The 1,153,433-nt window shown below is 42.0% G+C and overlaps 7 protein-coding genes, 1 long non-coding RNA gene, 1 other non-coding gene and 1 pseudogene across 51 annotated transcripts in view; 7 read left to right on the top strand and 3 right to left on the bottom strand.

Annotated features, from left to right (window-relative positions):
• The first annotated feature begins 182,346 nt into the window (after positions 1-182,346).
• On the top strand, positions 182,347-182,451 carry LOC119864529. The gene has a single exon (XR_005374357.1). It is a non-coding gene; the product is annotated as a U6 spliceosomal RNA (small nuclear RNA).
• Positions 182,452-244,775: 62,324 nt separating this feature from the next.
• LOC119864391 lies at positions 244,776-246,902 on the top strand (annotated as a pseudogene).
• Positions 246,903-248,864: 1,962 nt separating this feature from the next.
• Positions 248,865-257,195, top strand: LOC111091065. Its single transcript, XR_005373803.1, has 3 exons — positions 248,865-248,934; positions 251,268-251,354; positions 256,929-257,195. It is a non-coding gene; the product is annotated as an uncharacterized LOC111091065 (long non-coding RNA).
• A 12,108-nt stretch (positions 257,196-269,303) lies between these two features.
• On the top strand, positions 269,304-608,180 carry MGAT5 (alpha-1,6-mannosylglycoprotein 6-beta-N-acetylglucosaminyltransferase). 7 transcript variants are annotated; one of them, XM_038565049.1, is made up of 18 exons: positions 269,304-269,356; positions 314,813-314,853; positions 389,605-389,987; positions 407,646-407,810; positions 466,212-466,288; positions 467,226-467,315; positions 483,325-483,396; positions 485,019-485,180; positions 490,777-490,946; positions 494,177-494,311; positions 500,592-500,725; positions 515,773-515,906; positions 561,110-561,259; positions 571,669-571,815; positions 579,193-579,309; positions 584,500-584,574; positions 596,069-596,226; positions 602,118-602,316. In XM_038565049.1, exons 3-18 carry the CDS (start codon positions 389,747-389,749, stop codon positions 602,314-602,316), a joined length of 2,226 nt encoding a protein of 741 aa, XP_038420977.1. In that variant the 5' UTR covers positions 269,304-269,356; positions 314,813-314,853; positions 389,605-389,746. The 7 variants fall into 7 exon arrangements, with proteins under 7 accessions (XP_038420977.1, XP_038420978.1, XP_038420981.1 ...); XM_038565050.1 differs by lacking the exon at positions 269,304-269,356 and having other exon boundaries at positions 389,608-389,987; XM_038565053.1 differs by lacking the exons at positions 269,304-269,356; positions 314,813-314,853 and adding an exon at positions 346,997-347,074.
• Positions 608,181-609,194: 1,014 nt separating this feature from the next.
• TMEM163 (transmembrane protein 163) lies at positions 609,195-833,986 on the bottom strand. Its single transcript, XM_038565060.1, is given in 10 exon segments — positions 609,195-610,250; positions 611,403-611,544; positions 618,471-618,582; positions 649,958-650,054; positions 697,107-697,198; positions 698,611-698,654; positions 827,900-828,019; positions 833,758-833,824; positions 833,860-833,938; positions 833,940-833,986. Coding segments are annotated over 10 exon segments (861 nt in total). The 3' UTR covers positions 609,195-610,189.
• Positions 833,987-940,073: 106,087 nt separating this feature from the next.
• ACMSD (aminocarboxymuconate semialdehyde decarboxylase) lies at positions 940,074-1,007,070 on the top strand. 4 transcript variants are annotated; one of them, XM_038565058.1, is made up of 11 exons: positions 940,175-940,272; positions 947,879-947,923; positions 955,867-955,909; positions 961,123-961,219; positions 970,442-970,491; positions 972,547-972,783; positions 977,468-977,561; positions 980,277-980,372; positions 981,559-981,731; positions 1,001,385-1,001,483; positions 1,006,085-1,006,374. In XM_038565058.1, exons 4-11 carry the CDS (start codon positions 961,135-961,137, stop codon positions 1,006,145-1,006,147), a joined length of 897 nt encoding a protein of 298 aa, XP_038420986.1. In that variant the 5' UTR covers positions 940,175-940,272; positions 947,879-947,923; positions 955,867-955,909; positions 961,123-961,134; the 3' UTR covers positions 1,006,148-1,006,374. The 4 variants fall into 4 exon arrangements, with proteins under 4 accessions (XP_038420985.1, XP_038420984.1, XP_038420986.1 ...); XM_038565056.1 differs by lacking the exon at positions 955,867-955,909 and having other exon boundaries at positions 940,076-940,272; positions 1,006,085-1,007,070; XM_038565057.1 differs by lacking the exons at positions 947,879-947,923; positions 955,867-955,909 and having other exon boundaries at positions 940,074-940,272.
• LOC119864363 lies at positions 1,006,168-1,024,251 on the bottom strand. The gene is made up of 3 exons (XM_038564533.1): positions 1,023,650-1,024,251; positions 1,006,937-1,007,033; positions 1,006,168-1,006,718 (listed from the first exon to the last, which is right to left on the bottom strand). Exons 1-3 carry the CDS (start codon positions 1,024,249-1,024,251, stop codon positions 1,006,479-1,006,481), a joined length of 939 nt encoding a protein of 312 aa, XP_038420461.1. The 3' UTR covers positions 1,006,168-1,006,478.
• A 182-nt stretch (positions 1,024,252-1,024,433) lies between these two features.
• On the top strand, positions 1,024,434-1,068,879 carry CCNT2 (cyclin T2). 13 transcript variants are annotated; one of them, XM_038565039.1, is made up of 11 exons: positions 1,024,437-1,024,641; positions 1,025,514-1,025,595; positions 1,027,453-1,027,479; positions 1,048,251-1,048,379; positions 1,050,300-1,050,360; positions 1,052,908-1,052,970; positions 1,056,147-1,056,192; positions 1,057,817-1,057,980; positions 1,062,121-1,062,191; positions 1,062,707-1,063,865; positions 1,063,967-1,068,879. In XM_038565039.1, the coding sequence occupies exons 1-11, from the start codon at positions 1,024,484-1,024,486 to the stop codon at positions 1,064,032-1,064,034; spliced, it is 2,028 nt and encodes a 675-aa protein (XP_038420967.1). In that variant the 5' UTR covers positions 1,024,437-1,024,483; the 3' UTR covers positions 1,064,035-1,068,879. The 13 variants fall into 13 exon arrangements, 12 of the variants coding, with proteins under 12 accessions (XP_038420965.1, XP_038420967.1, XP_038420968.1 ...); XM_038565042.1 differs by lacking the exons at positions 1,024,437-1,024,641; positions 1,027,453-1,027,479 and adding exons at positions 1,044,229-1,044,342; positions 1,044,743-1,044,884; positions 1,045,433-1,045,599 and having other exon boundaries at positions 1,025,577-1,025,595; positions 1,062,707-1,068,879; XM_038565041.1 differs by lacking the exons at positions 1,024,437-1,024,641; positions 1,025,514-1,025,595 and adding exons at positions 1,044,229-1,044,342; positions 1,044,743-1,044,884; positions 1,045,433-1,045,599 and having other exon boundaries at positions 1,062,707-1,068,879.
• A 3,626-nt stretch (positions 1,068,880-1,072,505) lies between these two features.
• On the bottom strand, positions 1,072,506-1,091,214 carry MAP3K19 (mitogen-activated protein kinase kinase kinase 19). The gene is made up of 7 exons (XM_038565061.1): positions 1,090,905-1,091,214; positions 1,089,720-1,089,979; positions 1,085,742-1,085,785; positions 1,081,292-1,083,742; positions 1,078,362-1,078,511; positions 1,076,603-1,077,300; positions 1,072,506-1,072,932 (listed from the first exon to the last, which is right to left on the bottom strand). Exons 1-7 carry the CDS (start codon positions 1,090,931-1,090,933, stop codon positions 1,072,866-1,072,868), a joined length of 3,699 nt encoding a protein of 1,232 aa, XP_038420989.1. The 5' UTR covers positions 1,090,934-1,091,214; the 3' UTR covers positions 1,072,506-1,072,865.
• Positions 1,091,215-1,142,934: 51,720 nt separating this feature from the next.
• Positions 1,142,935-1,153,433, top strand: part of RAB3GAP1 (RAB3 GTPase activating protein catalytic subunit 1) — a 144,474-nt gene continuing 133,975 nt past the window's right edge. For 20 of the 22 annotated variants that reach the window (XR_005374204.1, XR_005374206.1, XR_005374205.1 and 17 more), the window contains exons 1-3: positions 1,142,935-1,143,010; positions 1,143,111-1,143,166; positions 1,148,469-1,148,544. Coding sequence is in view for 9 of the 22 variants with exons in the window: in XM_038565070.1 (XP_038420998.1) it covers positions 1,142,993-1,143,010; positions 1,143,111-1,143,166; positions 1,148,469-1,148,544 (150 nt within the window). In the remaining 13 variants the exon portion in view is untranslated. Of the gene's footprint in view, positions 1,143,011-1,143,110; positions 1,143,167-1,148,468; positions 1,148,545-1,153,433 lie in introns of those variants that run through there. The other 2 variants (XM_038565072.1, XM_038565076.1) reach the window with 2 other exon arrangements.

Below are 1,153,433 nucleotides of genomic sequence, written 5' to 3' on the forward strand. Positions count from 1 at the left end.
AAATGAGGTTATAGGGAGGGGCTTTAATCCAATAAAACTGGGGTCCTTAAAAAAAAGAGGAAGAGATTAGGAATGTGTATGCACAGAGAAGAGGTCCCGTGAGTACATGGTGGGAAGTTAGCCATCTGTAAATCAGAGAGAGGTCTCACCAGAAACCAACCCTACCAGCACCTTAATGTTGGATTTCCAGCCTCCAGAACTATGAGGAAATAAATTTCTGTTTTAAAAGCCACTGGTCTGTGGAATTTTGTTAGGGCAGCCCAAGCTGACTAAGACACCTTCCACTTGCCCCTTGTGTCATTGTCAGGTGTGATGTCCCAGCTCTGGCATCAGGATTAGCTTTGTGTGTCCCCCTCATGAGACATGTATGGGCCTCAGAGGGCCTAGTGGGGTGTGGCGGGGTGATCTTGGAGATGTTGCCAGCCCAGGTGGCCCAAAAGAAACCTGGGGCCCTTAAAGATGGGTTGGAACTTTGAAATCAGATACAAAAGGTGGGAGCCAGTATCTACTGCATGAACATCAAGTCATCTGGACAACCTCATGTCAGCAGTCAATGGCAACAGTCCCACACATGCCAGTCCTGCCTGGGGCCAGGGAGCTCCCAGAGCACGCCCTGTGGATGCACCCCGTCTCCTTGCACTGCCCTCAGGTCACCTATCCCAGACGCCTCCCTCCACTCACACAAGGGCTTTGTTGTTCAAGAGAAGGTGAAGGATGGAGGCAGGTACAGAAATAGGAAAGGCAGCATTTATCCCAGAGAAGCAAAATTACCTGGAGAGACTGTTCAAACTACTGACTCAGGCTGAGATTACCAGATGGGACTAAATTAAGTCTCTTCCAGGACTTCTCACCTCCCATAAGAAGGGGCCTCATCAAGGATATCATATCAGTAATGGGCAATATAAGAAAACCATCTACCTGCATATCTATGTGTGATAAGAGTAACCTACTACTCCACTAGGTATTTTTAGGAATACGTACATCTCTAAGTATGTGTACATGCATGTATTTTGTAAAAGACCATAAAGTGTTTTCCAACAGAGCATTCCATTCAAAGGAAGGATTGATTGCAGCCTAAATTTTAGAAAAGTTTTCTCCCTGATTTAGAATTGCCCAGGGAAGTCTCTGATAGCATATTCCATCTATGTCCAAAGCACTTACCATCTTGTCACATGCCCTGATAAATACAGCCCTTCCAGGGATATATTCACCCTTCCAACCGGGCAAAGCTGCTCTTCTCATTTCCTTGGACCATCTTCCCTCCCCTTCACAGGGGAAATCTCACTTCCTAGAGACCACACTGCCCATACACTGAAGACTGATGAGTGACAGCACTTATCTTACCGTTTAACTTTGCCACAAAATGCTACTACTGCGGGATACAGTCACATGATGGCTGATGGTCCTCACTTACATGTTAAAAATAACAGAAAGGGGAAAACAGATTGGAAGGACAGCTTAGATGCCCGTGTTATTTATTTTTCATTTTGTTTTTTCCAAAAGTGACTGCATGCATTTTACAGCTGAGAAGCAATTCGAAACAAAACAGTAATGTCTTTCTAAAATAGACTTTTTGCCAATATTAAGCAATAATCAATAAGTATTCATGGGGCCCTACACCTCATGGAAGAGGCGGACAACCCCAGAGCCCCAGGTACCTCACAGGACCTGGCTCTGACTCAGACATTAGGGGGACACCTGTGCTCACCACCAAGAGGTCAGTTCTCTGGGAGGCACAGTGGGAAACTCACCAGGTCCCGGGAACTGGAGAAGAGGTCCTAATGTGGGAACTGAGGGGGAGGGTCAAAGCCAGGATATATTAATAGGAGAAACAGGACAATGGAGAAAGAAAATTAGGGGTTCCAAAAAAGTAAGTAGAAAGGAAGGTGAAACGGGGAGAGACATGGGTGCAGAGCAGATCCAGGTGGGTTCAGGATGAATTTTACAGCCTATGCTTGCAGCCTTTCTGCTTTGTTTTTGTCTAAGTTGGTTCTTCTCCCTGTGTTGGAATGGGACTTGCCAGTAGCCTGGTGGTGCCACACCCTTACAGTCAAGGGAGATACAGAGCATACAGGGTGAAAACTAGCTATTCAGGGCAGCACACACAGGATTCGAGGAGAGTGGCACAGATGACAACTTGGGAGTACCTAGAAGGGAGAAACACTTGCACCCGGGAGAACAGGAAAGGCTTTGTGACCCTGAGACTTTGGCGTGGCTGAACAAAAGAGAGCCAGTGGGCATACTGCAATGATGTCTATCATAACCCAGAGAGGACATGATACTCTTCCACACGACTTCAGCCAAGCTCCAAACACCTTGGTCCTCTGATAGCTTTCCCATAGAATGGTCTAAACCTGCTCTGTCCAATAAGGTAGCTAATGACTACCTGTCCTATTAAAATTGAAATTAATTAAAATTAAATAAAATGCAAAACCCAGTGCCACACGTGGCTAGGTGCTACAGACAACACAGACAGTGGACATTTCCATCATCACAGAAAGTTGTATTAGACAGAACTGAGTCAAAAAACCATTAGGGAGTCAATGGCAATTCAGTAATATCAGCTTTGTTTCAGTGTAGATGGAAACTCTGGGCTGGGAAAACATAAAAGTAGTTTTAATCTAAAAAAGTCTTAAAGTTTAAATAACTTGATTAGTTTAAATCTAAACTAAATTTAATCTGATCTAATCTAATCTAAATCTAATCTAAATTTAGTTTAAAACTAAATAATCAAAATGAAGGATTATCCCAAGGAATTTCAAGTCCAGAACTCACGTGTTAACAAATTCAGGTGGTACTAACGTTCCTACAAAATAATACAAAGAAGTTCATTGATTTTCCTTGATTCTGTCTTACTGTGTGTATGGCAAATATGAAAAAAAGTTATTCCCTAACTGGCTTACAGGAATCACAAAAATTGCAGCCACTCACCAGGGAAATTTTGAAAATATATGCTTTTTTTGTCTTCACCCACACAGTCACTTAGTGTAGAGAACACAGCTGTTCATTTGTAAATGCTTCGTGGTGTTTGGGTGACCTCTGGGGAGCTCTGTGAACATCATGCCCATTAGCAATCCTAAATGTTTTGATAGATATCTGACTGGGCTCTTGCTTAAAGCAGGCAAGGCCATCCTATGGCCTCAAATAAAGACCTAGAATGTACCTGTCACATTTCACATTCCTAACCAGCCAAAAAGGTTTCAAAACTTCCACCTTGGAGCTGACAAAATATGTAATAGAGAAGAATAAATGATCACATCACTGTTCAGAAAGCCACCCTCAGCTCATCAGCAGCATCGACATCAGCCCTTCAAAGAGCAGCCCCTGATCTCAGATCAAAGAAGAAAAAGTAGAGGAAAAAAACCCAGACAAATCTTTCACTCCATTGTCTGTTGACTTCCTTTAAAAAAAAAAAAATAAATAACTTATCCAATGACATGGTGGCAATATATTATGTCCTCAGTCTCTTTACAGGGCTCTCCTTCAATCATTAGATCTCTGACTAGTGTGTATTTCTTCCATGAATGAAATAATTTATCTTTTTGAATATGATTCTTCCCCCTTGTCATGAAGATGCAAAATAGCGATCAATTCTGAACTCTGGGGTCTGGGTTATCTGGTTCTCTTTTTGTTGTAATTCTCCAGGAAAAAAAAAAAAAGATAAGAAAAAGAAGTAAAAGATTGAAGACATTCACTTGGATTCTTCCAAAGGATAGTGGTTATGATTACTAGCTAGCTAACACTTAATTATTGCTTACCATGTCCCTGGCAGTATGCTGAGCACTATTTACATGTATTATTTGATATTCACAACAACCCCATGAGGAGATGCCACTATTATCCACTTGTGGAGAAAGGGGAGCCTGAGCAGGAGGGGTGAGGCACCCCTTGTGTGTGTCTTGAGGCACAAGACATACAAGTGACAGAGCTAAGGCTCAACCCAGGTCTGTTAGGTGTCATGCCCAGGCTCGTGCCCACCCAACTATACTGATCTCCTCCTCCATGAAGCTGGGAGATAATCTCTCCCCAGGAAAGAGGAAGGCAAAGAGAATAAAAAGAATGGAAATGAAGCTGGTTGCTCCCAAGGGGGTGCCTTGAACATGTCTGAGAAGGAGGCTGGACAATTGAGATGGGCACCCTTTACACTTCAGGAGGTACGATGCCCTCTATAGCTCCTACGGGGTTCCTATAATTACATAATTTAGCAAATAGTTCACCTTTTGTTTGACCTTCTTTTCTATTTCTCTGTGGCATAAAGAAATCAAAGGGGTTTTTGTAATTGTTTCAAAGGCAAGAGGATGGGAGAGAAAGATGTTGCATTCTCTGTTAGGATCCCATAAAAGAAGGGTGGGCCAGTGTCCAGCAGAAGAAGGAAGAGTGGGCCTCTCAGAAGGGCCTCAGGGGCAAGGGGAGCTGTGCATACTCCTACTTCCCCAGGGTACCTCTCTGGGCAGAGTGAGTTTACAATACTACTAGAGTCTTATGGGTCAAATTAACTCTCGTTGATTAGTTAATCTCCTTACCTACCTTGTTGATGCCTGAAATGCCACTATTAAGGCTTTCTTTTTAGTTCAAGACTTTACTTCCTATTAGAAGGAAAATGTGACAGGTAGGATAATAAGATTTTAGACCAGGAATAGCAAACAGGCTATCTGGTAAGCAGCCCGTCCATAACTAGAAAGAATAAAACAATCCTTGGTACAGATTTTGGCTCTGTGACTTAACCAATGTGATATTTGGGGTGGGTTATATAATCTTTGGGGGCATCAGTGTTCTCATCTGTAACTGGAGATGCTACCCACGTGCCATCATTTTACCATAAAAACTAATGACCTGACATATTGAAAATGCCTGGTCTCTCATTGTTTGGGCGGGAGAATAAACATGCATTAATTGCAGCCTACTATGGGCCACATTGTTTCACAAAAGTTCTCTAGTTTCCAAAACAATTTTCCATTTTAAGGAAGGGTGGAGGATTAGAGAAGTTAAATCATTTGCCCAGGTTTATATATAGAACCTAAATTCAAACCTGTATTTTTGACTTCTGGTGGAGGGCTCCTTCTATATTAACATATAATCTCTCAAATATGAAAAAGTAAAGACAAGGGAGAGGTCTTATCTGATTTTATCAAACTAGGCCACATAGGCAGTCCTCTGCCCTACCTCCAAGGAATACAGATTCTATTGTAAACACACACACACACACACACACACACACACAAACCCACTAGGGTATCTTCCCTTTTGTTACACTACAGCCCTGTTGACCTCTTGAGTGTCTCAACATCCCATGGAATCTCTGTTCCATGCCAAGTGGGCAGTATCGATTATGTTATTACAGGATAACAAGCAGATCCATGAAGTAAACACCTGAACTAATTGGGCCTGGTTTGCTATAGATTCAAGTTTTCTGGCTGAGCAACTTGTGAATTGAATTAAACAAAAATATGTGACATTTGTGACTTCCTTGGGTCTTGGGGATTGTTACGGTTTTTTGAAAGCCTTCTCTGGGCATTTGGGATCATGAGCCAAAGAGCTGAAATGCCCAAGGCACACTGCAATGACCTTTTTAACTAATACAAGAAGAAAAAATAGAGGGCAGGGGACAAAGACGAAAAAGAGAAGGAGAAGGGAATTAATATTCATTTGATGCCAACCATGTGCTAGGCACTGCATAGGGCGCTTTATATCTTTACATTTTTTGGCACCATCTGAAGCCATTTTTATTAGACCCTTTTTACACAGTGCATAATTTGAAATGCTGATATTTCTAATTTGGCCTTTAATCTTGTCAAATGAGGCCGGTTTTGCCAAATATGAAGGGAGCTCAGAATGATCTTTAGCTGGGATTCAGACAGGTCTGACACTCCAGCAGGGGAGGCCTGCCCGAGCTTTTCTGCAGTAAGACTGAGGAGCTTCCCGCAGAGAACTCATGCTCAGGGAGGTGAAGGAGAACAGGCATGTTTGTTGAGTAGCTAAGATCCATTCCTCACCTCTTTCTTATTAAGAGAACCTAAGTATTGGCAGGAATATCAATACGTGTAATTGGACATTTGTTTCCCTAGCCTTCCTTGAAGGTAAAAGTGATTACATTACTGAGTTCTGGCCAATAAGACATGAACAGAAATCTGCAAGGAAATTCTGGGAACTTCCACTTTCCAAAGAAAAGGGGATAAATGAAAGTGGTGCCTCATTCATCTGTTTTTATCCTGCCTGGAATATGGACACGATAGCTGGAGTGGCAGCAGTTACCTTATGACCACGAGCCAACAGTATAAAGTAAGAGGAGCAAAAGACTAGGCAGGGAATTTGCCTGATGTTATTACTCTGCTCATCTGCACCAACAACCATCTACCTCCAGGCTCCTTGTTGTATGACAAAATTACCTATCTGTTGATTTAATCACCTGTTGTTGGATTTTTTTTCTGTTACTTAAGATCAAACATATTCATAACTGATAAACCCAGCAATAAAGCCTTCCTTGGATTAGGAAGGAGGTTCTCATACAACACAGGTCTATTTCTTCGATTTCTCTCCCTTTCCCTTTGCACATGGGACCATCGTTGAAGTATTGAGGAAAGCAGGGCACTCATGTGCAAAATAAAAGTTAACAGAGCTCCTCCCCTGAAATTACTACCGCCCTCTCACAACCTAACTTCAAAGAGAGAGATGTGGTATGAGTTAGGGCTCTTCAGGTTCAAAGTGTTAGGAAAGGTACACAGATTGGTTTGAGCAAAATGAAGAACCAATTGCCTTGCATGATTGTCAACCTGGGGGATGGTCAGGCTTCAGGCACACTGGATCAAGAGGCTCAAATGACATCATCAGGACTGGATCTGTCCCAATTTCCCTACTGTGCTTTAGTCTATGTTGGCATTTCTCTCAGAAAAGCTCTCTTTTCACTGCAGCCCACTAGCCCCATCTTACATTCTCAAAATTGCAAACGCAGCAGACAGGGAGCACCTCTTTCCTGGTCACGCCACAAAAAAGTTGATCTTCATTTGCCTGACTTTGGTCACATGCTGCCCCCAGAACTTGTGCAAGAAGTAGAAGAATCAGGCCTACCCAAATTACATGGACTAATTATGGGTATAAGATGGTTTCCCAAGGAAAATATATTTCTAAAAGGTATAAGGAATTCTCTGCAGGCAAAAGCAATGCCATACTGCTGAGATGCTCTTCCCAACCCTAATATTTAATACTAAAAAGGCTGGGTTTCAGGATATCTCATAATTCAGTTGTGGTGGAACAATAACACTCCCTGAATTAAAAAAAAAATCAGACAATTTCAAAAAAAAAAAAAAAAAGAGAGAGGGAGAGAGACCTCAGACAGTAATGGTAGGTGAAATAAACTTTTGAGGGAGCACCTTTAAGGTATCACCTAGAGATATTACCCGAGTCTGGTGTCTTATATCAGTAAATAGAATTTGAACCGTGGCCTCTCGGGCTTGTATATCACCACAGCTTCTTTTGGTCTCAAAGGCTAGTAAGAACGATGAATTAGCCCATCATCTGACAACTACTGAGTGCTGCCACACACTGGGTAGTTGGTAGGTTAAGGAATTGTGGGCAAATCAAATACTAGAAGACGTGCCAGTCCTCACAAATTTTACAAATACATTCATTCAAGCACAGCTAATAATGCAAAGCAGAACATGCAGAGAACTGATACTAGCTGTGCAGGAAAAGAAATTTTAATGAAGGCTGAGCATGTCAAGGAAGAAACCACAAAGAATGAGTATTTAGGATGTGAAAAGAGGTATTTCCTTGTTATGAAAAGAATATTCCTCTACAAATCAAGACTTTTCTCTTACTACTTCTACTTTCTCAGCATCTCTGAGCCAGGAAGTACAAAGGCCATGTTTGACTTTCCAAAAGTTACCTGCTCCTCAGGATTGACCCAAGGGAGGGCAGGCGGAAATGACCTATAAGGACTCTGTGGAAGCTAGAGCTCACCACAGTGGGTGGGCTGAGATGGTGCTTCCCAACAGGTACAGAGTCCCGATGTCATGGGAGCACACACAGAGCTGGTCCGCAGGCCATCCCACTCTCATCTGATTGATCAAACAAACAGCAGCTGCAGGAGGGAGGTGGGCCCTACTCACAGGACAGGACGTGTGGGGTAAAGGGAGGGTACTTTGTTTTCTTAGGACACTTGAGTATGTTCCTTGAGTATGTTCCACTGCTGGGTAAAAAGTTCCATTTAAGAGGCAGACATGTGCACGCAAGAGGGATAATTGATTAGAACAGGATTTCTGAGGAGGCGGGAAGGTTTCCAGGGTGCAGAGGAGGTTTGGCTTCAGACTGAGGAGGGGATGTGTGAGTAACTCTCTTGGAAGAGGAAAGCAGCTCTAGCTGGCCCAGCCAGACTTGGTGGTCAGGAGCAGCAATTCCAAAGTCAAGCAGAAATTTCAAATTCAAGTAGAGCTAGGCTCAAATCCCAGGTCCCTGCTTCTAAGCTGGGTAAACTTGGGCTCCATTTCTTCACCCCCAAAAATAAGAATTTTATATTTCCATCACAGTATTATCTTAAACACTGTGTGAAATAATGTACACAAAAGGCTGGCCTAATAGGGAAGAGTCTAATGTGAATCCTAAGACACAGTAGCCATAAAAAATGAGGTAGATCTTTGCATGTAAGCCTGATAAAATCTGCAAGACATACTTCTGAGTTTTTAAAATAGGAAATTACAAAGTAAAATATATAGGAGCACCTGGGTGGCTCAGTGGTTGAGTGTCTGCCTTTGGCTCAGGGCATGATCCGGGGTCCTGGAATGAATCCCGCATCAGACTCCCCACAGGGAGCCTGTTTCTCCCTCTGCCTGTCTCTGCCTCTCTGTGTCTCTCATGAATGAATAAATAAAATCTTTTTTTAAAAGTAAAATATATAGAAGCATAACATTTACATTTAAAAATACATAAAATCAATCAATCAACAAATAAATAAATAAATAAATAAATAAATAAATAAATAAATAAATAATTTAAAAAATAAAAATCAATGTAACTGCAATGGATTGAAAATCATGATATATGGATAAATCTCTGAGCTCATTACTACAGAAAAAAAAAGTGTGGTAAGAAAAAAAAAGTGTTTAAAGAGAAACTTTCAAGGATACTAAGAAACCAATTTATTATTTTGAAAATAAGTAAATAAAAAATAAAATATTTCTCTTTGAATTCCCTACACAAACTGTACTTCAGGGTAAGGGGATAGGTTGATAAGGGGAAGGTTCTTAGAATATTCCAGCTAATAAAGAAGAAAAAGCAGAATTTGAATAGTACCATTTGGCAAGCCACAATAAATTAATGTATCTGACTATCGAGCATCAGTAGATGCCAACATCACAAAAAGAAAAACATACAGAAAGTAGGCACCTACTTACAGAACAATACAACACCTCCCGTAAAGGAGTTCTACAAAAAACTCAAGTCTGAATCTAATCCCACCTCTAGAGGCAATGACCAATTTATAGGAAAGATAAAGACAGAGAAACATGATAAATAGCACCAAGGAAATGCCAGCATTCAAATCCAGACTGTGGAAAACTCTCAAGACAAAGCCCAATTTCTCAAAAAACAAAACAAAACTTAATGGGAACAAAAAGCAAGGAAACCTGAAGCTTGAAAAGAATTTTCAAAGTCACCCAATGATATGTGTAACCCACATTTGGATCCTGACTAAACAAGCAAACTGTTAAATAAAATAATGAACACTAGAGACATTTTGATGCAAACTAAATATTTAAAATACTTAAGAAGTACTATTTAAAAAAAAAAGAAGTACTATTAATTTTTTGGCACCTGTCTGAGGTTGGGGTCCCTAGAGCCAGGCCCTGAGACAAGAATCCACATTCCAGTGCTTCATTAAGGAGCTCCTCTCCCAGGAAATATTGGTAAGGGAGTGGAGGAAGGAAAATAGGGAAGCAGAAAATGGAGCAAGGGTACAATTTGAGGCCAATTCCCAGCCTCAGCCTGACCTCTGATCCCATAGGGAGCTCTGAAGGGCAAATTACATTAGTTTGATCCACTATGAGGTAAGGGATCTGGTGTTCATAGTCAGGTACCAGTCACTGGCCGTGAGAGGGGTGTAGGATAAAAAGTACTTCTGGCTCTTGGTCAATCTGGGATGGGGACATAGTCCACATCACCCCTTCTGGAGGGCACAGTTTTTAATGTGGAAAGGCCTTGGGAAGCCTGGGTGGCTCTACAGTTGAGCATATACCTTTGCCTCAGGGCATGATCCTGGGATCTGGGGTCGAGTCCCACATCGGGCTCCCTGTGAGGAGCCTGCTTCTCCCTCTGCCTGTGTCTCTGCCTCTCTCTGTGTGTCTTTCATGAATAAACAAATAAATCTTAAAAAAAAAAATGTGGAAAGGCCACACAGGATTTCCCCAAAGCCTAGAGCCCTCTATGCAAATCAGACCCTGGAGCAGGCCAAGAGTGTCCTGGAGCTCCCCGAAACACTTATGCAAATCTACAGCTAAAAGTGGCATTTCCTTAAGCGTTTTTATGGATATATCTCTAAAATGCATCACATCACAAAACTGAGGTCAATGAAGAAAATATACCTAATATAATTTGAATTTTTCTAGATGACTTAAGGTGACTAAAATATGTCCCATAGAATACAAGTTCCAAAGAATGCTGTAGGAGACAAGCAAACAGGGCTTTCTGACCAAGGTCCCGGGAAAAGAGAACCCACTCAAAGTTAAGCAGGTGCCTTTCCCGCAGGCCCTCCTAGAACTGTTAATATGCTAATGAGCAGTATCTCAAAGGTAAGGATTTCCCAAACCAATAACGTACATCCTCAATTGTAAGATACACATTTTTCTCCATTTTAAAATCCCTGAAATCTGGTACATCTTACATGGATCTTATGAAATAGGGATGAGTGGCTACAAAGCTAAATTTTTCATTTACAATCCAGCTTCTCATGCCCCAAGTCCAAGTCCCTGTGAGGAGCCTGCTTCTCCCTCTGCCTATGTCTCTGCCTCCCTCTCTGTCTCTCGTGAATAAATAAATAAAATCTTTTTTTTAAAATAAAATCTTAAAAACAAAAACAAAGTGGCTTCCACTAGACACAGAGGAACTGATCTCTTTGTTGTACCATAAGGAATTTGGGGTTGTTTTTTTTTTTAAGATTTTTTGAAATTTATTTATTCACGAGAGACACAGAGAGAGAGAGAAGCAGAGACACAGGCCGAGGGAGAAGCAGGCTCCATGCAGGGAGCCCAACGCAGGACTCAATCCCGGGTCTCCAGGATCACGCCCTGGGCAGAAGGCAGGTGCCACACCACTGAGCCACCCAAGGATCCCCAAATTTGGAGTTTTATATAATTTACCAGTGCCGGACATTGGGGTGGACACCTGAACTCCCGGGTTAGTCTGACATACACCTACCTCGGTAGCAGGAACCAGCCTGCAGAGGCTCCACTAGAACAGCCCTCTCAGCCTTCACGGACTGGTTGGGCCCTGCTGACAGCCCATCCATGGGGTACAGGGAGCCTCTCAGCAGTGTCCTCACCGCTGTGACTCAATGCCAAGGTTCTTCGGTGTTCTTGACTTCTGTCACCTTCTCAACTATCCCTTTTCCTTCCAGATACCTTCTGTCCTGCTTTACAATGCATTGTTTTTCATCTGCTGCAGGCTGTCAGGTAACCAAACCTGCTAGAATGGAGTATAATCTGTGAATCGAAACGTTCTTAATAAAGGTCTGAGGTCATGATGAGGGTTCTGGGCTTGCTCAGCTTCACGGTGTGGTCAGTGCATAGGGAGGGGCAGGGATCATGGAGCAGAGCCAGGAGAGCCAATCTTGCTTTCGGGCTGGCCCCTGAGAGGGTGCGTATTAGCCGTCATCCAAAGGGGTGTCCTAATGTCAGTCTTAGGTCAAGCAGATCTCCTCTGTGAGGAGCTCCCACCCCAGAGGGTGGGCCTCAGCAGGAAGATAATCCAGACAATCGGGAATTCCCGAGGTCTTTCTGGGAGGGGCAGCAGGTTCCCAGTGATGAGGACCTCAGAGTCCACAGCCAGGTGGAGACTGAGGTGAGGGGCACCCCTGCCCCAGCCTGGAGGCAGGAATGGACTGGACTCTGCGGGATGCGCAGGGACTAAACAGGAGAGACAGAGGCCACGTGTTTGGGCCAGCTCGGCTGCCACTTGGTGAGGATCACCCAAGATTCTGGGTCTCCTGCACCTGAAGGTGCTGGTCTCAAAGGCCTCAGGAGCCAGGCAAGTCCTCTGGAAGCCAGATGATGGACCCACTAGTGACAGAGGATGGCTGAGAGAATGAGAGCGATTCCCGCCACACACTCTCACAGCCTCCCAATTTGAATTTTTGAAACCCAGTCTGTCAGAGCACCACAGCCCCTCTGGGGACCGGCACCACTAGGGAAACAGATTCAGGTAGGAGAGGGCCCCAGGAGCACCCGAGGCAGGCTGGGGTGCCAACAAGTCTGACGGAGGCCTCAGCTGCACAGGAGATAGCCACAGACCTCCCCCGGATCTTCCTTGGCTCATGTCCTACGTCTGGGTTCTGGGTCAAATGATCAGCCCAAGGCTTACCTCAGTGGCAAGAGGACATTCCCACGTGAAGTTCTCCAGGGACCCAACCTCTCCCTTGCTTGATGACTGACCTGGGCTAAGGACCCTGCGTCGCCCTGGATGATGAGGGTGATGACAGTGGCATGTCCCTTAATCAGTCTCTCCTGCTGGCTCAGGAGGCCCACCTGGGAGATCACACTTCTAGTTTCAGGTTTCTTGGAAAGAATCATCTTCCTGAGGCGACACTGGACTTGAAGTGACGAGGAGAGAGACAGACATTCTATCAAGCAATTTGACCCTTATCGGACTGGCACAGCTCTTTTCAAGGAAACTGTAGTAAACTTCCCTCTTTTTTGCCCTCTGCTCTGTGGGAAAGCAGCACATGGACAAGGGTCCTCATACGCTGTCCTATTTGTAGAGCCAGGCAAGCCAAAGCACTCTCTCCAGGTGTCGCCTAGACTTTACTTCCTGTTTGATTATTACATTCCTGGTCCCCGCTCGGGGGTAGGAGCCTGCCCTTCAGTGAGAACACAGGCCTCAGAGGGGCACCCTAGGCCAGCATTCATGTATTTGGGAGGAAACACTTAATGCTACACTTACCATGTGCCAGGCCCTGGCCCAAATCCTTCTTAAATGCTAATTCATATCATCTTCATAATAACTCAGTGAGGAAGGTACTAGTATCATCCCTACTGACAGATGAAACTAGGCACAGAGTAATTTATCCAGATTGCCCCAGATGCAGCCCAGGTGGCTCAGCGGTTTAGCGTCGCCTTTGGCCCAGGGCCTGATCCCGGAGTACCAGGATCGAGTCCCTCTTTTCCCTGCATGGAGCCTGCTTCTCCCTCTGCCTGTGTCTCTGCCTCTCTCTCTTTCTCTCTGTATCTCTTATGAATAAATAAATAAATAAATAAATAAATAAATAAATAAATAAATAAATAAATGAATGAATGAATGAAATCTTTAAGAAAAAAAAAAAAAAGAAGAAGACAAATTGCCCCAGAAGCCAAACCTTGCATGTTGTAGGTCCTCATAAGTTTTTGATCAAATTGAAATCTTACTGATGGGGTGTGTGTGTGTGTGTGTGTGTGTGTGAGAGAGAGAGAGAGAGAGAGATAAGAGAGAGAAAACTCACATGTGGGGTACATATACCTGCACCCACACTATTACAAGCAGAATTTAGTGTGTGCATATAGCTTCTCTTTAAAGTCTTGTCTCCATCCGGGTACCTGGGTGGCTCAATCGGTTAAGTGTCTGGCTCCTGATCTCAGCTCAGGTCATGAGCTCAGAATCCTGAGATGCAGCCCTGTGTTGGGCTCCATGCTGGGCAATGGGCACACAGTCAACTTAACAATCTCTCTCTCCCTCACCCTCTGCCCCTCCCCACCCACCCCACCCCCACCCACTCACTCTCTCTTAAAAAAAAAAAAAAAAAAAAAGGAAAAAAGACAGTTCTCTATGGCTTGAGTGGAGGTTTGCTTAAGGTAGGAAACAGACCAGATGTTATCTTAAGGACTCTTTAAAAAGAATATACTGACAGTGCACGGTATACCAAGCACCAGGCTACGCACTTCCCTACCTTACATCATTTTAAATCCTCATCAATCCAGTGATGTCAAGACTCTTTATTGCATCCATTTGGAATTTGAGGAAACTGAGTCTTACAGGGACTAAATGATTTGCCCAGGATCCTGTAAACATGGTGTAACTGCGGACCCCTGTTTCTCAGCCCTTCGCATTGAATGCCGAGGTGGTAAAGGATAGGGATGTATTTTAAGTGAGGAGAGTGGTTTATTGCCCTTATTTGGTAAATACAAAAAATGCACTTATCAATTTGGCCATGATGAAAAATAATAACAATTTTAACTGTTGAGGAGAGTTTGGGGAAATAGCTGCTTGAAAACCTCTGGGGAGAGAGTAAATTGGTACACATTTTCTGGAGTGCAATTCAATGCAGAAGCCCTTAAAAAGTGACTATGCTTTAATTCTGTAATCTTGTTTCTAGGCATTTTGCCTAAGAATATAATTGGACAATTATACAGACATATGTGCAAAGCTGTTTATTATAGAAGTTATTGCAATAGCAAAAATCTGGGAAAATGAACCAACAATAGGCAATTATTTAAACAATGGAAGGCGTGACAAAATACTTATGCATCCATGGGAAGTGCTGTTGTAAACCTATATGCTGACAAGGAATGACACACCTGATTTATTTAGGATGAAGTGAGCAGGTTACAAACCAAGAATAATTTTTTCATGAAAAAAGTCTGCAGAACAACCCACCCACAACATCAGTAAGGTTATATCTGATTAGTGAGATTTTAAATAACATTTTTTTCTCTTCATTAGCTGTATTTTCCCCTATAAAATAAATAATATGAAATAATAATTGTGCAATTCTCCCAAAAATAAAATATACTTTCATTTTTAAGATTTATTTATTTATTTGATGATGGGGAGAAGCAGAGGGAGAGGAAGAAAGAGAAACTAAAGCAGATTCCACACTAAGTGTGGAGCCTGACGCAGGACTCTACTCATGACCCTGAGATCATGGCCTGAGCCGAAACTGAATGCTTAACCGACTAGGCTACCCAGGTGCCCCAAAATAAAAAATATTTTTAAAAGGGAGCCCTAGAGCATAGAAAGATGAAGTCAATGGAATGGTCTTGAAGAGTAAACAGCAAGCCTTATGTCCTGAGTCCCATGGGAAATCCTATATGGCACAAGGGCTAATTGCCACCAAGACTCGTGCTCCCCTGGAAGTCAATGTGGATGAGAAAGACATAAAAGAACATATCAACCCAAGAACCATAAAGCTCTTGATATTAACCCATCATGAAAGCAAATGTAGCAGAAATCAATTGAGAGGGAGCTCTTTTCTTTCCACCTGTATAAATTGATCCTAAAGCGGTAACTGCCCTTCCATCAGAGAAGCCTGAACTTGGGAGGTCCAGCTGACAGGGAAGGGGATCATAAACATGGCAACCTGCATGACCTCAGATCAGAGAAGCAGCACCCAGCACGGACAGACACTAGGAAACAGCCTCGGCTCTGGAGTGACTTAGATACCCGGATGGATACCAGTAAACTGCCAACAGCCCCACCCCATCTCCATGGGAGCCCCATGCTTTTGGCAGCAGAAAGCGCTCACTTCCTGGGATGCTAGGGGATTAGACTCCAAGAATGCCAAGATCCCCAGGGGCTTGCAGGGAAAGGGATCATGTCACTTCTTGCTAGTGAATTGTGATGGCCTTTTTGTAAAACTGTCTGGAAACAGCCATCAAAATGAACTGCGTACATGTCCAGCAGTTTTACTGCTGGAATCCATCCCCCAGAAATAATAGCACCGGTTCAGGAAAATGCATCTCAGTAGGTCTGGTACAGTGTTGGCAGTGCATACTACAGCCAGGGTCCTGATTTCCAGATGTTGCTGGTACGGGGTTATCCAATAAGGTGACCAGAAACAAATTCCAAGGTGGGGAGGGCGGGGATGGAAATTCCAAGTTGAAAGTCAAGGAGATAGGAGGTGTTCCCACACAGGACAGGAAGCCCCATGAACTGTGGAGGCAAGGAGCATGGTCCAATCGCACTTCAGGGGTAGGAGGGCTGGAGGTGTAAAATGTGCCTCAGATTTGTTTCAATTAGGTGGGGTGAGGCACAGAGACAGGGCATGTCTGTTGTGAAGGAAGGGGATTTTATAGTCATAGCTCCCTTGAAACAGAAGGCACAGCATGCCACACAGGGCCACACAGGGCAGCACCAGAGTCCGTCGGGAGGCAGAGGGAGAGAGGAGAGAATGTGGGTGAGAGCCTTCCCTGTGTTTTTCACAGGGAGTAACTGTGAGGCAAAGGAAACGGCCTACGATTGGCCAGTCTGAATACTTACAGCAGGCTCTGGGCATAGAGGCTGTCCCTAGGTGGCGAGAACAGGGCTCTAGTGTGATTAGGGCAGGAGTGCAGTGGCCCTGGAGTATAAAAGTCTGACCGAGGAGATGGGGGTGGTGTGGTATGGGCTCTGGATTGGTTGGTTTGCTTATGACAAGTGCACTCCCAGGCAGGTCCTTTACTATCCCTGGGAGTGTCAGCAAGGTCTCAGATATCAAAACATCAGGAAAAAAAACAAAAAACAAAAACGACCTGCTTAATTTAGCTGGCCAGGCCCACAGTCCGGTGGTTCAGAAAGCCAGGGGAACCAACTAATCAAGCGGCAGAGACAGAATCCTAGAGAAGTCCCCATCCTGCAGGGACCACTATGCAAGGAGAGAGAAAACCAGAAGCGATGGCTGGCTGGCTGGCTAGCTGCCGAAGTATCAAGTTGTGCATGAGAAACTCAGAGGCGCACAGAGGAGACTCCGACTGTTGGGAACTTGACTTCTAGAGTTGGGATTATGACCTCATTTCAGGACCCAACATGCCCAGCAGAGGCCCAGGGTGACATTTCTCTCCAGGCAGTAACCTGGGAGAGACACTGGAGCCTGAAGCCCCCATGGGAATAAAGGAGGCGATAATAGAGAAATTCTTCCTTTTCTTTGCGCCAAGCCTAAATTCCAAGGACTTGGGTGGTCTTGGAGTCTCAGGGGTAGGTCAGGAAATGGAGCATGTTCTGAACGGGAAGTCTGACTTCTAATGATGCATGTGCATATGAGAGAGAATGAGTCATCGCTTCCACCACCCGCACTCACCTGCACTCCCTCCCCAACCTAGGTGGACCACGGCTTCCGGTGGGTAGACCCACCTTACTCTGCCCAATTACTTAACAGTGGCAGTTAATATTGAACTAATCTGAAAATTTAATAGAGAGAAGTTTGTCTTCCTTTCAGCCAAAAGCTGGATCCTACTTCAAAGCACTTGTAATATTTGCACAGAGGCAGATACCGGCCTCTCCTACATGACTGGCATTTGAGATGGTTGGGGGGGAAATGGGAATAACCAATATCCTTATCTAATGGAATTCTCTTAACTGTAAGGGCTGTGCGCCTGCATGCTGTCTCCATCTGACACCTAACCCAGCCAGCCATACTGTCCCACTCAGCACCTCGAGTCCCCACGGCACAGTCTGAGGCAACACTGGAGCCTCGTGGCTACGGAAAATTCTTGATGTTCTTGGATTGTGCCTGAAAAAGTCCCAGCTTGAAATGCCCAACCCACTCTCATTTAAGGAGACATCTAATGACCCCAGGTGGTCTTTGGCTGCCTGGATTACCGTATCTGTGCCGAGACCTCACTGTTTTCTGGCCCTTTCCTGCCACCTCTCCTTCCAGGACACTCTGAGCCCACTAAAATTAATGACATGTAGAAAGAGGTAGCTCTTCCGATAATTTACACCCTGAAGTCTAAAATGCCACAGACATGTAGCCCCTGCTTGTTATTACCTGAGGAAATGTGCTAGGGGCATCTGGGTGACTCAGTGGGTTAAGTGTTTAACTTTGGGTCAGGTCGTGATCTCGGAGTCCTGGGATCCAGCCTCTTCTCAGGCTCCTCACTTAGAGGGGAATCTGCTTGTGCCTCTCCCTCTCCCCCTGCCCCTCCCGTGGCTTGTGCTCTCTGAAAGAGAGAGAGAGAGAAAGAAAGGGAGGGAGAGAGGGAGGGAGGGAGGGAGGGAGGGAGGGAGGGAGGGAGGGAGGAAGGAAGGAAGGAAGGAAGGAAGGAAGGAAGGAAGGAAGGAAGGAAGGAGGGAAGGAGGGAAGGAGGGAAGGAGGGAAGGAGGGAAGGAAGGAAGGAAGGAAGGAAGGAGGGAAGGAGGGAAGGAGGGAAGGAGGGAAGGAGGGAAGGAAGGAAGGAAGGAGCTAGTACCCACTAAGTAGGCCCCTTTTCTCTCCTCAAATGGAACAACAGGACAGTTCCTGGTGATTAATAATAATATTACCCCCTCCCCACTGTGGGAGGCAGGGTCCAGTTCTGTGGTTCTCCCAAGCCTACCGGACTACTAGCCTATTAGAGTTCGCTTTAAAAACAGTCTCACCGGTGATCCCTGGGTGGCTCAGCGGTTTAGCACCTGCCTTTGGCCCAGGGCGCGATCCTGGAGACCCAGGATCGAATCCCACGTAGGGCTCCCGGTGCATGGAGCCTGCTTCTCCCTCTGCCTGTGTCTCTGCCTCTCTCTCTCTGTGTGTGTGACCATCATAAATAAATTTTAAAAATTAAAAAAAAAAAAAAAACAGTCTCACCGTACTGCACTTCTCAGACTCTGAAGAACCTACAAATCTGCTGGGGATCTTATTAAAATACAGATATGGTGCCGTAGGTCTGGGGTGGCCTAACATGGTGCCTTGTCTCACAAGCTCCCTGGTGAAGTCGATGCTGCTGGTGCGTGAACCACGCCTTGAGCAGCGAGGGCAGAGGAACTTGCAGCTCCAAGCTTCAGTGCACGTATATAGCTTGCACTTGCTAAGGCGGACATCAGCAACGTGAAAGGGGACCCTGCACCAACGGTCTGTTTGTGTACTTCCGAATTGGCCTGCGTTAAAGATCTCTAAATTCTCCGGATGGCTTTAAGGTGCTACCATTTTGATGACAATTTATAACCACATCTTCTAAAAAACTTCTCGCACCCAAGCCAATTTCGGAAAGCATCTGAGAGAGGGAGACGCCTTTGGGCTGCTGGGTAAATCCCCAGTGGCTGTAGGTGAATGACTGATTTCTAGATGTGGAAACTGAACCCGAAAGGGCTTCAGAAATAACAGCAGGTAGCTGACCTCACCCGGTGGCTCAGGGGAGCCCCCAGTCCAGGCTGACACTGGCCACCCTGTGCTGGGTGCAGCCGGCTGCTTTCAACTTAAGGCAGGGGGAGCTAAGTTGAGGGCCAACCTGCATCTTTGCTCATAGCCATTTTAGAGGACAAATCTTAGTGTAATTTGATCATCCCCCCCCAAAAAAATTTTTTTTTGTTTTAGAGTTGGGTGCTTTTCTTCTTCTTTTTTTCTAGCTTTGCCTCAAGAAGAGAAGCACTTGGGGGTGATAACCGTTCAGTGCCCCGTGGCTTTTGTAGGCCGCAGACATCCTAAACATTTAGGTAACGCAGGATGAGACCGCAGGGAGCTGTCACAGTGGGAGCCACGTCCTCACCGGATGAAGCTGTTCGTTTTGTTGTTTTTTCCAACTGTTCTGCAACCAGCCTTTCCATTTTCAGAAGGAAGTCTTGCCCGTGAACAGACTGCCCCCTTCCCCAGCACCTCTGCACCAGGGCTGTGACTCTCAGAGGGCCGTCGTCTGGAAACCACGCAGGGGACCGTGAAGGGAGGGAGACAGGTGACGCGCAGGTGGCGGGACGTCCGCTGGGTCCTCCAGGAGGCTCACCTGGGCCCCGGGAGGGGTCCCCGCAACCCGGTTAGCGCTCTCCGCAGCCGATTCGAAGCTCTCTGGCACCATCGCCTGGAAACGTGCAAACACGGCAAGAGGAGGATGGCCCATGTGAGTCCCAGGGGACAAGAGACACCGCTTCAGGTCCTTTCGTGGTTGTTGCCTTCACAGATTATTGCCTGTGTTTCTGCCTCTCGTATTGGGCTCTGTGTGCTAAATTTTCTTGAACCTGAGCGAGTGCATAAGCCTTTTCAAAAGAAACATGGTTTACTGGCACAAAACTGATGCGTTTGGGGAGATCGTTAATGCTCTTGAAGCTGTCTTTGTGGAGATGAAACAAATGATGAGAAATTGGTCCCTCTTATCAGAGTATTGGAATTAAGCCTATTTATCAAGTCATGTTCGTGCTCTGATTTTATATACTGGTATCTATCAATAAATGGGATACTTGAAAAAGATAGAGAGAGAGAGAAATTCCTATTTGCTCTAAAAAGTTTACCAGTACTTGGGATCCCTGGGTGGCTCAGTGGTTGAGCATCTGTCTTCGGCCCAGGGCGGGATCCCGGAGTCCTGGGATCGAGTCCCACCTCAGGCTCCCTGCATGGAGTCTGCTTCTCCCTTTGCCTGTCTCTGCTTCTCTGTGTGTGTCTCTCATGAATAAATAAAAAATATTTTAAGAAAAAAAAAGGTTACCAGTACATTATGAGGTTTGCATAGTGTGGTGGGAAGAACACCGCATCTAGAGCCGGCTCGAACTCAGGCCAGCCACCGTAAGTGTTCCAGGACAAGTTGCCCACCTGTTAAACCTTAGCGTCCTCAGTTGTACAAGGGCGATGACCAACTGCCTTGAAGGTTGTTATCGAAGTCAAATATGTTGAATATATAAACCTTCTGGGAAAAGTTAGTCTCAGAGATGGGATAAAATTTTACTTATATGACTCAGCCATGACTTTATTAAATTCTGTCTAAAATCTTGCTATCATGATGCTCGCACCACCTCAAAAATGATTAAGTTCTATCACTATACATGTGGCTCAATTTTTTTGCGGTCTTAAGATTATCTCTTTACATGAAAAGGACTTTCTCTTTACCCATATTCTGACCCCATTCTATGATTTTCATATGGATAGATAATGACTCCAATGATCTCTAGAATGATTAATATTATTTTGCATTTGTCCAGAAGATAGGAAGTAAAAAGCACGCCCTGGACACCTCCCCTTCTTTCATTCTGACTTGGCATCCTGTGGATGTAAATGTCTTACTCACCACTTGGAGGTCTTATGGTTCTAGAAAAAAACCTTTAGTGGTCCTGGAGCCATCATCTCAGATGCTGAGTGAGCTGTCACTTTATAGGAGTTTGAGCTGTCAGACGAAGTATGATTAAGGATGGAAAGGGCATGAGAGGCCCAAAGATGCTGTTTCTAGCCTCTGCCACTACATGGCTGTATGACTTGGCCTCTGAGCCTTCCAATTGTTCCTTAATCCACACCATGTAGGCAGCAATGAGTCTGTCTATGCCTGCACCAGCCCTACACCCTCTCTAAGAGTTACTGGAGTGACTATATTCGCTGGAAACAGTAAACCAAAGCTCAAGATGCATGCCCCTCTTAAAAATATATAAAATTTTCTCAGCTCCCTTTTGTGTTTATGGGTGAATATGTGACACAGCTCTGGCCAATGGAAAGCTAGGGGATGTTAACAAGTGAGAATACTGGGAAAGCTCCATTTAAGGGGAGATGTGATGAGCATTAAGGAGGGCACATGATGAGATGAGCACTGGGTGTTATATGTTGGCAAACTGAATCGAAATTAATTAATTAATTAATTAATTAATTAATTAAATTGACTCAGCTAGCATGTTCCTTTCACCCCTTACCGATTCTCTTCTTCCTGCCACAAATGTAAATGAGATGGCTGGAGAATGGCAGCCATCTAGTGGTCATGAGACAAGTTTGCACTAAAGATGTTTGGAGCGGAAAGATTATAGAAACCTAGGTCTCTGATGACAGCCTGGAGTGGCCTGTTCAGTCCTGAAATGACTATATCCGGACTTCACACTATGTGAGAAAAACAAAAGCTTTAATTAGAATAAGACGTTATATTTTCAATACCTGATATTTGTAGCTGAATGTAAGCCTTAAGTGATACAGCATAGTTATTAAATAACCAACTGCCTAGTCAGTCACAAAAGAAGGAAAGTTTTTTTTTGCATTTTCATAATCGATATTATTGCAGGTACACAGTAAGACTGTTCGGTGCTAGGCACATGGTATTTGTCTACCAATTCCAAATTGATACAGAGGAGCTCATGCCTTGTTTGGTTAACACCTAAATTTTACTTCCTGGTTGCAATTGTATCCTGGCAGTACCTAAATTTGAATCATTTTTTTGAATCATTTTTTTAAAGATCTATTAATTTATTTGAGAGAGAGAGCATGCACAAGTGGGGGGAGGGGCAGAGGGAGACACTCTCCAGCAGATTCCCCACTGAGTGCAGAGCCTGATGTAGGGTTCCATCCCTTGACCCACGAGATCAGGACCTGAGCTGAACCCAAGAGTTGGATGCTTAACCAACTGAACTACCCAGGCGTCCCATGTTGTTGGGTTTTTTAGGATTTCATTTTTAAGTAATCTCTACACCTAACATGGGTCTTGAACTTATGACCTTGAGATCAAAAGTTGGATGCTCCACCAACTGAGCCAGGAAGTCACTCACCTAAGTTTGAATCTTGATAATAGAGTGAGATAAAATATGTAAAAAAAAGGCTTAGCACAATTCATGGCACATAACATTTAATGCTGTGAATGAATGCAGAAAGCTAGAGACTTAACTAAATCTGTACAGTGAAGGGATGTTATATGACAATCCCAAAGAAAATGTGTTCCTGAAATACTAATTTATTATATATTACTAAGAATTATGGGTTTACTTGATTGTATAAACTATGGTACAAATAATAAATACGTAAATAAAAATGTTAGATATATAAAATAGACAATAATAAAAGAGAATGATTTTTATTAGTTACATTCTTATGTGGGGAACTGCATAGTCCCAAAGTGGCAAAAGGAGCTACATGGGGAGAAAGCATTGGGAGTCATTAGGTGATAAATAATCACAGACTCAGGTTAGACTTTGCAAAAGCATGGTCCTCAGCAAGAGTATGAGACTGTCCTTGGTGACTGTGCACCCTAATGCACAGTTCTTTTCTCAAGAGTTAAACTGTCACATAGTTCCAATCAAGGTCACATTTATCCATAGTGAAGACAAACCAAGAAGGTGGATGCCAGGCTCATGGATCCTTGGAGCACTGGGGAATCTAAACACAGCTAGCTGGTCAACACAATCTCCCTTCCTGCCCCTTTTACTCTGTGTAGGTTCCTGCAGTGTTTGAATCTGTCAAACCAACCAGGTATGGCTCCAGATATTTTTGTTCATGGTTCTTTGTTTTGTTCTTGGAGGTAGATAAAGAAGCTCTCTGATATCTTCTGTATGAAGAGCTGCTTATAAACTATGACACTTCAGAGCTGGGATGGTGGTTGACATTGCTAGATGTGGAGACTGACATAGCCAGTCTTTTAAGACCCAGTGGATCCTCTACCTGTGTTTCTTTCAGACAGGCTCAGCCCCTTAAATGACACATTTCTTTGTTCAGTAATTATGTATCGAAATGATTTACTAAAACACCAAATAAATGGCAGAAAGAGAAGACTACAGAGGAATTAATAATCCTCTTTATGAATATACTCAGTTCAAGAAAGTGAAAGAAAAGGGCCCGTTACCATGGAAGGTTTGCATTACAAGTGCCATCTCTCCCTGCTACAGTGCATGCAGGACAGTTTCTGCTCTCATGTATTTTGAATGAAAGTATACTGAGCATTCAGAACATTGGAGAAAATATGTAATGGTAAACTACAAGGGACTTCTTTTTAAAAAATTGTATTTACTTATTTACTTATTTCTTTTGGGGGGGGGGGTGCAGAACACAATTTGGAGTATGGGCAGAGGGAGAAGGAGAGACTCTGAAGCAGTCTTCACACCAAGCACAGAGCCTGACACAGGGCTCCATCTCACAACCCTGAGGTCATGATCGGAGTCGAAATCAAGAGTCAGACCAACTGAGCCACCCAGGCACCCCTACAAAGGACTTTTTATACATACACATTTCCATCTTTTTTCTAGAGAAATAAGTTCAGAGACAAATAATGTAATAAATTATTACAACGTAGATCCCATTAAATGAAATATATATGTATTGGCTCTAAAAAACGTATTCACTCCTCTCCCTTCCTAACAGATAAACACTATATTCCTCCTTTCAAAAACATTTCTTAAAGTTTTGCATTGTGTCTGGTCCATTGTTAGAAATTAGAAATAAAAGATGAATAAAGATAAATGCTACCTTAAAAGGGAGTAGAATAGTATAGTGGTTGAGACTCTAGAGCCAGATTGCCTAGTTGTCAAACCAGCTCTGCCATTTATGAGACCATTAGCATGGGCAATTACACCTCTTTGTGACTCAATTTTCTCCTCCAAAAAATGGGCATAATAATAATACCTACCTCACGGTATTGTTATGAAGAGTGGATGAGGAAAATGACATCATCAATATGGCAAAATAAAGTTTTCTATCTTCTTTCCCCCAAAGAACACTGATTTTGACAATCATCCATGGATAATATGGCCTTTGTAGGAGTCTGGGAGTCCACCAGAGGAGTCCCAACACACTGTTAGAACAAAAATAACTCAAGACTGGACAAACCAATGAGGGTAAGAGGAACAATTTCACCTTCCCCTTGTCTTCCCTTCCCCCAGGCAGCACAGCTCAGTACTAAGAGAGAACATGATTCCTCCCACAGGGAAAACCAAGAGTATATAAATGAGCCCTCAGCTTCCCTGGATGTGTTATACATTGCCAGAGAGTTCCTTTTGTCTCTCACCTCACTGAGAACACTGAGTTGTGAGCTACAGGACTGGGGGACACTGAGTGGCTGGGAGGACATCAGCCAGGGCTCAGAATAAAACATATCAAGTAGATGCAGACCCTACTAACCATATCAGCGATTCCTTGGGAGGTCATGTCTGTGGATCCCCCACCAGCTGGTCTGCAACCAGCCCCCTGAGATTTCACATTCTTCACCCACAAGCCCCCATCCTATTACAGTGTGCACCACCTTACCAATGGTGGTAAGAGTGAGCCTTTGCAGATGGCTGGTGAGCATGTGCAAAAAGCCAGCCCAACTCTGCAGGACTGAGAGAAATCACACAGACCTAAGAATACAGCATTTCCCTGAGGAAAGCAAGCAAAGGGAGGCTGTCAACACTCATCCTGGCTTTGCAGCCATACAGTCTTAAAGTACTCGGTAAGAATTACCCCCTCAAAAGAAACAAGAAATGTGAAGCAGGTAAAATCATAGAAAAGATCTGAGAAGGCCTCAGAATCCCTAACAAAGCTGAAGTATTTCTCTCCTGAAGCCACTCAGTAAAGACTGGAGAAGATAATTGCTTCTTCTAATACAAAAACAGCAATGTAAAACTCCAAGGAAAATTTAAAAATCAAGGAAACCAAAGCCACCATCAAAGGAATACAATAATTCTCTATTATTGTCCCTAAAGAAATGTAGTTTTCAGGCCTACTGGGGAATTCAAAACATCTTTTTTAAGGAACAAAACAAAGAATCAGTACTATCTGCCAGAGAGATACAGAATTTGGATTACAATTCAATGTCAGAAATCCAATTCAGAAGCACAATTATAAATATACTGGTGGCTCTGGATAAAAGCATAAAGGAATCAAGAGACTTTATGACTGCAGAATTTAGATCTAATCAGGATGAAATTAAAAATCAATTAAATGAGATGCAATCAAAATGGGAGGTCCTAACAATGAGGGTTAATGAGGTAGAAGAAAGAGTAATATAGAAGACAAGTTGATGGCAAGGAAGGAAGCTGAGGGAAAAAGGGGGAAAACAATTAAAAGACCATGAGGAAAGGTTAAGGGAAATAAATGACAGCCTCAGAAGGAAAAATCTCTGTATAATTGGGGTTCCAGTGGACGCCGAGAGGGACAGAGGGCCAGAAAGCATATTTGAACAAATCATAGCTGAGAACTTCCCTAATTTGGGGAGGGAAACAGGCATACAGATCCTGGATACAGAGAGATTGCCCCCTAAAATCAATAAAAACCATTCAACATCTTGACATTTAATATGGAAACTTGCAAATTCCAAAGATAAAGAGAAAATCCTTAAAGCAGCAAGAGTCCAGAGGTCCCTGACTGACTTATATGGGGAGAAATATTAGATTAACAGCAGACCTCTCCACAGAGACCTAACAGGCTAGAAAGGGCTGGCAGGATGTGTTCAGGACACTAAATGAGAAGAACATGCAGCCAAGAATACTTTATCCCACAAGGCTCTCATTCAGAAAAGAAGGAGAGATAAAGAACTTTCAAGATAGGCATAAACTGAAAGAACATGTGACCACCACACCAGCTCTGCAATAAACATTAAGGGGGACCCTGTAAAAGAAAGAGGAAGCCCCAAAAAAATAATCTACAAAGACAAGGACTGAATAGGTATTACGATGACATTAAATTCATAGCTTCAATAGTAACTCTGAATGTGAATGGGCTAAATGATCCCATCAAAAGACACAGGGCTTCAGGCTGGATAAAAAAGCAAGGCCTATCTATTTGCTGTCTACAAGAGACTCATTTTAGACCTAAGGACACCTCCAGCCTGAAAATGAAAAGGTGGAGAAGCATTTACCATTCAAATGGTCCTCAAAAGAAAGCTGGGGTAGCAATCCTCATATCAGATAAAGTTTATCCCAAAGTCTGTAGTAAGAGATAAACAGGGACACTCTATCATACTTAAAGGGTCTATCCAACAAGACGACCTAGCAATCATGAATATTTATGCCCCTAATGTGGGAGCTGCCAAGTATATCAATCAATTAATAACCAAAGTAAAGACATACTCAAATAATAATATACTAATACTGGGAGACTTCAACACAGCACTTTCTGCAAATGACATATCTTCTAAGCACAACATCTCCAAAGAAACCAGAGCTTTAAATGACACGCTGGACCAGATGGATTTCACAGATATTTACAGAACTTTACATCCAAATGCAACTTAATACACATTCTTCTCAAGTGCACATGGAACTTTCTCCAGAGTAGACCACATACTGGGTCACAAATCAGGCCTCAACTGATACCAAAAGATTGGGATTGTCCCCTGCATATTTTCACCATAATGATTTGAACTTGAACTCACTCACAAGAAGAAATTTGGAAGAAACTCAAACACATGAAGGTTAAAGAGCATCCTGTTAAAAGATGAAAGGGTCAACCAGGAACTTAGAGAAGAATTTAAAAGACTGATGGAAACTAATGTAAAGGAAGATACAATCATTCAAAATCTATGGGATTCAGCAAAAGCAGTCCTGGAAGGAAATACATCACAATACAAGAATCCCTCAAAAAATTGGACAAAACTCAAATACACAAGCTAACCTCACACCTTAAGGAACTGGAGACAGAACAGCAAATAAAACCTACACCAAGCAGAATAAGAGAGTTAATAAAGATTCGAGCAGTACTCAATGAAATAGAGACCAGAAAAACTTTAGAATAGATCAACAAAACCAGGAATTGGTTCTCTGAAAGAATTAATAAGAGATAAACCCCTAGCCAGACTTCTTAAAAAGAAAAAAGACAAAAATGGAAACCAAAACAAAGCAGGCATAGAGACACTTACATTAGACAAAATAGACTTTAAATTAAAAAATTGTAAAAAGAGACAAAGAAGGGCAGCCCAGGGGGCTCAGCAGTTTAGCGCCACCTTCAGCCCAGGGCATGATCCTGGAGTTCTGGGATCGAGTCCCAGATCAGGCTCCCTGTATGGAGCCTGCTTCTCCCTCTGCCTGTGTCTCTGTGTCTCTCTCTGTGTGTCTCTCATGAATAAACAAAATCTTTAAAAAAGAGAGAGACAAAGAAGATGATTATATAATGATAAAGGAGTCAACTTAGATATGATTGTAAGTTTACATACACCCAAATATCAGAGTGCCAAAATATATTGAGCAAATACTGAGAGATCTAAAGGAGAAAAAAGATAACAACATAATAATAACAAAAGCTATCAATACCCCATGTTCAACAATGGTTAGATCACCCAGACAGAAAATCAATAAGGAAATACTATATTTGAAATATACTTTAGACTTGAAGAAAATGGACCCAACAGATATGTACAGAACATTCCATATAACAGCAGAAGACACATATTCTTCTCAAACATGCCCAAAACATTCTCTGGGATATATCCTATATTAAGTCACAGAATAAATCACAGCAAATTTAAGAAGATTGAAATCATACCAGGTTTCTTTTCTGACCACAATGGTATGAAACTAGAAATCAATAATAGAAGGAACACTAAAAAACTCACAAATATGTGGAAATTAAACAATATCCTCTGGAACAACCAGTGAGTCAAAGAAAAAAAAGCAAAGAGAAATTTTAAAAATCTCCTGAAACTGGGGCTCCTGAATGGCTCAGTCAGTTGACCATCCAGCTCTTGATTTCAGCTCAGATCATGATCTGATGGTCCGGGATTGAGCCCTTCATTGAGCTCCATGCTAGGCAGATGGCTTGTGGATATCTCTCCCTCTCCCTCTGTCCCTCCCTCAGCTTGCACACATTCTCTCTCTCTCTCTCTCTCTCTCTCAAATAAATAATTCTTTTAAAAAAATCTTGAAACAGATGAAAATGAAAATATGAGATACAGTAAAAGTATTTCTAAGAGGGAAGTTTATAGTGATAAAGGCCTACATTAAGATAAAAGGGGTTCCAATAAATAACCAAATTTATACCCCAAAGTAGAAAAAGAAGAACAAGCTAAACCCAAAGATAGCAGAATGTCCATACTTAAAGTCATCTACAGATTCAGTGCAATCCCTATCAAAATTCCAATGGTATCCACAGTTAATATCAGCCTAAATGGAGAGAAACTGAAAGCTTTTCCACTAGTCGGGAATAGGACAAGGGTACCCTCGTCACTTTAATTCAACACAGTACTGGAAACACTAGTTACAGCAATCACGTGACAAAAAGAAATGAAAGGCATCCAGATCAGTAAGGAAGACATAAAACTTTCACTCTTTGCAGATAGCATGACACTATACATAGAAAACCTGAAAGAGGGATGCCTGGGTGGCTGAGTGGTTGAGTGTCGGTCTTTGGCTCAGGTCACGATACCACAGTCCCAGGGTCGAGTCCCACGTCGGGTTCCCTGAGTGGAGCCTGCTTCTCCCTCTGCCTGCATGTCTGCCTTTCTCTCTGTGTCTCTCATGAATAAATACATAAAATCTTGAAAAAAAAGAAAACCTAGAAGACTTCACACAAAAAAAAACAAAAAACAAAAACCTGCTAGAACTAATAAACAAATTCAGTAAAGTCGCAGGATACAGAATCAAATGCAGGATCACGCGGCCGCCGGGGGTGCGAGGGTGGAGGATGCACCCAGAGGAGCACTCGGGAAGCCTGGGGACCTCTCCCTCTGCAGAAGCTCGACACGTTCTCCCCCAGCCTGGTGGGGACCCACGTTCCCCTACCTGCCGCCCTCGGGATGGAGAGAGGAGATTCAAGAGCATCATTACGGATGAGGGTGACTGCAAGGCCGCACTCCAGGGCTGCAGGGCAGTGCACTTCCCCGCGCCCTCCTGCCCCGCGCGGTCCCTCATCTTGCGCAGCAGGTGGTGGCCACCGCTGGCTTGGACCCTGAGCATACAGGCGGTGATTTCAATGAAGAACCAGCCAAGCTCAGTCTTATTCCACTCCTCAAGCACCTAGTGCAGACGGAGAGGAAGCCGGTGAGAGAGAGCAGGGGCTGCCCAGAGGCTCCCTTCCCTGGCTCCCCGCCTTCCTCTGCGATAGAGACGCCCGCACTCCATCTGCTCCGCGCGAGGCCCCCAGGCTCCAGGTGCACTGCTCAGGAGCTGTTTTCTGCTCACCACCAGTCAGCTGTATTTGACTTCAGGCTGGTTATGCCGGGTGATTGCCGCAGAGCCGAGCACCCCTCCTGTCACAGGGTCGCCTCCTCAGAGGCCTTCCCTGCTCCCCTGACCTCCTCCTTCTGTGTAGCAGTTACTGCCAACGAGTTTTATGTTTGCATAATCACTGTCGTGGTTCCCAGCCCTGTGCAGACAGGGACTTTGGTTTTTTCGTTATCACATCCCCCAACGTTTAGAACAGTCCTATGTATTTGTTGACTAGATACATTAAGTTTTAATTTAGTGACATTTGAACACACACACACAAAAGCACTGTTTCAATGAAAATAAAGTTAAAACTGTTTTGGAAAGAACAGTCAAGGCAAATCAGTGAAGCCACGTGGGGACTGTCAGGAGGAGAGGAACTGGGCAGGCTGAGTCAGTGGAGGGTGCAGATCATGATCTCCAGGTGGTGAGTTCAAGCCCTGCATGGGGTAAAGAGGTGACTAAAAAAAATAATAAACTTTAAAATGAACAAACAAATAAGGGGGAAAGCCTGTAAAAATAATTCTGGAAAGATTCTGCGGCAGGCACCTCGCAAGTAAGCATCCCTAAATGTGTTCCACGTGAAGTCACTGGAAGCAGAAATTCTAGATGGTGAGAAAGAGGACTACAGTGTTGGCCAGCAGAGCCACACTTCAAGAAAAGGACTGGATGGGTGATGAATGTGCCTTCCTCTCTCTTCAGTTAAAATAAATGTTTACCTACTAACGATGCTGACACATATCTAGAGGAGGGAGTCCTGGCGTTTACCTCGACATGTATTTTTAAAAGATCAAACTGATAGAGGGGGGACAGATAGTTGATCAAGTATAGTAAAATGCCAGCAGGAAAATCTGGGTGGTGCACACACAAATGTTCACTACCCAATTCTTTCCACTTTGCTGTATGTTTGAACATCTGGTTCACAAATAAAATGTTGGGGGAAATGTCTGTTTCCCCTACTTTGACTTTTTTTGATTAACTGTCAAACAGCCGGTCCCAACCTGACCAGGGAAGCAAGTTTCCATTCCGCCTCCCATGGGGAATGATGACGGGACCAGTAAAAGGCCATAGGCCTGACATGGGAATGGTCACTAAATGGTGAGAATGACTGCTGCCAAGATAACCTGGGGACTCAGCCCAGTGACCAGCTATCCTATCTTACAGTATCCCTTGACTCAGGCTGAGTCCAACCTGCCACCAGCAGTGACCACATGAAGGAGGCGGAGGAAGTCTTCACTGTGGCCACCAAATCCCTCTTGTCCTAGCAGGGTCCCCGCTGCAGCTGGGGACAGGGCCTGGGACGCACCTCTGCCATCTTGTTATGCTCCATGCCCAGCACATCTTCCATCAGGTGGTAAGCCTCACAGATGAGCTGCATATCGCCGTACTCTATCCCATCGTGCACCATCTTCACAAAGTGTCCTGCTCCTTCATCTCCCACCTGTTAGAACAGCGGGTAATACCCCAGAAAAGCCCACATCAACTTCTTTGGCAAGCCTCCCTCTCCCTATAAAAAATGACAACTGTGAAGCAAATATCTGCAGTATTTTTAAAATTAAGAATCGCTCCATAACAACTCCACACTAGCTCAGTGCAGTCCAGGGCTTACTGCAGACCGACTCTGAATTAATTTCTCTCAAGGTTTTTCCAATCATCCCAATTCACTGTGAGTGCCCACAGCTCCTCAGCCACCATCTCCCATCCTCCCCTGTTACTAAGGGCCCCGCACCCCCAGCCTGCCCACCAGTGAAACGAGCCCTCATGCTCCTAAGGTCACCGCCCTCCTAGTCACTGGGGTTACAGTAAGTTGGCTAATTAAATCACTTGTACTTTTAAAAATGTATAAATGTGTTGTAGTTGTTTCTAAGGCTACCAATGGGTAAAATGACTGTAGATCCAGGTCTGGCCCTCAGCCTGGTAGGCCCAGAAATGTGTTCCTGCCAGGGTCTCACAGCAGCCAGGACACTGACTTATAATAACCCTGGCAAGATGTATACAGTCAGAATACCAGTCTACGAATTTAGAGCAAGACACTTAACTACAGATCCTTAGTGGCTACAAGTGTTAGTCCCATTGTTCGTTCTGTCCTTGCAGATGAGCTGTGTGGGAAGCCAAATAGTCTGAAAACTGTCTAGTGGGCCAGGAGTCAGAGCAAAGGGGGTATTGTGGTCAATTATTCGGTGGCATCGGATGCTGCAGTCAGGTGCACCCATCCCGACGACAGGCATCCCCCTGCGATGTTTGCTCGACCTGCACAGTCTCTGCTCTGGCTGGCACCGCTGGGAGCTGTACTATGGATGTTTACATCACAGACCTCCACCCTCTGAGCTGCCACTGCTCACCTGCCCCCTTAGGATTTTGACACCTTCTGCAGCTGCTAAGTAACATGGCTAAGAACATCTTACTTCACTGCATCCTTCCTGTAACTTCAAGAATGAATTAAGGCATGCCTGCTTTCAGTATCTCTACCAGGTTTTTCAATATCCTGAGACTGTGGAAAGTCAATCCCTGACTCTATTAGAACACTTCAGGGCCAGTACTGGTTTTTCTTCACAATTCTGTCCTAAGCATGTCTACAAAGAAGCAACAGTTGAGGTCCTGTTACTGTAGCAATCAGCTACCAAGGCCTGAAAGTTCCCTTCCTAATCCTTCATACTAATGAGAAAATCCTCAACCCTCCAAATCTGGCCCAGTATCTCTTGGCCCTAAGCAGACTTCGCCCGAACTCAGTGACCACTGGTTAAAATGTATGGACCAGTGTGGGGGCCCCGACTGCCACCACCGAGCATGGCCAGGCCTCCCCTATTCCTCGTACACCTCAGGCCTCTTCCATCTCACCTCTTATATCCCTCATACAAAATAAAACTAATAAAGGGGGTTAGGAGCTAAAGAGACCTCAGAGACCATCCAGCCCACCCCCCATAGTTTATAGACAACACTGAAACCCACATACTGTTCTGAGTCGCTAATGTCGCACAGTGATTGGAGAGACAGAATTACAGGCCAGGTCCCCCAGCCTAGTGATTTTCCCACCCATGGCATGGACCGAGGCTGCGGTAGTGATAAAACTGATTTTAGCAGCAACACAAAATGCAGGAAGGGAGGCATACAGGAGTCAGCCTAGGCCTCCCTCCCATTTCATGAAGGCAAAAGGCCATATATAATGTGCTCTGTTCAAGGACAGAATACCTGTGTCCCAGGCTACGGGAGAGAGATTTTCCATATCCATGGCCAGGACATCTGATAGCATCAGCCATTCAATCTTCCTTCCATGCAGGCAGAGAAAGCCCACTTTTGATTTTGACATTTTCTTCATTTTCATGAAGTCACACAGCTAAAACGAATCTCGCTTCATCTCATCCTTGCTGTGCCTTCTTAAAGAATCCAACTTTTAGATGAAATGAGGAGGCCTGTTTTTAATACCAGCCTCAAGGCTCTGAAATATTCAGTTAAGATGCAAGGACACGTAAAACAGTCATGCATCTTGGGCCTTAGCTGCACTAGCGACTTTAAGATTGAGACGCTTGTCACACAACTAACTGCTGCCACAAGGTGGTCCTGGCTCTGTGCACTGTGTCATGTCTGCACCCAAGTTACAACCTGGTTTGAAAGAGAAGCCAGAACTTGCCCAGTCACAGCAGGGATCCGCCGATCTGACCTTAGCAAGGCCTTGGAAGATTGTCTTGATGTGGAGCCTGTGGGGTGGAACCATGTAGGTTAGCTGCTGAAAAGAAGGACTGAGATCTCAATTAAATATTCAAGGACCTCCAGCCACCCACGATTTTTTTCTCTGAATGGGAGGTGGAGGCACTCCCCTCAATGGAAAAAGTAATGAATATGCCAAGTCCATGAGGTAAGCCCGTGAAAGGCTGCACACTATCTGGTTAGAGAAGATAGATCAGCTGGAAGGATCAAAGCACCAGGAGAAATTTATTCGCACTATCAAAAGGAGTTGTGTTTCATGGGAGTACATAACTCTGCAGGATTTCCTGGAGCAGCATTCATTATTACTCCAAGGAAAGGGTACTGTGCTTCACCCCACTGACCCCCAGGACAGGTTAGCTCATGACTTACTAATAAAGCCTTCTTTACAACGACAACAACAACAACAAAAACCAAATGTACAGAAATCCATTTAAATAATGAAGCATCAGAAAGAGAATTTAAGGAATCAATCCCATTTGTAATTGCACCACAAACAATAAAATACCTAGGAATAAACCTAACCGAAGAGGTGAAAGACCTGTACTCTGAAAACTGTAAAATACTGATGAAGAATTTCAAGATGACAAGATGAAATTCAAGAATTTCAAGATGACACAAAGAAATGAAAAGACATTCCATGCTCATAGACTAGAAGAACAAATATTATTATAATGTCTATACTACGCAAAACAATAAACACTTTAATGCAATCCCTATCAAGCTACCAACAGCATTTTTCAGAGTGAGAACAATCCCACAATTTGCATGGAACCACAAAAGACCTTGAAGACCAAACCAGTCTTGCAAAAGAAAAGCAACATCACAATTCTGGACTTCAAGTTATATTACAAAAGTATAGTAATCAGAACAGTATGGTACTGGCACAAAAATAGACACAGTTCAATAGAAGAGAATAAAAACCCATAAATGAACCCACAACTATATGGTCAACTAATTTTCAACAAAGTAGAAAAGAATATCCAATGGGAAAAAGAATGTCTCTTCAACAAATAGTTGAGAAAACTGGGCAGTGACATGCAGAACAATGGACCTGGACCACTTTCTTACACCATACACAAAAATAAAGTAAAAAATATTAAAGACTTAAATGTAAGGTGTGAAACCATAAAAATCCTAGAAGACAACATAGGCAGTAACTTCTTTGACATCAGCCATAGCGACTTCCTTCCAGATAGTTCTCTTGAAGCAAGGGAAACAAAAGCAAAAATTAACTATTAGGAATTCCTCACGGAAAACAAAGCTTCTGCACAGTGAAGGAAATAATAAACAAGACTAAAGAGCAGTTTATGAAAGGGGAGAGGATACTTGAAAATGACATATCTGATATAGTGTTACTATACATAATATACAAAGAACTTATAGAACTCAACACCTAAAAAAAAATTATTCAATTAAAAAACAAGCAGAAGACATGAACAGATATTTCTCCAAAGAAGACATCCAGATGGCCAACAGACACATGAAAAGATGCTCAACATCAGTTATCATCAGGGAAATGCAAATGAAAACCACAATGAGATATCATTTCACACCTGTCAGAATCGCTAAAATGGATTAACACAAGAAATAACAGGTGTTGGCAAAGATGTGGAGAAAGGGGAACCCTCTTGTGCAGGTGGTGGGAATGTAAACAGTTCAGCCACTCTGGAAAACGGTATGGAGTTTCCTCAAAAAGGTTAAAAATAGAACTATGCTATGATCCAGTAATCATGCTATTAGGTATTACTCAAAGAATACAAGAATACTAACTCAAAGGGCTACACACACCGATATTTATAGGAGCATTATCTACAATAGCCAAACTATGAAAAGAGCCTAACTGTCCATCAACTGATGAATGTACAAAGAAGATGTGGCATATATACAGAGTGGAATATTACTGTCATTAAAAAGAATGAAATCTTGCCATTTGCAACAAGATGGATGGAGATAGAGTAATGCTAAGCAAAATACATCAGTCAGAGAAAGACAAAAACCATATGATTTCACTCATATGTGGAATTTAAGAAACAAAACAAGTGAGCAGAGGAAAAAAAGGAGAGAGAGAGAAACAAACCAAGAAACAGACTTTTAATTATTTAAGAGAACAATATGATGGTTACCAGAGGGGAAGTAGGGGGCAGGGAATTGGATGGGGATCAGGGAGTCCACTTATGACGAGCACCAAGTGATGTATGGAAGTGTTGAATCACTATATTGTACACCCCAAACTAATAACTAATATTACACTGTATGTTAGCTAACTGGAATTTTTTAAGATTTTATTTATTCATGAGAAACAGAGAGAGAGAGAGAGAGGCAGAGACATAGGCAGAGGGAGTAGCAGGCTCCCTGTGGGGAGCCTGATGCAGGACTCGATCCCAGGACTCCAGGATCATGACCTGAGCCAAAGGCTGATGCTCAACCACTGAGCCACCCAGGTTTCAAACTAACTGGAACTTAAATAAAAACTTTAAATGAATTCCAATGGCACTTTTCACAGAAATAGAAAAAGAATTTTAAAATGTATATGGAATCACAAAAGACCCCAAATAGCCAAATCGATCTTGACAAAGAACAAAGCTTGAAGCATAATGCTTCTTCATTTCAAACCATAGTACAAAGCTGTAATAATCAAAACTGTATGACATAGGCATAAAAGCAGACACATAGTCTAATAGAACAGAATCAAGAGTCCAGAAATAAACCTTCCAGCATATGGTCAATTAATATTTGACAAGGGAATCAGGAATATTCAATGAAGAAAGAATGGTATTTTTAATAAATTGTGTTGAGAAAACTATTTCACATGCATAATAATTTAATTGGACTTCATTGTTACACTGCTCACAAAAATTGACTTGAAATGGAGTAAAGCTTGAATGTAAGACCTAAAAACTATAAAGCTCCTGGAAGAAAACACAGCGAAAAAGCTCCTTGACACAGATCTTGACAGTGATTCTTTGGCTATGTCACCAAAAGCAGAAGCAACAAAAGCAAAACTAAACAAATGAAACTACATCAAATGAAAATCTTCTGCAAAGCAAAAGAAACAATCCACAAAATGAAAGGGCAATCTATAGAACAGGAGAAAATATTTGCAAGCCATATATCCAATACGGCATTAATATTTAAAATAGATATGGAACTCATGCAACTCAATAGCAATATATATATTATGATAAAAAAATGACCAGAGGACCCAAACAGACATTTTTTTCCAAAGAAAACATACAGATGGCCACTCAGTACATGAACAGGTGCTCTACATCACTCATTGTCAGGGAAATGCAAATCAAAACCACAATGAGCTTTGGTCTCACAACTGTTAAAATGGCAATTCTCAAAAAGAGAGAACAAATGCTAAGGAGGCTAGAGAAAGGGAACTCTTATACACCGCTGGTGGAAATTGGTGCAGCCATTATGAAAAATTATGGTGGTTCCTCAAAAAAAAAAATCAAATAAATAAATAAATAAATAAATAAATAAATAAGTAAGTAAGTAAGTAAGTAAGTAAGTAAATAAAAAGAGAACTACCATCTGATCCCACAATTTATCACTTGTGGATATTTAACTGAAGTAAAAGAAGCAATAACTCAAAAGGCATCCCCATATTCATTGTAGCATTATTTACACAGCCAAGACATGGAGGTAACCTAAAAGTCTGACGATGGATAAATGAGTAAAGAAGACGAGGTAGATATTTATAATGAAATGTTATTCCAACTTGAGAAAGAAGGAAACTGTGCCATATGCAACAATATGGATGGATCTTAAAGGAATGCTAAGTGAAATAAGTCAGGCAGAGAAAGACAAATATTGAATGATCTCATATATACATGGAATTTTTAAAAGCTGAACTCAGGGAAGCCCGGGTGGCTCAGCAGTTTAGCACTTGCCTTCAGCCCAGGGTGTGATCCTGGAGTCCCGGGATCGAGTCCCAAGTCAGGCTCCCTACATGGGCCTGCTTCTCCCTCTGCTTCTCTCTCTATCTCTCTGTGTCTCTCATGAATAAATAAATAAAATCTTTAAAAAAAAAAAAAAGCTGAACTCATAGAAAGAAAGAAGGGTGGCTGTCAAGGTCTGGGGGTGGAGGAAATAGACAAATGATGGTCAAAGGGTACAAACTTCTGGTTAGAAAATTAGTAAGCTCGAGGGATCTAATGTACTACAATGTGACTGTGGTTAACAATGCTGTATTGTACACATGAAAGTTGCTGAGAGAGAAAATCTTGAATGTGCTCACTACACATGCACACACACACACACACACACACACAGGTAATTATGTGAAGTGAAGGAATTGTTATCTAACCGTACCTTGGTATTGTTTTACAGTATATGTGTATCAAGTCACCTTGAACACCTAAAACTTACAAAATGTTGTACCTTGATCACCTTTCAATAAAGCTGGGGAAAAAAAATAAAGATTAACTGAATTAATATTTGTTAAGCACTTAATGTTAAAATGTAGGGATGCCTGGGTGGCTGAGAGGTTGAACATCTGCCTTTGGCTGAGGTCATGATCCTAGGGTCCAGGGATCAAGCCGCACATCGGGCTCCCTGCTGAAAGCCTATTTCCCCTCTGCCTATGTCTCTGCCTCTCTCTGTATCTCTCCTGAATAAATAAAACCTTTTTCTAAAAAAAGAGTTAAAACCTATAGGGTTTTATTTGTTTATATATATATATATATATATATATAATATATATAATAAAAAATAATAATAATAAAAAAATAATTAAAAAAATTAAAAAAATAATATAATATATATTAAAATACATATCTTTTAATTGAAGTTTGATTTGCCAACATATAACACTCAGTGCTCATCCTGTCAAGTGCCCTTCTCAGTGCCCACCTCCCCTTGCACAGCGCCTTGTTCAAATCCCAGAGTTAGGAGTCTCTCATGGTTTGTCTCCCTAACTTTTCCCACTCAGTTCCCCTCCTTTCCCTTGTAAGCCCTTTTACTATTTCTTATATTCCCCATATGAGTGAAACCATATAATGTTTATCCTTCTCCAATTGACTTACTTCACTCAGCATAATACCCTCCAGCTCCATCCACATTGAAGCAAATGTGGGTATTCATCCTTTCTAATGGCTGAGTAATATTCCATTGTATACATAGACCACAGCTTTATCCATTCATCTGTCGATGGACACCGAGGCTCCTTCCACAGTTTGGCTATTGTGGACATTGCTGCTATAAACATCGGGGTGCAGTTGTCCTGCCATTTCACTGCATTTGTATCTTTTGGTTAAATACCCAGTAGTGCAGTTGCTGGGTCGTGGGGTAGTTCTATTTTTAATTCTTTGAGGAACCACCACACAGTTTTCCAGAGTGGCTGCACCAGTTCACATTCCCACCAACAGTGCAAGAGGGTTCCCCTTTCTCCACATCCTCTCCAACATTTGTTGTTTCCTGTCTTGTTAATTTCCGTCATTCTCACTGGTGTGAGGTGGTATCTCATTGTGGTTTTGATTTGTATTTCCCTGATGGCAAGTGATGCAGAGCATTTTCTCATGTACTTGGTGGCCGTGTGATGTCTTCTTTGGAGAAATGTCTGTTCATTCTTTGGAATGGACATTCCAAATGGAAGGGTCCATGTCATGATTGGATTGTTTGTTTCTTGGGTGTTGAGTTTGATAAGTTCTTTATAGATCTTGGATACTAGCCCTTTATCTGATAGGTCATTTGCAAAAATCTTCTCCCATTCCATACATTGTCTTTCAGTTTTGTCGACTGTTTCTCTTCCTGTGCAGAAGCTTTTTATCTTGATTAAGTACTGAATGTTCATTTTTGCTTTTGTTTCCCTTGCCTTCATAGATGTATCTTGCAAGAAGCTGCTGTGGCCAAGTTCAAAAAGAGTGTTGCCTGTGTTCTCCTCTAGGATTTTGATGGATTCGTGCCTGACATTTAGATCTTTCATCCATTTTGAGTTTATCTTTGTGTAAGGTGTAAGAGAATGGTCCGGTTTCATTCTTCTGCATGTGGCTGTCCCATTTTTCCCAGCACCGTTTATTGAAGAGACTGTTCTTTTTCCAGTGGATAGTCTGTCCTGCTTTGTCGAATATTAGTTGACCATAGAGTCGAGGGTCCATTTCTTGGTTCTCTATTCTGTTCCATTGATCTATGTTTCTGTTTTTGTGCCAGTACCACACTGTCTTGAGGATCACAGCTTTGTAGTAAAACTTGAAATCCGGCATTGTGATGCCCCTGGATCTGGTTTTCTTTTTCAATATTCCCCTGGGTATTTGGGGTCTTTTCTGATGCCACACAAATCTTAAGATTATTTGTTCCAACTCTCTGAAGAAAGTCCGTGGTATTTTGATAGGGATGACATTGATCATGTAAATTGCCCTGGGTAACATTGACATTTTCACAACATTAATTCTGCCAATCCATGAGCATGGAATATTTTTCCATCTCTTTGTGTCTTCCTCAATTTCTTTCAGAAGGGTTCTGTAGTTTTTAGGGTATAGATCCTTTACCCCTTTGGTTAGGTTTATTCCTAGGTATCTTATGCTTTTGGGTGCAATGGTAAATGGGATTGATTCCTTAATTTCTATTTCTTCAGTCTCATGGTTAGTGTATAGAAATGCCACTGATTCCTGGGCACTGATTTTATATCCTGCCGCACTGCCAAATTGCTGTATGAGTTCTTGCAATGTTGGGTGGACTCTTGGGTTTTCTATGTACAGGATCATGTCATCTGTGAGGAGGGAGAGTTTGACTTCTTCTTTGCCAATTTGAATGCCTTTTATTTCTTTCTGTTGTCTGATTGCTGAGGCTAGGAATCCTAGGACTAAGTTGAATAGCAGTGGTGAGAGTGGACATCCCTGTCATGTTCCTGATCTTAGGGGAAAGGCTCTCAATTTTTTTCCCATTGAGAATGATATTTGCTGTGGGCTTTTCATAGGTTGCTTTTAAGATACTGAGGAATGTTCCCTCTATCCCTACACTCTGAAGAGTTTTGATCAGGAATGAATGCTGTATTTTGTCAAATGCTTTCTATGCATCTATTGAGAGGATCATATGGTTCTTGTTTTTTCTCTTGTTGATGTGATTTATCACATTGACTGTTTTATGAGTGTCAAACCAACCTTGCATTCCAGGGATAAATCCCACTTGGTCATGGTGAATAGTCTTTTTAATGTATTGCTGGATCCTATTGGCTAGTATCTTGTTGAGAATTTTTGCCTCTGTGTTCATCAGGGATATTGGTCTATAATTCTCCTTTTTGGTGGGGTCTTTGTCTGGTTTTGGAATCACGGTGATGCTGGCCTCATAAAACAAGTTTGGAAGTATTCCATCCCTTTCTATCTTTCAGAACAGATTTAGTAGAATAGGTATTATGTCTTCTTCAAACGTTTGATAGAATTCCCCTGGGAAGCCATCTGGCCCTGGAATTTTGTGTCTTGGGAGTTTTATGATGACTGTTTCAATTCTGTCACTGTTTATCGGCCAGTTCAGGTTTTCTATTTCTTCCTGTTCCAGTTTTGTTAATTTGTGTTAATTTGTTAATTTGTTGTCCAGAAATGTGTCCATTTCTTCTAGATTGCCTAATTTGTTGGCATATAGCTGCTCATGATACGTTTTTAAAATAATTTGTATTTCCTTGGTATTGGTTGTGATCTCTCCTCTTTCATTTATGATTTTATTAATTTGAGTCTTTTTTCTTTTTAATAAGTCTGGCTAGGGGTTTATCTCTCTTATTCTTTCAAAGAACCAACTCCTGGTTTCATTGATCTATTCTAAAGTTCTTCTAGTCTTTAGTTCATTGAGTTCTGCTTGAATCTTTATTATCTCTCTTCTGCTTGGTGTAGGTTTTACTTGCTGTTCTTTCTTCAGTTCCTTTAGGTGCAAGGTTAGCTTGCGTATTTGAGTTTTTTCCAATATTTTGAGGGATGCTTGTATTGCAGTGTATTTCCCTCCGAGGACCTCTTTTGCTGTATCCCAAAGATTTTGAATGGCTGTATCTTCATTTTCATTAATTTCCATGAATCTTTTTAATTCTTCTCTAATTTTCTGGTTGACCATTCATCTTTTAGTAGGATACTCTTTAACCTCCATGTGTTTGAGTTTCTTCCAAATTTCTTCTTGTGAGTGAGTTCTAGTTTCAAAGCATTGTGGTCTGAAAATATGCAGGGGACAATCCCAATCTTTTGGTATGGGTTGAGACCTGATTTGTGACCCAGTATGTGGTCTATTCTGGAGAAAGTTCCATGTGCACTTGAGAAGAATGTGTATTCAGTTGCATTCATATGGAAAGTTCTGTATATTCTGTGAAATCCAACTGGTTCAGTGTATTATTTAAGGCCCTTATTTCTATGGTCAGTTGTGCTCAGAATATCTGTCATTTGCAGAAAGTGCCATGTTGAAGACTCCTACTATAAGTGTATTTTCTAAGTATATCTTTTTGGTTATTAATTGATATACTTGGCAGCTCCCACATTAGGGGCATAAATATTCATGATTGTTAGGTTTTCTTGTTGGGTAGAACCTTTAAGTATGATAGAGTGTCCCTCTTCATCTCTTACTATAGACTTTGGGATAAACTTTATCTGATATGAGGATTGCTACCCCAGCTTTCTTTTGAGGACCATTTGAATGGTAAATGCTTCTCCACCCTTTCGTTTTCAGGCTGGAGGTGTCCTTAGGTCTCAAATGAGTCTCCTGTAGACAGAAAATAGATGGGTCTTGCTTTCTATCCAGTCCAAAACCCTGCAACTTTTGATGAGATCATTTATCCCATTCATGTTCAGATTAACTATTGAAAGATATGAATTTAGTGTCATTGTAATACCTATTCAGTCCCTGTCTTTGTGGATTATTTCTTTGGGCTTCCTCTTTCTTTTACAGGGTCCCCCTTAATATTCTTGCAGAGCTCATTTGGTGGTCACATATTCTTTCAGTTTCTGCCTATCTTGGAATCTCTTTATCTCTCCTTCTATTCTGAATGAGAGCCTTGCATGATAAATATTCTTGGCTGCATATTCTTCTCATTTAGTGCCCTGAATATATCCTGCCAGCCCTTTCTGGCCTGCCAGGTCTCTGTGGAGAGGTCTGCTGTTAATCTGATATTTCTCCCCATAGAAGTTAAGAATCTCTTTTCTTGTGATGCTTTAAGGATTTTCTCTTTATCTTTGGAATTTGGATGCTTCACTATTAACTCTTGAGGTGTTGAACAGTTTTTATTTATGTTGGGGGGCGGGGGTAACCTCTCTATCTCCTGGATCTGAATGCCTGTTTCCCTCCTCCAAATTAGAGAAGTTCTCAGCTATGATTTGTTCAAATATACTTTCTGGCCATCTCTTTCTGATGTCTTCTGGAACCCCACTTATCCATAGATTCTTCCTTCTGAGGCTATCATTTATTTCCCTTAGCCTTTCTTCATGGTCTCTTAACTGTTTTTTTTTTCTCAGCTTCCTTCCTTACCATCAACTTGTCTTCTCTGTCACTCACTCTTTCTTCCACCTCATTAACCCTGGCCATTAGGACATCCAGTTTGGATTGCACTACATTTAATTTTGGCCTGATTAGATCTAAACCCTGCAGTAACAAAGTCTCTAGAGTCCTTTAAGTTTTTTTCCAGAGCCACCAGTAGCTTTATAATTGTGCTTCTGAATTGGCTTTCTGACATCAAATTGTAAACCATATTCCGTAACTCTGTGGTAGACAGTACTGTTTCTGATTCTTTGTTTTGTGGGGAGTTCTTTCTAGTCATTTTGCTCAGTCCAGAGTGGCTGTATGAGTGGGCTGAGTCAAGAATATCACACATGCCCTAAGTAAATTTCACCCTAGATTATTCTGATGAGGTCAGAGACCAGAAAATGAAAATGAAGACAAGAACAAAATAAAAGGACCACTAAAGTGAAAAACATATTTTAAAAGAAAGTAGTAAAAAATAAAAGGCCAAAAATCCCAAAGAAGAAAAAAAAAAAGTAAAGAGGAAAAAAAAGAGAAAAAAGGGGAAAAGGGGGGGGCAGGGGACTGGGAGATGGTGGTTAAGAAGTTGTAGTGGAGGGAGAATGTAGTCTAACTGAGCAGTCCTAGAGGGTGATCCTCTTGGTTGTGAGTGTATTAAATTCTGTATGTTAGAAGATGCTCAATCTGAAACTTATGTAAACCAGCAATACTTGTAGAAAGCCCCAACATTGACCACCAAAACATAAACAAGATAAAAGAGGGGGGCAGAATGGGAAGGAAGAGAGAATATAATCTCACAGAATGAACCAGCACAGTGTTCCACTTCGTTCTGGGTGTTCATGGTTTAGAAGGTATTAACTTCTGCCCTTATAGAACAAAATGAGGCAGAGAAAACAAAAACACAAAACAAAAACCCATTATCCCATATATCTCCTAAAATTAAATTGAGTATGTTGAAGGGAATTCAGAAGTGAAAAATATATCTAGGATCTGTAATTGTAGATTTATGGAAGTCAAAAAGGAAGAAACTTAAAAATGAAGAGGTGCTAAAATATTGTAGTTAAGGCAGGAAAAGAGAAAAAATATTGGAAATTTTTAGTCTGATATAAAAAAAAGAGTTGTAACGGAAAAAGGAAAAAAAATTAAAAGGGGGGGAAACCCTCTAGTTGTACATACTTTATTCCCTCGGTCCTGGAGTCTCCCAGCCTGCTGGGTCCGGAGCTCGCCCTTCCCGGGTCCTTCCAGCGGGTCTCCCGGGGGCGGGGCCTGCGGTGCTGCGTCTCAGGTGCGCGCCCCTGGGGGATGCCCCGCCCCCGCCAGGTGCCCCCCCAGGCCCGTGTCCTCCTGGGATCGCTCCCGGGAGCCCCCGAAGGCAGCAGGGCGCAGCCCCCTCCCCGGGGCCCCGCCCGACCCCCGGCTTCCCCCGAGGCCCCGGGGTGCGCTCCAGCCCTGCCCCGAGATGGGCCGCGGTGGGGGTGCGCTCTCCCCCGGCGCCCTCCTCTGCTCGTGACCCCGGGACCTGGGGGTCCCCCGCCCTCCTGCCGGCCTCCCCGACCCCCTGCCGACGCCCTGGAGGCCTTTCCCTCCGGGGAGAGGAGGGCGCTTCCCGGGGGCTGGGTCTGCCTGTCCCGGAGGCTTTGCTCCCCTACTTGATTCTTTATTTTTTTCCATCTTCCTACCTTATTGGAAGTGAAAACCCTTCTCTCTGTAGTGTTCCAGCTGTTCTCTCTTTAAATCTCAGGTCGAATTCGTAGGTGCTCAGGATGTTTTGGAAGTTACCCAGGTAAGTTGTGGGGCCCCTACTCCTCCTCCACCATCCTGCCCCACCCTCCAACCTATTGTTTTTAAGTAAGTCAAATAAAGGCACCTGTGGTTTAGGGGCAAAACCAGGCAATCTGAGCAATGTGAAAAGTGCTGTGATTGAGATGTGTTCTAGAAACCAAAAAGGAAGAGACCTACCCTGATGGGAAGGTCAGGAAATACTTCTCAGGGAAGGCGTGGGGGAGAGTCCTGTAACTGCATCTTGCAGGATAAACAGAAGTCCTCCAGAGACCAAGGAGGAAGCAGAAACTCCGTAATATCCAGGCCTGAGTTTCCCTTCTCAATTTGTCTTGTGTCTTCACCCTCCCCTAGGTCCTTCCAGACCCAGGAAAGAGGCAAACCCCAAGGCATACCACTCGGGCTAGGCTGAAAAAGGAGAGCTCAGGAGTTTCACTTTCAAAACCTCATCCCTGACTGGTCAGTCCTCAGATGATTGGTCAGCGGCCTCCTAAATGCCCTCAGGTATCATAGTGACCAGCCTGAGCAGGCCAATTTCAACCAGAACTGGGCTGCACCAGTGAGCCCCGTGGAGCCTACAGAGCAGCTGTGTTCCCGAAGTCTGAAGGGCCCCACTCTGCAGGGATGAGGAGCAGAGCTGCGTCGAAGCGATGGAGGAAGGGCAGCCCTCGCTGAATTCCAGCCTTCCTTGGCTCCCCTGGAAGAGCTTCCTTCCAAAGAACCGAAGCCCAACCTGAAAGAACCAGGTCTGTTGTGTACAGGATGATAAGGACCAGAAACCTCTACTTTCATCCTAATCCTCCTACCTGTGTGTCTGCATGAAGAGAATTGTCCAGGCCAAACAACAACAGGCAGACCTCACTTCCTGATCTGAAGCCTCACAGGTAAGAAGACTCCAGCTTTTCTCCTTTGTAGCAGAATTTTTGTCACAAGGACTGTGGTCAGACTCCATTCCATTCCGTATTGGGGCTCCCATCTTCTACCTACCATGTCTCCCATTTATGTCAACTGGCTTCTTTTGTAACAGTCCCTACGTCAATTAACTAATGTCCCAAAGCAGCAGAGATAGGGGGACAGATGATCAGTAAGTAAACACAAAAATAGAAAAGTCTATCATTAAAGGCTTGGCTTCTTCTCAGAGAAACTGGTTTCTAGAGCTCAGAGGCTGGCATCCATGAGAGAGAATACCAGATTCACAAGTTCACCCAGAATTTAGTAATTGTCTAGTTACAAGTTAGTACCTGCTAACTATTCCTAAGGAATGTTTGCCCTTGGGTGCTGCATATTTATAGGATTCCCAAGCCCCCGCAAGTGGAGGGAGTCCTTTTATAGCCAACCTTATTTATTGAGTTACCCAAATTCGTGCAGCATGAATTCACTAACTATAACATTAGTAGCTTGGTTCTGGGTGGCCTTGGGATATATATGTATATATAATATATATATAATCTCTGAGGCAGAGTCCTTGAGAAAGAAGCACATGAAGTACCTCTCTCCCCTACCCTGTTCTGGAAATTGAAGAACAGCTCCATGCACAGCTGGTACCCATTCACTTCTATTCCCATTGGAATTTGTCTCCTCAGTATGTCTTGCCAACTATAAGCCCTAGTCTATGGTTCTCAGCTGCATCAGCATCAACTGGATGGGACTTGATAGGAATGCAGATTCATGGGCTCCACCCTAGACCTATTGAATAAGAAACAAGGTAGTGCCCAGAAATCTGTATTTTAACAAGCCCACCGTTGATTCTGAGATGCATGCTCAAGTTTGAGAAATACTGATCTCGTGGTGAGACTGGTTTTCTATTTGCAGTAGTGATATAAAATTTCCATTGTAAAGACCTTTATTTAAGTTAAAAAAGAGTCTAAGGAAAAATGCTAAATAAAAATACAGGTGGCATGCAGACGTAGCTTAGGTATGGCTATGTCTTGGCTGTCAAGGACCAAATCATGGGATGTCTGGCTTTGTGCACCGTCTATTTTTGTCACAACCACTTCACTCTGCTGTTGTACTATGAAAACGGCCATAAACATAATGTAAGATGAATGAGCTTGACTGTGTTTTTAAATGAAACTTTATTTACAGAAATAAGCAGGAGGCCAGATCTGGTCCCAGGGAGGGAATCTGCCAACCTCTGAGAGGTTTATATAGTTTCATCAATCAGAATTTCTATTTCAGCTTATCTTGGATCCTGTTTTGTTTTTTGTTTTTTTTTGGCATTGTTATTCTTTGCGTATGTTCTGTAGAAATTCTATGTACCCACAATAAAAAAAGAGAAAGTATAACTATGAAGAAAAGTGCAAAGCATAGCCTTTCCAAAGGCTATAATAGCCCCATTTTACCCGAAGGAAACATGTAATAGCCCCATTTTACCCGAAGGAAACATGTAATAGCCACATTTTACCTGAAGGAAACTGAGGCACAGGGCATGATTGGGGCCTCCTATGCCGCACAGTCAACCCTGTGTTCCTTGAGCACGAAAGGCTCCATTTCTATAAAACATGACAGAAACAGTACCTACCAGAATTGTTAGATGGTAACCCAAGACCTGCAGTTGAATTCAACCACACTGCTCCTCCCAGTTGAACTTCCCCTAGGAAAACAATTTCACTTTCTGTGATCTAGATATCCAAATTATGCTACCTCTCTTATGGGGGGGGGGGGGCACACAACCAAGAAACAATAAAAATGGGCAAAGTAGTTAATTACTGGCTTATGTATTTCCCTGGATTTTATCAATCAATGATCCATCTGGAGATCCTATTCTGTTTAAGGGAACAGCTGGTACGCCTTCCTCACCATTAGTAAAGTATGAACATTTTCAACAGGATAGGGACAGGTTTGATCTAGCCAGGATGGCATCTAGGTTCCATCTGAAGGCTTTTGGGGGAGGGGGTTGGGGGTGAGGCTTCAGGCCAAAAACATAATTATTAAGAAAACTAGAAACGAACGTGCCTCGGTTCCTATACTAAATACAGGAGTGGAATGCTGGGTATGAACTCCTGATGCCGGGAAAAATGTGAAAAGATGTGTAGCATTTTCTCATTGCTTTTTGAATTAGCATAAGCTAGGTTATCTCAGCAACAGCTTCCAAACTTCGGTAGCTTAATGCAGCAAAGGATTCTGGGTGAGGCAGGTGCTTCTTGAAAGCAGCTTTCCTTGTGTTATGGCTCAGGGGTCAGGTGGTTTTAATCTTGCACGCAGCTCTGCCCCTAAATCCAGAGCCTCCTGCAGGATCGCATGCCCAGGCAAAGAGAGGTGAGTGGGCGACTACCGCCTCTGCTCACAAGTCACCCAGAACTAGGCACGTGGCCCTGTCCAGGGCAGGGGGGCCTGTCTTCCCCGGCTGGGAGGGGAGGAGAACTGGGTGAGATACCATCACTGCTGGGACTCCACAGCACCGAAGGGAGGTCTGCTTACACGAACGCCAATCACACCTTAGAGGAGGGTTAAATAAGGAGTGTTGTTGTTTGTTGTTGTTTTAATTGAAGTACGGCACACAATGCAGCATATTGGACAATTGTGTACATTACTCAATGCTCACAAGGAGAAGTGTCGCCACCATCTGTTACCCTATAATGTCATTAAAATATTATTGACTGCAGTCCCTATGCTGTACTTTTCATTTCCGTGGCTTACTTGTTTTATAATTAGAAATCTGTATCTTTTAATCCCCTTTAGCCATTTCGTCCATCTCCCCGCCAGTTTGTTCTCTGTATTATGAGTCTGGGGTTTCTTTTTAAGTTTTGATTTTAATTCCATCTATCTTAGAGCGCAATATCAGTTTCAGGTGCACAGTATAGTCAACACTTCCATACCACACCCGGTGCTCCCCACAAGTGCACTCCTTAATCCCCATCATCTGTTTCACCTCCCCCCGCCCATGCTCCTCTGATAATCATCAGATTGTTCTCAATTAAGAATCTGTTTCTTGTTTTGTCACTGTTTTTCTCCCCTCCTTTCTTGCTTTCTTAAATTCCACATATCCGTGAAATCCTATGGTATTTGTCTTTCTCTGACTTATTTCGCTCAGCCTTATACTCTATACCTCCATCTGTGTCCTTGCAAATGGCACAATTTCACTTTTATGACTAATATTACGTACAGTTTCTTTATCTGTTCAGTCGATGGACACTTGGATCTTGGTTTTTGTAAATAATGCTGCTATAAACCTTGAGGTGCATATATCCCTTTGAATTAGTTTTCTCTTATTCTTTAGGTAAATACCCAGAATTGGAGTTGCTGGATCATTGGTGGCTCTAGTTTTAACTTTTTGAGGAAAACTCCATACTGTTTTCCAGAGTGGCTGCGCTGTTTGCACTCCCACCAACAGTACAAGAGGGTTCCCCTTTCTCCACATCTTCGCTAACGCCTATTATTTTTCACATTGTCGATTTTAGCAATTCTGACAGGTGTGAAGTGATATAGCTCATTGTGGTTTTCATTTGCATTTCCCTGATGATAACTGATGTTGAGCATCTTTTCATGTGTCTGTTGGCCATCTGGATGTCTTCTTTGGAGAAACGTCTGTTCATGTCTTCTGCTCATTTTTTAATTGAGTCATTTGTTTTTAGGTGTTGAGTTCTATACCTTCTTTATATATTTTGGATAGTAACACTATATCAGATGTGTCATTTTCAAATATCCTCTCCCCTTCCATAAACTGCCTTTAAAGTCTTGTTTATTGTTTCCTTCACTGTGCAGAAGTTATGTTTTTGTTTTGTTTTTTTTTCCTGAGGAAGTCCTAATGGTTAATTTTTGCTTTTGTTTCCTTTGCCTCAAGAGACCTATCTGGAAAGAAGTAGCTATGGCTGATGTCAAAGAAGTTACTGCCTATGTTGTCTTCTAGGATTTTTATGGTTTTACATCTCACATTTAAGTCTTTAATATTTTTTACTTTACTTTTGTTTATGGTGTAAGAAAGTGGTCCAGGTCCATTGTTCTGCGTGTCAGTGCCCAGTTTTCCTACCATTTGTTGAAGAGACATTCTTTTTCCCATTGGATATTCTTTTCTAGATTATTTGACCATATATAGTTATGGGTTCATGTATGGGTTTTCTAGTCTATTGATCTGAGTGTCTATTTTTGTGACAGTACCATACTATTCTGATCACTACAGTTTTGTAATATAACTTGAAGTCCAGAATTGTGATGACTCCAGCTTTGCTTTGCTTTTTCAAGACTGCTTTGGCTCTTCAGGGTCTTTTGCGGTTCCATACAAATGGTGGGATTGTTCTAGCTCTGTGAAAAATGCTGTTGGTAGCTTGGTAGGGATTGCATTAAAGTGTAGATTGTGGGATGTCTGGGTGGCTCAGTGGTTGAGCATCTGCCTTAGGCTCACGGCATGATCCCAGGTCCAGGGATCGAGTCCCGTATTGGGCTCCCTGGGAGGAGCCTGCTTCTCCCTCCATCTCTGCCTCTCTCTGTGTGTCTCTCATGAATAAATAAATTCTTTAAAAAAATAAAGTGTAGATTACTGTTTTGGGTAATAAAGACATTATAATATTCTTCTAGTCCATGAGCATGAAATGTCTTGTCTTTTCTTTGTGTCATCTTGAAAGTCTTCATCAGTATTTTACAGTTTTCAGAGTACAGGTCTTTCACCTCTTTGGTTAGGTTTATTCCTAAGTGTCTTATTGTTTTTGGTGCAATTACAAATGGGATTGATTCCTTAAATTCTCTTTCTGCTGCTTCCTTATCGGTGTATGGAAATGAAGCAGATTTCTGTACATTTGATTTTGTATCCTGTGACTCTACTGAATTTATCAGTTCTAGCAATTTTATTGGTGGAGTCGTTCAGGTTTCCTATGTATAGTGTCCTGTCATCTGCAAAGACTGAAAGTTTTACTTCTTCCTTACTGATATGGATGCCTTTTATCTCTTTTTGTTTTCTGCTTGCCATGGCTAGGACTTCTGGTACTGTGTTATATAAAAGAGGTGAGAGTGGATATCCTTGTCTTGTTCTTGAGCTTGGGAAAAGGTTCTCAGTTTTTCCCCCATTAAGGATGATGTTAGGGCACCTGGGTGGCTCAATTGGTTAAGCATCTGCTTTGGGCTCAGGTCATGATCCCAGGGTTTTGCAGTGGAGCCTCACATTGGGCTTTCTGCTCAACAGGGAGTCTGCTTCTCCCCTTTACACACCCCTAACCCCTGCTCATGTGCATGCACTCACCATGCTCTCGCTCTCTAATAAAAGAGTCTTTAAAAAATTATGATAGCTGTGGGCTTTTCATAGATGGCCTTTATTTTTTTAGATGGCCTTTATCATGTTGAGGTATGCTCCCTCTGAGCCTATTTTGTCGAAGGCTTTTTTTTATCATGAATGTCAAATGCTTTTTCTGCATCTATTGAAATGATCATATGGTTCTTATCCTTTCTTGTATTGATGTGATATGTCACATTGATTTGCAGAATATTGAATCATCCTTGCAACCCAGGAATAAATCTCACTTGATCATGGTGAATAATTTTTAATCTATTTCTGAATTTGCTCTGCTACTACTGAGAATGTTTGCATCTTTGTTCATCAGGAATTTTGGCCTATTTTTTTACTGGTATCTTTTTCTGATTTTTTGTATCAAGGTAATGCTGACCTCATAGAACAAATTTGGAAGTTTTTCTTCCTTTTCTATTTACTTGAGTAGTTTAAGAATAGCTAGTTTAAATATTCACAGAATTTGCCTCTGAAGTCATCTGGTTCCAGACTTCTGAACTCGTCTTTGCTAGTTATTGGTCTGTTCAAATTTACCATTTTCTCTTGTATCAGTTTTGGTAGTTTATATGCTTCTAAGAATTTATCCATTTCTTCTAGGTTGTCCAATTTGTCGGGATATTGTTTTTCATAAGTCTCTCGTATTTCTTTGGTATTTGTTCTTATTCTGTCTCATTTGTGATTTTATTTGGGTCCTTTCTCTTTTAAGTATGGCTAGAGGTTAATCAATTTTATTGACTTTTCCCCCCAAAGAAGCAGCTCCTGTCTTCAATGATCTGTTCTATTGTTTTGTTTTATTTTTAGTTTATATATCATTTATTTCTGCTCTAATTTATTATTTCCTTCCTTCTTCTGGCTTTAGGCTTCATTTGCTGTTCTTTTCCTAGCTTCTTTAGGTGCAAGGTTAGGTTCTTTATTTAATACTTTTCTTATTGAGGTAGGCCTGTATTGCTATAAATTTCTCTTAGAACAGCTTTTGCTGCATCCCAAAGGTTTTGGACTGTTGAGTTTCACTTTCATTTGTTTCCATGTACTTTTTTTAAAAGATTTATTTATTTATTTATTCAGAGAGAGAGAGAGAGAGAGAGAGAGAGAGAGGGGCAAAGACACAGGCAGAGGGAGAAGCAGGCTCCTTGAGGAAGCCTGATGTGGGACTCCATCCCCGGTCTCCAGGATCATACCCCGGGCTGCAGGTGGCGCTAAACCACTGTGCCACGGGGCTGCCTTCCACATATTTCTTTGATTTCCTAGTTAACCCATTCATTGTTTAGTAGCTTGTTATTAATTTTCATGTATTTGTGCTCTTTCCAGATTTTTTTCATGTGGTTGACTTCTAGTTTCATAGCATTGTAATCAGAAAATATACACTGTATGATTTCAAGCTTCTTAAATTTGTTAGGTTTCCTTTCTGTGCTAATATGTGGTCTGTTCTGGAGAATGTTCCTATGCACTTGAAAAGAATGTGTGTTCTGTTTTAGGATGGAATGTTCTGAGTGTATCTGTTAAATCCATCTGGTCCAGTGTGTCATTAAAAGCCATCGTTTCTGGGGCACCTCGGTGGCTCACTTGGTTAAGTGTCTGCCTTCAGTTCAGGTCATGATCCTGGGGTCCTGGGATTAAGCCCTGATTCTTGTTCTCTGCTCATCAGGAAGTCTACTTTTCCTTTGCCCTTCCCCCTCCTCACCCCCACTTGTGGTCTCTCCCTCCCAAATAAATAAATAACATATTTTTTAAAAAGCCATTGTTTCCTTTTTAGGTGGTTTTCTGTTTAGGTGATCTGTTTAGTGATGTAAGTATGGTGTTAAAGTTCCCTATTATTATATCAGCAATTAGTTCCTTTTGTTTGTTAACTGTTTAATGTATTGGGTATTATTATTTTCTAGTAAGTGAAATCATATGTTGTCATCTCAGTATAATGCTCTCTATGTCCATCCATGTTGTCAACTGGCAAGATCTCATTCTTTTCTATGGCTGAATAATATCCCATTGTTCGTGCACACACACACACACACACACACACACACACACACACACCCCACATCTTCTTTATCCATTCTTCTATTGATGGACACTTGGGTTGCTTCTATAATGTGGCTGTTGTAAATAATGCAATAAACAGAGGGGTGCATATATTTTTCATTTTGTTTTGGTAAATACCCAGTAGTGGAATTACCAGATCATATAGTATGTCTATTAACAAGGAGTGTTTTTTAGTAGCCCTGAGATACTCTGCATATATAATAAACATTGTCATTCCCAAACACCTATTAAACACTGGTCCCTGATGTCCTAGTTAGCAGCACAGGCCTATTTGGGTTTTACTAGGATTTCCTCTACTGTTTGTAGGGTTCAGATCAGCTGATAGATACAATCAGACAGGGTGTCTGTGTAAGAGGCCACCAGTGAATTAGAACCACTAAAACCAAACACAGAAGTGGAAGCAAAGACCAGTTTGTCGTCTTGAGTCTTTCCACTTCCCTTGGCCCTCTCCCTTCAGACAGGACACATTTACCCTCTAGAGTCTCCTGCTTTATCCCGCTTCAGTATCTCAAATTGAATGGTAATACTGAATAAGACCCTGAAAGACAAAGGCTCCAGAACTCCCCTTCATATGTCAGTCCTCTGCCTACTTACCTACCAACTCCTCATCTGTCCAGACAATGGTTCTTTCATAAATATCATTGCCTGAGCATTTACTATGTGCCAGGCATGGTGACAGAAGTTTTATATGTATTATCTTACTTAATACCACAATAGCCCTATGAGAAAGATGTTGTATTATTTTATAGATTAGAAAACTAAGAAAGAACTTGGTTAGGTAATTCCTATACAAGTTTACACAATTAGCAAGTGGCAAAGCTGGAACCTACTCTCAGATCTGATGACTCCAAAGTCAGACTATGTTATATCTGTTGTGCTATGTTGTCTTCCTAGTCATTGATTTTATTTTTGTTTATCAAACATTTAAAGAGTGCCCACAATGTATCCTGCACTTTCACAAGGATCAGTCAGGCAGAGAGAGATGCCCTTTGGTTGCTCAAAGTCTAATGCTACAAATGTGGTGGTCAAGATGTGCATACAACTTTTGGGGAATCTCAAGACGATAGTTGTAATCTACCTGGAGAGGATGGAGAAAATTCAGAAAGGAGATAACGTTGACTATTCTAAAGAAATCTGGAGATTTAGAGTAGGATAAGGCAGAGGATTTTTACTAGGCACTCATTTGTGCCTTTTGAAATCAAGATCCCAATGTGACATTAGCAGGCATGTGGAAATTGGTGGTTAACAGGTTCCTAGTGGGGAGACCTAGATCACAAGTACTCCTGGCTGGCCATGGCCACCACACCACATCACACTTAGAGTGGTGCTTGGTTTCAGGCCGGCAAGGCCAGGTATTGGGACTTTGGTCAGGATTAACTCTTCACTCAAGTGCCCATAATGAGGATGAGGCCAGGGCTGCTGAAAAGGAGTATAATTAGCCCTGGGCCTTAGGCCAGGAGTGCTTCCAATATCTCAGGTGAAATTCATCTATAAGACTTTCCCCTGAAGTTGAGGAAGGCTGGCTCTTCCACTCCAAGAATTTTTTTCTCTCCCCAAAAGACACAGGAACTTGGAAGGCCTACTAAAGTTGTCATTTAACCCTTACATAGGCCTCTGCCTCCTGCCCCAGTTCTCTAGGACCAGCCTGGACCACCTCTTGACAACCATAAATTCTCATTGCCTTCTGGGAAACCATCACATGGCATAGTACAATTTGAGAAAGAGCAAAAGAAGAACTGTCAGGTGTATTGACATGTAGAGTGATGGGCTATTTGCTTGGAGAAGAAGCTAGAAGGAGGTGAGGGGACAGGATATTGAAAAGAGAGGCAAAGAGAAGAGGTATCCTGGTGTGGACACTAGAAGGTTACTTTTAGAGGGGTTCCACAAGAACAAAGTCATGCTCTAGGCCTTGTCCTAGGTGCCAAGAGGGAGTGGCAGGTGACAGGAAATACAAGAACCCCAACAGGGAAGCAGTTAGACAACAGAGCACTTCAATTTACCCCACTGGTTATTGAACATCTACTCTCGACCAGGCACTCTAAAAGCAAAGAAACAATACTGAGGAGTGGCAAGAATTTAGACCCTGCAACTGCCTGGCTTTACATTCCTACTTGAGGTACTGTTCAGCGAGTGCTACCTGCTTTGTTTGCATCTGTTCTGAGTGGTCACAGCCTTGCCTCTGGTTTCCCAGGGCCTGGATCATCCTAGTTGTTAGATCTTTTGACCATCATCCATGATGTCGCTTATTACAGATAGAATTGAACAAATTATTGAAGTCAGTAAGCCTCTCCAACCCTCTCCTTCCTTATCTGTAAAGTAGGAACAGTATAATAATACCTCAAATATTAGGAGGATTAAATGAGTTAACTCAAGGACTGTGCTTAGAACAGTGCCTGGTGCATAGTAAGTTCTCAATAAACACTAGTTATGATAATTCTTTTTTCCCAAATCAGAAACAGTGCTTGAGTAAAGGCCAACTTCCCAGAGTTAAGGTGTCCAGATAGAGTGGCCTGAGTTGCTAAAAGCAGAAACTTGCTTCCTGTAGTGACTTAATTCAAGGGCTCAACACCCACAGTCATGTCAGAGCAGCAGGTGGTAGCTGGACAGCCACATGGCGGGAATCATAATACCATTGCTTGCCTCTAGCCAAAACAGAGCCACTGCACATGCAGACAACCCTGCTCTCCTCCAGAACATGCAGATGCTCTGGCCCAAGTGCTGGAACAGGCGCTTGGAGCCCTTTCAAATGTGGAGAAATATTTAGATCCAATTGAAACCACTCCAGATTGTTGGCTCTTATTTTAGATAAACAGGATAAGCAAACTTGGCCTAAATGAGAACTGGTAATAAATACTCTCTTTTCCTGTTTTTCTAATTCTTCAAAGTCAAATGCTCCAAGTCTAAAGGTCTCATGGGGAACAGCTGACGGATTTCTGAAGCTTATTTTTATTTGATTAATAACAAAAATTCTTTACATTAAATGGACCTTTCACATATGTGTGATGCTCACAATATTCCTGAGAAGAAAGTAGGACAGGTGACCTTACCTTCATACTGGACAGTTGGAAATTGAGGCCCTGTGAATGTAGATGGTTCGTCCTGAGGCTTATGGCCATTTCTGATGGGGAACAAAGGTTATGAAAACATCGCTCTAGACATATATAGTCCTTTCACTGACCGGTTGGATCCCTTTTTCAGTACATTACTCTCCAAAAAATCCATACAGCACAGATTTTCTTGAAGATACCCATGGGCACAGACCTCCACATATGTCAACAACAGCAAAATGTGGTTTAAGGTGGGAAGCAGAGTGACTTATCCCAGCAAAGACTGCAGACCCCTTATCATTCAACTATGACCACTACCTCCCTTCCACACTAATCATTGATAACTGGTTTAATACATATTTTCTTTGGTCACAAAAGTGAGAGATAGGTATATATCTTCAGCTTCCTAAGATAGGTATTTGAGGAGGGGGCAGGATGAAAAAAAACTTTAATATTTAAAAGACCTATGTACATCTCTAAAGACACACAGTCAACTTCATATATTAACAGGACAATATGCAAACATTAAAAAGAGAAAGGAATGAAAGGCGTAATGTGCAACTTTTCAAGCAGACATGGGCAAAAAGGTATCACAATCATGGAGAGCCACCCAGGTGCCCCTAAAACAACTATTTATCAAGAGGTACCAAATATGTATAACTTTATATTGGTACTTCTCCACTGGAGGCAGGGAAGGACCCAGTAAGACCACACAGTGCCTCTCCCTTAGTCCAATTAGGCATCCAATTGCAGCATATGATGGCATGAGAACAAGGAGTATGGCCAACAACCATCAATTCTTCCTCCCAAATAAGTGTAACTCCTTCTTGGTCTTCTGATACCACGCAAAGCCCTAATCCAGGCCCTCCTTCATCCCTTCCTCCTGTCTTTTTTTTTTTTTTTTTTTTTTTTTTTTATGATAGTCACAGAGAGAGAGAGAGAGAGGCAGAGACACAGGCAGAGGGAGAAGCAGGCTCCACGCACTGCGAGCCTGATGTGGGATTCGATTCTGGGTCTCCAGGATCATGCCCTGGGCCAAAGGCAGGCGCCAAACCGCGGCGCCACCCAGGGATCCCCCTTCCTCCTGTCTTAATCAGCCTCCAGTCCTTTTTCTTTGGTTCCCTTGAATGGACTTTGGCCAGATTAATTTTCCTAAACCATACATGAGCAAACCATTCGGTGGCAGCCAAGCCTCTCTGATGCAGGGAATCCTATGTGCACACTAGCTCTGCTACCCTTCAGCTGCATCAACCATTGCTCCCTAGCAGAATCTGCCACTGCAGCCAGAACAGCTTTGATGTGACTGCCCTGTCCACCTTAGTCTACCTAAAAATTCTTGCCCACCTAATCCTCACTTTTTCCAAGTTCCTTAAGCTCCACTTCTTGACTCCTCCATGGCTCTATTTGCCACCATGCTGAGGGAAAAAGGTATAAGAGAATAAAGCCAGGGCACACAGAGAAGTTGAGATGGGAAGTGTGTTTTTTGTACAAGAATCTTTCGATCCTTTCTGAAATTAGGCAAATTGATGAATTTTTTTTTCTGGTCATTTCATAAATTTATTTTTTATTGGTGTTCAATTTGCCAACATACAGAATAACACCCAGTGCTCATCCCGTCAAGTGCCCCCCTCAGTGCCCATCACCCAGTCACCCCCACCCCCCGCCAACCTCCCCTTCCACCACCCCTAGTTCATTTCCCAGAGTTAGGAGTCTTTCATATTCTGTCTCCCTTCCTGATATTTCCACTCATTTTTTCTCCTTTCCCCTTTATTCCCTTTCACTATTTTTTATATTCCCCAAGTGAATGAGACCATATAATGTTTGTCCTTCTCCAATTGACTTATTTCACTCAGCATAATACCCTCCAGTTCCATCCACGTTGAAGCAAATGATGGGTATTTGTTGTTTCTAATGGCTGAGTAATATTCCATTGTATACATAGACCACATCTTCTTTATCCATTCATCTTTCCATCAATTTTGATACAACCTTCCAACCACAATAGCTAAAATTTTTTTTAAAAGTTTCAGCAGAAGACAAAACTATTGTAGGCAAGAGTATTAAGCAAATGGATCTCTCATATACAAATAGGAGGGGAAATTGCTTGATCATTTTGAGAAAATAATAGCAAATACTGAAATTTAGCATACACTTGCTCCCTGAACCACCAGTTCTGACTAAGCCAGTGCTCATATGCACCAGGAGAGACACATTGGGATGTTCACAGCTACACTAACTATAATAGCCAAGTACTAGGAACCTTGCAAATGTCCATTGACTGCAGAAAGATTAAATAAATGAGTAAATACAATGACTTAAAATACAGCCATGTAAATGAATGAAGTTAGCTCATACTACAACATCAATTAATCTCATAGAGATAATTGAATGAAAGAAGCCAATCCCACAAAAGAAATAGAGGAAAAGTTAGAACATGAAGGGGTTTCTGGTAATATTCTATTAATTGAACTGGAGGCTGGTTACGTGGACATGTTTGTTCTGTGAAAATTGAAACTGCACTTCTGATAAAAACAATTTCTCTTATACATGTTACAAGTAAATTATATTTAGGTGTATGTGTGAGCGAGAAAGGAAAAAAAGGGAGGGAGAGGGGGAGAGAGAGAGAGAGAGAAAGATAAAGGGAGAGGGAGGGAGACAAAGAGAAAGAGAGACCTAGAGCCAGACCTAGCCAGAGCACAGAGAGAAGGAAATGGTCCGGAGAGCAGGAATAGCATCCATAAGCACGGAGGGGCTGACTTCATGGGCCTGGGAGCTGTGCATTGGTGCAAGACACCGTACGGATAGAATCCTGAACTTGGATCAATGCTCTATTATTGATGTCTTACAACCCTTAATAACTTTTGAGCCAGGGACCTGTATTTTGTCCTTACCCTGAGCCCTGTTGATTTCATAGCCAATTCTGAGCACAGGTTTCTTGCCAGCTTCTAGTATCTAGTCAATCTGAGAACAGGTCATTGAATTGAATAGATTCAATCTCTAAAAACACTTTTGGATACCTTTTTGAGGAAACCATAACTTCACCATAAAGTCCCAGAGAAGTTTATGAAGGTCAAAGCCTGTAGTGGGTCAACAAGGAGTGGGGGAGGGGCTCAGTGGAGGTTAGCTGCTACCCTCTGAGTCCTGAGAAGGTTCCTGAATGAACCAGCAAACCACCCTTTGAACCAGATACTAGAAGGGAGAATTTCTTCCACAATCTTCTGGTTACCACATTTCTGGCTTCTTTTCCTATTAAGGAGCAGAATTACAAATTTAAGAACAATTGGACATGCTTATCTTAGCTCCCCCTTCTCCCTGTAGGGAATAAGCTGCTCTTGTGGAGCAGGTGGTTTCTGGTACCTTTAGGGGAAGCATGTGAGGGAGGGGGCTACCTTTTCAACTGCCACCAATTTCAGAGGAGGGATGAGTGTGCCTAATTCTGGGGGGGAGGGCACTGTCCTCCATTCTGGGGTGTTTTACGTGTATTAAAAGTTACAGTTGGGGACACCTGGGTGGCTCAGTGGTTGAGTCTCTTGCCTTAGGCTCAGATGGTGACCCCGGGGTCCTGGGATCCAGTCCCTCATCAGGCTCCCACAGGAAGCCTGCCTCTCCCTTTGCCTATGTCTCTGCCTCTCTGTGTCTCTCATGAATAAATAAATAAATCTTTTTTTTTTTTAAGTGACATTTGGCTGAGACCTTCCTCTCCTTTGTCTTATTTCTCAAATCATTCAGAACCTGGGCATGAAAAGGGGAGCTGACCAAATTTCTGATATTCTAGAAAATTATTATGCTTTGTCTTCTCTTTAAAAATGGCAGCAGAATTCTCGTGCAAGAGCAACTCACAAAGTTTTGTGACTGCATTCACAGGTTAAAAACCTGCCTCCAGGCTGGCCTCTGTGTGCTTGTCTTCCAGGCAGGAAGCCCTGCATCTCAGATAAAATAACCTCTCTGCAAATACTAATGAGCTTGCTTCTCCTCTCCTCTCCTCCCACTGTTGGGTGCCTTTGCAGAGAAGAATCCAGCCTCTGGTCACCCGGCAGCCAGGCCACCAAGGTTACTGACTCTGCTTCAGTCCTGGGAGCCCAACCAGTTAGGCAGCTCACCGCCAAATCACTCTGCTAAATTAAATCCAATTCCCCACCCTGGGTTGAGCAGCTGATACCATAACCTGACCGTTGCCTCTATTTTCTGCCTGAATTTTGCTCAGAGTTAATCTCCACAAGGCCCAGGAGATTTTCTGGGGTTATTCCGCATGAAAGGAAGAACTCTGATTTTCAACTGAGAATAGATAAAATTCCCAGGGTACACCTCAAATAGCTGCTCTTTTTGACTGCTGTCTGTCTGGTGGTGGTACTCAATTTCCATTTGCTCCAAGGAAACCTTTTCTTCTCATGTGATGGAAGCAATAAGAACTTTTTTCCTTCACCTGCTATCAACCTGCAGAGTTCCAAATATGAGCCCTGCATTTTGTCACTCGCCCATTTTTGGAGAACCTGTCCTTAGTGATTTACTCTATTCATGCGAACTTCAACCTGCATAATTTCATGCCACCTTGCATTCCTTCATTATCTGCTTATTCATTCAACCATCTAGCACTTAGTGGAACATGCATTCCCTCTACCTACTGTTCCTCTGTAAACTTTTTTTTTCTTTTTTTTTAATTTCTATTTTATTTATGATAGAGAGAGAGAGAGAGGCAGAGACAGGCAGAGGGAGAAGCAGGCTCCATGCACCGGGAGCCCGACGTGGGATTCGATCCCGGGTCTCCAGGATCGCGCCCTGGGCCAAAGGCAGGCGCCAAACCGCTGCACCACCCAGGGATCCCTGTAAACTTTTCTTTATGTTCTTCAATGCTTTCTTCATAAGACTTCTCCCAAAAAGTCTTCCTTAATTCTGTCCTATTCTGATCAAAGCCCTCTGACCTGATTGATTTCTTCTATGCCTACTCAGTACTAGCTGCTTAGTCTGAAGCAGATGATTTCATCTGCTTAATACTGAACTCCCAGTTCTAACCCCCAGGTATCCCCACATAGATAGCTTAAGCTGTACTCCTGTCCAGTGATTTGCAAATGGGGAGAAGGATTGGCAGTGAATCAGTCTAAAGAGAGGGTCCTTAAAGGTCCTTTGTACTTTATAAAAAGCATATCCAATATTTTACTACATTTCAGATAATAGCTATTTGTATTGATTTTTGCAATACAAGCTACATGAAGTGTGGCTTGATAAAATATCTCTAATCTATGGAAATACAGAGAAAATCTAATAATTCTCAGTGGGGACTTGTCTCTGCAGGGAATGACCAGACCCTGAGCCAGGAGAAGGCAAGTTGTTTCTATCTTTCTGTCTATGCTAGAAGTACTAGGTCATCTCTGTCACCAGAACAAGATCCATGTTTCATACGTCTTTGTTCAGACTCTTTACATGGAATGCCCTTCCCTCGCCATGATGAAACTCCACTGTTGTTCTCAACAGTGTTCTCAACAGTTGTTATGAACATCACTTCGTACTTTGACTTTCTTGATTCTACTAAGTGGAACTTCTTCTGAATGCCCTGTAAGATGCTTCACCTATGACACGAATTGAGCAGTGACAAATATCAACACATATTTATACACCCACCCTCATGACAGAAGTTCCTTGAGGGTAGAAATAATCCACAACAAGTTTGCCTTTTACTCTAGAACCCTAGGATACAACAAAGATCGCTTGCTTCTTCCTCTAAACCAACGTAAATTAGTTCTTAGGTAATTAGGTAAAAAGCTTTACCATCTGACTGGAAATGCATTATATTTGTCTTTGCTGGGCTCCCTCCTCACATCTTCCCTCCTCCACCACCACAAGAAAAATACAACACTATTGGGTTTATATGGGACCAGGTAATGCTGATAAGGGCTTCTCCTTTGAGTAAGGCAGTGTCATCTTTGGTGCTTACTTTCCAAGCCCATGTGGGCAAGTTGAAAGAAGTGGCCCCACCACCTCATGCTTATACTCAAAGTCTAGGCTAAAGCACTGTCAACAAGGCCTTCCCAACCTTTCCATCATGCAAAATCTTTGTCTCTTCTTAACCCCATCTCCTTCACCCCCAATTTGATATTGAATGCATTTCAGCATCTGCTTTGGCATCTGTTTTGTACATACTTACCCCTCAGTGAGGCCCACCCCCCAGTCCTAAAAGGAAGAAATCCTCTTAATCACATTTTTATCCCCTACCAGTAGCTAATGTAGTACCTTAAAGTACCGAATGAATGGTTGATCATCTTCTGTTCTTTTCTCTTCAATACAAGAGATACTTTCTGGGGCGTACAACCTGTACCGTAGAACTCAGCCCAAACATGCCTCCTTCAGGGAAACAGTCCCCTGTCAGTCAGTCATTGTCACGGCACCCAGTAAATTTCTTACCTGTCATCACAGCTATTTGTGTCATTATGTAGTCATGTTTATCTGTGCCGTTATCTGTGCCACTAGAGGCCACAAGCTCCATGGGAGCAAGGGTAACATCTGTTTTTGCTCATTCTCTGTATTCCCTAGCTAAAGGTCTGATATCTTGTACCAAATAAATAATGACTTCAATAATAAAAGTCTTGCTCTCCTACCACCAAGGTGCTTCTCTTCCAGCTGTGCTTTTGTTTTCTGACGTGTCTGAAGCCACGGGACAATAGTTCTCCTCTAAGGTAAGAGCAGAGGCTCCAGGACCTCCCTTGGGAAGCAGAGAGCATCAAGATCCTCACCTAGCTGTACACCATATTTTATCACTCCACCTTGCCTTCATGCCCCCTGTCCTGTTAGAAAAAATTCTTACCCCTTTCAACTTTTTCTGCTTCTGAGAGAGATCCATGCAAACCTGAGCAGGAATGACAATTCTCTCAAATTTCCACATGAAAGCCCATTAGGAACCATTCAGGTTATTCTCTAAATACTATTTCCTACCATTAGCATGTGTAGCAATAGGGATTTTTACGTATTTGGTTGAAAACAGCAAAAATTCAACTAGTTAATGTTCTTGACACTTGAGAACTAACAGCTGTGTAATTCTAAGTGAGAATGACATTGATCACATTGTAGATTAGTCTAAGGGACTGTGAGGAACCTAGTTCTCAGTACTCATGGAAAAAATATTTGTTATTTAAGGTTTAAATTAACTTCTAGTACGGTCTAGATCTGTGCTTTTCCATACAGTAGCTATTAGTCACCTGTAGCTATTTAAATTTCAATTAAAAATTTCTCAGTCTGGGGATTTACCCCAAAGATACAGATAAAACGAAACGCCGGGACACCTGCACCCCGATGTTTCTAGCAGCAATGTCCACAATAGCCAAACTGTGGAAGGAGCCTCGGTGTCCAACGAAAGATGAATGGATAAAGAAGATGTGGTCTATGTATACAATGGAATATTACTCAGCCATTAGAAACGACAAATGCCCACCATTTGCTTCAACATGGATGGAACTGGAGGGTATTATGCTGAGTGAAGTAAGTCAATCGGAGAAGGACAAACATTATATGGTCTCATTCATTTGGGGAATATAAATACTAGTGAAAGGGAATAGAAGGAAAGGGAGAAGAAATGGGTAGGAAATATCAGAAAGGGAGACAGAACATGAAGACTCCTAACTCTGGGAAACAAACTAGGGGTGGTGGAAGGGGAGGAGGGCAGGGGGTGGGGGTGAATGGGTGACGGGCACTGAGGGGGGCACTTGACGGGATGAGCACTGGGTGTTATTCTGTATGTTGTCATTTGAACACCAATAAAAAATAAATTTATTATTAAAAAAACAAAAAACAAAAAAAAAAGAAAAAAGAAAAAAAATTCTCAGTCACATTACCAAGCACTCAGCCACATGGGACTGGTGGCTGCAACACTGAACAGTACTATATCACATGTCAGTACAGAAAGTCCTAGGGAACAGCACCACTCAAGGTGTCTTGAGCACACACCAAGTTGGAAACTGGTTCTCTACTTTTAAATAGGAAATGGTCAATAAACGGTCACCTTTTTTACTATGTGCCAGATTCTGTTGTACCTATTTCACACATAGCATATCATTATATCTTCATAACTTGGGAGAGAAGTAGTATATCACCATTCCTCTAAACTCATTTTCTAGTGCTGCAATTGCAAAACATCACAGACATGGTGGCTGTGTTTGATGGAAAATAGAAGACCAGTAAAATGAGTCAGACGAATAACTCTACTTACCCACTTCCCCTTTCTTCCTCCTTGACCATTTGACCAAATATGTCATGATGAGATGGGTTATAATTCCCAACCCAGTTCTCCTTCACAGAGATAAAAATAGCATGCAGCCAGCTCTCTATTAACCACAGAAACTAGAGCCATGAAAGCATAGGCAATTGGAGTTATAGATAAATCCTGAGCTTTTCTCTAGCAAGTGAGCTCATTTTCAGAGGCTTCAAAACCAATTCTAATGTAATAAACAGAGATAGAAATTTTATGAATGCAGCACACATACACACAGCTTGACTTGGGAGGATCCCATGGGAACCAGCCCAGATATCCATTCAGGCTTGACATGCTCCTGCTGAGCCTTTAGACTTTGTGTTCATAAACTCACCACTCTTTCAGGACCTTCGGGCTTAATGCAAATTAATTAAACTGCCATGCAGCTCATTTGACCATTATTGAGGTTTTAAAATAATTAAGAGTGAAAGCAACTGATTAAAGCCTTTCCAGGCTGCTGTAGCAGTTTATGAATTATATAAATTCCATATTAACATGACTCCTTGGTGACTGCAGATTAGCTGGGGGGATATTCATTAAGATGGAATAAAAAGGCAACAGTAGCCATAACATCTTTTTGTTTAATATTCCCTGACAGCTTTCCAGGGAGCTCATTGTGAAGGCAAAAACATACTATATTTCTATAGCATTTTACAAATAGGATAATATCATTTGCTCCATTTGATCCTCCCACTAATTCTATGAACTTGGCAAAGCTGGCATTACTCTCTTTATTTTACTTGAAAAGAGACCAAAACTCAAACAAGTTAAATGCTTCACATAGTAAAAGTGGGAATGTAGTCAAATATCCAGGGCTAACTCCCAATCCAGTGTTTCTCCAGTATGCCATGGCGCCTCTCTTTCTTAAGGATCATGATTCTCCAAAGACAGTCCCACCAGTCTGAAATTTCTAAAGAGAAAGTTTCATTACTTTGGCTTAAAGCAAGGATTCACATATTAAAATAGAGCAGAAGGAATTTCAATGAGGGGAGAATAGAATATTTTTGTTATCTCCTTCCACTCCATTACAACGACAGGGAGAAAAGATAGAGAAATAACACCATTTTAACTAAGGAAGCAAGGGCCTAAACATAATGAAGTGCACCTTGTAAATATTATAAGATCTGAGTCTAGTTGAGGGAATATGGCAAGAGTCAACCCCAGACTGTGGTGCTACATAAGTCAGGGCTATAGGTACACTTAGGAGGAATAAAGAGGTTGTTGAATGAGCAGATACACAAAGGATACTTTTAGGATGTTCGAAACATTCTTTACCTCGTTAATGCTTAAATAGGTGTGTTCACTTTGTAAACTTAGGATTGGTGTACTTTTCTAAGTCTTAGATATACTTCCATAAAAAAATTTCATTGCCATAAAAGTCATAGCCATTGATCATTACCTTAAAGCCAGTGATCTTCCCATTAAAAAAACCAGGGTCAAAGACAATCATAGAATAGGCAAAGGTCACTTCTATTAATTGAACACCTATTTAATTGACCTCTACAGAGTTCAGTTCTTCAGAAGGGCGAGGAGAGGGGAATCTGAAAGAGAAACCCTGCTGATAAACTATTCCTATTTCTTAATCTTTTGATATAAATTCTTAAGATGTAATTGACATGCCTGTAAGAGTAACTCTCTTAAAGTGTACAGTTCCACGTGTTTTGCACATATTCTTTCCCATTCAGTAGGTTGCCTTTTCATTTTATTGATGGTTTTTCCTACTGTACAGAAGGTGGTTAAGTTTAATGTCCCACTTGTTTATTTTTGCTTTGGTGACAAATCTAAAAAAAAATCATCACCAAGACACGTGTCAAGGAGCTTACCACCTAGGTTTTCTCCCAGGAGTTTTGTGATTACTTTTAAGTCTTTAAATTATTTTGAGGTTTTTTTTTATGGTATAAAACAGTGGTCCCGATTCATTCTTTTGCATGTGTCTGTCCAGTTTTCCCTTTTATTGAAGAAACTGTCTTTTCTCCATTGTATATTCTTAATTCCTTTGTCATTAACTAATCATATATTCACAAGTTTATTTCTGGCCTCTCCATTCTATTCCATTGTCTTTGTGTCTGTTTTTATCACAGTACCATACTGTTTTGATTGCTATCACTTTGTAATTCAGTTTGAAATCAGAAGTATAATGTCTCTGGGTTTGTTTAACTTTCTCGAGATTTCTTTGGCTACTTGGCATCATTTGTGGTTCCATACAGATGGTAGGATTTTTGTTTTATCTGTGAAAAAAATACAATTTTTTATAATAGGGATTGCATTGAATCTGCAGATTGTTTTGGGTATTATGCACATGATAAAAATATTCTTTCAATCCATAAATATGGAATATTTTCCCATTTATTTGTGTTTTCTTCAGTTTCTTTCAACAAGTTCTTACAGTTTCGGAAAACAGGTTCTTCCTTCATTAAATGTATTCCCAGATACCTTATTCATTTTGATGCATTGGAAATGGGATTGTTTTCTTAACCTCTCTCTCTGATAGTTTTTTTACTATGTAGAAATATAATTGATTTTTATATTGATCTTGTATTCTCTAGCTTTACTGATTTCTAGATATAACAGTTTTTGGTAGTCTTTAGGGTTTCTAAATACAGAATCTTGTCATCTGCAAATAGTGAGAATTTTACCTCTTTCCAATTTGGACAACTTTTATTACTTTTTCTTGCCTAATTGATCTGGCTAGGATTTCTAACACAATGTTGATGAAAGCTACATGAGTCAGCATCCTTCCTTATCTTATTTCTGACCTTAAAGAGGAAGCTTTCAGCTTTTTATCATTAAGTATGAGGTTAGCTATGGGCTTGTCATATATGGCCTTTATTATGTTGAGATATATTCCCTCTATACCCACTTTGTTGATAGTTATTATCATAAATGGATGTTGAATTTTGTCAAAGGCTTTTTCCATGTTTAGACAATAATAAGATTTTTATTCTTTATTTTGTTACCGTGGTGTACTATTACATTGATTTTTCTGATGTTGACCATGCTTGCAACCCTGGAAAAAAAAAATTCCATTTGATCATAATATATGATCCCTTCAATAGATGGTTGAATTTGGTTTGCTAATATTTTGTTCAGGGCTTTTGTATCTGTGTGTGTCAGGAATGCTAACCTCTAATTTTCTTTTCTTGTGTCATCTTTGTCTGGTTTTGGCATCAGGATAATGCTGGCTTCCTAAAATGAGTTTGGAAGAGTCCTCCTCTTCTTTGTGTGTGTGTGCGTGTGTGTGTGTGTGTGTGTGTGTTTAAAGATTTTATTTATTTATTCATGAGAGAGGCAGAGACACAGGCAGAGGGAGAAGCAGGCTCCATACAGGGAGCCTGACGTGGGACTCAATCCCAGGACTCCAGGATCACACCCTGGGCTGAAGGTGGCGCTAAACCGCTGAGCCACCCGGGCTGCCCATGTGTGTGGTTTTTTAAAAAGAGTTTGATAATGATTGGTATTAATACTTCTTTGAATGTAGGGTAAAATTCACCAGTGAAACTCTCTGGTCCTGAACTTTTGTTTGGAGATTTTCGATTACTGATTCAATCTCTTTACTAGTAGTTGGCCTTTTCAGATTTCCTATTTCTTCATGATTTAGTCTTGGCAAGTTGTATGCTCTTGGGAACTTATCTGTTTTTTCCAGGTTGTCCAATGTGTTGCTATGTAATTGTTCATAGTTTCTTATGATCCTTTGTATTGCTGTAATTAATATCAGTTTAATGTCTCCTCTTTCATTTCTATTTTTATTTTTCAGTCTACTCTTTTTTTGTAGGTTTAGCTAAAGATTTGTAAATTGTATTTATCTTTTCAAAGAACAAGCTCATAGTTTCATTGATTTTTTTTTCCTATTTTTTTTTTTTTTAGCCTCTACTTCATTTACTTCTCTAATCTTTGTTATTTCCTTTCTTCTACTAACTTTGGGCTTCATTTATTCTTTTTTTTCCTTGCTGTATAAAGTTAAGACTGTTTATTTGAGATTTTATTTGTTTCTTGAGGTAGGCATTTGTCACTCTGACCTTCTTTCTTAGAACTGCTGTTGCTGCATCCCATCAGTTTGGGTATGTTCCATTTTCACTTATCTCAAGGTATTTTTAAATTTCTCTTTGGATTTCTCCTTTGACCCATTTCATGTTTAGTAGCATGTCATTTAAGCCCACTGGAATTTTTCAGTTTTCTCCATATAATTAATTTTGAGCTTCATACTACCAGGGTTGAAAAAGATGTTTAATATTATTTAAATCATTTAAAATTTATTAAGACTTGCTTTTTGGTCTAACATACGATCTCTTGAAAAATGGTCCATGTATACTTGAGAAGAATATGTAATCTGTTGCTTTTGGATTGAAGTGTTCTATAAATATCTATTAAGTCCATCTGTTCCAGTATGTCCTATAAGGCCAATGTTTTCTTATTGATTTTTGGTCTGGATGATTTATCCATTGATATTCATGAAGTATAAAGCCCCCTACAATGATTGTATTCCTGTTTACCTTTAGGTCTATTAATATTTGCTTTACATATTTAGGTGCTCCTATGTTGGGTGCATATATATTTACAAATATTATCTCCTCTTGTTAGATTGACCCTTTTATTGTTGTGGAATACCCTTCTTTGTCTATTATTACAGTCTTTGTTTTAAAGTTTATTTTGTCTCATGTAAGTATAGCTCTCCAACCTTATTTTGCTTTCCATTTGCATGGGACATCTTTTTCAATCCTTTCACTTTCAACCTGTATGTATCCTTATATCTAAAGTGAATCTCTTGTCAGCAACATATAGATGGGTCTTGGGGGGGGGGGGGTTGTTTTGTTTTGTTTTTATCTACTCAGTCACTCTATGCCTTCTGATTGGAGAATTTAAGCCCAACTGGCTACCAGAACCAGATAAACAAGAGATATCCCCTGATTGTGGCACCATTCACAGAACTGGGGTGGCCGGCATAAAAACTTGGGCAGCAGACATGTGCTCTCCAGGAGACACCAGTGTGTCTAGAGCATGTCAGAAAGAAAGTGCAAAGATAGTACTCACCCTCCCAGGTCCCTGGAGAGAATTCCAGTCAGCCTATAGGTGTGTGCCCCTTGTGGTGCAACTATGAAGATAAGCTAATAGGCCTCTTCCACAGAAAGACTGGGTACCTCATCTGTTGTTTCTTTGTGGTGCTCTGAGGGGTAGTAACTACGTAAGAGCTTTTTCTCCATTTGTTTCAGTGTTTTGGGACCTACAAACATGAGCCACACAACCAGGCTATCTAGAGGTGTTCCATGGGTGCCAGCTAAAACTCAAGATGCCAGACACCTGTACAAACTCCTTTCTAGGAGATATTGGAGACCTGGAGTGAGACCGAGGGAAATTGCAAACCCACTAGCCTCCATTGGCATTCAAAGCTAGATATTTTGGGGGCTTAGCTCACTGGTGCAGGTCATTAAAGCCTGATGTGGGGCCATTTTATCTTCATGGAGAAGCTTCAGTTTGTGAGTTCTCTCCTGGTTGTGGATTGCCACACCAAGGCCTCTGGTTTATGGCAAGATTATGTCTCAGCTTCTTCTACCAACTTTGATGTGGGTTTTCTTTTATTCATCCAATGTGTAGGAGTTGCTCAGCTAGTGCTTGGATTTTTTTCAGTGCAAATTGCTTCATATGCAGCAGTAGATTCAGTGTTTCCATGAGAGGAGGTAATTTCAGGACCCTCCTATCTTGAATTGGAAATAATTAGTTTTTTATAATTGCTAGATTAGTTTGATAGTATTTTGTAAAGGATTTTTTTAGTCTATATTAATAAACGATATTAACCTACAGTTTTTCTACATTGTCTACTTTTAGAATGACTTGAGAAAGTATTCCTTCCTCTTCTACTTTTTTGGAAGACTATATGAAAAATTGGTGTTAGTTCTTGTTTAAATGATTGATAGAGAGGAGCACCAGGCTGGTTCACTTGGAAGAGCATACGACTCTTAATCTTGAAGTTGTGAGTTAGAGCCCCACAATGGGTGTAAAGATTACTTACTTACAAACACACACACACACATACAGACAGACAGACAGACATAACAAAAAAAGTAAAATAAATAGGGGCACCTGGGTGGCTCAGTTGGTTAAGCCTCTAGCTCTTAACTTCTGCTCAGGTCATGATCTCAGGATTGTGAGATCAAGCCTTGCACCTGGCTTTACACTGGACATGGAATCTGCTTAAGATTCTCTCTCCCTCTGCCCTATCCCCACTCTCTCTAAACAAATTCAATAAATATCTATAAATGAATAAATGATTGGTAGAATTCAGTGAAGCCAATGGGTCCTGGGCTTTTCTTTGGGGGAATGTTTTTGATTACTAATTCAATGTCACTATTTGTTATAGGTCTATTCAGGTGGTCTATTTATTCTTGAGTTCATTTTGGTAGTTGTTTTTCTTCTAGAAATTTGTCCATGTCTTCAGTTTTCTCATTTGTTGGCCTCCAGTTATCATGGCCATATAATTTTTATTTTTGTAAGATCAGTACTGAAGTCCCCCCCCCCCGTCCCTGATTTTATTAATTTGAGCCTTCTTTTTTTTTCCTCAAGTGTATAGCTGAAAGTTTATCAATTTTGTTGGTCTTTTAAAGAGCCACTGGAATTTAAAAAAAAAAAAAAAAAGTAACATTTATTTACTTACATTGTAAGAATTCCCCGTGTAGAGAGGCTCCCTGTAGGTTAATTCAGCAGCTGCAGTGTCATGGAGGATCCAGGTCACTTGCATTTATCTGCTGTGAGATTCTCATGTTGTCTCCGCTTTGGTTTGCCCCTCCTCGTGCCTGCCAGTCCACAGGTACCTTGCAGATGTGATAATGTCCAGTAGAAGAGTATAAAACAACAAATATTTTTAAGACTTTCCTGCAGACCCTTCCTAACATTTCATTACGAGAACTGAGTCACATGCTTATCCCTGTACAGTCTCTAACAAAGCAAATGGGACTAATAGGTAGTTAAATGTAATGACTCTAATTCCTGACAGCTTTTCAGAATTTTTAAAAGATAAACTTCAACATCCTAAAAAGGAGGCTTGCTGTTTTTAAGAAACTGAAATCTCTTATGCTAGACGAAACACTTAGCTAAAATTCAGTAATTGGGATTCTTTTGCTTTGTTGTATGTAACAATATTTTTTTATTTTAGTAATATGCATACTGTAACCCCAGGTTTCTAAAAAAAAAAAAATCAAAAAGAACAAATTCATAAAGGGTAGCTATTCTTACTTAAACATAAATAACCCTAGGAACGATTATATTACATAAATGTAAACTGCCTCTAGTTATCTATGTCATTATCAGCCCTCAATATCTTGGTCTTAATTAACCCAAATCAGCTTATCTGTCATACTGGAAAGCAAAAGAGAGAATGGTGTGGGAAGAAAGAAGAGTTCAGAAAATTTATAGAATTGAAAGGATGGCAGTTCTGGGGAGGCATGGGAGTTCCTGAGCAGCTCTCAGGTAGCAAGGAGCCATTCAGGGCAGGCACATGAGGGCTGGACAGGCAATTTTCCTGTATCTCTCCCTTCCAAATGCACAGAAAGCCTCCTGTGGAACGTTCAAGATCTGAACCACAGTATCTATTTAATAATGACAATATGGCCTTGGGCCAGAAGTTGATGATACAAGGATGAATACGACTCAGTTCCTGCCCTCAAGCACTCACAGTCTAATGGGAAAGATGAACTCATAAAAAGCAATTTTGAGCACAACAATGGAGGTGCAATGGGATGAGCAGTTGCCCAGAGGGGATGGTGATTAATTCAGTTTCAAAAGGCAGAGATAACTCTATAGAGAAAACATAAAAATCACAGGATGCGTTTGAGTTCACAAGTATACAGCAGAAGACCGGATTTTCCAGAAAATGAGAACAGAGATTTGAAGCAGCGTGACCTGCTTGGGGTACCCGAAGATAACTGATGCTGATGCTGTGTGGCTGTGGAGCGTAAGAAAGCTAGAGCAGGGAGTTGGGGACCAGACCTCAGATCACCTCTCTTGCCTTCCCAGGGACAGTGAAGCTTATCCTGTGCATTGTGGGTGTTAGTGAAAGTTTTGAAATAAAGAAATGTCCCAGTTTGCATTTACAAAGAACATACTGGATCAGGTCAAATTGGAAGGCCAAAAACCTATTAAAAGGGTGGTGCACATGGTCGATGTTGGAACTAGGAAAGTGACAGTAAGAAGAAACAAAATATTCACTGTGTATGAGGGTTGGTTGACAGCCATAAAATATGCCATAGCTCTCTGGTTTGTTCAACTAGGTAGGTATATGCTGGAAGTAGGTTCAGCCCAAAGCATGGTGAACTTGAGGTATCAGGGGGCAACCCAGTGCGGACACACATTTAGCAACTGAGCATAGGTCTCTTCCCAAAATACAGATTTAGGAGGCTTGAGGTGGCATCTTCTGAAGGTACAGCGGGGAGGTCAGATTGCCTGGGGAGAGAAGACAAAGTTTGAAGGGAAACTAGAAGGGCCTCCACAATTCAGGAATTGAAGTAAGCAGTCTGCAAAGGAGACTGAATGGGGACAGTCAGAGGGAGAAAAAAAGCAGTGACTCTGTATCCAAAGGGTGAAAAAATTCTCAAAAAAAAAAAAAAAAAAGGACAAAGAGAAGGAAGGTGAGGAGGAGGAAGAGGCTCAGAAGGAGGAAGAAGCAGAGGAGGAGACACATCTATGGATCACTGGCAAAATGTGATCATTAGGTGTCCCAGAACTCTGCTGCTGGTTTTCCCTGCCTTTTCTCTTGGGGAAAGTGGGATGTGGTCAGATGAGGCCCACGCATCGAGGTTCTGCAGGAGGGAGCAGCAGAAGCCTGTGCTGCTTCTAGCGATCCTTCCTTCCCCACCTACCTCCTCTTGAGCAGGGGAGCTTTCTCGGTCAGCTCTGCAGAGAAAGTGCATTCTCAAATGGAGGTTTCCAGCAACTAAATATTAGGAACTTTTCAACCTACCTCATGATGGTCCTCGTCCTCCATCTAACTTTGTGAGATGAAAGCCTGGAGCCCTCCCAGAGGCAGAGGGGAAGGCCAAACAATTGCTTTCACTTTGATTTTGTTCACCTGCTGGCTCTGAGCTATGGAGAGAAGCTTCACGCAGCCTCTAGCCCAGCCAGCCTCTTAGTCTGAAGGTGGACAAGTCTCTTTAAAGACCCCCACACACAGCCTACAAACACACTGAAGACACCATCGCAGTCAATGCCTTGGGGAACTGGGGGAAAACATAGTTTTACTAAGAGCCAGCTCAGTGCCAGGCACCAGGTTAGAGCTGCATGCCTCATAGCTCATTACGTAGCCCCTGAGGCATGTGCTCTCAGGCCCCTTGAAGCAACTCAGCCGGGCATCCTCCCATTTCAAGACCACTTCAGTATTAGTAAGTGGCGGAGACACTTTAATACGGGGTCTGCATGTCCCAAAGTCCAGGATTTTTCCCCCTATAAATAGTTTTTATTACGCATTTATCATAATAGCTCCTTATTCTTCAGATTCCAATATGCAGATGAATCTGAGATAGCAAAGACATGTGTCCCTGCAATGTTGTCTGCAAACTGGGGTTTCGTAGCTCCGATCATATTTCAAGTATCTTAAGTTTTGGGACAAATCGTCTTTCTACATAAAACAACCCTTTCATAGAGCAAAGAGCCATTCCCTAATTTATCTCGTTTCGTGTGTCAAGCTTCCTTAAAGTGGAGCTCAGTTCTGCCCCTAAAGAAACTATATACCCTTTAAAAGCACCGAATCCAGAGTCTCACTTTGCTTTCAGGGAGAGGTCTTTGCAGATGTGTTTAAGAGGCAGAGCTGGGGGCAGCCTGGCTGGCTCAACGGTTTAGCACCGCCTTCAGCCCAGGGCATGATCCTGGGGTCCCAGGATGGAGTCCCACATCGGGCTCCCTGCATGGAACCTGCTTCTCCCTCTGCCTGGGTCTCTCCCTCTCTCTGTGTGTCTCACGAATAAATAAATAAAATCTTTAAAGAAAAAAAAGGCAGAGCTGGGGAGCTGTCACAGCAGCCCCTGCATAGGACCCCCTATTCTCATCTCAGGCAATTTCTCCTTACCGAGGAGCCAGCGAGACTCCAGGCCCTCCTCCTGACCCCGACTTTGGTTTCTACACATTCTCAGGAGTGCTGGGGAAGGTGTGCAGAGCCTGGTTCAGCACAGACCTGCCCCTTCTTTCTGGTCAGGTGAACCTCTCAAGCCGAGATAGGAAACTGAGATCCATCCCTGGGATGTGTCTGTAGAACTGACTCCTGTGCTCATGCTTAACTTCTCAAGTTTGTAGGCAGGTGTCTCCTTCCCTCACTCCACCCCACTTCAGGAATTGAATAGGTAAATTTGATGGCGAGCATTGACAGCTGCTCCCAGGGCCTCCCTCTGTTTGCATCTGTCCTGAATTTATGAGGAAGCTTGTATAAATCCCTGTATACTGTAATGGGCTGAGCCTGGGCTTACCTGGACAGATGCTGTCCTCTTAGCTTGGACTTAACTCTACAGTAGGCTCATTTTTTATGCTGGTCGTCTGTGTCCTCCTGAGCACAGTCCCGTACTTCCCAGCCCCTTTAAAGTTAGACATGGACATGTGACTGTTTCAGTCAATAAAATGTAAGCAGGGGTGGCGTGTGTCATTTTCTAGGTGGAAACTTCAGGAGCAAGCTTTAGAAGCAGTGAGATAAAGCTGTTGTCAGCCTGGGTCCCTAAAAAATAGCAGAGCTATTTGCCAAACTCTGGTGTTCATGAAGCCAAAAGAAAAAAAAAAATAGCCCATTGATGCCATGGAAGTCCCCAGAAAACTCAAGGAACGGGAGGCTGGTCAGGGGATATTTCTTGGAAGAGGTGCTGGTACTGGACGGAAGTGGAGGCTGCATGAGAGTAATCACAAGGCAAAGAGACTGCCTGTGTAGAGCAGGGAAAGAGGTGCTACAGGAAGAGGAAATAGCCTATACAGAGGCCCACAGGATCAGCAGCCGGGGGGGGGAAGGGGGGGGGCACAAGCTATCAGCAGGGGCCACCCATCCTCAAAGGCCTGGCTTGCTTAAGAGCTCTTCCTTTCCTGGTAAAGTTTGGTAGCACCCCAACTCCAACCAGAGGAAAGAGAGGGGGAAAAAGTAGAGTGGAAGAGAATGAGAGAAACCAAAAATTTAAGGAAAAGAGGACTGAAAAAGAACCCAAAAGAGCCCAAAAAATTCAGACCAGAGGAGACAATAATAAACAAGATGAGGCGGGGAGGGTGGCGGGATAGTGACCCCAAGGACATCAAGTCTGCATCCCTGGAACTTGTAAATATGACCTCATTTGGAGAAAAAGTCTTTGCAGATGGGTTTAATTTCATGACTTTGAGTTGAAATTGCCCTGGAGTATCTGATAGCCCTTCATGGCATCACAGGTGTCCTGACAGGAAAGAGGCAAGAGGAAACCCTCACAGAGGAAAAAGCCACGTGGCCACAGTGACAGAGAGTGCACTAATGTGACCATGAGCCAAGGGGCACTTGGTGCCAACAGAAGCTGAGAGAGGCTAGGAATGGATTCTTGCCTAGTAGCCAGCGGGAACCCAGCCCCTCAGCTCCTTGATTTCAGATGTGGTCTCTAGAACTGTGAGTGGATTCATTCCCAGTGTCCTCATCCGCCCAGGTTGTAGTACTTTGTTCGTTGCCAAACTCAATGCACAGAGTTGAGTGCATAAGAGGTAATTAATTAATATTTGCCAGTTGACAGGTAATATGGACTTGGTTATTTTTACTACAACCATTTACGAAGTGCCTGCTGAGTTCCAGGCACTAAGTAGTGAGAATAATAGTAATGATTATTGTGGGGCACTGGGGTGGCTCAGTTGGTTAAGCTTTGGACTATTAATTTTGGTTCAGGTCATGATCTCAGGGTCATAAGATGGAGCAGACCCAGAGTCAGCTTGAGTTTCTCTCCTTCTGCCCCTCAATCCACCCCACCCCCTTCTCTCTCTCTCTCTCTCTCTCAAATCTTAAAAAAGTAACAATGACTATGACCTACAGGCTGCTACTATGTGCCAGCTACGTGATGTGCCCTGGAAATGCATTATGTTATTTAATCCCAGATTATCATCATCTCCCTGTTACCGATGACTCAGCCAGATGGGGGTAATTTGTCCAATGTCACCCAGCAAGCAAGCCTCAGAGCCAGAGTTCAAGTCCAAACCGGACAGACCCTCAAAACTAAGCTCTAAGTAGAGTCTTTTGCGGGGGCGCAAGAAAGCCCAACGGTTTTAGATGGCCATGTCCTTGGCTGCTGCCTTAGGTGCTGCTTCAAGTTCTCACACATTTGGAGTGTTCCTTAGAGTGTGAATCCGGGTTTAGAGCCAGACAGGAGTGTCTATTCCAGAACCTGACATCAGCCACTAGGTGGCACTATTAAAGTGTGTCTGAGACCCGAAAGCCAGCCAAGCCAGGGTGTTGGGGCTTCAAGGGGTTCCTAGAGGTGAGCTGTTCCCACAGACAGGAGAAGCCTGCCCAGAAGGAAATAAGCCAAGGGTCAAAGGAATGGATTGGAAAACATATTTCCTGAGGTGTGCTGAGTGCTGATAGAAAAAGAAAGCAGCAAATCCACGGGCTTGTGTTTCTGTGAAAATCATAATCCTGAGAAATGCAAACTATTTAAGTACATCTGTTTACCAGAAGCACACAGATATCCCCACGGGGGCCCCAAAGAAAGGAGAATTATAGGCACAATCACTGACAGCAAGGATGTCCAAACACCTTAAAAGTCCCTGTTGAAATGGCAGCTCTTAAATGATTCAACTGCCTCTTAGCCAAAACACATAGCAACAGCCATAAATACTCTGTAATTAACATCACACTCAGAGCAAAGGGAACTTGGAAAATATTTCATTTGGTATCTCCAAGGAGTCGTAGATACTCTTCCCCACGAGTGAGGGCATTGTCAAATTATTTATCTACAGCCAGCTGTGCATTGTCTGAGTGAGAAAACACCTCGAGATTGCCGTGTGTTTAGCAGGAAGAATGACAGCCCCCTGGGCAGCACTGCCTCCCTGACCTCGGGGTCCTGCTGGAGGCCTGTGTGTGTGCAAGATGTCCTGGCCAGGACCCCTGCTCCTCGAGCGTGGCTCACCGACCACATCCCCGCTTTGGAGTGTTTGCTACCATTGCCCAAGGAGAGAAGCACGGGACATGAGTGTGAGCACTGGAAACGTGGATAGCAATCAGACCTTGCCCTGACTTCAAGGTTGTGATCAGTTCAACAGGGTTGAACCAGTTGAAGTACTGCAGACATGCTGCTGAGTCACCTGTGGCACGAGATTAGGAACCAGTTCGGTGCAGGAACCAGTCCTGTGCGGTACACCCACTCTCTGATCTGAAGCAGAATGGAAGGGAGTTTGAAAAGCCCCATCCCAAGGAAGATTTCTCCAGCTCCGCCACCCCAGGGCCCCAATCTTGAGAGGCTAAGGTTGCTAACTGGGGGGTGATCCAGGGCCTGGCCCACCTGCCACTGGTAGTTACCAGCTGTGTGGCATTAGGTACAGTACCTAACCTTGTGGGTCTTTAGTTTCCTGAAGTGGGGCTAATAATATATACCTTACGGAGTGTTGGGAGAACATGAAACAAGAAATGTGGTGAGATCGTGAATGCTCAGATGGTTTTCATACCTCTTTCTCAGTCTCTCTGTGTAAACAATGCTCTTTTTTGGGAGAGTTTTCGAGAATGAACCCTTCTGGGTCCTCAAGAAAATAATGTTATCAGTACTGCCTTGGAGGTTCAATAGAACCAGAGCTCTAGATTTTTAAGATTCTATTAATTTATTCATGAGAGACACAGAGAGAGAGACAAAGACACAGGCAGAGGGAGAGGCCAGCTCCCTATAGGGAGCCTGATGGGGGACTCAGTCCCAAGACCCGGGGATCAAGACCTGAGCCAAAGGCAGAGACTCAACCACTGAGCCACCCAGGTGCCCCTCTGGATTTAATCAGCCGTCAAATTCTCTCATGAAGAGAGAATTACAGATTAACAAAAGAGGAAAGAGGAGGTCTGGGGGTGAGGAATGACATGAAAGGGAAAGGAAGACTTCTCTTGGACCCGAGAACAAAGAAAATCTTCAGACCTGACACAGAGGAAGTGAAGGATGAAGAAGGCTGGGGAACAGCTCAATGCTGTTTCAAGGAAGGTTAGCAGCAAGGGCTCAGAAAAGTGGAAGGGGTACCCTGGGCCTCGAGCTCCCAAGACAGTCTTGGCGGGGGGCGGGGGGGGTCCTTAGAACCACAGGGGAGCCCAGCGGCCCTCACTCGACTTAGGCCCTGCCAATACTTGTGTTCCCAGGGAGGCCTTGACTTTGTCCACATCCAAGACCGCATCCGGTGACCACTTGGGCAGGTGAGGCCATTCCAGGACACATGACCTTGCTGCTTCCATGTTATCCTGCCATCCAGTAAATAATTACTGAACACCAGCTAAGTGCCAGGCACTGTGTTCCTTCTGTCCTACAGCTCATCTTCCACATGTGGTGGGAGGAAGAACTAAGAAATATGAAATAGATGACAGTTCTGCCGTCATGGAACAGTGGCATATTGCCACTTCTGCATAGACACTGTGCCCCATGAGTGTTTCACTTTATACTCTGGGACAGGGCTTTCCCTGCTGAGGCCCACAGAGAGAATTCAGGGGAGTTCATGAACTTGGATGAGGAAAAAAAAAAAAGGCATCTTTTTTTTCACTACACCTAACTAGAATTAGAATTGGTTGACAAACATAGAAGTTCCTGTGACTTTGTAACCAGTAAAAGTTACAGATACTTGTATTTTATAGTACACTGTTGCAGGTGTTGTGAAATGTCATTTTTTGCTCATCACTGCTGCCAAAATCATGGCAGTTCTGAGACATGCCACCACACTTTAACACTTAACTCAGTAATAAAGAAGCCCATGTATTATTATATGGCATGCATCTGATTTTCAGAGCTTTGATGACTGTATTCAATCCAACTGGTTTCCTCCATTTGTAAATACTATTTCTAAACATTATTCTGGGAAAGGGCCCCTGGGTTTGGCCAACCCACCAAAGAGGTCCAAGGCACAGAAAAGGTTAAGAACCTCTGCTCTAGGGCCTGTTCTTTCTTAATGTTCAAAGAGCCCTTATCAGGAATCCACCCTCCAGGTGGTGTTAGCACATGAACAACCCCAGTCAGGCATGTACACTCTACAGTTCTGAGGCCGCTCTCCCACTCTGGCTATTTCCATCAGTGCTAGAACATTTATAAATTAGCACTGGGGATAGTAAAAGCCATGTTTCCTTGGTCCAGTAGTGGTGTTCAGTATATGTTGAAAGAGAGTAAATATCCACAGACACGCTTAACCTTGTATGACGAGGAATAGAAGAGTTTAGTGAACCCAGAGGCCTCAACCCTCTGGAGTAGGGCACAAGGCCTGAGACTCCCATTTGATCCTGTGGTGTCCAAGAGGAATCTGTCTCTCTTGTCTGGAGCATGATCTCATTGACTTCAAGCTGAAGCTCTGTGCAATGTGTTGGGAAAGTACTCGGGGAACTGAGGGCTGAGTTTCCCCCAACATCCAACAACGTCGTATGAGGGCTTGTGTGCACTTGCTCCAGTATTTGTGTGAGTGTTAGAATTTGTCCTGAGACCTGCTTGCCTTGTGCCAAACTACCCGGAAGCAAGGTGACGGGAAGGAGACCAGAGAGAAATGGAGACCACCCATGTGAGAACCCACAGAGACTGTTTATTCAGAGCCTGCGGCAGCAAGGGGTCAGTCAGCCACCCCACTTGCACTGGGCTGAGACTCAAAGGCAGGCAGAGGGGTGTGGGAAAGTGTCCTGTGGGGAAAGGCAAGGCCTCAGGTATGTCTGACTGCTGGTCGTTGCTGCGAGGAAGCCAGAGGGAGGCTAACCAGAAGCAGAGGATCTCATGGGAGTGGTTGGAAGAGAATCTTAGGCATTCTCCACTTGGTCCTGGGTGTGAAGTGAGAACACAAAAGGGGTGTGTGTTTGGGGGGGGGTAATGTGCCTGAGTGGCTCCATGGCTCAGTCGGTTAAGCACCTGCCTTGGGCTCAGGTCATGATCTCAGGGTGCTGGCATCGAGCCCCACATTGAGCTCCCTGCTCAGCAAGGAGTCTGCTTCTCCTTCTCCCTCTGCCCCTCCTCCTCGCTTGTGATTTCTCTCTCACGTTCTCCCTCTCGAATGAATGGATAAAATCTTTAAAAAAGAGAAGTTGGTAGTCATTGGACAACTTCCAGGATTAGTCGCTACAGAGGGTGTGGGTCAGTGTTGTAGGTATTGTCATGTATGGCCTGGCCATCCTGTGCTGCGTGTCCCATCTGTCAGGGCCTAGCGAGCCCAGCAGTAAGATGCGAGGGATGTTTGCCAAACCCGACCTCATGGCTCTGAGACACCGTTCAGTTTAGGTCTGTTGACAGCGGGGACATATGCACAAGAGCATCTCCAGCCCAATAATGGTCTTGAATACCTTGTGTGGTAATGTTGAGCCAACTCCTTATACTTTTACCTGGGGCAGCTGTAGTAAACACGTCTTATCCCCCTGAGCTGATGTTGTGATGTGGCTAATGATACCTAATCCATCAGTAACGTTCTGGACACAGTCCCTGACACTAAGCACTCAAGGAAATAGTTGAGGTTTTTTTTTTTCTTCTTTTTTCTAAGGAGTTGGGATCTATGCCAGTACTGCTTAACCAGGAGTCCCCCGAGGAACATTTGACAGTGAGTGGAGACATTTTTGATTGTCACGATGGGGGTAAAAGATGCTATTAGCCTCTAGTGGGTAGAGGCCGGGTTGTTGCCAAGCATCCTACAATACACAGGACAGCTCCGCAGCAAAGAATTATCCAACCCAAAGTCAATCATGCTGAGACTACCTATCCATGGAGAAAGATGGAGGAGGTGTGGGTAACAGAAGGGTGTTCTGCTGGCAGGACAGCATAGTGATCAGGAGAGGGGACTCTGCATTGAGAGTGTGGCTGGGACCGTGCTCCTGCCACTTCCTGGCAGTTTCTTAACTCCTCTAGCAGGGGTGGCTCCCTGTTAGGATTGATTGTGAACTAACCTAAGCCAGCTTCATCTCGCATGTTTCTGAGGTTCCTTTAGGCAGATACCAGTAGGGCAGGGATGGACAGCTCTTTCTCTACTAGCTAGCTATCGGTTTAAAAAGGAAGGAAATTTCAAAATCCTGCCATGCATATAGACATTTATTAGCAAGCAAACCCCGAAGTCCTCACGGTGTCTGTCTGTAAGGCCCACGACGTCCCAGCTTCCAGTCCCTTAATGGTCCAACCCACTCTGCTTAGGGGAGTCCCCCAAGGGGGATGCACAGTGACCATGGAAGCAGAATTCCATTCATGGTATAACCGGCCTCAGGACCAGAGTCTTCCTCCTCACTCATGGCTGGAGATCAGGGATGTAGTTCTGAGTTATTTCTAAAAACTCAGGCTGGAGGTCTCTCTGCATCTTTATAAAATCTGACTCATGTGAGGGTGGAGAACATCTCTAAAATATTTTATCCAGCCCAAATATCTTGAAGATCTGCCTGCATTAGCTTAACTGCAATCTCTCTCTCTCTCTCTCATACACTCTCTCTCTCAAACATACACACACACACACACACACACACACACAAATACATTGTTTTATTTTTTTTTAAGATTTTATTTATTTATTAAGACACAGGGAGCCTGATGTGGGACTCGATCCCAGGACCCTGGGATCACGACCGGAGCCGAAGGCAAATACTTAACCACTGAATCACCCGGGTGCCCCCAAATACATGTATTAATTCGAGTTTCAAAAGCATCACTTAATATTTCCTGAGTATAATTGGAATTTAATATTGAGTAAATATTAGATATTATTACCACTGCTGAGATATGAATTAAAGGATACTAATAGAAGGTTAAAATGATATATTAAAGTGGATCTAATTAATTTAACTTGACAATTTATCCACAGCAAGTTGTAAAAACAACTAAAATACCAAGTTGCTGGAATCCCTGGGTGGCTCAGCGGTTTAGCGCCACCTTCGGCCCAGGGCGTGATCCTGGAGACCTGGGAACGAGTCCCACGTCAGGCTCCCTGCGTGGAGCCTGCTCCTCCCTCTGCCTGTGTCTCTGCCTCTCTCTCTATGTCTCTCATGAATAAATAAATAAAATCTTAAAAAAAAAAAAGTTGCTGTTTCTCATTTATTTTTTTTTAAATAATTTGACTCAGCTTCAATCTCAGTCTGTAGTGAGGACCCTCCCTTCCCAGAGGTAACAGAATCGAGAAGGCTTAGACAGTGTGTGAAAAGTGGTGTGGGTCCTCTAGTGTTCTGTGTGTCATGGGTGCTCCTGAGAGTATCCCTTGAACCTGCCAGTTCTTCTGCTTCCTGGCGAGGCTTGCGGTCTGTGAACCTGGCAGGGAGGGGAGGGCTGGGACCCTGATGCCAAGTGCCCAGCCTCTCTGGATAGCCAAGCAGTTTCTCCTTCCACCAACCTGATGCCTTCTTCTGGAGGCCTCTGCACAGCTGTATGAGGGGTGACACTACCAAGGGAGCCCTCAGAATTCTGCTTTCCATTCAGGGCACCACTCAGGACTCTGCATTTATAAATTCCCCCAAGGAATCCTCACTTCAGGTAACGCTCCCCTAAGGGAACGTATTCTGGATTCCTGTGTTCATTTGTTCATTCACTCATTCACCAGGTGTTTAGTGGCCTCTGCTCTGTACCAGGGACCATTCTAGACACTGAAGAAGCAGTGATCAACACAGTCCTTACCCTCACAGAGCTTGCATTTCTCTGTCGTAGGCAGATAATAAGCTAGTAAAGAAATGCATGCGCCACAGAGTCAGGTGGTGATGGGGAAACGGCATGCAGGGTAAGCGTAAGAAGGGGCAGGGGTGCTGCTTTCAGAAGGGTGATGGAGTTTCCTGGAAGGGATGTCCTCTGGGGCAAGCTCTGGAGGGAGTGAGAGCTCTCTGGCAAAAGGGTCCCGAGCAGAGCTTAGGATTTGCTCGGGCTGAGGCTAGGGTGTGTTCATGTCTCTGAAGGATGGTGGGGAGGACAATGTGGCTGGAGCAGAACAGGCAAGGCAAGACTGAGTTACGTAGTGAGGCAGGGTCAGCCAGGAGGCCAGCTGGGCCAGAAGAAGGACCTGGGTTTTTCTGGATGTTGAAGGGTAAACCCCTTTGGATCTTGGCAATGACCACCGCAGTGCATGCTGTTGGTGCCCTGCCTGGAGCCCCTGGGATTCCTTATTTGCTGCATGTTGGTCTCCCAGCTTCTATGTGTCTTCAGAGGACTCCCAAGTGCACTGGAGCCACCACTCCAGGGTAAACTGGAAATGCCAGAAGAGTCTGAAGAGCTCAAAGCCTGCCTGGGAGGCCGCACCACCCTAGGCCAAGGCTGACTGGTACGATTGTACGCAAGTTGCCCTCCTCCCCTTCCCCAGCCTGCTGACTGGCCCTCCTCTCTGTTTTGTCACTTGCACCAAATCTTGGTTCAGGTTCTGCTTCTGGGAGAACCCACGCCATGACAACCCCCAGGAAGCTGACACCCTGTTGGCTCTCCATTGATCAGACCATGTTCCCTTGTGCCCCATGGAGAGCTTGGCTGGCGGCCTCCAGCCGTGGTTCTGTGTAATTCCCACTTGCCTCCTCCTCCAGCTTTGTGTTCTTGATCCTCCTGAGTCTGAATGTCTCCCTATCACTGGGGGTTCACAGCACGATTCTGGGGAGGCAGCAGAGGCTACTACAGACTTTCCCATCTGAGAGAGTTTCAGTCTTGGCTCTGGCACTTACTGGCTGTGTGGGCGAGCTGCCTGTGCCATCTGAGCTTCAGCTTCCTCATATGGGGACTGGTGATAATCGAGCCACCTGGCCAGGTGCTCGTGCCAGTTAAATGCCACGTGTGAAGTGGGTAGCTTCGTGGTAGCTGCTCAACAAATGCCAGAGCCTTCCTTTCCTATATTACTCTTAGATATTATAACTGTCCTCCCTTTCCTCAAGGAGCTGGAGGGAGGCTTTAAAAAATGATCACGTTAATAACAAGCGTGTATTGTATATTTACTAATATTCCAGGAAGAGTGCTAAATGCCTTGTACCTGTGATCTCTCTGAGCTCTCTTGTGTTGTCAGTGATTTACTTTAGAGTAGACAATGTATTGGGATGCCTGGGTGGCTCAGCAGTTTAGCGTCTGCCTTTGGCTCAGGGCGTGATCCTGGGGTCCTGGGATCAAGTCCCGCATCCCGTTCCCCACAGGGAGCCTGTTTCTCCCTTTGCCTATGTCTCTGCCTCTGTCCCTGTGTCTCTCAAGGATAAATAAATCTTTAAAAAAAAAAAAAACACATTTTTGAATTAAAAGATGAAGTAAAACTATTTATGTCACCGGAATCAGATTTATTTTGATACAGAGAAAAATTGATGCAGATGTCTTTTGTTTCTAACCGAGCTACTTTTAATATTCTGGGAGTGGAGATACCTTTTAAATGCAGATTCGTGGGCCCTGTCCCAGGTCCACTGAGTCACAGCCTCTGGTGGCAGGGCCCTGGAATTTTCATTTTTACCACACAAAATTCTAGCACCATCTATGAAGTTTGAGAATCCTTATGGCGTCTGCCCTCTGGTGAGTGGGAATGTCAGGATAAGCGGAGGGGAGGGGTAAGAGCTAGGCCCCTGCCACCCTCGTGCTCCAGAGCACTTGGTGAGGGATCCTGTGATTAAAAGCCCATCTCCCTGTCCCTTGGACATGGGAAAGGCAACTGCTCCCAGCTCCAAACACTGTATCTATCTCTAGAGGCCTGCTGAGGTGGCTAATTAAACCAAGTCGGGGGAGGCATTCTTGACTTCATAAGAAGGGTGGACAAAAAACAGAAGGAAAACAGAAGAATTGCCAAATAATAAAGGTTAACACTAAGAATGATGTCACTTAAGATATCTTTAGGACATGGTGGAAACGGTAAGGAAAATCTAAACTTCTTGGCAAGCGGGCAGTCTACGAGCTGGATCCAGAGAAAAATCTCTGGCTTAAGGGAAGGAGTACGTGACTGTGGTGGAGATGCCTTGGTTTCACCCTGGCTCAGCCACACCTTTGATCTGTCCCTCTGGGAGAGCCATCTGTCTGTGCCTTGGCTTCCTCATCTGTAAACGCACAGTCCTCTCTGCCTTTCCCCTTGACCTTGGGAGAGGTAGACTGGTGGAGTCCGCTGAGGAAAAATTCTCACCCTGGCCAGTCATGCCTATGCTTCAAAGGATGAGCAGAAACAGGTGTGTCCCCAGGTGCCAGGCCCATGGTCTACTTGCCGTTGCTTGACCATGGCAGGTGCATGGCCACCAAGACTTCTTTCTACTTGGACCAGTCTTTCTCCTTACCTCCTTCTCTGCCTGGAACATTCTTCTATCTCCACATGTTGCCTTCTCATCTTCCACATATCAGCATAACCATCACCTCTTCAGAGAGGCCTGCCCAGGCCTCCTCCCGCCCAACCCCCACCCCCCGCACACTGTTGCATCATTCTCTTGTCTCTTTGTCTTAGGACTTGGCACTCTCTGAAATCATCTAGTTTGTCCCTTTGTTCACAGACTTATTGTCCCCATCTTGACTGGCATGTGAGTTCCTTGAAGGAAGGAGCCTTTTCCCACAAACACGTTCCCTGAAAAGACGCCCATACATATCCAGAGAATGAATGAACAAATTACTTGTTCCCCTCAGTCCACCTCCTCTCTGTTCCACTTTCAATTCTCCCTTTTGTCTATTGATTTTTTATCTCTGCCCTTCCCCCAGCCACCTCCCCGCCCTCTTTGGACTGTCACAATTGTCCTAGATGATGATGGAGGGGAAGGTTTTGGGGATTTCCATTCCTTCCAGGATATTGGTCTGATACCTAGTCTCAGAGGGAATAATTGAAGACAGTCACCACTTCTCTAGCTAACGCTGCTAACACAATGACTCTGGGTTGTATTTTGCACACGTTCTCTCCTTTTTTTTTAATTTTTATTTATTTATGATAGTCACACACAGAGAGAGAGGCAGAGACATAGGCAGAGGGAGAAGCAGGCTCCATGCACCAGGAACCCAACGTGGGATTCGATCCCGGGTCTCCAGGATCACGCCCTGGGCCAAAGGCAGGCGCCAAACTGCTGCGCCACCCAGAGATCCCAATTTTGCACACGTTCTCTCCTCATCGAAGATGGCCTCCTGGCCACTCAGTCCAGGAAGGGAGGGAATGGGGAGGTGGAGGGAGGAAACTATCCTGTCTCATTGTCTGACAGGCATTAGGAGCGATATGTGGGAGCTCAAAGTGAAAAGCCCTCCAGGGGACTGAGAAAGGTGGAAAATAAGATTGCCTTCAGACAAGTAAGCAGGAAACCCACCAACATGGGATCAGGGTCGCAAGCTGGGGCCAGTCCTCTAAAGGAAGAATCTCTCTCAGACAGATGTTGGTCAGTCCTCAAATTAGGTAAATGTTTATTTAGCCTCATTACTTGCCAAACACCTTGCTGAGAGATTTCCTGGCATTATCTCCTATAATCCTCCCAACAGCCTTTTCTTTGCTGCCATTGGCCTTATCATCAATGGGAACAGGAAGCATGTCTTTTGTTTCTCATAATTCTTTTCCATAATATTTTGTCCAAGCATCACAGCGCAGAACACAATAGTAGGAGGTACAATCACCATTGGTGGATTGATTCCTGTAGCCAGAGGGTTCCTCCCTTCTCAAATAATCTCCTCCCATGGCTTCTCTATCTTCAACAGCAGTATTGCCCTTAACCATAGATTCTTCTCTTTCCCTCTGTGAGGAATACCTCTTTCACCTTTCTTTGACAAACATCATGTATTTTAAAGCAATAGAGCCTGGTGGATGGGTGAAGGTGGTCAAAAAGTATAAAGTTCCAGGTACAAAATAAATAATTCTTAGAGATATAATAAACACTATGGTGGCTGTAATTAATAACACTATATTGTATTTTTGAAAATGGCTTAGAGAGTAGATCTTGAAAATTCTTATCACAATAACAAATGTAACTGTAGGGATGGATGCTCACTAGTCTTATTGTGGAAATTTTGTAATAAATACAAACATTGAATCTTCATGTTGTACCCCTGGAACTAATGTATTATCATGTTAATTCTGTCATATATATAGATATATAGATATGTATATGTGTGTGTATGTACATGTATATCTTGGTGGCTGGGGTAATGGACATTTGAAATTAAGAAACCCACGTTTGAATTCCGGTGCTGCCATGAAATAGTCGTGTGATGATATTGGGCAACTTAACCCCTCGTGTCTGTTTGCCTAAACAGAAATAGGTCTCAGAATAGCTAATCCTAGACTTATTCCGAGTTATTTTTTTTTATTTATTTTTTATTGGTGTTCAATTTGCCAACATATAGAATAACACCCAGTGCTCATCCCATCAAGTGCCCCCCTCAGTGCCCGTCACCCAGTCACCCCCATCCCCCGCCCACCTCCCTTTCTACCACCCCTAGTTCGTTTCCCAGAGTTAGGAGGCCCTCATGTTCCGAGTGATTACAAAGAGTTGAAGTGTAAAGCGTTAATTATTATAAAGAGTTAAAAGGTAAGTAAAGACCAAGCACAATACCTGGAAGGAAAAATCAAGCCAGAGAGAATATTTTGGGAAGAAGATAGTAAGTGCTGACCAAATGATGGCCAGTAGGTTTTTTGTTTTCTTTTTTGTTGTTGTTGTCGTTGTTTTGTTTTTGTTTTGTTTTGGTTGTAAGCAAAAATAGCTGCCTTTAGCTAACATAAGGGGGAAAAAAATCATGAAGATCCTGGGTGGGTTGCTAACTGGCTCACAGAATAATTAGAATGGTCAGCCTTGGGGAGAACCTCAGCTGTTGAAATTCATTCTAGAGCCTGATTCTGGGTATCCCACTAAGATGATTTAGCTCCCATTACTTCCTGTTCTAATACTTGTCTCAGTTCACTTACCATTTGAAATCCAGGAAAATCTGGGTCAGGTGGCCTCTTCTTTTTGGGGAGAAGAAGGATAAGCCCATAACTGATAGTCCCCTAGATCATAGAGAACAGGGCAGGGGTTGAAATCCCGGTAAATTTCCTGCTGCTGCTGTAATGAATTGCCACACACTTACTGGCATAAAATAACACACATTTATTATTTTACAGCCCCAGATATGAGGAGGCCAAACTCTGTCTCAGTGGGCTGTAACATTAAGATATCAGGAGTGCCATGCCCCTGCCCTCTGCTGCAGCAGCCTTCCATAAATAAGGTCATCTTGGCCTGACTATACTATTACCTTTGCCATGTACCATAACCTGACAAATGGAGCGCTATCCCATCATTTTCATAGGTCCTGCCCACGCTCAACGGAAGGGAATGTACACACCATCTGTATGTCTAAAATGTACTTTCTAGTAAAGTGAGGATAGAAAGGTAAACAGATCGTAGTGCAGCATAGGAGACGTCAGCACAAAAGTGCGTATGAGACCTTATGGGCAATTATGAGTAAAAAGTGTCTAGAGAAGGAAGGGAGAAATCGGGGTTCAGAGAGGAAGTGAATTCTGAGCTGAGTTTTGATGGATAAAATTTGATCTCTAATGCAAGCTGCGCATATAAAACAAGGAAGAAACCAAATTCAGGTTTCTCAGTAAAAGACTAATGCTTTAATCTAGACCATACTTGAATTCCATAAATCCCAGAAATTAAATCTAGGCATAATTAATCACTTAATCAGCCAGTCATACCACCCTGACTTGCTTTGGCAATTTAAGGAAGCTTAGATAATGCATCTGGAGCCCATTTCTAAAGCTTGCTGAATCTTGAAATTCTTCTTATTTTAGGATTACAGGTGAATTTTCAGAATCTTTTCACTAAAAATAAAAATTGCCACATAGTAGCAGGCACATACGAAGTTGTTGGGAGGAAAAATAGTCATAGTATTGTCTAGATAGTATAGTAGTTGAATTTGCCAATCAGCCAGTTGCCCTGGGCTTATTAGCTCCTTTTAAATCTTACACTGCAATATAGAACTGCAGGATGGCATGAAATGTGAAGAAGAAAAGGGAGGGAGGGTGGGGAGATTATTGAAGCAAGCACAGAATTTAAAGGGAGTGAGTAGGAAGTAGTGCATGAAGTCCCAGCTGGCTAGCAGTGATTGATCATGGCTCCACTAGCCAGTGGAGGGGACACAGGGGTCCTTTTTCCCTAGCTGTTTCTTTAACCAAGCCTGAAAACCTGAAGAATTCAAAGTTTGAGTGTTTTTTTTTTTGTTGTTGTTTTTTGGGTTTTTTGTTTTGTTTTGTTTTGTTTTTGTTTTTGTTTTTTTGTAAATTTTAATCCAGGTAACTCATGAGCAAGTTTTTTTTTTTTTTAAGATTTTTATTTATTCATGAGTGACAACAAGAGAGAGAGGCAGAGACATAGGCAGAGGGGAGAATCAGGCTCCCTGTGAGGAGCCCGATGTGGGACTTGATCCCAGGACCCCGGGATCACCACCTGAACTGATGGTAGATGCTCAACCACTGAGCCACCCAGGTGCCCCCATGAGCAAGTTTTTAAGATCAGGTTTACAGAGGGATATGTGATGAAAGGCAGTCATCTCCTTGTATGCTCCCTCTTCTCATCCCTGTTTTCAGTTGTTTGGAATACTTTCCATACTACCTCCACGTACTGTGTTTAGATCTCTCTAGCTTTGTGTACTAATTTGAGGGGAAATCTCCTCTCTTTAGTAGATGAAGGTTTATCTCACCTGTAGCATCATACCAACCTCTAACTTCCGTGAAGTTTTGACACTATTTGCACTGCCTCTGTTGATTATTTTTATCACTTTATTATTATTTTTTATTTGGGAGAGAGCATGCACATGCAAGTTGGGTGGCAGGGAGGGGCAAGGAGGGAGGAAGAAGCAGACTCTCTGCTGAGTAGGGACACCTCCCCCCAATGCAGGGCTCAATCCCAGGACCCTGAAATCATGACCTGAGCCAAAGGCAGATGTTCAACCGACTGAGCCACTCAGGGGCCCCTTTAAATCAACCTTTATTTCTTGTTGCATTGTCCATTAATAGTAGTACCTCTTGACTTTCTCCTTTGTGTTGAAATGATTTTTTTTATAACAAAGATGTTGGCAAGTGAAAATAGTTACACAGGATGTTAATAGATGGACCATAAAAGAGATGTTTCATGTATAAATATGTTTAAGAAATCCTGAGTCAATAAATAGAATACGTTTCTCTGTAATGGATCATCTCAGAAGCTTTGATGTACAAATACATGATGTGAAGCTTCAACAGGACATGCAATATGTAGCATTTCTCAAACTTCTGATCATAGGAACTTTTTTTTTTTTTTTTTTACTGTGGGACATCTATTAATGTCTTAGGGAAATGTTTATCTAAAGGTGAAGGAGGCAAATGTATGGGAGGAGTATCAAAGTCTCCTTTTAGCAAAACAGGAATGACTCACTCACCCACCAAGTACCTGCTATTGCCAGTGTTACAGTAAGTGTTAACACATTGCATCCCACGAGCTCTGTCCTAGTAGCACCTCCATTTTACAAAGACAGGGACTGAGGAGTAGTAATGCTGAGTAGTTTGACCAGCAACCCACAACTAGTTAAGTGGTGGAATCAGGATTCAAACTGAGGCTCAGAAAGCCCTAACTATCCTATCTCCCTCATGGCCACCACACTGCCTGAGATGCAAAAGTACTTCTAACAGAGCTTAGTCATTTTAACTAGAGTTCCGTAATCATTATGGTGGTTCTTACCTCTAGACAGCAGGTTATAATACACCAATAGGATTTACTTTCATTTTTTCATTTGAGTCTTACCCAGCCTTGTCATATACGTGGAGCTTATGCATAGATAGAATTTGAAGGTGCTGGTCAACCCAACATAGCTAAGGACAAAAATGATCAGGAGTTTGCTTTATTACTGGCTATATTCAAAAGAGTCGACTTTCCAGGTTTAGCAAATAAAAACATAGGACTCCCAGTTAACATTAGAATTTCAGATAAAGAATGAAAAACTCTTTAATTAATAATTCTTTAATGTAAGTAGGTCCCAAGCAATATTTGAGACATACTAAAACATTACCCATTGTTTATGTCATTTTTATCTGCCTTTTATCTTGCAAGTGAGAATAAAACTCAGAACAGAACCATAGGGGTGGGGGTGGGTAGGGAGGGTGATGGGGAGGGACCAGAAAGCAGTGTGAATCTGTCCAGTCTCTGAACCACTGGTGTGTGCCAATGGTGTAAGATGGACCCTGAGAGAATGATTCTCCCAGCTGTCTGCATAGCCAAACAAACCTGGGGGGGGGGGGGGCAGGAACACGGGGTCAGGCACCTCTAGCCATGGCAGTCTCTTCCAGGGCTCCCCAAAGGGTGACCCAAGTGTGGCAAGGTCCAGTGGTGGGCCAATGCTTCTCACAGGTGGCATCCAGAATAGTTCCGTCTGGACCTCTATGTCAACAGCCAGCTGCAAGGCCCTCAGCCTTCCCATCATGAATAAGGGATTCATGGACCCACTAGAGTTCATATTCCAAATGCCTACAGAGGAGGGCACACAGCTCAAGGTGCAACTTGTTGGGATAAAGGTATTCAGGGGGCTCCTGGAGGGTGCAGCTCTAGGCAATGTAGCCTGAAATCTCTATTTCATATATAACAAGTAAGTGTTGCTTGGTGGCTGATTGCTCGAACTAGCGACCCAGCTAGGTTCCTGGTGACTGCTTAGCCATGCGTGTTCTGTAAATTGGAGCTTTGTTGTTATTTTCAAATACTTGATATGCAAAAGATACTTTGCATTTGAACTCTATTTGCATTGTTATAAAATAAAATTTAACATACCATTTGTCAATAAAAGAAAAGGGAGCCTATTAAAATCTTTAAATATAACTTTAATTCTTGCAAACATTTGAGGGATCATAAAATAAAAAAAGGTTTCCAATTTTTTATCACCTCTGTGTGAAACTGTTTTCAATGGTGATGATGAGAATGTGAAGAGAACACATTAAAAAGGCAATTAGGATTTGCTTGTAACCATTCTAACATAAAACTTGATAGAAAAAGCTATGTTGGCTTCCACTTCCACTTGGGGTATAGAAAGCCACGAGAGAACATTGCTCCCAACCTAACAATAAGAAGGAGCCAGATAATCTACAAAATCGTAATTCTTTAAAGCTTATAAGAGCATTCAGGTCGTAAAGAAACCTACTGAACCCAAATACAAAAAATGGTGATGACCTCCTAGGAGAGCTGCTTTTATGCTTGGCAGCACAGTGAATGGAAAGAGGCAACTGATAAGGAACCAGCAGCTAATCCCCAAGATCTAGGACACAGGGGTCTGCACCCACCCGCTGACTCTTTCCTTGGACTTTCACCAAGAGCTCACAAAACAGCTTGGGGATGGGAAAAGAGAGAAAGCCCCTGAGGCACAGGTATGAGGAGCCTGCTGACCTCTGAGCAGAACTGAAGGCCCCCCCCCCCCAACTCTAGCACTCAGAGCATGGCTGCTTATGAGGCAGCAGCTGTCTGCCCCCAGTGGGGAGCTAGAGAGCTGAGGAAGACCTGTTGTCTTTTCCCAGGCGCAGGTACACTTGACCTACCTGCATCTAAGGAGAACTGAGAAATTCCACTGGCACCTATGGACTCATCTTACTAGGGTAGGTCCTTTTCCCTATTCAGAGAAGGCCTGGAGAGCTCGTGAAGGTACCCCTGCTGAAGTCCTAGGGCAGAACAGGGACATTGAGGACAAGGCCAGGGGCCATGTGTAGTGGGGAGAGGGCGAAAGGGTAGAGACAGGCATGAGGCAAAGGCAAACAGGGCGTGAGAAAGTCAAAGACAAGAAGAACTGATAAAATAACCCCAAGCATTCACATCGCAAGTCTCACTAGAGAGAAGGTTCTGATTCCTCTATCAAAAAAAGAATGTGGAGCCCTTGGCAAACTGAATCTAACTAAAGCAGCAAAACTTCAGACCAAGATCAACTACAGACAAGAGTGTCTCAAATCTTCTCAGCAGGAGCCTGCCAGACAAGAAAGATCTACTTTTTTCTAGATATGATTATTCTTTTCTTCAGATGCTACCATTTATATGTAATTCATGATATCTAAATTCAATCAAAACCAAACTCAAAGACCCATGAAAAAGTAAGCAAAAATTACTCTTCCTCAAAGATAAAACAATAAATAAAACCAGACCTGTAGAACAGAACTATTGTTGGAATTATCAGATAAGCACTTTAAAATAATAAATAATAAACATATAAAATTATAGAGTGAAAAAAGTGAACAACATGTTTGAACAGATGGACAATATCAGAACCAAATGGAAATGCTAGAAATGAAAAATAGATCACAGATAAAGAATCCTTTCAATGAGTTTATTAGCAAACTGGACACATTGGAGGAAGGAATCTGTGAAATTGAAGACAATCAGTTTGTTTTTTAATTCTGTTTGCATTCAAGATATCTGATATATATATACACATACACATATATACCATATATATGGTATATATAATGTGTATAAATGTAAAAAATATAACATGTTCAGATAAACATAATTCAAGTCTCAGAAGAAATATTTGAATGGCCTAGCATTTTCTAAAATATATGGAAAATATTAACTGAAGATACAATAAACTCAGCATACCCAAAGAAGGATAAACACAAATACCAATAAAAGCACTTTAGACACATCATAATCAAGCTGCTGAGAAACAAACATAAAGAGAAAATCTTAAAAGCTGCCAGTGAAAATAAAGCATGTTACATAAAGGGAACAACAATAGAAATTACTGCTTCTCACTAGAAACAATGGAGCCCAGAAGACAGTGGAATGACATCTTTAAAGTGTTGAAGGGAAGAAAAAAATCAATCTAGAAATCTAGTTTTAGTGGAATTATTTTCCAAAAATAAAGGCAGTCAAAATAAAGATATTTTCAACAAGGCAAAAGTGAAGGAAATTGTCTCACACAGACCTCTACTATAAAGAATACTAAAATAAATTATTTAGGCTAAAAGGAAACCATGCCAGATAGAGATCCAGTTCTTGAAGAAGAAATAAAGAACACCAGAAAGTGAAAACATGTTAGTAAATATAAAGGACATTAAACACACACACACACACACACATTTGAAAGTCTGTTGACCTTTTAAAGTAAAATAATAACCATGCTATGTGGGGTTCTGGCATATTTAGAAATAGAATATATGATAAGATCACAAAGGGCAAGAAAGTAGTAATTAAAGAGCATTATTTTAAGATTCTTATATTGTTTGTGCAATAGTAGAATAATTTATTGTAGATGAGACAAGTTAGAGATGAATATTATAATCTCTAGATCAACCACTAAAAAATTGCATTAAAAGATATAAATGATAATAACTAACACAGAAAATAAAAATACCTAAAAATACTTAATTCACACATACTACTAAAAGGCAGAAAATGAAGAACAAAAACCATAGAGCGGATGAACAATATAAATTGAATATCACTACAGTAGATTAAAACCCACGTATATCAGTAATTACATGTGGAATAAAGGGCCAAATCAAAGGCAAGAATTGTCAAACTGGCTAAAAAAAACAAAAAGTGTATATTGTTGACAAGCAACACACCTCAAATCTAAAGACACAAAAAAGTTGAAAGTGGAAGAATGGAAAGTGGAAAAAGCTATAACACTCAAATAGTAACCATTAAAAATCTACCATTATGGGGGATGCCTGGGTGGCTCAGCGGTTGAGCATCTGCCTTCCGCTCAGGGCATGATCCCAGAGTCTGGGATCGAGTCCCGCATCAGGCTCCCTGCGAGGAGCCCGCTTCTCTCTCTGCTCTCTCTGTGTGTGTCTCTCATGAATAAATAAATAAAATCTTTTAAAAAAAATCTACCATTATGGGACACCTGGGTGGCTTAGTGCTTAGTGGTTAAGCATCTGCCTATGGGTCAGGGCATGATCCTGGAGTTCTGGGGTTGAGTCCCACATTGGGCTCCCTGCAGGGAGCCCACTTCTCCCTCTGCCTGTGTCTCTGCCTTCTCCCTGTGTCTCTCATGAATAAATATTTTTTAAAAATCTACCATTATTATATTTTATAACCAAAGTAGACTTCAAGACAACAAGTATTACCAAAATAGAGAGGCATTTCTTAATGATGGAAGATCCAACATGACTCAACTAACAGTGAGGGAGCACTACATCCAGCAGCAGAAAAGGATTGTGTAATCTTCTCAAGTGCACATGAAAAATTAACCAAAGTAGACTATTTTCTGGGCCATGAAACAAGTCTCAATAAATTTCCAAAGTCAAAATCATTCAGAGGATATTCTCTGGCTGCAATAGTATTAAATCAGAAATCAGTGACAATAAAATATTCCAACAGAACTCTCTGCAGTGGTAGAAATGTTCTATATCTATCTTGCCAAAGAGAGTCAATATCTGTGTGTGACTCTTCAGAACTTGAAATGTGGCTAAAGTGACTTAGCAACTGAATTTTTTATTTTAATTCATTTTTAATTAATTTAAATGTAAATAACCACATATGGCCAATGACTCCTGTATTAGATTAGTACAAATCTAGAAAATCTCCAAATATATCACATACACAAAAGATTTCAAGTGAATCACAGATCCAAATTTAAAAGCTAAAACTCTAAAGTTTCTAGTATGAAACATAAGCGAATATTTTCATGTCCTTGGTATAAGTGGCCAAAATCATAGAGAAAACAGACAAAGCAGTCATCATAAAATACGGACAAATAGGACCTCGTTGCTAAAATCTTTAGCATGCAACAAAAATACCATTTAAAAAATAAGTCCCAGGTGGGGAGAAAATATTTATAAAACAACATCTGATGAGACGAATTATATCCTGAATATAAAGAACTCTTTAAAAAGACAACCTAAAAAAAACTGAGTAAGTTTTGAACAAACACTTGAAAAAACACTTTACAAAAGAAGATTTATAAATGGCTGGTAACATATGAAAAAAAAGTGCTTAACATAATTATTTATCAAGGAAAGTCAGACTAAAATGATAATTAGATATCATCACAAACCAACCAGAATGGCTGGAAGTAAAAGCTTTAATACTCCCAACCACTGAAATAGATGTGAAAGCAGCAGAACTCTCCTGCATTGTTAGTAGCCATGTATGATGATTGAATGATTTTGGAAAACTGAGAGTTTTGTGTAAAGCTAAACATGCATCTGCTGTATTACCTGGCCACTTTACACTAACTGTCTATCCATGGAAAACAAAAATATATGTTCACAAAAACCCTTGTGCAAGAATGTTTATAGTAGCTTACTTAGCCAAAAATTAAAAATAACCCAGGTATCTATATCAACAGGAGACTGGGTAAATCAACTATGGTTTATTTACACAATGGAATATTACTTAGCAATTAAAAGTAAGAAATTACCAATACATGCCACAGGCAGAATGAGTCTTGAAAATGTAATGCTGGGGATCCCTGGGTGGCGCAGCGGTTTAGCGCCTGCCTTTGGCCCAGGGCGCGATCCTGGAGGCCCGGGATCGAATCCCACGTCGGGCTTCCGGTGCATGGAGCCTGCTTCTCCCTCTGCCTGTGTCTCTGCCTCTCTCTCTCTGTGTGTGTGTGTGACTATCATAAATAAATAAAATTTTTAAAAAAATATTTAAAAAAAGGAAAATGTAATGCTTAATAAAAGGAGCAAGACACAAAAGAATATATGCTATATTATTCCATTTATATGAAGTTCTAGAATAGGCAAAACTTTCTACAATAATAGATAGCAGATCAAGTGGCTGCATCTAAGGTCCAAACATTCACTGAGAGCAGGTATGAAGGAACTTTCTAGAGTGATGATAATGTGCTAGTATATCTTGACTGGGGAATATGTGTACACTTATCAAAAATGATCCAGCGTATATGCTTAAAATCTGTATTTCATTGGACATAAATTATGCCTCAATAATCATTTCTAATAAATAATAAAGGTGTCTTTGAAAAATCAGGGTTTAGTTTCTCATTAAAAAGTTTAAAATACCTTTATAAATGTAGTACACACTCAATATATAACACCTTCTATGGTATGTATTCTTCCTCATAATATCTTAGGTGAATTTTTCCACCAAGCCTTATCTACATGCTCCAAAATGCCTTGCTGTTTGTTGAGTGTGCTGAGCCAATGTTATGTTTTTCCACGTGTGCTACAATCTGAAAATGCTGGGAAGCTCTGCTCTACTTAGAGGGGGAAACAGAGAGGGGTGTGAGGCCACTGGGAAGAGGGACTTGTTTCAGAAGCAGGATGCACAAAAATGTGAAGGGGATGTCTATGTCATGGGGTTCTTGTAAGAATTAAAATGAAATGGAGTCTGTGAAAATATAATGAGATCGTGCATTGAAGGTTCTTGGCCCAATCCCTGGTCCCATAGCAGATGCTCAATAAATATTTCCTCTCCCCTCTTGGGCACTATTATTTGGGGGTGTGGATCTTGTCTCTCTATATGGAAATGTACAGGTTGTATTTGGAGATTTTTTTTTCATACCTTTATTTTCCTATTATACAAGGTTGAACTAGTCAAGGGATCCAGTTTGGTCTGCTCTTCAGAAATGAGCTAATTTATCAAAAAAGAATATTCTGAGTCTTCCCAGTTATGGCCCTTCAAGTAGATGCAAATAAGTCAGAATTCATTAGTCTTTGTGCAATCATGTGGGTTGTGAAAAGGACAGTGTTCCTTCAAAACTAAATAGTTGGTCGAAATTAAGATGACAGTAGGGAGCTTTTCAGAAATATAAAGACTTTTCTAGACAATTATCAAATACTTATTTAAAATATCAAAGTTAGAAATTCATTTATTGACATGCCAAGTGTTCAAGGAGAATTTTAAAAAAGAAGTTTCTTCAAACAGTCCTTGTGACTTAATCTCTCAAATTAATTTAGGAAGAGTAAGTCACTGTTTGATGCAAATGTCTTTCAAGACAGTTTTAAGCCAGGAAAATGTAAATAGTTATTTTTTAAATGATACTGTTGTTTTAGACTTGGGGTAATGATCAAAACAATTCCCTGGGTGTTATTTCATGCTTTGAACAGGAGGCATGGAAAGTTAGGTTTCTTTTTGGCTGTGACCTATTCTGTATTTCTCCAACATTTAACTTTTATTTTTTAATTTTGGAAGACATTTATGGGACACCCATAGTATGCTATGTCACACATATTCCTGCTTTTGCTTTGCACAGCCCAGTTGTCCCCTTTTACAGATGGTAGAGTCAGATGGTTGGTTTATTAACCTAGAGTCCAGGGCCAATAGAAAACAGAGCTGGGGTTTAAGTCTCATGCAGTCCCTATTTCCCAGTGGTTTCTAATACCCTGCCTGCCCCTCTGCACCCCCTCCCTCCACTCTGTAAGCATGTTTGTCATCATATTGACACCATGATGTCAAGGACCCTCCACCTCGTTAGGAGCCCTGCCAGGCAGTGAGACCTCAGAGCAATGTGGCTGAGAGCAGAGGCACCCAGCAGGCACATGTTCCCATCAGGGCTCTGCTGGGTGGTCTTTCTGCCTTCCCCACAACAAAGTTTTGGTGATTGGCTTTTCCCCACTAAGTGCACCTAAGAGAACCTCTGGCCTAGGATCTCTGCCCCCCACCCTCCCTGCCAGGCACAGTACCACCACCTCCCCAGACACTAGGTTCAGACAACCATACATTTCCCCTCCTATCAAGGACTGTGAGTGGGGAATGGGCCACTTGGGTGTAAGAACAAGCAGTACCTAACCCATCTTGCATGATTCGAGTGGTACAAAAGGAACCCTTGAGAAAAGACATCACACGTAACGGTTTGTTACAAAGGCATGAAACTCTCACCATTGTATTCCCCTTTCCAGGGCCTTCTTGAACCATTTGTTTTAACTAGTTTATTTTTTTTAAGATTGATTGATTGATTGATTTGAAAGAGAGAGAAAGCACAAGCAGGGCGAGAGGGAGAAGCGGACTCCAGGGAGCCTGATGTGGGGCTCCATCCCAGGACTCCGGGATTGTGACCTGAGCTGAAGGCAGATGTTCAGCCGACTGAGCCACCCAGGCACCCCTGTTTTAACTAGTTTAAATGACTTTTAGCTAAGTCTCCTATCTCAGCTAATTCAGGAACTGGTGAATTCGGCGAAAATGACTCCTGAGGAAGGCAAAAGACCAACAGATTTTGCCTTTTTACCTTGAGGTTGACATTTGGGGCACCCATCCATTCTGCCCCAGGCAAAGCTCACCTTTTTCTTAACCTATGACTTTTGGTTTTACAAAATGGAAAATGGGGTTTGGAAACAACATCTCACACCGAGCAATGTGACATTAAGACTACTTATCTATGTTTCCAAGAGGTTAATATTTATCTGCAATTATCTGAGACTTAGTTATAGAACTCTCTGGACACACTTGACTTTTGAGTGACCACTTCTAGAATGTCAGGCACTTTACATTTCTCTTAATGATTACACTGTAACATAGATATCATTTTCCCATCTTCCCATTAAAGGAGCCAAGATCAGAGGTTAAATAATGATGAAAACAACAGAGAGCTAACACTTAGCAAGTCCTTAGTAGGGAACAAGTACTATGCAAAGTACCATGTAGACTTTACAAACAGTATTCATTCCTCTCATTTCCTCTTCACAACAACCCAGCAAGATTGCTACTATTATTATCCCATTTCACAGGTGCGAAAGAGAGGTTGGAGAGGAGAGGTCACTTGTCCAAAATCACATAATTAGTGGCAAACCTGGAACTGGAACACAGGTCAAATTGATATCAAAGTCTACACTCGAAAACTCCACTAGATAGGCTGCCTTTTCTAGAGTTGAGATTCCAACCCAAATATAATTTGGGTTATAAATGCCAATTTTCCTACCAAGAAACACCAACCACAGGAAGCCACTCACAGAGGTGGTTTGAAATCCATCTATATATATCTTTTATATGTAAAAGACATATAGAGGAAAATATTGCCCTTGTTTTTAATCATAATATATGATTGTTTTTAATCCTAATCTTGCTATTATCTAGCCTGTAATCCATTACATAAGTCCCTTAACCTCAGTTTACCCATGGATAAGATAAAAAACGAAGGGTTAGAGGATTCTTCACTTACCTTCAAATGCTAATATTTGATAATTCTATGGATGTGTGTGAAGTTGTCTTATAATCTAGATATTACTATAGAATATTTTATCACCACAATCACCTTTTTTTATCATGGAGTTGGGGAAGAGAAGAGTAAAATGATACCTCTTGACTGCTTTGTGTGTGCTATTTCATTTCTTCCTCACCATCTTCCTAAGGGACTGATATTTTAAGCCAAATATCACAGAATAATCTGAAGTTCAAAAATAATGACTTGCCTAAGTTTGGGCAGTTAAACAAGAGGAGATAGCTTTCAAATTTATATCATCCTGTCTTAACCTATATTCAGCCTTGAAAGTGACGTCTGAAGAGAACTAAGCTCACCAGAGACTTCAGGAACCAAGGGGAATTATGTACCTCTGGCCTAAACAGTAACCTCACCATGGCAGTGATTTTCAGGATTGTACCTTTCCAAGGATCTCATCCCTGGGGACCAAGGGAACCAGTGGGGAAAAGAAAGAGAAATGATTTGAGGGCCTCCACCTACCACCGGGTAACTAAAATACAGACCACGTGCTCCAACAGATGGGAGCACCCACACAAAAATGAGAACACAAATTTTCTTTGAAAGAATTTGCTATTCCACCCCAACAAAAGTAAGGACATTGTCATTTAGGGAAACAGAAATAATTTACAATTTATACTGTTTCAGTGGTGACTTATAATGGGGATACCATAACTTTTTTCACTTGCAATTTAATCTATGGACATGGGACACTATCAACTTTTTGAATAGTTTTTAGTTTTAAAATCAGTTAAGCTCACAGCAAAATTGAGCAGAGGGTACAGAGAGTTCCAATGTACCACTTGCCCCTACACTTGCAGGATTTCCTCATTATCAGTATCTGCACCTGAATGATACCCTTGTTGCAATCAGTGAACCTGATGGACACATCATCAGCCAAAGTCCACAGCTTACAATAAGGTTCACACTGGACATTCTGTGGGCTTAGGTAAATGTATCCACTATTATAATGTCATACAGGGGAGTTTCTCTGCCCTAAAAATCCCCTGTTCTCCACCAATTTATTTCTCCCTACCCCCAACCCCTGGAAGCTACTGATCTGTTAACTGTCTCCATAGTTTTGCCTTTCCCAGAATACACTGTAGTTGGAATCATGTAGTATGTTAGCATTGAGATTGGCTTCCTTCACTTAGTAACATACATTTCAATTCCTTCATGTGTTTTTATTGCTTGATAGTGAAGGGGAGGAAGAAATTTTTCTTTGTCCAAGGTTCTTTTAGCTGGAATAATAATTAAATTTATAGGAGACAGATCAACAGGAAAAAAACAAAGTTTTGTTGCGTGTGCGCAGAGGCCCAATGATAAAATTGAGACCCCAAAGAAATGACTGAGGCAGACGGTTTTCATATATTTTAAACAAAGAGACAATAAATTTGTGGTAAATTTACAAGATTAAAAAAACAACAACAACAACAACAACAACCAGGTGTTTAGGAGCTTTAACTAGTAAGGAATTCTAAGGGGAATTTGGCCTGAACTAGTAGATTAGTAAAAAGTGATAACGAGATTTGTTTCCACAGCTTTCTTGCTTTAAGGTTCCTGTCTCTGGTGATAAGGATATCTTTCTACTTCTAAGTATGGGGAGGGCACTTTTCATATGGGCAATGTATTTCCTACTTTCAGTGGGACAGAGAATAGTCTGAGTGTCCTTGCAGGGCTGTTTCCTGTGTAGCTTCAACTCAAAATAATCAGTATGCCATTGTGGTGTGTTTGGATGGCCTGCCCTTAGCCCCAATAATTGTTCATTTCCCTTTAGTGCCGGATAATATTCTCTTGATGTACCACCACTTATCTGTTCACCTACTGAAGGATATCTTGTTTGCTTCCAAGTTTTAGCAACGATGAATAAACATCTGTGTGCAGGTTTTGATGTGGGCAGGGGTACATACCCAGGAGCATGACTGCTAGAACTTATGGTTAGAGTATGTTTAGTTTTGCAAGAAACAGACAAAGTATCTTCCCAAGTGGCAGTCCCATTTTGCATTCCTAAGATTAGTGCATAACAGCTCCTGTTGTTCCAGTTCCTCACCAGCATTTGGTGTTGTCAGTGTTCTGAATTTGGCCATTCTAATAGGTGCATAGTGGTATCTTATTATTTTAATTTGCATTTCCCTAATGACATAGGATGTGGAATATCTTTTCATATGCTTATTTGCCATCTGTATATCTTCTTTAATGGAGTGACTGTTTAGGATCTCTTATCCATTTTTAATTGGCTTGCTCATTTTCCTATTGTTAAGTTTGAAGGATTCTTTGTATATTTTGGTAACACTCTTTTGTTAGATGTGTCTTTAGTGAATATTTTTCCTCATTCTGTGGCTTACCTTTTCATTCTCTTGACACTATAAACTTCTTAATTCTTAAAGCTTCTAAGGTTATGGCCCTAGCTTAATACCCTCTCTACTATGTCTGAGGCTGGGAAACTGTAAGGAATATATCACTAACACTGATGCTTCCTACTCCCAAATACCAAAAGTGTTATCAAGAAAAATTACCCAAGGGGCAACTGGGTGGCTCAGTTGGGTAAGTGTCTGCCTTCGGCTCAAGTCATGATCTCAGGGTCCTGGGATAGAGTCCTTTGCCGAGGTGCCTGCTCTGTGGCGAGTCTGCTTGTCCCTCTCCCTCTTACCCTCACCCTGATTATGCCCTCTCTTGCTCTGCTCTCTCTCTCTCAAATAAATGAAATCCTTTTTTAAAAAATGCCCTGAAATTTAGATCCTATGGCAATATTACCAAGTGGTAATGAGCCACTCAAATGACCATGGCCACCTTTTCTCAAATCTGTTTTTGAAAGAGCATTGGGAATATCACGAACAGACTGCTAACTCACAAAGCACAGAATACTGCTATAAGAATTAGCATTGTATTATATCAGGGGCTGATTCTGAGCCTTTGCTCTGACAGAGACTGTTCCTAGAATTATAGGCTGGTAGGCGCTGAAGATCAAATGTGTTTGGCAAATAAGCATTCATTATTCTTTCATTCTAATATTTATCAGGGGGCCATTGTGTCTATGGCACAAATGAATTATAATGACATATTTCTCAAGTTAATTATAATCTTGTAGGCATTATATGACATGTTTGTAGCTATAAGTAGGCTTTCAGGTGAAAGAGACAATAAATCTTGAGAATAACTGTGGTTTATTGTTCATAAAATCCCAGATTAGGGAGACAGCTCATTTCATCTAATCTTCTCAAAAGCATAGATAGGAATTCTGGTTTCAAATTGCCTAGTTTTGTGGCCATAGGCAAGTTATTTAGGATAACTTAGGACTTTGCCATCTCTTCTGTAAAGTGAATATACTAAACTCCTGGTTAGATACGGCTGATGGGACACACATGTTTGCTTCAACTCTCTCCTGAAACCCTTTTAAAATCACAGCAAAGAATTTTTTTAGCCAAAAGCAGCAAGAAAATGGGAGAGAAAAGAACCATGAGAAAAATGCCTGTCAGCAGATAGAAGCTAACTTCTTTCAGGGACGAAGCCTGGAAACCAGCCAATTCACAACACAGAAACTCAAGAGTGTTTTAGGAATTGAAAGGCAGATGTGGCATTCTGAAGGAGGGGGAGTAGAATGGGAGAGAAAAGGAAAAAGAATTAGTTAAGTAACAGGTAAACCTCTGGGTTGCTGATCCAACCACACGGAGTCCCACTGTGACCCCTCCCTTTACAACAGCAGAAGACTGAAGGAAAAACAGGATGTGGAGACTCCAGGAATAGCAGAAGTGGGACTGCTATATGAAAACAAAAGGATTGAGCGAAAGCCTACATTTTGGGTGATAAGGTCCCATGCCCCCCGGTGTTGTGTCAAATAAACAGCCCCTGGAGTGCCCATATCTTAATCCTCAGAACCTGTGAATGTTTTACATTATGTGGCATGGGGAATTTAGAAACTAGGTGTAAGGGGCATCTGGATGCTCAGTGGTTGAGCATCTGCCTTTGGCTCAGGTCATGAGATCCCTAACTTATATGGGGAGAAATATTAGATTAACAGCAGACCTCTCCACAGAGCCCTGGCAGGCCAGAAAAGGCTGGCAGGATATATTCAGGGTCCTAAATGAGAAGAACATGCAGCCAAGAATACTTTATCCAGCAAGGCTCTCATTCAGAATAGTAGGAGAGATAAAGAGCTTCCAGGATAGGCAGAAACTGAAAGAATATGTGACCACCAAACCAGCTCTGCAATAAACATTAAGGGGGACCCTGTAAAAGAAAGAGGAAGCCCAAAGAAATAATCCACAAAAACAGGGACTAAATAGGTATTATGATGACACTAAATTCATATCTTTCAATAGTTAATCTGAACGTGAATGGGCTAAATGATCCCATCAAAAGATGCAGGGTTTCAGACTGGATAAAAAAGCAAGACCCATCTATTTCCTGTCTACAAGAGACTCATTTTAGACCTAAGGACACCACCAGCCTGAAAATGAAAGGGTGGAGAAGCATTTACCATTCAAATGGTCCTCAAAAGAAAGCTGGGGTAGCACTCTTCATATCAGATAAATTAAAGTTTATCCCAAACACTGTAGTAAGAGATGAAGGGGGACACTATATCATACTTAAAGTGTCTATCCAACAAGACGACCTAGCAATCATGAATATTTATGCCCCTAATATGGGAGCTGCCAAGTATATCAATCAATTAATAACCAAAGAAAAGAGATACTTAGATAATAATGCACTAATAGTAAGAGACTTCAACACGACACTTTCTGCAAATGACAGATTTTCTAAGCACAGCATCACCAAAGAAATAAGGCCCTTAAATGATACACTGGACCATATGGATTTCACAGATATTTACAGAACTTTACATCCAAATGCAACTGAATACACATTCTTCTCAAGTGCACATGGAACTTTCTCCAGAATAGACCACATACTGGGTCGCAAATCAGATCTCAACTGATACAGAAAGATTGGGATTGTCCCCTGCATATTTTCAGACCACAATGCTTTGAAACTAGAACTCACTCACAAGCAGAAATTTGGAAGAAACTCAAACACATGGAGGTTCAAGAGCATCGTATTAAAGAAGAATGGTCAACCAGAAAATTAGAGAAGAATTAAAAAGATTCATGGAAATTAATGAAAATGAAGATACAACCATTTAAAATCTTTGGGATACAGCAAAAGCAGTCCTAAGAAGGAAATACATCGCAATACAAGCATCCTTCAAAAAATTGGAAAAAACCCAAATACACAAGCTAACCTCACACCTAAAGGAACTGGAGAAAGAACAGCAAATAAAACCAACACCAAGCAAAGAAGAGAGTTAATAAAGATTCGAGCAGAACTCAATGAAATAGAGACCAGAAAAACTGTAGAACAGATCAACAAAACCAGGAGTTGGTTCTTTTAAAGAATTAATAAGATAGATAAACCATTAGCCATTCTTATTAAAAACAAAAGAGAAAAGACTCAAATTAATAAAATAATGAAAAGGAGAGATCACAACCAATACCAAGGAAATACAAATGATTTTAAAAGTGTATTATGAGCAGCTATATGCCAACAAATTAGGCAATCCAGAAGAAATGGACGCATTTCTGGAAAACCAAATTACCAAACCTGGAACAAGAAGAAATAGAAAACCTGAACAGGCCACTAACCAGAGAGGAAATTGAAGCAGGCATCAAAAACCTCCCAAGATACAAAAGTCCAGGGCCAGATGGCTTCCCAGGGGAATTCTATCAATGTTTATGAAGAAATAATACCTATTCTACTAAAGCTGTTCCAAAAGATAGAAAGGAATAGAATACTTCCAAACTCGTTCTATGAGGCCAGCATCACCTTAATTCCAAAACCAAAGACCCCACCAAAAAGGAGAATTATAGACCAATATCCCTGATGAACATAGATGCAAAAATTCTCAACAAGATACTAGCCAATAGGATCCAACAATACTTTAAGAAGATTATTCACCATGACCAAGTGGGATTTATCCCTGAGATGCAAGGCTGGTTCAACACTCCTAAAGCAATCAACGTGAATGATCATATCAACAAGAGAAAAAACAAAAACCATATGATCCTCTCAAGAGATGCAGAGAAAGCATTTGACAAAATACAGCATCCATTCCTGATCAAAACTCTTCAGAGTGTAGGGATAGAGGGAACATTCCTCAGTATCTTAAAAGCCACCTATGAAAAGCCCACAGCGAATATCATTCTCAACGGGGAAACACTAGGAGCCTTTCCCCTAAGATCAGGAACGCGACAGGGATGTCCACTCTCACCACTGCTATTCAACATAGTACTAGAAGTCCTAGCCTCAGCAATCAGACAACAGAAAGAAATAAAAGGCATTCAAATTGGCAAAGAAGTCAAACTCTCCCTCTTCACAGATGACATAATACCGTACATAGAAAACCCAAAAGACTCCACCCCAAGATTGCTAAAATTCATATAGCAATTAGGCAGTGTTGCAGGATACAAAATCAATGCCCAGAAATCAGTGGCATTTCTATACACTAACAATGAGACTAAAGAAATAGAAATTAAGGAATCAATCCCATTTACAATTGCATCCAAATGCATAAGATACCTAGGAATAAACCTAACCAAAGAGGTAAAGGATCTATACCCTAAAAACTACAGAACCCTTCTGAAAGAAATTGAGGAAGACACAAAGAGATGGAAAAATATTCCATGCTCATGGATTGGAATAATGAATATTGTGAAAATATCAGTGTTACCCAGGGCAATTTACACGATCAATGTAATCCCTATCAAAATACCACAGACTTTCTTCAGAGAGTTGGAACAAATCATCTTAAGATATGTGTGTCATCAGAAAAGACCCCAAATACCCAGGGGAATATTGAAAAAGGAAAAAAGAGCCTGCAGCATCACAATGCCAGATTTCAAGCTATACTACAAAGCTGTGATCCTCAAGACAGTGTGGTACTGGCACAAAAACGGAAACATAGATCAATGGAACAGAATAGAGAACCCAGACATGGGCCCTCAACTCTATGGTCAACTAATATTCGACAAAGCCCAACAGACTATCCACTGGAGAAAGAACAGTCTCTTCAATAAACGGTGCTGGGAAAATTGGACAGGCACGTGCAGGAGAATGAAACTGGACCATTCTCTTACACCTTACACAAAGATAAACTCAAAATGGATGAAAGATCAAGACAAGAATCCATCAAAATCCTAGGGAACACAGGCAACATCCTTTTTGAACTTGGCTACCACAACTTCTTGCCAGATACAACTATGAAGGCAAGGGAAACAAAAGCAAAAATGAATTATTGGGACTTAAGATAAGAAGCTTCTGCACAGCAAAAGAAACAGTCAACAAATCTAAAAGACAACCTATAGAATGGGAGAAGATATTTGCAAATGACATGTCAAATAAAGGGCTAGTATCCAAGATCTATAAAGAACTTACTAAACTCAACATCCAAGAAACAATCAAATCATGGAATGGGAAAAATATATGAACAGAAATGTCTCCAAAGAAGACATACACATGGACAACAAGCACATGAGAAAATGCTCCACATCACTTGCCATCAAGGAAATACAAATCAAAACCACAATGAGATACCACCTCACACCAGTGAGAATGACGGAAATTAACAAGACAGGAAACAACAAATGTTGGAGAGGATGTGGAGAAAGGGGAACCCTCTTGCACTGTTGGAGGGAATGTGAACTGGTGCAGCCACTCTGGAAAACTCTGTGGAAGTTCCTCAAAGAGTTAAAAATAGAGTTACCCTGTGATCCAGCAATTGCACTACTGGGGATTTACCCCAAAGATACAGATGCAGTGAAAGACCGAGACACCTGCACCCCAATGTTTATAGCAGCAATGTCCACAATAGCCAAACTGTGGAAGGAGCCTTGGTGTCCATCGAAAGATGAATGGATAAAGAAGCTGTGGTCTATGTATACAATGGAATGTTACTCAGCCATTGGAAACGGCAAATACCCACCATTTGCTTCGATGTGGATGGAACTGGAGGGTATTATGCTGAGTGAAGTAAGTCAGTCAGAGAAGGACAAACATTACATGGTTTCATTCATTCAGGGAATATAAAAAATAGTGAAAGGGATTAAAGGGGAAAGGAGATAAAATGAGTGGGAAATATCAGAGAGGGACACAGAACATCTGGGAAACGAACAAGGGGTAGTAGAAGGGGAGGTGGGCGGGGGGTTTGGGTGACTGGGTGATGGGCACTGAGGGCGGCACTTGACCGGATGAGCACTGGGTAATATGCTATATGTTGGCAAATCAAACTCCAAAAAATATATATACAAAAAAAAAAAAAGAGTACGGTTTAAACTATATCAAAGTGTTTCTTTGTTGACAACTCTAGAAACTCTAGATTCCACAGTAGAATTACTATTTATTTCTAGTACTATTATGAAAACAAGTTGCTATTGGGACTTGAAAGAAGGTATTCCAGAATGATAGACTCTAAATTCAGAAGCATGGTTATTTCGCACGGTCAGGGTTGGGGAGGGAAGGGGCATTCAGGAGACCCCACTGTATTGACTACATAGCTCTTTGCTTGCTATGTTTTTAATATTGTCTGAAACATTTTTAAGAGGCTAATTTCTCATTAATCTCTATTGTACACTTAAAAAATCTATTTAAGATGACTGCGAGCACATATCTCAGACACATATCACAGCCTATCTGTATAGACTTGCTTCACTTGTGTTGAGGAAACATCTTAAAATACCCTTGAAGGTCATTAGTTTCTGCTTAAGCTTATACTACATGGTCAGTTCATTTACTGCAACCAGTTGTAAAGGCACTAACCCAAATTTCAACTCTGAGAGCTTTCAGTACAAGAAATACGGTATATATGTACAAGATTCTATTCGTACTTTAACCCATATGCAGAAAAGTTGATTATTTTAATTATCACCAGTCTGTAGGGAGTTGGAAACAGACTTAATATTATGCTGTCTCTAAAGCATAATTAAAGGATTTTTTTCCTTTAGCTGATGTTATAAATACTAGCATTTGTCCTAAGTATTAATTTTGAAAAGAAATTTTACAAATTGCAGTAACATCGCCTTCTGTATAGATATGAATGAGTGATTCAACTTAATTTCATTTTTACTTTGATTTCAAAACCTTCTTATATTTATTTCATTAAACAACTTAATTTTCTCCAAATGAGAACTAGTCCCTCTAACTCCATCTTTGTATCCCTCATAAGCACATGTTCCTTTGTTAAGCCAATTCAACCACCTGGTGCTGAATATTTAATTTGAAGAGAGTCTCCAGCATCTGGCATAAACTGTCAGTTTCTCTGCATCTGGTTTAGCTGTGATCTTTGTATATTTATGTTTAGTCTTTTCCCTGACATTTTATAAAGAAAAGGAATGTGGGACAAACTAGGAAAGTAGGAGGAGTAAAATTAAAGCAACAATGAGATGATACAGCAGAATTTTTATACTATCTGGTAAAAAATACAAAATTAAATAGATGATTCTAGAAAGCTTTAAGTTTCAAAAAAATTATAGAGCTTATTGTGATAGGGTTTCCTTATTTTAAAAATAATATGGTCGGTTGGACTAGTTGTCAAATGAGGATTATCTTCTAAAAAGAATGATCCATTCATTTTGATGTTAAGCAAACTTTTAAGTGGTAGTTTTGGAATCTTTATGGAGCAGATAACATTAAAGATTTTGGGATGATGAGCAACAGCAAAATAGAAAGTGTAACTGCTTGTGTTTCTCACCTATGAAAGACAAGTAGTTGGGTTTCACAACCTGGGGACAGTAAGACAACAAAAGTCAGTTTTCCTACTATATAATAAATGAAAAGACATTATCCACTAGGTCCTGCAAATAATACAGGGGGCTTCTTGGGTAAATACAACTGAATTAATCATAATGGAAATAAATGTGCTTTAGCTTGTACTTATCTGAAAATCCAGCAGGTCACCATTTACTGTAGACTTGAGTCAAATTGAGAATGATTTATTAACTTAAAATATGCCATGAAATGGTAAAATTATAAATACTTAGGACAAAGATTGAAACTAACTATTATGTAATTCCACAAGTTATCTTTTGCATTTAAAAAAATACTAAAATATTGCCCTTACGCACAATATTTGGTATTTTCATGGATGTGATGATACCTATTTCATATGATTTTTCTGAACATGAAGTGTAAATTTACATGAAGCACATGGCAACACAGTGCTTCACACTTAGAAAGCCTTCTAATAAATCATGGCTATGGCTATGAGTTGCTACCTGTTTGTCAAACTCCCAAATAAGGTGATATCCAAGTTCTGACCCAACTTTCCCTTTGATGGAGACCTTGATTCTTCACTAGGTCATCCATTCCATTGTCAGATAATTCTAATGTTTAGAAAGACAATTTTAATACTGATCAAAAGTGTTCTAACTTTCTACTGTTGGTATCAATTTTTGTTCATTGGAGCAGCATAGAGCATCTACTCTATCTTCTACATGGCAACCCTTTAAACAATTGTACACTGCTACATCCTCTTTCTCTAAGTCTCTTTAGAAAGCTGAACCTGGGAATGACCACAGTAGTCCATACGAGAGCAGCCAGGACAGTTTAGATTAGGGTTACCTCGGGATTTAGTGTGTCATAATTATCCCACTCTTATTTCAGGCACTATAAATGGAGCTTAAGTTTGTAGTTTACTTAGGACATTTTGCATTGCAGATGACAAACACATAATTAGCTTGAGTTAAAAGGGAAGTCATTGGGTTCCAGTAGGTTATTAGAATAGAATGATAAGAAGAGAGGAAGAATGCAGCTGAGCTACAGAAATAACTGAGTAAGGAACCTAAATTTAGATGGAGGTTTTTCCTTCCAACTCTCCTCTGTTCTGTTCTCCACAGACCAGATTCCTCTGCTGCCCTAGTGATGGAGACATTATGGCTACCCACAAATATAAAGCTTTTTCTTTCTTTAGGAAGAAAACAGCTTACTGCTCTCTGACTCTACAATCATCATCTTTTAAAATTAGATGACCCTAACAATTATTAAATCAGAACTTTAAAAAGTTCCTATTTTAAAATCCTCAGAAATGGGTTCTCATTCTTGAATCACATGTCCAATCCTGAACCCAGCAAATGTGGCCAGGGGACCAGGTTGTGTTTGGACTTAAGTGCTTTTGTTTTAATCATTTGGATTAGGTAAAGGAACAATTTCTAGAAAGTAGAAATTTTCTGGAACAGAATAGACAGGTCTGCAGGTTTTTGCTAGAAAATACACTGTTCTGGTTTTCATTTTTTGACTGGCAATTAGTTAAACCCTTAGATCATTTATTTTTAAATTGCATTGTAGTCTGATGTGTCCCATTCTGTACTTGCAATACTGGCTACCTGACCCCATGACATCATTTATGCTTACTGAAATTCAGCACATCTTTACAACCTATTGGAATTTTGTGCAATAATTTCTCATCCAACATACATTATTAATGTATTCCAATTGTCTGTCTGAAGTCTGGCTTTGACGTCTTCATGAGTAGGTGATAAAATGGATAGAGTCATGGACAGCATTGTTACAATCTACTAGAAACTTCTTTCAGGGTTGACCAAGATCCATTAATCAGTACCTTTTGGGTGCAATCTTTCAACCAGCTTTGATGTCTTAGAAATGAGTCTTTCCAGAAGCACATAGATGTAAATGTCAGAAACATTGAGGTTAGAAGATTCATCATATCCTCATCCCAAGAGTGGAAGCTATCTATGTGAAGAGCAGTGTTCCTACAACACCAAAAAAGACAAATTCTTAAACAGTGACCCAAAATACTGATTTACCCTCCAAGAGGAAGTGGTGCTTGAAATACCCTGTCATACTGTGCAGATCATTATCTCAACAAATCATTTTTCTTACAAAAAGAGCTCAGAAAGCAGTTTCCAAGAAACGCCATTCCTGACAAGAAGGACAAAGGCTCGAAAGACCCAGATAGAAGGAGTTGGGGCAATGCCTTCCGTGTGATGTCCAGGTGCTGGCCGCAGGGCAGATAGTAATCTAGACTATGTCTATTCTGTGTTCTGAAAAGCCGACAGCACTCAAATGCAGAGTCATGCTTGGAAACCTCTGATTAACCTGAATTTTTTCTCAGTAGACTTTGCTGATACCATCGTATTTTCTAGATACTTAGTTTTTAACTGGTATGTTAAATGATGTTATCATTGGCTGAATGAACTATGCAATCCATAAACAGTTACCTTCAACTCAGTTTTGATGCTAAATATTCAGTTTATTCTCTTATCCTTTCATTGATTCAACAAGTATTAACCAACCATTTAAAATGAGTTAAGCTCGGGTTCCCAGAGGGGAAGTGGATGGGGCGGGATGGGTGGAATAGATGATGGGGATTAAGGAATGCATTTGTGATGAGCACTGGGTGTTACACGGAAGTGTGGAATCACTATACTGTCCACCTGACACTAATACTACACTGCATGTTAACTAACTGGAACTTAAAAAAATTTTAAAAATAAAAAGAAAAAATAATAATAAAATAAAATGGGTCAAGCTCTGGGGAGAACTCAATTCATAAAAGAGACATAGTTCCTGACTTCTTGGAACTTAAAAAATTAACTCTCTTTTAGCCAAACTGGTCTGCTCACTGACCACTGAAATTTCTAACACTATCCTGACCAATCTCCCACCTCGGAGTTATTTCTACTACAATGTCTCCCGTTGAAACCATCTCAAAGATGCCTCCCCCACGAGGCTCCCAAAATAACCTGCAGTGTTCCTTCTGCTGAGTTCCTATAACCGAGTGTCCTTGTATGCTCATGGACAGCTCTCAGCTATATTTGATAGAAAGAAATGAGCTTGAATGGGACAGATCCATGTTTAGATTCTACCTCAGTGACTTACTAGATTGTGTATTCATAGATTGTTTGATATTTCTGAACCACATCTGTGAGGATAATGCCAATTTCACAGAAAAGCTGTGAGAAACAACTTGGTCCAGGTGACCTGTCTCTAAATCCAAACATAGTTGTCGAACAGTGGTGTTGAGAAAAGAGAATAGTGGAGCTAGAGCATGAGTGCCTCTACACTTTTTGGCTCGACTCTTTGGGAAATATCACCCAATATATGTGAGTCTCAGTTTCCTGAGAGGCAAAATTGGAATAAGAATTAACTTCTACTTCATAAGGTTGTCGTGAAAAGGAATCAAGTGAGTATATAGAAAAGTCCTGCATGAGTTAGAAAGCACAGCACATGTGGCAGATTTTGTCTTGGTGACCATAAATGAAGGTTTCCTAACTGTAACTAGATTGTTGGGTCAATGCACCTCCCCTTTTCCTACAGTGCACAAGAGACAGCAATCTGGTTCATATTCTATTTTATAAACTTTTAAATAAAATATATGTATGAAAAAACTATACAAATCTTATTATAGTTTGATGATTTTTTTTTTTACAAAGTTTATAAGCAGCTCATAGACATTACCAACAACTTGGCAACCTCAACCTCATACTCCACTCACCCAAAGTTAGCCACCATTCTGATTTCCATAACCAAAGAACAGTCTTGCCTGTGTTTTTGTGCTTGATATAAATGGAATCATACAATACAAACTCTTATGTGAGTTCACACTTATTTCATTCAGCATTAAGTCTGGAGATTCGCTCTTCATTGCATGTTGCACTGTTTTCATTCCTCTGTGCTATTTATTATATGAATATACAACAACTCATCCATTCTACTGTTGATGAACACATTTTTTCCAGTTTGGAGCTATTTCAAATAATACAATGAACATTCTTGTATACTTTTGAATGTATTTCTATTGGTGAGTACCTGTGAGTGGAATGACTCGCTCATAGAATATGCATATGTTCGGCATTAGCAGAGACCACAACACATTTTTCCCAAAGTAGCTGTACCGATTTACACTCAATTGACCAGCAGTAAATGAGAGTTTAGTTGCTTCATTCCCTTGCTGAGATTTAGTATTGTCCGTCTTTCTTTGATTACTCCACTGAAAGTGTAATGGAAACTCATCATGATTTTAATTTGTATTCCCTGGTGATTGATGAGGCCAAACCTGTTTGCATAGGTTTATCAGCTATTTGGATATCCTCTTTGATGAAGTGACTTTTTAAGTCATTTGCCTATTTTTTATTGGATTAACTATTTCTTAATGATTTTCCATTCTTTATATATTCTAGGTGTGAGTCTTTTTATATGTGTTAATGGCATATTTAATATTGTTTTGCTTGTGTCTTCATTCTAAGATTTTATTTACTTATTTTGAAAACAAAATACTTAACTTTGAGAGAGGGAAAGAATGAGTGGGGAGGAAGGGCAGAAGAAGAAAATCTCAAGCATTTCCCTCCCTGAGCATGGAACCCAACACAGGGCTATGAGATCACGACCTGAGCCAAAATCAAGAGTCAACCACTTAACCAACTGAGCCACCCAGGCACCCCCAAGGATTTCCTAATTTTAATATAGTCCAAGTCAACATTTTGTGGTTGGTACATTTCAAATCCCATTTAGAAAACTTTATCTGAAATAATAAGGATATCTTCATTTTTTCCAAAGGCTTTTCTTTTGTTTAACTTGTGCATATGTAAATCTATGATCCTCCTGAAATTGATTTCTGTAAGGCAAGAATAAAGATTAGTTTTTCCCATCTGGATAGTCCAACACTATTTATTTTTGAAAAAGCATTCTTTCTATACTATGCAACAGTATCCTTTAGCAAATATCGGGTAACTGGACAGAACTCTGTTCTATTCCACTGTGTTTTTTTTTTTATCTATCTTTATGCAAACCTCAATCTGTCTTAATTTTAATCACTTCATGGTTGTCTTGACATTGGATAGTCTAAGTCCTCCAACTTCTTTCTTTTCACTAATGAACTCCTTAACCATTTTGACCTCTTAACATACTTGTATGAATTTTAGAATTGGCTTGTCAATTTCTACACAAAATCTGCTGAGATTAATTGGGATTGTATTGAGTGTAAAGATTAACTTAGAATTTATATCCTAGCAGTTTTAATTCTTATCCATGAAGAGGACAATGGAGGACTCTCAACTTAAGTGTTTTAAATTCATCTTGGCCCAGGGTTTTCTTTTTCCATTTTTAAAATTTTAACTTTATTTTTTAATTTGTTTGAGTATAGTTGACATAATGTTACATTAGTTACAGGTGTACAAAATAGGGATTTAACAACTCTTTATGTTATGCTGTGCTCACCACAGTGTAGCTACCATCTGTCCACATACAGTGCTATTGCAATACATTGACTATATTCCCTATGCTGTGCCTTTCATTCCTGTGACTTACTCATTCTATAACTGGAAACCTGTACCTCCCACTCCTCTTCACCCATTTCGGCCTCCCCCGACCCCTTCCCTCTGACAACCATGAGTTTGTTCTCTGTTTTTATAGGTCTGATACTGTTTTTTTCTGTATTTGTTTTGTTTTTTAGAACTCACATATGAGTGAAATCATCTGGGATTTCTCTTTCTCAATCTGATTTATTTCTCTTAGCATGAGCCATCTTAGATTCATTCAAGTTGTTATAAATAGCAAAAAACTTTAATTTTTAAAAAAATCTCATCCTTTTTTATGGCTGTTAAATATTTCTATGTGTGGTGTGGGTGTATGTATCATATTTTTCTTATACATCATCTATTGATGAACACTTAGGTTACATATATATCTTGGTATTATAAATATGCTACAATAGGACTGCATGTATCTTTTCGAATTAGTATTTTTATTTTCTTTAGATAAATACCCAGGAGTGGAATTACTGGATCATATGGTTTTTCTACCTTTAATTCTTTGAGGACCCTTCATACTGTTCTCCACAGTGGCTGCACCAGTTTGTATTTCCACCAACAGTGCAGGAGGGTTCTTTTTTCTCCACATCCTCGCCAACACTTGTTTCTTGTGTTTTTTATTTTAGCCACTCTGACTAGTATAAGGTAGTTTTTTGATTACCAGTTCAGTTTCATTGCTAGTAACAGTCTGTTCAGATTTTCTATTTCTTTCTGATTCAGTTTTGGAAGATTGCATGTTTCTTGGAATTTATCTGTTTCTTCCAGGTTTTCCAATTTGTTGGCATGTAATTTTTTGTCGTCTCATAATCCTTTGTATTTCTGTAGTGTCAGCTGTTAATTCTCTTTTGTCCTGATTTTATTTATTCAGGTCCTTTCTCTTTTTTCTTGTTGAGTCCAGCTAAGGATTTATCCATTTTATTTATCTTCTCAAAGATCCAGCTCTTGGTTTTATTAATATTTTCTGTTGATTTTAGTCTCTCTCATTTCTGTTACATCTTTATTTCCTTCATTATACCTTGCGCTTTGTTCTTTTTCTAGTTCCTTTAGGTATAGGTAACCTTATTTATTTGAGTTTTTTCTTATTCTTGATCTAGGCCTATATCACTATATATTTCCCTCTTAGAATTGCTTTCACTGTGTCCCAAAGACTTTGGACAAATGTGTTTCCATTTTCATTTGTCTCCATGTATTCTTTAGTATCTTGATTTCTTCATTGATCCATTGGTTGTTCAGAAGCATGTTGTTTAACCTCCACATATTTGTATTTTTTTTCTTGTGGTTGATTTCTAGTTTCATATTGCTGGGGCCAGAAAAGTAACATGGTATGATTTCAGTCTTCTTAAATTCATTGAGACTTTTTTTGTGGTCTGGCATGTGATCTGTTCTGGAGAATGTTCTATGTACACTCGAGAAGAATGTGTATTCTGTTGTTTTTAGATGGACTGTTCTATGTATATCTGTTACATTCATCTGGTCTAATGTGTCATTCAAAGCAATGTCCTTATTGATTTTTCTGCCTGAATGATTGACTTATTGATGTAAGTGGTGTGTTAAAGTCTCCTCCTACTATTGTGTAACTATCAATTTCTCTCTTTATGTCTGTTCATCATTGCTTTATGTATTTAAATCTCCACTGTTGGTTGCAAGATATATACAATTATTATATCCTTTTGTTGGATTGATCCCTTTATCATTATGCAATGCCCTCCTTTGCCTTTTGTTACAGTCTTTGTTTTAAAGTCTATTTTATCTGATATATGTATTACCTTGGCTTTTTTTTTTTTTAATCCATTCTGCCACCATGTTTTTTGATTGGAGTACTTAGGTCATTTGTATTTAAAGTAACTACTGATGTGTATATACTTATTGCTATTCTGTTATTTGTTGTCTGGTTGTAGTGTTTCTCTGTTCCTTTCTCTTGCTCTCCTTCTTTGTGATTGGTGAGTTTCTGTAGTGTTATGTTTGGCTTTGTCTTTTTTATTGTTTTGCATATCTGTTATACATTTTGGGTTTGTGGTTACCATGAGGTTCATATATAGCATCCTAAGTATATAGCAGTCTATATTAGGTTGATGTCATTTAAGTTCAAACACATTCTTAAAACTTTTTTTTTTTTTTTTTTTTACTGTCTTCTCCACATTTTTTTTGTAGGCTGTCATACTTTAAGTCCTTTTATTCATAATTTTCTTATGTCAGATTATGGCCATTACTTTTCCACTTAAATTCCTTTAACATTTCTCATACGACAGTTTAGTAGTGATGAACTTCTTTAGCTTTTGTTTGTCTGGGAAATCTTTATCTGTCCTTCAATTCTGAAAGATATTCTTGCCAAGTAGAATATCCTTGTTATAAATTTTTCCTTTCAGCACTTTGAATATATCATTTGGCAAAGTTTTGTAGTTTTTAGTATAGAAGTCTTGATCATCTATTATTTAATGCCTTCCTAGATTTGAGAGGTTTTGTGCTAATGTAAATTATATCTTTTTAATTTTAATTTCATTTATAATATTTGTATGGTAAGTAAAAATACAGTTGATTTCATATATTGAACTGATTCCAACAGCCTGGATAATTTACTTGTCAATTCTGCTAGTTTGTCTCTAGATTTTTAAAAATATTTTTTATGTATACAATCATGTCTATGTATAATGTTAGCTTTCTTTTTTCATTTTTTTTTTTAAGATTTTATTCATTTATTCATGAGAGAAAGAGACAGAGAGAGGCAGAGACACAGGCAGAGGGAGAAGCAGGCTCCATGCAGGGAGCCCGATGTGGGATTGGATCCTGGGCCTCCAGGATCATGCCCTGGGCAGAAGTAGGTGCTAAACCGCTGAGTGTGTCTCTGTGTGTCTATAATTAATTAATTAATTAATTAATTAATATTTTTCTATAGTTATTAAGATAATCATTTTGTTTATCTCCACTTTATTAATAAAATATTGTTAGCTTTCCTGGAATAAACTTCATTTGGTTGTAATGCATTATCTGTTTTATATGCCACTGAATTACATTTGCTAATATGTTTATACCCTATTTTTACATATATGTTCATGCTACATATTGGTCTGTACTTTTCCTTTTTGTAATTTTTGTAACTAATTTGGCTATCCAGCTTATGCTGGGACCATAGAAAAACTGGGAAGGATACCTTCTTTTTCTGATTTTTGGAAAAGCATGCATAATATTGGACTTATTACTTCCTTTAATATTTACTAAAATTCACCAAAGAAACCATCTGGGCCAGGAGTATATACTTCGTAGAGAGGTTTAAAATAAAACATTTAATTTTTTTTAGTAGATATATGTCATTTCCATTACTCTCTTATTGTATTAGGTTTAGAAAGTTATATTTTTCAATGAATTTACTCTTTTATATCTTATTTAAATTCAATTTGCCAACATATAATGTAATACTCCTTGCCCATCCCATCATGTGCCCTCCTTAATGCCCATCACCCAGCTGCCCCATCCTTCACCCACCTCCCCGTCTGTGACCCTTTGTTTCCCAGAGTTAGGAGCCTCTCATGGTTTGTCTTTCTCTCTAATCTTTCCCCACTCAGTTTCCCTCCTTTCCTCAAGGAATTTATTTTATTTAAATTGTAATGAAGTTATTTATAATGTCTTCTTTTAAATGTGTATAGGAGCTATATACTAATGTCTCTGTTCACTACTGATATTAGTTGTTTCGGTTTTTCTTAAATCAGTCTTGCCAGAGTTTTATAATTTGATCATCATTTTTAAGGAACAAACTTTTGTTTTATTGATTTTATTTTCCTGCCTACTTTTTATTTTTATAAAAATAATTTTGACAATGTGCTGTTATTTTTTTCTTTCTTCTCTCTTTGGACTAATTTTATGTATATGATATTTTGGGGTTTTTTTCAGTTTTAAATATAGAAAGTTTAATTAATGAGGTATAGAATTTTATTTTCCTTCTTATATAAAAATATTTAAGAATATAAATTTCCTCTAAGCATCGTATGAATTCTTTCAGTTTCTGTTAATCTGAAGATATGCTTACCTCACCTTTATATTTGAAGGACTTATTTTTAAGATTTTATTTATTTATTCATGAGAGACACAGAGAGAGAGAGAGAGAGGCAGACACACAGGCAGAGGGAGAAGCAGCTCCATGCAGGGAGCCCGATGAGGGACTTGATCCCGGGACTCCAGGATCAGGCCCTGGGCTGAAGGCGGCGCTAAACCACTGAGCCACTCAGGCTGCCCTGAAGAACATTTTTTGATAATTATAGAATTCTAGATTGGCAGTTATTTCCTTGATCACTATTTAGCTGGTTTCCACATATATATGCCATATATTCACTATCATTTAGTTTAAAATATTTTCTAATTTATTTGATTTATGGGTTGCTTAGAATTCTAATGCTTTATTTCAAAGCACTTGGTACTTTTCTAGTTAGTTTTCGTTGTGTTTTTAGGAGCAGTTCCACTATGCTCAGACAGCATACTCTTAATGATTTCAATCCTTTGAAATATATTTTAGGTTGCTTTATGATCTAGCATATGGTAAATTCTAGTAGTGTTGATGTGCATTTGAAAAGCACTATGTAGTCTGTCATTGTTGGATTCAGTGTTCTATAGTAGATATTTAGTATACTCCCCAGTATTTTTGCTATTATAAGTAACTATATAACACATCTTTCTATATGTGTAACTTTTTGTTCTTGCTGACTTATTTTCTTAGAGTTTACTCAGGAGTGGTATTATTAGGTCATAGGGTTAGGAATATCTATATGGCTCTTTCTCTTTACACAATATTGCTTACTAAAAGTATTGTATCTAATTACATTGTCAGTTATGATACACAGATATTAGGTGTTATAATTGTTAATAATATGGATACTAAATTGTAACTCAAAGTTGATGGTAATTTTTATGTCTCTGATAACTAGACAAGATGAACTTTCCTAGGTGTTCATTTACTATTTCAATTTCCTCTCATTTAAATTGCTGTGCATCTGTCTAACGATCTACTGGGAACTTGATACTTTTAGAATAAATTTGAATGAGTAATTTTATAATATCAGCAGTTTGCCCTTGGCTTACATATTTGGTGTGAACGTTTTCCCAGTCTATTATCTTTTTAATTTTAGCTTTGCTATTTTTCACCAATCATGTTCAATTTGTGTAGATTTGAATCTGTTCATTTGTTTGTGACTACTCGTATCACTTCCAAACTGTGACAATATTTGGTTCTTTCCCAGCTGCATATTTCTTTTTTTCTTCTCCTAAAGTTTTTGTTAATGTATAACACAGCAGCACTGTCTAATAATAATATAATGCAAGTCACATATAGGATTGAAAACTTTCTATTAGCCATAGAAAGGGAAGCAAAATAGGTGCCATTAGTTTTAATCATATATTTTGTTTAACCCAATATCCAAAATACAAGCAGATTTTGCTTTGCATGGTTCAGTATGTTCAGTTAAATATTAGTTCTCCAGTAATCCAAATTTAGTTACTATGGCATATTAACTATGAATAACTGCATAAACTACACATTTTGCTACTACACTTAAGTCCACAAATAACTACATAAACAATAAGTTTATAATGATGTAGTGTGTATCATTATCAGTGACCAGTCATATCATTTCTTTCAAAGTCTGTTGGTGGTCACTGTACATCTGTTACTCAGTTCATGCATAGATAGCAAAGTATGTAGTTGTGTTGATTTCTTGTTTCTCAGTGATAAACCCATGGGACACTTTACAAAATGAATAATCTAGAGGCAGTTGGCTAACAAAGATGAAAGAGCAGCAAAGAAACAAACAAAAATCATATTGTTGGAATGCAAGGTAGATGTGATAAGAAGACAGATGACTATGGGAAAGATGAAACTTCTGCTGCTCAAGAGACTATAGATGTTCAACTGGAGAAACCTAGTGAAGGCAAACTTATCAACATAGTGAGGAACAGTTTGTGATGAAAAGAGTGCAGCTGTTCCAGAGGAGGTGACACCAGCAAAAAAAAAAAAAAAAAAAAACCCACATTAAATAAAAAACTTTCAGAGATTTTTCACAATGTTGGGAAAGCAAAAGATAAGATAAATCCATTGGGAGCTGATCTTAGAAAGGAATATGACAATTCACCAGGACCTAGAAAAGACACTTGCTCTAGACTGTAACTTATGTGATCAGAAGGCAGCAAGCACTGTTCAAGCCACTCTTGATAAGTTTATTACAAACAAAAAAATCACTTTAATTCTCATGCTTCTCGTGTTTTTTAATTACTAGGTACCAAATAAGTTAATTTTACTACCATCTTCTTTTCTGCCAACATTTATAATGGACAGTAACAATTTTTAATATTTTTGACAAAACTTTTTAAAGGTCACATAATAATCACAGTTTCCCCATTGATTAGTACGGTCATCTGTATGGTTTCAGCTTGTGCAGTCCCTTTTATGGTTCTGCATAGCCATGCAGAAAACACAAACTGTATTATCATTTCAACAAGTAATCAACAAAGTTTGAGGCCTATTACATTCTTTTTTTCACAGTAGGTCTTCGAATCACAATAGTTTTACACTTAGAGAACAGTTCAGTTCATAGTAGCCGTGTTCTAGGTGCTAAATAGCCACACAGGCTGATGGCTACAGTACTTGACAGCTCCGGTCTAGAGTATTCTTTCCTTTCAAACCAGAGTCAAAAAGTGTTGCTGTTGGTTGGAATACAAGTAACTGACAAGAAATTTGCTGTCCAAACAAATCAAAGTTTAATAGAGGAAACAGTAAAGAGATACACTTTCTCCTTCAGTGGTAATGAAGGCATGTACGTTAGTCCAGCTCCCTCTGGAAGAGAGGCTGAGAAAATAAGCTTTGAATTGTTCTCATAAACTCGTTGGAATCAGCCTTGTTGGAATAACACGAGAAAAGAAGAAAGAACTAGTCTTCCAGGGAAAATATTGGCTCCTTAGTCCCCCATGTGAGCTGAAATAGCCTGGCTCATCTTAGCTCTGGAATTATCTGTAAGTGCATTGGGTTAACACATTATCTCCGAAATATCACATAGTCTGAGGGCCTCTAAATAGTGAGTAATCTCCTTGGAGTTTTGAAAATACTTCTACAAGTTAGTGAAGTCAGCAAATTATTTATTTGTTTTCCTCCTCAGTTTCACATTCTGGGAATTCCCAGCCGCTTAATAGTAATGGCAACAACACCTGCTTGGCTGTCAGGTTGCAGGCATCTTTCTTCCTAATATCCCCCAAATGATCACCTTTCCTATTGTCCTAATATCGCTAGATTTTTCCTAGGTGACCAAGATCATAACTTCTATGCCACTTTCTTTCCCAGCTCCACCTGAGACAATTGGCCCATAAATATTTGTACACAGTTAACATGTGAAGTTAGATTCAAAGTGCGTATGTGTGTGCACACACACTCAAGCTACTACACCTTCTAACACATTTCTTATTCATAAGGAAAAGAATGTAGCAAGGTGGTTTCAAGCACAATCTTTGAAGGCCAAACTGAGTCCAAATTTCTTTTTTTTTTTAATTTTTATTTATTTATGATAGTCACAGAGAGAGAGAGAGAGGCAGAGACACAGGCAGAGGGAGAAGCAGGCTCCATGCACCGGGAGCCCGACGTGGGATTCGATCCCGGGTCTCCAGGATCGCGCCCTGGGCCAAAGGCAGGCTCTAAACCGCTGCGCCACCCAGGGATCCCCCATGAGTCCAAATTTCAATGCTATCAGGGGCATGTGGGTGGCTCAGGCAGCTCAGCATCCAACTTGTGATCTCAGCTCAGGTCTTGATCTTAGGGTGGTGAGTTAAAGCCCTGCATTGGGCTCCGCCTTACTTTAAAAAAAAAAAAAAATCATGCTGCTACCACTTGCTAGCTATGTAATCTTGAACATATGTTACTTGATAGTTTTGTGCCTCAGGTTCCTCATTTATAAAATAAGAATAATAATACTTCCAACTCCATATAGCCAGTAAAGGAATTAAATGAGATGCGTGTAAAGTGCTTAGTTACTGTTTGTCACACTGTAAATGCTAAAGTAAGAACGATTCTTCAATATTGGTGTTGCTATTATTGCTATTATTTTACTATTACTCTGATTATCATTGTTACAAGTTTTGATTGAAAAGAACAAAACGGGGGCACCTGGGTGGCTTAGCAGTTGAGCGCCTGCCTCAAGGTCATGATCCTGGGGTCCTGGGATCGAGTACTGCATCAGGCTTCCTGCATGGAGTCTGCTCCTCCCTCTGCCTGTGTCTCTGTCTCTCTTTCTCTCTGTGTCTCTTGTGAATAAATAAATAAAAATCTTTTTAAAAAGAGCAAAACAAAAACACATAACAAAAGAAAAAGAGTCCAACTTCAAGGGTGGTACTGAGTAAAGATGTACTTGGGTGAGGGGCATCCTGGAAGAAAACCGTATACCACCCCAGCTACCTGCACCACTCGTCTGACATCCCCTTCTCCAGTGTATCGTCCAGTAGTCCCACTTCAGGACCAATCCCTCTGGCTCTCTGGAAAGGCCTGCCCACACCTGCATGCATCTTCTCTCCTTTAGCTTCCTCTCTTTAGCACCTGCCTCCCTGCTCTTTTCAGTTTCATTTTACTTACTCTTTGACTCATTGATAACTTCACATGGTACAAAAGTTTAAATATACAAAAAAGTAACAATAATATACCTTTCTCCCACTTCTATCCTCTATATCCAGATCCCCAAAAGCAACCACAGTAACTGGGGATATTCTATGTATACACACACACACACACACACACACACACACACCTATTTTCCTTTAGAAATCCCCGATAACTTTGTTTTTTCATTTAACAAAACAGAGTTTATATTGTACTGGTGCCTTAAAAATTGCCTGATTCACTGTAACAGCCACATTACTTTCCATAAGTGGATAAACCATAATTTATTTATCTAATCTCCTTTAGATTGTTTCAACATTTTATTATTGTAAATAATGCTATAATAAGTAACTATGTTCATATAGTGTGTATATCATTTCAGTATTTTATTATAAATTATAAGATTGTTTCAATATTTTAGTATCATAAATAATGCTACAATAAGTTACAATGTAATTATATAATCTTACACATCTGTGAGATAAACTCCTAGAAATTTAATAATTGGATCAAAGGGTAGTTGCATTTTTAATTTTTGTAGATGTGGCCAAATTACTCTCCATGAAGGTTTTGCTAATATAGGATCCCACTAGTAATGTAAGAGAGTATTTGTTTCCCCACACACACTCAACCCACGTAGGTTGTGTTAAATTATATGACCTTTTCCTTAGGCAAAGCAATCTCAACCTATTCAATACTCCATCTCTCTGATCATATGTTATTATGAAAAAAAATGTTTTTTATCTCTTCCACATTCTCCCACAGTGGACTCTTTGCAATGTACCTATGGTATCTAGGTCCATAGTCTCAGACCATTGATCCTTGTTTTCTTCCTCTATGCTTGTGAAGATCTCCTCCATGATGCCTTTGGGACCTGCATGGTCTAGGTCAACCCAGTTGGTGCTGGGAAACCTTAAACTGACCTGGGAGCAAATGGCTTGGGGTAGAGACTCCTGTCCCCCACCCTGAATCTGAAGCACCTGCAAAGGAGGCAGAGGATGGCCTTACCAAATATATTTCCCTGGTGTCTTAGCCAGATACCATTGACTAAATCATGGCATCTTTCTAAATGGGAATATCAAATATCCCTGAAAAATGGGCGACTTCATGAATCAACATGGATGAACCTCATGGATATATGCCAAACATAAAAGCAAACCAGATAAAATACCTGCCACATTATACTGTGTCTATTAAGTACTAAAATGAGCAATTGATGTAAAGTTTACTGATATTTACATATATGGTAAAACTATGCAAATTGCAAGAGAAAAATAAATACAAAATTCAGGATCATGGTATTCCGGGGGCAAGAGGAGCAGACAGGATGATCTGACCAGGTGTTTCACCCATGTCAGTGATAATCTTTGGCTTAATTTGTGGGTTCCTGGGTGTCGTGTCCATTTTATTCCCCCTCTTAACTTCTATGCTACATATATACATATATATGCTACATATATAAGATATGGATATTTCATAATTTTTAATGGAAAGTTAAAGAAGCATAAATTAGGTGGTCATGACATATTAAGTACGGGAAAACATAACAAAATAATGTGTACATTATTATCCTGCCTCAAACAGGACATACACACACACATATACATTCTAGATGGATATTGACCACAGTGACAATAATGGGTATCTAGCTGTGAAATTATAATATTTTAAGACTCTTTATATTTTTTCTGGTACATATTTCCCAATTTTTCAGCACTAAACATTTTTTCCCTTTTGCAATGAGACAGATTTTAATGTACCAAGTGCCACTACTAAGTATTTAATAATAGCTAACACTTACTGAGCTCACTCCATGCCAGGTTCTGTGTCAAGAGCATTACAAATACTTTCTTATTCAGTCCTCATGAAAAGTCAAGGTAATTGGCAATAATATCCCCATTCCACTTAGGAGAAAATAGAAGGGCTCACAGGTTAAGTAACTTGCTAACAGATACGCAGATAGTCAGTGCCAGGGCCAGGACTCAACTCAGTCTGTCTTCCTGTCAAGCATGTGCTCCTGGCCAAACTGTCATGCAATGCTCACTGGCCCAGGGAAGCCCAAAGGAGCCATACAGTATCAACAACCTCACCTTACTTTTCAAGCTAATAAGCTAGCCTGTTATTTTTTCATGGATATTGGCAAAAGGCACAAGATGTATAGGTCAGAGACCAAAGCCTTTGGCAGTTGCAACCAGGAAAACATGAACATTCTGTTGGTTTGTGTCTGTTTCTCATGCACCCCAATTCCCATGGGGTGACACAGGTGGGCCTAGATGAATGCCTGCATGCATGGTCATCATTGCCCCAAGAAAGGAGCTCTAAACCTGGGGGATCCACCGCCTTGGCAGTAAGTGGAAGCAACCTGCTCTTTGAGACAGAGGTTATCTCATATCCCAAGTTGCTTGATGCCAACACAATCCTGAGAAATGTCTCAAGAAAAGATCATTCGGGGTCTTGAATTTGGGGCATACCAAGCAGGAAGGTACGAGTCCTATGGCAGATTGCCGTATTAACCTATTGTTAAGACTCTCTGAGCTGCAAATCACAGAAATCTGGCTTAAACTTGTTTAAGCAAAACAAAAAGATGGAGAAAAACCTGTTGACTTAAAACTCCTCTTTTTTTTCTCTCTCTCTCTCTCTCACTTCCTTTCCTCTATGCTGTTCCCACTCACTGACAGGCACTTTCCTTGTTATCACTGGATGGCTACCTGTAACATCACCCCCAAACCAGAACATGCCTTGTTCCAGCCCTTCTAAGAGAAAACTTAGAATCAAGCCTCAGTGGCTATGTTTAATCTGCATTGGGTCCCATGTCCATTCTAAATCAATTAGGTGAAACACTGCCCTGAATGTCCATTCTTGGGTCCCTTGCCCTCTTCGAGAGCCAACAGTGGGATCAGTCCCACCCTAATCATCTGGACCAAGAGTGGGACTTTTCCCCACAGAAAATCGGAGTCCTGTTAACAGCAGACAAAGGAGTGGATACTCTGCAGACAAAATGCACAAATTGTCCAGGAATGGGCTATCTCTAATGAAACATCACATGTAAGAGACAGCTAATTGCATTCACAAGATGAAATAAAGGTACTCTGATAAAATTTGCAAGTCTCCACAGATCTCAGGGGTACTTCTGTTAGGAATGGTTCCCAACTACTGGTACTCCCCAGGACTTCTGACATTTGAATGAATTATCCGAAGGTTGTAGCAGCTTGACTGCACCCAAATGCAGTGTGCATGGGGATTTGCCAATACAGATGGGAGAAAAAAATAAAAAGAATGAAGAAACTATTCCAGGCTAATTGGTTTATAATTGATTCCAGAGCTCTGCTTCAGCCTGATGCATCTTCTCAACCCTCCTACAAGGAAAAACCAGGAATAGTGTTCCAATATGACCATACTCACGGGGAAAAAAAAATCAATCTGAAGAAAAATTATCTAAGTACCCACTGTTGCTTTTGTTAGAACACAGTATTTTTGTTGTAAGCGGGGTATACCCTTATCATGGCTTAGCTATCCTCAGCTAGAAGTAACCAAATCAAAAAGATTGTACCACTCCCATTGCTAGGACTGAGTTGAGGTTCTCCAAGGAGTAATGACAGTTGTCCACTTGACAGTTGTCCAGTTTCTCCTTCATGGCTACTGCTGCCACCATGATCCCATTTTCAATAAAGTAGCACCTAAATTTGTTATAACTGGAATGATGGCAGATGAGAGCCACTCACTCAGAATGCCCCACCTCACAGACGGTATAAGGACTAAGGATATTGCACATAGGTACAGCTTTTCCTATGAAGATGTCCTCAATAACGGTCTATTCAGTAGACTATAGAGCAGATAATGGGGCAGAAAATCTATAAATACATGAGATGCACATGAGGACATGGTGGGCACCCCAAAAATAGTTGTTAGTTGGAGCTAAATTCAATAGCAGAACAGCCCGGCTTTCTCATCTCTACCACCCAATGCTACTTCTCCAACTTCTGCCAACCCAACAAGTGAAAAATGCAAATATTGTCGTTTGAAGAAATGAACTTTCATAATTAAAGAGAATGTGTTGGCTAGAGAAAACTCATCACAGACCTCAAAAGTAAGTCATTATTGCCTGCTCAGGATTCTGAGTCTCCCCTCCTTGCTTTCCCAGCTTCTGAAGCCTAACAAAATCCATGTCCTTATGCCCAGCTCTTCAATCTTTATTCTCAGGGATGCTCTTTCTAAAGAAATCTCATCCTAGACCAATAGTTACTAGAGGGCAAGGAGCATGTACTTCTTATCTATTGCTACATAACTAATAATCCCCAAGCTTAGCAGTTTAAAACCGAACATATTTACAATCTGTAGTTTCTGAGGGTCAGGAATCTAGGTGGCATAACTGGGTGTCTCTGGGGAAGAAACAGCTCACAGCTGCAATCAAGGTGTCAACCAGGGCTGAAGCATCTAAAGATCCAACATGGGAAGAAGCCACACTCTCCTCCATAGCTATTGGCCAGAGACATCAGTTCCTTTCCATATTGGACCTATTTATGGGGCAGCTTGTGACATGGCAGCCGGCTTCCCTTAAAATAAGCCAGAAGAGTGAATGGAGAGAGCAAGATGGAAGTCACAGTCTTCTTTAACCTGATATAGGAAGTGGCATCCCATCACTTCTAAAGTTGTTTTGTTTTGTTTTTAGCTCAAAGTGAGTCACTAGGTCCGGTCCATACTCAAATGGAGAGGACGTGGTCATAAGCACCATGATGTAGGGATCACTGAGGCCTTCTTAGAGGCTTCTTACCACCTACCACACCTCAGTTATGTGGATATGCCCCACACCTAATAGAGAGCTAGGCAAATAGTTGGTTCAACAATATTTGCTACACCATAATTAGTCCAGTCCAAAAGACTCACGCCAAGTAGAGTAAGATACAAGGAATAGACAAAGAATGGTGTGGTGGTGAAGTACATATGAATTTTACTCTACAATTCAAGTGTACAAGAATTATAATATTTTCTATACTAAATTAAACTTTGAGTCCTCTTCCTGCCTGGATGGCAAAAATGTAGTCTCAGTCCATGGGACTGACTCCACTTCCCATTTGTGCAGGGTAGTTTTTCAGCTCAAAAGAGAGTATTTAGTGCCAAGGCCATGGGGGAGGGGAGAGAAGCTACAACATCTCATGGTCCTTGAGTTACATGTGTTGGAGGAAATGTGCCTCACCCCATTTGCTCCTCAGTCACTTGTGCACATCCTGAGATTCTTGTCATGTGTCCCCTATGGTGCTACACTTCCCTATTCCACTTATGACCCATTGTGAAGTTTCTGAGCCAGAATAGGACACAAGATTCTCAATCAGGCTCTCTGTGGGCTATCTTGTTAGATATCTTGCTCACACATCCCTCATCTAAGCTCTGTGGACTCCCAGGACCATGGTCACAAAGTCTGTGGAACCCCTCTGCTCATCAGCCCCTTCTAATTCTCTGCAGCAAAATGGGCTCCTAGGTCCTGCCTTTGAATTAGGGTGTACAGCTGTCTTCTCAGACATGCTAACTTTTCTGCTCTCATTGCCACCCATCTCCTATTCCCTCTCAGCCCAACCCTCAGGCCAGAAGACACTGTTCTACGTGTTGTATAGGGCAACATAGGGAAGACTCTCTTCTGTGTTAACCTTGGGCATTTTCTCTCAGAGGCAGTTTCACTTCCTCTATCTTCACACTTTCCTATAATCCCCCTACCCTACCCAGGGCATTTTAGCCCTCCTTCCTTATGGGTCAGTGTTCAGAAACATAAAGTCAGTGACTGGCAGACTACCTCACCTTTTCAAACACTTTCCTGAGGCAGCAGTCAAGGAATGGTATCTGGTTTGCACAGGAAGACGAGAGAGGGGAAACGGAGGGACTTTTTTTATTGGTGAGCCTTTTTATTTATTTTTAAGATTTTTATTTATTTATTCATGAGAGATGCAGAGAGAGAGTCAGAGACATAGGCAAAGGAGGAACAAGGCTCTCTGTGAAGAGCCCGTTGCGAGACTTGATCTCAGGACCCCAGGATCATGACCTGAGCCAGAGGCAGATGGTCAATCACTGAGTGACTCAAGTGCCCCTGATGAGCCTTTTTAAAACATTGCTTTCCACAAAGACAAATAGCTTGCACCATCCGGAGACCTAGAAAATATTAGTCTCTGAAAAAGAAAGGAGCAGAGTCAGGAAGCCAAAGGGCACACAGAGGTAAAAGCATTATTAGTTGCATGGACTGATGGGAAACTGAGAAAGGAAAGTATGCTCATCTCTCTGGTAGATGACTTTTTCAGTTCTCTTTCTGCTGGCTCTCTTGGTCTCACTCCACATGGGCTTCTGACCCACTGCCTTTGACCACTCTTGCAATCAGAAAGAAGCTCCTGGAGCCTGGCATCTCTTGAGCTTTTTACTATTTGGACACACTCTACTTGTCCACATAGTGGAGGTACACAACCTCCAGTTGTCCACATAGACTCATGCCTCTCAGGAAGTAGATGGCCCTCTAGACCATCTGGGAATGGTCTGGGAATCTCATGAGGTGACAGGCACAGTATTATTAATAAAGAAATAGTATCCTAAAATTATTTTAAAACCCAGGACTTAGGTATCCCTGGGTGACTCAGCGGTTTAGCGCCTGCCTTTGGCCCAGGGCACGATCCTGGAGACCTGGGATCGAATCCCATATTGGGCTCCCGGTGCATGGAACCTGCTTCTCTCTCTGCCTGTGTCTCTGCTTGTCTCTGTGTCCCTCATGAATAAATAAATAAATAAATAAAATCTTAAAAAAAAAACCCAGGACTTATATTACTAAACTACTTTATTGTCTTCAAGTTTCTCCTTAATTCTCACATCCAAAAGTTAGCTGTTACTAATTATATAATTGATCAACTGAGACCAGCAAGACAGGGATTCAAGACATGGACTCAGATATTCTTATGCCATAATCAAGGATTCTTGAATTAAATTATGGCAAATGAGTCTTTGCAAGTAAAAAAGAACAAAAAGTTGAATAATTCTTTGGACTAGTATGAGCAATCATTGTACTTCATTGATGTACATTCATTTTCTGTACTTTGTTTCAAATATTAAGAAAAGTGGTAGCAGCAGGGAGATTAGAATGTTCTCCTGTGATTTCTGTTTGCTTGTTTTCTGTTTTTATGAAAAAAAGGTAACTGGAGGTATCAAAGAAAAAATTTTAAGGTATTTTTGTGGTTGATTTGTTCATCTGAGAATTACTGCCAATTAGCTCAATTGTTAGAGCATCTTGAGAGCAAATATTCAAAAGCCAGGTGGAGGCAATCAGCATGGTCTGCCCAAGACAGCAGGGACAGCAGCTCAGTAAGGAGTTTTCTTCTGCCATAAGTAAATCCATTCATCACCAGTATTGGGTTAGTTGCGGGCTGGCATTGTTATTTAGTTCTCAGAGGGCATTTCTGGCCAAGCCCCCTTCTTCTGTGGCTGAATCCCTTCTGAGGAATTCTGTATAGAAAGATGGAACTGCTCATCAGAGGGACTTTCATGCTGACCAGGGGTTCTCCTAGTCGGAGCCAACAGTGCTTTTGCAACTAGTCCAACAGCCTTAAACATACCATACATTGTCTGAAGACAGAGTATTAACATTTCTTCACATTAGGCTGATTTCTCAATTGTATATGGATGCTATTATGAATTGATAAAATAACATTTGGATAAAAACATTTTTGAGTTCATAATAGTTTTTGTCTTTGTGTACTATTGTAATAAAAAGTTATTACTAGAAAAGTACAATTTTTATCCTTTGAGGAGTCAACAGTAATATTTTGCATTAAAAAGGGATTTTGATGCTCTAAATTGTTGGAAATCATTGATACAAATTACCCAGATGATCCATGCTCACACATTCTGGAAGCAAAATGACTGAAACTGATCCTGGAATACTACCCAAGACGATTTATGGATTAATATAATCCCTATCAAAAGCCTCACTGGCTATTTTTTCAGAAATTGACAGGGTTACCATAAAATTCACATGGAAATGTAAGAAACCCAAAATAGCCCAAACAGTCTTGAAAAAGAAGAACAAAGTTGAAGGGCTCACACTTCCCAATTACAAAATCCATTACAAAACTTCAGTAATCAAGACAATGTGGTACTGGCATAAGGATAGACATATGGATCAATGGAATAAAACTGAGAATCGATTAATAAACCCTGAAATTTACAGCTGACTGATTTTTCAGTGAGAGTGTAAAGATATTAATTGGAGGAAATAATAGTCTTTTCAACAAATAGTGTCACATGCAAAAGAATGAAAGTGGATCCCAACCTCACACTACATACAAAAATTAACTCAAAATGGATGATAGACCTCAATGTAAAAATTAAAACTGTAACACTCTTAGAAAAAAGAAAACATGATAGTAAATCTTTGGATTAGGCAATGGTTTCTTTGATAGGGCACCAAAAGCACAAGTGACAAAATAAAAAATAGATAAGTAGGACATCAACAAAATTAAAAGCTTTTTCTGCTTATAACAATACCATCAAGAAGTGAAAAGACAACCCACAGCATGGGGGGACATATTTGCAAATCAGATAAGAGACTAGAATCTATGATATGTAAAGAATTCTTACAACTCAAGAATAAAAAGTCAAATAATCCAATTTAAAAATGAGTGCAGTATTTTATAGACATTTCTCCAAAGAAAATGTACAACTGGCAGATAAACACATGAAAAGATCAACATCATTTATCATGAGGGAAATTCAAATCAAAACTACAATGAAATACCACTTTATACCCACTGAGATGACTAGAATTCTAAAAGACAGGCAATAATAAGTGTTAGTAAGAATGTGGAAAAGCTTTGTAAAACAGTGCCAATTCCTCAAAAATGTTAAGCATATAGTTATTGTATGAATTAACAAGTTCACACCTAAGTATATACCCAAGAGAATTGAAAACTTATGATCACACAAAACCTGTACACAACCCTTCATAGCAGCATTATCCATAGTAGCTCAAAAGTGGAAACAACTGAAATATTCATCATCTGATAAATAAAATATGCTATATCCACACAATGGAATATTATTTGGTGACAAAGGTGAAGTATTGATACATGCTACAACCTGGATGAACCTTGAAAATAATACACTAAGTGAAAGAAACCAGTCACAAAAGTCTGCATATGGCATTGTTCCATTTATAGGAAATGTCAAAAATAGGAAAACCCATAGAAATAGATAGTAAGTTAGTGGTTGCCAGGGGCTGGGAGCTGACTGCTAATGGAGATGTCTCCTGGGGTGATAAAAATATTCTGATATATGATAATGTAATGATTGCACGATTCTGTAAATATACCACAAACCACTGAGTTGTGCAGAGGTGGACAGTTTCTTATAAAAGGGCCAAATATTAAATATTGCAGGCCTTGTGGGTCATACAGTCTTTGTTATAACTACTCATCTCTGCCATTGCAGAGCAAAAGCAACCATGGGCTGTGTGTAAATGAATGGGGTGATTGTGCTCTAAGAAAACTTTATTTGAAAAAAAAAAAAAAAAGCAGCAATCATCAGCTCACAGATGTAGCTTGCCATTCCTTATTCTAGATGGTAAACTCTTTAAGGCAGGGGCCATGCTTTATTTTTCTCTAGGTCCACTGAGAGAATAGAAGGTACTTAATACATACTTACCTGAACTGAACAAGAATGCCCTTGCACCGTTTCCCTTCCATGAACAAAGGGGGTTGCTAGCATTTCTTATCCCGCTTGGCTTCTGGTAGCACATGGGGATGTAATAACCAGCTATTCTCTGTGAAAGAAGTACTGCAGCCTACAGATAACTGGCCCAAGATTGAAAAGAAAGGGATGGAAATAGGATAAAAGCAAATACTAACCATGTGATGAAGATTAAAATATGCAACCCATTTAACACTTGAGTAAAATGCACCTAGAGCATTTCTAGAGCAATAGCACTGGCCTAAATGTCTGCTTAGAGCCACAATTTAGTGTAGATCCATGCATCTCTAGCATGTCTATCACACTAAATTGAAATAGAGATTGTGGTTCTCTTCCAAGAAAGGACTTTGACCCATTGTTCTAAATCTAGCTAAGGCTCTGTTTCAGTCTTTACCTGGGAAGCCTACTTGCAACATTTATCCAACTTCTCCAAGGAGGAAGCAGGGCAAATGCATTACATTTGCCATCCTGACTTAATGGGGTTGCTTCAAACTGGGGAGGTCCCCAAACAATTTGCTCCAGCACAGGCTAAGAAGAGAGAGGGAGCAGTATGGTTGTGTTCCATTAAGGGCAGTAAGAGAAAATAAGGGCATGTTTTCCCTCTGGGTTTTCCCAGTGACGAATGAGGAGGATGCTGCATTGATCATCTCTGTTCCTCTGCATTCATAGGTCTCAGCACTCTCCAAATAACATAGCCCTGCTGTGCTCTCTTTGGGAAGACACCACTGAGTGAGCCGTAAGAACAAGCTTTGAGCTATCTCCCTGTGTTGGGGATAGATGCAAGTCACCCTCACCCTCTGATCTATTTAGAACTAGTGACCTCAATTCAGTGGCTTATTGTAGATATAGTCCAAGACAATTAAGAATAAATACTAATTTCTATATTACTGTCTTACAGTTGTTTGATATTCAAGTAGAGAATACACTGAGGATAAATTAAAGAATGTATTAAGGAATCTTCTGTGTCACAGAACATGTCAGACAGAAATGGTATTATAAGCTGTGCTTCTGGTTTTGCACAGGGCTAATTTGCATGTTTGTTATGCTAGAAAAAACAATATTGATATTTGGAAGGTACAAGTATTCAACATATTGATCTGTGTGTCTTTTATGTCTTTTCAAGTTTAAGCAGGTGTGTTAGGCACTGAGCTAGAAGGGATAAAAGAAGTATCTGATGTCTCCTCAAAGCCCTGTGGGAACCAGGATAAATGAGTATTGCTGACTTGGTCACAAGTCGACAATTGGAACCAATGGTCTGTCTTAACTCAAGACAAGCACACATAACCCATAATAATTCTGCATGGCTGTGATGCTCTGAAATGACCAGCCTGGCCCCTTGCTACATCCTAATGGCAGGCATTTCAGAAACTGGTACTCAGGGTACCAGGTCAGGAGAAGTTATGGACAATAAAGGTGGAGCCTCCCCCATTGAAAATGTGAAGTGGTTTACAAGCATTCTTACTTACAGAATTTCTACCTTGCAATAAAAGTGCATGGCATTTTGTGAATTTTACCCCCATAAATTAAAAACAAAACAAAACATAAGACTGTGTCATTAGGGCAGTTGCAGATGCCAATTAACTGAACTGAGCTGAGAAACTTGAACAGTATGTTATTAGATCACGTAACAGGAAGACCAGAGGCAAGAAAGGGACTAAGAATGTACTGCAGTTTAGCTCCTTATCTCTGGAAGTCTTATTTTACCTAATCCTCATGTGTTGACTTCCTCCACAGGCTTGTAGCTAGATGGTTTAAGCTGGCCAAGGCATCTGGACATTAACAGTGCTAAAAAGAGGAGGATTCTATCTTATAGCCCTTTTTTGGGATCAAGAAATTATAGATGCCCCCATGTAGGATCACCTTCGTGCTTCATAGGCCAATGGCTCAAGGGCTAATGCTGACCTGAGATGGGAACCCATAAGTAGGAGGCCACCTGTTTCATTTATCCAATGCTGCATAACCAACTGTCCCCAAATTTAGTGGCTTAAAAGCACCAATTATTTTATTTACTCATAACGCTATGCGTCAGGAATTTGGTTGGACACATTGAGAAGATTCATTTCTGTTCCATGATAACTGCTACTTCAGTTGGGCCACTGACCAGGACTGTTCAATCGGGGCCATATATCTGGGACCTAGAGTTTGGTTCTTGTCTGAGTTCCTTGCTTATCCTCCATGTTGAGAGCTCACATGGCCAACTTGAGCTTCCTCACAGCATTGTGATCTTGGAGTTCAAAGAGCATAATTTCAATGAGCCAATGCTTATCAGACCTCTAATGTATCACATTTGCCAATATCTCATTGGCCAAAGCAAGTTCCCTGGCTGAGCCCAGAGCCAATATGGGAGGGACAACAAGTGTGAATACTAGGAGACATGGCTTACTGGGGCCGTGAATGTAACAGTTATCACATCAACAACCTGGTTCATCCTGAGTCCTGTCCAGCCCTGATCTTGTGCCCCAGTTCTGATTATTGTGCTTCTCCAGTGAACTGCCATCTTTAGCAGCTTTCTCTCTACCCACAACCTAAGTCACAGGTAATCTATACAAAGCAACTACACGTCTCTTCTCTTCAGCTCAGGAATTTATCCAGACTCTAGCTCTTTCACTCCTCTTTGAAGCTCTTCTCTCTCATCTGCTTATCCATCTTTCTATCTATAAATATTATTATATTCACTCTCCCTACCTAGTGTCTTTCAAATGATTAACTACTATATAGGACAACCTATTTGAGTCTGCGTTTTCAACCCATAGACTATCTCCTCATTTCTGTATACCAGAGATTACTGGAAGTGCCACCCGTCCCAGGGCTCTGCCTGGGATTCTAGGTCCAGCACCTTAGATTAGACTCTGCTTGGCTGAGGGAAGCATTCAGGTTTCTGCATTTCACCTCATGATCCTGAGCCCTTGACTCGGAACACATTTAGGACCCCAGTTCCGCTAGGGCTGTCAGCTACCCCTGTTCTCTCCACAGGAGAAGACCAGCCCAGAAGTGGAGACTTCACAGTTGCCTGACATATTTCCATGGTACTAAGAGCTACCTATCTTTTAAGATGTCCAATATCCTCAGGGCCAGAGATCCCTTTAAACACTATCTGCCTGGAAGGACATCCCTGCTGCTTCATCATGTACGGGACACTCAAACCAGCTTAAGTAGGAGATGGGGACTTATGAGCTGACATAATCAAATCATGGAAAGGTGAAACCAGCCTCAGAAATAATGGATGCCAGGACTGGAGCATAGTCAGAACCTGCTTCTAGTTCCACCTCTCACCATTGATGTCTCTAAAAGTTGGCTTCACCTTCACTCTCTTAACACACCTTTCTCTAATGTCAGGAACCACGGCCATCAACAGTCCTGGAATGTCTAGTAGATATGAATTTCAAACTCAGAATTCTTTAGTTTTCTCTCAGAGCAGATGATTGTATGCCAAAGCTAGTGAGCAATAAAGGAAGAAGACAGACAGGTTTATAGCTTCTTTTCAAGCATTTATTTTTGCTTCTCTTCTCATCCTGTTGTGACCTATGGGAAAAAAGGGGGACTAGCCGCAGGTCAAGCCCACAGGTCCTCTGGGGTCTTCAGAGTCCTCACAGTATTCCTCATGGTGGTCCCAGGGGGGTCCAAGTCCCATGAAGCTGCACCACCTTAGATAGCTCAGGAAAAGCTTTTACATACTGGTAGATATATAAATTCAAAGACCCTTAGCCAAGACCTCTGGAGTCAGATGAGTTTTAGAGCTTTTCTGATTTTAGAAACATAATATAGAATACACACCATGTATTATATATCACTCTCAGTGGGGTGTGAAGCCACACTCCATAATCAAACTCATTAACTGTTCTATGGTAAAACGTATGAATATTCACACTTTTAGGATAAATGATGTTCATATGGATTCTCTTGTTAGGTTAAGTCAGCCTTCGCTACTAAATGCATAATGTAATACCTTTTGGGTTTTAGAATCTGAGGATTTTGGAATAAGAGATAAGAGATTGTGGGATCTATACGGGATTGTGGAAAGTGATAACTAATGCCTGGACTATTGGTTCCCAGTGTTAAAGATCATCTCAGATGGGAGCTGGAGTCTGTGATTAATTAAGCTTGCGTCATGTGCTTACTCCTATGTTCCATGCCTCTACCCTACCAATGTCATACCTCCACCATCAGGAATACTACAAAGCACCTGTTCCTCAATATTTCCTGCCTTGCTGCTACCATCTGCCTAAGAATCTACTTTCAAAAAAGAAGTGACACTTGCAATGGATTGTCCATCTCTCAGCAGAAGATCATCCCATCTAACCCTACATTCCTGTTTCCCTAGTTTCTCATTGCATGTCCGCAATCTCAGATTTTTTCTCTCCACCCGGACTCATCCCCATAAAGTAGAAAACATCCCCTAACCAAACCCAATTTCATGTTTCTTCAAACTCTTACAACATGTCTTCTGAACTTCATGGTCCATCATCTGCAAATCCTCAATTCTTAACCACTGAATGTTTCCTTCTTCTTACGCTGGTGAAGGCAGGCTCTTTCTGGGAACCCTCCCCTCAAACCCACAGCCCTCTCAAGTCATAGATTTACCTTACCCCACCCACACCATTAAGACTGTGCGCAGAAAATGTCCTTACTCCCCATTTCCTTTATTCAGACCCTTATTCCTCCTGTATAAGACACACATGCTCATACACACACAGCTTCTTTGAAACTTATGCACCATACTATAGCATCTGTTGCTTCTCCTTACTGGAGTAACCTAAAAGTCTTTGGGTTACTCCTCTTCGCTTCCCTTTCTCTCCCTCTTACTACTCCTACAACACTTGATGATTTTGGTCTTCATAGAGAAGATACCTCCAGGACCTTTACCTCTCAATTCCTCAGTCTTCTCATTTCATTTACATTGCCCACCCAACCTCTACTTATCCTCAGTTTATTCTCCTCATTACCACTTCCTGAACCCTTCCATAATCTGTGTTTCAAACATCCCATTCCCCAATCACAGTCTCTCAAGTTTCCTCCCTCTAGACTCCAATACCACTGATTCTTAGACCACATGGAGATCTCTAACCCTGCTCTTGTCTCACTGTCCAGTTGTACCCCCACCTCCTTCATTAGATCCCATGCTCCATTATTATAGACATTCCTTCACAGACATAATCCATTCATTTTCTCCTTTCCTCCTCTGTCATACTCACCTGACAGAAAACTCAGTCCTGGTTAAATCCAACTTTCTGCTTGCTCCATACCCACAGAGCTGAAAGTGGTCAGAGAAAAGCATACAATTAGGATGACTTGTCTCTCTAGTTAGTCACTCCAGTGAGCCTATAGTGCTGTGTGTCACTCCTACCACATTCCTTTAGTCAGCTCACTCCCCACTCAGTGATGAGTAATTCACACCTTCTTTTCTCAAGTTGCCTACCCTCTTCCCATTCCCACTCTAAGCTGAAGACCTTGCCTGTTATTTCATGGAGAAAATAGAAATAATCAAAAGAGAACTTTCATATGCCTCCATATGCTTTTCTCACCATCTCATACTCATACTTTTTTTTAAATCCTCTGTGGTCTTTCATTTCAACTTTTCTCTGTGTGTTTAATTCACTCTTTTCCTTCTGAAGATCATTCCCATCTCACTTTTTCACTATCATGAATTTCAACCTAGCTACCTCAAATAGGTAACCTCAGCCCCCAAGACCACTTGACTTGTTTCTCAGTTTTCCAACTTCAAATTCCCGGTGTGAAAACCTGATTGGCCCCAGCCAGTTCAATTGGCTGTGGCCAAGGAAGAGAGGTTACATGGCACGTGAAACTCTTATAAAAAGACCATACTCTGAAAAGATGGTGTAGGGAAATTGAAAATATAAGACAGGAAAGGGCAGCCTGGGTGTCTCAGCAGTTTAGCGCCGCCTTCAGCCCAGGGCTTGATCCTGGAGACCCAGGATCAAGTTCCGCATCAGGCTCCCCGCATGGAGCCTGCTTCTCCCTCTACCTGTGTCTCTGCCTCTCTCTCTCTCTCTCTCATGAATAAATAAATAAAATCTTTAAATATGAGACAGGGGAAAAAAGGAAAAGAAAATATAGGACAGCAAACAGCCAAAAACAAACAAACAAAACAGAAAACCCTTCCAAAACTCTGTCTTCCACTGGGAGAAAAAAACTATATGAATACAACAAGGCATCAAAAATTTAGAGAACAAGGCTTTATGGAAACTACTGAGGAAAAGGGGGGAGCATTAGATTGAAGAGGAATCTAAGGAAAACATGGGTGTAATGGCACAAATATTTCACTCTGTATCCCCTCAACTGTAAGAGGCCCAGAGCCCAGATCCCAGAACTGATACTGATATTTATAATATAGTGTGTAACCTGGTACCTAGCATCCCTATTTACTGGATTGAATAGAATCCCCTGGAAAATGATGGGGGAAAAAATGACCACATCGGGAGCACTTCAATTCTCTTCACTTATTGACAGGTAAAATTCAGGTTTTCCTGGAGAGTCAGATTTTTCTTTAGCACTGAGTATTATAAGGAATTACGGAGAGAAATCTTTATTTGGGTGATGTTTAGTCAAATAATGGACAATGGTTTCATCTAAGACTTTGCAAAAAATTTAGGCATACCCTTCAACTGTCTGTTTCTTATATTATCCTTCTCTAAAAGCCAAGGGCATAACGCTACATCATAACTCCAGAATGGCATTTCCATAGAAAGATGAGCTAATGTGGTGGAGTGGGCTGCTTTCTGACCAAAGGCAGGAAGAAAGCTGAGAAAATCTGGAGATGTGTCACTGAGCTATGGGTGGAGGACTGGGAGGCAAAGAAGTAAATCAGAATCACCTGGGAGATTTTTTTTAAAGTGTAAATCTTCCCTCCACCAAGATTCTAATATTACCTGGGTCCCTGAGAGTAGGTAGGGGTAAAGAAGAATCAGAAAGAATACTAGCACATATATTTTGGAAAATACAGCTCTCTTTTCCCTCCTGTCCCCCTCACTATCTTGAATACCAACGACCTAGAAGGATGCATTTGTATTTGAGATGTCTTTCTCAAATATCAGTATACATTTTATGTGTGCACTCTATGTAGGTATTTATATGCCATCTCATTCCAGAAAGGATGGCAGATGGCTTACAAAGCTACAAAAAATACAAAAAGAAAAATGAGCATAAAAAATAGAAACAAAATACCAAGGAGAAAAAAAAGTTGGAAATTTAAATGTGAGTAGCCCTAAGTGCATTTTCACAAAGTTCAGTTGGCTTCAATTAAGAGAAGCTGAGCCTACTGAAAGGAGACACAGGGGCTGAATGCAAGCTTTGTGTTCAGGGAGCACATGAGCTTTAGGCACTGGAGAAATGGATTATCTATTACCTGACTTGACTTATCACAAAATGGAAGCAAACTCACCTGAAAGGGAGGTGGGCAGCAAGAGTCCCATTTTATGAAAAGGGTGTTTCAGTGTCCCCATGAGAAAGCCTGGACAGGATAAAAGTTATAACTTAAAGAGTTAGCAGGCAAAGTCAAGGATTATTATTGTTACTTGGTCTTTCTATTACCTCTCCTAACCAGAGAGATGCCTCAGACCGAGGCCCCAAGAATCCAGCCTTTCATACTAGGATTCCATCTTGACCAATGGTTGAATGATAGATTAGATAGATATCTGTGTCTTCCTAATCCTGATTCTAGTTGATTAATTTAGCTTACTACATACAACAAATTTATACTTGGAACATGACCAGGCATTTATGTAAGATCTTATGATAGGACTTAAAACATTGGTATACATGTAGAATACTGGGACTGGAAAGGCACTTAGGTGAAGGAGGGTAAAACAATTAATTCCATCTGTGGATAACAATGACTATAGCTAATATTACTCAGGACTGGTTAAATGCTGAATGCACAATAAACCAATCGTGGATATGTCTTAATGCTCCAGGAAGAGTACCTTCTGGTTCTCTCTATGATTGCAGGTCCTTCAAGCAGTTTTCATAAGGAATGGCATATAGGCATTAAAGATATAATTTGTTGATTACATAAAATTCAGGATACATAGAGAGCAACTGAGAGCAAAAGTGCTCTCAAAAGTCTTCATGCGAATAGGATGAGAAGAAATTTTTCTCTCATGGTTAGGTCTAATGAAAAGAATAGATACCAACTATTCATTAAGTGTCTACTATATGCCAAGCTCTTTACAATCTCTCTTAATCCTTACAACTTCCATGAGGCAGTACCCCAATCAAAGAGGAAGAAGCTGGAATCTAAGCAACTTTTCCTACAAAAAGGAAGGAATAGGAATAGAATGCAAGTGACAATAGCATCCTTTCCCAATTCTGTCATCTATTCTCCTCAGTGCGGAAAGCTAACAATGCAAAAATAAACTAATTAAGGTGAAAATTAGCTGGCTTGCTAGTGATGAGGGATGCCTTACTAATCTCTTTATGATGCAGTAGAATGTAATGATATAAATGGTGACCAGTAAGATCATTAAATCGTGTTGATTCTCTATCCTACTTTTCTCTTTCACTCCTACCTTAGTTCAGGTGGAAGAAATAGAAACTTGAATCGGACTAAATTTACTGCTAAGGGCTCAAAACTTACTGGTAATGGTTAATTTTATGTGTCAACTGGACTGGGCCACAAAGTGCCCAGATATCTGATCAGACATTATTCTGAGTGTTTCTGTTGTTGGATGAGATTAACATTTAAGTCAGCAGACTGAGTAAATCAGACTGCCCTTCCTAATGCGAGTAGACCTCCTATAATCAGATGAAGGACTAAATCAATCAGAAAGGCTGACCTCAGTAGTGGAGAGTTCTCCTACCCAAGAGCCTTCAAACTAGGATATCAACTTTTTCTTGTCTTCATACTTGAAATGAAACCTCAATTCTTCCTGAGTATCAAGCCTGCACACCTTCGACCAGAATTAAGCCATCACCCCTCCTTGGTCTCTAACTTGCCAATTTACCTTGCAGATCTTGAGACTGGCTAATCTCCGTAACTGCATGAGTCAGTTCCTTATAATAAATTTATTTATTTATGTGTTTGTGTATACATCTTATTGGTTCTCTTAAGAACTCAAATACAGGGATGCCTCGGTGGCTCAGTGGTTGAGCGTCTGCCTTCAGCTCAGGGCATGATCCTGGAGTCCCAGGATCAAGTTCCACATCGGGCTTCCTGCATGGAGCCTGCTTCCCCCTCTGCCTATGTCTCTGCCTCTCTCTGTGTGTCTCATGAATAAATAAATAAAGTCTTTTTTAAAAACCTCAAATACAGGCTCACTGAGCAGAGAATCCATATTTGATGATTTAGCTTAAGGAGATGGGAATATGGGAATAGATCTAATATTATGCTTAGTTAACCAAAACATGTATCCAGTGGTGGTCTATAGTAAAGATGAAGATGAAATGCCATAACTTCCCTGGTGTACTGTATAGGAAGGTCTTCAAAAACCTAAGGAGATTAGGATGCTAGAATGGACTGATCACATAAGACCTCTTCATCTATTCTGGAAGGGTCTAGAGGACATACCCTTCACTAAGGCTATAATATATTCGTGAGGGGACCTTCTCCCCCAGCACCCTGGAAAGTGTTGGAGTTTGCTGTTCTCTGTAGGCCAGATATTAAAGTGTGACTTGTGATTCCTAAATACAGTAGGGATGATAGGATTCTATGGGGCCAAGTGACCGAAGAGTCAAACCAGTAATCAAAATAGTCTGGCTCACAGAGATCTTCGGCATTGGCTAATTGATCATGCTGTCCTTAGTACTAAAATAGTTAGGGAACTTAAAGTCGTACTTTATCTGTATAGGCAGAAAAGCTCTAAGTCTAGTGAACTGGAATCTGGCTTAAGTCCCCAAACTAGAATGATCAATTCCCATACTTGAGCCAATTTTACCAACCCAGAGTCAGAGGTCCTTTAAAAAACAGCCTGCTACACTGTCAAAAAATGTATGTTGTTTATCTACTTCTCTGCCTTCTCCAAAAGGACCTATGGCTATTTACCAAGGTGATTGTGCACTAAGGAATGAGAAGTAATCAGACTCTCCAGGTATTGTGGGACACAGGGATTGTCACTAATTCCTGAAAGTCTGAAGTATCATTGTGGCTCATCAGCCAGAGAAGGGGGTTATGAAAATCAAGTGTCTAATGGCTTTTTGGTTCCGATCCACCTCATAGTGGGCCCGGTGGGTCCCTGAAACCATCCTGTGGTTATTTCCTCAGTTCTGGAGTACATAGTTGGAATAGACGTACTCAGCAGAGTCCCCACATTGGTCCTTAATCTGTTGAGTGAGGACTATTATGGTAGGAAAGGCTAAGTGGGTGTCACTAGTACTCTGTACTTAGAAAAATAGTAAACCAAAAATAATACCACATGTCTGGAGAGATTGGAGATATTAGTGTCACCATGAAGAACTTGAGAGAGGGTGAGCACCACTACCACATCTTTGTACAGCTAGCCTACAGTAGTGTGCCTATGAGGAAAACAGTTGGGCTGTGACTGTCTTAAACTTAATCTGGTGGTGACTTCTATTGTAGCTCCTCTTCTAAATGTAGTTTTGTTGTTGGAGGAAATCAGCACATCTCCTGGGACCTGATATATACAGCTATTGGTCGAATGCTCTTTTCTCTATAACTATTAATAAGATCATCAGAAGTAGTCTTTTATTAAGATTTTATTTATTTATTCGTGAGACACAGTGAGAGAGAGAGAGAGAGAGATAAAGAGACAGAAACACAGGCAGAGGGAGAAGCAGGCTCCATGCAGGGAGCCGTATGTGGGACTCAATCCCAGGACTCCAGGATCATGCCCTGGGCCAAAGGCAGATGCTCAACCACTGAGCCACCCAGGGATCCCAGAAGTAGTCTTCTTTCAGCTGACAAAGCCAGCAATTCACTTCCCTGTTCTACATCAAGGCTATAGGAATTCTCCAGTCCTTTCCTATAATCTAGTCCATAGGGACATGACCACCTGGACAAGTTGATGGGATGGCCTTTTGAAGACTCAGTTACAGCTCTAGGTAGGTGGCAAAATATTGAAGGAGTGGGACAGTCCCCTCTAGGATGCAGAATATGCTCTGAATCAGCACACGGTACTATTTATCCATAGCCAGGATTCATAGGTATTGAAATCAAATGGAAGTAGCACCCCTTATTATGACCCCCAGTGATCCACTAGTAAAATTTTGCTTTTTGTCTCCTTAACTTTAGATTCTGATGGGCTAGAGAGATCTTAGTTCCAAAGGGAGAAATACTTCCACTAGCAGCACGACAATGACTCCATTGAACTGGACTGCCAACTGGCCATTTTGAGCTCCTTGTGCAAGTGAATCAACAGGCCAGAAAAAGGCAGGTGGGGAGAGTTACTTTACAGTTTGGAGTAATTGATCCTGCTTATCCAGGGAAAATTGGATTGCTACTACACAGGAAACAGCCAGGAGGAATATATCTGGATTACAGACAATCCTCTGAGCTACTTCTTAGTATTTCCATACTCTGAATTAAATTGAACCACCTAATTCAGGCAGGAGTACTAATGGCCCAGACCCTTTAGCAATGAAGTTTGGGTCGCTCACAACTTGGCAGGAAAGCTCAATAAGCTGAGGTGGGTGTTGAAGGCAAAAATATGGAATGTAGTAAAGGCAGTTATAAAAACCAGCGACAACTCTGTGACCAGTTGCATACAAGACTATAGTAGTTATGAATATTCCTAATTTTAGTATGAATTCTCATTTGCATATTAGCTGAATATTTTTCTTTCTGTGTTCCCCCTAACATCTTACATCAGCTATATTAATAGATATTAACTTTCTATTTTAGTCCTTAAAGCAGAAGATATAAAAGGGGAGTATGAATCTCCTAGGGGAAGAATGAACATTAACCAGAGCCAAAAAAAGAACTTAATAGTCTTCTTAAAGAGTATTTCTGTTTGCACACTAGATAGTTGTACTATGTTAGATGGGAGCATGACTTTGTTACTGTCTTTATTTGGAGATCAGGTATGGTTTCAGGAGCATGCATGAGTGCCAAGTGGTCAAGAAGAGGACTATAGTGACTTTGTAATGTAGCAACTTGATTAGGGTGAGCTACATTTGCTAGAATTCCATTTCCTGTATGTTTCTGGTTAGGGTGAGCCACAACAGCCATTCTTGTGGGAGATCGGAGTGCAGTGGGTGGTGGCGATGGAAGGGAAGCAGCAGGTGCTTTGTAGCTTACACATGTTCTCACTTATCTGCTGGCTCATCTCATTGGTGTGAGGGAGTAGTCAGGCCTGTAACTGCTCTAACTTCTCCTAAATCCTACTTCAACTTATATGACTCCTGGGCCAGGTGTGTGTTTAACTCCCAGACGAAGAGCCTGAGCTTCTGCAGGATGCCCATACCACCAAGGCCAGAGGCAATAAGAACTAACATGACTTTCAGTTCGTCTTTATGAGGTCCCACTCATGCTCTAGGGCCCCAGCTTGTCCCTGCTCACTTGTACTTTATAGTTACATAATTTTATATGTATATATAATGTTTAAAGGTATATGACTCTATGAAGAACAGGACGGTTCCCATTATTTATTGGTAATGTCATATATATTTTTAATATAAAATATATTACATATATTATCTATAATACACACACATATATGTATGTGTGTGTGTGTATATATATGTATATATATATATATATCCCTAGTGATTTTGCTTCTCTGATTGAATCCTGACTGGTCTGATACCGGAGATGGGGGAGTTCTTGGCACCAGAGACCACAACTACCAGCCAGTGCCAGGTTCTTGACTTTTCCAGAGAAAGAATTCAAGGATGAGTCAGAGTAAGTATAGCAGGAGAAGCTTTATTGCAAATCAAAAGTACACAGTAGAGAGAGGAAGTGCGGGTGCACTCAGAGAGAGGATCTGAGTCGCCCTGAGTGAATGTGGGGCTCTGATTCTTAAAGGTGGTTATAATTTGGGCATGGAATATTCATGCAAGCTTCTGAGAATAGGAGGGGAATTCCAAGCACTCTGGATATCATTATATACGATCTATGTTAGCTACTATGCACAGCGTGATTTTTCTGGCATAGACTCCAAATATACTCTAAATATACTATTGTCCCTCTAGAACCTCCAGTGAAGGGGTCATTCTCAGTCACTTGCAAGCTAACTGGGTCTGTGTGCACCTGCATGCTGTGGGCTTGAGCAACAACAGGATTCTTGCAACCATGAGAAACCACAGGCATATCACAAGGTTGCCTAATGGCCACAAACGCTGCCAGGTGTCAGACTTGGTTCCCAGTTTTTTGTCCCTCCTGCATTTACCCAGCATTTCCCTATTTTACCCAGTTCAGGTGCATAGGTCTAGCTCAAAAGATTGGAGATTCATGACCAGCAGGCACACATCCCATGAGACTTTGAAGAGTTCTGTTCTGGGCAACTACCACCATAAAACCCTCAGCTCTGTGTTTAGGGGAGAAGACTTCACACTTCATGGTTTCTTCTAGGCTGATCCTGTTTCCCCATTGCACTGTCTCAGGGAACAGTTTATGATAGGGATGATTCCAGAGCAAAAAATGCTAAGGAAATGAGAAATGACTGCCAATACCCTTGAACTATGTCCCAGGACTAGAATAATCATGCATCAGCTGTGTTTTTCAAGGACCCAAGATTCCTTCCTTATCTCTGTCCATCTTGGGAGAATGTCATTCCTGCTCTTTCCCAGTGAAACATGAACCTTCTCCAGCCTTTCAGTAAGAAGCACATATTCTTGTCGTGTGAAACTGCACATATCCCTGCTCTTGTCTGAGAGAGGTCTGTGAGTTCCCATTCCAAAAGCCTCTGTCCTGCCATCCACTGTCTCTAGTGCCTTCTCTGTAAACCCCACCCTTCCTCTGCTCCAGCAGTTGCCCTTACCCTCCCAAAGGCTCAATGACATCACCCTCTACCATTAATCTTTCCACTCAGAGGTAAAGGGAAAAGTGGGGCTCCTCCCATATCTGCACCCTCACTCCGGGTGTCAGAGAAGAGTGATAGGAACCCCCTCTCTCTCTCCAGACATCTCTATCCCTTTGAATCCCTCACACTTCTCCTTCCTACAGGACAGTGCCACCCCTGAGTCATAGCCAGGGGCACCTGGGTCTCAGTGAGCCACCCTGCAGCCTGCACCCAAAGAAGCCTGAGAGACTGGCCAGAGGGAGAGGTGAAGTCAGAAGTCAAGGTGAGACCAAAGTCAAAAGACCTATTTGGAGGGTAAATCCTTAACACTGCCTTGCTTAGAACATAAGAGGCATTAAAAATACCCTTGCCTCCCATAAACAAGAAAGCATATGTAAGATGTTCGTCTCGAGCACTCTTTATTTATTTTTTTTTTTTAAAGATTTTATATATTTATTTGACAGAGCACAAGCAGGGGGAGCAGCAGGGAGAGGGAGGAGCAGGCTCCCTGTGGGGGAGTTATTTAGAGTCCCATGTGAGGCTCAATCCCAGGATCCTGAGATCATGACCTGAGCTGAAGGCAAGTGCTTAACTGACTGAGCCGCCCAGGCGCCCCTCAAGCCCTCTTTAGAATTCTAAAAATGCCAAACAAGATGAGTGTTCAGTAATAGGATATTGAGCAGCTATGAAAAACCACATTTTCACTATCTTTAGTAAAAAGGAAGTGACCACAAAATGCTAGATCTTTTTTAAGAATAAATGGCAGAATGATATAAGGCCATTTGTTTATTTGCTTCAAATTTTAAATTACTGACTATGCTCCCCACCCCCTACCAAAAGTCTCCAGCCCTTAGCAGTGATATCCTTTGGGGAGTGCGTTTGGAAAGGAGAAAATTTCCTGTTATCTACGATTCTGAATCCTTGGGTGTACTTAACAGCGATTATTATTATTGTAATGAAAAAGTAAGGATTAAAAATCATGTTTTTGAAGATTAGAAAATGTTTATGATATAATGTTAATTTTAAAAAGCTGCATGCAGAATATATAAAGGCTAAAATCCCACAAAATATCACCTAAGAATGGGGATTGGGGAGAGGAAGATATTGGAAGGAAGGAAATAACTCTGCATTTAAATGCAGATCATTTCGGGCTATTAATATTAGAGGTGACTTATGTCCTCCAGGATACATTCTGTATTCTCAAAACTTCTAAATTGTGAATGAACTTTTAAATCAGAAAAGGCAGACATTATTTATTTTTGTAGTCCAGCTTATAGTAATCTAAAGTGAAGCACCAGGGCCAGGGCAGCTGTGTGGAGCTCACATTTCCTTTTTTTTTTTTTTTTTCCTCCAAATCAAAATTCTTCAGGGACAGTTTTTCTCTTGGATGCTGCAGTAGTTGTAGTTTTGTAGTGAAGGTTAAGGGAAGAGGCTTGGAACTCCAAGCAGCTCCATGGGCCACGGGGACTGTTGGCTGCGTGGCCAACACTCCTGCTGCCATGGGGCAGCTACTGCCTCCACCTTACCAATTAGCTGGATGTTAATCAACCTTCCTTTTAGGCAGACCCCCCCCCCCTTTTTTTTAGTCCAATCCTCTAGCTCATTTCTGCTTTGAAGCATCATTCCCTTTGTTTTACCAATAATAAATATCAAGTGGACAGTATGTTTTTTTAAAAGATTGTATTTATTTATTTATAAGAGACCCAGAAAGAGAGGCAGACACATAGGCAGAGGGAGAAGCAGGCTCCCTGCGGGGACCCCAGTGTGAGAATCAATCCCGGGACTCCAGGATCGTGCCCTGAGCGGAAGGCAGACTTTCAACCACTAAGCTGTCCACTCCAGGCATCCGAGTGGACAATATTTAACTCCCTGCCAGAAAAGCTAATTCAACAGCAGAGCCAGAACCAGACATCCAGCCCGATTATTCCCCCATTTGTTCAAGCTCCTAGTATGTGCCAGTTACACTGGCATAATCCTTGTCCTTGGGGGGCTCAAAATAGGTGGGTTGGAGAAGGGGAAGGGAGCCAGGGGGGAGCAGGAAACAGTTTTAAAACTAAAAGGAATCGCTAGTAGTGATGCTAATGAGCAAAGGAAAACTAGAGTCATTGCCATAGAAACAGAGAGAAACCGGCAGATAGTGCAGGGGAGGAAAGCAGGGCTTCAGGTGGTCCATTTTCTGAGAGGTGTGGTTCCAGGACCAGGAGAAGCAGGATCTCTTGGGGCCTTATTAGAAACGTGTATCACTGGGCCCCACCCCAGTCCTCCTGGAAATGAGAAACTCTGGAGATGGGGCCCAGCCATCTGCATTTTCGCACACCTCCTCCTGCCCCGTCTCTCCAGTCCCTCAGCACCCCCTCCCCAGGCTGTGATTGTAACACCTGCTGAAGCTTGAGGCCCACTGATCACCAGTTCAGTGAATGGCCGACTCTAAACAACTCAGGAAGGCAAACCCACAGCAGAAATCCTGGCACAGAGGAGTCCCCTGTGCCCCCCAGAAAGGCAGCCGTGATAGAGGTTCTCTCAAGATAAGCTCCCCAAAATGCCCTGCTCCGGTTGCAAATTGAGATCTCGGACCCTCTGTGATATGCTAGTGCCAAAGGTAAGTTAAATGCCTATTGGAACAAGCCCCAGCGAGTGCTCTATCGCCTGTACTTGGGCCATTCCCGGGAGTGCTGAGCTCGATGGCGGCCAAAGTCCATGAATCTAGAGCATCATGTCGATTCCAACCTGCACAGGTGGTGGGATGTGATAAGTGCTTCATTAGAAATGTGGACACAAAGCCACCGAGCTCACGGGAAGCATCCCTGCTGCCTGGAGACGGCTAAAGGAAGGCTTCACCAACAGACAGCAGCTAATACGGAGCTCCGATAACCAGCAAAATGTTACCAGGTGGAGAAAAGATCGGGATCAAAGGTTAGGGAGGTCCCAGAGGCCTCTGCGTAGAAGGATAAAAAGGTAGACCTGGGAAGAGCCCGGGGCCTGACCAAGGAGGATAGACTTGCTTCTGCATCAAGTGAAGACCTTGCAGGGTTTTGAAACAGAGAAGTGGTGTGCTGAAATACAGGAATAGATCATTTTGTGCGGTGGAAACGGGGTGTAGAGGGGCCAGTTAAACGAGATACTGGGTGATTTTTATTTTTAGTTCTTTGTCTTTTTTTTCCAACCACAAATGTATTTCAACCACCACTTCCTTTGCAAGTAAGAAATGTGGCCTTGAAGAGAAGTGACCCAGGGCACGGCCACCCTGGAGACCCAGACTTAGGAGACAAGGAGAGCAGGGATCAGGGCCACAAGCAGAGCATCAGCACTGGCAAAGAGGTGTGTGTGGGGGGGGAGCCCTACTGTCCTTTGAGATCAGAAAGAAGTAGATAAAAGTTCATGAAATGTAAATTTTTGGAGTCAAGATCATTTGTACCAGAGGCCTCTGTTTCCTCAGCAGTGAAAACAGCAATGTCATCGCCTGAGAATCCAGGCTCAGGCTGGAGGTGGGAGCTGGGGGTGAGGGGGGGAGCTGCAGAGGTTCGGAGCAAGTAACTGCCAACACCCTCCCCGGCCCGCGTGTGTTGCGCGTCAGGCACAGTCCTAAGTGTGTCACGGGTACATTGATGTGTTTAATCCTCTCAGCAATATCAGGAGGGGATGCTATTTTATCAGACCCATTTTACAGAAGACAAAACTGAGGCCTGGAGAGGTACAGTCACACAGGTGGTGGGAGCCGAAGGCAGGCGTGGAAGCCAGGCAGTCACCAGCCAGGGTCAGGGTTCGGAGGAGGCATGCCCAGATGACTGAACCATCGCCAAGCAGTGCTGAACCCTCAGCAGAGTTTAAAACCCATCTCTGCGGAGCACCTGGGTGACACAGCCGGTTAGGCATCTGACACTTGATCTCGGCTCAGGTCACGTCCTTGGGGTGCTAAGATCAAGCCCCTTGGGGCTCCATGCTCAGAGCCAGGTCTGCTTGAGACGCTCTCTCCCCCTCTGCCCCTCCTCCTGCTTGTATGAGCTCGCTCTCTCTCTCTCTCTCTCTCTCTCTCAAATAAAGACAAAAATTCATAGAAAAATAAAAAGTACGAACCCCAACTCTGCACCATGGATTCCAGCTGAAGTCCTATTTGGCCCCCTGTCCCCCGGCAGAGAAGCCTAGAAGGGCTGCGGTTGCTGTCGGCAGGAAAGGCCTCCAGGGCCACCCTGCGCGTCGCCTTGGCCGCCGGTCCCACGGGGAGGCCGCCTGTGGGCCGCGGGCCTGGTCTGGCACAGCAGGGAGCTGGGGGGCCGCCTCCCAGCCCCCAGTCCTGGCCTCAACCCAGATGCCGCATTGGAAGTTCTTCAAGTATTTGGGGGAAGAGCAGCTGCCAACTAAGCTGAATCAAAGGATCTAAAAATAGTTAAAGAAAACAAAAAGACAGAATGTGAAAATCAGATTATTTGGGAAGCCAGGCCAAACTTAGGAAAGCTATAAGATGGGTGGGGAGCAAGAAACCAGAACGGCCACCCCCGTCCCCCACGACCATTGCACCCCTGGTTGTTGTCCCTTCGCCTGGCTGTGCTCGCGCTGCTGCTCCTGGGCGGTGGAACCTCTCGGGCCACCTTCACTGTACCCCAAAGCACTGACGTCAGGTGAGCAAACTGCCTGCCTTGTCCAGTCCTGTGCTCGCATCAAACCAAGTCCTCGGCGTGAGAGGGGTCCCTGCACATTCCCCACCATCAGTGGGACGGACCTGCCTTATTTGCAAGGGGAGTATGTTGTAAACCTAAGCCTCTCCCAAAAGTGCCCAGGCCCCTGGTCCTGACAGGCGACATTTTGAGGTGCCCCGAGGGGACCTAGCCGACGTTTGGGTCAGTTAGGATCCATGTGGTTGCCACATCAGAAACCCCTCCAACACAGTGACTTCACCCGGGTATATACTCACCCTGCATCGTCAGTGCGTCAGTCAGCGCGTGGAGTGCTGGGGGACAGAGGTGGACATCCTCAGTGTCTGCCACCTGAGTCATAATAGAGGAAGGCTCAGTCCACTCAGGGTGACTTCTCAATCCTCACCCTTCCCAGGGGGAAGCCAACACATCTCCCAGCTATGACCTGTATGAGTCTCTCTAGCCTTCTGGAGGCCACCTGCACTCCTTGGCCCACGGCCCCTCTGCCCACCTTCAGAACACGTCACTACAACCTCTGCTTCATTGCCACATCTCTTACCCCCTCCTCAGACCCTTCTGCCTACCTCCTTATGGGGACCCTTATGGTTACATTGGGCCCACCTGGACCATCCAACACAGTCTCCACATCTCAAGATCCTTAATGACATCCAAAAAGTCCCTTTCCCACATAAGTTTTTTTTTTTTTTTTTTCCACATAAGTTAACATACTCGTAGGTTCTAAGGATTAGGACATGGACATCCTTAGGAGGGCATTGTTCAGCCTACCACAGGGGTCAGGAAGATTTCTTTAGCTATGTTCTCATGCTCTCACTCTAAGGAAACAAGCTGCCCTTCCTCAAGATTTATGTCAGATAATGCTGGAAATTTCCACATGTGTTCCTTAGCCCTTTGGCTACCCCATGGCAGTTTGGTGGTCCCATGGCAGATATAATTGGGCTAGTGATGACCCTTTAATTTGGGTCACCATGGGGATCTCCTTGACGGTGTAAATTAGGGATTTTTCAGAGAAATAGAATCAGACACCCAGGGGTCTATATAGATACAGATATAAATATAGAGATATAGAGATATATAGAGAGATTTGTTATTAAAAATTGGATCACACAGTTATAGAATCCAAAATCTGCAGAGCCCAGTTTGGTCCAAAGGCCAAAAGCTGCTATAGAACCAGGAAGAGCTGATGTCCCAGTTTGAAAGGTCCCAGGAAGGAGAATTATCTCTTATTCAGGGAGGGTCAGCCTTCTTTTCAATTCAGGCCTTCACCTGATTGGATGAGGCCCACCCACATTAGGAAAGTCAAATTGTCTTACTCAGCCTGCCAGTTTCAATGTTAATCTCATCCAAAAATACCCAGAATGATGTTTGATCAAATATCTGGGTACTTCATGGCACAGGCAAGCTGACACTTAAAATTAACCATCACTCAGTGGCAGTGTCAGAGGTGGCAGCTGTCCTCTCAAGCCCCACTGAGCCTTGCTGGGATGGATGTAACCAGGCACTGATATCGACATACCACCTGGAAGAGTGAGCTGCTGCCGACAGACTGAGATCCTGCAAGGAAGACAGTATCATAACTAGTGCCATTGGCACCAACCCCTTTACTGGGGATCCCTCTTCCCGGCAGAGGCACACAACATGGCCCACCTCACTGCATCCCCTTCCTTGCCCTTTGAACCAAACTATACACTTGAACTTTCTCTTCCCTTGGCTCTTATGCCTCCAACCCCACCATCAGCTCTGCATGTGATCAGCAAGCCTGAACACAAAGATAAACACAACCCACAATTTCAGCCAGGCTGGGCAGCCTGCTGAAGATCTCCAAGTCTTCAGGAGGAGAGGAATTAGTTTCTGATGTCAGCAGTGACCTGAGTATGGGGGTGGAGGACAGAAAAGAAGTGGGAAGTTGGGGGGCATGGGATGTGGCTGGGGGCCCCAAGTTATACCAGATAGGCACTGTCCTGTCTATGGGCTGAATGGTTTTCCTAAACAATCCCATTTCCCAGCCCCCCCCCCCCCCCCCCCCCCGCCCCCAGAACCTGTCCTTGGGCAGCCTTGCTGGTCCTGAGCTGCCCTGGAAACCCGAGCATGCTCAGCCAGGACTCCCCGCCTTCCCCACTCAGTAAAGAGCAAAGCAGCTGATCAAAAGAGCAGCTCTCCTCAGCCTGGCTTATCACTCAGCCCGGCTGATGTGGATAGATACAGATTTCCCAAGACCATAGAAAAAAGTGTAAATATTTCATGGAAACCTAATCTATTTGAGCGTGTGTAGAGGTTGGATAAGAAACCCCTGGGGATGGGCAAGCAGGATCAGCACCGTGCAGGTGGCACGCTGCAAGCTGCGAGGGCGAGGGCCCCAGGAAGGAGGCTGACTTCTTGGGCCTGGCCTACGAAGGTAGGGGGCAGCAGAGCCTTTGAGCGGGCTTCAGGTTCAGGGAGCATGAGCTGCTCAGGGGCCCTTAACAGGAACCTGTCAACGGGGTCAAGAAAGGGGCTGACTTTCAGCTCCACCCCAAACATACCTATACAGCTGGTTTCCCAAAGGTTGCCCATGAGTATTCTTGGCTCACAGCTACATAGGGTAGCAGCTAAGGGCACCGGTTTGGCATCAGATAGCCCTGGGTGTCTGGAATTCCTGCCTGGCCCTTCATAATAAGAAGAAGAAAACCAATTACTTCATCTCGCAGAGTTATGCTTATGTATCCATAAAGACCTGTCTCACGTGAGATTTAATAACAGCGTCTTTAACAGCTCCACAGTGTCATTAGGGACCTCGATTTATCTTTTTTACCATGGCTTCCTAGCATGTGGCTTCCATTCTCAAGGTTACTGACAATCCAAGATATCCTTGGAGCTTCTAAATTGCAAGCTAGAAAGAGGAGGAAAGTCAAAATGGTTAAAAAAAATTTTTTTTAAATAAAAAAAATAAAAAGAGGTCTTTCCAGTTTACTTAGCTCCTTTTAGGCAGCCTGTCCTGCTCATCTGGCATGCATTTATGCTTCTCTTTCAAAGAGGGGAGCCTGGTTTCATGACCAAGCTACAAGGTACAAAGGCATCTGGGAAATATCTTTTTATGGGATTTGTTAAACTAGGTTTATTGCTCACCGCCCCCAAATAAAAATCAGGCTCCTGTTATGAAGGATGAAGGAGAAATGAATGTTTGGGAAGGCAACAAACAGTTGCCACAAAAGCCTCCATCCTCCTGAGTCCCCTCCTTGGTCACCCCCATTACAGCCACCCTGCTCACTTCCCCTTCTCCTAGGGAGAGGGGGGAGGCTTCCAGACAGCAGGATGGGGGCTGTGGGGACTGAGGCACAAAATTTAAGGAGGCCCTTACGCCCGGGTTTGTGCCAGGGCTGACACTCTATTTGTGTGAACCTGGGAGTGAGATCCTCCTTAAATTTTGCCTTGCAGGCCTCACCCTTGTCCCAGTTCTGCTGTAGAGTTGCCAGTGGGAAAATCTCCTCCCTTGTTTCTTCCCACTGGTTACGCAGGGCAACTTCTTCCCATTACATCTGGTTTCCCACATGGACAAACCTTCTATGTGAAGCTCAGAATTTCAATTAGTTTAGGGTTCTCAGAGATCCCAGTCCTCCTCAGACCCTCTCGAACACGCGGGCCTCACGCTCCTGGCCATGCACCCATGCCTCCCAGAGAACAGGTGAACATGGGTGGTTTGTCAGGCTGGCAGCAGCTTCACCAGGAGGGGCAAAGCCAATCAGCCCCACGGCACAGGTTCTCGTTGCTTTGGGTTTCAGATCTGCTGCAGAGGCTTGAGAGAAACAGGGGCTGCAGCTGGCCTTGTTCCCCCCACCTCCCACCTCTTCTTTTAGTTCTTCCAAGAACACACCAACCACGCTAACGCTAGCATTTCTGCACCAGCTGGCCTAAAACAAGTTTGGATATGTTGTGGCTTCCATACAGTGGGTTAATTTCCAGTCCAATTATAATAATGGTAATAATTGGCCACACTCAGGGAGCTGGCAATTACTACTATTTTTAACTTGCATCACTAAGGCAAATGGTTTTATGTACAGCTGGTTCCAAGAGGGCTGAGTTTTCTCCAGCTGGGAAAATCATGCACTAGAGTTACGGTCCATCCTTCTTTTCTCTGATGTTCTTCTTCCAGTATGGCATCACCCACGAGTCCCAGGCCCATGGGACGGTCAACCTGCTTCCTCCTTCCTGCCCTTCCTTTCCAGATGGCTCTATAAGCCAGCAGAGATCTGATTTCTCCTGTTACTACCAGTGGATACACAGTGGCTCTTGAACTCTGAGCCCCACTCAGGAGCCCTATCTTTACCCCACCATTCCCAAAGAATTCAGAATAAAACTGGAATGTATTCCCAGTTTTATTTTGACAACGCTCTTTCTGAACCCTGGTGTGGGTCTCTTGGCTCCTGGTGTTTTCCTGACATCATCATGGGCCTGATCTCCTTTCTCACAACCTTTGCCAAGAGACAGGAGGTGTTGACAGAAAACCAAGAGGCCCACACCTACTGGGAATCAGGAGGAAGGGAACAGGGCAAAGGAGACACATCAGCTTTCATCTCTTGCCCCCATAGATGAGAAAGAGTGGGTCTAGAGAATTTCTTGTGAAGAGCGGGGAAGGATTCTGGGGGAGCAGGACCCTGCTTTGCACCGCCTCCTTCTGTGATGCTTGTGCTCTTCTCTCCCCTTCTATACCACAAAATCCTTAAAGGCAGGGATTGTGTATTTTTCTGTTGTCAGCCAGCAGTTTCTGACACTGTCTGTGCCTAATATGTATCTTTAAGTGAACAAATACCACTGGATGCTTCTATAGCCTGAATATGTTCAGACCTTACCAACCGAGGATTCAAAATAAGTCACATTAATATCATTCATGTATCGTATATGTCATATCGGAAGGAGCCTATAGACAGTTCTCCTCTGTGTGTTCCTCTTTGGGTTGTTATGAACAGGCAAAGGAGAGGCCAGAGGCAGCGCTAGGGTGAGGAGAGAAAGGCACTCAACTTGGGTACAAAATTTAACACGGTACCAACCAACTCAGTGACCAAGATAAGTGACATTTTAATGCACTTGCATTAGTTTCCCAGGGATGCCATTGGAAAGTACCACAGACTGGATACCTCCAAACAACAGAAATTTATTCTGTCACAGTCCTGGAAGCTAGAAGCCAGAAGTCAATGTGTCAGCAGGGCCATGCTTCCCCCAACAGCTCTAAAGATGTAACTTCCTTGCCTCTTCCCAGCTCCTGCTGGTCGCAACAATCTTCAGCGCTCCGTTGGCTTGTCACTGCATCACTACAGGCTCTGCCTCTGTCTTCACATGTGGATCTTCCCTTTGTGTCTCTGTGTATCACATGGTCCTCTTAGAAAGATTTAGAAACCGCCCTGCTCCAGTGTGACCTTATCTTAATTACATCCACAGACTCTCTTTCCAAATAAGGTCACATTCTAAGATTCAGAACTTGAGGGGGACACTATTCAATCCAAAAGAGCATTTTTTTTAACCAAAATACATGCAAAAAAAAAAGAGGAAGAGCAAAATTTTTAAATGCTAAATAAAGATAGGATCCATCCCTGCACTAGAATGACGACCTCATTCATCTCCACTCAGGCCCAGCTCTGATGAAAGAACCTCTGGAAAAAAAACCTCAACAATGGTGTCTGAGAGCTAGAAAGACATGTAATCATGGATTTCTTCCACCAATTTGCCCTGCACGTGTTCTCCTGAGGAATTGTTTTCAGTGTCGGGGATTTGACCTCTCAGGTGTCAAGGAGCACAGGCACGGTTACAAACACTTCCTTTCCCTCTGGTGCCAGCTGTCCATACTGACATGACTCCATTCTTAATGAAAGAAAGACATTTCAGAGAGAGGTGGGGCCCACACGCTCTGCCAGATGAGATCTAATTATTGCCAGTGAGGGTCTGAGGGAATAAGCACCAATGAGGACAAGAAAAACCCTCCCCAAGGCTCCAGCCCTGTAAGGAATCCTAGGAAAACAGACCTGTGTTTACATGGTGGACTTTCCAGAATATCCAGAGAAGCCTACCCACCCCTTTACAGAACACACAATTTCTCCTTGTCCATTGGTTTCTCAGCAAGAAATGTAGAAACAGCACTGTCTGCGTTGCAGTGATTCGAAAAGTAGGTCATAAATATCCTTGAATCAAATTACTAGGGCTAATGGCTGGCAGAGGACAGCAGAACATGGTTCCACATGGTTTATTTTTCTTCCCTTTCTGGAGTTGTGAAGACAAAAACACTGAAAACTTGAAGTCCCTCTCCCTATGAAAAAAAAAGGGGGGGCAGATAATTCAGTATTTTGAATACCTATGGATTTTTAGTATTTATAAAATTCCATGTGCTTTCTAAATGTAATTTCCATGAAATCAAACTTCTGAAGGTTGATGCTGAATCATCTTTGTGTTTGAAATGAGCAAAGTCTCAGAAAAAGAGAGATACGTGACTCACCCAGTGTTTCCCAGGCTGTAAGTGTGGTGTGAGGATTTGAATTCAGTACCTAAGCATTCCTCCAAACACCGGAATCCTCTGTCTGGTTCCCAGACTACAAGCAAAGTAGTGATTGTGATAGATTCACGATCCTTCAGGTTAACTGTTCTTCTGGGAAAGTCAAAGGTTGAAAACAAAATTGTTCTACATCTAAGCCTTTGAAATGGGCATTCCATCACCCAAGTGATCCCTCTTCCAGGAATTTACTCCAGGGACACAATGAATAATATACTCAAACTTTATCTATAAGCTGTTTATAACAGGATTGTGAATGATGGCAGAAAATGAGAAAAAATACCCCAAATAAGGGATGTTTAAATAAGTTAATATATAATTATGGTTAAAGTGTCCCAGGCTCTCCAGCCTTGTGTAGTTAAGTTACCCTGTTATTTAATACCCAAATAAAATAAGTAAACTTCTCATTCTTTATGAGACAGAGATTCCAGAATGTTTCTAATAATCCGTGGGAGTAGCTGGAGTGGTTGGAGGTAGTTGACACCGCCTGACTCATGCTGCCCCTGGTGTCTGTCTAATGTCTTTTGACCATATTTTTACCCTCCTTCCACTTTACTCCAAACATGAAAACATCCCCCTTCCTCCATTTCTCAAGTCATCAATAGGATGTGCAACTGTGTGTGCAAGAGTCTTTCCTTGATTTTTATGAAAAGAAGTACAAGACAGAAAAATAAAACTGAAATGTCAAAAGCCAGATATCAGTATTCCTAAATCTGTCTTTTGTGCTTTAGCCCAATGAACTCCTTGCTGATCATCTCACCCACCTTGGTCCTGGCCCACTTCCCCCTAATGGAGTTCATTCTTACTTGTATCCATGTCCTTCTCCCTTTCCTGAGTCCTAGGCTGCAACCCTTGACTCCACACTCCCAAAGGAAGCCAAAACCCTACAACCATCAGAACAACTCAAGGAGACCATTTTTTCACTGTCATTTATCTCCTTCATCTAAAGCTTTGGCTCCAGTGAAGGCATTAATTCTTGCCTTCATATAATCAAAAGGCTCATTAAAGCATTTCTTTTATCCCAATTAAAACAAAATAATAATTTCTCCCTTAAATAAATTGTGCTACCTTGCCCTAGAGAAGCCAAGACAAACTGCCAATAGCTTTGAAAATAGCAATGTATTTTCCTTGCCACCACATATTTAATTGAATTCCTCAGAGCCATTAAAAGTCATATTGTAGAAAAGTATTTAATGACATGGAAACAGTGTTCATGGCATATGGATAAGTGACAAAAAAAAAAAAAAGACCCATCACAAAGTACGTGCAGCAGAATCCAAATTCTGTGAACGCTGTGTATATATTTGATTATGAAAAGAGGGTAGGATTTGGAAACATATTGTTGTGTTTTTCTATTTTGCCTTCCTACATCCATCTGCCTCGGGACCAGGCATTATTACAGATGCCAAGAGAAGGAATTACTCTTTAGCTTTTGACATTCAAAAATAGGAATTTACACCTGAGATGAGCTTGAAGGCTGAGAACCAGAAAAAGAGGGTCATTCAACACATCAGTGGCTTTGCATAAGGGATTAGGGGGAAAAGAAATAGAGACAGAGTTGGGGAGACTTCAGGGAAGAGGAAGCCATGTCCCCTGAGCTGGGGGGACCACAGGCAGACAGAACCTTCCCCTAGTCTCCTCCCAGAACTCAGGACAGAGACACTTGTGCAAGGCAAGCTCAAGTCACATGACCAATAAGGCAGAGAGACACAGCTGAGTGCAGCAAGCATCCTCTCAGGCCATGGACTCCAAGGTAGGACATGGACAGGTGACAGCATGAGGGATCCAAGTCAGTCAAGAGTAAATAGAAGGTGTGGCAGAAATTCAGCAGTCTATAGTAACCGTGGGAGCTATGGAAAGACATAGATAGCAGAGAGAGGCCCCTGGGCCCTGGACAATCTGAGAAAGAATAGGACACGTATCAGCGGTCACAGATGTCAGAGGCGAATGCCAGCAAAATGTCCAAGGATGAGACCAGGCCAGCTGTCTCTCAGCACTGAGGGGAACATCGACACAAGGCCAGGTGTCCCTCTGGCCCCATGGACATGGACATGCAAAGCCCGTATTCCCAGACACCTACTTGAGAGGAGCTGGATTAGCCTGAAGGGAAAGAATCTGAAAGACTGAGCAATTGTCTCAAAACGACAAAGTTAAACCTAAATCAACTCTATAAAGTATTGGCTTGGACTAAGTTTAAACTCCAGTGAGCTAAACTGAGAATCTTTCCTAGCAATCTCATAGCACAGATAGAGAAGGGGTCAGAGTGGGGCAGTGGTTCAGAGGGTCAGATTAGTCATAAAGCAGTAGTTCTCTGACTTTAGTATACACTAGAATCACCTGAGAGGTTGGTGAAATCAGACATCTCTGGGCCAATCCCTGAGTCTGTGACTCCCAGGAGGTCTCAGGTACGGCCTGAGAATTTATATTTCTAAGAAGTTCCCAAATCATGCTTATGCTGCTAGTCTGAGAATGACACCTTGAGAATCACTCTTCTGGAGAGTCAAGGAACTCCGGTGTCTCGGCACAGCTAGATGTAGTGATGTTGTGGCTTGTGGGTCTACCTACCTGCCTACCTACTTACCGTCTATAACCAGTGCATATACCGAATGGCAGTGTGGTTATAACTAGGCTGTAGGATTACGGAGGATTTGTATATTCTGAAGTTAGAAAACTAACTCAATTAGAAAATTACTTGTATATTCTGAAGTTTTCTAATTACTTAAAAGAAGCATGTAGTACTTTTGAAATGCCCCCCAAAAGATATCAAGAGTGTTACCCAAAAGATAAAAAGAGTTGTTGGTTGGGAACCATCTGTCACAATCCAAGAAAACAAGGCTGACGCAAGGGTCAGACTGTCACTGTTCCTTCCAGGCCTGGGCTGGTCCTTCCCTTACCCGAACCTTGTTCTGCGGGTGTTTGACAGCAAAGACCCGTCTCTTTTACAGACAAAGAAAGCAGTCATGAAATAGGTGTGACTTAAGTGGTAAAGCAAGTTCCACAGGCCCTTAAATATCTCCCTCACCTACCTGCTGTGGTAATAGAACTTGCTCAGTAGAATCATCCCTAAAAACCTTTTGAAGATGTGGACTGTCACCGACTCAGTCTCTGTGTTACCTGGTAAGGATCATCGTTCACTTTGCAACCAGGAAGGCTGATATAACACAACACCTGGATTGGCCACAGGTTACCAGGAAACAACAGGAGTCTTAAGAGGTTAGGACAGGTGACATATTGATTTTTCTGGCAGGTTTAGTACCAAAGGTTCAATGCACCCAGCCCAGCCTGAAGGAAACAGTGGACAGCTGTGGGTATCCAGGACTCAGCCTGTGCAAAGGGAACCTAGAGAGAGGGAATAAAGACTTGCACAAACAATGTTAAAACTGAGAAGTTCCTGCCTCTGTTGGGCTGCCTGGGATTCACTGCAGTCCCAAGCTGGACCCAGTGCCTCCGAATAGCTGACACACACACACACACACACACACACACACAGGGGTTTGGCAGGAGGCCTGCTGCAAAGGCCAAATGGCCAACGCAGGTGGAAGTAGTACATTTCACACACGATTAAATTTTAAAAGCAGTTGGAGTGCTTGTGCCTTGAAAGTCTTGGGACATCTTAGTTTCCAAAGGCAAAATTTTCTGGACAAGAAGTGCTGGAGACCCAAATCAGGCTCATAATGAAAACCACAGGATGCGTGGCGATTCTTTTCAGAAAGCAGGAACCAGGCTTGCCCCCTCCAAGCACCACTGGCCCACTTTATTTTCAGTCTATTGCCTTTGTTTATAAAAATAGCTCAACTATAAGTTTCTTAAACTCTGCTTTGGGGTACCCCAAGCTTAGAGGCTGAGCAGACTGATGTATAAGTCTGAGCAGACCAAAGGGATCCATTTAATTAAGGAATTAGAATCTGTCTTGTAGGCTGTAACACTGTGTTGATGTTATTCCCCTCTGAGCCCAGGAAACAAATCCTTCAGTGGCAACATGAACAAGCTGTGCGGTGGTTCTTTTGAATTCTGCCTAAGAGCTAACAAACCAATGCCTCTGTCCACAAGGTGATGCATACATTGCACACAGGGGCACAGGTGGCCAGCTAACAGTACAGCATTTGTCCTTTCCCTTATTATGCCCCCTGCTTGTCGGTGAGCTCCATAGGACAGGGCGGAAATCAAGTCTGAATCTTCACTGTAAGCATGAATGCCTAGCACTGAGCCTGGTGCATCGGAGATTAATGCTTGTTGAATGAATGTACTATGAACAAATACATAATAATTATAATGACTCCCATAGTGACAGCATTTACCATGTATCCAATAGTTGTTAAATGACTTGTATTTTGTAATTTCATGTAATCCTCCCAACAATCATAGAGACAAAAATATGAGTGGAGATAGGGGAGAATTAAATAGGAAAAGAAAAAGAGGGAAGAAGGATGAAAGGAAAGGAAAGAAAAGAAAAGAAACGTTGAGAGGAAGAAGGGTAAAGGGGAGAGGGAATGGAAGGAGAGAATAAGGAAAGCAGGATAAGGTAGAGAAGAGATGGGAAGGATGGGACAAGGAAGGAGGAAAGTGGAAAAAGGAAAGGAATAGAGAGAGAAGGAGGAAGGGATGGAGGTGGGGGAGAGACTTAGAGAGACAACAGCTGGCATCTACACGAGGCTTTGCCCACAGGGAAGCCCTGGTCCAGTGCAAGGTGCTGGAGGTTTTCAGCAGAGCCAGCAGAGTGTACCATCCAGAGGGGCTGACTGCAGGAGCCTGGTGTGATGCCAAGGCAGCAGTCAGCATCAAGAATTTGACGAGAGTGACCTGCTGGACAGCAGGCACTGGCAAAAGGACTTGCCCTGCTGGCCAGATTTGAAAACCAAGCAGGCAGGCTTGGTACACGTAAATCAGCGAGTAGTGAAGCCAGAGATGTTGGATTAGGAACAAGAATGTAATCTCAATGGTACAGACAGAGAGGCAGGAATCCAGTTCAGGACAGAAGCACAAGAGGAGACCACGCAAGGTGCCAGTCAGACTACTGAGGGAAGAGGTTTAATATACTATAGCAAACTGTTCACCTATTGGTTTATTTTTAAAGTAAGGACTTCCTTGTTTGGGGGTGGGGAGATGTGGTCATTATAAAATTAAACAATGTAAAATAGAACAAAGATCACATAGAACAAAAGTCAAAGAATAAAACTCATTAGATATCATTATCAAGGAGTAAACCTTGTTAGATGGATTTCATTTCAGACAACCCTCTAAGCACACGTACACAGAGAAACATAAGATACCTAGATGGATGGACTCCTAGATGGACACTTGAACAGACAGGTAGATACTAAATGTTACGTTAAAGTATTAAAGTTGATTTTACTTGATTTTACTTAATTTAATTTGAATTTTACTTAAATTTGCAGCCCAAATTTATACTTTTCCATGATTTGAAAAACCTTAAACTAAAAATGTGTTTGCAAATTATACCAGGCTGTGATATTGCCTTAAGGCATTGAGTAGAAGCAAATGCATTTCCTCTCTGAAGGACCTACCTTCATCCCAGGTCCCTGAGAATTTCTACAAATCAAGTTCTAAGAAAAAATGAGTAGCTTAGAATTTAATATCACAAAACAGAGAAAAACAGGGTGCTATGGTTGAGAGTAAGCCAAAATGAAAGAAGGCTGAAACAATATGAAATATTTCCAATATTAGATTTATTAGACATAGGGACGCCTGGGTGGCTCAGCGGTTTAACGCCTGCCTTCGGCCCAGGGAATGATCCTAGAGTCCCAGGATTGAGTCCCACATCGGGATTCCTGCATGGAGCCTACTTCTCCCTCTGCCTGTGTCTCTGCCTCTCTCTGTGTGTCTTTCATGAATAAATAAATAAATAAAATCCTTAAAAAGATTTATCAGACATATAATATGTAATTATGTTTAATATGTTTAAAGAAATAGAGGAACCCTTGAAAATCAGCAAGGAAGTAGAAATATAAAGTATACCCAAACAAGAAGAACCAGATAGAACCTCTAGAAATGAAAACAAAAAATCTAATATTTGAAATTAAAATCTCAATGGCCACAAAGCAGATTAGTCACAGCTGGAGAGAGACATAGTAAATTATAAAGGAAGCATAGACAAAGAGATGGAAATATATTTTTTTTAAAAAACAGAACATGTTAGAAAGCATGAGGTTGGAGTATGAAGGTAAAACATATATATACTTAGAAATCCGGAAAGGAGAATGAAGCAGAAGCAATCTCTGAAGAAATGAGATCTAACACTTTCTAAAGGCTAAAAGTGGTAAGTTACTCTAGTCTGCAGATTTTAAGAGGAGAAGGGATAAAGAGAAATTCAGCCTGAGGATACATCATGATCAAACAGGAAAATATTCAAAACAAAAAGCATCATAAAAATAGCCAGGCAGAAAAGACAAATTCATTTCAAAGCAATCAAAATTAAGCTACAAATCTCTTCTCAACATAAACGAAAATGTAGTGGGATGAGGTCCTTCAGTAATAGAGAAAAGCAACTATGTAGTATCTATAATGTGCCTAGAAATGTTCTAAAAGCTTCACTTGCATTCACCCATTTAATCTTCAAAATCACAATGAGGTAGACACTACTATTTTACTATTTTCTCATTTTGTACCCAAGAAAACTGAAGCAAAATACTTAAATCATTTCTCCACATTCATACAGCTACTAAGAACCAGAGTCAGAATTCAAATTAAGTTAGCCTTGTTTCTGAAACTATGCCACTGACCACTACATTTAAATTAATTTTCTAAGTTAAGAGAAATAACTGAATTTTTTACCTGTAAAAGTATCTTTCTATAATGAGGCCATAGGTAGCTTCTTCCTCTGGTAATGACAGGCTACATAATTCAATTAAAATCTTGAATCTGTAATTAAAACCTTTCCCACAAGGAAGACTCCAGGCCCAGATGGCTTCCCTAGAAAATTCTACCAGATTTTTAATAAAAAATAAAGCCAAACTTACACAAACTCTACCAAAGTAAAGAAAACAAGAGAACATTCCAAATTCATTTTTTGAAGCAAACATAATCCTGATACTCAAATCTAGCAAAAACATTACAAGAAAGCAAAATTATAAACCAGTCTTACTCATGAACATAGATGCAAACATCTTAATCTTAGTATTAGCAAACCAAATCCACTAGGACAGTTTGCAAAAATCTGTTTAATTAAAAATGCATTTACTCATACATTGTATACATATACCACATCTTCTTTATCCATTCATCTTTCGATGGACACAATGGAATATTACTCAGCCATTAGAAACAACAAATACCCACCATTTGCTTCGACATGGATGGAACTGGAGGGTATTATGCTGAGTGAAGTAAGTCAGTCGGAGAAGGACAAACATTATATGGTCTCATTCATTTGGGGAATATAAAAAATAGTGAAAGGGAATAAAGGGGAAGGGAGAAAAAATGAGTGGGAAATATCAGAAAGGGAGACAGAACATGAGAGACTCCTAACTCTGGGAAATGAACTAGGGGTGGTAGAAAGGGAGGTGGGCGGGGGGTGGGGGTGAATGGGTGACGGGCACTAAGGGGACACTTGACAGGATGAGCACTGGGTGTTATTCTATATGTTGGCAAATTGAACACCAATAAAAAATAAATTTATAAAAAAAATAACAAATGTTCAATAAACATCAAAAGATTTTTAAAAAATGCATTTACTCTACGACCTGGCAATCACAATTCTGGGAATTTGTTCTATAGATTTAAGTATCGTCATATAAAATGACAGTGTTACTGTAGTATTCGTTGCATCATTGTTTGTATTAGTAAAATATTGGAGACAACCCAAGTTTTTAACAATACAGTCCTCATTAAATAAATAATTGTACATCCATATAGTGAAATGCTATATAGCTACATTGAAATAAATAACATTTTTATGTATTGATATGAAAAATTCTAAGATATACTGGTAAATTTAAAAAATCAAAGCATAGAACATATATTTACAGATTGCTGGCTGTTGTAAAAGAAAGTAGAAAAAATAAAAATTTATATTCATACCTATTTGTGTATAATTACTAAGAAACACCAGAAGATTACAAAAATCATCTTTGTGGGAAAGTGTGTAAGGAGGTGGGTTGTAGTCGGTGATGGAAGAAAGAATTTTTGATTGAACTTCCTTTTTATATTTTTGAATCATGAACCTATAATTATAAAAATTAGATGAGAGGCACCTGGGTGGTAGAGTGAGTTAAGCATCTGACTCTTGGTTTCTGCTCAGGTCATGATCCCAGGGTCATGAGATAAAGTCCCCTGTTAGGCATCACACTCAATGTGGGGAATCTGCTTAAGACTCTCTCTCCTTCTCCCTCTGCTCCTTAGTCCCCACTCTCTTATTTATTTATTTATTTATTTATTTATTTATTTATTTATTTATTTAAAAAAAATCAAAGAATAATAAGGTCTTATGGGAGAAAGTAAAACAAGATTACAGTGAAAATATATGATAAAAGCATATAAGGAAAGAAGAGCATGACTGGGATTAACATCATTATTTGAGATATTGAGCAAACATATTGGTTAACTTTGGAATGTAATAAGTTAAGCATTCAAGTTTTGTTTTTGTTTTTAAGATTTTATTTATTCATTAGAGACACACAAAGAGAGGCAGAGACATAGGCAGAGGGAGAAGCAGGCTCCCTGCAGGGGAGGACCCCTCCCAGGACCCCGGGATCACGACCTGAGTCAAAGGCAGATGCTCAATCACTGAGCCACCCAGATGCCTCAGAATTCGTGTTTTTTTATTCTTGTTCATAAGCTTTCTGAAAGAATATAGTATTACTTAATTTCTGAATCCATAGAAGAAACAAAAATGGAATAAAAAATGCAATTTTTCCAAAAGAAGAAAGAAAAACTACAATGGAAAAGGCACAGTAAATACAGCACACAACAGAAGAAAACGAATGAATATATAAATAGAATGAATGTTCATTAATCCACAGACTGTCAGAATTTTTAAAATCCAATTATATGCTGTTTATAAGGGCATGTAAATAAAATGTGAGGATTCAGGAAGGTTGAACAAATAAAAACAATAGAATGGAAAAGCTGTGCCAGGTAAATATTAATCAAAATAAAACTAATGAAGTTATATTAATACCAGAAACTATCAATTTTAAGGCATAAAGCCTTTCTGGAAATAAAGTTTAACCTATAGAACATTTGATATAAGATTGACTTACTTGATGTAATATGTATCTAATAACATAGCCTCAAAAAATATAAAGCAAAATTTGACAGACTTGCTAAAAGGTATAGATATATATTCATAGTCATAGTAGGAGATTTTAATATACCCATCAGAAATGTATGGCTTCAAGCTGACAAAAAATAAATGAAGATACAGAAGATTTGAACAACATAAACAATCTTGACCTAATATGTAACTCCGGACCCAGTGATTAGAGGGAACACATGAAGCACACATTAAGCATTTGTAAGAATTGACTTAATACTGGGCCATAAAACACATCTCAGTGAATTCCAAGCAACTAGTGGCATCAGTGGCCTTCTTATTACTATGCTATTAATAAAAAAAGTTACTATTAAAATGCATAGTAATATCTAAAGAAAATTAATTCCAGTCTTACCTAAACTACCAAAAGGTTATAAAATAAGAATTATAGACTCCAACTCATGTGATGAGGTGAACATAACCTTGATTTGAAAGTAAAGCAAGACACCATAAGAAACTAACATTACAGGGGCACCTGGATGACTCAATCAGTTTATCGGTTTATCATCTGATTCTTGATTTCAGCTCAAGTCATGACTTCAGGGTCATGATCTTAAGGGTTACGAGATCAAGCACCCCCTCAGGCTCTGCAATGAGTGTGGAGCCTGTTTAAGATTCTATCCCTCTCCCTCTGCCTCCTCCCAACCTCTAACGCACATTCTTTCTCTGTCTTTAAAAAATGCATATATAAGATTACAGTCCACCCCCACTCATGAACATAAATCCGAAAGCTCTATACTAAACATTATACTCTAATAGAAGAGCAAGAAAGAGATAGAAATCGAAGTGGTTGAGGTACTGAGGCCAGAATAGGGGATGGCGTAATGGCAGCAGCAGGCCAAGGAAGAAGGTGTCCATAGCTCCTGCTTGTTGCTAGAAGACTTCAGCTCTATGTTTTGCAGAAGTTCTGGGTATCAACCCCAAACCCAACTCTGATATGTGTGATTTGGGTCAGGGTGCAGAGAGGAGTCCTCACCTTTCTACTACAGGATCAACTTAGCGATAAAATCTTTGAGTCATACTATCTTTCCCTAGGAACTTTGTAGGTATTATTTCACTGTGTTTTTTCACATTTTGTTCTACCAATTCTTTTTTTCCCATGGCCTCTCTGTCCACTTCTTGGTTGACTGGATTTTTTCATGAAGGAGTTGTTGACTTCTTTGTTTCCAGAATGGCTTGCATGTATTTATTCTGTTTCTTTAATATTTGTTAATTGCTGATGTAAGTTTTCACATCATACCTTCTATCATACAATTATAGATACTGTTTCACCAAAGTCTAGGGTAATCTGACCCTTGTTAAAAAGACTTCCTTATTCTTCATGGCAACCTAAAGAATGATTTTTTTCCTTTCCAATAACCTTTAAAAAATATACCTGAGTCTACCATCCAGGCTAATGTTTTTTCTACAACACACCTTGTCTTTTATATCCAACTTGGGCATTCCTTTCAGCGAAATCTTTCTTCTATTGAATCTCTTAATGATTGTTCTATTCCATTTGTTGGGTTATCTACTTCCTGTTTATCATCACCTGATTATTATTATTACCTTTCTGTCATAGCTGTTATCTTCTTCTTCTCTAATTCCTTTAGTCTCTTCCTAAATCATTTAAATTTATTGAAATTACCCCTAGCTTTTCCTGGATGTCAATGATTACACATCTAGCCACACTTATTATGTTCCTTCCTATTTCTAAGTTTAGTTATATTTCTATAGTGATACTGCTTTAGTCTTCGTTTTTTTCCTTAGCTTTGCAGCCTTTATTTCCAGCTCATTCAGATGGTCTATCATGTAATTTGTGAGCTCTTCTAAAAACTGAATTCAAATTCTTGTTAAATGGCATAGAATTTAAATGTATGCGGAGAATTCTCTTCTGTTCCTTAGGTTAATTTTCCCCAGAATGGAATCTTCAGCTGTCAACTGCATTCTGTGTTCCTTTCACTTACTGTTATTATTTATATTATTACTATTATTTTTGATTGCTATAGTAGATTGACTTAGTGTCATGTGGTTCCTTTTGATCTTGCTTATGCTTAACAGGGACACTTTCTCCTCTGATGGAAGGTGGATGAATTCTCACAGACACTTGAAATCTGTTTCCAATCGCTCCAAACTTTAATTGAAGAGCTGAGTATAAAACTCTGTCCACTTGAAGACAGAGGAATAAATCAGCTTGATCTGGGTGAAGTCTTGGTCAAAAAAATGTGTCTCTGACCTTTCTCATGTCAGATTCAGTTAAATGTGTTGTAAAAGTGTTCATTCCACTTAATAAAGTAGGCAACGTTATTCCTATGTGTCCACTCTGGATTATACTCTTAATTCAGTGTGACTCTCTGGAGACTGTGTGTCATATGAGACTGTCAATTCCAGTTGCTTACTTCCTCTTTGCACCAATGTCTCCCCAGCAGCTGCTCTTACTTCTCCAGATAAAGAAGATCCTAAGCTTCCTGTTCAACTCTTATTCTTTTTCCTTACCAATTTGAGGATATTTGCAAAGCTTCTCAGGATTTTGTTGATTAATCTTCGTGCTTCACATCCTACTTCTGGGAGTTGGAAAGAGAGGCATTCAGCTTCTCAGTCACTACTTTATGATGGTGTTGTGGGGTTTTTCTATTGGGTTGCTGTTAAGTTTTGTATTTGTATTTGGTTTTAGGTTTTTGCTGCTCTTATTTCTTTAGACATGGAAATAAATTATATGCTCCAACTTTAGTCTACTATATTTATGTGTAAACTAGCTGGATGCATACTGACATGGAGAGATAATATGTAATTGTTTAATTAAAAAGGTTATAAAATATTGTTTACAATTTTTGTTACTAGAACACATATTTGATCAATATAGGGGTGCATGTATATCTATATTAGTGTCTCTAGATATAGATACACAGAAATAGACTATATATGTATCAATATATAGATATATATAACTATTATATATATTTATATTCTATAAAATTGTCAAGGTATATACTAAAATGTTAATATTAGTATTCCCTAAATGAATAGTTTTCACTTTCTTCTTTATCCTTGTATACATTTCATAAACTTTCTATAATACACATATATTGCCTATCTTTGTATTGCTTTTTTTTAAAGACATGCTGTTATTTGTTTCTTTTCCCCTTGATCTTATTTATAGCCTGCTTTTTTCCAAAATGTATTTTACATGGTTTTCAGCAGAAGTAATACACAATGAGGTTAATGAAATAGAAAATTGGGACCAAGGGAAAAAACAAAGAAAGCAAATAAGAAAAGGGGGAAGAGCAAAGGAGCAGCAAGGATGATTTGATTGTGTCGTGAAGTTGCTGCCATGAATAGCCCAGCTCTGTTAGTAAGTCAGTGGGATCCAGTTAGGAAAAGGAAAGTCTTACAAGGGAATGAAACAGAGACTGAACTTACATCTGCCCTTTAGCTGGAGGTTATTTTCCCATATATCCTAGCAGAAAGTACAATATGCAGGCACGCCTTCAATAAAGAAGCTGCTTTTTATACCTAGAAGCTGCCCAGCTGATGCCATCGAGAACTATATGTGAATGTGCTCACAAGGCAATTTAAAAAAATCAACATTTGGAATAATAAATAGGACATTAAAGCAGAAAAAACAAACTGACACAATTCAGAAATTGGCTAATTATTCTCCTCTGCAGGAACAACACCTTCACACGACTGTTTGTAATGTTTGAGGTACATTATTATCTAGGCATGCGGTTTGGACAGGCAATCCCATTGTCCTTCCCAGGTACAATACCTAGACTGTTCTTTTGTTTGATGCTGCCTCATTTTTGTTAAGCAAGGCAGAGTCCATTTCATCACCTACCACCCACCCAGCCCCAATCCTGATGCCTCCGCACTGTCTACAAGATGAAATACAACTTCTACAAACTGATTTTTAAAGCTCTCAACAATCACACCCTGTCCATCTAAATTATTTCCATCTCAATTAGCAAAGACTTACTTATACTGGTAGATGGGGGTGTATAATTGCATAAGCTGCTCCCTAGAATCTGATTGCCTCACAGGAGAGATAGATATGCAAATATCAATAATACAACATAATAGTGGAGCAATTTATTCCTCTCTGTAAGGTGAAGGAGCTGATAGACAAACTTGAAGTGGCTAGTAGTCATCTGAGTGGGGTCTTGGAATAAGAAGAGGAATTTTATCCATGGGTAAGCTAAAAAAGTTGTTCCAAATAGGATGAGAAAAGAGTACAAAAGTGTGAATATACATTTTGGGGAGGTAGGAGACAGAGAGCAATACAGAGATGGTAAAGTATAGCAGGGGTATTTCTGCAAAACTCCAGGACACTGATGACATCACATGCAACGAGAGGCCGTTTTTTATGAAATACCATGTGCATGGTGCCCCCATGAAGCTGTGGAGCATCAGTGGCCTCTACTCATCTAAGTGAGAATGATTGGACATGTGATTAGAAAGCTAGATTTAGACTAAATTATGAGGACTTTGAATTCTAAGTAATTTGTGCCATGTGGAAATTAAGACAGCTATTGGGAATTGTTAAGTCTTGGAGTAACTCATATTTGAGTATTCAAAAAACTATTTTTTGAAAGATCACTCTTAAAGTAGTCAGAAAGATTTGTGTGTGTGTGTGTGTGTGTGTGTGTGTGTGTGTAGAAGAAGAGAGTTGAGGAGAGACAGAGACTAGAATTTAGTCACGAGGTGATTTTAATAGTTCTGGACAGTGATCACAAAGGCCTTGAGTAGAGCAGTGGGAGAAGAATCAAAGAAATAGAATGTGTGAGGCTCCAGTAAAATCAGTAACCTTCTGATGTGGTGGTAAGAGAGGAGGAGTCAAGATGTCAGATCTTGGGTAACTGGGAGGATGGAAATGGTATTCACCAAGTACAAGAAATTCCAGGTAGGAGCCCGTTTGTGAAAAAAGATTATGAGTTCCGTGTAAGATATGTAAATTTAAGAGGCTTACAGAACATCAGAATAACTAGAGATAGAGATCTGGTATTCATTAGCAAAGTGCTGGCTCAAAATAGAGACTTGACTATTATCATGTCAGCAGTAGCTAAAAGTCAAGTAACTAGGTTTCCAGCTTTTGGTCTTGATGTAGACAATTACAGTGGATCATCACACTCACTGTTACTAGAAAAAAAAGTGGATATGACTTCCAAAAAGTGCATTTTTAAATAATATTAGAGAGTTGCAGAACAAAGACGTCTAAAGGAATAAAGTGCCAGCAAAGGGTGAGACCTCTCTGAGTGAGAAAAGACTAGAGTGTCCTTCTGTGAGTCTTGATACAAATCTGTGGAGAATCCAGCATATGGTAGGTAGAGGGACTTTACAGGGTTAAGGAGAAACCAGTGAAGCTTAGGAAAACTCTGTGGCTGGCAAGAGAAATTCCAATCCGTAAGAGCTTTAAATGCAGAACTAGTTCTCCATGTGCACCAATTCTTCCTGTGTCACTTTTGCTGGGTCTGCAGCCACAACAGTGAGGGAAGTTGGAGCTGGAATGGAGAACAGAGAGGCATCTGCAGTCATATAGTACATATAGTCATATAGTACATATAGTACATACCTAGAGTCCTTCTAGGGGAAAGGGCTTATAACATACACAGATCGGGACCTTAATCTCTAGCTCTCACCATATGCAAAAATTAATGTAAGATAGACATGTGAAGTGTGAAAGCTAAAATTATCCTTAAAAATTGACAAATTGGACTTGGTCAAAATGAAAACCTTTTGTTCATGACAAAACACCATTAAAAAGTTAAAAAGTAAACCACAGGCTGGGATATATATATATATATATATATATATATATATATATATATATATATATATTCCAGAATATATAAAGAGTACCTAGAAATCAATAGGTAAAGCTACCCAATCAAAAAAATAGGCAAAAAATTTGGGAAGGCATTTCACAAAGGAAGCTATCTGGATGACCAAAAAGCATGTGAAAATGGGCTTAAAATAATTAGCCGTCAGGAAATGCAAAAGAAAACCACAGAGATACTACTATACAACCACCAGAATGAGTTAAAATAAAAAAGTGACAACTGCAAGCATTGGTGAGGATGTGGAGCAATTGGAATTCTCATAAATAGCTGGTATGGATGTGAAATGTAAGCCATTTTAGAAAACTAGCACTTTGTAAAAAAAAATGTAAGCATAAGCTTCCTCTATGGCCCAGCAATTCTACTCCAAGCTAATTACCCAAGATATATAAAACTATATATCCACAAAAAGGCTTATAAAAGGTTTTTCATAACAATTTTATTTGTAATGGCCAAAAACTAAAAATATTGCCCATCAACAAGAAAATGGTTAAATAAATTGTGAGAAATTCATACAATGGAATACTAAATGACAATTTAAAAAGAGAATGAATACAACATGGAAGGATCTCAAAAAATTATGTTAAATGGAGGAAGTAAGACATAAAAGAATACCAACTCTGTGATTCCATTTATATGCAATCCAAGAATGTAGAAGAGTAATATATAATGATAGAAGGAAGAATAATATTTCCCTTGGTGTGGGGAGTGGGAGTAGGCATTGACTGGCAAGGGGCACAAGAAAACTTCTAGAGTGGGTGGAAATATTCTAGATTCTAATTTTGTTGGTTATGTGGGTATATGAATATGCAAAAAGGGCATCAAACTATACATTTATGATTCATGCATTTTCCTGCATATAAATTATACCTCTAGATGTAATTAATACCCTGGAAAGACAATAATTTCACCTATGCAATATTCTGGCAGAGAATGCACAGCCTCAATCTAATCACAAGGAATATCAGATAAACACAAAATAAGAAAATTTCTATTTAAAAAAAAAAAAAAGGTAATGTCACAAAATACAAAGAAAGGTTGTCGAAAAGTTACATAACATGACAAGTAAATGTAATACCCAACTCTAGGTAGAATCCTGAACTGGAAGGAAGAGTGCTATAAAAGACATTACTCAAACAACTGAGCAAACTAATCTGCAGGAGTAGATTAAAGTATATCCGTGTAAGTGTACGAACTTATGAATTGTACCACAGTGATATAAGAGAATATACTTAGAATATACACCCTCAAGAATTTAGAGATACAGGCTCATGAAATATACAACTTTCCTTCAAATGATACAAAGAGAGAGAACAAATAGATCTAGGTGGGTTTTCTTTTCATAGCATTGTCTTAATTTTTCAAATTCTTGTTAATGTAAAATTATTTCCAAATACAAAGATTTTTAAAACAAAACATTTTGAAAGATGCCCATAGTAAGAAAAGAGTAGATTATATTGGATATATGTTCAATGATCATCCCAAATTGTTAATAGTAGTTATTTCTGTAGGATGGGTTTTGTAAAGATAGGGGATAAATGTGATATTTACTCTATTATTTGGAATTTTCTGGGTTTTTTTTTAAAGATTTTATTTATTTATTCATGAGAGAGAGAGAGAGAGCAAGAGAGAGAGAGGCTGACGGAGAAGCAGGCTCCATGCAAGGAGCCTGATATGGGATTCAATCCTAGGTCTCCAGGATCAGGCCCTGGGCTGAAGGCAGCGCTAAACTGCTGAGCCACCCGGGCTGCCCAAAATTTTCTGTTTTTAATATTATCGGGAAAAAGCTATTTCCACCCTCCAGAGAAAAGGTTTTTTTTTTTTTTAAGGTGCAAAATGATCATTGAAATGTGACTTGACTCATTTTCTTTGGTAGCTCAGGCTTGGAGCAAAAGCTAAAACTTAAAACACCTAAGTCCTTTTCATCATTTAAAACTCAGCTCAGATTTCACCTCCTCTGCAAAGCCTTCAGTAAGGACTTTTTTAGTTACAAGTCACACATACCGAACCCAAACTAATAAATACCAGTGGTGAATATGTTGGCTGTTGAAATACAAGGAAGTCTTAGACAAACAATGCAAGTGAAGGAAGAAGTTACAGCTGGACTGTCTGAATTGGAACCGTGGGATAAAGGCCACCAGACTCCACTTCCTGAATCTCTCTTCATTTAGGCCCATTATTTCACTGCTGCTCATTTTTCTCCCAATGGCAAGAAATACACTGCTTACAGCTTCCTACAACTTTCCCTCTTAAAATATATACTCTCAGAAAAAAACAGAAACTCTCAGTTTTAGTTTGAAGTATCTCAGAGAAGGAAGCAGATTGGTCAAGCTTGGTCAAGTTCTTTTCCCAGATCCGTCAACTCTGAAACCGGGGGTATGGATCAACTTGAATGATGTCCCAAGAGTAGACCAAGAGTTAAAATTATGTACAGACATGGAAACTCTTTCAGAAACCATAAAAGGAGATAATACAATACTTTTCCATAATTCTTAGTTTCCAACTCTCAGATATTCTACTTGGATTATGCTATTTGTGTGTTTATCATGATTCATCAGTAGGCTGTAAGTTTCATGGGGTAAGGACCATGTCTTCTTCTCCATGGATATTCTCTAAATTGATGGCACAATATTTTCCATATAATGAATGAATTACAAGCTCCAAGAGGAACTCCAAGAGTTCATTGAAACTTAAAACTATGCCTGTAGCATGGCAGACAGTCAATAAATATTTGCTGAACAAAAGAATAATACATAATCTATATAAGATGAATGTGTGGATGGATGGATGGATGGATGGATGGATGGATGGATGGATGGATGGAAATACAAGTTTTCTTCCAGTAAAAATAAATTTGCCCTCTGGGAAACCAAGTTATGCTTCCTGGGCCTGTATTGGTGGAGCTAACTGTGGCCATGAGACCAGCACAGTTAATTAGCCCTTGGAATCATCAGGCTCCACTCTGAACTTCATTATCTGCAACCTGTGCCTTGCAGCCTTTGGACTGTGGGTGAACTGGAAGCTCAATCAGTCTTCTAAAACTTTATTTCTGTGAAAGATCAAAATATATCTAAAAACCCAGCTTAGATACATTGACATATGTATGAATTCAATTAGTGAATTCTTGGATACCTACAGTGGCCAGATCCTGTTCAAAGTTTGGGGGCATGGTAGAGAACCAGACAGAAGTTGATACACTAGTGCTATGAAAGAACTAACCAGGTATGTTACTAGGCTGTCTAACTACTCCCCAGAGGAAGTGACACTTTACGCTCAGACTCGAAGGAATACATAGCTTAGCCAATTGGAGAGTCTGGAGACAGGGAAATGTTTCAGGTAAGGGGTTTGAAAGCCACAGCTCAGCATTTAAGAGAATTGAAAAATAAACAAGTATGTGAATCAAGAATTAGCTATAAGGATGACCATTATAATATTTATGAGCATGAAAAATAAAAACAGCAGGAGAATGATTCATTAAGCTGTGCTGGAGTGGCTCTTTAGGGCAGTGAAAGTGATGGGTTCATGCCATTATATGTTTGTCCAAATCCATAGAAAGTACAAGAGTGAGTCCTAATATAAACTATGGACTTTGAGTGATTAGATGTGTCAATGTAGGCTCATCAGTTGTGACAAACATACCACTCTGGTGGGGGATTTTGATATGGGGGGAGGCTGTGCATGTGTTAGGTCAGAGGATATGGAGGAGTTTAACATTTATCTATTTATTCATTTTGGCAATCTCTACACCCAATGTGGCCCTCAAACTCACAACTCCGAGATCAAGAGTTGCATGTTCTTCTGACTGAGCCAACCAGGCACCCCAGTAGGAAATCTTTGTACCTTCCCCTAATTTTGCTGTGAACCTAACACTGCTCTAAAAAAAAGTCTTATATTAAAAAGTCTTAAATTAAAAATCTTACATAAACCACACTGTCCATGTAATAGGATTCAACAAAGCATTAAAACAACACTACGGATGACAATGCTCAAGATATTAAGTTATTTAAAAAAGTACAAAGGGGTACCTGGTAGGTCAGTTGGTTAAGCATCTGCCTTTGGCTCAGATCATGATCTCAGGATCTCGGTTGAGCTTCTCCCTCACCCTCTGACCCTCCCCACTTATGCTCATTCTCTCTCTCTCTCTCTCTCTCTCTCTCTCGGATAAATAAATAAGTAAATAATCTTTTTAAAAAATAAATAAATAATAAAAAAATACAAGGGTATACAATCAATATGACCAAAATTTTGCTCTGTCTCTATTTTATTGTGTGCACGCATCGCCTATACCGGCCGATCACCCCACAGCTCTACCTGTAGTCATAGCCGAGTAGTGGAATATAAGTGACAGTTTTCTACTTTGTGCTTTTCAGTACTTTTCCAAAACATATTTTAATGAACCTCTACTCCTTTCAATGTGGAAAAGAATTTTGAAGAAGAATCAGGCTTGCCTGCCTGATTTTTTTTGCTGCCTCTCCCAGCGTGCTGTCCCCCCAAGAAGGGCATCGGGAACCCTAACACAGGCCTGGCCTACAGCTGAGCTGAGCAGGACTGAGTTGTGCTGCACAGCAGCAAATCTGCATGCCTTGGGTGTCTGTGGTACCACATCCCACAGGAGGCCCCACACTAGGGTTATCTGGGGTTGAGCTGTTCCTGCTCCAGCCTCCCTGTGTGGGCCGTTCTGCTCCTTCAAGAGGCTTGGTTTACCTTCATTACGCAAGTGCTGCTGCTTCGAAAGTGCCTGGCACAATGAAAGGAGCTTTATGAAGGGGCTTGGAGGGGCAGGAGGAACGTGGGAGATGGAGCCAAGCTGCTCTTGGGGAGTAGTCTGGTAACAGGGCCTCACCCCTGTGGCCACAGCACCAGGAACGGGCAGGCCTACGTCTGTTTGCTGAGGGGTTAGGGGCTGCTGCTTCTCTGCCACCCATGGCCACATCCCCACCCAATGCAGGAGAAGCCCCCTTTGCCCCTAGACAATGGACTCCTTCCGAAGTGGGAAGATCTCATGGGTGAGGCAGGAATGGGGTGGGTAGACACATCCTAATGTGGATGCATGCATATCTTGGTTTCAAGCGTTTGCTCTCAGCCTTGTCCCACAGTTGGTATTACTTGGAAAGCTTTCCAGAATCCTGATGCCTGAGGGCTACACCTAGAGGTCCTAGTTCAATCTGTCTGGGGTGTGACCGGAGCCTGGGGAGCTGGTGCCCTTTTGACCTCCCCTCCAAGCTTCGTTCCTGCATTGCATCTTCCCCCTTGAGCTATTCCCTAGGCGAGAATGCCCTTCCCTCACCACTTACTGCCATGCTCTCTCCTTTCCATCTTTTAAGCCAGTTCTGAAATCCCATTTCCCAGAGAAACCTCCAGTTCTGCTGTTAAGACCACGTAGTATTAAGGCAAGCCTCTTAACTCCTCGAGTGAAGTTGTCATTATAGCCCAATGCAGCCATAAATTATATGCAAGGAAATGAGCATGGCTGTGTTCCAATAAAACTTTATTAGCAAAAGCAGACAGCAAACCAGATGTGGCCCACAAATTGTAATTTGCCTGCCTCTACTTTATTTTCTTTTTACCCATTCAGTTACCTCGTTAACAATTTTACACTTAGTGAGCAATTATCCATATTAAATTCTTATTGTTCGAATAACTATTGTTATTTCTATCTCCCAACTGGACTCCACGTAATACCACTTCTCGGACATATATTTTTTTTTATTTATTTAAGTAGGGGAAAATTCTTTAAGTGTTCTCTTCAACACTACTGGATTGTTTGAATTTTTTCATAAGCATACTCTTTTTTGGAAAAATTAGACTTAAAAATGTGGTCTCCTATAATAAGTACTTAGTGCTGCCTTTTGTCTGCTTTAGCAGCAGAGGGAGATTATTTATGTTAAATATCTCATTTCATTTAAATTTTCCCTCTAAGGTTGAAATCGGCATATTCTCAGAAATATCATGGCCTATTCCCTTGTGACTTTTGGCTCGGATTCTGGCAAATTTTGTTTTAAATATATATTTTTAGGAGAAGAAGTTTAAAAAAAAAGTACACTCAACCCCAGGATGGCTGCAAAAAACAAATTAGGTACTAGATGGACAAAGAGCTTGCAGAAGTGAAAAGTGCTGTGCAGATATGAGGAGGTGGAAGAAATCACAAAACCCTTTCAGCCTTCCTAATAGCGGCTCTTAATGTACCTTAGGGAAATGTTTAATCTACTTATTTTGTGGTTTGTAAGTGCATTTCTTGTATAAGCGGATATTCATTATGTGTGCTTCCTAGTCACCTGCATTATGTGTGCACAAGAGGACCCAGAGGCCGCATCTCCACCCCCAGCAGGGCAGAGCCATGGGTCGCTGAGCACTTGGTAAATTCCCTGGGACTGAGGGTTGGTCAGAGATTGGGCCCCCATCCTGCTTCTTTGTCTTTGATGTCACGTGGAAGCAATGCATTCCAGCATCATCTTTGCTCCAGAGTACCTGGGGAAGGAGGGAATTGACATTACCCCCCGGAGCAGAGCTCCTGCCTAGGGTCTGTGTCCTTGGTTGGACAAAAATACTGAAGATAAGCGTTTCCTTCCATTCTGAGTATAGGCAACAGTGTTGGCAGTACCTGTGGCTTTATTCCTGCCCGAGCAGAAATCACAGTCATTTTCCTATCACGTTACAATTGTTATATCTGGAAATATATCCTATGCTCACAGTTACTTCGAAATCCATGGCGGTTATCAGATCCACTGCTTTTTTGTGTAAAGTGTAAGTGATGACACACATATCTCAAATTTGTTTCCTTTTTTATTTTTGATAATTAGATTTCAGTATAACTGGTTTCCTTTGTAATACTATATATTTCATTTTATGCGTTTAGAGAGACCAGTGGTCTTCACTAGACTGCCAAGCAGTACAGGGAACATAGAAGGTTAAGAACCCTCACCCTAGGAAGATATGTTCCCCAAAAATGTTTTGTTCCCATTTTCTTCTCTGTAGATGTCTTCATCCTCATTGGGTATGCTCTTCAACTCCAGATTCTTATATGCACTCATCCCAACTTCAAATCCTTTACCCGACTCAACTTACGCAGAGCTTTTACCTCAGCAACCTTGTCAGGGTGCTTAACAAAATGAGGGTCCCTCTAGCTAAAAAAAAAACTCACCTTCCTTTGAAGATAGTTGATAAATTATGGGGTTTGTTTCCCTTGAAGGAGACCTTGAGGTCTTAGCTACTACATCACAGGATGGTTAAACTACTCTGCTCAAGAGTGATTTTAAGAAATTGTTGAAGAAAATAAGATTTCAGACTCCAGGCTTTGAGAAAGTCTTTATTATTTACCCAAAAGCCTCATACAAATGAAGGAAAAATACAGACAACACATTGTGTAACACCCAGTTCCTTAACTGATCTTTCTATACATACAATTTAAATTTATAAAAAGGAACAACAGGTTCTTTTACATACGTTAAATTAAGAAGCAAAATGATCATGGCAACAAATTATGCCAACATGGCAATACAGTATAATTTCTGCTGTACTTTTAAAACAGAGCCTGGGTTAGTCATTTCTAGACAGCCATTCATAAAGCATACTTATAACTAACTCTTAAAACAGGTCATCTTATTTGTTCAGAAGTAAAACTTAAGATTTTTATTTGTTTTCCAAGGTCTAAACCAGCAGTATGTGACGGGCAGCTTTATGGTTGGGAGGCAAAGCAAAAGAATAGATCTCTTCTGCAGAATGTTGTGTGTCCACCTTACTATACCAAGATCACGGTGCTCTCTCTCAATGACACAGGGAAATGTCACATGTTAACTATCAAGTCAATTTGTTGCAGGGCAGGGAGAGAACAGCTTTTCCTGACAAGCAGTAACAAGCTATAAAAATAAGCAAAGATTGTTGAGAACCATATGGGCTGTATAAAAACCCAAATGGGGACAGCCCAGGTGGCTCAGTGGTTTAGCACTGCCTTCACCCCAGGGCATGATCCTGGGGACCCAGGATGTTAGGCTCCCTGTATGGAGCCTGCTTCTCCCTCTGCCTGTGTCTCTGCCTCTCTCTCTCTCATGAATGAATAAGTAAAATCTTAAAAAAAAAAAAATTAGTGCTCGCTTCGGCAGCACATATACTAAAATTGGAACGATAGAGAAGATGAGCATGGCCCCTGCGCAAGGATGACATGCAAATTCATGAAGCATTCCATATTTTTTCTGCTGTTTGAGACAGAGGAAAAGAAAATGATTTGTGTAGGTTACTTAATGAATGGTAAGGACCATAATAAAGGTCTCTGATAATTTCAAAAATAAAAAATAAAAATTATATTAAAAAAAATTTAATGGGCCTCTGAACCCATAATATGAGACCTGAGCTATGTGGCCTGAATCTCTGTACACTTCACTGGGACTTCTTATAATTTTCACTACTGCTATAGTGGATGCCAGAAAACAACACCTCTTGATTTTGTCCTCATACTTGAAAGATATTTCCACTGGGTACAGAATTCTAAGTTGACAGTTGTTTTCTTGAACCACACTGAGGATATGGTTTTCTGGCTTCCATGTTTGGTGATGGGAAGTCAGGTGTCAAGTTTAATAGCAACTCCTTTTGTGTTAAAAGAGAGATCTTTTCTTTTGATCTATTTTTAAGATACTCTCTTTGCCATTAGTTTTCTAGAGTAGTGGATTTCTTTCTTTTCTTTTCTTTGTAATCTTTCTTAGGGTTTCTGATACTCCTAAATCTGTGGATTCAGGCAATATTATTTTTTTTAAGAGAGAGAGTGCATGCATATATGAGTGGGGAGAGGAGCAGAGAAATAAAGAGAGGAGAGAAACCTAAGCAGACTTTCTGCCAAGTGTGGAGCCTGATGTGGGGCCCAATCTTACAACCCGGAGATCATGACCTGAGCCAAAATCAAGAGTTGGACGCTCAACCAACTGAGCCACCCAAGAGCCCCTGGGAAATACTCTAAAAAAATTAAAAAATAAAACTTACAACATTGCCTCTGTCCCATTCTCCATCTCTTCTATTTCTGAAATTCCAATTGCATGTGTGTTAGACCTCATTCTATTCTCCTTGTCTCTTCATTGCTTTTTCGTATTTTCCACCTGTCTCTCTGTGCTGCCATCCTTAATTTTCCTTTCACTTAGATTTTGGCCTGAAAATTGCATGCACTCTTGTCATCTCTTCAATGCTTTTGAGAAGATTGTAAAACTGTATTTTGTACAGCATTTCTGGTAGTTTTCATCAGAATGGTTCGTTTGTACCCTTAGTCCATCACAGTCCCAGAGGCTAATGTTTGTTTGGAATTTATGATTAAATCTATAGTTACATGTTGGAAAATTTGTCCCATTAAATGGGTCTAGGTGATCTGTGGGGAACCCAAAATGTGTAAATATTTTTTACCATATGCATGTGTTTATTTCTTGACTCTGTTATATTTCATTGATCTGTGTGCCTTTCTTTTTATGCCAGTACTGTACTGTTTTGATAACTATAGGCACCTGGGTGGCTTAGTTGGTTAAGCATCTGTCTTCAGCTCAGGTCATGATCCTGGAGTCCTGGGATTAAACCCCACATTAGGCTCCCTGCTCAGGGAGAGGTCTGCTTCTCCCATTCCCTCTGCCTCTTCTCTCCCCACCCCATCATGCCTTCAGTCTCTCTCTCTCTCAAATAAATAAATAAAATCTTTTTAAAAAAACTGTAGCTCTATAGTAGAGTTTAAGATCAGGGAGTATGATGCCTCCAGCTTTGTTCTTCTTTATTAAGGTTGCTTAATCTATTTTGGATTTTTTATGGTTCCACACAAATATTAGGATTGTTTTTTGTATACCTTTGAAAAATGCCATTGAAATGTTGATAGCAATTGCATTGAGAATACAGATGGTTTGGGGTAGTGTGGATATTTAATGATAGTAATTCTTCCAATTGATGAACGTGGAATATCTTTCCAATTATTTGCATCTTCCTCAATTTATTTTATCAATGTCTTATAGCTCTCAGCAAACAGATCTCTCACCTCCTTGGTTAATTAATTCCTAAATGTTTCATTGTCTTGGATGCTATTGCAAACAAAATTGTTTTCTTTATTTTTCTATTAAATATTTTGCTGTTAGTATATAGAAAATAGAAATGCAACTGATTTCTTTATGTTGATCTTCTAGCCTACAACTTTACCAATTTCTTTTATTCTAACAGTTTGTGTGTGTGTATGTTTAAAATTATCACTCTATAAGATTATATCATCTGCAAGCATAAGTAGTTTTACTTCTTCCCCTCCAATTTGGATGTATCATTATTTCTTCATGCCTAATTGGGATTAGGCTAGGACTTCTGGATTTGACTTTGATGTTAGCTATGGGCTTGTCATTATAAACCTTTATTATTTTGTATTACAGTCCTCTATACCTAATGTGTTGAAAATTTTTTTATCATGAAGTGATTGCTGAATTTTGTCAAGTACTTTTCTGCATCTCCTGAGAGGATAATATTATTTTTATCCTTTATTCTATTAATGTGGGGTATCATATTCATTGATTTGCATATGTTAAGCTACCTTTATATCCCAAAGATAGATACCAGTTGGTCATGCTGTGATATTTAAACTGGAGTCAAATGTTTGCTAGAATTTGGTTCAAAATATTCGTGTCTGTATTCATCAGGGATATTGGCCTATAGTTTTCTTTAGTCTTTAATCTGGATTTTGTAATCCAGGGTAATGCTGGCTTCATAAAATGAATTTGGGAATGTTCTGTCCTTTTTAACTTTCTGGAAGAGTTTAAAAAGGATTACATTAATTCTTCTTTAAAATTTAGTAGAATTCACTGGTCCTAGGTTTTTCTTTGTTGAAAAATGCTTGACTATTAATCCAAACTCCTTACTCATTGTTCATCTGTTTAGATTTTCTGTCTTCCTGATTCAGTCTTGTTAGGTTGTATGTGTCTAGGAATTTTTCCATTTCTGCTAAGTTATCCAACCTCTGCTAGATGATTTTTTGTATTTTTGTGGTGTCAATTGTAATGTTTCTTCTTTCATTTACAATGTTGTTTTTTTGAGTCTTCTCTTTTTTTTTTTTTCTTGGCTAGTCCAGCTAAAGTTATGTCAGTTTTGTTCATCTTTTCGAAAAGTAGCTTTTAGTTTCATTGATTTTTTTTTCTATTTTCTAATTTCTATTTCATTTATTTGTGCTATAATCTTTATTACTTACTCCCTCCTGCTAACTTTGGGTTTACTTTGCCCTTCTTCTTCCAGTTCCTTGAAGTATAAAATTATGTTATTTATTTTAAATTTTTCTTTTTTCTTAATTTAGGCATTTATCACTATAGATATTCCTATTAGAACTGCTTTTGGCTATATCCTGTAAGTTTTGGTATGCTGTATTTTTATTTTCCTTTGTCTGAGGATACTCTCGGATTTCCCTTTGATGTCTTCTTTGACCCACTGGTTATTTACTAGTGTGTGGTTTAATTTCCATGTATTTGTGGACTTTTTAGTTTTCCTCCTGCTACTAATTCCTAGTTTCATACCAATGTAGTTGGAAAAAATATTGGATATTTCAATCTTCTTAAATTTGTTTAGGGTTTCTTTGTGGCCCAACATATGATCTATGCTGGCCAATATTTCATGTGTGCTTTAGAAGAATATGTATTCCGGTACTATTGGATGGAATGTTCCATATGTCTATTAGGTTGGAACTATAATATTGGATCTATAATATTACTGGGTCTATAATATTATTCGGGACCACTATTTCCTGAATGATTTTCTGTCTGAATCATCTATTCAATCTTGACAGTAGACCATCAAAGTTCCCTACTATTAATGTATTGCTGTTTATTTTTCCTTTCGTTATTTTTAATATTTGCTTTAAATAGATGCTCTAGTGTTAGGTGAATATATATTTACAATTATTATTATCTTCTTGATGAATTCACCCCTTTACCTCTACATAGTGGCCTTGTCTCGTGATCAGTTTTTTTTTTTAAGATTTTATTTATTTGTTTGAGAGAGAGCATGCAAATAAACAAGCTGGAGGAGGGGCAGAGGAAGAGGAAGAAGCAGACTCCCCACTGAGCAGGGAGCCCTATGTGGGACTCGTTCCCAGGACCCCAAGATCATGACCTGAGCCAAAGGCAGACACTTAACCAACCGAGCCACCCAGGTGCCCCACTTGTGATCAATTTTGACTAAAAGTTTACTTAGTCTGATATAACTATTCCTGCTTTCTGTTGGTTACCATTTTCATGGAAGACCTTTTACCCATCTCTTCACTTTCAACTTATACATGTCATAAAAACAAGCATGACTCTCCTGTAGGCAGCATATTGTTGGATCTTGTTTTTGTTGTTGTTGTTGTTGTTGTTTTTAATCCTTAGCTATTCTCTTTTGATTGGAGAATTTAATTTATTTAACTTAAAGTAATTATTGATGGATAAGAACATACTATTGTCATTTTGCTCATTGTTTTCTGATTATTTTTTAGTCTCTTTCGCTCTTACTATCTTCTTTTGTGATATATTTTCTACAGAGGTATGCTTTATTTTTCTTTATCTTTTTTTGATCTAGTATAGAATTATTCTTTGTGGTTACCATGAGACTTACATAAACATTTTATAGATGTAACAATATAACTGATAGCAACTTACCTTCAGTTGCATCCAAAAACACTATACTTTTACTGTTCCTCCTTTCAACATGTTATGCCATTATTGCTATACTTCACATCTTTTTATAGTGTGCACTCAATATCAAATTAATGTAGCTATAGTTATTGTTAATACTATTTTTTTAACTTTTGTACTAGAGATAAAGTGATTTACACACCACTGTTACAGTATTAGAATGTTCTGAATTTGACTATATACTTACCTCTACCAGTGAATTTTTTACTTTTATATGCTTTCATGTTGTTATTAGTGTCCTTGCATTCCTTTTCTTTTGTGTGTGTGTGTGTGTCCTTTCATTTCATCCTGAAGTACTCCCTTTAGCATTTCTTGTAAAGAAGGTCTCATGGTGATGAACTCCCTTAGCTTTGGCTTGTCTGGGAATGCCTATTTCTCCTTTATTTCTCAGGGCTGGTTTTTCTGGGTGCAGTATTCCTGGTTGGCACAGGTTTTTTACTTTCTTTCAGAACTTTGAATATATCATCCCACTCCCTCCTGGCCTGCAGAGTTTCACAGAGAAATCCACTGATAGCCTTATTGGGAGCAGGGATTCCCTTGTATATGAGGAGTTGTTTTTCTCTTGCTGCTTTCATAATTCTTGCTTGTCTTTGATGTTTAACATTATGATTATAATGGGTCTCATAGTAATCTTTGCGATGATCACGTTTAGGGTCCTTTGAAATTCTTGTACTTGAATGTCCACACCTCTCCCAAGATTTGGGAAGTTTTCAGTTGCTGTTTCTTTAAATAAACCTTCTGCTCTTTTTTCTCTCTCTACTTCTTCTGGGACCCCCATGATATACATGTTTATTTGCTTAAAGTGTACCTATAATTTATGTAGGTCTTCTTTACTTTTTTTTTCATTCTTTTTTCTTTACATTCCTCTAACTGGTTATTTTCAGATGATCAGTATTTGAGTTCACTGCTTCTTTCTTCTCTGTGATTATCTGTGGTTGAAGCTCTTTACTTAACTTTTCAGCTCTGTCATTTTATCCTTTAGCCCTAGGATTTCTGTTTGGGTCTTTTGTACGGCTTCTATTTTCTTTATTAAACTTCTCATTTTTATCATGCATTGTTTCTCTGACTTTGTTTTGTTGTCCGTCTTTGTTCTCTTGGGTTTCATTTGGTTTTGTTAAGATAATTATTTTGAATTGTCAGGTAAACCATAGGTCTCTGCTTCTTTGGGGTCCGTTACTGAAGCTTTATTACTTTTACTTGGTGGTATTATATTTGATGATTCTTTGGGATCCATGTAGCCTTGCATTATTCTCTGTGCCTTTGAAGGAACAAAAATCTCTTCCAATCTTTATAGACTAGTTTCATCAGATAAAGACTTTCTCCTGTCTGTTCCCTGAACTGATAGTATCACCTCTGGAATCTTAGTTGTGCTGGGTTGGAGCTACTTATAATACTGTTGCTTGGTCTATGTTGGAATCCACAATTGGCCAGCTTGTTACCAGGGGCTCAACTGGGCATGGATCCTATCTAGTTCCTGGATGGATCTAGTTCCAGTACTTTGTTCCATTGGTGGCTCTAGGACAAGAATTTCCATGGTAGGGTCCTCAGTCAACCTATTACTATGTCCATGGTGGCTATGGATCCCACCAGTTTCCTGGGAATGCTGCTGACTGTCACTGCATAGGTTCCTGGGTTAGCAAAATGGCCTTGGACTATGGGTATAAAGGGCTGGAACAAAGCTCTTGGGCTATTTCAGATTCCATGGCCATGATTCATGTCTGTAGACCTAATTCTGTTACAAAGGCAACAAAAATAAAAATAAACGAGTGGGACTACATCAAACTAAAAAGCTTCTGCACTGCAAAGAAAACCATTAATAAAAAGAAAGGCAACCTTCCAAATGGGAGAAAATCTTTGCAAATCATGTATCTCATAAGAGGTTAATATCTAAAATACACAAGGAATTCATACAACTCAATAGCAAAAAAAAAAAAAAAATCTGAAAAAAAATCTGATTTTTAAAAAGGCAGAAAATCTAAATAGATGTTTTTCCCAAATAAGACATATATATGGCCAATGAGTACATGAAAATATGTTCAATATCACTAATCATCAGGGGAATGCTAACCAAACCACAATGAGACATTCCTGCTGGAATGGCTAATATCAAGAAACTAAGAGATGACAAGTGTTGATGAGGATATGGAGCAAAGGGAACTCTTGTGCACTATTAATGGGAATACAAATTGGTGCAGTCACTGTGGAGAACAGTATGGATGTTCCTCAAAAAATTAAAAATAGAACTACAATATGATTCAGCAATTACCCTCTGAGGTATTTATCTGAAAAAAATAAAAATGATACATGCAGCCCCATGTTTATTGCAACATTATTTACATTAGCCACAATATGGAAGCAATCTAAGTGTCCATCAATGGGTGAATGGATGAAGAAAAGTGTGTTTGTGTGTGTGTGTGTGTGTGTGTATGCACACAATGAAATATTATTCAGCCATAAAAAGGAAGAAAATCTTGCCATTTGTGGTAACATTTGGGTGGATCTTGAGGACATTATACTGAACAAGTCAAACAAGGAAAGATAAATACCCTATGATCTCACTTCTACGTGGAATCTAAGAAAAAAATACCAAGCTCGTAAACACAGAGAACAGATTGATAGTCACTAGAGGCAGGGGGTGGAGTGTGGGAGAAATGGATGTATAACTATGTGGTGACAGATGTTAACTAGATTTATTGTGGTGATCATTTTACTATATTTATAAATATTGAATCATTATGTTGTACACCTGAAACTAATATAATGTTATATCTCAATTTTCCAAAAGGATAATAGGAAATATAACTGAGTTTAACCAGATAAAATACATTGTAAAATAAAAAAATACTAGAAAAAAGTGACAGATATTACACTATAAAATTTTACTCAGAACAAGATAAAGAACTACATATAAAAAAAAAGAACAGTTGTTTAGTGGGAAATTTTCAAAACCTATCAAGGAAAACTTTAAAACATTCCTAAAGGGCACAAGAACAAAAGATTAGAAACAGGGAGGTTCCAACAGTAAGAGGACAGGCAAACACACTATGGCAAAGCCACACAACAGGGTTCTATACAGCCAAACAGAAAGGACTGTAGAGGCTCTCTAAGTACAAAAACAAAAGAAAACAAAAATCTACAAGTTGTATAGGAAGTGAAGAAAGCAAAGTATTTAACAGTGCCTTTATTATGCTACATTTTTATGAGACAAAGCAGAGAAATAAGAATGTTCATACTTGCTTATATTGCAAAAACAAACACTAGGATGATAAACAAAAAATTAATGTAAATAGTTACACTATCGGGAACAAACTAGTTGGAGTGGATGGAAAAAGGGTAAGAGTAAACATCTAGTGCATACTTTTTTATGTTGTTTTGATTTGATTGAACCATGAAACTATATTACCTATTCAAATAAAATAAAACTTATCCAAAAATGTTCAAGTGGAAACATTTCTCTAGATGCATATATTTTTCAGATTCTACTAAAAGTTTTACTAGCACCAATTCACAAAAGGCGCCAATTTTTACAATTGTAGCTAACATAACACAATTACAATGCATTTCAGCTGAAATCCCACAGTATGTTACATCTGCATAAAGCAATTACTCCTTTCTCTATGGAGAAAAACAACAAATCACATTTTTAATATTAAAGTAAAACATTAAATTTCCCATTCTCATTATGTAATTGTTTTTTTAACCACTTTTGGAAGTTTAAAGGGATATTATATAAGCATCTCTTTATTAAAAAAAAATTAGAACAAGATTCTAAAAGTCACAGAAGTCCTTAAAACAAACCAACAAAAAAACACTTCCACATTGTTGCTGTATCTAGGACTAAGGCCCTTATTCCTAGGCTTCTATTCTCTTAGTAACAAGTTAATTCATAAGTTCAAGTTTAATTCAAGTAGTTTAATTCATAAGTTTCAAGCAGTTTAATTCATAAGTTCTAGTTTAAAAAAAAATAAATTCCCACATTTTTCCTGTCCATGAAAGCACATATATTTTAAGATAATATTTAAACAGAGCACCTGGGTGGCTTAGTTATTTAAGAGTCTGCCTTCTGCTCAGGTCTTGATCCCAGGGTCCTGGGATCCAGTCTCACATTGGGCGACCTGCTTAGCAGGGAATCTGTTTTTCCTTCTCCCTCTGCTCTCTCCCCTCAACTCATGCTCACTCTCTCACTAAATTAAATAAATAAAATCTTTAAAAAAAGAAAATATTTGAATAGAAGCACTTATAACTTTATCAATGGCAGCTTCATATTTTCAATCAAGTATTTTTTAATTGTTTAGCTGGAAAGAATGTTCCCAGTTGTCAGTCATCCTTGAGACTTTGCCATCACGAAACACCATTTTTATTCAGTACTCAAAAAAAAAAAAAATCTGTGTTTATTTTGCTGAATAATTGGGGAATTTGCTATGATCCAATATGTTCTGTTAGTGATCAGTCATAGGAAATTGTGAGACCTAACAGTTATATGTGACTCTTGCAGAGCTTGCAGGGCCTATATGTGACCATACTGCTGGGTGTGCAGCATCTTGCCTGACATTGTTCCACCTGTATTTTTATCAAGAGGGCTCATCCAACCCATGGAATTGTTCCAAAATGGAATATTTATAGTATGGCCATGAAGAGAAGACTCACCACAACCAAGGAGGCCATACACACAGACCCATCACTAACTTGTGATGTGCCTCTGCTGGGGTTAGGGAACTGATTACAAGACTCTTTACTGGGGGTATTGGGCACAGATGATGCAGATGAATGAGAGCTCAGAAACGTGAGGTGAGAAATGAGAGATGAGGAATGCGACAAAAGGGCAGGAGGAAATGTCCTTCTAGTGGCCATAGCCAACAACTACAGGAAGCAAAGTAAAGACAGTTAATAATTCTATGGGAATATGGAAATTCAGCATTTTCCAGTCTGTCTCAAGTCCTGAGGTCATTTGACCTGCATCTCCAAAGGGTTGTCTGACTTCTTTACCAGCCTCACATAACCTTTACTCAGTGGATGCTACCAGGTAACCCCTTTACTCTCTAGAGTAGGGCTCAGCAAACGCCTTTTCCAAAGAATCAGATAGTAAATATTTTAGGCTTTGTGGGTCCTACTATCTCTGTTGCAACTTCTCAACTCTGCCAAAGACAGTACAAAAAGAATGAACATGGCTATGTTCCAATGAAACCTTATGGACAATAAAATTTGAATTTCATATAGTTTTCACATTTAATGAAATAGCTCTCTTTTTTTTTTCCTTTTAACCATTTATTTTTTTTTTCTTTTAACCATTTAAAACGTAAAAGCCATTCTTAGTTTGTAGGCCATATAAAAACAGGTGGCAGGCCAGATTTGACCTGCAGGCCATAGTTTGCCAACTGCTGTTAGCGGAAAAGAACTAGAATATAAGTTGGACCCATCCTGGGCTATGCTCTTACAGTGTCATGTGGGCTGAGCTCTCTGTCTGCAGAACCACATGTTAATTATGATAATTGGTAAGGCCTCAGACCATTTAAGGTCTTCATTGAAAAGTCTACCTAATTCTTGCTTAGTGTCATAATTTTTGCTCTCTGTCTTGCCCAAAGCAACTCAAGAGTATGGATTTTGTGGTTAGAATTTAATGTTTAAAGCTTTACATAAAAATTGGGAAACTTATCTCATAAAATTAGAAACTTAATCTTGGTTGATGTTGAGGAATGTGTTTTTAGAGCAATGTCTTGGCAAAGTAATAATGTCTGCTTTCCTCTAGGGCAATGGTTGTTAAAGTGTGGTCACCAGATCGACAGCATCAGCATCTGGAAATAGAAATGTAGATCCTTAGGCCCCACTTTAGACCTAGTAAAGGAGAAATTGAAGATGTGGCCCAGAAATTTGTGTCTTAACAACCCCTCAAATAGTCCTCATATATAATAACGTTTGGAAACTACTCTTCTAGGGAAAATCTTTAGACCCTCCAGAAAATAAGCATATTATAGCTAAGACTTGAGGTTACCACTTTATAAGAGAAGGTTGATGTGTTTAATTTGCTGGTGAGTGTAAAGGCACCCAATTCCTGGTCACGTCCAAGATAGTACTGGACCAACTTCCCTCCCTGCATTACAAGCAGAGAGCACACCTAGGACAAGGTGCTATACTTCACATGATAATTCAGGCACATGAGTGGTCCTGATTTGTTCTTTTCCTTCTCTTTCCCAGGTGTCCCCTCCAACTGATAATATTGACTAATAGAAGGGACATGGATGTCTGGGATGACTGTATGCATGTAAACAGGTTATAAACAGAGTAAAGGAGACAAACTGCTTTCTCACTGATAGACTTTTTCTAATCAGGGACCCCATTCTTCAAGTCATCTAGTTGCTTTAGGATTGGTAAGTGACAAGAGGAAATAGATAGTCCTTAAGAAAAGCAGCTTTTGGGATCCCTGGGTGGCTCAGCGATTTAGCACCTGCCTTCAGCTCAGGGCGTGATCCTGGAGTCCCAGGATCAAATCCCGCATCAGGTTCCTTGCATGAAGCCTGCTTCTCCCTCTGCCTATGTCTGCCTCTCTCTCTCTCTCTCTCTTTCTCTGTGTGTGTGTGTGTGTGTCATGAATAAATAAATAAAATCTTAAAAAAAAAGAAAAGCAGCTTTTGTGGCTACAACAGCCTAAGCAATTTCCTGACTAACCTCATCTGTGTAATTAATGTGAGATCATGGTAGAAGTCATGGTCATGGTAGAAGTGCCAAAAGGCATTGGGAACGAGAGGAAAAATAATGCATCGACCAGGTGAAACAACAGAGACCTTAGTTGGGTTCCTGAGTTACGAATTATGGGATGAATAGAGCTGACATATGCATTAAGGTATAATGTATAAGGTATAGGTTCAGGATCCCTGGGTGGCGCAGTGGTTTGGCGCCTGCCTTTGGCCCAGGGCACGATCCTGGAGACCTGGGATAGAATCCCACGTCGGGCTCCCGGTGCATGGAGCCTGCTTCTCCCTCTGCCTATGTCTCTGCCTCTCTCTCTCTCTCTCTCTGTGTGACTATCATAAATAAATTTTTTAAAATTTTTTTTTAAAAAAGGTGGTATAGGTTCTCAACAGAGCAGTAAACTCATCTGCTCATTTTGAACCCAGGTTTATAGTTGCCCACAAAGAGATGGGACTTCTACAAGGGTCAAATCCAAGCTGGACAGTGCTTGTTGTCTTAGTCATTGTTAGTTTTTGATGGAAGTTTATCCAGATAGGAAGATCTGTCCATATATGTCATGTTCAAAGTGCAGAACACTGCTATTTTAATTTACAAGATAAGTCTCAATTCAATATATATACAAATCAAGGAGAAAGGAATGTTCCTTCATGAAAGGTTCAGGAATCGTTTGAAGTCATCTAGTGAGATGATGGCTGACTGCTTTTCTTTGGTTTTTATAGCAATAATCACCTCACCAGAGAGTGGACAGCATATCCAAATGACAACATTTTCTTATCTTACAGGATAAGAAAACTGTATTTCTGTCTGTGATGGGATGTAGGATTTGGCAGGTGAAAGGAGAACTTTTCCTAGGCTTGGTTAAAGCAAGCTGGAAGGATGTCCTATGTCCTGTTTTAATATAGGGCCAACATGTGGGAGTTATAGAAGTCTCCTAGGACACTGGTTTTTCCAAAGCCCTGATTTTTAAAATAGCAGCAATTTATTGGATGGGGTTTAAAGAGGAGTTACTTTTATAGTGTGAGGTTATGACCCATTGCTTTGTAAGCTTTCGACTTAGAGGAACTTGAAATTTAGCTTCCTCCCTTTCGTTAGGTTTTAAATCTTATTGTACCCATGGATGGCTGCTCAAATGAATTCAATACTCACTCTTGGCTTCTCATGAAGGGCTACATTTTGGATTCTTTCAGAAACCTTGGGAAATTGTCCATAGACAGAACTTCGGAGAATCTCCCCCAAAGGGCCTTCAATATTCTCTATCATGGAAAATTACCTATACAATTTCTATTTAAGCAACCCAAAGATACAAATATAGTGATCTGAAGTGGCACCTGCACCCCAATGTTTATAGCAACAATGTCCACAATAGCCAAACTATGAAAAGAGCCCAGATGAATGGAAAAAGAAGATATTATATAGATATAGATATAGATATACAGATATCATACACCCAGTGGAATATTACTTAGCCAACAACAAAAAAAATGAAATCTTGCCATTTGCAATGATGTGGATAGAACTAGAGGATATTATGATAAGCAAAATAAGTCAATCAGAAAAAGACAATTATCATATATCTCATATGTGGAATTTAAGAAACAAAACAGAGGATCATAGGGGAAGAGAAGAAAAAATAAAACAAGATGAAACCATAGAGGGAGACTAGGAAACCATAAGAGATTCTCAATCATAGGAAACAAACTGAAGGTCACTGGAAGGGAGAGGAGTGGAGGATGGGGTAACTGCATGATGGGCATTAAGGAGGGCACGTGATGTAATGAACACTGGGTATTAGATAGGACTGATGAATCACTGACCTCTACCTCTGAAACCAATAATACTTTATATGTTAATGAATTAAATTAAATTTAAAAATTTAATTTAAAAAATTTCTATTCAAACATAAGATTGAGATAGGCAGTTCCCATCCATAATGTTTGCCAGAGCCTGGGGAAAAAGTACAAATGGATATCCACACACCATTTCTATCAATATTCGAAAGTTATAAATCAAAGTAGCAAATTATTTAAATAAAAGACGTTCTATAATCCTACTTAGAAAAAAAGATACTCTCATAATGACCTAGAAGTGTGATTCAAGTTAAAATTCTCAGACTCCTCAAAATTCTTTATCAAACACGGGAATATGGAGAAAGTCAGGCTCAGGTCTGGCCTTCCTCTTCTCAGCCCTGCTCTGTTGCATAGTCCCAAGGACTGCTTCATACACAGAGATACCCCAGGCATCTGGCTAAGCTCCCACCTTATAACTGCAAAGAGCTCCCTTCTCCCCATGCACTTGCCATGGGCCTAGGCAAGTGAATACCAATGACACAACCAAGAGCAAACAGAAGAGAGGACAGTGCAGGTTCTGGAAGCCGGCTTAGGACCATTTGCGAAAGGAATTCTGGGGTCCTGGACACCCAGAGCATGATCTAAAAGATGGTGGTGGTAGAGGTGGTCTGGGCTCCTGGAAGACAATTAGGGTGACCAAACTGGTTTGTCTAGATCTGCCTTGCTTTTAGCTCCACAAGTCCCATGTCCTGGGAAATACATCAGGATGCTAGAAGTCCCACTTTTTAGTCTTGTGACAGAAGATGAAAGGGAAAGTACAAAATCCATAGGACAGCCCTCGAAATAGAAGCTGAAAGTAACTTTGTTTTTGGTGTCAGATGAATATGGTGTAGATTATCTGTCTTCCATAATCACTGTTACTGGTCTTTCCCTTCCCCCAAAAGAGGAAAACTCTCCTAAAATTATTCTGACTTCTGTTTATACCTCACTAATTCCCGGATAATTATCTCTAATATAAAACCAGTGGGTATACTTTCCTTATGTCATGTATTAATTCTTTTCTATTCCAAGCTAGCCTATCACAGAGCTGAGGAATTCCAAAGCAATCTGAAAGTTCTTCCAACTGGGGGACCAGGATGTGGCTGGTTGGCCTCAGGAAGAATCAACTCTTACCCTTGCTGAGGCTCAAAGTTCCTGCCAGAAGGGTTTTAAGCTTCTCCTCTGTAAGATCTGCTACATCCAAAGTGCTTTCAAGCTTTGTGGTGAGTCTTTCCAGTTCCTTTCTAAGTTTTGGGAACGTTGCAACCATGGATGGCTATTCCTTTAGACTCAGCCCAGGAGACACAGAATCCTGAGGGACAGGATAATTGAAGGATTTTTTTTTTTTTACAAAGGGGTTCTTAGTGTTTATCTATAGAATTTTCTTTTTTTTTTTTTTTTAAGATTTTATTCATTTATTCATGAGAGACACAGAGAGAGAGAGAGAGCCACAGACACAGGCAGAAGCAGGGTCCATACAGAGAGCCGGATGCGGGACTCGATCCCGGGTCTCCAGGATCATACCCTGGGCTGAAGGCGGCACCAAACTGCTGAGCCACACGGGCTGCCCTAGAATTTTCAATATCGAAATAATATTCATTCAGTGACAGCCTCCATATCTGTGTCATAGGCACCCAAGAAGGACTTTTAGTCATTTAGTGTGAAAAATAGAACTTCCTAGTATTTCTGAATGATCTATCCCAGCTGTTAACTCAGAAAAGGAATGGATGAGCCCTGGCACTGCCCCAGCCAATTGCCCTGACCCAGGGAATCCCAAGAGGTCTGGACAAATCGGAAGCACAGTACTTGGCTGGGGTTGCCAGCAGTGTTGCCAAGCAAATTTGGATAAACTCGTAGCAAAAGAAGCCAATAATTCAAGAGATGAGGGCTTGGAAAAGAGAAAGGGAGAAATTTATTTCAGACCTTGGCAGCAGGGGAAGGTGCCAGTAACCCACCTCTCTGCCTGCAAGATGGACACTAGAGGTTTCATAGAGAGGTTTGGGGCAAGGGTGGGCAGTGCACACAAGAGAGCAGGCCCAGAGCCTGTGGTCGTGAGTGGGGGTCGGTGTGCGTTCAGCTCACATTCGTAAGCAGGGAAGGGGACATGTAGGGTGTGGTGTTCTAGGCATTCCATTGCCCTCAGGGCCTTTCTGGCTTGGCAGTGGAATGTTTTGGTCATTGCAAAACACCTTCATCAATGACTCAAGAAAACACACTGAAAAATAAGAACAATGGGTTTTAATCAGAGCATGAGTTAAGCAATCTTGTCCATGCCTGGTTTTAACTATTGGGGTCTATAGTTAAGTAAGGGGGTTTGCCAACACTGGAGCAAAAAGCTCTGTATTTTTTATTCATTTTATCTAGGTAGTCTTCTCTAAGGGTCTTCTTCAGCTCTTATCAAGGTGCAGATGCCAGGAAACAGTCCCAGGGCCATACTCTGGTGGGGCTGTGAGAATAAGCACTCAGAAGGCTTTTCCAAGGTACCTGAGAAGGCATTTTTTTTTTTTTTTTTTGAGAGTTGAGTCAGGTTTTGCACACTTACTAGGGTATTTGTGTGGGAAACACTCAAAAATGTTGTATGTCACATAAGCCTCTCTTCCTGCTTCTGTCTTAACTCCATCTGCTCAAGATAAATATCCCACAGGTTTTCCCTGGTTACGGCCCGTCAAAAGGAAATTCAATAATTTCAAGTTCTCCCTTTCCATATTTTAACTAACTTTACAGACCAGGTAATCTAGTGGCTTAGCATGAAGCTAAGCCGTTAGCTTCATTAGCTGTTAGCTAATGGCTAAGCCGTTATGGGAATCTTTTTAAAATCCTTGGGCCTGGCAGTGCCTTTTCTATGGTCAATTGATTTAGACCAGGGGTGAAAATTGGACACTCAAATGTTTTACAAAGTTATTGGGGAGGAAAACTTTTTCTTTACCTTTCAAGGTATTTTTGGCTGGTCTAAGAATTAAATTCATACGAGACAGATTAACAGGAGAAAATAGAATATACTTATTCTACAAGAATATGAGGCCCACAGGCAGGCTGACAATTGAGGCTTCTGTGCCATCCAGATAAGGACAAGTGGGTAGGGAACTGGGACTTTAAAGATAAGGGAGACAAATCATAGGAAGATGCAAAAGAGTAAATGTTTAGTAAACAAATGTTCGCTGGGCCATCCAGAAACAATAGGACTTAGAGAGGAATTTTAACAAAGGCGCTTTGCAAAGTTCCTCCCTGCTTCCCTAGTTCATATTATAATGTAGTTCTCTAAGGTGATGGCTCCCTTCCTAGGGCGGGTCCTCTATCTAGATTCTTCAGGCAATTAGGGGGAAGGTGAAAAATTCTTCATTTTGTTTGGTAAAAATAATCAGCCTAAAATAAGCCACAGGCCAAAGGAACACATTTTGTTTCCTTACAGATTCTTCCAGAAAAGAGATCTTAGGTAGAAATGGGCGACAAAGAATAGAAACCAGGACAGCCTCACTTTCTGACCAGAATTGAAATGACCAGCCTTCCAAACGGAACCTGTGCGGGTCCAGAGCGGGCCCCCAGACGGTGAGGGGAAGTCAAGAGCAGAAACTCAGAGCCCAGCAGTGGGAGGCTACAACGCCTGCCCTTGGTCCCTGTGATGCTGTCCTTTTCACTGGCCTCCAGGGCCACCAGACTGCAGACCATGCTGAGCACGTCAGATTGGTGGGGGGAAATTCCAGTGCCTCGTATTTTTTAGTAAATTCAGTCATTCACTAAAATCAGCAAGCAGGGCAAAGGAGGAAGCACATTCTTTCCCAAAAGCAAGCACTTCATTTCCCTGGTCTTAGTACTGCTTTAGAGTTGGGGGGGTGGGGGGTCAGCAAGCCTTTTTTTTTTTTTTTTTCTTTTTTTTAAGCCTTTTTTATAAAGGGCCAGAGGGTAAATATGTTTGGCTTTCAGGGCTATATGGTCTCCATTGTGGCTACTTGACTTTTCTCCTCCCTCTCCCTCTCCTTCCCTCTCCCCCTCCCCCCCACCTTCCTCCTCCTTCTCTTCTTTCCAAGTTTCTTGCTTTGTGTGTCTTTTTTCCTCCTTTACTCATTTGTTTTGTTTCTTAAATTCCACATATGAATGAAGTCATATGGTATTTGTCTTTCTCTGACTTATTTTGCTTAGCATAATGCTCTCTAGCTCCACACAAGGCATTACAAATGGCAAGATTGCATCCTTATTTCTGACTGAATAATATTCCTTTGTGTACATATACCACATTTTCTTTATCCACTCATCAATAATGGACACTTGGGCTACTTAGATATCTCAGCTAATGGAAATAAAGTTGCTATAAACACAGGAATGCATGTATCCCTTTGAATTAATGTTGTTTGTTTTTTTTTTTTTTTTTTTTTTTTTGTATTCTCTGGGTAAATACCAGTAGTGTGATTGATGAATCATAGGGTAGTTCTATTTTTAACTTTTTGAGGAACCTCCATACTGTTTCCCAGAGTGGTTGCTCCAGTTTGCACTTCCAGACTAATGGTTCATTTTTATGTTACATGAATTTCAACTTAATAAAAAAAGAAGTTAAGGGATGCCTGGATGGCTCAGTGGTTGAGCGTCTGCCTTCAGCCCAGGGCCTGATCCTGGAGTCCTGGGATCAAGTCCTGAATCGGGCTCCCTGTATGGAGCCTGCTTCTCCCTCTGCCTAGGTCTCTGCCCGCCCCCCCTCTGTCTCTCATGAATAAATATCGTAAAAAAAAAAAAAAAAAAGGAAGTTAAGCCATTTTAGCTTATGTGCTATACAAAAACAGAGACTGGCCAGATTTTGCCTATGGGCTCTTGTCAATTCCTGCCTTAAAGATACAAACATTATTTTAGATACCTTTATGTGGAACTAGATTAATATTTAATATATTTTTTATTTAAGATCTACTAAATAAATTATGTGTGATAATCAATATTTCTTAGAGATAAAGTAACCAAGGTAATGCATACATTCATTAATGTCATAATGTCAAGATTAGGTCCCACAACCAGTCAATGACAATATCAGGATTTGAACCTTAGGTCTTTCTGCATAATTTTTATTTGTGAAAATTATAAAAGTTAGCATATGTTGAGTATTCAACATGTGCCAGACACTGCTCTAAATGCATTAGACCAGTGCTTCTTAACGAAAGAGGCACTTTTGCCCTCTGGGGGACATTTGGCAATGTCTGGAAACGTTGGTTGTCACAGTGTGGAGAAAGGATACTTACTTGCATGAAGCAGGTAGAGGCCAGGGGCACAAGTATCCTGCAATGTACAGAACAGCCCCTCACAGCAAGGAATCATCCAGCCCAAAATGTCAATCATGCTGAGGCGGGGAAACACTACCTTAGATGTATTATCTGAGTTAATTTTCAGAACAACCCTTAGAAGTAAGTTGTTATTATTATTCCTCATTTAACAGATGAAGAAACTGAGGTTTGGGGGAGTTAAGTAACCTGCCCAATGTCACCCTGCCAGCAAACTGAATTTAAACCCTAGCAAACTGGCTTCCCCATGCTATACTTGAGAGTCACTATTGAAGTTTGTTAACTATGCATTAATTGGTGGGATTATTTTATTCTTCCCTTAGACTGAAAGGGGCATGGACCATATTCTTATTCTCATTGTCTTATTATTGTATCCCCAGCACCTAGCTCAGGGCCTGCTCCACAGTAGATACTCAGTGAATGAATGAATGAGTGAATGAACGAATATATACGTTATACACAGGTGACATCAGAACCTCTACTTTTATCATCCCTGAAACTGTCCATTTCTCTTTCTTGATAGATAAGTAGGTACATAAAATGATAGAAAGAAAGAATGATAGAAAGATGGATAGATAAAATGATGGATAGATGATAGATAAATGATAGATAGATGATAGATAGATAGATAGATAGATAGATAGATAGATAGATAGATAGATGATAGATAGATATCCACCACATAAGTAGATTCTTCACAGAACTGGAAATCATCCCCTTCCCCTCCAAATCTCTTTTCCCCTAGTTTTGGAGACAGCGTTTTTAAATCTTCCTGCACACATTTCTTCTCCTTAAACATTGGGCTGAATAATTAAACGCAAACATTTGCTTAGTCCTTTTGAACTCACAGAGGACTTTCTATCTATATTATCTTGTCTTCACAAGAACGCGGTAGCAGGTGTTCCGCTATGATTATACACCTCATCCCCATTTGGCACATGTGCAACGGGGACTCTGAGAGGGACAGTGACTTGCTGAAGGTCACACAGCCAGTACATGGTGGAGCTGGGGCTGACCACCATGTCTCCTTTTTCTCTTCACTTAGGCCTGCTGCTGCCTCCCATCAGCTAACTTTGCCTTGAGAATTCACGGTCTCCTTCTGCCCCTGGCTTGCCATATGCAGGATCCTCTGGGCTACAAAGCCATGGCAAGTGGTTATGACCCAAATGGCTCCAGGTGTTGTGTTTTCTGTGCATTATGCATGATGTCTCAGTTTGTTCTTCCCCCAGTCTTGCAGTTGGCATGCCCTCTTCCACAGCCTCCTCTGACACACACACACACACACACACACACACACACACACACACACACCCTGTACCAGCCAGGTTCTCTCTCCAGAGAAACAGAACCGGCAGGATGTGGATATAGGGAGAGGTTTATCGTGAGCAGCTGACTCATGTGATTACAGAGGCGGAGAAGTCCCACATCTGCCTTCTGCAGGCTGGAGGCCCAGGTGAGCCACTGGTGCCAGAGACTTGACAACCAGAGGGGCCAATGGCATAAACCACAGTCCAGGGGCAGGAGAAGTCGGATATCCCAGGATTAAGGGATAGCTGTCAGGCCAAGTATCAGGAGGAAACAAGGGGCAAATCCTTCTTTCCTTGGCCTTTTGTTTTATTCATGCCCTCAAGGGATCAGGTGATGCCCCCCCCCCCCCACACACACACACTGAGGAGGTCTGTGGACATTACTGAGTACCGGATTTGAATGCTAATCTCCTCTGGAAACACCCACATGGACACACCTAGAAATGTTTAATCAGGGCCTCCCTTAGCCCAGTCAAGGTAACACATAAAACTAACCGTCACATACCCCAGGCTCTTCTAAATGGATGCTCCTAACCTGCTTCAAGTTAGCAGCTATTTGGACAGATCGAAGTCATACCTGATAAAAATTAGCAGGTGTGAGGGAAGGCCTGAGAGGTGCTCTTTTGAGTAAGGAGTGAGAGCTTTTGTGCCTAGTTTTCAGTTAGTTGTCATGTATTTGAGTGTGCAGAAAAAAAGACCACAAACTCTGTAATTGGGACGCTGGGTCAGGAGCCCAACGCCACCAAGGATGGGGCTTGGTACAGCTTCCAGGGCTGGGCACCGGGACACAGGCAGCTAAACAATGTGTAGCCTGGAGTCTCTACAAAGGGTAGAATTAGCCTCAGAGGCGGGAAATGTTCAGATCAGCTCTTGAGTCAGAGTCAAAGATTTATTGAGGAAATGCTCCCTGCAGCCTGGGGAAGCTGTGGGAGCAGAGCTCCAGCCTAGTTGTTTCTCAAAAAACAAACAAACAAAAAAAAAAACCAAAGAAACCTGGGATTCCTGCTGTCTGCCACAAGACAGGTCTCCTATCCTGTCTAGATTTAAAGAGACTTCTCTACCCAAAAAACTCCCTCCTTCCCCATCCATGTGATTCTGATGGAGGCAGAGGTCTCCCTTCGAAGAACTGACATAGAATCCATATGGCCCAGGGGTTTGGTTTGAATGACGGCGTTAGTGGCATACAGTTAGCATGAAGTTTTGGAATATAGGTGAGGTTTGGTGGGGTGAGGTCCGGAGCCAACGACCAAGAAAGAATTCTTGAAATGTCTTTGGTGCAAAATGGTGGTTTCATTAAAGCACAGGGACAGGACCCATGGGCAGGAAGAGCTGCTGCCCTGGGCCCGTGAGGGGAGGCTGATTATATACCTGGGAGTTGGGACGGGTTTGGGGATAGCATACTACTCTCTAAGGAATTTTGGAAGCAAGGTTTCCAGGACCTTGAGGGGGTAGGCAGTGTTGGGCAAAGGTCATTTACTGCCATCTAATAAAACCTGAGTCATGAGACCCTTCAGATGTATATCGGTGGGCCGTATGTTTGGGGGATGATTGCCAACACATATCTTGGGGGGGGGGGTGTAGAGATAAAGGAAATTTCTAAAGGAATTTTTATATGTTAAAGGAGACTCAAAGATGCCGGGGGTCGGGCTAAGATTGCCTTTTGCCCTTAGCAAAGTATTAACATCGAGGCAGTTGAATCCATAGAGGAACGTCCCTCTGCCTGTTTCAAGGCCTTGTCAGTGTGCCACCCCGGGCTTGTGCTTTGTCCCCAGCTAGCCCTCTGTGCCCCCATCATAACTACTGTACAGATCAGCTGAAAGTATGTACATGAAGGGCTCAGGACCATTCTTGAACATTCAATCAATGCCAATTATTATGATCACTGCATTTACTATTTTACTACTTACTATTCCATAGAGAACAGTCGATTAAGTCCATTCCAATAACTCCACAGCTTTCGAGCAGCTTCTGTTTTGTTTCTTGCAGTGCTGTATAAATAGGTGGAACATCTGGACAAATGGCCTTTATAAATGATATGTGCATAATAAAATATAATGTAAGCAACACACTAGCATCGTACGTTTCCTACGTACTGGGCACTTTTTGAAGAAAGTTTCACATGGGTTAACTCACTTAATCCTCACATCACTAAGAGGCAGGTAGAGTATTTCTACCCCCATTTTACAAATAAGAGAAGGAAGGCACAAAGTAACTCAGTTACTAAGTTGTGCTGTCAGCGTCCCAGGTTGTATTTCCTCCTCCGACAGCAGCCTCCTTTTAACCCCACACCTTTTCCCTCTTATCTACTCACAGCTGAAATCTCATTGAGATTTTCAGGTAGATTTCTGATAGCAACCTCCTTCCAAGTGGGATGAGGAGATCTTCCTGACTCTGTGAGTTCTCTCCTGTTGGGGAATCCTCCAGAACTTTCTGCCTTCCTCTGCCTTCTACCCCAAATCTGACTCTGCCTTGTAACATGGCAATTTGTGATTTTGTCTATATTCCACAGGAGAGTTTGTCAAAGCACAGATGTGAAGCCAATTAAAGTGTACTGACATGAGTTGTGGGATTGTGATTGGCATTTTCTGAAAAAAAAAAAAAAAGAATAGAAATAAGAGTATAATAGAATAAAGGAAAATATCAAGAGTGTGTGTGTCCCATGTAGAGAGAGCAAGAATCATTTTGTGAGATTTTTGAACCAGTGTGTGTGTGTGTGTGTGTGTGTGTCCACATATGCTGTGTTGCAACATAAAAGATACTTCTTTTATGAAAGGAGTATTTTATACCCATCAAACAATAACAAAAAGAGTTATTGTTTGATGGGTATAAAGTTTCGGCTTTGCAAGGTGAAGAGTTCTGGAGATCTGTTACACAACAACGTGAAGTACTACACTGGACACTTAAAAATGGGGAAGATTGCAAATTTTATATTATGTGTTTTTACCACAATTAATCATAAGTTTTTTTAAAGATTTTATGTATTTATTCATGAGAGAGAGAGAAAGAGAGGCAGAGACACAGGCAGAGGGAGAAGCGGCTCCCTGTGGGAAGCCTGATGCGGGACTTGATCCCCAAACCCCGGGGTCACAACCAGAGCCGAAGGCAGACGCCCAACCACTAAGCCACCCAGGCGCCCCAATTAATTATGAATTTTTTAAAAAGATGTTTCTTACTATATATCAAGGCCTCAAAAGTTTGAGAAGCGCTGTTCTACTAAATGAAATCATTTTAGGGCTTAGAATATGTGCAATTTATCTTTTATTCTAAGTTACACATACCTAGCATGGCACAGCTCGGAGCAAGCTCACGAAGTGGCCCGAGTTGAGTACATCACTCCTAATGAATGGGCGTCGATGGCCCATCATGTGTAACCCATGCTCTTTCCCTCCCCATAGTTACAGCTGCCACAACAGAGTGTCCTACAGCAAATAGTGGAGAAGGAAAATGGGGAGACTCAGGTGGGATCCTCGAATGGAAGACAGTTCTCTGGTCCTCTGATTGTGTCCTCTGCCTTGCCTTAGGGCAGGTAACTTCTTGCCTCTTTGGGGATCTCTTCTGTGCAGCCCTCAATATTTCAGGCTGTAAAAAAAAAAAAAATATTTCAGGCTGTGTGCTGGGCAGGGTCAGCTGCTTTGTGCTTCTTAGGAGTTTGTGTTGTCCCTGCCAGGGAGAAGGCGTGGCTTCCCCAAGCTTGGGGAGCTTACTGAGAACAGACGCCTTAATTCCTCCCAGGACGGACCTCCAGCGACTGCCTTTCTGCCTGCAGAGCTGACAATGGGCATAAAGGCTGTGCCTACAAAGTGCTTGGGGCTCTCAGGGAAAGTAGAACCACATGAAGCCAGAGAATGAACGTGCCTCCCCAGAGAGTAGCATTCTTTGTATTCCCAGTAGTGGATGAGGGGTCTCTCTGTGTCCCCATTCCTTCACAAAGGCCCAGACAAGACTAAAAGGATTGGGGTGGGGTGGGTGGGAAGAGTGTTCTCACATCATCATGTATTGTACTAAATAATATAATCCATTGTGGGGTGGGGTCAGTGCATGAATGACTGTCCTATATAAGGAGACATTTTATGTATTAATACAGATCAGAGAGATTGTGAGGTCTGAGAGAATTAGCATATGTCTGAGGGGGCTCAGTCCATAATTACCCCCAGGACAACAGAAGGAACAATCTGTGTGAGTAAACCCCACTTTGACAAGAAGACCTCCAAAGTGACCTGCCTAAAGTGCCAAGGCCCACAGAGGGCCAGAGGGGGGTCCTGCTCTGCCTAATGCAAGGGATGGCTGTCTGGGGGCGTTGGGTAATCAGGCAAGACCGGCCCTTGGGGCAGGGCAGTGGGCCTTTCCTGAGGCCCTGGAGGTCTGAAGGGACTTCTGGTCAGGGCTCCTGCACTGCACAACTCCAGGAGCGCTGTTTCCACTACACCCGAAGTAGATGGCGCCTCCTGGAATTGGGTTGTGCATGTATGTAGCCTCGATGATAAGAAAGGAGGACCTGAAGAAAGAGAAGAGGGGAGTCGGGGAGGGAGGGTAGGGGGGATGAGGGGGTGCAGGAGGGGAGACAGGAGAAGTGCTAGGAAGGGTCAAGTACTTCCTCCTTCCGCCTGGTTCCTTCTTTCCTTTCCTTTCCTTTCCTTTCCTTTCCTTTTTCCTTTCCTTTCCTTTCCTTTCTTCTTTCTTCTCTTCCTTCCTTCTTTGAAAAAGAAGAGAGGGAGGGAGCCGCAGAGGGAGAGAGAGAGAAACTAAGCAGACTGTGCGCTGAGCTCAGAGCCCAGTGCGGGACTCAGTCTTAAGACCCTGAGATCATGACCTGAGTCGAAACCAACAGTGGGGAGCCCAACCGTCTGAGCCAGCCAGGTGCCCCTGATTCTCTTTCCAAGGAAGCTGACCCCAGGGGAGGGAACAAGGCTAGGAGCTGGGGCGCGTTGCCTCTAGGAAGAGCTAATGGCTTTTCTCGAGGTTACCAGAGGTGATAATATAAAGTACAGTGTAAAAAATGTTCCCTGCCGGTGTTGCCATTTCTTTCCTTAGGTCTCCCCACCCCTCAGGGCAATCACACTCCCCCAGAAGGCCTCAGGAGGGGTAGCTGTGAGAAAGGAAGGGCTGGGGAGGCGCAGAAGGCTTCTGCCCTGGGTTCAGGGAGTGGCACCAGGGGCAGGGACAGGAGTCCGGGGCTGGGGGCATCCCTCAGGGGTTCACATTGGAAACAAGCTCCCCCCCACCGGCCCCAAATATTCCAGAGAAAGAGCCCCTCCAAGGGAAAGGCAAACACTTGGGTTGCACATGCCCTTTGGGTCCAAGAGGAGTAAATTCACTCTTCTGAATTTTTCAGAATGCTGGAATATCCTGTCTGGCTTCCGATCTGGAGAATCTTTGACCTTTTTTAGTTTTTTCCTTTTCTCTCTCTCTCTCTCTCTCTCTTTAAAAGATTTATTTATTTGAGTGAGAGAGAGAGAGAGAGCACACACTCCTGAGTTGGGGAGGGCCCGAGGAAGAGGAGAGGATCCTGGAGCAGACTCCGTGCTGCCCCGACGGGGGCTTGATCCCACAACCCTGAGATCAAGACCTGAGCTGAAACCACAAGTCACAAGTCGGACTCTTAGTGGACTGAGCCACCCAGGCGCCCCCCGTTTTTTTTTCTCTCAAAGAGACAGGCTTTTATTTTTTTTAAGTGATAATCTTTTAAATCAGAAGAAAAACCATTTTTCCAGCTATTGTCTCTTGGAAGTCCATCTCTTGTTCACACTCCACTCCTTTACTCTTTCATTCAAACATTCATAGAGGAAGACTCTCACGAACTTCCCTCTTGCTAGGCCTGCTAAGTGGGAGGCCCCCACCTGGCGGACCAGGTCCTGCCTCGGGAAGTGCTGACCATCCATCCAGTAGGAGCCAAATAAAAGCAACCACGCGGAAGGCAGCAGTGGCCAATGTCAGCCTCCCGTAAATGAGAACGGGGTCTCCCTTGCAGGAATGCTGTCCCTGGAGGGAGGGAGCAGTGATTCAGAATCCCAGTTCTAGGGTGCAACCGGGGGCTCTGTCACTTAGACACCTGCCTTTGGCTGGATCATGATCTCGGGTCCTTGGCTCCCTGCTCAGCACTGAGCCTGACTCAGCGACTGCCCCTCCCCCGAACCCGTGCTCATGCTCACTCTCTCTCTCTCAAACAAATAAATAGAATCTTAAAAAAAAAAAAAAAATCTCAGCTCTGAAAGGAATCCTCATATGCCCACCTGCAGGCACGTGTCCCTGTCCCTGTCCCAGCCCCGGTCCCAGTACCGAAGGAGGCCCACCCCCAATCTCTGGAGGAAGTGACAGCTCAGCTGTCTTGAAATAAAATAGATGTTTCTCAGGTAAGGAAGGCAAGAGTGTGGCCCAGGCAAAAGGAAGGCAGGTGTATACAGAGGGGCAGGGATGTGGGAAAATGTGAGCTTTAAGGAAACATCTAGATGCCAGTTGATGGGAGGGTACCCAGGTGGAAGACGAGTGGGAGTGATGAGCCCTGAGCCTGAGCAGGGAGGGCCAGGTGTCAGATCCAGGCGCGAAAAGCTAGAGAATCCCTTCAGCCCTAAAGTACTTCCTACGTATTTGCAGCAAATTTATTTTCCCCTATTTGGACAATATTAAGTGTTCAGCTGCCGGGGGAGGGGGGTGCAGGGAGAACTTTCAACAAGGCTAAAAGAAACCCATACCTTGACAACTCACTCTATCTGATGGCCACCAAATTAATTTCCATATTAACGCATTATGTGGCGATAAGACGCAGCAACACGAATTTCAAAAGACACGTAGGACTCTTATTAAATTTCCGAGGAATACAGCGTGTGCATTAGTGTGAAGCCCAGGAAACCTAATGCGAGCGAGATTTGCAGGGAGCAGCTGAACAGAGATGGATTACCCTGAGAAATAGGTTTGGCTCTGGAGCTGATGTTTTCTTTTCCTCTGTGAATGGAACAAGATAAGACACATTTCTTACAAAATGTAACCATTTCTGGCACACTTTCCTCCTGATTCCCACCCCCCACCCCCAAGTGCTGCCAGGCACAGTGGCCCGCTCTCAGCAGGAACCAGAGAGTTCATTATCCAGCCCGGTGGGCCTCTCTAACCAGGGCCCCAGCGACCCTTGCAGACCAATTGTGCAAATCCAGGGGAAATGCCAGCTCCTGACAGTCTCAGGCTTGGCTCTGTGCTCTGTCAATCCAGCTTTGGATGATGGATTGATGAATTTCCTACGTGGCCAAAGGCATCAAGGCACCAAAACACCATGCCACTGCACTTCATCCTAATGCCCTTTTAACTGGGCACCAAGGAGAAAAGATTGACTTGAAAAAAAATGCCCTGGACAGGCCCACCAGAAGCCAGCAGGATGAAGGCACTGAGGGTAGAAGAGTCTTTAGAAAGTACCAGTACGGGCTCCAGGCCTCCCTGGCCAGGCTGGTGGCACCTTCAGGACAGTCGGTGGCCTGCCTGGTCCTCTCTACACTCCTGCGGAGAGTCCCTCACGTGCATAGCATGTGAGCTAACTTGCCTGGAAAGAATGGATGGAGAGAAGGACAAGGATTTTGTCTGCTGTGGCCTTGCCATGTGACCCAAGGCAAGTCATTGAACCCTTCATTTTCCTCATCTGTTCACTGAACAGGTTGAGCTCCATGACCTTTGATATCCCTGTACATGTTAATATCCTATTATTCTCATTATCTTGTTTATTAACAGCAACCTGTGCCTTCGTATGGCGGTGGACACTGTGATAAGCCTCCCAGATGACACTTCAATGAAACCCTTAATTTCCCAGCAGTTGAGAGCGTTGTTGAGAAGAGCTGACACTGCAAACAGCTGCCTTGCCAGAGGCCCAGCCGGTCCTGGGACAGCTCATGCTGCTGGATGTGGGGTATAAAGGCCCAGCCCATTCACCCCTAATGATACTACCATGAGAGTATAAAGTTCTCCATGCGGTTGGCCAACGCTTTCATTGGGCCTCAGTTTCTCCTTCTGCCAATTGTGCTCCAGCCCCACTTCCACAGTGTGGCTCCTGCAACTCCTTCTTAACAAGCAGCCTGCATGCTAACCCCCTTCTCAGGGTCAGCTTCCTAGGAAACCCCACCTACCATGCCATTTCCCATAGGCAACAATCTGAGCCTCTGACCTCAGTCCTACCCAGTCTTCCTCCTCATTTTGCAAATGAGGAAATAAAGACTCAGAGGGTGGCTCACCATGTTCATTTCATTGGCAGAACTAGGGCCACATCTTTACTCTTGATCTTGTTCCTTTTCCATCACACCCCCCTGCCCTCCCCAACCCACCTCATCTTCCCTGCGCCGTGGGGAGAGATGTGTAGGCAGAGAGATGAATCAATTCATCCAGACATCCCCACAGCAAAGAAGGAAAATAAGCAAATGCATGAATTCATGAGTTATTCACTGCCTCTACTTTAAATAAATAAACCATCAGTTCTCATTTGGGGATTTTTTTTTTGAACCTCCTTGTGAAGCCAGATCACGTAAAGATACAAGGAGCTGTGGATAGGAACCAGGAAATGAGGGTTAGTCTCAGCTCCTCGTGCTCACCTTGCAAACATGCTGCTGCTTGACATGAGGCTCTTTCAGATGCCAAGACTGATTGCTGGGGGTGGGGGGGGGGGTGGGGGGGGTGAAGGGGCTGGCGCTAAGGGTGAGGGAGAGGGTTAATCACACTGTAAAATAATAACTAGTGATGATGGTTATGTAAGATGTCATTGGGGGAAGCTGGGTGAAGGGTACACAGGAACTTGCTGTGTTATTTTTGCAATTTCTTATAGTTACAATTATTTCCAAAGAAAAAGTTTTAAAATAATAATAACCAAAAAAATGATTTCATTTAGTCTAACAAGAAATGGATGACTTGAGGCAGGTGGAGCGGAAGGATGGGACCGTTAGCATATTCAGAGTACCTAGTTGCAAAGCTAGTATATTCTAAATGCCACTCAGTGAGATAGAGGGTGAAGAAGATTGTACCAACAGGCATGTATTTTTAAAAATACATCCTTCATGCGGCATCTGGTTGGCTTAGGCTTAGGCAGTGGAGCAGGCAACTCTTGATCTTGGGGTTGTGAGTTTGAGCCCCACACTGGGTGTACAGATTGCTTAAAAATAGAATCCTAATAAAAAAAACTTAACAACATGTCCTTCGAGTCTGAAAAACCTAAGGACTGACATTCTTTAAGTCAAAAGCTTAAAAAATGCCTATGACTGCATATGCTTTCTGGCTTGGGTTGACTGTCTCCAGATGAGTCTCCCCTGCAGCCAGGGCCACCCTCCGCTGGGTCTCACGGGCTACCTCATAATCCAGGTGAAAACCTGAGAGGTCCACAGCTTATGCAGGTCACCCAGAGAATGGCTGATTTAATATAAAAAAAAGCAACAATTCCAAGTTGTAAACAGACACCTGGCCAGTGGTTTGGACTGCATCACGTCCTGTTTCAAGAGCCCAGAGAGGGGGCGAGCAGGAGCTACACACCGCAGGCACCCCTGGCCTGTGAAATGGCACGAGGACCTGTCCCCTCTGGCCCCAGGCTCTACCTGAGCACCACCAGCAGCACAGTCGGACAGGCCATCCAGGGCAGTCTCCTGGGACAGGCTCCTGAAAGCAGGAGCCATTCACAAATCACTCAAGAATTGAGCATTTTCAGTTTTGAAACCACACCGCCTTCCAGGGTACTGTCAGCTATAAATCAAATGTCACCTTAAGAAGAAAAAGAAACTAATCAACTGAGAGGAGACAGCCACCTCCTACCACAATGCCATGCAATAGAAGGTCTGTTTCTTTCCCAGTTCTAATTTTCTCCAGGGAAAGGGAATGTTTTTGCTATTACACGATGCACGTACTAACCAAAATTGCTGTTGATTCAAAATGCATGTTGCCTTAGTCGTGTTTAATGTGCAGGAAAATAACAATGACCTTTGTTTTGTGTTTCAAAGTCCAAAGTCCCTCTTCCTTAGGACTTGAGGTTTTACCCATGCACATTTGAAGGCATATATATTTTTAACCATTTTTTATTGAAGGATACCTTATATACAATCAAATGTACAAAACCAATTAGTTTATATATATTAGATACCTGTTAATGACCATCCTGGCCAAGGTAGAGAACATTTCCAGCACCCCACAAGGTTCCTGGGGTGCACAGATATTTAAATAACATGTAAATATTATATAAATCGAGGCCACCAGCCCCCCCCCATGTGGGTGGCCAGCTCATCCCAGGCCTGGGATAAATACCTCCACCCCCCCAGGTAGTCACCTGGGATGGAAGGAAAGATTTATCCTAAAGACAACATTGAGGGGGATGCCTGGGTGGCTCAATCAGTTGAGCCTCTGACTCTTGGTTTCAGTTCAGGTCGTGATCTCAGGGTCATTCTCTCTCTCTCTCAAATAAATCAATCAATCTTTAAACAAACAAGCAAACAAAAACCCCAAAAACAAAACAAAAGAAAGACATTCAGGCGCACTATTCCAGTACTCACTACCAACTGCCTTGTCAAAGTGGCCCCTGCTCTTGAGAATATTTTCTTCACAAAGTAAAAGAAGCCTTAGGCAAGGGGAAAGAGGTTGAGTGAGAATGGTAATGAATGTGAGGTTTAAGGAAAACCCAAACTTGGGGGACCACAGAAAAGTAACGGTGAGATCTGAGAGGTTCAATGTGTAAATTATGGTTTTCCATAAGGAATATTAATGCTCATAAGTTTGTTTAATAGCTACTGAGTGGTAGAAACATTGGTAGAAACAGTGGTAAAACATTGCTTTTATTTTTTTTAAATATTTATTTTGTTTTATTAGAGAGAGAGCACTCACGTGAGTAGGGGGTAGAGGCCGAGAGAGAAGGAGAGCAAATCTCAAGCAGACTCCCCGCTGAGTGCAGAGCCCCCACAGGACTGGATCTCATGACACTGAGATCAGGACTGACCAGAGCTGAAACTAAGAGTCAACCACTCAATAACTCCACCACCCAGGCGCCCCTTTCTCTTCTCAATTGTTGAATCAAGCACCAAGTATCAGCCTTCATTCCATTCTTTCCAGTGGGAGAAAGTCAAGATTGAATAGCACACAAATCTGCTGTCAAACCAGGATTTTGGATCTGACTTTACCAACCTTCCTCATTCTAGGACATGTTTTAAAATCCTTCATATTTAGAATCTTCTTGGAAGGTTTTCTCTCTACGAGGCCAAAACTATGTAGTCTTCAAATCAGAAACTTATCTCTATCTTCCAGAATTCAAATCCTACTTGACTAGGGGTTTTGAAAATAGGGGTTCAGTAGCTTCCTCTACCTACCAAAAGCACAGCCTCGTATTGTTTTTTATTCAGGAACTAGTTAGCTGATGATCTGAGCCAAGCTATCTGGAGGACAATTTTATGTGAGATACTTGGCACTGTGGCCTGGAGGGAGGCCTTTTGTGGGGTTCTTACCCCATGTGGGGACCCCTGACCCATGGAGAAGAGAAGACTACAAGAAGACAGCATCATTTCTCGGAGGAGCCAATGCACTCTTGTAATCTGTAAGCCTACTTAGCACCCCTTGCTGTCTAGTATAAGTGAGAATTTTGAGGAAATATCAAATCTCTATGAACTCAGAACTTTCTTTTTCTTTTCCTACAAATTGGGATTTGAATCATCTCATTTCCACAAGGGTGGAAGATTGTGTGTATGCAGAGCAGAGATCTCCGTGGAGCTCCAATAGAAGTCTGGCCCCTATTATGGAACGAGTGGGCTCTGGCCATGCCTTGGAATTTCTATTTACATTGAGCTGATGTAGAGAGAGGGATTTGTTTGTTGCTGGCTTCAGGAAGGAGGAAGAGCTCTGTGCACAGATGTCTGGAGAGAGAAATCCCATCTTGGCCTGAAGGCTTCCTTCCTTCCTTGCCATTTATACCTCCTTTCTTGCAATGTTTTTCTGATTACTGTATGCAAATATCACATACTTAGTGTAAATATTTCAAACAACTTATAAAAATGTAATACTTTTAACATATAATTAAGTGTATCATACCATTCTAAGATAACCAATGCAAATATTTAGGTGACCCTTTTGCAAGCATCTCTTTATGTCTGCATACACACAACTATGTCATTGTATAAAAACTGAATCTAGAACAAATGATCATTTTTCCTGTGGACACCTTTCCCCACCTCTGCCTGTCCTTATCCATCTCAGCAGCCCACATCCATCTTCACTTTCCCCAAGTAACCTCTGTGTCTTAGTCAGAAAGCAGAGCCTTTGGCAAGGGTTTGCATGCAAGTAGTTTATTTGGGGAAGTGACCCAGAGAATAGGAATGAAGAAGTGGAAAGAGCATAAAGCAGGGTAGGAGAAAAAAGCCAGTGCAAGGGGGTTTTATTGAGCTAGTTACTCCATTAGCATCTGGGGCTCAATCTGCCCAGGACGCTCTAAGGAGGATATGAAATAGACCCCAGACTTGTCCATCCATGGGAAGGAAGGTAGAAGCATGTATTCCTTCACTAGCCTCTATCTCCCCCTGGTCAAGGATTGCCATATGGAGTATTATGGTCTCTTCTAGATTGCACATGAGCAAGCAGATGCCAGACTGGTTTAGCAGTTATCTCATAGACTGGCTACAGAGAAGACCCCACACAGAAAGTGAGAAATAAGATGCAGCTGAAGGAAGATGCTGGAAGGTTATATCTGCACTGGTCACTGTAGTAATTGACAAAGTTAAAGATTGGCTGGCAAGATGTAAGGCAGGAGACATGGGAGATGTCTAATATGAGTTACTCTGTACACCATTCAGAGAGAGGCACTCATGCCCTGCCTGGAGTCCAGTCAGTCACAGGGTCCTTAATGTGGTAGCTAGTAGCAATTTCTACAAAAGGATTTGTGCAGGACAGTTAGCGGACCAAGCTCCAGTCCTCCCAGCCACACTTGATCCCAATACCACTGTTGTTGAGCATCGTGCCTTCCCCCACATCCATTTCAGACTTCCCTCAACTTCAGCAAGAACTTCAACCTTCTTATGGATGAAGATGAAGGCCCAGAGTTGGGCCTTAGTTCCTTTACCTCTATTGGGTCCTGGTTGTTGGGATGGCCCATTTATACTTTCCCCTTAGATCGAAGCACATTTGGAAGCAGTGTCTCATGGCTGCCAAACGTGCTCCTTTTTGCAGCAATGCTAGTATTCAGAGTCAATTATCCCCGCCAATATAGTTCTTTATGATCCACTGGCTCAAGGAATCTAAAATGACTGGGCAAGGGGTGCCTGCGTGGCTCATTTGGTTGAGCATCTGACTCTTGGTTTTGGCTCAGGTTATGATCTCATGGGGCGTGGATTGAGCCCTTAGCCTTGAAGCTAAGGGCTTCACACTTAGCAAGCAGTCTGCTTGAAGATTCTCTCCCTCTGCCCCTTCCCGCACTCACACAAGCACTCCCCTCCTCACATAAATCAATCAATCAATCAATCAATCAATCTTTAAAAAAATAAAATGACTGGGCATTAGTTGTAACTTCAAGTTCAGCAGACCCCTCTGTTACAAGCATGCCTCCAAACCCCTTACCTTTGTCCTGGGAAACTTCTAGTCCAAGGGAACATAAAGGTGGGAAGCATAAATTTCTTAAGTGGGTCACCGGGAGTAATGGTGAGAGTGGCTAATCTTTCTTTTATCCCTTGGTTCCAAGATCCAGGCATTCTAACTACTGGGGACACAGACCAGATCCTGGCCATTGGCTCAGCGCATATAACACATCCTGAAAGCTATACTCCAACCCTGCTGAGTGTTGCGCCCAATATATCATCGTAAAGGAGTCTTTGGTAAGTCTCTAATCTTTCTGTTGAGCTGTCGACTTTCAGATGATGTGCATTACAGTAGAATCAGAGACTCCTGTAGTCATGCATTCAATGGCATAGCTTCTTTACTATCAGATGGGTCCCTCACCCCCTGAGGCAATGTTATATATGCTCTATGCTAGTAAATCAGACCTTCGGTGGCAGTGGCCAAATCAGCCTAGAAGAGAACAAACTCATGCTGTTGGGCCAGGCATATAGCCTTGATCTTTTTAGTATGGAATTCAAGGGACTATAGAAGAAGCCCTGGGGGTGGGGAGCAAGGGGAGAGGCTGGCTCTTATTTATACAAGGTGGACATTCTCTGTGGTAGATGCTCTCTGGTGAGAATTAACATGAGACCCAGAAATCTGCCACACTATGCCCACTCCTATGGGCACAAACACTTCAACTCCCGACCTCGACTCATCTTCCAACCTTGCTCCTTTCAGATTCTGACCACGCAGCCAAGGTACTTACCGCTGCCAGGAGTCTATGCGCCTCCATATCTCAGGCTATCCCTGTGTCCCAACAAATTGAGTAATCAATGTACTGCTTGTAGCTCTTCCAACGAAGAGGATTTCTCTTTTCACTGTCTGTCCCCCAGAATATGCCTGGGTGGGGCTACAGTTCAGAGGAGTCCATTTTCAGTTACTGCCAACATCTTGTGCTGATCCAGCTATGAACGGTGTTCGAGTTTTTTCCTCCTGTGTCACATGTTCATAAGAAACCCTCAGGAGGCTACAGGTGTAAATTGAGAGGAGACAATGGTACAACAAGCGTAGGTGGCCTGGAACTCAGGGCTACCACATGTGACTTAATGTGCCCTGTGACTCTTCATGTGCAATCCAAAATCTTCCTTTTTTTTTTTTGTATCATGGATGGCTGCTCTATCTATCCAATCTTATGATCCAGTGATGCCGTAATGTCCTACTTTTGATCAGCGGCTCCGGTCACAGGTGCTCGGTCTCTACTAGAGCCGAGTTGCACATAAGAGCTGCTTTTCAAATGGTGAATAAATCTCTGCTACAGAAGGCATGACCTTGCTCCAGAACCCTAGGGGTCTCTGCTGTGATTTTCCTATTAGGGTTTTCCCAGGACCCACACAAATGTCCTTATCTACTGTGGCTAGTTCTAGCACTATTGGATCTGCTGGGTCATATGACCCAAGTGATAACAGCTTGCCCCAAAGCCTGACCCTGCTTGCTGCAGAGTCTTCTCCAAATTGACAGGATTCTGAGTTACCCAATCAATGAGTCACAGCAGTGTTCCCAAGTGTGTTAAATGCAGCCTCCAAAATTGAAAGAAGCACATCAAATGTATTATCTCCTACTTGATAGTAGGATGTACAAGAAAAAATAAGTTGTCCTTTACAACTTATTGGGAGTATCTTTGCATTCCTCAGAGCACTGAGCCTCAAACATTTCATAATGCACTGGATGCCAGGAGTTGCTATCAGCCCACTTACTGCCAGCATCAGAATCATCACTGTCTGCCCAGTGAGTAAGCCAGCTCCACAATCCCATGCTGAGGTTCTACTTTCTAATGTCACATCTGGAACCCAGTTCTTAGCCTACATTTCCCTGTCCCAGAAAGCAGAGCCTGAGACCAGGGCTTACACACAGGGAATTTACTTTGGGAAATAATCCTAGGAAATAGGAATGGGACCCCAGGAAGAGTGAAATAGGGAAGGAAGGAAAGCCAGTCTTTCATTTATTGAGCTTGCCCCAACTTGGGCAACTATGGCTGGATCCAATTGTGAACATTGTGTTGGTTTCCTGTAGCTACTGTTAAAAAAACCATCCCAAACTTGTTGACTTAAAACAACAGATATGTATCCTTTCTAGAGCAGTAGGCTACAGATCTGAAATTGAGGTGTTAGCAGGGCCATCATCCCTCTGAAGTCTCTGGAGAAGGATTCTCCTTTGCCTCTTCCAGCCTCTGTTTGCTGTTGGCATTCCTTGTCTTGGGGCTACATCTCTCTCTTCTTTGTGTGTCTGTGTTTCCTCCTCTTCTATCTGTTTCAAATTTTCCTCTGCCTTGCTCTTAAAAAGACTCTTGTCATTGGGTTTAGAGTCTACTCAGATAATCCAGGATTATCTCATCTCAAGATCCTTATTTTTTCTTGAATATATTTGACATACGGTATTGTGTAAATTTAAGGTGGACAGCATATTAGTCTGATACAGGTGTATATTATAATAGGATTGCCATTGTAGCAATAATTAGCACCCATATCACATTAGTTATCCTTTCTGTTTAGTGGAATAATTAAGTTCTAGTCTCTTAGCAAGTTTGATGACTATGTTACCAAATTGTTGTCTATTTTCATTATACTATACATTAATTGACATACATCTGCAAAGACCCTTTTTTCAAATAATACTCATAGGTTCTAGAGATTTGACATGGACTCTTTGGGCAGGCCATTTTGGGGCCTGAGAAGTTGTATGGAATACACCTCAGAATTGCCCACCTGCAAGAAAGAAGAGGAGAGCATTAATCTACCAGACCCTGAGCCCCACTGGTCAAGAGATGCCATATGGTGTCACCCACTTGGAACTTCCATGTTGTGTAGTCATGCATGATACTAGGTGGGATCTAGGAGGCATTGTGCACAGTGGACCCAGAAATCCTAAGTGAGAGCAAGCAGTGGAGCTGAAGGTAGTTACACCTGCATGAAGCTGGTGGCTACAGCAAAGTTTGGCATAAAAGGCAGACCGGAGCACGGATAACAAAAGAAAAAAGATAGACAAATGGGACTATATCACAGTCAGAAACTTCCGTGCATCAGAAAACACAATCAACAGAATGGAAAGGCAACCCACAAAATGAGAGAAAATATTTACAAATTACGTATCTGTTAAGGAGCCTAATGTCCAGATTATAAAAAGAACTCTTACAACTTAACAATAACAACAGAAAGACAAACAACTGGATGAGAAAATGGGCAGAGGACTTGAATAAATAGACATTTCTCCAAAGAAGATATCTAATAGCTAATCAGTACCTGAAAAGATACTAAGTGTCACTAATTATTAGGGAAGTGCAAATTAAAATCACAGTAAGATACCATTTCATACCCATTAGATTGGTTACTATCAAAATAGAGAAAAGAAAGGGAAAAATGTAGAAAATAACAAGATAATGTGAAGAAATTGGAAGCCTTACATAATGTAAGTGGGAACGTAAAATGGTACAATTGCTACGGATAACAGTGTAGTGCTTCCTCAAAAAATTAAAAATGCAATGACTGTACCATCTGACAATACTACCCTCTGGTTATGCATCCAAAAAAATTGGAAGCAAGTTCTCAAAGAGATACTCCCAGCTTCACAGCAACATTATTCACTAGCCAAAAGATGGAAGTAACCCAAATTGGGCAAATGGATAAACAAAATATGGCATCTACCTATAATGGAATATTATTCAGCCTCAGAAAGGAAGAAATTCTGACACATACTATGGTATGGATGAACCTTGAAGACATTATGCTAAGTGGACTAAGCCAGCCCCAGAAAGACAAATATTGCATGTTTCCACTTATATAAGGTCCAATTCGTAGACAGAACGTAGAATGGTGATTGCTAGGAGCTGGGGGGAGAGCACCAGGAAGTTATCAATTTAATGGATATGGAGTTTCAGTTGGGAAGATGAATGAAGTTCTGCAGGTGGATGATGTTGATGGTTGCACAAGGGGAATATACTTAATGCCACTCAACAGTGCATCTAAAAGTTGTTGAGATGGCAAATTTTATGTTATGTGCAGTTTATCACAATTTTTAAAAAGCTTTGACAAGTATTTTTTTAATTTTTATGTTTTTTTTTAATTTTTATTTATTTATTTATCTATTCATGAGAGACACGGAGAGAGAGAGAAGCAGAGACGCAGGCAGAGGAAGAAGGCTCCCCACAGGGAGCCTGATGTGGGACTCGGTCCCAGATTCCAGGATCACACCTGGGCCGAAGGCAGGTGCTCAACTGCTGAGCCCCGCAGGCGTCCCTAACAAGTGTTTTTTAAAAGGGGAACTGAAAAGATGTGAAGTGGGACACAAAAGGCATCTGACACCTTTATAACAACCTAAGTTATGTCCTTCCATTTTGTTTTTCATACTAAGAGAATCTTCTAAAGACCATATTAGGGGCAGCCCAGGTGGCCCACCCTGATCCTGGAGACCTGGGATTGAGTCCCGCGTCAGGCTCCCTGCATGGAGCCTGCTTCTCCCTCTGCCTCTCTCTCTCTCTCTCTCTCTCTCTCTGTCTGTCTCTCATGAATAAATAAGTAAAATCTTAAAAAAAAAAGACCATATTAAACAACTCCTTTACATATACACATATGCTAAAACATATGGGGGTTACACTGCTGTGCAAAAAGGGAATCAAATTTCATATGCATTTCTACATCTTTTACTTACAGCTCAGATCCCTCCTAGTCATCTGAAAGATTTCTAATTCACTCTAAGGTCTGCATATTATTTCACGGTACAGATATATTGCAATTTACTCAGTCAATTTCTTCTCCTGATAGAAAATCAGTTTGTTTCCAGTTCTTCAATATTAAAACACATCTACAACACACATTCTTGTGCACATTTCTGACAGCTTGGTGTTGAGCTCTATGGAGAGAGGGATTCAAGGCTGAAAGTCATAAGGACTTACTGGGACTGGATATGAGCACTGATACCTCAGGGACTCGATGATGAAGCACAAGAGCTCACCACAGACCACCCAAGTCTCATCTTCGGAGCACACAGGCAGCCCAGGGGTCCAAGAAATGGTGTGTCAGGAAGAGAGCATTCTTAGGGACACCAGCAGCAGGCAGGACATGAGCAGATGTGCCTCTGAGCACAAGTGAGGCACCCTTGGAGACTTCCAGAAACCACCAGGGGAGACTATGCCCAAGACTTGCATTTCCACAATTGCCCCACGATCATTTGTACCATCAGGTTGTAGCAGCTGGGGGACATCTGGGTTAAACAGGGAACATTCCCATGTTCCTTTTCTTTTTTTTTTTTTTTAATATTTATTTATTTATGATAGTCACAGAGAGAGAAAGAGAGAGAGGCAGAGACACAGGCAGAGGGAGAAGCAGGCTCCATGCACTGGGAGCCCGACGTGGGATTCGATCCCGGGTCTCCAGGATCGCGCCCTGGGCCAAAGGCAGGCGCCAAACCCCTGCGCCACCCAGGGATCCCCCATGTTCCTTTTCAAAGTAGCCATGATTCACATCTTTGCTTTGAAAAATTCAAGGGATTTTGGACACTTGAAATCATCACAGGGGTTCTACACTTTGCAGAGCAATCTAGAGATTTGCCTACACAGCTCTATTTCTCCTCAATAGTAAGAGTAAAATAAATCTGGCAGGAGAGGATGCTGGGAATATAAATGGCAAGTGTCTGAATGATAAAAGATTCCATAAAGCATGTGGTATGAATAAGAGAGAAGGAGAATTTGGAGATGTTATCCATTTCCCTTCCCTTTTATTGGCTCTTAATTCTTCACTTTATGATCATCCTTTTAAATTTAAATTCTCCATGAAGGACTTGCACTGGAGGAACTATGTCTGGATGACCCTAACCAGGGACCCACTCCATCCAAGCATATCAGTCGCCTGGATTTATCCTTCAGCTCACAGGATACTTAAGTAGCCAGTAGAAGAATGGTTAAGTGTTCACTCTGGGAACACTGTGTTACTGCTAAGTCACTTACATAATAACTTCCATGGATCTGTGTGTTGTCTTCACCTGATTCTACTCTTCTGATGCATCCAGACATAATTTCAACATTCTAGATATGCTTAAAACTCAGAGAGTGGAGGGAAAAAAAGACAAAGCAGAGCAAGAAAGGAAAAAATAATTAATTTCTGAAATGGTCACATAGTCTTGCCCCACCATCTGCTCTGCTGTCTTTGCTGCCTCCTCCTTTCAACTAGAAGCTTGCATCCTCTCCCTGGGGCTCTGTGATGCTTACAGGATCATGTCCAGCCTCTCCTGCCAGGTTTTCAAGTCCAGTCCCAGCCTCAACCCCCAGCTTGATTTCTCACAGCCCTGTCCCCAAGTGCAGTTGCTTTGGCCACTCCCCAAGTCTCTCATTGTCTCCCATTGTCAGTATTTCCTCCGCCGGGGTTTCATACTCTCTGCCCCCCCTCCGATGTCCTCTTCTCTCTGCCCGTCAAGGCTCTTGGTCTTCAGAATCCAGATGGAGCCCTACCCCCTCCAGGAATATTTCCAAGAATGTAAGCTCCCCACAGGGAGGGGCTTTTCCTTCACTGATCCATCCTCACAGGGCCTGATATATAGTAGCTGCTAAATAAATATTTGCTAAATAAACAAAAAGCTAATGTCTTTCTGACTCAGTCCATTTTGCCACCCACCAACTATGAGAACATCTGTCCCTTTTACCACCTGCACTTAGATCCTTCGTAGGGCATTGCCTCTTCTGACCAAGCAGCTGTTGCATGTTTTGTCTTCTTGTCTTCCTTGTAGACAGAAGGATCCTGGAGGGTAAGAATCTCTTTCAATTCACCTTTCCTTTGAGCTGTCAATCACTACTGCATCATTTGGTTAATGCTGTCAACTGTGTACTTTACTTTTAAATTCTGCAGCATCAACAGTGTAATAAATATACACATTAATTTTCATCCTCTACCACCCCCAGGGACAGGGGTTAGTTTGAAATTTCTAATCAGGCATCCACACACCATGAGCCTTCAACCACTTTTATATCCAATCAACACTAGAGGGTTTCCTGAGAGCTTAGGGGATGCTAGAAAGTATTTTTCATCTCTGAAATGCATAGCGTTCGAGGTATGTGGATTGCCTACAAATATTGTTCAGGCATCTCTACCATTACTTAAACAGAGCACCAGCCTCTCTCTCCCTTGGAAAACTGCAACAGCTTCATCCAAACTCCGTTTCTTGAACCCCACTCTCCTGTGTAGTCTTCAAGGAGACTATTCAACTCCAATCCAATCTTTGTCATGCAAAATAATACTCTTAAAACACGAAGATGGCCATTGTTCACTCACTCTCTTAAAGCTTCCAGTGGCCTCTGTGTGATGAACAGAAGCTGAAGAATTCCAAGGCCACTGAGGACCCGTCCCCTGCCCATGTATGCACCCTCATCTGTCAACAGCTACACCCCGCTGCGCCTCCCCCACCACACACACAGACATACAACCATTTTATTACACGTACACTTGGACCACCTGTGCTGTTGGGGGAGCAGAGCTGGGGGACTCAGGCACGCACAATGTCCCACCGTATCTGCATCTGCTGAATGAGAATTGGTGTTATGTCTACTAAGCCTCTCTAAGGCACCTCATCTACAAAGAAAAAATTTTCCCACTGCAGATGCTCCCGTGCAGTGATTTCAACGAATCCATTGAGGATTCTGTAATTTTCATTTATCAAGGGTTGGAAAATAGGGTAACTAGAAAAAAAGAACGATTGAGCAGAGGGAAAAGCTAAGGATGAACTCTGTATCTTTGCTTGAATGTAAATTCTTTTCAGCCTTGGGACGTAGAACAGCATACCAGTCAGGAGAAGCTGTATGGTTCGAGGTCAGATCCTGGCTTCCTCCCACACTTCCTGTGAGGTCAGGAGCAAGTTATGTGATCTCTCAGCGACTCCATTTCTGGATCTGGTAAATAATGGCAATTAACAGCATCTCTTTCTCAGGATTTTCATGAGAATTGAAGAAATTAATACCTGTACTTGGTTAAATGGCCAGCACATGGTGGGAAATCAATATGGCATTAATTATTATACTTACCCAGTTGGTAATCCAGAGGTTATTTTTTGTTGCTTTGAAGGCTTTTTCATGGACAGAGAGTGATGGAGCATGGTTGAGAGAGCACTGTCTTAGAGACCTAGTCCCGGTCTCCACTCTGCCCTTATTGGGTGACATTTGCTAAACCTCTTCCTAACTGTGGTACCTGGTTTTCTCCATGAGAGTGTTGAATGAAGCAATGCTCTTCAAATTTTAGCAGTGGCGCCCTCTTTCTAATGATACCTTTTAGGGGGCTGCCAATGCAGAAATCAGAATAATGCTGCTGCTAGCTCCCAGCTCTCCCTTGCCCAACCCTCCGAGATACCTCCAGGCATCTCCAAAGTTCTGGCCACATGGCTAATACTCCATAAATATTAACTCTTATTATTGTGGTGGTTGTTGAAGATGACGATGGAAGTGCTGCTATGCTCGGCATCCCGACTGGTCATTTATCTGTCAATGCATTCAACAAGTATTTTTCGGAGAGCTGGGTCGTCTGAAGCATGTCATCGTTCTAACACAAGGATGGTAAATTCTCTCCGGTTTTGGAGCTGCAAGTCATAATGAATCTAACCCAGTGATAGGCATCCTTGAGGCCAACAGCAGTCTCAGAAGCATTTCCACAGTCACTGTACGAATTGTTCCTAAGCAAAACCAGTCTCTGCCAACTAGTCATTTCCTTTGTTAAGAATAGCATTGCAGGAGGTAACACTGAGTAAATACCCTGAGTTGTCAACCAAGGAAATTCCTAGATGACTCAATGTCCAAATAAGTCAACCTTGGGTATGTGGCCCCATCTCGTTGCTTGTATACATCAGGGAACTGAGAAGAAAAAAAGCAATGGCATCTTTGGGAAGGGGGTTCTTAAGAGGAAGTAGAAATTCCTTAATGGCTGTCATTAGTAGGGAGACATTCTGGAGAGAATAAGTCTTTGGGGCCCGATTTCCAGGCATCCCTGCACATGTGGGGTTTCTCTTTTTACTCCAACCTTGTAGGATTGGATGGTAGTTTCCTCACAGATGCTACCCTTCACCAGGGCTTATCCTGTGTACTCCCCACAAAAGCTGTGTGTTTTCCACCTATTTCTACACTGGTCTGTGCCCTTCCCATCGCTTTCTTCAAAGAACTGGTTCATGCAGAGGCAGGTGGGCTGAGGGCATTGGCCGGCTGACCCCACAGAGAGAAGGCAGATTGGGTTCTCCAAAGTTCAGACTGAGGACACTGCTAGAGTGAATGATGTCCCCCTCACCCAAATTCGTATGTGGAAGCCCTACCCTCCACTGTGACTGTATTGGAAATAGGGCCTTGCGGAGGTAATGAGAGTGAGATGAGGTCCTGGGGGGGAGGAGGGGAGGTGGGCTCTAATCTGATATGGGTTAGGGCCCTTAGAAGAAGAGATACCAGAGAGTTTGCTCTCTCGCCGTCTCTGCACACACACTCAGAGCCAAGGCCAGGGGAGGGCAAGTGAGGACACAGAGAGCTGCCACCCACCTCATGAGAAGAGAGGTCTCATCAGAAGTCAAACCCTGCCAACAACCTCGATCTTGGACTTCCCAGCCTCCAGAACTGTGAGAAGATCAATTTTAAGCCACAGAGTCTGGTATTTTGTTATGGCAGCCCAAGCCGACTAAGACAGAGACATTTGTGTGGTTTAAGGGGATGTCTTGTATGAGGCTTTGGGCTGCTGAGCTGGCTGAGAAAACGTATTGGGGCGTTTTATCATTCCCTAGATGGAGACTTTATGCTGGCAATCAAAGCGACTCCATTCCACTCTTTATAACTCTCTGGAAGCGTTCAGATCCTCTCTGGAAATGCGTTTGTTCCTTTGCCGTGTGGCAAATAGGACTGCAAAAGCCTCCATGAGACCAGGTCTTTGAAAACCTGGCTTAGAGGATAAATGAGTCTTGGGAATGGTCTGTGTGGCATTTTCCCGAGAACCAACTCGGAGCCGGCCCCAGGCTTCTCCTTGCTGCAGGGTGAGTGCCAGGTGGATGGTGCTGGAAACTCACTTCCAGTCCAAAACAAACCACATTTTAAAATAAATAGCAATGCACACACATAGGCGGGCTGCTTTTAATAGTAATATATGCTCAGTGCAGAAAAATTGAAAAACCCATCTGAGCATGAAGACATTTTAAATTACCCATAATTCCACTGCCTAGATGCATTTCCTTCCAGTCTTAGGTGTACCTGCGTGTGTATATAATTTTCTTAGCAGAATTGGGATCGTACTATATATAGTAATATATCTTCCTTTGTCGTTTAATGTTATGTTATCACAGGCATTTTATCAAGCCGTTAAGTCTTCTCAAAAAATATTATTTTAGTGACATTTATAAATGTCATGTGATTTTTACCTAAGTCTCTACGTTTACTAACATAAAAACACTAAAGGGTAAAGGGAAAGGGGATGATTGTAGGGGAATTTCCTCATGTTCAGCACTCCTTAGTAATGAACGTCAGGTACAAGAATGGGCTACCAAGAGAAATTGTAGAATCTTCTTTCTCTAGAAGAATTTGAGAACAGAAAAGTCCCATGCCACTGGGGTGGCTTCAGCCCAATTTTTAAAAAATATCCAGGCCTACCAGGAATTTGAGATTGTACTATATCACTTCGTTTCTCACTTTTTTCTTCATCCTGTTGTCCAGACATGGCCTTGGGAGGATGCTGACCGGCAGCATCCTCCCAAGGCCTCCTTGCTGCAGGCTGTTACCCAAGATCCTAAGGGATTGTTGAGAAAAACTCTTCATCTGGTGAGCCAGAAAATGAGACCAACAGAGCCAAGGGTGAGTGCATGCGGGGGCAACACTGAGAGCTCAGGCTTTGCCCTTGATGCTGACTTTCTGCCTCAATCTATTCCAGCTGCTATAACAAAACTGCCACAGGCCAGGTGGCATATAAATAATAGGTAGTTATATCTCACAGTTCTGGAAGCTGTTAAGTCTAAGATCAAGACGCCAGGAGATTTGGTGTCTGGTGAAGGCCCACTTCCCGGTTCATAGATGGCTGTCTCCCTGTGTGTCCTCACATGGTGGAAGAGGGCAGGGATGTCCGTGGGGCATCTTTCATGGGCATTAATCTCATTCATGAGGGCTCCACCCTTATAACCTAACCACCGCCCAAAGGCACCACCTCCTAACACCATCCCATTGGGGGTTAGGTTCTAACATATGTAGCATAGATCTGGGGTCACATCCAGTCTATAGCACTCTCTCATTTTTTTTTTTATTATAATGAAAGCTTTTTCAGGCATACAAAAAAGTATAGCAAAATAAGGCGAGTAAGTTGTGGCCACCACTCAATTTCAGAAATAAATATATAAAATAAACCTCCCCTGTTCCTTTTCTCCTGTCCTGCTCTTCCTCCCCACCTGACCCCTAAGTGGTGACCACTGGTCACCATCCTGAGTATCGTTCTTCATGCCTTTGAAGATTTCAGCATCTTTACTACATACTACATGTTAGATAGTAGATTTTCTGCATGCTTTACTTTTTATATACTCACTGTCATACTTTGGGACTCTTTTGCAACTTTCTTTTTTTTCAGCATTTTTGTAAAAATTTGCTTGCATCTTAACACCTGTAGTATTCTATATTATGGATGTCTCAGTTATATTTACTTATTGTCAGGTTATGAACGTTTAGGATATTTTCATCATTATAATAGGGCAGCAATGAATGTTTTTGCACCGGTGTCCTGATGCTTCCAGTACTTTCCACTCAGCAGTGCAGCTTGAGATAGTAGTGACTCCACAAATATGTGTAGATTCTAGTAACATTCATACAGTCACTAAATGTGTGTTGTGCCATCCTAAAGAGGGTAGAGAGGGAACAGAGCAACAATGGAATGGATGAGCTGGACCCAGAACAATGTGGCAACTGGAAATATATGTAAGAAAAACTCTGCTAAAAAGTGGAACAGGGAAAAAAGCTCCAGAAAAAACTATGTCCCCCACCCCACCCATGATCAATTCCTAAACTCCTCTCCTGGAGGAGCTCTGAGGTCTCTAGGAGATATAGGGTCATGAGTCACTATTTATTGCTTGGAAAGGGTTGAGTCTGACTCTTTGTTTTTCTTTTGACCATTAAACTTAAAAAGTCATGAATGTTCAAGTTCTTCTGAAACATTTGACTAATTACCTGGATCTGAAATTTTTTGTTCCACTACGATCTCTGAATTTTTTCAGCATAGCTATTTTTTAAGAGAACAGATGCTCTAGAAGACTTCAACACTATCAAGTAACATTGATTCATCTGAAATTCTACCCCCACTCACCTTTCTGGTTTTTCATTTTATTTTGTTTTAATCCCAGTGTAATTAACATACAGTGTTTTATTAGCCTCGGGTGTACAATACAGTGATTCAACACTTCCATACATCACCTGGTGCTCATCATGACAAGTGTACTCCTTAATCCCCATCACCTATTTCACCCACCCTCTTTTCTGTTTTTAAGATTGTCAGAGATTGTTAAACATTTATCATTTCAATTTGGTCTGCTTTAGCAAGTGCTAAGATTTTTGCCCTGAGTTTGGAGATTTTAATGAAGCTGAAATTAAAACTGCTCTCCTGACCCCACTACAAAGGCTCTTCCTTTATGTAATGGCCTTCACCCACATGAGAATCAAGCTTCTTAGTCAACCATCAACCACAGAAAATGAAATTCTCTAGATCCCAATGAAACAATGTTTGTCTTTGGCCCTCTCTAACTAGAAGAGAGAAGGATTTAGACACAAAGAAAACAGTTAAAATCTGGGCTCTTTTCCTCCCCAGAATGTGCTTGCTCCAAAGTAGGTCAGACTGTGGTGCTATAAATCTTAACAATTCTCTTTAATTCTTTCACCGGTTGCACTTGGGGGCTTGGAGGAAGGGGAAGCTTGTCTAATTAATTAAAGAAAAAAATTGCAGAAGAGAAAGAAAGGTTCCTGAACTGTTGAAGATCTTCATCTCCACCCCCAATGAGTTCATCAAAATGAAATTTATTATCATAAGAATCACTGGTGCAGAGGCAGTTATACAATGGATGCTTCAGTAGCCTGCCATGGTTGACCGCAAACATTCAATCTCCCTCCTGGTGTCTGAGAAGAAGGCTGACACAGCTCCGGAGAAGGGCCAAGGCTGAGCTCCAAGAAGGAGAACCTGTCATGAACCTCACTGCTCTGAGCTTGACGTCCTTCCCCAGAAAGCCCAGAGATGGGCTTTGCAAATGAAGGATTCAGTAGAAGCTTGCTAGAAAGCACAGAATTTTTATTTTATTTTATTTATTTGACAGAGAGAATGTGTGCACAAGCAGGCAAAGCAGCAGGCAGAGGGAGAGGGAGAAGCAGGCTCCCCGCAGAGCAGGGAGCCCAATGTGGGGCTTGATCTCAGGACTCTGGAATCATGACCTGAGCCGAAAGCAGAGGCTCAACCCAATGAGCCACCCAGGCACCCATAGAAAGCACAGAATTTAATGGAAGTGTGTGTGAGCGAGGTGAATACACTAAACACTTTCACATTCTGTGTATGCATATTTTTCCTGAATCCAAATCCTTTCTTTCCACTGGCCTCTAACTTATACTCCTACCTTAACCGTGGAGGGGTACAGTTATCAACCTTGCCAGAAAGTAAATAGTATATTTTCGCCCCTTAATCAAAAGGTTGCCAGTTTAAAGGTTTTTTTTTTTTTTTAAAGGTTATGTATTTGTGTCTCTAAAAACTTTTAAATCTCTTTTCTAAATCATTACAGGCCAACAAAAACTGTAGGTTTTAAGGGATTTTAAAAAGACCTGTAGTTTATTCTCTTACCATGCCTGAGTCTGCATTATTCCAGAAAAATGACTCTTCATTAAGCTATCCTGGAAAAAAAATCTTCCAGTGTTCCCCAATTAGCCAATCTAGGACAACACAGTTATCATCAACAAATTCTTACTTCTGTGTATCTAAAATATAGAGAGGCTCTTTTTCAGTTCTCATTGAAAGGAAATATTATATTATTCTGTTTTACGTCTATAAAGTTACATTCTTAACTGTATCCATCAGCTGTTCCCCAAAATATGTTGCCTAATAAACAATCCCAAAACTCAGTGACATAAAAGAAGTATTTATATCTTGTTCAGGCATTGTGGGTTGTTAGATTGACCTTAACTAAGTTGGGATCAAGCTGTGGGTTGGGATAGGGCTACTCCATTTGTCTCTAATTCTCTTCAAATGGGTGGTTTCCAATGATCTCCTGATGGAGGAAAGTGGAAGCACGATAATGAGCCCATGCCTATCAATAGATTTAAAGTCTGTGCTCACTCTATGGGTGAACTGGGTTTCATCTGTTTGTTTTGTTTTGTTTTTCTGGTTTTGTGAGGGAGGGAGAGTTGGTATTTTAGTTTGAATATTTATTTTAAATTAAAAAATAAAATAAAGTCTATGCTTACTTTCCATCCCCAAATATTCCTTTGACCAAAGCAAATCACATGGCTAAACTCAATATCATGGAGTAAAAAAATAAATAAACTCCACTTCCCATGATAGGAACTATGTACTCACATGTTAAAGGGTGTGAATTGAAGAACAAATGGGAAAAATAATGCCATCTATTGCTCTAATCTTTTCTAGTTTTTTAAAGTTTTTATTTTAATCCACCAGTGCTCATCAAGCAAGTGCCCTCCTTAATCCCCCTCACCTACTTCACCACTCTCCCTACCCACCTCTGTTAACCATGTTTGCTCTCTATAGTTAATAGTTTGTTTCTTGATTTCTCTTTCTATATATTTTTTCTCCTCTGTTCATTTGTTTTGTTTCTTAAATTCCACATATAAGTGAAATCACAGGGTATTTGTCTTTCTCTGACTGACTTTTTTTTTAAAAGATTTTATTTATTTATTTATTTATGAGAGACAGAGAGAGGCAGAGACACAAGCAGAGGGAGAAGCAGACTCCCTGCAGGGAGCCCGATGTGGGACTCGATCCCAGGACCCCGGGATCACATCCTAAACTGAAGGCAGACGCTCAACCACTGAGCCACCCAGGTGTCCCATCTGACTGACCTATTTCACTTAGCATTATATCTTCTAGATCATCCATATTGTTGCAAATGGCAAGATTTCATTTTTTATGGCTGAATTTTACACACACACACACACACACACACACCACATACACTATGTCTTCTTAATCCATTCATCAATTGATACTCTGCTTCCATATCTTGACTATTGTAAATAATGCTGCTATAAACAAACATAGGGGCACATGTATCCCTTTGAATTAGTGTTTCTGTATTTGGGTAAATATCCAATAGTATGTTTGCTGGATCATAGGGTAGTTCTATTTTTAACTTTTTAAGGAACCTCTATACTGTTTTCCAGAGAGGCTGTACCAATTTGGATTCCCACCAACAGTGCAAGAGGGTTCCTTTTTCTCCACATCCTTGCCAAAACTTGTTTGTTGTGTTGTTGATTTTAACTATTCTGATGGGTGTGAGCTGATATCCCACTGTAGTTTTGATTTACATTTCCCTGGTTGATGAATGATGTTAAGCCTTTTTTCATGTGTCTATGGCCATCTGAAAGTCTTCTTTGAAGAAATCCCTGTTCATGTCTTCTGAGCATTTTTAAATTGGATTATTTGTTTTTGGGTGCTTGATCTTTTCTATTTTATGCTAAAGCACTAGCATATCACCCCTTGAGGAATCTTAGTAAGCCCACAGAATCTGATACTCTGGATTTGAATGTTGGCCTTTCCATTGATTGACTAGGAAAACTCCAGGAGATTATTCATTTTTTATAGGCCCAGTTGCTGAATCTGTAGAATGGGAGAGTAAATAACTTTATATGACTGTTGGAGTGACTAAATGAGTTAATATATGCATGAAGTTTAGCATAATGTGATGTCCATAGTAAAATGTGTTTAGTCATTAGTAGGAGCTCCCATAGGGTCATTCAATAGATATATATTGAGAATTTATGATGTGTGAGGCATTTTGCTACTGTGTGTGATGATGCAGAGATAAATGACACAGTCCCTGAAGGTGAAGAGTACTAACTATCCTTGAAACAGGTAGCTAGGTCACTAGGATGGAAATGTATGGGAAGAGGCACCTGAAGCATCAGGAAGCGTCTCCTGGTAGACATCATGTGTAAATAGTCTTAGAAAATGAATGGGAGCTTGGCAGGTAGATGAGGAAGGAGATTCAAGGAGGGCCTCCCAGGCAGAGGAACAACCAAAAAGAATCTGGTATGCTCAGAGGACTGAATCATTCAGCGGGCATGCAAGAAGGAAGGAAAGAAACTGAAGAAGTATGGTTGGGATACGAGACAAGTTCAGTAATCAGAAGTTCGCTTTACTAAGAAGTTAGATTATATTCCAAAGTCCATTAGCCACCCCATGGTGTTCCTACTGGAAGTATTCACTTAATGACATCTTTTCCAATTTACATTAATGCTGCACCATCTCATTTAAACTCCTGTGACTTGATATGGAGAGAAGTTTGGAGTCTGCTGCAGGAGCGATCTTCAGTCATAGTTGGTGGGAGGGAGAAAGGATCCTGGCTGCCCCTTCAATTCCCTGAAATTCAGCAAGGGTTTAATGAAATGTCCTTCTGTACCCAGCACTGTCCTTGGCACTTGGGATAGAAGTTTGGGGAGGGATGAAAAAATGGAAACAGATATGAGCTCCACTTCTAGAAGTTCCAAACCTAAGGATTGGGTTCTAGCTAAAGGAAACCCAAAGTATGTCCCATAGAATTGCTGCAGCTGTCGCATGTGCCCCATTCCCTCAGCCCCCAACATGTTCCACCCACTTTAGGGGTGATACTTCCTGTAGTATTAAGCAGGGATCCCCTCCACTGAGCAGGATGCGTGAGAGAAATGCTTTTCTGGTTTCCATCCAATGCTGGCCCTTCCTCTCCTCTGCAGTCTCCACTATTTTCCGGAGGAAAGAAGATGGAGTCAGCAGGGGAAGGTTGAGGAAAAGAGGAGGCTTAGACACATGATGTGTTGCCTTTACTTTGGAAAGATAAACAGCTTGTAAACCCAATTCTATTCCTCATGAGCATTGAAGATGGGGATTCTAAAAAGCTGATTCTAGGAATGAATTAGTAATGAGTTTCTGCTGAATTTTTAAAAGTTATAGCTGTCACACCATTCAGTGGTCATTACTCCTTTTTGATGAATCCACAAGATTTAGTTTTATAATTCCCAGAAAATTCTGAGCTTTAAGTGAAACTCCGTATTGTGTGCTAATGAATCCCTCAGGCCAAGATTGTTCTTTCTCACAGTGGAAATGCTGCTCCCCCTCCGGAACACTCAGGTCCTTGGGACGCCTCATGCTGGGACATCTTCCCCCAGGCTCCACCTCCCTAGATTCTTGTCAAACTTTAGGCCAAAGCACACTCTGCTTCTGCCACCTGAGTTCATGCCCTTCTTTCTGTCCATAACTGACTCCCACTCTTAATGCCTGGACCTCTAAGAAAATGCTCCTGTCATTTCCTTTTATCAATACTGGGCACCATTTTATTTCATCTCCCCTCAAGACATTGGGAGCAAAAGGTCAGAGACTCCTTCTAGGTCTTCTAGACCCTTTCCTGCTGCCCCAGCTAAGACCAATGGGTGGGATACACCGTCTTTTATGGATGACATTGATGATGCTGACCGCCACCAGGAAGACTTTGGAAGCAGGACTAGCCTTGACCTGAGTCAAGGAGAATTCAATTTTCCGATTCTGTTCATTTTCTGCTACAGCTGTAACAACTTACCACACACTTGGTGGTTGAAAGGGTCAAATGGATTATTTTCCAGTTCTGGAGATCAGAAGCCTTAAATGGATCAAACTGATCTAATATCAAAGGTTGGATTCTTTTCTGGAGGTTCTAGGAGAGAATCCTCCTTGTCTTTTCCAACTTCTAGAGGCACCAGCAGCCCTTGGCTGGTGGCTCCTTCCTCCATCCTCTGGGCCAGCAATGGCGGGTTGAGTCCTTCTCACTCTGCATCACCCTGATGCTGACTCTTCTGGATCCCTCTTTCACATTAAGGACCCTGTGATGTCCCCTGGACGATCCAGGATAATCTCCTTTTCTTCAGGTCAGCTGATTGACAAGCTGAGGTCCATCTGTTCCTTTAATCCCCCTTGCCATCTTCACAGTTTCCTGGGATTAGGAAAGGGATGTATTTAGGGGACCATGGTTCTACCAACACCCTAATCAATGTGAAGAAGTGCTGGACAGACATTTCCCAAGCATGGTTAGTGGGACAGATACAACCCAAAGCAGCCCAAGGGTGGGATGCTTCTAAATCAGAAGGGCAGAAGAAATACAGGAAAGCATTTCCTCCCGTCAACCTCTCTCATCCTCTCAGTATTTCAAGTTGCCAAAAAGGCGGGGGCCTTTCCCTTTGTTTGAAGCTGTTGCGCTGACACGTTAATGATGGAGAACTTCTCGAGCCTTCAAAGAGTGGGGAGGACAGATGAGACAGGAGCTGAAGCCTGCCTTTCTGCCATCTGCCAGAGGTTACTTAACCTTGTTCTGCAGAGGTTTTCCTCGCATATTCCAAGAGGATTAGGGCCATCTGCTTCCCTATCTGTAATTAGTCGCACACTTGTGCTTCTGCTGCTAGTGTGCTCTGTTATTATGTTTGGGGTTTTTAGTATGATGCGTGCCTCCCTTATCTGAACTAAGACTTGCTCAGACAATGGCACAGATTTTCCCTTTGATTCTAAGCCTCTGCCCTACCAGTGCCTGAGAGAGGGCACCGAGCTTTGTGGATCCTCGAGTGGCTATGGCATTGGGTGGTTAAGGACTCTCTGGGGGATGTCTGGAGTCCTCAAGTGGCAGTGAGGCCACTAGAATGCTCTCCCCTCCTGGGAAGAGGCGTTGCCATAAACAGGAAATCATCTGCCATCAGTTCTCAGTCTTGTGCAAGCTTTCTAACCCAGGACAGCATGCAAGGGCTGCTAGTCATCTAGAGAAGGAGAGACTAGGAGGGGGAGAAGGGATGGTGAGCTGGGTAGTCATCTAGAGAAGGAGAGACTAGGAGGGGGAGAGGGGATGGTGAGCTGGGTGTGGTCATTCTCACACTTGGCCACAAAGGGAAAAATCCTGGGATGGGGGCCAAGCAGAGGAGTGGACAGGTTCCAACCTTAGGGGTAGGGACAATGAGGACACGGACTTCATAGCTGATGAGAGAGTGAACAGGTTAAAAATAAGAGCAGCAGGGCAGCCCTGGTGGCTCAGTGGTTTAGCGCCGCCCTCAGCCCGGGATGTGATCCTGGAGACCCGGGATCGAGTCCCACATCAAGCTCCCTGCATGGAGCCTGCTTCTCCCTCTGCCTGTGTGTCTGCCTCTCTTTCTCTCTCATGAATTAATAAATAAAATCTTAAAAATAAAAAAAGAAGATCAGCAACCCCCTTTGCCAACTTTGGTGTCCTGTGCTCTTGGCATGATTTTTTTCCAACATAATACTAACAACTAGCATATTGACAAATTACCTGGTGGGAAAAAAAAATACTGAAAGAGCTTTGCTTTTAGAGAATGTGCTCAGAGAAAGTAACTGCTCCCCCAGCACCTGCCCCCGCCCCATCTCTACTTACAGCTCTACATCTCTAGTTCATACCCTCCTACTCACCCATCCACTTGTGAGCATGCCTCCACCTGCCCGCATGACCAACCCTCACCACCTCCACCTGTCCACACCCACTAACCTACCGCACCACCTCCATCCAGCGTCCACCTGCCTGTGTGTCACTAACCCACGCCACAACCCCCTCATCCAATCTCCCACCTTTTTTTCCAAAAAGGAGACTGCCTCGGGAAGATGGCAGGATAAGGGGTCTTCATTCCCAATTAAGGGGACCAGAGGCCTGGAGAGCAACAGGGAAGTCAGAGCACATAGTCTGTGAGTCTCCCAGAGGGACATGCCCTTGCAGTGCCAGGAGTCACACAACCTGCAGGGACAGGCATCTTGTCTGAGTGTACCTGCTGGGGAGAGCTGACATGGGATCTGCCCCTAGTCCCCATATCCTGTTGCCTTGCCATTTTTGTTGTTGTTGTTGTTGTTGTTGGAAAAGCAAGGGGAGGTCACACTGAGTATTCAGAACTCAGCTGTATCATGAGACTTTAGCTAAAGCAGATTCTGGGTGTGATCATGGTGTCTATAGGTGTGATATTTTATTTTTGAGTATATAGTCACATGCTATAAAATTTAAAAGGAACAAAAGGGTATGCAGTGAAAAGGTCCAGGTACCTAATTATTTCACTGAAAACAACTAATAATTAATTAATGTAATTAATTTCTTACATATCCTACCAGAAAAATTAAATGCATACATAAGTGAATATATATAAATATTCCCCCCTTTTAAATCTTATTTTTAAAAAATTTTAATGGATTTTTTTTTAAAGTTGAAATGTACTTAACAAACAACATTATGTTAGTTTCAGGTGTACAATATAGTGATTCAACAATCCTATACATTACTCCATGTTCACCACAATAAGTGTAGTCACCGTCACCATAGAACATTATTACAATATTCCCTATGCTGCCCTTTTCATCTCTGTGACTTATTTTGTAAGTAGAAACTTAGAGTATTTTTAGGTCCAGAGTAAAACTGCGAGGTAGGTAGGTAGGTAGGTACAGAAATTTCCCATTTTCCCCCTGCCCCCACACGTGCAGAGCCTCCCCTGTTACCAGTGCCCCCTGCCAGGGTAGTACATTCATTATAATTGATAAACCTACATTGACAACATTATCACTCAAAGCCATAGTTTAGATTAGGGTTCCCTCTTGGTGTGGTACATTCTGTGGGTTTTGACAAGTGGCTGTCATGTATCCATCTTTATAGTATCAAACAGAATCATTTCACTGAATCTAAAAAAAATCCCCTGTGCTCCCCCTATTCTCCACTGACCCCCTGGGAACCACGGATTTTTTTTTTTTTACTGTCTCCATAGTTGGGCCTTTTCCAGAACATCATATAGTTGGAATCCTACAGTATGTAGCCTTTTTGGATTGGTGTCTTTCACTTGGTCATATGCATTTTAAGCTCTTCCATGTCTTTTTCATGGCTTGATAGCCCATTTCTTTTTAGCACTGAGTATGCCATTGTCTGGATGGGCCACAGTCTATTTATCCATTCACCTATTGAAGGACATCGTGGTTGCTTCAAAGCTTTGGTAATTATGAATAAAACTGCTATACACATCTATGTCCAGGGGCAGCCCGGGTGGCTCAGTGGTTTGGCACTGCTTTCAGTCCAGGGTGTGATCCTGGAGACCCGGGATCGAGTCCCACATCGGGCTCCTGCAGGGAGCCTGCTTCTCCCTCTGCCTGTGTCTCTGCCTCTTTCTCTCTCTCATGAGTAAATAAATTAAAAAACCTTGGGATCCCTGGGTGGCTCAGCGGTTGGGTGCGTGCCTTCAGCCCAGGGCATGGTCCTGGAGTCCCGGGATCGAGTCCCACATCGGGCTCTCTGCATGGAGCCTGCTTCTCCCTCTGCCTGTGTCTCTGACTCACTCTTTCTCTTTCTGTGTCTCTCATGAATAAATAAATAAAATCTTTCAAAAAAATTTTAAAAACCTTAAAAAAAAAAGAAAAACCAAACATCTATATCCAGGTTCTCGTGTGGACATCAATTTCCATCTCATTTGGGTAAATACCAAAGAGTATAGCTGTGCCATTGAATGGTCCTCCCTCCCTTTTTACCCAAACAACAGCTTTCCATGCACAATGTTCTTCTTACTCTTTTCACTTATATTTTGGAGACCACTCCATATCAGTTCCAGTGAATTCTTAATGGCAGGTTTGTTTTTTGTTTTTTTTTAAATACATGGCAAGGATCATGCATCTAAGCTTATGACAACCAGGACACCTTTTCTTTTTCTTTGGTGGCTTTCTTATGAGACGTAATCAGGAAGATGAAACATCCTGTATGGTGCAAGTAGTCCATCAATCTCCAACAGCTGGGGAGGGGATGACTTTCTGGAAGCATGGACATCATCACGGGGTATGCAGGATAGTAGCAGGATTTGAAAAGGATCTGGAGTCAGAAGCTGATTCAGACTCTGGCTCCCTCTCTTACTAGCAGTGTGGCTTCAGACAAGTCATTCATGAATCAGGACGCTCCGTTTCCCCATCTATATAATAACGCCAATAAAAGTAGTTCTCTCAGGTTTTTGAAGAATCAAATGAGAGAGTGCTAAATGTCTCTATTCATTCTCTCAGCAGCATTTGCCAAATGCCTGCTGTACAACACACAGGGTTCCAGAAACTGGGATGCTGGATAGAAAGATGGCAAATTCCCCCATGCCAAAGGAGATTATGCTCTCTTGATATGGAGAGATTGAAGAAATAAACAGATAAAAAATCTTGAGGTGTGATGCTATGAAAGAAATGGGGACACGGGGACATGATACTCAGTGGTTGGATGGGGACATTTTAGGCTTTTTCATGGGAAGGTAAGAAAACTGGCCTCCTCCAGAGCTGCCTACAGCTGGTCCTCCAACCATACAAGGGAGGAAGGATGTCGAGTCTGTGAGTAAATTCTCTGTGCCCACTCAGTGCCAGGAGAATGCCAGCCTGGGTAAGGAGGGTTCACAGAGGGACAGGGTGTTCTCTCTTTTCTCAAACTGAAGCTTCTCTTTCTGCTAATTTCTCTGCCATGAGGTGTATCTGGGGCTGATGGCACCAAGTGGGGCAACAGAGGCTGTGTGCCGGTGTAACCTTACTCTTGACCGTGCACAGATCTGGAACAGGAGACCAGGGAGAGAGCCTGTCTAGCTATGCATCTTCCTCCCATGCTGCCTCTACAGCTGCACCAAGCTGCTTGTTTGTTTGGACTGTAGATTGCTTTTCCTGCTAACACTGAGAAGCAGTGCATTTGTGTATGTTTGTGCTTGTTAAATAGTGTGCATTTAAAGGGGGAGAAGCCAACTTTTATATAAATGTATACATGTATGTAGCAGTATTTCTGAGCTCCTGCTGTACTTTGAAAGTGCAGTGAGAGAAAACAGCTTCTCAGAGTCACCCTCCATTTAAAAGAAAGACTGGAGCAGCCCCAGGGGAGACGAGAGAGGCCTTTGTGGCTAATCCAAAAAGAGCCCGTTTGGACTCCTATCCCAAAATGCCCCCGAGGTTACTGAGAGGCTTCCAGCCTAAATCCAAGTTATTCCCTAGCAACCTTATAAATAGCAGTAGTAATAACCATCCTCTATTGGCCACATGCTATATACAAAGTTCTCAGGCTAAGTATAGTCCATGAATGTCTAATTCTTATAATAAAACTGCAAGGATGGTACTTCTAAGGTGGGTCTTAGGAAATGGCAGGAAGGGGAGAAACCAACATGAGAATCTGTACCATTCTGCAAGGAAGGTTGATTGAAGTAATGAAATTTGACTAAAGACACAAGCTAGTCAGTAATAGAGCCGGGATCCCAACAGAGAGGATCTGCTTCTGGATACATCTCCCTACCTGTAGCACTCCATTCAGGCTCACGGATCCCCCCATCAAGGCACTGGAATTGTCAGATTGCTGGTCTGCCGCTCAGGGACCCCACTAGACCACCAGGCAGAGCCAGTTTCCTACTGGGTGTTTGCATTCTGGCTACTGGTGGTGAGAAGTTCCGTGAACCTCTGAGTGCTGCTTGCAGCGTGCAGGTAGACCTGGCACGATCTCTGTTGCCGCTCCCATGCAGAGTCTTGCCTCTGCACGCCTCCGCTGACCAGCCTTAGCAAGTGGAAGGCCAGGAGAGAAATCTATTCTGGTCTTTTCTTTCTCAATCAAGACTTACCTAACCTATAAAGAAATTAGTGGTTGCCCAAGGCTGGGTGAGTAGGGGAATGGAGGGTGACCACTAATGGGTATGGGGTTCCGTATTGAGATGATGAAAGTGTTCTGGAATTAGATGGTGGTGAAGGCTGTCCAGCACTGTGATTGTACTAAACACCACTGGATCGGTCTGTTGTACGGCATGTCAAATATACCACAATAAAGCTATTGAGAAAAAAATTCCTGACCTGCCTCATCTTTCTGAGGCTATTGGGTGATTAGGTGTGGTGAGTTTTAAGGATGTCTACAAATCCTTGATACTCCTCCATTCAACAGATGGAGTTCAACTACCTTCCCCTTGAGTATGGGCTGAACCTAGTGACTTCATCCCACCGAATGACGTATGCCAGCAGTGAGAGTATAACTTCCAGGATTGGGACGCTGAAGGCATCGTAGCTCCCTCATTCTCTGGGATCACTCACTCTCGAGTGAAGCCCACGGCCATGTTGTGAGGGTATTCAGACAGCCCCCCCAGAGAGGCACACATGGGAAGGAACCGAGGTTTCCTGCCAAGAACCACAAGAGTGAGCCATCTTGGAAGCACTCAAGGCGTCACATGCAGACCAGAAGGCCCCATGAGCTTCCTCACCACATCCTCATGAGAGGCTCTGAGCTAGAACTGCCAGCTGAGCTGCTCCCAAATTCCTGCCCCACAGAAACTGTGAGACAATACATATCTAGAGGCTTAAGGCACTAAGTGTTGGGGCGATCTAATATGTAGGAAGAGATGACCTTAGAGACAGTAAACTACTTTTTAGAGAATCCATTCGATTATATTGGCTAACGATGTGGACAAACGCAGGGTGGGGTACTGCTTTATCCTTCCAAAATAACACCTTTCTATTTTAACAGAGGAACCCTGGAGACGCAGTGCCCCAATTCAGAAGCACCATGACAATGGTGAGCACTTCAGTCTTGGTGACAGGCCTGTTGGGAGGTTATTTTTGGTCCACGGCCGGGAGGTTTATGTGACTTCTAATCACTCCATGCAGCCAACTGCCTGTTCCTTGTAGGAGTGTCCCTACCCATTCCTCAGGCGGCCCAGAGAGACAATTCCTGTCAGAGGCAACGTGCGCAGAGACTCAATAATGTCACTGCTGTCCAAGTGACAGGAAAATGCTCTTCCCTCTGCAGGCTCTCATTCCCCTTGCTTTTCATGGCACCAGCTCCTTTTACTTTATCTTGTCTCCCATGAATAAAGGTCAGTCATTCTCTCCTTTATCTCCTTCACTGAGGGGGTCTTTCTATGGCAGGTAAGTTAGGTCTTTGCTGCCTGCTGACTTTTTCTTTTTCTCATTTCTCCTGTCTCCTTTGACATTTGTGGCTGCTACAGTCCTTTGGAAATCCTAGAATTCCACTAACAATTACCCCAAGCTGTGGATTGGAGCATAAGAGCCCTAGCGTCCACAGCAATTACTTCAGAATTTTTTTCTGCCTGGCTGAAACAGAAAAGATGCGTGCCCACATGCACACAGTGCACCACCACCCAAACAACAAAAAAGGAGAGTGTAAGCCTCACCAGGGTAAGCCCCACCATTGACAGGCCTTCCTCCTCATACGGAGGCTAAGGGTTATCACTGTATGACAAAACCCAAAACTATTCGTAAAGGATTAAAAATCACCTCTCAAGTACATAATATCTCCTTTACTATAATTTTTACTTCCCAGTGTTTCACTTCTCCATCGACTCTGCCTATGTTCAAGAATTTTATGTCTTTCACTAACAACGTAAACAATTGCTCAGTCTTCCCAGTTACTAACTCCAGGTTTTGAGTTTCGTGATTTCTTGCTAAACTTCTTTAGAAACCATGAACTGTATTGTGACCTGAGGACCCCCTTATGGGGTTTTGAGGGGCTTCAGAGCACTGTGGGGGAATTCACAGGGGAACTCAGGATATCTTACTTGTTTTGACGGAAATGCAGCAAGGCTCAATGTTGAGGATGGTAGCTTGGGATAGTTCACAGCTTAACATTAGGCCCAACTATATTCTTTTTAATAACATCATGTCTTTGCAGAGCTGGGTTTTTGGTGGGCATGATAATAAAAAGGAAATATCACCCCAAATTTAGTGTGGAGCAGAAAATGAAATTGGCAATCCCCAATCTGATCCCAAGGTTTGAAAAATTATACAGTGTCCAACAGCTACATAAGTCCTATTCATAAAGAATTGTGATCTTTTTTGAATAGACTAATAATATTGGGTTTTCCTTTAATTTATGTGTATTTTTTTTTCAAATGGCAATAACTGGGGCATAAACACCTATTAAGCTACTTGGATCCACCTACTTAATACATGGTATTTCTTTGGGCCTCAAGGCATTGGGGAAAAGTAACTGACATACTAAAAGAGCAGTGAACTGAGGAAGTTTGAGAATCTCTGTTGTGGTTTGTTGTGACCTAGCCTCACACCATCCCTTTCTAACACTCCCCTGCTCCCTGCATCCCATGCCTTACCAAAGAGCACTGGGTGCTGTTCCTTGCACTCACCATGCTTCCTTGCCTCTAGAACTTCATGCATGCTCTCCTCTCTGTTGGGAATGGCTCTCTCCTCTCTCTTCCCCTCACTGTGCACTCTCAGATTACTTGTATTTGCAATGATCACAGCACCTATCACATTGTATTGCACTGATGGCTCACACATTTGCTTTTCCACTAGGTGGTGAGCTTCTCGAGAGTGAAGAACAGGTCTTGCTCACCTTGGTATACCCAGCATTGGCTGACCAAAGAATAAGGGGTAAGTCTGTTATTGAGAACTTAGTTGAAAATTCTGCTGGTTAGATGTTGCCTCTTACTTTCTCCTCCACAGACATCCTATTATCCCCCACCTCCACTGTGTCATGTGTACTGCAAGTACAGAGACCAATCATGGATCAATTGGACTTCCTTCCCCTAGAAAGCACATCATTTAACATTTAACATATTAATGAGGTGACTCTCTGTCCCTCTGAGCAAGTCTCTTTCTCTGTTGGATGCTCAGTTGAATTACCTGTGAAGGTGAGTATAAAGATACTTTCCCTGCCCAAAGAGAGCGCAGAGACCAGTTTCCTTCTGAAGGTTTCCTCATACCAAGAATCCAGGATCGTACAGTGATTTATGAACTTAGAGTTTCTAGGCCGCTGAAACAGAATCTAGGCATAAGATAAATGGACCAATCAAGTGCAAAAAGAATTTGTTCTTAATTTGAGTGATGAAATTCATTAAATAAAGGAAGCCCCTTTTAATTGGTATGTCTGGATAATTGAGGACTCTGTTCTTTGTCCTTGACCTGAATCAGTAGGTATTTTGCATGTGTGTAGGGCAGGCCTGAATCTTCAGTGAGACCTTGCTGGGGTCCAGGTGAATTCCCAAGGCCAACTTTGAATCTGAATAATGAACTCTTCCTTATGTCTCTCATGAGACTTTGCTCTAAACCACACCATGGTCTCTGTCATTACTTTCTTTATATTTTGGATTGTTTACTCAAAAATTTCACTTTTTCTTCTGAACTACTCTCTCCTAGACCTTCTATTTCTTTTTGTTTCAGCCTTTAAGCTCTGTCACACCTTGCTATTTGCCTAAACTTGTATACATATTTAAGCCTTATCCAAAAGATAGATCCTATTCCTTGGATCCTACATGATTCTTTAGCTCTCCCACCACCCCTTACACCTAAGCTTTAGAAAAGAGTGATCTGAGTAACTGGGTTTCTAGGACTTAACCCAATCTCCATCTAGAATATACCCTTTTCAGGGCTGATGTACCCAATCCTGTCCATAGCATTTAACCTCTGACCTCAGCCTCATCTATCTTGCTCTTCTCTGATACTACTGGTTCTCAAACTTCCCAAGGAGAGCTTGTTCAAACAAAAACCTGAGAGTTTCTGACTTAGTAGACCTAATTTGGAGCTCTAGCACACTCATCTCTAATAAGTTCCCTGATGATGCCACAGTTGCTGGACTTTAGGCCACATGTTGAGAAATATTACTGGGGATGATTTTATCTCCTCCCTGAACCCTGACCCTTTAACATTTGGGAATGTCTTGAGACATTTTTGGTTGTCACAACTTGGAGGAGGGGTGGTACTGGAATCTAGTAGGTAAAGACCAGGGATGATGCTAAACACCCTAAAATGTCTGGGACAGCCATGTACCTCCCCTCAATAAAGAATTATCTGGTCCAAACAATCAGTGATACCAAGGAACCCTTGAGAAACCATCCTCTAGAGACTCTATCCTAGGCTTGCTGGTCTCTGATCATCCCCTCTCTGCTCACCCAGTTGGTTCCTATGCCCTTTGATTCCACTTCCTACGTATGCCTTATCTATCTCTAGCTTTTAATGCCACTATCCATCCTTATTTCAGACTTCATCACCTCCCATATGGATTACTTACTGCAGTAGCTTCTAAATTGGATTTTTTGACAATAAGGTCAATCTCTCCCAAATTGACATGAACTCTGAGTATGTGGCATCCTTAGTTAAAAGCTGTCAATGCCTTCCCTCCTCATCAGTGTCTCCATAAGAAGATATCAGAACCTTGGAACATGCTGACTCCTGCCAGACTCAGCAGTCTCCTCTGCCCCACTGTGACTTCCCCATACACCATGCTTGTACCCTGCAAAGCTAAATATAATTGCCCAAAGATGCTGACTCATCTCCAGACATATATTCTGTTCTTCTATCTAGTAAGATCTTTTCATAGTCTTTGCTTGGCTAATTCTTTTCCAACCTTTAAGACTCAGCTCAAATGCCACCTCCTCCAAGGAACTTTTTCTGACCCTACTCACTGGCTGAGTAAGGTGTAATATCTGCGCATCTATCCTGATATTTATCACACAGGAAGGGGCAAGATGGCACAGTATTCAACACTAAGGCTTTGAGCTGAATTGTCATGATTTGAATCCTAGTTCTGATGCTTACTGGCTATGTGACCTTGAATGGTCCACTTACCTGTGTTTCATTTTTTGTGTCGGTAAAAATGGGGTTGATGGGTACCTACCTCATCCGGATGTTGTATTAAATGAGTTAATATACAGGCATACCTCATTTTATTGCAATTCACTTATTGTGCTTCACAGATATTATTAATTGAAAGTTTGCAACAATCCTGTGTCAAGCAAGTCTACTGGTACCATTTTTTCAACAGCATTTGTTCAGTTCATGTCCTTATGTCACATTTTGGTAATTCTCACAATCTTTCAAACATCTTTATTACATTTGTTATGGTGATCTGTGATCAGTGATTTTTGATGTTACTGTTGTAATTGTTTTGGGGCGCTGTGAACCACACCCATATGACAGTGAACTCGAGTGATAAATGTTGTGCTCAGACTACTCCACGAACCAGCTGTTCTCTCATCCATCTCCCTCTCCTTAGGACTCTCTATTCCATGAAACACAACAGTATTGAAATTAGGCCAATTTGTTACCCTATAATGGCCTCTGAGTCTTCAAGTGAAAGGAGGAGTCACATGTCTCTCATTTTAAATCAAAAGCTGGAAATGATTAAGCTTAGTAAGGGAGTCATGTCAAAAGCTGAGATAGGCCAAAAGTGAGACCTCTTTTGTCAAACAGTTGCCCAAGTTGTGAATGCAAAGGAAAAATTCTTGAAGGAAGTTAAAGGTGCTACTCCAGTGAACACATATATGATGAAAACGCAAAAACAGCCTTCTTGCCAATATGGAGAAAGTTTTGGTGGTTTGGATAGAAGAGCAAACTGGCCACAACATTTCCTTAAGTCAAAGCCCTAATCCAGGGGATCCCTGGGTGGCTCAGCAGTTTAGCACCTGCCTTCAGCCCAGGGCATGATCTTAGAGTCCCAGGATCGAGTCCCACATCAGACTCCCTGCATGGAGCCTGCTTCTCCTGCTGCCTGTGTCTCTGCCTCTCTCTCTCTCTCTCTCTCTCTCTCTCTCATGAATAAATAAATAATTAAAAAAAAAAAAAGCCTAATCCAGAACAAGGCCTTCACTCTCTTCAATTCTCTGAAGGCTGAGAGAGGTGAAGAAGCTGCAGAAGAAGAGTTGGAAGCTAGCAGAGGTGGGTTCATGATGTTTAAGAAGCAGTCTCCAGGGCATCCCTGGTGGCTCAATGGTTTAACGCTGCCTTCAGCCCAGGGCCTGATCCTGGAGACCCAGGATTGAGTCCCACATCGGGCTCCCTGCATGGAGCCTGCTTCTTCCTCTGCCTGTGTCTCTGCCTCTCTCTCTGTCTGTCTCTCATGAACAAATAAATTTAAAAATCTAAAAAAAAAAGCAGTCTCCATAATATCAAAATGCAAGGTGAAGTAGGAAGCACTGATGTAGAAGCTGCAGCAAGTTCTTCAGAAGATGTAGCCAAGAGCATTAATGAAGGTGGCTACGCTAAACAGCAGATTTTTAATGTAGATGAAGCAGCCTTCTATTGGAAGCAGATACCATCTAGGACTTCATAGCTAGAGAGGAGAAGTCAATGGCTGGCTTCAAAGCTTCAAAGCACAGGCTGATTCTCTTCATGGGGCGAATGCAGCTGGTGACTTCAAGTTGAAGCCTATGTTTATTTACCGTTCTGAAAATCCTAAGGTGCTTAAGAATTAGGCTAAATCTACTCTGTGTCCTATAAATGGAACAACAAAGTCTGGATGACAGCTCATCCGTTTGCTACATGGTTTATGAATATTTTAAGCCCAGTGTTGAGATCTGCTCAGAAAAAAAAAAAGATTCCTTTCAAAATATTACCAATCATTGACAATATACCTGGTCACCCGACAGCTCTGATGGAGAAGGACAATGAGATGAATATTGTTTTCATGGCTGCTAACACAACATCCATTCTGGAGCCCACGGGTCAAAGTGTCATTTGAACTTTCAAGTCCTACTATTTAAGAAATGCATTTCCTAAGGCTATAACTACCATAGATAGCAACTCCTCAGATGGACCTGGGCAAAGAAAATTGAAAACCTGTGGACATGATTCACCATTCTAGATGCCATTAAGAATATTTGTGATTCATGGGAAGAGGACAATATATCGGCATTCATAGGAGTTTAGAAGTTGATTCCAACCCTCTCGGATGACTTTGAGGAGTTCCAGACTTCAGTGGAAGAAGTAACTGCAGATGTGATGAAAACAGCAAAAGAACTAGAATTACAAGTAGATCCTGAAGATGTGACAAATTGCTGCAATCTCATGAGAAAACTTGAATGGATGAGGAGTTCTTATGGATGAGCAAAGAAAGTGGTTTCTTGAGATGGAATCTACTCCTGGAGTAGATGCTGTAACAGTTGTTGAAATGACAACAAAGGATTGAGAATATTACAGAAACTTATTTGATAAAGCATCAGTTGGGTTTGAGAAAATTGGCTTCAATTTTGGAAGAAGTTCTACCGTGTATAAAATGCTGTTACAGAGAAATTGTCCACAAAAGCAGGAGTCAATTCATGCAGAAAAGTTCACTGCTATCTTATTTTAAGAAATGGCCACAGCCACCCCAACCTTCAGCATCCACCACCCTCATCAGTCAGCAGTCATAAACATCCAGTCAAGATTCTCCACCAGCAAAAAGATTACAACTCACTGAAAGCTCAGATGTTGTTAGCTTTTTTTTTTTTAGCAATGAAGTATTTTTTAACAAAGGTATATATACACTGGTTTTTTGGATAATACTATTGTACATTTAATAGACTATAGCATAGTGTACCCACAGATTTTATGTATACTGGGAAACCAAGAAATTCATTTGACTCACTTTACTGCAATATTCACTTTATTGTAGTGTTCTGGAACTGAATGGTAGTGATCACCATTATAATTCTTATTTACTTGTTTCTTTACCTCACTGGATGGTAAGCTCTATGGGGACATCGGCATGTCTTTGATTTGACGCTTTGTACCTCAAGTAAGGATAATAGTGTCTCTCACTTTTCTCTGTCACCATAATGTTGTAAAGCCAGCAGAAGGTAATTAATTTATGAAAAGTATAGAACAATCATCAGTGTAAAACATTTATTTTTCTAACCCACTTTTTAAAATGAATCTGCAACAAAGAGCTAGTCTGATCTATGATTATTTGCATACTGCTCTTCACAGAAAAGTTGAAGTAGATGTTAAGTGAGAAATAAACTTGCTGAAGCTGTGAAAAACTAGAACACGAAAGGAATATCTTCATGTTACAAAATCATGCTGGACAGTGATCAGCATTCTCCAAGGAGTATATCAAATAGTAATTGTTCCAGGTGATACCAACAAATGTTTTTTTTTACTTTTCAGTTTGGGGTGGGAGAGTGATCTATAGTCAAATACATTTGAGAAATACTAGATTAAATAAATCGATACAAGTTTCTTTGTGGGAGAACTTTTTAGAGACTTTCCTAAGCTAATGGGTACTTCCAGGAATCTCCAGGAGGGACCTCAGATCCATTGAGGGGAGAGAATTTCCCAGAGTTTTCCAACTTCGGAACCCTTTTCCATCAAGTGTCCTGGGAAATAAATGTTTCACTGTATACACTTTCAAAACACACAACGGAAAACATTGGTTTGGGTCATCTCTCTTATAGACATGGAAGGTAAATTACAGAGATATTAAATACTGCCCAAATTAACATAGTCAACGTAAGAGTCTGAGTCCTTTCTGGACCAGGTTTTTTTCAAACAACCAAACTAACTATCTTCTAAATGCTCAGAAAATAGAGGCCTGAGGCTTCTGGTTTAGTTCCAAATTGAGTTTCAACATCAAATTCCAGAGGCTCAAGAAATTTCAATGCAAAGTTAGTGAAGAACATAAATGAAGTGGATCTCATCTCCTTTCCAGTAAGATTTTGAATATTTCTAACTTCTCTGAAGTTCGAAATCCAGTCTCTTTTAAGACCTCTTCTTTCAATGTCTGCATATAAGAAGAGCTCAAGTACTGCTCATTGAGCATTAAGTCTTCCATAATTTCTCTTATCAGTAGAGGATCATCTCTCTCTCCCAAAACACATTTTCTGCACTCCTCAAATGGAAGTTTTCATAACATCCCATATAACTGCTTACACACATTCTCTTTCCAACACTAGATTACAAAATTCTAAAAGAGAAGGTCTTTGTCTCATCTCTCCTTTGATAAATTGATATCAAAACTTGATTTCAGGCAAAGAGCTCCTATAATCCTTTAAACATTGCTGTGAATTAATGTTCTTCGTTTCTCATCCCATATTATATAAATTAAGTGTATATTGCATGCAGATTAAGTTTATGTTGCAGTAACAAAGAGCCCTCAAATCTCAGTGATTTAACCCAATAAAGTTTCCTCATACATGTTACATATCTCACATGGATCAGCAGAGAACTCTGTTCCATATAATCATTCAAGATCCAGGCTCATGGAAGGCTTGACCAGTGGCCTCATCAGTCACTACAGCTGGGAAGAGTGCTGAAGTTCTCACACTCAGCATCTCCTGTCTCAACCCAGAAGTGAAACAAGCTACTTCTTTCTGCTCAAAGCCCATTGGTTAAAACTAGTTAAATGCTCTTTCCCAACCATAGGGAAGAGGGGGGCAGAGAAGTCTAATCATTTCATGTGACCAAAAGAAAGGGAAAAACCAGATGTGGATAAACCCCAGAAGTCTCTACTGCACTGTGAGTCTGTAAAAATTAAGCTTTGTTCCTGATAGTAGAATGAAGGGCATTGTACCTGTAATAAATGCTTAAGGTAACGTTTGATTGATGAATGGATCGAAAATTAGAGGTATTTCAAAGAACAGGGAGTGTTGCTTGGAATCCTAGGTTCTAGATTGGAATCCCAAACCAACTTTGTTCCTGCTTTCTGACTGACCTTGGGCAAGTTTGATCACCACTCTGAGCCTTAGATTTTTTAATCTGTAAAATAAGTGATTGAATGACATTACTTCTATGGTCCCTTCTTGCTCAAATATTCTAATATTCTATGGTGTAGTGGGAGGTATTCATCTCCAGTATTACCCTCTTTTTGTCTATGAAAAAGATCTTGTTAACAAAGGCCGAGCCATCCTTGGCAGAATTATCCCTTGAACACCAGTTGGCTTTTTGTCCTAAATAAATGGAGAAGCCACATAGGAAAGAACAGTGCAGAGAGAAAGGATCCAGAAATAGCCTTTCCTTTCAAGCCAGAGTCAAGCAGGAGCCTTGAGCAGACTGGAGACGTCCACTTTGCTTTGGGGAGATGCCAAAGCTGTCTCTTCAATCAAAGAGGATTTTAAGAGGAGCACAAAAATTCTTTAATGTTCTCTGAGCTGCTCTCTGGCCCTGGCCCAGGAAACATTGTTATTGTAACTGAGACGCCAGGACATTTGGCAGTGTTATATTCTTGTTTGGCCCAGTGCAGCTCTTTATTTATTAAAGCCTCAGGTCTCTTCAGGCCATGGTTCAGTGTATTAATTTATGTAGTTTGCCTCCCTAGAGAGAAGACCAATTTGAATACCCTCAGCTTCATTATGACCCAGTCTGTTGCTGAGGTATTAACCCTGAAGCTTTTTCTTTCCTCTCCTTTCTTATTAAGCCTGTAAAAGGAATGTGGGGCCCACTCTAGGCAGAAGTCAAGATCCAACACCTCACCTCTCCCCTTTCAACTGCCCCTTTCTTGCTTCACTGTCCTGATATGAAATGGACTCTGTTTCACGGGACTCTGTTTAATTCAGTCAGTTGTAAGTTATCAAACCTGATATTTCTCAAGTGCTAAATATATGCAAGCCATACATTAGCTAATTTAAATGAGACCCAGTCCCTGCCTTCAAGAGCCTAGGAATGGACAGGCAGTCCCTGACAATAGTTCAACTTACAATTTTTTGACTTTAGGGTGGTGTGAAAGTGATAAGAATTCACTAAAAACTGTGCCTTGGATTTTTAGTTTTTACCGTATCCTGGCTAGTGGTAGATGGTATACTGTCTTGTGATACCGCAGCTCACAGTCAGTCATGTGATCAGGAAGGCAAACAAGGGATACCCTTACAACCATTCTGTCCCATGCAACCATTCTGTTTTTCGCTTTCAATAGAGTATTCAATTAATTATATGAGATAGACAATACTTGGTTATAAAAGAGCTTTCTGTTAGATGATTTTGCCCAACCGTAGGCTGATATAAGTGTTCTGAGCACATTTAAGGTAGGCTAAACTAAGCTATGATGTTTGGTAGGTGAGGTGTATTAAATGCGTTTGGGCTTCTGACATTTTCAATTTAGGGTGAGTTTATCAGGACATCAACCCCATTGTAAATCAAGAAATATTTGTAGTGGGGAGCCAAATGTGGAGACAAACTTCTCCAGGAGAGTGTGGCAGGTGCAGTACTAGAGGCCAGTACAAGAGGAGGGATGCGGAGGAGGGAGTGGGCAGACCTGGCCAAGAGGCACAGGTGGGGCAGATTTCCAGAGAAGGGTATTTGACTTGGGTCCTGAAAGATAGGTAAGAGTTTACCAGATGATTATATGTCCGAGCCTAGGACAAAGTATGATGGGGTCAAACCACACTCCGTGCTTGAGGAACTTCAAATAATTTCAAGTGGCTCATGCACAAATTCACTCAAGCATGAATGAGAAGTGCAGCCGTAAGAAAGGGGCCTGATCATGGTGGGTCTTGTTATTTGAAAATAATTTAGGCCATCGTCCTTCCCAAGAGTACTTGTAAAATGGGTTCCCAAAGACCCAAATGTCTCCTGAGGTCCTAAAATAAACTATGCCAAGCGGAGTCCCAGTAGGAAATAGTACTCTCACATGTGTTGATTTATAAAGGGACCGTTGAGAGAAGCATGAGTATAGAACAGCCACAGAGAAAGTGCAGTGTCCAGGAGTCCAGTGGCAAAGGAGCTGTCATCACCAGAAGGGATGAGGGGAAGGTGTGGGTCTTGGAGCTTGGAAGGGGAGAGTTGTGTAGAAGAAAGACGTATAGGACACAACCAGAAGACAAACGCCCCAACTGCCATCTACTTTTTCCCTCTAGTCTCCTGTCCCTCACTGAACCAGAAGCCAGAGCCTACTGACATAGCTGGAATCTACTCTACAAGGTGTGAAAGACAAAATACACCAGGTAATTAAAGGGATGACATTATTCAGGCTACTGCAATAGGGGAGGATGTTCATTAGTGAGCAGTGACTAAAATAATGGGAAGGGGGGGTCTGTGTTCTGTAGAGGCAAGTAAATAAGAGAATTGTAAAGAACAGTAGAGGTGGGTGTTGCCTATATCAAATGGGAAAGGATAATTCTTTGTCTTTAACTCTATTTCCCTGAACACAAAAGCGTGGGAGAATTTCCTAACTGTTACTGTTTTTGGTTAGTGTAGGGCTCAGATGAAGTTCAACACTCTCGATTCCCCTATCATTCAAGATGAATGAGTACTATTCATCTCCAAACATCTCATAAACATTCACAAGCCTCCTGAATGGGGCAAAGTGAAATCTAAGAAAATAGTCTCTCTCAAGGACTGTTGTTGGCATTGTTCCTATAGAATCAGTTGAACCATCTGTTGTTGAGGAGTGGTGGCAAAACTCAGTTTGTTTTTTTTTTTTTTTGAAATCTCGGATATCAGGCATCTTGCATGAAAAAGAGAAATATTGCTATTATTAGAATTGTATTAATTACTATTAAATAGTCAGGAGTTGAACCTTGAGGGTAACCTGTCTGGTGGAATCCAGGTCAGTGGAGGAAAATCTTTCAGTTATGCAACACCACCCATTGGGTTTCTTAAAGCTAGAATGCCAATGATCTGATGATGTGCATGGTATTGGTTACCTATTATATAAGGACATGCATGACCTGAGCATTTCACTGGAATTGCTTCCTTAGGGGCCCCGACAGAGCTTGTCCAGGAAAAAATCTGGCCCATGCATGGTCTGCTGCAGGGATGAATCCTTCAAGGTTTATGTCACATCATTGGACTTTGACTTGTGGAGCTTCTTCAAAGGGCCAGAGCAAGGCAACTTAGAGTTCTAATAGACAGGAATTGGGGTGGCCAGGTTTTAGTTCTCCATGATATCAGCTCAGGTAGGAGGGAGAAAAACTGGAAAACTTAGTGTGGAGTATGGTAGCTAGATACAGAAGGAATCTGAAAGAATTGAAAATCTGGTATTATTGACAATGTGGGCAAAGCAACAGGATCCAGTCCAATTTGTAGGTAGATACAAGTGGTTTTTCCAAGGAATGGGGAAAGACAAAAGTCAACTAAATTTCTACTACAGATGACAAAGTTTGTGTATCAATAAGTTATCTGCACTTGACATAGAAGCACAAAATAGCTCAAAGGCAATGAACAGCAGGGCCAGAATGTGATAACTGTGGAAAAAGTGCTCTGGGAAATATACAGTTTTCCACTCACATAAAAATCTCTCTTTATAGTCACCCTCCTCTTAATAAAAAATAATTGCAAAGGAAAATTATTCTTGATGCCTAAATAAGGATAGTCTCATCAGATTTGGCCAGATGATTTACATAAATGCAGCAAGAATGGTGATTTACCATTACGTAGGTCTTCTTAAGTTTGCTTTCCTGAAAGCTTTTTTTTTTAAAGCTTTTATTTTTATTTATTCATGAGAGACACAGTGAAAGAGAGGCGGAGACACAGGCAGAGAGAGAAGCAGGCTCCACGCAGGGAGCCGACATGGGACTCCATCCCGGGACTCCAGGATCACGCCCTAGGCCGAAGGCAGGCGCTCAACCGCTGAGCCACCCAGGCATCCCATTCTGTAAGCTTTTAAAAAGAATCTCAGATTGGACTTTTAAAATCCTTGGAAGCTTGGACATCAAGCCAAAAACTTACCACAAATCTCACCTGCAATACCTATAAGTTTCAGTGAAATCCACTCTTCTTAGGGTTCCAAAAAAAAATCCTAATTTTCCTGAGCTTCCCATATGTATGACTTTTCTTACTTACCTGTCACACTAGAAACTCTAGTGTAAGGCAGATATAATGACAGTTTTTCCAAAAGGGCTTTGTAAACATGAGTTCCATAAAGTCAACCTTTGTTTCTTAAATGTGTTTGGTCATATCTGATTTAATGAGCATCAGACTCAAATATGTCATTCCAAGTAAGGCCATGGTTGCATAACTAATATTTCCAATTGTCTTGCTAGAATGGAAGACTGGTAATTATTGAACCTGTCCAAATCAGTATATTGCCATGAAAAGAGAACATTTAATAGTTCCTGAATTCTAGAGAAGTCAGGCAGGGAAAAAAGATAAATGTGTTATTTCTGTTTATAAAAGCAAATTCTATTAAATTGTTATGAGTTATAGTCAGCTTAAAAGAAAAGACAACTTAAGGGTTTCTTTATATCCAGAAAATAGGATGTTAAAATATGAACAATATTCCTAACACAAGCCACATTCATCTTTCATCATTCAGTCCTATATAATTAATTCTTTTTCCACTGCAACTTGGATTAGCAATCCCATGAACCCATCTGCTTTTTGACTAATGTCTTGGAAATTCTGACTCAGTCCTTTTTCTTTTCTTTTTTTTTTAAGATTTTATTTATCCATGAGAGGCACAGAGAGAGAGAGATGCAGAGACACAGGCAGAGGGAGAAGCAGGCTCCATGCAGGGAACCCAACGTGGGACTCGATCCCGGGTCTCCAGGATCAGGCCCTGGGCCAAAGGCAGTGCTAAACTGCTGAGCCACCTGGGCTGCCCTGACTCAGTCCTTTTGTCTCTACATTGTTTAAGTGAGGCTTTATGAAGCCTGTGCCCAAAAGTACCAAGCAAAGTCCCTTTCACAGAGCTCTGAGACAGTCTCCTGTTAAAGAAAATCCTCAGGCATATACCTGAGTGGTACAGGCAAGACCACTCATGGAAGCATCAAAGCAAAACTTACCTGTAGGTGACAAAAGACCGCAAATGATTGTAGTTACTTTATTACTGATCATGTTCAAAACTGAAAGATCTAGGGGCCTGTGGCTGGCTTAGTCAGTAAAGCATGCAACTCTTGATCTCAGGGTCCTGAGTTCAAACCCCACGTTGGGCATAGAGCATACTTTAAAAAAAAAAAAAATTCAAAAGTGAAAGATCTGATGAAGGTTCATTACAAGAATAATGTAGCTAAAGAGCAAATTGGAGTGTTTCTATGTAGTGTGAAACAAAGTCAATCTAAGACAAGTTTTAGATAAAATATCCATAAATATAATGATTAGTCCTATCTTCAAAGAATAGGACTAACTACTGAAAATGGATTAACATAATCTTTACAGAGAAAAATATCTTCAAATATGACTTGTAGTAATCCTGAGATTATAATATACAATGACTACTAAGCACATAATCAGAATATACCAAGAATATATTGATACCATCAAGTGAAGAGAGTAAGTCTGGAATAGGTCTTAAATATCTGCATATAAATAAAACTCCATAGGTTAGTAATGTGAATCCTCATTTGAAAACCATTGGCCTGGATGCTAGGTTCAAATTAAAGAAGTAAAATTGCTACCAAATTAACATTTAAGAAATAAATTATGACTAATAACACTTACTGTTTTTGTTTAATATTATGGAAAGTAGCTCCAGGACTTTCAGTAATAGAAGTATATCACAGACAGTGGGGGCACTGACAATTCTCTAGCAGCTTCCCATATAGCATATCATTTCTAAATATTTATATTAATAACATTTTACCCATATGGATTTAACCTAGGGAAGGGTAAGTATCTTTTCTGATCTAATAATGTTTTCCATGCAACTCATCAACAGTAACATCAAATAAATCTAATTTTTCCCAGCAGCTCTCTTTCTACAAGGGAAAATAACAAATCTCATGATTTCCTGGGGACCCTCTGGGAAATCTTAAAGACAAACTTAAGAGTAAAAGAAACCACTTAGGATTCAATTTAGGAAAGGCAAAATACCAAAAATTTTCAGGAGAATTTGAGCACTGGTTAAGATAGGTTCATGGGTTACTGAGAATAATGCTTGGCTACCAGTGTAATCAAAGTGATAGCAACAAAATAAATAAGTAAACAGAGGAGATACCGTGATGATAAGGGGCCTTAACTTAGCTCTTTCAAAAGTGAAAGACTTTGTTCTCTTAAATAATCACAGACATGACAAAGTCAACATAAAACACAGGAAATTACTCTTATAATACACAGAATCTTTGTTATCTGGACAAACGACACAAAAGGTATGAGTAAACCTTTGCAAACTCTTATCAGGAGCAGACTGATAATCTCAGATAATTTTGTCATTTCAATTGAGAACAAAATTCTAGTTTTCTTAAGTAGAACTGATGCTAAAGCCTTAAAAACAATCTTGCAAAAGGGCTCAGCTGGTTAAGCATCTGCCTTTGGCTCAGGTCATGATCTCAGGATCCTGGGATTGAGCCCTGTGTTGGGCTCTGTGCTCAGCAGGTAGTCTGTTTCTTCTTCCTCCTTTCCTCCTCTCTGTCTGTGATCTCTCTCATAAATAAATAAATAAATAAATAAATAAATAAATAAATAAATAAATAAATAAATAAAATCTTTGAAAAAAGATCTTGCAGATTAATCATAAACCTTAGCCAGCTTTGATCATGGCAAGTAAAATTCCCTTTCTGCAAAACTTGCTATAAACTTTATTCCCATTCACGTTTGTCCTAAACTTTCCTATTTCTCATTCTTGAAGAACCATTTTCTTTTAGGACAAAACTGCTGTCTCTCCTCTCTCTTCCTCTCTCTCTCTCTTTTTTAATAAAAACACATCTCTTTAGCACAATTTCTCAAAGCGACAAAAAATAACCAAATTTATTACAGCCTCTCTGTAACCTACAGGAACCCTAGGAATATTCAATTCATGTGTTTATTTCTCTCAAGCCAATCAGAATAGAGCTCTTTTTAAGAGATTTGATAATCTAATTTGGTAATACCATCTGAATATAGGAATATATTATAAAATCACAAGCGCATATACATATGGATACAGTTAGACAGTTTACAAATTCAATTTTAAAATTTCACATAAACACAGAAATACAAAATTCAATGGTTCATATCAAAGAGCTCTTCTCTTCTCATTGGGTATAAATTCTTAATTGATTTAAGCTGAAGACTGAAAAACAGAAAAGAGTAACAAGATGGATTATCTGTCATCTCTCACCCATCAGAGACAAGATCTCTATAAACCATTGATCCATTTGCAGAAATCACAAATGATCAGATTATAAAACTGTTGAAGCTGGCATCAGAAATCACCAACTTCAGGGGTCTCCTGCTTCCTGAAACACAAGGTTTTGCCCTTGTGTTTAGCCGCTTCACTTTTTTTCTTTTTTAGGATTTTATTTATTTATTTCTGAGAGACATGAAGAGAGAGGCAGAGACATAGGCAGAGGGAAAAGCAGGCTCCCCACGGGGAGCCCGATGTGGGACTCGATCCCTGGACCCCAATATCACTCCCTGAGCCAATGGCAGATGCTCAACCACTGAGCCACCCAGGTGCCCACTGCCACTTCACTTTTATGAAAGACCTACACTAGTAAAATACCGGCTTTTCCCACAAAAGTGGAAATTCTCTTCAGATTTCTTCCCATTAGTAAAAACAGGTACTAATGTTAAGTTTTTCATAAAAGCCAAGTGGCGTAACTCAAACTTTTGGAAAGTGGCCTGTGTTCTTTGTTTTATGCCATTTCTGTTTACAAAAGTTTTCACAGGAACATTCTACTTTCAAATGGTGGGGGAAACCTGGACTCAAAAAGAATCAAACTCCTCACGGTACCATTAGTGGACAAGAGTCTGGAACACAGGATCGGGAGTCAGCTGTATCAATTGGCCCTGCAGTCACCAGTGAGGAACGGAGCACAGTGTGTCAACACAGGGGTATGGTTACTTGAGTGGAGTAAAAGAGAATCTGAAGGAGAAACCCAATCTAGGAGTCAAGGCCCCTGTCAAAGAAAAAAACGCACTGGACGATGGAGCAGGTGAGTTTCTTCAGGCTGTTGCAATAAGGAGGAAAACCTAGTAATGAGGAATCCCAGGGTGCCTGGGTGGCTCAGTTGGTTAAGTGTCTGCCTTTGGCTCAGGTCATGTCTCGGGATCCTGAAATGGAGCCCTTCATCAGGCTCCCTGCTCAGCGGGAGTCTGCTTCTGCCTCTGCCCCTCCCCCTGCTCCTGCTCTCTCTTGCTCTTACTCTCTCTGTCAAATAAATAAAATCTTTTTTAAAAAATGAGGAATTCCAAAGAAAAGGAAGAAGATCTGAGTTTTATAGAACCAGGTAAGTAAGTGAATTGTGAGGAGCAGTGGAGGTGGGTATGATCTAAGTCATATTGGGAGGCGAGGGTTCTTTGCCAGCCAGTTGGCTGAAACTCAAAAGGGTGAGGGACTTCAGAAAACCAAAGGATGGGAGGATTTCTTAATCCTTGCTGTTTTCCTGGCAAATAGGGCTCAGGTACAGCTTCACCTTGTGAGGGCTTAACAAGCAAATGCGTGTAAGCTGTGGCTCTGATTGTTACTTTAGGGGCTTTGACTTTGGCATCACATGGCAGTGATCACTGTGATCCATTGTAAGATGTATCATCATTTTTTTTTTTTTTACTGTGTATAAGTCAAACATGTTTGAAGGTTGATTCATCTTTCAAAACAGAACTCAGAGTTAGGTGGGAAAGGTGAGTCTAGAGAGACAGCCAAGGACAGGGTGAGGAGGAGCTTTGGGAGAACTTAGGCTCCAGAATGAGGGGTGTGATGCTGTCTTGGCTGAGAGCCTGAGTCTTGGGGCCAAACTCTCCGGATTTGGATGCAGATTTTACCTCTTACTGCCTCTGTGATCTTGAGTGAGTTACTTAGCCACAGTTTTCTTCCACTGTAAAATGATACTAATAGCATCTGCTTCCAAGGAATTTTGAGATTTAATACAAAAAAAGCACCCAGACTCGTGTCTGCAATGTAGAATTAGCTATGCCGACTACTAGAACTTTGCTTGCTGTTGTCTCCCTTTTCTACTTTTCTTGGCTAAGTGTTGCTCTCTGGGAGCACTATCACAAGACTGATGCACCCGTCTAGGAGTGACTCATTGGCCCAGTCGGGTTGGATTTAGGGGTATAAGGGTGGGTAAGGGCTCCACTTGATACTATATCTGCATAGCTTTTTAAGCAAGAGTGACTAGAGTCAAATGATCACATCAACTGGTGAGGTTTTGGAGGTTGGGGTGTGCGTCAAGTCCTTGCTGATGCCACCTTTTTTGCGAAACAAAGCTTGACTAAGGGTTTGTTTGCACTGTATAGTTCCAGGAAGGTTCCCTTTGCATCAGTATCTACCTGGTACCCCGACTGAAACTTGCACTACAGTCAAAGTGGGGAATTCGAGTGAAATGGGCAGGAAGAAACGCCAAGAGCCTAAATATGTCTGAGGCTTGGAATGCACACAAAGTCATAAAGCAAAACGTTCAGTATGTTTATCAAAATATATAGTGTGTTTCATGAAAATATGAAAATTCAAAGAAAAGCAGTATCTCAGCCTTCTCCTAAGGATGGACACATAAAAGGAGATTTTAAGATTCTTGTCTGATAGAGATTGTTCCAAACTTCATTAGCAATGCCAACTTGATTTGCTTCTAGTTGTCAGCCCCCAAGGGAGCTGGTGAACTATTCCAGAGCATAAGGTTTCTCATATTGCTGTGCAAGTGGCTGCTGGCTACAGACAAGGACCACTAGCGTGGTTCAAAGCCAGTTCTGTGTCCCATTTCACTCAAGAATGGCTCCACAGGGGTATGTTGCGTGGATTGAGAGGAGGTCGGCAGGGACTACCACTATCTTTTGAAATCATGCAAGCAAAATACCCATTCCATTCTTTCCCTATTATGGACATAAATTGCAAATTGTAGCCGGAAACATTAGGGTGAAATACACACACACACACACACACACACACACACACACACCCTGTCCCCCAGCTCCTGCAGCTGCATGGAGGACAAAGAGAAACACAGAAACTGAACGCCCACAGCAGAAATGTCCATAGAAAAATGCCCATTTCCAAATTAATTTGAGTAGCATCACCATTTGCTTTAGTGCCCTGTCAAGCCTTGCTTCCACGGGCAGAAATGTTTTACACAAATAGATTGTTAGTACTGCAGGGAGTTGAAGTTTACTCAATCACTCTGAGAGCCACGGTTTCACAGCGTTTGACCATGACCCAGGGTAAGAAATACACTTTCTATTATGACCCAGTGCACACATCCATAACAGAAGCAAGATATCTGTGATATAAAAACTCCCACCATGGCTCATTACTAGCTATCAGCCTGATGTCACTGAGCCACCAAACATGGAGTTGGGAAGAGATGCACACAAGCGGCTGGCAGCACACAATTGCTACCTATCTACAACAGCAACAACTTTAGTTGAGACAGCTGAACTAGTGTTGCAGAAAACACTTTGAAAAAAAACCTTTCAAATTTGCAAAATTTGTAAAACAAAGAAAAGCATCCATGTGCAGTACCTGGAGGTGCTCTTCACAAAATTTTCTGGTCTTTGGAAGCCTTTTTCTGGAAGGCTGAAAGGCTCCCTGGTTATTTAAACCTCTGTTGAGGTTGTTCCAAGAAAGATGATCCCTCTATTGTAAATCACCGCCTTCTCCAATTTTTCTCTGGTCCCACTTTGCTTCAGCCCAGATATTTTCTTTGGAAGCAGTTTTAACAAAGTCCAAAAAAAATAAGTTTGGTACGCTATAAAATGAAGAGCGTGTATGTGTGTGTTAAAATTCACATGACTCTAGGTATTCTGAACAATTGGTAATGGCCATTGGTAGTTTTTCCTCAGGCCTTAAAATTATTGTGCAAATAAAAGAATTATATTGCTGGGCAAAAACCACCCTAAAACTCAGTAGTATTCAAGAATAACTATTCATTTCTTACATCTGAGGGTTAGCTATGGAGACTATCTGCTCTTACCTGGCTACTCTTTTGTTTGTAGAGAAGCTGGGGGGCTTCACTCTAAGCTAGGTTTAGGGGGGCAGCTTTTCTCCACATGTCCCTCATCCATCTTGTGGTGTCACTGGACTAGACTGATAGAGACACTCCTTCGCATGGCAATGGCAATAGCTCAAAAGACAGGAGGAAATTTGAAACCCTTTGAAGGTGTCACTTTTGCCTCTTGTCTGTTAGCCACATCAAGTCACAGGGGCAAGGCCAGAGTTCGAGTTCTACCCACAGAGAGAGGGTGCTGCAAAATGACATGACAAGGGGTATGGTTCCAAGGAGAGGAAAATAATTAGGGCCTGTGGTAAGCTGAATAATGCATGCCAAAGATGTCACATCCTAATCTCTGAAACCTGCAAATATTACCCCATATGGTAAAAGGGACTTTTCAGATGTGATTAAAGTAAGGGTTTAAGATGGAGAGATGATCTTGGGTTTTTACATGGGTCCAGTATAACCAATGGGTCCTTCTAAGAGGGAAGCAGAAGATCAGAATTAGCAGAAGGATATGGGAAGCAGAAGGAGAAAAGGTGATGTGGTATGGGGCCATGTGCTGAGGACTGAGGACAGCCTCCAGAAGCAGGAAAAGGCAAGGAAACAGAATGTTCTCCAAAGCTTCCAGAAGGAATGCTGTCCTGCCAACACCTTGATTTTAGACTTCTGCCCTCTAAACTGAAAGGAATAAATTTATATTATTTTAAGCCACTAAGTTTGTGATAATTTTTTTTATAGTGGCAATTGAACACAAGTGGGGATTTGGGTATCTGAATGTTAGGTGCTGCTGTAACAAATGCTTAAAAATGCAGATGTGGCTTTGGAATTGAGAGCATGATATTGAGTTTGGAAGTTTGAAAAAGCCTTGAACAGACTGTTAGTAGAAATGTGGATGTTAAAAACTCTGACAGTGAGGGCTCAGGAGGAAATGAGGAACATGTTATGGGAAACAGGAAGAAAGGGGATTCTTGTCAGATAGTGGTGGAAAGGTTACCTAAATTATGGCCTATATTTGTGTGGAAATGATTGGTTAGTGATGAACTTGAATATTTAACTAGGAGATTTCTAAGTGAAGTGTTGAAGGTGCAATCTGCCTGAATCTTACTGTTTGTAGTAAAATACAAGAAGAAAGAGATACGTTGAGAAAAGAAATGTTAAACAAATGGAACCAAGAATTAATGATTTTGGAAATTCTCAGCCTATCCAAGCCACATAAAAGACCCAAACTAGGAGATTTGTCATCAAGAAAGAAAGCCTGAAGAGGTAGCTGAGTGTATGGCTGGATAATCTTTTGCTAGTGCCTGGGAAGAAATAAAATGTCATAGTATTCTTTTATGCAGAGAGCTCTTTGAAGAGATTAAGCATGTGACTCATGGATTTCCTCAGCCATATCATCAGCCTCTCCAGGAAGAATCTATAGAGGAACATTTTATCTAGTGGAGGGAATCTCTATAACATACATAGGAGACCCACAAGATTCCTGATGATGTGATATAAAAAATGTTGCCACCTTGCACAAACGTGGACACAGAGGGGACAACGTTGAAAGAGACTGCTGGGCTACCCAAATTCCAAAGGCAGAAAACAGGTGGATAAAAGTACTTTGGTAAAAACATGTTCTACTCTTTATGAGAAAGAAAGAATGACTCAGGATAAACTCTTGGCCTCAGGGATTTGAACCAAAAGCCACAGAGGTTTAATCCACAGACCTTGAAATAGTTTTCACAGGCACATTTCAAAATTGCTTGGCACAAGTGACTTCTTCTTTCCCTCTGTTTTATTACTTTTTGAGCGGGAATGTCTGTAACTGTTGTCCTGGGCCTGTCTTACATTATACTTGGGAGAGCTGATAAATTGTTTGCTGGCTTCACCAATCTATAGATGGGGAGGAATTTTGCCCGAGGATGGATCATACCCAGAGCCTCGCTCATTCTTTACATAGGTGAAGTAATTTGGGACTTTTGAACTGATAATATTGAGAGATATTTTGAACTTAGATTTGATGCTGTGATAGATTGAGAATTTGGGAGACATTGGAAAAGAATGTATTTTGATGTGGGATGGATGTGAACCTTTGGGGGCAGGAAGGTAGACTGTGGTAAGCTGAATAAGGATCCTCCAATATGTTCACTTCCTAATCTCTGAAACTTTTGGATGATTCTCTATATGGCAAAAGGATATTTGCACCTATGACTGTTAGGATCTTTAGATGAAGAAATCCTGTATTTTCTAGGTGGACACTAAATATAACCACAGGGTCCTTATAAGAAAGAAGCAAGAAGGTCAAAGCCAGGAGAAGGCAATAAGATAACATAAGCAAGGATTGGAGTGATGAAACAAGACGTCAAGGACTGCCAGAGCATCTGGAATCTAGAAGAATTAAGGGACAGATTCTCCCTCAGACCATCCAGAAGGAACCAACTCTGTTGGTTACTTGATTTTAGCTCCTCATTTTGGACTTCTGATCTCCTGAACTCCTATATTATTTTAAGCCACTACATTTGTGGTAATTTGTTACAGTAGCAATTGGAATATATAGGACCAATATAAGACAATTAATACAATCTTACATAGGAATAAGCCTACCTTCCCTGCTTTTATATACAATGCCATTTTAGGCATTAGAATTATTTTTAAAATGTATACAATTATTTTTAAGATACGTACTTTGTGAACATTTGACATTCTCAAATGTGACTTGACCTTATATTGAAACCAAGTCATCTTCCAAGAGAAGGCATCTTACTGTAAAGATGAAAGTGAGTAATAGGAATCTGAAATACAGAAATGTATAAGCAACTATAAACACAATTTAAAAAGTTAAAGTAAAAAAAAATGATACATAATGGAACAAAAATTATTAGTGTAGGAGCACTGAGAGTCCCTGAAAGGAATTTTGTAGTTCACGTGCTCCCTCCTCCCTCTTCATTGTTGCTGGTTGGAAGCCAGGATGTCTACCTCATAAAGGTTAAAGCACTGGGAAAAGAGCAAGGAGAAAATAGAGAGAGAAAAAGAGCTGGTGGCCTATGGAGCAAGATGCCCTGGAGTACTCTATGCTGTGATTAAAATAGATAGAATGAGAAAGGGATTTTTTTTCTTAATATATTGCTGTAAATGATATAAATGGATCCTTTTTAAAGTTTTCAGGAAAGACAATAGCAATATATGCAATATTTGGATTTCTTCTGGGTTTTGGAAGGAGGATACATAGTACATATCTGTCATGTTACTTTGGATCCTTCCTCAAGGGTTATTTTATACTTGAGGAATACTTTAGTTTGTAAGTGTTAGAAAAAGGAACCAACAATATCTTAACAGGTAGGGTTTTGTTTCCCTTATATAACAAGAAGCCTAGAGACAGATGGTTGTGGGCATGGTCCTTCAAGGACCCAGGCTCTTTTCATTTTAATGTACTGGTCATCTGAGTAGCTTTTACACTCCTGTTTATACCCTATGTTTGAATAATAGCTGTTACAGTTCCCAGCATCATGACCTTATTCAAAGGCAAGAAGTACAAAGTGGCCAAGGTGAGAACCTATCTCCTCTTACATCTGTATTAAAAGGAAACAATCTTTTTCAGCATCCCTCAGCACACTTTTCCTTAGATCTTGGCCAGAGCTGGTTGCCCCCAAATTCAGTATTGTAGACAGGAGAATGCAAGAATCTGGCTTTCCAGACTCTGAAGTGGCATGTAGCAAAGAAAATAGGACTAGGAATGGTTTTTGGATGGCTGTCCATTGGGGTTTGCTGCAAATGTCCAGTCTCTCTTTCATTCAAGGACTCCTGGTTGGCAGTCAGCAGATTTGGAAACTGAGTGATGGTTACAACTCTGAGTCATGAGGTCCAGCTTCCAGAGAAAAGCCACAGGACTGCTCTTCAAAAATGCTGGCATTCCCCCTCACCAGTGGGCTTCTCAGTGCTCAGGCAAGTTTGTGTCTTCTGGGCTATCTTGGAGAACTTTGTATTGGAATGCATAATTAAGTCACATGTGATAAATCTTTTATATCACTTCTCTAAGTTCTCAGATTGCTTTCTTTACATTATATCAAGGTATTTCCAGCATCACCCCTTTGTAATAAGAAGAACTTGTGCATAGATCTTAAAAGCCCAGATTCTAGAACCAACCTAACTGATTTGAATCTCAGCTTTCCCACTTAGAAGCTGCATGTGGGAAATTGTTGAACTTCCAAATGCCTCAGTTTCTACTTTTATAAGTAGGGATGATAATACATATCTCAAGCTTATTCTTAGGATTAAGTAACTTGATATATAATAGTATTTTAAAGAGTGCTTGGCACCTGGTAAGAGCTACATGAGTGCCTGCTGGCATTATTTATGCTGGTCCCCGTGAGTCTGGATTTTAGCACCAAGTGAGAAATGATTAATACTACCCAGAACTGCTCATGTGAACAGACGGAGTCTGGAATTTTGATAACTGCTTCCATATCAATAGATTCAGCTCAATCTAAAGCTGTGTTCTTCCTTCTTTAGTCTAGAATTCTTAGGATCTCTCACCACATGGAGTCCCCAGATTTTTGCTTTTGCAAGATAGCCAAATGTCAAACCTCTGTGTGATGGTTCAGTCTTTTTTGAGCTTTATCTTTTCCATTGGTTTCTTGAGGTGTGGAAAGAAACTACCTCATCATGGCCTCCATTTGGTAAGGGAAGCCAGAACAGAGCTTGAGGGCCATGGGGTACATTCAGTCATCTGGATTTTCTCATGTCTCCCCATCTAGTCCTCAGAGTCCTCCTTTGTTCTAATCAATGTCCTTGCTTTCAAGTAGGAGAGTATTTAGGCTGTGCATTTAAGTGATTTTATAAGTCAGTGACCTACAAGATCAAATTTTGGTTTTAGTTTTTTATCTATCTTGACCTCTAGCTGCTAGAAAAAAAGAAATGTTGTTATTGTTGTTTTTTGTTTGTTTGTTTGACTGTCTTAAAAATCATAGAAAAATCCCTGGTATATGTCCTTTGAGCTGAGAATTTAGGAATTAGCGTCGAGAAGCTAGGAGTTACAGCTCATCATTCTCTTTCTTTAAGCTGTCCAACTCCATAAAACAAGACAAACAAAACCACCTTACTCCTGCAGTCCTTATATTCCTCAGCTGCTACTTGGTTTCCCCAAAATTGATTTCAGTGGGTACTTTGTTCTAGGTGAGCACAGTGTTAATTAAATTAAACTCCTTTGCTGCTCTATGCCATAAGCTGCCTGCATGAAAACTCTTTAAACCAATTGGATTTTCAACCCTCAGTCCCTACTCAAGCCAGATAACCCATCCTTCCGTTTTCCTGATGGTTTGCATCTGTTTGTTCTAATGTTTGTGTTAGGCCACTTAACTATAAGCAACAGAAAGCTACTGTACTTGATTTAAGGAGAAAAGTAATTTATCTAAAGGAAAGCTTAGAGTCAGGCTCAGAGGCACATGCATTTAGAAACAACTCCTCACATCATGTCATAAACCTGGTAAGGTGAAGACACTGCCACCTCTATCACCATGTAGACATATTACCTTCTAGCATCAACATCACAGTCAGTCACTGGTACCACTGCCAGCAGTACCATCCTAAAAATTTGATCAACCACCTTTACTGTTGGAGGCTTTACCTTCCACTGGAATTACATTGCATAGTTCCCAAGCTGTTAAAGATAGTTCAGGTCCCCAGCAGGGAAAACTATGTATGTATGTGTGTATATATATATATATATATATACACACACACATATATATAAATAACTATACTATATATAACTATATATATAATATATAACTATATATGTACTATATATAATATATATATAACTATATATACTAAATATATATAACCATATATACTATGTATAATATATATAACTATATATAACTATATACATACTATATATAATATATAGGTAACTATATATGTACTATATATATAGTATGTAATATATACATATTTTGTATTTTACAGAGACATGCTTCAAGACTGAATCACATGGTCCCAGCCTTATAAAGTGTACACACACAATTGTTATTTTGTTGCTTGTAATTTTCATACAATTTGAATAGGTTAAGAAATGTGGTTTGTATTTAAATATCTTAACTTATTTTTAAATACCTTAATATCTTTAATTTAAATACCTTAAATATCTCTTTTAGTTTTTAGTGTACTTTTCAGAGTGATTTCTGCCCTGATCTTCATGTCTTCCTGGTTTCCTGCGGATGGGCAGCATAGTGTAATGGAAAGACTGTGGGCTCTGGAGGTGGGAAAACTGGATTCAATCCTGACTCTGGCCCTAACCTATAGTGCCTATTGATGGGCATATTACTTAACTTTTCCAAGACTTGGTGCCTTTTTCTGTAAAATGAGTATAGTAAATATGCTCCATGGGTTGTTACGAGAATCAGTATAATTCACATAGAGCTTAGTAAGAGATGCTGAGAAACAATGGACTTGCTTGGGTGGACAGAGTTGTATTTTCTACATTTGTAATTGGGGAATTATCTGAAGTATGTTACATGGAACAAATATATGGGAAGAAGTAGAACAGACTTAGCAATACCAAAAGACACTGTTGCATTGTTGTGAAGTGATCCAAATATCTTCCCTTTTTTAACCTAACATCCCTTGTTCACAAGTAGTGGAAATGCTAAAAATCATCAAGAAAGCATGACCTTGACCATCCACAGCCAAGGTTTTCACTATTGAAGTCCTACAGTGTTATTTTCTTCTTCTCTAAGTTTGTAATGAATTCTCTCTTGAGAGGGCATGATGAAATATACAACTCCATCCTAGTAAACATCTTTATGTCTAAAAGCAATGTTCTTTAGTAATTATTAATGTAAATTATAATCCTAACTCTGTAAGAAAAACAACTGAGATAGTATTAATTTCCTTCAAAGGCATTTTAAGTATATTACTTATACAAATAACTAGAATATGTATACTATAAATATATTTGTATCATATAAATACACATAATGTGTGTACATATGAATATATGTACACACTTTCTCTATATACACATACATTTTTAAACTAGATCCTGAAGTAATAACCATATGTAATGTTCTCTGTAGCAGTGGGTCTGCGATGTTTAAATGATCGATGTCTTTCAGAAATCTCTAGGCACCAGGTGGTACAGTTATTAACCACCCGCTGGAACTTGGCTTTGAAGCAAATCTATTAGGGTTAGGATCTGTACCATCCATAATCAAAGCACAGTAAGTCTTGGCCGCCAGATGTCACTATTCTTCTATTTCCCTCCCGGTGCCCTAAGAGCTGTGAGACCTTATTTTCTGACAAGGGACTGGGGAAAATGCGTGCCTCCCAACATCCCTGGGATTTCACCAAAAGGTCTTATTAAGAGGAATAATCCTGCCCATGCTGATTTCCTTGGGGCTCTCGAATATCACCTGGACAGTTTCTGACAGCTGAGGATCCAAGTGGCTGAAAATTTGGGGGCTCATCTGGTCAAAAAAATGTTAGAGCCATTTCCTTGAGCTTAAAGTTAAAGGTAGGACTGACCTCATGCGCCTTGAGCCAAGAACTAGCCCAATGTAGGAGAGGCCATGAGGTGTGTTCTACTAAGATCCTGCAGTCAGGAGACCTCCCTAACCCTTAGATGGCCCTGAGAGCTCACTTACAAAAGGAGAAAGTTGGGCTAAGTCAATTCTAGGGTCTAAAAATTCCATGAGCCTCAGTTTTTAAGCACCTCTGTTGAGGAGCATGGGCTGCAGAGTGGGGTGATCTAAATTCAAGATAGAAGACTCCAGGGAGGAGAGTGAAATAGGGGTGGAGAAATCCCACAGGGAAGGGAAGGGGAAGTTGAGCATAATTGTCATACAGGAATCTGATATAGGACTGGTTACAGGGCCTAAAAGGTGCTGGGGTGACGAACCTTGTCGTCCTGACTTTTAGGTGATCTAGCAGGCCACTCCCCCTCCACTCCAGATCCTACTTAATGATCTGTAGTGCTCAGTGATGTGCCTGTACCACTGTCTCTCCCGGGGCTTGGTTGGATTTAACATGTCGTGTCAGTCAATGTTTGTGGTACCTTCAGGGCATGGGATGTGTTTTATTTCACTTTGAATTTATAATAGTACAATGTTCAGCTAGCTCATTCAGAGTGTTCATAGAAGCCTGCGGTGGGAGGAAGAAAAAGGAAGAGAAATGGAATTCACTTATTGAGCGCCTACTATATGCCAAGAATACCTAAAAGTACTTTACATGTGCCTTTTTTTTTCATCTTCAGAAGAGGCTCCTGGGGCAGCATATGCATGAGGCTCAAACGTAAAGAGGCTGAATTCATATGGTTAAGTGACTCATCCAAGGTCACGAAAATTAAGTGGCGGACTCACATGGCTATGTATCCATTCTCTGAAGAAGGAAACTGAAACTCTGCACTTATTAAAGATGCGCGCATCTGTAAAAGGGTGAAACCCCAGTCTTGCCTCACTGGGCCTCATGGCTAGAAGCCCCCCCCCCCCCCCCCGTGCTTCGAGGCCCCTGGACTGCACCCCTCTGGAGGATGCTTCGTCGTATGAGCACTGGCACGCCCCCCACCCCCCCGACCTAGCTGGAATATTATTTATGGCCGCGATTAACCTGTCTCCCTTGCTGCTGTCTCCCCCCGGGCTGCGGAATTGAAAGGTTGCTGGAAGTCCTCTCCGACGGGGTTGAGACTTTGCAGACGGCCCCTGAGGCTGGGGCGTTCCGAATTGGCTGAGCGCTGCGCCTGGGAGGGCGGGGAGTTTGCCGAGCGTCCCCGGCCAGAATCCCGGCCTCCCAGAGCCGCGAGCCCGGCAGCCGGGAGAAGAAGTTGGGGACGTTGGGCTCGGGGGCGTCGGAAGAAATTGCGGGCAGGCCCCCCCGCGCCCCCCGCCCCCGGCCCCGCCGAGCCCGCGGAGCGTCGCCGCCGCGTCCGGGCTGGAGCGGGCGGACGTGCGCGGCCCCGCCAGGGCTGGGAGTTTGCAGACCGTCCCTGCCGCGGCCCGCTCGGCGGCGGCCCTGCGGCTCCCGCGGCGGCGGCGGCGGCGGCGGCCCCGGGGCGCGATCCAGCCCAGGTAGCCGCGCCGCAGGCTCCGGGCGCCCGAGCCCGAGCCCGTGCCCCGCCGCGTCCCGGGCCCCGCGGGGTGGGCGGCCGGCGGGCGCTCCTGCTGCGGCGGCCGCTGTGCAACCAGGAGGTGAGAGCCGCGGGTCGGGGCGACCGCGTCGGGCTCGCCATCCCCGCGGGGAGATGCGCGCGGAGGGGACCGCGGGCGGGGGGCGCGGGCGGGGGCGCGGGCGGGGGCGCGGGCGGGGGCGGGGGCGCCTGCACCCGGGGCGGCGCGGCCGGGGCTGCCGGGGCTGCGGCCGCCCTGCGGGACCCGGGGCGCCGCGGGGGGCGCGCCCTGACGCCCACCTGCCCGGGGCAGCCGCCCCCGGGGAGGACCGCAGGCCCCCGAGGCCCGGGGGGGCGCTCGCGTGTGGGCTTTTCACCGGACGGTCCGGAGGAGGCTCGGCTGGCGCGGGCGGGGGCGGGGGCCGAGCGGCGGGGGAGAGGGGCGCTCGGCCGCGGAGGGGCCCGGCGGGGAGGCGCTGCGGGCGGGCCGGGCTGGGGTCCCCGCGCCCCGGGCGCGCAGGGCGGGCTCGGCCGCGGGCCGGCGGGAGGGAGAGGACGGGAGGCTGGCCCCGGGCCCAGGAGAGGAGGGATGCGGCGGGCGGCGCTCGGGGCTGCGGACCAGGGAGGCTCGCGGCGGCCCCCGCCCCCGGGGACGGCCGTGGGCCCGCGATCGCGCGGGGGCCCCGGGGCCGCCGGCCGGGGAGGCTGCGGGGAGCCGAGCCCACAGCCGCGCGCTCTCCCCGAGAGCATGCTCAGTGCGGCCCTGGGAACTTCCTGCCGAGTCGCGAGCCGCCCCGGCCCCCCGCCCCCTGCGGGCCCCCCGACCCCCCCCCGGCCCCCCGACCCCTCCAGGCCCCTCCCGGCCCGCGGGTGCGGAGTTGGGGCGGCGGGGCGCGGGGGGGCGGGGGAGGCGGGGGTGCGGGGGGGGGGCGCGGCGCCCGCCCTCTTGCCCCGCGGGCCCTGGCGCCCCCCGCCCCCGCGGCCGGGTCCGAGGCCGGGTGGGAGGCGGGTCCGAGGCCGGGCGGGGCGCGGGGGCGGGGGGCGCCGGGGGCGGGGGGCGCCGGGGACGCCGCGCACACCCGCGGGCGCACACAAAGCCGGGCTCGCAGCTCCCGCGCGGGCGGGGGCGGAGGGGCGCGCGCGGTCCGGCCGCGTCGGGGGCAGCGGCGAGGAGTCGGGGGAACCGGGCGGGGCGGCGCTTCCCCGAGACGCGGGGTCGAGGCCCGGGGCCAGGCAGGTCCTCCAGACCCGTTGGCACCCGGCTCGGCGGCCCGGTTAGGGAGGCTGGGTGCTTAGGGCGCCGCGAAGTTGCGCAGGGAAAGCCGAGGCTTGTGTGGGCTCCGGGTGGGATGACAGCGGCGCACACTCGAGTGGGAGCCCCAAGGATCCCGTCCTGAAGAGAGGCCAGTGGGGAGTTGGGCCCCCCCACCTCCCCGTGTCCGTTGTCAGGCCCCGAGGGGCTTGCTTGGTGTAGACTCTGAGAGCATCCCCGCTCCACCCGCAGCCGCCGCCAGCTGTGGCCCCCGCACCGCACCTTGAGCCTTGATCAGGATCAGAACCACCTCGTTTTTGATTCAAGAAATCAAAAGGCAGTTTTCCATGACAGGCAAACCCATCACAGATCTTGATAAGTGAATTTTCACACACACACACACACACACCCCCACCGCCTCCCCACTTCTTCTTTCCTACAAATCCTTTTTGTTGTTATGTTATTGTTCAGGGCTGAGATGAGCGGCCTTAACTTTGTTTGGCACTGTTGGGGTTAGGGCGCAGCTCCGTTTTCTAGAGGCCTTTTTAGTTTTCTCCACTTACCAACTTGCTGCCTGGGCAGCCAGAGTCCAGTGGAGGCGTCCTGAAAAAACAAAGTGACAGAGGGAAGGACCCCTTTTTACCCCTCTTAGGAGCTGGGAGGAAAGGAGAAGGGAGCTCCGGGGCCTACACCTGACTCTGGCAGAGCTGGGTGCCAGAACTTAAGGTCTAGGCTCCACCTTTGTTCCAGCTTGCCTGGGTTTGGATCACTTAGGGCCGGGGTCACTAGGCGAAGGGAGTCTGCAGTCCCGGTTTGGTTTGCGGCCTTGCGGGGTTTGCATCAACACAGGCAGCTGCCGCAGGGTGGTGTTAGGGTGGACTGGGGTGGCAGGAGGGCTGGGGGCCGCTGCCGGGATCTGCCAGGGGCATTTGTGCGCTCCAGCCCTGCTGCCGAGTAGCTCATGGGCTTTTTGATCTCAGCAGTGCCCATTTCAAGTGCTTTGTGTTTGAAGTGTGGATACAGTACATACATATATTCACACGTATGTATGTATATATACGTTTTTATAAAGAAGTATGCGCATATGTGATGTTCTTGGGTAGCATCTTGGAGCTGGAAAGGACCTCAGGAGATCATAGGAATTCGAATTTTCTCCCTTCCCATTCAGTTTTCTCAGTTTAAAAATAACTAAAGCAGCCTTCTGCCCAGCTGGCCTCCGAAAGCGTGGAAATGCCAGAGTCTCCCTATGATTCTAGCCTGGGGGAGGCCTTTGGCTCCTTCCCTGAGAAGTGTGGCTCCTCACAATCCTTTTAACACTACCTTTCCAAATGCTCCATGTGGCTTGGGATCTAAGTCATTGCAGGGTCACCCTCAGGTTGATTTTGGCAGGAGACACACTGTGACCGGTGCACCCTGCAGAGATGTCCAGAAAACTGCATAGAGCAGTCATCATAAGACTTGCATTGGGAAGTTCATGTCCTTTCTCACACAGTGGTCATCCAGACAGCCAGTTGCCCTGTTCCTCCCCAAGAGATATAAAAAGTGGCGGGGACTCATTTTATTCCTTCCTTCTTGTGTGTCTTGGCCTCGTGGCTCTAGAAAGGTGGGGTGGTGATGGTGGTGGCAGCGGGGATTTCTGTGTTGATATCGTTATAGTGAATCTCAGGAAAGCATATACTGTCAGGAGCTTTGGCCCCGGGGGTTTGTTGTGGTGTATGCCAAAGTTTGAAAAAGGGTCCTTGTGGCAGATGGAGGGTTGACAGATAGCTTTGGCTGACAGAAGATCTATGTGTTCCAGAATCCAGGTATTTTAAAAAAAGAGAAGAAATAATTTTACATTTGGGGGAAGGATACCTTGTGGGGGAGGGTTGAAAGGTTTGGGTCACAAGTAAATTGGGTGCTTGTCAGCGCAAGTTTTACTAGTGTGCCTTTAAAGTTCCTAAGTGCTTTGAGGCATAGAGTCACTCTTAATAACCAGAAGATGGTTGTACTTTTTGATGTGTTGGAAATTGAGTAAAGATCTCCCCAACCCTTCTTAAAGTTTCTAATCTAAGTCCTCTCCCATACTATGTGGCATCTTGTTTCAACATCAAAAGTCTGAACACCATGTGACCTCTCTGCCAGCTGCGGGTGTGTTCATTGAGTGTTTGGCAGCCACCACGAGCCATACCCTGTGCCGGTGCTGAGGATAAAGATGTCCTTCTTCAAAATTACCTTTTGAACTTTTAATTTATCTGACCTTCTCTCTCAGTGTGTTGATGCAAGCTAATAGCTCTTGGAAGGTCGCCAAGGTGGGTCCCAGGAGCCTTGATACTCTAACCATGTCCTCTCAGCTGGAAGCGTGGGCACTTGAGCTCTGTTTGCCTACTTGGGCTATTTTATTTGTTTGTTTTTTCAGTGCTACAGTCAAATTCATGTTTCCCCGGCTTTGTCACATCTGGAAAGCTGGAAAGCTATGTGTGCATGAGAGGGGTTGGAAGGATCACTGGATCACTTCAAAATCCCAGCACTCTCTTATCTGAACACATAACCTTCTGGAAAGAGAACAGGAGCCTTCCTGTCAAGGCCTTTTGTACGGCCTGAGAAATCTAGACAGGCAGGGGGGATAAGCTGTCCTGGCTGGCTTTAGGGGAGTTCTCTCTGTGAACTGCACTACCCCCCACTGCCATGTTTGTATTGAGGCCTGCTGGACCTTGGCCCCGGTTGGGGTGGTTATAGGGGATGGCTAAGAGTATTTCTCTACACTGTTGCCCATGAACTTAGGAGTGGGGTATATCCAAGTACTTCACTACTTGTACGAGTTAGATACTGGTGTTTGCATTTGATTTATTAAAAAAAAAAAAAAAAAGCCAGCACTTCAAGGTTACCCCTAGATTAGAATAACAGCCTCTCTTTTGCATCCCTCTGTGATTTTTTGTGGCTGGCCCTGGAGGAAATGTGTGCCGCCCACCCACTCCTGTCTCAGCTGCACTCCTTAGTGTTGTAGTTCTGAGCACAGACAGCTTATAAGTCCTGTCACGCCGGTAAGATGCTTTTCATAAGTATCCTACACAGAACAGTCTTCCACTATAAAAATGTTGGATCTCTTTCACGGCTCCGTCCACCCATGGGAATGTGTTGTGTTGGCAATCGTGACAGATATTATGTGTCCTTGTGGAGAATGTCAAGAACTGGGCAGGACAATGGAGATGGGGTGGAAAGATTTACCTTCTATAATTGACATGATTGCAAATGCTTCCTTCCTGTTAACTTTTCCATTCCCTACCATGGTAAGGTGGACACTGGTCATTACCAGTTTGTATCTTGGGACTCGGAGGTGTTTGCGAGGTTGTGAAACTGTGTGGTCACCCACAGCTAGCAAGTGGCAGGGCGAGGATGTGAACCCAGGTGGTCTAGGTCCAGAGTCCACACTAGCTGGGTTATGCTTAGTGGAAGCTAGCAGGCTCACCCTGAAGCAGCCAGCACTTTCTTTCCAACCAAAGCCAAGAGGCACCTTAGCCACTCAGGGGTTGATAAGTGGCTCAGGGAGATCCTTCCAGATTCCTTCTCTTTCTAGCCAAGGGCCTGGGTGTGCAGAGAGCGAGAAGGGCTTCCTTGAAGTCTCTTCAATCAGTGAGCAGCAGTGACGGAGCCGGATTTTCAGGTCTGACCCTTGGTCCCACAGGAACAATCGATAACAAATGATAACAGTTCTGTGTCTCCTTTGTCTAGAGACATGATTCAGGAAGCAAATGCGCTGGTCATTTGGCATCTCTCCCTCCTCCTCCTAGAACTTCCTCTGCCTGGGAGCTCGCATCCAACCTCCCCTTAGAATCTGGTGGGGATCCACTTCTTTTCTCCATCCCCAAACAGGAGAATCTGAGCGACTACGTTAATGCCTTTAAGTGACGTGTCCCCTTCCTCATGTCCTTAAATTTGACATCTTAAGAATACAGTCTGGGTTGGATTTTCCATTTCACTCTTAAGTTTTCTCTCTTTCTCTTTGTGTCTTTCTGTTTCAGTAAGTGTGCATGTGTGGGTGGGTGCGTGTGTATGTGTGCATGTGTGTGTGTGTGTGTAGGCTCCTGGCCTTGCTCAGCATCGATTTCCGCTCTACAGGAGCGTGGGGTCAGTAAGGGGTGACCTGGCGGAGGCCTCGGGGCTATTTCTTCACAGTTCCAATAAAGGGCCAGTGAGGACATCCCCACAGTGACAATCCCCACATCAGGTCCCCACATCCCCAGTGTCTGTGGGATCCTGGAAAGATTGCAGAAGATACTCCTCTGACCACGGGGATCACTGCGCTCCGTGGGATCTTCCAGCTGGGTGTTACAGCAAGCACCATTTCCTTTTATTTTATTCCTTACCCACTACCAGGATGGCATCGGGCCTCCTAGGGCGCCTGCCTGTTCCTGATTCTGAACATTTCTGGTTAACAGCCCCTCGCTGCTCACAGAGTGTAAAGTCTGGTCCTAGTGAGGGCCCACACCGAAGAGTTCAGTTCAGTTGGGAGGCAGTATGCGAACGAAGAACACATTAATTCAGCCCATGTGACCACGTTGGGCCTCAGTTCTTATGTTGAAAAGTAAGAGGGGATTGAATGAGCTCCAAAGTTCTGTTCAGTCCTAACGTTGTATAATCCTCTACATATGGCGAAGGAGGTGTGGAATAAAGAAAGAAGATTCCCTTACTGAATAAAAAAAGATTGAGGAGAAGCTCAAGTTGTTTTTGCTTTTGCTGGTAGGCTCCCTTCGGCAGACAGTTGAAATGCTTACCTAAGAAGAACCAACCCTTTATTATCACGATTCTTTAGGGATGTTTATTCTTGTATATTTAGAAGTAAAAAGCCTTGGTCCTTCTCAGCCTAAAAATAACCCGCTTCCCCTTGTGAAGCTGTGTCTTCCTTTGGGGAGTGGAGATCCTGAGAGCAGAAGATGACCAGGCCCCGGAGTAGCGTGGTGCCGTGGCCCGGTGCCCGGGGAATGTGGTCGCGGATTTACCCTGCCACGAACTGGGCCACGGTCTGTGTACACACCTTCGTGACCGCTTCCCTGCGAAACAACTTCGTCGAAAGAACAGGGAGTTTGATATCAATCTCCTTGCAGCTGCTTTTTTTTTTTTCTTCCTTAACCATCTGTTATTTTCAATTCCGATTTTTTTTTATTTACTAGCGCTCATGCCAATGAGTTTTCTAAATGACCGACTCTTTCTCTTACGCATCTTGTTTGGGAGAGCACTGTCTCTGCCTCATGCTAAGTATGATGTTCCTGCGTTCCTTCAGCACGTTTCTTAGTGTTTTTCTAATGTGCTTCTTTGGGATCAACCTCACCCCCATCTCCTGTAATTTTTCAGAGCCACCGGGGTTAGAGGCAGCACTAAGTGGGGATTTGGAGAGGGAGGGTCTCCAGAGGTGACGTTATATGGGTGATCATTCATCATCCATTATTTAGGACATAACAGATGTAATTCTCTCGTGGCTGAATGTTAATCATTGTTCTTCTGTAGATTCACCATTCCTTATGCTTTTTCCCCCCCTTCCTGTATTTGCTTTTCTGATGTCCAATAAACTTCAGAAAGGCCCAGTTTTTTCCTAGGTCAGTAAAAAAAAAAAAAAAAAACCAATACATCTGACCCGAGGGACTTCTCAGAAAGGAGTGTAGAGCTCTAGAAAGCATGTGGAAGCTCCATCGCCTGGCACAGAGCCTGTGCACATGGCCAGTCACACGATCAGCGGTACAGCAAGGGCATCATGGGTAAAGTCCCACCCTGGCAGGCTGGCCTCTGCACATAGCTGGCTGTCTTCACGCAGGCCAATTCAATGTTCTAGGATTCCGGTTCCTCATGTGTCAAATGAGGCATCTCTTAGCTTCTCCTACATCTGTGGGATTCTTCTAGTGTGCCTTCTTGGCTGAGTTCAGCCTGCTTATCTAACTCTGCTTTCTTTAATCTGCCCTTCATGTGCTTAAGTATTTTTCTAGTTGTGAGGGCCTGTTTGGTTGTGCTTGTTTATGGTTCTGTCATTTAAATTAATCAGTGGACTTTGTATAGATATCTTTTTCTCCCTTACTGAGAGCATGATTCATGGGCTTATGAACCCAACAAGTTGGGACTCTGTGTGAAATGGTGTGTGTGTGTGTGTGTGTGTGTGTGTGTGTCCGTGTCTATATACCACTAGGCCATATTGCCTTGTTGTCATATTATCTACAAAAGGAAGTGGGAGTGAGCCAATTAGAGCTGCAGATCTGGTGTAGCCATCAGTTAAAAGAAGTCTCTAGAAAGTTTATGTGGAAAGATTTTGTTAATATGGCTTTTCTGTAGCACATGCTTGTCAGAGTTCTAGCTACAGACGTCTTTGAAGATTGTATGGATGTAATTTTATTGCACTTTCCTAAGACTGCATAAAGTGTTTTCCATGATGAGTTGCTTATTCTATCATAATGCCTTTTCTCTAATTGCCCCTATAACCCAGAATCAGATGCAGCTTTCCATTTTGGATGCCATGCCTCATAGTGTTCTCCGAGTTTTAGTTTCTTTCTCCCACTCCAGTGGCTTCCAGAGAGACTTTCCTGTTTGCTTCTTCTCAGCCTTCAATATAAAGATTACAAGATTATATACTCCTGTTACTGCTGTGACAAATAACCATAAATTTAGTGGCTTAAAGCAATACATATTTATTGTTTTATAATTCTGTGGGTCAGAGATGTAACACAGGCCACTCTGGCTAAGATCAAATGTCCGCTCCTTCTGGAAGCTCTAGGGAAGAATCCGATTCCATGCCTTTTTCAGCTTCTAGAGACGGCCCACATTCCTAAGAGTGTGCCCCTTCTTCCACCGTCCAAACTGGTAATGCTGAGCTGAGTTCTTGTCCCTCTGCCATCAACCTGGCCCCCTGACTGCAGCTGAGAAAGGTTCTCTGATATCAAGGATCTATGTGATCAGATTGGGCCCACCCGGATAATCCAGGATGATCTCCTCATCTCAAGGTCCTTAATGTAATCCTGTGTATCCTGTAAGGTAACGTATTCACAGGTTCCAGGGATTAGGACATGAACATCACTGGGGCCATTTTTCTTTGCTCAAAACTCTTTGGAAAGAAATGTTTCTTTACTCTTTATGTAGAACTCTACCTTACTGTCTTGGAGCTTTAGTGTCATATAGGACGTTGGCCTGGCCCTCATCGTTTTTGAATATATTAAAATGAACTGTTTGCAAAATGGTATTTAGGATTTGAGTCCTGCTGTGGTGGGACATTGAGCTGTGCACGTTTACGTGTTCGGCCTGATGCAGTCCTCAGCGGACCTCCTGCAGTAAGGAAACCGAGGTGCAGAGGGAACTTGCCCAGGGTCGTGAAGCCAGAAGTGCCAGAGACAGGATATAAGAGTGGATCTCACTGATGCCAAAGCCTGGTTTCTTTTCACTTTCTGCCTCAGATGTGATAATGGAAAAACAAAATGAGAAATGGTAATGGGGAAATGTAAAATAATGTCAAATCTCTCTGCTTCTGCCAAGGTGATGACAAACAATAACTGTGGCCTGTAGTAAACTGATTGCACTAATGGCCGCAATTAATGGCCTCCCTGCATCTACACTTTTTGCCTTATAACTTTATAGTCTCCCTCTGTCACCTCCCCCACCGCTGGGATTGGCCCGTGTGACACTTTGGCTAGTGGGATATTAGCAAATTCCCGTAAACAGAGTTTAAGAGAGGCTGTGTGTTTCCAGTTGCCTTTTGCACAGCTGGGCTTGCTGTCTCAGATCCCTGCCACTGCCATGAGAATGCGCCCAGGCTAGCCTAATGGAGAGCTCTGAGAGACACATGGGGATGAGCCAAGTTGTGTCAGCCGAGGCCACCCTAGACCAGCCAGCCTCCTGCTGAACTCTTGGGTGTGCAAGTCTCCTGAGCGTATCTTGCCAAGATCAGTTAAGCCTGTCCTAGATCATCAGAACCACCCAGCAAACCTATGGAGTTGTAGAAACAATTGATGATTGTTGTTTTAAGCCACTGAGTCCTGGGGAGGTTTGTTACGTGGCGACTACTAACTGTTACACACCTCATATCAGGTGTTTGAATAGCATAATAAGTATTTTTAGTGTCCTTTTGAGATCATTTTGGACTGCTCATGTAACTAGTTCATATTCTCTTTAAAAATTTAATGCATTTTGGGGCACCTGGGGTAGCTCAGTCTGTTGAGTGTCTTCCTTCATATCAGGTCATGATCCCAGAATCCTGGGATGGAGCCCTGCATTGGGCTCCGCCTCCTTCTTTCTCTTGTGTGCTCTCTCAAGTAAATAAATAAAATCTTAAAAAAAGAATTTAATGCATTTTAAAGTACTCTTTTAAGGTTATACTGTAAGCTCAAGAATTTGCCCATTGTACCCTTTTTTCTTTCTTTTCTTTTTTTTTTTTAAATATGAATGTCTTTTAAATTCTTATCAGTTTAAGTCCAAAGCAGACTTGCTTTTTCTCCTCAAACTATTTGTTACTTCTAGCACCATGGCTTTGACCCCAAGGTACAGCAAGAAATACATATTAACTCTTTAACTCACATATAAATGTATATAATGGCAAGAGTTTCAAGACACAGGGTCTACCCCTCTGCCTCTGATGCCCTCAGATGCTTTCCCTTCTGTTTCATTGACTTAAAAAATGCTGGTCAGGAGTCAGCACTATGGCCTGCTGCTTATTTCATAAAGTTTTATTAGAACCAGCCACTCCTGTTTGTTCATGGATTGCTTATGGCTGCTTTTAAGCTCCCATGGCAGAGTTGGGTAGTTTAGGCCTGCAAAGGCTAAAGTGTTCACACCTGGCTTTTGAAGAAAAAGTTTTCTGACTGCTGTACTGAACTGATTCCATAACCTATCACTTAGTTGCGACCCTCCATTTGGATGACACTGTCTTTAGGTCTCATGATAGTCTTCTGGAAATTACACTAAACAAAGCTGTCACATGTGAAAACTACCCCTTTCCCGTGTCCTACTCAGACTCTCTGTTCTATTTACTTAGATTCAACAATTAACGTTTTTGCGATTTAACATCCTACCTGTCTTACATAGGACACTTTCCAAGCATTTCTAAAATGTTTCATTTTAAGTAATATTATCTACCCCCCCCCTTTCAAATTTAAATGAGGCTTTCTTGTGGAAACTAGCTGGAATTAAAATGGACACAGATTCCATTCAAGGGCTAGTTATTTATTCATTAGATTGCAGCAGTGCCTTTTTTGTGTTATAATGGAGTCCATTAGTGCAAGTGGTAGGGAAACAGAGGTAGCTTCTTTTCACCACACCTTTCTGGCAGTTGGTCTTTATTACTGCATTTCTGAATTAGGGTGGTATTCTTTCCAAACATAAGAAAATTTAAACACATTAAATCATAGACTTTGGGGGGCTGGAAAGACTTTGGAAAACATTATTTTTTTCATTCAGATCCCAGTTAGGCCCTTAAAGGCCAAATTTTTCTGACACCTAAATTTTCCAAGCCTGTCAAGGAAGGACGATGATGTTATTTATGTTGTTTGGCTAATGAGATTGATGGAAAGGAGCTGAGGCAGAAAAGGCTTCAGAATGACCTGGATATATCTTTCTAGAATCTGTAATACCAGGTAAAGAATGGTCACTGACTCATTTATTTATTGGGAGTGAGAAAGAAATCAAAATAAATGAGCTTCAACTATAGCCCAGAGATTAGGTAAAATCTGAGAAATGACCCCTAAATAAGGTAGCTTCTTTGACGCTAGAATAGATTCTTCTGATTATTTTTTAAGGTTTTATTTATCTGAGAGAAAGAGAGAGAGAGAGAAGGAGAGAGAGAGAAAGCGTAGAAGTAGAGGGAGCAGCAGAGGGAGAGGGAGAAAGAAGCAGGCTTCCCACTGAGCAGGGAGCCCAACGCAGGGCTGATCCCAGGACCCTAGATCCTGACCTGTGCTGAAGGCAGATGCTTAACGGACGGAGCCACCCAGGCGCCCCCTGAGTATTTTTGATCTTAGCTGCCTCCCCTTAGTTCAGGCAGGTGGATGGACTGTTCTGAGTGCTAGCAACAGAAACCTGATGGAGCTTGCTTCAGTAAAAGTGGAGAATTCACATTAGGGCCCCAGGAGCAGGAGCCCGGAGCCTCCAGCAGCGTGGGCCCTCAAGGCTCTGGGAACTCCAGGAACCGCCTTTCCTTCCTCTCTGAATCCTCTGCTGGGTTGGTTAATTCTACTACCCATGTCTTGTGCCTTTTTTTTTTTTTTTTCCCAAGGGCAGGACCCTGGATAACTCTAGCTACTGGGGAAGTCTCCCAGGAAGACTAATCTTTCTTGTAACACCAATTCCAGTTTCCTGGGGAGTATCTCCTCAGTGGCCCAGCTTGACCTGACCCAGAGGTGGGCATAGCTAGGAATTGCGTTTTGGATTTTGGCTAGCTCCAGGGAGTTTTATGGGTTCTTTTTTTTTTTTTTTTTTTAGAAATCTGTGGGGAAGTTTTGGTTGTTAATGATTGAGAATAGGGATGCTACCCATCTGTGGCGGGTAGAATAGTTTTGTTTTTTAAGACTTTATTTATTAGGGAGAGAGAGCGAGAGCACTATGCATGAGCATGAGCAGGGGATGGGGCAGGTGGAAAGGGAGAAGCAGACGCTCTGCTGAGCAGGGAGCCCAACTTGGGGCTTCATTCCAGGACCCTGGGATCATGATCTGAGCCACTGAGGCACCCCTAGAGCAGCCTTACCCTCTGAAATGTATCCCATGCCCCACTTGGAGGTAATCACAGACAACAAAACCTGTTTACTGCCTGAACCTAGAGGCCCTGCCTTACATGTACAAAGAACATTTTTTATGTTTTAGGTAAGCATTGACTTTCTCAGCTGACGAAGAAAGATTGTGCTTTGTTTCATCGGGAAATGTACCAAGAGATGTTTGCCATTTTGGAAGATCACACCACCCCTGGCATCACCACGTCACCAGGTTCAGTCCTCATTTGTAGCCGACCCATTTTCTGATGTTTACACCAGAACACAAGCAACTAATAACCCCATTATGAGTCCTAGATTGGTCTTACCCAACTATTTGCATATTGAAATACCTGTTAGGTTTAGGATTATTTTCCTTTTATTCTCATTTATATTATTCTTAGGGCAACAAGTAGATATGTTTGAAATTGTGTTTAGGGGGGTTATCTAAGAAGTTGATTTGAGGCAATAGAAGGGTATTAGACGTTTGCTATAAGCTGGGAGCTTCAGGGCTGATAGAGGTTAGAACACTGCATTAGGAGAAGTGATTTTGTAAAGTTATTTTTTCTTCTAGCCTAATGATCCAACTGAATTAAATACTCTTAACACTGACCATTTAGAAAATAAAACTGTCTCATGCATTTTGTGCAGCCGACTGTGAAAAAAGGAATAGACGTGTTGGCCCCATCCAGCTCCTCCCTGTGGATGGTGGACTCTCCATGGTGCATACTGCCCACCCTCCCCTATATGTGGTTTCTGGCTCCTGCCGATCCAGGGCTCGGTTGTGGGCCTCCTCATCATTCTCTCCCATGGAAGAGCCATAGGAGTAGAGAATGAAATCAGATTATCACATGAGTTTCATATAAACTGCTGCAGACCGCGCCGTCAGGCTTCAAGCTCAAGCTGTGAGCTTACACGGGAAATTCTACACCTTGATTTTCACTAACCTTAGCAGTGTTGAGCAATTCTTATCTTTTGAATGTTGGCCAAAAGTCACATTAATATTAGTATTGTCTGTGACTATTTCACCAGTAGAAATCCAATATTTTCATATCACATTATAGATGTCTGACAGATATCTTGAAATATCAATACTTTAAAATGGTGGTGGTGATTACACCTGCTGCTAGATAGTGTTATTTCACACATTAATAAACAAGCATATGTGTTGTTATATCACAATTTAAAAGATAATTTGGTAACTGTGCTTAAATATAACTAACTTTCTCCATAATCCTATGTATTTCATTTTATGTATTTGAAAAATCACAGGAAGGGGTCTATGGTCCTCCCCAGTCTGCCGAGGGGTTGGCGGTACAGAAATCACAGCATTGAGTGCTGCACACCCCAGCTCTCCCCTGTCTCTTCTGTTTGTTGAGAGTTAACCTCTTTGTAACCCGGCCTTTCCCCAAAACTGCCAGATCCGGGTGTGGAAGGGGTGTGGGTTTATCCCCAATTGGCTTATTTTCTTCTCAGACCGGAACTGGTCAAAGAATTGAGCTTGATTCACCCTCGGCTCATTCTTTTATCAGACATGAGGAGGCAAGTTTGTCAGAACATTCCTCCGGCAAGGCTGTATTGATCAGTACAAGGTACATGATGCATTTAAAGCCAAAACATACTGATTATCTGAATCCTAAACAGAAGTGTGATTTCTGGTTCAGTTTTTCAAGTGGAGAAAAACCACGGACATTCCGCAAGACTATTCCCTATATACATACCAACTTCTGTTTTCCTCTTTGTATGCTTCAGAGTTGCATAATCACAACCAACTCTAAAAAATACCCCATTGCTTGAGAAATATGTTGCACAAATGGCTACCAGGGGTGTTCTGTTACCATCTGGCTTGTGGGGGAAGGGCATTTCCTAGAAGTTAGCGTTTGGGTGGAGGTAGACAGCTCTGTAGGTGTCTGGTTGCCACCTTGCCACCCAATGAGTCCAGCCTAAAGGGTGCTGTGCTGCAGCTATGACTGGATTCCTGGGAAGGACCTCGACTTTTTTCTCTTTCTGGAAACTTCTCCTAATAGGAAATGACTTTGCCACAGAAGAGCCCACACTGCGCTGTTCCTTGCTGTCCTCCAGACACGGAGTCATTGTGCTGCCATGTGCATCTTTTTCCTCTCACAGCTTCTAAATCTATATTTAGAGCATGAAAATGCTGAACATTTCTTCTCTAATTTTTTAGAAGTTGAGCACAGGGAGGGTTCTTCACACATTCAACATTAGTATCTTGGACAGCCATATTAAATAATAATGGGAATATTTTTTATGCTTTGTTTCAAAAAATATGCTGAAGATTAGAATTGTGTAGTTTCACATTTTTAACCCCTATTTTTACATGGGTTTAGTTATTGATCAAATTTCTCAATGAGTAAAAGCCACCCCCCACCCCCCCGTCAGGAAGTAGGAGCAGCCCCATTATGTGATATTGTTACAGCTCATGTCAGACTAAAGAAAACATACATGTATTTAATAAGCTTATTACTGAAATGACAGCATCTCTGTCTTTGTAAAAGGGAACAGCAAGATTCTGTTGATCGTGAGCTACCTACTGTCCTTAGAGATTTATGTGCCAGATTGTGGGTACCACTTGGCCTACTTCTTTTTTTTTAAGTTTTAAGTATGTTTTTTTTTCTATGTATAGCCTGTTTATTATGATTTTATCTTAATTCCAATGTAATTAACATGCAGCATTCTATTAGTTTCAGGTGTACAGTATAGTGATCGAACAATTCTGTCCATTATTCAGTGCTCACCACTAGAAGTTTACTCTTTAATCCCCATCACCTCTTTTCACCCAGCCCTCACCCACCTCCCCTCTGGTAACCATGAATGTGTTCTCTAGAGTTAAGAGTCTGTTTTTTTGGGCAACCCGGGTGGCCCAGCGGTTTAGCGTCTGCCTTCAGCTCGGGGCCTGATCCTGGAGACTCAGGATCGAGTCCCACGTCAGGCTCCCTGCATGGAGCCTGCTTCTCCCTCTCCCTGTCTCTCTTTCTGTGTCTCTCATGAATAAATAAATAAAATTTTTTAAAAAGTCTGTTTTTTTGGTTCATCTCTTTTTTTTTTCCTTGTTTGTTTCTTAAATTCCACATATAAATGAAATCATGTGGTATTTGTCTTTCTCTGACTTTCTTCACTTTGCATTGTACCCTCCATCACTTGGCCTGATTTTCAAAGTGAGATACCTCAGATCCTTTTTAGCAAGGAAGTGTCCTATCATTGGATCCATAAGGCCGGGTGTATTTTGGGGAAAAAACTTGAGAAAGCAAGAAATTCACCAACTTCATTGGCTGAGGGTTGGTGAATTTGCTCAGTTTGGAGACTCTTCCCTCTCTCCTCTATTTTGAGCCACCTTTTCTTGGTCTTTTTTTTTTTTTTTTAAGATTTTATTTATTCATGAGACACACACACACACACAGAGAGAGAGAGAGAGAGAGAGAGAGAGAGGCAGAGACACAGGCAGAGGGAGATGCAGGCTCCTTGCAGGGAGGAGACCCCAGACCCTGGGATCACGCCCTGGGCCGAAGACCAGATGCTCAACCGCTGAGCCATCCAGGAGTCCCTTGGTCTGTTTTTCATAGAGGTTTGGTGTGGAATGAATTTTGATCTTAATCCTACCTTTGTGGAGGGAGTAAACAATGTGCAGAAAATCTGGAGGATAAGCATTTAAATATCCGTGAGTGATTCATCTCCTGGTTGGGTGGACAACAAATAACAGAGTTAATTGTGCAGCTGCTAGAAACAGATCCCGTTCCCATTTTAGAGACCTTATCACAATGGAAAGTGGGAAATACAAGTGCTGTCCTCCAACTGACAATTGAAAGGTGAGGACCTCACCTGCAGAGTAATGCTTTTTTCCCCAAAAGTGGACCTTTTGAGCATGTAGCTGATGTTCAGGGGAATACAGGGCACTTCTGGGAACCAAGCCTGGGGCCCATTGTCTTAATTTCATGCTGATGATAGCCCTGTAAATTAGATTCCCTTATTTTCATTGAACACATATGAAACTGAGATTTGGCAAAGTTAACTTTCTTATCTGTGGTGACTCACATAATCATAAGGTGCCCATACAATTTTATCACCCAAACTTGAACACTTGAGAATAAAAGGGGATGCTGGTAATGATTATGCTGTGATAATAGGCATCAATGGTACGTATGGTTCCCTTGCTAATAGGGTGCAGATTGGGGGTATAAATCAGGTCCCTGGTTCCAAAGCCTGCTTATCCTCCATCAGATGTATTAGATCACACTATCTCATTCACAGATGAATTGGTAAGGCACACGCTGAATAACCTTCTGAAGCTGAGTTCTGCCGTAGGTATGGAGCCAAGGAGAAATGCCTCTGAGGCTAGGTAAAAGTTCCCTTTGGCAAGAGAAATGTCTAGGAGGGATGTTCTTTCATATAAAGATGTAAAAAGGGTTTTTTTGGGGAAGGCAGATGGCTTTTCTCTTCCTAAAAAGTGGTTTTCCATTTTTCGTTTAAAAGAATGGGCCTGCTTTAGCATTTACAAGAAAGATAAAGTGAGACTCATAAAATCTCATATCCAGGGCAAACATCTTCATAGCCAGTAGCTGGTATGATACAGAGTGATATAGTAGATTCTTCTATAGTAAGGTGTGTAGATGAAATTTACTACTCCTGTTTTTAGTACTCTATCTGCAATTCTTATTATCAAGGCAGATTTGTGTGGTGTAATCATTACTGTGAGATGTTAAAATGAAATCCCAGCACCTGAATAGATACCACTGGCAGCATTGGACACTCTGGCTTGTTGAGGAGCCTCTGTGCCTCCGTGAGCCTCAGACACACGTGTGAACACACTCAGCAGAGGTGCAGACATGAAGATAAATGAAGCTCAAGGTACTTATAACTGATATTACAGCCCAACCATGAAAAGTAATAAAGAACATCACATAGCTCTCCAGGATTTATTTGTTCCCGGTGTCATGTTCTCTTGCTGACTTCTAGGCCCGTTGAGGTGTGAAAGCAAAAGTTTCCTAACAGAGCAGTTCTGTGAACACCACAGCCTCTGAAAAAGTCCTGTTGGATTGCCATTCATCATCAAGTCAGCAGTGCCAAAGACTGATGTGCCACTCAAAGGCACTGCTGGAAACTTAGAGCACGCAGGCAGATGGGTGAGAGTTACATGTTTGGTTGGACATTTGGAATTGGACTTTCAATTGCAAGCTGTTACGTGGCCTGCCTTCTACACCTACGTGCCTGGGGGCTCTGCCTTCTGGACCTTGGGACACCCCAAAAAGACAGTCACCAAGTCAGCAAAATGAAACTATCAGGAATAACCAGTGGGACCAGGAGAGAGACCTGCTCCTGTGATTTGTCTAAGCTGCTCCCTAAAGAATGCAACCATGTCCGGATAGTCTTTTGAATATCCAGACCATAAGCACCATAGGCCATAAGACTGAAAAAGAAAACAGGGGAAACGTGAGAAGGGGCAGCAGGGGGGTAAATGCAGTGGCCTAGGTAGCAAGCAGCAGCGTGTCTGCTGTGGAAAAGGGCAGACCGTGGAAGATGCAGAACAGCTGTGCTGACTCGGGTAACAAGGGTCTTCTTGGAGTGGGGCAGGAAACATCAGCTGGGAAGTCAGTGGTCTGGGGTTCATGCTTTCCCTGCCACTAACCAGCTTCGTGAGCCCTCGCCTCTCCTGCAAAAGTGGGCGACTTGGGTCAGATGTGCTCCGTGTGACATCTGGCTCTATAAGTCTTTGATGCTCAGATCTTTGTTGGGCTCAGTAAACGTTTACTGAGAACTTCTATCTCAGGCATAGGTATACAGAGGTGAATGCAGCACCTGACCCTTTGTCTAGGATGGGACCTGTCATAAACACTCCCACTGGTCCAATAGTAATAGGAACAGCTGAGTCTTACAAGTGTTTATTATGTGCCAGGGAGTTGTGGGTGCTTCCCATTGACTTGTATCTATTAGCTCTTTTGATCCTCCCAACAACCTTGTGAAGTAGGTATGACTGTCCTAGGTTTAGAGACTAAGAAACGAAGGTACAGAGAGGTGAAATAATTTGTCCCAGGTTGTAAAGCTAATGAGTAGTGTAATGAGCATTTGAACCCAGGGAGCCTGGCTCTAGAGCCCACACTGTGCTGCACCTGTGCATGTGCATGCACGTGTGTGTGTGTGTGTGTCAGTGTGTGTGTGTAGGGGGGACTGCTGTACCTTCTTGTTGTCTCCCTTGCTGGACTGTCAGCTACTTGGAAGTAGCAACCATGTTCACTTTGTTAACCTGTATTCCTAATGCCTGGCCCAGTGCAGGCTCTGGGGCATTTTTGTTAAATGGGTGGGTGGGTGGACGGACAGATGAGCTAAAGAGGGTCTTCAGGGAGTCTAAAGAAGACGAATCCACAAGTACCTAATAGTGGTCACTGTCAGGCAGGAAGGGTCTTAGTCTAATCTGGGGTATCAGGGAACATTTCCTTCTGGGCAATGATACGTGAGCTGAGCCTTGAAAGATTTGCAGAATTTGGGATAATCTGGTGGGAAAGGCATGTGAAGCAGAGAGGTTAGGTGGGAGAACTCTAGCATTGCCTCAGAGGTCAACTATTTCCGGAGCACAGAGGGCAGGGTAGGGGCTGTTGGAGATGGGGCCAGGTCAGGAAATCTGTCCTGGAAGGCTATGGGGCTTGCTCCTGAGAACTGTGGAGAGCTCCTATGAAGGTTTGAGCAAGGGTATGACATGGGCAACATTTTTTTTTTTTTTTTCCAGGAGATGGTGAGTTTTATTGTCTTGTCTGGATAGAGGTTTGATTTGCTCTCGCATGTTCCAGGGTGGAGAGACTAGGAGAAAGCACAGGATGCAGAGGTCTATTCGGTGTAATCTCCCTCGTTCTCATCTTCACCATCAATGGAGAGAGCAGCATACTTGCTTGCAGAACTGAACTTGGAAGCTGGATTTTCTTCAGGTTTCTTTGGCTCAGGTGCAGATGGGGAGTTTTGATCCTTTTTGCCTTCTTTCCTATCCGGCTCCTTCCAGTGGTCTTTGTTCCCTCCATCTCCTGGACAACGGCTGGAGTTCCCACTGTGGCCTTTTGGGACACTCACCCCATCTACTTTGGATTTCAGATGGGGTGTTCTGGCTGCTGTGTGAAGAGTGGCAGGAACAGGGATGAAATTGGGGCAGGGGAGGATCTAAGACAGTGGTCCCAGTAAGAGATCATGGGAACTTGAAGTGGAGGTGGGGGAAGGGAGGCCAGACGGGGGGTGGGGGGGTGACCCTTCACTTTGGACATGTTGCATGCAAGGCATCCTTGGGCTGTGGCTGGACTGTTCAGGTACTTCCACAGTAGTGCAAAGCTGGCCTGAGTCTGGGAGGCTGAGGACAGCGGTCAGTGTGGGTTTGGGCATTGCCCACACCAGGTGGTGGTTAAAGCCAAGAGCATGGGTCATATCCCCCCGGAAACACTGGTTACCTGGGGAGAGCTGAGCCCTGGAAGCTGAGCCCAAAGGAAACCCTGTGGGAATATCTAGAGAGGCTTGGTCCTGCTGGAGCAGAACATGAGTTTTAGCACGTGGATAATCCTCACTGTAGTGATAACATTTTTTTTTTTTTTTTTTTTTTTTTGAGCCTTCCCGGTTTGTCTGACACAGGTATGAGCACTTTGGGCACTTTTACTTATTCTTCATAAAAGCCTGTGACATAAGTGTTCCTCTGACTCCCTGAGGAAAAGCAGACTCAGGGAGGTTAACTCATGGTTACCCAAGGCCACACTGCACTCTGTGACCAGAGGACCCTGGTGAGGATGAGGCCTCCTCGGAGGAGTTTTTAATGTGTTTGTCAATGTGGAAATCTCCAAAGGCCTTTGCAGATTCCATCAAAAGAATCGAGAGGCTGAGGAGAGAGAGGGAATAGGAGCTGCCTTGGGGGCCAGAGGAGGCAGGGTCAAGGTGGATGTTTGTTTTGGGTTTTAAAGAATGAGAGAGAGCCTGCTGGGAAGGGTATTTTGAAGATAAAGGCAGGGGCTGGCCTGGGGTCCCAGGACCTGTAGCTCAGGTGACTGATCTTTACCCTCAGATGGAGGGAAGAGGTCTGGGGGGTGGGGGGAAGGGGAGGGGAAGGAGTCAGTGGAGGGGGAGGCAGTGGCCAGAGGGAAGAAGCCAGGAAGAGCGGAGGTGCTGTCAGAATCTGAGGGGTGTAGGATTCCATGGATAGGAAAGGCCCAGGAGGGATAAATGCCCCCAGACAGAAGGCAGGTTAGTGGCTTTCGGGAGCCAGGAGGGGGGGGAACTAGGGAGCTAGGGAGTAATAACTTAATGGGCTTGGGGTTTCTCTTTGAGATGATAATGTTTTGGAACCTGACAGAGGTGGAGGTTGCTGCAACATCATGAATGTACCAAATGCCACTGAATTCTATATCCTTAGGGATAAATTCAGTGATATATGATTTTCAGCTCAATAAAAAAAAAAAAAAAAAAAAAAAAAAAAGGAAAGGCGAGAGGTGGGAAGGAAGTGCAGCGGGTTACATCCGATGACCAGGATTTTTTGGCCCCTGCCTGCACCCTGTTCTGTACATAACGGCTCTACTTTCATTGACTCCTAGCAGTGGACCTCGTTTTGTTTATTAGAATGTGCTAGAATGCAAGCGCTGCTGTGAGATTCATTCAGCCCTGCCTCTAGTACCAGAAGGGCACCCAGTGGGCTCCAGGTGGCCGTGATGTTTGCAAGCCCAGGGCAGTGATTTCCAAAATCCGGTACTCAGGATAAACCTTGTAGTATGGGAAGAAAATGTGAGCACTCTAATTTATATGTTTTTTCATTAAAATTAATGACTGAGGGGATCCCTGGGTGGCTCAGCGGTTTAGCGCCTGCCTTTGGCCCAGGGCACAATCCTGTAGTCCCGGGATCCAGTCCCACGTTGGGCTCCCGGCATGGAGCCCACTTCTCCCTCCTCCTGTGTCTCTGCCTCTCTCTCTCTCTCTGTCTATCATAAATAAATCAATCTTAAAAAAAATAAAAAAAATAAAATTAACGACTGATGTTTTAGTAACATACATGTTGATTATTTTAAAATAAGGTAACATATCTTAGGGGCGCATGCTCATATTTTACTAATGGAATGTCTGACCAAAGTATTTATGAAGCATATTGTGAAGACTACTGGTTTGGGAAGTTGGGCAGGTCCTTGGATGGCCATGTTTGGAGGTAAAGTCATATGAAAGACCAGGTTACATGACTTGCTGAAACAGAAGCCCTGTCTTCTGTGTCTCTGTCACCATTTCCTGATTGACCAACTAAGGGTGCCTACCACAAAGGGCCTAAGGTCTCCCTGGCTCTTTGCAAACCCATCATGTGTTATAGACCACCTTTTTTAAGTGACCACAAGCTATTTGCTCAGTATTCGTTGTAGATCTTTAATACTCACCAACTTCAATAGTTTCTAGAAATCATTTCCACCTTTGGATCCTGCTTTTATTTATTTATTTATTTTTTTGGTTTTGAAAATTGGGCCTTTTTTTCCCCTTTGGACTTCCTGGATATTCACTGATGTTCCCTGCTTCTGACTTCCTGGATATTCACTGATGTTCCCCGCTTTCCCCCAAGAGATTATGACTTAGGAACGTTTTTTTTTTTTTTTTTCGGGGTGCAGGGGGAAAGGTGGGAACCTGAGATACCATTTTCCTTAACCTTGAAGTTTAAAAAAAAAAAAAACCTTGAAGTTTTTTAAAATTTATTTTTATTTATTTTTTAACCTTGAAGTTTGAGCTGAAATTAACTCACAGGATCTGAGGAGCTGAGGGGAGGCAGGGCAGGGAGGAAGAGTCTGGTCTTGAACCAAGGTGATCTGGCTGCCAATTCTGACTCTGTTGTTCTGAGCTGTGCACTTCTGAGCAAGTTGCTGAACCTCTCTAACATCTGTTTCATTTTAGAATTGGAGAAGTGATTATCGATCTGTTAGGTTTGGGGAAAAATTAAAGAAGTTAAGGATAGATGTGGAAGTCCCTTAACTTGCTGGGACTCAGTAAATGCCAGTTCTTTCTCCTCCTTGACCCCAATCCCCATCCCCACCTCCAGTTTTCTCCTACGCTTGCCTCACATAGATTTCCACCCTGATGGAAGAGACAGATAAGAAAAAACAAAAGGGTATCTTGCTGAGACTTCCTCTTGGGCTGGCTTAAAGGTGCCCATGATGTTGGAGAGCCAATGTTTTTGCTCCTGAGCTCTGGTGTGTTCCTTGCCCCAGCCTTTATTCGGTTTCAAGGAGAGCTTGGGGCATCATCCTGAGCTCTGTTATGGTGCTTGGCTAATGTTGAAACAACTTATTAATTATGAACCTGCCCCACCTCATGAAATGCCTTCACAAGGAACTGATTTCATAGGGGGCAGAAAACAAAATAATGCTAGCCCCCTACCCCCAACCCCATTTCAGATATTAAAGGAAATGAGTTCGGAGAACATTTTGAATCAAAATGTTTGCGTAGCATCATTTCAAATGCCCTCTTGCAGGTTGGGAAGAGGGACCTTTCCCTTTGAAGACAGTGGGGGTGTTGGTGGCCAGGAGACCCTCCCCAGCCTGTTTGGGACATGATGTAGCCAGGCCCTGGGAGTGCTGGGTGCCTGCCCTCACAGCTGGGTCTCTCTCACCTCTGGGTGCTGGCCAGCCACATGCCTGCATGCTGGTCCTGACTGTGCTTTTATTTGGAGTATTGTTAATATTTTATGAATGGAAGAAGGATAGAAGTTTAAAAATCATTCTGGAGTCCTTAGAAATGTGGTTGTGAAGAAAAATAGGCCTGTGAGCTGCTTTAGCTCAGGCTTTTGCTAGAATAAGTGGGTGTGATGGTCCCTCCCCACACCAGGAAAATAGTTTATTGTTTAGTTAAAAATAACTACCTTTTCAACACAGATGTTAATGTATTTGGGCTCCCCCCCCCCACGAGTGATAACATTAGGCTCTGTTTTGAAATTCGTAGTCACTTTATTTTTGTATTAGTAAGATGAGATAAGAGTACAGCATGCTTGTGAGCATCAGAACTAAGTCCGGAAGAGAGCCTAGCACTGTACCTGAAGTATAATGGTCATTCAATACACAGTAAATGGTATTTTAAATTCAGGTTAAAGAAAAAAAGCATTCTGGTTCTATGCAGACAGCGTAGCAACGTATGAAAAGGAACCAATTGATTAAACACTTAGAAAGTTTCAAGAAACCTCCTTTTAAATCCCAAGATATTGGCATTCATGTGATGGATGTCTTGAGGAAGATAAAACAGTTGGATCTTTTTAGTAGAAGAAACAGAGATCCTTTCACAGGAAGAGGTACTTGAAAAATATTGCTGTAATTAAAATATATAGTGTAGTCAGTTTTTAGGAAATGTACAATTTTCATGGCTTGAATGAGACTAACAGAGTTGCAGGAAAAAAAGGAACAGCCTTTACCAGCCTTTTTTTCTTCTTTCCTTTTTTTTTTTTTTTTTTTAAGATTTTATTTATTTATTCATGAGAGACACAGAGAGAGGCAGAGACACAGGCAGAGGGAGGAGCAGGCTCCATGCAGGGAGCCCGATGTGGGACTCAATCAGGATCCCGGGATCACTCCCTGAGCCAAAGGCAGATTCTCAACCACTGAGCCACCCAGGCATCCCTTTTTCTTCTTTTCTGTTTTGAGATCTTTCACCTGATAGTAGAACTGATGTTGGGATGAAGGGGTCCTGGAACTCTGTGTTCTAACAGCTACTCCCCTCCTCCCTCTATTCCTTGGAATCTGTGAGCTTGAGCATGAAACACATTCCATCCCTAGGCGCAATGAAGCTAACTGGAATCCAGCGTATTCTTCACTTGTGAACATAGGCAAAAACACCAAAGTTGTATTAGAAGTGCCCCGACCTCGTCACCAGTAAGTCTACATCACATTTCAGTGGTTGCTGATATCCTCAAATAGTATTTACACTCATCACTACTTCGAAATGGTGATGGATAACGGAGCTACTTTTAGATCTTGCTGCTTGGCGTCTTGATAAAGAGCTCCCATTCTTGTATCACAGTTAAAAAATACTGTGGGGGCACCTGGATGGCTCAGTCCATTAAAGTGTCAGACTCTTGGTTTTGGCTTGGGTTGTAGTCTCATGGGTTGTGGGATGGAGCCCAACAGGAGGCTCCATGCTTGGCAGCAGGGAGTTGGCTGGAAAGATTCTCTCCTTCTGTCCCTCCTCCCCCAATAAATAAATAAATCTTTAAAAAATATTGTGATAACTAAATCTAATTTGTTTACTTGGGAATTCCTTGAATTTTATTTTATGCATTTGAAAACATTATTTGGAGGAGACGTCCAGAGGCTACACCTGTGTGCCAGTGGGGTCCATGGCATACAAAAAGTTAAGACCCTCCTCTTCTCTTGGGCTTTAAATTTTATCCTAACAGACTGGGCCCGAGGGGGTGGCTCTCTGCAGCCCTGCCTGCCCATTAGAATCACCTGTTGATTCCCAGTGCCCGGGCCATAGCCCAGACCAATGTGAACTTCTGGAGATGGGACCTTAATGATTGGTTGAGGTTGAGAACCATTGGTCTGTATGTTCAGATAAACCACCCTACTTCCCTCTTGCCTTCCTTTCTCATTCTTTAAGTAAGAAATTGAGTTTCATGCTTGTGGTAGAAAATTCGAACAGTATAGAAGAACGGAGCTCTCCTACCTTTCTAGAGAGAACTGTTGCTAACAATTTTTGTGCGTAAACGGTCATTATAGATCCGTACATCCACAAGTACATCCTCAGTGGATTGTATGTGCGTGTTCCACCCTACGCACCTACTTTATACGTTTTTTTTTTTTCACTCATATCATAGAAAGCTATCATTACAATTTCTGAGCTAGGTTGGTCCTTGAGATTAAAATTCTCTTTCTTGGGTGTTTTTGATTTGCCAGAAACTAGGGAGCCTGATCCCTGTAGGCCCAGCTCAGAAGTCATTTGGAGACCGTGAATCTTCATTTCCTTCTTTTAAGAGCTAATGCAGTGGAGAGGAAAGAACAGCATTGGGGTCAGGCCCATCTGGGGTGCAGGACTCAGGGCATATTGCTTATCCGTGTTAACTTCTTTGAATCTGTGTGCTTATCTGTCACTTGGAGACAAAGAATGCCTACTCACAAGGCTCTTGTGAAATGTGTCCAAGGTCGGTGGCTATTATTGTCCTCTTTGCAGATTATATTCCCCAAAGGAGTTTGAAATGTTCCTTGGGCTCCTTAGAGTCCTTTTTCCTATTAGCATGCAGGTAGCAAAAAGCACAGAGTAAGTGAAAAAAAAAAAAAAAGAAAAGAAAAGAAAAATCCCTGTGTAGCTACTACAGATGGGGTAAAGGTCGTACACCCATATCTCAGGATTGCTATCCGCTGCCTGGATTAGGGCCATGGGTTCAAGGCCACACTGATGATGAATTAGTCTTATCAGCTCTTAGCCTGGTATATGTACCAGGTTAACAAACTCTTAGAAAGGCCCCCACAGGCTTATTGACCCACATCTTTGCATTTCATCTTACTTGCAGAAGCAATTATGTTTAGAATGAGAGCCAGTGTCAGAGCTCCTGGCAGGAAACAGAATTCACCCTAGATGGTTGGAAGGAAGACTGATGCAAGGGAGTCACGGAGGTGCTGGCCAAGCACCGTGAGGCTCCTAGAGACTAACAGCAGTGGTTATGATGAGCCCTGGTATCATCACTAAGGCTGAGGAGGCAAAAGAAGGATGTAGAGTTGCTGAAGCCCAGTAAGATCTAGAGTTGGAAAGGGGCTGCCTAGGGACGCCTGGGTTGCTCAGTGGTTAAGCATCTGCCTTTGGCTCAGGGTGTGATACTGGGGTCCTGGGATCACGTCCCCATTGGGCTCCCCACAGGGAGCCTGCTTCTCCCTCTGCCTATGTCTGCCTCTCTCTGTGTGTCTCTCATGAAGAAATAAATAAAATCTTAAAAAAGAATAAAAGGAAAGTGTCTGCCCAGCAAGAGTTGTTATCAAGAAGAATGGTGCCCAAAGATACAGCATCCAAGGAGAGAGGGAGCTGGGAAGAGAGACCTCAGGGTCTCCAATTCCCCTCCTGGGCCTCTGGTGAGCTGACCCAGTGGGAAAGCCAGCAGGCGGTGGAGCCTAGGTGATGAAGTCTACAGCTGTCAGGGCTGAGAGTCTGTGGGGGCGGGACAAACAGTAACCAGGTACCCAGCACAGAGGCTGTTAGATGTCAAAACTGCGTAGAGTGCCTTCTAGAGAAGTGAGCACTTAGATGGTGCCTAGTAAAATTTCCTTCTCTTTGCTTCCTAGGAGTTGGATGGCAGCTTGTTTGCTCCTTTCTTAAAAGAGCCCCAACACGGCCATTGAGGCAGAGAGAGAAGGAGGAAGAACTTCACCTTCTAGAAAGCAAACCCTTGAGTCAGAGGTTTCTATCATATTTTTCTGAGCTCTTGCTCTCTCGTTGTCCATGCAGAGAAGCTGTCTATGTAAACTGCCCCCAAGTGCGTGACTGCCACGGGACAGGCAATGCCCCAAACATGTGGAGGTCCAGTTGAGGAACTGTTAATTTGGAAATTCCCTCTCTTGTTCCTTTTTTTTTTTTTTTTTTAAGATTTTATTTATTTATTGGTGGGAGACGCTGAAAGAGAGGCAGAGACATAGGGAGAGGGAGAAGCAGGCTCCCTGTGGGGAGCCTGATGTGGGACTTGATCCCTGGACCCAGGGTCATACCCTGAGCCAAAGGCAGATGCTCAACTACTGAGCCACCCAGATGCTCCTCTCTTGGTCCTCCTGATGCCCATGCTTGGAGATTTCTACTAGTCTGTTAGCTGGGATCACGCTGGCACTGGAGTAACCTCATCTCTGCTCTACAGGTTGCAGCTCAGAGGCTGGGCTGCTTCCATAATTTGAGCCTTCCAATATATTTATTTATTTATTTATTTATTTTTTCTTCCAATATATTTAAAAAGAGAAAATGCATATTCAGATGAGAAACAGCATGGGGAATCTTAAATGTTTACATGTGAGAACTGAACTTTTTTTTAACACAGAAACATAATACAACTTAATCACGCTTCTCACAAGATAATTATAGGGGTTACAGAAATATGGAGACAGCACCCTATAGGCGGTGTGGTCTGGTAATGAGGTATCAGTTCAGAGTCATACGACAAAATGCCTTCTGTTTCAACCCCATGCTTGTATCGCTGTGAGGCTCCGTGACTTCAAAGCTTCACAAGTCTGGATCTGAGACTGCTGTGAGTTGGGCTCTTGCCAGATCTGCACCCCACCTCTCCGTATTCTGCGTCCTTTGATTCTTGTCTCTGTGTCTTCTCTGACCTGGGTTTGGAAAGAGTCTAGGTCGGAGTGGGTCTGCACTTTGCATAATTATCAGGCTACTAGAGCATGAGGACATGAACCTTGCAGGAACCTTCCTTCTGTATGCAGATGGTGACTTTTTTAGGTCATTGCTAGTCCACAGAGACTTCAGTGAAGGAAAAGAAACAAAGTAAATGTAAAATCAATGTCTTTTTTACTTTTAAAATAATGAACTGCCTGTTGAAAGATTTGGGGCCGGAGACTTGGCTGATGAATACGGTGAACTGTGTTTTATCTCTTAAGTTTCATGAGTTTGTGATTGAGATTCTCAGTTTTCTTTATTATTTTATTTTATTTTTTTCTTGAGGCTCTCAGTTTTATTTTTTTATTTTTTTGAGACTCTCAGTTTTAAAAGTATGCATCGTTTTCTGACTTCAGCTGTTGATCAGCGGTGCATTAATCAAATTGGGCAGGGATTTGGAGCCTCAGTTGTGTAAAGAGGACTGAAAGAGCTTGTTCAAAAGGCAGATCGCAGGCCAGTCCTCCACCCGGGTCCCAAGGCACAGAGTCGCGTGCCCCCCAGCCACCCCAGGTGATTCAGGAAACAGCTCAGCAAACACTGCGACATGGGTGACCCTCTTCACGCCTTTTTTAAAGATGCTGTTGCTGGACCAGATCTTTGGCCTTTTTTCTTTCTCCCCCCCCAATCCGATTTGTAAAGTTACTCCGCACCTTCTTCCAGACTACACCGTCTTGTTTGGTTCCGCAGTGACCCCCTGAACTTCGCATAGGCCGTCGGCGGCGGCAGGACAGATGCACAAGGACTGATTTCCCTGGAGAGGGATCCTGCCGTTGTCCCATGGTGGGAGATGTTGTCTTGTTTCAAAACAGAGAAATAAAACCCTCCATTGAACTCAGTGGTCTCCCTGAAGAGGTCGGAAAAGTAATCCGGTGGCGTGTGTTTGTTTCCAGCCTGTGTTGTTATTAATCCCGCTACAAATGATAATGCTTTCCGTTTACAGGCTGGCTGTCTCCGAGGACTTTTATGTATTGCATACTAGACCCTGCTGGGTGATTAAGCCACTCACTCGGCATCTTACAGGCCACTCGAGGACTGTTTGCCTATAGCCGACTTCTGCACTTGCGGGTGTGCTGAGTGGGGCGTTCACTCGTGCTTATGGCTCCTTGGGAAGGGAGCGTCCTCAGGGCCTAATGCGGTGGGGTTGAGGCCCAGAGAGATGGGGTTCTCCTTCGGATCCTGTCCCTTCGTCTTTCCTACATCATCAGAAGCTTCTTGGGCGGGAAGGGGACAGGGGCAGGGCTGTAGCTATCTTTTTAAGGCATGTTATCCTTAATATGGGACTCTTCAGCGCTCCCATCTGCAAACCACGTTCACCCCATTTGTAAAAATAAATCAAGCTCTCGGCCTTGGAGTAGAAGGGTGGGGTCTGCTGTAGGTGGGGGTGCCTCCCAGCAGCCAGGTTTGGCTAGACCCAAACTCCAGGCCAAGGCCGCCAGGGCCTGCTGCCCCAGGCAAGGCCCTCTTCGTGGCCACCCCCTTCCTGTCCACAGTAAGGCAGCAAGGAGGGGCGAGGCGGCCAGTGAGGGAGAGCCTGGCTCTGCCCCTCAGGCCCTAGCCCTTACCAGCTATGTGACCTGGGCAAGCCACTTCTCTGGTCTGAGATGCCATGAACCGGACTGGGATCGAGCCAGGAGCACAGAATGTTCTCAATAAAATGGCACTTACCCCCAGAAAAAAAAACAACAAAAAAACAGGAGGGGAAAAAATAACAGGAGCCCTTTAAAACACAAGAGGCGGTAAATCCGATTCTTTTGTAAATAAGAGAAAGCCATAGCATTTTTCACTCACCCCCATGTTACAGTTTCAACCTAGAAGACAGACGTGGTGGCTGTCAAGGGAGTGAGTGGAAGGAAGAAGCCTATGGGACAGAGGGATGTTGGGGGATGGATGGGAAGGTAGGGGAGAGCTTCAGAGGGGCGGTGTGCCTGCTTCTGTAGCCTCTTAAGACAGAGCTGGTCAAAGCTATGAAATGCATGTGGCCCTTTTGGAACTAAATTGAGTGAGGCTTTGACTGACCTAAGGAACTGGTGCTTTCACTGCCTGCCTTTGCCCCTCATCCTCTCCCGAGGGAGGCCCACCTGCCTCCACCCTTGGCCTGTCCACGCTGTGTCCAGACATGCTGGTCAGAGGGCAAAAGCAAGGCTCAGGCAGGAAAGTGGAAGCCCAGTAGTACCTACTTTGACCTGCCCCGGGAGACAAGAAGCCCACCTGCTCCACTGGTTGGTCGGGGTGTACCCACTGCCGACATAGATCTCAGTCAGTGGCTTTGATTCTCAAGCTCTGCAAGATGACCCCCGTCTTTTTTTTTTTTTTTTTTAAGATTTTATTTATTAATTCATGAGAGACACACAGAGAGGCAGAGACATAGAGGAGAAGCAGGCTCCCTGTGGGGAGTCTGATGAGGGACTCAATCCCAGGACCCCGGGATCACGCCCTGACCCAAAGGTAGATGCTCAACCACTGAGTCACCCAGGCACCCCTGTAAGGGGACCCTTTCCTTTGAGGTCAGGTAACACTAATCACACCCCTCAGACTCTTAATCTAACCCAGGAAAACGGCTGCCAGAGCCCTCCGAGACCTGTACCATCTTACCAAATCACGGGTGGGACTTTTCTGGAAATGCCAGCCGCTCTGACAAATGTGCTGTCGTCCTCTCCCTAATGAGCTGCGAGGCAATCAAGGCAGTTCAATGAAACCCTGCTTGCTCAAGTGCTCGTGAGAAGGCCTCTTTTTACATCTGAGTTTGATTCTGATCAGCGTTTATGAGGGTCCCGTGTGAGGCCATCTTGACCATGTGCGGCCTTTCCCAGTGGATCACAACATCCATTCTAAACAAGGAACAGACTTTTTCCTCAAAATGCTAAAGTTTAGGAATAACAGTGGCTCGGATTGAAGCGGCCAAGTGTGATTATTTCTGTCACAATGACAGCCCTGTGTTTCGGGTCAGCCCCACAGGACAGGCAGCCCTCTTTTCAGCCCTTATTCTAATTCTGTGATGGGAGATGCAGGGGTGGGTCAGGACGTACTGATTTTGTTCGGGACTTTTAGAACTTGTTGTGCAGCCCCTAAGAGAGAGCCTGTTCTTTCTCTGCTGCCGGACATTTCTCTTGCTTCTACGGCTCTTTTACCACCACCCTGGCCCAGGTCGCTGCCATTTCCTGCCTAGATGACACAGTCCCTCTCCTCCCCTCCCCTCCCCTCTTCTCCTCCCCTCCCCTGCCCTATTCTATCCCTGGACACAGCATGCACAGAGAGCTTTTGGAAATGCAAACCAGATCATAGGCCATCATTCTACTGCTTCAGTCTCCTGCTGAGAGGCAGCCTGTTGAGGTGGTTGAGAGCTTGAGTGCCGAGGATGGTTCAGCTCTGTTCTAATTTTTTACTAGCTGGATGACACAGGGCAACTTAATTCTGTCCTCATCTGTAAAATGGAGACGATGATAATAATGGAACCTATGTATGAGTGGTTGTAAGAATTACGTTTTTATGTGGAGCATTTAGACTAGTGCTGACTATTAGTAATTATATTTGTTGTCAATAGTCTGCCTAAAATTCAGGGGCGTCCTTATAAGCTTAGACTCCAACTCATACTCTTGACCATGCCTATGAGGTACAGCATGATCCAAGGTCAGGTGAGTCTCTAGTCCGGTTACTCCTGCCTCCTACTGTGTTTTTTACCCACACTGGCTTTTGTTAGTATGTCTAAAGCACCAAGCTCTCTTTTACCCCAGGGCTTTTATACAAGTTTGTCCTCTACCAGGAATGTTTGCTTCCTTCCCTCTTTGCCCAATCCCCTGCTCCTCCTTCCTAGGCCAGCCCTAATTGTTCCTTCCTCAGGAAGACCTCCCTTGGATGACTGAGGTGAAAGTAGGTCCCCTTCATTCCCTGAGTGTCCCTCCTCCTTCTTTTCTTTCCTAGTGTCTGCCACAGTTTGAATTGAATTCTCTATTCATTTCTGTGTAGATTTGCTTGATCTTCGAGCTCTCCAATGCTTGCAGCTCCATGAAACCAAGGACGGGCCCAGAGCACGTAGCACAGGCCTGGCTTGTGACCTGCACTGTGCTCCCTAACTTGTGATGAATGAGTACTACTCCCCAGCTGGACTTGTGAGCTTCTTCCCTGGACCCTCTGTTGTTGCATGACATGGTGTTTATTTGCAGAGACCTTTCCAAATACATTTCTAGGTCCTAGGCCAGCCACGGATCTGGGGAGATACAGCTTAGTGGTTCTCAAACTGTAGCATGTATCAGTAACACCTGGGAGGGCTTGTTAAGGCACTGATTGCTGGGCCCACCCCTAGAGTTGCTGCTTCTGTAGACTTGGGGTGGGGCCCTCACATTTGCATTCCTGACAGGTTCCCAGGTGATGCCGGGGCTGCTGGCCCAGGGGCCAGACCCTGAGAACCACTAGTAGAGTAACTCTGTGTCCAGAGGCCTGCTAGATCATGGACTGCCAAGCAGGAAATACAGGCTAGGTGAAAAGTGAGCAGGTGGCTTGTTACAGGTGATCCAGGTGAGTTGGTCCTGGTTCTGCCCTACTTAGTGAGTATAGTTCTGTGTGAAGTTAACCTCGGAGTGGGAAAAGCTTTTCTTCTTGCTTCTCTTGTAGCTTAGGTGGTACTGTCTAGGGGCTATACAGGTTTGAGGTATTAGGATCCCCGGGGAGAAGAATGTTTTAAAGGAGCTCATTCTAATCATGCTGGTAAAGCCCTAAAGCTAGGACCCCGGTGGCTCAATTGAAGCTAGACTTAGCATGGTTACTGATGCTAACTCCTGCTGCTGCTCGTTCCTCCAGAAATGCTCATTGTGAAGGACACTTGAGTGAGCCCTCTTGGGTTCCTTTTCATTGCCTGAGAGTGACAAGAAAGCTCTTAGTTTGCAGTGGTCCTAGAGTAGGTAGGCACTTTCTAGAGGCACAGTCTCCTTCCTTGTCATCACAGCCACGACCATGTGTTTTTGGGTTCCAGGGGCTTTTCATAGGCTCCAGCAGCTCCTTACTGAGATGGGGAGATGGTGTTGCCAGAGCCAGGCCTTTGGAGTCAGATACATCCAGGTTTGATCTTGCTCCTGCTTTAGGTAACTAGTTTCTCACTTTTTGCAGTCCTATAAACCAGGGGGTGATGATTTGCAGGGCAGCTTACGGTGCAGGGGTAAAGCAGAGGAATCAAATTGAAAAGTCTTGCCATTGCTTCGCTATTGTGACCCTGAACAAGCGGTTGAATCTTATGTCGCGTCAACATCACCCTTTATCCTTTCAGGGATACAATGGTGCTTGCCTCGTAGGGTTTTTGGGAAGATAAAAATACTTGTGAAAGCTGGTGGAATCCAAATACAATCTGTCATTTAGTCAATGGTAATGTACAGTTATTGAATTCTTGGTTTTGAGAAATGCATCGTGGATGTGTAAGATGTTCACGTTGGAGAAATCTGGGCGAACAATATACGGGGAATCTGTACCATCTTTGCAACTTCTCAGCAAATCCAGAATTATTCCAAAAGGAAAAGTGTATGTTAAAAAGTATTTGCAAAGCATGTAGGCCAAGGGCTTGGGATTTAGTAAGACCTCAGTAAATGGTGGCCATTATCATGACTGCTAATACAGTTACTATGACTGATAACCTTGAAGGGTCATTTTAACTAATGTGTGTTGCTGGCGGACCGTTTTACAAATGGGATGTTAGTTTCCTATTGCTGCTGTAACCAATTGCTAATGGGTGGCTTTAAACAACACAAATTTGTTAACTTATGGTTCCGGAGGTCTGAGGTCCAAAATAGGTCTCATGGGGCTAAAATCATGCATGTTTTCTGGAGGCTCTGGGGGAGACTTTTTCCTTGCTTTTTTCAGCTTCTAGAGGCAGCCTAGTGTTCTGTGGCTCCATAGCTCCACCTTCAAAGCCAGTAATCAAATCCCTTTGACATCTGCTTCTCTGACTCTGAACCTCCTGCCTCCCTTTTATAAGGAACCTTGTGGTTACATGGGGGCCCATTTGGATAATCCAGGGTAATCTTCCCATTTTACAATCCTTAATTTTATCACACCAGCGAAATCCCTTTTACGTTGTCAGTTAACAGGTTCATAGGTTCTGGGGGTTGGGACAAAGGTGTCTCTGGGGTGCCATTCTACCCACTGCAAGGGGTACCTGTTCTTTTTTCCTTGGATGGAGTTTATGCCCATGGGCAGAGCGAGAAGCTTTGTTATCCAGCCGTTTGAAGTCTGTGTGGGTGAGTGTCAAAGGTGCAGGCTGCTGCTTAATGTCTAGTAGATGTGTGTGATGTACAGCTGAGCATGTTACTGAGAGAGCATGTGGTAATGGTCTCTGATTCTTCTGTTGTGGGCTTGATTCTTTGGGGGCAGAAAAATGACGCCCAGATAGGTCTTAGCAAATCATGCTAATGTATGTGCTGTTGGGTCTGAAAGCTGATTGCACCAAACCCCCTTAAAAGCACAGATTGTGGTTCATTGATGAGCCTGGACATCATATTGCCTTAGTTCTTTGTTCAAGGCCTTATTCCTACCTCTTCTCTTCCTTTTACCTACCCGTCTGTCTGGTTATTTAGCATGATAGCCACTAGCCGGGTGTGGCTGTTGAGCACTTGAGATGTAGCTCATCTGAATTGAGATATGCTGGAAATGTAAAATACACATTGATTTTTTTTAAAAAAAGATTTTATTTATTCATGAGAGACAGAGACATAAGCAGGGGGAGAAGCAGGCTCCCTGTGGGGAGCCCGATGTGGGACTCGATCCCAGGACCCCGGGATCATGCCCTGAGCCAAAGGCAGACGCTCAGCCACTGAGCTAGCTGCCCAGGTGTCCTACACATTGAATTTTATCACATGAATGTGTGCTATTAAGGAAACAAATATACACACCAGAGTTTGGAGACTTAGTATGAAGAAAGGTATGTGAACCCTTTCATTAATGATATTTAAGATCAATGACATGTTTTACAATAATACTTTGTATATATTGGGTTAAATAAAATACATTATTAAAATGAATGTTACCTGTTCCTTGTTACTTTGTAATGTGGCTTCCAGAACTTATAAACTGATACAGGTGGCTCCCATTATATTTCCTTTGGACAGTGCTGGTCTAAATCCTACTCATAATCTGTGTGTCTGTGTGTGAGGGGTCCCCGTTATTTCTGCCAGTGTCACATAGAAGGCTTCCTTCCCCAGAACTTCTGGAGGCTCCCTCTTTATCCTGGCTCACGAATTTAGGAAGTTAATCACTACTTGCAGCTCCTCTTACTCTTTCCACCCCAGAAGATAGTTTTTTTTTTTTTTTGGGGGGGGGAAGTGGGGAGGCTGTGGTGTTGTGTTTTAAAAGCTCCTGGGGCAGGTGGGAATCGAACATCCTTCCCTCACCTCTGCTTGAAAATTGCCTCCCTGGAGAAATGCGGTGGCGAGGAGGTAGCTAACCGGCCCCGGGGTCATCTGGGGAGTGACAGTGCAGATTCCCAAGCTCCGTGCGGCTGGCTTTTGGCAGGAATGAAGATGCGTTTGCACCCCCCAAATCACCCCCCTATACCTGACTGGCGTGGAGGTGCAGCCTGGGCTACATGTATGCCTCAGTTTCCCCTCAGGCGGAGAGCTGCGGGTGAGGAGGGCAGCGGCTGTGCTCCCGGCCCGAGGAGCCTTGTCGTTCTTCCTTTAGCGGAAGGACAGTCTCGGTCGGGGTGGCCGGTCCGGAGGTGATGGGTGAGGGCTCTGTGGTTAGGCCGTTGGGCTTCACGGCCTGCCTGTGCCACCTGTCAGCTGTGAGATGGGCGGCTGCGGTGCCGCGGGGGTCCCTCCCCCTTCCTGCCCGCCCCGGAGATTGCCGGGGAGCCCGGCCGCTGGTGCGCCTTCAGGGGTGCCCGCTGCTGCTCTGCTGCCTCCCCGTGGCCCCCTCGCGTCGCCCGTGTGACCCCCCGGCAACCATGTCCCCCCGTCCCCCTAGCATCACCTGTCCCCCGTCACCTGTACCCCATCACCCATGCCCCTCCCGCACCCCTGTCCCCCCATCACCTGTGTCCCCCGTCACCTGTGCCCCCGTCACCCATCACCCGTACCCCCATCACCCGTGCCCCTCCTGCACCCCTGTCCCCCGTCACCTGTGCCCCCATGACCCGTGCCCCCCATGCACCTGTGCCCCTCCCGCACCTGTCCCCCCCCATCACCCGTGTCCTCCCATACTTCTGGTCAGTGCCAGGCCCAGCAGTCAGGAGGGCCCCCCAACTTCATGGTTTGAGCGAGGGTGGCCAGGAGGGTGGCCAGGAGGGTGGCCAGGAGGTGCGCTGCTGCGGCAAGGGGAGGCCGGGGCCGGGGCCGGGGCCGGGGAGGAAGCCGCGGCAGAGCTGCCTGTGCTGCTGCCGCTCGCCGCTCCGGGCCTCCCCGGGCCTGTCAGGAGAAGCCTGCCCCTGTACCAGCTAAGGGGGCAAGAGAAGGACCCGGACGCTCCAGCAAGCCCAGCGTGCTGAGGAGCCTGCTGGGCCCTGCCCCCCCCCCCCCCCCCCCCTGAAGCAACAGGAAGGAAGTGAAGTCATTTTCCAGCTCAGTGGTCAGGCCGCGACACATATTTCTGGTGGGAACCTGGTTACCTGGTAACTCCTGTGACTTCTGAGGCGGCCTTGTGCCCTTCCTCTGCCCTCCAGCAGCCGCTGGCCAAGGTCCGCCCCCGTCCCGCCTCATGGGCCCCAGGACCGCGGGGAGGAGTGGAAGCCAAGAACCACCGGGTCCAAGCAAGGGGGAGAGTGGGAGCACCAGGCCTCTCTCTGCTCTGACCTCCCCCCTGAGTTTGCAAACACTTGCAAATGGATCTGAAGGGGAGACTTTAGTTTTCTTTCCAGGAAGGGCTTCTGGCTGGGGACTGCCTTTAGTAGGGTTGTAACATTTTATCCAGTTGTTTGAATATTCATTTAGTATCTGTGGATTTTTTTTTTCTCTCTGCACTTTGGCCTCTTTTTTGTTAGAGTGATTTCAGTCACAGACTCATTTTTAAAAAAGTAACCAATAGTACCAGAGTGTTTTCCTCCTAGGACTGGGCTTGCTAGTGTCATGTGCAAATATGAGCAGCTATGAATATGTAGAGATTGGCAAAGCTATAAAAATGAGGATGCACATATCTGCCTTGAGGAAATGAATCTCCTTGCAGCTCTCGGTGTGATTTTTTTTTTAAATGCATTCCCTGTGTGAGGACTCTGGCTGATGACCCAGGAGGTGGGGGTTGTCCCCTGAAAGGCCCTGGTTTATGAGCTTAAAGAATGTGACCGGAAGGAGATGAGAGACGTGAGCAAGGAGCACGAGGGTGTTTTTTCCAGTTTTGTTTGAATTGAAATCATACTTAGTAAATGCCACTAATTGAGCTGCTCACTATATACTGGGAACTTTAGATATATTCCCTCATTTCGTCCTGAGGCTGACCTTTCAAGGTTGATCATTTATTCCTTTTTATAGCTAAAGGCAACTGAAGCTCAGCAGTTGAATAATTTCCCCAAGTCTTACAGCTAGCACCTGAATAGAGTTGGGATTTGAACACAGGTGACTTTTATCCTCCTAACCATGTTGTTTCTACTATGCTACATGTCCCCTTAAGGAGACTTATTAATAGTAGGAGAAGGAGGGGCCAAGTAATATTTATTGACCATCTGCTGGGTGCTAGGCACTAAGCTAAGTGCTTTTCCTTTGTGTCTTGAATTCTCGGTGCCCCTGGGGTCAGGTGCAAATATTAACCTGGGTTTCTCAGAAGGGCAAAGGGAGGCCTAGAGGTGTTAAGTGCCTCACCTGGTACGTGGTGGAGCTGGAGGCAAGAGACAGGCAGCGGGAGTCCAGACCTGGGCTCCTTCTGCAGTGTGGAGCCTCCGTGGGCTCATGGTGAGTAAACTGTGTATTGAAGGAGTCTTAGAGGCCTGAGCCTCCAGTCACAGTAATAGGCTTACAAGCATGAATTGGAACTTTTTTTTTTTTTAAGATTTATTATTTATTTTGGCGGGGAGGGAGGTGGGGAGGGAGAGGGAGAGAGTGTTAAGCAGACTCCATGCTCCGTGCAGAGCCCAATCGCAACCTGAGCCAAAACTGAGAGTCACTTAACCAGCTGGGTCACCTGGGCACCCCTGGATTGGAACTCTTTTCTGCAGATGATCAAATATTTGAGAAGCGTCAGTTTTGTGTGAGATCCCGGGTCTGAAGTATTCCTCAGAGATATAGAAAACTCTGCCATGCCCTGCTCTCGAGGGGTTGACATTCTGGTTTTGAGTGTTAACCACACAAAGAGGGGAGCCAGCACTTCAGGCCTGGGAGAGTTTCCCAGAGCAGATGTTTGTGTTCAGGAAGGGTGAGTGCATGGATGTGTTGGGGGCAGGGAAAACTTAAAGGTGGCAGGGAGAAAAGAGCCCCGTTGGCTTAAGCCAAGCAGTCCTTCCTGAATTAGGAGGGCCTCGGAGGCCAGGGTTTGGTCTTCGAGATGGTGGCCTAAGCCACCTTGTGGAAGAGGAAAAGCTGGTGTAGGGGGGTGTTTCTGAGGTTCATCTGGAAGGTTATCAAGAATGGACTGGGGCGGGGGTAGGAGCATGAGGCTGGAGAAAGTTCCACCAGATTACAATGCTATTGTGAGCCACTGGGCAGGAAGGGGTGAACATTGGCAGTTTCGTTAGGGTTAATACTTCAGCGGGCTATGGTCCTTGAGCGAAGGTGAGTAAGGCCCGGAAGACAGACAGGAGTGGGCTGTACCGATGTGAGTGAGGCGGGAGCTCGGAGGAGAGCGCAACATTTATCCAGGATTAGATGACTCTCAGAGGCTCTAAGAGAGGAACGTGTTAGTTTATCTCCTCTTTCCTCCACAGGGATAAGTTGATTTGCATTTTTATTGGAAAACTCTCCTACCTTGATTTCTTGTCCTGGTCTACAGAGTTCCCATTCATTACTTCTCATTGTGGTGAGAGAGGCCCATGTCCACCCCATATACCATCCTGAGCCTGGGACTGTCAAGGGGAATTATCTGAAGGGGTTGGCAGTGGAGGTGGCATTTAGACTTGAGTCCATCACTTTATAACTCGTGTTGGCAGCCATGAAGACTGACTTGTCTTGGGCCTAATGCCCAGAGAGCAGGGAGAGTGGAGAAGGAAAGCAATGAAGAATGAGGAAGGGAAGAAATACTATGTGCTGGGCACTTGTAGGTTGTAACAATCGAAGGTCAGATCAGTGACCTTGATGTTTATCACCTTGTACTCCAAGCTGTTCCAGTCTAATAGTAACCAACAATATATTTTAGGATCTTTGCCTACTTTGGAGCTATCCCCAGAGTTTCTCAAGTTTTTAATTCCTGGAAATCTCTGAGGTGACTCCTTTCAGATCAGGTGTCACCTAGGGGACAGAGGCTCTCTCTTCTAACTTGCTGTCAGACTGTCATTGTCACCAAAGTCTTGTCTCATTGCAGCTTATCCAGCTTTTAGTGAAGCAGTTAGGTGAGTATGATTTAAGAAGTGATTACTTTGCACTGATTTCTTTAATAATTAGAAACAAGAGACCAGATCTGGGGACTGTGCCTTGCCAAGGCAGAACAACAGAGATTAACTTCTCAAGGAGAGAGTGATTCAGTGAGGCCACGCTTCAAGCTTCAAGGATGCTACTGCATGGGTGGCCATGCGTATGTGTCTGCATTTGCTGCTGAGCCTGTCCTGGCCTACAGTTGCATAGGGTTCCTGAATGGAAGGGCTGATGATGATCGTTTCTTCTCATTTCTGTCTGCCTCCTTTCTGTTTTCTGAGGTCAGGCCATTTGCTTTATTGATAAGTTTACCGAATGACCTAGCTTATTGAGGAATGTTATCCCTTAAAGGATGCGATCTAAAGACACATAGGTAGGGCCATGGATAGTCTGATGGAACCCTTAATGAGTTCTGTGGGGAAGAGGCTCTGTCCTCCTGTGCAATTGTGGTAGGATATTAGATGAAAGGATGCTGTCCTGATTTATCTCAGCACCAGCACCACCCAGCAGTACTCTCTGCTATGATGGAAGTGTTCTGTGTCTGTACCATCCAATAGGATAGCCACTAGCCACATGTGGATATTGGGCCCTCAAAATGTGGTTAATGTGTCTGAGGAACTGAATTTTTAATTTTATTTGGCCGTAATTGATTTAAATTGAGCCACGTGTAGTAAATTGCTCCCGTATTGGACAGCACTGCTTGAGACAGTGGCCAGAGATGACAGATTGCTGCATTAGGACTTGGATATAGGTCTCAGTTGGACAGGCTTGTTGGTGAGGGGAGGGTTAAGACACAGTGTACTGTAGTGGACATTAGATGGCCTAACAGCATGGAATCGTGACCCTGTATTGAAGTACTGGGACGCGAACAAGACTTGGGTCAGTTGGAGCTGGAGTAGGCGGAGAAGTTTCTTAAAGGCAAATGGCATGTCTGTAGCTTTCGGGTCTTCTGGAAAAAGGTCTAGGCAGCCATAAATGTTCTATTTACTCTTGCTTCAGGGAAGCAGAGCAGTATGGAAGACTCCAGGACTTGGGAGCTCAACAGATCTATGTGAAGATGGGGGCCATTTCTGCAAGCTAGGTAGCTTTCTGAGCCTCAAGTTTTTCACTTGCAAACTGTGCATAATTGTACCTCAAAGAGCCATTGTTATGTTAGGTAACTTACACAAAGTGCCTAGTGTCTTGGTACCCAGCAGGTTCTCAATTAATGTAGGCATTATTAGAGGCAATATTTACGTGCATCTGGAAGCTGCTTGTCAAACTTGAGTTTATGCTTCTTGGTACCCTCCGCAGAAGGAAATCTGTTCAATACGTATTGAGCTAGGAGTCCTGCGACGGTTGCAGAGAGTCTAGAAAAGACAAGGATGTGAAGAGGCTAAGTAATACACAGAAGGACCCTTGGAAAATGGAGAATTGTAGTGTGGTAAATCAGTTTATCTCTTCAGTCAGTGGTAAGGGCACAAGTTGATGGGGGCGTAGTGCCGTATTCAGAACTCCAGCTTTTATTCTCCTCCCCTCCTGGAAGAGTCTTCACACTGGAGTTTACAGCTTCAATACTCTGCTTTTCTGGGCATTTATTTGCATGGCACCTTGGACACCTCCTGGAGACGATTCCATTATCATTTCCTTATCTGCGTTCTCTGTTTACTTGAACATGAGGTTGATTTAGTATCTTACAAGAATTGAACATTGTCTTCCAGACATCATTAATCTCACCTTTCTTATCCAGCATACGTGTGAAATTAATCAAAAAGGAAAGGGAAATTAATAATACGCTGGTGTTCACAATTCATCAGGAGACCTCACAGCAAGTATGAAACTTCTCCAAATTAATACACACATTAACAAATTAAAGGTATGGAAAAGGGTTACTTATTATTTAGGAAATGCTCCTTAATGCTTCCTGCTTTGATAATTAGTTAGATAATGGGTGTTGTCTGGTGATAAGACCATTGAGTATTCTGAGGTTACCTTAGGACCATAGAATGTATTAAATCAACCCCCCCCCCATTTCATTTAGATAAATGAGATACAGCCAGCTGGCTAATGCATACTTGTTTCCTGTCAATTGGAAAAGGTGTGCCCAGACACTTGCAGTTTTGATCTCTATTTACAATAAGCTAAATTTGATCCTGGGTTCTGTGTTTCCTTGTTACGACATGTGGCATGATCAGTTTCAAAGGGTACGTTATTGTGAACACATTATGGAAAAGAATGGAGTGTTATAATTATAATGCTCTATTACAGCTTTTGCTGAGGTTGATAAAGGACAAGCTTTTGTTACTGAATTGTTCCTGTAATTACAACAGAAATAACAGGCAGCAGTCACCTTCCATTAGGGGTGGGAAAGAAGGATTCTTACTATTTAAGCAATCACATAAGGTGCTGCATGAATCATCATCAGCCTCGTCATGAGGAATTAAAAATAAAAGGAACAGCTGACATCATCCTATAGCAGGTTTTATGGATCTGAGAAATGCCAGATAGTTTAAGGAAAAGAGCTGTCTGTAGTGATGCCCCAGCACACGTGTTAGTAGCCTATTGGCAGTGGTTCTCAAACTTGCGCGAGCATCTGAATCTCCTGGGCCCCAGCCTAGAGTTTGTGATTCAGGAGGGGTGTGGTGAGGTCTGAGATTTTGCATTCCCAGCTTCACAGATGATGTTGATACTGCTAGTTTGAAACGGCATGTTGAGAACCATTACGCTTAGGGACAGAAACAGGTGTAACTTGGGGAATGTTCAAGAATCTGAATTCTAAATTAATTCCCCAGTACCTATTAAAACAGTCTTGATGAAAATACAAATTATTCTTTGAGGTGGTGTGCAAGCTTCATCCAGGGCACCTGCTCTTTGTGACATGGTGAGTGAACAGGAACAACAGGTGCAAACCTCGCTAAACGGTCGGTCTCCTGGCTCTCCTAGCCCACTGTCCTCCTGTCTTGGTAAAATTTTGGATTAACTTTGATGGATACCAATGTCTCTAGGATTCAAGTTAGTGATGAATTCTCAAGTTGCAAGGTATAAATTATTTTTTCTTACTTGTCAATCAAACACACATTACTTGGATGCTGTCTGTAGGAGGACAGTCCTTTCAAGTAAGGGCACTCCAAGTCCTGAGCCACTGAATGAATGTCATTGTCACACCTGTCTGGCAAAATAGCTGTTAGCAAAATGAAAATATGATGTACCAAGTGCTACCAGTGGTTGTGGTTCTAGGCTTCTGACTGGTTCTAGAACTGGCTTTTATTATCCTATTAATTATCTTGTTCTAGCAATGGCAACCATAACCGTGAGAATCACTAATGTTTGTGGAGGACTCTGAGGTGGCAGCTGTGCATGTGGCTGTGCTGTATTAGTTCATATGAATCCCACCGCCATTCTCTGAACGAGGCACTGTGATCGCCTCTGTTTCAGGCACAAGAAGATGGAGGTTGGGAGAGCCACTTGGTTGTCCTCACACAGCTTGTGAGAGTCGGACTTCTGAGTCCAGGCAGCATGAGCAATGTGGGGCAGATTTAGATTTGGCTCTATTTTGGGAAACTTTCAATGGCAGTGTGATGAGAGGCCTCGCTGAAATGGAAAGATGCTAGAAAGTTTTGAAGTATGCTGCAACCAAACGTGTTTAAGGTTGTATAATTCTTTTTTTTTTTTTAAGATTTTATTTATTTGAGAGAGAGAGAAAGCAAGCACAAGCAGAATAGGAGGAGCAGAGGGAAGAGGGAGAAGCAGGCTTCCTGCTGAGCAGGGGCCTGATGTGGGGCTCGATCCCAAGACCCTGGGATCATGACCTGAGCCAAAGGTAGATGCTTAACCGACTGAGCCACTCAGGTGCCCTGGTCGTACATTCTGACATACATTCTGATGTCAAGAATCAGTCTAGATCTTTGTAACTGGGCAAAATTTCACTGTGTGGTGATTTTAGGTGCTCTGCCCCACATAAGATGAAAGCCATTTGAGGCCAGTATTGTAATTATGGGTGTTGGTTTTTTTTTTTTTCCCCTATGTGACTATCTGATATTTGATAACAAAGATCAAATTACCTAAAGCTTATAAACATGTTCATGATGTGTTTCTTGCATGTACCAGTAGGTGGTCTTATCATTTGCAGTTATTTCTGTAGGCATGATGGTACTTTGAGCAGAGTCATATGCTCTCTTCTACCTATTTTCTCACAGGAGTAGGTAGGTATGCAGGACAGCTTTGGTGGTGTCCACGAGCCACCTTTGCCTATTAGGCTCTGGAAAAGGAGAGAGGGCAAGACTGCTTTGAGCTACGTCCCTAGTTGTTTTGGCATTAAGATTCAGATTCTCTATTTAGAAAGACATGGTCCATACGGAATGAGAGGGTGAGAAACTTGAGTGTAAATTTGAGAAAGGGGTCAATCTGACAGCTTCTGGTGCAGAAGGGCATGAGAAGTGAGGAGCTGTGGGGCCCTTACGTCTGAAACTTGCCACCATCGTCCTCTGTATTGGATCCAGAGGAGGTACTGTGGAGGTGGTCCTTGAAGAAACTCCAGTGCAGACTCCTCATAGAATGCCAGCCTAGAGTGCAGAGCTGGTGGTAGGGTATTTTGTGTGTGGGCCATTTATAGCATCTTTTCTCCAAAATAACAAAAGGGATAAAATGTTGCTTGAGAATGGGATTCCAGCTTCTCCTAGCTACTTTTTCACTGAATGTCCCTGTGATCGCTGCCTCATTCTTTATAGATTGAATTGAATTCCCATGATGCTTTACAAATGCTTTCATAGTTTAGGTGTAATTAAGAAAGGAAAGAAAGCATAAGCCCAAAAAGAGCATGAGGGAGCCTATTAATCCCCAGAAAATAAACTTTGGGGTGAAATCTTGGTGAAAGCTGTGGAGTGGTGTTGCTTTGAAAATGAAGAAGGAAAAAGGAGTTCCTTCAATGTTTTCTTGATCTAGAGACCTGGCTAGAAATGGCTATAAATTTTCATTAATGTTATATATCTGGCTCCTCAGGAAATGATATTTAAGATGAGTTGAACATTAAAGCTTTGCTGAGGATAGACACGAATGGCCTTTTGGTTTCATGGTGACCATGAATTTTGCTAATGATAGAGCCAAGGGTAATGCAGTAGTTTTTACATGACTCAGGGAGTAGCTTGTCTGATGCTTAAGGGGAAATCAAGATTGAGTCCTTATTTAATGGGAGTATTATTGAAGAAAAAAATTGAGATTTGAAAGCATCGAGGGAGGTAAAGTTAAACTTTTTTTGGGTGTAGGGGTGGGGAGGAGGGCACATCATAAACATTTTTCTTGAATCTTACGGCCTGACCACGTGATCCCAGCACTGCTTCGGAAAATCGCAATGTAATATACTGGTTATGATGTTGATGAAAACATACAGTGAAGAGTAAAAGCACTGAAAGCAAGCCTGTGTCCTTTAGGGCTGAGGCACCTGGGTATTCATTTTATTAGCCTACACCAGTACATGTGAATGAAGGTGTTTCGATATTGACCAAAATGCTTAGGATTGTTTTCTTAAAATATATCTTGATGACTGGACTTGCTGGAATTAGCAGCTTTTTCTGGGTCATGATAATTGCATTTTCAGAAACCATTCCTTCACCTCAGAGCTATGTCCAGAGGCTGGTATAAAGAGGGGGCTGTATGGTCACTGCCCTTGACGGCGTTCTTTCTCACCTTCCATTCTTCTTGAGTCAACATCTGTGAGGCAAGACTGTTGGTTGGAGTTGGTGGGTTTGCTATGACCCCAGGTGGAGTCTGCTCTCCCTGGTTGCCCTAGGGCTACGGCTCTCTGGTATTGCTCAAATAGTTGACGTGGTCACAATGTTCATGCTGCGAAGTTGTATGCAGTAGACCATATAAAGAAGGGATTGGCTTGTTTTGATTAAAAAAAAAAAATAACACAACTCAGACATTTTTTAGCAGAAAATGTCTTCTGTTAGGTCCTTCAGTGCTAAGAGCAGTTGGCTAGCCTTAGAGTACTTATGGGCAGTTGACTCAGAGATGGATCTATGCAGCATGGTTTTTATTTTTTCCTCCCTCCTTCTTCCCCTCCCTCCTCCCCTCCCTCCCTAGTGAACTCTCTTTCAGTTTTATAATTCTCTGCTGATAAATTCCAGTAATATCAGAAAAAAGCTGAATATATCTATTAAAGGACATGTTCCCTCCTTTTCTTTTATAAAGGAGTATTATAAAAGGAAAATACTACCTTTATCAGAAGCATATAGTAAATCTGTTTCTAAAATGGTTTTCACGCTTTTTTTAAAGATAGTTTTATTTTATTCTTCAAGGTGAAGTTGCCACAAGTAATTTGTTGCATTTGAATGAACAGGCTTGTAATTCAGTTGGGTTTATCTCCTATTGCAAACTCCTTAGTTTTTTGTGATAGAGCTATTGGTTTTTAAAATTGAGTGTGTACATATACTTGGAACTGTGTGTGTATCTTAATGTAGTCTAGTCCGGAAAGCATTAGAATTGGTAAAACCTTGGGTTTAATGCCTCCTGAGACTTGGAACAAAGAACAGTTTTGTGCAGAAGCTCCATCTTTGCCAAATGTAGCCTTAACTCCTGCTAAACTAATGATGGATTTGGATCTTAACACATGAGATAATACAATTTTTTTTGAAGGTAAATGCCTTTGGTTTTAGGTATTTCTTTTTGGGAGACTATATTGAAAGGCAGGTGGGTTCCAAAATGGGAGAAGCAAAGTCCTTAGAAGATCTTTGTCAGCCTGTTTGCAATAGATCAAGTTGTTAAAGAGGAGAAACTTAAAAATGTCTTTGTCCTTGTGATTTCAGGAGTGATTACTGTTCTGAAGTGGACATTGGAGGAGGACCAGGTAAGCACTGCAGTAAGCAGATATCTATATGGCTTTGCCTAGACCCAGGATATTTGCTGTGGGGAGGGAGAAGATCAAGTAGTTGAGTCAAATGTTGCCATTTGGAACTGTCAAAATACAGACCCCTAGTCCCAAAGCACTGAAGGATGGCTCTAGCAGTGCCACCCCAATCCTAAGGGTGTCGACATCTCCATCTATCTGGGTAAGGCCTGGTGGAGTTTAACCTTTTGGGATAATTGGGCAAGGATATTTTATCTGTCTAGCATTAGTAAAGTGACTGGAGCAGAAGGCCATTGATCACTTTATTCAGTCATGATCCAACATGACTTTAGTTGAACATGGCCAGTTACCCTTATATAGAATGGCCGATTCCTTCAGAGCAGTCCAACCCAGACCTGACATAGAGGATCATGAGGTGAATATAAGTAAAACTGATGAATTGGAGAGTGTGATTGCTAAAGATGGCACAATCTCTGAACTGTGTCTGTATCAAGGAAACAAGTATTGCTCAAGAATACTTTCCTAAGTCCTCATTTATGAACATATTTTATGGCAGAAGAAATTTGCTAAGCACTTCCTTGTTTGAACAGTCTGAATAGTGTGTAGTGCTTAAAATCGCCTCCCAGGCCACTCTTGAGAGTTAACTTGGTAAATGAGATGTTAACTTGGGAGCAGAGTATCTGGATTTCACAGCCTGATAGGATTTGGGTGTCAAGGATATAGGGCGAACAGAATGAAACATTAAACATTCCTAATTCCTGTTTCATTTATGTATGTGGGTCTTTGAACAAACTTTGTCTCTAACATCACAGGCAAAAAAACCCAAACAAACAAACAAACAAAAAAAAACAACCCACCCCAGCAACTCATAAGCAGGCGAATGTCTGATGTGAATAAAAAGCCTTAATGTTAGAGCTAGAAAATCATGTGACCATGTGACTTTTATCAGCAGCTTCTCTCTAGCTGTCACCTTGAGAGTTTGTCCTGCTGGGAGAAACCAGAGAAACAGGAAGTGTCTCCTTCAGAACCTCAAAGCGATTTTGAATTTCTGAGGATGTGGGATTTTGTCTAAGATGGAGCAAGTGTATTTAATCCACCTCTTCCCCTACCCCCACCACGTACACACATCCCTTAATTGGAATGGGACTTCATTTCAAGGACTGTACAACCGAACAGTGTATCTTCAGGAGTCTGTTTTGGCAATTAGTTCACTATTGACAGATAGGGCAAGTTCATGCACTGCCCGCTAAGATTTGCCAGGCATGGCAGCTGGGGGCAGCAGGCTGACGTCGTGGAGACCTGGAGCTGGGTCTGCAGTCACTAAGACCCAGCTGCTGTAGCTTATGCTGTGGGAAGGATGAGTATCTTTCTGCCTTTCCTGTGCTGAGATTTTCTTTTTTTTTCTTTTTAATATCCATGTCTGCCCCCACCTCCTGCTCTCAGCTCTGCACTGTGTGGGGTTGACAGCCTTCATGGAGCGGGCAGACGTGTTGGCACCATGTGGCACTCCTGGGCTGTGTCTATCTGCCACCAAATATGTTGTCACCTTCCCTCTTGAGCATGCCATATCTAGCTGTCTTTGGAGGGGCCTCTTGGCTCCTTTGGGAATAACTATTGAAAGAGCAGCTGTCTGTCAGCCTCCTCCAGAGCCTCGAATTGGGCTATTGTCAACCTGTTGTTGGAGGAGTTCCCAACACAGCAGACTTGGCTGTCATTGACATTTATAACTTGAAAGCCATACCACAAATGAGTTTGCATTTCTTAAAATCCTTTAAATAGCCCTTAGAATGTGAAGCATGTGGCCTTCATACCCTTGGGCACCCCTCAGGAGTGTGGAAATAGTTGGGTGTTCCCGGAGGAGGGGAAGTGGGTTACCATTCTCCCCACAGCATCTCCTTTCTGATTTAGGTAGGAATAGGTTGTCCTGGCTTTGTGCTTATTAAGTTTATGTATAATCATATGAGTCCATTTAGGTCAGGATTATTGGCTTCTGAGAACAAAGAACTCTTTAACTCTGATTACCACAGAGCCTGTGATAAGAGAGGAAAATTGATGTCAGAAAAGGTTTTTCAAAGGGGTTGGTAGATCTCATACCTGTTTTCTTTTTTTTTTTTTTTTAACGCCCTAATTTTTCAAAGAACCAGCTTCTAACTTTAATTTCTTGAGACATGACCAGAAGAGAAAGATGCGGTGTTTGTGGTAAAAATAAAACCAGAGCCACACCAGTGGATCTTGTGAATACATATTGCCAAAGAAATTGGGGAAAGTGCAGAATGGAATCAGAATGGTTTTTACTTACTGAGGGACTAGTTAGACTTTAAAACCTTGAGGGCTGGGACTGGCCATCCCGTTCTTCATACCACCAGTGGCTAGCACAGAACCTGGCCCATGGCGGCCTGGGGAGCCGAATGAATGAGTCAAAAGAAGGAAAGGTTTTAGGTAGAAAATGTCTGTCTGTCTTTTTTTAATCCTGGTAATACAGACATTGAAATATGTTAATCATCAAATCCAGATTATGGGATTTAAAGTTAATGATGTTTTCCTGTTGGTGTCAAGGTTGAGTAATCTTGGAAGAGGCGGGGGCTTCCTTGGCAGGCCTAGATGCGATTAAGATGACACCCCTTCACTGCTTGGGCTCAGATGTCTTTCCGTGGTTCCCAGGACGTTTGTCATATCTTAGGAAATATCAGTGCCTGACGTTGGCTGAATGCTGGGCAGCTCAGTCTTCTGCCATGGTTTGCTAGCTCACCTGGAGCAGGGTAGCTATGGGCTCTTGAGCCACCTGGATGGGGGCCGCAGGCTTTGGGAAGAATGTTAGCTGAGGGATGGGTGTCCCCTTTCTGGCTCTTGGCCTGCGGTGCACATTGGCATCTCCTTTTTTCTCAGACACCAGCAGGTGCCCTGGAGCTGGTAAGACTGCGTGCGGGATAGCCACTGTCCAGTACCGATAGGCGGGCATGATGGATTAAACCCTGCTTCCCTGCCAGCCCAAGGGAACGGGAAGGTGGGGACATGGAGGTAGAGGGCAGGGCTATGGGCAGCCATGTGTCTCGTCACCAGGCCACACGTGGAGGAGCGGAGCAGTTGTCTTCACGAGGCCTTCCCGGCTTTGACTGGACCTAACCAGCATCCTCCGTTCATGGCAAGAGGTTTCAAAACAACAGCATGTATCTTTTCTCTGATTTTACTTGAAAAAAGTAAAATGTTGAAATATTTCAAGTATTCAGAGAAGTGCAGAGACTTGGCTAAAACACTCGCTCGTGTGTCCTCCCACCTCCCCTTCTTTCCACCATATCTTTCGGGTTCCTTTCTGATGCTGCCAATGACCTGTGTCTTATTAACTGTGAAAGGTGCTTGTGCTGTTTTATGTTGAAATGACCAGACTTCTGTCCTTGGAAATTTTAAAAATGTGGTCTGCCAGGAATCTAGGCCTACACAGAGCCCCATCCTACCCACTCTCTGAGGATGGTTGGTGCTACCTGGATCTACCCTCACCTATGGTTCCTTTTGTTCATTCTCTTGTTCTGTGCTTGCTGTCCATCTGATTTTCTCTCCTTTCAGTTTCAAGGAGCTGTGTATGTGTTTAAATCCCTCTCTGCAGCTGGTTCAGGACTCTGTAAATGGGCAATTCAGTTGGTCCTGCTCGGCCCAGCTAATACTGTCTCTACATCCCATGCCCTTCCCATGATGAGGTCTGCTCACTTAATCATACCTGGTGCCATGTGCAGATGACTCTCTGTTCAGAACCTCTCCTTTCTCTCCAAGCCAATATGCACCTTCTTTGTGTATGTCAACCTCCCTGGAGGAGAGAGGCGAAGGCCATTTGATTTTGCGTCTCAGGCTTACAGCGATGGATAGACAGCAGGTGTCCAACCAGCCTGAGGCTCTCCCTCAGGTTAGTTAACATGGGAAGGCCCACTGACAGGTTTCTAGTCATTTATTCTCTTACTGTGGCCATTTTCTGGGTCCAGAGTTCTACGGTATTTTAGCCATGTTGATGGATGACTGACCACGTAACTCTCCGTTTCACTCTGAGCCTCACAATGGCTTACGGGAATCTATGTGGGCAGCTCACGCCTCAGAAAGGCTGATGATGAGCTACCACCCTGAAAGGGTAGGGGTGAGAGACTTGCTGGGCCGAGAGGCTGGAGGAGAACCCAGGTGAAGGAAGGATTGGGGACGGTGGGGCAGGAAACATTGGGAATTTGGCTGAAGAGTTTGGAGATTTGGGGTGATTGGAGGAACAGAATGGTCTTTAAAACTTACAAACTGGGATGGGATACCTGGGAGGCTCAGCGGTTGAGCGTCTGCCTTCGGCTCAGGGCGTGATCTTGGGGTTCCAGGATCGAGTCCCACCTCAGGCTGACTCTATGGAGCCTGCTTCTCCCTCTGCCTATGTCTCTGCCTCTCTGTGTCTCTCATGAATAAATAAATCCTTAAAACTTACCATCGTGGATTGGTACACTACAAATAAGTGACTAGGAAGGGAAATAAAAAGACCAAGGAGATCCAGAATGCAAGCCTGCAGTTTTATTAGTGGATTGACTCAAAGACGGAGAATTCTCCTGTCACATCACCATAAGAGTTTCCAAAATGTTTACTTTCCAGTTTGGTACTTACCCTCCATAGGCGAAGCACTTTGTGAACTGGCCCTGCTCTGGACTGCCCTCCCCCTCCACTTGGAGTAGCACTTATTTAGGAGATGTGGGTCTCTGCTAGCCCTCCCTCCCACCCTTTAAGATTGATTGCTTAGGAGAGGGAGACTCTCCAGCCGACTCCCCACTGAGCGCAGGGCTTGATCCCACCCACCTGAGCCAACACCAAGAGTTGGAAGCCCAACCCATAGAGCCACCGAGGTGGCCCCAGCTCCATGTCTGTTATGCTATGAGACCCACCCTGACCTCTCTGCATCTTGTTTTTTTATGCTATAAAGTAGAAGTTGGTTTGCACAACAATGTTCTCCCTGATAGGAAATGAGGGGCCAGAAACAGATGCTTATTCTTGAGTGTTCCACCCAAATGGATTTCCTTTTAGAGATCTTTCTAGAAGGGACATGCTGGGGATCATTTCATATACCTTCTTGGCTGCCTGAAATGTGTGACCAGCTCATTCAAAAGACGTGTGTCCTGCATTAGTGCCCTTCTGTAACAAGTGGATCTCTCTGCGTGTGTGTGTGTCTGTGTGTACAGTCAGGTTGCATCAAGTAGAAGTTTTTTCTAATTCCTAGTTTTAGGCTGGTGGCAATAGTGTGGGGTAATGATCCCTTTTGTGAAGTGATTTACTGATGAAGACAAGCAAGGTCCTGACTCTGGAGACAGGCCCTCCACGATTTAGCCCACAGTGGCATCTGTGTGGCCTATGAGATGGTGGGTGGGTGGGTGGGGGGCAGGTGCAGGAGCCAACTTGGGAGGATGTTTCAGCCGGGCAGACCTGGCAATGGATAGTCCCTTGCCATTTATATTCCATTGTCTCAGATTCAGTCACCTGGCCACACCTCACCAGAAAATGTAGTCTGGCTGCGTTTCCCGGAAAGGAGAATGTGGATTCAGGGAGTTGTGAGCATTGTCCATAGCCTCCCTGACTCCCAATTTTCTGATTCACTTACCAAAGTCGTGTTCACTATTGCATTCTTTTATCCACATGAACTCTTTTATTCCTCTTTTATGCCCGCTTGTGACAATGGTCAGGCATTACGTTTTTATGCACCGGGGTGAGAAACAATGGAAAGAAAAGAGAATGGAAGGTCCCTCAATTCACGGACGGTGATTACACAGGCTGCTGTCAGCAGCCAGGAATGGCCAGTGCTGACTACAAAGGAATATTGGCTATATGCCATAGGCTGCATTTGGATTTTTTTTTTAATCTAGGTATTTATGAGTTGAGAGTAATGCTTAGTCTTTAAAAAGTAAATAGCACTTAAGCAGAAGAAAACCACTGGTGTAGGGACAGCTAGTAGCTCCTGTTGAAAGGTGGCCGAGGTAATGTAATTTAATAAAAAGCTGAAGGAGCTCTAATATTTTCATAAGTATGCTGTTTTTTTTTTTTCCCCCTGCGGCAGTGAATTAAAAAAACACACAATATCCCCCCGAACACCTTTATTTGCTTTCAATACAGGGAAGCCAGTGAGTCAGAATAAGACAGAAGTGAGACTGTGAGAGGGACAGTGAGTGTGCATAGGGGAGAGTCTTTGGAGAGTTGCAGAGCGTAACATCCTTCCAGAGTCTGTGTGTGCTAGAGTGATGGGACAACTGGACTAGGCCTTTTGCAGAGAACCTACTATAGAAAAGTGAACATATAAAGGGTGGAGGAGATGAGATACCAACAAGAATATGTGGCCACTCAGATCTCCAGCCATGGGAAGATATCCCCCCACCACCACCCCTGCATCCTGCTGCAGCAGGATGGATGTTTGTTGGGGTGGGGATGGGATCAGAGTGAACGTGGAGCCCTCTGGAAAGAGCTGCATCTGTGAAGGAGATGCTGCTGGCCTCCTCCCCATGTCCACCCTCCCAGCTTCTGCTGACACCTCCCGTAGGCCAACCCTATATGGAAACCAGATGGCAAGGGGGTTTGGGAGATGTGGTTTCCTATGAAATGTTGCATAAGGGGCAGGGGCATGCGGAGAATGCATTTGAGAGCAGAAGGGTAGATGGCTGGCACAGGGAGGGTAACCTCTTAGTGGAAAGGCAGGAGAATAAATAAATGAGAGATCACTTTAGGAAAGAAATATTTGAGTGGGTTTCCTTCCTCCGTGCCATATTATCTCCTCTGTGCTTCTCTGTTACCACCTGTGTTCCTTTTCATCATTTTGTTAAATGCTTTTTACCCCACGTGATATTTTCTGGACCTCTTTGACTCTGCAGTAACAGCTAACATCTATTGAGAGTCCACTGTGTGCCAAGATGGCAGAGTTCTCAGCGCTTTATCTGTCTTAATTCTTTGAATTACCAAAGCTGCTTGGTGAGGCAGGTACAGTCAGTGCTCATTGTTTGAGGATTCAGTATTTGAATATTTGCCTACTTGCTAAAATGTATTTGTAATGACCACATCAATAGTTGCAGTGCTTTCGTGGCCATTGACAGACAACACACAGCGCAGGGAAATTTGAGTGGCCGGACGCTCAGTTCCCAGCCAAGATCAAATGAGGCGACACTCTGTCTCCTCGTTTTAAGTCTCCTCCTGTAAATAAGTGTTCTCTTTGTGGTCTAATTAGCACCCCCTTTTTGGGCCTTTTTGAACTTGTCTTTGGTGATTTTATGGTTTAAAATGGTTCCTAGGGCAGCCCCGGTGGCGCAGCGGTTTGGCGCCGCCTGCAGCCCTGGATGTGATCCTGGAGACCCTGCTTCTCCCTCCGCCTGTGTCTCTGCCTCTCAGTCTCTCTCTCTCTGAATAAATAAATAAATCTTTAAAAAAAATTTACAAAATAAATAAAAATAAAAAAATAAAATGGTTCCTAAGCAGAGCATTGAAAGTGCTGTTTAGTGTGCCGAGGTACAAGAAGGCAGTGATGGACCTGACGGAGGATATGCATGTGTTAGGGAAGTGTCTTCAGGCATGACTTACACTACTACTGGCTGTCAGTTAATGTTCATGATCCAGCAGTATATATATATTAAATAAGGTGTCTTAAAACAGAAACACATAAAACACGATTATGAATTGATCAGTTGACGGAAAGGTTGTGACCAGAGGCTCACAGGAACCGAACCCTGTGTTTCCCCTGGGAACATTAGGTCAGCATTCCTGAATTCCTTGTTCCCCGGGACTTTATAGAACATAACAATGGCAAAGAATGCCCATCAGCTGTACCGCTGTTATCGCCAGTTTGTAGAAGACCAAGGCAAGTAGAAGTGAAGAAAGTTGCCCATTGTCACTGGTCGGATCAGAACCCAGGCAGTCTGGCACCCTGCCCGTCACTCTTAAACTCTTTGCTCTACTGGCTTTTTTATATGGATGCTCCCACCCTTTTGGACCTGCTGTTGATGCTGGTGAAATCAACCCTAACGCTATTTTCAATGATTAAACCCCCTGTCGATAAAGCCAAGGATTATCTCGGGTTGGGAATCCTGATATGTAGAACCTCACGATAAAGGTAATAACATTTGACATGTGTATAAAAACTTGGGCGTATTTCATGTGAGTGAGTTCTCAGAAGCACTGTGAAGCGCACATCACCTCTCCGTTTCATAAATAAAAACTGGTGTGTGTGGGGGGTGGTGATTTGAGCAGGGCCCCAGGGTGAGAGAGTGATAGAACAGAGACTCAAACCCAAGCTTCCTGGCGTCAGATCCCTCACTCTTTTTGCAGTATTGAGCAGGCCTCTCAGTGAGGCCCTGGGGATTGGGATGCTTGCCTTGCCACTGATGCTCTGCTTTGCTCCTTTCATTCTGCTTTGTTCTGGAGAAACCACAGAAATGGAGAATTGGGTATAAAATGGCTGATTTCAAGGAAGGACCAGAAATAATTTCTTGAAAATAACTGTTTATTTCCATGTATATGGGAAGTCTTTCCTGGCCAGAATGACCTTTCTGGAAAAATGTTAATTTTTTTTTTTTCTGTTCATTAGGGAAATATTTGAAGATAAGTAAAAAATAAAGGAAAAATAATTCAAGAGGGCTGTTGGTATGCTCTGGCCTAAACACGGTCATGCCTTGTCTCTTCAGTTACCTTTGTGTACTGAAATTTGTGTTTGAAAAGAAATGGATGTACTTGTTAGGAGTTAAAAGGATATATATATATTTTTTTTTTTTTAAAAAAGGTGCCCTTTCCCTGGGGCCAGCTGTGCCTGATTTCTTGTGTACTTTCCCAGAGGTGTTCCAACCTCTACCCCAGTGATTCTCAGCTGGTGGTGATGCAGGGACATTGGCACATCCTGGCGGGGAAGCTGGGGGAGTGTTGCTGGCCCCGTGGTGAGCAGAGTCCTGGGGTGCTGATAAATGCCATACTGTGCACAGGACAGCCCCACAGCATAGTATTCAGCCCAAATAGTCAGTAGTGCCGAGGTGCAAAAGCCCTTCCCCACCCTCAGTGGGCACTGCATGGGCCGTCTCCATGTGCGATATACAAAAGCTTTTGTGTTTGAACTTCGATGTTCATTTTGTGTCTTCCGAAGGCTTTTGTTTGCCTGGTTCTTGCATTGGTCATGCTGCAGCTGCTGCTTGCAGGTGGGGCAGTGGGCATGGCCCTCCCCAGGTGTGGCTCCAGGGGCTTGTCAGCGCCAGAGACTAGAAGCAGGGAGACTGACTTCAGCCGATCTGGTCTCCTTTTTTTTGTTTTGTTTTGTTCTAAACAAAACCGATGATAAAATACTTCCTGGGAAAAACTCCTGTTTGTCCAAGTTCTAAATAGTTGCTGCTGTTAATAATGCTGTGTAAATATGTTAATGTTTATATTTATGTATACACACTTAAGATTAAAGCACACTTCTGCCTACCACTTAATAAACATCGTATACTACATGAAAATTAATTTTGAGAATTTCCTATCTACCATTGGCCCTGACGCATGTGGACTGAGCTACCCATGTTGCTTGGAGAGTAAGTTCCTAACAGTTCAGAATGGATGGAGCTTGCTCCAAGTTCACCTCAGGCCCCCAACCCTTGTGGTATAGCCTATTTCTGTGTTTCTGCAGAGCTGACAATAAATGACACCGCAGTTTAGGATGAAAAATATGGAACTTGAGTTTCTTCAGTTCTTTCACTTGTGTGACCGTTTGGAGTTTTTATGTGTGATTAAAATGTAAAACCGTGAAAGATTGAGAACTAGATTGAATGTTGGTTGCTAAGTGTGTATTTTACTTCATGGAAGAAGTATTTTACTCAATTTTAGAAGTCACTTTAAAAATTGACATTTAGGGGTAACTGGGTGGCTCAGTGGTTTGGCTCAGGTTGTGATCCCGAGGTCCTGGGATTGAGTCCCGCATGGGGCTCCCGGTGGGGAGCCTGCTTCTCCCTCCGCCTATGTCTTTGCCTCTCTGTGTGTGTCAAATAAATAAATAAATAAAAATAGACATTTTTAAAAATGTGGATAGGGCATCTGGGTGGCTCAATCTGTTAAGTGTCTGACTCTTGATTTTGGATCAGGTCATGGTTTAGGGTTGTGACAGCCTGCTTAAGATTTTCCATCTCCCTCTACCCCTTCTCTCTGCTGCACTGGCACATGTGCACTCTCTCTCTCTCTCTCTTAAAAAAGAAGAAAATCCCCCCAGATTGTTTAAAAACTAAAAAGTGACTCAAGAATATGGTGATGATTGATTATTGCATGCACATTGTTGGAAATCAGTTTCCTCATATGGAAGAGGGACTGTGTTAGGTAGTGAACCACCCTGATCATCCCCTGTGCTAGATATACCACTCTTAGGATGGTTGAGATCTTTATGAAAAATAAATGAAAGGGAATGAAAGTGGGCCCAGGAAAGCCCACAGTTGTTTCTGTTGATCTGGTTTCTGTCCATGCAGAATCAGTGCTCTTTGAAATGCCACAGTGGATTGAAATTCTGACCCAGTAGGGTCTTTGAGAAAGTAGACAAATCTTGCCCTTTCCCCCCTTGGATGTCTTAAAACTTGTTTGACTTATACATAATGAACAGTGTACACATTGTTGGTGTACCGCTTGATGAATGACCACAGCTACACATTGCTGTGTTGAGGTACCCAGATCAAGTATCAAATGTAAACAATAACTGGAACCCCCCCCAAGCATCTCATTCTAGTTGAGATTTCCATTCACCCCCATCCCAAGCATCACCACTGGCCTGACTTCTAACCACACAGATCAGTTGCACTGTTTTTGGATGTTACATAAATGGAATTCATTATACAGTACATAAAGTGAAGACTAATTTTAACCCATCTCTCTTGATTTTGATGGTGACTGGAGACATTTGAAATACTCCAAAATGTGGCATTTAAACATCTTAGCGACTTTCAGTGGTAGATTAACAAAATTTCCAGTCTACTTCATGTGTGGTTTCACTTGGAAGAGCAGTGGCCTTCGGGGTAGTAACATTTAATATACTTGCTTCTGTGATGAAGAACACAACCAACTTACTTATGATGTCACTTGCTGGGCTTCAGAATTTTATGTGGAAGGCAGATAATTGTACGGACATTAAATTGGAATTTCTGTGGTGGAGAACTTTTCTCCAGTTCATTTGAAGCTTAGGGTAGCTTATAGGCCTATAGTGTGGTCAATAAGTTGGATACAGTGTATAGAAGCTTATAATTGGATTTAGATTGGGAACCATAACATAGCAATGCAATTTTATTGTATCGATGTATTCATGCTACCATCTTCTGAGTAGTAAGTGTGTCTTGTCTATAGAGACAGAATGGATAGAGTGTTTAATAGTTGAAGTTTGGGCCACAAGGGTCTGAAATTGCCCTTCACGTAATGGGAGAAATTCAGTACTCAGTCTGAAGGCCCTTAGGATGTTGAGTTGTTAAATTAACATGAAAGTATTATTTAGAAAAAATAGCCTTCTCTGCAGCCATCATCCACAGTGAGAATATGTATTCTCAGTCGTTTCTGGATCTGTCAGAGGCTGGCTCATTCACCATGAGCTGTGGCGGCCAATTCGGGAGGTTGGTGTGGCTCCCACTGAGGTGTTATGTGGCAGCAGGCCACGTAAGACGTGAAAAGTGTTTGCCACGCAGCTTCTCTTAGTCCCAGCAGAGATGAAAACGAACAGTTCTTGCAAAATTGCTAAGTCAGGGATGTTTGTCTCCGGGAAGCTGCCTTTTGCTCACTTAATTTTTTGGTCTATAAAAAACCATTGCCTTCTTTCTTCCTTCCTTAGTGGTTTCTAACCATCTTCTCAAATTAAAATGGGGAAGAATCCTATTTGCCTTATTCCTTGAAGCTTCTCTATATCCATTTGCTAGCTGTTTGGTTTTTGTTTGTTTTTGTTTTTGTTTTGCATTTTCAAGCCCCTGATGCAGGAGAGGCAGTACTTGCAAATAAAAACCAGTTCAGGAGATTGGATCTGAGATGGGAATTAGATCATGTCACTCCTGGGCTTTGGGCTGTACAAAGTCATTCTTCAGCTACAGGGGGGGGGGAGCCCTAGGGCCTGCTGTGGCATTCAAGATCCCTGGTCACCTCGTCTTGCTGCCCAAGGCTGGACTTGGCAGGCCCCTGATTCCCCTTGCGTCCCAGGCAGCCAGGGGAATGTGACTGTTCACTGATGCCTCTGCTCCTCTCCCTGTCGGGGATGACTTGCTCTGCCATCCTCATTTTCTCTTTCAAGGTTCTTACTGGGGCTTTCTTTATCAAAGAAGCCTTCCGTGATCCTCCTGGATAGGATGAGAGGCCTGCCTTCTGTGTTCTTATGATACCCCGTGTATATCCCATACTCTTTTGTATGCATCTGTATGCTGATGTGTGTGCCCAGCATTCAAAACAGTAGCCTGCACATAGCAGGTGCTCCACAGATTCCTTGTTGAACTAATGTGTGGATTTCACTTTTATGTTCTAATGATGTATCAACGTGTCTGTCTCCCCACGAGACTTTGAGAGCAGGAATTGTACCTATTAATCGTCATATGCTCCATGCCTGACAGAGGTACTCAAAAATGTTTGAGTGGAAGGCCGGCCAGGCTGGCCTGTGGGGAGAGCATTGTGGAGGCAAGGGAGAGTTTTCCTTGTATTACAGTCATTTGTATTAAGTCGTGAGTGTGTGGGCAGAGCTTCATCCTGTGGCTTTGTGATCAGATGCATGGGAATCCCAGAATGCTGTGGGGGAAGAAAGATGCTCTAATACTCCCTCCCCACCCTCTCTCCACTCCCTTGTTTCCAAGTGGGAATGCCTCTGTGTATGGGCAGGTGTTGATGGAAGTGTTCGTCTCCCGGAGAAAATGCCCGGCAGTGGTGATGTTGATTCACTTGCTGATGGCCAAATTGCCAATGCAGGAAAATACCAGTAAAAAAAGAAAAACTATACAAAGGGGGGGGGGAGGGCTTTGTGTGTGGCGTGTCTTATTTCATTTTTATAGTAATTTTGGTATTTGGCCCCAGATCATTACAGAGGTATTTTTTCATTCCCAGAAAAAGCCATTAAGTGATGAAGTAGAGTTTTCCTCTCTTTGAGTCTTGTTTTCCCTGATCTGCTCAGATCTTTGGCCATCACTTACTTGCCAGTGAGTGCCAGTGGGTGTTGAAATGAATACCTAGGGAACAAACCAATTCTCCAGGGAAATGGAGAGGTAGGATTTTAGTATTTTCTGCATTCTTCTGAGATTCAGAGGCCTCTGCCCACATGTGCCTTGTCCTGTCAGTTGGATTGTTCCTGGTTCAGAAGAAGGGATTCCATATTGCAGGGTGTTCTCTGTTGTCCCGAGAGCTCAAAATGGAAAGCGCTGTGCTGCCTTCACAAGTTTGAGGACCCCTGGATTAAGAACAAATGTCAAAAGGATATTTTCTTTCCAGGGCCTGAGGTTGGAAGGCTTTGTAAGTCACCACGAGCCTGCCCTCTGCATTACTACCATTGTCCAGGGAAAAGTTGGCAGCTTTGAAAGTATTGAAGGCAGCTTTAGGGGTGAGATTTCAGACGATGGTGAGGTCCTTTTCTCCCTCCCTCTCCCCCTTCCCCAATCTGTGATGAGACCCCCAATTTCCACTCAGACCTGAGGGGGGCCGAGTACACCTACAGCCAGAGCAGAACACCTTTCAGTTACTGATTCCTCACACTAAGGTGTAGGGATAGACACATTTTTCTCTCCAACGTGGTTTTAAAATACAAAGCATTGAGATTTAGAGGTGGTGGCTAAAAGATGGCCAGTCTTGTCTGTCTCCCCTACTAGACTTCAGGAAGCTCCTTGACCTTGGGTCTTTTGGGTCTCATTGTGTTCCCAGGGCTGAGCCCATAGTCACCACATCAGAGGAACTAAGTGAGCAGTGGCTGAGTCTGTGCATGAAAGGTGGCCACTTGGAGACATTTTCTACCTACTTGGAAATTCTATCTACCTGTCTACTCACAGAAAGGATTTGAATTGGTAACTCCTTACTTCACAGTATGGGTGAATTTCACTACCTAGAAGCTCTTTGGGGTCTTTTTGTATAAATGTTGGGTTGTCAAATAGTTTTATAGGGTTTCTCTGTCCTCTTAGTATCAGAATCACAGGGTAAATTGGAATAGCTGGTTCTGTAGAAGGGAAGATGTTACCTTCTGAGCTTTACAGCCAACAAGAACTGATCCAAAAATGGGCTGTCTCTGCACAGGTGGTGTGGACAGTTTGGATGCACAGGATTGTGGATCATGGGTTGGACGGCTTCATCAGAGTCATTCATTTCTTCATTTGACATATATTTGTTGAACTCTTCCTTTTGTACCTGGCTCCATTCTAGGCACCGGGAATACAGAGGTGAACAAAGAGAGGAAGTAGAGAAATTGGTGGATCCTAGGTCAGGTGGAGATTGGGAGAGGAAGAATCACATGGGCAAGGGGTAGAGAACATGTGTTGGGTGCTACTTTAGATGTGGTGGCCTTGGAGGCTGCTTCAGGGAGTGGTGTTTGTGCAGACACCCTCATGACAACAGAGTCAAGGCAGTGTCCAGGGCAAAGAGAACTCCAGGAGGAGGACATGGCACATATGGGTGCATGAGATGGGAACAGATTGGACCTATCATGAAAGCATGTGGGTAGGGTAAAGGGAACAGGGTGTGAAGCTGAAAGGCAAGTAGTACTGGAACATGCAGAGCCTTGCTGGTCAGGGTACAGAGTGTGGGTTTCATTCTGTGATGTATGTGTTCCGAGTTTTGAGCCTGGGTTTGGGGGTGGGTAGCCTGATATTGTTTGTATTTGTAAAGTCATTTGCCTTGTGTGGAGAACTGGGTGTAAGGGATAAGGGTGCGAGCAGAGAGGTCAGGTAGAAATGACCTGTGTTGGTGGCTTGGACTCAGGAGCAGAGGGAGATGGTGACAAGGGGTTGGGTACCTCGGGTCAGGAGGATCTGGCTCCTCTCTGTCTTCATCTCCTGCTACCTTTCCCAGGCCTGATTTTGCCCCAGCCATACATGTCACCTGGTACTTGCCTCACATCTACACTTACTCTGTTTTTTTTTTTTTTTTTAAACATCACTTATTACTTGGAACTAGATGCATGTATGCATGTGCACATAAGTGCTCACACTTACTTGTTGCTTCTTTATTTCTGCCGTTGGTGTGTAAGTGCCATGCTGGCCGGCAGGTACTTTTTGTAAACATCATTATTGTGGAGTCCTAGGGCCTGAGTACTGCCCAGCATGTAGTAGATCCTCAAAATATTTACCAAAGGAGTGCTTCAGGTGGAAGGTCACCAGATGTTGACCTTACTATATCATTTCTATTGGAAAAGTTGCCATCACGCCTGCCCGAGGTTCTAATTGCGATGCTGAAGACACCAAGAACATCAAACTGTAATAGCAATTTAATGAAAATGAAGAAGTATGCTTAAGAATGTAAGTAATAAAAAAAAGAAGAGGAGAGAAGGGGGTCTCTGTTGATCATGGAGAGGTTCTGTCCATGGTGGGGGAAATAATGGAAAGGAACAACTTTGAACCTATTACTCATCTATTGTGGTGAAATTTGTCAGTGTCATTTAAATCTAGTACCCTCTAGCTGTTTTGTTTTTGGTAGAAAAGACTTTTGGGGAAATAATGAATCTCCTCCAGTGCAACCTGTATCCTCAGTTTCCCTGAGCTATGTTGAAACTGGATACTTCTCCCACCAGAGTGCACATGTTTTACCCCATAGAAATCAGTGTATGCCCATTCTAAGGATGGAGAATGGGAGCAAATGGTGATAGAGAAGAGCATTTAACCGGGGCCCCTCAGGGGCTGGCCAGCTTTCATGACTTTTCTGCTAGGCATGTGACTCAGGGGCAGCTTCTAGAGGCAGAGGAACTTGTTTTGAATGCTGGCGCCTCTACCATGTGACTTTGGGCACGGTCCTTAAACTTTGTATACCTCAGCACCCTCATCTGTAAAATGAGAGTAACAACAGTATGCACCCCTTGAATCTCCTCTGAGGAGTGAGTGAGTTAATACACGTAGAAGGTCTTAGAACCATGTCTGGAATAGCAATTACTCAGAATATTTCAGTTATTATTAAATGGGGGAAACTTTATAGTCATTGATAGTTGGCATAAATTTTAGCAGATAAAAGTGATGTCATTTGAACCTGGGTATTGAATCCATGTACAGCACTTGAGTCAGCTGGAAACGTGTGTGCGTGCAGGGTTAGGGTGGATTCTGACACCAAGTGGTGTACTGCAATAAAATCTAATGCTAACCACCTGGAGTTAGTGCAGATCCCATAAATTAAAAGGTGCAGTCCCCAGCCAGACTGCCTCTACTTCAGATGCCAGCTGCAAGTGGGGTCCCCAGACCACTAACACTTTTATTTTTAAGATTTTATTTATTGAGAGAGAGAGAGTGAAAGAGAACACAAGCGGTGGGGGGTGGTCACAGAAGGAGAGGGAGAAGCAGACTTCCTGCTGAGCCTGACAAGGGACTTGATCCCAGGACCCTGGGATTACGACCTGAGCCAAAGGCAGATGCTTAACAGAGTGAGCCACCCAGGTGCCCTAATACTTCTAACCAACTGACTTCTAATCTAGGTGTTCCATGACTCCCTCATGTTTGATAATTCACTAGAATGACTCACAGAATTTAGGATTATTTAATCTAAAGGACATAAATCAGGACCATCCAAATGAAGAGAGGTGAGGTCTGAGAGGATTCTAGATGCTGAGCTTCCATGCCCTCTCCTTTTGGGATTTGGGCATGGCACCTTCCTGGCACGTGAACATATTTACCAATTAGGAGACTTCATTGAGTTTGATGTCGAGTTTTTATTAAGCTTTTCATTTCATAGGCATGACTGAGTTCACCCACATTGCCAATAATTTAATGAGTCTGAGCCCCCTCCACTCCCCAAGATTGGGCAGGCTCAAAGCCCCAGTGTTCTGATCACATAGTTGGTTTTTTGGTGATCGGTTTCCAGTCCGAGTCTTCTCATCTCTTATCATAAATTCAGGTGTGATCCAAGGGGCTTGTCAAGAACAAAGACACTTCAGTTATTCAGGAAATTCCAAGGATTTAGTGTCCCTTTTAGGAACCAGGGACAAAGGCCAATCACATTCTTTACTGTACAAAGGAGATTCTGTTTGAGATAGCAAGACCTAAGATGGTAGCCTGGGAAGGGAGCCCACCTCTTGGCTTGGCAGTTACTGCTCTAATCCAGTGTCAGTTGGGCTGATGAGGAGACACTAGTAACATATATTAGCTTTGATAGTTCTAGCTTTCTTTTCCTTAGAACAATTTTATTTAGTCTCAGGGGAATGAAGCAGTCCTTTGGGATTTAATAGTGCCCTCCTGTTAAATAAGTCCCAAAGACAGCATTTCTGAATTTGAGTCTTTAAAAAAAAAAATAAAGCTTTGAAACTATTCTGTGGTGCTGTGTGAATTCAGTGAGCTGCTAACTGGCCCTAAGTTGTCTTTTTGAATCCCAGAAGTGTCCTTCTCAGAAAGTTCACCCCAAATCTGGGTGGACACGGGGTGCCGGCTTTTGGATGGGCAGTCTTTCTGCATCTGATGTTCTTAACACCTGAGCTCTGTGGATCTACAGGCTTGTGCTAAGACCTTTTCCTGTGGTTTCTTTGTTCTCAGTAGTCATTTGTGAATGCTCACCTGATTTTCCCATTTGTTCTTGGATTCCTGTAGCAAATGCGGTTTTACAGTCTATTTGATTCTGTTTTTTCTTTGGTATTCCAGACTGCTCACTTAGTTGAGCACAATATAAGTTGGTCCCTGCAATTAAAGACTGTTTCCAGAGGCTTTTTCATCTTTTATTAAAGCATTTGTACCATGCCCCCTAACTTCTGTTGGGTAGCGTTTCCCAGAAGGGTCTATGAGGATCTGATTAGGGCCCAAGTGACAGAAGCACCCTAAATAGAAAGTTTATAGGAGGCCCTTTGCCTTGTGAATCTTTTCTTTTGTTTTTATTGTGGTGAAATACATATAATGCTAATATTATCATTTTAACCATTTTCAAGTGTGCAATTCAGTGGCATTAAGTATATTCACACATAGCTGTGCAGCCCTCACCACCATCCATCTCTTGAACTTTTGCATCTTTTCAGCTGACACTCTATACTCATTAAACATCTCCTCATTCCTCCCACCCGTCGGACCCTGGCAACCGCTGGTCCTTTTCTGGTCTACAACTTTGCCTGTTCTAGGTATTTAACATAGATGGAAGCATATTCCATTTGCTTTGCAAAATGCAATTGCAAACTGCATTCCAAAAGCATTGTCCTTTTGTGTTTGGCTTCTTTCACTGAGCATAAAGTCTTCAGGGTTCATCCACGCTGGAGAACACGTCAGACTTCTCTTCCTTTCAAGGCTGGATGATGTTCCGTTGCATGTATATAGCACTTTTGTTTATCCACTCCTCTGACATGGGCACTTGCGTTTCTGTCATCTTTTGGTTGTCGTGGATAAGGCTTCTGGGAACACGGGTGTCCAAGTATCTGTCCCAGTCCTTTCAGTTCTTTGGGATATGTACCTACAAGTGGAATTCCCAGATCCCAAATCATTTTTTACACCAGAAAACAAATAAGCCCATTCTCTTTCATGTGATTAGTATAAACAGGCAAATAGTCATATGCCAAAATAATAAACCTGGGTCACTTTTTGATGAGTGAGCCAGTGAAAAGTTAAAGTCTACTTTCAGATTGGATTTGCTGGATCAGAAGACTGTGTCTGTCACTTATGGGACAACCCCACAAATGGTGATGTTGAACGTATGAATAAAGATGAGGGATTGATTGGCAGGATACATTTTCAGGGACCCCTCTATCATGTCTAAATCTTGTCCCTTCCTCTCATTCTTTCTACTAGTTCTCTGTGTAATTGTATGGTGTTATGATTCAGAGTCTAGACTCTGCCACCATTGACTATCTGGCTGCAGGTGGACATATCACTTCACCCTCCTGTCCCTCATTTTTGCCATTCATATGTGAAGTTAATACACTTGAAATATGTAAAATAACAGTATGTGGCACATAGTAAGTGCCTGGTAAACGTTGTGGTTTTAATTAGCAGTAGTCTTTTACACCTATTTAGTTGGCAAATTGCTTAATTACAACCTATCTGATAGGCAAAAAACTGTCAAATTTAAAGGACAATAAAATGCAGATAGTAGAAGCTTTGATAAGAGCCTATGGCACATGGGCATTCTTACACCCTCTTGGGGAGACGGTATAACTTTTCTAGAAGACGATGTGGGAATATTACTACATCAAAAGCTAGAAATCCTCTTATTGGACTAGGCAATTGCTTTACTCTGAGGAACCACCTGAAATGGGAAAGAAGGAGTGAAAGTTTATTGTTAATTTTTAACATAGAAAAATAAATGCCTAATGCTACAGGATTATTTAAAGTAAAACATGTATATGCAATGGGGTACTATTTAGCTTTTAAATTGTGGTTGAAAAATATTTATTATCATGGCAAAGTGTTTAAAATGTGTTAAGGCATAAAAGCAGGCCTTAAGAAAGCAAGCATAATGTGAGGCATACATATGTATATATACACGCACTGCACATGGTGTGTGTGTGTGTGTGTGTGTGTGTGTGTGTGAGAGAGAGAGAGAGAGCGCGCGAGAGAGAGAAGTGGGGAGGGGGGGAGAAAGCAAGAAATATACCAGAATCTTACTAGTGATATCTGCAGGTGGTGGGATGATAAATGTTTTTTTTAAATTTCTTTGTGATTTTCTGGCTCTTTGGCACTGAGCATATTTTTGGCATTGAGTAAGTGTTGCATTTCCATTAGAGAAAAAAAGGCAGCAACTTCACTTGGGAAAAAGAAGATTCTGGTTGGTTATGTTGAGGTTCAAAGAAAGCAAGCCCCAGAGGGAGAACTCTGCCAAGGGGGCCTTCCAGGGGTTCCTGGCACCCGGTGATTGTCTGGCCTTGTGCCCAGACTCTACTACACTTGCCCCCTCCCGCCCCTCTGCCCAGCCAGACTCCCGAGTCCAGGCTTCAGTGTGGGCATTCCGTCCCCCTCACCAGGTCTTCTGGCATCAGTGACCGCCTCCCCACCACCCTGCCCTGGAGCAGTCCTTTGGGTCACCAGCACTGCCTTGGAGAGCCCACCCCCTACCCTAACCTAACCTGCCCACCCTCCCTACACCCCAGCATTAGGTGGATACTGTGGGGAAGTGCCGGGGGTCAGGAGGTAGCAGAGGAATGGGGCAGTTCCTGGGGGCATTGAACCCAAGTATTATGCTTTGTAGCTGTATTTGCACTGTTCTGTTCCCCTGTGTTTGCATCAGCATATATATAACATGCCTATCTAACAACAACAAAACCACTTTGGGCATGTAAGGGAGCAGTCTCTCCTCCCTTACATGCCTGAAGTCCTAGTGGTTTCTGAAGGAGTCACCAGTGGGGACGCTGGGGTTTGCTGGGATTCCTGAATGCTGGGAGGATGTTGTTTAATCAAGCACGATGAAAGCTGGCTTTTGCGGGATTCCGTTTTTGGATCTCATTTTCCAGTCTCGTTAAGCCTTCCTGGCATGCCTGATGCCAACATTGATGTCCTTGTAGTTTTGTGCATAAAAGGGGAAAAAAATAAACTTGCTTGCTGCTCAGAAGTGATCCTGAGCAATAGATCTTCCGCTGGACACGGCTGCCAGATGGTGTTGCACCTCCTACTGGTTTAATGAATAGGCATTTGCTGCAAACCTTGAATTGCTCTTGAGTCCTTCTGTGTACCTTCAGCGAGAAACTCTGCCAGGGGCAATTTGCATTTGTTTCCTTTTTTTCCTCCCCCTTTTGATTTTAGGACGGAGAAAGAGGTGACATTGTCTCTCTGGAATAATTTGCTGTGAGATGAATTAGTTTTGTTGCTAGTGTTGTGTAGATATGTCTACCTAAGTAAACATATGTTGTGCCAACTTCTGGGAAAAGTAAATTTCTTCTCCGAGCTGTCTGCAATGGAAGCTTGAAAACACAGTTCTACTTCTGCCTTAGGAGGAACAGGATGCATTAGGTATGCATGAAGGGGCCAGAAAGAGTGGTGCCCAGGGCTGTAATATCACCTCTGTTAGGATGCTCCGCCTGCTTTCTGGGTCACTCATTCTCAGTAACACCTGGGGCAGTGACAAGGAGCCAAGGGGTAGAAGATGACCTCTTGAGTCCAGCTGGGTAGGTCATTGGTTCGCAGCTCGAATGAAGAGGAGGTGGCTGGGTGTTGTGCAGTAATAATAAATGTTTGAATCAATCTAATCTTTTGCTCGTAAGCTGTGAAATAACAATAGGGGGATATATAGAATCTGGGCGTTTTGGTCCTGCCAACATGAATTTGTTTCCTGACCTCCAGAGGTGTAGACTGCTCAGACTACATGTGGAGAGGAAATACGGTTCTGTCCCATTCATTTAAGCAGGTTCTGAAATCTTGCCTCTTTAACCAGTCCTTTCTAGGGTCTTCTGCAATATTTCTACACTGATTAAGGCCCTCGTGAAATACCTTCTGTGTCTGTCTCCTTGTTATCAATTGGTATTTTGTAGTTCACAGGGGCCAGGCTGCTGTAGGAAGTCAAGAAAGAGCTGCAGGTGGGGACTGTTGTACGATATCCGGGAGTCTTTTCCACATGGCCCTAGTGGGTTGCTCAGGATCCTAAGGTCCAGCAGTATTTTATTAGTGGCTGTGGCTTTGAAGGTCACATGTTTGTTTTATTTTCATGGTCTTTAATCTCAGACGTCCCAGAACACAAGTTGCCATTGGCATTGTGCTTCATGGAGTCTGTCAACCTCTAGGACACTCAATGGTTTGGATTCTTTCAGGTTCCCGAACCAGTAAGTTCATTTCTCACCTACTGAAGAGGGTCACTTTACCCTGAGTTAGCAGGTAATTGTACTACAGTCGATGATTCCTTGTTAGTTTTCAACACATTTAATACCATCAGCATTTTTGACCTTAGAAAAAAATTGTGAGTATGAATTTCCTTTCTTTGAAGAATGATTTATCTTTTCAAAAGTTCTGAAATAGTCTTTTGATTTCAGCCTGGGCATTGTGCATAACAGTTGTTACTTTTTCATTCATTTAAGTTAGAGTATAATTTTCTAGAAGCTACCCTAGAAATGAGAGGGAAGAAGGATCCAAACATTTTAATCATGGAGTCAGAAATGGCCCATCACACCCTGTTTTTATCTCCAATATGGGATGTGGCTTGTGGTTTTGTAATTTATGTATGTAGGCTCCATTTCCCCTCATGTACTAGGAGGTCCTTGTGGAAGGCATTCACTTCAGTCTCATTCATTCTTAGATTTTTAGTACCTGCTGCATTAAGTGAATCTCATTATAAAGTTTGCCCTTTTATTTTTATTACTACTACTTTGTTGTTGTTATTTTAAGTAGGTTCTACTTCCAGTGTGGAGCCCAACACGGGGCTTAAACTCACCACATTGAGATCAAGACCTGAGCTGAGATCAAGAGTTGGCAGCTTAACTGACTGAGCCACCCAGTGCCCCCAAGTTTACCCTTTTAAATGTCTCTAACCTGTTTTCTATTTATGGCTGGAATGTGTATGTATACACGTGTGTTGGGAAGACCTTCACAATGGGGTGGGTGATTGCCTCTCCCAGAGTTGGTTTTATTTGTGAAGATGATTTTAGGGGGTGCCTATTAATCTCTGCTGTGCTGGAAAAGATGGCCGGATTAGGTCTGTGAGCACCGCCAGGGGTCCAGGCTTTGCTATGTTTATCAGTGGCTTGTGTTCTCCAGCAAGTCACTTAATATGTCTGGGCATCCAAAGCAAGTGGTCTCGAGGGTCCCTCTGCCTTTAAGATGCAATGATTTGGGGCACCTGGGTGGCTCAGTGGTTGAGTGTCTGCCTTTGGCTGAGGGTGTGATCCCAGGGACCTGGGATCGAGTCCCTCATCAGACTCCCCGCAGGGAGCCTGCTTCTCCCTCTGCCTATGTTTCTGCCTCTCTCTCTCTCTGTCTTTCATGAATAAATAAATAAAATCTTTAAAAACAAAACAAAAATCTATGATTTTAAGAGTAAGAAAGGGGTAGCTGAGTGGCTTAGTGGGTTAAGTGTCTGCCTTCAGCTCAGGTCCTGGGATGGAACCCCACATTGGGCTCCCTGCTCTATGGGGAGCCTGCTTCTCTCTTTCTATCTCTTGTCCTCTCTCAAATGCTCTCTCTCAAATTAAATAAATAAAATCTTTAAAAAATATATAAGAAAGACCTGTTTTACCTTTGGGAGTTCCAGGGTAAAAGGTTAAGATGATCCTCATAGAATAAAAAATAACTGTCCCAGCTTATCACTCAAGGTGGCTCCTCTTATAGGCTCTTGGTTAATACCCTTGACCTGGTATTTTTTAATAGTTGAGTTTTCTCATTGTCCATATTGTTCTGTAACCTTTGTTGGACATTTGTTTAGTCCCCATGCCAAGCTGTATGCAAATAGCAGAAGTAGAAATTTCCTTTGAACATAGACTTGGTCCAGATTTGCCTTGTGCTTGGGAATTAGGACCCATGACCTAAGCTTCATGTTTGAAAGGGTATTTTTTCTTATCTTTGAAAAGAGATTTTAGGTTGTTGCTCAGGTACTAGCATGGCATGTATGTATCAATTTTCTTTTTCTGATTTTAGGATCAAAAAATTTACACAGTATCTAAGACAGCTTCTTGAACATTGTTTAATGTATATGTGTTTTCTTTTTGATTCAATATAAGATTTATTTCAAAGCAAAATGATCACTTAAAAAATGATAGCTCGGACTTTGCTGTGTGCTAATTGTTTTTCTATTAGGTGCAAAATTGCTTTTCCATTAAGTGCAGCTCCTAATAAATGATCGTTGAAAAAAAAATAAATAAATGATAGTTGATGCTCATGGATCTTTAGCTCCACATTTAGCCTTTAAAAGCTGTGTCTCCTGTCTTAACAGACTAAGGTGTAATAGTTTGTGGGGGATGCTTGTAGTTATTGGATTTCAAGAAGATTTCCTTAAGTCACAGGCTCTGCCTTTGAATTTTCAAAATTACTCTCAAGATAACACTATTAATTCAACAGTTTGAGTCATTAGTTCACTGCACATTGATTGTGTTCTTGCTGCGCCGGGTACTGATATGCATGCGGTGGTGGGGGTTGGGGGGTTGGTCAGGGATACAGAGAGTGGTTCTTGCCATCAAGAATCTAGCAGACTCAAGGGTTAAAAGGAAAATACACCACGATATACTTCAGTCTAATTTTTAAAAGTCCTCTAAGCCCTTAGGATTTGGGACATTTTTACATTTGAACGTGGCTGTGATGTTGAGGAATTTTCTAGGTCAGGTAGGGCCTTCTAGGCAGAGGGAACAGTATTAGCATTGGCAAAGCCATGCTAGTCTTGTTCCAGAAATTGTGAATAATTTACATGGTAATTATTGGTAGAAAATTCACTTCAGAAGGTAGATAGAGGCATTGGTTGGCCAAGAGAGGAAAGCTTGTATTTTTAGGTGGGTCTAACACTTAAAATCCGAGGTTTTGGGGATAAAGAGAGATCTTTGGATCTCCGGGTATAACTTGCTCTCCTTTGGAGTCAAGGACGATAGTATCTGCCATCTTGTGATGTAGAGGAAGAAGGAGGTAAGTATGGAGGGATTGCTTCTTGGTATCAGTAATTTTTACCATATTCCCTGTAGGAAAGAAAACCTTTGTATAGGACTCAGGTGCCACTGCTCTAACAGAAACCCAACAGCAGGGACTTAAGATAGAGTTACGTTAAACTTGCATGGGATGGCACTTGTTCTACTGAAGTCTCTGGCCCCAGCTCCTTCCATCAGGTTGCTCTCCTGTCTCTGGTACTTCTCCCTTTTGTGTGGCCCAAGATCAGGGAGGAAAACGAGTGAGTCGAAGGGCCAGGGGAGAGGATGGCCTGGAACCGGTGCATGTTTCTTCTGCTTCTACCCGACTGGTACAATCGATCACCTTGCCACTCACCGCAGGAGATGCTTTGGCTCCGCTCCCTTTTTGATTCTTCGGAAGACAGGGAGGATTGGAGGGAAGAGTAGCAGTCTAACGGCCCTTTTTGGACCTCGTCATCTGTAGCTGAAATTGTCGATAACTAGAAAGAAAAGTTTCCTTAAACCCCGCGTAACCAAGACATGTCGCCAGAGCCTACTTCCTTAGAGTTCTTTGTATTAAAGAGTGAAACTGATTTGATTATCTCTGCCTCTTTGGACTCACCGAACCTGTTAGCTGTCCTCAAGCCGCCCTTCGTGAGCTTTACCATCACGGCCCAGGCAAATGCACCGTGGGACATGCTCTCAAGGTCGCTCTGGCTCTGAAGATTTCCAGCATTCTGACCCAGCGTCCTGCCCAACTGCCAAGCAGCTGGCGGCGGTGTCCAGGAAGTTTGCTGGAGGCTGCCTTTTGCTCTTGAGGCCAGCTGGATAAGGGACATGGCTGTCTTGGGCCATCTGGACTCCCTCCAAGGTGACTGAGGTCTCTTGGGCATTTCGGTACGAAGCAGCCTGTGAACCTGGTGTTCCCTTGGTGTGGGTGAACACAGTCTACCCACCCTTGGCACACTTCTCACAGCAGCTGCTCACAAACCCGTCTTGTGATCAGATCACCTGGAGGAAGGGCAGGTTATATTTGTGGGTTCCTGTGATCTACCGTTGTAGGCCAAGCAAAGCAGGTTCTCAGGGGTATGCCTCTTCCACGTGGGTTTGGTGGTGGGCCAGGTTTGGGAACCACAGCTTTGTAACTTTTCTCTTACTACTTATAACTCTTGGTAACTGCATCATATTTCACCTTCCATTGAAGAGTTTATGTTACAGCTTAACTTGTGTCAGGCACTGGGCTGTTTCTGACACTCAGTAAGTATGAAAGAGACCAAAGTTGATTTTCTGAATGAATGGTATTTGTGTCTAGCTCTGCAGTTGCCTTGAAATGTATTCTCATGGCATATTAAGTTGTCTTAAAACATTTTGGTTAACAGAAGGTAGAAATTAGCACACCAGGAAATGCTGCATGTGTATCATTTCAGAGAAATTAACTACTTTTCATATCTTCCAAAATTGGTGATAGATTTGAAAGTAAACATTAAATTCCACTCTGGAGTTTTTCTGTTAAGCCAGTGTTTCGTGGGGAAATCTTTGCCACAGAATTTGACTAAGTCCTTAGAGTACCAAATTCCCCTCCTTTCTGAACTGCGCGTCTCTGCCTCCCTTCCTCTGCTGCTCCTGGGAGGGCAGTATGTTTTCTCGGTTCCCCAGAGGACTGGGAAGCTGGTGTATTCCAGAAGCCAGTCTCCTAGGGTGGGGCCGGAGTCTTGGCAAAGTGGTAAAAGAGGTGGGACCAGCTGTGGATTGAAAGTCACTTTCTTGTTTGGACCACCTGTGGATTGCCGGGCTCTTCTGTGGAAGCTGGTTTTTCAGGGCTGGGTGCGGGGTGCTGGCTGCAGCTGTATTTTGTTTGCTTGTTCTGTTTTCTTTTTCTAAAAACGGTAGCCAGAACCTCAGACTTCCATTCACTCTGTGGGGATGGACTGTTAAATCTTTCTTTAGAAAAACTTAGTGGTTCTTACCCTTTTCTGCATGCTGGTCCATCAACTCTTTGATGTCCACATTCTCTGATTTTCTGTGACTGTTTGATCATTTCAGTCTTCATTCTGTGGTTTTGTTCCTCTAGTCATTCTGGATTTTCTTTTTAGGGTTGGCCTAGAATCCTTTGCCCCTTCTGTTCCTCCTTTATTGTTGGAACTTCAACTTTGGGGAAGGTTACTCAAAAATCCCTTGTTTGGGAAATGTTTCTGTGCAGTGATTAGGACCCATTGTTCCTCATGAGTCCCGTTAGTGCTTGAGGGGAGCAGGTATTAATCGGGTACCAATTGGGTCCCTGCATGTAGAAGTGGCGCAGATGGCAGGATTAAAAATGGTCCTTGCCAACAAAGAACTTCAGGGGTCTGATGAAAAGTACACCTCATACACAGACTGTTAAAGCCACTGATTGACCAGAAGTATATTTTGGAATGTTTGAGGATTTATTTTCTGTCTCAGGCTTTGAAATTAAGAATTGATTACATAGTCCTATATGGATACCAATGTCTTTTGTTTGGACAGTGATGACAGTTTTAGCTGACTGTACTGCCCCATGATAAGGCTGAGGAAGTCACAACTTTGGGGAAATATTCCAGAAACATATGGTTGACTGATCTTGGTAAGGACATTACTAATAGTCACGCTTGAAGGGTTTCAAGAGATTTTGTGACAAAGGAATATAGCCTTTGGCCTGAGTACTTCGACCAGGGCTGTTGGGAGGTCCCCTGAAATCATCTTCCTTTGTGAGTTCTTCTGGAAATCCCTCCATCTGTAGTGATGCTGCCTTGGCAAGGGTGCACCTGTTCTGTTCCCCTGGACCATGGCGGTTGTTGCCAGTTAGTGGGTGCCTCTGGTCACTCTTTTTTTCCTTTCTCTATTTAGATACTCTGTCCTTCACCCTTTAAAAGTACATTGGTACGGTCAAGTGTCCTCAGTGTCACCTCTGTTATTAGCCCTCCTCCATTTATTCATTCACTTCAGGAACAGTTGAGCACTTAATGTGCAGTAGGCCCTGTTCTCATCACCAAGGAAGCAGTGATGAAGAAAACAGATGAGTTCTCTGTTCTCATGGAGCTTATCTTCTGGCTGGCAACCTAAACAGGGGAATTTCAGATAGTTAACTGCCTGTGAAGGAGAAGGAAAGGTCAAGAGAAATAGGCATTTCCTAAAATGGTCAGGGAAAATCCAATCTCCAGCATTGGAACCGCGAGTTGAAGAGGAGTCTGCATGGAAGGACCTTGGCAGGCAGAGGGGAAAGCATGCGTGAAGATCCAGTGAGGTGCGTGTGCAATGGCCCTATGTGGGGAGGAGACAAGGATGGAGTGATGTTGGCGAGATCGTGGAGGCCAGCTCTGCATAGTCTGCATATGGCCACAGTAAGGAGTTTGGAATTTCCTTTAGATGCAACAATAAGTCATTGTAATCATGAGGCAGCCCTAGGAAGGGCTTGTAAATGGCCTCACGTTTTCCGTCGCTGCCAATATCCTGGGTTAGCTGCTTTGTATGTGGACATTGGAGATCCAAGGGCCAGTTAAAAATGTTATTTCCTTCCTAGAAGTGACAAGACTTGCCATCTTCACTGCCTTAATACATTCGTCCCACACAGTCGAGGCCTTTATCTGCCACAGCAGAAGCTATCCTGTGTGATTGTCTTGACTAGTGGAGGTGCTGTGGGAGGAAACTTGGGGCCACTCTGACTGCCCATCTGCCCCAGCTTGCAATGAACTGGTGCTCCTTCTTAACTCTTACTGGTGTAGTGACAGTAAGGGAAGCACACCTAGAGCTGATCATCGTCACCTGTACTTCCAGTCCCGTGGCTGTCTTCCTGTATCCTCTCCTTTCCTCCTTCCCCAACTGAGGCTCTGTCTCATTTGTATCTCCTCCTCTACTGTTCCTGTAAATTTTTCTCAGGGCTTGTAAAGACTTAAAGGTCATGTGCCATGTAGCATAATAAAATGTGCGTCCATGGACTTTAAGTTAGGACATGGCCTGAGTTTCCTATAAGCTACTTTGGATTCTGAACACAAATTAAAAAATGGATGCATATCGGGATACCTGGGTGGCTCAGTGGTTGAGCAGCTGCCTTCAGCCCAGGGTGTGATCTGGGCCCTGGGATCAAGTCCCATATTGGGCTCCCTGCAGGGACCCTGTTTCTACCTCTGTCTGCATCTCTCTCTCTGTATCTCTCATGAATAAATAAAATCTTAGAAAAAAATGGATGTATACTTCAATTTCGGGGAGTTTCCATGTTGTATTTATTTGTACATCTAGGGCCCATTAGATCCCATAGATGTAGGTTGACCAGTGAGCCGATAAGTACAATAAAGTGTTATGTGGTAATATAAAGGCGGGCTCGGTGGGAGCACCACGATATGTCCTTGGGGAGCACTCAAGAAGGGGTTGTCTGCTGGCTTTGAACTGGTGGACTTGGGGGGTGGGATGTCAGAGTCTTCTCTTAGGCTTTGGGCATAATAAGCCAATTGTTTTTGACCTGTCCTTTCTATTGAGAAGCTTCTTTGCTTCCATATTCTTCTCTATCAGGGAACATCTGACTAGGGATGGTGGGGAGGGTTGGAGAAGAAAGAGTTTGCAGTCAGATGCCCCTTCGAACCCCCCGGAGGCCCCTCAGAAAAGAAGCCACTATCTTCTGCTGCACCCACTCAACCTATGACAGCTCCAGTCAGGGTGGAACAATTTTTATGATTTGTCTTCGGCTCCTTTTCTCCTTTTGCCTTCAGGGTGACCTGTGCTTGTCAGATCCCCCGAGGCGTGTGTTATTGTCGAGTGAGGTAACAGTTGCACAATGCTAATGAGAAAACCGAATGGTTGTTTGAAGTGGCCTTGGTGGCTGCCGGGCGCCAGCATCTTTATCGGCCTGACACACTGTTTGGGAGCCTCCATTCCCCGCGCCAAGTGCCTGTTGCCTTTTTTTTTTTTTTTTTTTTTAAAGTTGTTATTAGTAAGTATATAGTCACTACCCATCCCTCCAGAAGCTGCTGATTAACACTCAGGCTTAAACTGCTCCAGGCTAATATGTAGTTTGTTCTTTGTAATACAAGCTGCCGGCATTGGGTATGGTTGTTAAATTATTTCCCTTTCTATGATTATTAATAGTTGATTGATACTAATGAATACATGCAAACAGTTTGATAGCATTATTATTATTGTCATTACTGAATACCCTTGTAACCACATAACCCCGGACCTTGGAATTGCCAATGACTTGCATCTGTATGTTCCTCTTCTCTTCAATCCCCTACCTCCTGCCCCAGCAAGCAGTAGCCAGGATTTGAAGTTGATTGTGCTCTTGCTCTGCTTCTCCAGCCCTGTGGCTGACCCAGGGCTCAGTATCTGCACAGGAGTGCTGCTCTAGGTACCCACTGCTGGCTGCCAGCTTGTCGGGCCCAGCTCGCTTTTTTTCTTTCCTTTCTTTGAGGGTGGTAGGTGGGGACTGTCCTGGGATTTCCCCTACTTGTGAGATTAGCAACAGCATCTCAGAGATGACATTTGAGTCAAGACCTCCTAAAATCATTCTCAGTCCTGTAAGGCCCATCCCCCCCTTTTAAAGATTTTATTTATTTATTTGAGAGAGTGATACAGAGCAGGAATGGGGGGAGGGGCAGAGGGAGAGGGAGAAGAAGCAGGCTCCCCACTCAGCAGGGAGCCCACTAGGGACTTGATCCCAGGACCCTTGATCGTGACCTGAGCTGAAGGCAGATGCCTAATGACTGAGCCACTCAGGTGCCCTGTTGTTTCCTTTTATAACAATTTGTCTTGTAATGCTCTCTTTGACGTCCTGAATGCAGGCGGTAGATAATAGAACCTACTAGCACACACAAGTAAAAACAAAATTAGTGCCATTTCCTAACTAATATAAAAAAAGAAATGAAAGTAATGCATAATCAAATAGGTAGTTCATTATCTAAATGCTTGGGCCTGACTATACTAAGAAGACAAAATGAAGTAGTCAATTAGATCCCTAGACCTACTGATAAAATCACCTATAAATGTAACAACTCCAGACACAGGGTTGATTTGGTGACTCATATTCCAGAAGTAGTCATCAGTGATTCAATTTTTTTTAATGGTTCATAGCTTGTGGTAAAGTTTAGAACAAAATATAGTGTATTTTTGTTTCATCATACATGATAGTTGCATTCTGGGAAAATTTAGATTATGTTAAAACTGCAAAAAGTAGTTTGTCCTCATACCTTCTTATCTATTGGGTCCTGGTCACAATAGATCAGAACCTCTGGCTGTCTTCCTCATTTATAATGCAGATTCCTGGGCTCTGCCCCTGTTTTTTTCAGCAGGTATGGGGTGGAGCTCTGGAATCTACATTTTTGGGGAGCATCCCAGGTCATCCCCATGCAATTAGTGGGTCCGGGGACAAGCTTTGACTATTTGAGATTGTCCGTCTTTATTCACCTTGAGTGCTCTATGAGGGAAGTTCTAGGGAAAGGGGCCAGCTGGGGCTTGTTCATCTTAATATTTGTTAAGAACAGTCAGTCTTCCAAGTAAGCTATGGATCAGATTCGGGAGGCATGATCAGAATTTTGGTGAGTCTGTGAGATATGTTTCTCGCTCCATGATTCTTGCATTAAGAAAAGCATTTCCAAGAAGCTGTGGTGATGGAGGCATTAAAAAACCTAGAGTATCCAGGGTTCCTGGGAGGCATGCAAGTATGAGGAGGCCAGATGGCATCCTGGAAAAGAGTGTGTACAGATCTGGACTCTGTTGTGCAGCACTTTGGAACTTGTGGTCTTGGTCTTTGCTCCACCTCTTCACAGGGAGTGAGGGGACCTCTTTGACTCTCCAGGGCCCAAGGGACTTTGGGCGTATGGGACTCCCTTCCATTTATAATACAAAGAAATCGAAAAATACTGCATGTTGGAAATTACATTGTATAATTGCATCCAAGGTGAATTATATTCTTCTGATTTTAGAGGAATAAGAGCATTTTTGTGGCCCCCAAAAAGTTTTGTGGGCCTTAGGCACTGTGTATGCTGAGCCCTGTGGATGAGTTGACCTTGTGCCTTCCTGAACATGGATTTCTTCACCTGAAGAAATGAGGTAGTAGTCACTTTGCAGGTATGTTGTAGGCATTAGATATGGTATGAGCAAAACCCTCTAGCCTATTTACTACCTGGCCCAAATTGGAGCTGTTGTATACGGGCCAAGAGGAAACATTCAGTGTAAGAGTGAACCTTTGTACAGGCACTTAGAAAAGGATCAAGCTTGTCCTTGTGGTTAATTTTTCTTAATTAATCATGTTTACATGGAGATCCTTTTCCCTCCTAATCTTCCTTTTCATTCACGCCAGCACTCATTGCACATATCTTCGTGATTCCCACCATCTGTTGAGTTTGACACCCCTCCTACCTCTTTGGGAGGATCATGCGGTCACGTATGCATCTTTTAAGGGAGAGTGAATGGAGATACATTTGGTCTTACTACTGGTGGGAGGATTTTTTTTCATCCCGGTACTAGAAATTCTACTTTCCGCCTGACGGCTCTTGTTCTAAACCGTGTCTCTTCCTTCCCAGGCTGCTGACGTCAGCTCTCTGGAAGGTGAATTGAGAGACTCGAAAGAAAACTTGGGTGTTGGCAAGTGGCGTGGTACCCTGGGCTTACATGAGAACCTTGGTGAGCCAGAACCCGACGAAGGAACGGGAAGTAACATAAAATGGAACACTAGGGACCTAGCTAGCTGATAGAACAGGGCACACAGAAGGTGGGGAAGCCAGGAGGAGGGAGTGAGGATGAAGTGCAGGATCCCAGGACGGAGGGCTTGGTGCCTTCCTTTTGGAGCCCAGGAAATCATTATTCCTCAAAAACAAAGGTACTGACTAAAACAGTACCTTTTACGATAATCTGATACTGCTCTTGGGTTGTAAGTCCACTCAGCAGCTCATGAACAGGTATCTCCTGAGCTCTAGATAGGTGCCAGGCCCTGGGGGACACTGTGGCACAGAGAGGTCTGCCCTCAGCGAGCGTGTATGGTAATGGAAGAGAAACGCACGCTGCATCAGCAAACCAAGACCACTTCTGGTATTCCTACATGTTTGGAAAGTGTCAGAGTAGGTAGGGCAAAATGAAAGCCTGTGACTGCGGGGTTGCTCTCACTAGGCAAAGGTGAGACACGTTTGAGGGGGGGCTTCAGGGAGGGAAGGGGATGGTCATGGATGGATCTGATGGGAGGGCAGCAAGTTCAAAGGGCCTGGATCCAGGAGCATATTCCAGGAGATGACCGGTGGCAGCTGTGTGTGCCTGCTAGTACAGAGGGGGAGAGAGGAAGGAGAGGTTGGGCGCTGGTCACTGGCTAGATCTCATAGATCATGGTCCAGTGTGGAGTTTGAGTGCAGCTGAAAGCCCCTGGATAGTGTACACTTGGGAACATTATCTGATCTCTCCTTGGGAAAGATGACCAAGTGTCCTGCACAGGCTGGTGGGTGGGGAGAGTGAGCACAGCCAGGGCCTTGTTGCTGTGATCTGGGTGGGAGGTGAGGGTAGTGGGTTTGGGATTGACATGGCAGGGATGGTGGAAAACAGATTTAGGATAAATCTTTGAGGCAGAGCTGATGGAATTATGGATGGGTTAGATATGAAAGGTGGGATGGAATGGAGAGAATGTACAGGTGAAGACTAGGGTTTTAGCGCTGGGTACCAGTTACCGAGCTGATGTGTGCAGCTGTAGGAGATGAGCAGCTCTGCTTTGGGCCAGCTACGTTGCGGGTGTGCCTCCACATTCCAGTGGAGCTGACGAGCAAGCACTTGGATACTTGGATCTGGTGCTCACCCACGTTGAGGGGTCCAGGCTGGATATACGAATTTGATATCCTGGGACAGAGAGCACATACTAAAGGAGAGGAAGAGATCAGAGGTCTGAGGACAGAGCCTAGGGGGATCCTGACATGACAATTCTTGGAGAGCAGTCAGCCGGGGAATTACTGCAGTGCCTGGAGGGCAGATGAGTAAAAAGGAGCAGTTCTATAAATAGAAATACCTATAGATGACAGAAAACCAGCAGCATAACATCATTAATAGGTGCTTAAAACTATGATGTTCTGGCCCTGGAATGCTAGGAAAGCTACCTGAAGAGGCTCTTCCTAATTGAGGAATACGGTCCTGTAGAGTGTTACATTGTCTTGTATTTGTGGTAGGGCTTATTGGCTTTCTGAGCAAAGCCCTTTGACATTTATGGATGGAGTGTATTCATTATTATTAAGAGGAATTCCCTGGAATGAGTATCAGTTCTTTTTTTCCCCTAAGCTCTACTCTCTGAATTACCATACAGTTTATTTAAGGAGCTTGTGATTGGTGAGAGGAAAGAGGGAAGGGTGATTTCTGAAGCTTCTAATGACCACTTCCTGCCAAATCTTGGCATTCTTTTACATCTCATGGGGAAGAGGAGTGTCATCTGGAGAGACAAAGGACCCCCAGGACGCTGAAGTGAATAGTAGGCATGGGCTAGCTCCTTCTACTCAGGCAGGCCCTCTCTTGATCTGTAGCATGTTTGGGAGGAAGGAGGTGTATTAGTCTCCTATTGCTGCCGTAACAAATTACCACGCTTAGTGGCTTAAAACCACATAAATCGATGTTCTGGTTGTGGAGGTCACAGATCTGAAATGAGTCTGTAGCGGCCTGAATGACGCCTTCCAAAGATGTCAAGCTCTAACTCCTAGACCCTGTAAGTATTAACTGGATGGAAAGAGACTTTGCAGAGGAGCAAGTGAAGCCTCTTGAGATGAAATGAGTATCCTGGACTGTAAGGATGGACCCTCGATGGCATCACAGGTATCCTTACAACAGAGCAGCAGAGAGAGGAGGGCTGCAAAGAGACAGCACAGGGGGAGTGTGGCCACGGAGGCGGAGGGAAATTGCGGTGATGGAGTCAGGAGCCAGGGAATGCTAGCAGCCATCAGGAGCTGGGAGGGCAGGGACGCATTGTCCCCGCAGGCCTCTGGTGAGAGGTGGGGCCCTCCTGACACTTTGCTTCAACCCACTAATGGTGATTTAGGACCTCTGAACTCTAGAACTGAGAGAGAAACATTTCTGTTACATTAAGCCACTAGGTGTGTGGCAATTTATTAATAGCAGCAATGGGAAACTAGAGAGTCTCATGTGTTCTTTTCTGGAGGCCCTAGGGGAGAAAGTTATCTTGACTTTTCAAGCTTCTGGGGGCTCTTCCATTCCTTATCTCATGACCCCTTTTTATCTTCAAATCCAGTCTGTCTTGACACTTTTTGATTGATTGCTTGATCCTAAAACCTGGGATCGAACAGTTGACACTTTTGAGACATTGACTTTTGTGCTTCCTTCCTCCACATGTAAAGGCCCTTATGATTACAGGGGACCTACCTGGATAATCCAGTATAATCTTCTTAAGGTCATAGATTAGCAGGCTTAATTCCATATGCATCTCTAATTCTTCTTTGCCATGGGAGGCAATACATTCACAAGTTCTGGGGTCAGGACAGGGGAATTTGGGGGGGGGGAGCATTATTTGGCCTACCCAGGGGGTAGTTACTCAATGGTTGTATGTAAGGTGAAGAAATAGATCTTCCTGGGCAACCTGACTCACTCATCTGAGGTTACCTGGCATGTGTATCCTCCTCCTCCAAATACAGTAGCCGGCCAGACTTTGACATTTTGGCTTCCAGATTAGGCTTTCTGAAGGCACATGACAAAAACCCCATGATGATACTAACAGGTTAAAAAAAAAAAAAAAAAAAAAAAAAAAGTTGCCTTCCAGAGACACTGATCATTTGCTTCTGCTAGGCTCCAAAGTGATTTTAAGAGCCTAGCAATGAATGACCTTGGAAGGCCTTGGCCTTGTACAGTTGTCACTAAGCTCAGACACCAGGCTGCAATGAAATATATCATTTGTGCTTTGCTGTCTACTAACCCTTTCTGCCACCAAGCAGCTCTCCAGGGGTCACTGCCTGCAGGCTTGGCGAAATGACTTGCCACAGCTCAGGGAAGTTGTAAGGAGAGGGGCCAGCATTTTTTTTTTACTCTATTGCCTTGTTGCATTGTAGTCAAAACTCAATAAAGGTTCATGAATCTTAGCTGGACTGTGGGCACACCTTGTTTGAAGGTGAAAAGACCTTGTGTTCTATTTCTAAAAGATTTCGTCTTTGTCACATTGCCTTCTAACCCTATCAGTTTTGTTGCTGTCATTCTAGAAAGGCCTGCCTGGGGAAGATAAGTGAGGGATGGCCAGGAACACAGCAAGTCAGCACTTAGAAGCAGTGCTTTCTGAATCTTGGTTGATTTATTATTTTTTTTGAAGTGGACCATTATTTTCCAAACTCCAGCCAGTTTTTACCATGTCTGTGTTACCACCTGTTACTTAAAATACTTGTCTCCAAATTTATTTTAAGTCATTTATTTTTAAGTTTTCTCTCATTCTCATTGACAACCTGTATAAACTTAGGGATTTGGTGTACTTGTGCATGTTAAAATAAATACTTAACTATTAGAGTGTGTATTTATGTGTACCATAGTGTCAATGTACCATACCTGGAAAAAACTGTATTAGACCATGGTGACTTTCTCAAGAGCCCAGAGTCCAAGGAAATTAGTCTTTGAGGATCAAGTCATCAGCCAGACTTCTGTTTGCTTCAGCAGCAAAGAGGGTGGCTGGCTAGCCAGTTAAGAACTTTTCAAGTAGGGTACCTGTGAAGCAGGGAGTGGACATACCTTAATTCCCAGCAAGCAAAGGGTGCAGCTTCTTATGCTAGTATTTATAATATAAATAATGTGTATGTGTATATACAGGGAAACCTTCATCTTTACCTCCTTTGGGGATAAAGGGAAGGAAGAACTTACATTACTTTTATATGAAATGTTTAAGGAAATAGGATCAAAATAGAGCCTTCGCTGGAGCCATGGTAAGCCATGAAACTCAATATCCAAGGGATGTAAAATTTTAATAAACATAACTCTGTTTTTATTTGTTTTTTCTTGGCTGGGCTTTAAAAATATTTTATATGTTCTTTGTCTTAATAAAATAAAACATGTTCTTTGTTTTAATAAAACTTTATCTAACTCTCAGCCTCTGGTGAAAATAAAAGAACTAAATAACAAAGAGGACCAGTAAGGAAGGACCCCGTTGTTGGAATCAATGTCACTTTTTCCAGATGTCTTGAGAGCAGGGTTGCCTGGTGGTCACTGTTCCCTCAGCATGGAGGAAGCTACATCCATGGAAAGACCATGCTGCATCCTACTACCCTGTGTCACCAGAATTTACCTGTCTTCCTCTTTTTATTGCTTTGGGGTCCAGGGGTGGGAGGCATTGTGTATGGCTTCTTTGTATATCATCATAAAACACTTTAAAATGATTAACTTGATTCCTTAGCCTCATCTTGCCTAGCTTTGAGAGAACGTAAAATCAGATTTCTCTGGAATTTGGGAGCATCTCCAACTTCCTCAAAAATTAAGGACCTTTTTTTTGTTTTTTTTTTTTTTTTACCTAGGAAATTATGAACAAGACTTCAGATTTCCCATGTTAGCAGTCTGTTTCCCTCTTCCCCATCGTCTTTTCCAGAAATACTTCTTTATGATTCTATTGTAATCTATCAAACTACTATGTTTTAGGGAGCAGGAAGATGTCAGTAAGACCTTGAGATGTGTGTGTTGAGCGGTGGTGGTAAATGAACCTGCTGGAGTGCTGAGCTCCACGTGGCATAAATGCTGATTTGCTAAAGTGATGCTTGTGTAAAATATTTGACTCCTCTTCTTCTTGACATTGAGATACTGTTTTGCTCTTTGGAAGAGCTCTATCTGGACAAGCCTTTTGAATATTTGCATTTTATTTCCAGAGAGTCTTTGCTGCTGACTTGGGTAAAGGCATGACATTACATACCCCAATCACTTCATTTTCCTGGAGGAGAGAAAGGGAGCCAAGTGACAGGCTGGCAGCAAATTGGACTACTGGGCTGAAATCGCAGTGCGACAGATAGGTGGTTCAGAGATTGAAGTGCTGTTTTGTCTAATCAGATATTAGCCGGCTTTACAAAGGTTAAACACATCCAGGTAGTGAGACTTGGGAGTCTCTCCTTTTAAATCTTGCTTTCTGTGATGAGGAGGGTCATTGTCAGATGCTCTCAGGTCCCAATTGGGCCTTAAACCCCACCCTGGCCAACCTCACCTGTGATTCTATGATCCAGAGCTGCATCATGAAAACCAAGATGGAGCAATGGATGAGAACCTTAGAGTCTGTAAGAATTAAAGCTGGGAGCAAACCTGAGCCAATATTTCTACTTTAAAAAAGCAAACCAACAATAACAAATGAGGGGGATGCTCAAAGGGTGAAAGAATTTGCCCCAGGTTACACCACCAGCTGGTGCCTACTTTTTCCAGAGAAGGCAGCATCAGGAACCTTAGAGCCACCTAACAGCTGATCCACATTTTGATAGTCATTGAAGCAAAGTCACTTAACTAAGAAACTAGTGCCCCTGATTTTATTTTTAACTTTTTATTGATATCTAATGTACATGCAGAGAAGGACACCTGGCAGCTGTGTCGCCAGATGAAATTCTGCAGAGGGCACACACTCAACCTCACCATGCTCGTAGTCCGCACTTCCAAAGCTCTCTCATGCTCCTTTCTGGTCGCTACCCATCCAACCCAGCAGCCGCCGACCTGACCTTTAGCAGCACACATTACTTGGTCTGTGTTAGTGTTCTTTCTAAAAATGAACTCCTGCAGTGTGTCCTATTTCATGTTTCACTTCTGCTCTGTGTTGGTGAGATCCATCCATACTATTGTGTATAGTTGCAGTGGCCATTCTTTCTCCTTGTAGAGTATTCCACCGTGTGAATATGCACGTTTATTGATTCATATATTGACTTGTCGATCCATTCTGCCATAGGTGGGCATTTGGATGATTTCCATTTAGGGACAGTGCTTCTGAAAGCACTAGCATATTTCTCTCGGTGAGTGTAGGTCCACATTATAGTTGAGGATAGGCCTAACGGTGGAACATCTGGGTCACCATGGGTATGCATGTTCAGCTTTATGAGCTACTGGCAGTTTCCCTCAAAGGTTGTACCAGCTTGGACCTTGGCCAGCCGTGTTTGAGTGCCTTCCTCCCTTATATCCTCAGTGTACTTAGCATTTCCTGTCCTTTTCACCTTGGCCATGCTGGCGGGTCTGCATTGTTGTGATACTGGGATTTGGGATTTTTAAACTGACCCTTTACATTGGGTTCTGAAAGACTTGGTTGTGGGCTTTTGTTTTATGCTTACCGTGGACTTTGTAATCTTCACTGTTTTCAGACCGTGACCTTACAAAGGCATTATTATTTTAAGTTGCAAAAGAGGCTGATGCATTCTAACAGACTTCATGATCTTTCAGCTGTTCTGCAAGAGAGGCTTGTGGAGTTGGTGTCTTCGATGAAATAACGTGCTGCTCTCACCATATGTTTGGTCTGTTGCAGTGAAGATCAGAAATCAGGAACCAGGGCAGCAGTCAATGAGTTTAATTTAGTCTGGTTGAATTTGTTAGCATTGAACCTGGACACTTAAGATTCCTGCATAGGAGAGTCAGCAGGTGGAATGTGGTTAAGTCAGAAGCATGTGCACGTTGAGTTCCTGAGACTGGAACTCGATTTGCAGCTCTTGAGTAGGAAGACTGTTGCAGTCCCACATACATCCAGGATAGAGCAATTGCAAAGACAGAAAATGAAGATGAAGTGACTCAGAACCACTTGACACGTGAAAACACTACTACAGTGTTAGTTCTTTGTCCAGTTTTTTTGTTGTTGTTGTTGAGGCAGTTCCATGATCTAAAGAATTTACTTTGAAGATGCTGGACAAAAATTGAAGCTGGGCTGGGAAACAGTGCCAGTGTGTGAAGCATGCTGGAGAGACCCGGCTCCCCTTATGTAAGTGGGTAATGTGAATCATTTTCCGGCTATTTTCCTGAGAGTTTCACACCCAGCCTAGGAAGGTGATTCATGAAGACAGACTTGGCATTGTTTTTATGCTGCTCTAGCTGTTTCTGCTCTTCACCGAGGCACTGGCTCAGGTGTTCTGTGAAGGAGGGTGGTGGGGTGGGGGGCAAGGTGTCTGGAGATGTGATCCCTGAGCATGGTGGCCCTTGAGTTGACGGCTGGCTGAGTAGATTGGAACTCTGGGCTGCATAAGACAGGCATCTTGCTTTAGCACAGGGATGCTTTTGCCAGAAAATATAGCCACTGTGGACTTGGCAGAAGGTTGCCTTCAGTAGGATGATGGGATGATGCTGTTTCCTAGGACCCCTCTGACTTGTTTTCTCATTACCTACTCTGTGGATTGTGTTAGGAGGTTGTTAGCCCTTCTAGGAGGAGAAAAGTCCCTGGAGGTCGGTAGGATCCTCAGAGGCCCTGTGTCAACCATGCCCAGCATGGCATTGGGTAAAAGTTGAATGAATGTCTGTGTTTTTGGGATATGGCTTTCAGGACCTCGTTATTGCTGTTACTACAAATGTGATGTTTTATTAGGTGGAAGGGGATGAGTGTGCCTGAAGGGGGTGTGTGTGCTCGTGTGTGTACTGTAGTGTAGCAAGTGTGTTTTTGTAGCCAAAAGGAAGGTAAGGTGGGATGCCTGGGTGGCTCAGCGGTTGCTCAGGTCATGAACCTGGGGTCCTGGGATTGAGTCCCACAACAGGCTCCCCTCAGGGAGCCTGCTTCTCCCTCTGCCTATGTCTCTACCTCTCTCTGTGTCTCTTATGAATAAATAAATACGATCTTAACAACAACAACAACAAAAAGACGAAAGGAAGGAAAGGAACATTTTTTGAGCACTGATAGTTGCCCAGGACTGGGCCAAGCCTTTGGATTTTAATATTCTCTCATTCAGTCTTACTCAATACTCCATTTTCTGTATGTGAAACTGAGGCTTGCCAGGCTTCCTCATTTGCTAGACTTAGAGGTTTCTGGGAGAGCGGTGGGAAATCGGTGTGCCTAGTGGAAAACTGAGCTGACGGTTGCCCTCCAAAGGAAATTTGTTACGAAAGACACCGCTTTGGCCACCAATGCAGCAGGTACCCTCAGCAAGGACGTTTATTGAAGTGTTTTATTTCCAAAATTTGGTTGAGTTCGGGGGCTTCTGCATTATCATGGCTACAACCTGCCTTAGTTGAGAAAAATCGCTATGATTTTTTCATTTTTGAAGATAAGCCCTGGGCTTCCTGACCTGTTAGGGATTTCTGACTTCTCTAGTCAGCAAAGAATAAAGTTGGGTTCTTATCTAACCTCTTAGAGAGAGAAGAGGTCCACCAGAGTGAATTTGCTAAGTACAGAAGACCTCAAACATGTGGAGCACAAAACTAGGCATTTTGTTGACTGAAGGGGGGAAACATGGAGGATTAAAGGGAAAAAAAATGACTCAAAACATGGAAAAATGTGTTTAAACCTTCCCTGTTCACAAAAGGATTTCACCACCAGATACTGTTGGGCAGGAGCTGGTTCATAGGCAGGCTGTGTGCGTACAGAGAAGATGGACAGCATAGGCCATCAATACACACTTACTGTTACTGCTGGCTCCCAGGAAGAGTAATGGGAAGCACGTTCCTTTTTTTTTTTTTTTTAAGATTTTATTTAATTATTCACGAGACACACAGAGAGAGGCAGAGACATTGCAAAAGCAAGCTCTATGTGGGGAGCCCAATGCGGGACTCAATTATTCCAGGACCCCGGGATCCCACCCTGAGCCGAGGGCAGACCCTGAACCACCGAAGGGTCTCAAGGGAAGCAGGTTCTTTTTTATTTTTTTTATTTTATTTTTTTTTTTATTTATTTTTTTTTTTTTTGGGAAGCAGGTTCTTGATCATCCTTTTCCACTTCCTTTCCTCAAGAAAGCTTATCAAAATGAGCAGTGGTAGTGTTATCGATGAGGGCAATGATGAATACACACCAACTTCAAGTAAATCCCATGTACGATTCAGAAATAGTTTGTTCACAGAACAGGAGACTCACTGCCCTTCCTTACAGAGATGTCACTACCTATAAATTAGAATGTTCATTCATCATCATTTAGCTATTGCCACATGACACAAGCCACCCCAGCACTTAGTGGCTTGAAACAGGAAGCCTTTTATTGGTGTTCCTGGTTGTACAGTTGAGTGGTTCTTCTGGTTGCAGCTGGATTCACCCATATGACTAGATATCAGTCTTCTGGGCTTTGAGCTGGGCTTTCTCACATATCTGAGGGGTTGGCTGGCTGAGTCTGGTCTTGGATGGTGTCCACTGGGACAGATGGAGTGCCTTCCACATGTGGTCTGCCCTCTTGCAACAGATGAGCCCAAGTCATTTTTGTGGTTTTTAAGGGGGTGAGCAGAACTATGCAATGATGCCTTGGTTCAGAACTGATATACCTTGACTTGTGGTGCATTTTATCAGTCAAAGCAAGGTGCAAGACCAGGCCAGATGCAGAGGGTAAGGCTAGCAATTCTTCTTGACGGGCGCTATTGCAGACTCTCATTGCAGGGTGCATGGGTCCAGGGAGTCCCATGATTGAGGCCATCAGTGCAATCAGTCTGCCACATTCATCCTTTCATTTATTCATCCCATAATCCTTGGGGTTCCTCAACAGTCCTTTGTTCTCCTGTTCCATTCTTTGTTAAAAGTCAGGAGAGATTCTGTACCATTTACTGTACATAGTCTCTAAGGAAGCCACTGAGTTGAGTCTCTAAGGTCCAACCAGAGGGATGGGAGAGCTGGACAAGAAGGTGGCCAAGAGTGAGAGAATGGGAGTAATCCCGGGGCTCTGTATCCAAAATGGGCTGTGAACCTAAAGGAAGGAGTGTTAAGTCTGTGAGTGGGGAGCAGCTTCCCAGAAGAGGAACGAAGTCACCCAGGAACTGGGAGCGGGAGAGGATTGAAGAGAAGGGCGGAAAGAGGGTGTACAGCAGGTAGAACAGTGCCAGGGTGGGGGTTGGAGGCAAAAGGACCTTAGGAGCTGCTTCTGGAATGCTCGGTTTACTGGAAGGGTGGGAGTGGCAGGAGTTGTGGTCAGAAGAGTGTCCTTGGGCCAAGTTAGAAAAGCCTGTCATCAGGGGCTCAGACATAATTGATGGGCAGAAGGCAGCCGGTAGCAAGTTTTTTTATTTCTCCCCATTGCGGTGACTCATGTACCCAATGTAAGGAAGGAACAGACAGTATGATTATTGTACCCTGGTGCTCTTTCCTCATCAAAAGGAAGGCACGACAGCATAGTTCTGTGGATTCCAGATCGTGTGCTGTGGCGCTCTGGTGGGGGGATCACAGGGAAGTCACAGGGATGCCATGGGCTATCACCAAGTTGTGAGCAAAACACAGCTCCATCTGCCAGACGTCACTTAACTATTACTGTGAAGTTGTTTGGACCTAACTACCCAGGAAATGGAGCTTTTACTATTTCTTTTGCTCCTAGAGGTATAATGGGGGGGAAAAAAAACTGCATCACAAACAGCACTATAAAGCGACAAAGCTTGAGTCTGGGAGGCTCTGGTGAAGTTGGCCAGAGAACTTGGTTGGAATCTTGCCCTGTCCTGTTATCAAAGATGTGACGGGCGGTGTGTGACTTTCTCTGACCTGTTTCCTCATCTGCGAAGAGTGGAGATGGCACTCCCTCCCACCCTGTCCCCTCACCAGGTCATTTGAGAGGAATAAATGAGTTCATATAAGGAAAGGGCTTTATTTTTATTTTTATTTTTAAAGATTTTTTATTTAATTATTCATGAGAGACAGAGAGAGAGAGAGGCAGAGACACAGGCAGAGGGAGAAGCAGGCTCCATGCAGGGAGCCCGACATGGGACTTGATCCCGGGTCCCCAGGATCACACCCTGAGCTAAAGGCAGGCGCCAAACCACTGAGCCCCCCGGGCTGCCCAAGGAAAGGGCTTTAAAGGGAGCCTGGCATGCTGTCCGCGCTCGGCTGGCAGCGGCCTTATTACCCTGGATGGTTCGGCCTTGCCCGGCAGCTGGGCGCTCGCCAGGCCAGTTGTCTGTCTGCGAGGCCCCGAAATACAGCGCAGGTACCCCTGTGGGGACAGGAGGGCGAGTAGGGAAGCTCAGCAGCCTTGAGCAGCGGCGAGGACTGGCTATTCCTGCATGTGATCGGAGCCCGAGGGGACACTGCCACACCTCGTGTCCTCATCCACGGGATCCCCGCAGCCTCTCGTTGCAGGAAACTTTGTTTCAAGCACAGCTCTGGTGTCACGTGCTGCGCTCAGGCCGTGCATTCAAATTCTGGCCCTTTCCGTGCGCCGCCCCTGCTCTGGCCCAAGCCAAATAACCTGTCTCTACAGAAAAAGGCTCAGCTGATGGGAATGAGAGGTGAGGCCTCTACTTTGTCACCTCGTGCATTAAAGGACGGGGCAGGATGGCCTGATGGGGCGGGGGCATGGGCAGGTGGGGAGGTTCTCCCACAAGTGCCCTCAAATCCTCTCTGCAGGCCGGTGGGCTTCTGTTCATAGGGAGAAGCTGGTTGTGGTGGCTCAGTGTCCCCCACTTCCAGTTGGTCTCCTCTCTTTTTCCGAAGAGGGCTTCAGGGTGCAGTGGGGTACAGTGCTTGCTCTGAGTGTGCATGCGTTTGCTGGTACCTCTCTGTGTGCCCGCGGGGGCGCGTGCAAGGGGGCCCATGGGTGCTGCTGCGTTTGGGATCTGCCCAGGCACCCCCCTCATCCCCCTCTCTCCAGCAGCCCGTCAGTCTCCTTTTGTCCAGGGAACATTTTTTTTTTCCATTTTTCATCCCACAAACGTCACTCTGCTCCTGTCCCTGACTTGTAGCCGGGAGTTGGCTGCGGCCTCATTTCTCATTCTGGTCCTGTTCCTTTAGGAATCTGCCAAACCTCTTCTGCATTTGTTTTTCACCTCAGCACTCTCTTCTGTCAGCAGTTCAGTGAGCCCTTTCCAAGCTCATTTTTCCCCATTTGCTTCTTAATTAGTTTTCCCCTCCTGCCTCTCCTCTCCATGCCTCCATCCTGCCACCCTTCCAGTCCATGTCTCACGATTTCTGGCCCGCTGTTAAGAAAATGTGGGTCGGAGCAATGTCAGTCACGGTTATTGTTTCCAGGCATGTGGCTTTGTCTTGAAATTTTCAGTTGTATTCGTTTGTCATCTTGCTCTGGAATAAGGCCTGCGACCTGGGTGCAGGCATTGCATTGACCTGCGATGGTGGTGAGTTTGCGGAGGCAGGGACTTGGTCTCTCCCTGTGGAGCATTTGTGGGAAAGGATTTGCATTTTAAAAATAAAGTGCTCTGAGTAAGTGTTAACCTGTATCTTTAAGTCTTTCTGAAGCCAGGAAGCCAGGCTTTGTTTTATAGATGCAGGCACAGTCTCTGAAACTCCTGAAATGTTAAATAACCATTAGTGTTTGTGTGTGTGTGTGTGTGTGTGTGTGTGTGTTTGTTTTTGGTTTTTTTTTTTTGGTGGCGGGGAGAGTGCTCATAGCTTTTATCAGATTCCCATAGGAGCCTGCAGCCTCCAAATATTGGGACACCCTGCCTGGGTAATTTAGAAAGCCTAAAGAGGTTGGAAATTATAATACGTGATCTGGAAGCAAAGGATAGAGGTCAAAGGAGCACATAAGAAAAACATGTTTCGAGGGCAGATGAAGCCCTTCTTGGGGCACCTGGCAGTGCACGTGTCCAGGACCCCAAACTGTGATATCTATACAAAGAGTGGTAGTAAAGGAGGTTGAGATTGGTTTTTGAAAGGCCCCATGCCCCCCCCTCCCCCAACGCCGTACTGATCATTACCCCTTAGGGTTGACTTGTGATAGACTGTTAGAGGTTAAGTGGAATAAAACAAAAAGGTGGTTGCCCTAGGAATTTCCATTGTGCAGCACACCACACCAAGCTCTGTCCTCTGTGGCAAGTTAGCTCGGCCCCTCAGGTGCACCGTGTAGCTGCAAGGAACAAAGATGGTCATGGTCCTTTCCGGAGCTCCTAGGTCTTTGCTACTCAAAGGGGCTGCACCCAGCAGCCACATTAGCAGTAGCTGGGATCTCTATTAGATAAGCAGACTCAGAGGCCTGCTGATTCACAGTCCGTGGAATAACCAGATTCCCAGGCGATTCATAGGTACAGTCAAGTTCAAGGACAAAATTCTAGTGCAGCCTGTTTCTTGGGCGGCAGTCAGAGCTCTCTGAAGCATCGTGTCCTGGGCATGTCCTGTCAGTGCTTCTGATGAAGTTCTGATTTCCTGTTATTTTTACAAGGAATTTCCATTCCAAGCAATTTAGATACATATCTTTAGGCCTGAATATGATTCTGTACCTTTCGGATTTGTACCCTTTTGCAAATGTTCACAGGCAAATGCATAGATCAGAGTAATCCTTTTTTTTTTTTTTTTTTTTTTTTTTGACTATCCACTTGACATATAGGGATAGAAAGATACCATCATACCCGCCATATGCAATCACCATAGAAGGTGCGGAGGAGTCAAGCAATAAGAAACTGGTGCTGCCTTTGAGAAAGAAGTCTGGTCCCTGGAGATAAGCACAGAGAAGGGTAATTTCATCTCATTGTATTGTATCTTGGGCTGGCATACGGGACCAGGGAGAAGAGCAGGTGGTTCTTTGCCTATGCTGAGGTGTCACTATACACTGTATATACAGTGTATCAATATACACTGATAGGTATGGCATGAAGACATTTTTAGGCCTTTACCAGACTTCTGACCTCTTCAGGGAGCTGTCCTCCCTCATGCCTTTTCAAACCTTAAGTGACTAGCACCTTTTGTGTGTTCAAGTAAGTAGTTCGAGTAGTCATTTGTTTGGTTACCAGCCTACTGATATGTAGCCTGAGAGAGAGCATTGAGTACTTGTTCCGCTGCTTTGCCCCTTGGCTAAGAATCCCTGCTTCCCAGGAAGGGGAATGACTTCCCCTGTGAAGACTTCATGTCCTCGTGATCTCCATTTGAAGGCATGTTACATTTAAATTTAACGCTTTTCCTTCCTTCCGAATTGCCTAGCCGCAGCTTTGTCACTGATCCCTGTAGCAGAATTAGCCCCATTTGAAGATGGAGGAGGTGGATTTTGGCTCTCTCCATGCAAGGTTGTTAGGAGTTTTTCAGGAGGGAGAAACAATGATCCTACAATACATTTACTTTCTGTTGACAGGTATGGAACAAAAACTAGCTGGGAAATGAGAGTGTTTGTATCAGCCTATTGTGCTATACACACACACACACACACACACGCACATATACATATATGTGGCAAAATATATATATAAATATATACATATACATTTATAAAATATAAATGTACAAATATATATATTTATATATGTACAAATGTGTGTGTGTGTGTGTATATATATATATATATATATTTTTTTTTTTTTTTTTTTTTTTTTTAGTAGAATCTCCTTTTCTATACCCTAACTTGGTTTTCCACACTCTTTTGCTTGGAAGTCAAATTTGGAATCAAATTCTGTAATCATTTACTTGCTGGGTATGCTTTGGAAGTATAGTTAGCTAACTCTCTGAACCTCATAGGTAAAGTGGGGGAGCAAATATTGAAAAATGATAATTAAGGATGAAATGAGATGGTGTATGCAGAGGGTCTAGTAAAATTTATGCAATCACTAGTTTGATACTGAGTGCTAATATTTAGCGGGCATAGTTGCTGAAACCGTGTGCTCATCACCATGTTGAAATCTACCCCGAAGGAAAGCAGCAAACATGACCTGCCCTTGGGATCTTACAGTGCTTTACTGTATGAGTGAACTAAAATGTGAGACAAGGAACACAGATGTGTAAAGCAGCCTGCATTAGCTTCCATGGAAGATTGGAGAACCATGCCCCAATTACTCAGTTCCTGCCAAGGGCCCCTCACAGGAAGGAGTTCAGTGTTAGCGGCAGTCCCATTTGTCAGGAGATGTTAGAAACCCAGATTTTTATGTGAAATCTTGTTTTTCACATGTTGGTAACTAATTAAAAAAGTCTTCCTGACCTGACTTCTAGTCTAGCACCAAACAACAAGAGTGTATCCTTATCAATACAAGTATTTTTGATGCTCTGCCCTCTTTGATTCATTGCTTCACCACAAAGTATAGCCCTGATCTTCCACCCACCTTCCATTCCATCCTTTCTCCCACCACAAGGACACACACCCAGGGTCTGGATCTCAGAGCCTTGTCTCTACTTTCCATGTAAATCATGGGTTGCAACAGTAAAAGACTTCACCATGGGTAGTCCTTGTCTATGAAACAAAACAGTTTAAAAGCTGGATTGAGTTCTAGGTATGGTCTTTTTACTATTCTGTTTTAGTCACTGTTTGTGCTCAAACCCAAAAATTAAAACCTGAAATGGTGAATTTTAGAGACAAGCTCTTCTTGGCAGGACTTGCACTTATATCCGTTCCCTGCGAGATGTAGCATTTATGAATCCTCAAGTTCTGAGCTACCAGTTTTGCCTAACACAAATAAAAATCGCACCTCTCAAAAAACATTGGCACCAGCCATTTGGTTAGTAGGATGTTTTTGATAGGCTACGTCCTGGAAAAGCTCAACTGTAATACCTCCTTACCTTTGAATTTCACTTTATGGTTTCTGGGGTGAACCGGGCAGGGAGGGCTTCCTAAACAAGACAAGGCTATTGGTGTGCTCTAGGATCCTAACTATGATTTTCTGCAGCATCTCATGCGGCCTCAGACTGTTTTTGGTTCATGATGGGTGGGAACTGCATGTTCTTTGGTCAGTCCATGGGCTCTGGAGTGGCAGCTGCTGGTGTTAACAGGTTGTCTTGGAAATGGCTGTGGAGCATCACAAGTGGGAGGGAACCATGTTTCTTTGACCTAGACTAGGCCCTGTCATTGACTTTCACTCACCGGCCACCCATTAGAGAGATGAAGCCCCGCCTGGCTTAAAGGCTCCAGGCAGGGAAGAAATGGATCTGGAAAATACCAGGCTCATGGTGGTGATTTCCAAGTGAGAATAACAGCACAAAATTGGAAGGATTTATACAGCGAGAGTAATCTTTCTGATGAAAGAGGAAAGGTCGGGGATATTTTAGTCATGGTTTCAGGGCATAATAATGAGAATGGTACAGAATTAGTATGGGATCAGTCCCAGAAGTAGCACTTGCTGTTATAATATAATATAGTGTGTGTGTGTGTGTGTGTGTGTGTGTGAGAGAGAGAGAGAGAGAGATTTTGTGTGTTTTTAGGAGGGTAGGGAAAGAAGAGCTGTGAAGCGGAAGGGCATTACTTTGAAGGGAGGTGGAGAAAGAGTCTCAGTATTACAGGGTCAGCCCTTGGCCCATTGCAGGGTACAGAAGGCCCCAGTTAGAATCATTGTTTTCACTGGTGGTAAAAGCTGCGTGAAGTCATTTAGCCAGAGGGTAATACACAAGTGCCTTTTCCTAGTTATATATCTGCCATTTCCCAAATGTATTTGAGAAATGTGTCATTATTGATCTGTGGCCCCTCAACTTGGTCCCTCTTGTCTGCTCTGTGAAACTTGATCTGGGTCCCTTAAATATTTTTCCTTTATAGGTGGCACAGTGTTAAGCTTTGCCAGTAGAGGGTGGGGGTTTTCCTGCCTCATTCTGCTTTCGGGGAGGGCTCTTCCAATGGCTTGTGACAGCCAAGAGCACATGGTGGCCAGCAGCCTTCCCTGCATGCCCTGTGCAATTTTGTAGCAGAGTGCCTCTGCTGAAATTTCTGTTAGTAGCTTTCTTGGTACCCTAGAGGACACATCTCTGGATTTGGCCACCTGACAGCATAGTGGCTTCTGTGTTATATAGCAAGTCATAGCTGTACCCTTTCCTAGAAAATCAAGATCTCTACCCTGGGGTGGTGCCTCCCCCTTATGTGTTCTATCTCATGCCCAGTTAGTAGCTGGTCCTCCTATATGTTTTAGAGTTCCTTGCATTATACTAGTCAGTCTCTTGTCACCCCAAGCCCCGGTGGGAGTTCAGAATTGTTTATATTAAGAGTTTAGTGGTCAATTTTCTTGTTCATTTACTCTGTGATTTTCATCGTCTGATGGGACTCTTGAGTGATATAACACACCCTGGAAAAAAAAAAAGTATTCTCAGGAAACATTGTGAAAGATGCTGAAATAGGTAAAAAAGATGTAGTATCTAGTGCACTCTCTCGGGTTATCTGTGCCTTTCATTTTCTTTGAACTGTTTTTAGTTTGGCAAGTTATAGAAAAGCAGCTTTTTGGCAAGTGATCGTAATGGAAATGATTCTTGTTCATAGAAATTCAAATTAATTTTGTGCAGTGGAGGTACTATTGATTCCTACTCCCAAGGAACCAGTTTCATATGAACAAATTTATTTCAACTTTCCTGATTGCCTGTGTATGTGTGTGTTCTTTGTATTCTTTTGAATCCCTTGTAATACCCTTCTGGTTCCCTCTCAATTAATGAGCTAAATAAAATCTTTGATGGATGTTCATTTCATATTTGTAAGAGTCATGGTTTTATCTTTAAAAAGAATCTTATGACAGTATGATGTATTAAGGAGCTCATGAGATATGCCCACTTAGATTTTAAAAATACCACAGAAAATGGTGATCAGAATTGCTAAAAAAAAACTTACTTAAATGCATTTTAATGTCTTAAAACTGGACAGAAATGAAGAAATAAAATCATTTATAAAGAACCAGGTTTTGAAATGGAAGATAAGATTCATAACATACCCATAGAATGAGAGCATTTACAAATTACATATCTGATAGAGAACTTGTATTTTTTTTTTAAAAAAAGATTTTGTTTATTTATTCATGAGAGACAGAGGCAAAGGGAGAAACAGGCTTCCTATGGGGAGCTAGATGTGGACTTGATCCCAGGACTCTGGAATCACGCCCTGAGCCAAAGCCAGATGCTCAACCACTAAGCCACCCAGGCATCCCTAATAAGGAACTTGTATTAAGAATATATTAAAAACTCTTACAACTCAGTGATAAAAAGAAAAGCAATGCAATTTATAAATGGGCAAATAATCCGAATAGATAATTACCCCCAAAGAAACACAAATAGTCAATTAGCACATGAAAAGATACTCACCATCATTAGTCATGGGGGTGTGCAAATCAACACAAGAGTGAGATACCTCTTTACACCCATGAGGATGACTGGGTTAAGAAATATAATATAGTAATAACAATAACAGGTGTTGGTGAGGGTGTGGAGAAAGGAGAACCTTCATACACCAAGGGTGGGAATGCAGAATGGTGCATCCTCTGTAGAAAGCATTTTCACAGTTCTTTAAAAGGTTAAATTTGGAGTTCCCTTATGACCTAGCAGTCCTCCCCCAGGTATAAAAACAAGAGAAATGAAAATCTGTTCATACAAAAAGTTGGCCTGGAATATTGATACAGTATCTTCATTCATAATAGCCATCATCTGATGAATAAACAAGATGTGATCTATCTGTATGGGGGACTAGGCAGAATGAAGTACCCATCCATGCTAGAAAAAGGATGAATATAAAAAGCCTGATGCTAAGTGAGAGAAGCCAGTCACAGAAGACCACGTGTTTTGTGATTCCATTTGTAGGAAATGTCCACAATAGAAACACTTAGAGACAAACAGTAGGATAGTGGTTGCCTATGGCTTGGGATGAGCATGGAGGGGGTTCAAGGGGTAATAACTAAAGGCTGTGGGGTTTCTTTTGGGGTGATGGAAATGATCTAAAACTGTTGTGATAATTGTACAATTCTGTGAATATACTAAAAACTGGTAAACTGTACCCTTTGGGTGAGTTGTATGTGAATTATATCTCAGTAAAGCTGTTACCAAAAAAAAAAAAAAAAAAAAAAAAAAAGATAATCATCAAATAAACCACATTCCTTAGTGGGGGTGGTGGTGGTGGTAAATGCTGCTTGTGCACAAACTGACAAATCTCTTGTCCTCATGTCAGAAGATCTGCCTACCTTTTCTTTTTTGAGGTCCTCCCCTGTAGAACTCTTCTTTTTAACTAGGGGCACCATTCTTTCAGTGGAGATTATTGCAAAGTGAAATGAACAGCTGCATGATTGCTTGATAGGTGTTCTTTCCACCCTCTACAGCATCCATGGGGAGTACCTTGGAGAACTGGTGGTTTATCTGAACTGTTATTTTTCCTGTTTTTCTATCACTACTTGAGTGTTTAATGTTTTATTTTAGATCTTTTTTCTCTCAGGATCTTGTGGTAGTGGCAGCTGAAGGAATCTAAATTTAAAATTGTCTTAAGTTATGAGTGATACAGAGGCAAAAATGGCATCTAGAGCTTTGATCGACAAAAACAAAGAAAACCAATGGCCTAGAACAATGAACCACAGTAACAATACAGAATGTATTGGGAATAAATAGGAAGTCTTGCACCTAGGTTCAAAATAATTAGTTTTACTAACCCAGAATGATATAACCTGACTTGATGACAATTCCAATGATAAATAAAGCCATGTTGATTTTTCACCAGGGTGTAGTGAGTGAGGAAGGAGGTTGAATAAGAGCCAACAATTACTATGGGTTTCAGAAAACTCAGTTTTGTTCACACTCCAGGTCAACCACTTACTAATGAAGGGTCTAGGGCGGGCTGCTTAACCTTGGTGCATCTCCATTTTCTCACCCTGTAAGATGGGATAATAGTATTGACCATAAAGGATAATTTGAGATGATAAGCCAGGATAATATTTGTGAAGCCTTAAAGCTGTACGTAGCTTTAGTAGGTACTAAATGATGAGGGTGGAGATGATAGAAATGTTATAGAAGTAAGGAGTCCAGACTAAGAGAGGTGACAGTGCCAGTACTTCGCAAGACTCAAATCCCCTTGGGAACACTGGGATCTGGTAACTAGGATCATCGACTTAAAGAGGGTGTTGGTAGAGGGTGGCCCTCATCGGGAAGGGACTGGGAGTTGTGAATGCAGTTTAAGCAAATAATTATTATTTTTCATAGCAAAGAACTTTTGTGTGATGGGGATGAAAACTTCACACTAGGGCTTGCCAGAAGTGACTGTCTGGGTTAGCGCAGAAGATAGGGGCTGTGCACTGTAGTAGTGTCTCAGTCTTATGTTCCTCATTTACAAAATGGATATTACACTGGCTGTGAGGATTAAGATTTACATAAAGCACTTAGCTCAAGAAATGGTCCTTATATAGCATCATCAATAACATAATCAGAGAAATAAGACAAACACAAAAGCAACTATGACATAGACATTTAATAAATGTCATAAGGGAGCTACTCAGTGCTCTGAGATTTGGCAGAGGGAGGGATCCTGTGCTTTGACGGCTTGAGGAGGCAGTGTTTTATTTGGAAGTGCCCTTTCAGACTATGAAGATTGGGGTGGAAAATGGAGAGCATGGTAGAGGCTGATCTCTGATCACAGTGATTTTGTAGAAGGAAACCTTCTGGAGAAGGGAGTAGGGACTTACTGTTTCTCCATTCCCTTCTACCTCATGGTAGTTAATTCTAGGAATATTCCTTTGTTGAAGGGGTTCCTAGAGTTTTAGTTCTCTTCCTTGAAGAAATGCTTTTTTTTTTTTTTTTTTTAGAAAGAGAGAGAACATGAGGAGGGAAGAGGGGCACAAGGGGATGGAAAGAGAGAGAATCCAAAGCAGGCTTCATACTCAGCTTAGAGCCTGATGTGGGGCTGGATCTCAGGACCCTGAGATCATGACCCGAGCCAAAATCAAGAGTTGGACATTTAATCGGACTGAGCCACCCAGGTGACCCAAGAAATGCATTTATAAGTGAAACTTGAGCTGTGGCAGTCCACCTGGGAAGTGTTTGCATAGGACCTTCTTTCTGTTCCCCAGTAACCTAGACTCCTACCACTAAGAAAAAATGTGAAAATATTTGTTGTAGGGTGTTCAGTTTTGAGGGAAAAAAATCTCTTTAAATCCGATTCCTTTTGTGGCAGTTAGTTCCTTTTACAGGAATGCTAGAATCGAAGAACCTCTAGATCCTGTGGGGAGTCTCAATTGGGTAGCCTTTTTCTAGCTGGATTTCTGTGGGGTCAAATGACTGGATATGTGGTTGGAGGTGAGAATGAACAGACCAGGGCCAAGTGGCTGCTGTGGCAGGCAGTGGCCACCCTTGTGACCTGCTGTGCTGAGTTGCACATCTTCAGGTACTGTATGCCCAATCTGATGAGGAAGGGGGGATTTCTCCACTCAAGGAAGAAGACTGTCCTGTCAGCAATGTATCATAGAGTACTGTTGCCCTGTAGAACCTTCAGGCAGGTTTCTTCATCTGCCCCCGCAGACCGGCTCCTCCCCTTTCCTGTCTTGGTGAATGACACACTACTTTGCCTCAGCTGCCCCAGCTGTAGGGCTCTCAGTCATCCAAGCTGCCTCCTCCCCCCATCCCTCCACTGGCCATTGTCTGTTGTCCTGCTGATTTGACCTCTTAAATGTTTCTGGCTCCTGGTCTCTACCTAGTATGACTGCCAGTACCCTGCTGAGACCTTTATCTGACTCATTTGTCACCCAGAGTTGCAAGAGCCGCCTCCCTGCACTCCTGGGCTCCAGCCATGTCTTTCTTCAAGTTCTCTACATGGCAGCCAAGATCAAATATGGAGTTCTCTCCATTTTGTTGTGGTTCTCATTGAACAGGGAAGGTTTTTCAGAATCCTCTGGAGACCCTTTTCAAAGTATTTAGGTATATGTCCCATGCTAGACCCATAGGTAGAAGGGGAGCACAGAGAAGGGGGTTTGGGATTCTGACATGAAAAAATCTTCCCCAATATGTAAATAGGCAATAATTAATGCTTAAAAAAAAAAAACCTTTATTTTGAAATAATTATTTCATGAGAAGTTGTAAAAAGAGGACAGAGTGTCCCGTGAACCCAGCTTCCCCCAGTGGTGTCATCTTACATCGTCTAGTACAGTATTAAAACCCGGAAATCAGCAAGGAGATTTTACTGTTGAGTAGACTACAGACATAAGTAATGCATCTTAACGCCTCTCTCTCTTGCCAGGTTAGAGTGTCACACTTCCTGTTACATGAACTATTGGATTATTTCTTGACTTCACCGGGATGCATTTTAATTTAGGAACGGCATGGATGGACTTGATTCTGGGAGTGGTGGCGGTGTGAGTAAGATTTTGACAGCTACCACTTGTTTATCCTTATAAAGTGGATTATATCCCAAAGAGCTTGCCAAGAATAAATTTGAGCAGTGTAATTCTATCTAGTGACCTAAGGTCATAACTTTTCTTATGTGAAAAGTCGAACTGCCACAACAGGTTTTAGGCTAGAAGAATAGTACGGACATTTATTCTTCTTGAATCTAAGATGCAGTTAGCTTAAAATTATGTCCGCATGAATTGTTTCCCAGGCATGTGTAAATCTTGCTTTGTTTTATCTTGTTTAGATTGTAAAACATAAGGGCGCAGGGCTTATTTTATTGTTGTTGTGGTTTTTTTTTTTTTAAGTCGTGTTTTGGTCATAATTCTAAAATACAGTGCTTCCCGGTGTGTGGCTCTATGCAGTGAATCATAAAAGTGTAGTTTTGCCGTGAGAGATGGAATATTCTTATGGGTTGTTATGAATTCAGTGGACGTCAGACTTTTAGGTGCTCACCAAGGAGATTCTTTGAAGTAGCTATCTTTACCAATACTGGGAATCTGTTCTGGTGACCGAGTTCAGCTCGGCCTCCTCATCAGAACCGATGGACGAGATAGAAGAATCCTTTGTATCCGCTTTGGTGATATTTTGCTGACACTTGCCTGCATCTTTTGTGTTTCACACAAATGTGCTCATGTCTTCTGAGAAAGGGAACTGAAGAGCGATAGGAAAACCACTATGTGCCTCAGAATAAAACTGGGTCAGGGAAGGCAGATAGAGGGTCTTAAAATCAAGCAGTAGGGTGAATTCTCCCACCTACACACAGAGGCCTTTGGGGCTTCTTTGAGCAGTCATGAGACTTCTTCTAGAACATGCACCTGTCTTCAGGCTAAGGTGCTGGACTAGACCATTTGCAAAGTAGACAGGATCTCTGTTTCTGTAACTTCCCAGAAGGGCACAGGGTCCTTTGTTCACGCCAGTGGTGAGATTCTAATCTGGATCTAATTCTCAAGTCTTTGAACTACTTCAGATTGCCTACATCCATGCAAGACATTCCAGGTTCAGCCTTCATCCTCTGGAGTAATTCTGAAGCAGGCTTCAGAGAGAGGATCTCAAAGGCCGACTTCTTTCATGGCTGAGGAGTTGCCTTATGATGTGTATCTCTGAGATACACAGAGATTCTCTGTATTCTCTCACAGAGAGAATTGGCAACACGCTAGATAGATGCTATGTCCCCTTGATGGTGGGTAATGACCTCATTAGAGGAAGAAGGAGACTTCGTGGCTCAAGGAGGGAAGGAAGCAGCCAGCTGAAAGTTATTCATCTGATTCATTTCTTTGTCTTCCTCCTACTTTGTGTTAGCAAAGTGGTGAAGTAGTTATTGGGGGCCGAGGAGGAGGCTTGGGTGAGTAAGCAAGACCTTCCAGGTTCTTCAGAGAGATTCCCAGAGCAACAATACCTCTATTTTCCAAGGACAACACCAGCCAGGCAACTTCATTGACCAAGGGACTATCAGGACTTTTCCCAACAAATATTAAGCCTGCAAATATTGACAGAGGGACTTGAATCTCATCATCCAAGGAGTTTGAATCTTAACAAAGAACAAAGAATGTAGGGTGGACATTTGAGCTCAATGGTATTTGTGAAACTAAAATGTGTATATGTATCAAGAATTACCAGATTATGGGGGTGGGGGTACATGCACAAGGAGAGCAGTATGGCTCTGTCCTTCATCTAGGACAACCAACCATCCCACTCTGCCTGTGATGGGAGGGTTTCCTCTAGGAGATGTTTCCAGTGCAAACCCTGGGCAACTCTAGTTACCCTTACCTTTGTCAGTCTTTGGTGGCCTTGGGCAGGTCGCTTAGACTTTTGGAATACTAGGCCCAGTGTCACTCCCTAGATAACTTAAGACCAGTCATCTTTACTGCTTCTTAGGATTGGCAGTTAGTTGTGACTCATTCACAAGGTGGTATTGGGTAGAGCATGTGGACTATAAAAGCTAGTGCTCTAAAAACAAACAAACAAACAAAAAAAACCTAGCGCTCTGAAGCCATTGACAGTGATGATCAGGAATTGGTATTTATTTTTTTATTTTATTTTTTAAAATATTTTTTAATTTTTTTTTAAATTTTTATTTATTTATGATAGTTACAGAGAGAGAGAGAGAGAGGCAGAGACACAGGCAGAGGGAGAAGCAGGCTCCATGCACCGGGAGCCCGATGTGGGATTCGATCCCGGGTCTCCAGGATCGCGCCCTGGGCCAAAGGCAGGCGCCAAACCGCTGCGCCACCCAGGGATCCCAGGAATTGGTATTTAATTAAGAACAATATTGGCTGCTGTTGAGACGTTAAGAATGGTTAGACAATTAGGATAAAGTAACAGACACCCAGAATGAGGTGGACTGAGCAGGTAAGCCAGATTCTAAACACCTTCGAACTTAGGCCCACCTGGAATTTTAAAAAATCCCAAATGAGTGCCACCATTTGCAAACACAGATCTGACCCAGAACTCTGGGTTTCTGGATTCTCTGGAAAGACTGGGCAATCTGGCCACCCTAGACTGTCTTACATTACCAGTAGCTGGAGATGTGAGGCGGTCCCCTCTGTTGATGGGACATGTGGTCTCTGGTTCATCACAGCCCCCCTCCTCCATCACCCTCCTTCTGGGGCTTGTTCCTCCTACTTTCTCCCTGATTTCTTTAATTCTCTGTCTGGTAGGGTGGACATTTGAGCCCAGTAGTTTTCAACCCTGGCTGTACCTTAGGGTTTTGGGGTATATTTAAAATTATAATGGTTTCCTGGCCCTCCCAAACCAACTGAATTGTAATATGAGGGGAGAGGTCTGATTGGGGCAGTCACAGTGTGAGTTTAATGTTAACTCACTGGGAAAAACCAGGGAACTTTTAAAATGTAAATATCCCAGTGGTATATTCATGGCACGTATAACTAAGGTATTAATAAACTCCCCCCAGATGCTGCTGTACTGCTGTAGGCATTTAAATCATTATAATAATGACCGTAGTTTTTTTGCATGGAGTGATTATAAAAAATTTTTTAATGGGCTTATAAATCTAGTGGTTATGAGAGGCAAGTAACATGAATTTAGTGTGTTTGAGACAAGGGATAAAAGGAAGGGGGCACGGTTAAAATGAACATTGGTGGTTTTCTGTTTGCATAATGGCTTCATTCATCTATAATTCTTTCACTGTAAATCAATTTCTAGAATCTCTTGCCCCCACCCCCTTCCAGGATCATATTCTGGTTGTCCTGAATTATTGAAAAATTCAAGGAGCTAGCAAATAAAAATCGGTTTCTCGCATTTGATACTTAAAATGGTAGGGACTTAGCACCTATTTCTGCTGCTTCATTTTAAGGACAATAAAACTGAGCTCTGAGATGTCAGGTGACTGGTTCAAAGCACTGTCCCTAGTCTTGGAATTCTGCATCATGTTCCCTCCTTACAGATCAGAGCAATTGTCTCCAGGTCTGTAACTGCAGACAAGCTGGGTATCTCTCGCCCCTGTGTGCCCTTCCTTAAGCTTGACCCTTGTAGCCAGTGGCTTCAAGGACTTCTCTTATTCACCTTCTATCCACTGATGTCTAACCCAGGACCTGGCCTTAGTGTCTAGAATTGAAGGCTGATGAAGAAAGAAACCAGTTCAGGTCACAGGTCTCCATGAAATCTTCTGGGGCTTTTCTCCAGTCCCTGAGTCTTTGGGACCCACTGGGGGTGAGCCCTGGGTAGAGTCCTAATCAGCATTCTGTGCTGCCCGGTGTGAGTGATTGAGTTGTGGGTCTTCTCCCAGGGCAGGGACCACCTCTTGAATCTTCAGTGTTTTCTCCACAATGTGCAGGACCCTGGAGAGCACACATCAAGCCCTTCTGTGAATGTTTGTCTTATGGGGTCTCACTTCTCTAGTTGACCTCTCTTTGCCCTTTCATTCAGTTTTCATGCTATGGAAAATATTCTCAAATGCCACGCTAATGTCATTTTGATGGAATAGCAAAAGAAAAAAAAAATAAGATTGATCCATCTTTCTAAACTGGTACCACATGGGATGGCTGGGTGGATCAGTTGGTAAGCATCTGCCTTTGGCTCAGGTCATGATCCCAGGGTCCTAGGATTAAGCCCCACATTGGGCTTTCTGCTCAGTGCGGGTCTGCTTCTCCCTTTACCTCTGACCCTCCCCCCTGCTCGTGCTCTCTCTCGCTCTCAAATAAATAGATATAATTTTAAAAAACAAACAAAAACTGGTGACATGCATTAGTAATTGCTCATTTTACGCAGGGTAGCCTCTGCAGTTTAAGGGGTGGATGTGCTGTCTTGCTCTGTACCTGGCTGGCTAGCTCTAGTAGCATGATTGTTCTGCTCACTGCTCTAATTTTATTTGTTGTTCCGCATATCTTCAAATTAAGTCTCCTCCGTGAAAGGGAATAGAGGGGAAGGGAGAAGAAATGGGTAGGAAATACCAGAAAGGGAGACAGAACATGAAGACTCCTAACTCTGGGAAACGAACTAGGGGTGGTGGAAGGGGAGGAGGGCAGGGGGGTGGGGGTGACTGGGTGGCGGGCACTGAGGGGGGCACTTGACGGGATGAACACTGGGTGTTATTCTGTATGTTGGCAAATTGAACACCAATAAAAATAAATTTATTATTAAAAAATAATAAAAAAAATTTAAAGAAGTTCCAATACTCAACCCATTTTGAGTTCTTCTCTCCCAGGAGAGCCAAGACACCTTGTAGGAGGGATGTTTCACTGGTAGGGGTGGAGGAGAGAGTATGAGGGAGTATTTGTAGGATTACCTGGGAAGTTGTTTTCTTTTAAAAGTGCCCAACAGAAGCCTAACCCAAAATGATAAAAACAGAATTTCAGGAGGAGGAAAAAGAAGGCCTCTGCTCAGGGATATATTTTTTGAAAATTTTCCAGGTGATTGTTCTTTACCTCCCTAGCTCCTCATTTGAAAGTAGTGGGCGTACAGGGTTTCCTTGAAGAAATGGAAGCAAAAGCCCAACCCACAATGGAGCAGCTCATATTTATTAAGTACTTATTGTTATATGCCCACTCAAATGATTTAGTCCCTTTGGGTTTTTTTTTCCAGGGTTTCTCCATTTATTTATTTTGTAAGTTTGGGTACGTTCTAGATGTCAGGCTCTCTGACAGTTACTAATGCAACCTAGAGTGCTGGTGAAGAAGCTGGATAACTGTAGTCTCCAGCATCTCTACCACTTGGTAGCTGGGTGACCCTCAATAGACTGAGTAGTTCATGCTGCAGTTTCTCCCCACTGTGAGTGGGGGCAGTTGAATAGGCTAAGAGGATGTGTTCAGGTGGTAGCGGCCAGCTCTTAGTGCAGTGACGATTGGGACAGTCCCGCCTTCATGGAGCGGATTGTTGGATGACAGCCAGGGACCAGAGGGGAAGTCCCGTGGTCAGTGTACATGACACAGGGGGCATTTGACCCCATCTTCGCATAGTCTTCCCTCTCTTTGCACCCTTTCCTCCATCAGCGCCTCATTTATCTGTAGAGGAGGAGCTCAGCTATAGTAGTTTTTCTAGAAACCTTCCAAACTCTATACTACGTCCTCTTAATGAGGGATACTGTATCGTTATTATGAAAATCGGCTTTGGTGGGAACTGTAAGCAGAGCGGTGCTCCCAGGCCCTCCTGATATACCCTCTTCCCCTCTGCTAACTGGCCCTCAACCACTGTCCTTTCTGCAGTACCTTTTATGCTCTTGTCTTCCTTAGAGAGCCCTCCCTACTTCTAAGATTCCTAATCTCTTACTTATTGGAGGAGAACCAGAGGTTAGCAGGAGAAACCAAATGACCAGACTTGTTAAATCAAGGTCCTTGGTTTACAAACCAAACAGCTTTGTAAATAGCCTAACACTCCCCAAGGAGAGACTGTGACGTTTTTGTGACCTACCCTCTGCCACTCTTTTCTACTTTCAAGGGCCCGGTGATCATGTGGAGCCCACCAGGATGGTCCAGGATCATCTCCCTGTGTTAAGGTCCGCTGGTTAGCAACCTCACTTCCTGGGGCACCCTTAATTCCCCTCGACCATGTCACATAAGAGGTCCTGGGGATCAGGATGTGGACAGTGTTCTATCTACTGTGGCTGTCTCGTTCTTTCTTACTTATTATCATGTTCCAAAAAAGATTAGCAAATAATACAGGAAAATAAAAAAACACATCTAAAATTTAGTCCAGAATAAAAAAAAAAAGAAGCCAGGAGAAATGCAGAGTAAGAAAGTAAGAGTCAAGAATGAAGTTCAAACACAAAATAGCTATCAGTTTACCTCCAGGAAGGAGACTGTGATTTTGGCTCAGAGCTTTTCCTAGCAGCGCTCGTGAAGAAGGAAGCAATGCCAATTATGTTTTACTGTGTCATCGAGTAAAATCTGACTAGTTGTCAGATGTCCGGATGACTATTCTTTCTGTTAAGATGAGAGCTTTCTTCTCTAGATCCTCCTGGATGCATGAAGTATAATCAGCAAAGCCTTTGCCAGGATGATAGTAAATCCAGCAATAGGTTTTTACCTGCCCCACCTTTATTTTATTTATTTATTTTTAATTGCTTTCTATTTTAAGTCAACTATGCATTGCTCTGAAGACTTCTTCCAAGATGTGGTCATGGCCAGGCCAAATCCATGGATTAGAAATATCCAAAGCCAGTAGTTCCCATCTGGCATTTCTCATGCCCTGGGCATTCTTGAGTGTATCCTCCTGCCTGAGCTTTCATTCCGAACAGCAGTGATGTCGATTTTATATTTTTTATTTCTGAAGGCCATTAAATACAACATATATTTACATATACAATCTGATGTCTTTTTAAGATGGAAGAGTTTGAAAGCCTACCAGCATTTAGCAAGAGTTAAGATTGTGGTTAGTGGCATTCAGAAGAGTGTTCTGCACTAGTAGGCTGTAAGGCTTTTGAAATGATATAATGAAAAAAATGTTTATTTATATCCCTAATGGACTGTTGGTTAAAGGCAGGATGCATTAGGAACATTCAGGTCAAAGTATAAATTATTGAGCATTGAGCTGATAATTCTGCTGATTTTCCTCCAGATTATCTTCTCTCTCGCCAAAAGTTGTATTCGTCTGATCAGAATTCTTTTGGCATTACTTAACAGTAGTTCTTGAAAAATCAATATTTAGAAAGAGAAAATATTATGACGGTTATAGTCATTTCATCTTTTAATTTATTAGGATTAAAGATTCATACACCTGCAATGTGTTGTTTTGGAGAAATGCTTTCAAATAGCTGCTGGAAACCACCTGTCTTAGCCTGATATTTAGAAACAAAATGGAAAAAATATAAAAATAAACTTAAGGGGGTTTGGAGATGCCAGTTAATCACACCGTTCCTCCCGTCTGGGTTCTGAACTAGAGGAAATAGAGGAAGCCAGATGAAGACTAAAGTGCAGTGCCAGCTCTGTTATAGCAAAGCAGAGTTGGAAGATGTGTCTTAAGTGCAAGACTTTCCGTTCTGCCCTAGACAAAATCCACGCATCTGTGCCTGGCAGCCCGGGGTGGGCTCCTGCTGGGTAGGGAAGCCCCGTCCTTTTAATCCAAGGGGGCAGGAAAAGAGAGTGCCTCCCAACCCCAGCCCTGGGGCAAGAAACCCAGACCCCTGCCTCGCTCCTTAAGCTTAGATGCTGTCCTTTCTCCCCCAGGAGAGATGTAGGAGCAGGAATAGTCTCCTTTGTCGTTTCTTCTGCAGAGTGGACCACAATATTCTTTAGGAAAACATGTCCAGAGGAAGTAAAGAGTCCTCCTTTTATAAACCATTTGGGTTGTTTTTAAATTCAGGTGTGAAAAATGCAAATATTGGACAGTTTCTTTCCTCATCTTGATGTAAGGACTGTTAACTAGATTGCTAGCTGGTCTTGAATATACATTGGTTCCCACACCACATGTATAATAATAAGGATGTACTTCTGGAATTGATTTTATAGACAAATCATACTTTTTTCTTACAGATTGGAATTAAATGCTATGTTGTTTCAGGCTAAATGGGCAAAAGGTAATTTGTCATTAATCATTTTCAACATGAACAAAGATAACAAAATGAGTGAACCTCACAAATTTCACTATCTTGTTTCAAAAATGAAATGTGATTTTATTTTAATGTTCCATCTTTGTCATATAAATATATATGTAAAAATTAATAGATGACTACAAAGTTCTAAGGCATGTGTATGTGTGAAAGAAGAGAGATGGAGGGAGCGTGAGGGGGAGAGGGAGAATGTTAAAGGAGATCATTTGTCACAAAGGGTTGAGCAAAGTCCATCTAGAACAGTGGATGGATTGTGTATCCCTTAAGTCATCCTTCAAATATAGTTTCTTTCAGCAAAGCTTTGCAAGGCTTTCAGTGGCTATAAAGTCAGTATGTTGCCCTGGAAAATGTCAGATCTGGAGGCGTTTCCAGAAACTCGGTATTAGTTGAGATCATCTTATGCCATATTGAGACACCTTAGGAATATGGTTACCTTATTTGGAGGCTATTTACCAAGAAGTCGGCTGGGAAAGTAGTATGCCTGGTAGGCAGGTATTCTAAAATGAGCACCTCAGGAATTCTAAAATGACAAGAACTCAGGCCCATTGATGTCCAGACTTTGAGCAGTGCAAAATGTATCTTGAGAAGCTGCCTGGGGTGACTTGCTCTATGGAGTTATTTGCTATATCAGAGTTAAAAGTTGGAGGACGTGTATCCAAATTGTGCCTTGATTTTAGCTTAATGAATCAACACCCCCCAGCTAGCAAGCATGACCAGTTATCTTGTAGGTACTCGTAGTTCACAATGATAAAACCATACCACCTGCGTATATATATGCCTCACCTTAGCTGGATGTATCTTATAGTAACAGGAGTGTCTTTAAGACAGTCTTAGTGACCTGTGTCCACCTGATTCAAAAGTGCTATCAAATCAATGAGTTCCATGTATGTTATGAAAAATGGAAATCGTGCCATATTCTCTATCATCCCCACTGAAAATTCATGTCTGATTTGCCCCCATTCTTACTATCGTAGATGTGGTTTAAGAGCATGCATGCTAGACTTTAAAGTGCCAAGAAATACCTGGAAATCTTGTTAGGAACACCAGTTCTGATTTGTTCAGTCTAGGACTGGGCCTCAGATTTTGCATTTCTAGGTACAGTCATCCACAGTCCAGATTTTGAGTAGCAAGGTTAATAGAGGTGCTGATGAGTAGAAGCTCTGGTAGGCACTGAGGCCAGTAGAAGAGGCTCAAATAATTTCTCATCTTTGGAGGTGAAGGGCAAGGAGAGGTTAATAAAAGCCCTCAGAGTCCAGTATTATTCTCTGTAAGTCTTTCCATGGTCTGGTGGTGATCTAACCAGGCTCTGTAGTGAAGTAGCTCTTCCTGAAAGGCTGCCTTCTTGGGCAGGGTTCCTTGTTCTTTGGCCTAGGAGGACCAGTTTGTAGTTCTTTAAGGAGAAAAACCAGTGTGCCTTGCAGAGGACTGTATAGTAAGCTAGTGGATCTGCATTTGTAGAGGGCAGAGAGTTTATTTTTGAAAATACTGGGATAGATCATGTTTTGGGTCCCACTGGATAGGAACCACAGAGTTGATAAAAGGAGCATCTTTCCAAGGATATAATAGCTCTCATGTCTGGCTGGGCATTAAAATGATCGAGGCAACTTAAAAATAATAGCCCTGCTTAGGCCATACCTGAGACAGAATCATAATTTTTGGGGGTGAGACCTGGGCATCTATCTGTATTTTCTAAAAAGGAACCCACGTGATCACAAAGTGAATCAGGATTGAGATTCTCTGGTTGAGGCAATCTTTAACTTGGAGGGCAGGTAACTCTCCTGAGATGCTTCATTTTAGTTTGAATTAATCCACCATTTGTATAATCTGAGGGTTTACGACCAGGCTGCTGTCAGGTTGACCCAGCATAGTTGTGGTATTTAGGAGAGTTACCTTGGTTTAATAATCGGGGGACAAAGCAGCTTACCAGCTAGCATCTGATGGTTGAGGTTTTAGCTAAGAAAATCCAGTCCTGGAGCATTTATGACCTGGTTCTGCCAAAGCTTGGGGTTCTGTGCTCCAAGTGGATTTCCTGTAGCCCCATTTTAGAAGTAATGGGAAATTCATTATAAGATTTAAATTGGATATGATTGGTCACTTCAGATTGTGTGTGTTTGTACCTTCTCATCAGCTTGTTTAAAAAACAAAAAAGTGGAAGCTGGTGGTCTTTATCAAATCCAGTGCTTGGAGGGCCATCCCATTTCTGCAGATAGTGCCACTGGAACACTCATGGGTAGGCCAGCACCCAGCCTGTGTCCCTCCGGCTGGAGAACAAGGGGTCCTGGGGTAGGGTGATTGGTTTCTAGGGTTCAGGGAGCATTTCCTGAATGAACTTTGATCTTGAGGGCCTTGCCCCACTGTTTGAAAATGATTTTGATGGTATTTTTGACTTTTTTTTTTTTTTTTTAATTACTGGTGCCATTTTGGGCCTGTTGTCATTCATGGGTGTTTTCTAGATACAGGAAGTTGCCTGAAGTCTGATTCTCAGAGAAAAAAGTTTATTGTGCATTTACCATAAAAATCTGTTGTAGCTTTACTGTCCTTTGGCTTTGAGCGAAAGTGAGTCTTTTGAGCTTTTTCTTTCAACATTGAGGAGACCTACCTAACAAATTTACACACTGTGATCTTTTCACAGACCATTCCTTTCTTTCTTCATAGTCATTATCGACCTGTCATAATGTGTGTTCCTGGTTTCTTGGGCTGGAAGCCAGATACAATCCTGCTGTTTTTAAAGGCTGGTGGTAGTGTCGTCCAGTTTTTGTCCTCTCAAAGACTTCTTCCTGTGCCTGTTAATTTATAGACGAGGATCTTTGTGGAGCAGAGCCCCGATGCCATATACTAATTAGTAAATGGAGGCACAGCCAGCCTAGGAATGAGCTTCCCAGCCGGTGCCAAGAAAGTGTTGGCGCTGAAGGATGTGAAAGAAAATGAGGCTCCTCTGTCAGTGAGCTTGGGGCAGCACCAGGAATCAGCCCCCCTCCCTTCTCCCTGCGATCTTCAGCCTTAGCACGGGGTCTGTGCCTGCTGTCTTCAGGGCTGGTGCTGATGCCTGCATTTCCTTCTTGCTGTGCAACCGAGTCCTCTAGGCTGACCTTCTCTTGAGTCTTTTCCTACTGAGTAGAGTAGAGTTAATTGGTTAAGGCAGTGGTTCTTAACCAGGGTGCTTTTTACCTCTAGGGAACGTTTGGCAATGTCAGGAGATGCCTTTTTTTTTTTTTTTTTTAATTAAAAAATTTTTTTTTTATTGTCACAGTTGGGAGTGGAGGGTTCTAATGGCACCTAGTGGCGGAAGTTCAGAGAACATCCTACACTGTGCGGGACAGCGCCTTGTGACAATTATCTGGCCCCAGATGTCAGCTATGCCAAGGATTGAGAAATCCCTGGATCAAAGAATCTTATTTCATTATTCAGGGAGTTACGCTTTGGGCTTTGGTGTGATAGATGTTTTCAGATTTCTTGGAGTTGCTGTGGTTTCATATTTTGCAGATGGGAAATTCTGTCAAATGTGAATAACCTACGGGCTTGGTGAATGAAACTCACAGAACCTGGGAAGATCTTCCCTGACCGAGTGGCGACAGTTTGCTCTCTCACTCCCCTGTCCTGCTGCCAGCTTGGTCCACCTGTCAGTGTTGTGCAGCCCTAGAGGCTCCCTGGTGTGAGATCAAGTGTTTGTTTCCAGCTGTTTCCCTTCCCCGCGGCGCCCTCTGGTGGGGATGGCTATATGCGGTGATGGCCAGAGGACGGTTGGGAGTGGGAGTTGGGGCGGCTGGTGGGGGGCCTGCAGCAGGGAGAGCCTGTTCTGGACACAGAGTCATTAGCCTTGTTACTGTATGTGAAAGTATTTGCCGTTGATGCCAGCTGTGGAGTGCTGAACTGTGCTCCACGGCCATGTAACTGCGAGGCATATACCCACTTCAGATGGGTGGGGTTGGATTTCTTTCTTTTCCCTGCCCACACTAGGAATGCAGGTGGAGCATAATAAATGAAAACTCTGGGCAGAGGCCTATCTTGGTTTGATCGCTTGAAATGTCGAAGGGACTGGGCCATTAAAAACCCAGACATCAAAAGCAAAACAAAACAAAACACAAAACCAGACATTGAAAAATCTTCCCCTAGTATCCTAAAGGCGTGTTGTTGCAGTGGGTATTTTTCAGTTAGTGACTCAAAATAAGACTTGTTGAGCCGGGTCTAAGGGGAGCAGGCTGTTTTCATTGAGAATGCGTTTTTCCTATTTATAAAGAAAAGTACTAGAATGTGTCCGAGGACCAAGTCACGAAAGTGGGGAAGAAGGACTCCTCCTGTTTGCACCTGTTTGAACCAGCACCTTGGCTGGTTCCTGAGCTCCTCTTCTCCCTAGGATGGGGTGTTGGTGAGCTCAGTGGTTATCACAGCTGTCAAGGATTCCTACTTCACACTGGGGGCTGCTGCTGCTGAGTGGGCCCTACAACTGGTTTCAGGATGGTGGTACTGGGCCTGTGTGTCCGGGCCCTTCTAGGGAGTGAACAACCTCAGAGCAACTTCCCAGGACTTTGGACCTACTTTGAAAGAAAAATCGGCTTTGCTTTTCCTTCCATCTTCCCCCACTTGTCTTTTTAATAACACGAGACCTCCCTAGTTAGAGCAATAATGTCCCCCCAGACTCTCTCTCTTCCTTAAGACCAGTAATGCCATAAATGTGTATTTTTCTTCCTATCTTTGATTTTACCAAACCCCTGGTGGTTGGTGGGACCTGACATTAGAACTATAGTCTAAGCTTAAAAGACAATTCCCCAGACACTCGACATTACTCTTCATACAAATGGAGAAGTAGTAGGAAATTGTTTCAGAATTAAATTATTAACATTATCTAAAGACTCTGGTTACTGCTTACAAGTCCAACAAGAAGCCTCTGAAACTTACATTTTACAACTGACCCTCATCTAGCATTTAATTAGGGTATCAGTTCTCTGTCATATAGTTTTTTATGAGTAGATACGTGGCACTGAATTTTATGGAGCAAATAAGCAAATGAGACTACTGCCGAACGTCAGTATCCTGACCAGATAACAGAGATTCCAAGTTCAAACTCCACACTTACAGAGGTAGCTAGGGAAGTTTTGTTCTGAACCTCTACAGTGTAAAAATTTTTCTAATGGATTTTTTTTAAGGATTTTATTTATTCACGAGAGACACACAGAGAGAGGTAGAGACATAGGCAGAGGGAGAAGCAGGCTCTCCGTGGGGAGCCCGATGCGGGACTCAATCCTGGGACCCCAGGATCACACCCTGAGCCAAAGGTAGACGCTCAGTCACTGAGTCACCCAGGCATCCCCCTAGCAGATTTTTTTAAAGAACATATTTTAAGTAGAGAAACATAAAATTTCAATGAAAGCATCTGTGGATTCCCAGAGATAGAAACCTCTCTGGAACCCTGAAGTCCTTTGAGAACACAGTTTGGAAACCAGTAAGTAGGATCCTTCACCCCTACTCCTCCAGGTCTGACAGTGCTCTGTGCTTCTACAACTTTCCCGATTTCAAACATGCAGAAACTGAGACAGGAAGACTTGTCTGGGATCACACAGTGCCAGTGGGTAGAGCAAGCTGTAGAGTCAAGATTTCCAGGCCTGGGAACAGATACACTTTCCAGTTCTTTCTCACCATTCCTTCTGGTGTCTTCCTGTGATCATCTTGGATAACCAACGATGAAACCAGCAGCCTCCCCCAAGGACCTACCCACCATCACTTGTTCCCCTTCACATCGCTTGTCTTAGAGACCTTTTCATTCCCACAATTACTGTCCCTTTGGTTTTTTTTTTTTTTTTTTTTTTTTTTTTTTTTAGATTTTCTTCATTCATGAGAGACACACAGAGAGGCAGAGACATAGGCAGAAGGAGAAGCAGGCTCCCTGTAAGGAGCCTGATGTGAGACTTGATCCTGGACCTGGGGATCATGCCCTGAACTGAATGAAGGCAGACACTCAACCAGTGAGCCACCCAGGTGCCCCACCCTCTGGGATTTTTGTCAGGAAGTTTTTTTTTTTCTTTTTCTTCTCATACCTAACTACCTTATTCTCTGTAGTTGAACCCCATTTACTCAAGGGCACAGTGATTTTCCACTACTGTATGACAATATCTTAGGGTGAAAACTTCTGACAGGTAAGGGACAAATACAGACTTGGAGTGTCAGGGTTCTTCTCTGTGGTTTACAGCAGGAGGAGGTCTTGGAGATCATTGCTCACTTGTATTTCTTCATCTCATTTCCACCATCCTGCCCTTCCATCTAGCAGACACTGCATGACCATCCACTGTGTGCAAGATGTGACCGTTCCTGGCGTTCTCCATCTTTGGGGGACTTACGAACCCTATAGGAGAGATGAAAAGGAAGATTATCCCATAGAGTAGGTAAAAAGCCTTTCAGAAGAAGCACAAACTGCTGTGAGTGTTCCAAGGAGGAGGAGCTGTCTTCAGTTTAGGGAGCCATGAGAGGCTCTGTGCAGAAAGTGGGGTGTATTTATGAGATCTGGGTGGGATTTCCCAAGGCAACGTGGAAGAGCAGAGCTGACTCAGGATTTCTTGAGTGTTACTGCATAAGATGAGGCAAAAATTAGGCAAAGAGCCTCCAGTTACAGATGGATAGGACGGGCTTCACGTGGTGCACAGCGAGGACAGAAGAGGTGTGTGGATGACTGTTCGAGCACAGCTGACCCATGTCAGTGTTGAGGAGCGGTTCTGCGGGGCCTTAGGGAAAGATCACATCTCTGTGGTTGGGGCTGGCATTGCTCCTGAAGGGACAGGCATTTCCAGCTTCCTTCATCATCTGTAGAGAAGGCTCCTGATGTAAGAAATGTGCTCTCCAAGGATGTCGATGGGCACCTGCAGGCACTACTTGCTTCCTCTGTCTCCACTGGAACTGGGCTATTGTTCTGTGTGTTCTCCAGTGGTTTGCAAACTTGGCATCCAGCAGGCAAAGCAGACCTTGCCTTGAAGGGGGGGTGGTCTGTGAGGTTAATGGGGGGCTCACAAGAGCAGCCATATGTCTGGTAGCCAGTGGCAGATTTTTCCATGTAATTTCCATCACTTCAGAGGCCTGTGGTCAGCCCTTAGTGATGGCACAACCTGGCCTTGGCTGGACTGTAGGGGAAGAAGTGGGTCCTTGCTGGGGCTCCAGTGGCCTGTGAGGCTCATCTGCCTGTCCCCACATACCACTCCTCTTCATACCCCCAACTCTGGAGGTAGGCTTCCCTCCTTTTTCTCTTTTCAGTAACAGCTTTATTGAGCTATGATTCATATATCCTGTAATTCTCTCGTATAAAGTGTATAATTCAGTGTTTTTAACATATCTACACAATTGTGCATCCATCACAATTAATTCTGGAACGTTTTTGTTATTCCCCCAAAATCCTGCATGCTGGGCAGTCCCGTCCCAACTCCCCTATTTTCACAAGCCCAGAACAGTGACTGTTGTACTTTCTGCGTCTCTAGATTTGCCTCCTCTAGACATTTCATAAAAATAAACTGATACAATATGTAGGGTTTTTTTTTTTTTTTCTGACTGCCTTTTTTCACTTTGCAGAATGTTTTTAGGGAACATCGCAGAACCTAACTTAATCTCATTGGTTGAGTAGTATTCCACTGTATGTGTTTTTCTCATCTGTTTGTCAGTTGATGGACATTTGAGTCGTTTTAGTTTATTATGAGCAAGGTTGCTATGAACATTTATGTACAAGTTTTTGTGTGGGCATATACTTTCATTTCTCTGGGGAGAATTTTAGGAGTGGAGTTGCCTGGGTCACATGGCAGCTCTGTGGTTAACCATTTGAGGAACCGCCAGCCTATTTTCCATACAGCTATATTGTACATTTCCACTCGCCATATTACAAAGGTTGCAATTTCTGTACATCCTCACCAACACTTGTTCTGAGCTCCCTTTTTTGAGTGTAACCATCCTAGTGGATATAAGCTAGTATCTCATGGTGGTTTTAATTTGCATTTCCCTGATGGCTAATGATGTTGCACATGTTTTCATACGCTTTTACTTTTTAAATGAGAACCCGACACGTTTCTGTGCCAAAGATCTTCGATCGGTTTCGGGAAAGGAGGAAGCCAGATTTTATTGTGTGGAGTGAATGGGGAGGAAGGAAGTGAATGCTGCTCTTTTAGGAAGTACGGGAGTAGAGGAGGTGCATATCAGGATGGTTAGTGGCAGTGATGGACCTAGAAGCTTAGTTCATTGCAAACAGACTTGGTGCAGACTCCTTTCTGGAGCACAGACTGGGTCGTGGCCTTGGGCTGGCATTTTTCTGGTTGGCAACAGGGCCTGAGATAGACTGTGTCTTTGTGCCTTTTGGCTCCATTTTGCAAGAGGATCCAGCTAAGTTAGGACGTCTGGAGGCAGGCAGATTCTTAGCCAGACCCACCGCTGTTTGATCATGACTATTCAGCCTCTTGATGAATTTTGCAACCGTCGCTGCTGATGATCATTACGTCCTTTCATGGCCCTGGCACCGTCTGGTGAGGATTGCTGTCCCCTTGCCCTCCCACTCCCTGCCCTGTTACTGTGGGAGTTAGGGGTGTTTCCCAGGTACTGATTTTGATAAGTTTTTTAAGATTCTGAGCTGGTAAGGATTGAGGAGTTTTAATTCAGTTCTCTGTGTGTGCTGGGGGTATGCTGAGATAGTTGCTGATATTTCATACTGTAGATTCCATTGGAGAAAAGAATATTCCTGGCAGTTCTGTGGTTACTTAAAATCCAGGCCCTCAGTACTCAGGACTGTTCTCTGAACTTGGAATTAGGGATTTTTTCACTCCAAATTTGTATGTCTTTGAGCTGGTACAATTTAACGTTGGCTGAGTTTCTCAACCATCTTTTTGCTGCTCAGATGTGCCACCTGGGTGGTTCTGACTGTTCCCCAAGGCAGAGAAACACACTACCTTCTGCTGAGGTCCTTGCCTCGTTCTTGGACTTGGCCTTGCCCTCGCTTTGTAGCCTTGAGCAGCTTCTTCAGGGGGTTCATTGATGAAGTGGAGTGGAGTTCCCTGTCTGAAAGTTAACAGGTAATAATTCCTGTATGCATTTGGGGTCCTCCTCTAAAATAGCAAAAGCAAATTGCCAGATGATTGTCATTTTTAGTATAGCGTGTAGTTTAGTTGCCTTGGGAAAATCCCTTTAGCCCTCTGGTACAGTTGACTCACTGGTGTGGGTTATCAAACAGGAAGCACAGACGCTTCCTAAGGACCTGGGGCAGCCCTCAGTGAAGAGAAGTGGCTTTGAAGCATCAGCCCCATGAGGCTGGGATCTCAATCTTGTTGTTTGTTCAGTCCCTAGGGCCCGATGGCAGCAAGTACTCAGTATATGTTATAGAGTGAGTGGAGGAAAGAAAGATGGCAGGGGCATCTGGGTGGCTCAGGGGTTGAGCCACTGCCTTTGGCTCAGGGCATGATCCTGGGGTCCTGGGATCGAGTCCCACACTAGGCTCCACCCAGGGAACCTGCTCCTCTCTCTGCCTGTGTCTCTGCCTCTCCATGTGTGCCTCTCATGAATAAACAAATAAAACCTTTAAAAAATAAAAAGGGCAGGTGTTGCTCAGCCAGCCTTCATTTGGAAGGGCTGGATACAGTGCCCTAGAGCCTGGAGGATGAGCTTGCTTGGTCATCAGGTGCCCCTGCGGCCCCTGCCCTTCTCTGAGAATGTACATGGTGGTGGGGGGAGGGTCCCTTAAAAGATGTCGTGGAATCCCATACAGAAACTGGCAAGCAACCTATATAGTCAGACAAGTGTTTTAAACTGCCAACTGGCAAGGGATGTCGTAGGCTGGAACAGTAGGGAAAGCGGTCTAAAGCCAGTGTGACTGGAGCTGGGGCTTGGGTTTGGTTTATTGGTGTGTTGTGCAGAGGGCCAGCCAGATAGGGAAAGCAGCGTGAGTGAACACGAGGAGACCCTGAAGAAGGATGTGCAGGGTTACAGTGGTAGCTGACCAGCAGGTGTGGAAGGTGTGGCCAGGACCGAGGAATTTAAGTGACACGGTATTACGAGAGGGAGTCGGAGCCCTGCTGTATGGTTAGTGCAGGGTATGGCAGAGTAACGACATCCATCTGCCTGGATTAGAGGCGCTCAGAGTGGAGTGGCCCTCAGAAGCGCCTGGAGGGCTTGTTGAAACACAGGTTGCTGCCCCTTTCCCCCCAAAGTTGCTGATGAAGTAGGTCTGGGGCCTGAGAATCTGCACGTCCCACTGGTGTTTCTGCTGCTGTGGAGTTCGGGACCGTGCTTTGAAGAGCCACTGGTCTAGAACTAAGGAGTTGGTTATCTTTTTCTGTTAAAGGCCAATAAGTAAATGTTTTAGGGCTTTGAGCTCCATAGGATTTCTATCACAGTTTCTTCTTTGCAACTTCCGACAGCCATTTAATAAACATGTACAAGCAGATGTTGGCCATAGATAAGCAGGCTAGTGGGGACAGAGGGGTGGCGAGGGAAGGCAGTGCATGGGGTCCTAGGCTGTCCCGAGATTGTCCCTCTGCCACATAGCTGGTTGACCTTGGGCAAGTTAGTCTCTCTGGGCCTTTGTTTTTCATCTATAAAGCAGAACGACAATAGTAGTTCGGACTGTATAGGACTCTCCTGAGAATTCAGTGAGCGCGGGCACAAAAAGCATTTATCACAATGCCTGGGACATACCTAGAATTTATTTATCATTTATTAGGAGCGGTCCTACCAACTACTGATAACCATTCATAGGTGAGGAAAACAGAATGACCAATGCAGATCTGCCACATTACAGATTCTGGAAGCTGATTGCTCCACAATCTCACCCTTCATTCCTTCTTAACCTGTTTACAAAGAATACTTTGAATTGAAACATATGCACACTGAATGCATCCTGAGTTAGTGCCGCATAGGAGATCATTGCTCAGCTTTTCCCTTGGCACACTTAGAAAACGGTGCCAGTCTGTAAGCTGGCTCATTCTTGGGCCCAAGACTCTGGTTCAAGGGCTGGAGAGTTTGGCCTCCTTCTAATCCATTTGCAACCTCTGCTTCTGCCTCCTATTCTGGGAAGACTTGCTTGGCAAAGTCTTGTGGGCTTGGTATCCAACACCAAATAGGATCTGGCTGTTGAGTATTGAAACCATGCCTTTTATTTATTTTTATTTATTTTTTATTTTTTTAAGATTTTTAAATTTATTTATTCATGAGACACACACACACACACACACACACACACACACACACACACACAAAGACAGAGACACAGGCAGAGGGAGAAGCAGACTCCATGCAGGAAGCCCAACGTGGGACTCGATCCCGGGACTCCAGGATCATGCCCTGGGCCGAAGTCAGGCGCTAAACCACTGAGCCACCCGGGCTGCCCGAAACCGTGCCTTTTAAACTCACATTTTGCCCCATGGTTGTGAGTGAAAGTGAGACCCTACAGGAAAGGAGGCTGTCATGTGCTCAACATTTCCTGTGCTGAAATGTGCAAATGAGTGGTGAGGTGCCTCTTTCACTCGTGGTAGCTAGAACAGGAAGACCATGGGGGTGCCCCTGGCATAGCCTCTGCTCTGGTGCCAGGGGAGAGGCCACCTGGTGGCCCTGAGAGCTTCACTTCATCTCTCTCCAGACACTGCTGATGCAAGCGGGCCATGCTTACGTAATACGGGGGCTTGCTCCCCTTTCCTGGTCTACTGACCCCTGCAGAGGCACCCACATTCTGCAGTTGTGTGCTTGAATCCTTGTCAGAGCACACAGTCATGACTTTGTAAGCTCGAGTTCCAGATGCCCAGAAGTGCCCGGTGGTGCTATGACTCCACCCTCCACTTGGGTTTTTGCTGACATTCGGTGAAATATCCTTCCATCTCCTCCCCACCTTGCAAAACAAGCTTCCTGTTTTGAACTTGGTCCAGACTGGAACAGCCCTGCTACACCTGTTAACATAGTCAGACACGCATTTCCTCCTCTGTATTTGTGCAGCTCTTTGTCGCCCAGCCAGATTTCCCCTCTCAGCTTACAGATCTGGAATCATAACATAAAGATATTGAACCAGCAAATTAAGAAAAAAAGGAAGTCCGCATTTTGGAGCTATTGGGAGTGAACACATGGCTCCCGGTGGGTTTCCCTGTGCTTTGCCACGACCACTCTGCTAACCTGCCCCTCTCTTCACAGCAGAATGGAAACGGGGAAAGGAAATCAGCTGACGCAGGAGCCAGAGTGAGACCGGTGAGCCCGCAGACCCAGCCTGCATCATGAACTTGTGTCTTCCTTCTGAGTTTTAAGAGCCAAGGGCAGGTGAAGTTGCCAGAGAGCGATGGCTCTCTTTACTCCGTGGAAGCTGTCCTCTCAGAAGCTGGGCTTTTTCCTCGTGACTTTTGGCTTTATCTGGGGCATGATGCTCCTGCATTTTACCATCCAGCAGCGAACTCAGCCCGAGAGCAGCTCCATGCTGCGTGAGCAGATCCTGGATCTCAGCAAGAGGTACATCAAGGCACTGGCGGAAGAGAACCGGAATGTGGTGGATGGGCCATACGCTGGTGTCATGACAGCTTACGGTAAGTGCTGTGCTCCCAGGGCTTGGGGCTCCTTGGTGCAGTGTGCCTCTGCCTCCAAAGGACTCCAGAGGCTCGCCGCCTCAGTTTTATCACAGATAGAGTGCAACTCTTGCCACTGCCTTTGCAGCAGCGAGTTGCATACAGAGGGACCCTTCTAGAAACCTAAAGCCATGCCCTTTGGGACACTCTGAGTTCTTGTGCATACTGACTGATGGTCAGCACTGCGAGCAGCCGGCAGCACAGTTAGCACTCTGTTGGTTGTGTTCGTAGCTAGCTCTTCTCCCTCAACACATGTCTGGATTGCATGATCTCATCTGGGAGTAGGATCAGGGAATGTAGAAAAATATTCTCATTCTCTTTCCCTAAACAAAACTTAATTAAGATTGGGTGGGGGTGAGGTAAGAAGGGTGGGGAGGACTGTGGGGAGGAATGAGGACTTGGGGGTAGGGGGTGGGCAGGGTGAGGTAAGGAGGGTGGGGAGAAACCCAAAGCCAAGTGTGTGCCTCCCTCCAGCCAGCATGTAGGACACTAGGGCTTTCGTGCTGGCTAACAGCTTTCATCTTTGGCTTCTTGAGAGTTGACTGTTCTTGTTTCTTGCCCTTATCTCTAACTGCCCCGACTTTGAAAGAAGTCTTATTGTACACGTTGTTTTTTTGTGTCGGTACCTAAAACTTTTAGAAATGAGGTTGAGTGGGAAAAAAAAAATTGCATACAGAATATTACTTATTTTTCTTTTGGCAAAAGTTATGCTTAATATAAAAAAAGCTGGAAGCCCTAAATGTGCAAAAAAAAAAAAAAAAACAAAAAAAACAAAAAAAAACCAAGAATAAAGAAGATCACATATAAATCCACTCTAGAAAATAACCATAATGAACATCTCAGTGTATATCTTTGTGGTATTTTATATATACACGCAAAAATATACATATATATGCAAAATACTTTAAAAGGCATAGACGCACAAATAGCAAACAAAGATTGTAAATGAAATTTGGATGATACCGTGTGATGGGGAACCCAACTCCCAGCTCTGCTGTGATCACCGAGCATAGGAGTGGACTTAATCCACAGAAGATGGCCTGGCCTGTCTTGTTGCTCATTGACAAATCTAGTCACTGAACAGAGACCTCAGTGGCCACAGGGTTTGGGACTCTGGGGTATCCTATAAATGAGATGCAAGAATGGGATTGGCCGCGGTGGACAATGTTGGAGCTCTCCTTTGTGACACATCAATCCTGGGCTCTGAAGTGTATGGAATTCAGTGTATGGCATTTTCCTGAAAATGTACAGAGCAGCAGTTTGAAGCTTGAGTTCAAACGCAGGAAATCATACTTAATTTTACATAATTTTTTTCTTTTCAAAAGGATCCAGGAAATTTGGTTACTTGTAAATTTCATACATATATTTTTGGTAAGGAGAAAATGATTGTTTTGTTTTGTTTTTAAAGAGAGAGGTGGAACTGGGGGAAGGAGCAGAGGGGAGGGAGGGAGAGAATCTTAAGCAGGCCTCAGGCCCAGCGCAGAGCCTAAGGCAGGACTCGATCTAATGACTCTGAGATCATGACCTGAACTGAAACCAAGAGTCAGACGTTTAAACAACAGAGCCATGCAGGTGCCCTGAAAATGGTTGCTTTTAGCCTACAATGTGGAAATTCTTTTTCACTGCCTACTGTTGGAATGATCACACTGTCTGCTTTTAATCTATTTGATTTGGCAGTGTCTGTAGGCATTGGCTTTCAACTTGTCTAAATAAATGCCCCCTTTTGTGATCTGATGGATTACAAAATGAGAGACTCCATTTTGAGAACCCACACTGAAAAACAGCTAGGTAGATTTTCAGAGGATGTAAAATTACTCATTGGCTTCAGTCTTCTATAATATTTCCTGAATATCATAGATAAACCATCAGAAAGAATAAATAACGCAAACTGTCACTGTTAGTGTCACTTGTGTGCAAAAAGTAAATATAACAAATAAAATCGATGCCATTTTCAAGTTTCTGGTTCGGTACATCCCATGTTAAATATTTTGGGGGAGAGGCGAGTAATCCATTACTAATTTCCTCCTATTGATCGCAGTCTGTCAAACCTTTTCATGGGGAAGAAGAAACCCCATAAATGGTAAATTTATAGACTTTAAATTTTCCTAGTTGTTTGGAGTCTTGTTTACTGCTGAACATCTCCTAGGGTAGGCTTCTTCTACTTCCCCAGGGGCAGTGATATGGTCGTAGCTTTCAATCTTGCAGACTCGGTGTATTGTAAAAGGTTACCAGAACTCCAGAGTAGTCTGATAGAATTCTGGCCACCTTATATGCTTATGCACATAGGAGTGTGGAGCTTGGAGAAACTACAAAAATGGGTTCTAGCTTCCTCCTGTGTACAGGTGACCCTTAGCAAAGTCATTATTCTTTTTCTGAAAAACACCAAAGAAAAATGTTGGCAGATGTCACACACACTGCTGTTTTTCTCTTGCATCTCATCAACGCTGCATGTCAATCAGAGTGTCTTTGGAGCTGAGTTGGTGGAATTTAATTGGACCGAGCTTATGTGCTGGAGGCCCCAGGACCATCATTTGGCAAAATCCCACTAAAACAGGATTTGTCACATTGGAACTCTTGGCATTTGGGGCTAGACAATTCTCTGTTGTGGGGACTGGTCACGAGCTATAGGATGTTGAGCAGTATCTCTGGTGTCTGTACCCACTAGATGCCAGTGGCACCACCCTAGTGGTGACCATCAAAAATATGTCCAGACATGCCTCCCTCCCCACCTTGGAGGACTGTTGAGCTAAGAGTGAGACAGCAAATACAGCATCTTCTTAGAGACATTCTCAAGCAGATAGCTAGTTTTTGTTACTTAAAATTTGACAGCCTGGCCTTCTCCATTTCTTGGTTCTGGGCATCAGCAACTGGGATCGAGTGAGATGATGTGGTCCAGGGCCAGTCATGGGAAGCTGGAGAGCTGTTCTGACATTGCATGCTTCCCCTGGAGTCCATCAGTACCAGTTGCAGGCATGTCAGCAGCCAGGCTGCTCTGTTGGTTGACATCAGGAGATGCAAAGACCACAGGATATTCAGTGGTTTATCTGGGCTGGCACAGAGGGGATGAGGATGCCTGAGACATTGGTTTGCAATCTTTTTTTCTGCCACAGATGCAGCCCATGTACAGAGCACTGCCTAGATGCTTGCCCTAAGATAGTAAAGAGCTGATCCTGTATGGCTGGTATTTGTGTCTTCTCTGAGTCAGTCCCATTATTAGATCAAAGAAAGAAAAAAAAATCTTCTTTCTCTCATCCACATATTGGCATAATCAGAGGCTCTTAGTATGATGCATGCATGTCTTCTGTAGCTGGGGGCAGGCATTTGAAGAATCATAGTACCTGACTTCAGATTTTTACCGATTTTTTTTTAAAGATTTTATTTATTCATGAGAGACACAGAGAGAGAGACAGAGTCACAGGCAGAGGGAGAAGCAGGCCCCACGCGGGGAGCCCGATGTGGGATTCAATCCCGGGTCTCCAGGATCAGGCCCTGGGCTGAAGGCGGTGCTAAACCATTGAGCCACCCAGGCTGCCCAGATTTTTACTGATTTTTAAAGAATCCCTGGCTTGAGGTCCTAGAGCAGAAGGGTTCAGCGAACTGTGACCTGTGGGTCAAATTTAGACCTCTGTCAGTTTGTATAAATAAACGTTGATTGAAACAAAACCACTTCCAGTTGTTTATAACAACTGTAATAGCAGAGAAACATGCTAAAACCAGGATTTTAGAGGACATCTAAAATATGCTGACACCATCTTTCAGAAGTCCCCATAATTCAGTCTAAAATAGGGGCCCTGGGTGGCTCAGTGGTTGAACTCAGGGCATGATCCCGGGGTCCTGGAATCGAGTCCCACATCAGGCTCCCTGCAGGGAGCCTGCTTCTCCCTCTGCCTCTGTCTCTTCCTTTCTGTGTGTCTCTCATGAATAAATAAAATCTTAAAAAAAAAAATTCCGTCTAAAATACTCATGGATCAGGTCACATCCCTCCTTGACTCAACAGTTTTGCAGGACTCCCATGGTCTAATGCCTGGGCAGCAAGCTCGCCTTGGGCCGGAGCCTCCTGTTGTTATCATCGATAAAGTGTTTGGAACCGTCGGTGCCCCTCTGTTGTCTGCGGCTGTTTTTGTGCCACAACAGCAAGAGCTGAGTCGTTGCCACAGGGACTTGTCAAGCCTAAAATGTTTACTGTCTGGTCCTTCACCAAAAACGTTTGCCAATCCCTGCTCTCTCCGTAGGGCGCTCTTTCTGTGGGATTTTGCATGGTATCAGCTCTGCATTTGAATCCACTTTTTTTTTTTTAAAGACTTTATTTATTTATTCATGAGAGAGACAGAGACACAGGCAGAGGGAGAAGCAGGCTCCATGCAGGGAGCCTGATGTGGGACTCGATCCCAGGTCTCCAGGATCAGGCCCTGGGCTGAAGGAGGCGCTAAACCGCTGAGCCACCTGGGCTGCCCCCTGCATTTGAGTCCACCCTAAGACATCTTTGTGTAAGCTGCACCTCCAGGTGTTGTGTTTCTCTGTCCTCTGGAAATGCTGCTTCTCAGTGGCAGGTCAAGAGACGAGCACTGAGGAGCCTGGCCTTTAGAGCAGCCAGTGCGGCCTTGCCGCATTCAGGCTGCCTGGCCCGGGCCCCAGGGGTGACACACGGCTGTTGGGGTGCATATCAGTTCCCGCCGCACCACCCACCACGGGATTGTGCGGTGTGAGCGAGGTGCTGCGTGTCAGGTGGTACTGGTTTGACTAGTCCTCGAACAACAGGAGAACTTTCAAGCAGCAGCTCCTCCCCGTCCTGGTTCCGTTGATCTGCGCAGAGACTTCTGAACTTCTTTTGGGATTTGGTAATTGAGAAGCGGTGCCTGAAGATGTCCCGGGCAGCCTGTGTGGGGCAGCCGGAGGATTCCCTGGTGGGGTGTGGAGGGCGTTGGGGTGCTCCTCTGACACCGCGCAGAGGCTTGCGGGGAGCCAGGCCTCCGCCGTCTCCCAGGCCTGCACGGCCGGGCCCTGCCTGTCGGCGACTTCGCGGGCGTCGTGTCACGAATGCTGTCACTCACCCGGCTCAATGGCGTTCTTGTTTCTGAGGTGAATTGATCTCTGTCTCTCATGGCCTGACCCAGATTCTGAAGCCCAGTGATTACCTCTTATCTACAGCCCTGGCCCTCGTCTGCTTGTGCTCTCTGGGCAGTTGAGAGGCCGCCTCCCTTTGTGGCCCGTCCACACCTTATTAACCGTGACCTTTCTTGCCTGTTGGCTGCTCTGGATGCTGGGACCGGGCTCAAGCTGAAGCAGCTGGAAGTCTTCAGCTTTTCTGCTACCCCCCTTCCCCCTCCCATATCCTGTTTTCCCTCCTGACCTCCTACCCCGCCTTATCGCCTGTGTCCTGGTTCCCTCGACTTCTTGAACCTCAACTGTCCGCTTCATGGGCTATTATCCCTCCAGCCTGGCACTGTGGGAAATGTCTGTGTGCCCTGCAGGTATGGGGCAGTGCTGTCTGGGCTTCGTGCATCCAGCTAGAAAAAGACAAACCAGGTCCCTGCTCTCATGGAGGCTCTGTTCATTTTGGGAGGGAGAAATAATAAACAAGACAGCATCAGAGAGTAATAAATCCCAGGAAGAAAAATGATGTCAGGATGTGTGATGTTTAAAAAAAAAAAAAAAAGTGCATAACGAGTTGCTTGGAGTGAGGTCGAAGGAAAGCCTGTCTAAGGAGGTGTCTCTTAGCCCCAGTGACATTGAGGAGCTGCCGGGTAGGGTGGGAAGAGGGCGGTTGAGGCCGAGCATGCCAGGTGGAAGGCAGGGCCTGTGCCCAAGGCCTGCATGTGCATACTAGGGGCAGAACAGAGGTTGCTGTGGCTCAACAATGTGGGCAAGGAGCAGTGCAGAAGGTGGGCAGTGCATACAGTGGCCGTTGGGCTCTGGATCTCAGTGTGATGGAAGGTGGAGAGAGGAGTAGGAGGATGGATGTTGTGTGAGTGAGCCTGGACTGCCCCTGTCTGGGGACCTTGGCCCTGCCCTCACATCTCCTGTTAACCCTTGGGCCGAGGAACAGAGGTTAAGAGGAAGGGAGTTCCTCCATTTCCTTAAGGAGGCAAGGCTTGCGTACAGTAGGCCCTGGAGAAGAAGGCTAGGATGTTTGGTTGCTGGTCAAGGGGCAGAGGAGCAGTAACCGTCGGGCTTCAGGTGGTCCTCGTTGGCCTGAGGATGCCCATTTCTAAGGCCTTGACATCATTTAGGGTTCTGCTTATTAGCCGAAGGGAGACCCCCACCGTGATGTGGTCTGGTGGCCTGACGTAGCTTATAAAAGGTGGCCCGTGCTCTGTGTGGCAGACCTAGGTAACGTCTAGAGAGTTAGACGGGCTTGTACGCATGTTTCATCCCATCCCTGCTACGAAAGAGAAGCCAAAAAAAATCTTAGGTTGGAGATTTAAAAAAAACAAAAAGCCCGTGAATGTTTTTTTTTTTTTTTTTTTTTAAATTCATTTATTTGCTTTCTTCTTTTTTTGCCTCTGTTCCTACAAATATGGTCAGGGTATTGTTTTCTTGGAGGGCTGGGGTGATGTGGAAAACCAGCACTGCCAAAGCAGCAATTCTCTGCCCTTGAGGGAAACACACTGTTTTGGAGTGACACCAGTAGAGGGGGAAAAAAAAAGTTGCTGGGCTGTTTGGTGTGTGAGGAGGCCATGGCTCCTCTACAGGGATGCGGCTGGTGTGATTAAGGAAAGGACTGTCTGCTTTAGAAAGTTTGGAACCGAAAACAGGCCTCTCTGGGCTTGGGACTTTTCCAGGGATGTGTGGTGGTGGTGCCGCCGCCCCTCCCCCGTGCCTCCCCCTTCCCCTTCCCCATCAACCCCCCCCTGCACAGTCAGGCCCAGTCCCAAGCACGCCCAGTGAGGCCTGGCTGCACGTCTGAGGAGGGCCTCGGGGGCTCTGTAGATGGGAGAACAGAGTGTGTGTCCCTGGGAGGGATTGGAGCTTCTTCTTTGTCAGCAAGGCCTGTCCTTTCCTGCCTTGTTGCTGCTTCAAGTCCTGGCTTGAGGAGAGAATGTGCATGAGGGGGTGTGGCTCTTGGGCTCAGGGTGTCCTGGAACCTGAAGTGGGGTTGCTCGCCTCACCTGGGGGCTTGTCAGAACGGCCTGGGCAGAGCGCATGCCAGTGTGGCCACCTTCGAGAGCCGTGGACCTTCCCACATCTGTCTGGGTACCCCAGCTGTCCTCTGGGACCAGCTGTTGGGTGGTGGCTGACACTTTCCCTGCCCCAGTCTCTGCCTCTGCTCTTCCTCCCACCTGCATGCATCCTCTCCCCATAGCTCGCTCCTCCTCTCCTTCCATTCTCTCACGATTTCATTCTCAGTCTTACAACACTTAAATCACCTCTGTTCACGGCACTTAAACCACCTTTTATTACATATTTATTGGATATGTTCATCATCTCTTTCCCCCTTGGAGCCCCCAAAGAGCAGGGATTTAAAAAAAAAAAAGATTTTATTTATTTATTTGACAGAGAGAGAGAGAGAGCACAAGCAGGGGGAGCAGCAGAGAGAGAGGGAGAAGTGGGGCTCAATCCCAGGACCCTGGGATCATGACCTGAGCCCAGGGCAGATGCTTAATCAACTGAGCCACCCAGGCGCCCCAAGAGCAGGGATTTTTGTCTCTCGTTCCCCACTGTACCCCAGGGCTCAGCGCCTGCCTGGCACTTAGTAGGAGCAAGGAGTGATCGGCAGCAGCCACTTCGCCCTGACGCTATCTGTGTGGGACAGTTCCAGCTGGGGCTAGTTTGTAAGTAATGTTTTTAGTGAGACGAGAAGCCAGAAGAGATTGTCCATGGGCTGTGTGTCCAGGTGGCTGGCTCCAAGTAGCTGTTGTGCTCATGATTCTGACACAGGAACAAGCGTTTATTCTGGAAGGTCGTTAGAGAGTCTATATGTAGCTGTGGGGTTCCTTGCTGGGTCTGTGACCTTGGGCAGGTAACTGAAGTTTTAAAAGCCTGCTTCCTCTTTTATAAAATAGAGGATAAAATAATATCATTCACCTCATAGGCTGGTTGTAAGGATTACATGTTACAGAGGTTATTTAGGCACCTACATCAGTGAAATACATTCATTATTGTGAGTTATCACCAGCCTTGGCCTACATGCACCTGCATCTGTTACCACCGAACCAAAACTGTTTATGTAAAGTGGATGTTGTTTATACGTTTGGACACAGGGCTTCAGGAATGTTTATTATGTAGCTGTCCTTCACAGGGGATAAGACTTGAGAGGAAGGAAATTCTCCTCCAGAGGGAGGCAGGCAGGCTTGCCTCTGTCCCCCTAGATAAGGACAGGTGAGGCTTGTCCACAGGAATTCCCTGGGCCTGGCAACACCGGTGCAAGGCCCCACACTGGCCTGGGTTGAGAACTGCTGCCCTCGGCTCCAGGGACATGCTGTTTGGCTCTTCCCTGGGTCCCTTTGTAAAAGTATGTTAGCTCCACAGAGTGACTTTGGCATTTTAGAAACAGGAGATGTGATTGTCACCGCCCTGTTCAAAAGAGAAGGCTTTCCTTTGTGGGCTGGGAGCTGAGCTGGGTTTGGTGAGCTCACTTTCTCTCTGAAGACGGGCACTGTTGGAGGGCACTGTTTCTGGTATAGGTGGTAAGAGAGAAGGGGTAGTGTGCGGGGGCTGCCTTTTCTCAGAGGGTGGTGGTGCGGGGGATGTGGGCCCAGAATTAGGTCAGGACCCTGCGTGACGATGGGCTAGACCTCTCAGAGCCTGAATCCATTTCTGTTCTGTAAAAAGGACTAAAATGCTGGACTCTGATTCCACGCAGCTGGCCGAGTGTCAGGAAAATCGAGAGAACAGCCCAAGAGCTCCATTCTGGATATTTACAGATTCCATAACACACTGGATGTCATCAACAGGCCAAGATGTGATTTTTTAACCTCACATTCTGCTGCCTAGAAAATGCCTTGAAATACTAGCGACAGCCTCTGTAGCACCTCAGGAATAACATTCATCTCTGGAACACATCGGAGTCAAAGCTGAAGTCTGCCCTTGCAGCCTGACCCAGGAGAGAACAATAGTCAGTAATACTGAGCATCTGAGCTGCCCTTTCTCTCTGAGGTGGTTATTCAGTATCCTGCCTGTGACAGCTGCAGGGGGAAGAACACAATTGTGACTTTAGGTGGCTTTAGGGATGCAAATGCAAGAAGTTGGTGAGGGCCTATCACTGAGATGTTTGGGGGCGGGGGGTGTCTTCTTACCTGACATCAGGTACTTGGGGCCAGTATCTTTGTGAGGGTGGAATTCACTGCCCAGGATGCATTTCCAAATAGCATTTAAGTAATATATATAAAATTGAGAGCATATAGACTGTAAGGCAGTGAAAAACCTTGGACTCTCGCATTGCTTGACCTGGGTAGGCTCGTTTTCTCTGCTAACGTGAGAGAAAGAAGTTCATTTTCAACGGAAGCAGCTGTCTGAGTCACCATTTCCAAACTATTGAGCACAAGAGAGAAGGTGCTGTCAGTAAAAGGCACAAGGGCCAGGATGATGCTACGCCCATTTTTGTACTCTTAGAAATAAAGAAGAATAAAAAGTAAAATACTCCTTACTCTCAAACCCAGATAAATTTTGATTTCCCTCCAGGCCTTTTTTAAAATGCAGATACATGCACATATGCTCATTTTTTTAAAAATGGAATATTTCATATGCAGCTTTTTAGACTCTTTTTTTTTTATAATTCCTCATGCAATTAGATATTTCTAATGGTCATACACTTTTTTTTTCTCATCCATTGGATAAATAATCAGTGAACTCCTGATATTAGCAGCCAGTGATGATCAACAGAGATGACAAGACACCTGCTCTGCCCTCCCCGAGTTCCAATCTAGTGATTTATTCTATCTTATGAATGGATGGGCACGTGTAATTTAATCTTTTTGTTGGGCATTTGGGTAGTGTCCAGTTCCTATCTATAATAAATAACACTACAGTGTCCTTGTACATAATGAATGGACTGGATTTTGCTTATTACTCTAACTGTATTGTCTTTCTGTGGGAAGGTCACTTTGAAATTAAAAATATATAACTGATGAAACTTGACATTCTGGCAGTCTTTGGAAATGAGAGGTTGGGGCTAATTCTTTTTTCATTAGCACTTTCCTTTCTCATTAGCGCCCTGTCTTTGCTGGTTTCCACCGAGCAGCGGGTGAAGCCGTCCTTTATTGGCGCTCTGTCGCTTGGGGCAGCCGTGGTGAAGAGGGACTTGGAGTAGGAGCAAGCCCAGATGCAAATAATTTTTGCAGTTCAGGTGTAAGTCCTTGCTCATTGCACAGTTGGTTCTGTGCCAGCAAATCATGCCGGCCACACCTTAAACATAGCCCATCGTGGTTGTGCCCAGAGCCTTTGACTCATGGGTCCTATAGATTCCGACGGAGTGCCTTGAGGACAGAGCCAGGTGCAGGTGGCCTGGAGGACAGCCGGCTGGGTAACCACTGCTTTGAAAGCATGTCCCAGGGGAACAGAGCGGGCTCGCATTAGCCCCAGGCACCCCCTTTTTTGATCATTCCTCAAATACTGATTGCCTGTGTAATCTGGCCATTCGGGGTTTGCTGCCCTGTCTCACAGTTTTAACCAACAGGTTTATAGACTCTCGGACTTTTTATATCAGCAGGACCCTGTTTCTCCTGAAATCCCATCTCCTTGGGCTCCAGCTCTAGAGGCTCATCTAGCTGGCAGTAAAATCTCCTCTGCTCTCCTGCTCCAGAATATGGCAGCCTCTTCCAGCCCCTCCTCACCCCCCTGGAGTCGTGCTTTCTGGAAATGAAAATTTACAGAAGCTGTCAAGGCACCTGTTCTGAGATTTTTGTCGATCTCGCCCCTGATCAAAGCACCTCTAGCATGATAGAAAGCAAAGTGAACTTTCCCCAGAAGAACAGTATAAATGTTTTCAATTGCTTTGATCTCATCTTTATCATGTACAGTAAGTTTTAGGAATACAGAATTGTGGTAGTAATGTTGGGATTAAATTTTTATAGTTAAGGCTTTGAAGCACAAACAAAATTTTAAAAGCCTGTTAGTAATTGAAAATTGTAATCCTGCTGAGGACACATTTTACTGCTATAATAACTGTAAAACACAATGATAAATATAAAAATGTTACACTAGAATTTGGAGGAATATTTCTGCCCTAATTTCTTTATTAAGCTCTGTAGAAATTATCTTTGAGTGTACAGTCTTATTGGATAAATGGATTATCATTAAGACTAAAACACAAAAATGTTCTGGTATTTAAAATTGTAATAAAATACAGTTTTGCAGGTTTAACTGTACAATGCAAAGGTGAGAAATAGTTTCATCACCTAGAAAGGTATAATTTCTTCAGCCTGATTGGTGAGAAGACTGTAGTCCATTTATTTGGTGGTTCATTCATTCATTTGTTCACTTACGTAACACACACGTAACCAAGTGCTGTGATGTGCCAGTTTGTAAAGACACAAAGATGGGCTTGACATCATTTTTGCCCTTGTGTGTTTTATTATATTCTGTCGAACTGTTTTGAAATAGTGACTCAAACAGCTGCTTGTTGAAAATGAACTTTTCTTTCACCCTGGGAGAGAAAACATGCCTATCCAGGTAAGGTGCCTAGAGAGTCCAGAGTTCTTGATTGCTTTATATTCCATTTTCATTTTGTGGCAGAAGATATGGAAATGCAGACTCTTCATTATTTTTAGTGTTGGAGTTGATCACAGAACAGTGGCATCAGTGGGTCATGAGGATGGTTGGGATAGGATTTAACAAAAACACATGGCAAAAGCCCAGAGGTTAATCCCTGATAAGTGTGTTCAGAAGCAGCAGGTCTGAGACGCTTGCTGGCTGGCAGGTCCATAGTGGTTCTTAAGAGGCAGTATGGTATGGTAGGTAAGAGCCATTGGGTCTGGAACCTGACTGAGATCGAATCCTTGATCTGCAATCATCCGGGGCAAATTTCTTCACTTCTCAGTGTTGTGGTTTATAATTTATTAAATGGAGGTGGTAACTATAATATAGTCCTCATATTGTCTTGGCAGGACCACATGAGGTAATCCATGAGAATACTGAGGACAGCAGCTGGTGCATAGAACTCAGTCAGTGGCAGCAGTGGTGGCAGTGGTACGGAGTAGTAGCTGTGATAGTGAACGTCAGCATCCTTATCATCATGACTTCCCTTTGATGTACCATGTCCTATAGTCACAGAGGTCATTCTCTAGTAGGTGTGGTCACGTCAGCAACCTTATCATCATGACTTCCCTTTGATGTGTACCACGTCATAGTCACAGAGGTCACTCTCTAATAGGTGTGATCAACAAGAGATAGTAGGTCACCCGTATTGGTGACTATATTTTAGGAATTGAAAAAGAATGCCTTCTTGTTTTTTGACATTCTTTTAATAGAGTTGACACCCGATATTACATTAGTTTCATGTGTGTGACTTAGCAATTTGACGAGTTCATACATTATGCTGTGTTCATCACTAGTGTAATTACCATCTCTCCCATTACATCGCTATTACCATAATGATGACTGTATTCTTTATGCTGTGCCATGTATTCCTGTGATTTATTCTGTTCATAACTGAGCCTGTGTGTCCCACTCCTCTTCACCTATTTTGCCCATCCCGCACTCCCTTCTGTATGGCAGGTGTTCATTTTATGTATGGTCTGATTCTGCTGTTTTTTAATAAGGCATTTGTCTTTTTCAGTCTGATGTAGTTCACTTAGCATAGTACTCTCTAGCTCCATCCATGTTGTCTCAAATGGCATGATTTTATCCTTTTTTACAGCTATAGGATATTCCTTTGTGTACACACATTTTTCTTAGTCATTTGTCTATTAATGAGCACTTAGATTACTTCCATAATTTGGCTCTTATAAATTATGCTACAATAAAGAGAGAGGTGCATATATCTTTTTGAATGAGTGTTTTCCTATTCTTAGAGTAAATGCCCAGTTAGTCATATTAGTGGTATACTGGATCATTACTATATTTCTATTTTTAATTTTTTGAGGAACCTCTATAGTGTTCTCCACAGTGGCTTCACCAGTTTGCATTCCCACCAACAGTACATGAAGGTTCCTTTTCCTCCACATCCTCACCAACCCTTGTGGTTTCTTGTGTTGGTGATTTTAGCCATTCTGACATGTGTGAGGTGATGATGTCTCATGGTAGTTTTGATTTGCATTTCCCTGATGATGAGTGAGGTTGACCATCTTTTCATGTGTCTGGTGGCAATCTGGATGTTTTCTCTGGAGAAATGCCTGTTGATGTCTCCTGCCCATTTTTTAATTGAATTATTTGTGGGTTTTTTTGTTTTTTTTTTTGTATTGAGTTGTAGAAGTTCCTTATATGTTGTGGATATGAACCTCCTATTGGATATATCATTTGCAAATATCTTTTTCCATTCAGTAGGTCATCTTTTTGTTTTGTCTATTGTTTCCTTCACTGTGCACAGGCTTTTTATTTTGATGTAGTCCCAATAGTTTATTTTTGCCTTTGTTTTCCTTGTTTCAGGAGCTATCTAGAAAAATGTTATTATGGTCCATGTCAGAGAAATTAATACCTGTGCTCTTTTCTATGGTTCTTATGATTCACATCTAACATTTAGGTCTTTAATCCATTTTAAGTTTATTTTTGTGTCTGGTATAAGAAAGTAGTCCACTTTCACTCTTTTACATGTAACTGTCCAGTTTTCCCAACATTATTTGTTGAAGATCCTTTTTCCCATTGAATACTCTTGCCTCCTTTGTCATAGATTAATTGACCATACAATTGTGGGTTTATTTCTGGACTCTGTATTCTGGTTGATTGATCTATGTGCCTGTTTCTGTGCCTATACCATACTGTTTTGATTACTATAGCTTTGTAACATATCCTGAAATCTGGAATTATAATACCTTCAGCTTTGGTCTTCTTTCTAAAGATTGGTTTGGTTACTCAAGGTCTTTTGCGGTTCCATACAAATTTTAGGATTATTCTAGTTCTGTGAAAAATATTGTTGGTATTTGATAGTGATTACATTAAAACTGTAGATTGATTTGGGTAGTATAGACATTTTAATAAAATTCTTCCAGTTCATGAGCACGGAATATAATATCTTTCTATTTGTTTATATAATCTTAATGTTGATGTGGCAGTTTTATGTTCTCTGTAGGGTGTGCTCCACCAGTGACTATCACCAATAACCACGGGTTGGGGGGGGCTCTGTTCAGTAGTCCTCTTGCCTTTTAACAAAAAGACAAAAAGTTGCAGAAGGTTAGCAGCCCTTGAGGGACCATTGGCATGGAATGGGCCGCTGTCAGCTCCTGTAGGGAGGAGGGCCGATTCCTTCATTGGACTTCACATTGTATTTGTAGTGGTGCCTTAGCAAATGGAAGTCATACATAATGCAAATTCAGTGACTGTCCTCACACTCCTCCTATACAAAGGGGCGGTGAGGAAGAAAGGATTGAGAGAATATGCCTAACTCAGTGGTTCTCAAATTGGGACATTGGCAACATCTGGAGGTGTTTTGGTTGTCACATGGAGGGAATGCTACTGTCATTCAGTGCTCGAGGCCAGGGATGCTGCCAAACACCTTTAATGCCTAGGACATCCCTCAGCAGCAAAGAATTTTCTGGCCCAAAGCGTCAATAGTGTTAAAGCTAAGAAACCCTAATGAAGGGCTTCTGTGTATGGCTAATCTCAATCGCTGGTAATAGTTAAATGCCATTTTTACTTGTGGGCTGTTTGACTGGTTATAGAGCCTCCAGGCAAAAAGGCTAGAGGAGTTTGGTTTTTTAACACTGCAGTCACCTCCCAGTGGTACCACTGCCCCTGTCTGCATGGCTGGTCTCTGGCAATCTTCAGGTTTCTGGAGAAGCAGTTGATGCTTTTGATTCATTATATGAGCAAAGCTGGTGGCTCCTGCATACACCAGTTAAGGATGTGCCAGGGGTAGAGGGTGAGTCACGCTAACCATGGCACTGCAGCCCCTAGAGGAGAGCAAGCTCATGACCCTTTCGATAAAGTGATAAACTCCTTCATCACTTGGGAAGAGATTTCTTGAGAAAGGATGAGAGCGTTTTCCAGAGGACAGTTTTATTTTTTTACTTTTATATGTAGCAGGAAGTTGTATAGGGCTTACTATGCACCAAGTGGTATTCCAAACATTTTATAAATATTAACTCATGAAGTCAGTCCACGTAACAACCCAAAGAGGTAAGCTTATCCTTTTTTTTTTTTTTAAGATTTTATTTATTTATTCCTGAGAGACACAGAGAGGCAGAGACACAAGCAGAGGGAGAAGCAGGCTCCATGCAAGGATCCCAGTGTGGAATTTGATCCCAGTACTCCAGGATCATGACCTGAGCCAAAGGTAGATGCTCAACCACTGAGCCACCCAGATATCCCTAGGTTTACTTATTCTTATCACTTTTTTTAAAGATAAGGAAATAGGCGTGAACAATAAGGACGTAAACCTAGAAACTTTGGCTCCAGAGTCTGGGCCCTTCACCACAATGTTGTGAATGAGAGACACTGAATTTCACACTTGAATTCTTTTTCTATCTACCCTGGCTCTCGACTTCTGGCTGGTCCATTGAGGCATCAGGGAATTAAGCCAACCTGACTCAAGTCCCCATTCCAGTTAATTATCTCTATAGCCATGAGCACATAACTTCATGTCCGGGAACCTCCGTGTTCTCATCTATATAAAATGAAGTCATGTACCTCACCAGCCTCGCAGAGGAGATTAAGATAACGTGGGGTTTCTTAGATTCCTATGTGGCATATAGTAGGCATCCAGGAAACAATAGTTTCTTTCTGCCCTTCTCTGTTATAATGCTATTTTGAGCTCTGTTGCCATAATGTTGTGGCCAGCTGCTTCCCACCTGTGGGCAAAAGACCCTCTGAAGACCAAAAAATAGCCCCGGTCAGGTATTTGTTAGAATGAATGAATGGACTGCTACAGAGGCTAACATTGTGAGAAAGTCTGATGTTCAGTTTGGGGAGAGTAGTGGGGAGGTTGTGCTTATGCCAAGCTCAGAACTCACCAGACTTTCAGGAGAAAGGTGTGGGTTTGGTTCTGCTTGTAATGTTTGGTCTGCTCCAACCATGCCTCCCATTTGTAAGCCACACTACAGACTTGCATGTTAATCCCACACTCTGTCTCTGTTTTAATGGCTTTCCTCTCCACTTGACAACATAGTACAGACAGCCTAGCCTGAGTGCCTTACGGCTGAGGGTCAAGGTTGGTTGGCTGTGTCTTGGGGTTGGTGAACTGATCTGGTGTGTGCTTTTTCCTGGCAAGATGAGATCACCTACTCAAAGCAGGTTTGCCCTGTTCCCAGTAGGAGGGAAAGTGGCAATTTTGCATTTGTCTCAGTTCAGGACTTTCCATATCCTGCTACCCACACCTATGCACTTTTCCCCTGAACCACTCCCAGCTCATTAATGAGGCTGGATTCTATTCACATGGGTGGCCAGCCTGTTGTCTTTCTGCCTTCCTCACATGTGCAAATCAATGTATCTTCTTTTGATTATGCGTTTCCAGAAGAGAGAAGCTTAATCTTCTTGTGTGTGTGGAATACCTTGTGTACAAACTTAGTAAATGCTTATGTATATATGAGGGTAAAATGTCTATAATTTTGTCTGAGAGAAGTGTAGCATTTAACCCACAGTCACACGTGTACAAAAGGGAATCAACTCTTAAATGTAAGCACCATGAGAGAATATCCCCAGCATCTAGGACAGTGCCTGGCACACAGTAGTTGTTTAGTAAATATTTCTTGAATGAATGAATGAATGAATGAATGAATGAATCAATCTGGTCTTAATTTAAGTATCTTTCTAAATCTCCTTATAGTTACTTCTGAGTTATCCAACATGCCTGGAATTGGGAACTGGAGTTTTTATTAAGTATTATCATAAGTAACTAACAGAAATAAAAACAGGAAAAAATTGGGATGTACTGGAGGATATAGCGCTAAAAATAACAACTTTCTTTTCAAAGATTTTGTTTATTTGTTCATGAGAGAGAGAGAGAGAGAGGCAGAGACATAGGCAGAGGGACAAGCAAGCTCCCTGCCGGGATCCTGATGCGGGGACTTGATCCCAGGAACCCAAGATCACAACCTGAGCCAAAGGCAGATGCTCAACCACTGAGCCACCCAGGTGTCCCAATGACAAGGAACTTGATCCAGAAGCTACTTCAAGGCCTTTCTGCACTTTGGGGTTGTCATTCTCTAGGTCAGACTACTATGCTGTAGGAAGGAGGAATTTAACAGAGTGCTTTGACTGAATGCTAAGGAATACTGGGTTTTCTCGATCAGCCTAGTGGCTGGGAATAATTTTATGTCACCTACTGCCAAACTCACATCATAGAAAAGACCGATTTGTTTTGTACTGTCTTGACCACTTGAAGATGGTCTCTGTCATCTATAAGATAGGGTTTGTTAGGACATGTCTTCAGATAGTACTTCTTGACTGTGCTACTTTCTGTTCTCCATGTCCGAGAGAGACAGAGAGGAGGAGGAGGGAGAGCGAGAGAAAGAGAGCAAGCGCACGCATGCAGCAGACAAACATACAGAGGCCAAAGAATTTTTCAACTATCTGCATTTTCTTTTACAGATCTGAAGAAAACTCTTGCTGTGCTGTTGGATAACATCTTGCAGCGCATTGGCAAGTTAGAGTCAAAAGTGGACAATCTTGTTGTCAATGGCACAGGGACAAACTCGACCAACTCCACTACGGCTGTTCCCAGCTTGGTAGCACTTGAGAAAATTAATGTGGCAGGTAAGAACGGCACTTGTGTGTCCTGACTTGGAGTCAGACTCTGCTTTGAACCAGGAAGAGAATAAAGGAGCACAGTGGTTCTTCCTGGTATCAATGTCATAAACTTGGTACGGCCCCTCTAAAGCTGATTTTGAATTTGTTTTTGATTAACATGTTAAAAGACTTTTAAAGTTTCATCATGATTCGTAATCCTGGTGGCTTCTGTGACATATTTCACATAATGAGCTCCTGGAATTCACTTTTAATGAGAAGATTCATAGCATGGATAAGTGAAATAGAGAGGTTATCTGGGAAGCTCATGCCAGTTGGAGGTCCTTTCTCCTCATTTTTGTCAGTTTCAAAAAATCTGTTCCATATAATAGATTCTCTCCTTCCCTTTGTTAAAGAAGAGCCACGATTGCAGAAAATGCCTCCTGTGTGTATATGGGGAGATGCAAATTCTGGAAATGGCACTGATGAAATAAATGGACCCCACCCAATCTTGGGCTGATTCTGCTGCCCACTCATGGACACCAACCTCCGTTTCTCCCTGGGGTGGATTTAGTCTAGTCCCTTCTTAAAACTAGACTCTTGGATGAGAGAAGAAGAATAGATTAAAGAAAAAGCTCAAATCACGTACAGTGTGTATTGCCTATGGCTTGTGTCGGATACCCCCATCGCACTGTCCTGGGGTTAGCCTCTGGGTCTCTGTATTTAGCCAGGACTTGTTCTTATTAGGATGACAAAGCAGAGCCCGAGGATTAGGATAAGGTGCTTTGGGTGAACGGTTGTAGATGAGTTGTCTGCATTTCTGGTGGTGGTATCCAAACTCTAGCGAATGGATAAAATAAGGGGCTGGGTTGCTTTCGGATACTTTGAAAATCTAATTTAGTGTACTTTTTGGTTTCTCTCTACCTCTGACTTGCATTATAGAAATGTACGGACTTTAGCAGGAGAGATTCTTCTCCTTTCCTACCTCCTAGTGTCAAAACATTTAATTGTTTCACATTATGCAAGCTTGTTGTATTACCTTTCTGTTATGTTCTTTGGCCTTTAGCAAGTGTTAAATCACAAAATATATTTCTAATAATCCAAAGTGTCCAACCCAAGAAAAGTATTAAAAATAACTTTTAATTACAACACAGAGGCAGTGTCATCTGGGCCATAAATCCTATCTTCCCTGCAGTTTTCAACAGCTTCTGTAATTAGACAAGAAAACCTCCCACTGTGTTGAGCTGCTTATTAATAAATGGAACCCATGCCTCTCCAACCTCCACTCCTCCACCCCCGTCCCCAGTAGGAAACGCTACTGAAAAGGTCCTATCTGATTTCCTGGCAGTTCTGCGTTTTCCTGTTTCCAGAGGTGGAGTGGGGTGCTCTGTCTGCCTTTACCTTCACTGCTTCCCACGGCCTCTGTTGTATACGGCCCATGTAAATAAGTCAGTTGTCATTCTCTACCCTGAGAAGGGATCTTGCTGACTCTGTCCTGTTTGTGTGCTAGGCTCACAGGGAGACTCACACTGCCTGGGCTTCAGGTACCTGGGTTCAGAACAGTGGATAGAACTTCAGGAGTGAATTGGGAGGGAGTCGGTGGCTCCTTCTTTCAAGCGGGATCCTAACTCCATGTATTGAGTTAGTTAGCTTACTCCATTAACCCCTCTTGAGCACGATTTCTAAGTTGTTGGGTCTGATGGGTCTCCTTTCCATGTGCCACTGGTACTCTGTTTTTACTAGTATTTAAAGGACCTTTAGGATTTTGTGTGTTTTGTGGGGGTGGGCAGGAGGAAGAAGGGAGCCAATTTAGAGTTGTGCCTTTAGTAATTAACCTCATTGTCACTCCTTTGCATCTTTTGTATATGCTACACTCTGAGATTTTTAATGGCCAATTAAGAAGATAGCATATATGCATAAAATCCCATAAAAGGTGGCCATGTAAGGGGAGGTAGCTATGAGGCTTCTCATAGGAAGTTACATTTTGAAAGTAGGTAGTATTGAGGCATAGGGTCCTCATGAAAGAGACACAGATTAGAAGTGGATTGTGACTCAGGAAATAATTGGCAGGAAGAGGAGGAAACTAACATCCAGCAACTATCCAGGAAATACCGGTCACTGTTTGTGATCCTTGGAGGCACATGATTTTACTCCGTCTTCTCAACGTCTATGATTGCATTACTGGTTTCACAGGTTTTATGGAGTTGAAGTGTTTGGAGGGGGGATACCTTTAGTGTAGGAATCCTCTGAGCTCAGCTTAAGACCCAGCACCATTAAGAGAAGAGGTTGTGAGTGTTGGCTCCATCTTCCTGGCTCTCGTTTGTAAATCATCACAAAAGGGCAACTTTAGAAAAATATGCTGCCATTTTCTTAGAGGCTCCTAGAGAGCTGACAGTTTCCTGGGATATTTAATAACCTGTCTACTAAGGAAGTTCTCTGTATCTTAAGGGTCTGTTTTTATGGCCAGCCTGTGTAAAAACAAGCTTGTCCCTCTGTGTGCACGGGCAGTCCTCCCTTAGGCCTTAATGGCCACAGTGGATGTAGACATGAGGGAGTGGGGAGGAGGGCTTTATATTTTGTCAGTTGAACAACCTATTTCTAAACTGTTTGCCCTGTCTGTAGATTAGGGTGCCAAAGAGAAGGATAAAATGTAAGTTTGTACACTTGTTCAGGAAAAAGCCATTTATTGCTTTTGTTGCCCTCTCTCCAATCCATGGCCATATTGTCCCCAGACCCCTGCTCTGGAGCCTGGAGAGCGTTCATTTTTAGAGGGTTCCAATTTTTTTTTAAGAGGGTTCCAATCCTGAGTGAAGTTTTTCTCTCTTTCTTTTTGCATTAAGACATGTGGTAATTGCTCAGAAATGTTCTCCCTGGTGTGTCTTTACTGCTTACTCTGGTGTCTTATTGCTCGCTGATGTTTCTGATTGCTTACTGTTGTGTCTTATTGCTTGCTGATATATCTTCTGGTTGGCTCTAAACTGCTTCTAAATTAGGTACCCATAGCAGTTGAAGAAGGGTTCCCTAAATTTATTTTCTTTTTAGGCATAGCTCTGTATACGTGTGTATGCGTGTGCCCTTCCTCTGTTTAGCTGTATTTTCTGTACCTTGTATCCAAAATGGCTTTTCTTTCTAAATTTATCACTCTTGGGCTTTTTTATTCTGTGAAAGCAACGTTCCCCTAGAGAAATCTCGCTGGAAATGAACTCCATTGAAATCAAGAATTAGCTCGAACTGCGTTCTTGAGCTTGGTTTAACTTCTGGAAGACGAAAATGAATCGAAGAAACAAAAATCTAGATTTTAAAATATCCCCACCCTTCAACCAGTCACATAGTAAATCAGTTTCTACTCCTTGAAAGAACTTGAATCTTTACCAAAATTACACACTTTCAGAATGAGGCATTTGTTTTTGGAAAGACCGATTCTGCTTTTCTCTACTTTTATGATCTTAAATTATGAAGCAGAGTGAATAGCATTGGATCTGTTGTTCTTTGCCGTGTGCAACATAGAGGAAAGGTAAAAAAAAAAAAAAAAAAAAAAAAAAATTGTGATAATGAAAGTGCTTGCCTTTTGAGGCCTGACAGTGTCCACTTGATCTTTGTTTTGTCCTTAGTGCCTTGTCCAAAGCCTACCTGTTGAAAGTACACAATAAACGCCCCCTGGGATTGGATTGTGCTGGAGGGGACAGCATGTGGTTTCATTGCTAAAAGGAATGTCTCCTTTTGGTTCCTCTTTTCCATTTCTGCTTATGGGATTTGCATGGAAGTGGGGCTTGGCATCTCATTTCCTTTACTCAAACCTTAGCAAACACCACCTATGAAGTAGAGTTTTGTTTTTGTTTTGTTTTGCTTTTTTAATCTGTCATGTCTGAGCTTCCCACAAATGCTTCCATGCTGTGGAGTCTTCATAGAATGTGATGGTTACAACTCTAGATGGTAGTATTTTAGGGAATGGGCACTCTTTCGATCAGTTGGGGCGGGGGGGGGGGGGGCATGAGTGCGTGTGTACCTCTGCATTTATTTACTTATGCTTTAAAGAACTAGTTGTCATTCACATCAGCTGAATAAGTCACCAGCATTGAGGGTTAGCTATAAGGCACAACTTGATGATAACATTAAGGCTGATGTCCAATAGTGAGTCTAAACCAAACTTTAGCCAGGCCTACATTTCACAAATGTCAGTAATCACACACTGTGTAGTATGTGTAGTATCACAGTGTCTGCAGGTGACGTGCAATGTATTTGAGCTTGGATGCTGTTCTCAATAAAAAGAACCATAATTATTATTCTACCATTTAAAAACTGAAAATGAAAAATGTCCCTGCTGAGTTTCAGGACTTGCATTTGGAAGTGCAATTTTCCCCCTTTTGTGCTGCTAATGAACCTTGAAATTAACTTGCATCTGTGTTGTTTTCTCACTTGGGTCCCCATGTTACCAGTTGTGTTGGAGTAGCACCTAAAGTGCCTCAACCCCCTGCCCAGCTCCACAGGTGGCTTTTTGGGGATCAGGTAATGGCCGGTGTGTGGCACTCCAGATGGCTGGGCAGACAGGAGAGGGCTGGGTGCTTTCTTATTAACATGAGTGAGAAACACAGTTGTTTCTACATCTACATGTATATCTACATGTACATGTCGTTTCCAGTTTCATTCTTTATAAGGACAGCACTAAATACTTGGCTGCTTGTCAGAGATAATTCTTTTGGTATCTTCCTAGAAAAATGTATGTCATTGCTGGTGTGGTTTTCATTTTGTGTGGTCAGGGTGTTTTGATTTTTGTCATGAAGAAGGAGAAAGGAGGGCAGGAGGAGGAAGAGAAAGAGAACTATAGTTCGAGAGAAGTGATGCTAACCTTATGAGCATGGATATTTATAGCACTGATGCTCAACTGCTGGCAATTTTGCAAACCCCTCCACCCCCCTGGCCATGCTTAGCGATGTCTGGAGACATTTCTGGTTGACATCTAGGAGGTACTATTGGAATCTAGTAGAAAGAGGCCAAGGATGCTGCCAAACAATCTGTGGTGCATAGGCTAGCCCCCACAATAGCAAACTCTCTAGCCTAAAATGTCAATTGTAGGGGCACCTGGGTGGCCCAGTGGTCACATGTCTGCCTTTGGCTCAGGTTGTGATCCCAGGGTTCTGGGATTGAGTGCCACATCAGGCTCCCCACAGAAGCCTGCTTCTCCCGTTGCCTATGTCTCTGCCTCTCACTATGTGTTTTTCATGAATAAATAAACATTTTTTAAAAGTATCAATTGTACGGTGGTTGAGGAGCCCTGATCTACAAGGTAGTATTGGAATCTGGTGTTTCACTTAAGACCAGTGCAGAAAGATGCTAGGATGTTGTGCTCAGCTGATGGGCCAGCCAACACATAAAATATCCTTCTCTCGGGATCCCTGGGTGGCTCAGCAGTTTAGCACCTGCCTTTGGCCTAGGGTGTGGTCCTGGAGTCCGGGGATCGAGTCCCACATCAGGCTCCCTGCATGGAGCCTGCTTCTCCTTCTGCCTGTGTCTCTGCCTCTCTCTCTCTCTCTCTCTCTCTCTCTTTCTCTCATAAATAAATAAATAAAATCTTTAAAAAAAAAATCTCTCTTCCTTGCAAGGCTGTTGGCAAGTCCTCAGCCCCAACCACTTTTAGCTTTGCAACTGATCTTTGAGACCTCCAAGAAAGAGATTTTTATAAACTCCCGGAAGGCTCTTGGGATCCTGACCTTTAAGAAACTCCTTTCCTGGACCCACTCCAGTAAATTTTTGGCAACATGCATTTTACTCCTGCTTCTATAGAAGGTAATTATTTCTTTTCATGAAAGAGCCGCTAATTCAGAATAATGATGGCAAAGTAGTCTGAGAGAGTAGATTTAAATTACAGGAATGGGTTAGAGGAAATTCTATTTTATTAATTTTTCTCAGAGTATATAATTATCAAGACATGAGAGAGTAAATTAAATAAGGTAAGAAAAACAAGACAGGTCCCCCAAGATCCACTTTACAGCGTGAAACAACTTACGTAGCATATTTGGAGCAGTAGAAAAGGAGATGATCCTGAACAAGGTAGGTTGAGGGAGTCTGTGAAGAGTAAAACTCAGAAGTTTGTATTGGTTATGGAAGCAGTGACAACTGAGGGGACTTTAAATAAAGCAGGAGGACAATGAGACGAGACCTGAGTTTTTGGAGAAGAATTAGTGGCCAAGTGGAAGTGGGGTGCTTTAAAGGGGGAAGCCAGGTGAGAGAGTTTAGTGGAGTAGGTGGGAGAAGGCTTGAAAGGAGGCATGTGCATGATGCCCAAGGGAAGGGGGATTAGAGACCTGAGTCAGGTGGAGGTGATGTCAGGACACTGGTGGACGACAGGAGAGAACAAGGCGGGGGGTGGGGGGGGTGCTGTCATCATGACCAAGTGATGCCTTTATTGAGGAAACAAGCCCACAAAGACAGGATCTTGTGAGGACAGTAGCCATGTGTTAATGTGGGTTGCTTTACTGCAAGCCATTTGTTTAAGGAAGATCAGTTTAAAGGAAGTTGGAACATTGGTTCTAGTGCTCAGGACTTGAAAGGCTTCGTGGAAGGCAGTGGTTTGGAGCCAGGCTGTCCTAGTTCAGATCCCAGCTCCACCACTTTAATGCCTCTGTGACCATGGGCATCTTTCTTAACTTTTCTATGGCCCTCTTTACTCATTTGTACAATTGGGGAAATAATAGTAGTGCCCATTTTCTTGGTAGTTGTTGATGGGGATTAAGTAAACCACCTCAGACATATGCCTGGTACAAAGTTAGCACTAAATGAGTGTTAATTACAGTTTACAAGCCACATCGATGTAGCTTTTATTTTGTTGATGTAAGAATGGAAATTGCAGTAACTAGTTATTAGAATATCACAAATAACTAATATTTGTGTAATGTTGTATAGATTAGAAAATAATTTTGTATGTGTTAGTTCATTTGAGTGCTTTAAATTTACAGTTCCCAAATGGACCTTTTTTGTCGGTACTTAAAGGCTTAGCAGGATACCCATGTGTTGTCAATAATCTCTTTAAAAAGAGGCAAAAAAAATCTTAAATGGAAAGGGAGTTGGGGGCCCATGCAGTTGACTACTTCCAGAGATGATGCTGAGCTGCCCTGCCTTCTGATTTGGCTTCATTCTAAGGCCATCTTCTCAGGGTGGTGGTTGAAATGGTCACTGGGGGGTCTAGGTTGCTGGCAACATTCTTGAAGGGGTGTGGTTCAGATCATCTTGGCTTGCTGTATATGCCTATCCATGATCTAGTCACAGTACTCGATGACATCTTGATTGGGTCATGCAGGTCACCCCAGGGTTTCACGGTGGGGGGAAAAGTCCTTAAAGAGAGCCCAGGCAGCAGATAAAATAGGTATGACTACCAGAGACCCACGTCACATTATTGGTTTGGATTTCCAGAATTGTCCTAAACCGTCTGCAGCCATACCACCCCGAACACACCCAATCTCATCATAATTGTCCTAAGCCTGACTCAAACTTTTCTTTCCTTGGTGGTTCAGAGGACGAAGCTTCCAGAATGCTAACCTTCCTTCTCCCATTCGAAATGCTGCTGTTATGGCTGAATGTGGCACAGCCCTGCGGGGAGCTTGCCTCGCCTACACCCTGCTATTTATTTATGCTGTTATACATTTACCTGTTTCTGTCCTCGGCCTGGAATGCCCTTCTGCTTTCCTGGTTCTTCTTTATCAGCTTTTCCAAGACTCCTCTGAAGCACTGGCTCCCATAAAAAGCCTTCCTGAGATCCCCTCCAGCCTCAGGAGTTTCTGGTGCCCTTGCTTTGTGTTTTCACAACTGTTATTATGTACATCCTTGGACCTTCCCATACTTTATCTGTCTCCACAGCCAAGCTCTAAGCTCTTTGAAGGCATGGGCAAAATATCCTGCATTTTTCTTTTGAACCCAGTACCTAAGTGAGAGCCTGGCAAATAGCAGGATCTCAGTAGGAGTCCAAGTGAATGTACTTCTTCCTCTCCGGGACATGAACCAGGTCAGCTGCCGTCCTAAAACTTGTATCGTGACAGTGATGGCCACGTGGTCAGTTCTAGATCAGTGTGTCTGCCACTGGCCTGCTTTGACAATTAAGTGAATACTTTTGGAATCCCCCAATGCACCTGGAAAGTTGCATTGCCGTTGACTGTTATCTTGTTCAAGGGGGGAATTGCCTTGCTTTGCTACACTTTTAAGAAAACTAGGGCTACATAACAAGACTTTATTTTGTAACTCTTGGTGGCTGGTTATGTAAGTAGGATTTAAACACTTCTAACGAGCTATAGTAGAGATGACTATCAATGAGTAGTCCTTGCAGAAAAGTGGGAACCCACTAATCCTTTAGACTTAGTACTCAACCTTCAAGAAGTACATGGCTTTTTTTCATTTCAGTAAGTCAGAGTATGTATCCCAGTGAGGAATGCTGTTTTCCCCAGCCACTTGAGGTTGGTGAAGGACAGGAGCTCTTAGGAACCTGTACTATGGGATTGGCCGTGCACTTTGCTTTTGTTGGTGAAAATTCCTCTATATGGGGCTCTTCAGTGGATTGGAGATAGGACAGGCTGAAATAGTCTCGTTTTAATCAGAAGGCAACAGATCCCACTTGCTCTTAATTTGGCTAAATCGGGTACATGTATACAGTTGTACTATCAGTCTGCATATGGTATTGATTCATTAGACATTCCACAGCCACAGCATAGCATATGCTTTCCCACGGATACTCCCTTGTCTTTACCATTCCATCCTTTACCTGTTTTTATTGACACATGTCTCAAAAAGGCAGTCTGGAGCCTGAGATTTAAAAATTCAGAAAAAATTGTAGAATTAAAGTTGTTTCAATGGGAGCAGGGGGCTGTGTCTATCTCTGGGTGGTTAAAACAGTTTCTTAGGTATGAATGCTTGTGGGGATTTTGATGGATTTCCTTTTAAGCTCTGCTTTTGACTTTGCAGATCCATAGCTGCTAAAATTAGGCAACCTAAATGAAAATCAGTTGTTAGGTTTTGTTGATGTTTTTTGCCTTCTTGGTGTGTCTCAGAAAAAGAAAAGAGAAAGCAGCCTGTATTGTGAAGGTGATCTGAAATTGTTGGCTGAGTTTAAAAAGGAAGCAAAGGGGCATCCAGTTAGATGTGTGGCCAAGAGTGGCTGAGCCGCCCCACAGTTCTGGGCAGCAAATGTCCTTTCCATTACTGTCCAGAATGGTCTCCTTGACCTTTGGACATTCAGCACATCTCACGAGCAAGATCACAGCACCCAAGTCAACTCATGTCAAGCTGAGGACCCGTGGCATTGACAGAGGCAGCAGAGGGACTATGTGTCTGGGGTCGATGGAGGGTTTAAATTGCATTTTGATTTGCCTCGTCAGAGTTGGCCAGCTATACTATTAGCTGGTCTTAAGCTGTCTTGATGTTCCATGTTGGTGAGGTTTTAGAGTCAGCATTAATAGTGGGAACTTGCTCTCTACCTCCATGCAGCTAGAGATGGGCTCTTAAAAGTCATTACAGAAGAGCCACAGTGAGCATCAAGTAAAGGACTTGTCCCCCAACAGCAGGGGAGGCATTTGCACAAGATTGAATAGCAGCCATAGGATTGTGGTTCAGACACAGACTTTGGACCCTGCCACCTCGGGTTCAAATCTTAGCTCTACCACCACCTGCCTGTGTGTCCTTGGATAAACTCAGTTTCATCATCAGCAAAATGGGGATAAAGTACCTGTGCCATGGGATCATTGTGAGGATTGAGTTCATACATGGGAAACACTTGAGGCTGGGCACAAAATCAGAGCACAGTAACTCGTGGCCTTTGGGACATGCACTTCTTAACTTGACCTGGAGGCTTGGCCTCTGAGCCAGAGTGTAACAGCACATGGTTAGTGCTTATTGAGTGTGTAAACTACATAGTCATAATGTTGTATTTTATAGAGAAAATAGTATAGGAACCTGGGAAAAGTTATTTCTGTAAGTTACTTGACTGTCACAGGCCAGACCTGGTCTGGCATTATACAGTCTTGAACAGAACTCCTGGCTTCCTTTTTTACTCACCGTTGGCATCTTATTTACCATCACTGGGCTTCAGCTTCAAGCTCTGTGTGGAGATAGTGATGCCAACACTATCCTTATGTGCCCTTGAGGATGCAGTGAGTTAATGCATCTGAGAGTCTAGCACAGTTCTTAACCCCACTTACCTACAGATCCTGCTTTTTGGGGTTAACACTTGTTAAAAGGGAGGACGCACAAATATAATATGGCAAACATTGTATGTTTTATACAGCCAACATTGGATGGTGCCAAGACTTGTGTCAGGCAGTGGAAAGGCAGCCAGGTAAGAAACTAGAGTTTCTCTTGTAAACAAAGGGCCACACTGTGTAGCGGAGAAGGAAGGGAGTATTGGCAGTGCTTATAATACCTTTCCTGACCCTCAGCCTAGAGCTTCTTTCATACTAGTTCAAGAGGACCTGTTGGTTTTGCCTGACCTTTTGGCCTTAGGCACGAACTCCAAACTCTCTGGCCATCTAGGGATAGGAGAGGGATAGGAGTAACCAGTAGGAATTAGCATAGAAGGAATTTTCATAATCACATGGTGGAAGGCATGCAGCCCTCGTCACAGCAAACTGAAGAAGTCTGGAAACTGCCTGACCCCTCACGGTACCTTCTCACTCAGAAGTAGGGAGGGGAATTCCTGTGCCGTGGAGCTCAGCTCTCAAGAGAAGACAGTCATTAACCTGTCTAAACTTTATGCTAATAGAACTTTCTCAATAATTGCTTTCATTAAGCATGGTTAATATGAGCTGAACAAGTTGTGGCAAGATGAGCAGAACAAAGTAAATATTTAGGACTTTATTTCAGGGTTCATTTGGGTTAGGGCAAAGAGAAGATTAGTAAAAGCTGAATCTGATGGTATCTGACACTGAAATATAGGAGACTACTTGACTGAAGTTCCAGTGGTTTCTCTTCAGTAGCTCTCTGGATACCAATTGGGTGTTTTCCAGGTGACAGTTATGAGCTCTGGTCTCTCCTTACATTTTTGGCCCTTGTCAGACAGAGTAACATGGTGATGAAGAGAAACTGCCTTCTCTGTACTTCTGGGAATGTTGTGAGGATTAAGAAGGTGGCTCTTGGCCCATGACTGTGCCATGTAGGGAGGACTGTTGTTCCCTAAAGTAGATGGCTGTTAGTAGCCACTGAGTTGGCCAAGAAAGCCCAGGGTGAGTGCTTGCTCATGGCTGGACATGCTAACCCGTCATCTGATAGTGCCAAGGGATTTACCTAGCCTTGGTTTTCAGGCCTCTTGGCTACCGGTAGCAAAAAGCAGCCATAACCTCTGTCTTTGAGTCTATGTAACAATAGGGTAGAAGTTTCAAAAGGAAAGATTTGATAAATAGCATTTTTCTTTTGTATTACAAAAAAGTATAAAGTTTCCTGCAAAAAAAATGTGGAAATGAAGCAATAAATCAGGTGAGGAGAGAGCAGGGAGGGGGGTACCGTTTCAGACTGGGCAGATTGTCAGGGGTAGCCTCTCTGAAATGACATTGAACAGATAGCCAAGTGAGTGAGGAAGGGAGCCATGAGGGTACCTGAGGAAGGTTGTTCCATGCAGAGGGAGCAGGAGGAGACCCAGGTGTGTGCAGCAGACAGCAGTATACAGGCTTCATGCTCAGGCTCCTGGGGCTTGAATCTGAGTTCCAGGAGCAGATTGACTTTGGCCAGCATTTAGGGAGGTCACATCTTCATCTCCTCATCTGTGCTACAGAAACCAGCTCACGGGGCATTGGGAAGCCACATGAAAAAGTGTGTAAGAAGAGCTGGCACACAGTGCTTGGAAAATATTGGCCATTATTATAATGATCAAAATGTAGTTTCAGCAAATGGGTTTAAAAGGCTCTCTGTGAGACTTTGTTCCACAGACCTTTTAACCAAAGCTAACGAGCTTCAAAATTGTATTAGAGGCACCAAAGTGGGAGCAAGTTCTATTTGTTCCAAAGAATAAGCTAAATATAGTCAAGATTGTAACAGAAGGGTCACACATTTGGGGGGGGGGGTGGGCTTTTGGTCATGAAGTGGGTACAGTGTGTGGAGATCAATTTCTTGTATATATGTTGCTGTCTATTCAAATATAAAACCCCTGTTGAGGACTGTTTTTACAGAAACCATCCTCATTTGGAGATTTTGGTGTGTGATCTTGAGTCCTCAGAAGGCCACAGTAAAGTTGTCATTAGTCCTGTGTGGTATGTGTGAGGTTTGACCTACATTATAGATTCATGTGTCCTGAAAGATAGTACTCAGGTAAGTAAGTAATAGTGATATGTCTGAATCCAGGATCCATCCTGAAAGATAGTGCTCAGATAAGTAAGTTGTAGTGATACGTCTGAATCCAGGATCCAGATTTTCTCACTGTTTGAGTCAACTCTTGTGCTCCCCTTGACTCAGGGTGATAGCTTGAAAACATAGAGCCATGGGGCGAAGGTCTGGTCCCACCTCCCAGGCTCTACAGGACTCCTTTCTTGTAGATGACATTCACTCTCTACCAACTACTCTAAGCTTGCAAAGGGAAGAATCATAGAGATGCCACTGGGTGGTCTGCGTGTGTCGCTAAGGCAAAAAAGACATGGGCGTCAATACAGGAAGGTCTCTGAGAAAGCGGTGACTGGCTAGTGATTGGCTAACTGGCATTTAGAAGATTTCAGAATGTCCACCAAGTTGAGGGATGCCAGGCCTAGGAGCTGTGAGCTCTGGTGAAGGAGGGTAAGACTAGGAACCAGGAGGTCTGGGTTCTAGGCCTGCTGCTGTCAGAACTGACTGTGAGATCATCTAGTTTTTCTATTTCTTTTTTCATAGACACCTTTTTATGGACTTTTAGGAAGACATCAGGATGACTTAATCTTTCCTCCAAAGGGAGGGACTGCAACCTTCTAAAATCCTTGGTGCACAATCCTCCAGCCTTATCTGAACAATTCTAGATGTCCCACAACCAGTCGAATGGACCACATTTGCATCACAGTCTGTATGGCAGGTTAACAGACTATGGCCCATGAGCCAGAGCTGGTCCATCGCCCATTTTTGTAAAGACAGATTTCAAATACAGTCTTGCCCATATGCTTTCGTTACATGGCTGCTTTGGTGCTACTGCAGTAGAACTGAGAAGTTGTGGAAGGTGTCATGGAGACCTTATGGCCCCCAGAGCTGAAAATAGTATCTTGCCCTTTATAGAAAAAATTGAAAAAAAAAAAAAAAGAAAAAGGTTGCCAGCCCTTAGTCTGAGCGAATGGTGTTCCCTGGAGTGCAGCCTGTGTCCCTGGGTCCCTGGTAGGGATCAACTCCTCAGAAAGAGGATTCACGGCAACTCTTGCTGGGTGGTCTTGGCTTCGCCTTCCAGACCAAGTCCTACTCATCTTTGCAGACATGGGTCATGTGTCCTGTAGCATATTCCTCTGGAGGCAGATTGTCCTCACCACCCTCAGGTCTGTCACCGGTGCATTGCCGGTGAGGTGTCCTGATCCCTTGCCTTCTGGTCACCCTCCTCTAAGCATGCTCCAGTTTGCCAGTACTCTCCACTTAACTCAGGAAGCCAGAACTGTGTCTATTCTTCTGGAAACTGAGTAATCCAGAACTTGGTGGAAAAGAGGAGCCTTGCCCTTGAGTCCAACACACCGGGCTTGTTCTGTGTAGCCTGAATGCACAGCAGCCACAGCATGCTGCAGCTATGATTTACAGAATAAACCTTCCAGTGCTCTCTGTATGGACTGTTGTTAGACCAAGTTGTCTCCCTATCCCTATACCTGTTTTGCCTCCTGACAACTCATGCTTTTATTCCCGGAGTATGGAATTTTACCCTTAATTCCTATTCAATATTATTTTATTTATTTTCCATATATTTATTTATTTTTTTTTTATTTTCCATATATTTATATATTACATTGACTCTTAAAGGTTTTTGTTGTCTTTTGAATTACTTGGTTTTTTTCTTCCAAGTGGGTCACCAGTATTTCTATTTTGGCTTTCAGTCTGCACTAGAGACAGCTTCCAAGATGACATGGGTTCAGAGATCAACATTGTTTTAGTGCAATCACTCACACATACAAATACAGCTAGTTAGCCTGTCACTTTCCCATCTTACAAAGATACTGTGAAAAGGTGAAGTCAGGGTGTCATGTCACAGGACATTTCGTGTTTTTCCCCATTGCTGGTCTAGTGCTCTTTCAGAAAGGGAGGAGGAGGGAGTTGTGGACTTTAGTTTCATTGGTATTGTAAGTACTGTTAAGTCATCTGTTTAATAATTTTCTCTAAAATGTTGCCAGGAATGACCAGGAATCTTATTCTAAATTTTCATAATCTTACCCTTTGCCACACTTTAGTATGAGGAAAACTTTTACCCATTCTGGTCTTCTCAGCAGTTCCTTAAGAGTGGTGCAGACCTTCCTCCTCCTTCCGATCTCATCATACTTGCCATCCCATAGATTTTTGACAGTAGGAACTAAAGGCAGAGTTGTTTAAAGGCACTACAGAAAAGACTTTAAAGTAGTGCCTTTAAACAACTCTGCCTTTAGTTGTTTGAAATTAACAGTGGAAATAATCACCTTAGGTAATGCCTGGTATGGATGTAACACGCTGACCTCGGGAAATGCCAGTCCTGCTAACACAGCTTGGATTCACTTACTTTCCAACAGTATGGCTTGTCGCCTCACTGCTGCATGTCTCTTGTATCTCTTGAACCTTCTTTTTTTGTTCTTTGTAGAAGAGAACTCACGCATCCTTTCCAAGTTGGTCAATTTCCCTTTGAAATAGCTGCTTTCTTAGTAAAGGATGCAGTTGTGAATGTGAGACCAGGAAGCTAGTCATGGTGGTACTGGTATTTGAAGACGGTCTCCTCTCAGCCATCCTCAGACTCTGCACATATGGCAATGTTGAGTCTTAAGAGAAGGAGTTCATGGATGGATGGGTACATGGTACCTATTCCTGAATGTGGCTGAACAGATCAGATTTGCTTGTGTTTCCAAAGAACCAAAAAATAGCCACTGTCTATTGATGAATCCATCAATAGACAAGTATGTTGTTATTCTTGTCCCAGAGCAGACCTGCAAAATAATCATCCCAATTTAAAAGCAAGATGTGGCAGGGTAGGAGATGGTGGAAAATCTGCCCAACCTGGTGAAAGCCTGAGCTGGGATTTAGACCCTAGTTGGCTTGAACCTGAGGTGCATGTTCAAAGATAACTGCCCACATCTGGGAAGATAGAATTTCACTGAATATCAGGCAGAAGGACCACACATGGGGTGTTTTTAAAGACAAGAATAGTTTAAGCTCAAGAGGGAAGATAATCTTAAGAGCCAAGACCTTTTTGGTGATTTGGATGTGATTGTAAATGTTTCAGGTGCCAAGCATACTTGGTTTTGTGAATTTTTGATGTTTTTGGCCTTCTTTTTGCTGTCATGTATTAATCGCCCTTGAATTTTCTTCTTACCATTAAATATTCCAAGTGAGATCATTTTCTCTAGAGAAATACCAAGAATTGTTTTCCAATTTTCATTTTTTTCTGCTTTAAAAATTTGAAACAAAATAAAAATGCTTGATAGAGTGAAGTTAAGTCATTGTAGGAGGTGGGGAAAATAGTAGAGAAAAGAATAAATAAGAAATAAAAAGGATCTGTAATCCTGTTATCTAGAGCACATGACTGTTAACATATGGTTATTCTTTCCTGCTCTTTTTTTCTTTTTTTTTTAATTTTTTTAAAAATTTATTTATGATAGTCACACAGAGAGAGAGAGAGGCAGAGACACAGGCAGAGGGAGAAGCAGGCTCCATGCACCGGTAGCCTGACGTGGGATTTGATCCCTGGTCTCCAGGATCACGCCCTGGGCCAAAGGCAGGCGCCAAACCGCTGCGCCACCCAGGGATCCCCCTGCTCTTTTTTTCTAAGTGTGTAGTGCATAAAAACAATTGTACTCGATATAATTTTTAAATCCCGGTTTTTAAGGGATCCTGCTTTTTTTTTTTTTTTTGTTCTCTAAAAGCTTTATTTTTAAAATATCTACATAATATTATCTATTTCATTACCTAGGTCCCTATTTTTAAATCCCCCGTCCCTCCCTTTTTTCCTATTACAAAGATCATTGTAGTTAACATAAGTCTCTACATATCTGATTATTTTCTTGGGAGAAATTCTCAGGTATAAAATGGCTATGCCTAAAGTGTAAGCATTTTTTTTTTTTTTAGGTTTTTAGGTTTAATTTTTTCCCTCAAATTAGCACAAATACGTCATTTTAAAACTCAAATAACATGGGTTCCTAACAGCCACCTTCCCCTGCCCTACACATCTCTGTTTCTTGCCCCTGTCGCTGACTGAGGTTCCTCAAATGCAAATACCTTTAACTCCTTTTATTTTTTTCTAAAGATTTTATTCATTTATTCATGAGACAGAGAGAGAGAGAGGCAGAGACACAGGCAGAGGGAGAAGCAGGCTTCATGCAGGGACCCCAATGTGGGACTCGATCCCGGGACTCCAGGATCATGCCCTGAACCGAAGGCAGACGCTTAACCACTAAGCTACCCAGGCGTCCCCCTTTAACTCCTTTTAGTTGCCTCTTCTACTACATGTTTTCATATTTTTCATTAACATATTTATCTTGCTTTTCATTATCTTGCAGTTTTCAACATTATCTCCTATTTTTCTATAATGGAATTTGGGAACTTAGCTTTCTGATGCTATGTACAAATCCACATCATTCTTTGCCATTCTGCACCATCGCCAATGCTTTCTCCCACACACACTTCTCCCCCATCCTCCAGAACCCTAATATCCTGATGCTGCTTTTGTGAAATCAGTGATTGGTGCTTACTCTGTATACACACTGCTTAGCCATCTAGTTAAATGGTTAAATGGTATGATACTGAATTGCCTTTTTAACACATCTTTTTGTTTCTCTCAGGCTTAATAATTTACTGCTTAAATTTCTTAGTTTTAATTAATTGGAGCAATAAATATTTACTAATCACTTTCAGGGTGCTGGAAATACATCAGAGAACAAAACAGACAAACATTCTTGGCCTTACCAAAATTCAGCTTGAAGTTTTCTGTCAGAACCCCTCTTAATATGGCCAACAGATCAGAGACTCTATCAGATACGTTTTTTAGTTGACACCTTTCTTCCCAGAACCTCTGTCCTGCTACAGTCTGGCCTGGTGGCTTTCTGCTGCTCGGTTGTCCTGAGGCTGCCTGTTCTCATATCCTGGGAAGACCCTTTGCTTCTCCTATGTAGACTCTCCTATTTCCTGGATCTGGATTCATGTCCTCTTTATTGGTTTATTCCCTCATCCTGTAAAGGTTCATCTTCTAGCAGTTTCCTCAGAGTATACGAAGAGAGAACATTTTGAAATTTCTTGCATGTTAGAAAATACCACTTTAAAAAATTGAGGGATGATTGACCTATAACACTCTTTTAGTTTCAAGTCTACACCACGGTGATTTGATATTTGTAATAAGTCTAGTTCATGGATAATATCTTTATCTTGAATGGTACATTGGCTAAATGTTAAATTAGTTGAATGTAAAATTCTAGATTTAAAAACTATTTTCCAAAAAATAAATAAATAAATAAAAACTATTTTCCGCATGAAGACCTGTTTGACTTCTAGTTTTTGGTGTGGTTTTGGGGAACTCCAGTGGCATTCTCCTATCTGAATATGACCGGCCCCTCTGAAAGCTTGTGGAATTGGCTTTCTACCCTGTGTTCTGGCATTTCTTGAGCTGCTGTGAGCCTATTTCATCCCGATTTTGGTCCTTTCGTAGACTCCTTTGGTTGGGATGTTTATATCTTTCTTGTGTGGAAAGTTTTCTTGAACTATTTATTTGACAGTCCTCCCTCCTTACCCTACCCTACTTTTCCTTTTAGAATGTTAACTGGAATTTGCACTTAAATGATGATTTCCCTTCTCTTTATGTTTACTTTTCTCTCCTGTTACCCTTCTGTTCATCTTTTTGCACTGTTTTCTGGAAGATTTCTACAACTTTATAAGCTGCTCCTCTACTGAATGTGTTAACTCTTCTATTTTAGTCTCCATTTCCAACAGTGCTTGTTCTTTCAAGGTTCCTTTATTTTTTTGGATAGCATCCTGTTCTTGTTCTGGTTTTATGAATCAGTCTATTCCTTTGCTGATCTGTCAGATATTTATTCCATTGTTACAGTATCATCTCTCTCTTTTTTTTTTTTTTTTGGTTTTCTGTATTCTGTTTCCTCCATGTTTTTGTTCTTTTTCTTCTCTGTTCATGAGTTCATTTTGATTTCTTTCATGTTAGAATGTTTTCTCAAATGTCTGGTAACCTGCAGGTATTACTTCATATTTGAGTAGGAAGCTATCTAGAATGCTGTGGTTGGCCATGCATGAGGGTTGACAGCTACTAGGCCATCTTATAGGGAACAAAAAATAATATTAGAAGACCCCATATGTCTGTATTCCTCTTTTCTCTCTTGGTTACTTTAGTCAGAGATGTATACAGAGCCCAGGGGACCAGAAGTGTCACTGCTAAAACTCTGCTGCACAGCTAGACATGGGGGCCTTTTAAAATTAAGAATAGGGAACCTCACTTCCACTTCTTTATTCTCTCTGCTATTCTAGGTCTAGAATTTTTTTTTTTTTTTTTTTTTGGTTAAGAGTCTCCAGAGAGTGAACCTTTGCTGTTTATGACTCAAAATCTCTAGTATAAGTATGTGAAGACTTGATAGACGTTACAAGTTATACTCTCATCCATAAAATGAGTATTCTTGTTTTACATTCTCTAAGTACTTGCTATTTTACTTTAAAAAAAAAACTTTGGGGAACCCTGGGTGGTGCAGCGGTTTAGCGCCTGCCTTTGGCCCAGAGCGCGATCCTGGAGACCCGGGATCGAGTCCCACGTCGGGCTCCCGGTGCATGGAGCCTGCTTCTCCCTCTGCCTATGTCTCTGCCTCTCTCTCTCTCTCTCTCTCTCTGTGTGACTATCATAAATAAATAAAAATTAAAAAAAAAAAACTTTGGTGGTGTCATAAATACAAAATGATATTTTACATGTGTTTCTGTGATTACTAGAGAAGGTGGATATTTTCCATCCATTTCATGGGACTTGTATATTAAATGAATTCCTATTCTTATTCTTTTTTTGTTTTTGTTCTCTTGAGTGCTCACTGAAGTTTGAATTCTATTGCTGTTGTCTGGAAATGAGGGCCTCCCTTATTTTTGCTGGGTTTGTGGATTGTCTCCCTGATGCGGCATTAGTAGCCTCCTGTGAGGATAAAGGCACTAAAATGCTTTACCTGGCACAGACGTGGCATTTCTTTTTGGACAAGTAAGTATCAGTTCAGGTAAAAGCCTCAGTGACCATCCTTGACCTGTTTCTGCCTCTTAAAATGTTATATACAGATTATACCAGTGGCTAGGAAATGATGGTCCATAGGCCAAAATCTAGCCTATTGCCTATTTGTGTAAATAAAGTTTTACTGCAATGCAGCCATGCTTATTTTTAGATTTTGCCCGTGGCTGTTTTCACACCATAGTGGAAGAAGTTGAGCACTTGTGACAAAGACCATTAAAATTTAGAATATTTATGATCTAACCCTTTAAAAAAAAGTCTATCATTTCTTAAACTAGACATTTGTTGGTTGCTTAATGCCATATAAGTATTTGCAAAGGCTCATGAACACTGATGGTTCCTTATTCTCATGAATAAAAACTAGGAAGTGTGACTATCATGCCTTCTATAAGAGCTGATAAATAAACTGACACTGACAGTCCTCTTTTTTCACATGATATATGTGAGTGAAACCCTTGGGTCAATCTCCCCTTTTCTACATTCCTCAAGTACCTGATTTCCAGGAACATTGCTTTCGTTGCCACATGCTACCCAAAAGCCACCCCACTTCCCCTTTCACTCTCCTTCCCTGCTCCTCACACCTTGTAGAAATGCCTGATGTACAAAAGGGTGTAACTTGCCCATACCTCTCTTTGTTGCTGTATTCACAGCATTGCAAAAGCAAATTGTGTTTAAAAAATAATAACCAGCAGATAGATGCTGGTGGTTAGCGTGTGGAAGCTGAGAGACACTTCCTATGTTCAAACCACCATTCATCCTTCATCTCACTTGGCTGGAGGTCCCCAGTCTTTATCCTGTGGTTTCACCATGTGCACTCTTGGGGTTGTCACCTCTGTCTCCTTCAGAATCCAGAATTCTCGGGGGCTGAGCTTCTCCCTGGGCTGAGCACCCTGGCTCGGCTGTCCCCCGTGGCATGGTCTTTGCTCCATGGGGCTGCTCTTCTGCTGTGTAGAGCTGCTTCTGCCTCTCTAACTTTGGGAGGAGAATCACTACTGGGCTCCCTGCTCTTGGAGACTGCCTCCCTCTTGCTGTGTGCTCATGTCCCCTCTGGCTCTTGATGAGTTGATGCCAGTGACAATGCCTGTTGGTCGTGGTGTGAACCCCAAGCTGTCAGCTACTGCTTCCCACACACTCTCACCACACTGTGTGAGGGCGTGTTGGCATCAGCACGCTGTGTGTTAGTGTCTAGAGATGGGACAGACTTGGGCATGGTGTATGGGTTAGCACAGCAGGCCCAAGACTGCTGTCCTTAGCCAGCCCTGCTGGCAGGGTTGGCCCATGGCTGGTATCCGAGAAGTGGGATATTGGGAGGGTTCCTTCCATTCCCTGGTAAGAATTGCTCACTCTGCCCAAACTGCAAATAATACAGTTTATGCCAAACATCAGCTTTCCTTCTGGGAGTCAATTACGCATGTCACCCGTGAGTCTGCTGAGAGAGGACTCTAAAGTTTGTGTCTGATTACCTCTGGACTTTGGCCCCTATGCCTTTCCCTTTGCTGACTATCCTTTTGCTATACTAACTCTTAGCTATGAGTCATCCATCAAACTTGGGAGTGGTCCTAGCTACCCACTCTGTTTTAGGGCTTATTCTCAGGGCTGGTTCTCAGAATGTCCAGATCTCTGCAGGCTATGAATTGAGGCAAGACTATTCAGTTCTTTTTTTTTTTTTTTAAGCTTATATTTATTTATTCATGAGAGACCCACAGAGAGAGAGGCAGAGACCTAGGCAGAGGGTGAATCAGGCTCCCTGCAGAGAGCCTGATACAAGACTCATCCCCGGACCCAGGGATCACGCTCTGAGCCAAAGGTGGACACTCAACCACTGAGCCACCTAGGCATCACAGTGTCTGATAGTTCTACACATGTATTCTCCTGTCCATCCTCTTTTTAGAAAGCCTGAACTTGAAACCAGTAAAGTGACATCCGGGGGAGCTGCTCCCACCTGTGTTATCTCAGCCAGTTGATGTACTCTAGCGTGTTCTTCACTTTGACTCTTTGTTTCTAGCTGAAGCTGTATGTTCTTTCTGTCCCTGATTATGTTGCTTAGTAAGAGCCCCTCAGTTGTCTCTGGAGGTTTTGTGGGAGATTAAAGCAAGCGACAAACAGGTCAATTCCACTTAACAGTGCAATAAGTTGGGGGCTGGTGGTGTGCTCATCCTCTTCCTTCCTTCTTCTTGTGTTCTTTTCACACGCACACTGGCATCCCTTACCATCTCTGATCATGGGCTACACCTTGGTTTGTACTGATCTCTAACCATCTAAATGGTTCCTCTGAAACCTCCCCTGATCGTCTTCCAGTTCCCCATTGGACATGTGGCCTCCATGGCCGGTTTGGTATTCAGAGGGATGTCCCCCCCTCCCCCCTTAAAATGGCCATCATCAGGCTGGCCAAGCATAACTTCCCTGTGACTCAGGCTTGTCGATTCTGTGGCTTTTTCTCTATCAGGCTTCTGCTGTCAGCAGAGAAGAACATACTAAGACTGAACTGCAAAGCAAAACCAAATCCTTTAGTGCTTTACAGTGGTGATAAAAAAAAAATCTAGCAGAGAACACTTCCCTTAGTAGAGTCAAGCCGAGCGAGAACAATCACTTGATGATTACGTGGGGTACATGGAGTCTGAAAATTAATTACATAACTCAGTAAGTGTTTATTCAGCCTCTCATAGCTGTTGGGGGCATCATGCAAAATAAAGAGGACAAGAACATCACTTCAGGGAGCTTACATTCTACTTAGGGAAACGGGGCAGGAGACAAACAGGTTTGCATATGATGATTATGCCAAGTAGTGATAAAAGCAATAAAAAACATAAAGCAAGGTTAAGAGAACATTGCCTTGGACTGGTTGAGCATGCATTTTGCATGCTTGGAGACAGCCTCAGAGGGAATTCACTTTGAGCCCAAATCTAAATGAGCTGAGGGAGCCACTTAGCTTTAAAGGCACAGAAGACAGAGGAAATGGCCAGCTGGGTGACAGACAGTCCAGGACTTGGTTCCTTGGCATGTCTATAGTCCAGAATGAGGCCAGTGTGGCTCCAGGACAGTGGGCAAGGGCACAAAGGATATGAGTGGAGGTGGGGAGCTTTGCAGATGAAGTTAGGGTCATTCATTGGCTGCTGTGAGTATATTTTTATGCTAATTGTGATGGCAGTTGCTATGATTACTTATATAGTCAATTTTTCCTAGAAAATTATAAAACTTGGGCCTTGCTAGAATAGTCTAATGTTCATTTTTTGGTGGTCACTCAGGTAGCATCGGACATTGCGTTCGTGTCTCCCTTGGATCAGCATAGAGTTTGGTCCTCTGGAACCTTCCATGACTGTGTATCTGGAAGGTTCCCCTCTCAAATTCATTCACATGGTAGGCTGTGTCAGGCCAGGCTGGGTTGACATATGTGATTATATCATCTTTTTTGTTGTTGTTGTTTGGTTTGACATTTTTAATTTGTACAAGTGTCAGACCTACTTAGCATGAATGAGTAAAATGGAAACTTTCCTTCATGTTGGCTGGTAAATGATGCTTCATTTAGTGAGCCATTTTCAGGTTGGGTCTGTGTCTTCAGGTCAGAGTGTCCGCCAGAAAAGGTAGAACGGGAAGCAGTACTGGAATGCCTCTCTGGTTTCTATTTTGGGGAAGAGCAGTGATGAGTGTCACCTTTTCAAGATGCTCCTGCCCTTAAGTAGAACACCTGAAACCCTACTCCATGCTCTTTCCAGTCCATTGTGAGGTATCTGGTAATAGAAGGGATTGTTTCTATTGCCAGTGCTAATGAGAGAGAGAGAGAGAGAGAGAGAGAGAGAGAGAGATCATGAGCAGGGGGGAAGGGCAGAGGGAGAAGCAGACTGACGTACTACCTGATGTAGTACTCCATCCCAGGACCCAGGATCATGACCTGAGCCAAAGGCAGACTCAACCAATTGAGCCACTTGGGCACCCTAATCGGTAGTTTTAATTTAAGGATACACTCACTTCTGGTTTCCTTAACTTTGAAATTAGGAGGGTTTGGGTTCTGTCTCAACTCCAAACTTCTACAATTTTAACAGAATTCAGGTTGATTTCCCCCACCACCTCTACCTCACCTTGGCCAGTCTAGGGTCCCAGACATCACTGATGAGTGGGTTTTTCTTCCTCTTTGCCTTGGAACATAGCTGGGGGCTGAATTTCCATTTGAAGGTCTATGTTCTGTGAGCAGCTCTCATAACCAGTGGTTATACTGTAGACTTTCCATGACACGGAGGGAATCTTTATCAAAGTATGTGATTTCCTGCTCACACAGCTGTTTGAAAAGTTGCTGTAGTTGAGACAGATACTTAAGTTGATAAGAACTGGTAGGTACCTGGAAGGCCATGTTTCAGGGCAGGGTCTCCAAATAGCTTTCATATGAAAAAGGTTATGGGCCTCCACCCCCAACTTCCCAGATAATGTTCCTGGCTCAGGGCATATCCACTGTCCACACTGCTAAAAATAGCAAGCACACATGACTCTGGGTGAGCATAGGTCCTTAATAGACCTTTACACATGAGAGGTAGCCTGTTCTCTTTTAATTACAATTCGTTTTGGGCGCACTGTGTACCCTGGCCCCTCCTGCATGTTTTTATGATATGTATATGATAATAAGTGTTACTATCTATTGAGTGGAAAATATGCAGATTGAAAATGGATGGTGGATTCATTAAATTGCAAATGAATCCATTATCACTAGGCACTTGGTTCCAAGCACTAGGATGGTTACTCATGCTGTGACTTTAGTATAAAAAAATATGGAGGGAAATAATGTAAGCCTGGAGGTGTTAATATGAGTAAGTGCTTTGCTCCTTTTTTTCCCCTTCCCTTTTCTTCCACATGTCTACCCCTACCCTTCTCCTTCCCTTCCTCCTTATTCTGTCTTTCCTCTTTTCAATTGAAGAAAAGCCAAGCTGGAAAACTGTCTATATTGATAGTGGCCAAGCCTCTTGAAGCTAGAGTTGACTGACATGGGGCCACATAGCAGTCCTGGAGCTTTGGCTTTGCTAGAATGATAGGAGAGCCCCTTCCGGCCTCACTCTTGGTCCTTTCTCACACAGAGCGCGATGACAGGTGTAAAACACAGTGGAAGGGAGTGGGAGGGCTGGACCACACTCCCTGGAAGGCAGCTTGATCCCTCAGTTCCCTTTCAGCTCCCTGCCTGCTTGTTCTCTGGATGTTTCAGCATCCAAAGAGGTGGTTCTAGCAAAGAGTAGTACTTTGATTGCCTCACGCAGCATTTCCCATTCAACAGAGAGGTCCTGTTTGTCCTGTCCCCTTTCCTGGTGCTCTCCATTCTTTTGCCTCTGAGTGAGGAGCGAAAGAGAGAGATGATACTGTGTTCTCCCTCCTGCCTTTCATGGCAGCTGGTCTACGCTGTCCCAGGTGTTTAGGACAGTAGTGTCTTGTGTATGGCTCCATGGACCTTTCAAGCAGTGGGAAGGTCCCCCACGCTGGCAGTACAGTAACTGGCTGCATTGTCATGTCTTCATTTTTATTTTCATTGTTTCCAAGTCTTGACCTGGAGTCTTAACATGAGGGTTTTATCGTAATGTTAGGTGATTTTGCCTCAGAAACCACTAGGATTCAGTATTCAGGGTATGAGATTATACTTCAGAGACAAATTTAGAAAACGTGGTCTAACAGGATTTTTACCTGAGGTAAAATCCCAATGCAGATCAAGTTCTGTCAAAGGGCATGGTGGTCCTGCATGCTGAAGACTGTTGTTTTATAAAAGACAAGTCCAGATACATGGATTATGATGCCATATACATCAACTGACATTTGGTGGCTCTGAAGGGGTTTGAAGATGCCAGAAAAGAACAACTGAAGACTTGGAGTGGGCAGAAAAATCTAGAAATATGGTTAAGTTACATGTAAGTTGAATACAGTCATATACAGTCATAATAGAGCCAGATTGTGTTAGAAGGATCTCCTGAGGTTGGCAGTGGAATAGAGACCCACATTAACTATGTGGCTTTCTTCAGGCAGGCAAGGATAATGCAGTCATTCTGGGGTCATCTTTGAGTGGTTCCCAAACATTAGGGCTGTGAAATAGAATGTTATAAGAAAGAAAGCTTCATGGTGTAGAAAATGGATTTTCTTCTAATTGGCCTTCTATTTTGTTCTCTCTCTTTCTTCTCGGTCTTAATTTTAGTAGGTAGCTTTATTAACATTTTATAGTGGGTATTTATTCCATTTTGAACATCACATACAGATTCTCTCCAAGTATTACAAGAGCAACAGTAGAAGCCTTGAATGTAGCTTATCAGTAATGTCATGGGCTTCGAGCAAATAGGAAAAGGCTGTTCAACACTGCTGGGGCAGTGTTGATACCCAACAGGAGTGGTTTCAGGGAGCTTGAGTTACATCAAGGGGGATGAGTTGGATGGTTTTGCAACTTTCCTTTCAAATCTTAGGATTCTGGGTTTATGATTTGTGGTGCGACCTCAAAATGACTGCAACCTTATTTGAGAGGTGGAAAGCCTTTGGAGGCAAAGAATGCTTCATCTAGTAATATTTGGCAGCCTCACTCACGCATGTCAGTTCATTTTTTTTAATAAATTAATTTTTTATTGGTGTTCAATTTACCAACATACAGAATAACACCCAGTGCTCATCCCATCAAGTGCCCCCCTCAGTGCCCATCACCCAGTCACCGCCACCCCCCGCCCTCCTCCCCTTCCACCACCCCTAGTTCGTTTCCCAGAGTTAGGAGTCTTTATGTTCTGTCTCCCTTTCTGATATTTCCCACACGTTTCTTCTCCCTTCCCTTATATTCCCTTTCACTATTATTTATATTCCCCAAATGAATGAGAACATACACTGTTTGTCCTTCTCCGATTGACTTACTTCACTCAGCATAATACCCTCCAGCTCCATCCATGTTGAAGCAAATGGTGGATATTTGTCGTTTCTAATGGCTGAGTAATATTCCATTGTATACATAGACCACATCTTTATCCATTCATCTTTCGATGGACACCGAGGCTCCTTCCACAGTTTGGCTATTGTGGACATTGCTGCTAGAAACATCGGGGTGCAGGTGTCCCAAAATTTCACTGCATCTGAATCTTTGGGGTAAATCCCCAGCAGTGCAATTGCTGGGTCGTAGGGCAGGTCTATTTTTAACTCTTTGAGGAACGTCCACACAGTTTTCCAGAGTGGCTGCACCAGTTCACATTCCCACCAACAGTGTAAGAGGGTTCCCTTTTCTCCGCATCCTCTCCAACATTTGTGGTTTCCTGCCTTGTTAATGTTCCCCATTCTCACTGGTGTGAGGTGGTATCTCATTCTGGTTTTGATTTGTATTTCCCTGATGGCAAGTGATGCAGAGCATTTTCTCATGTGCATGTTGGCCATGTCTATGTCTTCCTCTGTGAGATTTCTCTTCATGTCTTTTGCCCATTTCATGATTGGATTGTTTGTTTCTTTGGTGTTGAGTTGAATAAGTTCTTTATAGATCTTGGAAACTAGCCCTTTATCTGATACGTCATTCGCAAATATATTCTCCCATTCTGTAGGTTGTCTTTTAGTTTTGTTGACTGTATCCTTTGCTGTGCAAAAGCTTCTTATCTTGATGAAGTCCCAATAGTTCATTTTTGCTTTTGTTTCTTTTGCCTTAGTGGATGTATCTTGCAAGAAGTTACTGTGGCCGAGTTCAAAAAGGGTGTTGCCTGTGTTCTTCTCTAGGATTTTGATGGAATCTTGTCTCACATTTAGATCTTTCATCCATTTTGAGTTTATCTTTGTGTATGGTGCAAGAGAGTGGTCTAGTTTCATTCTTCTGCATGTGGATGTCCAATTTTCCCAGCACCATGTATTGAAGAGACTGTCTTTCTTCCAATGGACAGTCTTTCCTCCTTTATCGAATATTAGTTGACCATAAAGTTGAGGGTCCACTTCTGGGTTCTCTATTCTGTTCCATTGATCTATGTGTCGTTTTTGTGCCAGTACCACACTGTCTTGATGACCACAGCTTTGTAGTACAACCTGAAATCTGGCATTGTGATGCCCCCAGATATGGTTTTCTTTTTTAAAATTCCCCTGGCTATTCGGGGTCTTTTCTGATTCCACACAAATCTTAAAATAATTTGTTCTAACTCTCTGAAGAAAGTCCATGGTATTTTGATAGGGATTGCATTAAATGTGTAAATTGCCCTGGGTAACATTGACATTTTCACAATATTAATTCTGCCAATCCATGAGCATGGAATATTTTTCCATCTCTTTGTGTCTTCCTCAATTTCTTTCAGAAGGGTTCTATAGTTTTTAGGGTATAGATCCTTTACATCTTTGGTTAGGTTTATTCCTAGGTATCTTATGCTTTTGGGTGCAATTGTAAATGGGATTGACTCCTTAATTTCTCTTTCTTCAGTCTGATTGTTAGTGTATAAAAATGCCATTGATTTCTGGGAATTGATTTTGTATCCTGCCACGCTACCAAATTGCTGTATGAGTTCTAGCAATCTTGGGGTGGAGGCTTTTGGGTTTTCTATGTAGAGTATCATGTCATCGGCAAAGAGGGAGAGTTTGACTTCTTCTTTGCCAATTTGAATGCCTTTAATGTCTTTTTGTTGTCTGATTGCTGAGGCTAGGACTTCCAGTAGTATGTTGAATAGCAGTGGTGAGAGTGGACATCCCTGTCTTGTTCCTGATCTTAGGGGAAAGGCTCCCAGTGCTTCCCCATTGAGAATGATATTTGCTGTGGGCTTTTCGTAGATGGCTTTTAAGATGTCGAGGAATGTTCCCTCTATCATTACACTCTGAAGAGTTTTGATCAGGAATGGATGCTGTATTTTGTCAAATGCTTTCTCTGCATCTAATGAGAGGATCATATGGTTCTTGGTTTTTCTCTTGCTGATAAGATGAATCACATTGATTGTTTTACGAGTGTTGAACCAGCCTTGTGTCCCGGGGATAAATCCTACTTGGTCATGGTGAATAATTTTCTTAATGTATTGTTGGATCCTATTGGCTAGTATCTTGTTGAGAATTTTTGCATCCATGTTCATCGGGGATATTGGTCTGTAATTCTCCTTTTTGGAGGGGTCTTTGTCTGGTTTTGGAATTAAGCTGATAATTCATAGAACGAATTTGGAAGTACTCCATCTCTTTCTATCTTTCCAAACAGCTTTAGTAGAATAGGTATGATTTCTTCTTTAAACGTTTGATAGAATTCCCCTGGGAAGCCATTTGGCCCTGGACTCTTGTCTTGGGAGGTTTTTGATGACTGCTTCAATTTCCTCCCTGGTTATTGGCCTGTTAAGGTTTTCTCTTTCTTCCTGTTCCAGTTTTGGTAGTTTGTGGCTTTCCAGGAATGCGTCCATTTCTTCTAGATTGCCTAATTTATTGGCATATAGCTGTTCATAATATGTTTTTAAAATCGTTTGTATTTCCTTGGTGTTGGTAGTGATCTCTCCTTTCTCATTCATGATTTTATTAATTTAAGTCTTCTCTCTCTTCTTTTTAATAAGGCTGGCTAATGGTTTATGTATCTTATTAATTCTTTCAAAGAACCAACTCCTGGTTCTGTTGATCTGTTCCACAGTTCTTCTGGTCTCGATTTCGTTGAGTTTTGATCGAATTTTAATTAACTCTTCTTCTGCTGGGTGTAGGATCTATCTGCTGTTTTTTCTCTAGCTCCTTTATGTGTAAGGTTAGCTTTTGTATTTGAGTTCTTTCCAGTTTTTGAATGGATGCTTGTATTGCGATGTATTTCCCCCTTAGGACTGCTTTTGCTGCATCCCAAAGATTTTGAACGGTTGTATCTTCATTCTCATTAGTTTCCATGAATGTTTTTAATTCTTCCTTAATTTCCTGATTGACCCTTTCATCTTTTAGCAGGATGGTCCTTAACCTCCACGTGTTTGAGGTCCTTCCAAACTTCTTGTTGTGATTTAGTTCTAATTTCAAGGCATTATGGTCTGAGAATACGCAGGGGACGATCCCAATCTTTTGGTATCGGTTCAGACCCGATTTGTGACCCAGTATGTGGTCTATTCTGGAGAAAGTTCCATGTGCACTTGAGAAGAATGTGTATTCAGTTGAGTTTGGATGTAAAGTTCTGTAAATATCTGTGAAATCCATCTGGTCCAGTGTATCATTTAAAGCTCTCGTTGCTTTGGAGACATTGTGCTTAGAAGACCTATTGAGTATAGAAAGAGCTAGATTGAAGTCACCAAGTATAAGTGTATTATTATCTAAGTATTTCTTCACTTTGGTTATTAATTGATTTATATATTTGGCAGCTCCCACATTCGGGGCATATATATTGAGGATTGTTAAGTCCTCTTGTTGGCTAGATCCTTTAAGTATGATATAGTGTCCCTCTTCATCTCTCACTACAGTCTTCGGGGTAAATTTTAGTTTATCTGATATAAGGATGACTACCCCTGCTTTCTTTTGAGGACCATTCGAATGGTAAATGGTTCTCCAACCTTTTATTTTCAGGCTGTAGGTGTCCTTCTGTCTAAAATGAGTCTCTTGTAGACAGCAAATAGATGGGTCCTGCTTTTTTATCCAGTCTGAAACCCTGCGCCTTTTGATGGGGTCATCAAGCCTGTTCACGTTCAGAGTTACTATTGAGAGATACGAGTTTAGTGTCACCATGATATCTATTCAGTCCTTGTTTTTGTGGAATGTTCCACTGAACTTCTTCTTAAAGGGGAATTTTAAGAGTCCCCCTTAAACTTTCTTGCAGAGCTGGTTTGGAGGTCACATATTCTTTCAGTTGCTGCCTGTCTTGGAAGCTCTTTATCTCTCCTTCCATTTTGAATGAGAGCCTTGCTGGATAAAGTATTCTTGGTTGCATGTTCTTCTCATTTAGGACCCTGAATATATCCTGCCAGCCCTTTCTGGCCTGCCAGGTCTCTGTGGAGAGGTCTGCTGTTACCCTAATTTTCCTCCCCATAAAAGTCAGGGATTTCTTGTCTCTTGCTGCTTTAAGGATCTTCTCTTTATCTTTGGAATTTGCAAGCTTCACTATTAAATGTCGAGGTGTTGAACGGTTTTTATTGATTTTAGGGGGGGATCTCTCTATTTCCTGGATCTGAATGCCTGTTTCCCTTCCCAGATTAGGAAAGTTTTCAGCTAGAATTTGTTCAAATACATGTTCTGGCCCTCTGTCCCTTTCGGCACCCTCGGGAACACCAATTAAACGTAGGTTTTTCTTCCTCAGGCTGTCATTTATTTCCCTTAATCTGTCTTCATGGTCTTTTAATTGTTTGTCTTTTTCCTCAGTTTCCCTCTTTGCCATCAACTTGTCTTCTATGTCACTCACTCGTTCTTCCACCTCGTTAACCCTCGTCGTTAGGACTTCTAGTTTGGATTGCATCTCATTCAATTGATTTTTAATTTCTGCCTGATTGGATCTAAATTCTGCAGTCATGAAGTCTCGAGTCCTTTATGCATTTTTCTAGAGCCACCAGTAGCTGTATAATAGTGCTTCTGAATTGGCTTTCTGACATTGAATTGTAATCCAGATTTTGTAATTCTGTGGGAGAGAGGACCGTTTCTGATTCTTTTTTTCGAGGTGAGGTTTTCCTTCTAGTCATTTTGTTCAGCGCAGAGTGGCCAAAAACAAGTTGTATTGGGAAAAGGAGAAAAAGAGAGGAGAGAAAGAAGGAAAGAAAAGAGAAAAAGAAAAAAGAAAAAAGGAAGGAAAAAAAGGAAAAAAGAAGAGAAAGAGAAAGAAAAATAAAGAAAGGGGGGAAAAAAGGGTGGGGGAAGCAATCAGAAAAAAAAAAAAAAAAAACCAACACAGGGGAGTATCTTCTGATTCTGTGTACTTTAAGTCCCTTGACCTACCCTGGAACTTGTCCGTCTAGCTGGTCTTCTGGGGGAGAGGCCTATTGTGCTGATTTTCAGGTGTTAGCACTTGGGGGAGCTGCTCAGCCCCTGCCTGGTGCAGGGCTCAGTGTGGGTTGTTTACCCCGTGAGGCCCCAGGAGGAACAACCGCAGTGGCGGGGCCAGCTCTGGAAACCTGGATTCAGCCCCCGCAGTAGCTCCAGAGCTCTCCGTCTGCAGGGCCTGGAGGCTCCGGGGCGGGGCCGCTGATCTGCTCAGCTCGGGGCAGGGGCGTCCTCGCTGTCCTGGGCCCTCCCGGCCTCTGCCTGTCTTGGGGGGGAGGCCGGATCCTGGGCTGTGTCCCGGCGCCCTGTGCTCCCGGGGCCTGCGCTGTTGGATTCGCGCTCCCGCCCTGCAGCCCCCTCCGCGGAGCCTCTTCCTCTGCCCGAACCCCACCGAGCTGCTCCCGCCCCGCAGCCCCCTCCGCGGAGCCGCCCCCGAGCCCCCCGAGCTGCTCCCGCCCCGCAGCCCCCTCCGCTGAGCCGCCCCCGAGCACCCCGAGCACCCCGAGCTGCTCCGGGTCCCGCCGTGCGCGCTGCAGCCCTTAGGGAGCTCGGCGCACTCTCCCGGGGCGCAGGTGTCTGTTACTGTCCGGGGGAGCCCGAGGGCATCCCTGCCCTCCTGGGTCCTGCTCCACCTCCCTGCGAGCCCCTTTCCGCCCGGGAAGGTCGGTGCAGCTCCTGCGTCTCCGGGACGGGGCTCTCCTGTCCTGGGGTCACTTGCCCCGGCCTCAGCCCGGGTCCTCGCAGGGCCCCTCCCCCTTGGAGGCCTTTTGTTTCTTTATTTCTTTTTCCCCCGTCTTCCTACCTTGATAGAAGCGCGAACTCTTCTCATTGTAGCATTCCAGCTGTTCTCTCTTTAAATCTCAGGCCAAATTCGTAGATTTTCAGGATGATTTGAAGGTTATCTAGGTAATTTGGTGGGGACAGGTGACTTGGGGACCCTACTCTTCAGCCATCTTGCCACGCATGTTAGTTCATATTTAAATTTTGACTCTACAGAAAATACTATGATCTCTGCCATTTAGGCTAAGAGATAGGGTGGAGGGAGAATAGAGTAGGCAACAGACTTAATACTTTAAATTTCATGAGGCATGGTAGGCAGAGCTAATTGTATTTGAGTTGCTATAGTTTTCTGCATGGCTGTGTTCCAGCAAATTGGATAGACATGTAGTACTAAAAAAACAAACAAAAACAGATCCCCTCCTCCCCCACCCACTTTACAAATCCACCACTATTGTATATAACTAGGTGAACCTGGGAGTCAATTTCTGGAATTTGTGGACCCTAAGTAAACAGTGAATATTAAATTTCTTGGTCTATTAGGGAGTGGCTGGCTCATTGAGTTTTTCTGATTTCCTGTTCTTAATATCCTCGACATCAGGTTGTCATTGGTAGAAGGTTAAATATTTTTTTTTCCCTTTGCAGCATATGACTAGAATTGAAGGTTCTTTTGCATCATCTTTCTTTTTCCCCTCTTTTGTTTCTCCCTTTCACTTTTCAGAATTAATTTTAATACTTGAAAGAAAAACCACTTACTCTTTATAGCATATATGAAAGACAAAAATAGAGAATCTTTTTAAATAGCTGACCTTCTTCTTTACATGTTGTAATCTAGTTCATGTAACCTCTCTCTTCCACTACTTATTGTACTTGCTAAAATAGACTTGCTACTGCATTAAGAAAAGAAAACAAAATCTGTATTCAAATTGTTAGAGCTGTAGAATCCAGAAAAAGTAAGGCTGATGAAGATTGTCATTTCCTGTAATATGAAGAAATTATACTTTTACCTTGTATCATTTTGTAGCTCTTTCTGAAAATGCATTGTAGGTTAGGGACAGAACTTCCAGTATGGTGGAAAAAGTTGTTTGGCAGATCCTCTCCCAAAAAAGTGATGATAAAACTGATATATTTGTCAAGTATAACCATCTCAAGACTTTGGGAATTTATGAAAGGCCTAGCCAGGTTGAGAAGTGATCAGTCATCAGAAATTTATGAACTTTGTGTAAGAACATTGATAGTTGAGTTGATAGCCTTCTGCATGGAGTTGCTGCTATTTTCAACTCAGGTTCAGCAGGGTATTTTTCTAGTAGGGCAGGACAAACTGAAAAAGCCAGCAGATTCATTGACAGAGAGGGTTGACTTTGATTTGGAGCAGAGGATAGCAAAACCCCATGTCCAGTCTATGCAGTAGTGATCTTGGAAAACAATGGGAATACCTTTGGCTTAGGTAATTTGCTAAGGTTGCTTTCTGTTTGGGGCAACCAGTGAACCAGAAGACTAGCCATATATTTAGTGTAGAGATCTGGGAAAGAAGACAGGCATGAATCTGTGCAGGAAAGAACAGAGAAGGCCTACACTGTCTACTCCTCCTTAGCTGCCTTTGAACTTGTGTGCACATACAGAGGAAATGCAGGCAGACACAGCAGAGAATAAAAGCTTGCATAGATTTGAATACTGCTGAACATTGAATGTGCTACCGACAAACCAATCTCGTACTGATACTGGTTGACCTCTAAGTTGTAGAGACACAGAGGTGATCCCTAAGACTCTAGGCTTAAACATTTTAAAAACAAAGAATTAAAAACAAACTTGAGCACAGACATCTATCTGAATGGCCAAATACCACAGAGGAAACTCATTCCACAGGTTTATTCTAGGTAAATTGCTAAATAAGCAGCAACAATCCTAGGGGTGGAGTGAGGATCAGAATTCAGAACTGCTATAATATATATATCCAAAATATCTAGTTTTAGCAAAAATTTATGAGATGTGCAAAAAAAAAGTGATGTATACTTGGGGGGGGGGAGCAGTTACTTGAAACTGTGAGTGAGCTGAGATTTTGAATTTAGCAAAGGCTTAAAAACACCTTTTAGAAGAACTATAGGAAACCATGTTTTAAAAATGATGACTATGATGCAACAGTTCGAGAATCATGACAGAGAAACTATAAAAAAGAACCAAATGGAAATTCAAGAGTTTAACAATAAAATGACCAAAATGAAAAAAATTTGCCAAATGGACCCATGACAAAATTTGAAATATCAAAAGAAATAATGAGTTGACCAGAATATGAATAGAAATGATCCAATCTGAAGAATAGAGTATAAAAAAAATGATGAAAAGAGAGTCTCCAAGACCTGCATGAATTCAGGCTTACTAATATACATATACTAGGGGCCTCAGAAAAAGAAAGGAAAAAAAGGGAGCAGAAAAACCATTTGAAAAAATAATGGTTGAAAACTTACAAGATTTGATAAAGACCAAGGCACTTGATAAACCCAGAGGAGTAAAGCACAGATATTCACATATAAACATGTCATAGTCAAACTGTTGAAAGACAAGTTTTTGAAAGCAATAAGAAAAACAACACATGCCGTCAGAAACAGTGTTAACTAGAAAATAGTGTTGTACAAAGTGCTGAAAGAGAAAAACCAGCAAGTAATTCCACTTCCAGCAAAACTGTCCTTCAGGAGTGAAGTCAAGGGGAAAAAAAAAAACATGCTCAGATAAATGAAGACTCGATTTGTTGCAAAGTAGATCCACCTTACACATAAAACTAAAATATATATCTTTTATGCTAAAAGAAAATGACAGCAGATGATAACTTGTATCCACACAAAGAAATAAAGGGCATCAGAGAAGGTAAATGTATGGGTAAAGATAAAAGACTGTGGATAGAGATGAGTATGTTTTTCCTTTTCTTAACTTGTTTACATTGTTGGGTTTAAAACATGTATTATGATTTACAAGTTTAAACATTTGTATTGAGAGAAGAAAGGTTCCAATAGATAATTTAAGCCTCTGCACTAAAAAACAGAGAATGAAGAGCTAAGTAAACTCAAAGTAAGAAGGATTCAAGAAATAGAGTGGAAATCAGAGATATAGGAATCAAAACAATAGAGGAAATCAATGCAACCAAAAATTGATTTTGGGGGAAGATCAAGAAAATTGACAAACCCTTAGCCAGACTGATGAAAATGGAGATAAAGTTACCAAAATCATGAAGGAAAATGGAACATCACTAATGACCTTACAGAAACTAAAAAGATTATAAGGGAGTACTATGAATAAGTTTATGCCATTATATGAGACAATTATGATGAGAACAAATTTCTAAAAAGTCACAAGTAATCCACATTGACTCAAAACTGTCTGAGTAACTCAATAACAAAGAAATTGAATTAGTCCTGAAAACTCTTCCTACAAAGAAAAGTGCAGGCTTACACGGCTTCATTTGTGAATTCTGTCAAATACTTAGAGTGGAAACAATACCAGTCTTTTGCAAACTATTTCATAAACTGCAGGAGGAGGGAGTACTTCCTAACACATTCTGTTATTACCTGGTTAGACAAAGACTTCACAAATCACAACTACAGATGATGGACTCCTGTGAACATAGACACAAAAATTCTTAAAATCGAAAAATGTCAAATCCAGCAGCATTTAATAAGGATTATATGTCATGCCTAATTGAAATTTATCCCAGGAATGCAAGGTTGGTTTAACATTCAGTAATTATTAATATAATACACTGTATTAATAGAACAAAGGCTAGAAATCACATATCATCTTAATAGATGTAGAAAACCATTTGAGAACATTCAACATTGCTTCATGAAAAAGTTCTCAACATAGTAGGAAAACCTGCAAGTAACATCATACTATATAGAGAAGAACTGCTTTTTCTCCACTAAGATCAGGAAAAAGGCAGAGTTGGCAAATTTTTTCCAGTAAAGATTTAGAAAAAATAACCTAGATTATAATAAAACTGTCAAATCCTTAAGTCTGTTGTGTTTTCTGTTTAGCCAAATTGTTTTAAGTCATGTAAGCAATTATTTTCTCTTAGAGTATGAATGTATGTGTCTTTATATGTTAATGTTGAATTCTTTGTATAAATAATATAATTGAAAATTTAGCATTAGAATATTATTTCCATTTGTAATAAGTCTTATCCATATTTTTTTCATCAGCCCTAATAATGCTCAGAGAATTGCAGAGCTATTTTTTAGGGAACTGGATATCACACAAATCAAAATCTGTTGTTACAAATCCTTGTTTATCGGAATTTAACATGAACAAAATAAATTTCTCGGTTTCCAGATCATGGAAGCTATTGTCAGTGTGATATAAATTCAGGACCACAGATGAGTTTGTAATCTGTTTGAGTTACATGTTATCAAAAGTATACCAAAGAACTGAACTGGGCTGGCAGTAGGGAAGGGATGGTTTTCCATGGTGGTTGTCATGATTGATTGAGTGTTCATATGTGTATGGGGGCTGTTTGTGTTTGGTTCACAGGGGCCATGGGTTAGAATTGGGACTAGCTGGGTGTAATGTGTAAAAGCTGTGATGGTTGCAAAGCAGCAAGTGTGAATACAGGTTAAAACTCTAGCTTCCTCTGAATGAGGAAGGCGAAAGAAGAATGAAATAAGAAAATGACATTTAAAAAATGATTCTTCCCTTTTACTCTGAAAGAGAGATGTCCCCACTGGAGAATAACATTTTTACTGAGGTCTTTTTGACAGCACTTTTCCATCTTGCCCAGAAAACACATGAGCTTGTTATTTCTTCTTCTCCCTTGGGTTCATATTTGACCTTCCCCAGTAGTAGCACCACCATCACCATCTTTAACAAAAACTGTTATCAGTTGTGTGAGCCATTGTTCTCTCATTCTGGGGAATCCAAAAATAGAGTGATATATGGCCACTGACCTTAGAGAATTTAGTCTTTTTGACTTGCAGTATTTCTGAGTAATGCTCATATGCACAGACAAACACTCTCCAAGTGAACACAGGACAGGGTTCCAGATGGTGCAGTACAGACTAAAAACATTTATTTTTCAGACTAAAAATTTTATAAAAGTTCACAGCCTGCCTATAGGTATCTATTTGAGCTGAAATATTCTTGGAAAGTTTCACATAAAAGGGAGAGTTTGAGCTAGACTTGCAGGCTGGGTTGGATTCTGAAACTTACTTAGGTGACCCTCACTAAGTTGAGTACATGGAAACAAGATTTATATGTAAACTTCTGTAGCTCTTTGATTTTGTTTTATTTTGAAAAATAGGTTGTATCCGAATCAGGATCTTATTTCAGCATTAAAAGCTACAAGGATTGATAAAGGGTAGTTGCGTACTCTCTTCTGACTCCACAGTGGTAGGGCCAAGCCAAACAAGAGGAAAATCTAAAAGAACTCATAGAAATTCTTTCCCTCTCTTATCTAGTATTGAGATAATATTTAGATAAACATCTAATATTTATCTCCTCTCTCATCTTTTATTCCTTAAAAATTTCAGAGCGGGTATATAGAGGCTCCATTAAAAAAAAAAAAAAAGCTTCCTCTTCAAAGCTATCTTTCTCTGACCTCATAATGTGTGACCAAAATACCCTTGGGCAGTATCCCCTTCCTATAGCAAGCGCTCACCCCTGGAACACATAAATCTTGTCTTTTTTCAGCATACTCCTTCCTGGCTTTCTCTGTGCCATCCATGGGACTCTGGGAATTTCTCTCCATCTGGTATCCTGCAATTTTTGTCATATAATTAAATCATTAGTGATTACTTTATAAAATTTTTATTATCTTTAATAATAATCTTGTCTTACTTTTGTGATTCTAAGAAGTTTCATTCCGGGAAATGAGACACTTATTTTTTTTTATATTGCTAGAATCCTGGCTTTTACTCTTATAATTTATTATCACTTAATTTTTTTTTTAATTCGAGTTATGGTTAACATAGAGTTCTATTAGTTTCAAGTGTACAGTATAGTGATTCAACAGTTCTGTTCATCGCTCATCATGGTACATGTCCTCTTAAGCCCCATCACCTGTTTCATCCTTCCCCCCCTTTATCTCTTTTTATTTTTTGTTCATTTGTTTTATTTCTTAAGTTCCAAATACGAGTGAAATCATATGGCATGTGTCTTTTGCTGACTGACTTGTCTTGCTTAGCATTATACTCTCATTATACTCTAGATGCATCTGTTACAGTTGGCAAGGTTTCATTCTTTTTTATGGCTGAGTAATAGTCAATGGTATGTATGTATGTGTATATATACATATACACACACACACCTTCTTTATCCATTTATTTATCAATTGATGGACATTTAGATTGCCTCCATACTTTGACTATGCTGTTATAAATAATGCTGCAGTAAACATAGGGTGCATATATCTTTTTGAATAAATATTCTTTGGATAAATTCTCAGTAGTAGAATTCCTGGATCATATAGTAATTCTATTTTTAATCTTTTGTGGAACCTCCATACTGTTTTCCACAGTGGCTGCACCATCTTGCATTCTCACCAAGAGTACATGAAGGTTTCTTTTCCTCCACAGCCTCACCAGCACTTGTTTCTTGTCTTTCTGATTGTAGCCATTCAGGTAGGTATGAGGTGATCCCTCATTGTGATTTTGATTTGCATTTCCCTGATGATGAATGATGTTGAGCATCTTACCATATGTCCATTGACCATCTGGTTGTCTTCTTTGAAGAAATACCTGTTCATGACTTCTGCCCATTTTTAATCAGATTATTTTTTGTGTTGTTGTATAAGTTCTTTATATGTTTTGGAGATTAACCCCTTATAGAATATATCATTTGCAAATATCTTCTTCCATTCAGTAGATTGTCTTTTTGTTTTGTTGATGGTTTCCTTTACTGTGAAAAAGCTTTTTATTTTGATACGATCCCAATAGTTTATTTTTGTTTTTGTTCCCCTTGCCTGAGGAGGCATATCTAGAAAAATATTGCTATGGCCAATGTCAGAGAAACTTCTCTGTGTGTTCTGTGTTCTTTTCTAGGATTTTATGATTTAAAGTCTCAGATTCAGGTACTTAATCTATTTTGAGTTGATTTTTGTATATAGTGTAAGAAAGTAGTCTGAATTCGTCCTTCCTTCCTTTGTCATAGATTAATTAACCATGATTGTGAGTTCACTTCTGGGCTCTCTCTTCTGTTCCATTCATCTATGTGTCTGGTTTTTACTAGTACCACAGTGTTTTGACTACTACAGCCATGAGTATATCTTGAGATCTGGGATTGTGATACCTCTTCTTTTTCAAGATTGATTTGGCTCTTTGAGTCTTTTGTGGGTCCATACAGCTTTTAGGATTATTTGTTGTAGTTCTGTGAAAAGTACTGTTGGTGTTTTGATAGGGACTGCATTAAATATGTGGGGCATTTAACAATATTAAATGTTATGGACATTTTAACAATATTTGTTCTTCCAATTCATGAGCATGGAAAATCTTTCTATTTGTGTTGTCTTCAATTTGTCTTAACAGTCTTTTATAGTTTTCAGAGTATAAGTCTTTCTCCTCCTTGATTAAGCTTATGCGTAGGTATTTTATTCTTGGTGCAATTGTAAATGGGATTGTTTTCTTAACTTCTTTTTCTGCCAATTCATTATTAGTCTATACAAATGCAATAAATTTCTGTATATTGATTTTGTACCCTGCAACCTTACTGAATTCATTGATCAATTATAGTAGTGTTTTTTTTTTAAGATTTATTTATTTGAGATAAAGGGGGAGGGGTGGAGAGAGAGGGAGAAAGAACTTCCAAGCAGACTCTGTGCTGAGCATGGAGCCCAATGTGGGGCTCGATCTCAGGACCCCGAGATCACGACCTAAGCCAATACCAGTCAGACACTTAACCACCCAGATGCCCCAGTTCTAGTAGTTTCTTGGTGGAGTCTAAAAGGTTTTCTTTATATAGTGTCATCTGCAAATACTGAATTTTACTTTTTCTTACAAATTTGGTTGCCTTTAATTCCCTTTTTGTTGTCTGATTGCTATGGCTAGGACTTCAGCACTAGGTTGAATAAAAGTGGTGAGAGTGGACATCCTTGTCTTATTCCTCATCTAAAGGGAAAAGCTCTGAGTTTGTAAATGATGTTAGCTGTGAATTTTTCATAAGTGGCTTTTATTATGTTGAGGTATATTCCTTCCAAACCTACTTTTTTGAGGATTTTTATTATGAATGGATGTTGTACTTTGTCAAATGCTTTTTCTGCATCTGTTGAAATGATCATATGGTTTTTATCCTTTCTCTTGGTGGAGTGATGTATAGTGATTACCTTTTGATCTGTAAGGCAAAAGTTACTATAAAACTAGTACCTGTGGTCTGGTGAACAGAGTGGAAGTAAAGTAAGATTAATTCCTCACAGTATTGGTTGTTCACCGTAACTTTTGCAGGAGTAACCATTCCCTAGTCTTTGTTAACCTTTGTCTGATTGCTGAAAAATGAAAAATTCATAATTACTCCTATTTCCCTCACTTAGACAAACTGTCTTCCCTTTTCAGTACTTACTTAGGAGCTTAGTTTGAGAGGAAGGAAGCACGTCCTACAGACAGTCGGAGAAATCAGGGTTGCATATGATGAATTGAAGTCAAGTGATTTCTGTCAAAGGCCACAGACAGGGAGGAATGAAATCACAACCTTTGCTCTGTGTCTTCCGGGTGATTATGTCCTAGGACAGCTGACTCTTCCTGCACACATGCAGCTACATTTTAGAGTGAAGGCTGTTATTTAAATTCCTATTCAGCTTCAGGCTGAGCACTTTAAATACTCAATTAACTAATCCACTCCAAATAAGGGACACCTCGATGTAGTCAGTAGTTGAGAAAAACACTTTACCAACAGATTGTACTTAACTCTGAGATTCCAGTTTCCAGAATAAAGGTTTAATGTCGGTTCTCTCTGTACTTTTGTAACCAGTGTAAACTGAGGGAGCCCCCAGCACACTCAGCCCACAGCAAAACAGGTAATATGAAGGCCACTGAAGGTACGAATATTTGAGGTGCTTTAAGATGCATATTGGAGAGCCTTTCTTTCTGAAGGTGGTTGGCAAAGGGTTAATAAAGGGAGATTAGCAAAGGAAAATAATGTTTCTTCATCTGTATTCCTCAGTCACAGAGAAAGCGTACATTTTTAAAGCAACTTAGCTTAATTTTTATGTGAGAGCAAAATTACATATAATGTAAGGCACAGATCTTAAGTGTACCATTTGATGAGTTTTGATAAATGTGTACATCTATAAAACCAGCACTGCAGGCAAGATACAGAACGTATTCATCACCCCAGAATGTTCCCTCATGCCTCCTTCCATTCTGTCTCCATCCTCTCATAGGCAATCATTGTTCTGATTTCTATCACCATAGATGAATTTTACCTGTTCTTGAGCTACATAAAAATGAAATCCTGTAGTATAAACATTTTGTTGTGTCTGGCTTCCTTCCTATTCTTGAGATTCATCCATGGTGCTGCCTATATCAGGATTTTTAAAATCACAGAATAATATTCTGCTTTATAACTATAGCATAATTGATCTGTTTTCCTGATAATGGACATGTGAGTCATTTCCAGTTTTGGACTGATATGAATACTGCCAGAAATACACAAGCCCATCATTTCTTCTAAGCAGTAGACATATTCCCATAAGTCGTTCATAATTTTCTCTTATTCGTTTAACATCTGTAGGATTTGCAGTAACATCTCTCTTTTAATTGTTAATATTACTCATGTATTTTCTGTTTTTCATGATCATTCTTGCTAGAGGTTATACATGTTATTCATCTTTTCAAGGAACCAGCTTTGGCTTTATTAATTTGTCTCTCAGGATTAAATCAGAGAAGTAGAACACTTGGAGAGGATGTGTGTGGGTATGTGTGTGTGCAAGTATATGCACACCCTACTGTGTATATTAAGGGATTTGTTAAAGGGCTTTGACCTTACACAATAATGGGAGCTTGTTTAACAGTTTCTCTAAGTCTTTGTGTCTGACCCTGGAGCTTGAAATCCACAGGCCAGGCAGCCAAGTAGCGAGGGTAAGTAAGAACCTGCTAGAACCCACAAGTATCAACTGGAGCCCAAGCCAACAGAGTGACACCCTTGTGTTTTTATTTTTTGCCTCTGACCTTGGGTTGTGGATGTTCTACAGAAGATGAGGCCCTTGCCTTGAAATGAAAGAGATTTGGGCGGAAGTAAATCATCACTAGTCCACCTCCTAGATACACCTCTCCCCTCCCTAAAAAAATCTGTGAATAGTAAAAGTGACCAAAGGACTCTATAGGAAAGCGTTTGACAAACTTTTTGTGTAAGTGACCAGGTAGTAAATATTATAGCTTTGTGGACCAGTGATCTCTGTGGCAGGTGTTGAACTCTGCCATTTTAGTGCAGAAGCAGCTGTAGATGATGCATAAATGAATGGCATGGCTGTATTTCAGTAAAGTTTATACAAAAATAAGCAGTGGGCTGGGTTTGGCCTCTGTACTGTAGCTTTTACATGTTCTAGAGATTTCGATAGACTTTTTCAGTTTATCACAGTCTACCTAGGGTTAATATTCCAGTTTATGCTTAATCCCATTAATCCTATATCCTTTGTACTATTATTAAATATTTTACATCTACAAATGTTTTAAACCTCATTATACCCTATTATGACTTTCACATTAGTCAATTGATAAATTAAGAGAAGGAAAAAATGATAGTCTTTTATATTTACCCCCATATTAACATTCATGATGCTTTTCATTCCTTTCTCCAGTTATAAATTTCTGTTTGAAGACGTTTCCCTTACAACAAGGAGGACTTTTTTGTTTCTTGCCATGCAGGACTGCTTGCTGGTGGTGAATTCTCTCATTTACTTATCTGAAAATGGCATTTTGGGGGGCTGGCATTTTTCGAGGGCAAGGATAGAGACTGGTGGTAGAAAACTCTAGTTCTTTAGCAGTAATGTTCTTTGAAGACTTCAGAAACACTGTTTCTTTGTTGATTTTTTTTTTTTTTGTCCTTCATCTTTTTCTGATGAGAAGTCAAGTGACATTTCTGTCTTTGTACCCTTTCATGTAATATGTCTCATTTTTCTCTGGCTGCTTTCAACATTTTATCTTTGGCTTTTAGCAGTGTGATGCTGAGAAATTTAATTGTTTTTGTCTTTATATTGCTTGTGGTTCACTGAGATACTGGATCTGAAGTTAATGTTTCTCACCACATTTGGAAAATGACCGTTATTTAAATATTTTTCTTCCTCATTTTCTCTCTTTTCTACCTCTGAACATATGTTTAAACAGTTTAAGCTACATGATGTTGTCCCACCCTGCTCACTTTTTCTCCTCAATCTTGTGTGGTTTTCAGATTGAATAATACCTGTTTTTTTGAGTTTATTGATCCTTCTTTTGCATCTCCAATTTGTAGTTAATTCCATTCTATGCATTTTTCACTTTAGATAATGATCTTTTTCAATTCTGAAATTTCTTTTTTAAAAAGAAAAAGGTGTTCCTTTCTTTGTCTTTAGTCCTACTTTAAGTAGGACTTAGCTGCTTTAGTTTGTCAATTGCCACATTATTATCGTCTTGGGATATATTTTTTGTTTACTGCTTTTCTTGACTTTGGTTCACATTCTCCTTCCCTATGCCTGTGTAATTCTTTATTATATATTGGACGTGATAATGATATGTTGTAGAGTGTCCATGTTCTGTTCTCTTCCTCTGAGAAGTGTTGATTTTTGTTCTAGCCAGCAGTTAAATTACTGACTTACTACCTTGAACTTACCAAGGCTTGATAAGGTCAGGTTTGTTGAGTGTGTCTGTTTCACTTTTTGTCCTAGTCCTAGGAAGTATTAAGTCCTGAGGCTGATGGGAGGACTTTCTGGGGTTTCAGTGGAAGACCTGAAATGTAACCAAACCTCTCTGCATTGTTAGCATTTAAATCCAGACTCCCCTGCAATGAACAGCAGCTCAATCTTTGTATACCTTTAGAACTTTAGGGGGTCATGCAAGGATTGCAGGGTAGTCTATGTGCAGATTTTAGGGCTCCTTTTTGGTTCCTTCTTTTTGGGGAATATCCTATCTCAATTTCTAGCTACCTGGTTGCCCAAACTTAATCCCAAAGCATAGCCTTTTGCTTACCTTCTAGTTAGCTCCCACCACCCAAAGAGTCCTCCTCATGGGCAAAACCATATAAATGTGGATCTTATCCAGTGCAGTGCAGTTCACTTGTTTTAAGCATCAAATTCCTTTGACTGCCTTCTTTTATTCCTTCTCTTCATTGTCTTGTTCTAAGTATTATCTGTACAAAGATTATGCCAGTAGGAGCTTCTCTGTCATTGCCAATATAGAAGTTCTCAGTTTTTTTAATAACAAATCCCAAATTAAATTGATCATATAGTTCTTGCCTAAGTTAAGCAGTTGAACAGTCTGCCCTGGCCAGCAAACCGTTTGAGGTATTTCCTTTCACTGCTCTGACACTCCCCCGCCCCTGGGTATTTATGCCAGCTCTTTCTTGCTTTAAAGACAATAAACACCATTTCTAGGTTGGTAAGGAGAGTGTGCTCTCCCCTCTGCCCTGGACACCATGGCAGGGAGCAAGTGAGTGAGTGAAGTTTGTTTTGGATACTGGCCTGGTGGGATAGGCCTTCTGAAGGAGATCTCCAGGTAGTAATCCTACCAGCAGAGGATGAGAACCTTCCAAGGACTGATGTAAAAACTAATTCCAGTCTAGGAACAGACTACTTCCTGAAACAACTGCCCAGTAGTTTCAAAACCTATGTGTTTCATACTAAAAGGAAGCTGCAGTCACGTATTTACTAGGCTTTTCTATTGAGTAGATGAATAGCATTTCAGAGTAACACAACATTTAAGAATAAGTACATTGCTCTCTCAATTTCATAAGCTAGGTATCAGTGTCCAAATTTACATGGTCTTCACACCAGGCAGATTTCCTTTCCACAGGAAGAAAAACCTGCTAGGGGCGAGGAAAGTTAAAAGGAATCAAGTTAGAAGACAGCCTGGTTTTTGAGATACATCTCTAGCCAAGCAGGCATCCAGTAGGCATAGCCTGTAGGTTTCATGCCAGTGGGCTAATGGATTTCATGCAACTTTGAATAAATCAAATGAGACCCCAAAATTAAGCAGCTCTCAAGCTCTCAATCTGTCTTCAGACTTAAACCAAAGGGTTTGATGTACCTGTTTGTGTTCTCAGTATTCTGGGACTTTAGCTTCTTTTTTTTTTTTATTGAGTTTTGATTTCTTTTTCCAGCACCAAAAGCTTATTATCAGGGTGTCATCTTAATTCTAAATTAACTTAAAATTTATTTTTCCATGCTAAATTGGGAGAAGCAGGGCTATAACCAAGTCACCAAAAAAAAAAAAAAAAAAAAAAGCAAGTAAATCTTGGTTTGTATGAGGGAGTGAAAACAAACATTTACCTTGATCTCCTATTAAAAGAATAATCAAAATACTTCATTGTTGCCTGTAGATATCTTGGGTGGCCAATTAGAATCTCTGTCTTTTACTAGCAGCTGCATAAAGGCTTGTGACAGGCGCTTCGAGAAAGGGGCATTGTGTGATGTGAAAATAACACACCTATCTATCTTTGACAGTTTGTACAATTCAAATAGCCTAGCCCATCTCCCACAGTAACTGTGTATTTCTGTCCTCCTTTAGTTTCAGCAAAGAAACACACACACACACACACGCACACTGTGTATATGTTTCTCTAGTTTCCTAACAACATCCAAACTCCAAGCACCTTTGGCAATTTGAGAGAAATAGTCAGAAATGTGTGTGCTTAAGTCAACTGCTGTAGAAGAAGAATGGAATCACCTGTGGGGATGAAGAGAGGGGTGAGTGCTCCACCTCCCAGGGGCAAGCTGCTATTCCTGGAGATGGGAGCATTAGGTTTCTTTTCCTCTCCCAGTAAACCCCGTGTGAGAGGAAGACAAGGGAAGAAAGGCTGTGCCCTACCCTGTTTATTGGAAAAAGAATAGGTGTAAAAATGGGCATAGACACCCAACTTGAGAATTTGATACAGTTTTTCAAGTGTAATCTTGAATTTTTAATGACTGCCACCAACTTCCCAGTGTATTTTCTTAAACATAAATTGACAACTGAGGATGCATCAAAAGCTGTCAATACTGTCTTATTTTGAAAAATATTATATATAGAAACTTTTTTTCTGGGAATATGACACCAGTGTTTTCTTTTTTCTTTCTTTTGTTTTTGTTGTATAAAAAACTAGCATTTTATACAACAGTTTAGTGACTATTAATGCCCATTTATTATAATATTATAACTGTGTGTGTGTGTGTGTATATATATATATATATATATATATATATATATATAAAACCCATGTGTGATATTCAATGTCCCTTATATCATTACTTAAAATGCTGAAGAAGATTTTTGTTGCAGGAGAAATGAAAGCAGAAATTAAGTATAAACTTACAGAATATGGCATTTACATAGAGATGAATACATGTAGATTTATGCGTAAAAAGAACTCTGATTATCCAAATCATATTGCAAACTCAGTTTTATTTTCTAATCTCAGAGCTATTAGAATATATAATATATGCTGTTGTGCTATTTATTTAAAAAGACTTGAACTTTTTTCCTTCCATAAATCTAAAGCATTTTAGTCGCTGACTGTATCTCACACCCCCCCAAACATTGTGACATAAAATGAATCCAAGACGGGCAACACAGACACAAAACCTATACAGACAGTAGGACAAGTATACATATTGAGCAAAACAGACGAGTTGTGCAAATGAGAGCTAGCACGGAATATTTCAGTGTGCTGGAGGCAGTCTCTCTTTCTCATGACTTTCTTGCCGTCAGCATTCCACTTTCGACTTTGAAGGTCACTCTGAGGGTTATATGAAGCCGTTGATGAACACCTGGTGCAGAAATGATAAGCCAGATGTAGGAGGTTTTGTTGACTGTGTTTATTGCCTGAGGAAACATAGACACAGGATGGTTTAGCCACTTGGCCAGGTTGTCCAGCTGGTCAGTGGCAGAGGGGTAATCTCTGCTGAGGTCTCTTAGATGACCCTTCCTGCCCTGCCCTTTACTGTACAAAGTCTGTACTCACCTTTTTCTACCGTGGACACAGCTAGGGCTGGGTGTGGTCAAAACCTTGAAAAAAGCAGTGCACCAAAGTGCTGCTCTTTCTTGGAATGCTTTACTGTGCCACCTCTAGTTGCTTCATGGTGAGAGGGCATCCAGCATGGTGGCCAGGAGGAGAGATAGCCTTTTGTGGGAGGATTGATCTACTATTTGAAGATGAGAGAGGACAGATTTTTATAGCTTTATAACTTTAGCACCTGATGTACCATCCTCTTGGAAAGACATGTGAAAGTTTGCAAAGGATTTATCACTTACTTACAAACTAGGCGCCAGTGAAAGTTTAATTAAATGGAAATGGCATTTTCAGGGGCAAATTAAGAAAGACATTAGAAGCCACTATCAACAAAAAGAAGGGGTGGAACACTGCCGACTATATTTATAGACTGTGTTGGATAGTATCTCGAGCTTTCTGACCAGCGAAAAACACATTTTGACTCCTTGATGTCTTACTTTAGGTATCAACTTTATTCATGAAGCCTTTCTGCAGTAGCATCTTTTAAAGTGCATTTGGTCAAATTTTTATCTTTCAACTGTGGCTGGCTAATGCCTTTTTTTTGTTGTTGTTGTTGTTTTTGGATTTCACATTTTTCAGCCTGTGACTTCTCTGCTCAGAGGCTCTCAGTTATTTTCCCACGCCATTCTACCCAGCTACACAAGTGTGTGTAGCCACCTTAGCTGGAATTCACGACTTTGTAGTATGACGTGTAGTATAACCTTTCCAACCTTATTTCTTACCCAAGTCTTCTGCTTTGGCCACCTGGGCCCCCCTCTGCTCTCTGTACCCTCACAGACAGTGATGATTGATTGGTTACACTTAGCCACTGGAGGTGGACTTGCTTTCTCAGTAGAACACTCTGGGAGTTGCAGTAGAAGATAAAAAACCTGTTTTCCATTTCTGACCTTTCCTTGTGTTCCATGTCCCTACCTTATTTTAACATTTGCTGTTGACTGGTTCCTCACTGCGGTTGCCCATTTAGAATGACCCGAGGTGAGGGGAGCAGAAAAAAGGGCAGTGGCTGAATCACTGGCCAGACCATTTAAATCAGAATCTTGGGAGGGTGGGGTACCTTTTTAAAAGCTCTCCAAGTGATTTTGATGTGCAGAGAGAGGCAAGGAGGGCCAATTTGTTCTGTGACCTTGGCCAAGTTACTTAATCTTTCTGGGCCCCAGTGTCTTCTATGAAATGGGGGATAATGTGCATTGTCTGGGGTTCCTGGGAGGAGGATGTGTGAGATAATGCATGGGCATGAATGACAGGAGGGTGTAGTTGGTGCTGTGTCTGTGTTGGCTATTGCTTTTCTTGTTCTTCTGTGTGCTTAGCTCTCAAACCCCCTCCTGGGTATTCCTGCTTGTCCTTTAATGCCAACTGAAATCCCACTTGTTCTGATAACTTCAGATACAAACTAAGCTGCTGTAACAAAGAGACCCAAGAGGAGTCTCATTGTGCTCAAGGGAGTGCTCGAAGGAGACAGGGTGGTGTGTCCTTGACTCAATAAACCCAGTAGCAAGCAATCCAGGCCTGCCCCAAGGTTCAAGATTCTCGATTCCCCGTGTGGCTGGGCCATGGCACATCCATCTACCAGGCCACAGGAAGAGGGTCAGAACTACAGATGCAGCCAGGCAGATTGTCCTGAAGTTGGAGCCTGCCTGTCATTTCCTCTCTCATCTCCTTGGCCTGAGCATAGTCCCAATGGACGGCACGAGAGGCCCCAACAGGGTGGCCAAGTGTTCCACTCCAGATTGTCACAGTGGTGTGAAGGGCGACAAGATCTGGGAGGTCCTGGCAGATGGGCTGAGAAGTACCGCTTCCTCCTCTCCTTGCCTGCGCATCCGTGGGCTGTGTTGCTGGAACTTACTCTGTGTTGCACCGCGTGTTAACTACTCTTCCTGGCGTGCAAGTGTGCAAGCTTTAGTTAACGTTCTACACTCCCACAAGGTAAAGGTGGCTTTGTGGCCCTCTGTGTACTGCTGAGGGAGGAACTAAAAGCATTACAGACGTTTGTATATGTGCAGGATTTTGTTGAATGAACCAGTAGCAGGCTTTATTTTTGTCTGTGTGGTTTTTTGGAATAGCTTTATTGAGAAATAATCCACATGTCATACAGTTCACCCTTTTAAAGTGCACAGTTCAGTGGCTTTGAATATATTCACGGGCTGGTGCAACCACATCCCCACAGTCAATTTTAGAACATTTTTATCACCTCAGAAAGAGATCCTGTTAATTTTCATCCCCCTGCTCCCAGCCTCTCCTTCCCCCGGCCCCAGGCCACCGCTCATCTACTTCTCATCTCCTTCTCTCTCTAGATCTGCCTCTTCTCGATGTTTCATATATATGAAACTATATAGTTTGCCATCTTTGGCAACTGCTTTCTTTCACTTAGTTTAATGTTTCTAAGGTTCATCCATGTTGTAGCATGAATCAATATGTCATTCCTTTTTTGTGGCTGAGTAATATTCAGTCACATGGATATGACACATTTCATCTATCCATTGATTAGTTGATGAATGTTTGGGTTTTGCCCCCACTCTGGGCTCTTGTGAATCATGTGACTGTGAACATTTGTATATAATTTGTGTGGACAGATCCTTTTCATTTCTCTGGGTTGTATACCTGGGAGCAGGATTGCTGGGTCAGACGGTAACTCTATTTTTAACTTTCTAAGGAACTTATAGACCGTTTTCCAAAGTAGCCACACCATTTTCGATGCCCACTTGCTAGTGTTTGAGGGTTCTGATGTCTGCACATCCTTGCCAACACTTGTTTCTATCTGAACTTTTGATGATGGCTCTTTCCCTGGAGGTGATATTGATGTGGTATCTCACTGTGGTTTTGATTTGTGTTTCCCTGATGGCTACCGATGGTAAGCTTTCTTTTTCTAGTGAGTGGCAGGTTTTCTGCCTACTGTGCATATGTGCTCCTAGGTGTGTGATAACCACCTTCTTTTGCCTGAACATTCCTAGGAACCTGACATGTTTTTATCTAGAGGAATTCCTGGGGGGTTATCAGAATGTAGGTTGTGTGTGTGTGTGTGTGTGTGTGTGTGTGTGTGTGTGTGAGTGAGAGAGAGAGAGAGAGAGAGAGAGAGACAGAGAGAGATTCTTATAGACTCTGCCTCTCATACTGAAAATCTTTTAAAAATTTATTTATTTATTTGAGAGAGAGCATAAACAGGAGGAACAGCAGAGGGAGAGAGAGAAGCAGGCTCCCCACGGAACAGGGAACCCCACGTGGAGCTCTATCCCAGGACCTTGAGATCATGACCTGAGCAGAAGGCAGATGCTTAACTGACTGAGCCATCCAGGCACCCCTCATACTGAAAATCTTAAGGCTAGTTCCCCTTTATAATTCTGGTTCACCAAGAACAGAGAAAACCTTATTAATGCTGACTTAAAAGCTTTATTTGGCAGATAATCCTGCTAAAAAAAAAAGAGAGAGAAAGAGGGCATGACAAAGGGAAGCATAAATAATCTAGGGTTATTTGCGTGATACTGTGTTTCCTTAGTCCTTACAACTTCATTCTTTTTACATATTGGTTCCATTCTTGAAAAGTACATGGAGAAACTGTACTTTGAATACGATTTTTTCATTGACTTCTGGTATGTCCAGAGTATTTGTACATGGGTAATATTGTAGCTTCAGGTACTTAGCAAGTCCACAAAGTCCTTGGAGCTGTAGAGGGAGTGAGAATTTGTCATTTTATCCTTCAGAATGGACTCTTGAGATTACCCATGCAGAACTTGAAGGTGGTGGTGATGGTAGTAGTGTGTTTTTTTTTTTTATTAAGATTTGATGTATGTATGTATGTAAGAGCGAGAGAGAGCAGGGGGAGGAGCAGAAGAAGAAGGATAAGCAGACTCCCTGTTGAGTGCAGAGCCCAGTGTGGGGCTGGTTCCCATGACCCCTGCGATCACAACATGAGCCAAAAGTTGGATGAGTTGGATGCACAACCAACTGAGCCACCCACGGCACCCCAGTGGTGTGCATTTTAATACCTACAAAGAGTGTGGTGGAAATCATCTTGGCTAGAAGACAGAGGCCTGGGTTGAACGTGCAGAATGCCTTGTATATGGGAGATACTTAATGAATTTTCATTTTCACCAGTGAATGAATAGAGCATTTCATTTCTGTAAACCTTGATTTTATGAATCAGAAGAAGTCAACCCTGCTAACAGGGCTTCACAAATCCCTTGCAACCTTAAACATTTTTCATACAGTGATTGTATTTCTAGCTTCCTAGGTTAAAAAACAAAATACAAACAATTCTTTTCAAGGTGCCCAGTATCTATCCCCGGGGATCTGTGAGGGAGTTGAACTTGTTACCCATCGTTGGTCCCCGCTCCTTTTGGTGGGCAGAGAGCTTCCTGTTCCTCTGAACCCTGGGACTGAAACAACACAGTTATAGAAATTAAATCACTGTTTTTTATAATGCAAATGTAAAATGGCCCTAAATGAATATTTGCCAAGCTGAGAATGACTGGTGAGGTCATTTTTAATGGGAGATTATATTTCACCATGGCTGATTTCTGTCCGATTTATTGCTATTAACTCCTGAAGCCAGGCCAGCTGATGGAAGTGCTGGCAGGAGCTTCGTCTCCAGCATCCAGTGTCCAGGCCGAGTGCAGAGATGGAGTTGGTTCCCACCTGGCGCAGAACAGCTGGACCAGCGGCACGTACACGTGGGTGCTCTGCAGGGGCCATCTGACAACGGGGCCTTCTTGCTCTTATCAGATGTTCTGAGAGAAATGCTCCCTTGTCCTGCACACAAAATACAATCACTGGAGACCCTTTATCTTTTGAGAGGAAATACGTGTGGGGTGCCTTCGGGTGGAATTGAACCCTCCTTGTTCATGATGATGGTCATCTAAGCTGCTGGCGAAGGAACTGGACCAGGAGACTGACCTTATTCTGTCCCCTAAACCTTCCTGGAGTGGGCAGGTGGTCATGTTGAGGTTTCTGAAATATTATTTTTTTAAACCTACTTACTATTTTTTTTTCTATTCTATTTTTCTTTCTTTCTTTTCTCTCTCCCTCCCTGTGAAGTCACTATGAGGGAATCATCCTTTACCTGTCAGATGCATGTTCAGTTTTAGGTACAGCGTGAACAGTAGTGTTCTACAAGTGTGTTCCACACTTGAAAAGAAGGGCCATTTCCAACACTAGTCCTCTTTGCTATAATTCATCCACGGAAAAGTGAGCCTTGACAGAGGAAGCTCCTTGCTAGGGTCAGCTTTCACTTTGAAATAACGATCTTCTGTGTGGAGCCATATGAACACCTCTTCATCTCTCTCTCTCTCTCCTGCTCTCCCCTCCACCTCATTCTCATTGCCCAGAATCCAGGGACTCAGGTTTCTTACAGGCAGTGCTACCTAGAAGCATTGATACAGTAGGGATTAAGGATGGCACCTGGCTACAGCCTACCCTCCCTTTTAAATTTCTAGATCTCTTTTGTGCAACAGGAAGGAATAGTTATCATTAACTTTAAATCCGTTAGTATAGGTGGGTGTTTCCTGAGGCTGCAGTTAACAGTTGATGATGTTTTAAAAAACACACAGGACAGCCTCTCCGTGTAGGTATGTTGAAGTGGGTGGCTCAAACATAAAGATATCTCTGTACGGTACCCAGTGGATCTTGTATTTGACTTAAAATACATCAAGACACTTCACATAGGACACTTTCAGATCCTATATCACAAAACCACAGCCAGTCCTTTTAAATGCCAGTAAGGTGTGAACACCAGTAACTCACTTGGGGATAGGCCACGTGCCCTCCCTGCATCAGAAAGGAATCTTCTTTCCCTGCCACCCCTTCCTGCCATTTTTCCTGGTGTCAGATGCAAATCCCCTGCAGCTCTGTTGATGTGTAATCCAGAACTTTGAATCCTGGTGCAGTGATACTGAATGAGGATCACCTACCCCCAGTCTTCTGTACTACTTTCTCCCCTCTTCCTTCCCCTGGAACTTGAGGTTTTCACCCCTTTGTAATATTTGCTCATTTATTTGCTTAAAAGAATACTCTGGAGCTGGCAATGTGGCAGGTGCCGTGTTGGGTGCTGGGCCACAGCACGGAGGGGGCCGTCCTGCCTCCCAGGGGGCTCCACTAATGTGTGTCTAGCTCTGCTGTGTGAGATCCCTTCTCCCCCCATGCCGGGATGAGCTCCGTGAGGGCACAGATTGTGTCTTGTTGCAGGGATACAGCCTTGACATTTCAGCACATGGCAGGCAGCACATTCTTGGTGACTGTGGGCTGAGTTGCAAGGTAGATGCTGAGGACTTTAGAATTTCTCCTTTCTAAGCTGTAAGATGAGTTAACTGCCTTCCTTTGCAGGAGAGTGTGGTTAATATGAAACGTGATCATGTATGTGTCCGCCCCTTAGAAAGGCAGGTAATATTTCAGGAGAAGTTATCACCCACCTTCGTTTCCCGCTCCACCTCTGTCTGTTCTCATGGTCTCTGAGCCCGTCTGTACCACTGGCTTCTGTCCTCCCTGCTCTGTCCTTCCTTCCTCAGAGGTGGGGGAAGCATGAGTAAAAATTCTCTGGGTGTCTAGTTCCATATCCGTTTGTCTCTGTCGCTTCCAAATATTTATTGAAAACACCACTGTCTTTCTCAGCATGTTCTGCTACTGCATGTGTGCAACAGCATGCCCGTTGCATGCAACATGTGTGCATATATGGGGACTGGCCCCTCGGGGAGAACCTGACTCCACACCCGCGTTGTGTGTGCTCATGAGCTCTCTTGTCGCTTCTGTTCCTCCTGCACGTGTGTTCTTTCTGAGTCATAAGCATCTTTGATCATAAGAAAAGTGGTCTCTTAGGTTAAAACCGATATTCGAGCCCCTGCTGACTTTGTGGGTCCAGGTGACTGGTCCATAAAACAACAGAATGTTCTTACCCAGGTGTCTGCCCTCTGTGTTATACCTGGCTGACAATGCCGTAGAATCAGTGCAGAGATGAAGTTTTTTGGTGAAAAACACAACTTGGGCTGGTTCGGGAGGGTGGGAGATGAAACTAAATTCTCTCTTTTTTTTTTTTAATAAATTTATTTTTTATTGGTGTTCAATTTGCCAGCATACAGAATAACACCCAGTGCTCATCCCATCAAGTGCCCCCCTCAGTGCCCATCACCCAGTCACCCCCACCCCCTGCCCTCCTCCCCTTCCACCACCCCTAGTTTCATTTCCCAGAGTTAGGAGTCTTTCATGTTCTGTCTCTCTTTCTGATATTTCCCACTTATTTTTTCTCCTTTCCTCTATATTCCCTTTCACTATTTTTTATATTCCCCAAATGAATGAGACCATATAATGTTTGTCCTCCGATTGACTAATTCTGAACAGCAGGAAGTGCTGAGCTTCTTTGCTCATGCTAACATCTCTCCCACCCGCCCACCAACCTTTGTACTTTCACCATTCCAAAAAAAAAAAAAAAAAAGATATTGGTAGAACTTCAGGTGAATGAATGGCAAGGAGAAGCTTCTAGTAACAATATGTAGCAGAACTTGGTCACCTTTTGAAGGGGCTTAATGTACAGCAAGCTAGGTCTCCCCTCAAAAGGAGTAACATTAACCTTTATTGACCTGAATATTATTTTTTAACCCACCGTAGATTGAAGGGTCTTCTTCAGGTAGCAAATTAGTCTATGTACACAGACTAATGAAGACATTATTTAGTGAGTTTCCATCATTCTGATGGCAAGAAAATGGGGAGCTGCCCTCTGAGATGTGCGGAAACTCCTCCGGAACTGGGAGGGTCATGCTCAGTTTACTGGTGGCAGGTTACTGGTGGTCAGATTCAGGGAGCAGCTCACCCCGCCCTGGAAAGGCCGGCACTTCCTATTTCCCCCTTTCACAGATCCCTCCTACCCTAGAGCCTTAAGTGTTTCAACTCCACTTCTGGACATCATTGTTTACTCCTCACTGTGTGACAACTGAATGGAGAGAAAATTTGTCATAAATTAATGGAATTGCAGAGAGAACCCTGTTGGGTTAGCTGACAGACTGCCAGGTGGAAGAGAAGGAAAAACCCTGGTCAAGCCCAGATCTCTGTGCTCAGTCTAGTTCTCTCGGAGCTGGAGAGTCCATCAGGGGAGTTGGAGCGGGACTTACTTATTTTTTCTGTGAGCCAGGACTTACTGAGTGCCTGGCGATGGGGCGGGGAGATGGAATGTTCCTGCAACATCCTCACATCCCAGAGCGAGAGATGAGCCATGTGGAGGAGAGAATGGGATTGCTCACTGCCCTGGGAGAAATGGGAGCAGGAAGGCAGCACTAAATCCTAACTAAATGCTGGTTTGGCATTGGTAAGGAAGGATTAGGCCTATTTCTTCCAGAGGCAAATCTTGAACTGGGTTTTTAAGAGGGTTGTTAACCAGGTGGGCACAGGGTAGGGGCAGAGGAATGCCTGCAGGTGTCCTCCAAAAAGCCATTTTAACAGGTCTTTGCAGAAACTACGATCCTCATCTTGAGACTCTCTTAGTATAGCAGAATGGGGGAGGGGAGGCGTCTGTTTTTGTAAATAAAGTTTTATTAGGACACAGCCATGTCTATTCATTCTCTTTTATATGTGGTTGCTTTCCTACTACAACCCAGAGTGGCATAGTTGTGGCAGAGACAGTGTGTGTGCCCTGCCAAGCCTCAGATATTTACTCTCTGGTCCTTTGCAGAAAAGGTTTGCCAACCCTTGGCATAACACATTGTTATTCCTTGAAAGTCTTTATGAAAAGGCCCCACACTGTCAGCAACCAGGCTTTAATGGCAGGCCTTCATGGACTTACTGGTTTATTTTACCACCCACTGATTTCTCTTCACCCCACACCACCACACTCCAACTCTGTAGTCTCTAATTCCCATAAATTCTGGCTCTGAATGTCTGGAAATAGAATAGTGCTTGTAGTATGTGAAGGAATGGGGGCATATCTCCCTAAGCATTGCCTTAAATGCCTGATTACCCCGACCCCCAGCTGTCTCAGACCCTACTTATGTTCTTGGAACCTGTGTGCTGATTATTTGCTTGGTAAATGTTGCCACGCAAAAACAGAAACAAAAACAGGCTCAGCAGTCATTGAAAAGCATCTCTGTTTTTTTAGTGAAGCATCTGTAAGTGTGTTCTGGAGTTCACTGTCCCCTTCAAGTGTGAGAGAAGGGGCAGGGGTGCTCTGGGGAGATCCACTGCGTCAAGCCTGTATTCATTTCAAAAACATGGAGAATGCATTTCCAGAAGACCTGTGCTTTCAAAATACTGCTCCCTTAGATATACTGAGTGTAAGTTGTGTGGAATTACATAGCAAATGCCAACTTTTTTTTTTAAAGGTTTTATTTATTTATTCGTGAGACACAGAGAGAGAGAGAGAGAGAGAGAGAGAGAGAGTGAGAGGCAGAGACATAGGCAGAGGGAGAAGCAGGCTCCATGCAGGAGCCTGATGTGGGACTCGATCTCGGGACTCCAGGATCACGCCCTGGGCCCAAGGCAGGCGCTCAACCACTGAGCCACCCAGGGATCCCAAATACCAACTTTTTAAGCACCTACTATGGTCTATGAGCCTGCTGTTGGGAGTGCCAGACCAGGCTTTTTACGAATGTTAACTTGCCGAGTAAGAGCTGGATGAAACAGAGATGCACTTATTTCAGTTTTACAGACAGAGAAACAGAGGCTCTGACAAGCTAAGTATCTTCCATGTTAACTACTAAATGATACTGCCTGCAATCCGTGATAAGGAGGGTATAGATTTTATGCTCTAGTTATCCAAGTGGCGGGTAGAATGTTCATGAAAACGCTGAGAGGTGAAGAATCTGTTTCAGACTGACAGAAGAACTAATTTTCACGGACAGGTACAGTTTCTGGTTTAACCCCAGCAGCCACCAATGTCGTTGAAACACCACTGTCAAATGATGCTGTAGTTTGGGATCTAATTTCTCATTAGCACTTTGTATAGAAAACTGTTGGCAGTAAGTAATGGTGACATTTTCCAAGCATGCCTGGAAAATATTGTTGGTCCCCAAAGAGAAGCATGTAGGTTTAGAAGTTGTCCCAGATTCCAGCTGAAATGATCATTCCTAAACATAAGTCCTGAGCATAACTGTTCCCTTCTTGAAAGCATTCAGTTAAAAAAAAAAAAAAAAAAACATTCAGTGCTCCGCCGTGCACTTTGCTTAAAGAGTAAAAGTCTTGGGGCAGCCCCAGTGGCGCAGCGGTTTGGCATGGCCTTGGGCCTGGGGTGTGATCCTGGAGACCCGGGATCGAGTCCCACATCGGGCTCCCGGCATGGAGCCTGCTTCTCCCTCTCTCTCTGCCACACGTGTCTCTGCCCCCGCCCCGTGTGTGTGTGTGTGTGTGTGTGTGTGTGTGTGTGTCATGAATAAATAAATAAAATCTTAAAAAAAAAAGAGTAAAAGTCTTTATCAGGGCACTTGCTGGAGGCCTTTCCAGTTTGGGGCCTGCGTGATCTCCTGTCTGACCCCCCCCCCCCCCCCGCCCGGTACCTCCCACCTCTGCATCCCACTCAGCGTGTCCCTGCATTTGGAGCCTCCCCGGTTCCTTGGACACCATTTCTACCTTGCCCCTTTTGCCTGATGTACTCCTGCTTCATCTTCTCATCTTAGCTCACATGTCACTAGACCTAGGAAGCCTGCTTCAAGCCTAGAGACGGGAGTGGGTGTCTATTATACTGGTGTTCAGTGGTTTGCTTATTTTTCTGTTGTCCACTACTAAACAGTAAGCGCTTTGATGGCATTCTTTTTACTTTTGACTCTGTCATCAAAAGGAATAGGAATCCACTTGAGCTAAGTAATAGAAGGACATATTTGAAGCAGTAAAGAGATCTTCGCAGAAATTTAAGAACCAGGTCCAAAAGAAGCTGCACCTCGCAGACATGTGTGGTGGCTTTCTGCTTCTCTGCACACCGGTTCCGTTTGCCTGTCTTTAGCTGGCTGCTCAGCTCAAGCACATGTCCTGAAGCTGCTCCTGACCTCAATTTGTCTGCATAGCCTGGCACGGTGGTCCCTCCCAGTCCCGTGGCTTCATTTCCTGGTCTTGTTTGTCTGATTTCTTTTGCCCAGTTGCAAATTTCCATGCAAGCAATCTGGTTGGTGTTGCTCACCCTTCCAAGCTAGGCCACAGGCATCGTAGGTCTCTGGCCATCCAGCAGGCGGGCTGTCTTTGGGTCAGATCCTCACTGCAGACCGACTTGACCTGTGGCCAGCTGGAGGGGTTCCAGGGGTCCAAGCCTGGTTCCCAGCGTAGACTTCCTTTTTCTGTTTCTTTCCCTGCCCCTTGCTTGCAAGGATGTTAGGTTTGTGTTTCACAAACTTGATGGTATCCTCTGTTCTCTTTCATCTTTACAGATATCATTAATGGAGCTCAAGAAAAATGTGTATTGCCTCCTATGGATGGCTACCCCCACTGCGAGGGGAAAATCAAGGTAAGCCAGAAGTATTATCTGTCACTCCCCAGCCATACGATGGCAAGGAAGTCATTTAAGGGGTGCCTCCACCCTGCCAGTTTGGGGCTGTGGCCATGACAACTCGTGTCTGCTTATGCCAACTCCATGGGGTTAGTCAACAATGGCTCTAACTGGTCAGACAGAAAGAGCCCAGGCCGCTTCGGGCGCCTGCTGTGTCTTTGAAGCTGCCTTCCCCTGGCGTTCCCAGCCTCCAGCAGGTGATTCTTCAAGGGCCGTTGACAAGGGGCTGCCATTATGTAGGGTCCAGCTTCCCTCTCTCCCAGTCCCCCGGCCCCTGCCATGAGGTCTCCAGATTGTGATTTAAATGTCACATTAGCATTCGCTGCTGAGTAACCAGAGACACTTGGACACTCTTTCACTCTTAACATTTCTTTCTTTTCTTTTTTTTTTTTTTTTTTTTAATCCACTCTGTAGGGCCTGCCCTTAAGGAGACCATTCCCCTGCTCAGTAGTTTTCCGAGATAAGTCTCGGTTCCAATATATGATTAGGGTGGTGAGGCCCAACCCCGGAAACATCTGCATGGATCCTGTTTGGGACTCGTGCGTGCCAGGCGCAGGTTGCACACCTGCATCCACATTCTCTCTTCCAGGCCCTGTACCAGAGCTCGTGAAATGGTAGCTCTGTGGGGAGAAGGGGTTTTGCTGCAAGGGTCCCCTTAGGCAGTCGTTCTTCATAAAAGTCCCCTGGCCACTGCTTGTCCTGGGCTTTATGGTCTTGCAGCCTTGCTCTATCCCGAGCACCTCCGCTAAGGCCCATCTCAAGCCAGAGTCTCCCTGTGGATCATCTGGGAATGACACTGAACCCCAGGCCCCAGTCTGAGCCACGCGCCCCTCCTTGGCCTTCGTACCCCTGTGGGCTGCTCATCGATGTCCTTACCGGGTTCCTGTCATTTCAGTGGATGAAGGACATGTGGCGCTCGGATCCCTGCTACGCAGACTACGGAGTGGATGGGTCCACGTGCTCTTTTTTTATTTACCTCAGTGAGGTGAGTCACTTCTTTGGCTTTGGGGTGCGAGAAGATGTGGTTGATCAGTGTTGCAGCAAAGCCTGGAATCTGAAGAGTGAGAGGCGTGTGTTGTTTCTATGTAGCAGATATGTGGCTCCCTTCTTCATTACTTTCCCCTGTCCCTAAATAGGGCAATTTTTTTCTTTTTTTCCTTGAGGGGTAAAAAAAACAAGTGGATGGAGCTATTTATGTTTTCTTCCCCCGATTAAAAAAAAAAAAAGATCTAGTGAAATACATGTAACATAAAATTTGCCATCGTGACCATTAAGTGCACAGGTGAGTGGGAATCCACGACATTGGTGTTGCTCTACAACCCTCACCAGCATCCAACACCTGAACACTTCATCTTGCAAACCTGAGACTCTGCCCAGTAAACTGTGACTCCTCATTCCCCCACTTCCTCCAGCCCCTGAAAAAACAACCATTCTGATTTCTCTCCCTGATTTTGACTACTCTCACTATTTACATACGTATAATTTATACAGTATTTGCCTTTTGGTGACTGCCTTATTTCAGTTAGCATGATCCATCCATGTTTCAGCATGTGTCGGAATCCCCTTCCCTTTCAGGGCTCAGTAGTATTCCATCGTATTATCTACCACAGTTTGCTTATCCACTCACTGTTGATGGGACGCTTGGGTTGCTTCCATCTTGTGGCTATTGTGAATAATGCCTCTATGAACATAGATGTGCACAGAACTCTTTGAGGGCTTTCGGTTCCTTTGGTGCACCCGGAAGTGGAGTGGCTGAATCATATGGTAATTGTTTTTTTATTTTTCTGAGGAACCACCAAACTTCTCCAAAGTGATGGCTCCATTTTACCTTCCTACCAGCAACGCATAAGGGTTCTAGTTTCTCCACATCCTTGTCAACACTTGTTTTCTGTTTTGTCCTCGTAGCCCTGCCAACGGGTGCAAAATGCTATCTCATTGTGGTTTTGCTTTGCATTTTCTTAATGATCAGTGATATCAAGCATCTTTTTCTTTTCTTTTTTTTCAAGCATCTTTTTCATGTGTTTCTTGGCTGAGTTAGCTATTTGCTTATAAGCTGAGTTATTAACTTTTACTCTTTTTTAAAAAAAATCTTTTTAACTGAGCTTTATTTTCATTTCTATCCTGAAGTTTAAATAGCAGATTTTTTTTTTTAAGGGTAGCAGGACATTCTATAGGCCACATGGAATTAGCTTGTTATGTACTTTGATGATTTCTGTTTTACCTTGAAGAAAATTGAGGGCATGGGGTAGAGTTAAGACTATATAGGACAAGTACAGGGGAAGAACTGAATAGGGAATCAGAAGCTGGCTTTCCCTTTATGGACAAAAGCAGCCCTATGGGCTTGTGAAATGGGTGCTGGCTGATTTCAGAGAGTGTACACTTTGGTGTGCTGTTGCTGTTTGACCAATAGTTAATAACAGCTCCCTGGTGCTACCTTACAGGAAAGAGAATGTCTCCATTTTGAGGCTAATGACATACTTCTACCATAATTTTTCATGTGAGACTCAGGCGCCTCTCCTCTCTGTCAGAAGGTGACAGGACAGCTTTGGGGGATGGAGACCAAGCCAGTATTGCCACAGGGCATGCGGCCCCAAATTCTGTGGGGGCTTGTCCCTTTCTTTTACATTTATGTCTCTCTTCTTTTTAAGAGCCACTTACACTTTTTTTTTTTTTTTTTTTTTTTTTTTTTTTTTTTTTTTAGCATGGTTGCACCATGGCCACCCCATAGCCATCATGAGAGGCCTCAGAGCTAATGATAGTTAAAATATCTCTTGGAAATTCAAACCACAGGTTGTTGGGTGTGTGATGCTCCTTATTAGCAGGCTGCTGACAAATTAATTCTGTAGCATTTATGTGAGTGTGTTTTTGGCCGGGGTGGCCTGTGGCCCACCTTCTCATTTCCTTTTCCAGAAGAGTAAGCCCTGGGGCCCCGGGTGAACCTGCTGCTCTCCAGTGAGAAGTCAATTAGAAGCACCTTTCCTGCCCTGAGGAAAAGGTTCCTCATTCAGTTTAATTTTCAAAAGTTTCCTTCCCCTTTCCATTTGATAGAATTTAGCCAGAGTCCAACTGTGCTCCCTGATTGACAAGCTGGGCTAATTTCACGCCTTCTTGAGAGTTTGCATGTTGGCCTTACCGCTGAGGTACAGGTAGAGAGTTACATTCCACTCCAGCCTTCTCTCCGTCTCCCGAGCCAGAGCCAGGAAGGTGTGGGAGAACAATCCAGATGGGAAGGGACCGCGATTAGTTGTGACCTAGTTCCCTTCCTTTGAAGCTGCCGCCCAACCCCACTCACAGGGGAGGAAGGATGTAGCTAAGATGAGAACCCGGAGCCTCCGGTGAGTGTGAGACAGACGCGGCGGTGGAAGGGTCTGATGGATCACACGCTCTTACCACTGGAGCCAGGGGATTTCATTTCAGAACCTGTGACTATTTTTTCCTCTTTCCAAGGTGTGGTGCTTGCTTTGCCTTTTCCTTGGGCTCTTCTTTTTGTTAACCTAATGAATTCAGTTCAGTGGTCACTTACTGAACATCTGTTATATTCACTGGAAGTCACCAGTGGGTGAGAACCCCTTTTCTTGGCACCATGATGTGCACTCATGATGAGCCCTAATGGAAAAGGAAGGATGGAGGCAGGTAGCAGAGCCAGAACAGGGTAGAACAGTTTCCCTGCGGACAGAATTAGGAACTTCTTTTTTAGTTTATTTTTTAAAATTTTTAAAAAGATTTATTTATTCATGAGAGACAGAGAGAGAGAAAGAGAGAGAGGCAGATACACAGACGGAGGGAGAAGCAGGCTCCATGCAGGAAGCCCGATGTGGGACTTGATCTCGGGATTCCAGGACAACGCTCTGGGCAGAAGGCAGGCGCTCAACCACTGAGCCACCCAGGCGTCTCTCTTTTTTTAGTTTAAATCTGAAAATAAGCTTGAAACTCTGGCCTTTAAAAAAAATTGCATTTGGGGGCACCTGGTTGGCCCAGTCTGGTTAAGTGTCTACCTTCAGCTAAGGTCATGATCCCAGGACTCTATGTTGGGCTCCCTGGTCCACAAGGGATCTGCTTCCTCTCCTTCTCCCTCTCTCCACACCCCTCCACCCCCCCCCCCAACTCATGCCCTCTCTATCTCTCTCGCTTACTCTCTAAATAAAATATTTTTTAAAAAAATTTGCATTCTATCGCAGCATCTCAATAGGTATGCTGTAAGAGCTGGATGAAAATGTCACCACTGTGGCCTCTTGGATGGGAAGTACCACCTCAGAGACTCATCCCTGAGGTCACACTGTTGGTGATGCTTTCTAAACATTGTACTTGTGGACAAGTTACTTCCTTCTTGTTCTTCCTTTATAAAATAATAGTTTTAACTTTGTTTTTAAAGGATCCTGCTGTGAGGATTCCTGAGTCTATATGCTTAGAATAGAGCCTGGCGGATAAATGACACCCATTAAACACAATTGACACCTTTATGGTTTTTGATGTCACTATTTGAGGACCGTTATTTGATGTGGGACCGTGATTTTGTTTTACAATTAGAAGCAATTTCTGGTTCTAACTGTAATCTACTTTTGATTTCTGGTGGTGTACAGATGCAGCTGCTCTCCTTGACTTCTTTTCTCTGCTTTTGACACTTCTGTTTGCATTGGAACCATGAGCTGGATCTGTGGAGCAGCAGTGCATCCATGCCATTGTTAATTTGAAATTACCGGAGGCGATTTTTAAAAGCCAATTAATTTTCTGCTAGTATTTTTTAAGATCCTGGAGAGCATCTGTGTCTTCATAGTGCTGTTTTTGGTCTAGGTTTTTATTTTATTTTGTTTTGTTTCCCCCCTCTCGCTTTTTCTTAAAAACCTTCCTTCTTTTGTTACTTGATTTAATTGCATATCCTATGCCAGGTTTCTCTTGCCCCTGGGAAAACATCTAAGAGAGACATCTTCATCTGATTTGTTCAACTTGATCAACAGATAGGCCAGTCACTTTTATTCTTTTCTTAATCCTAATCAAAGAGCCAGTTCTGGTTTCCATCTTATATTGAACCTCAGGACTTAGAAGCAAGCAAACAAACAAACAAAAAGCCACAAAGTAACTCTGGTCAGTCACCAGTTGAATCCAGGGATTGAGATTTAGCCCAGTCCTAGGGGATGGCACTCTGCTTTCATTTGTCTTTCCCTCCATTGTCTCAGTGTGCCAACTTCCACTGAATTTCAGGGCTATGAGCTTCTGCTTGTGCCCTCAACCAACTTGCAGTCTACACGTCTTTCTTGGTAAATCCCAGAAATTGCAGCCAGCAGTATGATACCCAAGGATGCTCGCGGTATGTCTGACAGTAGACCCGGGACTGGATATGGTATGTGTCCAGGCATTGCCCCTGTTGGGTGGAAGACAGTAAGAGAAGAATGACACATTATTGAGCCCACCTATATGCCAAACACCTCAAATACACCGTCTCATTTACTGCCCCACCCATGCACCCCCATCTCTGAGTAATAGCCCCATCAAAGAGGCTCAGAGAAGTTAAGTGCTTAGTGCTTCTGTACTTTGCATTACTGTTGCCCCTTCATGTCAAAGAAAAACTGAACTGAGGTGAGTAGATGATTTATTGCCTTTAACTTTGCATTCAGTTCTATGCTCCAAAGCTATTGTGTTTGAAATATGGCTCTAATTTAGCTAGTTTGCATTAATGGATCCTCATTGCTAGTTTTCTAATACTTGAAGTTTGATACCCTCCCCCAACAAAGAGAAACAGCACTGATTCTTCTGGGGCCCGAACTCATGAAAGCCAGGTGTGCAGCCTTTCCAGGTGGTGGGAGTGAATGAATGATTCATTAGGCAGCCTTGCATTTCCAGATCATCGGGCAGTTTATTTTCTATATCTGTTTTTGCGAGCCATGTAACTACTCCCGTTATAGAGACAAGAACTCTATAAAGTAATTACTTTGTCATTGTTTCAGGTATATTAACTTAGCCCTCTGCAGAGCCTTTTACTGCTAACAGATTTTATGAAATTTAGAATGAATTTCTTTACCCCTATTGCTATTACACTGATAGATGGTGCTGATAAACCTGACACCCACACATTTTTATCTCTTTACACAATTATTCTAGCAACTATCATACCCTTCTAGACTTCTTAATGTGTTGTTGATTTTTTAAACACTTCTATTGCTGTTACACGAATAGTTGCTTGGAAATAAGCAAATTACCCAGCGATCAATGGCCAGATCTCAGGATCTATACAAGCTGTTGCTTCAGAGGCCAATTTGGACTGGATGAATGAGTGCGTGGTTATGTGCATGTGTGTGTGTGCGACTCCCTCACGAAGGAACAAAAGAAGCAATTTCATGCCTTCCTCATCAATCTGTGTCTTATATTTCAGGAACAACAGGCATAAAGGTCTTTGCCTCTTTCTGTTTTCCCTTGGCAATATGTAAAACTAATATTGGCTGAGCATGCTATTAACCTTGAGTTTAAATTCAGCGTACTTAATCCCTTGATTAATGCCAAGATTAATGCCCAACAGCAAAGGTTGAAAGCTTAAATGTTTGTGAATGCGAGCATGAAATGAAATCCTAATAACCAGTACAATGATTTGGATTTATGGGCTGTGTTGGCTGCTAGAGATAACTTGGAAATGGTGTTGCATAGACTAATTTGTCAGAGGGGGTAGTGATGAAGAATTGACTGCTTCAGTTGCAGGAGAAAACCTGAATGAAAAAAACATAACTAACATTTTGGGATGGGTCAGGGGAGTATACTTTAAAAATACCCCTCGACTATTGCCTGAGAATACTAACACATACCTTATAAAGGTCTAGCCGTTTGAGATAGGCAATTTCCTGTCCATAAGATAATATTTCTGGGCAGAAAAGGAGGTGGCAGAGATTGATGATCCTTTTCTTTTTACTTTTTTGAATTCAGCCTTTACTTGTACCTTTTTCATCCATGTGTTTTCATTGCTCTTATTACCTGAATTCTAATGCATCCTTAGAAAATGGATATTTTTCAGACTGACTCCCAAGTATACAGAGAAGTATCTTTCGGGACCTGAACTGATCTGTTGGCTCAGACAAGTTTATCTTTTCAATGGCCCCTCCTGTTTGTAAGTTTGATGTACTACATCGTTGGTACCCAGATGTCTTGCTCTGGCTGCCACCTTAAACATGAGAAGGGCAAATGACAGGACTGGCCGAACCTCATACCAGTACCTCTTGGCTGCTTGAGGCACATGTGGCCGACAGGGCTTCTGTGCAGTCGGCTCCAACTTGTGTTTTGCCAACTTTTAAGTATGTCTCTTATAATTTCTATTGTACACCAGTAAAATAGCTCTAAAGTTTTTATGTTTTCCACTTCTTTAATGTGGAAGATTTCAAACATACAAAAAAAGAAGAGTATAATGAACTCCTATGTACCCATGACCAAGATTAAACGATTGTCAATTCAAGGCCAGTATCTTCTCATTTACTCTCCTGGCCCATGATTTTGAAGCAAATTCCAAAGGTCTTAAGATCCACGAATGTTTCAGTATGTATCTTTAGGACTCCTTGAGATCTGTAACTACTCCCAGTGTAACGGATAATACCATTTCATATCTAAAATTGACATAATCCCTTAATATTATAAAATACCAGTTTAGTGTTTACATTTTCCAGGCAGTCTTATAAATAAAAGTTTATTTATTTGAACAAAGTTTCTTTTAAAGATTTTTAAAAATATATTTATTCTTGAGAGACACACAGAGAGAGGCAGAGACATAGGCAGAGAGAGAAGCCTGCTCCTTGCCGGGAGCCTGATGCAGGACTCAATCCCAGGACCCCAGGATCACGACCTGAGCCAACGACAGATGCTTAGCTACTGAGCCACCCAAGTGCCCCTGAACTAGGCTTCAAGTAGGGACCATATTCTGGAATGGTTGGTGTCTCTTCGGTCTTTGCTTAAAGTTAGGTTCCCTTTCATCTCTTCCTTCCCTTTATGTTTTGTTTTTATTTTTTTAAAGAAGCTTCTTCATTGGCCTTCGTTTGTTATACTCTGAATTCTGATGTTATATATGTATCCTTGTGTTATTGTTTATTCCTTGTAAATTGATAATTTACTTGGAGACTTGATCAGATCCAGGCATAATACTTCTTTGCAGGACTTCTTCATGGATGGTATTGTCTACTTCTGTCAGGAGGCACACAATGCCTAGTATCTGTTTTTGTGATGTTAGCAGCTATTGATGATCTGTGCTTCGGTTCATTAATTGATTAGAAGTTCTTTCTTAATATGTCAGGAATAGTTTTTTTTTAAGATTTTATTTTTAAGTAATCTCTACACTCACAGTGGGGCTCAAACTCACAACCCTGAGATCAAGAGTCATAAGCTCCACCGACTGAGCCAGACGGGCACCCCCTAGGAATACTTTTATGAAGAGAAGTGACTCTTCATCTGTATCTAGTAACTATGAGAGACAGCTCACATAGGAACCCTTGTTTCTGTGCTGATTTCCTAGTATCTTCCACTGGTGACCAGTGTTGTTTGTTCGTATACTTCTTGGTTTTTATCATTATGAAGTCATCAATTGAAGCATACTTGATGGGGCACCTGAGTGGCTCAGTCACTTAAGCCTCTGCCTTCAGCTCAGGACATGATCGTAGGGGCCTGATCAAGTCCCACATTGGACTCCTTGCTTGGCAGGCAGCCTGCTTCTCCCTCTGCCTGCTGCTCCCCTGCTTGTCCTTTCTCTCTCTTCTGTCAAATAAATAAAATCTTAAAAAAAAAAAAACCTGCTTGATATGTTCAATCGACTTCAGTTATTTATTTATTTTTTATGATAGTCACAGAGAGAGAGGCAGAGACATAGGCAGAGGGAGAAGCAGGCTCCATGCACCCGGAGCCCAATGTGGGATTCGATCCCGGGTCTCCAGGATCACGCCCTAGGCCAAAGGCAGGCGCTAAACTGCTGCGCCACCCAGGGATCCCTACTTCAGTTATTTTCTTACTGATTCTCAAACTCCCACTTCTTTGACCAGCAGGAGCCAGTTAGTATTGTCTCCTGGATCCTTTTGACATGACCTTCTTAGTTTCTATTAGTTTTTACCTATCTGATATGACAAAACCTTTCAGGTTCATCTTACACAATTTCTGCCCTAGAACAGAAATTAGCCAAAGGACCTTAGAATTTGCCTAAGGACCACTGGCTTCCTCTCAGCGAAGGACCATCGTCTGGGTGCCAGAAGCCTTCATTGCTCTTGAGTTTTGTGGGGTGCTGGGAGACATAACAATGAACAGAAAGATGAACTTTCCTCATTAAGGCTATGTTTTGTAGGAGGAGACAGACAAAAACAAAAGTAAAATATTTATCCTTTAGATTGCGATAAGTGCCATAGAGAAAAATAAAATAGGGAAGGATACTAAGAAGTGCTTACGAGGAATGATGATGTCAGTTTTACATAGAGTGGTCAGGAAATACCCTACTGAGAAGATGAGAGGACAATATTGGAGCACCAGTTTGAGGAAAGTGCGAGAGTAAGAAGTGTAGATGTCTGGCAGATGTTCAGTGGGCAGTGGCAGCAGTAAGTGCAAAGATCCTGGGGGTGACCATCAACATCCAACAATAAAAACTAGTGCAAGAAGCTAATCTCCAAGGAGATTTTTGTCTGTTTTGTTCACGGGGCTAATGGTGCCTGGCATACATATTTATTGAATGAAATACTCTATTTAAAGCATTTTCAAAAAGCAGGCAATAGATTTTTGTTTGTTTGTTCTGAGTAACTTCTCCCGACTATCACCTTTCTAACCTTGAGAAAAATGTTGTGAAATGTGTAACATTAAATTCTGCTAAAACATTAAGTTTGAGACATGAAGCAGGGGTATTTCAAGCACTTATTAACAATTTAATATAATGCTCTTTCATATTAGATCTACAAGGCATTGCAGGAGATCAGATTGGACTAAGAGAGTAGAATGAGCCAATTATATTAGAAGGCACAGCTTTCTTGCCCATTTTTTACTCTCATTGTCACTTTAGCATTATTTGCCTGGATCTACGCTTCAGGCAAAATTGCATATTAATACAGAAGTGGAACTCTATCCCCTGTGTCTAGAATGTGACTACTTCTATAAATTGGGTGCCTTTGACTATCAAACGTAGATGCAGCCCAGGTGTAGAGAGTTGGTAATAGGAAGCATCTCTGTGCATCCCCGTGTGCTTGGCTATAGAGGAATTCGCTTCCTGCCTCTCCTGTGAGAAGGAAGATTGATACTGCTTCCCCTACAGTGATTTGGGATGGAGTTTTGAAACTGTGACATTCAGCCATTAGCACCCAACTGATTTTTGGCTCATGGAATATTTACTGTAGCTTTTGTTAAAGTTTTGCCCTTTCTTTCACCACCAGAGAACAATGTTGGATTGCCCCAGTCCTTGGTTCTACCTTGTACATGTGCAGTCCTGACCTTTCTGGGCATAATATTCCTACCTCCCTTGGTAGGCAGCAGTAGTACAGTATTAGAGAATACGCATGAGGCTCCATCGGCTGTCTGGGTATAGCTGCCTATTTGGCCTAGAGCTTTCAGCCTTGTTCCCCTTCAGTGAGATGAAGGGAAAGCCTGCCTCGCCTGCCTCCAAGTGTTGTCAGAAGGTCCTCATGAAATCATCACAGTGGTGCCATCTAAGTGGAAAAGAGTGTCATCGTGAGTATCTTTAGTGCTTGAGTCATGTCCTTGAATAATTCATTCACCACTCCAAAGATGATTGAGTCCCTACTGTGTGCCAGGCACTGTTCTCAGGGCTGAGGTAGAGCACTGAACAGGCAAATCAGGGTTTCTCTTCTCAAGCAGTTTCATTCGCATGGAGCGCAAAAGAATTTCCACAGGTGCTAGGTGTTCCAAGGGGGAAAAAAGGAGAGTTAAGGATACAGAGCAGCTCGGTAGGTGGGTCAGGGAAGACTTCTGAGGAAAAGTTAGAGCATAGTGTAGAAGTAAGGGAGTGACACATGGAACTCTCTGGAAGGAAGAGTGGTTCAGGTAGAAAGACTAATGAATACAGAAGCCCTGAAGTATAGGGTTACCAAGTGAAATACAGGCTACCCAATGATACTTGAATTTCTGGTAGACAATTTTTTTAAACTGTAAGTAGGTGACAAATACTACATAGAATATACTTATACTAAAATAAAAATCATTATTTATCTGAAATTCTAATTTAACTTGGTATCCTTTTTCCATACCCTCCTGTGCCCCACCACACACACAAATTTGGCCACCTTTGTGAGTTTAGAATGTCCTGGTTGGACTTGGAAAGAGGGTGTTGTATGTAGGGCAGGGTGAGTGAGGCAGCCAGTATAAAGGTTCGGGTCATATTCTGTAGGATCTTGGTATAAATTCTGGGCTTTATTCTAAGTGCAAGGAGAAAGCCTCTGAAGGGTTTGAGTTAGCGTAGGATGTGATCCAATTTAAGCTTGAAAACAATCAGTCTTGCTGCACAGAACAGACGTTGGGGCCAGGAGTTGCCAGCAGGGAGTTCTTACTGCTTTCATTGCCCTTACCACACTGCCACGCAGTAGGAGCAGAGCAAACTTGTTTTGAAGGATTTTCTATAGAAGATTTAGGCAATTATAGTCTAACATTGAAGAGTGGACTGTGTTGGCAGGACTGCAGGACACAGAGGTCTGGGTTCTGTGCACATCACGTGGTGATTAAGCGCAGGGGCTCTGGGGTAGGATAGATGGCATGTCAGTCCTCAGCTGTGGGTCCTCCCTGTGCTGTGTCTGCATCTGGCATGGTAAGTGGTCTTTCCCAGGGGATTATTTGAACCAAATGAGGTTCTGTGTGTCAAGTGCTTATCCTAGTGCCTTGCTCCTAGTACGGTGTATCTTTGATTTTTATCCTTAGTCTCCCTTACCCTGCCCACCATATACAAGCATTTCTTACAAACAGTTTGGCCAAAATATTAATCAGCTCAGGTGTTTGGTGCAGAGGACCAGTCTAGAGAGCTGAACCACTTAGCGATGTGTAGATGTCTTTTACCATTTGCATTGGCTTGTTGAGACCTGAAAAAGGAGAGTGTTGGGGGCAGGTATAAAGTGGGGTAGAGAATGCTTGCTCTCTCTTTTTTTTTTTTTTAAGCATAGACCTTCATGAGCAACTTCATTTGATGCGTCATCAGTATGACAAATGCGTGTATGTAGGCGTCTGTGTATATAGATTCATATGAGTAATCAGTGTATTAAATGAATAGATACCTCGTCAACTATATCCTTGTGATATATAACCAACAAGCCTGGATGGGATGATATAGAATTATTTTTTTTCTGATCTTATAGTGTAATGCAGTTATTAAAAGGTCAACTAACTGAGGGGCACCTGGGTGGCTCATTGGGTTAAGCACCGCCTTCAGCTCAGGTCATGACCTCAGAGTCCTCGGATCCAGCCCTACATTGGGCTCCTTGCTCAGCAGGGAGTCTGCTTCTCCCTCTCCCTCTTCCTCTGCCACTCCCCCTGCTTGTGTGCATGCTCTCTCTCTCTCTCTCTCTCTCTCTCTCAAATAAATAAATTAATTAATTAATTAATTAATTAATTAAAAAAAGAAAAGAGGTCAGCTAAGCCAACTCCTTCATTTGGTAAATGAGAAAACTTAAAAGCTAAATGGTTTAAGTTTATATGCCTAGTTGTTGGTAGAGCTGGGCACTCAGCCTATTTTGGCAGATTCCAGATTCGATGCTCTTTCCCCACTCAGCAGCTGTCTGTTCTCCACTAAGCTTGGCCCTTAAGGGAGGCCCTAATGTATTCTGGTCAGGGGAGCAATAGACTCCACTTGTCACCCACCTTGCAGCTCGCTGGTGAGCTTAGCCCTGGCAAGTTCCCAAGCCTTTGGAGCCTCGACTTCCTCATATGTAACCTGATGATGGTACCCACGTCACACGGCTCTTCAAGGGATTCAATGATGTAATGCATACAAGCTTACTTGTTTTTTTTTCCCAGAGATCCTGACTTACTGTAAACCTTTAGTAAATGATTGTATGCTTATATAAGGTAACTCCTTTAGAAATAATTCTATCAATAAACATTTGTTGTAAAAAATCCTAATGTGCAGATAAGCATAGAGAAGATAATGAGAAGCACCCACAACACCATCATCTAGAAATAAGCTCACCTTTCTTATGCATTCTTCTCATTTAGTTTTGATTGCACTTACTATCTGAAAAATACAGCATGAAATTCTCTAGGTCAGTGATCCATTAGAGCCATACACTTCATATTAATCATGAGAGAAGAGACCATAACAGTACCTGATAATTATTCTTTCAAAGGAGTAGAATGTTACTCTAAAGTTGCACCAGTTACATATAAATTGGTGCATATATATATCTCCTACTCATTTTTGTTGTAATTTTATTACTTCTTTTTCATCTTTAAATTCTAACTGGAGCTGTATATGTATCTTATCCGTGGTTTCTTTTTTCTTAAATATAATGAATTGTCCATTCTACAGACCTTGAAAGTAAGTGTGACCTACATGAGTTGTTGAGAGATTTTGTTTTGATTCACACTGCTCATGATTAAGCTGCAAAACCTTCTCAGATCAAAGAAGCTTAAATCATGGGGAGGAGGCATGTCAAAAGTAAAATTGGTGATTTTATATCTCCTTATTCCAGAAAGGTGATTTATAGGTCTTTGTCTCCGTGGAATATGTGTTAATGCTCCAAAGTTCTAGCGTGGCTGGTCTTTTTCTGTTTTTCCTACCTCTTCATTTTGTGGCCTGAGGATAGTACACTAAAAACAATGGGTTCTGGGAGAGGAATTTTACCCTCAAGTAGAAGGTTATTTGAGTAATGGTTTGCCTATTCTATTGATTGTTGTGTGGATGTTGCCATGAATCCAGGGGGTTTTCAGTGCTTAGATGTATTCCGGTGATTTGTGGACTATTTTAAGGCCATCCAGTTCCTTCTCTGGCAGAGGTCTTGAGGCAGGGCTCCCCAACTCCCAGGAGCTTGGCAGGGGTGGGAGTGGATGGCAGGAGGGTGCCACCTCCATGGTGTCTGCACCTGGGGCAAATACAAAATCCTGTCCCGGGGAGAGCACCGAGGGTCACAGTTGGAAAAGTATGGCCAAAGGAGTGGGCATAGGAAGGCAGCAGGCTGAGGCAGGCCATGAGAGTTCTAAGGAGAAGAGATGGTAAGAATAAGGTGAACTAGAAGAACTTCCGGAGCAGGAAGGCAGTGGACTCGTTCTAGGGTCCAGCTTTCCTGGGAAGATGCTGTGCTTGTGGGATGGGGGAGTGGGGGCGGGTCTCAATAAATGGTCCTGGGTAAATCAGGAAGAAAACAAAATTAGGGATTAGGAAGTTGAGTTATTAGCATTGAGCAGGGTTTTCCCTGAGTGTTATTAATGACACTCTTATTTAGGAAAATGTTGCTCATTTGAGGGCTGTTTGTTCCAGTACTTGGAGTTATTGCCAGTATTGGCTTTCTTCCAATCTTGGTAATCTTCTGAGGTTTAGAAAAAAAATATGCCCCCCCACACACACACACACATACACACTCTTCCCATGGAAAAATTGGTTTGTGTATAATTTAATTATTTTGTTAGCCAGTCATCCTATCACTGTGTACAAAAATTGCAACCTTAAAAACCCCCCATCTTCATTCGGTGTCAAGATGTTCATAATTGGTTTTTCTTCCATTACAAGTGAATGTGTGACAAGAAGATTTCTTGCTAAAAGCTAAAATACACTGACTCCATATTCTGTCCTTTCAGAAATGCCCTTGAAGCCTTGCAAAGTATTATCCAGTGATTTAGAGTAACAAGAACTGAGATCAATGATGAGTTTCGAAGAGGAATTAAAGTCCTGAGTATTCTGTAGGGAGGTCATATTTTAGAAGATCACCTTGGACAGTATTTTCATCAGACTGAATTTTGGAAGGTTCTTTTCAGGATGGGAGAATGAGGAGGGAACATACTGTCTTTTGTCAATGTCTCGTCTCACTAATGTCTCTCCTTTTGGTTGACTGTATTTATTAGTAGTCTTATTTCATCTTGCCCTAATATGCTATTTGTGGGGAAATTTTTTATCTTGACATGTTGCCGTGAACATTCGAGTTACTTAATTTAGTGTGAGGCTGACTTGAGATCTGCCCCCGGCTTGCTGCTCCTCATCCTTTTTGTGTGGGGTTGAAGGTCTCGCTGTGGAAAATGCTAGCTTCAGACCATTTGAAGCCTTCATGTTATAAATATGCTTTGTAGCAATGTTTTATTTAGTCCATTTACAAAAATTTAATTCGAAGTAAATAATTCATTCTGGCCTAAGAATGCAAGGTACAGATGTTTGCACTGCTGCTGGGACCAGCTGAGGCTTCATCTGCTTGCAGGCTGCCTTTCCGCTGGTTTTCCCTCATTTTTCACATTTGTGAAGCTCCAGATATTGCTTCTCGTGGTGATATTGCCGTAAGGTCTCTGTAATTAGACATGGGCATCCAAGGCAAGTTAGTATTTTCGTTCCTTGTGAGTAGAAACCATTTCAGCTTTCCTCCTGGGGAGTCCTTTTGAGTCTCTGAAGTCATTCACAAATACAGTAAAGTCTAATTTTACTCCACAAGAAAAAAAGAGAGAGAGAGAATATTGCTCTTTTTCTATCCAGGGACTCCACCCTCCCCCAAGCTTTGCTGCCCTCCGTTTATTGCTTTCACATCTTTGTAGTGCAGATGGCTTTATGCAAATCAAGCGGTTATTTTGGTCGTAGTAAAAATCACCTTGCATTAAGAGCAATTTCTAGATTAGGGAAACTGCTGTGTTTGTTTGAAAATGTACCTGGGGCTGGAGGGCAAACTATCTCGACCGAATCTGAGTTACTGACCAAGAAAGAAGGCTGTGGCCCTGTGTGCACCTGCCTTCTCGGTGGCCCTCCCAGGATGGCCCCCACCCGCTTGCTCCCTTGGTTCCCATAGGCCCACCTGGCCAGAGGAGGATTGTAGATAAAGGTATTTTCTGTGGCTTTTCATTAGCCATCTTCAATACTCTCATTGTGTATTTTTGCACAGGTGATGTGCCACTGTGGAATTGTACGGTCAGTTTTAACAAAGAGGCCAGCAATCTTAGTGCGGTTTTTTTCTTTCTTTTACTAGAAATTGTGATTCTGCCTAATTTTTTCCAGTAACCTTTTGGAAGTAATTCGCGCTTTTTCCTCTTCCCCTCAACTCTCTAAACTTTTGTGCATTGACAGAACAATCCATCGTCTAGAATGGCTCTCACAAAATTGCTGGGGGTTTTTCCCCCCCTTTTTCCTTTTATCTCTTTCTCCAATACTTTTTACCATCTTCTTACCTGAGATGAGATAGTGTGGAGTGAACAGCCAGAAAATGAGGGAAAGCCTTGATCAATTAGCCTTAAACCATCAGCTGCTTTCCTAATTCTGAGATCAATGATTGAGCTCTGTGGCTCAAATGCCATGCTGCTTCTTTTCCAGTCATGCCACCCGCAGATAATGAATCATCCCTGTCCTTCCATTCTCATTCCTCTGCAGTCTCCGTTTTTTACCTTTCTGCTGTGAGCGCCCCCCCCCCCTTGTGGTGTAGACGCTTGAGGGAGTCAGTGCCTGAGAAGTACTGTGAAGAACAGATATAAAGTGTAATTGTGGCCTTCTTTAGACCTTTGCTATTGTTCTTCTTTTTTTAAGATTGATTTTATTTATCCATGAGAGACAACAGAGAGAGGCAGAGACACAGGCAGAGGGAGAAGCAGGTTCCTCACAGGGAGCCCAATGTGGGACTCGATCTAGGACCCAGGATCATGCCCTGAGCAGAAGGCAGATGCTCAACTGCTGAGCCACCCAGGTGTCCTGCTATTGTTCTGTTTGAGAGGTCACCTGCCTCTACTGCTAGCTGAAAGCATGAAAATCTGATTAATCATAATAACAACGCACTTAAATGTAGTGCTACTCATGTGCCAGGAATGGTGCTTGGTGCTTTGTATGGACATTACTTGGTTTACAGATGAACCGACACACCGAGTGTCTCTCGTGTATTTTTCAGGTTGAAAATTGGTGTCCTCATTTACCTTGGAGAGCAAAAAATCCCTACGAAGAAGCTGATCATAATTCATTGGTGAGTGATTTTTGGAAACTAGGCTTGTGATTTGGTTCTGATACCAAGTGGTACATGGGGAGTCTGCTAGAAATGCCAGCTGTAACCCTGAAATAATGGTGAACTAAAGGACTTCTGTCTGCAGTTCTGTGGAAATGTGGATGATCCAATCAGTTAACCAATAGTGTCTGTTTCTTGAGCAGTTCTCTGAGGCCACTGATAGGAATAAGACCTGGTGCCAGATGTGGAGGCTCTCAGCGATCTAATGAGGGTGATGGTCAAAAAATAATGATCACACCCATGTAAAGGTGAACTGCAGGCCGATGGAAATGAATGAGAAAGTGGCGATCTCAGCCTGCAGGGGTTAGGAGAGGTTGCAAAGAGACGATGACATTGGAGCTGAATTTCAAATGATGAGTGAGTTCATAGTAGATCAAGGAGAGAAAGGTGTGTCTGATGTGTAGGGGGGAAGGTATCTGTACAAGAGCTTGGTGTTTTCAGGGAGTGGGGCACAGTTCAGTGGGCCAGGCCCCGGGGTGTTGGATGAGCTTTGGTGGAAGATGAGATGGGAAAGATCAGTAGGGACCGAACATGGTTTTCTGTGCCACACTAAAAGCTCTTATGTCTTTCTTCTTTAGACCAGGGGTCAGTAGACTTTTTCTGTAAAAGGCCAGATAGTGAATATTTTCATCTTTCCAGGCCATGAGGTCTCTGTTGCAACTGGTGAGTTCTGACCTTGAGCTCAGAGGGCAGCCCTAGACAGGATATAAATGAGTGGGTCATGCTCCCTGAGGCTCTGTGTTCCAGGAGGATCTGAAACAGTGTGCTGACCACCATGCTGTAGACCATGGGGGTCTTGGGAGAACGTTGGGTCAAGGAGGGATCAGGTGAGTGTTGGGAACAAGGTGTGTGACTGCTGAGAGATGGAGTTAGCATGTTCTAGATGTTAAGAGAAACAAATACAAGTGCTACTGTTTTCCTGTTAATGCGATCACTGGTTGTATCCAGATACATTAGAAAAATGTTCCTCCTGGCTTTTCAATTATTCTGGCCTGAATTTTTAATTTTATTCAGCTATGGTAGGAAAATGGTATTGCTGGCTTTTCAATCTCTCAGAAAATAATGAACTTTTGTTGGTTTGGGACTGGGACAAAACTAGAAGATGAGTATTTATTTCCCTGCTTAACTTTGTGGGCAGACAGGCTTTTTGGACACTTGCACAGTGCCAAGCAGCCTGTTAAGAATTGACTTTTTCCAAGTAAAAATCTACTGCTTTGCAGCAGATCCAAGTGGCGATAAATTCAGGTGCAGAGAATTTCAAGGTATATCGAGCATACTCATAGTAAAAAACAAAAAAAAAAAAAATGCATTTTAATATAACTCAGTGCTTTGCAATGGCTGTGCTGGGTCTTCCTCAATTTCTAATTTTTTAATGATGTCCCTGACAGCAGATCAGCAGTCAGAGGCCTTTAATTTATAATCCTGGGGCCTTAACATAAAGCTGCCTAGCAGACAAGCCTCACTTTTGAAGCTCTGTATTTAATTGACTAGCTCTTTCAAGTCTTTAGATGTCACATCATGACAACCATTATGCTTTCTGACTTTTTATCTTCAGTTCGTTTTGATTAAATTTCTGTTTCTAGGCGGAAATTCGTACGGATTTTAATATTCTCTACAGCATGATGAAAAAGCATGAAGAATTCCGGTGGATGAGACTCCGGATCCGGCGAATGGCTGATGCGTGGATCCAAGCAATCAAGTCCCTGGCAGAAAAGCAGAATCTTGAAAAGAGAAAGCGGAAGAAAGTGAGTTTCTGATGAATTCAGTTCAGTTAGATGCCAGTTTTCTTTTAAAATCTGATTTTGCTTGGAAACAAGACTAAGAGAAATGTCAAGTCTCAAATGATATTCCCTCAGGGTGAATCTGCTCAGTCTCTTGTATAGCCATTTTTTAGGGCTTTCTTTTCCCCGATTACAATAATCCTGCTTAGTAGGGACCAGCACACATGTTTCTTGGCTGGAGCCAAGTAGACTGTAAGATTTTCCTTTGAACCATCCTGACTATCTCTCCCCATGGCATCAGGAAGCTTAACCCTCTTGGCTTTACCCAAATACAACCTTGAACTTGTCGTTACGTCATCATGGCAATCTCCTGTTTGTGGTACTTGTCGCTTCTGGGGTTTGGGCAACTGGTGACTTCCATTGTGGCTATGTTGAGTTGGTGCTTTGGCTTCTGATCCTGAGGGAGAGAGACTGTCAACTAAACTGGAGCCAATTTATTTGAAGTTCATGAGGATTGGCTTAGAAAATCCCTAGAAATAACCCTGAGCGTGAAAGATTTTATATCCTATAGTTGCAGGTTAAATGGCCTTGGCTTTTGATTAACTGTTTGGATGACAAACGACAGAGCAAATTAAGCGATCTTAATACCCACATCTAAAAATTAATTTAAAATGACTTTGTTATTCCTGATTTGAGTAATTTGATATCCTTAAAAAAGGGAAATAGAGATGATGAGCTTGAAAAACCTCAAGTCATGGTTTAGCGGTTCCATTTTGCTTAAATCTGTTGATTTTATGAGATGGCAGATCCAAATGTTCATGCACCAGATAGTCCTCTGTAGAAGGGTACGAGGTCAGAAATCTAGGTGGGCTGTAAAAAGAAATTGAGTATTTCTACATATTCCTATGCAATAATCTCTAGGATATATTGTTAGCTCAATAAATAGTTGATGGGGAACAGTGAACGTTATTTTTAAAAGGAGGAGAGGACTTTATGTATCTATACGTGTGTACATAAAGATTTGTACATCTACACACCTGTATATATAATACACATTTATGCTTGTTCATATTTTAAAAATAGAATAAACCATGAAATTAAAAATAAAAGAGATGGATAGTGGTGCTTGGATGTATAACATTGTGGGTGTACTTAAGGCTACTGTCCACTTAAAAGGTTAAAATATTAAATTTTATATTAACATCTATTACACCACAGTGAAAAGAGACAAATACAGGGAAAGAGGGAATAGCGTGGAGCCAACAGGTGTAGAAACTAGACTTCTCTAAATATATCTTTCTTGGTAGATTTGATACTAGAATCACTTGACATACTGTAAAGCAAAATTGAATTACAAAAAAAAAAGGTATCTAAAAATTACAAGGAAAATAAAACAAGAGCTGACTACATAGTTTTACAGTAAACACCCAAAAACGAACAGTTCTTAGTGACTAGAACACAGTCAACTCAGCATTTTGGTTTTTTTTTTTTTTTGTATTTTCTTCTTTGTATATTTTTATTGGGGTTCGATTTGCCAACATATAACACTCAGTGCTCATCCTGTCCAGTGCCCCCCTCAGTGCCCGTCATCCAGTCACCCAATCTCCCTGCCCGCCTCTCCTTCCACTACCACTTGTTCATTTCCCAGAGTTAGGTGTCTCTCATGTTCTGTCCCCTTTTCTGATATTTCCCACTCATTTTCTCTCCTTTCCCCTTTAATTCCTTTCACTATTTTTTATATTCCCCGAATGAATAAGACCATATAATGTTTGTCCTCCTCCAATTGACTTACTTCACTCAGCATAACACCCTCCAGGTCCATCCACGTTGGTGGATATTCATCCTTCCTAATGGCTGAGTAACATTCCATTATATACATAGACCACATCTTCTTTATCCATTCATCTTTCGATGGACACCGAGGCTCCTTCCACAGTTTGGCTATTGTGGACATTGCTGCTACAAATATCGGGGTGCAGGTGTCCCAAAATTTCACTGCATCTGAATCTTTGGGGTAAATCCCCAGCAGTGCAATTACTGGGTCATAGGGCAGGTCTATTTTTAACTCTTTGAGGAATCTCCACACAGTTTTCCAAAGTGGCTGCACCAGTTCATTCCCACCAACAGTGCAAGAGGGTTCCCCTTTCTCCACATCCTCTCCAACATTTGTGGTTTCCTGTCTTGTTAATGTTCACCATTCTCACTGGTGTGAGGTGGTATCTCATTGTGGTTTTGATTTGTATTTCCCTGATGGCAAGTGATGCGGAGCATTTCCTCATGTGCTTGTTGGCCATGTCTATGTCTTCTTTGGTGAAATTTCTGTTCGTGTCTTTGCCCACTTCATGATTGGATTGTTTGTTTCTTTGCTGTTGAGTTTAAAAAGTTCTTTATAGATCTTGGATACTAGCCCTTTATCTGATATGTCATTTGCAAATATCTTCTCCCATTCTGTAGGTTGTCTTTTAGTTTTGTTGACTGTATCCTTTGCTGTGCAAAAGCTTCTCATCTTGATGAAGTCCCAATAGTTCATTTTTGCTTTTGTTTCTCTTGCCTTCATGGATGTATCTTGCAAGAAGTTACTGTGGCCGAGTTCAAAAAGGGTGTTGCCTGTGTTCTCCTCTAGGATTTTGATGGAATCTTGTCTCACATTTAGATCTTTCATCCATTTTGAGTTTATCTTTGTGTATGGTGTAAGAGAGTGGTCTAGTTTCATTCTTCTGCATGTGGATGTCCAATTTTCCCAGCACCATTTATTGAAGAGACTGTCTTTTTTCCAGTGGATAGTCTTTCCTCCTTTGTTGAATATTAGTTGACCATAAACTTGAGGGTCCACTTCTGGATTCTCTATTCTGTTCCATTGATCTATGTGTCTGTTTTTGTGCCAGTACCACACTGTCTTGATGACCACAGCTTTGTAGTACAGCTTGAAATCTGGCATTGTGATGCTCCTGACTCTGGTTTTCTTTTTCAATATTCCCCTGGCTATTCGGAGTCTTTTCTGATGCCACACAAATCTTAAGACTCTTTGTTCCAACTCTGAAGAAAGTCCATGGTATTTTGATAGGGATTGCATTGAATGTGTTATTTGCTCTGGGTAGCATTAACATTTCACAATATTTATTCTTCCAATCCATGAGCATGGAATATTTTCCATCTCTTTGTGTCTTCTTCAATTTCTTTCAGAAGTGTTCTATAGTTTTTAGGGTATAGCTCCTTTACCTCTTTGGTTAGGTTTATTCCTAGGTATCTTATGCATTTGGGTGCAATGGTAAATGGGACTGACTCCTTAATTTCTCTTTCTTCAGTCTCATTGTTAGTGTATAGAAATGCCACTGATTTCTGGGCATTGATTTTGTATCCTGTCACACTGCCGAATTGCTATATGAATTCTAGCAATGTTTGGGGTGGAGTCCTTTGGTTTTTCTATGTAGAGTATCGTGTCATCTGCGAAAAGAGAGAGAGTTTGACTTATTCTTTGTCAATTTGAATGCCTGTTATTTCTTTTTGTTGTCTGATTTCTGAGGCTAGGACTCCTAGGACTATGTTGAATAGCAGTGGTGAGAGTGGACATCCCTGTTCTGTTCCTGATCTTAGGTGAAAGGCTCCCAGTGTTTCCCCATTGAGAATGATATTTGCTGTGGGCTTTTCGTAGATGCCTTTTAAGATGCTGAGGACAGCTCAGCATTTTGGATGATATATTACAAAGGACAAAAACCCTGCAAAATATCTAAGTTTTACAGAGTTTTACTAAGTTTACACATAGTAGGTGGATATTCTCATTCCGAATCCCTTTTGCATATTGGAATAAAGCAAAGTACTGTGTTAGTATCCTTGAGAAGTGGGATTTTTTTTCCATGTGGGATAGGCAAATAACATATGTAAGATGGATAATGTTATGCAAAGCTATTGTAATCCTGAGTTTGAATGGGAAAGACCAGTGTGAATTTATGATTTGTTTTTTCCTGGAGAAGAGAGAAATTTCCAGCTACCATTGAAATTTTCCATTGAAAATTTCAGGACTACAGGAAGTGACTAAAGTGTCCCCTCAGCATCAGATCTTGATCTTGAGATGCCATTTCCACTAAATGGTATAAGAGGTTCTTGGAAAAATCCTTGGTTAAGGTCTAAGATAGAAGCTGTACATGAAAACCTGGGAACACCTGTCACAGCAGAGAGCAAAGAAAGGGCTACTAGAACTGTGTCAGAAGAACTTTGAAGCCAACTTGAACAGCCTCCCATTGGCAAGATGGGACAGTTTGATAATCCATAAGGATAATAACTACAGTTTACTGAAGCACATCTAATATACATCCATGATTTTATAATGATACCTTTAAAAAGCCTGTTGATGGTCATTAGAATATGCTAAAAGAACACATTTGTTATTTTGAAAATTGATAAATAAAGGGCAAGAGTCAAATATTTACCAGACTTTTTCTATGTAAACTATACTTCAGCAGAGCCAAATAGTTTATGGGAGGCGGGAGGAGTTGTTTCTCTTCATAGAAGCATTCCAGCCAATAAATGCAGAAGGAATAATAGAATATCACCATTTTGCAACCCCTAGTGGGTGAATGCATCCAGTTAGTGATCATCACGAGCTGCAGACATCACCAGAGACCCCAGACGTTGTTTCCCCTAGTGGAAGTACACACAGTACTACCTATGAAGTAGTGTTGCCAAAAACATCAAATATGAATTTGATCATGCCTGCAGATCTAATGACGAATTTACTGTAAATATGAGGGACAGAAGAACGTGTTATGTAATGAACAAACTGCAAAGTGTAAGAGACTCTACCAGAACTACAACCAGTCTCTTTGACAAATAAATTAAAACTCTCCTCACTGCCAAAGGATGGGAGTAAAGGAGCCTAAGGAATAAATGAGATGATTCTAGTTAACGCACTTTATTTGACTTCTGGCTTAAACAAGTGCACTTGAAAAAAGGAACAATTGAGGAAGTATAAACATTAACTAGATATTAGATGATATTAAGGAATTAATAGCTATTTTAGGGGTGATGGCGATGTCATGGTTATGTTTTTTAACTGAAAGTTTTGTTTCTTTTAAAGATTCACACTCAGTTATTTGCAGATGAAAGGATATAATCTCCTGGATTTGCTTCAACATAAGCTTGGCAGGGAGGTTGGGAGAAAATGAGTGTGTACATTAAGATTTACACTGAGCTGCTAATTGTGAAATTTCTGTGATGAGCACATGGGAATCGACTGCATTATTATGTCTGATTTCAGATATGTTTGAAATTCTTTTATGTTCAAACCTTAACAGTGGTGGGGAAAAAAAACCCAATATTGTTAAATGCTACGTTATTGCACTGGCTTACCCTCCTTGAATTCTGATTTCCCAATTATATTCTGCTTTTTAAAAACAGATTGTCCACATGTCATGTTCATAGCCATAAAAGGGACAGTAGTGACTTTATTTTCTTCCATTTCTTTGTACCTTCTAGAAAAATCTTATGCCATGTCGAGGTTTCATTAGAAAATAAACATCACTTTAGAATTGGTTGATTGCTTTTGATGTGTTACTATGGAGTTTGTACTTGGTTCAGTGGGAATCAATATATGCCTCTCCTTTGTTTTTGTTTTTTTTTTCAGGTCCTCGTTCACCTGGGACTCCTGACTAAGGAATCTGGATTTAAGATAGCAGAGACAGCTTTCAGTGGTGGCCCTCTTGGTGAATTAGTTCAGTGGAGTGATTTAATTACATCTCTGTACTTACTGGGCCATGACATTAGGATTTCAGCTTCACTGGCTGAGCTCAAGGAGTAAGGAGATTACTTTTCAATTTTAAAATCAGAATACAAAAAAGAAATTGTAAACTCTTAAAGCCCTCTATTAGTGTGTAATTTCTTGTGGAGGAAAATGAAAGTGATAATTCACTAAACAGGAGATAAGAAGATTATTTTCAGGAGCTAAATACATACACTGTGAAAAGGATAATATGTTTTCATTGTAGCTGCAGGCTCCAGAGGCTTCGTAAATGAATGCCAGAAAATTCAAAGTAAGGAGCTTATTCTTTGCTATTACAGGTGCTTCCAACATGTGCAGCACAAAACATTATTGACTTTCCTAATTCCCTGTCTCTTGCTGAAATTCATACCATTCCCTACTCAACTTCAAGCTTTCCAAATCTTAAACAGGGAAGGTTCCTGTTTATAATTTAATTTGGATAGAATGAGTTTCTTGAAAGCCCTGATCCAATCCTCTTTCAATAAAGCCAACTTTCCACTCTGAGTCTGTTAACTCTACCTGGCTTTTCTGTTTCCCTGCAGTCTGCTTCTGGCTCTAGCTCTCTCTTAATCTCTTATAGGCTGACACAGCTGGCTAGGCAGGAATGCTTAGCACCCCTTCACTCCTTTTGGTTAACTGCCCATGGAGACTTTCTACCCAGCAGCCAAGTTATCATGTTGCAGTATGTCAGATGTTCCAGAAGAAATATCTTGAGTGAACATTCTAGAGATGGGTGTTAAAGTATGTCCCACCCTGCTCCTATATTATTGTATGAGACATTGATGCCCAGAGAGGTCACTTGTGTTAGGGCCAAGTTGATAGAGGAGTTGATTAGTGGCAATGTTGAGATGAAAGCAGTATTATCAAATGTCATTTTTCAAGATGCTATGTGCTAAAACTGTGATAAAAACATCAGTTACAACAGTAGTGTCAGTGGTTAAGATGACCATAGTATTGATGACTCTTAATAGCTAAGTTTGCTGAGCACCTACTGTGCATCAGATACTAAGCGTTTTATATACTATTTACACAAAGTTGGAAGTAAGTGCTATTGCTTTCTGCCTTTTAAAGATGAGGAAACAGAGTTGTTTAAAAATACATGGAGAACACGTGAGAGAGCCAGGATTTGAATTCTATGTCCATCTGATTTCAAAGTCTATGCTCCTGACCACTGTACTGCACTGCTCCTTTTGCCTTCTGACCTCCTAAATACCACCTTTGTCCCTTCAGCATGCTGCCACCTGCTTGCTTTAAAACACATTATGTGCATGGCATGTGAGGTAGAGGCATTCATACGTTCAGCAGTCATTCCTTCAGTGCTCTCTGTGTACCAGTTCTTGGTGTGGGATATACAGATGACCAGCATGTGTTCAAGGAAATGTCAATCTTTTGGTAATTACAGCTAATACATTGCATAATAATTACACTAATTGCAATGTGATTAGTACTAATTGAGGCATGGATGCTAGAATGTAAGCCAAGGGAGTACAGAAACAGCGAATATTGTTCCCCCATGGTTTATGTGGCACCTCGAATAGTGCCTAGCACCCAGTGTGTGCTTATAACTAGTTAACTTGAGCAAACAAATGAAGGGATGAGTTAAGGAATGAGTGAGTGGGTGATTAAATGGAAAACTGTGGGAACTCTAGGGATAAGTGTTCCCTAGGGAGATCAGAAGAGGCCTATTAAGGCTCTACCAGGGAGAGACTTAATTCATTGGTCAAGAAGTCTATAGGGTTCTTTAAGCACTGGTAACAGAACAAGATGTGTTTATTTAAGAAGATAATCATGCAAGCAACAAAAAGCAGTGGTTTCTGAACAGGCCTGAACATTAGAATCACCTGGGGATCTTTGTGGACTGCCAATGCCCAGAACATATCCCAGACTAATTAAATCACAACTTTTGGGGATGGAACCCAGGCACGAGTATCTCCATGCCTCTAGTTCATTCCAGTGTGCAGTCAGGCTTGGGAACCGCTGAAGACAGGGTAGACTAGGAGTCCACAAACCCTGGCACAGTGGGCCAGGTGCAGTCTTCTGTGTGTTTTTGTCAGTAAACTTCCATGGGAACACAGCCACACCTATTGTGGATCTATTGCCTGTGACTGCTTTTGCTCTACAAGGGCAGAGCTGCATGGTTGAGAGAGAGGATGTATGGTCTACAAAGAGGAAAGTATTTACTATCTGGCCCTGTGTAGAAATATTTTCAAGTTCCTGGAGAGAAATTGGTTATCCAGAACCTGGTATTTTCAGAAGGCCCAATGAGAGGAGAAGGATACCTGAAGCCGTGGCAGGATGGAGCTACAGAGCAGAGTCCTGCTTTTATGATTCATTCTTTGAAGTTGATGGCCAGAATTCGGTAAAGGATGGTTATGGGACGTGGGCAGGGGTAAAAGGCATCATGATGACTGATTTCTGGGTGAGTAGAGGTGTGGTTTGGTGAGCACATTTTACTCCTGCACCCAAAGTTGGCATAAGATCAAATATGTCGATGCTGTCTGAGTGCAAGCGTGGGTTTGTATGGATGGGTTGAAGAGATGGGTGGCTCGAAGGAAGGGTAATGAAAAACTAGCTCAGTGCCAGTTATGTAATGCAGTCTAGTCAGAAGGAAACGTTTGACAGAAAAGATTAGGAAACAGTACAAGTCAATATAAAAGTTTATGTTGTAGTGGCTAGAAATTAAAGACATTGAAGAGGTCAGGAGGGGCTGCAGTAATGAGAACAGGTTCTGTGGCAAAAAGCAATAGCTGAGTATCTAGTATACATTGGGCACTTTTCTTTTTAATACCTCATTTAAGCACCTGAAGAATCCCCGACAAGTTGCAATCTGTCTTTTCTGACCTAAATCTTGTTTTGTGGGTAGGTCATTGTTCTGTTTCTCATGAGGAGGAGAGACTGGATAAGTTAGTGACTTATCTGAGATCTCACGGCTGCTCATGGAGCTAGATAATAGAGACTGATTAAGACCCGGCTCTTCCTTGGTTTCAAAGTGTGTGTGTGTGTGTGTGTGTGCGCGCACGCGCACGCATAAGTGCATGCGTGCACATGCCTGCCCACACCACCGTTTACTTTTGCCAGAATCAGAATCAAGGCTCTGGATAGGCAGTGATGGGTGGGCAGGATTCAGATAGGCAGCAGATTGGGACAGACTGTGCCATCCTCCCCGACAACCTATTGGGATGTTTATTTTCCTATTGATGTTGCTAAGTGTAGGATCTTGAAATAATTTTTTTTCTTTTTTGCCTCTCTTCTGCTCTTTTTCTAGGATAATGAAGAAGGTTGTAGGAAACCGATCTGGCTGCCCAACTGTAGGAGACAGGATCGTTGAGCTCATTTATATTGATATTGTAGGACTCGCTCAATTCAAAAAAACTCTTGGGCCATCCTGGGTTCACTACCAGTAAGTGCTACATGCTGTCCTAAAGTTGATAGAGGAGTTTGTTTGGTTTGAACAGGGGTAACATGGTTACAGGAAGAAAAAGCCTATCAAATATTGCCTGTTGGACTGTGGGAATACGTTTCTCATTCCTAATTGAAATTCACATTCTCCACAGTGACTTTTTACTTTCAAAGGCTATTCATTATTTTCATTGATTTCTGTTAAGAATAGAAAATAAGTGTCCAACCACTTCTTTACCTTCCCTAATACTCATCATTCCTCTCTGTGTGCCTACACCAGTCTCATTTGTTTAAGTAACAATTTGGATAAAATGTGGAAAATATCATTTCTTATGTTGCTCTGGTTTGAGATGATGACTGTCATTTTTGGAAGAAAAAGCTGTGAATACCTTGTATGAATGTTGGGGTCTTGTACTTTTTAAGGCAAGACCCATGCTGAGAATGACCTGAATGCATACCTTTATCATTTTGAAGAACCTGTTGTTTCCCTCAGCGTGGTTTTGGGACCATGCTACACTGTTTGAAATGATTTTACATGGTATACAGTCATGGCATTAAATAACAGAGAATTATATAATGAAATTTATTAATCTTGCAGTTTTCCTTCAATCTTTCTACAAAGGCTTAGTTTGGTGCTGTGATACCTCCAACACATCTTGTAACGCTTACATGCATTTTTAACAAAATAAGGGTAGCTGTCAGTTTCAGCCTTCAGGCAAAGTATCCAGTTTGAATTTAATAATAATTTTTAAAGAAGAGAAATATGCTATTTTTGGTTATCTTCCCCTTACTATAGTTGGTACTGGCTTTTATTTATGGCCTCTAGAAGTTTCTAATAAATATAAATAAATTTATTGTATCTAAATGGTGACAGTGGTACATTTGGGTAAAAATCATGAACTTAATACCAACCTGACTGATAGTGAATCTTGACTTATAGTTTCCAACCAATTTCCTAGAAGAACACTTGGAAAATCTTTCAAGTAATGTAACTTAGAAATCCCTCTATGTGTTACTTTTCTGTAAATAGATGTTTTGGTGTGTTCTTCTAATTTAACCAATAATTGAATCCTTAACAACTTGAACTAGGTCCTTTTCAGGCTAGTTTATAGTTTAATATTATTTATTAAATTTAATCTCCAAGCCTGTGTCAGATTGCAAGTCCTTTAGTTGAAATTCAAAAGAAATAAAAAGTCAAAATAATCCTCTCCAATCTTATCCAAAACATAGGAGGGAAAACACCCATTGTCTGTAGAATTTTCTTGCAGTTTTCCTGCCAATAGCAATAATTGTCTCAATACTCAGGAACAGAGGGAAGGAATTGGTTGAGAAGAGACTGAGCACTTTTCATTTCCCTTTGCATACAGTTTCATAAAAAAGCAAAATAAAAATCTTGGTTTGGGCCAGGATAGCACTTTACCTTCTGCATCACATTATTCCTGTTTTTTTTGGTTTGCTTTTTCCTTGAAATCTTCATACATCACAAGCCATCACATTTGTTCTCAGTTATGTGGAAATAACCATCTTTCTTTTTGGTTAATAAGCCATGTAAGTAAACAGTCTTTTTTTTTCTTTTTCTTTTTAGCTACAGCATTAAAGAAAGAAAGAAAGGGAGAGCTATTGTTCTCTGGCATTTAGCAAATGGCAGGCATCTGGTAGACGTGCAAAAGGAACAAGGCATTACGGGCATCCCTAGATTCACATATCCTCACCATTAAGAAGGGTTGTTTGGATGGAAAGATGTCCTCAGTGGTAGTGTTCAATTAAAAAGGATGATTTCATTATTAAAATGGTCACCACTGATTGGTATTTGATTCTTATTGAATGAAGAGGCATCATCTCAGAGAAGTTTTATGGAAGGGTATAATATTTATCCTCCCTTTCTTTAAATTTATTTATGTATGATAGTCACAGAGAGGAGAGAGAGAGGGAGGGAGGAGAGGAGAGGAGAGGCAGAGACACAGGCAGAGACACAGGCAGAGGGAGAAGCAGGCTCCATGCACCAGGAGCCTGATGTGGGATTCGATCCCGGGTCTCCAGGATCGCACCCTGGGCCCAAGGCAGGCGCTAAACCGCTGCACCACCCAGGGATCCCCTATCCTCCCTTTCTTAATAAATCATCTACGTTAGTGATATTAGCTGGCAGGAAGTCCGTTAGGACTTTAGCCCTGCAGTCTTTGTTATGTGATGAAGCTAAGATTTCATCAAAAAACCAAGCAGGTCCTCCAGAAAGTTTCTTGCCCACTTCTTTTCCCTTCGAAGGCGAGACATTGTCGGAGCTCCCTGAATTCATCTTGGATGATTGTACATGGTAGGAGTTCCATTAAATGTAAAGATATCTATCATCTGATCTTTCATATAGGAGCAAACCTGGAGTCCTGTCGATCTTGGAAAAAATATTTGTAAATTCTTTCCAATTTATGTAGGGACCCAAGAAATTGAATTAAACATGTTTTCAGTGCTGGCATGCAACCAGTATACCACTAGGGACTGCAAAACTCATACCCATTTTGCTTCACATAAGATCTTTGCTGAGTATTGAGGACACACAGCAAAACGGGGTGTACATAGTGCAAGATATACTATGCTTTACATCTAACTCCAAATTAGAAGTAGGTTCTGGCAAGGAAGTTTTGAGCATCCATCTTATAGTAGTGTGGCTTAGAGCAAAGAGAATGTTCCAGGAGTCATTTGGCATTGCCACAGCAATTCCTGTTAGGAGGCCAGCTGCCTCGGGCAGCAAGGCAAATATCTTTTTAAGTTATCAGTCTGTTCCTGATGTTTCAGACACACAAAAGACATTAGAGGAACTGCATAAATATTAACATAAACCCAGTTCCAAACACACAGCTGTAGAATGTGATTGAAAAAGGAAAACTATAATGTTAAACCTCTTCTGCTGTACACAGAGATCAGTCCCCTGCCTCTGGTTTATAAAACAAACCCAGGTCAGCTAAAAAATAGACAATTCCCCAAACAAAGCTTAAGTATGAGGATGTCGAATTACAAGTTTCTCAGACATTTGATCGTTCACTCTATAGCTCTCTGTTGGGAAGAAGCCCGACATCACATAGCACTGTATCAAAGTCCAGGCTTGCAGGCATTAGGCTCCCACCAGGTATCTTGACTCATCAGGGTTTGTCTTAATTATCTAAATTTAAAATAAAACCAATAAAACTCCAAGTTAAAAATAAATCACAAGCCAAAGCTAGAAAGGAATATACCCTGTTAGAGTGGATTGCAAATGAGTGGAAGTAGCCAAAGCCTTCAAGACAATGGTTCTTATGACAAGGCTGTCCCATTCTCCCTGCTGTGCCTGCATAGAGCCTGTAATCTTTGAGTCTCAGCCCTGGCCATTGGGCAGGAGCCCAGCAGCCCCACCTGCCAGCGTGTGTCCCTCGGTCCCTTCCTGCTCTGCAGCAGCCTTCTACAGAACAGGCACTGTCTTCCCTACTGTTCTCTGAACACTGCTGACTTCCTCAGAAGAAAATACAGTGGCTGTAACCAGTGGCTTTTGTATCTTATTTTAAAATATAAGTTGAAGAGTTTATAAATATAGGGGATTTTTATGTGAGTTTTTAATGTAAACTTTGATATTAAAAAACATATATAAGTTAAGGAATGGGGATGTTTTATTAAGAGGAGAGAAGGAATACCCCAAGCTATTCAGACTAGGGAAAACACACAGGGGATGCCTGTGGCTCAGTGGTTGAGCATCAGCCTTTGGCTCAGGGCATGATTCCAGATTCCAGGGATTGAGTCCCACATCAGGCTCCTTGCAAGGAGCCTGCTTCTCCTCCCTCTGCCTGTCTCTGCCTCTCTTTCTGTGTCTCCATGAATAAATAAATAAAGTCTTTAAAAAAAGGAAAGCACACACTGGTTAGTATCTTGGCTCCCCAGCTTTCTTTTTCCCGGACTGTGGACTCCCATTTCTGTCCATCTATTGGTTTTCAGGCAGATAACATATTCTTGAGGATAATTGTGAAAATTGTCACTGTGATGGTAGCATGTTCCTTGAGAGCCACACAGAAGTCCAAAATAAGGAAATGCTATCTGTGGTCAGCTTGTATTCCCTCCCGTCCTCTTTTCCTCCTTTCCTTGGGTAGACAAAGGGTGGTCATCTCATTAGAGATGACTAATGAGAAAATCATCACAGTAAAGTGGCAGTTTACTATTGATTTTTCTGGAAAATCTAAACTGGTGTTTGCCTTTTGTTTTTCTGAATCATACATTGGTATAAAAAAAAAAAAAGTTGAAAGAACGCCTTTAAAATAATTGGAAAAGGAGGAAAGAAACTTAATCCAGTACTTAAAACTCACTTGCCATTATCTGATTCTAAGATGTGGACTTTAATATTTATTTGCGTTTATGCTTATTGGTCCAGTAAGAGCCGTTCGGAAATATTGATGTATAACCACAGAAACCAGACTTCATTGGCCAGGCACAAGCTAAATTTATATCAATGTTTGGAGGATCACTGATGAATTGAAAGAATAAGTTAATTAATAATGAAGGTTTCAGCATTGATTTCTGTTTCAGCATTGATTCTTACTATTGGTAGTTGTTTCTGTACTCTAAAGCAGTGATCAATAGGCTCTGTCAAGACCATGTAGTAAATATTTTAGGCTTTGCTGGCCACATGGTCTCTGTGGCAACTCCTGAAGTTCTCTGTTACTGAGTGAAAATAGCCATAGATCTAAGTAAACAATTAGGTGTTGCTATGTTTAAATAGAACTTCATATCTGAACAATGAAAAGTGAATTTCACCTAATTTTCATGTCACAAAATATCCTTTTTTTAAACTAACAAAGATCATTCTTAGTTTACAAGCCATACAAAAATAGGTGGTAGACCAGATTTGGGTGACCCAGTTTGAATACTTTGTTGGAAGAGCCAAATTAAACATCTTCATTTTTACTTCTTCAGGCTCTGGAAGAAAGCAGTAATGCTCTGGTACTGTCAAGACCATAAAATCAACACAGCTGATTACATGAGATTCTAAACTCTACCTAAAATTAAATACTCTTATTAATTGATGAACATGCTAAATGATTGTTGAAAGAGCTAAGGCATACCATATGCTGTAAGGAGAGTAAGGCCTCTATCTTAGTCCATTTGGGCTGCTCTAACAAAATGCCACCAACTGGGTGGCTTAGAAACATTTATTGCTCACGGTTCTGGAAGCTGAAGTGCAAGATCAGAGTTCCGGCATAGTCGAGTGAGGCTCTCCTTCCTCCAGGTCTCAGACTTCTTGCTTTGTCCTCACCTGCTGGAAGGAACAGGGAATTCTGTGGGGTCTCTCTCGTTTCTTTTTTAATTAATTTTACTTATTTTAGAGAGAAAGTGAGCCAAGAGCAGGAGGGGCAAAAGGACCGGGAGAGAGAGAAGCCTAAGCAGACTCTCTCCTGAGCATGGAGCCCAACATGGGGCTCTATCCCAGGACCCTGAGATCATGACCTGAGCCAAAATCAGGAGTTGGACAATTAACCGACTGTGCCACCCAGGCAGCCCTGTGGAGTCTCTTTTATAAGAACACTAAACCCATTCACAAGAGCTCCACCCTCACGACTTAACCCCCTAGTGCCCCATTTACTAGTACTGTTACTTTTGGGGTTAGGATTTCAACATAATTCGGGAGAGGAATACAAATATTCAGACCACAGCCACTTCTACAAACAGTAGTTCTTTGTTTCTTCAACAACTCTTCATTAGGCACCACTGTATGCTCAGCCCTCGCTAGGGGTACAGCAGTAAACATGGCAGTCTGCAATGCCAGCTCCCATGGGACTTTTTATTTTGCTGGTATTTGAGCAATCTTCTGTGACTTGTCTGTCAGCTAATCTGAAGCAAAACATATGTATGTGTGATGGCTCAGCCTCAGAAGTCACACATGGAGATGTTTGGTATATATATTCCATAGTCTCTCACTTCCTGCCCACAAGTGTTTCTGATTAAAAGTATTCTCCATTTTTGGTAGTCCTTGAAGGAGGGGTTAGAGTTTTTACCTTTTTTTCTTAAGATTTTATTTATTTGTTTGAAGGAGAGAGAGAGAGAGACCGAGCATGAGTGGGGTTGCGGGGAGGGGGAGTGGGTAGAGGGAGAAGGAGAAGCAGACTCCCTGCTTAACAGGGAACCTGAGACAGAGCTCCATCCCAGTAGCCTGGGATCATGAGCTGAAGGCAGACACTTTACTGACTGAGCCACCCAGGTGCCCCAAGTTTTTACCTTTTGAACTTTGGGGTCAAGATTGTAGTTTTATCAACATCGCTTTCTCCTTTCAGGTGCATGCTCCGAGTCCTGGATTCATTTGGTACCGAGCCAGAATTTAACCATGCTAACTATGCCCAGTCTAAAGGCCACAAGACGCCCTGGGGCAAATGGAATCTGAACCCGCAGCAGTTTTATACCATGTTCCGTGAGTATTCTCGCTTCACCTCTACTTTCCAGAATGCTACCGAAGGCAAATGGGAAAGGAAACTAGAACGGGTATTTTGGGTTATGAGTCTCCGGGCTTTTTGCTGTAGAAATGTGTGCTGTGGAACCTTTCCCTTGGGAATAACTGATTTGTTGTTGTTTAATTGGAATCGAAAGGCCATGTGAGCATTTTGTGAAAAGCCTTAGAAGCATCCTGAAGGAAAAAAAAAATGTTCAATATGAAGTATCAGTAAAAACCATTTGAGAAAGGACTTTGTGTGGATTCTGGATTAGCAGGTTCTAAACACATTTCATTCTGCAAATGGCCCACTTGATTACTGATGAGAAATGAGCTCTTTCATGTAGATAGATTTTTCCAGACAAAAAGTCTTAATTATTTAAGCATCAACCCTTGTAAAGAAAAAAGCTTTTTTTTTTTTTAATGAAACTATTTTAAACTCTGTTCCATACTTAATCAGCTTTTAAGCACTAGCCCAGAATGAAATCTCATGTGCCCTCGTTCACAAGGTGTCATTGTTGCCAACGGCAATGATAATTTCAGGAGGTGTTGTCACAGATACTTAAAAAATGGTGAATTAACTGACCTCAACAGTGGGGGCTTCGCATTTTTCTATTTCTGTAACATTCTCTTTCTCGCATTCACCATTCCTTACTGCTGTTATGAATTTACCGCCTCTGGCCTCGTTTCCTTAATAATTAGCTGAGGACTGTGAAGGAAACTCCCACATTTGGTAATGATCGTGCCCAAAACAAGCTTAGAGTTTAAGTCCATAGGCCTCGGTGATGAGGTGAAGTCCTATTCTGGAAATGTCACATAAGTTAAACATGACTTCATTTAGGTGCTCAGAGTGGGGAGTTCCCATTTTCCAAAGTTGCCAGTATAATTTTAATCCCAAGATTTTCATCATAGAATTAGTATCTGAGATGTAAATCTGTTTCCTTTGTTAAAGCCCAACAGACCCGTGGCCTACTTTTTCTCTGTGTGGGCGCCCCTCCTCCTTGTATGTAGTCACCTGAAGATGACCCTTTCTCATGTTCACTAAACATAACAAAGAATACATTGGACAAATCTTTGCATGTGATGTATGAGACAATAGAATTAAAAAGGGTTATAGCAATCGGAAGGTAGTGATTTAAAACTCAGCTCATGGTCGCGTGTTCTTTTCAGCTCAGAAGGATTTTTAAGAGCATGTTATATGTATGGCAGACTTTTTTTTAAAGATTTTATTTATTCATGAGAGACAGAGACATAGGCAGAGGGAGAGGCAGGTTCCCTGCGGGGAGCCTCATACGGGACTCTAGCCCAGGACCCCAGGATCACGACCTAAGCCAAAGGCAAACGCTCAACCACCGAGCCGCCCACGTGCCTGACATTATTCTTGTTCCTGGAGCTCTATCATCCTGCTATTGTAACCTGTCTTGGGGGCACAGTTTAGAGGACAAACTAATAAATGGCACGTTGGGTGACAAATGGCTGGCCAGTATGGTAAGGCATGATTGGAGTTAGCCTTTGGTTTGACTTTATTGTATAACTCTTGAGGGGCTGGAATGAGGTGGTACAAAATAATGTTAGAAGTGACCTCTTCATTACATCAGATGAAAAATGTTAGATGTTTCTAAAATGGCCAGAACAGCCTGAATGATATGCTATATGTATGTCCTCTACAAGATGGTGTTGCCTTGTATCTCGGGAGTAGAAATAGGAAATGTTTCCAGAAAGTATAAAGTTCTCTGCGAGAATGTTGAAATTCAGAGTCCTAAAAACCCATTTTGTTCTCCACGAATGGAGGATTTCAACAGTGTTGATTAACTAAATTGAAAGAAATTCATTGCTTAAAATGTAACTAAAGATGAAAACACAGATTAATTCCTATTAACCTGGGAAGGGGATGAATTTCCTAACTGATTCAGAATTCAGCAGGAATCTGGGGAGGAAACGGGTACATTCGACTGCCTTTAAAAAAAAAATATATGGTGAAAACATAAGCAAAATTCTATCTTGGTGGGTTAGTATCCTTTAATATATAAAGAGCTTCTAAAGACTGAAAGAAAAGTTTCATAATCCAACAGGAAAATGGGCAAAGGCCATTATTCATTTTGAGGAAAAAGAAGCTTATTGCCCCAAACATTTGAAAACATATTACCCTCATTCACCGTATAGAGAAATGCATATTTTAACTGCACCAAGATACCATGTCCCAAACATCAGGCTCACCAGGATCCAGAAGTTAGTAGCATAGCTATTCCAATGGTGAGGATCTATCCATCTTTTCCTGCCCTACTAGTGAGAGCATAACATGGTACTAACAGGGGGAAGCATATTTGTCACAATCTAGCAAAACTATCAGCACATCTTCCCTTTGACTGAGCAGATCATATCTAAGAGTTTCTCCCAAAGATAAGTGAGCAGAAATAAAATATAATGCGTGCACAGGTTATTTGTTGTGACACTGTTCGTAATAGGCAAAGACTGAAAATAACCCAGATGGTCATGATAGGGCACTGAGTGAATAACATGGTCTGCTGACAGAGGGAAGTACTTTGAAACTGGGAAGAACAGTGAGGACAGTCCACACAGCTCTGAGGGAGATGACTGGGGTACATTCAAGTAATGAAACAAGAATGCAGGGCATCTCGTCAACGTACTCCGTTTTGCATAAGAAGACAGTGTGTGTGTACGTTAGTGTATATGAATTTTCCTGTATTTTCAAAAGAAAAAAATGTAAGGTTAAATAACAAGCTGATGAAAGTGACTATCCCTGGAGGAAAGGTGTGCAGGATCAGGGACAGAAAGTAGATGTCCCTTTAATGCACCATATTTTGGCCTAGGAATCATGTAAACGTTTTACATAATTTAAGAGAGAGAGAGAGAGATGGAGAGATTGAGAGAGAAAGCATTCACTTACAACTGAAAACAAATTGAAAAAATGGAATAGGCCTAGTGCTCTATCAGATTAATATGACTATCCCACATAGAGAAAATAATTACTTGGAGTGACTTTAAAACTCCCTCTTTGGACCATACATTCACAAGAGGAAATATTTGCACTGTTATTTGAAACTATTAGAGGCATACTGTAGGAGCCAAGATTTTCTTTTTTTTTTTTTTTTTTAAAGATTTTATTTATTCATGAGAAACAGAGAGAGAGAGGCGCAGAGACACAGGCAGAGGGAGAAGCAGGCTCCATGCAGGGAGCCCAACATGGGACTCGATCCTGGGTCTCCAGGATCACACCCTGGGCCAAAGGCAGCGCTAAACCCCTGGGCTACCCGGGCTGCCCAAGATTTTCAGTATACAAGAAGGTGGGTAGTATTTAAAGAATTTAAATAAAGACTGTATGATCCTCGGCTCAAAGAGGGCATATCAATGTCAACATACATTTCTCTTTAAAAAATAAATGTTTCCTAGCTCTGTACTTTGAAAAGGATCAAAAGTAAAGACGGCCCGTAGCAAGGAGTATCCTTGGCACTTAGATTGGGAACCTTATAAATATCTTTCCCTCTCCAAGGAACCTCCTGCTGGTTAAATAGCCAATTCCAGGTCTAGGGCAGGAAATGTCTGCAAAGGGATATCTCAACATGCCAGAAAGCAAGGAAGCTAAGGAAGACCCCTGGAGTGGAGTCAGAAGGACTGAAGAACCAAAGACGGGGTGGTCTGAGAATCAGGAAGAAGAAAAGCTATGGTGGATTACAGTCACATCAGTGACAGGCACTCCAGGAGTCCAGATGATCCTCCAAACAGGAGAAGCCCACAAAGTCCATCGATCCCCCCTTTGCTAGTTGCTAGGACACCACTTCATTACTCTGAAAAATAAAGGGAAAGAATCCAGCTTTGATCCTGCCTTTCTAGGCCAAGTTGTATTTGAAGATAATCAGAAAGTTGATGAAAGAAATTTGTTAATCATGAAGAAATCACAGCTAATAAATGCCAAAGGAATGAAGAATGAGAAAATCAGCATTTTAGTACTGGAACAAGGCAGGAATCATCCACGGTTGCTACAGCCTTCATGTCACAGGTTGATGGAAAGCTTTCTCATGGAGGACGCTGTCTTAATTGGAGAAAACACGGACCTGAAGAGGACAATTAAGTAGTTTGAGACCTTTGTCCTGTTGCATTGTGTCCAGGCTGGAGAATTGGCACAAAACAGTAACTCCCAAAGCTTGCCCACAGAGAACTTGGGTGCTGCCTTGAGAGGGGGTTCTTTCCTACCTATATGACAAAAGTGTGGGTCTGGCCCAATCCAGTCATCCCCACAGAACCTCCCATTCCCTCACCCTTCAGGTACACGTGGCTATTCCAGTGATCTGAAAGGGGAAGATCGTTGCTTTGAGCGTAAGAAGGAAGTGTCAACTTATATTTATGCATCGTTGATTTTTTTCAAACACAACATATTTACTAGTGTTTCCTGTGTGGGTTGATAGTAATCATTACATACTTGATGTGTAAACACGCACGTGTATTACAGGTATACTAGATTGTGTTCTGATGGGGGTGCAAAATGGAAACTGTAGATCCACAGGAATAGGGTGTTGTACTTGTAGAGCTCTGTCGTCTTCCAGTCCAGCTGTCCTCTGACCAGATTTAGCAGTGTTCCCGCATGTGTGAAGTGCAGAGAGGATGGGAAAGCTGGTCAGAAAGGGCCCAGCTGGAGGATAAAGAAAGAGAGAAACGCACCATTGCTGATACATCTTTAGGGGCAATGCCATGAGGTTGTGCTGACCAAAGCATGTTTTTCCTTTTAAACTTAAATTCAGGGATCCCTGGGTGGCGTAGCGGTTTGGCGCCTGCCTTTGGCCCAGGGCATGATCCTGGAGACCCGGGATCGAATCCCACGTCGGGCTCCCGGTGCATGGAGCCTGCTTCTCCCTCTGCCTGTGTCTCTGCCTCTCTCTCTCTCTCTCTCTGTGACTATCATAAATAAATAAAAAAATAATAAAAAAAATTAAAAAAAAAAATAAACTTAAATTCAGATTCAACACTTCTCACTTTAACACTGCTTCTATTTCTCTAACTCATCTCCTCACAGAGTTGGTGGAGTTTCTTGCAGGTTGAAAAACCTGATTTTTCTTATCGTTTTGCTCCAGATCTCAGAATTTCACTGCAACCATCCTCTTTGTGTATTCTGTTTGCATTTGGGCATTTTTGTATGTGTCAACATCGACTATTCATGACCCCTCCCTAAGTAGCTTCTATAGGGACCATCCAAGTGGTCAGACAATGCTGAGTCCCTTTGGCTACATCTACTGAGTGATGATTTTTTCCAAGAAGTTGAAAAGTCTGATGGTTCCTGCACTCTCCTCTTGTCCACACTCCAGGTGGCCTTTGGGCTAGGCTCTACGGCCATCCTCTTGCCACCAGAGCCAGCTCTTGAAAGCTCGGCTTGGCCTGAGCTATCCCCACTCAAAGACTGTAGTGCCCTTCTTTTGCCCTCCCCCCAGACACTCCCTAACTCCTCCCTGGCCCTGCCAGACAGCCTGCTGGTCTCTGCAGGTCCTGCTAGAGGCCTCCCCACTCTTGCTCTCTTCACATCACCCTGATAGCAAAACGGTATTCTATTTCTTGAAGGCTCTATTTAAAAGACTTCCTCTATCCTTCCAAATTGAAGAAAAATGTAACCCTATGGCAAAAATAGAGAAAGCCACTTCCTCCCATGGAAAAGACCCCCATACTCAATACAAGCATTATCGTATTTTTCATGGGTATATTTTTACATAGTTGTAAATACATAATAGAATTCCTGATCCCCCTTTTTTTCCCTTCACTTAATAGATAATTTTTTTTTTAAAACTGATTTCTAAGGCTGTTTTATCATCCATCAAGTGATTAGCTCCTCATTTGTACCTATTTTGGGAAACTTCTGTTGCTTCTTGTTGAAAATTAACTGCTTGCTTTTTCTGGGCTTGACAGAGTCTTGGCTTGACCCTACAGGTAGGTGTTATTTCTGTCAGTAGCCTTTGGTCAGCCACCCATACTTCTTTTTTTTTTTTTTAAGATTTATTTATTAATGAGAGACACAGAGAAAAGCAGAGACATAGGCAGAGGGAGAAGCAGGCTCCCTGCGAGGAGCCTGATGTGGGACTCGATCCCAGAACCCAGGATTGTGACCTGAGCCAAAGACAGATGCTTGACCACTGAGCCACCCAGGTGCCCCCACCCTACTGCTTTGTCTGAGCCCCTGAAAGTGGTCTCTTTTCTATTTCTCAATTCCCAACAAGGTGTGTTATACCTCAATAAACAAATGCAAGACATTTGCCCATACTATTTACAAAAAGAGAAAAGGGAAACACTGAAGTCCCTGACTCACCCTTGAGTTAGCCCATGTGGGGATAGCTTTAATGACCTGTTCGACACCCTCTTTCACAACTTCCCCTGGCCTCTGTAAAAACAGCAGTGGTGGTGGTGAACTGTCCTTATCTGATTGTGTTTGCCCCTCCCCTTCGCTGGAGACCGGCTGCACATAACGGTAGCAGAGATGACCAGACTCCTCTCCACTGGGCTCAGGCAAGTGGTGTCCCAGACTTCTGCTGATGTCCTGTAGTTGGAAAGTTTCAATAACACTCAGCAACCTGCTGTACCACCTCACTTTTCATATCACCGTCCTAGAATGTTCTCTAGACAGAGTCCATTGCTATTGGTTTGTTTTTAATTAATTAGTGAATTAATTTTTTGATGACCTGCAATGTTTTGGCTGTAGTTCACAATCTGAAGACACTGAACAATTTGCCTTCTGGGTGCTTACACTGTCAGGGCTGGGAAGTATTCAGCATTTCTCGGTACAGGTGGAAATTTGGGGCAGAAGAGACAGGGAGCTGTCATAGAGTTGAGTGAAGAACAGGCTGTGGGGATTCTGGAGGTGTTAGTTGAGAGCCTTCCCGTTTCACCTCCAGCCCCTCTCCGTTCTGTATGCCATCTGGCCTGCCTCATGCTGCTTGGCTCCTCTTGGCTTTTACTCATCTTCCGGGGTGCCGTGTTTTCTCTGGCTTGCAGGCCATTATGTGTGTGCTCCTTGGTCTGGAAGCCCCTAGCTAGCTCTCACCCCCGACACACACACCCTTGCTCCTCCTTCAGGGAGATGTTCTGTCCTCCAGAATCCTCCCTTCCCCGAGTGAGACGCTCCTGTTCTATGACTCTTAACCTGTATTCCAGTCCTACGAGCCTGGTCACTGCTGAGTCCTCCATACCTGAAGCGTTAACATCATTGGTGATAAGTATTTGTTGTATAAATGAAAAAAGAGCAAAAAGACCCCATTTTCCCCAACTACAGAATGGGGCTAATTAAAACATAAGTCAGATCATGACACTCCCGTGCTCACAGTGCCACAGCATTTCATTGTAGGGAAAGACCAGTCATCCCAGTGGCCTAAAGCCACCAATACTTGTCTGGCCTCATCTCTTACTACACATCTTCATGCTCACTGCTCTCTATTCCCATACCTGTTTCTTAGGTGAGTCAGGCACACTGCTGCCCCAGGACCTTTGCATTGTTATTCCATCTCCCAGACATTCTTCCCTTTAGACGTCTATGTCTCTTCAGGTTTTTTGGGGGCTTTTAGCATCTTTTTTGAAAAGATTTATTTATTTTAGTGAGAGAGTGTGTGTGTACACAGGTGGGTTGGGGGTAGGGGCAGAGGGAGAGGGACTGAGAATCCCAAGCAGACTCCCGGCTGAGCATGAAACCGGATGCATGGCTTACTCGCACAACCCCGAGATCATGACCTGAGCTAAAATCAATCATGGCCTATTTTCCTTTCATGCAAAGGACAAACTTGTTGGCTTCAGTTAAGGATCACTCCCACGCATGATTTTATTTTTAGGGCCTGACAAGCAAAGGAGCTATTTGTGATTCAAACTGCCTTTTTGGCCTTTGACTTCGATCAGTAGGACTCTTGCCTTTTACTTCTGTGCAGACCAGTGAGTGATGGGATCAGCCTTACAGTTCCTTTATCTGAGTCTCAGCCTTCAGGAGTGATGTTCTTCTGAGGAGTCCATTCCCTCCTAAATTGCTTTTTGACACTTGAGAAATTTACTCCATTGTGCCTTTTGTCAACAGTGCAGGCTCTCATCTTTTCAGCCCAGCTGTACGTGATCGTTTCCCTACTTTGCATCCTGACCTCTTCTCTCTCTCTTTCTCTCTCTCTCTCTGTCTGCTCATCATCATCACCATCTGAAAAACTTGAGTTTGGGTAAAATTTGAAGTATAACATCACTGGCTCTGGTTTTTAAAGCCAGATAACTTCCTGTGTGATGTGACTGTATCTGTCAATAAAGTTCTTTCTATCATGCCAGTTACGTCATCAGAGTCAGCATCAACATCCTGAATATGATCATAGCCAATATCCTTCCCCGCTTTAACAAAGTTTTCAATTCGCAAAAAGGGTGAAAGAAATGTCTAATAGAACCCCACAGCCTAAACTCTGCAAAAAAGTTTCCTTTCTTTGCTCTCTGACCTCTCAATCCATATGTCTGTCTACTCATCAGTCATCATTCCTTATTTTTTTGATGCATAAAAAAACCATCGAAGTTCAGCATATCTTAACTACAGTTCAGGGTTGGTCACCAAAGTAGTTGGTTTTGTTTGTCTGTAACATTGAGTTATTTTACTGTTGGTCTCCTCAGATGAATATAAGCTCAGTGAAGGGAGCTTCATTCATGCAAGCTTTATTCACTCTTCAGCTCTTCCCAAGTTGTTTTCTGGCTCATAGTAGTAAGTGCTTAATAAAAGTGCTACTGTTGAATGAATTGGTAGGACTTAGGAACCCATGATGTGGGAATTTTACCACTCTGCATCACTGGTTGGTTTCTCTTCTTCCCACCTTCAGCTCTGTGACCTAGATTAAAAGATATATTAATTTACCAATTAAATATTTATTGAACACCTGTCACTTAGTATGAATGAGCTAGTTTCCAGAATAGAGTGATGAGCTGCCTTGGTTAATGATTCATCCCATGAATCAGGCTTTAGTTTTGGAACTTTGGTGCAAAAAGCCTGATGCTGGGAGTAGTTTAGGCATGGCCTCTGCTGCTTGGTAATGTAGATCTACCTATAGAGTCAATCACAGCAGTTAATTAAGTATTTCCCATTGACTTAGTCATGCATGCAAAAAATATTTGCTGAATTTCCTACTATGCTCTAGGAGACGGCATAAAACATGGTTCAGCCTCAAATAACATATAGTCTGCCATCAAGATAACAATGTGTGAAAGGAACTGTAACTCTTCACGATCTAAGAGGAGGGCTACTTATCTCAGTGTTGGAAAGTTAAGGAATCCCTGAACCAGGAGGTAAAGTGAACTGTGCCTTCAAGGGAGGGGGAGGTGAGATAAGCCAGACATGTGCCAGCACAAGAGAAGATGGGAAATCTGCATTGCAAACCCCAAGTAGGCCGTCATGGAGAGCAGAGATATCAGAGGGTGACTTGAAATGTAGCTAGAATGACTGGTAGGCTAGCCGGTGCTTCATCCTGAAGGAGGTAAAGATTTTCAGCCAGAAACTGCCACAGTTATGTTTGTTGCAAAGAATGCCCTGTCAGGCAGCACAGAGGATGTGCTGGAGTAGGGAATAGGGAAGGAGGAAGGGCAAGGCTGAAGGTACGAGAAATCCACTGCCGATGTAACAAGAATGTGGTGGTCTATAGTACTAGTTGATTTCAATAGTCAAAAATCGGAGATGTCCTAAATGTCTTGTAAGGGTGTATTAGTTAGGATTTCTGTCATGTTGACTTGGTCACAAGGGTTTGTTGGTTCTTGTCCTTGGGAATTGTTGAAACCAGTTCTAAGTTGAGCTGGATTTGGGCTTGGAGGATATCTTTATTTTTCCCTATCTTGGCTTTGCATTTCTCTGGATTGGCTTCCTTCTCTCATGGGCACACAGATGACCTCTGCAGCTCTAGATTCTACCCTTCCTGGTTGGTGATTGTAGCAGAGACACCCTGACTTCAAAAGTAGCTCTGACTAGTGTTGGAGCAGCTGTGATTGGCAGGACTTGCATCATACCCCCATCTTTCAAATGAGCCATGGCCAAGCAATGTCTTCTGTATTATGTGCCCAGCCTTGGAGGCTGGGGAGTGGAGGCAGCCCACAAGTCAGGACTGGGTCAGAAACCCATCACCTGAAGGAGATAATTGCATGGCCTTGGAGAAGTGTGGTTCCATAAAGCAGTGCTGGCAGACCAGAACCATGGGGCATCCCAGCTCATGGAAAGAGTTCATGCACTAGAATACTATACTAATTTAACAAGCGGTGATGAGCTGTGGGTATTAACCCACAAAGATGCCTGTGGCACATTTGTAAGTGAAAAAAGTTTACAAAAAAGTAGGTATAATAGGATCCAGTTTTGATTTGAGTATAAAAAAAAAAAAATCCATGGGTGCCTGGGTGTCTCAGTCAGGTAAGCATCTGACTCTTGATTTCAGCTCAGGACATGATCTTGGGGTCCTGGAATCAAGCCCTGCATCGGGGTCCATGCTTAGCAGGGAGTCTGCTTGAGGATTCTTTACCTCTTCTTCTGCCCTTCCTCCTATTCATGTGTGTGCTCTCCCTCCCCCCACTAAAATAAATATTTTTTTTAAAAAAAATCCACACAATGGTGATTATTTCTAGGTGATAAGGTGATGGATGATATCTTTCTTGTATCTTTTTCTATTGTCTAGAAAAAGTTTTACAGAGGATACATTTCTATTACAATGAGGAAAACCTAAATAAGTGATCGTTTCAATAGGGCAGAAGAAAACTTACCTGTTGTAGAAGTCTTGACAAGAATCAATGAGGCCAGGAGTACCTGGGTGGTTCAGTGGTTGAGCATCTGCCTTCAGCTCAGGTCGTGATCTTGGGATCAAGTCCCACTCAGTCTTCTCCCTCTGCCTGTGTCTCTCATGAATAAATAAATAAAATCTTAAAAAAAAAAAAAAAAAGAAAGAAAGAAAAAAAAGAATCGATGAGGCCAGAAGTAAGAAAGGTACAGAGGAGGGAGAGGGTTGAGAGATTTGGGGAAGCTGACATCCTCACGACTGGGTGAGGACTGAGGGAGAAGCCCAGGCTGGCTCTGGGGTTTCTGCCCTTGGTGACCTGCTGGCGTGGGGGTCCCCAACATGGTAGGGCCAGCTGTAGTTAAGGCCAAAAGACCACCTGTTAAAATGAGTATTTGCACTTTTTAGCGCAAGTGCTTGTGACTTAGTGGTGGAAAGACAGACCTCAGAGACTCAGGCGCTGAAAGAAGAGTCGATTTCACTGAAAAAAAAAAAAAAAAACTTTTGAATTACTGCTTGGTAGAAATAGCATGCATCTCATTTATTAAGTCTCTAATAAGCTCTGTGAGGACAGAAACCCATCTTGCTGTTGTCATTTCTCAGTACCTAGCATTTAACCTGGTTTTTTAGAAAGAATGCTCTAAAATGGTTGTGGTTGAGTGAATTATTCAAGCCAAACTCCCAGTAGTTCTTAAAAGAAGTTATCACTGTAATCTGCTTAGGAAGCTCATCAAGCTGATTTGTAATCATTTGTAAATAGGTGCTTCCAAAATACTTAAAATATGGCTTTTCTTAAAAAACAAAACAAACCCCTGCTTGTCCTGATTTAAGACTGTCAATGTTTAGCAAATCTCCTTCCGCTTGTCTCATGTTAAAAAATCAACTTGGTCCCACGTAAGTTAGCATAAGTCACTCAAGAAACTGAAGTAATCTCATAAACAGTTTTTTTCCCCCTGGGTCTCTCATGTGTATTTTGGTCTACCTTGTAACATTATTTTCCTCTGAAGTATGTTAACCACTGTAGTTCATGGAGCCCAGAAAATAAAATATTTGGACTATGAGGCTATATGTTAGGATGCTCTAAGGAGCTTGGGCCCTGGGACCAGCTGGTCTGGCTCTGAATCCTAGCGTTGCCATTTCCTGGTGTACAGACTGGAGTAGTTTAAGTGTCCCCCCCCCCCAACACCCCGCCTCGAACTTTCTCATCTCTACAAACATGGTAAAAGGTTGTCATGAAGATAAAATCAAATGGTCACTATAAATATAGCGCTTAGCACAGAACTCCACACATAGAGCTCAAATATTAGCCATTTTTTTTTAAATCACATTTGTTTATCTCCTGGATGGATTGATTTCCAAATGTGCAGGATTTCCTGTGTTCCATTTATGATGAAATTTTTAAAATTTACCTTGACATGTGGATGCCTTCTCTTTGAAACCTTCCCAACACAGGTAAATTTCCAGTTATCATCATCATCAGAGAAAAAGACAAAGCTTGGCCTGTTAGATCATCCCAGAAAGGCCATTTTGGGTGGCATCAGCCTCTCTTTCTGTGGCTTTTGACTTATCATAAGTGATTTTAGGAGCACATATGTCGAGATTAGGGTCTTGAGGGACGATGTCACCAGGCAGATACCCAGCAGCTGGCCAGCTCCTTGGAAGGAAACCACACCAGGGCCACTGGTGACTTCTGAATCGCCTGCCAGACAGCTGGCAGCTGAGTGACCCCTCCTGACACCTTTGGCCAGTGTCCCGTGACAGGTTAGGCATTCCCTGGGCAGACACACGGGGAGGCCATGACCAGTGCTAGTGAAAGGTGGCAGTGCCAGGATTTCTCCCTCAGCCATCCATCGCTTGCAGCTTGTCCTTCCCCCAGCTAACACCTCCAAGGCAGAGAGAGGAGTTGAAATAAAGAGTTTGCATGAAAACTCAGGGGAAGAGCAGGTATTTGTAATTGTTCATACGGAGTCAAAATTGATTTTGTGGGCAGCCCAGGTGGCTCAGTGGTTTAGCGCTGCCTTCAGCCCAGGGCATGATCCTAGAGGCCCCAGGATCGAGTCCCACGTCGGGCTCCCTGCGTGGAGTCTGCTTCTCCCTCTGCCTGTGTCTCTGCCTCTCTCTCTCTCTCTCTCTCTCTCTCCTCTCTGTGTATTCTCATGAATAAATAAATAAAATCTTTGAAAAATTGATTTTGTGCCAAATTACAGTAATAAAGCAGTAAAAGCCCACCACTTCTCGCAAGGTTTTTTTTGACTAGATCATACGCTTCCTCTCCCTCTCACTGTTCAAGCCATGAGCTATAGGAATCTTTGACACAAAAATACATGCATATATGAGTTCTTTTCTTTTTCGGGGTTTTGTCAATTTTATTTTTGGCTCTACCCTAGTATATTACATTTTTCCCACCTGTGGTGTTGTTTTAGGGGGGAGGATCAAAACTCACCTTCTTAAAGAAGCACTCACGTAGGGATTAAATAACTGAGTTTCAGAAACAATCCTGTAAAGCATGGAGCTTTAGTCACCACATAACATTTTCCAAAGATTTAAAAAAAAAAAAAAAACGCAGTCTCAAAGTTTAAAGTGTCAGGTTCTATTTCAGAATTTTCACAGTTAACCAAAAGTTCTGCAAAAAAACTGTTTTTAGCTGCCTTATTGACATTTCGAATGCCCCGGGAGCTGTCTTCCCCTCCCTCCTCCTCCTGCAAAGCCCCTCACCACCACCTCCTCAAAAAGAAAGGAGAAGCAGCCAGTGCCCCCTTGTTGGCAGAATTTATTCACTAATTTACTTTCCAGCCAACTGCAGCCATTGCCTCTGGGCACTTGTTCAAAAACGCAGAAATGAAATAACAGATTGGCCAGACCGAACACAACTCCCCAGTCACAACCCTATTATCTCCTCATTCTGTCACCCCCATTAGGCAGAAGCCCGGGAGACTGGACGGTGATAACACAGTGTTTATGCAGCTCCTTCATGTCCACGCCTTGCGTCTTTCCGCTGGTGTCCCCGGTCCCTCCGCGTGTGGGGCAGAGGGGAGTGAGACCCAGGGCTCGGCTCCCAGGCCTTTGCGTAGGCCTGGCCCTGCCCACCTTAGGGGGCTTCTGTGCAGGCCCCCTGCCCGGGAAAGAGCTCCTGCGTCCCGGGGAAGCCAGAGTAAGACAAAGGAGCCAGCTTGCCCCGTGTGCTTACCACCTACCCGTGAAGGAGTACGGACTAGGACGGGTGAAGCCGCATGTGTGGATTTTCTGAATACCCAGTATCTCTCCATTTAGGTTATTTATAGCTGCTCTATTCAGGTCAGAGTCAAGCAGAGCAGTTGCTTTATTTAATATTGTGGGGCCTCTGCAGGGTCATCTGAAAAACACGTTTCTCTGGACAGAATGAATGTGTAGCAGGGGAAGGTCTCTGTTTCTACTGTAGAGGATTGTTCTCGGATTGTTGCCTTCTTTGTGAAACTCCTCTTAAAATTATAGGCACAAGAGATAAATGTTTGAGGGGGCCGTGGGGTTGCTTCATACCCCCCCCACCTTGACCAATTATTGAAATAGAGAAGTTTTAGAACTCACGTGATGAACAATCCAGACGAAAATGCCTCACTCTTCTAGAATAGTCTACCCCATAGACTAGATACTCCTCCTTGTGGTGGTTGGCTTCTTGGGGTGGCGCACATCCCAGGGAGTTTCACCTTTCATTCTGTCTTCATTTCCTCCATCTGTTCAATGCAGCTCCATAATTACATCTCTCATTAGCAATTCTTAGGAGAGGTGTAGTGTTGGGGTGTTGTTGACTGGTTTTGCCCCCAAACCCCTCGTTACTTGGCTGGCATCAGATCGGATGGTGTGGGGCTGCCAACAACAGCCTCCCCCCTGTGAGAACCCTTGATTCAGCCCCGCTCTGGCCATTTGTTGCTCAGACCTGGAGGGCAGCATCTCTGTCAGGAGTTAGTGGCCTTGTGCTGAGCAAACAGGAAGGAGGAGACCCCACAGCAGAATGCTTTTTGGATGGGTACATTTTACTGGGTTGGGGGGTGGGAGGGAGGTAGGCAGGATTTCGTGCAGCATTTGGTTCAGGTTAATCCATCCTGGCGAGAATTCTCATGTGAAGGTTCTACTGAGAATGTGTGGGAGGAGGTGGTCCCCCCGCCTCCCCCTCCCCGGGTAGGGAAGAGCAGGGTAAAACAAAAACATTTAATTATGTGCAAGATGGCTTACATCAAACTTGCAATCGTCGTTTCTTCTTGCTGATTAAATCCTAACTACCCTGTCCTTTCCTTTCCACATCAGCTCATACCCCAGACAACAGCTTTCTGGGATTTGTGGTCGAGCAGCACCTAAACTCCAGTGACATCCACCACATTAACGAAATCAAAAGACAGAACCAGTCCCTTGTGTACGGCAAAGTGGATAGCTTCTGGAAGGTGAGTCAGTCTGTGTGCATGTCGCTCTCTCTGGAAAGAAGCTTGTTGGGTAATTTAATTTAACTTCGATCCAGGGAGTAATCAAGCCAAGTGCCCAGGGCTTAATGGGATCTGCCTAGAAGTAAACAAGACTGTGCTGGGATTCGGTCGTGTAGCATTTGGGTATCTAATAAAGGCGGTACCCACTCGTTCACACAGTGGCTGCACAGCAAAGCCCTTCCCTCTTCACTGGGAGTGGCACGTTACAGCCTCTTTCACATCCTGTACTTGCTTCTGAAAGCTAAGGCCCTGCGGGGGCTGGATATCTTTCCAGAGCAAGGCATTGCACAGAGAGGCCCTGTGCTAAGTAAGTGAGTCTGCCTATGCCTTATGGGAGATGATGTGTAAAGGTAGGCAGCATGCTCTAGGCGCAGCCCCGGGGAGGGCAGTGACCTTTGCGTCCCCTTCGCTGCAGTCAGCAGCATCACTGTGGTCAGGGCTGGACTACCTGTGAAAGGAAAACACCCGCCAGGGCTGACTGCAGGCACTGCTCTGGGAGGTCTTGGACTAAAAACATACGTGGCCACAGCCTGTGGCAGGTTTCCCAAAAGCGTTGGACTTTGCAGCCTCCTGGACGATTTCCAGAGTCCGTCTGGGGCAGGTCAGTAGGAGAGGAGCCAGACTGGAGCGTGACCTGTTGACGTGACTTGCAAACCTTTTTCTATTGGAAAGTCTGCCTTTATATGCCAGTGCCGTAATTCTGATTGAGGGCATGTTCACGTAGGACTAGGGTCTCCAGGACTTCAAAACATGCCTCTTCCTAAACGTGAAAGTCACCCCTTTCCAGACTGATCACAGGTACTGTGGTCTTATGTTGTTGTGCCTCCCTCATTGAGGAAGTTAGGAATCTGACCGCTAGGTGAGCACACATGATGTCTAGAGTCAAGAACTCCCTGCTGTGGGTTTTCTGACCCCATGTTCAGAAAAGGAAAAGCCGTGCTGCCCCCTCTTCAGTTCTACAATGCTAAGGATGCCAAAAGGATAATTCCATCAGCCTCTTTCCAGGGAAGCTGATTTAATTCCAGGTAACTGTCTTTGCTATAAAAGCTAGAATTCTCTCTTCATTGAGTACAGTGATTCTCAGCTGAGGACCATTTCAGCTCCAGGGGACACTTGGCAAGTCTGGAGATAATTTCGGTCGCCACAGCTGAGGGAGGGGCCGTTGGCTTCTACTGGGTAGAAGTCAGCGATGCTGCCCAAGGTGCACAGGACAGCACCCCCAGCAAGGATTACCTCGCACAGAGTATCAGCAGTGCCGAAGCTCAGAAAGCTGGGCTAGGAAATAAGATTTATTTCCTGCAGATACTATTTTGCATTTTCTTCTCTCAAGTAGAATAAAATCATTCCAGACTACAGTCTGGTTATTTAGGACATTCCTATGAATTTATCCATCTTTACTTCCTTTGCGTCAAAACCTACCCCGTGTTGACAGCGTTTTTCAGCTGACTCTCAGCCAAGCAGGTTAAAAAGGACACGTTGGGTGTTCTCATTCTCGGCTCAGTTGTGAAGTAAATGAATCATGGCACCTGCTTTAGGAAGATATAGGTTCTTAAAAAAAAAGTCCCTTTTCTCTTCTGCACCTGCTCAAAGAAAATAGTTTGCATGTCCATGTGGACTTGACCTTGCAATTATATCACTTCTGTTTTGGAACCAAGTGCAGCTTCCTTTTAGGTGCCTCTGGCAGTTTTTCAGTTTCCCTAGAAAAACAAAATAATAAATTGGTTCTGAGAGTTTTTTGGTCACTTTTTTTTTTTTTTTTTTTTTGGATAAAGTAATACCACTAAAAGAATGATTTTCTTAGTGCCAGTCAGAATCCCAGGAATGTTAGCCCAAGTGATTTGTGGCGTGCTTTGGAACTCCCTCTGAAACTCCATGTATGACCCAACCTTCCTCTTACTGTGCATCGTCCAAGTATTAAAAAAAAAAAAAAAAAAAAACTGAGTGGCAATGTGTCTACATTAGTCTTTGTCTGGATACCAAAATTCTGGAGTGTTTTTTTGGTTTTGTATATCATCATTGCCCAGTATTCTTTGGTGAGAAAGGCCCCAAAAAGTGAAATCTGTGAAGTTTTTACACAAATTCACATCTCAAACTTCTCAACACAATACAGGATGTGAGAATTGTTAACTTTTAACAAAACCTTCCTGTGCCTGCAGTATCCAGTGAATGCACAAGGAAGACAGGTGTGCCGTAAGTGTGATGCTCCTGCACCCAAATCCCCAGAGTTGCCTTCATCACTGACTTCAGCCAGCAGGAAGTTTTTCTTTTTCTTTTTTTAAAGATTTCATTTATTTATTTATGAGAGAAACACAGAGAGAGGCAGAGACATAAGCAGAGGGAGAATCAGGCTTCCTGCAGGGAGCCCAATGCAGGACTCGATCCCAGGACCCCCAGATCATGACCTGAGCCAAAGGCAGATGCTCAACCACTGAGCCACCCAGGTGTCCCAGCAGGAAATTCTGTATATTGTTTTTCCCATCCCTTGTCCCATTCTCTTCCCACCCAGTCTCCTTTGCCTCTAACCTCTTTGGGAAGGGGGAGTGACACTATCCATCCCAGGTGGTTGAGGATTTAGTGGGGGCATGTGGGCAGGCACAGGATTAGAGCTGACCTCCTAGAGAAGGAGAAGCTCTTTCAGTTTTTAGAACTCACTGATATTCTGTAGCTATATGCTGTGCCGTCAGTCCTGTTCCATGTCCTCCCCTCTTCCCAGGGACTCCTCCCAGCTGCTAGGGTGCTTGAGTGGGGATGCCACCACATGTCCCCTTCACCCTTGGATGATTGGTTCAGGGGGCTGTCCTCTGACCCAGGGCAATCCAACTCATTGGTGGTTGGAAGCCATGATTCTGGCTCAGAAAGCCAAGCTGAATCAATGAGATTCTTCCCTTAGTGTTGAAAGATAGAAGGACAGTGAGCCATGGAGACGGAAATCTGAAGGATATGTCCAGAGTTGTGATGAGGCCAAGGCAGAAACTTCCCAGAAAAAAGTTTGCCAACTTCTAAAATATACCATGTCCCAGGTAAACCAAGTCTCTTGGAAGACCCATTTGGCCAAAAGTCCCAGGCATGTCTCATGAGAGGTTTTTTTAGCTTGTGTCCGGGTTCTTGATTATGTTCTGTATGATTGAGGCTGATGGATAAGCAGTGCATCGGAAAATAAAGCATGACTTTACCAAAATCCCTTTACTCCATGACGAAACCCCAGGCCCTGAGCCTGGCATATCTTAAAAGATATTCAATAAAGTCTCCCACTTATTGAATTATTAACAGCTGGGTGATAAAAGAGGGCCTCGTATTAGTGTGATGTTAACATTTCTCTGAGCCTCTCACAGTCGTCATTTACGGAAGAGCTCGCCAATTCCTTCTGATGTAGTGTGGCCACAACCCTCCTTCACCATCTTGGTTTATAGATGAGGAACTGATTCAGAGGAGTTGGAGGGACTTAGCTAAGGTCCTGCAGCATGTGACATGACAAGTCCAGAGCCAGGATCATGGTTCTGTCCTCTCCCCTCCGGGGCACTTGCCTCCCTGCTGCCACTGCTTGAGGAGCTGCCCTCTGCTCCTACCCTGGAGGGTGATGGTTACATGGTGAGAGCAGCATTCAGAAGCCAGGCAGCAAGGTCCACGTGAGTGACTTCCATGTGAGCAGGAGTCCTGGGCAAATACTGGCATCACAGGTAAAACATTGCTCCTGGCTGTTCACCACACAAATGGGGAAGTCAGCAACTGCCTTGCAGCTAGCTCTGCAAAGAGTACGTTAACAGGCCTATTTGAGCAATTGAAATTATTGCTAGCTCCGGACCGCAGGGGCCTGGCTTGCCTGAGCCCGAACCTGCTTGGCAGCAAGCAGAATCATCTTGTCTCAACTGACTTTGGAAAGCTTCTTTTTATCCAGACATCAAAGACTGTGTGGTTCTAAAGCATCCCCTAAAAGGACACCTCATCCCATAACCACAGGCCTAAGAAATCGGGCAATAGGCCTTCCAGAAATGCGATGCAGCCTTTCCCTCCCCTCTGTCCCTAACTTCCTAGCCTTCTTGTTCTGTTCTCTGTGCCACATCAGTGGCAGCAGCCCGAGTGGCCTTTTTTAAAAATGCAAATTGGATTGTGTTACCCCTTTCCTTAAAACCCTCCAGTGGCTTCATTTTAAACTTTGAGCATCTGACATTTTTGGTGAAATCCAGTCTCCATCAGCTGGTTTAGTGACTCTCTGCAGGCCAGCTGCATATGCTGTGCATGCACCTCTCTTGCTCAGCTCCCAGGGCTCTAGCTACACGGATTCCCACTCACTGCTCCCTACACTGGCTGGCCCCAAACGCTAGCCCCCCGAGGGCCACCCTGACTCATGAGTGCACCCCCAGCCAAATGTCACCTCTCCCCATCTCTAGCTCAGCATTTTCTTGCTTTTAGGAAACTTTCATCATTTGTGATCATGTATTTCTTTCTCGGTCAGCCTCTTCTTAATTTTTAGACTATAAACTCTTTTGAGGGCAGAACTCATTTATTTTGTTTTGCCCAACATGATGCCTGGCACGCAGTAGGCTCTCAGTAACTCCTGGCTGAGTGAATCCATCTCCTCTCAATTTCACTTACTTTATCTGGGACTTCTGTGATATGACTTGCAGTATGTTTTGCCTTGAGTGCTGCCCTGTGCTCACTGGTCCCAGGGACACAGGAAGAAGGGACGTGAGGAAAATGATTGGCACTACCTCTGTGCCAACTCTGCAGCACACATAGAGGTGTCAGGAGGTTTTCAGCCCCCCTGGTGAAATCAGCAGTGAAACGGCCTGGGAAGAGGATGCCACACAGGAACTCTGGGGGCCGGTCTGGAGCAAGCTCTGCTGGCATCTCTGTGATTTGGGGGCCGGCACCTCCAGCCACCCCTTTCTGCACTTGTATGCATAAAGGTATTAGGGAAAAGGAATGAATTACTGACCCACACAACATGGCACACCTCAAAATAATGCTGCGTGGAAGATCTAGTCATAAAGAATGCCTATTTTGTGATTCTCTATCTAGAAAAATTCTAAAAAATGCATATTAATCCATTGAGGTAGGAAGCAGGTGGGTAGGTACTTGGGAGGTGGGGAGAAAGAGGAGTGAGCATGTCCACTATGGTTGATGGTGGTGTGATGGGCTCACAGTTTATCTGTATGCCAGCACGTATCAAATTGTGTGCTTGAAATATGGGCAGTTTATTATATGTCAACTATACCTCGATAGGGCTGTTAAAAATAAATTCAAGTTGGCAAACAGTGACCTGTGGGGTAAATCCGGCCTATAGCCTACAAGCTAAAAATGGTTTTTACATTTTGAAAATCCTAAAAAGAAAAGCCAAAAGCTAAAGAATATGTGACCGACCTTGTATATTCCCACAAGGCCTAAAATGTTTGCTGTCTGTTCCTTTATAGAGAAAGTTTGCTAACCCCTGGCTGAGAACTAGAATGATTCCCCTATGTTCTTTAGATCCCCGGGGACTGGCTACTGTGGGAAGTCAAGGGGCAGCCACACAGTGGCCCCACCTCCCGCAGCAGCTCTGATTTATCTGTGCCATAGGTTTGGAATTCCCGGTAGGACTTCACTGGGAAAAAGATTTAACTGCTATAAACAACCGAAAACGTTGAAAATCTCTAGACTAGTTGACTTCTGAGATAGAATCCCATTCTAAAAACTATATAATTATCCAGCTCACTAATTTAGTTGACTTGGGCTTAGTTTAAATTAATGCAAAATTGGAAATGGGAGTAGTCTGGAAAAATGCCATCTTATTTTGCAATAGGAATTAGCTGTTCTTAGTATATTGTTTTAATGAACCCCCTTAGACCTTTGTAATTAGATATATTGGAACCCTTGAACACATTTTTGTAGGTAGGTTAAATCCTGTCCTGTTTGTTTTATATATATATATATATTCTTTTCTCATTTTTCTGGCCAGACTTTTCTTTCCAGATAATGTAGAGATAAACCAGATAAATTTAAACCTACCTTGAGTCAAATTGGCATACATTTTGAAATAAATGAAATTGGAATCAGTTCTATTGAATTTGCTAGAAAATCGAATGTGATCACAGCTCTTGGTTCTAATTCCAACCAGAAAAGTATTCTAAGGCATCTCTGCCTCTCTCCCAGTGTATTACCCCTTGGGAGCAAACTCAAGTAGAAAAGACTTTGTCAGGATCCCTTGGAGGCCACATTTGGCAGAGGCAGGAAGCAGGTTGCTTTTCCCTGGGAAGAGGTCTATATGTATCTGTGGGATATAAGCCCCTGCAAGGCAGATACGCAGCCATCCTCAGTCACTTGTACACTCAAGGTTGGCGGGTAGGGAACAGAAAAAGGAAACCAAGTGCAAAGAGAAACATTAGAAACAAATCATTAGCTTTTAAGACTCCAAGGACGAAGATGCAGGGGACTTCAGGATCGTTCAGGTGTAATGTGGTTGTGTGCTAACTGTAACCAAATCCTGAGTGGTGTCCATTATAAGCACATCAGTGTCTGGTAAGAAAATGAGTGCAGGTTTGAACACTATGTTTGGAGCCCAGGGAAACCGTGGGCAGCCTTTTTCCCTGTCTCGTCAGCCTCGTGGTTTGTTTGGTCTATTGCCTGTTTGAGCAAGCTTTCTGCTATCATCTTAAACCCACTGAGTTTTACTTGTCCATTGGCAGGGAGAACACATTCTCCTTGTACTTCTGTCTCAGCCCGGAAACACTGATTAGAGACAGTCTGGAGCAGTTGGAGGAGCCTGGGTGGAAGAGCAGGAGCCCAGATTCTAATTTCAGCTGTACCGCTCATTGGCCACAGGTCTTTGGAACTCATTTGCCCTTGGGTCTTGTTTTCCTCATCTGTAAAATGAGGCAGAGGACTGGATGTTCTCTTGTTCTGCTCCCTAGAGTTCGATGATTCTATAATCTAAACTCCTTCTTGGCCTTCTCTAATTCCTTCAAGAGCAAGGGCACGGAGAAGATAGCCTACAAGACAACTTTATGGGCCATCAGAAATAGGGCAGAGGGATGATAATTGGGCAAGGCCAAGCACTGAGTCCATAAAACCAACTGTCCGAGGAAAGGATGAGGTTGCTGTGACTTAGCATCCTTGTGTGTAAAAGAGATTTAAGGGATTCACTGACAGTAAGCTCATGTGAGTCAACAGTGTGAGAAGCTGCCAAGAACTGATAATGGACATTCAGTTGAGGCATAATGTGGAGAATGAAGAGCCAGTAGTTCCCATCCATTTGAAAACACCTAGCACACTCCAGTCCCTCAACATACTCATGCTCTGAGTATATTGGGGCACTTCCTTGCTCTGTATTGGTGAGAATGGCAGTGCTAAGAGCATGGACTAGGGCTAGACCAGTGAGGCTCCCTTCTGGCTCTACCCTGCTGAGCTGTGTGGTGGCAGGCAAGGGCCTTAGTCTCCCTGTTATCTGTAAAATGAATGGTAGTAATACCTACTCAAGGGTTCCTATGAGGATCACATGAGTTACTATAAGCTATTAGTTTCTGTTTATACAATGCCTGGTTTTCATTTAATGTCTTCTAGTTTTTGCTGTTACTCATGTTATTATCTAGGCAAATTAGAGCCTTTGGATGGAAAGGAGTAAGACGTGGGGAGACTCAGAGCCAAGCTTTAGGAAGGCTGATGGAAGAAACTGCTGTATCTAGCCAAGAAGAAAGGGCTTGATTGAGTTTGTGGGTGGGTGGGCGAGGACCTCAAAGGGGTGGTGAACAAATTAGGAATCAGAAGGGTGGGAAATGGGCTGCTGGTGAACTTGCTGAGCTTTCAGAGAATAATAGAGGAAGTGTAATTCCCCCATCTGCCACCTGGGAAGCCATTAACCGCAGGGACCTTGGCAAGGCTTTGGGGGAGGTATCACTAATGCCAGGGTGTCCATGCCCTGTCTGAATAAGACTCAGAGGTTCTGTGTTTGTAGAATGCAAGGGGATAGGGGCAGAAGGAAGAGAAACAGGATGGAACAGTTATTGATGGAAAAGTGAGGAAAAGCTTATTCTGGTGCAATCCAGAAAACATGTTGACCAGTTGACTGCTCTTTTGTCAAGGCACAGCTTGATGGTGTAGTAACAGATACAGCCTTGGACCCCCCAGACCAGATCTAACTCACAGACATATTTCTTTAACCAGCACAGTATTTTTCAAATTGGGGAAGTTTTCCATTTGGGAAGGTTCATCTGAAAAGCCAGAACTCCCAGCTTGTCTTGAAAATGCAGATGGTGTGGCAAATTGGACTCTCATGCCTTACGTGCCAAACATTGGCTGGAGCCTAGTGGTGGCTGTCCCGACGTATGGGTTAGGGATTGTTCCAAGGATGACAGTCCTTTCATGGCCTTCTCTAACCCCAGTGTTTGGTCCTCAGAGGATTTGAGTATCACACCCTATACCGGGGAAAAAGCCATTTTTATCTGGTCCTCTCAGAGAATAGGTTGCCTCTCAAGGGGAGTAAAGTTAGAGAAGAAACTTTGAATGCAACCGTGAATGCCATGCTTCCTCCAGGCCAAATCGTCTTTTGAATGGCCCGTTCAGAAGTCTGACAATTTTTGAAGCATGTGGGTGGGCAGAGAGGATGACCAAGCTCCATTTTTACCTCATGCAGCTCCAGCAAGAACCCCATGTTCTGAAAATCTTCGTCAGACTCTGAGACTTTTCTTTTTTTCAGAGCCCAGCCCATGAGCACTTTTCAGTTGACAGCCCAACCCTTGTACGAGCTGCCAGAGCTGCTTCTGCCAAGTTGCTTTGTGGTTAAAACTAAGTTTCCTCCTCTGGGTTGGCAGTTGGGGTTGGCATTCCTAGGGAAGAAAGCATGGCAGTAGACTCTATATCTGGGACTTGGGAACCTGTTGGCTTATTGCTCTTGGATAATGTTCTGAAATAATCAGGTTACTACCACCTGGGAATGGAGACCTCTCCTTAGACTGGAACTCAACTGACACATCCTGTCATGGCTGCCGTTGGAAACAGTAGCTCTGCTGAAAGTCTGTGTAAACACTCGGTATGGTCCTTTGGAGTGGCATTGATTGATTTGGTCTTTCGCTGAAATGCTTTCCAGCCTGTGTTCCAAGGAATGGCTCTAATGTTTATGTTGGTTCTTAGAATCCAGGTCGATGTTTAACAAATTTGCCTGATTTTAAGTTCCACCCAGGAACCTGTGAAATATCCAGATGCCAGGGAGAGTCCTCAGGCTCATATAACCAGAACCTCCAGGAAATTGTATATACAAGTGCTCCAGGTGATGCTTTTAAGAAGGCAAACTTGGAAAACATTGGACTAGCTACTCACCCATTTCCCTAGATCAGAAAATCTTTGATTGCTTTCCATGCATGGTGTATGGCTGCCCTGTAGTCACCAACCACCCCATGCTGTGAATGACACTTACTCCCTTGTTTTATGAGGCCGAATCCTGGGTCTGGGCCCTTGATTCCTAGGGCCACACACCAGTCTCGTGGCTTGTCCCCCAAAGAACCACCCTCTTATTCCCATGGTAATGACAAGTCCCCTAAATTAAATCCATGCCAAGGATGTAGTCAGCTGACACAGGTTCCAGTGAAGTGTCTCTCAGGAATGCTTTCCTTTTAGTAATTCAGATAACAATTTGTAGGAATTTGGGAGGTTATACAGCACTTTCACATAGCCGCATGAAACACATATTAGTTTTACTGGTGGTAAAACAGAGCCTGAGAGATGTCTAGGAGAAACAAATCCACCCTAAGGTACAGATGAGTGATAGTCTTCTTTGACGACAACGCTTACATTTGAGAGAAGTCACCAATAGTCCATGAGTTTGGTTGATGAATGACAGGATTTGAGGCCCGGTCTCAGGTGGTTAGGGAGGCATTTGAGGGGCCTCAGGGTGGAGAGAAGTTTCTTAGTGCCCCTCTCGAGAGCAGCCAGCAGTTGCCTACTCTGTCAGGGACTGGCAGCCCTCCCAGAGGCATGAACAGCTGAGTGCGAATGACTGCAGCTGTGGGAAGAAAACATAAAAGTATCATGGGTGAAAGAAGGGCCCTTGTGCTCAGCAGAGGGTCTGCCTCCCAAAGCCAGGACTGGCTTGGGGAGCGGGCAGCTGAGGCAGCCAGCAAACATCCTGAGGGCGGGGTGCTTCTGGAAGGTTCCGAAGCACTGCCTGCCTGCTCTAATTGTGCTGGGATGAGTTCATTTGTAACTCTTAGTAAACACAGCTGTTGTGGTTGTAATTTGCCTCAAGGCTTTTTACTATTACTCCAGCCCTCACAGTTTGGCAGCCGATATGGGAACAATGGTGATTAGAGGATGGGAAAAGAAGTTGCTGTCTGAGAATGAAGGGAGAGAAGAGCGTGGCTGAGCCACTGAGCGAATTCAAATGTGTGAAAGCCGTGCTCTGTGGACAGTAGGGCAGCAGCACCCCAGGCCGTGACCAAAGGCTCTTCGGTGCCCATATGCTGGGGAGAAGCCAGATGATCCAAGCAGAAAGGGGTTACAAAAGCATTGCAAGACTGTTGGTTCAAAGAAAGGGTTAAGACTATTCTTGGAGGGAGAGAGAGACCTAATCCTCTGAACCTAGAACAATCTGAGAGCCCTGGCTTTCTGAATATGATAGGGCACAGATGTATAAAATAACTGAAATAGGGTATTTATTGACTATGTTAGTTTTCCTCCTATTGGACATTAGGAAAGCACAGCTTATAGGAAAACCGTTTCAGATGAGAATTCTAGAAATAGTCTGACTTTGTCCAGAGGCAGCTCAAAGGGACATACATCTGCTCAGCCACTCCGGGCAACAGGCGATTGGGCCAGGAGAGCAGAGATGTACTGTAGATGCCTGAGGTATTGAGACCTGTACCCACACACCTCCTCACAGCTTCTCAGCCCAGCTGGAGCAGTGGCAGTCCCAGGGGACAGGAGAGGACAGATTGCCCGGGACACTGCCACCCTCCCAACTCGAGGAAGGTTTCCTGGGGAGGAGAGGAACTTAGATGTCTTCATTCTTTCTTCGAGTCAGGACCACATGTTCCTAGGGCAGCTTTGTACTGGAAGAATGAAGTCCACTCCCCATCAGCACTGCTGGGGAGGAGTTCAGACAAAAAGTATGCCTTTAAATGAGGTTCCTGTGGTCCTTACATTAACCTTTGTGTGGAAACTCAGCAAAGAGCAAAATCATGGCAGGAGAGAGAAATTAGAATTGTGGATTTCTGGCTATTTCTGGGAGAACAAGCAAAGGAGCTGTATTGTTTCACAGTGGAAGTGGAGAAGCCACTTAAAAGCCTGGGAATGTGGAGATGGAGAAGCAACTCAAAAATCTGGGAATGGGATTCAGATAAGCCAGTTGAGCATGTTGGGCCAGTTGAAGGAAGTTTTGACATCTTTCTGGTGCTGTCTGCATTGCCATGGAGAATAGGTTCATGGTTTGCTGAGTTGGCACCCAGGTGGCTTCCCATTCCACCTGGAATTCTTGAGAAACAATCTTTGCTAGAAACTGGAACCATGGGTTTCTCCATCACCCCAGAGCCTTATCATTGAGTCCCTGAAACAGATCCTTGCAAGGACAGAGCTTGTGGATGGAGTTTTATGTGAAAAATGCTGACTGGGAGCATATTTTACAACGTGGTGTGGTTCTTGGAAACAGAATCCATCATTGTATTATAAGAAGGTATCATAACAGTGAGAAACCAATTTAGAAGAAAATTTTAAACGTAATGTGTGTGCTTCTGAAATCATATTTAGCGTCTATATACAATTTCGTACTTAAATCAAAATCATATAAGCAGCATATGCTCATAAAATCTGGCTGTGCAGCCCTAAGTACCAAGAGAGTCCATCTGTACTCAAAATAAGTCAGGACTCCCCCTCAGGAATCCTGGTCCAGCCTCCAGGGACAGCAGAGCTTCAGGGAACACTGGAGTTATCCCTGCTCGGTGAGAATTTTTACATCTGGCTGGCCTTTGCTTCTCCCTTCCCTGATTCTATTTCTGACTAGCTGGAGTTCTTGGGGGGCGGGGGGGGCGGTGACGATGGTAACTGCCAATATTTGAGCACTTTCTATGTGCCAGGCATGATCCATGAAACAACTCTGTCAAGTCAATACTGGTTTTAACCCCATTTTCTTTTTTTTTTTTAAGATTTTATTTATTTATTCATTTATTTAGATGACAGAGACAGAGAGAGACAGAGAACACAGGCAGAGAGAGAAACAGGCTCCATGCAGGAAGCCTGATGTGGGACTCGATCCCGGGACTCCAGCATCACACCCCGGGCTGAAGGCGGCGCTAAATCACTGAGCCACCCTGGCAGCTCTAACCCCATTTTCAAGGGAGATAGCCAAGGCTGGTGGAGGTGAAGGTCCCACAGGTAGTAAATAGCTGAGTCAACATTTGACTTGAAGGGGCATATGCTGTAGCCAAGGAATGGGCTCTGGTGATCTGGCAACTTCTTCCTCTTTCCCATGTGCATCTCTTCAAATATCAAGAGACTGAATTAAATCCGTGATGGCATAGGACAGATTTCACAAAATAGTTCTGTAGGATTCTCAGTGGAAAAGCCAGTGACATTGAGTGGGTGAAACTCAGTTGCCTTCGTCTCGAATCTGAAGACCTCTAAAGGGAAAACCGGACCATTTTTATCATTTGCTGTGATGTGTTGGAATGACTCTTGTCATCTAAGACCAGCTAGGAACCGGCTTGCATGTGAGGACTCGCAGAGACACGTTTGCCCTCTGGGAGCTTGATCAGAGATGGAGGTTACTGACCTCCATCAGTCATGAAACATAGGGGAGATTGAAAAATGAAATCAAACCCTAGGTGGTAGAGTACCACATGGTTTTGAAGGACAAGTCAGGAGTTTCCAGACAAGACTCATAAGGCATGAGTGCTATTCCAAGTGCTGTTGGTTTGGGGAAATCCACATTTCCTTAATTAAGTTCCAACAGGCATCTCTTCAAGTGAGAGAGAGGAGAGGGCCCCATGGTGGTGGCTGGTGGGAGGGAAGGAGCCTAGGAAGCTTTGACCTCGGCTTTGTCATCCTCCGTTCAGGCTGCTGAGGGGTCGTGACTGCTTACTGGGAGCCTGGGGGGCTACCCCATGGGGTCCTGCAGCTTGTCTACTGCACAAGCCTGGAGGGCCATTCCCATGTAATGGAATGGAGTAAAGCAGTGGACACCCCTGTCAATCCAGACCAATTGGTGATCATTGCAGGTCCTCAGAGCCTGCTAAGGTTTGGCCAGGCCTCCAGATGGTGCCCGCATGCTTGCCGTGAGTAATGCCAGGCAGGCAGGAGCTTCTTAGCAGCCTTGTCAGGCAGCATACTTTTACCAGGACAAAATCAGGGGCTGGGAGACCTGGAATTCAGACCTACTGCCAGAGGGAGGCTGTGTCCAGTGTAAAGGCCTCCTCTTATTTTTTCTCTCTTTTCTCCTGCCCCCCTCCCTACTTTATTCTTTCCTTTCCTTTCTTTCCCCTCCTCCCTGCTTCTCTGTTTTCATTCTCCCTTCCCTTTTCTTTTCCCATTTTTTTAAAAAATTAGGTTCATTCATTAGAATTCATGTAGATCATTTGCTGCCATTGATGCAGAGAATTTATCCTAAATCAGTGTCTTTTTATTTTGTTATTTGTAACTCTATGGATGATCTTTTTTGCGGGATGAATTGGCATTTGGATCATTTAAACCAGTGGCAGTTTGAGTAACAGTTCTGAGAAGCAGAAATATAGCTGCTTTTGTGGACAGATCCCTTAGTTTGGACCACAGAGTAATTGTTCCTCAGGGATCTCTAAACACAGCCCACCTCCTGGTCTGGAAGAGGCTTGTTGACGTGCCAAGAGTAGGAGGCAAATGATCCCTCATCCTCATCCAGTGGCTTATTGGATCTTGCTGGAATTAGCAGGTCTCCTTCCTCTTTTCAGTTAAGGCCAGGGTCCAAAATATCTTTTTCTTAAGATTTTATTTATTCATGAGAGACACAGAGAGAGAGGCAGAGACATAGGCAGAGGGAGAAGCAGACTGCCTGCGGAGAGCCGGATACAGGACTCAATACTGGGACCCTGGGATCAAGACTTGAGCCAAAGTGCTCAACCACTGAGCCACCCAGGTGCCCCCAGGGTCCAAAATATTACATTGGTTTTGCTTACTTATATTTTGTGAGAACGTACTGGCTCTTGCAGGGTCATAATCCAATGGGTGGGGACGCCCAGCATGAAACTCAATTGTCAGCCAGGGTGGGTCTTCCTACCAATACTGTCCAAGATGAAATAAACTCAATAGATCTAGACAGATATCAACTCTGATCAAATCATATCCATGCCTGAACCATGTCTTTACCCTTCACATGGGCTCATAGCACCTGTTAGGCCTACCTCGCGGAGTTGACATGAGAATCAAACAAGAGACACTTGTGAAAATACTTGTTAAACTATTCCAAGCCAGACAGTGCGCCCATGAACTATTCTTGGATCTACCGAAAGTACGTCCGGCTGAAATGAGCAAAATGCCTCACCTACAGTGAATCAGACAGGTTTACCCCCTCACATAACAAGGTCTAGGGGTCGGCAGCCAGGAACAAGGGCAGCTTCTCCACGTTGGAGCTGCTAAAGACTCAGGCCTCTTCTGTCCTTCTGCTTCGTCATTCTTAGCATGTTGGCCTACTGCCTACTGGTCACAAGGACTCCTGCAGCTCCAAGCAAGTACCAGATCTGTGGTCAAAGCAGAACTAAGGGTAAAGGAGCTGGAGCCAGACACGTCTGTTCATTTTATTAAGAAACAGAAGCTTGGGGCACCTGGATGATTCAGTCAGTTAAGCATCTGATTCTTTTTTTTTTTTTATTTTTTTTTAATTTTTATTTATTTATGATAGTCACAGAGAGAGAGAGAGAGAGAGGCAGAGACATAGGCAGAGGGAGAAGCAGGCTCCATGCACCGGGAGCCCGACGTGGGATTCGATCCCGGGTCTCCAGGATCGCGCCCTGGGCCAAAGGCAGGCGCCAAACCGCTGCGCCACCCAGGGATCCCAAGCATCTGATTCTTGATTTCAACCTGGGTTGTGGTCTCAGCATCATGAAATCAGCCCTGCATCTGGCTTTGCACTCAGTGGGAAGTCTGCCTGGGATATTCTCTCTCCCTCTCCCCTCCAACCTTAACACAAGAACTCGTGTGCGCACTCTTTCTCACTTTCTCTCTCAAATGAAATTCTTTTTTTTTTTTTTTTTTTTTTAATCTTAAAGAAAAAATAAGCAAGCAGAAGCTTCCTCTGGTCATCTTTCCAGTATATTTCTCAGCATCAGACCTGGGTCACCTAGCCACCCTTGGCTGCAGGGAAGGCCAGGAAAGTGGAGGCGGGGACGGTTGTGACTGGCTTATCAATCAGATTCACTGTGTCCTTGAGAGTATTCAGATTCTTATAACAAGGTTGAAGGGAAAGGAAATGGATTTTGTGTCTGTGGCACATTCACTTAGTGCTTTCTCGTTTCTCAAAGCCAGATGATAACTGTGAATGCCAGAGCACATCAGAGACAGTACTGGTAGAGACAAAGGGAAAAGTCTGTGTCCTCCAGAGGCTCACCTTCCCCAATTGATGGGACTTGATTTTTCAGAAGGATCCCACCATCAAGACCTGATAATGTTTTCCTCCTCACCCTGTTTCCCTGCTCCCTGTTTTCTAGATCAGAACCACTGCCAACTTCTTTTATACAGAGAACTGGCCAATGCTCACACTGGCCCTATCACCAAATGTGTGTCCAAGCAGGGACTTAAATCTAGCACAGTCTTCAACAAAATCCATGCAGCTTCTACACCCAACATACTCCTAGCCACTTTTATTAGCCCTCCACTCCCTGCCGGCTATTGGCTTAATTACTCTGCTGCTTGGCTCCAAATTCATCCTTTGTAATTGCTTGGTGAAAATGGATCTGAGCCCTAGAAATATTCTTTCTCTGTAGCTGGCACTAGAATGTGGTCGGTAGAAGGTGCTGGAAAGTCATTGCCAAGAGGAAGAGGATTTTGCACCCAGTTCTCTAGTGGCTCCAGATTCTGTGGCCACAGAAGGGAGATGAGGACCATGGGGCTGGGCCAGAGGGTATGAGCTCGGAGCTTATCATCTAGGAAGCAGAGACTGTGGCAAGGTTCTAATTTTTTATAGATAGTGTCTGTCTGTCTGTCTCTCTCTCATTTACCCTTACCATGGTCAGATTTATCAGACTATTCACATAGAAGTGTTTGTAGAAAACCCTAGAGGCAGGACATAGCAATTAAGAGCACAGGCTGTAGAGACAGACCAGGATTTCTTTCCAGCCTCTGCCACTTACTGCGTGCTCTTCTCCCTAACACCTAGTTAACCTAAGCCTCAGTGTTCCCAACTATAAAATGGAAATAGTAATAGTACCAACCCACAGGGTTATCCAGATGCCTTGAGATAATTCTTACCAATAACTTACAAACATTGAAATTTCTTCACAAATACTGACATGATTGCACAGTAGCTGTTGAGGCACCGTGGTGCTCAGTAGGCAGCTGGACTGGTTCGTTCTTGAGGCCTTACCACTCCGAATCCTCGCCATAGCGGGGGTGCACCTGCCTTCAGGCCACCTGCCCTGCCTCCTCTGCACACCCACTTTCTCTGCTCTTCCCTTTTTTTCCAGTGCTTGTCTCGGTTCTGTCTCCCTATACGTAGGCTTGTGCCATAATGAATGGACGATGTTTGATAAAACAATTTAGAAATGTTTGCTCAGGGCCTCGCAGAAATACATGTGCATTTGTTCTGAATATTTCATTATCTTTTGATGACTTGCTAGTATTACTTGTCTCCAGGGTCAAGTGTTCCCTTCTAGTTTTGTTCTTTCAGAAGTGAGAGAAGAAGGAAGCCTGACTCTGGCTGTGACCCAAAAGTCAGATGAGTCACGGCTCAGGAACAGACACAAAGGTCTCCGTGTAAGCAGCTTCTTGTCCTTTTGGGGAAACATCTGTAACTTTCGAGGGCTCCCCTTTGTCAGCTGGTGTCAAGTTCAAAGAATTAGGTTCCATGCAGGCCAACCAGCAACCCACCAGCACCTGAGACCCAGGGAAAGTGGTTCTGTGGGCGGCTCCTGCCTCTGATGGGGTCGGGCTCCTATGAGTGAGCAGCTGGGGTGGCACCCCGGCTTCCTGAGGGCAGGTGCTGCACGGTCTCGTTCATATGTGCATCCCCAGTGCCCAGCCAGGCTCCTGGCCATAGCAGGAACAAAATAACATTTGAAAAGAGTAAAATGTGAACATGTGAATCAGTGGACCAGAGAAGCCTGCTGTTGATTCCATTAATAGCAGCAGCTCCAGCCTTTTCCAGCAAAAGGGGGGGGAGGGGGGGTTGGCACCCTGGAGCTGTGTTCCTATGGTGAAGAGATTAGGCCGTGGGCTCTGGACTTGGTACTGACCTCATCAGTTGTCCCGTGGCCCTGGACACGTTTTAACCTCTGTAGCCCAGCTTTGTCCTCTGTAAAACAAGAATGACCCTGACAGTGCTCGGGTCATAGGGCTGTAGAGATGCAATAGGAAGGGCTTAATTTAGTGTCTGCCACATGGTAAGTTCTCAGGGAAGATTTGCTGGCAGCTTCGCTCCCCTTAAGTCAAGGAAGGTGTCATTCAGGCTTAGAGATTCTTAGCACCAAGAAAGGGATTAAGAGATCGTTTTCTGGTCTCTCTCCCAAATCTCTGTACCCACCCACTTTTTTAAACTTCATCTTGCAAACAGAGGTAATAGTATGCATCTCACAGGACGAGTAAACTGCAAGTAGGGATGCGGTATAGTTCCTGGCACATAGCAAATGTGCAATAAATGGTAGCTATTATTATCTTATTACGTCTTAATACTCAGCACCAGATACTCATTGTTCATGATTGCACTTAAGTTGGAAAATAGTCTTATGCCATTACAACGCAGGTGCACCTGCCCCAGAATTGCTGTGCTGCAGGTAGTGTGGTTAGGAAGGCAGGCACACCGACTAGGGGCAGACCTCTCCTCTACCCCCTCACCACCTAGCGCTTGAGCTTTCAACAAGCCACTTGTCTTTTCTGAGCTTCACTTTCCTTATCTACTTACTATCCAGCAGATTTGCTTGGGAGACCTCATGAGAGAAGTGAGTAAATATTGGTGCCGCGCCAGAATGGGAGCCGTTGTTTTTGTGATTCTGTCTTAATTCAGGGTACTTTCGTGGCCATACGTATGGTTAGCCGTTGCCATCTTTAGCTATTTTGCTTTTGCCTTCCCCAGCCCAATGGGTTATATTCAATTTCTAACTTTCCAGAGGGTGAGAACCTTGGTTCATTTATTCAGAAATACATGAGTACTGGATGCCAGACATTGTTCTGAGGTCTAGGAGTGCAGGAGTAAATAGATTGTAAGTTTTCCTTTAAGGAGCATATATTGTAATAAGGAAAAAGAAGGCAATACATCACTAAATAAAATTACACAGTACACTGAAATGTTCTATAAACAATAATAAAACAAGGTAAGGGCTTGGAGCATGATGGAAGCCCCCCTCTTTTTTTAAAAAAAGATTTATTTTTATTTATTTATGATAGACAGAGAGAGAGAGGCAGACACACAGGCAGAGGGAGAAGCAGGCTCCATGCCGGGAACCCGACGCGGGACTCGATCCCGGGACTCCAGGATTGTGCCCTGGGCCAAAGGCAGGAGGGAAACCGCTGGGCCACCCAGGGATCCCCAGCCCCCCTCTTTTTTTGAAGAGGCTCTTCCTTTTTAATGTACACCTGCCCCTTCTCCAAATTCTAGTCAAATCCTTAGAAATAGAAGAGCCTCTGTCATTCTGTGTGGAAATGAGTTCTGATTTCTCCTTGAATCATGGGAAGGTTGAATTCCTATCTTTGCCCTGATTATAATGACTTTAGAATAGGTGTGGTTCCAGGTACCCAGGTAAACGCCTGGAAAGAGTGGTTGGATTCAGAGATGCCAACATTTTTCGGAAATCTTGCCTGGGGTCCCTACTGCTCTTTATGGTCTGAACAGTTTCAAACCTTGCAATTGGCTTTTGTGAACTTGGCCTTGGGAGGTCTGTTCTCTCAATCATTTCAATATGCAGTTCTTAGAAGTTGATATTAGCTGCCTGCATTCCCTGGGCCCTTCTTAAGTAGGAATGCAGGTCTTTTGAAATGCTCAAAAACACATTCAAAATACCTATTTTTAATGAAAACTCTGATTTGTCTAATAAATTCTGGTGATAGGAAACAAGTTTTGGTTTTCAAGAATGTAGGAGAGGCTATATGAACTGCCCCATCTGTCATGTTAGCCCCAGGGTACTATGGTGGTCCTCAACCCTCACTGCTGGTCTTAGGGTACCTGGAACACTGTTAACAATACCAGTGCCCAGGCTCCACCCAGACTAGTGCGATCAGAACCTCTGTCAGCCTGATAAAAGCTCCCCAGGTGATTAGTGTGCAAACAAGGTTAACCACCACTGTTGTACAACTTCCTTGTATCTTATGGGAAGGTTCAGGCTGCCAGGTAAGCTGTTTCAAAGGGTGGTTTTCAAATGTAGTATGCATTAGAATCCCCAGGAACTCATACATCCGCAGAGGTTTGGATGCAGTAAGACTGGGTGGAGCCTAAGGATCACAGCTATTGGAGATGATTTGGGTACAGGCAGTGGGGGGGAACCAAACTTAGAGGTTTTCAGCTTCTGTACCTCCCACCACCACCACCAGCCCCATGATACTAAGGTGTTCCAAGGTTGAGAGCCACTGTGCTGGAGAAGTGAGAATAGACGTAAGGGTCTCTTGATCAACTTGCTTCTCAAGATCTTGTTGACCTACACCTGCCATTCCATTGCCAAACGTGCTGAGGCCAGCGGCCCTGAGAAAGTTGGAGCTGGGGAGCCTGGGTGGCTCAGTCAGTTGGGTGTCCAACTCTTGATTTTGGCCCAGGTCATGCCCAGAGCCCTGAGATCAAGCCCCGCGGCTAGCTCCCCACTCAGCGGGGAGTCTGCCTATTGCTCTCCCTTCCACTCTGCTCCTCCCCCTGCACGTGCACGTGCACACACGCACGCATGCGCATTCACTCTTGCTCTCTATCTCAAATAAATAAATTAAAAAAAAAAGAAAGAAATTTGGAGCTGCCAGGCTGCCTCCTGCCAGTGACCATGAGCTTCACCCCGAGTTTGAATTGTGTGCACAGCAAGCATCAAGTGTGTCTGCTACAGAACCTATTTATGCCACATACCTGTTCAGTGATTACATAGTCTCATTAACTGTTACATAAACTGATGTACTATAATGTGAAAATTAAGAACAGTTATTTCTATACAAACTTGGCTATAGCTTTGGAAGAATTCATTCAAGGTGAGTCTCCTAAAAAAACAAAACAAAACAAAAAACAATTGCTGCTAAATTACGGATGATTGAAAAAAAAACAGTAAAAGAAAATACAAATTTTGAGGCTGCATTTACGTTGCTCTGCAAATTTTTTTAAAAAAAGATTTATTTATTTGATAGAATACACGCAAGAGCAAGGAGGGGTGGGTGGGGAGGCAAGAATCCTCAAGCTGCTAAGTGCAGAGCCCGCGCTGCTGGGCTCGAGCCCTGGACGCTGAGATCATGACCTGAGCCAAAACCGAGAGTCAGCCACTTAACCGACTGAGCCACCCAGGTGCCCCTGCTCTGCAAGTACTTTTAAGTTTACATGACACTTTAAAGAAGTTTACTGATTGCATTATAGTTCTAGGTTAAAATAAAACATTCTTGACATATATAGGTATATCTTTGTTTTTGTCTGCTTTAAGGGGTTCTATTAGCTGATCAACTACTTCTCCCTCTTATGTTGACTAAGAAACAGCAGTGATATCTGTTGTGGGTAACTGAAAGAAGCTGTGGTTAGCGATTAACATTTTAATATATTATCAATTTTCTACTTGCTTATTGAAACAGCAGTACATAATTTACTGAACTTTCTAGTTGTCTTATAAAACAAAATACCTCTAATTTAAATCAAACTCTGAAAGAAGGAATCACCCAAGGATCTATTACTAATCTAGCTAGTGAGCTGTACTTCTTTAAAAGACTTGCTTTTGAAATATTCGTCTTCCTGGCCATCCTGGGCTATTTTCAGAACTGCTCATTTCCACTTTTGCCAGCTGGTATCCAATTGTTACTTATGATACAGTGGTTGATTTCATCCCTAACAGATGTCAAAGCTCTGAATCAGGAGTTGGCAAACTGACCCAGAGGCCCACCACCTATTCTCGTATGACCCATGAGCTAAGCATGGTTTTTATGTTGTTAAATGGTTGCAAAAGAAAAATCAAGGAATTGTGATATGTGAAAAATACATGTGATTCAAATTTCAGTGTCCTGTGAAGTTTTATTGGGACACAACTACACGCATTTTTTTTTTTTTTTGACTACTATCAATAGCTGCTTTCACCCACAATGGCAGAGGCTAGAATTTGGAACAGAATACATGGTCCACAAAGCCTAAACTATTTGTTTAATTCCGTTTAAATTAAAAAAAAAAAAAAAAAAGCAAACCCACCTATTTCTTCTACCTCATTCACCCTCAGCCTGTAATCACCAGTCTGTTCTCTGTATCTGTGAGTTATATACATACTTACATCTATGTTTCTCTATATAAGTGAGATCATATGCTATCTGTCATTCTCTGACTTATTTCACTTAGGATAATGCCCTCAGGGTCTATCTGTGTTGTCGTAAATGCCAAGATTTAATCTTTTTTATGGCTGAATAATATTCCATTGTATATCTATACATCGTTATCCATTCATCCATTGATGGACACTTATTTAAAAGTAGCCAAGATGTGGAAACAACATAACACTGCAGTGACCATGGGAGTACATATACCTTTTTGTATTAGTGCTTTTGTTTTGGATAAATACCCAGAAGTAGAATTGCTACATCATATATTACTTCTATTTTCAATTTTTTGAGGAACCTCCATACTGTTTTCCATAATGACTGCACCAATTCACATTCCCACCGACAGTGCAAGAGGGTTCCTCTTTCTCCACATCCTTGCCAACATTCATCTTTTTGATAATAGCCATTCTAAGACATGTGGGGTGATACCTCACTGAGGTTTTGATTTGCATTTCCCTGATTAAGGATGTTGGACATCTTTTCATGTATCTGTTGACCATCAGCATGTCTTCTTTGGGAAGAGGACTATTCAGATCTTCTGCCCATTGTTTAATTAGATGATTTTTTCTTTTAAGTTGTATGAGTCATATACATATTTATATATACATATGAGTATGTTCATATACGTGTGTATGTATGATACAAGCCCCTAACAGATAAATGATTTGAAAATATTTTTCCCATTCAGTAGGTTGCTTTTTTTTTTTTTAAGATTTTATTTATTTATTCATGAGAGACAGAAAGACAGGCAGAAAGACAGGCAGAGACACAGGCAGAGGGAGAGACAGGCTCCAGGCAGGGAGCCCGATGTGGATTCGAAGCCGGGTCTCAGGAATCATGCCCTGAGCTGAAGGCAAATGCCCAGCCACTGAGCCACCCAGGCGTCCCTCGTAGGTTGCCTTTTCATCTCATTGATGGCTTCCTTTGCTGTAGAAGCTTTTCAGTCCAGTGTTACCTTACTTGCTTATTTTCCTTTTTATTAGTTTTGGTTTTGGTGTCAGATTGAAAAAATCATTACCAAGACCTATGCCAAGGAGCTTACCACATATGTTTTCTTCTAGGACTTTTATAATCTCTGATCTTACAAATCTGCAATACATTTTGAGTTAATTTTTGTGTATGGTATAAGAAGTGGTCCAGTTTTATTCTTTTGGATGTAGCTGTCCAGTTTTTTCAAGACCGTTTATTGAACAGAGTATCTTTACTCATTGTCTATTTTTGGCCCTTTTGTCATAAATTATTTGAATACACACATACATACACACAATTTCTCTGGTCTGTTCCATTGATCTAGTGTGTTTTTATACCAAAAACATACTGTTTAAATTACTGCAACTTTGTAATAGAGTTTGGGATCAGGAAGCGTGATGCCTCCAGCTCTGTTCTTTCTCAAGATTGCTTTGATTATTTGGGGTCTTTTATGGTTCCAAACAAATTTTAAAACCGTTCTATTTCTGTGAAAAATGCCATTGGAATTTCTATAGAGATTGCATAAATCTATATATTGCTTTGGGTAGTATGGGCATTTTAACAATATAACTTCTTACAGTTCATGAGCACCAAATATGTTTTCATTTATTTGTGCCTTCTGTTTCTTTCATTAATATCTGGTAATTTTACATACCTGTCTTCTACCTCCTTGGTTAAATTTATTCCTAGGTATTTTGTTCTTCCTGATGGAACCGTAAGTGGCATTATTCTCTTAATTTCTCTGATAGCTCATTATTATTATATAAAAACTCAACAGATTTTTGTAAATTGATTATATATCTTTCAACTTTATTAAATTTGTTTGTTAGTTTACAAAGCCTAAGATGTTTTTTATCTGGCCCAAAAAGTTGTGGACTCTGATTCAAATGCCAGCTCTGCCCAAGACTCTTGCTCTTTCAGCTTTCCTTCTAGGCAACCACTGCTCCTGGTCCTACGTTGCCCCGCTGTCCTTGAGGGCTTGGTTGTAGCCTGCCTTTAAAGTAAATGTGTTGAATGTAACTGGGTCAGTTTTTCAGGGGTTCTTTTTCCACCTACTTTGGCCAATTCTCTGGAGTGTAAGAACCAAGCTACGGGTTCTCAAAACCATAAATTATTTGTAACATCATATCTCAAGTTTTATAAAGGCAGATGGTTTCACAACTACTTGATTTTTACAAATGTACATTTATTTTAGATTCCTGAACGTTACTTTTGGTGTCACCATTACATTTTTTGAAGTTTGATGTACAAGTACTTGAGATATTACTGATATTTGCATTCCTGAGAAATTTCAAATTATGAAATCACAAGACTGAAAATAGAACTTATGAGAGAAGCAGAGTTGAGCCAGACCACTGCAAATCTAAACAGCTTTGATTTACAGCCATTATAAAACATAACAATCCTAGTAAAAATGGTAACAGAGTTTAAAAAGACACATTTAAAGCCTAAAAAGTAAATACTATAGTAAATATACAACTTTACCGTTAAACAGATCCAATTAGCATGCTTTGGGTTGTGGGGGATGTTGGAATGATTTGAGGCCACTTTGACTTCATGGAAACAGAGAGTAGGACACAATGTGGCAAACCCCCCCGCCCCAGGAGGGGCGCCTTGGGTGGCTCAGTGGTTGAGTGTCTGCCTTCAGCTCAGGTCATGATCCCGAGGTCCTGGGATCAAGTCCCACATCATGTTCCCCATAGGGAGCCTGTGTCTCCCTCTATGTCTCTGCCTCTCTCTGTGTGTGTCTCTCATGAATAAATAAATAAAATCTTAAAAAAAAAAAGAACCCTTTAGGAGCATTTCATGACAGAGCCCATGGCCACACTGAGCCAGAAGGGAGAACAGGCATGTTGTGTACTATTATGGCCCTCTATGACTTAGTCCACACAGCTAGGTGAATGTATTTTGCATTAAGCTGCTGTTACGGAGTCTATGGAATATTAATGTGCTGGGGGAAAATAGCATGTGAACCAAAATGACTTATGAGCTTCATTGACATATTCCCTACTTGCCCTTCATGTATGAGCTTATTGATGTTGTAGAAACCTGCATTTTAACAGAACTGACTGTCCCTCCTCCTTTATTCTCTCTCACTTCTTTACTTTCTCCAAATAATATTATTCATGAAACATCAGGATGGGCAAGAGTATCTGAATCCCAATAACTGACCAAAAAAAACAATCAGATTTCAAATAAGCATTAAAAACTTCAAGTCAGCATTTATGTCAAGGCAGTGTGTATATACCACAATGTATATTAAATCCAAAGGGAATGGGGAATAATAGGGTGTCTGGAATGCCATTAATCACTTAATCCTTCTTGTGCCGCTTAAAGCCCCTCACTTTTGGCTCCCAATTTGGGAAACCCTCAGCTGCTGATTGAATAGTGTGTTCACATGGGCTCCATTATGTGCAAATACACATCAAAGGGGGAAGGGGGCAACTGTTTTTTAATGTCACCAGAATTTGAGACAGCAAGGTAAGCTTCAAAGATCAGGTTATAGACACACATGTATAATTTTTTAAAGACACACAGGAGGTTGAGTATTCATAAATATATGTCAACACATGTACAGGACATGACAACAGAAAATGAAAAATTATTAACAGTATGACACCAAAGAAAGATAATAAAACCACTGATGATAAAGAATAGTGAGCATTCTCAGGAGGAAGAAGAAATACAGAAAATTAGATTTTGATAAATGCTTGTTAAAGGGAAGACAAATCTAGCATTTTTTTACTCCTGGCATATAAAATGAGGTCATATTGCTCCTAATAGGTGGAGAAAATATGGAACAGCTAAGCAGCAGCTATGCTAAGCAACACCAAAGCCTCTTGGAAGATGGGATCAGGTGTGAGTAGCATGTTGTTATCGGCCAGAAACCCATCACAGTAAGCTCTGGGAACGTTTTGGTAGGCTGACAGAAATCCTTAAAAGGATGTCAAAGCAAAAATTTGTTGCAAAGTAAAGTAATAGGTTATTTTTAAATGTGCAAAATTAGCTTATGGCTGGACTATAGAGAATCAGTTCAGTGTCAGCATATGAGCTCCTGTCAGAGGCAAAATAAGAAATGTTTGAACAAGCCATTGATGGAAAATGCAGAAGGGAGGAATAACCTCAGAAGTGTTAGAAGAAATGCCATTCAAATAAGTGACTACATAGATAAAATGTTAGTGTTAAAGTTTCCCAAAATTAGAATGTTTCAATGGGTAAAGTATATCTGTTAAATTAGGAAGGACCTGAATTCAAATGTGAGTATTAGATTACACATGCACATACCTTAAAAATAAACTCGTTAAACAAATTAAATTTTTGTTTTTCTCTCACTGACAAAAGGCAGTTTGGGGCTGTTTATTTAAAGGCCTCTCATCAGGGTCCAGGGCTGTTTCTGTCTTTTATTCTGCTCCTTAGTGACAATACTAATCTTCAAAGTCACCTCTTGGTTCAAGATGGCTGCTGGAGCTCCAGCCATTATGTCCTCAGTCCACGTAGGATGCAAGAGAAGGAAGGGAAGGTTAGAAAGGATATACTTCCCTGCTGAGGCAGCCCACTTTAAAGAGCTCTTTTGGAAGCTGTCCCAGTCTTTGCATTACTTGCTAAGAGGAATGGGAAATATGATTAGCTGGGACTACTGCTGCCCCAGATAAAAGTATGGTTCTGTTGAAATAAGAAGATAGCCACCAGCTGTCTCTACCACAAAGTCCGTATGTGCTAAACTCATCTTTGTATTAAATGAAAGGGTAGGAGGATGCTAATGCCCAGGAAATATACCTGCATGGGACACCTCAGCAAAAGCAGACATTGGGATTAAAATTAAAAAAAACAACAAAGCTCTCAGAGCAGGATTATGTCAGAGACCATTTGGCCAGAAATAAGATATATATGATGCAGTCTCTTTACCAAGCTGGCGTAGAAACTCACATTTTTTTTTTTTTTTTTTTTTTAAGATTTTATTTATTGAGCAGCCCAGGTGGCTCAGCGGTTTAGCACCGCCTTCAGCCCAGGGCCTGATCCTGGAGACCCAGGATCGAGTCCCACGTCGGGCTCCTTGCATGGAGCCTGCTTCTCCCTCTGCCTATGTCTCTGCCTCTCTCTGTGTGTCTCTCATGACTAAATAAAATCTTTTTTTTTTAATATTTTATTTATTTATTCATGAGAGGGAGGCAGATCATGCCCTGGGCCGAAGGCAGACGCTCAACCGCTGAGCCACCCACGCGTCCCGACACTCATTTTTATAGAGCAGTGGTGAAGAGCTGTGTTCCAATGCTGAGTCTGCCACCTTATTTATTAGATGACCTCACAGAAGTTTCTTGGTCTCTGTGAGCCTCAATTTGTCCTTCCGTAGGGTGGAAACAGCAGTCCGTCCCTCCCTCCTTAAGGTGGTCATGAGGATTAACTGAAATGCTACGTAGAAAATTGTAGTGCAGAATTGTGTTTGAGCTGAATGCACAGGGGCACCACACCCACTAGGATGACAGTGCCCGTTGAGCTGAGAGTCCGGTTTTGCTGCAAGTAAATCCCCTGGCAAGCTCTTGCATCGTGTCACCTTGTGCATGAGGGAAAGGGAGAAGTTGCACCCATCCTCATGACTAGTTCTGAAGAACACAGCCGAGTTGTCTGTGGAAGAGGAATAAGAAGGAGTGGGAAGAGTGGGGGAATACAGCCCCTTTATAGCTGTGGAGGGTTGGGGATTCGATTATGTACCCAAGAGCTCCAGAGCCAGAAGAAAAATAGGTCTATGAATAGAAGACCGTGAGTGGAAGGCCCCATCAGAAAATGGGTGGTTAGGGGATTGTCAGAAAATCAGATCACTTTCTGCACAGACTTCTAAAATCACAGCAATCCCATTGATGAGAAATTAGAAGAGTATGAAATTGGGTTTTAGAACAACACACAAAAAATGAGTAAAAGGGAGGCAAAGAACTAACCATAAGGTCAGAGCTGTCCAAAGCTCAGAAGGTGCCACCTCTTCCCCCAGAAGTCAAGGACAATAACAAAAAAAGAGTTCTCAGTTTTGAGAGTTGGAAGAAAGCTTTTCTCAGAAAAAATTACAGTAACTCTTCTTTTCTTTAGATGGAAACTGTATCCATTTATCCTGAAAAATTCCAGTATGATGAGGTTCCATGGACCCATCACCCAGTTCCCCATGGCTCATCCGTATCCTCTACCCTCTGATTACTTTGAGGCAAATCCAAGACATCATTTCATCCCCTACAGTTCAGCATTTGCCTCAAAAGTAAAAAGACTCTTAAAAAGAACCACAATACCACTATCACACCTAAAAATCATGAAGAATAAGATCTTTATCTTGGACGCCCTGCCTGCATTCAGATTTCAGAGATGGCCTCATAATTCCTTTTCATTGTCTTCCATCAGGATACATTCAAGCGCCACACACTGTGATTGGGTCTGTTCCTGAACTCTCTTTTCATGGGAGTCTGTTAAGGAACCCACGTATTTATTCCGGAGAGTTTCCCACAGTCTGAATTTTACTCCTTGTGCACCCATGGTGTGGTTTACTGCCTGCCTCTCCCCACTCTTTTTTTTTTTTTTAATTGGTAGATAAGATATTACAGCTTGATCAGATGTAGATTTAATTTTTGTTCAAGCCTACTTCATAGGTACGGCTGGGTCCCAAGATCAGGAGACACAGAAGTCTCTTTATCTTACTTCCCTTGGTATTTCCAGCCATCAAGGTCTCTTAGCAGACATCCATTAGTTCATTAGTGCTTGCAAATGGTGATAGTCTCATTAGTGTCTTTATGAACTCACTTAATTTAAATATATTTGATGTTTTTCAGTCTGCCGAGGTTATTCTTGCTGATGTTTTATTGACTTTTAAATTTTGCCTATTTAAATTTCATAAATGCTAAGTTTGGGAACATCTGAAAAGTCACCTAAGGGAAAAGACCTGGCTAACATCTGTACTGAGCTAGCACCCTCTGCCTTTTCCAGAGCTGCTCCTTCTATAAAGGAGGGCTTTCTCACTTTAATTTTTTTTTTTTTTTAAGGAGAGTAAAACCTTGGCCTCTGTGCTACCTCCATATGCTTTGCCAGATGAACCAGGAGACCCACCAGCTAGATGGGTTCCCCTCTGATTAATTTTTTCTCCTGGAGACCCCGAGGCCTGCAGTCGTGTGCATATGGTATCTAATGGCTTGGTGGGTAACTGAGTTAATGATGTGTGAAGGTGACCTGAATAAATTTGAAATCAGAACTAACATGGAATATGGGCAAGCTGCTCCTGTAATAAATTTGGAGTACTTGTATTTGCCCAAGTGGGTGTTAGGGGACTGTTGGAGAGAAAATACGGAGGCCTGAGCTCAGAAATTCTGTCAAAGATGCAGGAGACCAGATGCCTCCTCCTGAGAACCTTTTTAATGAACATGTTCACTGTCCCTTCCCACATCCTGCTAGAATTTTAAAGATAAGTGTCATTCCCCTAGTAGCATTAGTCTCTCTTGTTGAGAACTGCAAGTGACCAAGACAGGTTAGGCCTTGGTGTGGTATCATCAGCTTTTCCCAGCCCTTCCTTCTAGAAAAACTAGACGCCAGCAAAATGTGACTTGTGTGCTCCATTTTGCTGTGGACAAGCGGTTGTTTGTAAGCCTCTGTTTGGGGCTAGACTGCCACTTGGACGTCAGTTTGTTTTTGATTGTTAGAGCCATGTTAATGCAAAAAAAAGAACCCTAAAAAATGAAAAACTGAGTGGGACTTCCCAATCCATGGAAATTAATTTACTTAAGATATGTGTAGTACTGTAGTAATGTTATGTGTGTTATAAAAAACATTGAGAACTGTAAGCAAACATTTTCGTATTTTTTTCCTTACGTCCCGGGGAATCTTCCTGTGCACACTGCACATTCTGCAGTCCACTTCATTAGTTAGATTAGGGACTGTATGAGGTTCCGGCAAAGCCCTGGTACTCTGCAATCAGACCAGACACCAAAAGCTAAATTCAGCTTCCACTAATTTTTTATAATTGGAAAACACAGAAAGAAATTAATTCTTTTCAACATGTTAAGTTCCTCTTGTTTTCAGAAATGGAATTTTATTTTGAATCACATGGCAGGGCCACCTGACCATTTCAGAGGGAGGATTTCTCGAAGGACCTCACTCTGACTCTGCTTCCTCTAGTATCTGTCTGTGTGGAGTTGTCTGGACTGTCACCGAGGACGAATTTAAGTCATGTGATGTGTGTTCCAGTCTCCGAGAATTAATTTCACCCACTCCCAAAGTCTAAGACTGTGGTCGCTGATTTTGGCTAAAATAGTCCCTGCAGAGTCCCTTTCACACATGAAATTCTTGGGGTCTGGGTCTGCACTGCGCTGTGCCACGTCTTACCCCCAGCACGTTTGTTTTACTGAATGAACATCACCTCTTCAGTCTCAGGCTTTTGCTGCTCTTTGTCTTGAGGCCTTGCTTCTAGACTCCTGACTGCTTCATTTAGCAGGTGTTTATTGAGCAGCTTCTAGACTGATGATCACAGGTGTATTGACTAGGTCCCCCCGGGGGAGCAGGGGGCTTGGAATCAAACAGAGTAGGAGACACATCTAGCTCAAGCAGTGTTTAGCAAGGTGGGAGGCAGTACAGAGGAGGGAATTAGGGGTCTGTTTGCAGGTGGCGGGGAGGGGGGCAGTGGTGCTAGTAGTGATCTGCTTGAGGAACGTGTCAAGAAGAAATGCCCCTCTGAGTACTGCAAAAGGGACTAGGCACTGCCTAGGAGGGTCAGGGCAGGCGGCATTTGTAAGCAGGAAGGAGTCTCTTTAAACAAAGACTGGAAGTGACAGTTAAGTGAACTATGAACATGGGAGAGAGAAGAAAGGACACAAGGTTTAGAAGTCCTGAGAGGATCCTAACCATGGCACAGCTCTTTGTATTTCCAGAACCACATCTGCATCATCTCTGGAAGGGAGAGTGGTTATCACCTGAAGAACCTGGGTGCAGGCGGGTGAAGCCACTTGCCCAAGGGCACATAGGCAGAGCCTGGACCCAGGCCGGGATCTGACTTAGCCCCCTTTCCTGTACTTTCCTAGGAAGAGTGACAGCATTTGGGTTGGGGACAGACCTTCAGAACTCAGTGCCTGAGAAATGTGAAGGGGTGGAAGAGAAAGGTATTGATAGAGCAGGAGAGAAGAGTGTAAGGAAACTCTGAGACAGGTTTTTCAAAGTGATAGTTGACTAGGAGACCTCGGCTTTACTTGCCCAGCGTATTTTAGTTGTTTCTGTTTTCAAGCCCGTTTCTAAATTAGATACTTCAGCTGCTTTTCCTTCTAAAATTATTTATGTGCAGCATTTTAGATTCCAATGTGTATGAATTGGGCTTTTATTTTATGACTTTATCACTTTTATTTTGCTATCTTTATGTTTTTAAAAAGCCAGGAATGAAGGGATGAAATTTCAAGAGATGTGATTTATTTCAAAAAGAGGGATTTATTTCAAAAAGGGTGGCTCAGCAGTTAAAGTGCCTGCTTTCAGCTCAGAGCGTGATCCTGCAGTCCGGGGATCGAGTCCCACATTGCACTCCCTGCACGGAGCCTGCTTCTCCCTCTGCCTGTATCTCTGCCTCTCTCTCTGTGTGTCTCTCATAAATAAATAAATAACATCTTTAATAAAAAAACAGTCTTTCACGTAAAGGCCAGTGGTTAGCTGTCCTTTGAAGAGAACCTTCACCACTGTGCCAAAATCAGAATCTCAACCTGTACACTGTGTCTTCCTTAAAAAGTGCAGAGAGAAAAAAAAAAAAAAAAGTGCAGAGAGATGATGCCTGGAATTTAGAACAGTGTTCTTAGTTTGATTGGAGCAGGGGAAGGAAAGAGCCCAAGAGAGACTTGTGTTTTAAATGGCCTGGTTTATCACATGTCAGGTCCCAGCCTTTACAACAAAGATGTGTTGACATTTGCTATTCTGAGGAGAGAGATTATGCACATTATTACAAAGTGACACATCCATCATGATGAAGTCGTGGGTATTAATGGGTATGGCGCTGGGCTGAATGCCTTGGAGAGGAAATTTACCACGCACAGGCCTGATGCATTAGAGCTCGACAGTGAAGAGGTGCAGCAGAAGCCTGCCCTGGCCCACTCAGAGGTGGGGATCCCCTTGGTCAGGCCCAGCGTCAAGGACAGAGGCCTCCTTGGGGAGGGAAGGGTCTCTATACCAATGCCCTATACACGTGGAGGCATTGTACCCTCTGGGGTCTGTGCCCTGTCTCTGACATGACTGAGTGCTGGGTAGAACTCTGTGAAAGGCACAGCGGACAGTGGGGTGTGTGATTTTTGTGTGTGTGTGTGTGACAGTGTGGTGGGAATTGTGACCCCTTCATATAACAATAAAAAAAAATCTCATTTGTTTCTGTGGATGCTCCTGTGAGATTATAGGGCAGGTGCAATATTCCTTTATTTTACAGTTAAGAAACCTGAAGCTCCCACAAGAAGTTAGTCAGAATAAAACCCCAGATTGCTTCATTCTTGACCCCACACTGCCTACTAAAATTCACACAATTGTGGATGGATGCCCAGAAAGAGCCATGTTGCTTCAGGTTAATGTGGGGGGTAGGCCGTGACGTGGAGGCCAGTGGAAAGAGACCAGATCTTTCCTCTCTTACTCTAAATAATGAATCAGAACTGGTGACGGGTGACCCGGCTGTGCCATCCATTCTGGGAGACAGTGTTTACCCTGGATGCCTACTGCTGGTAAGAGCCCCCAAGCATAAGGCCCTCCAGAAAGTCCTCAGTCTTTTTGAAGCAGTGTTATTTACCCTGCGCAGAACCGTTCCAACCACGAGTGCTTCCTGGCACACTAAATCATTTGTTACTCAGAGATGTCACCCCTACCGTGCAGATTATGCATAGGGTCTGGGACCTAAATGAATCTCTTTAGTTGTCCTCGTATCTCCAAAGACGTGCTTTTTGTATTCATTAGGGCTCCAAAGAGAAGAACACCTCCAAATACTACCATAGCGTCAGATCATTTTATTAATTCTCTTCTAGCAAATTAAATGCTAAATGAAACCTTTTCCAGCCCAGACGGTGTGTTGCCGTGTTTCTTCACAATACGATAGCTTGGCTTTGGCTTTTTTTTTTTTTTTTTTTTTCCTTCAGAAAAGGTAATTCAGAATCAAATTAATAGAACCAGTCACCCCACCCCCAACCTTTGCTTTTGCAGAGTCCAGGGAGACACACATGTGTCTTTGGTGCAGCATAAACTGCTGTCCTTTGTGTGGGGTTCAGCAAACTCAAGCTTTCCTCCTTATTCCAAGCTGGAAGAGGCTAGCAGGAGCATGAAGCCTGTGGGGGTACCACGCCTCTATAGAATGTGTGCTGTCCTGCGGCAGTGGGCTCTGGCTCAGAATTCATTTTCTTGTCCTGGTTGCCCCCCAAAACATGGCCTTCTCCAATTATCTCACTTCCCAGACTTCTATATTAGTTACTACATGGGAAATGGGCCCCTTGGGGCTGCCAACTGTGATTTTGGACATAGGTGGGTTTTTTTTTTCCTGTTTGTAAAGTAATTACTTGTGGAAAAGTTAGAAATTGCAGGAAAGCAATTACTTTCCCAGCATCAGCGATAACCAGGTTGGATGTGTTCGTATTCGTATACCTTGCTTCACATGAAAGAAACGGTTTGAAATTAATAAAAAGCATTCCTTGATAAAAATGTAAGTAAAGATAGATGGACGAACGTGGCTACACTGTCCATTACCGTGACTATAAGAGTTGGTTTCGATGGAGTCAGTGACAGATCTGCAGAAGCTAATATGTGAGAACAGAAAATGCAAGGTTGTGCATTACTGAAAGAGACCGAAATAGATGTTTTTTTTCCCTTTTCATAGAAGAATATGTTAAAGTTATTTTCGAACAGAAGAAATTGAAAGAATTCTAGATAAATAGCAGAATTTGAAAGAATTCTAGATGAATAGAAGTATTCATCTATTATTTTTTTGTTTTCTTTTCACATCATCTTTTTTCATTCTTTATTGGCATATGCAAAGTTCAGAAAAGAAGATGTCCACAGTTCTCACTTTCCCAGCCGTTATTCATTTCATAGCTATTCCTGAAAATAATCTTTGACCTAAAGGAAGGTGGAGCTAACAGATGGGCGTCAAGCCCTCCAGGTACTGCACGTGTTTGCAGTTGGAGGTGAGCCTCGGTCTGATTCTTTGAGGAAGTGGAGGTGGAGAGTGACTTGTCCCAGAGTTGGGCATCACCCCCACCCCCACCACATCACTGGGTCTCTGCGGCAGAGGGCAGTTTTCAAATGAGCTTAACAACAAGCACTAAACACCCAAGGACTGGTGAGCTGGGAGGAGAGGGACCATCAGCAGCCCTGTGCCCCATTTCCTTTGCAGAGTACTGGCTCTGTCACCCCTGGGAAAGCAAGGGGGGGCTGTGCTTTAAGTCATAAATTTAAAAATCATGGACTTGAGGGCTCAAAGGACCTTCAGATCAACCAGCCCTTTGTTCACTTCACCATTGAGGAACTTGAAGTTGCAAAAGATAAAGCAGGTTGTCCAGGCTTATCTAGGCGGTTCCAGGTAGGCTAAAGCTTGGCCCCTGGTCTCCTGCCTCCCAAACAGTTCACTCTGAATAGCCTTGCACATGCTCACCCGAGAAGAAGACTCCTCAGGTCTTGTGAGACGGTCATTCCAGGTCAGACCAGGGTGTGTGTGTGTGTGTGTGTAATTCACACACCGTGTTGGCTGAGGAGTGTGAGGTTGACAGCTGCCGCAGGTTTATGAGGAAGCTTTCCATACCCGGACTTTTGCAAAGTGAGACAACATGAGGTGAGAGTGGCTTACCACCTTTTCCTTTTGACTCTCTGACCCATCCACCGCACCTCATCCATCTCTCTGCACTTTGCTCAGAAGCATCTTGCCTCTCGCCTTTCTCTGTCCTGTTGTCTGATAAAGGGAGTGACCTGAGTCCTCTGTCCATAATCCTGCCACCAGTGTGGCTGGTGGGATGATGAACATGGCCCTTCCTCACCTCTTAGTGAAATGAAGGCTCTCCACCTCACCTTTCTTTTAAGCATTAGGTTCCAAAGGAATGTCATCTGCCCCCAATTCAGACCACTGTTAAATACATACCCCATCTAGACTATTAATTACTTCGTGTTCTTAATGGGCTCATTTTAAGAATAATTATTTTAACTTTGTCCAGGGTGATAAATGAGCATGAAATGCCATGGGTGTGTTAGTTTTTCTAAGCCGTGTGTAAATAGACTTACAACTATTAAAATTAAAAATTTTTATCCGTGCTCCGCCTAAAATCACCTTGTATCTGTAAACATTTCATTGAGAGAGTGAGATGCTGCTGAATTCAGTTAAGAAACAGCTTTTTTTCTCTCTTGAACTGTACAGTTAGTCTTTTTTGCCCCTTGGATACAGTTTTGGGCAAAACTGTATAAAACTTGCAAATAAAAAAAAAAAAAACCCTCTATTACTTTCAGTTCCAAGATCAGTTCAAGTGCAGTAGTTAAAATAGCCCCTCTAGCTTAATAGTGGAAATTCTGCACATCATCTCAAATTAAGCTCCTTTCCTTTTCCTCCTAAGTGTTGTTTTGCCTGAGAAGCCTGACAAGAAGGTGTGGCTTCCTCTCAGGGCTGGTTTCCAGCAGCCTACCCTCCCCGTGACCCCTTTGAACAGAGCCCTTCCCCGAAGACCCAGGGGGGCACATGTCTGTGTGGTCCACACCTGCACCAAGGGAAACAGTCCTCTGTCCCTTTGAGAAACCCTGGAAGCTCTGGCCATTCTGCAAGCAGGACCTGTTTCCCGATATCTCCTTCAAGGCATCCTCTCAGCCCAAGCTCCAGCCATGAGACGTTTCAGAGCTTGGATCTGGCACTAATCTGGGTGCCCCAGAAGTTCCCAGGGATGCATGTGAAGCTCTCCCGCTGGTCCCCTAGAGCCTTGCTCACCTGGTTAGCTAGAGGAGGGAAATGAGTCAACAGCTCCCCAGGGATGACCTCCCTCATCCCCTCTCAGGCTGTAGGGAGGTGGGCTGGCTCTCTTGGTTGCAGGCCTCTAGGGCCTCAGTTTCATTGTCAGGAAAAGCCCAGTGTTCACACCTGTCACACTGCTCATCAATGTGAATGTGATTCTCCAAATCCTTCTCTGGAAACCCAGAGGACAGTCTTGCCGAGTGGCCACCTCTCCTCTGCCTCTAGATGGCATCTGATTGTTGGCCACTGGCCTGAGCCATCAGGATCCCATCTCCTCTACTCTGGCAGGAGTGAATGAGACTCCCAGGTCACCTCCATTCAGTCCATAATTCGCCAGCCCCATGCAGGCTCTATAAAAAAACACAACCTCAGTTTTGCTAAGGCAGCCTCTTGGTTTTCTTTTCCTTCCATTGTGACACCGGAGGGGGTGGCAATGGTCTGTTTTCAACCTGTGGGCCTGTTTTCTGAGGGCAGTGGCATAGCTGGTGGGCTTTGTTGCTCTTGGCCCACAGCAATCAGCAGAGTGAGGGGCACCATTATCCCTAAGTGACTGCATTTGCATTGGCGGGGGGAGGGGGTTGTGAGAGAAGCCAGCTTTACAATTTGAAGACCTCCTCCCCTTCTCCAAGTAGAATGGAGAGTTCATTGTTTTCACAAACTGGCTGGCAGGTCCCCAGGGTCCTTTGAGAGGCATTTGTTAAATTGCAGAAAGCTCCAGTGCTAAGGCAGAGAAATCCCTGAAACCTGAAAGTGCTGGGAAAATGGGAAAGGATGCTAGCTAGCCAACTAGGGTTCAAACAGAAAGATCTGAGGGTGGGGTGGGCTTGGTTTCAGGTTGGGCAGTGAGGTGAAGGCTCGAAGCCCTCTTCAGACTCATTTCTAGCTTGTCCCATTTTACGGTCTGGGGGTAATGTGAGCACCATCTCTTTTTAAATAAAGATAAATATTTAAATAGCTTTTGTATACGTTTTACTCCCAAGTCTAACTCAGCACATACAGAAGGTGTCTAATATAATTTGGAAGTGATATTATCCAATATTTATAGATTATAGATCCACCAGCAATAATAGGGCCGATTGCTCTTTTCACATTAGCGATTCAGCCTCAGCATCTTTTGAATTTCTTCTGAGAAATCTTGGGAATCTCAGCCACCTAACTGGACAGTAGAGAATAAGTCAAGTACTGGTGAATAATCCCCCCTTTCACTCATTCTACATCCATTCTTTGCCCTCTGCCCAAAACTCAGCAGTAGGTACGTTCTAGAACCATTCATATCATACTTCAGTGTGGCATACATGCGACTACTCATCCATTGTGCTGAATGAATTATAGTTTATACCAGCGGAGGTCCAATCAAGAATAAGCGTAGAGCCCAGGACAGCAAAAGGAAGCAGATTCCCTTCTTTTTGTTGGCCTGGCCACAGACCAGGCTGGAGACAAGAGCACAAGGTTCCCCTTATTATTCCCACTGTAATTATTGAACATCCCTCTTTCTCCTTGAAAGGTCAGGATTTAGGGAGGAAGGGTCAGGGGTAGCCAGGCTTGGAGAATCTTAGCTTCCCAGAGTCTTCCAGAGCCCTAGGAGGCCCGAGTGAGGCACAAGCAAGGATCCCCGTCCGCACACACAGGCAACCCAACACACACCTTAACCTTGGGTGGTTACTTGCAATCAACCAACCAGGGACCTTAACATCTAATTATTGTGTAATGTAAGTTGTTTCTGCTTCACTGCTGAAATTCACAGAGATTTGCATTTCAGAACTTCTAATCTTGGAATAAAAGAATTTTTCATCCTGGTTGAATTTAGACTTCAGGAACAGGCGGATGAGGCAGGTTGTGTGAGTGTGTGCGTGTGTGTGTTTATGTCTCCCTCCCTGTCTCCTGTCCTTCTACCTCACAACTCCTGAAAGAGCTCGGTTATAAGGAAGATGACTCAACTATGAAATACATCGGGGATCCCTGGGTGGCTCAGCGGTTTAGCACCTGCCTTCGGCCCAGGGCATGATCCCGGGGTCCTGGGATTGAGTCCCGCATCGGGCTCCCTGCATGGAGCCTGCTTCTCCCTCTGCCTGTGTCTCTGCCTCTCTCTCTCTCTCTCTCTCTCTCTCTCTCTCTCTCTCTCTCTCTTTCTCTCTGTCTCTCTCATGAATAAATAAATAAAATCTTAAAAAATATATATAAAATACATCTTATAAGATCTGCAACTCCCGTTTTATTTTCATTAAAATATACCCTGAGGTAAAGTCACAGACCTTAAGCTCATTTACTGGGAGAAGGGTTTGTTGAGGAGGGACCTAGCTTCTGAAGCAGGGCGGGAAGATGGGCAGGACTGGGTAGGGGAGTCTCATCTCAAGGAGCCTGAGTTCCCTCTTCTCCAGGAGCCCACAAATGCGATGTGCTTCATGCATCTCTGTTTCCTCATCCAGGCCGGATGTGTTTCCTGAGCTCCTGCTCTGTGCCAGGCTCCCTGACAGGCCTCCTGCCTTTCATTAGTCCCCAGCCCTACAAGGTGGGCAGGCAATGACAGGGCAACCCAAAGAGGCCAAACAGGAAGTGGCTTCAAAGATAAACTGAGGCATATGGAAAAGCTTAAGAGTTTATTTGAACAAAAATCAGTTGGAGTGAGGCAGTGCCAAACCGGGAATAGTTAGGAGCACTGCCCTGGCAGGTGGGGGCACGGAGGACTTATAGAGGAGGTGTGGAAGCAAAGATATTTCATTGGTTGTGGCTGACAGCCTGGTGGGCCATTTGTGATGGGTCATTTGCAGCGTTTGGCTCTCATAACCTCGAGGTGTTAGCTTTATGTAGGCCACCGTAGCATGAGAGCCACCTCCGTCTGATGGCCTCCTTGTTTAATGAATTTAGCACAGCTAAAGGTGCGGACGAGGGGGCAGCTCCCTTCACCCGGGTGAACCCAGGCATTGCCAACTTGCAGAGAATGAATGGGGAGGAGTCCAGGAGAGGAAAGGAGGGAGGGCGGGCATTGGAGGCCAAGGTGGCTGCAGTGGAGATGTAGGTCAGTAGGCTGACACAAAGGAGGAGAGGGAAGTCTGTAGAAGCCCGCTCTGTGAAGGGTTTGCGTAGCCAAGTAGGTGGTCTCTCACTGCCGGGATGAGCCTTTGAAGACTTTGTATAGAGGGACAAAACCTTCAGTTTTGGAAACTAGCACTGAAAATGGTGGATTGAAGGCATGAGAGCCCCCAAACAGGGGCCTAGCCCAGGACCTCTAGAAAGCAAGGCCCGATGCAGATGCAAGTATTATTTGTTATAGGGGAAGGAGGTGCAAGCCCAGAACAGTTGGGGTGAGGAAGAGGGAAGAGAGGCCAGGGGAAATAGAGGTGATGTAGTGGAGCGCACAGTCACGCAGGCTCCAGACACCACAGCGTGGCCACTGCGCACCCGGCACTCCTGGAGGATTTCATTTTTTTTTTTTTTTTATGATAGTCACACACACACACACAGAGAGAGAGAGAGAGAGGGGGGCAGAGACACAGGCAGAGGGAGAAGCAGGCTCCATGCACCGGGAGCGCGACGTGGGATTCGATCCCGGGTCTCCAGGATCACACCCTGGACCAAAGGCAGGCGCCAAACCACTGCGCCACCCAGGGATCCCTCCTGGAGGATTTCAAAGGAGGAACTCCCGGCTTCTCCCTCTACCTGTGTCTCTGCCTCTCTCTCTGTGTTTCTCATGATTAAATAAATAAAACCTTTGGAATAAAAATAAAATAAAAGGGGGAACTTGACTTTGGTGTAGTCTGCAGAAGACAGAACGAGGGCAGTTTCATTTGCCCCGCCGCCTTCTGTGTCCTGCTTCTCAGGGGCCCTGGGAACTAGCGCCCTGCACTCCTGGGATGCTCTTCAGCGTTGCGGGCCCCGTGATGTCCCCCCAGCTCCCCGTGCGGCTTCTTCCTGGTGTGACAGTGCAGGGCAGCCTGGGTGGCATGAGCAGCGACGGAGAAAGCAGAGGAAGGGCAGGCAGTGAAGGGAATCTGAGAAGGTTCAGACAAGGAGCTCCGCTCAGAGACTGTCACCAGCTCAGGCAGGGCAGGTGGATGCAGCTGGAGATCTTGGTTCAGCCAAATGGACCAGTCCAACCCTGGGCTTTCGAGGAGTTGGGTCACAGTAGGGGTGTGTAAAGCGTTTCCTGGGTAGTTTGGGGCAAGGCAAACTCTATGGACTCGTGCTTCTTAAGGTATGCGATTCATCCCTGTGTGTCCATAAAACCACGAAGTAAACCAATCTCTGTGTTTGTAGGGGAGGAAGCGGAGGCCACCACATTAAAAATGATTAAAAATCCATGATGGTCAAAATAAAAATCCGGTCACTGTGTGCTTATTGGGACTCTTTCGGCTGAAAATGGTAAAACCCCAGCTTTCCTAGCTTTGGCCATGGCAAGGACTGGCCTACTCTGGGTACCCAGGGAAGGGCCGGGATGCCCCTGAGACATAACTGAAACAAACTGTGGGTCGAGACTCGGCCAGAACATGCACTGTCTCGCATTTAGTCTCTTCTAAGCAAAGACTTCATTCCGTTTTCTCTGTCTGGAGCTCGCCCTCCGTGTGACAGGACCTGTGCTTGCTGGGGTAGCATGGCTTTGCAGCTCACCTCTCGGACTCTGGAGAGGGGCTGGCCCTTCCGCACCTGTCAGCTCTTCCCAGGGAGGATGCCCCCTGGCTCAGCACTCACCAGGCGCTTTTCTTGGACCAGCGAACTCCAGGCAGGGCTGTATAATTCTTTCTTTTAAACACTGACAGGACAAGAACAAGGGTGGTGGAAAGGGAGGTGGGCGGGGGGTGGGGGTGACTGGGTGACGGGCACTGAGGGGGGCACTTGATGGGATGAGCACTGGGTGTTATGCTATATGTTGGCAAATTGAACTCCAATTAAAAAAAAAAAAAACACTGACAGGTCACCAGGTGCCATGTTGATGAGGGGAGTAAGGTCCAGGAGAAAGGGTGTATGTGTCTGCAGTGGGGAGCAGGGGTGTTGCTGGCGAGAAGAGTGTATAATATCCAGTGCAACCAAGAGCTCAGCATACTGACATTTGTCAAAGAACATTCTTCTACCCCCAGTTCACTGGCAAGGAAAAGAAAGGGCTTGTGGTTCTCCACTGGTGCCTTCTGCCCCTCCCCCGCTGTAGAATCGCACTAGTATTGCTTTAGATTGAATTGTTTCCCTAAAGCTCTCTATTCAAGCTCTGAATATCTTATGACCAGTTCTGAAAATGCACCTGCCTCCAGCTACAATCCTAACCAGCTGCTGAACGGCTTCTCCTTTGCTCCAGTATGTTCTCTTTTTTCCCTTTGCATCTCCCCTTTCCCCCCACCTCCAAATGAGTTTAGGTAGATTTGAATTTTAATCAGTCTGATTGGTGGTTTTTAATGGGAATTTAAATTGAACTAGAGGCCGTTGAACAGCGTTCTGGGGCTCCAAGTTGCTCAGCTGGGAGGTATTTCTCCAGCCTCCTCCCCCACCCCAGGGAGGGGGCTGCCTGGGTCTGACATTCCGCAGGAGACACTTCCGACTGCATCTCAATAACGTGTGGGTGATGGGGTTTGGGGAGTCAATAATTGTCTTTGATCTTGTCTCTTAGGTCAGAGAGGGATATGTTGGAAAACATCCTCATGCCTGCATGTCCGCCTCCCCATTTTTGTCCCTCCCATGGGTTGGGAAGAGCAGGCAGGGCCATGCTTACTTTAAGAAACATCAGCACCCTATTTCTTAAACACCAAAGATAGCAGTGTACATCGAAGAGAGAAGGGCATCCCTTGAACCTCTCTTGGTGCCCAGGACGGAGCCTTCCCATGAGATGCCAATCCAGTGGTGCCAGCTTTGAAGTCCTACAGACTGGTTTCTGTTTGTTCTTGATTGTGTGTATTTTAAATTTTTCTACTTTAATTATCTAATATATCAAATACCCACCACCCAGGTATATAGATGTTACTATTTTGTGATTTTTTAACAGGGAAATTGTATATTACACATACCATTAAAGCTCATCCACCTACCCCAAGCCCTCCCTGCCCCTCTGTCAGTAATCTGTATCCAGAAGGTGGAGTATGTCATCCTCATGCATAGTTTTGTACTTCACTACAAATTTCTGTGTGTAAGAACATTGTCTGTAGGCATAATACTGCTTTGTGTGGTTCAAAAGTGATGGTGAGCCATAGAGCCATATAGATTGTACTGTGGTCGGTCCCAAAGCTGCTGCTCACTTGGAGAAATCTTGGACAAGCTGCATCATCTTTTTGAGCCACAGGGAGATGTTTTGAGATACCAGTTGTTTTAATCCTGGCCCAATCAAGGTGAGCAAGGATCAGGGCCTTGAGAGGAGACAGATTTGATATTATGGAGGCAGAATCAGTAGGGCTTTGTGCCTAATTTGATGTGTGGAACGACAAGGGTGATTCTGGTACAGGTACCTTATTGATCTGGTGCAGATTCCTGCCAGTCACAGTGATGAGAAGCACATAGGGTGATGCTGATCTGGGAACAGAGGATGATGGATTCCCTTTTTGACCTGTTGAGTTGGAAGTGCCTGTAGCACACCAAGATAGAGTGTGCTAGGTTCGGGAGGCAGTTGGACGTTTGAACCTGAAATTCAGGCAGTAGCCCTAAGCTGGAGTTGGCTCTTGGATTCCTGTAGCACCCAGGGAGCATTACCTTTGAGAAGGGAGGCAGCCCAGTGTGAGTGGTTCCTGTGCCCCTTCCCCTGAAATCTGTGATGTGACTCACCCTCACCAGATCCTGGCAGTACTCTTGACAAGTGGCAACAAGAGACCCAGGGTGAATCACCCAGTCGTCATGTCAGCTTCAAAGGTTAGAGTTATGTTGGAAACATTTGTTTTCCTCTAATAACCTGTTTGATTTTCTCACTCATGAAATTACATAAATTTTCTCTGAAGGTAATTCTTACTTTCAGACTTGACCAGGCTTTCATATTAATAAATTCACAAACGTTATTATTGGCCCTTGTGTGTGTGTGTGTGTGTATATATATATATATATATAACACATACTTCTTTTTATTTGCCTGAGGTTGCCCCCTTGCTATATTTCAAGGAGCCGCCACCTCTTCTGGGACTGATGGCAATACGTGTGTTGTAACCTGTGTATCGTCACTCCCCAGGCATTTGGTCTGGGAGTCCTAATCCTGTCTGTCTGTAGTGAGTATTCTCCAGCACAGGAACCACCCAATGGGTGGACCATCCTCTGTTCTGTCACTCACCATAGATCTAGTCCAAGGACCTTTGGTCCATCTTCACTAGTTAGCAGCTGGCTTTTTCACAGGGAAATGTCTCTTTTTGTTTAAAGGAGAGATGCCTGCCCTGTCCCTGAACAAAACCCAACAAGGTGGACCAACAGGCCTCCTTTTGGATGGTAGGAATCCACCCAGAGTAGGTCAGGCAAAAGGTTGGGGGTACAATAGGGGAGAGTTTGGGAAGATGCTATTATTGTTGGAAGGATCCAGAAAGATCTGGGAAATTTGGGATAGAGAACAGCTGTGGATGGAGCAGGACCCAGAATACCTCTGGGGCCAGTTTTTCTCTCTTTGGTATCTCTGAGCTTTCTTTTCTCACTCGCTCCTTCCGTGGTCTTTCCTCCTCCTTCTCTCCCTCCCATGGCCCTGTTCTCTGTCTTGCTTGGAGGGATAATGTGTAGGTCTCACTCACTCCCTGGGTCCCTCTTATTACCAGCTGTCTCGGTCTCCCCTTGTCCTCCTTTCAACTCTCACCTGGCACTCTTTCCACCTCCACCCCCCAAAACTGGCAGCTGGCTTCCTGAGAACTTGTATCTGGCTCAGCATTACCCAGACTCCAACACCAAGCGACCTCTCTGCTCTATAGCCCACAGCCTTCTGGCAGAAATCTCCCTGTGTACAGCCTTCTGAGCTCCTGAGAGAGGGTCTGATTGGCTCAGCTCATCCTCCTGAGCCTGGCCATTCTGTCCCAGGCTCCTGGCCAGCCTAGAGGTGGGTCCCCCTCGGGTCAGACACACTCCAGGCCAGCCAGCGGTGGCAGGGGACCAAGGTTACAGAATTCCCTCCCTATCTACCAGGGACTGTGGGTGGGGATGGAGTCCCTGAGAAGGGGATTTTTTGGGACAGGAACTACCAGGTACCTCTGGCTCAAAACCTATGTCCTAGAACCCCCCTCCCCAATTAATATATATCAGGGAGGTGATCCTGAATTTGACTCAAGCTATGAATGGGAAGTCAGGGTTTATAAACTGTTTCTAGTCACCTCTGCAGTAATTCAAGGGTGTACATCTCTGAAGTGATGAATTTAGCATCTTCCAGCCATACCAAACATGGCATGAAATTAAACTTTCAGTCCAAGTATTCATTTTATTCATGGGTCCATTTAGGCACAGACTTGGTTGATTCTGAACAAAATCATCTTGGTGCATAAGATGGAGAATGGGAACGAGGCTGTTTTTTCAGCCATGAAGACTTCTAATATGTGATTTGAAACATGCATCCCACAGAATGGAGAGTCCTTTCTCACATTCTCCACCAGGGTAGCTCGTGGCCAAGGCCAGGCCCTGCAGCGGGCTCAGAACACTGCGAAGAGGCAGGCAAGCAGGCAAGCGCTGCCTCCCTCCCTGCAGCAGAGCCCCTTCCCCTTCTCTGAGCCCTGTGGCTGCTGGTGCCACACCCCTACATCCCTTGTGGTCTTTAGTCACGGAACTGGCTATTAATACATTTTCCTGGAGTGTGTGAAAACAGGCTTAGTATGAGAAAAAAAAACTTGTCCCACTTTCATACAACTGGAAAACATTACAGAACTTGAATCTTTCAAATTTCAAAAAAAAAAAAAGTAAAGAAAAAGCAACCTACAAAATCCAGCTTGTGCTACTTAGTCACACAAACGCGAAGAGGAAGGGAAAGTGAGTCGCTTCCGCTTCACAGGTGGTTTTGATTTAGAAAATGTGCCTCAAAATTCAGTACAGAAAAGAGGTTTTGTTTTGCTTCTAATAAAAATAAAGCTACTTTTGAATGGCTCAGGGTTCATCAGGGTTGCACATTTAATCTTTTTTCCATTTTTGTCTACCTGGATATGCTCATTATCTCACCAGCTGCCGAGTCAATCAGTGTATATTGTGGGAAACTCTCAATCTCCCCCTGATCCCAAGTCGGTGGGATCCAGTTCTGACAACATGCGTTAATCATCACTAGAAATACTGGCAAGAGCTGGGGATGTTTGCATTCCTTGGGGACAGCTTAGCATCTCCAGATAAATATTCCAGTCCAACTGACTGCCTTCTCTGGGCTTTCCTTCCCCAAACTTCCTCCCCCATAAGGCACAGGAGCCAAATGCAAAGTGTTGGGTCCCTGGTAACTTACAAAGCGAGGATAATACTTTAAAACAATTGGCCTTGAGCTGTCGTTGGATATTCAGTAATATATTGCTGCATAATATGTTCCTTCTTGCAGAATTGTACAGCGGCACTATGACTATGTTTGCCCTCAAAATCCAGTCAGATTACTTTTGAAAGAAATAATACGGGTTGGATTGGCGAATTCCTACAATCTCCATATTAAGAGCTCTGTCTCCGTGGCCTCCAGCTATGAGGCAGGTTGTTACAAGAATGAAAAGAAAAAAAGAAATGCCCTCCCTTTGTGTCTCCTCTTTAGAATAAGAAAATCTATTTGGACATTATTCACACGTACATGGAAGTACACGCGACTGTTTATGGCTCCAGCACGAAAAATATTCCCAGTTACGTGAAAAACCACGGTATCCTCAGTGGACGAGACCTGCAATTTCTCCTCCGAGAAACCAAGGTAGGTCTTGAGTGATGCTGTAAAAATCCATCAGCGATGTTGTTCACAGTTTGTTTCTGTTGGTGTTGCGGATGGGATCAGAATCTCTCATGCTGTCTTTGCAATGTTAAAGTGGCTCGTTGGGTCGTTTCTGGGCAGTGGTTTTCTAGATCAGCTGTAGCTTAAGAGTTAATTGCGGAAAGTTTAACACTTATTTAAAACTGATTTTAAGTCTAAAATTATTTTAAAACTTATTTACCAAAGACCTACGCTGTGCCAGGCATCAAGTGAGGGGCTGGGGATACAGTGGCAAACAGAAAAGGGAAGGCCTTGTCTCAAGGGTCAGGCCCTTGTGATAACTTAGCAGCTTTCCCAGCAAGCCTGGGCTACTTGGCTCCCCCACCTCCCTAAGGGCACCATTCAAGGAATCGGCCCCCCACCTGGCTTTTCCTCACACCTTCTCATTCAAAAAGTTTGTACTGGACACGGAAGAAGTTCAGATGGTAGAAGGGTAGAAGCCCTTCAGGCTCAAGCAGGAAAAGCTCTGTGAAAGACATAGGAGGTGAACGATGGGCAGGGTGTGGACGCACCTGGCACTCAGGGGAGACGGGGGAGAGTCACAGGGTGGGGGCAGAGAAGACACATTCAGGGGAGAGCCACAAAGCCGCTCAGCTGCTCTATTGCTGGGAAATAGTGAGAGGAAACATTTGATAAGGGGCTGAGGGGCCAGTTGTCACGGGCGTAGACAGACTTCAGACCCCATGGTCTAGGTAACTAGGGGAGCCCCCAATGGAGAACTGTATTTTGGTGGCATGATGAAGGCATTCTTTTGACCTAGTGCCTATAATTCTTCTGTAAAAGTACAAAATGACATTAGAGGACTTGCAAGTAGACCAAGTTTGGCTTTGAAGAGCCATTCAGGGGGCAAGGGATATCAGAGTGAAGAAAACAAGTGTGATCCTTTCCTTAAAGCACAGGGCAGCTTATCTTCACGGGACAGTGGATATTTCTGTTCAGGGCCCTGACTGGTGGGGAGTCTTCATTTTTAAGGTAGGGAGAAGGCTGAGTGGGTGAGAGGCTCTGTGGCTTACCAGTGATTTCTCATCATTGTGTGATATATGGATTTGGGCAAGTGTGTTCACATATGCTTTCCTGTTTAATTCTCATAACAGCCCAAAGAGGTAGCTAGAGAAGGTACTGTTGTTAACTTCATTTTAAACAGGAAAAAGAAAAATAAATAAATAAACAGGAAAAAGTAGGCTAGAGTGTTTGGCTTGCCCACAGTCACTTACTTTGTCTGGGAGGTGACCCTTACTCATGATTTTTTTTTTATTTTAATTTTAATTTTAATTTATTTATTTTGCAAATTAAAGCTCTGCTAGGCCCTTAAGGTACCATCCTTATGAATAAACACCCAAACTGGAGAACACTGAATGGACACTCACCAGCCAACAAAATATCTAGCTCCTTTCTGCCTCAGTTTCTCCATATGTGAATATATTTTATCATTTCTACCTCCAAGTCATTTGGTGATTCCATGAATAAAATAATTGGATAAATTATCTCCTTAGCCAGAGATCTGGTTTGTATTAATTAAGATCTCATTTCCTCGCAAGATCATATGTAGTCCAATGACTATTTGTGGCAATCCAGGAGTGAAGCGTGTTCCCCAGCTTGCACTCTCGGCTTTCCGTTCTTTTTCTGTCTCAGGATGACATTTTAGAATCGTTAGAATGTCCGGGCCCTTTAGTGGCAATGCTATTTTTGCCATTTGCCTCATTTTACTTTTCCCCACATCAGATGGTAGAAAAAGCTCAAGCTCCTTTAAAATTACATTTGGCAGCGCTGGTTTTCAACAGCGTGTCATTACTGTCTCGCGCACTCCTATTAACCCAGCTCGTGAATGTCTTACTCAGCCTTGGAAATTTTAAAAGAACCCAGACTTACCTACCACCCATTTACCCTGTCAGAAAAGGGAAATAGGCCGAAGCTGAGGTCCTCGATGTCCCGGGGAGGAAAAGAGAAGTGTCCTGGGATGTCCAGGCCATGATGTGAGAGATTGCCCAAGAGCCAAGGACTGCAGCTTGAATTTTGAATGTGAGGGGCATAGATTTATCCTTGAAAAACTGGTGCCTTCACAGGATGTCACTGATCCCATTTTGTATTGCCTGTTCATCCGACTAGAATGTATTAAAGCACTCTGACTGGAATTATGGCTAAAACAGTTGGCAAATACGATGAAAATGAGGCCGTGTGTTGCAGAGACTCCCCTCATACCCAGAACACAGCAGCAGGCACTAAAATGAATGGATCTTGGGCTTTGAAATAATGACACTAAAGACCAGTCAGGCTTTGCATTTATAACCCTTTCTGCCTCTAACTCCTTCCTCTGTGTCTCTGAGCAATTTAAAAGCGATTTATTCCAATCCACGTTGAAAGTGGAGAACTGGAGGTACAGAGAAGCAAACGTCTGGAGAATGAATGGGATTCGCACACTCCTCAGACTTACTGGAGAGGGAAGTGAGCCTGGTGTTCCTTCAGGTTTGGAGACAGGTGAACTGACTGATGCTTCATCAGTTCCTCGCTCATTATTTTTCCATATGAGCCATCTTTGAAGCCCTGCACCCAGGCCTAGGAAACCCTGTGCTTGGCAGAAGTTTGACCCGACATGCCGCAAGAGTGCACTTGTCGTTCGCTGACTCCAGCTGCAGGGAGTCTGTAAAGATGGAGGAATTGGGGCAGCCCGGGTGGCTCAGCAGCTTAGCGCCACCTTCGACCCAGGGTGTTGATCCTGGAGACTCCAGATTGAGTTCCACGTCAGGCTCCCTGCATGGAGCCTGCTTCTCCCTCTGCCTGTGTCTCTGCTTCTCTCTCTCTCTCTCTCTCTCTCTCTCTCTCTCTCTCTCCCCCCTCCCTCATGAATAAATAAATCTTAAAAAAAAAAAAGATACAGGAATTGGGTGCCACACTAAAATTGGGGCTAAAAAGAGCCTGGAAGTTGTTGAATCTAAAAGACTCTTCTAATCACCATATAAATTTGGATGAATTAATTATTTATCAGAGGATCATAGACAAGGCTTTCAGTCCAACAGACTGGGAATACAGTTTCAGGCAGCACTGGGTTGCATGTTTTTATTTTGGGGTTAAGTCCTCATCTTTCTTTTTTCTCTCTCTCTCTCTTTTAAGATTTTATTTATTTATTCATGAGAGACACAGGTAGAGGGAGAAGTAGGCTCCCTGCAGGGACCCCGATGTGGGACTCGATCCCAGGACCCCAGGATCTACAACCCGAGCCAAAGGCAAGCGCTCAACCACTGAGCCACCCAAGTGCCCCAAGTCCTAATCTCTTTTAATTTGATTTCTTACTGCTTCTTCCTAATTTTAACTTCTTCAGGTCCCCACCCTCCCAATCTTAGCATGGGAGGCTCCTTCAAAAATGAGGATTGGAGGATATGCAATGTATACTATCCCTGTTCCATCCCATCCCCTTGTCTGACCCCCCTTCCCCCCCGCCCATCAGCCATGACTTTGAGCTTGGATGTGGTCGAACAGTCTCTCTGAAGTCCGGGGCTTGAGGTGGCCACCACCCAGGGACCCAGACTCCTGTGCAGTTCCATGATGGCAGAGGAGCTTTGCCCGTTCTGTTTACAGGTACAATTTCAATGCCTAGAACAGTGCCTAGCTTGTATAAGGCCTTCAGGTGATTATATAAAGAATGAAGGAAAGAGTCAGGATGAAATCCATTAGCCATTTGGGATCTTGGGACCATGCCCATAAGAGTGACTTCTTGTTTTTCTCATGAATCACATACCTAAATCTCCAAGATTTCCACAGCAAATGACACTGTCCTTCTATACCCTGTGTCTGCCTCTCCATTATATTGCCTACATATCACCCAGGTGTGGCCTGTGAGAGAGCCTACGCACTTACTTAGTGATGGAGCAATCCATCCTCCATTTCAGACAGGGAAATATTCACCCTCAGATAGTCAAGGAAGCTTCATCCAAGTGGCTGATAACTAAAATTATTCCCATTCCAGCCAGATGGAAAAAAAAGTTGTATACACACGTACTCCTTTCTCCCTCTTCTCCTCTCACCTATGTGTGTAGAATGCAGAGTGTATAGCAAGGTGATTCAGTGACTTCTCTGACACAGGAACAGAAGTACATCCACACACTCATATATACACATGAAAACATTCAGCATCTCCTCCTCACAGAGACACTTGATTGCTGGAAAGATCTAATCTATTAGTATTTATTCTTTTGCTCATGTTTCTGACAAATGTGCATTCACTACTGAATACATTCCAGGCCTTATTCCAGGCGTTTGTGCTACAGGGATGACTAAGACAATTTTGCCCGTGAGCAGTATGCAGATGTAGTAGAGGGGACAAACAAGTAAACTGGTGACTACAGCGCATGAAAAGTACACAGGGAGAAGTAGTAACAATAATAAAGAGTGATGCCAACATAAAACTACTGTGATGCTATAAGCAGGGTCAACCATTTAGTCGTGCAAAATGTTGCACTGTGACTTGTGAAGTCCTTTAAATAAGAGCAGGAGCTTACTCTGAAGGACAGAAGCCAATGATCAGGCACATTTTAACAGGGCACATCTGTGTTACTGTGGTGCACATGATCATGGGGATTGTTACAATAGTGCCAGCCATTTTCTCTAACCCTTACCTATGCCCTGTTGGTGAACTACTGCTGTTTTTTTGTTTTTGTTTTTGTTTTTAAAGATTTTACTTATTCATTTGAGAGAGAGAAAGAGAGAACATGAGCAGATAGGGGCAGAGGAAGAGAAACAGACTCCCCGCTGAGCGGGGAGCCTGATGTGGGGCTCCATCCCAGGACCCCGAGATCAGGACTGGAGTCAAAGGCAGATGCTTGAATGACTGAGCCACCTAGGCACCCCCATGAATGATCTCTTCTCACAAAAGCCTTCTGACCTCAGTATCATGAGAGCCCATCCTTAACGTGACAGTGAATAGGCCTTTTGCGCTGCCTCACACCTTACAACAGTAAACATTTCATACTGGGCGGCTGAAGATTATCAGCATCTACAGTTAAGAACTTATCCCAATATTTTCTTACCCACCCCATCTCCAAGTTAACGCATTTATAATGAAATTGCAGCCCCCTGGATTTTGAACTGGCATTTCCAAATTACCGATGTGTGAACTTTTGGTTTTGGTATTGTTGTGTTTTTTTTTGTTTGTTTTTTTGTTTTTTTTTTTTTGTATTGTTGTGTTTTGTTTCTTTTTTTTTTTTTTTTTTTTTTGTGTTTTGTTTCTAAAAGGCCACTTTAGGGTAGTCTGGGAGCCTACCCAGTGAGCTGGTCTCTAGAAAATAGCCTTTGCGATAGCAGCCAACTCTGACAAACTGAGCACTTAAACATACTTGACTCGTATCATTGTCTTGTCTCCTTTGCCCTTCTAGTTCTTTGCAAGAGAATCTTCTTATAGTTTAGGTTAGGGACGTGGGCAGCCCGTGAAAGGTTATAGCCAAACCTAATGGGAGAGATCTTGGCCACTGTTCTCTTCCTTCAGCATCAAGTGCGAAAGGGACAGACACATGGCCAGAGAGGGACCCTTGAGGTTACATGGCAGCATCATCTCTCAGGAGAATACATTTCCTCCATTCTCAGCTGCCATATGGATCCTTTTTAAAGATATAAAGATTCTTTTCAAAGATACATTACCAATACTACAGGGATTCTCCATCATTAAATGAAGAAGAAACAAGTAAGGCTTAGCAATAGCACCTGGCTCATGAAACTGGCCTCTCCATGAGGCAGCCACCATAAACCATGCCTTCTTGCTCTTCTCATGGATGTCCTTCCCCCCTTTTTTTAGTCCAGATACTTTATGAAATAGAGACAACTCATAAATACACATACAGGTGCCGAACATCTTACAAAACCCACAAGCACAGCTCACACACATGTAAACTCCAGCTAAACAATACAAGGTCATGAGTGTGCAGCTGCGTGAAGTTTCATCTGGATTCAGACTCCTGTTCAGTGAACATTTTACTTCAGCCCCAACTCTGGAATATATCATTTCTACGAAACATCTCATTTAGTATTTGCAGCAGCCTCATGCAATAAAGCACTATTATTTTCACCATTATATATGTGACAGGACGGTTTAGAGAGCTTGTGATACCCTGAGTAAGGTCTCACAGCTGGAGAGAGTATGTTGTCAATGGACCTCAGCTAATCTGTAGGAGGAGGCATTAACCATTTCCCAGAGTTACAGAACTAGGAAGTGATGCAGTCGGGATTTGAGCTCCGGTTGGCCTGAGTTAGACTCTGTGCTGTCAGGTCCCACATTGTCCTCATCACTTTGTGCCAGTATTCAATTTACTGCATAAGCTAAGATGGATTCATTGCCCTGACTCCCTCCTGAACCAGTCCACTAATTTAGCTAGTTCAGGCTAGTCAGAAAAGCTATTAGGTTCAATGAGTGTCTTCTATTTTGGATATTTTTGATGTTCCCCATCCATAGTGACTAGAAACAGACTGAACTCACGTGGAGTCCTCCTAGGAACCACCTCTATCCATGTTGAAAGGATTCTCTGTTAACTACTCCAGATTTAGGGATTTAAAACAATTTCCGTTTCTCCTTTCGCACAGAGGAAGACTCTGAGTGGCTTTACTGAATCGTTTGTGGACATGTAGGAATGTTCTGGTCCTGTGCCGTGACTAAAATCTGTGGTGCTTCCTCCCTTTTCTCTTGCTCAGTGTTAAGTTCAAAAATTTAATTTTAGAGCATGTGATTCCCCCAGTTTAAAAATGCTTACTGATAAGGGGAGGAATTGCAGCCATGAAGATGGTTCCTTCATCTGGAATATCTTCATTCGATTCTGGGCTTCTGAAGGCCAGATGAAGTATAAATAAAATACACCCAGTTTCCTCTTGAAAAGGTAAGCCTCTGCTTGAATGCATTCTTGTGGTGTGTCTGTTGCTCCTGTGCTGCGGAGATCTGTACGTAGCACAGTGCTGGGGACTGGGGGAAAGGAAATTGAGTATGGTTAAGGCTCTGATGTGTGCCAAGACCCTGGCACTCAGAAGTTTCTGGGATGCCCTTTGCTGGTGAGGTGCTCTCTCTGCCTACCCTTTTGTGATTCAAACCTCAAGTGTGCTATTTGACCTTAATGCGTCTGCTCCATTATAATGTCACAGGTAATGAGTACACAGGAAATGAGAAAAAATTGCTTATTGACAGAAGTGACAACTGTTATTTTGGTGTTTCTGAGTCCTGCATTTCCTGCAATCCTAATTAGCGTGACAAGAAAACTCATTGCCAAGAAATTGTATGGATTTGCGTAAGCTTCATTCTCAAATTGTGCAGCTTTGGAGAGTTAGCCCCAACTATTTACTTTCTGTGTACTGAGATATTTTCGATGCCAGCAGGGCAGCCGAGATGGTGCAAATTGTTACTCAGATATAATTAAACCTAGGTCACATTCAAGTCCATTAGGCAACAGCCTCAAATCCTTTTAATTAATGGGTTCAGATTGGTTGGTCCGAAGGAGCTAATTAAATTTTTTTCCAGGATTTTCCGCTTAAATAGTCATTGTGCATCCTGCATTTCCTCCAAAGTTCCTTGTAATTTAGGATTGATGGAGGTATTGGCACTTTATGGCAGGCCCTGATTTTCAGAGGTCAGGACACATTGTGGGCTCCAGGTCTCTGGTTAAACCCACAGACAACCCACCCCCACCCCATCTGTATCTTCCAGCACTTTTCTTCTCAGAGTCAAAAGGATTTGGAAGCCCTTTGCTTTCTTACACCCAACCACCACCTGAGAGAGGTCATCTTTCCCCTGGAGAGGCTGCATATCTTCCCCCAAAACTGATAGGGTGGATCACAGGGCTCAAAAGCCTGAATGATGGCAACCCTGGATTCTTCATATTTAGTAAAGCTGCAATGTCTTGGGACTAGTCCCTCCCAGTCTTGCCTTCCATTTCTTCTGCTGTTCTCAGACATCTCCCCCAACCCACCGCCCAGTCACATGCTCAGGCCACACCCTCTACACTTCAGTTCTCTCTGATAATTTCACTCCTGTCAGCTACTTATTAAGAGTAAGATCCAGAGGTGCCTGGGTGGCTCTGTCAGTGAAGCGTCCACCTCTTCATTTCAGAACAAGTCATGATCTCCAGGTCATGAGATAGAGCCCCATGTTGGGATCTGTGCTCCGCGAAGATTCTGCTTGAGGTTCTCAATCTAGCTCTAATAAATAAACAAATTAATTAATTAAAATATTTAAAAGTTAAGAGTAAGATACAGAAACAGGGCCTCCAAGTGGTGGTGGAGATGCTTCTCCTATCCTACACCCTCCAGGCCCCTGCAAACATGATGTTCCTCACGCACACATCCGCAGAGGTTCTGCCCGAGGGCTAGTGCCCCCAGCTGGCAGTGGGAGCTCTGCTGGCCACTCATAGCTGCTCTCCTCAACTCCTCCAGCGGAGGTCCCTGGCAGTTATATTTGGTCATCTCAAGGTTTTATAGGAAATGAAAGGCTATTCCTCCAAAACAAACAAGCAAGAAAGGTCAAGTACCCTGTTTCGTGCAAAAAGAACATACAGTCATAGGATAGGGAGTCTACCCAGAAAACCTGGGATTTTTGTTTCTTGTCCCAGAAGAATCCCTGTGGGGGCTCCAGTGTTTCCAGTGTGGGCCATGCTCACTGTTCAGTCCGGGTTTTGAGCGCTCAGGACAAACTATCTGGGGCTCTCAGTGGTGCCCAGGGAACCCGCACCTGGGACCCAGGTCTCTTGGCCCCACATCATTCTAAGCAACCATTCCATTGACACCCCCTGCGAAGACGGAATTGCTGAGGAGGGGCCCCAGAGAGGAGACTCGAGCCTGCCCTGTATCCACTTCACCAGTATCCTTCACTCCGGGGCCTGGCTGTGTGGGTGTTCCTCAGCCTGATGGCAGGAGGGAAGGATGCCGTGGGGCCCAGTTATCCTTCCGTGATCTGTGTGCCTCTGGAGGCTGGAGCCATCTCAGCACTGGCCTCTGGGAGCAACGGACCTGGCGGGTCACTAGCTTACAGCCCTCCAGCCCTGGGAGAGACCCTCCGTGGAAGGTGGAGGGGGTGGGGCGGAGAAGTGAAGTGACAGACCCAGTGGGTCACTAGCTTACAGCCCTCCAGCCCTGGGAGAGACACTCCGTGGGAGGTGGAGGGGGTGGGGCGGAGAAGCCAAGTGACAGACCCAGTGGGTCACTAGCTTACAGCCCCCCAGCCCTGGGAGAGACCCGTGGGGTTGGGGGGCAGGCGGAGTGATGGACCCGGTGGGTCACTAGCTTACAGCCCCCCAGCCCTGGGAGAGACCCTCCGTGGGAGGTGGAGGGGGGGCGGAGAAGCGAAGTGACAGACCCAGTGGGTCACTAGCTTACAGCCCCCCAGCCCTGGGAGAGGTTGGGGGGGCGCGGTAGGCAGTGAGGCGTTTCCCTGAGATGCTGCTTCGGTTTGGGGCCGAGAATCCCGGCTGCAGCAAGGCCGCTTTGTCCCGGGCCCGAGGCCGGAGAGTGTGCGTCTGCTGCCATCTCTCGCCCGGCGGCCGAAGCGCGCTGGGGCTCGTGAGGAGGGAAGCTCCGCACCCGCTCGCCTCCACTGAGGGGGAGATCAAAACAAAGTTGTTGGTGTCCCCCAGTGAAAACCCCATTACGAAAACCCGTGTTTACTGACCTACCCTCATTTTAAAGCCGCTCCATTTGAACTGTAATCAAACCGCCAAGTGACCTTTCTGTCCCTCCACCCAGAGTCCCTGAAAGGGCCTGTTGTTCCTTTGGTTCAATGAAGAAACCTTCTGTTTAGTTAAGCAAGTGTTTTTCCAGTCTTGTCTCCTGGTGAGTTACAGAAAGATTATTGTTGGGTCTCGGTTTTTGTTGTTGTTGTTTTATTCTTTGAATACCCCTGCCTCCCTGCCCCCTCAACTGTCCCACCTCCACACTTCTTTCTTTTTGTTAAGATTTTATTTATTTATTCATGAGAGACCCAGGAAGAGAGGCAGAGACATAAGCAGAGGGAGAAGCAGGCTCCGTGCGGGGAGCCCGATGAGGGACTGGATCCCAGGACCCCAGGATCATGCCCTGAGCCGAAGGCAGATGCTCAACCACTGAGCCACCCAGGCACCCCCCCATACACATTTATTTCTTTACTTACCTCCCCCCCCCCAGAAGAGGAGGACATAATGACCTGAGCAGCTTCATGAGCCCCTAATGGTCCCCGGTCCTGTTTTTCAGTTCCTGATGTGAGCTGCCTTCTCTTCACCCTACCCCCTAGGGCCTGGGAATTTTCCAGAGTCTCTGAGGTTTCCACATGGGGATGAAGCACAGAATAGCCCCCTGTGAGCCAGGGCCACCGGGCCTGATTGCTGTGTTTATATATGGTGTGCTTTTTTGTCTTACAGTTGTTTGTTGGACTCGGGTTCCCTTATGAGGGCCCAGCTCCCCTGGAGGCCATCGCAAATGGATGTGCTTTTCTGAACCCCAAGTTCAGCCCACCCAAAAGCAGCAAGAACACAGACTTTTTCATTGGCAAGCCAACTCTGAGAGAGGTAAGCCTCTATACAAAACCATCCTGCTTCCAGCAGCCTGAATCCTTGCTGCTTGCTGAGTGCTGGGGCTCATTCAGACCTCCTGGCCTTGGACAGCAGGTAGCGTCAGCTCCATTTAACAGAGCTGGGTGGGAGGAGGGAGCGTGCAGGGGCCCAGGGAGGAACCGCTGATGCCACCTCCTAATGGGGTGGTGACAGAGCCAGGCCTCACCTCCAGTTCTGCCCCTCTACAAACTGGGGCATCATCTCACTCTGCCTCAGCTCTGTCCTGTTTCCCACAGACCTCTCTAGCCTCCTTAGTGGCTGAGCGCTTTTTGAATGTTTAGAATTGGTGGAATCAGGAAATCCACTGGCTAACTTACGGCATCGTTGGAGAGTCTGCTCTCCACAATGGGCTGAGGGGGAATAAAGAGTAGGCCCTCCGTCATGAGGTTCTTAACTGTCAACCCAGAGAGACGAGACATAGGATGGGCAACTGAAGTCACATGCCTGGTGTTCTAGGCTACCATCAGCAGACAGCATCCTGAGAAGTAATCCTGCCATTGCTCAAACTGTTTGCAGAAGCCTTATTTGAATTGCTTTCAGAGATCCTCTTAAAAATCCACAGCAGGAGATGAATCACCACTGAAGGCAGTTGGATTCGATTTGGGGCAATAAACAAGTCATTTAGAGCATGTGGGTGATCAAGCTGGTGTTTCTGTAGCTAGTCTGAGACAGGTGTGTGCAAGAGACCATAAGATTGATTTTCTTATTATTTCTGTGGCTCTGTGGGCTGCTCACAAGGAGGAAGCCCCTACAAGCTGGAATCCTGGCGGTGCCCCTGTCACTGGGGGCCTTCCCCTGGGAGATGGCACTGGTGGGCACCCATGATGGAGCTGTAGTATAGCAGCACTATGATTAAAGCACATGCTTTTCAGTCCTGATACTTTTTAACCTTCCTGAGTTGATTATCCCAAACTCCCCTTTCCCCAGAAAGAACACGAAATGCGTTTTCGTTCTTTCACTCATTCTTCACTGGTCAGTCAGAGAGCTTACCAATTCACAGAGCCGATTATTTTGAGAGTTCTCTTTTCTGGCCCTCCCTGTCAGTGGCAGAGAGGCCAAAGGAGGTGGAGGAAGAGGATGGAGATCCATAAAAAATCCTCAAAAAGGAGAATCTATGGCCTGCATGACCTGTGTGTGTGTTGGCTGGCATGCTTGCTTTTCGTTCTGCTGGTACAGTACATTTGAATTCTTCCTCTGAGGGAGCTGTTCCTTTGAGGGAAGTCACTCGTCAGCAATCCTTAATGCACACTTGTGTGCCAGGTGTTGTGAGAGGTGCCAGGGCACAGATCAGGAGTGCTCAGCCCGGCACTGAAGAGCTTACTCTTTGGATTGATCTGAAGAGACGTTCCCCAGCCGTGAGAACATCTCAGTTTAGGAATCTCTGCTCTCCTGTGTGACTAACTTCTTTGAAACTTTTGGGATAGAGTTTAGGATAGAAAATTTGGGCCAAAAAAAAGAAAGAAAGAAAAAAATTTGGGCCAATAAATCATCCCTACGTTTTCAGTTAGATGTAAGAAATCTCTGAAGTTTTCTGCCCACAAGACGATAATTATCTGTAGTTTTTTTTTACTTGTGATTAAATATACATAATTTAAAACTTAGCATTTTAAGCGTACAGTTTACTGGTATTAAATATACTCCCAGTCTTGTGTGACCATAACCACCACCCATTTCCAGAACTTACTCATCATTTGAAACAGAAACTGTGCTCATTAAATAACAACTCCCCACAGCCCCTGGTAATCTCCCCTCTATTTTGCTCTCTAAATTTTCCTTTTCTAGGTTTCCAGTGTAAGTGAAATCATACACTATTTGGTCTTTCATGACCGACTTGTTTTACTTAGTGTAACGTTGTCAAGGTTCATAGCACATGTCGGAATCTCATTCCTTGTAGAGGCTGAGATCCAGTCCAGGCTCCTGCAGTGCATTTAACTGCCATGCCTCCTGAATCTCCTCCAGTCTGTGGCCATTCTTCACTCATTGTCTTTCATGACCATGACACTTTGAAAGAGCACTAGTTAGGTGTTTTTTTATACCCTTGCCCACTTTGGAGCTGACAGGTGGTTGTCTTTGTAGTCAGTTTGAGATGACATTTTTAGCAAGAATGTCACAGAAGTTGCGGCTTTCTCACTGCACCCTACGGTGGAGGGGCATGATATCAATATGTCTAATTACTGATAGTGTTCATCTTGATCACTTGGTTGAAGTCGTGTCTGCTGGGTTTCTTCACTAGAAAGTTACTATTTTTCTCTATATTGGAAAAAATATTTTGAAACTACAAATATTCTGGTTCTCTTCAAATTTTTTTTTTTTTGCCCATTTATTTTTACCATGTGTCAGCAGATCTTGCCTACAACAGTTATTATGGTAGTTCTAATGGTGGTTTTCTTTTTCCCCTCATTGTGATTTTTTTTTGAATGCATGAAAAGCTAAGAAACCTGTCTTTTCTCACTGCTGTTTCTATGTATGAACCTTTGGAAAATGATCAGTCAAAAGTTTCTTTCTTTTTTAAAGATTTTATTTATTTATTGACAAGAGACACACAGAGAGTGAGAGGAAGAGACACAGGCAGAGGGAGAAGCAGGCTCCATGCAGGGAGCCCGACGCGGGACTCGATCCCAGGACTCCAGGATCATGCCCTGGGCCAAAGGCAGGCTCTAAACCGCTGAGCCACCCAGGGATGCCCAAAAGTATCTTAGGCTACATTGGCAACTGGCACCTTTCTGTTATTGATAATTCTAAAGATTTTGATGACACTTTATTACAACTGAGTATCTTTTCCTGAAAAACAAAAACAAAAACAAAAAAACTTTAGGACACTCAATCCACTTCCCAGGGAATGCTGTAATGTTAGAGATCAGATCCACCAGTAAAAGTTATTGAGGAAAGGATGTCCATCATTTCCTATCAGTTGTCATCACCTAGTAATTTGCTTCTCGTTGGGATGGTGGAAGCTTTTCATTCTTCATGGCTTAAAAAGAGACTAGGCATTAGAGCTGCCCACATGCCCTCTCCCCATGCTTGGTTCCTCCCATCCCTTTAGATGACTCCGCCAGTGCTTAAATGGGATTCCAGTTAGAATGGCACTGTGGGATCCTCTCAGTAGTTGCTGTGCAAGTGACCTCATACAGATGACTCCATCAGTCCTGGGTTCCCACAGGAGGGCTGGATGCAGAAGGTCAGTTGACAGATGTTCATTGTGTCCCCACAGGATCCATGGTACTAGCTGCCATATTGGGGAAACTTAATAAGACACATTTCCTGTTTTCCAGGAGGTCAAATTTTGATACAGAAAGAAAGAGCTAAGTCAATCAAGGAGGGGGTGTCAACTTGGCATTGTGCCAAGTGGAGAACTTGCTGGGTTGAACTGAAAAGGGGTGGATGGTGGAGCTGTGCTGTAAAGGAAAAGTAGGGGTTTCAAGCTGAAAAGGCATGAATGTTGATGAGTTGGAGGGAAATCGCAAGAGGGTCACTTGGCTTTATGCAGGAGGGCAGGTTCCATCTGATGTCTGTCTCCTTCTCTGTGGGAGACAGTGCAGAGAGCAGGCTGGGAGCCAGCAACATCACACAGCTTTGGGAAGACCCAATGAACTTGACTTCAGGGCCAGGTGGGCCACCCACTCTGCTCTTTCAGCCCACAAAAGCCCTAACCAAAGTTGCTTTTCACTGGAAGAGAGCTATCAAGAGTTCTATAGATGTCCAGGGGTCAAACATCCCTAGAAATCAATTATTCCTTTTTTTTTTTCACCCTGCAAATGGAGAAATTTTAACCAAAGTGGACATAACTACAAAGCTGTTTTTTCATGCCCCTGCTAGTCTTTCCAGTTAAGCAATGATCAATCCATGTAAATCAATCTGTATATAAATTGCATATGTCCCTCCTTTGCCTTGAATAGAAAGAAAAAAGTCTAAATATCTACATAAGAGTTAAGAGTTTAGGTTTTTTTTTTATTTTTTTTTAAGATTATTTATTTATTTATTTATTCATGAGAGACACAGAGAGAGAGAGGCAGAGACACAGGCAGAGGGAGAAGCAGGCTCCATGCAGGGAGCCTGATGTGGGACTCGATCCCAGGACTCCAGAACCACACCCTGGGCTGAAGGTGGCGCTAAACCACTGAGCCACCTGGGCTGCCCAAGAGTTTAGTTTTATTTTTGTCTTTTACACTGGACCAATTTTTAAAACCGCAATGTATATACTCAAGGGAAAACATTCCATATGCCTTTAAGTAATGTGGTCCGTTCAAGTTCTACTTTCAATGTGATACAAATTGGATTTTTATCATTATGTTGGGAAAACATTAGCAAGTTCTTAATCATTATTTGGACATTTTGTAAACCATTAGAAATTCTTTGGCTTCAGGGGTTTTTTTCCATAAAGAGAACTCACGTTCTCCTTAGAAATTTAATAGTCGCTCTGAAGTAATGTCTCATATGTAATAAGATTTTCATTACTTTTACAAACTATACTCCAGTAAATTTACTGATTGATATACAGAGAAGTAGCTCACTTCAGATAGTTCTCAATAAATTAACAGGGGGGAGCATATCATTCAGAGGGGAAATAATAAATCATGAAATGCCTTACTCATTAAAATTAAGTAACCCTCAATAAATGTAAATGAATAAAATGATAATGGCTCAGCGTTTTGTATTTTCCAAGTGCTTAGAGCAACCTTGCAAATAAACAGGGACCTTACAAAGGAGCGGTGGGGAGAGAGATTGCCAATATGTAAGTGGCTGCAGAGTGACAGTGACAGCAACTTTAATTTACCCTGATTCCATCGGAAGAATTAATCACTTTGTTCTCCAGGCCACCAAGTGAAAACGGGGTGACATTTTGCTCATCTTCAAAAAGCTCTACTGCAGGAATAAATTCAATCCTGGGATTTTTTTTTTTTTTAAGTTTTGGCAGGTTTTAGGAGCGTGATTAAAAGATTGGAGTTTACTTAAGGCTTTCTTTCCATCTTTGTCTTAAGAAGCCAGTAGATACTTGATAATTGTCATCTTCCTTTCTGTCAAAAGCTAATGCGTTGTTGAAGGATCTCAATTTGAATTTGCTCTGTATTTCCTGGCTGTGTGGTCTTGTGGAATTGTAAATGCCTGTAAATCTCAAAATTTTCATTGATACATAGGAAATGTAATAAAAAATGTGGGTGATTAGCACAGTGCCTGGGCCAGCCAGAGGCTTCACTGATACATGTTGAATCTAAAATGTGTGTTGAGGGGGAAAAAGGAAAATGAAGCTTCCCCAGCTCCATGAAGCTGCTACAGTCACTCTGTAGGTTCTATCGCTGAGCAAAAGAGAGTCCATGTCAGAAGAACAGAAATGAACAGGCCAATGAGGGGCGTGATTCTAGCAGAGGAGGGCAGGAGCAAAGTCTAGGATATTTTCTCCTCAGAAGCATGATTTCCAGGGGCACCTGGATGGCTCAGTCAGTAAAGCATCTGACTCTTGATTTCAACTCAGGTCATTATCTCAGGGTCCTAAGATATAGCCCTGAGTCAGGCTCCACATTCAGTGGGGAGTCTACTTGAGATTCTCTCTCCCTCTGCCCCTCTCCCTGCCTCTCTCTCAACTAAATAACCCTTAAAAGAGAGAAAGAGAGAACAAACGAACCATGATTTCCATGAGAGGATGCCAGTAATGGCCAGGAGCTGAGGCCTGATAAATTCTGGGTTTCCTGCTCTAAGTAGAGTGTGCACATAATTGATGAGATAGGATAGGAAGAATGGTGGCTAGGAGTGAGATGGAGAGGGACCAGTTAAATCATCCCATTCTCTGAGTATACTAGAGTCTAAAGAAAAAGGGAACCAGCTTAGCCTTTCTAAAGCAATAGCCTCAACCCTACCAGACCGAACACCTGTTTCTCCTACAACTATGTTGTAAGATCTATTTTTCTGTCCTGAAATAAAATTCATAAATAATATACCCTGTCTACATATGTAATTTCAAAAAAGAATGATTCCCTAACTCTAATATAAAGGAAAAGAATTTACAGTAAGAAAATACATATTTTGGTGTATATATAGTCAAGAAATACCATACCGTACCCAAGAACTATGGTAGAAAACAAGTCTCATTCCTCCTTACAATGAGTAAGTTTGTTCTTAAGAAGAAGAAAACATTCAGTTGAATATGGTCAGCCCTTTTTGCTCATAAGTGATATTATAAAAGAGAAAGGTAAGTTATAAAGTGCTTATATATATGCATATAATAGCCATTGCCATTAATATGAGAGCTACAAATAGAGACTAATTTGGGGGTGTTGTATTGGAGACTCATGTAATCTGAGTGACATTGACTTTGCTGCCCTGGTTTTTCCAAAGCAGTAACAGCTTATTGGTGAAGTTCCAAAGAAAACAGTACAAACATCCCTTGATTTACATGGTAATTATGTTTCTGAGAAATTCAATGTATATTAAAATGGTGCCAAACAGTTAGATTCTGTGAGCCCACATGGAAGCCCAGCAGGGTACATGCAAGCTGTATGGGAAGAGGACAGCCTGCCTCGTGTAGGACTATAACCAGTCATGAGGCATCTGCACCCCTGTCCCTCACTCACAGATTCACAGATCAAGGTAGCACCCCAGTCTTTGTGAGAACTGAGGATGCTCTTACCAATGTCCAGAAAGTTCCCTTCACATTACTCCCTGAAAGGGATACAAGAATAAAGGTGGAAGCCAGTTTGAGTGGTAAATTTAGCTGTCAAAGAATGGACTCTTCAAGTCTGGCCCCCACTTTGTTCTTAAAATAAAAGCTCTGAATTTAGGGTTTTGCTGAATCGAAATTGTCTTTATAAGTATTGATGCTTCGTTGTTATGCTAATGATTAGTCCTGAAACCATTACCGAATTCTCTGTTTTTCTGGTTGCCTTATTTCTCTTTCTTCATATTTCACTTGTGCCATTACGTGTCCTCCTATGACTTGAAAGCTTTTGGCTTTATTGTAATTTTCTTATGCTTAACTGTGTGTCCTCACCCCTGTTTTTTAACAGACACTAGTTTGATCTATGATTTTTAGGGCTGGGATATGACCAACAGTTAAATTTTCATTGTATCTTGGTGTCGCTTTGACAATTGAAGCCACCTGTAACAGCCAATGTGTCACCTGGTTTTGACATTTCCGTGGGATTTAAGATCTGGAGCTATCACTCTTTTATTGTTCTTCAGTTATGGGTCCTCAGGAGGTTTTGATCATCAGGGAGAGACAAAAATGTCTTGTTAGCTACGCAAGTACAATGCCATAAAAAGCATAACGCTTCATCTACCACAGAAGGTGTAGGGAAAAAAGTATTTGTGAGACTCAGGTGTTCTGTCTCTCTCTTCCAGCTGACTTCCCAGCATCCTTATGCTGAAGTTTTCATCGGCCGGCCCCACGTTTGGACGGTTGACCTCAGCAATCAGGAGGAAGTGGAGGATGCCGTGAAAGCAATTTTAAGTCAGAAGGTTGTGTCTTTTATTCCATTTTTCCCCATCTGTACAATCCCAGGGAGGGATGGTGGGTGCTCTGGCAGATGGAAGTAGAGCTGCTGCCCCTGTGTGCGTGGATCCTACAGAATATTTTGGCATGACTCCTGGGTCGCAGATACAATAGTAGGAGTTTGAATTACACTTGTTTCACTGCCTAATTATGGAGCTTTCTCAGAGGTCAGAAAACACAGACTTGCTCCCCTACAAAAAAGTTAGGATGATAGGAACTATTAAAGAAATACCAGGAAATGGGGGTTTTTTGTCGTTGTTTTTAAATATTTTATTTATTTATTCATGAGAGACACAGAGAGAGAGGCAGAGACATAGGCAGAGGGGGAAGCAGGCTCCATGCATAGAGCCCGATGTGGGACTCAATCCCAGGACTCCAGGATCACTCCCTGAGCCAAAGCCAGATGCTTAACCACTGAGCCACCCAGGCATCCCTGGGAAATGTTTTTATATGGCCTTTATTTATTCGGCTTTTTTGCCTAAACCTACCTACCTATCTATCTATCTATCTATCTATCTATCTATCTATCTATCTATGATGGAGACATACTGAGCACAAGACCGGGGGTGGGGGGGAGAGAGAAGCAGACCCCGCACTGAGCAGGAAGCCCTACATGGGGCTCCATCTTGGGATCAAGACCCAAGCCAAAGGCAGATACCCAACTGACTGAGCAACCCACACACCCCTTAGCTAAACCTCGTAATATTATTTTGTATAAGTAACATTGCTGGATTCTCATCATCAATTTAGCAGACATTATGTACCTACTGTATGCAGAGCACCCTCTTACTGCCCAGTGAAGAAGGGCCACATTAACCTCTCTCAGCTCCCAGACTGCCTTCCACACCTTGGGGGCACCCTGCACTCTGAACTCCTACTAGGACACTATTTATACTCTCTTACAATTATTTAGAAGAAGCAGTATAGGCATGGTTTAAAGAGGACAAGCTGGAATTAGCTTGGGGTTGGGATTCTAGCTCTACCACCTATAAGTAGTGTCCCTAGGGCAGTTACTTAACCTCTGAGTCTTAGTTTCTTCATCTCTTTAAGTAGGCTAGGATTACCTACTATATAGATATTTGTAAGTATTCAATGAGATAATGAATATAAAGCACTTAAGAGGAGCATCTACCCCATAGTAAGTGTATAGTTGGTATTATTAAGTCACTGTTAGTATTACACATACAATATTCTTATTTTTGTTATTGACAGTCTGGATTTACATTAGACTGTCTGCAACATGAGAGCAGGAAATCTCACTGTCGTGAAAGTGAGTTACCTAATGGATTGAGAGAAGGAGGAATAGGTATTTGCCAAATATGTTTAGTGCCAACAATAACATGCAAAAATGGAGAAGTAGAAGTCGGGGGATTCTTTCTGGAAAATGAAACACTAGGTAAGTCTTTGAGGATGAGTAGGAATTGGCAAAGCTAATACCTAGAAGGACATGGGTTCAAGGCACAGTGTGAGTAAAGGGGAAGAGGTGGAGTGGAATGTGGCCCCACTGGGCTGACACAGAGTATCAGCCACAACAGCCAGAGCTTCACCACCAGAGAGTCATTCCTGTGGAGACTGATGCTAGGATAAATATATTAAAAGGTTTGGTGAAAAAGGTAGACGATATATGCAAACAGATGGGGAATTTCAACAGAAAGCTAGAGACTTTTTCCTCAAAGCCAAAGGAAAAAATGCTAAAGCTGAAAAATATATCAGAATGAAGAACTCTTTCAGTGGCCTTAGCAGCAGAGAAAAAATCAGTGAACTTACCAATAGAATTATCAAGAGAAATTGTCCAAATTGAAACAAAAAGAAAAAATGAAATTAAAAAAAAACATACGAGACCTATGGGACAATATCAAACAGCCCAATTTATATATCATTGGAATCTCAGAAGGAGGAGAGAATAGCCAGAAGACATATTTGAAAAGATAATGGCTAAGAATTTTCTGAAATGAATGAATGACATCGACCTACAGATCCTGGGAGCTCAGTGAACCCCAAGCAAGATAATTATGAAGAAAAACAAGTATATCTTATTGCCAAAGTGCTGAAAACAAAAAAAAAATATAGGGAAAAGATCTCAAAAGCAATCAGAAAATTTTATTCCATTTAGCCGGTTAGCAATATGAAAGACCACCAGCTTTTCATCAGAAATAAGGTCCTTCAGAGACAGAAAGTATAGGGCCTTTAAAACAGGTCATAATAAGGATTCTGGATTTTATGTTAAGTATGATTGGAAGTTTTGAGCAGGGAAATGGCATGACCTAGTTTACATTTTCAGTCATCAAGAGAAATTGCAGAATATGTCTGACTTAAAATCCTATGGTTAGTAGGTAGAAGAAATAATCAGGACTCAACTCCTGGCCTTCTGCACCTTCTAAAACCATCTGTCATTGAGTGATGCCAGGCCACCTCTGTCCAGGGTCAGCTGATCTTGAGGAATTGTACTCTGACTTAGAGCAGTGAATGGGTACTAGAAGAGACAGGACCTCTCACAAGACAGGAGGTAAATAGAGAAGAAAGGAAAAGGTAGGAAGATAATAGGTTTCCAAGGCCAGCAGGAATTACACAGTGCAGCCTGCAGGCATCCTTCCTGTGGCCATGAGAGTAGCGGTTCTTGTCCCACAAAGCAGGACGGCCAAGAACATTTCCCCCATTTCTCCACAACTGGATGTGGTCTCAGCATTCCCTTCCATTCCATTCCCCAAAGAGGCTTTGACTTGTTCCTGAAGGATTATCATGCAGAAATTACCGTGTGCCCCCTGCCCCAGTCCCCACAATAGCTCCTACATCAGAAGCTCATCAGTGTTCTTTTATATCCAAAGCCAGGAGTCTGGAGAACTTTCCCATACAGAGGGCCCTGTTCCTGTCCACAGCAGGAGGACTAGTGAGACTCACTGGCTGGGGTGGTTTAAGAATGCAATTACCTTTTCTTTCTTTCTTTCTTTCTTTCTTTCTTTCTTTCTTTCTTTCTTTCTTTCTTTCTTCTTTCTTTCTTTCTTTCTTTCTTCTTTTCTTTTCTTTTCTTTCTTTTCTTTTCTTTTCTTTTATAGGAAAATCATTGGGCTTCATATTATTTAAAACTGTGAACAGGCCACAAAGCAATAAATGAATCAGCATCCCTTGGTTAAGTTTGGTTGGTAGGAGGACACAGGAAGAGCCATTTTGCCGTGTTTATTACCTTCAGCCTTTTGAATTAACTCCTTTCCATTTCTAACGGCTGCCCTTTGGAATAAGTTGTAGGTATGGCCCCTGAGTATTCAGGCTGCTTCCCACCACAAAATTGAATCCGTTGATGTCATGACAGATGGCCACCAATGTTTATTTCACTCCAGAAATTCTACTTGTCATCACATAAATGAGCCTGATATGCCAAGTCCTCTGTTGTAGTTTCTTTCTTTTCCTTCTGTGAACCTTTGAGAGGAGAACCTTTCTGTAGGCCAGTCACAGAAAGCCTCTGGAATCACCCAGAGGTTGAGTAAATAAATAATCTTAAAAGGAAAGAAAAATTGTACTTTTCATGTGAAGGGCTATATCTGGGTCTGAGAGGGCACAGCACTTGCAGAAGGTTGAGGTGAGAAGGAGCTGGCTTGCCACATGGAAGTCAGTTTTCTAAGTATTTTGAGCTCTTCTGTGGTGCTTTGTTGAGGAACAAGACGACCCGTGTTATTGCACAATAGTCCAGCCCCAGTAGTACAGTACCCTCAGCTCAGCTCCCTTTAGCTCTCCCTGGATAGATGTAGGCAGGGATGGCTGAGATAAAAACTCTGTGATGCATTATATGATTGTGGGTTTGAAAACCTATTATGAAATTAACAGTCATGGTTAAAGATTTCACATGTAATTTGTGAATCAGCACACAAAGAAAGGGGAGAAGGTGCCCTGAGACCAACTGCTTGGCTGCCCATGGAAGGATGTCTTCTCTGTCAACTGCCCCGTGTTCCACAGGCCTCAACCCACAGGTGTTCTGTCCAGGTCTCCACCCTGTAAACTTAAGATAAGCAAGTGTAGACCTAAGCAGGAGATGTTGATGGTGGCCCTCTATCCTGTTGCTGGCAAGTACTCTTGGGCTCTCTGAAGTCGTCACAGACTGGATTGCTAGTGATTTTATCCCAAGTGTAAAAGTGAAATTTCCATTTCACATTGGCAGTGCTTGCTGGATGCCAAAACACAAGCCTCACAGAGTTGGCACAGATGCTGTGCAGCAGAGATCAAACCCACATTTCTTCCCCTTCCCCAGGTGTCAGTATAGTGATCAGATTGTCTCTCCCACCCCAGAGAAGCACCTTCTGGGATTTCCTGCTGCCTTCAAATAAAGCTTAAGATCCTAAGTATAGAAACCTTTTTATGGACGTCCAGTGAACCTCTTCCCTCTTCTCAGCCTTGTCTCACCATCCTTTACAATCCCAAGCTCTACCCACCTGCTGTTTTTCTCATGTGTCTCACCTTCCACTACGTGCCCTACCACCAATGTCTTCCACATCTTGGTTTGCTAGAATCCCAGCTGGCTTTAAAAGCCCAGCATGAGCAGAAGTCTGCTTTTACCTTCTCGCTTCCTGGGCACCTTGGCTGAACTCTTGGAGGCACTTTATTACTCTGATTCTGCCCCCATGAGTTCCCTAGGTACATGCTAACTTTACTGACTAATGCAGACCAGGGCTTTTGTCACCATCATGGGTCCTTAAACCACTCATCATGTGCCCTTCTCATAGCATTGAATATGCAGTCATTTACTGGGTATTTGCTGCATTCCTGTGTGGCACACACAACCCAGCAGCCATGGGGCCTGCCCTGTGAAGCTTAACTTCTAACAAATTATACTCCCTGCCTTTTGTTGAATGCCTACTGTGTTCTGGAAGCTAAACTAAGCACTGTACTTTTTTTTTTCTTGTAATCTTCACCACAGCTTAAAAGAGGTAGATTTTTCTTCCTACCATTTTACACATGAGGAGCCTGAGGCTCAGAGATGGTAGGTAATTTGCTCAGGGTCCCACAGTGAATGAGGAGCAGAGGCAGGTTGTAAACCCAGGTGTATTGACATCCAAGTTCATAGTCTTTTCCCCTCTCAAGGCTCCTGAGTGAATCAGGGGATGATTGGGTAAATGTCCTAGGTTCTGTGTCATCCTCTTTCATGAGACTATGTTCTATTTCCACAGATTGAGCCATACATGCCATATGAATTCACATGTGAGGGAATGCTGCAGAGAATCAATGCTTTCATTGAAAAACAGGTAAGGCTCTGCATTACACCAGGGGGATCTCATGAGAAGCTAAGAGCTCACCATGCTTCTCTAGTTATTTTCCTACTTGTAAGACTCCAGAAGATGGATAATGGCTGGGTGGAATTTTGAAGCATGCACTGTCATGGTCCCAAGAGACTTAGTCTGTCCTTGGGGTAAGAATGTTCTTTATGATGGTGGAAGGTTAAAATGGAAATTTGGAATGGGATGGTGGAAGGTTAAAATGGAAATTTGGAATGGGAGGGACTTGGATGGTCAAGGTAAAGACCTCCTGGACCATCAGACCTGTGTTCCGAATGGGTTCATGAGGACTTGGATAGGGAGCGGGACAGAGAGACAGTTCTCTGGTCCTGCCTGGCTTTCATTTCGCACCCTACAAAAGGCGGGGGCTGAAACCAGGGGTTCCTAAGCATTCCTTTAATATACGTTCAATAATTCCAAATATGTTAGGACTTTCTAGTGGTTTTCAGATATCTTTTCAAACACGACCCCTTTTCAAATGAAACTTTACATGAAACCGAAGTATAAAAAAAAAAAAAAACAGATAAAAGGAGGGCTTTGGTTCTAAAGTGGGGGTGGAGGTCCAGGAGTCCACCACCCCCAACAGTGCTTGCGAACTATGGCTTGTGCTCGTGCCAGTAAAGGCCAAGAGCACCACTTCCATCCTTCTGTAATATTTTAATTCCTTAGTCTTCAAAAGAAGCTCAGAGCTACAAATAGACAGAGTCAGAACCCCTGTAGGCAGGGCAGTATGAACTCCTTGACCGTATTTCAGAAATGGGGGTCTCCTCTTAAAAAGCAAAGTAGAGTGTCTTCAGATGATCAAGAGATCTCTACACAATAGGGGATGAGGACCGTGCAGACTAAAATAGAAATGGTGTATTGAAAATATAAGTAGGTGTAGAATGGGGGTCCCAGGTTGGTTTCTAAGGAAATGTTTGAGACGACAGACTAGAGAGCCCCGGACAGTCCTAGAGGCTGCTGTTGGAGAGGGAGAGTGGTGAACACAGGCTTCAGGATGGCACGCCTGATGTTCTGGGCGCTTGTTAGTGGCCAAAGGACATGCTCTGCAGCCCCACCATCTGGGTTCAGTCCCACCACAATCTTGGTTGTATGACTTGGGGTTCATTACTTAGCCTCTCTGGGCCTTAGTTTCCTCTCCTGTAGAATAAGGATAATAATAGACTTCTTGGGGCACAAAGTGCTTAGAACAGGGCTCCTGGATAGTGCTCCATAAATGCAAACTAGTACTGTTGATTACTTATTATATGATATATGATATTATGTATCCTATTAGAGTATATAATTATATTGTGATATAACGTAATACAATATGACTCATGCAACTTGACCACAAGAGCTAAGCATCTGAATCATCGCTTCATTCAGTCTCTATATAATGCCTTGATTGCGAATGACCATATCAGCATCCTAACTCAAGCAGCCTTTTACGTATAGACTTCATGGCAGTGCATGCCAGGCATGTCCCAGCACGTCGTCTCATTCAGTCCTCATGGTGTCCTGCGAGGTGGCAGGAGTAACCTCATTCTCTGGATAACGGGGACCGAGATTTGCGATCGTGGGCTCGGACATTGTGGACTCAGGTTCAGTGCTGGTTTGGTCTGAGTCCAGGCATGTCCTAGCAGCATTGCCAGGGCCGCAGGCAGTGACAGGCGTCCTGGAGCTGGGCACGGACCCATATCCATCTACCTCACAGAGCTGCTGGCCCTTCCCGAAGGCGCTGAGAGGAGTGGTGGGTTCTCCTCTGGTGGTGAAATTTAAGCTATCACCGCTCTTACCACCGTCACAGGAATGAGCTGACATTTTGCCAGGACTCCCACATCTGCTTCTGAAACCCGCTTCCTCCTCTCCTGTCCACTTCCTTTCAGGGAAAATGGGTCCTCAGCACCACATATAAAAAGACTTTTTATCAAGTTTATTTGAAGGCTTCTTCCCTAAGACTCTTGAATCCTAGCCAGTCCTTAAAAGTTCTCCTGTGGCCTGTTGTCTGTGAATCTATTCCTAGCTTTCCTTTCAAACAGGAAGGTTGCATTCCCCAGAGTGACCTGGCTAAATGCTCCACGGTGCAGGAGCATGCCTGGTCCATGCGCCTCTATGTCCCAGGTGCCCTGCCTGCCACGCAGTAGGTATGCAATAACTCCCACTTGAAGGAGCGAATAAAAATGAATGAGAGTGTGTGCACATGCTTGCACTTTTTATTCATGGGTCTCAGGAGCCAGGAAGTTCATCTTGGACTTTATGATCTAGGATACATGCTAATAAAACTGCCCTTTCACACCAGCTCCTCAGCACAGACTCCTGCAGAGTCCTGCAGTTTGCAGAAATCCAGAGCTTTCTTTTTGGCCTGCTATGATCGACTCACCCATCCACCGGGTAACCGGGTAAATGCTTATCAGCTGGAGTGCGCTATGGACCATGCTGGGAAGTAGGGGAGATGTCAGGGGATGAGTCTCGTCCTCAGGTAACTTTAGGCCTCACAGAGAAGCCAGTCACATCCACAGGCAATGCCACCACCATCACCAACGGTGACGTGACCTGGATGCTTAGGGATCGCACCACCCAGCCTGCAGCGTGGGCAAGGGGGAGAGATGGGGAGAGTCTGTTCAGAAGCGTTCTGCAGGAGATGAATCCTGACAGCAAACTGAGGGGGGCCGCTGTACAGCTCAATATGTAGAGGCCTAGGGGAAGAGAGAGGGAGGTGAATTATTGGAAGTTTAGCTGTGGCCTAAGAGAGATGATGTGAGAGACAGGGCTGAGGAGGAAACACTTCCTGAGAAGATGCGGCCGCTCAGCCGAAGAATGCGGGTCTGATTCTGGGACAGCAGGAAGCTAAAGAAAGGCTTTAATGCAGGATGAGAGCAGTGAGACTCGCAGATTGGCATTTCAGGAAAATCATTCTAGGAATCTTCTGTTTGGGGCATTTTTTGTTAAATACTCTCTCGGTGCTGCCAGACGAGCCAGAAGGAGGCCAGTTGTGAGATTGTCCCAAGCCTCTGGGCGCGGTTTTGTTGAAGCCATACTGTTCACCCAACTTTAGAGGGGACATGGGAAGTCAAGACCCATTGATTCACAGGTTGGGTCTTCAGCCACATTCCCTCCCGGCCTCGGTATTTTAGAGCTCGGGGTGTTCGTTATTTTTGCAGCTAGAATATCATCAAAGAGCAGTGAGACTGGAGAGAGGGGTGTTTCTGGTCTGAACGGAAAAGCCGCAAGCTCTGAAGAAGTGGTGGCAGCTCAGGCTTCCCGTGCCTTCAGCTGTGGGAGTGCTGCAGCCCTAATTAGGCTGATCTCTGCCTTCAGAGTCTTCCGTGTGATCTGCAAGGGGAACAAGGACGCTTTTATCTCAGAACCTTTTCAAGGTTGTCCATCATGCTCACCCAAGGCAACGGGAGCCAGAGGAAGCCAATTGACAGCAATTGAGAAAGCTCCAGGCTTCAGTGTCCCGTTGAGTGGTTGACAGCTGGAAACCTACCTCATACCCAGCCAACCCCGGGCTCACTCACCCAGTGGGAAAGACGCCTGACTTTAGGGAAACCACTCACTTTTTTCTCCTGATGACCTCCCCTACACACACCACCACTGCTTTGCTGTACCGGAAATGTTGATTTGGGGTTGCATGCGCTTCTAAATCGGCACTCTGTAAGAGGCGCTCTCTCTAGCAGCAGGGGAGGACTGGGGGGTGGTGCCAAGGCGAAAATCCCTTGTAATCTAAGATCAAGAGCATTATAATTCTTCCCTAACCCGAGTGTCCAGGCCTGTTAATCTTCTCATGATGCATTTCTTGGGAAAGGTTTAGGTATTTGCCTCGGGCCAGAGTGTAGAACAGGTTCTTTTGAAGGAATGGAAATGTTCAGTTTGCTTTCTGAAAACCGTCCATTTGTTCCTCATTCCTGTTTTCTACTTCCTGTAAAGACTCTGAAAATACACGGAATGATTATGCTCTTGTTATTTTGCAAAGAGCAGGTAATTCATGTGAAAAGCGGTCTGACAGTATGGAGGGGAAAATGAGTGGCCTCCAGAGCCACTGTGGAATCTGCTGCAGCTCCTGGGAAATCTGGCTTGCCTGAGCCCATCTTAAACTCTCTGGCAAGTGTTCTAGACGCAAGGACAAGCCTGTTAGTGAATCCGGTTAGTCCAGCATAGCAAGAAGTGGTGAAGGTGACAGGTTGTAGGGGGAGAGAAAGAGGAGCTGAAAAGGGGACAGGGATGGCCCTAGTTTGGGGAATGTTTGCTCTTTGTTTTTTTTTTTTTTCCTTTTTTTATTTTTTTTTTAAGATTTTATTTATTTATTCATGAGACACAGAGAGAGAGAGAGACAGAGACATAGGCAGAGAGAGAAGCAGGCTCCGTGCAGGGAGCCTGATGTGGGACTCGATCCCAGGACTCCAGGATCACGCCCTGGGCCAAAGGCAGACGCTTAACCTCTGAGCCACCCACGCATCCCTAATGTTTGCTCTTTGAAGAAGTGGACAGCTGCCGTTGGCCTGACCACCCCTGATCTCAGAGAGACTGGCTGCGTCATGTTTAAGTTCTGAAGCCTGGAGCCGGGTCCCACGCCCACTCTCTGTGATCTTAGGCAAGTTCCTAATCACATCATCCTGTTGCTTCTTCTGTGTGTTGGCAATAACACTACCCACCCCAAAAGGTTGATGGGAGGAATCAATAGATTACTGGGGGTGTAGGGCCGAGAGCAGTGCCTGACACAGAGTAGGTCCTCAAGAAGCCTCAGCTACTTGCTGCTACAGGAGCCCAGCGCCCAACCAAGGCAGGCTTTTTAAACAGCTTCATCCATATGTGAGTTACAGACCATAAAATTCACCCCACGTAAGGATACAGTTCAACGATGTTTTAATCACATTGATAGAGGTGTGCAATCACCATCAAGGTCTACTTTTCTAGCACTCCCATCACCCCAGAAAGCTCGCTTGTGCCTATTTGAGTCTTTGCCCCAGTCCCTGGGCAGACACAGATCTGAGTTCCGTCTCTGTGGATTTGCCTTTCCTGGAGATTGCTGGCTTCTCTGACTCGGCCTAACGTTAGCGAGGTTCGTGCAGGCTCATATAGCAATACTTCATTCTTTCTTATTATTGCTGGTTAGTGTGCCACTGTGTGAGTGTACACACTTGCCAGGGGACAGATGTGTGTTGTTTCTAGCTCTGGGCTGACATGAAGAGTGGATGAACATCCACGTGCCTGTGAATGTAGGTTTTCATTTCTCCTGGGTAGCGCCTCAGTACTAGAAGACTAGAGGATGTGGGAGGTCTGTGGCTACCTCCTTGAGGAGTGAGCTTCTTGGCTCATTGATGTGCGTGTGTAGAGATCATTCCTGGAGATAGGGTGCTACAGCTCGGCGTCACAGAGTACTGTGTTCACGGTACCTGTGGAGTCCCAGATCCACACCCACTGCTGGCCATCAGCCCACTGGCCGTCTGGGGATGAAGTCCACTCCTTTGAGGACAGCACAGGCTGAGAATGGGAGATACCAGTGGGCCGCTGAAATGTCTTTAATCCAGTCAGTATTTACTGAGCACCCTTTTGTGGCAGACCCTGGATCTCTCAGCTATAACATAAATAAACACGTGTGTTCCTTACTTCTCAAACAGCTGGCCGAATTTGGTCCAAACCCCAAATTCAAGGCCTAGAACCTGCCCCTTCCTTTTTTTTTTTTCTCTTGTTCATTTTCCCCAAATTCCTGGCCTTACTTCCTCTAGATCCTGCCCCCAGACCTGTATCTACACCTTCTTGGCTATACACAGTGAGTCTCTACAGAAATCCACTTGGACCTGATATGTCGTGAATGTAGTAACTGTTAACAGTTTGGCCAGGACCGAGTAGGGCTGGAGGGTTTGTGGAGGAGAGCCCATCACAAACCATCCAGGAGGGAGGGACAGGCCGGCGCCTCCACCCCATGGGGAGGGGCAGGGGGGCGGCACCCCATCATTTTCTCTGCTCTTTGGCCATTTCTGGGAATCACGTTTTCTCTATGCTGTGACTTGGCCTTCACTACAAAGACAAGCGCCCTTACTTCTTTTCCACAGTAAGTTGTCTTCACTTGTTCAAACATTGCTTTTTCTCATAAATTTGTTGACAATAAACCTTTCTTATTAGATTCACTGCAGGAAAATTTCAGAATCATCAAGAAAATTTAGGGGAATTTGGTGACCGGTTGCAATAGTTGTCAGAGAGGAATGCAGATGTTTTGTGTTCTAAATGGGCGTGTTAACCACGTTGGAAATCACTGTGTCTCACTCGGGCTGTATAAAGCCTCTCTGAGGTAGAATATTGTCCCTTTCTATTTCTACTACTGTCAGAGCCCCAGGATGCTGAAAGCATTCAGTTCAGTTCAACAGCTCTATATTGTGCACCAGTTATCTGCAAAGCACCATGTTTGTGGGAAGCCACTAGCTCCTATTCCGCCTACGAAACCCAGCCCAGAAGTCCCTGTTTCCTGGAAGCCCTCCCTGATTGCTTCCACTGCCACACGTCCCATCCCCACAGAGTTGATCATTTACGTACTCTCAGTGGCCTTTACGTCCTATTTGGCCATCTGCTTTCTGCTGTTCTATAATTCTTTTAATGTTGACCTCTCTTACCAAACTGTGCACCGAGCCTTTGAGCCCAGAGACTGTGTTTCCTAGGTATATTCAAGTTTCCAGCACTTAGCACAGACTTCAAGAGGTTTTTGGTCAGGTTAGAATAGATGAGTGAGAACCCTCAAAGCCACCACATGATATGAATGTTTCCTAGAGGTGTGTTTGAACTCAGATACCTGGGTTAGTCTGAGGCCAGCCTCTCCCTCCTGCACTCCTTCAGGGCTTCCTAACTGCCTCTGCTCTTGCCTCTACTCCTGCTACTGCCTCTACTCCTGCTTCTGCTCCTACTCTTGCCTCCGCTTCTGCCCCTACCTCTGCTCCTGCCTCTGCTCCTGTCATCTCTTCTCGGCACATCCTCTCACTCCTCTGCCCAGAACTCTCCAGGGGCTTTCATCTTACTCTAAGGAAAAGCCAAAGCTGTACGCAGTGACTCCCTAAGGCCTCCTGGACCTCACCTTTGCTACTTCTGGCCCCCATGCACACTCTCTGCTCCATGTAGAACTCCCTGCTCCTCTGGAAGCCTGCTGGACATTCCCTTGTCACAGCCTCTCATCCTGATTTGCCTCTGCCTGGAATGTTCTTCCAAATACTTGCATGGCTCACACCTTTACTCCTTGGGTCTTTTCTTAAATGCCCCTTCTCAGTGGTGCTTTATCTGTTTACCCTCTCCCCCAGCAGTCTCAATCCTTTTTCTTCACCTCATTCTCTTCTAGAGATGTGGACCAGGGGGGAATTCTGAGCCCTTAGGCTTTTCTGCTTCTCAGCAAGTATTTTGTTGAATGAATGAATCAGTGGATTGGCCAGAGGAGGAGTGCCCTCAGTGAGATGAGGGAGGTGGACATCGCCACATTTATCTGTTCTGAGGCAGAATGAAACAGAAGGCCTCTAGCCTCTCACAAACGCCCAAAAGGGTCTTGCACCTAAACATCAGAAGACACTTGTGATCGGGGCTGCCAGTACAGTTGTGCCTTGCAGGTAGCTGGGCCAAAGACATGGCTTCCATGTCAGTTCTCATAGCTGATCCAGGCAATTCAGCATTTACCCTCTGGACCTGGTAGCAATTAATGGTCTACCTAGGAATATCATCTTTACCATCTCTAGATGCCTTCTGAAGAGTGAAGAGGTGAAAGCAGGCAGAGAGCTCGAGGGCCATCTGTGGATATCCCCTACCTGGAGGCCAGAATCGCATCCCTGATCCCCACCCTCCCTCCTGCCTCACCCCGCATCCTGCTTACCAGGACGCCTTCGGGCTTCCCAGAGGGTTCACCAAGCCTTAAAACGGTCCTGCTGCTATTTTCATTATTTCTTGTCCCACTGGCCCCCAAAACAGACTCCTAAGAGAATGCCAGGCCAGCGCCCTGGTGAGCCATGAGCAAGGGTGTCTGGAGCCCAAAAGCTCGCATGAGCTTCCATAGGGTGGAGGAGCTGTAGTGGTTGACTAAGAGATGAGCCAGTGGGGCAGCTCCGCCCTCCGGCAGAGCCTTGAGGGCACATCCCTTCGAGCAGTCCCCGCGATGCCATCTTGCTCTTTCCCACATGAGCTGCGGGGGCCCCATTTATTCAGGGCCGCCCCGCAGATGCCCTGCAGATGCACCACACCGCAGTGTCTCAACCCCATACAGGGTAGAGGAGGGCCCAGAGGAAGGACACGAGTGTCAGTGGAGCACCTGCTGCTGGCCAGTTTCTGTCAGGTCCATCAGCCCCAATCTGGGCCTTCCCACTTGAGGCGCTTTCCCTGGTGCATCACCTCCTGGTCTGACACAGCAGAATCTTTCTCCTTGTTTTCGTTTTACGCCCTGGACCGCTTCATATAGCACACGAGGCTGAGAATGAATGAGAAACCACTTCTCAAGAGTCCACCAGACTGACCAGGTATAGGGATACTCCCCTCAGCTCTAACTGCCTGTAGGTGTCATCCAGGGAGAGACATTCTGTGTTTTCTTACAAACCGTAAAAGCCAGCATTGGAGCCTTAGCTGTCATGGGTTTCTGGCCCCCAAGCCTAATCCAGGGACAGGCCAAGCTAAGTCCTGGAAGCAAGGAAAAAAATTCTCACTTGACCTCTTGTGACATGCCATGTAATCTGATTTGCTTTCCTATACGTCCGCCCATTCTGTACAGGTCACACACAGGCTTTGGTGTTGCATTTAAAGTCTCCTTTTTATAAAATTTAAAAGCTATAGAAGTTCTCAGATTGCTTTTAAAGAATTAGGAGCAAAGTTGCTTGCATTAGCCAGCCAGAGAAACAAACCGAGAAGCAACACTTAACCTTTTCCAAATATCTGTGCACCCGCTCAGCTCTCATCAATAACCCCATTGATCATGGGGTGTTTTCCTTCTTCCTATTTGATGACAGCCATCCTCATGGGATGGACAGCATGTCAAAGGTCAGCCGATAAGTTTCCGTATGCTTCCAGGTAAGAGAGCAGCAGCCATCAGCGAACACGGTGATACTATTGAGGGTGCCGTAGGTCTGTGCAGTCAAGCCGTCACCCTTAGGAACAGCATCCAGTCCAAGGTGACTGTGCCGCCCATGGCTTAGCAAGCACGTGGATTGTGCTCAAGATTCTTAAGACTGAGGAGTCAGACAGGGTCTTCCTGCCCGGCTCCTGGTGGCTTTGGAGCGGGACACTCTGCTCATCCTCCCATCATGCCTGTGCCTCCCTCTCAAAAGGTTAGGCTGGGCCCTAATGTCTCTCAATAATCCAGGGTATCTGTAGTATTTCTGCATTGTTAGGCTCTCTGGAATGTTCTGTCTTCAGCTGATGTGAATCCATCTTCGGGGTATCTCAGACACGCAGTGAAGGGTTTCTCTTCGTTTGCCACCAAACTCACTTAGGCTCTCAAGGAGTCCAGTGATAGAGTCATGTGAGGCGGAGGGCCACAGTGGGTTTGCCTTACTTGTTGGGGTCTTGTCATGGATTGGAGGAGACTAGAATGGCACCCAGCACTGAGTACTCACTGCCTGCCAATCGCCTTTCTCAGCACGTAACAGCATCACCTCTTTCAGGAAGGAGGTAGGGAGAGGCAGGAGCCATAGGAAGTCCTCACTATCATCATCTTCCTTGTCCTAATGAGGCAGGATGTGCCCTCCGTGCCATCTGCCCACAGAGCCTAGGGAACATCCCCTTTGCTCTTTTCTCTTATGCTCACTGAAACTAATACAAGGACAAACTTAAAAAATAAATAAGTAAAAACTCAAGCAATACAAAAGGGCCCCCTCTGGCCTGTTTTCCAGGGCTGCACCCACTTCATAACTAAGGACCAGGCAGTGGCAGGCCCCACCTGCAGTGTTCCACGTTACCAGACCAGGGGTGGGGATAGCATGAAGTATTTCCTCTGTGGGTGCCAGTTCTGGGAGCCCTGGACCCTGAGATTATAAATCAGCTCTTTCTCTACACGAGCAAGGAAAGGAAACATGAGGAAAATAAAAATATTCCAGAAGGGACATTCATTGAAAGGTGAATTTCCTTAGCACTCCAGACCACGTCACTCCATTCCCCTCCCAGTGGCATCCACACCAACCTGAGAGATTCTTGTAGGAGCCCGTGCACGTTTATAAGCACCTCCGCAGCTTCTTTCACTCCTCGGGATGTCCAGAAAAGGTTTCCATGTCAGTACATAGAAATCTGTTGTGTTTTAGGGTGTTGAGTTTAAACAGCTAATTAAAGACAGCTTTTAGTTTATTTCACGTCTCTAGCTTCTACTCTGACAATGCCACTGTGGTATCCTTTGTACCCTGTGTGTCCCCATATGTCTGTAGGGTGGATTCCTACCGGTGGAATTCAGAGCCCAGGATCCTGAACACCTCTGAGCACTCCCGAGGTCGAGTCCGCCCCCAGAATGGTCAGGCGAGCCTGGCTCTCCGGGTCTCCTACACGGACAGCACATTCTGCAGGGGGCCACCCCTGGGACTCAGAAGTTGGCTGGGGTTCCAAGCCCAGTGTGCTAGCAAAGCGAGCTCCAGGTGCCACAAGGGTGTGAGTTCCCTCCACTGGTAGCTATGCAGGGTTGCCTCAGGCACAGCCCAAGTGAAAGCCTGGGGTTCCAGGTCCCAGCTCCCTGTTCCTTGTTGACCTTCTCTCTGGCCCTGCTGGTCTGTCCTCTGGTCCCCCAGGCTGCCCATTCACCGGGTCACCCGCATCATGTCCTTTTGCCCACCCCAGGTCTCCCTGGGATGTGTTAGTTTCCTGCACTCCCTCTGGATCCTGGAAGGGACTGGCCCTGCCCCATTCTGGGTACCCGCACAGGAGCTGTGTTGCTGCTGGGGCCTCTCTTTACAGGGGGGCCAGCGTACTTCACCTCCGATCACAGGTCCTCAGGCTGTTTCCCTGGCTGTGGCCTTAGTGCAGCATTACAATCGTCTTCAAGCCCTGAGCCCCCACCAAGGTACCAACCCCACAGTGGGTTCCCTCAGCCGTGTCCCTGCAGACCCCTCCGCTTCACAGTCACAAACTGTACTCGCAACATAGCGTCATGCTAGGTAACTGCCAAATTAGGTAGACACTGAACAGGTCTTTGGAATTGGAGCGAGAACAGAAGAGCTGGTGAAGGTGGACCCGACATGGAGCTTCAGGGCTGGAGGCTTCCATAGCGAGGCTGATGGTCCTGACGACGAAGAGCCACTGCTCGGCACCGGCCCGGTGCTGCACCCGTGCCGCTGTTCCTCTCGCCCTCCAGTCCCTGCGGGCCCTACTGCTGTCCCCTCGTGGATGAGGCAGCCCCTGGGTAGAGAGAGGTGAAGGGACACATTCTGGCTGGGCCTGATTCCCACCGAGTCTGCCTGCCCCCCCTGGTCTGGGCAGCTGGCAGCCCGGGGAGCCCCCGCCCCAAATCCTCGCTCCCTTGACTGATGGCTCCTTGTCGTTTCAGGACTTCTGTCACGGGCAGGTGATGTGGCCGCCCCTCAGCGCCCTGCAGATGAAGCTGGCGGAGCCCGGGCAGTCCTGCAAACAGGTGTGCCAGGAGAACCAGCTCATCTGTGAGCCCTCTTTCTTCCAGCACCTCAACAAAGACAAAGACATTCTGAAGTGAGTCCTGTGGGTCGGGAGGGCTGGGCTGAGAAGGCCAAGGTTCTCAGGGAGCAGGTTCCCCAGGCCCCCAGAGCGTTAGCCTGGCGGCTTTGTTGTCAGGTAGGTGAGGTCACCTGGTGTGCCGCTATACTTAGAACTCCAGTGGGGATGTATTGGTGTAAATAGTGTGTGTTAGGGATTGGAGATTGCAGGAACTGTTCGGTTTGTCCATGGTACACCCAGGGAACTGCAGGCGTAGAGACAGACCTAAAACCACGAGCCTGGAGGGCCCCACCCCTGGGCTCCCCCTGGCAGAGGCTGGGTGTGCAGACGGCCCCTAGCAGAGCCTGAGCGGTGCAGGGGGCAGGTGGGAATCTCCAACCCGGGAGCACAGAAGGAATGAAAAATCCGCGTCAGGAGCTGGCATCGAACTGCCCGCAGTAAATCCCGTTACCACCTTCCCCTCCTGCACCTCCTGTCCCCGCTTGCTCTCAATGCCAGCAGCCTTGGGGCATGGAGCATTGCCCGGGCATGTCTACCGGGTTCCTCAGCAGGGAGGCGGGGGCGGCATGGGGAGCACAGGCCGGAGCAGCGCCCACACGAGGCCCTCTGGGTGGCTTAAGTTCTTCCCCGCATGCCTGCGCTACTTGCAGTGATCCTGTTCACCTCCCTTGGCATTGGCATGTGCAGATCCCACGTTTCTACGTGAGGTTTCTTCTGGCCTCTGACTTGTGACCCCATGTCAGCGCTGAATCTGTGCTCCCCATTTTTATGACACCCACCCTGGGCCTCCTAGTACTTAACTACCCACGACCCTGCATAGCTCTGGTTAAGTGCTTTCCCTTGAGGGACTTGCTGTCCCGACCTGAGGTATTCGGTAGAGGAGTGGTACTGTCCAGTCCTGAAGAGGAGGGTTGAGAAATGGGCTAGACTCACTGCTCATCACTGGCCTCTCTCCGCTCTGGCTTCATGCCCTGTTACGGCCGTTGGCCACTGTGGCTATCCGGGCACAGAGGCCTGAGCTGGTGGCCTGGTCCTGCCTGTACATCTTATTATTCTCAAGCATGGAATAAAACCCTTCTTAGAGAGCTTGGCCTCTCGCTTCTCGCCTTGCAGGAAAGCTCTCCTGAGGAGGGATGTGGAGGATGCTGGTTTTTCCCTTTTTTTTTTATGTGAAGATCAAGATCAGAGACTACTTGATTCCACCATCAAAACAAAGGCCAGAAGAGAGTCAGCTTGGCACCCTACTCTGTCACCAGTGAAACTTTGTGAGAGGGGGTGGTGGTCTAATATTTAGGGAAAGACTAATGGTATAGAAGCTTCCGTTTCCGTAGCACGGAAACCTGAATTCGGGGGTTCCAGGAGGGGCTTCCTACTGGCTCCTTTTGTGGAAAACTTCCGTAGCAAGGTAGCTTTCTGAGAACCCCTAGTATCTTACCTGTTTATATGGAAATCTGGATTCGCTGGGGCTAGACCAGGGACTGTGTTCACAGATCTGACTACGTGTGGTCTCCATCTCCACCTCTGCAGGGGGAAACGTGAGAAGGTGCATCCTGAGAATGGAACCCAAATGGGCCACCTCTAAAGCACGGCCCTTCCTTCTTGGCCGGGCAAGAGTCAGGGCTCCTGCCTGGGTCCGATGATCAGGGCCTGGCTCAGGTGGCACAGGGCCCCACACAGCTGGCCTGTCTCTGGAGCAAAGGTCTAGGTCCCGTGGAGGGAAGAGAGGGGAGCCCGCAGGTTAATTTCTTCTGTTCTTTCAAGTTCTAACCTATAAGATGGGGCAGCCTGTGTGATAATGAGGGAATGTGCAGCTGGTGGCCAGGATAGAGCAGAACAGCCCCTTCATCCAGAGAGACTTGGGCAGTGGATCAGGCTCGAGGCTGCCAGGCTGAGGCTAGAAAAGCCGATCCCCTCCCCATCCTCCCTGTCCACCTCCTCAAACCCTGCAGAGCCCATGAGGGCGATGGCCTCATGGGGCTGTCCTGTGTCTAGGCCCTGTGCCTTGGGATTGCTTCACACCTGTTTCCCAAACCCCACTATAGTTATGTGGGATTTCTCCCAAGGAGACAGCAATGAATGCTAATTTTGTAATAAAGCTGTCTCAAATTAATTCCCTGAATATAAGAGCCCTATTGAATACCTTGTTCCTGCATTTGTAAATACCGATAATGTTGTAAAACCCCAGCTCTCTGGTGGTCTGTTGAGTGCCTCCTCGGTATGAGGCAATCCTGGTTCCTCCGTATTCATGGCCAGTTAGCAAAATGAGTGACTACTACAAGCCCATGCTACTTTTCCTTCTCTAGCATGGGACCTGGTTCTCAGCTTAAGCTCCTTTTAGTCTTTTGGTGCCCATGACCTTGAAGAACCATTGAAGAACTATCCATCCCTGTTGTGTAGTAGGAACTTAAATCACATAGATCAGGCCCTTTGGAGTGTCCTGTGCTGTCGTCTTGAATTAGGGGCAATCAGGCAGCTGGTCATGGAGCTGCCTTTCACTCAGGGCATGAGGTAGGTGCTAGAGAGGCGCCTACAAACTCCTGTGCACAGAACGTGCATGAATCAGTTGTGCTAACACAGACCAGGGGGCGGGGGCCCAGAGGCAGAGGCCCCGGGAAAAGCCAGAATCAGAGCTGGGATGGCCCCCTAGGAAGGACCTTGGCTCCATAAGTAGGAACACATGTTAATGTGATACCTGATTTGTAATATTGCTACCTTTTCAAGTTACATCTTCTAAAATATGAAATGGTTGAGTTTGGCAGTTCTTTTTGAAGATGGGGAATTCTAAACCGTGAAGTCTAGACCATGAGCGCTGTGGCACCTGAGTCAGGTCACGAGTGAGTTTGGGGGACTTGGTGGACTCAGGGTCAGAATAAGCAGAGCAGGGTGGGTGAGGGAGGAGAGGAACTCAGGGGCAGGGAAGGGAGGAGTAAGACCAGTAGATGGGATCCTGCTTGCATCCGTTCATCCTGTGTCTGTCTGTCTTGTTGGGAGGGAGGGATAAGTTGTTTCTATCCCCACAGGATGTCGGCAGCCCCATGGGGAGGTGGGGCTTTGCCCTTTTAATCTAGGTCTAGAGCTATAAATGTAAACCAAGGGCTGCTGGCCTCAGAAGCCCCTCCCATCCTGTGAGAGGCCAGCTGGGGGGAGTTCAGCATGGCAGGGTCCTACAGAAGGGACAGAAGGGGAGCGGCAGTGTGCTAGGAGTCTCTGGGTGGGAGTGAGAGTATGTGTGGCGGAGTGTGTGTGTGTGTGTGTGTGAAAGAGACACAGACATCACAGAACAGGGAAGCAGACGCAACAATACGCATGCTCTGAGAAGGCAAGGGCTCCCCCGGTGGGGCGTGAGGACTGCTGGTGCATGGAGGCTGGTTCCCAGATGCACTCCAGCAATTGGGGAAAATCAGCTCACCCCCCTGACTTTTGCCCCCTAATTCAGCAAGGACAGCGCAGTGCTCTTCCTCACTGCCCAGGGCTGTGAAACAGGGACCTGCACACTAATGAAAGGGGGAGCTCCCTGGGGGCCAGGCGGTTGGACGGCATCCAGAAGGGTCTGGAGCCATATATGCCCAGAGCCCCACGTTGACCGAACCGTCAGGGAGCTGCCCTGTGACAGGTCACGTATAGTTCTGGGGAACAGTGCTACTTGAGCACTTCGTGGTGGTCTTTGGACATCATTCCCCACCAGGCTGCTTCTGCTGCGGCCTCCGTGGAGATGTGTTCGCAGACTTTGTACACGTGACCTCACATCCTGGGAACACGTGCCTGGCGCCAGCTGGGTCACCAGGGGCAGGAGGCTTTCCTCATGGCTCCTGACAGTTATACCCCTGCCGTGGGTCTGAGAGTTGTAGAGATTCCCACACCCCTGGGTAGCCGTGTACTCGGCAGGTGGCTGGAGTTAAGACAGAGCAAGTCCTAGAATTCACCTAAATAAGGAAATAACCTAAGCATCACCTTTATTCTAAAGCTGTGTTCCATATAGAAACCTGGAAGGCACAGATGAATTCTGGAGAACCCTTTCTGTGAGTAGGCCAGTGGGGGTATCCTGTGAAGGACCTGGTAGCCCAAATCTCTCTTTTTTTTTTTTTTTTTTTTTTTTAGAGAAATCCATAAATCCCCACTTCCTGTCCTTGTTTTCATGGTCTGTGACCTTATCCGTCTGGGTGCCTACATCTTCCAGCTGCTACACCAAGACCAGAGGTGTCACGGCTTTGAGGGAGCTCGCTGGTGACTACAGGAGCACCCTAAAAGTGGGTGCTGCCCTCTGAGCATGAAGAGCCAGGCAGGCAGGCTCAGAGAACTCACTAGAAGCCCTAACTGATGTGCTGGGAACTGTCCAATTCGTGTTGGCAAGGGCAGGCGTGGGCCAGGCAGTTCGTTGGCTGGAGGAAGACAAGAGGGGGCAGGGGTAACAGGGAATATGGTGCTTTCCACCCAGCGTTTGGAGGCTTTCCAGAGGCAGCAGGAAACCTAGAGTGCCCCATCTGGATCCCCACCCTGTCAGCAAGAATCGAGATTTAAGTGTACAAAGCAAAATGGAGATGCTTGGCATGTGCATAAATTCACAGCATGGGGCAAGGGAGGGAGGTCGCAGAGCGCATCCAGGGCTGGGTGACCATGGTGACAATGACGATGTGCAGTAAGGGTAAGGGTTACCGCTGATTGCATACCTACCCAGAGCTGCGCTCTGCCAAGTGCTCTATAAGCACTGATTTAATTTCTGCAGCTCCCGCAGGGGTTCAGGATGATTTGCCCCCCACTCCACAGAAGAGGAAACTGAACCAGAGAGAGGCTCGCTCGTTTGTCCAGGGTCTCCTGGCTCATAGAGATGAAGTCAGGATTCAAACTCAGGGCTGGCTGGACCTTCCCCCCACCCCCCCCCCCACCCCCGCTTCTTCTCTTCTCTGGCATTGGGATAGCATGCCAGACACCTGATGAGGCCTCCTTGCTCTTGGGGCCACAGGGTGGGTGGGACCAGTGTACCCCAGGCCAGAGGAGAGGGTACGCGGCTCTTCTTGGAGCTAACAGGCCGGCACAGGCGGTGGCCCCAGCCTGAGGAAGCACAGCCACATGGCTCTGCAGCCCACAGACCTTTCAGCTGTGGGGGGAGGATGACAGAGGAGTAGCAGCGCGGGTCTGCAGTCAGGGCTTGGATTAGGAGTCCTGCTGTCTGTCCACAAGCCTCAGGCACTTAGCTCTCCGGAAGGGGTGGGAGGGAGCCTACTGCCCTGGACCAAGGGACTGCGGAGGCGCAGTGGACTGATGCCCGGGACCCCCCGCCCCCGGCCCCGGAGACCACTGATGGCTTTCCAGTGGGAGACTGAGGCCATGTCACATAAATCTTTAAACCATCAATAAAAACATTAAACATTTTTTAAAACATTTAAATAAATGTACGCCTTTGTCCCAGTTCTCACTCCCCTGGAGTAACCCTTGTGAAGGCTTTAGGGTGCAGCCCTCTCCTGTTTCGGGGCGCACACACACAGGCTGAGCCACTCTACATCTCGTTGTGTTACTTGCCTGCCTCCCTCAAAGAGCTCTCCGAGGTGCTTCTTGCATCTCTACCTCCTGCTTTCTCTAGGGCCACACAGACCTCCGAAAAGCGCAGATGTGCTACAAATTATTCAGCCCTTCCCCACTTGGTGAGAATTCGGGTTATTGCCATTTTTTTCCTCCATTATGGACAGTGTTTCTGGGAGCAGCCTCGAACACATTCACACACACACACCCCTTTCTCGAGCCTGGACTCCTGGAGGTGGGGAATCACTATGTCATAGGGTGGCTACCGGTTCCTTTTGAGGGCAGGTGAACTGTCCGTGCTCCCCATACCTCCGGAGGTGGGCTGGGGGAGCCGGTGACCAAGCTAGTCCCTGCACCTCCAGTCCTCATGCCTTTCTCTCCCTCTTCAGGTACGAGGTGGTCTGCCAAAGCTCGGAGCTGGCCAAGGACATCCTGGTGCCGTCCTTCGACCCCAAGAACAAACACTGTGTGTTTCAAGGTGACCTCCTGCTGTTCAGCTGCGCGGGCGCCCACCCCAGGCACCAGAGGATCTGCCCCTGCCGGGACTTCATCAAGGGCCAGGTGGCTCTCTGTAAAGACTGTCTATAGCGGCCGTGGCTCGGCCTCACACTCACTCTGCGGGGGGGACAGTGGCTCCAACCCCACTGGGGCAGCGCCAGGGGGCCCGACGTGTCATTCAGGGACTCTGGCCAGAGCCTGAACTGTACGGTGGGAGGTTTCGACGTGGTGTCGCTCCTTCTGCGGTGGGAGAGCCCCACAGCCGAGCTCCCCCCGCCAAGAACGGAATGAGCAGATGTCAGGCCGGGTGCCTGGCTTCTCCCTGGCACAACTTCATTTTTATTTCTCGAAGAGACTGTGTCGATGCAGCTGCTCCGAGGTAGAATGAGAGTATCAAGATTCATTTAAAACAGAACCAGAGGAGGAATTGGAGCTGGTCGGAAAGAACTTTATACGGGAACATTCCTAAACCCCATTAACTTATTTATTTGGGAGGGAGGGAGGGGGAAGAGGGGAGGGCAAGGAGGGATTGATCACACGTCTTGTTTCTCTGATTTCCCACTGTTTACTGTCCACCTTCACTGTATTATGACTCCTGTCTGCTTCCAGAAGGAAGCAGGAGGGAGACAGGATGCACTGTGGGGCCGGTGGCTCGCTTGAGGGCAGCTGTGGGGACCTAGCTCCTCCAAGTAGTCGGTGGCAGAGCAAAAGCAAATGTTGTGTGTGCTTGACAGCTGGCAGCTAGGGGACAGGTAGCTCCTGGGCTCGGGAGGACAGTCCTGTGTTATCCTGAGAGCCCAGCCGGGGACCAAAGATGGGGCTGCTTTGCAGTGAGAGCTCCTTTCCTCAACCCTCCCCCTCCTCTTCCCATCTCATTCTCTCCCCCCTCCCCCGCCCTCAAACACACACACACACACACACACACACACACACACACACCCCTTGGCCCTGATTTCTGATGAGGATCCCTTTAGCAAAGAAACGCAGGATTGGGTGACTGACATTGGCTGGTTGGTGGCAAATCCGCCCTCCCTCAGATGGCCCGGGAAGGAGGGACGTAGAAACCCGGGACTACACATCATGCTTGCTTACCCTTGAGGAGGGTTATCCGAGCTGGGGTGTGGACAGGCATGAAGCTGGCCCCTGAGAACCAGTGTCGCCACCAGAGCTGCGCGCCAGACCGGTGGGCTTGGTGTTCTGTTCCTTCTAATGTCTGATGTCACCAGAGTCCCGGGAATGAGGCTCTCAGCGGACCTGACGTTGGCAGGGGGAGCAGGAACAGGCCAGGACGGTGTGCGGTCCTGGCCTGTCACCTGTGGGGGTGCGTGTGTGTCTTGCACAGAATTGGAGTCTGATGCTGGCTCTTACCCAAGGCACGAATACTCTGAGGGGGACATTCTGAGCTGGCAGGTTGGCCCAGCCGGGCCGTGGGGTCCCCCGCTAGCCCCGTGCTAGCAGCGCGTCCGTGCTCTGGCTGGTGTGTGTGTTTCCCGTGAAGCCCCTGGCATCTCCATGCTGGTGACCGCGAGCCCGCTTCTCCCTCTTGCGGAGCGTCGCGCGCAGGTGGCGTGGAGCGCCTTGGTCACCGAGGCAAGCACGGGTCACCCCACGCTTCCCAGCACCCCGCCTGCCGTCCTGGACGGCCAGCCCGGCCTCGGTCTGCCAGGACAGTTCGGCAGGGCCCCTGGCCGGGTGGGCCTTCGGGAAGTGAGCTAGTCGGGAATCCTGCCTCTTGAGGACCACAGGGCGTGTGGAGCCCTTAGGCGTGGGAAGTTAGGGTGTGCCTGCCTCTCGCCCCCCCGCCCCCCAGTGCAGAAGTAGTTATCAAGTGCACAGCCAGCCTGGGTTTTTCTTAGACTCTCAGTGGGTCTGAATTTCACCCCTAATCCCAGAGAGTGAAGGGAGTGAGGCGGAGCGGCCGGGGTCTCCTCCACCCCTCAGGTGACCCCTGACCTGAGCACGTGTGCGGGGAGAGCATGAGCAGGGGCCCCTCAGGAACTAGCTGAGAGCACCCTCTGCCTGGGCCCAGCAGCAAGGGCGTAAGTCCAAAGGGAATCTCGGTGATAAGGGGTGTGGGGTGTGTGTGTGTGTGTGTGTGTGTGTGTGTGTGTGTGTGAGTTTTGCAAGGGTAATTCCTGCTGTAGGAGAAACAACCGCCTTCCGTGTCGTTAGGAACAGCTTTTCCTTATGAAATGAGTCTCCTGGTTTCACCCTAGGTGGTGGGAATTCCCTTGAGCTCCCAGGGCTGCAGTTCCTGGGTCAGTGCTGCCCTCTCCTGGGCTCTTCTGGAAGCTTCCAGAGGTGAGGATGTCATGCAGGCACTGGGCCAGCAGGGGGAGCCGGCAGGCTGACGCGCGATCACTCTAACAGGACCAGATGAACCCATTTTGCAGAGCTGTTTCAGTAAGCACAGGGACTCAGAGCAAGGAAGCTGCAAAGCAGCGTTCCCAGAAAGATGCTGTGTCTGCCTGGTGTTCCAGAAGCTGCAGGGATTGTTGGTGACTGGCCTGTTTGCTGAGCTCAGGGCCTCTCCACCCTCCCCATTCTCTCCTCTAGTCAGGACTCAGGTCTAGCAGCCCAACAGAACACTTTCCTGCACTTGAGGATCCCTGTGCCTCCCCCCCCCAGTCCAGTAGTGGCCAGGAGGACCCCGAGTTCTGCACATAGAGCTGCTGCTCCCGGGGCAGACGCACACTCCAGGTGTCTGGGGCATTAGGCGGCGACACCGAACGTATAGCGGCTCCCAGACCACCACAACCTTGGCCCAAATCTGGTCAGTGGCCCCCAAGAGGGAATTGGGGAGGGAGCCTCCATCTGCCCGGGGTGGAGGGGGCACAGTTCCTGGCTGCCCCCGGGAGAGGACGGTGCCTCTCAGTAGGATCCGGGAGCCTTGGTGGTTTTGCTGCTGCCAATCTGAACAGAATCCTAAACCAGTTTTTAATTGATGATTTCCACAGGGACAGAACTCCCGAGTCAGGATCAGTGTCTTCCTGTGTCCTAAGCATACCTTGCCTTGTCTGTAAGTTGTTTTTTTTTTTTCTCAAGTAAAATTTGGCTTATTTACCCCCACTGTGACCCTAAATTCTTAAACATGAGAGAAATTTATCTAATTTATTAAAAGAGAGAAAGCTTTCCTTTGAAACGTAAACGCTTTGAGAAGTAAAAACTCCTGAAAGGGGAAGCACACTTCTTCTAATGCCAGTAAAAACCTCCTTTATTTCGTGTATATAATTTGATTTGCACATGTACAAATGGAGACACTTTTTTGCGTTTTTGCCGGGATTGGTTTTGTTTTGTTTTTTTGTTTTTTTGTCACTGCTTTAGTTTGCTTTTTTTGTGTTTTCTCTATGTTTTGAAATAGTGTTTCTTTGGTATTTATTGTCTCTCTGACGTGCCTTTTCACTTTTCTTTGGGGTCGGTTTTTAGAAGGTGGGAACCATTTAAGGAAGATCATAGACTCCTCCCGTTTGAAGATAGGACATATCTTTGTGTCACCATAGATGCTCTGGCTGGGCACCAGAAGTGCCCTCCAGGCCCTGGGCCACAGCATATGTGCTCCCTCACCCCCGTGAGGCCATGAGAACCCCCAAGAGAAGGGCTGGCTTCCTCCGGCCCCCCCATGCCCTCCCAGGCTGCTCCACATTTTTGGATCTGAGGACTGCTGGTTGCCCGTGTGCCAACAGGCCTGGGCTCCCTGCAACCCAGGTACTTGGTGACATGTGGTTGGGACAAAAGACCAGTGCCATCTGAGAGGTTGCACTGGAAGAGAACTGTCTCCACTGAGTTCATTAGTAGCATTGACCCCAAAACTCGATCTGATTATCATAAGGGGGAAGCATATGCACCCCTGTTGTTTCCTTAGGGAACACAGGGTTCAGTAGAGGTGATAAAACCATATGCTGTGTATAGGTGGGTTTGTGCTTTTGAGACCAGACCAAGGTAGGCCACCCCAATTCTCCAAGGTGGTTGACCTAGATTGTGTATATCTTTGGGACAGTACTACCCTCACCAATGCCCCCCCCCCCCAAATCCTTGATTTAAAAAAAATTTTTTTTTTTAACGACAGGCTCGGTTATGTTCCTATCCCAAGCCTGGATTACTGTATTTATTTTAAAATATTATAATTTCCACATTGGCTTCATTCTAATCCTATCCATCCCATCCCTGTAGGGCTGCAGAGCCCCTCCCTGTGAAAAGATGGATGGACGGATGTAGATTCAGATTTCTTTAGGGAGGTGGGAATTTGCTAAAGCTGAGGATGAGTTCTTTCATGCTCGTTGGCTTCAACAAAAACTGGAAACATGTTTTTATAGCTAAAGGCCAAATTAGCTGTATAGTCTTGGGTGCAAAAAAAAAAAAAAAAAAAAAACCCTTACCCTAGCTTTCTTAGCACCTAGGGTTTCTGTGAGGATTCAGTGTTTAGCCGTGTCTGGCACATAGTAAACCCTCGTAAATGTTAAATATTGTTATTATTAGCGTTTCATAAAATTTGAGAAATAAAGAACTAAGTAATACCTATATGAAAATGCTATTCCAAGTTGATGGAGTGTTGTAGGAATTTCTGATTTAGGATGTCCAAGTCCCATGCCCATCCTGCTGGTTGAAATGTTACTGTATCCCTGAATGCACTGATTTGCAAATAGGCCTGATGAAACTAGGCTGTAAGAATTTGTGAACGGGAGATGAAAAGGGTGACCCACGTGCTTGACCTCGCCCCACTGATGTCTTCTGGACCATTCTAGGGTTCTTCTTTGTAGGACTTTCTGAGCTAGAAATTAAGTTCTCTGACAGACTGTACCCCTCACATCAAAATTATCTATATTCCTCTGAAATGAAATAAGACTTTCTGCGTTTTGAGGAGAAAGGCTTGACCAGGTGACTTTCTCATTCCCCAGTAAGTCCCTTTGCTGGTCCCTGCTGGCGGGGCAGCCCCTCCACAGTCCAACCCACAGGGATCAGACCCTGGGCTGGTCAGCAGTCACGTGTTTGTTTTGAACCCATTCCTTGAGAAGACCCACCCCTCCCCCAGGCCAGCTCGGCTAGCTGGGGACCCCAAGGCTATCCCACCACCCAGATGGAGCAGTGGGGGGGCAAGGGGTGCAGTGTCTTCAGAACCACTCCCAGGAGGCTGCTCATGGTTCAGTGAGGTTTCCTCAAATCACCGAAATACTATTTGCTTTTTGTTTTCTTGGGGTTTTAGCCTCTTTCTTCCCTGTTGTAGAGTTTTATCTCCTAACTTGGCACTATTCTGGATGGGCTGCAGTTGGGCATATGGAGGAGTGTGCTGGAGTCCGGGTTCTTCCTAAGTTCCTTCGGATTCTTTAGCCGAATCCGCAGTCTTATGTGTTTGTGGATGTAAGGTTGGAATTCACCTTCTTCAGAGCATCATTCCCTCTCACCCCAGATTCTGTGGCACCTTAGGACCACCCCCACCCCCCCCCCCCCGGGCTGCTGGTGAGGCGCAGCAGAGGGCGGCTGTGTGCTCCTGGGGCGGGGGGGGTGACCGGGGGGGCGGAGGCAGTAGTGCGAGCTCGGCCAGTGGCACAGGCCCTGAAAGCCTTGCTGGAACAGCAGGACAGCAACTCCGCGCAGTCCGCCACCTCCGCCGGAGCCAAGATGGAGCAGGCTTTGGCTCACTGTCATGCCCACGTATTAACAGGACAAGAGCAGAACTATCGATGCCAAAGGAGATGGTGACATCCTTTCTACTGTAGTTGCTGTCACAGCCTTGATGTCCTTAAGCTAACGGCCGTTTGCGTGTGTGTCTTCAAACAGCTCCTGGTCCAACCATTTTCTACTGTTCACTTCCGGGGTTAAGTAGTGCAGGATCCTGCAAATAAGGTGTCGCTGTCCAAATGTACTGTACCTGCATAGAGAACACTGCTTTGTTTGCCAGTGTTGTAGAGAAAACTAGGGAGAACTTTATTTTTCAATAAACTTTTGTTGTGTGACAAGTGGCAGTGGTTTTTGGGGGGGTCTGGGTTGGGTGTGGGGTCACCTGCGGCACAAACCCAGCTGCATCCCCCAATGCTGGCGTCCACCGACGACATGGCATCCATGTGCCAACGCCCCGCGGGAAATGCTGATGAGAAGGTACGTTTAAGGAGTGGGGCGAGAAAGGTTTTAGGATCATGGATTCATTCCCTTATGTGGCACCCACCCATGCTAATTTCAGAGCACTTCCCCTGTCCTGCAGTCACCTACACGGGAATGGAATTGGAAAGTGGATTGGGGTAAGTAAGTGGGCTTTTTTGGGGGGGTAGGAGATGCCCCAGAAAGGACAGTCACATCCATGCCCACACCAAAGGCTTGTCTGAGGTAATGCTGGAGGGCCATGGCCAGCCTCCATGAGGCCAGAACTCGCAGCTACTGCCTGCCTGGAATGCAGACACCCCGCAGTTCCCATCATGCATCTGTGGGACACAAGTCCCTAAAAGTGCCAGAGAAAACTCAAGTGCTTAAATTTGGGAGGGCACTACACCATTAGCTTCCCCTCCCTAAGCTTCTGTACTGTATGCTAGACACCGTGAGGAAAGAAATCTATTGAATCTTGCATTTCCCAGACCTGCTCATATAGTCAACCAACCCTTTCTTCCATGTGACGTATCCGTATCCCTTGGAACACTCTTCAAAATGCCGTTGGAGGAAGCCACGCAGGAGGTGTCGGATTGAATCAAGGTTAGTGACCCCTCAGAACGAACCACCTCCCCTCAGCTAGCCAGAGACAGGCCCCTGGGAGCAGAGGCAAGGGGGGCAGGGGGCAAGGCCCAGGGAGCATCATCCCGCAGTCCCAAGCACCACCAAATGAATGTGCAGCCCCTGCCCCTCACAGGGCCTGCAGCGCCCATCAGGACGGTCCTTCGGGGTCTCCCCACTCACCACCCCCAGGCACCAGGGAGGGACCCCTTCCATGGCAACAGAAAACCTGCCCGGCACAGTGACCACAACGCTCCAAGATAACCTCCCCGTACCATACAAAACAGGTAAAGGTCTTTATTGGTCAGACACTGTCACCTGGACAGGCAGCAGTGCCGGAGGTACAGAATGTTGTGTGACGGGGGAACATTTGTACGGAATCTACACCTAACGTTACATGAACAGAGAACATCTTGTTCCTGGAGGGGCAAGCCATCTCTAACAGACTGTAATGTACCATTACCACTTAACACAGCATATAGATATATGCATATATGGATAGATTATATAATTATTTATTACAAATAAACTGTAGTTTCACATCTCTCAAAAATGGATCCTGTTTTTACATGTATGTTCAGGTTCTGAATGTACAAGAAAGGGTCATGTGCTTAGTTCAACCATGCAAAGCTCATACGAGTATCACTAAGTACTTTAAAAATAGAATGGTCTCCTTTTGAACAAATCTGTTTAGATTCAGGATTAGTAAAACAGTATGAAACTAATGAAGTACCTTGGTAGAAATTAGAAAGTGATGTGGACTGATGGATCTGGGTATGTAAAGGGGTGAGGGACGAAAGGTATGGTCTTCCCTTAAAATCTGCCAGGAGATAAGAGACTCTGGACCTGGAGGTGGCCGGGGGGCCACGGGGAGTCCCGCGGAGGTGGGTCGGCTCGGTTGCTATCCGTTTCAGGCTGAGAGCACCACAGGGGAACTTTCTGCCAAGCAGAGATCTTACCCTACCCACAAGAATCTTTTTTTTTTTACTCCAGAAAATAGAAAAGGTCAGTTCTTGCTGGAGGTGGGGAGACCTGTCCCCGCTCCCGTGCGCGTTGTCCTAACAATGGTTGACGGGGGGCAGTGGAGCAAAGGGGAACAGCGCAGACTGACCTGCCGGGCAGACCTTGTTCCCATGAACACAAACTTTCCAAAAAAGAAACTGGATGTTCAGTGAAATATTGGCACCATCTGCCTGTGTGGAAACCTCGTCGTCCTGACGGTCTTCTGCGGACACAGAGCAGCGGGCTCTGGCCCCGCTGGCCACTGTCACTCAAACATCTCGTAGTGGCGGGTCTGCCTCACCCTGGGCACCATGTCGATGAGGAGTCTGCAAAACGGAAGCACAGAGGTCACCCCAACATGGACCCCCTGTGGCCCAGGGGCTTGAGCACTGGGGGAAGTAAACAGAAGGCTCTTTGAAAACTGTAATTCGTGTGCCATAAAACTCAACCTTTTAGAGTGAACAACTCCCTGAATTCACAGGTTGTACAAACCATAACCACCGTCTAATTCCAGAACATTTCCATCACCCCAAAAAGAAACCCCAATCCCACCTGCAGACATTCCCCATCTTCCCCTGAGGCCCACTGATCTACTTTTTGGGCTATTCTGGATATTTCCTCCATGTGGAATCATGTAACAGGTGGCCTTTTGTGCCTGGCTGCACTTGGTACCTGTTTTTGAGGCTCATCCACGTTGTAGCATGGAGCAACGCTTCATTCTTGGGAGGGGCTGAGGAATATTCTACTCTGTGGCTCTACTATGTTTATCCATTCATCGGTTAACAGACACTTGGGTTGTGTCTGCTTTTTGCCTACCATCGGTAATTTCACTGTGATCGTTCATGTGCAAGTCAGTACGTGAATTTGTATTTTCACTTCTCCGGAGTAGACAGGTAGCCAGGAGTGACAGTGCTGGGTCAAGTGGGGACTCCAACATTTAACATGCTGAGGAGCTACTCGGCTATTTCCAAAGGTGCCGTCCCATTGTACATCCCACCAGCAACGTCTGAGGGTTCTAATGTCTCCTCATGCTGGCCAACCCTTACTGTCCATCCCTCTTATTATAGCTGTCCTCATGGAACACAGGAAGCCCTTTAACAGTTAAAAACCCAGTGCCTTGGGGCACCTAGATGGCCAGGGGTTGAGCATCTGCCTCTGGCTCAGGTCGTGATCTCGGGGTCCTGGGATCGAGTCCCGCATCAGGCTCCCCGCAGGGAACCTATTGCTCCCTCTACCTATGTCTCTGCCCCTCTCTTTGTGTCTCTCATGAATAAATAAATAAAATCCTAAAATAAAAAAAAGGCAGACAAAAGTAAAACACTGCCCGCCACAATAATACCGGGCCCCTGCTGGGGGCTTTTCTAGTCACCTGACCTCACCCGGGCTCAGAAAGGTTCCAGGTGCAAGGTGTGACTGTCAGGAGTGGCCAACCGAGCATTCCCGGCCCCTGGGGAAGCAGAGACAAAAGGAGAACTTACTTGACCCCGTAGGCAAATATGGTGAGGCCGATCAGCACACCTATGCTGCCGTCCAGGTACCAGACCGCCGCGTTATGCTTGAACACCTCCGCACTCAGAAGAATGGAGAAGCCCATCACGCCACCCACGAGGGAGTTAAAGCCTGGAGAAACGGCAGAGAGAGGCTGACGGCAGGGCCAGGAGGACTTTCTTGGCCACCAGCGAGGCGACCCAAAGGCCAGGTGTGCCCCCACGACCCGGGCTTCCCCCCCTGCTGAATCTGCAGGGTCCAGGCCAGTGTCCGCACAGGACAGTCACACCCTGGGCGACTTCAACAGGTGGAGCGCAGTGATGGACGGTCCGCCGGGCCCCGCCGGCTGAGGGTTTCCACTCCAGGAAAGGACACGCCAAGCCTAGAATTTGTGACAAGGCTGCAGAAAAGGCCACCGGAACGGGGCTGGAGCTAAGGGATGCTGATGCGGGGCCACGGGGCGGAGCCGGGGCTCCCCGAGGGCAGGGTCTAGGTGAAGAGCAGCGTCAGCACGGGGGCGAGGCCGGGGTACACCCCCTTGCTCTGGACTGGGGTGCAGCCTCCCGTGGGCTCCGCCGGTCCCGGGAACCCGCCGACACCGTCGTCCCGCGCTCCGGCTGCAGGCGATGCCGTGCCCTTGGGGAGCGCCCCCCCGCCCCCCCTTCATCCCTGTGCCTGGACTCCTGCTCCTGAAGCTTCGCCCTGGGAGAAGCCGCCCCTCCACCTCCTCAGTCTCCTTCCTGGACCCACGGCACCCACACCCCCACCCACGCACACACACCTCTGCAGCCCCTCACAACTCTCGGAAGAGCCGTGTCCCCCATGCAGCCCGGCTCCCCCGCCCTGAGGTCACCAGTGGGCATGTTGCCACCCGCCCGGGTTCATAACCGGGGCCCCTCTTCGCATGGCTGGCTGGCGCCTCTCCCCTCCAGCCACCCCTTCCCAGTCCCCGCTGCTGGATCCTTCCTCTCTCCCCTGGGGGGGGGGGGCTGTGCAATGGTGGGAACCCCTCCGCCCTCCCCACACCGAAGTCGCCCTTCGGCCCCACCTTTCTGCTGAGCTGCGGACCCGCTCATAAGCATCTCAAACTGAACATATTCAAAGCAAACAAAATCTTAATTTCTGCCCCCGAACACCTCACCCTCTCACTACCTTCTCTGTAAACGCCGCCACCATCCACCCAGCTGCCGAGGCCAAAAAGCTAAGAGCCCACCCTTGACATCTCTCACACCCCAGATCTCACCAGTCTGGCAAGTAGTGCTTACCCGCTGTGCCCTCCCCAGCTCAGCACCCAACCCCGGCGCACCTGCCCCTTGACTGCACCCCTGCGACGGCCTGAGAACCCTCCCTGCTTCCCCCCTGCCCACATCTCCCGCCCGCCCTACACAGCAGCTAAAGACCTCCCCTAGGAAAGCTGCCCAAGTCTGAGGAACATCCAAACTTCGAGACCAACAGGAGCAGCCCCTCCTGCCCCCACCCCCCGCAGCCCGCACAGCCCTTCCCCGGGCTCCCACGCTGCCTCCTTCCCGGCTTGAACCCTCAGAGCCCCGAAGTGATTCCTCCTACGCGTGCTCACCCTCCTACCTTCTCATTCTTGCTGTTGGTTGGTCTCCAGGGAGCCTCACTTCCTAACATGGTGTTTTTACTATTTTTCTTTTTACAAACATCTCTTTCTTCTCCCACTAGAAGCACCAGCTTAAGGACAGGGGTTTTGTCCCTCTCGCTGTATTCCAAGCCCCAGAACAGTGGCTGGCACGTCTCAGGGGGCTCGGGTGATTACCGCATTAATTAATGAATTAATAGATGGAGGGAAGGAGGGCCTAGAACATGGCCTCAGCTGTGTCCGAGAGCTCCTATGAGCAGGAGCCAGGCTGATGGGACCCGAGAGAAAGGGCCTCCCAGCCCAGGCGGGGCCTGTGGCGAGGCCCTTGGAGGCACCACCTCTGAGGGGCAGGTTCAGAGCCCAGGGGAGGCTCAGGCCTCAACTGCAGGGCGCAGCCTGCGGCTCCCTGGAGGGTCAACGTCCCCACTCCCTTCTGCGGTCTGTCGAGGTTCAAGCCAGTGGCTTCCAACCCAGCTTCCCCTGAATAAAGGTGGTGGAGCCTGGGAAAGGCCAACAGCTCCGCGTTCCGCCCACCCGGGGGCCACATCCTGGGAGAGGGAGGCCGGACTCCTGGGGAGCCAGCAGCTACGAGGGCTTTTCCAGGTGTGGCCTGCACCTGCGCCGCAGCTGGGCCATCCCTGCGGCCACCCACAGCGCGCACCTCCGCCCCTCAGCCCGAGGCCTCCCCTGATGGCTGTCCAGCCTGGCTGGGAGCTCGCTGGGGGGGCCCTGAGCGGCCGCCTTGGCTCCCCCCACATCTCCACCTGTAACCGTGGAGGCGAGGACAGGCCGGCCCCCCTCGCCCCAGCGGCGCCTGCGAGCCTGACTGCCGCGGCTTCGGCACGCTCCCCGAGCTCGGGACGGCGGGGGAACTCCGCATCCTCGCGGTCTCCGCGCCGCACGTGGCCCCCGCAGCCGACCCTTCCAAACCCACGTACCGAGAGCATCCTGGGCCACCTGCAGCCGCTCGTCACCGCAGGGGCCGCTCTGTGCCACTGAGTCCGTCCCAGCCCCGGCTCACGGAGCTCCCTGCACTTCCTCCCTCTCTGCCCAGCCCGTGGCCTCGTCCTCCGCAGTCCATCCTCAGCTCTGCACCCACAGCTCCCTGCCAAGGGGGGCGGCCGGTTTCCCTCCTGTCCTCTGATCCATCAGGACCCGGTTGCCCTTCTCCCGGGCTGAGGAGCTGGCATCCTGGCCGTCCCTGGAGTCTTCCTGTCTTTTTTAACACACAGAATCAAAATAGTCCTCTTGGGGGGCGGGGGGCTCTGCACACAGCTTTTCCCAGAAGGCCACCAAGAGCACCGGCAGCGTCTATTCCTCTGTCACAGGCCACCTGGGCTAGTGTACGTCTTGGGCCTTCTCCACGTTGGGGGAATTTTATTTCAGGGTGAGTAGAAACAAGGGGAAGACAAGGAGCCGGCCACTGCCACCATTTGCTCCCCGCTCGTCTTTATGGGGGGCGGCTGGAGCCCTCAGGGAAGCCCGTGAGCTCAGGGAGGATGCAGAGAGCAGGTGAGCGTCCCCTCCAGCAGCCACTAGGTGTCCACTCAGCCCCACCAAGTCACCCGGCTCTGCCAGCCCCAGCCCGGCCAGCAGCTAGCTCACCACTTGGGCTCTACTCACCTTTGCGTGTGACAGAGCCTGACCCAGGTCAGCTTGACCTCTCATAAGCGTGCAGAGGAACATGGGCCGAGCACCCAGGGCCAAGGGGGCCCTTCTGGACCTGCTGTGCCACATCCTTCAGAATTTAGAGCCTTCCCAGCCAGCCTTTCCGCATGAACCCCGCGCTCACAGCAATGCCCCCCAGACCCCCCATCTGAACCCACAGCAGAGGGGGTCGAGGGCAAACAGAGCCCTACCGGCCACTCACTTCTGGGTGCTGTGCCCGCCCACCCAGGCTCACAGCTGGTCCCCATCCGCCGGTTAAAACCAGAGCTGTCGGAAAGAGTAGATGCTATTGTCAGTGTGAGAACGCAAGGGAACATCACAGGCCATCCTGATTAGAGGCTCCACTGCTCTGACCGTAATGACCGGGGGGGGGGGGGGGGGGGGGGCCTGTAAAATCAAGCACATTTTACCCAGAAAGAACGTTCTAATTAAAAATTTTCATGTGCTTGAAAACCATCACAGGCTCTTAGGGTTCCAGAACTTGAGGGAACGCGGAGAGTGGGCCCAGAACCCCCCCTCCTGCTCCCCACTCACGCAGGCCGCAGGCGGCTCTAGAGCCCAGCAGCTGGCTCCCCGTCAGAACTTCCCCCAGGACCTCTCCACAGTCCTCCCCTGTCTGACGGCACCATGAGCTTGCTGTGCAGAAGCAACCTACCTGCTAACCCAAAGCCGACGCCTGGGGCTGACAGCAAAAGCCTCACGTTGCCTGAATATTCAAAACCCCAACACCGAATGGGACGAGATCAACCACACACCATGGCACGGAGCGGGAGCATCTGGAATCAGCCCGTCACCCCCCTTTCTCTGAAGGTCTGCTTCTCGGCTGTAAGGACACGACCCGGGGACAAAGGGTCTGGAGGAGTCAGCCTGGCCCAGTTCACACACAGCCTCAGCGTGGGAAGGGCCACCACCCCAGGTGACGGAGAAGGCCTGTCCCCCTCCTTCCCTGCACGGGAAGCAGTTGGCTGAGCTTGCTTCCCTGTTGGAGAGGAGCCCTCGGGCTGACCCCTAGCCCTGGGCCAGACCACGAGAGGGGTAGTCCCAGGGAGGCGGCCACGGGGTGCCTTCCGGAGCCAGCCTCTCAGAAAGCCCCTGAGATTATAGGCGGGCCTGGCTTCAGAGCCCCATCCTGCCCCCGCTTCCCGGAGACAGGGACCAAGAGAGAGAGGAGATAGTTACACGTGGATCTGCTCACCGAAGGATGAGTACAACTGGGAGCTCAGAGAACACAACTGGCGGAGGCTGTAGTTCCTGCTTGTGGCCTGCGGGCACCCCCAGCAAGCAAGGCCCACCCTGCAAGGGCCCCTCATGGGTAACAGGCTTGGGGAGGGGTCACCGGCTGCCTTTGCTCTTTGCAGCAGTGCTCTCTGCCCTTTCAGGGGCTCTCTCATCAACCCCTGTGACATTTCGACCTTGAGCCCTGCTCAAGGTCCCTGCCACCCTCCACCCTCTGCCCTCACACTGTCCCACGGCGCCCTCTGCTCCCCACACTTCTCTCGCTCCTGCTCTCCTTCCCTGGGCTCTGTCTTCCACCTTGACCACTAGAGGGCTCTTTAGAAAACACCATTCGTGTCACCTTATGTATTAAATATTTAACAGAACATCCAGAATCCCACTGTAGACCTGATGTCCTGCAGGGTCTGCCCAAGCCCCTCACCCCTTGTGCCACTCTGACACCCCAGACTCTCTATGATCCCCAGGATGGCTCCCCAACCCCGCTTTCCGCCTGTGGGTGGGACAGTTTCCACTCAAACCATCCACTTCCCTTTGTCATGACCTCTCTCTGGTTCAGGACTGTAATGGGAACACTGCTTGTGTGTAGCCGATTTTGTGTGTGAAAATTACAAAGTCAGACATTATTAATCAAAAAAAAAAAAAAAAAAAAAAAAAAAAAAAAAAAACCCCAAAAACCTACTTCTCCTTGTGGTCTTCTCCATAAGCCACATAAAATGGTAGGTTAGAAGGACACAGAAGCCTAAATAGAAACTTAATACGTCGACTATTGAATGTGAAGACAGACCACCAGGCAAGGCAGGGGACCCTCATTCCGAGCCCCGCTTGTGGTGGGAGAGGGTGGGCCTGACTGCTGAGCCCACACCCAGGCTTCTGGGGGGGCGCCCCCTGTGTCTCCACTGTAGTCAAGGGACTAGACACATGCTGATGCTCTCCAGCTCAGATTTTCTGACTCAGGGGCCCAAATGAGGACTGGAAGAGGTGAGCCCGGGGAGCTGTGCTGATGGGTGCAGCCTCCCCCGGGCCCACCCTCCCTGGCCCTTGGGTCCCAGGTGAAGAGACGCGGAGAGGGAGGCGTGGACGCACGGCTGGGGAAGCCACGGCCCGGCCAGGCCTCTGCTCTGTTCAGCCTGCAGGGCCCCAGCAGAGCAGTGTCCCTCCGAGCAGCACTGCAGGACCTCAAGGGTGGCTGGGGAGCCCACACCCAGACACCCGGCTAATGCCCAGCCAGCCATCAGCTCTCGGCCAAGCGACCCTGAGCTCTTCACCCCCACGTAAAGGAGGACTCCGTGTCCAAAGGAGGCCTTTTCTTTCCCGGGTTAAAAAACACCAGATCACAGAGATCACAGGGAATGAACACTCCTCCTCAGATTCTGGGTCTGCCCCCCGAGAGGCGAGGGCACCCACACAGGCCGGGCTCCGATGGGACCCTGTACTAGGCTCGGCTTAATGCAAACTGCCTAGAAGGCCACGGCGTCTCGGTGGGTGACAGAGGCCTCCAAGACTGGCACGGGCCGTGGCCTCAGGCCTGCGTGCGGCCTTCTCGGGGGACGGAGCCACACATCCTTTTGATCTGGCTCTGGGTGAAAGCAAGGGACTTATAAATTCAGGTTTACGAGACAGAAACCTCAACGAGGTGGTTCTGATGGTGCAGCGGGAGCTATCGTGGCACCTAACACGGCGCCAGGCACCTACCACTCCGTAGACCCCAGCCGGCCCCGCGCTGCCGCGGCATCCCGCTCTGACCGCAGCAGACCCGGGACCCCACGAGGGAGGGCCGAACCCTGCCCTCACCCAGCCTGCCCTGGGAGTCGAGGAGCTGCCTGGGCCACCCAGCACCCACACAGGGGCCCGCGCATTGCTTGAAGGCAGAGCAGGGAAGAGGAGGGCTCAGTCCCAGTCACCGATCCTTTTACTATTTTGAGCAGCTTTTACTGCTTAGAAAGCTTTGGTTTCATATGGGCCCATGGCCTCCACAGCCCAGGGAGGAAGGGGCCATCCTGCAGGGGCGAAAGCAAACAGCAGGCCCTGCTCGAAGTGGCACTTGAGAAAGACCAGAGAGCTGGTGCCCAAAAGGTCCCGCAGGAGTGCTAGACACTACAAGGCCCATCTTCCCTGGACCCTGTGACACTGTGTCCTGGCCCCTCAGATTGGCCATGGAGGCAGCATCAAATCTCCGTGTGCCTGGCATGGACGGGGGTGCTGGTATAATCAGGGCTTCCTGGGTCCCACCTCAAACTCGCAGAATCCGAATCTTCAGGGGTCAGGCTCGGGACTCTGTACTGTTAACAGACACCACAGGCTGGGGAACCCCAATCCCCCCTGTTAAGAGGTCAGAGTGCAAGTGATTCGTGAAATTTATTATCTTCCCGGGGTGCAAGACATCTGTCCTGACATGGGAACCCTGAGGATCACTAAACAGCCTGGGGAGGGGGAGGACAGTGAGGAACAGATACCAAATTGTTGAGCTTTTCTGCAGGACAAGGCCCTGAGAAGCATCTTCCCTCACCGTGAGCTCAGCCACCGGGGATCAGGCACATTGGCCTTAACTCACCGTCTGTTATGAGTGCTCTGCTGGTCAGAACCTTCCCCAGCATAAACTTCAACACAGCCAGGATGCTGCAAAGGATCCCGCTTAAAATGGAGACGCTGAACAGGAAATCATCCTAGGAGAGAAAGTTCCAGATTTCAACAGTTCACCTCCTGCTTGAATAGATGATCTGCAAACCACTTGCCTTCAAGATCACCTTTGGTCCCAGAACAAATAATCAGTTGGGTATGCTGCCACCAGGTGGGAGTATCTTGCTTATTCTCATAGGGCAGTTACCTGTGTCACCGGGAATTGGACAAGATGATCAAAACCAGATTACATTCCCTTGGAAACTATTTCTTTTTCTTATTGGAGATTCCCCTTGACACTCCTCTGCCAAAATGTTTGGCAATCACTGATCAATAACGTAATTGGTCAGAATGCTATAAACGGGGCATGCTATGTGTAGTTTTTCATAAATCATTCAAAAAGCAGCTGGAGAATATGGGAACATGTAAGTACACCACGTGACTACGAGCACTTCAACACAGAGCCCACTGAATCGGCCGCACAGTCAATTATGGCTAAAGCGACTTAAAACCATGTTTTTTCCTTAAACTCACACAAGGCTATTAGACGTTCAAATATAGGCTTCAAGGTGGGGAAAAGGCATCTAAAAATATAGTCTGCTATTGACGTTATCTTAGCACTTCCTATAAGTTTCTACCTTAACTTTGCAAGCAAATGAGTGAGTCACACATGCAAAAGCCAGCACCGCTATCTTATGACATTAGGGCCCACCATCCTCCTCAGCTTAGTGCTCCCGTGCATCACTCCCATGAGACACAGCCTCCAGATTCTCTCCAATATTAAAACGCAACTTCCAGCAGAAATCTGATAAAGCATCAAGATACAAAAGAACTGATTCCTTAAGCATCTTATTACCCAAATCCACTAGCCTAGTGCCAGAAAGATGGGAAGAAGGAAGACATGGCCTGTTTTCCTGGCTTCAAAACTGAACGAAATCATTTGAAAAATCACCTCCCTGGAAACAAGATATCTGCAAGGCATCAAAGCATCTCCCCTAGAATACTGATCAATGGTGGTTTTAACATATGTCCCCAGATCCTCTGCTAATCCTTCTTCCATGAGGTGCGGCTTAATTCCTTCACTGTGGGCTGGTATCTAACAAATGAGGATGGAAAGGGGGAAAAGAGTGACTTTTGAGTGGAGTGGTCTGGTGAGTGATCTTAGACAAGTGATCAAGATTAGGAAGACCATTAATAAGTGATGACGGTATCATGCGCTTCCTGATAAGATGTGACCTGACGAAAAGAACGGGTCTTGGTGTTCTACTCAAAAAATCCATAACCACAGCTGAATCTTGAAAAAACACTGAACAAACCCACATTGACAGACAGTGTACAAAACTTCTGCCCTGAGCACTACTCTTCACGCATGTCAAGGTCACGAAACGCAAGGAACAAGCAAGAAACTGTCACAGGTTGGAGACTATGGAGACAGAGGACTAAATGCAACATGGTGTTCTGGACTGGATCCTGGAAGAGAAAAAAAGATATTCAGTGGGAAAGCTGGGAAAATTGGAATGGAGCCTGGAGCTTTAATACCTAGTAATCTCGGAGTTTGGGCAAACGCACCCCGGTTATCTCCATGAGATGTCAGGGAAGGCTGGATGAAGGATGTATCGGAACTCTCTGTAACATCTTTGTGACTCTTTTATAAATCTAAAATTATTTCTAATTTTAAAGTTCTTTAAAATAATTACCTCAGCGAATATTATGATTACTATTTTACCTCCTCAAATTATCAACAGGGATGATGCCAAACCTAGCATCTTAGGGCAGATCCCAAGTCCCTGCTGTGCATGAGGCCACAAAGCAGAGCCCACGAGGGGTAGGGGGGCGGGGGGCCAAGGAGCTCCAAATCACAACTCCCGCTGTGCAGGAACTCTGGCTAATCATGGGTGTCGGTGCCCAAAGGATATAATGCAATGGGTCGACATAGACCCAGTTGCTGACAGGATTCAGAAAGCCTAAGCTGGGGGAGACACAGTCAAGCACTTGGGACTCCAAATTCAGAGGCTGAATTCTTGCTTTGCTCACCTCGCTTTCTCATTCCATTCCATCTCTCTGCTGGTAATGCCTTCATCCCTAAATTCCCAGAAGTGGTGAAAATCTGTATGCACCCCATCTAAGTCCCAAAGAGCTGGGGTACCCTTCCCCATGCATCTTGAGAAGAGCCACTGTGATTTTAGCGGTCCTCTCCTGGGTCTGCTATCCCAGGGAGCTCACTGCTGAATGGGGAGGGGGCTTAGCTGAAGGGCAGTGAGGCACCAGTGGACATTTGCTCAAATCTGGACCCCAGTGTTTACTGGGGAAACAGACCCAAGCGCTGAAATCTCAGTTGTCTCTTCCACAGGGGAAAGGGTGATACCTGCAGCCCCAAGTAAGCAAACGATGTGCAGTAAATGTAGCAATTGGTGCTAAAGAGCCCAAGCACATCATCCATGCACTAACCTATCCCACCAAACAGCCACACTGAGTGCTAATGGCGAGCCCCAATTTTTTTCTATTATCTAGAGAAAAGTAGGCATGGTGTAATGGAAAGAAATATACGGAGGACTATGAGGCGACCCGCAGTGGCTTGTCAAGGCTTCACCCACATCATCAAGGCTGCTCCAGTGAGGGTCAAATGCAATTCCGGTCCACCTTCACAGTACTGGTTGTCCTTGCTCTGCTTCACCCTACACCCCACCGTCTCCCCTCCAGGCAGCCCTAGTGACTTCAGGGACAACAGTCTGCCAGATGCTGCTTCTGCAGCCCCCACCAGCCTGTAAACTCTCATCCCTGCAGTAAAGCCCTATTCTCTACCATCTAGAGTGGTTCTGGTTCTCTGCTTGAACCTGAAATACTATTTCAGAAGGATGCTTAAAACAGTGCCTGACTGCTGAAGAAGGTCGCTAAGAAGACACGACTGCTGGCTGACCTACCTGCAGGCTGGACTGGCAACTGGAGGCTCCCCGTCCCCGTCTGTCCTTGGAATGTGAGTCCCACTTGGCTTCCCCACTCCCAGAAGCTGCCCCAAGGATACAGCCTTGAAACAGAAACGTGGTATTGGGACTCTCTAGCCTGGGTATGTGACTGAACCCAGGTTAAACCTCTATATAAACTTTCAAGATTTGGTGGACAGGATCGTGGAAATCTAGTCATGTTGTGGTCAACCAAGATAAGCCTCACATGTAAGATCACTTACTTATAAAACCTACCATCTATGTAGGTTTGATGAGGACTCAAGTTTTGGAATGCAAGGTATGGGGCCTCTATTTGTGCCTGTATGTTTACATACGTCTACAGATCTATGGATCTATGTCATGTATGTGATGTTTTCATACCTCCAGAGGGCATTGCCAAAGGTACTCTGTACAAGAGCCCTATTTAATTGGCTTAAGGAAAAATAAGCTTTATTATCAAACATGTTCTTATGTAAAACTAAAACACGGTTTTCTTTCATCTGCTAAAAGGACAAAGTTTTCTTGGACTATTGGTCTTTTGATGAGATTATGAAAGGTTTTTCTTTACCTTTTAAGTAACCTGCCCAGAAAATGAAGATTCTGTTTTGTCAAAATAGTTTCCTGTGCCTCATGTTATCTTTATCAGGTCTTTGATTACTCAACAAAACTGAGTTTCTATTATAAGAGGTGTTTTTCACAACTATGTAACTTTCTTATTTGCCTTCAAAGTCTTTAATTAATCACTTTGATTAAATGGATTGTTTCACAGTGACCTGTGATCCTATTTAATCAAGTGTTTTTAAACATTGTATATTTTTGAGAAGCTTCCCAAAAATCAAATTCTCAATCAAGTCTTAACAATGAACTAACTTTGGGATTTTCCAGAGAGACCCACAGTATCTCAAAAAATGTTTTCTCTCTCCTTATGAAAAGAAGATGTTTAACTAATTAGGCTTATCTGATATGTTAAATTTCATGGGAAGCATTGTCAAATATGAATGATGCTAAACTTTCTTTAGGGCATACTTGTCTGAAATTCCTAAAAACCTAATATGTCCTAGTAAAATGTTATCAGTCATCATTTTAAAATGTATATAACACAGAAATAACCAAATTCTCTAGTCAATTACACTATAATAAACTCTCTTCAAATCTTTAGCCATGGCCATTTTTAAGTTTTTTTGTCATTTACAGTTTCTGTTTTATTCTGATGCTTTGGCAAAAAGTGTTCCTGTAAAAGTGCTTCATCATCAAGGAGATTCACGGAACAGATTTTGACTAGTAAAGGTTTCTGATAACTAAGATCAATTTGCCTTCATGTGGAAAGGACAATAATGAACATTTCAAGTATCCCTCAAGGTCACCTGCATAGCCCCACAATATGTCCTGGACCTGTCTCTCTGTCTTCCTTGCCCACATCAGTAAAATGGGCACATGACATCAATGTTAACATGTGAAGACTGCCTTTGCTGCAGGACACTGTACAGGCTTTGCTGGAATATCTGCAAGGGGAAAAATGGGCAGTGAACCCACAGAAAATTCAAGGCCAAGTGCTGCAAAAGGTTTAGAGAGTTGTTTGGTCAGGTAAGATGCTCATTGTCCCGGAAGCTATGATTGATAAGATGTAAGCCTATTTATCCCTTAAGAGTATAAAAAAGATGGAAGCCTTGGTAGGGATTTGGATTCTTAGGGGACTTATATTCCCCACCTGGCACAACGTCCCTTTCTCTTATGCCACCTGGGAAGGAAAGGGCACATATGGGACTGGGGATTAGAGCAGCAAGCCACCTTTGAGAAGGCAAGAATATTAATGAAGCAGATTAAAGCTCTGGGCATCTCCCAAACAGAGCTATGATTTGAGTTACATGTGTCTACGACTCCAGAAAACAGACAAAGGAGAGTGCCCCTAGGATTTTGGTCCCAGCTCAGGAAGGGGACAAAACTTGATAGACCCACAGAGCAACAGATCCTAGCACTGTGCATAGCATTGTTCCAGGTAGGAATGAACCACAGCAGGTAGGCTGCTAAGAGCTGTTCATGAACCCTAGCTCTTAACTGCTGGCATCAGCAGTTGGGCTATCCTCAAGAAATTAACCCTATGGCTTAGAAAATGAGAAGCACTAAAAAAAAAAAAAAAAAAAGAAAAAAAAAAAGAAAATGAGAAGCTAAGGGATGGATGACTCACAAGTGGGGTCATAATGTATGGAGGGACTTTTGGGTCTACCTGTGAGAGCCTGAGGCAGCAGTTGCTAGTAAAGCATTGGCTATCCCTGGCAATCAAGAAGCTCGTGCCCTGGGGGGGGGATTGATACCTTACCTCAGAATAAGACACCCAGCAACTGACCATTTAATAGATACAGAAGATCGGATCTATAGAAGGTGGCCACCATAATGCCAACCTGAGATGGCACATTGCCAAGGATGCCAAATTGCACTTGAAATAGAGTGACTTGATGATTAGCGATCTAACAGTCATTATGTATTATGTCATATGTATTCTAAAACACTCAAGGCAGCCACCAAAGGAGTCCAAGGCCAGCTACCAGAGCTCCCAAATGGTGAGGGTGGCAAATTGATTATACTGGCCCCCACCCTCTGAGTGAGGGTTCTAAATATTCTCTGGTTTGTGTGGACCTACCCTAAGCTTTTCCATGTTCCTACGCAAACCAAGCTGCCCCCAGTAGGGGATTTAAAAAGCCTAGTGCCACGTATGGATACCCTTGCCAAATATACAGTGATCAAGAGTCACATTTCAAAGGTCATGATGTGCAAGACAGGCAAAAGAACATGACATGGAATGCAGGTTCCATCTTTCCTATAACCCAAAAGTAGCAGGATTGGTAGAAAAGAAAAAATAGAATATTAAAGCAGCAGATTAAATTACTAACAAGTAAAACCACCTTGACTGGGTGGACTGAAGAACTGTTCTAGGTTTTAATACATTTAAATGATCAACCAGAAGGGTCTGTGACCCCGTATGCCAGACCAGGGACCCCTGCTGAGGGCCCCAAGATCATAAACCTACAGAAACTTCATTAAACAGCCATTGCCCTGACTCTGTGGATCAACATGCTGTGCTGCTGAGACCACCAAGCCCTATCACACCATGGAAAGGAATTAACTACTAGAATTTGCAATGCAATGTCCTGCCAAGATGGCTAAATCACTTCAAAACCCTCAATGAGGGGGAATTGATCTCTACTGGAACCCCATTACCCTGATGCACATCGGACCTGCTGAAATGCACTACCTTGGATGGAATACGCACCACTGAAAGAGGGAAAACACTGGGGATCCTGGTCTGCCAAACCCGTCTCCCAGATCATCCATCTCCACAGGCCTGACAGTGTTGCCTTCCCCAACCAACACATATAATATGTACAACCAAGTCAAGTTTCTTTCTTTTTTTTAATAGATTTATTTATGTTAGAGAGAGAGAGAGAGAGAGAACACACACGCACGAGCAGGGGGTAGGGGCAGAGAGAGAGGAAGAGAGAATCGCAAGCAGACTCCACACTGAGCGTGGAGCCTCACAAGAGGCTCAATCTCATAATCCTGAGATCAAGACATGAGCTAAAACCAAGAGTCAGATGTTAACCAACTGTGCCATCCAGGTGCCCCAACCAGGTCAAGTTTCTAAAGTTGCCAACCTTGCTATCCTCAAAACTAGATGGGCAATTTTTGTTTCCCCCTGGTACAATCATTTGACTGCCATCTTTGTTCCTTCTGTTGGCCTGGAGTATGTTATAGCCACCCAGAAAGCCTTAAATGATAACCAAAAGGCCTGTCCTTACTAAAATATCTGTAATGAGAAACCTGTCCTCCGAAATCGGAGGGCCTTGGACATTACTATTGCACCATTAAGCAAACAAAAGGTTTTATATTCATATCTGATGAGTCTGCTAATGTGTTGTCTTTATTAAATCACATGAGGGCACAAATGAATACCCTCAGTGATCTGACCCCCAGCCTAGGGCACTTAATAAATCATTTGGATCATGGGGCTCTTGGTGGAAAAAGTTATCACTGATTATGAGAATTATTAACTTCTTTTTTCTCTTGCACATGTCTGCATGGTTGCTGTGGCATCTGCGTCCAATGCAGCCCAAGAGCTGCCAAATGAGCCACCTCCATGCTCCAGAAGCCCCTTGCTTGACCACTCATGGCAAACTGTGGAACAGAGGGCACATAAGATTGTAAAAGCTGATCATGAGAGGGGAAATGTTGGAAAAAGTCACAAAAAACAATGATTGGGGGCACCTTGGTGGCTCCAATTCTTGGTTTCAGCTCAGCTCATGATCTCAGGGTCGTAGATCGAGACCCGTGTCAGGCTCTACACCCAGCGAGGAGTCTTCTTGAAATTCTCTCTCCCCCTCCCCTTACTCTTTAAAATAAATAATCTTTAAACACACACACACACACATAGACCACCAGTTGACCTCCAAACTGAACCTGAGCAATTGAAGGCTCCCCATCCCTCCTCTGTCCTTGGAATGTGAGTTCCACTTGCCCACCCTCCTACTCCTAGAAGGTGCTCCAAGGATACAGCCTTGAGACAGAAATATGGTGTTGAGGCTGGACTAGTTATGTGACTGAACCCACTTTAACCTCTATATAAACTTTCAAAATTCTGGCAGGCAGAAATTACTCGTCTTGCAGATGCCCAAGACAAGCCTTAAAGTTAAGTTCCCATGCTTATCACACCTGCCACCTACCAATCTGGAGCAGGCTGTCTCTCTTTGGTGTCTCCCTGCCCTCTGCTTACGGGGGATGGTTTCAGATTATACCCGGGAATCTTCCAAGGGGATTGCAAACTAACACTGGCACAGAGTAAATGCTATATTTAAATGTAGAGAAGCCAATATGCAAAACCCAGGCTTTTCTGTCTGTGGATTCTTTCTACAAACCATCCTCTGCTTTCAGGATCAGATCTGAAGGAACAACTGCCTTCCCAAAGCCTGGGAGAACAGAGACTGTGGCTATCTCAAGGCCTCACCCAGATCCAGGAGGCTTTGCTCACTATTGCTGCACTGATCTGCCTCCAAAACAAGTAAACCCTGCAGAAGAACCCAGGAAGGACCTAGGCTAGCACAGGCCTGCCAACTGCCTCTTCCAAAACCAGCTTTCAATATCCTAGAAGTCCTCTGTAATTTCCCCACTCAAGCCCACCTGGCTCCCTGCTCCCCACGTAATGTCAGAAATGTAGTCATCAGCTTGCTGGAGACATTGAGTCCCTGCTATGGACTGTTTGTGTTCCCCTAAAATGCCTATGTTGGGCTCCTAATCCCAAAACAATGGTTTTGGGGCCAAAGGATGAGGCCTTTGGGAGGTAATTAGGATTAAATGAGGTCTTAAGGATGGGGCCCTCATGATGGGATCTGTGCCCTTCTAAGAAGAAGAAGACATTTCTTTTGCTCTCTCTACCTGCATATCCTGAGAAAGGGCCAGGCAAGCTACTAGTGAGAAGGCAGTTGTTTATAACCCAAGGAGAGATTTCTCCTCAGACACTGCTCCTGTTGGCACCTTGACATTGGAGTTCCAGTCTCCAGAAACAGTGAGAAATAAATCCCTGTTGTGTAAGTTACCAAATCTGTGGTGTTTTGTTATAGCATCCCAAGCTGGCTGAGATGATCCTGAGTATAATAAAAAAGGGAGTTTCTGAGAGGATTACTTCCCAAGGATCAGGAAGCCAGAGCAGATACGGCTAATGATGAGAAATTGCAACCTGAGCGGGTACGTACCACTGCTGACTTCTTTCAGAGTCATGTCTCTATTAATTCTCACAACCCAGCCAAGTGGGAATCTGAAGTGGAGAATCAGATGCACAGAGGCCAAATGACTTGCCCAGGGTCACACAGCTAATGGGGGGACCTGGATTTGTTCCCAGCTATAAAATGTACCAGAGTACCTCCTTTATGGCCTCGTAAATATCCCTCATGTTCCTAAACTGTGGACTCTGTAAAAACAGAGAAATTGCCTTTTCCTGGTTAGGTATTCTGTTTTCACTGTTAACAACACTGAGCCCCCATGATTTCTCACAGCTGAGTCTTTACTTAATCTGAGCAAAAAGGTTCAAATAAGTCAGCTACTCACTCAGAAGCCGAAGACAAATACATAGTCAAGTTAAGTGATACATAGATTATATCCATGCAGCCAAAGCTTCTTTATGGCTCTGTAATGATACAGGCCTTTTATAACCATCTCAAAGCTATAAACAATTGATACACTTGACCACACAAAAATTAAAACAGATGCAGGGAATATGTTATAACAAGTACAAACTCAGAAAAAATATTTTCACAAAGTGTTAACCTCCCTTATAAAAAAAAAGAGCTCTTAGAAATCTGTAAGAAAAAGGCCAAAACAAAACTAACAGAAAAATGGGCAAAGGACACTTAGAAAATGATAATGAATTTTAAACACATGAAAGATACTTAAGCTCACTCATAAAAGAAAAACAAAATTATACGGCAATATCATTTTTACCTAACCAAAAGGATTATTAAAAACTTTTGCTCCTTGAAAGACATTAAGAAAATGAAAAAATAGTCCAAAAAATATTTGTTAAAGGATTTGCATCCAGAATATATTAAGATTTTCTATGACTCCCTAAGAAAGCAGATGAGTCGTTCTTAATAAATGAGAAGATTTGAATAAACATTTCACCAAACAAGATATATGACTAGCAAGTAAGCGCATGAAAAGACAGCCAACATCATCAGTCAACAGTCAACATGCAAAACTGCACATTAGAATCAGTAAAATTAAAGAGATAAGACCAACTGCAGTGAGGATGTGGAGCGACCAGAATTCTCGTATACTGCTAGGAGGAGTATACATCCTTGTATGTATATGTCACTTTGTAAAAACAGATGGGCCACTCCTCATAAGTGTAGACTTACCACAGGACTCAGCAATTCATTGGTATTTCCAAAAGAAACAAAAGCTTGTGTCCACACAGAAACCTGTCCACCAGTGTTCTAAGCGCTTTTTATAGTGTCAAAAACCTGAAAACAACCCAAATGTCCAACAACTGGTGACTGGAGAAACTGTGATGCATCCATACAATGGCCTACTATTCAGCAGTGACAAATCATTATGCTAAGTGAAAGAGAACAGGCACAAGAGACTAAATAATTTATTATTTCTCTTATATCGCATTCTAGAAAATGAAAACTATGCTGATAGGAAGCAGATCAATGGTTAGGGAGAAGGGTGATTAATGACTTCAAATGCGTATGATGGGACTTTTCTAGACTGACAGTATTCTCTGTATTTTCATGGTGTTGGTAGTTCTGTGACTATGTATCAAGGGGCACCTGAATGGCCCAGTCAGGTAGGCATCTGACTCTTGGTTTCAGCGCAGGGTAGCCTGTAGCCTCAGGGTTGTGAGAAGAGCCCTGCATCAGTTTCCACGCTCAGCATGGAGCTTACTTGTCCCTCTCCCTCTGCCTCCTCATGCCCCTCTCCAACTCACACTCTCTCTTAAATAAATAAAATCTTTAAAAAGAAAAACCAAAACCTCATCAAATTCCATGGGTGAATTACTGTATGTACACTGTATTTCAATCAAACTAATTTTTAAAAAAGAAATTTATCTCAGGGATCCTTGGGTGAAAATTAGTATTATTTACATAATTCAGCTTATGCACATTATCATAACGTACATAATCTCCATTATCATAATGTGAGACTGAAGACAGAGATCAAAGCATAGTCATTATGAAGATTAAATCAGAAACTTAGAGAGGTCAGGGGTAGAACATGGACCCAAAGGGTCTGACTTCGAATCTCATGAATTTCCTACTGATGTATTTGCACTGTCTGAGTGAGTCAACACTCCTTTTTATAGACTTATCTCAAGTGTTTCCTCCTCTAGTAACTATTTCCTGACAACTCAAACTCTACCAACTGACACTTGCACTCCACACCCCCTCACTGTGGACCAGGTTCACATGTGTCTCGTGACTCAGCCTTGCACTTGCTTCCTACACTGTTTCTCTCTCCTACAAGCTCACTAAGAGGAAAGATCATTTCTCATTCACTGCAGTATCCATCTCTGTTGCAATAAAAAACGTTTATGACATGTCCCCATACCAGTTGAATGGCTAGTATCAAAAAAGACAAGAAAGCAAGTGTTGGTGAGGATATGGAGGAAAAGGAACCCTCCTGCACTGTTGGTGGGAATGCAAACTGGTGCAGCCACTGTGGAAAACTATGGAGGCTCCTCAAAAAAAGTAAAGATAACACACACACACACAAAAAAAGTAAAGATAGAACAACCCTATGATCCATAATTCCACTAATGGGTATTTACCCAAAGAATACAAAAACACGAATTCAAAAAGATACATGCACCTCTACATTTATTTCAGCATTATTTACAACGGCCAACATATGGAAGCAACCTAAGTGTCCACTGATAGATGAATGGACGACGAAGGAATAGTATACATATACCAGAATATTACTCAGCCCCAAAGAAGGAAATTTTGCCGTTTGCAACAAACAACACAGATGAACCTAGAGGGCATTATGCTATGTGAAATAAGGCAGAGAAAGACAAATATAAGGCATATGATTTCACTTATATGCAGAATCTATAAAACAAATGAACAAAACAATAACAGTAAGAAACAGACTCATAAATACAGAAAATGAATGAGTGACTGACTGCCAGAGGGAAGGGGAATGGGCAACACAGGTGAAGGGGAGTAAGTATGAGGTACGACCTTCCAGTTATAAAATAAGTAAGTTATAAGAAAAAAAGTACATGTAGGGAATATAGTCAACAATACTGTAGTAACATCGTATGGTACAGATGGTGTCTACATATACTGTGGTGAGCATTTGTAATGTATGTAATTGTTGGATATGTTATACACTTGAAATTAATATATGTCAACTATACTTCGATTAAATATTTTTTTTAATTTCTGATATGAACTTCGACACTATTACAGGGATGTCAAAATCATAATCCGCAAAGTCTTTGACAGCCATTTTATGAAAGACATAGAAATGTGTATCCACATAGTCACTGTCATCTTAACCCTCAGTGACAGTCAGGAGCAGAGTGTTAAAAACCTAACTCAGGGGACACCCGGGTGGCTCAGTGGTTGAGTGTCTGCCTTCGGCTCAGGGTGTGATCCCAGGGTCCTGGGATCGAGTCCCGCAACAGCCTCCCCACAGGGAGCCCACTTCTCCCTCTGTCTATGTCTCTGCTTCTCTCTTTGTGTTTCTCATGAATAAATAAATAAAATCTTAAAAACAAACAAGCAAACAAGCCTAACTCAGTAAAGGCAATCTGGGGTGAAGGGAGCACACAGGGGAGAGGCCAGGCTGACCGGTTCTCTAATGATTAAATGGGATGCTGGAATATACCTTGAAATGGGAAGGAACACCACCCAGGGAGTGTTCTTGAGCACCAGCTGTTTCCCTGGACTGTTGGAGGGAAGCAGGACATTGGTGGTGGCAAGAATGAAATTCTGTGAAGCCTGACCCTCACACTCATGCTCCCAGAGACCAGACAGACATGAGCTGGGTCTGAACATAGCCCCCTGCTCTCTGCCAGCCAGGGCTATGGGACACAGAGGCTTCATGGCGAGAACACTCCACCTGCCCATCACCAGGGCGGCTGAGTTCCTCCTGCCCTGTGGGCAACAGTGCATGACCCCCCAGCCCAAACTTCAGGACAGCTTAGAAGCCACCTTGACCTGCCCTGAACACGGCCTCTACCCTCCAGATCACACATGACAAAGGCCAACAGTCCATCTGAGTGGAGTGCCTTTCCACAAGCTAGTAATGCCTCTGAGATTTTCCAACTTCATTGATCCCCAAATGTGAAAAGCAACATGTTAAGTCAATGGAACAAAAAACAAAAAACAAAAAACAAAAAAAGGAATTCCGAGAATCTGACAGATCGCCATTGTACAAAAAACCTTCCACCCCCAACTCACGGGTCTGCAGCAAAATGAACCCTGTCTTGCCTTAGAGACCAAGTCACTGAGGCACATCCCCAGCATCTCCTTGGCCAGTCCCCCAAATCTGGCCCACAACTGGACAAGAGAGAGCATACCTTCTGTATACACATGAGGTGGTCTTAAAATCACAGAGCATCAGATCTGGAAGGACTTAGAGACCATCTAATCTACACGGCAGGTGGGGAAACTGAGGCTCTGAAAAAGCAGGTGGCTTTCCCCAAAGATATGAGAGAAATAGCAGCAGAGCTCAGAGGTCCCAACCATGCTCTGTGTCTCCCTGGACAGCGGACCACTATCAACCTCTTCCGATTTTCTAAGCCCAGCCTGGAATGTGATGAAAGCCACACAGCTAGTTTTAGGATTCAAAGGCAGATAGGGGAGCGTTGATAAATCTTGACCTGGGGAGGATCCTGGCGCCGATGTGTGATATTAGCTACTGTACACCAGCTCAGGAGAGTTTGGTCTGCAAGATCCGGACCTTGGGCCCCTCGGCTCCAGGAGAACAGGGGGCCCCTGCCCTGGCCCACACTGTCCGCTGACCTGGCGGCAGATAAAAGTCACCATGACCTGCTATGCATACACTGAGAAGATGAAGATGAAGGTCTTTTCACCTCCTCACAGTAAGCCAAGCCCAACCAAACCAGCTGGATGAAGCTGACCCCTCTGCCCTCAGCTTTTCCCACTCTCCCTTTCTCTCCCTCTGCTCCAGCCACCCCCGCCTATGCCTTTCTCCTCTAACATGTGCAACATGCTCCTACCACAGGACCTTTGTTCATGCTGCTCCCTCTCATTCCCTCACTTGCATCATACCTGTACTCAAACAGCACCTGCTCGGTGAGGTGGTCATTGACTGTAATCTCATCCTCTGATCTTTTTTCTTTTTTTTAATGGCACATTTCACATTCAAACACGTGTGGCTATTTAAATTGAGCAAAACTGAAAACTCAGTTTGACTAGCCACACTGCAAGCGCTCAGGAGTCACATACGGCTGTTGGTCACTGTGCGGGAGAATGCAGGCTTAGAACATTTCCATCATCACAGCAGCTTGATTGGGTGGTGGGGACCTGGAAGCAAGCAGGCCGTGCTCTCCGACTGGCAGAAAGCAGGCAGTGGCGGGAAGGTGGTCGAGACGAGGGCAGGCCAGGCGCGTGGTCAGAAGAGGCAGGCAGGGAGGGCATTCAGCGCCGCGTTCAACACACACGCACAGGGCTTAGATCCAACACGACTGACCACACCTGGCCTCAAAAGGCTCCCAGGGACTCGTTTTGCTCCTTTGAGTCATCATAGACTGTCTTGTTGAGGTATAAGTAACAAATGATAAAAGGCACAGCTTTTAGACGTTTGACAGGATACATTCTGCCAATGGTAGCACCCACCGAACCAGGCCCAAGACGAAACGCAGAACATTCTGCTTAGGTGGGAAGGATCCTTTGCATCCCTTGCTCTGCGGCCGCCTCCTGAGCACAGTCAGCAGAGCACTTTAGTCTATTCCTGAATTTTTTTTTAAGACTTTATTTACTTATTCATGAGAGACAGAGAGAGAGAGAGAGAGGCAGAGACACAGGCAGAGGGAGAAGCAGGCTCCACGCAGGGAGCCCGACGTGGGACTCGATCCTGGGTCCCCAGGATCAGGCCCTGAGCTGAAGGTGGCGCTAAACCACTGAGCCACCCGGGTGGCCCTGCTCCTGGGTTTGACATAAATGTTAGCACCGGCGTCTGCTGTTCTGCGGGCCACTCTGGCAACTTGCGGTGTTGGGGACACGTCGGCGGCCTGCAGGCGCCGGGCATGGCCTAGGGGACCGCGTTCACAGCCCGCCCCGTGGAAGCTCTGTCCTAAGTCACTCTGAACGCCTGTTGACACCGGGCTTTGTCACCAAGGTCCCGAGGGAGAGGCGGTCAACAAGGCAGGGAGCAGGTGAAGCAGCAGGGAGGAAGCCGGTGGGGGCGGTCCCCTCCCCTGACACGGGAGACCGCCTGCCATCAAGACAGCTGTGCCAGCAGGTCAAATCCTAGGGCGAAATGAGCTCCGGGGGGCAAGCTGCTAGAACGGTCTCTCCCAGCAGCCTCTACAGGGCCAGCCCGGTCACTGAGTGAGATCTTGGCTGTTGGATGGCCCAGTGCCACCCTCCAACAACTCCACCTACCCTCCCTGCTTGTGTTCCCCCCAAATTCCTTACGTTGTAGCCGTGAGCCCCGGTGGGATGGCGCTGAGGGGTGGGGGTTTTTGGGGGGTGACCAGGTCAAGAGGGTGGCGTCCTCTGAATGGGACTCATGAGGACACAGCCAGAGGGTGACCCTCCAGAGCCAGGAAGAGCAATCTCACTGACACCCTCTACCGACACCTTGATCCAGACTTGCCCACATCCAGAATTGTGAGAAATAAAGGTTTATTGAGGAAGCTGCCCAGTGTGTGATATTTTGTCCTTGTCACCCGACACACTAAGACATTCCCCGTCACTCCCACCACTTTCCTTTACCCCCAAACAGAGGTGTGATGGGAGTTAACACCTGTCAGCCGGAGCCAGCTTCTGATGGATTCACACTACCCCACAAAATGGATAGGCCCTGTCTCTGGCTGATGGCTGGCCAGCAGCAGTTGCCAACACTGCGACACTGAGTTTCTCCAACCTTCCTGCAGCCACCCCGTTCTTCCATACAGCCCCATATCAAAGCATTTTTATCCACAGTGTTGCTCAGGGGAAAACCTTTTGTAGAAATTATTATTATTATTATTATTATTTTGCAGTACCACTTGTCACCTCCTGTTTTAAGCTTGGTCCTTATCATAGGTGATACTGGTAGTTCGGATTCGAGGTCACAGTGAGCTGTGGCCACTAACACACTCGCCCCTTCCCCCAAGACCAACACGTTCCCTCCTCGTAAGATGTGTGACAGCACGTGGGAGAAAAGGGAGGCTCACTTGCTTATGCTTGCAGAAAAAGGGGCGTCCTTTGCTTTCCTAATGAGGACAAATTTCAAATCATTCTGACACTACATGGGTTACAGAATTACCCAGGGAAATGCTAGTGCTGGCTGAATAGTAAATGGGTATCGATTTACAGCCCCAGGTGGAATTAAAAGTCACTCTCCTTCTCAGGTCTTTTCAAGGCACCCCTCCCCCAACCCAGCAGATGAGAAAAACTGGCAGATGTGGAGGAAATCACACCAAGCATGAGCCCTCAATGTCCCCCTGGTGACAGGCACTGAGGGGGGGGGGGCACTTGATGGGATGAGCACTGGGTGTTATTCTATATGTTGGCAAATTGAACACCAATAAAAAAATAAATTTTAAAAAATAGGGATCCCTGGGTGGCGCAGCGGTTTGGCGCCTGCCTTCGGCCTAGGGCGCGATCCTGGAGACCTGGGATCGAATCCCACATCGGGCTCCCAGTGCATGGAGCCTGCTTCTCCCTCTGCCTGTGTCTCTGCCTCTCTCTCTCTCTCTCTCTCTGTGACTATCATAAATAAATAAAAATTTAAAAAAAAATAAATAAATAAAATAAAATAAAATAAAAATGGGAAAAAAATGAAAAAAATTTCCCCCTGGTTATTAAATTACATTGACAAATTGCCATGGATTCACATTAAATGACTTCACAATTTTTAAATCAGCATCGGACTGCTCCGATGTCAGGAGGGTCAGGAGGTGGGGTTCAAACACTCAAGCCAGCAGCCAGGCAGTTCTGCAGCCAGTGGACTTGGGGTCACCAGTGGGACTTATGGGCAGACTGGGGAGCCCTGGTCCCTTGTGATTTCTGGCCAGGCTGGCTCACCTGACCATCGAGGCCTCATCGAGGCCTGCAGTCCTGTGAAGGGAACAGGGGCCCAGTTCTAGGGCACCCCAAAGCTCGAATGCTAGGGTCACGAGATGCTGTAGAGGAGGGCAAGGCGGCGTCAGCTGAGGCACTGTGACTGCCTCGGGACGAGGGGGCACTTTCAAGTGCTTGGCTGCCATGCCAAGATGCAGCCTGGCTTCTGTCACGTGAGGCATCAAGTCTGATAGCTGTTTTCTGATGCAAGAGAACATGCAAGACGCACGGGGAGGACAAGCGCCCTGACCCCTGATCACTGCCTGCCATGGAACTGGAGATGAGCTGTGCTGGCTGGACTCACACACCCCTCTCCCCCTGTAACTATGGGACAGCTGAAAGAAGTAACACCTGCAGGGTTCCCTAAAACGTGAACAAAGCATGGGAGCCCTTCAGCTAACCCTTCGTGACCCAGAAGGCACTGCTGCATTTGAACCACTCTGTTCTGTAAAGGAAGTAGGATCTTCCAGCTTCCTGCTTTTCTGCCTCTGGTGGTATGAATAACATGCCACACGGACACCTGGGTGGCTCAGTGGTTAAACGTCTGCCTTGGGCTCAGGATGTGATCCCAGGGTCCTGGGATCGAGTTCTGCATCAGGCTCCCCGCACGGAGCCTGCTTCTCCCTCTGCCTATGTCTCTGTCTCTCTTTCTCTGTGTCTCTCATGAATGAATAAGTAAATCTTAAAAAAAAAAAAAAAAGTCACTGAATATCATGCCAAAATGCCAAAACCCCAATCAAACTAGAGAGTTCCTTACATAACAGGCATCACAATACAAGCAGTGCTACTATTGATGCCCACTGGAGACAAGGCTCTTTTCCAAAGCCTTCATAAACTATTTCATTTCATTTTCAACATAAGCAGTTCAAGATTCCTGCTAGGTAGAAATCATGAGCCACAAACAGAAGGCTAAGTGTCCCCCCTCGGGTCAGGTCACACAGCTAGTCAGGGACACAGAAGGTATTCAGACTCCCAGCTGTCTGACCTAAACTCTACTACTCTTCACACTGAGGAACATGAAGCACAATCTTCCTCTCAAGCTGCCTGACGGCCCTGACTTTCAATGGTGATTAAATAAAAGAAACAGAATAATGCATAATGCAAAGAACACTGCTTTATGTATCTGATAATGCCTTAAAAATCGGAAGAGATGCCAATTTAAGATACTGGAATAGACACACATATACAGGTCTTATAATGGCCACTACATGGCAACACGGGGGACTTTTGGGGTTTTTTGCTTTTGCTTTTTTGAAGCATGAACCCACAAGGACAAATAAAATAAGAACAACCGCCACAAAACTGTGTGAGTTGGGAAAGGAGACTGAAGATCTTTACCTGCCTGAAAGGTGCAAAAAGTGGTGGAATCCTAGGGCAGAGCATAAGGTTGAGAAGCAACGTATCAGAACCCCCGAAGGTTCAGGGATCAATGCCACTAGCACTCCTGGAATAGCAGTTAAAGAGGTAAGACTAAAAGGAGGAGGACTAATTGAGAATTTCTGTGAGAGCCCGGACCCCCTCCCCCGCTGTCCAAAGTGTGCTCATGCTGTTCCTCAACAGGCAGGAAAGCCTATTCACTGCAGAGAGCAAAATAAAGGGTCTCTGCACCCGGTGGGCCAGGTGCAGCTGAAGGCAGCTGTTGCTGCACTGAAAACAAGAGGGCTTAAAGGAATTTTCCTACTACCCTGCAAAGTTAACTAACCCAGAAGAATAGGAGAAATGACTTTAAGTGCATAAAATATATAGACTTATAAAAGAAACCAATTTATTAGCATGCACCTACTCAGATTTTTAAAAAAGTCTACATTTTAATAAGTGCTTCTAAATGAATGTATTAAATAGCAAAATAGTGGATGGATTAAGAACAGCAATGTAGTGGTAGGCACAAAAAATATTTTGAGATATCTGCCAAAACCCATCTTAGACATTATCTGATTTCCATGGGTAAACAAAATTACAAGGACTCTAATACTACCAAGTGTGATTTATTGCCTGATTTTATGATGGAAGACAACGCAAAGTTTCAGATAAAGGCTAAATGAAAATAAAGACTTGATTTCTTTTCAATTAAAAACTTCATGGATCCTCTAAATACCATCCATGGACCCAAAAACTAGGTTAAAAACTCCTGTCTCAGCATTAAGATCATATGTGAGAAGCCTCACCACACACAGTCATAAATATATTTTTCTTAAATATCATCAGACTGTCAATAATGGCCAGAACACTGAGGACAAATGGAAGATCTTATAAGCTTCCAGAAATGGGAGAAAATGCTTTAAAACAACAACAACAACAACAAAAACTGGTTATTAGAGGAGCATTAAACTCCTAAAAAGCAACACTAGAAATTAGAAGAGATTAATGTCTCATAAACTCTTTTCCATGCAGGCAAACTAACAAATAGAGTATAGAACAGCAACATTTCAGACATTTAAAGTCTCAAAAAAATGTTGCCTTCCTTATAAGTGTTCTTAGAAAGTTCCTTAAAGATGTGCTCCTCCCAAACTGTGGAGTAAACCATGAAAGACAGCAACATGGGATCCAGTAAGATACAACCCAAGAGAAAAACAAAGTGAATCCCCAGGATTAAAACAAATGAGATCTCAAGATGATATCTGAGGAGCAGACCCAAAATGTAGGTGTGTGTGTGTGTGTGTGTGTGTGTGTGTGGTTTATATTTCATTTTATTAGTATCAGGGAACAAACAAGAGTATGTGGTTCAGCTCTGAATAGCATTTACAATCATCATCATAATAATGCTGACTATTGATCTAATCAAAATACCAATGCAAATGTACTGGGAAGTAAACAGTCAATGGGGGATGGTTAAAGAGCCAGCCGGAGGAGGAAGTCAAAAAAATGATGCCTTTAACTGACAACGCAGGAAGCGGCAACACATGTGTGTTACTTAGAGAGGTGAAGGTTGAAAGCTGTAAATGGTTGCCTCTAAAGAGGAGGTTATTTTTTATAAAGACTCTTGCAGAATAAGTGGCTGTTTAAATCATAACACATACAAGTTGGATAAAAATCAAAACTCAACATAAAGAAAATACTTCAGGGCAGTAATTTGTGAGTACATTAGTCAGAAAGAGAATCAGTAGGAGATCAATATTAAGAGATGCACTACAAGGAACTGACTTGTGGGACAATGGGGGGCTGGCAAGGGAAGTCGGGAGATCCACAGGGAGGGCAGGCTGGGGTGCCTGCAGGAGCTGAACCTACTCTCCAAGAGCAGAACTTCCTCAGGAAAGCCTCAGATCAGCCTTTTTTTTTTTAAGATTTTATTTATTAATTTATTTATTTATTTATTTATTTATTTATTCATTCATTCATTCATTCATTCATTCATTCATTCGAGACACAGCAAGAAGCAGAGACATAGGCAGAGGGAGAAAGAGGCTGCCTGCAGGGAGCCCGATTCAGGACTCGATCCCAGGACCCTGGGATCACAACCTGAGCCAAAGCAAATGCTCAATCATTGAGCCCTTAAAGCCTGCTCAGCTCTGCTCTTAGAGCCTTTCAACTGACTGGATCAAGCCCACTCAGATGACTGAGCATCATCTCCTTTACTGACATTCAACTGACTAAAGATGTTAATCACTTCCACGAAATTCCTTCCCAGCAACATAAAGTTAGTGTCTGAATAACTGGAGACCTACAGCCTCGCAGCTGACACAGAAATCTGACATCATGCCTGGTAACACATTTCACGCCCCTGGCCTGCTGTGTGTGATGGTTGCCTAAGAGCCCTCACTCATGGTTCAGTCACTGGAGAATGCTCACACTTACAAATATCAGGGCTCCATCAGAGGACCTCATCTGGCAGATGTGAGGCCAGAATCTCAAAACTGCCCAGGACTAAAACGATACAATGTGAAGAACACACTTCTGTGCAAAATATTTTTGCCAGCTCCTTCCATAAATGACTGTTTTGTCTCTCTCTCAGTCTAAAAACACAACAGGAGAAAAAAATGAAATGTTGACAGCAAAAACTAAAAAGGAAAAAAAAAATCCCCATCAAATTCACTTACCCGCCCCCAAAAACCAAGTGTGAACAAAATAGCAGGAACTACTGAAGATGAGAGCTTACTGGAAAGAGAAAGCACATCAACATGTTCCACGAAATCAAATGGATGGTTTCTAAGAAGAAAAAACTTTTGGTAAGCTACATTAAGAGACAAAGAGCAAGGGGAGCCTGGGTGGCTCAGATGGATAAGGGACTGCCTTTGGCTTGGGTCATGATTCTGGGGTCCTTGGATTGGGGAGCCCCCTGTAGGGCTCCCTATCCAGCAGAGAGCCTACTTTTCCCTCTCCCTCTGCCTGCCTCTCTGCCTACTTGTGCGCATGTACTCTCTTTCCGTCAAATAAATAAATAAAATATTTTTTTAAAAAAGAGAGAGAGAGACAAAGAGCAAGAGCACAAATAAACATTAGCAATAAGACGGGGCACACAAGTACAGATGGATTCAAGATTTTTAAAAAATCTTATGCAAATAGTATGAGCACTTTAATAAGGTAAATTTGAAAGCCTAGAAAAAATGGGCAATTTTCTAGAAAAACAAATTTTGAAAATTATTCCAAATCTATAAACTTAAAAATGTTTGAGGCAGCAGGGGAAAAAAAATCAGTAATAGTGGCGATAATTACAATAGAAGCAAAAACCATTTTAGCACAGTGCTGAACACTTTTTAAATGCTTTTTTACATGCATTAACTGGGCTGATTCTTACAACTCTGTGGGGTAGGTACTAATGTTATGTTTATTAAACATATTTTAGAGGAGAAAACTAGAGCCAAAGAGGTGGGGTAACTCATCCACTTGTCACATCTAATTCACCAAGGCAGTCTGGCTCTAGAGCTCACAATCTTTATTTTTATTTTTTAATTTTTTAATTTTTTTTTAGAGTTCACAATCTTAACATAGAACATACTTTATTGCCTCTCCAAAAGGCAACAGGCTCAATTTCACAGGTAAATTCTACCAAAACTTAATAGAACAAATAATTCCTACATTACTACCAGTACTCCAGGGCACAGAAAAAGAAAAGCTAACGTAACTATGTGTATGTGGTGCCCAAGGACAGGGGCTTTAGACTCATGTCACTTATGAGCATAGATGCAAAAACCCTAAATGAAATAATAGTAAGTGAAAATGAGCAATGAATTAAAATAACAACACTTTCTGGCCAAATAGGGTTTATTCCAAGAATTCAAGGATGCCTCAAATATTAAAATATTAACTCAAAATATTAACTTCTCCAAGGAAAAGAAACATCTCCATATATACAGAAATAGTACTCAAAACTCAGGATTTGTGATTTTAAAAAATACCTCCTGGCAAACAAGAAACTGAACAGTTACTCCAAAATCAGCAGCAAATTATTCAATACTGTATTGAAGACCTTGGCTAATGAATAAGGGGAAAAATGGAAATATTTGAATTGGAAAGGAGAGACGAACTGCCATTATAAATAATATATCCAAAATAACCGATAAAACAAAAATCAGCAAGGTTATAGGTTAGTAAGAGCATTATCCTAATATAGTTTTATGCATTAATAATATAGAAAATTAAATAAATAATTAATCCTTAAAATAGCAACAAAGCTCACAAAATATAAAGGAATAATCTTAATAAAAATATACAAAATCCTCCTGGAGAACAAAGTTTCACTACAGGACATAAAGATTTTATGGAGAAAGAAGAAATGGAAGGGAGGATTCCTTATTGGGTTGTTGATCTTATTATCATCAAAATGTTCTTTATGTTTTCTGAATAGAAGTCTTTTGCTTGATATATATTTGCCGCCCATGCTGTCTTGTCATTTTCCTAATGGCGTCTTGGAAGAGCAAAGGTTTTTGATTTTGATAAACTCCAATGTTCAATTTTTTTAAATTTTAATGGTTCATGCTTTGGGTGGCATATCTAAGAAACTTTGCCTATTTCAAGATTTCCTCCTTTATTTTCTTTTTGAAGTTTTAAGGGTTTTCAATTTTACATTGAAGCTTATAATCCATTTTAAGTTAATTTTTATATAAAGGTTCATCTCCATTTTTGTCCATATGGCTTTCCAGTTGATCCAGCACCATTTAAACACCATACATATGTTTATACATATATACACACATACACAAACATGTATACTTATATTTATGAGAGTGAGAGTGAGCACGAGTGGGGGGCGGAGGAACGGAGGGAGAGAGAGAAACAGACTCCCCACTGAGTGGGGAGCCTGACACAGAGCTCAATCCCAGGACCCTGAGATCATGACCTGAGTAGACACCTCACTGACTGAGCCACCCAGGGAGCCCCCAGCACCACCTATTGACAGAATTTTTCTTCCCTCCATTGAATTGCCTCAACACCTTTGTCAAAAACCAGTTAACCAGATATGTGTGGATCTATTTCTAGATCCTTTACTCTCCTCGAACTCATTCAAGCAAATAACAATTCGTTTTCATCAGTGCTTAGTTTCTTGTGTTTAGAAGCCTATTGGTCCCTGCCTATCAGATGAATGAAGAGGTCAGTCTTGTTGAGGTAATGGAATTATTCTCAGGTAACAAGACTGGGACACCACTAATGTCTGACACCACGAATTTCTGCTTTTGTGCATTACTGAGAAGATGGTGGCAGAGAAGATGTCAAGGGCCTTGAATGTGTGTGATTTTTTTTCAAGTATTTGGTAATACAAATCCCAAATAAAATTCAGAGTTTGCTTGAAAGCATGTCATACTGGAGATGAATCTCTCTATTGCTGATGGGGAATCCAGAAATCATAGATAATTGCACAGGAAGGATCCTACAGCATTAAGCAATCTGAGCTAGGAACAGGATCCCTGAAGACACATCCTAGAAGGCTGAGCTTCCAGAACAAAAGGTCCACCAACTTCCTCAGAAACTTCTTCGGTCCAACGGTATCAGGCAACATTTATTCAATAGTTATATGCTAAGCACATCACCTACATCTTTTTGTTTTCTTAACAATCTTACAAAGAAAGTGCCGCTATCATTTCTGCTTTAAAAACAAAGAAACTTAGGCAGAGAAAGGCTAAACCACCTGCCCAGATTCCTCTAGTTAGAAAGTAGCAGAGTTGGGATCTGCATCCTTGACTCCAGCTCCCACACCCTTCACCACAAGACTATGCTCATTCACCACAGAATCTTTCAAAACTCACTCCCATGAGTGGGGTGCCTGTCTCAGGTGACCTGAGGCCAGCAAGCTGATGAGTGAACAGCATCTGTGTGAAGTTACTCACCTGGCCCCAAACCGTTATTGTTGGCTCCACCCTTCCTCATTTTCTTCTGTTCGACGTGTTTTGCCTCAAAGGGGACACCCTAAAGAATGGACTTGAAAGACGACCAGGAGGGGCAGCTGAGGGGAGGCAAGGTTTGCAGTTGAGGCAACAAGAAGAACGAGAAGAAGGGATGAATGTCTTCAGAGAACTTTCAAGAGCAATAGAAGCTGAAGGAGGGAAGGAAGCGCTTGAAAGAAAATGCCTGGATACGAATTGCAGGCGGGGCATGACTAAAGATGCCAGAAGGAACGAATGAGTATAGACATGAGATTTCCAAAGAGGTGGGCAAGGAGGGGGCTCAAAGGGTTAAGTGTGGGAGGGAGAGAAGCCCTGAGGGAGAGGGAAGGTGGTAAGGAGACTGAAAACAGATGGGCAGGAGACTAGCCACCTGGCTCCATTCTGGCAAGGACTGGGAAGGATAGAGCAAGGAAAGGAGCAAGTGAGAAGGGTTTCCTTGCTTTGTTAGAAGCTCCTTTGTCCTGGTGGGTGGGCTGGCATCAGAGGCAAGAGGTTAGCAGAGAGAGATAGTCATGGGGAGGCTTGAAGGACAACCTTGCTACTCAGTGAAGAGTCAAAATTATGCTAAGCAATCATTTCTGACCCATAACACATAGTTATTTTTCCCTCTTCCTTTCCCTCTTCTCCTTTGCATTTTCTCCTTTTAATTCCTTAAAATTCCTTTTAATTCTCCTACCCAGGGACACCGGTATACATCGGAAACAGAGAGGAGAAAGGTGGGGAGGGGTTAGGGAGAGAACAGGCTTGTTGCCCCTGCTGTGCCTGTAAGGACCCCTTCCTCCTGTGCCTCACGCCCACCCCCTTCACAGCTAGAGCTGCCTTGCCAATTCTCACTCTTCCATCAGAAGTTATATGAAGCGTCTCCTCCTCTGAGAGGCCCCAACACACCTCCTCCACCTCCAGGCTTGATACCAAAGCATTTTCTGTGTTCTCATGTGATTGTTTCTATCACAACCCTTATCACCGTGAACTGTATGTATCAGTTGGTGGGGCTCTCCCCAACTGTGAGCTCCCTGGGAGCAATAGGCGGCTCCCGTGAGAAGTCAAGGGCTTTGCAGGGCAATGAGAAAATTCTAGCCACTAGTGCTACTTGACTTTGCATCCTCAGTGCCCCAGGGTCTAGGGACTAGTAGACAGTTAGATGGTAATAATTATTATTATCAGCACATGACCATGCATCATTTATTGCCAATCTCTAGTTATTACTTTTTTAAGATTTTACTTATTTATTTGAGAGACAGAGAAAGAGAGCATGAGCCAGGGGAGGGGCAGAGAGAGAGGGAGCAGACTCCCTGCTGAGCAGGGAGCCTAACGCGGGGGACCCTGGGATCATGACCTGAGCTGAAGGCAGACACTTAACCAACTGAGCCCCCAGGTGCCCCTGTAGTTATTATTTTAATTATAGCTGCAATCACTATTACTGCCACATGACCACTGAAGGAGGTTGGATGCAGACACTGGCTGAGAGCTCCAGATGAAGAAGTCCTGGTCTACTATAGGCAGGAGAAGCTAGTGAGCTGGTCCAGCTGAACAGGACACTGACAGGAAGCTCATGGCCAAGAATGGGACTTCTATGGCCTTGGGATCAGAACCAAGATCACCTCCCTCTTTTGTAAAGCATGACAGTTTACACGGCATTTCCACATTCGTTACCTCATTTAACTCCCAAACTCAGTGGTACAGTAGGTGGCCTGACACCCACTAACACCGAGGGAATCTTCCCAGAGAGGAGCCATGATCTGCCACAAGCCACACATCTGACGAGTAGGGAGGCAGCCTTGGAGGTCAGGTCTTCCAACACCGTGTTGTTGTTCTACCAAACACAGCCCAAGACTGGCTACGACCGGGAGCCCGAGAGAGCACACTACCAGCTCCAGCCAGCCTGAGGGGAGAGCAGAAGCCAAGTGAAGGGGACTGAGGGGCCCAGTCTGAAAGGACCTCAGGCCACAACTTGAGGTAACACTGACCAGCACGCTCTTCAGAGACATCAAAACTCAGAGCGTTAAGGGCAGCAGGCACCACAGTGGCACTGTCTTTTAATGACTGTTATTTTAAATAAACGGCTCATTTCATCCTTACCCTAAACCCCTGACATTAAGTACTATCTCCATTGTACATATGCGGAAGTCCAGGGCCAGGGAGGCTAAGCGACTTGCCTGTGCTGGTCTCCTCGTGGGTAAGAAGAGGCAGAGAGGGGACCCTCCTCCAGCAGGTCAGCCTGCCACACCCACATACCTTCCGTGTGCTACGCAGCTCCCCTAAAGCGCTTCCCGCCATGTGATTCCACGCATCTCCTGACTCCCCTCATCCCATGCTTGTCCCACGGCCCTGGCCCTCTCCACTGCTTCAGGGTCAACCTGCCTGTGGCGCTTCCAGGAGACAAAGAGTGTGGACGGAGAATGGTAAGGGATGGAGGTAGCCGGCGTAGCCCGAAAGGCCAGGCATGGGGCCTGCGGGGGGCCTGGCCATCCTCTCTAGGACAGCCCTGTCAGCAGCCCCCCTGAGAATGAGAACACAGGAGGGCCAGACCCTTAATGCCAAAGAACAAGAGGACCATAGAAGCCTGACAGTTCCAGCAGCCAAGACAGCCCTGGACTAGGAGACGCCGCCTTAAACCTAAGCTCCGGGGATCCCTGGGTGGCGCAGCGGTTTGGCGCCTGCCTTTGGCCCAGGGTGCGATCCTGGAGACCCAGGATCGAATCCCATGTCCGGCTCCTGGTGCATGGAGCCTGCTTCTCCCTCTGCCTGTGTCTCTGCGCCTCTCTCTCTCTCTCTCTCTCTCTCTCTGTGACTATCATAAATAAATAAAAATTAAAAAAAAAAAAAAAAAAAAAAAAACCTAAGCTCCGCCAGCAGCCAGCTGACCACCTCAGGAAGATCAGAGCCTCAGAGCCCCCACATCCTACCAAAAGGAGAAGAGGCCACCTGTCCCTCTTACCTACACAGTGGGCGGCAGGGGGGAAAAAAGGAAGAGGATGATGTTCTTTTCAAAGCGATCCACAGTCATAGAGCAACCACTACATGTGAGGCACTATTAACTCTCCTCAACTTCTAGAACCACTGTTCATATAACTTCTGAGAAGGTTCTTTTGGATCCTGATTCATGAATGCTCCGACGTGCTCACGTGCAGTTTGTGTGGAACAGACGTAGACCATTTAGTCATGAAGGCCTCCCAGTAGCACAAATTCCTGTGCTGGGGCCCCTGGAGAGCCGACTGGCCTGGCTTCTCCAGGACGATGCCAAGGGCCCAGTGACAGCAGCACAGCTCAGAGTCACTGTACTTCATGGGAAATTCCAAACCGCATAGCTTTCTTATTCAAAGCTTACATGTTCTTTCGATTATCCTCACTCTGAGAGGGTTGCAGCTGCATTAAAAATAAAAATAAGGGATCCCTGGGTGGCTCAGTGGTTTGGCGCCTACCTTTGGCCCAGGGTGTGATCCTGGAGGCCTGGGATTGAGTCCCACGTCAGGCTCCCTGCATGGAGCCTGCTTCTCCCTCTGCCTGTGTCTCTGCCTGTCTCTCCCCCCCCCCCCCATGAATAAAATCCTTAAAAAAATAAAATAAATAAAAATAAAAATAAAATAAAAAAGCCACCAGGAAACAGGCCCAGGGTCAGGTAAATGCTGCTTCTGACAAACCCACAGTAAAAATAACCCTATAGAAATCATACCTAAAAAAGCAGCTCTGTTTCTATAGTTTGGCTATTAGAAATCATGCTGCAATAAGCAGAGGGGTACATATATCCTTTTGGATTTGTGGTTTTGTTTTATTTGGGTAAATACCTAGCAGTGTGATTACTAGATCGTAGGGTAGCTCTATTTTTAACTTTTTGAGGAACCTCCATACTGTTTTCCCACAGTGGCTGCACCAGTTTGCCTTCCCACAAACAGAGCAGGAGGGTTCTTCCAAGTGTCCAATGACTGATGAAGGGAATAACGAGGATGTGATATATATACCCAATGGGATATTACTCAGCCATAAAAAAGAATAAAATTTTGCCAACTTTCCTTCATCAGGCCAAAGATGCCTCTCTTTGGGAATACGTTCAGTCCTTAGAAAACGTTCGCTTCTCTCTCCAAACTGCATAATCTGGATTGGTCAACCCAGGAGGTGAAGCTGGGCCTGGACTATGGAACCCCCACCATGAACGTGGTGGGACAAAGCCTGAAGTTTGAAAATGGCCAGTGGATAGCAGAGTCGGGGATTAGTGGAGGTGTGGCCCGGAGGGAGCTCAGCAGCTCCGCAGGCGGAACCAGCAAGTGGAGAAAGACGACAATCTCTTGAGGCTAAAGGTGGACACCCTGCTGGACATGCTGAGACCGCCACTGAGTCCCACTTGATGGAGAAGCATGGAGCTACAGAGTATAATGCTAAGAGAAATAGGTCAGAGAAAGACAGATACCATAGGATTTCACTCATGTGTGGAATTTAAGAAACAAAACAAATGGACAAAAGAAGAAGAAGAGACAAACCAAGAGACAGACTCTTAACTATAGAGAACTGATGGTTCCCAGAGGGAAGGTGGGTGGGGGGATGGGTGAAATAGGTGACGGAGATTAAGGAGGGCACTTATCGTGATGAGCATTGGGTGATGTATGGAATTGTTGAGTCACTATATTGTCCACTTGAAACTCATATTACACTGTGTGTTACCTACACTGGAACAAACCTTTTTGTTTTTGTTTTTGTTTTTTTTGGTATTAAAAAAAAGGCAGTTCTGCGGTTGAGGGCAAGGCTGTAACTCAGACCTAAAATCATGACATGGCCCTGAAGACGAGTCTCCCTGATTTCAACAGCTACAGGCATACTTTATTTGACTTCAACGAAACTGCCCATCCACTCCTAACCAGGGTTTTCAAAAATATTTAATGAGTTGCCCATTTAGTTCACATTAAACATAGGCTTCCACTCTGAAAAACCTGGAAGATCTGACGGCCCTGACAGCACAGCAAGTCTGCCTGGCACCACCAGAGGGCAGGCCTTTCTTCCAGGCACGCTCCCGCAGACCACTGGCTACACAGAGCTTCTCCTGCTTTCAGGACTGGCTTCTGGGAGTATGTGATCATGCCTCCTGACTTAGATGTGGACAAACACTGGTGCCGAATTCCCACTGGCCAGGGACTGGGGGTCCGGCTCTGGCCTGTGGGCTTCTGCAAACCTCTAGAGCAGAGAGTGGGAACCCAAAGACTCCGGATTGAAACACTGTCAGCAACTACCTGGCAGCGTTTGTCTGGACCCTCGTGTGCCACTAAGCTGATTAGAAGGCCTTCTGTCTGGGGATGGGAGCTCACGTACCCTTGTTATCTTTCCATAATGCTGAAGACTTAAACCAAAACAATAAAACCACCTTATTCTTTTTGTCAGAGTTCTGAGGAGGTGACCATAAATGGGTCTGATTCTTAAATCCCACACCAGGGCTCATCAGAGAGGCAGTGGGTGTGAGTCCTCCAAGGACAGGGCCAGTGTTGGATAAAATCATGGAGCTCTTCGCCCTCTCTGAACCCCACGTGGTCAGGGCATCAGGCATTTGTACCTTGGTGTGGAATTTCAGTTGGTGAGCTTCTTCCCTCAGGAGCATTTGGACCACAGGATGTGAGACTGTTTCCAAGTAAAAATGGTTCCACTCTCAAGAGAAAGCCAAGGAGGGCCTGTGCAAAGGTTCATGAGCACAGCTGCTCACTCCTTATCAAGTTGGCCCTGCTGCAAATTAACTTTTAATGCCTAAATGAATGAACGTGTCAACTAGCCTTGTGCTAAAAATTCCTACCCATAAATATTTCTTTGAGTGGAGGCATGTCTCCATCCCCTGTAAAAACGCAAAGACGTTATCTGGCTGACATCTTAATTAATCATACTTAATGCTAAGACTCAGGTTCTGACAGAATGGAACTTAGGATGGCAAGTCTGGTGGAGGAAAGGATGGAAAAGTCCAGAATCCTGGGCCAGAGAGAGATCACAAGGAGGAGATCAGAGCGAGGCATCACGGTGGCAAGATTAAGAACACAGAGTATGAGATAGGACTATTCCCCTCAGCTAGCTCTGCTTCCGGCAAGGACCGAAGGCCACAGCTGGGTGTCCACCTTTCCTCGCTGTTGCTGAGATAGTAGACAATAAGCTTCAGGCCAGCTGTGATGACAAATAATAGGTAAGATCCCCGTGAGTTAGGAAAGGACTGGCGTCTGATCTCATTTCAGTCGGGAGAGGGGCTGGTAACTTAGAGCACCCATTTTCATAATTCTCCTAAATGCAGTGTCAGGTCCCACTTAATTTTATTCTTTCCCATAAATATGCAAATATCTCACCCCAGAATGGATTAACGCATATTTTTCTAAAAGTGCAATGAAAGGTCCACTAATTTAGGCCTGGTATATAAGACGGTGCAGGTAGCCAAACTCAGATCACATCCTAAGAGAAGAGCCCATATTTTTGCATTTAAATCACTATGCAACTTGTATTTAGAGAATCACTGTAATGCCAGTAACTCCATCTCTTGGTAAGTAAGTCAGCTGCCTTCTATGAAGATAACCTGATAAGAGACCTTCAAGTACTTTCCCTGCCCCCTCCCCACCCCATTCCTAAAAGGAGAGGGTGGGGAAAGAATCAGAGTGCAGGTAATGGCTCTCAGCCAAAGAACAAAGCAGTCAAAGACACACTTTAATATGAAATTGCATCTTCCAGTTTCTGCATCTGAATGTCAGCTGTGCCAGAAAATCCAATGTGAATGGATTGATACAAGGTGCAAAAGAGAAAAATAATCCTGATTACAATAACCATTGACTAGACAAAGAACAACAGATATGAACAGCACAGATTGGATCATTCTGCTACATAAAAATCATCCCATCTCCTTTTACATAAAAGACATCTTGCTTTAAAAATAGTCAATAGGGATCCCTGGGTGGCGCAGCGGTTTGGCGCCTGCCTTTGGCCCAGGGCACGATCCTGGAGACCCGGGATCGAATCCCACGTCGGGCTCCCTGCATGGAGCCTGCTTCTCCCTCTGCCTCTCTCTCTCTCTCTCTCTCTCTCTGTCTCTCTCTGTGACTATCATAAATAAATTTAAAAAAATTAAAAAAAAATAAAATTTGTTTAAAAAAATAAAAAATAAAAAAATAAAAATAAAAATAGTCAATAGATCTAAGGAGAGAGACACAGAACCCAGAACCCAGTACCACCTCAACTACTTGGAAGTTTTCTCCTGTCACCCAGGACCTCACTCTACCAAGTCATTCACAGTGTGCTGTGAGTTCTTTTGGACTCCTAAAATGCTGTATATTCTCCTTCCACCCACCTGACCTGCCCCAGTAAATGCTTTGTCAGAGGCCGGTAGCTCCCGGAAAAATTGTTAAAGAAGAAGGAGGACCTTACCACTTCTGGGAGCAGCCTAGTCGAGAGGTCATGGATGGCTTTGACCACTATGCATATAGATGACAGAAGGAATATCACCCCCAAGATGACACAGGCTCTGCAAAGAAACAAAACATTGAGAGTCTTAATTGGGAGAAGTCCACTCTGCTCTTTACACAATAACACAACCCAAGGTACTGGTACTCACCCGTAATTCACCACATGCCCACCATGGCCACTCACAGTCCAAGAATTGATACTGACTCACCTCTAGGGTCCCAGGCCAATTTATTAGCAAAATCAACCCCATGGAAAAGGGCTCACCATCGTACATAATCTCAGAGCATCCCAAGAACACTGGCATGGAAGAAACTTCAAGGGTGTTAATTCCATCCCTTTGGCCTGGTAACACAATATGCTGGTCCTCCTCCAGCTGGAGGGTTCAGAGTTTAACAGCACAAAAGTGAAGGCTCTGGCCTGAGACATCCCAAGCTCTACCATTTAACAAGCTTGATCTTGGTCAAGCTACTCTTTTTGGCTTCTACATCCTCACCTATCAAAATGGGAGTAATATTTCCCACCTGAGGATGAAATTAGCATCAAGAAAATTAATAATAACCCATTAATGTTGGCAAAAACAAAGGAAAAGAAAAATCCACTCTGGATATCTCTAATATGATGTGATAGACACCATTGCATTTTCCCAAAGATAAAAAGGAAGAATAATTTGGTAATGACAAAAGATAGAGTATTTATGCCAAGAGGAAGCAATTATTTAAAAGGAAAGGAAAGGAGTAAAGAAAGAATGAGTTCAGGATGACTGGGTGGCTCAGGGCATGATTCCGAGGTCCAGGGATGGAGTCCCACATAGGGCTCCCTGTGAGGAGCCTGCTTCTCCCTCTATGTCTCTGACTCTCTGTTTCTCGTGAATAAATAAAATCAAGAAAGGAAAGAAAGGAAAGGAAGGAAAGGAAGGAAAGGAAGGAAAGGAAGGAAGGAAGGAAGGAAGGAAGGAAGGAAGGAAGGAAGGAAGGAAGGAAGGAAGTAAAACAAGAAGAAAGAACCCTCAACTAAAGCCCTCACTAACTAACTCCCTATCACACTCCACTCCACCAACTCCCTAACCCTCCCTCCCCTCCCGCTCCTAAAGCAACCTCCCCTCCCTCCCCCCCGCCCCTCACCCCCCCAACTCCCTCCCTCACCAGCACCATCCACCCCTCACCCCAGCTCGACGCACCACTCCACAAACAAGAAAGAAAATATATTTCAATCTAGATATCAGCACAGGAGGTAGCAGGAGATAAACCAGGGGATGCACAAACAGGGGGTACGGGGTGTAGGCTGATAGAAAGTCTGGGGGTGCTCAGGACATTGTAGTTTTCTCTGGCAAACCAGACGGAAAAATTTGTGGGAGAAGCAAAGGTGAAAAATGAAAGTAAACACGAGGAAATGACAACAGTGATACAGGAGTCAAAACACCAAATGAAAATTTTAAAAAGGGGAAAAAATGAATGCCTACAGTTGCCTCTAGTTCATTCCTATCCCAACCTCATGTCCCTGTCACTTAGCAGCCTCCTCAGCCCTCAACTCTCAAATAAAACCATTCTTCATCGTCCACCTTGGATCCCCTTCTCTGGACGAACAGAACAGCCCAAATCTGCCCACATAACATTGAAGTAACATCTACTTAGTTAGAATCCTACTCAGCTCATGGACAGACATGATCCTCCAAACCTAAAAGTCCAAAATAAGCAGGTAAATAAGGCTGCTTGGAGCCCACTGCATGCTTCCAATGTGTCCTCTAGTTGTCCGGTTTAGTTTTTCGGAAACACAGACAGAAGAAGAGATCACTGAAGACTGGTGCAAAACACAAAATGTACAGATTGTAGGAAAAGTAATGAATGGGCTGGGGAGCTTGGTACAGACTTGAGCAAAAGAGGACCTGACCTGGTCCTGTGCACCACACAGGTGATCCCCTATAGGCACCATACATCCCCCAAATGAACATGGGTTGAGGGGAACACAGATTCAAGGAGGAGAAAAGGTAATTCAGGCTGTAAGTACTGACTGATTCAGTGGCAGGAGGGAAGAACGCTGGCATGAGGCACTGAGCCTGAGGCTGGTAACCCCAGTCCTGGCAGGCTATGGGGCAAAAGGTGCTGCAGCCAGGAGGGGCGCCATGAGGGAACGAGGTACATCTACTGGAGGCTCTGCAGTGACGAGACAGTAGAGAAAAACTGAGGAATCCCAGGGCCGGGGGAAGGAAGGCTCCCGAGGCACTGGCCCCAGACACCCAGCTGTGCTCATAGGGAAGGTAGCTAAGGGCCACTGTGACCAGCACCTGAAATAACCATTCTGTTCTGCACACTGGGAGGTCCTATTTATAGGAAAAGAGCCTCAAGTCAGGACAGGCCTCCCATGGAAGTTGTGCTTTTCTCCATTCAAAAAATTCCTGAGTGTGTGTACCAGAGACTCTCTGATTTACGCTTTCAGATAAATTCCACCACAAACTCAGTTTCTCAACCCAGGGACATACTGCACTCACCTGGGGTGTGTTTTTGAAGTCGCCCAGGGACCACTTCCAGTTCACCTGCACTGAAAATCTCTGGGGGTGAACCCAGGCATCTGTCTGCATTTGTTTCAAAGCTCCGAGGCAACTCCCAGAGGTACTGGAGCTGAGGCCTTCACCTAGGCCCAGGTGGGGGCCCTGCCCTTAAGGAGCTTCCCCTGGGGCATAGAAAGCCACAGCTCCATGGACAGAGGGCAAGGAGGGAGCAGTCATCGCAGCTGGCGAGGAAGGAAGAGGGTCTCATGGTCCCTAGGAGATGTGTCATGTATTTATTCAACTGAACAGCTCTCCCTCTCTGAGACACAAGAAGGGCAGCCATCGCTTGGGTGCTAGATCTTCTACAGACAAGGTATGACACTCAGGAAGTCTTCATCTCCATACTTCTCGGAGGGTGGAGGAAGAAACAAATGTCGGGGCTTCCTGCTGACAGGTATAAGTGACGCTGCAGGAAACTATTTTCTTCAGATCACTGTAGAAATACCATTACAGTGCACCAAAAGTGGATTTGAATTTTGCTTACATTTTTAAGGAGACAAATATAAAGGACGTAATGATCTCCTTACATAATATCTTGCTTATATATCTTGAATCAAAATTATGCTACAGATCCCTATAGGGCAAGAACCCATATTTTTGTATCTCAGTATCTACAAGAGCACATAGCAGGTGCCTCATATGCATCTGGAGAGTGGATATAGTCACCAATTAAGTAATGACTAGATAACTTCTAAGTGTCCCCCCATGGAGTTTAAGGGGCACTGACCACTTACCAATACAGATGGGAAGGGGAAGGACACACCTAACACTTTAGCCAAAATGCCTATTGAATGGCCCACATTACAAAACCACTCTGAAATGGAACAAAAATCAAAAATAAAAATAAAAATAAATTGATGGTTTGGTTTGCTGAAGTTGAATTTCACCAAAGTATAATCATATTTTCTTCACAAATATACATATGATTATGTTCAAAAATGTTTTAAAGCCTGGTTTTCATCTTCTTGCAAATTCAAAAACCATAGTCACCCTTCCTTCAACACCGCTGGGAGCTTGCGTGTCAAAGCTGCTCCCACAGCCTAAACCAGCTATTATTAGCAGAGGGTGTGATGCTATTTTTTAACATTTTATTAATAATATATTGTGTTTACACGGCAGCTTTGTCCTCAGGCACTCAGAGTTCCGCACATCAGCGCATAAATGCCCCGGAGGCTACTCACCAGATCTGAGATTCTGGTTTTCTGCTATTTTTCAAACTGGGAAGGAAAGAGGTGTGTTCCATAAACACAAGTGGTCAAAATAGGAAAGTCAAGGATTAGGAGACTTGCCCAAGGTCACTCAAAGGGTTTGAAGTCCATTTAGAAATACAGCCTGGTCTCCTGACTGCCTGCCAGCAGCCAGCCCCAGTCAACCACCTGGCCACTCAAAGACTCTCGGCATCCACACCACATCCTCACTACCTCCACCACCCTGGGACTGTGGTGGCCTCCAAGATGCAGGGACGATTTGGGTCAGGAGCCAACACTACAGATACGGCTGCTTCTTTCTGCAAGTGTGTGCTGCTTCCTAGTTTGAGAGGAGGCAAGAGGAGGAGCGATGGAGGATAACTGCCCTATTAGCCTGTCGTGGCCTTCACCAGGAGAGGCTGACCTGGCAAATGAAGGACAATGAGTCCACGGGCCTGACAGCACTGAGCTGCCAGGTCACCGGAATGAACACATATTCCTTCCCTCCTGCCAAATCCTCAGAGGTGAAAAACATTATGACTCAAAAAGAGGCAAATGCAATGCCTCCGTCAACATAATCCCCCAAATGAACACAGACTGAAGTTGAATTTAAACTCCCACAGGACCACTGGTTGTCAAAGAGTGGTCCACAGATCAGCAACATCAGCATCACCTGGGAACTTGTTAAAACAGCAAATTCTTGAGTCCACCCCAGATCTGCTGAATCAGAACTCTGGGGATGGGGCCTAGCGATCTGGGTTTTAATAAGTCCTTCTGGTATTTCTGATGCAGTCAAAACAGAGTCTTCCCCAAGACACATTTACTGTCTGACAGACGACTAAGTAAAATTTAAAGAAATGACTAAAGTCATTGCGCATCTCTTTTTCTTCTGTTAAAGGCTACAGATTACTAATTATGCACAGCATTGTAATTCTATGAATAAACTTGCAGTAAAGCATTAATTTTTTTTTTTTGCCTCTGAAATTATAAGAGCAAAACCTACTGACAGTCTCACATCCAAAATGATGTCAGGTTGAAAATTTGGTCTCTTGTCAGTTGTAGGTTTTAAGGCTCGTGGTTCACATTAAGAAAGCTTGAATCCTATATCAGTTCTAAGATATTTTCTATCATATCCAAGCAGCCAAACAGGAGAAGTTTTGTCTAGTCATCCCCTAATTTACAAAAGACCTAAAACACGGTAGTCCTGGCAATTAATCAGTTCAATCCTCAGCTTAAAGTGTCAATGTTTTATTTATCATCTTTCGTCCTGGTGCGCAAAGCACTTGTAATCTGGGCCATCAACCAAATGTGAAGTGATAAAAAATAAAAGACAGTCAAGAGATGAGCACATAGTACTTAGCAATGCACAATCTCTGGTGTATTTTATTCCAGCTAGGCTCTCTCTCCCTTCGTGCGCTCTGTCATTTTAAATAAAGCCACAAAGATAAAGGGAAGGAGAAAGTGAGCAATAAATGCTTATGAGCCATTTCTCATTCTCTATAATGCCTATGCCAAACATTTGATTCAAGACCACCATCTTCCTCCTTCCCTTGATTTTCTAAGCTCCGGACCCCACCTCCTTCCCCACCAACACTCCCATCTTTCTTCTCTACCTTCATCCTCATCTATCTGCTGCACTGTGAACAGGTTGTGGTGTGAATGGTTCCTCAAGCCAGAGCTCTCCAGGCAAGTGGTCCATATCCCCTCCATGGTAAGATTATCCAGCTCCTCAACATAGAACTACCAACTCACATGTAACCACCTTCCTCAACAAATGGTCCTTTGTTTATATCTGTATGAAGGTACCAGCTGACAAGAACACATCCAATTAAAATCTTGTTTACACAGGATCCTTTTTTCCTAGCTTCAATGCTAAGGGACAAAAGTCAACAGGAGTGATTTATAAAACAATTAGATGCTACAGCAATGCAGTCCAATAGACTTTTCTGTGTCTATGAAGTGTTCTATTCTGCACTGTCCAGTATAGTAGCCACCAGGCATATGTGGCTACTGAGTGTTCAAATGTTGCTAGAGCAAATGAAGAAATGAAAATTTAATTTTAACTGCTTTCAAAAAATTATAATTTAAATGGCCATGGGTGGTTAGTGAAATATCAGTGCAGTTCTAAAGGTTGCACTGAAAATACAGAGGTTCATCAGTGTATATACAGACATACATATGAATGCTTTCTCTCTCTCTCTATCTATCTATCCATCCTCTCTATATATTTTCTTGGTAAGACATGTTTTAAAAAGGGAGGGTGGAAGGGAGGGAAGCCCAGAAGCTACTCATCAGGATCAGGTAAATTTATGTGGGGCTGGCAGTGTCTGCTGTTGCAAAGGAGCATCATGCCTTTGGTATTTTCCACTAACGAATGCATCACTTCCTTCCATCCAGTAAGACCCTTCAACTCCCCAGTTTACATGCTAAGTCCCACTCTTGTTCTCTAATGTTCTATCTAATGTCAGCCAATCTCAGCCACAGCTACTGCTCCACAGGGGTAACAGCATTTTTTTTTAGAAGGGGATTTGTACTTTAGTCATTCATGTCTTAGGTTTACATGCCAAGCCTTGAGGCTAAGGAAAACATAATCTATTCGCAATCTCCTGAGAGCACAAATATAGGATGGGAATCCTGAAAATCATCACAGTAAGTCATTACTCATGAATATGAAAATGGACAGAAACAAAATGAATACAGTAATATGGTTAAATACAACCTGGAGACAGAGTGGGAAGGAAAGATGTCTCTGCGGTGTGACATTTATTTTTTTAAGATATTTATTTATTCATTTGAGAGAGAGAGAGAGAGAGAGAGAGAAAGAGAGAATGAGTGGGGGAGAGGGGGAGAGGCAGAGGGAGAAGCAGACTCACTGCTGGGCAGGGAGCGCCATGCAGGGCTTGATCCCAGGACGCTGGTATCATGATCTGAGCTGAAAGCAGATGCTTAACTGACTGAGCCATCCAGCCACCCCTGCAGTGTGACATTTAAGCTAGGTCTAGAAGAATGGATAGGAAACATTAACCTGAAAAAAAATGGAAGGTTAGGGAGGACACTCCATGAAAGGGGCATTTAATGAGCAAAAGTGCACTGTGGGATCCTGCTTCAGTGAAAATGCAAAGTAGAGGTGCTGCACATAGATATGTTCATACCCCTATTAAAGATAGATCATATTTTAGGCTACAAAACAAGTCTAAATAAGTCTAGTAATTCTGAAATCATATCAAGCATCTTTACTGACCAAAATGATTTGAAACTAGGAATCAATATAAGAAAATTAGTGGGGAAAAAAAAAAAAAAAAGAAAAAAAAAGAAAATTAGTGGGGGAAAAAACATAAACACATGAAGGCTAACCATGCTACCAAGCATCTAATGGGTCAACAAAGAAATTGAAAAGGAAATTATAAAAAGACACTCAGAGACAAGTGAAAATAGAAACACAATGATTCAATATCTTTGGGACATAGCAAAAACAGTTCTGAGAGGAAAGTTTATGACAATACAGACCTACCTCAAAAAAACACAAAAAAATCTCAAGCAATTGAACTTTATACCTAAAGGAACTAGAAAAACCCAAAGTTAGTAGAAAAATAGAAATAATAAAAATCAGAGTGGAAATAAATGAAATAAAAGGAAAAATCAATGAAACTAAGAGCTGGTTATTTGAAAAGTAAACTGATAAACCTTTAGCCAGACTCATCAGGCGAAAAAAGACTTAAAAACAGAAATTAAAGAGGAGAATTTAAAACCAATACTACAGAGATACAAATGATTACAGACGATACTATGAAAAACTATATGCTAACAGATTGAACAACCCAGAGTAGATAAATTCATAGAAATGTACAATCTTGCAAATTTGAATCATGAAGAAATAGAAATCATGAACAGACAGATTACTAGTAACAAAACTGAATTGGTAACCAAAAATTCCCAAAAAACTTAAGGACCAGATGGCTTCCTAAGTGAATTCTACCAAACATTTAAAGAAGAGTTAATACCTTTTACACTTGAAACTCACATAACGCTGTATGTTAATGATACTGAAATTAAAACTCAGTAAAAGTTAAAAAAAAAGAATGAAGAGAAGCAACTTTGGAAAAGTAAGGGGGGAAAAAAAGAGCTAATACCTATCCTCAAATTATTCCAAAAAACAGAAGAGGAAGAAAGGTTTCAAATTCATTCTATAAGATCAGCATTGCCCTGATAACAAAACCAAAGTCATTATCAAAAAAAAAGTTATAGGCCAATATCTCTGATGAATATAAATTTAAAAAATCCTCAACAACATATTAGCAAAGTAAATTCAACAATGCATTAAAAGGATCTTTCACCGTGATCAAGTGAGATTTATTCCAGGAATGCAAGGATGATTCAACATATGCAAATCAACAATATGATACACCACATTAACAATGTCAGGGTAGAAATCATATCATCTCAGTAGATGCAGAAAGAGCATTTGACAAGATTCAATATCCATTCATGATAAAAATACTCAAAAAATAGATTTAGAGAAAATATACCTCAACATGATAAGGGCCACATACGACAAACCTACAGCTAACATATTCAATGGTGAAATACTGAAAGCATTTCCTCTAAGATCAGAAACAAAACAAAGATGTCTACTGTCACTTTTATTCAACATAGACTGGAAGCCTTATCCATTGTAATCAGACAAGAAATAAAAGGCATCCAAATTGGTAAGAAAGATGAAACTGTCACTATCTGCAGATCATGATATGATATGGAGAAATCCTGAAGACCCCACACCCCCCCCAAAAAAAACAGCAAAAAAAACCTCCTCTTAGAAATAATAAATTAATTTACTAAAGTTGCAGATACAAAACTAAATCAGAAATCTGTTGTTTCTATGCACTAATAATGAGATGGCAGAAAGAGAAATTAAGAAAAAAATCCCATTTATAAATAAATCAAAATGAATAAAATAGCTAAGAATAAATTCAACCAAGCAGGTCAAAGATCTATGCTCTGAGAACCATAAGACAATGATGAAAGAAACTGAAAACAAATTAAAAAATGGAAAGATACACCATGCTTATGAAAATAAATGAAAAGATATACCATGCTTATGAAATGGGAAAATACTGTTAAAATACGCTGCTAAAAGCAATCTAGATTCAACACAATCCCTATCAAAATGCTAACAGCATTTTTCAAAGAGCTAGAACAAATAATTCTAAAATTTGTATGGAAGCACAAATGCCTCAATAGCCCAAAAAAAAAAATCATTAGAAAGGAGAACAAAGCTAGAGGCATCACAATTCCCGATTTCAAAATATACTACAAAGCTGTAACAATCAAAAGAGTACAGTACTGGCACAAAATTAGACCTACAGATTAGCGGAAAGAATACAGAGACCAAAAATAAATTCATACTTATATGGTCAATTAATCTACAACAAAGTAATCAAGAATACACAGTGGGGAAAAGAAAATCTCTTCAATAAATGGTGTTGGGGAAACCGGATGGCTACACACAAAAGAATGAAACTGAACCATTTTTCTTACATCATACGTAAAAATAAATTCAGCATGAATTAAAGACCTAACTGTAAGTCCTAAAACCATAAAACTATTTAAATGAAAGCACAAACAGTAAATTGTAGAACATCAGCCTTAGCAATATTTCTCTGGATCTGCCTCCTCAACCGAGGAGAAATAAAAAGCAAAAATAAATAACTGGGACTACATCCAACTCAAAAGCCTTTGCACAGTGAAGGAAACCATCAACAAAACAAAAGGATAATCAACTGAATGGGAGGAAGTATTTGCAAGTGATATAGTCAATAAGGGGTCAATATTCAAAATATACAAAGAGCTTATATAACTCAACACCAAAAATTATACTCCAATTAAAAACAAGCAGACGACCTGATCAGACATTTTACAAAGAAGATATACAGGTGGCCAATAGATGTGAAAAGCTGCTCAACATCACTGATCATCAGGGAAATGCAAATCAAAACCACAGCGAGATATCAACTCATACCTGTCAGAATGGTTAGTGTCAAAATGACAAGAAAAAACAAGAGTTGGTGAGGATATGGAGACAAGAGAACCCTCATACACTGCAGGTGGGAATGCAAACTAGTACGGCCACTGCAGAAAATGGTATGGAAGGTCCTCAAAAAATTAAAAATAGAGATACCATAGGATCTAGTAATTCCATCTCTAGGTACTTATCCAAAGAAAATGAAAACATTAATTTTAAAAGATATATGCAGCCCTATGTTTACTGCAGCATTATTTAGAATATCTAAGATATGTCAGCAACCTAAATACCCATCAAAAGATGAATAGAAAAATCAGGTGTGCTATACACACAGACACACACACACACACACACACAATATGGAATATCACTCAGTTTTAAAAAAGAACAAATATTGCAATTCACAACAATATGGAAGACTCAAAGAGTATAATGCTAAAGTGAAATAAGCCAGTCAGAGAAAGACCAATACCATATGCTTTCACTTACATGTGGAATCTAAAAACAAAAAAGCAGAAACAGACCCATAAATACATAGAACTGGTAGTTGCCAGAGTGGAAGGGAATGGATGAAATAGGCAAAGGAGATTAAGAGATACAAACTTCCCAATATGAAATAAGTTAAGTCACAGAGATGAAAAGTACAGCACAGGGAATATAGTCAATAATATTCTAATAACTTCACATGATGACAGATGGTAACCACACTTACCATGGTGAGCATTTTGTAGTGTATATCATTGTCAAATCACTGCATTGTACACCTACAACTAATTTGATATTTTGTCAACACTACTTAAATTTTTTAAAATTTTAATTAAAAAAAAGTGGAAAACCAGATAAAGACCACATCAAAAAGGAAAATTACAGACCAATATCCCTAATGAACATGGATGTAAAAATTCTCACCAAGATATAGCCAGTAGGATCCTACATTAAAGGATTATTCAGCACAACTAAGTGTGATTTATTCCTGGCTGCAAGGGTGGTTCAGCATTCACAAATCAATCACAATCTCATTATTAGCGTACAGAAATGCAACTCATTTCTGTGCATTAATTTTATATCCTGCCATGTTGCTGAATTGCTGTAGGAGTTCTAGCAATTTTGGGGTGGAGTCTCTTGGGTTTTCCACATAGACTATCATATCATCTGTGAAGAGTGAGACTGTCACTTCTTCTTTGCCAATTTGAATGCCTTTTATTTCTTTTTGTTGTCTGATTACTGAAAGGAAACAGTCAATAAAACTAAAAGGCAACCTACAGAATGGGAGAAGATATATGCAAATTACATATCAGATATGTAGTATCCAAGATCTATAAAGAACTTTTCAAATTCAACACCCTCCAAAAAACAAACAATCCAGTCAAGAAATGGGCAGAAGACATGAACAGACATTTCTCCAAAGAAGACCTACAAATGGCTAACAGGCAAGTGAAAAAATGCTCCACATCACTTGTCATCAGGAAAATACAAATCAAAAGCACAATGAGATACCATTTTATACCAGTGAGAATAGCTAAAATTAACAATTCAGGTAACAACAAATGTTGGCGAGGATGTGGAGAAAGGAGAACCTTCTTATGCTGGTGGTAGAAATACAAGCTGGTACAGCCACTCTGGAAAACAGTAAGTAGGTTCCTCAAGAAGTTAAAAATAGAGCTACCCTATGATCCAGTAATTATACTACTGGGTATTTACTCCAAAGATACAGATGTAGTGAAATGAAGGGGTACCTGCACCCCAGTGTTCATAGCAGCAATGTCTACAATGGCCAAACCATAGAAGGAGGCAAGAAGTCCTTTGATAGATATACACACACACACACACACAGATAGATACACACATACACACACACAATGGAATATTACTTAGCCACTAGAAAGGATGAATAGAATACCTACCATTTACATCGACATGGTACCCAACGACTCTTAGATGGTACATGGACCAGAGTGTTGTATTTAATAGGTACATAGGAAAAAACCCAATTACCACCCCATGCTTTCAAAGATATTATTCCTAAGGCAAAGTAAAGAATACATTTAGGTAAATATTGAGTAAATAACAGCATACGTGATATGCAAATAAGGCAAAAATCAAGAGGAAACACAAATCTCTAAGTAATGACAGGAAGTCACCGGAGGATTTTAAGCAAGGGAGGCCCATGGTGTCATCTGACACCAGGGGCCAGGACAGGTGAGGATGGATAGAGAAAGACACTGAGAAGCCTAAACTGATAGAACTTGGGAACCAACCGGATATTGTCAGCAGGGAAGGACACAAGGACAACCTTGACTTTGAGACTGGCCAAAAGAGGAGAGGTGATGCACATTCATGAACAGGCAATGCAAGGCTGGAGTGGGGGCTGGCAGTGAGTCTACTTGGGATTTGCTAAGCTTGAGGAAGAATGCCCAGACAGCCAAATACCTTGAGCCTAGCCAAAGAGGTATCTCCTGAGCCTGGCTTCCCAGGGCCATTTCCTGGAGCCCCCCAGGTATCACACTGTTGTTTCTGGGGTGTGGTGAGATGAAAGGAGAGAACAGGAAACAGCCATCCTAAGAGTTGCCAAACTCTACCCAGTACCTCTGCTTCCAATATACCCTGCAAGGGGAATGCATGCTGAGACGACCCGGAATCTTTCAATCCATCAACCAATACTGATCAACACCTATTATGCTCTAGTACAAGGATTCAGCAGCCTACAAGAAAGTAATCCTTGTTCTCATGGAGCTTACACAGGGAGAGTCAGACAATAAAAAGGGGAGCAAATAAGCACATGATGCATAAAGCAGCATGAAGGAAGAGAATAATGAGAGTGTTATTTTATATACAGCAGTCACACTTCTCTTTGATGACAGAAAATCTGACCAAAGACCTAGAAGATAGGAGAGTGAGCTGTGCAGCTACCAGGGAAGAGCACTCGGGACAGAGGGAACAGAGGGCAAAGGCTCCCTTCAGGAGCGAACCAGGTTTATTCAGCGAAGAGCTATCTGGCCAGCCTGGCTGGAATATAAGCACCCATGCAGGGCCTCAAGATCCTACCCAGAACTTGGGCCTATACTCTGAGTGGGAAAGGAAACTAATAGAGGATTAATCAAAGAAATGACTTCCATTTAAATAGGATGGCTATGGTACTCTGTTGGCAACAGGCCAATGAAAGCAGGGAAACCAAAGGTAAGGTAACTCCAATGAACCTCGAAAGAGGTGATGCTAGCAGAGGGCAAAAGTGGAGGTGGAGAGGGGCCCATTTCTACCAGTTCCTGTGTGGCCCAAGACAGATTTACTGTCATTTCACTATTTACAACCTAGTGAGGTAAGCAGTGGCCAGGTGGGTTTTAGAAAGATTTGAAAAGGACTTTCAGGGTGAACCTTTGTTTCTCAGGAGAATAAGAACACCCAGAATCACTATTTAGGCAAACTGATTATTCAAAGTAAGCCACTTAAGAATTTTCAATGTCAGGTCAGTTATCAATTTCAGCTTTTCCCCAAATATTTACTCAATGTATAACTACTTGTCTATGAATAGGACATGATAACAGGCTCTGCAGAAAATGCAGGGGGAAGAGAGGCTTGCTTTTTCCCTTCATACCCTATCATGCTTTTTGTTTATTTTTTAAACAATATGCAGGTACTACTTATTAAAATAAATAAACATGGGGATCCCCGGGTGGCTCAACAGTTTAGTGCCTGCTTGGCCCAGGGCATGATCCTGGAGTCCTGAGATCAAGTCCCACATCAGGCTCCCTTCCTGCATGGAGTCTGCTCCTCCCTCTGCCTGTGTCTCTGTCTCTCTGTCTCTGTCTCTCTCTGTGTGACTCTCATGAATAAATAAATAAAATCTTTTAAAAAATAAATAAATAAACACTACATCAATCTTGAGACGGAGGGAAATACTTCCTGAGGATCTACCAAGTGCCAAAAGTTATGCACTAGATACAATGACAAGATAGTCCTTTTCCTCAAAGAGTAGAGTGGCATTTAACTCACAACAGGAATCTTCTAGAGAAGTTAAGATTCAGGGTGACTTCGAAAGAATCAAGAGAAGCTACTTGGTGGGCAGGAGTGAAGAGTCTATTCCAGAAAAAGGGAAAGTATGTACAAAAGCGTATCAGGACTCACTTGTTCAGCACATTTTCACTACAAACCTACTTTGTGTCAGGCACTGTTCATGCAGACACATGGAGTTAGAAGCAAGGCAGAGGCAAGAGCAAGTCTTTGAGGCAGAAGACTGCTTGACATGATCAAAGAACATCAAAGCAGCCGATGGGCTGAAGAGGAGTGAGAAAGAGGACAAGTAGGGGAGATGAGGTCAGAGGGTAAGGGTCATGTAAAATCTCAGGGCCATTGAAAGGATTTAGCCCTTTATAAAGATAGGAAGCCCCTGGAGGCTCTGACTTGGGGATGCTGTGATGTCACATGTTCTAAGAGGATCACTGGTGCCTCGCAAAGGCAACCAGGGAGAGCAGTTAGAAGGCTGTGCAGTGACACAGGCGAAAGAGTGACAACTGATGGTTCCTGGACCAGGACTGCAGCCTGCAAGGGGTGAGCCATGGGACATATTCTGATTTCAAGTTTCGGTCTGGTCAGGGATACATTCTGAAGGTACAGTTGACAAGTTTTGCTAATACATAGTTTTAAGTACACAAGACTCAACGATTCAAGTTTTGTGACTTGGGAAAAGTGAAGGATGGAGATGCCATTTCCTGAGCTAGGGAAGACCGCAGGAGATGCAGGTTTCTTTGGGGAATGATGGCGGTGGGGTGGGGGGGATCAGGAGTTCAGTTTGGGACACGTAAGTTTGGAATGTCTGCTAGGCATCCAAGTGGAAGTGTTGAGAAAGCAGTTAGTGATAACAAGTTTAGTTTCAGAGAATAGTTCAAGTGGGGACATAAACTGGAGTCATCAGCACACAGATTGTATTTATATCCTTGAAAGTGGACGAGATCATTTTTTTTCAAGAATCCCCCCCACCCCCCCACTTTTTTTTTCAAGAATGCCTGAGTAAGGCTGGAATAAAGGTTCTGTAAAGGGCCCTAGCCAGGAAGCTGTGCAGGGAGGTAGGCAAGGGTCAACCCTGAGGAACCTCATGTACCAAGCTAGGGTGTAAACCGTTCTTAGAAAAACCACGCAGAACCCCTGACTACTTTGAAAATGGTGGAATAAGAGGATTAGATTTACATTTTCTTTTTTTTTTATTTTTTTTTATTTATTTATGATAGTCACACACAGAGAGAGAGAGAGAGGCAGAGACACAGGCAGAGGGAGAAGCAGGCTCCATGCAGGGAGCCCAATGTGGGACTCGATCCTGAGTCTCCAGGATCACGCTCTGGGCTGAAGGCAGCGCTAAACCGCTGAGCCACCCGGACTGCCCAGATTTGCATTTTCAACAGCTGGCTCGGGCAGGACCTGTCAAGACATCTGCTGGGGCTGCTCTGCACTGCACACATTCTCCTTTCAGTGGAGCGGCCCTCAATTGTCCCTTCTACCCCCACTCTCCTCAAGAGGACAAGTGACAGTCACTGCACCCTGCTCCTGAACCAAGCCACCCAAACCAAACTTGGGCCAATCAGATACTCTTCCACTGGCCTTTGAATCCAGGATAAATGATAATAAGGACTGAAAACAGAGACGCTTCATCCCACTATAGGGGTGACCAGGAGGTCAAGCTCAGCTGGGACTCAACTGGAGTGGTTAACCAACGCCCCTCTGGACAGTCAGGCTTCCTGTCAAGCTGCTGAATGCCCTAGAGCAAGCGTTCCCTGAGAATCAAGCAGAAGCTGCCAGGCCTTCCTTGCAAGTCATGCAGCATCTTTCCAGAGCATTCTGTTGGTTACAAGTGACCTGCTGAAACTAAAGGGAGGGGAGAGAGATGTCACCTCTTGGAAAATGGACACTTCATGGAAATGGACCTTAGGAAAATGACAGGAGAATATTAAGGAAGACTACATGCTAGGTTAGTAAATCCTCTGTTTCTGGAGAATTCCTTGCACTAGGATTAAGGTAGTTTATGCCAAGAGCCAGGTTCTGCATAGCAGTGGACAAGGGGATAGATGTCAGAAGAAACGGAGGAGGTCAATTCCCAGTAGGCTTGTGGTAGATTGTATCACTGTTCTCAACAACCTGATCCTGCAGATTCTTACTCTTGCCATGTGCTTCTCGGCACCTCCGTGTAAGGGAAGTGTGCATCCTACCCACTGTCAGGCTTGGACAGGTGACTTGCTCTGGCCAACAGAATGTCAGTAGAGGTGCCATCCACCACACACACACACCACTCCTGGGCAAAAGCTCTGCGTGGTTGGCTTGGCCCTATTCTGTCCTGTGAAATAAGTAGAGCAATCCTCAGATAGGAGCCATCCCCAGCCCAAGACCTGGAGTATGAACTCATGTGGAACGTGCCTACCAGCAGACCACAGCTTCAGTGGGAAATGACTGAGAAATTAATATGTGTGGGGTAAATCACTGAAACTCAGAGGCTGTTTGTTATGCAGCAAAACTGACAGATAAAAGGATTTTGAAAGAGAAAAGTCAGATGGCGGCAGCAGCACACCTGCATGGCTCAGTCGGCTAAGCACCTGACTCCTGAGTTAGGCTCAGGTCATGATCTCAGGGTCATGGGATTGAGTCCCACACTGGGCTCGGCACTCAGCAGGGAATCTGTTCGAGACTCTCCCTCTGCCCCTCTCCTGTCATCTCAAATAATAAATAAATCTTAAAAAAAAAAAATCTCAGAAAAGCAGTGCCTCTACCTGGATCAGGTGGGTGCCTGCTAAGAATCATGATAGAACAACCATCTGACGGCAGCTTTGTTGCTGCAGACAGGAATCCACTCAAGGTTTAGTCCACCCTGAAAAGCAAGCAATCCCACTGTCACAGAGATAAACAGAAAACCACTTCTGAATGAACATTCTCACCGAATCAAAAAAGTACATATATATACAAGAATAAATAGAAGTTTCCTTATGATCCCTGGAACCCCCACCCCTGTGGTGGATGCATCGGGCACCAACCCTTCTGTTCTGTCTCTGTGGGAAGGGGAAAGCTCCACACCTTCAGGACACAGGCTTATCAGCATGACTTGGTTAATTGAATCTTATTTCTTTTCATCCCTAAAAATACCCTATCATTTCCTCGGTAACGTATTCTCCAGTGTTTCTAGCCTACTTGATTATAGTATTTAATGTAATTGGCTTCAACTGTACATTCACTTTGATCCACTCCTGGGAATCTATCCCTAAAGAACAAGCTTTTTGCAGAAGAATGTTCATAGCACCATTATTTATATTGAAAAGTGCAGAAGTTAAATGTGCCACAGAAGGAGTGCTTAAATAACTGTGATAAATCAATTCAGTAGACTATTAGGTACTATTTAAGAGTGCTTTTGTCAATAACAACAACAAAAAAAAGTCCAAATAAATTAAGTAAAAAAGCAGGATATAAAATCTTCTGTATACAGAAATACATAATACAAATGTATCATAAATACATAATACAAATAAATCTCATCAAGAACAGATGAAAATTCTTGGCAGAAAACATACTAAAAAGTAACAACAGGGAGAAGATGGACTTTCTCCCCTTTACTTTTCTGCATGCTGTACTTTAATAATGAGAAAAAAATTTCTAAACATGCCTTCTGTGGGTACATCACTTTTAACATTTCCTTATAGTACATCCTGGTAAGACCTCAAGTGCAGCTCTCAGTCAAGTCTCAAACTTGGTGCAAATTATTCAGGTTTTAACCGAGTGTCTACGGTCTGTCCTGCACAGTGAGGGGACGCAGGTGGAAGCTGTGCTCTTGGGCGGGTTGTGACACTGCTGCTGGGGCAATGCAGTAAGCATCTACCCAAACCTAACTATTCATGTCGTCTCCTCCAAGACATGGAATTTCAGTTATAAGTGAGATAGGAGTGATTTTTAAAAATACTACTTCCCTTCCAAAACTGCAAACATAAATAAGATGATGGACAAAATGCTACATATCAGTAAGAGGATACTGAACATGGGTAAAATGCTAAAGATAATATTTCTAATTTAATCTTATAGCATTTTCCTCCTTTACTGGGGCTTCTGGTAAAACCCACCATTTAGCATCCCCTATCTGAAGCAGAATCTTAGGGCCAAGTTCTATGGACATGAATTCCCTGGGGCAAACACCCCCCTGACACGTGAGCAAGAATTTGTGACTTTCAGTGAGCTCTCACGGACTTGTGGGCTTTCTCATCAATGCTGCCTCTGACAGGTCAGAAGGGCTGAGGGAGGAGGATTCTGGGAGATTGCTGAGGAAGGCCTCAGAAAAGTCCTTAGGATTGTAAAGCTAGTCAATAGTCGAGTTGGGACTCAAATCTAAATCTGAGTTCTTGAAACATAGACAAGCTGGAGTTTTCTTTATCTGGGTTTTCAGTCAATTTTTTTTTAGATTTTATTTTATTTATTCACGAGAGACACACAGAAAGAGGCAGAGGCCTAGATAGAGGGAGAAGGAGGGAGCCCGATGCAGGACTCAATCCCCGCACTCCAGGATCAGCCCCGAGCCGAAGGCAGATGCTCAACCACTGAGCCACCCAGGCGTCCCTGTTCTGTCAATTTTTAACACACAAGCAAATGTTGTCCAGAGTTTTTTTTGTCCAAAATGTTTTAACTTAAGCAATAGTATTGCTGGAGTCACTAAGTTGGGGGTGCAGCTCAGGAGCATGGGTTCTAGATCTATCATTACCATTAATTTAGGGAAGAATACAGAAATAGTCAAGCCTCTCTAGAGCCCAATCTCTTCATTTGAAAGTTAGCAACTTTGACTTCATTACCAAGGTCCTGACAGGCTAAAATTCTAGTCTAAGTGTAGCAGTGGAATTCTGGCTCACTAGAGCTTTTTATTTTAAATCAATAGGTTTGAGACACAGACTTATTTGCGTAACTCAAATATAAGTGAACAGTAGGTATTATTTACTTACTGGCAAGTTAGGAGGAAAAAAAATACAAGTTTCACACTGAGCACGGTGAGAATTATGGGCTTCCTTTCAGATATTACTACAGAGCTGTCAGGCAAAAAAGACTCACCAGGTTTTTGGCTGAAACTTACTTATTTCTGCAACTTCTTTGTGACCTATACACTCTACTATTTTGAAGGGCTGACATTTCCCAGAGTTAGAGAGAAAAATAGATAATACAAAAAGAGAGTATTTTAAAAGAAAATGTTATTCATCCATTCAGCTGGGAAACTGGTTTTCTAAACGGAAAAATGATTTTAAATTTATTTGAATATTAAAATACTATAGATAACTCTATTATAACTTGAGAAAAGCACGTTAATGGTTAATCCTAAAGCCTTCGCCCAAAGGAGCCAGTTCCTAAAAATTCTGGAACTTTAAGCTACACTGCTACCTCTTATTAGAATCACAAAATGCTAAGGCTTCCCTTTAATACACAGATCTTCATTTACACATATCATTGATTTGGTTCCTAAATCAGTAGTGCAAGCTGAAAACATCACCTGTCACACCATCTTAAGAGATAAACATTAGTATTTACACATCTGTTATCATCCTATTTTAGGAATGGGGAAATTAAAGAACCTAACTCTAACTTGGATTGCTGAATAAATCTATTAAATAAATTAAATCTATTAAATAAATATCTCAAAGTAAACATGGGGTGGGGTGTTTTTAATCACTGGGCATCCCCTGAAATACTGTAGGGGGATAGGAGGTATAGTGGATGGTTTGGAAGCCATACTCCATCCCCCGAGCCAGCTCAGACTACAGCTACTGGCCCAGGGATTGGCTCCATGCTCTCTGACAGGGTCACAGCCCAGGGGTTCATTCCAGAGGCCGGTGGCATCGAGCCCCCACACTGGAAGCAGCCACAAGACCACATCTTCACTGGCTCTTCCTTCCTCCCTATTTCCCTCTCCTCCCTCCTCCCTTCCCTCTCTAGCTTTGCTCCCTGGGATCTTTCCTAGAATCACTGCCCCATCAACCACCTGCAGCCAGGTCCTCAGAGAGAACATGAAAGATGAACTCAGAGTCTGACCACAAACATCCACATGAGCAAACCAAATGGAGATCCAGGACAGCAGCTTCAACACTCTCTAGTTTTTGTAGATTTAATCTGTCCAGGGCCCTCAGAACGGGCCATTCTTCCAGACTCAAGTGTCTAACCAACTGTTAAAGGAATTTATATAATTCCCTGTTATCCTATAAGAAACTCATAGACCTAAAAGCAAGGTGATGAATACACCAAGGTAAATAAATGGGATTGGATGGCCAATAGAAGGGAGACTCTCCCTCTTCAAGTATGGTATCTGTCTCTGAAAGCCACTGCCTTCCCCCTCCTCTGGGGGCAGTCTTTAAGGTCTGGTAGGGCCCCTGACTCAGATCAGCGCAGAAAACAAAGCTGCATCTCCCAAGGGCAAAGAGGCAGAAACAAGATGGAAGCAAGGAGGCATGAGCTTCCTACAGCCAGATGAACACAGAGGGTCTGGCCACTAGTTCTCCTGATCGCTAGCCCTGTCCCAAATGGTAGGGGGGACCTGAGGGCTCAGTCATCTGGAAAAGCTCTATCAGAAAGGCAAAAAAAGGGGATGCCTGGGTGGCTCAGCAGTTGAGTGTCTGCCTTCAGCTGTGACCCCGGGGTCCTGGGATCGAGTCCTGCCTCGGGCTCACTGCAGGGAGCCTGCTTCTCCCTCTGCCTGTGTCTCTGCCTCTCTCTCTGTGTCTCTCACAAATAAAATCTTTTTTTAAAAAAATGGAACAGCAGAAAGGAGAATGATGTGAATGATCTCTAAAACAACGAACTTCCACTGCACTGCATCAACCACAGGGAGAGGCAGGTGTGTGTAACCAAATGCTGAATGGCACTCGGGGCCATGTTTTGGCACCAAGTAGAGGCAAAGACAGTTCACAAGACCAGTTCCACCCTCAACATATTCATCTGTGAAGCAGACTTGCCTGCCAGTGCAAAGGAGGGATGACGGGGTGGAGGCCTTGTCATAATTTATCTAGCTATACATACTATCACCTTAGAGAAGGGAAGAAGGGACCATTCTATTTTATTTTTTGAGGTTTTATTTGCAAGTAATCTCTATACCCAAAGTGGGGCTCGCACTTACAACCCCGAGATCAAGAGTCTCATGCTCCACCTACTGAGCCAGCCAGGAGCCCCAGAAGTGACCATTTTTATAAGATAACCTGTCATTCTGTAGTTGATACAGCCACACATTCCCCCAAAAAGAGAATCAAATCGACACTCTAGAAATGATTCAATTGTCAATTCTTTAATTAAGGATGTGAACACCTCTCGTTAAGGAATAATCATACACAATTTCTGTGAAATTCCGCCCCGACTTCTGGCAACAACCATGAAAGCCCTGGCTGAGCCATTAGTCCGAGGCAGAAGAGCAGATCCCCACTTGTCTGGTTATACTGCAGTGTTAGCACTTACTGGCAATTTATGACCTAAGAGAGAGCTACTTGACTTCTCTCGGCCACGTTTCTGTTGTCTGTGCAATGGGAGAGCAGTAGGAATGCTGTGGGTTGTTAACTCGTGCTACAGAGCTTATTAGCACAGTGTCTGGTGCAGAGTTTAAAAAATAAAAAGGGAATTATTTGGATGATGCACAAAATGTAACTGGTGCAAAAGCAAACTCCTCTCATGTTCTCGGCCCACACCCCAATTTACCTGTGATAGGGAGCCTGTAGCTCATCTCCTGAAGTCCAAAATGGCTCTTCATCTAGAATCTCACTCTCCCATTACTCACCCTGTGGCCCAGTAAGAGCAGATAGTAAGCTTACCTTCAGAATCAAATTGTAGGTAAGCAAGTCTACCCAAGGCCACTGGCAAAGGGACTGTGACAGGTAACCTCTTGGTTCCCAACTGGCTGCTCATCAGAATCATTCATGGGACCTTTAAAAATTCAGACTCCTGGGCTCCACCTTAAAATTTCTGATGCTCTAGAAGGGCTTAGGTAGGGGTTGTTACTTCCCAGTGTTTTATGTTTATTTTTGTAAAGCTCTCTGGGTGTCATAGGAAGCAAAGGGCTGGAGAACTTTTGCTCTAAGGTACAGGCAAGTCAGTACACCCAACCAGAGTGATTTTTGTTCCCCAGGGGATAAGGGGACATTTATCAATATTCAGAGATATTTTCTATTGAAGCAACTTGGGGCAGGGTGCCACTGGCATCTAGTAGCTGGAGACCAGGGATGCTGATGAGCTACTATACACAGGACAGCTCCATACCACAAAAGATTATCTGGTCCAATATGTTAACCAAGCCAACCAGGTACAGGACATGTCAGCAAGTGAACCCTGCTCTCTATACTCTTTAGGGTGTGGTATTCCCTTGGTAGTCCCCAGGGAATGGATACCAGGTTCCCAATTCCAATGGGGCCAACTCCCAGAACCATGAGAACCAATTGGGTAACACATGTTGGACTGACAAAGAACAGTTTTGAAGGAGCAGTAATGAGTTCACACAAAACCACCATAACCTCTGTGCACAAAGAGTTAACATCAACTTCATTTAGGAAGAGCATCCGGTCATCTCAACATTAAAGACTCATCAGATGACAGAGCTGCTCCTTTTAACCCATGAGTCCCAGCCCTGTGTGACAAAGATGACCTCTAAACGCAAGGCAATGGGGAGAAGTTTTGTCTATACCACCCCATTCAGTGTTTACAACTGTCCTTTAAGACAGATATTATCAACCACCAGGAGAAGTCGAGCAAATCAAGGTTCCAGGAGTTTAAGGAGCATGTTTAAGGTTGTCAGGCTGGGCTGCAGATCTCATCTGTCTGTGGGACTAGAAGCCCATGCTGAGGACCTCAGTTTCCGGCTTCTCATCTCATTCTGTGTCTTTATTTCCCCAAAACACAATCTGAGGTGCCTATTAAACCTTATATGCCCGGCCCCACCCTAGATCTGGGTAAAGTTTCTGGAGAAGGCAGGCACAGGTTCTGGGGTCTAAGCTTCCCAAAGGACTCCTGAGCACCCTTGAGACTGAGAACCAGACACTGTCCTTCGATGGGCTTTCTTTGAGCATCTTACTGAGACTGGGTATCTGGGCTTTTTTCCTACAGAAGGGAGAGACTGACTCTGCTGAGAAAGTCCACCACCCAACTCCCCTGACAAGAAAAGAACACAAAACAAAAAATGCTGGCTCAATTGATTAGAGAGAAGAAAATATTTGAATTTGCAACTCTTTATTTGCGTAAGCTAGCTCCAATGACAAGAAAGGAATGTCACCTAAGCAGGCTGGTCTCCTTAGCTATTATGGCACTAATAGTGTCTGAAGGGCCAGCATGTTGGGGTTCTGCGGATCCATGGATTGGATAATTTGCTCCCATAAAGTCCCACGATGGGGGCACATTTGCAAATAATCCACTGTGCCTCTGTGCAGGCCTCAGATCTAATAGAGACTTTATCCACTGCAACCATTATTTTGCCAACAACAGGAACAGTCTTGTAGGGACAAGTTGCCAGCCACATGAGGTGAATGATTATGGGAACAAAAAGGAAAGTCGTTTATTATTCCCACCATAATATTCTACTAGCTTATCTAAGGCTCATTACAATTTGCCCTACTGCTGTAAGTACCCTATTTTGCTCTAATTTGTCTACCCAGTAATTATGAATTAAAGTAACCTGCCACGGTTTTGTTTGTTTTTTTTTTTTAAACAAAGGGGAAGATACGATCAGATCCCATACGTGTTGACAGAGAAATGCTGTGTGGCTCTGAGCAGTCTGCAATGCCCACTGCCTTCCTAATTACCAGCCCATTGGCTTCCTGACAGATGGAAAAGAATGACAATGCCCCTCACAGAGCTTATATAATGAGGCCCTGGGTAATCACAACACCACATTCAAGCTGCACCATTAATGCCAGAGGTGGGTCAGCCAAATTAGAGAATTAGGTTCTGTGGGTAAAGAATGACACATGTGTACACAGTAATTTTATTAACCATTAATATGCTTTGTGAAAAAAGGCTTCCAATTCAAAATCATGAAAGACATGTGCAATTTGCACCCCTCACTGACTTAATAGCTTGTCAGTGGGTGTGGAGGTGGGGGCTGGAGCATGTGTGCTGTCGCTGAACTATGACATCACAGAATAAAAACATCACCAGCCAGTCAATTAAGAGAATTATTCATGGACTTGTTAAAAGGTCACATGCCAAAAACTTCACTTAACAGAGAGGAGCTGAGGTGTGGCTTTTTTTTTTTTTTTTTTTAACTTGGAGATCATTGCAAATGGGGAGAAGCAAATTCTCACTTAGAAATAAAGCTATGACTAATGTCTTTAAGAACCTAATATTGAGAAAATTACTAGGGCACTTCTGTGCCCCATCTCAACCATCCCCCCAAATTCTCAGGCACCTACTATGTAGTCACTATCCTGCCACTCTCCTCTGCCTTAGGCAAAGGAGTGGATGTGTAATTCATCTTGGTATGAAGAATTATGTGGCGTCTTCTAGGCACTTAAAGGACCTGTACGGAAAGGAATAAAAGTTCCATGTGCAAAGGAATAAAGTTTCTGTTAACAGAGAAATGTGAAAAAGGGGGAAGGATCCTTGAGTCCAGTGCCAGGAGTGACCTTTGAGTAAGTCATGTGACTCTAGCGGTTTTCACCCAGGGGAGATATTTATCCCACCACCACCCTGAGGAGACATTTGGCACTGTCTGGAGACATTTTTGGTTGTCACAACCGGGTGGAAGGTCCAAGTAGTGTCTAGTGAGTAGAGGCCAGGGGTGCTGCTAAATATTCCATGATGCACAGGACAGCTCGGCAGCAAATCTTTATCCAGCTCAACATGTCAATAGACCCGACATTGATATACCCTGTTCTATTCTGACTATGGGGTCAGAAATTTTAAGAATTTTAAGAATCAATTCAATTCTGAAGATAAGCTTATTATATGCCCTTACTGGGCCACAGGGTTTGTAATGGGAGAGTGAGGTTCTAGATGAGGAGGCATTTTGGACCTCAGAAGCAAGTGTGGTTCGTTGACCAACAGCATCGGCGTCACCTGGGAGCTCATGAGACTCTCAAGTCCTTCTCCAGACCTCCTGAACCAGAATCTGCCTTTCACCCTCCCAGAGTGATTTGTAAGCTCATTAAAATTTGAGCCATACTCACTTAGAACAATGGTTCTCAAAGTTGGCTGCTCACTGGAATCACGTGAGTAGCCTGATGAGCATCAAGAGTTTTAAAAGCTCCTTCAATGATTCTAATGTGTAGCAAATATAAGAATCACCGCCTTCAGATACATTAAATTAGTGCTACTCAAAGTGTGGTCCCCGGACCAGTAACATCAGCACCACCTGGTAACTTGTTACAAACGCAAATTCCTGATTTATTCCATCTCTCCTGATCAGACACTCAGGGGTGAGCCCAACAGCATGTGCTCTGACAGGTCCTCACGGGATCATGGGACCCTAAGCACTGCAGTAATATGCCCCCAGCCACCTAGCAGTTTCTTATCATTTGGAATTATATCACTGTGTTCTTTCACTCATTACAAAATCAGTCACCAAACGGCACTGTGTGGGCCCAAGTTTCCTTTGCTGTGACCCTGTAAATATTGTATGAAGGTGTGCCCAGTAGAATAGATGGTCTGCTTTTGACACTGACCTCTGAGTTAGAGGTGTACGTGTATACAATTTGGAACTACTCAAAGGAACTTTGACCTCTAAGTCTACATTTAGGGAAAATCCCACTGAAACCACAAGTGCCCCTGATCCTGCCTAACACACCAGGGAGCAAGGTGGACACCACTTGCAAAACACTGCCAAGCCTGCCCTGGCACCTGGTGGACTTCATGAGGCTCTCCCCTAGTCAGTCTTCCAGAGCAGGAGGGTGTGGAGAGTCCAGAAAAGCTCTCCAGAGGAGGGTGTGTCCTTCAGGGCAGTAAGGTTTAGATAAGTGGAGGGCCTAGCCAACAGGAAGGAGAATTTTATGAGAACAAGGAAGCAGAAAAGCTGTAGGTCTTGCATCCAGCACAACAAATCCATCCACTAGGACTAGAGAAAGGAATATCGCCCAGGTGTGACTGCTTCCGTGGCCACCTGCAGTTCTCGTCCGTTTCAAAGCTAGATTTGTTCAGCCTATAGTTGGTCAAAACTCATGGCTACTTAAAAAAAAAAAATCATGGCTACTTTCACTCTTCACATTTAGCACTAGCTTTTCTGATGCCAGTAGGGAAGAAAGCCATTTTTCCCTGGTTTAATCAAAGAAAAGGGGACACTCCAGGATCATTTCGCACAATGACAATTTCATAAAACTATCCCGAGTTGTAAAATATTTTAAGTAAAATAGTTATCCATGTCAACCATCTCTCAGAGAGGAGCTTAATTAAAATCTGCTGTATGACTTTGCTAGACAAATCGACTGGCTGACGCGAGCCTTTATGCAGTTAATAAAATCACAGTATCTAAAACCAGAGCTAACACTACTTTAGATACGGCAGTGAAAATAGTCCAGGCAATGCAGTGGGCTGATGGGTCCTTTAGGAAATCAATTCCAAATGTTATCATGCTACAGTTCCATCTGGTTCTGTCCCAGATGGGCCATTATAATTTATTTTAAGAAGGACATGGTTAATACTCATCTCCCATGACTTGTCTTTTACTAACCCCAAATTTTCGCTGGGAAAGCTAATGCTAAAATAAAATACCACTATAAGACAGCAAGGTGCAGTGTGTGTACTGGCAGAGACAGATGAACAAATGAAGTCTCCCATAATTCATGCTGTAAGCCCTGACCCCTGAACTACATCCTATAAAAATGCCTCGCCTCACTACAAAGAAGGAGCAAATAATTCATTTTCTAGTAAGCAACTGACTCCACTAAGTCTATTTCCTATGTTCCTCCTCTTTTCCAATCATAAACTATTTTTCAGACATGACTACACACCTTCCTGGACGTACAGTGGGGTTATGTCCTGTTAACTCTTTATAAGTTGAAAGGATCTTAAGCGGAAAATGCATTTAACATGCCTAACCTACTGAACATCACAGCCTATCTGAAGCATGGTCAGACACTTACCTTACCTACAGGTGGGCAAAGTCCTCTAATGCAAAGCCTATTTTATAATAAAGTGTTGACTCTCTCATGTGACTTCCTGAACGCTGTACTGAATGTGAAGATCAGAATAGTTGGCCAAGTACAGAGCAGTTCTAAGTGTTTCAGTTGTTCGTCCACATGATCACACAGCTGACTGGGAGCTGCCACTGCCTAGCATCACGACAGAGCATCGTAGTGCATATCCTCAGCCCAGGAAAAGATCCACATTCACAAATCAAAGTGTGGTTTCTACTGAATGAGTACTGTTCTCCCACTAATATAGAGTCGAAAAATCCTAAGTGGGGAGCTGTCTTCGCCATAACTCGGAATAAATCTCACCTTCTTGGTAATTAATTCATCATCACCTCACTTCCCCTGGCTCCTTTACATATTTCTGTACATGCATGTGTACATGCATATCTGTGTGTCTACATGTATGTGTGAGCACCTGTGTGTGTATGCAAGCACTATACAAAAAGACAGAGACAGACAAGGAGGGAGGGAAGAAAGAGGGAGGAAAAAAAGAAGGGGAAAGAATTTTCAAAAGTTTGGAGAGAAGCTTTAGAAAGACTTCAGAAAAATCACAGAAAATGCTCCAGAGGGAAATAGAACAAATCCTTAACATTTGTAAAGGATACTTGCCAAAAAAAGTCCCAGAGTCCCAAATCCTGATCTAATACGGCTTGAGTTTGAGGAGTGAAACAGAGGAGTAAGTATGAAGGGAAGTTTTCAAAGTATAAGGGCTTTATAATTTCCAGAGAAGTATGGGGCCATGAGACCACCATCTTCTCATTAGGCTTTCCCATTCCTCCTCTTCCAGGATTCCAGGCAAGGTTACCGCTGTTACCTCTCCTAACTTCTGGACTTGTTCTGGTCCCAGCTGGAACCATGAATATCAGATTGGAAAATGTCAAGACCAAAAAAAAAAGAAAGACGCCTATACAGAAATCATCATGACAGCATGTGAAACTCAAATGAGGTGAGATTTAAGAAAATAATCAGTCAACTTAGTCAAAGTCACTATCAAAAGGGCACCACAAAGTTCTATGTTAGACATAGGTCCAAAATAGGCTGAGCTTTGAAAAATATCTTTTTTGATATTTAAGGCAAAAAGAAAGGAAATTTTTTTCAAGGGCTATTTGGAGCAAAATCCTCAGGTAGGCTACAACCCAGGAAAAATGGTCAATGTTAGAAGACAAAGAAAAACCAAAAAAGCACCATTTCTTCCATTTATTTCCCCTGGCTTTCCAACTAGGCAAGGCACAGAAAATAAAATCTGTTAGGAGGACATGGAAGTTCAATAGGAGAGATTTGAGTCTCTAACAAGACCCAGGTCCCCAACCCCCTGATCCCCAAAACAAAAGATCCCCAAAACAAAGATGTTACTGAGCTAAATCTGCCAGGAGTCTTTGAAAAAGAATCAGGGCAAAGAAAAAACAAATCTTAAAGTCTAGAGACAAGCTTCAATATTTTTAAATAGATCTTTGAAATTAAAGATTAATAAGAGCTACTTCAAAATCTTAGATGACTTAATTCAACAGATATATTACAAACATTCCAAAATGAACAAGATTTTTGTCCAATTAATCAAGGTTAACCAAGGATAAATCACACTGGCCTAACTTTATTTCCTTTATAGATGACTTTACTACCCTAGTAAACCAAGATATTGGTTTAGCTTGTACATTCTGATTTTATGAAGGTATTTGTCAAAATAACTTTTTTATATTTGTCATAACATTCTAACAAGATAGAGAAATGAGAGTACAGTTAGGTGAACTAAACTCTGGTTGAACAGCCTTTCCAGAAATTTTTATTAGTCAAACACAATCAATTTGGAATGAGGTCTCTAAGGTACCATTTTAGGGGGAAAAATTTTTTTTTGAAAAGTAAACATAATTTTAATGGACATCACTTTGTCTCTTCAAAAAAAATTAATGAAAATATTCACTATTAGTTGGAATATAAGTTGTCATACTCTTTTCAGAGAACAACTTGGCAATACAGATCACCCCTCTGACTAGCAATCCCATCTTAAGGAATTGTCTTCCTAAAAAGTAATCAGATACAAGCAAGAAGGTACAAGGTTCTTCACTGCTATGATACAATGAAAAAAAACAAAGTATTTAATGAAGGGGGAGCATCATTCCTAATGGTGCATCCATAAGAGGCAATATTAACAAACACTTAAAATGAAGTCCAAGATTTTTTAATGACAGCGAAAAAGTCACTCTGGGAAGTGGGGGATAAAGTTGGATATACAACAAAACACAACTCAATTTTGTAAAAATGCACTGAGACTTGTGCATGTGCATTAAAGAGATGGAAAGAAAACCATCGTCCCTAGGTGGTGGGATGAGAGGTGATTTTGATTTCCATATTTTGAGATTTTTCCAATTTTAAAATAGTGATCATGTATTAATATAAAATCATTAACCATTATTTAGTTTTTTTGTTTTTACTTGGTTTTCAAAAAACATAAAAAAAAAAAAAGTTACAAGTATCCAAGCCGGAGCTGATGAGCCAGCAGTCAGCTTGTAACAGCAATGCAACAGGGAGGGTTTCTACACTGGAATCCCAACACCACATCCCATCCAGAGGCTAATCCAGGCTTTCCTGGGAAAACTATAATCATGCAGGTTAGGAAGCCCATATCCCTGTTGGAGTGCAAAATCAAAAGTAAGAAATAATAAGGGGGTGGGAGGAGAGGCAGCCCCAACACCTCCCTCTTCAAGTTCATTCTATAAAAGTCTCCATCTCTCTAGATGCCCAAGAAACAACTTCATTGTGGATATCCTTCTTTTAGAGGCAGTTAGGAGAAAATAAGATGGACTTCCCAACATGAAATGGGCCCCTATGAAATTCCAAAAGAAGTCTTCCTCAGTCATCTACCCAAATCATTTTTCTTCTGTAAGAAGAAAAAAAAATCATGATTTACTAGTTTAAGCCTTCTAACTCAATAACATATGCCATCTTTGGAACTAAATCTAATAACTTGGACCCCCACTGGGAGGGGAGGAGAGGTGAATAAATCAAAGTAATTATTTCTGGAAAGTAGCTGATGTGCAAGCATATTTTCTCCCACAATAAAATTTTCCCAACACACACACACACACACACACACACACCCCTTTCCTTTGAAATGAGCCGATCAAATATTATAAAGCTTAGGATACAGAGAGAAATCAATTTATATGCTTTCCTACATTTCTTCAACTGTGCTTTGATTCTTTCTGGTCTCACCTCCAACAATTTTTATCAGCTTTTATGACAGTCTGGGTTTGATGCAGAAGAGGGGGTAGGAAGGTTTACATTTGTTCTGCTTTGCCATCAAAATCCCCCTTTGAAAAGACCATTGAAATACATATGTTAGCTAATATGCTAAATCTATCCCTGAAGAGTTTCTCATGGAGGTGCCCACCTCCCTTGCCCTGGAACACGCAGAAAGGAACAGTGGACAGAGCCAGACCACGGTAAGGTGGAGCACACCCGAGTGCTATGCAATCCCTCCCCAAACATTTCCATAAGGCCAGGCTTCTGGGATGGCCACAGACACTGGGTGGAATAAAACACAGAGAAAATAACTCTTAAGTCATTTCTTTCTCCCAAGATCTTTCTTTCATTAGACAAACCCGCCTCCCTAAGCACCTTTGCTTTTAATAAGATGTGATATTTGCAAAACGTAGATTCAATAATCAGGAAACATAATCTGCTTTGGTCCCAACCATGTTTGCCACTGCCTCCAACAATCACATTTCTGGAAATGCAGAATCGCAGGTTAATTATGCAAAGGGCAGACCTGGCTTTGCATCCCCATTGTTTGTAAGTCTGTCCCCGGCTTTAGTTACTCATGATATTCGGGGAAAGCAATCTCATCCAGACCTGCAGCTGTGCCCACACAGTGAAGGGCGCTTGGGGAATACTGCCGGCTTGATGTGCATATAAAAGAGGTGAGCTTACCCTTCCCTGCATATGTTCCTCATTCACCCATGCATTTGTGGCTGGCAGCATTTCCAATTACAGTGCCCACCCCATGAACAACCAAGATTACAGATCAGTGGCAAAAAACAGTCCTACCATACTGGAGCACTGACAGGTCTCCCATGTAAGGCACGCTCTTGCCAACAAACCATCTTTCACCCCCATTCAGAATACAGGTTGGGTGAGGATGCACTCAGGGATTGTTAAAAATCACAGTTTCGTTGTCTTCTTACAGAAAAAAGTACCCCATATTTCAAACACAGGGCTTAGAGGAACACACACAGAGGTGTGCATAAATTCAAGCATGAGCAGTTAACAACACAGCTTAAAACAGCAAAAGCCGAAAGAACTCAGGTCTCCCAACAGGAGACTGCAAAATAAATTACGGTAGAGCCAACAGCAGAACTCCATGAGGCCATTTAAAAAAGAATGAGTTGGATATATAGGCGGGAGATTTTTAAATGTCCTTTTTTTTTTTAAGATTTTATTTATTTATTCATGAGACACACAGAGAGAGAGAGAGAGAGAGAGATGCAGAGACACAGGCAGAGGGAGAAGCAGACCCCATGCAGGGAGCTCAACATGGGACTCGATCCCGCATCTCCAGGATCTCACCCTGGGCTGGAGGTGGCACTAAATCGTTGGGCCACCCAGGCTGCCCATGTCCTTGATTTAGTATCAGGAGGAAAAAAGCAGATTCCAAAACAATATTAACGAAGAGATCCTACTGTCATTCACACCTAGTCGTGTATGTATATAAAGCACATGGGTGGTTACTGTATTTTTTCTTATAAAATATTCTGGAAGCACCTGTACCAAACTATTCATTGCAATTATCTTTCATGGGGGAGCGAGGAAAGGATGAGGTTAAGTATGCATGAGACAGAAAGCATTCCCTTTCCATTTTGTTAATTTGAATGTATAGTTCTGCAAATATGCACCACAAACACAGTCAGTGAAATGAATAAAAATATTTTCATTTGTAAAGAAATGACAAAGGAGGTCATATTAACAAGAACGGCGGAATTCCCTCACGAAGAGCCACCTGAGCTCGCTGACATTAATTACATAATCAGATTGCCTCACCCCCAGTTTAATGACTTGCCCGTGGCTTCCCACTGCTCATAAAATCAAAACCCTTCCCAAGGGTCCCCAAGCCCTGGCCGCCTCACAGCATCATCTTCCCGGCCCCTCACTAACTGGGTCCAGCCACTGGAACCTACTTTTTCGACCTCCAAACACACTAGGCTGGTTCCCACCCCTTGGGCCTTCGTTTGCACCAACCCCTCTGTCCAGGGATGGCTTTCCTCCAGGCTTCTTCCTGCCACCTGAAGTAGCAGTTCAAGAACCTTCCCTGACACCCTGCAGAGGACCCCTCCCGACAATCTGGGGTCACATCAGCCTAGATTTTCTTCACAGCTCTCTCTTCCCTCTGCAGTTCTTTTTTTTTTTTTTTTTTTTTAAGATTTTATTTATTTATTCATGAGAGACAGAGAGAGAGGGAGAAGCAGGCTCCATGCAGGGAGCCCGATGCAGGACTTGATCCCAGGACTCTAGGATCACACCCCGGGCCAAAGGCAGGTGCTAAACCGCTGAGCCACCCAGGGATCCCCAGCCCTCTGCAGTTCTTTTTTTTATTATTTTTTTATTTTTTTAAAGATTTTATTTATTTATTCATAGAGACAGAGAGAGAGAGAGAGAGGCAGGCATCATGCAGAGAGCCTGATGTGGGACTCGATCCAGGGTCTCCAGGATCATGCCCTGGGCTGCAGGCAGCGCTAAACCGCTGCGGCACCAGGGCTGCCCACCCTCTGTAGTTCTTTACTGGCCATCTTCTCCTTTGAGGCTCGTAAGACGGAGCTGGCCCGTCTCTTGTTTCCTGGTGTCTCAAGAAGCACCTGGAACACTGTGGGCTCTCGGTAACTCACTGCTGATCAGTAAGTACATATCACAGCTGCATGTTAGGAATCTGATCAGTAAAACTGGACTTTCTCAAAATAGGTTTGGCCTTCTCACTATGAAACAAAAGGCACACCGCCAGAACACCAATCCGACACAAACCAGATGCCTAGATCATCGTTCCCCAGCCTGAATGCAGACTACCTGAAGAATCCAGAATGAGGACAAGGTTTAGAGTCACTGTGATTTCATGGAAGTCCCATCGAGACTGATTCATGTGGGACTCCTCACCGCGCTTGGCAAAAGCAGAAAGGAAGTTAGTTTCTCCATGACCACCTTTCCTCAATTGTCAATCCCAACCGTCCAAGGAGCCCTGAGGAAGAGCAGGTATTTAGCCAGGCTGGTCGTAACTGGAGCCAACAAAATAGCTTGCTTAAAAAATGGGTAAAGAAGGAGACTGAGACCCAGGGGCCTACACAGGTCATTTTTTTCAAACTTCTGTTTTCTCAGACAGGGCTTATCAGCTGACTCTTCATACCGCAGCTATTATTTTATTTTAACGCTACTCTATTTCAGACTCTAACACATGCCTTCATATTCTGGAAGAAAGGCATCTATGATGATCTACTTTTCCCATGATGTCAGCCTCAGTCACCTTGGGAGGGAGAATCGAAACTTTAATTTAAAAGCAGATAAGGAAAAAAACAAAAACAAAAAACAAAACAAAAAATAAAAGCAGATAAGGTCAGCGTATGGCTTGTTTTCAGGGTACTTCCACACTACTCACCTAGCTGTCCTGCAGGTCTCCTGATTGAGAACACATGCCAGAGAAAGGAAACGATTTCTTGGCTGCAAATGCTAAGGAACAAATTCTGGTGGGTGCCGACACTCACAGTAAACAACCCCTTTGCAGCAACACACACAATAGAGAAATCGAGAGACACGGCAACTTTATCTGTCCTCACAGTCGCTGGAGGAAAGAAAGCTCCAGAGAGCAGGGGTTTAGCCCTCCCATTTAAAGCTTGTAACAGTGTTCCAGCCCAGTACCCAAGCCCTCCAGGGGAACTGCCCCTCTGCTGGCCTGTAGTTAAGCATTTAATTTATGGAAGGTGATAAACAGGGAGCTGCTCTATCAATAGGCATAAATTTTCATCACATAAGATGAACAAGTTCTAGAGATCTGCTGAACCACACTGTGCCCGTAGTAACACTGTTGTATTGTACACTTCCACATTTGCTAGGGTGGCTGTTACATTAGGTGTTTTCACTATGATAAAAATAAATTTTTTAAAGAATTTAAGTTTATTAATTTAACTGTATTTAGAATATATATTACTTTTATACATATATTTTTATATTTACTTATATCATGTATATATGAATGTGTACATACACACACACATACTTTTTAACTCTCCAAAATTCCCTTTTGATTCTTTTCCTGATACCTCCAAGGCAGATAAGACAGCAGTTTTCATCTTAACCTACCAGATAAGGAAATGAAAGCAAAGTATAGTTATACTATGTACAGCAGGAACAGACCTAAAATGTGGATTTTTTTTTTCCTCTCAATTTGGGGCTACAATGTGGGGCTGTTCACAGCTGTTCTCCCCTGAGTCTTTTTACTCCTGAACAGTCACACCAGTCATCGACACACAATGAATCCATGCGGCTTCTCACCTGAGCAGTACCAACATAGTACAGCCCTGAAATGAAGGCAACAGCAGGCTTCGGAGTCCAGCAGGACTTGGTGCAAATCACCAGCATGAATCCCAGCTCTACCACTCTGGGCAAGTCCCTGTACCTCTCTGTATCTACGTCCTCATCTATAAAATTGGAGTAGTAACATCTGTATCTCACTGGATTGTTCTGAGGATTAAATGGGATGAATCAGAGAAAGTACTTAGCACAGTCCCCAAAGCATGGTAAGAAAATCAATAGTTAAGACTGGCCTAAAAGTTTAACCTTTAGACCAAAACCTATCAGATTGGAACAGGAATTACACAAAAGCCCCTTGGCTCCCCACCAGACCATAAAATCCACAGCTGCACATCTAGTGCCTACAGGTAGTCTGAAAGTATGCCGTGAAAAAAAAAAATAAAAAAAAGAAAAGAAAAGAAAAGAAAAGAAAAGAAAAGAAAAGAAAAGAAAAGAAAAGAAAAGAAAAGAAAAGAAAAGAAAAGAAAAGGAAGCCCCCACTGCTAGCAGATGCTGATAGTCTTTCTCCTCACAGGAAGAAAAATTAAGAAAACTATGAATACCCAGTCAAGTTTCTTATGATGTACATACCATGTACCCACTAATGAACTGGCATCCTGTTTTTACAGGTGAGTTCCATGAGCTTGACTAACCTAAGTCCCCTTTGTGCCATTAAACCCAAAATTTAGTCTGTAAGGCCCATAAGCCAGACTCTGCAGAGCCATAAGGAGGTGAGGACATCGCCAGTCGCGTGAAGGGCCTCTTGAAGGAAGCTTCCTCCAGACACAAACTACTTTACTAGCAGGGGTAATGTAACTCCTAAAGGGTCTATGGGAATCAAGACAAAGAAACAAACAAGGGACTTTTCAAAAGTGTAAAAACCCTCAAGTATAAATCAAAACCACAATGAGATGCCACTCACACCCACCAGGACATCTAGAATCAAAAAGGCAGATAATACCAAGTGCTAAAAAAAAAAAAAAAAAAAAAAAAAAAAAAAAAATACCAAGTGCTGATGAGGATGTAGAGAAATTGGAACCTTCAAATATTGCTGGTAGTGATATAAAATGGTGCAGCCGCTTTGGAAAGCGGTTTGACAATTCTTCAAATGTTAGCCACATACATTGACGGGCCATTTTACTCCTAGGTATGAAGCCAAAAGAAATAAGAACATATTTCCATCAAACATTTATACACCAATGTTTACAGCAGCATTATTCCTACTAGCCCCAAATGAGACCATCCAAATGTCCACCAGCTGATGAATGGATCAACCCAATGTGGGACATCTATACAGTGGATTATCATACAACAAATAAAAAGAAATACTGATGCATGTCACAGTGTGGAGGAAGGCTGGAAGTATTATGCTGAGTCAAAGACGAAGTGAGGAAGAAAGCCACAAAGGAGCACACAGCGCAGGAGTCCACTTAAATGAAAGGTCCAGAGGAGGCTAAACTATACAGACCTACACATGAGGGACTGCCTAGGACTAAGAGGGGGGAAAGGTCAGGTGGAAGGAGTTAGAGCAGTGGAAGCTTAAAGGAGTGGGACTCCTTTTCACGGTGATGAAAATGTTTTCATGAAAATGATTGTGCTGATACATGCACAATACTCTGAACATATTAAAAGCCACTGACCTGTACACTTTAAATTCATGAACTGCATGCCATGTGAATAATATTTTAACAAGGTTATTTTTTAAAAACACTTTTTTTTTTTTGGCCTGGAAAGCATGGTGTTAAAAATAACCCCCATTAGGGGCACCTGGGGGGCTCAGTCAGTCAAACATCCGAATCTTGATTTCAGCTCAGGTCTTGATCTCAAGGTCATGAGTTCCAGCTCCACACTGGGCTCTGTGCTGGGCATGGAACCTACTTTAAAAAAAAAAAAAATACAAATCCCCACTTATGGAATACCTGCTATTTGTCAAACACCGTGCCAGGCAACTTACCTATATTATCTCATTTGCTTCTTATAACAATCTTATGAGGTACATAAAAACTATTCTAAAAGAAAAAACACAAACAACTCAAATATTCCTCTAGATGCCTTCTATTTGGTATATGAGTAAGCTAAATCATGTTACAGAGAGACGTCAGTAAAACCCATGCTGGCTAAAAAACTCAAAGGGTGCAACTATTTAGCGAAAGGTAGGAGATAGGGGAAAAAAAACACACCAGGTTCCATTCGGTGCAGTTTCATAGACTTCCCTGCCCAGGGAAGGTTTCATGCACTGTGGCAGGTCCCTTCAGAAGAGAAGTAATCTTATGTAAAAGCACCCGGTGGTGTTGATGCTGAGTATAATAGCACCCAGTAGGATAATCACAGGAAGGCAGTATAAACATAGAGGAGAGGAGAGCTTTATTCCTTGTTCCCGGACTGACTTGCTTTTTATATTCCCCCAAGGGAAAAAGTATGCCTGACAGGATTACAAAAATAACATATGTACTTTGCAAAATATTTTTCAGAAAATGCAAGAAGTATAAAGAGGAAAGTAATCATCAGCCATAATCAGCATCAACAATCGGTGTTGATCCCTAGTCAATGGCAAGTCCCAAGCAAAATTAAATTGAGTTTAAATTGTTCAACAACCAACACACAGGACAAGATCTGGAGACCAGAGGTAGAAAAAAATGCGCCATGAACCTCTGACCTTAAAACATCAAATACAGCTGGAAAAATTGAACCCACAGAGTTGTCCTCTGAAAATACAGCCACTCAGAGAAGGCAGAGCCTGCCACAATCCCACTGCCAAAGGTGGTCACAGAAAAGAGAAGGATCCTATTCTTATCTGTCCATCGCAAACCTCGCCACTTCAAGGAGGGTTCCTGCACTAAGTCTGCTCACCACAAAGCCCCAGCATTAGAGAAGAAGGTGGATGAATGACAACTATGGGGACTTCCATGCTCAGGTTTCTTTTTTTTTTTTTTTTTAAGATTTTATTTATTCATTCATGAGAGACACACACACACAGAAAGAGGCAGAGACATAAGCAGCGGGAGAAACAGGCTCCATGCAAGGAACCTGACATGGGACTCGATCCCAGGACTCCAGGATCACACCCTGGGCTGAAGGCAGGCGGTAAACCACTGAGCCACCCGGGCTGCCCCAGACTCAGGTTTCTAAAGGGTGACCATCCTCAAGGTGAAGGAGCTCCAGTCACAGTTTTGGGAGCTGATGTTCTTGGGGATAGAACCCTCTCAGTTCATCACATGCCTTGTTCTGGCAGCAGGTGCAAAAGGAGAGGCCATAGACCTAGACAAAGATGTGTGGCTCTTCCTTCATAGCAAAACTGCAGAGTCCTCAACCCAGGATCCAGCAGGCCCTGTGCAGCTACCTATGCAGCCTCCATGCTCATTGAAATGTCAAGAACCAAAGTTTCAATGAGCAGGGAAGCCAAGGCTGCAGTCAAAACAAATGATCTTCATTTGCAAGGCCTTTGAGACACAGGAGAGCTGCAGTGCTTGTCATGGTGGCCATTTGCCAAGGGACCAAGACATGAATAGCTGCTCCTGGGAATGACAACCCACCCCTAGGCAGCCCTAGCAGTTTGTCTGGTCCAACCAATAGCCAACCATTTCCCCACCTTCCAGAGTTAGAACCAAAGCCCAGGGCTGCACTTTCAGTTGTATCTTGTTATAGCTTTTAATTCTTCTGCATCCATACCACTTTCCTTCTCCAGCAAATTGCTAAGAAAGGGCATTTCCAGAAGGAAGGGGAAGGTGGCGGGGGGGCTGGAACGAAATGATGGCAAAACAAAGACACACAAATGATCATTTAAAGAGGCAGTGTTGCATAATGGTTATGCAACAAATTTCAGAGCAAGATGTAGGTTCAAACCCCAGTTGTATCCATTACTAGCCATGAGCCTTCAGAAATACTATTTACCTTCTCTACCGGGGGTCAAATAATATACCTCTACCTAATGCTGAGTCCAGCATGATACTGGGCACAGTAAATACTTATCATCTTAATAAAAGTTATCAAAAGTTTACATAAGATGAAGGGCTTCCATAATTCAATCTTTCATTCTGCAACTCTTTAAATGAGCACCTAGTAAATGCCAGCTGTTTTTCTAGGGAATGGAGATAAAAAGATTAAGACACTTAAGGAATCCCCTTGCCCTCATGAGCTTAAATTCTTCTGAGAAAACAGTCAACAAACGCACCAATAACAGAAATTAATACAGGTATTTTAGATGGAAGGAAAAAACATGGCACTGCAAAAAAGAATACGGCGGGTGTGGGGTGGGGTAGATCGGGATGGGGAGCAAGCAGAAAGGATCTGGCCAGTTATTAAGTTGTACTTTCTTTGTCACCTAAGTTCTGTAGCCAGAGGCCAGAGTCTGGGAAATGTTTCAAAAAAAAAAAAAAAAAAAAAAGCTTCTTATTCCCATCTGAAATTCTGCAACCCAGGTCCCACAAGAAATACAAATACCAAAAAAGCATCAGAGAATTTGTTTAGACTGATAACTGAACAAATGCACGTTAACATGGAGAATTTAATTTTCCACCTGGACAAATAGCCAAGATCAAAGAGAGCTCTAACTCTTAGTGCTGGCCAAGGTAAGTAAAAAGACAGCCTCACCCCTACCCAAGGGGAATGGAAATTAGTATGACCTTGTTGGAGCACAGTTTGACACTGGCCATCAAAATTACAGGTTAGCAGATTCTTTGACCCAGACTTTCTAGTAATTTATCCCAAAGAAATAAGAAGACAAGCATTAAAATACAAACGTATTTTAAGCCTTAAGACACTGGAAACAACCTACATCTTCAGTAGAAAATTACTTAACAAAATATGCTAAATCCATACACAGAATACTGCCTAGCTATCAAAAAATAACATACCTCTATTTATCCAAAGATGGGAAAATGTTCAAAACATGGTGGTTAAGTAGAGAAAAACCAGTTTGCAGAGGGTATATATAGATTATCTCTATGTAGGAAAAAAAAAAAAAAGCTGTATATGTAACCATGCATATGCATGCAGGAAAACACAATACCCAGCGAAACGTTAGCTCTGGTTCTCCCTGGAAGGCCCTCTAACAATCACTATAGTCTTTGTTGGGTTTTTTGTTTGTTTGTTTGTTGTGCTTTTTAGAGACAGAGTGTGTTGGGGGTGGGGGGTAGAAGGCAGAGAAAGGAGAGAGAACCTACAGAGAATCTAATCTTAAATCCCAAGGCAGGGCTCGATCTCACAATACTGAGATCATGACCTAAGCCAAAATCAAGAGTCAGACGCCTGACTAAGCCACCGAGGTGCCTCTTGCTATATTCGTTGTACCTCTATGAATTACCTTAACTTTTTACAATAATCATATGTTACTTTGTCTTGCCCCACACAAATGAGATTTTAGGGAGGGATCAAGAAATGAAATGAGGAAATCATGCAATCATCTTTTATCACCTCCCTGCAATATTAACTCATGTCTAGCCTGGGTCCAAAGCAACTTTCTCAATATGCCAGGGCATGTGTTTGGGTTTTAAAATTCTTTCCTTGCAACTTCTTTTATTCCACACTGTTCCAAAGCGAATTAAAATAATAATTTCAAACTATCGTAGCATGGCTAGCGAAAAAACATTTTCAAAACTCCAGGGATGGAAAATAAGGGATTTAGCTGTTTTAAAGATGATTTTATTATTTTATGTCTCTAAAATAATTAGAGACAGAGAGAGCATGAGCAGGGAAGGAAAAGGACAAGGACAAGGAGGGCCCACAATGTGCATGGTGCCTGACTCAGGGCTCGATCTCATGACCCTGAGGATCATGATTTGAGCTGAAACCAAGAGTTGGATGCTTAATGGACAGAGCCACCCAGGTGCCCCACGAGCTAACATTTTTTGAGATCTACTGATGTCACATTCAACGTCAGGTTTAATTTTTGCCACAACACCATCTGGTAGCTACTGTGGCCCATTCCCTCTTTCACAGATGAGAACACTGAGGTCTCAAAAAAATCCATACACCCCTCAGGGTCACAGAGCAGATGAGTGCAGATCTGATGAAGACTCTTCTCAGGGACAGCTGCATTTTCCCACGGCTGCTGTGACCCAGCACCACACACTGTGTGGCTTAATGAACAGAAATTTTTCCTCTCACTGTTCTGGAAGCTCGAAGTTCAAAATCAAGGTGTTGGTGGGGCCTAAGCTCCCTCAGAAACCTGTGGAATCATCCTTGCCTCTTCCAGCTGCTGGTGTTTGCCAACAATCCTTGGCGTTCCTTGGCTTGTGGATACATACATACCTCTGCACTCTGCCCCCACTGGCCGTGGCCCTTGCCTTCCTGTGCGCCTCTGTCTTTCTCCAAGGACTCCGGTCATATGGGAGTGTTATCTGCGAAGACCCTTTTCCCAACGAGGTTGCACTGTGTAGCAGTCAGGGTTAGGATTTCAATGTATTTCAGGGGGACACATTTCTACCTGTAACACAGACCAAAGAAGACTACACTCCTTCCCCTAACACATCCTGCCCAGGGCAGCATGGCTCGTTAATGTCTTGCCTGCATCATAGCAGGTTTTACATGGACTTTCCGTGACTATGGAAGGCAACTCTCCTCTGCCTTCAGGTAAGACTAAAACCAAACTGTTCAAGGCACATGAGCTCAGGTCCCGCTCTCAAGACTCTCTACCTTCTACACCAGCTCTCATTACAGAAGTTACTGGGGGACTCTCTGAAATTATTTCTTCTTCCAGTACAGGTTCCGCTCTTGAGTTAAAACACACTCAAGAGCTTTGTAGTGTTACTATCACAAGAAAGATATGGAGGAAATATGGTTCACTTTCCCAGAGTCCCTGATTTAGGGTCGGATCGAATGCCCATGAGAAGAGGGGGAGACATGACCCTAGTTCACTAGGTTCCCGGTATTACTCATTGTCTTCGCAGTCCACTTAGATCAGACACCAAAAGCAAACTACCAGAAAGCTATTTCTTGACGGGATTAGTTACTTTTCTTTTTCAATTTCGAGAGCGGTTTCCAAAAGCAACAAGAATGTTGCTGAAACCAGTAATCAAAAGCCATTCTGTCAACTGGTAGTTTCCAGGCCAAGGCATTTGGCTCAGCAAACGGGGCGGGGGGTGGGGACAGAGCAAGGACCCGGCACGGGTGAGAACCAGTGTGCCCCATTTATTTCGTATGCCTCTCTAAGAATATCTACTCCGGAGCTCTCAAATTTGCTTTCCAATATGCTGCTGAGCGTAATGCCATTTGGAGGTAGATTTGGAACAAGTGAGCAACCTCCCCGGCTGTGTTTTTGCCTCAGTGTTGCAGAATTTCAAGCCTGTAAAGGTGAACAGCCTCCCATCTGCCTCCACCTCTCCATCTCGGTGAGCTGACGGATGGCCCAAAGAGACAGCTGGGACTGGGGCGCATCACGGGCCTCCCACCTGTGCTGCAATTGTGCAAAATGGCAGAGGCCTCCAACGAGCGTCAGGCTGTACCTTCCGTGGCAAGCAGCCTGATGGCCCTCCACAGCTGATGGCAGCAGGAGGCTGTACTTCCTGTGGCCTTACATGGTACACAAGGCTGACAATGGCTGAGACAGGCGTGAAATGCCCTGTGTCATTTGGCCTTGCCAAGTTCCTCCTACGCTAATTTCTCACACACCCTCCACCTCCGGCATCTCCTACCTTCCCTCCGTATCTCTCATCAAGTCCCCGGACTTGGAATTTTTTTTTTTTTAATTGGTGTCCGATTTGCCAACATATAGAATAACACCCAGTGCTCATCCCATCAAATGCCCCCCTCAGTGCCCGTCACCCAGTCACCCCCACCCTGGACTTGGATTTAGTAACAACTTTGTTTTTTTAAAAAATGGACTAAAACTGATCAAACTATCTAAAGAGGCACTGCCCAATAGGGTAGCCACAAGCCTCATGTGACAATTTACAGTTCAATTAATTTAAATGAAATAAAGTTAGAAACCTAGCCACGCAGCAAATGTTCAATGGCCACATGTGGGTAGTGGTTTAATGACATTGGACCATTCGGCTATAGGACATGTCTGTTACTGCACAGAGTTCTACTGGACAGCTCTGGCGAAAGGCTGGAAAGAGCAGATCTCCTTCCTTTCTTCTGTCCCCAGCCCCCCTCTACTCTGTATCCTTGCGACCTTATTTATATGCATAAACAGTATGTATGGATGCAAACCTCTTTTGTTAAAACTGATGAGAAAAGACCCTAAGCACTACTTTGCTCCATGTTTTCTTCACTTTGAGGATGCTCAGAGATCACAATATAAGTGTACAAATAGTGCTTCATTCTTTCGGTGGCCCTGTGGCAATCCATGGTCACCAGGACAACTGTCACCACCCCCTCTTCTAGCCACGCTCCCCTGTGTCCCCTTGCTCCCATCCCTTGCCAAAATACTGTCACCCTATCCCAGTGTCCACATCCTCAGGCTCTTTTCCAACCCTTGCCCTCACCTCTGGGTCTCATAAAAACCTGGCTCCTTCCCGAAGAAGCTGTCTGCCTCTGCTCTGAAGCTGAGGCAGTGCGTGCTCTCTCAGCCGCATTGGCAAAGCCTCCCTTCCTTGGGGTGAATTCTAAACCAAGCCTCCGGCTTTTTCCCTCGACACCCCCAGTCACCCTCAGACTGAAGCCCCCACTACATCTCCTTGCCATCAGCCCACACCTCCTGGCCCTTGTCCCTCGGTGGCTGACGGCAGCAATGCCTGCTTCACCATGTTCAGCTCCTCCCCAGATCCTGCAAGCACTCCTTCAACCCCAGATGGAGCATCCAGCCAATAGCTGGCATCACACATGACCCTGACCTTTCGTTCTCACTCTCAGATTACTGCCCCACACCCATGACTGTCTCCCTAAGCAAGATTTCTCATCCCTGAGGACTCTTTACTGACCTTGCCATGGCCACCTACACTGAGTGAAAGCAGCTAGTTGCAGAAGAACACATACTCTGTGATTCTACTTATCTGAGGTACCTAGAGTAATCCAATTCAGAGTAACAAAGTAGAGTTGTGGTTGCAAAGGGCTGGGGGAGATGGACAAGGATAGTTGTTTAGTAAGTATGAAGTTTCAGTGTTGCAATGATGAAGAAGTTCTGGGGACTCTGTTCACAACCGTATATGAATATATTTCATTTTACTGAACCAGAAGCTTAAAATGTTTAAGATGGTAAATTCCATGTTACGTATTTTTTACCACAATAAAAAAATGCAAAACAAAACTAATGAGGATCCACTCTGTAGCTGGATACCTCTTAACAATCTAGGTGCAAAATGCAGTACTCTGGTGGTGCTAGAAGCATCCTCTCCTCCTCTGGGCATCTAACACCCTATCCCATGCAGCCAGGACACACAGTATCAGGTGACAGGGCTGATGAAACTCTCTCTCCTCTGGCACTGGCAATTCCAAGCTCAAGATTCTTTCTGAAGCATAGAGTCAAAGTAGGACAAATTAGAGGAATTAACTAAGGACCATTTGGATATTCCCCCATTTATTATTCTCCAGCAACTAACTGAAAGCCAATAGTTTTTCCAGCTATGCCTCTCATAATTCATTCATGCTCATTAATATGCAAACATCAGTTTCTCAGCTGGCAATGATTCCATGAATTTTTAATTTACATGGGATGAGGCAGAGATTAAAACTTTAAACTAAAGCCAACAGTACAAAGGACTGTGGAGTGTCACCTTGATCCCTACATTTAGATCCTCCAAATGAATTCATGGGCATCATTGTGTGAATGATCATCCAGGAATTATCAAAACAACTCCTCTGTAAGTTTTTGTCTTCTCAGTATCAACAGAGGTACACATTTTTTTTTTAATGGTACCTGTTTGGGGATCACTAAAAAACAGTGAGACCAATGACATGTCTTGTCATCAATCTTCTAATCTTGGAAAAACTCCAGGCCACCTGGCAAATGCTCAGAGATCTCAACTCTATAGAAAAGCCACAATAATTTGTAGATTTGTGACTAATATGTAAGAAACTCACTTCAACATAAAGGAAATCAGATTTTTAAAAGCACATTAGAAGAGAGAAATTGAGAAACATGGAACTCAATTCCTTCTGGAATTGCAAATCAAATTCTGATTAGTAATTCTAAAGTAAGAGAAGATAGAGGGAAGAGCTTTCTATTTTGAGGACAAAGCCCAAAAGAATTATCATATAAGCCGCATACGTAATTTTAAATTTCTAAAAGCCACATTAGAAAAAGGAAACAGAAGTAAAATTAATTATAATAGTTTAATCCAATACATCCAAAATACTCTTTTTTTAAGATTTTATTTTTAAGTAATCCCTACACCCAACATGAGGCTTGTACTCAGGAGTCTGAGATCAAGAATTCATGCTGCACCAACTGAGCCAGCTAGGCACTCCATATTCAAAATATTCTTACATTAACATGTAATCAATATTTTTAAAACTATTAATACAATGTTTACATTCATTTTTTTATGAAGTCTTTAGAATGTAGTATTTTACACTTAACAACACCTCTTAATTTGGACCAGCTACACACAAGTGCTAAAATAGCCACCAGCCGATACTGTACTGGACAATGCAACTACAGAAGCAAAGAATAGGGATGCGTGGGTGGCTCAGCGGTGATCCCAGGGTCCTGGGATCGAGTCTTGCATGAGGCTCCTTGCAGGTGCTTCTCCCTCTCCCTATGTCTGTCTCTCTCTCTCTCTTTCTCTCATGAAAAAATAAATAAAATCTAAAAAAAAGAACCAAAGAATAATGTCCTTCTGATAGGAAAAGGACTAGCTCTTGAAATGTGAGCATATCTCTAGGTTGTCCTCACTGTAGTCCTCAAATAATAGTTAGCAACAACTTTGGTTTTTATACTAGCTGCTCCTTTAGCTAGACTAGTATTAATTCAACTTTAATCATCATGGTACCATCATTTGAAAATTTACAAAATCGGGGGCAGCCCAGGTGGCTCAAAGGTTTAGCGCTGCCTTCAGCCCAGGGCGTGACCCTGGAGACCTGGGATGAGTCCCCATGTCGGGCTCCCTGCATGGAGCCTGCTTCTCTGTCTCTCTCATGAATAAATAAATCTTAAAAAAAAAAAAAAAAGAAAGAAAGAAAGAAAAGAAAAAGAAAATTTACAAAATCGTTACTACAAAAACATTACTACAAATGTTTTAACTTTTTTCAACTATAAATTGACTCACTTTTTAAAAAATTAACTTACTCCTAAACAATATCTATGCTAGAACAGATCTGATACTTGACATTTTTTTTATTTTAATTTTTACTTTTTCTTAAGATTTTATTTATTTGAGAAAAAGAGAGAGAGCAAGCATGTGCAGGAGGAGGGGCAGAGGGAGAAGCAGACTCCCCACTGAGCACAGAGCCCAACCCCGGGCTCAATCCCAGGACTCTGGGATCATGATCTAAGGAGAAAGCAGATGCTTAACTGACTGAGCCACCCTGGTATCCCATGATACTTTGTATTTGTTAAAAGAGCTAATGCATGTTAAAATAAAATTTAAGACTTCAAAGAAGTCTCTGTGCTCCACCTAAAGCCAACAGTGAAATAAAATCTGCTCTCACTTGTGAATCAGTTACAGCATTATCTTTCAAAAGTTTTCCATTTGGCACGTGCAACCCCATTACTATCTGAGTCCCCTAGCACCTAACATTTATATCTCAAAATTTGTACATTAAGTATGACATAGCATCCTCATCAAGACTACCTTCTGTCTGGGCGCCACCACAAACACAGCAGGGGAGCATTAACTCATTTGTATTAAGCTGTTCAAAAGCCACAGAGGTGGGATCAAACTCTTCCCTTAATGACCAGTGGTGGCTCAGTCTCAAAGGAGCCTCATTAATAATTCCTTAATAATTAATAATGATGGCTGCTAAGGCTTCCTGAACTACATGCCAAACACTGCTCTAAGCTATATTATATATATTTTTCTAGTATCTAAACATATATGTTACAACATATATATTACATTAGCATTACGTATCATGCGTACATCATATATACAACACCTCTATGAAGGAGGTATTGTTGTTTTCCTGATTTTCCAGATGAGGAAACAGGGCATGGAGCCCTTAGCAGCTTCCTACAGTCACAGAGCTAGCAAGTGACAAAGCTTTCAAAGCCAAGAAATCTGACTCTGGAAACTGTGCTGTTATCAGCTTGGAGATTACAAATGAAACAACGAGATGGGAGTTGAGAAAGACGGGTTTTATGGCCATAAACTCAAATTCCTCAAAGACAGATCATTACCCACAGGATGGAGAGGCTGGGACAAGCCAGGTCCTCAAATAGAGAAAGGAATGGAGGACAAGTAAGGTAATTTAGAATATGCTCAAGATGCCTTCCATAAATTACAGTGGAAAACTTATTTTACTTAGAAAGAAAGGAAAAATGTATGGGAATCCGAGAGAACAAAGATTCCACAGACATAAAGAGGATGGAAGGATGGTTGAATTGAAAGATGGACGGATCGATGGACAGACGGACAGAAGGATAGACAGGCAAATAAGCATACAAACATTCACTCCAGACTCAAGAGCAGAGAACAGGAGAATTATAAAAGGATACCCCATCTCTTTGGTCATCCCAAAAGGTGCCTATCATTTGTCTGATAGCACAGCAGGCACTCTCAAAGGCAATTTGGGTCCTTATGCTCATCCTTGGGACCAAAGCTGTAAGGTAAGCTAGACTGACAGCCTAATTACGTGGCCTTCCTTTGCAAAAGTTCTACCGCGCATGAGATAAAAATCCACTTACATGTATTCCCTATGGGCAGAGTGCACAGCCGCAGCATTGCTGTAACGCCACAGGACAATCGCCGATGACAGGACATCGAGGATGGCATCGAACTAGGAGAAGGAAACATGGCATTAGTGCTTTCCAGAATTAATAAGGCATGACTGTGAAGACACAAGACATGGAGGCTTTGAATCTGAGCCAGTGACCTCAGAGCAAAGTGGCTTCACATCATTACGATACAGGCTACTCCTCATTCTCACGTGGGGTCCTGGGAATCTAGAGCCAAGGCCACTGGACATGCCAGCCTCATGGCAGTGCCATGACTCCTCCTCATACCTCGTGCTGTCCCCACTAACTAAGGAAACACACTCTCTGGTGCAGTGGGCTCTGCTCTCTGGGCCCTGGCTCCTAGCACTCTGGAGACACGAAGGGACCTATACTGCTCTGACACCTATTTCCCAGCAGGCAAAATAATTGCAGCATTTCCCCCCACATGCCAAGTAAAAGATTCAGTATAAGGATTCTATGCCTCTGGCTTTCAACAGGATTGTTCTACCTAAGGTTCGGGGGGGGGGGTGGCGGGGGGCACTCAAGGGTCCTGGGAAATCTGCTAACACTCCAAAATTGTATACAAAATTCAATGCTCTTGTTTGAACAAATGAAGGAATGTGTGACGGACAGGGACAGAAGAAAGAGGAGAAAAGAGAGATGTGTGTGTGGTGGGGAGGGAGAGAGAGAGAGAGAGAGTGTGTGTGTGTGTGTGTGTGTGTGTGTGTGTGTGTGTGGAGAGACTGTCCATACCTTTTTCAAAGGATTCTGAAACAATCTACAACTTCCAAAACATTAAGTTCTCACAGCAAAGGGAAGAAGTGGATTTGGGAACAGGAACATGCCCTCAGGTACAGGAAACCCTAAAGCTGCGTGGGAGGATGCTGGAGCTCTCTGGATGAGTCACTGCACCATATCGTACTTTCGATCTGGAAAACTACAAGCACTAGCAGTCTCTGGAAGGAATGTGGGGAAACTTCACCCATGCTTTAAATATGCCTCTCCTGTCAAACATCTCAGATCCGTTTTCTCTGACCAATTCCCATCAGGAAGCAAGTTTGCAGCCCCTTGAGGAGAATCAAGGGGCTGCAGTCTGACTTGTCTAGTACTAGGAGCCCTTATACTAACCGCCAACATCCCTGCCTGCACCAGCAAATTCTCCACTCCAGCATGTGCCCACTGTCACGCCTACAACCTCGAGGGAGAAAAACAGGCCATAAAACGCTCAAACATCTTCTCAACCAGGTGTGGAAAATGAGGTCCCCCTAATCTGTTCTGGAGACCTGTAAGGCATCGTTGCTGTCTACTTGCATGGAATTGTAATTTTTTATAGAAGCTATTTCCAGACAAGGTTTGTTTGCATTGCTAAGCTCTCATCTGCTAACCACCCTCTGAACGGCGAGCCCAGGGTGAGATTTGTGGGCTCAGGAAAAAACGTGCAAAACTTCATAAAAGTACATTTCAGGTTACTTACTGCAAACCCAAAAGCAGAGGCGCTGTACCTCATAACGGAGACAGCTAAAAAGAAAGAAAATATTATTCAGAATATTTTAAGACCTCATGGATATTTTTCTCTCATTTCTGAGTATATTCCTAGAATTGATAGGGCCTTTTTAAACATGCCCGGAAAAGTTCCCAGAGAATTAAGTTAAAAATTAACTGTACTTGTAACACCTACAAACTAAAACAGGTAAAGAGTGAAGTGAAAAGATTGCAGACTCCACCAGCAACAGCGTCCCTTCCCACCATGTCCTTAAGCACCAAAGGGCCGGCTTCATGATAAAAATGCCAAGCACTTGTCAATCAAACGACTGCTAAGACTTTGAAAATTTAGCAATTGGGGAACAGAGAGCTGGGAACAGCACAAAACTATCAGAGCAGAAGTGCAACCATCCACGCTGTTCCCATCATAAGGTAAATAGGGGTGGTATCTATATGCACATGCCATTGCTAACACAGTTGAGAGAAATCTCTTGCCCATCAGAGCTTAAAATCCAGCATAGGCCTCAAGAAAACTGTTTAGGAAAACAATAGCAATGATCTTAAATAAGAGAGGTCTACAAATATAGATTTAACAGTTAAAATTAAAACACTGCTCCATATTCAAAAATCTATCTACTTTTGGGGAAGTTGACTGAGTAGCACAGTTGCCTAATTCTGTGATCTGTTCTGTGCCAAAGCCATGTCCAGGTTCAAAGACTATTCTCAGTTTGATTTAATAAAGGCAGTTCTCCAAATAAAAGCATATGTCCACCCTCCGACAAAGAATGAAACTCTACCCAATGGGTCAGCAGAGCTTTGAAGTGGACTGTCCCAGGCACAGCTACGACCAGCAGCTGACTCATGGAGTCCGTGAGGTGTGAGTGTGGAGCATGGAGTCAATACCCATTTGGAACCCCCATTCAGCTCACCACATGTCCCTTCTCTGGGGCCTATTCCCTGTCCTATCCATAACATCCGCAAATGGACTCTGGACAGCTTTGCAGCCCTGCCCCCAGCCCTATCAGGTCATATGACCCAATGTGAAGCAAGTATATTTCATTTTCTGTGAATTAGGAATTGAGACCAAGAGGGAATCTAGTTGGTCAGTTAATGTTGTTGGAATTGAAACCTGGGAACACAGAAGCAGAGTTGGCCATTGTTTTCTATAAACTCCGAGAAGCAGAAACATAAGCCCGGGTTAAAAACGACTCTCGGGCAAGGGAGTCACTAGCCTCTGAAGGTTTCCAAGCCTTTCCTGGGGGTTAGCTATATTCCAGTCCTCAGTGTAAGGCAAATGAAATTTATTACACTCCTGATCATCTTTGGTTCTTGCAAAAAAGTGCTCCAGTTGTCCCTGCTGTTCTTCTTACGGGCACAGGGAGAGAGAAGAACAGTGGAGTCCACTGTATATAGTGATGGGCCGTAGCTTTCATGGGCAATGCAGCTGTGCAATGCAAAGGGGCACTAGATCTGATCTTCCCAAAAGAATCCAACTCACAGGCCGTACTGACATGGGCCGAAAGGCAGGAGATCCTTTGAGGAGCTGCCCTGAGCACCAAGAGAAGCTAGAGGACGCTGAGCCTGACTTGCACTAACTACTCCACAACTTGTTAATTAAGCTCCACAAAATTCCATAGAAATGAGTATTGTTTTTTTTTTTTTTTTTCACAGCCTATTTTTACAGTATCTTAGCCATGTGCTTTTTGTGGGTTACTCCTTTATCAGCAGTGGAAACTTTCCAGCTCCTACCAACCATCTTGCATGGACCCTCGATATATAGAGCAGATAAAGAGGAGCTGCCCAAGCTGGAGCTCCCACACCATCTCTACCCACCCCATCTGGCTTGGGCACCATGGTACGCAGGCCACACCTGAGAAAGCACCCCATCCGCCGGCCGGAAAGACTGCCTGCTTTCCAAGAGGTAAACTGTTACTTTAAAAAGCTTTAATCAAAAAATTGAAAATTAAAATAAGCTTGAATCAGTTATCTGGTAATACCAGACATTTACACAGTGGACTACAGATTTCAAAGAACTGTATGCCCAGTTGATTATAATTAAAAACACAAGGAACTTTATCTTAGAGATTCTGGAACCCGACGAAGGAGATGGCCATTGACGACAGATTTCCCTGACTCAAATGGAGTCGGCATCTGTGATTTCAAACCCTCTCAGAATTACATGGCAAAGTTCTGCTTGTGTGACTGATTCAAGCCTGCCCAGTGGATGAACAGCTTAGAGCACAAGTGGACTATTAACACTGTTCTAACCCCCATGCACCAAGGAAAATGTGAGCAAGTAGGCTCTAGGTTAACCCAGAGTCCTTCAGAGAAGTGAAGGATTAACATGTATCATTTACTTATAAATTGCCTCTATCTAATCTCCTTAATGAGATGGAAAGAAAGAAAATGCCAGAAATTGCATGGGGAATCCAGGGGACACCGAAGGGCCCTGCACAAGGCCGTGACCCTGACAGCTTCCCTATTGAGCAGTTCCCGCTTGGAGAACCGCAGGCCTGGGCCAGGATGACCCAACCAAAGTAGGGTTTACAAGGCAGGTGCTCCGGGAGCCACAGACATACTTGGCCGAGCGTAGCTGAAAGCCACCAGAGGTCCAACAAAAGTCTTGTGGTGCCTTTAAGGCAGGTGCACATTCAACCATGGATGACAGATAAGGACCCTCTGGGCCTTGGAATTATGCGGCCAGCTGGCAGGATGCACCGAGAGCCAGGCCGGGGGGCAGCCGTGAGGCGGAGCTCTCTCCCCAAGACTGCTCAAGGTCAAGGCAGGGGCCACAGAGCTGAAGGAAACGAAGCCACCACGGCTGTCAGCTGGTGGTGTGGGGTGGTGCGGGGCCTGGATGACAAATGCCACCGCTGCTCTGGAATGGAGTGCCCAACTGTCAAAAGCCTCCAAATTCATCTGGAGAGCACTGCTCTCAGAACCCCCTTGAGAAAATCTCAAGAAAGTCCCGTTCCTCACATTTAGAACTTGTCTCTACCGCTCACAATTTAAACATGTAGTTCAGGAGCCAGTGGCCACCAGCAGCCTCTGGAGCATGCAGTTATAGGCCATTGGAGCCTCATTCCTCAGGGAGCTGAGGCCTGGGCTTCCCCTCCTTATGACGCTCCCCCTCCCCCTGGTGAGAGTGACAGCAGACTGCCGTCTAATTAGGCTGGCCTCACACATCCAGAAATGCATGCTTATGCTGGGACTGGGTGCCCTGCATGCCATGCTTTTTTCCTCCCCCACTAAGGCACAGGGGCCCTAAAATGTTCATAAGTAAAGTGAAGATCTGCAGTTCTGGGACCTTTCCAGTATCCATCCCCCATTCATAGAAGAGCACCCTGGGAAGAGCTATCCCTCCTACGTTCGGAGTGTGTGGTATGGGTGGGATGACATCATCACCCCCACTCCCGTATTTCCTTGTCTCACAGCCAGAGTTAAAGATTCAGGGTGCCACAATTCAATGTGAACCAGTGAGAACCTCTCCTGAGTTTTTGTGAAAATACTGGGAAGGGGCTGTCTTTCTAAGATGGGACTGTACAGTTGGTAGCATGAAAACAGGCAGCAATTTTCTCCTAAATGGGGAGAAGCTGCCTCAGAATGAAGCCAACACAGAGGAAAGCATATAGGAAGGATGAGAGACACAAATCAGACCCCTAGTAACACAGACTGAACCTCTAGAATCAGCCCTGAGGCACATCCCTATATTTTTCAATTACGTCAGCCAATAATTTCCTTTAATTTGCTCAAGCCAATAATTTTAATTTGCTCAAGTCAATAATTTTCTTTAATTTGCTCAAGCCAGTTTGAGTTTATACCACTTGCAGCTATGAGTCTTAATACAATTTACCTTGTCCAATAATCCCATGTCCAAAAAACTCTTTTAGTGCTTAAGAAATGGAAAAACGTTTTATACACAGAAGGTTCATAGTAGGTTTATGTAATTTATAATAGCAAAACACTGAATGCAATTTAAATGTCCAGCAGTAGGGTGATGATTAAAATCCAGTCCATTAAAAAAATAAGCTATATGTAAGGTATACATAACGCATTTCAAAATGTTGACCAAAAATACGTTTAGTTAATGCTTATGTGAGCATATTAATTAGAGCGATAATGATAATCAACATACACGTGGTATGATTAGTGCCATCAGCACGGGGTGCCACGAGAAAGGATGGGCCTGGGTCAAAAGGCATTTTGGCTAGCACAAGTGCAAACTCAATGGGGAGGTCAGCAGAGGTTTCACGGAGAAGGTGACATTTGAGCAAAATGAGGAAGTGAGGGAGTGAGCCATGCAGTCATCTGGAGGGAAGAACCTTCCAGATAATGGGAACAGTCAGTGCAAAGGCCCGGAGATGGAACACCTGGTATATGTGAGGCCATTTTGCCTGAAGCAAAAAGGAGCAAGACAAAAGTCATGTGAAATAACAGACTTCCCGTTTGAGGGGGAAAAAAATGAGGTAGAAAAGGGCAAGATACAAGATAATATACGTGATATAACTAGCTTTACAGTACAACCATGTTTTTAAAATGCATTGTAAACAATTAGAAAAAAAAAAACCTCAGACAGTAACAGTAGTCAATTTGTGCTGGATAGAGATATTTGAGTGGATTTCTTTCCTTTCTACCTTTTTTGTATTTTTTTTAAAGACTTTATTTATTCATGAGAGACACACACACACAGAGAAAGAGGCAGAGACACAGGCAGAGGGAGAAGCAGGCTCCATGCAGGGAGCCTGACATGGGACTCGATCCCGGGACTCCAGGATCATGCCCTGGGCCAAACACATGCACCAACCGCTGAGCCACCTAGGCGTCCCTTTTTTTTTTTGTATTTTCCACGTGTTCCATAACCACCATATATGACCATTCAAGTCAGAAAAAAAAAAAGAAATCCATTTTATTTGGGGGAAAAAATTAGCCAACTCCTAAAAACACAGCCAAAGATCTAAAACAGAATAGCAGAAATCAGATTTATGACGTCCATTGAGGAGTAGGCTGCAATGCTTCTGGCTAATCAGAAAACAAACTATCATACATGTCTTTAATATGGCTCAGTTTCTGAAATCCATCTCTCCGAGCCAGACCACCTACATGAGCCAGTTGCTGATGCCACAGGACACAGGAGGGTCACGCCAGCCAAGGTGTGGCACATCCGCAAAATGTCCTTCTCTGTGCAAGGGCCCTTCTGCCTCCCAGGATTTTGCTTGTCCTACACTCTACTCTCATTTATGTATCCAGGGAGTAATAACAGCTACACTGCCAGAGGCACACACATACAACAGAAGTCTTAAATAAATATTTATACAGGTCCTGTTCGAGACCAGACCTTCCTTAACCGAGTCACGTGCAGGCCAGAACGCCCATCAGCTGGAAACTCAAATTCAAACAGAAAGACAGCTGGAAAGTGGAGTGGACCCAGGTAACCCCCTGTCAGGACAAAGCCGAATGCAGATCACGCAGCTGAATAAGCAGCAAGCTTTGAGGGAGGATTGTGGAGGTTCGAAGTGCCTTGGAAATGCAGAGAGGTGAGGGTGCCAGCAAGGCGACTGTGGTCAACGTGGTCAACGCTGGCTGCAGAGAGCCCTCGACAACGTCGAACAAAGAATGCCATTTCAATTGCAGGCTAGATTTACAGCAACAATGAGGTCCCATCTGTCATTCTCTCCTAAGTAAGGCAATAATTATCTTGAGCCTTAGCACTCTTTAGCAATACCCCAGGCCCCATAACACCTCCGAGTTTGCTAAATTATATGGCCAGTAAAGCTCCGTTAATAAATCAATCCCACTTTAATTAGACCACCTCTGTCACTCAGACGCCTGGCAACCGCCTTGCCCGCAGCCGGGTGACTAACCCAACCTGAGAAGCCTTCTCTCCATCACCACCTTCGTCATGCCTGCGGCAGCCCAGACACAAAAGGTGGCGCTAAGAGGGGTCAAAATTAATTGGTTTATGTTCAACTCGCTTCAACAGAACGTCCATAATCTGTGATAGGATGCTGAATTCAGTCATCACTGGAGGAAAAGAGAGGGAGAAGCGGTTTGAAAAACAAATCGAAGGGCACCTGCGTGGCTCAGTGGTTGAGCCCAGTCTGCTGTCAGCTCAGGTTGTGACCTGGGGCCCTGGGATTGAGTCCCCCCATCACGCCTCCTCTGCCTGTGTCTCTGCCTCTGTGTGTGTGTCTCTCATGAATAAATAAAATCTTAAAAAAAAAAATCAAAACAGCTTCGTCCCTTAGACTACTCATTCTCCACTGCAGCACAGTGACTTCACTTTGTATTTTATCTGTCTAGATCAGAATTTGCAAAAGGGCCACCTGTGGATGAAATTTGGAAGTTTTTGTGTGACCTATACAGTTCTAGTCAAATATCAGAATTGGCTACCACCATTGTTACATCAGGAGACTTCACAAATTAATACAAAGAAGTACACTTGGATTTTTGGCTTCTCTGGAAAACCTGAGATCTGCTGGTGCGGAGCTGTCCCTCCCTCCCAAAAATACCAGTGGGGGCATGGGGCATGCACCGTTGGCCATCTGCCTCTCCTACAGCATCAGACCCAGCTGGCCTTCGTCTCCCTGCCCGGCCCCCTCTGGCCTCTGGTTGACTCAGTAGGCTTCGGTATGGGGCCTTAGAAGCAGCCCACAAGCAGCATAAGGGAAAGGACAGTAGCTTCACCTCCGTATCTGCAGTTCTTAGCAAAATGCCTGCCACATAGTCATTGTGCTGCATGGATGGTGGTCTCCAATGTTTCCTACTAGAAGGTCTGGTTCTCAGCAAATTACAGTTAGCTCTACCATGGGTCAGGTTCTCAAAGTCTGTATCATTTTTGAAGAGTTTCTGTAGAACCAAGAACCATTAGTCAGTCCCAGGCAGGCTATAGGCATTGCCCACCCATACTCCAGGGCTCTGCCTGCCTGCAGGGAAGCAAACCCTCACCAAGACACAGCCTTGGTTACCCAATTTTCATGAATATTTATGGACTATCTTCCATCAAGTCAACGATCTACCCTCACTTGTTGGTACACTAACTCTAAAGATCTCATTGGCCAGAACTAACAGTAGGAGCATGGTTCTTGCTGAATATCAATTACATATTTTTCATCACATGTAATTTTACTCCTCTTTGTGTTGTGGTTCCCTGTGATGCCAGCACAGCTCTCAAGAAAGTAGTATATTACCCATGGGCAACAGGTGTGGCCGGGCATCCTCAGGCTACACTCAGCTCCTATCCTACAATCCACCCTGTCTAGTCCAGCTTGAGCCCACCAATCATCCTTACATTCAACAAATGTTTATTGATCATCTACTACATGCCATATACTATTGCACCAAGCTGGGGATACCACAGTCACTTGCTCAACAATTTGATGAAATATGCCTATGAAAGCCCTAACTATCCCTTAATCACAGAACACTTTTTTTTTTTTTTTTTTGCCTAATAAATAAAGCATTCATTCAGAAGAAAACAGAGATGGGTAAATTTTTATAAAACAGAACCCTCACAGTTTGTCTTGTCTAGCCTTCTGTTCTGAGTGTGGTTGCTGAGAATGTAAGCCTAAATGCTCACTCTCAGTCCATTCTAACTTGACTCCGCACCTCTCCTCTGCCACCCCTTCCCAGTGCCCTCACCTTGTACCACCCAGAAATGATCCTTGTCTTCCCCAACCAGCTTATGAAAACCTTAAGTCAGGAGTTACACAGTATTCACCTCTCTATCCCCAGGGTCTGTGAAAGCACCAGCACATAGTTGGTGCTCATTAATTTCTGAGTAATAAATGCCTGAGCAATCTCTAAACCTAAACAGTAGTGTCTGGGTAATCAGAGTTAGCCAAATGCATGGATGTTGCCACCTAAGGTCACTCTTTGTCAGATCACTAAGATGGTCCTTCTTCGGACACTGCTGACACCATACCACACAAGGGACCTCTCTGGCTTAAAGAGCTGCTAAAGAACTTTTTTAAAAAAAACAGAACATATCATGGAGAAGAGGAATACAATGAATAAGACTTCAAAGACTTGGCTTAAAGAAATGGTGCTGAATAAATATTTACTCAGTGGAACTGAATCAAAGTCATCAGAAGACCATTAGCCTTATCATTTGGACAATAAAAGTCAAACATAGTAGAATAAAGACATTTTCTCCCTTCCCTTCCTCCCCTTCTCCTCTATAAAACCCACCAAAGCAATGAGAAGCATGGAACAACAGAGAAAGAATATAATGATCAAAGAAATTAGAAAATGGTCAACCTCAAACTCCCAATTATAAAGAAAATCTACAAATACATTAAAATTTACCTTACACTGAGGAAGATGTTGAAAGCTGGTAACACACCTAAATCACATCTTAGGCAGAGCTCAGAGTGCTCCACAATTTCATGCTACCATCATCAAAAGCCTGAACAATTACCCTTTAAAGGCATAACAAGTTTGGGAGTAGCAACATCCACTTCCAAACCCTTTTCTCACAATCCACACAGTAAAGAGGAGGGGAGGTGAAACCAAACAGATGCTGAGACAGCCACCAGTGTAAGAACCAGGCAGCTGGAAAACCAATGGCATTTTCAACAAGAAGAGCAGAGGTTGTACTGTCAACCATGCGGTGTTCTCTTGCTCACAAGGAAGCGAGACGCTTGATGAGGTAGAGACTACCAAGATCAGAGGTAAAGCACCTGAGGAAAGATACTCAAATTAAAGCTGTATGCTGCTCCTTTAAGGCCCCAGGTCTCCATAAAGCCCCAATTTTTGAACAGTGAGGTACTGGCAGACAGTAGCAGGGAACCAAAGAGATGAAGATGTGCATTCAGCATATGTGAGGCTACCAGGCACTGAAGTCAATACACAAGACCAGTTATTCTAGAGTAGCCACCAACAGTGAGAAAATGAAACTTTAAAATTATACATTTTGAACAGAAAACACCAAATACCTAGAAATAAACTAATGAAAAATGTGTAGGACCTCTACCTAGAAAAATAGTAAAGTGTTACTGAGAGGAGTTAAAGAAGACTAAACAAAGGGAGGGATATACCGTGCTCATGGGCCACAAGACTTGACATTAGCAACCAAAATTCTAGCAGGTTTTTTGCGAGAGAATAAGATGATTCTCAAGTTTAAGTGAAATGTGGAGAGTCAAGAATAGCTAAGATAGGGATCCCTGGGTGGCGCAGCGGTTTGGCGCCTGCCTTTGGCCCAGGGCGCGATCCTGGAGACCCGGGATCGAATCCCACGTCGGGCTCCCGGTGCATGGAGCCTGCTTCTCCCTCTGCCTGTGTCTCTGCCTCTCTGTCTCTCTCTGTGTGACTATCATAAATAAATAAAAATTTTTTAAAAAAATTTAAAAAAAAAAAAAAGAATAGCTAAGATAATACTGAACAACAACCAAAAAAACCTGGAAGACAGTCATCACCATATATCAAGATTTATTTCAGGGGCACCTGGGTGGCTCAGTGGTTGAGCACCTGCCTTCAGCTCAGGTCATGATTCTGGAGTCCTGAGATCGAGTCCCACATCAGGCTCCTTTCAGTGAGTCTGCTTCTCCCTCTGCCTAGATCTTTGCCTCTGTGTGTCTCTCATGAATAAATAAAATCTTTTAAAAAAAGATTTCAAAGTTTCAGTAATTGAGATAGTAAAGTACTGGCCTAAGTATAAACAAAAAGACCACAGAACAAAATCAGATCCACACACATGGTCACTTGATTTATAACAAAGGCACTCCTAAAGAATACTGGGGAAAAGAAAGATCTTTTCAATAAATGGTACCAAGACACTGACTCTACCTCAAACCATACACAAAAGAACAACTAGAGATAAGCTGTAGTATATATACAATAAGTACAAAATAACCCAGTAGATACCTGAAATATAATATGGGAGAATATTTTCATAATCTTGGGAAAAGAAAAATATTTCTTAAATAGGACATAAAAGCATTAATCATAAAGGAAAAGATCAGTAAATTAAACTACATTATAAGACCCCACTGAAAGAGCAAAACAGCAAGCCACAGAGTGGAAGAAGATATTTATAATACTAATAACTACCAGTGGACTATATCCAGAATATATAAAGAAGTCTTACAAATCAATAAGAGAGAAACAACCCAAAAAGAAAACGGGCAAAGATTTAACAAGCTTCTTACGACAAATGATACACAAATGACCAAAAAAACTTAAGAAAACATGCTCAACTTCATTCATAACCATGGAAAATAAAATAAAATCACAAAGAGATACCACTACACAAGAGAAAAAGGCTGACCATTTAAAACGTTAGCAAGGATGTATTCCAAATGGGACTCTTAGAAACTGCCGATGGAAGTGCAAATTGGTACAAATGCTTTAGAAAACTGGCTGCAAATATCTATTTAAAAAAATGATCATACTCTATGGACCCAACCATCCCACTCCTAGATATACACCCAAAAGAAATGCATACATACGGATATGGGAAGATGCTTATAAAACCACTCACGGCAGCATAGTTTGCACACATTTCATAATCATCACAACTGGAAACAATTGGGATCCCTGGGTGGCTCAGTGGTTTAGCACCTGCCTTTGGCCCAGGGCGTGATCCTGGAGACCCAGGATCAAGTCCCATGTCAGGCTCCCTGCATGGAGCCTGCTCCTCCCTCTGCCTGTGTCTCTGCCTCTATCTCACATGAGTAAATAAATAAAATCTTAAATAAAAAAAAAAAAAACTGGAAACAGTCCAAATGTTCAACAGTAGCAGGAGTAAATTGGTGGTATCTTCACCCAATGGAATACTATACAACACTGACAATAAATGAGTTATATATTTATCTGTAATTACATGTATGAATCCCAACAAATAACGATCAGGGGAAAGGAAGGAAAAGAAAGCTTTCACTGAACAGATGATCTATTTATGATTCTGTTTGTATAACATTCGAAAACAGAGCAACGAAGGGTAGTAGAATTCAGGATGTGATTATTTCTAGGGTAGGGAGTGGTGGGTGGGAGTGGACAGGAGAAGGGCTTTTCAAGTGAAAAGATGAGGGAGTGTGAATGGTGGTTACACAGGTATGCTCATTTTGTGAAAATGCATCAAACTATAATTTTGATCTGTGCAGTCTTCCAGATGTCTTTTATAATTTAAAAAAATACTTACAAATCAGTTTAAAAAAAAAAAACCCTAAGCATAAAAGATATAAAGCAATTTTAGAAAAAGAATCTAAAACCGCCAAGAGGGCAAAAGTGGATAATAAAAGGAAACATCAGGAGCACCTGGCTGTCGGTTTCAGCTCAGGTCATGATCTCAGGGTTGTGAGACTGAGCGCCCTGTCAGGCTCCATGCTGAGCAGGGAGCCTGCTTTAAGAGTCTCTCTGCCCCTCCCTACCTCTAAAATAAATTAATTAAAAAAAAAAAAAAAGAAAACAGTTCTGTTTCACCTATGAGAATGGCAAAAATAAAAGAACTTTTTAAATGCCAAGTGTTGGTGAGGATATGGGGGTACAAATCCTCTCATTCAGTGCCAGCGGGAAAACCTCTTCAATGGTAAACTTGGGAATATGAAGCAGAATTTAAGACACACAGCTACTGACCCCAGCAGTTCTACTTTGAAAAATGTATTCTATGCTTGTACTGGTACAGGGGCAGAAAAATGCATAAAAGGGTGTTTGTAACATAACAGCAAAACATTAACCATGTAGATATCCATTCATAAGGGAGTGACTTAAGAAGTTATTGTACATTCATACTGTGGAGTCATACCATTAAGTTCTTGAAAAGATTTGTAGTGATGCAAAATGTAATGAGTGACTAAAACAAGGCAGTGAATAGAATGATTATTAAAGCTTACGTGTGTGTGTGTGTACAGAAATAAATATACACATATGCAGATAAAATGTCAGAAAAGTTGGGCGCCCAGGTGGCTCAGTGGTTCAGTGTCGCCTTCAGCCCAGGGTGTGATCCTGGAGACCTGGGATTGAGTCCCAAGTAGGGCTCCCTCCATGGAGCCTGCTTCTCCCTCTGCCTGTGTCTCTCATGAATAAATAAATAAAATATTTTTTTAAAAAAGTTATGCAACAGCCTATGGATGATGATCATCTCAAGGGAATGGGAGTGGAGGTGGGAAGAATGCCCTCATTCCACAGTAAATCCTTTTGTATGCTTTGGTTTTCTTACTCTGTGTATGTGCCGGCATATACTTCCAAGGTGGAGAAAGAGGTTCATGTGCCACAACTGAAGAGAGAAGTCTAGCCACCTGTGATACTGTCACCGTGAATCAGTTATTATGTCGCAGCTTGCCATCACGGGCTTAAAGTGGACTTGGCCAAAAAGGATTTGTGCAGAGATATAAGTGACTAACATTTTAGACTACCTGGGCCTCTTCCCTAGTGAAAAATCAAATAGACCTACTATTTGTCAACATTCACAAAATAAAAAAGTCAGAGATCTCCAAAAATCAAAGTCCCCACAAATAGCATCCTTCTCCATTTACAACAAAATGTTTCCTTTCTAGTTGGGAATGATGCTAATGGAGAATAAAAAGAAAGAGGAACAAATGCAAATAATCTTAATGCCACAACTGTCCCAGATGTTCAATGGTTATCTAGATACAAAGGTCAGAAAAAAGGGGAGGAGGGCGGGGGGTGGGAGTGAATGGGTGACGGGCACTGGGGTTATTCTGTATGTTAGTAAATTGAACACCAATAAAAAATAAAAAAAATAAAAAAAATAAAAAAATAAAAAATAATAAAAAATAATTAAAAAAACAAAGGTCAGAAAACTTATTTTGCAGTGATTGAGTAGGTCAGATCTCTATTCAACTGTATTGCCTCGTGTTTTAGGACTAAAAGACTTCTATGCTCTCTTTTTTAAAGACTATCACACCTGAGGTAGTGAACTGCATAACCTTAGCATCCTTATCACCACAATAAGAAAACTAGACCCAAATAAGATTTGTAGTAGAATAAGGTAATTTACTCAACAAAAATGATTCACTTTGTTTGAAAGCTTGTGTTAACTTATGTATTTTGGAGTACCCAAGGTCTATTATGTTCCAATACAATATCATCAACTTTCATTAACCTTAAGCATGAGTCGTTATAGCCTACAAAAAGGCAGAAACAAGAATAAAAGAAATTTTAAGTCTACTCTCTAAGTCAACAAATGCATTAGCTACAATATGTACCCTGTGAGCATTCTAGAGGGAGAATATATAAGAGTAAAGAAAAGAGATCATCAGATCCACCATACAGTCAATACAACTTCATGAGAGAAGCCTGGGGATCAGTCACAGGAGCGAATATGGAAGATACAAGCCTCCGAAGTGAAATTGTAGAGACACCATGATGTCACTAAGCCAAAGACCCATAGAGCAGCTGGTTACCCTGATACAAATGACCTGAACTGGGCTCTGATAGGATGTTATAGATGGAAAGCTGTGTTTTTGGCATTTTACATCAACTGGGACAATCTCCCAGTGATATTGAACTATAAATCAAAGATGAATCAGTGCTGATGCCCCCAGAAGAAAATAAAAGTAAAGAGTCATGGTTTTTCTTGATCCTATGACAATAATTCTTCCCTGAGAGGATCAACTTTGCTTTTGCTCAGTGCTCATAAATAACTCATAACTAGGCATCAGGACAGTGAATTAAACTCTCTGCCATGGTTGGCCCATCCAGCAGAGTTTTTCAAAATAATTCCCCTGAACACTGTAGATTTATGCTTACTTCCACTGTCTCAAGCCCACAGTGATTTTCACCCCCCTCTCCACCTCATCTCAGCCAGAGCAACATCCTTCTCATCTCTGTTAAGAATTAGGATTCTGGGAAGTCCTGTGGCTCAGTGGTTTAGCGCCGCCTTCAGCCCAGGGTGAGATCCTGGAGACCTGGGATGGAGTCCCACATTGGGCTCCCTGCATGGAGCCTGCTTCTCCCTCTGCCTGTGTCTCTGCCTCTCTCTATGTCTCTCATGAATAAATAAATAAAGTCTTAAAAAAAAAAAAGGAGTGGAAAGCTTTAAAAAAAAAGAATTAGGATTCTGTTAAAAACTAACTGCAAGGATTCAATTAAAAGCAACACCTGAAAAACACTTATAGGACCAAAGACTCCCTATTCATATCAGTAAGGGGATGGTCTTCACACTACATACCACCGTCCTTTGTAGGGAGGACTACTGTTCTAACCACTATCACATCCCCACTCCCTGGCCCAAATCAAGTCTCTAGTATAATTATTGCCCATCAGGAAAGGAAGGCTGGTTCCTTCCTTTCGGAAGTATGGAATATTCTGGTTCCGTACTCAGAGATGGTCCTCAAAGATGTCCATCAGCTACCACCAACCAATGGGACCCACAACACTCTGTTTCATGGATACCATGGAATTTTTTCCTGAGATCCTCACAGACAAAGACACTGGAGCTGTTTTTGCTTGTTCTGCTCTCTTTTTTCTTCTTATAAATCTCCTTTGGAGGGCTCCTTCCCATGCCAGGAGGGGTATCGTGCCTTCGGTGATAAGGCCAGGCCACCAAATATTAGAGAGCTGGCCTGAAAATGAAGCTGACATGGAAGGAAGGTGAGAGGAGGGAAAAGGAAGGAAACAGAGGAGACAAACAGAATTCTGACAACTTCACGTGAGGCCATGAATCCAGTCAGGTGTATTCTGTAACATGTTCTCCTTCAATTTGTTTAAATTAATACAAGGGCTTTCTATTGTTTGCATCTGGAATACCCTTGACTGCTACAACATATGTGCATCTCTTTCAATCAGAACCCTCAATGCTAAGTCTCACGCTCCTCCCCCACTCATGTTGGCTTCACTTCAAAGATAAATTAGGAATCAATTCACGGGAGGATTTCTTCAAACAATAAGCTCTCCTCAAATTATAAAGAGCCTCAGTCTTAAGAATCTAATTATATTCAGTTCAACAACATAGGAGGACACACAATAGGTAAAATATACAGCTAACAGGCTAATGGATAAAACAGTATTGCCTAGTTACTGTCTCACTTTGCACTGACTCTTTCTCCCTTGTGTTTATTTTCTTACAGTCGAAAGCACACATCTAATGGGCAATGAAGCCATGGTTGACCACGGAACGAGGGGACTCCTGTCAGCTCACTCTCATTTGCCTTTAACATGACCTTGTCTCACTACCAAGTTAAGGGGGAAAAAGCCTAAGGTACTGAAATAATTTTTACTCAGGAAAAAAAAAAATTCCCAAAATTCTACTTTATAGATTTTCAGAGAGTTTTGGAGTATCTCTGTCAGAGATCCTCAGGACCACCCACCCCCAGGTCTGGTGATTCACCAGAAGGACCCACAGGTATCAGCATGTAGTTATATCCATGGCTGAGATTTATTACAGCAAAAGGATTTGAAAGCTGAATCGGGGAAGGGAAAAGATGCATGAAATGAAATGGGGAGAAGACAAAGCTTAAGTTTTTAAGAGTCCTCTCCCAAAGAATCCAGGAAGGAGGTGTTTAATTCCTCCAGCAACAAGTTGTGACAACATGTGCCAAGTGTTGTCTACCAGGGAGGCTCTTTAGGGAGTCAGCACCCAGGGATTTTAACAGGGGCTCATCACATAAGAACCTTCTGTCTAGCACAAACCAAAATTCCAGATTCCCAGAAGGCAAGCAAGCAGGTGTTCAGCATAAACCACATTGCTCGTACAGAGTTTAGGCTCAGTGAGCCACTCTTACCATTGAGAGAAAGTTTAATACCAGGGTAGAAAACTGTTTACTGGCCAAGTCCCCACATGTCACCCTTGCAAGCAGACTTTTCCAAGGACAGGGAGTGCGCATCTACTATGTGCACACCTTGTCTGCACAGGACCAAAGCTTAAATTCCTCACATCATGGTGAGAGCTGAGCCCTGAGACATGGAGTGGCTTGCCCAAAATCACACAACAAAGCTAGAACTAACACCCAGGTCTCCAGATTCGCAGGGAGGGGAAGATACGGCCACCCTCACTCTCAGCTTCCAGACACAGGCACACACATCTTCCAGTGAAGTTTGCTTCAGAGGCTGCAAATGAAGACAACACCAAGGCAGCTGTGATTCTCAGGCCACAAACTCTCCATGGCAACAGTAATTACATCCATCGGCTAAAAGTTTCACCGACAGAATAAGTATCATGTTTAAGATGCTACTGCTATCCCTCCCTCTTAGCAAAAGACACCTTCCCAACTCAATTTAATTTGAAAACTCCAGGCTCATTATCACTTTAATTAAAATCATACATTTCCACTTAAAGCTAGCAGAGGTGGCCTAACAAGTCCAATATCTTTATTAACAGAAAAAGCACTGGGGTCCAGACAGGGAAGCGACTTGACCAAGGCCACATCATCGACTGAGACCTAGCCTGCTCTCCTAGCCTGCTCTCCTGACCTCCGGTCACGCAGCCTCCTAGGGCCTCTTGCTGTCCCAGCCGCCCAGGCTCAGAGCTCCGAAGACCATATGTTTAGTGTAGGCCCTTAAGTGTTTAATGATCTGAAATGTATTCCTCTTCATGACTTGTGCAGGGAAGTCGGTACAACCCTGCAAAAAAGCCAGTATTCTTCAAATACAAGAGCTAATTAAAAAAAAAAAAATGCCACACTGGAGTCTATTTCATATGACATTTCGATGCTGTTTGTATGCATTTCCCTTTTAAATATTCACAGTTATCCAGACGTACAACACAGTGCTGAATCCGTGAAGATTCAACATGCCCGAGACATCTATGCCCCATAAGTGAAGTCAGTAGATGGTCCACCCAGGGGCCTTCCACACCTCATCTAGCTCCCGAGCGAGCCGTGCACAGACACACGAAAGAACAACATGGGGCTAATTTACACGGCTAGAGGAAACAGAGACTCTAGGCTTCCCAGCACGTTATCGTTACTGCACCACACACAGACAGCCGGCCACAAAAGCACATGAAGGCCAGTCATTGCCCTTCAGAACAGATTCTCATTGTACGCAATCCAGCAACTTGAAAAACCCAAATGATGAGAATGTTTCCATTGTCTAATATGAAATACACGTCAAATTTAAAAACTGAATTTTTTTTTTTTTTTTTTATGATAGTCACAGACAGAGAGAGACAGGCAGAGACACAGGCAGAGGGAGAAGCAGGCTCCATGCACCAGGAGCCCGATGTGGGATTTGATCCCGGGTCTCCAGGATTGCGCCCTGGGCCAAAAGCAGGCGCCAAACCGCTGCGCCACCCAGGGATCCCAAAAAAAATTTTTTTAAACTGATGGGTTGAAGGAACTCGGTCTAAAAAGTGACATGCCAGGTGAGAAAAGTATCCACCCAGTGCTTCTCAACTGGGGGAGCATGTTGGCCTCCCAGGGGACATCTGGCAACCTCTGCAGACCACTGTCTGTTGTCACCACTGGGGGAGGGGACAGATACTACCAGCACCTTGTAAGTGGAGACCAGAGACCCTGCGAAGAACCCTATGATGCACACGACAGCCTCCACAACAAAAATGTTCTGGCCCAAAGTCTGGAAAGTACCATGGTTGAAAAGCCCTGCTTTCAAGAAATAAAGGCCAATTCATAATTCTTGGTAATATCTGAATAAATTAATTCTGAGAATTTTGTTTTAAGTGTCAATCAAGTATGATGCTACGTAAATTAAATTCAAACAGTACAATGGCACTGAAACCATAATTCAATTAACCGGAGGATTCCAGTTGCCATAAATCTTATACAGCATTTCAAATTATTTATTTCACTGTTTTAAGGCTTGTGTCCTTTCATTCTGCATAATGGCAATGCCTTTTGGCTGGAATTTGATCATTATTCTTGGAATGGCAGTTGCAGGTCTGCCTCCATTATTAGAGCCCAGGGAGTTAAGGACCCTCCAGTGAACTTGGAGAGGGAGCCACAATGCAGAGCTTGCCCAGACAGTGATCAGCTGTTACTTGGCCTTCATGCCAGAGCCTCCAGCTACTGCTCAGCAGTTTGTGTTTTTAATTACATTTCTAAGGGTTGAGAGTAAAATTTTCAAAACCACTATGAAAACACTGGTAAATCAAGAGGGCAATTAGGAGCGCGAAATAAAACCCATATTGCCAAACAGTAAAGCAGCAGCAGATCCTGGTAACTTGGGAAACAGAGTAGGTGAATACAATAAAGATAAATAAGATCTATACATGGCAAGTTTATAGGAAAAAAAAAAAAAAAACAGCCAAGCATGAAGACAGCAAAAGAGTCAGGGCAGACTATACCAAAAATCTAAGGAGAGGTGTTAAATGTTACCAGCTCCAAAATAATTCACTACCTGCCAAGGATTTTTGGTGTTCCTCAAACGTGCTCCCAGAAAGAAATTTAAAAATTTAAAAAAAAAAAAAAAATTTGCACTCAGAAAAACACCGATTTAGATGAAGAAATTATCTGAAGACCAAATGGGAGGGTAAACTCATTAACAGGAGCTGATGTGCTTGCAGCTCAAGATGGAAACAGATTGCATGACAGCTCAGTTTGATGCAAAGCCCCACATACAGCTGTGCAGGCTGTTCACTGCCCAAGGGCTTCCTGCCGGCGGAGGGGGGTGGTCAGTGAGAGCAGAAACCCAGGCCAGTGGGCTAGCCAAGCTGAGCACCCTGGTATGAAGAGCACACCCACACTTAGGAAAGAGAACCTTTTTCTAATATGCCCAAAGGTGCCCCATGGCCTAGCAGCAAATACACTACATGGTAGAGAAAGATGCAGGAACTGTTTGCCAAGGTCAGCCCAAACGTGTGGGGTTGTGGAGACAAAAGGAGCAATGTAGGGTTCCTAAGCATCCAGAATGGGAGGCCAGATGTGGGGGAAAGGAGAAAGAAAATCATCTACTTGCCATTGGATTTTTTTTTTCAGCATAGCCTGAGTTCCCACTCAAGAAGGAAATAATCATAAAGCACAAGTACTGATATCTGGGGATAACTTTATAGAGATGCTTGGCCTGGATTTTTTTCACCTACAGAATGGGAGCTGGTTAAAGCAGTCTGGAAAGAAATCCACCTCAACCATGGTCAGAGCTCTTCACCCCCAACCCCCACCATCCCTGCCTCTGTTCATCCAGGAGCAGAGGCTGTGAACTGCCCCTCTGTTGTCAGACAACTCCCCGGGGGTAAGGCTCACACCCGCCCTATACACTTTTACTGACTGCCTGCCTTGTGTGCAGGGGTGCAGACACTAAAGGGAACAGAACAATCCCTGGCCCTCAGCTCATGTTTGGTGGGGGAGACCGACACATAGGCAGTGTTCTTGGGATTATTCTGTGCCATGCCACCCCTCCATGTCACATTCCCCGGAGAGTGCTCTCTCACCACAGGGGGCCACTGCCCAGCACCTAGAAAGACACCATGAATTTGCTCTGGCAGTCTATCCAGTTTGGCTGGGAGGGAACACAGATTTCACCAAGGAGCCTCGTTCTATTTTCAGTTTGGCAAGATTTCAACAGGTGAGCAGGAGAGAACACCCCACGTCAAAACAAGGCAAGTGTGGGGGAGACAGGTTTCCAAGCAGCCCTGAGCCTCAGGAGGATCATGAGGCTAATGGAAGGCCCTGGGACATGCCCTCAAAGAGGCAGACCAGGGACATGGAGGGAAGTTCTCCACGTAAAGAAGAATGAAGAAGGACCTTGGTCAATGCCCATGCTTAAGAAGTGTGCAAAGATGAAAGAATCACGGAGAAAACAAAAGGAATCACGGGAGTGGACAAATGAACGCTGGAAGGTTTGGTGCCATAGTGGTGGAGGGAGGAGTTATTGAGGGTTGACCATCAACAGTGTCCACGGGTGGACAAGCCCCTGAGGAAAGGTCACCTGGGGGAGAGGGGGATGAGGGACTTAAAGTAAGAATAGAGGGGATATGAGGATTTTGTAATCTCTTGGCAATCTGAAGGACAAAGTCATGAAATATTAGGTAGGGGATTATGACCTACTCGTGAAATTCTACAAACAGGTTTTAGTCATCCAAGGGCCTGTTCCTATTATATTTCTTACTAAGCCCTAAATTAGGACACCAAAAATGCCAAAAAGGCCTTTTTGAGGCCATGTTTTTGCGAGAGCTGCAACCCCAGTTATAAGGGCTTCATCCCCCAAGAGCCTAATTTTAGCTTGCAAAGTAAGCTCTCCCAATATAAAAGGCCACCCATTAAGTGGCAGTAAGAATTTTAACCTTGAACAAATGGCTCAGCAGGACTCCTCACCAATCCAGACAGAATGCCTCTCAGGAGGCCAAGGTTTTCTTTTTTGGAGAGAAAGGTCTCCCCCACAAACCAGCAGGAGAGGCAGATAATGGCCTAGCTTCTCCGGAGCCACTGGGCTTGCAAAGCTGAGGCCTTAGGGCGGACACACCTTCGGAAAATCTAAGGCATCTGCAAACATTTCAAGTCCCAAACAGAAAGGGCCACGTGCAAACAGGTCCACCTCCATTCTTCTGTTGCACGTGGTCTCCCCCTCTTCCTCCCCCTGCTATAAATGCTGCCTGACTGAAGATGAGAGGTAGGAACAACCCTTTAAGAGCTCCTCCTTGAAGTAGTTAAACAAACATCTGAATATGCACTCCCTGCGGATATGCTGCACAGCCAGCTCTTTCTAAACTTCCTAAATCCCTTCATCTGTGCGTGATCACACTGCATCTAAACTACCAGGTTACACAACTATCTCATTCCTTTTTGTAGACCCCTCCTCCAGCCTGGTCCCAGTGCTGGGCAAAGAAGCTGTCACAAATCAGTACCCAATGATAGGTGCTTTCTGAACTTAAGGCAGCTGCCATTTTTTAAAGCACTTTGGACAGATATATATAGGTCATGTGTGACCTATATAGGCCATACATAAATACACTATACACCATACACACCCATACACACACACACACAGATGTCAGCATTGACTCTAAATCAACTTCACCCAAGAACCAAAATCTGTGCCTTTTATGGGAAACACATCATCTTTCTTCTGGATGGTCCTTTCCTTTCCCCTAGGAACCCTGTCTCTTAATCAAGGTCCCAACGAGGAACAGAAGTCACTCTCGATGGTGCAAAAGAAGAGACTTTACCTTGCAGGGCAAATGGAGCAAAACTAGAATGGTGGGTCACTGAGGAGCAAGTAACAGTCAGAAGCAGTTCCACACATAGGGCTGGAGTGACTAGGGAAGGAGGCAGCGTCCCCAGAGCCAGCGGGAGCTGGAGGCCTGCAAGAGCTAAGGCCCCAGAAAGAAGTTACCACAGAGCCGCTAAGCCAGCGGCTCAGAGCCCAGGCTGAGGGAGCAGCAAAGTGAACCTCCCTCCCTACACCCTGCAATCTCTTGCAGGTGTCCCCCAGGTACTCAGGCCACACCTATACCAGCTGGGAGGTGTTTCCCCAGCTCTGCCCCACCTGTCACTGGGAGCCGCTGTGCCTGGAGTATTTACGTCTACCCTCAGTAACAGGAAATTATGACTGAAGCACTCTTTTAACCCTCCAATGTTCCTACTTTTGATAACACAGTTACGTTAGTTGCGTAATTTAAAACTATGAGGAAGATACAGGATAGTTTTCAGATGCAGTGTGCAGTCTTCCATTGAAAGTCTTGATCACAGGATTCAACTAGGAGAAAAGTCCACATATAGATTCTTCTCACACTATTTTGGGTTCTGGATTTGCCCATTTCAAAACGAGTACTCTCACCAAAGCCAGCTAGGAGAACCCAGACTTACCCACCAAAGGGAAGAGCAGCTGTTTGGGTTATGTTAACGCCTCCCTTACACTGGTATAGCCTTTCTAGAACCAGAAATGTCATGGGTGACGTTCATGTCAGTCAATTATATTTCCATCTTGCTACCTGTGCAAATTGTGAAGCATTTACCACAGGGTTAGATTTTGTATGTGTAATGTTGTATCACAGCCATTTGGAGAAGATTAATTTGATAACGATTGCAAAAGGCATCAGACAACACTTCCCCATGACACAGCTAATGTGAAAAATACTGTATATATCCGAAATAATATTAATGCAGCTGTGACTATTCTCCTTTTGTCTTGTCCCAGTAATCTGACACACAGCCTAGACATGGCAATTTTGATCATGTAAAATCTCACAGCCTAAGTGGATTATAAAAAAACTGTGTGTGTCTCCACTTGTATGTGCATACAAAGCAACAATTTTCCTATAGCTTGGCCAAGTGGAGTGTCACCATGATCTAAGGGAAGAGAGTGGTAAAAAGAGACTGCTCGCTCTATTCCCCAACAACGAGCTTATTATATTCCCTCCATCCTTGATTCCCTAGCACAGAGACACAAACCTCTACGTTGGATCCATCCGATATTTGAAGAGCTGATCAGATAAGGAAATAAAATGGTTCAGTTATTCCTACAGGAAATCAAATGAAAGAGAAGTTTCCAGCAGGTACAGTGCCTCGAAGGAGGCCAAACAGCAGGATGGGATCAAGCCTCCCTGGAGCAGGAGTTTCTGGTCAGCCACCCCCACCCACTTGACTACAGCAGCATCAGCTTCCCCAGAATTCCAGCTCCAGCTTCACTCAGGTCCATTCAGGGAGGCACTACTATCTCCACAGAAGTGCAACTGGTCCCAGAAGAGCTTTCAACACAAGGATTACTGCTAAATTTTCCAGTTTTTCCAAAGCACATATAATGTGGACATACAATTCTTTTCCAAAACTCCATTTGTTTTGTTCACACTACAAAATGAAATGGACTTAAAACCACTCCACCATAAGCCTATTTACCTATAAGTAAGACTCTGATACTGTAATTACCTCTGATAGTTTTTCAGGATGATTCCTTAATGATATTTTTTTAAGGGTTTTATTTGTTTGTTCATGAGAGACACAGAGAGAGGCAGAAACATTGGCAGAGGGATCCAGGAACCCGGGACCACGACCTGAGCCAAAGGCAGACGCTCAACTACTAAGCCACCCAGGGGCACCATGATATTTTCTTTATAAGTAAATTTAAAGTTTCTTCTTCCCTAAATACTTTTTGAGGGGTTAAAAAGATGGACGGCCACTGAAATCACAAAGTTCTGGGTTTGTCCAAGTTCTAAATGTTCCTGCTGTCATCACCTGAATCACGTTCAACCCTTTTCCCTCCTCATTTCCTCCTTTTGAGGGGGCCAGTGGAAAGGGCAAATGCTCTTTGAGGGTAGTGTGGTGAAGTTGGCTTCACAGGGCCTCAGAGACAGACACCCCTGGATTTGAATAGTCATGAACCTACATCAGCCATGGGATAGGACAAATTGTTCAGTGTCTCCAATCTTCAGCCTTCTTCTCTGAAAAGTGAGATATTGACTTGCAAAGTTGTGAAAATTTGAAGGCAGAGATGTAAAATATCAATTACCTGTTGGTTAATAGCAATGATTTCTTACACATGGCAGTAAAGATCTCATGATACCAAATGGAGAAATCTAGTCTTTAAAAAAAAAACAAACCTCACTGGTACTGTAAGTGATGAATCATGGAATTCTACTCCTGAAACCAGTATTGCACCATATGTTAACTAACTAGAATTTAAATAAAAATTAATAAAATAAAATAAAATGACAAGAAACAAAAATTACCCTATTTATCAAAGATTAACTATTAAACCATTAGAGTTGGTACCTAAAAGAAATCTCAACTCCAGGCTTTACTCAAGAACTCCAAAAAAACAAAGCAGAAGTATTTCACCTGTCCAATTACTTAAATTGAGAAGATTCATTTTCACGGCACATTAAAAGCTGCTGCTTGGACCACAGTGAAGGAAACAAAGGTGAAAAGAGTTAGAATTCATTCAGGATTGAAAATTAATTAGTCCATATCAACCCCATGAGTCACAGCCATCAATTTTAGAGACATAACAACACCCACTGGATTTTAATTATGAGGGTTACAAAACTGTTTAAGAATCCAAACCTAATTGTCAAGCCCAATTAAGCAGGTTGATAGAACATACTATGTAAAGATACAATGTGTTCCTTTTGCAAAAGAGTAAAATAAAATCCTTGTTCAGGGCTTGCTTACCAGCTCCCCCCTCATATATGTAATGATATATATATGTAAGATCATTCATTCATTCATTCATTCATTCATTGTGCAAAGGATGTCAGTCTTTGAGACAACAAGAAGTTAATCTGGAAGTGAGCCTAAGATCAATGCGTTTTTTAAGTCACTACATAACCCTGGGACAGAGGCAAGAAGTAGATGCTGGTTCTGGCTCAGTCTAGCTCTGGGCAACCTTCCTCCCCAGGAGGGGTTTCGTAAGATGACCACCAACACTCAATTCCAAGATCCCGTAATGAAGACAAACTTCCTGACCATTACCAATTGTGGTGCCAGTGAGAACAGAGTCTGCATTAAGGATCAGAGACACATTAGGCAAATCAGGTGGATAAGAGCATGGAGTCCAGAATGTACCACAGCATCCTGAGACACCATCTCTGATTGACCTTGGTCTTCTTTTTCTTGTTTTGTTTTTAAACAGAGCTGTCACCAAATGCAGCTATCTGAAAAATAACTCATGAGTTTTCTTCCCATTAAAAAGCCAATTATTTCTTAAAAATTAACTAGGAAATACATACCACAGAAACAATTTTCACACTCTCTTCATAAGTGTCTACATGCAAATAGCCTCAAAAACACATCATGCTCGCCTCTTTCAGAAAATATCTGAAATCCTCCACTTAACTTTGGTGAGAAAAACTGAATGTCAACATTCACATTCATTCCAGAACTCGGTCCATTTTCAACCAAATATAAAATAGTAGCTACCATCCCACTCTTACAACATTGCTGTTTTGACCTTCCCCGATCTCATCCTCCAACAACCCCTTACCTACAGGAGCTGAAAACATTCTTTGGAGGTGGGAAGAGCTTTCCAGGAAGGTCATGAATATTTTACTTCTAGATTCCCCATCCTTGCCCATTGTGTATATCAGTACATGTACACTAATCATTCCATATTAGCTGTGAAGAATTCATCTTTACATGAAGCAAAAGAATCGAAAAGGCAACTATCCCTCCTATCTTTGGATGCTGGGTCTCCATGTTAACTATGCAGTGGCTCATCCTAGGACTACCTATATTTGAGGACTTTACCCTTCCTAATAGTGTCATGAAGCTTGAGGGGTGTTTCTGTCACCCAGAGTAGGAGTGGAAATATCAAGAAATACTTCTATCAGAACTGCCTGGGTTTGCACACATACACACACACACACACACACACAGAGAGAGGGAGAGAGAGAAGAGCAGAGCTCTCACGACAGAGCATAAGAAATGCAAGAGCTTGAAGAAATCTTCAATGGGTTTCCTAGAAAATATCATTTCAAAAAGGGAAGAAAGATAGCTGCGTGCTGTGGGAAGCTGCCTGCTGAGACAAAAAGGAACTAATGGAATGGTTCTGTCTCAGCAGAGATTGGGGCAGGGAAGAGTAAGTTTTGCAAAGGCATGTCTAAGTTTTGCAAATGTCTGTACATTGGACTAATCAGAAAGCCCAATACAAGTTGGTCTTGCTGCACCATGATTGCATACAATCAATTAGTCATAATAAACGCTCGGTCTCTGGAAGGAGGAAGAAAATTAAACTCATGTCTCATTTAATGGCAACATTATGTCACTGGCAGCTGAAGATGAGGAGGTGGTGGAGCTTTCTCAGATGGGAATGGAGGGGCAAACTCCACCTTGAGTGGAGCGGAGGCAGAGGGCAGAGAAACTGCTTTTGGGATTCAAGGGGCCTAAGTTCTCTCTTACCTGGAAGAAGTAGAAAAGAATCCACCTGCTGGAACACATGCCATATGCCTAAGATATCCCTACTTCTACTTCCTCTAAAAATGGCACCAAAACATACATCTCTATTTGAGGGGGAATTTCTGTACAGTAATTCCTTGGATAAAAGGATATACTCATTTTTGCTTACTCCTATGGAAAAGAGAGACCTTGGAGCTTCCAAAGAACATTAGTATTGGCATAGCAGTTACTTGGACTGCCAGCTTTGAGAGCCAGCTGCCTATGGTTGAGTACTCATCCCCCCCTTGCTAAAGCATGTAAAATCAGACAATTTATTTAATATTTTTATGCCTCGGTTTCTCTACCTATAAAAGGAGAATAATAATCTCTAACTCATGAAACTGTCGCGTACTGAAGGCATTGCCACAGGTAAAGCATTCAGAGCACACAGTAAATACCTATTGGCATATAAGCTTTTAATAATTAGCTCTCATCATGTGTACCTCTGGACTCTAACATTTGTCACTCACATGGTAAAACTTTCAGAGGACAAAAATCTGATAAGAGTTTCCTACAGATTAAAGGGGAAAAAAAATCAATCAAGCTAAACCCAGGTCTAATGAGGTCCCTTACTCAAAACACCATGGAGAAGGCCACAGACCCCTTGGTCTTCCATGGAGGTGCAATTCAAAGACTAATAAAGGAGATGAAGCTAATGGAATTCTTGCAAAAGGGCCTCATGATATCCATGGGAGCTATCTTCAGCCCAGGCTCCAAAGCCTTCAACAGGCTTTTATAGGCCACTGCTCAGACTCTCAATTACCTCAGGTGACCTTTAGCCTCCTCATCTCCCATTCTTTCTCTCCTCTGCTCAGGCCACATTGGCTGCCCAGCTGTTCCAAAAAGCCTACTGCCCCTTCAGGATGACTGCCTGGTTCTCCTCTCTGTGTGGAAAGCACTTCCTCAGGTATCTGCTTACATGCATTGCACATGCGTGGCTTTCACAGGGAGGCTTTCTCTGACCACATTATTTAACACATATCTGCTACTTCTGTCCTGCATTCCCTTTCCACTCTCATTTTTCTTGATAGCACTACTCACCATCAGATATGTACTTTCTTTCTCTTGAGCTCTGTAAGGGCAGGGATTTCTGATCTCAGCCCTATCTCCAGGGCCCAGAATAGCACCTGGAACATAGTAGGTGCTGAGTAAATGGGCTTTGAGATGGCTGCCAAGGAAATGTATGCTTATTCCTAGAACCACAGGTGAAAGACACAGCAAACACATCACTCAACTCTCCCTTGCTCTTCTAGGATGAAATCACATTTTTGGATGCCCTAAGTGATACTATGTAAAATTGCTCAACTGTTGCTGGTAGAGCTTAGAAACAATGCAAACTCTTGAAATGAATAATGTAAACATATTCACACTGCCAAGAGTGGGCTGGATCAGAGCAGGGCATCACCTTCAAACAAAAATCAGAAGCTCACTGCCCAGCCATGGTATTCAAAGCAACACCCCTAAAAGTATGTATTCATGGGGCTCCCACAAGGTCATGGAACAAAAAAATCCAGAGAGCATTTAGGAGGGCTGCCAGGTGATGCGTACAACCCCCTCACTGTAGCCCATGTGAGAATCACAGGTAGAAAATTCCTCCCCAAAACTAAGTTTCAAGCAAGATATAATCCTCAACATTTATTTGGAAAGGCAAAGTACCCAGAATCAGGAATTTATAGACCATTTCATTTTAGAAGATCTGTCTGAAATTGCTTGTAAAAAACAATCCCAAAACACAGGATAAAAACCCAGATTCTTGCTAATGAAAGAAGAAAGTATGGGCAGGAACTCGTATTGGATTCACATATGAAAATTTGTCAAGTCTATCTATAATGCGAAAACTATCAACAACATACCTGAGCATTGTGCTTGGCATGCAAACTCATGGAAGCTGAGGTCCACCAGAGGCGGTGACTCGTCTAGAATCACAGAGCAGGTATGCTGCAGGGTTCAAGGCCCAGATCCAGACCCCGACTACCCCACGGATACTTCACAGCCAAGACACCTCCAGGACACTTGGGTGTTCTTGCTAGGAACTGGAGAAAGAGTCTCCAAAACTGCATGTTTTGCCTGCAGACATTTACATTCTATTATAACCACATCACATGTAGAGGTGTTTATTAAATGTTTACATTTTAATTTTTATACTTCTAGAAATAGTGGTAGAAAGAGTTAGCAACCTCATTTTCTAAACCTAATCACTTCCCAGGTAATGGCTACAAAATGAATCATCTGTAAAAACCCTTATAATCCCATCTCCACTTCCTAGCTGGGTGACTTTGGGCAAGTTACTTAATACTCTCTGTTCCTCTATTTCCTCTTAGAGCACTGATGTAATAAGAACTGAATGAGTTAACACAGGAAAGTGCTTAGAACAGTACCCGGCATACTCAACGCTCAGTAAGTGTTATTTATTATTGTTTCTTATAAACCTAAGACAAAATTGGGATATTTCATTAATGAAAAGTAACCACAAAAAGAAAGGAATAGCTGCCTTTGTTTTTATTAAATATAAACAAAACCAAAATTTTAGTATAAAAGCCTTTTATCATAAATGTTCCTCACAGGGAGGATTTTTGTGCACGGGCTTTTTGAAATAAGAGCTCAATGAAGTCTGTAATGAAGAGCAAGCAAGGCTCTAAGGACCTCTAAACAGTGTTCAAAATTCAGGTTGTCAATTGTAACAAGTTTTACAGTTGAGTCAAGGTACATAAATGCCACTGAAAGTCTTTGGATGATACTTGTTACAGATAGGGCTGTTTCCAGGGCAACTTCCTTTTCTTTGGGGATCCCTTAATCTCAGCCAAGCTTGTATTAGTTGGCTAGGGCAGCTGTGACAAAGCACCACACACAAAGTGGCTTAAGCAACAAATTTATTGTCTCACCGTTCTGGCTGCTAAAAGTCTAGGGTCAAAGTGTCAGCAGGCATGGTTCCTTCTGAGGCTCCATGCCTCCCCCCGGCTTATGGTGGTTTGCAGGGAATCTTTGTCTTTCTTTAGCTTCTGTTATATTACCCCAATTCTTTGCCTTCGTCTTCACATGGCATTTCTCTCTATGTGTGTGTCTATGTCCAAATTTCTTCTTTTAATGAGGACACCAGTCATATTGGGCTAGGGACCCACCCTATTCTAATACAACCGCATCTTAACCAATTATATCTGAAAATCCTATTTCCAAAGAAAGTCACATTCTGAGGTGCTGGGGGTTGGGACTTCAATGCATGAATCTGGGGAGACACAATTCAACCCATAACATCTGTTGATGGAGTCCAGGCCTGGTTCCACCAGTAGGACTGGTGAGCCACCACAAAAAACTCCAAGCCCATCATGAGATGGCCAAACATACAAGTGCCAACTGTTACTGAAGGCTTTAATTAACCACAGAAATGTAATCAAGTGGCAGAAGTTACTACAGTAAGCTATCTTAAGTCAAGATTCACCTATAGTTGGTAATTTAATTCACCATAAAAATCTAAAAGTATCCTTTTATCCTTGCCACACCTAGAAACGATAAACAGAGTGGCACTTCGTCTCCCATGAGATCTGGGCAAAATAAAAAGTTGGGACACCTGGGGTCTAAGAAGGGTCAACCTTTGATTTAATATCTAGTTCCAGTGACCTGAAAAACTATGGCCTTTAAAGCCCTAAGAAGAGGGCCCTGAAAGGTGTACCCTTGACCTTGAACCAAAGTACTCCCCATCATGCAGGCAGTTGGGTTAAGAGTACCATGTACACCAAATCTGCACCTCTTTACAACCCTCAATCCCAGTGCCAGCCTTCCCACGCATGTCCAGGTGCAGATGTTTGTGCCAAAGTCCAACAAAGACCACAGAAGACATCAGAACACACAAGAAAATCACACAGCAAGGGCACAGACGAACTCGGTCTCCTCACTGTTCTAATTCTGGAATGCTAAAACCTTAAATAAGAAAGTAGTTCCTAAAAAAAAAAAAGAAAGAAAGAAAGAAAGTAGTTCCTTAAAAAAAAAAAAAGTAGTTCCTTAACCAAAGAGGCTCAAATACTACCCCAAGGTTTCTGGCTGATTGGACTCCCTGTTTATCACAGACCTAGATTAGCCATATCATATCAAAAACCTGGGAGGTTCCAGAGACCTCTGAGGGACCAATGAAGAGGTATTCAAACACATAACAAGAGAGAATACACTCCAAATCCAATTACTATGAAGAGTCTACATCTAATTTATTTCCAGAAGGAAAGCATCTCATAGGGTTCTCTATTGCATTATAAGAAAAATCACCCTGTCCCGTACAGTCTCTGTAAATTGCCACATCCAAAGGTAAGTAAGAGTTATAGAAGCCCACAGAAAGAACACTGGACATGAGTGCCTTTAACATCAGGTAGATTTGTACCTGACTTGTAATATATCCATAAGCCAAAGTCCACTTACCTTTGAATTCTAGATTAGCACTTCTGGAACCAAGAGAATTCACTAGGTGAATATGAGGACTGTGGTCTTTCAAAACTCCTACCACACAGAACTCTGAGAAGAACCTGGACAATCAGTCAGGCCATAGACTGGAAAGCTGCTAATTTGTCAATGGAATTACTAATGATTCTCTGACAACTCCAAGAGAAAAGAGTGAGTCACAGAACAAGAAAGGAGGGGGAAGACAACTGTGATCCTACAAGGGAGACATCTGCCACCACATCTAAACTATGCCAGTCACATCATCATTTGGCCAGATAAGCAAAGCCAAACAAAAAAGACAATGATCACACTGAGGTCCAATCTACAGCTCCTAAATCAGATGAGAATGGAGGGGCATTGCATCCAAGCGGGAAGACAAGGCCATCCCAGGGCACAGGGAGGGGGCACTCAACCAGCATGTGCCATCAGCCAAGGCAACAGCAGCATAGCTCCTCTCAGAAGGAGAATCTTCCATTCAGACAGTCATTAGATGCCTACTGTGTGCAAGGGCCATATTCTAAACGGGGCAGAAGAGAGCCTACCCGTGTGTATACCCCAGAATATACACAAGGACAATGAGGCCCAGAAAATCAATAAGGCAAATGTATCACAATCTGAAGTTTGTCTATCACAAGTATATAAAGGGCCATGTGATTTACCACTTGATGACAGTAGAATCTGGAAGGGCTCCATGGAGCAGGTGACACATGAGCCAGTGTTGGAAGGTGGCAATCAGCCAAAACTGCAAAATATGGGAGAGATATGCAAAAATTTGCAGAGGAGATCTGTTCCTGGCGGAGGGTAGAGAAGCAGTGAGAGTAGAGTGCCGAGTTCCATCAAGGGTCCTTACAGCAGACGGAGGATGGGCTTTATTTAGCAGGGAATGGGGACCATTTAATGTCACAAGGAATAGAAGATGTGCCTTAAAAAGTTTACTCCACTATCCAGGAGCCTCTAGGATGGACTGGATGAGACCAAGGCTAAAGGCAGAGAGCATAATTATGAGGCTATCACAATAGTTCATGCATAAGGGCATGATATGCAAAACGGAGAGGCAGCATAAAGACGTCAGGGTCTCTGGTGAGCTCTGATATGCAGACGGAATACACAGGACCCAGGTCCCTAAAGGAGGACAAGAGAAGGCAAGCATCAAAGGAGACAACAATTAGAGGTAAATGACCCACTCAGCCCTCACTGAGCACCTACTGTGTACAGTGCACTGGCGGTGCAAATAGGACTAGGACACACCCCTAACCCTCAAGAAACCAAAGAGAGAGAATCAATAACCACATTACTAATGCAACAGCTATATGATTTGGGCTTTCCAGATAAATAGACTTCCTTTTATTTGTCACTTAGACTTAAATTTCCCGTCATCTTAGAGGCCTTCTCTTACCCTCCAGTCCAAGCCTCATGATTCTTATTTTTTCTAAGAGTTTATTGACAACCTACACCCAAAGCAATCTTATGAAGGTTAAGGCTGAGGTCCCCATTTGGAGACAAGGACCTAGCGGAGATACAGAAAGGTTAAGTAACAGGTCCAAGGTCACATGGTCAGTGGCCAATCCAGCTTGTCTGTCTCTCAGTTCATGTTCTCACTGCAGCCCCACCCCCCGAACCTCTCATCCAGCCCTCTCATCTCGGAGCCCTCAACTCTGCTTGACCACGGTCACTTGTCATCTGAGCTACTGTGACTGCTCTTAACCATACAGCTCTAGTCTGCTTTCTCCCAGGTCTTGCCCAGTGCCTCCAGATAAATCTGCCTAACACCAGATTTGCATCACACCACTTCCATTTACAAATGTTCAACAGCTCTGCCAAATGAAGCCCAAATTCCATAGTCTGACATTCAGGGACTCCCACCATTGGTCAAATGCCACCACTTACAATATGTTGCTACCTCTCATTTAACTTCTAGGAGCAACAACCATTTTAAGTTTTTCTGCAGCCTTCACAGCCCATAAATGTGCACATCTAAGGCAGTCATTCAGCTACACACACACACACACACACACACACACCTCATATATCATTGGAAATGAGAGAAAAGCAATGTCGTAATTATCATGTATTCTCATAGTGTGCTGCTCAGCTTTTTTCCCAAGTTACATAGTATTCTAAGGCTCCAGAAGCTTCCGTTTCTTTGAGAACACAAAATATGAAGCTTAGGAAGACAAGACAATAAGTGATCAATACCTGGGTTGTGTGGGAGAGATTAAACTCCTGTGAGCTCAGAGAAGAAAGAAACCCATGTGAGCTGGCGGATGTAACATCAAAGATGGATGAGATCTTGGGCTGGCTTTAAAGATGAGGGCAGAAATGAGACATATGGAGAAGAGATGGACAGACACTCTTAGCTTCTCAGAAAACACAGAAATTCCCCCAAAGTCCCCCTGTGATTCAAAAAGCGTTCATTTCAGATTACATTAGGAACTTCCTTTCTGTAACACAGAGCCTGACAGCTGATAAGAAAACCAGACCAACAGCAAGCCATTCCCCTGGGTCTGACTGCTGAAAAGAGCCCCCCAAGCTGACAGGTCTCCCACCCCCTCCACGAACATCTCCCGGAATCTGGCAGGACCGGACACCACCAGGGTCTTCACAAAGCACAAGCCCTGGTGCTATTCTATTTGAAAGAGATAAACCTAAGAAACTGCTCTGTTGAAAATCTTTATATGTGCAGAACTCAGGTACTGAGAAGGGAGTCTGCACAGGATGCAGGGGGTGGGTAATGAGGGGAGGGCTGGGAGGTAAGCCGAGGCCAGAACCGACTGCTACTGCTTCTCCAAATCAATCAGTCTGGGTACAGGCAGTTCAGAATGCTTCTACTGCAGGGTTAATAGTTTCTAGTGACTAAAAGCTTGATTCATAAAAAATTGAAGATGACTCTGACTCCAGGATTTTTTTTTTTTTTTTTTTTTTTTTTTTACGTGCAGAGGTTTGACTCAGGAAGATGCTGGCTGCCTTGTAGTGATTAACCCCTACGAAGGCCACTCAGCTGCCATGCAGTCTTTCTGGAGCATTCCTGCCAGGGGAAGCATGGAAACCAACACTGGAGACAAACAGGAGGGTCATTTAATGAAGTGTTCAGGTCCTCTAGGTGGAGAATTCAAAGGTTGGGGTAACTTCTTAAATAAACAGGAAAGAAAAAATCCAGTTTTAAGTGCAATCCCTGAACAATGGGAGAGCTAAAATGGCAGAACTTTTCCCATGCCTTCCAGGAGCCAAAAACAGGTGCCATCCAGCTCACTCCAAACATGCTTTTAATCTGCATCATTCCAGTTTGCAAGAAATGAAGGAAGAAAAGAAGGAAGGAGACAGGAAAAGAGGGGACAAAAGGGGGAAATACTGGACATTACGGCAGCCTACAGCTTGCCTATTTCATGGGGGGGGGGGCGTTGCAGAGGGAGAGGGAAAATCTTTTTTTTTTTTTTAAGATTTTATTTATTTATTCATGAGAGACAGAGAGAGGCAGAGACACAGGCAGAGGGAGAAGCAGGTTCCCTGTAGGAGCCCGATGCAGGACTCGATCCCAGCACCACAGGATCACGCCCTGGGCCAAAGGCAGATGCTCAACCACCGAGCCACCCAGGAACCTTGGAAAGGGAGAACCTTAAGCAGGTGCCACGCCCAATGCTGGGCCCAATCTCACAACCCCGAGATCAGGCCTGAGCCCAAATCAAGAGCCAGATACTTAACCGGCTGAGCCACCCAGGCGCCCTGAGCTTGTCTATTTCATCACCAGGTTTTTCTTCTTCCATTATATGTGGACCTTAACATTCCTGAGATTTTTAATGAGTGTGATGCTGCCTGACTTCTGCAGAAGTGGTAATTACATCCCATAACTTATTAAATAAGATCCCATTTCAAAAAAAAATTCATTACCACTAAAAATAAAAATGGAAGCTTGCTATTTATATGCTGCCTGTCACAGTGCCCTCTCACACACACACAGCAGGATGAAAACAAAGACATATGTGACACAAAAAGTTACTCTCCCGTTCCCTGAGAGCCCGGGATGCAGCGGAACTGTAAATGGGGGAGGCACACCCACTGGCACAAATTCTGCTTGTAGAGTTTATTAATTTAGATTCGTTTCCATCATATAAAAAATAGTGAAAGGGAATAAAGGGGAAAGGAGAGAAAATGGGTGGGAAATATCAGAGAGGGAGACAGAACATGAGAGACTCCTAACTCTGGGAAACAAACAAGGGGTAGTGGAAGGGGAGGTGAGCAGGGGAATGGGGGGACTGGGTGACAGGCACTGAGGGGGGCACTTGATGGGGTGAGCACTGTGTAATATGCTATATGTTGGCAAATCGAACTCCAATAAAAAAATATACAAAAAAAATAGATTCATTTCCATCTACCAGTTTAGATGATCAGCAAGTAAACACCATTTCATCAAGCACGCAAATGCACCGAATTCAGAAGAAAGCATGCTGGCAAATCCTCTGAATCCCACGGAACCTGCAGAATGTCAACGCCACAATGCAACACGCAGCGCGGAGTCAAGGTCACTTGCTTATGTGCACTCTCTTGCTCTTGCTCTCTCGCAGGAGAATGATGAGAAGTTTTGGCAAAGTAGGAAGGTAATGCATTTCACTGAACCAAAAGAGAAAAAAAGATGGGTAATATATACCCAGGCAGCCTGATGCATGTTCTGAGTTATAGTACGTACAAGTGGATGATCGATTATATACAAAGCATCACCTCTTTGAACTGACCTCCACCTGTACCCTTGCCAGAGCAGCAGACATTAGACCCTCCATCGTACTGACCATCGTACTGGTCCTCCAGAGAGGACCAGGCTGTCCTCTCTGGATGCTGGCTCGGTTCTACTTCATGAGTTCTTGGCCAAGAAATCGTGCTGTTCTCAAACCTGCTTCTGCCATTTATATTTGTCAGTACAATTACATAATCCTCAATATTTACAGTACTAATGATAGCCAACACGTACTATGTACATTGTTCTGAGGACTTTATTTGTATGGACTGTTATAATTCTCACAGAAATCCTATGAAGTACATCTGATCATTAGGCCTATTTGACCAATAAAAAAAATTGAGGCCACAGCCTGGGTTTAAGCTGAAAGAAGCAAAGCCCAAGCTTTAACTACTACCCTTTGCCACCCAAATAGAAGGTAAATGGATACCCTTGAAAGTAAAAATAAGTAGTTTCTAGAAATTAGATTAATGATTTAAAAAGACTCATAAAACTATTTTGTTGAAAAACAAAGCTGATGTCACACCAGGTGTGGGCAAAATAATTGTAAAAGATTAGGAGGAAAAAAAAATCACTAAACATGCCTAATTCTGGGCTCAGATGACCTGACAAGTATGTATGAGCTTGCAAGCAAAAGGGAATCCGAGATGGCACATTCTAGATATGGTTTCCAACCAATGGAATTCAGAACTCCTAGCGCTGAATCCATATTTGAAGAAAAGATCTACATGTTTTAGGTGCAGACATGAAAACTTTATACATATAAAGTAAAAACATAACATTAAAGCTACATATGTTCCCAGCTTTACACTTACTCCTCATCACGCTTGGTAGAGGCTTCTGCTGTGTGTAGGTATGTTGACACAAACACACCCCTACACACGTCCAGAGAGATCAAGTCCCTCAAAACAGAAAATGCTATCTGAACAAGGCTAGCATTGCCACAATTGGAAATCAAGCTCCTTGAGAACAGGGTTTGCTGCTTCACATCCATAAACCCTAGAAAAACACCAGCCACATAAGGCAATCAACTGATATTTGTTAAGTGAATGACAACATAATTGAATGAATAGGAATTATGGACAACTATAATATTCACTAGGTAAAATGAGTTCTAGATAAGCAAAATCATACAAGAAATTGGAAAGGTCCCTCACAGGTAATGAAGGTGAATGTGGTTTTTATGTGACTTAATTGTTAAGTGGTATAATTCTTCACTTGTTTCTGATGCAAGAGAACAAGAAACAATGGCAAATAATAATAATAATAATAATAATAATAATGTACAAAAAGGACTCAAAATGCTATCTCGTGGAAGGAAAGGAAGAGAATAATGCCTGAGGGCCTACTAAGTGCCAGATGCCTCCAAATACATCTTTACGTTAAACACAAAAGTCTACAAAATAGATCTTATCCCCTTTCAGAGTCTTAGCTATTAACCTACTAAGTCTCTGACTCCTTTTAAGACTTGGCTTATTAGCAACACAGTAAATTGTGTGCTATACACAACAAAAGAATGGAATGAACACAGCCACTCACAAGTGACCTCTTCAGAAACGACTAGGGGAGGAGCATCATTAAGCAACTGCTGAATAATTAAAATAAATGACATATACTAAGAAACTACACTCATCTAAGCTACTTCTTTGGAAGATTTTTTAAGAAGCCTTAGCCAGTGGCTCAGAAGATCTGAATAAGACATTAGCAGCTCACTAGCCATGTGGTTTTCAGACAAGCGCAGCCTCTCAGGGCTCCAGTTCCCTCATCCATTAAAGGGACTACACTTGCCCCAAGAATTTGAAGACAATTTTAGACCTAGTCCACCACATTCTGACCCCAGGCAAGTCATAACCAGGGCTGCACTATGACTTTGGTGGGCTTGGCACTTTTGCACCTTTGTCCAGCAATTAAATATTAATTACACACTGTATTTTATAACTTTATACATGAGTCTTCTAATATTGTATGTTAAAACATTTTCTTTGACCTAAATTAAAACATTTTCTATTGATTTTAAGAGAAATTAAAACATTTTTCATAGACACAATAAGAAAGCATCACGGACCCTAGAGAACACCAGCGGAGACTATAGGATAAGTCAACCTAAGCCTATTCCACAGTAACATGGAAACCAGCCTTTCCCCCTCTTCAATCAGAACATATACAAGAGCCGTATTCATACAACACTTGATCATGGGATCAGAGTAGCACCACAGGAACACCCACCTGGCTGCATGTGCAAAAAGACAGGAGACCGGGCAGGCACCTTGGAGGCAGAAGGCCAGTGAGGCAGAGAACAACCCAAAGGTATCATAGTAACTAAATGATGAGCATGCCAAGGAACAGATGTCAAGGCAACTAACTGCAAAGACAACTCTTCTGGCTTCATCACCAGCCATATCCTTCCTATCCTCCTACCTCCTCCCTCCTAAACTGGCTGCAAGATTTTCTGGTCTAAGTGCTTTAAATTCAAATCACTCAACGAATACTATATACAGTGACTATTCTTTGCCAGACACAGTTCAAGACACTTGATTTGCTGATCAGGAAATAAAAACAATGATCCCTGCCCTGGGGCTCATATTCTTCTGAGACAACAGCTGATAAACAAATAAGCACAATGAATAAGTATACCGTACATCCAAGAAATATGAAGAGGTAGGGCAGAAGAAGGAAGACTGGCAATTCTTAGTGGGGTTGGGTGTTGAATGGAGTGGACAAAGTCATCCTCATAAGAAGGTGAGGTTTCAGCAAAGACATCAGTATAGTGAGAGAAATACCTGGGGGAAAAGCATTCTGGAAAGAGGGCACAGCTTGAGCAAAGGTGGAGAGAGAAAAGTACCTCTCTGACTATTCCCCAACTTGTCCCTAAAGGACACAATTAAAATCTGTTACTGGAAGCTGAAAGCAATCTCTATGTTAGATGGCACTAGGGGGCAGTTAAGATCTAATTCGAGCAAGCAGAGTCTGAAATACCCACTAAGAAACTGAACATGTAGATCTCATACCCAGAGACAGAGGTGGGGGCTGTAGGTATGCCTTTAGTAGTTTGGGAGAGAAGAGTTAAATGCTCACCAATTCCGTTTCTTAGTCTTGGCTTTCCTGTGCAATTGAGATCATGTGACACAGTTCTGTCACACACACAGTTCTGTGTGTCACATGATCTCAATTGCACAGGAAAGTTATTCACGCTGCTTCCAGACCTGGCCATACAGCCCCTGTGTGCTGTCCGTACTCTCTCCACAGCATGTCCCCTCCACAGCAACTGCAATGAGCTCATTTTTAAGATGGCAGCATCCTGAGATAAAAGGCTCTAACATTCTCAAGTCACTGCGGGAGGACTGCTGCCAAGAAGGGCCATCCATATAGGATATGATGAGAGAGGAACTATGAGTTAATTGTGTAAATCCCCAGAGATTTCCAGGGTTGTTCTTGTTAAAGCAGCTAGCTTGACTTGCCCTGACTAATGCAACAGACATCTCTACAGAGCAGATATCTAAAGTGGAAAGCAACAACATACTGAGCAGTCATGCCTTTTTTGAAACTGCCCTGAAAAGCATAATGAAGACCTCCTTATTTCCAAGGATAAAGGAACTAAGTAAACCTTCATTTTATTCAATCCATATGTCTAAATTATTTTATCTTTTCCTGCTTGAAACTCTGTTTTCCTTAGGCTTCTAGAATCCAGTTCTTCCCTGGTTTTCTGCTTGACTATTCCAATTCTTTTTCTGCTTATCCCTGGGGCAGGGTTCCATCTCAAGCTAACATATCTTCTCTCTGGGGACACCATTTGCTGACAAAGCTTTCAGTGCTCTTGTACAGTCAAGAGTTTCCCACCTGTACCTGTAGTCTTCACCTATCTCTTGAGCTATAATCCCTATTGGACACATCTGTCTGATAGTTACATGGTTAATTCTATGTATCAATTTTATTGGGTCGCAGAGGGACCACATATTTAGCTAACGTTATTTCTGGGTGTGTCTGTGAGGGCATTTCTGGATGAGATTAACACTTTGAATCAGCAGACTGAGTAAAGCAGATTACTGTCCCCAATGTGATGTGATTGGGCATCATCCAATTAATTAAGGGCTTGAATAGAACTAAAAGACAGAGAAAGGAAGAATTTTCATCTCTGCCTGACTACAGAGATGGGACATTGGTCTTCTCCTGCTCTTACACTGAGACTTATACCATTGACTCTTCTGGTTCTCAGGCCTTCAGAGTCAGACCAAACTACATCATGGCTTTCCTGGGCTTCAAGCTTACAGACAGCATGTCATGCAATGTCCCAATTTCTAAAGAGCCAATTCCTGAAACTTAATCTTATCTGTGCATATATATACACATACATGCATATGAATATATGTGTATGTCCTATTGGTTCTGTTTCTCTGGGGAACCCTAATACATGGTGTATGGGCACCATAAACTTCAAACTGTATTCCAATATTGATTTATCTTGCCTCCAGAGCATGCTATCCATCTACAGTCATCTGGATTAGCAATACCAGTACCTTCTGGCCCCCTGAATTAAAACTCAGAAGCATTCTTGACTCTTTAATTTTCTTTTCCAGCCCCATATCCAACAAGAGATAAGGCCCCTTATCTCTTTCTGCTGGAAGGGATCAGAATGTCTCCTCAAAAAATTTTAATTTTTAAAATGATTTTATTTGTTTATTTGAGAGAGACAAAAATCATGAGAAGGGGTAGGGGTAGAGGGAGAGGCTGAAACAGATTCCCCACTTAGCAGGGAACCGAGCTCAGGGCTCAATCCCAGGACCCCAAGATCATGACCTGAGCTGAAGGCAGACGCTTAACCAACTAAGCTACCCAGGTGCCACAGATTTTACCTTTTAACAAGGCTTTTTCCTTTTGGTTACTAGCTTCTCCCCTAAATTAGTTCAAGTTCAAAGATTCTAAACATTATTTTAAAAGATGATGGAATTTCATTTTACTACAACACTGTGGATCTGACCCTAAAGGCCACATTTGAACTGAAGAACACGAGAGAGTTTAGTGAAGTAATTTAAGATGGTGAGTCAATGTAACCCATGAACTCCCAGATGCCCTAGTTAAAGAAGCCCATACAAGAAGAGGTCTTCTGGCCCTCTGCCCAGGGTAAGGTGAGGTGACTATGTGGTATCTTCTGGAAATCACTAGAATTGCTATCCCTTCCCTGACAAAAGAAAGCCACACAATAGTCCTCAGGATTCTAGGCCAGTGGGACCACACACACACACGCATGTGCTGCACACACATATATGCACATACCCATGATCACGGCACGTGCTGGGTCCTACCTGGCAGATGATAGCTGTAACTTGTTTTTAATTTTATTTAAATTCTAGTTAGTTAACACGCAATGCAATATTGGTTTCAGGAGTAGGATTCAGTCATTTATCACTTACAAACAATACCCAGTGACAAATGTAACTCTTTTTTTAAAAAAAAGAAAGATTTTATTTTATTTATGTATTCATGAGAGACACAGAGAGAGAGAGAGAGAGAGAGAGAGAATGAGGCAGAGACACAGGCAGAGGGAGAAGCAGGCTCCATGCAGGGAGCCTGATGTGGGACTTGATCCTGGGACTCCATGACCATGCCCTGGGCCAAAGGCAGGCACTAAACCACTGAACCACCCAGGGATCCCAACAAATGTAACTCTTAACCCTCCATAGGCTAAAGGTTCTCCCCTTCTTCCTCTGGGACCAACAGTCACCCACAGGGCTTGTAAAAACAGACTCCTGGGCCCTACCCAAGTTTCTGATCCACCCTAGAATGGTGGGGTGGAGGCCCAAGAACATACACTTCAAATGAATTCCCAGGTGATGCTGATGCTACTCATCTGGGAACCACATTTTGAGAACCCCTACTTTAATTTTTTCCCCAAAGAGAGTACTTGCATCCACAAGTTCACACACATGTTGAGAGCACTGCATTTAAAAGACCTCCAGGACACATGTAAGATTTCAGTCTCAACCTTGAATGCCCACCAGTCACCTGGGGAGTTTTGCAAAAGAGACCCATCCCTGGGGTTCCTCCTGAAAATTCTAATGTAATTTGTCTGGGGCAGGGGCCCAGGAATTTTTTTTTTTTTAAGTTCCCCTGCTAAAAGTAACGAATAGCCATGGTTGAGAACACAGCCGTAGGTGATCCATAGGAGGAATGTAAAGATCATGAAGAATCCTTAAATCCAAAGAGATTCTTAACCAAGACTGTATTTTCTATTCCCAAACTGTCTTTTGAAAGAGGCAAGTCAATGGTGTTCATAAAACTAGTACACAGGATGCGTGCACAGAGCTGACAAATTAGATGTAAATTATCAAATGAGCATTTTGAAAAATCAAACAATAACAAATTTTTAGGATACATTTACACGAGCATTTTAAAAAATCAAACAATAACAAAATTTAAAGGATAGCTACCCAAAATATATACCTGTGGCCAAAAGTCAGTTAGTATTTAACTCCATTAGAAGACAAACAAACCAACCAATGATGTCCACCCAACAGAATCCAGGCTATCCCAAAATGGCAAGAATCAGGATTATTTACCCATACTTGGGCTTCATCTAATTTTCCCACACATTCATTCAACATTTATTGAAAATCTAGTAGTTCCCCCAGCACAGTGATAGCAATGTAAAAATTAATAAAGGGAAATGCATTCCCTATCCATAGGGATTGACAGACTAGAGGGAGGAGACAAGTATCTAAATAAACCAAAAGTATAATGAAGTGTTAAAGGTGCTGTAACAGCTATTTCTATGGAGAACAGTGAAACCATAGAGGAAAGTGCATTGTATGTAACTAGGAGAGCAGGGATTGGTAAGTATGATTCCACTAGAGGGATAGACAACTGAGTCTTGAAATATTGAGAGGTATTTACTGGGAGTGGAATAGGGACAATAGAAAGGAAGAGCATTTCAGAGAGTGAAAAGCAAAAGATTAAAAACAGGCCAGGGCAGCCCGGGTGGCTCAGCGATTTAGTGCTGCCTTCAGCCCAGGGCGTGATCCTGGAGACCCAGGATCGAGTCCCATGTCGGGCTCCCTGCATGGAGCCTGCTTCTCCCTCTGCCCGTGTCTCTGCCTCTCTCTCTCTCTCTGTCTCTCATGAATACATAAATAAAATCTTTTAAAAATTGTAATCCTTAATTATTAAAAAAAAACAAAAGTAATATATAATTCATTATTTTCCTGAAAATAATGCTGGACTCAACCCATTTAATGCATTTTTTTTTTTTTTTTGTAATCTTAAAGAGACTTGGCATAGTAGACTCTTCAGACTTCCGCTTTACACCAAGACTTCTCATCTGACTATTCCACCCCCAGTAAAGAGCACAATATCATATTGGAGTGAACAGGTATACACAACAGGCACTCGGAGAAAAATAATCCAAACAATAACCATAACGATAGGTTCATAAATGAACCCAGAAGTTTGCCCTCAAACACTGGCACATCTGGTGAGCAAGGCAAAAAAAAAGAGAGACAGAGAGAGAGAATGTCCCAGTATTTTAAAAACAAAACAGAAAATGCACCCAATCCTATACTAAGGCACAATGTAGCTTAAGGAACAGTATAAAATCATTGACATCAACGAACACTAAGTGCTAGTTTCAACACCACTCTAACAATTATAATCTAGAACTGCTTTGTATCCAAAACTCAAGTTCCTTATTCGAAAAATGGAGATATACCACCTTCTTCACAGAGTTTTCAAAATGACTAAATGAGGAAATGTATTTGAAGGGGTTTTGCATAATGCCCAAAAACTAGTTAGAAATGTTGATGGTAATAAGTATGTTAAGATAATAAGCTGATAATAAGTAAATATTGTGTGTGTCTCTCAAAATCCCTCAGGAAATATGTAACAATACAGAAAAAGTTTTAGAGGATGATTCGCTACCTTACACTAAATATAATCTCCCATACAAGAAGACCAGTGAAAACCTGACAATTTATGAAAAGACAATGAAACGATTAATATGGAAAGACAAGAATTGTAATAAATTCAAGGATAAATTATCCCTACAAAACAGCCATGAGAAATGCAGCTGTTTTTAATAGCTTTATTGAGATATTATTCATATAACATTTAATTCACTTAAGAGTGCATTTCAGTGGTTTTTAGTGTATCAAAAAAAATTTTACAATGATTACCAAATCAATTTTAGAAGATTTTCCTGACCCTAGAAAGAAATCCTATACTCATTAACAGTCACTCCCCACTTTCCCCAAACTCATCATGCTAATCTACAAATTTTCTATACCTATTCCATTTCATATATTCCATTTCATGAGCACATATTATTTATCCATTCAATGGATGATCAACATTTGGGTCATTTCTACTTTTTAGCTTTTATGAATATGCTACTTAGATCATTCCATTCAAGGTTTTTCCTGTGAATGTATATTTTTATTTCTCTTGGGTATATATCTAGAAGTGTAACTGTGGGATTATATGGCAATTGCTAAACTGTTTTCCAAAGCAGTCTTACCATTGTATATTCCCACCAGCAGGTTCCAGTTTCTCCACATCTTTATCAACATTTGTTATTGTTTGTCCTACTGATTATAGCCATCTTGATGGATGTAAAGCATTATCTCACTATAGTTTTGATTTCCATTTCCCTAATAACTAATGATGAACATCTTTTCATTTGTTTGCTGACCATTTATATGTCTTTTCATGTTCTTAGCCCCATTTAAATGACTGTCTTTTACTATTGACTTGAAAGAACTCTTCATGTATCCTGGGTACAATTGCCTTATCAGACACATAATTTGCAAATATTTTCTCCTATTATGTAAGTTATCTTTTCATTTTCTCAGGGATATTATTTGTGTCACAGAAGTTTTAATTTTGACAAAGTTCAATTTATCTGTTTTTAATTTTGTCCCTTGTGCTTCTTTAGTCATACCTATGAAGTCTTACCCTAACCCATGGTCACAAAGACTCCATTTTTTAAAAGAGTTTCATAGTTTTAGCTCTTACACTAAAGTCTATGATCTATTTTGAGGTAGTCTCCATATAAGTGTGAGAAAGAGAGTCCAGCATCAATCCACCATTTGTCAGGTGTATATCCAGTTGTTTCAAAACCATTTGTTGAAAATGGTTTTCCCCAATGAACTATCTTTGCACCCTTGCAAAAAATCAATTGACTAAATATAATCAGAATTGAGAAATCCATTTCTCAATTCTGTTCCATTCACTTCTCCATCTACCCTGAGGCAAATATCACACTGTCTTGATTATTGCAGTTTTACAGTAAGTTTTGGAATTAAGACTTAGTCCAAGATTGTCTTGTCAATTCCATATCCCTTGCATTTCCACATGAATTTCAAGATTATCCCTTGTTAATTTCTGAAATCTCAATAGGGATTGCATTGGATCTTGTAGATTTGGGGAGTAATACCATCTTAACAATATTAAGTTTTCTGACCCATGAACATGGGATGTATTCTGCCTCTGTGTGTGTGGGGGGGGGGAGGGGGGGTGTGTCTCATGAATACATAAAATCTTTAAAAAATTGTAATCCTTAATTATTAAAAAAAAGGCCAAAAGTAATATATAATTCATTATTTTCCTGAAAATAATGCTGATTTCAATAGCTTGTAGTTTTAAGATTCAAATTGTGTACTTCTTTTGTTCAATTTTTTCCTAAGTATTTTATTCCTTTTGATGTTATTATAAGAGGAATTGTTTTTCTTAAATTTATTTTCAAACTTTTCATTGTTACTGCATAAAAATAGACTTAATCTGTATATTTATCTTGATTGTATCCCACAAACTTGCTAAACTCATTTATTCTAATACCTTTTTAGTGGAGTCTTAGTATTTTCTATATACAAGACAATAGCACCTGCAAATATAGTTATATTTCTTCCTTTCCTATCAAGATATATTATTTTTACTTTATTTACTTATTTATTTTTGCCTGATCATTGTGACTAGAACCTCAGTACAATATCGAATGGAAATGGTCAGAGTAGATATCCTGATCTTAGGGGGAAAATATTCCATGTTTCGCCATTGCATATGGGTGTTAGCTGCATGATTTTCATAGTCATTCTTTACAACACTGAGAAAGTTCCTTTCTATTCCTAGTTTGTGGAGTGTTTTGATCGAGAAAGCATAGATTTTGTTAAATGCTTTTTCTGTGTCAGTCCAGATTGTTATGTTTTTTGTCATATTCTATTAATATGAAATATTGCATTAATTGATTTATCAGAAGTTAAACTAATCTTGCATTCCTGGCTATTGTGTTTAACACTTTTACAACTTGATGGGTTCAGCTTGCTAGTATATAGCCTATATTTAATGTTAAAAATAAAACAATTTTGCCTTTTTGAGAAATGATCTTTGAAATCTCTGTCAAAAATATAATACTGCATGGACAAATGACCACTGGTCTTAGCAATTTAAAAATAATATTGCATGTGCCAGGTTATTAATTTGTGTAGTAACTCAGAATTTCGAAGCTCATGGTAGTTTTCAAAGACCAAGTAACAAATTACTAAAACATTAGTATTAATTACATTATATAAAGGGCATTGTTAAGTTAGATTATAAACTACATTGTCTTCTGTAAATTCTTTTGAAGCTTGAAGTGTACAGGCTTGAATATTCCATTATTAATGTGTGAGCAAGTAAACCAAGTCTATTTTTAATAGTATTTAACTCTCTCTTATATAACTTCCACTAATTGTCCTATCATTACAGAATATCATAGAGAAAAATAAGCACAAAAATATTTTTCTTTGTTTCTCTAAACAAGATGTATACTACAATAATAGAATAAGCATCATACAGGATCCCATCAGCCTAGAGCAGTAAATTCACTTTGAGCTCACCTTATTAAATGATCACAATATATATAATTGAGAATGCCACACCCATGCTCGTTATAAACTTTGTTGTTCTTTTTTCCACTAAGTACTCACATATCTTCCACTGTACTGTTTTTAAATGCCCTACATATTCCAGACATTTTAAATCATAGGCATGACTTCAGGCAATGAAGGAAGAGGTCACTAAATCCTTTCTCTAAAATACAACACTGTAAGTGGATAAAACTGTCAAAAAAAAAACCAATCATTTTAGGTCTCTGGAAATCAACCAAAGACATACAATAAATTGAGTGGGAGTCTGTTAGATTCTTGCCTAGAGCTACTACCATCCTCCAGCCCAGCTCAATAAACAGTATGGTTATACAAAGGCAGAGCTGGCTGTGAAAACCAGTATTATGGCAGCCAGGAAGGGACTGACCTGATTCAGACCACAAGGTGCAAAAACCCATGCCCAGTGAATAATGGTGAAAGCCCAACTATCCTAGTCTGAGATTGCAATTGTGATTGGGCTATGCCGCACACTGAAAGATAAAAGCCAGGTATTTAACAGGAACTGTCTGTGCAGGACTTGCAGAATGGTGGAGGGAAGATCTATGTTAAAAAGGAACAGTGATATTGTCAAAAGTTGTCAAAATCAACTTTTTAAGAACTCTAGATACTAACCAAAAACTTCTAATAATTCAAGTAGCATTTACTATTTATGAATACATTGGCACAGGGCATTTTAACGCAACTTAGTCCCATCCTTTTCTCTCCAGCTCCACAGTAGCCTTAAAACCCAGCAGCCCTGCCACCATGATGACTAAAAATCAGCAAACCTGAAGCCACCAGGGGGAGCAGATTGGGCTGGGGGCTCCCTGAAAAGTCCATCCCCAAGCACTGCCACTTTCTGACCTTTGTCTCCTGTGCCATCAAATCCCCAGCACCAGAGTTCTAGGTACAACATGGGTGTTCAATGTACAACAATCTCCCTTTCTCATGGTTTTGCTTTCTCTGGTTTTGGCTACCCACAGGCAACCGAAGTCTGGAAGCAGACGATCCTCCTGATGTTCAAAGGTAGCCTAACACTTGGTCAAAATGCCTACATCAACCACATCACTTCATGTCATCATATAGGAATCTTATCATCTCAGGTCGCCACCAAAAGAAAGGTGAGTATATACAATGTTTTGAAAGGGAGACCATATTCACATAAGTTTTCATTATAGTATATTGTTCTGATTGCTATTATTTTATTATTAAACAATAACAAGTTAATCTTTTAGTGTGCTTAATTTATTTATAAATTAAGCTTTATTGTAGGTATGTATGTATGTATGGGAGAAAACAGTATATATAAGATTCAGTATCATCTGCAGTTTCAGGCATCCACTGCTGGTCTTGGGACTTATTCCCTGTGGATAAGAGGGACTAATGTATTTCTATATCCTGTATTCTAATAGTGAACAATCTGAAAATAATATTTAAAAACCAATTTCATTCAAAATAGCTTAAAAATAATAAAATAAGAACAAAATTTACAAAAGAAGTTTCAGACTTACACAGTAGAAACTATAAACATTATTGGAAGTAAAGATTTAAATAAGAGATGTTCCATGATGATATGCAGTAATGTCAAAATGGCAATTGTCCAAAAATTGATCTATAGATCTAGTAAGAAGACTATTAAATCCGAGCCAAAAAAAAAAAAAACATCCAAGCCATTTTTTAAAGAAATGGACAAACTGGGAACCCTGGGTGGCGCAGCGGTTTAGCGCCTGCCTTTGGCCCAGGGCGCGATCCTGGAGACCCGGGATCAAATCCCATGTCGGGCTCCCGGTGCATGGAGCCTGCTTCTCCCTCTGCCTGTGTCTCTGCCTCTCTCTCTCTCTCTCTCTGTGTGACTATCATAAATAAATAAAAATTAAAAAAATAAAGATTTAAAAAAAAAAAAAAAGAAATGGACAAACTGATCATAACATTTATTTAGAAATAAAATGGGCTTAGAAAAGCCAAAACAATTGTTAAAAACAACAAAGTTGGAAGACTAATTACCTTATTTCAACAAACAATGATATACAACTGCAATAATCAAAATGATGTGGTACTGGCATAAAGAGAGACATAATTTTTTTTGAGAAACAACTCTTCCAAGATTTTATTTAAATTTAATTTAGTTCACATATAGTGTAGTATTAGTTTCAGGGGTAGAACTTAGGGATTTATCAGTTGCATGTAACACCTAGTGCTCATTATATCAAGGGCCCTCCTTAATGTCTATCACCAATTACACCATCCCCCCACCTACCTCCCCTCCAGCAACCTTCAGTTTGTTCCCTATAGTTAAGAGTCTCTTATGGTTTGTCTCCCCCTTTGTCTTTATCTTATTTTTCTTTCCCTTCCCCTGTGCTCATCTGTTTTGTTTCTTATATTCCACATATAAGTGAAATCATATGGTATTTGTCTTTCTCTGACTGATTTATTTCACTTAGCATAATACCTTATAGTTCCATCCACATCATTGAAAATGGCAAGATTTCATTTTTTATAGCTGAGTAATATTCCATTATAGATGATTGATAGATAGATAGATAGATAGATAGATAGATAGATAGATGATAGATAGAAAGATAGATAGATATCTCACATCTTTATCCATTCATCTGTTGATAGACATCTGGACTCTTTCCATATTTTGGCTATTGTGGACATTGCTGCTATAAACATTGGGATTCAGGTGCCCCTTCAAATCACTATTTTTGTATCCTTTGAATAAGTACCTAATATAGTGCAATCACTCGGTTGTAAAGTAGTTCTATTTTTAACTTTTTGAGGAACCTCCATACTGTTTTCCAGAGTGGCTGCACCAGCCTTCATTCCCAAAAACAGTGTAAGAGGGTCCCCCTTTCTCCACATCCTAACATCTGTTATTTCCTGAGTTAATTTTTAGCCATTCTGACTGGTGTGAGGTGCTATTTCATTGTGGTTTTGATTTGCATCTCCTTGATAATGAGTGTTGTTGAGCATTTTTTCATGTGTCTGTTAGCCATTTGTAAGACAAATATAATTACGAATTCAATAATTAATTGAAACAGAACTGAGCATGTAGGAGAAAAAACCTTAAATTCATGGCAAATTAATTTCTGACAAAGTTGCCAATGCAATTTGGTAAAGGAAATGTTGACCTTTTCAACAAAAGCCACTAAGAAAACTGAATATCCATATACAGAAGCACAAAAATGAATTTAGACCCTTTTTTTCACACCATATGCAAAAATTAACTGAAATGGATAATAAATCTAGATATAAGAGTCCAAACTATAAACCTAGTGAAAGGAAAGGAAAACCTCTGTGACCTTGAATTGTCAAGATATTTTTAGATAGGACACCAAAAGCACAATCCACAAAAGAAAAAGTTAATAAACTAGGCATGATCAAAATTAAAATCTTTGCTTCGGACACCATTTGGAAAATGAAAAGGCCAGCCAATACCAGGAGCGGGGATGGGGGTGGACTTGCAAATCATATTTCTGATAAATGACTTGTACCTAGAAAAAATATATATGTATATGTATCTCATAGCTCAATAAGTCAAATAGGCAAATGATGTGACTAGACATTTACCAAAGAAAACATACAAATAGGACATGAAAATACTCTCAGGGAAAATGTGAGTTAAAAAACAATGAGATGTTACTACATAGCCATTAGAATGGCCATGATCAAAAGACAAACAATAACAAATGAGTCTTAGAAAAAGTGGAACTCTCATGACTACTGGTGGGAACGCAAAATGGTACAGCCACTTTGGAAACCAGTTTGACAGTTTCTTAAAAGGTTAAACATAGAGTTGTCATATAATCCAGTAATTCCATTCCTAAGTATATGCCCAAGAGAAATGAAAACATACATTCACGCAAAGCCTAGTATGGAAATATTCATAGCCACATATTCACAAAAGCCCCAAAGTGGAAGCAGTCTGAATATCCATTAACTGAATGAATAAACCAAATATCTATACAATGGAATACTACTCAACAATTAAAAAGAACACACTGCCCCCACTTACACAGTCACCTAATACTCAACAAGGGAGCCAAGAACACTCTCCATGGAGAAAGGACAGTCTTTTCAATGAATGATGCTGGGAAAACTGGACAGCCATATGCAGAAAAAATGACACCAGACCCCTATCATACATTGCTCACAAAAATTAACTTAAAATGGATTAAAAACAGACATTAAAAAAGGCTTAGACATAAGACCTGATACCAAAACTCCTAAAAGAAAACATAAGGAAGGGACAACTGGGTGGCTCAGCGGTTGAGCATTTATTGGCCTTCAGCTCAGGGCGTGATCCTGGAGTCCCAGGATTGAGTCCCACATCAGGCTCCCTGAAGGGAGCCTGCTTCTCCCTCTGCCTATGTCTCTGCCTCTCTCTGTTTCTCATGAATAAATAAGTAAAATATTAAGAAAATGTAGGGGGAAAGCTCATTGACATGGAATCTTGGCAATAATTTTCTGGATGTAACACCAAAACACAGACTGCAAAAGCAAAAATCAACAAATGGAACTAAATCACACTAAAAAGCTTCTGCACAGCAAAACAAACAATAAAATGAAAAGACCATCTATGGGATGGGAGAAAATATTTGCAGAATAAATACTGAATAAGGGGTTACTATCTAAAACATACAAAGAACTCCTACAACTCAATAACAAAAACAAATCTAATTTTTAAAATGGGCAGATGAACTATATAGAGGTTTTCTAAAGACATCCAAGGGACCAACAGAATAAAAGATGCTCAACATCATAACCATCAAAGAAATACAAATCAAAATCACAGTATCACCTCACCCTTGTTAGAATGGCTATCATCAAGAAGGTTAAGACATAACAAGTGTTGGCAAAGAGTTGGAGAAAAGATTTGATGGGAATGTGAATCAGGTTAGCTAGTATGGAAAACACTATAGAGGTTCTTAAAAAAATTAAAAATAGAACTACCATACAATCCTGCAATCCCACTTCTAGATGATATCCAAGGAAATGAAAACAGGAATATTAAAAAGAAATATGTATTCCCATGTTTATTGCCGTATTCCCAATAACCAAAATATGGAAACAACTTAGTGTCTACCAATGGATTAATGGATAAAGAAGATGTGGTACATTTGTACAATGGAATATTATTCAGCCATGAGAAGGAAATCCTGCCATTTCAGACAACATGGATAGTCTCAGGCTACATGAGACGAGTCAGACAGAGAAAGACAAACATCATTTGATATCACTAATATATGGAATCTAAGAAAGCCAAATTAGGGTGAAAAAAAAAAGAATATTATGGTAGTTACCAGGGATTGGACAATGGGGCAGGGGGGATTGAAGACATGCTGTTTAAGGACACAAACTTGCAACCAATAGATAAGCAAGTCCTGGTGGTGGAAGGCACAGCAGAATGATTATAGGCAATGATACTGTGTTATAGACTTCAAAGTTGCTAAGAGACTAGATCATAATTATTCTCACAACAAAAAAATAATAGCAATATGATGTGATAAAGGTGCTAACGTTATGACAGTAATCATATTGCAATATCTATATATATATAAATCAAATCAGTTTTTGATACACCAAAATGTCAATTCTATTTCCCACACACTAATATATATCAATTATATGTCAATTTTCTTTTAAAGGAGTAAACAACCAATACTTGCTACAACAGGAAACTCAAAAACATCATGGTAGATGAAAGAAGCAAAACAAGAAACATTCATATTGCATGGTTCCATTTATATGAAATTTCCAGGAAAGGCAACACTAAAGAGACAGCAGATCTGTGATGATTTGGGGCTGAGAGCAGCCACTGAATGCAAATGAGCACAAGAGAACATTCTCCCGTGATGAAATGGTTTAGAACTGGGTCATGGCTATGTAACTTTATAAATTTTACAACTGATAAATTTTATATGTAAATTATACTTCAATAAAAATCATAGTTTGGGCGGTATAACAAATATGTTTGTTTTCTGTCCCTGCACTGTCTCGGTCACTGCCACAGCACAGAATCAATGGCTTCACTTCCTTACAGGGAAGATGCTAATTGCTGTGATGAAAAATGCCAAGGAGATCATTTTACTAAATTACAGCAAAGGCTATGTCTTTGCATCACCAACACATGCGAAACTGAGTGGGATTGAAGCATTTGGCTTCAGAGAGTGAAAGGAGCCAAGACCATATAGTCTGCTCTCCTTGCTGGCGCAAATGATAGTGGTTTCTGCTTATCCCACCAAATCAGAAGCAAATTCCCAGCAAAAAGTACTATGAGAAGAAAACTACAAATGCAGCACAGACACACACACATTTCAATTACAATATACTTTGACTTTCATTCTACTAAATCGTTTCCTCAAGCCCCGAGAAACTATCAGCCTACTTGCTGAATGAGGCACTGGTTGCATGGAAGCACAGGGAAGGCCCTTGTTTTAATATTAAACAAAGCTTCTTTGCCCACCATGAGAAGAAAGTACAAAGAACGAAGGCAGAACCAGAGAGGTGGTATCTAAAACACACAAATGAGCAAGAAACGTTCTCGAAATTCTGACCCCAGTGCCACCAAGTTCCTAAGAAGGAGTGTCAGTGAACTGCTCCAATACTTCTCTCCCATCCTGTTGTCTATCTCTCTCTCTTCTGAAGATTTCTGATGGTGGTGCAAAAAGAAAGTAGAATGGAAGAGAAACTTCATGTTCTGATCGACACTGGCTTTGTGTGTTTCTTCCTCCGTAACAACGCAGACCACAGACAAATTCTGCTGAAAGCCACTCGAATAAGTCTACATTCCCAGTACTATACCTAAATTCATCTTATGACTTCCATTTACACTTTGTCAAGTGCACTTATACCTAATCCAACTAAGATCTCTACAATGTTAGACAAGGACAGGACTAGAAAGTTTACAACATCCAAACTCCCACATTTTATTAAAAGGGACATAGGCACATAGGGTCAAGAGAGGGGAACCAAGTTTTATGAGGTTCTGTTAGTAACAGGCCTAGAGCAAGAATTCTGGCCTTCTGACTCTGAGTGCAGTACTCTTTCCATAATTCCATGTTCCACTCTTACGGCACAAAAGAGAAAACCACCCAAGACTGAAGATAACTGACAGTAACTGAACTGCTTGCTCTTACCACTGAACATATACAAACATTTTGCTCCACAACTAGAGTTTCTTAATCAACATCAAGACATCCAAGTAAGGAAATCACTGAATGAAAACAGTAGACAAGCCTTGGTCTATATATTATTTCATGACTGCTCAGAAACAAGAATCCCCAGGTACCACTATCTACTTCTTCTATAACATAAAAGTACGTCTTGAAAGAAATACCTGTACTCTACTGACACTAAGAGTGCTGAAGACCACAATCAAGTAATCGAGTTACATGGAAAGAAGCATCAAGTGTACAATGAAGTTTCTCTACTTTCCTTAGGGAAAAAAAAAATTGTGGGACACCGGCGGCTCAGTGGTTGAGCATCTGTCTTTGGCCTTGGGCATGATCCTGGGGTCCAGGATCAAGTACTGCATCGGGCCCCTTGCAGGGAGCCTGCTTCTCCCTCTGCCTATGTCTCTGCCTCTGTGTGTGTGTGTGTGTGTGTGTCTCATGAATAAATAAATAAAATCTTTCAAAAAAGAAAAATAGTGTACTGCTGTATTTAAAGAAATCAATATACATTCATTGCCAAAAGTAGACTAAAGAAACAGCTTTAGACAAGAAAATAGAAATCACCCCTAACTCACCCGCCAACAATCAGTCACCAACCTTTTTTCTGCCTAGAACAACAGAGTCACTTCTTAATGGAACCATGCTGTATACATGTATTTTCCTTCAGTGGAGGGTGCGGTGGGCTTGTGATCACATGTCACATGCAGTTCCCAGAGTCATGGAACACTATGGGGGAATGAACATTGGGGGGAATCAAGAAATTGGAGGCAGGGATACCAGCAGAGTGATTTGGACTTTTCCTTTATGTGAGATGTGGCCTTGCTGAGACAAACTTTACCTCAAAAACCAATTAGGTCCTAAATGGTTGAAAATACTGACTATTGATAAAAAGATCATTTCATATGTCATTCCTGAATAGAGACAGGAAAGGGACAAAATTAAGCCTAAGCTTCTCTAATCTGGGAAGTTTATACTTTTGGCAGACAAGGTCAACAGCTTATCAGAGAGCCTGTTGCAGAGGGAGCACTTCACCCCATGAATCATCTCACTGTGAGGAGAGCCTATCTTCTGAGCCCATTTACAGACCGTGAGCTTTTCCCTAGTGTATTGGTTTCCTATTGCTGCTGCAACAAATAACCATAGATTGAATGGCTTGAAACAGCGCAGATTTATTATTTCATAATACTAGAGATCAGAAGTTCATCATCAGTCTCGCTGAGCAAAAGTCAAAGGTGCTGACTGGGCTACATTCCATTTAGAAGCTCTAGGATCTATTTCCTTGCCTTTCCAGCTTCTTGAAGGCTACCTGCATTCCTTGTCTCATGGCCCCACATCACTCTGTCCTCTGGTTCTATCATTAAGTTACCTTCTCTGACCTTGACCCTCTTGCCTCCCTCTTAAGAACTCTGTGATTCCCATGAGACCCACCAGAAAATCCACAATAATCTTTCCATCTCAACATCCTTAACTGAACCACACCCAGTTCTGCAAAGTCCCTTTTGCCACGTAAGTTAACATATTTACAGGTTCTAGGGATGAAGAGATGGCCATCTTTGGGGAGCCAGTATTCTTTCTGCCCACCACACTTCGCATTAAAACATTCTTCAGAAACATGAATTTTAATGCAGGTTTAGTAATTCATCTTACAGGTAAGTCCAATATTCTCTTCTTATTGTTTCTGTTAGGTTGTTTCTAAAAATTTTGCTATTCTCAATAATGCTGAAATGGGCACTGGAAACAGGACTGAATGTTTGTGTCTCCCTAAAATTCATACGTCGAAATCCTAACCTACCATGAGATAGTATTAAGAGACGGAGCCTTTGGGGATAATTAAGTCTTGAGAGTTTGAATGGAATCAGTGTCCTTATAAGAAGAGATACAAAAAAAAAAAAAGAAGAAGAAGAAGAAGAGATACAAAACCTTGCTCCATCCCTCGGTTCTCTGCCATGTGAAGGTGCAGAGCGAGAAGTTGGTTGTCCACAACCAGAAGAGGGCCCCGACCAGAACCCAACCATCATGGCACCCTGATCTCAGACTTTCAGCTTCCAGAACTGAGAAATCAATTTCTATGGTTGATTTCATCTCTTACAAGTGTATTTTACAAATATCCAGTTCTTCATTTTCTTTTTGTATTGCATTTATGGAAGTTTAGTACTAAGTAGTTAAATCCTCATTTAAAAAATTGCTTAATTATCAGGCTTTTCCCTTTGGTATATTTTGTGTTGACTTCCTTTATTGCTGCTAATAAGCCAAAACCAGAATATAATAGGACACTGAATTCCAAGTAGAAAATATCACATATTTGGGTTTTACTTAATATGAAAACATTCTCATATTAAAATCAGTTAACCATATAAGAACATAATGACTTATTTTTTTAATTATTTAAATAAGGAATCAGCAAATTATGGCCTGCTACTGATTTTTTTATGGCCTATGAATTATGTGAAGGGGAAAAAAGAGGGAAACGTGATATATTTACTACCTGGTCTCTTACAGAAAAAGTAACTTATTGGAAATGTCCCACAGTGGAAGGATATGGGGGAGAAATAGAAACCTCTTTCTTTCAAAGAAATCTGCAACTTCCTCAACGCTAACATATCATCTCTTTCTCTTCTAACTGACATGCCACGTCAACTCAAAAAACAGTACATATGACCAGCATATGTCATAAAAAAATGCACAATCCCCCTATTTACAATGAGTTGCAAATTAAATTTACACGATGTCACTCTCAGACTAGAAAAGACTAGAAAGGTTTGTAACATATACAACATTGGAGATAACGTGGGGAAATGTGAACCTGACTTTCTTAGGAGTGTGAGAGCAACCTTCTTGATGACAATATTACAGAACTATCAGAGGTTGAATTCTATAGGCTCTTTGACCCAACAATTTTTTTTTGACCCAACAATTTTAATTGTATTAATTTAATTTAACCACAAAAGCTCTCACAGAAATACATAAGACAATGTGTGTGTTCAACTACTTCTTGTAGTATTATTTACAAATAATACTAGCAAGAAAATTCCTAAATGCCTATCTTGTGGAATAGGGTTAACTCAACAGACCTGGATTAGGCCGTGGGCCACACAGTACTGACTTCATCAGTTTATACTAACAATATGACATGTGGCTGGTACTGTTTTTGTTCTTAAGGACTGGACAGTGATGTGCTGAGGCCAGTCGCAAGGGCACCACATGACTACATAGTGACGCCCAATAAAAACCCTGGACACCAAGGCTTAGTGAGCATCCCTGCTTGGTAACACTTGGCATGGGCTGTCACACATCCTTGTTGGGAGACTTAAATGCATCCATGTGACTCCACTGGGAGGTTATCTGGAAGTCTGGTTTCTCCTGATTTCACCCCATGCACCAGGTGACCTTTTCTCTTTATTGATATTTAATTTGTATCATTTCACTGTAATGAACTGTAACCACTAGTATAACAACTTTTGAGTCCTTCTTAGCAAACCATCAAGGCCAAGGCTTGGCTAATACAAGGCTAAACCATCAGCACACACTACAAGAATTTTGATAAGTTGATACAATACAACAACATACAGCCATTAAAGGAATGAAACAAAGATGTGTGTGAGTACACACTCACAGGAGATGCCTACAATATTAAATGATCGGTTAATTGCAAAACATGACTAGTATGGCTTTATATTTTTAAAAGTTAACATATATTGAACGTTCATGATGTACACGAGGCTTTATGCAAATGTTTTTTTTTTTTTTAAGATTTTATTTATTTATTCATGATAGTCACACAGAGAGAGACAGAGAGGCAGAGACATAGGCAGAGGGAGAAGCAGGCTCCATGCAGGGAGCCCGACGTGGGATTCGATCCCGGGTCTCCAGGATCGCGCCCCGGGCCAAAGGCAGGCGCCAAACCGCTGCGCCACCCAGGGATCCCTATGCAAATGTTTTATATGTATTATTACCTCATTTGATCCTAACAATACCATAAGTACTATTATTAATGTCACTTTAAAGATGAGAAAAACAGGCACACAGAGGTTAAATAACACATCTGAGGTCACACATCCAGGATTTGAAATCAGGCTGTCTTACATCAGGGTCAGTATTTTTAAAGAATACTCCATGCAGCCTCGCCCCAAAAATATGTGCATATCTTTAGGTATCTTTGTAATATGCCTCAAAAAATATTAATCAATAATAGTTTTTTCTGGGCAGCCCGGGTGGCTCAGTGGTTTAGCTCTGCCTTCAGCCCAGGGCCTGATCCTGGAGACCTGGGATCGAGTCCCGCGCTGGGCTCCCTGCATGGGGCCTGCTTCTCCCTCTGCCTGTGTCTCTGCCTCTCTCTCTCTCTCTCTCTCTCTTTGTGCCTCTCATGAATAAATAAATAAATAAAATCTTTTTTAAAAATTTCATTCATACATTAATCAGAATCCTCAGAATGATTAATTAATTAATCAGAATATCACTCAAGAAACTTATTAATAAACAGAACACCAATTCAGAATTTATGATTCCAAGGGGGCTGGTTCAAAGACGGACAAACTGATGGGTGCTTCCACATGGTTGTATAAACTAATAAGAAGAGCTACATCTAACACCTATGATCCACTTTTCTAATTAGAAAATATGCTCAACTTTCTATCAGTATCAGTAGCCACAGGTCCTCTGGGGACACTGTCAGTAGCACTGAATTCCCATTCAGGCAGCACGCATGCTAGTGCCTACTGTGCATCAGGGCTGCTCACAGGGCTTGACTAACACTACAGGCGTTGGTTACAACTTCTGTCACTTAGGAGCTGTGTGATCTTAGGCAAGTTACCTAACCTCCCTGATCCTCATTTTTTTCATCTGTAAAGTGAGAATCCTAACTATATACACCTTTGGGATTACTCTAAGAATCAAACTAGCACAGGATTAGTTTCTAGAACATAATAGATGCCTGAAAATTGGAGAGTGTCATCACTCCTAATGCCCCTGACACACAACCAGCCTATTTCAAAGTCATAGCTTATTCTCAAAAAGGCAAAAAAAAAAAAAAAAAAAGAGCCTCTAAATAATATTCCTTTTATTTCCAGTATTTCCTAATCAGTGATGTCTTACTATATATATCTGAATGTCCTTTATTAAGCTCCTTATCTCCAATGTAACACTGTGCAGAGAAGAAGAGATGCAGGAAAAGAGGAAAAGCATCGGATACTAGAAAGTGGCAGGCACAGGCAAATAACCCAGATATGGGCCCAGCCAACAAAGCCACCTCCACATGGACACTTCCATTGTGCTCTTTGAGAGTCAAACGTCCATCCTGGGAGTACCTAAGAAATAAGACATTTCTGCGGGACTGAACTGGGTCCCCTGACAGCCGGGCCCCCTCTCCACTCCCCCCCCCCAGGTTTAGTTAGCTGTCACACAGTCACCATGGCAACCCTCTGTCAGAAGACACACCACCTCCAGTCTGAAGCAGGCAGCCTGTCCTCTTCAGCACTGTGAATGCCTAGAATGCTTTTCGAGACTAATTTTTTATGTCTGTGCTCCGTGTGGAGATGCGTGAGAGAGGAGGGGGTAGTTCTGGCTGTTAATGTGTGGCTCAGCGGATTAAACAAAAACCACTGCAAATACACACAATACGGAGCTAAGACACACTATGCTAATGATAGAAGTAAAACATTTTGACAGCCTCACTCAGCTAAGTGTCAAACACTTGAGAAAAAGAAAAATTGGTTTGAAAAAGAAAAAATCAGTAACCACGTGCAAATAAGAGCTTAAAAGGAATGGATTAAAGGCAACCTAGAGCCTCTTTAAGGCACCGAGAAGGACATCTCAATAAAGAGGAAAAAGCAAACCTGAAAAGAAAAGGTTTTTAACAGATCTTTGATGGAGATGGGCTAGAGATAGATCAAGGCAGGCACTGAGGTTCTGACTTTCACAGGCAGATGATGGGGCAAATATAAATATAGCTTGTTCAGTACTCACAGCTAACAATAAAGAACAAGAAAATGTGTATAAGGTGGGCAGGCCTGTATGCACGTACCTTACAGACAGCATTTAAGACCACACAGCATTTAAGCCTGTACCTATATAGCCATCACCACTTACCAGTTTCCACAAAGCTGCCACCTACTCATGGGTAGAAAATTCCAGAAACACAGGAAACCTGCACAGCTGGGTCCTCTTCCTCTCAGAAAACATCTCACCACACACTTAACCAACATAAGAGTAGAAAGGGGCACATGCCCCTCTCCCTAAATCAAAAAGTGCCCCTGTTCTATAGCTGCTCTCCCTGGAACAGCCTCTAAAGGCCTTTTAGCCAGATTGATGCCCCAAAAGAGGGAAGTGAAAATTTTAGTCCTGGCAGGGAAGTCAAACAGCACCATGATGCTACACACAGCAAAAGACAGTTTTAAAGTCTTTCTGGCAACAAAAAGGAATCATAATACAAGACAATCACTTTCAGCCCAGCCAGTGAAACAGAAAAGCAGCAGAAAAACACAAGGCTAAACCAGGGCATTTTTTTCCCCTCATCTTTCTCTCCAAGGCCAACAAAGGAATGAGTTTGCAATCTTTGCATGTGTCTGATGGATGAGGGGCAAGAGCACCGAGCAGCAGACACTCCCAGTGCCTCCCCCCAAGATCTGTCCTCCTTTACCCTTGCCATGAGAACTCCAGTCTGATGGGACAGCAATACGCCAGATGAGGCTGCCTGATTCCCAGCCTCCCTTGCAATTAGAGGTGGCCATGCCAACCACAGCCAGCCAGTGAGATGCCAGCTGGGCATGCGCTGACCTTGCCCCTCTTCCTCCTAACAGGCCCAAGGGCTGTCCTGCCTGGGGGAGAAACAACTATCCTACAAGCAGGACAATGAAATTCCCATACTGCTAAGGCTAGCGAAGCAAAAGCAAGAGGGCCAGGACCCCTGACAGCACTGTGGACAGCCTTCGATGGACTGAACTTATCCCAAAACAGTATTCTCCATAAATTAAATTATACTTTCCTCTGTTTGCCCCTGGTAGCATTCCAAAGGTCACCTGTGGACAAGAGGATGGAGTAAGGAAAGAAGCAAGAATAAATGGTCTTGTTTTCACAACTTGCTCCAAACACTTACATAGTAAAAGGCAACCCCCCCGCCCCCTTGGTGTCTGCAATTGGCAAGAAGTGCAGACTGGGTCTCTGGCATCCTAAAGGAACAAGAACTATCTGAGTCTGCTGCAGGATTTACCTTTGTATACTTAAGCCATCACGTGATCTCCATAGCAGCTCTCTTGCTTTAGTTGGCTCTAGTGTTTTTAACATGACAAACTCTCCAATCCGTAAAGTACTGCTAAACTAGGTACATATGCTGGTCCCAAGGAATGGCCTGGGACCATCCAAGCTACCCAGGCTCCACCCTCATCAAGCTTCACGTACTCCCCCAGAAGAAACCTGAAAGTGTGGTTCTTTGGGGATAAAGAGAGGGGAAAAGGTTTCCCCTTTTATTTAAAGGAATTAAAGACTTTTAATTCCTCTGGATATTTAAAGCCCATGCACATTCTGTCCACATACACATGGTTTCCATTTCTTTTGAACTTCCTTCCCATAAATTCTTTCAAATGCTCTAATAATGAGATAGAAGCCTGGAGAATTACTGACCCAATGTGATGAAGGTAGATATTATTTTAAATTACACACATTTTAAGCTTCCATAATGATGTTAATTATCCCCATTTGCTTAAACACTAAGAAAATGAAAACAATCTTGCATCTCAGAATGCCCCTTGAAAAAGAAATAAGTCTCCTACTAAATTAAATTATAATTAAAATATCAGGTTTAATAATATGCATTCAATTAATTAAAATAAGATTTTGAATCACAGTCTGCTCTATCTCAGGACTTCTCAACCTCAACGCTACTGACAGTTTAGACCAGATATTTCTTTGTTGTGAAGGCTGCCCTGTGAATGAGAGTTTAGCAGCATCCTGTGGTAAAGACAGTATGTCTCCAGACATTGCCAAATATCCTCTGGAGGGGCAAAACCACTCTCTGGTACTGCTGCTCTACCTGAAAAGGGTCATTATTCATATCAACTTTACAGATGATAAAACTGAAGCCCAGAATGGCCAAAAGGGAGGTCTAATGTCATACAGCTGAATGAGCAGCCAAGACAGGCTACATGTCATTGGACCTACTCCTTCATTCTTTGTGTTCCAAACACTGAACTGGCATGTGTTGTGAATTATGCTGAAAACAACAGTATTTTAACTTAAATGTTATCAAAAGCATGTTTTATTTGATCTTTTTCTAGTTCCTTTAGGTATAAGTTTAGGTTGAGATTCTTCTTATTTCTTGAGGTAGGCCTGCATTGCTATAGATTTCCCTCTTAGAATAGTTTTTGCTGCATCCTAAAGATTTCGAACCATTATGTTTTCATTTTCATTTATCATCAGGTATTTTTTATTTGCTCTTTGATTTCTTGGTTATTTATTGTTCAGTAGCACATTATTTAGCATCCGTGTATTTGCATTCTTACAAGACTTTTTTGTGATTGATTTCTACTTACATACCACAGTGGTTGGAAAAGACACATGACATGAGTTCAATCTTTTTGAAATTATTGAGACTTGGGGAACCTGGGAGGCTCAGTGCTTGAGCATCTGCCTTCAGCTCAGGTTGTGATCCTGGGGTCCTGCGATCAAGTCTCACCTCAGGCTCCCAGTAGGGAGCCTTCTTCTCACTGCCTATGTCTCTGCCTCTCATGAATAAATAAATAAAATCTTTAAAAAAATTATTGAGACTTGATTTGTGGCCTAATATGTGATCTATTCTTTTTTTTATTCTTTTATTATTATAATTATTTGAGAGAGAGAGAGAGCACAAACAGGGGGAGTGGCAGGAGGAGTGGAAGGGAGAGGGGAAGAAGCAGGTTCCTTGCTGAGCAGGGAACCTGATGTGGGGTTCAATCCCAGGACCCTAGAATCATGATCTGAATGGAAGGCAGACTGCTTAACTGGCTGAGCTACCCAGGTGCCCCACTGAGATCTATTCTAAAAACTGTTCCCATGAGTACTTGAAAAAAATGTGTAATCCATTGTTTTTGTATGGAATGTCCTGAATATATGTTAAGTCCATCTACTCTAATGTGTCATTCAAAGCTTATTTCCTGGATTTTCTGTCTGGAGGTGTTAACATCCCCTATTATTAATGTATTACTGTCAGTTTCTTCTTTTATGTCTATTAGTAGTTACTTTATATATTTTATATATTTAAGTGCCTCACATTGGATGCATAGGTATTTATAACTATTATATCCTCTTGTTGAATTGTCCCCTTTATCATTATGTAGTGTCCTCCTTTGTCTCTTGTTATAGTCTTTGTTTCAAAGTCTATTTCATCCTATGTAAGTATTGCTACTTCAGCTCTCTTTTCACTTCTATTTGCATGGTAAATGTTCTTCCATCCATCATTTTCTTTTTTTTATTTTATTTTATTTATTCATAAGACACAGAGAGAGAGAGGCAGAGACATAAGCAGAGGGAGAAGCAGGCTCCTCAGAGCTTGATGTGGGACTTGATCCCAGAATGCTGGGATCACAACCTAAGCACAAGGCAGACACTCAACCACTGAGCCACCCAGGCGTTCCCCCCATCCTTCACTTTCAATCTGGTATGATTGGTGACACTGCCCAAACACCCTGCAGTGGCCCCAGACAGACTCTCTAACAGCAGAGGGGCCAAACTCTGCCCAGTGATCCCACAACAGGCAAAGTGGGCCATTAAACTCAACTGGACTAAAGACAAATATGGCTCAGCCACAACAGCAAGGTGCACACAGCCCACATAGGAGATACCCCTGAAGTGCCTGGTTCTCGTAAACAGGAGTATTGCACTGGAGGGTACCACAGGACCTCTTCCTTATAAGGCTGTTACCATCAAGACCAAGAGAGGTAACTGACTTTCCTAAAATATAGAAACCAACAGAGAATTAGACAAAAGGAGGTGACAAATGTCCCAAATGAAAGAAAAGAATAAAATCACAAAGAGCTAAATGAAATAGAGATGAGCAATATGCCTGATAAAGAATTCAAATTAATGGTTATAAGGATACTCACTGGACTTGAGAAAGGAGTAGAGTATCTCAGTGAGACCTTCAACAAAGAGATAGAAAATAGAAAAAGGAACCAGCCAGAGATGAAGAACCCAATAACTGAAATAAAAAATAATAAGAAGCAGCGGAATGGAACAGCCAGTTGGAAGATGGAGTAATAGAAAGCAATTAAACTGAACAAGAAAAAGAGAAAGGAATAATAAAAAGGAACTCAACAATACCATCAAATGTAATAACATTTGTATTACAGGGATCCTAGAAGGAGAAAATGGGCAAAAGGGTGCAGAAATTTATTTGAGGAAGTAATAGCTGAAAACCTCCCAAATCTGGGAAGGAAAGACAAATACAGATCCATGAGGCAGAGGGATTCCCCCAACAAAATCAACCTAAGAGGGCCCACACAAAGACACATAATAACTAAAATGGCAAAAAGTAGTGATACGGAGAAAATTTTAAAAGAAGTAAGAGAAAAGAAAAGTTACGTATAAGAGAAACTCCATAAGACTATCAGCTGACTTTTTAGCAGAATCTTTTCAGGGCAGAAGAAAGTGGCATGATATACTCAACGTGCTAAAAAGAAAAAATCTGCAACCAAGAATATCCTATCCAGCAAGACTATCATTCAGAATAAAAGGAGAGAGAGTTTTCCAGACAAACATAAGTTAAAGGAATCAGTGACCATTAAATCAGCCTTACAAGAAATGTTAAAGGGAATTCTTTGAGTGGGAAAAAAAAGGCCATAATCAGGAATAAGAAAATTATGTAGTAAAGTATTCTACAGATAAATGCCAACATATGATAAAAGTAGATTAATCACTTATAAAACCAAAGGAATGTTTTGAAAAACTCAATACTATTAATCAACAATATTTTAGAGGTACTGGCATGAAAAGCTCATTAAATTTCATGGCCAACCATATGATTTTTCCCCTATGCTCTCATTCAGACTAATGCAATGAATATTTATTAAGCATTTTTGAGGCACCTTCAACATTAGTTAAGCAAAGAAGAGTTCCTGCTTCAGCACATTAGCAGTGCAGTGAAGTGACAGTGGGACAAGTTCACCAGTCACCATGGCACAAGAGCCAAGTTCCATAAGAGAGTTTCCAACAAAGTAATATGGAACCTCAGAAAGGGGAAAATTCACATGAGCTTGGATATCAGAGAAATCACAGAGGATATAGCAATGGAGATGGGCTTTGAGAAATGGTCAAGGTATTCTAGGAAGAAGGAACTGCATGGAGGTGGGAAGTAAGGAACCACTTACTGGACCACTGAATTACCTACCTGCCTAGAAATCAGTGAGTTTCTAAACAGATAAATGACATAAATACTGCTGCATTTCCAAGAAACTATTTCACTATAACTGCATAAATAAGTTTGGGAAGTGATGGACTGGAGTGCTGTCACTGATTGTGCTGAGAAGCCTTCTAGAGCACAGTCCAGTCTGGCCAAAAGAAGAGATCATCATGAGACAATCTGTCGTGCCTGCCCCAGAAAACTAAAGACAGTTAGAAAGCAAATATTCTACCAGTGTGAGCAAAAGGCATGTGAAGGCTGGGCTAGGCCTGAAGTGGCAAGAACGGGATGCACTGGGACAAACACTGACGAAGATGCAGACATGAGTTGATGGAAGGTGAGGGAAGAGGATAAGGAGGAACGTGACCATCACCTCCTAAATCTTTTTTTTTTTAAGATTTTATCTATTTATTCATGAGAAAGAGAGAGAGAGAGAGAGAGAGAGAGAGAGGCAGAGACACAGGCAGAGGGAGAAGCAGGCTCCATGCAGGGAGCCTGACGCAGGACTTGATCCCGGGTCTCCAGGATCAGGCCCTGGGCTGAAGGCAGCGCTAAACCACTGAGCCACCTGGGCTGCCCACCTCCTACAACTTAATGAGTGGAAGAACTACAATACCATTAACAGAAACCTGAGTTTGGGGGAAGAATTGATCCTAGAGAAGAAAATGAGTTTGCAATCTCAGGGGGCACATCTTAAGTCTAAAAGGACATCTGAAAGAAGGGGATGGAGCTCTGAATAAAGATCAAAATCAAGATTTTGTTCATAAAGAAAAGCAGGTTACAGATTTGGAGTTTTCTGTATAAAGTTGGCTCTTCAAGCTTTAACCATACATAAGATCCCTAAGAGAGGAGTGAGAACGAATTCTTAAAGAATGCCTAGGTTTAAGATGCATAAGTAAAAGGAAGAGTAAGGAAAAGAAGCCACAAAGGAATTTTTCACTCTAGGTGGAGGAAGAAGGGAAGCCAAATGTAGGCAAAAGTCCAAAGGCACCAGAAAGATTAAGTAAGATGAGGCATGAACGTAAGCCTGTGGTTTACCAGTGAGGTCAAAGCTAGGTTGAGGCATTAACAGACCATAAGGCTAAAAGACTGCTATATGGAATCAGACGGGCTTTGACTCCTATCTGGTCTTTGGCACTTTGCCAGGTATAGGACCTGGGACAAGTTACTAACCTGTTGTCTGCCTCCTTTTCCTCAATAAAATCGGGATAATACCATTCTCTACACCTAAGCTGTGGGAGATTAAGCATGTAAAGCCCTTGGCCTAGTGATGGACGCTTACCAATAGCAACAGTTTTTCAACACCCCCACCTCCTCCTCCACCAACACCACAGAGGCCAGGTGAGGGAGTGACTTGGTTCTCCTCTCCGCCAAGATCTAGGTGAGGGAGGTGCTGAGAAAGGTAGATCTGTACTACTCCAGCTAGTGGCACCTGTTGTATGGTTGAATCTATGTTATGACATGAACACTGAGAAGCACCAACCAAAAGAAACCATGATCGGGGGGTAGGCATGGGAAAGGAGAACGGGCAAACAATTTAATACAATACAACAGGGATCAGCAAAACTTCTTCTGAGAAGTGCCAGATAGTAACTATTTTAGGATATGAGGGCCATATGGTCTTTGTCACAACTACTTGACTGTACCTTCCAGTGTGAAAGCAGTCACAGATGATACGTAAGTGAATGGATCTGGCTATGTCCCAATAAAGCTTCATTTATAGAAACAGGCAGTGGTTGGCCTGTAACCCACTGTGTGTTGATCTCTGCAATAAAAGGTAAAATAAGGCCAATATTCTTTTTTTTTTTTAAGTTTCAGTTTATTTTATTTTATTTATGATAGTCACACAGAGAGAGAGAGAGAGGCAGAGACACAGGCAGAGGGAGAAGCAGGCTCCTTGCACCCGGAGCCCGACGTGGGATTCGATCCCGGTTCTCCAGGATCGCACCCTGGGCCAAAGGCAGGCACCAAACCGCTGCGCCACCCAGGGATCCCTTAAGGCCAATATTCTTAAGTCTCTAATTCTAGCTGCTAAGTTTAGAGAAGGTAACACATATAGGAGAAAAATATTGAGACTAATAAGACCAAATTTTAAAGAATCTCAACCAGCAGAATCTCAAGTATAACAACTGGTTTCATGTTTAGTGTTTCATTATTTCTGGAGAAGAGGAAGGAGGATGAAGAGAGTTGCTGAAAAACATTAAAAGCTCTCATAGAAAATAACAAACAAGGGACATCTAGGGGGCTCAGTGGTTGAGTGCCTACCTTTTTTTTAAGATTGCATTTATTAATTCATAAGAGACACAGAGAGACAGAGAAGCAGAGACATAGGCAGAGGGAGAAGCAGGCTCCCTGCAGGGGGCCCGATGTGGGACTCGATCCCAGAACCCCGGGATCACATCCTGAGCTGAAGGCAGAGGCCCAACTGCTGAGCCACCTAGGCTCCCAGATTCTTGGCTCAGGTCGTGATCCCAGAGTCCCGGGATCAAAAAAAAAAAACAAAACAAAGAAAATGCTTTTAAAAAAATAACAAACAAGTTAGAGAACTACAGAAGTAAAAACATCTATGAATGTCCATCTTCACTGTGAATTGAGACAATTTAGTCCCTGATTCCTTGCTACTCTTCCTGGGCTGATTTAGAAAACAGAAATACTACTACCTTATTTCCTGGTGATAAGAACTTGTACGCAATGCTCAGCGGAGGGTTCGTCCAGCCCTTGGTTCAATCAATCCCTGAATTTCTCCACTCTTCCACTCATACCCCAGAAATGTCCCTTAAGATGCCTCTGACCTCCTTTGCTAAAGGAACAGCAACTCATTCTTCTCTGTCTTGTCCCATCATTAATTAGTTGGGGGCCATCTGAGTTATCTCAGAGTGACAAAACCTTGCAACAAGAAGTCAAAATCATTGGACTGACAATTATTACTATACTTGGAAAGATCAGACCAAATATAAAATACTGCAAGAGTCCAGGTGATACACAGATGAATGACTAGTTTTATCAGCACGTCGTTACTGTCTTTAGCAGGAGAGATAACACAAGGAAACACACAATAAGCTTATGTAGAAAAAGATAAATGTGGAAACCCAGAAACTGATAGAGATCAGTTCCTGCAAGCAAAGGGCAACTACCTACAGTCAGGAGCAAGGGGAAATGAAGATCTCAGCCTGCCTTGAAAGGTAGGCAGGATCTGGAAAGACAGATTAGGAAAAAATGTACCAGAGGAAAAGACCACACAGGCATGGGCATACACTTAGGTCAGCAAGCAGAGACCATGCAAATGACAGAGGGTTGATACCCAGAGGAAAGAGAGCAGAATGGTGTGCTGATTGTTAAAATCTCCCAAAACCTCCTTACCAGAAGGTCAAAGGCTGCTAACCTGGCCCTCCCTCTCCTGCCTTATGCAACTCTGTCACCATCACCTGCTCACCACCCGCCTCTGTGCTCCCCTCATGGAACTTTCCAACTGTCTTCTCAATCCAGTAACTAAAGTGAGAAAACAGGGTCCACCAGGACCTGGACCAGCACCAAGTCCAATGTCTGTTCTGTCCAGGCTGTGCCCACACCACATCATACCAATGGTCAGCAATTTATGCCTTTATTTGCTGAGCTTAGGCTAATAAAGACCCTACGAAGTTTAGGAGTAAGAATGAGGCTTGAAATACCCATTGATACAAAAATCTAAAGGCATATTAACCAAAAATCTGGATCAGAAATCCAGACTTGCTTCCACAGTCCATAAGAAGTGCTTATAAGTTCTGTTATTTTATGTATTAACTAAGTTTTCTTTAGGAAAAATGTAATACGCCTGCTTTAAAAATAAACTGTACAAAACAGTGTTAAGTAACCTTCTACAAACACTTTATGAATATTCAAAAGCACATATAAACCAATCCTTTTTTAAAATACAAATAGAAATATATTAATATATACTCTATTGTGCTCCTTACTCATTTTTCAACTTACCAGTATACCTTTGAGTTTGTTCCATATTCATAAATATATACATATCTCATTATTAATATTAGACACAAGACATTCTATTCCTTATATGGACCTACTGCAAGTTATTCAAGCAGTGCTCTATTGATGGACACAGAGGTTATTACCCCCATTTGCTATTACAAACAACATGATGACAGACTCATTGTGTCTTTGTGCATAGACATCTATGTAAATTTGCAAGATAAATCTTGCAGTATTTTATATTTGGTCTGATCTTTCCAAGTATAGTAATAATTGTCAGTCCAATGATTTTGACTTCTTGTTGCGAGGTTTTGTCACTCTGAGAAGTAGAAGTAGAAATGCTGGATATGCATCACTGAAGAGAATGTACCATTAAGGTTCCTGAGTAAGTAGGAGAGGCAGGAAGACAAAATGGGGAAAGGGTAAGAGACATCAGTATTTTGAGGTGGGAAATCTGGACTGAAGACTCTAAGGAATTAAAGGAAGGAAGATGATGGAGAGAGATACTTTCAGGCTCTAGCAATGTACAAGTGAGAGAAGAGAGGAAGTGGGAAGAAGAGAGGAATGGGATTTCAGGACCAACACAAGTGAAATCACAAGGGAAAAATTAACTGAGTTAATGAGTAATGACATGGAGATAGGAACAAGGGAAAGAATAGGTAGGACAGTGAAGAAAGGAGGGAGGAGAAAAGCAAAGGTTCATATAGTGCCCCCTAAGCCTGAGATACCAGGACATGGGAACCAGACAAAACTCTCAACCTGGGGTGCTCTGTCTTGAATGGAGAAGAGTTACATGTTGCACATGGTGATGCTCAGATATCTATGGGACAACCAGGTAGGCTATTTTCACTGTGGCTGGAAATGTCTCACTGAGCTCAGGAGAGAAGACAGGGATGAAAAGAGGGATTCAGGCATCATCCACAGAGATGGGGAAATCAGGACCACCCAGGGAGAGAAGGGTGCAGAGTGCCAAATGCCACCAACATTTACAGAGCCAGGATGAGGCAATCAGACAGAAAGGGATGGGGCAGGGCACAATGGTGTGGCATGAAAGCCAAGAGAGGGGTGAGTTTAGGTTGAAGGTAGCCCAGAAGAGGAAAGTCCATAGCAGAGGAGGAACAGGATGATCTGGCAGCCAGGCCCACAGTTTTTCAATACAACTAGAAAAGACACCAAAGGAAGGAAAAGAAACAATAAATAAATAAATCTTTAAAAAAAAAGAAGGAAAAGAAGCAAGACTGGAGTTACATTCAATCAAGCTAGCACTAAGCAGAATGGACACAGGAGCTGAAGAATAGTAAAATGGAAGTGGATTTTTCTTAGGATAGTTCAGAATTTATAAGCTGAAAAGAAGGCTTAGGTGAAAAGAGCAGAAAACTGACAAAAAGACAAAGAAGGTAAAAGACATAGCAAAATCTCAGAACTACTGGCCCTGAGTGCGTCATTAGCATGACCAATAAGAAATTCTGATCATTTGAAAATCAGCCTTCTGTAACACTGTTTAGACACTGCCATGGTTTCTTTTTTTTTTTTTTTTGTGGTTTCTTGTTTCAATTTCAATTTCCCATTTCTGTTAGTCTTTTGCTACCAATGGAGATGCTGTGAGCCACTAATCCCCAGTGGTGTTTCTGCAGTAAGAAAAGCTTCTGAGAGGCTCACAGCAAAATGTCACTGACACAAGCTGCCATCTAAATGTGCTGTATTTGTGTATAATCTTGTTCATGGAGGACTCTTTTGTCCAGTTATAGCAAACCGTCTGCTAAATCAGAAATAAAGATCTAGAAAATGCCACAAAAACAAGCAGCAATGCAAAAGATGGCATGTAACTCTTCCCAAGCTCAAGGTATTAAATAACTTCCAAACTACTGCTGGAAATAAAATAAAATAAAATAAAATATTTAATATGCCTCATGTCTCCCAGGGAAGGCAAATGTTAATGTCTCTAGTTCATTCCTTCACAGTCAGGTCAGTAACATCATTAAATTTAGCAAGTTCCTTCTTTCAGATATTAACTCATCATGTTACTTTTTTTCCAAACACAAAGAGTGCAAGCAATTCAATTTTCCTTAAGAAAATCAATTCTGAAAAAAAAAAAAAAAAAAAAGAAAAGAAAATCAATTCCAGGCAGCCCCAGTGGCGCAGCGGTTTAGCGCTGTCTGCAGCCCGGGGTGTGATCTTGGGGATCCTGGATCCAGTCCCGCTTCGGGCTCCCTGCATGGAGCCTGCTTCTCCCTCTGCCTGTGCCTCTGCCACTCTCTCTCTCTGTGTCTCTATGAATAAATAAATAAAATCTTAAAAAAAAAAGAAAAGAAAATCAATTCCTCCAGATTATAGTTTATCCAAGAATAGTTCTTTAGTACTATCTCTACTTACTTTTAAAAATATAGCTCTAATTTTTAAAGTACCAGTTCTGCAATCAGTACCAAGGCAAAGGTTAAAATCCAAGTCAACAAAATGAGAAATGAAATGCAAAATCAAAAATTACAAACAGCTCAAACATAAAAAAAAAGGATGAGCATTCTCTGAGACATATGTGTAAAGATGGCAGAATTGAAGGACCAGGATGTCCCTCCCTTCTATAATACCTAACAAAATGAGGAAAAGTAGAACCAAAAAGGCAGAGCGAGTGAGGGAGGGAGGGGAAATTGGTAAATTTTCAAAAAAGAAATATTACATGCTATTTATTTTCATTGTGGAAACATACTGAAAATTCTCATCAACAACCACCAATTTAGAGAGCAATTTAGAGAAAGGTGAGATGAGGAAATGGTTAACAGCCTAGAAGAGCCAAACAAACTGGCATTGGCAGGTATGAGTTTTAACCATCGCCATAATATCTCCAAGACCTCAGAGCTCAGAGCTCCAGGACCTCAGAGCTTGTTATTTGGACAGCTTTGTGTGAACTGGGAAAAGCTTTCAAGTCTGAGTGTAGCCCCTTTCCATGGGAACAGAAACATCCCTAACTCTGAGGGTGTAAATCCTGATTTAAGACATTTAACCAAGTCTCAGAAGAGAAAGTGCAGCTCAGATCACTTTAAAAAGCCTGTGTCCAGGTTCAGCCAAGCTCTATCTCCAGCCTCCTTTCACCTACCATGTGCTTTCAGATCCCAGAAATTTAAGTAAAGACAATACTCAATGTCCTCAAACAGCAGCTCGGAGAAGCAGGCAAGCAAGCCACATTTAAGATGGGAAGGTATCATGCAGAAATCAGCTTCGCTTTATTAAAACAAAGAATAGGTAGAGCTGTCCATGCCAAGCTGAGCAATATGACAAAAGGCAAGCAAATCTTCAAATATATTATCAACAGGAGAAAAGAAAGATTCATAGCATTCTTTAGAAAATTTATGAAGGACTCAATCCGAAAACATAACTAGAAAAATAAAAGGAAATTGCACATGAGTATAAATGTTCAGTAGTAACCAAAATTGACATAGGATAGTCATACAATAGGACAGAACATCAAAAACAGAAATAGGCTCACAGAAATGCAGTCAACTGATCCCCAACAAAGGTACAAAGTTATTTCAAGGGTAAAATAAAAACTGTTTTAACAAATGTTGCTAGAATAACTGAATATCTAAAAGAAATAAAAAATGTAATTCCACTCTTAACTTGAAATAGATTGAAGGCATAACCATAAATTCTACTATAAAACTTCTAGAGATGAGGGGCACCCAGGTGGCTCAGTCGGTTAAGCATCTGCTTTTGGCTCAGTTCATGATCCCAGGGTCCTGGGGTCAAGCCCCACATCAAGCTCCCTGCTATGTGAGGTTGCCTGCTTCTCCCTCTCCCTCTGTCTGCTGCTCCCCTTGCTTGTGCACTCGCTCACTTTCTCTCTCTCTCTCTCTGTCAAATAAAAAAAAAAAAAAACCCTTCTAGATGAAACCATGAGAAAATATATTCGCCAAGTGAGGATAGTCAAAGATTTCTTAAACCAAATACAGAAAGAAATTCTACCTTTAAAAACTTAGAAATTAAACTTTAAAACATCTGCTCAAAGATATGCTTAAGAAAATAAAAAGGTACACAGCAAACTAAGAAAATATATGTAACACATATATCTGACAAACTACTAAATAAATACACACACACACATATGCACACATACATATAATCAAGAACACAACAGTTAAGTTAAAATGGACTACCAGAAAATGCTCAAATAACTCTAAAAGGGTCAAAAAAGGATAGCAACAGACGCAGAGCAAATCAGAAAACAAATGGCAAATCAGTATGCTTAAAGAAAAGTTTATCAATAATTACATTAAATGTGAATGGTCTAAACACACCAATTAAAAAACAGAGATCATTAGAATTACATTAAAAAAAAAAACCTGAGACAGTACATATACTGTCTACAGAAAACACATTTCAAATATTATATCAAAACATTAAAAGTACAAGGCCAAAAATATGTGGCACATAAATCTGAATCAAAAGAAAGCTGGATATAGATATATTAATATCAAACACAGTAGATTTCAGAGCAAGGAATATCACCAAGAGGGACATCACGTAATGGTTAATGAGTTAATTTATCAAGAAAACATAACATCCTAAATGCATATGCACTTAACAATAGAGATTCAAAACACATTAAGGAAAAACTGAAAGGAGAAATAGACAAATCCACAATTACAGTAGGATACGTCAATGCTAGCCTCTCAGTAATAGGTAAAATTAATAAGAAAATCAGCAAGGAAGTAGAAGTGACTTCCTTCTTCCAACAGAAAGGAACTTCCAATATCCAACAGGAACTAATTGACTGATTTATAGAGTACTCCAACCCACAAAAGTTAGAATATACATTTGTTTCACATGCATACAGAACATTCACCAAAATAGATCATTATCCTGAATCATTTAACAAATCTTAATATAAAATAGTTAAAATCATACAAGGTACATTCTGACCATAATGGGATTAAATTAGATATCAATAATGGAAAGATGACAAGAAAATCTTTAACATTTAGAATTTAAACAACACAATTCTAACCCTTGACTTAAAGAGGATGCCCCAAAAGAAATTGTCAAGTATTTTCAATTGAAAAAAATGAAAATACAACATAACAAAATTTATGGAATGCAGACAAAGTAGTGCTTCAAGGAACATGCAGGTAATTAAATGCTTATATAAGAAAGATCTCAAATCAACAATCTTAGTGCTCACCTTATAAAACTAGAAAGAAAATAACAAAATAAGCAAGGCAAGCATAAGGAAGGAAATAATAATAAAAAAATCAATGAAAATGAAGGAAAAATCAATGAAACCAAAGCCAATTCTTTGGGGGAAAAGAATCAATAAAATCTACAAATCTCTAGCAAGGTTGACAAAAACAGAGAGAGTGAAAAGACACAAATTACCATGATCAGGAATGAAAGAAGAGATGGTGGTACAGACCTCATAGACAATAAGGTAATACAATAACAACAACAACAAAAACCCTATATATATGAATCTTTCGATCTGAATGAAATTCATCAGTTCCGAGTAAACAAAAAACAAAAAACTACTAAACCTCAATCAATATTGTATTACAGTAAAATAGAAAGTATAAAAAGAGAAAACTATAGACCAATATCCCTCAGAGAACCCAGATGCAAAAACCTTCAATAAAAACTAGTAGGGATCCCTGGGTGGCGCAGCGGTTTAGCGCCTGCCTTTGGCCCAGGGCGCGATCCTGGAGACCCGGGATCGAGTCCCACGTCGGGCTCCCGGTGCATGGAGCCTGCTTCTCCCTCTGCCTGTGTCTCTGCCTCTCTCTCTCTCACTGTGTGCCTATCATAAATAAATAAAAATTAAAAAAAAAAAAAAAAAAAAACTAGTAAAAAGGACCCAGCTATATATATACATATATATATATATACACACACACACACACACACACACATATACCACAGATAAGTGTGGCTTATTCTATGAAGGCAAGAGAGGTTCAATAGTCAAAAATCAATGTTATCCAACATATTAACGGCACAAAGAAGAAAAAAAACACGATCATATTAACTGACAACTGTGAAAATTCAATATCCATTCATGTCAAAAACTCTCAGCAAATTAAACAGAAGAGGATTTTTACTCTCACCACTCCTATGCAACAATATACTGGAAGTCTTAGCCCATGTCATAAGGCAAGAAAAAGAAATGAAGGGAAAACAGATTGCAAAGGAAAAAAGAACATGGTCTCTCTATCCAGATGAAATATTGTCTACATAGAAAATCTCAAGGAACCAGGACACCTGGGTGGCTCAGTCATTGAGCATCTGTCTCTGGCTCAGGGCATGATCCCAGGGTCCAGGGATGGAGTGCCATGTGGGGCTCCCTGTGAGGAGCCTGCTTCTCCCTCTGACTATGTCTCTGCCTCTCTCTCTGTATCTCTCATGAATAATAAAATCATATAAAAATATATTTACAATAGTTCCCAAAAATTAAACACAGGTAAATCTAATAAAATATGTGTAGTAACTGAAAACTGTAAAACACTGATGAAAGAAATCCAAGAAGAATTAAATAGTGAAGGAACGAACGTACTGTAGTCATGGACTGAAAGACTAAACATAGCAAAGATGCAATTCTTCCCAAGTTGATCTGTATCTTTTAACAAAATTCCAATCAAATTCCAGCAGGATTTTGGGTGGTGGTTTTTTTTTTTTTTTTTTAATAGACAAGCCGACTCTAAAATTCATACAGAAAAGGAAAGCAACTAGCTGAAATAGTTTAGAGACAGAAATACATGGTTAAAAAAAAATAAAAAAAATTAAAAATTTAAAAAAAGAAATACAAGGTTAAAGGAATTATACTACACATTTTGAAAACTTTCTATAAAGCTATAGTAATTATCACTTTAATTATTTCCATTGTCCTTTTTCTGACTATCAAAATCAGAAACTTTTTTCTACATAAAGAGAATGAAAAACAAGCTACAGACTAAGAGATATTTTCAAATCACATATCCAACAAAAACTTGTATCCAGAATATATTTCAAAATTGTCAAAACTCAACTATAAGAAAACATTCCAATTTTTTTTTAATGTGTAAAACACTTGAAAAGCCACTTCAATAAAGAGGATATAGAGACAGCAATTAAGCACATCAAAAGGTATTCATCACCATTACCCATTAGGGAAATGCAAATTAAAACACTGATGAGATACCACTACATATCTATTAGAATTGCATAAATAAAAAATACTGCTTATACCATGTGTGTAAGAGGATGTGAAGCAACTGCAACTCCTACAATGCTGGCAGAAAGATAAAATGACAACCAATCTGGACAATAGTTTGACAGTTCCTTACATAGTTAAACACATACTTGTCATATGGCCCAGCAATCTTGCTCCTAAGCATTTACCTTTGAGCAGGGTTCAGCAAACTACAGCCCTCAGGCCAAATCCAGCAGCAGCCCAAATTCAGCCAAGCTCATTTGTTCAAGTATTGTTTATGGCTGCTTTCTGCCACAAGAGCCAACTGTTGGCATGCAAAGCTGAAAATATTTACTATCTGGCCTTTTACAGAAAAAGTTTGCCAACATCTGCCCTGAAGAAAAGAACACGGAGGTTGACACCAAAACTCATGTAACAAATGTTTATAGCAGCTCTAGTCATAATTGCAAAAAACTGGAACCAACCCAAATGTCTGTCCTTCAACAGGTAAATGCATAAACAAACCGTGGTACAGCTGAACAATACTATACTATTCAACAATGAAGAGAAATAAGCTATTGATACAGACAATGATTTGGATGAATCATAAAGGCATTAAGCTGAGTGAAAGAAGCCAGCCTCAAAAGGTTATTCAGTATGCAATTCTATTGTAGGGCATCATCGAAAAGAGAAAACTATAGAGACACCAAACAAATTGATGGTTGCCAGGGTATAGGTGAGGGGTGAGGGTAGGTACAAAGGGACTTTTGGAGAGGTACTAAAACTGTTCTGTATCCTAGTTATAAGTGGTGGTCATACAAACCCAAACGTGCATTAAAAGTCACAGAACTGGGGCATGTGGGTAGCTCAGTCAGTTAAATATCAGTTCAAGTCTTGATCTCAGGGTTGTGAGTTCAAGTCCCTCACTGGGGCTTTAAAAATTAATTGACTTTAAAAATTAAATTAAAAAATAAAAAATAAAGTTATAGAAGGATATATACCAAAAAACGAAGGAAATTTTACTCTATGTTAATTAAGTTTTAAAAAGATAAGCTCTGCATCTAATATGATCCCTTTGTATAAGGTATTTAATTGCTTCTAGTAGCTAAGAATTAATATACAAAACATACTTTCAACATGTAAACATTTGTTACAGCTTTTTTTGGTGATGATTTGTTTGTTTTCAGCTTCAACCTTTATTCTACTTCTTTCAATTAAAAGAAAAGCCAGGGGGCAGCCTGGGTGTCTCAGAGATTTAGCGCTGCCTTCGGCCCAGGGCGTGATCCTGGAGACCCGGGATGGAGTCCCACATCAGGCTCCCTGCATGGAGCCTGCTTCTCCCTCCGCCTGTGTCTCTGCCTCTCTTTCTCTGTGTCTCTCATGAATAAATAAATAAAATATTTAAAAGAAAAAGAAAAAAAAGAATAAAATAAAAGAAAAGCCAGGGGCTCATTCATGATGAAGCCACACAAGAAACTGTGGGATTAGGAGCATAACCAACTGTTTATACTTTCTATCCTAAGGAGACCTTAGGATAATTCATATTTATAAACAATTCATCACAATTTCCATCTAACTGGAGTTGTGTAATTGCTAGAGGCAAATCAGCTGAAGTCCATTCCCAGCTTGGGTCCTTTATTCCAGTTTCTGAGAATGTTCTGTCGACACTGACAGAAAGCACAATAGGGCAAGGTTCCATCTTAAGAAGGAACAAAAAAACAATGGACTAGTCTGCCATTAATCTGTTGTCCGTTCTTGGCCAAGTCATCCAACCTCTCCATGGCTCAATTCCCTCATTCATAGAGGAAGGCCTCCAATATCCTCTACATTCCCTTCCAATTCAAATTGAGTTCATTCTGTTCATTAACTCATTAATCAAAATGTCTAGGAACCACATTTATTAAGCATTAAAAACTGAGGAAGCATTTATGCCCCAAAGAAAGTCATAGGAAGAATACCCTCAGCCTTTTTATAAAATTTAAAAAAAGAAAACTCCTAGGTTCCCCAGCAGCCCACACCTCTTAAAAGGAACTAGAATCTAATGGTCTCTGAACGTCCTATCAACCTCTAAAATAACCTATGGAGAGTTCTCTTCAGCAACTCTGGAGCACTCGTGTACAGTAGGTATTACAATTAGACCCTCATCACGCCCAAATGTACATTAAGCAATCAATTTCAATGTAAATTGTGGAGGTTGTAGACTGAGTCTCTTGGCATAACTGATAAGGGGAATTATGTTCTCTGTGCCCCACAGATGTTAATAACCAACAGACCAAAAACACTTCACCCCCCCTCCAGATCTGCGTGTTCAGAAAACCCTGCTGAGGAGGAGACGAACACCTACTAAGGATACGAAGAAGGATACCATCAAGCTGGTAACAACAAGAAATTATTATATTTACATTTCTATTTGAATCACTTGCTCAAAGATGTAAAAGCAAAAGACGACAACTCCACACACTTTAAACTAGTCAATCTGTGTTAGCATTACTTCTTTTTTTTTTTTTTTTTTTAATTCCTGAGAGACACAGAGAGAGGGGCAGAAACACAGGCAGAGGAAGAAGCAGGCTCCCTGAGGGGAGCCTGTTGCAGGACTCGATCCCAGGACCCCGGGATCACACCCTGAGCCAAAGGCAGACTCTCAACCACTGAGCCACCCACGCATCCCAGCATTGTCACTTCTAATTATAATAGGCTTTCTGAAATGGGCAGCATGATTCATGGTGCTAAGAATTTGCTTCCTGCCAATAGTATTAAATTGTGGTATTTCTTATATCCTTTTAGCCCTTGGTAATATAAAACATACCTGATTCACCTCAACCATTAGTAAACACTTCCTCAGGGAATTACTCGAGCTGATGAGTCATGGCAAAAACTTCCATGATGCTGAAGAATCATTTTAACCACTAAAGAATTGGTATGTACCCATTTATTTATAGAGGGACAAAACGAAATAGAAAAAAATGAATGTCAGAACTGACATGTCAGGGCTGAATGTCAGAGCTCTTGAGACATAACTCTCTGACCTATAGCCTATCAAGAGAAAACTTTTTTGAATCCATCAAATATTTTAATCTATCAAAGTTTGTACAACAACATAACAAGGCAAAAAGTTTGAAGAAAACATTTACATGAAATGTACCAAAGCATAATAGCTATAATACATAAAATTTTCAATCTCGTAAAAAAGAAAACTTCAAGAAATGAATGAACAAAATAAATACAAAATTAAAAGAAAAGTAAATAAACACTTGAAGTGTTCAGTCCCAATTAATAACCAAACAAAATTTGAGGGATCCTCTTGCTTAGAAGAATACAAACACTCTCTCCTCCTCTTCACCCTTTTCATGCCCCAGGGCTCATAAACAAAATCAGTGACCAATGCATCCTCAAAGGACCGGTTGCACTGGAAATGTTTACAATCCCTTTGGCAAACAATAGCACAATAATATGTGTTGAGGCATTCTCTATAGTAATAAAAAGGTGGGATTAGGAGCACAACAGTTGTATAATGTTTAGATGCTTTATGCATTGAAAATGTTACTCTTAAATAATAACTTAGAGGGATGCCTGGGTGGCTCAGTCAATTAGGCATCAGACTCTTGATTTCAGCTCAGGTCATGGATCTCAGAGTCCTGGGATGAAGCCCCACCTTAGGCTCTGTGCTCAGCAGGGAGTCTGCTTGAGAGACTCTGTCTCCTTCTCTCTCAGCCTCTCCCCTGACTCACAAACTAATTAAGTAAATTTTTGAAAAAAAATAACTGGAACAGAAACATGGACAAATGTTTATAAAGATGAAAAACTTGTAAGTACACTGAAATTACATTAAAATATAGATGCATATTTTACTAACCCAAAATTTGAAACCATGCAAATGTCAACCAGTATTGAAATGGGTAAAATAAGATATTTCTATAGAACATGCACCATGATAGAGAATACAGTAGATCTGTACTGCACTCATGTTCCAGCATTTAGTATATTCTTGAAAGAAAAAAAGAAGGTGTGGGGCAACATGCACAATATGATCATATTTTTTAATTTAAAAATTACACTATACGGTATAGAATTTATTCTGTGTATGTGCATAAATGGTCTAGGATTATATATTTCATATCATTAACACTTAAAGTGTAGAAGCTTTAATGTTTAACTTTATTCCCTGTTCTATCATATATATTAACATAAAGTACTTTCAAGTTAAAAAGAACAATTGTATATTCAAATATCAAACTGAAATCACAAAAAAATAAAATAATGCTGAAGCAGTGAAGTCACAGAGGATCATATAAGCAAACTTCAAGTTTATTTCTTAGTAAAAGTCTGTTCTTAAAGTCACTATAACAGGTAGGAATGAGAATCAAATATTTTATCATTACTTTTATTCATTGGCAGGCTGATCATAACTATCCACTTGCAGATTCCCAGAGATGTCAGAAAGCTGCCATGATATGTGGGTAGAAGCCTTGAGGGCACAAAGTGACGCCCCCAAAAGATCAGCAGAACTTGCAGAAAAAAAGCAGCTAAGAAGAAACTCAGCAATGTTCACCATCACAACTTAATGGCTCTAAGGCCACAAAAACTTAGTGTTCAATTCACAATTCCATTTGCTTCAGAGAACAAAAGGCCCCTGTGTAGTTTTATTTAAATGGTAAGATCCCCCACCAGCACTATGCCAAAAGGTAGTCAATGCATAAAACTAAAAAAATAAGTATTTTTAATGAGTTTTCAGGACAAATATCCTGGTCTGGTCTTGAATATTAGTACAAGCAAAATAACTGTCATGCTAACGGATGAAAAGTGAAATGCACAGTCCAAAGCAGAAGGCAACATAAAAATCATTTGTTTTTATGAAGCTCTGGTTTGCAAAGAAATTCAAAATACTTCAAAAAAAATGAGGACAACAGGCTTTGAAGCCTGAAACTCAAGAAGCCAACTGAGCCCCCCCCCCGCCCCCGCAACCAGCCCCCATACTGAGCACAGACCCTATGATGACTCTACAACTATGGCATGGGGTTGACTCAAAAGCAGCTCTTGGGGTGCCACCATCCAAGACACTCCATCAATAACTGGGCACAGGCAGCAAACTCGCTCGCTCCTCAACAGGAACACCATCACCTGCTGGTTTGTTAGCTTATTTATTCCACAAATATTTGCCATGTGCCTTTTATTCGTTCTAAGTGTTAAAGATGGCCTGGTGCAAGAGAAAAACAAGTCCCCACCACAGTTCAGGGAGCTTACATTCAAGGGAAGGGAAACAAAGTCAACGGGAAAAAAAAAAACAAAAACCTTTCACATAATGTTCAGTTTATGAAGAAACAGAACAGGGTGATTTGACCAAGCAATATCGGCAGGGATGTGCTTCTCTAGATGTGGGTCAAGGAAGGCCTCTCTGCATAGGGGCTATTTGAGTCAAGACCTGAATGATGGATGTGAACATACTGGAGGCCCACAGAAATTAGCTGTAGTTGGCGAGGAATGAGCGAGGGAAAGTGCTCCTGTAGGCCCAAAGGGAAGGCAGGGGTCAGACCACTCACCATGGTGAAGGGTTTAGACTTTAAGTGCAATGGTGAACCACTGAAAGACTATAAAGGAAGAGTGGGATGATTTCATCTATAATTCAAAGAAGTGGTCTAGCTGTTATGGCAGGGGAAGGGGTAAGCCAACCTGGAAGGCACTGGAAGCAGGGTTTGTGGGAGGTCCTAGGTATGGTGCCATCAAGAGAGAACAGCGGCCTGAAGAGCAGCAGAGATGGCAAGGAGTGAGTGGATCAGGGACACATTGTGGATGGCTGCTAAGAGAATCTGCAGATGGAGTGGATGCAGCCGTAGGAAAAAGGAGTAAATCAAAATCTCAAGATCATTCTGAAAGTAATTGCTTTAAAAAAAAAAAAATTACTTCCCTGATGCCCAAACCAGCAGTTCATGCTGCATGATGTCTCTCTGTAATGGTACCGATTCACCTGATCTCCCAACCAAGTCCCCCTGGCCCCATGCAGCCTGCATTAGAAAGTCAGCCACCCGAGGTCTACCATGGAGCCAGTTCAGTTCATGTAAATCTTTAAAAAAAAAAAAAAAATGAAGAGGGAATCAAGAGAAACCAGTCGATTAGAAGAACCCAAGTCAGACCCTCTCTAGCTCTGGACTTGTAACAGCTGATCCAGGCGGGCACAGGCATGCCCAGTGGTGTTGCTGAAGAGCTCCACAATTGCCCACCCACTTAAAAAGGAGAAAGAGTAGTTTTTTCCTGGTGGTTCAGAAATAAAAAGACCTTCATAAACAAATGCATCGTTTTCGCCATGTGTTTGTTTCCAGAATTTACTTCATGAGGCTGATGAATGAAATCTGCAACCAGGTTCCCTGTTCTGTGACAATGGCTTCACTCGGGGGAACTGCATCGTTCCCAAGTGTTCCTTCAGAGCAGGTCTAGATGAAGCTCACACAACCAAACCCAAAGAGGGTTCAATTCTATGGCTCCTCAATTTTTCTGGTGGAACACAGCGACATTTGTTAAGTTTCAAGAGGCTCATAAGGATTTCAGGGGAGCCATCTGTAATACATACCCCATTTAAATTTTACAGGTTAATTTTTTTCATTTAGACATTAAGCAAATGTGTGCAGAGCTCACATGCTCATACATTTTTTCTTTTTTTAAAAAAAATATTTTATTTATTTATTCATGAGAGACAGAGAGAGAGAGAGAGAGAGAGAGAGGCAGAGACAGGCAGAGGGAGAAGCAGGCCCCATGCCGGGAGCCCGATGTGAGACTTGATCCCAGAACTCCGGGATCACGTCCTGGGTCGAATGCGGCACTAAACCGCTGAGCCACCCAGGCTGCCCAACTTTTTCTTTTTTTAAGATTTTATTTATTTATTCATGAGAGACACAGTGAGAGAGAGAGAGAGAGAGAGGCAGAGACATAGGCAGAGGGAGAAGCAGGCTCCATGCAGGGAGCCCGAGGTGGGACTCGACCCAAGAACTCTGGGATCCAACTTTTTCTTTTTTTAAGATTTTATTTATTTATTCATGAGAGACACAGTGAGAGAGAGAGAGGCAGAGACATAGGCAGAGGGAGAAGCAGGCTCCATGCAGGGAGCCCGAGGTGGGACTCGACCCGAGAACTCTGGGATCACACCCTGAGCAGGAGGCAGATGCTCAACTGCTGAGCCCCCCAAGCATCCCTTGTACACTCTTGAAGAAACATTTTGCCCGTTAGGATTTCCAAGGCTCTAGCCCTACATATTTTTTGGAGAATTATATGATTTTTAAAAAGGGTTTTTTTTTTTTTTTTTACTGGATCTCAGAGTTGGTAATACAATGTCCAAGTATTTCAAAAAAGTATTCGTGGGTTTATTACTTTCCATTCAGTTTTCACCCTTCAGCCAAGTGCATCATATTATATAGTTCCTCTTTCTCTAAAATGGGTATCTGAACTGGCTAGAATGTGATCTCTTCCTACACAGAGATATAAAGAAAAGGTATATAATACAGGACAAGAAAGATGAATGCCAAACTCCTAAAAGTGGGTATCTTTACATATGCAAGAGCCAAGGCCAGAATGGGGATGTTAATCAAAAACAACTTTAGCTTTATCTGTAGTATTCTGTCCATGAGATAATTTTTCATGTAATTTCCATTTCTGCATGCACACAGGGAAAAAAAAAAAAAGACCAGCTACAAATATGATGAAAATGTTAACAGTGATTCATTCTGGGATTGTAGAGGTGAGTCATTATTCTCCCCTTTATATTTATCTCCTAGGAAAGAAGAAAAGAAGGGAGAAAGGGCACCATTTATTTGTTTTAATCTCTTGGCCTTGCTGACCGGAAATACACCAAGACTTCACAGATCTTGGGCTATCTAAGGAGTGAGGGAGAGCAAGGAACTTTCCAAGACCTGTAGTAACACATTATACATAATAACCAAATTACATGTCCGCTGTGCCAGGCCTGGCTGCCTGGGAACTGTCTGCCCAGCTGAGAAAACCTCCCTCTGGGAACCAGCATGCACCAAGCCCACTCCAGGGGGTGCCTGGTGGTGACATATCCTCTCGGCCACTGCTGACAGCGTGGCTCAATCCAGCCACCCGCTGCAGGCCAATCAGACTCTTGGGACTGGAAACCCCCAGCTGGCTCTGCAGGACCAGCTCATCTCCCTGGGTGACTGACACCCTGTGGCCTGGAGAGTGAAGGAAGCCCCCGGGCAGAGGAAGAAGAATTAAACCAACCCAGAGAGAAGTGGGAGATGATGACTGGAGCCCTAGCAGCTTCCTAGGGCCTGAAAGGGCTCCGAGCTTCCAAGTCCTCTTCCTATAGGAATAAGGTTTATGATTAAGCCCTGATTTGGGCTCAACACAGCTCAGGCGGGTTTCCATTACTTAGAAATATGTTAGTCCTACCATTCCGAAGCCTGCTGGGTGGACCCCAAGGTTCTTGGTCTGATTAGTGAGGCAAACATGCAGGACAGAATTCAGCAGAAGGGATCCCTGGGTGGCGCAATGGTTTGGCGCCTGCCTTTGGCCCAGGGCGCGGTCCTGGAGACCCGGGATCGAATCCCACATCGGGCTCCCAGTGCATGGAGCCTGCTTCTCCCTCTGCCTGTGTCTCTGCCTCTCTCTCTTTCTCTCTCTGTGACTATCATAAATAAATTAAAAAAAAAAAAAAAAAACAGAATTCAGCAGAAGTTCCAGAAGGTCTTCCAAATTCAAAATTCCTCATTAACTTCTTGCTACTTCCTAAAAATTCAAAGAAAATAAACCCCTACAGGAGGCCCTGGCTTTGATGATTCAGACCAGTATTGCACTGTATTCTGGGATGAATCTGGAGAGTGACATCTTCAAAGCTGTGGTCAAGTATTTTTCCTGATGGTTCAGAAATAAAGAGAGACCTTTGAAGCAATGGTCAAGTGCTCTAAATCCATGCACCACAGGTCCCTTTCAGCCCGGTGTCCCCGCTACAGTCTCAATTTGAAGCACCACCAGGAGGAATAAGTTGATCTTCCCTTCTGTTGGGCATAGACACTGGATGCTCCGCACACAGCCTCCCCCATCTTCCTATACCCCCCTTCCACCCTGCACTGTAGGAACCCCCTCCATCCCACAGGTGAAGAGGGAAGATGCTGTGATGCTGTGACATTAGGCAGGATTCTCAATATCTGATTCCTGCCCTTGCCACCACATCTTCTCCTTTCTCAGATGCTCTGGAAGCTACCAGTGAGGAAATCCTGCCTCTGCAACTCCTTAAAGCCATTCTAACAAGTACACTCCCAACCTGGAAAACCTGCTGACCTTCAGTGACCCTGCAGGTATGGTCTTGCCTGAGAGACCAAACCATGTCACCTCTCCCATTTTTGTTCCATGGTTCTTCTCTTTTCCCACCTGCACTATGGCATTTTCATCTAGACCCATGTGCCCTTTTTCCTCCATACAACTAGGTCTGTTGTTTTCAGACTAGCTTTCCTCATGAGCAGCAAGGACAGGTTCTCATCGTGGCTGGTGCATACTATTTCGTGTTACTACTTTATATCCCTGTGGAGAAATTCATCAGGAACAACCGAAGATGCCCACAGCTTTAACTACCCCTTCTGAGCCCCTGACTCAGTGGATAGTTTCCAATTACAGGCTGAGCTGTGTGGGCTCAATGCCAACCACAGCATCCATAGTGTCATCTGCGGTGCTCGCTAAAACACAGATTGTTAAAACTCTAGGTGCCTCACACCTAGAGTTTCTGACTCGATAGCTCTGGGATGGAGTCGAAGAATTTCTATTTCTAACAAATTCCTAGGTATGGCAAGCTGCATAACAGCCTCCCCAAAGATATCTAGATCCTATCCCTGGAAACCTTATTTGTTACCTTACGTGGCAAAAGAGACTGAGTGAACGTGATTCTGGTTAAGGACCCTGAGATGGGGAGATTTTTCTGTTTCATCTGGTCAGTCATAAATGCAATCTCAAGGGTCCTAAGGAGAGGCAAGTTTCAATGACAGAAGAGGAGAAGGCACAGACTGCAGTAAAGTGGCCACAAGCCAAGGAATTCTGACACCGGAAGCTGAAAGAGTCAAGACTGGACTCTCTACTGGAGCTCCCAGATGGAACCAGCCCTGCTGATACCTTAGTTTTAGCACTCTAAGAACTAGCTCCGACCCCTGGCCTCCAGAACTGTTAGAGAATACAATTTAATCCACTAAGCTTTGATATTGATAACAGTCACAGGAAACGAATTCAGCCAGTGACTGATATTGCTGGCTGGGTTTCGCACTTTGAGAATCCTGCACTTCATCTATCCCTGACCACACCTAGGGCCACTCTGAAGATTAGGGTCAGCAGGCACGGTACCCTGAAAGATCCAATGACACGTCTAAACAGCATACTACAAAGTAAATACACACCACGCCAGCCCCTTCCCTTCTCTCTAACTCATACAGGGGGAAGGAGCACAGCAGAGTGGTTACAGAGCTGAGTTCAAAACATGACTCTGCCATTCATTAGCCCTGTGGCCTGGCCCATCTCCTAGCCTATCTATGCCCCAGTTTCTGCATCTATAACTTGGGGAGAGCATCGCCAGCCTCAAAACACCACCAACAGCATTCAAAGAGGTGACCTGTTTAAGTTCTGTCTAACTCATATAAAGGACTCACCAAACCTTATTTTACTTAAAGTAGCTGAACACATGTGCCCTACTCTGATCAACAGAAGCCTCTTTGATGAGATGCTTTAATGGATATAAATTAGTAAGTAGCTTCCTCCACGATCTGAGCAGATCATCTATAAATTATCAGAGATAGTAACAAAAAATAGTAAAAAAATAAATAAATAAATAAAATAAAAAAATTAACTCAGATCCTCTACCCTGACCATCCGGCTCCATCATGGGGCCTCTGCTGGTCTCTCCAGCATAATTTCTCACTGTTCACTCACACCCACACAGACTTTTCCAAACCTACTAGACTACTTCTTCAAAATCAACTCTTATTTCTGCTTCCACATGTGTCTCTTCCTCTGCCATGAAAGCCCTTCCCTGATCCTCACCTTCTCTACCTTCAAAACACCCGTGACAGGCTGACCATCTGTAGGGAGGAGCCCTCTGTGTTCCTGCTCACAGTTGGGAGGCAAAGGGAGGTCTAAGCCAGGCTATCACTGTTTGGAAACAAGTGGAGGAACACAACTGGGGAGTTTCACTGTCCAGAGGGGAGAGTTTCACTAAAGGCTAAGAACAGGAACTCTAAAATCCCATTCCACCACTTCCTCATTTTACGACCTTGGGCAATTTATTCCAGTTCCTAATCTATGAAAAGGAGATTAAAACAGTTTTTGCCTCCCATGTAGGGATTTTATCCCATATGGCAAGGATGACTGCCATAAATGTCAACTGTTACCAGAACTTGCACCTCTGAGCGTTCGTTCCCCCGCTGAGATGTCATCTTGAGAGGCCATCCTCTTTTCTACCAAAGCTTCTAGCCCTCTGAATGTTACTAAAGCCCCTTTGTGATGCTGCACCTTTCAGAACCAGTATAAGAGCCACATAGAAAAATCCATTTATCACTCACTGATGGACTCTTGTTTATCCCAGCAGGAGTATGACCAGTGCTTGAACATCTTTATTCGCCAGACTTGGCTCAAAGGGCCAAATGATACCCAAAATCAAACTCACACCCAATGACACACTCCTTCTGAGGATAATTAAAAATAATATTGTGGCAGAGGCTGCTGGTTATCCTCTGATTTATTGCCTCCTTCTTTCATAGTAATACAACTCTATAGTGTCCAGAAGAAAGATTTTATTTCCAGCCTCTCCTGTAGCTAGGGATGGCCATGTGAGGAAGTTCTGGACAATGAGATCTGAGTGTGAATTGCAGCTTCCAGGTGTTTCTGCAAAAGAAAAAGGATAATCTTTCTGCTCCCTGTTTCCCTTCATACTGGCTGGCATGTGGACATGATGGCCATAAAATGCATAATGTGGAAATCTCTTCTAAGCACACAGACACGATCAACATCCTAGAGTTAACAGAGCAAAAAGAAAGGAAAAAGTGTCTTTGATACCAGAGGGAGCATCATAGCAAACTTGGACTGCTTATGCCCAGGCTATATGTTTAAGCCACAACTATCTGGCATCTCTTATAGAGATACAACCGAATCTGTATTCCAACTAATTCAAACATGTAACAGCTTCCTAAGGTATCTTCAAAAGCTTAAAATATTTTTTTAAGCAAAGATAACATCATGTGAAATTTCCTAAAGTGACTACTTGGAAGGGAAGGAGCACTTGTTCTGCTAGCGTATTAGAGTATTATTTGTTTAATGAGTCATACTGTGTACAGTTAATCATTACATCTCCTGAGATGGGAATTAAAACCCATCCAATGGTCTAAATCCATCCAATATCACCCCAACACATCCAGTGATATTTACAATGGTTTTTTTTTTCCTAACACACTTTTGGATCACGTCATTGGAACAGTGTGGACCGTTCTAATGAACACAGCTCTGGATCAGCTGCTGGGAGGCTCAGGCTGTGGACGCAGCCCTTCTGGGCCTCATCTTCTATATCTGTAAAATGATGAGGCTGAGATGCTCAGAAAGAAGGAGGAACCAAAACTCCACAACCAAAGAAAGAAATGGCCCAAAAGTAGCAACTGGAAGGAGAAACAAAACTAAAGGACAAAAAATGAAAACCCTGAACCTAAAAGAACGGCCCATCAAAACGATAAGCCAGTGCCAGAGTACCACCCATCCCTAGTCAGCACACAACCCTGCCCTGAAACAAGCCCAGAGATTCCATCCATGTTGATTACTGGACACATCTTCCTCTCACCCAGGTAACTGAGAAGGAAAGGGAATGTGGCGATGAGGTCTACAGAGTCTCATCTCTTGCTCACTGGCATTAACATTCTTCCAACTACTCAGATCCCAAATTCAAGCCTCTAAAACCCAGATAGCAGGTCCTTACCTTTTGTAGGGGTGCAGAGTCCTTTCCTGGTTCCTCTTTACTAGGTTTAAAGAACACAGAGATTATAAACAAATGGGCCTTCTGGAGCCCTCTCTTCTCTTCACACCATAATGCGGGCTTGTACACGGTAAGTACACAGCTAATTTATTTTCAAGAAATGACTGATGCCCTAAGAAACCAACCACAAAATAACCTACAAAGGAGGTTAATTGTATACATCATTTTCCTTTGGAGGCAGGATGAGGCCATGTCCGTTTCACACCAGGAAGGCCAACATCTACCACCTGGAGTCATGTCTCCACTTCAGTTACTAAACCACAACATTTCCGAAAGAAACTCTTACACCAAGACAGCTGGGTAGCTCACAGCCTCCAATGTGTGCTACATGAAAGAGACCATGACCAAGCAGGGAATCAAACAAGAGGCCAGAGCCCCCGTGGCTGCTTCCTAACCACAGCAGTATCCTGTGAGAGCAGAGCCTCAGGCTACTGCCCCTCACTTCTGAAGAACAGGATGGGGCAGTGAATGAAAAGTCTTTTGATCACTCCCAAGATATACTGGCACGGTAAGGACCAAAAAAGTCCCTCCCCAGAGCTAAGACTGTCCCCGTTTGAAGCCTGCTCATGTGTTCCTGAGCTGCTTCTTCCCTTTGGAAAGACTTTTCTTTGCTTGGTCAATGGCCACTAGGGGCTTTCAAGGTCCCCTTCTGTCCTCCCATTACATGGAAAAGAGTCAAGAATCAGAAGCTCTGTCCCCCTCTATGTCCTTTTTCTGTTCGCTCTCGCTTCTGATCACCTCCCAAGGGAAGAAAGAAACAAAAGAAGATTCCCTAACACTATCATCCCAAAGCTCAGCAGCTTTATTTAATAAGGCAGTTTCCAACAAAATTCCCTGTCCAAGAGGATGGCAGATTGTATTTTCCAAAGACAGTTACACCAGTATCTTTCCCATCCTTTGTGTGCATCTCACAACATAACACTGACACTCCCCATTGAGAAGGGGGTCTGTGTTCCCTCCTTGAAGGTGGGCAGATCTTTCCAACTTCCTCGACCAAAAGAAGGCAAAGTGATGCAGCACAACATCCAAAGCAAGGGCATACAAGGCCAGTCAGCTTCCACCTGGTTCTCTTTCAGGACACATGCCTTCAGAGCCTTGTGCCAACACAGAAGTCTGGTGACCCTGAAGCCTCCATGCTAGAGAGAAGACATGCACAGACGATGCCGGGATAGAGTGAGATGTCCAAGGAGCCCCATTTGTTCCAGCCTCTTGCTATTCAAGGGTTCCCTGACCAGACCCTCACCATGTGAGTAAGGAAGGCTTTAAGATGACCCATATCCTAGCCATTCTCTGATGGCAACCTCACCAAGGACCCTGGGCTGGAAACTACCCAACTGAGCAGCTCCCAAATTCCTGACCCACAGAAAGCTTGAGCTAAGAAGGTAACTGTTTTCAAGCCACTATGCTTTCATGCAGCCACAGGGACTGGAACACAGGATCTTTAGAAGACATGGCCCTATTTCCCAAGATAGCAATTTCCCACCTCTGTGGTAGGTTTAGAACATCTCGTCAGTGTTTAATTTCACAACTCCATCTTCTGGTGGAATAAATGGGACTTTTGTTTTCACATATAAGAGTTTAAATTTTTACTTCAACATGTCAAGAATTTCACAACACCTCTTTCAAGGTTACTTGAGAGACTTTGAAGTGTCTCAAACAGGAGTTAGGCAATCCCAAGGCTAGAAGTGTGTGACCCCCCTGTGCTTCCCAAGGGCAGACCCACTGCAGGGCAGGGTGAAACAGAGCTGGGCAAAATTTGGACCTTCCCACTCCTCTTGAATACTCTTGCCCTAAACCACCCTTCCTCCCCCGTGACACCACACCAATGGAGCAGGCCTCTAAAAACCAAGAACCAAGGCTCACTTATTAATAAAGAACAGAACAGGACTGGCGACATTCACTGAATTGGCTACAGTTACAGGAATCCGATGGCTGTGGGCAACAGCCACAAATGACATGTAAGGGGAAGAAAGGCTTATTATTAAAATAAGCTGAGGCCAGAGCTGGGAAGAAGAGAAAGGAGCGTGTGATGGGAGTGGGGAACTTCCATTTCAGAAAACCAAAGCCCTTTTAACTGAGTTTGGCTGGAATCTGAGATCACCTGCTCCCTATTTGTAACTGGAAACCTTTCCATAAAGAGTCAATTACTTGACATTAAAGTCCCCGATTTTAAAGGGCTTTGAAACCAATACCACCTAAGTGCTTGCATCAACAAAATATCTGTCTGTGAGATTCTGGTTCCTGTCCTTTCTTTCCAGCGCTGATCCCTTCTTCCTAATAGATGGTGCATCAGACTCAATCTGGAAGCTCAGTGCCTTGTCCTGTGAAGGGCCTGCCCTCTACACACCACACTGTTCGCAAAGGCTTCCCTCTGCAAAGGATTTCTTTCTGTCTTCTCACCAAGCAATGCGTGCAGCCCTTTGACTGGGATGATGTCCTTGTCTTTCCTCACCAGCAGTTTGTGGGCCATAAAACAAAGACTGGCATCAGACCCACTGTGCTCAGGCTCCCAAAGGCTGGGAATCCAGCCTGCTTTTCAGAAGCCTCACTAATAGCAAAGCCAGTACAACAGGGCCAGATACTACTAAGTTGATTCCCAAGAGCTCAGAGGCCAGCCCAAGGAGCTCCATCAGCGAGGAGACCCACCCCTCCCCAACTCCTGGTCCTAACATCTATCACTACTACTTCTTCCAAAACTATTTTGGATCCAAGGAGCTGCATGTCCTCCCTTGTGCCTGACATCTCTCTCTAGCCTGTACCGAGGAACACTGACCTTCCTGGGCTAACGTCCAGATCAACTCATCTGCCCGTGGCTGGTGACCGAGACCTCCCCCCAACCCTGTCATTCTGCAGATCCCGGGGATGCCTCTCTGCTCCTTGCTGACACTGCCTTCCCATCCTCTTCTGGAGTTCTTTCCTTCCTGGCACTGGCTATCAAACAGAAATATTATTAGCCTCCCTCCTAGAGTCCACTTAACTCACACCTCCTTGGAGAACAGCATGGCAAAATAGAAGGGGCACAGGAAGTGGGGTGATCATCATAAACACAGGCTGAGCCCCACCAGTGATGGGCCTCACAGAGGCTTTAGCAGTCACACTGACTGCGTTCAAAGCCGAGCTCCATCCCTCACTAGCTGTGTGACTTAGGGCAAGTTATTCAGCCTCTCTGGACCCTGGCTGCCTCATCTGCACAATGGGATAATAAACTATCTTACAGGACTATAGTGAGGATGAAAAAAGCTGATAACTAAAAGTGCTCAGAACTTGATTACACGTGGTAAATGCTCAATATATATTATCTATGATCATTATTTATTATCATTATCCTCACATGTTAGTTACAGTTCACCCAGCACCACCCTTCACACAATTGCTTTAGGGATAAAATGAGATTTGGTTTGTGAAAAGGATCTGGTAAATTACAAAAGTTCACAAACACTATCATCGTTGTTATCATGTTGCCACTATCTCAAAAAAAATTCCTAACCTGGGTCCTGCTCATTTTTAAGGTTTAGTGCTACTATGGAGGGACAGAGTGATGGGTATCAGGCAGGAAGAATTTAAAATATAGATATATAGTTCAGGAAGATCTATAACTCTATATTACAAAAAAACTCTAGGCCTATATATTGTATTCTACTTACATCCTTTGTATGGCCTTGTAGCCCATATGATACAAATATACACATTTCCCTCCCACCCTACAATGACCCTTACACCTGATCATCATCCTATATTCCTGAAGGTCATTAACAGGGCCTCCATTCATCCAGGCCCTGGCAAATTGCATTTCACACCCTCCTCAGGCAATGTCATGCAAGTCCTGTCAACGTCACCTCCCTCACCTCCCAAAGACCAGTATCACTGCTCTGTTCCATCACCTACCTAACCTCATCATCCTCAGCTCTACTGTTGGAGTCTCCTAAGGATGCCTCTGCCTCTGCCCGTGTACCCCAAACTCCACACAGGACCAGTGTGCCAAGGTGCAAATTTAATCATTTCTCTACATAAAGTCTGCCCAGTCTCCATCCACGACAGCTGTGGCATTGAACTTTGGGTTCACAAAACCTCACTGCTAATCTGATGAACATCATGGACCCTCTCCACAAGAAAATGCACCCACAAGCTTGCACAAACACTAGCTGGCCTGCCTCCAGTTACCTGCCACCTCTCCTTCTAGCTCTTTCTTGCCTTGTGGTCAAGTGATACTCCAGCACCCCACATTCTTTCATGAGTCCCCTTCTCCTTTCAAAGCTCTGAAGCCCATTCATTTCTATATCCCAGAGCTCAGACATGGAAATAGATTAAAGAAAATAAAGCAGTTTGTTTTTAATTGTATGGTCGAAAGACTCATGCCCCCCAAAGATGGTCACATCCTAACCTCCAGAACCTGTGAAGATGTTACCTTAGTGGGAAAGGAGATCTTGCAGATGTAAAATCAAGAATGTAAAGGATCAACTTTTACTTTCCGTGTGCTAACTGTATTTTAAATTTGTATTATCAAAAATAACTATATTAATACATTTCCGTTTGAGGAAAAGACTCATTCTCCGAAAAATTTCATGCCAAAATTTCATTTTGATCATTGCACCAAGGAAAAGGTCATCCAATACTAGTAAAATTTAGGGAACACATCATCCTGCTCCTCTTCTTATTAATAAAAAATAGAACCATTGAGAGAAATCTGAACCATGCAGGCACAAAGAAAATTATGCCTGGGCTTAAACTCTAGTCGCTTGTACCACCTGAGGTCTTCCCAAACCCTCTAGTATTTGCACAGTTTCCAGTGTGGCTGGCTGTCTAATTACTAACCTCACTGAGAGCTGTTGACAAACTACACATGGGAACGGCACTAAGATATATCACACTGATTTCTCAAGGGACAGATATGCACAGCTCATAATGGGAAGGATATGAATAATTCAGATATTTCCTGTCTGAAAAAAAATGACTTTTAGGTATCTAAGCCTAAATCAGATAGAATTAATTAAAGAGGATGAATAAGAAGGAAAGTGGATCCTGGGCCTTGGCTTCACAAATTACAGTCGCAGATTTCACCAGGAGCTCACAATAGGGAGGGCAGCCTCTGAGGGAGAGAAGGGCGCTCATTAACAAATGTGCCCTCAGGATCTGGGAATCCAACCGTCTTCTTCCTCAAAAGCAAAAAGACCTGCTAAGGCAATCATCGCTTAATAGCAGACAGTCCACAGAGCACAGCTCCCCCCAGAAGAGGAGACCCCTCAGGTTCACCCCCAAATCCTGAAGAAACATGCTTTTTTTTTTTAAGATTTTTTTTTATTCATTCATGAGAGAGAGAGAGAGAAAATGAGAGAGGCAGAGACACAGGCAGAGGGAGAAGCAGGCTCCATGCAGGGAGCCCAACGTGGGACTCGATCCTGGGTCTCCAGGATCACACCCTGGCCCAAAGGTGGCGCTAAACCGCTGAGCCACCCGGGCGGCCCTGTCAGATGCTTTCTGACAGAAGGAATGCAAGAGCCAGGAGAGTTCCACAGACTCAATCCTCCTGACCTCCTACCCTCTATCAAGACAATTTTCTTAAATCCAGCTCTTAATTCAATTGCCAGGAGGAAAGCTGACCTTGTTTGATACAAGGTACAACGGCCTGTGGTGCTATGGTAAATGTTTAACTGGCTCTCAGGGAACATAAAAGGCCCTGACTTACAGCTCAGACCAATTTCCATGGTGTAAACACACCCACCACTGCAGATTTCAAGCTACCAACCTGATGTCACCAGTTTATAAAAATCCTGAAAACCGAACAATTGGCTTTCACAAGCCAGCAAACTCCACTGAGTAGCTCTCTATCCATGCTTGAAAAAAAATAATAAAAAGTCAGTCTCTCACATCCAGATGCCTAAATTTCCACTCATTCTTATGCAAAAGGAATTTTTCCTTTAAGGGACATATCTTTCCAAAGGGTTATATATTAACCGCATTGTTTAGTACTGCAGTAGGCATACATAATTCATATTTTTTCAGTTTGAGACACAATTTACACAGCATAATTCACAGAGTTTAAGTGTACAATCCTATAGTTCTTGGTTTATTCAGAGGCGTTCAGCCATTACCACATTTAATTTTAGGACATTTTTATCACCCCAAAAAGAAATTCTTTACTTTGGGAGTCAACGCTCACTTTCCCCCACCACCCCCAGCCAAAGACAGCCATTAATCCACCTTCTGACTCCACACAGTTGCCTGTTCTGGATAGGTCACATATATGGAATCATATAATATCACATATAATATCACACATGTATTTGAGATGAACAGATAGATGATAATAAATTAATGCTGTATGAGGCAGTGGTAAGGAAAAGAAATCACCATATTCACATTATCTTACAGAACCAACTGATAAAACACCATAAATAGGGTAGGGGAAAAAAAGAGAATGTGACACATTCATGTTTCTGTCCACAATTGGTCTTCTAGAATTCTTGGAAAAAGGCATTTTAATCAGACTCAGGTACCTCAGAGAAAGATGCCAAGTACCATTAAAAGGTCCACATCCCACTAGGATCATGTGTGATGCTCCAAAATCAAAGTGGGCCAGCTTCTGGTGACCCTGCTTTCCATCTGTGTCCCGCAAACACCATGACTGTGACCTTGCAGAGAGAATGACAGCTCTGAGGCTGTTCCAGGATGCTCACATCCGGACAGAGTGTGCAGAGGGAGGGCACAGCCCCACGGGGCTGCCACGTGGGGCTATTTTTAAAAGTGCCTCCCAAGTGTTAGCTGCTGCTCTTGCCGTGCCCCACCCGCAGAACAAAATGCTATTCCTCGTAAGAGAATCACTACAGGCAAAAAACTTACTGCAAAATCTGTGCAGGAAAAGGCACGGGGATATAGAAAATAAAGGTGCCTTTTGAAACACACCACCTGCTTTCAGTACCTTTAAAAAAGAAACAAAAAACAAACAAAAACACCTTACCCTGTATCACTTTTGTAAGCAGAGGACAAACTTTACATTTGAAGGGAAAAGGAGATAGTTTCAATCTCTGAAAAGTCTTTTTCTATAAAAAGTCACTCCAAACCAGAATACAAAAGTGTATTTATAACACGACCACAGCTAGGTTTCCTAAAATGGATTAAAAAAGTTGTAGGGATGAACCAAAAATATTAAAATGACTACCGTGGGCTATAGGAGAAGGGAAGATTATTTTCCAGGTTTTTCCAAAATGACACGTTACTTTTGTAAAATTACTGTGCAATAAATACCTAAATAATCTTTATCTTTCTAACTCAGTTCACCCACTTGTCACCTGCTCCTAATGTAACAGGCAGCAGCTCCTCCAGTATCGCTGGACACATGGGGCTGAATGAATGAGGTCTCTATTCTCTGCATGCAGTTCGACAGCAAGGAGAGCACTTGGGCTGTAAAAAGTCCCTCCACCTTGGGAGAACCTTGCCTGCAACCAGATGCAGCAAAGGAGTGAGGGCCCCACTGCCCTAACTCAAACTGCAGGATGCCCTCTACGTTAGGGTTTCTCTCCCAGGAGAGCAGACTAAACACAGCTAATAGGCTACTGCTTCAGTTCCAGAATGCACATTTTGTAGAACTGCGCTGAGCTATTTCCAATGACTCTGAATACATTTGTGCTGTCCCCGGGTCCACGAGCCAACACCCACAGGTAAAGACAGCTGGGAGAAGCTCTGAGGAGTTCTGAGGTATCACATCCAGGGAGGAATGTCAATGCTCTAGAATCCAGGAAGATGTCAGATGACCTTGAGAATTCAGGCTCAAGGTCAAAAGGTGCAAAAGACATGCCCATATATCAGCACATGAATTTGTTGCTCTGGCTACCTTCTCAGATTTATAGGCTACAACTGGTCCTGGAGGGGGTAAAAATGTAAAAGGTTTTTGCCTTTTTCTAAGTAATGTAGCATGTGGGGACTATTTACCCTTCCATCACGATCCTTCTCACTAGAATGAGATTCTATGGGAAAGGATGGGGCATTTCTATCTTATGAGCTTTTCATTCATGTCACTTAACAGGAGAGAAGCTAAAGGGTACCAAGGAGGTTAGAGCGGCAGGTCTGGAACCTTCAAGACCTGGGTTCAAACCTGGCCTTTGATTCTCCAAAGCTGTAAAAGCTGTACCACCCTGGGAAGTTTTTTCCCATCCCAGAACCTCTAAAACCAGAATCCTAGCAGGTACACTGGGTTGCATGTACCCGGAGCAACCATGAGCCCTGGCACATCCACATTAGGCAATCCCATGGTAACTGTTTTAGGTAAGTTATTATTTTTCCAAGCACAAAGCAGGTGATCAATAAATGTCTGCTGAATAAATTAATCCTTTCGAGTTATTGGGTTTTAATTGCTTCAAAATGATTTTTTATTGAGCTGTTTTGTTCTACTCTAACTTCAAGCAAATCAACCACATTTTAATGAGGGTACTGTATTTGAGCCCTGTTACTTACTTCAGGAGTATGGCTGCTGTCTTTCGTGGAGTAAAAAAAACTTTCCAAGATCCATCTATTTACATGAAAATAATGGATTTGTGCACAGAGGCCACAATCAGCATATTTAAAAACTGGCAGAGGGCAGCCCCGGTGGCTCAGCAGTTTAGCGCCTGCCTTCAGCTCAGGGCGTGATCCTGGAGGCCCGGGATCGAGTCCCACGTCGGGCTCCCTGCGTGAAGCCTGCTTCTCCCTCTGCCTGTGTCTCTGTCTCTCTCTCTCTCTCTGTCATGAATACATAAAATAAAATAAAAAATAAAATAAAATAAAAAATAAAATAAAATAAAATAAAATAAAATAATAAACTAGCAGAACTCAAGCTCCCACCAGCCACAAGGGATAGCATCTGCTCCCTGGTTGGGCAGGTCCAGGAGGCCCACACCAGGCATTAGCCCTTTCGGCTGCCAGCTTAGTGCATATGACCAGAGGAGCTAAGGAGCAGGGTTTCGGAGGCGGGGGGGGGGGGGGGGGGGGGGGTATGCAAGGGTGGACTCGAGGCAGGTGGCTGATTACCAAGCCACTCTGGAATTTTAAGAACCAGCCCTCCTGGTAGGTACCCACTGACCACCAGCCCCATGGCTGGAGTCTGTTGCATACATGACTCTACATGTATGCCTACCCTCATTTACTCATTTCATCAAGTTTAAGGCATATTCACTCATTTGAGGTCACACATAACATTAGCAGAGGTCTCCATCACTTAGGGCAAGACTGGCATTTCAAGCAGGTGACAGGTGTGTGCCACCAGCCACCCCACCCACTTCACTTAGTGTCTCTTGTACCTGCCTGGCCCCTGTGAGAATTTACAATTGGAAAAAACAATTTTACCCTAGTATGAGAGTGAGCCACACAGTGCTCTGAGTTGGAAGGAAGAGCCCAAGGTGAAGAAATACAAACTAATTCCAGAACTTGCCAGTACTCTCAAAAGCATTTTATTTGATTTGTACGCCTATCTTGGAAGACACCCATGGTGAATATCACGATCCCCATTCTATAAGTGACCAAAGAGGCTCTGAGAGGCGCCGTGTGTTGCACAAGATCACAGACCTAGTAAGGGGTGCCCTGGCTAGAAACAAGCATCCTAACTCCCGGATGCTGGTCCCTGGTTCCCACTGCCGCCCTATAACTGACTAATAGAGCAGTGAGGGACTCACCCACATGACCCTCAGCACCCCTCACACTCCTACCCTACCCACCCGCAGGGTCCTCTTCTAACCACATTTCCTTCCCGCTCCCCTAACTACCCTGCCCTACGCCAGCCAGAATGAACCTATTCTGACTTGTTCCTTTTATCACCAGTTCCTATGAAAATACAAAGCAACCAACAAACCACAGAATGGGTGCAGGAAATACCTCTGGTTGTGTGGCTCTGTGCCTGAAGGCACAATAGCGAGAAAGGGGACATTGATGAAGTGACACTTCCAATCTGTTAAAGTCTCTTAACCTTGTCAACAGTTTCATGAGTAAATCAGTTTTTCTTTTTTTTTTTAATTTTTTTTTACAGATTTTATTTATTCATTCATGAGAGACACAGAGAGAGGCAGAGACACAGGCAGAGGGAGAAGCAGGCTTCACGCAGGGAACCCGACGTGGGACTCGATCCCGGGTCTTTAGGATCACATCCTGGACTGAAGGCAGGCGCTAAACTGCTGAGCCACCCAGGCTGCCCGTAAATCGGTTTTTCTACTTAACTTTTGGGACTAAAAGATTTAAAATGAGTCCTTAAAGGGGCACCAGAGTGGCTCAGTTGATTAAGCAAATCTTGATCTCGCCTCAGTCTTGATCTTGGAGTAATGAGTGTGGGCCCTATGTGGGGCTCCACGTTGGGCATGGAGCCTACATTTCATAAATTAAAAAAGAAAAATGTTTTTAAAGAATTTTTTATCATTTTCTAAATAATTCATTCCTGTTATCTTTTCTTTTCACTGAGTCCTCATCTTAAACAGATGTTTATCCTCAAGGGGTAGGTAAAAGGATTAAATAAGAAGACTAGAGCAAATAAGGATTTCACACACCAAGAAAAAACCCAAGTAGCCTTTAGAGCCATTGGTCAAATTTAGCCAAATATTCACCTCCCAGGAATCCTTCACTTCTTCACACACTAATCACCAAGGCTGATCATTCCCTTCCCGCCTGGTATTCCCAAATGCTGGTTAGGGATCAGATCCCAGCGGGAGCTTCCTATCAACCCTGGGACCGCGGTCTGCGCCTTGGGCAGCTGGCTCCTCGCAGTCCACGGCAAGGCTGTGGGGGGTCCCTGTCCCTGCTGTCCCCACTCAGAGAGTCAGAGAAGGCTTCAGGCCAGCTGGGCTTCTCCCAGGTCCGGAGACACACAGAACGACCACCCGCTGCCCCCGAGCAAGGGCCCGGGTTCGAACCCACGCCAGCAGGTGAGGGGTACAGCCGTTACTACAGCGCTAACAGCCTCTCCGGGCTCGCATCTCTCTACAGTTGCCGTGAGAATCGCGCAGAAACGTGGGAGCGCTCAGAAGACCGCCGGGCACACAGTAAGCGCTCAGTGAAGGTTCGCTTCATCCTTATCACCGCTACAACCGCTGCGGACGCTGGAATGAAAAGCAGTGAAACAAGGCATCTTTGATGATCTGGCCGGAAACGTCTCCTCTCCCCCCTCGATCGCCACTTCAATCACCTGCCCGAGACAGCTACTGGAATGTCCCCAGTCCTCCTCTTGTCCCCGGCTCACACGGGGCTCGCTGTCCTGCCTGTCCTGCTGCACCCAAACGACGGCAGCAGCTCGCCAGCAGGACGCCCCGCGCACACCACCTGGCAGCGGCCATCGCCCGCCCCGGCTGCACCCCAGGCCGAGCCGTGCTCCAGGCACCCCACCCCGGCTGCACCCCAGGCCATGCTGTGCTCTCGGCGCCCAGGCCCGGCTGCACCCCAGGCCGAGCCGTGCTCCAGGCACCCCACCCCGGCTGCACCCCAGGCCATGCCATGCTCTCAGCGCCCCGCCCCGGCTCCACCCCAGGCTGAGCCGTGCTCTCGGTGCCCCGCCCCGGCTGCACCCCAGGCCACGCTGTGCTCTCGGCACCCAGGCCCAGCTGCACCCCAAGCTGAGCCGTGCTCTCAGCCCCCCACCCCAGCACCTCGGCACCCTACCACACAGAGCCCCAGCTCACACCAAGCCTGTGGCCCTGCGGCCCTGCGGCCCTGCAGCCCTGCCCCCATCTCCTCCCCCATAGCTTCTCATAGTCCTGCTCACGGCACCCCATGCCTGCCCTTGCCAGACTGATCTAACCTCCTGCTGTTCCCCAGAGGCACAAGGCTTTTGAGGAACTCAGCCCATCTGTCCCAACACACACACACACACAGGAAAAGAAGAGCCCATCCCAATGTCCCTCTATTCAGCTTCCATAACTGGGCTCCGCCCTCCCTTAGCTGAGCAGCCTGACAGCACACAGCACACTCCGGGGGGGCGCATCATGCCTGCCTGCAGGCCCCAAGACAGCGACCCTGGTGTCTGGCACGCAGAGACCTCAACCAGGGCCTGCGGCGCAGACAGATGGACAGGTCACCAATAAGCACCTTTTTTCCTCTAGGAACAAAAAAGATCCTGATGGTCTTAATATGGCCATTTAGTTTTCCTATGTCCAAAAGCACCCTCATAGCAGGCATATTTTCTTAAGTGTAAATTTGGAACTCAGATATAGAGGGAACTTTAAAAAACTAATGGTTTGAGGAAGAGGATGTACATTACACATGGCAAATAATTTTTACTTCATCAAATACCTATTTAAGAGATGACAGGAAAAAAAATACAGATTCTACATGCTATTAACCCAAAAGATCCACTTAGCCTCATAAGCCTTCTCAACCAGGAGTGCTCATCTGAGCCACATACCACGAAAAATGATGGGAGTCGGTTTTCTCAGTTTCCCGATTCATGGTGTGCACCTACCATGGTTCTAGATGCACGGGTCAGAAGTGAATTCGTTGCATACATCCCTTTAGTTAGAGCATTACGGCTTACTTCTCTTGCACAACTGAGGTTGAAGAAGACTGGGGGAAAGGGACTTTCCTGCAAATTTTTATTCCCTTTCCTTTACCACTTTACAAAGACGACAACTTCTCTTTATGTCCGTGGAGGCCAAGAACATGCACCGTATGTATCATGCCTAGCTTATTTGGAGAGTCAAAACCACAGCTCAGTGAGCATTTTGTGCCTTGGCATCATCCACAGTAAACCAAGGCAAATGGGGCCCATCCCTTTGTAAGAGACATATGGAAAGAAAATGAGTGAGAAATGGGCCCAAGTCCTTAGAATCACTAGCTATGCAAGCTGGAGGATACTTGAGACACTCTTTTAACCTCAAATAAACCTTACAGAAGAATACGAAAGCCAAGGCTCCAGGAGCTACAGTGGCTTGCAGAGTCCCAGAGCTGGAGCCTCGAGCCTCCCAACTTTCCACTTCATACTCTTCCCACAGCTATCAACAATGAGAACAACTTTTCTGACGGAGTAAACACAGTGATTACAAAGTCTGAATCACCTGACACAAGAACCTAAATTTCTGTGTATTAAAGGTTCTAATATACTATTCACCAAATCTGTAATAAGTCACGCTTGTTTCTGGGCCTGCTGAACGGTAGGTGGCTGGTTTTCACGATGCCTGAGCCTCCAGCACAGCCCCTGCTTAAAGGCAGGTGCTTGGTAGACATGTGGGGGAGCAAGGAGGATGGGAAAAGTTTATCAGATTTGGTTATGAAAATAATATGGCTAAAAAAAAAAAAAAAAAAAGAAAGAAAATAATATGGCCAGTGGCAGGTAAAGGGCAATGAGAGCACTACAGTGACTTGCTTCAGCAACTCCCTAAACTTGATGTGTAAACACTAAAATCCTCACCACCGGAAACACAAGACAAACACTTTTTTCACACTATGCCCTCCGCTTCTACTGATCGGTCTCTAAAGGGTATGGTTTAACTCATGGTAAATTCCAAGCAGCAAAACAGGCAATTTATTAACAATGACTGATGATAACAGCTGCCACTTATTTATGCTATAACAACCTCAGCAGTGGTACACATTGACCCCAGTACTTGCTACAACCCTGGGGTAATTACCATTATCTTTACAGATGAGGAAAGCAAGACCTATAGGAAGATTCACTAAGTTGTCTAAGGCCACAGAGAAAACAAGCAATACTTGGTCTTCGCCTTAAGCTACGCCCAGCCCCCATTCATTCATTCTTTTAACAAATGTTGAAATGAGTAACTTCTATCCACTAGTAATTGAAAAAAAATGGTCAACACAAATCTTCCATTAAGGGGCTTCTCTCATGAGGGTTACATATCCAACTACCACCCACAAGGCAAAATGAAATGAGCACCAACTGATACCTTAAGTAGCAGTGCTCTAAGAGCATGAGTGCAGGGGAAATATAAGTAATTCTGACTATGAGCATGAGTAAAGGCTCAGACAAAGCTTTGAAGGAGAAGGTTCTCTCAAGGCCAGGGACAATGAGAAGGGGGTTTTCTCCTAAGGGAAGCCCATGAGTATGGGGCACCCTTGGGGAAGAGCCATCAGCTGGTGAGGCTGGAGTCCAGGGGTACCATATAAAAGGGCACAAGAACAGATGGAACCCTACAACCCTAGCATTCTGGAAACACAGAGAGATGCCATAAGAGCAGAATAAATCAGATCCCAAGAACTAAGTCTATACGAAACAAGGCACTCCAACAATTTCCACACCCTCCTGCCTAAAGGCAGCTTCCATATCCTCACCATGCTGGTGTTATAACTAAAATAAAACAAGAGCTACTTCTCCACACCTTCCCTTGGAATGGCTGAGTTGGCAAATTGGCTGAAGTTATGCCCAGTCAGGAGTCAAAAAATGGTATTATGTTTAAAGATCTTGGCTGAGCCAGCTCCGGAAATCAGTCATCACATCTTAGAGGTGTCTGATCCTCAAAATTAACCATTTCCGTAATTCCTGTTTAACTACCCTAGAATCTACCATCACCCCAGTACTCAGGATTTTCTCCCCCTACACAAGTCCTCAAAGCATGTGTTACATCCTGAGTAACACAAGAATTTCTGTGTAGTAGGTAGAAAACCACAGATCAACAAACCAATCAGTAACTGTAAGTTTTTACCATGAGCAGTTTTGAGGGGAACAATTTGCTCTTTGCTATAAAGAGCAATTCAGAATGCTAAGAATGTCAAATTATGGAAATTATTTATGAGTAATAAAGCAGCATTTGGCATCATGTTTACACCTCTATGAGTTATAAAGTAAGGAGTTTTCCAGAAAATTCACTGTAAGGTTTGGCAGAAGCTTAATTAGATCTGGAGCTCCCCCTACCATGGCCTCTACAAGCCACCTGTCTCCATCAGCATTTCACGCAATCACTACAAAACTATCATGAAAGGAGTATGTAGAAAGAAATAGTCAAAACAAGGGAAAGATTTCCTGTCTACAAATCAATCAATAATTATTAAACCTGTTTTCTGAAACTATCACCCCATAGATTCTTGAACATGATCATGGCTCTTCATTACCTATTCAGGGATGGCAAATAGGTTTTATATTCACTTGGACATTTTCAGTACAAGAGGTGGAAAATCCCAAACTGGCCTAAGTGAAAAGGAAATGCATTGATTCACGTTTAGAAAAGTCTAGAGCAAGACTAGCTTTAGATATGGTTTGAGTACACGACTCTACCATCCTGCGTACTCATCACTCCTGATCACAGAAATGGCTGCCAGGTATCGTGCCCACATTAAAGCCAATAGAAAAGGAATACCATCTGGGTCCTTTCTGTGCTTTTTTTTTTTTTTTAAATCAAAAAAGCAAAAACTTTCCCTGAACCCAGCACTGGTCTGATAAACCTCTGCTCCTGTATCATTTGCCATAAGTTCTGCACAGCCACCCCCCCCCCAACCTCCATCGCAAGGGAAGCTGGGGAAGAGAAGACACACTTTATCCAGTCTCTAAAGCAGACAGAAGAATGGAGATGAGGTTATAAGGGGGGGTTGGGAGCCTGCCATCAGGCTCAGCAAAAGCACCTATACAGCGCAAAACTCAGTACATACTAGAGCAGAACAGTCACTGCTCCAAGAAGTAGGTCTCCAGCATGAAGAACTGATAGATAATCTTTCAGTTTACCCATGAGTTGTTTCTTTATATATTATCAAGTAGTTAGAGAGCAAAGGAAGAATTGACCAGAAGTTAAGGAAAAGTCATCAGCTGAATGTTTTTAAGACAAAATCATAACTGTAGGAAAATCGGGGATGTGAAAGTGAAAAACATCAAGGGTCTGAGATTTCACCTGACTTGCAAGCTAACAAGTTAACCTCCCAGTGTCATGGATGCAGAAGGCATGAGATTTGGGGCAGAGACAAAGGACAATTTTTTACTCACAGCAATAGTGGCAGCCAGGGAATCCACACATTTGATTCCCCGGGTTCCTGACCATATACCGAGGTCCTGGTGATACCTATACACCAGCGGGCTGTGTTATAGGAGAGGCACCCCACGCTGAGAGACGCTGAGTCTTTCACCGTGGGCAATACGTAAGCCCCGCTCTGTGCTTTGGAGCAAGACATCATCTCTGCCTTCCAAGGCCGTAAACCAACCTGCTCTCTGCTCTGGAGGAGATACTATATCCACCTTCCAAGGCTGCTCACTATAAAAATATCTTTGAAAAGAGATACTGAAACAAAAGGAGTTAGTACCTTTGCTTGCAAGGTATGTAGAAACATGAGACACCCAGGAAGAACTATCTCCCAACAGGGAAGAGAGTTAAAATCTCTACCTACTAAAATAAGTTCAAAGAACTTATTATTGATGACCTTTAGAAACACAGGGTTTACACAAAAGCACAAAAGAACCATTGAAAAGTGGCGGCCTCTGGAGTAAGAAGTAGCTGTGTGAAATGACAGGAGGGAAGGAGATACAATGGGAAGAGTTTTATTTTTATCAACCTCAGCACTATTTGACTTAAATCATGAGCATGTATCATTTTGATAAATAAACTTTATCTTCAAATATGCGTATTCATTCTCTGGATACAATTTCAGCGATGTTATGCAAACAGGGAAAACCAGAGACCTCTCTACAAGTGATACGGTGCGGCTGTGATCAAGTGCATCCAGAAGAGGTGGCAAGACTCATTCTTAAATTCATCCAACTGTGAAATGCATGATCCAGCTGACAGATAAAGCTATTACAATGGGAGGTCAATGCTTTATAAATCACACATGCTATGATCGACATTTATGTATCCCATGTTATTTTCATCAGAAAATGGATCATTGGTAAAAGGCATTTCCTAATTTATCAACCAAAGAACAGAACACCGAACTATGTGCCAAGTCCCATGGGATGATACGAGGAAGTAGCAAAACAATTCCCAACCTCAATGGGCTTATATCTAGGCTGCCAATACCACCCACCAAGTCTGATTTACAGAGAAGGGACTTGCCCTGGAAGGAGTTCAGAGTTCAGAGAGCGGACCAGAAGACTGACAAAACAAGCTCTGGCAGCTGGGGGAACCAAGGGAGGCCAGGTGTTGAGAACGTTGCTGACAGCATGGCCAAATCACTCAGGTGGCAAAGCCTCCAGTGGTTGCTCAGCACCAAGTACCTGACTCCTGGCTGGTACTGCTGTCATCCCCAAAGCCGGAGGGACTCTTAAAAGGCACGCCCACCAGATTCAAAACCCCACAGTGGGAATTTTCAATTGGTTCAGCCTCACTTAAGCCTCGGCCCTGGCAGCAAGCATCCTGGGAAAAAAACTTTCTTCAGCTTCCCAGAACCCTACCTCCCCTACCTACTACCCCCTTTGAGTGTCCTCAAATAGAGGAAATGGGTTCAGAAGCTGGCAGACAAAAAAATAAAACAAAAATGTCATCAAAGCAGGTATACACGACGCACCATGAAAAGTCAGCAATCGGGACGCCTGGGTGGCTCAGCAGTTGAGCGTCTGCCTTCGGCTCAGAGCATGATCCCAGGGTCTTGAGATCGAGTCTTGCATCAGGCTCCCCGCAGGCAGCCTGCTTCTCCCTCTGCCTATGTCTCTGCCTCTCTCTGTGTGCCTCTCATGAATAAATAAATAAAATCTTAAAAAAAAAAAAAAAAAGAAAAGTCAGCAATCAACCAAGGACAAAGGAGAAGTTACAAACTCTCTAACCCCTATAAATTTCCTCTTTATACAAATTCCCATATTCTGCCAAATTAGAGCCAATGCGGGGCTCTATCTCATGACTCTGACATCATGACCTGAGCAGAAATCAAGAGTTAAATGCTTAACTGACTAAGCCACAAAGGAGCCCCATCCCAGTCTTTATATATGTGAATTTTACTCCTCAAAATACACTTAAATAAGGTAAGAATAATTAGTCATATTTCACTTGGAATTTAGGTAGGAAATAATTTTAGACTTCCCATCACCCATTGCTGTTTCTCCAATAGAAGCATTCATACACACTCTCCTTTACATATTTCCAGGAGAACAATAGACAGCAGCAATGGGAAAAAAAATGACCTTCAATTTTCATCAAAGTTTAATCCTACTCCCACGTATCTTGTAATACTGAACAATGGAGTATCGTCCTTCAGGAAGACACACTATGTGCCATGCAGTCCAACATGGTAACCCTTAGCCACATGTAACTACTGAGTCATGAAATATGGCTTAAGTGTAAAACACACAGTGGACTTCAAAGATTTAGCGTGAAAAAATGTATAATATCTCAACAATTATATTTCATTGCTAAATGCTGGTATGATATTTTAGATATATTGGAGTAAATTAAAAATATATAAAATGAATTTCACCTGTTTCTTTTTTACTCTGTGTAATGTAGCACCTGGACAAATCTTAATGGCATATGTGGTTCACATTTGTGGCTTGACTCTTGTTTCTATTAGTGCCACTGCAGACATGGTTGATCCAACCCATACCCCAAAACGACTGATGCTGTAACATCCCCTGCAAGCTGCCCCTTTCGAGGAACTTGCCACTACTCAGGGGAACACGGACCTAGAGGCTTTCAGGGGAGCCCTGCTCCAGGACTGGGAGAAAGAGTCAGGAGAATGTTTGCTTCCTCTTTCACGGTACAAAAGAAAGATGCAGTTTGAAAAACTACTAGTTTGAGCTTTTCTGACCAAATATTCTGGCTTCCTATATTTCAACAACCTAACACACCATAAGGTTACTATATGTTGACTTTATTTCAAACAAACATGCAAGTATAAGCCCCCCTCCAAAGTTTCTCCAAAGGGGAGCTGGGGTGGCTCAGTCAGTTAAGTGTCTGTCTTCAGCTCAGGTTGTGATCTTGGGGGATCTGGGATTGAGCCCCACACGGAGCTCCTTGCTCAGCGGGGAACCTGCTTCTTCTCTTTCCCTCTGCCTGCCACTCCCCCTACTTGTACTCTCTCTGTGTCAAATAGATTTTTAAAAAAACTTAAAAAAAAAAAAAAAAGAAAAGAAAACATTTCTCCAAAGAGCTGCATGTATAGCCCAAGAGTACAGTGCACCCTGTCCTTTTGCTTTTACATAAATGGAATATCCTTTGATTTATCAAACTTTAGCTACATCAGCAATTCATAAAAGAGTCACTAATCAAGTTGAAGGGTGGGTTTAATTCATCACAGGAAAAACCCCTGATTTCTTCAGTCTTGAACAAACGATCAGAAAACACAACCCTTACCTCAGCTCAGTACTACGAAAAATTTCATGATCTTGGCTCTCTTTACACTGCTATTCTCCAGACTACCTAATCAGACCTTGAACAATCAAGATTTGGGTTGTTCCTACAGTGTAAAGACTAATAGTAGCAAAACGCAAATACCAATGAAACCCAAGTACACTACTAAAATAAAGATAAAGCCCTAATACCGACTCTGAGAGACACCTTAATCATTAATTTATTCAACAAACCCTGACTGCCCATCCACCTCCTCCAGGCAGACAGTGTGTCCCAGTTGCTGGCAACAGAGAACAGATGAGAACAGGTGGCTGCTCTTGAGGTGCTCACGGAGTGATGGGGGCACGTGGAGGAGAGACACCCTGATAACCAAGGAGGGACACATTAGGGTGGTGGTCCGTACGAAGGGCAGGGAGGACCCATAGCAGGGTGAGACTTTTGGGAGAACAGGAGAGCAACTGAAATGCCTGGTGAGTTTCAAGAACAGGGGGGACAAAGCCCCCTCCTCTGCAGCAGGCCCCCCTGCGAGAAGCCTCTGAGTCAGGACCTCTGTTCAAGGATCCGGGCAGGGCAGTCTGCCTCCCCGGAGGAGGCAGCAACCAGTTCACTAAGTCGGTCTGGTTTAGGCACCAAATGTGAAGAAGTCATCATGACCATCTCCAAAGCCCCATTCTCCAGGCTGCGTGCATCAGCAATACGACTGATAGTTTGCTCTCCATCGACTTCTCTTTATCCTTCTCTCAACTGGCTCTGAACTTCAGAAGAGAAAAATGGAGGTTTCACTGGATCGCCAAGGAAAACTCTAACATAAACAACACACCCATACACACAGCCTTTTGTACACAACCTTGAGGCACCCTCAACTTTCTCCAACAGATAACACTGTGCTGACAGCGCCTCTCCTTTTCCAGGGCCCACTCCCATCTCTTGGCAGCCTGCCGTCCCAGGTTACCACTCTGACATCATGTGGCCTGCAAGGTCACTGGCTTCCTAAATACCAAATCCGATGGGCAGTCTCCTCAAGCTTCAACACACAGCCTGTCACATCACTAGACACATCTTCTTTAAGTGTTTCTTCAACATCTGTGTCCTTGTAAATAAAGTTCTTATTCCCCCATGGAAGGCTGAAAAATGGTCCCCAGAAGATACTCACATCTTATTGCCTTCAGCCTGTAAATATTATCTTAAATGGGAAAAAAAAGTTGAGGGGTGGTGATTAAGTAAAAATCATTAGATAAGGAAATCACCCTGGATTATCCAGGTGAGCCCTAGATGCCATCAGAAGCATCCTTACAAAAGGGAGGCAGAAAAAAAAAAGGAAAAAAAAAAAGGGAGGCAGAAGGGCACCTGGGTGGCACAGCTGGTTGAGGGCCTGAGCCTTGGTTTCTGCTCAGGTCATGATCTCAGGGTTGTGAGATCAAGCCCCACATCAGGCTCCACCCTTAGCACAGAATCTACTTAAGATTCTCTCTCCTTCTTCCTCTGCTCCTCTCTCTGCATGCACATGCTCTCTTTCTCTGTCTCTCTCAAATAAATCTTTTTTAAAAAAATATTTTTAAGAGGAAGTAAAATGGGACGCCTGGGTGGCTCAGTGGTTGAGCATCTACCTTCAGCCCAGGGTGTGATCCCGGGGTCCCAGGATCAAGTCCCACATTGAGCTCCCCAAAGGGAGCCTGCTTCTCCCTCTGCCTGTGTCTCTGCCTCTCTCTGTGGGTCTCTCATGAATAAATAAATAAAATATTTAAAAATAAATAAATAAATAAACAAACAAACAAAATAAATGAAATAAAATAAAAGGGGGGCAGAGGGAGACTGGACACACACACAGGAGAAGGTGGGATGAAGATGGAGCAGAGAGATCTGAAAATGCCTGAAGACTGGAGAGATGCCACCATAAGCCAAGGAATGCCAGCAGCTTCCAGAAATCGAAAGAGGCAAAGAACAAATTCTTTCCTAGAGCCTGTGGGGGCGAGCACTGTCCTGCTGGTCACAGACTTCAGCCCACTGACCCCAATTTTGGACTTCTGGCCTCCAGAACTGAGAGAGAATAAATTCCTGTTGTTTCAAGTGCCCCAGCTTGTACTTTGTTACCACAGCCACGGGAAGCTAACACAGTCTATTTCAACTCCTCTGGCCTCTGAGTCTTCTGCTATTTCCTTACTGTCTTTCCCAAAAGAGTCATTCTCCAAATTCTGTCTTCTCCACTATCCTCTCCTGTCTCAGTCAGTCAGCTCGGGCTGCCATAACAAACACCACAGGCCAGTGACTTAACAAGAATTCATCATGTCGGGCAACCCGGGAGGCTCAGTGGTTTAGCGCCGCCTCAGCCCAGGGCGTGATCCTGGAGACCCAGGATCAAGTCCCACGCCGGGCTCCCTGTGTGGAGCCTGCTTCTCCCTCTGATTGTGTCTCTGCCTCTGTGTGTGTGTGTGTGTGTGTGTGTGTGTCTCTCATGAATAAATAAATAAAATCTTAAAAAAAAAAAAACAAGAATTCATGTCTCACAGTCTGGCAACTCTCCCTCTCCCTCTGCCTCTGCCCCTACCTACCTCCTACCCCAGCTTGTGCATGCCCTCTCTCTCTCAAAAAAGAAAAGAAAAAGTCTCCATCTACAAATATGGGATGACAATGCCATCTCAGAGTGCTCTTGTGAGAATTAAGTGTAATCACATACATAGAGTCCTTAGCACAGTGCCCGACATGTGTGTGCTTATAAGCATTAGCTAAAAAAAAAAAAAAAATTACTAAGAAGCAATAGTTAGAAAAAGGCAAATTCCAGCTGACCATTAAAAAATATTAACTTCAGGGGCAGCCCGGGTGGTTCAGCGTTTAGCGCCGCTTTCAGCCCAGGATATGATCCTGGAAACCCGGGATCAAGTCCCACATCAGGCTCCCAGCATGGAGCCTGCTTCTCCCTCTGCCTGTGTCTCTGCCTCTCTCTCTCTCTCTCTCTCTCTCTCTGTGTGTGTGTGTGTCTCATGAATAAATAAAATCTTTAATAAATAAATAAATAAATAAATATACTAACTTCAGATTGGACAACATAAACTGGATCTCACGAATTACTAGAATTCCCAATACTAAATATATTCAAACAAGGCTGGAGGACCCTTCGAATTCACCTAAACAGAGTTAAGAATCTCAGTGATGGCAATTTAGACATGCTGGTATCTGGAAAAAGGCAACTTTTCCAGCACCCTGTGGCAATGAAAATATTGGACAACTAGAGGACAAATGTCATTATAATAGTGACTTTATCACTTAAAGGTAATGAGATTTACTTATAACTAAGAACTTATTCTTATTTCACCAGAAATAAATCACATCTGTCCTTGTTTAGAACAAAAAATAGCTATCCTTTGTCATTTAAAAATCATTCCCTAAGAATGCTCTCTTTATGGGTCATGTAAAGTTTAAGCTTCTGCTTTCAGGAGCCTGGTACATCAATAGCTCCATGATAAATATCTATTCAGTTCTGATACTATATCTCTTCATTTGCACCAAAGAATAACCTGGGATCAGATCCAAACTGTCACAAAATGACTATATAGGCACATATTCTTTCTCAAAAAAATAGTAAAAAGTCTCCATTTTGAAAATGTACTTCACCAAATAAATCGACTTGTCACCTAAAACTGCTACTATGTCTGTAATTGCTATTAACAGGAAAGCTAGAAACCTCTCTGGATAAATAAAGGCATAATGGGAAAGGTATCAAGTTAAGAGACAAAATCCAAGATTTTCTGGAAAAAATAGAAATGGTGGTGAATTTTTTTTAATCTCCCTGAATTCCCATTAAAACATCAGAGAAAACTAGGATACAAAAATCAAGAACTCAAACATTTACAACAAAACTTAGGTGGACAGCATTGCCACAAAACAAAATATGACACTAACCTGTATACCACCAGCAATGTTCAGAAAGAAGCAGAGGGAAGGGAAGAAACCCCAAATAAATAGATGATTACTGGAATGAACAGGTCAATCTGAGAAAAGCAGCCAAAAATGATAGAAAGTTTTACAAGCTTCAATCTGTAGTCACGTACACAGGAGCGGCAGTCTGATGGTGCTGAAGCCGTCTGTGTACCCTGAACTCACAAAACAAACTCCCTTCTAGGACAGATTCCCAAAACTGAAAAGAAATTAGTAAAAGTAAAATCCAAACTGAATAGGCCAGAGACAATTGGGACCAAAGAAAGCACGCTCATAATGGAAAATAGGGAAAAGGAGCAAAACCAAAGAACAGAAGGCAGAACCAAAAAAAAAAAAAAAAAAGAGGCCATATTTTTTAATTACTCTGTGAAAAAAAAAGGAGAGAAAAGAGTTCCAAAGCCATCATGCTCAAAAAGCTCTTCAGACTTACCTCTCCTTGTAAGAATACAAGACTCATTTCTCTTAAACAGTATTAACAAAAGAAGATCAAACTCAGATACTACACAATTAAAAAGAAAAAAAAGGAGAAAGATGTCCCTATATATGATGAGCACACACCGAGAAAAATATGCTTACAAAACTGATGTATACTGTAACACAGTTTCTCAAAGCAAGAAGAAATGAAGAAAATAATACATGTATGGAAATATACATATAAATCAGAAATTAAATTTCACAAATGTGTGACTGGAGAAATAAAACATTGAGGGAAAGATAAAAGAACTCAGAAAGGCTTAAAACCAAAGGAAAATGTGCAATTCAGCAACGAATATAAAACTAGAAAAAAGAGAGGAGCAAAAATATAGTACTACTTTTAAAGAGCTAATGATGGAAAGGAGGAAAATCCTTAAACTCAAAATGAAAGATTTGAGGAAAATGAACAGAAAGAGATGAAAGACAAGGAAGATCCAACACACATATACCAGAAACTCCTAAGGTGTAAAACCAAAGCAACAGAACCAAACAAATACTAAAAACTATAATAGATGCAATAAAACTTCTCTGGAATAGAAAGACATGAAACTATACCTTATACCTGGGAAAAGTTAATCCAAAACAGCCATCACCAAGACATTGTTTGGTAAAACTCTCAGACATTAAGGAAGGAAAAAGAAGAAAAAATTATTTGGATATCTAAGAAAAAGATCAAGTCACTTTTAAGAGAAACAAAAAACCGGTCAGTAAACATTGACAGCCGTGCTTTATGCCACAGGCAACAGTGTAATATTCTTAAGATATTTCTCCTCTTGGAGGAAAAAATGTGAACCAAGGATTTTACATTGCCAAAATCTCCTTCAAGTATAAAGACCACAGAAAAAAAACATATAAACATGCAAGAGCTCAAGAAATATGGTTTCTGTGAACTCTGAGGAATCTAGTGGATAAGTAGCTGAAATTAAGCATCAGTATAACAACTGGCCATGATTATTAAAAATATATTAACCTGTGGAACTAGGGCTAAGTGATAGTTATAAGGAAAGCAGCAGAGTGCGTAATGTGATCTGATGAGGCTATATACTGTTTTTAAAAAGGGGGAAAGCATTGTAAAGAGTATGTGAAAAGAAGAATATGTCCCCTGATTGCCTTATTGATATAAACTTTGAGTAAAAGGATATTATATATTTCAAATTAGATGCTGTGGGAAAAGGGTAGGAGGGTGGCGGAAGAAAGGGTTACTGACTCAGCAAGGAATTAAGAGACAGTAGCCAACTCTACTGGGGGAGAGAACAAAAGGTATTATCACATAAAGGTTTAGATACAATGGTAACCATTTGACATTTATCTTACTCATCTCTTTGCTTTGTTGCTTCACTTGAGATTATTCTATAAGGTTTTTAAGGCATATAATGACCTAAAAAAAAAAAAAAAAAAAAACCAACACCAGTATATTCTCCACCTAGTTTTGACAAATCTTAACACTTTGCATATTTGCTCCAGAAATGGTTGGGGTTTTGTTTTTGTTTTTACAAACATCACCGTTAGGATTGTAGCCTTCTGTATCTCCTTCATTGATGCCTTGTCTTCACTGCCTCAAGACATTCACCATCCTCAGTTTAGCTTATCATTCCTATGATCAATGTTATTCTCTACTTATGTGTCCACAAGCAATGTCATGTTTGTTAAGGTTTCATTATCAATAGGGTCTTACAACTGTTTTATTCCTCAGCATTGTTTTTCAGATCCCTCCCAGTCAGAAGTACTACCTACTTTGGTGGTTCTCAATGAAGCAGTACTAGAGCCTAAGTGGGCATGTTGGAAATCTGCAGGGCTGTTATTGGTTGTTACAACTTGGGACTAGGGTGATCATGGTATTTAGCAGGTAGGAGGGAGCCAGGAATCTCAATATCCTAAAATTTCCAAGAGAGTCCTCTACCATGAAGAATTTTCTCTTGTCCTGCAGGGCTCTCAGATAACCCATGACGTACTCATTTAGGTGAAAATTTATGTGACCCTAGATCTCAACTCTGTTTTACCTTAACAGGAGAGTTTGATTTGTATTGCATAGTTTTATTTATTTTTTTAAAGATTTTATTTATTTATTCATGAGAGCCACACAGATAGAGGCAGAGACACAGGCAGAGGGAGAAGCAGGCTCCCTGCAAGGAACCTGATGCAGGATTCGGTCCCAGGACCCCAGGATCACGCCCAGAGCCAACGGCATATGCTCAACCAGTGAGCCACCCAGGTGTCCCTGTTTTGCATAGTTTTAAATATACACCGATTTTGTCCAGGAGTGTAACTACCAAGTAAATCAAGAGAAGAGTGTGTTTGGTTTTATTCAGACCTTTACAGAGAGTTATAAACTAATTCACCAATATAACCAATGGCAACTCCACTCCAGGTACTCAACACACAATACAAACCACTCATATCAATCTGTTCTTGCAGCTGTCACATGCATGATGTGACATATGTATACCAGTATACCTGTTTAGCCCATATTTCAAAATGTCACACAAAGGAAAATGTCAACAGTACACTCGGACTCTTTTCTTAAGATCCCAACTTCCTCATTATATAAAGGTGTAAGCAACTAACTACTCAGTTGTACCTAACAATATCATCAAAACAAATATTTATAGATTTAAATATACACTATTTTCTTTATAATTACCTTGCTTTGATATCTCCATTATATTGTATTTGGGATATAATACCGTTTTTATAAAGGGTATGTATTGATAAAAGTTCATTTGAAGATAGTAAAATTGGTATAAAATACTGGTTATAAAAAGGGTACACTGGGTCTGATAGAGCTGAAAACTTTATACATAGACCAACTATATCTAGCTCCACTATATTAAGACACTAAGACCCTATAATTTATTAAATCTCCTATTAATGGCCATCTGTCTCTCTCCTAGGTTTTTTGCCATTATAAACAAAAGTGCTGTCAGTAATCCGTTTATCTCCTTAAACATATAAAAGTGGCATGTTTTGCAAATATCTTCACCCAGTCAGAAGCTTATCTTTTGTTTTATATGGGTTTTCTCATGCTCAATGGTCTTAGTATGCTTGTCGTTAAATTGAATGATGTCTACTTTCTGGGTGTATATTTACTGATGTTAAATTTACTAATGTCTACTTTCTGGATGCATATTTACTGATGTTAAATTTACTAATGTGTTTTATTGTAGTTTTTTTTCTACACAGTCAATTGTTCCAGTATCATCATTGTCTTCCCTGATGTGTGATATGCAATGCTACGTCTCTCACATATCAAATTTCTGGATATGTGAGGCACCCTATTCAACTTCATTGGTCTATTAGAACCAACTTCCTTGGTCTCAAAAAAATATCATAATCTCAACTACTCTAGTTTTCAAAGTTTTGACAAGTACGTTTACACTTTGTTTAGGAATTGTACATAAATTTATTCCTTGTTTACTATAAGAAATAGTATCCTTATAAAAATTAAAAGGTTTACTTCTGTGTTGCCATTATAGAACACAATTGATTTTTGTATATTAAACTTCTATCCATCCACATTAACCTTGCTGAAATTTGTTTCTCCTAGTAGTGCCTACAGATTTCCTAGGCTTTTCGATGTAGAGCAGACTATAATATCCATGAGTAATGGTTACTTTTCTTCCCTCTCCATTCCATATACCTTTATTCCTTTCCCTTCCTTACAATACTAGGACTCCAAGAATAACTTTGAGGATAAGTGGTAATAGCAGGCATTCTTGTCCGATTTTAAGGGACTGCTTCTAATATTTATGACTTAACAACTGTTGATGTTTTAGGTTAGAAAATATCAGATTCAAACAATTCCCTTTTCTTAGTTTGCTTCAAGTTTTTATCTTGCCTTGAATTCTATCAAATACATGTTGCATATTTACTAAGAGATGCCAAAATTTTTCCTCTTCGCTTACAAACATGGTGAAGGATATAATATGCCAATTACACCATTCTTGCATTCCTAAAACAAACACAACGTGCTAATCACGGCTATTTATTTATTGTTTTGTCTGTTACATAAACAGAGAGATTCAGTTTGCTAATATCTTATTTAAGATTTTTGCATCTGTATGAAGGATACTGATCTATAAATTCTTCCCTATTATCTTTGGCTTGGGTATCAAGTTAGTACTAGTCTCAGAATGATGTAGGAAGCTTTCCTTCTTTTGCTTTGGAAAGGGTACATGAGGTTAGGATTATCCTGATCCTTGAATATTCATAAAAAGCACCTTTAAAACCATGTTGGCCTGGATCAATTCCTCAACCTCAGCACTGCTGACATTTCGGGCCAGATAACTCTTTGTTGTGGGAGCCTGTCCTGTACATTGTAGGATGGTTAGCAGCAACCCAGCCTCCGCCAACCAGATGCCAGTAGCATCTCTACCTCAAGTTGTGACAATCAAAAACATCTCCTCACATTGACAGAAGTCCCCTGGGAATGGAAGGGGATGCAAAACCAGACCCGGTTAAGAGCCATTGGCCTATATTAACTGTTTAAATCAAGCATTTTGGGGCATTTTTTTTCCCATGAGACAATCTTGGCAGATTATTATTCTATGAAAGTATGCAATTCACCTAAATTTTCAAATTTATAGACATAAAACTATATTAGTCTGATTCTCTAATTTTATTTAATTATGTACTTCATTTAATTTCTAATTACTTTTCATTCGTTGCTTTTCTTCTATGATCAGTCTTACGAGAGTTTAGCCTATTTTATTATTCTTGAATAGCTTTTAGTTTTGTTGACTCTATTGTATCTTTCTCTTTCGTTTGTACTCTTAAATGTATTATTTGCTTCCTTCCGTCTACCTTGGATTACTGTTTTCCTCTTAGCCTCGTGTTTTAAAGTTTTGCTCACCAATTTTCAGTTTCTCATTTTAAGTTCAAAATATATTTTATTATTTAATAAAACTTTTCTCCCTTGAAATACTTAGAAACGTGTTCTTCAATTTCCCAACATAAATCGTGATATACATAGTGTTATTTTAGCATATTTGATTTCAAATGATCATTGCATCATAGATAGAAAATACAGTCTATAAAATACCCATCTTAGTAATTTGATGAACCTTTCTTTCTGACCTTCAAAGTGGTCACCTTTTATAAATGTTCCATGATATTAAAATATATTTGTTGAATGTATGCTATATTGACCCACTGGGTTCAGTGCTTTTCAAACTAAAAGTTAAAACCCACTAGTGGAGCATAAAATCAATTTGATAGGTTGCAACCACCACTTTTTTAAATAAAAGGAAAAGTGATCATAGTACACACTTTTTCTCTAATTTTAACACCTCTGACATCAGGTCAGTCACACAGTGAATAGCATGATATAGTTCAATGGTAGCACTTTTTTCTTTTTTTTAAGGATTTTGTTTATTTATTCATGAGAGACACAGAGAGAGAAGCAGAGACACAGGCAGAGACAGAAGCAGGCTCCATGCAGGGAGCCTGATGCAGCACTCGATCCTGGGACTCCGGGATCACACCCTGAGCCAAAGGCAAGTACTAAACCTCTGAGCCACCCAGAGATCCCTCAATGGTAGCATTTTTAAAAAATTTCCTAGTGGCACAAAAAATCATGTTGCATGTTATAATCAAAAGCTTACATATGACAACATCTAGTATACACACACACAGAAGTTCATTTATACTAAGCCACATACACATTTCTCACTATGGATAGCAGTCAAAAATGTTTGAAAAACATTGAATTACAGAAATCAAATTTTCAACATTTCACTAATTTTTATCCTGTTAATTATCAGCTAGTAAAAAGATACAATAAAGTCTACCGTTATGATTATTTGTTCATTTTTTATCTCTAACTCTATCAATTTTTGGTTGAGTGCTTTGGAGCTTTTCTGGTGCATACAAACTCACAAAAGTTTTCTCTCCAGGATGGATTGACCCTTTTGTTTATACAGTTACACCCTTTATGCCTAACAATGCTTTTTGTCTTCAAGTCTATTTTTCCTTATTAATGTAACTACACCAACTTGCTTTTTCTATCCCTCTACTCAAGCCATTGTTACCATATATTTCCAATTTATCTCCTATTAACAGGATAAAGCTAGATTTTAAAATCCAATCTAGTCTGGTTTTAACCTTTTGGATTTAATCCATTTATACTTTTTTTAACTACTGAAATGTTTGGATTTATTTCTACATTTTATTTTGTTTTTTCTGTGTCACCTTTTTTTTTTTTTTTTTTTTTTAATTTCAGCTGTCTACAGGATAGGGACAGGTTCCCAATTTATTTCTCCTTCAATGGCTCTGAGAAGTATGTATTCCATCCTTGAGAAGTATGTATTCCATCCTTCCCATAAACTCTGAAACAGTCCCAGATACTTGTCTCTATTTCCTCTTCTCTGCTTTTGGAATTCTTATTTGTTTCTATTGGAACTTTTCCTATCTCCCATGTCTCTTGAATAGAAAATATGAAAGGGAAGTATCACTTTGTACTATGTTCTGGTTAAGTTCCTGAGACTGTATTTTGGTTCACTATGTCTCATTGGTTGCTGATTCGCTTACTATATTTTTCATTACAAATTGCTCTGTTTAACATTTCAAGAGAAATGTGGCAGCATGGTTCCTCACGTTTACTTTTGCTTCCTCTAAAACACCCGCTAAACTAAGAGTAGAGGGATTTTTTTAAAGAAAACTCATTAGAAAAAGAAGATGGAAGAGGCAACAAGAACTATTTTTAGCAGCTAGAAAACATATGGGCAAGTAGTAATTGATTTAACAGACTCCAAAAAGCAAATTCCTAAGACAGCCCTGTGAAAGAAAAAAGGCAACCCAATTTACACCTCAGGACACCCAGAAAACTGAGAATTGGTAGCACAATGTAACGAAAAGAAGTGAAGACTGAAAATAGTGTGATTAGTTCAAGGCCTGTTGAAAAAGCAGTTCTCTAGAGTCCCTCTCCAACTCTGCACAGAAGGGCAATACCCTTCCCCCACCCCCAAATCTCCTATCAGATGACTGGAGGTTTACTCCCTGGATGAGGTATGATAGCTTCTTATGTGAAAGATGCCAGGCTTAGCTAAAGGTAGGAGGAAAATCAAACTGAAAATAGCAAACAAAGTTAAGAATTTCAAGTAGAATGCTGAGATCCCAATCCTACTGTCCAACACAGCTCCCAAAATTCAGGCAGTCAGGCAGGCGTTCACAATTCCAGGCAGATCAGGAGGCCCTTCTCTGGGCAACGTGGGCAGCCCAAGAGGATGGATCTGAAAGTATTAAACCAGAAACTCCAATGAAACAGTCCAACCATCTCACTCTACAGTAAAAAGCCATCACATGCTCAGAGCTCCAGTCAGTTGAATACTCACTGTCACCATGAGCAGAGCATCAAGGATCACTTCTCACAGGACCCCTCCCTAAATGAATGATGAAACCAAGGCAAACTGGAGGGGTCGGGGGTGACTCTTAGAGGAAGACAACGTAAGAAAGAGAAAAGATTTTTTTCAAACTGTCGTCTATAGTTTCTCAGAAAGACAAGATATATAAAAAGGTCAATAAGACAAGAGTTGGGGACGCCTGGGTGGCTCAGCAGTTTAGCGCCTGCCTTCGGCCCAGGGCATGACCCTGGAGTCCCGAGATCGAGCCCCACGTCGGGCTCCCTGCACGGAGCCTGCTTCTCTCTCTGCCTGTGTCTCTGCCTCTCTGTGTGTGTCTCTCATGAATAAATAAATAAAATCTTAAAAAAAAAAAAAAGACAAGAGTTGGGTAACTTTTAAAAGGAACACTCTGACAATTTAAAACAGAATTTGACAATAAGAATGGAAAGTTCAATAGAAAGGTAGGAATGTAAAGTTGAGTCAGTTTCCCAGAAAATGGAGCAAATGCAAAGAAAACAAAACTGGGGATACTTGTTAAAAAAAAAAACAAAAACACTGCAGTGAGTCTCAGGCAAAGGATTAGGATTTACGATAGTTTAGGACTTTAATACTAACACCAGAATGGAGCAAAACCTTTAAAACTCTTAAGGAACATTATCTCCTACTGAGAAGTTTCTATTTAGCCATCAATCAAGTGTCAGGATATATTAACGACATTTCAGGCTTGAAAGCTTCACCTCCCATGTGCTCTTTCCCAGGGAGCTAGGAGAAGATGTGTTCCCTCCCAAGGGATATAAACCAGAGAAGACAGGAGACAGGAAACTCAGAGGAGACAGATAAAGGGAATGCCCAAAGAGGTGGTGAATCGCAGGCAATCCTAGAAAGGGCAACCAGAACGAATCTGAGGATGTCAACTGGCTCGGAGCGATTTCTTGAAGAAGCAACTGACAGAGTAATCTCTGCATCTGAAAATACCACAAAGAAGATGAAGTTGGGATAGAAATGCTGAATTAGACTTTATTAAGAAATAGATTCAGAGAAAAGCAAACACAGGAATAAATAAAACATTAAAATCAGAGGGAAAAAAATGGGGCAGGCAAGAAGTAAGCATTCCTCACCATATGGCTCAGTGAGCAGGATTTATATAGTCATAATAATGCAAAGTAGGACTCATACCCAAGGATAAGAACTCAGAAAGTCAGCATGTTTGTGTGGGGCCTGGAAGAGGGTAGCAGAGTAGATTATCTTCTGTTGTGGTGGTAAGTCAATAAATAATGGCTAAGGAAAAAAAAAATCCAGAATCCTGTTATTTATCCATAAACAGTTGACCCTTGAACAACTCTGGGGGGGGCGGTGAAGGTGGGGGGGTCAAGGATACTCACCCACCACACAGTCAAAAATCCACACTAGCTTTTGATTCCCCCAAAACTTAACTACTAATAATAGCCTCCCCTTGATCAGAAGGCTTACCACTAACAAAAATAGTCCATTAACACATATTTTATACGTTACATGTGTTATATACTTTAATCTTATAAAATAAGTTAGAGAAAAGAAAAACCTTATTATGAAAATTGTAAGAGAAAATGTGTTCATAGTACTGTATTTCTCATTTTAAAAATCTGCATATAAGTGGGCCCATGGAGTTCAAATCCATGTTGTTCAACGATCAACTGTAGAAGTAAATAAGTCAACTAGAAGAAGTAAAATGGTTGTTGAGAGAGAGATAAGGGAGAAATAGAGGGGAGAGAGTATTTGTCAGGTAATTCTCTCAACTGGAATTTGACTTGTAATCAAGCTGCCTGAATGGCTCTCAGTCCCGCAGACCTGTTCCCAGGAGCTTTCCAATGACAGACTGTGAGCTCATCTTCGGGGGAGACACACTATGACATCCATGAGACACCGCTGGGACTTGGTTGAGGTTCTGTATGTGCTTCTTACGGACACTCCAGAGCATTTCCAACCTCAGACCACACCCATGTCGTGTCTCAGCTTGAGGGTTCCTTGGCTAAGTGGGTCATACAAACTCCTATAGGGAACACCACAGCCTATGTCCTAGATCCTCCCTCAAGACCTGGGTACTCATTCCCCCAGATGTCAAGAGTGAGGGTTGCTGATGGCCCACAACTTCTCCTGAACTGTCCTCTCCCAAGGTTCCATGTCTCCCTGGGGCAGCCCACACCAATGACTGGTCCAGTCCCCCTGCTTCGGCTGGACAAATGAAGGGCCATCCCAGCTTCTAGTCCCTATGGGGAAAGCCAACAAGGCAAGAGCATGGAAATCCAACTTCCTACTCAGCCCCATCCTGTTTTCCCTTGCCCCCTTTCATGCGTTATTACTGACAACCTCCTCCGGCCCCCACCCCCAATACACCTCCTGCAGTAAATCTCAATCTGAGTCTATTTCCCAGTAAAGTGACCTGTGAAAATTCCAAACACAAATTTATATGAAGTCAGTCTTGTGGTTGTGAATTCTAGTGGAAGGGTCCCACCCCCCCCCCACAACCCTTACTCCACAAAGAGCTAGGCTGAGACAACCTTCCTCACTGTCTTCTTGGTGGGTAAGCTTCTCATGATCCACCCTTTCGCTGAAGGTAAAGTCTTCCCATGCACTTACTCTACTCTGAGATGTTAGTTTCCTCTACCTACCTGGGCTGGCCAAAGCCATTGTTTCAGGTCAAATTGTGTCCTTCTTCCACCAACTCCCAATCATGTCCTCCGCAATACCACCAAATCCAATGTTGATGACCTAACCCCCAGTACCTCAGAATGTGAATATGTCTGCAGATGGGGTCTTCAAACTTCTGCCACTATGTCCCAGCCCCAGGTGACATCATCACCCAAGCCCCTCTGACTGAGTCCCGCAACCTTCACACACTCCCACGTCAGGGGAACACCTTATTCTGTATTGATAGCTCAGATTTTCACCTCATGCTTTTTGGGGAGCAAGGGGATTCCAGGGTTGTAGACTGCTCTTTCTCTAACAGGTCAGTTGGGTCCTTTCTTGAGCACTCTATCTAATGTGGGGCGGGGGGAGTGAGCAGGTTTCAGGTTATCTATCCTAATCTGTCCTACCCCACTGCCCTGTCATCTATAGGATTCATCATCCCTTTGGACCTGAACTCTTGGAGGGGACATGGACTGTCCTTCTTCCTAACGTCTTCTGCATCGTCTAGCACAGCAGACTGTGCTTCGCCCGCAGGCACTCAGTAAGGACCGGATGAACACATTCACTAGCTGGGAGGATGCACGGTTCGCCGTGGAAGATGGTGGAAGATGGTGGAAAGAGAGGAATGGGCTCCTTTCCTGAGGGCAGAAGAGTTTTCTGTATTGCTCTGGCTTCCTCTGGAATTTCCCAATCCCAATCCACCTGCACTTCAGGCCTTGGGGACAGGGCATCAGAAAATAATTTCCCATCTGGAACAGCTATGCCAGAAATGCACCTTCCAGAGGCACTTCCCCGAGGATGAAACCACAGCCCTGGAACACAGGCAGACCAGATAATCCCTTCTTGTCCACCTGGCTCACCAATGATGACTACAGAGCGACTGAGAGGCAATGGGAAAAGCCCTCCCGAACGTCCCCCCAGAGCACTGGCTGTATCCGAGTGGAACCCGGGGCCCCAGGGAGCAGGGGCAGGGATCCACTGGGCCCAAGTCCAGCTCCCCAGCTACTACTCAAGGATACCCCCTGTGACCCTAGCCACGCTTTTCATTAAATGCTGTGTGCAGAATGCCAAGAGAGAGAAGACAAGCAGGCAGCTGCTGAGACCCGTCCTCCGCTCCTGGCTCGAAAGAGCAGCCCACTGCGAGCAGAGGCGTCTGGGAAAGAGGTGCTCTCTTAACAGCAGCAAGGGAGGCCCGTCCATCCAAGAGGCGGCAGAGGAGATGTGGGGGGAGGAGACAATGGGCTCTGGCATCCCCACCACCTACAAAACTAAAGGTGTCCCTCTTATTTCCATTCACTTTAAAAAAAAAGCCACTATTCGTTTTAATGAGATCTTTATCTGCAAACATACGGCAGCCGCGGTGGCCTCAGCTCAGCTCAGGGAGAGCGCGAAATGAGGCCAGTCTACCGGCGTCTGAGGGTCAACTGTGCTGGGGCAGAGAATACAGGCTGGGGAAGACAGAGGCCCTGCCTTTGAGGAGGGCGCACTGTTGTGGAGCAGTAATTCAACAGTTCAAGTGTTGTGCCAAGCTTCTGACTGATGGAGGCCTGCGGGACTATGGGAGGCCGGGAGACCTACTTCAGCACAGAGGGCCTGGGAAGGCTTCCTGGAAGAGGTAGGTCTTCCATCTCAATTTGGAGGGGCAAGTGCAAGTTAGCCAGGAAAGCAAGGGGGTCAGGGACCGAGGGTATCAAAGGGCAGGGGCAGAGCAGGCTGTGGGGCTTGGGGAACCACAGGGAGCCTGGAGCATGGAGGGAGCGGCAGGAAGCTAGGAGATGAGAGGAGAAGCGTCCAGCCAGGGAGGCGAGGCCGAGACCACCAGAGCCCCCTGGAAAGCCACAGGAGCTGACTGAAACGCCACTCCCCATTCCATGTGCTAGCAGTGCAGGGGATGGAGGTGACAGGGCATGGAGCCCTCGAAGGCGCGATCATGAGGGGTACGGAGGACCCCAGAGCACTGGGAGCCGGGGAGCACTGTCAGGATGAGGTCCCGGCGCGTTTTGGGGTGCTCTCCCCTCCTGGTTCCCACCCCTCGGCAGCAGCGTCCACGGTCATCATCCGGCCAGCACACCTACGGAAGCAAGTTATCCCACTGAACACCCCCAGGATGTGGCTCCCAGACTTCCTGCCCACATCCTCCTCACCGCGTCACCCGCCTCGGCAGTGGCAGCCAGACGGTGGTTGGGAAGTTGCTCCTGAAGGTTCTCCACATCAAATCCACTTCACACAAAGCTGTGAAAACAGCAGCCTGTGAAGAGGCCCGTGCTAACTCCAAGACCAGCAAGGATAAGACGTCGCAGCTGACATAAGTAGCAACCAGAGAAGGTGCGTCTCCCTGGGCCTGGAAGTGCACAGAAAATACCCTGAAGAAGATACGAGGCGCTGGCACCAAAGCTCGTCCACAGGAGCAGGAATTGGGCAAGAAAGAATTTAGGATGGCACAGAGATGTGCACTCTGTATCTCTGGTCTCATGACCTTTTATAATGAGCATATACTGCTTTTATCGATAAAAAAACAAAACCAGCCAAGCCAACAGCACAAAGGATCATTCTGTGACCAGAACGTGAGGTGCCGGTTTAAGGGGCGCAGCACAAAAGACGAAGGCCTCACATCTGCCATCACCTAACACAGGTGGGGGCACAATTTGTGTGGTGGGTAAAGCCAGTCCCAGGGAGGGGCGGGGGCGTCCAGTCTGTGTGGCTGGGACGCCTCCGGGAGGAGTCAACCGCGTGCAGACCTGTGAGGAGATGAGCTTGGCCGAAAGACGGACTCTCCAGCCCTGAGGAAAAGTTGAGGTGTCTGAGAAGGGTGAGGAGGGGCGAAGGCCAGGTCAGGCCAGACCTTTTTGGACACAGTCACTATTCAGATGTCACTCTCAAGGGTCATGGTATGCCAACTGAGAGATTACCCAAGAAAGTTCTCACATGCGCTTTGTTGAGTTTATGGAACACTGAGGTGATTTCATCTTATTTCTCTCTCAGCTCTTGTCCGCACGATTTAAAAATAAAGAGAATTAAGTACATTTAGTCTATCAATTTTTAAGGGATAAGAGTTTATGCTAATTTTAAAATATACTCTTTTTTAATTAAATTCCCCACATTCAAAAAGAAAACCATCCCTTTCAAAAACTTTTTCTGATTCTTAAATCTATTGATTCACTAAATTTTTGAGTGAGCTCTCTCTGAGAAGATCTTCATTTGGAGTACTTTTTTTTTTTTTTTTTAATTTAATGGAGTTATGTATCTTAGGAAAGGTTTTCTTTCCCCTGAGAATGTTTCAAATATATCTTCATTTCCCACAGAGCATGTATTGAGTGACTAAAAATTAACTTGCTCTCATTCAAACCTCAAAAAAGAATCAGAATGCGTTTTCCTAAATCATTCTAACAAGGACATTAATAATGTCAAAACTCTGAGTTTTGAAACAGAACTTCTGTTCTCTTTCTAGATGTATTATTAAAATAGACTTTTTTTAAGGTTTGTTCATAACATGATTGCCATTTTCCATGCTGCCTACCGATTATAAACAGAACCAATTTTAAAACCAAACTAGGACTCTCTCCGCAATATTCAAGATGTATTACCATCTGGTTTTATATCAGCATTTTTAACAAGTCCAAAATCGCTATTTTACCAAGTATTGTCTGAAATGGTTCATATCCCTTTCAAAGCACATATTCTTTTCAAAACACTTTCAGGTCCTAATCTTTGAAAGTTCACTTAATTTTTCAGACATGTGAATGTCACAGTTACCTACACCCCTGATTTATCACGGACAACTCAGTTATACTGACCGAAGCTCATTTGGTCATTATGTCTTTTAAGAATTACTAATCTGAAAAAACACAGTATACCTGATTACCTGGAAGCCTACAGGAGGTGGAAGGGGGAGTCTTTATTTCCAACGTACACCCTATGTAAAAAATATGAACCCTCCTGTTGACTGAGAAAAGCAGCATCCCTACAATTCACACAATCCATCACCCTCCTTTCCAAATACAAAAAAAGACAACAGCATTTCTTTAGAAGACGTTCAGCAAAAATCAGCATCCATGATAACATAGAAAATGGCAGGTAAGTAGATGACAGAAACTCCACCTGACCCTGGCAGGTGTGGCTCCCAGATGCTGCCCTCAGCAAGAGAATGCCATAAAGACGACGCGATTGCCTCAAAAATTCTTCAATTGTTTGTAAAAGACATGAGCTCTAAGCCTGATACGTAAATAAACCTTTGGATCAAATATTTTTTTTCTAATAAATATTTTCCTTCCACCTAACCAGGAAGGAAGGAAGGAAGGAAGGAAGGAAGGAAGGAAGGAAGGAAGGAAGGAAGGAAGGAAGGAAGGAAGGAAGAAAGGATCGATCTTTAAAAATCTCTCGATTCATTTATTCAACAATCTTGCACACGGATTGCATGCAAGAATGGATGCTCCTCCTTCCTCCCAGAGCTCACCATCTAGCAGTGGCAAGACGTAATGATCAATATGATCTTCTCCTCGCCATGATTATCAGCCCCTGCCAACACACACACACACACACACACACACACACACATACACACACACTGCAAGGACTCAGCTGCTATCTCCAAGCATCACAGGTAGTAATTTAAAGGGCAATTCCCTTTATAAAGACTAAATGGGGGGAAGGGAGGGAAAAACTAAATGGGAAGTCATCAGAGAGGGAGAAAAACCCTGAGAGACTCTTAACTATAGGAAACAAGCTGAGGGTTGCTGGAGGGGATAGGGTTATTAGGTGATGGCTATTAAGGCAGGTGCTGTGATGAGCACTGGGTTTTTTGGTTTGGTTTGGTTTTTTGCATATTTTTTATTGGCGTTCGATTTGCCCAACACATAGCATAACACCAGAGCACTGGGTTTTATACGCAACTGACAAATTACTGAACACTACATCTGAAACTAATAATGTGCTATATGTTGCCCAATTGATTTTAAATTTAAGAGAGAAAAAAAAAAAAAAGACAAAGTGGTCCAAGCTAACCATTTCCTTGGATGGCACAAGTGTTCACCAAACCAGCCTATCCCATTTCATCCCACATCTCTGTCAACCACCTCCCTAGACAGTAAGACTGGGGGAGTCTTTGTGACAATTTTTCAATAATATATTCATTGCCATTCCCAAAACATACCATTTTCCTTTAGATACTAATTTAAACATAATTTCAAAGTCAGCTTATATTGCCTAATCTGTATTTGATCCTCTGTCCAGTTAAAACTATGAAAAAGACTGCACAAAAGTCTGCCAATATATAAATGATGCTTTGAAAAGGGTTTTAAATATTTCATATTACAAATTTACTTAGGAACCTAAAAGGTAAAAGGGGACAACCCTAAACAACACAGCCAGAGACCACCATAAAGGTTTAAAACATGAAATACACACACACAATAAAGCTACTCTTCATAGTTAACGTAGGGGAAAACGTAACTCCTACATTTTTTGGTTGAACTTGAAGCCAACTTGGGAAATAAATCATATTATAGAAAGTCACACAGATCATGATATTATAGGCCCATGTCAACATTTTACAGGCAAGACTTTAGAGTATTTAAATCAAATACTTGCTAAAGGGGTAAAATCATTTTTAAAGACAAAGAAAACCCTTTTCACAAAATGACGTTCTAATTCCATACGCATTATGCAACAGGCTTTTCCTATTAAAGGAAATGGAACAAAATTTAAGATAACCCAACTGGTCGGGCATAACATATGAAACCAACATTTCCTCATAATTCTTTCCTATTATGAGATTAAGTACATCAAATGTAGTATTATTCTCCCAAAGGAAAGGCTTGTTCAGTATTTCTTCACATTTGCGTCCTCATTCAAACACCCACAAGATAAAATCATAACAGCTCTATTAGGCCCACCGACAACTATTATTCTGTTGGTAAATCACCACCCCTCATTCCAGTCCTCTTTCTTTACATATGTAAATGATGGTGTCTGATCCAGAGCCCACCACCAGCCACCACAACTGAATTACCCTCCAGGGACATCAATCGGATTTGTTATTCTTGTTTCAGCATAAAGAAGAGGAGGCAAGAGGAAGGAAGAGCTATTTTCAGGAATCAGAGTTTCTTCTGATTAGATTTCTGGCTCGCTGGTAAATGTTTATACTCTGAAATGCATTACACTCTGCTTCTAAATGTTTGGCTTTTTTCTAGAGCCAAGATATGGCACAATGTTTCCAATATAAATTGTGTCAAGTAATATATGCCTAGTTTTGCAGGGAGCATTTGGTCAAATTCTAATATTCCCTCTTGGGAGCCAACACCAACTTCCAGCAGCAGGTCTAACTGTGCAGAATAGAATTTTAAACACACACAGAGCAGTATCTTCCAGCAGACACAGCCCTTTCTTCTCCCACTCTGAGGAATGTCACATGAGACATCTTGCATGCTACTTCTCACTAAGAATATAGATCTTTCTGTTAAGGTAATGAATTAATCACAAAATCCACAAGATATATTCCTCTTTGCCCCAGCATAAAAAAAAAAAAAAAAAAAACACCGTGGTTTCTACCAAGGTTAAGATGAAGCTTAATGTCCTTGCTTAAGCTTAGAAACCACTGCACGATTAATAAGAATAAATAGCACATGCACATTTCTTTAGGCTGCAAGTATTAGCTGAGAAAATGCGTGTAAGAGGGCTTGCTAACACCCAAACGGGATTATCCATAGACAGAAAGTAGATTATCCATAGGCACAAAGTGTTCAATTATCTTAGTTTTTCTTGATTGTAATAAATATTTTTGTTTCCCGTGCCACTGAAAACTGACAGAGGACCCTCCCATTTCTCTTTCATTAAAAGGTGCACATGATTTTCACCCAAACCTTCCACAGATATAATTGGAAGGTGGGGGGTGGGGGGATGTACTGCAATATTGCACTCATCCGGCAGCATTAGGCTCAAAATACAAATCTCAAGGATATAGATTTGTCACTTGTCAGCCCAAGCTGAAGGCATCCACCGAGAGGATATATCCCCTATTCAGCTGGTGGCCAGAGTCCACTTCCACAAACCCGAGTCCTGCTGAGAGCCACGGCTCCCAGGCTCCCTCCCCATTTCTCCTTAACCACCTCTTCCCTCTGCAGAGAAGAGAAGCTATTTTACTAATTTATAAGTGCCATGGCTCTCCCACCATCTAAAAAAAAAAAAAAAATTCTCATCAATAATAGTCAACTAAAAGCAAAAGCACATCCCACAGGAGTCAGAGAATAAAACAGACAGCAGCACCGCGTATTGACCGGCAGGACTCCGGAGACTTACTAAAAGCAGCCACCGCCAGGGCCAGTGTGACAATAATGGAGAACCAGGAGACCCACAAGGCCTTCTTTCTGTAGTTCTGGGCTTCATGAGGTTTGAGTCGAGTGCTACTTTCTAGTAAGCCTGGCAAAAACAAGGAGGAAAGGAAGTTAGACATTTCCTTATTAAGAAACCCACAGCCAGAGCTACACTTTCTTATCCGAGGACGGCAAACAGACAGGCTCGTGGGCCAAGATGTGTTTTGTTTGGCCCAACTGTGTCCTAATGATTAGGAGAGTTCATACAGCAATCGGGCCTTCTGGCACCTCTTGAAAAATCATAGGCTCTGGCTACGTGGGGCATTTATTCCTGCAGGGTGAAAGCGCCTGTACTCTAGAAAGTCCCCATAGCGTCGCTCACTGGACCTTGACCTGTCATCCCCTGTCCCTGGTATTAACTCAGCTGTGTAGGGGGTGCTCTAACAAGCCCCTTCCATTAGGAAAACAGCACAATTAGCCCACATTCAGCCGGGCATTCTGGCTCCTGAGCTACAGGCATTGATTTGCATTGATCCTGGCAGCAGTGGCCACAACTTGGTGAAAAGAGGCTTCACCCAAAGCAAGAGTCAGGGAACGCAAATACCCCCTCCAAATACCCCCTCATTGCTCCCCTCAACAGTTAACAGGAGGAGGAGGGGGACTTCTCTTCAATCACAACCAGTGACACCCGCCAGGCCTCAATTACATGCCACATTTTCTTCCCTCCTTTCGGCTCAATAGTATGCATCGCTTTGTACCAAACATAGGGCCAACAATTCTCAGATTATTAAAGGGAGGGAAACTTGATAAAACCGGGGGTAGCCTTCTGGGCTAGGCCAAGTGCAAGAAAGGTTTGATTTCTGTCTCCAGTGCTTTCAACATTGAGAGTCCATGTCACCAACTGAAATTCCTAATGTCTTAGAGGCAATGCCCAAACTCCACTTGCCTTGGGTGGAGGATCAAGACATCTTCAGCATGACCCTGATTTCTATTTTTTTCTTCTCCTTTGAAAATAGATCATATATGGCATCTCTTAGTTGCATGAAGAACCAAATTGTCAATCATGCATTCTCTATTGACAGGAGCTGATGATACCATCTTGGGCTAAAGAGCCCACAGCCTATCTTTCAGAGGTGGAGCAGCAGCATCAGGCCAGCTCCAAATGACAAAGAAACTGGTAGTCAAAGCTCGGGCACCCATTTGTAAAATACCACACAGCATGCCACATATCACACCTGGCACATCACGTACAAGATGTCATCCCATCTGACCAAATGGGCACCATGCTCAGCCTCTGGCAGCCAAAAACTGCCTCCTCTTCAAAAATTATAACAAGGACCCTGTTAAAACTTCTCAGTTCCATTTCCTACCCAGACTCAAGGACCCTCAACACGTCCTAAAAGAAGCAAGAGGAAACTTCGAGGAGGCTGCTTAGCAAACCCAGACTATAGCCCAGAGGTTTTTAAATAATCAAAACCCATAGATTTGCATAGAATCAGAAGGTAGATGAGATTGCAAAAGGTAGGTATAATCACGTCCCCATCACCTCACTGTAAAAATCTCCCCAAATCTTCCTTAATAAATGTACTTGGATGAAAAAAGAAAAACCTTCTCTCTTGTCACATTCTGCCTTTGGTACACGTGATTTCAAATTAAAATCCTTTCGTCCACCTGTTTCTGTCCCTTTGTCTACTTTTTCCCTAGCCACCAAACAACATCCCATTCAAATTTTCAACAACAATCAGCCTTGTCTCCTGTTTAAGTCAACCTAGAACGAGCTGGCCCCACACCCTCCCAATCATTTATTTTCTTTTTCCCAAATGATATAAAAATCTTCCTTTCATTCTGGCCAATTGATTTTCAGGAGAAGTGAAGCTGTAACATGTAACTACTGACTCAAATAAGCAGTTCATTTGCTGCGTATTTTGACAGCAACAATCTCAAGAGGTTTATCCACTGGGGGTAAAAACAAGATTCCTTTCAGAAGCAGATTTAATTTTCTAGGAGAAAGGACAATGATCTGGGTTTTTCATTCTGCCACATAACGTTTACTTTTTTTTCCTTCCAACACCAGCTGTTTACAGGGACGTGACTGGTCCTGACCACACAGACCACTACATGCCTCACCCCACTCTGGACCAGCACACTCATGAAGGAATTTGGGGTGTCCGCTCACATGGGTTGGACTGCCCCACTAAGAGGATACCTGAGTCCTCTAAGCAGCAGGACTGGTGGTTCTTCTCCAGACCTGATCGTGTCTGTGTGTGTGTGTGTGTGTGTGTGTCCCATGAAAGATTTTAAATTTAAAAAACAGGGGTAAATGTAATGTGAAGACCATCCAAGAAGGCAGGACCTTTCCTGTCTCTGTCCAATCTTTGCTTATTACCTGTTTTTTTTTTTTTCCTTTCTAAAACTCCAGCCAATACCAAGAATGGAAAACATCCCCCTCCTCAAAGGGGAGTATGACCACCTACAAAGACCCACAAATGACTCCTAAATGAGTGGTCCACATACAGGTGCCTCTACCTCGGCCTCCACATTGGCTTCATGTGTACTCACAACCAATGATGAGAATTCCTAAAGTTTTTTTTTTTTAATATTTCATTTATTTATTCATGAGAGACACAGAGAGAGGCAGAGACACAAGCAGACTCCCTGTGGGGAGCCCAATGCAGGACTCAATTCCAGGACTTGATCCCAGGACCCCGGGATCAACACCTGGAGCCAAAGGCGGATGTCCAACCACTGAGCCACCCAGGCATCCCTAGAATTCCTAAAGTTGACAGGAAGCTGTGCTTCAGAAGTAGAAGGCAGCCCAGCCTAGAGAAACTAAGGAAGGCCACACATTTGCATGGAGGGCTGTGTCCCTCCCTAAACAAAGTGGGCCTCCACATTCAGATTTCTAACCTCAAATTCCACCTATCTGTAATCTGGGCCTGACATCAGTAAGCAGAACAGTTGTATGAATGGAAGACTGATAAGTTATTATTTGGGTAGAGGAGGGAATGCAAATACATGTGGTTAAGTTGAAGCCATCCGTCATTTCCATGCTAGTAAGGCATTAGTTCCAATTGCTTTCTCCTAATAGTCACACTTGGATTTTCTGAAGGAAGGGGATATTAGATAGGATGTTAGTCAGAAATGCAGAAACATGTAACACTGTAAGCCTACTTGGGGCTTAGGGCAGGATGATGAGAAAACCCTTGTATAGAGAAAGGTGGATATAAAAAAGGGAGGAGGTGGAAAGATCCAAGATAAACATGACTTCTTTTTGGGGTGTTAATCCCCAAAAGCCTTAGACTACAGAACTCTTGCTCCCTGACCACAAGGCTCAGCCAAATGGCACTGCATTATCAGCTAGCTAGGTTTCTGGGAAGCAGCCCCCATCACTTCTAAGGGGAAAATATCTTTAAAGTCCTAAAACACTAGATCATAATACCTGCCTTTGATGGGAGTTAGACGCAGTCTGTAACCAGTTTTAATAGCTCAAAAGGAACTGAGGACAAGAAAAAAGGCCAAATATAGACACACATCCAGGGTACTGACCCCACACACACCCTATAGGTATTTAGGCCTAGGAAAAAAGCAAGCCAGGCGTGATGGAGAGATGCACAGCAGGCAACCGCTTCAGCTTCTTCCTCCCCAAATCCTCTCACCATTAGGAAAAAGGTACCTGCAGTCGAATCATTCCCAGGCGATAAAAGAAAAAAAAAAAAAAATCGATACTGGAAAGATGCAGCCCCGTAAGAAAAACTAACACACGCACAAAATATTATAATAAGGCTCCCCAGGTAACCTGATCTATTTAATAAAGATGATTTATTCGTCATTACCTCTTCGTTGTCAGCAATAGGTCAAACAAAAGAATGTCACACTGACTTTCAGCTTTCAATGCCACTCGGCACAGGGTTCTTTGGAGGACAGGGTTCATCCTAACAGAGAGGCTGTGTGTGATATGCAGTGCTTTCACACAGTGACAGTTTATGAACAGTGAATGCTTTCATGCTATCATATAATGGAAAATGAAATTCAGTTGACCAGTGAAAAATAACCCTAAGAATTAATTCAGAAGGGCTTTTTACACTTGAGCATGAGCTACAGAATGATGCTAAATATCAACTCCCCCAGCACTTTCTTCCCTCCCATCGGTTTGTGGGGTGGGGAGAAATAGGCCAGCTTTGACAAACGACCTGCAATGCTACAAAAATCAGCTCAGTCCAGAGTTCTGTCTTTCTTCAATAGAAAAATCTTTAGACCCGACAATATTGGTTGCAGAGGAAAAGGTGATTAACGTGACATGGAATAGAACTAAGAGGTTCTGTTAAACCCTCTAAACCTGGAAACCTAATAGGTTTCGTAGGGGTGCCTGTGATGTCACCCATCCTCGGCTCTATAGTAGTATCTAGTTATGTTGCAATGGGAGGAGAAGCCGCAACATAGGTGCAGAACTCGTTGCAACTGGAGGAGCTCCGGTCCTCCCCGGCCGCCCCCGCCGGTTCCCGGGGTTGCTGTTTCCATGTCATTCTATTTCACATGCTACAGTTTTAAGATTTCTATAGAGGAAAGAGATCGTGCATCGAAACACTAAACCGGAATAAAAATGTACAGGAGATACTAAGAATAGGACCGAAAACCTGCTAAGACTAAAATACAAAAATCCACCAGAGCCAACAAAACAAGGCTTCCAAGAAGAGGGGGCGGAGCGGCGCGGAGCCGGCTCCCGCTCCAGGGCCCGCCCGGCTGCAAGGGCCCCGCTTCGGCCTCGCACCGGCTTCAACCCGAACGGCCCTTGCTGGAGGGGCCCGGACCGAATTCGGACTCCGAGAGCGGCCGCGGAGGTCTAGACGGGGCCGCGACCGCGGCTGCCTCCACGCCCGGGGGACCCTCTCCGCGGGCCGCGGCCGCCCACGGGGCAGGGGTGTGGCGGGGGGCGGGGCGGGGGGCCTCCGCGGGGTCCCGGCCGGGTCCCCAGGGGGCATCCGGGGCGCGGACACGTGCGCTCAGGGTCTCGGACCGCGGAGGTGGCGGCCCACACCCCCGGGCCCGGGCCTCGCCACAGCGGGTCCCCTGCGGGCTCGGGCCGCGGACGGGGGTCCCCCGGGGAGCCGCCGGGGCCCGGGGGCTGGGACCGGGGCGCTTCCAGGGGAGCGGAGCCCGCCCGCAGCGCCCCGGGAGCCCGAGCAAGACGAGCCTCCCGCAAACTTTTCCACCGGGCGCCGCCCGCCTCGGGGGCTGGGGCTGCCGCGCGCCTCGCCTCGCCTCGCCTCGCCCTCCGGGGAAGCCCCGGCCCCGCGCCCGCGCCCGCGCCCCGAGCCCCGAGCCCCGAGCCCCGAGCCCCGAGCACCTGCGGAGGGCAAGGCGGGCCGGGGGCGGGGCCGGGGACGGGTTCCCGAGAGCCGGGGTCGGGGCAGGGGCCGGGTGCCCGAGGGCCGGGGACAGGGGGCCGGGGGCTGGGGCAGGGTGGTCCCCCTCGGTGCCCGAGGTCCGGTCCCCGAGCTCCAGTCCCCGAGGTCCGGGTTCCCGAGGTCCGGTGCCCGAGCTCCAGTCCCCGAGGTCCGGGTGCCCGAGCTCCAGTCCCCGAGGTCCGGGTTCCCGAGGTCCGGTGCCCGAGCTCCAGTCCCCGAGGTCCGGGTGCCCGAGCTCCAGTCCCCGAGGTCCGGTCCCCGAGGTCCGGTCCCCGAGGTCCAGTCCCCGAGCTCCAGTCCCCGAGGTCCGGTCCCCGAGCTCCGGTCCCCGAGGTCCAGTCCCCGAGCTCCGGTCCCCGAGGTCCAGTCCCCGAGGTCCGAGGTCCGGGTCGGGGCCGGGGCCGGGGCCGGGTCCGGGGCCGCGCGGCCGTGCGCTCACCTCGATCCTCCAGCCCGTCGCTGAACTGGCCGCTCTCGCTGATCCGCAGCTGCCGCTCCTCCTCGGGCTTCGGCGGCTCCCGCGCGGGGTGGCTGAGCGGGCGGGGGCCGGGGCGGGGGCCGGGGCCGGGGCGGGGGCCGGGGCCGGGGCCGGGGCCGGGGGCGGGGGCGGCGGCCGGGGGCGCGGGGCCCGGGGGGCTGCGGCGCTCGCTGCCCGCGGCGGGCTCCATGGCGCGGGGCGGCGGCTCCGGGCGGCGGCGGCGAGCGCGGCGGGGCCTGGAGTCCGGAGCGCGGGCGGAGGGACGGACCGCGGGCCCGGGAGGCGGCGGGCGGCGGGCGGGCGCGGGCAGGGTGGGCGGCGGTGTCGGGAGCCGCGGGGCCCGCGCGGGCGGCGGAGGCTGGGGCCGCGCTGTCGCCGCCGCGCTCCGCCCACGGGGGCAGGTGCGGGCGGCAGGGACCCGCCCCGAGGCCGGCGGGGGGAGGCGGGGGGAGGCGGGGGGAGGCGGGGGCCCAGCGCAGACGGACGCCCGGGGCCCGCGGGAAGCCGACGAGCTGCGCCCCCCGCGCCCCGCGCCCCGCGCCCCGCGCCCCGCGCCCCGGCTGCTGCCCGGCTGCTGCCCGGCTGGTGCCCGGCGGGGGCGGTGCTGCGGCCGAGGCTGGCGCCGTCCCCCCCGACCCCGGGGCTGCGCGGGCCCCCGCGGCTCTGCGGGGTCTCCACCCGGGCTCCCCGCCTCGCCGCGCTCCCCGGGAAAACGAGGTTCCCCGCCGCCACGCCCTGCCGGCTCCAGACTTGTAGGAGCTTTCGCTGCTCCGCCCCCCTCCCCCAGTTTTTCTCTCCAGCACCAGTTTAGGGGGACCCAGGAACCCTGCAGCCTCCGGGAGCTCTAGGTGTTTGGACGCCACGGTCCCCCCATTGCGCCCATCCCTGGGCCTTGGTCCAGGCTCGTGCCCGGCAGCGCTCCGCTTCCCCGGAGTGTCCCAAGGTTGGCATTTCTTCAGGACTCGGATGGAAGCCCCCCTCCTACGGGAAGCCCCCCTGGCTGCGCGGGAGCGGCCGCTGGAGCTCGCCCCCCGGCGCGGTCGGGCTGGTCCCCGCGGAGGGAGCAGCCACCCAGTGCCCCCGCGCCCCGCGCCCCGCGCCCCGCGCCCCGTTATCGGGACCCGCCGGTTATCAGATCAGGCTGGAACTGAACGGCGTCAAGCCCCAGAGTCCCGACTTCATCTTTAGATGGCTATCAGTCTTCACATTTAACGAGTCCCTTAAAATGCCAGTTCCTCACTTAAAGCCTGCCCGTTTTATCGGGGGGGAGCACCCTTTTCTCGAAGAGTAACTAGTTTGCTTTCCCATTCTCACTTTGCTTACGACCGCAATCAGAGTGGACTTTAAATGCTTTTGGGGTGCAGTGGACACGAATAATGGGGAGGAGGGTCTCATTTTATTTTGTGTCGTCGCATTGGGGTGAGAAGATCTTAGTTGACCTTGGCCAACTTGCTCTACCCTTCCGATCACTAATTTCTTTAACTACAAACTGAAAGGGCTGGACAAGGTCATTTCAAATGTCCCTTCTTCCGAGAGAAAGAGGGAGGAAGGGAAATAAGAAATGGAAAGAAGGAAAATCGCTACGATTATTTGACTAAAACAATGAAAACTTGTACACACCAGTCCTGATTCTGTTCTAGGATGTAGACAATCCTTCAGACATTGCAGACCCTTTCCCCCCCACCTCATTGCTCACCCAGACGTTTTTTCCTCCAGGTTATCCCAATTGATCCCTCCCTGAGCGGCTGTCAAACATCAGAATCACCTGGGGACCTTAAGGATAAAAAATACCCAGGGCTCTGTCCCTGCTAAACATCTGATAGCATAGATGATGAAATGGGTCTGATCTGGGACCTTGGCTTGGGTATTTTTTTTTTAAGCTCCCTTCCTATTCTAAGAATCATTTGGGAAGTTATTTGTTTAAATGCTGATTCTTTGCAGCTCTTCAAGATTCTGATTCAGTAGATTCTGGGATCTGGCTAGGAATCTTCCTTTGTGTATCACACACATACCCACATACACATTCTGATGTCGATTGTTCCAGGACCACATTTCAGTTGTCACTACCGAACTGCCCTCTCTGACGCGGACAAGTCTAGCTCTGCCCCTGCACGCACACACCCACCCTGGCTGGCTCACTCTGTCCCGAGGTTTGCGGTTCTCTCAAAGGAGCAAGTATCATTGTTCTTTCTTCTGGTTCCTCAATTGATTCTGTACTCCAGCACATCTGAAACGTGAATATGCAGATGAATGCCTGGGATTCTTGTGAAAATGCAGATTCTAACTCAGTGGGTCTGGCTGGGATAGAGGCTGAGATTTCTTACAAACCTCTAGGTGCTACTGAGTTGCTGATCTGAAGGCCACGCTTTAAGAAGTAAGGATCTAGGAGTTATTTATTATTCATGGAATAAATATATTTTCCTTCAAGTTCCAGCTGCCCTAGTTCAGTAAGCCATTCCTGTCTCCTCCAGAAAGATTTCTCTGACTCCAGCTCCCCCTGGGCGCTCTCCTTTTTGTGAACTATAACTGTTTAATAATTCACTGCTTATTTCATGTGTGAGGCAGGGACTGTGGTGCTTGTCTGAGCCCTGTTTTCACTCACCCACATCTACCTGGATGCCAAGGACAGTTTCCCCAAACAACCTCTGCTGGTTGACAGGGAACTAACATTAGCTTACATTCTTGGAGGACACACCATGGGCCAGGCACCTTGCTAACTGTTTGACATGCATTGACTGGTCACTCAACTACTCCTGTCCTCATTTTACAAAGGAAGAAATCAAGGCAAGTCGCCTATGTCAACTCTAGCACCACAGCCCACAATGGTACCGCCCCCTAGGGGATATTTTGGAAACTCGCAGGTGCTTTAAATTGTTATTCCAATGAAGGGAGGAGCTAGGCCACTGGCATTTAGTGGGGGAGGGTCAGGGATTCCAGAAGTCCTGACCTGCCCAGAACTTTGCAGCACTATGAAGACTGTTTGTGTCCCACATGGCTTTTATGTGTCAGGCTGGACATTTGGGTTAAAGTGTGCTTCTAATTACATTAGGATCCTAACTCTGTCTTACATATAAACACAAAATATTTTGCACCACACTGAATTTTCTGTAAATGCAACCAAGTAAGTCCACGGTAGATTGCACCTTGCTCACTGTTTTGGAAAATCAGGACGCTGAAGCCAGTTCCACTCCTGGCATCTGAGTTAGCAATCAACACATCTTTGCCTGTCGAATGTATAAGTGCCACAGGCCCAGTAATTCCATATGTGTATATGAATATATTTAGCTTTTATTTCAAAATGTCAAAAATAAAGTGCCAATAATATTCCAGAGTCTTTTTTTTTTTTTTTTTATGATACTCACAGAGAGAGAGAGAGAGGCAGAGACATAAGCAGGCTCCATGCACCAGGAGCCCGATGTGGGATTTGATCCGGGGTCTCCAGGATCACGCCCTGGGCCAAAGGCAGGCGCCAAACAGCTGCACCACCCAGGGATCCCCAATATTCCAGAGTCTTGTCTTACTTCTCTTAAATTATAAGTAGGTGCAAATACCGGACTACTTCTTTCTTACTTCTGAGGTGATTCTAAGCATCTGTAAAAGTAAGGACATATTAGGTATTTTTGACTTTACTTTTACCTCCCTCCGTTTATTAAAATTAGGTCATTATATTGATGTTTTTGTGTGTTGGTATTAGCTATGAAATCCATTCCATGATCACAGTGTGAATACAAAATAACTATTCTAAAAAGGCAGTCTTAATTGTGAGGGTCAAAAAGAGCCTAAGAAGAAGACACAGTGACTAGATATAACGTGATGTTCCGTGATGTTCCGGAAGGCATCCAGTAACAAAAAAAGAACATTAGGTAAAAATTAAGACTATCTAACTAAAGCATGGACTTTAGTAACAGTATGTCAACAATGGTTCATTTGTTGTTGCAAATGTGCCATACTAATGTCAGGTGAGCGATACTAAAAATAAATTCTATATATAAAAAATAATAAAGTTGCAGGAGAATAGGGGGAGATGGGAAGGCTTGAGTCTGAGAGGTAGACATCCTAACCTTGAACTGTGAATGCTCATTGCAGAAGAGAAACCTTGGAAAAACAAAACGCATGAGGTACTTGGAAACTTTAATATGGTCATCAAAAGAGCACTGTTCACCAGCAATGGTAAGAAAGATAGAATATGACAACAATTAGGCTGATATTCATAATTTTAAGCCTATTCCATTGGCTTTTACCAAGCTGTATTTTTAGTATATGTAAGGACTCAGAAATTTTGTGAAATCTCAAATCTTCAAATTACCAGGCTTCCACCGGGACATTTTAGAAAGGCACACTTGGCTAAGAGCAAGTAGACATATAATTTGACTGGTAAAAGATGATAAGGAGTTGAGTGACATCTTTTTTTTTTTACTCTTATCTATTCCTTCTTACACTTTCAGTAAATGTCTTTAGATCCCTAACCCTAGAAACATACACAAGTAAGAGAAGAAAAGTCAAGAAGCTAAAAGAAATGAATCAGTCAGGAAGAGCCTCGACTGGCCTAAAATTCACAGTTAATCCTGCTGGAGCCACCTGCTGAGGGTCATGAGTCCTAAGAACAGTCCCACTGAGGGTCCACTTAGTCCTCACAATCCTACAGAGCAGGAATTATCAGCATCCCCATCTTAAAGATAAGGAAACTGAAGTTCAGGTTAAATACCATTGCCAACGACCCCAGCAGTGGAGCTCCCAAGACAGTGCTCTTAACCACAACACTAAAAGGCCACTACGGAAGAATCTAAAGATGACCAAGAAGATGGCTTCTACACCTGGTTACACTACATCATATTTTAGGTTAAAGTCTACTTGTTTTATTTTATTATGCATGTAGACTTTGGAAACCCAACGATAAGCATATTATTCTTCTTTTTCAAGTCTTGGGGGAAATACACAGGACACTTGGAGCTACCATGCCTTGCAGTAAACTGTCCCATGAAGGAGACTCTAAACTGAGTGCCAAAGTCAAGCCAGAACAGCATCCATATAAAAGGGCCCTGAAATCTTTTCTCAGATAGTAGGAAGTGTCTGCTTATACGTGTGCCGGCAGGTGTGACTGTTCAACTGTAAACTCCCTTTCCCATACAAAAATGATTACTGAGAGCATTACTATGGAATATTTGGAGAAACACCATAATAGTGGGAAGCATTATGAAGAGGCTTGGTGTGCTAAATATTGTAATTCTAAGGCATACAAAAGACCTGTTAGATGCTTGCTCTGCCTTTAAGGGACTTCCCTCCTGAGCAGGGTAGCATAGCGGTGCATTGCCCACCCTTGCCCTGGGCTTTCTTCAGCACCGTGTCTTCACTCAGCCTGCACATTACAATCACCAGGGCTGGGAGGGACCAACTTGTTCTGATTTGCAGAGGATATTCCTGGTTTTAGCACTGAAAACTCTGAATCCTGGAGGCCCCCCCTCAGTCCCCAGAAAGTTGGAACAGTGGGTCACCCTACTGGAATGCTTTTTAAAAATCCTGGTGCCCAAACCAATCCCCTGACCAACCGCATCAGGCTGCACAGGTGACTGCAGGCCTAGTAGGAAAGGTCTACTGGCACGTCCATACCTCCTTGTGCGGTCCCCACTGCCAAAGCCCACCTGGCCCAACTCCCGCTCTGGGCTTTTCGGACCTCTATTTCTGAATGGCAGCAAGTAATCCTTCCCTTCAGGAGGGCACTGGGCTTCTCATGGCAGCAGAGGAGAATCCAGCACCACTCACAGTGTTCTTGGACCTGGCAGCAGTGCACCAGCACACACATGATGATGAGGACAGCCAGAACCATGAAGGAGACTGTCACCAAAGTGGTGATGGCCCACTCTTTCTGGTTGGCAGCCACGACAGCCAGGCAGGTTTTGGAAGGACCCCCTCCCCACCCAGGTTGATTGCATTGTGCAGCCAATGCCAGGAAAGCACTGCTCAAAGGCAGCACTTCTCAACTCGAATGCACACAAGAACCACCTGGGGATCTTGGTAAAATGCAGAATTCAGTAGGCCCGGGATAGGGTCCAATTTTTTGCATGTCTAACAAGCTCCCGGATGATGCCAGCATTGCTGGTGCACAGACCACCCTCTGAGAGCCAAGGGTCTGGATCGTCCTAGTGTTTCTACTTCGCAAAAATCTCCAAAATCATCAAGAGGGAGGGAATATGGGGACAAAATTGACAAAAGGGAAAAATCAAATAAAATATAAGTAACTCATGATATACAACTTGGAGAGCAAGCAGGTTCTAGAACACATTCCTCTTTTGAATTCCTCAATGCTCAACACACACCATGCACATTCAACATAAAGAAAAGGGTAACTGGAAATGTTTTGTAGGGGTGAGTGCTAGCAGTGGCTTCCGAGGGTGGAGGGCAGCCCAGGAAAGGCCAGTGATAAGCATGAAGATTCTGTGATAACATTAGCTGAAACTTTGTAGAAAGGCACAAATCCACAATTCTGACCAAGTAATGGGTACCCCAAGGGGAAGTAGTGGACTGGGATTGGGATGCGGCATATAGAAGGGGCTTCTGTGTTTGTGGGAAAGTTCTAGTTCTTGACTTGGGTAGCACTTGCTCTGTAATAATTTATTAAGCCATACTTTTGACTTGTGTGGTTTTCAGTGTCCATGTTTTATTTTAAAGTATTGATAAGAAATTTTATCCAAAACAGCCATATATATTTCAAGGGCTGGGTCTTCCTTGGCTAAAGCAGTTTGTCCTGCACCCAGAGGTTGCTAGGGGAGACTCCTCGGACAGGGCTAAGGAGTCATCTCACTCAGCTAGATTAAATGTCAAAGATAGGGAAGAGTAGTAGGGTATTTAAAAGAATTAAGTTAGGGGGATCCCTGGGTGGCGCAGCGGTTTGGCGCCTGCCTTTGGCCCAGGGCGCGATCCTGGAGACCATGGATCGAATCCCACATCGGGCTCCCGGTGCATGGAGCCTGCTTCTCCCTCTGCCTATGTCTCTGCCTCTCTCTCTTGATCTCTCTCTCTCTCTCTCTCTCTGTGACTATCATAAATAAATAAAAATTTAAAAAATAAATAAAAAATAAAAGAATTAAGTTAGTTAAATCTGACAGGGGAAAACAGAGTTATATAAGCTTAAAAAAAAGACTGTTACATTTTCTTCACTCATGTGAAAAAAAAAAAAAAGTTAGTGGCATCTACTCTCCCCTGATTCTCCTCCTACCCCTCTGACCTCTTCAGAGCCCTGGGCCCATGAATCCAACTGTCCCTAACGTTCTCCAACTGAGTAAGTCCCTCAAACTGAATGTGTCCAAAAGCAGAACTCCTTCTTTCCTCCCAAACCTGTGCATCTTTAATCTCCCTTTACTGGCAAATTGCAATACCATCCACCCTGCCATTTTGAGACAGGATCCTAGTGATACCTCCCCTTGACTTTACTCTTCCTCGTCCCTTCCAAGCAGCAGGGGACTACCTTCTGTTGACTCTACCTTCTTAACACCTCCTTATATCATCCCATCTTTTCAACGATGTTCCTATTATTATAAGGTAGGACCCACCACCTCTCACCTGTATTATTGCAGACACCTCCTGGCCGGTCTGTCTTCTCTTCCAGCTCCTTCACCACCCTCTGCACTCCGGTTACTTTTACCAAGAAGTCACTCTAGCTAAGCTGCTCCTCTGTAGGCTATTGTTTAGGGAATAAAGCCTTAAATCTTTCAGGTTGGTAGAAAAAACCCTCTTAACCTATGTCTTGCTACCTTTCTCTCCTACTGAACGGACCCCATCCCCATCCCTCCAGCCCCAACCTCTCCACCTGGGCAAAATTTCTATGGTTCCCTAAGTATTCCTGGAGAATTCATGCCTTTGTGCTTTTGTCCCTGCTATGATCTCTCCTGAAAGAATCTTCTGTGGCCTCTCTCAATCCCTGCCAAACGCAGGGACACTCCAGTACCTTATGCTCTTTCAAGAGTCATGTTCTTTACGAGCCTTTGCTGACATATCCACCTGCTAAGGAGTTCTGATCTGTCCCTCTACTTCTCTCCAACTATTTATGACTAATAACATTTTATTTCTCTAAAGGTGTTTATATACCAACTTCTTTCTGCCTTATGGTAAATTTCTCAAGCCAGGAGCACGGTGTGTTCAATCTAGTACTTCAGGTATTTGTCACATGCATGCGGGGGGTTAAAGGGAGAGGGGGTGGGGACTGTTGAAGGGATACATGAATGAACTCTTAGTTGCTCCCATAGCACACCATAGATAATTGAGTTGACCAGATTACTTGTGACTGATTTCACAGCCAGCCACTGAAGCTGTTCCCAAAAATTACATCTCCCTCCCATCCTCCTCCATCAGTAGGAAAAGAAAGAAAAATCCATGTTCTCTTTTAAACTACTAAAATGGGAGAACTTACAGGGGAAAAAAAGTATCATTTACCCATCCTCTTAAATACGGCAGACCACCCCTCCCATCCAGCTCTCAATGGTAGATGCTGTTGAGATTATGTGTTTTGGGTTCCTCTTCCCAAAGCCTGTACTTTTAAGGTACATATTTGTAAATATTTTGTTGAGGCTTAACATACATTTAGAAGAGTATACAAATCTTAAGGTTAAAGCTCAATCAATTTTCGCAAAGTAAAAAAAAAAAATTTCACAAAATGAACATGGAGCCATTTCAATAAACAGAATATTATCAGTCCCCCAAGAGTTCCTCCATTGTCCCATTCCAGTTACTACCCCACATCAAGGGTAGACTGAAATAGTTTCAACATTGCTTTGACACAAACTACTTTGTGAAAGCTTGTGTATTTTTATATTTTATATTAAAACAAGTAAGATATGGGACACCTGGATGGCTCAGGGGTTGGGCGCCTGCCTTTGGCTCAGGTAGAGATCTCGGGATCGAGTCCCTCATTGGGCTCCCTGCAGGGAGCGGGCTTCTCCCTCTGCCTATGTATCTGCCTCTCTCTCAGGCTGTGTCTCTCATGAATAAATGAATAAATCTTTTTTTTTAACATTTTATTTATATATTCATGAGAGAGACAGAGAGGCAGAGACACCGGCAGAAGGAGAAGCAGGCTCTATGCAGGGAGCCCGACGTGGGACTCCATCCTGGTTCTCCAGGATCAAGCCCTGGGCCGAAGGCGGCGCTAAACCGCTGAGCCACCCGGGCTGCCCCAAATGAATAAATCTTAAAAAAAAAAAAAAAAGTTACCATCCCTTTAAAAAATTAAATACAAAAATGAAAGAAGTAAGATATGCTCATGGTAAAAAGTTAAAATTAAACAGAAGTGCAAAAAGTAGAAAGAATTGGCAAGAATTTCCCCCACTAGCTTCTGACCAAATACACACATGTGCAAACACCCCATTCCCATGGTTAAATACTTAGAAGTTTAGTGCATGTATCAGTGAAGACCATATAACAAGGAAGAGATAATTCTATTCAAAATGGATGAAACAATAAGATAACATATTGACTCATAATTTATTTAATAATTTTCTGAATGAGTGAATATTCAGGTTGTCTCCAACATTTTGCTGTTACAAATAATGTCATGTCTACTATTTCATTTTGAAATGTAAAGTGATCCTGAAAGTCCAGAGGTAGGGAGGCTTTGAGATTTGTTTCCAGCCACTCATAAATGTCAACAAAGCCTGGGTTTCTCTCTATCTCCTTGCTCTGTCTTCCAGGATACCAGCTCTTTCCTACGTGTCTCATTTCATGCTTGAAAGGTGACTTCCAACAGGGCCACGTGCTTCATCAGAGAGGAGTAGTGAGGGAAAGGAAACAGGGAAAAGAGAGAGAAACTCAACAACCATGGAGTGAATATCCTAGGCTTCATTCTGATTGGACCAAACATGGCCATGGGCTGATTTATAAACTAATCATCGAGGCCTGGGGAATGCCATGTATCGATTAAATCAGTTCCCATTCCTGAATTGATCTGTGTGGCAGAAAGGATGGGATTATCCTAGTTGGCTCCCTGAATAGTGCCAACCTCTGGAGTCGGGCACAGAATAATTCTACCCAAAGTGAGTAAATGGGGTAAAGTTGTAAAGGATGCTGAGAAGGCTACTACAGTGAATATTCTTTGAGACTTTTTTTGGTCTAAACATACATTTATATATACATAAACACATATATTCAATTTTAGCTAAAATGGGATCACATTATTTTGTAACTCACACTATCCTACAACTTTATTTACATATAAATCTACCTCAGCTTTTAAAATTGTATTCTATCATATAGGCAAACAAGAATTTATTTAACCATTCCCCTAATTGGTGAACATTTAAATTGTTCTAAACATTTCTTTCACAAAAATTCTATGATGATCATATCATTCTGAACAACATCTTAGTGTAATTTTTGAAAGAGACATTTTTAAATGATTTTGTATCTAAAGTTCATGAACCCAAGAGGACACAATGTTCTCTTAAAGTTAGCTAGGGACATCTCTATTGGTCTTTAACCAAAGAATGATTTACTTTTCTTTTATCCTTTTGTTTAATATATATATATAGGGTTCCCTGGGTGGCGCAGCGGTTTAGTGCCTGTCTTTGGCCCAGGGCGCGATCCTGGAGACCCGGGATCGAATCCTACGTCAGGCTCCCGGTGCATGGAGCCTGCTTCTCCCTCTGCCTGTGTCTCTGCCTCTCCTTCTGCCTGTGTCTCTGCCTCTCTCTCTCTCTGTGACTATCATAAATAAATAAAAAAAATTAAAAAAATATATAGATAGATATAGATATAGATATAGATATAGATATAGATATAGATATAGATGTGTGAGCTATAGTGCCTCTGTCAAGAGAGTAGTAAATATTTCATTGGTGCTTTATATTGAAAAGAAATAAAACCAAGCTGCAGAAGCAGAATTCAGACTGGCATATGTGGAAATGTTATTTGGCCAAGGAGAAACATGAAATTGATGGAATCAGAGGATTGAAATGAAGCCCGGCGGTCACCCAGCTGTTTCCCTGCCTTCACACTGGAATTCATTCAAACACCCGGAAACTTAGCTAGAAAGTTGCCTGGAAGCGATTTGGAGCCTTAATACAAAATATGTGATTCAAAGAACTTTCCATGAAAACCTTCCCATTACATTCAACCATAAACACAATTCATTATTTTCTCCCCTCCATATTTTTCTAGTTTTCTTAACTCTTGTCTCTTTTATTTATCTCCCTGACAGAGAGTTGATTCAGTCCTTGAATGAAGATTCCAGTCTCCGTTCCCTCCTGTCAGAGGCTTTCTGAGGTCTAGTCTAAAAACCCCTCTTGTCCGTTCAGGCCTGTGTTCTCTCGCCCTTTCCTTGATAGAAATATTCTATTTATGTGCTCTCCTTTCTTGTGGGTGTCAGAACTTTGTCTGCCCTCTTATCCCTTTCCAGCCTGTTATGGGCTGAACTGTGGCCCCCAAACATATGTATTAAAGACCTAACTAGCCCTCAGCACCTCAGACTGTGACTGTATTTGCAGATAGGAGGCATAAAAGAGGTGATGATGGTAAAATGGTAAAATGAGGTCATTAGGAGGGTTCTAATCCAATATAAGCACTGTCTTTATAAGAACAGAAGATTAAGATACTGACACAGAGGGAAGACCATTTAAAGGCACAAGGAGAAGGAGATCATCTACAAGCCAAAGAGAGAGGCTTCAAAAGAAATCTACCCCACTGACACCCTGGTCTTGGACTTCCAGCCTCCACAACTGAAAGAAAAGAAATTTCTGTTGTTTAAGCACCAAATCGATGGTACTTTGTTATGGCAGCCTTAGCACATTAATACGATGCCCAAACCCAAGGATGCAGTGGAAACCCCTTGACTGGACCAGATAGAGCCACTTTGATCTCCCAGCCCTGCCTGGGTAGTCCCCGGGTCATGTCTCTCGTGTCCTCCCAGACTTCTGATGGATGGTCCTTCCAGCTCTGCCCCTCCCTGGTTCTGCTGGTTACCTCCTTCGTTATGCCTACAGAGCAGTGGTTTTCCAATCTTGGGGAGCTAAGAATCACTGCCTTTTGAATTCAGATACCCAGACCAGGGCTCTAGAGATTCAGAATCACTAGCACAGTGATGGGCCTGGGGAATCTGCACTTTTAATAAACACTCCTGGGTAATTCTGAGAAAGCCCATCAGAGATATTTCCTCTTTCCTGTCTCTCTGACTCGGTGGTCTTCCACCCTGACTGCACAGTGGAGTCACCTGGGGAGCTTTTTAAAACCCATGCCCAAGACTACCCAAGATTTTCTGAATTAATTCACCTGGATCAGGCCTGGGCATCAGAATCTCTTTAAGTTGTTCAGGTGATTCTTACACGGAACCAAAGGGAGAACCACTGGTCCAGCCTCACTGCCGTGTTTCCTAAATCAGGCCATCCTCATAGTCGCTAGATTGAGCAGGAGCCTCCTGATATCTCACTGAGCTTCCCCCTTTCCTGCTCTCCCCACTCTACTCATGCTTCACAATGTAGTCAGAATAATAGTTCTAAAACACCAGTTTAGTCCTCATTACTTCAGGTTAGAGTATCCAAGCTCCTTGGCCTGATAGCCAGCGCCTTCCACGTTGGGCCTCTAAGGTCTCTGCACCTTTACATCTCTCCCCCTGCGCTCCCTCAAGTCATCAAGCTCCCTCCTACTTCTGTCATCACTCTTGCTTTCCCCCTGCCTGAAATGCCCGTCGACTTGGCTGATGCCTTCAGTTCAGTGGTGGCGTGGTCTGGGAAAACCCCTCTCCATGCCCAGGCTGGGAGATGAGCCACTCCCTTTCCAGAAGCCCACCAGTTCATGCATCTCTCAGGGCCCCCATGACTGCTGTGTATGGTAAATGCTGCATGTCTAACTCCCCCGATTGCGCCTATCTTTCCTCTCAGCTTCTTTGAGTCCCAACAGCGTGTGTGTGTACATTTGCTCTTGGTGAACATTTGTGAATAAGCGAATGCATGAGTCAGTGAACACCTTGCCCTCTCCCGCTGTGCCCATTGCCCAGTGCCTGCTGTCTCATTACCATCCACAAATGGGCTTGGCTCCCTCAGTCCCAGCATTCCTGCTCACTACTGTGTTCCAGTCTCCTTTAAAAACTATTTGCCTCAGGGCTGACCCAGCCCAGAACCAGGAGTGAGAAAGAACTAGGCGTGAGAACAGATCACAGAATCCTAGCTATTCTGGGCTTAGGCACTTGTCATTCTTTAATACAACAGCAGTACAAAGTAATTATTATCCTCTTTACTTTACAACTGGGGAAACTGAGGCTCAGAGAGATTGAAAGTGACTTTCCCAGGTTGCAAAGCTGGGGTGGCTGAGCCAGAACTGGAACCTCAGAATCTGGCTCTGGAAGTTCTAGCCCTTTCTGCTGGCCACGTGTACATCCATTGAAAGGAGATGCAGTTGGGTGAGTGGGAGGGAGGAATAGCTACCCAAGACTCAAGCTGACAAAGCAACTCAGTTCCTATGAATGGACTCTGGGGCAGACCCCCAATTCCACAGCCATCAGAGCTTCGTGTTGTACCCAAATGACCTTCCATAATGCCACCCTCCATCAAATATGTTTAGAATGAGTAGTCCATATGAACATGGGCTTTTGACTACATTGGTCACTGTTGCATCTAAAGTGCCTAGAATAGTGCCTGGTATTAGATAAACATAATATTGTTTGTTTGTTTGTTTGTTTGTTTGTCTAATGGGGGAAAAAACAATAATCATCCATTGAAAATCCTCAGTGTAGTTCTCCTTAGTACTGTGCAGGCTTTTAGAACCCAGTTCTCTAATTTAAGGCTTAAAATTTTGTTCACCTCTCTCCTCTGTGATGTATTCTCCCCTTTTCACATGTGGAGCCTGAAAATTTTAAGAACTCATTGGCAGAAATACACCTTAAGATCTTCTGATGAAAAGCCCCTTAATAGGCGAAAAAATGTCCTAATGTTACTTTAATTCCAAAATAGTAATCCTGGGTGGCACTACCTCATGAGACTATGAGGCTTTGTAGCTGTTTATAAACCTGAAAATTGGTTCTAACTCATCACCATGAGCTATTTTGCTCATTACCTTGACTCTGACTTTCAAGTCCTTGGTCTGACCTTGAACTCTCATCTCATGATACCAACACCATTGAAATAGGATCAGATTGTTCTATATCCAAACAAAATACAAGCAGGAAGGACCTCTTCTATGACTTTAATCTAGTGGGAATGAAGAGAGAAGTGACTGGGCTCTCTAGTTCACCTCTGCCATAGCAGTGTGTGCTCATTACATCTCAGCAGACCTTGGTTTCTTAATGTCTGAAAAAGGCAGGCACTTACTCTCTCTAGTGCAAAAGAAAGTCAGGATAATAACTATAAAATGCAAATATGAGAACGAGAACTATACGGGGCCTCAGAGGTCACCTCAGTTTGGCTGAGCACCCCCCTCTTTATAGATGAGGAACTTGAGACATAGTGGGGTACACTAGTTTCCTCTGCTGCCACAACAAATAACCACAAACATGGTGGCTTAAAATAATATTAATGTATTCTCATACAGTGCTGAAGTCAGAAGTCAGAGATTGTCTTACAGAGCTAACATCAAGGTGTCAGCAGGTCTGGTTCCTTCTGGAGGCTCCAGGGGAGAATCCATTCCTTGCCTCTTCCAGCTTCTACAAGTTGCCAGCATGCCTTGGCTTCTGTCTGCATCATTCTGGTCTCTGCTTCCATGGTCACATCACCCTCTTGTCTCCAGCTTTGATCCTCCTGCCTCCCTTACAAGGAGACCTTTGTGATTAAAATGTAAATATTCCAGAATGATCTCTTTATCTCAAGATTTGTAATTTAACCACATCAGCAAAGTTCCTTTTGCTATCTAAGGTAACAACACAGGTTCTGTTGTCTAGGACATGGACGTCAGTGGGGGACATTATCCAGCCCACCCCATAAAGAGATTTGCTTAAGGTGAAACCAGCAGGAAGCAACCAGGCCTAGGACTGAAGGTCTCTCAGCTGCTCCTATTTATCTACCATCTGGGTGTCAGCAGAGGCCTCTCTGTCATTCAAGATTAAGTAAAACTGAATCCAACCCCATCCTGGATGCGCTCTGCAAAACTAGGTTAATACCTCCATGGTACCCTCTCAAGGTCACCTGTCCCTGACAGGCTCTGAGCTCCTGCCACCACTGAACTCCTGATTTTACGGCATCTCAATTCATATAGCAGTTCTCTTCTCTGGGCTCCTTGATTCCTCCATTCGGTATTGATCCAGGCATGGGGCTCAGCCCAAACCTTGATCTAGCCCAAACTACTCACATGGGCAATTACTGTCATTCATGCATATGTTCATTCATTCATTCATTCATTCATTTATTCATTTAGAGTTCTCCAGGAGGACTGAGGCTCTGCTGGGCACAAGGATAAGTGACTTGATAACACAACCCATATTTGTTACCACCCTTTCTCTGCCTCACTTTCCTACCACTATCAGCACTTCTTTAGATTACTTCCAAATGAATTACCTGTACTCAGATTCTTATCTCAGGATCCGCCTCAGGAGCAATTCAAACCAAGGCAGTAGGCAAAATCAGTCCACTAGAGTTAGCAACATCAAGGAGGATAGAGTCTCCAAGTGGCACCCATGATCTTGCACTTGTACTTCCAGAAAGGGTAGAACGACCCCCATAGCACCTTTAGCCAGAGCTATCTTTATATATAAAACAAAAGGTTCTGAAAGAATGTTTTTTTTCCACTCCCACCAAGAAATATCTCTTATATTCATTACTCCCCAAAGTCTTTTAATGAGTAACAGCATGTTTTATATCCAAATATATGTATAGCTTCCATATTCTCCTGGAGAAAAGTATGTAACATTCCAAATTCACATAAAGGTATAGTTGACTGATGCCCAAACCTCTCTTGAGAAGAGACTTCAGTGCAGGGATGGCTATGGGTGCAGAAGATGCAGGCCACGTGACACAGGAGGACAGAGAGGGAAACTGGCTAGCACTTCCTGCTTCACCCAGACCAGCACTGTGGCTGGATCCCACCTGCACAAACTCTGATCAGAACTCCTAGGTTCACCCTGAGTATTAACTCCTTCTTCCAACTTCAGTTCCAGATTTTTCACTGCTGAAAAGACCCGAGACAGATGGCTCTGCCTATGGGATTCTGACTGAATCAGATGCTCCTATTCCTCAGCTCCAAGTTCCCTTCCAGCTGATCCTGGTCATTCACTAGCAGATGCAAGCCCTGGTAACTATCTCCCTGGGAAAGCTTGGGGAGCGGGGAGTGGAATAAGAATAGGACCTGGAGTCAGGAGACCTTATTTCTGGTCCTAAGCCTTCCCCCTCTGATGACTGAGCTGCTGGGAGAAAATCTAGCCTATCCCTCGGAATTCCTGCATCTAGATGTGGCATCCAGTTGTGCTCACTATTGATCCTAATTTTTTCAGGTGCCACAGGCAGAAATCAATCACTTTGGCTTGTGTAAGCAGGAAGGAAAGGGTGCATTGGGTGTGAAAGACCTAGGACTGCTTCCATTGTCAAGATTTCTTTCTATACCTCTTGATGCTTTTGGTCCCTAGGTATTGGCTTTTTCTCCTTGACCTCATAGGGCTTTTTCCATGCAGCAGGGGAGATGGCCACTGACAGCCTCAGATTCAAATCTTTCCAGCATGTCAGAAGCAGAAGGCTATGTTTCCCCTTTGGTGTCTATAATACAGTCCCAAAGAAGGGCTCTGATTGGCCTGGCTTGGTCATGCATTCATTTCTGAACCAATCTCTGCAACCAGGAGGGGATGGTTCACTGATCCAGCCTGGGTCACCTGCTCACCCTGTGACTGAAGTAGAGGGTGGGTGTACTATCAATGGAAGGAACAGGGGAAAAATCAGGCTCGGCAGCCAAAATCCATGGCTACCGCAGCCCCCAGCTTGTCTACATGTGTTTGATAGCCATGATCCATGGCAGATGCTGGGAGAGAATGACAACACAAGAGCTGGGAAAGAATGAGAATAAGGAAGAAGGAAGAATGGGTACAGAGGGTGTAGAGCTTGTAAAATACAGATAGTTCTGAGCTCCTGGACTTGTCTGAGGTTCTGTAGAAGCAAGACCTGAGATGGAGGTTCCTGGTGGAAGTGCTCTCAGGAGAAGAGTAAGAAAGATACAGGATAGAATAGAGGAAGAAGGGCAGCCCGGGTGGCTCAGCGGTTTAGCCCCGCCTTCAGCCCAGGGCCTGATCCTGGAAACCTGGGATCGAGTCCCACATCAGTCTCCCTCCATGGATCCTGCTTCTCCCTCTGCCTGTGTCTCTGCCTCTCTCTCTCTCTCTCTCTCTCTGTCTCTCATGAATAAATAAATAAATAAAATATCTTAGAATAGAGGAAGAAGCCAAGAACAATGCAGGTTCAGCTGAATTCTAATTTCATCCTGATCCCACAGGGGGCTCAGTAGCACCGATGGCACCAGAGAGTTATCCTGCCTCAAGACAAGGAACTAGGCTTTTGCAGTTCATATCTATCCATCATTGGCTGAGGGTCACTTCCGGAGGGAAAGCAGTCATTTCTAGGCAGCCTAGAGCTCAGAACAAGGAAACAGATGAAAGCTGGGAGCCGCCAAAACTCACAGTGGGTGGCGAGGAGCAGGGTGCATAGCAAGTTAAAGGGTATCCAGTATGCCCTAACAGCATCCTCTATTCAAGTGCCCATCACAATGCTGGGAGTTATCATCATCTTCATCATTATTTTATCCCTTGTGCAAAAGTAACAGTAAATATCAAATAATGCATGATTCTCTGCCTGACGCTGCACTCAATAACGTAGGCACACAGGCAAGTAAGAAACTAGAAAAACCTAGGTTCATATCCTGTGCCAGCCCTGCCATGGACTAGTTATGTGATCTGGGGTATCTAACTTAAGCCCTTTGAGACTCAGAGTTGTAACCCACAAAATGATTAATAACCAGGGGCGGGGGCTGTTGTGAGGATGACATGAGATCATCTCTCAGAAGCTCCTGGGGTGGTGATTGGAGCAGGGGAAACTCTCGAATGATTCTTAGCTATTATTAGCTTCTGTGGCTGGACTGTCTAAAACAGCCAGCGCTTTAGCTCACAGACATGTGGAGATCATGAGGACACTGGCTGGTTTCACAAAGATAGGAATAAGAATTTGCATCATCTAAAGATGAAGCCAACTGTGTTTAAAAAAGCAAATCCAGTTTCAGAAAAAAGGATGTGAAAGCCCAGCCTGAGTACAATCTGAAGATGTAAGCTATTCAGCAAGATGATATGGGGTGTGAGAACCTTTGCAGCAGTTCCTCGGGTTCTTGCAGATCACCGCTCACAACAAAGGGACCTCACCCCTTGGCTTTCACAATGATTTGTCAGCTCCAGGTCACCACCTGTAATTGCTGGGTCAGCTTTGCCTGCCTGTAACCAATGAGGAAAGATGTCCAGGTACAGATTAGCTCAGGCTCTGACATCAGACAAAGCATGTCCTGGCTTTGCACTCTGACAGCTACACGGCCATAAACACATCATTTAGCCTGAGTTTCATTTCCCTCTCAGTTAATAAGAGGAGATAATATCTGCACTTAGAGTTATTATAGAGAATTAAATTAAGTGATATTTATAAACACTTCAATCAGTGCCTGGTTCTTAAATCAGTGCCTGCTCACAACGAGCAGCAATTATTGTTGTTATTGATGTTCACATGTTCAACCACTATTCCTGATCACCTACTATGTGTCAGCACTGTCCCTGGTAGTGGGAAGACATTGGCAAGAAAAAACATGAGGCTCTTGCTCTTAAGGAGCTTCCATTCAAATGAAAAGAGATAGTAAATAAACAAGAAATACTCCAGGGCATGGTTAACTGTTGCACAGGGAATTAAAATAAGGTGATGTGATAGAGTGATGAGATACTTTAGTCTGGTGTCTTCGTTAGAAAGGAGGTGAGCTTTAGGCTGAGATCTGAAAACCAGGATGGCACCAATGATGAAATGTCTCAAGCAACCCACAGACAGGCAGAGGTAGCAGCTAGTGCAAAGGCCCAGAGCTAGAAACAAGTTGGGCATGGTTAGAGCAAGGTCCATATGTTTGAGAGACACACAGGAGGCTAAGGTGGCTGGAGAGCAGTGGGAGACTATGGTGGACAGATAAAAGATGAGTTTGGAACATTGCAGAGAAGAGACCATGTAGGATTTTTGTAAGTGAAGTGAGGGGTTTGGATCTTAATCGAAATAGGATAGACAGCAACAGAAGGATTTTAACTCAAGAGAGATATTATCCGAAATAAGTGTTTAAAAGTTCACCTGGATTATTTCATCCAATTTTTAAAGAAGTCATAAAACCATGCTACACTATCTTTCAAAAAATTAAGGACACATGAACACTTTCTAATCATCATATAAGGCTGGTATTATCCTAACAACAAAGCCAGACAGACATTGTAAAACACTAATACCCATAAGAACATAGATGCAAAAATCCTGAACAAAATATTAGCAATCTGAATCCAGCAGCATGTCCTTAATGACTTTTCCTCTCACCCTTTAGCAGCAGACTTCCAGAAGTCCCTCTCCTAGCTCTACTCATGGCAATACTGATACTAATTCCAATACTAAGCCTATTAAGTCACTAAAACTTGAAAAAAATGCATTTGACAAAATACAACATCCATTCACGATAAAAGCTCCCAATAAAATTGATGAGACTTCCTCATTCTGAAAAAGGATATCTGTAAAAAACCTACAGCTAACTCCATACTTAATTTGAAACTGATTGGTTTACCACTGAGACCAGGAACAAGGCAAGGATGTCCCCTCTCACCCTTCCCATTTAACTTTGTACTACAGGTTCTAGCCACTGCAGTAAGGCATCAAAAAGAAATAAAACACATCCAAACTAGAAAAGACAAAGTAAAACTGTCTTTATTTACAGATGACATTATTCTTATGCAAAAAATCCTATGGGAACTATCAAAAAATGAACATACCAACAAATAAACCCAAACTACTTCAACTAATAAATTCAATGACAAACAATCCAACTTTAAAATGAACAAAGAATTTGAATAAATGTTTAAAAATGATATTTGAATAGCTAATAAGCACACAAAAATATGCTGAACATCGTAAGTCACAAAAGAAATGCAAATTACAATTAAAATGAGCAAACTGGTGCAGCCGCTCTGGAAAGCAGTATGGAAGTTCCTCAAAAAGTTAAAAATCGAACTACCCTATAATCCAGCAATTGTCCTATTAGATATTTACCCAAAGAATACAAAACTACTAACTGAAGGGACACATGCACCCTGATGTTTATAGCAGTTATCAACAACAGCCAAATAATTGGAAGAGCCCAAATGTCCATCCACTGATGAATGGTTAAAGAAGATACCACACACACACACACACACACACACACACACACACACAGGAATATTACTCAGCCACAAAAAAGAATGAAATCTTGCCATTTGCGATGACATGGATGGAGCTAGATAGTATTAGGCTAAGTGAAATAAGTCTGTCAGAGGCAGACAAATACCATATGATTTCACTCAGACATGGAATTTAAGAAACAAAATAAATAAAGGAGGAAAAAAGAGAGGCAAAGCAAGAAATAGACTTATTTTAAAAAGATTTTATTTACTCATTCATGAGAGACCCAGAGAGAGAGACAGAGACAAGGGCACAGAGAAGCAGGCTCCCCACCGGGAGCCCAACATGAGACTTGATCCTGGGACTCGATCTCAGGACCCCAGGACATGCCCTGAGCCAAAGGCAGATGATCAACCACTGAGCCACCCATGCATCCCAAGAAACAGACTCTTAACTATTGAGAATAAACTGAAGGTTATCAGAGGGAAGTGGGTGGAGGGATGGGTGACACAGGTATGGGGATTAAGAGGGCACTTACTGTGATGAGCATCAGGCGTCATATGTAAGTGTTGAATCACTAAATTCTATACTTAAACTAGTATTACATTATATGTTAACCAACTGAAATTTAATTGAAATCTTGAGGGGGGAGATCAAAATGAGATACTACTACATTCCTACTAGAACTATCAAAAAGATTGACAATACCAAGTATTGGCAAAGATGTGCAGAAACTGGAACCTTCATACATTGCAAGTGGGAACACAAAACACATAGCCACTCTGGAAAATATTTTGGTGGCTTCATAAAAAGCTAATCATGTACATACCACAGCAGCTGTACTCCCTAGATATTTACCCAAAAGAAATGAAAACATGTCCACATGAAGACTTGTATGGAGATTTTTATAGTGTTGTTCATAATAGCCAGAAACTAAAAATAACCAAAATGTTCATCAACTAGTAAAGAGATCATCAAAATGTGGTGTATTTCAGAATACGATTGCAGGGGATAAGAGTTAAAGAAAGGATTATCAGTTAGCAGTCTGCTGCACTGGTTCAAGTTGAAGGGGATGGTGGCTTAAACCAGCCTGGTAGTAGTGGAGGTGGTAAGAACTGGTGGGATTCTGGGCACACTGGCCTCATAGAGTTGACATGACTAGTCATGATTTAAACAGACAATGAGGAAAGAAAAGGATAGAGAGAGATTGTGCTGTGATAGTTTGTTCTATTTTGCAGTTAAATTCTGAAGGATCCCCAGCACCCACTGCTGAGGGCTTTGGACTGCGTGAGTGGACAGATGGAGTTGGGAAGGGGGACTTCTAAGTGCAGATCCTGTGGTCTGATTCTAAATTACAATTGCTAAAGGTTGGGCCATGCTATCTACATTTTTGCAAATTCCCTCAGATGATTCAGAAGCACTGCAAGGTTTGTAAACTACTCTGTTGCAGGCATTATTTTATTTTAATGTGTTGTTTTGTTTGTTTTATATATGTTACATATAACATACCTATGTCATATACATTTATTTGGGTCTTCTTCAATTTCTTCCCTTAATGGTCTGTAGTTTCCAGTATACAGGTCTTTCACGTCCTTGGTTAAATTTATTCCTGAGTACTTTATTATTTTTGACACAATTGTAAGTGGGATTGTCTTCTTTATTTCTCTTTCTGATAGTTGTTTATTAGCGTAGAGAAATGCAACAGATTTCTGCATGTTGATTTTGTAACCTGCAATTTTACTGAATTCATTTATTCTAAAAGGTTTTTTTGGTAGAATCTTTAGGGTTTTCTTTATACAATATCATGCCATTTGTAAATAGTGACAGTTTTGCTGCTTCCTTTCTAATGTGGATGCCTTTTTCCTGCTAATTGCTCTGGCCAGGACTTCCAATACTATGTTAAATAGAAGTGGTGGGAATGGGCATCCTTGTCTTGTTCCTGACCTTAGAGGAAAGGTTCTCAGCTTTCACCATTGAGTATGATGCTTGCTGGGGACTTGTCATAATGGCCTTAATTACATTAAGGTATGTCCCTCCACACCCACTTTGTTCAGAGTTTTTTTTTTTTTTGCCATAAATGAATGTTAGATTTTGTCAAAAGCTTCTTCTGCATCTATTGAGGTGATCACAGGATTTTTATCCTTCATTTTGTTAATGTGGTACATAATATTGATTGATTTTGGATATTGAACCATTCTTTCATTCATGGAATAAATCTCACCTGATCATGGTGTATGATCCTTTAATGGATTATTAAATTCATTTTGCTAATATTTTGTGGAAGATTTTTGCATCTATATTCGTCAGGAATATTGGCCTAAAATTTTCTTCTTTATGGAGTCCTTGTCTGGCTTTAATATAAGGGTGATGCTGATATCAAACAATGAGTTCAAAAGAGTTCACTCTTCTTTTATATCTTGCAATAGTTTGAGGAGAATAGGTATTAATATCTCTTTGAATGTCTGGTAGGATTCACCAGTGAAGCCACTTGGTCCTGGGCTTCTGTTGGGAGGTTTTTGATTACTGATTCAATTTTCTTACTAGTAATTGGTCTGTTCAGATTTTCTACTCATTATGATTAAATCTTGGTAGGTTGTATGTTTCTAGGAATATACCCATTTCTTCTAAGCTGTCCAATTTGTTGACATATCATTGTTCATATTAGTCTCACAACCCTTTTTCATATTAGTCTCAAGACCACTTTGTATTTCTGTGGTATTGGTTGTAACTTCTCTCTCATTTCTGATTTTATTTGAGTCCTCTCTCTTTTTTTCTTGGTGAGTCTAGCTAAAGGCTTGTCAATTTTGTTTATCTTTTCAAAGAAACAGCTCTTAGTTTCAGTGATATTCTCTATTTTATTTTTAGTCTCTATTTCATTTATTTCTGCTCTGGTCTTTGTTATTTCCTTCATTCCACTAATTTTGGACTTCATGTGTTCTTCTTCTAGTTCCCTAAGTTATAAAGCTAAGTTGTTTAATTGAGACTTTTCTTGTTTTGGGGGTAGGCATTTATTACTGTAGACCTCCCTCTTAAAATTGCTTTTGCTGCATTCCGCACATTTTGTTATATTTCCATTTTCATTTGTCTCAAGACGTGTGATGCCCTCTCACTAGGGAACATTTTAAAGTGCTCTAACCAACTTCTGGATGAACCACAATAAATTATTCAGAATTCAGTAACTTCACATGCATTCCCACGAATCCTTTTTTTTTTTTTTTTTTTTTTTTTTTTTTTTTTTTAAAGCATGGAAAATATGATAATTTTTATTAAAAATTTTTATTTATAATAATGTATTTATTAAAATACTAATATCATTGCTCTCATTATCATACTTTTATTTTTATTTTATTTTTTTTTTTTTTTTTTATTTTTTTTTTCTTTTTTTTTTTTTATTTTTTTTTTTATTGGTGTTCAATTTACTAACATACAGAATAACACCCAGTGCCCGTCACCCATTCACTCCCACCCCCCGCCCTCCTCCCCTTCTACCACCCCTAGTTCGTTTCCCAGAGTTAGCAGTCTTTATGTTCTGTCTCCCTTTCTGATATTTCCCACACATTTCTTCTCCCTTCCCTTATTTTCCCTTTCACTATTATTTATATTCCCCAAATGAATGAGAACATATAATGTTTGTCCTTCTCCAATTGACTTACTTCACTCAGCATAATACCCTCCAGTTCCATCCACGTTGAAGCAAATGGTGGGTATTTGTCATTTCTAATAGCTGAGTAATATTCCATTGTATACATAAACCACATCTTCTTTATCCATTCATCTTTCGTTGGACACCGAGGCTCCTTCCACAGTTTGGCTATCGTGGCCATTGCTGCTAGAAACATCGGGGTGCAGGTGTCCCGGCGTTTCATTGCATTTGTATCTTTGGGGTAAATCCCCAACAGTGCAATTGCTGGGTCGTAGGGCAGGTATATTTTTAACTGTTTGAGGAACCTCCACACAGTTTTCCAGAGTGGCTGCACCAGTTCACATTCCCACCAACAGTGTAAGAGGGTTCCCTTTTCTCCACATCCTCTCCAACATTTGTTGTTTCCTGCCTTGTTAATTTTTCCCATTCTCACTGGTGTGAGGTGGTATCTCATTGTGGTTTTGATTTGTATTTCCCTGATGGCAAGTGATGCAGAGCATTTTCTCATGTGCATGTTGGCCATGTCTATGTCTTCTTCTGTGAGATTTCTGTTCATGTCTTTTGCCCATTTCATGATTGGATTGTTTGTTTCTTTGGTGTTGAGTTTAATAAGTTCTTTATAGATCTTGGAAACTAGCCCTTTATCTGATATGTCATTTGCAAATATCTTCTCCCATTCTGTAGGTTGTCTTTGAGTTTTGTTGACTGTATCCTTTGCTGTGCAAAAGCTTCTTATCTTGATGAAGTCCCAATAGTTCATTTTTGCTTTTGTTTCTTTTGCCTTCGTGGATGTATCTTGCAAGAAGTTACTATGGCCGAGTTCAAAAAGGGTGTTGCCTGTGTTCTTCTCTAGGATTTTGATGGAATCTTGTCTCACATTTAGATCTTTCATCCATTTTGAGTTTATCTTTGTGTATGGTGAAAGAGAGTGGTCTAGTTTCATTCTTCTGCATGTGGATGTCCAATTTTCCCAGCACCATTTATTGAAGAGACTGTCTTTCTTCCAATGGATAGTCTTTCCTCCTTTATCGAATATTAGTTGCCCATAAAGTTCAGGGTCCACTTCTGGATTCTCTGTTCTGTTCCACTGATCTATGTGTCTGTTTTTGTGCCAGTACCACACTGTCTTGATGACCACAGCTTTGTAGTACAACCTGAAATCTGGCATTGTGATGCCCCCAGATATGGTTTTCTTTTTTAAAATTCCCCTGGCTATTCGGGGTCTTTTCTGATTCCACACAAATCTTAAAATAATTTGTTCTAACTCTCTGAAGAAAGTCCATGGTATTTTGATAGGGATTGCATTAAACGTGTATATTGCCCTGGGTAACATTGACATTTTCACAATATTGATTCTGCCAATCCATGAGCATGGAATATTTTTCCATCTCTTTGTGTCTTCCTCAATTTCTTTCAGAAGTGTTCTATAGTTTTGAGGGTATAGATCCTTTACATCTTTGGTGAGGTTTATTCCTAGGTATCTTATGCTTTTGGGTGCAATTGTAAATGGGATTGACTCCTTAATTTCTCTTTCTTCAGTCTCATTGTTAGTGTATAGAAATGCCACTGACTTCTGGGCATTGATTTTGTATCCTGCCACGCTACCGAATTGCTGTATGAGTTCTAGCAATCTTGGGGTGGAGACTTTTGGGTTTTCTATGTAGAGTATCATGTCATCGGCGAAGAGGGAGAGTTTGACTTCTTCTTTGCCAATTTGAATGCCTTTAATGTCTTTTTGTTGTCTGATTGCTGAGGCTAGGACTTCCAGTACTATGTTGAATAGCAGTGGTGAGAGTGGACATCCCTGTCTTGTTCCTGATCTTAGGGGAAAGGCTCCCAGTGCTTCCCCATTGAGAATGATATTTGCTGTGGGCTTTTCATAGATGGCTTTTAAGATGTCAAGGAATGTTCCCTCTATCCCTACACTCTGAAGAGTTTTGATCAGGAATGGATGCTGTATTTTGTCAAATGCTTTCTCTGCATCCAATGAGAGGATCATATGGTTCTTGGTTTTTCTCTTGCTGATATGATGAATCACATTGATTGTTTTACGGGTGTTGAACCAGCCTTGTGTCCCAGGGATAAATCCTACTTGGTCATGGTGAATAATTTTCTTAATGTACTGTTGGATCCTATTGGCCAGTATCTTGTTGAGAATTTTTGCATCCATGTTCATCAGGGATATTGGTCTGTAATTCTCCTTTTTGGCGGGGTCTTTGTCTGGCTTTGGAATTAAGGTGATGCTGGCTTCATAGAACGAATTTGGAAGTACTCCATCTCTTTCTATCTTTCCAAACAGCTTTAGGAGAATAGGTATGATTTCTTCTTTAAACGTTTGATAAAATTCTCCTGGGAAGCCATCTGGCCCTGGACTCTTGTGTCTTGGGAGGTTTTTGATGACTGCTTCAATTTCCTCCCTGGTTATTGGCCTGTTCAGGTTTTCTATTTCTTCCTGTTCCAGTTTTGGTAGTTTGTGGCTTTCCAGGAATGCGTCCATTTCTTCTAGATTGCCTAATTTATTGGCGTATAGCTGTTCATAATAGGTTTTTAAAATCGTTTGTATTTCCTTGGTGTTGGTAGTGATCTCTCCTTTCTCATTCATGATTTTATTAATTTGAGTCTTCTCTCTCTTCTTTTTAATAAGGCTGGCTAATGGTTTATCTATCTTATTAATTCTTTCAAAGAACCAACTCCTGGTTCTGTTGATCTGTTCCACAGTTCTTCTGGTCTCGATTTCGTTGAGTTCTGCTCGAATCTTTATTAGCTCCCTTCTTCTCTTGGGTGTAGGATCTATTTGCTGTTTTTTCTCTAGCTCCTTTATGTGTAAGGTTAGCTTTTGTATTTGAGTTCTTTCCAGTTTTTGAATGGATGCTTGTATTGCGATGTATTTCCCCCTTAGGACTGCTTTTGCTGCATCCCAAAGATTTTGAACGGTTGTATCTTCATTCTCATTAGTTTCCATGAATCTTTTTAATTCTTCCTTAATTTCCTGGTTGACCCTTTTATCTTTTAGCAGGATGGTCCTTAACCTCCATGTGTTTGAGGTCCTTCCAAACTTCTTGTTGTGATTTAGTTCTAATTTCAAGGCATTATGGTCCGAGAATATGCAGGGGACAATCCCAATCTTTTGGTATCGGTTCAGACCCGATTTGTGACCCAATATGTGGTCTATTCTGGAGAAAGTTCCATGTGCGCTTGAGAAGAATGTGTATTCAGTTGAGTTTGGATGTAAAGTTCTGTAGATATCTGTGAAATCCATCTGGTCCAGTGTATCATTTAAAGCTCTCGTTTCTTTGGAGATGTTTTGCTTAGAAGACCTATCGAGTATAGAAAGAGCTAGATTGAAGTCACCAAGTATAAGTGTATTATTATCTAAGTAGTTCTTCACTTTGGTTAATAATCGATTTATATATTTGGCAGCTCCCACATTTGGAGCATATATATTGAAGATTGTTAAGTCCTCTTGTTGAATAGATCCTTTAAGTATGATATAGTGTCCCTCTTCATCTCTCACTACAGTCTTTGGGGTAAATTTTAGTTTATCTGATATAAGGATGGCTACCCCTGCTTTCTTTTGAGGACCATTCGAATGGTAAATGGTTCTCCAACCTTTTATTTTCAGGCTGTAGGTGTCCTTCTGTCTAAAATGAGTCTCTTGTAGACAGCAAATAGATGGGTCCTGCTTTTTTATCCAGTCTGAAACCCTGCGCCTTTTGATGGGGTCATTAAGCCCGTTCACATTCAGAGTTACTATTGAGAGATATGAGTTTAGTGTCATCATGATATCTATTCAGTCTTTGTTTTTGTGGACTGTTCCACTGAACTTCTTCTTAAAGGGGAATTTTAAGGGGCCCCCTTAAAATTTCTTGCAGAGCTGGTTTGGAGGTCACATATTCTTTTAGTTGCTGCCTGTCTTGGAAGCTCTTTATCTCTCCTTCCATTTTGAATGAGAGCCTTGCTGGATAAAGTATTCTTGGTTGCATGTTCTTTTCATTTAGGACCCTGAATATATCCTGCCAGCCCTTTCTGGCCTGCCAGGTCTCTGTGGAGAGGTCTGCTGTTACCCTAATACTCCTCCCCATAAAAGTCAGGGATTTCTTGTCTCTTGCTGCTTTAAGGATCTTCTCCTTATCTTTGGAATTTGCAAGCTTCACAATTAAATGTCGAGGTGTTGAACGGTTTTTATTGATTTTAGGGGGGGATCTCTCTATTTCCTGGATCTGAATGCCTGTTTCCCTTCCCAGATTAGGAAAGTTTTCAGCTAGAATTTGTTCAAATACATATTCTGGCCCTCTGTCCCTTTCGGCGCCCTCGGGAACCCCAATTAAACGTAGGTTTTTCTTCCTAAGGCTGTCGTTTATTTCCCTTAATCTATCTTCATGGTCTTTTAATTGTTTGTCTCTTTTTTCCTCAGTTTCCCTCTTTGCTGTCAACTTGTCTTCTAGGTCACTCACTCGTTCTTCCACCTCGTTAACCCTCGTCGTTAGGACTTCTAGTTTGGATTGCATCTCATTCAATTGGTTTTTAATTTCTGCCTGATTAGCTCTAAATTCTGCAGTCATGAAGTCTCTTGAGTCCTTTATACTTTTTTCTAGAGCCACCAGTAGCTGTATAATAGTGCTTCTGAATTGGCTTTCTGACATTGAATTGTAATCCAGATTTTGTAACTCTGTGGGAGAGAGGACTGTTTCTGATTCTTTCTTTTGAGGTGAGGTTTTCCTTCTAGTCATTTTGCTCAGTGCAGAGTGGCCAAAAGCAAGTTGTATTGGGAAAAAGAGAACAAGAGAGGAGAGAAAGAAGGAAAGAAAAGAGAAAGAGAAAAAAAAAAGGGAAGAAAAAGAAAAAACGAAAAAAAAAAAAAAAAGAAAAAGAAAAAGAGAAAGAAAAAGGAAGGAGAAAAAAAGGGGGTGGGGGAAGGAAACAAATCAAAAAGCAAGACAAAACAAAAACAAAAACAAACAAACAAAAAAAGAATCACCGGGGAGTATCTTCTGATTATGTGTTCTTTAAGTCCCTTGGCTTCTCCTGGAAGTTGTCAGTCTAGCTGGTGTTCTGGGGGAGGGGCCTGTTGTGCTGATTTTCAGGTGTTAGCAGTTGGGGGAGCTGCTGTGCCCCTGCCTGGTGCAGGGCTCAGTAGGGGTTGTTTACCCCGTGAGGCCGCAGGAGGAACAGCCCCAGTGGCGGGGCAGCTCTGGAAACCTGGATTCAGCCCCCGCAGTAACTCCAGAGCTCTCCGTCTGCAGGGCCTGGAGGCTCCGGGGCGGGGCCGCTGATGTGCTCAGCTGGGGCAGGAGCGTCCTCGCTGTCCTGGGCCCTCCCGGCCTCTGCCTGTCCCGGGGGAGGCGGGATCCTGGGCTGTGTCCCGGCGCCCTGTGCTCCGGGGCCTGCGCTGTTGGATTCGCGCTCCCGGGCCGCGCAGCCCCCTCCGCGGAGCTGCCGCCCAAGCCCCTCCGAGCTGCTCCTGGAACCGCGCAGCCCCCTCTGCACGGAGCCTCTTCCTCTGCCCGAGCCCGGCCGAGCTGCTCCCGGGGCCGCGCAACCCCCTCCGCGGAGCCGCCGCCCGAGCCCCTCTGAGCTGCTCCTGGAACCGCGCAGCCCCCTCCGCACGGAGCCTCTTCTTCTGCCCGAGCCCCTCCGAGCTGCTCCCGGGGCCGCGCAGCCCTCTCCGCGGAGCCGCCGCCCGAGCCCCTTCAGCTGCTCCGGGTCCCGCCGGGTCCCGCCGTGCGCGCTGCAGCCCTTAGGGAGCTCGGCGCACTCTCCCGGGGCGCAGTTGCTGTTAGTGTCCCCGGGAGCCCGAGGAGATCCTCGCCCTCCTGGGTCCTGCTCCAGCTCCCCGCGAGCCCCTTTCCCCCGGGAAGGTCGGTGCAGCTCCTGCGTCTCCGGGACGGGGCTCTCCTGTCCTGGGGACACTCGCCCCGGCCTCAGCCCGGCTCCTCGCGGGGCCCCTCCCCCTTGGAGGCCTTTGTTCCTTTATTTCTTTTTCCCCGTCTTCCTACCTTGATAGATGCTCGAACTCTTCTCACTGTAGCATTCCAGCTGGTCTCTCTTTAAATCTCAGGCCGAATTCATAGATTTTCAGGATAATTTGAAGGTTTTCTAGGTAGTTTGGTGGAGACAGGTGATTTGGAGACCCTACTCTTCCGCCATCTTGCTCCTCCCCACGAATCCTTTTAATTGGTCTTCCCTTCTTTTCCCTCAGGCAATGCTCCCCTCTTTTTAAAACCACTGATAGAAGATTTGTGAAACCTGAGTTTGAATCCTCATATACCACCTACTGAGTCGTGTGGCCTTATTCTAATACTGGGACTCAATGATTTTATCTGTAAAGGAAAAATGGAACAAAGTCAGTGGTTCTTAATCCTGGCTGCATGTTAGAACCACTGGGGGAGAGCTTAAAAATTATCGATGCCCTGACCACACCCCAAATAATTGCATCATAATATCTGGTAGTGGAGCCCAGGCATCAGTATTCTTAGAAGATCCCCCAAATTCATTCCAATTACAGCCAAGGCTCAGAACCATTGATCTATGTGATCATTAAGGATTCTCAAAGTTCTTTCTCTGATTTATATTTTCTTTGGCTCCCATGACCCTACCCATGGCCACCACTGTAAGGCAAGGGTGATTAGGGATACTGTCTTATAGTTGTGTGGTTAACCAGTACTCCAAGGGTGCATCTACTCAGTTTGATAAGGACCACATCTGGCCTGGCTGCTAGAGAACCAGTATTTGAGGGTGTGCTGTTGACTGGGTAAGCAAAACCACACTCCCTGAGCTGCATCCAAGACCTACTCTTTGGTATCCCCAAAATTAAGAAAAACTACCACTCTACAGAAAGCAGGAATTGGAGCTCTTAAAGACATTGCCCAGAAGCCTCCAGGGTCTACAGGAAAGCAAAAAAGAGTTGATTTTCATCCTTTGTGCCAAATGGAGTGAGTCAAAGAGAAGGCATGTTGATATTACAAAGCAGAGAACATTTATTTCACTTTTTAAAAGATTGATCAGATGTAAATATTAGGTAGCAGAATCTTGAGAAAAATTATTTTACTTTTTTGATAATTAAATGTTCTTCAAGAACATAACAATAATACATGAATAAATGCTCATAAAACATTAAAAACACATACACAAATATGTTATTTTTGTTTACATAAATGAGGTAATACAATGCTTATTTTTCTGTGACCTGTCTTTACTACTTAGTAATAAATATTTTGGATTATTTTTAAATTTTTTTAATTTAAATTCAATTTAGTTAACATATACTGTATTATTAGTTTCAGGGGTAGAATTTAGTGATTCATCAGTTGCATAGGACACCTAGAGCTCATTACATCAAGTGTCCTCCTTAATGCCCATCAATTACCCCATCCCCTACCCACCTTCCCTCCAGCAACCCTCAGTTTGTTTCCTATAGTTAAAAGAGTTGCTCATGGTTTGCCTCCCTCTCTGTTTTCATCTTATTTTATTTTTCCTTCTCTTCCCCTATGTTCATCAGTTTTGTTTCTTAAATTACACATATGAGTGAATCATATAGTATTTGTCTTTCTCTGACTGGCTTATTTCACTTAGTATAATCCCCTCTAGTTCCATCCACATTATTGCAAATGGCAAGATTTCATCCTTTTTCTTTTTAAGATTTTATTTATTTATTCATGAGAGACACACGGAGAGAGAGGCAGAGACACAGGCAGAGGGAGAAGCAGGCTCCATGCAGGAGCCCAATGTGGAACTCGATCCCAGGTCTCCAGGATCACACCCTGGGCTGAAGGCAGCGCTAAACCGCTGAGCCACCCGGGCTGCTCGATTTCATTCTTTTTGATGGCTGAGTAATATTGTGTGTGTGTGTGTGTGTGTGTGTGTGTGTGTGTGTGTGTGTGTGTACCACATCTTCTTTATCCCTTCATCTATCGATGGACATCTGAGCTCTTTCCATATTTTGACTATTGTGGACATTGCTGCTATAAACATTGGGGTTCATGTGCCCCTTCGAATCACTATGTCTGTATTCTTTGAGAATACTGAGAAATTTGTAAGAAGCTAAGTTGCATGGAAATCTCCAAACATCTTTTATTTCTATGGATTTAGAAACTTCCCATTATTCTATATGATATAAATCATTCTTAAACCTGTAAAACAAAGAATTTGAAGATAAGAATGTTTGAAAACTTCAAACTCCCTTCTTCCCATCTTAGCCACAGTAATTCTAACCACCACCTCTTCAGTCCACCCCAGGTTTCCCATCTCAGCACACGGCAACATTTTAAAACCCTGAAGCATCCAGATTTGGCTCTTTCACACCTATATGCCTAAACCATCAGCAAATCCTGATAGTGAGACTTTCAGACTGTATTCCTAGTCTGATCTTTCCCACACTGTTTTCTAAGCCACTGTCATCTCTTTCCCGCATCTGGCTCTAACACCCATTTGTTCTGCAACCTAAAAAAGGAAGAGTTGGTGTAACTAGTACTAAGAATCTAGTCTAGTCTCCTTTATAGGAAGGAGTGAACTAAGCACTCACTATGTCCCAGGTGCTCTACTTCTGTTATTTCATTTCATCCTCATTCCAACCTAGTGAGGCAGGGACTGTTATTCCCCCTTTGAAGAGATGAGGCCATAAAGAGGCTTTGCCTCCTTGTTAACAGAGCCTGATTTTGTTGAGGGGAAGCAATGAGCCCAGCTCACAGTGAATCAGTAAGTCTGAATTAGTCAAAGCCAGTTTGGGTAACCATGCTCCTCTCTACCCATGATTGCTACAGACATGGGCACAAGACACATAAGGAGAAATCTGCTGGGAATTCCTGGGCAAGTATTTTCTCCCTGATGAGAAAAGCGAAAGTCCTTTATGACTTGTCCCTGTTGTTTCATGCTTTGGATATTATCAGGAGAGAAAATGAAGCTGATAGCTTTGTCATTCTTATGGCTGTCATGAAGTGTGTGTGTGGAGGCAGGGGGTGGGGTGGGGGAACGGTGATGGGATGTGCCTAAGGATGGAAGAAGTGAAGGATGAGAAAAGTTTGGTCTTCGATGATCTTGTTGAACCTGGTACTGCTTATCTCTGAGCTTCTTCTCAAGTAAAGCACAATGGCTTTATAAATTAAGCCAGGCTAGCTGAGAATCCTGTAACATGGAACCTAAAGCATCCTATTGCAGAAACAGCTTGCCTAAGGACATGCAAATAGGAAGTAACAGCACAAGGCCGCAAAGCCACCTTCGTCTGTCTGTAAAGCCAAGGTGGATAGGTTCTCGCCTCCACCCCACCTCTTAATTCCAACTCTATACCTCTGCAATAGCATGGGCTTAAACAAGCACGTAAGCATTTATCCTCTGCCACAGCTAACATGGACTCTGACCTAAACACAGCTGCACCTCTTACCCTTCTCGGTAGGACCTTCCTGAACGTCAGCCCTCTGGGAACCAGGATGTCCCCTCGGCACTGTGGAGACAGTTATCAGATGCCATCATAATAAACAGTGAGACTCATATGAAGCCTACCACCATTCTCACTCCTCTGCCTTCATAGCATCCCTTCATTTTATTGTGCTTATGCTTGCAGCTTGATTGACTACATTTGGCCTGTTTTCTGGAGTTAAGGCTCAACAGGTAGATCCTGCCCTCCAAACCAGCATGTTCTTATTAGAGGCCTCAGAAATCAAGCCACTCATTTTGATACTGGACCCAAAGGGCTTGGGGTAGGGGGCAATAATTGGAATGTCCTCTCTCCCCACTCCTGACCTAACCCTGCACGACAATATTTGGCCTACAGGTGTTTAAACAAATAGATCTGAGAGATGCCAGGTTGGGCAACCTCAAATATCTGTCCCATTTACCTGCTCCAGTATTAGAAATTCCTACTCTTAGTCAGTCCTAGGAAATACAACATTTCCAGGGTACATTTTTTGCAAAACAAATATATTGCTTAACAGGGATAGCAGATCATCTCCCTTGCTATACATAAGACTCTCACATTTTGCCTCCATTTATGTGAACATAATTTGTTTGAAACTATGTACTTTTTAAATGTGATTTATTATTATTTGTTTCTCTTTCTCAATAGTCTGTAAGCTTTATTTTTTTAAGATTTTATTTATTTATTCATGAGAGAGAGAGAGAGAGAGAGAGAGAGAGAGAGAGGCAGAGACACAGGCAGAGGGAGAAGCAGGCTCCATGCAGGGAGCCCGATGTGGGACTCGATCCTCGGTCTCCAGGATCACATCCTGGGCTGAAGGCAGTGCTAAACTGCTGAGCCACCCAGGCTGCCCGTCTGTAAGCTTTATGAGTGTGAGGAGCCTTATATTTTTTAATTTGCTTTTGGGGTCTGAGCATCTAGCATGACACTTGGCATTTAATAGGTATTTACTAAATCTAGATGGGAAAAATAAATGAACTGCAGCACAAGGGAGAGTGAAAAGAGGCTAAGGAAGTGAAGATGAGTGTAAATAACTCCTTTAAGAAGACTGTCTGAGAGAAGAGAGAATGAGCAGTAGTTAAAGAGGGACACGGAGAGAAGGGAAACTATTGTTAATGGCCTACTGGGGAAAAAGGGATAAAGAGGAGTAGGACTTCCAGGTCAGCACTGTCTATTGCCAACTCCAGGTGGCATAATTTACATCTCATTGCATGTGACTGGCCCTGCAGTGAGCAGCACAGTTAGTAAGATAGAAGTAATAACTGACGGAGAGAAAGATGGACAGGACAGGGATGTAGAGCATAGGCTGGCCTTAATTGGGGTACTCACCTTTTGGGACTGAACATGTGAATACATTAGGGCTAAAGTGGGAGGCAGGAAATTAGGGCAGTTTTTGTCCCATGTAAGCCATTTTTTTTGCTCGTAAAGGAGACAAAGCCACCCACCTATGAGAGAACTGGGGTTGTGTGAGGGACTTAAGGAAAGTAATGAGGGTTTGAAAGGGAAGACAGAGTGGACTAAAGACAAGTAAAAGGATGCAACTAAACCACAAGGTATGTTCTAGGGATCACAGACTTATTCTGGCACCAGTACAAGACTAGGAGACCTAGGATCACCCAAAGGAAAAAATAGGAGGCTGGAAAATGCACTGGGGGAGGTGGTCAAGGCCAGAGGGATTTCTTCCATGCACAGCTTCTAATTCACAAATGCTTGCAAAACTCAGTAAGTTGTCTCAACGCAGACAGCATATTCCTATTGGAACCACTGTTTATAAAAGTTTGATTCTCTAGCCAGCAACCTGCCAAAGCCCATTTACTCCTCAGAGTCTCTGAAGTCATGAACTAATGCTGTTTTAATCCTTCAATGTCACCTCCCACTATTCCGAATTAAAACTTTTCTATGGGAAAAATGTATTCCAGTTTACAGATCAGTAGATCAGACACCCCTTCCCCCCACCATCCATCTCTGAGGCTCTCCTCTAGCTCCTCTGCCCAACATGTGGTGAGAATTCAGAGCCAGCCTCTTCAGTGGGAACAAAACTCTATACACCCAGAACCTGTTAGCTGCATTCACTGAACCAGTATGCATTTGTAAAGGGACCAAGAGCTCCCCTACGATTCCAATTCCACACTACTGGCAGTGCCACCACTTGGGCTTGGGGAGGGCAGTGTTAGGAAGGACACAATCTCAGACAAGTCTCCCTTTGGTGGAGAGATCACTCCTATGTCATGCATAACATTTCACTACTGAAAGGGCCTTTACACTCTGACCTAGCAGTTCTATTTCTAGGAATGTATCTGGTTAAAATGCCTGCACAAGGGTGCAAAGATAATATTCAAAGCTATTCCCTGCAGCATTGTTTGTCATTTTAAAAGCTGGAAACAATGCAAACATTCATCAGGAGTGGGGAGAGGATGGGTAAATTAATTGTGGTATCCTCGTCCCACCATACAGTGGGCCACCATGTGACCTTTAAGAGGCTATGGTAGATCTATAAGTAGCAACACGTATATGACTGATATATTATGACATAATTGATTTTAAAAAGTGGATTAAAAAAAAGATAAAAAAATAAAAAAATAAAAAAAGTGGATTAAAACAGGATTGTGATTTGAAATTAGAGCTTTATGACAAAATATACATATTAAAATGTGGGTGTGTGTGTATATATATATATATATATATATGATTACAAATGCACTTATTAAAAACACCTTCTAGGATGAACGTCTAATTATTAACAGTGGTTATTGAAGTGGGGGGTGATAGAGAAAAGGAACTTTCATACTCTATACCTTACAGAATTGCCAGAGCTTTTTTACAGTGAACTGTACTATTTCTATGACAAGAATAGCGTTTAAACTAATTTTTAAAGAATATTAGGCACTGTAAATATGTCAGTGCATCATAAATTAATCTACAAATGGAATGCTTCCCCAATGAAAATATCACAAGGGCTTTTTTGGGAATATAACAAGCTGATTCTAAAGTTCATATGGAAAAACAGACATCCTGGAATAACCAGAAATTTTTTGAAAAAAAAAAGAGAAATGAGAGGAGACATATTAAAATGCACTATCAAAGCCACAATGACTAATAGAATTACCTGAGTAGTGATCTGTGATTAGACAAGTAGATTAATTCAATAGAAAAGAGCCCAGAAAGAGACACAAATGCTTACAAAAAGTTGTTATTGGATAAAGAAGGCATTTCAAACCAGTGGGGGTAACAGATCCTTCATTAAATGGTATCAGGACAATTAAGTTGCCAGCTTAGAGGGGAAAAAAGGAACCAAATCCTTCATTTGATCCCTATATCTAACAAATTCTAGATAAATCTAGTTATAAACATTAAAGATAAAACCCATAAAAGTATTAGAATAAGTATGAGACTCTTTGAAAATATTTTACACTATAGGATTGGAGAGTGCATTTTTTTAAGATTTTATTTATTTATTTGACACACAGAGAGAGGTCAGAGTACAAGAAGGGAGAACAGCAGAGGCAGAGAGAGAAGCCAATTCCCCACTGAGCAAGAAGCCGGACATGGAGCTCAATCCCAGGACCCCGGGTTCATGACCTGAGCTGATGGCAGACACTTAACCAGGTGCCCTGAGAGTGCATTTCTATGCTATATGCAAAGCCCAGAAGCCAAAGAAGAAATCACTGATGTATTTGACTTGATAAAATTAAAAATTTTCTGCATGCTAACAAATATCACGAGCAAAGTAAAATGGATGAACTATAGGCTGGACAAATACTTGCATAATAAATGTCAGGAGCCTAATTTCCACCAGACATATACACACACATATACACACAGACACACACACACACACTTCTTCTAAGTAAGATTTTTAAAAGGTCAATGAGCTTACAGAAAAGTGAGAAGAACCATGAATAGGAAATTCACATAAATATAAATACAAAGGGCTCATAACCACATAAAAAAATGGTCAACCTCACATGAAACAGCACAGTATTGTTTTTGATCTGTTAGCTTGATAAAGTTTCTTTTTGAGTTTAGTAATAGAGTTTTAGTAGGGCCATGAGTAAACAGGGACACCACAGTGTCAGGGAGAGGAGGTACATCCTCTTTGGAAGGGCACTTGGGAGCATCAGAATAAAATGGGTACCCATCCCTCAACTGTGGGATTGCATCCACTGCAAATATGTATTTCTGCAAAGATGGATACTCAAAGATTATAGAAGCAAAGACTAGACACAATTTATCTACTGTCACTAGGGAACTGGTTACATAGACTAAAGTATATCAATGGCAGGAAATGAAATATGATGTAGCTCTGCAAAAGAATGAGGGAATTCTAGGTATGCAGATCTGGGACAATCTTCAAACTGTATTTTTTTTAGTGAGAAAGCTATGAGCAAAGCCATGTCTATAGTATACTGCAATCTGTGGACAAAGAGAGAAAGAATATCTGTGTTCATGGAATCTCTGGAAGCATGTAGAAGAAAGAGGTACAGTGTTGGCATCTGGGCAGAGACCAAGGACTACCTGGTTGGAGTAGAAGAGAAATTTACCGTCATTACACTTTATTCAGACTATTTAAATTGTTTACCAAGAACATACATTCATTTTTCAGTTAAACAAACAAAATATGGTTTAAAATACAGCATCAGAGAGATGCCTGGGTGGCTCAGCAGTTGCGCACTCGCATTCGGCTCAGGGCGTGATCCTGGGGTCCTGGGATCAAGTCCCACATCGGCTCCTCGCAGGGAGCCTGCTTCTCCCTCTGCCTATGTCTCTGCCTCTCTCTCTCTCTCTCCTTCTCATGAATGAATAAATTTTTAAAAATTTAAAATACAGCAATAGAGGTCACTAAGTCCAAGCCTCCTATTTCACAGAGAAATGGAAGACTTGAGCATTCATGCATTTCTTCAACAGATGTTTTTGAGTGCTACATTGCTGCCAAAGCAAATGACCATAAACTCATTGGTTTAAAACAACACAAATTTTTTTTCTTATAATTCTGGAGGTCAGAAGTCTAAAATAGGGTGCTAGGTCTGTAGTCCTTCTGGAGCATCTAAAGGAGAACCCATTTCCTTGCCTTTCTCAGCTTCAAAAGGCTGCCCATATTTTTTGGCTCATGTAACCTTCCAGCAATTGCATCATTCCTATCTCTACTTTCCTCATTGCATCTTCTTCTCTGACTCTGCCCTCCTGCTCCCTTGCCTCTGTCTGCCCTGGTTAATCCAGATAATTCAGGACAAATTCCCCATCTCAAAACCCTTAATTTAATTACATCAGCAAAGCCCAAAAGGGAAAAAGCCACGTAAGGTAATACAGTCAGAGGTCTCAGGGATCAGCATTTGGACATCTTTGGGGGCCATTGTTCTGCCTACCATAAGTGCCTTCCATGAGCTGCTCCCTACTCCTCCTCAAGCACTGAGGATACAGCAGTGGAAACAGACACACAATTCCTGCCTCATGGAGTTCACATTCCAGCTGGGTCAGGTGAGACAATAAACAACACCTGTAAGTGAAATAAATAATGTTAGATGATGACTAGTGCTATATAGAGAGAGTGCCTGAGCAAGAATGTGGATAAAGGAGAGTTGGGACTTGAGTAGAGGGCTCTAAAACTAGAAAGTCCTCCCTGGGAAAGGGACACTCAGGAAGGGTGTGAAAATGTGGAGGGCAGCCTGGGTGACTCAGTGGTTTAGCACCGCTTTCGGCCCAGGGCCTGATCCTAGAGACCCGGGATCGAGTGCCATGTCAGGCTTCTTGCATGGAGCCTGCTTCTTCCTCTGCCTGTGTCTCGTTCTTTCTCTCTCCCTCCCTCTCTGTCTCTCTTGAATGAATAAAATCTTAAAAAAAAAAAAAAAAAAAAGAATGTGGAGGACGTGAGGGAGAGGCCATGCTGACATCTGCAGGAAGAGTGCTCCAGGCAGAAGGGACAGCAAATGCAAAGATCCTATGGTTAGCGTGCATCTGCCACATTCATGGAGCAGAAGGCTACATGTGTGGCTGGAGAAGGTAAGGGAGATGGTAGGAGAGGAGGCCACAGAATCAGGAGGGGCACATGGTACAGGGTCTTCCAGCCTATTATAAGGGCTACCTTTTCCTTAGAGTGAGATGGAGCTTTTAGAGGAATTTGTGCAGAGACAGTAACAAGATCCATCTTACTAAAATTCTGCTCAAATGCAAGGGAGAAGTCAGGAGTTTACTGCGGGAATCTGGGCATTAGATGGTTGGTAGTATGTTCGTGGCACTACCAGTGGAGGTGAAGAGAAACGATTTGCTTTTATGGTATGGCAGGATGTGACATATATGCTAGCCAGATTTACAGACAGATTGTTTGTAGGATGTGAGAGAAACTGATAAGTCAAGAATGATTCGAAGGATTTTGGCCTGAGCAGTTAGAAAGATGGAACTCCCATTATTAGAGAAGCAGGTTTTAAAGAATAGTGGACTGGCGGGGGATAATTAGTTCAGTTCTGGAATTGTGAATTTGCAGATTCTATCAGACATTCAAGTGGAGTTACTGAATGGGCAGCTGTAAATCCACATCTCGAATCAGGAAAGAGGATCAATCACAGATAAAAATGGGGATCAGAGAAGTGGCCATTAAAAACATGAGATTTGGGGATCCCTGGGTGGCTCAGCGGTTTAGCGCCACTTCGGCCCAGGGCATGATCCTGGAGTCCCAAGATTGAGTCCCACGTCAGGCTCCCTGAATGGAGCCTGCTTCTCCCTCTGCCTGTGTCTTTGCCTCTCTCTCTCTCTCTCTCTCTCTCCTGAGTAAATAAATAAAATCTTAAAAAAAAAAAAAAAAAAAAAAAAAACCATGAGATTGAACATCAAGCCATCTGTTGGCAAAGCCAAAGCCTGAATCCAGATCCCCCCGCTCCTGCCCTTCTACACTGGTGCTTTGAGGTGAAGACTGACTATATTCTTTATTCTTTCTTTCATCTATAAAAGGATTAATTTCTATTTTTAATAGGAAAGTATATCAGGTTCAGTTTATGGAAAACCGATAATAAACATCAAAAACAAAAGACCTATAATCTCATTCACTACGGATAATCACTCTGAACCATTTGACAGATTTCCCTTTTAGACTTGTGGTGTAACGTGTATACTTTGCATGTTACAAAATATTCAAAAAGTATTCATTAGTTTTGCTTTTTTTACTTTGTAAAGAAATATGAAAAAGGAAACGAAGGGTCCCATAGGAAGCTCACCTGGGTTAACATCCATCCATGAAAGTATCATCATCGTCCCAAATGCAGGTTTTCTGTCCAAGCAGGCTGCATTTTGCAGAAGGATGGCCAGTGCCTCCCTTTGGGCTGTGTGGCCACTCAGCTCTGCCATCTGCTGAGCTGACAAGGGAGCTTGGTTTTCATGCACGCACCTCTGGCACCCTAGTGAATAAATACATAAATGGGCCCTTGGTTGATATGACGGTCTTTTATACAATACACCTCACCGCCATGGAGCTCCTACCCTACACCGTAGCTGGGTAAGTCAGAGGCTGTTTCTGTGGCAGCAGGAAATTTATTTCTTTACCCAAACTGTGAGGTTCAGGAAAGGTTATTGAGCAGCGGTTTCACAGTGGAAAGAGAAAAATTGTCTCAGACAAAAGGGGGGGGGGGGGGGACTCATGGGAATTCATTTTGTCTTTTCAGCTCCCAGAACATCTTATTCAGAGGGGAATTGTTACCTTTCTATTTCAGACCTGGTATGATGCTCAGAACCAATGACCTGCCTGTCTTTTGCCTGAATTTCTTTGAAAATGTGAGGTCCAAAGACAGAGTCCCCAGAGAGCATCTGCTCCAAATACTGAATGCCAAAGGAACAGAGGGTGTGGGACAAAATCTGCTGGCCCTGTTTCCTGCCCCCCAACACACCTTCCCCACTCCCTGCCTTATCTTCCCAGCTGCTCCCACCAGGATAAGGTGAAATTGTGGCACAAGCACCAGGGCCCCTGAGCCAAGGTTTTCATCTCTTATCACAATGTCTTTAGGACATGAAGCATTACTCAGCCCTGCCAAGAACCCGGCATGATGTGGTGGTAAAAGCACAAATTGCAGAGGCAGGACATCTCTGCTCAAACCTCACCTAGAGCAGGTTCAGGTTTCTTTGTCTCTCTCAGACTCAGTTTCCATACTTGCAAAATGGGGATGATAATACTCACCTGTTAGACCTGTGGGGGCAAGACTAAACAAAATGTCTACAAAGCCCCTGGCTCATATAGGGTCATGGCAAACATTCCTTCCCTCCTTTTCACTGAGGCCAGCTTGTTGATATAGATTCCCCCTCTGTATGCTCCTCTTGGAGACCTCAGAAGGTCATCTGGTGACACACTTCCCCTTTAGCATCTTCAATGGCACTCCAGAAAAGGAATCACACGTCATTACCTCGACATTTGCAGTCGATACTAAAATAGATGTGATATGGAGTGCAAACACTCCAAGTCACAGTTCAAGGCCTAAAAAGGGTTCAAAATAAAACTGACCTGGGGCAAGACATTTAATTTGGGAGAATGTGAGTAACTCTTTTTGGGGGAATATATAGATGCTCTCCAAATTTGCCTCAACAGCAAAAGTCAGTAGGAGGGAAGTGTGTGGGTAGCCTATGTATAGAAAATAAGTTCCTGTCCTGTGGCCTGAGGGGTGTCCTAGGATTAGATCTGCTGCTCTGGTCCAGGTGAGGCTGTCAGAAGAATTGTGCATGTGGGTCCTGGGAGAAATGCCTGAGCCCTGTTATTATGAATGGTTTCCTCAGATAATCTCACGGACACCTCACAGAGAGAGTCCTCCCCAGAGGAAATGGGAAAGCATGTGATAAGCAATCTCATCCTTTTCTATTTAGGCATCATTAGAAGACACCCACACAGAGGACAGCAGTGGTGAATAAAAAACAATTTCAATTTAAAGTAGAGATCTAGTTTCAAGGTAATTCCTACAAATGAGTATTAAATGCATAGGGTTTGACAGGTAAGATAAAGGCCAACTCCTCCACATGCCATGCATGCTATGCCCCTGCATCCTTCCTTTGCAAGCTCCCCACCAGCTGTCCTGAACTTTATTCACTTCCTTGAACACACATGTCGCTCACACTTGTACACCTACACAAAAGCCCTCATTCTTTCTATTTCAGCCCCAGGGGCAAATAGCAGTTGTGTCCAAGGCCAGTCTTGGGGGATCCATTTCTCACACAAGCTATTGGTCTGGATGTAACCTTGAAACAAGCCGTGGCAAAGAGATAGAAGGGAAATGTGGGGCGGGGAAAGAGGATTCAGGAAGGAAATTTCTTCACTGATTAAACAAAAATGCACATTAAGGGACGCCTGGGTGGCTCAGTAGTTGAGCATCTGCCTTCAGCTCAGGGTGTGATCCCGGGGTCCTGAGATCAAGTCCTGCATTGGGCTCCCCGCGAGGAGTCTGCTTCTCCCTCTGCCTATGTCTCTGCCTCTCTCTGTGTGTCTCTCATGAATAAATGAATAAAATCTTTTAAAAATGCACATTAAGCAAAAAGCTCTTCTTATTCTTCCAGACAGTGTCTTGTGTGAAGCCTGGAACCACGGCAGTCATTTTGACAGGGAAGGTGATAAACAGATATGATGAGGACTACAAAATGGGAAGATAGAAAGAATCTGGAATTTTGACATTGTTTGAGTCATTGGACTAATTAGCCCAGCAGCTGCCCTATCTCAGGACGTCTTGCTAAGTAAGATAATACATTTTCCTTACAGTTGTAGCCATTTTGGATTTTCCATTCATTGCTACTAAAAGAATCCTAACTGATACACGACTTGAAGTCAATTTTTAATCACATAAATTTTAATCATAGAAATAGTTGCAAGGCTAAATTGTCTCTCTCTGAATTTTCTAGTTTGTTTTTTGAGGGGGTAGGAGAAATTGAGGGCACAGTGAGGGAGGGAAAGCACAATATTTCTGGTCTGTCTATAAACTAACACTAACATTTGCCTGAATGTTTGTTCCTGAGGAAATGAACAGCTATTTTTCTACATTTTGTTAGGGTGTGTATACGTGTGTCCTTTAAAGATAAGGATACACTTGGACAATTGTTTGTAAAAGATGAGGAGCTGAGGGAAAAGGGAAAATGGGCTGTGTGTGTGTGTGTGTGTGTGTGTGTGACAGGTTTTATGAGAGTCTACACTTCAATAGTCAAGGCCCTTCCTCCATGTGGCACAAGGGCACCTGGCCAAAGTGGTGAGTGGGTACAAAAATCTAGCCCACTCTGCTCATTGAGAAAGTAACCTGGCAAAGGTTACATCCACTTGGAGGAAGGGGTACATTTTTCTAATCTGCATAAGGGCTAGGATAGCCTGATGGGCAATATTGACCCAAGGCCAGTAACTAAGTGTGGCATTTTTTTGCCCAAGACTTGGGCATTTTTTGCCCAAGATGGTTCTAGAAGTCAGGAAGTAAGGACTTTGGCAATAGCAGGATAGGGCTCCTTGAAAGAGATATTCCTTGTAAGAGCACTATAAACAAAAGCCACATTATGAAAAGAGCCCAAATGTCCATCAACTGATGAATAGATAAAGAAGACATGGTATATGTATGTCAGAATATTATGTGGTGATCAAAAAGAAAGAAATTTTGTCATTTGCAACAACGTGGATGGAACTAGAGGGTATTATGCTAAGCGCAATAAATCAGAGAAAGATAAATATCATATTATTTCTCCCATGTGGAATTTAAGAAGCAAAACAGATGAACATAGAGGAAGGGAAAGAAAAGTAAGATAAAAGAGATATTCTTAATAACTCCAGGAACATGCTGCTGTGTCTATAAATTGCTTTAAATATTTCATCATAGACCAGGTGTGATTACATACATGCTAGTTAGCTCAAACTCTAAATCTATCAGTTGTCCAAATCAAGAATATGTGTTCTATGAATGATCGGTTGGCTTTATATCAGAAAGACCATAACAAGCGCTTCTGAGATCAGTATTTCCATCAATGCTTCAATAATTAGAATAGCAAATACCAGAAATTGCTTTTTCAAAAAAGGAAGGAAATATGTCCCTGAGAGTTAATAGCTCTTCCTGAAACTGCCTCCAGAGCTCAAGGAGAGGATAGCTGAACTTGGCAGCATACGAAGACCTTGAACTCACCTCCTATGAACACACCAAATTGATACCTTTCATAGAACAATTCCTCCTGAAGAATATCAGAAGGCTGAATGAACAGCTTCTGCACAACAAATGATACAGGGACCACACAGAGAAAGGTAGGAGAGACTGAGACACAGTAACGAGAATCCCACCCATGCCATGGCAACCTACAATAGGAAAGGATATCACTGAGGGGCCTGTGTGTACACTCACCTACTCTGGGGCACAGTGGAAGAATAACAATTTAAAGGGTAACTAGACTATAAGTGAAAGAAATCCATTTACTAACCTTAGAGTATCACCAAATAGGCAGAAAAATACTGCAACTCTCTCCAGGTTCAGAAGCACCAGCAAGCACCATTTTTGGCATTCCCCATCCATCTTGAAAGTATAGACAAGACCAGGTTCCAGGCATTCTGGCTGGTCTGCTAAAACCATCCCAGTGAGCTCCAGGCCCTGAGCCCATACCAGCTAGTCCCCAAGGTAGCCCTGGAATGGCATACCTCAAGCCTACTGCCTGTGCTTGCCCCAACTCCAACCACCCTGCTACAGCAGATGCAATGAGGCATGTTCCAGTGCCTTCCTGGCCTTGCCCAACCAAAGTGACCCAAGCATGGCATACTCCAGAACTTCCTATCTCAGCCTATACCCACCTCAGCAACAGCCACCTTGTCAAAGTAACCCCTTGACAAATGTGGCAAGCTCTGGGCTAGCTCTTCCATCACATGCCCATATTAGCTCATCCCACCAGGGTGACTATGATATAAAGCACTCCAGGATCCCCTGGACAATATGTGCCCCAGCTCCAGCTAACCTGCCAAGGTAACCCTGGCAAAGCATACCTGGGACACCCTATATGCTTCCTGCAACAGCCATTCTGCCAAGGCAACCTTAGCATGGTGTACACAGGGACCCCAAGGCTGCTCTAACTCCAGTCATGCTGTCAGGGTGGCCCCAACACTGCATGTGCTAAAACTCCACTGGCCTGTACCCACTCCAGTTCTGGCCAGCCAGCTAAAGCTTTCAGGTACAAACAATCTACACAGAGGATGCTCACACTGCCAGTCCCTCAAAATCAAGAGAAGTAGCTGTTCCACTTAATTCATAGAAATACATAAAGTCAAACAAAATAAGGAGACAAAGGAGTATGTTTCAAAGATGAAAGAACAAAATAAAACACCAGAAAAAAAAACTAATGAAACAAAGTTACATAATTTACCTGTGAAGAGTTCAAAGCAATGATCATAAAGATACTAGCCAAACTTGGGAGAAGATTGGAGGAATACAGTGAGAACATTAACAAAGAAGAAATATAAGAAAGAACCAATCAGAGCTGAAGAATACAATAACTGAAATAAAAACTACACTAGAGGGAATCAACAACAGATTAGTTGATACAGAAGAATGGATCAATGATCCAGAAGACAAAATAGTGGAAATCACCAAATTACCCAGTCAGAACAGCAAAGGGGGGAAAAAAGGAATTTTTTTAAAATGAGGGTAGTTTAAGAGATCTCTGGGACAAATATTAAGCATAATAATATTATTCACATTATAGGGGTTCCAGAAGGAGAAGAAAGAGAAAGGGGTAGAAAACTTACTTGACGGAATAAATGGCCGAAAATTCCCTAATCTGGGAAAGGGAATAGACATCTAGGTCCACAAATCACAGAGTAATAAATAAGATGAACCCAAAGAGGTCCATACCAAGAAAAACTATAATTAAAATGGCAAAAATTAAAGGTAAAGAGGGACACCTGGGTGGTTCAGCAGTTGAGCATCTGCCTTTGGCTCAGGGTGTGATTCTAGCGTCCTGGGATCGAGTTCCACATCGGGCTCCCTGCAAGGACCCTGCTTCTCCCTCTGGCTATGTCTGCCTCTCTCTTTGTGTCTTTCATAAATAAATAAATAAACTATTTTTTAAAGAAGTTAAAGGTAAAGAGAAAACAGCAAGAGAAAAACAAATAATCACATACAAGGGTACCTTCATCAGACTATCAGCTGATTTCTCCAGAAACTGCAGGCCAGAAAGGAGCAGCAGAATATATGTAAAATGTTGAAAGGGAAAAACATTCAACCAAAAATATTTTACTCTGCCAGAGTGTCATTCAGAAATGAAAGAGAGATAAACAGTTTCTCAAATAAGAAAAACTAAAGAGGGTTCATCACCATTACACTGTCCTTATAAGAAATATTAAAGTATCTTCTTAAGCAGAAAAGAAAAGACCATAACTAGAATTTTTTTTAAAAATGAAAGAAAACAAATCTCACTGGTAAAGGAAAATATATAGTAAAGGCAGTGAATCAGTCACTTAAAAGGCTAGTATGAAAAAAAAAAGGCTAGTATGAAGGTGAAAAGACAAAAATAGTAATATTAGTTACAACTATAATAAGCTATTGAGGGATATACAAAATTTTAAAATGTAGAATATGATGTCAAAAACATAAAATATGGGGGGAAGGGAATGTAGCACTTTTTTAATGCAATTGAACTTACACAACTATCAGCTTAAAAACAGACTGCTACATATATAGATTGATATATATGAACCTCATGGTAACCACAAACCAAAACCCTACAATAGATATTCAAAAAATAAAGAGGAAAGAACCCAAACACAACAACAAAGAAAGCCATCAAACCACAAGGGAAGAGACTAAGAGAAGAAAATAAGAACAGAGAAGAACTACAAAAACAAGCAGAAAACAATTAACAAAATGACAAGTGTATATCTATCAGTAATTACATTAAATATAAATGGCCTGAATACCCTAATCAAAAGACATAGGGTGGCTGAATGGATACAAACAAACAAAAAACAAGACCCATCTGGAAGAGATTCACTTCAGATCTAAAGATACACATGAAGGCAGCCCCGGTGGCCCAGTGGTTTAGTGCCACCTTTGGCCCGGAGTGTGATCCTGGGGACCCGGGATTGAGTCCCACGATGGGCTCCCTGCATGGAGCCTGCTTCTCCCTCGGCCTGTGTCTCTGCCTCTGTGTGTGTGTGTGTGTGTGTGTGTGTGTCTGTCTGTCTGTCATAAACTAAAAAAATAAAAAAAGATCTTTAAAGATACACATGAATTGAAAGTAAAGAGATCGAAAAATATATTTTTTCAATGGAAAAGAAAAGAAAGCTGTAGTAGCAATATGTAGTAGCAATAACTCATATCACAAAAATAGATTTTTTAAAAAGACATTAAGAGAAGACAAAGAGTATTATGTAATGACATAAGGGCCAATTCAAGAAGAGAATACAACATTCATAAATATTTACATCCCCAACTTCGAAGCATCTAAATATAGAAAGCAAGTATTAACAAACATAAAGGCAGAAATTGACAGCAAAACGCCCCACTTACATCAATGGACAGATCATCCAGACAGAAAATCAATAAGGAAACATTGACCTTAAATGACACATTAAAGCAGATGGATTTAATAGATATATACAGAACATTTCATTCAAAAACTGCAGAATGTACATTCTTATCAAGTGCACATGGAACATTCCCTAGGACAGGTCACATGTTAGGGCACAAAATCAATCTCAATAAATTCAGAAGATTGAAATCACATCAAGCATCTTTTTAAACCACAGGAGTATGAAACTACAAATCAATTAAAAGAAGAAAACTGGAAAAACACAAACACATGGAGACTAAATAACATGTAACTGAACAATCAATATCTCAACAAACAAATCACAGAGGAAATTAAAAAATACCTTGAAACAAATGAAACTGGCAATACAATGTTCCAAAATCTGTAGAATGCATCAAAAGTAATCTAACAGGAAAGTTCATAGTGACACAGGCCTATCTCAACAAGCAAGAAAAATCCCAAATGAACAATACAACTTTACACCTAAAAATTTAGAAAAAGAAGAAAAAAAAAAGCCTAAAGCTGGTAGGAGGAAGAAAATAATGAAAATCAGGCCAGAAATATATTAAATGGAAACTTCAAAAAATAGGAAAGATCAATTCGGGCAGCCCGGGTGGCTCAGCGGGCTGAGCACCACCTTCTGCCCAGGGCATGATCCTGGAGACCGGGGATGGAGTCCCACATCAGGCTCCCTGCATGGAGCCTGCTTCTTCTCCCTCTGCCTGTGTCTCTACCTCTCTCTCTCTCTGTGTCTCTCATGAATAAATAAATAATATCTTTTTTTTTTTATTTATTTTTTATTGGTGTTCAATTTACTAACATACAGAATAACCCCCAGTGCCCGTCACCCATTCACTCCCACCCCCCGCCCTTCTCCCCTTCTACCACCCCTAGTTCGTTTCCCAGAGTTAGCAGTCTTTACGTTCTGTCTCCCTTTCTGATAATAAATAATATCTTTAAAAAAAAATAAAAGATCAATTCTTTGAAATGATAAAATCAGTAAACTTAAACTTCTAGCCAGACCCATCCAAAAAGTAAATAAATACATACATAAAATCAGAAATGAAAAAAAGAAGTTACAACTGACACCAGATAAATACAAATGATCATAAGAACTTACTATAAACAATAATATGCCAACAAATTGGACAACCTAGAAATAAGTAAATTCCTAGAAACATGATCTTCCAAGAATGAATCATGAAGAAATAGAAAATCTGAATAGATCAACTACTAGAAGTGAAATTGAATTAGTAATCAAAAAACTCCCAAAAGAAGGCAACTGTGTGACACAGTTGGTTAAGAGTCTGACTCTTGATTTCAGCTCAGGTCATGATATTGGGGTATGGAATTGAGCTCAGAGCCAGGCTACACACTCAGCATGGAGTTCTGCTTGATATTCCCTCTCCCTCAGTCCATCTCCCTGCTCGCACACATGCACTCTTTCTCTCTCTAAAATAAATAAATACAATCTTAAGAGAAAAAAAGAGAAATTTCTTGTCAATGATGACACTGGTGACTTGTTAATTAACATAACTCATGATTAAAAATAAATTCTCATTAGTGAAAATAATGGTATTTAAGATATGCAAGCTGAACAAAATATTTTGCCGACATTTCCCATCTTTTACAAGAAGTAAGAATTCTACATCCTGAAGAATTGTTCCTAAATGACCTCATCTCCAGCCATTGTTTTAGAGAGTTGTTGGTTGCCAAAGTCAACCCTAACCCTAGCTGAATTTAGCCTCTGGAATATTGGAGTGACTTCCTCAATTGAACTTTTGGGTGAGGATGTGGTCAGAGTAATTTATATGGCAGACAGCTGGAACTTCACTGAAATTACCAAAGAGGTTTTAGGGACCTGTTTGGCCTCTGCTGCTTGCTAATGAAAGTTTGTGTAATAAATGTCTCCGGGGGTTGGCAGAATTTGGTCAGAGACTTGTTTTTATTTTAACAATATCGTGGGGACCCACTGAAATCTCCCATAACCATTCCTAAAGCTAGTTTGCAATAGGGAACCATCATCGATGGTGAAATACAGTGAGGTTACTTTAGAAAGTTTCTAGATCAATGGATTTTTTTAAGATTATTTATTTATTCATGAGAGACACACAGAGAGGCAGAGACATAGGCAGAGGAAAAAGCAGGCTCCCATGGGGAGCCAGATGTGGGACATGATCCCAAGATCCCGGGACCATGACCTGAGCCAAAGGCTGATGCTCAACCATTGAGCCACCCAGGCATCCCAGATCAATGGATTTTGGCCAGAACATGACAGAATGTGGTAAATAAAAGAGAATGAAGATGGTGATGTTGAATGGTAACTAATGGACAAACAGGTTTGACAGCACTTGTGAAGCACCCCTCTAGAAGTTCCAGAAAAAAACAGAAGGCTCTTGGCAAGAGGCTGCTGAGATTTCAGAGTACAGATGGTTGAAGCTTGAACCATTTTAGTTTGGGTATAAGGCAAATGTAACTTCAAATGCACCTACCTACATAGTGGAAAGGCCTGAAATATTAGTTACAGCCACTGATTAAGCATAGTCAAATACAATAAATCATTTCAAATGTACAGTGGTTTTGGTTATAAGCTATCCTAGAAAAAAAAAAGAACAGTTGAAGCAATCCAAGAGTGGAGGTTTTGATACAAGCTATGGCTTCTATAAGGTTTAATGGGGACATAGTCCCTTTTTTTCTACTAAACTTGTAAGGAATTTATATCTACTACTTCCAATAATTCTATATTCCTTTATATATTGCTATACACCTGGGAAGGGTTGAGGAGTAGAATAGGTGGTAAACGCCCCAAAGGTTTGTCATGGAAATCCTCTGGCTTATAGTATCAAATAACAATTACTGAGAAGACTGGGAGATTTGGGGTGTCTTGGATTTTCATTTTACCTCAAGAGGCCATTTTGATATGGTGACTATTCAGGAATATGGGCAGACCACAAAGAGAGAAAATTTAGATGGGTTTTTAAGATGGGCACCTCACTATCACAGGTTAACAGGACTTAGCTGACCTTAGTTGACTGTGTCCTAGAAAACAAAATGGAAAGTTGGACTAATCAATCAGCAAATAGGTCTTGCACTTTTGTTAAGGGCTAAGCCCCGTGTTGGGCACTATGACCCAGTTCTGCTATGAATAGTCTTATTAATAGCAAAGACAAAATAAAACATGTTAGTAGGTGCAAATCAAGTAAGGAACAAAGTCTATGCCTTTAAAAGTCAGTGTTTATCATTCTAGCCAATTTGTTAGTACCAATATGTAGAATATCTTTAGGGATAAAACTCCTGAGCCTGGACATACAGCACTCTAGATTCTCTCCTCCTTCCTTCCTTTCTTCCAGTAATGGAATATTTTTGAGCATCTGATGTGTCCTCAATACTTGTGCTTGGTTCTGATGATACAAAGATTAAAACATAAGTTATGGCCTTTCATAATCTCATGTGTGTGACTATGAGAAGACTGTGGTAAAAAAAAAAAAAAAAAAAAAAAAAAAAAAACCTAAGCAATTATCTTGATAAAACAATAAAAACACAGCTTGAAAAACACATCTAGAATAGTGGGAGCCACAGGAAACTCAGGGGAAATATATCAAACTCAGAAAATACAATGAGGCTATAAGGACAAACTCCCTGGGTGGGGGGTGATCCCACTGAGCCAAGTCTTAAAGTACAAGCCAAGCAGCCAGGGCAAAATACCAGGATGAAAGACATTTGACTAGTTTGGGAGCATGTGCAAAATTTGTTATTGTGACTACAGGAGGCTGGAGGGGGCTGGACACAGCTGGAATACAGGATGCAGTAGGGAAGGGGAGTGCAGGGAGGTGGTGGCATCAGAGAAAGTCAAAGCTTTAGGCCAAGCCCAGATCACAGAGGAAATTCAACTTAACCCTGAAGGTGATAGAAAGTCAAAGGATTTAAACCAGAGAAGGAACAAAAATAATTTGTTGGAAGAAGACAGACTGCAGTGGAGAAGAAAGAGACAATGCCATGGCAGGAGTTTATGTTGGAATTTTTTAAAGAGCCATTCAGGTGTATTTACCCATATTCAGTCTACTCCTATAGGTAGTCTCTAATTTTTTTTAAGGTCTATTTATTTGTTTGAAAGAGAGAGTGCATACATGTACAAGTGGGGGGAAGGGATATATAGAGAGAAACCTCAAGCAGATCCCCTGCTGAGTGTGAAGCCCAATGTGGGGCTCAATCCCAGGACACCAAGACCATTACCTGAGCCAAAATCAAGAGTTGGCCAAGTCAGGAACCCAACTGACTGAGCTACCCAGGTGCCCCTATAGGTAGTCTATAATTAAGACTTTTAAGTTGAAGTCTCCTTACTCTCTAATACTGGTATTTGAATCAAAGAATACCATTTATCATTATCTTCAATGGTTCTGTGCTTTAGAAGGAACCAGAGAAATCATAGCTCAGTCTTAAGTTTCAAATGGATTTGAAGTCTGTGGTGAAGATAATAATTTTGAAAGCTGGTTTTGTGGAGTGACAAAAGGTATTTTTTCCAAATTCTGAAACTTACCCTTTAAATAATAAGAAGCAAAGCTTTGATCATAAAGGGAAGAACTAGAATAAAGCAAAACATTTTAAAGGGGAAAAGGAAGAGAGAGCCAAAGGTCAGATGCTAATCTGGCTTGTCTTGTGTGGAAGAAACTTCCAATAGTGACATAAGGAGCCCAGTGTGATGTTTTCAGAAACCTGAGAATACAAGAGTTCTATGCCAGAGGAGACTGTCAGGCATTCAAAGAAGTCCCACACTAGACAATGGTTCTGCATCTGATGCCTCAAAAGGAGTGATGGAGCCATTTCATTCAAGTATAGATAGTGGTCCCAGTGGACCACAGTCTACATGCCATATGTAGGCTCCAGAAGGACCCACAGTACCAGTGGTGGATGTTGGAGTATGAAGAGAATCAGTAGACCAAAGGTAGACCTGGGCATTGAGAAGAGGAGGCCACCAAACACAGGGCTTTGTGACTAAAGGCTGTAGCACAGGCTCTCAACTTCAGCGGTGACATAAAAATTCTAGCCAGGACCCAATACTTCTCTGAATCATGGATAGAAATGGCTCAGAGACCCTGCAATATGAGGGCCATCTAATGAAAGGCAGAGGAAGCCCAGAGTAACCCCAAGGTACCCCAGGAGAGAAGAGATACAGCCCTAAGGCAGAATATGAATTACAATTCACTAGTTATTCTGAATTGATTCACACAGAGACTTAGACAAAATGAGAAGACAAAGAAATTTGTCCCAAATGAAAGAACAGAACAAGGCAACCGCTGGAGATCCAAGCAAGACAGATATAAGTAACATGCCTGATGAAGAATTTAAAGTAATGATCATAAGGATATCCACTGGACTTGAGAAAAGAGTGGAGGACAGCCATGAGATATTAACACAGAGATAAGTAATAACAGAGCTGAGATACTAGGCTTAATAAATGAAGTGAGAAACATGCTTGATGGAATGAATAGCAGGCTGGAAGAAGCAGATGAATGAATTAATGACCAGAAGGACAGAATAATGGAAAATAATCAAGCTGAACAAAAGAGATGAAAAAGAATCATGCAAAACAAGAATAGACAAAGGGAGTCCACTGTAACAGCATTCGTACTATAGGAGTCCCAAAGGAGGAAGAAAGAGAAAAGGGGGCAGAAAATTTATTTAAAGAAATAAGAGTTGAAAACTTCCCTAATCTGGGGAAGGAAAGATATCCAGGTCCAAGAGGTACAGAGAACCCCTGACAAAATCAACAAAACCTAGTCCACACCAAGACATATCTTAATTAAGATGGCAAAATATAGTGATAAAGAAAAATATTAAAAGCAGAAAAACAAGAGTCACATACAAAGGAAATCCCCCTATAGCTATCAGCAGATTTTTCGGCAGAAACTTTCTAAGCCAAGAAGGAGTTGCATGATATATACAAAGTGCCGAATAGGAAAAACCTACAGTCAAGAATATGAATACTCTTACCAGCAGGCCTATCATTCAGAATAGGGGAGATAAAGAGTTTCCCAAGCAAACAAAAACTGAAGGAGCTCATCACCACCAAAGCAGTCCTGCAAGAAATATTAAAGGGGATGCTTCAAGCAGAAAGGTAAGACCAAAAATGACAGTATGAAGGTAAAAAACAAAAAAGCAGTAAAAATGAGTATTTTTGTAAAAAAAAAAATCAGTCAAGAAACTCACAAAATATAAAATATGGATATAAAATATGACACCATATACCTAAAATGTGAGGAGAGGATTAAAGAATAGCTTCAAACTTAAATGACCCTCAAATTAATATAGATGCTATAGGCAGAAGATGTTATATACAAACCTGACAGTAACCACAAATCAAAAACCACTAATAAATTTGCAAAGAATAAAGAGAAAGAAATCCAAATATACCACTAAAGAGCACCAGCAAACCATGAAAGAGAAAGACAAGGAAGGATCAGAGAAAATCTACAGAAGCAACCACAAGACAAGTAATAAAATGGCAATAAATACATATCTATTGATAATTACTTTGAATGTAAATGGACTAAATGCCCCAAACAAAGACACAGGCTAACAGAATGGATTAAAAAAATAAGATCCATCTTATGCTACCTACAAGAAACTCATTTTAGACCTAAAGACACCTGCATATTGAAAGTGAGGGACAGAGAAACATTTATCATGCAAATTAATGTCAAAAGAAAGCCAGAGTAGCAATACTTATATCATACAACTTTAAAACAAAGACTATAGGGGTGCCTGGGTAGCTCAGTTGATTAAGCATCTGACTCTTGATTTCAACTCAGGTCATAGTCTCAGGGTCATGAGATCAAGCCTTGTGTCAGGCTCTGCACTGAGCATACAGCCTGCTTAGGATTCTCTCTCTCCCTCTTCCTCTGCTTCTCCCCACCCTTGCAAAAAAAATTAAAAATAAAAATAAACAAAGACTGTAACAAGAGACAAAGAGGGATACTATATGATAATAAAGAAGATAATTGAAAAAGAAAATATAACAATTTTAAAATTTATGTATCCAACCTGGGAACACCCAAATATATAAAGCAGTTAATAACAAATATAAAGGAACTAATTGATAATGACACAATAATAGTAGAAGACTTTAACACCCCACTCACATCAATGGACAAATCATCTAAACAGAACATCAAGAAGGAAACAATGGCTTTGAATGACACACTGGACCAGATGAACTTAACAGATATATTCAGACATTCCAACCTAAGACAGCAAAATACACATTCTTTCAAATGCACATGGAACATTCTCCAGAATAGATCACATATTAGGCCACAAAACAAGCCTCAACAAATTCAAAAAGATCAAAATCATACCATACATCTTTTCTAACCATAATGCTATGAAACTAGAAGTCAGCCACAAGAAAAATATCTGGAAAGGCCACAAATACATGGAAGTTTAATAACATGCCATTAAACAATGAATGAGTCATGAACCAGGAAGTCAAAGAAGAAATAAAAAACTATATGAAAACAAATGAAAATGAAAACACAATAGTTCAAAAACTATTGGGACACAGCAAAAGCTGTTCTAAAAGGGACATTTATAGCCACAGGCCTATCCTGAGAAGCAAGAAAAATCTCAAATAAATAATGTAACCTTACATCTAAAGGAGCTAGACAATGAACACAAACAAAACCTAAAGCAGCAAAAGGAAGGAAATAATAAAGATGAGAGCAGAAATAAATAAAATAGAAACCTAAAAAAACAACAGATCAATGAAAACAGGAGTTGGTTCTTTGAAAAATCAATAAAATTGATAAATCTATAGCCAGACTTTTCAAGAAAAAAAGAGAAAGGACTCAAATAAATAAAATCACAAATTTAATAGTAGAAATATCAACAAACACCACAGAAATATAAGGTAATTTTATGAAAAACTATCAATCAAAAAATTGGACAATCTAGAAGTGGATATTCCTAGAAACATACAAACTACTAAAACTAAAATGGAAAGAAATAGAAAATTTGAACAGATCAAAAACCAGTGAGGAAATTGCATCAGTAATCAAAAAAATGCCACCAAACAAAAGTCCAGGACTGGATAGCTTCACAGGTAAATTCACCAAACATTTAGAGTTAATACCTATTCTTCTCAAACTATTCCAAAATAGAGAAAAGGAAGGAAAACTTCCAAATTCGTTCTTTGAGGCCAGCATTACCCTAATACCAAGATCAAAGAAACCACTAAAATAGAGAACTATAGGCCAATATCTCAGATGAACATAGAATTAAAATCCTCAACAAAATACTAGCAAACTGAATCCAGTAATACATTTTTAAAAATCATTCATCCCAATGACATGGGATTTATCCGGGTTGCAAGTTTGGTTCACAAATTCACAAATCAATCAACATGATACAACACATGAAGAAGAGGAAGTATAAGACCCATATGGTCATTTCAATAGATGCAGAAAAAAACATTTGACAAGGTAGAACACCCATTCATTATAAAAACTTTCAATGAAGTACATTTAGAGGGGAAATATCTCACCATAATAAGGGCCTTATATGAAAAACCCACAGCTAACATCATCCTTAATAGGTCAAGAAGAAGACAAGGATGCCCACTCTCACCATTTATTCAACATAGTACTGAAATTCCTAGCCACAGCAATCAGATAACAAAAAGAAATCAAATGCATCCAAATTGGTAAGGAACAAGTAAAACTTTCACTCTTTGCAGATGACATGATACTATATAAAGAAAACCAAAAGACTCCACTATGACTCCTGTTGCTAGAACTGATAAATAAATTCAGTAAAGTTGCAGGATACAAAATCAATGAACAGAAATTTGTTGCATTTATATACACCAATAATAAAGCAGCAGAAAGAGAAATTAAGGAATCAATCTCATTTACAACTGCATCAAAAACCAGAAGATACCTAGGAATAAACCTAACAAAAGAAGTAAAAGACCTGTACTCTGAAAACTATAAAACAAGATGAGAAAACTTGAAGATGACACGAAGAAATGGAAAGACATTCCATATTCACGGTTTGAAAGAACAAACATTGAAAAAAAAAAAAAAAAAGAAAGAACAAACATTGTTAAAATGTCTATATTGCCCAAAGCAATCTACACAATGCAATCCCTATCAAACTACCAACAGCATTTCTCACAGAATTAGAACAAATAATCCTAAAATTTGTATGGAACTATAAAAGACTCTGAATAGCTAAGGCAATCTTGAAGAACAGCAAAACTGTTCACAATTCTGGACTTCAAGTTATATTTCAAAGCTGTAGTAATCAAAACAGTATGATACTGGCACAAAAATAGACACACAGATAAATGGAACAAAATAGAAAGCCCAGAAATGAACCCACAATTAATATTTGACAAGGCAGGAAAGAATATCCAGTGGGAAAAAATGTCTTCAACAAATGGTGTTGGGAAAACCAGACAGAAACTTGCAAAAGAATGTAACTGGAGGGATTCCCTGGGTGGCGCAGCGGTTTGGCGCCTGCCTTTGGCCCAGGGCGCGATCCTGGAGTCCCCGGGATCGAATCCCACATCGGGCTCCTGGTGCATGGAGCCTGCTTCTCCCTCTGCCTATGTCTCTGCCTCTCTCTCTCTGTCTGTGACTATCATAAAAAAAAAAAAAAAATTAAGAATGTAACTGGAGGGATCCCTGGGTGGCGCAGTGGTTTAGCGCCTGCCTTTGGCCCAGGGCGCGATCCTGGAGACCCGGGATCGAATCCCACGTCAGGCTCCCGGTGCATGGAGCCTGCTTCTCCCTCTGCCTGTGTCTCTGCCTCTCTCTCTCTCTCTCTCTGTGACTATCATAAAATAAATAAAAATTAAAAAAAAAAAAAATTTTAAAAAAAAAAAAAGAATGTAACTGGACCACTTTATCTCTTTCTCATTTTTTTTCAGAGGTGGAGGGGAGGAACAGAGGGAGAGGGAGAGGATCTTAAGCAGACTCCACACCCAATTCAGAGGCTGACACGGGGTTCAATCTCACAACCCTGAGATCATGACTTGACCCAAAATTAAGAGTCAGGTGCTTAAGGGTCCTAAGTACCCTGGGACCACCTTCTTACATCATACACAAAAGTTCAAAATGGATTAGAGACCTAGAGCCATAAAAATTCTGGAAAGAGCACAAGAAGTAATTTCTCTGACATCAGCTGTAATAACTTTTTTCTATATAGGTCCCCTGAGGCAAGAGAAACACAACTGAAAATAAACTATTGGGACTACATCAAAACAAAAAGTTTATGCACAACAAAGGAAACAATCAACAAAACTAAAAACCAACCTATGGAATGGAAGAAGATATTTGCAGATAACACATCTGATAAAGGGTAAGTATCCAAAATATGTAAGGAACTTATAAAATTCAACACCCCCCCAAAAATAACCCAATTAAAAAATGGGCAGAAAATATGAGCAGACGTTTCTCCAAAAAGGACATCCAGATGGTCAACAGACACATGAAAAGCTCATCATCACTTATCATCAGGGTAATGCAAATCAAAACTACAATGAGCTATATCACCTCACACCTGTCAGAATGCCTAAAATCAACAACACAAGAAACAACAGGTGTTGGCGGGGATGTGGAGAAAAGGGAACCCTCTTGCGCTGTTGTGAGGAATGCTAACTGGTGTAGTCACTGTGGAAAAAACAGTATGAAGTTTACTCAAAAAGTTAAAAATAGAACTACCCTATGATCCAGCAATGACCCTATTGGATATTTACCCAAAGAATACAAAAACACCAACTCAAAGGGATACATGCACCCCTATGTTTATAGTAGCATTATTTACACTAGCCAATATGTGGAACAGCCCAAGCATCCATCAGTTGATGGATGGATAAAGAAGAAATGGTATATACATACAATGGAATATTATTCAGCCATCAAAAAAGAATAAAATCTTGCCATTTGCAACAGTGTGGATGGAGCTAGTGCGTATAATGCTAAATAAAATCTGTCAGAGAATGACAAATACCATATGATTTTCCTCATATATGGAATTTAAGAAACAAAACAAATGAGCAAAAGGGGGAAAAAAGAGACAAACCAAGAAGGAGACTCTTAACTATAAAAAACAAACTGATGGTTACCAGAGAGGAAGGGGTGACAGGATGGGTGAAATGGGTGATGGGGATTAAGGAGTGCACTTGTGATAAGCACTGGGTAGTTAAAATAAAAACTTAAAAAAAAAAAAAAAGAACTGTATAGCATATGTTATCTCAAAAAAATAAAGGTAATATAATTTTTGAGGCACTTTTTTCACAATCCTTAACATTAAATTGTTTCATCATTGTCTTTCTTCTAGCATTCTCTATTTCCCAACTGAAAATAAAGAGAGGGAATAGCAATCAGAACTACGGTATGTTTCATGAATGTTTGGCATTTAAATTTCATAAAATTTAGAACTGAATGGCCTTCAGTATGCTTTTGATACATGTGCTAGTAGATTTTTTTAAATATATACGTTATCACCAGGGTAACATTTAACACATGAGAAGGAATTTCTGTTAGACTTGAATCCAGAAAATTAATCTGATGTCTATCTAAAAATAGAAATGTTTTTTCTTCTATGTCCTTTTCTCTATTTTTAAAAGCCTACTACTTATTCATTCGCCTTCCCAGATGTTAGCTGGGAAAGCTGAATCTTTTTTTCTTTTTTCTTTTCTTTTTTTTTTTTTTTTTTGCAGCCTCACTAGAAGAACTCATAGATACACAAAAGTGTTAATCACACCAAAGGTGCAAATTACATCAAAATCTTATGGAATTAAAGAATTTAAGTATCTGTTGTTGCCACTTCATCTTCCATTATTAAATGCATATAAATCACAAGGTGTGTACCTGTGAGAATTTTGTAAATTAGCAAACATCCAAAATGTAGTACTAATGGGAATGACATTTAGGCTTTGAGGCAGAGCTAAATTCAGGTTTCTGAAAGGTTGGTCAGCTGCTCCATGCAGATGTTGTTTTTATTTAGTGTTATGATCATTTCGTCATATAATTTCTTGAAGTGGCAAGAAACTTGAGGCTTGAGACATTTTTAGAAGAGGTAGTTCCTATGTTCCTCCTGGATGCACATATGAATTACAGTCATCTGGGTCCACACCCATGACCTAAAGAAGTGCTTTTCAAACTGGGTCATAATCCATTCATAGGCATGGAAATCACCTTATGAATTAAAGCCAACATTTTAAAAAGTAGAAGATAATAGAAAAACATAATATCATAGTTATGTATTTATTGTTGAAAAGGGAAGCTTTGTTTCAGTGTGTGTGTGTGTGTGTGTGTGTGTGTCTGTGCGCGCTGGGTTATGATACAAAATGTATGTTTGGGGGTGAGCCAACAAAATATATTTTAAAGCCATGGATATTATGTTACTAATGTATAGTTCCCAGTCAATATAAACTACCAATACTAGGAAATTAGTACAAACCTAATGGAAAATAATATTTCAGAAAGTTTCATAGAATTTGAAATTATGCGTAACCTCTGAACCAGTTATTTATTATTTATATATAGTTATTATTTTTTACTATCCATCTTAAGAAAATACTCCAAATTTCAGAAAATATTTTTGCATAAGAATATTCATCACACTGTCATTCATTATACTAGAAACCCCAAACAGTTGCAGTGCTCAATAACATAGCAACATTAAGTCCATTTTTAGAACATGAACCAATCGAGCATTGTGTCATCATTAAAAACACTATTTTCATAGGATTTATAATGATGTGGAAAATGTTTATGACATAATATTAAATAGAAAGGATTCAAAATTACTTATATTCTATAACCTTAACAATTGTAAAAACTTGTTAGAAGAAAAATGCTAAAGTAGTGGTGCTCAGAGTGATTATGATTTTCATTCTGTTTTTCTATATTTTTCAAGTTTTTTACAGTCCACAAGTGACATATCTATTGTCTAGGGTAAAGAGTTTTTCTTAAAAAAAAAAAAAAAAATAAGACACCCCCTCACTAAGATAGCCAAGTAATAATGTGGTGTTGGTCGTTTGCTTTTGCAAAGATGCTACCTTGGCTGACTCTCCCTGTTGGGTCATGGAGAGTAAGACTGCCCTTCCTTTAAATGCATTTTCATAATGTAATGATTTTCAAGGATCTGTTTCCTATTCTTCCTGTGTGATTAACACCAAAGCAATAGCACTAGAGTCAGGGTTTCAGGCCTCCCACGCAGTGTCCAATACATGTTCTTTTCCTTTCCTCAAGACCAGTGTATTAGTTTCTTACTGCTACTGTAACAAACCACCATTAACCTGGTGGCATAGAACAACAGATTTATCTTAGAGCTCTGGAGGACAGGAATCCAACACGGTTCTCACTGGGCTAAATTTAATGTATCACCAGGCCTCAGGTCCTTCGGAAGAGACACTGTTTCCTTGCATTTTCCAGCCTCTAGAAGCCACTTGCAGCCATGGCCATTCCTCCATCTTCAAAGCCAGCAGTTTAGCATCTTGAACTCTCTGCTTCCATTTCCACATTGCCTTCTCTGACTCTGACCCTCTGCCTCCCTCTTAATAAGGACCCTTCAGATACAATGAGTCCATCTGGATAATCTAGGCTAACTCCCCATTTCAATATCCTTAAAATAGTTAAGGTCATTCGCAAAGTCCCTTTTGCATTGTAAATCACACATTCACAGGCTCTGGGGATTAGGACATGAACATCTTTAGGGGGGCCATTATTCTGTCTACACAACCAGGCTTGACAGAGCAGCTTGAAACTGGGAGTTTATTTCTCTTGCATTACAGCTAGAGTGGTCTGAAAATTGCACTGTACCCAATTAGGGGTCCCAAATGTGCATGGACCTGTGATTTTCCACTAGGGGGCAACATCCTGTAGGAACAGGATCTTCACTCAGTTCTTGGCACCTGCCAAAGGTTAACTGAAGAGATGGTGCCGAGCTTTACTGTTACAGTGCAAGTCTACAGCACCACAAAAATGTAGTCAAGGTGCCCAAGCATGCATAAATAGATGCTGGAGGATTTGCAGTTGCAATCATAATCCCTTCATATTGCTACCTCTTCGGTTATAGTTGTGTAGAAGCAAATGAGCCAGAGGAGGGAGATTAAGAGCTCAAAAAAATTCAGAGGTTATTCCAAGTTGCTTTTGTTTTTATTTTAAAACTTTTTAAGTTTCTTAAGTAATACCACATTGTAAAAAATATATATTGGAAAATACAGTTAAGCAATAATAAAAGTATTGTTTTTATGTCACTTTTGGCTCTTCAAAGCTGAATACAAAACAACTAAGTGTCAGCCTTTTAATTGTTAAAGACCTTTTCACTGAGTTATGGATTTAGAAAATTAAAGTTCATGTAAACAACTAAATTAAACTTCAAAGTAATAAGAACCGTTGGTTATTAGCTTAACTACCTTCACACCTACTGTTTTTGGTTTGTCTTAAACTCAATAGTATGTTATTTCTTGAAAGTTAACTTCACTGACATTAATTTAGAGTCATGGTATTCTCCAGGTTTGAGCAGACCTCTCAGTCTTGCAGCTTTTCTTTTTTAGATCCCAGTTCGTGTTTTCTCTGCTTTTCTTCAAAGCTGATAAATGAAATAAAATGCCAGCATTTATCATAAGCCAATGAGACTTTCCTTTTATTCCCTCATTGTGGACAATAAAGAAATTTGATTCTTTCCTGTATGTCTCTTCATTTCCTTTAAGCTTTTCCTTCTCAAAAAATTCCAGCTTCCTCTCCATTTGTCTAGTTTCTGCCCAGCCCCTCAAAACTCAGCTCAAACACTGCTTCTTCCCTAAACCCTGAGAGAACGCAGGGGTCAGTGCTGATTTCTCCCCTCTCTGAGAGAACACAGGGGTTAATGCTGATTTCTACCCCCTACAAGTTTCTCTAGAACTCACCCACTACCCCACATCTGACACTTAATCACTCATGTGTTTACCGTGCACGCTGCAGTCAGGTCTCCTGGCCCTTTCCCCAGGACTTCAGTCACTCCTGCTCATGCCACCTCTTGGGTCCACTGTTTTGCCCAAAACAGGTCTTTACATTTGATAATGGGATTAAACTTCCAAATACTTACATCTTTCACCCTAGACACATTACAAGCTGTTGGAAGGTGGAGATCACATTTATTCACGTAAAATACAGCAAATGTAGATAGAGGTCCTACTTTTTGCCAGGCAGGGTGCCAAGCGCTAGAAATATAAGGATAAACTAAGATAACCCTTACCTGTAAAGTTCTTAGAGTTTAGTGTAGAACAGAGAATGACACTACAGTGTGAAAAGCATCTTAATACAGGAAAATGCAGGGGGTCGCCCAGAGGGCCGAAAGGTCAGGAAAGCACTTCCAGAGGAAAAACCCTCCAACTGTGAGGCTCAAAAGACAAAGGAGGGCAAAAGTGAGGGGATTCGCATTCACTCAGCCGGCACTCTGTGTTCCACATGGACCAGGTACCACTCATGTAATCCTTAAAGCAACCCTGGGAAATACGTAGGGAGGACAGAGGAAACCAGATAGGTATGATTCACTTATACATCTCACCATCCATTACCAGACCAGCAAATTCCCATGTAGTGCTTCTTACGTGCCAGCACTATTCCAAATACTTCACATGCGTTACTCCTTTGATCATGACAACAACCCTGCAAGGTAAATACTGTGGCTACCTTTATTTTACACATCGGTAGAGCAAGTACAGTTCTCATAGGCACCCAGCAGATATGTGGGTGAGCTGGATTTAAACCAGGCAATCTGACCCCAGAGTCTGTGCTCATAACCACCACACTACACTGTGTGACCTCTACCGGACTATTTTATCATCCCTTGAATGTGTTTATTAGAAAAGGTAAGGAACATTCTCACTGAAAAAGTCAGCAACTCAAAACTGTGTAAAATATAATTTCCACACTTCTCCTGATTCCATTTCCAGTATTATCGGCGAGTTTTGAAGCTAAATATTATTAACCTCTGAGTGAGTCTCAGACATGTTAAGAGATTTGCCTGGGGTCACAGCTGTTAAGTGGGAAACTGGGATTTAGAATCAAGTCTTTGTAGCTTTAACAACTGGGGGGAACTACCAAGCAAACTGGGGGATCTGGGGAAGGGCCCCCAAGTAACAACTAGCCCGTGCTCTGTTGGCAAAGCCAACAAGAGCTGCACATGCCCTGCTGATGAAACTGGGCTTCTCTCATTGGTGATGCACAAGCTGGGGGACATGAGCCTAATGGCCTTTCAGGAAGGTCTTTCTGGTGACTGTGGAGGATAGAAGGTTAGAAACCAGAACATGGAACAAGGGAATGGGAAGGACTGACAAATACTCATGATACTGGTAGACAGAATGAGGTACTTGACACATCTCTTATGGGGAGGGAAAAGTTAAAGTTTAAAGTTAATTAAGTTAAAGGAAATACCCTTAAGGCAGAACAAGGTCAAGTGGCCCTATCTTAATGGCCTGTAGAGGAGGGGTGGGAGCTCTGAGAGGCAGACAGAACCTTCTATCATGGGTTACTTGAGAGAACGGAGGTTAAGGATCTGAATCCACAAGCTGACCCCACCAGGGCAGCCAGAAGAACATTTCTGCCGCCCCCTTCCATAGACTGTACCCTGTTTCCTGTGATTTCCCTCCTCTCCAAGTCTCTTTTTTTTTTTTTTAGAGGAATTGAATTCTTTTTTTTTTTTTTTTTAATTTATGATAGTCACAGAGAGAGAGAGAGAGAGAGAGAGAGAGGCAGAGACATAGGCAGAGGGAGAAGCAGGCTCCATGCACCGGGAGCCCGATGTGGGATTCGATCCCGGGTCTCCAGGATCGCGCCCTGGGCCAAAGGCAGGCGCTAAACTGCTGCACCACCCAGGGATCCCTCCAAGTCTCATTTAATCCAATTCACTTGGATAAATATAACCCAGTCAATGGTTTCTCAGACCTGCTCTTGACAGAAGATGTGCATTACCTTTGGCAAACCATGTTTAAAAATTCCAGACTCCCATCCCTCACTGGCCAGGTACGTAAGGGAAATGTGTGGAGCAGTCAGGTATAAACTGGAAGTGGGAGAAAATGTGGCAAGCTCAAGAATACATTTCTGCAAGCCTACTCATTCCAGTTCAATTTTTTTTTTCTTTGAATCAACATGCTGGTCAAAGAAAACACCATGAAGCCTCATTATTTGGGGATTCTGAATCTGTCAATTTGCCTACTTGCTGAAATATATTTATGACCCTAAAATCAATACTTACAGCAACTCTTTTTTTTTTTTAATTTTTATTTATTTATGATAGTCAGAGAGAGAGAGAGAGAGAGAGAGAGGCAGAGACATAGGCAGAGGGAGAAGCAGGCTCCATGCACCGGGAGCCCAATGTGGGATTCGATCCCGGGTCTCCAGGATCGTGCCCTGGGCCAAAGGCAGGCGCCAAACCGCTGCGCCACCCAGGGATCCCCTACAGCAACTCTTGTAGTCATTTGTAGACATGGACAGAGTGGTGAAAATTTTGAGTCTACTGGCACACATGTTCCCAGCTGATACCAAACAAGCCAACACTCTGTGCCTTTTTGTCTCAGCCCTCACACAATTAACAAGCATTCATCTCCCTGGTCTTATTGAGTGCCATATTTTTCTCATTTTTGTGCCTTTTTTTTTTTTTTTGTCAGTGTTTTGCTATTTAAAATGGCCCCCAAGTGTAGTGCTGAAAAGCTGTCTACTGTTCCTAAGTGCAAGAAGGCTGTGATGCGTGTTATGGAGAAAACACATGTGTTAGATAAGCTTCATTTGGGCTTAAGTTAGAGTGCTATTGGCTGTGAGTTCAATGCTGTTAAAAGAATGTTAATTTTTGTATTGTATTAGTTTTTGTATACCAACAATATATATTAAATAAAATAAAGATAAAATAAATAAATAAAATAAAATAATAAAAATAAAATAAAATAAAGATTTTATTTATTTGAGAGAAGAGAGAAGAAAGAGAGAGCATGATCAGGGGGGCAGAGGGAGAAGCAGATTTCCTGCAGAGCAAGGATGGGGTGGTGGGGCTGGATCCCAGGAATCTGGGATTGTGACCTGAACTGAAGGCAGCCACAGGTAGCCACTCAACCAACTGAGCCACCCAGGTGCCCCAAATAAGCGGTCTTTAAACAGAAACACACATTTTTTTTTAATTTTAAAGTTGTTTTTTTTTTTTTTTTTAATTTGAGAGAGAGTGAGAGAGAGCATGAGTGGGGCATGGGTAGAGGGAGAAGCTGACTCCCCACTGAGCAGGGAACCCAACATGGGGCTTGAGCCCAGGACCCTGGGATCATGACCTGAGCTGAAGGCAGAAGCTTAAACGACTGAGCCAGTCAGGCGCCCCAAGAGAAACACACATTAAACAAAGTTATATACTGACTGGTTGACAAAAATGTGACCAGAGTTCTCACAGAGATCTAAATCTATATTTCCTCTGGGAGCAATGGTTCAGTTTCTGATGAAACTTTATAGAATGTAGCTACCAATAATAATGAGTATCATCTGTATCTGAGAGCCTCTCATTCTGCTACAGTTGGGGAGCTCCTATTCAATGACTTTATCCTAGTTCTCAAAGTTCTCAGAGTCTCAATCATGGACTTCTAGGGTATGGTGTGTTGTCACCTGAGACTCATAATAAAGCACTAAGAGTTTGTGTATGATTTTTTAATTATTAAGCAAAATTTGAAGTTATCTCTATAATAATGTCACTTACATTCCGGAATGCTTTCCAGAGTGGGAAGATGTACCAGTCACATCCCTCACCCTCTAAAAAAGCCCGGAAATGCTTTCAGGTCTCCTGCCAGTGCTTCCTTCCCATTGACCAAACCCAACTGGAAACCAGCTGACAAAGGAGCCTGAGGTCAATCTTTAAAGCAAAGAGAAGGACAAAGAATGAATCTGAGGGAGGGGTAAATGGAGAATTAAGCCAATATGGGGAGCCAGATATTAATCAGGCAATCCTTTAACTAATGTAGAGATACGTACTAAATACTCTGAACAAAAAAGACTTGGTGTTCTGACAGTTTAGGACACAGGAGCATGACCCAGACCGGGAGCGAGGGGAGACTCCCCAAAATAAAGCTTGATTGCCACGCTCACATCCACAGAGCCCTTTACAGAGAGGGAGGGCTTCTGACAGCAGAGGGAAAGACTTAAAAACAAAACGGAGATTCCTTGAACTCCTGAGGGCCCTCTGGCTGCCCAAGGCCCTGGCCATCATCCACTGTCCAGGGCACCAAAAGGCAGACACGCCAGTAGCCAGGGGAAACCGGCTAGCCGATTTAAAAGCAAAGAAGGCAGCCCTTTTGGTGACCCAGGTCTTAGCAACCACGCGACCTGATCGGGGGCACCGACCCTGCCTGACACCCCCAACTATACTGATGCTGATTTACACTGGATCAAACGCTTGCCTGTGACCCAGTGCTTGCGTGGCTGGTGGAGGGCCGCAGACTCCAGCATCATCCTGCCTGAGGAACTAGGACGATGAGTCCTGTCCAAAATGCATCGGAGTACTCCTGTGGGAACAAGGAGGATGGAAGACCTCATACGACATGCAAAGATCACTATTAAAGACTCTCGAGCAAAGATCGAGCAGATCGTGGCGAGCTGCCACGCATGCCAGTTAACTAATGCCTCCGCCCATGGATCTAACCCAGGCACCCGGCTCCGGGGGGGACCGCCCAGGAGCCTCCTGGGAAGTGGACTTCACTGAGGTAAAACCTGGAAAATACTGATACGGGTATTTACTAGTGTTTGTAGATACTTTTTCAGGATGGACAGAGGCATTTCCCACCAAACATGAAACGGCACAGACCGTGACCAAGAACCTGCTGGAAGACATCATACCGAGGTATGGTTTTCCTGTTAAGATTGGGTCAGACAACAGCCCAGGATTCGTCTCTAAGGTAACACGGGGAGTGGCCCTAGTACTTGGGGCACACTGGAAATGACATTGTGCACATAGGCCCCAGAGCTCAGGACAGGTAGAGAGGATGAACGGAACAGTAAAGGAGACCTTAACTAAATTAGCCCTGGAGACTGGCGGGGACTGGGTGACTCTCCCCTCCTTTGCCCTATATAGGGTGAGGAACTCTCCATGTAAGATGGGACTGACCCCCTACGAGATCATGTTCGGTCTTCCTCCACCCGTTATCCCCAATTTAAAACCCGAGGTGCTTGCTGAATTTGATGATCACCAACTTCTTTTCTCCCTCCAAATGTTACAACGAACCCATGAGCAGGTGTGGCCTAAGCTGAGGGCCCTCTTGCGGAGATACCAACACCAGATACTTCAACCTCGCTGGAAGGGACCCTACATCGTGATCCTGACCACTCCCACCGCTCTCAAGGTCGACGGGATTACTCCCTGGGTCCACTACACCCACGTCCGGCCAGCTGACCCACACGCCGTTCTCAAGGACTTTGTTCCAGAATGGAAAAGCCAACCGAACAAGGACAATACCCTAAAGCTAAGACTGCACCGTTCTCACTTATTTCCCACCTCCAAGACTCCCTAGTCTGAGGTTGTCTTTCAAAATAGAAGGGGATTAGACTTAGTCTTCTTACAACAAAGGGTGGGGTGGGGATGGTTCTGTGCTGCCTTAAACGTAAGATGTTGCTTCTTCCCTGGAATGTAAATGGGAGCGAGAATAGCAACAAGGTTGGTTCGAATCCTGGTTTAATCATTCCCCCTGGCTCACTCTGAGAGCAACCTGGACCCATGATTGGGTCCTTCCTTAGGTTCCTCTGAGAGGGGGAAATGTGGAGGCCGAGAAAATGAAGGCCATTCCACTTTAAGTTCAGCGTTAGCACAAGTACAGCCATCCCAGGCCCCTGTGAATAAGAGCTGAACTTTACCTTACTTCAGTTACAGGAAGAAAACAGCTTACAGCTTAACATCCTAGAAAGCCCCTATTAGAATGAGAACAGAGCCAAAGCCAAGGGCAGGAAGCCCCTATTAGAATAAGAACAGAGCTCAATGCTCTTGAAAGCCCCATATCAAAATGTAAACAGAACTTGAGAAATTCCTCCACCCCTTCTGAAGATCCCCTACACCAGCCTATAAAAACTAAGCTGAAACCCACCTCGGGGTCCAAGTCCCTGCTCCGCTGTGTCGGGTGTACTTGGACACAAGCTCGAGCTTGTAAATAAACCCTCGTGTGTTTGCATGGAAAAAAACAAAACAAAATAAAGCTTGAGAACAGATTGAACTGAGATCTGAAAGATGAGTAAGGGACAAGCATCTTAGTTAAAGGCAACAGCATGTGAAAGGCCCTTACAACTAAGGCAGGAGCAGGGTACTCAGAGAGCTGCTAAGATGTAAAATCAGTAGAATTCTGAGAGGTAATTTGGCAATTGCTATAAATTTTTTAACGTGCTTCTCTTCAACCCACAAATCTTGTTTAGGTTTCTATCAGAAAAACTACTTGCACATAGGAACAGAGTAGCATTAACCCTTTGTTGAAGACAACAGTGTTTATCATAACCAAACTCTGAAAACAGCCTAAATGCCCATGAATAAGGAAATGGTGAAATAAACTATAAATATCCATCTTATGAAATGCCAGACAACAATTAAAAGGTAGTTTGGAAATATGCAGAAGATGTAGTGGTTAAGAAAAAAAAAAAAAAAGGCCGCACGGGTGGCTCCGCGGTTTGGTGCCGCCTTCAGCCCAGGGCCTGATCCTGGAGACCCGGGATCGAGTCCCACGTTGGGCTCCCTGCATGGAGCCTGCTTCTCCCTCTGCCTGTGTCTCCACCTCTCTCTCTGTGTCTCTGATGAATGAATAAATAAAATCTTTTAAAAAAAAAAAAAGAAAATTTGAAAACAATATAAATAGCATGTTCACATTTATATAAAAAATCTATATTTATAACACATATAAATATAATAGCAAATATAATAGCACTGGAGAGTCTGAATGGATACAAATCATATCAACAAAGGGATTATCTCTGGAGTGGGGAAAGGAAAGAACATTTTTTTTTCTTTTTTTTTTTAAAGATTTTATTTATTTATTTGAGAGAGAGAGAACAAGCAGGAGGAGGAGTGGAGGGAAAGGGAGACAATCTCAAGCAGACCCTCATGAGTGCAGAGCCCAACTCCAGCTGGATCTCACAACCCTGAGGTCACAACCTGAGCCAAAACCAAGAGTCATATGCTTAACTGGCTGAGCCCCCCTAAGCACCCCTCTTTTTCTTTTTATCTACATATCAACTTCTAAGTCATTTGAAACCTTATAATCTGTATATAATTAGGTATATATTAAATTATTATGTCAAAAAAAGAGAAAAGGAGTTTGTTTTGTTTTTGTTTTTTTACTTAAGCACTGTTAGTATCTATCAGTGTCACCCTGGAAAAGGCAAGCTTTCACAGAATAATTACTTCCAAAAGTTCATCTTAGTCCTCAAAGATCGTGGCCATTTTCAACCTTGGCTGCACATAGGTTTTAACCTAGTGAGCTTCTTAAAAATTCTGGTGCTCAGGCCCCAGATCCATAGATTCTAGTTAATTAGTCATGGTGGGTGCTGGGCATGAGAATTTCTTAAGGTTCCTCAAGTGATTCCAGTGTGCAACCAACACTGAGAAACACTACTCTCTGACATCTTTATCCAATGGGTTCTTAGAGTCAAAACCTGGCTGAGAGGTTTAATCACCTTGGAATTGGTACTCTGTTGCACAAACTAGTGGCTAGAAAGGGTATTGGTAAAGCTGTCATCATCCAACACTATGAGTTATTATCAAAGACAGCAGGCACACACTTTGGCCTTGGAGTTGAAGGCCAACGACTGACCATCCTAAGACTGTAACAGGAAAATGTCAATGTTACCCAGGGCAATTTACACATTTAATGCAATCCCTATCAAAATACCATGGACTTTCTTCAGAGAGTTAGAACAAATTATTGTAAGATTTGTGTGGAATCAGAAAAGACCCCGAATAGCCAGGGGAATTTTAAAATGGAAAACAAGAGCCGGGAGCATCACAATGCCAGATTTCAGGTTGTACTACCAAGCTGTGGTCATCAAGACAGTGTGGTACTGGCACAAAAACAGATACATAGATCAATGGAACAGAATAGAGAATCCAGAAGTGGCCCCTCAACTTTATGGTCAACTAATATTCGATAAAGGAGGAAAGACTATCCACTGGAAGAAAGACAGTCTCTTCAATAAATGGTGCTGGGAAAATTGGACATCCACGTGCAGAAGAATGAAACTAGACCACTCTCTTTCACCATACACAAAGATAAACTCAAAATGGATGAAAGATCTAAATGTGAGACAAGATTCCATCAAAATCCTAGAGGAGAACACAGGCAACACCCTTTTTGAACTCGGCCACAGTAACTTCTTGCAAGATACATCCACGAAGGCAAAAGAAACAAAAGCAAGAATGAACTGTTGGGACTTCATCAAGATAAGAAGCTTTTGCACAGCAAAGGATACAGTCAACAAAACTAAAAGACAACCTACAGAATGGGAGAAGATATTGCAAATGACGTATCAGATAAAGGGCTAGTATCCAAGATCTATAAAGAACTTATCAAACTCAACACCCAAGAAACAAACAATCCAATCATAAAATGGGCAGAAGACATGAACAGAAATTTCACCAAAGAAGACATACACATGGCCACCAAGCACATGAGAAAATGCTCTGCATCACTTGCCATCAGGGAAATACAAATCAAAACCACAATGAGATACCACCTCACACCAGTGAGAATGGGGAAAATTAACAAGGCAGGAAACCACAAATGTTGGAGAGGATGTGGAGAAAAGGGAACCCTCTTGCACTGTTGGTGGGAATGTGAACTGGTGCAGCCACTCTGGAAAACTGTGTGGAGGTTCCTCAAAGAGTTAAAAATAGACCTGCCCTACGACCCAGCAATTGCACTGTTGGGGATTTACCCCAAAGATACAGATGCAATGAAACGCCGGGACACCTGCACCCCGATGTTTCTAGCAGCAATGTCCACAATAGCCAAACTGTGGAAGGAGCCTTGGTGTCCACCGACAGATGAATGGATAAAGAAGATGTGGTCTATGTATACAATGGAATATTACTCAGCCATTAGAAATGACAAATACCCACCATTTGCTTCAACGTGGATGGAACTGGAGGGTATTATGCTGAGTGAAATAAGTCAATTGGAGAAGGACAAGCATTATATGGTCTCATTCATTTGGGGAATATAGATAATAGTGAAAGGGAATAGAAGAGAAGGGAGAAGAAATGGGTAGGAAATATCAGAAAAGGAGACAGAATATGAAGACTCCTAACTCTGGGAAATGAACTAGGGGTGGTGGAAGGGGAGGAGGGCGGGGGGTGGGGGTGAATGGGTGACGGGCACTGAGGGGAGCACTTGACAGGATGAGCACTGAGTGTTATTCTGTATGTTGGCAAATTGAACACCAATAAAAAATAAATTTATTATAAAAAAATAAATAAATAAAACTGACATTTACAGAAAAAAAAAAAAAAAAACTGTAACAGATGCCCTGGCAAAGTAAAGAACTTCAAAGACAAACATAATCACAGACACCTTTACTCATGCAGTTAGTTACTGAGCACCTACTATGCTCTTGGTCCTTTGAAACAGAACACAGATTCCATGCACAATGTGAGGTGAGAGGGTCAAGAGATATTTCTTTTTTTTTTTTTTTAATTTATTATTTATGATAGTCACAGAGAGAGAGAGAGGCAGAGACATAGGCAGAGGGAGAAGCAGGCTCCATGCACCGGGAGCCCGATCGTGGGATTCGATCCCGGGTCTCCAGGATCGTGCCCTGGGCCAAAGGCAGGCGCCAAACCGCTGCGCCACCCAGGGATCCCAAGCTTTCCTTATAGCAAAGGAAGCTTCAGGTGTACTTGAGACTGTGTTTACAAAGTGGACAGGACACTTGTTTTAGCTCCAATCTTTTGTTCATTTCTTATTGCTGGGACTTCGTATTAATGGGCATCAAACAAGAACTTAAGGTCTTTAGCTTCAGTGATTTTTATTTTATATGACAGTTAACTGTCCCTTTGAGGTTTAGTCAAAGTGGGCTGAGTCTGTGGGAAACTGAAAAGAGAAACTAACATCTGTAGGCTCTCTCTTCTAAGAAATCTGAAGATGGGGAAGGTGGGTCACCCATGGGTGACCAACTGTCTCTGTTTGCCTGGTATGATGTGTTGAATGTCTTTGTATCCCAGAAATCCATTTGTTGAAGCCCTAACCCTTTGAGAGGTAATTAGATTTAGAGGAGGTCTTAAGGGTGTGGTCTTTGTGAAGGGACTAGTGACCTTATAAGAGATCAGAGATCTCATGCTCTCTTGCGCACATGCTCTCTCTCTCTCTTTCTACCCAGTGAGGACTCAGAAAGAAAGTAGCTGACTATAAGCCAGGGGGAGGGTGCTCACTGCAACCCAACCCTGCTGGCAATTTGATCTTTGTCTCCTCTTCCCCCAGAACTGTAAGAAATAAATGTCTAGGGTTTAAGCCACTCAGTCTATGGTATTTTGCTACAGCGGCCTGAGCTGCTTAAGACAGGCACCCAGGACTCAGGACTTTAACTTTAAAACAAGGACAGTCCTGGCCCACCATTCCAGATAGCTTGGCACTGACTGATTCCTGGGACTTGCACTTTCAGGAAAGCGCAAGTAAGCCAGGACAAGTTGGTTACCCCAGTCACCATATACAACACTCCTCTTTCCAAATGAAGTTTTTCTCCCTTTATTAGACAAGGGCAGAATTGTTGACAGCTCTGCTCCAGATGGTATCCCAGATTCTACCACTCCCCATGACTTGGCCCCTGGGCGGAGGAATCTGCAAAGTAAAATGAATCCTCCCTTGACATGAGACATGTTGCTTTCAAAAAACTAAAGTGGAAGGCTCTTTGATGAGTAAAACCTCCGTTGCTTTCAGGACTAGTCTGACAGAGGGAATGGTCTACCGAGGTATACATTAGGCGTGCCTAATATTGTATTTATTTTCTATAAATAAATCTGGGCTTCTCTCAAGACACCAACATAAGCCAGATTAAAGTTCCCTTTCAAATGATCCTGGAGTGATAGCTTCCTTGCCTGTTATTCAAAATCAAGTGTGGCTCCTTGTCAAATGGTTGCCAGGAGATAGCATAAGAGCCAACTCCTCACCTCCTCTACCATGGCAACGCACCCTTATTTCCTAATCCAGCTTCTTTCTGCGAGAGTCTAGATTTCTGAGAGTAGTATGCTACCCTTGATTATTTAGTTAGTCTTGCAGACAGATACCAGCCCTTCTAACCTTCTGCACGGAGACCTCCTCATATGCAGTAGCAGCCTACTGCTGGCTTTTCCTTCGTGACTGTGCGCTATAGCTGCCATCATTCTTTCTTATTGTCTCAAGGCCTCAGAATACAATTGTTGACTTAAATGGTGACTTCACAAAGAGGAGGCAAGGTCTTTGGAATATTAAGAGCAGAAAGTGTGTTTAACATGAAGTTGATGGAAATGAGGCTCCCTGAAATGCCTCGGTTTACCCATCTGTAAAAGAAGGATATATTCCCTTGTAGGTTACTGTGAGGATGAAATGAACAAGTGCATGTAAATCTTAAACAGTGTCTGGCACATAGTAAGTGCTCAATAAACATTAGCTATTATAGTATTGTTAGGATTTGTTCCCATCGGTTTTTACCAGGAAATTTAACCAAATATATAGATAAAAGAATTGAATGTGAATTGTCAGGACTATTTTGTTTGTACGTGATTACTCAAGTTAGCCTATGTAAAAAAGGCATCGTGCTCATGTGGTTTGAAGTAGTGAGGTTTGGAGCTGACAGCCAAGAAAGAATTCTTGAGATGTCTTTGGTACAAAAAATGTGGTTTTATTAAAGCACAGGGACAGAAAAAGCTGCACTGGGGTTGTGAGGAGTGACTGATTATATAAGGTTTTCTATCCTATGGAGGGGATGTTAGGGGTTCAGGAAACTGAATCTATAGGTTTTGAGGATTGCTTTTTAAAAAGATTTTATTTATTTATTTGAGAGAGAGAGAGAGTGGGAGCACAAGCAGTGTCAAGGGGAGGGGACAAGGGCAGAGGGAGTAGGAGAAGCAGACTCTCCCACTGAGCAGGGAGCCTGACGTGGGGAGTTCAATGCGGGCTCAATCTTAGGACTCCAGGATCATGACCTGAGCCAAAGGCAGACATTTAAACCACTGAGCAACCCAGATGCCCCTAGAGATCACTTTTTTCTTGTAAATCATTAAGACGGTTGTGAACTGATGGAAAATTATATCCTGTATGACTGTAATCTATATCAAAAAACAAAAACCATTTGTTTTTCCCTTTTCTTTGTTCTAGGATAGCCAGGAATGCCTGAGGAATGTCACATATATCCCACTCTGGAGAGGGGGAGGGTTGCCAGGTGTCAGCTTGTGCTTTGCCCTCAGCTTGCCTTCTGCTCCCTCATCAGTACTGGCTCCAAGTGCATTCATTCATTCATTCATTCATTTCTCTCTTACTCTCTGTTTGGTGTGAGGGATACAGTGATCAAAGATACCACTTCCTGCCCTCAAGAAGTTCCTGAATTACTGGAGAGAGACACAAAAGAACCCAGCCATTGACAAGACAATACAAAAAGAGCTATGATATATAATTCTTGCATGGGGTGTAATATGGGACACAGAAAAGCATTGTGTGGGGGCTGTGGGAAGCTGCCAGTATTTACCTGTCTGTATCTCCCCACTAGACTCTAAGTCCCTAAAGTGCAGGGTTTGTGTATTTTCATCTTCAATTTCCTCAGGTCCAAGGGAGGATGGGAGGAGAGTAAAACTGAAGGAAATCCAGGTTTAGTAGAGCCTAAATCTTATATCATTGGGAAGTCCTCCTTAAGAAAAAGAGGAATTATAAATGCATAATTAGATATAAGGATGAATATGTATTTAGAATTAGAAATCAAAACAAATTACTTTCCCTTTAATATGAGGTCTTTCTAGACAATTTATCAAAAAATGCTTATAGAGAAATATTTGCATTTGCTAGCTGGTTTTGCTTCCCTACACAGCATACTTTCTGACTCCCAACAGTAATCAGCGGGCAGGGGCCCATGTGAATGAGGGGCCTTCAGGCTTCGATCTCAAGAGCTTCAGTATGAGTCCATTTCTGAGGGAGCATTTCTTCCCCTGCTCCCTTCACTGAAGGTCACAGCTCCGCACAGTTCTCCCTGCCTCTGGGTTCTGGGAACTACTCCTTCTCCTATCTCTTAAGGCTTAAGAGAAGTAGCTACACCCTACTGTTTCCAGCCTTGGGGTATTACACTATATCAGCGGCTTCTCCTACCTCTCTGCTCACTACTTTGTAAACAGTCCCTTAATTAAAAACTCTTAAAAAAAAAAAAAAAAAAACTCTTATGTTTTCTAATTTGAATGTGCCATCAGTTTCTACCAGGACCCTTGATTGATACAGAAGAAAAAAATGTGTTTCTTTTTATGGCCCATGGGTAAACAGTCTCTAAGTATTATCACACTATGTGTACCCCATATTACGCATGATATGCCCCATATTCTGTATGTCATTATTATGACTATATACACCATTCCTAGCTCCTTCTAATTCACTAGCATGAGAGTTTATCATTTCTATTGCTCTACTGACAGAGATGCTAGTGCCAATAGAGACCTAAAACCTACACCAGAAAAGAAGCAATTCAGGCCATTCAGGTCAATGGAGTAAACCTCTTGAAGACCTGAAGAGTGAGCCATTTCTTTCCAGTCCCTATAGGTGAGCCCCAAAATGGCAATTAATATCACCTGCAGTTCAGAGGCTTAGGTTGCTCAGAGGGCAAGAAAGCGAGATCTTTGCTTCAAGCAGACACAATTCATCAACAGATTCCAGCAGGATACCCCACAGGTCAAATCACAGCAACCAGCACTTTTTAAATATGCCAAAAAGGGTGCCTGGGTGGCTCAGTCAGTTAAGCATCTGCTTTCAGCTCAGGTCATGATCCCAGGTTTCTGGGATCAAGCCCCACATGGGGCTCCTTGCTTAGCAGGGAATCTGCTTCTCCCTCTACCCCTCTCCCTCTGCTCATGCTCTCTCTCTCTCACTCAAATAAATAAATAAAAATAAATATGCCAAAAGAGATAGCGGTAGCAAGTGGAATGAATAGGAGAGTCATCCTGGAGCTTCAAACTTTAGCCAGTAACAGAATTTTAGTATACCAAGAAAACCAAGTTTCAATATCAACTTAAAGTGCCTTAGGATGAAAGTAATGCATTGCCTCATATCACAGAAAAAGTCCAGGGATGGATTTTGCTTCAAATGCATTGGGATTTCCTTCTCCCCCTCCCCCTCCCTCCCTCTATCTCTCAGTTTTCTCTCACTCTCTTCTTCAGTTCTGCTTTCCTCAGAGTTGGTTTGCTTCTTAGTCAGGATTTTCCCAAGTGGTGGCAAAATGAACATAAATACTTCCAATTTTACATCCTTCCAAATAATCACCATCTTCTCCATAGCAACAAAGACTGGAAATTGAATCTGATTGGCCAGATTTGGTCACATGTCCATAGCTGTACCAATCACCTTGATCACTACTGTCCAGGCTGGAACCAAGGACTGTGATGAGTCCCACTGAAACCAGATAGACAGAGTGGGAGAGAGGAGGAGATGCTATTAGGTAGAGGGAAAAAATCCTGAGGAGGAAAATACCACAAATGTCCATCACACCATGGCTGCAGTGGCACCAGGCTGCAGCTAAATGACCCAAATCTAGTAACTATAGACAGCTCCTGGATCTAGGTCTTTGAGGCTCCTGCAGCTGTAAGGTAGTAGAAAGAAAAGAGACTGAGCATCCCAGCTTGACCACTGTATGATCCTAGACTCTCAATTCACTTTCCTTCTCCGGCTTTGATGTTTTCAGCAGCAAGTGATGGTGTAGGACCAGATCTGAGAGTCTTCCCAGATCTAAAAAAAAAAAAAAAAAAAAAAAAAAAAGAAAAAAAAGATGCCTGTTTATATTCAACAGATATTTAAAAATCCCCAGATCTCAGAGGAGAACAAAGCAAAATTCGCCACTAGAACAGAAGTCAGAAATATGAGCTCTTTTTCACTTTGTTTTGCAGCTGCAGCAGCAGATTAGCATCCTCAGGCAACCACCAAATCACCCCTCCTGAGGTCTCATCTGAGCAGGCATTAGTGAGACCAACACCTATTTCTTTGTCACATGCTGACTTTAGCAAAGCAACCAGAGACATTTTCAATGATCTGACTTGGGGTTGGCAAAACTGGATGCAAAAACAAACTCATGCAGGAAAATGAAGGGGACTTTGCAAAATACAAATGGGATGATATAGTCTGACTTTCTACTACATTTTGGTAATCTAAATTCAGACCAGATTTTCCATAGTTTGAAACCCATATTTGATATTAACTACCAACAAACACAGGAAAGAAAAGTGACCGGATGAAGACTGCTTGCAAACAGTAGTATATAAATCTTGATATGATATTGACTTTCATTTTGCCAGGCCTGCCATCCTTGGATCACTGTCTTTGGTTTTGAGGGTCAGAAGACCACTGACAGTGCCAAATCAAGTTTACTGTGGGAAACTGCACACCAATATCAATGATGGGCAGAACTAGAATTTCAGTCTGTCAAAAGTAGGTAAAGACCTTGAATATCCAATTGAACCCTTTGGGCACCAATTGAATTCCATTTGCTACTGAAGCTAAATACCTATCGATATTGTTGCTTCCTTTTCTGTAGAAGTCAACAACTATCCTTTATTTTTTTTTTTAAAGATTTTATTTATTTATGAGAAACACAGGAGGGGGAGGCGCAGAGACACAGGCAGCGGGAGAAACAGGCTCCATGCAGGGAGCCCAACATGGGACTTGATCCCAGGTCTCCAGGATCTCGCCCCAGGGCTGAAGGCGGCGCTAAACCGCTGAGCCACCAGGGTTTGGCCCAACAACTATCCTTTAATTGGATGACCCCACTGAGACCCTGAGTTGGAGCTGGATCCTACACATGGATAGCAGAAGATTTGGCCTTATTATATTTCCATTTTGGTTTTTCCCAAGAGGGTAATATAATCAAGGGATGATCAGAACCAGAATATTTAGGCAGTTGCTTGCCTGCTGGTTTCTGGTTAAATTGATTACCTGCTTAGTTACCAATGCAGTTAACTACATGTTATTTAAATGTATTTATCTCCAAAATGCTGCCCACCAGTAAAGAAAATGACCTTTATTACAACGGTTCTTTGTTGCTTTAACTCTACTCTGACTTTCTGGGTAAGGGTTACACTATCTGTCTTGCATTATATTAGTGGTTCTCAAACTTTTTGGTCTCAGCACTTTTCATACTTAAAAATTGTTAAGGGCGGGGATCCCTGGGTGGCGCAGCGGTTTGGCGCCTGCCTTTGGCCCAGGGCGTGATCCTGGAGACCCAGGATCGAATCCCACATCAGGCTCCCGTTGCATGGAGCCTGCTTCTCCCTCTGCCTGTGTCTCTGCCTCTCTCTCTCTCTCTGTGTGACTATCATAAATAAATAAAAATTTAAAAAAAAATTGTTAAGGGCCCCAGGGCACCTGGATTACTCGGTTGGTTAAGCATCTGCCTCCAGCTCAGGTCATGATCCCAGGGTCCTGGAACAGAGCTCCACATTGGGCTTCTTGCTCAGTTGGGAGCCTGCTTCTCCCTCTGCCTCTGCCTGCTGCTTCCCCTACATGTTCTCTCTCTCTTTGTCAAATAAATAAATTTTTTTAATTAAAAAAATTGTTATGGGCCCCAAAGAGCTTTTGTTTATGTGCCTTATATCTATGAATATTTACTATGTTAGAAATTGAAACTAAGGGGCCCCTGGCTGGTTCAGTGGTTGAGCATCTACTTTTGGCTCAGGTCATGATCCTGGGGTCCTGGGATCGAGTCCTGCATCAGGGTCCCCACAGGGAGCCTGCTTCTCCCTCTGCCTATGTCTCCACCTCTCTCTGTGTGTCTCTCATGAGTAAATAAACTTTTACAAAAAATTGAAACTAAGATTTAAAAATTTTAATTCCAGTATAATTAACATATAGTATTATATTAGTTTCAGGTGTAGAAACTAAGATGTTTTAGAAATATTTAATATTTTATTATTTAAACTTTTTTTGAGAGAGAGAACATGCACACACTGGACTTGAGCAGCAGGCAGGGGCAGAGGGAGAGAGAGAGAGAATCTTAAGCAGGCTCTAGGCACAGTGTGGAGCCTGATGCAGGGCTCGATTTCAGGACCCTGAGATCATGACATGAACCAAAATCAAGAGTTGGATGCTTAATTGACTGAGCCATCCAGGGATCATCCAGGCTCAGTGGATCATCTAGGCTCTTTTAACTCTTATTTTATAAATATATTATTATATATTATTAATTTAAATATTTAACTCACATTTTAAAAATTCCATTTTATGTTACCATAACATTTTATGAAAACCCATTAAAAAAGGGTGGGGGAAAAAAGTGTGGCAGTATCTTTAATTTTTCAAATCTCTTTTTAAAAAGATTTTACTTATTTATTCTAAGAGACGTAGAGAGAGAGGCAGAGACATAGGCAGAGAGAGAAGCAGACTGCCTGTGGAGAGCCCAATGAGGGACTCGATTCCAGGACCCTGGTATCAAGACCTGAGCCAAAGGCAGACACTCAGCCACTGAGCCATTCAGGCGCCCCTTCAAATCTCTTTAATATGTGGCAGAGTAAAACACTGCTGGATTCTTACATCTGTTTGTACACTCAATTTGTTATGATATATAGTTCTGGTTGAAGGATACAAATATTATTAGGGCTCATATAGTGGGAAAAAGAGAAGACAATTAGAGTAGCCTTTTCAGATAATTTTAGATATTCTTCTTTGACAGTACACTGAAACTTGACAAGTGGTAGTTTCTTAAAAGTTAGTTGCAACATAGAATCTGAAACCACGTCAATGAATTTTTTTGTAGTCTGTTACATTAAAATTCACTGGTCTATCTTGTATTTGGAATGATTTTATAATGCATGTATTTCAACACCTGGAAAATATTATTTCTCTGAATTATGCAGATCTCCCAAACAGTGACACATTTCATTATATAGCATTTTAGAAGTCACATTCATTTATATCACTATCAATCTCACCAGAAAAGTCTTTAAGTATTGGGAAGCTATTAAATTCATGGATGTGGATGCAAGTTTTACAAAATTAGAATTTTGGAAAGCTTGCTAGAATTCTCTCATTGGTAAGAAACATTGCTGGTTGTTTTCTTTAAAACAAAAGATTCATTTTGTTAATTTTCAAGAAAATGTCAGCTATCCAAGTCTCAATAGCCATAGTTTATCTACCACTCATTCTTTTAAGTAAAAATGGTAATTCATTAACAACATGGTTAATTCAGCTCATAACTCAAAAAATCACTTAAGTACTTGCCCTGAGATATGAATTCTTCAGTATGTAGCATAGGTTCTTTATGCAAATACCCTATTTTACCACACAGGGTATAAAAGACATATAATCAAGACCTGAGATAAGGAAATCAATAATATCTGCTGCCTCATCAATGACATTCTTAAGTTAAACTGGCTTTTTCTTAAACTGCTAGTGTGTAATGGGGAAAGTATAATATAGTGCAGTTCTTTTTTTTTTTTAATTTTTTTTTTAGATTTATTTATTTATTCATAGAGATGCAGAGGGAGAGAGAGAGAGGCAGAGACACAGGCAGAGGGAGAAGCAGGCTCCATGCAGAGAGCCCGACGTGGGATTATAGTGCAGTTCTATACTCTTGTCTTGATTCCTGCAAAGGCATCAACAGTCTTACCCATCATTTCTTTGGCAATATCACTGCAAACAACAACACAGTGAAAAAGGCAAATAACATTTTGGTATGATCATTTAAATAGTTTTGATGTGCACCACTGTGTGATATTTCTGTTTTTTGTCAGCTGCTGGGTAGAAAAGTAGTTGGGCATAAGCAAGGCTAGGATTCACCCAGGCAAGTACAAGAGAGATGAAGAGGATCAAGTAAGTTAAGGGTGTTTTAAAGGGAAGGTGTGTAGTATGTATTTGGAATCTGAATTGAGAAAAAAGTACCTGAGAACCAAGAGGCTCTCAGAGAACCAAGTAGCAGAGAACCAAGAGGGTGATGGAAAGTAAGAAAATGGTGTGGTCAATGCAAGGATGGAGGTGATGGTCCAAGTGGGATGGTTGCCATTGAGATGTCTCAGGTTCTATAGTTACTAATGATTTCAAGCCTCAGTTTTGACCCTATGATAGAAAATAAGAATGACTGATAGTAAGAACAGTCGCTAGCATTTATTGAGGTACTATGCAAAGTACTTTATAAATGTTGTATCATTTTATCTTTGTCAGTTCCACAGGAGAGGTGCTATCTTTAACCACATTTTGATGGACAAAAAAAAAAAAAAATGGTGGGATTAGGGAGGTTCAGTTCTTTACTCAAGATCATTTTGTATTGGAATTGGGTTTCAAATCCAGATCTGCTGATCCTAGAGCCCATCTTTTCCACCAATATGCAATAGTTTCCTATCGCTAACAAATTCAGGCATTTGGAACTCAGGCTTGGTCACCTTTTACCTTTATAATGAAAAGAATGTTTGCATTTGTGAGGTGATGAAAGTAAGAAAACACCAAAGTGAAGACCTAGACAGACAAATAAGAAGTGGGCACACCCAGTGTTTTTCCTAGAGGCGACATCATCTCCAATTTCTTCTGCATTAGTTACTTTCATTCCATGCACAGAAACTGAATTCTTCCTTGCTTGTATATTCTAACCTTTAATATAGTCTGTTCCTTAGTCCATAGACATGTGACTCAGAACATGAGTTTAGAAAAAGTGGGACAGACTATTTGCATGTTAATTTGAAATTGAAAATCTTTTTTTATATATGGGCAGATGCATTTTCTTCATTGAGGTATACAACATATGTTTTGAATATGAACAGATTGTATTACTGATTTGCAAAAGTTGACAAAATAATGGCTCAAGAGTTCACAGTTGTCTTTACCACAATTCTCTATCTAATGAGACAAGCTTTCTTTCCAACTGGGATACAGATCCCCTTTAAAAGTAATAATAATAATGGCTTTTTTTGCATAATGCTTTATACTTTTTCCAAAAATCTCATTCATTCTTTGTATGTTAAAACTTAAATATAAATATAAAATATATAAATTATAAAACAATGATATAGAAAGCCTACACTCTGACCAAATGATATCAGGCTTAAACAGAAACTAAAGGGCTGAATCAAACACACCCCTCTATTTTTATAGTCTAGTTGGGAAGATGATCAAAGAAACAGCAAACTACATAACTTTCCATAGATAATTTCTCTATCTTAACTCTCCCAACATCCTGCAGAGGAGGTAGTTGTGATGGGCGGAATAATGGCTCTCCACAGAAGTCCACATCCTAATCCCCCAAATCTATGAATATGTTACCTTATATGGCAAAAGCAATTTTACAGATGTGATTAAGCTAATGATCTGCAAATGGGGAAACCATCCTGGATTACCTGGGTGAACCCGAAGTAATGACAAAGGTCCATCTAAAAGGGAGACAGGAGAGTCAGTAGGAGGAGATGTGATAATGAAAGCAGAGGTTGGAGTGATGCAGGGCCACAGACCAAGACATTTGGATACCTCAAGATGCTAAGAAAGGCAAGGGAGTAAACTATCTTCCATACCTCCAGAAGAAATGCAACCCTGATAATACCTCCATTTTAGCCATTGAGACCCATCTTGGACTTCTGACAATAAATTTGGATAATAAACTTGTGTTGTTTACAGCTGCCAGAAAGGAGGTGGGGTTGGGTAGGGCTAAATGGGTGAAAGGCAATAGGAAGTATACGTTTCCAGTTATGGAATGAATAAGTCACAGGGATGAAAGGTACAGCATAGGGAAGACAGTCAATGGTATTATAAAAGTGTTGTAAGGGCACAGATGGTAGCTACACTTGTGGTGAGCATAGCAACACATACAGACTTGTCCAATCACTATATTGTACACCTGAAACTACTGTATAACACTGTGACAACTATACTTCAATTTTTTTTAAAAGTAAGCTTGTGGGATTTTTTTTGGGGGGGGTTAGTTTTTCAAATTTGCAAGTATTTATTGGATATGCTATGGCAAGGCCGTGTGTGGGTCCTGGGAAGCAGTGGAGCCAAAGAGCCCTGCTCAGTCTGGAATATAAAGCAAATGTAAAATCGAACACTAAGCAAAGATTTAAATAGCTAACAAAAGCCGAGAGGAGATGTCACCAGACAGTCCCTTGTCAGTTTAACTGAGCAAACACACATGCAGGCCTGGTTTAGAGGTGAGTTTATATTAAACTGAGGTGATCAGAAAAGTCTTAGAGCAGAACTGCAGGTGGATATTGAAATGCAGGTATGATTTGCTGGGAGAAGAGAAGAGGAAGGGCCAAAGTTTCAAGGAAATAAAGATCTTAATGTATTGTGCTAACTTTGGCACCATGAAGGGCTCTAGCGCATTATAACAGAACGCTCCATTGCTCCTTGAAAAACCCCTGTTGGAGTTCTCCCTGGTTTGATCTCCTCCACCCACTGTGCAGAAGGGATATTGGAAAGTAGCACTGGATGCTCTCCACAACTCCCAGTGGGCAAAATGTGCTCATCTTCTGAACATGGCGGTGCAGGGAGACTTGGCCCACATCTGTGGTGGGTGTGTACAGTTTTGCCCAGGCTTGGTTGAGGGAAGATGCGTTTCATCTCAAGAGTCTTAGGTTCTATAGGAAATGTCCTTTGCCATCCATCTAGTTGCCTTGGTGTGTTTGATGGGAAGGTACAAAAACTTAGCCAGTGTCCCCGAGCTCCCCTCAGCATGGGCATGGACATCATGGTCCATCAAAGTTTCATATGAATACCAGGGGCTGGGAGTGACAAAGCTCTTCCCCATTTGCATTGGAGACTCTAAACAATAGCAACAAATGATTTAGTAGGAAACTAAATTACAGGAGAAATACATGCTTGTAAGAAACGGAAACACTCCTGAAGCATATATAATAGAGAGTAGAGAGGATAAAGTCTCTGTTATTATTTTTTTTTTCACTTCTTTTTTTTTTATTTTATTTTATTTATTCATGATAGGCACACAGTGAGAGAGAGAGAGAGAGGTAGAGACATAGGCAGAGGGAGAAGCAGGCTCCATGCACCGGGAGCCCGACGTGGGATTCGATCCTGGGTCTCCAGGATCACGCCCTGGGCCAAAGGCAGGCGCCAAACCGCTGCGCCACCCAGGGATCCCAGTCTCTGTTATTATATCCTCCAGTATTACTTCCTGCCCCAGAGACAGCCAGTATTGAAAGTTTAGTGTTTACTTAAATAAAAACACAAATGGAATCATGATACATTTTAAAAAATTTAACAATATAATTGGGCTTTCCACATCAATATATGTAGATCTACTGCATTCTTTAATTGGTTGCATCATTTTCCATAGTTTGATTGAATGGCAATTTATTTAATGACCTTTCTACTTGTGGGCATTTAGGTTGTATTCGGTTTCCACAGTAATAAACAATACTACAATGAATATCTTGTAATATATTTTTGCTCCCCATTCAAGTATCTGTATATTTAGTTGCTAAGAGTGCTTGTCACAGTGCATAGACTTAAATGTTACATCTTCCATATTTAATGTTTTATGTCACACAGCATTAAAACTTTAATAAATATTGCTAAATTGACTCAAAAAGATGGCACCAATTTATGTTCTCAAAGAATTTACGGGAGGACCCATTTTCTCATATTCCTAACAGCAGTACATGTAATCATTTTTTTTTAATTTTAGGACTATGATAGGAGAAAACACATTTTTGCTTTAGATTGTAGTTTCCATCAATTATATATAATTTCACATATTAACCGGTAATTTATATTTCCTCTTCCATGAAGCATCAATTTGTGGTCTTTATAGAACTTTTCTATGGTTTTTTTTAATTTATTGACTTCAAATCTTTATTCCCTTCAATTTATTTTATATGCCCTTTTTTTTTCACCAGCAACAGGGAACTAATGCAGCTGGTTATCATTATTGATCACTATTTAAAATGAACAAATGAATGAAAAGTTCACATGACTTAAAACTCATACATTCTGCAGGGAGTGCAAAATGGTATAACATCCATGGAGGACATGTTAGCATTATGTATCAAAATTATCAATGTATTTACCCCACTTATCCCAATGCTACAGATACATCTGTTTGCATGAAATGACACATGTTCAAGTTCATAGTTCATTCACAGCAGCATTGTTCATTTCACAAAATACTATAAACAATCTGATTGTTTATCTCCAGGTAAGTAATGAAATAAACTTCACAGTGGGATGTTATGCAGCTGTGAAAAAAAGAATGAGGAAGCTCTCTATAAACTGATATGAAAAGATCTCCAAGATTTATTAAGTGAAAAAAGCATATAGTGTGCTAGATTTTGTGTAATAAAAGAGAGAAAATAAAAATATACATATTCACACCTACTTATATTTGAATAAAGAAATACTGGAAGGATATACCAAAAGCTAACAAAAGTGGTTACCTATAGAAGATAGAACTGTGTGGGATGAGGCAGATGGGAATAGGGGTGGAAGAAAGATTTTTCAATGTACATCTTTTCATGTCTGATTTTTTAACCATGTGAATGTACTTCGCTATTTTTTTCTAATTCATTTTAAAATGAGTTTAAGTAACTTAATGGTCTTAGGTTGCACAATTATAACAGTAGCAATAAAAGCAAAAAGAGCAGCAGTGGCAGCAGCTACCCCTTATTGAGCATGTTGTCTGCCGGGTTCTTTCAGGTCTTTCTCATTGAGTCCTTACACTACCTCAGTAAGGCAGGGATCATTATCCTATTTACTACAGATAAAGAAACTGAAACTCAGAGAAGGTGAGACTTGCCTGAGGTCACCCAGTTTATAAGCAGAGGAGTTGGAGTTAGGTCTCTCTGACTCCAAAGCTGAGGTTTCTGGCCACCAAGTTATAGTGCCAAGAAACCACATCTTTGACTTCGAGTGTTAGTGCTTTCAATATTACAACTCAGCTTCTCACAAACAAGTTTTTGACGGGCTAAAGTGAGAACCAAGTTGGCTAAGTGAAACATGAGGGGTTTTGGTGGGGAGAGGGTGGCTGGCCAGGTTCTCCTGTATGGTTTTGGAGAACTTGATTTGGGAAGAATCCATTGTAAATCCATAAAATTAGATAGTCAAAGTGGTATCATTAGTGGTTACTTCATGGAATTCATGATTCTTCCTTACTCTCTGGGCCAATATCTGGGTACCTGCCTTTTGAGTTTTCCACCTGTCCCCCGCTCCCAGGACAATCTCTAACATTTATAAGGTCCGGGGCAAGGATATAAACAGAGATCTGTGTGCCATGTTTATGAATATTATAAGTTATGATCCAAGCTAAGAAATGGCCAATTAGAATATATTCTATCCACTCACCTTAACACGCAGAAGCATGTGGAAGGCCATGTTTGAAGTTAAAATTCTTGGGCTCCTAAAATTTCTGTACCCAAAAATGCTATTGCAGAGAGCTCCAGTCCCTCCAGCTCCCCTGGCCCTGAATTATTCCCTTTCTCTTCTCACCCCTAGATCCTCCTCCATGCCACAGTCAGCTTCAATATCCTAGCCTACATATCCTAACTCCATTTATATACCCATAGCCACTCTCTGGCCTTCCTTTGGGCCTAGAGGTATGTATTCAGTGGCACATTTTGTCCTTGGGAAAATGGACCCAGAGACAAAGCCCATACAGAACCTAGATGCAGGCTCAGGGCCACAAGAAATTCCAATTCCAGAACCATGGTCTAAACGGTTAGAGGAAGGGCATGGGCTCTTGGTCTCTGGAAACTCTCACCCTATGGGCAGAGTGAAGCCAGAAGAGAGGCAGAGCCAAAGTCCACTAGATCATAGGGTCAGAGAAGGTAGCTTTCTTTCTAAAGTGCAAAAGAAATACTGCCTGCCCCAGAAGTGTTCATAAAAGTGATCCTATGAGATAGACAAAATTTGGGGCTCAAGCTCAATCAATCACTTAGTGAACAGGAGAAAAAAATCACATGGTTCATGGCAAATTCATGTGTTATACAAGCCAATAGTGGGGGGAAAGCAACTAGAGTAAACCCAAAATTCTGGTGCAGTGATGATATTTTGGTCATATCATATTTTGATGATATGTCTAAGTTCGATTTTAAAAGAAGAGAAGTTTCTTTAAAAAAAAAAAAGACAAAGCAAAAATAATAGAAAAGAACAATGAAATCAAGATCTGGTTTTTGGAGAGATAAACAAATCGATAAACTCAAGAAAAAAAGAGTGCTCAAATAAATAAAATCATAAATAAAAGAGGAGAAGTAATAACCAACACCACAGAAACACAAAGGGTTATAAGAGGTTACTATGAAAAATTATATGCCAACAAATTGGATAACCTAGGAGAAATGAATAAATATCTGTGATAAGCATACAACAAAAATTCTCCACAAAATATTAGCAAACCACACTCAACAATATACCAAAATCATTCACCACAATCAAGTAGGATTTATTCCAGGGATACAAGTATAGTTCAATATTTGCAAATCAATCACATGATAAACCACACTAACAAAACATAGAATAAAATAAAAATCATATGATCATCTTAATAGATGCAAAAAAGACATCTAACAAAATTCAACATTTACTCATCGAAAAAACTTTCAATAAGGTGGGTTCAGAGGGAACATATCTCAACATAATAAAGACCATATATGAAAAACCCACAGCTAACATCATACTTAATAGTGAAAAGCTGAAAGCATTTCCTCTAAGATCAGGAACAAGACAAGAATGTTCACTATTGCCACTTTTATTCAAGATAATACTGGAAGTCCTAGCTACAGCAATCAGACAAGAAAAAGAAATAAAGACACTCAAATTGGTTAGAAAAAAATTAGCTGTCACTATTTGCAGATGACATGATACCATACATAAAGAACCCTAAATACTTTTAGAAGTAATGAATTCAGCAAAGTCACAAGATACAAAATTAATACACAGAAATCAGTTGTGGTTCATACACTAATAACAAAGCAGCAGAAAGAAATTAAGAAAACAATGCCATTTACAATTGCACCAAAAAGAATAAAATATCTAGGAATAAACTCAACCAAAGAGGTGAAAGACCTGTACTCTAAAAACTAAAAATATTAATAAAATAAGTTAAAGATGACACCAAAAAAAATAGAAAGATATTCCACGCTAATAGAGTGGGAATAATCTATATTGTTAAAATATCTATACTACTCAAAGCAATCGACAGATTCAATGTAATCCCTATCAAAATATCAACAACATTTTTCACTGAACTAGAATAAATAATACTAAAATTTCTGTGAAACTACAAAAAACCTCACACAGCCAAAGCAATCTTGAGAAAGACCAAACTAGAGGTGTCACATTCCCAGAATTCAAGATTCTTTGCTACAAAGCTGTAGCAATGAAAACAGTTTGGTATTGGAACAAAAATAGACACATAGATCATTAGTACAAAATAGTCCAAAAATAAATGCATTCTTACATGGCCAATTAATCTTTGACAAAGGAGGCAAGAATATACGTTAAGGAAAAGACAGTCTCTTCAATAAAGAGTACTGGGAAAACTGGACAGCAACATGAAAAAGAGTGAAACTGGACCACTTTCTTACACCATACACAAATGGATTAAAGATCTAAATGTGGGACCAGAAACCATAAAAATCCTAGAAGAGAGTACACACAGTAATTTCTCTGACATCAGCCGAAGTAACATTTTTCTAGATGCATGTGCTGAGGCAAGGAAAACTAAAGTGAGAACAAACTATTAGGTCTACACCAAAAGAAAATGCTTTTGCACAGTGAAAGAAACCATCAACAAAATGAAAAGACAACCTACTGAATGGGAGAAGACATTTTCAAAATATATATCTGATACGGGATTAATATAAAAAATATATAAAGAATTTATACAACTCAACACCAAAAAAAAAAAAACCAAACAAACAAGAAAACAGACAATCTGATTTTTTTTTGATAATCTGATTTAAAAGCAGGCAGAGAACCTTAATACACATTTTTCCAAAGAAGATATACAGATGGTTAACAGACACATGAGACAAGGCTCAACATCACTCATCATCAGGAAAACACAAATAAAAATCACAATGAGAAAAAATAACAACAAAAACAAAATCACAGTGAGATACCATGTCACACCTGTCAGGATGACTAAAAATAAAAAAGACAAGAAATAACAAGTATTGGCAAGGACGTGAAGAGAAAGGAATCCTTCTGCATTGTTGGTAGGAATGCAAATTACTGCAGCCACTGTGGAAACCAATATGGAGGTTCCTCAAAAAATTAAAAGTAGAACTACCATATGATCCAGTAATCCCACTACTGGGTATTTACCCAGAGAAAATGAAAATACTAATTGAAAAAGATATATGCACCCCTATGTTTATTGCAACATTAGTTACAACAGCCAAGATATGGAAATAACCTAAGTGTCCATTAATAGATGAGTGGATAGGGGAGACATGGTATATACATACAATGAAATTATTACTCAGCCATAAAAAAGAATGAGATCTTGCCATTTGCAACAACATGCATGGACATAGAGGATATTATGCTAAGTGAAATAAGACCAAGAAAGACAAATCTAGAATTTCATTTATATGGGGAATCTAAAAACAAAACAAAAAGCAGAAACAGGTCCATAAATACAGAAAACACACTGATGGTTGCCAGAGAGGAGGGGGTAAGAGATGAGCAAAATAGGTGAAGGGGAGGGGAGGAACAGGCTTCCAGTCATGTTAAGGGTTAAAAGGTATAGCATAGGGGATCCCTGGGTGGCGCAGCGGTTTGGCGCCTGCCTTTGGCCCAGGGTGCAATCCTGGAGACCCGGGATCGAATCCCACGTCGGGCTCCCTGTGCATGGAGTCTGCTCCTCCCTCTGCCTGTGTCTCTGCCTCTCTGTGTGACTATCATACATAAAAAAAAAAAATATTGTACACCTGAAAGTAATGTAACATTGTATGTCAACTACAGTTCAGTAAAAATTTTTTCATTAACTCCCTAAAAATACCCAAATAACTTATTGTAAAGGAATTATCAATTTTAAACCTGTATTCCCTATTTAGCAAACAATAACATTAGTATTTGGGGAAAATAAATGAATAAAATATTAGCACTTGAGCAATAATGAAAACTTACCATTTTCCTTCTTAATGTTATCTGAGTATTTAAGCATCACACACACATTCTTTACCTTAGACACCATTCACGCTTGGTTTCAAAGTCCATATCCAAGTTTGACTCTGTTGATTACAAAGAAGTGAATGTCTCTCAGGTATGTAAAGTAATGGGGGTTTGTTGTTAGCCTGTGGTGGGTCACATTATTAACCTACACATATCTTTAGATTTTCTTCTTCCCACCACCATAGAGGAGTCTGCTGGAGCTGATCAGGTTGGTCCTGCCCTTGTTTTGCTAAACCAGACTTTTGGGATTTTGTAACGGACAACTGTGAGTAAAGGGAAAGGAGAAAAACTAGAAATCTAAAGTCCAGGGCTAGAGAAGAATTGGGGGCATGCAACTTTCTGTGGAAAATAACATTTTAAAAAATTTTAAGGTGTTTTATCTTGGTCTATGTCTCCCCTTCATAATATTTGAGAAACCCAAGTTGGAGACTCAAGTTACTTTGCAATTACATTTAATTGCTGGGATACACTCTCTTGGTGGTAACTTGGTAATGTGATGACATCCCATAGGTGAAGGCTTTAGGAGCTTACAGGTAGTTATGAGAATAAGGATCTTGGGAATCTCATGGGGATGTGGGGATATTAATACATTTCATGGTGACCAGAACATAATGAAACAATCTTAAATGCAGGTCAGGACCAAAAGCAGCTTTGGCCACTGTCCGCCATTACATCACTCTGTTCATCTCCGCTTCTATCTCTTAACTCCTCCTGCCACTACCAAACAACCAGCCAGGGTTCCCTCAGTTCATGGCTGTGATGGTCTCATGCCCTATGCATGCTGTTCTCTGTCACTTTTAGTTTCAGCCTCTATGTGGTCATTAGAAAGCAGTATGCAAATCTTTTGGCTCGCTCTCCTCAGCAAATGCTCAGATTGTATTTATCTGTTCTACTGAAGTTATGTATAGTCATATGATTGTCTTTAACCAGTGAAACTAAGTAGAAGTGACATATGTCACTCTCAGGGGGTAACTTTTTTTTGTATATTTTTTTATTGGAATTCAATTTGCCAACATATAGCATAACACCCAGTGCTCATTCCATCAAGTGCCCCCCTCAGTGCCCATAATCCAGTCACCCCAACCTCCTGCCCACCTCCCTTTCTACTACCCCTTGTTCGTTTCCCAGAGTTAGGAGTCTCTCATGTTCTGTCTCCCTCTCTGATATTTCCCACTCATTTTCTCTCCTTTCCCCTTTATTCCCTTTCACTATTTTTTATATTCCAGGGGGGAACTTTAAGAGCCAGGACATGCTTCACAATGGCCAGAATGGTCCATGCAGTGGCTGCTCCATCAATCTGAGTCTCTCACGAGGAAGTTGACATTGCAGAGCAGAGTACCCAGCAAACTCATGACAAACATGTGGCCCAAACAAGAAATAAACCTTTGTTTCCTTCATCCACTGAAATTTGGAATTTGTTATTACCACATAAGCTAATTCAGTAATTCTCAAAATGTGGTCCCTGAATCTAAAACAGCAGCATCACTTGGAAATTTGTTAGAAATGCAAATTTGAGAGCTGCAGCCCTGAGCTACTAAATCAGAAATACTGGGGGTGGGGCCCAAAAATTCTGTCTTTCAATAAGCTCTGAAGATTAATCTAAAGCTCATTAAAGTTTGAGAGCCAGTGACCTAAGCTATCCTGAATGATTCTGCTTCCATTACCAATAAGCTGACACTCTGTTGCCAAAAATAAAATACCCAAAGAAAGAATCTGATCTAATTTAATTATAATCAACCCACTGGGCAGAACTCTTGTAACATGCCACCTCCTAGGCAATTGTCCAGACTATAAACTAGAAATCTTGGTTCATGTGCCTTCCCCAGGTTCAGCCAACCCTGGCCCCAGTAGCCAAAGTTTGGAAGGGAGCAGAAAGGGCCACTGATACAGAACATGGCTATACATGCCTGCATAACTACCTAGAAACACCGACTCAGCAGCAGCCAAGGTATAGTAGTTCAGAAGGGGCTGTGGATGCAACAGGCACCATGACTGCTTTCCTGAATAAGTTATAATAAATACAGAATAATATACAGAATGTAGGACAACAAAATAGAATACTCTAAAGGAGTTGCAATAGATTCTACTGATCTGTTAAGGATCATTTCCCAACCTCCTTTTTTCCTGCTTCTGCCAACATTAGTCTACAGAGAAGGCCTCTGAAGCTTTAGCCAGTGGTTTCTGAATCGACACATATTAGAATCACCTGAGGAACTTTTAAAACTATCAGAACTGTTAATTCTGAATCTGGATGGGAAGCAATGGCAGGGATCTGCCAGATATAACAACTAAAAAATATAGGACACATGGTTAAATTTGAATTTTAGACAAATAATAGGTTTTTTTTTTAGTATAAGGGTATCCCATGAAATAGTTGAGATATACTAAAAATATTATTCATTGCTTATGAGTTTAAACTTAATCAGACCTCCCCAGACAGAGGGAGCAGGTGGGTCAGTCTTTTTAATCCTCAAGTGATTACCATTTGAGGTTTAAGATTGAGAATCTCTGGTTTTGCTCAACTTATCCTTAACCCCATAGGATACAAGTTATTATTATTTTCTATTATCAGAGCTTTGAGTAAGTCTGGAGTGGAATTCATTCTTTTCTAAACACACTTCAGGTTATGGATTTCACATTCATTTATTTCTGCTTCTTCTCTCCATTGCACTGTTAAAGTATACAATGATTGACAACCCTATCATTGCCATTATGAGTGAACAGCACATAATCCCCCATTATGCAAATACCTACCACCTCATTTCTGAATTAGACATCAATTATGGCAACAGCGAGTGAAGAGGCTTAGTCAGAGAGAAGAGCTGATCTCTGACTCAAAGTTGCAGGGAAAAAGAAGATGAATAAAATTCAAGTGTACCACTAGCTTTTAGGTTGATGCTCCTAAATCTCATTTAGAGTGAGCCAATCATTTTTCCTTAGTTCCAGTAGTCATAGCTTTTAATGAATATAGAATTTTATTAAGTTATTCTGATCTGATGAAAGCTAATGTAACCAGAGAAGATCCTGGATTGAATTATAATTCATGGTTTCTGAAGTTTTGATTTAAAAATAGTTCACAGGGAAACTGGAGTAGGATGTATATTGCTATGGGATTATTGATTCAATTACTGAAGCAAACAGGTAGGCCATATCATATCCAGGTTATCATAGTGAAACATGAATATCAGATTAACCTATGAAAAAATAGGTAAAGGGGATTAAGAGACACAAACTTCCAGTTAGAAGTAAGTCACAGGGATGAAAAGTACCGAATAGTCAATAATATTGTATATTGACTTGTTTATTATATGTCAAATATTACTGAATATAGTCAATAGCATTGTAGTAACTTTGGTGACCAATGGTAACTACACTTATGTGGTGAGCATTGTGTACTATATAGAATTGTCAAATGACTATGTTGTATGCCTAAAAATAATATAATATTGTATGTTGACCATACTTCATTAGAAAAGAAAATTGCTTAGACAAGACAAACCATTATGATTCATGGCCAAAGATGGTATTAGTCATGGTGACACTTGAGAACACTGACAATGTGACACATCATACATTCTTTTTACATATATTTTATATATATTTCCAATGATTGGAATATTATACCTTCACTATTAAATATTTGAAAATATAGAAATAAGTCATTCAGAATATCACTACTCTAATAAAACCATAATGTGCATTAGGCTGCATTTTCTTCTAGACTAGAAATTCCTTTGTGTGTTTTCAAGTGATTGTCTATCAATTTTTTTAAAAGTTCAACCATACTGTAGACCCAGTGCTGCTCTTAATCACTTACCATGCAACTCGAATGCCATTTTATAACTATTCTTTTCTTTCCTTTCTTTTTAAGTCTCTAACCCTATCTTGGTGGATGACCTCACTTCCTACCTCAAAAAAGGTACTAGATACATTTTTAGATACCTTTTTTACCCTAGATACTAGCAACTCTTGAGGGTTGATTACCTTTGGTTCAAAACATCATGGTCCCCTCACATCTTTCCCTTTACCCTAAAAAAAGAGACAATCCCTCCTCTCTTAGGCTAACATTCTACTTGGTCCCCATCACTTTCTGTACCCTGAGTTAACCCTCCACCTGTAACCCAGTCTCCAACCCCCCCCTGCTCCCTTCCCCACAGTAAGCTAACCCTCCACCTATACTCTGGTCTCCATTGCTGCATATTTCCTCAAGTGGTTCACATCCATTCATAATATGGCTTATACATGATGGGATTATCAATCTCAGCCTCCCCCAAAAAACCTTCCTATCATATAATAATACCTGGAATTTCTAGCTGAGCTTGCAAAAATTTCAAGTGTCTCACTGCACACATGTATGCAAAATGCAATTGTCCCTACTTTTCTAGAATACCTCTCAATTGTTAATACAAGCCCTCAAGCCATCAGATGGCAGAAACAATCTCAATTACATCAAGATTGCTCTTGTACACTTTCTTAGAGGTTTTATCTAAATTCTGGCAAGCCTGTATGACAACGATAATATAAAAACCAATAACTAACATTTACATGCCACTTACTCTATGCTAGGCATTGTTTTACATGCCTTCCATGTCTTAACTCACTTGATTCTTTTTAAAATTTTTTATTTAAATTCAATTTAATTAACATATACTGTATTATTAGTTTCAGAGGTAGAATTTAGTGATTCATCAATTGCATAGACCATCCAGTGCTTATTACTTCAAGTGCCCTCCTTAATGCCCATCGCCTAATTACTCCTTCCCTCCACCCACCACCCATCCAGCAACCCTCAGTTTCTTTCCTAGAGTTCAGCATCTCATATGGTTTGCCTCCCTCTCTATCCTCATCTTATTTTATTTTTCCTTCTTTTCCCCTATGTTCATTAGTTTTGTTTTTTAAATTCCACATATGAATGAAATCATATGGTATTTGTCTTTCTCTCACTGACTTATTTAAGCTTAGCATAACATCCTCTAATTCCATCCATGTCATTGCAAATGGCAAGATTTCAGTTTTTTAAAGTATTTTTGATGGCTGAGTAATATTTCAGCGTGTGTGTGTGTGTGTGTGTGTACCACATCTTCTTTATTTACCCATCTGTTGATGGACATCTGGGCTCTCTCTATATTTTGGCTACTGTGGATATTGCTGTTTATAAACATTGGGGTACATGTGCATGTGTTTGTATCCTTTGGATAAATACCTACTAGTGCAATTACTTTGAAAGAATTAATAATATTGATAAACTCTCCTAGGGACACTTATCAAAATAAGAAGAGAAAGGACTGAAATAAATAAAATCATGAATTTAAGAGAAATCACAATCAATATTGAAGAAATACAGTTATAAGAGAATATTATCAGCAATTATGTGCCAACAAATTAGGCAATCTGGAAGAAATGGAGCGATTCATAGAAACTGCCAAAACTGAAATACCAAGAAATAGAAAACCTGAACAGATCCATACCAGCAAAGAAATTAACTCATTTGATTCTTATGACAGTCCAAGCTAGAATCGAGTATTCTCCTATTTTATGTATGGGAGAGGAGTACACAGAAAATCAGTTATTTGCTCAAAGAAACAAAGTTTTATAAGTCATGCTGTAGTCCACACTCTAAACTATTACTCCAGATCCCCCTTAGTCTCTTTGGTAGCCCAGGGCATTAGCAGGCAGAGGTAGTATGTGCTTGGACCACCGTCTATGTTGGCATCTGCTGGAACATCTTCCTTCCATCACAAACATGTGCAGGTGTCTGCTGACTCACCCTAGGCTCCTTCATGACTGGCTTGCTTTCAGCTACTTTTAGTCTCCCTTTGGGATCACTCTGTAGCTCTCTTGTCTTACTAAGCTTTAGGCACTATGCTTACCTACCTGAAGCCTTCTCTGTCTGGGTATAATATTTAACCACATTTCCTTGCCACCTTCCTAGGCACTGCTTGGGAATGAAGGCACAGGTCCTATCTATTACCAGATCAAGGTCTCATGATCTATCTAGAGTTTCTTCTCCCACACAGCCCCCAGGCTTGGCTGTGGAAGGATGTCCTCCTCAAGGACCCACAGTATCTAACACACTCACCTCTCCTCCTCTGACTCCTTTCTGCCTGGTCTGAGAGTCTTTAGTTAGTTAGGGTGGGTGAAAACATCATCTCAACCCTGTATCCTACAAAGTTTATGGCTCAGTCTTTCTATCAATGACTCAGGCTAAGGCTTTTAAAACTCAAAATCCAGGGCACCTGCATGGCTCAGTCAGCTGAGCATCTGACTCTTGATTTCAGCTCAGATCATGATCTCAGGGTTGTAATACTGTGCCCTGTGTCCATCCGGCTCCATGTTCAGTGGGGAGTCTGCTTCTCTCTTTTTCTCTCCCTCTCTCCCTTTTCCCCTCCTCCCTCAAATAAATAAATAAATCTTTTTTTTTTAAATTTAAAGATCTCAAAATCCAAGAACTGGAAGAAGCTCAAGTTTTTACTCATGAACACACCAATCTTTCAAATACAAAAAGGGCCACAGAGTTCACAGAAATACTAAGACAGCGCCTGTTGCTGCATGATATTGAGTAAAGGCTAGATCTTTCACATAACAGTTTCACATGAGACTTAGAAATGTTCCTGAAAAAGATACTTTATCCACTTATTCATGTTTATTTACTTATTAGTTTGTTGAGTATGAAATACTCAAAGCACTGTATTAGTCAAAGTTTCCAGACAAATAGAACCAATAAGATGTATATATAGAAAGAGACTTATTTTAAGGAATTAGTTCATGTGATTGTAAAGGATGGCAAGCCCAAAATCTGTGCGATAGCCTGACAGGTTGGAGGCCCCAAGAGAGTTGGTGCTGCATTTAAAATCTGAGGGCTCTGAGAAGTCCCTCTTCGTGCACAGCCTTTTCATATTGAGGCCTTCAAGTGAGTAGAGGAGCCTCACCCATGTTATGGAGGATAATCTGCTTTTTTCAAAGTCCATCCATTCAAATGTTAATCCCATCCCCCTAAAAAACCTTCACAGAAACATCCAGTTACTGGATACTGTGGCCTAGCCAAGTTGACAGATAAAATTAACCATCACAAGCACCTACACAGTTGTTTTTCACTAGGGATATAACAGACAACAAGACAAACACAGTCCCTGGTCCCATGGTGTTTACTCAAAAATTCATTAATTCAACAGTGCCTGGAAGTAAAAAAAATTCAAATTCACGTGCAAGAGATTGAAACTAGCTCTTTTCCAAGTAGCAAGAACTGATAAGGAAGAGAGAGATAAAGACATCCTTGGGTGCCAAAATCTAGAAGCCTGGGAAAAGGTAGTAGAATGGGATTCCAGTGTCTTTTTTTTTTTTTTTTAAGATTTTATTTATTTATTCATGAGAGAGAGAGAGACAGAGGCAGAGACACAGGCAGAAGGAGAAGCAGGCTCCATGCAGGGAGCCCGATGTGGGACTCAATTCCAGGACTCCAGGATCACGCCCTGGCCAAAGGCAGGTGCCAAACCGCTGAGCCACCCAGGCATCCCATGGGATTCCAGTGTCTTTGCAGATATCATTCACAGCTTTTTCAGGGTCATTCCTTCTCATTCCCTCAGCTAACTCTTCCAGGAGGAGGTAGTTCTCTTTTGTCATTTGGAGATTGGTATTGTCAGAAGAGGCTTCATAGAGGAGGCAATGTTTAATATTCAGTGATGGATAGATGTACAACTGGCAGAAAGGAAAGGGAAAAATTATTCCAAGTGTTAGAGGTCAAAGAAGGCATTAATAAAGACCAAGAGAAAAATATATCATATTTGGGAGGCACAAATATTCCTTGTGACTAGGGCACAGAGCACAGTAGCAAAGCACAGAGACAAAAGAGGTTAAGTACCCATGGGGCCCTGTTTCCCATGCATGCTTGGACTTAGCAGTGAAAAATTGTAAAAAGTGTTACATTGAAGGAGATGAGATTGTTTGGTGTTTTAGGAAGATCATGTTGGTCAAGAGCCCTGTGGATGGATCACAGTGCACCATGATGCGATTAGTGGGCAATTAAACAATCCTGGACAAAGATGGTATGAGCCTCAAAGTAAGACTGGAGAGAAGAGAACAAAGTTGGAAGATGCAATGAGATTAGAATAAAAAGATTTGGTAAGGGGCACCTGGGTGGCACAGCTGATTAAGTGTCTGACTCTTAGTTTCAGCTCAGGTCATAATCTCAGGATACTTGGACCAAGCCCTGCATCAGGCTTCATGCTCAGCATGCAGTCTGCTTGAGGTTCTCTCTCCCTCTCCTTCTGCCCCTTTCACTTATTCTCTCTCTCTCTCCTTTTCAAATAAATGGATAAATCTTTAAAAAAAAAAAAAAAAAAGAACTTGGCAATTTATTGATTGTGGGGGTGGGGGGAATTGGAGAAGAGGAGTGGTCCTTTCAACCAGTGGAGCTGCCCACCTTCAAGTGGCACACACAGGTCTGGCCAAGGAGCAACATAATCCTGGTGACCATAACAGAGGGTACACCCCTACCCCATAGTCCTGGATCACAGAAACCCAGGGTTTGGGGTATAATATAAGAAAAGGAAAGCAAGGTCCTTCAAATTGACTAATATCAAACTTCCTGCCAGTCTTTGCATATGGCAGACTAAGAAATAATTGGATTACACATCATGGTATAATTCATAGCTGATAGTTTTATATTACTCAAGTTATTATTTACAGTAATAACTCTTATTTGATCAATTCTGGTATCATTCCTATTTGACAGAGACAATGTAACTTTCCCAAGACCATCCAACAAAGAAGCAGTAGTCAGGAGTCAAAGCCTGGTATTTACGCTGACTCATAGCCATCAGATTAGAGCCAGTAGAGAGGAGCCACTCAGACTTAGTCTAAACCATTTTTTTATTTTTATACACTTCAATACTGAATAATTTAAGGACCTCTTGCCTTTTCCACAAAGGAATGCCAGTATAAACGAGTATAAAGCTCATTTGATTTATAATTCATCTTCTTAAATGTGAAGATGAGATCTTCTATAATTTTCCTTTTTTGTTGTCACCTTCCTCATCACTGTAGTGGGAAATGAAAGGGTCAAGGACTCTATAACCTCCTCTCATTTAGCCAAAAAGTTTGCCTGTCTTCATAAGCAAAAATAGAACTATTGCTCTCTTCTTCTGTGATAGGTACACTAAATACACAGAGCTCATCAGATGTTACATATGCATCATTTCAAATCTCCCACTTTCCCTTTAATACTGTTTGGTGAAGGCAGTCCTCCTCCTCCCTCTGGATGAAAACCTATGCAGACACCATGACATTTCCATTCATTTTTATGTAATAAAAATTTCCAAGCTCATTTTAAATTGCAAACCCAGTCTCATTTGAAAAACTGAAAAATACCCACCAAAATACATTAATTATCTCTTCAATCCTCATTGAAAGGTAAGGATTTTCCTCCCACAGGTGGGGACACATTTCTTTTTTCTCCTTTCCCAACTGGCAATTCTCCTCTTCTCTGAGCTTGATCTCCTTTCCTGGGAGAGCCGAAGCAGGGAGAGAGAAAAAATGTCAGGGCTTTAGAACAACTGCTAATTAAATGACCCTGTGGTAAAATGTCTTAGGCTCCAGAGTGGGCAGGCTGGAGCTTAAAATGCTCTCTTTCTCTGTGGAATGCTTTTGAGGTTCTTTAGTGGCTCCCCAGTGTTGAGGCCTTCCTCTGCAGCTCCCTATAGACAATTTTTATCTGACTTATCAATAATTGAGAGACATATGTTGGAAAAATTTTCAAATATATATATATTTGGAATATGTGTTGTGTGCATTGCATATTTTGAGGCAATCTGGTATACCAAATTTAGAATTATTATGGCTTTATACTTAGCTGAACATTTTATTATTATAGTGATCCTCCTGTGCCTTAACAATGCTTTTTGTATTATGGTCTCTTTTAATTGAATTAATGTGAAGGAACTAATGTGAAGTGTTATGACAGACATGGCTATCATGACTTTCTTTTAGTTAGAGTTTGCTTCTGCTATTTTCTCTTTCCTTTTTACTTTCAAACTATATCTTCCGAGTTTATGTTTCTAATAAACAATATTTAGCTGGATGTTGTTATTTCTGTCATTTTATTGTGTGCTATTTGCCTACTTTTTCTATGTTTCTTTTTTCCTCTCTATTGCCTTCTTTTAAATTGATTTTTTTTCTTATTCCTGTTTCCACTTAACAGGGTTGAAAATTATATATTCTGTGTATATTCTTCAGTAGTTACTCTGAAATTTTTACCATGCCTAATTGTGGTAGGCTGAATAATACTCTCCACTTAAAGATTCCCATGTTCTATTCCCAGAACCTGTGAAAATGTACTTTACATGGTTAAAAGAACTTTGAAAATGTGATGATGTTAAGGATTTTGAGATAGGGAAATTATCATGAGTTATCTGGGTAAGTCCAATATATCTTAAAAGAAGGAGATGAAAGAGAGTCAAAAAAAGATAGTGTGATGACACAAATGAGAGAAAGACTACAAGATACTATACTGCTAGCTTTGGACATAGAGGATGGGGTCTGAGCCAAGGATGCAGTTTCTAGAAAGACAAAAAAGGCAAGAAACAGATTTTTTTTCTAGAGCTTTCAGCAGGAACAAAGCCCTGCTGACCCATTTTAGACTTCTGACTTCCAAAACAGTCAGAGAATAAACTTCTATTGTTATAAACCACAAAGGATGTAGTTTTTGTTATAGCAGCAATTGAAAACTAATACAGATTTTGGTACCCAGATGTGGGATGTTGCTGTTACAAATGCAAAAAAAAAAAAAAAGTAAAAGTGGTTTTGGAACTGAATAGGGTAGAAGGTGGAATAACTTTGAAGTGTATGATAGAAGAAAATGCTAGTTTCCCTTAAACAGACTGTTAATAGACATGTGGATGCAAATGATGCTACCAGTGAGCACTCAGAAGGAAATCATGGCAGAGAAAGCCTATATTGTCTCAGAGAATACCTAAATCATCATAAATAAATCACTGATAGAAATATGGTGAGGGCTCAGAGGGAAATGAGGAACATGATAGAAGTAGAGGAAAAGGGTCCTTGTTATTATAGTGGCAGAAAACTTAGTCCTACTGTGTGTCCTGCAGTTCTATAGAAATAAGAATTTACAAGTGATGAAACTAGATATTTGACTGAGGAGATTTCCAAGAAAAGTGTCAAAGATTCATCCTTGTTCCTTCTTGGTGCTTACAGTAAAATGCAAGAAGAAAAATACTGAAAAACTACTAAGAAAAAGGGAATCAGGACTTGGTGATTTAGGAAAGTCTCAGCTTATCCAGATTGCAAAAATGTCAAATTAGGAGATTTGCTGTCAGGAGGGCATACCTTGGAGAGAAAACCAAAAAATGTATGGCTGAACAACCTTTTGCAAGTAATGTAACTCCTTAATGAAGGCATTATCATTGTTATGACTGGCATTATTCTAAATATTTAATATTATTTAGAATTTCTTATACGACCACCAGTTTCTTTGCTTCTCACTCATTCTTATATTTCAGACCTTCTTTCTGGAGTCTTTTTCGTCCTTTCTGGAGTACATCATTAGGAATTCCTTAAGTGAAAGTCTTTTGGTAGCAAACTCAGTTTTCACCTGAAGATATCTTTATTTTCCCCTTATCGTTAAAATTAAGTTTTACAAAGTATATGATTCCAGGTTGACAGTTCATGTATATCAGCCTTTTGAGCAAATTTTCAGTTGTCCTATGGCTCCTATTATTGCTGTAAGAAGTTGGCTGAAAGTCTAATTGCTGAGTTTTTAAGGCATTCTTTTTCTTTCTAGCAGTTCATAGGATCTAATCTTTATTACTGGCGGTCTGCAGTTTCACTACAAGGTTTCTAGAAATGAAGTTATTTTTGTTAATCTTTCTTGATATAGCTTTTGATTCGTGGATTTGTTGGCTCGTCAGGTCTGGAAAATTCTCAGCTATTATCTCTTGGTATATCTCTCCTCTAACTTCTCTCTCTACTCTTTTAGCACTTCTGTTAGACTCTATTTATTTATTTATTTATTTATTTATTTATTAGACTCCTTTTAGACTTTCTTATTCTATCCTTTGTACTCTGTGACACTCTTAAATATGTTCAATCCCTTCATCTCTCTGTGCAAGTCTCTTCCAGTTCATTAATTCTCCATTCAACTGTGTCTATTCTGCTGCTTAATCCACTGCGTTTTTTATTTAAATTATTACGTTTTCCTTTATAAAAGTTTTATTTTGTCACTTTTCTTTTTTTTTTAATTTTTATTTATTTATGATAGTCACAGAGAGAGAAAGAGAGAGAGGCAGAGACATAGGCAGAGGGAGAAGCAGGCTCCATGCACCGGAAGCCCGATGTGGGATTCGATCCCGGGTCTCCAGGATCACGCCCTGGGCCAAAGGCAGGTGCCAAACCGCTGCGCCACCCAGGGATCCCTATTTTGTCACTTTTCAAATTTGGTCGGTCATTTGATAGTCCATTAATTTGTAAATGTTTATTTATTTAAACATTTCATATAAAATAAATTTATATTCTATGCTTAATAACTCTAATATTTGTGTCCTTGGAGATTTAAATCTATTAACTATTTCTGTGGGCATTCCGTCATGGTGGCTTTTCCCCTCATGTGTATAGAATTTTTTCCTGACCTTAATCTGTGCCAATACTGAGGGGGCTAATTTGGGGTGTCTTCAAGAAAGATTTCTATTTTCTCTTTCTGTACATGGGTAGAGATGGAGTAGTCAAGGATTATCAACTTTCTACCACTTTAACTAAAACCTTTAACTAAAACCTTCAGTAGCTGTCTTTGGATAATACTTTTCAAAGAAATTCTCAAAGAAAATTGTTATTAATTCTTTTCTTTTTCTTCCTTTTTTTTTTTTCTCATAATGGAGACAGACAGGTGTCCTTACAGACTCCCATTGTTGACCAGTGGGGTTTTTTTTTCTTCTAGTCTACTTATTTGCTAGAGGTTTAGCTCGTTCAAGAATTCTAGTTTATGGGTGCCTGGGTGGATCAGTTGGTCAAACATCTGCCTTCAGTTCAGGTCATGATCTCAGGGTCCTGGGATCAAGCCCCAAATCAGGCTCCCTGATCAATAGGGAGTCTGCTTGAAAGATTCTCTCTTCCTCTCCCTCTGCCCCTCTCTCACTCAAGTTCTCTCTCAAATGAAATAAATAAAAATGAAATAAATAAAATATTTGTTAAAGAATTCTAATTTAATGAACAGGTCTCCATTTTGTACAAGCCCATGGTATGCTTTCCTACTCCCCTGTGAGATATTAATCCTCAAAGCTCTAGAATTCTGAATCTACAATCCCTGGGTTCAAATTCTGTCCCTACCACTTTTTGTATGCCCATGGGCAAGTTACCTAACTTCTCTGTGCTTCATTTTCCTCTGATACAAAAATGGATACTAGTAATTAGTAACAGTCACAGGACTGTGATAAGGAATAAGTGAATTGATATGAGTAAAATGCTTGGAAAATTTCCTGCAACATAGAAAGTGCTCTAAAAGTGCTTACACCTACTTTGGGTATTGGCATGTTGATTTAAGGCTCACTTATTCAGTTTTAGCTCATCGAACTTTTTAAAAATGGATCTTGAGGATTTGCTTTATTTTCTTTCAAGTGGAGCAGCATTTTAAGGAATGTTTGTTATAATTTACCCAGAATCTAGGTTAACTGGTTATAATTTACCCAGAATCTAGTTGAAAAGAATGTTGGTTACAGTTTACCCAGAATCTAGTTGAACAGCCTTGTAGGAAGGCTTTTTTGACAATTTAGTCTCTGTGCTGTGGAGACTGAGATGAAGGGAGCATCCCAAAGCAGTTTCAAGGCTGCGCCAGGGACCTTAGATCCTTGAACATTTTAAGCTTTCCAGGAATAGAAAAGGTTAACAGAGAATAACAAAGAGCTGCTTTGTTCTAGGCTCTCTTAGATGCATTACCAGGAGCCCCACTACATGCTCCAGTGGAAGCCCTACCCAAAGTGCTCTGACAACTCTCAGTGGAATGGTTACTTACTTCTTTCCCCTGCACTTAAGCTGTGTATAATTATCTCTTACAACACATGCATTATTTCATCTCATTCAACCTTATATCCTCAGCACATAGTAGTTCTCAAAAAATGTTAAATGCATGAATGAACAAATAAAAGAGGGATCCCTGGGTGGCGCAGCGGTTTAGCGCCTGCCTTTGGCCCAGGGCGCGATCCTGGAGACCCAGGATCAAATCCCACGTCAGGCTCCCAGTGCATGGAGCCTGCTTCTCCCTCTGCCTGTGTCTCTGCCTCTCTCTCTCTCACTGTGTGCCTATCATAAATAAATAAAAAAATTAAAAAAAAAAAATAAATAAAAAATAAAAGAAAAACACAATGGGAAGAATAACACGCATGAAAAATGGGCTCTTTCTCTGATTTAAACATAAAGGTAAAACTTTCCCCATAACTTTTCAAAGTGCTAAATTTTCATGAACAAGACAATTAATCAATATTGTTTAAAGACATCACAATAAATAACTGAAAAAAGAAACTGAACAAAAAACATTAAAATTGGTTGATTCTGGGGAATGAAACCAATGATAAGGTGAATCTGTGATCAACTGTTCTTTAAAAACCGTCTGTGCTATTTGATTTTTAATCATGTACTATTTAATTTTTTACTATGTGTATATATTTTTAAAGACTTATTTATTTTAAAGAAAGAGCACGAGCAGGAGGGGTGGAGGGAGAGGAAAAGAGAATCTCAAGAAGACTCCAATGCTGAGCACTGGAGCCCTACTTGGGGCTGGATCTCACAACCATGAGATCACTACCTGAGCAGAAACCAAGAGTTGGATGCTCAACCAACTGTCCCACCAAGGTGCCCCAGATTTGTTATTATCTATATCTCGAAAAAAAAAATGAAATATTTAAACACAGATTAGCCAATCTTTGGACATGCTGTAACTCAAAAGCACTTAGCAGTTACATTTGACCCCAGGAGGTTTAGTACAGTGTTTTATTTTATTTTTTAATTTAGTGCCTAGAGTCCTGATTACCAAAGAGTTGTTGACCTAAAGCCAAGTTGACAAATAAACAGAATTCTGAACTTTAATAAGGCAGTTCCAGTGGACCTAGACTGAGCTGAGTAAGCCTACTGACTGGTGCCAGAAAGTAGCTATAAAGGGACTAAGTGAATCAATTAGCTCCATGGTCTTTAGAGATCTCTTGATACCAAAACATCTTTCTTTACATGCTTCTCCTCTGATCCTGTGGAGATGAAAATTGACATCCATAGTCATATTCTACCAAAAGAATGGCCAGATCTAAAAAAGGTAATGGTAATTAATCTGCTGAATTATTTCTGGAACTTCTCCAGGGTTTTCTCACTGCTTCTATTACAGGTCTATCTCTTCTTTGGGGAATTAGATGTTAAGTTTCTCTGCTCTGGGAGTGATTTTAAATTATTTGGTAGCTCTGATTTCCCAGTTTTTAAAAATTACTTTCATATTTATTTTGAAAGAACATTGATCAAAGAGTTACTGCTTCTTAAAATCCCCTTTTCTCCTCAAATGAGGCATTCTTTAAAATTTCTGGACAATTTAAGTCAGGCAGTTTTACTTCCATTTAAATCACATATTCAGCTGCTGGGAAGATACGTGCCAACTACAGAATTTAAAGTTACAGTTTCAAGTAAAAAACTATTAAAAAAATGGAATGTGATAGGCTTCCAGGACTTTAAAACACATCTCCTTTCCAAAATGTTTAAAATAAGTTTTAGAAGCACCAAGAGATAGCTTTGTGGAATTTTTTTAAGTCTATTTTAGGACACTGTCTGAAACCTTTCCTTTTGATGTTCTTTAAGCTATAAATCCTTGTTATGAACTAGAGAGTAGGAACATCAAAAAACCCTAGAGAAAATGACATGAAGTCTTTGTACAATGAGTGTCTCTTTCTCTGTGTTTCTCAAGAGGGAAATTTCCTTTTGTCATTAAGAACTTTTGAATGAATACTAAAAAAAGGAGGTGGGGAACATGAAGAAATTTAAAATTGGTTTGAATTTTATTCAGGCTAAGTATCAGGTTTTACCCAATCTTCAGCCTTCTCTACTATTTTCATGCCACTGATAATGTTTCATCTTTTTAATCCCAAGTGAGGAAAAATGAATAACACAAACTCTAATTAAAATATGGTTTACTGTGCAAGAGAGTGAAACTATTTTCTTCTCATAGCCGTCTCTGGAAGAATGTCAATCTTGTTTCTTTGTCCTTAGTACTTTAGGTAAGGTGGATGGTAGACATTGTAGATTGAAAACTACATATGATGCTGAACCATCTAGTGGAAGGGGAGGCAGGTGGGGAGATGGGATGACAGGGTGACAGGCACTGAGGGGGGCACTTGACGGGATGAGCACTGTTATACTATATGTTGGCAAATCGAACTTCAATAAAATAAATATTATATATATATATATATATAAAATAAAGCAGATAGTACACTAACTGCACCAACTGACCCCTCCAGGAGTTTAAGCGCCTACATGGGAACTTGCTGCTCTGAATGCTACTGTCCTCATCATGTTTTATTAGGGTGTAAACACCACTTCACAAGGTTAGTGATGAAGATCCAGAGCAGCCTAAAATGGTGCCTCCTCTTTGCTGAAGGGAAAAAACTTTCTACCTAGTATCCTATACCACAACTCCCATCTCTCATTATCAGCTCCCACCCAAAAGCCTGCTTCCAGTTTGAGCAGAGAAGTTGTCACCAAGAGCTAACAATTTCTAGGTGCCCCCACCCAATGCAGGGCCCCAAAGGCATTGTTAAAACTGCTCAGGAAACTGAAAGATGCAGAGTTTAGGGAGGCTATAACCATAATGTGTGTCCTGGAGACCTCCTAAGCACATGTTCTGCTGGCTCTTAATCTTCCTACTTCTTTTTTTTTTTTTTTTTTTTTTTTAAGAGCTATTTATTTGAGAAGGGGGTCGGGACAGAGGGAGAGGGAGAGAGAATCTCAAGCAGACTCCACGCTGAGTGTGGAGCTCAACCAGGGGCTATATCTCACAACCTTGAAATCACTACCCAAGCCAAAACCAAGAATTGGACTCTTAACCATCTGAACCACACAGGTGCCCCCACCCTTCTTAACTTCTAGCTGTTGCCTCAAAAGAACGGAATGGCATTTTTGTCCCAATAAACCAGGGTTTTATCTACTATGCTTCAAGAAGATAACTGATACACTTAATAATGCTGATGATACAATAATAGTAATAATAACCATTATACTCAGACTTCCAGGGAGAGAGAGATGGAGATAGAGACAGAGGTATTTGATTCACATAAAAACCATGTACTTGCAAATAGGATTTATATTATTAACTTTGCTGGACCAATCAGTGCCTGAGATTCAGAAATGAGCCCATTATCCCAGAGCTATATGGGACTGTGGTAGCTCCTCTGCAGCATTTCCACAACTACCTTGATAGAGCTGGCTCAGGAGAATATCACTGCTATAAGGGATGTCCCTGCTTGTCTCTGTTCCCCAATGCCCCTGCCTCCCTCGACACCAGCCTGTTCCTCAATTCCCCACAATCATGTAAACCCACTGAGGGCCTTGTCAACGGATCACTGGAATCTGATTTCAACCCACAGGTCAAGCAAGTGGATCTGTTATATGGTAGAAGTTTTAATTTGATTGCAGGCAAACCAATGATGGAAAAAAAACAGCAGAAAATAGTTGTGTGTTTTCAAACTGGGAGGAGTGTGATAAATAAATATACATATAAATAGTACTGGGATTCTTTTCCCACTCTCCCCATTTCCAGTCCATATGGTCACAGTGGTGAGTATTAAGGTGACATAAGGCCTTAGTGTTCGTATAGTTCAGTAATTACAGCAGATTTTCCTATGTCTTTAAATTGTTTCTTAATGGGTAAAATACCATTTCAAAACAATCTCTGATCTTTTCTCACCATTTTTTTTCAAACTTTCCAATAAAAGAATGAAAAGAAGCCAGTACTAGTTTTGTTTCAAAAGATGAAGCCCCTTTGGAAGAACTAATAGCTGTTTCCCAAACTGCTTTCCTTATTAAACATTAATGGACACATCTCAATAACCTTGACCTCCTAATGCAGTAAAGAAACAGAAAAGCAGAATCAACATGCCTGGATTGATAATTAACTAATGATTACAAAGGACTGGGATTTGAGAAATCTTTTCATTTTCACTTGCAATAACGATTTTACTCAGACTTACAGTAAAGATCCTTAGGGGGAAGAAAACTATCTCAGGCGGAAAGAAGCAGAAACAGGGTGCTTGATTAAATTGTTTCTGATACATCAGGACCCCCACTCTCTGCTGTCATAAAGAGGAGGATATGAGTCAAGGAAACATGGTGAACATTGTTTCAGGTTGATCCATGATGAGATCATTCATAACAACAATGATGATAATAAGGTCTTGGCTTTTTTTTTCCTTCAGTAGAACTTATGGACTACCTACTTTGTGCCCAATAGTAAGATTTGCAAAGATTTATATGGGGTCAAAAAATTCTGGCCTTTACTAAAAATATAAATATATTTACATATTTTTTCATTCGCAAAGATTTAATTGCCCTTGATCACTGTCAGGCTTTAGGAGACAAAATCCTAGATATAACCTGACTTTTAAGCAACCCCTCTGAGGAAATGTGTATCTGGTTTCATCACACAGGAAGTTCCTTTCTCACTTCATTAAAGTGTGAGATCCTCAAGACACTAAAAATGCCATTCAGTTCATCTACTTCTGATCCATATAAATCCATTTCGGAAACATATCTCTTGTATATAGAACTGAATTCCCTTTAATTTTTTAGTTTGTTTTTTATTATCATGCCTTTAAATGCCTAAGGGACACTGGTCATTGTCAGTCAAACATTTTTAGACTATAAATGCCTCCTGGCATATGCTCTCACCAAAACTACTTTCAAGCTCATAAATTTCAGACCCCAGGCTTGGTTTAACCTAGGATGACAGCTGCAGAATTATGTAGAGCCCAAACTTAGAGCAGTTGCCTAAATGGGTTAGGCCTTTGCAGGGGGCTTAGGAGAAACACAAAGTCTTCAAATTTTGTGCTTCCCAAGAAAGAGGAAGGAGGAACACAGAGCTCCTTCTTTCAGAGTACTCCTGAATGTCCAACCCTAGGGTATGCCTTCTTCCACCACCTAAGGATAATATAGGCTGCCACCACTATACTACCTCCAATGCCATTCCTGTTTGTCACTACCACCACCACCAAGCTCACTAGCACAACTATCACCACTACCACCTCAAAACCTTTACCACTGCCACTGCCATCCCTATAGACACTATGACCATCAATTTCACCACCTTTGTCACCACCTCCTCCACCACCACCAATGTCACTACCAGCATCATCATGATCATTGTTAGCATTATGAGGTCCTCTCTATAAACCAGGTCTGGTATCAATAGCTTCTGTGAATTTTATCTTAATTAATTCTCACAAAATCCTATGTCACAGCTATATATGAAGCACAAAATATGCCTCATTTTACACATAAGGGAACAGTGACTTTGAGATACTAAGTTACTCCAACAAAGTCAAAGATTTTGTAAACGGTTTGTCATGTGTGACAAGATTCCTCTCCTCCAACGGAATACTTCTTTAACCTGCTAACTTTACAGGTTCAAGTTGCTCAGCAAATTAAGAAAAAGTAAGAAAGACAGTGAGGAAGAAGGAATAGAGAAGGAAAGAAGAAAAGGAGAGAAGGAAAAAAAACCTTTTCTTTTATAGTAAAATAAGATTTCAATGGCAAATTTCCAATTCAAGAGAACGTTTTACTCTAAAATGTAACTGGTTAAAGCCATATTCCACCTCCTCCACCAATATACATCTCTCCAAAGCTTTACCCAGGAGAAGGTGGAGTTGGGGGTGGGGGAAGCACACGGGTATTAAATGCATGAAATGAGGAGATTGGGGTGGAGGAATATAGGCAAAGGAGAAACTTGGTACAAGGAAAAGAAGCTACAGCCCCTAGCGGACAGTTTCCTTTGCATGCCCAGCCTACTACTCCAGGTCCTCTGATGTCACTTAGGGAAGAGGCAAGTAAATTTCCAGAGCTAATATGATTTCCTGGAACTAGAACTAAGAACAGACCTTATGCCAAGGGAGAATAAGGCTAGTACAGAATTTACCAAATCTTAAATCTCTCGGGTCAGGCCCCAGTCAAAGCCACAGAGACATACAATACACCCTATGCTGCAGGCCTAACTCCCACCCCACCCCCCACCCTCCACCCCACAGTCTGAAGGTGAGAGGGCAGCTAGGAAGAGGGACTGCCAAGACCTGATTCCCTTAAGACAACTTCCCTATAGCATGGCATGAGAAACAACCACTGTTAGCTGGTCTCATCCAAATAATACAATAAGCAAGAAGTTGAGCTGATGTTCAGCTTCCCTAACCATCACTACTGATAAGAGCTGTTGATGAGCTCTTCACATCACTGTTTCCACCCCCCACACCTTCCCTTCTTCCATCACACTGTGAGAGTCACTGTTCTGAAGCATGGAAACACTGAACGTTGCAAGTTCCTCTCCAGTATAACCCCAGACTATCTTTTTAACCTCCCTCCCTAGATACCATGACTCAAGTTGTCAGTCAATACCCTCCTCCAGGCTCCAGAGAGCTTGTATATTACTCTACCACCGCATGTCTTACACACCATTACCCTTTAATAGCTGCCAGCCCAGCCCCACACATTCAAGACTCTTCTCCACAAAGGCTGAAAGTATGCTTCACTTTTATTTTCTCTTCCCTAGTAAGACTAGTCAGGGGTGGGATTCCATGAGGGTTTGAAGAATGAATGAACAAAATGAAATTTTAAGACCTATAGTTACATGCATCATATATACCTATGTTCTTAGGCAGTCTGAACATTTTTTATTCATAATCTCAAGAAGAAATATATTTTATTTTATTTTATTTTATTTTTTATTTTTTAAGAAATATATTTTATATTAGGACTCAGTACACTCCTATATATAATGGAAAAGTCTAATGAAACTAATACCACATGGGAAACATTCTAATATATTATTCTATTCTATTCTGTTCTAGTCTACTCTCCTCTACTCCATTCCATTTCATTCCTTTACTATTTTAGCTTGGGTTTTCCAAGAAGCAGACCTTGAAACAAAGATTCAAATGCAAGTAATTTTACTTTGGAGGTGATCCCAGGAAACACCAGTAGAGAGGAGAAATAAGACAGGGAATGCAAGGCAGCCAATGAAAGTGTAGAATGTATGCCTTATCTCAGACTCATTATGACCAAGGGATGGGGAAACCAGTGTCTTCAGTGTACTTATATACATACACCTTCAGTCACTTGTTGAGGGATGTGGAGGCGGGGGGGGGGGTGCAGGAATGGGGGCACTAATTTCCTGGGACTTCTGATCTTCCAGAAGGACCTGATCAAAGCTGGCTTTACTAGGCAACAGGGAAGCCCTTGTCAAAGAAATGCAGGGGCTAGCAGGTGAAGGAATGCCAGTGTGCACAGAAGTATCAAGGGGAGGGAAGATGAGTGGGACACTGACAGCATCCGCTACACAAACTATTTTGGTTTTTAGAATGCCTGGGTCACTATCCACTAAACTAATTTCATGATCAACTGATGGACTGTAACCCATGGTTTGAATAGCAGCATTGGTGTTCTAAGATGGTGTTTCCTAAAGAGTAGTCCTTACGGTACACGTACTCCTGGTGGTGCCTGAAATGATTTTAGGTGATACACGAATAAGTATTTTTTAATATTAATCCTCATTTAAAAATTGCAACCTAGTGTCTGATATCTGATCCAGAACACATAACTCTCAAAACTTAGTCATAAGAAGACAAATAACCCAATTTAGAGAAAAAAAAAAACTTAGCAAAAAAATTTCACACATACTTCACCAAAGAAAATATGGAAAATAAGTACTTAAAAAGCTATTCAATTTCATTAGTTATTAGAGAAAAACATAAAAACCACAATGATATTCACTACATACCTACTGAAATGGCTAAATGAAGAAAACTGACAATACCACATTCAGGTGAGGGTGTGGAGCAACTGGAATTCTCATACTTTGTTGTTGGGCATGCAGACTGCTACAGCCACTTCAGTCACAGTTTCTAAGTGGCAGTTTCTCCTGAAGCAATTCCACTCCTGGATATTTACCTAAGAAAAATTAAAACACAAAGAACTGTCTTAAAATGTTTATAGCAACTTTATTCATAATAGCAGGTAAGTAAAAAAGCAAAATGTCCACCAAGTGATGAATGAATAAACAAAGTGGTATATCCCTAGAATGGAATACTACTCGTCAATAAAAAAGGATTGAATTATTGATACATGCAACAACATGGATGGATTTCAAAAGTATTGCTAAGTGAAAACAAATCCACTCAAAAAGGATGCACAAAGTATGATTTAACATTCTGGAAAAGTCAAACTTAGAAATCAGACTGGTGGGGACTGAGAACAAGAGTCAAATGTTGACTGTAAAGGAGCATGAGATTATATTTCAGGATGATGAAAGACTGGCTCTATTTTTATTTTGATTCCAACACGGGTTTGTCAAAACACATAGAATCTACACTTAAAAGGATCTAAGTTTACTGTATGTAAACTACACCCCAACAAACCCAACTTTAAAAAAATTGCAACCTAGGTAGAACAAGCACTTCTGTGATATAGACTTTTCCTTCTGAATAAATATATTTGAGGGAAAAAAAGTAAATTGGTTTAAATATCAATACTGAGTATGTGATACATGGGTGTGGGGGGAGAAAATAGGAAGGTGATACCTGGTAGGATGGAGCTCAAGATCCTTTGCCCCAGAGATACCCCTTTATTGCAGTCCTCCCTAATTTTTCTTCCAGTCTAACTGTGCTTCTCCCCAACAGCGATTCAGCTATGGAGGCTGGGTGCAGCTTCAACACCACAGCAAGGTGAGTGTATCTCAAAGCGCGAATGTGCCTTAGACCAGGGGCATCCTGAGCCTGAGATGTTCTTGCAGGCAGGCTTCCAGGGAGCTCAACTAATGTCCTCTTATTGACTTTATAGTAGGCATGGGAGCAGCACTGAGTTTCTCAAAATTACTAGGAAAAGTGAGGGTGACTTCAAAGAGCAGTAATTAGGAAGATAAAATTGCAATTTGAGAAGCCATTAAGAAATCTTTTTTTTTTTTCTTCTTTTTTCCACCCTAGAATCAATTTTAGCATTCATTGCTCTGCCTCAAGAAAGCAACCTGGGCTCTTTCCACAGGTTATCACTGTATATTAAGGCCATCCAAACAAATGGTACTATTTAGGCATGAGCACAAGCTGGAAAAATTAAACATTGGAGATAAAAAGGAGAAATAGCCATTTGTATTAAAGGTTGAGTCTGGTAAAAGGAAAAGCAAGAAGAGGAAGGCTTGGGGCAAAGAATTCTGAAATAATGAGGGCTGAGAGTGAGATGAAGTCTAGTGCTACATAGACATCAGATTTGACTTCACTTTCAGAGGCATCTCCTATTCTCATGGAGTTCAGAGAGAACATTACTAAACTTCCAGCTAAATGCAGACAGGCCCTGGAGGCAGGCCCTAGAAGACTCATGGTCTAGGAAGGCACAGTTACCATGTGCAGGGGTGACATGGGAGGAAATGCAAATTCAGTGGGTCTCACCCCTAGACCTACCAACTCAGGGACTCTGAAGGTCAGGCAGACCATTGTTTTGACAAGCCTCTGGTGACTCTGACATTCACTCAAGCCTAAGAACCACTGGCTCGTACATCCATTCATTCAATCACAGATTTATACTGACACCTTTTGTGTCAGACCCACCAATCTAGATACTGGGAATACACTGGTGAACTCACTGTCCTCATCATGCTCAAATTCCAGGGAGAGACAAGTGTGATCACAACAGAAAATATAATAAAAAACAGTGCTGTAGTAGCAAGTGATTCCAGAAGATTCACTGAGCTGGCTGCTCAGGGAGCTAGCCAAGACTCGGAGGACAGGAAGAAAAAGCCTAGACAAGTGTCCCTAGACAAAAAACATCAGTTGCAAAGCCCACCAAGTGAGAAAGAGCTGTGTTTGAGGAAGAGAAAGGAAGGGAATATGTCTGAGATGTAGTGAAAGGGGGAGATGGTAGGAAATAAGGCTGGTGAGGTACTCAGGGGGCCAGATCAGGGAGGGACTTTGGGGACACAAGGAGTATCCCAGCTGTGGAGTCCAGATTTTATTCTCAGTGCAACACAAATTTTCTGGAGGGTCTTAACGGCTTAAAAAGACCACCTTGACTGCTCTGCGGAATATGAATAGAAATAGGTAGAATTTAGGGAGCTAAGGTAAGAAGCTGGAGAGATGGGCAGAAGCCATAGAGGGCCATAGAGGATAGGTCTAGGCCTTTGTACTTGATTCTGAAGGCAATGGAGAAGAAATCATTTTGAACATCAAAATCCCTGGGGCAACTCATTCTCACCTTCGTTATAGTGCCCACTAAGTGCTGGTTTAGACACTGTGCTGCACTCTTCCCGTTAAAAATGCTAGTTCTTAGCCCAAGAGCTAGTGATCTCAACTGGCCTTAAATCTCCCCAAGGCAGAGAACATTCTGAATGGAGCTGATTACAAGACTACTAGAAAGTCCAGGAGAATGGACAGCCTGTGATTAGTGTTTATGTCTCATTTGTAAACTCAATACTGGATTTGAATGGCATTCACTTCATTTTGTTTTTATGACAAGAGACTCATGAACAGTAACTCTCCAAAAGTAAATAGGAATAAAAATAAATTTCATATCTACTACCTACATATTTCTGACAGAATTTAATAGAACAAAACAGTCACACTCTCTTTCCCTCTCTCTCAAAAACAAAACAAATAAAAATACAACAGAAACAGATCGGTATTTTACATAATTATAGTGGTCAGGGATTACAGTCACTAGAAAAACAACATGCAAATATATATAAATATGGAAATAAAGCTAAACAATGAGAAAATCCAGTATTTGGTGGCTGAAATTTCTTTTTGTTCTCCTACATTCCTTTGAACAAATATTTTGTGGCCCGTAAGACTGATATACCTCTGAGATTTCTTTTTTTTTCTTTTTTTTTTTTTTTTTACCTTAGAGATTTCCATCCTCTGAAAAATCTGTCCAAAACATTTCTCTGGTCTGCCATTTGTTTCACTTCTTAACCTTTGGTTTTTCAATTCTCTGGGAATGAATCAAAGGCTATTTGTTTCCCACAGAAAAGCTTTTGTTCAGAACTAAGAAAATACCATTTGTTCTTGGCTGAATATTGATAAAAGTATAGGTAGCAAGCCAGTTTGTATAGTCTACTTTCAGGAGCTGCTTGTGGTGGGGAAAGAACACCTAGGAGTATTTCAGAGGGTAGACATAGGGTACTTTTCAAATCCATGGATCAGAAGTGTCTAGAAACATCCACTGAGTGTTTTTTGGGCCTCTGGGAATCCAAATACAGACACGCACACACGTGCACATAAACTTATAACTGTGCATGTATATAATATACACAACATTTCCATCCAATTAGCATTTTGCACACACTATTCTGTATGATCTCATCATGTTGCTGCTTTTAAAATCATTTCCCTCATAAACAAAAACCTACCCAGTTTTTCACCTGTGTCCCAAGCACAGGACCTTCCGTCTCCATGGAGTTGCAGTTCATCATCCTCTCGGTATGGATGTGTTATCCATCCTGGAAGTTCCCAAAACCCCATCCTATTGGGATTTTTATGGAGGCTTTCTCATGTAGGCATGTTCAATTATTAACTCCATTTCTAACCCTCTTCCCCTCTCTGGAGAAGTGGTGGGGGGACTGAAAATTCCAAGCTTCTAATCATGGTTTGGTCTTTCTGATGACCAGCCTCCATCCAGGAGTCATCCGGGAATCTACTCAGAGTCATGTCAATAGAACAAAAGATGCTCCTAGTGCTCTTACCACTTAGGAATTTACAAGGGTTTTAGCATCCCTATGCTAAAAGGGTCAAAGACCAAATATTAAAATTAAGAGATGTTCCTAGTAACCCTCAATAAAGTACGTAGAGATGGAACATATTCAACATCATAAAAGCCATATATGAAAGACCCACAGCTAATATCATCCTCAATGGGGAAAAACTGAGAGCTTTTTCTTTATGGTTTGGGACAAGACAAGGTTGTCCACTCTCACCATTACTCTGTAACATAGTACTGGAAGTTTTAGCCTCAGCAGTCAGACAACAAAAAGAAATAAAAGGTTTCTAAATCAGCAAAGCAGAAGTCAAACTTTTGCTATTTGCAGAAGATAGGATATTCTATAGAGAAAACCCAAAAGACTTCACCAAAAAAATTGCTACAACTAATACGGAATTCAGAAAAGTCACAGGATATAAAATCAATGCACAGAAGTCAGCTGCATTTCTATACACCAATAACGAAGCAGCAGAAAAAGAAATCAAGGAATTTATCCCATTCACAATTGCATCAAAAACAGTAAGATGCCTAGGAATAAATCTAACTAAAGAGGTAAAAGATCTATATGCTAAAAACTATAGAACAATTATGAAAGAAACTGAAGAGGACACAAAGAAATGGGGAAAAAATTCCTGCTTGTGGATAGGAAGAATAAACACTGTTAAAATGTCTATACTACCCAAAGTGATCTATACATTTAGTGCTATCCTTATCAAAATACCATCAGCATTTTTCAGAGCTAGAACAAGCAATCCTCAAATTTGTATGGAACTGCAAAAGACCCCAAATAGCCAAAGCAATCCTGAAAAAGAAAAGCAAAGTGGGTGGCATCATGATTTCAGACTTCAAGCTATTACTACAAAGCTGTAGTCATCAAGACAATATGGTACTGGCACAAAAACAGATCACATAGATCAATGGAACAGAATAGAAAATGGACCCACAACTATATGGTCAACTGATCTTCGACAAAACAGGAAAGAATATACAAAGGAAAAAAAAAAAAAAACCAGTCTCTTCAACAAATGGTGTTGAGAAAACTGGACAGCAGCATGTAGAAGAATGAAACTGTATCCCTTTCTTACACCATACACAAAAATAGACTCAAAATGGATGAAAGACCTAAATGTGAGACAGGAAACCATCAAAATCCTAGACGAGGACACAGGCAGCAAATTCTTTGACCTCAACTACAGCAACTTCTTACTAGACACATTGCTAGAGACACAGGCAGCAAATTCTTTGACCTCAACTACAGCAACTTCTTACTAGACACATTGCTAGAGGCAAGGGATACAAAGGAAAAATGAACTACTAGGACTTCAAAATAAAAAGCTTCTGCATAGTGAAGAAACAATCAACAAAAGTAAAAGGCAGTCTACAGAATGGGAGGAGATATTTGTGAATGACATATCTGGTAAAAGGTTAGTATCCAAAATCTATAAAGATCTTATCAAAATCAACACCCCCCCCCCAAAAAAAAAGCAAATAATCCAGAGCAGAAGACAGGAACAGACATTTCTCCAAAGAAGACACCCAGATGGATAACAGATACCTGAAAAATGCTCAATGTCACTCATCCTCTGGGAAATACAAACCAAAACCACTATGAGATACCACCTTACACTTGTCAGAATGGCTAAAATTAACAACACAGGAAATAACAGAGTTGGCAAGGATGTGGAGAAAGAGAAACCCTCTTGCACTGTTGGTGGAAATGAAAACTGGTGCAGCCACTCTGGGAAACAATATGGAGGTTTCTTAAAAAAGTTAAAAGTAGAACTACCCTGCAACCCAGCAATTGCACTACTGGGTATTTATGCAAAGAATATAAAAATACAGATTTGAAGGGGTACGTGCACCATGATGTTTATAGCAGATTATCAGCAATAGCCAAACTACTAAGAGAGCTCTAATCAATTGATGAATGGATAAAGAAGATGTGATATATACACATAATGGAATATTATTCAGCTATCAAAAAGAATGAAATCTTGCCCTTTGCAACGACATGGATGGAGCTAGAGTGTATTATGCTACAGGAAATAAGTCAGTCAGAGAAAGACAAATACAATATGGTTTCACTCATATATGGAATATAGGAAACAAAACAGATAAACATGTCAGAAGGGGGGAGAAAGAGAAAAAGAAAGGGAAGGAGACAAACCATAAGAGACTCCTAATGATAGAGAACAAACTGAGGATTGATGGAGGGAGGTGGGTGGAGGATAGACTAAATGAGTGATAGGTGTTAAGGAGGGCACTTGTTATGATGAGCACTGAGTGTTGTATATAAGTGACGAACCCCTAAATTCTACTCCTAAAACCAATAGAACATTATATGCTAACTAACTAGAATATAAGTTAAAATTTGGAAGAAGAAAAAAAGAAGATAAATGCTCCTAGTGTTCTTATCACTTAGGAAATTACAAGGGTTTTAGGAGCTTTGTGCCAGGAACCAGGGGCAGAGACCAAAATATATTTTTTCTATTATTTCACACTCTGTCACTGGGGAGCCAGGAAAACACTCAAATGGATAAAGAACACACAGATAGCAATAATTTTGTGCTGAGCAAAAGAGACAAAAAATAGTAAGGGATTTCAGGAGAGGTGGAAAGCCCAAGGCAGGGGGAAATTTTCATGAAACTAAGGAATCACAGAACTGTAGAACTAGTTATCATCTAGTCAGTGTTTGAAAATATGGGTTGAAACACAAGTGAATCATAATATCAAGGCAGTGGATTAGAGCAGCTTAAAAAATAAAACAGACTACAAAATAGAATAGCAGAATGCATTCATGGTAAGAAGTATAGTTTCATGAAACTTCTGTTTCAGTTTGTAACTGTATAAATAGATGTATTTGGGTATAATGGGTCACAATGGAAAAAATACATTTCATAAGGTGGGATCATGGACAAAACTGATTAAAGCCCTCATCCAATGCCCTCATTTCATGTTTTTATTTTTAAGGTTAATTTTTCATTACATAAGTAATATTTGAATAAATTTTCCTTTTTAAATTAAGGCTTTTAGAGATAAAGCTATAGTTAATTCCCTTGGATCGGTCCTCCCTATCCTCAAAAGTAATTCCTATTGGGGTGCCTGGCTGGCTCAGTCAGTAGAGCATGTGATTATTGATCTCAGGGTCATGAGTTCAAGCTCCACATTGGATGTAGAGATTTAAAAAGAAAAAAAAATTTTTTTTAAGTAATTAGTATTAACAGTTTAGTTTAGTGGGTATCTTCCCAGACCTTTGCCCATTATTTTATTTGATATATACATGTACCTATGGAAACAAATAGTATTGTGTAACATGTTTACGTATATGTTTTAGTTAAATCAATCAGCCTCCAAACAGAAAACAAGTGGCACATTTAAATTGACTACTCAGAAAATAACAAAGAACCTATTTATAAAGGTGTAGGTATATATGTGATAAAGCTGTAGAAGCAGGCAGAGGTTAGAGCATAAAGGGTCTTGCAAGCTGGGTTAAGGCATCTAGATTGTGCCTTGAGGCCAATGGGATTCAAGAGTTTTAAGTGGGGCAGTGGCCAAATCTGATTTAAGATTTTAAAAGTTGACCCTGGGGGCACCTGGGTGGCTCAGTCAGTTAAGCATCTGACTCTTGATCTCAGTTCAGGACTTGATCTCAGGGTTGTGAGTTCAAGCCCCACATTGGGCACCACACTGGGGCATGAAGCCTACTTAAAAAAAACTTTTTAATTTGAATTTTAAAAAGTTGACTCTGGCTCTTTTGTAAAGACTAGGTTGGAAGGGGACAAAAGTGAAAGCAGGAGATCAGGCTGGAGGCTGACGCAGTCATCTGAGCAAGAGAGGAGGGGCTTGGGCCAGACAGGAGTAGCAGGATGTGGAAAAGGGAAACACTTTAGGATCTATTCTGGAGACAGAATTCAGGGCAGTGGGAAATGAACTGGATATATGACATAGCAGGCAGAGGAAAGTGAAAAAGTAAAGTTACTCAGAGCGATGGAAAGATAATACAGGCATAAGGCCAGAAGTAGCCAAGGGGGGAGGACCCACAGGTATGGGAGAGAGATGGGGCCTCCCACAGAGTTCCCTTCAGAACCTTGAAATGTGAGCACTGGAGTGATAATAGAAAATGCTTCCTGGTGACAGCATCTGGGCCATTTCTAACAACTCTTCACCTCAAACCCAATCAGCTTGGCTCAGAAGTTTGCAAGGTCTAGACAGACTGAGTGGGCTCTGGGGGTAAGGGGTGGGGAATGGGAATCTGATTGTGCAATGCGGACTTTGAAAATACATTTTTAAAATTTAAATTCAATTTGCCAACATACAGTATAACACCCAGTGCTCATCCCATCAAGTGCCCTCCTCAGTGCTCGTCACCCAGTTAACCCATCGCCCCATCCACCTCCCCTTCCACAACCCTTTGTTTCCCAGTTAGGAGTCTCTCATGGTTTGTCTCCCTCTCTAAATGAAAATACATTTTTTTTTGAAAATACATTTTTTAATGATACATGCAGTACCAGTCATTTGAAATACCAGCCATATTTGAACTTATTTGTCAACAGTATTAGAATAAGAATGTGAGAAGCAGAAGCATCCTAGGTTAGGGTCCCTGGGAATCAGACTCAGAGAGAAATTAGCATGTGGGCAGTTTATCAGGAAGTGCTATGACAATGGGCACCAGTAGAAGGAGAACAAAGCTGGATAGAACAGAGGGCAATACTGAGCTGTGATGTTTCAATGTTGGCCTCAGCTGAACCTACAAGGAGCTCTAAAGCTAACCTTAAGAATTGTCCCAAGTTGGGAATGCAGGAAGACAAAAGAGGGGGGCCTTTATACCTCCATGTCAGTCACTAGAAGTGGGCTTCTCTGGAAATGAAGCAGGACACTACAGGTGGCTCTTTTCAGCTGAGGTCATCTTCTTATCTCCTCACAGGGGCTGAGAGTCCAGGGCTATCTGTACGCAACACTTCCAGAAGGTAGGAGAAAAGGCCCTTTATTCCTGAAGGAGGATTTGAGCAGCACATCACACCATCCTGGGAAGGGAACTTAGACATCACTTACTCTAAGCCCTTATTTTATAGTTAGAATCTGACGTTCTGGGAGATTAAGTATTTAAAAATAGGGTCCTGGTCTCCTGACTCCTGCAGTACCATGATTTCTATTATGTCATGTTGTTCTGGCTTTAAAAGTATTAGAGATGTATTTGAAATGGTTTATCCAGGTGGCAACTGTTGGTTGGGGAACTCTTTTTTTTACGTTTTTTAAAATTTAAATAATCTCTACACCCCTCTTGGGGCTTGAACTCACGACCCCAAGATGAAGAGTCACATACTTTTTTTTTTTTTTTTTTTTATGATAGTCACAGAGAGAGAGAGAGAGAGAGGCAGAGACATAGGCAGAGGGAGAAGAAGGCTCCATGCACCGGGAGCCTGATGTGGGATTTGATCCCGGGTCTCCAGGATCGCGCCCCGGGCCAAAGGCAGGCGCCAAACCGCTGCGCCACCCAGGGATCCCGAGTCACATACTCTTCCAACTGAACCCACCAGGCACCTTGGTTGGGGAAATATTTATTTATTTATTTATTTATTTATTTATTTATTTATTTACTTACTTATTTAATAATAAATTTATTTTTTATTGGTGTTCAATTTGCCAACATACAGAATAACACCCAGTGCTCATCATGTCAAGTGCCCACCTCAGTGCCCGCCACCCAGTCACTCCCACCCCCCACCCTCCTCCCCTTCCACCACCCCTAGATCATTTCCCAGAGTTAGGAGTCTTCCATGTTCTGTCTCCCTTTCTGATATTTCCCACTTATTTTTTCTCCTTTCCCCTTTATTCCTTTTCACTATTATTTATATTCCCCAAATGAATGAGACCATATAATGTTTGTCCTTCTCCGATTGACTTATTTCACTCAGCATAATATGGGGAAATATTTAAAAAGACAAAAATCAAAATCAAAAACAAAAACAAAACTTGGTTTTAAGAGTTCAGAAAAACAGGATTTGTTTGTGGGTTGAATATATTAGAGCAGCTTACTCCAGTTACTTGGTTATTAGTTTACTTTAAGATCTTGGTTGATATTGAGGTCAACATTAAAAACAGAACCTAGGGATCCCTGGGTGGCGCAGCGGTTTGGCGCCTGCCTTTGGCCCAGGGCGCGATCCTGGAGACCCGGGATCGAATCCCACGGCGGGCTACCGGTGCATGGAGCCTGCTTCTCCCTCTGCCTGTGTCTCTCCCTCTCTCTCTCTATCTGTGTGTGACTATCATAAATAAATAAAAATTTATAAAAAAAAAATAATAAAAACAGAACCTAAAAACCCCTCCGTCTCTCCCACAGCAACAAGTGCTGTCTTCTTTTTTTTTTAATATATATAAGATTTTATTTATTCATTTATGAGAGATACACAGAGAGAGAGAGAGAGGCAGAGACACAGGCAGAGGGAGAGGCAGGCTCCATGCAGGGAGCCCAAAATGGAACTCCATCCTGGGTCTCCAGGATCAAGTGCTGTCTTCTAAGGCATCTACAGCCCTTTAGGGACACTGGGTTCCCAAATGTAAAGTGAGAGGGATCAGGAATTGATTTTTTTCCCAATGGTTGTCAGGTCCCAAAATTCTGGTTGAAGAAACAATACAAAGGGAAGCTATTAAGGAGCACAGCTGCTTTGTGGTACTTTTTACTCAGAAAGAGTTCTACTGACCATTGCTGTCATTCATTAGCCTTACCATGGATCCAGCATGAAGGATGTGGAAAGAGAAATTTAGTAAGTCCAATTCTCCTGCCATGTAATGAGAGCAACCCCCTGAGATAATCAGACTCTTTAGGAAATGATAGTAATTAACCTTTGCCTGGTAAATAAACACCAATTACTAATATCAGCATAAGTGGTGTGGAAAATGGATCCATAACCTTAGACAAGCCAGTGCATTTTATGGACTTACTGGTAAATGCAAGAGTTGAACTAAATGATCCAGTTCTGCTTCAGTGTGCTCTACTTTATCTAAAACCAAAACTTATTCATGCATCTCCCAGAGAAACCCAATTTCCTCCCTTGCCATTTACAATATATGGTAATATCTGGCCCGAAATGATTGTGCGTGTTCTCTGACTTGGTTCTTTACAAATATTCTATTATTGAATCTTCTGTTTCATCCAGTACTCTTAGTTGCAAACAAAAGAATGCATTCTAGCTTGCTTAAATAGAAAGGCAGCTCACAAACCTCCTGGGAGGACAAGAGATCAAACCCAGAGGCTGCGCTAACATACATGATGCCCAATCATATCTGGGGGGCCGCTCCAGCAAAGAGTAAGTGACATCCCACCTGGCCACAGACAGAAAGCTCACTTTCATGCTGATGCTGCTGAGCTGTCAGACAACACCCATATCAGAAGGTAGCTTCTGCATGCATGTTAGTATCCTTGCCACAAGGGAGGCTTGGAAAGTGAAATCTGGATTCTCTCTCATAAAATTTCTTCACACATAGAAGTGTTCCAAAGATGCTGGGTGGTCACAAGCATGACAAATATATTTGTCCACATTCTGCAGATAGAAAAGGTGAGGCTCCAACTCAAAAATCCCCTAACTTAGCCAATTCTACTAGCAGTAAGTAATTTCATGAGATTTAAACTCAGATTCATTGGGATGCATGCTTTTTCAGGACTCTGCTATTCTGGGTATTTTATTTTATTTTTATTATTTTTTTAATTCTGGGTATTATATGGTAATTAAGCTTTCCTGTTTAGGAGGAGCAAAATAAAAATAAAACCTTTAATTTGCAAAAAAAAAAGTTTATTTCTTGACTTTCTCTTTTTTTTTTTTAATAAATTTTTATTTATTTATGATAGTCTCACAGAGAGAGAGAGAGAGAGAGAGAGAGGCAGAGACACAGGCAGAGGGAGAAGCAGGCTCCATGCACCGGGAGCCTGACGTGGGATTCGATCCCGGGTCTCGAGGACCGCGCCCTGGGCCAAAGGCAGGCGCCAAACCGCTGCGCCACCCAGGGATCCCCTGACTTTTTCTTTTACCATCATTCCTATCCCTCTCTTCTTCACTAAATGGAAAGACATAAGATCCTATATTCTATTTGTATAGTCAGTATCATTCAGGACTCTTTGTTGCAAACAACAGAAACCAATAATGGTTAGTTTAAGCAGAAAAGGAATTGGTTTCAAGTGTTTCAAGCCCTTCCAGAATTACAAATACCTAGGGAACCACACTTATAAGATGTGCAGGTGACTGAAGCCACAACCAAGGCCATACCACGGGACTAGTTTGGCTAGGGAGCTGCTGCCTCCCAGCTAGACATTGGACACAGCCACCAATCCGACTGCTAATGGACACAGCATGTGGCCACTGTTGGAATCACTGGCAGAAAAGATTCACTGACCCTGTCTTTTTGTATCACTTGCTCTTGATTGAAAACCAAGCACTGGGGGCTTCCGGGTGGTTCAGTGGTAGAGCACCTGCCTTTGGCTTAGGGCATGATCCTGGGGTCCTGGGATTGAGTCCCACATCGGGCTCCCCCCGGGGGGCCTGCTTCTCCCTCTGCCTAGGTCTCTGCCTCTCTCTGTGTGTCTCTCATGAATAGATAAATAAAATCTTAAAAAAAAAAAAAAAAAAAAAGCAATGATTGGTCAAGCTTGGGGCAAGAAGAGTAAGTATTGGGGCTTTTGAGCTGTATCAGAAGGGACCTGCCTCCACCAAGACTCTCGAAGGAGATTCCCCAGTCTGGAAAGGTGGTGCAGATGCTGCCAAGGTCAACAAAGGATGGGAACTGAGGCAAATAAATCCTGATGTCCTGATGTCAAGAGACTCAGCTCTGTCTAGGTATGGACATCTGTCTCAGATAGACAAGTCAATGTTCACTAACCTTTTCCCCCAGCCATGAAAAATGAAAACATAAATGTGAGGTCTTACTTATGCATGCCAGATATGAATGGGCTGCCACACTTGAAGGTGAAAAGTGGTCAACCTTCTCCATGCATGACATGGGGAAGGTCTTGTCTATGATATAGAAGGATGGAGAAGGAAGCCATGGCAAGGCCTGTGTGCAACTTACAATCAAGCCAAGAAGAGAAAGAAGGTGAAGTATTTTACCAAGCAGAGCTCAAGGCCTTTGATTACCACATGCCTACTCAGCCATCACATAGGGCCCTAGGGCAATCCTGAGGCTCTGAAGCACCACCAGAGATGATGTGACCTCAAAGCAGGGGAATATCAGGAGACAGCCATAATCATTAATAACTAATACTTAGAGTAATTAATGTGTGTCAGAAACTCTACTAAATGCCTTATATGGACTATCCCATTTCATGCTTACCAGATCCCTTTAAGGTAAATCATATTATTATTTCTATTTTAAAGATGAGCATATCAAGGCTCAGAGATGTTGTGTAATTTGCTCAAGGCTATACAGTAAGTGGTAGAATGGGATTTGAACCTGATCACTCTGATTTCAGGGACCTGGATCAGACCCTTCTGTTTTCTTTAGGGATCACAAACTGAAGTCCAATTTAGGGGGTCCCCTGAACTGAGTATTAAATGAAGTGTACATAGGTAGGCATGATGCCCAGTGGAAGCCTGCAGCTAGCAGCTCAGCACCAAATTTCATACTGATTCACTTCATTGCCTACCTCCTCCTGCAGGTGTTGACATCAGTGAATCTTGCTCTGTTAGACAAATTATTTACTGTCACTCTCCATCTGTTGCTTCTCTATAAAACAAGAGGGTTGAACTGAATGGTCTAACTCAGAAGCCCTTTCCAAATCTAAAATGTTGTGGATCTGGAGTTTTCCAGACACTGGGCCATCCTCTCAGGTCCTATAGCCATCAATTGAGATCAGCAAGATGACCAGCAATCCTCAACATGCAGCCCCAAGGCCAGGACTATGACCTTGTTCTCTCTGTGTCCAGCTACTGACAGTCACAGAGCACACCTCTTCCATTCCAGGCCAACATTAAGGCATAAGGATGAAAGCTGAGTCCTGTTAAATGAACAGACTTCTACTTCTTTAAGGATTAAGTAAAATGTTAAATGAACAGACTTCTACTTCTTTAAGGATTAAGTAAAATGTCTTCCCTAAAAATGTTAGGGAAGAACCATACTCCAAAGCAAACAAGGAAGAATAAATCTAAGTAAGCTTAGGTACCTTTTTACTGATGTGAGTTTTCTGCCGTAGGGAGAAGCAAAAATGTTGAAGGATGGGAAGGTCTTCAGAGTGGTCCAAGAGAACTGCTGGGATCCAGAAGTCCGTATTAGAGAAATGGACCAAACAGGTACTTATGATGAGAAATGCTACCAATGTTTGCACCTAATATAAAAATAACGTCTGCCTCTAAAAGTCTATTGACCACTTTATGTGCTTAATGTGACAGCAACTTCCAATTGCCTTTTCTCCACAGGACAGACTATTTCAGATTTGCTTCTACTCAATACTTTCAGAGTGTGGATTTAAACTTTTTAAAATTAGGTATACCCTGTTTTAAAGTAGAATGCTACATCATCAAAAAGATAAAAGTAGTATTTTATTATTTTAAGTTCAAATGTATTTACTTACTATAAAGTCAAATAAAACCATAAAAATTAGAAGTCATAAACTAAGGATGCCCATTGCTTGCTTAGTCAGATTCAGGATCCACAGTGTTTCTACAGTTTGTCTTAGTACACCATACACAGAATGTAGAAATGGGAGTAGTTAAAAAGAAAGTTAATCATATAAACTCAGAATACTCTACAATGAAACTAATCCAGAAATTTGAAAGAGGAGAATTAGCAAATCCTTATTTCAAAGCCGAATCACTAACAATTTCTAAGAACTGCTTGATTTTCCTCATCTTACATCTAAAAAAAAGTCCCCCCAGGGGCAGCCCCGGTGGCGCAGTGGTTTAGCACCGCCTGCAGCCTAGGGTGTGATCCTGGACACCCTGGATGAGTCCCATGTCAGGCTCTCTGCATGGTGCCTGCTTTTCCCTCTGCCTGTGTCTCTGCCTCTCTCTCTCTCTCTCTGTGTCTCTATGAATAAATAAATAATCTTAAAATAAATAAATAAATAAATAAATAAATAAATAAATAAATAAATAAATAAAATAAAAATAGTCCCCCCAACTTAAAAGAATTTTGAAGACTATCTAAAATATGATATGATAGCCACATTGTGCTTTCACTTAATACTACCTGGTTGACTGTGCGACCTGAGGAGTATATGCTCCAAGAAGATGCACTGAACCTTCTACACAACATGTTAGCCATGCCCATGGGCTGTGATGGGGAACTCACCACTACAACACTGTCATCAGGCCTAAATTTTGACATGGGTGGTCTAGATTCAAACAGGAAAACAATGCAAATACACAAATAAAAGAGCAGCTTAGAACTATCATCATCTTAACCAAAGGTAAATTTATAAGAACTTCAAATACATACAAAGATAGCAGAAGATATTTTATTCCAAAGCCTGCACAAAATAAGTTAACCTGCCAGCCCCAAATGAGAAGGTAGTCTCTGGCATGTTAGAATTTGGTCTAGGATACTTCTGGCCAGGTACTTCTCTATGGATTTTTTTAACAATTATAAATATATTTAAATGTCATTTAAGTTGATTTTTTGCAGAAAGTCTAAAGCACCTCTGTAGACCATTCCACAGAATACAGAGTATATGCCCCTGTTCTAACAGTATATGGAAATGGGAAGGAGTAAGAGGGAAAAAGCTCTCCAGGCCCAGAGCTAAGAGCAAAGTTTTGCTCTAAATGTGAAGCTTGGAGTGAAGATGATGGAGGAGTAGGGGACCCTAATTTTGTCTGGTCCCTGGAATTCAGCCAGATAGTTATCAAATCATTCTGAGCATCTGCAAAATTAACTGAAGATCTGAGAAAATAATTGCTGCAATTCCACAAATAGAAAAGTGACCACTTTTTGCAAGATAGGAGGTGCAGAGACATGAATCCAAGGCGATATATCAAAGATAAACCATGGCGGGGAGGGAGCCTCCCGTAAGCTGGCTATTGGAAAGTGTCATAAGTGGCAAATTCGCAAAATCGGAACTTTTAGAAGTGTACCTGAAAAATGCTCAGGTGGCAAAGCAGGACAGAATCCTAGGTGGAAGAGTGAGATCTCAGGATCCCCGGGGTCACAGAAAGAATGAGGGTACCTGAGTGCAGCATCAGAGCAAGGAAGCTGGCTGCAAACAGCGAACCCAGGAGTGAGCTTTCTGCTTAGTGTTGACACAAACTGCAGCACAGCCAGATGAACGCGCTTTCCAAGAGTCAGGGCCCAGGAAGCAGCAGCACCATGGGGAGACCCCTCTACCTCCCTTTGGAGGAGCAGTGGTACCTGCTGGGGCACAGGAGTCTACAGCGGTTGGAGACTCAAAGTAGGATCACGTGCCTGAGATAGAAATGCTGGGTCACAGGCTGGGTGAACAGAGTCCTGATGGAAACCAGGGGCATAAGAGTGATTACTTTTCTGTGAGGGCTCACTTTAGAGTGGGGGCACAAACTTTCAGCTCTGGGGCAGGAAATTGGGGCATCACCATTTTCATCCCCCCCCAATCAGTGCTGACAGCCTTCAGGGAGCAAAACAATGTCACATAGTGCAATTTAGAGCTGCCTATACAGAGCCTGGCCCCTTGGCAATGGGGGTGTGATTCCACCCAGCAAAGACACCTGAGAATCAGTGCAACAGGCCCCTCCCCCAGAATATCAGCAAGAACATCTGGCTAATACCAACTTTAGCAATCATAAAGAACTGCAAAGCTTTTCTCTGGGGAAAAACAATATATAGCATTTGTGGGTTTTTTCTTATTATTCTTTAGTCTTTCAGTGTTTTTTTTTTTTTCATTTCAGCTATTTTCCTATTTTATCAATTCTTTTCTTAAATCTTTCTTAATTTTTATTTTTACATTTATGGTTTTTTCATTTTTGGTTTCCTTTCATTGTATTCAATTTTATCTTTGTGTATATATATATACATATATATATAAGATATATATATGTATATATATATACATATATATATTTATATATATAAAACTTATATATATATAAGTTTTTCTTTCCTATTTTGAGATCTAGTTTCTTCTAAAAAAAAAAGACCAAAATACACCCAGGATCTACTTTATTGTTCTGTTCTACTTCTTGTTTGGTTTTTTTCTTTTTTTACTTTTCTTTTTTGGTTTCTGTTATCTTCTGATTTATTTAGTGAGCATTTTTCTTTCATCTATTTTTTTCTGGACATAATGATGAAACAGAAAAACTCACCCCCAAAAAAAGGAACAGAAGGCAGTACTCACTGCCAGGGATTTAATCAAATGGATATAAGTAAGATGTTGGAACTAGAATTCAAAACAATGATTATAGAGATACTAGCTGGGCTTGAATAAAGCATAGAGGACACTAGAGAATCCATTTCTGGAGAAATAACTAAAATCTAATCACGCTGAAATCAAAAAGGGTATTTTTTTTTTTTTAAAAAGGGTATTACTAAGATACAATAAACAAAAATAGAGGCTCTAACTGCTAAGATGCATGAGGCAGAAGAGAGAGTCAGTGACATAGAAGACAAAAATGATAGAGCATAAGAAAGCTGAGAAAAGAGAGAGAATGACTAGATTGCAAAGGAAGGATATAAGAGATCAATAAACCCCTACCTAGATTCATCAAGAAGAGAAAGGACCCAAATAAATAAATAAAATCACAAATGAAAGTGAGATCACAACCAACACCAAAGAAATATAAACAATTATAAGAGCATATTATGAGCAATTATATGCTAACAAATTAGGCAATCTAGAAGAAATGGATGCATTCCCAGAAACATATAAACTACCAAAACTGAAACAGGAAGAAATAAAAAAAAGCCTGAACAGAGCCATGACCAGCAAAGAAATTATAAAGCAGTAATCAAAAAATCTCCCAACAAACAGAAGTCCAGAGCCAGATGGCCTCCCAGGAGAAGTCTACCAAATATTTTAAAAAGAACTAATGCCTATTCTTCTGAAGCTGTTTAAAAAAATAGAAATGGAAGGAAAACCTCCAAATTCTTTCTACAAGGCCAGCATCACCTTCATCCCAAAACGAGATAAAGACCCCACCAAAAAGGAAAATTACAGACCAATATTCCTGATAAACATGGATGCAAAAATTCTCAGCAAGATACTAGCTAATAGGATCTAACAGTACATTAAAAGGATTATTCACCACCACAACCAAGTTGGGTTTATTCTTGGGTTGCAAGAGTGGTTCAACATCCACAAATCAATGTGATATACCACATTAATAAAAGAAAGGACAAGAACCATATGATCCTCTCAATTGATGCAGAAAAAGCATTTGACAAAATACAGCATCCTTTCTTGAATAAAACTCTCCATAGTGTAGGGATAGAGGGAACATATCTCAATAACATAAGCCATTTACAAAAAGCCCACAGTAAATGTCATCCTCAATGAGGAAAAACTGAAAGCTTTTCCCCTAAGGTCAGGAACATGACAGGGATGCCCACTCTCACAACTGTTGTTCAGCATAGTACTGGAGGTCCTAGCCTCAGCAATCAGACAACAAGAAGAAATAAAAAACACCCAAATCAGCCAAAAATTCAGACTTTCACTCTTCACAGATGACACGAGGCTCTATGTTGAAAACCCAAAACACTCCACCTAAAAGTTGCTAGAACTCATACAGGAGTTCAGAAAGTGGCAAAATATAATTCAAAGCACAGAAATCAGTTGCATTTCTATACATGAACAATGAGACAGAAGAAAGAGAAATTAAGGAGTTGATCCCATTTACAATTGCACCAAAAACCATAAGATACCTAGGAAAAAACTTAACCAAAAAGGTAAAGGATCTGCACTCTGAAAACTATAGAACATTTATGAAAGAAATTGAGGAAGACACAAAGAAATGGAACATTCTAAAGAAATGCAACAACAATCTACACATTCAATGCAGGCCCTATCAAAATACCATCAACATTTTTCACAGAGTGAAAGAAATGATCCTAAAATTTGCATGGAACCACAAAAGACCCCAGATAGCCAAAACAATGTTGAAAAAGAAAACCAAAACTGGTGGTATCACAATTCTGGACCTCAAGCTCCATTACAAAGCTGTAATCAAGACAATATGGTATTGGCACAAAAATAGATCACATAAGTAAATAAAATCTTAAAAAAAAAAAAAAAAAAAAAAAAAAAACAATCACATAGAGCAACAAACAGAATAGAGAACCCAGACATGGATCCTCAACTCTATGGTCAACTAATCTTCAACAAAGCAGGAAAGAACATCCAATGGAAAAAGGACAGTCTCTTCAACAAATGGTACTGGGAAAATTGGGCAGCCACATATAGAAGAATGAAACTGGACCATTTCTTTACACCATACACAAATATAGACTCAAAATGGATGAAAGACATAAATGTAAGACAGGAATCCATCAAAATCCTAGAGGAGGACACAGGCAGTGAACTCTTTGACCTTGGCCCCAGCAACTTCTTGCTAGACACATCTTCAAAGGCCAGGGAAACAAAAGCAAAAATATACTATTGGGACTTCACCAAGATAAAAAGCTTCTGCGCAGCAAAGGAAATAGTCAACAAAACCAAAAATCAACCAACAGAAATGGAGAAGATATTTGCAAATGTCTCATCAGATAAAGGGCTAGTATCCAAAATCTATAAAGATCTTATCAAAATCAACACCCAAAAAACAAATAATCCAGTCAAGAAATGGGCATAAGACATGAACAGATATTTCTCTAAAGAAGACATACAAATGGCCAACAGACACATGAAAAAATGCTCAATATCACTTAGCATCAGGGAAATACAAATAAAAACCATGATGAGATACCATCTCATATCAGTCGAATGGCTAAAATTAACAAGTCAGGAAACAACAGATGTGGGTGAGAATGTGGAGACAGGGGAATCCTCTTACAGTGATGGTGGGACTGTAAGCTGGTACAGCCACTCTGGGACTGTAAGATGGTAGAGTATGGAGGGTCCTCAAAAAGTTGAAAATAGAGCTACCCTATGACCCAGCACTTGCACTACTAGGTATTTATCCAAAGGATATACATATAGTGATTTGAAGGGGCACCTGCACCACAATGTTTATAGCAGCAATGTCCACAATAGCCAAAATATGGAAAGAACACAGATGTCCATCCACTGTTGAATGGATAATGAAGATATGGTATACTAATGGAATATATGTATACATATATTATATATATATATATATATATATACACACACACACACACACACACACATACACACACATATATATAATGGAATACTACTCAGCCATCAAAAAATGAAATCTTACTATTTGCAACAACATGGATAGACCTAGAGGGTATTATGCTAGCAAAATAAGTCAATCGGAAAAAGACAATAATCATATGATATCACTCATGTGGAATTTAAGAAACAGAACAGAGGATTATAGAGGAAGGGAGGGAAAAACAAGACAAAATCAGAGAGGGAGACAAACCATAAGAGACTCTTAACTATAGGAAATAAACTGAGGGTTGCTGGAGGGGAGTGAGGGATGCAGTAACTGAGTGATGGGCATTAAGGAGGGCACTTAAAGTAATGAGCACTGAGTGTTATATGCAACTGACCAATCACTAATCTCTGAAACCAATAATACACTGTTACTTAAATGAATTTAAATAAAATAAAATTTAAATTAAAAAAAAAAAAGGAAGGCAGGTGGGAAGGAAGGAAGGAAAATCTCGAGGAAGGACCCACCATTTCAAGTAGAAAACTAGTAGAAATGAGACTCAAATGGCTCATTTGAGTGGTTGTTAGACCACTGCTATGACTACAGTTTAGATGAAGTGTGTCTCCTTTGCATTTTGTTTTGTGATTCATTCCATGGCTATTCTTATGAGAATCACTGTGACTAACCCTGGCTGAGCACTTACTTTGTGCTAGGTTCTGTTCTCAGTCCCTACCATGCATTAACTCACTTAATCCCCATAACGACCCTAGGAGATAGTATCTATTATTTTGCCCATTTTATAGATGAAGAAACTGAAGGACAGAGGTTAAGCAGTTTGCCAAGATCACACTGCAGTTTGCAGGGGACATAAACAGAATTTGAACCTAGGCAATCTGGCTCCAGGGGCTTAATAACTATACCCTATGGAGGTAAGAAAATAAAATGATGAGATGTCCAGCACAAAAGATTCCAGCAATCCATGCCATCTTCCTGGGGAGGAAAATGTAACTGGCAGACCCTGGGTTACTTCACCACAAGATCCAACACTGGGCTGAGAAAGACTAAAAAATAAGATAATAATGAGATCAAAATATAGATAGATAGATAGATAGATAGATAGATAGATAGATAGATAACTCTTAAGTCCTCAACTAGGTTGAGTTCCTCTTGAAGCTGGTTCTGGGATCAACCCAGGAAGGTCAGAATTGGTGAGGGATCTAGTCCTTTCTGCATAAAGGAGGCTAAGAGGCCCCAGGGAAGTCAGAAGTATATGCACATCTTATCCTCCCTCAACATCTCTAGAAGGCAGGTATTGTACCTATTGTTACCCAAGGGGTGCAAGGAGGTTAAGTTATTTGCTCAGGATCACATAGTAAATGGCAGAGCTAGGATTATACCTAGGGCTATTTCTCTCATTCTACCAGAAAAGCTCTCACCAAAACTCTTTCAGGATAAAGATCACCTGCTAAAATTCTTTTTCGGGCCCCCTCCACTGAATCAGAATGCTCAAGGGAGGGCCTAGGCATTTGTTTTCATAATGATCCCCCTCACTATTTTAATCAACAGGTAAGTCAGGAAATGTTGTGCTATGCCATAGGGTCAAACCCCCCTGTTTTAAAAAATATAATATATATATTATATTATATATAATATATATAATATATAATATATTATAATATATATATCCAATTGGATTAGATTTATTTCTTTCCCTTTCAGTTCTCAGAGATCAAAAAAACATGTATCTAATCCAACTGACACATAAGTAGTACAATTTTAATCTGAAATATGTGATATGCAATGGCCCCTGGGACATAGGGAAGGAACAAGGCTGGAGAAGAGCCTTATTCCACCACTTTCAAGCAATATGACCTTATATCTAATCTACAATACAGAAATGAAATAGAGTAATGTAAGCAAAAGTATTTAGGTAAAACGTAAAGATTTTACAATCGAAAGGAGCTCATACTAATCAGTGAACATAAATATTATGACGATGTTTTAACAATGCTCTCTAATCAAACACTGCAGTCTCTAGTCCTCACTAAATAATGATTTATTCTTCCATTTATTGGGTCTGTTCAACATGCCAAAGTACTGCTCTGGCCACTAGAGACATGGCATGGACAGTCAGGCTCATGTGGTATTTACCTTCAAGTAGGGGAAGACACAGAGTAAACAACTAAACACAATAATGACTGAGTACACAGAAAGGAAGGAACAGAACAGTGGGAGAGACAGTGGCTGGAGTTGGGGAAGGCCTCTGTGAGGAGCTGATATTTCAACCAAGACCTAAGGGTGAAAAGGAACCCACCCTGTGATAATCCAAAGGAAGAACATTCCAGGCAGGTGGAATATCAGTGCAAAGTCCTGGGGTAGGAAAGTACTCCAAAAGGCAGAGGGCCAACAAAGCACAATGTGAGCCCTGGGAGAGACTGTGTGGGGCCTTCCACACCATGTTCAAGTCTACATTTTGCTCTAAATGTGATGAAAAGTCCTTGGAAATTTTAAGCAAGTAAGTGACTTCATCTGAATTTTAAGCCTTATTCTGACTTCTGGGTAGAGGATAAACTATAAGAGAACAAGAATGATAGTAGGAAACCAGTTTGGGGCTTCCGCAGTGGTCCATGTATGCTGGGGGCTTGGACAAGGTAGTAGCAGGGGGTGGGAGTGGTGGGCGATGAAAGGAATTGGAGTGGAGTTAACAAAACTTCCCTGTGGGTTGGATGTGGCTACGAGGGAAGGAAGAGGCAGCGCTGTCTGACAGCATCTCTCTTGATACCCCAGCTCCAGGAGCTTAGAGACAAGAGATTCGAGGCATCTTAGTTGCTGGATTCTGGGGCCTACCCCGGAAACTCATTCTGGGCATTCCAGACAGTGGGACTCCAGTTGTGCTCACTTCAGAGATTAATTAAAAGGGAAGGTGGCTGAGAAACACTCTCTGTGATACATGATTTAAGATGAAAAATTGGTGGAGAAATTTTTCTTGCTTAAATAAAACTTCACAGGAAGGGGGGTAGAAATAGCCCTTGACAAATGCAGCCAATTAGTTTTTCTTGAATGAGCTCATTTTTGTCCAGCCTTCACCTCTCCCCTAGACCTGGGGCTGAGGGATACGGGAGGTCTGGGACAGAGAGTTTGAGAGAAGGGGGGAAAGGAGGAGCAGCAGGGGGGCAGGGATGGAGATTGCTGGGCCCTAGAAAATGCAGGAGGAGTGCCCAGACTAATCTTCTCATCACCTTTGCCTTTCTTTGTGTCTGTGTCTAGGAGTGACCGTGCAAGCCCTTTCCACAGTCCCCGTCATGTTTAGTTACTGGGTGAGTGTGAAACCTCAGACCATCTCCTTGGTGGGCGAAGGCTCACATCCAGCTCACTAGTGAGTAGACAGGTATCTCAAGTCTTGACATTGCCCCCCAATTCTCCTCCCCTTTAGAGATCACCAGGGACCCCCAGCTTTTCACACTGCAGTGTCCCCTCCCAGGCTTTCTTCCCAATCATGTTCTTGCTCTAGACCCGCACGGTCCGGAACAGGAGCCAGGAGCCACGTGTCAATGTGTGGATTGCATTTCCATTGGACAGGGCAATTCTAGACTCAATCTTAATTCCATCAGAACTTACCTGTCTCTTGGGATCCCCGGGTGGCGCAGCGGTTTGGCGCCTGCCTTTGGCCCAGGGCGCGATCCTGGAGACCCGGTATCGAATCCCACGTCGGGCTCCCGGTGCATGGAGCCTGTTTCTCCCTCTGCCTGTGTCTCTGCCTCTCTCTCTCTCTGTGACTATCATAAATAAATAAAAATTTAAAAAAAAAAAAAAAAAAAAAAAAAAAAAAGAACTTACCTGTCTCAAACATGAGAGACACCTAACTCTGGGAAACAAACAGGGGTGGTAGAAAGGGAGGTGGGCGGGAAGTTGGGGTGACTGGGTGACGGGCACTGAGGGGGACACTTGACGGGATGAGGACTGGGTGTCATGCTATATGTTGGCAAACTGAACTCCAATAAAAAAAATTTTTTTTAATTAAAAAAAAAAGAACTTACCTGTCTCATGATTCATTCCTGCAATGCCGTCCTCAGAAATTGACAAGCCAGATTATTCTGAGATGATAATGACTGGGGAGTGAGAACAGTAATAATGGCCTAATATGTTGCCTCTCCAGGGAAACACACAATTCAAAATGGTATTCCTATGGTTGGATATCTCTCTCCAAGAGATTAAGAGTCAAGCACTGAGTTGCAGGCATGATCACAACCCGTGGGAGGTCATTTTTGTACATAGCTGGGGATGCACTAAGTATCTGCTAAACTAAGAGAATACTCATTTGTGTTGTGACTTAGGAGCAATGGAAATACCATCTGCTTACATATACTTTCCTCACCTGTGCTCATATTCCAGTATTAGTGTTTCAGTCTTTATCTGTTCCTGGGATTAGATTCATTTTTTATTTTTGAGAGAAAGAGAGCAAGAGAGAAAGCTCAAGGAGGGGGAAGAGGCAGAGGAAGAGGGAGAGAGAATCTCAAGCAGGCTTCCTCCTGAGCGTGGAGCCCAACAAAGGGCTTGATCTCACAACCCTGAGATCATGACCTGAGCCAAAATCAAGAGTTAGACGCTTAACCAGCTGAGCCACTCAGGTGCCTCTAGACTCATTTTTTTAAATAAAAATTCTCTAAGGTTTTAATATGCACAAATTTATTAGAGTTTATACTCTTGACTGAACAACTGGAATTTCAAGAGAGTACTAAACACCTGGCAATGGGGTGGGATGAAGTTAAAAGGAAAGAAAAAAACAAAGAAGGGAGAGTTAGGGGAAGAGAAAGCAAACCATCTGCATCAGCATTTTGCTAAGGTAGCTCTTGAGTGTCACTGCCAACAGGAAGAGCAGAAAGGAACACAGACAGGGACAGGAGGGGTCTGTGAGCATCCTGGCATCCCATGATGAGGCATGACAAGGAGGTGTGCTACTGGTGATGTGGGACACTCACCAGGCCTAGACTCCTGCATAGGGAGCTACTGTGCTCCCTGGGCCGCCCTATCAGCCCCTGTCTGCACTGGGGTGGATGGGGAGCTCTGGCCCATCCTCATTCCATCTCTTCTGTGGATGACAGGTCCAGTAGTTGTGTCCATCCCTTCTGATTATAGCTTCAATTTTTCTAATTAATCGGTAATATACCACCAGTTTTCTTTACTTTTGCAGTAATTGGCTTTTGGGTCTCCTTCAGCCAGTGCCTATTTCAGTCTGTACCCCAGCTTGCTGAGGGATAAAAGCCATGGATAGCGGCAAATGATTGAGCCCAGGACAAGTGTTGTTGTTCAGAGGAAATATCTAAAGAAGTAGGTTGTGAATGATATGATTTTCCCTTACCTATCTCTGCCAGGCCAAACCTCAGGACACTTTAGACCTGTGCCAGCTTTTAAACAACGACTTAGCTGCCACTGTTGCGAACCATCCCAGGAGGTTTGTGGGCCTGGGGACATTGCCCATGCAGGCTCCTGAGCTTGCCGTCAAGGAGATGGAGCGCTGTGTGAAGGAGCTGGGCTTTCCCGGGGTCCAGATTGGTTCCCATATCAACGAGTGGGACCTGAATGCACGGGAACTCTTCCCCTTCTACGCAGTAAGTACTCCATGATCTCTCAGCCAACACGCAGCAGGCACTGCACTGGGTGCAGGAAGCCAGAATATGAATGTGCCACTTCCATGGCAAGGGGAAAGAAGATGCCTGATAACATGCTGCATATTGCAGGAAATATGGAAAGAGTTTCCCCAAAAGGAGTGGGCTATTCCACTAGAAGAGGGACACGTGGAAATGCTTGGCAGGCCAGCTCAGAGTTAGCTCAGGGAAATCTCTCATTTCTCTCTTACTTTCTATCCCCTCATGCTCTCTTTCTACTCTTTCATTTGGAAGCTGAAATATTACCCTCATCCCAGCCATGGTACAAAAGGCCATGTTAGTGACATGCAAAAAAAAAAAGAAGAAGAAGAAGAAAAAGGTACTTATTTTGCTTTAGAAAAAATGCTGATTTTTCAAAATTATGATTTTTGAAGAAATTCTGGAAAATACAGAAAATTATAAAGAAGAAAACAAAAATAACCCATAATCCCACTACCCAATGATAAATAACTACTGTTACTATACATTTTGTTTGACTTTTTGTTTGCATGTTTCTGTATATATTTTAATGAAATCTGAATTCTATTACACATGTGATTTCATATCCTTTTTTTTAAAGATTTTATTTATTTATTCATAAGAGACACACAGAGAGAGAGAGAGAGAGAGAGAGGCAGAGACACAGGCAGAGGGAGAAGCAGGCTCCATGCAGGGAGCCCGACGTGGGACTCGATCCCAGGTCTCCAGGATCACACCCTGGGCTGCAGGCGGCGCTAAACCGCTGCACCACTGGGGCTGCCCATGATTTCATATCCTAATTAAGAATTTCCAATCTAGGGGATCCCTGGGTGGCTCAGCGGTTTGGTGCCTGCCTTTGATCCTGGAGTCTCGTTGATCCTGGAGTCCCGTTGATCCTGGAGTCCAGGGATCGAGTCCCACATCTCTTTCTCTTTCTGTGTCTCTCATGAATAAATAAAATCTTAAAAAAAAAAAAAAAAAAAAAAACAATTTCCAATCTAGGGATTGCTGGGTGGCTCAGTCAGTTAAGCATCTGCCTTTGGCTCAGGTCATGGTCCTAGAGTCCTGGAATTGAGCCCTGCATCAGCTCCCTGCTCAGTGGGGAGCCTGCTTCTCCCTCTCCCTCTGTTCTTATGCCTGCTTGTGCTCTTGCTCTCTCTGTCAGATAAATAAATAAAACCTTAAAAAAAAATTTCCAATCTAAATAAAAATTTTCATAATGCATGATTTTTAAATAACTGCATAATATTCCAATATATGGATATGTTTTATTTAACCAGTCCTCAATTGTTATACTTAAGCCATATATTTTGAAAATGTATAATTAAAATATGTAACAAAAAACAATGCCATCAAAATGCTAACTAATGAAACTAGCTGGTGAGTATATGGAAGTTCATAGTACTACTGTTTACAATTTTCTACATTTGAAATATTGCATTATAAAATATATTTTCAGGAACTCAGTGCCATTTTCACCTCTCGAGTATCCAACCAAAGTGTCCACAGTCCCATGGTCCTCTCTACCAGTCTTCTTCTGCCCTTTTTTCTGCAACTAAATCTGCTTTTCTTCATATGAGGGATCAAGATGCATAATTCTATATTCAATTGCATTTTTTTTTATTTCTTACTTCCCTCCTAGAATTATAATAGTATTGTTTTCTATTATTTTCATTGTAAAAGCAAAATCTTCAATAATGGATTAAGTAGATGTTGGTGTACTCACCAGGCACTATAATCACTGATCATTCATTCCTTTAATGTTTAATGAGCTCTGACCATAAACAAAAATTTTTCCATATTTGTATCTATGGATACCACCCACCAGTTGTGAGGGGGTTATCTGTTAAACTGACCCCCAATAACCTGAAAGAGTTAATGTTCCTCTAAATATTGAACTCCCTGAAGCTTATTGGCTGCAGGGGCTGAGCTGATGCAGGGAATGTTTTCTAGAAACTTTAATGGGCTTTGAAAGAGAATTTATTCACTTGTGCACCTAAGTTGTTTCAGCACAATATGGGCAAGCCTTCAGCTGCAAGTCATTTTATTAGTCACTTGGATTGGGTTTATGAATTACTAAGGAGCTCAAAAAGTAAATCAGCCAGTTGTGAGTCCAAATGGATATTTTCATTTGTGTGACTAACTCAATCCATCATTCATTCTAAAGAGTCTTTTTGGGGGGCTGCTGGTCTCTCAGGGAATTCAGGAGAGCATCCTGCCCTCAGCTGATTTGTGATGTTCTGGGGCTGACAGCACGTTTGGTTAGCAAAACTTAGCATCCTCACTAGTCTCTATCTTGCGTCAATAACATGGCTTAAACAAATGACAAGGAGTTACCATGAACCAAGTTGGCTTTGTCATTTCAAGGAGATCCTGGAGTTCCAAAGTGTCTAACCCATCCCCCTTATGTCCTAGACCTCCCTACTTAGTGAGTAAACTCAACCACACATGCTCAGGTCAAGTTCCAGGCACAAAAATGACCTCATTACCAGTATGAGGCAAACAGACTGGTACCATGTATCAGCCACAAGACCTGAGTAAGTTACCTAGCCTCTAACTGCCTTAGTTTCTTTCTCTGTAAAATAAAAGTAACAAAAATGCTCATCTCAGAAGGTATTATGCTAAGTGAAATAAATCAGAGACAGAGAAGTAAATACCATATGATTTCACTTATACGTGGAATCTAAAAGGAAAATAAACAAACAAAAATAGTAACAGACTCAATAAATGCAGAGAACAAACTAATGGCTGCAAGAGGGAAGGGGGTAGGGTTGGGCAAAATGGGTCAAGCAGAGTGGGAGATACCTGGCTTCCAGTTATGGAACACATAAGTCACAAGGATGAAAGGTACAGCATAGGGAATAAAATCAATATTATAATACTGTTGTATGGTGACAGATGATAGCTATACTCGTGTGAGCACAGCATAATGTACAGAGTTGTCAAATCACCATGTTGTACACCTGAAAGTAATGTAACATTGTGTGTCAACTATATTTCAATTTTAAAAAGTGCTCATCTTAAAAAGGATTAAACTAGTTAACAATTGTAAAATTCTTATAATAGTTTTAGCACATGGTAAGTTCTTAGTTAATATGAGATCATGATTTTGAAAGTTAAGGGACTTCTTTTTGTGTTCTCTACAATGCCTCACAGAGAAGGGATCAAAAATATTTACTAATTTAAATTGATGAGAAATGCACCATCACAGGTACATAGAATAAAGTTTTATTCTAATAAGAGTCAAATCCCACTGAGATACCATGATTTTGTGCCTTTGATACCCCTCCCAAGAAGTTGACCCAGCCTGCATCCATTATCAGAAGCTAATTAGCTCCTCTCCCTTCTGCCCCCAGAACCTGATGAATTAGAAGTCCATTCTCCAATCTACCCTTTATCTGCCACTTCCAGAATCCCTTGTTGCCCAAGAATTGCATCTCCATTTTAAAAATGCTTATGTCAAGGGGTGCCTGGATGCCTCAGTCAGTTAAGTGTCAGGGTCTTAATTTCAGCTCAGGTCATGATATCAGAGTGGTGAGATAGAGCCTGGTGTTGGGTTCCACACTGGGCGTGGAGCCTGCTTAGGATGATTTCTCTCCCTCTGCTTCTTCCCCTGACCCCCGCTAATGTTCATGCACTCTCTCTCTCTTTCTCTTTTCCTAAAAATAAATAAATAAAAATAAAAATAAAAATGCTCATGTCCAGAACTCACATCGCATCAGTCTATTTAGCCCACATATTTATATGTGAAGGTAGGACGAATCACTCCAGCATCTCAATATATTTGGAAAAGAAACGAGGTAAGGAAAACCTATTTTGAACCTTGTTAAGCACTCATACCCAATGCCTGTTGAGGGAACTTTTTGAAATTAAACATTTTGTTGAATAAAAGTCATTCCATCCAGATAGGATTTCCACTTCCCAGAAGGCCCTGGAAAAAAGGTTTGCCCATGACATTCATCTCAGTACCTGCCTGGCTGAGACACTGTGAGCTCTTGACTTTCTAAAGTCCTCTCATTCACAAAAGACTGTTCAGGGACTCAGCTGGGCTGCTGAGGCTTTGTAAGTACCTGTAGATTCCCAGAAATTCCCAGCCGGTGTTGGGCTCTGTCTGGCCAATGGTTTGGGTCAGGCAAGCCTGCTCCAGTCCAGTCACAAGACCTTGGCCCCCAGCCCAGCACTTCTACACTTCGACATCCTCAAGTTTCCAAGCAGGAGGAAACAAGGGAACCCTCTAGATCTGACTCCAAGGGTACAATCCGAATCGTCCTTCTGAAAAACTGGATCAAATAGGAACCATCAGGGGAAACTTCCCCTGCATTTGAGGCATGGGATCAGTCCTTGAGCATTTTGCTCTCAGCTAAAACATTTGAATGCTGGATGTTTCCTGCAACTTGTTTTGCCAAACAATATATTAAATTCATCACCTCGGTGGTAAATCCACCAAGCCCCTTGTTAATTCTAAAGAGACCTTCTTATTTTCTAAGCAGGAGCAGAATTTCTCAATGCCTCTTTTATATAGATTAAGAAACAACCTCAAAAATAGGTTAGCTTATTTATTCAGATCAATATAGAGCCAGAGAAAAAACAGTTTCCCTAAAATAGCACCCTATATCTGCTGGCTCATCCAAATAACTCTCTCTCTTTCTCTCTCATTGCTTCTTTAAAGTTAGCAGAAAAACTGAACTGTTCGTTATTTGTGCACCCCTGGGACATGCAAATGGATGGACGGATGGCCAAATACTGGCTCCCTTGGCTTGTAGGTTTGTATCAACTTGGCATCTGGAAAAGAGAATCAAGCCTTTGGGTTTTTTTTTTTTTTTCCAATTATTTCTGGAACCCTACCATGTCAAAAAGAGAAAGTATGAATAATTAACAGGATTGTGAGTTACTGAGCTCTTGGATAAATGCTGCATATATTACTGTAATTTGAATCATATCCACACAAAACTCTATGAGATTGACATTATAATAATCACTTTATAGGTGAAGAAATGGAGTCTCAGATTGGTTAGATAAGTTATCCAAGTCATACAGTTAATAAGTGAAAATGGAATTTACACAAATCTGTCTGACTTCAAAGGTACCTCACTACAGACTCCCAAAAAGGCTTCAAAAATAAGTAACCATGCCTACCTAATGGATTTTTTTTAAGATAACCATGCTTGTCTAATAGATTTTTTTAAAGAGCCAACAATAGTATCAGTCCTTACAATGAGAACTGTGGAGTTACAAGTAGAAGGTCAACTTCCACCACACTAGATCGTAGATGACCCAGGCTTTCAATTTTCCTGTTATCTGCTCCTTTCTACTGTTCTGTGTTCCTACAGAAGGGAAAGAAGAGAGACTTCTGCTTGGCCTATCCAATCTCTCCTTATTATCCCTGATAATGAGAGATGGTGACAGGTATCAATTCTGTGGCCACAAGTAAAAAGTGTAGTTCATCTACAAACCCAGTAAATAGTAGGTTTCCCACATGAACAGCCTTGAATTTTCTTTAGGGAAGCCATTATCCATTCTCTCCTCAGCCCAATTAGTATAAGTAATGATATAGTAACCCACATGAAGAATTAAATGGAGTAATATATTGGATGTAAGAAAACTGAGTTTCAGTTCAGCTAGTCTCTAGTTCTCTGTATAACCGGTGTTCTCACTTCACCTTTTCAGGCCCATTTCTCATGTGTAAAATGGGAGAGCTAGTCTACACTATATCCTTCTGCTCTGACATTTTGTGGCTCTCTGATTGCTTTTGGAGACCGACATATTTAGTAAGGCAGCCTCCTACCCATCCTCCACCAAATTTTTGAGCAACAATTAGCAGGAAGAGACAACCTAAGAGGCACCAATGCTGTCCAGCTCCAAAGAAAATCTCATCCTAATTCAGGCAACACTTTGACTAGTACCACAAACTTATTTGTATTACAACATACCATATGAAAAACAGAGAGGATACAAAGCCACTTCATCATTCATTTATGCAACACGTATATATTATCTCCTCCAGTATGCCAGGCCCTATACTAGGCACTGAGGACATTGACATGGACCAACCCTCTGCCCTCCTGAATCTTGTGTTCTGGTTAGAAGAAAGAGATGACAAACAATTGCACATATAATAAACAAATAGGCTAATTTCAGAATTCTATTCTGGACACAAAAGGTTACTAGAAGATTAGAGGACTCCCAGTAAGGGAAGGACATGATGCAACTGACACTGTAATTATTCCATTTTGGCTCCTGTTATAGAGAATGGATTATGTAACTATGGTCCAAGTAGTTAGGAGAGCAGAATCACAGGACCAAAAGGAAGTGATGCTGTCCATCTCCCTGCCTTCAGGAAGCTCTGTCCACAAATCACTCCCAGATGGATATGAATTTATGGTTCTTCCAGAATTCCCAAAAGGCCAGGGATCCGGGGGTATCTCTGAGCAATGACAGGCTTGGGGCAAGATGAGCATCTGGTATAGCCCCATTTGGCAGCCAGAGAGTAAGTCTTCTCCTGAAGTACAGGCTTGCCTGGGGAGCCCCCAGAGATCTCTGAAAAGCAGTTGCCTGGAAATGTATTGAAGACTAACTCCATGGAGCTGAAGGCATCAGGCATGGAACAGCTGCACAAAGGAGCACAAAGCACTTGAAACAACTTATTTTAACCCAGGGATCTTCAACTTCATCTCTAAGAAGCGGAAAAGATTTGGCAGTAATTATAATTTTATTTAATGTTTATTTAGTAGTAAGTGGCAAGAACAAATGCATTCTACAGATGAGGCAGCTGAGGCATGGGAAGCAACTAATATTTGTTGAGCACCTCCAATGTGAAGTTCTGGCCAGGACTCTGCCCAACATCATCGTTTTCAAGGCTCCACAATAGTCTTGCAAGATGGGCAACACTATCCCCATTTTACAGGTGAAGAGGCACAGGCTCAGGGACATTAAATAATTTGTCAAAGGTAGATGCCTGGGTGGCTCAGTGGTTGAGCATCTGCTTTTTGGCTCAGGACGTGATCCCAAAGTCCAGGAATCAAGTCCCACATCAGGCTCCCTACAGGGAGCCTGCTTCTCCCTCTGCCTATGTCTCTGTGTCTCTCATAAATAAATAAATAAAATCTTTAAAAAATTAATTTGTCAAAGGCTAGGAAGCAGAAAATTAAAATAGTTAGGGTTCAACTCAGACTCTCTGTACTCTGCTTGCCCAACCACATCCAAAACTGAAGTGGAGGAATCCGAACAAAAGCTAGGTCCTCTGGTTCCTCGACTCTGTTGTCCATTAGATGATTCCACCTGCAAGTGGCAAATAGGAAGCTTTAGATGGTCTGCTCACCAAAGTAATGGTTTGTAGACAACCAAGCCATGCTGGGAGAGAGGGACCTCACATTTCTCAGCATTGACTATCACACCAAGCTGCCATTCCCCAACTATTAGGATCACTGATCTTGCTTGAGATGACAAGCACTGCACCCTGTGACTGTTCCCTCTTTCAGGAATGCCAGCAGAGACCACCACAGCCATTTGTTCCATGATCATGGGAGGAGTGTTTGAGAAATTTCCTAAATTGAAAGTGTGTTTTGCACATGGAGGTAAGGCCCTATTTGCATTACTCAGCTCAGTCTACCATGATAAAATACCACAATCTCGGTGGCTTAAACAACAGAACTTTATTTTCTCAGTTCTGGAGACTAGAAGTCCAAGATCAAAGTGCCAACAGGGTTGGTTTCTGGTGAGACTTGTCTTCCTGGATTGAAGAAGGCCATTTCTCACTATGTATGTGACATGTCGCTTTGAATTGGTACAGAGATGACTCTAAAGAACAGGAGCTGAAGGGAATTACCCAGCTATGTAGATTATCTGGGATTTTCCTGGTATATGTAATGGTTCTCTGGCAATACACACACTGTTGAAGGAGGCTCTGGGGTGGATCTCCTGTGTAAGCAAATCTAATCCTAAAACTCATTATCCCTCTCCTTTCTCCTGTCAGATTAAAGTCCCACTTTATAACCTCATTTAACCTTACATTGCCTCCTTAATTACTCCTGTCTCCAAATACAGTTATATTGGGAGATAGGGCTTCAACATACAAATTTTGGAGGGACTCCATAATTCAGTCTATAACATGCCTGCAGCCATCATTCTAGTCATAAAGTATATGGTGGTTTGGGGACCAAACTCCATTTTTGCAGGCAAAGTTAGTTTGGTTGGCGTAGTTTTTGTTTTATTGTGTTGTTTGGTTGTTGCTGTTGTTTAAATTCCTCTAGTCAAACCACAAGCTCTCCAGTTTGCAACAGTCCCTACCACTCTCTACTATTTACAAATAGGCCTATTTCATTCACTTACATTTTCTGCTAGGTCCCTCCAGGTAATTGAGTTTCTAATTTCTAACTCTTGGGCACACACACACACACCACCACAACCACCATTTTTGATGGTTGTGTGCATGGCAATACATTTTATGGATATGCCATCGTTATTTAGATATTTCCCAGCTGATAGGTTGCCTCTGTATTTTGCTATTATAAGCAAAATGCATTTGAAAAGCTTGACCACATATCTTCACACACTTTTCTTCTTTCTTTAGGATAAATCCCTCAAATGTGAATTTATAGATGAGTTCATATCATTTGTTCTGGGTCATCTCCCAGCATTTGGGACACAATAAATTCTTTGTAAATACTGGACCACAGTAATTTCTCTTTGCATACAACATAATAATTGAAAAATATCCTTTTCAATTGACACTAGCCCCTCACTAATGGGTTTTACTTGCAGGTGGTGCCTTCCCTTTCACAGTTGGAAGAATCTCCCATGGATTCAACATGCGTCCAGATCTGTGTGCCCAGGACAATCCAATCAACCCAAAGAAATACCTTGGTTCCTTTTACACAGACTCCTTGGTTCATGATCCTCTGGCACTCAAGCTCTTAACAGATGTCATAGGAAAGGCAAGTGGGGTCTTCCCTGTGGATGGCTTATGGGGAGCAAAGTATAGGATCAGCAACTGGTTACTTGGCCTCTCTCCAAAAAGGGGATGGAAGAAAAGGCATTAGAAGAAAGGAGAGGGACAGGGAAGGTTAGGATTAGATTTGCTTGTACAGGAGCCTCCTTCAACACAGTGTATAATGCTAAGGAACCATCAATATACACCAGGGAAATCCCAAATAATCCACATGGCTGGGTAATTCCCTTAGATCAGCTCTGTTCCTTAGGGTCATCTCTGTACCCATCCAAAATGACATGCTGCAATATGGTAAGCAGGAAAAGAGCTACCAATTTTGAAGTCAAATTGACCTGTGTTAAAATCTTGGCTCTACCTCTTACTAATTGGGCAAATTATGAACCCAACTGTCCTCATCGACTAAATGAAAATTGGGACATTAAAGAAGGAGGAAATGACATTTGACAAGGAGGCAGGGGAAGATGATGAAGGGTCTGGAATACCACCTGAAATTTTTTTCTGGAATAATAATGTATGGTCATCCTTTTGAAAACAATTTTATCATTTGGCCCAAAAAGACCAATATGGTATTACTTTAAACTTCACAAGAGAAAGTCTTTTGTTGTCATCTGCTCACAGATCTCCTTCTTAGTGGCATTTCCACCTTTAAGTCTTTTTTTTGAAAATGCTAACTCTGTAGGTTACATCATTATTAGGGCATTATTAGGGCATCATTATTAGGGCAACATCCAGTTTGAATTAGTGAAAATTCTCAAAAATTTATTATTTCAATTCCCTCATATTATTTACAAATATCTATAGAAGGTTTCCAAATTTTCTAAGGAAAAAAAACTTGAGGATTTATTTTAAAATATGGACATTTTTAAAGATTTGTAATGTGATACTTGGATTGAAAGTAGACTCTAAGGTATTTAAAATCTTGTCTAGCAGAAAAAGAGGTCCATCATTTCAAAGTTGCAAGAGGTTTCCATTTCCAGAATGAAGACTTCATTTTACTTTAAAGCTGTTTCCCTGGCTTAAGAAACTCACTAGAATATAAATATTAAATATTCTGGTTTGGTAACAAATCATATAGTTGAGCTGTGCTTCTGAGCTTTCTAGCTTTTATGTTATTCTTGCCAAAATGGTGCTTAGCTCTGTCCAAATCAACTGTCCAAAATTTATTTGAACAGAGGGGTGATGGGGAGGAAATTACAAAAAGGAGAAACTGAAAGAGACTGTGAATTCTGAACTTTGAGCAATGGAGAAGGTATGAGGAAGTAGCATGGAAGTGGGGAGTCATTCTGGCAACCTCCCATCAAACCTAGTACCTCTGGTATTCTTAGAAATAGTAAAATCAGCAGAAAATGCCCCTGGCAAATACAATACCTAACTTATGAGTGAAAACTAGCATTAGCAGTGAGGGATACTATCAGTACCATCAAACACCATTCAGGGCAATACATATTGCCAGAGGGTCAGAGCAAAAGAGGGAGAAAATGGCAAATGCCTTGTGGTAACTAGCAGATGGGACTAGTTAGTGATCACATGTGAACACATCCCTTTTAGCGACCCCAGAAAAAGTCAGAGGGCACTTTGCAAAGTTAGTGGTGCTCAGAATTTGCATTCTAACTGTGAAGGCTTGAGCCATTATAATTTGGGCATCAAAAAGCAAATGCAACCTCATTTTATGTGACCTCAAAGGCTGGTGAATCCAGAACACCAAAGCAATATATATTAATAATTTGGATTCTCTCTAAAATATTAATGCTTCCTCCTTCTAGTTATATCCATATTAGCAAATTTTCTCAAAAACAACCCCCAACTAAAATGGCTGAGGAAAGTCCTACCACAACAGCCAGACAAGAGAGCAACCTGTCCACATTAGAGCACAAGGACAGAATGCTGTAAAGGGAAGTCTCCAAGAGAGAAAAAAAATGGAACTAATGGATCATTTCATGGGTGTGTGAGTTTGAAATGATTACCAGGCATTCAACAGATATGTTGATGTTTTAGGAACAAATAAGCAGTATGTACATAGAAAATTAAGCAAATGAAAGAAAAGGAAATAATTAACTCCAAGAAAACAAACACCCATATGAGGGCAGATAATCATTGTACATTACTTGACTCAGCAGTAAACAATATTTATAGTCATAATAGTATAAATACTAGGTACTGTTTCAAGTGAAAATTCTAAATGGAAAAATGGAGGAGAGAAGTTGGAGTAACAAAGAAATTCTCAACGATCATAATGAGAAGTCAGTAAATACTCTCTAAAGGTAAAAAAATCAAGAATAGAATAAGGTAATAATATAGAATAATGAAGGTAAGTATCAGAAGATGCAAGTTAAAATGGTGAGTGTCTGCCTCGAAGGATAAGAGAGTTAGGAACATAGGCACAGAACTGCTTTTAATGAGAAAGATATTTTAGTGATATTGGATTATTTAACTATGTACAGGCATTACTTTCATAAATAAAAATTTACATAATACTTTAAGAGTAAATAAATATATAGAAAGAATACAGGGAATAAATAGAATAATAAATATTTAGAGGATATATATATATATATATATATATATATACAATTTTTGAGCCCCTACTATTTCTAAAAATAGTAGAAAATGAAATTGCTAAATGGAGAACCTAAATTACATAATCTTGAAAGGTATGAGTTGATATCTCATAATTGTTTTGATTTGAATTTTCCTGATGATCAGTAACATTGAGCATCTTTTCATGTGTCATGTTGTTTTGATTTGAATTTTCCTGATGATCAGTAACATTGAGCATCTTTTCATGTGTCATGTTGTTTTGATTTGAATTTTCCTGATGATCAGTAACATTGAGCATCTTTTCATGTGTCTTTTGGCCACCTGGATGCCTTCTTTGGAAAAATGTCTATTGATATCATCTGCCCACTTTTATTTTATTTTTTTCCATCTGTCCACTTTTAATTGGATTATTCATTTTTGGGGTATTGAGTTTTATAAATTCTTTATATATTTTGGATAATAACCCTTTATCAGATATATCATTTGCAAATATTCCATAGGTTACCTTTTAGTTTTGCTGATTATATCCTTTGCTGTGCAGAAGAAGCTTTTTATTTTGATGTAGTCCCAGTAGTTTATTCTAACTTTCGTCTCCCTTGCCTCAGGAAATATATCTAGAAAAAAATTGCTACAGAGGGCACCTGGCTGGCTCAGTTGGTAAAGCATGTAACTCTTGATCTTGGAGTCATGAGTTCAAGCCCCCACATTGGGCATGGAACTGACTTTCAAAATTAAATAAATTAAATTAAATTAAAAGTTACTACAGCCAATGTCAAAGAAGTTACTGCCTATGCTCTCCTCTAGGATTTTTACAGTTTCAGGCCTCACATTTAGGTCTTTAATTCCTTTTGAGTTTATTTTTGTATAGTGTAAGAAAGTGGTCCAGTCATCTTTTGCATCTTGCTGTCCAGATTTCCCAACACCACTTGTGAAAACACTGTCTTTTTCCCACTGGATATTCTTTCCTGCTTTTTAATTACCATACAGTGGTGTTCATTTCTGGGTTTTCTATTCTGTTCTGTTGATCTATGTGTCTACTTTTGTGCCAATGCCATACTGTTCTGATCTCACTACAGCTTTGCAACATACCTTGAAGTCCAGAAATTGTGATGCCTCCAGCTTTGCTTTGTTTTTCCAAGGCTGCTTTGGCTACAGGGTCTTTTGTAATCCCACACAAATTTTAGGATTGTTTGTTCTAGTTCTGTGAAAAATGCCATTGGTAGTTTGATAGGGATTGCATTCAATGTGTGGATTTTGGGGGGCAGTATAGACATTTCAATAATATTTGTTCTTCCAATCTATTAACACAGATATTGTTTTGTCTTCAGTTTCTTTCATCATTGTTCTATAGTTTTCAGAGTACAGGTCTTTCACCTTTTTTTGGTTAGGTTTATTCCTAGGTATCTTATTTTTTTGGTACAATTGTAAAGATTGATACTTTAATTTCTCTTTCTGCTGCTTCATTATTAGTGTATATAAATGCAACAGATTTCTGTACATTGATTTTGTATCCTGTGACTTTGCTAAATTTGTGTATCAGTTTTAGCAATTTTTTGGTGAGTCTTTTGGGTTCTCTATACAGAGTATCATGACAACTGCAAATAGTAAAAGTTTTACTTCTCTCTTGCCAATTTCGATGCCTTTTATTTCTTTGTGTTGTCTGATTACTGTGACTCAGACTTCCAGTATTATGTTAAATAACTGTGGTGAAAGTAGACATCCATGCCTTGTTCCTGACCATAGAGGAAAAGTTCTGTTTTTCCCCAATGAAGATGATGTTAGCTGTGAGTTTTTTGTATATGACCTTTGTGCTGTTGAGGATGTTCCCTCTATCCCTACTTTGTTGAGGGTTTTTATAACGAGTAGATGTTGTCATCAAATAAATGCTTTTCCTACATCTATTGAAATGATCATACAGTTCTTATCCTTCCTCTTATTGGTGTGATGTGTCACATTGATTGATTTGTGAATATTGAACTACTCTTGCATGTGAGAAAGAAATCTCACTTGATCATGGTGAATGATTTTTTTAATATACTGTTGGATTCAGTTTCCTAGTATTTTATTAAGAATTTTTGCACCCATGTTCATCAGGGATATTGGCTTGTAGTTTTCTTTTTTAGTGGAGTCTTTATCTCGTTTGGGTATCAGGATAATGCTGGTCTCATAAAATGAATGTGGAAGTTTTCCTTCTTTTTCTATTTTTTGCAATAGTTTGAGAAGAATAGATATTAACTCTTCTTTAAATGTTTGGTAGAGGGGCAGCCCGGGTGGCTCAGCAGTTTAGCGCCACCTTCAGCCCAGGGCCTGATCCTGGAGACCCAGGATTGAGTCCCGCATTGGGCTCCCTGCATGGAGCCTGCTTCTCCCTCTGCCTGTGTCTCTGCCTCTCTCTCTCTCTGTGTGTCTCTCATGAATAAATAAATAAAATCTTTAAAATAATAATAATAAATGTTTGGTAGAATTCATCTGTGAAGCCATCTGGCCCTGGACTTTTGTTTTTTCGGGAATTTTTTTATTATTGATTCAATTTCTTTGCTATGCATCAGTCTGTTTGAGTTTTCTATTTCTTTCTGTTTCAGTTTTGGTAGGTTTTATGTTTCTAGGAATTTATCCATTTCTTCCAGGTTGTCCAATTTGTTGGCAAATAGTTTTTCATAAAATTCTCTCATGACTCTGTATTTCTGTGGTGTTGGTTGTTATTTCTCCTCTTATTTGTGATTTTATTTGTGTGGGTTCTTTCTCTATTCTTTTTGATAAGTCTGGTTAGGGATTTATCAATTTAATTGATTTTTTTCAAAGAACCAGATATGGTTCACTGATTGTTGGTTTCACTGATATGTTTTTAGGTTTCTATTTCATTTATCTTTGCTCTAATCTTTATTATCTCCTTCCATCCCTTAGTTCTAGACTTCATTTGTTGTTCTTTTTCTGGCCCCTCTTGGTGTAAAATTAAGTAGTTTGAGTTTTTCTTGCTTCTTGAGGTAAGCTTGTATTGCTATATACTTCCATCTTAAGACAGCTTTTGCTGCATCCCAAAGGTTTTGGACTGTTGTACTTTCATTTTCATTTGTTTCCAGGTATTTTTTTATTTCTTCTTTGATTTCTTATTTGACCCATTCATTGTTCAGTAACATATTATTTAACCTCCATGTATATGTGGTCTTTCCAGATTTCTTATGGTTGACTTCTAGTTTCATGGCACTGTAGTCAGAAAAGGTGCATGGTATTACTTCAATATTTTTGTATTTTTTGAGATCTGATTTGTAACCTAGTATGTGATGTATTCTGGAAAGTGTTCCAAGTGCACTTGAAAAGAATGAGTATTCCGTTGTTTTAGGATGGCATGTTCTGAATGTATGTTAAGTCGATCTGGTCCAGTGTGTCATTCAAAGCCATTGTTTACTTGTTGACTTTCTGTTTAGATAATCTGTCCATTGATATAAGTGGGGTGTTAAAATCCTACTATTATTGTGTTATTATCAGTTCCTTTATGTTTGTTATTAATTGTTTTACAACTTGGGTGGTCCCAAGTTTGGTGCAGAAATATTTACAATCGTTGTTTCTTCTTTTGGATTGTCCCCTTTATTATTTTATAGTGCCCTTCTTTGTCTCCTGTTACTGTCTTTGTTTTAAAGTCTAGTTTCTCTGATATAAGTACTACTACTCTGGCTTTCTTTTGACAACCGTTTACATGATAAATGTTTCTCCATCCCTCACTTTCAACCTGCAGATGTCTTAAGGATCAAAATGAGTCTCATAATCAGCAATATAGATAGGTCTGGTTTCTTTATCCATTCTGATACACTATGTGTTTTGATTGGAGCATTTATTCCATTTACACTCTAAGTAATTATTATTAGATATGTATTTATGGCAATTTATTACTTGTTTTGTGGTTGCAAAATTTTCTCTGATCATTTGTTATCTTTCTTTCATGGTTTGCTGATTTTCTTTAGTGATGTTTTTGGATTTCTTTCTCTATTCTTTCCATATTTATTAGTGATTTTAATGTATGGTTATCATTAGTGTCTATACAACCTCTTCTGCAAATAGCAGTCTATATTAAATCAATGGTTACTTAAGTTTGAATCCATTCTCTTCTCCTATCTGCTCCATGTTTTAGGTATGTTATTATATTTTATATACTTTTTGTGTGAGTGAGTTCCTTGATGGTTTTTTACATAAATATTCATTTTTTACTGCTTTTGTGTTCCCTGCCTTTGTACTGTTACTTTTGGTCTCTCCTTTCCATTCAAAGAGCCCCCTTTAATATTTCTTGCAGGGCTGGTTTGTGGTCATGAACTCCTCTAGTTTTTGTTTTTCTGGGAAACTCTTTATTTCTCCTTCTACTCTGAATGACAGCCTTGCTGGGTAGAGTATTCTTGGCTGCAATTTTTTCCCATACAGCACTTTGAATATATCATGTCACTCCTTTGTGGGTTCCTAAGTTTCCATTGAAAAAATCTCCAGCTAGCCTTATAGGTGTTCCCTTGTAAATTAATGACTTCTTTTGTCTTGCTGCTTTTAAGATGTTTTATCATTATATTTTGCAAATTTAATTACAGGCTTGGTGTTGACCTGCTTTTGATTTTGATGGGTATTCTAGTTGCTTCCTGGATCTGGATTCTGTTTCCTTCTCCAGATTAGGGAAGTTTTCAGCTATTACTTCTTCAAAAAATGTTCTGCCCCCTTTTCTCTCCTTCTTCTTTTGAGACTCCTATAAAATGAATGTTATCACATTTGCGTGACTCAATGACTCACTGAGTTCCCTAAGTCTATTCTTGTCCTGCATAGTTCTTCTTTCTCTCTTTTGTTCAGCTTCATTTCTTTACGTTACTTTGTCTTTAGGTCATTAATTTGTTCTTCTGCTCTTCTAGCCTGCTGTTCATTGCATCTAGCATGTTTTTATTGTTTATTGCACCCTTGATCTCTAATTCTTTTGTACCTCTTTTATCTCTGCGGCAAAGATCTCACTAATGTCTCCTATTCTTTTCTCAAGTCCAGTGAGTATTCTTAAGATTGTTGCTCTAAATTCTCCATCAGGCATGTTACCTATATATATCTCACTTAGATCTCCGGCCATGGCTTTATCTTGGTTTTTCATTTGGGATAAATTCCTCTGTCTTTGCATTTTGTCTAAGTCTCTGCCTTCTTCTCTGTGTCAGAAAAGCCACTTAATATCTCCTGCTCCTGAGAGTAATGGCCTTATGAAAAAGATGCCATGCAGCACCCGGGGTCTGGCACCTCAGGGAGTGTCTCTGGTGTGTGCTGTGTACCCTCTACTGTTGAATTCTGGATTCTCTATCCTTCAGGTCAAGCTTTCGCAGGGCTCTCCTTGCCATGTGTGAGCAGTGTTTGGCCCTTGACCTGAATGCGGCAAGTTTTAGCGAGGTGTTCTCTGGTCTGCCTACAAAATGTAACTTGTCACTACCTCCACTAGAACTGAGGCCCTGCAGGGATGCCTCGATGACTCAGTCCGTTGAATATCCAACTCTCAGTTTCAGCTCAGGTCATGATTTCAGGGTCTTAGGATCAAGCCCTGCATCAGGCTCCCCACTCAAGGGGGAGTCTGCTTCTCTCCATCTCCTTTTTGCCCCTCCCCCTACTTACTCTCACTCTCCATCTCTAAAATAAATAAATCTTTAAAGACTCCTAACTCTGGGCAACGAACTAGGGGTTGTGGAAGGGGAGGTGGGCAGGGGGTGGGAGTGTCTGGGTGATGGGCACTGAAGGGGGTACTTGATGGGATGAGCACTGGGTGTTATTCTATATGTTGGCAAATTGAACACCAATAAAAAATAAATTTATAAAAATACATAAATATATAAATACATAAAATTTTAAAAAAGAACTGAGGCTCTGCAGAACTCTGGTTGGAAGATGTGGTGTGGACTGGATTTGTGCTAGTCTTCTGGAGAAGGGGCCACTACCCCAGGACTAAGGCCAACATGACTGAGGAGGGCAGTTCTTCTGGAGTGTGTGGGGCTGGGGCTTGATGTAAGCAAATTAGGTAGCCAATATCTGTGCTATTGCTATGCTACTTCCCACAGGTGGCTCTGTGTTTATGCTGAGGGGTGGGGGAGTAAAATGGCATGAATCAGCTATTTTATTCCCAGAGAAGTGTCTCTGTGAACAATGCCTTTCAGGGAAGCACTCCAAGAAGACCAAATTACCTCTCCACTGTGTGCCCCCAGAGTTCTTCAGATTACTATTTCCATGCTGTCTGCCCCTGGGTGTTTCCTACCTTCTCTCCAGGAACAGCACAGTGCTCCTCAGGCTCTATCCTAGCCATGCCTGCTGACCTTTAAAACTCCAGGCTTTAAGCCTTACTGATCCTTAGAACTCATGAAATTCAGTGCCTTTAATTTCCCAAGCCAATGGCTTTAGGGAAACATTCTCCTTGTAAATTCCCATGTGCTTCTCTCTCCATCATCCTTCTCCATGAACACAGCTCCCTTTTCTTCCACAGCAGCCATGAACCATTTCTCCCCTAAAGCACTTCTCCACACTTCCCACCACCTTCGATGTGGCCTCTTCTTTCTCTTTAATTGTGGAGTTGTCTGTTAATCTTCAGGTCAATTTCTGGGGTATTTCGGAGTATGTGATAGTTATCTAGGTGTGTTCACGGGATAAGGCAATCCTAGGCTCCTCCTACTCTGCCAACATCTTCCTCTCCTCTCCTATTCAGGTGACTTTTAACATTAAATCACTTATCTCTCCCACCCTTAGGTTCCTCAATTGTAAAATGGAAATGATAACCATGCAGAGTTGATGTGAGAGTTGGGATAATACTATGCCAAAGGACTATACAAATATCAGTAATTTATATCACCTACTCTAGTAATTTGGATAATACTATGCCAAAGGACTATACAAATATCAGTAATTTATATCACCTACTCTAGTGCTTTACAAATAGTAGGTGTTGGGTTAATGTTTGTTTGAGTTTGTATAATGGTTTTGTAGGTATAAGGCTAATCTTAGTGTGCATTGATTGAATTAAACCAGGCTCCTTCTGTAGGAAATTATGTCTCAGGGAATACACTGAATCCTTGGTAAGTTAGAATTTTTGTAGTAAGGTACATTACAATAGAGTTATGTTGTATTTACTGCATATGCTACTAATGAAATAGGCTAATGAGAAGATAGCTAATTGTTCCTGTTCTAGAAGACAAATGAATTCTCTTCTAACTACTTGAATTTATTTAGTAAGTTACATCTTTCAGTGTTTGTAGCATTCCCTGAAAATATGAAAAAGTTAATACATCCCAGCAAGTAAGCAGTTTATTTCTTTTCCCTGGCAGGAATATTAACCACTATTATTAGCATCTCACTAAGTCTTTGACCTCATATGGAATGTGTGTTGCCAGCTTTGGGGAGGGAAACTTATGTTGGGGCAGAGCGCTGGTGTTGTGAAATCAATCAGGATAATCCACTGCCTAATAAAGTCAGTGTCTGGGTAGATGGTATAATTCAGGATCTCAGAAGAAGCAGACATGGTAACTAAAAGGCCCAACATTAGAATTATTCCTTTGGGTTTAGAGAGTCTTTAGAAAAACCCTACTAAAATGTAGATGTTGTCAAATATTAGCACAGATATCCTTCAAAATTAGCTCCAAAATGGTGGATGCCAAGAGAATAGAACCCTGGATCACAGAGAAGAAGACAGAAGAAAGCTCTAGTTTTAGAAGGCCAGAATCAGTATGTTATTTAGGAACCGGAGATGTCACAAGAGCTTAGGTCTCCCTGAGGTCTTGGAAATAGGGCAGCAGTCCATATCCTATGCCTCCTGAATCCAGGATTCTCCATGTAATCCCTTTAAAACATAATCATTTTGCAATTATGAAACAAGTGGTAAAAACAGCAATACAAAAAGTATTTTTAACTCAAGAAATACTTATTAAGCTTCTAGCAAGTAGAGACTGGCATGAAGCAATGGAGAATGCAAACTTCATCATACAGGACCATACTTTGAAGAGTCTCTTCTTCCCACTTCTTCCCTGCTACTATCTCTTCTCCCTCTGAACAAGAAATTCCGTTCACAAGAACTTCATTTCCAGTTCTTTTATACCTACTTCATTCTCTCTTGTGAAATTCCTAACAAGTTAGAAATGGTCAGAAATTTACAAGAAAATATCAATAAAAGATATCCAGATAGATAAAGGGCCTGAAAAATTAACAAACCAGATTATCACAAGTGGATAATTAACCTCCTATAGAGAGGAACTGTGAACAATAGCTACTAAAAAATAATTGAATACTGCCAAACCATGAGTCTGGAGTTTGGCAAAAGGCATCCATAATCAAGTTAGCAAGGAGAGCAAGGAAGTATCTTAACCAGGAAGCATAAAATGCAGAGGAGTGGTTTTCATTTCTGCTTTAAAATCCTTTGCTCTCTCCATATTAAAATGGAACAGATACTTCCCCCCTTAAAATGTATTTATATCCAAGAAGGCCAGAATACTGAGAATGGAAGAATTCCTGACTAGAAAGGAAAATAAATTTCTAAATTTCAATTTCATGTTAATGTAGTTAACAAATGTAATATAGCATGGGACTTTTTAAAATTATGTTGTGTTTTGGAACTGTAAACAGCTTTAGCAAGAGGAGCAGAAATAAGGACAAATGAAGCTCCAGTGAATACAAAGCAGGCATTCAGAACGAGATCAGCTGTTGGCACAGATGTGAGTAGATATAACTTTGGGCCTTTAGGGCTTCTATAAGCAGGTGTATTTTCTTGGTTTTTTACAGTAATGAATACAAGAGTCTAGAAATAGAGCTGCTAGTCCATCATGGCCTTCCTCTAACTTTATTATACATTTTCCCATATTATTTCATGTAAATGTATTCATAAAACCTAGGAAACTCCTTTTTTCTAGTAGAAATCAAAGTGTTGTTTATTCTTATAGGAGCTCAAATTTAGCATATTTAAAATATATTTAATATTTCAGGGCAGCCCTGGTGGCACAGCGGTTTAGCGCCACCTGCAGCCCAGGGTATGATCCTAGAGACCTGGGATCAAGTCCCAAGTCGGGATCCCTGCATGGGGCCTGCTTCTCCCTCTGCCTGTGTCTCTGCCTCTCTATCTCTGTGTATCTCTCATGAATAAATAAATAAAATCTTAAAAAAAAAGAACTCTATTTAAAAAAAAATAATAATATTTCAGGCCTAGTAACAATCAGGCTTCCCTCTTTCATATATTCAAGCATTCCTTCTTTCAACACACAAAGCCACTCTCAGATTGATTATAAGCATACATCAAAGTTTTATTTCAAACATGATTTTTAAAAAAGAGGCTTTCTGAAAAGTCCAATTCAAAGAATCTATCTTGGTAGAGATTTTATAGGAGAAAAAAATAGTTAAACAGTTATTGTTCACTGGATTTAAAAAAAGAAGAAGACAGCTATCCAGTAAAAGACAATTAGCTTCTTTGTATTATTGGTTAAAAGTCTTAGACTAGTGTGAAGACTAATAGTCAATGGAGGAGGTGTCCTAGAAACTCTTAAACTCATTAAAGTCTATCAAAAAAATTCCCAAGTATTGGGATCCCTGGGTGGCGCAGCGGTTTGGCGCCTGCCTTTGGCCCAGGGCGCGATCCTGGAGACCCGGGATCGAATCCCACGTCGGGCTCTTGGTGCATGGAGCCTGCTTCTCCCTCTGCCTGTGTCTCTGCCTCTCTCTCTCTCTCTCTGTGACTATCATAAATAAATAAAAAAAATTAAAAAAAAAAATTCCCAAGTATTTTATCATAAACTATGCTGGTGATGAATATTAACTAAATTTATTGTGATCATTTCATGATATATGCAAGTATCAAACAATTTTGTCATACACCTGAAACTAACATAAAGCTATATGTCAATCACATCTCCATTTAAAAAGAAAAGCTCATTATTCCCCAGGAAGAGCAGATAGTCATATTAGATCATGAAGTTCTGCCCCAGTTTAGATTTAGGACAATTTTTTTTCTCACATTTACTGGAAGCGTTTTATTCCATGCCAAGAAATTTGGGCTTCAACTTCTGGACAATAGGAAATTATTAAAGGATTTTAAGCAGGGATGTGGCATGATCAGATGTGTATTTAAAAAAGCATTTTCTCCAGTGTTAGATATTGATTAAAAATGGATGAGATTGGAATCAGTTAGAAAACTACAGTAGTGGTCCAATTTAATTCAATAAACATCCGCTCTATACCAAACCTTTTGCTCAGAGCTGGAGATAGTTTCTGTCCCATTTCTTAGCTGAATGGAGGAAATGGAGACACAAGCCTAGCTCCACCACATACCAGCCATGCAACTCTAAGCAAGTTAGTTATCATCTCTGCTTTTTTGTCCGTTGAATGGGGATAATGATAGGACCCATCTCACAGGAAGGTTGTAAGAATGAGTTAATGAATGAAAGTGGCTTAGAACAGCATCTCACACATAGTAAACAATCAATAAATGTTTGTTAGATATTATTAGAATTAGTAGTATTATTATAAGGGATTATCTCACAGCCATGTAAGAAGTGCTGTGAATAAAAGTATCTGTAGGGTGCTTTAGGGATACAGAGGTCACACATTTGGCTGAGCAAAGGGATGGTAAGAGCCTGAGTTGAGGAACTGGGGAAGTAGAGAGGAAGTGATGGGTGCAAGAAATGATACAAAGGTAGAATCCAAAGAGCTCAGTGACCCATGAAATGCTGGGGTGACAAAACAGGAGTCCAGCGTGATTCCCAGGTTTCCAGCTTGAGCAACTGGGTGAAAAGTGATGCCATCAACCCAAAGGAAAAACAGGTTTGGGTTCATGCTCTATTAAGTAATCATGTGTGAGTCATTAGAATTTGTGAAATTACCCAATTTATGCCCAAGATACAATTCCCAGTTAACAGTGGCAAAAACGTCATACAAATCTTATCAGAGTTGCTACTTAATATCCTCAACTGGAAACACTCGCTATAATGGAAGATACATTAAAATCCTAAACTCAGTTACAGTATAAATCTAATTAATTGCTCAAGTTTAAGTATTTTCCAAATATCCCCATACTGTTGGCTCAGTATCAATGACCTATTAACTCAGATGAATACAATGTAGGTTAATTGAGGCTAAAAACATGGTTTCAACTCAGTGGTTCTCAATCTTGCCTGTACAGTACAATCATCTGGGGAGCTTTAAAAAAAATGCTAATGTTACTGGTATTTTTAGGCCCCCAACCCCAGGTATGATGATTTAACTGATTTGGGGTAGGTTCTAGGACGAATTTTTTTAAAGCTCCCCAGTTGATGTTAATATACAAATAGCAGGAGGGAAACAGCAGGTTAACATCAGTAAGAATCTATAATTTATGGTCACGAGGAACCTTAGAAATACTTTAGTTTTGGAACTTTGTTTTTAATCCATGGGAACATTTGGTCAACAAAATCTTATAATATTGTGTAAACAGGTAAAACATAGAAAAGCAGAGTTTTTCTAATTAAGCAGTAAAGGAGGGAAACTTTACCCTTGCCCCTGTCCCATCTCTCTTATATTAACTTCATTGATGTTGCTCCCTCTCCAGGCCCCAAGAATTCTCTGTATAATACTTTAAAAACAATTCTTGTGACTGAAAATAAGGGGGGGGGGCATTCTCTCATTTATGAAATATTTTCAAGCTCTAAAAATATGACTGGTGCTAATATATGGGAACACTTCATATTTTAGAGGGGAAAACAGACAAACAACAAGTGTATATAGAAGAAAATATGAGGAAATGCATCTATATCTTGGAAATCGGGAAACCTTTCCTAATGATAACTCAAAATCTAGTAACTATATGGAAAAAGATTAATAAGTTTGATTGTTAAAAATTTTTTTCAAGGCAATAACATATTACAAGCAAAGAAGCCAGCTGACAAACTGAGAAAATGTTTGCAACATATATCATAGACAGAGAGTGAAACCACTAATATTTAAAGAGCTTCTAAAAATAGATAAGAAAACAAACAAACCGAGATAAACTGGCAGAAGATATAAACAGTCAACCTCATGTATAATAAGAAAAACAAAAATTAAAACTGCACTGAGTTACCATTTTTCACTTAACCGATTAGCAAAGGAATATTACCAGAATTAGAGGGGATATTTCGTATTGATAAAAAGGTCAATTCACCAGTAAAATCCAAAATATAAATATATATGTGCCTAATCAAAGAGCTTCAGAATTCTTAAAACAAAGACTGGCATCATTAAAAGAAAAAATATATAAACTCATAATCATAATTGGAGATTGAAAGCCCCTCTCTCATTAAATGAAAGAACAACTACCAGTAAGGATAACATAAAAATCATCAAGGATATAGATATCAGAAGAGCACTATCAACCACCTAGACTTAACTGATGTTTACAGAGCACTGACTGACAACAATTACATAATATATATTCTTTTTAAGTGCATATGGGACATTTATCAAACTAGACCATAAACTCTTAAATCAAGTCTCAGTACCTTTCTTTTTTTTTTTTTTCTTTTTTTTTCTCAGTACCTTTCAAAAGGCCGAAATCCTATCAATATGTCCTATGACTAGCAGATATAATTTAAAAAACAGTAATAATAAAATATCTATAAAGATTCTCAAATACTTGAATATTAAACCACATACTTATAAATAATCCATGGAACAGTGGGAAAAATCCTCCCCCAAAATTTTCAAATGGATGATAATGAAAATACAACATATGAAAATTTGTGAAATGCGGCCATTGCAGTGTTTAGAAGAAAATGTACAGGTTTAAAAACAAAACCAAACTCACAGATACAGAGAACAGATTGGTGGTTGCTAGACACAGGATTTGGGGGGGGTGGGTGGGAGCAAAATGGGTGAAAAATGTCAAAAGGTTCAAACTTCTAGTTGTAAAACAAATAAGTCATGGGGATGTAATATACATCATAGCAACTATAGTTAATAATACCACATTGTATATTTCAAAGTTGCTAAGAGTAAATCTTAAAAGTTCTCATCACAAGAAAACAAAATGTCATAACTATGTATGGTGAGAAATGTTAACTATACTTATGGTGATTATCATTTCACAATATATACAACAGTGAATCCTTATACCTGAAACTAATATAATTGAACAACACAGGTTTAAACTGTAAAGTCCACTTAAACATGCATTTTTATAGTATTGTACTACAATACTATAAATGTATTTTCCTTATAATTCTCTTAATATTTTTTCTAGCTTATTTTTGTTATAAAAATATAGCATATAATACATATAACACAAAAAATATGTGTTATTTGACTGTCTATGTTATCCATAAGGCTTCCAGTCAACAAGTGGCTATTTGTAGTTAAATTGTGGGGGAGTTCAGATTTTCAATTGCATAGGTTGAAGGTCCTGCCCCTAATTCCAGTGTTATTCAAGAGTCAGCTGTGTGATGTTGTATATAAATTACACCTCAATTTTTTTAAGTATGGGTTTAAATATTTCTGTTGGAAAAAGAAGGTATAAAATCCATGATTCATGATTCCACTTTAAGAAACTAGAAGAGGAGAAAATTAAACTCAAAATAAGCATATAGAAAGAAATGACAAAGAACCAAAATCAAAGAACAGAACCAACATAAACAATAAAGAAAATTGATAAATCAAAATTTGGGTATTTGGGGATGCCTGGCTGGCTCTGTTGGTAAAGCATGCAACTCTTGATCCTGGAGTCATTAAGTTCAAACTCCATGTAGATGGAGAAGATGGATGGATGTAGAACTTACTTTTTTAAATAACTGGAGACTTTTTTCTTAAGATTTATTTATTTGAGAGAGAGAGGGAGGGAGAGAGCACAAGCAGGGGGAGAGGCAGAGGGAGAAGCAGACTCCCCAATGAGCAGGAAGCCCAACATGGGCCTCAATCCCAGGACCTTAGAATCATGACTTCATCAAAATTAAAATCTTTGGGGGGCACGTGGGTGGCTCAGTTGTTAAGTGTCTCCCTTCAGCTCAGGTCATGATCTTGGGGTCTGGGGATCGAGCCCCATGTTGAGCTCCCTGATCAGCAGGGAGTCTGCTTCTTCCTCTCTCTGCCCCTCCCCTTGCTCATTCTCTTTCTCTCTCTCTCTCACTTGCTCTTTCTTGCTCACTCCCTCAAATAAATAAAATCTTTAATTAAAAAAATTTAAAACTTTTGTACTTCAAATGTATGTCTAGTAAAGTAAAAAGACAACTCACAAAATGAAGAAAATATTTTTACTATATACCTGAAAAGTCTCTAATACTTAGAAAATATTTAAAAATTCTTACAACTCAACTATAAAAAGAAGATACAGGGGCTTGAATAGACAATAAAGGATCAGAACAGATACTTCTCCAAAGACATAAAATGGCCAGTGAACACATGAAAAGATGTTCAACATAGTCATTAGAGAAGTGCAAATCAAAGCCACAGTGAGATACTACTTTATACCTACTATGATGGCTTTAATCCAAAAGATAGTTACAAGTGTTGATAAGGATTTGGAGAAATTGGAACCCTAATGCATTTCTGGTAGGAATGCAAAATGCAGCAACCACTGTGAAAAATAACTCCTCGAAATGCTAAACATGGACTTAACCATATGACCCATTAATTCCACTCTTAAGTGTATATCCAGGAGAAGTAAAAACATATTCACATAAAAACTTGTACAAAAATGTTCAGAGCACTAGAGGGTATTATGCTAAGTGAAGTCAGTCATTCAGAGAAAAACAATCATCGTGATTTCACTCATATGTGGAGTTTAAGACAAAACAGAGGATCATAGGGAAAGGGAGGGAAAAATAAAATGAAATCGAGAAGGAAATAAACCATAAGAGACTCTTAATTATAGGAAACAAACTGAGGATTGCTGGAGGGGAAGGGGCGGGAGGATGGGGCAACTGAGTGATGGACATTAAGGAGGGCATTTGATGTATTGAGCACTGGGTGTTATATACAACTGAAGAATCACAGAACTCTACCTCTGAAACTAATTATACACTATATGTTAATTTTTTTAAGATGTTCAGAGCAACATTATCATAATAGCCAAAAAGTAGAAACAATTCAAACATCCATCATCTTTTTTTTTTTAATTTTTATTTATTTATTTTATGATAGTCACAGAGAGAGAGAGAGAGAGAGAGAGGCAGAGACACAGGCAGAGGGAGAAGCAGGCTCCATGCACCGGGAGCCCGACGTGGGATTCGATCCCGGGTCTCCAGGATCCTGCCCTGGGCCAAAGGCAGGCGCCAAACCGCTGCGCCACCCAGGGATCCCAAACATCCATCATCTTATAAGTAGATAAATAAAATGAGGTACATCTATACAATATTATTCCACCTAAAAAGGAAAGAAGTACTGATTTAGGCTACGACTTGGATGAACCTTGAAAACAGCAGACTAAACAAAAAGTGGTGACATATTATATAATTCCGTTTACATGAAATGTCCAGAATAGGCAATTCCATGGACAAAAAGAATAAATTATTTTACACTAGGAAGGGAGGAAGGAGGAAATGAGGAGTGCCTGCTAATGGGTATGGGATTAACTTTGGTATGATAAAAATGTTCTGGAATAGGATGGTAGGAATGATTACACAAATTCATTGACACACTAAAACTCACTGAATTATACACTTCTAAAGGCTAAGTTTAAAAAAAATTTTTTTTAACTTTTATTTATTTATGATAGGCACACAGTGAGAGAGAGAGAGGCAGAGACACAGTCAGAGGGAGAAGCAGGCTCCATGCACCGGGAGCCTGACGTGGGATTCGATCCCGGATATCCAGGACCGTGCCCTGGGCCAAAGGCAGGCGCCAAACCGCTGTGCCACCCAGGGATCCCTAAAGGCTAAGTTTTAAATTATGTGAATTACATTTCAAAAAGGGAAGCGGGGATCTCCTCCATCCCCAAATCCTAATCTTTTCCAGAGGCAAATAATGTTGTTTCTTGAGTACCATTCCTGAAATAGACTATATACACACAAACATGTATTTGTTTGTCTATAGGTCTCTTGTTAAAACAGAAATATGAGGGGCACCTGGGTGGCTTGAGCATCTGCCTTTCAGCTCAGGTTGTGATCCCAGGGTCCTGGGATTAAGTCTTGCCTCAAGCTCCCCATGGGGAGCCTGCTTCTCCCTCTGCCTATGTCTCTGCCTCTCCTTCTGTGTCTCTCCTGAATAAATGAATAAAACCTTTAAAAAAATACAACATAAATATGAGCATAGCAGATACATTGTCCTAGGCTTTTTTTCTTCTTTACAATATAATTTCAACATCATTCCTCTTTACAATATAACTTGGTGATTATTCCATTTCAACATATGTAATATTCCTCATTCCTCTTTATTTTTTAGACATGCTATAATTTAGTTTGCTAGTCTTTTGCCGCTACAAATAATGTTGCTATTAATTCCCTTGTATATATTTCCATTACACATGTATTAATGAAACACATTTCTAGAAGTAAAATTTCTGGCTGAAAATGTGTTCTTATTTTATTTTGATAGACTGCCATTATTGATTTAATATCTCTCTTTCTTACTAGATTATGAGTTCTCTGATGATAGGGACCATTTATGTTTGGTTGGCCAGGGTAATCTAGATTCTAACGTATCGCCTGACATACTGTTTTATATATTTGTAGATGGACAAGCCTGTGTGCTCTGTTGTACAAACTGTCTGCTTCTCCCTCTCTCCCTCTTTCCCTCCCCACTGCTCATTCTCTCTCAAATAAATAAATAAAATCTAAAAAAAAAAAAAATTATGGGATAAATTGCAATATGCCATTCTAAGAAATATAGAATCCTTAATTTCATCTGAAGATATCAACATGTTTTATGAAATAAATGCTTGCTTCTCATATAGGTATTTCAGTTATTCAAAAACAGGAGTATGGGGAGGTTCATTTGCAACACCAGTAGTGACACCTGCTGGAGAAAATGTCAGAATATGTTTTGAATCCATTAAATCTAACATTTTAGATCAGTGTATTTCTATTAAATGGAAGGAATTAGTTATTTTATCATAGGAGCATTTGTAATAAGTAAATATAATTGTATTTACAGGAGGTTCTTTGATGCTCCATAAAGTTACAGTTAAATTTTTTTTCAGGATAAAGTCATTTTGGGAACAGATTACCCCTTTCCACTAGGAGAGCTGAAACCTGGGAAATTGATAGAGTCCATAGAAGAATTTGATGCAGAAACAAAGGTATATGCCTTTTACTTCATGTTCTTCTTCCTGAGTTTTCCCACTCTAATTCTTTAGTTTCAGAGTACTTTGATATGTGACAACAAAGAACAAGGGAAGCATTAAGCTTGATATTCCTAGAATTGTTACTAGAAATAGTGGAACTATTAAAGGGCAAAGAAAGATGTGATTTATATACATATATATACATATATACATATAACAGAATATTACTCAGCCATAAAAAAGAATGAAATCTTTGCCACTTGCTATGATGCTGATGGAGCTAGAGAGTATAATGTTAAGTGAAAAATGTCAAAGAAAGACAAATACCTTATAATTTCATGCATATGTGGAATTTAAGAAATAAAACAAGTAAAGGTGGAAAAAGACACAAACCAAAAAACTCTTAACCATACAGAACAAAGTAGATGGCTACCAGAGGAGAGGTTGGGGGCGGGGCATGAAATAGGTGATGGGGATTAAGAGTACACTTATCTTGAGAGCACTGAGTAGAACAACCAAATCACTACATTGTACATCTAAAACTAATATAACATTGTATGTTAACTACGCTGGAATTAAATTTTTTTAATTATTTTTTAAAAACTGAAAGTCAATCTAATACAACTAAATTCATAAGGCCAAAAATGAAAACTAAAGAAGCATATGATAATCATATATTTATGTTTGTATGTTATGAACAAGAAAAATTTCCAAGGTTCTCCTTTAACATTTCTGTAACAAATCTACCAATCTCAAAAATTGTAATGATTCTGGTTATTTGGATATGGAGACTAAAGTCTTGATTAACAAGGACTCAAGGAACCAGAACTCTCATGTAACTGGATTTTTTTCTTTTGGCATTTGACTTTTAGGGTGGGTAACTGATATTAAAATGTACTACAATGCTGCCACTGCCCATTCTACCCCATAGGCTTATGAACCAAGATGAGTTTAAAATGATAATCTGTGTCCTCACTCCCCTCTCCTTTGTCATCCCCCTCTCATCCCATCCCTACCCCACAATGAAATAAGTTCTTCCTAAGGGATTCACTGCCAATCACAACTGAGGTCAAGGGTGGCCAAAGATGAAGACACAGGGACATATAAACTCTTAACAAATCTTACAAAAGTCTCAGTTATGGGGCTCAGTCAGTTAAGCATCTGCCTTCGGCTGAGGTCATGACCCAGAGGTCCTGAGATTGAGCCCTTCATTGGGCTCTCTGCTCAGTGGGAGAGTCTGCTTCTCCCTCTGCCTCAGCTCCTCCTCAGGCTCATGTGTGCTCTCTCTCTCTCTAAATAAAATCTTTTTTTTTTTTTTTTTTTTTTTTTTAAGTCTCAGTCAATAACCCTTTTGCATAATTCCCGGCTTTCTTCTAAACTAGAATCCAAGCTCCCTTGGACTCTTACTCTCCGCTTGAATCATTAAGGATATATCTCATCAACTCTTCTCAGTAGGCATGAAGCACAGTAACTGATTCCAAGAAGAGTCCATTCTATGTATACTGATTGCAATTTTTTTTTTTCTGATTGCAAATTATTAACAGAAACTTCAGGCTGCTTTATATAGGAAGTTTCTCCTTTGCCACTTACCCATCTTTAAAGTACTAAGAGTATTGGATTGTTAAATGTTTATTTATTTAAAGTAGGAAGCTGTAGTAAGATTTTTTTCACTTTTTCTTTTTACAACAAACATTAAAAATGAAAAACTTTCTATGAAGTTAACCAAAATCAAACTAAAACTAAATTACCCTAAGTATACTGATTAAACCTTTAATGGAATAGCAATTATTATTATTTTATACCTCTAGTTATTTAATTTTATGTGCTTATGACTTTTAAGGTCAAAGTTCTAAAAAACTCTTCCATGAAAATTTTACACTGTCACAAATTCAGGACATTCTGTTCGAAGTTACTCACTGTAAAATTGTTTATAATAAAAGACTGAAAACAATCTACAGGGGATAAATAAATAATATATCCATACAATGGAATGTATATAGCCATAAGAAATTAAAAATCAATTTCCAAGAAAAATTAAGTTTAAAAAACAAGTTATAAAACAATGCATATAGTGTACTTCCATTTGTATATAATATACTATCCATCTGTGAAAAAAAATCTATATATCTAAAATAAATATTTGCTTATATATGCATAAAGTATCTGGAAAAACAGACAAGAAATTGATAACGCTAGAAGGAAAAAGTACTGGTTGGGTGGTAGTAGTGAAAGGAAGCATCCATTTTATACTCTTTGAATTTTAAGCCATATGAAGGTAAATTTCACTAAAAAATTTTTTTAAATGAAATAAACCCATTTGATGATGAAAACAACACTGGGAGGTAAACAGGCAGAAGCATTCCATCATGTAGATGCACAGGAAGAAAACAAGATTTGGGTGTTGGGTGATTTGCCAAAGGCAATATTAACCATTAGATTATAGCACATGGACCTAACCCCAAACCAACACACCAAAATATATTTTCTTCAAGCAATAATTGGTACCAACCTATTTTTAAAAGTAAAGCAAATAGTTTGTCAGAATAGCAATAGTCATTTCTAAGTCTTCCTTTAGAGGAGGATGGCCCAAGTGTATACCAGGGAAGAATCCTGAGTAAGAGGTCCCTGCCTCAAATCACCCACTCTCGCAGACTGTGTAAGAACCCTGAAGTGGCCAAGATACATGGAGATGTATTCATATCCACAGATGTTACATAACCTCATACATGTTTCCTTCTACTCTGAGCTACATGCTTGCCCTTTGCAAGCTGGATATATATCAATTAAGTTATTCCCTTTAACTCACAGTTCTTTCTGTGGGGTTGACCTGGTCTATAACTAGGAAGAAAGTAAGGAGAATTTTGTCAGTCCTCTTTCATCTGAAATCTATAAATATACATATTTGTACCATATTCTGATATGCTTCATCTATCACTTCTCTTGTGCCAAAAGAGCTTACCTTTTATTCAGTGCCATGTGAAGGAACCACACATATGTGTAGAAACTGAAGGATATCAGGATGACTTCTGGGCACTATTTCCAGCTCTCCTGTCTCGCAGACTTAAACTGTACCTTTTCTCTATGCAGTTGACCTTTGAACAACACAGAGTTAGGGGCACTGACCCCAATATCGAAATCCACATATAACCTTTGGTTACCTAAAAACTTAACTACCAATAGCCTGCTGTTAACTAAAAAAGCCTTACCAATAACATAAATAGTTGATTAACATATATTTCATACCTTACATCTATTATACACTGTATTCTTACAATAATACTAACATTTTACAACTTCTTCAGTAATTCTAGGCTCCACAGTTTGTGATTTTTTTTTCAAATTGTCACAAACCACAAAAAAAATTTCCAGGGACGCCTGGGTGGCTCAGCAGTTTGGCGCCTGCCTTCGGCCGGGGGGGCCTGATCCTGGAGTTTCGGGATCAAGTCCCGCATCGGGCTCCCTGCATGGAGCCTGCTTCTCCCTCTGCCTGTGTGTCTCTGCCTCTCTCTCTTTCTGTGTCTCTCATGAATGGATAAACAAAATCTTAAAAAGAAAAAAATAAAATCCTAAAAAGAAAAAAAAATTTCCAATATATATACTGAAAAAAGATCCACATGTAAGCCGACCTGTGCCATTCAAACTCCTGTTGTTCAAGGGTCAACTGTATTTGCCCCTAAATAGTCCTTGAAAAAAATAAAATTAAATAAATAAATAAATAAATAAATAGTCCTTGAAACCCATTACAGAGTCCTACAGAGGTTTCTAAGAAGGTCATTTTTCCTAAGAGGATTCACCCCCCTATAATTCTCCTTTCTTCCCATGACCAAGTTTCAAACTTAGATTTTAAATAGTGAGGCAAAACAGGAGTCAAGAGATTCATTGTTTAACCTGCTCATATTTTTCTCTCCCATTGGGAAATTCATCTTTTAAAAACCTGATAAAAGGGGTGGCTCAGTCCATTAACTGTCTGCCTCCAGCTCAGGTCATAATCCCAGGGTGCTGGGATCAAGTCCCTCATCATGCTCCATGCTCAGCAGAGTGTGCTTTTTCCTCTCATCCCCGCTCATGCTCTCTCTCAGTATCTGTGTAACTATCTCTGTCTCTCTCAAATAAGTAAGTAAAATCTTGGAGTGCCTGGGTGACTCAGTGGTTGAGCATCTGCCTTTGGCTCAGGTCATGACCCTGGGATTCTGTGATGAGTCCTGCATCGAGTTCCTCGCAGGGAGAACTGCTTCTCCCTTTGCCTATGTCTCTGCCTCTCTCCCTCTCTGTCTCTCATGAATAAATAAGTAAAATCTTCATAAAAAATAAGTAAAATCATAAAAAAAACTGATAAAGACATTCAGTAAAGTATTTTGAAATAATCATTAAATAATGCTTTAAAATAAAACGTGGGATGTCTGGGTGGCTCAGCAGTTGAGCATCTATCTGCCTTTGGCTCAGGGCGTGATCCCAGAGTCCTGGAATAGAGTCCCGCATCAGGCTCTCTGCATGGAGCCTGCTTCTCCTCCCTCTGCCTGTGTTTCTGCCTCTCTCTCTGTCTCTCATGAATAAATAAATAAAATTTAAAATAAAATAAGATAAAATAAAATAAAACCTTTTCTTTTCTTTTGCAGGATAAACTCAAAGCTGGCAATGCCCTCACATTTTTGGGCCTTGAGAGAAAACAATTCGAATGAATGAATTTACTACAAAGGCAAACATTCAAAAAGATATTTTATTTTTGGTTTTAAATATGTATCACTCATGCATTACCAAAATCTTATTTTGAACTATTTTACCCAGAAATAGACTATCCACAAATGTTCTAAGTTACTCATAACAAAAATGACTCACAGAATATGTCTTCATTCTGAAAAACATAGTATTTCATGTGCAAATCAAAAGTGACTTTCCCATCACTTTTTAAATTAATGACAGAAATAAAAAGCAAAATGTCCTCATCCTGAAGGGCTGTTAAGTTCTCCACTTTGAGAAAGGATAAGTGAATAGGGCCCAAATAACCTGTTTTCATTCACTTTTAACACCCTCCATTTGTACACAACTGGGCCAGGAATGCTTTACAATCCAAAAAAATAAATGATACACATATTTTGTAACGTCTAGAGAGCTTATAATCCAATTAAAGAGGCAAGACACATGTTCAGGAATAATTACTAAGCAAACAATAGCAGTTATAGAAATTTCAGTAGGAAAAAACTCAACTGGACTGAATCGTGGGCAGATCTTCACAGAACTTAGGCTGAGTCTCTAAGGATGAACAAGCCTAGTTAGAGGATGGGAAATAGACAAAGAAGCAAAACTACACAAACAGGCATTTCAGACTGAACAAGAACTTTTCTCCAGAATAATTTTTTTTTTTTTTTTTTTTACCAGAAGCTCTTTTAATTTAAAATCCTGAGCAAAATGTGTAAAGCTAGTTATGGAGATTGAGCAAGGTGATACCAGGGTAGCTTTGTTCTACTTACTTCATTTATAGTCAGTTGTTGCATCTGAGCTGCTGAAAATGAGTTGGTCCTGGGAGGGGTAGTAAACATCTGTGGTTCATGTACTTCTGGCTGAATTCTAAAACCAAATAATAATTTTCTAAATTACCCTCTTGCTTTGGATTTGTTCATAGTTCTTTTCTGTCCTATTAGTCCAGAAAACCAAGAGTCGAGTACTGGCATGTAATATGAGGTGATCTAACTTTTGCTAAACTACACCCATCCTATTATTTTCACTTTATTTAGTTCAGTACTCCCTCTCTTTCCTGCTCCTCCTGTAGCTTTCTAGGACTTTACCCACTCACCGTTCTGCTTACTATTTCAATCTGCCTAAAAAGAAAAACAAATTCGAGCAAAATGGCAAAATGAAGCATATGTTATTATTTTTTCCCTCCCCCTTCTTTGGAGAAAATGTCTGTTCTTTTTTTCACATATTCTATATTTGAACACTTTAAATGTAATGCTTAATCACTATTTTGTTATGAAAAGTAACTGGATCACCTTATTTGATATCATAGACAGATAAAGACAAATCCATAGAAATAGACAAGTTTATTCATAGTCACAGTGTATGTGTAATATGCCAGGGCTGTAGGAGTAGGGATATGAAAGTAAACAAGAAGGACAAAATTCCTTCTCTGATTACACTTACAATCTGGATTAGAATTAGAAACACAAGTAAACAAAGGAGAGAGGACAGAAAAAAGGAGGAATGGGGACAGGGAAGGAGGAAGGAAGGAAAGAAAGAAGAGTGGAAGGGAGAGAAAGAGGGAAAATTTTTTTCTTATGCTGATAAGCACTATAAAGAAATTAAAACAGGGAGATGTATAGAGTGACTAGAGGGAGAATTTAATAAAACATTAAATTGTGGGCAGCCCCAGTGGCTCAGAAGTTTAGCACTGTCTTCAGCCCAGGGCATGATCCGTCCCACATCGGGCTCCCTGCACGGAGCCTGCTTCTCCCTCTGCCTGTGTCTCTGCTGCTGCTCTCGCTCTCTCTCTCTCTCGAATAAATAAATAAAATCTTCAAGAAAAAAAACCCCATTAAATTGTAGAGCCAGATGCAGCCTCTTCAGAGAGGAATTTAAACTAAGACTTAGAGGGACGATGGTGGAAGAGCAGGGGACTCTCATTTCATCTGGTCCCTTGAATTCAACTAGATACCTATCAAATCATTCTGAACATCTATGAATTCAACTAAAGATCTAAGAAAAGATTTGCTGCAATTCTACAAATAGAAAAGTGACCACTTTTTGTGAGGTAGGAGGTGCAGAGAAGTGTATCTGAGGGGATATACCAGAAGATAAACTGAGGGAGAAGGGAGCCTCAGGAAGCCAGCTACCAGAGAGTAATATAGCAGTGGAGTGCAAAAGGAGAACTTTTAGAAGCCTGCCCCTGTGAGGGGCATCCCTGCCTGAAAGGTACTCAGGGGGCCAAGTGGGACAGAAGCCTAGGTGGGACAGTGTGGTCTCAGGATCCCCAAGGTCACAGAATGGGGGTGCCTGAGTGCTGCCGAGTTCCCAAGCATTGGAACGGGGAAGCTAGCTGCAATCAGCGAATCCAGGAGTGGGCTCTCAGCTGTCTTGCCATAAACCTCAAACTGTGGCACAATCGGGGAACTGCTCTCCAAGCAGGGGCCCAGGAAGACGGAAAACCATGGTGACCCTCCTCCCTCCCCAGGGAAGGTTGGCACAGGTGCACACTTCATGAGTCTGTAGAATTTGGCACACACAAACGCGATTAACTGCTTTTCTCTGAGGGTGCACTGAAGAGGGGGGCCATGATTATTCAGCTCCAGAGTTGGAGACTGGGGCACAGCCATTTTTACTGGGGTTTTTCCCATCCTCTAAAGTGGCACAGAAAGCCTTCAGGGAACAAAAGCCACACAGAGCAACCCAAAGCAGCTTCCATGGAGCCCAGCCCCCTGGCAAGGGGCAGTGAAACTGTACCTGGCAGGCACCTGAGAATCAGTGGGACAGGACCCTCCACAGAAAACCATTCTTAATGGGGAAAAACTGAGAGCTTTTCCCCTAAGGTCAAGAACATGACAGGGATGCCCACTCTCACCACTGTTATTCAACATAGTACTAGAAGTCCTAGCCTCAGCAATCAGACAACAAAAAGAATAAAAGACACCCAAATCGGCAAAGAAGTCAAACTCTCACTCTTCACAGATGACATGATACTCTATGTGGAAAACCCAAAAGACTCCACCCCAAAACTGCTAGAACTCATACAGTAATTCAGCAACGTAGCAGTATATAATTCATGCACAGAATCCAGTTGCATTTCTATACACCAACAATGAGACAGAAGAAAGAGAAATTAAGGAGTTGATTCCATCTACAATTGCGCCAAAAAATGTAAGATACCTAGGAATAAACCTAAGCAAAGAGGTGAAGGATCTGTACTCTAAAAACCACAGAACACTTATGAAAGAAATTGAGGAAAATACAAATAAATGGAAAAACACATATCTTTGACAAAGCAGGAAAGACTATCCACTGGAAAAAGGACAATCTCCTCAAGAAATGGTGCTGGGAAAATTGGACACCCACATGCAGAAAAATGAAACTGAAAGAAAGAAACTGCTTTCTTATACCATACACAAAAATAGATTCAAAATGGATGAAAGACCCAAATGTGAGACAGGAATCCACTGAAATCCTAGAATAGAACACAGGCAATAATCTCTCTGACCTCAGCCCCAGCAACTTCTTATTAGATTAGACACATCCTCAAAGGCCAGGGAAACAAAAGCAGAAATGAACTATTGGAACTTCATCAAGATAAAAAGCTTCTGCACAGCAAAGGAAATGGTCAACAAAACTAAAAGACAACCTACAGAATGGGAGAAGATACTTGCAAATGTCATATCAGGTGAAGGGCTAGTATTCAAAATCTATAAAGAACTTATCAAACTCCATACCCAAAAAACAAATGATTCGGGCAAGAAATAGGCAAAAGACACGAACAGACATTTCTCCAAAGAAGACATACAAATGGCCAACAGACACATGAAAAAATGCTCAATATCACTTAGCATCAGGGAAATACAAGTCAAAACCACAATGAGATACCACGTCTTATCAGTCAGAATGGCTAAAATTAACAAGTCAGGAAACAATAAATGTTGGTGAGGATGCAGAGAAAGGGGAACCTTAACACCGTTGGTGGGAATGTGAACTGGTACAGCCACTTGTAAAACGGTACGGAGGTTCCTCAAGAAGTCAAAAATAGAGCTACCCTACAACCCAGCGATTGCACTACTAGGTATTTACCCCAAAGATACAAATGTAATGATACTGGGACACCTGGGTGGCTCAATGGTTGAACCCGGGATCAGGGATCGAGTCCCACATTGGGCTCCTTGCATGGAGATTGCTTCTCTCTCTGCCTGTGTCTCTGCCTCTCTGTTTCTTTTTGTGTCTCTCATGAATAAATAAATAAAACCTTTTTTAAAAAAATGTAATGTTCTGAAGGGCACCTGAATCCCAATGTTTATAGCAGCAATATCCACAACAGCAAACTATAGAAAGAGCCGAGATGTCCATTGACAGATGAATAGACAAAGAAGATGTGTTGTATATATACAGTGGAATATTATTTAGCCATTAGAAGAGATGATATCTTACCATTTACATCAACATGGATGGAATGGAGGGAATTCTGCTGAACGAAATAAGTCAGTCAGAGAAAGACAATTATCACATGGTTTCACTCATGTGTAGAACATAAGAAACGGCACAGAGAATCATAGAAAAAAGGAAGGAAAACTGAATGGGAAGTCATCAGAGAGGAAGACAAATCATAGGAAACAAACTGAGAGTTGCTGGAGGAGAGCCGAGTGGGGGATGGGAATTGGGAGATGTGCATTAAAGAGGGCATGTGATATGATAAGCACTGGGTGTTATATGTGACTGATGAATTATTGAATTCTATATCTGAAACTAATGATGTACTTATATGTTGGATAACTGAATTTAAATAAAAATAAAAAATAAATAAACTAAGACTTAAATGGTAGAGTGTAATAGCCATAGAGAAGAGCCTTCTAGGCAAAGTGCAAAATCTACATACAAGGCAGGAAAGAACTTAACGGCAGTTTCTGAGCAAGGGGCAGAGAGGTAGGAGATGAAGCGGAGTGCTCGCTTTGGCAAGCACATATACTAAAATAGGAGATGAAGCTGAAAAGATGGACAGATAACTAGGCCTTAGGCAAGAGTCTAGTTTTTATATTAAGTTTCATAGAAAGCCATTGGAGTTTTTGAAATTAGGTCTGTGATATGCTCTGACTTATGTGTTAAAAAAAAGAAAAAAACATTAGCACCTCTATAGAGATTTAAGGGAGTCAAGAAGGGTAGTAGGGAGATAAAGCAAGAAATGGTGACTTGGGCAAGAGCAGAATGGCGATGGTGAGATGTAGCTATAGATAGAACCAACAGCACTTGATAAATGTGAGGAAGAGGGAAGAAGGGAAGGAAAGAAATCAAGGTTGATTCTCAGATATCTATCATATGTGTTTGTTCCATTAATCTCCTCGGTTTAATTAAATTATACATAATTTCCAATATATGCCATTACAAATAATGTTACAATTAGATTCATTTACTACATCGTACATAGGGATAACTTCAACATCAATTGGACAAAAGATTTAACAATCAGGAAAGGAAATTATGTCAATTCACCCCCGCCAAAAAAGAAAATATACAATCTGATATAGGGACACCTGGGTGGCTCAGTTGGTTAAGCAGCCGACTCTTGGCTTTGGCTTGGGTCATGATCTCAGGGTCCTAAGATGTAGCCCTGAGTCAGGCACTGCACTGGGCGTGGAGCCTGCTTGAGATTTTCTCTCTCCCTCTGCCCCTCCCCCTGTTTGGACTCTCTCTCCAGTAAATAAATCTTTTGAAAAATAAATAAATGAATGGGGTGCATGGGTGGCTCAGTAGGTTGTGTCCAACTCTTGCTCTTGGCTCAGGTCATGATCTCAGGGTCTGAGCTCAGCATGGAGTCTTCCCTCTTCCTCTGCTCCTCCCTCTCTCTTTTCCTCTCTCTCAAATAAAAAATATATATATATATATATACATATATATTTATAGGCAGAGTACCTGAATAAACATTTTTTTAATGACATACAAGTGGCCAACAGACACATGATCAACATCACTAATCACTAGAGGAATACAAATGAAAAACACAATGAGATATCACTTCACACCAGTCAGAATGGTTGAAATAAAAAAGACAAGAAATAACAAGTGTTGGTGAGGGTATAGAGAAAAGGGAACCCTTATGCACTGTTGGTGGGATATAAATTCATGCACCACTCTGAAAAACAGTATGGAAGTTCTTCAAAGTACTAAAAATAAAAAATAAAAATACCATATGATCCAGTAATTCCACTTCTGCATATTTACCTGAAGAAAATGGAAACACTAAGTCAAAAAGATAGATACCTCTGTATTCACTGCAGCATTATTTACAAAGACCAAGATATGAAAGTAACCCAAATGTCCACTGATAAATAAATGGATAATGATATCACGTGTATGTGTGTGTATAACATATAAACATATATATGTTACATATATATTTAATTATACTTAACATATATAATACTCCATTGTGTGTATATGCATAATATATATAATGGCATATACCATATGCACTATACACAGACATGTGCTTATACCATGGACTAGAATATTACTCAGCCATTAAAAAGAATGAAATCCTGCCATTCATGACAAAATAGATAGACATAAAAGGTGTTATGCTAAGTGAAATAAGTCAGAGAAAAACAAATATCACATGGTTTCACTCATATGTAGAATCTAAAAACAAAACAAAACAAAACAACAGAAACAGACTCATAAATACAGAGAACAAACTGGTGATTGCCAGAGGGGAGGGGAGTGGGCAATAGGAAAAGCAAGGGAAGGGGATTAAGAGGTACAAACTTCCAGTTATAAAATAAGTCATGAGAATGAAAAGTACAGCATAGGGAATATAGCAATAATATTGTAATAACTCTGTATGGTGACAGATTGTAACTACACTTATCACAGTGAGCATTCTGCATAGAATTGTCAAATCACCATGCTGCACACCTGAAACTAGAATAATATTGCATGCCAACTATACTTTAATTAAAAAAAAAGAAAAGGGTCACAGGAGTAAAAGGTACAGCATAGGGAATATAGTCAATGGTATTGTAATAGTGCTACATGGTAACAGATGGGGGGCTACACTTGTGGAGAGCAGAGAAAATTGTATAGACTTATTGAGTCACTGTGTTGTACACCTGAAACTTGTGTGCCAACTATATTTCAATTAAAAAATAAATTTAAAAATATTTAAAGAAAAGGAAATTATGGAGGCACTAGAAAACAAGATAAATGAATTCCTCTTTAAGTATAAAGAAGGGCTTTCCAAATAGGACTCTTCCGTGCAATAATTTTAGGGACATTCACCTGAGATGTACTTGATGGTATTAAACTCATTTATATTTCAGAGTCCTAGGTTGTTGTTGTTGTTGTTTTTTCACCTGAGCATCTGAATAGATTGCCATTTACCATCATGGGAAGACTATGGTAGAAACAGGTGTGGGAGGGAAGAGAATAGTTTTGTCAGACTTGTTATATTTCAGATGCTTCTGAGACACGTAAGTAGGAATATCCAGTAAGCAGTTGGGTCTACTAGTCTGGAGAATTCAAGAGAAAGGCTAGAGAGAGGTTGACAGTGTATAAAAGGTATTTAAAGAAATGAGACTGTATTAAATCACTGGGAGAAAAAGTAACAGCACAAAATCAAAAGAATCCAGGACTAATTCTTAGCATTACCCACATTAGGAGGTCAGATGGAGGAGCCAGCACTGGAAATTGAATAATGCCCAGTGAGGTAGGAGGAAAACCAGGAAATACGGAAGTCAAGGGAAGACAAAGTTTCAAGAAGTGCTAAGAACTTTAGGCATAAAAAGAAAAAAAAAAAAAAATCAAAGCTACAATGCTATGCTACTTTGTAGAAAACACCCCAAATGTAACTCAATCCCTTTATCCATAAATTTAATTCAACTTCTCCTACGAGTCCTAACTCTGATTAATGGCATCACCCAGTCACCTAAATCCTCTCCTTCACACATATTAAATCTGCCATTAAGGGGAACCTGAGAGCCTCAGTCAGTTAAGCGTCTGCCTTCCGCTCAGGTCATGATCGCAAGGTCCTGGGATTGACTCCCTGCATCGGGCTCCCTGCTCAGCGGGGAGTCTGTTTCACCCTCTCTCTCTCTGCCCTCACTTCCCCCACCACCACTTGTGCATGCTCTCTCTCTTAAATAAATACTTTAAAAAAATTAAATCTGCTATTAAATCCAATAGATTCTACCATTTTTATATCTTCCACTTCTTATCTCTTCTTTCTTCCCTATATCTTCCAACTAAATTCAGGTCCTCATCTCTCACCAGGACTAATGAAATAATGTTTTATATATATCCCTGCCTCTGGACTTAGTATGGTACAATCCATCTTCCACATTGCTGCCAGGGGAAAATTTCCAAATTACACTTCAGATCATATTATCTTCTCTCTCAGAATTCCTATATGCCAGCAGATCAAGTTTTAAAAAAAAATTTTTTTTTAAGATTTTATTTATTTATTCATGAGAGACACAGACAGAGAGAGAGAGAGAGAGAGAGAGAGGCAGAGACACAGGCAGAGGGAGAAGCAGGCTCCCTGTAGGGAGCCTGATGTGGGACTCAATCCCAGGACTCGATCCCAGGACTCCAGGATCATGCCCTCGGCTGAAGGCAGACGCTAAACCGCTGAGCCACCCAGGGATCCCCAAGTTTAAAAAAAATTTTTTTTTTAAAGATCCTCTGATCTTTGGCAGAAATTAAAAAAATAAAAAGAAATTTTAAAAATTCTCAGGATCTACAGTGGTGGTTCCTACACTTTCGGATTTCATTAATCTATATCTCCCCCTTTTAAAAATTGTACTTCTATCTCTAAGAGAGTTAGCACACCACTCATTTTGAATTCCGGCTACTATCTTCACATTAGACTGGAACTGCCTTGACAGCAGCACCTATGCCTTCCCCACATATTTACTCAATCGTACGTGTTCAACAAGATTTACCGAGGGCTTATTAAGTGCCAAGAATCATCATAGGTGCTGAGATAATGTAAAAATAAGCATGGTTCTTGCCTTCAATTGTGCTCATAATCTAGTGAGGGAGATAGGTATCAGATGAGCAACAAATAGATATAACATTGCCACCACCACCAGAACTAGGTAGAGAGGCACTTAGAGGGTAGAAAGCTCATAAGAAGAAACTTGGCCTAATAAGAATTGGGAAGATATTTTTCAGAAGAAATGTTCCTTGAGCTGTGATCTGAAGGAAGAAGTAAGAGGTGAAGAAGAGAGAGGGAAGAGTATTCAAGACAGAAGGAACAGTATAAATGAAGGCCTTATACCAGCAGAGAATATAGGAAGAAATAAGACCAATGAGGCTGGAGGTAAGAAAGCAAGACATTTTTGGTAAGTGTGGTAAATGGCAAGACCATGTAAGGACATAGGTCAGTTAGAGAATTTTATCTGTCAAAAAAGCAATGAAGTCTTTAAGGAGGGGATGACATGACTGGAGTTGAATTCTGAAAAGGCCCTTCTGCCCCTGAAACAACACTGCTCACATCTAGAATCTCAAAAATCTCTCAGGAAAATAATTTTTTCAGCCTTTTCTCTTGTTATCTAGTATACATACGTTCTCAAAATACATCTCTGGGGAAAAAAAAAATCCCACCCTCATCAGATTCCAAAGGACATCCGTTCACAGCTATCCAAGCATTTCTCTTACTTGTACAGTGTCCTTCCCCATCTTTTTGATCTCCCCTAAAGAGAAATCAGATCTGACAACCCAATTTTTATTACCCAACCAGAACACATAAGCCTATATTCCAGGTAATTATTTAAGATTAACTTAATGAAAATAAATACCCACTTTGTATTTGCTTAACTTAGGAGAAGATTCTGAGGTTCTTTTCCAATCAAAATTGAAGGAAAGTGAAGTTTCCATTTCTAAGTATAAAATATTGCTCACTTTTATTAGGTACCTAAAATTTTTTAAGATTTTTTTTTTGAAAAGTCAATACATGAATATGTTAGAAGAGTTCAAAAAGGTCAAATTCGACCTATCCCAGAAGGAATCATTTTTACCTGTTCTGTTGGGCATTCTCACAAATACTGTCAATGATTATACAAGTACTTACATGTGCAGATTCCTTTGTTCATTTTACCCAGACAATGGGATCTTGCTTTTTTTTTTTTTCCTACTTAAGATCTTGGGGGTCATTCCACATAAAAGCTTCCCCCTTTTTTTAAAAAATTTTTTTGGTATTTCAGTTCTTTGCAAGTGTTTCTTTATTTCTTTTTTAAAGATTTTATTTATTTATTCATGATAGACTTAGAGAGAGAGAGAGGCAGAGACACAGGCAGAGGGAGAAGCAGGCTCCATACCGGGAGCCTGACGTGGGACTCGATCCTGGGTCTCCAGAATCGCGCCCTGGGCCAAAGGCAGGCGCTAAACCGCTGAGCCACCCAGGGATCCCCAAGCTTCCTTCTTTTTATAACAATGTATCTTAAGTTGATAACTTCAGTTTGGATGCATTCTAAAGTTCTATAACTTTAAACCCAGCCCCTAAATCTTACATCTTTGATGTCAGAATTTACATCTTTTTATCTTTTATATCCATTAACAAATTATTATTGTTACAGTCAACATTGCTTTTGTCTTTTAACCTTCACACAAGCTTTATATGATTAACACAACACCTTTGCAACATTAGATTATGCTTATTGTTACTACCTATTTATGTCTACCAATGAGATTTATATTTTCCGATGTTTTCCTGTTACTAATTAGTGCTCCTTTATCTCACCTTAAAGAAGTCCCTTTAACATTCCTTGTAAGGCCAGTCTGGTGGTAATGAACTCCTTTAGCTTTTCTTTATCTGGAAAACTCTATCTCTCTTTCAATTCTGAAGGACAACTTTGCCAGGTATTCTTGGTTGGCAGTTTTCTTTCTTTCTTCTTTCAAGAAGATGCCTTCTTTTTTTTTTTTCCTTCTTCTTTTTAATACCTAACAGTGTTATGTTGCATAGAGTCACTGAATCATCTAAGTCTCAATTCAATGACAGTCATACTTTTACTCTTTTGCAGTGATAAACTACCACTAAGAACACCTCATGGCAAAAAAATGTTGAATATCCTTTCATATGCTTATTTGCTATCTGTATTATATCTTCCTTGTGAGGTGTGGGTACAGATCTTCTACCCAGTTTAAAATTGGGATCCTCTCAACAAGGTGGGTTTTCCTCTCAACAAGGTGGGTTTAGAGAGAATGTACCTCAACATAATAAGAACCATAAAAGAAAAACCCACAGCTAACATACTCAATGGCGAAAAACTGAAAGCACTTCCTCTAAGGTCAGGAACAAGACAAGGACATTTACTCTCACCACTTCTATTCTACATAGTAGTGGAAGTCCTAGCCACAGTTCAAACAACAAAAAGAAGTAAAAGGCATGCAAATTGATAAGGAAGAAGTAAAACTGTCACTATTTGCTGATACTATATATAGAAAATCCTAAAGACCCCATCAAGTGGCACCTGGGTGGCTCAGTCAGTTAAGTGTTCAATTCCTGATTTAGGCTTAGGTCATAGTATCAAAGTTGTGAGATTGAGACCTTTGTCTGGCTTCACTTCACACTCAGCAGAGTCTGTTTCCTTCATCTCCCTCTGCCCCTTCCATCAATTGCACTCTCTCCCAAATAAATAAAAATAAAGAAATCTTAAAAAAAAGGGGGGGAGGGTGGAACACCTGGGTGGCTCAGTGGTTGAGCATCTACCTTTGGCTCAGGTGGTGATCCTGGGATCAAGTCCCACACTGGGCTCCCCACGGGGGACTGCTTCTCCCTCTGACTCTCTCTGTGTCTCTCATGAATAAATAAATAAAATCTTAAAAAAAAAAAAAAAAGACTCCGGCAAAAAACTATTAGAGCAGATAAATGAATTCAGTAAAGTTGCAGGATAAAAATTAACATATGGAAATCTGTTGCATTCTATATATTAATAATGAAGTAGCATTAAGAGAAATTAAGACAATTCCATTTATAATTGCACCAAATAGAACAAAATACCTAGGAATAAACTTAACTAAGAAATGAAAGACCTATATTCTGAAAACAATGAAACATGACACACACAAATAGAAAGATATTCCATGCTGATGGACTGACTGGAAGATTCAACTTTGTTAAAATGTCCCTACTACGCAAAGAAACCTACAGATTTAATACAATCTGTATCAAAATGTAATGGTACTCTAGCTGATCCTAAAGGTTAACTTGCTTCAAGTTGACCCACTCCTTACTTGGAGAACTAAGACCATTGATTTTACAACACAACTAGTTAACTTTCTTTGAGATTTGCAGACCACTGGCCTTGAGGAGTAAAGGACCAGGCCTTTCCTGTGCACAGAAGGCAGAAGTTCTACTTGAAACCAGCTCAGCTTTCTGATTAGCCTAAAACTTTTTTAGCAAAATGTTTTTCTTTTTTCAGGTCACACAAATGATTTTACTGACCTCTTTTTGTGTATCTGTAAATATGGCCCTCCTTTGCAAAATGAACAGAGTACTCCTACACATCATGAACCAAGAACCAGACCCCACTGCATAACCCCCACACACTGAGATAACTTTGTGGTTGGCATCATCAAGTCTTCACGTAATCAAGAAACGTTGCAGGCCACTGCATTCCCTTAACGGATTAAGTGCCCTGTATCCCTTTAAAGACCCTCTGGACCAGACAGAAACCTCAGCACTAGCTTTTGCTAATAACAAGAGTTCACTTTCTCAGGTTACTGGCATTCTGAATAAAACTCAAATTCCTTTCCAATCAAAATTTGTCTCTTGAGTAATGGCCTTTCAAGCAATGGGCAGCCAAACTTGGATACAGTAACAAAAATACCAGCTGCATTTTTCACAGAACTAGAATAAAGGATGCTACAATTTGTATAAAACCACAAAACAGGGGATCCCTGGGTGGCTCAGCGGTTTAGCGCCTGCCTTTGGCCCAGAGCACTATCTTGGGAGTCCTGGGATAGAGTCCCGCATCAGGTTCCCTGCATGAAGCCTGCTTCTCCCTCTTGCCTGTGGCTCTGCCTCTCTCTCTCTCTCTCACTGTCTCTCATGAATAAGTAAGAAATTCTACAGAAAAAAAAAAAAAACCACAAAACAGAAACTCCTGGGTGGCTCAGGGGTTTAGTGTCTGCCTTAAGCCCAGGGCATGATTCTGGAGTCCCCAGTTTGAGTCCCACAATGGGCTCCCTGCATGGAGCCTGCTTCTCTCTCTGCCTATGTCTCTACCTCTCTCTCTCTCTCTCTCTCTTCCTCTTTGTGCCTCTCATGAATAAATAAATAAAATCTTAAAAATAAAACACCTTGAATAATCAGAGCAATCTTGAGAAAGAATAAAGCTGGAGGTATCACAATCCCAGATTTCAAGATATATTATAAAGCTGTAATAATCAGAACAGTATAAAAAAATAGACACATGGATCAATGGAACAGAATAGAGAGCCCAGAAACAAACCCATGTTTACACAGTCATTAACATATAATAAAGGAGGCAAGATTATACAATAAGGAAAACACAATCTCTTCAATAAATGGTGCTGGGGAAAAATGGACAGCTGCATGCCAAAGAGTGAAACCACACCACTGGCTTACATCACATACAAATGTAAACTCGAAATGGATTAAAGGTCTGAAACCATAAAACTCCTAGAAGAAAACATAGGCAGTAATCTCTTGGACATTGACCTTACCAACATCTTTCTAGATATGTCTTCTCAGGCAAAAGAAACAAAACCAAAAATAAACTACTGGGCCTATATGAAAATAAAAAGTTTTTGCATGTTAAAGGAAACCATCAACAAAACAACAAAATGGCAACCTATTGAATGAAAGAAGATACTTGAAAATGGCATATCCCATAAGGGGTTAATATTCAAAATATATAAAGAATTTATACAATTCAACATCAAAAATAATAATCATTGTAATCATCCAATTAAAAATGTACAGAGGACATAGACATTTTTCCAAAGAAGAAATACAGATGACCAACAGATACACACATGAAAAGATGTTCAACATCACTCATCATCAAAGAAGTGCAAATCAAAACCACAATGAGACATCACCTCATACCTGTCAGAATGGCTAAAATAAAAAACACAAGGAATAATAAGTGTTGATAAGGATGTGGAGAAAAAGGAACCCTTATGCAGTATTGGTGGGAATATAAACTGCTGCAGCCACTGTGGAAAATGGTATGGTGGTTCTTCAAAAAGTTAAAAATTAAAATACCACATTATCTAGTAACTCCACTACTGGGTATTTACCCAAAGAAAACGAAAATGCTAATTCAAAAAGATATATGCACTCTTATGTTAACTACAGCATTATTTACAATAGCCAGGATACAGAAGCAGCCCAAGTGTCCACTGATTGATAGATGAACGGATAAAGATGTCTCACACACAAACACACACACACACACACACACACACACACACACACACAATGGAATATTACTCAGCCATAAAAAAGAGTGAGATCTTGCCATTTGCAAAACATAGATGTAGAATATATAAAGGGCATTATGCTAAGTGAAGTAGACTGAGAAAGACAAACACTGTATTTCATTTATATGTGGAATAAAAAAATAAAAACAAAACAGGCTCTTAAATACATAGAACAAACTGGTGGTTGCCAGAGGAGAAGTTGGATAAGAAATATATATAAAGGAAATTAAGAGATTCAAACTTTTTGGGGTGCATGGCATCTCAGGTGGTTAAGTGTCCACCTTTGGCTAGGGTCATGATCCTGCAATCTAGACCCATGTTGGGCTATCTGCTCAGCAGGGAGCCTACTTCTCCCTCTCCCCACTGCTTATGTACTCTCTCTCACTCTCTCAAAATCTTTTTTAAAACAGAGATACAAACTTTGTTATAAGTCACTGAGATGAAAAGTACAGTATAGGGAATATAGTAATATTACAATAATGTATGGTAACATGATAACTACACTTATTATGGTAAGCATAGAGTAATGTATAGAATTATTGAATCTGTATGTTCTACACCTGAAACTAATATAAGATTGTATGTTCATTTTGCTTCAACTTTTAAAAATTGGGCTTTCTGTTGAATTTTAAGAGTTACTTTATATTTTGGATACAAGTCCTTTATCAGATATGTTTTGCAAAGATTTCCTTCTTGTATTTTACTCTTCACCATGTCGTTCAGAGAGCAAAAGGTCTTTGATTTTAATGAAATCCATCTTCATCTTTTCTTTCAAGGATCATGCTTTTGGTGTTGTATGTAAAAACAATTGCAAACAAAAGGTCACCTAGATTTTCTCCTGTGCCACCTTCTAGAAGCTTTATAGTTTTGCATTTTACATTTAGGGATATGATCCATTTATAGCTAATTTCTGTAAATGGTGTGAGGTCTGTGTCAAGATTTTTTTTTTGCATATAGATACCCAGTTGTTCTAGCATCATTTGTTGGAAAGACTATCCTTTCTCAATTAAATTGCCTTTGCTCCTTTGCCAAAGATCAGTTTACTATTTTTCTAGGTCTATTTCTGGGCTCTCTGTTCCATTGATCTACTTTTTTTTTTTTTTTTTTGGCCAATATATGCTGTCTTTATTACTATAGCTTTGAGGTCAGATAGTGTCAGTCCAACTTTGGATTGTGCTATTTGGGGGTCTTTTGCCTTTCTATCTAAACTTTACAATCAATCTGTTGATATTTACAAAATAACTGGCTAAAACTTTGGGATTGCACTGAATCTATAGATCAAGTTGGGAAAAACTGATTTCAAATGATAATGTCTTCCAATCCATAAAACCAGAATATTCTTCCATTTGTATTTCTTTAAAAAAATAGATTTTATTTATTTATTCACAAGAGACACGCACAGAGAGAGAGGCAGAGACACAGGCAGTGGAAGAAGCAGGCTCCACGCAGGAAGCTCGTTCCTGGGACCCCAGGATCATGCTCTGAGCTGAAGGCAGGCGCTAAACGGCCGAGCCACCCAGGGATCCCCTGTATGTTAATTCCCTTAAAGTTTGTCGTTTCCTACACATAGATCCTGTATGTATTTTAGATTCTTTCCTAAGTATTACTTTTTGTAAATGATGTTGTGCTTTAAATTTCAGATTTCAATTGTATATTGCTAGTATACAGGAAAGCAAAGGATTCCTGTGTATTAACCTTGTATCTTAAGTTCTTAACCATAATCATCTGCTCCACATGCCCAGCATGGAACCCAACGTGGGGCTCAAACACAATCCCAAGATCAAACCTGGGCCTGTATCAAGAGCCGGCCACTTAACCTGGTTACCCAGGTATCCCTCAACATTTTTTTTTATTATTTCGAGAAATCGCACAAAAACAATGTCATCCCTCAACAAACTCAGGGTTTTCTTTTTTCTCCCCAACCTGTTTATTTTTTTATTCCCTTACTGTATTACCTTGGATTTCCACGTATGATTTGAAAACTATTGTGAGAGGGGATATCCTCGCCTTAGCAGGAAAGTTTCTAGTTTCTTAACATTAAGTATGTCGCTAACTGGAGGGTTTTCACAAATTTTCTCAAGTTGAGTAAGTTCTCTTCTATTCCTAGCTCATTTAAAGTTTTTATCATAAATGAGTGTTGGGAGGACGCCTGGGCGGCTCAGGAGTTGACCCTCTGCCTCCGGGTCAGGCTCAGGGCCGGGATCCAGTCCACATCAGGCTCCCCATTGGGGGCCTGCCTCTCCCTGTGTATCTTTCATGAATAAATAACTAAAGTCTCTTACAAAAAAAAAAATAATAATAATAATAAGTGTTGGGGTAAACACCTTATAAATTGCTTTAAATCTATCCTGAGTCCTCTAAGCAGGAGCAGGGACAGATGGGAAGCAAGGTACGTAGGAATTAAAGTTACGCGGACAACTATCCCAATGCCTACTGCACCCAAATCAATAGCTGTGTATCGGATTTGCAACGGGGGAGGGAAGGCAAAGACAAGACGCTGCAGTACGCTGGGCACTGGAACCCAAAAGCAAGGCCAAACGCCCGGAGCGCTAGTCAGGAACTCACTTAAAAGCATTATCAATTGGGCAGCCAGGGTGGCCCAGCGGTTTAGCGCCGCCCTGGGCTCAGGGCGTGATCCTGGAGACCCGGGATCGAGTCCCACGTCGGGCTCCCTGCGTGGAGCCTGCTTCTCCATCTGCCTCTCTCTGGGTCTCTGCGAATGAATAAATAAGAGCATTATCAATTGCCTTTTAGAAACGTGTCTGCCCGTATTCTTTGGCAAAGTTAAAATTTTATATTCTAAGATTTTATTTATTCATGAGAGGCAGAGAGGGGGCGGGCAGAGGGAGAAGCAGGCTCCATGCACCGGGAGCCCGACGCGGGACTCGATCCCGGGCCTCCAGGGTCACGTCCTGGGCCGAAGGCAGATGCTCAACCGCTGAGCCGCCCGGGCTGCCCCGGTTACAATCTTAAAAGGCAGATTGTCTTCACACGGGTCGGGCGCTGGCGGAGCCCCGCGGTCCTCGCTCCCGGGCCGGGCGTTCGCTCACCGGTGAGCGCGGCGCTGCAGGCCTAGACGCTGAACACGCGGGCTCCGTCCCCCTGTGCCGTTTCTCCTTAACCTCGTGTCGAGTTCACGGCGCGGTTTGAAGACACACTGCGCATTCAGCCCTCGAAACCCAGTTCTAAAATCCAGCTGCTGCCCTTGATCACCTTTGGCCAGAAACCTCCACAAAAAGCCCCAGAGCCTGAGCGAGAGGCTGCGGGCTTCGAACAAAACGAGGGCGAGGGCGGGGGCGGGGCGGGGGGGCCTCAAATCCAACGCGAACGTGGGGCGCCGCCTGTCCTGCCTCTTCCAGGTGAATCCTTCCCGGAGCCGCCGTCGGGCACAGGCTCCCCGTCGCCGACCGCTCCCCAAGGCCTCCGAGCGCGCGGGCTCAGGCCGCAGGAAAATGGAAGGCGCGAGGGGAGGGCTCCGCTGCCCTCCGCGCGCCGCCGGCCTCCCGCCGCGACCTCCCGCCGGCCCCCGCGCGGCTCGCCTCCCCCCGCGTCGCCCCGCCAGTCCTGCACCCGGCATGCACCGCGCCGACCTCTTCCTTCCCGGCCGACCCCCACCTTCGGGCGCCTCCGAATGACAGGCGGCGCGGGGCATTGTGGTCCCGAGCGTGAGAGCGAGGCCGGGGACAGGAAAAAGAAAGCAAAAGACGAGGGCGAGGCGGTAGGGCGGCCCCCCGCGCACGCGCACGGGCCGCGCCGGGGGCGGAAAGGGGCGGCGCGTGGCCTACGGCGAGCGGAGTGGGGCGGGGTCGCGCGGCCTTGGCGGGGAGTCCGCGAGCCGGGAGGGGAGGGGGGCGGGCGAGGGAGCGGGCGGAGGAGGAAGTGTCATGGCGTCGGGCCGTGGAGCTTCTTCTCGCTGGTTCTTTACTCGGGAACAGCTGGAGAACACGCCGAGCCGCCGCTGCGGAGTGGAGGCGGACAAGGAGCTCTCGTACCGCCAGCAGGCGGCCAACCTCATCCAGGACATGGGACAGCGTCTCAATGTGTATCCTTTCCTGTTCCCGGGCCTCCGCCGCTCACGCCCTGTTCCCCCTCGCTGTTCGCCGGCTGCCGGGCCTGCCGCCCCGCGAACATGGCGCCACCGCCTCGGCCCGGCTCTGCAGGGCCTCGGGCTCGCCGTGGGGGAAAGGCGGGCTCGGGCTGGGGCTGGGGCTGGGGCTCGGGCTCGGGAGGCCGCGGGCGGCCGGGGAAGGAGGCGAGGAGAGCAGCCCGGGAACGCGGGCCGGGAGGCGGCGTTGTGTAATCTGTTTGGGGCCGCGCGTGGCGGCGGCGGCGGCGGCGGGGGAGGGGAGGGGAGCGGCGCGGCGGCCCGAGCGGAGTCTTGGGGATCCGCGCAGGGAAGGGGTGGCCGCCCGTGGTCGGAGAAGGAGGGGTGGAGAGGCAGGAGGGCCAGCCGGGCCGCGAGGCTCGAGCGTCCTCCGCGGCCGCGCCTCGCCTCGCCTGGCCGCGCCTCGCCGGTGTGATGGCGGGTCTCGTACCTTGGGAGCTCCCTGGAGGTCTTTATGTTCTCGGCGTGGTTCTGTGCGCGCGCGCGTTTCAACTGTCTGATGTGGAGTTTACTCAGTCACAGCCATTGAGAAGTCCTTCCTGGGCTTGCTTAATAGCAATATTGGAGTGAAAGGCTCAGCGCTGAGTGTTGCTGTTGGCGTCGAGCCTACCGCCCCCACCACCATCCCCACCCCCCACCCCCACCCCCGCGGGCTTTTGTTTTTTGTGTATGTAGTGTTGGGCTTGGTTCGGAGCGAAGGGTAAGCGTTGGAAAAACACCGTAGATCGGGAATTTTCCATCAGAATCGTTTTTGGAAATGGGATCTTGGTTTTTTTTTCCTCGGATGTTTCCTCAATGTTACGTTCCAGCTCTCAGCTTACAATAAACACTGCGATTGTTTATATGCACAGGTTCTATATGCACCATTCTTTCACCAAATTCAATAGAAATGTAAGTACCCTTTTATTGTTTGTGTTTACCATAGCCAAGTGTTGAGGTAAACGGATACGCACAGAAAAGTTGGTCGTGGATTTTACTGTTGGATTTAGTGCTCCAAATTAATAGTGAAGGTAAACCGCGTGATAAGCATTTTGCTTGAAATGCAAAATATTTCTGGTTTGTTTTTTTAATGATGACAAGCTGCGGGGCACTGTGTTAGGCTTTGCCAGGTTTTTGAGCTAATAAAAGATAATAAACGTTTATTTACTCAAAGAGCTGTTAATCGGTATTCGTTTAAATTTTGTACTTTTGAGTAAGTTCAAACAGTAACGGACATTGTATTTTGGCCTAGTTATTCTGTTGTACATGTTAAATGCGTTGGACTCCTCTGTTTCAAATACTGTGAATTGGGCTTAATTGTAACATTGTTTTTAAATGACCCTTTGAAAGTTAAATGTCTAGCAGAAATACCTCGTTTGCTAACAGTTTCTCAAGGTGTCAGCGTTCCTATTTATTACAGCATTAGTTGTCTGCTTCTATTTTTTGGTGACTTAGACATAAAATATTACTTCAAACATACAGTTTAAGAGGTGTGTATGTGTGTAATCAGTTTTGAAGTAAAACTTATCCTCCAAGAATAAGAACGTAACTTGTAAATCTGGAAGAATTGAGTTAATACCATTTAGTTGAATTTTTTATTTTACGTTGTGAAAGGTAGGAGTTTGGTGTCAGTTCTTCTCAGAGTAACATACATACCTTGTTGCATCCGTTAACAGAAAATTGCCCATATAGAAACATTTAACTCTGTTGTAATTGTCGCTATATTTTTTGCTCTTTTTTTATCACAGCTGTTTTTAGAATGCTATTCTGAAAGGTGTGTGTAGAAAAAAAAAAGGACCATGGAAGGAAGACTTTATGCTATTTGTAGATGGTCATTAGGACCTTTTTGCTAAGAAAACAGTCTTTGAAAAGGTCCTTAAAATATTTTTTTCTAATTGGAAGGACCAGCTTCCGTAGCTTAGATTGATTCCTATTTTAATCTCTTCTGATCATAAGATGTTTTGGTTTCCTGCAGCCTCCTTTTCTTCTCTTTCTCATTTAAAGCTACAGGATTCTTGTTCCGTTTCCATTTTCCTAGTTATTTCTTGCGCACTTAGAAGGTCAGTGATAGTGTTATGGAAGAGAGAGGAAGCCCCTTTGACAATATTTAGATTGAGAGAAATATATTTTTATATAAATTGGCTCCAAAGGCAGTTGTAAACTAACCAATACTAATATAAATGTGACTTTCCTTAAGTAGCCTTGGATAATGCTGGTAGAAATCACAAGTCAAAATAGTTCTGGAGAATCTTGATGTGGCTACAGATGTCCCATCTGCTCAAACAGGCTTACTTTTCTACCTCCAGTAAATGATCTCATCACAAGACTATACTTCTCTTTTTGAACCCTCCCTCTTTCATAATTTGTCTCTATGGCCTAGGTGGTGTGCTTTAAAACAGATCTTGCTTATAGCCAAAATTCACAGCTTTTACTTTAAATTGACTAGTGAAGTCCAGGTCACTTGCATTCTTTCACTATTAAATGCCATCATTCAATTAAAAAACCAAAGTATTTTTATAACCCCATTTAATGTCTTAAAAATGTACGAAGGTAAACTTCAGCATTTTACATTAAAGTGTTACTAACAGGATAATTGAAATCTGATGTTAATTTCTATTTGAAAAAGTAACATTGCACCCTTCATATTCTAACTGTTGTCTTTTTTACCTTTGCTATTTTATCAAAAGTGGTTTTAATATTTGTATTGGTGCACTTGCATCAATTGCACAGCCTCACTCTTTTATCTTTTTTTTTTCCCTATTCTTTTAGGGTGAAGGGGGTGGTCTCAAATTGAATGTGAGTCACTTTTAAATTCATACTTCCCCACATCATTGGGAAAATTTTTCTTGTAGGGTTATAATGGAATGTCATAGTAAACTACAAAGAGCATGTATTTTACCACAAAGTAAACTGAACACCATTCAGCAAATTAAACCCTAACAAGCTTAAATTTTAAGATGCTAGTAACAAACTATATCTAGCTTTATAATAAATGCCATGCGTAATTATATTAAAATGTTTAATGTTTATGTGGATTCATTGTATTTTCCCACATTGATTAGAAGTAAAATATCCCCTAAAATTTAAGTGCTACTGTTTAAGAATAAAATCAGTGTCAAGATGTGTTGGTAACCCAGAAACAGTCTTTTATCGTTGAGTTTTACTGTGATTATCTCTTGGAGGGTTGGATCACTATCAGCAGTAAATGACTTTTATATAAACCGAGATAAGTCTACCCTTTGCTCACTGGATGCAGTGAGGTTTATGTAATTGGGGTTAGTAATTAAAGAATGGCCTTGCAGCATCAAACTCAAGATAAATCTAGTAAAGAATAAAAGCCCTGGTGCCAACAGTGCCTCCCCAAGTTATATACTGTGGGAAGACGTCCTCTTTAGTGTCAGTCTTAGAATAAATATTGACCCAGTTTCTCTTAGAAACTCTGTTCATTAATTTGGTTAGTCAAGTTCATGATGCATTTTTTTCTTATATTAATTCCAATTCTAATGAATTCTCTTAAGATCAGGTTGTAAAGAGCATACTGTTTTCTGGTTTTGGTGGTCAGGGTCTATTCTCATAGCACTTCTCAAAATCACATGGTCATTTTAATCTTCTCTTAAGTTTCCTTAGTCCCATTGCCTCTTTTTGAGCGGCAGCTGTATAAGAATATTCCAGATTTAAATGTATTGTAGTTCTTATTTAATGTATTGTATTTATGCTAAGGTTCCAAGAGTACACAGTTAAGGACAATATTTAGGACTGATGATTTTAAGGAATGACTGTAATTTTAAGAATGCATCATCTAAGTCATATTTACATTTTGTTTTATACATCTAAGTTACATTATGAGTCAGCTACTGTACATAACCAAACTTGTATTTTTGCTTGGACTAAAATTTGATTACCACTTTTTGCTTACAGTCTCTGTACTCTTTCTCATTTGACTTGACTATTGGCTAGTAGATTTCTTTTGAAAATTCACATTCCTTTCTTCCCCTAGAAAGACTTAAATGAGGAAAGCTGTTCTTGTATCTATCTACAGAAATGCCCATAGTCTCTGTTCTTTTTTTTTTTTTTTTTTTAAGATTTTATTTATATATTCATGAAAGACCCAGAGAGAGAGGCAGAGACACAGGCAGAGGGAGAAGCAGGCTCCATGAGGGAGCCCGATGTGGGACTCGATCCCGGGTCTCCAGGATCAGGCCCTGGGCCAAAGGCAGGCACCAAACTGCTGAGCCACCCAGGGATCCCCAGTTCTTTGATAATATAGCATCTACCAATATAATTTTTAAGAATAGTCTTTGCAAAAGAAATTTATTCAAGACTTTTTTAAAAGTAGATTTTATCCAGTTTACACTAATTGTGCTTATTTATGCTAAAATTGTCATACATGATTGCTTCTTGTGAAAAACATTGGTTAGCTAAAGGATTTTGTTTATATTTTTATTGTGTAAGCCCTAAATTTCTCTCAAATGTAGTAATGTAAATGAAGTTAAATGTAAAAATGTCCCCCAACACAACATTCAGACTAGAAGGTAAACGATGTAAGGACAGGGTTTTGTTTGTTTCTTTTTTGGTTTTACTCACTGTTGTGTCATCATTACTTCACCTAAAGTAGATAATGTAGCAGCTATTTGTCAATACGATGGATCAAATCTTATTGTTCACAGGTCTGTTGAGTAAATCCTTATACATTTTTCTCCACATACACATTCTCTCCACATAGGCAAGCTTTAAATGTTTTATTTTTGGAAACTAATATAGGCATATGGTAAATGAAAATGGTTGAAAGAGGGATATCATCAATCTCCCTCCAACTTGAATGTGTAAACCCACTGCCCTAGAACCTGTGCTGTTAACAGTTTTTGTGTGCCTTTTCAGAAATACTTTTGCTTTGGCAAGCCTATATGTATATATCTTTGCACAAAAAAAAGTTTGTTTTGGTTTGGCTTACAGTTGTTAGAAGTCCTCTTTTGAATTGGGCTCCAAATTCCCCTTTTTGACATAGCTCACTCAGTCTTAGTATCTATGCATTGTGCATCACTCTTTTTCCAGATTGTGCAGTCTCTTCGCTTTTCATGTGACAGTGATCTGTCAGGTTTTAAGACAGGTGCAGTTTCAACTCTTCCTGAAGCATTCCCAAGATAATTCCATTCTTTGACTTCTAAATTTCTCTCTTATTCTCTGGGTCCTGTTCACATCCTGTTGTAGTCCATCTATTTGGTGTCTTTTATTGCTAGAGCATAACTGTACATTTATGAAGTGAAGGGGCGGTCATTGTAAAATACAGCACAAACATAAAACCACCAAGTATATAACTTAGTGAATTATTATAAGGCAAACCTTGTAACCAACCGCAACTCAAGAAAGAGAACTTTACCATGTGCCCCATCCCTGGGTCAGCCCCTTTCCTCCCTGACAAAATAACCTATGTCCTTTTTATAGTAATCTGTTTCTTCGGTTTCTGTGTAGTTTTACCACCCAATCCCGCATTCCTACATGCCACAGTTTAGTTTTGCCCATTAATAACAATTTGGCTACTCTTTTAAGTCTCTCAATATACAAGTTATTCCTCCAACCCTTTCTTACACTTACGTTTTATCTGTTGAGGAACCAAGGACGTTGTGGATTGTCTACTAATGTTGCAGTTTATCATGTTCTTTTGTTCTTGAATTCCCTGCGAATTGCCAGTTGGATCTAGAAATTTCATCAGACTCAGGTTAGATCCCTTTGGCAAGACTACGGGTGTGAGACACCTAATTAGACACCTGATGTCTTGTCGCTGTATGATGTTAGCACCTGTTAATTGATATTCAATGCCTAGATCCCTTTCCTTCATTGTGGTACTCTATCATTCCTTCACTTATTAATTGGAATATTTTTATAATGCAATGCTGTGATTCATCTACTAGATACCCGGTTGTACAGTTCATAGGAGAAAGGCAGGATGAATACATGATTCTCACCCTACATTTACCACCTTTGTTGAAATATTCATATACATTTCATCTGTTGAAAGTATACAGTGTAGTGGGGTTTTTTAAGTGTATTCACAAAGTTGTGTGTCAATTTTAGAAATTTTCATTACCCCAGGAAGAATCCCTACACCCTTTGGCCATCTCCTCCCATTCTTCCCCCCACCCTATTCTGGACGTTTCCTGTAAGTGGAATCATACAATATATGGTACTTTGTAACTGACCTCTTTACTGCATAATGTTGCTAACATTTATCTGCTATAGCTTATATCAGTATATTTTTCTTGTGGACTACCGTTATACCACACTTTATATATTCATTCATCAGTTGATGGCCATTTGAGTTGTTTCTACTTTTTGGCTATTATACTGCTCCTGTGAACATTTATTTGTAAGTTTCTGGGTGGGCATTTGTTTTGGTTTTTCTCTTGGGTGCAGGAGTAGAATTGCCAGACCATATAATAACTGTACCCCAATAATCTTGGATAGCTTCCTCACTATCTGTTACAGCAAGGTGTTCCAGGCTCATCTTTCTAAGTTCTCTTCTCCACATCTGGAATGGCCATTTAAGAAAACTTTCTTTTAGTAGGAATTGGTATTTCAAAAACATGAGCTAGACACTAGGGATACGCATTGTTACTTTGTTGGTCTTATTTCTAGGCATCTGCAATGAACAGTGAGAAAATATATAGTATGGCAAATATATATTTACTATGTACAGGATATATTAAATGTTTATTATTCATTTACATGTTAAATGTGTGATATGAAGTATATATTAGCCAGATTTTTTTTTTAAGATTTTACTTATTTATTCATGAGAGACACAAAGAGAGAGAGAGAGGCAGAGACAAAGAGGCAGAGGGAGAAGCAGGCTCCATGCAGGAAGCCTGATTGGGACTCGATCCTGGGACTCCATGATCACGCCCTGAGCCAAAGGCAGATGTTCAATCACTGAGCCACCCAGGCGTCCCAACCAGATTTTTTTTAATGTATACTTTAAATATTTGAATAGTTCGCTGATTCAAGATAGCAACAGCATTTTTTACTTAACCTCTACTGTGGTGCATTCCTATAACCTTTCACACCAAAATTGTAGCTCTTAAGAATGTGGGATTAGAGAAATTACCCATCATCACTCATTAACTTAACCCCACATTACACCAGTAAGTCTTAGAAGAGCAGTACTATCACTACCAGTATAATTACTGAGAACAATAAAATGTTTTTGTTTTGCTATCTCCTTTCACCCCTAGTTTTTCATTTTTTATTTATTTTTTAAAGATTTTATTCATTTATTCATGAGAGACACAGAGAGAGAGGCAGAGACATAGGCAGAGAGAGACATCCACAGGGAGCCTGATGAGGGGCTCAGTCCCAGGGCCCCCGGATCACAACCTGAGCCAAAGGCAGACTCAATCACTGAGCCACCCAGATGCCCCACACCCCTGGTTTTTAAAGTCGTACCACGGCTAAGTTATCTTAAGTAACTATCTCAAAACACTCCCTTTTGGGATCCCTGGGTGGCACAGCGGTTTAGCGCCTGCCTTTGGCCCAGGGCGCGATCCTGGAGACCCGGGATTGAATCCCACGTCGGGCTCCCGGTGCATGGAGCCTGCTTCTCCCTCTGCCTATGTCTCTGCCTCTCTCTCTCTCTCTCTCTCTCTTTCTGTGTGACTATCATAAATAAATAAAAATTTAAAAAAAACACTCCCTTTTAATCCTTATTTAATCTTAGTTCTACAAGTAACTATTTTTGTTCACTACCAGTGCTTCTGTTGAAGTCTCTAGTTATTTTGATTGTTTGAAGTTCTCTTGAAGATCATGAAAACAATATTCTCTGAATCTTTGCATGTTGATAATAGTTTATCTGTGACCTTTATACTCAAGGTCAATTTTGCTGTGTATAAAATTCTTGGCTCACACTTTCTTTTTTTTAGGTATCTTAAATATATAACACCTTTTTTCCTGGCATAAAGCACTACTACTAGTAGTGATCTAGTTTTCTTAGGGCCAAAGGACTTTTTTTTTCCTTTATAATCCAGTAATTTTACTACAGTATATCATGATGTTGATTGTTCTGGGTTTATATATACTCAGGTGTGTGATGTGATCTTTCAATATGTGACTTCATATCTTTTTTACTTTTGTGTTTTGAATCCTTAGTGTCTCTTGGAGGTGTGTTACTGTTTTAATTTTTTTTATTGTAGTAAAATATATATAACATGGAAATTTATTATTTTAACCATATTTAAGAGTACAATTCAGTGGCATTAAGTGCATTCACATTGTTGTGCAAATATCACCACTATCTATTTCTAGTACTTTTTTATCTTTTCAAATTGAAATTCTGCTCATTAAACAAACTCCACATTCTCCCCTTCTCCAGCCCCGGGTAACCACCATTCTATTTAGTCTATGATTTTCATTTAAGTGGAATTGTACAATATTTGTCCTTTTTGTGTATGTGTTTTATTTCACTTAGCATAATGTTTTCAAGATTCATCCATGTGTGGATGGATATGTGTCAGAATTTCCTTTTTAAGGCTGAATGTTACTCCATTCAGTATCCACATATCCATAATATGTGTCAGAATTTCCTTTTTAAGGCTGAATGTTACTCCATTCTATGTATGAACCACAGTTGGATTCCTTTTATCTTTTGGTTATTGCAAATAACACTGCTGTGAAAGTGAGTTTACAAAAATCTGCTTAAGTCCTTGCTTTCAACCCTTCGGTATACCCAAAAGTGAAATTACTGGATCACACTGTGATTCCATGTTTAATTTTTTTTTTTTTTTTTTTTTTTTTTTTTTTTTGAGGAATTGCCATACTGTTTTCCACAGCAATAGTAGTATCTTATATTTGCATTAGCATCACACAAGGGTTCCAAGTTCTCCATGTGCTCACCAACACTTGCTCTTTCTGGTTTTCTGATAATAGCCATCCTAGTGAATGTGAAGGTGGTAACTTGTAGTTTTAATTTGCCTTTCTCTGATGACTAGTAATAGGTTTAGCATCTTTTCATGTAGTTACTGGCAATTGGTATATTTTCTTTGGGGAAATGTCTAACCAGTCTTTCATCTATTTTTTTATTTTTTATTTTTTCTTAAGTTATAGGAGTTTCTTATATATTCTGGATATTACTCTCTTATCAAATACGTAATGTGCAAATATTTTCTTTCATTCCATGGTCTGTCTTTTCACTTTTTTGATGCACAAAAGTTTTTGATTTTAATAAAACCCAGTCTACTTATTTTTTTCTTGTGCTTTTGGTGTCATTTCCAAGAAACTGTCAAACCCATCATGGAGCTTTTCTCGTTTTCTTCTAAGAATTTTATAAGTTCAGTTCTTATTATTTAGGTCACCAATACATTGTGATTTCATTTTTGTATATGGTAAGAGCTAAGGGTATGATTTCATTCTTTTGCATATGGATATCCAATTTTCCCAATACCATTTGTTGGGTTTTTTTGTTTTTATTTTATTTTATTTTATTTTTTTGGAGCAATTCTTTCTAGTGTGATTTTGTTGCTTAGGGCTAACTCTTCCATTTTTCCTTACAGTATCTTTGTATGGCCTTAATACTTTTCAATTACATATACAGAAATAATAGCTTGCTTTCTGAGGTTCCCTGGCTGTGTTCCCCTCCCTCATTTTTATCTTCTCTTTGCCTTCTTCCTATCCTGCCAGTTCTGCTTTGGTTCTCAAAAGTTTCTCTTCAGTGTGGAGTTCTGGAAAAGAACCTTAGAAGATCAATTTGAAAAGTATGTAGAAGTTAGCTTCAACCCCTTAAGCCCTACTCTAGGCCTCTGGACAAAATTGGACTTGACAAAATTCCTCTCAAATTCAGCTACTGTTCCCCAATTGTCACACCATGATTTCCAGTTGATGTCTGTGGTCTACTTTGGGGCTCTTTTATCAAGTCCAGCAAGTGCCTCATTACTTTCCTTTGCTTCTTGTTGCATAGATGCTGATACTGGGTAGGTATTGTGGCTACATATTTGCCAGTTTTGTCCTTAACCTATTTGTATTTGCCAGGTAGTTTGGTTATAAATATCCATGGGCTTTTCCTTTTGTTTCCTTGTTACTCTGCTTTACTCTGGGGATTTGGTTACCACCTCTGCCACTATCTTCTCAGAAGTCTTCAAATAAGACTTTGAAAGGTAATTCTCGGCCACTTTAAGAGAAGATACACTAATTCCCAAATGGAAGTAGACTGTCATCTAAATGTACAGTTGACCCTTGGGTTTGAACTCCATGGATCCATTTATACACAGATTTTTTTTTCAATAAATATATTGGGAAAATTTTTGGAGATTGCAGCAATGTGGAAAAAAAAAACACCTCAGTGACAAACCACATAGCCTAGAAATACTAAAAATTTGAGAAAAATGAGATATTGTGAGACTACAGTATATAATGCATACACTTAGTGTGTTGACTATGTTACCAGTAAGACTTCCAGGCAACAGTAGGCTACTAGTAAAGTTTTGGGAGAGTCACAAGTTACATGTGTATTGTTGGGGGGAGTGGCATTACCAACCCCCACATTGTTGAGGAGACAACTCCCCTTTATAGGTTGAAGTCCTTCTAAGAAGATAAAGATATTTTTTTTTTTAGGATAATTAAGTCACTTGAACTTCTTTCTGTTGAAGAAGGAACATGATCCAGGACACCTGGGTGGCTCAGCAGTTGAGCGTCTTTAAGCTCAGGGCATGATCCCAGGATCCAGTCCCACATTGGACTCCCTGCATGGAGCCTGCTTCTCCCTCTGCCTCTGCCTCCACTTGTGTGTGTGTGTGTGTGTGTGTGTGTGTGTGTGTGTGTGTGTCTCATGAATGAATAAATAAAATCTTAAAAAAAAAAAAAAAAAGAAAGAAAGAAAGAAACGTGATCCATCTAGAGACACTTTATCAATAGACCTAAAAAGTATATGTGATATTCTTGATTGTTTTTTTGTAAATTAATTCTGAAAAGAACTCTAGAAAGTTCTCCCACAAAACTTCAATGTTCTTTTGAAACATGGCACTTTGCCTAATTACAGGGACGTTGTCTGATGTAGTGTATTGGGCTGTATGTTATAGAAGTCTTTATAAACTCTGTGAGGTAGCTTCTTCCTCCCTCCCAAATTAGATGATTGTAAAAGGTTCAAATCAAATCTTTTCTACACACGCACACACACACATGCATTTTATGTCAGTCTTGATAGTTCATATATTTCTGTGGTAGCTTTAGATCATTTGTCTCAGAAATAAGAAAGCATTTTATACAGTTAGGTAATGTAGTATATCTAAACCAATTATGATGTTTACATTAGAACCATAGAGCAGATTTTTACATTAAGAGATAGGCATTGAGTTTTTGCATTAGCTAAAAAATAGAGGTCTCTGTGTAAAGACCACATAGTTTATAAATGAACTTTGAAGGCAGAACAGGAATTCTGAAGATGTTTTTAGTGGTTAAAACTGGGTATTGTAATTTTTTTAAGGGAAAATCAAATTGCTATATATTCCACAATGGAGGAAATGATCGAAATCTTACCCACTCTACAAGTAGTTTGGGACATAAATTTAAAATTTTATTCTTAACTAAATTACAGCTCTAGATATAAGGCTGTTAAGTATTCCATATATGTTCGGATTTATGAGAAAGCATGTAAAAGTTTCTCTAAATTATTTGAGTCTGATATAAAAAAAATGACTGTAGAAGTTCACCTACTTGTTGAGCATTAAAATGTTTAAGTATTACAACTTTAATGACTTTTACTTTGTTATATGATACTCTGTGTTTACGTGACAAGTTATTCCACAAACATTGATGCATGTTATGTGACAGTGTGCAAAGAAGGTATGAATTTTTTTATAAATAAATTACAGTATTTTTCCTAAGGAACTTACATTCTTGTAAAAGAGGAAAAAAATTGTCTTTCTACTGTGGGAGTGACTAGGAACAGTAATCAATTTGGCATCACAAAATAGCCTTATGAACATTTAATATATTTCTGTCTATTTCATATCATTTTGATAATGTTTTTTCTTCAGAATGCGAATTGTGGGTTTAAACCTCTACTAATCATACAGCCATCAACTAGACGTGGTTAATTTCATTTCTTTACTGTTAACATAGTTCCTGGGAAATTTTTAATTACATTCGTGGCTCACATTACATTTCTATTTGACGGTGTTGATTTGGGCTATAAACTCAAAAGTAAAACCAGTTAACTAATGAAAAATATAGACATTTTTATCTGTCAACAAGATTACTTTGGGAATTCACACTGTAGTAATTTATTCTATGAAGAAATTTGCACATTCAAGCTAATTTTAAATAGAGGGCTCGTTTAGAAGTTGAAACAATAATGATGATGGTTCTTTTCTAAAAAATCTTGAGATCATGAGATTGAGTAGTTTCATGCTTTGGAAAAAAATAGCTTTGAGTAAGGAAAGGAAGTTGTGAGGTTTTGGGGGGTAGTCTAAATGGTACATTGATTCAGAAAAGATAAGTGAATTTTTATAAGCTCCACACATCCTTAGAATTTTTAGATTGTTTGTATTGCTCTACCTCAGTAATATCTGTTTAGAATGACTAATAGGAGTAGCTGTTTGAATTAACAGTATGGTTCACTTTATGTAAACTTTAACATCTGTTCAGATTATTTTTGTTAAATGTTTTCTGAAATAATTACATAATTTTAATGTCAAAGTTCAATGTTGTGGGTACCTAGGTGGCTCAGAGTGTCTGCCTTCAGCTCAGGTCATGATCCAAATCTTGGGATCAAGTCCTACAATTGAGCTCCTCTCTCAATGGAGAGTCTACCTCTCCCTCTGCCCCTCTCTGCTTGTGATCTCACTCTCATTCTCTTTCAAATAAATAAAATCTTTTTTTTTTAAGTTAAATGTTTAAGAAATGATTTTTAGTATACCTTCTAAACAGACACATGATTTTACTTTTAAATTAACAAATATGCTATAAAGTGATACAGGGTTAACATGAATGTCATTTACCAGTGTTTGGTTGTACTATGATTAACTTTTTGGTTTCCTAGAAATTTCCTTGTTGGAAATAATTTAAAGGGGGATGTCTTCGACTTAAGCTTATTTTTGAAAAAAAGCTTTAGGGACGCTTTGGTAGCTCAGTGGTTGAGCGTCTGCCTTCGGCTCAGGACATGATCCTGGAGTTCCAGGATCGAGTCCTGAATTGGGCTCCTGCATAGAGCCTGCTTCTCCTCCCTCTGCCTGTGTCTCTGCCTTTCTCTGTGTCTCTCATGAATAAATAAATAAAATCTTTAAAAAATAAAAAATTTTTTAAATTTTTAAAAAGCTTTAGGGACACACCCAGTGGCTCAGTGGTTGAGCATCTGCCTTTGACTCTGGGCGTGATCCTGAGCCCAGGGATCAAGTCCCACATCAGGCTGCCTGTGAGGAACCTGCTTCTTCCTCTGCCTATGTCTTTGCCTCTCTCTCTCTGTCTCTCATGAATAAATGGATAAAATCTTTAAAATATATGTATAAGTAAAAGCTTTATTGAGATCATTCATGGACCCTAAAATTCACCTATTCAGAATGCACAACTTAATGGGTATATTTATAGAGTTGTATGGCTATCATTCACAATCTAAGTTTATAATAATCTCGTCACCCCAAAAAAGAAACTGTACTAATTAGCAGTTCACTGATTTCTCTCCCCCTTTCAGATAATAGACAGCCATTCTCGATCTCTCAATAGATTTGCTTTTTTATACATTGCATGTAAATGAAATTATGTAATGTGGTCTTTCGTTTATCATAATGTTTGCAAGATCCATCCATGGTGTAGCATGCATCAAACCTTCATTCCTTTTTCCTGCTTAAACAACATTCCATCCATCATGTGGCTATACCTCATCTTATTTATCAATTGATAAACATTTGGGGTATTTCCCACTTTTTGGCTATTGTGAATAATGCTGCTGTGAACATTCCTGCACAAGTTTTTGTGTGGACTTAGATTTTTGTTTCTCTTGGGTATATACCTAGGAGTGAAATGGCTGGGTTGTATAGTAACTCTAGACCTCAGTAATCTTGGAAAGCTTTGTTTGTTTGTTTTGAGATTTTATTTATTTTATTCATGAGAGACACAGGCGTAGGGAGAAGCAGGCTACCTGCGGGGAGCCCGATACAGAACTCGATCCCGGATCCCAGGATCACCACCTGAACCAAAGGCAGATGCTCAACTGCTGAACCACCCAGGCATCCCTCTTGGAAAGCTTTTTAAAAAACATTTTGAGGAGTTAACCACAGTTTTCCAAAATAGCTGCACCATTTTACCCTCCCAACAAGCAGTGTTTTAAGGGTTCTACTTTCTCCACATATTTCCCATTTGTTAATTTCTGTATGTCTTTTTTAAATTATTATTGTAAAAAAAATTATTGTAACCATTTTATGGGCAGCCTTAGGAGTATAAAGTATTGTCTTATTGTGGCTTTGATTTGTATTTCCATAATGACTAGTGTTATTAAGCATCTTTTCATGTGTTTATTGGCCATTTGTAGTAACTTCTTTGGAGAAATGTTTATCTCTGTCCCTTTGGGAAAAAAAAATAGGCTACATGCCAGGCAGAACTTGAACTCATGACCCTGAGATCAGGTTGGATGCTTAACTGACTGAGCCACCCTAGAGCCCCTCTACCTTTCTCATTTTTTATTTTTATTTTTTTAAAGATTTTATTTATTCATGAGAGACACAGAAAGAGACAGAAACACAAGCAAAGGGAGAAGCAGGCTCCATGCAGGGAGCCAGATGTGGGACTTGATTCCAGAACTCCATGATCATGCCCTGAGCCGAAGGCAGATGCTCAACCACTGAGCCACCCAGGGGTCCCCTTTCTCATTTTTTACGTTATATTGTCTCTTTATTAAATTGTTGAGAGTTTTTCATATATTCTGGATACCAGTCAGTCCCTTATCAGATATAGGATTTGCAAATATTTTTTCCCCTTCTATGGGTTATCTTTTTCATTTTGCTAATGGTTTCATCTATAAAACATGAGTTTCATTTTTTAGGATTTTTCTTCTGTCCTTTGTACTTTGATGTCCTGTCAAAGAAAACATTGCTTGATCATGGAGATTTGTTTTCTTCTAAGAGTTTTATAGTTTTAGGTCTATGAGGCATTTTTTTAAATAAATTTATTTTTTATTGGTGTTCAATTTACCAACATACAGAATAACACCCAGTGCTCATCCCGTCAAGTGCCCCCCTCAGTGCCCGTCACCCATTCACCCCCACCCCCCGCCCTCCTCCCCTTCCACCACCCCTAGTTCGTTTCCCAGAGTTAGGAGTCTTTATGTTCTGTCTCCCTTTCTGATATTTCCTACCCATTTCTTCTCCCTTTCCTTATATTCCCTTTCACTATTATTTATATTCCCCAAATGAATGAGAGCATAAAATGTTTGTCCTACTCCGATTGACTTACTTCACTCCGCATAATACCCTTCAGTTCCATCCATGTTGAAGTAAATGGTGGGTATTTGTCATTTCTAATGGCTGAGTAATATTCCATTGTATACATAGACCACATCTTCTTTATCCATTCATCTGTCGATGGACACCGAGGCTCCTTCCACAGCTTGGCTATTGTGGACATTGCTGCTAGAAACATCGGGGTGCAGGTGTCCCGGCGTTTCATTGCATCTGTATCTTTGGGGTCGATCCCCAACAGTGCAATTGCTGGGTCGTAGGGCAGGTAGATTTTTAACTCTTTGAGAAACCTCCACACAGTTTTCCAGAGTGGCTGCACCAGTTCACATTCCCACCAACAGTGTAAGAGGGTTCCCTTTTCTCCGCATCCTCTCCAACATTTGTGGTTTCCTGCCTTATTAATGTTCCCCATTCTCACTGGTGTGAGGTGGTATCTCATTATGGTTTTGATTTGTATTTCCCTGATGGCAAGTGATGCAGAGCATTTTCTCATGTGAGTGTTGGCCATGTCTATGTCTTCCTCTGTGAGATTTCTGTTCATGTCTTTTGCCCATTTCATGATTGGATTGTTTGTTTCTTTGGTGTTGAGTTTAAGAAGTTCTTTATAGATCTTGGAAACTAGCCCTTTATCTGATACGTCATTTGCAAGTATCTTCTCCCATTCTGTAGGTTGTCTTTTAGTTTTGTTGACTGTATCCTTTGCTGTGCAAAAGCTTCTTATCTTGATGAAGTCCCAATAGTTCATTTTTGCTTTTGTTTCTTTTGACTTCGTGGATGTATCTTGCAAGAAGTTACTGTGGCCGAGTTCAAAAAGGGTGTTGCCTGTGTTCTTCTCTAGGATTTTGATGGATTCTTGTCTCACATTTAGATCTTTCATCTATTTTGAGTTTATCTTTGTGTATGGTGAAAGAGAGTGGTCTAGTTTCATTCTTCTGCATGTGGATGTCCAATTTTCCCAGCACCATTTATTGAAGAGACTGTCTTTCTTCCAATGGATAGTCTTTCCTCCTTTATCGAATATTAGTTGCCCATAAAGTTCAGGGTCCACTTCTGGGTTCTCTATTCTGTTCCATTGATCTATGTGTCTGTTTTTGTGTCAGTACCACACTGTCTTGATGACCACAGCTTTGTAGTACAACCTGAAATCTGGCATTGTGATGCCCCCAGATATGGCTTTCTTTTTTAAAATTCCCCTGGCTATTCGGGGTCTTTTCTGATTCCACACAAATCTTACAATAATTTGTTCTAACTCTCTGAAGAAAGTCCATGGTATTTTGATAGGGATTGCATTAAACGTGTAAATTGCCCTGGGTAACATTGACATTTTCACAATATTAATTCTGCCAATCCATGAGCATGGAATATTTTTCCATCTCTTTGTGTCTTCCTCAATTTCTTTCAGAAGTGTTCTATAGTTTTTAGGGTATGGATCCTTTACCTCTTTGGTTAGGTTTATTCCTAGGTATCTTATGCTTTTGGGTGCAATTGTAAATGGGATTGACTCCTTAATTTCTCTTCTGCAGTCTCATTGTTAGTGTATAGAAATGCCATTGATTTCTGGGCATTGATTTTGTATCCTGCCATGCTACCAAATTGCTGTATGAGTTCTAGCAATCGGGGTGGAGGCTTTTGGGTTTTCTATGTAGAGTATCATGTCATCGGCGAAGAGGGAGAGTTTGACTTCTTCTTTGCCAATTTGAATGCCTTTAATGTCTTTTTGTTGTCTGATTGCTGAGGCTAGGACTTCCAGTAGTATGTTGAGTAGCAGTGGTGAGAGTGGACATCCCTGTCTTATCCTGATCTTAGGGGAAAGGCTCCCAGTGCTTCCCCATTGACAATGATATTTGCTGTGGGCTTTTCGTAGATAGCTTTTAAGATGTCGAGGAATGTTCCCTCTATCCCTACACTCTGAAGAGTTTTGATCAGGAATGGATGCTGTATTTTGTCAAATGCTTTCTCTGCATCTAATGAGAGGATCATATGGTTCTTGGTTTTTCTCTTGCTGATATGATGAATCACATTGATTGTTTTACGAGTGTTGAACCAGCCTTGTGTCCCGGGGATAAATCCTACTTGGTCATGGTGAATAATTTTCTTAATGTACTGTTGGATCCTATTGGCTAGTATCTTGTTGAGAATTTTTGCATCCATGTTCATCAGGGATATTGGTCTGTAATTCTCCTTTTTGGTGGGGTCTTTGTCTGGTTTTGGAATTAAGGTGATGCTGGCCTCATAGAACGAATTTGGAAGTACTCCATCTCTTTCTATCTTTCCAAACAGCTTTAGTAGAATAGGTATGGTTTCTTCTTTAAACGTTTGATAGAATTCCCCTGGGAAGCCATCTGGCCCTGGACTTTTGTGTCTTGGGAGGTTTTTGATGACTGCTTCAATTTCCTCCCTGGTTATTGTCTATGAGCCATTTTTAATTAGTTTTTGTTTATGGTGTAAAGGGGACTGACTTCATTTTTTTTTTTTTTTTTTTGCATGTGGATATACAGTTGTCTCAATACCATTTATTGAAAAGATATTTTTTTCTCCATAAAATTAAATGTTTATTTCTGGAATCTCTATTCTATGATCTTTATGTCTTTCCTTATACTATTACCACATGGTCTTAATTACTATAACTTTGTAGTAAGTTTTGAAATCAGGAAGTATGAGTCTTCTGACTCTGTTTTTCTTTTTTAAGATTGTTTTTGCTATTCTGGGTCCCTTGCATTTCCATAGGAATTGTAGGATCAGCTGGTCAATTTCTACAGAAAAAAAGTTGAGATTTTGCCGAGATTGTGCGAATCTGAGATCAGTTTAGGGAATACTGTCCATGATATGAAGTCTTCTGTAAAATTAGTTATTTGTTAAGCCATCTGAAGGAAAGTGAACTTTTAAAGATTTATTTGGAATATTTGAATACATAATCTTTGCAACTTGTTTCACAATAATCTATGACTTGTTGGCCTGTGGGGAGCTTACAAGGGAGAGTAGAGGCTTAAGTACAAAATGCTACATGTACTTTTTAAGTTGAATTTTTTTCATTTTTGTAACAGATTCATAATGGTAACATGGCTCCCTAAATAAATTTTTAAATGTCAGGTTACATTAAGTATTTAAATACTTTTAAAAAATCATGTAATTACTCTATGGAAGTCAGACCTTATTCTTTTAATTATCACTGCTTTTCAGCAGTACTGAATACTAGTATTTTTCTGTCTGTATTACACCAGCTCTCTTTTAGATGTAATTAGAAATCCCAAATAATATCTAACCTGAAGACTTTTTTATTTCTCAGTCTAAATTTAGTGTTGACAACATTACACTCATGCATAATCATATGCGTAGGAAAACAACAAATACCAGACTGAGGAAGTGACATTTTCTGTAATACTGGAATGTCAGTCTTTTCAGTGCATCAAAATTAAGGATATAAACTGCTTAGCCTTGTACTGGAATTTAATTGGTCAAGCTTAGTGATCTTTGTTAAACGAACAAATGAACATTTTGACTTACTCTATTTTCTTCTTTTTTGAAGGGCTGTTGCCCCCTTATTATGTCTGTTTCTACTTACTTTTTCCTATTCTAAGACCTTTGTGAGCATCTTCTAAAGTAATGCCATTACCATTTTTCTTTAACTATAGCCTTAGGCATGTGATTTCCCAGTTGTGAGCTGTGATAACTAGAACTAATTGTATATTGGTTAGTGAAGCCTTTTGAAGGCACAGGAAAATAGTTATCCTAGTCCTAAGGGTGGGGGAATTTGGGGACAGTTAAGGAACAGGGCAGAAGTGGCTTCATTGGCCTGTAGGGCCTAAAGATGAAAGAAACATAAGAACAGATTAGAATAAGCCTATTGATGACATATTAGCAAATAGAAGGTGTACATGGAAGTCTTTGCTTCTTTTAGGACTCTTGAATTGGGAAATTTAAACTTGAGTGATAAAGCTGCTGTGGCTAGTTCTTAAATACAGATGTACACAAAAGCTGTTTGCACGAAATTAATTACTGAATGAATAAAGACCAGAATGATTCATTTGAAGCTGACTGATACAGCCACCATCAGTGATTTAGAAATTACCCAGGCATTTGTTAATTCAAACTGACCTTGCTTCCAAATACCAAGGTTGAAGCCATCAGTGGAGAGTGAAGAATGTCAGCAGTGAGGGCATCAAGAGCAGAAAGGGGACAGTGACCAGGAATGGGCAGGAGAAAAGATGGAGAAGCAGATTCTCAAGAGGTAGGAATGGAAACAAACAAAGGAGGAGAAAAAGAGAAGGGAGTGAAAACAACTGGAGGGAGAAGGGACAAAAGGAATATTGATGCGTAATCATTGTAGTCATGTGTGTCACCATTTTAGTGTATCTGAATCAGTTTAGGATTACATGGAATCTTTAAAGAATTGCTTTTAACTGAAAGAAAGATGATGAGCGAGAAAGAAGGGAATTTTTAAAAGCATGTTAAATCACTTTTTAATTTTAAGATCAGCATTAGCAATACACAGTTTAACTTTACAACATAGTAATGATAATACTTAAGTCCTATTACTCTGGGGCACTATTCTAAGTGCTTTACATATATTGATTCATTTAATCTTCATCATAATTTTACAAGCAGATACTATTTCTCCCATTTTACAGATGCGGAAACTGAGCCACAAAGAGAATAAGTAATTTGCCTAGGCTAGTCAGATAACAGAGCCAGGATTCCACTGAGGCAGCCTGACTACTGTGCTACAGCTGGCTTCATCACCTCTACCTCCCCCTCTCCATGATTTGTATGGTATATTTCTGTAGAAATTTGTCTTGTTTTGAGAATGTAATATCCCTTTGAAATAGTTGTACATCTGCTAGGCTGACAAATTCTGGACACTATTTAAAAGTCAGTTTTATTTCCTTTAGTTATAGTAATTTGAGAAAGTTTATTAAATTAGATAACCGAACGCAAGATGGATAGTGCATGGTTCCTCTCCCCAGTGAACTAAATCTCAGTTTGTAGTTGTTTGCTCATTTGAACCAAGTATCTATTCCAGTATTGGTGTGAATTCTTTGACTGAACCAAGTTTACATTCACTAATTTTTGTTGCCTTCAAAAGCATACTTACCTTTAAAAGCCACAGACCAACTAATAATATAGCCATTACTTAAAACTTTTGGAATTCTTTTCCTTTCAATAAGTCATACAACAAAATCAGCTGTCCATACAAAAAAAAAAAAACAGAAGTACCTAGCTTGATTATTTTCCTTAGTCATCCTTAAAGTTAAAGCCTCACATGGATATTCGCAAAGTATTTATCTAAAAAGGTGTTTTGTTTTGTTTTGTTTTTACAGCCCTGATGGAGTAAAATGTTTGCAGGCTGTAGAGGAGGAAATGTGAATGGAGTTAGTGGATTTCACCAGGAACTTTGGAAGAGTGTTGGGTATTAGTGTTGCACTGGAGGAGGATGAGAATTGAGCCCTATTTAGAGGGAACAGAAAGACTTCTGTGAGGAGTGTGGGTAAATAAACCAGGAATCTACCCTGAAGATCATTGCTTAGCTCTCTGAACATTTAATTTTTTTAATTATTTGTAGAATTTTAGAACCATTCACTAGTACACATACTTTGTTTCCATTGAGACTACTTGTAAGGAGAAAAGCTGTGTGGTTTGAAAGTATTTCTTGATATTATTGAGGCTTACAAAAAGTCTGAAGAGAATGAAGCAGTGACTGGGAATCCTAAGAGATTTTACCAAGAAGAACTCATTGGAGACTATTAGAGGTATCTTTTAGACGAGTAAGAGAAATCCTGGATCATCTGGCAGTTAGGAAGGAAGTTTAAGTATTGAGTTCAGTCTAATTTGGCATTTGACTTGAGCCTGTATTGCTTCACTCTTTAGTAAATAGTTCCAGCATTTGATGACTGGCTCAGCTATTCCCCTCTTAAACATGAATTAGATAAAAAGTGAGAGATCGTGGGAAACTGAGAGTATCTTCATTGTTTCTTGCATTTCTTACCTTGGTTTTGGCTCTTAGATTTTTACTGTGGGATTTGGAATACTTTGAATTTAATATCGGTGCCTTTATATTTACATGTGGATTATCCGCATTCATTTGACAAATATATTGAACAGCAGCTGCACAATGGGAGACAATGGGAACATGAATGAGTAATTCAGTCTCTATATTTAAGCTGCTCCTAGACTGGTAGGACAGACAAAATTAATAAGCCAGAAGTTAGAATACAGTGAAAGTACAATAATAGAAATATGCAGCTTCCTATTGAATAAGGAAGGGTGCTTCAGTCTGACTCAGGAATTTTCCTTAGAATGAGGTAAGCCTTTAAATAGAAAAGGAATTAATCAAACGAAGTAGGTAGCAGTATCGGAAATCTTTAGTATGTGGAAGAAATAACTGAACACTCTCTTGTACTCTCTCTCTTTCAGAAAAACCCATGCGTGACTGCTATTTAGCTGGTATTTCAAGAATATTAACTAATTTTGATGTTGCATAACTAAATCTGTTGTAAAGAATAACATTTGTTTATTCTAAGTCTTTGAAAATTAAGAAGTTGCTTTTTTGAGCATTCTCAATTTTTACATCTTTTCCTTGTTGTAATTTTAGTTTTAAAAGATGGAAATAAGTTGAAAGTTCAAGTTGAAATTACTCAGTCCTTTTAAGGTAACATTACTGGTTGTTCAGAGCCAAACTCACTTGATTTTAGGTCTGTTTTAAACACGTATACATCAGGAAGAGAATTTCTTTTTTTTTTTTTTTAAATTTTTTTTAATTTATTTATGATAGTCATACAGAGAGAGAGAGAGAGGCAGAGACATAGGCAGAGGGAGAAGCAGGCTCCATGCACCGGGAGCCCGACGTGGGATTCGATCCCGGGTCTCCAGGACTGCGCCCTGGGCCAAAGGCAGGCGCCAAACCGCTGCGCCACACAGGGATCCCAGGAAGAGAATTGCTTGAAGTCATTTTTACTCCATTTACTCATCAGCAAATGCAGTTGGACTAGGAAGGTCCCTTTCAGATCCAAAAATCCAAATCCAGTGGTTAAATTTCATGGCTCGGCATTATTTGTAAATTATTTTAAAAGACAAGAGAGTCCACTTTTTTGTATCAGAAAATTTCTCTTCATGTTAACTACCCAAATCATGTAGCATGATTTATATATCTTTCTCTCCTCCCCTCCCTCTTTTGGCATTGTTTCTATATAGTGATTGATAATGCCCCATACAGTGAGACTCAGGCATTCATCTCTTGGAAAATAATCTGACTCTTGAGATTTAGAAATCATCTTCCCATGAGAAATTTCTTCTGTGTAATCTTAGGTTATTTGAATTTAGAATAAGCATATTTTCTGAGTCCACAATTAATTTGGTTTATTAAACTAACTTTTTGGGTAAATATTGATCAAAATTGATTTCTCTTAGTATCTTTGTAAAGTTATGTTCTTATACTTCAATCCCAAGAACATAAAACTTACTAAAGCTAAAAAAAATTGCTTACTTCTTGATCTCCTGTTGGCAATGTTTCTACTCTATTGATTTATCTTACATGTTATATCCTGGTTTAAAAAAGCCACTTTTAATACTGCTGTAGTGAAGTAATAGAGACACTAGGTAGCAATTTCACATTCCAAATCTTCCAAATCTTTGCCTCATAGATCCTTTTTCTGTCCCAAAGGCAATATTGTATAGCTCTTAGCCACACAATGAATTGTTGATTCATTTAAAAAAACCCTAGAAAGTAGTGGCTATAACTAAAACGAAGGAAAATCTGGGTATATTTATCTACTATGCATATTTTTTAAAACTATGGCTTTATTTTGCTTGAGTTTTTTTTTTTAACCCCTTTACTTCTACAATAAATATTAATATATGATATAAAGTTTCTTTCAGTTAGCCCAAGTAGAAGTCTTTTTCCTTCTTCCCTTTCGTATTCTGTTTGCAAAACAAGTAAAGCAGGTTTTATAGACTAAGGTAACTAGTTCTATTTAATGAATCACTTTATTAAAACTCTTATATATCAATTTTGTTATAGCCTAACTCACAATTTATACTTTTAAAACTACATTCCTTCCTTGCACGCCCCTCCCTTAGAAAGTAGAAGGTTTTTCCAAAATTTTTTACTTTTAGATCATCAAATTTTTATCTTTTCTGCAGATAATATCACCTACCGCATTATTTTTGGCTGCAAAAGTGGAAGAACAGGCTCGAAAACTTGAACATGTTATCAAAGTAGCACATGCTTGTCTTCATCCCCTAGAGCCACTGCTGGATACTAAATGTGATGTATGTAAAAATAATTCAATTGGTGTTGCCTTCCAACTGCTGATTATTTCTTTTATCATTTAGGAATATAATAACCAGGGAGTAATCTAACAAAACATTTTGTGTATGTACATGAATTTCAGTGTCATTCTGAATCATGTTAAGGTTATGATTCAAGGGTGGTTTACAAGTGTTTCATGTTTTGCTGATTATCCTCACAGCAAACCTATGGTATATGTAGAGGGTAAGTCATATCACCTCTGTTGTTTGGGTCCATTTGAGACCAGAGATAATCCTCTAAAATTGTCAGCAATGAAAAAAAAAAAAAAGAAAAGGAAAGAAAAACCTCTGGACTTGTCCCTAGATCAGTAAATAGTAATTATACAGAGTTGTTCTTGGTTAATGCATGTATACCAATAGTTATCTGATACTGACACATAAAGATGCTATTTTACTATCCTTTCACGAGAGGGTTTTTTTTTTATATTGTAATTTTCGTTAAGAGTAATGCAAGTTTTGAAGAACTTGTTCATCATCAACATTTTAACAGACCTTGTTTGAAAGTGCCATTTTAAAGTGTTATAACAGAAGGTAGAATTCTAGACTTTTTTTTTTTTAAGATAGATTTATTTGTGAGAGAGAGAGAGAGGCAGAAACACAGACAGAGGGAGAAGCAGGCTCCATGCCGGGAGCCCAATGCGGGACTTGATCCCAGGACTCCAGGATTGCGCCCTGGACCAAAGGCAGGCGCTAAACCTCTGAGCCACCCAGGGATCCCTAGACCTTTAAATTCACTTTCCCAGCATTTGTATTATGGATGTGTTCCTTTATCAGGAACTTTTAACTACTGAATGAGTGCTAGATTGTATCCGTTCACTTTCATTTAGTTCAATCTTAAGGTCCAGATTAAGTATATCTGACTTTTTAAAAATATATCTGACTTTTTATTGACAAGTTTTATCTTAGATGTTGGCTTTAAGGGAGTGAGATACTAATGTAATCATTTGGTAATAAAGACTGTGATTATTCAGAGATTGTTCTTCTAATTTTTATTAACTTTAAAAATTCAGAATTATTTTTGATAAATACTTGATATTATTCAAATAATAGAAATCTGTTTTTAAAAAAATCATCTTTGTGACCTTTTCATAATGAGACAGAAAGGTGCTTTTCACTGAGTTTAGCAGCATATCCTTACTTGAATATTTAGATATGATGTATTATTTTAATCACCTTACTCAGTCGTCATAATTTAAGAAATTTGATAATGGTAGAAATTTTTCATACTCTTTATTCCCAGAGTAATTGCCCTAAGGGAATGATTTGTTGAAGTTGAAAGAGAAGGTCCTCTATTTCCCTGTGGGTGTACGATAAATTCTTTTGGTATTTTACATCCAAAGTGTTTTAATCTAGAGATTTGAGGGTTTGCTTTGATTGTATTTTGTCTTTTCTGAAGACAGAAGGTTTGTAAAAAAGAACTCACTGACTTACTCTGACCATCAAGGAATTACCACATGAAATATCTTAGACTGAGTTGATATGCCTTTTCTCTGCAGGCAGGTTTGAATTTAGTGTTCTTACCTGAAGAGGTGCTGCCTATCTTATGTGTCTTGAAGTACCAGTGCCCATGTGAAGTGTTATATTATAGGCTGGACAGTGTTACTTTAAGTTAAGCTCTACCTCCTTTCATGTTATTGTTGTCTTTTTAGGGGTTTTGTTGTTTTTTGTTTTACCTTGCTTTACATATCCTATATTAGAAGTAATTCAGTTTAGATTGGTTGCAGAAAATAGGATTTCTCTGTCACCCTCAATTTATTTCCTTTATGTTTCCAAACTACTCTGGTTCTTTTGTAATGTCTGTAATTTTTATGAGATTTAATGGTCCCGTAGTCTAGTAGTGTTTATCTTAATCATTTTAATGTTATTATTTTTACCTGACAGGCTTACCTTCAACAGACTCAAGAACTGGTTTTACTTGAAACCATAATGCTACAAACCCTAGGTATGTATTTATGTCAGATACTGTTTTTATGTGTGCTCTACAGTACAGTATTCTAAAGATGGAATAATTTTATCATTGAAGACAGTGTCGTTTTAAAACAAGGTATGGGACCAGAATGGTATTGCCTGGTTATTAGGAAACCATTTTTTAAAAAATTTCATTTGGCATAATTAATTGAATGGTAAACATAGTTTTCATTGTGAAAGATTGCATATGATTATAGTGTGTGCAAATATTCTTAGAGTCAGTATTTAATGAATTTATCACACTTTTAATGTGACACAGTTATTTAAACGTTGATCATCCTTTTCTAAAAGTTATATCGTCTGCAAGTTTTGTGCAATTTAAGTGATTGCTAAAGATCATTCTAATCTTTCACTTTATCATTTTGGAAATTGAGACCTAAGAAATTTTGTCTTGTGCGAAGTCATAGATTACTTCAAGAAGAACTTAGCAATGTGTGATGGGAGTAACATGGCCTTTATGGAGATCTTGGTTTAAAAATCTGTAGCCCTGGGAATCCCTGGGTGGCGCAGCGGTTTAGCGCCTGCCTTTGGCCCAGGGCGTGATCCTGGAGACCGGGGATCGAATCCCACGTCAGGCTCCCGGTGCATGGAGCCTGCTTCTCCCTCTGCCTATGTCTCTGCCCCGCCCCCCCCCCCCCCCCCCCCCCCCCCCCCGTCTCTCTCTCTCTCTCTGTGTGTGTGACTATAAAAAAAAAAAAAAAAAAAAAATCTGTAGCCCTTTGACTTGCTTTGTAAAATTCAGCAAAGTTGTTTTACCTTTCATACCTCCATTCTGTATATGTCTGCCTTAACATTGTGAAGTTGAAGATATGAGTATAAATAACATGTACCACATAGTGTATGCATTAGAAGTAACCATTATTCACTATGGTAGTTATTTATTACTCCATTCCTAGTCGTTGAAGAGAGGTGTGATATTCATAGCCTCCCATCATGACATACTTTTTTTATTTTTTAAAAAAGTAGCTTGCTTGATGTTTTTATAGTATAAAAAGATATAAAAATAGAAGTAGGGGTCTTGTTCTCCGAATCTAATGATTTAGCATGTTACTGCATTTATTATATAAAATTCTATGAATATGAAATTTAGATAGGAAAACAAACCATGAGAGACTCCTAACCCTGGGAAACAAACAAAAGGTTGCAGAAGGGGAGGTGGTCTGGGGGTTGGGGTATCTGGGTGATGGGCACTAAGGAGGGCACTTGACGGGATGAGCACTGGGTGTTATACTATGTGTTGGCAAATCGAACTCAATGAAAACAAAAACAACAACAAATTGAAATTTAGAAAGATTTGCGTAATAAAGGTTAAAAGGAAATTAGATTATTTTAAGGGAAATGATAGAATTTATAAGATATACTTCTCTGGTTTTGATTAAAGTGTGATTTTGCAGGTTTAATTACAGTAGAAATATAAATAGATCACACAACAATTTTAAAAATCTACATTACCCCTTTGTTAGGATGTTATTCATTTACTACTGCTGAAGACACTAGGTGTGACCTCCACTTTTTTAAAAAAAGGAAAAACCCTGCCCTACCTAACGGTTGATTAGACATTGAAAGCTCTTTCAACATTTTATCTTTGGTTTTAAAAACAGTGATTTAAAGAATCTTGAGGCCACAGGTTCTTTTATTTTATTTTAAAGATTTTATTTTTATGAGAGAGAGAGGCAGAGGGAGAAACAGGCTCCATGCAGGTGTAGCCCAGTGCAGAACTCAATCCCAGGACTCTGGGATCATGCCCTGGGCCAAAGGCAGAAAGATGCTCAACTGTTAAGCCACCCAGGCATCCCGATTCATTTGTTTTAATAACTTATATTATCAGTGAAATGTAGTTATAATCTAACTGGTTGGAACCCTTTCATCTACGGCATACTAAATACTAAGAAAATAAGAGGACTATAAACATTTAAAAGGTCTTTTTTTTTTTTTTTTTTTTAAGATCTATTTATTTATTTGTTCATGAGAGACCCAGGCAGAGGGAGAAGCAGGCTCCCTGCTGGAGCCTGATGTGGGACTCGATCCCGGAACTCTAGGATCACGGCCTGAGTCGAAGGCAGACGCTCAACTGCTGAGGCATCCCAAAAGGCCTTTTCTCCCACTATAGCTCAGGGATCATATTTATGAGAATACTCTGTTCACATCTTCTGAAAGAGTTGGAATACATTTTACAAATATGTTACATAGTTGAATTATTTGCATAATAGTTGTAATTTCCATAATTTTCGTTTGTTTTTAACCTTAGGGTAATCTCAAACTCAGAATTTTTAATAAGTATTCCCCCAATCTATAAATAAGTGTTACCAATTTTCATTAAATGGAACATTGTTTCTGAGAAATTATTTCTTGTCATTGAAAGTATAATGAGCATTATCAGTGACAAAAAATAACTTTGTCTTTGGATCTTTTTAATAATGAACAGTATATTACACATTTATGGTTGTGCTGATGAATGACATTTCTCAGGCAAGTATTGTAGTGTGGTAAGTGATTGGGAAAAAAGTGCTTTTCATTTCAGGTTTTGAGATCACCATTGAACATCCACACACAGATGTGGTGAAATGTACCCAGTTAGTAAGAGGTAAGTGATCTTTGAAACTTCTAAATTAAGTACTAATGCTTTTTATTGTCTATAGTTGATTTGAATGAGTTTTATTAAAATAGGAGAAATGTTTTGAAACAACATCTTTTGGTGTTCTCCATCTACCTATTCATCTACTTCTGTATGTGGTTCTACCTGGTGAATTAGCTTCCTTTAAACTTACAGGAGAAAAATAAATAAACTTACAGGAGAATTTCTGTTCACTAAAAATTGGAGGGCTTCCAAATATTAAGACTTTATCCTACCTCCCCATTGGGCTAAGCCATTCTCATTTCATTTAATATTTAAGAAGTTGGCCATCAATATATACATGCAGAAAATTTCTGGTCTATCTCAAACTTTCATTGACTTCTAAACAATGATTATAATTTAAGAATTTGGAGGCCACCCTCAGATTTTCAGATAAAAATTGTCTTAGCAGATTTGCCATTTTGGAAATATTTTCCCCATATTCATTTGAACAAAATTGACTTAATGCATTTTTCAAAGTTCTTTAGCATTACTGAAAATAATTTCCTTTGTGTGTGTAATAGGGAAATAGTATGCTACAGACAGCATGTGATGTGCCTATTAAACCTTTTAAAACAGGAGTAGGAACTTTTTGTATTGTTTGCTTTACTGTTTATAAAGCATGTGGTACACATTTTTCTACTCTTGTTAATGAATCCTATGTATCTGTTCTTGTATCCCTAGAAATATTCTTTAAGTAGTTGCATGTTGTTACACTACTTCTACTTTGCTGTTTCCCATTTGAAGTGTTAATGTACTAAGAAGAAACGCTTGGAACCTTCATTGTGCCTTTTTCTGTTACTTTTTGAAAATGAGATTCTGCAATTTCATTCTTTTACCCCCAGACTTCTTTAGGTTTATTCTAAACAAAATGGGTAAGACTAATAAGGGCTTTGCTTTGTTTTTTTAGTGTTTATCTGAATATTTTAAGTTTATTTATTCATTTTAAATTGAATTCATATGTTAATGGCTATATTTAAAACAAATCTGTTGTCACAATGTCGTTGTTAAGAACTGGACTTCTAAAAAAAAAAAGAACTGGACTTCTGAAAGTCCAGTTGATTCTAATAGCTAGTACATGATCCAAATAGCTAGTACATGTTATGACTCATAGAACATAATTAATTATGGTTCCTGTAGTTCATGGTTATCAGAATATAATTTAGAGCTTATTTTTATCCCCAGAATTACCGTGTAGTATAGAATTATGTAGGTAACTAGTGTATCTGTTTGAATTAAGAAGGAAAAGTTAGAGTAGTTTTCCTGTAAACTTGAAAGAATAAGCTGTTTGGTCAGAATAATGAGGAGTCCATGTAACTTTCCTTTAAGCCTAATGAAAAAAAGATAGAAAAAAGATATTTTTATAGGTTAAAATAAATATATATATATATGTACTTTGAGATGAAAGTGGATTTTCAGATTAATATCATTGTGAAATTTGAGTCATCCTTAAAGATCCTTAATCAGAATTCAGTAGCTTTTTTTGCATGTTCCCCTATATCTAAAGCTAGAGACATCAAGTTCATTCATTTGCAAAGTTGGATAGTAAGTTTTTTAAAAACTCACAAAAACTAGAAATTTGAGGTTTTATCCAAAGCAGAACATTTAAATCTTAATTTTTTGTTCTTAATGGTTAAAATGTGACCGATTCTTAAATTTTAGTGCAAATCTTACATATGTTTAACTTCCATTTTGTCTGACTAACATTTCAGGTAACTATAGTTTACATCTCACTCCATTTAAAAACATTCTTTCATGTTTGGTGTCTGTTTTTCTTTGCTCTGTTAAAATTTTCAGCTAACAAAAGAACATTTTTCCTACATTCTTCCTCTATTGCACACTGTTGATAGGTTATTAAATTTAGATATATTCTGAGGTGAAAACTGCTATGGCAATTTAAAATTATTTTTACTTCCTTCTCTACATATTTTGATTCTTTGGGGATATGGGGGTGGTAAATGGTTTGGTTTCTTTAAAATTCTTCTCCCCCTGTCCCACCCCCTCTGGAGATGAGAAAGTCAATATTATGCTACTTTGCTGCAGAATTGGCTAATGTCATTTTACAGGGACCTTTCATTTCTGTGATTTCTCCTTCCCTCCCCACCAGGAAAGAATGCCATACATAAGTCACACTGCCTCCAAGACATCTGATGCTTTGACACTCTTCCTTAGCACAACTCTGCTAAGCCCAAATCCCTTTTGTATCCCTTATGTTGGTGATCCACAAGGGGCAGCAGGGATTACAGGTGCCATGAAAAAAATAGGCCTGTTAGAGAGGGGTGAGTTGAGGTAAACTGATCCTAGGTGAGCAGAGGGATAAGGTACATCAATGATTATGAATGTAATTGGGGGAAAAGGGGAAATTATAGCACCAGAATCCCTATCGGGAAGAATACGATATAGATAAAGTGAGTGGGGTACTGTTTTCAATTTCAATGTCTTAAAAGCTAGTTAAAATTTGCTTTTCCTTTGGGGACCATGCTGAAGCATCCTGATTCCCTAGAGTACTTATATCTTTTCTAAAGTTGACAATTGGATTCTATAAAAAATATATATTCAGTGTAGTTTTCTATATCTATACCCTTAAGATGTTTCTAGGTTGTTTATTCCTTGTTGTTGCTTAGTAGCATGAAAAACTGGGCAGTTTGTGCTCTCTTGAGTTTGGGGGGTGGGGGTTTGTTTTGTTTTCTTTTCTTTGGATGGAAGTACTTAAGCCAACTTAAATATGATGACTGAGGATTAAGTCTGGCAGGCAACTCTTTGTATTTTGTATTAGACTTCAAAATCTTTTCTTCTTCTTCTTCTTCTTTTTTTTTTTTTTTAAATCCAGGAGAATGCTTTATTGCAACTTTTAGCTGACTAGATGCTTAACTTAGTAACAAGTTTAGCCCTTGTAACTGGCTAGCTAAAAGCAAATCGGCTTGTTTCTCAGATCTTTGGGGGATAGCAAGAAACATTTGAGTGAATGTTGTTGAAGATTTTCAGTAGTATAGAAAATGATGGCGCTCTTGTGATATTTGTAAGTAGTAAGTAAAATTTACTTTTTGTGTACAAAACTTTGAAGTTTTTGTTGTGTTGAGAACTTTTTGATGGTAGCACAATAAAGCTGATAGTATTGTCTTCGTTTTTTTTTTCTTTTCTTACAGCAAGCAAGGATTTGGCACAGACATCCTATTTCATGGCTACCAACAGGTTGTTATCCTGACCCTCTTTGTTGCACTGTTGTAGCACACTATAGCTTCCTTTAATGCAGGGCCCCCTCAATGTGTCTCTTACCCTTGTTGCAACAGGAGACTGGACCATCTACTGTGGTGGTACCTTCCTGTCTGCTTTGCGGTGTATTGTACAAGGGACTTTTGGCACAGAGGGGTTAAATGCACATTGTGAAGTGTAGTGGTGCTTTCTGATGACATATTCTCGATTTGTGAGTGCATAAGTCTAAAATTGGTAGCCTGAATAGCAGCTAAAGATTACAAAGAGCTAAACTTAACGTAGAAATTCGAGCAACTTGGTAAGTATAAAGCTATTTCTAGTTTACAATTATAGTTAAATGACAATATTTTTTAAAATTTCACATTGATCCAATCTTAACTTTAAAATAATCATTAAAGTATCTTTTAATAAATAAAATTTATATAACTTGGGTTGTTTTTCCAGATAATGCCCAGATAATACTAGTTGTAAATCAGAAGTAGCCAAGTCCTGTCAGTGCCTAGATTTGCATAAGTACAATTTTTACTTTAAAAAAACTTACTTCCTTTTCAGTTTACATAAAGAAAAAATGGTGTGGGTTTGCAGTTGATAAACATTTTCATCAATTCTGAGCAGAAATGAAAGAATAACTTTTTTAAAGCCTTTAATATCTAATACATAATTCTGTTCTGGGTTAATTATATTAATGCCATAAATTTGTTTTTTTAATGGGTCATTCGGGAGGAGGGGACCAAACTAGCATTGTGTGGTCCTCAATTTCTTGTGACACTGTTAAGTTTTATGTAAAACATTGGATTGGCAAATGCCAATATATTTTCTTAGGTATATGTTGTTGGAATTTAATCTCTATCCCTAGAAATTTTGAACAACAAAAAAGAAAGTACTAAATATAAAACATTGGTTAGAAAAGGCTAGTTGTCACATGTTAGTGCCCAGTTTGGGGCATATAATAGGAGAAAGATAGCATTCTTCTAGTGTATGGCAGCATTGGGCCTTGCAGCTCTTCACCAAAAGGTAAGTTTTCTCTGTGGCTTCGCCAAAAAGGAGACAGAGGTTTATATAGATCAGGGTTAGATTCTCTTTGACTTGAGAACTATGTTACCTCACATCAGATGGTAGGATTCCTGATTCTTACTTGATTCTATAATGTGATGTTGAAATTACTTTGTCAGTTTTACAGTCTTATGCTTTTTCTTTACTCTTTTGCCATGGCATTACATAAGAAACAAAAAGACTACAAAAAATTAAAATGTTATACTTGTTTATGCTGATTATTGAAAATATACTGTCTTCCCCTCCTTTTATAAAAAAGTAAACTCATTCAAAATTTAGAAATATTAATGTATTAACAGTAATAAGATATTACTATAATGCTCTTGGGGAGTCAGACAGAATATGGATAATGTTCATAATTTATGTAGGTTTTTAGTATTAACATTTTATAACTCTAGTGCTAGTTTTTAGTTTAATAAAATAAGGTTTTGTACTCTAGACTTATAGAAAAAACCTCTGTTTTTGCTTTAATCTTACTGGGAAATATTTTTCTTTGTTTTACATATTTGAATTACTATGGTTCTTCGTTTTCAAACCTGCTCTACAACAGTCTGCACCTTACCACCTTCTGTCTTCAGTACAAACCAACAGTGATAGCATGTGTATGTATTCATTTGGCTTGCAAATGGTCCAATTGGGAGATTCCTGTGTCAACTGATGGAAAACATTGGTGGGAATATGTGGATCCTACGGTTACTCTAGAATTACTAGATGGTAAGTAGCTAAAAAAATCTCTTTACGTTGAAAACATTTTTTATTATGGAAAAATTCTGCCTACTTTTGTATGGGTTTGAAAAAGAGTGAATCCTTCTAGGCTTATACTTAAGTGAACAATTACCAATTCTGGCCACTCCAATGTCTCCCCTTCTGGAACTCTTTAGTTATTTTGATATTAATCCCAGGTATCTCTTCAACTATTAATATTTCATTTTGTGTTTCAAGAGTTAAGAGAAAGCATAATTACATGGTCAAATGAATAGGATAAAAATAAGGATTTGTTAGCCTAAACGAAGAAAACAAAACTTGAAAAAAATAAATAATTAAAAACTTGAACATATTTTAACCACCAATGAACATCAAAGCTCTTTCAGGGTTTTTAAAATATATATATATATGATTTATAATGGTATAGGTTGGTAGTACAAGAATCTCAAAGTCGGTTATAACTTGTAGTACATGTGAAGCATTGAAATAAAGGTATCTCAGGGTAATATTCCTTGCTCTGTAGTCCCACTGTAGTGACGTATGTCATTGTTGCCTTGCATTAAGTATGAATTGACAAAATCAGCATACAAATTCTATAAATTGTGAACTTGGAATTGAGTCTCCAAATAAGAAATTTCTCTCTCTGGTAAGATATAAGAGAAGCTGACCAGAGGTAGAGATTCTTGAGGAGTAAGACATTTTATTTAGCCAAGTACGTAGATTTCAGAAAGGGAAATAGATTGCACTTCTTACCAAAAATACACTTAAACTGGTATGTTAGGTTTCAGCTTATTTTTGTGGACTTTCGCTTAACTTCTGTTGCAAAATTGAAGCTAATGGGAAAATAGGATTTATATCTGTTGCTACTGAGGACGTCTTCTACATAGAGACCCTTCTAGGTTTCATATGTGATCTTCTAGTAAAATCTCAACATGTTTCTGTAACCTAGATGTTTCTTTTCTGTGAAGGGCCAAGTAGTAAGTTTTTCAGGATTTATGAGCCCTTCTGTCTATGCCAGCTATACAACTCAGCCACTGTAGCTAGAAAGAAAGCAGCCATAGGCAGTCTGTAAATGAATGGGTATGACTGGGTTCCAATAAAACTTTGTTTACAGACACAAGGTACAGGTCATAATTGCAGTGGTTTGTCTACATTTCTGGTAAAATATGCTTCCTTTGTAGATCTCTTGATTTTCAGGGGTTTTTCCCTTGAAAAATTTCTTGCAGAGTATCTCATGCTATATTACTGCCACATGATTATGTTCTTTTTCTTACATTGCCAGAGGTTTTTTTATAGTTTAACAAGAGAGAAGGAAATTTTCAACGAGTTGAAAATGGCGTCTTCTAAAAGCCATTGGGGGCTATTTTTCTTTTGACTTGAAAATTAGGTTATCTATGCCACCATCTTACTTCAGCAGTTAACAGATAAGATAAAGTAGGTATAATCTGAATAAAAATAGTTTATGTACTTGATCCTAAAACAAAGTTCACAAAAAGCAAGTAATCTGCCTCTTAACAGTGCTTTTAAATTATATCTAAAGTTTTTTTTTGACACAGCAGGGGCCATTTAAATGATCCTTCTGCTTCCATTCTGAAAAGGCTCCAGTTTGTTATTCATTTGAAGAGCCATTGAGTAGGAATCTAGGACATTTAAGACATTGACAATTTCAGCATCTCATAAAGCAGTCTTTCTCTGTGTTTTGGTCACCAAAAAAAAAGAAAAAAAGTAACAGTTGAAGATATATCTGAATTTCAGCCTGGTGTTTAAGCATCAGTGTTCACTAAAATAATTCATTTAATGACTGTTGTAGAAACAGCATTGGCTTGGACTTGGCCTATCTGTAACGTTTGCTGTTGTTGTTTTGCAGTTATAATTTTGTTTTGCAGTTATAATTTTTTTCATAATTTATGATACAACAAACCTTCGTGTGTTTTTGCATTTTGAATTTTTTTTCTGTATCCTAACTTTGAGGGGGGAAAAAAGTCTCTGTTTTAAGCATCATACTGTGATTTTTGTGCACATTACTAATATATTAGTGATTATTTGACAGATTCTTTTGATCCTCCACTATAAAATTCAGTAAGAAAATAAAAACAAAACTTATATTTTGTGCCTGCTATATAGGCAAGTTTTGGACCGGAAACTATCTACATTTAATCTTTGACAACCAAGCTGTTAAATCAAAATAATTTCTTGTTAATTTTGGATTCCAAAGTATTCTGTATCTGCTAGATTTGTGTCTAAAGTATAGAAAGGTGGGAATTTTTCAAATTAGGAAATACAGTAGTCCAGGCATTAGATTGTTTTCAAACTGGATGTAAAAGTTAATGAATGTTGAGCAAGTTTTAATTGTCACAGCTTATGAACGTAAGTGCCGAGTTTTTGCATATTTTTTGCTTCAAGAAAAATTCTGTATTGTCTGAATTTCCATTATCAATCTTAGCATGTTTGCCTAGAATAGTTTACAGAGAAGCTTACTATGTGTACTAAAAATAATAAATCTATGTAGCCTCTATGGAATTTGCATTAATATTACATGATACTGTATGTTCATTTGACTGGTATGTTTGTTTGTCTTGAGTGGTCAGTAGCTTTATTAATGGCACTATTTTAAGGTAGGAAAGTAGAATTCATCATAACCATACCACCTTGGAAAAGTAAGTCATCCCCATCCTAAATTTAAGGGAAAAAATGAGTTAAAAATATATGACCAAGGGTGGTTTTACTAATATGTTAATGGTAATAATTACTAAGAGGCTATGGGTATAGGTGGAGGAATTTTTGTTTAGCTTTGAAATAATTTTAAACTTAAATTACAAGATAGTACAGTTTTATACCTTTTACTGGTTTTTCTGTGAACATCTTACATATGACTATCAAAACCAAGAAATTAACATTGGTACAATACTATTACCCAAACTACAGGTTTTATTTGATGTCCTCAGTTTTTCTATTCTGGGATCCCGTGTTGCATTTGCTTGACAAGCCCCTTAAATCTCCTCCAATTTTTTTTTTTTTTTAAGATTTTATTTATTCATGACAGACACACACAGAAAGAGAGAGGCAGAGAAACAGGCTGAGGGAGAAGCAGGCTCCATGCAGGAAGCCTGACGTGGGACTCGATCCTGAGACTCCAGGATCACGCCCTGGGCTGAAGGTAGACACTAAACCGCTGAGCCACCGGGGCTGCCCCCAAATCTCCTCCAAATTATACCGATTTTTCTATCTTTTATATTCTTTTATGACCTTGACACTTTGGAAAATAAAATAATGGTCACTTATTTTATAGAATGTTCCTCAATTGGGGTTTAATGTTTCTCAATATTAGATTGAAATTATGCATTTTTGGCAAGAATACCACAGAAATGGGAAACAGGGTGCACCTGGGTGGCTCAGTGGTTGAGTGTCTATCTTGAGCTCAGATCGGGATCCCAGGATCCTGGGATCAAGTCCCATATCAGGCTCCTTGGGAGGGAGCCTGCTTCTCCCTCTGCCTATGTCTCTGCCTCTCTCTGTGTCTCTGGTGAATAAATAAATAAAATCTTTTAAAAAGAGAAAGAAATGGGAAATGGGTTATACCTTACTCTGTAAGGTATCTTATCGGGGGGTATACCATATATCAAGGGGTTTGCTTTTCAAGGAGTAGGTCTTATTACTGGTAATGATAACTATGATTACTTGGTTAAGGTGATATCTGCTGGGTTTTTCCATTGTAAAGTTACTATTCTTCTCTTTGTAATTAAATATCTTGAGGAAGGTATTTTAGGGTTATACAAATATCTTATTTTTCTCAAACTTTTGTCCATTAATTTTAAAGAATCTCTTGATGGATCTTGCCTGCAATAATTATTACTATAATGTTGACCAAATGATTTTCAATTAGGAGGGAATCTTTTAATGCTACCAAATTTTCCAGAAATTCTGAGTAAGCATGGGGGTGGAGGGAAAGAGAAATTATTTTTTTTAAGGATTCATCTTTGTAAATAGCAGTTCAGATCCCTGTCGACTTCTTTATTTGCTGAAAGTTGAATTAGAAAAATGACAGTGAAGTACATGAACTCATAAGGCCCCTTTTTAATATTGCCCACTTGAGAGAAATATAAATTCTAAAGACACCTTCTAAGTTTTAAATTTAAATTTTATTTTTAGAGCTAACACATGAGTTTCTACAAATATTGGAGAAAACACCTAGTAGGTTGAAGAGGATTCGAAACTGGAGGGTAAGAGAATTGGCAGGGTTTTAATAGAATATCAGTGTGTTGCTTATCTAACAGTTACATAGCTAACCAGTTTTAATTTTTTGGTTAAATGTTCTTATTTCCTAAATGATTACAGTGTACATAAGCTGCATACACTCAGAGTTTATTCAACTTCTATGTCCAGTGGACTTTGTTAAGTACTTTATAAATTTTTTGTTTAATTCTCACAATGATTATAATGAAAATATTCTCTTTTATTTTTACAAATGGGCAAATTAAAGCCTAGACAAGTTAAATTACTTTCTCAAATGCTGGGCTTGGATTTAACCTTATCTAACTCTGAAACCAATGGTTTCCACCTTTTATAGCCGCCTTTTGTGCCTGTAAATAAGACATTCATTTACTGGCAGCATAAAGCCGTGAACCCCAGGTGTGATTTTTGTTTGCATATATTTAATACATAGAATTTATAAAGCAAGGAAATTTGTATTAAATTCCTTTGCTGTCATTGCTTCTTTTGTGTTTTATTTAAATAGGCTAATCAGGCGGCTAAGAAACCAAAAGTAGATGGACAAGTTTCAGAAACTCCACTTCTCGGTTCATCTTTGGTCCAGAATTCCATTTTAGTAGATAGTGTAACTGGTGTGCCTACAAACCCAAGTTTTCAGAAACCATCTACATCAGCATTCCCTGCACCAGTACCTCTAAATTCAGGAAATATCTCTGTTCAAGACAGCCATACATCTGATAATTTGTCAATGCTAGCAACAGGAATGCCAAGTACCTCCTACAGTTTGTCGTCACACCAAGAATGGCCTCAACATCAAGAATCAGCAAGGACAGAACAGATATATTCACAGAAGCAAGAGACATCTTTGTCTGGTAGCCAGTACAACATCAACTTCCAGCAGGGACCTTCTATATCACTGCATTCAGGATTACATCACAGACCTGACAAAATTTCTGATCATTCATCCATTAAGCAAGAATATACTCATAAAGCAGGGAGCAGTAAACACCATGGGCCAATTTCTGCTACTCCTGGAGTAATTCCTCAGAAAATGTCTTTAGATAAATATAGGGAAAAACGTAAGCTAGAAACTCTTGATCTGGATGTAAGGGATCATTATATAGCTGCCCAAGTAGAACAGCAACACAAACACGTGCAGTCACAGTCAGCCAGCAGCAGTTCTGTCACTTCTCCCATTAAAATGAAAATTCCCATCACAAATACTGAAAAACCTGAAAAATACATGGCGGATAAGAAGGAAAAGAGTGGATCACTGAAGTTACGGATTCCAATACCACCCACTGATAAGAGTGCTAGTAAAGAAGAACTGAAAATGAAAATAAAGGTTTCTTCCTCAGAAAGACACAGCTCTTCTGATGAGGGCAGTGGGAAGAGCAAGCATTCAAGTCCACATATTAGCAGAGACCATAAGGAGAAGCACAAGGACCATCCTTCCAACCGCCACCACCCCAGCAGTCACAAGCATTCCCACTCACATAGTGGCAGCAGCAGCGGTGGCAGTAAACACAGTGCTGATGGAATACCACCCACTGTTCTGAGGAGTCCTGTCGGCCTGAGCAGTGATGGCATTTCCTCTAGTTCCAGCTCTTCAAGGAAGAAGCTGCATGTCAATGATGCATCTCACAACCATCACTCCAAAATGAGCAAAAGTTCCAAAAGTTCAGGTAGTTCATCTAGTTCTTCCTCCTCTGTTAAGCAGTATATATCCTCTCACAACTCTGTTTTTAACCATCCCTTACCCCCTCCTCCCCCTGTCACATACCAGGTGGGCTACGGACATCTCAGCACCCTCGTGAAACTGGACAAGAAGCCAGTGGAGACCAACGGTCCTGATGTCAATCACGAGTACAGTACAAACAGCCAGCATATGGACTACAAAGACACATTCGACATGCTGGACTCGCTGTTAAGTGCCCAAGGAATGAACATGTAATCATTTGTTTAGGTCAATTTTTCCTTTACTTTTTTAATTTAAAAATTGTTAGAATGGAAAACTTCCTCCTGATCTGGCAGTGGTAACTGTTGCTGCCACTGCTTCAATATTTGTAAGTGCTGCTTTATTCTTCATTCTGAAAAGAAGAGATTATAGTAAACAAGTCTTTATCTCCACATATGATAGTGTTATAAATACTGTAAAAGCATGGAAGGTGCAAAACTCAGTATTTCTACAATTGCAGCTAAGAACATTAGGATGAATGGCTGGCTGCTTCTAGGAATATAAGATGCCTCAAGCATTCATTATTTATAATTTGAATACTGTAGCTATTTTTTGTTGTTGTTGCTTGGCTTTTGAATGGGTGTAAATTGTTTTCTTTTGTGTATTTATACTTGTATGTATGTATGATTTGCATGTTTCAATGATAAAGGGATAAAACAGTATACTGACAACTGTTTACAAGAAAGTGGAGAAAAATGTACATACATTTTTGTATGTTTAGATATTACCATAAATACTCAGGATTGGAGCTGCTTGTAAGTATAACAATATAACTTTATTTTATTTTGTCAGAGTCCATCACTAATCTAAAACAAAGGTGGCACTTTTTCATGTTAACCTTAAACTCTAGGCCTTACTGGAAGCCACTGAAGGGGGACACTTCACTACCGGATGGGTATGCAGTGCCACAGATGGTCATTTATTTACACTGTGAGGCACTGAACTTTGGCCTTCAGAGCTTCTGACCAGGTTGGCTGCTGAAATAGCCCCTAATTTTCTGAAGGCTTGAAGAGGAAAAAATAAAGTTTACATACTCTTGATGTGAAGTGCATTTGAAATGTTTGTTGGCTTGTTGCAGTACTATAAACACAGAGCTGTTAATAATGGTTATGTAGATTACTGTGATTTGAAAACTAAATCCACAAAAACTTATATAGTGAAGAATTAGTAAGTTTTTTTCTTAAATAAAGAACTTTAACACTACATATTTTAACAGTAAACAGGGATCGCTTTTCCTTTAGTGTTCAGAATGACACCATATTCTTAAACATACTCCTCCCCCAAAGTGTGTTTGTGTGTGATGCCATATTTCTTTTTCAGGTAAATGCAGTCTTCCTTATAGAAATGAAATTAAACCTGTTGCTCTCTCAGTTCTTTTATATTCTAACAATAAATAAAAAGAAAAGATAACTGACTGTGCATTGTACCTGTATTTATAGCTTATGGTTGTTATCAGGAAACTGAGAAAAAAGGGGTAGCCTCCAGGTAAACAAGCTGGTGGAGGTTTTACGTTTGTTTGCACATCTCAGTATATTCCTGTTGAGGTCAAGTTTGCACAGTCATCTAACTTCTGAACAAACAGTAGACTATGTTTAAAATTTGTCTTAAATACCAGTAATGTGGCTCCAGTTTATCAGCTAATCTTGAATTAATCTGTGGTAAATCTTTGAGCTGTTGAGTGTCTTTAGATGGGGTGAATTCAACTTTTGTTGAACTGAAAACTGTCTTAATTTTTTCCTCTATGTATATGAATTATTTTTGTTACAAAGCCACTGATATGTGCACAATTGTAATTTTACTCAAGTATGTTGCAGTTGTAAATATTAGAGAATTTAACCTCGTGCTCTTTTATTTAGCAATTACCTAATTTGCCAGTAGCTTTATAATTTTTTTTAAGATAATTGTTCATTATTTTGTCAATGTTATTTGAACTTAGGATACTAGGAGCCTCTTTCTAGGGACTTTGCCTAGCTAGCATGTCCTAACGTTTGTTCTTTGTCTTGCATAACTTTAGTAATCTTTGTCATTACATGTAACTTTGTTGCTCTGTATGGCATATTATTGTATCCATAAACATGGTAATTTTGATACAGTTATACTTTTACAGTGGTACATAATCCAAGGACTAGTATAGAATTAAGCTGAGTGCAAGATGAGGGCGGGAAGGGTTTTTGTTCTTGGTAATTTAGATGTGAAACCTCTAAGGAGCTATCATGTGAAACGACATAGGGTGGTCGTGCTACTGTATAATTGGGGATGATAATACCAGGAATTTTAATAAGATTTTGTAAAGAATATCCAAAAAAGTAGTGAACTTATTTTCAGTATGACATAGAAAACAATGTGAATATTTAAGGTCTGTGACTATACTTAAACTTCACTAAGAATTTGCAGAATTGTTTTGAGATGTGGGAATAAAGGTAATTTTGTTGAATCTTTATTGGTGCTAATGATGGACAGTTTAAAAGGTAGCTAGTATATATTGTTATGGGTCAGTACTTATTAGTACTTCCAAAATTGAATTTGAAATGCTATGTATTCACTTTTCACTCTGTAAATGTAATTCTTTACAATGACTTTATTTATTAAAGGGCAGCCAGTTGTAATTTGTACAGGATTGTGTGAGCTATTCAAACTCTTTAACCTCTGAACAGGATTATAGCTTCCAAAACCACCATGGGGTTGAATACGAAAATCCTTTTAAGTTTCATTTCCATTAAATGAAAACCCCTATTACTCATACTACCATTAATTTGCTTTCCCCATCTCATTTGCGTAAAATAGTTCATCAGCCTGGTCCCAATAGGCTCAACCAAAGAAAAAGACTCCAATGAATGGACATTATTACTGAGTCTTCTTGTAAGTAGCCATAAATAAACCAAAATAGTATCATCAGATTTAGATATGAAATTCCACATGTGCAAAGTACTGTTAAGGTGATTTACATTTTTGATGAGATTTTTTTAATATTTGAAATATTAAAAAGCATTATCTTTAAACATCCTTTAAAAGAGTGAGTCATTTTTCAGTTGTCTTTTCCCTAGATCATAGTTTTGTTACGTTTATGCAGAAGCACATTGCATAGAAAGGCTTTACTTCTACCTCTTTAATAGTTTTCCAATATCGAACTGTGCCCCTTAAATATTTGCCTTAGCTACTTAAGATATGTTTTCAGAACCAAAAAGCAAGAGTGTCTTTTCATTGACACATTTTTGGAGGCCTACTTTACCAAACTGATGGGATTATCCTTTAGTGATTACGACCTTACAAAATGTTCCAGTTTCTTTTTGTTGTTGAACCTGAGGTTCATTTCAAGGTGAATTACTTGACTTTGGGTTCATTTGTCTTTGAAAGCATTACAGGTGCATCTTGATCTTTCTCTGTGTGTGCAGATGCATTCTGGTTAGAGTTGTTGAGTCCAGGTTTCTACCATGGTACATCAGTGGTTTTTTGTGGAATATCATGAGAGGTGCTTGCATGACTTTGAACCAGCAGATTATAATTAGGTATAGAATACCTTATCTTTTTTGGTCTGTCTTCCTTGAACTTAAATGACTGGTCTACTTCAGAGAACCAAATTTTAAATGTTTTTGTTACTTACCAATTGCCTTTCCTAGCATTTTAAGCACATTTTTTGGTTATACTTGATAATTTAAGTTGCTGATTCTTATTCCTGAAACCAACCTTAGAAATAAACCACTGCGTGACTTGTGTACTGTAGAAGTATCTTGGGTTTGGTTAGATATTTTAGGGTATTTTGCATTTACTGTGGAAATATGTAAGGGTGGTGGTGGTTGTTTTTAACATGGTAGTAGCTCTAAAGGAAGACTTATATTCTCAAAATATCTCACCATTCCCAAATTTTATCTAAACAGTAAGCAGTTGTTTCTTGGCTATTTCTGTGCTTAAATTGCTAGGTGAGTTTTAAGATCTCTTTGCTGAGAAAAAATTGAGAGCTCTTGTGAAGAATTCTTGATTTAGCAGTCTTGCTCAAGAGGCTTTCTTGGGAGGCAATAGGGTTCACTAACTGCATTTATCCAGATGAAGGGTCAGTGAATCCCACATCCAGGAAACTTGCATTAACTGAGCTCACAGGATGATACTTATGTGTATTTGTGTGCCTTTGTATTTAAGATAGGCTGGTTTAGATGGGGATCTTTGTGTTGGAAAACAGCACATTCTCTCTCTGTCCTCCTAGGGTACAAGTTATGATACCGATGTATTAATTTGAGAATTCACAATTACGTTAATATCTGAAATTTGATTTCTGTAAGCCAAATAGAAGTTTGCTTATTTTGTAAGGGAAGTTTGCCTTTATAATATAGATGATCTTGCCAGTGGGTCTGGAATGCTCAGTATAATTTAAGTCTGATGCCACGCATCCATTTTTTATTCTACAGTGTCAATTTTGGCACAGCCAGCTTTTGCTTCTCTGACTCCTTTTTCTGTTCTATATAACTTACTAGTTTCTATTTTCACTTGACAGGTTCTTTAGAATAGGTTGATAAGCAAGATATACTGAAGGTTGTGTGGCTAGGAGTAATTCTGTTTTCATAAAGGTGAGTTAACCCATTCGCTGTGATCCTCTAATCCCAAAGGAAATTCTGAGGGCCAATTTCCTGTGTTTCCAACTTTTGGGAGGAAGCCTCGCTTAAAACTTGCCTAGTAGTTGGTTTGATTTGCCTGTTGTTTGTTAAGTAATGAGTACATTCTTTTAAGGTGTGTTTTTCAAGCAGCTTCACTTGGTTTGAAAAACTTCACATGTACTCATTTGTTGTCTGCAATGATTGGGATTTTATTTTCTGAATGTACCCCAAACCCCCAAGGACTATTGAATAAGGTATTTGCTGATAGAAAATCCAACAGGAATGTGTGTATGAGGCATCAATTCAATTAGTTATTGAATTTCAGCTCAGTATCTATTACAAGGAATAATTAATAAAATTTGTTGAAAATGTAAATCCAAGGCTCTATCATGTCTTGTTCATGTGAATCAGAAATAACTTTCAGTCCCTGGGAAATATGGGAAATAAGGTCTTAATGTAAGTTTCTCTTTCTGAGTAACTTCATAAATCATCAAGGAGTATGGCCTTTGAGTTCATTCAGATTGTTTGTATTCCAGTCTCAGACCCACCACTTAGTAGCTGATATCCTTGGGTGAATTACTTGACTTTGGGCCTTGATTTCCTTACCTACAAAATGTACCTATTTGTAGGGTTGTGAGGTTTAAGGTTTGGCCAATCAGGGAAGGATAAATAGAATAGATGGCATTGACGAGAATCTTAATAGATGTTGGAGGGAGGGGATCCCTGAGTGGTTCAGTGGTTCAGCGGCTTAGCGCCTGCCTTCAGCCCAGGGCCTGATCCCAGAGACCCAGGATCGAATCCCATGTCCGACTCCCTGCATGGAGCCTGCTTCTCCCTCTGCCTGTTGTCTCTGCCTCTCTCTGTCTCTCATGAATGAATACATGAATGAATAAATAAATAAACAAACAATCTTTTTTAAAAAATAGGTATTGGAGGGAGTGATGAAACCCAGTCCAGGTGCATTAAACTTGGGTGTGTATTAAACTGCATGCCTCCTGTTTCCAGAATTTAAGTTGTTCATTTTTATTCATGCTTTGGGATTTCCTTTGTTAAATTGTTGCATCGCCTCCCCAGAAAGCAAAGAGGAATTACAGTTATCTGAAGAGGAACTATCCATGAAAAAAATATCCAATTATAAACTGCTATGTAATTGCTGATCTCTCCAGCCCCTTGCCTTCTGCACCAATTTATGCGCACCTTCCACTTGAAAGAAAATTGAAGCCATGCAGTGGCTTTAATAAAATAGAACTAGGATAGAAAAGTTACTTTCTCTAAAATGCATCTAAAGTCTAAATGTAAAATAAAAATTTTGAAATCTATTAAAAGAGAGTTGTCTTCATCTTCTGTTGATAACACCAGTAAGGGCTTATTGTATTAGCATATAATAAATTATGTGAGTTTTATTTAGGAACATTATAAAGTTTGTCAGTTCCACTTAACCAGTGTTAGCAATTCCACTTTATAATCCATCATACTCCATTGTTCCTTCCCTCTTTCTTTGCCCTGCTGTTGTCAATATAATGAAAAAAAATGTACATTTTTGTTTTAGCTCTGGTATATGATCTACCTGTGCCCTCTCCCCAACAACACCTCCCAAAGCAGTGAAGAGCATCACTTTTGAAAGGCTTTTTATTTTATTGCCATGAAATTAAGAGCTTTTAGGCTTTACAAGCGTCAGGGCATATACCCAAGATTGGTTTTATTTTTGTTTTAGCTTTGAAGTCATAAGAGCAGTTACTTTGCAGATGAATTCAGCCATAGTTTTTCGCAAGTTTTTGAGAATTGATGGCAATAGGACAAAGTACTTTAGCTTTTCCTCAGGATTGTTTACTATTCCAGTTTTTCACTCCTTTTTTTTTTTTTTTTTTGTTAATTTTATTAATCACCTGTGAAGACACAGACTGCCTATATTGGGTACTTGAAAGTTGACAGGATGTCTTGGAAAGCCTTTTTAAATGCTCTACATTACATAGCTTTAGGCTGAATTAATACTTGCAAATGCAACAAGTATGTGGAATGAAGATGGTCTAGTAGGTGGAAGCTTTTGACTGCTCATGAGCAGATTAAGTGGTTTTTTCTCCTTGAGCTGTTCATTACAATACAGAAGGCTGAGTACTGCTGTAGTGGTCATGCAGGAGGAAGTGGAATGGATAATGGAAGTGGATAATGGGAACTGCACTCCCCAGTCCCATACTCGAGAGCTTGCTCTTTTCCGCTGTGGCAACTCGTCACTCTGCCATGGAGATATACCGTGTAAGGACTAAAGTACGTTAAAGTTAGGGAAGAACTGTAGAGTTGGAACTACTTTTAGAATTTTACCCAAGAAGTGAGATTTCCTTTGGCTGAGCATGGGGCCCAGAGCATTCAGGAAGATTCCTTACATAATGAAGTATATTTTTAAATATGATTAAAAACAAGCATTGTGTGTGGTGAAAAGGGAAGTGGTACCGTGCTAAGTGAAAAAAATTTTCACACCATTAAAGTAATCAAATTCACTAACTAGACTGGTGGAATTTATCAGCTTCCCAGTGGGGTTTTGTTTGGGTAAAACTATTAGCCACACATCTGAGAGGCAGCAGGGATAGAGCTGTAACATCACACAAATTACTGAGTGACAGTCCCAACTTCCACCAACCAGTCAGACGGCCTTGAGAAAGTCATTTAGCTCTTAACCCTGTCGTTCATTAATAAATTGAGAATACTACTACCGACCCAGAAATAATAATTAGATGAGGTGTTTTTTTATATTAAGAGCTTGGTAAATGCTAGTCCTTCCAGCCACCACTTACCTGCACTCCCAAGCTCCTTTCGGACCCTCCTCACTTATCTGCACTCCCAATCTCCTTTCCAAGGAAGATTAAAAGTGAGCAAATAGCAATGATAATAATTCCAACCTGTTACTGTCTTAAATGACATTTGCCAATGAATGGCAAAAACAACAGATTCTACTTATTGTTTCAGAGTTCAGTATTCTATCAATAGGGAAGGGTTAAGGTTGTTAACGCCAACTTCATGGTGTACAGTATATGCTTTTTCCCCTAGCCTTTCCTCCTATGTAGTTTGCTCCTAAATCCGATAAAGCCATCCAGATTTTGAAGAATGCTTAAGAGCTCTACTAAAAATTTTTTAAAACCACTTCAACAAAATATTTCAGGTTATGCTGATATACAAGTAAGTGATGGACATAAATTATGGTCAAATACGAGAAAAGAACTGGACAAATTGGAGATAAGGAAAGTGTACCCACAAAGACCTATCAAAACATGTTGGCCAGTGAAAAGATTCTGTAGAAATAGCCCAAAACAACAGGTGTCAGTGAAATTTAGTGCATGGGTGGAGTCAGCAGTAGAAACCTTATCAACAGTGCTTCATCCTCCAACTTAAAACAAGGTCAGGTCATAATCTCAGGGTCCTGGTGTCAGACTTCACGCTCAGCAGGGAATCTGCTTGAGGATTCTTTCTGTCTCCCTCTCTAGCGCCCCCAAGCACTTGTGGACGTGCTCTCTTTCTCTAAATACATAAATCTTTTTTTAATTGTAAAAAGTTGACCTCAGTGGGAATGTCCTTCATTCAGGTGAAATGAGCGAAGTGCCCTGAAATGTTTATATGCCAACCCACTCCCCTTTATCAGATCTTGCTTTTGCCCTACTAGCTGGCTTAGGTTCAGCTAGTTCTAGGTGTGCCATGTTCTACCCTGCAAATAAGTGAGGTCTCCAAGTCATACTATAAGTTTCTAGGAAAGCAGCCTAAGGTGCATGGAACTACCTTGATTAGTACAGCTTCTTGTAGGTGGAGACTTAGGAGGAGTTAGGGGACCCTCTGAAAATGAGATGTCAAGGCCCTTAGCTCTTCCTGTTGACTGAGGGGCCTGTAGTCTGCAAAGATTGCAGCCAAAGTAAACCATATAGCCTCTCTCTAGTTTTAAGCTTCTCCCCTTCTTCTAGTTTCCTTTTCAAGAATTAAAGTCTTTACCCACCAAGCAAAACAAAATACAGTTTTCTTGTTTTTACAATTTATTTCAAAGTAAGGACCTTAATTGACAGTCCAAAAATAAAGGCTACAGTCCTATAAAGCAACAGAGATTGTGATTCCTGGACAGTCAAAGCTGTAAACACTGGAATAGGTTTTTTTGTTGTTACTGTTGAAGAAAAATTTTTTTCATATATGTGAGTAACCATGCCTGAAGCTTGAGGAGGCTAGTATGTAACAAACTTTTTTAGTTAGTGACACTGCAGGATCTGGTTAAACTGGGTTGAGTTGACTTAACGTTAGGAAAACAACAGTCCCTTAACCATCATTCCCACAATGAAGCAATCACAAAGTGCCTCTAAAGGAAACTGGAAAGAAAAGTTGATGTATGTTCAGTGACTTCTTGTCAAGAAGGAATGCTTCAGGAGCTGGGCAGCAGAAGGTCGCTCATGCTGGTCCCTAAGAAGGGAAAAACAATTTAGAAACAGTACCCCACAAGTGCCTCCCAGCTGGGTCTACTTGACTCAAAACGCCAACTTTAAAAACAGAAGTAGAGGGGCACCTGGGTGGCTCCATTGGTTAAGCAACTGACTTGATTTAGGCTCAGGTTTTGATCCCAGCTTCTCCCTCTCCCTCTGCCCCTCCACTTTCCCTTCTTGTGTGTGCGCTCACTCTCTCAAATAGAAATCTTAAAAAAAAAAAAAAAAAAAAAGAAAGAAAGAAGAAAGAAAGAAAGAAAAGAAAAAAAGAAATTGAATGAATAAATAAAATATTAAAAAAAAAAACGCAATCTTCTCATTACCAAATGTAATGAGTTCATCCTCCTTGTCATCTCTGTAGTAGCATTTGAAGCATTCACCACCACCCCCTTTCGAAACAATTTGCATAGACTTAGAGGAGACTTCTTAGTTCTTCTCCTGCCTTGGGACAACTCCCTTCTTCAACCATGTGCTGGACTTGTGTTGTTACTTCTCCCCCGGGCATTTTCAAAAACCTTTTCTTCAGCCCTCTTAAATTGTTCACATCCATGACTATTGACCTTCTGATTTCTAAAGATGTGCCTCCAATCTCATTTGCTTTTCTGAGCTCCAATTCACAGCTTTGAACGTTTAATGGCAGGCCTTCTTTCAATTCCCTCCCCTGCTCCTCTTTCGCAACTTGCTATTTCTTCCATTATCCATACTCAAAATCATGCAGTCCTATCATTGCCCCATCACCAAGTCCTGATTCCCCCTCCCCTGGAATATTTTGGAACCCTTCTCTTTACAGTCCCACTGCTTCCACCACCATCAAAGTCCAAGCTCTGGATTTCTGCACAGCGTTCTAGTCTCAAGCAGCCTCCATTTGAAGTCCGGTACGCTGCTTTTGGACCTACTTTTCCAAAGGCCATTTTCTTTACAGCGTTATCTGCCCCAAATTCTTTGCAATCTCCTGCTCTTTACTGCCTATTGTAACAAAACTAACCTCCTTGGCCTAACTTCCCAGAACTTTCAACCTGCCCATAGGAGTATCCCCATTCATACTTCCTATTGTTCCTCAAAATTCATTTCTGTTCTATTCAGTCCTTATTCCTGGTAAGTCATCTGCATTTCTGAATATTTAGGAGTGAGTGCCTTCCCTCACTTTATTTCTGACTATCCACACCTCCAAAGAATATTGTCATAAGGCAAGATTCTAGAGTCTTTAGGGTCTTTGCTGTTGTTTCAAGAGGTAATTTTATGCTTATATATGATGCTAATTAGGTAGGATGTATTAATATTATTAACTATGGAGCCCTAATTATGTGCCCCATACTCTGCTAAGCAATTTACATTAACCCTCACAACAACTCTATTAATTGATCATTAGTGGTGTGACTTGTTTATTGGTTAGTTTATGAAACAGTGGTTCAAAAGGAGAGCCATAAAAAAGATTTCAGCCTTTCTCTTTAAAGCTGTGTATGTGTGAGAGAGAGTAATGACAACTTGAAAGGAAAATAGCATGTAGTTCCTGTGGGTCAGTAACAGATAATTGTTCAATTCAGAACAAAGCCACTATAGTAGTCTTAAGAGCTAAGACTGATTCCAAAACTAGTAGTGGTTCATATGATAGTTCTAACATTCCTATGTCTTGTAAGACGTGTTTTTTTTTTGTTTTGTTTTGTTTTTTTTTTTATGATAGTCACAAAGAGAGAGGCAGAGACACAGGCAGAGGGAGAAGCAGGCTCCACGCACCGGGAGCCTGACGTGGGATTCGATCCCGGGTCTCCAGGATCATGCCCTGGGCCAAAGGCAGGCGCCAAACCGCTGCGCCACCCAGGGATCCCCTTGTGAGACGTTTCTGCAGGGAACAAGAAGCCACTCTGTGCCTGAGGCTCTGTACACAGAATCCTTGCTGGAACACCTAGGGATGCCCAGAACTGGAGCACGGAGTACGCATTTCGGCCTCATCCTGTGCAACCCCCTGAAATCAACCAGCACACTCTGCTACACATGCTGGGAGAAAGATACCGAGTCTGAAAGAGAGAGGCACATTTGTCAGCAGGCAGGGAGAACTGTGGGTTCTGAGATTCAGTAAGACACTAAAAATGAATCCATTCTGGGAATTGGAGGCCGCCATGTATGCTTGCTGAAACCTGGAGCACTAGAATTTTTTATCCAGGGATAAGGACGCACACTTCTTCAAAAGCAAGAAAGCCTTCCTCATCCTGTATGTACAACTAAATGCTGAGCCTCACTAGATAGAGGCCTGGTGGGTGGACTCTGGCTTCCCCCCTACATTTCAGCTCTCCCTCACCATACACACACGCACACACATACTCTAACCAGAGCCATCTCTGCTCTTATGTTTTATTCTTTGAATTAAAATTTCATATGGTGGGGGGGCACCTGGATGGCTCAGTCAGTTAAGTATCTGACTCTTAATCTCAGCTCAGCTCTTGATCTCAGGGTTGTGAGTGCAAGCCTCACATTGGGTTCCGTGCTGAGCATGAAGTCTACTTTTAAAAATGGGGGTGGGGCAGCCCTGGTGGCTTGGCAGTTTAGCTCAGCCTACAGCCCAGGGTGTGATCTTGGAGACCCAGGATCGAGCCCCACGTCGGGCTCCCTGTATGGAGCCTGCTTCTCTCTCTGCCTGTGTCTCTGCCTCTCTCTGTGTGTGTTTCTCGTGAATGAATAAATAAATAAAATCTTTAAAAAATAAAATAAAAATTAAAAAATTAAAAATGGGGGTGCCCAGGTGGCTCAGTCGGTTAAGCATCTGCCTTCGGCACAGGTCATGATCCCAGTGTCCTGGGATCAAGCCCTACATTGGGCTCCCTGTTCAGCAGGGAGTCTGCTTCTCTCTCTGCCTCTCCCTCCAGCTTGTGCACTCTCTCTCACTTACTCTCTTAAATAAATAAATAAATAAATAAATAATCTTTTTAAAAAATTCACATGAGCTAAGAAACGTTTGAAAACCACACAAGTGGGCAATCTCTAAAATCCCTTCTAACATTTTACCCAAAATTTTATTCCATAGATAGTAGGGAGCAACAAAACAGAAAAAAACAGGCAACTTTCTGCTACTTTTCTACTTCCCCGATTATTCCCCTCACTTGATGCATGAAATGCTTCAGAGATTTGTTCCTTTGGCTCAAAGGCTCAAATGTTTCCCCTCATTTTAAATGCAAGCATTTCTGGGGGGGGACTGATACATTAAATCTGACAGTCATCATCAATCAGTCAATTCATATCAATCTCTCAATATGGATGAATTTCTCACATACTTTCCAAGGGTCGGTTTTAGGAAGGAGGTGAGAACATTGGTTCGCTGAGAGGACAGGGGAACCTAAGCACAGGGATATCATTGTACCATGACCAGCCCCTGGGAAGACGTCTCATAAGTAAGTGGATCTTTAGCATTGTTCACACACCCTGATAAATCATTTGTCTCTCCCTGATAAATCATTTAATTGAGACACTTGCTACTTGAGGCATTACCCCTATCCCCTGATGCAGTGAGGCCCACAATCACCCAATGTGGCTAATTACTTTCGGTACAAAATCACTCCCTGCTTGATTTTTTTTGTGGGCCGTAAATTGTAGGGGGGCAATGTCAGCAATCTTGGAATCTCTGGGGATTTCTCCACATTCCTGTGTTGTTTTCTTACCTGGTTAGGCACACACGCACAAAGTCCACTGCGTTTTCTGAGAAGTGTTCTGGCAATGGAGGCATTAGCCCTCTGTGTGCTCCAATGTAAAACATGGCTGCCATCCTGTCCATGGAAGCCAGTGGAGGCTTCCCTGTGGCCATCTCAAACACGGTGCAGCCAATGCTCCAGATGTCCGACTTCCTTCCGTAGCCAGACTCATTGATGACTTCCGGGGCCATCCAATATGGAGTCCCATGCATGGACTTAAGCATGTCACTGTGGGTGCCATTTAAACCAGCCCAGGCCAAGCGCTTGGCACAGCCAAAGTCAATTAGCTTTATTATTCCGGTTGGCATGAGCATAACATTATTTCCTTTGATGTCTCGATGCACCACACAGTTCTCATGGAGATAAGCAACACCTTGCAGAATTTGTCTTGTATATTTACAGAACACCATCTCAAGCAATGGCCCAAAACGATTTATAATACTAGAAATTGAGCCACCAGGAACAAACTCCATGAAAATGCTTACAATGTTCTCTTCCAAGCACGTCCCCAAATAGGCCACAATGTTGACATGTTTCAGTGCTTTGAGCAAATCTACTTCTTCCTGCAGTTTCCGGTATTCTTTTTCAGTAGCTAATTTATCAGAGGTATCCAAAGCCACCTGTTTTACAGCTATTAGCTGTCCTTGGCTAGTGAGACCACAATATACCTAGAAGCAGACCTTTTTATTAAATATAAATGATACAACTTCTTCACAAAATGCCTCAGGTGATGCTTGTTTTTCCCTTCTCCTCCCAAACCCTTGTCCTTTTCTAAGTTGACACATCCCCACCTAAATGCAAAGTACTTAAGCAAATTCAGTGTTTCAGTGAAGCCAAAATGGGGATGAGCAGCGTGGTGAATGGATATCATAATGGCTTGGAGTCAAGTGGCCTGGATTGGTTAGAATCTTGGCTTCACCATTCCCCAGCTATGGAACTTTGGGCGAGTTGTACAATCTTTTTGACTTCAGTTTTTCTCATCTATAAAACTGAGGTAATAATTCTTACCTCATAGATACCTACATGACTACACTGGAAAACTCCTCTCCAAGTAAGTGAAATGCCTATTTTGGTGCTAAATCTCTAAGGAAATAGAGGAAGACAGGTCCCGGGGCAATTTGGCAGGTATCTTTAGTGGTTTTATGTCTTTCCAGCTTCTCGCTGATATGTCCCCAGCTAGAAACATAACCTGTTTTATCTGGGGATTGGTCTTCCTTTTCCCAGTCTTTGTAAGTACTATCTAACGTGCTAGGACTTTAGATAGTCTTTCATGCGATTCAAAAAATGTAAAGAACATCTTATGTTTTTGCCACTCAGGAATGATTCTTCCAACATCTGGGAACATCCTGAACAATGAAACATCTCTCCACTGGTCTTGGATCCAGGAGAATGAGAGGGTAGAAATACAACGGCTATTGTCCCACCACATAGACCCTGAGAATGAGACCCATTAGGAGAGATACAGAGTGGCCAGACCCTAGTGACACTGTTTGACCCCTGAAATCAGCTGTGCCTAGAACTACACCTACTTCAGATCCTTCAGTTACATAAACCAATGAGCATCCTTTCCCCCACGCCAGTTTGTGTTGGGTTTCCTGTTACTCCCAACTGAAAGAGTTCCAAATAAAACAGTATACAGGGTGGGAGGGCACAAGAAGATTAGGGAGGAAAAGGTGGGTCAAGGAGCAGTGGGGATTTGGGGTTTCATCATGTTTCGCATTTAACTTACTGTGCCATAGGCTCCCTTCCCAAGGATCTCGCCCTTAGTCCACAGGATAGATTCTTCATTCTTTAAACTATTCTCAGAAAATATCTTCTTTTCGTTTGAGTTGAGAAATTTCTCCTCCTTATTGTATATCCTGAACCCATTACTATATTTCTGTGATAATGAAACAAAAGTCACCATTAAACTCTGAATTATTAGGATGGAGGGGAGAGCTGGAAAGTAGTCTTCCTTTCTTCTAACTTGGGACCAATTAGAGAAAGCCAAATAGGGACCCCTAACTAGTTATATAGGATGCTGCTTATTAGACCACCTACAGTTTCCTCATGCCAAAAGCCTCCAATCAGGGCCTACTGAACCCTGCCTTTTTTACCTCTAAAAGGGTTTCCCGCTCCTCTGCTTGCCTTTCAGTCTCTGCCAAACACAAGTGATGGAGACTGACTCTTTTACCATAGTGAGCTCTGAATAGCCTTTGTCTGTTCTTCAATTATTTTCACAATACAAACATGCACTCAAACACACACATATACATATAAACCTATATGCATACACTTAAATACACATTTATACACAAATGATTGCAATCACAGTAAACTTTGAGAAGCCCTACCTTAGAGGTCAGAGAACAAGAATCTCTTTGTAGAATTTAGACCATGTTTTCCAATGGGTTAATCACACTAAAAAAATGCTTTCTTTTGGTCTTTTCTACAAGTTCTTAAAAAATAAATGATGGTGACACAGAGGCATGGTGAAGTCCATCAGGAGCAAGACTTTCTTGCAAACTTACCTTCTTCATGAATGAAAAGGCCATTTGGGTTCCTCCTTCCCATCTTTTATGTTTCTATCCAAACTAAATTTAAGGACTGCTTGGGAAGGAAAAGGCTGCGAAAGTCAGTTTTGACTCCAGCATTATAGGATGGGGTTACGGGCTACTGATATTTCCTAGCTTGTTAGCTTTGTTTAAATTTAAAATGGCAGAGTGAGGAACACCTGGGTGGATCAGTGGTTAAGCTTCTGCCTTTGGCTCAGGGCATGATCCTGGGGTCCTGGGATCTAGTCCCACATCGGGCTTCCTGCAAGGAGTCCGCTTCTCCCTCTGCCTATGTCTCTGCCTCTCTCTCTCTCTCTGTCTCTCATGAATAAATAAAAAAATCTTTTAAAAAAATAAAATGGCAGAATGGTAAGGTACCTGGATGGCTCAATCAGTTGAGCAACCAACTATTGGTTTTGGCTCAGGTCATGACCTCATGGGTCATGATCTCATGGTTGTGGCATCAAGTCCCAAGTCAGACTCTGTGTTCAGCAGGGAATCTGCTTGAAGATTTACTCCCCCTACCATGCATGCTTGCTCTCTCTTAGATAAATAAATCTTTTTTTTTTTTTTTAAGATTTTATTTATTTGTCAGAAGGCGGGGGGAGCACACACAAGCAGGAGGAATAGAAGGCAGGGAAGAATCAGTTTCCTGCTGAGCAAGGAGCCCAATGTGGGACTTGACCCCAGGACCCCAGGATCATGACCAGAGCTGAAGGAAGATGCTTACCTGGCTGAGCCACCCAGGGGTCCTAATAAATAAATCTTTAAAAAAAATTGAAATGGTAGAGTGGCAGACTCATCTCAGACACACAGGTGTATGCACCACATATCCCCATTTCCTACCCAAGCCTGGAGGCCTTCCTGAATCACTGTCTACCCCCAGCAGAAACCAAGTTCACCATGAAGGTGGAGCTGGCATTTCAGGAATAATCTCACTGGATTCAGAATGCCTGGCCCCACTACTCACCCACTGTGTTAACTTTCTAAGCCTCAATTTTCTCATCTTCAAAATGGCGACTTGTTATTACCTTTAGTATTTATGTCTAGAGCTATTTTGAAGGATATAAAGAAGACATTATAACATGTCTTGCTCCTACATGGTAAGTTCTCAATAAACCAACTATAATATAACTATTGACCTTGAGTGTCTTTTGACCAACTATCTAAAATAATTGTTCCTGATCCTGACATGTGATATAACCTGAGTCAATGCTCAATAAATAATATTTCAGCTAAACCTACTGTTTCTGGAGGCTCATGTAATTCAGTGAGAATTGAAACAGACAAAACCCAATGATATGCTAATATTCTTTGTCCCCACCCCCATTCCTATGAGAAACAATCTTTTTTAAAAATTTTTTCAGCATTGTTGCTTATCTTTCTTGAGAGCAATGGCTAAGTCTTGTACCCCACGGTGTCTCTAGTTCTAAGCCCAGTGCCAGGAACATAGCTGACATCAATAATGTTTCTGTGTTAAAGTTTTCATATTTCATGACTTCAAATCTTTTTTGGAATTAGTGAGCTACTTCTGGGGCTATGTTCATTTCTTTCTATCTCATACACCACCTAGAGCAATGTTTCACCCATATTTCTCTCTCCACTATTTGTTGATTCAAAACATCTTCACTGAATAAAATATTGACCTATTTTAAATAAATAATTTTGCTATATTAATGTACCCAAAGTGATGCCATTGCAGTGTTGGGCTAGCTGAATCCCAGAAGTAAGATGGCATAATGAAAACATCTTAGCCTGACAATCAGGGGACATGGATTCCAAACTTGCAACCAAACAGTGAGACCTTGACAAAACTATTTACTTGCTTAGGGTTTCTTTTTTTTTTTTTTTAAGATTATTTACTTATTTATTCATAGAGACACAGAGAAAGAGAGAGAGGCAGAGAGGGAGAAGCAGGCTCCATGCAGAGAGCCTGACGTGGGACTTGATCCAGGGTCTCCAGGACCTGGAGTGCCCTTTCTTTTTGGGAGGCTAAACCGCAGCGCCACTGGGGCTGCCCTTGCTTAGGGTTTCTGATTCCTCATTTGAAAATAAGGAGTTTGAACTAGACTGTCTCTGAGGTCTCTTCCTGCCCCAATGAATCACTGATCCTAGTCATACCAACCTGTATTTTAACATTTGTTGTCTCTCTGCTCAATTCTTGAGTGGTTTTTCCTCTCCTACTGAAGACAAGATTTAGGTTTTCAGGATCTGTTTCATTTGCCATTATTTGGTGAGAGGTCTTATCTCTCTCATCAAGAGCTAATAGTTCTGCAGCTAGGCATCCTAATAGTTCATCTGTCAATTCTTCATTCTTTACGGAATCTAGAGTTTCTTGTGAAATTGAATTTGCATCATTTAAAGTTTGTCCAAATGACTGATATGTAATTGACTCATTAGCTAAACTATCATCATCCAAAGAATCTGCCCAATGTTGATATGCTTGGGAAGATGCACTCTGTTGTTTCTCTTGGAAAGAGAAACTCATAAGTGTTTCAGACTTCTCTAAAACACTTTCAAACCCTATATCATTAGTTAAAATTTGGTTGGCACTTATTTTACCAAGAGATGCTGTATTCTGTTTTTCTTGCAGTATATGTTTGTTGGAACTCTTCTCGCTGGGCACTGCCCAGCTGTTTTCTGAAAGGATAAATGACGTCTGGTGATGCAGCTCTTCAAGTTTATGCAGATCTCTGAGGCTCGTGGCAAGTATTTGATTGTTAGAAATGTCTTCTTCATCAGCAGACTCTTCCATAGAAACTTCTTCAACAGTGGACAAATGTGAAACAGGAAGGAATTCACTCTGTTCAGTGGACCGCTCACAAGGCAGAGCCAAGTTCATGGGCTGACCTTCATCACTGGAAGAGAGAAAGTCATTTGCTGAAGACTTTATCTGCCACTCTGGATCTGAAATACCATCACCATTTTCAATGCCCTTTTGGTTGCTACCTACAGCTTTGTAACCCTTTTCTTTAGAAATTAAACTTTTGTTCTTTTGTTTGATGCCAAGCAAAGCCTTTGCAGGTTTAATATGTGGTCTCTTCTGAGAAAATCTTGTTCTGCTATTGCTGCTCCTCTCACTGTGTGAAGATCGACATTTATTGGTAATACACCTGCCAGATGGAGCAGAGCATATCTCTTGATAATATTTGTTCTCATGACGTTCAGCCTCTCTTATGTGACAATAAACAGGAGTCCCAAACATTTCGTAGATTCCAGGCCCATTAGCTGTTGAATTGATCTCTTTGAACATGTCACTATACTTAAGATCTAAGCAACTTAGTCTTGGCTCTGTTGGTTGAGCAGAGAGAGGGACAGAAGACTTTTTTATTCCTGGATTCTTACAGATGCAAGGAAAAGACTGCTTTTTAGGTTTCAGAGCCCGGTAAGTTGATTGCTTCTTTTCTATCTGTGGCATTCTTCTTTGAAACTTGGGTGATTGCCGAGGTCTGGGGTCAACAAGCTCCAGAGCAGGGAAAGCTTGAGTTTTTATGCTGGTTTTATGCATGGTAGGCTTAATGGAACCTTCGATGGAAATCATGAAATTCTGGGGTGTCCTGTTACTGGTCTTTGTCTTCGAATCCAGCTTATTTCTGTGGGTTTTCATCTTATGCCTGTCATTTTCTTGGTGTGCGAGTATGTTGAAGCTATTGTTGTTATGAAGAGTGCCCTTTCTTTTTGGGAGGCTTGGTTTGGCTATTGACAGTTCCTTGGGAGTTCCATGTCCAGGGAAAGTGATGTGGATAAGAGGCACCATCCCATTCATTTCTGGTTTGATTGCGTCTGCTACTGATACTTTTATGTTTGTCTCCGTGCCTCTGTGATCTTGTGGGACCTTTTCAGTGGGGCCGTCAGGGACTACGTTGGACAAACTCTTAAGTGCAGTATGCCCTTCTAAAATATGCTTTGGCTCAATTGCTTCACTTTTATGTACTGAAGCACTTTTTGAATCAGCCTTATCATTTCTTGTCTCTTCATCCTGGTTTAGGATTATTTCTGAATGCTGGGCTTCTTGGAACTTGATTGGCATGGTACATCCAACTGCATAGTCTTGTTTACAGTTTCTAGCTACTAACCTCTCTTTCTTTCCTGACAAAAAATGTTGAGAATTCTCTTCTGCTTTTCTCATTTCATGACCAGGGCAGTCAATGTCCACTTCCCTATCTGTAGGAAAACTGCTTTCCTTACAATTCTCAAAGGACACCAAAGATTGTCCTTTTTCGAAGTGACAGATTGCAATTTTGTCACTTCCTTCTGTTTCTTTAGATTTTCTGTTCTCTTCCGTCTCCATGTGTGGTCTGTGATGGTTAGCCTCCCAAAAAGAGCACATGTTTCTGGACCAAATAGAGCTGTCAGAGGACCTGAGAGTCTGATCCACAAACACCTTAAACGGAGCTTCCTGCTGCTTATTTGATGGTCTAAACTCCTCAGATCGACTTCTGGGCTCTGAGAGCTTAGGTAAGAAGGATACGAAGTCTGGAATATTTCTTTCTTTCTCTTTTTGATCTTTGTGATTTGGAGGGATAGTCTGAAGACCAGGTTTCATGGACAAAAGTGACAATGGTGGCAGAGGAAACTACAGGGAAAGAAAAAAGGCTAATGAACATGCGTATCATATTAACTGGTTTAAAGCAATCCAGAGAGATTCTAAGATTCTCTTTCAGGAAGCCTTTACAAGGCTATCCTAGAGATCCCAATTTTAAAAACTAAAAGCTTATTCCTCGTATTTTTGGTAAAACAATATTTCCAAAAACCAAGATTATTGGTGGTGCCCGAATGGTTCAGTTGGTGAAGCATACAACTCCTGATCTCAGGATGGTGAGTTCAAACCCCACATTGGGTGCAGAGATTACTTAAAAATAAAATATTTTTTAAAATAAATAAAAAATAAAAACCAAGATTATTATAGCTATACAGATTCGTGTTCATGTATTTAAAATAAAATAAGGAAAAAATAAAATAAGGACCCTATAATGTAAACATTAAAAATTTTTAAAAAATATTTATTTATCTGAGATAGAAAGAGAGAGCGAGTGGGGAAAGGGGCAGAGAGAGAGAGGGAGAGAAGAAGACTCCTCACTGAATGTGGAGTCGGATGTGGGGTGTTCCATTCCAGGAGCCTGAGGCTGTGACATGAGCTGAAAACAAGAGTCTGACACTTAACCAACTGAGTCACTCAGGCACCCCATGTAAACATGAACATTTTAAGATGAGAAATTTTATTTCTTTTCTCTTTTCATTTTCCTTTCAATAGAACTGATCTAAGATTTTTTAGATCAGCTTAGAACTGCTTAACATTTCTGTTACAGAGGCACCTGGGTGGTTCAGTTGGTTAAGTGTGAACTTAATCAAGTGACTCTTGATTTCAGCTCAGGTCATGATCTCAGGGTTGTGAGATCGATCCCTGTGTTGGGCTTCACATTAGGCCTGGAGCCTACCTGGGATTCTCTTTCTCCCTCTCCCTCTGCTGGTCTCCTCCCCTGCTCATGTTTCTCTCTCTCTCTCTCTCTCTCTAAAGCAAACCAACAACAAAAAAACTTCTTACAGTTACTTTAACAATGATCATTAGGTTGCATACTAACTCAGATTTTGTATCTGGAGCACAACTACTCCTTAATATTTTGCTGAATTGTTTTGTTGAGAGAGCCTTATAAACGTATCACAAGTTACACTTGAAAGTTAGCAACCCTGAATGGTTTTTACTTCTTTGTGCTCCAACTATTTTTCAATAAACTCAGTTTTTTACTATCAGCAACCTCTAGAGGTCAGTATAACCCAATATATAAAAATCAGCTTTGTGGTTATTAAGCTACAAACTAACTTTCCATTGTGGCTTTCTTTTCCCAGATTTGGTACCTAATTATATTAGGATATTTATAGGCATGGATCATGCGTGGCAATCAAGACCTATACGTTTAATTTTCATTGTATTGCCACCTCTGTGTAAGAAGAAAGGGAAAGGAAACTGACACTAGAGACTTAGGCATTAGAAGTAGGTAAAATGCAATGTAATCCTCCACTTTTATTGTCTAGATGGTCTTCTTCCATCACTTAAACATAACATCAGAAAAAAGACAGATTCTCCAGGGCTTAAACATTTCCCTCGTAGCAGCTGTTATTTGTTTTTAAGGCCAATAAACTCCTTTTACAACACTAAGCAGTACCTATGCACTTTCTCAAAGGCTCATGGGACAGAGAAGAGGCTGGCAGTTGAGAAAGTCACAAGGATCTTTCCAAAAACTGTACTTACAAACTAGACAATTAGGAAAATCTTTCTACCACTGGACAAAAAATTCATCTAATTTCTAGGCATGTTAAAAGAAGACAAATTAAAATATGTCTAAAAGAGTCAATCACCTCATTATGTAAAGAACAGAAACCATCCCAGGAAAGAAATGTACATGGCAAAGTATACCCCTCCCAGTAGTTCTTCACGTCTACAAACTATCTGTGAGTTGTTGTTTTCCAAGCTATAGTGGTCGAGGATTTTGGTTTGAGGTCTTTGATAGAGTTTGTCTCTAACAGCAGTTCTTTGGTTTCAAATCTTAAGTCAGAAATGCTAAAACTAATCTTACCTCAATTCTTCGGCTACTGTAGTTCATATCAGAAATAGAAAACTCTATAACAAGAAAAAAATAAAATAATTAGATATTCTTAGTAATAGAGTGAACACAGAAAGTCTTAAGCCAGAGTTGGAGATGCAATAATCTTGTTGCTAAGGTTTGAGGAAAAGTTGAAATTAAGAGTTTTTCAAGTTGTGATCCATATGAAGGTGGGCATGGAATGATTACAAAACACTTAAAGCTACCACCACTGGAGGGGGATATGGTTTTATATATAATGTTGTATTTTATATACAGTTGACCCTTGAACAACATGGGTTTGAACTGGATGGATACACTTATATGTGAACTTTTTTTTGATAAATACAATACACTACTGTAAATATATTTTCCTTATTCTTTTAAACATGATTTTATTTATTTATTTATTTTAGAAAGCAAGAGGGCAGAAGGAGGGACAGAGGGGGAGGGAGAAGGAAAGAATCTCAAGCAGACTCTGTGATCAGCATAGAACCTGATATGGGGCTTAATCCCATGACCCGGAGATCATGACCTGATCTGAAACCAAGAGTTGGATGCTTGACTGACTGAACCCACTCACGCGCCTCTTATAATCTTCCTAATAACATTTTCTTTTGGGGAGCCCCAGTGGTGCAGCGGTTTAGTGCCTCCTGCAGCCCATGGTGTGATCCTGGAGACCCAGGATCGAGTCCCACGCTGGGCTCCCTACATGGAGCCTGCTTCTCCCTCGGCCTTTGTCTCTGCCTATCTCTGTGAGTGTCTCTCATGAATAAATAAATGAAATCTTTCAAAAAAAAATTTCTTTTCTCTAGCTCACCTTATTGTCAAAATACAGTGTATAATACACATACAAAATATGTATTACTTGGCTATTTATGTTATTGATTAGGCTTCCAATTTACAGTAGACTATTAGTAGTTAAGTTTTTGGGGAATCAGAAATTATACATGGATTTTCTACGTCAGTGTCCCCAACCCCCACATTGTTCAAGGGTTAACTGTAAATGCATATTATATATATGTATATATATAAAGCATTTATATATATGTTTATGTCTGTATATTTATATTTACATTAATATTAATAATTATACTTCTATTTGTGTTTATGTCTTTATTTATATTCTGGTAGGAAATGCAAGCTTTTTGGATCAGAGAACAGAGAATTTATTACAAAGCATCATAGCACCAGCTTCCCACATCCCAATTCCACAGGGCAACACAATGAGCACCAGATGTTTACCTGTGGGGAAGCACCACAGAAATGAACCCTATGACTCAGAACTTATACAGAGTGATTGGTACTTTGACCTATCTTTCTCTCCCAAGAAACAGAGATCTTTACTATAAAAAGTAAGCAAATGTCTCCAGGAGAAAGGGAAAATGTATCTCTGGGTTTTATTATCCTAGAATGTAGGCAAACAGCTCCTGAGGAAATAAATGTCTGAATCTCTCTGGAGCAATACACTAACTCTAATTCCCAAGACATGTTTATCATTCAGTCATCTTTTAGCCTAGTTTCCTAGTGCTTTTTTTGCTCATAAAGCCTGGACCACCATACAAAAATTGCCTTTTAACAGTTGTTTGAACTTAAACATGGGGTAGAGATCATAGATGGAATTTACTAGGTAGTGTAAACCTAGTTGCTGTCCTTTTACCAAAAAGTCAGAATGGTCCCTAAAGCCCCACCCACCACCACAGCTTGACATTGACACCAAAAGCTCCCATGTGTCCAGCATCAAAGCAGGTCACGTAAATGGATGAAATGAGACAGGGACAGTGATGAGATGAAATTGTATGCCAACTAAAGAGACATTCAGTACACGGTTCCAAGTGATACTGTTCATTCCAGATGGATTATCTAGTACTGTTAGATTCTCCAGTTGTCAAGAGAAGCCAGAGACCTGGAGATTTTATGTGAAATTTCCCTCCCATCCCCTTTATTTAGTGTGTTGAAGGTCAAAAAATAGGGCAGATCATTTTGGCCACCATTTTGGCTGCCATTTTGAAATTTGACTTAGAAACAGACCTCTTTAAGATGTAACACAGATAAAGAAGACATTGGCAGGTGAAAAATGGTACCTAAGAAAAGGATACCAATAGAAGGGTTTTTTGTTTTTGTTTTTGTTTTTTTTGTACCAATAGGAGGGTTTTGAACATTCCCCTTAACCACAACCTAGCAAAACCACCTCCCCCAATTCTTTATGCATTTGTTCAACAAATATTTATTGAGTGCCTAATAAGTAATTGATACCATCCCAGAAGATAGCAATGTAGTTGTGAGCAACAAAGACAAAATCCTTGCCCTCTGAGAGGTCATCATATAGAGGTTGAAGTTTCCCTGTTAAAGAGAAGGAAACCACAAACATACTTGAGACAATGCTACAAGTTAATACCAGAAATACAACTGAATATAATGTATAATTGGTGCATATGTATAAACTGATTTAAAAAAGAAAAAACCCTTCTGAATATTTGGATAAATATTGTCCAATGTTGGTCAGGGATAACATGAGGTAGAAAAACACTCAAACATTTCTGGTGAGAGTGTTGAGGTGAGATTTTGCTGGTAGGTAGTTCGGCAATACATGTTGAAAACCTTTTACAATGTATATAGAATTCTAGTTAAAAGATCAAATGATCAAATGTTCCAGCTTTTCTCCATCCCACAAACATCACTAAAATGATAGTAAAGGAAATGAAAAAGGAGTAAATAAGGACAACAACAACCACAAAAGCCCAGAGGATAAGACAGCAAATGAGTAAAGTCTACAAAATTTTAGATAGTGAAAGCTTTATGGATGAGTAATAATTAATTGTCAGCCTTCTCTGTTCTGCTCAGTGTTGGAGAGGGGGGGGGCGGGGGGGGAGGGAACTCAACAAGAAACAAGAACTCCAGAAAGGAGCAGGAATTGAAGATACCAGCAACCTCTGAAGGTGAGGATGACTAGTCCCCAGATTCCCTGTCCTGCCCCACTAATCAGGAGATGCTCTTCTCTGTTCCTGGCAGATGGCTCGAAGTTTACTTTCTGGAGAGTCTGGGACAAAGATGCTAAGGAGCTAGGTATAGCTGAGAGCAGAAACAGGGTGTTGGAGTGAAAATAAAAGGATTAAGTGGAAGCATGCATACTGACAGCTGAGTCCCAGTCTTTCAACCCATAGTCAAGGGCTTGGGTTATCCCTATCTAGGAAAAACTAACCAAGAGAAAGGCCTATCTATGCACTCTGACAGTTGGGGAATCCCTCACTCAACCATTCAGGTCTCTCACTGCCCATTGAACAAGTACCCTGGGGCACACAGCACTTTTTAGTGCCAAGAAATAGAAATAACCAAGGAATAATGGATGTGTAAGAAAAAGCCTCTAATGTGAAAATACAGAGAACAAAACAAGTAGAAAGAAAAGAGTTCAAAAGAAACATAGAAAATGAAAAACTATCATTAATATACTTTATGCACTTTTTCTTAGGAAGCTATGGGAAACGCACCCTTCTAAAAACCCTACCCTGCCAGTTTCTCTACTATGCGATCTCTCTTACTGCAATAAACCAATGAATGCACCTTGATGAACTACAAGTTAGTCCCCGAAGGCTTAGGCCAATTGGTTTGGACAGTGGTAAGCAAATATCAAAGACAGCATTGCCCCAAAGGGAAATGCTGGCACCAGTGCTGCTATCAGTAAAAAATTCTTGGGCCAGAGAGAGTGGCAAGCTCAAATCCTGGAGGAAGGCATCCTCCATTTAAGCCCCCAAAATTCCCACAGGTAAACATCAACTAAATATGAGTTCATGGTAACAATTTTTCAAATATTCAAGAAAAAGATGATAGAAAGATAGATGATAGAAGATAGATAGATAGATGATAGATAGATAGATAGATAGATAGATAGATAGATAGATGATAGATGATAGATAGAGACAAATAATTTGCTGGCAGAAAAATAAAGGGATCACTATAGTTAAATGAACTCACCTTCAGATTTTCTTTGCTGTCCCTTCAGAAAGTGAGGAACATCTTCTCTGGCTACAGATGTGAAAATGTTTGGTTCTAAGCAAGGTCTTGACAACAAAAAGCCCACATTCTCATCACAGAGCTCCTTGGAGCTTCCCTCTTTCTTCAGAAGTAAAGGCCCCATGGTCAGCATCTTTGTCTGGAAGTCCACCATCTCAATTTCATTTGGGAGAGAAACAGAATGTGGTCGTGCCCATTCTCCATGCACTGGTGTCATCTGACTAAAAGGGGAGGAGGACACAGTTTCATTCAAAACTCATACCCTGTCTTCTGGATCTTCACTTCTCAGTTCAGCCTGATATCACCAGAAAATTGGAGAACTATTTCCAAATGGTGCTGGTGAGTGGAAGAACTGTATTCTTGAAAGGACAAGACTCTCCACCCTCCAACTCGTTCCCCACTTCATTTGCCTTCTGCACTCCACACTTTAGTTTCCCCAGTCCCTATTTCCTTGAGTAGAGAAATCAGAGAGGCAAACTGCAGGCATACAAGGATCCACTCTTTTCCTTCTCTAAAGATATTAACCAGTCCAGAACTTCTCAGACTATCCTTCATAAAGGACCAGTTTTTAAATTTTCCAATCCATTGTGAAATGAAACTTTTGTAGAACTTTTGTAATAAGAGTGGGAATTACTATAAGAATAAAACAAAAAAACCAAGACCATGAAAACAAACCTGAATTTTTTCATTATTAGATCAGTGAACCTAAAATTACTTTGTCAAATTGTAATACAACTTTTTAAATGTTTACATTTTTTATTCTGTCCTGACTTCATCAAGGACTGGTAACCAAAGGACTGCAGAATCATACATTAAGTGGCACTGCTTCAGGGTCAGGAAACTATGACCCATGGGCCAATCCAGCCTTCAGTCTGTTTTCATAGTTTTATTGGACCACAGCCATACCTATTTGTTTTCATATTGTCTATGACTGCATTCAAGCTACTATTGCAGAATTGAATCATTGCAACAGAAACCATATGATCCATAAAGCCTAAAATTATCTGGCTCTTGCCACAATAATATTTATCACAACCTCTGCTTTAGAATGTTTTCTGGAGGGCAAATTACCAAAAATGTAGGTTACTACACAAGTACCACTTCATACTTAAATTTCAGTCTAGCCTTTCAAAGAATATTCCTTACCTGTTTTCTTGTAAATCTTCTTGGTTCATTTCTTGGGGATAACTGACATCTCTTGGAAAAGTAACAATAATCTCAACACCTATAGAAACACATGACAATCATAAAAAGAAGAAAGTAATGAATTCGAGTGGCAACTCGGGACTGAGTGTTTTATTTCTGGTTATTTAGCTGAGTTTTAATAATTGCAGAATGTGGAATAGAAGAGAAGGTCCAGAAATAAACCCACAATCCCTTGGTCAATCTATGACAAAGGAGGCAAGAATATGCAATGGGGGAAAAAAGACAGTCTCTTCAACAAATAGAGTTGGGAAAAGACATGCAAAAGAATGAAACTGGACCGCTTCCTTACACCATACATAAAAATGAACTCAAAACAAATTAAGGACCTAGATGTGAAACCTGAAACCATAAAAATCCTAGAAGAGAGCACAGGTGGTACTATCTCTGACTGTAGCCATAGCAACATTTTTCTAGATATGTCTCTTGAGGCAAAGGGAACAAAAGCAAAAATAAACTATTAGAACTGCACGAAAACAAAAAACTACATAGCAAAGGAAACAACAAAACTAAAAAACAACTTAGTGAATGAGAGAAAATATTTGCAAATGATATATCTGATAAAGGATTAGTATTCAAAATATATAAAGAATTTATACAACTCAACACCAAAAGGCAAAGAATCCAATTTAAAATGGGCAGAAGACTTGAACAGACAAGACGTACAAATGGCTAACAGATACATGAAACGTTCAACATCACTGATCATCAGGGAAATGCATATCAAAACCACAATGAGATATCACTTCATACTGGTCAGAATGGCCAAAATCAAAAACATAAGAAGCATGTGTTGGCGAGGGTGTAGAGAAAAAGGAAACTTCTCGCACTGTTGGAAACAGTATGGAGTTTCCTCAAAAAATTAAAAATAGAACTACCTTATGATGCAGTAATTACACCAGTGGGTAGTTACCCAAAGACTACAAAAACTATTCAAAAGACTATTCAAAAAGACATATGCACCTCCTATGTTTATTGCAGCATTATTGATAATACCCAAATTATGAAAGAAACCTATGTGCCCACTGATAGATGAATGGGTAAAGATGTGGTGTATATATATACAATGGAATGTTACTCAGCCATAAAAAAGAATGATATCTTGCCATTTGTAACAACATTGATAGATCTACAGAGAATAATGCTGAGTGAGTCAGAGAAAGACAAATACCATATGATTTCACTCATATGTGGAATTTAAGAAACAAAACAAAGGGAAAAAAGAGAAAGAGAGGCAAACCAAAAAACAAGACTCTTAACTATAGAGAACAAACAGATAGTTACCAGAGGGGAGGTGGATGGGAGGTTGGATGAAACAGGTGAAGGGGATAAAAGACTACACTTACCATGATGAGTAATACACAGAATTGTTGAATCACTATGTTATACACCGGAAACTAATATTACATGTATGTTAACTAACTGGAATTTAAATAAAAACTGAAAAATATTTACAGAATGTATATTAACCTGGGACTTAGGTTTAGCGATCTCTCTAGCATTTGATAGATCCTAAATAAGTGCTTAAAAAGTAAAAAAAAAAAAAAAAGGCGTAACAAAACTATCCAGGTATAAAACAAAGTTTTATGATGAGCAATGTTTTCTCTCTGGATGGAGAAAACAAAGTCTCCTTTTGTAAAGTACAACTACAAGTTGTACTACAAGTGACACCTACTTCACAGAACCATTGTGAACTTCATTTTTTTTGTAAATGGGGTGGGTTTTTTTTTTAAGATTTCATTTATTTATTCATTAGAGACACAGAAAGGAGAGAGAGACAGACAGACAGAGAGAGAAGCAGGCTCCATGCAGGGAGCCTGACATGGGACTTGATCCAACGTCTCCAAGATCACACCCTGGGCTGAAGGCGGCGCTAAACTGCTGAGCCACTGGGGCTGCCCTCGTTGTGAACTTTAAATGAGATAATTTATGTTGCCCATGGGAACTTGCTTGTATATGAATTTTTGTCAACTCCTAACTGATTCCATGGAATGAATCCCAGTATAACCCTTAAGACAGAAAGTTCCAGCTTGTAGAATCAATGCTTGCTTACAATATAAGGTGTTAATTCCACGTTTAAAAAGCTAGTGTGGGGCAGCCTGGGTGGCTCAGCGGTTTAGCACCGCCTTTAGCCCAGGGCGTGATCCTGGAGACCCAACATCGAGTCCCATGTCAGGCTCCCTGCATGGAGCCTGCTTCTCCCTCTGCCTGTGTCTCTGCCTCTCTTTCTCTCTCTCTCTCTCTCTCTCTCTCTCTCTCTCTCTCTCTGTCATGAATAAATAAATAAATAATATTTTAAAAGTATATGCCAAGCCTAACTCTTTGTGCTGAAGATACAGAAATAAATAAGTGCAACTATGACTTTAGTAAAGACAACAAATAAGAAAACAAAGAGTAGGGGATCCCTGGGTGGCGCAGCGGTTTGGCGCCTGCCTTTGGCCCAGGGCGCGATCCTGGAGACCCGGGATCGAGTCCCACGTCGGGCTCCCTGTATGGAGCCTGCTTCTCCCTCTGCCTGTGTCTCTGTCTCTCTCTCTGTGTGTGACTATCATAAAAAAAAAAAAAAAAAAAAAAAAAAAGAGTATATCAAGTTAAACACTGTGATAAAGTGTACACATGGTGTTGTGGGAGCACAGAGGTATATCCTTCCAAAATAACCCTCTACTTATCCCAGTTTTCAGTCCTATCTATGTATTTCTCAGGGCCATTTAGTGAATCTCCCTATGCCTAGAGGAGTTATGGTTTTAATCAGCCCCACTGAGGGAATGCTAGGGAAGAAGTAAAAAAGAGAAGATAAAAGAGAGGTATGAATCAGAGAGATCTGAACCTACGTCTCTCCTCTGTTCCTCATGGGAGATCTTGGCAAAGTTACTGAATAATAATAATAATAATAATAATAATATACCTTTGGTTTTCCTGATGTTTTCCAAATATGACAACATGATTGCATGTTTTCTAATAAAGTAGCAAGGAGCACATCTCTGAAAATGAGGTTTCCCTGGAATGGTCCATATATTTAAAAATTTTTTTCAAAGATCCTACCACCACACTATCAGGACAAAATGAGAGGCTTGGGATTACACAGCTGGAAGGAACTTAGAGATCATCTGATCTAAGCCTTTCATTTTATAGACAAACTGATAAGCATGAGGTTGTGTGATATGCTCAGGGCCACTCTCATACTAGAAAAGAAGGTGGATTTTTTTTTTTTGGGAAGATGGATATTTTCATAATGTCTTTGTAGTCATCTTTGAGTGCAAAACCTAGCTGACACATTAAAGTAAGAAAAACATGATACAGCATACATTTCTAATAATGAAACTGTCAGGGAAAAAGGTATTCTAAACAAAGGCTAAGTTAGTAGTTTGCTGTGGGAGTTGGAAAACTGTGCAGAGTATATTCATGTGAACACAAGAATGTGAACATTCTTAAGAATGTACTTTTACGACTTTTACAATTATTGAGAACTAATAAACCCAGAATGTTTTTAAGCAAATTTAATGTGTTTCAATAGTATGTTAATTGGTTGATTTCTTTTTCAAACCAAGAAACAAAGATATTGTAGGCAAGTATAAGAAATTCCTGCGTTTGTGGGAATTGTTAAAAGCTAATGGTCCCATCCTAATTGTTGGTCCTAAATGAAGTGGAAAAGGATCATAGAACGTGCTGACTCTGAAAGCAGCTGGAAACATATAAATGTACTCTGTTTTGTCTCTTGAATAGTGTGAATGGTCATGGGAGCCTCTGAGCCTACCCTGGGGCCAGAAGAGATGATGCATGGTCACATGTAAAAGTGAAACCCTTGCTCCTGAGTGCACATTTCCACATAAGAAGAGATAAAGTAACTCTGCCAGAAAATGTTACAGTAGAGAGAAAGAAACTAAGAGGCAACCTTTAAATATAGCCAGAAACATAATTTCACAAAAGAGGTGAAAATGATATTCAAAGTGGGAAAATGATCATTAATTTGTTAGCATTAAGCCATTATTAAAATGAAAACTGAAAATTGGTCCCATCTAATTCATTCAGTGAATAAAAATTATTGTCTCCAGGAGAATCTTACTTTCCTGTGTTTTCTGCTTATTGTTTAAATTGTTGCATATCAAAGTTCAAAATATTTTGAAAACCTGTCCACATTTTTATAGTTTCCTAAATCATGAATCTCAACACAGATTTTTTTAAACTACATTTTCTAGTGTCCTTTGCCACTGGAGTTCAGAAAGCCAGCTTGAGAGACAGATTCACATGAGTTACATGAAAAAAGATAAGATAGAGTCATATTTGCTGATGTTTCTCAGCAGAGGGATGAGTTCCCAAAATTGATGTGGGAGCAACATCCTTGTTGTAGCAGAGCAGCATGATTTGGGGGTGAGTAGCCAGTTTTGAGATAGTTACCAGAATTCTTCCTGACAATCAAACTTAGAGTCTGTTCTCCTTTGGCTTTTCAATGGTCTGTGGGCTAAGATTTTTTTTAAGACTACATTTCTAGCTCAACTAAAGTAGAGTCTGTTATCTGCAACTAAGAATCCTTTTTTTAAAGATGCTATTTATTTATTCATGAGAGACACAGAGACAGAGGCAGAGACATAGGCAGAGGGAGAAGCAGGCTCCCTGTGGGGAACCCAATGTGGGATTTGATCCCAGGACCCTGGGGTCAGACCCTGAGCCAAAGGCAGATGCTCAACCATTGAGCTACCCAGGCATCGCTGCAACTAAGAATCCTGATGAATATACACTGCATCAAAAAAATTTTAAGCCTACTGATTTCAAGGGAAAAGTTCTTAGTCCATTTATGAAAAGAGTGATTTTACATGCTCAACATGGCTACGTTTGCATCTGATAATTGTTCTAAGAAAATAGCTGATTGACAAATGCAAGAAGATTTTTAGACTAAGGAAAAAGATGAGGGATTTTTAGGGGGACCTTAAATTGTATTTTACAAATTACCACCTATAAAAGCCTATAATTAAACCAATGCATGCTGTAGGAGTATTAGCTGTTCAAGTCTGTGGGTGTGATCAAAACATTATAGAGTTTATATATATCTTAGTGATGCTCCCTTTTGAATAGAATACAGTGAACAGAGATAAACTAAATGATAAAGTTTTGCATATCTACAACAATAAGATACTCATATGGCATATGAATAAAGTCTTTATAAAGTGTGCAAGCACTTGCATATCAACAGCTTCGAGTATGTTGGAAACACATAAATGGATTTAAAGAGATTTATTGATACTTAAGATGAATACAACGCACAGTAGTGCCCCAAACATTTTTATTTCAGATTTGTGACTTAAAAAAGTAATTATTAAAGACTATCAACTATGAGAAGAAAATCTATCTGAAACTTAATTCTTTCTTTCAAGTTTGTAACCCACATTATAAAAGCTCAAATTTTAAGCAAGAGCTTAATGGAGATGCTACATATGTGCTATGGCTCCTATACGAAAATGTTATATATTTTAAAACTATTAAAATCATAAATTATCTTAAAAGAATTAATTGCATCTCAGATGGCAAGCCAACTCCAGATTGAGTAGAATAGACAAATTATTTAACCTCTTGGAAGGTGCTTGAGACACAATTGTTCTGAGAGCTCTGCTTTGAAGTGTTCGAAAATCAAAGTCAGACCACAAGGGGTGTTTGGAAGAGGGCCAGGATAAGGGCCAGGATATTTTCATTTTAATTAGGTTTTTCAGGTTCTGTGGTGTTAATTATTTCAACTATCACTAAACTATTCTCCATCCTCAGCTGGAGAAAGATTCGGAGTGAGTTTGAGAGAGGCAGGAGCTGCCCAGAAGAGGGCAGCATCATATAAGGGGCCAAAGGAGATAGCCTTTGGGACAGCACTGCAGTGTTTGGTTCATGAGGTTGCAGAAGAAAAGTCTTAAGAGGATAGCCTCCCTGGAGAGTTAGAAATGGAAATCTGAAAATTGCTGAAGAGAAATCGGAGCGGTGTGACTAAACATTTAATTTAGAAGTTTATAGGTGAGTAGATGACAGGTCATTGTGATCACTGTGGAGACTATTTTCTGAAGTGAGAGCTGCAAATACTTTGTGGTCTGTTAAATGCAAAGTCCCTCATGGATATGACCAGATAACATATTTGGAATGAGTGTTGTTCTGGAAAATTCCAGACTTATGTCTTCATGGAATAAAAGACTGAAACTTGGGGCTTTACTGCCTTGTTCAGTCCCCCATCTTTTCCTGAAGAGAGAAGCTCTGGGAGAAATGCTTGGTTCTGGAAGAGAGAGCTTCCATCAGCTCCCTGATGGAAGATTCTGAGAGGAAACAAATGGGGGCAAAAGGTGTTATCAGACAAAATGAAAAGGGGCAGAGGATGGCTGGCTGAGCTGGGGTGAGGTGAGTCAAGAGAGAGACATAAGAGAGATGGCCATTTGACCAGCAAGTTGACAAGACACTCTGATTGAGATAAGGACCAAAGGAAAGAAAAAGAAAAAAAAAAAAAAAAAAAAAAAGGACCAAAGGATAGGATTTGTGAATGAGTTTTCTTTACCTTTGTACTTTTCTGTGTTTTTAAAATTCTCTACCAAGCACTACTGAAATTGGGGTAGCAGGGGGGCGGGGAGTCCAAATAATCAGTGTTATCTTTGGGAACATGTCAAGGACGGAAGCCAGATACCTTCTGTCCTGGGTTGCCAATCTTGTCCATCACTGCTTGGATCTCCTCCTTCACTAACCAATGTGGAATGACTGCAGTCCTCGTCTTGGTCAAACTCCTGCAATATCATGAAATAGCAACTTAGTTATTCAATGTACTGCTTTGTTGACAGAATGATTATTGATTTTTCTAAGCCAAAGTTTCACACTGTAGATTCCTCTTAAATTGGAGAAAGTAATTAGGACTAAAATAATGGGGAAAAAATCTATCCTCCTGGAGCACCAAGCTCACACAGATGTGGACATGATTAATTGTGTAATTGAAAATGAAGATCAAAGCTGAAATCACATAGACACATAGAAATTCAATATTTTATACTTTTATCATGTCAGCGTCCAGGCTACTAAGCTGCCACAAATTCCATCTGGGTGGGTAACTGGAAAGAATCCTTTGGCCACAGCAGTGAACAGCCCCAAAGGAACATGGTCTTTTCCATAATGCCTTCCTGGGGCATTATTTACAATTGGTGGAGGTGGAAATCCTTACCCCGTATGGAAGCTCAGATAGAACTCTAGACTGAAAGGAAGCAGCAAAGCTGATTAAAGTTTTCACTATGACAGCTTTCTGATCTAATCATGGCATGCAACCTCTCAAGGAAAGAAAAACTTCCTTTTTACCCTCTAGAAAATAATCATTATGCTAAAAAATGTGGTTGAAAACCAACTTGATTTATGAAAAGTACTCTTTACTCTAGAAATACAAAGTGTTTTCTTATTAGAATTCATTGTCGATAGGTTCCTCCCTTAGAAGTTGTTGCTATTAGTGATTTGGCCCTATTTAATGTCTAGCACACTAATAGATGCAAGTAGTAGTTAAAATAACTCCTCAAATCTCAAAAGTTACAACGAGCTCTCTGGCTTCTATTATCCAGGTGAACCACCTATTTAAGGGAATTGTTGGTAAAAAAAAAAAAAGTCTTTGCCCTAAGCTCAGATGTCTGTCACACAGGTAGGCAGTCTGTCACAAGCCTCTGATATGTCATTTGTTCATTCTCAATCAAGCTTGGGGATCCTTTCCACTTTGTTCATTTTAATTATCACAGAAAATAATAAAAATAAAATCCTCTATTTACACTGCATTAAAATATTTTAGGTATTCAATCATAATAACCTCATAGTCATACATATTAAGCAGTGGTACCTGCTTTTTATTTTTTTAATTAATTATTTATTTATTTATGATAGTCACACACACAGAGAGAGAGAGAGAGAGAGAGAGAGAGGCAGAGACATAGGCAGAGGGAGAAGCAGGCTCCATGCACCGGGAGCCCGAGGTGGGGTTTGATCCCGGGTCTCCAGGATCGCGCCCTGGGCCAAAGGCAGGCACCAAACCGCTGCGCCACCCAGAGATCCCTGGTACCTGCTTTTTAAAGCATTTTCTATCTCTTGGCAAAGGTTGGGTACCCAATCTAAGACCATCCTTGTTGTCAGTGACAAGTAAGAGACCTGGTCTGGTTCACCCTGATACTAGACAGTTGTGAATTTCACAGCTTGCTGTTCTCTGCATTTCAAAAATTCTACCACTATGTGGCAAATTTCTTTTTTTTCCCATCCAATTTTAAAGGGGAGCAGGGTACTCTTTTTAGAATATATAGAAATATAAAAATGGATCTTTGAGAATGCGGTAGAAATAAACTATCATCCTACAAATAAAAAGCAAACACTGCTAGCATAGAAATAATATTTCCTTAGTTTATTTCCTAAATATTTAAAAATATTGTTGCATAATACTTTATCCAGCTTTCTCATGGAAGACAAATACAAATTACATAGCAATTTACTAAGTAAACATTATTATAATGCAATTGTAAATTCTTTCCCTCGACAAGTATCTATCAGAGGGTCATAACAATGTTTAGTAAACCCCATGAGTCTTACAATATAAGCCCATAATGTTTATTAGGCAATTTTTAATTCTTCATTATCACACATAATGCTGTGAACATCCTTGTAACTAATACTCCAATTTTGTATTTTGTCTTTAGAGTAAATTTCTAGATATGGAATTATTGATTCAAAGAGTATGAACGTTTTTAAGTTGTTTTGCACACAGTACTTCAGAAGTACAGTTTATATTTACTGCTCATACTTTATCAGCAGTGCATGAGGATGTTTTGCTACATCTTCTCCCTTTTCAATTATCATCAATTCTTAATAATATATGGAATTGGTCATCTTATTGTTCTTGAATGCATATACTTTGATTAGTAGAAAAGTTTGGAGATAGTTTCACATGTTTATTGACTTGAATTTTTCCTTTTTATATATATTAAACTATTTTATCTATATAAAAATATATACGGTACTTATTTTATCTACATAAAAATATAAAGGTATATATTTTATATATATAAAAGTATATATGTTATATATATAAATAGTTTTTGAGTTTTTGTTCAGATCCTTAGTCCGGAATACTCTATGAGACCTCAAAATATATTTCTACCATTTCACGTAATTATAGTGATTCAATGAAATTTTTATGCTAAACTTTGGGAAATAGCAGCCTTCATATGGAAAGTCTTAAAATATACAACTGGTTCTCCCATCAGGTTCTATCTTGATTAATGAGCTGTGATCAGTCTTAACTGCTCCATTCATTTATTAGTTGGTCCTTTTGGAAAAGCTAAAAAATGCAGAGTATGTATGTGCACACCTACCTACAAAAATCCATGATGATGACTAGCATTTACATATATAGTGTCAGACACTCCTCTATGTAACTTACGCTTATTAAGTAATTTAATCCTCACACCAACACTAAGGATAAGAACTTTTGTTTCTTTTTACATACAGGCCCAGAGAGGTTAATCAAGGTCACATAGCCAGCCAATGGTAGAGCCAGAAATCACACCCGGACCCTGAAGTTCTTAACCTCTCTGCTTTCTTGCTATCATGAAAAGTTTGAAACAAAGAATCTTGAAAAGAATCAGAAAGAAAAGAATCAATAACAATAAGCAAAGTTAAGAGAAAGAATACTCAAACCTAATTTGAAAGTCTGGGAACAAATAAAAGATAGGTGATACCTATAACTACCTGACGAAAATTTCTGCCATAGAATAAACTGAAAAACCCTAAACATCACACATACACAAAAAGGATGTGGGGAATAACATATACTTTGAAGGCTATCATGGAAATGAATACTCTAAAACAGGGACAGCTCTGGATTTTCTAATTTCTTTTGGAATGCTAAATATGAAATAATTTAAGATGGACTTGGGTGCTACAAGGAGGACAACTGAAATAATGACATTCAGTCATGAGAGAAGGAGAGAAGATATTAGAATAGCACATGCCCAACACAAATGGATTTCATAAACCACTGACAATGATGCAGGAGATAACAATTGACTGGGGAAAAGAGTATAGCATTCTAATCTGCAAAGAACAGAATCCCAAACATACAGAAGAGAAAAGAGGCAGAAAAATCATACGTAATTAAATTTGAAAGGAAGATTCTCCTTTATGAAAGAAGATTGAGAGAGGCTGTGAAGTCTCTAAGGGGGCGATCCTACAAGCAAGGCGGCTGCCTATATTCCTAAACTAGAAAAACCTATTGCAGACACCCAAAAAGAAAAGCAAGCTTTCGTTCAAAGAAAAGTAAAGGATGACCTTGGGTTTTACAATTTTAATCCTAGAAAAAGCACTAGAGAGAAAAGGTAAGTTCAATAGTCAGAGCCTATTTCTTCCTCAGAAATGAGTTCAAAGTTATTTCAATCATAATAAGAAAAATACAGAATGAAGGTTCAATAAACCTTCATTTTTAAATTGTGTGGAAAAAGATGTACTATGATAAAGGGATATTTAATCCTTTACAAAAGAAAATTACCTAAATATACCATAAAAATGAGAAGTAAATGTGTTTTTGTTTATCAATTTTTAATGCATGATAGTCACTTTAAAGGTTGGTCTGGTATTTTATTTCAATTACTATGCAATATTAGTAACCCAAAATACGACAGCCTTCTATGTTGTGACAAAGCCGGCAGCTTGGTAGGGTCGCTCAGCCTCACCACTACTAAAATTTGGGTGCTAGATAATTCATCATTGTGGGTGCTGTCCTGTGCACTTTAGGATGTTTTAGCGGCATCCCCAACCTCTACCCGCTAGATGCCAGTAGCACCTACACCCCAGTTGTGACACCAAAAACCTCTCAGAACAGTGCCAAGTGCCCCCTGGAGGGCAAGATCACCCTCTGTGGAGAGTCAGTATACTAAAGCAACTTTGGTTTGAATTTTGGTTTTTAATCTGTTTTAAAAAGTTACAAATGCACAAAGAAAAATATTCAAATAGTGCTAAATAGGCTGTTTTTAATTTTTTAAAATTTTTTTAAGATTTTAAGTACACCCAACATGGGGCTTGAACTCACAACCCTGAGATCAAGAGTCGCATGCTCTACCAACTGAGCCAGCCAGATGCCTCTATGCTATTTTTTAATATTAAAAAATAGAAATAATAGTATTTTTTTTAATTTTTTTTTATTTATTTATGATAGTTACAGAGAGAGAGAGAGAGGCAGAGACACAGGCAGAGGGAGAAGCAGGCTCCATGCACCGGGAGCCCGACGTGGGATTCGATCCCGGGTCTCCAGGATCGCGCCCTGGGCCAAAGGCAGGCGCCAAACCGCTGCGCCACCCAGGGATCCCAAGAAATAATAGTATTAAAAATAAATGTTGTCATTCTACCTTGTCCCATCCTATGCCCTAAAGAAGGCCTGATTTAATCATTTATTTTTTTTTAATTTAAATTCAATTAACATTTAATGTATTATTGGTTTCAGAGGCAGAGATCAGTGATTCACCAGTCTTATATAATACCCAGTGCTCATTACAGCATGTGCCCTCCTTTTTTTTTTTTTAATTTTTAAAAAATTTATTTATGATAGTCATACAGAGAGAGAGAGAGGCAGAGACATAGGCAGAGGGAGAAGAAGCAGGCTCCATGCATCGGGAGCCTGACGTGGGATTCGATCCCAGGTCTCCAGGATCGCGCCCTGGGCCAAATGCAGGCGCCAAACCGCTGCGCCACCCAGGGATCCCCCTTTTTTTTTTTAATTTAAATTTAATTGACCAACATATAACGATATCATTAGTTTCAGATGTAGTTTTCAGTAGTTCATCAGTTGCGTATAATACACCGTGCTCATCATATCACGTGCCCTCCTTAATGCCCATCACCCAGTTACCCCATCTTCCCACCCACCTCCCCTTCAGCGACCCTCAGTTTGCTTCCCAGAGTTAAGAGTCTTTTTATGGTTTGTCTCCCTCTCTGATTTTTTCCCATTCAGTTCTCACTCCCTTCCCTTATGGTCCTCTGCACTATTTCTTATATTCTGCATATGAGTGAAACCACATGATAATTATCTTTCTCTGATTGACTTATTTCACTTAGCATGATACCCTTCAGTTCCAACCACATCGATGTAAATGTTAAGTATTCATCCTTTCTGATTAACTATTTATATATAACTATTATATATATTAACTATTTATAAATATATATATTTATATATATTTATATATATAAAGATTTTATTTTTAAGTAATCTCTACATCCAATGTGGGGCTCAAACTCATGACCCCAAGATCAGGAGTCACATACTTTACCAACTAGGCCAGCCAGGCACCTCGAGCTATTTCTACAATTTAATTTTTATTTTTATTTTATTTTATTTTATTTTATTTATTTTTTTTACAATTTAATTTTTAATTTCGACTTTTTATCAAACTTGCATATTTTTAAAGAGTCAAATAATGATAAAAAAATTTATAACAAAAAGGTCATCAGTTTCCTTCACCCTTTCCCCCTGAGGTAGCCACCTCCAGTCCTTTAACAGTTCTCTTGGTATTTTCTTCCATGTCTCTAGATAATACAATTGTCCTGCTAGCTCCTGAGTCATCAAAATGAAATATTATCTATTTTTTTATAATAGTGGACAATTTCATATTCTTATACCCTACCCTCATCTTTATTTGTTTTGTTTTGCTTGTTTTCTTATATATGTGTGTATATATATATATATATTTTTTTTTAAGATTTTATTTATTTATTCATGAGAGACAGGGAGAGATAGAGAGAGAGAGAGGCAGAGACACAGGCAGAGGGAGAAGCAGGCTCCATGCAGGGAGCCTGACGTGGGACTTGATCCCAGGTCTCCAGGATCTCGCACTGGGCTGAAGGTGGCGCTAAACCGCTGAGCCACCTGGGCTGCCCTGTTATAGAATTTTAATGCCTAAATCTTCCCAATCTCCAACGGTTTCTCCACTTGGCTAAATATATCAGTTAATATATTAGTTCATTTCCTTCCTGGAAATCTCCATTATCCTGCTTTTCTCTCCTCCTCAACCCCAAATTATCTCTGCTCTTTGTTTTCTAGTCTTGATACATGGCTGATGGCCTGGAACTTGCCTTCTTCATTATACCAATGATTCTCTTTCATATTGGCTTCCAGATCCCCTGAATCATGGGTCCAATTTTCCTTTTTTATTCCTTTAATTTTTTAAAAGATTTTTAAAAGTAATCTCTACACCTAACATAGGGCTCAAGCATACAACCTCAGTTTTAAGAGTCACAGGCTCTACCGAGTAAGCCAGCCAGATGCCCCCCTATGTCCTTAATATAATGGGGCACATAGTAGCGTCCTTAAAATGTAGTTGAGAAGTAAAATTCTTGAGAGTTAGTATGTCAGAAAAATGTCTTTATTCAACTCTAATGCTTGATTTATAGCTTGTCTAGGTTGAAAACATTTCTTTTCTCAGATATTTGAAAGCATACCCCTCCCCATTCCATTATGTTCAATTTAAATGTCGCATACATTCAGAAAAGTGCATGGATTCATACATTTTAAAAACTGAACACAATTTTTCTAAACTGAACACATAATATCTTATAAACTGAACACAACTGAACCAGGACCCAGATCAAGGAAAAGAATTCTTACATATAACATGAGAATTAAGACCCATTAAAAAATGGTAAATTGGTTTTCATCAAAATGAAAAAATTCTGTTCAATGAAAGCCATGTTACAAAGGTGAAAATAATAATATAGTTTCTCTTAATAACTAGTAGAAAATATTTCCAAACCACATATCCAGAATATATAAGGAATTCTCTAAACCCAACAGTAAGAAAATGAACAATACGATCAGAAAATAGATAAAAGTTCAAATAATTTATGCCAATGGGGAACAATAAACCCATGGAAAAAATGTTCAAAATCAGTCATTAGGGAAATGTAAATTAAAACCACAATGAAATACCACCATAAATCTATTAAAATGGTTAAAATAAAAAATACTGAAAGTGCCAAATGCTGGGCAGGGTACAGAGAAATTGGATCTCTTATTCATTGATGGTGGGAACATAAAATGATTGAGCCACTCTGGGAAATTGACAGGTTTTTTTAAAAAGTTAATCATACATTTATCATATGATCCAGTAAATGGATTCCTGGACATCTATCCTCAAGAAACGAAAATGTATGTTGTTGTTGTTTTAAGATTTTTATTTGTTCAAGAGAAACAGAGAGAGGCAGAGGGATTAACGGGACTCTAGGATCACACCCTGGGCCAAAGGCAGGTGCCAAACCACTGAGCCACGGGAGGATCCCCTGAAAATGTATGTTTATACAGAAATCTATACACAATTGCTCATAGGGACGCCTGGGTGGCTCAGCGGTTGAGCCTTTGCCTTTGGCTCAGGGTGTGATCCTGGAGTCCAGGGATCAAGTCCCACATCAGGCTCCCTGCATGGAGCCTGCTTCTCCCTATGCCTGTGTCTCTGCCTCTCTCTGTGTCTCTCATGAATAAATAAGTAAAATCTTTTTAAAAAACAAAACGAAAAACAACAATTGCTCATAGTAGCTTTACATGTAATAGCCCCAAACTGGAAACAACCCAAATGTCTCTAAACAGGTGAATGGTTAAGTAAACTGTGAACATCCATGCCATAGAACACTATTTAGCGATGTAAAGAAACTTGATAAAACTTGGATCTATTTCAAGGGCATTATGGTGAGTAGAAAAAGCCAGTCTCAAAAGATGTCAAAAATGTAAACAGATGTAAAAAAATTATAGGTATGATAATTCCATTTATATGACATTTTTAAAATGACAAAATTATGGAGATGGAAAATAGATCAGTAGTTGCTAGGGATTCGGGAAGAGGGGAGGATGTGGCTATATAAAACAGTAGTAAGTTGTTTTTGTTTTTGTTTCCTAAGATTTATTTACTTCTTTATTTGAGAGAGAGAGAGAGAGCAAGCATGGGCTCGGGGGAGGAGCAGAGGGAGAGGGAGAAGCCGACTCTCCATTGAGCAGGGAGCCCAATGCAGGGCTCCATCCCAGGGCCCAGGCATCAGGATCATGACCTGAACCAAAGGCAGATGCTTAACTGACTGAGCCACTAAGGAGCCCCCAGTTTCATATTTTGATTCTAGTGTTTCAGGGGATGAAATGGCACAGAACCAGGGGTGACTGGGTGCTCAGTCAATTGGGCAACCAAGTCTTGGTTTAGGCTAGGGATGTGGTCTCAGGTCATGGTACAAGCTGATCAGGCTCCCTGCTCAGCGTGGGGTCTGCAGGGGATTCTTTCCTCCATCCTCTTATTCCTCCTCTGCTCTTCTCCCACTCCATGCATGTGCATACATTCTCTCTCTCCAAAATGAATAAATAAAATCTTAAAAAAAGTCACAGAACTATACACTCAGACACACACAAACAGAAATAGAAAGAAAAAGGAATGTATGCAAATTCTAGTGAAATCCAAGCAAGGTCTATAGTTTAGTTAATTGTAATGTGTCAATGTCAATTTCCCAGTTTTGACAATCTGCTATAGTTAGATCATAGTTCCCATTGGAGGAAGCCGGTGAAGGTTACACAGGACTTCTTTGTACTATTTTTATAAATTCCTATGAATCTATTATTATTTCAAAATAAGAAAGTGTTTTAAATTAAAGTTTCGGTTTTTGTTTTCTTTGGTTTTTGGGGGGTGATTTTTGGAAGGAGAAAGGGACTGAAAAGTCTTTATTCCACAACCTCCAAAGTCCTTATTATTGTTTATAAATATTATAATAGTCCATACCTCATTAACTTTTAAATATAAACAACTTATGGCCATATTCTTTCTTACCAACAAAATATAGGGTAGTGATATTTTTAACTGTTTGGACTATGTTAATATTTATAAAAATTCAGAAGGTGTAAATGAGTACACAATGCAAAGTTCGTCTCCAATTCTCTCCCCATAGGCAATCACTGTTACCAGTTTGCAGTATATATTGTGCATCAGTCCACAGTTTTCTATGGATTACACGGTTTGCTGCTAGTACTGTCCCTGTACCGTGAGGGACTTTTTGTGGAGTAATTCATCATGGTAGGGAGTGGTGGTGAGTGGGGTCAAAAGAAGGCACTTTCTTTGTGGTACCCTGTGATGGAATTGGCATGATCAGATTAACGATCCTCTCTTTTTCCACATTAACACACATAAACACAAGCTATATTTTATCATTTAGGATGGCTTCAATATTCTGTGGTATTAGGTACACATACACGCTGTGCACAAGATTCTGAGTTGACTAGCTAATTACTGCCTTGAGGTTAAACTTGTGGAACACTGTCTTATTAATTGTGCTTTCAATTACTTTGTGATTACATTTAAAAATATAATTGTAATATATGCTTGTTATAAAATATTCAAGCAACACAAATGAAGCAGTAGAGAACATCTTACCTCATTGCTGCTGATGCTTTGCAAGATTATATTTTGGTTTGTAGTGACTGTCATCATATCAGTTGGAGAAGAGTTTGTATCATGACAAATGTCAAGCATGTCTTTCTGCCAAAAGAAACAGAATAATGTGTTTTGATAAGACTCATCTCCATCAATTTCATAGGAAGATCTAGCTCTTGGTTCTAAAATCAGTTCCATTTTGTCAAAGATTTTCCTAAAATAGTGATCTGGGATCCAAATGAAGCTTCAGGCAATAATTTTCACAGGAAAGGATGTGAGGACAAGAGTACACAGAATGGATGGGTTTTTGTTTGTTAAAAAAAAAAAAAAAGGCAAAGTTGCCAAGTGAAACCCCTAACAATGAGGTTGTCAACTGGAACTGGAAACTACATTTGCTCTATAGTTACTGAGACCAGGCACGTTTTCTGTCTAACCCCTGAGGCCACATTAAATTGGCAGAGTTCTGAACACCAAGCAGTGAACTCCCGGTCAGTTCCTGAGGGACAGTGCTCTCATATGCATCCTCCTCTTGCTGTCATGACTTCTTCAAATAATGGCAGGCTCTTGGATGAAAACTTCCTCCTCTTCCAATGGCTCTTCCATTTATTTTGCAACTGACACAAAATTGCACAGATCCTCCATTTCTTCACCACATTTTCCTTCCTTACTACTTGTGATCTATCTTCTGCCTCTCGCCTGTCATGGAAACTTCGCACTTCCTTATCACATCTGCTTTGTAACCTCTTCCAAGCTGGCATATTCCCACTCCTTGCAACTCTCTCCCAATTCCCTCTTCTCTCCCTCACAGACCTGGGTCCCTACATGCATACCACTCTCTAACTGTGAGTATACCTCCTTGGCTCAGCCCTTGCAGTTTTGCCACCATCTCTCAATCCTCCAGGGATCTTACCCACTTCCAGATCCTCATAGTCTCCTTTTTGTAGTGAACTTCCAAACTACCATACAGATCCATCTCTTCCCACAGCCCTGCCCTATAGAAAATCGCTACTTGAAAGTCCCAAGGTTCCCTCAAGAGCAATGCTTTAGAACCCATTACCCTCAATATCCTCACCAAACCAGAGTGGTCTTCTACTTTGTTGATTGTCTTTCCATCTTTCCACTTCCCAGGGCTGAAACTTTGGAATCATATTTGATTGAACTCTCTCAGCTTTTGTCTCCATCAGCTTTATGTCACTAAATTCTGCGAATTCTTTTGCAATAGCTCAAACGCTCACACATCCAGCACCTGCCAGGCACAGTCCCACACCAAGCTGAGGAATCTTTTCTTGGTCCTTGTCACCACCTAGAGGTCTTTCTATAATTTCTTAATAGAGCTCCCTGGCGTGAATGTCTTCCTGAGTCCATGTTACACAACAACAATTACTTAATTTTCCTAAAAGGTGGCTTTCATCATTCCCTCGCTTAAAATTCTTAAATTTCCTGGCCCTATTTTATTGAAAAAAAAAAAAAAACTACATCCAATCAATCTTCAATAGACCAGTCTCTTTGGGTATCTGATTTTATGTATTTCAGTTCCCCAGCACAAACTTTGTAGTCTCTTGTTTGACCCTTGGATAAGTGAAGCTCACTTACAGCATGATGCCTCTGCTCCACAAAATCTAATCTCATCGTTTTTCAGGGACCAGATTGGGTCTCACCTCTGTTATGAAACCTTCCTAGGGATAACCTTGTTCCCTGACCAGAAGCTTCAGAAGCCAATCAGACGATAAAAAGTTAAGTGGCTTTCATAAGATCACAGGTTGCTCAGTGCAACTGTTTTCTTTTTTTTAAAGATTTTATTCATTCGTGAGAGATAGAAAGAGAGAGGCAGAAACATAGGCAAAGGGAGAAGCAGGCTCCTCTGTGGGGAACCCGATGCAGGATTTGATCCCAGGACCCTGGGATCACACCCTGAGGCAAAGGCAGATGCTCAACCACTGAGCTACCCAGGCATCCCAGTGGAACTGTTTTCATTTTACTTTTCTCTGTGGCTTTATCTATGTCTTTGCTCAGACTCTTTATCCCCACCTATATCAAACCTTATCTCTTTTTCTCTTCCTTCCAAATATTTTTTGAAGGATTTATTGATTTATTTTGAGAGAGTGTGAGAGTGCAAGCAAGTAGGGAAAGAGAGAGAGAATCTTTCATGCAGACTCCCTGCTGAATGAGGAGCTGATCCCACAGCCCTTGAGATCAGGACCTGAGCTGAAACTAAGAGTTGGATGCCCAACCAATTGAACCATTCAGGTGTCCCTCTCTTTCTTCCAAATCTTTTCCAGCATTTAAGGATCATGGTACATCCTTTCTCCCCTTTCAAGTTCACAAGAAGCTCTTTCTTTCCTGACTTAAGTGATGTGTACTTGACCGTACTGAGCACTTTCAGGAGTTTGGACTATGTCTTAGATTTCTTTGCATCCCCCAAAATACCTAGTCATGGGCCTTATATATAGTCACTGCTCAATAAATAGTTGTTGACTTGATTTCTTTAAAGGAATCCACCAAATATATGTAGAAAAAGAAAGATTTCTAATAAGGGGTTTTTCAATAAGGGGAATTTTGAAAGTGGAATAGAAGCATTTACCTGGTTTTAGCATAGAATTCATTAGAATGTCCAATAACTGTTGTTTCCTAAAACTTTGTATTTGTGACACATAATGTATTGCTGATTTTCCACTAAAATCACAGAGTTTAGGATATCTAGGAAGAACTGAATCAACATGAAAGATTATTTAGTTAAATCTATTGGAAAAACCAATGTGAGAGGAAAAACATTGACATCAAATAAATAAAAATAATCACGTAGTTTGGAGCTAACAATAATAACTTCAAAATGTATGAGATAGTGACAATTTTTCAAGATTTTTGAATAAAAGGAGTATGCTATTTATCTTATTCCCACTCCCAGTCTAAAAACATTCCAATATTTGCAGAGAATGTCCAACTCTAGACAAAAATTTTCGTAATTCTTCAACGACAAGTAAATCGAGTAAAGATCAGAACATCCTAATAAACTTTTCTCTTATTCTGAATAGCTGACTTGGTTGTTTTTTTTTTTTTTTCCAATGACTTAGTTAACTGCTCACTTTCTTTATAGTTCTTTTTTTCTACTGCTAACACTTAGCTTTTTACCATTCAAAATAGTACAATGGTGTAGAATCTCTCTTTAAAATCAAGCTGATAGATTTGTTTCATAGGCTCGCTGTTGAGTGGTACAATCTTGTCATAAAATCCTTCTACATGATCTTTTCATTTCACTTTGCCTTGCTCTGTGATTGTTGAGCCCAACTGAAAGATCTTAGTGCTCCTTCAACAGCACAAGTATCCTATGTTGTGCTGAATCCTGGGATTAGACATCAGCTCAGAGAGATCCAGATGGTAAATGATGAGAGCCCTATTGATAGATTATGGTGAGAGAAACATTAATTACACTTGCTTCACTAGTCACAATCTGGGACCAGGGACACATTGATCATGGTTTCCAATGTAACAGCTTTGAATTTGAATCTCTTCATTGCTACAGGACAGGGTAATGTCTTATCATCTGCAACAGTAATCTCTTATGGCTTTTTCTCCATCAAAGGTCATGATTCAAAAAAAGTAGAATAGGACCAAGAATCAGGGGATAGCCACTTCTTTGATATGTGGCTGTAAGCAAGTCACTTAACTCATTAGGACTTCAGTTTGCTGTTTTGCGTTGATTAGTATTTCTCAATGTGGCATTGTTTATTTCCTGTATTCTGGACCCCACTCCAGGCCTAGTGAAGACCATCTCTGGATTGGTGTCCAGTAATCTCCATGTTAAACAATCTCCTCAGTTTTATCTTAACACCAAAGTCTAAGGTAGCTTCAAACTTCCATTTTTATCCAATTATACTAACTGATCCTTTTACAATGGCTCATATTCTTAACTATACTTTTGATTTTGAAACTCCCTTTTCCTCTTTTATTCCCAAAACAAACTTTGTATGAAGTACTAAGAAAGAATTTGGGTCATCTAATTGTATTTGATGACAAGATATCTAGATTACAGCATTAGGAAACTGCATTTTCCCTGGGTGGCTCAGCGATTTAGCGCCTGCCTTTGGCTCAGAGCGTGATGCTGGAGTCCCAGGATCGAGTCCCACATTGGGCTCCCTGCATGGAGCCTGCTTCTCCCTCTGCCTGTGTCTCTGCCTCTGTCTGTCTGTGTCTCTCATGAACAAATAAATAAAATCTTAAAAAAAAAAAAGGAAAGTGCATGTCTAACATGAAAAACTTTATTTAAAAAAAAAGAAAAACTTTATTAACCCTCTGATTTTTTAAAAAAGCTAAATATTTACTTTCCCTCCTCCTAAAAGAGCATTTTGGGATATAGTAATTTTTAGAGAACTATAAACCAATAGTATAAATTGCTTTTCATAATTGGCAATGCTTTCTGAAATAATTAGTAACATCTTGGGGATAGGGATTTGCAGCTCAAGAATTATTTGACATTCTTCAAAATTATCCAAAGAATATTTAAACAAATAAAAGAAATGGTCAACATTATAAGACCAATAGATAGCAACATCTAACATCTGTACATTACTTTGCAACTGCTGAGCACCTTTTATGAACATGCATGTGTAATCAATTCAATATAAATTTTTTAAAAGATTTTATTTTTAAACAATCTCTACACCCAACTTGAGGCTTGAAATTACAACCCCAAAATCAAGAATCACACGCTCTATTGACTGAGCCAGCCAGATGCCCCAGTATATAGAATTTTTTAAAGTAGTCTATATGTCTAGGTTTACAAGTGACTTCTGAAAATAACAATGACATAGATGCTCTCCCACAAGTGCTGACTGACCACTCATATTCATGCATGATGCCTGAGAAGCTCAGACAGGACCTCCACAGGTCTGTAGACAATTAACATATCGAGACTCTCAAACAGATCCATATCCCTCACAGCCAGCATCAGAGGAGTCAAGCCATGTTGGTTTGGGAAATTTATATCCAGGAACTCTTCAGATGCCTTTAAAAACACAAAGCTTTAGTTCTGTTATGTTTTTACTGTGTGGCTATTTATACTAATCTTTACATTCTTCTAGCTTAGCCAAATGTTCATTTTAACTTCAATACATTCTTTCTCAGTATCTATATTGAGAAGGAGCTGATGAGTTGAAAGAACACAGACCTGAGAGACAGACTTGGGTTTGAATTTTACTTCCTTAAACTCATTATTTAACCTCTCCAATAGGGTTAGATCAAGGACACTTGACAAAATCACCCTGATAAAATAAGAGACATCCAGTTAAACAATGAATGATTTTCACTGGGTGCATAATTATGTTAAAAAATGTATTTGGTATTTATTTGAAATTCAAATTTCTCTTTTTAAAAGATTTTATTTATTTATTCATAAGAGACACACAGAGAGGCAGAGACTTAGGCAGAGGGAGAAGCAGGCTCCATACAGGTAGCCCTATGTGGGACTCATTCCTAGGACTCCAGGATCATGACCTCGGCTAAAAGCAGGTGCTCAACAGCTGAGCCACCCAGGCATCCCTGAAATTCAAATTTCTGTCCTGTATTTTTGTATCCTGTATTTTTGTTTGCAAAATCTGGCAGTCCTACTTGCTGACCTTCAGAGTTCTCAGCTGTAAGTAGGAATAACATTGTCTTTTCTGCAGGGTTGTTTTTTTGTTTTGTTTAATTAAAAGATTTTATTTATTTATTTATTTGAGAGAGAGAGAGAGAATGAACAAGAGAGAGAGAGCACAAGCAGGGGGAGAGGCAGAAGGAGAAGGAGAAGCAGGCACCCTGATGATTGGGAGCTGGATTCGGGGCTCGATCCCAGGACACCAGGATCATGACTTGAGTCGAAAGTAGATGCTTAACTGATTGAGCCACCCGGGTGCCTCTGCAGGGTTGTTTTGATAATTGGAGATAGAATATAAAAAGCACTGAGCAGAGCTTGACATATGCTTAATAAACATTTGTAGAATGAATGAATGATCCCAATAATAAGGTAACTCATTTAACTATATATATATGTATATATATATATGAGATTATATATATAACTATATATATATGTGTGTGTATATATATATAGTCATATATATGTGTGTGTGTGTATATATATATATAGTCAAATGGAGGTGGGTATATAGATGAGATTTGTTGTTTTAATGAAAGTAAAACTTAATTTGCATAATTCAGTACTGAAAAACCACTGTAAGGCCAAATTACCCAAATTGTTTATTTTATAGACCAAGAAACTCACTAATTTCCATCTCTATTTCACTTCATGCCATGTCAGTATAGTCAATGTTTCTACCTTAGTTTCTCTAGGGACAAGCTAGAGATAATGATATTACCTCAGAGGGGTGCTGTGGGAATTAATTAGTTAATATTTTTCTCAGTCTCTTAAAAGAAACTACCTCTTAAATCAATGTTTATTATTAGTTAGAACCAACATGAAAGGTTTGAGCTGAGAATAGTCTTGCATTAGCACATTGATGCAGCATCTGCATATTAAGTTCTGGATTCAGTTGTAGGCCCCAGTTTCTTAAGAAGTGGCTGCTAATATTTAGGGTGAAAAAATTTGGTTATGAAAATGTATTGGATCATAACAACTGTTACAATACCGTTAAAATGCATGGTCTTTCAAAAATGTCCTAAGTTTCAGTTATGACATATGGCAGTTTTAGACTATGGTTTAGTACAACAAAAGAATTTAAAGAGTCCTTTGGATTTTGTTGTAGATTTCCTTGAACTCTAGGTGACCAGAATTCTGTTCACTTTTATTTGTTTGTGTCTCTACCATAAAGGAATGGAAGAAACTGTTTCCTAGCAGCAATTGATTTTCTTTCGGTTGGAAGGTCATGTGATCTGATAGCATTTCTGAAGGTAAATACCAAGAGTAGACAGTTGCCGGTCACCAATAATTAAAGTCCTTATTTATGCATATGGTTTTGTAAGTTACTTTGGGAAAGCTTTTCTGTGGCTAGAAGATCTAAACAAGAAGATGGATACCTTAAGAAGAAAGCATTTAAAAAACATGTCCTCTTTACTCCTTTAGCTACAACTAAATCTGCAAAGCATAGGCTCTCTGATTCCCTTTTCAGGATAAAGATAATAAGTGCAGCTGGTCCAAAGGGATCTAAACAGCAATTGTACAAATGGCAATGATGTCAAGGGAACTCCTCTGAGCAAGTTGACAGCAGTTCTCTGGGGGCATTCTGGGAGCATCTCATTTCCCGTGGGTGCTGCGTGACTTATAGCATCCAGCTGGAGGAAGGTGGAAATAGACTGCTGCTGTGCTCTTTTATTATCCTGTTTTCCACCCCAGTATCCTGTTTGATCCTGTTTCTTTCTCCTATTTTCTTCCTGAAACTTTCTGGGACTGCATTTGAAATGAATTTATTTTTCTTTAAAAGAAGCCATATGTAGTCTATGCCTTTCTTACCATTTACCCATCCACCTATCCAAAGGCAGAAGCAAACATCAATTTAACTGACCAGCAAGTGTTGAAGTTGTTCAAGATCGCCTTGCCATGAGCTTTGTAGAAGTTGCATTTGGGGGGCTTGGATTTCACTGATGGCCAATAGTTGTCTATGCACATCACAATTAGCCACATGAACTGCAGTTTGATTGCTGTAATTACAAAGAGTGATATCTGCTCCCTTTTCCAGAAGAAATTCAACAACCTGCAACACCACAACATTCTTATTTAGCATTTTTGAGTGCAAATAATATCTTCAAGGCTATTCAGAAAACTTAGACATGGCTTGGATTCATGACATAGGAAGGAGAATAAGAGGGGCATAAAAAAATGAAGAGTTGATTTGAATGCAAATGACTGCTATGCCTTTTTTAAATTAGGAAAACAAAAATCTCCATGACGTGAATGATTTGGGGATGCTCTTCTTTTTGAAGATTTTATTTTTAAAAATAATCTCTATACCCAACATGGGGCTTGAGTTTATAACCTTGAGATCAAGAGTCACAAGCTTGCAGCACCTGGGTGGCTCAGTTGGTTAAGTGTCTGACTTTGGCTCAGGTCATAATCTCAGGGTCCTGGGATTGAGCTGCTTTGGGCTCCATGCTCAGCAGGGAGTCTGCTTCTCCCTTTTACCCTGTCCATCCCCCATGCTTGCACTGCCTTTGTCTCTCTCTTTCAAATACATAAATGAAATCTTTTTTTAAAAAAAAGAGCTGGCCAGGCTCCTCTTGGGGATACTATTCTTTTCTTAAAACTAGAAGTCTGTGAGTATATTATGTTAAAACCACATAAAGCATCATGTCCTATTAGTATGATCCCTAATTTAAAATACAAAACCTGGGCAGCCCCGGTGGCTCAGCGGTTTAGTGCCGCCTACAGCCTAGGGCCTGATCCTGGAGACCTGGGATCAAGTCCCACGTCGGGCTCCCTGCATGGAGCCTGCTTCTCCCTCTGCCTGTGTTTCTGCCTCTCTCTCTCTCTCTGTGTGCTTCTCATGAATAAATAGAGAATGTCTTTTAAAAAACAAAACCTGGGCTCCTGGGTGGTTCAATCAGTTAAGCATCTGCCTTTGGCTCAGGTCATGATCCAAGTGTCATGGGATCCAACTCAGTGTTGAGTTCTCTGCTCAATAGGGAGTCTGCTTTTCCCTACCCCTGCTCTTGTGCCCACACACTCTCTCTCCTTCTCAAATAAATAAATGAAATCTTTTTAAAAAATAAAATATAAACCCCCCAAATTTAGACATACGTTCCTAAATGTTGCAAGTATTTCCACAAGTATTTCTAGGGAGAAAATAAATGCTATTCAAAATGTTGAATGTATGATTTATTCAACAAATAAGATGGAGTGATTAGCCTGGGTCAAGAACTGTCCTTGGTGCTGAGAATCCAACAATGGACAAGGCAGGGACCACCAGCCTTTAAGACACTTACAAACTAATGAGGAACAGAGACAGATAAAAAGGCAATTGTGACACAGTGTAATAAATGTAATGATAAGGTAAATATAGGAGACTGAGGGTGCCAATTAAAAGAAATGAATTAAGCTGTCTTGGGGGGTCTAGGAAGACATTTTGAAGAAAATCATATCTAAGCTGAGAACTGAGAGATCAGACTCAGTTAACCAGATAAAGACTGGGGGAAAGATTGTTTCAAGCAAAGGATATAGTGTAAACAAGGTACTGTAGATGTTATGGACTGAATTATTTCTCCTCAAAATTCATATTTTGAAGCCCTAATCTCCAATGTGACTATATCTGGGGAGGAGCCTCTAGGATTTAATTAAGGTTACATGAGGTTATAGAAATGGGGCCCTGATCTGATAAGATTAGTGTAATTATAAGAGACATAGGAGGACTTGTTCTCCTTCTCTCTGCCAAATGAGGACACAAAGAGAAGGTGGCCATCTATAAGCCAGGAGAAAAACTCTCACCAAAAAACAGATTGGCTAGAATCTTGATATTGAACTTCTCAGTTTCCAGAACTATGAAAAAATTAATTTCTATTGTTTAAACTACTCAGCCGTAGTATGTTTGCTATGGAAAGCCCAAGATGACTAACACAGAGGACAAGGGCTGCCTGGATGGCTCAGCAGTTGAGTGTCTGCCTTCTGCTCAGAGTGTGATCCAGAGCCTGGAGATTGAGTCCCGCATCAGCCTCCCTGAATGGAGCCTGCTTCTCCCTCTGCCTGTGTCTCTGCCTCTTTCTCTGTATCTCTTATGAATAAATAAATAAAAACTTAAAAAAAATAATACAGAGGACAAAAGAACAAATAACATTCAAAGCTCTGGAAGGAATTAGACATGGTTGGAGTTCAGTATGGGGGAAGGAGGATAAGGAAATGTGATGGAGAAATCAATAGTAGCTAAATCCTGAAAGAGTTTACCAACTTCTTCTAGGAATTAGATTTGTATCTTCAGGGCAATAGGAAGCCAGCAAAGATTTTAAACAGAGAGATGACATGATTAGATCAGCACTTCAAAAAAAAAAATCACTAAGGAAGAACAGAAGTTGGGAGACCAATGACATTACTCAGCGGCCTCATGGAGAGAAAATGCCCCAAACCAGGGAAGTGGCAGTGGAAATGGAGGAACAACTGAGGGCACAATCAGGAACACTTAGGAAGTAGAACTGATTAGATGTGGGTGTTGATGATGAGCCAGAAATCAAGACAATTCCCAGGTTTTTCACTTCAGTCCATTTTTGTCTAGCTTCCCTACTGCCACTGAGGACCAGACCACCATGATCTTTGGCCTAAAACAGTAACAAAAACCTTCTGCTAGGTCTTTCTAATTTCCAAATACCTTTGTCTAAAACCCATTACAATGGATAAATTCAAAAAGTCAGATGACAGTAAGTGTTGACAAGGATGTGAAGAAGTTGGAACCCTTATACACTGTCGTGAATGGTACAGCCAATTTATTATTTTTTAAAATATTTTATTTATTTATTTATAAGAGAAAAGGAGAAAGCCTGAGACACAGGCAGAGGGAGAAGCAGGCTTTCTGCAAGGAGCCTGATGCAGGACTCAATCCCAGATCCCAGGATCAGGGCCTGAGCCAAAGGCAGATGCTCAACCGCTGAAACACCCAGGCATCCTGGTATGGCCACTTTAAAAAACATTCTGGTCATTCCTCAAATGATTAAACATAGAGTTCCCATATGACCCAGTAATTCCACCCCTAGGAATTCAAGAAGTGGAATGAAAGAGAAATGAAAACATATGACCACATAAGCACTTGTATACAAATGTTTGCAACAGCCTCATTCATAGTAACCAAAATGGAAACAACCCAAATTTCCATCTATGGACAAATGAATAAATAAAATGTGGTATACTCACATGATGGAATATTAGTCAGCTATGAAAAGGAATGAAGTGATGATACATGCTACAGCATGAACCTTGGAAACAGTCTGCTAAGTAAAAGAAGCCAATCACAAAAGACCACATGCTGTATGATTCTGTTTATGTGGAAGTCCAGAATATGAAGATCTATAGAGACAGAAAGTAGATTAGTGGTTGCTTAGGGCTAACATAAGAAGAAGGAGGAAAGATTGAAAGTGATGGAAATAGCATTCAGTGTTTCTTTTGGGGGGGCAGATAAGTGGGCAGTTCTTTTTGAGATGATGAAAATGTTTAAAATTGACTGTGGTGATGACTGCACATTCATGTGAGTATGCTAAAACCCACTGAATTCCACATCCTAAATGGATGAATTGTATGACATGTGGAGTATATCTCAACAAAGCACTTTTTAAAAATACCTTTGCATGTGTTTGTAGTCCTGTAGGATCTGGGCCCCACCTCCCTTTCCAGCCTCATCTTGTGCCACTCTTTCCCCTTCCTCTGCAAGTTCTCAAATATGCAAGTTTTTTCCTAACTAAAAGCCTTTCTCTGTTATTCTCTCTTCCCCAAATGTTCTTCAAATGTCATCCTTTATCATTCTTTTAGTCTTAGCATAAATGTAACCATAACAGTGAGGATTTTCCTCACCACCTTATCAAAAGAGGATTCACTACTGGTTACTTCAAAGCATTAACAGCAATTTGTAATTTAATTAAGTGCTTTTTGTTTCCTTATTTGTTGTGGTTCACCTTCATTAGAATGTAAGTCCACATTGTAAAACATCTTATTACAAGAATAAATGTTTTAGGAATGAGTGAATGAATGATTTAAGATAAATAGATGCTGATGCTATTTAATAAAATGGAAAGCACTGATCCTGGTGTTCCTCAGGAGAATTAGATTTGGGGAGAAAAACAATGAAGAAAATGTGGGCATGCTGTGTATGAGATCTGTGACATTTAAGTGGAGATACATAGTTGAAGCTCAACATACTATATATATATATATATAAATTTAGGTGAGAGATGTGGACTAAGGCACAGAACTGGGATCCATCTCTATATTACTAAGGAACACCAATATTTAATGGATGAAAAGAAAGAATCCATAATGAGACTAGAGAGATATTGCCTGGGAGGGGGGAGGAAAACCAAAAGGAAGGTAATGGAAGAAAGCATTTCCAGAAAAATTGGTGTCTAATGTGGCTAAGACCTGAAAGGTCATGAAGGACATTATAGGTCACATCAGCAAGAGAAGTTTCAATGAACTGGTAGGGAACAATGCCAGACTGCAGTAATTTGAAGAGGTGAGAAGGTGGAGGCAGTGAGGACTGATCAGAGAAACATCCTTTAGAGGAGCCGTTGGAAGACAATTCTCCTCCACACAAAAACGTGTGTTTTTATAGGTCTTGTGAGCAGAGGCGCTGACTGCCTTTGTTCTAGATTATGCTTTCAAAGATGTTTATATAGTGAATGACTTTGCAAGATAGAGATAGTGTCTCTTTTTGGAGCATTGGAAAAACATGCCCACTGCCTATTATAAAACACTCAGGTTTCCCCTCTTTTTATTCAACCCACTGCATATAAGGCTATCACTTCTTCATGTTGCCCTGTGGAAACGGGCTCCAGGAACTACAGGAAGTGCTGATACTCTGACCATTACTGTTGGGAATAGTTAACTGTCATTTTTCTCTGACCCAGGACTTGTCAGACTCTGAAAATGTGGTAGGCTGACCTTTTGGGCGGCAAGTAAGGAAAAATCTCAGATGCTTCGGAAAATGAGATGATGAGAGAGACAAAAATGACATAGAAAGAATGAGGGCTTCATGGGATAATTAATCAGATTTATAGAAAATTCATGGGAAGCGGTAGCAAATATGTTGACCAAACTGTATGGTCAATTGGGCAATAAACGATCCTCCATCTTCTTGACTACTAATGGCCCTTTAAGGAACTGGGTGGTAGTTAAAGGCTGAGTACCAGAAAATAAGTTCAAAAACAACTGCTCCCTGGTTTTTGATAATTTTTCTATGGCTGCTATCTTCCTCACCAATCTGGCAGTCAGCCTCAGTCCATGCCACTATAACAAATAATACAAGATTTGTCCTGGGTGGGCAGAAAATTCTATGCCCTTTCAGACAACAGTTACAGAGATGCATATCTTCACTTAGCAGGAAAGAAGAAAAATTCATGACTAATGCAGGCAAAAACCAGGCAAACTTTGAACTTTGGCTCATTCATTTGGGATATGGGTAGTGAGGTGCATTATGTTTGTTAAGGAAGAGTGATAATAGTTATATTACAGCTGAGCCCTTCCTGCTGACAACCATTTATCAACCATTTAATGATGATAAAGCTCTTAGAATTTTTTGCAGTGGATTTTAGCTACTATAAGGGAACTTTAGCTCTTCTGGGGAGATTTCCTTGAGGCAGACAAATTCCCATGAAAAACCAAGTAGTGTTCAGGTTCTTACTGGCTTGGATTGGTTTGTAATACTGATGAAGATGGCCCCCTGGAAAGATAGAAAATGACACAAAGGGATCCCTGGGTGGCGCAGCAGTTTAGCGCCTGCCTTTGGCCCAGGGCGCGATCCTGGAGACCTGGGATCGAATCCCACGTCGGGCTCCCGGTGCATGGAGCCTGCTTCTCCCTCTGCCTATGTCTCTGCCCCCCTCTCTCTCTCTCTCTCTCTCTGTGTGTGACTATCATAAAAAAAAAAATGACACAAAGAAATCTAGCAAATTTTTGTGATTAGCCCCATTGCCCTAGAAAACGTCCCTATCCTTTATGTTAAAACCAGGTGAAAATGTAAAGATGTTATCATGACAAAGGGTCAGCAAATGATTCAGATTAAGGTGGAATCCTTAAAAAAAAAAAAAATCCTGCTATGACAGCCAAGCCTGAGTCAACCAAAGGGTTGCAGCTCCAGTCAGAAAGCAATGTGGCTGTGGCCACTAAGTCAAGGATCCCTGAGGTTAAAATAGATGGTGTCAGTAATAATGACCTCGACACGGGATAGAGGTCTTTGTAAGGACCAAAAACATTAGAAGATCATTTTGTGAACAGCAAGAAACTTCAATGCTTCTGGAAACCAAAAGTAAATATGCCTTGCTTATTGGTCTGGAGCCACTCTCCTTCACCATATTCCTATTCCCTCCCTTCCTCTATACCCTGACCTCAGCTGTTTTGAGGAAAAAGATCATTTTAAGTGGGACCAAGGATACCAAGTCTTCAAAGGCACTGACATGACTATGTTGATGAATGTTAGGGATGGAGAGACAAACTTTTATGGGTCTCTTAGATTCAGATTCCCAAGTCATCATTCTGCCTATCCCTTGGGAAAAATAAGTGTCTGGATTCAGCTAATGGTGTTTGAGGAAAGTTTTCAGTAGGGAAGGAAAGCTTAAATGATTCTGTAGGCAGGGCCCTTTGGGCCAATTCAGTGGATTATTGCTGTGGCTTCTCTCTGAAATGTATAAGAATTTATGTGGTATACATGTACACGTCTCAGCCCCATTAAGTATCAAGAGGATCTTTCTGATCATGATGAGCTTAGTATGCAGAGAACTGCTAGTATCTTTAGAATTCCTGATCCTTTTGAGTCTCCATGACTGATAATTTTGTCAACTGGGGAACTTCTGGTGAAAGGAGGCAGTCTCTATCTGGACGTATCTTGAGGATTTGAACTTGTTGCCTTCTTGGCATGTCTAGTACGTATACCACTTTTAAAAAGCAGATATTAAAAAAAAGTCGGCTCAGTCAGTGGAGCATGTAACTTGATCTAGGGGTTGTGAGTTTAAGCCCCACATTGGGTGTAGAAATTATTTTTTAAATAATAAATAAATAAATACATACATACATACATACATACATACATGCTTATATTACCTTGCTAGTGGGTTCTTTTTAAAACTTAATGCATTATCCAAGGAGATCTTGTGGCTCTCAGGTCCAATATTCCCGTTTGAGGGAAACTAGAACTCAGTGACTAACAAGGTAGGAAAGGTCCAACAAGCCTTACTTGTCAAGTGGAAATGGTGTATTTAAGAATTTAACCATCCTGGGTACATTGACATTTTTGCCTTACATGAAAAAGTGGGATCTTTTCCTTTGCTGGGAATTTAACCCCCCATTCCACCACCTGAAGCAAAACTACTGGCTTAAGCGTATTTTGTTTCACAGGATTTCCCTAAGTGCCTGGGCCTGTGTCACTTATGGTTCAGCCAAGATGAAACCTGATGGTGCGTACTGGGCTATTGCAGTTGGTTGGCCTCAGTGCCAGCTATGAAGAACTGACCATGGACATGGTTGTTCCACTCAGTGGATAAATCTCAAGATTGTTCTCATACCTCTAGCCAATACTCCCCTTGATTAGCCTTGCTATATTTTTACTGATTCTTAGCCTGCTGCCAATAACCTAGCTGTTGGGTCTGCCTCTTAGAAAATTATAGATTTGCAGATTAAAAACACTTCTCTTTAGGGCCATGAGCAGTGGAAGCAAACTCTCTGGGTCATCTCATGTAGAATCCCATGGCAAGAATCCATTCTCTGATGAGATAGACTGGAATAAAACTACTGATTGATGCTGTACAACCCAGATTGCCTCATTGCTGTCTGAATCCATCATCATATTAGACATGGCAACACAGCCACCAACACAGACAGGGCAAAAAGTAGAGAACTGTTATAGGGGTGAAGTCGTAGCCACTGAAATGGGATACACAGACTTTGTAGTGGTTGAGGGAGACCAACAACCCTGGTACCTAAAGAGAGAGCATCTTCAACCTCGTAAAGTACAGGGAAGGAAGTGACGTTGATGACCTTTGTTCTTTAACCACCCAGGGAGTTTTCTTTGTCAAAGAAAGTGTCTTTGTATGTGTCTCTCTTGAACTGTTCAAAGCACCTTAAATGTAACTGATTACTGGGTCTTCCATCCGTTGCCAGACAGTCCTGATCATGATTTGATTGCCAATGCCCCTTAGCCTTACCAAGAAGTCTATTTCTAATTGCAGCTGACAGCCCCACCTCTTGCACTTTTCATGTAAATCACTTGAATGCACCTCCAGATTTCTTCCCACTCCCATCCCCACAGCCATCACTTCTCATTCTGTGGGGGTGGATGAATGATGCTTGGCTGTTGGCAGGGATAAACAGGACTGATAATCCTCTCAAATCAAGGGCCAGACTCAATTATTCAGATTGAACTGGGAATCCTAAGACCAACCAGCCAGCTGAGAGATCACATGGAGACACTGTCAACCTGTGCCCCCTGACTAATGTAGGGCCCACTTAGAGGAACCAAATAATTGAGAACACCACCTTTTTGTCCCCAAGGGGTACTCCCAGGATTATATCTCTTGTAGAGAAAACTGGCATTAACTTGCATGGCTCCTGAAAACATAAAGACTTATGCTTTAGGAGTGGTCATAAGAGATCTTCAAATCTTCAAGTAAATACCATCAGTAGATGATGTAGCCTCAGACGACTTCAGAACTTTCTCCAAAATGAAGCTACCATTGGTTACTTGAGGGAGTTTCCCAGAGGGATTGCTGACTTGTCATTTATGTGCCCCTTGTGGACAATTATCCCTAAGTCAGATGTCCAATTAGAAAAAGTAGAACAAAATTTGTTCCTGCCTTTAGCTAAAATTATAGATGATACCACCTCATCCCTGCAAGATATTCAGGTTAGCACTCAAGTTCACTGGCCATGGTTGTTATGAATGACAAAACTGCCCTAGACTTCCTCCTTGTGGGCCAAGGTGAAGTCTGAATGGTTAATACAGACTACTATACCTGGGTTGATGCCTTGGACCAAGTGAGAAGATCAACAGAGAACTTAAGGAGAAAGCCATCTGGCTTATGGGATTTGTTCAGTCAGAGGAGTTTCGGACCATGGATGGCATGGTTGACACTAGTGTACAATATGGCCTTGTTCTGCTGCTTGGAGTTCTATCGATAGCAGCTTTAACTGAATGTTGTATGTATGAAACAAATTAATGGATTTAGTTCTAGCCTCTGTTGGTCAAATTAATCAGAATGGTGTGTGCATGGGAAAATTCACCAGAAGCTAAGACAATGTAGAAATGAAGGGTAGATATTTTTAGGAGACAAGTCTCCCTGGGTCTCTCACATTTCTACAAGTCTTATGAGCAGAAAGACTGATTGTCTTTGCACCAGACTTTATTCTCAAGCTTATTTGTCTACTGAACAGCCTTGGAAGCAAGGAGTAGATTTTCTTACTACCCATTACAAAAGACTTGTCCCTAAATTTAGAGTCCTCTCCTGTAATCCAACCTACTGTCTGAACAGGAATCACCCGGTCTTCTTCCTACCATCCTGTGGCTAATACTATTGTTATGAGTAATAAACTGCCCTTTATCTCTAACTCAGTTCTATTTCTTATGCTGAGGATCTAAGAAATTGGGGCAGGCCAGCTTGTTCGCTTGTAAGCAGAGTAAAATCTTAGATCTTTCCTAGTTCTTGACATAGATCTGCAGATGAAGCCTGAGTAAAGAAAGGATGTGGTTGGAGGAGGATGTGGGATCAGTGGAGGTATTCATTTATTTATGCTCTATCAGAAAGGAGATATCTAAGCATTTTAAGTTCTAATGGAAAGTAGCATCATTGTCTTTAATAACACGAATATGGAAAGCACCCATGTGTCCTTCAAAGTAGGACAGACAGATAAGTTGTGGCACAAATGGAATACTAGATAGCAGTAAAAATAAAAAACACAGCTACATGTCTCAAAATGGGTGAATCTCAAAAACACAATAATGAAGAGAAGGAGCAAGTTACAAAGGAACACATGTAGTATGAGTTTTTTTATAAAGCTCAAAGACAGGGAAAAGTAAATTATGCCTTATTTAGGAACATAAGCAGAGATGGCAAAACAAAGGAAACAATTGACCCCAAATTCAGGATAATGATTATGAAGGGTGAGGACACAATTCAGGAGCAGCATATAAAAGGCTTTTGAGGCATGACAACATTTTAATTTTTGGCTTGGATGGTAGATACATGGGTGCCAGTGTCATTATTTTTCTTTAAGTTGTATATACATTTTTTAGCATATAAGCTACATTTTATAATTTATTTAAAAGTGTTAATAGAAAGGAGTCAAAAGAGGGAAAAAAAACTAAGAATATAGTCAAGAAAGAGGCTATGGAGATGGCTAGGCAGGGTTGAGGGTCCACTTCTATTTAGACTCTCAAGAACTTATAGAGGCATCAACCTGCTCAGTTGAGTGAAATTTGTCTTTTTCATCCTAGTGTCCCCATTCTAAGCCCTTTCCTATTCCCCTTGAAGCCTGCCTTCAGACCTTCTTTCATGGAGGTAAGTGATTATGCTACTCAGAAACATCCCATTCTTGGAATCCTTAGCTTTAAGGATTACCCAGGGGCCCCAGGACATCACATGGTACCTCTGTTAGATTTTCTTCTGCTGCAGTAATAAGAGGTGTATTCCCAGTCTTTGAATGCTGTGAGTTAAGGTTTCCAAGGATGGAATGGACTTTAGTAATATAGTCACAGATGAGTTCCATGTCGCCCCTTGAAACTACTTCCAGGAAATCATGAATCCATTTATTTTTATTCATCTTGCTAATTCCATATAATTACCTGCCAAAGAAGAGAAACAATTTAATTAAATGAAAGCCAACAAAGCATGGGTGGTTCAAATGTAATAGAACCTATCTTTAGTGTCACCTTTTCTCTTTTTCTTTTTTTTTAAAGATTTTATTTATTTATTCATGAGAGAGAGAGAGAGAGAGAGGTAGAGACACAGGCAGAGGGAGAAGCAGGCTCCATGCAGGGAGCCTGATGTGGAACTCGATCCTGGGTCTCCAGGATCACCCCATGGGCCGAAGGCGGCACTAAACCTCTGAGCCACCCAGAGATCTCTCACATTTTTTCTTCTTTTATGTATAAAATAACAGTTTTAAGACAACTTTGAAATAGAGGAAAACTCAGTAATCCCATAAGCCTTGCATATGTTTTAAATTAGAAATAACAATTTTCACCATCACTTTGTGAGATCTGCTGTGGGACAAAAGAAAGGATGGATCAACATCAGAGTGGAAACAACAGAGGGTCTGGAGCCTGAAAGAACCTGGGTTTGATCCCTCCTGCACAGTGTTAATGTTGAGCATGTCATTTAACCTCTCCAAGCTTAATTTCCTCATCTCTAAAATGGAAATAACAATTCCCCCTTCAAATGATTGGTAAGAATCTGAAACACTATATACATTCTATTGGTGAAAATTTGTGTAGGATTTTATTTTCTCTAGCGTTGTTTATTAAAATCCCTGTAACCATTTTCTTTATGAAAGTCCTATTTTCCTAACAATACTATAAATTCCTCAGTAGGAGGAACATATCATGCCCTACACATTTGTATCCTCAATAACTCTAGTACAATGTGAGTCATTGAAGAGCATGGTAGCCACCATTCCAGTTTTTCCAGAAAAGTCCTTATTTTAAATATTTAAATATCCAAATCATTGAAATATCTCTTAGAGTGCAATTTTTGAAGTCACTGGATTACCTCCCCCATGGAGCCTCTTGCTATTGGAATCAGCCCAGAATCATTTGTCAGACTCTATATTTCAGCTTCAGCTGAATAGTCACTGTACCTAGGCACATGCTATTTCATTGAAGTGATAATTTAGTTGCAATGAACTCACATTTTGTTGAAAGCAAGAAAACAAAACACCTATTTCATAGTACAATTTGGTGGATAAAAGTTAACAAAAATAAACAAGAAAATGTCTAGAATTAGTCTTTGATGTTCTAAATAGACAAATGCCTTCAAAATTCATAGGCCAAACTACATAGAGCCTTCTTTTTCAAAGAGAACATGTATTTCATTCCAGAAATAGTACTCTTTGATAAATTCATCCATTCATTTAAGAGGATAATATATGTCCTTCAGTTGCTTTCATTGACCTGTCACAAAAAAATATAACATAAAATAGGACAAAATGGGAGAAAAAAATTATGATTAAGTGTCAAAGCAAGCAATGAATAATGAATCTTATGATGCCAGAGAAATGAGATGATCATGTGACTAGAGCACTCCATGGGCAAAGGGTATCAGTAATATTTAGAGAGCTGGAGCGAGGAGGAAAGGACAGTTTTCATGAGGGGAAGGGCATGAACAAGGCCCATGGCCAGGGTCAATGAGGAGAGAGTGGACAGGATGGAAATTTACACTTTACTTCTAAACAGTTGGGGAAGCCCATGCACAGTTTTGAGTAGTGCCTTTTAGGAACAGTGGTACTTTGAGAAGATTATTATGATAGAGAATTGAAAGGCAAAAGTTGAAAGTAAAGCTTACAGATTTGTGACTGATTGGTCTTAGAAAATGAAAAATGGGTCCAAGAAGATGTGTTTGGGCAACCGGGGAAGACCTGATGTTGGAGTGGGCAGGCATTTGCTTTTACAGAATGATAATCAATGAGGCCAGCAACAAAACCAGCATGTAAGTAGGGTGTCTTGTTTCCTTGACTCTCCAAGAAATGTGGCTTTAGGATAGTGCAGTTTCCTAAACTAGTTTGAGCATGAAAATTATGCTGTCCCCTTGTTATGAATAAAGATTCCCAGGTTCCTTTTAGCATGTATGGAATGAAGCTGGAGACTCCTCTCATTTTTTGTTTTAATTAAAATAATTTAAAAGACTCATTTAATTTTTTAATAGACTTGTTTTAAATACTTTAGACTTTACTTTTTAGAGTAGTTTTAGGTTCACAACAAAATTGAGTGGAAAGTAGAGTCCCCATATACCCCTTAACACCAAACATACCCAGCATCCAGCACCACATTGGTACATTTGTTACAACTGAAGAACATACACTGACACATAATTATCATTCAAAGTTCAGAATTTACTCTTAGGGCTCACTCTTGATGTTGTACACTCTAGGACTTTGGATAATTATATAATGATATATACTCACCTTTATACTATTAGAGTAGTTTCCCCTAAAAATCCTTTGTGCTCCACCTATTTCAACTCCCTGACCCTGAACTCTGGGCAACTACTTTTTTACTGTCTCTAGGACACACTTTTTTTTTTTTTGCTCAGTAATTCACGTGATTGATTTTTTTCCATCATCAGATGACTTCTGGAAACACTGACTTAGTGTTTAGAATTCAATCCACAATCTTTCTTGGAATTTGTTTTCTTTTCTGTTCTTTTCTTTTTTAAGATTTATTTATTTAATTGAGAGAGAGAGTGTGTGTGTGTGCTAAAGAGAGAGAGAGAGAGAGAGTAAGAGCATGGGGGAAGGAGCAGAGAGAGAGAATCTTCAAGTAGACTCCCTGCTGAATGCAGAGTCTGATGCAGGGCCAGTGCCATGATGGATGAGTTTACAGCCTGAGCCAAAACCAAGAGTCAGACACTTAACTGACTGAGCCACCCAGGTGCCACTTGTTTTATTTTCTAATTGATATTTAACATTACCACTTATTTTGTTTTAAACTACTTAGAATAAATACTATTTTTCCCCTAAATTTCCAATAGAGAACAAATTGAAATAGAGAATCAATTCCTCAAGTCTTTCTCCCATTTTTTCACAGTGCTGTTATATCATCATCAGCAGCAGCAGCAGCATATAATAACAATAGTAATATCCAACATTTATTGAATGTTTACTATTTGCCATATGCTATTCTAAATGCTTTACATAGATTTTATCTACTTAATTACAAATAGCACCATCAGGAGAGTAGTAGTATTATCTATATTTTATAGATGAGGAAAATGAAGCACAGGTGTTGGCAAAATGGGCTCTCACATGGGAGACATGCAGGTGCTAGTGCCCAAAAAGACTCAGTGAAACTGATATTTAAAGGAACATTTGTAAGATAGACCTATTTTCACTTCTTTGGATCCTGGGTAGAGAGAGTTGGATTAATTATACCCATTAGCAATGTGGGACTGGGTCTAGTTTTCCTCTTGTTTTATTTTTTCTTTCTTGAACTCATCTCCTCTCCTACTCCCCTCTGCCTCACAGGACCGAATCTGATGCACCCAAGAAGTATCCTCAGATAGTAGATATCTTTAAAAGCATATAGTACAGTTATGTGTATGTGCATGTGTATGTGCATGTCTTAAATTTAACTATGTTACTTACTTTTAATGTAATTCTTTGTTTATAAGCTTTAATCTTGTACTTATGTGTATCTCTGGTTGTTTGCTTCTAAGGGCTGCATCGTATGGCTCCACCATACCTGATTATCCTTGGTTACAGACGTTTAAATTGCCTCCAACTTCCCACTCCATAAACCACACTGCAAGAAATATCCCTGTTCAGGCCTTTTAATGCACTGTGCAAAAAGCTTCTCTAAGGTGAATGAATCGAATGTATTTAATTTCACAAACTGCTAGATTATTCTCCAGGATGGCTGCACCAATTCATACTCCCACTAGTAGTGATTGTTTTCTTTAAACTCTTCTAAGGGAAGCAGACATTTGGTGGACTGCTGTCACTTAATCATCATTATCCGTATCATTAACATTGAATAAGCAGTGTACTTGGAATGTTGCTAGGGGCTGATTGAAAGATATACTCAAAATTAGGCCATAGAAAAATTTAAAATCAGCGTACATATCTGTCCCATCAAATGACTTTGAAACTTAGATTTATCTACTTATTTTTGAAAATGCAATAGTATTTGCAATACCACAGGTAAAAGTAAAGCTGAAAATCACATATTCAAATAACGACGAGGCAAGAAACATATATTCATATCACCAGTTTATTCATAAAGTGGAAATAAAATCCCAAAGATATTTCTTTGCAAAGTTATCACCCCTAGCAATGAAATGACAATGGATGTTCAGGAGTTGCAGCTTAATTCTTTAATGTTACCTTTAAGCAAGAGTATTTCACAAGTATCTGCCATTCCAATAAAAAATACGCATTAAGATTTAAACCAACCTATTATAAGGCTGTAATGTTCACTCTCCTGGAATTATTATTATTATTTTTTTAAGTAGGCTCTATTCCCAACGTGGGGCTTGAACACACAACCATGAGGTAAGAGTCACCTGTTCTACCAACAGCCAGCCAGGTGCCCCTGGAATTAAAATTTTTTTAAAAAAAAGAGTGAAACTGAATTATAAACTGAAAGTTATCAAATCAAATCACTACAGTACTGGGCAATGTGGTCATTATTTGGTCATCCATTGTCTCACGCACTTAGTCGTGGTTGGAGGAAGGCAATGAAGATTGAATCAGTGTATAGCAGTATTCCTATACACAGGTAAGCTCCTTCAATTAACAAGGACAGACCCACATTGCTTTTTATTAGTGAGTTTCATTTCCTCTTCTGATCTTCAATGTGCACATGTCCAAGTTTTTTTTTTTTTTAATAAGAAAACGTTTCTCAATTTTCCTTTTAGGATTATTTTGATCAATGATTTTTAAGCAATAATGTTTCATTCCACAGGGGTTTCTGGTTCAGCATCTAGTAAACCCAGTGTTTTATCTTTCACTGTATGCATGGTTAGTCTCCTTGTAAAACAAAGTGTTGGGATCCCTGGGTGGCGCAGTGGTTTAGCGCCTGCCTTTGGCCCAGGGCGCGATCCTGGAGACCCGGGATCAAATCCCACATCGGGCTCCCGGTGCATGGAGCCTGCTTCTCCCTCTGCCTGTGTCTCTGCCTCTCTCTCTCTCTCTCTGTGTGTGACTATCATAAATAAATAAAAATTTAAAAAAAAAAAAAAAAAAAACAAAGTGTTTTATTACATTATACATTTCATTTGGAATCTTCTGTAATTAAGAGTTAAAGCAATGGGAATCCCTTTTCATGTTGAGAAAATATGGCCAGATCACATATATACAGTACTGAGTGTTTACAAGAAGACTTACACAATTCAAAGTTCATACTTAAGTGACTAAACTAAAATAAAAGATGTCTCTGTGTATAATTAAATCGAAGCAAGTATGTTTTCTTGCCTTACCAGTTTAGCCTGTGATCTAGAGGCATTTACATAAAGTATTAAAAAGGATTGTCTTGATACTCGAAAAATCAAAGACAGTTTATTATAGCAATTCTAAGGATTTAATTATTTCAGATTAGGACATAGTTTCTCTATCACTTTACCTGATTGTCTTCCTCTGGGCACCCTTTGGGGAGAAAAAAATCTGCAACATAGGGCAATACCTAAAATGTGCTGAAAAGTGGAGATTTGGCTTACCTACGTTGCATTTTGCCGAGTGATACACAGTTGAAGAAAGACCGAGAAAAACAGCAGTCAACGTCATCCTAATTTATTGTGACACTGATTTCTGGGAAGGCTGTCAACCCACACTTCAGTAAAGGATCCATTTAAAAGCAGCATAGATACAGATTTATTTTCTTTGATTGTTTTCCAACGTTGCACAGCTCAAAGTACTTAAAAAAATAATTAAAGCTGGTTCTGTGTGCACAAACCTTTCAGTTAGCTGCAAAGAGACTGCTTAGTTTACGGGTTGTCACCCAGGCAACCATCCACTGTGCATTTAGCTTTGAGAATTGAAGGTAGGACAATCTCATCCAGGAAGGAAAACAAGCATTGTACACTCCTCAAAGTTGCTGTTTAAGTGCTTGAAGGAGTTGGACCCTAGTGTACTTCCATGGTTAGCACAATTGCCATTATCATCTTATCCACTGAGACATTCTCCCGGAAAGCTATACCTTTGTAATTGCCATAATGTACCAGAAGGAACCCTTTCCAAATCTAAATATAAGTTACAGAACAAGAGACTCCAATAGGATATCCCCAAACTGTTTGTATTCTTAGAATCATGCTTGAAAGAGCACTAGTGAATGGACATTCCTACATCAGAACATATATTTTGTCTAGATTTGTGATTTTTCCCAAGCAAAGTCTTTAGGAAATAGACTGTATTTTTGTCTGAGTCATAAATGCTAATAAACCCGGATGAAAGAGGCTTTAAACTGTGGACTACAAAAACACTCATGAGGAAGTAGACTCAGGGCACTCTAAAACCTAGGGTCATCTGCCATTTGTGTGCTGCTAGAATTTTTATGCCACCTACTGGAGGATCCTGGGGGTTTTCTTCTACAGACATACTTGTTATATATACTCAACTGCAAAGGGTGCAAATATTTTATTGTAACAACAGGTGACATTTATTAAATTCTTACTAGGTTAGTCGTTTATGTTAATGAAGTCATTGAACCCCCACAACAACTCTAAAGAGTTGATTCTATAATCACCATCATTCCCCATGCTACAGAGGAGAACTCTAACGCTTTGAAGAAATTTTAAGCTAATAAATGGTAGAGCTAGGGACTGAATCAAAGCAGCCTGACCACAATGTTGAAGTATTCACCACTTTTACTACACTAACACCACACACACACACACACACACACACACTCACATATTTCTCTGGTGAGTGAACACTTCAGGGTAAAATTGCTAGGTTTATGTATATTCTTTCATCACCCCATTCAGCCTAAAGTGCTTTGACAGTAATCCAAGCACGTACAGGCTGTTACTCTGTTTTACTTTCTACATCCTTCCATGTTTCTGCTGCCAGGAGGATAGTACTCTTTCTTAGCTTTTATGCCAGGAGAAAGTCATAGGTACTGTACTTTCTTTTTTTTTTTTTTTAAGATTTTATATTTATTTATTCATGAGAGACACACAGAGAGGCAGAGACACAGGCAGAGGGAGAAGCAGGCTCCATGCAGGGAGCCCGATGCGGGACTCCATCTGGGGTCTTCAGGATCACACCCTGGGCTGAAGGTGGTGCTAAACCGCTGAGCCACCCCGTCTGCCCCGGAAGCAGGCGCCAAACCCCTGAGCCACCCAGGGATCCCTATTTCTATCTTTCTGTTGGTTCCTCAAAGCGTAGTCCTCCCCTTGCCTCATTTTGAGAAATAGTCATTCATTCAAATCATGTGTTTCCAATAAACATGTTTTCAGAAATAGTGGCAACATAAGCATGCAAAACAAGGACAATCCCATGTTCGCCCCTTATCCTCAGAGGATATACTTCAAGACCTGCAGTGAATGCCTAAAAATTCAGATAGTACGGAACCCTCTACATGCTGTTTTTTCCGATATGTGCATACCTATAATAAAGTTTAATTTATAAATTAGGCACAGTAAGAGAATAGCAATGATAATTACTAATGGAATAAACAATCATGACATTATACTGTAATAAAAGTTATATGAATTGGTCTTTCTCTTAAAATAACTTATAGTACTGTGCTCACTCTTCTAGTGATGCTGTGAGATGGTAACATGCCAATGTGATGAGATGAAGTGAGGGGAATGACGCAGGCATTGTGATGTACAGTCAGGCTACTACTGACCTTTTTTTTTTTTTTTTAAGATTTTATTTATTTATTCACGAGAGACACAAAGAAAGGGGTAGAGACATAGGCAGGGAAAAAAGCAGGCTCCCTGCAGGGAGCCCAATGTGAGACTTGATTCCAGAACGCTGGGATCTCCTCCGAGTCAAAGGCAGATTCTCAACCACTGAGCCACCCAGATGCCCCTACTACTGACCTTCTGACGATTTGTCAAAAGGAGGATCATCTGTTTCTGGAGGGTGGTTTATCACAGGGAACTAAAACTACAGAAAGCGGGACATCTGGGTGTCTCTCTGTGTGTCTCTCATTTATAATCAATAAATAAAATCTTAAAAAAAAAAACTACGGAAAGCAAAACCACAGACAAGGGAGGGAGGACTTTTGTATTAGGTGAGGGCACCACAAAGCCATGTAGAAGACTCTAGGGAAGCTCGTAACCTTCTGAGTTGGAAGGGCTGGGGTATATAAGTTTGCTAGGGCTTCCATAACAAAATACCACAGATGATGTGGTTTATGCAACAGAAGTTTATTTCCTCACAATTCTGCAGGCTAAGAATTCAAAATCCACGTGCTGGCAGGTTTGGTGTCTTCTGAGGCCCCTTTCATTGGCTTCCAGTTAGCTGATTCTCATTGTTCTCATAGGGTCTTTTCTCTGTGCACAAGCCCCCTGCTGTCTCTCCACATGACCTAATCTTCTTTTTAAAATAAGAAGGCCAATATGATTGGATTAGGGGCCATGCTAATGACCTCATTCACCTGTTCACCTCTGTAAAAGTCTTACCTCCAAATATAATCATATGCTGAGGTACTAGGAATTAGGGCTTCAACATATGAATTTTGGGGGAACATAGTTCAGCCCATAACAGCATAGGGAATCTTCAGAGAAGAGATAATTATCTGAGCTGAAATTTGAAGGACAAATAGTTCACTAGATAAACCACAGAGAAAAGGATACTGCAGGTCAACTAAACAACAGTATGTCCAGAGGAAAGATAAAAGCATGAAATGTTAATATTGTGTTTGGATGTATGTGTGTGGTTGGAATTCAGAATACATGTGGGGGTGATAGGGGGTAGAGGAGAAGTGAGGCTATTTTCAGCTGAATTGGGAGACATTAAAAGATTTTATTCATGAGGAGACATGATGAAATCTGTATTTCAGGAAGATCCTCCTGACAGCAGGAATGAAAATTAATTGAAGCAGAAGGGCAGATAGAAATGTTATAAGATTATTGTAATAGGTTAGAAAAAAAATGATGAAGACATAACCTGAATCAATGGCAGAAAAGATAAATGACCACAGAAAAACAAGTGAAAGTTTTGAAATCATTCTTTATAGGAGAGGAATACAAATGGCCAGGAAATACATTTAAATCAGTTAACCTCACTAGGGATCAGGAAAATATAAATCAAACCAAGTTTTATTTAGCATATGGACAAAAGTTTAAAAGACTTATATTATTAAATGCATGGGGAAGTGGCAACTTTTAAACACTATTAGAGGGCATGTAAATTTGTAATGCTCATTTTGAACATTGTAATCTGGTGCTATTTACTACTTTTTAAAATGCACACACTCTTCAACTTGATATTCCCATTTCTCAGTATTCATCGTGGAGTAATTCCAACAGGTGATCACAAAGATGCAGGTATAATAAAATTTTACCCTAGTATTTTTTTATTTTTAATTTTATTTTCTTTTTAAATTTTTATATATTTATTTATTTATTTATGGGGGGAGGGTCAGAGGAAGAAGGAGAGAGAGAATCTTAAGCAGGCTCCACACCCAACATAGAGCCTGATGTAGGGCTTAACACAATGCTCTACCTCATAACCCTGAGATGATGACCTGAGCCAAAATCAAGAACCAGATACTTAACCAAATGAGCCATCCAGGCACAGTTTTGGGTTTTTTTTTTGTTTTTTGTTTTGTTTTTAGAGAGAAGGTAGGATCTTCTTCGAAAACATTTTTAGAAAATTTATTTCAGAAAATTTCAAATATGCAAAATAAACAGTATAGTATAATGAACCCCTCTGTACTTGCCACCATCTATGGATGTTATTAATAGCTTTAAATAGTAGATCATTTATATGTCAAGTCACAGAAGACAAATAAAAAGTAGTACATTTATACTTTGAATTATGGAATGCTGTGCAGCTGTATATAGAAGGAAGAAAGAGCTTTATATCATGTCCTAAATGGGCTCCAAATCATATAGTTCAGTAAAAAAAGCAGGTTGCTAAATAATGCATATATGATAATATGATACTGCTATGATGAGGTTCAGAGCGCGTGTTCAGGAGCCAGCCACTTAGGAGGTATATAACTTGGCCAAGTTACCTATGGTCTTTCTGCCTTAGTTTCCTCAGCAGTAAAATAAGGGCATGTGATAGGAACAGTATCTACTTCACAGGGTAATTGTAAGATTAAACGAGTTAATGCAGGTAAAACACTTAGAAGAATACTTGGTGCATATTAAATATTAGACGTTCCTAGTTGTGCAAAAAGTGATTTAAAAAGGCAAAACTATATATTTCATATATACAAATATGCATGTTTAGGAAAGGTCTGAAAGTATTCATGCTTAATTAGTATTAGTGATTTTATCTTTTTTTTAAAAGATTTTATTTATTTATCTGAGAGAGAGAGAAAGACAGCATGCACACAATCAGGGGAAGCAGCAGAGGGGGAGGAAGAAGTAGGCTCCCCACTGAGCCGGGAACCCAATGTGGGGCTCAATCCCAGGACTCATGATCTGAGCTGAAGGTAGATGCTTAACTGATTGAACCACCCAGGCATCCCATTAGTGATTCTACTTTGAGGGTATGGAAATTGAAAAGACAGTTAAGGAGGCCATTTGTTTTATGCATATGATTTGCATCTTTTACGATAAGACAGTCCTATTACTTGTATAATACTTGAACAATTTAAATTAAAATATGATTCCCAGGTCTTCCTTTGGTGACAAACAGTGATGTAAGGATCTCATACCAGGCAGTTTATTGCAGTACATAAATGGGCAATGCAAAGGACAGAGATAAGTGGAAACTATTAGATTACTTGCAGCAAAATAGCAGAAGCAGATGAGATGGAAATCAGTCCATCTAGTTTAGTTAGAAACTAGACTGAAATGAATGTTAAAAGGGATCTGAGCAGATCAACAAGCAATTGGAGATGCTATTAATGTAGAAGTACTGAGACTTAGAACAAAAGAAGGTCAGGAGCAGACCTAAGATTTTGCATTTATTTATTAAAGATTTTATTTATTTATTCATGAGACACTCAGATTGAGAGAGAGGCAGAGACACAGGCAGAGGGAGAAGCAGGCTCCATGCAGGGAGCCTGACACAGGACTTGATCCCAGGCCCCCAGAATCACACCCTGGGCTGAAGGCAGTGCTCAACTGCTGAACCACCCAGGCTGCCCATGATTTTGTATTTATTAATCACGTGTGGTGAAAAGAGTTCACTCTCCCTAATAAGGAAAGATTGGAGTTTAAAGAAGAATATGCCTGTGTAAAACATGCAACCAATCATACATATACACACATGCACACATGCTTAGAAGGATATGATTATTCCGTAAACTTGTACACAATTCTGATGACTCTTCAATTAATTCTTGTGTCCTACATTCTGAGTTCAAGACCTATTAACATATTTAAAAAATGGAAACACAAAAACTTGGACAAACTAAATCAATCTTCTGACAAGTACTGTTCTTAACTGAATCTACGAGACATGTGACACACTCAAGAATTGGAACTGGCTGTTCTTGACTTATTATCATCTTGAAGGACTTCAATTTTTTCACACTTGAAGCTTCCTGAGGGCAGGCACCTTGTTTTTATGTTTTTGTTTTCCAGTTTCTACAAAGTGCCAGGCACATAGTGGCTGCTTTTAATAAATGTTTAGTGAATGAAGAAATGACAGAATGAGTGGTAAGTGACTTAAGACTGTGAATGAAGGAGTGAATAAACCACTTCTCTTAAAATTCTCTGGAGACTTCTTGGCTTAGTGATTGTACCTCTTTCTAGTTCTAGAAATAGGAGAGTACTTATTTAGAATATAAAATATTGTGTGTGTGTTCCTGGGGCACCTGGGTGGCTCAGTTGGTTAAGTGTCCAACTCTTGATTTCAGCTCAGGTTATGATTTCAGGGTCATGAGATGGAGCCCCGCATCGGGCTCTGCACTCAGCAGTGAGTCTGCTTGAGATTCTCTCTCTACCTCTCCCTGTGTCCCTTCCTCCCCCAAATAAATAAATAATCTTAAAAAAAAATTGTGTGTGTGTTCTGAAAGATCACCTGGATATGTTCCTCCCACTGGTTTTGAAAGGAGTTTGAATAAGTTGGATTAACCATCATGCATCCCTTTCTAAGCCGTATCATATTTATGTCTTATCTCAGACTGTGAGCACCTCAAGGCAGGGATTATTCTTTGAATCTCTCTGTGGGATTGACCACAGTGCTATGACCAGGACTATGATACAGTCCTGTGATAAATACTGCTGAATGAATGAAAAAATGTTGTCTAAGGATGTTGCCTTGGATATTTCTCTTTGGAGAGTTTCTTATTTTCATAGCATGTGTTTGTCTTCCAGCTGTACCTTCTATTGTAGTTGTTCTCCGTGCACAGACATCCAGGTAGATGAGGATGGTGTAGTCCCACTGCTGTTGCTCCTCTCAATGTTTGCTGTCTCACTAAGACCTAATTAAACTGTCATGCCCCCACATTCCTCTGAGGACTAAGCCAAGGGTGATTTTTTTCCAGGCATCTAATCTCTTAAATTGCCTAAGCATCAAAATTCTCCCCCTGGCTATTATTGGTTAACACCTTGAAATAACTGAAAATTTTGCCAATGAGGAAATGTGCTTGCAACAGAAAAACCTTGCCTTTGGATGTGTGGCCAAAGAGCTCTTAATACTGAAGAAACAATCTTTTCTGCCTCATGCACCAGTGAAAATCTAATAAAAATGTGTCTCCCCTGGGTACTTTACATCATTAGCATCTTGGCTTCACACTTTGCTTTAACAAATAACTTATTTTAAAAGTTTCTCCAGGGAGAAGACAAGAAGCCAAAAATATCTTGGAAGAAAACTTTACCTAGCAACCCGATGAGGTTGTTTCATACAGTTTCTAAAGTTTAACTTCATGCAGGAAAATCTTTGTGATTTTTTAGTCTCTCATTTTGGTGTGTACTGAAACATCTTCATGGCTAAGCAGGGAGGAAAAAAACCCCTAATGCCTTAATGTGAGTAGCACTTTCTGGTTTTATTGTAAATTCGTTATAAAACACTACCACCACAGTTGATCGCCTACTACATGTCACGACATTGTGCTAACCATTTTACATAGGTTTGTAGAACTTAATCTTTGCCACAATCCTTTGCAGTAACAGTCCTATTTTACTAATGAAGCCAGTGGAGTTTAGAAGAGTTGCCTCCAGTCATATTGTAGTTAGTAAAAGGCTGAACCTGGATTTGTCTGACCTTAAAACCTACACACTTATTTCACTTGGTGGGACTCTTAAAAAGTGAACAAGTAATTCTTTCACATGAACAAATCTCCCAGTGTCTATATCTGTATCCAGGAATCTTTTTATTCCCTTCTTTCCCTTCTCAGAAAAAGCCAACCTAACCAACCACCTAGCCTTCCTTCCCTCATGGTATACCTGCTCTGAATTCCACCTTTCTGCACAACTCCACAGAGTGCTACTTGAAAGGTGATCTGGGTGGGGGGCACCTCTTGAAGTGAGACTTCTCAATGCAATGTGAATGGCGCCCCCTGGAGTTGTGTAACCAGCAGCTCTGGATTTCCTCCTCTCTCCTTATCAGGAACTTCAACTCTCCCACTTCCCTTCATCATCAGTCTCTCTCTCATAGATTATTATCCATACACAAACATATCTGCTCTTCTCTGCCTTAAAGACAAACAAAGGACAACCCCAAGAAGCAACAACAATCAATCACGCTTGATCCTATATTCCTGTCACATGTGCTTTTCAGCGGCTGTCAATATTTAACGTCTTGAAACATTTCCTCTCTCAGGTTTTTGCCATCACTCTTTCCTTACTTTCCTATTTCTCAAGCCATTCCTTTCCTCCTTCTTTCACTGGATTCTTTTCCTTACCCATTCTCTAAATATAAAATGTTTTCAGGGGCAGCCAGCCCCCGGGTGGCTCAGGGGTTTAGCGCCACCTTCAGCCCAGGGCGTGATCCTGGAGACCTGGGATGAGTCCCACGTCGGGCTTCCTGCATGGAGCCTGCTTCTCCTTCTGCCTGTGTCTCTGCCTTTCTCTCTCTCTCTGTGTATTCTCATGAATAAATAAATAAAATCTTAAAAAAAAAAAAAACCCTTCAGTGCTCATTACATCATGTGCCCTCCTTAATGTCCATCACCCGGTTACCCCATTTGCCCAGGGCTCTCCCCCCGCCTTTTTTTTTTCTGTATTATTTTCTTAAATAGCTCTTTTTTTTTTTTTTATTGCTCTCTTGCTGAAAACGTTTCAGTGACTTTCATTGTGTTTTAAATAAAGTCCAACTCCAGGGGTGCCCAGGTGGCTCAGTTGATTCAGCATCTGCCTTTGGCTCAGGTCATGAGTCCATGGTCCTGGGATGGAGCCCCACATTGGGCTCCCGGCTTGGTAGAGAGCCTGCTTTTCTCTTTCCTGTCTGCAGCTCCCCCTGCTTGTGCACCCCCTCTCTGCTAAATAAATAAATAAATAAATAAATAAATAAATATCTTAAAAAAAAATAAAGTCCATCTCTGGCCTAGAAGGCTTTATATGGTCTAGCCCATTTCTACCTCTCCAACTTCAACACAAACACTGCTCTAGGTGCCCTCTTTCTTTTGGTTTATTGGATGGATCAGACTTTCCCCACCTTTGATCCTCTAGACATGCTTAGAAGCCTTTCCCACTTGCAGTCTTATTCTTTTTTTTTTTTTAAGACTTCATTTATTTATTCATGATAGACATAGAAAGAGAGAGAGGGGGGCAGAGACACAGGCAGAGGGAGAAGCAGGCTCCATGCAGGGAGCCTGACGTGGGACTCGATCCCAGGGCTCCAGGATCATGCCCTGGGCCAAAGGCAGGCACTAAACCGCTGAGCCACCCAGGGACCCCCCTCGCAGTCTTATTCTTATAAGAATCTTATATATGCCACAACATTGTGCTAACCATTTTACATAGGTTTGTAGAACTTAATCTTTGCCACAATCCTTTGCAATGAGTCCTATTTTACTAATCTTATTCTTCATCTTATTCTTTAGCTCATCTTCAAGATTCTTCTTGTCAAGATGACCATTGACTTCCACATTGCTAACACTAATGCTGATACATGTAGCACCTCTTCATTCTGTTGTGCAGCGAATTTCCCATTTTCCTTCCAGAACTTGAACTCCTTGAAGTCAGGGACCATATCTACAATACATTTTAATATCTTGGCACAGTGGTTGGCTTCTAGTTAGCTGTTTAATAGATGCTTGTAAATGAATGGAGGATGCAAGTTCAGATCTCGGGAAAGACTGCTGCAGTAGTTAACTCACAACCCTCCACTGATACAGTAGATAGAAATTAGAAGGAACATCAGAAGAAGGGGTTCAAAGTTTGGCACTAGTAATAACTGTTGTCAAAATTCTCACCTTAGTTTTTTCATATGCTCTACCTATATCACCAAAACTTTTAAAAGAGTTTATTTATTTATTCATGAGAGACACACAGAGAGAGGCAGAGACATAGGCAGAGGGAAAAACAGGCTTCCTGCAAGGCGCCTGATACGGGACTTGATCTAAAGGCAGATCTAAAAAGCTAAAGGCAGACACTAGACCACTGAGCCACCCAAGTGCCCCCACCAAATTTTTTATATCTTTAAACTTTTAAAATTAAAACTTAAAAAAAATTTATTTATTTATTTATTTATTTATTTATTTATTTATTTATTTATTTATTTACTTGAGAGAGAGAAAAAGAACTCAAGCAGGGTTGGGGTGGAATGGAGGAGCAGTGGGGGGAAGGAAAGGCAGGGGGAAAGAATCTCTAGCAGACTTCTTGCTGAGTGGAGAACCCCTAGCAGGATTCAATCTTACGACCCTGAGATCATGACCTGAACCAAAAACAAGAGTTGGACACTTGAACTCATTGAGCCATAAGATTATCATTATTATTTTTAATCACTAAGTCTGAATTTCTTAGTCCTCTACCAACAAATTCCTTCTTGTGGATTGCAAAACTCATTACATGAAATTTAACCTTTTTCCCCTTTTAATTATGAAAAATTTCAGACCTAACAGAAATAGAGAGAATAGTATAAACACCCATGTACGCATCACTAGCTTAAGCTACTATCCACATATAGCTGATTTGGCTTTATTTCTCCCCTTACCCACTTCTCCCTCCCATTAGTTTCATACAAATCCTGGACATGGTATCATTTCATGATGTATACTTCAGTATCTATGAAATATAATTGTTAACTGCTAGCTGCTACTCCTTCTGTTCTTCAGTGGCTTAAAAAGTGAAGTATTCAAAAAAAAAAAGTGAAGTATTCATTGAACGGTATGTTGCTCTTCCCAGATATCAGATAACTAACACAATGATTTTATTTATTTTTTATTTTTATTTTTTAAAAGACTTGTATTTATTTATTCATGAGAGACACAGAGAGGCAGAGACAGAGGCAGAGGGAGAAGCAGGCTCCCTGCAGGGAGCCCCATGCAGAACTCGATCCCAGGATCCCGGGATCATGACCTGAGCCGAAGGCAGATGCCCAACCACTGAGCCAGTCAGGCGTCCTCATAATGATTCTATTTTATGACTTAACCAAACTGTAACTTCTTTGAGGGGGGGTGGAGGAGGGTGGATATTACAGCATCTAGCTTTGTGCCTTGCAGTCAATAAATAGAGGTTGAAGGAAAACAAATTCAACATGGTTTAGGTTTTTTATTTATTTATTTATTTTTATTTTTTATTTTTTTTTAAAGATTTTATTTATTTATTCATGAGAGATAGAGAGAGAGGCAGAGACACAGGCAGAGGGAGAAGCAGGCTCCATGCAGGGAGCCCGACGTGGGACTCGATCCTGGGACTCCAGGATCAGGCCCTGGGCGGAAGGCGGCGCTAAACTGCTGAGCCACCAGGGCTGCCCCTGGTTTAGGTTTTTTAATACTTTATTCACAGGAATCTAGGGCCTGCCTTGTCTTCCCTCCTTGCTTCTGTTCTCTGTCTGAATTCATTACTCTACAGGAAGATTTCCAATTCCAAGGTTTTCTTTTTTGCCTGTTTTAAATCAAATGATTTCAGCCTTTGAGGACTTCGGGCAGGACTCAGTCCCAGGGGGCGGGGCCTCCGGGGCGGGTCTGCGCCGAGGCCCCGCCCCCTCCCCTGCCCGCCCCGCCCCCTCCGCTCTCGTCCTTCCCGGCAGCCCCAGCGCCCTTCCCAGCGCTCCTCAAGATGGCGGCCGACAGTGAGGTGAGGTGTTTGCTCCCTGCCTCTCCCGGTCTGTAAGTTTGCTCCTCCGTGTCAGCGCGCGGGGGCTCATTCTCTTTATCTTTCTTTTCCTTTACGGTAGCCCGAGTCCGAGGTATTTGAGATCACGGACTTCACCACTGCCTCGGAATGGGAAAGGTGAGTGAGTCCTGTCAGTGGTTGTCAGTACCGCGGGCCGCGGCGTCCTCTGGCCGCTTCCCCGAGGTAGACCACGTGTGACGCCGCTAATGCGGGAGAAGTAAGGCCGGCGAGCCGCGGGCTCTGCGGCTTCTGTCCCCGGCCACCGCACGCCTCTTCCGCGTCTCGCGTCTGCCGAGCGGCGGCCCGCCCCCGTCAGCCCCAACCCCTGAGACTCGGCTCTCAGAAAAAGTTTTGTTTGGCTCTCAGACCCCTTTCCTCAGACCTCCGTGGTCGCCCACCCGCAGAAACAGTTCCCCGAGCCACCACTTCCGTGGCTGGTTTCGTTTCCGTTTAACTCCTGTTGTTACCCTAAGCCGTACACTTGGCAGCTGCCGCTTTCCTCTCGTGGGCATAGGTGTACCCTTTCCTGGAGGAGGCCGTCGCGGTGCTGGCGGTGGTCCAAGTGCCGCCCTCCCACCGTCTCCATCCTGCCCTTTAGAATGACCTTTTAAGATAATGCTGCAGTTGGTTTTGGGGACTCTCTGATTCAAGTCGTTGCATTTCCGTGGGTAATGTGCCCAGGCTTCCTGTGCCCATCGCACCTCACTGAACAGCTGAGCGAAATGAGCTGAAAGCCCACTTTGTGAAAGAGTAATAGCTGAGAATGAGAAATTTTCAGGTTGGTGTCACAGAGACCCTTCTGGGTGTGGAGGTCAGTCAGTATTTAGTTCGTTGCAACATTTGATAATCTTTCGGGTTGGGAGAGGAGATTTACGCATGTTATGTCATTCAACGACTGAGGAAAATATTAAAGATTCCTGCCGGAGGGGCGCCTGGGGGGCTCAGTTGGTTAAGTCGCCAGCTCTTGATCTCAGCTCAGGTCTTGATGTTGAGGTCAGGAGTCCCCAAGCCCTGTGTTGGGCTCCATGCTGGGTAAGGAGCCTACTAAACAAACAAACAAACAAACAAATAAATACATAAGTAAAAAAAAATCAATCAATCAATCCCTGGTGGAATAATAGTTTGATTGTGGTACGCTCCAAAAAATAAAAGTCAGTAAGACGTAGCCATACTGGCAAGGGCTTTATTGAACAGGTGTTCTGTGTCTAGAGTTAAACTAATGGAAAAGAACAAAGACCAAAACAAAACCTTCGATCTATGTGTTACACAAAACAGAAAGTGATTAAATTGTAAGCCAGCTGGTGTGAACTATAAAAAGTTTAGAGAAGGGTGATATTGTGGATCACAATTAGGGGAGATAATTTCATAGAAAAGATAGGAAATGAGCTGGATATTGAAAGTGGAAAGTGGTTGGTTAGATTTGAGAAGGTATTAATATAAGCAGAGATGAGTATAAATGAACCTTTGGGACTTCATGAAGATGTCTTTACTGGAGTAAAGGCTATCTATTGAAGGGAAATAAATAAGATTAATGAGATGAGACAGTCCATGGACAGTCTTCAAAGCTGAGTAAAGAAATCTCTAGACTCAGTGCTTTTAAAATCAGGGATTCTCAACCTTTAGTGTGCATCAGAATCATAGTTTCTGATCATATCTGAGGTGGACCTAAGAATGTGCATTTCTAGCAAGTTCCCAGGTGATGCTGATGTTGCTGGTCAGGAGACCACACTTGGAGAGAACCATTAAAGAACAATGGTGAGACACCCTTGATTTTAGAGTGGCAAAGTGATAGGATGAGAGTTGTTTCAGGAGATTAAGTCAAATGAAGCCTGGTGAGTTACTTTGATCAATAGTTAGATTGGTGATTTGGAGACTGGAGAGGAAGGGAGGGTAGAAAGGAGTATTGTTAGATATTTCAAAAAAGATTTTTAGATAGATACACTTGATGAAATGTTAGAGTAGAAAGAAACATGCAACTGGAGTTTCTTGCCTAAAAGAATGAAGATAAGAAAGTGGGAAGAGTACAGTTTTAGACCAGTTGAATTTGAAATAATAACTTGATGTCTTGAAGGTAGTTAGAAAAATGTCACCTGAATCTTGGAGGGTGGGGGTGAGGAAGCATCAGGAGTATGGAATGGAAACATGATTATTTTCCCTTAGCAAATATTTAAGGTATCCTGAAGTGCAATATTAACTCCTTTAGCTCCTTGTATGGAGATAATTGTTAACACAGTATTGAGTACTACCGCAAAGTAGGAAATTTGGGTTTTGGTTTTTATGCTCATTTTTAGAGCTACAGTAGTGTTTTATAGCACATGGGAAAATGTTAAAGACTTTGGAGTCTTCTTAAACCTTGGGTTTAATGTGTGAATGAAGGTTCTTGTTAATATGTTAGGAGCCATAAAGACAGTTTATTGAGAGGACTGAATGGACTCCTCCCCCAAAAAAGGAGTCCCCCAACTCTTTAATCTTTTGTCCTTTGCAGAAATATTTTTTGAGTGCCTATGTGTCAAATACAGTGCAGGGCGTAGAGGTGTGGTCAATAAAAATAGTTCCTGCTCTTACCGTAAAGTCTAGTAGAAGAGACAGACATGAATCTAATACAAATGAGTCTGTAATTACAATTGAAATAAGCGCTGAGAAGGGAAAGAAATCTGGTCTTACAATGCCTATAACAAAGGAACCTAATATAGAATGCAGAATTAGAGGAAACGGCCCTTCAACTGTGATTTTGAAAGCTTTCAGCAATAAAGTTTTTACATTTTTCTAGTCAAATCTCAACACTTTCAGTAGACTGCAATTTTTCTCTTTTAGGTAGTACTGATAGAATTCATTAAATAAGTGTTTTAATGTGCTCTTTCTGTGAAAGCAATATTATTTTCAATGATTTTTATTATAATCCTCACAGAATAAAAAAATTCTAAGACTTAATATTTTGAGAAAATTTCTTCTAATCTGAATGTGTTGTGAACATTTTGTATCAAAACATATTAATACTTCTGTAGCTTCCATGTTTTCATTTAGTATATGAAATAAGCATTTTCTTATTTCCTCAAATGGTCTTCAAACATGATTTTTTATGGATGCATACTAATCCATTCAGTGGACATACCAGCTGTTTGCTCCAACTGGATAGTTAGGTGGCTTCCAGTTTTTTGCCTTTATAAATACAACGTACATTTCTAATAAAGATTCATTTATTTCTTTTAGAGAGAGTGGGGTAGGGGCAGAGGGAGACAGAGTCTTAGACTCCCTGCTGCCGGATACAGGGCATGATCTCGGGATGTTGGTATCACAGCCTGAGGTGAAACCAAGAGTTGGCAGTTTAACCAACTGTGGCAACTCGGCATCCCTCACATGCACATTTGTACTCACAAGTGGATACATCTAAAATTTTTATTTCCTTTTATTTTTGTAAACATGCTAACTTTTCTATTTATTTTCAGAACCAATAATTGCCTTTTGATGAAACTACCCAGAGGTGGATTAGTATATATATTAATACTGCCTTTAGTCTTAAAGAGGAATTAATTAGAAGGTTCATTTAAATCATAAAAATCAGATTTATCATTACTATCATTACTGTCTTAAAACAAATGTAAATATTAACTTATATTGTCACTGAAGGAAAAAACCTGATGCTTGTGAATATATTTTGACTAGAATTAACTCTATTACTCTAGCAATATGATGTAGGTGTTTTGGAGAGCAATTTTGCTGTTAGATTGCATCATACTTCTATAAGAAGTTAGCTTCTTAGTGTAATAAAGTCTTCTGAAAGAGTCTTTTAACGCTACTACTGAGATTTGACAGTTTTAATTTGCTGATATTGACTATGTCACTAGTCAAAATTCATTCTTTTTTAAAGATTTTTATTCATTTGAGAGAGCGAGTGAGCACTAATAAGTATGAGTGGGGTGATAGGCAAAGGGAGAGGAAGAAGCAGACTCACCACTCAGCTTGGGAGCCCAGTGCAGGTCTCCAGGACTTGGAGATCATGACTTGAGCCAAAGGCAGGTGCTTTACCATCTGAGCCACACAATGCTCTTTCATTCTCTTTAATAGGTCCACTTCATCAGTAGATTTTTAAAAGATTTTATTTATTTGAGAGAGAGAAGCGCATGAGCAGTGGGGAGAGGAAGAAGCAAGCTCCTCACGGAGTAGGCAGCCTGACGATGTGGGGCTTCATCCTAGGACTTTGGATCATGACCCAAGCCAAAGGCAGATGCTCAAGAGACTGAGCCACCCAGGCGCCCCTCATTTAGTAGATTTAAAGATTAGATAGCGATTAGTTTTAAAAGCTGTCAGTTATTAAAGCTGACAAATCTACTTGAAGTTTCTTGCCAGCTGTCTCTTAAAACATGGTTTATTTAATTAATTTTTTAAAAAAGATTTTATTCATTTATTTGGCAGAGCACAAACAGGGAGAGGGAGAAGCAGGCCCCCTGCCGAGCAAGGAGCCAGACCCATGGGGGTGGGGGAGGCATGTGCTCTATCCCAGGACTCCAGGATCATGTCCTGAGCCACAGGTAGATGCTTAAAAGACTGAGCCACCCAGGCACCCAACATGGTTTATTTTAGTGAGCAAAGTTCAAAGTTCCTGGATGTTTTCTTTTGGGGGAAGAGAGAGATCAATCTTAATTTAAGATATTCTTAAATATCTTCAAAGGAAAAGTTAATTTAAATAGATTAATTATTTTGAGGGTAGGGAAAAAATTATTGGTTTCATAGTTATCTTTAATAGTATCCTTTTAGTCTCTCAGTTTTGATTTCTGTTCCAAATTTGTATTCATTTTAATGTAGAGAGATATATGCTTAATTTATATTTTATGGAAGCAGAATGCCTATGTTGGGTAAGCTGTAGACTTTTTAAAAAGTCAAAATTTGGGGTGCCTGGGTGGCTCAGTTGGCAGAGCTTGGGACTCTTGATTTGGGATTGTGAGTTTGAGTCCCACATTGAGGGGGGGGGTTAACTTTAAAAAACATTAAAATGTAAGAATTCTTGGATTAGAGAAGATTATTTCCGCATTTATTCCACATCCATAAATTAGACTAATAATACATTTCAGTTTTTTTTTTTTTAAGATTTTATTTATTTATTCATGAGAGACATAGAGAGGCAGAGACATAGAGGGAGAAGCAGCCTCCATGCAGGAAGCCCAATTGATGTAAGACTCATTCCCTGGACTGTGGGATCACACCCTGAGTCAAAGGCAGATGCTCAACTGCTGAGGCACCCAGGCATCCCTAGGCTAATAATACAAACCTTACTGAGCCTTTTCTGATAAAAATGTTAAAATATAAAACCTACTTGTTTAAAGAAATTGTGTAATAATAGTTTAAAAAAAAAAAGGTTATTATATGTTCAGAAAGTTGTTTTGTTTTTTGTTTTGTTTTTGTTTTTTTTACTCCTCCCTAGGTTTATTTCCAAAGTTGAAGAAGTTTTAAATGATTGGAAACTGATTGGAAACTCTTTGGGAAAGCCACTTGAAAAGGTCAGATCTATTTGCTGGTGTCTCTAAATAAGTATTTACTTTGAAACTTCTATTTTTAAGCCCTTTGCTGCATTTGGTACATTGAATTAAATTTTTTTTAAAGTTCTGTATGATTTATGAACATAAAGTGGCACCTGGAAGAACTTGGATTTGAATCTGGCAAAAAACATATGTAAGACATTTATGAACTATTTTTAAATAAAATTTTATATGTATAATGTCATTCTTTGTGAGTGATTTTCTGTTTCTTCTCATGTTTACTTCTTTCTTTCTCCCTTAGAATGTTAGAAAATCTTTTTAAAAGTTTTTTGTTTGGTCAGAGAAACATTGCAATTACCAGCTTCATGGGTAGAGTATATTGCCTAACTGATGAGGAAAAATCTTGGTCTTAACTGACTTGGTGTTATTAGCAGGTTTTTCACTCAAGTTTTGTACTTTACAATTCCACTAATAGTATTTGTCTCCCTCCCACCCCCTTTTTTAACCTTATGGATGTTTTGAGGATATTTAAGAATGAAGAAAACATTCAAAATTGAAGTAGAGTTTTAATTCTAATCTAAGGTATTGCTGGATATTAAGATACTTAATTCTAATCTAAGATAAACCATACCCCAAATAATTACTAAAGAATATACTCTGAGAACAAACCTGGATTTTCTGTTTTTCACTAAAGGGAATTAACAATTTGATTTTAAGCTTATGTAGATGCTTTGTTTTATTAGACAATTTTTTGAAGTAAAATTGATTGTTTTTATTCTAAGTCTTATTAACTGCAGTTTATCTCTTGGTAGGGGACTCTCAATATTTATGAGGGTTTTTAAGCTTTATTGTGATAACAGAATTTGAGACTATCAAAGCATTAGGATTTTCCTCTTGATTCATATGCATAAGGAAAAAAAAGTAACATTGCACGTGGAAATCCCACATCTTTAAAAAAACATCATTGAAAGGTGCTGAGATACAAATTGATTTATTAAAATCTTTTTATGAATACATTTTTGAGTAGAAAATGTAAAGTTTTCAAACAGATCATTCTATTCACTTGAAACAAGCGTAACGATATAGTTGACAGTAAAATTAGGGCAAAACAAGGTGGCTACTGGAATGGGAAATGATTTGCAGCACTAAAAAGAGAGCTAAACTGGGTATTTGTGAGCTCTGATGTTATTTATATGCCTTAATACTTTGATTTATGTGTATTTACTAAGTATCTGCTGTGTGCCAGATCTGAAGAAATAATGAATAAGACAAGATCCATACTGCCATTGAACATAAATTCTGATGAGGAACTAAAGTGATAAATAACTAAGCAAATAAGATTTAAAATTTTAAATGCTAAATTCAATTTTGGCATATAAATTGGGTACTGTATTCCACGTATAGAGCATACTGCCAGCATGGGTTAAAGGAAGGTTGACTCTCTCCAACCCTTTCCTCCCTATAGATGGTAGTAAATAAATGAGTTAGGGAAAACATGACTAGATTGCAAGGTGAGCTGTTAACTGTGATGAATAGTTTAAAGAACAGAGATTATTGAGCATATAAAAGAAAGTTTACACAGTGACTGAAGTGATTTTAATTCATAAGGGGGACAGTGATTACCAATTCTCTTCCTCCACTGATGGGAGAATTGAGAAATTTTAAAAAACTTTTTAATTATGAAAAATTCAAACATTTATAAAATAGACAAAATAGTGTGATCAACTCCCATCTGCCCGTCACTCAATTTCAACAATGTTATATTTTCTTATTTCAGTAGTACCTCTACCAACTCTCCACCCCCTACTAGATTTTTAAAAGTTTTTAAAATAAAATTTACGTATAGTATGCAAAACTGCTTAATTTGAAGAAATGTTTGTATCCGTGTAACAGCGGTCCTCACTCAGGAACTTTGGGAAACATTGCCATCACCCCAGAAAGGTTCCTAGCAACCCTTTCCAGTTAATCCCGGTGCTCCTCACTGCTGTTCCCCAGGCAGGTGCTGTTCTCGCTCTCTCTCTTTTTTTTTTTTTAAACAGCAGATTACTTTCGGCTTGGATCTTGAATTTCATATATATGGCATCATACAGTAGATACTCTTTGTGCCTGGCTTCTTTGTGCCTGCAAGAATCACTGTTTCTTTTTATTACTGAGTTGTACACTCTTGTATGAATATACTGCAGTTTCACCTGTTGGCAGACATACTAGCTATGAATAAAGCAGAACATTCTTGTATGAGACATTTGGAGACGTATGTTTTTATTTCTCTTAGATAAATACCTGGGAGTGAAATTACTAGGTCACAGGATAGGTATATGTTTAACTTTTTAAGGAACTGCTAAAGTTTTTTGTACCATATTATTCACCTAGCAGCAGTACGTATATGAGAGTTTGGGCGGCTCTGCATTCTCACCAATTGCTTGTTTTCAGTCTTAAAAATTCTAGTTGTTCTAGTGGGTATGTAGTTTGTAGAATTATTTGTATTTCTCATTCTGGTTTTCATTTGCATTTCTCTGATGAATATTAACATGATTGACTTTTCATGTGCTTATTAGCCATTTGTTTGTCTGTCTTTGTGGAATGTCTATTCAGTTTTTTGTCCGTGTTTTATTTTTTTTTTTTTTGTCCGTGTTTTAAATTGATTTGGGTTTTTATTAATTTATAGGAGTCTTTTAGTTCTTTTGTGTACTCTGCTTTTAAGTCTTTTCTCAGGTAGTAGTTTTCTAAATCGTGAAGATACTCTTTTTATGTTTTCTTCTAAAGCCTTTTTATCATTTTAGCTTTTAGGTCCGGGATCCATCTTGAACTAAGTATATGGTTTGAAGTGAGAAATCATGGTTCATTGTTTACATATGGATATCTTTCTAGAACCCTCTGTTGAAAACACTTTTCTCCATTAAATTTGTCAAGACGGTTGACATAGGGAGTTACCTTCTGGAATCTGTATTCATTAATCTATTTGATAGTACTGTGTCAGTACTACATTGTCTTGACTACTGTAGTTTAGGGTTTCCCAACCTTGGCATTGAAATTTTGAGCCAGATTGTTATGGGGCTGCCTCATGCAGTATAGAGTATTTAATGGTATCCCTGGACTCTTTAACTATTAGATGCCAATAGCACTTTCCCAATGATGACAACCAAAAATGTATCTAGACATTGCCACATGTCCTCTGAGAGGCAAAATTGTCTTCAATTGAGAACTGTATAGCTTTAAAGTAAGTCCCGAAGTTAATGTAAATTTTCAGCTTTTGTTGTTTTCCCAAGATTGTTTTGTCTGTTCTAGGTACTTTATGTTTCTATTATGGACTTTAGAGTGAGCTTCTCAATTTCTTTAGAAAGGATTATAATTATGCTGGAACTAATTTGGTTTGTGTTCAATTTATAGAATACTTTGGGGGAGAAGTGACATTTGGACAGTCTTGAAGCTTCCAATCGTAAAAATGGCTCATTCCTCCATTTATTTAAGTCTTTAATTTTTCTCGGCAGTGCTTTAAAGTTTTTGGTGGAGGTCTTGTCTTTTGTTAAATTTATTACTAAGTCTTTTATGTTGTATGCAATTGTAAGTGGAATTATTTTTTAGCTTCATTTTTCATTAGCACATAGACATACAGTAAAATTTTGTATGTTGACTTTAAAAAATTCTTTTTGAGTATAGTTGACATACAATGTTACATTGGTTTTAGGCGTACAACATAGCGATTTGATGAGTTTATACATTATACTATGCTCACGTGTATCATCTGCCACCATACAGCATATTACAGTTTCATTGATTATATTCTTTATGCGGTTTCTTTTATTCCGATGTCTTACTCATTCCATCCCTGGAAACCTGTGTCTCCCACTCCTCTTCACCCATTTTGCCCATTCCCCCCACTGACCTCCCCTCTGGTAACCATCAGTTTGGTCTCTGTATTTATAGGTTTTATATTGACTTTGTATCATGAGATCTGGCTAAAGTAAAGGTCCATAATCTTAGTGTTAATTCTTTTGCATTTGCTACATTCGTAACCATGTTGCCTGTAAATATGTGTCCATATTTTACTTCTTTTTCAATTTTTGTCGTTTTTATTTCTTACTGTTTCTGCACTAACCAGGAATTTTTTTTTTTTTTAAATACTAAAACAGGTAGTGACCCCTCTCATTTATGCACAGTGTCATCAGGGTAGTCTTTTTCTGTTTGTTTGTTTTTTAAACAAACTCTGTGCCCAACATGGGGCTTGAATTCACGACCCTGAGATCAAGAGGTGCACACTTCTACTGACTGAGCCAGTCAGGTACCCCTAACCAGGACTTTTAGTAAGATGTTGAGAACTGTTGAAAGCAGACGTTCTTGCCTTTTTCTCATTGTAAGGGAAGAAATGCTCAGTGCTTCAACATTAAAAACATCTTAAGTTCTTCATAGGTGTCCTTTATAAGTTTGAGGAAATTTTTCTCTTAGTTTGCCAAAAGCTTTAATTTTTTTAAAATCATGAATGAGTGTTTAATTTTTAAAAAAATTTTTATTTATTTATGATAGTCACACACACACACACACACACACACACACACACACACACACACAGAGAGAGAGAGAGAGGCAGAGACATAGGCAGAGGGAGAAGCAGGCTGCATGCACCGGGAGCCCGACGTGGGACTCGATCCCGGGTCTCCAGGATTGTGCCCTGGGCCAAAGGCAGGTGCCAAACCGCTGTGCCACCCAGGGATCACCGAGTGTTTAATTTTTTGAAATTTTACTCTGTAGCTATTGAAATAATCATGTGGCTATTTTGTTTTCTAAATGTGGTAAATCATGTTGATTTAAATTTTTTTTTTTTTTTTTTTTTTTTTTTTTTTTTTGTGGTGAAATACATACAAGATTACCGTTAGGTGTAAAACTCAGTGGCATTAAAGTACTTTGACATTGTT

The sequence above is a fragment of the Canis lupus genome, chromosome 19 (assembly GCF_011100685.1).
Source record: "Canis lupus familiaris isolate Mischka breed German Shepherd chromosome 19, alternate assembly UU_Cfam_GSD_1.0, whole genome shotgun sequence".
NCBI classification, from domain to species: Eukaryota; Metazoa; Chordata; class Mammalia; order Carnivora; family Canidae; genus Canis; species Canis lupus.

Bases quoted from the DNA above. Each gene is read 5' to 3' on its own strand.
- MGAT5 (XM_038565049.1), top strand. From the start codon at position 389,747: ATGGCTCTCTTTACTCCGTGGAAGCTGTCCTCTCAGAAGCTGGGCTTT. The intron at 389,988-407,645 runs GTAAGTGCTGTG...TTTCTTTTACAG, and splicing joins TGGTGTCATGACAGCTTACG to ATCTGAAGAAAACTCTTGCT. The intron at 500,726-515,772 runs GTGAGTATTCTC...TTTCCACATCAG, and splicing joins GCAGTTTTATACCATGTTCC to CTCATACCCCAGACAACAGC.
- MAP3K19 (XM_038565061.1), bottom strand. From the start codon at position 1,090,933: ATGAACCAAGAAGATTTACAAGAAAACAG. The intron at 1,089,980-1,090,904 runs GTAAGGAATATT...CTCCCCTTTTAG, and splicing joins GAAGATTTACAAGAAAACAG to TCAGATGACACCAGTGCATG. The intron at 1,077,301-1,078,361 runs GTAAGTTAAATG...GTCTGCTTCTAG, and splicing joins GGAAGGGAGCCTATGGCACA to GTATATTGTGGTCTCACTAG.
- LOC119864363 (XM_038564533.1), bottom strand. From the start codon at position 1,024,251: ATGCCCCGCGCCGCCTGTCATTCGGAGGCGCCCGAAGGTGGGGGTCGG. The intron at 1,007,034-1,023,649 runs GTGAGCGAACGC...ATTTGGTTTTAG, and splicing joins CTGCAGCGCCGCGCTCACCG to AATTCAGCCAGAAGTACATG. The intron at 1,006,719-1,006,936 runs GTAAGTAGAACA...GTTCATCCTTAG, and splicing joins AACAACTGACTATAAATGAA to AGACTCAGCCTAAGTTCTGT.
- CCNT2 (XM_038565037.1), top strand. From the start codon at position 1,024,484: ATGGCGTCGGGCCGTGGAGCTTCTTCTCGCTGGTTCTTTACTCGGGAA. The intron at 1,048,380-1,050,299 runs GTATGTAAAAAT...TTTACCTGACAG, and splicing joins TGCTGGATACTAAATGTGAT to GCTTACCTTCAACAGACTCA. The intron at 1,052,971-1,056,146 runs GTAAGTGATCTT...CTTTTCTTACAG, and splicing joins ATGTACCCAGTTAGTAAGAG to CAAGCAAGGATTTGGCACAG.
- ACMSD (XM_038565056.1), top strand. From the start codon at position 940,216: ATGAAAATTGACATCCATAGTCATATTCTACCAAAAGAATGGCCAGAT. The intron at 980,373-981,558 runs GTAAGGCCCTAT...TTTTACTTGCAG, and splicing joins AGTGTGTTTTGCACATGGAG to GTGGTGCCTTCCCTTTCACA. The intron at 981,732-1,001,384 runs GCAAGTGGGGTC...ATTTTTTTTCAG, and splicing joins TAACAGATGTCATAGGAAAG to GATAAAGTCATTTTGGGAAC.